The sequence below is a fragment of the Chlamydotis macqueenii genome, chromosome 2 (assembly GCF_036417535.1).
Source record: "Chlamydotis macqueenii isolate bChlMac1 chromosome 2, bChlMac1.mat, whole genome shotgun sequence".
NCBI lineage: Eukaryota > Metazoa > Chordata > Aves > Otidiformes > Otididae > Chlamydotis > Chlamydotis macqueenii.
In genome coordinates this window covers 160,847,158-161,791,841 of record NC_141557.1, presented here as the reverse complement: position 1 = coordinate 161,791,841, position 944,684 = coordinate 160,847,158, and the positions used below count along the sequence as shown (strand labels likewise).

Below are 944,684 nucleotides of genomic sequence, written 5' to 3'. Positions count from 1 at the left end.
GGGTGTCCCCATCCCCGGGGTGTCCTAACCCCCAGGAGAGGGGCCCAGTTGTGACTCACAATGGGACACAACACAGCTGTCACCCTGCTTTTCCGGTGCCCTCTGCCCACACAGTGCTCCTCTGCTGAGCTGAGCAGAGCCTTTGCAGTGATTTCCAGCCCTCTCCCCAAAGAAAACACCAGTGATCACCACCGATGTCATTTTAGGGAGATTCAGCCCCTCTCCATCCCAACGGAGCCAGGGTGCTGATTCAACACAGACTTCAGGCTGCTCCTGGAGAGGCCGGGCTGGAGGCAGGCACGGGCAGCTGGGCGCTGCCTTTTCTTTTCCTGCTGCCAGCCCCCTTTTTGCTTCTTTCTTTCTCTCTCCCCTCCCATTTCTTCCACCCAAACAGCACAGGGGAAGAGAGTTATTGTTCAGTACCCCAACCCTGGTCTAACCCTGAGCCCGGACAAGGGATCAGGGCTGGAAAGAGCCATGTACCAGGTATAGGAGAAAAAAAACCAGGGACTGAAGGCAGGCTTTAAGTCTTCCCACATCATGCAGCCACTCTGTCTTGCACCCCTGTGTGCAGGACATCCCAAAGCCTGCGGGACTGCTGCTGGGCAAGAGCATCTCCAGAGAGTCAGAGTCCTCCCTGCCATCCTCAGCACCTCCTTCAGCCCCCAAAGTCCCTTCAGCAAAAGTATGGTCCCTATGGGACCTACTCCCTGCAACCCTTTGTAGCCCAGATGTCCTTTTCAGCCCAACAGCCCAGACACCTGTGCTCCCCTCCACACCTAAGAGACTCCTGCACCCTCTGCACTCTTCTAAGTCTCCCTCTTTCTTACTCCACCAAGAAGAAGATCCCCCTCAGCTCTCTTTTCCTCATCTCCCTTCTTTCCAAGGAAGGAGAAAGAGGGGGAAGCACCATCAGTAGCAGGACTGTCTTGGTTTTGTACCCCCTCTCCAAGCAGTGTGCACCCCCATGTTTGGGGAGAGGACCTATTAACAGATGCAGGGGTTGAGAGACAGGGGCAGACCCTCAGCTTGTGGGGTAGAGCTTCTCGCAGTGCTGAGGGTACAACCACGGCTCCTTTCCTTCTCGTATTTCCAGTCGTTTCCTTTCCTGTCCTTTTGGCTCACCTCCGTTAGAGAAAAAAAACCCCAACATTTTCCCCTTGGATGAGGTTTGCCCTGGCCCTGCAGCGCTTACTGCCTCCAAAACAGGGCTGCTGCCTAATTTCTAAGAGACAGACCGGACCACTGTAAGGAAAGTTTCCTCTACCGGGTCAGACTGGTGTCTTGATTTCAGGTGCCTCTGTTGTTCACAGGTTAGCGAAAAGCAAGCGCTCAGGACCTCTGCAATGAAGCCTGAGTACAAGCAGCCAAGCTCCTGAGAGGCTAACGCTGTCCTGGGCTGCAACCCCAAAATAATTCAGATCATCTGGGATGTGTTTCTCCGTGATCAGGGACTAGGGTGGCACTGCAAGGAAGGAATTAGAAGTCTGCAGAGAGAGACACCTCCTGGAAGAGAGGAGGGAAATGTACCTTCTCCATTGCAGCTGTTGACCGTCCTCACAGCCCCATGGTGTCCACACCGCTGACCTCCCAGTCCTGCCCTCTCCCACTCCACTGCCAGGATCTGCCTTTCCCAGACTGCAAACAGAGGATGCTTTCACAGCAACTAAAAAAATTCCCAGCAATTCTACAATTCACTTAGCTAAACCCAATCCTGCCTCCCTGGAGAGACTGAAAAATAAGAGATGAAGCCCATAGACCATCCTATGCTTCTTGGAGGAGATACGAAGCCAAATGCATCTCCTCAGTTTATCTCCTCGCTCTATATCAAAATTTTATCTTTGCATCACCTCTCTTCAGCAAAAGCCTTTTTTATTTTCTGGGGAGGAAAGGGTTAGGTGACTCAAAAGTCAGATCCGCTCTTTGCAAACTCTGTTTCATCCTAGCTTCAAATCACTGCAGCCTCTACCAGCAGATTCCTGTCTGTTAGACCTGATACTAATCAGCACGGAGTCCAAATGCATTTGCACTTAAATTTTTCAGGAGTCAGGTCCCCACTCCTGACAGTGGTTTGCTGCCTGCAAAGCTCCGCAGTGCAAATCTCCCCGTGCCAGCCTCCTGCCTGCCTCAGGGGCCAGATTTTGGGAAGGCATCCTGCTTAGCGGATGCAAAGCAGCACTTTCTTGCAACGAAAGCCACGGGCATCAACCAAACATCTTATAAAATTTCCAGAGAGGTCATTTCTGATTAGCAAGAGGGGTTGCTTGCAAACGTCTGTCAATGCCTTAAATATCAGATTTGGTAAGCGAAAGGTTCTTGCGTAGCTGAAGCTCTGAAAGGGATTGCTGGTTCTCCCTCACTGCAGGGCAGTGCCGGAGCAGCTCGTGCTGTCTGCAAGTGGGCACAACCTTTGCAAAGCCAAAAACCTGATCTTCACACCGATGAGCCAGCTAGAGATCGTCTTAACCTCTGGTCCAGCCCGTGAAGAAACCTGCCTCTCCCAGTTGGAAGCAGGAGCCAGCGGTGCCTCCATAGCAACGAGATGATTAGGAGACAGGGCTTGCGCCGAGATCTGGTCCCTAACAGTGACTTCAGCGCGTGGGATTCAGCCCAAGCCTCCTGCCCTCCACAAACCCGATTTTTCTCACGCTGGCCACAGACTGGCTACTGAATGAGGATGAAGCGAGTATAAAATGCATCCCCCCCTCACCGCCCCTCTCTGGGAAAAGCACCATAAAAGCCAACAAACTTTAACTAAACAGACCCGTTAATGGGACACTGTGTTACGGTTGTTAGGTCTCAGAATTGATTTCCTCTGAATGCAGTCCCATCTGGAAGGTTTTACCATAAGGAACATAAACATATTTTTTCTCCTTCAACTAATCCTTGCTTAAGTGGGAACCTTTACTTAGAGTAGAAGAAACAAATAGACAAAGCCCTCTCCACACCTGGATCTTTGGCTCAACACGTGTTGGACCTGGCAGGGAGGGAAGATGCAGTGGGCAGCTGACTGGCTGCTGCATTTCTGCAGAGAGATCCATCTTCTACACTTTAATCCAGAAAAATCCCAAAGAGGACATATACCAGAGGTTGCAGGCTGCAGCTGGGGAAATGATGTCAAATATGTGAAAAAACGGATTATTCCAGTGTTGGAAACCACATTCCTACAGCACACAGGCTAATTTGCTCGTATTCCCATGATATTTGGCACAGCTAATATCTAGGTAGCCTGGCTATTTCTGTAATGTGTTATTGAGACATCCATGCCTGGCTCCTGCATCCTCACACCACTGCCCAGAGCCCTGGTAGTTTTTTTTCTACCTCCTTGCTGAGTATTTTCCATCCCATCTTGGCATCCATTGGGCCAGGCATGGTTCAGAAACACAGCCCAAGACAGACCTCCACAGCCTAAAAAAATAACCATATTATACCCGGGACCTCATCTGCCCAAGTGGTTTAGGCACCCATTTTTTTTTACTAATTTCATTGAATTTTGGAGCCTGAAAAGCCATGGCAAGATGTTTAGTGCTGCACCCTGTCTTCCTGCAGTAGGGGTAAATCAAGGTGATCCGGGTCTGAGGCTGGTGTTTTCCACCACCCTCACATCCCTACTTGCTTTCTGTGCATGTCCATGTGCCCCCAACACGTCCCACACCCATCCCAGGGATGCAGGCAGCGTGGGACATGGGTGTGAAGGGAGGGTTCAGGACATCCAGTGATTTTGTCTACAACTGCCTTCACCCTCTGGCTGAATAGCCCTGCACAACGATTCACCATGTCCCACCAAGACCTTCCAGATGGACATCTCCGTACTGCTGTGTCTGACTTTGTGGCCATGCAACAGCACAGGGATTTCAGCTCTGCACAAGCAGGAGGAGCCTGTGAAATGCAGGCACTGCTGCAAAGTGCCCCGCTTTGCCAGGTCTGTGCATTGCAAGAAGTCATCCCACCAAGGAAGGGCAACCTCCCTGGTTGTGTACCCACCGCCTTCCTCAGCTGTGCTGGTGACAGAGGACTCTTGGTGCAGCAGCATGGATTTGGCCAATGGAGGGCACTCTTAGACATACACACAAACACACACACAAACATTCCATGGAAAAAAAAATGGGGAAAAAAATCCAAAATAGTGACTGCAGAAGGGGCATCCCTCCCCACTGCTGCCTGTAGGACCTCTCCGAACACCCTCACTCTCATCTGCCCCCACTAGCTCAGCCATGCCCCAACCCCTCTCCCTCTGCCCACCAGCTCGGATGTGCTATCATCCGAGATTTACATCTCTCTGCTTTTCCTTCTCCTGACCTTGGCACACGGCTGACATCCCAGCAGGGTGAAAACCACTCTCGTCAAGCTAATCCTCCTTTCCTGAGGCTTCTTGTTTTTCTTTACAGAAGAAGTCCCCAGATATTAAAAAAAAATATCCCTTCTGCCAGAGGGCAGAAAATCACCTAGCCTTGAAAAGCTCAGTTCCTTGCCACTCTGAGAAAACACAGGAAACGAGTATGCTCTGTCCTTACTCACAAGGAATCGTTAGCAGAAAAAAAAAAAAGCTGCAACCGCTTGGAAATTTTCTTTTTGCTACCGAGGAGAGTGAACAGAGCACCGTGGAAATGGCTGGAAAAACACAGTGGCATCTGTGAACCAACAGCACACAGAGGAGTCAAGAAGGACTCGGACCTGGCTGTTGTCTGGCTGCAGTGGCTCTGCTCAGCTGAAAGGAGAGGACGTAGCCCTGGATGAAACCTAGAGGGGAATGGAGCTTGGACAGGTCCTCGAGTAACGCCTCTTCCGTAAAATCGGCGCTCAAAATCAGGTTTTTGTCTTAGTATTGTTTTTAATGATCCATTTTCCTTCACTTCTGTTTTCTTTGAGTATTGACTTGATTCCGGCCCTTCCCAGCAGAGATTTATGCTTATTTTCTGGCAGAGCAGAATCTGGTGAAAACTAGGACCTGAAAGAGCAAAAGGATGACCTGGTGGGTATTTTAGAACTAGGAAATCCTTTAGGTCTCACCCTGACTTCAGTGCACATCCACTCTTCCGAGAGGCATTTCAGATGTGAACCATATCCTGGAAAGGCTGCTAAACGAGCTCCAGGTACAACTCCCCAGGTCAGGATCTGACCCAGACAGATCTACCTTCGGACCAAATGTTGAGGGCTGAACTCAGACAAAGCCCCTCTGGGAAGTAAAGGAAAGAAGACAAGGGTCAAATAGACAAGAGTCCAGCCCTGCTCCCCTCCTCCTGTTTCAACTTGCCAAAAACATATTTCTGCATGGACCCCTCACGACCCCGTGTATTTTCTCCACCACTGCGGAGACTGATGTACCACGCACTGTCTCTATCCGTCTCCGCCTCCTAAGCGCAGAGAAAGGCTGATTCTCACCTGCCTGCTGTGTTAATAAATGATATTTATACACATTAGCATCCTTCATCACAAATTTATCTCAGCTCCAAACTGGAAAGGCACACGCTTTGGGAGTAGACTCCTGCAGACATGGAACAGCCTGCAGGAACAGCATAAATAGCACAGGAAATATTTGATGTTGTGACAGGGATTGGTTTGTGGGAACAGAATCTCAGTCCCACTTCGACTTTCAAAGGCTGGAAGAGGGGATTTGGGAAAAGGGAGGGCTGAGAGGTGATACATAGAAATGGATCACTTTGGGATGCCCCAAGAGGCTTTCGACCACATTGAGGAAACTCCAAAGCCCTTGAGCATTGATTGAACTGTGCTATCTCTGATCCCCTTCAGCCTTGGTCAGATGGTGAGACACTATCAGGGGGAGAGAGACCAGATTTTAATCCTGGCTCCAGGATTAGTGCATGCTCCCAACTAAGCATCTCTACTGATTCATGCCTCAGTTTCCCCACCTGAAAATATGAATGTAAGAAGCATCCTCTGCTTCTCTCTAGTGCTCTGTGAGCTGAAAAGCTCCACCAAAGTCCTGAAGATAATGATTCATTTCCAACGCACTAGGATTTCATCCTGAGATGAGGTTAACAACCTTAAAGATTGAGATCTCCACTCCAGATCATGTTAATTGAAGATGACCCCATAGCTAAAACTCTCAGGCAGGGGTGTAGGCAGGTCAAACATAGTTCCGGACTCTGCACAATTTTTTTTTTCAGTGACTGGGATCAGGAGACAGCTTAGCAGAAAGACTACACCCTAAAATCTAGGACCCAGTGAAACATCTGTAGAGAAAAGTCCATTAGACAAAGAGGGCCAGATGTGCTCCATCTGGTCCCAGATGTGACTGCCCAAGGGAAATGGGTCCATGGCTCTGCAGTACCTTCTGTTGGGTCCAACACAGCCTCACACAGGTGCTGTGTGTACTTCATCTTTTTTTAAACATCACCTCAGCCTAAGCTGCGCCTGTGTTTGTCCTCAGCTTTCCTCTACACAGGTACAATGTTATTGGCGTGACCTGTTGGGAATATTCCCAGGGCTGGGAGTTTCTCAAGGTCTGCATAACATAGGGATGGGTTAGATGCCATTACACAGCAAAGTCAAGGAACCTATGGGGTTCTTGGCAGGAGGCAGCTGATGGAGGTTGTCATAACATTACAACTTTCTCTGCCTCAGTTTCCCATTAGCAAAGCAGACTTAAACTCCAGCTAACAGTGTTAACAGGTACAACCTGCTGTGAGTTTAAGCTGGTCATTGCTCCACACTTTTCCCAGGCACTTCCTCACCCCCAGGGAAACACACAGGTCTTCTGATCCTGGTAAGATCAACCTTTCCTTCATTCCAGCATCACCCATACCCTCTGACTGCCCTAGCTTCCATCCATCCCCATCAGTGGTACCACTCAAGGAGCAATGCACCTTGCTAGAAATATCCTGGATTCTACACCAGCAAATCCTAGAAAACTCTTGCTTCTCCTGTTGTTTTATCTCTGCTTGTTAATACTCCTCTGCTGACAATTTGGGGTCATTTCCCCTACGCTCCCGCCTTGCTTCTGGCTTTGAGGGTTACACAAGAGGGCCTCTGAGGGCAAGGTCATCCTAATGAGTGGCAGAAAGCAGGAGAGGGTCTGACTGGTTCCATCGCTGCTCGTTAGAGCTGGGGACTGGGATACGATTGATTAGAAATTCAGTTAGAGGTTAAAAGCACTGGCATTAGGTGGAAGCTAAGTGGGAGCCCCCGGGGAGAGGGGATGTTTATGTGGGGGACGTGTGTGCATGCTGAGGCACAGACTTGCACAGGCACGTGGGCAGAGCACTGGCTAGCAAACATGAAACTGGGCTTTACGATTCACAGGGTTGCTCATACACAAGCCAGAGCTCAGTACACATCCTGATGCTGCTCGCTTGTACGCATCCAGCATAAATCATATCCATCAGGGCTCATTTTCTGGCGCCTGAGGCCAAGAGTTCTCCTGAGCTCTTCCCAGGCACAGTCTGGGGTGGTGCTTGTTGGCTGGAGCTGGGCTGGCTGAAGAAAAGGAGAGAAAGCGGATGAACACCCAAATAGCTGTTTTTGCAACCAGCCGCAAGTTAAGATCTGCACTAACTCAAGTCCTAATGCTTCTCCAAATACCAGGAAAGCAGATTTCTACTTTGCTGTCCTCCAGCTCCTTACATGGTTAAGTATAATTAGCAACAAGGGATGACCACAACGAGAAGCTTTTGACTAGCCCTGGATGTACAGAAGTTTTAGTGTGTGCTCTTCTTCTGACTCCTTCTGTGGCTTTATGCTCTCTCTCAATGATTGTGCCTCAGTTTCCCCATCTGATAAACTACATTGACACTATTCCAATGATGGAGATAGATTTCCTAGGCATCAGTTGGGAAAAAAAAAAAAGGAAATACTACATCAGGGTCCAATTTCACAGCAACCCTGAAAGTGCACCGTGCTCAGTTTTTGAACGCTGCAGTCTCAGCACAACTAAAATGGGATTGGGAATGTTTCCCCTTCTGACAACAGAAATTTAGCTCATAATTTTAGGCATTCAGTTTCCAGTGCCCAGTGAGGATGTCTTTAAATGGCACACAGAAGGACTGTAGGATGATATTGCTCAGACATGCAATTTTCCCAGTGGCACGGAGAGGGTAGAAACATCTGAGCTTGAGCAGAATGTTGGACTTTTCTACCAAGCTGAGCACAGACCCTGAAGGTGGACAGAATCAGAAACATACCTGATCCCCATTAAAGCCCCAAGTTTCCCAGTGGCTTTGGATCCAGTCATAAACTTGGAGCAGCAGAAGTTTGCAACTTGAACTTACAAAACAAAAGAACGACAAATATGTGCGTTTCTACAGCACCTTCTCTCCAAGGTCCTCTAGGGACATGGGGAGCAGCAGTGAATTAAGCCTCATGACACAGAAACCCATCTTTACTGACCCCAAAGGCTGAATACAAACAAAAGGAAGTACTTTTTCACACAGCTCGTAATTCAGTAGGGGATCTCATTGCCATAGGATGCTGTGGAGGTTAAAGGTATAAAAGAGTGCCAAAATGGATTAGAGAATTTACGGAGGACAAGTCCAGTTACTATTGAATTTGATGGTCTGGATGCAACTGCCAATCTCAGAAGTGTCTACTCTTCTTTACTTTTCCATCAGGCTTTTGTTGTGCATCCAGATGGATTTGGATGGCCCTGCATCAGGGCAGTCTCTGGCATTAATATAGACTGGCAAGTGAATGGATTGAGAGAAGCCCTATGGAGAAGGACTTGGGGATACTGGTGGATAAAAATTGGACATACATCAGCAATGTGTGCTTGCAGCCCAGAAAGCCAAGTTTGTCTTGGGCTACATCAAAAGAAGCATGGACAGCAAGTTGAGGGAGGTGATTCTCCCCCTCTACTCTACTCTTGTGAGACACCACCTGGAACACTGCGTCCAGTTCTGGGGTCTACAGCACAAGACAGACATGGACCTGTTGGAGCAGGTCCAGAGGAGGGCCAGGAAAATGGTCAGAGAGTTCAAGCACCTCTTGTATGAAGACATGCTGAGAGAGCTGGTGTTGTTCAGGCTGGAAAAGAGAAGGCTCTAGGGACATCTAATTGCAGTCTTTCAATATAGAAAGAGGGCTTCTAAGAAAGATGGAGAGAGGCTTTTTACAAAGGCCTGTAGTAAAAGGACAAGGGGTAGTGGTTTTAAACTGAAGGAGAGTATGTTTAGACTGGATATGAGGAAGAATTTTTTTATTATGAGGGTGGTGAGACACCGGACCAGGTTGCCCAGAATAGTTGTGGATGCCCCATCCCTGGAGATGTTCAAGGTCAGATTGGACAGGGCTTTGAGCAATCTAATCTAGTGAGTTCCTACCCACGGTCAGAGAAGGGGAAACAGATGATCTTTAAAGGTCCCTTCCAAACCAAATTGGCCTATTATTCTGTGATTCTACTATTCTGTGATTCTACGACCTTTGCTCCTTCCCTAAATAACCATTCTTGTGTTTATTATAGAGAGGTATAGGGATATTATTCACTATCCTTAACCCACAAGAGATACATCCATACTGCTAAACAAACCAAGTGAAGTGCCAGAAGTCACATCCATGCTGCTACACTCCCCTACCAAAACAGGTTGACCTGATCCGTGTCCTCCTGTTCAGTCTGCTGTGTCCTACATGACACCATTGCACTGCTTGGGAGAGCAGTTGTTGGGATGGTCATCTGGCCCGACCCAAACTTTTCCGGAGTGTCATGCCCACACCCATACAGTGCCATGCCTGAACTAACCATGTTGTGCAGCGAAGGGTGCCTGTCTGCTCTGCTCCCTGGAGACCCCCCTTTTTCCTTGCAGACTCCTCAGCCCATAGACTGCCTTCTAGGGTCCCCTATATAAATCCTAAGATACTCCAATGTAGACAGGCTGGCAGAGGGATGCAATCAGAACACAGGCACTAACGAGTTGGATTATTCCTTGCATCTCATCTATCAGCCTCATGACAAGCAGTTCAGGATTTGCATAAATGAGACAGATGTACACTTTTCCCCTGTTCAGTCTTCTCTCCAGGAACCCTTGAACAATGTGACATGGGAGTGAAGATAGCTTACTGGTGAGAGGCAAGCACGGGGGTTACTGGAAAGCAAAGGACTTCTCTCTTCTCACTTTCTTAGGCTTTGTTTAATTACAGGAGGTGATGGGGGGGTGTTATGGAGTGATTTGTGCAGCATTGAGAATGTGCTGGTTTGGGGCCGGGGTTAGTTAGCCGTCTGTATGTAGCCTTGATGAAGACAAAGGATTGAAAGAGGATGGTTTATATCTATTCTAAGAAGGGCTCAGGCGATTCTTCATCACAGAGATGACATAGATGACTCTACACAGAGTAGAGTCTGTGATTTTCACATACTCCTTCATTTATATGGGTTTTCACTTCTTGCTCAGAGGATAGACAAACAGGACTGGAGTGAAGAGCTGGAGGGCAGCTGGTGGTCTGTAGACAACAGGCAGGGCTTAGATTTAGTTTTCTAACCAAGATCCAAGGCCTAGGAGGGGACCTCAGCTACTAAGCCATGTGCAGGCAATTATTCTGCTTCCCATTTCCTCCAGAGAAAGATTTTGAGAGCGTTCCTCCTGCTTCCAGTCCATCATTCTTTAGAGAAACCTCATCGCAAGGCAGCAGCATACACAGACCCACAGACCTGAGCAGCCCTGCAAGGACAAACCCACATGTGCAGCCCAGGAACCATCCTCAGTAAGCCAGGAAATGCAAGAGGGATGAGCACTCCTTCTAGGAACCTGCCAGGAGATGAGGATCTTTGCCTTTTTTTGGCCAGAGGGTAGGCTGACTTGGCACAGTGGGGCACAGTGGATGTCCTCAGTCTCCCAGGACAATATTTGGAGGGTCTGCGGCATCTCCATATTGAGTGGCAGGCTGAAATCCAGCGCAGGTTTGTTACAAATGAAAGCCCCCACCTCGTGCGAGACACAATGAGCAGATGGCCCTCCTTTTGTTCCTAAAGAACAGAAATTCACATGCCAACTAAATGCTAATTTGCCCTTTTGCTGTCTGTCTCCACAGGCTATGTCTATACTACTGAACCAAACAGAGCAGGGGCTGTTCTTTGGCTCTGGGGCCAAGCACAGCACAGCTTGCAGCCACACACCTCAGATCTCCTGCCCTGTGAAACAGGCTGGCCTCATCTCACAGACCTGTGGAAGAGAGTCCCTTGGCTCAGCCATCTCCTAAACTGTGTCCTGGCACACTTTCGGGCCAAAATTACAGCAGGGAGCATGCAAGTACTTAAACGGTCTAGAGGATCATGAGACCACACTCGTGCCTGCATTTAATTCCTCATTTATTTAAGAGGATAGACGTAGCCTCAGAGGGAGTGAACAGACATGAACAGCAACGGGTTTGTCTTCTTGGGTTTCACTGGAAGAATGAGGGGTGGTAGAGATCTCCGTATGGGGACGAAATCTGGGTACCACTTTTGTTGGTTCAGGTGGATCTTTACATTGGAGCCTCTTCAGTGGGCAATCTTCTCTCTGTTTTACCCAGCTCTGCTGGGTAAGATCTGCACATAGATCAGGAACTTTGGCCTTGAGAGAAGACCGTGAACTGTGCCAGCCCCACCATGGCTGATTAGAGCACTCCCGTCATCACTCAATATGCCTGACCCAAACAACCAGACAAGGAAAAGCATTAATCCAGCTTCTCGTTTTTGTCAGTGCTGCCCATTGGCATCTCGCAAAGGGCCGGTAAATGTGGATAGGATGGGTTGATCCTGGTTAGGCAAGCAGAAGCACAATGTCTGCCGCCGATACTTTTCTTGAGAACTGGATTGCTGCTTTTTCTCTTTCCCTCTTCCCCCTTCCCTTCTTCTCCTTTGCCTTTGCAAAGTGAGACAGCGTGGGGATGAATCGCCTGATTGTGTGCTCCTCTTTCCCCCACCACGCCGCACCAACAGCAGGGTTGGGGGATGGAAAAGGAGCCCAGCTGCTTCTTGTGGGCTGTTCTCTCTCCACCCACCAGGCACTTTAAATCAGACACAAATTAACACCAACTCCTGGCATCCTTTATTAATCGGATTGGCTCACTGCTAGTTTGCTTTGCTTCCATCTTCTATTTTAATATTTTTTCTTCCAAGCCCACCTTCCTGAAGAGCATACCTAACAATAACAGCAGTGCCCTGGAGAGTGGAGACGGCTCCTGAGCTGCTCCAGGTACTGATCATCTCTCATTTCTCAAACTTTAAACAAAGCACCGTGCCCCAGTAGGGGACAGCAGTCCCTCGAATGTCGCATATTTCAGGAATCTTTTCCATCCATAGTGCTCTCTAAGATGTGTTCAACCCCAGGCACACAGTCACGAACATGATGAAATGCCACCACTTTTAGGGTACTGTATATCTGTCATTTATCATCTGATAATAAAGTTATGTAAGATTTCTCCTCCTAGCATAAGAAATTGAAGTAGCTAAATTTTGTCAGCTTTATGTGTGACGTAGTGGAGGTAAAAACCTACCTCCTGTGTAGCCACAGGTCATCACTGTCTCCAGAGGCTCCACAACGACTTCAATTAAGAGATGGCTGGAGCATATCTCCAGTTCAGCCTGGAGAAGGGAAGGCTCCAGGGAGACCTTACAGTGGCCTTCCAGTACCTAAAGGGGGCTATAGGAAAAATGGGGAGAAACTTCAGCAGGGCCTGTTTTGATAGGACGAGGAGTAATAGTTTTAAAATAGAGGAAGGCGGATTCAGACTGGATATAGGGAAAAAAATTTTACATTGAGGGTGGTAGAACACTGGAACAGGTTGCCCAGAGAGGTGGTGGATGCCCCATCCCCGGAAACATTCAAGGCCAGGTTGGACGGGGCTCTGAGTAACCTGATCTGGTTGGAGATTCTGTGCTCCTTGGTGGGGGGTTGGACTAGATGACCTTTAAAGATCCCTTCCAACCCAAACTATGCTATGATTCTATGATTCTATGAAATATAGAGAGGTGTTTCCACACCCTGGGGAAGTTGGTACCAACAGGTACAGTCCCCATCAGCAATATTCATGAAGAATCAAGAGGTAAGGAGGAACTTACGGGTTTCCTCATGCTTAGCTATGGCTTTCCTCATGTTTAGCCATTGTTTGGCTCCTCTCTGCTCTCTGTGTGGCCATATTTATCAAGCCACTCTGTCCAGCAAGCACCATTCGGCAACTCTCAAATCTTTCGTGGATTTCCGTCTCTACAATATTCGTTTCTTAGCAACTCTGTTTGCTTTTAGCAAAAACAAAATGTCTCTGCCTGTGGCATGCTATTTTGAGCAGAAACGGTGCTGTTTCAGGTCCATGCTACTCAGAGGGACCCTGGTGAAAATGGCCCTGTCCACCTACTCACTTCTAACAGCACTGGGTGAAATTCTCATTTGTTTCCTTGCCGTTTCACCTGCCGCAGGGAAAGCATAGCTATCCTGGACATGGATTGTGGCAAACAGCTAATACTGTAACATTGCTTTTCTACGGTCCTTGCCATTCTGGTGATCTCAAAGCATATTGTATAACTCAGATAATAAAGGTACAAGTCAGAAGCAAATCTTACAGCTGAACAAAGTTTCAGCAAGGAAATACAACTATGTGAACCCTGTGCACTTTATTGGAAATGTCTCTGATCTTGCAAACTTTGATTGAATTCAGCTCTACAAGAAACTTTCCCAGCACATCCAGCTTAACCGAAAGATGACTGAACTTGGAGGCCCAGCCACAGACTCTGACAACCTTGCAAAAAATTTCAGCAACAGCAACTTCTACCATTGACCAAAAATGAATGGCAGGAATGTGAAGGTCACTGTGTCATTACAGGATCCATACTTTTCTTTTTTTTTTTTATTTTCAGTTATAGCAGTGCCAGTTTTCTTCCCACCAAAATGACACAAAGCCACTCTCTGTCTAGTGAAAACTGGAACGACTAGTCGGCTCTACTCACAACCCTTGTGTAAATCTTATCCTCCTTCTTAAGTTACCAGTAAGGGTAAGGACACACAAACTTATATAAAACAGAATAAACACATTTTAGGATTATGATTTAGGACTTCTAACTTATGAGAAACTAATACTACTTAAAAAAACAACCAGGTCGAAATGCTGCCTCACTTCACAGAGTCGGGAAAGAGCTGGATGAAAGAGGGCACAGAAAAACAAATGGCAAAACTGCCCCAGCCCTCTGGCTAAAGGCGTTTAGCATCACAGTAGGGGAGACAGATGAACATTAAGTGGGATTTTTGCAAGGAGAGGATCACCTGTGCTTGAAACATATCTACAGCCATCAACTCCCGTGCCCTTCCATCATTTATTTGCGTTGTATTCATGGTTTGAGTTTAACTATGCACATCATCCTGAACATACCCTACACCTCAGAATATTTAGGACAGGATAGAGATCTCACCTCACCAATTAAGTCTACCCCTGACAGAAGGCTCCCTTATCTTCTCCATCTCTCCATGCCCCTGGGAACAGCTGATCCCCTGAAAGATGTTTTGCAGCATTTTATCCACTTTCCAAGTGACTCAAATAATGATGATTTTCTGTACAAATCCAAAAGTCTCGAAAAGCTGGTTAAAAACTGGGGAAGACGAAGAAGAAAAAAAATACTTACATTTTAAAGATCCCTAAGTGGCAAAACTATAGATGCAGGATGCAAAAAGAGGAAAGCAGATGACATAAGATGATCAGCAACTCCAGAGTTAATATCTTGAGGCCATCATATCTTAGGAGGCCTGTGGTAATCGGTGGAGTTAGAGATTGAATTTGAGCAGTGTGGGAACCTACTTGTATATTTTGTAGCCATTTTCATAGGAAATAAGTACCATCCGTCTTTGATTATATATCCAAAGTTATTCACTGAATCCAAGAAGCCTCACTGACGTCAATGGTGCCAGGAATCCATCTCTTTATTCCTAAGCTCAATGCCTGCATATTGTTTTCATGCAGCTGTAAAGACCTCTTTTATGCATCTTCTTGATTTTTCTCTCGCTCATTCATCCTGATTCATCCTCCTCTGCTTGGAGCTCCTTGAATATCCTGTAAGAAACCCACACACTCAAACACATTCTTGCCCAAACCTACATCACAGCATATTTGTCCAAACAATTTTTACTGAAATAAAGTTCCTGCTTTGCAAAATTGCCAAAAGCAATTGTTTTGGTGAATCATAAATACTGCAGAAAGTAAATGTTGGTTCAGGTTGTTTGTTTTTGCCTTTGGCAGATCAAGCTGTAAGAGTATATATATTGCTCAAGAAACTTGAGATTTTATCAGTAAACAAACTACAATGACAATGTTTATTCATTAGAAGACCCCTACATTTTGACTTGAGAAAAGACTACATATCTGCAAAGTTATGTCCTAATGTGATCAGGAAAGGCTGCTTCAATCTCAGCCTTAACTGTATCCTCAGATGCATCAAGAGAAGCACGGCCAGAAGGTCGAGAAAGATGATTCTCCCCCTCTACTCTGCTATTTTGAGATCCCACCTGCAGTACTGCATCCACCTCTGGAGACCCCAACATGAGAAGGACATGGACCAGTTGGAGAGGGTCCAGAGGAGGCCACAAAGATGATCAGAGGGCTGGAGCACCTCTCCTATGAGCACAGGCTGAGAGAGTTGGGGCTGTTCAGCCTGGATAAGAGAAGGCTCTGGCAAGACCTTATAGCAGCCTTCCAGTACTTAAAGGGGGCCTACAGGAAAGACAGGGAGAAACTCATTAGCAGAGCCTGTTGTGATAGGATAAGGGATAATGATTTTAAAATAGAAGGAAGCAGATTCAGTCTGGACATTAGGAAAACATTTTTACAATGATGGTGGTGGAACAGTGGAACAGGTTGCCCAGAGAGGTGGTAGATGCTCCGTTCCTGGAAACATTCAAGAACAGGTTGGATGGGGCTCTGAGCAACCTGATCTGGTTGGAGATGTCCCTGCTCCTTGCCAGGGGGTTGGACTACATGAGCCTTAAAGGTCCCTTCTAACACTGACTATTCTATGATTCTCTTTGGCACTGATTTGGCAAGGCAGTTTAAGAGTTGTATACATCAAAGAATTTTGACTCCATTGAGCAGTGACCAGATCTTGCAGAGGAAATCTTATCTGGGACAGCAGGATCTCCAGCTCAGTCTCCCCTGCCTGATATGAAGGACTAATGGATACATCTGATATAAGGTGGAGTGCTTTGGCATGTTCTCTGGAAGGTGAATCTGCAGCACATCATGACCTTCTCCCTGCCAGGGATCACCATCACACCAGAAAGGGTGGTGGAATAGACATGTGCTTGCATCCCTGCCTCTCTGCTCAGGATCCTCACCTCACCTGCAAACCAGCTTCTCCAGACTAAGGAATGACCCAGGGGAAGATTCAGGAAGATCCCAGAGACAGAAAGAGAAGATAAAGTACATTGTGCCACTGTAACTTGTGAGTTAAACTGGAATATAGAAAGATACTGTGCATTTTATCTGAAGCCTCTTGAAGGAAAAGTGCACAAATTGCCCAAGACTCGAGAAAATGGAGATTTTCAGTCTGGTAATGTAATGCTTTGGCCACTAGGTTTTGATGTTTAAGATGCAGGAAGGACCACCTAGAAGATACCCATCTCATACTTTTGATGACTAAAAGACAAAGGTACAAATCTGAACAGGCCACTCAGGGTTTCTCAAGCTGTCCATGGAATTTTGTCCAGGCTTTTGGATAAACCACTGTGATACAAAAATCTTAGTGTTTCAGTTACTCCTGCACCAGCAGACAAGCTTTCATGGGCACATTTGTGAACCACTGCTGTTCCTACGCCTTTGGGCGGAGGCATAAGTTTCCGTGGACAAATTCAGCAGCAGCACTGCTTAGTGAGGACAATGGACCGGAAGATAGAAAATAGACTCAAAAATAGAGACCTAGACCCCACGCCAGGACCATGTGCCAAAAATTTTCTTATTGAGCCAGAGTCCTTTACTAGAGCTCACTATAGGTCTGTTGCGTAGTACTAGTGGAAGATCACTATCTTCTTAAGTAGATACCAATTAAAAGGTCCTCTAAGCTGTACTTTAATGCAAATAATGCATAAACATAACACTGTCATATTTCATAATATGGTGACTGTAATTCCACTCTTGTTAAAGAGCAATTGCAGTGTAATTATGATAAGTATGTTCTCTGACACACTTTAATATCACAAATACAAGTGTAATATAATTATACTCCATTACAATATATATTAGTGTTGCAATATAATTTTACGATAATGTAATAATGTAATTGGTAATTATAAGATGTATTACATGTATTAGTATTTTACATATGTGCGCACACACATGCATACACCCCTGATGTCTTGCAAAATAAGTGACTGAATGCTTCACAGTGTGGCTGAGGATAAATGCTGTCAATGTCACTGCAATGGTGTATATTCCATTCAGGCAGCATAGGGACACCAGAGAGCTAACACAAACCACTCACTCATGCAGTTAATATTCTTATTATATCAACAGAAATAATTATTGATTGAGAAAAAAAACTCACAGTGTAATTACATTTTAATTGCAATATAATTCTACTGTAATTACACTTTTTTTTTCCTATTATTTGCCTTGGTCAACAACAATCAGATTAGCAAGACATTGTTCTCATAATTTTAAAAGATTGTATTATTGCATAATGTTGCACAGCCTCCCAAGAGAAGAGGATTCATCATTGATCAATTGTTTAAACCTAAACCTGGATTAGTGTTGGAAAATTAACTATCAAGAGCAACATTGCTAAGTAGCCCTCCTGAGCTCTTTATGGCTCTAGTATCTCCAAATCACTGGCACTAAAAAAATCTGAAAAAAATAATGAATGAAAAGATGAGATGCCAGAAGATGGGTCCTTGCTCTCAGTTCAGCATCTTCTGTCAGCTTTTAAGGAGGCTATTTGAAAATGCTATCGTGTTTAGAGTGGAAAGAGAATATTATTCTATCTAATTCTGCATTCTCTCTTCAAAATCCCACTTGATTCCGGACAGTTGCCTATCCAGAGAGTATGAGAAAGGAGGTTATTCATGCTGATCCCACCTTACTCAAGATGCAATGCTATTGAGCACCCCTGGGTCCCTCAGACGTCAGTGGTGATGGAAGATGTTGTTCCACTGGAAGTCTTAAAGAGAGTTACTTTACTTGTCTCAGAAATAAGAAAGGTTTGGGAGACCTCACAGATGACAACAATTACCTCATTATCAACCTAAAAGTATTTTTGTGTTTAAAGCACTGGGAAGAACAATTAGTATCCTTCCTTCCTTCATTTCCCCCCTTATTTCCTATTCATTAAAAAAAAATAAAACTCAATGAAAAAGTTGGAAAAGGAATGAAATCCTGTGTGTCTCCCAGATACTCTGGATGATATGGTAGCCATGGCAACAAGTAGTTCAACAGAACTCCTTTACCTTTGATTTTTCCATTTTTATCTTAATGTTTACATGAAATAATGGAATTTTTGTTCCTAGTTCATCTCCTGTATAGGCCAGTTATTACTGGCCAAAACACATTGTCCAGCTTCTCATCAGCTATTCTCCTTCTTGTTCATTACTTACATGAGGGCACGACCCAGTCCCAGCTGAAATCAAGTTGACCATGAAGTTTTCATCAGCCATCACTACAAATCCCCAAAAAAAGACTACAGGAGAGGAGGATGGGGGATGAGTTGGAGACAAATGCTGAACTGATTGAGCAGCACATAATGGTTAAACACTAAACACTGTGACTCATTGCCACCTCATGCCCCAGAGGATAAATGTTCTGGTGGATCCTAGAAGGGATTAAACAGGTTCATAGAGGCCCAGTCCATCCATGGTTACAGAATATATTTGTTCAAATACAGTTTTCCCATCAGAAAAAAAAAAAAATCTTTAATTCACTGACTGCTGGAAGTAAGTGTACATCAAAGATGGCATTACTTTACGCTTACTCCTTTTCACTTTATTCTTCTCATAGGCATCTGATATTGGCACCAGCTCCATAGACCATTGGTCTCAACCAGCATGGATGTTAAGGAGGTTTTGTACTCAAAGTCACATCCAGCCTTCAAACTTCCCATCGGTCCTGGTGAACAACAGTGTTGCAAGGTGAGGAGTGACACCAAGAGAGGGACTGAGCAAGGGGAGCCTGGATCAGCATTCGGCAAAGCCTCCAGCCTGGTCTCCAAGTTCAGAAAGGATCTCTGGTGAGATCCCATGTCTGATAAACGCAGGGCAGGCTCTGGCGAAATTGTATAGTAAACCACGCCACTGTGCAGATCGTGGGCTGCTCATCTGACAGTCTCTCTCAGTCTGGAGCCACTGAGTAGTCTCTCTGGAGCTGGGAATGGTTTATGAAATTTCACGGCATTCCAGGGAAACCTGAGGCAAGCGCAATGGTGTAGGCGATGAGCTCAGAGTCATGGCCCAATGCCTGCCACTGCAGAGGTACTGAAGCCTGACATCTTGCTTGGGTTTCTTTGTGAAAAATGAGCTAATTTCAGCCCAAGACTGAAAGTAAAAGTTCAGGGTGGTGAGGCCATACCCTGCAGGCATCAGATGCACCCAGATTCTCCTGGAAAATAGGGTTCTTCTTGACTACGAGGAATAAGTTCAGCAAAAGAACTGGAGGCTTTTTTGTTTGGTGGGTTGTTTTATAGTGGTTTTTTTTTACTAATAAACCCCACGGGAGACACTGAGAGGGAGCTTGGTGTCTGCTGCTTTGATTTTCGCTCTTTCTCACCTTGCCCAGCAGAAGCATTATGGACACATGAAGAAAAAGAGCCCTTAACTTGCCTTGCAGCTCCATCTCTCCCTTCTCTCCTGGAATGTGCAGGCAGACTGCAGCAGCTATGAGAGAGGGGCCAAGTGTTTTCGTGCTTCTCCCTAGAGCCAGGAGACTGTGGCAGAGTCAGACTCTGTGCTAGGGCTTGGGCTCGCAACCAGCGCTGACACTGCATTGCAGCACTAGGGAAAGTGTGAAGGGAGGAAAGTCGTCGAGCACCCTGCGGGGAAAACAGCACAGGCAAGATCCTCCTGCCCCTCTCTGGTGGGAAACCTTGTCAAAAGGGGCTATAGTCCCGCAGCACCTTGTCACAAGAAGACACAGAGAGAAGTAGAGCAATGGTATGTGGAAAAAAAAAATAAAAGAAAACCCACAATCCCCCCCTCCACAAAATCCCAAATGTGTAAAGCATAAACCTAGCTGAGCTGGCACTTCTGTTTCCTTCCACAGGCTCTGTGCTGCCAGTCTAACCCATTACTTTATTGAGTGCTCTGGGATATTCAGAGTGTGAGGCTGTGCTCTTAGAAAATACACCGCTATCCTACAGTCAATTCCATTCCTGCTCAATAGAAAGCAGATCAAGCTATTACAAAGAAAGACCTGCCAGAACCAATAACCGTACAAGGCATGGCGTTATGCTAAGATGCTGCTTCAATAAATTATCAGCTAAGAAGAGTCTGGATCCTTTAATACTCTGGGGATTCCTGGCTGCACAAACCTATGTGTGTGTACAGATAAATGCAGTTAAACAGATATACTGTATGCTGTTGTCAGAGGATTCTCCGAGTAACAAGGAATGGCACATTTAAAACTCTACAGTTAAAACTGGTACTTACTGACCCATCTCCAGAGAGGAAAAAAAGGCACATTTTAGGGACATGGTAGCTAAAGAAGGGGGAATTCTACACATCAACACCCCTAACACTATCTTTATGTAAAGGACAATCTTTGCTGTGGATCCTTGGGACTCATTTACGCTGTCATGGTATACACTGAAAGCAACCTCCACAAGAGGAAATCAAAGGCTGGCTGGCGGGAGGAAGGAGATTTGTCAAGACTGCAGACAGAAACCGGAGAAAAAATCAGGAAGTAACTTCCATCTCTGAGAGGAAAAAGTCATTTACTTGTATGCACTTGAAGAAGGACTGGAAGAATGGGTTGAGAACAGGTCCAATAAGAAATGTCAGTGGGACTTCTTTCCCCTCAGCATGTGGTTAACGCTAAGGACTCAATACCATGAGCCTTCCTGAAGGCCTTGAGGAGTCCCTCTACAGGGAGTGAGTTTTTTCCAAGAGTCTAGGTAGTCAGTTTCAGGAATCATAGCAGGGCTGATTCCCAAATAAGAGATCTCAGCTCTTCCTGATGGCCAGACCCTTCTAAGTGTCCTGAGCTGGGACATCTGGTGAGCTGAGGCTTCTATTATTGAGACATCCCTGAATCCCTGGTGACATTAAAAGCAGTCCAGTGGGGATCTGTGAGATACATTCTTCCTTATTTAAAGAGATCCAGCTTTCATCTCAGAACTGGGGCAAGAAATCAGTTAAAAACTTCCTCTAAGACCTCAAGGGTACTGCAGCTATCTACAATATCCATCATTGTGTTTACACATGACTCACCCTTTTGACATGTCCAGTATACTTTTAGTGAACTAAGTTGTCCAGACCATGTATTTTACTGCTACATCTGAATATATCCAAGCAAGGCAGGCTAGGAAACGAGGAAAAAGCAAGGTAGCTGTGAAGAAATGACTGAATATTAAGTTGAAGAAAAAGAACTTCACCTTCCCAAACATTATCCTCACTTTTCTTCCTTCCTCAGTGGACTCCCAGCTGAACTACCGATCAGCCTCGACTCATTGCCTAGCTGATGAACTCTGAAAGATTGCAGCCCCAAGCAGTTATCTTCCAGGGACTTTCCTTGCATTTCTCTGCACAGCCTCTAATCGAATATGAAGCTTTTTTTGGGGATGCATTAGCACAAATGACGCTCTGCAGAAAGGAACTGTGTTGTGGCATCTGCTGCATGCAGACTTAAGTCCTCCCTCCCTTCCTAGTTGTTGTTACTATTACATAATAACATGACTTGGAGGGTCATAATTTGGCCAGGAAACACAAACTCTAAAAATGATATATTCTTCCTTTCCACGTCTCCCTTGCCAGCTGTAGGATGTTGACATTATTTAATTCCTGGGGAGGAAAGAAGAGTGAGGGCAGGCAGTGAGGACAATATGACAGTGGAATTGAATTCCCAGATCTTGAGCTGGAACAGAATTTGCCATCACTAGTGTTTGTAAAATGAAACACTGCTGGCACTTTTGTTTAATACTGGAGCTTGCATGAATTATGGGGTTTTTTGCTTGTTGGCTAGCTTCTTCCTGAGAACCCAGCTTTACCAAAAATGAAGGGAGTTGCTTTTGCAGTACTGGAGAGATGCAGGTTTTTCTTCTGGGGAGAACCTGTTTACAGCAAGATCTGTTTTCCTGGGAAAGCTGAGATAGAACAGCTCAACTTCTTTGTGTCCTGGAGAAGTGCCATGGTGGGAAGTTGGCTGAAGGGAACTTGGAATGAAAAATGTGGAGTTTCATTTCTAGAGGACTGGCTTTATTCCTGTTTGGACCAATGAGGAAAAAAAAAAAAAAAAAAAGGAAGTTTCTGTTTGGATCAGTCATGAGAAAAGCAAATCTCTTTTTCATGTCTCCCTGATCTTGTGGTCTTTCCTCAGTTTCTGACCAAGTTGGTGCTTGCACCTCAGAAACTCAAGGGCAAATGAGTACTAACAACCTTGTTGATTATATTCTTCAGTGAAACTGAGAGACTTCTCCTCTGTCATCTGAGATCTGGTCTGGGAGACACTACTATCAGGAAGGATGGACGGAGTCCAGCTTTGTTTTGCTTATATATTTCAATCTCCACAGCTTTCAGTCCCATACCTTTTGTAGGCATGAAAATAAGCTTCCAAGCAAAGATCTAATGGTGCAAACCAGAAAAACTCTACAATATCAATCAAGGAATGTAATTTCAAATTAATGTATTATTTTTTTAACAAGGGATCGGAGAGAGAAAGTTTCCTTTCTTACAGTAAGACAATACCTCTCTTTGGCAATTCAAGGAAGGAACAAAAAAAAACATGCTCCAGCATCCTAGATAGCTCTTGATCCCTGCAAAAGAAACAGCCTGGCTTGATGCTCATACAACACCAATGAACCAGGCAAAGAGTGCTCTGGAGAGTCCTGCCTCACACCCTCTGGGATTTAACAGCAGTGATTGCTCAGTGCAATAATCCTAAAAAAGAGCTGGTCATTTTCCAACAGCTAATGACAAGTTTGTTAGTTAATGGTCCAGATCAAAGCCAAGGGCGATTAATGATCTAACAAACCAGTCGATAAACTGGTGATGAAGACCAATTATAATCTGTATCAACAGCCTCCACCAAAGAATAATTTTTATTAGTCTTTTCTTCCCTCTGCAGGGTCCAGGACAAGCAAGGGGCTATTTCAGGATATTGTTTGCTCCTCAGAAATCAATAACAAATCAGCATCTGGAGTTTATTCTGAAAAAACAAAAGGGCATATGCCAGAAAACAAACCCTCTAAGAAATGCTTTACCTGGAAAATAAATGACCCAGAGCATAATGGGATTTGCCTTAGACTCAGCTTTTCAAGAGCTTGTTCAAGGGAACTCTTCCTTTTCTTTCTTTAAAACTCTTACTAAAAAATACACAATGTTGAGGAAAAGCACACGTAAGTAGAAGCCCATTTCCTGAGGTGTGATACGAATGACCAGAGTGAGCTCTTTTGCTGTGACAGGGAAAAGATTTGTTTGAAAGAAGCATGTATAATGTAGGGATGTTATTTTAGGAACTAGAGAGTTCACAATCAACTTCCCAGGCCCTCAAACAACCCAGGGCTGGAAGAACAATATTGAATCATAGATAATACAGGGAGAAATCTAATCCATTTTCCTGCCTCTAGAGATATTTTACACTGCAGAAAGCATCCCTGAACAACGACCTTCCAATCTGCTTTTAGAAGCCTCCCAACCTGAACATCCCAGTGTGTCCTGACCCATCTCTCTAGGAAAAGCTCTGCCATGTTTAATTTAGACATCCTGCAACCTGAGGCAATACCTTTTTGTCCTGTAGCTTGAGACCAACCTTGTTTCCTTTCTTTGACATAATTCCTCCTGTAAGCCCACACCAGGCATACCAGCTTCATGTCTCCCTTTGTTCTACTTTTCTGCAGCTGAAAAAAAATTAAATCTATTTATTTATTTATTTATTCTTCAAGATCAATACGGTCCTAACCTAAACTTTGAATGCACCAGCTCATAGCAGAGCTGATGAGAAAAACGCCCTACCAGAAAAGCCTAGTCATCTTTTTCCTGTAGTGCCAAGAGGAGACACTATTTAGGGAGAGCACATGCTTTTGGCTTCTCTCTCCTATTCAGAATCTAGAACTGCTGATTCAGAGGCATTTCAATATCTACCTGGTTTCATCACCAGCCAACTTCTTTAGAAGACACCATTGGACATCTTACCGCTGTGGTCTGCACTGATGTATTCAACTCAAAAGAGGGTGTCAAAATATCACTCAGGAGCTTTGGGAACTGTTGGAGGAAGAGACCAAGCTCCTCTGTCTCCTTTACCTATTTAACCATTTATATGTCACTTAAAGTATCTTTTTCCTACTACTCCTTCTTTCCAGAAGTGACTACTGCAGTGGATACTAATCCCTTCCAGTATGGAAAAAATTGAGAGGGAAATATGGACATAGGGAATTGGGTGGGAGAAAGAGGTTATATGAGCAGATGATAGTTTAGAGGTCAATAGGCAGAGTTTAAAGGCTATTAAAATATGTGTGTGTGCAGTAGGAGTGGGGTAAAATAAAGTCTTCTGTAGGAAAACAACTGCATCTGACGTTCCCTCGTCCTAGGATGAGATACCTGCATTCTGCTAAGGCTTATATGTGAGCTCCCTGCTAAAAGTATGAAAGGCTTTAACTGCGACAGCCAGCACATACGCAAGTTTTACTAAGAGTTTTAATAGTAAGTTTACTAGAGGCACAGAGGCAGAAAGAGTGCTAGAAGAATGCAAGCCCTCAAACAGTCAAAAGAGAATGACAACAACCTCTTAAAAGTGATTTAGCTCACCAAAGAGCTACATCACTTTGGCATTATGAGCAGACTATGATGGTGGTTTCAAGGTCTGGTTTTCATTTCATGCCTGGTTGTGCCACCAGCTTCAGTCTTTAGGGGCAGCAATGGATACAGTGCACTGGTGCAGTCTGCATCAATGGCATCAGCCCAGCCTAGCTCTGATTACTTGAACTGCACCGGTGTAAATCATCTCTCATCCCTCCCTACAACACTGCGAGTCACTGATCCTGGCACTTGGCTGTCTTGGCAGGTCTCCCAGAATTTGTTGCACGGTGCTCAGCAGTCAAAGCATACTTTCAATGGGATTTGTGGGCAGAGGTATATTGACTTCTCTATGCCTTGGTTTCCTCATCTGTGGAACAAAGCTAATAACCCTTATCCACTCCTTAAAATAAGAAAGGAAAGCCTTCATAAAAAACGTAGCCAACTGTTGTTTATATAATGCTTTGTGATCCCATTGCAGAGAGAATTCTAGAAGAGAAAAGTCAAGTTATTACGAATACTCTGAAAAGTCTCTCCTCCACACTATTGATTGGTTCACACTGCCTTAATCTCTCAACTCAGCTGAGCATCTGCTTACGCAGAATGAGCCCTTAGGATGGGAAGCCCAATTCACATTTTACTTGCAACCCGCAAGGTGAGGCAGTGATCTTATTCCCCAGCTGGAGCTCACTAGAGGGCATTGTTTTGTTTCCTTTTATAAACACTGAGGTGTCCTGCTAAGATTGTCCCTACTTGTCTTACTCCTTCATTCCCTGATGATTAATTTGACTTCATTTCCTGTTCTTCTTCCACTGATTTGCAAACCTTTATAATAGAGAAGCTACTACTGCTGCCAAACTTTTTTAATGTCAAGTTCCCCTCCATCAGCACTCCATCTAATCTTTATTAATTAACTAGTTAATAACCTCCAATTATTCTGTAAATAAATTAACGGCTGAGCTGTCTCTGTGTGGTGCTTTCCTCCTGCCAAATTCACCCATTCACAGTATTTGCAACAGATATTTTGATAGAACAAAATTTGCACCCTGGGGTGAACTTTTTGTGCTTGCCCAAGAACGGCCCAGTTTGAATGCTTTGACTACAACAGAGTAGTGTTAGGATTGCCATCAGTCTCACAACAGTGCTCCTCACCTCCACAGTCACCTTTCTAGCATGACAACTTTTGGGGCAGACCTGCGGAAGTGTTGTGATCTGTGCTGTGACATCAAATTTGTGATGGGTGGCCATCAGCTTTTCTGTTTTGGACACATGTAGTCTCAGTAGGTCAAAGCCTAGCCTCATCTGTACCACCACAAAGAGAGTGGCCAAAGCAATGTGAGTAGGATGGATATTTATCTTCAAAACAAGATAATGGATTGGAAATAGTGTTGAAAGGCAGAAGATCAGAGCCCATCCTTGATCCCCAGATGTGTGATTTCCTGGGTGCTCTCAGGTAAGTCATTTAGTTCTGCGCCTTGGCTGCTCTGTCTGTTAAAAAATGCACTGTGGGGTATTGAGTCTTCCTTAGAGTGTCTCAAGCAATGCTTTGAAGTCTCAAATGAAAAGCTCTGCAGGAGGGAGAAGCTTTTACTAGCAGAATCACACCAGCTTCACACAGGTGTGAGTGGGTTTTCAAAGTCTCAACTTTCTCCATTATCTGTCCTCCCAATAGCAATGTTACGGTGTCCTCCTGCTCTGTCACATAAGCCACTTGCCTCTGAAGGTCCCCAATGCTGATAAGATTAGACTCCTGACACTCAACACAGGCACGGAGTAGTGTAACTTTACGGATGAGAGCACAAAAATAGAGAAGTGTTGAGCTGGGCTCATTGCTGACCTGGGTTCTAGATGAGCCAGTCCTTGATCCTGTTTACTGAGATATTGGTCATCCTCTTGTACATATATGGTCGAGGTTCTACTTATTCTGCAGAGAAGGCAGATACTCCCCAATCTCAGTTTCGGATACTGTTCTCTATGACTCACCAGCAAAGTGACTACTGCCTTCAATGACAGAAGATCAGTCCTGTTCTGTTCAGGGCTCGATTCTCTCCCAACAGACCCCCAAAATTAACAGCAAAATTCTCATTGATTCTAGGAAAGAACACATCATGGCATTAATTTCTTACTCTCCCTCTCCAGAAGAAACCATTTGCTGCTCTCTCTCTGGAACAGTTGGAGAAATTTTTCAACACTGCACTGATGGAGGAAACGACTCTGCTTAATAGAAGCAGATGGAAAAAATATGAGGTCATTTGGTCACAAATGAAAAACTTGCCTACTCTAGTAGTTTAATGCAGAGTTTGCCTAGCCCCCTCTATGATTAGATTATTACTTATTCACTTATTCGTCTATTTAATCATATCAAGGGAGGGTGCCCTACATGACCCTTCTGGGTACTTGCTGATTCTTTTATTCTACTTTTAACTGAGATTATTTCCATACAGGTTCCTTTCATAATGAGCCTTGAATTATTTTACTTTATCATCCATAAGGTGCTCTACAGTTTGCTGGTGTGTGCCTGTCTATCTGAACTATTCCTGCAGGACATATTACTCTTAAGTAACTCACAAGAATCAGCCGTTGACAGAGTCCTGGATTTTAAGGCTAGTTGTACCCTTCTCTTTCTTACCTCCTGAATGGTGATGGCCTTAGACATTACACTCATCCTCAGCTTTAAAGTGTGTCTTTTAGAACCAATATGAATTCAATCAAGAGGTGCAAAACTTGTTAGAGCACTAAGCCACAGGACACCTGGATTCTCCTCATAGCTCTGACAGTTTTTTTTCTACATGGAGTCTAATTTCAAATCTCCTTTTTTTTTTTTAATTTTACCTCAGCTTCCTTACCCATAAATTGAAAATTTCTCTGTTGAAGTGTGAGGTTTTTTCTCTAAAGGTGAAACTAGTTGTGTAAGAGAGAAGGATCATGGCAATATGAAAGCCTGCACAGGACACACAGTTTATTGATTTCTTGTGAACAGTTATTATTAAAAAAAAAAAAAAGGAACCGTGTTTCCTGGTGGCATCTGCCTAGTTTAACTAGGGGTCATTTTACACAATAAGGCTTCCTCTGTCACAATAGCCCTGGAGTTAATTTTGCTCTCAGTAGCTGATTTGTTTTGGATTTCCTTTGTGAAGAATATTGATAAACACACTGATGTTGTTAGTTGTTGCTAAAGAGACCAAGGTCACTGTCTTCCCAAGTTTTTCACTAATGTGCAAGTACAGGAAGCTGGGAGGGAGAATAAACGACCCAAACTGTCCAAAGAGAGTATTCCATGCCATTAATGTCATGCTCAGTACTTAAACGGGGAGTGAGCCAGTGAGTGCTCTCTTTTTTCCTCTTTCACTGTTTGGAATCACTCCAGGACCATTTACAGTTTCTTTTTCATTCAATGATTGCTGCTTGGGACAGGCTCTATCGGTCATTGGGTAGTCAGACTGTGAGAAATTGTGCATCATTCATCGGTTTTGTTTTTTTTTGTTATGTCTTGTTTTGTTTTGTTTTTTAAATAATAATAATTATTATTATTTTCCTCTGAGTATTATTATCATTATTATATATGTATATATAATTATCTTTTTCTTTTGCTATCCCAATAAACTGCCTTCATCTGAACCCACAAATTTTATCTTCTTCCTGATTGTCTCCCCTCTCCCCTGGGGAGTGGGAGGGTGAGTGAGCAGCTATGTGGTACTTGATTGCTGATTGTAGCTAAACAATGGCAACAACACATCCAAGAGATAGTAATATTAATATTATCTTACTTTAAACAATATGTAGGGAATAAGGTGAATCGCTTTTGGCTGTATTGTTTAGTCAGTAGCAGAGTTAGAAGGAAAATCCTGGGGCTCTTATCACAACTTTTATGGTGGAACCATCAGACCACATCCCTATATTATGGGTTATTTGTAGTGTTACTTAGCTTTCCTTAGCAATGGGACTGCATTGCATAACTTCTTCAGCTTTTTCTTAGCATTACCTCCCATATACCAAGACGGATGCCTAACTATGTCTATAAAATCAGAGGAACCTTTCAAAACAGCGACCAAATGCTGAAGATTAATATTAATCTGCAATAGCACTGTTGAATCTCTTGTTAATAAAAGATACAGTAATCAAAACTCCTTTTTGACTTCAACTAACTAACCAGTCATAAACGTTCAGTTTAATCCAAGCACAACAAAGAACAAAACTCAGAAAGGTGACTCAGATCTCAAGCCAAGAGAAATATAAAAAGTTGCATGTTCAGCTTTGGTCCAGAACACTGAAGTCTGGACTGAGACACTTTCACATGACTGGCAGCTGAAAGCTGTGCTCTAAGAGGAAAGCCTGGGAAGAAAACACGCTCAAAGAAATTCCAAGAAAGCAATGAGGCATTTGAAATGCAGTTATCCTGCCTCATCTCCCAGGCCAAAGGTTACTACCATTAAGATTTCATCTCAGAGAGCTCTCAGATCACAGGAGCTGTGATCTGCAGCAATCTGAATGGCCTTGGAAGGGAACAGACTGGCTATAGGAGGAAAGAGTTCGAAAAAGTGCCACGCACCTAACTGGCATTCATGGCACTAAACTGCAGAAGGCCTGGCCCTGCAAAAAGTTGATTAACAAATGCTACAGCACTTTCTCAAAAATCTGTTGCTTTTATGGTGTTGCATGAACTGCATGAGTCACAAAACACCACAACATCCTGGTGCAAGAACATTAGAGGTGTGGAGTAGTGTTAGCATCCCATGTTGGCACATGGTGAGTCAACATATTAAGTGTGTATGTAGCCATGTTTTCAACTTCTCTATCCACAGTGATCCCACCAACCTACTCCTAGAAGATTCCTGAGCTCAATTTTCAGATATATTTGGAAGCGGAGTTTCAGGTCTTTCTTGGTTGCCTAGGTACATTGAACCAGGGTAGGCCAAGCTTCACCAGCAGCTATTTACTTGCTCAGATCCTTCCAAGTACGGTGCACATAGTAAAGCTTAGACTAAAGTTTGGCTAACAGCCAGAAAGATTATCTCTGCTCTTCATCCAACAGCTAATGATACTGCACAATGTTATGTACCCTAACATCTTGCTAAACTGTTGGTTTAAAGAGTGTGATTAGATTAAAAGCTGGGCATGTATGAGAGCTACAGAGCTTTCTCAGCACTCACTTAGAATCATAGAATCATAGAACGGTTAGAGTTGGAAGGGACCTTCAAAGCCCATCCAGTCCAACCCCCCTGCAAGGAGCAGGAACATCCCCAACTAGATCAGGTTGCTCAGAGCCTCATCCAGCCTGGGCTTGAACGTTTCCAGGGATGGGGCGTCCACCACCTCTCTGGGCAACCTGGTCCAGTGTTCTACAACCCTCATTGTAAAAAATTTTTTCCTAATATCTACCCTCCTCTATTTTAAAACCATTACTCCTTGTCCTGTCACAACAGGCCCTACTAAACAGCCTCTCCCCATCTTTCCTGTAGGCCCCCTTGAGGTACTGGAAGACCGCTATAAGGTCTCCCTGGAGCCTCCTCTTCTCCAGGCCCAACAGCCCCACTCTCTCAGCCTGTCCTCATAGGAGAGGTGCTCCAGCCCTTTTATCATCTTTGTGGCCTCCTCTGGACCCTTTCCAACTGGTCCATGTCCTTCTTGTGTTGGGGGCTCCAGAACTGGGCACAGTACTCCAGATGGGGTCTCACCAGGGCAGAGTAGAGGGGCAGAATCGCCTCCCTCGAACTGCTGGCCATGCTTCTCTTGATACAACCCAGGATGTGGTTGGCCTTCCGGGCCGCAAGGGCGCACTGCCTGCTCATGTTGAGCTTCTCGTCCAACTCACTTCCCAATACTAGGGTCCGAGACTAATGGATATAGGCAGTAGGTGCCCTATTCCCTAACTTTATCTATTTTCAAGGTAGATACTTTAATAAAAGCAAGTCTGCAGGCTACCCAAATAGTCAGTAGTAATCTAGACATTTTAGTCAATGAAGAGTAGGAAGTGACTCATCAGATGAAAGGTACATGCCTCTCTGTTGACTCCACAAATGCATCACAGTCGTGACTACCCTGGCAAAACCATGTGATTCCTGGACATTTGAGATATACAGGAACTCCAAAAAGAAATAATAATACAATTTCAACTGGGATTTAACTGGAAAACAAACAGTGTGTACTCACTGGGTATTTGACTGATGCAGAAGGTGACTGTCCATCACGTTAGACAGAGATAGTCATCAGAGTTTGTTGTAGTGGTCAAAAAATCAAAGGGCAAAACTAGTAAGCAGATAGAGGAGCTGACTTAGAGATACTACCAATACAGCCAAAAGTAGAAGGAATAGCCACCCACAAATAGCTGCCTGGTTGGTGGAATAAAAATCCCTAAGACTGATATTCTTCACAGAAGTGAGGTCCACTACTTTACAGGCCAGACCCAGCGTGTGCTGGCAGATGTGATCATGAGCACAATGTTTTTCCAGATCAATTGTAATTTTAATACCTTCAACAGGATGAAGAATGAACTTGCCTCTTTGCATTGTGTTCATTCATAACACAGGATCAGAAAAACACAAATAACATTGACATCATGCTGTGTTGTTATTAAAGCCAGTGGGTTTTTGATGGACTGGGAGCCAAGCAGTGGTTAGGCAAAAGTTGATCAGAAGTCTGAACAGTGATTAAGGTGCAAGTTTATGAAAGAAATTGGCAGATTATGAAAGGAAATTGTCAGGTGATGCAGTCATGAAAGGCAAAAAAATAAAAACAAATTCAGGGAACAGCAATTTCTTTCTGAAGGCAGAAGAATCAACATGTCTAAGAGAAAAGTGAAGGGAGTGTAGAGATGAAAGAGAGGAGACAAGATTCCTTATTTCCATTCTGAAGAGAAAAAAAAAACAAGTTAGAAACCAGACAGCCCAATGAGATACTTTATTACTTCAGCTTTCCGACAATTTGTTGCTGTCTATTTTTCTTCTTATTTCACAAAAGTACTGAATCCACCTCCAGTGTAAACTGTCCATTACATAGAATAAAAAGTAGTTTTCTGAGACCAATATGATCTGGATTGCAGCAGGAGCAATGAGTCAAATAGGGAAATATTTCTCGTCTGCTGTTACTTTTTAAAAAAAAAAACCCGAGTTATCTGAATGTGTTAATCTGGACTTAAAAGCATTACAGCATTCAGTGATTGGGATCCTAGAAGAAAATGGGGTCAGAAACTCAACCTTTCCAAAGATCGAAGCCTAATACTATGCCTCTTAACAAGATGGGTGAACAGATTATGTTATCACAGTGGACAACACGAGAAGCTCTCTGATATTACCCCCAAAAGTGATATCATTCCAGCTCACTTATGCAGCTTCTTCACTTTGTCTTCAGACACAGGGGAAGAAGAAAAAAAAAACAGAAAAACTCAGGACATCAAATACATAATGGGGTTTTAAATCTTGTCATTGTGGGAGGTACCAAACATCTCATCTCAGGTTTCACTTGGTGGAAAGTAGGAAAAGCAACAAGAAAAACTTACTGTGCACGTAAATATTGATGATGTAGCTTAGAAAACCATGGGAGATTGGTTGAAGGAGAATTAGCTCTTATTTTCACACTTCCAACTGTAGTCACACTAAACTTGTCGAATCTCCATTGCACTGGACTATTCTCATAACAGGGAAAGCCCTACGAGATGGAGTCAAGATGATCAGGTAGGACCTGCCTTTCTTTGGTCTATAAGTTTAATTGGCTGCTGTTCCTCAAGTGAAGAATTAATACCTCTTATATGTCAATCTCATCTCTGAACGAGCTGTTGCAATTTAAAAACTGAGGTTCCTGCTGAGTGGAAAAGGGGAAACATAACCCTCATTTTTTTAAAAGGGAAACAAGGAAGCCCCACGGAACTACAGGATGGTCAGTCTCAGCCCTGTGGCTGGCAAGGTCAAGGAGCAGATCCTCCTGAAAACCACGCTAAGACACACGAAAAGTAATGACGTGGTTGGTGACAGCAAGTATGGCTTCACTAAGGGCAAATGATGCCTAAACAATTTGGTGGCCTTCTATGATGGAGTTACAGCATCGGTGGATAAGGAAAAACAAACTGATGTCATCTACCCGGACTTGTGCAGAACATTTGACACTGTCCCACGACATCCTTGTCTCTAAACTGGAAAGACATAGATTTGACAGATGGATCACTCAGTGAATAACGAATTGGCTGGATGGCCAAACTCTAAATGTTGTGGTCAACGGCTCAATGTCCAAGTGGAGATTGGTGACGAGTGGCATTCCTCAGAGGTCAATATTGGGCCCAGCCCTGGTTAATATATTTGCCAACGATATGGACAGAGGGGTAGAGTGCACATGCAGCAAGTTCACCCCTGACACCAAGCTGTGTGGTGTGGTCAACAGGCTGGAGGGGAGGGAAGTCATCCAGAAGAACCTTGACAGGCTGGAGAAGTGGACCCGTGAGAATCTTGTGAGGTTCAACCAGGCCAAGTGCAAGGTCCTGCACATAGGTTGGGGCAATCCCAAGCACAAATACAGGATGGGCAGAGAATGGATTGAGAGCAGCCCTGAGAAGAAGGATCTGGGAGTGCTGGTGGATAAGAAGCTCAATGTGAGCAGGCAACGTGCGTTTACAGCCCAGAAAGACAACTGCTTCCTGGGCTGCATCAAAAGAAGTGTGGCCAGCAGGTCGAGGGAGGTGATTCTGCCCCTCTACTCCGCTCTCGTGAGACCCCACCTGGAGTACTGCATTCATCTCTGGAGTCCTCAACATAAGAAGGATGTGTACCTGTTGAAGCAAGTCCAGAGAGGGGCCATGAAGATGATCAGAAGGCTGGAGCACCTCTCCTATGAGGACAGGCTGAGAGAGTTAGGGCTGTTCAGCCTGGAGAAGAGAAAGCTCTGAGGAGACCTTATAGCGGCCTTCCAGTGCCTAAAGGGGGCTAATAAGAAAGATGGGGAGAAACTCTTTAGCAGGGCTTGTTATGATAGGATGAGGGGTAATGGTTATAAATGAGAGGGAGGTAGATTCAGATTAGACATCAGGAGTAAATTTTAATGCTGAGGATAGTGGAACACTGGAACAGGTTGCCCAGAGAGGTGGTGGATGCCTCATCCCTGGAGACATTCAAGGCCAGGTTGGATGAGGCTCTGAGAGACCTGATGTGGTTGGAGATGTCCCTGCTCTTTGAAGGGGGGTTGGACTAGAGGACTTTTAAAGGTCCCTTCCAACTCAAACTATTTTATGAGTCTGTGATTCCAAAAAAGTGTGTTCACAACCTCTCCATGAAAGAAGCAGAGCTATTTCCTCTATGTTCCAGACTGGGGCTTCACGCACAGAGACATGGAACAAGTTTTTCAGGGTTACACAGGGATCTCGAAAGTGAGTTGCACTGCTCTGTATGCCAACCATTTTCCTATGAGACCCCTCAAACCCTTCTTTAGAGGATGTTCTCTCTTTGCAAGCTCAAAGAGTGAAACAGTGAACGGAAACGACTGGGAACACAGGCACACAGCTCCAGGCTCTCTTTGCACCGAAAATACTCAATCGACTGTTGTCTCTGGATACCTACCCAATTAGTGCAACAACCAAAGTAATTAAATACATTATCTTAGTTTAGGGGGGAAAAAAAGCCAACAGCTGTTACTTCAAGAAAGAAAATATTAATAATCCAGGAACACATTTCTTAGACTCCTGTAAGGCCCTTTTTTATAGCAACTATCCTAGGTATAAAAAAAAAGAAATTTTTCTACCCTGGGTAGAAGGACATATCAGCCCTCCAGCTTCACTATTACGTCATTTAATGCCTATTGCCTAGATTAATAGGCATCTCAATCGAAAATACTTTTTGGAGCAGAACTTGGCTGCAGCTGCTTTCCTTTCTGGGGATCCCCTACGGTGCTCTATAAAGCAGTAGATTAAATACTGATGGAGCAATGCTGGGAAATAGCAATTGTAGCCATGGTGATTGTTCACACTTATGCCTGGACATTAGATCCTGGCATCTGAGTGAGAGAATGTTAGTCGAGATGCTGGGGTCATACTTTGGTGTAACAGGACTCTTATTTAGAAGGTGTATATACAGCAGCAAACACCTTCACAGTGCTAAAGGCACATTAATTACACTTTCTGTGACAGTCTATGGTCTTGGTGGAGATATATACACTGATGATAGATTCTAGCCTTGAAAATCCAGATGTTCATTTGATTTATTAATGGAAGAATAGTTTCTCTTTAAACATAACCATTCTAGGAGGTTCAATATGTTCAATAATGGCTTTGATCAGCATTGATTCTCTTCATTCCCCGGCAGATACCTAGCAAACTCTTATTTGTTTACAGAGACAGTCCCAGGTGATAAGGTTTTAGAGAAAAAAATGCCAACCTGTCTTTGTTCCCTTGCCCCCCATCCAAAGCCACTGGGGATAGGAGCTTTTCACTTATGGGCAGCATTGGTTAATCACTGATTCTTGTGAAGCACAAAAAGCTCAGCGGCAGTAACTTGAACATGGGCAAACTCGTGACTGTGCGTACCCATGCCCTCCTAGTTGAGTCCAATTCTGTGTGACCGTGAGGTTGATGGGAAGTAGCATAACCCTCTCATGATGGACCAGTTGGAGAAGGTCCAGAGGAGGGCCACGAAGATGATAAAAGGGCTGGAGCACCTCTCCTATGAGGACAGGCTGAGAGAGTTGGGGCTGTTCAGCCTGGAGAAGAGGAGGCTCCAGGAAGACCTGATAGTGGTCTTCCAGTACCTCAAGGGGGCCTACAAGAAAGATGGGGATAGGCTGTTTAGTAGGGCCTGTTGCAATAGGATGAGAGGTAATGGTTTTAAAATAGTGGGGGGTAGATTTAGATTAGAAATTAGGAAAAAAATTTTTACGATGCGAGTTATAGAACACTGGAACAGGTTGCCCAGAAAGGTGGTGGAAGCCCCATCCCTGGAGACGTTCAAGGCCAGGCTGGATGAGGCTCTGAGCAACCTGATCTAGTTGGGGATGTCCCTGCTCCTTGCAGGGGGATTGGACTAGATGACCTTTGAAGGTCCCTTCCAACCCTAACCATTCTATGATTCTATGATTCCAAAGCTGAAGTCAGCAAGAGCCTTCTGCGTTGTGGGATGCTGCCCAGTGTGAGCTATATTGCTGCCCCTCCTGTGAGGTGTTGTGCTGATGTATGCCTCGGTCTGCCTTGCAGAGAGGCCAGGTTCATTACACCTAGGGTTGATCTGCCAGCTAGGTCTGGGGATGAAGGTGAGCCAACATCTGTGATCTTCTCTGCTGCATCTAGCCTTGACCAGACATGTTCAATTCTTCACTCATTACTTGCAATGTGGCTGATACCTGACTACTGACTATCAGCACCATCAGCCTGAAGCAGTGCGAGGTAGTCTTGCTCTGGTCAATGCACAGTGGATTAATAGGTGTTTCCAACCATACCCCCATTCCTGGTCTAGCAAGTCCTTCCTACTGCCAGTTTTGTGGGCAATCGGAGCCCAGAATAGTCCTCCAAAGGGCACTACAGTAAAGATACCGAGGTAAAATTGCTTAACACAAATCATCTCTATTTTCTTGCAACTAGCATCACAGGGTGGTTCTTAAAACACTGCAGCATCCTGGGCTTGGACAGTAATCTCAAATTCCCTGGGAACAGAAATATACTAAGAATATACAGCCCCATGTGTTTTTCCTCAAGCTGAGAAGGGCCAGAAGATGTTCTCTGCCTCTTCCAAGCCACCATCACCTCTTGCATGGGATGGCCACCAATCCCTACCTGCTGCCATTCCAGAAACAAGCAATCTAAAGCCAAGTAGCTGTCAAGGAGAGGAATACGGTAGCTCATGTGAATCTGAGAGCAGATCTAATGCTAAACTCAGGCTTGCTAACGCCTTATAAATGTCAACCTTGTCTGCTTTCAAGTAGGAAGGGAGAATAGAGCAAAGGCTACTTGCACTCTGAGTTACTTGAGTTTGACTAATGCTGCCAGAGCCGGGTCTGGTGGACTGCTGATAAAAATGTAACTCAACGGGTCTCCAACATCTTTAAACACCTCTCTCTGTCTCCCTAGAGAAAAATGGAATCTGAAGCCTGTAGAGATGATATGAAACGGCAGCAGAGGCATCCCAGAGGGACATGCAGCCAGAGGCTTGTAAGTGAAAGAATCAGAGAAAAGTTGTGATGCTCAATGGAAACGTAATTCTCAGGGGTGTAGCAAGCTTGGCTAAACAGCTTTTCACTCTGTGTCTGTTCACTCAACTGAAGTCACCCCCGCGCACACCCACAAAAACCAGGAGCTCCTCCTGGTCATCCCTCTTCAGAGTGCCAGTCTGCTCCTCCCTGAAGCAGTTGCCAGAAGAAGTGAGGATTTAAAGTGCATCCTCAGGATAATATTGTTTTACTTCTAAATTATGTATCACCCCCCCAGCACACACTCTAGTAGATGTCTCTCTCGAAGACGTACAAGGGCACTATCAACTCCACACTTGTTGTCAACCTGGAGCAGTTTCAGAGGAGATGGTCCCACCTCTCTTGGTGCTTCCTGTCGTTTTAAAAATTAAGTCAGCTAGGTCAGCAAATTAAAAGCCGTAGCTCTGACAGCTTTCAGATAAATGAGAAGTAGGGACCAGGACTGATAACTCCTCAGCTGAGGGGAGGTGACCTCAAGGTGGTATGGACAGGGGAGGATTGGCGGAGTTGGGGAGGGGGAATATTTTTTAAACCACTCAAAGCAGTCTTTCTGGTTGTATCTCAAGCCATGTTCATCCGACTTTTGCAAGAAAAATAGGGTTCCTTTTTGCACAAATAGCTACACTGAGTCTCTGTTAGGCTGTGGTCTAGCTCTGCCAGGATTATATTGGTTTTTCTGCAGCACAATCAATAAAATTCTTTCCAGTTTAATATGTTTTTTAGTCAAGTGAGAAAGTGGGGAGGTCCAAAAAGAAGCTGAGCAGTGAATTAAGAAAGTCACACTGCTTTTATGCTAGCTTACTGATGTCCATTTTTCGTTCAGATTATGACCTGTGGTCCCCTTGCCCAGCAAGACTGGACTGGGTCAAAGCATGGCGTGACTTACCATGTGTCTCACTAAAAAAAAAAGGTCTTCCCTTCTTATGATGCACTCACAGTGCTGGCATGAACCATGCCCCATAAGTGGTACAGACATGGCTGAAGCTGAACTTATCTCCAGGGGAGGATGAAGAACTGGAGAACGGAATTTAGCGAAGCTCCTTTAATGTGTGTGATGAATGCCTGACCTGAGGGGATGAACTGCAGCAAGTGACCTTTCCGACATCAGACCTCCTTCACCACAGCTTGAATTATTCTGTAATGCTTGCAGAAAGGACCCTGAGATCTGTCATTATAGATTCAAAATGGCTCTTAAAGCCATCTGCCCCAGGCTTGACTCGGTTTGCTTTCTGATGCCAAATAGGTATCACGATCATTTCTGGAAGATGGGAAGCATTGCCCTTACTTACACAGACACATGCAAAACCTCTTCCCAAACTTCTATCCCGTATTCATTTCCTCCTTGGACTCTCCTTTGAGGTGGTCTTTCCAAAACATTGACCCAGTGACCCCATTCCCTCCCCCACTCCCCCAGCCCTGCCCCCAGTAGGCCTCCAATTAAATCCAAAATTGCCTCTGTACAAAAGCATCTCTGTCAGCCTCATTCAGAGAGGAACAAGTGGCCTGAATAGCTTCGGGTGCATTGGAAACCGAGAAACAGTGTGGTCTTGTGTTGAAGTTGAATGGCGGTGAGGGGGGCGGTTGGAGGTTGAGGGGGAGCGTTGAATCAGTTAAAGTAATTATTGAGTCATTCGGGAGGCTGGGGAGGGAGAAGGATTCTTCCTAAACAAAGCCCTGCAATAGACACATAAGAGATTTCACCCCTTAAGGGGGTCTCGGGCAGAAAAGGAAAGTATCAGGTATAAAGCAGCAATTTGTAGAAGTCAGAGCTATTGTGATGCTCTGGCCTCTTGTTCCTCTTTGGTCTTGATCTTGGACCTAGCTTTTCTTCACTTCTTTATTAAATTCAAAGAGTTCAAAGGTCTAATTCACTAATTCTAGTACGAGGAAAGGGGATAAAACTTAGTGTGTTTACATATATCATGTAGACAAGGGATTTGATTGCTTTGTATGTCCTGGAGTCATCTAGATGATGAACCCAGAGAAATGCTGTCAGGTTCATTACAGAAAGCTCTCTGTCATTTGTCTGACAGTTAATACTAATCTGACAGCCTCCTAAGCAAACTACTTTGGGTGTAACCCAAACCCTAAAAACTGTCACCCATCAACTCAGCAGGAAGACCGCATCTGTGTATGTGTCCATGCTATCCATCAGAAACAAACCCACAGAAAGAGAGACAGAGAAGACAACAATATAAAAGGCCAGAAAAGAGAAATTCTCCAGCAGAAAAATGAGGCAGTCGTCCAAAACCAGCAGCGGCTTATTGCAGAGGTTCCTCTGCCTCTGCAGGGAATATGCATCTCTCCTAGAGCAAGCTGCAATTCAGAGGCAGGAAAACAGACTCCGGTACTATGTCACAAATACCGATGTCCTGGTAGCATTACATCCATTACAGCGTGCCTCCCTCTCTTATCAGGAGGAAGAGCTCATGTCAAGACCTTTTTGGACAAACCTTGGTAAAGAGTCTCCTGTTCATGCCCTACCAAGACCAATGCGTGCCAAAGACTGAGAGGACAGGATTTGTAGCAACAGCTCATTTTATCCACTCATTCCAGGCCAGGAAAGACTGCCCAAGTGTTCATTTTCCAGTGTTTTGCGTGTCCACACTGAAATGTGAGTCCCAAGGCAGGAATTAGTGAGTAGTCAACTTCAGGTAATGGTCCGATACAATTTGTATTTTTCCCTACTGAGAGATTAGGACTTCAGCATGTTTATTAGTTATTTTCACTTATTCAATTATTTGTTCCTTAGTGAATGCATTTTTTTTTTCAGTGTCACTTTCATTACAAATAGGAAGAAGAGCTATTGGGATGCCATGCTGGTTAGTGATATCGGTCAGAGCAGCCATAGATTGCTGCATCTGCTCCTTGTTGGGCAGTGTATGACAGTCCTGCTGTCAGAAACACTCTTGTGAGAGGGTAAAAATCAGTATACATTAATTATCTTCCCTTCTAGAAGCTGTTCTTCCTGCCAGTGAAATAATCACTGTGTTTATTAGTATTTATTCACACTGCAGTAGTTTCCTGAAGCCTGGCGTACTTAATAGAAATTATAAATCTCCCATACACTGTGCACGTCTAGCAAGTAAGAGGTTAATGATAGAGACTAAGACACCAGGATAACCATATTTCTGCCTTTTTTTTTTTAATATGAGTAAATATTCACAGAAGACCTTAGATTTTTAGGGTTTTGGCAAGATTACCTCTTTTCCTCTTTTGGAGTACAAAGTCATAGGCTTGCAGAGCTCTTCACTAGAAAATACACTAAATATCAGACGCACGCTTTTCCCCTAATTACCAGAATTAATAATAACCATGCACATCCAACGTGTCCATGCACACAACCCACAGCAGGGAACAACCAGCTAAGCCCAGAAACAATTTAGCCTTATAGTCAGTCTACATTTGCTTAGGTAATCCATGCTAGCATGTCCAGCATGCTCCCAAAACGTGAGATGATCTGTACAGGATTTAATGGCTCTGTGCTGTGCCAATGCAGAAATATGCTTAGATGCTTCTGAAATTGTGAATTTTAACTCCTAAAAATTCCCTCTTGCTCCTCAGCACAACCTCAGGGCCCTTCTCCTGCTCGATCTTTTATTTCTCGTGTGGCATTCGCTCCCTCATCAGACTCATCGCCACAGCTCGGAGTCAATGCCCCCTCTCTCGCAACAACAAAACATGTTACTACAACCTGCTGAGTCACGGTTTGGCGCAGCTGAAGACAATGTCATCTCCTAGCAACGGTGAGACGATGCTCATGGGATTCTTCCACGTGCAGAGCTGCAATGGCAAGTGTATACAAAGGCTACCAAGGGCAGGTTTTACTTCTGGATCTCCTGCTATACCTTGCTCACTAGAGATACAGGTCATAGCAAGATGAACCTTTTAAGCAGAGCTTCTCCTGGTCCATCCTGTGATCAGAATTACCATGAGTGACAACACCAAGACAGCAGATAAATCCTGGCTGAAAGCACCACGATGAGAAACCAGCAACAGCGCTCAAGCCAAGCTCCGTCTCAAAGGGAAGTTACTTTATGCTCATCTTACAACAGGCAATTAGTCATAGACTGTTAATGACTTGGCTGGCCTTTGTGGGAGCTACTCCCAGGTGGAATCAGAATCGCTGGAGCTTGACTCATAGATGCTGTCCTGACAGAAAAAAAAAAAAAAAAAAAAATTGTATCTCAAGGCCTGAAAAGGCCCCATTACCTTGAAGCTGAGTTTGCTCTCACTGCAGCTGTTGAAGCACATGCTTGCTGCTGTAGTGGGATCTTGCAGGTGCTTAAGTAGCTGTGAAAGAAGTGTCGCCTCCTGGTTATGCTACCAAGCTGGAATGAGAAAGCTCTGAGCGTTTTCTGCCCTACAAAAATTGTGGCCACATTGTTCGCTGCTTGTCTTTGGTAAAGCAGAGGCAAAATAGGGTTCATGTCTTGTTAGCACTATGATTTCGGTGAGAGCTTGGTGCTCTAAATGAATCACGGAGATGGCCCTATGTATTTGTAAAGCATGCGATGAAATGGGGTACTGTTTTAGCCACAGCTTTTAAGCCCTTCCATGACACTTCTTAAAGTCCTTGCTTTTACAGCCCTTTCCTCCATCCTCTATAAAAAGATGAAAGGCAGATTTACAACATCCATTGCAGTTCACAAGATGGAATAGGGCAGAGGAGTAGATACTTCCAATGATGCAAGAGCTGATTAAGGAGTGCGGTTTTTCAGCAGATCATTCAAGTCATAACTAAGGACACAAGTTGCCCTTTTTGAAACTACCCTGGAGCAGTAGCCTTAGCTTTTTCCCAGCTTCACCTCTATTCCTGCTCGGCTCCACCTCAATTTTCCTTTAAGCTGATCCTCCTCTCCTGTGAGCTTGATGTTAATTTCCTTTATCACAAGATTTGTAGAATAATAAAGAACAGCTTTAGTCTAGCAGGACGGAAAAAATAAAAAGACTGCTTTTTTTTTTTTTTTCTTTTTTCTCCATCTCTAGCCTTGTTTCACTATTCTCTTGAGGAGTCATATATGAGGCAGAGAGGAAGCATGCAAAGTGGGCAGGCCTTGTCAAGGTAAATTAAACGCATTATGCCTCTACCAGGTACTAGCTGACTGTATCATTATCAGCAATGGTAATAAAAGATGCGGAGGATTTGAGTCACTGACATTTTAATTAACAAGCTTCCCATCTCCCGGCATCAAGTCTGCATTCTGCACAAACTTCTCCTTGCTGTAATGGAAGGAGATCAGATGCCCTTTGCCCCTCATGACAACAATGCCAAGTGGAGATGATATGTCCTGTTGTGTATTGCACTGGGAACTGATCTCAAAGCAAAATGAGGAGGAGAAGGCACATCTAGCAGATTATGATCCTTCTCTTTTTAGGGGCAAAAAACCCAGAGGAAGCAGCTGGCAGAAAGCAGGCCACTGGCAGCCAGTGCACACCAGTCACAAAGAATGGTCACAAAAATCTTGAGGAGTTTATCAAAATATAGAAACCTAGAAATTAATGAGCAGACAGGCTGCTTTAAAATGGGAAAACTGGGAGCACAGCCTGGCACAAAAGTCTGGTAAAGATCATCTAAACTATTGAATCTCTTCTTCAGGCATTGTAGGTGACTACGCAATACATCCAGAAAGCTCTCTGAAGTCTTTTCTTCACAATCTCACAGGCCATGGAACAGGCTGACCAACACATATGTCTTGGCTACCACACAGGTGAGGCAGGTAGTACCTTCCCATTTTCTTCCCTGACATTCGTTTGTGGAAGTAAAAAATGGCACCAAAAATGAATGAAACTCACTTTTTTGCTGCCCAAGACAAGGAATAGTGAATCTATGGTCCAAGGAGGAACTGGAGATGGCTGGAAGAAGCCCAAGGAGAGAAGAGATGAAAGTCACTCTGTCTCTAACATAAAAGCCTATAGACAAAGAAAAGAGAGAACATGTGTATTTCCAGCATTCCTGCAGACAGAGGAGAAAGGTGTATGTGGGATTTTCCCAGATGATAGCAGGAACCAGGTTATATCCAGCCCCACTGCCAGCATGACTGGCACAACATCTACCACCTAAGATCATAGAATCATAGAATGCTTAGAGTTGCAAGGGACCTTCAAAGGTCTTCTAGTCCAACCCCCCTGCAAGGAGCAGGGACATCTCCAACCCGATCAGGTTGCTCAGAGCCTCATCCAACCTGGCCTTGAACATTTCCAGGGATGGGGCATCCACCACCTCTCTGGGCAACCTGTTCCAGTGTTCTACAATGTTCATTGTAAAAATTTTTTTCCTAACATCCAATCTAAATCTGCCCCCCTCTATTTTAAAACCATTACCCCTCATCCTATCACAACAGGCTCTACTGAACAGCCTCTCTCCATCTTTCTTATAAGCCCCCTTTAGGTACTGGAAGACCACTCTAAGGTCTCCCTGGAGTCTCCTCTTCTGCAGGCTGAACAGCCCTAACTCTTTCAGCCTGGCCTCATAGGAAAGGTGCTCCAGCCTTCTGATCATCTTCGTGGCCTCCTCTGGACCTTCTCCGACTGGTCCATGTCCTTCTTGTGCTGGGGGCTCCAGAACTGGACACAGTACTCCAGGTGGGGTCTCACGAGAGCGGAGTAGAGGGGCAGAATCACCTCCTTCGACCTGCTGGCCACGCTCCTCTTGATGCAGCCGAGGATGTTGTTGGCTTTCTGGGCTGCAAGCACACATTGCCGGCTCATGTTGAGCTTCTCATCCACCAGCACTCCCAAGTCCTTCTCAGGGCTGCTCTCGATCCATTCTCGGCCCAGCCTGTATTTGTGCCTGGGATTGCCATGACCCAGGTGCAGGACCTTGCACTTGGCCTGGTTGAACTTCATGAGGTTGGCACGGGCCCACCTCTCCAGCCTGTCAAGGTCCCTCTGGATGGCATCTCTCTCTTCCAGCATGTCGACAGCACCGCACAGCTTGGTGTCATTGGCGAATTTGCTGAGGGTGCACTGTCCATGTCACCAACAAAGATGTTGAACAGGGCCAGGCCCAACATGGACCCCTGAGGGATGCCACTCGTGACCGGTCTCCACTTGGACATTGAGCTGTTGACCACCACTCTCTGAGTGCGGCCATCCAGCCAACTCCTTATCCACCGAGTGGTCTGTCTATCAAACCCATGCCTCTCCAGTTTAGAGAGAAGGATGTCGTGAGGGACAGTTTCTAAAGCTTTGCACAAGTCCAGGTAGATGATATCCGTTGCTCGTCCCTTATCCACCATGATCTTTACTATGACTTTGCATCAGTGCTACACTGGCATTGGCTCATGATATGGAACACAAATAGGAATTTAAAATAGATATTCAGTATTCGTGTGTGTATGTGTGTCTTCTGAACTGTGGTAACTAATCACAGAACGGGCAGCAGCTTCCCTGTCACTGAGAAATGTTAAACTGAGACCGCATCTAATTCTCCAGCTCAGCCTGAGTTAGGGGACTGTTTCAGAAATTCCTGAGTGAAGCTCTCTGTTCCGCTACACACAGATGGCAGATCATGAAGTTCCCTTCTGGCTTTAAAATGGTTTTGTGTAGTGAAGCCTAGGGGGTCTTCTCTTCTCTGCACTGCCCAGCAGCAAGGATCTCCCTTCATTTAGATATGTTTGGAAAATCATCCAGTACATGAAAGAAAAAAACACGATTTCAGTTTTCCAAAACATGCGGATTATATGGATAAAAGTAGCTATCTCCTATTCAAGTGTTCAAGAGGCAACAGAACCCCTACAGCCATGTAGGGGACACCACATAATATCTGGCACCACATAATAAAAAAAAAAAAAAAGTTTTTAAAATGAGGAATTATCTTTTGTTGTTGGAAGTCCTAGGAGAAGGCAATGGAGCACAATACATCTTTAATGCACCTTTATTTGGTTTATGTTAGGAAATCTCTTCAGCCAGAAACTATTTCAGTCTAAAACTACCCAATTGCTTGAATGCTAAGCACGTCCAAGTCTTGCCTGAACATAATGGAAATAAGGACATGAAAGTCCATCCTCCAAGCTCCTGTATTTTTGAACACCATAAGACAGAAGATAACTTCTGCAAACTCCAAATAAGTGTGTTGGCGAGATCGAAGATTGCTCTTTGTCTACCTCCTGACAGTCGCAAAGCCCTTTTGTGACTTCAGTATAAACCTGCACAGCTCTTTCCTAACAGCACGTTTGCCTCTTGTCTTGACACAATCCATATTTAAACACCAAAGCTGCCAGTTAGTGCAACATTGAATTGTGTGTCTGGAAGATAAATGGTTCTTTAAAAATAGAGAAAAATTGTATTTACAGTAGCAGTTACTGTATCATGACCATCAAATGAAGTTTTCAGATGTGATCTTTTTGATGAAATGCACAAAGATCACCTCTCAACTCTGTTCCATCACAATTCATGTTACAATACCCTTTAAAACAGTAGTAACAATAATCTATCTATGGTTTACACAATGCCTTCTTTCCTCTCCTAAAACTTAACTTCATCTGTCACTTTGAAGACACTAACCACCAGTTCGTTATTTGAATGCTTCTCTTGAATACCAAGTTTTGTAACAGTAACTTGTCCTTGCAAATTTGACATAAGCCCCAAATCATATTTGATCTTTGAGGATCATTTGGGTTGTTTTAGAAAAAAAAGCACTATTTGGTCTGGGAGCACAAAATGCAGTCTAAACTCTTTAACAGAGAAGAAGAGAGAGTTCCATATGGATTTTGGGAACCTCTTGTGTAGGCAGTAGATGTAGTGAATGCGACTTATTGGACCAAGGCATTCTTGTCACCAGGTCCGTTGCCTTCTTCTACATGAATATTACAGCTGGGCATGCCCAAAGCACCTGGCCACGTTCAGGCACAGTTGAGGGTTGGATACTATCCATTGCCAAAACCATTCTTTCCAGATCTGGATCTAGCCCGCTGTAACAAAGTGATGACCTGGAGATAGAGGTCTATCTAAAATCCCACACAGATATCATAGGGAAGCTGAGAGTATGTAGAAGGCGAAAGCAAAACAGTTTTGACAGTGTCCTTCCAAATTTCATAAATACATGAAAGAAAATGTACTTAGGTAGAGATCAGAGACAAGTGGAGAGCCTCGTTTCCCAGAATACTCTTTTCTTGGGACCTATGTAAAAATAGAAAACAGATTTGTGCACTGGTGGTATAACAGCATGTGGAATAAGGGAAAACAGAGTGAAGGTAAATACAGTGACAAAACACCTTCACAGGTACTTCAGATACATAGGCTTTGCTTGTAGTTCTAGCACTAACCATACTAGATAGTGGAGTCACTTGGCTGGTCTTTGACACGAGACAGAACATTTTCAACACAGTCTCTACTAAACCAGAGGTAGAAGAAAAAAACTAACAGTGAAAGCTATCTGTCATCTAAAAAAGTGACAGAAGTTACAGCGCACTGGCCCCAAATGACCCCAAATAAGATGACAATACTTAGGAGCCGGTGTCACAAGGTGAATGGAAATTAGTGGAAGAATCAAGGGCCATGAACTGAGAAGGAGACCTGGTGAATATGTCACTAGCAGGAAAACCTGCTAGAGATTCCCTCCTTCCCGGGTAAAAACGTTCAGAGATGGGAAGTGCTTTTGTAACTCTGCAAGATCACATCTCCCACCTGCATCATCCGGTGATTTCTGCATTGAAACAAATAACTTGCTGTTAAGCTAGAGCCTGCCTTTCAAAAAGACAGGCGGCTTTGACTTCCAGATTTTGAGCACAGAAAATCTACCACATCCCTTGGGAAGCTGCCATAGCAGCTAATTAATTTTGCTGTTAAAAAATATTTGCCGTAGTTCCAACTTGAATTTGTCTACATTGCTCGAAGGAAGGATCTTCGTCAAGACTGTTAGCAATTTCTGGTACTTATACTCTACCTTCATAAGATCTTCTTCAAACACTTGATAAATGTTAAAGAAACCTCACAACATCCCTGTGAGACACAAAAATGTAATTATCTTAGTACGTTACATGGATGAGAACAAAGGGAGAGAGGAATTAAAATTCTACTCAAGCAAAGCTAAGACGCGAATCAAGTGGGATTCCTGGGAAGAAAACCTGGCACCTCACTTCCCTGCTCCATGACACTGTCTACTGCATCCGTGCTTCAGAAACAGTCAAGTTTATGTGTCCTTCACAACTCAGAGACAAGCCCAAAGGGGATGATCTCCTCAGTGCTGAGCACTCTCAGCTCCAGGAAGAACTGAGGGCATCAAAGAGCAAGCAGGATCGGTCCTTCTTTGTTCTGTACTTACCAGCTTGCACTGGTCCATGCAGGAACACATTTTGCCCTGTGTTGTAAAGTTAACACAAGACTTTTTAGTGGAGAGCCAGGCCTCTCGTCCCCAAATACAGCAAGGAATAGAGAAGTTGCTTTAGAAATACTGGAAATTTCCAAGATATGTCAGTCAGGTATGTAATTCCCTCAAGTCCCTTAACAAAACCCTCACCTCTACTCTTTATTAACCACTCAGTCAGTGACTGGTACTTTATGTCTCCACAAGCATTTTCTCCACTGCTTAGCCACCAATGTCACCAGCTCTTCTCAAATGGGATTATATGACATGGTTGGCTTGATGACCTAGAAGGTCCCTTCCAGCCTTATGTTTTAGTAGAATATTAATGACTCTGCTAATTTAGAGCTGTCTGACCTCCACTCTGCACAGCCACAAGCAAGATGATCTCTCTCTCATTATAGCTGTCGTGTTCTCAAATAACCTCTTTATGTAAAATGCATGCACAGTTTTCTTCTTCTCCTTGCAATACACTGATTTCTCCCTACCCAAGAACAGACCGTTACCATTCAAATTATCTTCTCTATAACTGCCTGGAAATAATTTTGGAGGATATTTCCTTTTTATTCCCAGCAACCAAACTAAGTATTTACCTATGAAATAAACAGAGTTCTTAGTCTGAAATAGTTTAACTTAAAATCTGTAAGGAATCTAATGTTCTGCATTTATGTCATATATTGCCACTGCTAACTAAGGCAAGATGATGAGTTAAGTCAGAGAAGCCAAGGCGGCCATTTCTGTTCCCTCAAGCATGGTCCCTACTTGCCCTCAAGACTACACCTGTCTACCTGCCACTTTGGAAGCTCAAAAGCTCAGCCAAATATGCCTTTTAGGGAATGCCTGACACTTTTATGCAGCAGAAACATCAGCAAATCACCTGGAGATCTCCTGCCACCACTCAAATGAGTGTCCAGGAGGGTGGAAGGGGGTGAGATGTGGGGCACATCATATTAACGCTGGTCCAGTGCCACCCCTTCAGAGCAACGCAGATACACCAAGGCTTTTTCATTCACTCAGAGGAGTTTGGAACAGACCCACAGACTTTCTGCCCCCTAATAGTCTCCTTAGGGTTGTCTAAGAGCCTAAGTGATGGAGCAATCCCATATCATGCACCGTACAACCATGTAAAAAGTCTTCACTTTATCTAAAGATATTGTAGGAAATGCGTATACAGAATTCTGTTATATAGGAGGTAGTAATGATAATAAAAGTAATAGATTTTTTGCAGTCTTCTCATAGATTTTAGGAATATAAATTTTATAGATTCAGGCGTTTAGCCAAAGTTAGTCCTAAAAGAGATACCAGGGGGAAAGGAATCGAAGACATGAGTGTAGAAGGAAAAAAACTATCACCTCTACCACACAGCAATATCAGATTGATTCATATTTCAAAATAGACTGAAAGTTAAATTGAGTCTGACCAAGGACAACAACTATTTGCAACGACACAACATACCGTAAATCTTATGTCAGAAACTGGACAACAGGCAATTTCTTCCCTGGAGCAGTGTTTTGCTGGCACTAGGCTCATGTTCATGCTGAGATTCCCACGTGCAAGTAAAAAACCACCCTCACTTCCTTGTAACTTAATATCTGAAACTTTGGGAAGATTTACCCCTACTAGGCTGGCCATCTGTTAGCCTTCCTCAGCCTCTTCAAACTTCTAAAGAGATCAGTAATTTTCCTCCTTGTCTGTCAGTTTTACAGAAATAAAATGCCTTTGCATTTCTGTCATGAAATGTTTCTATTACATTACTTTCTTCGCTGCATTTAATGATTAATATTCTCATTAAAACTTCTTTTACAGGCAGTTCTTTGGCATATTCTGAATTTTTTGGAGCTCATTCCTTAAACGTCTCCAGTTCCAAGCTCATGTCTAGTCAAAATCTGCTGCTTGCCAATAGTCTACAACACATAAAGTCTTATACACACCCAGAAATTTTACAGCTCAGAGGGAAATCCAAAAGGAAACCCAACAGGGAAGCCACAAGTCCTGATAGATAGTACTCTACAATGTGCATAAATCCTTCTCCCAACCCAGGATGAAACTCTTTGCTAAAGAGGAGACAGACGGATTTTTAAAAGAATAAATTCAGAATATTAAAAAAAAAAATCAAGATATAAACAAAGAAGGAAAGATCTTGGAAGGATAGTCCTTGTTTTCTTGGAATGGTGGAAGCCTGGGCCCTTTCTGTGCTAAGGCAGTTAGACCAAGGTTGGACAGGTAAGAACTGGACTAATAGAGACGAACAAGTCAGTTAAGTGAAAGATCTTTTTCATTTCTTACCAACCATGATCAAAGGAACAAAAGCCACTAAAGAACAGGGATCATTTTTAGGGAAAGATCTGCTTATCAACAGGGAAGTATCAAGCACAATATTTTGTATAAGTGAAATATTTGGCATGTCCTGCAGCGATCAATGCCAGAGCTTTGGAGAGAACGGTAGCAATAGACTATAATTAGCTACGATAACTCCTTACAATAACAAGTATATTCTGGTTTGAATTATTCATGAACTACTGTGTTATTTATGGCAATTCCAGCCTTTCTTCTCCTCTGGTAAAGTGGGGTGTTTCGGTTTTGGATATTTCTTATTTGATTTGGCCAGACACTATGTTTTAATTACTAAGCACAGGAATACATAGATAAATAAGCTTCAAGAAAAGGGAAAAAAAAAAAAGGAAGTTTTCAGGAAGAATCAAATTGTCGCGCACAGTGGGGCATGAGGAGGGGGCAACAGGATGTGAATTTCTGTGTTCTTCACCAGTTACATATCTTTCTGACAATACAGTATACGGACCGCCTAATTGGAAGCAAGAAGGGACTGGTTTTTAGGGAAGGACCAGGCTCCTCAGCTTTCTGAGCACGATTTCTCACCAAGCAGATGGAGAGTTTCAGCTTTCCCTCAAGGTTTCCCTGAATGAAGTACCCAGGAAGCGCTTGGCCAATGTTCTGCATCTGACTGATGTCTCTGCTCCTAGCAAATTGACCCAACGGCTGGGATTTTTTTGCCTATTTATCTCAAGAGATGCATTGTTTAGTTAAGTTCCAGCTAGCAAAAGCGATGGGGGAGGTATTATGCATTAAAAATTAATTTACATTGGCAGCCCAAGATAATGAAGTCTTTTATTCACAGGACAAGTACAGCCAGGCACTTAGAGGGCTGCTGCTTCTTTTTACTGATGCTCCGTCTTTCATCCTTGCCTTTAGGAGACTAATTATGGGGATAAGGTGTGGTCTCTGCCCTACTGCAAGGAGCACTACTTGCCTTTTGGCTATAAAAGTATCTGTCCTCCAGAAGCAAGCTTCTGATCCAGCAAAACGGGGAAATAACTTCACTCCTTTTCAAAATCAGTGTGTTATGCTTATGATCAAACCAAAGCAGCTTGCACACCTGGTCTGAAGAAGATTGATGTTCATAGCAAAACCTCCTTCCTCCTATCCAATCACCATCGTTATTTTGGGGAATCTAAGACCAAGAAACACACAAATTTATTTCTCCAGGTAGTGCTCCAGCAAGAAAAAACTTTCACTTCCTAACAACAAAAGGGTATTTTTTTTCCATGCAAGATCTTGAACCTCTATTTCAAAGGTTTTCTGTACCCAGATTTCACAAGACACTTGCCCTTCATAGTAACTTCCACACTGTGAAAGTTGTGCTGAACTGAAATACTTACTTTCCAAGAGATGAAGCAGTCCCCACTTTGCATAACAGGTTGGAAATACTGTGTCTTACCCCATCCTGCCTGAAGGAAGGCTGCTACGTATCTCCCAGAAGGGAATGAAAGTAGTCTAACATTCATATACTGTACAAAAGCCAACATGCACACACATATGCATGCACACATACACACACTCTTTACACGTTGCCATTTACCCAGAACAGAGGAAGGGCAGTGATGCTAACACTGGTACCCCAAGAATACCAATTGGGTATTGGGCACTTTAGAGTCAAGTAACACAAAAAGATATTTGGCTTTGAGGTCTGACAGCTTCATAAGTGACCTCTGTGTGCCCCAGAGAGTGGGAGAAGATGGACATCATGTTCTATTACCAAAAACTGCACCTTGGTTTTAGGATGCTTTCAGAAAACAGCTTTCTGGTTGTGTAATACTGTCCTGAGACTTGACACCTTTGGTGGAAAAAAAACATCCCTTAAGGGGTACTTCCAGGCTTTCCTGAAATTTAAGTTGTTTGACTCATAAAATGAGACAGAAAGATGACATTCTGGGAGAGCGGGAGGGGGAATAAATCACAAGACCGCACATTTAGGAGGAGAACCCTGTTCTCACCCATGCAGAGGACGCGTGAATCACTGCTGAACGGTCTGCTGAGCTGACTGTGCATCTTTCACTCCAACTGCTGCATTCCTCCATCAGCAGCAACTGGGGCAGAGGACACATTCAATAGCTACTGAATATAATTAAGTCTAATTGCAAAGTTAATTGTTGAGGAGGGGGGCGGGGGGAGAAAAACAAACAGCATGAAGCTAAGTGAGGATATCACTTAGTGCTCTGACATCCCCAGTACAAAGCTGAAATTCAGCTTCCCTGCCCCATACTAACTGCATCCTCCTGTGTATGCAGGTGTCTATCACTCCTCCCTTCTCTGACCCAACACCAATGACTGCCAAACCCCTCTCTCCCAAGGAAAGGACTCAGCCCCATTAGCAGCTAAGCAGCAAACTGAAAATACCTCAGCAGCATTCACCTGAAAACCTGTTCAGAGTGGGACTCAAGGAGAACGGGGACACCTCGGTACTAGGAGGAAATGATCTGACTGCATCACAAGTCTGACTGTTTGTGGGTTGTATTCCCAGCTTTTGTTCATTGCTGTAGAAACATTGACTAGGACAGAGGTACAGCTGCCAAGATATTTCTTAGATGCTGCTTCATTCAGAAATCAAGCTTGAAGTCTTCCAAAACCTGACCTACTATGACATTTCAAGGCCTTCAGTCTGAAGGAAAGTCCCTGGGTATATATGTTAAAAGTAGCATGGAGTAGGTTTGGAGACTTATGAAGGAATCAGAAAATTCAAGTTTACTATCGCTGTTGTCAGGCAGAGGGAAGGGATGTCCATCCTTGTGCTTCAGTGCTTAAGTCAACATACAACTTCTAGAGATTGAGATGGAATCTGTTGTCTGTCTGTGAAGAGATTGATTGTGGCCACTGTCAGAGGTGGGATGCCAGCCCACCTGGACCTTTTCAGGGTCCCAGCCTGGGCTTTGGGAGTTGAAAGGGTACGGTGCATGCAGCTCACTTTTTCGTAGTGAACAGACCCTGGGAGCACTGGGCTACACTGAAAGGAGCTGTGCCAGGCAGGGGATGCTGGGAATAAAGGGGTCTGTGATATGACAGCACAGAGTGAAAGATTGCACTGCATAAACATCCCCAGACAGTCACTCTTCTCTGATGCAACATTAAATATCAATTTGCGATTGGAGTGAATTTCCTGTTTATACAGGGGAATTCCTTCTCCGCTTGATGTTTCACACAATTATGGTGTTTCCCAATGCAAACAGCCACAAAGGGAGGAGAGAGAAAGACGCACATTGGCCATATATTTTCAAAAAACCCAGGAGAGATGAAGGACCAGACCCCTGGAAGACAGAACACTGGAACAAGTTGCCCACAGAGGTGGTGGATGCCCCATCCATGGAAACGTCCAAGGCCAGGTTGGATGAGGCTCTGAGCAACCTGATCTGGTTGGAGATATCCCTGCTCCTGGGGATGGATGACCTTTGAGAGTCCCTTCCAACCCAAACCATTCTATGATTCTAAGATGCACATCAGTCAGATTCTTCCTGTGTTTGAGGTATACAGCATCTCACTTGTGCTGCGCGTAGACTTGCATGTGTCTGCGCGCACATGTAGGATGCTAACAACTGCTGTAATTGCCTTGCGACAAAGGGCTGGTCTTGCCTGTCCTCTGGGTTGTCATAGAAGTAGCACCACAGGGACCTCCCTGGAGACATACCTACACATATGCACACCCCAAAACAGATCTTTCCAAGTGCTCCTCTTTGCAACAACTACAACAGACCCCAAAACATATAGTCATCTCCAAATACATTTTTTGACCACAGCTCTGTCACTCAGCTCAAAGATAACAGAAGAAGAAGTGCAGAGCAAGATGTCCTCCACCAAGGGGAAGCAAACCAACCCATTTTTGCTTATAACATACAAGTAACAGTCACAAGATTGTTGTACCAGCAACAAGGATGCCAGGGATTTGTGTTGGGAAACTTGTAAAAAAGCCAGGCGATTTAGTTGGGGAGGAGAGTTCTTTTGCTCCCCCCTAGCTGTTATTTTTTCTGTCGTTTTAGTATAATCTCTGAGGAAGCAGAGAGGGGATGAAGGAAATCCAGCTGTTGCCATGGCAGCCTCTAGCTGGCCATCTCCCACATCACTCGAGTTGTACAGTGCTGTTTCCCTCCAGTGCCAGCTCCTGGTTTCAGAGCAGAGGAGTTTTCCTACTGGGGATGGCAGGGAGGGAGTGTGTGTGCAAAGCAGTGAAGAGGAGGGACCAGCAATCACCATAGGATGGGAAGAACCGGCCTGGGAGAAGGAAGGATTGCATGAGAGTAGGTGAGGATAGACCATCAGTAGTGAAGCTGAATGCAATGATGGAAGTGAAACATTTAAAGGCAAAAATAGAATTACTTAGTGGAAAACATGGACAAAGACGGAGGTATGCTCATCACCTAGAAACTTGTCTAATTTGTGCTAACACTTGCCTGAAACTGGAGGATCTTCCCCTTTACAAAAAAAAACTTTTAAAAATATTCCACTACTTACCCACTAAACCCATCTCTGGCTTCTGCCGCAAATAGCAGCATCGCTTTCTGAGTTCAGGCTCCAAGTCTAGTCTCCGTCACATTTAGATCTTAATGCAGCCCAGACATTAAAAATTCATGTCCTGGCAGTTCCCATTTTCACAAGGATCTGTTTGAACTAATGACGTTGCCTCAGCAAGCACTTCATAAGTTAATCATATGCTATTGCTTCTCACTTTTACAAAGATGGAACCAGAGAAGCCTTGCTCGTAAAGTTTCAGCGTTAACATCTCTCCTTGAAGACAATCTTCCCTGCCTCCACAGGAGTTAACTAGCTACTTGCTAAACTCTTCAGGTGGTAAATGTGAGGAGCTCATAGGAGCGTTCCTGGGGACCAAGAGACAAAGGCTAGCGAGGAAGCTTCTACCACCCTTAGTACAAAAAGGAAAAACACACTTGAAGGACTGGAAAGTTAAAATTCGTGGCCTCCTCTACAGCTGGCATTATGCAGCTATGGATGGTCCACTAACAACTTGCCCCATCCACCACAGGAAGCCCTCAAAAAACCTAGGCTTCCTCTGAAGAAAACCAACACAAGCTACAGAACTACAATGCACCACATTAAGAAAGCAAGAAGAATGACGAGACATTTAAAAATTCTAGGGCTGGGCCACAGCAACTACTTTTTTTTTAGCTGAAAATGCCTTGATGGTCCTAAACGGATCACATTTAACACTACTAAGAAAAACTTGACCTGATGGACAGTGTTCGTCTGTACAAGGGCAAGACTGACCAAGCAGGCACCTGAGAAACCTTCCGATACCAGTTCGAGAATCGACAGCCCAGCCCACAACCAATCTCCAAAGCTCCAGCTCATTCATTTTTAACTACAGCGGGGGCTTTTGAACACAGTAATAAAGGCAATCACTTAAGAGATTGAATGAATTTGAATCCAGTGGAAAGATGAGCAATGTCCTCCTTTTGCACAGGGTCATCTTTGCATGTATGTAACAGGAGGAGAAAGCATCTGTCCAAGAGTCAGGAACATTGAAATGGGAAAGGACTTGCCAATCCTATTTAATATGTTCTTCCAGTCCAGGGAAAGATTTATTTCATCCTGTCTAAACAATTCAGATAATGGGTCCTCCTTAAAAAGCCCGTTGCATCCTCCCTTATTTTTCACTGTCAGTAGCAAGCCTTCTTCAACCTCCTGAAGAAGCTTACAGATCCATCCTGTCCTTGGACGTTAGAAACCTTTTCCATTAGCTATTTCATTCTTCCTCTTGCTTCCCAGTCTCAGCATGTTTTCCCTTCACAGTGACGGTTTTGTTCAAGCTCTGGTGTCTAGTGGCCCCAGTATAGACACGGGTAGGTACTTGTGTATCCTGTTCTCAGGCTGAGGCTGAGATCAAGGTGCACAAAGGATATCAGGCAGTCTAAGCAGGTTACACAGCTTCCTCACAGACACGACAGGGCACAGGGTTTATTTACCTTTTTATTTATCGTGAAAATGAAATGGTACCCCCTCTTTTCCTCCCAAATTCAAGTTCCAAATGAAGCCTTCAGTCCCCTGATCCCCTCTCCCCTCCTCCTCCACCCTGGGTTGCCACTTTCCACCAAACTTTAGGCATGATGTTCTCTAGGATATTTTTTTTTCCTTTAACCTAATACCAAAGCTACAGATCTTGCCACACTGGGATCCTTTTTTTTTATTGCCACTCTAACCCTTGCATCTCTTTACTCCTCCTGAGCATCATCCGGCTACCTCTCCTTTTGTCTAAACTGCATCTCTCTCTGCAGAGAGCAGCAACTTGCAGTATCCTCATTCAGCTGGAGGTCTCCAGCATAGGAAATTAGCACCACCAATTATTCTAATACCCCTAAGCCCTTCTAATCCCACTGATGCTCTGTTTTAGTATGCTCAAGCCGAAGGCAATCTATTCATTGTTTCTTCAGCTCAGCAATGAGCATGGGGCTTAGGAGGAACAGAGCAGCTCGCTTCTGTCTTCCTGGGCTTGTTATTGCATATCTTTTGTCTTTGCAGTCACGAAAGGCCACTGATGAGTGTAATCACAGGGAAAAGCTCAGATCAGAGAAGAGTCCGCAGTCAGAGTGTGAAGAAGTGGGTCAGAGATTCGTTTAAATCGATAGCCACAAACAGTAACTGCATAAATCTAAAACTATACCAACATAGGGATGTGTGGTGTGACTTTAGAGGCAAAAATAAATATTATCAGTGATAAAAGTGGATAGAGATGCTATGCAATTAGAGGTGTTTCTGAATGGCTATTCAGGAATTAGATGCTCCCCTAAATGCAGGAAGGAAGTCTTTCTCTTCACATCAGTTGTTGAAAGCACTAGAACAACCCTACTACCTGCATTAGGACAGGAGAGACAGTTGATTTTGATTCTCCACCTCTCTGAGCATGAGGCAGAGCCAGATTGAATGCCCAATTCATTCTAAACTGACTGGGGAGGATTAAAAAAAAAATATTTGAAAAGGAGATAAATAGCATTTAGCTTGCATGTGTTGGGCAGGAAGGTCCACAACAGCCATCACAAAAGAGGATTTATGTCAGAAGGGATAAACTATTCAGACTTCAGTGCAGAGCATCCCAGTGACTCCCAGGTGAGGAGAATGGGACATTGTCTGGCCTGGCAGCATTAGGAATTCCAGCCCTCCATGACGTTTGTCCTCTCCTTGCCTTTTGGAGGCAGGTGCAGTCACAGCTCCTCTCCCCCAGGATGGTTACGTGCTGGTACGTCCTCTGCTGTGCCAGAGGTCAAGATCTGTAATTTTCCATTACTGTTACTTATCAAATGTCAGCATTCTGGCAACCTTCAAAAGCGTTTGTTCCCCTTGTCACCACTGGGATCTAAAAAAGCTCTCTTCCTCATTCCCTGTTCAGAATTTACATGAGGGACTCAAACCTTAAGAGATCTCTAAGCAAAAAGGGAAGTATCAAATCTCTTGTCTGTGTCAACCCTTGTTCTCCATCCTGTCTGGCACCTTTTTCCATTCTTCATCCAGAACACCTACTTCTTGCAAGTGGTTGATAATGAAGAAATTTCTTTTGATGTTCTAAAGGATCCTCAGCATCCTTGGAGGCCTTAAAGTATGTAAATTACCATGGCAGTAGACACAAGAGATTTGGAGCTGCTTTCAGAGATCTAGGCATACATCAGCTTAAAAAGGATCCCCTCTCTGCAGAGAGAACGAGGAGACGTGGTACATCCTAAAGAAAAATGACGCATCAAGGAGTCCTTATTGGTAGACAAACTCAGTGACATAACTTGATGATTTCTATGTTGGGGAAGTCCTTGGTGGCTTTGGTATTTAGTCTGCAGAGTTTCCAAGGCATGCACATGCTTATGATATTTTTAGAGAGGATGTGTGACCACATGCTTATCAGTGCTTTACTTAGATGTCCATTGAGTGTGTGCAGAGCTATATTCATGCAAGCCTGGATAAGAGACAATCAGTCTGTAACTCCATGGAGAGGATGTATTAGTCCACCTTCACACAACAGGTGGACAAAGTGTGGCCTATATTTGTCCTCCAGAATTACCTGAGCACTTAAAACAACAGAGGCCACAAACATTAACAGCAACTCAGAGCTATGGGAACTCCAGCTGTGGCTTCTTCCTCATTTTGGCCACCCGTAGGAAAATGATTAAGTGAAAGGAGAAGTGAGAGGGATGTGCAAAATGGACAGTAATAAGTTGTTATAAATTCCCAAGTCACCTCTTCTCCTCAGACTTTCAGGCAGAGGTCAACACTGTTCATAAAGAGAGACAAAGAGATAAAATTAGAGTTGGCCAGTGATAACCTTGAGTTATCCTTCCAGATAGCTTGAGTTAGTGGAGAGTCTTGCCTTGGAAAGAGTTTACTGATCAAAATGTAATTCTTAAATTCCCTGGCTCAGCTTTGATGCTTGCTATAAAACACCTTTCACAAGCGTGGGAGCTGGAAGACTTGGAGCAAGAGCACATTACCATCTGATGAAAGATGAGGTAACTAATCTTCTCCATCTGGATTTTCTTTCCTGACCACAGATGCTTTATATGGAATTCTTGTGATTTTGCTTATGTGGGGTGTGGAAATCTTTATTTATGTGAGGAGGGAAGAAACGGTGCCTTATCATCCAGGCAAATAAGATCAAAATCTAAAAAAATATTTTAACGTTTATCTGCTTTTCCTAACCTAGTAGAGAAATGCTAAGTACCACAAATGCACATGGAACATCCAGAGGAACATCCAGAACTTCAACCTCTCTGGCTGATACTCCAGGGAATTAGAAGGGTAGTTATTTAAGATGGATAGATGGAAAATCTTTCATAAGAGTAAGGAGCCAGTGGAACTCACCTGTTCAGGTCATGGGAGGAAAAGATACAAAGTCATTCTTCACACTCTGATTGGCCATTAATGACAAATAGTAGTTAGTAATGTAAGTAACCTTTAAGCAGTGCTTTTAATCTTCACACATTCAGCTTTAGTAGTAAGGCTGTTTAGGATAGCAGTAAGGCTATTTAAGATAAAAGCATCTAGCATTTAATCTTTGAGCTTTAGGTAATGGAAATGAAAATGATAATAAAATTTTTACCAAGGCCTGTTGTGATAGAACAAGGGGTAATGGTTTTAAACTAGAAGGAGATAGATTTAGATAAGACATAAGGAAGACATTTTTTACGATGAGAGTGGTGGAACAGGAACACTGGAACAAGTTGCCCAGAGAGGTGCTGGATGTCCCATCCCTGGAAACATTCAAGGCCAGGTTGGCTGAGGCTCTGAGCAACCTGATCTGGTTGGAGATGTCCCTGCTCCTTGCAGGGGTGTTGGACTGGATGACCTTTAAAGGTCCCTTCCAACACAAACTATTCTGTGATTCTCTGATTCTATGAAAAGTCATTGTAGAGAAAGAGATTCTCAATTTCCAGGTACCGGAAAAATCAAAAGTGCAGCGACTTGCATGGCAAACACTGTTGCCATTCCAGCAGCTATGCAGCTTGTGCCTTGCTACACATTTGTTTTTATTTTTTTTTAATTCAAGAAGTTTTTCTCCTATCCCATCTTCAGAAATTGATTCTCATGCAGCCTTCAACAACATGTTCTGTAAATCTTCCAAATTCCTTATTATGCCAGCCATTCACCTCTGACCACCATCTGATATTTTTTCTAATCAATTTCTTTCCACAGATGGAGAATCTCCAGATTTCATAAATCTGGTGAGCCTGGGTTGGGGGTAGGAGGAGGTATAGGCAACAAATTTGTGGCTGTGAGAGTAGTATACTGATTCTTGTTTTCCTGCTTTGCCGCTGATATCTTATATTGTTGATTGCTCATTAATACTTTGACTATTAGTGAAACATTTTGAAAAATGTTAATCGTCAAAAGAGCTGTAGGTCAGTTATTTCATTTCACAAGAAGTCTGTTTGCCTCCCTCTGGCGACAAGAACTTGGGTAGAGGCTGAGGTATCTCAACCTCTCAACAGCTCAGGAGGTCATGATGGAGGAGTAAGGCCCTCAAGACAGCAGTTAACAGTTTACTTCTCCATAGTGAACTTCTCCAGTACCATTGAGCCTGGGATATTGTGAAAAAAAAAATATTTGGTTATTTGTTATCAGCTTTTCAGCACTTGTCATCTTTCTGTTCTGAGCAGCTACTCACAAAAGGAACAGAACTAAATGTATATGTAAGTTTATAGCACATAGGTGGAGAAAGACATACACATACATGCATCCAAGGCTGAAATAAGACTTCAGAAATCCCAACATCTGTACCTGGAAGTATTGGTGTATAACCAACTTATCTTTTTTTTTTTTTATAAAAAGCTTGGAAAACTGCCTGTACATGTTATATATAGACTCACTTAAGCCACTCTATGGGTGAAATGGCCATGATTCATGATCTATATTTTATCAAATATGATTTAATATAGAATTCAACTGAAGGGATCGTTAATATATAGCAGTCAGAGAGAGTTTGGCATCAATCACTGGCTAAAAATTGGTTCGAGATAAGCTGTTATGAACAAACAAATTTGTTCACAGAAATTCAAAATCTTTTCCCAATGAACTTAGGAGAAGAAAAGAAAGAAAACAGACTAATCTAACTGGTTTTATTACTATTAATAATCATAATAATTAGTAATTCTGACTACCTTTATCTGTTCTTTTTCCCTAATCAGTTTGCAGATCATCCATGTTGAAAAGAATTGAACTTTGTCTCTGGAACAAGTTAGAGATTCACCTTCATTTCAAAACGCCTCCTGTTTCCCAGTTTCAGCAGAAGAGCTCAGGGGTTAAGGCAGCTGTCATAGACTGAGCAACAATTTGCAGCCTTGGATCTGAGGTGGTTGCCTAGCAGTAAAAGACTCCTTACATACCACTCCCAGTTGGAGTTGTTCCCTATGTCATATATATAGTTAGCTATAAAAACTGTATGTAGGAATATATAAGAAGATATACTAATAGGCGCTCCCTCTCAAAATCAGAGTATTGAGTACAACTAGAAAAAAAAAAACAAACCCTTTCGAAAGCAGTGAAGCATCACGCGGTCAGAGGCACCAGCTCGGCCCAGCAAATCAGTGTTCAATACATAGCAACAGATGCAAAAAATCAAGTTATATGAAGCATCATTCTCAAGGAGATTTTCAGGACCATTTCTTCAGCTTGTGGGAATCACTGGGATGGTACTGAGTCTAAGTAATTCTTCATAAAACATCTTGCATTCTGGGTTTTTTTCAATATATATATTTACACTTAGCCCAGAAACCTGGGTTTAACACAAACCACGCAGCTACAGCTTATTTGTGTTTTTTTTTTTTTTCTGACAGCCTCATGAGCTGTTCAGCAGTGGTGACTAGAAGCAACAATAATATCTTAGATGCCGTTTTTCCCATAAAAAAAAGCATAGTGACGAGCCTTGCAGAAGGAAGACTTGTATTTCTCCACAAGTCAGAGTCAGCTTCCTTTCTCCTGACCCCATCACGTGAGTTTGCAAAGGCACCAGCTACCACTCAAGCTCTTATGCGTAGACAATCAGGAAGGCTATTAACAATTTTCTCTTTCTGGTCAATAGATCACAGGCAGAAGTTGGCTGGCTTTTATTTGGAGCAGCGTAACAGGTTTTCCATAAAACTTCAGGGCTCTTTTGCCCTATTTAGGTCAGTGGTTAATATCCCTTATCACAAGCAAGGGGTCATGTCCTGCCGTTTAGAGTCAGCGTACGCCAAGCCGGCTGCCAGGATAAGCAGCCCCTCTCCTCCAGTTAAAGCTGGGCTGAATTGAGACCTGTGCCTGAGCACAGAGGAGTGAGCAACACCGCAATATGCTGCCAAATACTCACAGTGCATCTTGAATGAGTTTTGCACAGAGGGCTTTTCTGGTCTAAGACACAAGATAAAGAAATGGTGCTAAATGCCTTGCTTTTTTTTTTTTTTTTTTTTTTTTTTTTCCAGAAAACAGACTACACTGTCCCAGCCTATCACGCTTGGCTTGCTGAAAATTAATAGGCCATAAGGAGCTGTCCGGGTGTGTAATAGCTTTGACCCCACCATGCTGTCCACAGAGACCCTTCTCCCTGCAGGTCGAAGGAGTTCAAGTCCTGTCTTAGATCATGACTCAAATGAGGTTAAGGGTTTCAAGACCCCTAAAAACCCTTCTGCTCAGATCACGTGAACTGGCCTGGCCATACCAGAGAGCAGCAGTGCAGAAGTAATCAGAGGAGCTATGTGTTCTGCTTTTCTCCTCCCCTTTTCTGTCCTCCCTGGTCCATCATCCGCACCAGTGCCAGGAAGATGGCTTCTGCCTCAGATATCTCAAGATACGCTCTCTAGCCAACCTCTGGCTCCTGGCTGGGTTTATCCTGCTGTTCCCTTTCACCCCTAGCTGCATTTAGGACAAAAACTGATCTCATTGCACTGACTGCTTTCTGAGGCCGGGACATGCCAGCCAGCTGGTGGATCCCCCTGGGATGCAAGGAAGCTGCTCTCCCTGGACATTGGACAGCATCTTCTGCTCTCCCTCTGTCTCTGAGCAGCCAGCATCTTCCCATTGCCCTGTGAGAGACCAGACACCACCAGCACAAGGGAAACAGGGGACAAGGATGGGTGGTGGCAGTCGCTCTTCTGAAGACACCAACCTTCACCTCACTGCTGACCAAGAACCCTGCCAAAGGGGATTATACCATCCTTCTCCTTCCTCTAGCCCCACTCCCTCCTGCCCCAGAAAAGAAAGCAAGGCAAAGGGCTCTGTTGTTTTGGACCTTTGAGGGAAAAGAAGAACGAAAATGCAGCCCATCCTCCCTGCCTCGCATGTGACAAGCCACAGAAGAGCAGCGGTGCTGCCAAGCCTGGTGACTAAGGCCAAAGAGAGAGGAGATAGAGGAACACAAGGACTTGCTTGTTTGGGTTTTGTTAGGGGAGTTATTTGAAATTCAGCAGCAACTGGCATTGGAGAACAGAGTCCACTCAGAGCTTCTCTCTTCCCATTCATCCCCGGCCTGGCAAAGAAGGGAGGGGGGGATGTAGCTGAGGAGCAGGAAAAACAACCAGTCTCCTTATAATAATACCCGCCTGGTAGAGGCAGCCTCCGCCCACAGGAAGGTATTTGAACCTAGACTTCATTGGCGTTGGAGGGAAGTCGCAGTAGGATAAAGCCTTGATGCCCACAGCAGCCTGGTGTTGAAGGAGCCTCTCTCCTTAGCAGTATTTTGGCAAGGCTTACAACCACCTTCGTGAAGGCCAAGTCACAGTTTTTGCCTCTGCCTCAGTTTCCCTAGGTGTAACATAAGAGTAATACTGTCACATTGACATAATGAGGACATTCCTAAGCTAAAAGCTATAAAAGAGTAAAGTGATTCCTACGGAGCAGAAACAAAGCAGAAGATCAAGATGCAAGGTGGGTACAAACAAACAATACGGCTGTAAGAAAGGCAACATGTCAATCTAGGATGCATTGGAGGAGATATTTCCAGATTTCCAAATATAAGGAAGACACTATCTTTGACCATATCTAAAATACTGTATCCATTTTTTTTTTGCTCTAATTTCAAGAAAGATGAATTCACAGTGAGACAGGGTTGCAAAGAAAGATCACTAAGATGCCTAGGAGAACATGAGACTTATCAGAAGATACTGGTGTATTCTGCCATGAAAAGGAAGGTGAGCAAAAGACTGAAATACAGTACTAAGAAGGAAGCACCACGGAAAGAAAGACTCTTTAAGGGCAGTGATGTCATGAGAATAAACAGGCTTGATTTGGCAAAAAAAAAAAAAAAAAAAAATACCGCAGTTGATGTATCCAGCCCCTAGAAAAGTTGTTGTCCTTGAAAATACGATTCAATCATCTACGACCAACCAGGTGATCTCCTTGCTACTGTTGAGATCTCCTTGCTGAGCTGGAGTTCACCAAGAAGGCAGCTGGTTTGGGAGGTGGCCTTCTAATTCTGTCCTCCTACATTTGATGCAGAGAGATAGAAACATCTTCACACTTCTGTAGCTTCCATCTACAGAGCTGAGCGCAACAGGGGGCCTTAGTATCAATGTATTTCTCTGTCCCGCAAGATGGCTCCTTGCTGTTTTCTCTCAGGCGTTTGGTGAGTCATCAGCAACAAGGTGAAAGTTTTCTGGTCTAACCTTAGACGAATGTCCCAAATAGCTCAAGGACTCATGTGACAGCCTATAGACCTGACAGCTATCTTCTGCAGGCAGGAGAGGCTCCTTCCACTTGTGTACTCATTTTTACTTCAAGGTCGTCCATCTCTAATGGCTTATTCTCAAGTATACAGATATTTTAGGGGTCCAGGGCAAATTCCAGAGAGCAACCTCATCCTGATAAGATATAGCATGATGTTAACAGCCAGGTCACACTCAAACCTGTGGGTCCAAGAGCAGTAGCCCTACTCTATACTCACTGAGCTATCTTGGATTTCTCCTCCTCCTTCTCTGAACCTCAGACTCCTGCTAAACCTCTGAGGGTTCTTGAGCACTATGGTACTGGGGGCAGAAACCTCTTCTTCATGCACTTCCCTCCTGACTTACTTTCCTCTTGATGTGAAGGTGAAGGTGGCTGGGAGAGATGGAAGAAACTTATTGAACCGTCTCCTGCCCCCTTTTAACACAACAGGAATCTCTGCACATGAGCAAATCTGAACCCAGAGAAATAGTCACTCTATATAGTGACCCTTAATCCTCTCCTGTCTATATTATCCCATAATGCTTCTTCCCCTTCACACCTTCACACTTCTCCTGTAGTCATTATCCTCACCAGCACAGGTACCGCATGCATATTTGCAGCAGAGGGGGCAAGGTTCTTTGATCTTTCTCCACATAGGTGTGACTCTCAATCGCTACTCCATGTTTAAATCTCACCTTCAAGTGCAAAGTTCCTGTTGGCACATTTCAGTTGTCTAATTTTAGGCAAATTTAAGTTTAGGCTTCTAAAAATAAGACTTTCAATCTCCACACGCACAGTGAACATAAAGGACATGCCCTTTCTGGCCAGGATGCTGATAAATGTGGCTACAGTGCCAGAGAGACCTCCATTCCCCGTGAACTGCTCTTTTCAGTTTCTAAGATGCTGCTGTTAGAGAGACAGAACTCCTTGGAGACCGAAAGAAAAGATGCAGAGGCAAATACTTCACTCCCCATGGAGACTGTATTCTCTACTTATTACTGTTTGGTAATCTCCTGGACCTTTCGGACATACCTCTGGCTTCAGATTCTGACACCTCTGTGGCAGCTCTCATAATACCCGGTATTATTCTGTGAGATCAGAATTCCTTGAGTTATGCAATTATAAAAGACAGATAACGTTTAAAAATAAGTATAAGTAGCAGTTAAAATATATATATATCCCAGCTGCCATTGTTGAAACAAGCTGGAGAGACTGACTACAGTTCAAATTCCATATTAAAAAAAAAAAAAAGATTCCTAAGAAACCCAAGATTTGAAGGGATTCAGTTTCATAATTTTCAGGTTTTTTTTTTTTATTCTGGCCATGTTTCATAACTAGGTGAGCAAAGATGAACAGCACAGGATCTTTCCATTCAGACCCACACAACCCTCAATCAAGATTGTGCAACTCACAGTTAAACCCATCCTGGACACACCTTTTGGAGAAGAGCACCTCCAGCCCATGGGAGGAACAACCACCGCCACCCCAGTGTGACCTCGTTGAAGGAACGCGCAGTCCTTCCCCACCTCTGCTTGGTACTGTGCTTGTTCCTCACCACTGCCTGCTATTTTGGTCCAAGTGTCCCTTAACATCTTGTTCACATTGCTATTTTAGACTGGGTGTCCTGTACCACCTTGTTCTCATTGGACTAAAGAAAAACAAACAAACAAACAAACAAAAAATTACATCAAAAAACCCAACAACAAAAAATCCCTTAATTAATATAAATAGCTGCTGAAAATACCGATATTTCATTGAAGTCCTGAAGCAAATGACATTTTCTCAGGAGATCACGGGAGTGGACAGAGGCAAACAAATTTTATTTATAGCTCCATTTTTACTGCAGTCACTCAGTCAAGACAGCCAGGACTGTATACAGGCAAATGCAGTTCACTTCTCCCCTCCTCAGCTTTAAAGGGCAGCTAACAGCTTGTCCAGAGTGTTTGCTATGAATTTTATGAGCACAATTTAATCACAGAGATAGAACACAGTTGCTTGAGAGACACCACTGCAGGAGAGGGAAGCAGATCCACTCTTTGTTGCCCTTCTGGCAGGTGGACTATGACATAGAGAGGCTCCAAGGAGGAGCCAGGCTCCTTATCCCTTTCAGACCCCTGTCTCAAGTCCCTCTCACTTTTATAACATGCTCTGTTCATCATCATTTGGAAGCCTCTAAATCAAGGCAGGGCATTTCTCTAGCAAGTTTGCTCAGTTCCTACCACAAGTCACAGCATCCATGCAGTCCACCAGACCTCAGACACAAGATTATAATGATTGTTTCTGGCCTCACAAGTGATGACTTTCCTCATCCCCAACTCTCTGATGTTCATTGTTCTGCAAAGAGACCACTTAAATCAAATAAGGCCAAGGTGTGGTTACAGCACCAGCTATTGAGATGTTGAGAGTGATGATCAGGTGATAAATCTGGTCTACTTCGACTTGCTGTTGCCCCTCAACATCATCTCTCTCTTCCCTTCAATGATGTCTCTCTAATTTTCATTCTCACTGCTGTTAAGACCCTGGGAAATTTTTAAAAGCTTTCCTACAAGAGAAAAAAAAAAAAAATTCTTTTCCCTGACCTCCTCTGGACTTTCTCTTGCATGAAAATTGCTGTTGAATTTAGAGGCTGACTACATCACATTACCATCAAAGGATCCACGTAGTCAGTAACCTCAGCCAACCTGTTGACTCCCTGTGCTTCACAATCACTTTGACCTGCACTTTACCTTGCAGACGACAGCCCTGTCCTCCTATCCCGTATTGGGGTACGTTGGTAGAAGTCATACTCATTCCCACCCACCCAGGAACAGATCTAGGCCAGTTTCATCCCCTACAAACTTGCACTTCGCAGTCACAGATGTCATCCCCGACATTTAGATCTCTCTCAGTCTATCTGTTGGCTTGAAGGAAACGGGAGGGTAATCAGAATCCACCTGACGCAGCAAATCTAGGGAGTAGAAAGGGGGAATCAATTTTTATAATACGTGTTTGGCACTACATAATAGATATAACTCTAAATGCAAGCCATAAAGTTGGAGAGGCTTATAAATTAAATCTATTCTGTGCCTCTTAACTAAAAAGTGACCTTACCGTAGAATTAAATGTGTTTTTTATCCGGTGATCTATGGAGCTGTAAAAGTGGCGGATTGTTGCAGTGCGGTGTTAAAGTACAGAGAGGAGCCCCCGGATAGTCTTCTCCACACGCCGCAACCCACTTGCTGCTGCTTGGTTCACAATTAACACAGGGTCACTCTACAGCTGGGGACTTCATCCACACATCAGAGTTTATTCTAAAAATCAAGCTGTCTGCACAAATGCAGAGGAAATTTTGGATCTGTGTCCTATGCCTGTTTAGTTTACTGGGCACTAACTACAGTGCAAGAAAGGAGAGAGGATTAGAAAGTACCCCAGGGGTTCAGCTAAATGCCATAGTGGCAGAAAAAAAGGATAGTGGAAGGTCCTTGATTGCTCCATCGCTCTGCTCCAATAATCATAGAGGAGAGTCTGAAATACAAAAGACTTGACACTGGAATCCAGCCCAGAGGACACAATTTAGGATGTTCCTGAATGCTTTTGAACGGCCAGAAATTATCAGGCTTTGTCTCACAAGAAAATATGATTTCAAAGTCTCTGCTGGGTTACGGGTTGACATTCATGTATACAGGCTCTCAGAGCCTGCAGGAGACTCAATGCTCCAAGGAACATAATCAACACAGGATTGAAAGCTGTTCGACTTCCAATCAGTACAGCAGTGAAGAAAATCACTTCCCCTATGCCACAGATAAAAAAGATGCTCGGGGAAGTCAGTGATGTGTTTCCTCATTACTACCGAGAAGTGGTGCAAAGGAGGAGCCAAGATCCTTCCCAGCTACTGAAAGTCATAGAATCATAGAATCATAGAATGGTTAGGGTTGGAAGGGACCTTCAAAGGTCATCTAGTCCAACCCCCCTGCAAGGAGCAGGGACATCCCTGACTAGGTCAGGTTGCTCAGAGCCTCATTGAAGTCATTGAAGCTCGGTCAGAAAAGTGCTGCCAGGTCTGTCTGACTCCTCTACCTGTGTACTGGACTGATGTTAGCCTGTGAGCCATGAGCCTCCATCAGATGGCAGAAGTGGACTCAGGAGTGCAGCCCAAATCAGCCAACGTTATGTCAGAGACTCACCAGAGATGCCACACTCTGCTGTTCAACGCATCGACCTCGACTAGTTGTGGGTTGAGCCACCAAATGCAAATCCACCCTGCCAGCTAGGTTACTCTTTGGCACACGCCAGGATATTTGCAAAGCATTTTAAGATGTGGTTTGTGTGTATCAACTTCTTGCAAGCTGGACGTTGATGTTAGTGGTTCCCTTCTCACTCTGTTCTTTCTTTTTCTCCTGAACACCTATCATTTATTACTATTTGGCTTAATAGTGGCATTTTTGTCTGTAACCATGCTGTTGAACCACACAAGGACAGACCCTGGGCTCAAGAACTGTCTGATGACCATCCATACTAGGTAATTATTACCAGGGCAATGCCACGCACCATCTAGGGGACAGCAAGGGCCAGGGACTATTACAAATAAACTGTATGAGCAAGACTAAGCTGCAGGTGGGGAGGCAGAGAGAACTTAGTCCAGTGGCAAAAAGTTGCGCCACACCGTTTAGTTAAAGAACAAGCCCTGGCATGTATTGCTGATTAACGGTTGATGTGACATTTCATAGATTGCAGATCTACAGGGATTCAGACTCCCGCATGCACTAGAGATGCTGGTGCAGTGAAGTGTTTGGAAGGATTAACTAGAAGGAAAAGAAACTCTGATGGTGCCCAGGTGAAACCCACCTCCACTCCTGGAATAAGAAAGAAAGCGATTTTGAAAAAGTTGCTTTTACAGAGCATAACAATGCTCAGCCTCAGTCAGAGCCTCTTCTAGCTACCATGATGCTAACAGTAGCATTATATTTACCCAGGCTTCCTTACTATTCCCTCACCTTGAATATTTACCAATATTAGAGCTTTTCTTCTTCAAGAGAAATAATAGTTAAAGTCTTAAAGACTCTCAACCACTTTTAGAGTCTCTGCTCACCAGAGTTCTGTGAAATAAAGAGAAATAAACACTAATCAGTAGGTGGTGTACTGGGCAGATCTGGACTGATGTTCTCCATCTCCCAGCTCTGCCTGCCTACCACTCCAGTGCAAAAATGTCAGGCTTTGTACTGTTACCATTTCAAATTTATTTATGGCTAATGTTTGGCAAATCCCAAATACTGCAGCCATCCAGGACCTGTAATGGATCAAGTCAAGAACACCTGGAACAGAATACTCACCAGCAAGAGTCTTTGTCTACAAAGAAAAAAAAAAAGCCAAAACAATTTCAAGCTTTGAAATTGCAGTTGGTTTTTCAGAGAGAAAATTCAGCTGCTTGCATATCCACTTTTTGTCAGCCTAGAGCTCTCCTACCCTCATTCTTTCTGCCACAGTAAAACCAGAAGGCACCAGCTAAGACTCAGACCTCGTAGCAAAGAGGATCAACTTCTCTAACCTCATGAACTCTGAATCCAAATTTTTCTGAGACTGAGAGTTCCTAGGAAAGCGTGGAAAGAAACTCATAGTCAGGCAGTGGCAATAGCTCTCCAGGAGCTTCACAGAGGGATAGGGCTGAGCTGAAGATGAAGCAAGATCCCAAGACAACCTGATGTTAACCTCGTCTCTGCAAATGGTTCACTTTCCACCTAATACAAGGCATAGACCAACCAGTTGCCTCTGTGCTCAGGAGCTGTACGTTGGTGATGTTTGTACTCAATGCTGTATAACTCATGATGGTCGCGTGATGTGAGCCTAAAAACGCTCACCAAGAAAAGCTCAGAGACAGAAAGATAGTATTGGCCAACAATTTGGGAAAGAATAAAGCTCAATGACTTGAAATGATTCACCTTGTTGATGACCTAGGAAACAGCCAGACCAGTTGCTGCGAGAACAGAGGAAAATAAGGATATCAGCGGAGCCCTGGCTGCCAGTATTTGATAAGCACTTGGTGACTGGACAAAACAATTACACCATAGAAGTCACCTTCCAGACCAGAAGCCAATTTGCCCATTTGAACCCCCCTTCCAATTACTCCTTCTCTAACTGTCCGAGGAGTGGTAGCAATCACACCGACACTTTCAGAAAAGGACATCTGAGTGGCAGAATGGACCACTGAGTGGGAAGTATGGCTGAGCATCATTAATTCTCTACCCCAATCTGGCATTTGCACTAGGGTGATTGATTTCTTTTCCCCCGCTTCTCCTCCCCGGCTACAAATAACTTCCACAGGGAGATTATGCTGTCTGCTCTGTAATCAACAGCAACTTCAAAAGGGCTTAGCGCTAAAAGAAAACCTGCGAGGGCCAGCTTTAAGTGGGAAACAAACACTGCATTTGGGTTGTAATTTGAGGTGGGAGGCTGGGGTTTTAATAACCACATCGCTACGGCATGCTGTGCGCCCTCCGGTTCATAAACTGCGTTTTTGAGTACAGGAAGTTATAGGAAGACTTTTCAGTCCATGTGAAAGGCAGCCATGTCTGGTGTGGAGCATCAATGTATTTAGTTGTTCGTGGTAGTTGTATTTAGCACCAGCTTTCCTATCACTCTCCAGCACTGTCACCTGCACACAAGCAGAGTATGGTGACCCAGCTCCAGGACGGGGAAGAGTCGTGTCCTATTTAGATTCAACCACTCTTTTTTTTTTTTTTGCAAGGGAAGGGAGATGAGAAAAAGCACTGCTTTGTCCCACATTCCCCCATCACACAAAATGGAAGCCATTGTGGTGAGCTCCTCCATAAAAACATTCAAGATCTGCTCAAGACAGGAAAGAGAAAGCTGTTTCAGGTTCCTGAACCTTTTAAGGTGAGTTTCAACCCAAGAAACAGTCCTTGAACATGCTGGGAGCTGATAGGAATCACAGCCAGCTTTACTAGTCAACTTCCTTGTCCCCAGGACTACATCCCACATCGTACCTCATACTGGTGGTACTCAGGTGTTATCCTCACAGGCACTCCTACATCGTCTTAGATGTCCTTTTGTGAAGATCTTTGCTACTAATCAGAAGTCAAAAGTCAGACCAAGGAAGGAAGGGACCCACCAGACGTCAGCCCCATAGAACCAGGGAGAAGGAGCTATTGCAGCTTGTGCTGGAGTATCCCCTTTTCACATCCCAGAAAACTCCCACCTGCTGCAGAACAAGCCTTAATGCTAAGCTTTTCCCAGGTTAACAGAGGAGGATATTCACAAAAAGTCTTCAGTGAGGGAAGTAAAACAAGTTAAGTATCACATCTTAGGGCTAGATCTGTTCGTATTTCTAAGCCAAGGTGCTGTAGCATTGGTACAGCACACAGCCTGGCCAAAAATCAGTGTAAAGTTCCAGAGGGATGAAGGGGTATGGACTGATCAAGAAGGTCCTTGTCTAGAAAAGTGGGATAAAGTCAATAGGACATCAGTCCAGGGCTTTGTCTCAACACAGGGCAAGGACAGCCTCTGTTTCTTGAGTAGTGGTAAGGCTGTCTCACACAGTAGAAAAAGGTTTTTCTCTCACACAAAACACCTCGGCACTCTCAGATTTCAGCCCACAGACCTCAATCTCCGTCAGATTTCCTCCCTCTGAGATACTAAGCCCAAAGGGTGCTGTCATACAGTCATACAGTCTCTGGACCTTCTCCTGCAAGATAGCCTTCAGTGCTTTTCCCAGAACACCTTTAAATACTCTGCAGGCCTTCTGCTCACCATATGCAGGCCAAAGAGCAGCTCCTGAGAGCAGCTATGTCCAGTGCGAGCATCAGAGCCTACAGCACTCATGTTCTGTCTTCACAGAATCACAGATTCTTGAGGTCAGAAGGGACCTCTGGAAATCACCTCCTCCAACTCACCTCACCATCTTCCTTGGTCTTGAGAGAGGGTCAGGCTCTGTACTGAGATTACTTCACCTGAGGGCTTGCTACAAAAACCTCCCCTTCCAGTGGCATTTTCATGCCTGCAGACACTGCTCACAGACAAGCAGTTGTCCAGTCCTTGAGGGATGCCTTGGGTACATGTACAGGCATGACAGCTCTCACAGCAAAGGACACTTTACTGATGTTTCCATGTATCCTACTTAACCAGATCTCACAGCTAGCTGGCATTTTGCTAATATCTCTCCCAGCTTCCCCTTTGCCCTCACAGCCTTGCTGCGCTTCTGACTGTCACCATATCTCCTGCTGGTAGCAGAATCCTCTCCATCTGGAGAATCTGGAAGTCCCCACAGCATTGCTATCCCTATTAACGTATCTAAAAACCCCAAGCTGGCAGAAGCCAGCAAGTCACGCAAGAAAGACAATATTTTACATTGTTCATGTTATATTTTTAAGCATTCAGATTATGCAGCAAATGTACATTCACTGTTAGCTTATTCATTCACTTGCCCTCACGGCTGACTTGCAAGTGCTAAGATGGGTGATGGGAAGGGCAGTGCTGTGTCACATCTGCTGAGATATGGGGAGCTCAGAGAGTCACTGGCCTCTTCTCCCATAAGTACCCATGTGTTTGTCTACCCACGTGCTCTGTGGACATAATCCACATGGTTCTTATCACAAAGTCTTACATTCTGGCTGGCTGGCTGCTCTCACCAAAGCAGACCAGGTACTAAACATCCTTTGTCAGGCACTCTTCCTCAATCAAACCCCATCCCTAGAGCCATCAGGGTTTCCCTAGAAGGATGCTGTGCCTCAGGGAACACTTGCAAGGAGGACAGCATGTCAGACCATTGACTAACAGTATCACTGCCAAACTCCATCCCAAGTGTACGTGCCAAGACAGTTCAGCCCTGCTCACAGGGGAGAGCTTCGTTGACATTTACACATTTAACATCACCGACGACCTAACAGACAGCAGCTGTACAGGCTGCTAGGTTACAGAGATTTTTCTCTTCTCCATCCCTGATTTCTACGATAAAAATCATAGGCTCTGCTATAATTTTACTTCCATAAAGAGATATTATTAGGACACGTGCAAGAACCAAAGTCCCGTACCATTGCCTGCACATGGTGAGCTCACACTAAGCTCGAACTACAAGGTGCTCACCCTACCTCTTCCTTCATGTACACAAAGGTGAGGAGATTTTTGTCAGCAATTAACCCTTGTTTCAGCTCAATAGGGCTGATCAGATTGTAGAACAACATGTGAGAAGTGGAGATTAGCAGGCCAAGCTCTTTAGTACTTAAGACATCAGTGCAGTTACTCAAAATCAGATTTCCCTTTCTTCACTGACATTTGATTAAAGCCTTTTCAAGAAGTCCTTTACAATTCCAGATGCTGAAGTCAGGTGCTAGAAAAAAACTGTTGTTTTTTTTTTTTTTTTTTTGTCTAGGAAATCTCAAGTGTAGTAAGAACAAAAATCATGCTCAGAAAACATGCATAAATTTGTGCATATACCTGTGCACCTGCACTAACACACAGCTTTGGTAAAGCTGACCAGCGCGTGAACGTGCAAAGGCTTTAGAAGCATGGTTCAAGAAGGGGGAAAATTCTCTTAAAGTAAGAGCTGAGTCTAGAAATAGACTGTGAGAGGATCAATTTTTGCTGTGTACTGATTTATTCAAACCTTCCACAGTGGCAAAGCCCTCTGTAACAAAATATCTGATTACAAGACTATGACCATAAATTCCACATACCCTCAAGCAATGGCCAATGAATAACTGACTTGTTAAGGGAACAAACTGCGCAATGAATAAATCTACCAACAGGGCTTTCAATACAAAAGACCCCATCGGGACAAATTTCTTTCTGAAGGTGTATCGACTTTCATTTGCAGGAACCAGTAGATATTTGTTTCGAGGAGATAGTCATTGTTAGAGTACTGCTCAACAACATACAGCATAAACCAGACTCCTACCCCAGGCTTAATCTACTTGCATATCAAAGTGGGTTGGATTATACAAAGGACTATTTTGCAGGATGAAATGTTATACAAGGTCTCCTGAAAAAGCATGTGTTTAATCCAAGGTGGGTACAAGACACTTGCATACTTCCAGACTGTCAGTTGTAGGAAGGTATCAAGAAAATAAGGATTGAGAAAGGACAAGAAAATACAACTCAGAAGGAATGTTTAAGGGTAAATATGGATTCACAGTTAAAATATGAGAGGAACAATTCATGCCTGGTGCTTGGCTGGTGCCCTTCATCTCAGAATCCTGAAGGAATTGCTGTTTGACCAAGTCAAATAGAACGGCTGGCACAGAGTCTCATTGGGAAGGAGGAAGCTAGGCATCCCCATTTTACAGACAAAAGCATCCAAGTGCAGAAAGATCAATGTCTAAATCAACTGTGCCCTGAGCTCCTAGCCTGAGACACGTGGTTTGGCAGTGGGTGAGATCAACCCTGTGACGTCCTTGGCCCTTACTAAGGAGAACACTATAGCATCTTTTAAAATCAAGCTGTGAGGTTTTGTGTTGGGTAGACCTAACTTTCAGCTGTTTGTGGAGCCATAGGCTTAAATGATGGGCTCAGAGGTCTGCAAGAAGACAGCAGCACAGCTGGGACAGAGACAGTGTGTTTCACAGATCTATTCTAGCATGGAAATCATGGTGACCCCTATCCTGAAAGCATTTAGAGCGAGATCTATGCTGACTCTCCATGAATATGGAATAAGTAGGTCTGCCAGGAGCGGGATAGTCCTAATATCTGGCAGAGGGAAGAAATAAAAGAGCCATTTCACAAACAGCCAGGACTTCGTTATAGGCCAGCTGAGCTCGAAAACTGAGGAAACATCTCCATCTAGCAAAGCCAGCCTGATAACAGGAAGGAGACAAGGTGAACATGCAGGTGGGAGTGCTGAAATTGTGGGATGAGGCATCACAAGACCTGCCTCTGACCAAAACTAGGTGTTCAGGAAAAGAGCTTAGCAGTAATATATACTGATGTATGCATATGGCATGCACAAAATGGTGCTCCAAATATATGCAGGACTCCTCCGTCCTTCTCTCAGGCCAAATCAAGTCAGCAAGCAGCAGCTCTACCTGGAGTAAATCACCTCCCTAAAAATTACGATGCTCACTAGAAGGAGGATTTTTCATATTTTAGGTCCTTCATACACGCACTTAGGCTAACATAGTGTACCACATAAGATACAGCCATCTGTTTCAATTTTTACCCCAAAATATTCCAAACTAGTAGAAAATCTAGATTTCCATAGAAGATCTCTGTTCATTCTTCTTCCAGATATGATTTGCTTTCCCCTGTAAAGCATGACACCAAACACGGCAGAGCTTGCAGTTTCAACACCTCGTTTATCATCAGCTGGTCACTCCTTGATCAATGTTTTTAGGAAGGGATATTTCAGAAAAAAAAATGCAGAGGGAGTAGGAGAAGGAAAGTACGAAACCATCCTTAGTTTAATTTTGATAACATTGGCAGGGGGTGATTCGCTCCAACAAATTAAAATCAGCAAATCTTCCCTCATTTTCTCTGACAGAGGTAACCAATTTAAATTTTCATAAAGAGGGCAGTGATGTGTGTCTTTGCAAGACAGAGTCACCAATCTAGCAGCTCTCTGATTTAAAATATTATCTTTCTTTTTCCTTTCTTTTTTTTTTCCTTCTTCCCTGAGAGCTTCCTGAAGAAACATGACAGATTATCTCAGTGTAATCAGATTAATACAAAACCCTCGCTCCAAGAGGCACCGCGAGGAATTTCTAAGCCTGAGACGTGACGAGGAATGGACGTTCTGAAGGGACCTCATTTACTGCTCATTTTCCTTTTTTTTTTTTTAACATGTGCTGATGTGGTTTGTAGCCTCAGCACACTAGAAATCATATTTAAAAGCCAGCTATCACACAAAGTGCATGTGAGAGAAAGGGATGTACAGGTCACAAGGCAGATGAGACCTCCTGTACCAGCAAGCCGTAGGACGCTAAAGACTGGGATGACATCTGTGGTGGCCCTGACCTGGAGAAATAAGGGTTGTCACAGCTCCTTGTCATGGAAATTTAGAACTTAGTAGGCTGGTATCCTGTGGATTTGGGATGTGAGGGGCTACACGTGAATCTAAAGAAAAAGAGTGCATCTCAAGTTAAAAGAGGCCCCTGCCTCTACAATGCGCATAGGACACTGAAATGCCGTTTTCCCTGGCAGAGACATGGTTCAAAGCAACTGAGGTGCAAAGAAGGAGATCCCTGTCCCCACCTTGGTGCCCTAGTCCCTTTCTTCCTGTGCTTCAGAGCCCCAAATCCTCACCCCACCTAAATATATGGATGGGCATCAACCTCCACCAGCAAGTCACCTGCGCCATAGGTTTCACCCAAGCACAAGCATCTTCCTTCTTCCCTCTTTCCTCCCAGCACCTTCTGCAGACCCCGGGCAAGCAGAGAGCCAACAGAATTTGGGAAAGGAAGCACGAGAAGAACACAGGAGCACCCCGTGCATGGCAAGCGCTGGGATGCACTGGGGATCCCTGTGCTTTGTCTGCAGCCACGTCGAGCCAGTCCGATATGTGCTGCGACACGGAGAAAGACAGACTTCTGCAAACCCCCAGGCCAGGTGCCAGCTGCTTTCCCTGGGAAGGCTCGCTTGGGGATGCGAATTTTCACCAAGGGTAGGAGGCAAGCTAGTTACAGAGACAGCCTGTCATCCATCTTGAAGAAAATACTCCTCTCTCTCTTTGCACCTATCCTAGCAAGGTGGCCATCAACGTGCTGCAAGCCCAGGATCGGGCCCAGTGGAAAGCTTTGACTCATTTGTTTACCAGCGCAGGTTTCCTGGAGCTAATTAATGAGCCAGGCTGATACCCTGCAACAGGTATGGATGGCGGTGGATTTCTTGCGTGCTACACTTGAACTATGGGAGAAGGTGAATTTGGATCTACGATTACACTGCTTCCTCTACCAAAAAAAAAAAAAAAAAAAAAAAAAAAAAGGATGGGGGGAAAGCCATCTGCAGCCACACAGGCACCACGGGAAGCCTATCCATCATCTTCCCCCCATTCAGGAGCATACCTTGGGCTGATTCCCGTTCCCTTGGGCATCCCGTTCCCCATTTGTAGGGAGCAAGGGCTCCTATGTAGCCCCCGAGCAAGCCCTTAGGGCTGGGACGGGGTCGGGGCTGCTCCTCACCTTTTGAGCATGGAGAGCAGAGCTGCACATGCTGCTCTCGCTCCAAGGGAGAGCCCAGCGCTGCCCACATAGCCCCTGCTTTCACAAGGATGCTGAAATAGTGGACAAGTGGGGCGGATAAAACATGTATGGCAAAAAAAAAAAACAACATGGGAGGGGGCGCAAAAAGTCTATGGGAGGGTGATGTTGGCAGAGTGGGGGGATAAACCCCGTGAGTGAGGGATGCGAGGCAGCGCTTATTGCGAGCCTCAGCTGTGTGTGGGGAGAGGGTTTGCTTTGGGTTTTTTTTTTTGTTTGTTTGGGGTTTTTTTGTTTTGTTTTGTTTTGGGTTTTTTTTGGGGGGGGTGGTAAAAGTGGGGGGACAGGGCTCCGCTGGGCTGTGCCGAGCATCCGAGCGCTCCGGGGGCGGCGGGCGGCGATAGCCGGGCTGCGAGCGCCACCTCCCCGCCGCTCGCCGCAAGCCCCGGCCATCCCCCCCCGCCTTCTCTACCAAAACCAGACTGGGCTGGAGGGGTTGTAGGGGACCTTGACAGCAGGATGAGATGTCCCCTCACCCTTTCCCAGCCTCTCCTGCTTGGGATTGCAGCGAGGAAGCTGTAGGGACGAAGATGAAGGGGAAGGGGATGTCGCTAAATTTGGGGTGGTTGCTGCGTAGGGGGTGAGCTGGGGGTGCTGCAAGGGAGGGAAGGGCTCTGTGTGACACCCCCCAGACCACATCTGAGTGCCTGTGGGGCAGAGGGCAATGCAGCTCTGCCTGAGGCTCCAGACGGTGGGATTGGAGGGTGCTCCCCCCACCCCAGAAGCTGCCTTTGGCTGCTCCTTGGGGATGTGATTGGGATTCAGGAGTCTCCCCACACATGTACACACTTCCCAGCCCGAGTATGGGGTCTGGCAAACCTCCCCTGCCTCAGTTTCCCCCATATAAGGGGAATAGGCTTATAGATCCTTTATTAATGGAAAACCAACCCACTTTGCAGCTAATCCTTCCCTGAGACTGCCCATCTTTGATGCTCAATTATGGGGGGGTTCCAAGCCCCTAGCCCTGCATCTAGGGCTCTGCAACATCATCCCAAGTGCCACAGAAAGGGCCAGGATCCCTGCCTCTGCCCTGCCCCTGCTCTGTTTCTGCCTGGCCTTCCCCTTCACCCTCCACAGCAGAAGCGACGCTGCACGCTGACCCCACTATAACATGTGGAGCTTAGCATGGGGGTCCCCTGGGTGCCCCTCGCCAGCACCCTTATGGTCTCCACGCCCTTCTGCACCAGGCAGCATGTTCCACCTGCTCAGCCTTCTGCCCGTCCCCTGGTCACACGTCCACCCTGTCCCCTGGCAGTGCGGCTTGGCTGAGAGCCGGTGCAATTCCTCAGCACCCTCTGAGGGTAAAAACCTGTGCTCAGCCCTGCAACACCCCCTCCTCTTCCTCAGCAAGGTCTTGGGCACAGTAACGACTTTGGGACCCAGGTTAATGAGTCATTAATTAATTAGGGACCCACTTAATATGCACGGGGAGTTGTTTGTTTCCTTTAGCAGCCCGGGCTTTGGATGAGATCCCAGCTCTGCGAAGCCTCCAGCCTCGTCTCCCAGCTGATAATAGATAATATAGATATTTCAGCACCAGCCAAAGCAGAGTCATCATCATTAATACACAGTCCTCCCTGCTACGTGGCGGAGGTCGCTCATCAACTCTGCGGAGTGCCCGGGGCTCGTCCCTTCCTCCTCATGGCTTTGCATGGTCAGGAGAGAGCAAACCTATAGAAAATCAACAGGTAAAGGGGCCGAGGAGGTGCACCCTGTACCTTGACCACCCTGGAGCATCCTCCAAGGGAGAGCTGCCTTTCAAGGTGCTGCGATTTTTGCTCTGCCGCGCAGGCAGGTTTTTGGCATCTGTCAAAGTAGCTTCGCTGTTCCTCGCGCCCCCCTCCCTCCCCTCTCTCCTTCCCCTCCTCCTCTTCCCTCAGCCATCAGCTGTCAGCTGGCCCTGGCGCTCGATAGACCCAGAGCTGGAGCGGGATTGAGCCTGAGCCCCTGAAAGCCGCAGCTCCAAAGGGATGGGGTGGTCAGGGATGGAGAGAGGGGGGTCTTTTTGCCCTCCATCCCTTTGACCTTGGCTCCATACTCCCCTCTCCACCACCTCCTCCCTGGGCAGCATTCACAGGGGTTGTTCCTTTGGCCAGGGCAGGCTCAGGGACTTGAGCATGAGTGAAAACCAAAGGCACTTTGCAGAGTTGATCTGCAACCCATGTCTTTGATTGCTGGGGACCAATACCTTCCCTCAGCCAGGACCGGGGCACAACCAGGCTGAAAAGTCCCTTTGAAACACCTACCTGCTCCCCTCCACCCCGCTTTTCTTTCCAGCCTTGGCGGAGCCATGGCTGAAACACCTCTCTGCGAAAAGTCTGAAGATGCATCAACAGCCACCCTCCACCAGCGAATGTCAGGCCGTGAAAGGGAAGGGGGCGGTGGGGGAAGAGGGAGAGACAAATTTTGCGATTCATTCCCACACAGGGTGATTCAGAACAAGATGCTTTGTAATTACGCATCCCTGATGGAGACTCCTCTCTCCACCACCACCACCCCCCCCCCAAAGAAAGGCTAATCCATGCCTGGGTGCCAGCATCCCCCAGAAGCCGGGCTCCAGGAGCAGAGTGTGTGTGGCTCTGTGGCTGTGCTGTAGTCTGATCTCTACATAGGCTAAAGGCTAATTTTCTCCTACGACGTGAAGCAAAGTGGTGATAAACGGCATTGGGCTGGGGGGGGCACATCAGGAGCTCATCGCTTCCCCAGCCGTTGCCTCCAGCCCTGGGAAGGTGCAGCAAAGCAAGTAAGGAAAGATTCCCCCCACTAAAATTCTCCAAGGGAAAGGAGGAAGGCAAGGGGCTGGGATGGGGGCAGAACCATGACCAGGGCAGGTAGCTGCCTGTCCCTGCGAGACTTTGTTTGCCAACATTGCAGTCTCAGGAGTCCCGGACCCCAGGGCTGCCCGAAAAAGCAGCTTCCCAGCACTTTGCAGTTCAGCTCCGGCTGGCTCTGCAGCTCTCCTGCTGCGATCCTCGGCTCCCCATCCCTCGCCTGGCTGCCTTCTCCCCCAGGAACAACCCAGTCCCCAGCAATTTTCCCCAGGACACAAATACATTTCCCCCTCTGCATCCTACCGACATCAATATTTTCCACCACCACTTGATGTTTGCCCACAGGACCCGCATGCACGAAAGTTAAAACTTCCCATGGCAGGGAGCAATTATGCTCTATCAGTCCAAATCGCAGAGCGGAGGGGGTGAAAACATCCTCTGGGTGCTGTTTCCAGGGGCAAAAAGCAGAGGAGCGGGTGCCCACTGCTGTCCCCATCCCTGCCTCCCCTGGGGATGGAGAGGGACCCCCCCCCCCACCACCTCCATGCACTCGAGGCAAAGCGCAACCCGGAGAAGTCGTGTCCCCCCTCTCCCTCCCCTCCGAGGACGAAGGAAGGGTGGCCGGGAGCCCCTTACCTTGCAGAGCTCCCCAGGTTTTATATCCTCCTTCTTCCCTTTGTGAAATTCCAAATGGAAACCAGCAACATATCCAGGGGTAACCAGCCCAACATTGGGTAGTGCGTGAAGTCCAAAAGGATGGCAGAGCTCTCTCTCCCTCCGCTCCCTCCGCTCTATGTATATATATACATACACACTTATATATATATATTTAAAAAATGGGAAAGGGAAAAAAATTCCTAAAAGAAACAGAGGTAGGGAGGGAGAGGAAGGGGGAACCTTTGGTGTCTCTGCAGACAGGCAGGTGGAAGAGAAAAGCTGAAAATAATTAAGCCGTTTTTTGAGGAATCCTTAGGAGCAGGGGAAAACGCAGTTAAAAGCCAGCAAATCATTAGATCCAAGCAGACAATCAAGTCTTCTCCTTTAAAAAAAAATATACAGCAGGGTTCAGAGTAGCTTTCCCAGCAGTGAAGAGCGAGAATGGTCTTCTTCAGAAAGATATGTTTGTTTAAAATCCACTCGTCTGCTTTTCTTTCTTTCTCTCTCTTCTCCCCCCACTTTTTTTTTTTTTTCCGTAAATTCTGCTTCTGAATCTTTCTCTGTGAAACTAGATCCAGTCTTTGTAGCCAGGGGCTGCATTAAGGATTACATCAGGCTTTTATAAGCTTTCCAGATCACACATTAGAGTGAGAGAGAGAGAGAGAGAGGGAGGGAGGGATAGGAGGGAGGGATAAAATGCACACACACATACACACGCACAAGCAGGGATCGCAGCTTTGTAAAACAGGCAGCTATAGGCAAGGATCCCTAACTGCCACCGTATCGCATCGGGCATGCCTATAGGAGGAGAGGAAGGATGGATGGATGGATGGATGGATGGATGGATGGATGGATGGAGCAGAGGAGCCAGCGAAAGCCAGGGTGCGTTGGCGGCCGGACAGCTTAGCCCTGAGCGGGGACCCTGGAGGTGAAGAGGGAGCCGGGATGGTGGTGGTGGGGATGGCAAGGGCTCTTCTCCCCCAACCCGTACCACGCCCCCCCCCAAAAAAAAAAAACCAAAAGAAAACCCCAACCTGCGGGGGGTCGACGCGGGAAAGGTACCGGCTGCCCGCAGAGGGATGCGCAGAGACACGGCTTTCTGCTCTCTGGGTGCGGGGAGGGAGAAGGGGCTGCTGGGGCTGCCCCCCCCCCCCCCTAAAAAGAGCTGACAGCCTGGGGAGGGGGACGGGAGACGGGACAGGAGAGAGGGGAGCCCCGGGGCAGCAGCTCCCACTGCCCCCCCAGCACCCAGATTTGGCCGTGGCTTTGCACCACGCTTTGCCCAGCCAGAAGACGGTAACAGCCATTAACCCTTTCTTAGGTCTTTATATTTTTTTACCTCTTTCCTAGCATCCTCCCCAACTCCTTGCTTCATCAACCCACACATATTTGGGAGGGGGTGGGGGGTTGGGGGCGGGGGGTACCACACCAATGCAACACCCCAGGGTGGCAGGAGGATGAGGGGGAAGGGGGAGTTTGACCAGATGGAGGGGGAGGAGATGGGTTGGGGTAGAAGACACACGCTGCATCCCAGCAGCTCGGGGATAAAGGTGCTGCCTCCGGATTTAGAGCCTGGGGAAGGTCCCCTGGTAACGAGGAGCCTGCTGAGCAGGGAGAGGAGTGTGGGAAGGAGGTGGAAGGGAGAGGGATGAGGCTGGAGCGGGGAGGGAGAGCAGGAGCACTTCAGAATCCTGCCAGACTTCGGGTCCTGCCCCTTGTCTTTAACCCTTTCTGCCCCACGGGGAGGAAACCAGCCCCTTTCCCTGACAAAACCTCCTCCCTCCCTGCTCAGGGCTGCCGGCCTCCCGTCAGTGGAGGGGCACAGGTCCGCTCCAAGGAACGGAGGTAGAAATCCCCCCTGTCCTCGCCCTCTGTCCCTCTGCCTCAGGGAGGGTAAGGAGCACCCCATTCCTCCCCCCAGGCACTCTCTAGGGCACCTCCATCTCTTTTCCTTGACCTTCTTCCCCTTTACTCCCTTCCTTTCACCTCCTCCAGCCCTTTTTACCCCCATTTCCACACCTCTGAACACCTTTTACCCACAAAGAAACTTCAAGGGGAAGGAGAAATAGGAGAAAATCCTTCATTTATGGGAGCTGAACAGCAAGCCTTGGCTGTGGCGGAGCGCGGCGAGCCAGCCCCTCTTCGTCCCCAGCCAGCACTGCAGCACTGCTGGCCAAAGGCATCTGTGACATCTCCAGTACACCTCCAGTTAAGCAGAGACTGGAGCAAAGGGGCAGCTGGGCCCTGAAATGCTCGTTTTCAGCCAACAGGCGGCTATGCTGGATTAGCAGGATGCATGCTCCGAATGGAAATCTCCCTCCTTCTCCCTCCAGCCTTTCAGGAGTTTGTTTGGCTGGTTTGTTTTCCTTCAAGAAGGCTTCCCTTCTAGTCTCCCAGGGATTTCTTCTCCATTTCTCTTTCTCCAGTTTCTCTTTCTCCAGCATTTGCAGGCACAAGCAGGAGAGCGGAGAGCTTCGGTGGGAATCACAGGGCGCTTGGCAAAAGGAGCCCATGCAAAGCAGTGGGTTCTGCCCCTGTGATTCCCATGCTTTTGGGGTGGTTGGGGAAACGAGGGGCACTCACCTTCCCTATCCTTTTGTTGGGGAGGTCAGGCAGAGCAAGGTGCAGTTAGCATCTCTCCGGTGTTGTAGGGCAAAGCAGCTCAGCATGAGGAAAAAGTATCAGAAAGTGCCACAGATAAAATTAAACCCATTTCCAACCCCCACTGCTGCAATGAGGCATAATAGAAATCTTGTCTTTCTGGAAATGGGAACGGGGCTTAATGCGATGAAAAATTTCAGTGCTGCTTATTTCAATGAATCCCTAGGTAGAGAGATCCCTGAATCCCCAGGCCCTCATTTGACAAGAGTGTAAACATGACCCACACCTTTAAAAACACAAAGAATAGAGGTCTGATCTCCCCATTTCTCATTGTGTGCCCTCCAGGGAGAACGGGGGGTGAGTTGCAATAGTGAATAGGGTACGTGATGAGTTCGTCTGTGCACCTGGATGAGGTAATCAAATGGAATAACTCGCCTGCTCTCTTTAGTTTTGCACATCGGTGAAGTGATTAAGAGGAAATAACTTCACCATAATCCACAGAGATCTGTGAAACTCACTGCTGCAGGATACTTGGGAGGGTAAAGAAGTCCATTTACAGACCGAGAGATGCCTTCAGCACATCAGGTCTCTTAGAAGTCTGAGTTTGGGGAGATATATACTCTTCCTTTCATCCTGCCAACATAACTCAAACGTGTAATCCCTGTGGAGAACGGCCTGTTTTACACCAGTCTAGCTCTAAGTTAACTCGTTTGACGAGTCTTCAGGTAATTTTCCATCCTGGCCCACTCACATGGTGACGAAGGGCAGCCCTTGGGTCCTCAAGCAAAAAGGACAGTATCACATTGGAGAGTGAGCCTGGATGAGCAGCCACACCATGGAAATCAATGGAGAAGTTACATTAACAGGGTTTTTCCTCTTGCCAGTCTTCATAGATCCCAAAGATGCCTCTGAAGGGAGTCACTGAGCCCACAGGGCTGGGCCACAGTGAGATGTAAAGACACCTTTGTGTTGACAGTTGTCCCCTCTGCTCCCCATGTATGGACCTTGCTGGGACCATGCTGCCCAGCCCTGAGGCCGTACAGTTTATTTATGACACAGAAAGCCCTGCAACGGAGGTCTCAGCCCTGTTTTGCTTAAAACAATGCAGATACAACCAAAAGGCCTGAGCTCAACCTGAATTGGCAACACCTGTCCCACCAAGACATGGGGCGAGGACTCCTGCGGTTACTCAGGGCAGGCATGGGTGCCATCAGGACCTTCGAGTATCATTGTCAGAGGAAAGAGAAGCAGACAAGACCAGCTAAACCCGAGGTTACAAGGCAAAACATCTGGGACACATGGTCTCCAGAACAACATGGTGGTGCTAATAAGGCCAACACACCCATAATATTCCTTGAGGAGGTGCTGGGTGGGTTTTATGACAAACACTGGCTTTGCTGTCTGAAAACACAACCAAGAGACAACAATTGTTCTCCTCTCCACTAGACTCTTGTTGCCTTTGACCCATGGTCTGGTTTTTTTTTGTCTGGGTTTTGCAGATGGAAAGGCATGAGTTGGATCCAGCTGTAATTCTCTGCTTCTCTCTGACAAAGGAAAACATCAAACTTACACTCGTTTTGCATTTAGACCACTTGCTTGTTGCACAGAAAACGTCTCTTGTTGTCAGAGGCAAAACAGGTCAAGATCAAAAAGGTGGTGAAGTGCAACATCCCTGGGAATCTGCAAAGAGATTTTGGGAGAAGGAATAAGCTGCACACTTCAGGGGCCTAAACTGGTCTCAGACTACAAAGTACATGAGGGCAATATGAAATAGAGAGCAAAACATCTATCTGCCCATTTTTCCACCTTCTTTTGAAGCATTAATACTGATGGAAACTGGCTATTTGGGCTGGTAGTTGTTCAAAGCTCATTTAGATTTGTTAACTCCATCCTCCCACCCCCCACATTGTGAAGGGAGGCTTCTGGTCCCCTTGGGTTAATATATCTGCCCCTAAAATCTCCTAGAAGCATAACTGCAATGCAGAGAAACTGAGCCCAGCTCATTGGAAGAGTCCCCTCCTGCCAGTGGTAGCCACAGCCATCAGAGGTGTAAAGGAGGATGGCAAGGGAAAAAAAGGGAATCTCTGGGCTTCCCAGGAGACCTATTTGAAAAGGATAACTGCAAAGCAGGACAGCTTGTAAGTAATCAGTTTACTTCCCCTCCAGCAACAGATATCACTGTGTTTACATCTATAACACCTTGCATTGTGTCTGGTTAAAGATCTGCTTGAAAATTTCCAGTTTCCAGCCAGCCAGAGCCTCCTGGCAAACTGTGACGTGGAATAACTCAGCTGAACACAGGGCTTGAAAGGGATTTTCCCGTGCCCTTCTCTCACATGCCTGCTGGCTTGTGGTTTCTACCTCACTTTTGTTGTTGTTGTTGCTGATTTTTTTTTTTTAAATGAATTTTCATTCCTGTTACCAGCTGTGGTTTCTGCTGGCAAGAACTGCTCAGGAGTGCTGATGCTCACATCGTCACACATCAAACCCAGCAATCGCAGCCTCTCCTAAGTGCAAGAGAGAAAACTCCTACTTCTCCTCACATAGGCTGTATTTATTAAGTGAAATAATTGTCTGTGTCCAAGAAGTGCCTTTACTCAAAGACCTCGGTTCTTGGGCAACATGCTGAGACACTTACCCTAAACCAGGAACTTAGCATTAAACCCATCTTATAGAGTTGTAAAGTTCCCAGGTTGACAGCATGGAAAATCTTCTCTCCAACCCTCTCCCCTAACAGGTCTGCTTTTCACACCAGGGCCAGGGAACAACTTCATGGAGTCCAAAAGAGGGGTCCTAGTGAGGGGAACAAGCACCAGGAATGTACATGGCCATGGCCAGTGATGGTGGCTGGAGCTTAAACAAGTGACTGCACTGTTGGTGAGGAAGCCAAGCCATCACTAGGGTTCCAAAACTCTTCAGTTGTCAAGGGAAAGGATAAAACACCCCTCTGAAAGCATTTGTGATTCTGAGTCGTGGAGCAGGAAAGAGTGATGGAGCCCCAAGCCTAGATTTTCACAGCTCCTCTCTTCCTCCCCAGAGCTTTGTGCTTTGATGTTACATTTTCCCATCTCACTCTTGAGAGTGGAGGGTTGAGGAGGAGATGATGGTGAAGTCCTCCTGCTCCCTTCCCACTCCACACTGACCACCGAGATTCACTGTGCCTTCAGTCCCCTTTTCCCCTTCTCCACACCTCTTCCATGTGTCCATTCCCCCCCGACACACACTCTTGAGAGGATCACATGAGATTCACACATTGCTCTCAGCCAGAGTATGGACGGAGAGGAACTCCCTCTCCTATGGAAAGGCCAAAAGTTGGTGGAGACCCAGAAATCAGAGGCTGAGAATCAGTAGTCTAAGGATAAAAGCAAAGTGCACTTTTTTTTTTTTTTTTTTTTGAGGGGAAGAAAGGAGATTATTTTACTGAGTAGGAAGCGGTTAAAACATTAAAGATACTGGTCCTAGAGGGATCTGCGTTCTATCTGCCTGCATTACGGTGGGGCACAGAATGACGTTATTGCCGGTGAAGTCAAAACCGAAACATCCTTAACAGTCGCGTAAAGGGAATCTCTAACAAGTTCTCAGCTCTTCCTTATCCTTGTTTGGAAACTGTATTCACAAGAAGGAAAGTGCTGAACACCTTTTAAAAATAGCAGCGGTAATAATAATTACAGCATCTTTTCCCACAATAGCTGTTGGAAAGTGCCAGCCACTTTTTAAAAACCTTGGTTAGCACAAAAGGTTTCTCTGATGATGTAAAAGCAGATTCATTTGCAGGGCTCGCCTTGCGAATGTGTTTCCCAAGCAGAGCTATAGATGGCAGTACGTAGTATTTACGGAGTTGTTTCCCCAAGTAAATCTTATTTTAGCAGAAAGGAAGAGAATTTCATTTCCTTGTAGTTACAACGCGCTCAGAATGAGAACTCCTAAATCAATGGAGAAAGTGGAAGCACACAGGAAGAAAAGCCTCCTTGCCTGAGTACTGGCAAACAGCTTGAAATGTAAAATACCTCTGTGTTGTATAGGATTGTCTATCCCCTTTCACAGGGGGAGAGTTGAACAAAAAAAAAAAAATCAATTTTCTATACTGGAAAAAAGTTTAAGGTATCTCAATTGACTGCCACAAAACCCTGAAATTAACTCAAAATCCCAGGATCACTTTCAGAAAACAGCAGTTAAGTGTAACATGTGAGTTTAATTCAAGCCAGTTAAAATACTTTATTTTATTTCAGCTTATATTTCAGCTTTGTTATTGCTCTAATATCACTAGTTTAGCTTTCAAAATTCAAAATAATTTTAAAGTAATAATTGGATTTTTTTTCCTCAAAAATACTGACACTCCTTTCTCCTTATAGTAAAACATTCCTTTTCTACAAACTGAAGTCTAATTTCAATGAACTGACATTTCTACCCAAAAAGAGAGCTAAAATACCATACTGAAGAAATATGCTACTTCTTTCAAGTTTATTTTTCTCTTCCTGCTGGGTATTTGGTGTATTGAAGCTACACAGTGAAGGGACTTTATTAATTGAAGCTTAGCGTAAAGAAATTAATAAGCTTCCTGACTGCAGAAGTACCAGTTTTGCATCAGATCTGCTAGTGCCTTTGACAGAGTTCGGGTAAACACACAACTTCTCCATCCTTGCAGTAAAAGCAATGACCCTTACACCAGAAGTTAAATAAAAAAAAACCAAAACCCCTTTGAAATGGAGAAAAATGTCTCCTGCAAGAACACTGCTTTCTTCCATGTTTAAAATTCCCGGTAGATATGAGCCCACAAAATGGTGGCATCTCCACCAGTAATTTCTAAATAATCCCAGCTAGGAAATTATCAAAAGTGTGCAGGTCATCTTCTTACCCCCATGTTCCCAACACCCAGGAACTACATCTCAGATGATTTACATACAAGAATCTAAATCAACTTTCCACTGGTGTCAGAAAAGATAAACAAAAAAAATCACCGGAAGTTCACACAATGGTGTGTTTCCAGCCTCATTTTGCAGATTCAAGCAATTAAAATAATCTCCCAAGTCTAATTCTTTAAAAGCCAAGAGCATCCAGGCTACCACAGAAACTAGTGGAGTTAGAAAGTGCTCAGCACCTTTCAGGATCTGTTCCTTTGATGCTCACATGAGTGAAAATCTGTGATTTTCCCATAGCCGTATGTGACCCAAGTGTGTTTTCTATGTGCTGATCAAGGGCTGATCCTGCAACTGTATATCTCATTTGACCTAAGCATATCTTCTATATGCTGTAATTCAAGGTTGGTCCCATAATATATAGCTTAATGAACTTATCTTGGAAGTCCTTGAACAGAAAGTGGAATTAAACCTGAATAAGCAAAGAAAAAAAAATCCCCTACATCAAGATTAAGTAAAGCATTCACTCAAATTCAGCCCTGTAATTTTTGTGTTTGTTTTTTTTTTTTTTCCCCTATCGGATTTAATTATAACGTATACTGGAACACGTCTGTTTGCGATAATGGAGAAGCCATTTATCAGCTGGCTTATCACTGTCACCTGCCATAAATCACTGAGATCAATTGGAAAACCTGGCTGTTGAACCATTGGATACTGGTGTACCATTCATTCCTCGTGTGTTCATAAATACTCTGCAGAGGCTTCCAGCAAAGTTCAAAACTTCTGCAGGTGCAATACTATTTCTAAATGCAATGATCTGTGATCTATTTTACTTTTTGATGACAATGCACTATTTTAGAATTTACCCACTCCCTTCATTGATTTTTCTTGGGATTTCATCTCAGAGACTGGCCGTTCGCATTTGGCAGTATTGTTTTATTGGCTGTGGACCGCAGACAAATTCTTCAGACCCACAACACCTTTCTAGAGCAAGGGAATTCCCACACCCCACACTAGCAAGGGAGAATGGCAGCACATAGCAAATAAAAGCTTTGCCCCAGGTCATATGAGAAGTCTGTGCAAGAGAAGATAACTAAACCCTGACATTCCCAGACTCACTTTGGCCATAAATATTTGCGAGAATTACTACGATTGATTTTTTTTTTTTTTAGAATCATAGAATACTTAGGGCTGGAAGGGATATTTAAAGGTCATCCAGTCCAACTCCCCTGCAAGGAGCAGGGACATCTCCAACCAGATCAGGTTGCTCAGAGCCCCATCCAACCTGGCCTTGAACGTTTCCAGGGATGGGGCAACCACCACCTCTGTGGGCAACCTGGGCCAGTGTTTCATCACACTCATGATTTCTTTTTTGTCTTATATCCAGTCTGAATCTACCTCCCTCTATTTTAAAACCATTACCCTTTGTCCTATCACAAAAGGCCTTGCTGAAGAGTTTCTCCCCATCTTTCCTGCAGCCCCCTTTAGGCACTGGGAGGCCGCTATAAAGTCTCTTTAAAGCCTCATCTTCTCCAACTCTCTCAGCCTGTCCTCATAGGAGAGGTGCTCCAGCCCTCTCATCATCTTGATGGCACTTCTATGGACCCTCTCCAACTGGTCCATCTCCGTCTTATGAATCAATAGAGATGTGTTAAAATAGCCTGAGAAAGTGATTTTCACGATGTTACATGTAATGGAAGCACACATAAATGCCCTGGGGTAGGTGTGAGAGACCTTGAACCCCTGCTTTAGCAGCAGTGGCCAAAAAGGTGAGATTGTGTTGTTATTATTCAAGACAAATATGCAAAACCAAGGCACATTTTGGGTGGGAAGATCAGAGACAGATCTAGTCTCAACCTGTCCTTACAGGAGAAGTGCTTCAGCCCTCTGATCATCTTCGTGACCCTTCTCTGGACTTGCTCCAACAGGTCTACATCCTTCTTATGTTGAGGGCTCCAGAGCTGGACACAGTTCTCCAGGTGGAGTCTCAGCAGAGTGGAGCAGAGAGGCAGAACCACCTCACTCAACCTGCTGACCATGCTTCTTTTGATGCAGCTCAGGATGCGGCTGGCTTTCTGCGCTGCAAGTGCACATTGCCAGCTCATGTTGAGATTCTCGTCCACCAGCACTCCCAAGTCCTTCTCCTCAGAGCTGGTCTCAATCCACTCTCTGTCCAGCCTGTATTTGTGCTTGGGATTACTCTGACCCATGTGCAGGACCTTGCACTTGGCCTGGTTGAACTTCATGAGGTTGGCACGGGCCCACCTCTCCAGCCTATCAAGGTCTCTCTGGATGACATCCCTTCCCTTCAGCATGTTGACCACACCACTCAGCTTGGTATTGGCAAACTTGCTGAGGACGCACTCTATCCAACTATCCATGTCGTCAATAACAATGTTGAACAGGTCCGGTCCCAATATTGACTCCTGAGGAACACCATTCATCACCAGTCTTCGCATAGACACCGAGCCATTGACTACAACCCATTGAGTGTGGCCAATCAGCCAATTCCTTACCCACCAATTGGTCTGTCCATCAAATATGTGTCTCTCCAGTTTAGAGACAAGGATGTCATGCAGGACAATGTCAAATGGTTTGTACAAGTCCAGGTAGATGACATCAATTGGTCATCCCTTGTCCACTGATACTGTAACCCCATCATAGAACCCCATTTTATCCACCTCTCCCCAGAAATATGACATGATACTACATAAGTCCTTCTCTACTTTCTCTTTATTACCATCCTAAAGTCTTAAGATTATCTCCTTTGAACAGAGTTCAGTAACCATTTTGTTGTTGGTGCTCTTCTAGGGAAGACTTTTCTCCCTTCTCACAGCTGTTTCCTTTAATCTGAAAATAAGTCACTTCAGACAGAAAGAACATGTTTTTCTCCCTCTGAGTGTTGAACATAACATCATGACTTGTACATAAAGCCTGTTTCAATTATGAAGAACTTTCTTCTGTCCTGTTAAACTTAAATCTCTGTGAAATCCATATGTACTTGGGGACAGAACAAGAGAACAAAATTAAATGTTTAAATAAGCTTAAGGGACGTAGTCAAGTCATATTACGCTCAAAACATACAAGCAATGCAATTGCTGTATGGGGGTTTCTTTTCTGGTTTTTTTTTTCTTTTCCTCCTTATTTTGAATGACCCTCAAGTTTTATAGCCCACTTTACTTCTAAAAAAGAATGCAATGTCTCCTGTTTGATTAAAACTTAACTTTTTATTTTCATTATGTACTTCAGTGGAAAGCAAGACCACTTTCACTCACTGGCCTTCACTTTTTTCTAGCATTTTCCATGCCACCTAGGGGACACTCTAGAAACGATCTCCGCCTCCAGTTAGAGAAGTGTTTTTGGGTTTAGATACAACTTTTGGAAGCTGATGGAAAACTTGGAGGGCAATTTGAGCGACACATAACAACTACCGATGTGCCATTTGTGTAGGGAAAAGCTGCTTATCTGCTTTGGAAAATGTGGGCCTAAGAAGATTAAGACACAGAGAACAATTGTGGTCCAGAAGCTTGGGGATAGAGTCGGTGACCCCAGGGCCATTTCCAGCACCAGTTGTATCCCCAGTCCTGCCTCACCTTGATCAGACTTGGCAACACAACCTAAAGGCTCACGTGCTGATTGCATTTGTCCTTTCCCTCTTCATAAGTGACATTTGCTTTCTACATTTCCTTTGAAGAAGCTTGTGCTATTCAGAGGCTCATTTAATATATAAAGAACCATGTTTGTTTGCTTGGGGTTTTTTGGTTTTCTTTCTAATAGAAGTGCTTTTACATCAACACATTTACAGTCTGACATTGCTAATTTCCTTCCCTGTTTTCCCATTCCTTGACACACAGAATTTTTGCAGGACTACAGAGAGTGCCTGGAGATGGTGACCAGATCAACCGACGCAAATCTGGGATCAAAAGAGCAGCCTGAAGCCCATGCTGAGGTATCCATTGGTGCTGAAGCCATAAAAAAGCAGAGTAGACTTCATTTTAATTTGTTTATTTGGAGCAGGGGGTGAAAAATAAGTCCCATATCAAGGGACACACAAATCTTTTATATACCTTTGGGCAGCACAGGCTCAGTTTTCTGCACTACCAGTATGTAGGCACATGGGCACACTCATGTATGGATGTTTTGTCCTAAGCACCACCCCAGTTTTCCTTCAACTTCTCCAAAGTCTGTCTCCAAAACAATCCTGACAGAGAAAGCCCAGGAGCTTGTAAAAGGATTGCTGAAATAGGAATAAGGATCTCCAGGGATTTTAAAACTCACAAAATCAGCAACTTCACAGGAGTGTAGGAATAACTTGAAATAATTGTAGGAGACTTGAGAACATCTTACTCAAGACAGTGGCCTATTCCTTCTGTGAATCTGGTTTCCTTTTGCTTAGTGAGCTGATTTACTTGAAGTTGCATGGAAAACTCTTGGAAGTCACCATGCCTTTCCTGGTATTGGTAAAATATTTGGTCCAATGACATAATTATAATATTTTTAATTGCATGACAATGTGCAGAAGTTAGTCAACAGAGACAAATACTGTCAACTGTAAACAGTTTGGGGCAGAGACTCTTCTTCTGCTCTGCCTTCCTTGAAGTTCTTCTGAAGGAGGGCATAGGCATGACAGAAATTCATTATTTTAATAATGTATAGCTTGTCTCCTGGATTTGCTGCCTTTCCTCAGGATGGTTCAGAGCCTCTGCAATGTTGGCCATGACCTGTTGATCACTGATGGAGATGTTGACAAAGACAGAAGAGCAGAGGTCTGTGTCTTCACAGCAGAAATACTGCAGCGTAAATCTGATTGTCTGTGCTGCACAGGTAGGGGAAAAAAAAAAACAAACCCAAACCACAAAAGAACAAACAAACAAAAAAAACCACCCACAAAACAAAAAAAAACCCCTCAATCTGCAAAAAGCTTCAGTGGCCTTACAGTGGCTTATTAAAAAGGGTATCTGCCTGTGACTTCCAGCACATAAAGTGGGAAGCATTCTGGCTGCAAAAAGCTGAGATGTCACACAGCCCTTCTTATTCAGAAGGAGAAACCAGCTGGTTGGAAAGGCTGATCACTAAACGAGATGACAATCCAAATCAGCCTGAGGTCTTGAGAAATTTTAAGCAAGCACAACAATATGTCACAAACCTGTTGTGGTTTGGTTTAGATTTTTTTTTGCAATTTTCACAAGAATTTGGAACAATAGATTTCACACTGATCTTCAGTGTCTCTCTTCATCAGAACAGTGCTTATCTGCAGAGGAATCTTTCTTACCTGTTGAGTCAGATACTTTCAAGACAAATATAACTGTGAAACACATGCAGAGCATTTGGCATCCAGTGGAAACATCTCCAATCTAGAAAAACACAGGAAAAATGGCAAACTAGTTAGTGATAAGCTGGTTCAAACACACACTGGTAGGGCCACAGCAGGTTCCTTCTCCCAGGCTGAGAGCATCAGCACTCGGGACAAGGGTGGCTGGAAGACACTCTGAAAGAGCTTGACTCTATAACAAAAATATTAGGGGCAGAGTGTGTCCTGGTTTTATTTAGTGAGTCGGGAGGCACAATGGCAGCTTCTGTAAGAAGCTGCTAGAAGTTGCTCCCGTTTGTTCAGTGGACTCAGCCGGGCCTAGGGCGGACCTGCTGCTGGCCAAGGCCAAGCCGATTGGTAGCAGAATGTTCCATGATAACACCTCTGCGATAAAGTATTTAAGAAGGGGAAACGGAAAAAAAAAGGGAGAAGATGTGAAGAAGCTGAGCGGGGGAAGAGAGGGGGAGGCGTGAGCCTCATGGGCCTTGCAGGCCTCACCCTCTGGCCTCCCGCTGGGCAGCTGACTGAGCCCGACTCAGCCTGGCTGCAAGAAGTGGAGAGGAGATGAGAAGTCAATGAGATGTAAAAAGACCCTGAGAGGCGTCTGCCTGCCTGTTGTGACAAATTTTTCTTGTGAGAGGAACGGCTGCAGACACCAAGGTCAGTGAAGAAGGAGGGGCAGGAGTAATGCTGCTCCTGGCCAGAATTCCCCTGTAGCCTGTGGTGATGACCATGGTGGAGCAGGTTGTCCCTCTGCAGCCCATGGAGGCCCACGGAAGGGCAAAGATTCCCCTGCAGCCCAGGGAGGACCCCACATCGGGGCAGGTGGATGCGTAAAGGAGGCTGTGGCCTGTGGAGGGCCCGCTGGGGCAGCTGTTCTGGAGGTACTGCACCCCATGGAAGAGATGACCCACACCGGAGCAGTTTCATGAAGGACTGTGGCCCGTGGGAGAGAACCCACGATGGATCAGGGGAGGAATGTGAGGAGTTCTTCCCCTGACGATGAAGCAGCAGCATAAAACAACGCGTGATGAACTGACCACGACCCCCATTCCCTCTTCCCCCCTGTGCCGCTCGGGGGGGTGAAGTGGTAGAGATAATGTTAAGCCTGGGAAGAGGGAGGGGTAGAGGGAAGTTATCTTGTTCTCTTTCTCATTATCCTGCCTTGTTTTTAATAATAAACAAATAGTTTTCCCCAAGATTAGTCTGTTTTGCCTGTAACGGTAACTTTAAGGATCTCTCCCTGTCCTTATATCAAACCTTGAGCATTTTTTCTTAAGTTATCTCTCCCTATTCCCTTGGAGGGTGGGAAGGGTGAGAGACTGCATAGTCTGATCCCAATTGGTGCTAAACTATGGCAGGGTAGCTGCTGCACAACTAGCTAGCGGGAAAGGTACTAAGACTCTGATAACAGTTTGTCTTCTGGTTCTAACCATCTCTAGCTGCTTGTTCAAAGAAAAGAAACACAAAAATAGAAAGGAAAAAAATAAAAAGCCACATCAGACTAAACCACTTATATTTCCTTCCCACAGGGAAGGAGGAAAAAGAGGTGGTTACTTCTTTTGAACTCCCTTGTTATTCTCACTGGGGGGAAGTATGCATAGATGCTGTGATTGAGCTTGTTTTTTAGTTAAGTAAAGATGCTGCTGTTTGCCAGGCATGCCAGCACAGACAAATGAAGTTGCAGAACGTGCTTCTGTACCCTTGGAGGCACCGTTCCAGAAGAAACACATTCAGCCTACCAAACTACCTGCTTCTAATCAAAACTCAGTTCCAGCACTAACCAGATTTGATGTGTTTGCTGCATGGATTTCAACAAGTCAGTTCTGAGTATTTCTCTTCCCAAAAATCAGAATGAAAAGATATTGTCCAAAAGATATGCATTTGAAGGGTATCTGCCTTACATTGTGCTCTGTCCTCAGTTCTAGCATAAAGCAAATTCCAGACCTGCTCATCACTCTTTGCTGGTGCTGAGCTGGCTTTGCAGACCTGAGCAGAGGCAAACAGATTCCTCTGGCTGAAACTTCAGAGATTCAGCTCAACTGAGAAGGCTGTCAGTCAATGGTCATGATGCAGTAGAAACCCAAGAAATGGTTCACTCTATCTCTGCAAGACTTATAGACTTGTAGGATAATGCCTGCTTTCCTGACAGTGGATGAAACTCTTCCAATGGTAGGATCCTCTCTGTCTAATGTGTATTAGCCATGACCTGGTGGTTGCAATCCACTAGCAGCTGAGATAGATAGATTGGAAATCATCTGCAGTGCATCAAGTCAGGTGTAGGGAACTGTGGTCCCACCACTGAGACAAGCTCAGCAGCAGCTTGCTTGGCTGGCAGAGTAGTTTGCCTCTGGCTTCCCTGGAAGAATGGTATCTCATGGTCGCTACTTCAGGTTTGGGAACAGTAATGGTGTCAGAGACCAGCCCTCAGCAAAGGGCACTGCTGGACACTCCATGGTCAACCACTGCTAGGTCTGAGAGGGGCAGAGATATATTAAGGTAGGAGCAATAAACAAAAGGTACTGTTCACCCAAGGTGGAGATTTTATTATCTCCCCCTGTTCTCTCGGAGGATGGGGGGAGTGAGAGAGAGACAGCGTAGTCTGGTCCCGGTCGGGGCTGAACTACAACAAGGTTGTCTGAGAAAAGCATTGAGTTGCGGTTTAATTCATTCACAGCCAGTGTGGAAAACACAGAGAGCACAACTAATCCCCAGCTGCTTCTGTCTGTCCTATTATTATTATTACTCTATTGTTATTTCTATTATGTATGTTACTTATTCTCAATTATATTAAAATGTTATCTGGAGATCTAGAGCAATTTCTAGACCCCCTTAGGTACAGCTAGTGACATGTTATTTGCTAAGCTGAGATGTGGGAATAACTGGTTTTTCATTTTGTTACCAATTCTGCAAAGTAAGCAGATAAATAAATAAGTTGGAGGCAGACTTGAAATGAAACTAAAAAAAAAAAAAAAAAGGGGAAATCAGCTAAGTGAAAATGGAAAACAAACAAACAGACTAACAAGCCCAGCATATCGGAGTTTAAATGAACGTTATCTTCCACCCACAATGAACTTCATGTTGTTTTCAAAATTTATAATGTATTTCCTCAGTACTGTAGAAAAAATTCTAAACGAAACATCAGTTCAAATAAAAAAAAATAAAGTAAAAGGAAGCATCTAGTTTAGGAGAAAATCAGTGAAATGTTTTTATTTTATTTGTTTGTTTGTTTTTCTGCAGATGAAGAAAAAAAAAACAAAAACAAAACAACCTTCCTGTCAAAAATTCACTGGAGTTTCTGTCAGTTTGGAATCTACCTTCTCCAACAAAATTCTTTCAACTGGAAATTTCTGACTAGCTTATAGCAAGTATCAAAATAAGCAACTCTGTGTCTGGGGAGCTGGAAATGCAGACCTGTACTTCAGAATAGCAGTCCCCTTATCCTAGTCATGATTCTAAGTTTTAAGTCACTAGCAGAAAAGATGGCATGTAATAAAGAAACACTTGCTTTGAAATTGCCTGATATTAGAGAAAAGTAACTTCTAGTGGGTTGCAAAATACACCCAGTCATAAATACAGTGCTAATTTCTGTACTTTAATGAATATTGTATGTTTCTTTAATTGTTAGACAGATTGTAACTTTAGTAGTATGCATTATTCCAGTGTGAATCCATGAATCCCACAGTGTTCATTAATAACGCAGATTAATAATTAAGTATTCAAGAATCTCTAATAGAAGAGTCATTGTCTGAAGCAGGAAATTAATCTTGTCAGAACTCCACTTTTAAACTTTCTGTGACAGGATATTGATCCGCCTTCCTCACAAACATCTGTTCGGTGAGGGGCACTGGAGGATAGGAAACTTTTGTGTCAACCACCAAGTGGTAACACATGACAGTGAGGGAAAGCTTTGATTTTTTTTTATGCATAGAGAAGTGCAGAGACAAAGTTTTGAACAAGCTACCAACCATGGAATTCTTTACCGAACTTTAAGTATCTGAAAATCTAGGTTCCTCATGACAACAACTCACCAGAGGACCCTCCCTGGCCACTGGGAAGAAGATGACCCCTCCCTGAGGGTGTCTGTTACCCCTACCCTGTTGGTATGGGCTGAGTCATGATCAGGAAGAGCTAATCTTGATCTCCCTCAGTTTCTTTCGAAATAGCTTAGACCAAGACCCTGCCTGTAGCCAGTGTCATGTCAGGTAGGTGCGATCAATGTCTCCTCTTTCATATATTTATATAACTTTAGGTATCCTTCCAACAACTAAAGGGGGCCTACAGGAAAGGCAGGGAAAAACTCTTCAGTGGGCCCTGTTGTGACAGGACAAGGGGTGATGGTTTTAAAATAGAGGGAGATAGATTCAGACTGGATATTAGGAAAAAAATTTTTACAAGAGTGGTGGAACAGTGGCCCAGGTTGCCCAGAGAGGTGGTTGATGCCCCATCCCTGGAAACATTTAAGGCCAGGTTGGATGAGGCTCTGAGCAACCTGATCTGGTTGGAGATGTCCCTGGTCCTTGCAGGTGAGTTGGACTGGATGACCTTTAAAGGTCCCTTCCAACCCTAACAATTCTATGATGCTATGATTCTAAGGCAGCGTCTCCTGCACTGGATCTGTTCCTACATGGGTTTATTCACTTTGCTGATGAAAACAAACATGTGCTATTCTTACAAGTGCAAAATTCTCCCATATTCTACTAAGCAAAGGCCAGATGAGCCGTATTTCCGTATCTTTCTGATGCCTCCCCTAACTGCCCCAAAATTTTGCGAAGTGAAACAGCAGAGATGGTTGCAAGCACAGCTGAGGACATCCTCCGTGGTACAGCAGTCTCAGGGACACCTGCTCACATCTGCAGGATTGACGTGTGAGAAGTAGTCTCAACTTGGAGGCAAAGCCCATCTTCCCATGTAGTGTGGACAGAGCCCTTCACTTGCAATAGTCTTTCTAGGTCTTTCAGGAAATAAACAAAAAAGAAAGCTGAGTATAAAACTGTGGAGAGAGAACAGCTGTAATGTGGACCAGTCGAGGGTTGCATCAGTGGAGCTGGTATATGGAGAATAACGTGTGAGAAGAGAAAAAGGACAGGAGATAATTTCATACCCTGAAAGACAGTTGACCTTTAAAAACTGGTAGAGCTTGTCAAGGAGAAAAGGAAGAAGGGAAGGGAAGGGAAGGGAAGGGAAGGGAAGGGAAGGGAAGGGAAGGGAAGGGAAGGGAAGGGAAGGGAAGGGAAGGGAAGGGAAGGGAAGGGAAGGGAAGGGAAGGGAAAAGAGAAGGACAAGTCACATTATTGTGCCACAAAATGGTGCCTGTGACACATCTGGCTGACCTCATTCCCCATGAGGGATGTTATCTCCTTTCCTCTGCTGCTTACTGTGTGTGATCTTACCAAATAGTCCCACTCTGATCTTCCTGATAGCCCTTTCCAGCTCCAGCTGGGCCCAGGGAGGCAGGTTAGATGGAGCTGGTTGACTAAAAGATGACCAAGACTGAAGACAGTATCTCAGGATCTTCTGTGTTTTGACTGTAGAAACCAGCTTTTCATGTCATAACAAGTCTTCAGTGGTTTAGGTGTTGTATAAATATTTAAATTTAAAGTCTGAGTACAAACCCAAAAGATCCCTCAGTCTTCATCCAGATGCAACAGAGGTCCAGCTCAAATTGTGAGAGCAGCAGACTACAACCCTCATCTCCTTGCTGATCTATTTCCCATAAGATACTTCAAAGTCTTTCATGGTCTCAGGAATCTTCAGTAGTCAAAGAAAACAGGGATGAGGTTGCCTGCAGATCATGCTATCACTATTGCTGCCCAAGGGCCAGTAAAAGACCAGGACAAATAACCTCAAAGGTTTGACTATCTCGGCCTACAGCCACCAGCTCTCTGTTTGTGGCCCCTGGTAACACTAGCTGACATTAAAAAAAAAAAAAAAGGAAAAAAGAAAAAAAAAACAAAATCATCAGTCCCCAAATTTTTACTGCCAAGAGTTCACATTTCTCCAGACAATAAATATGTACAAAATTCCACTGGTATTAGCAACTGACAGGCTCAGGAAGGAGGATCAGCCTCTCCCAAGCACTAATTGAAACTAGACAGGTTACTGCTGCTATCACAGCAGCTCTGTTATTGATTTTCTAATGGGAACGCTCGTTTCCTGAGTAAGGCTCTTGTAGAGATAATAAGGCTGCTTAAAAAAATACAAAAAATAAAAAATAATAATTGCCTCTCTGAGCCCTCATTTTATTTCACATTCAAAATCCAATTGCAGATCTTTCTGATAGCTAATAATTTAACGGTCATTTATGTACAGTTTAGGGTCCATTGTTAGCAACTTTGGAGCGAATAAGCCAATTAGATTAGGTGGATCTTGCATTCATGTAAAACAAATATATATCGAAGCAATTAAATGTGCAGTTTTATTTCTCCCGAACTATGAAGAAGACAGTTGCCTGAAGGTCCCAGCTCTTTTCATGCCCCCCGCTTCCAGCTCCTGACATCGATGTAGCAAGAGCCATTTGCCGTGTGGTTTTGGAAGCGCTTATTTAGCACGGCAAGACAGACAAGTGAATTATTGACCTCAGTATTTCCCAAGTGGGGAGGCTACAGCCCTGAGGGGAGAGAGGTACCCGCAAGGTGGTGAAGGTGGAGGCAAGACAGGGAGTATTTTTAATTTCCAGCTAAGGCAAAGCAAAATCCTCGTTACCCACATGCACTTCTGCCCCACAAGTTTCACTTTTCCCTCCAAGCCTTCTCCCACACAGATGATTTACTGCTGCTTAGCACTGCTAAGGGCTGGCGTGTTTACACACTGACAGGCAGAGGATGGGAGACTACAAAATATTTGGACTTTGAATCAGCAGTTGCTACTCTGAGAAATGAGGGGGTGATCTTGTCTGCCTTCTGGCAGAGACCCCAAAGGGAGACGAGTCCCGTGGAGGATGTCTGTCACTTCTTGCTGACACAGGCGTGATCCAGACAGATTCAGAGTCCTTCTATCCAGGGCTGCTCACAGCCCAGGGAGACAATTGTCCTCCTCCTGAGCAAATCCAAGGCCATCTCTCTGTCCTCCTGCAGGGCCAGTAGACAGCTCTGCATTACTTGGTATTGATTATTTATGAAATTTCCTCTAGCATGTAGCTACCCTGGGTTTAATGCTTCCACTGCTGCACCCTGGGCTTCCATTTCCATTCTCATTAGGTGGCCAGAGGAATTAGTCTGGGTCAACATTATAAAATCCCTTTATGCAGGGTAGGTAGTTACCCTGACTGCCTGCTGATGTCTTATCTCCTCGATGAATGTACACCAGCTCTGAGGGTTTCCTACTCAAATGCTTTTATCATTTTTTGGTTGCTCGGGTATCACCAGTCCTCAGCTCATTTTAGTCTGTCTCTCAGCCATGCCTAGGCTGATCGCAAAGCTTCCCAGGAGTTAGCAGTATTGCAAAGTTGCCTTGGAAAATAACAATCAAAATGTTTTCCCAAACCTTTTTGGACTGCAAAAGTCATTCCTGTTTCCTGCTTCCATCTCAGTCCCCATCCAACTCCAGGTATCTCTTAATCTTCATTGTTAGAAGCTCTCCCCCCAGCTGTCTACAATCTGTTTAGACATCTCTGCAGGCTGGGGAGTGGAAGGTTAAAAAAAAACACAGGGAAAGTTGCAATCTTCCTAGAGAGAAGCATCCCTGAAGGGTTGCCTCTGCATGTGTGGGAGAAGTCATGGTTTATATCAGAGGAAGAACAACATATTCAACAAAGACCACCCACTTTTATAGTGAGAACACCACGTGCCACCACTTGTGACATGTAGTAGCTATGACTGGCTGTTCTTCTGCACAGGGCAAGAAGATGAAATTACTTCTCTTGTCAGATAAGACATGATCTTTGGGGAGCTTCAGTGGTCAGAATACGCACCAACTGCATTGCAGAGAAACGGGGTCTCAAATTCAGATTATGGTGTTGTGATGGGTCATTTAGTGTAGGGTTCACCTTCTCTGTGGCTTCTCTATAAGTATTTCATCTCAACTGGACTCCCTAATGGACAGACGAAGGCTGACACCTCCAGAGGATGTTGTGTTCTATCTTGTATTCTATCTTGTAGACTTTTACCTTGCTGTGATAAGGGTCTTCATGCCCAGGTGGTTAAAAGGTGGGAGAAGCAGCCTGTCCTCAGCCACAGAGCAGAAAGAAGATCTCAGATCCCTGGATATTTAAATGTGGCCATTTAAAGAACATGGACAGACAAAATCCTTTAGAAGAATAACACTTTTTTTTTTTTTTTTTTTGAGGGACCCTACAAACCAAGGACACTGTGAAATCTACCAGGGCGTGATTCACTGATGGGCTTCTATTCAGACAAAGAAAGTGGTTTTTCTCTCCCTGTGTGTTTGTGTATGTGCATTTGCAGTTGCAAATACTGCAGTCAGATCCTTCTTAGATACGTTTCTGTTCTTCAGCTCTAATTCCTCTCTCAGAGGAAGCTAAGACCTGCAACATTTCTACTTTTTTACCAATGGCATCTGCCCAGCTTTGCTCAGGATGTTAAACCCAGAGGTACCAAATCAAACCACCTGTCACAGCAAAACCCAGCTGCAACAAGCAGCTTCTTGCAAGTCTTGCAAATCAAGTCCAAGTGACTGATTTTGGAGCAGTATTATGTCAAGCACTGTCCTATTTGCACAAGACTTTTAAGGAGCTCTCAACTTCCTTCTTTCTCTTTTGCACAGCCTTTCCAGCATCGTCATTTCAGCTGAGCCTGGAAGCACAGAAATGGTAGGTAACAACATCACTGCAAGTGCAAAACTAGCAGTGCTCTCATTACTGCACCAAGAGTAAGGAGTAGAGCATAGCTATGACACAGACAGCAAATTTCAGGTTGGGCAAGATATTAAAACAAATTTTTAAAATGTACTTTGAGTCAGTATTAAGAGACTGTTCTCATCCTTGCACTTATGCAGATGATTCTAACTAACTGAAACACTTAAAATGCCTCTTTTTACTCCCCAGACAGCATCTTCAAAGTCAGCTCTCCTATATATACCTGTTTACCAACTGCAACACTTTTCAGCACAGGTCGTTGGGATGCTTCCCCTCCAGCATGAGGAAAAACAGTCTGAACCAGAAACCATCCTCTATGGACAGATACAGCTGGTGAGCCACAGTATAATAGAATCATTGAATGGTTAGAGTTGGAAGGGACCTTCAAAGGTCATCTAGTCCAACCCCCCTGCAAGGAGCAGGGACATCTCCAACCAGATCAGGTTGCTCAGAGCCTCATCCAACCTGGCCTGGAATGTTTCCAGGGATGGGGCATCCACCACCTCTCTGGGCAACCTCTGCCAGTGTTCTACAACCCTCAGTGTAAAAAATTTTTTCCTAATATCCAATCTAAATCTACCTCCCTCTATTTTAAAACCATTGCCCCTCATCCTATCACAACAGACCCTATTGAATAGCCTCTCCCCTACATTTCCTGTAGGCCCCCTTTAGGTACCGGAAGGCCGCTCTAAGGTCTCCCTGGAACCTCCTCTTCTCCAGGCTGAACAGCCCCAACTCTCTCAGCCTGTCCTTACAGGAGAGGTGCTCCAGCCCTCTCATCATCTTTGTGGCCTCCTCTGGACCCTCTCCAACTGGTCCATGTCCTTCTTATATTGGGGGCTCCAGAACTGGATGCAGTACTGCAGGTGAGGCCTCACCACAGCGGAGTAGAGGGGTCTTGGGCAAGTGGCTCTAGGTGACCCTGCTTGAGTAGGGACATTGGACCAGATGACCTCCAAAGGTCCCCTCCAAATTCAAACATTCTGTGATTCTACAATTTCATTATTCTGTATGTCACTTGTTCCCTAAAGTGAATGAATTCAGTGTCCCCTGTGCTACACATATCAAGACAAGTGCATAACTCTCTCCCTCAGCCCAAACTGATCTTGCCCTGAGGAACTCAGAAATGCAATTAACCTATTGCTGATCCTTCCCTACCTTAATACTCTTTTCTCCTTAATTCCATTTCCTTCCTTCCTTCCTTCCTTCCTTCCTTCCTTCCTTCCTTCCTTCCTTCCTTTCTTCCTTCCTTCCTTCCTTTCTTCCTTCCTTCCTCCCTCCCTCCCTTCCTTCCTCCCTTCCTTCCTCCTTTCCTTCCTCCCTCCCTTCCTTCCTCCCCTCCTTTCCTTCCTTCCTTCCTCCCTCCCTTCCTTCCTCCCTTCCTTCCTCCCTTCCTTCCTCCTTTCCTTCCTCCCTCCCTTCCTTCCTCCCCTCCTTTCCTTCCTTCCTTCCTCCTTTCCTTCCTCCCTCCCTTCCTTCCTCCCCTCCTTTCTTTCCTCCCTCCCTTCCTTCCTTCCTTCCTTCCTTCCTTCCTTCCTCCCTTCCTCTCTCTCACTGTTGTTTCCTGTCTTTCCCTCTTTATTCCCTCCTCTGCCACTATTCCTTTCTTTGAATTTATACAAGTGTAGACGAGGGGCAAGACTACAGTTCAGTCTTATTCTCAAGTGCCGTCTCACAGTGCTCAGCATCAGCAGTGTTACCCAAGGGTTTTTCTTACACTGAGAATCATGTAACAAGTCAAAATACGGGTCAGCTAAAAACGATGTTAAACTTGGCAAGCACTTTATTAACTGTTACTCTTTGGCTTCAAGACGACTTGGGGATTTAGTAAGTGGGTTAAGGAGTTTTCCTATCAAGGTCAGTGGCAGGAATCTGGTGCAAAGTGGTAATAACCGCAAGGTGTTTTCTGGCCTACAGGAAGCCAATGAATTTGGGTCTAAGTTTCTTCTGTGGGGATAGTAGAATTGCAAAAAGTCTCTACTAACAAGCATGGAGGGGTTTGCTTTATTTTATTTTTTTTTTCTTTTTATCTCAGACAGGAAAATGTATGAATGAATGCAAATAGGTCTGTTTTCTCCAAAGCAGGCTGTGGAACATAAAGGAGAGGACAAACACCATCCTGATGGTATGGAATTTTTACAGTGCCTAGCGCCATAGAGCAGTGGTCTGTGGATGCTGCTCTTCATCTTTGCAAAATCTCTGTAATTATGAACATTCACGAAGTCCGAAGCGTGTGTCCTACCATCACCTGGCTGAATTTTAATATTGGAAAGACCTAGCTGGATGCTTTTCTTATCGGGGAATCTGTAGAAAAACATTCCCAGAACAGGACATTGAGGCTTTAGCATCATGAGTGGTAAGAGATACTTTTACAGAGGTCTGACTATACATGTTTCAGGGTCCAATTCTACTCAGCTAACCCTGGTTGTCTAAAACAAAGCCATCTAGCCAATGCTAAGAGAAGCGGACACTTTCATTAGATGGTTGATCACCTTATTTAGGCATTTATCATGGGATGAGATTAATCACACTTCAGTCTGAGATGCACGTATAGAGGAACTGTTTGCAAGTATTTCCATTCGCTGACTTGTAGACAACTTGTCTGGGATTCACCCTTCTAATTTTAGCTGTCCATATTTAGTATTTCCAGCTGGTGCCCATTGTAGTAATGGAGAATTAGTCAATGCATTCGCTGAGGGTAGACATATGATTCATCAAACCTGAGAGAGTCACCTTGTTTAGGATAAAACAAATCTTGTCCTGAACTTTGTTAATGTCACTGACTCACTCTCCTCTGAGAAGAGAGCCTGGTGAGAACTGTTCAGTAGTCACTTCTCTTGCGGAAACCCACAAATAGTGGGACAAATCCCATCCCTAAAGATAAATCAGATTAACACCACCCTGGATGTATGAGGTGAGGTCAATCTTCACTGCCTGGCCAAAGAGATGTTACTAGTCTGGTGTCCAGATATAATAAAGCCTTTGTTTTCATGCTGTAGTTGCAAAGTATTCCTGTTACAAAGGCAATAATGTCCCTGACAGTGAGAACTGTAGCCACTACTGCTGAATGCAGTTGTGGACAACATTTTGGGAAAGCTCTACAATGAGACTCTAGCTGCCTCAGACCTCTTGGACTTTTGGAAGTCAAGTTATAAACATAGAAATTAAATTGAAGCAAATCCCAGATCTGTCTTGATTTCACACTGGCTTCTGTAGAGAACCGAAGCATCTGACTTGACCTACAAGGTGCTACATGTTACAAGTCCTTAAAACATTAGACATCATTCTTATATATCCACCATCACAACAGGGAGACGAACATGAGTTTAATACCCATTCAGCTGGAAGACAGAAGAAGGTTAATGTCATAGATCCCCTTCTGTGCACAGCATTTTTATGACCCAGATTATCTTGCATCTGTGAACCTGTCAGACCTGCCGCAAAGCTCACCAGTTTGACATGGGTTGGCACACCAGCAAGGCATGGGGCTCTCATGTGGGTTTCGGGTTTTCTTGTTTCTCCGATTTACTCCAGGGTCACATATGGCTTGGCTAGATGCTGTTTTTTATTTCTGCCTGCACATCCAGATAGATCAATATTAATTGTTCTTTTCAGGCCTTGGCTACCTCATCTTTAGTAGAAAAAATATAACTCAAACAGTGATGATTTCTTGGTTCATGCCCACAAATTGAGACTGTGAATTCAACCCTGGATTATTACTGCCCGCTTACAGATGATCAGTTGGAAGGACGGAAAGGCACTCAAGTACAGCTGCCAGCAATATGTTGATGAGCTCCACTGCCTTGCACTGACTCTTCAACTCCACTTGTAATCTGTCAGGGTGCCTACAAGGAAAAGCATCTGGCTCAACCTTAGCCTGGCAAGAATGAACACATCCTGGCTTTAAAAAAAAAAACAAAACAAAACACCCAAACTTGAGAAATTACCTTTGTCACTAATTTTGTCTAAACTTCCTTAGTCATTGTACACCAACGACTTGCTTGCATCTGCTATTTGATGTAAACACTAATCCACAGCCTCACCCCTGGATTTAATACTACCTGTAAAGCTGGTCACTGACAGACTTCCTTCAGTGAGTAACAGCACCTAAGAGGGAAAGAAAAGAAGGAACCAATACAAACAAGTTGCTATGGAGAAAATTAATAGAATTATCATCATGCGTAGCATGACTTAAAAAGCATTAAAATATTTAAATGAGAGAAAAAAAAGGTGGTGAAAGTTTGAAACATTCAATATTTGAATTAACATCAGATATGCATTCTTTTCATCAGAGGAGATGAAATTCAGCTAATATTTTTTCTTTTATCTTTGTCCTCTTCTGTCTCTCTCTCTTTTTTTTTTTTTTCCAATAAAATGGTAGTCCAAAAATAGTAAGAGTGGGAAAAGTAAACTGGCAGGTATAAATTAGCTGGACGGGTGGCAAATGTAAAACCTCCACAGCTCCATACTGTGGAAATTTCAGAAGGGACTAGGAGGGGGCAATTCATATTTATATATTTAACCCCTTCTGCTATTTTTTCATCAACTTTCTTATTCAGTTAGAGGAAAGAAAGATGAATATTGTTTGCATCTTTCTCTGATCAATTTCTTGTCTTGAATGACTTCTGACTTCTGCACCAAAACCAACAGCATTTCTGCTACGAACATAGCACCAACTTTGGGAGTTAGTTATTGGTGTTAAACACATCTTGGGCTTCTCTCTGTATTTCCCCTCCTTCTCACATCGTCTGCTAAGGTCAGAGGAAGCTTAAGCATGCTCTGCATCTCCTAAATACTGCTAAGGCAAAAACATCTTAATCTTCCCTTTTGATCCCCTCAGGCCATAAGAGGCTGTGCTCTGACTTTTATGTCCCACTGCCTTACTTCCACCTGCATGATGCTATTCCTGTGCCTGAATGTCTTTGAAAAACAGGGTTTTGTGATACAGATAGGAACACAGAAAATTAGGTTACTGTTTAACTCCCATTTCCTTTCACTACATTTAAAGATCATAAGCTGGTTTTTCATTCAGAAACCCACCAAGATACCTTTTTAAATACTCATGAAAACCTGACCCTTACTCTCTGCGTCTTTCACCTTACAAATACAAAGAATTTCAAAGAGACTCTTATCTACCTGATAAAAGAAGTAGGATCTATTGAAGGGTTCAAGCATCACTTTCTTGCCATTGCTGGTGGCAAGTGTTTTCCTATAGACTCATGGCATGTCAAAGACACCCTTCTCAATGTACATCCACCAAGTCTATACAATGGGAACATTACTGCAGAAAGATCTTCCCAGGACAGTTTCAGCAGCCACCAATTTTCTGATTTTCCACTTTTCTGGTAGGGAAGGCAAGAGAAATGTCAGTTTTTTTCCTCATACAGTCTCACCAATGTGCCTGACCTTTTGGGCAAGCAGAAGAAGTAGTCTATATGACCTTTTCAGTTCTTGTTTTCTCTCCTGAGACTGCCAAACAGGAATTCAGATGTCAATCACCTCCAGAGAAGAATCAAGAGCAAAAGCTGAATCATATACTATAAAAGCATGGATACTACTGTGACTGAGGGCTATGCACTCTGTGATCAAACACCATGTCATCTACTGTCAATTCTCAGTTAGAAATAATCTAGAGTTGTTTTTGGTCAAAGGCTGAGATTGAAGAAGGTTGCAAAAAATATAGGTCAACACCACAGAGGGCTAATTGCCTCAAAATTATAACCAGCTTATTTTGTTAATTTCTCAAGAGACGTAATTGTGGAGGTCACCTTCTTTCAGCAATGTGTCTTCTCAACATGTCAAAACAATTTTTGGTACTCTCTGTGGAATTGCCACTGAGGTTAATTTAGCATCATAAGTCAAAATTTCCCAAGTATCTCCTCCTGGAAACAATAAAATACAATAGAAGCACAGAATCAGATAAAATTAAAACATCCTAAGACTCATTGCACCTGTCTGTCTCATACCTATTATCTGTAAAATAACCCAAGAGTATTAAAGAAAAGAGGAATATAATTTGACATTATTAATATCGTCAGTCAATCTTCACCTATGCTGAGATGCACACATGCTCATGTTCATAACAACAAGAATGTGTGTAAGTGCTTTACTGCATTAGGCACATTAAGGCAAGTGACTGCACACATTAGAAAAACTCTGTTACAGGAATTTCCCATTCTGTTACTCACTCATTAACGCATTTCAGAAGAGAGGATAGAGCACAGAATATTGATCAGACAGCTCCAGAAACACTTCATCAAGAAATGTAACCTTTAAAGGTGGGATATATTTTTCCAGATTTTAGCGAAGAAGTTAGAGAAAACTTCAGAGCAAATCACTAGCATGCTCCAATGGTTGATGGAGAAAAAGTCAAAGCACTAGTTATCTTGTAACAGCAGTTTGGGAGAGGATGAATTAATTTGGTTCTTCTTCTGATAACATTTCAGACTGACAACATCTTTAACTAGTGCTTGTGCCTTTCATTACACCTAGCTTTCATCTCTTCCCTAGGCTCAAGATGAAGGTCTAATCCCCAGGCCACGTTGCCAAGTCCTTTTCACTAGATGACAGATGAGACAAGAAACAACAGATGGATATAAACCAACAATGTAGTGCAAAGAAGTCATGAGACAATCTGGTGCGACCATGCTCAAGATATCGCTCCTTGCACTTTTCTGCAGGCACTAATTTCTGTAGACAGCTGCTTGGGAAAAGTTTTCAGAGGTAGGTGTACCAAAACACCCACAGCTTGGGAATCTCTGGGCTAGAGGAGAGAGGATGTTATTTTCCCCTTATGCTCTAGAGCTCAGTAAAGTTCTACATCCTACACAACATACATCTCTACTGAGGTGTTTTTCTATACCTACCTGCAGTCTCTCTCAACTCCCCTCCAGCCCCAGTACTGGCAAGGTAAGTTGGAAATCACACCAGTAACATTGCCACCACAAAGGGCTAATGGCTACAGGAACCTCCCAGCAGGTCTAAAAGAGAAAACAAACCCAAACCTCAACAAAAAAAAACCTGGTTATACATTATGAAAAACTTTTCCAGCAGGACAATAGTTAATCTAGGAGAAGGCCCCTGAGCAACCTACTGAGAGAGGGTGGTTCCATCAGAAATCACTGGTCCATCCCTATTTGTATCACAGTGTGATTGTAACTGTAAAAGGCCCAGTAACATCACTCAGTGCAATGAAAAAGGACAGCTGTAAATGTTCCATGAGCCCCATGATAATTATCTCTGCATTAAATATTGTTTGCTTCTGCTGCTTGTGCTGAAAACACAGCTGGAAAGTCCTCCATGGGTTGGCATCCACCCTGTCCACCAGCAACGGGCGAACAGTGGCACGTGATTAGGAATGGTGTCAGTCTTTCAGTGCCAGGATCCAGCTGATAAAAAGCTTGGAAAAGTTACAGTTCCTCCACCTCAAAAAAAAATTCAGGTGTTTTGCTTGAGGTTGTAATAAACTTTCATTGTCCTTATCTTCTGATCTGTGGGCACCGTCTGAGCTCGTGCGAGATGGTGGACATACTAGCTGCTTTTCATCCAAAACGAAGGATGAAGCTATTTGCCATTTTCCTATTCAGCAATATATGAACCCAGAGAAGGTGCTTCCTGGTTTCTGGAAGGCCCATCCTAGCAAAGTTGAAGGTCAAGTTTAACTGTGGACGCCCAGAGCTTTCCCTGGAACCTGAGAAACAGCACAGTGGTGGGGAATGGCTTGAATCACTGCTCAGTGCCTGAGTGGAGTACAGAATGAGTAAAAGTAATCAGAAAAGGCAGAGGAAGCCAGAGAGAATCTGGTATCATGGTTTTGTGAAAGAACTAAGAGGGAGGAAGAAAAATCTTCTGTTTATTCAAGGTCTACAGGGAAGTTGGCTCAAAAATTCATTATTCTTAGCTCTTGGTTCCATTCCTTGAAAACAGGAACACACATTAAAATACACTCATTCCACTAGAAACAGTCTGGCAAAAGTCCCAAATATCTCACTGGCTGGGTCAAGAGAGGTTACACAGAGCTCTCAGGAGGAAAAGTAATGTGGCAAGCATCTCCTTCACCTTAAACATGGCTAGAATTCGCTTCATAGGCAGCTTATTATAGTTTCAGACCATCGTACATGCACACCACTACAAATTCAGAGAAGGAGGTACTCCTTCCTTACACAAGAAAGCCCCATTTCATCGCAGTCCAGCTGCACATTTAGAAAAAAAAAAAAAAAAAATGTTCTCTATTTTAACAGAGCATTGTCTTCCACTGAAAGTGCAAGAGGTTTTGTGTTTTTTTTTTTTGCACAGGATTGGGATGAGGAAGGTAAATGAACTCTTTCAGATGGCTAATGTTCGTGAGACAGAAAGATCAACCCATCAGGAGCCATCTATTCACAAGCATTCACGGGAGATCTATCTATCTGCACTTATCTCTGAGTTAATAATGAGGTGTCCAGATTAGAATACAGGAGCTGTAAAGCAAGAATGAATTAATGTTTCATCAAAATACATGTTCAGAAGTGGCCAACAGTTACTGCATTGGCAAAATGGAGTGCCTTTATTTTCCCTGCTTTTCCCAAACACTAGCTTCTGAAATTTTCTTACTCATTTCTGCACCTACAGGTTGATGACCCATTTCATTCCTGTACAAAACATAAAGATTTTCTGTTTGGCCCACTCCCTCTTAGAGAAGCTACTGGGAAGGGCAAGCAAAAAAAGAGCTTTCTGTGCTGGTTCTTTTCCTTCTTTCATAACCTAACACCTTTATGAGAGCTGCAAAACCCCAGAGGGTGTCAAGATTATTTTGAAACGCTTCCTAAAGGCTTGCAGAGGTGCTTCTGTGAGAAGAACCACTGCTATATTTGCCACACACTGTACTTAATTTTTGCCACTGATAACCACTCCTTTTCCTTTCAAAACAGCAACAGAAGTTTAATTTCTTTAATTCAAAGGGTGTAAAGGCATTCACAAAAGACTACGTGAATGATAAAACTGAAATGCAAAAGTAGTCTAAAAACTTAGAGAAGCTAAAGGGAGTTAAGGTCTTCAGTGTAGAGTAAAACCCTCTAGCAAAAAAAAAAACATGAAAAGTGATGCTGGGAGAAGCCAGAAAAGATAATGTCCATTCCTAAAAACATTTATCCCATTTATGAGAAAGGTGTTAAGTCTTCAGGACTTGGCGAGTTTCTCACTGAAGAGAGGCAGTTAGTGTAGCATTAAAGTCTAGAAAGGTCTTTTTTAACTAGTAAAGCTAGATATTTTCATGATCTTTTTTTTTTTTTTGGTCCATCCTAGGATGAATAACACTTTTTCATTGCATGTACAGCTGAAGAAGAGACTCATGCAGACACTCGAAAGCACTCGCAAAGTGGGTGTTCTCCTTCCCCTCTGCATTAACCACCAAACACACATCAGGCTCAAACATGTCCTCTGTGCTAAAAAAACAGTGGAAAACTTCTACCTTTGCTATTATGGCCATTGGTGAGTCAAACATCCATTTGGATATTCGGCATTTTATCTCAAAAGTAGTTGAAATGGAAGAGCTGCAGTGAGGGGTTCATAATCAGGAGGGAAAACAGACAATCTCCTAGATGAGAGCAGATCAATCCAATGTCTGACAGCCTAGAGGGCCATTAAATTGTCTTATTTTTTAAAGAAATCAACTCACCTTTCCATTTCATCCAAAACAGATGATCCAGACAGTCACTAGTACTTTAGGCCATGTCAACCCTTCCCAGCTGGTCCTCAGAATGGAAAGGATGCATCACAGTTTACAACAAATAGAGGTAGAGGTCAATTAAGCCAAGAAAATTTGGAAACTTTGTAGTGAGGATAAAGTTAATATTCAAAGCTTTTCTTCCACAGCACACTATAGAAGCCTGCAAAGAACAAATAAAGCAACTGCTCAGAATGAAAAAGTAAACACAAAGGAGAACACAAGTCCTGAAGAAAAGGTTTCCAGAGACTCCAGTAATCTCTCTCCTAGAGAAAAGTCTAAGAAAGACATGTAGCTTCCTATACTCCAACGTTAGTGAAGCAAGATATCCACTCCAGCTAAACTAGGGACTGAAATTAGGAATCTAGTATTCTGCTTTAGGAACACAGAGGTCCCAGCACATCAAAAGTAGCTTTTGAGGAGACTGTGTCTGCAGGACATCCTGGGATCATCTGAGAAAGGTTTCAGGTAAGCTCCTACAGTCACCTAGGATATGTCTGCACCAAAATAGCTAGATTCTTCTATTGATTTATGTGACGGTTACTCAGCTCCCATAATGATGGGACTGTAAAGCTGACAGACACAGACACAGCTCAACCCACTCCCCATTGGTCATGTGCATAGCACACCAGAACAACACAAATGTCACTCATATTTGAAAAGTTTAGCTTGGTCATAGGGACACATGTATCCCTCTTGCACAAGCAAGAAGGAGCCTGCTTGCCTTTGGTGTTTTAAAGCCCTAGTAGCTCCATCAAAATATTCAGGTGATGCCTTTAAAGCAGCTTAAGATTTGGGAAAAACTTTTCAACCACAGTTTGCCTTGAGTGAAACTGCAGGAAGATGCATTGTCAGTAATATCTGAGGAAAACTACTGAGCACTTCGTCTTGCGTCCTTGTTGTGGTTCTTTTTAGTGGGGGGGGGGGCCTAAGGTGGCAGCTTCTGTAGGAAACTGCTAGAAGTCGCTCCCCTTTGTTCAGTGGACTCGGCCGGGCCTAGGGCGGACTCGCTGCTGGCCAAGGCCGAGCCGATTGGTAGCAGAATGTCCCGTGATAACGCCTCTGCCATAACGTATTTAAGAAGGGGAAAACAGAAAAAAAAAGAGAGAAGAGAAGATGTGAAGAAGCTGAGCGGGGACAGAGGCGCAGAGGGGGAGGCGCAGGCCTTATGGGCCTTGCAGGCCTCACCCTCTGGCCTCTCGCCAGGCGGCCGACTGGGCCCAACTCAGTCCGGCCTGGCTGCAAGAAGTGGAGAGGAGATGAGAAGTGAATAAGATGTAAAAGGATCCTGAGAGACATCTGCCAGCCTGTTGTGAGGAATGGCTGGAGACGCCAAGGTCAGTGAAGAAGGAGGGGGAGAAGTAATGCGGCTCCTGGCCAAGATTCCCCTGCAGCCCGTGGTGAAGACCATGGTGGAGCAGCTTGTCCCCCTGCAGCCCATGGAGGCCCACGGAGGAGCAGAGATCCACTTGGAGCCCATGAAGGACCCCATACCGGGGGAGGTGGATGCCTGAAGGAGGCTGTGGCCTGTGGAGGGCCCGCTGGGACAGCCGTTCCGGAGAGACTGCACCCCGTGGAAGAGATGACCCACACCGGAGCAGTTTCACGAAGGACTGTGGCCCCTGGGAGGGACCCCGTGGAGAAGCAGGGGAGGAATGTGAGTTCTTCCCCCAACCATGAAGCAGCAGCGTGAAACAACGTGTGATGAACTGACCAGAACCCCCATTCCCTCTTCCCCCCTGTGCCGCTCGGAAGGGGAAGGTAGTAGAGATAATGTTAAGCTTGGGAAGAGGGAGGGGTCAAGGGAGGTTATCTTGTTCTCTGTCTCATTATCCTGCTGTTTGTAGTAATAAATGAATAGTTTTCCCCAAGTCGAGTCTGTTTTGCCCGTGACGGTAACTTTAAGGATTTTCTCCCTGTCCTTATCTCAAACCTTGAGCCGTTTTTCTTACATTATCTCTCCCTATTCTTTCGGAGGGTGGGAGGAGTGAGAGAGAGACTGCATAGTCTGGTCCTGATCGGGGCTGAACTACAACAATCCTGTATCATGCATCACAAGGGAGCAACACTCCAAACCTTGCCTAAATAAGTAGGTGCCAAAGAAATGCTACCAAGGACATTTCATCTTGAATGAATCTGGAGAACTTCAACATAGTCCTGAGGCTGTGAAGATGATAATCATAGCCAACAAAAGTGTAAAAGGGTAAAACTAAAGATTCATTTCTCTTTTCCTCTTGCCTTGTAGCTTTGAAGGGCTACTAGTCAGGGTGAAATACTGTTCTCCTAGATTACACCTTTTAGGGACTTATTGCAGCTGGATAAGAAATGAATGACAGAAGCACAGAAGCACACTAGGGGAGGAACAACAGAAAATAGCAGCAGGCAGTTTTCTTTAAACACTGGGAGAAGAGCAGGCATTGTCTCCGAGAAGAACTAGTTTCCAAGTTCTAAGTGAATGTGAATGTAGGATGTAATGTCAGCAGGACTTTGGCTGATGAGAATGTTTCATAATTGATGTCTTTCTTCTGTTTCATTGTGCACCCTCATTCAATCCAGCTGTTACTTCATTAGACCAAATGGTGGTGCAAATCTCTGTGGATAGGCTACATCTGGTGTATGAATATGCAATTATAGCGTCTATAGGCACCATATGAATGTCCAGGTAACTATGGCATTCAATATGTAAGAAGAAGATGTGCTATCTAGGTCAAATAAAGACAAAGAGACAAACAAAAAAAAAAGGCCTTCTAGGATCAAAATAAGAACATATTCAGGTCATCAACTCTTTGGAGGATGTATTATTTTCTTTGACCTAGCTCACTCAGCTTGCTGTTGGGTAGAAGAGTGAAAAAGCAACAAATGAATGGAGGACATTCTCAGAACTGCTCCATGCAGAGAGATTTCTTAGATCATGAGAACATATATTTGCCTTACATCATTTCAAAATCTGTCACATTGATCAGTTTCAAGTTAACCTGTTTCAAAGCAGACTTGAAACTATTACTTCTACTAATATTCATAAAAATAATAAAAAAGGAAGCTGAGTCTTTAAAAAGTTTAGACGTTAAGTTGTAAATGGTGTCAAAATTAGGATTAAACCTCTTGGCAGGACACTTTTTTTTTTTCAAAATCATTAAAAGTAAAAAATTTACAAATATACATCAATCAAGAAGGAAGCAGAACCTTCAGCCTCAACTGTCTTCTCTAAAAGATATCAAATCAAGAGTGTAAATTTGGGTACTCATAATTTAGAATATTTCGACTTCAGATCTGACATGTGCAATTCTGACCCAGGCCTGCATTTTTCAGAACACCATGATCTGAATTTTATGCTCAGAACAATCATTCTGAAGAGCACTGTTTTACACCATGGAAGAAAAAATACTCCAGGCAAAATAAGAGAGAATATGAACTTCTGCCTGAAATTCAATCTTACCTTTGCTGGAGGTCCTGAAGTTCATTCTTGTTTCCTTCCCATATACATGAATTTTTAACTTGACAAGGAAGAGTGCCTGTACTGCTGAGGTCTGGAACTGAATTAGATGAGTTGAACTTATCTAATCAGACTTGGTTTTCTGCACAACATTAAATTTCCTGTTCTGGTTGCCACATTTTTGCCATCTGCCCTTCTAGTAAGTATGCCCTTCTGGTAAGTACATTAAGTTCACAACCATCCCTTAATGATGTGTAAGGACTCACGGTCTGGACATCTGAGGATAAGACCGTTGTTTTTCCTCAACACCAGTAACTCTGAGTGTGTACTACCAAGTTCTTCTGTACAGCAATACGGTGAGGATGGATGGACGAGTGCTTGTGTGACATTTGTACTGGGGTCAATGCAATTTACTGGGCAGTTTTATGAGAGCTAACTCAAATCCGATTTTACCCTTATGATATCAAATGTCATTTAGGTAATGCCGACTGTCTAATATTCAGACAGCACCTTCTGGCACAGGCATACATGAAACTTCAGAGCTATTCCACAGAAGTAGGTATGTGAGTTATCTGACATCCTTTCCTCCCCTCATCAAACCAGTGCCTAGAGAAGGTGGATCCCTGCACATCAGGAAATGAAGCCTTAAATATCACCCCCCCACGCCCTCTTTATTATACAACTCTGGATCCACCCACCAGCTGCTTTACCAGGTATTTTCCCAACCTTTTCATTCTCTTCCCTGTACAAAGATGCATCAATTTATACCCTTGCTAATTACCAGCCTGACTTACCCCTGTGTTTATGCAGCTTGTACCTTTGACCTTTCCAGTGATTTCAACATTTGTGGCATTTTCTTGCATTACAAGTTCCACAATCCCCTTTTCTGTCCCATACTAACTTGCTTTTGTCCTCATCTAGGCTTTTATTCTCCTAACAATCACCCCAAAAGGGGTCGGCAACCCCAGCCCTAGGTACACCTCTTGTAAAGGACTTGAGAAACTCAACAGTTGTTCCACCTTTTAAGTTTTATCGATCCCTATAAAAAGCTCAGCAGCTCTGTTAAGGGTGTTACGTGGATGAACGCACACATATGATGATTCCAGCCGAAAGAGGGGGGGGAAAAAAAAGGGAAGAAAAATGTTGGCTATTTTTAACCATTTAATGGGTAAAAATTATGCATGAACGCAGAACGACACATTTGCTCCCAACACGTGGTCTCTTGTCATCGTCTTTTGAGGTCTCTCCCTGTCCCTTTTGGGAGTCAGTAGGTTGGTGGTTGAAGAGAGAGCTTTGAAGGTGTTCAAGTGCCCAAAGATGCACAGAAAAGTCTGGAGGAAATTTCAGACCTGTTTTCACCTTGTATAACCGAGCTGCACACAAATATTAAGGGTCCAATCTTTAAAGATAAATCTGGAGATGTCTATGGGAGGAATCATGTCGTCTTTGGCTTCTTCTGTGTTCCATAGAGAGAGACATGGGCATGAGAGGTGACTCAAATCTAAGCTGGGCTGAGTCACCCCTGAAAGATGCTGACCTTTTCTACTGAAAACCTCAAATCCTCATCACTAAAAGGATAATAAGCTTCCCATCCTTGCTTCTGTGTGTGCTCGTTTTGTCTCGCCAGCTCCTTGGGAAGGAATTATCTCTGACTAAGTATTTCAAAGTAGCACAAAGTACAATGCAGTCACATTTTGTTCAATAATATAAATTAGAAAAAACAACAATAAACACCCTGGAAGTTTAATAGTTGTTTTTGTGTCTTGAAAGAGCTTCCCTGAAAACCCACCTGTCAGCCTTAGGGAAGCTTGGGTGCAGATGTGCATTCACCCAGTCCTACACCCAACAAAAATATTGACCTCCATAGCATGTTTATCACTACATTTTAGTACAATGCAGAAACTTACAGCAAAATAATAGAGAAAACAATTCAGGTGGGTAAGTCTGAGATGAAAGAATAAAAAAAAATACACAATATGTCAATAAAGAGACAACTAATTAAAGGAACAAACTGAAATCAGTCTAGGTCCAACCCTGAGCTGTGCTCAGAAGCCACTCAACTGATTCTGCTATTATCATGGTACCTGCTGGTGCATGATATTATTCAGCATAAGTATGCACTAAACTGCTGTCATCAACAAGTGAGGTTAGGTGAGCTATATATTAGAATAATTTTATAGATGATGAAAAAAAATCCCACTTGTTCTTCAGATATATATATACATGGATCTTTCCATTAGGACCTTCCTTTTTCTTTGGACAATTTAGCAGTTACAGAAGTTATAATTTAAGCAAACTATCAATTGTCTCTTAATCTCCACTCTGAAATAAAAAGCAAATCAATACACAATTAACTAAAAATACACTGTAATAAAAATACTCTTCTCAGTGCTAGAAATACATGAAGTGCAAATTTTCCCCTAGAATAGAACCAAAGACCAAAAATACGCCAACGCCTCTTAGCATCCAGCAACCAGCTTCCTTATGGAGGGCCAGGTGTTTGCTGTTCCTCATCCCTTTTCTCTATACCTGCAGCAGTCTTCAAATCTTTTATTCCATACCAGCCAGTGAAACCCATACCATTTTATCGCCCCCTTCTTCCTTCTGAACAACTTCTATGATAACTGTCCTAGGTAGTCGTTGCTGTCCTCTGCAGCAGGTGCACTACTGTCTTCTCTATTCATATTCCTTTCTCTCTATCAACATTTTTAGACTTATCTTCCCAGGAAATCTGTCTCACACTGGTAAAACTGTGATTGTTTCTGCCTATTCATCTCCCCAATAGCTTTTGAACTCTTTGACAACTTCAGATTCTTCAGACAACTCTCAAAAAACACATACAGTTGGAGGAAAGTCAGTTCTTCCATCCAAAGAAATGTGTGTTGCATGTCAGCTTTTATTAGGTAGTAAGGAGTCCACATCTGAGAAGTATCATCAGAAAGGTATCATGAATGCTCACAACTAAAAGGAAGGTTTGGTCATACTCTGGGCCAATCAAGAGAGAAAAATACAGGACATTTCACTGATCAAAGAGGTATGGTCTTGCAATATCTTCCTCTAGTATTTCAGCATCACTCACCAAAGAAAGGTGCTTCTTGCTGCCAGCTTAAGAAATTCAGAGATTGGCTTCGTGCTGCCATGAAAAGGGACAGTGCCACCCACTCTGGCATCACTGGTGATGTGTTCACACAGCCTCCCACGTGTTAACTTGGGCAAAAGTGCTCACACACAGTGACTGTTCCACTCACTGATCCAGAAAAGACAATAATTTTCAAACAGAAGAGGCAAAGGGAAGGATGAGTCCATCTCTGCTCACATCCATGGGAAGAACGATGTGTCTGTGGTAGCTGCACGGCAGGCAGCAACATAAGCCAAGCATGAAGTCACAAACTGACAGCTTACTGCAAGTTCTGAACAACGATTTCTCTCTTTTTTTTTCCTAAACTCATGGATTTCTACACAAAGCCATGTGCACACACACACAGGGAAAGTGGTGGGAAGAAGTGTTTGAAGGCAGAGCCAATACAGAAGGATTATTAATGTGATCTCAGCACCAGTGATGTTTCATACCATGCCTTCTTGACTGCATCCTATCTATACAACTCCCTCTCTGCAGCTTCCCCATGCTGATTACTCTGGGGAAATTGCCCTTGTGCTTGATTTGACACCCAAGGAATGTCTCTGTCAGTTTGCCCACCCCATGGGCACCACACAAACCCCAAGGCCATAGCAAACACTGCTGATGCTTCAGCTCTCATGAGGTGTCCTGCAGCGTGAGAGAGACCACCACACTATGCCGACGGACTCGTTGGCTTGGAAAAATGATGAAAAATGATAAATGATGAGGAGCACGAGCAGGTTAAAAATCATGAGGGGCCAAGAGATGGTGAATAAGGAGATAATCACTTAGACTCCCTTCTAATATAAGAAGACAAGGAGACCAACACAAACACAAAGAGATACTTTTTCACACAAGTTGTGCTGAACTCGGGAGCTCTTTGCTGGATAATGCCACTGGTGCTTCCATGTGTTGAAGAAGTGTTTGGATAAATTCAGAGGAGTGCTGCCTGGTACTATCACATCAGCTCTCTTTCAGAAGGTTCCTGAGTCCTGCCAAGGCTGGGGTACCCCAGCAACGTATTCAAGTCCATTTACTCTGCTTTTGCTCTCCCTTTGATATCAGCTTTGGCTGCTCAGGGACGCATTGTCCTTCGCTCCAACTTATCACTGCAGTGGTGCTATCCCAGGGAGAGGCTCATTCGAGGACATCTGAGGGATCACACAGCAGGAACCTGTTGATTTTCTGTTCCATGCTATTCCCCGACACCCTCTGGGATGTCCCCTTCCCCTTGGCAGTACTCCTGCTCTCTCCCCTCTGCCCAGGGCTTTCTTTCCCTTTCCATCACCAGAGGTATAACTCCAACCCCCCTACACCCTGCCTTTTTCCTCCCCTTCACTCCCCTCCTTCTCTCACTCCTTTTCTTCCCGCTGTCCTGTTTTCCACAACATGCAGCCCACCTCAGAAAAGAGATGTTAAACAAAGGGGCTGACGTTATGCTTGTTGGCCGTCAGCTTCTCCAAGTGCTCCCAGGACTTCAGTACTACAGACATTGTGATTTTTTTTTTTCATTCCCTTATTAATCCCCCAGGGTTTTGTTGAACATTTGTCGCTACCAGGGAGGGAGCTTGGTCTCTATTTAAGAACACTGTGAATCAGAAAGGAGAGTGTTAAAACTCAGAGGTAGACTGTTTCCCCTCCTCTTTTCTTTCCCCTTCTTGTCGCCACTCCTGCCCTTAACTGCAGCTGGTGGGGCTTTCTCAGCCAAGGCAAGGAAGAAATGCAAGACCTATACAAGGATGCAGCTAATCTGCCCCATGTAGTTTGTGCCCACCATCACCACTACCAGCTCCCTCGCTGCTCCACAAAATAACAAAGGAACCTTGATTACTGACTCACCGTGCCAGCCGAAGGGGGGGGGAGGGGGAAATAATGCATTGAATTCATTTATAATAGTGGGCTTTGAGTCTGCTGGGAGATTGGCTGGCATTTCAGCAGCTGAGGGGGCTGCCCCGTGTCTGAGCTGTCACACTGACTCACCTGCCACAGCAGCAGCTCTGAAAGGCACCTCAGGAGGAGTGGGAGAGGGAGAGGCAGGGGATGGAGAAAGATGCACACTCCACAGACACGCGGAGGGAGGGCAAACACACTCTGCCTTCCCAGTCCTACCCCACAGATGCACATGTTGTGCCTTTTGAGTGTCACTCTCCTTCTTTATTCAGAAGCAGGACAAAAACTCAGCCTACCTCTCAGCCACTCTCAGCTCCTCATCCAAGTTTGTCACAGGATATTCCAGTATAAGGACATCTAAAACAAGAAAGACAGCTGTCCTATCTGACCTGCTGCCTCATTTCACCAAAACATCACTTTTTGAGGGGATAGGATCTGTGCAGGAGCTGATAGCACTGCTGTTCTGGGTGATGGACCCAGCCTTGGGACAAAAGCACTTTGCCCTTCACCACGGAAAGACCATGAATGTCCCTGGTCATCCCTGGCTGGTGAGCCATCACAGTCCCTTACCTCAAACATGGAGGCAGGAGACAAACTCTGAGGATATTTCTACAGGAGCTTCAAAGTCCTTTTACAGTATTCATGAGTGATTCCAGCATGCAATGGAGAAAATCAGCATTAATTGTATTATCAACTACCTTTTCTCTTTGGAAATTTCCCCAGTGTTTTAGGACCACAGGAAACCAAGTGGCAGGACACTGAGTGCCTCTTCCAAATTTGGGTGCTGGTCCCTCTTCCTGCCACGCTCTTCTTCCTTCTTTTTCCTCCTATTATTTTTCGTCCCATGTCTGGCCACTCCTAGCCTATTTCCATATATTCTTCCCTCCATCCTTGCTTCTCCCTCCTATTTTAGCAAGTTGCCTATACGAAAACAGACATCTGAGTATCTGATTAACCATTTGAAAATAAATGAGGAAAAGGATGACTACTCCTATGTTTTTCTCAACACTTTATTTTATGAGCAGGTAACTCCTCCATCAAAAAATTTTTCCACTACTCAGACACCAACCAGTTCCCCTCACCATTAATGGCATCCTGAAAGGATTCAGTTTCTGCTCTGAAGATGTGTGAATGCAGCACTGAGTAAAAAGGATTATCAATAAATCAGTAAGGAAGGATGGCTTCTAGGGTTGGCACCAGAGAAAGGAACATCGATGCAGAGTGTTGATGGGTAAGAGCTAATTAGATAATCACAGGAAAATGTGATGGTGAACAGTGTAATCTTTTGGTATCTCACTACATGTCTGGTTAAAGCCCTTGGACTGCAGTCTGGAGTCACACAAGAAGGTTTTGTGCATCTTTGCAGTTCCTAAATGCTTCCAGATTAATAAGAGTTTTAAATGATAATTGATAATTATTGTATACTGTAACAAACTTCCTCTTTTTTTTCCAGTCTTCATACAAACCAGAAAACATCAGAATCCCAAGGGCGTTACTATTCAGGATATTAAATCCCAAAAGAAGAAATCTAATAGTCTACAAGCTGCAAACCACAGGACACCCATCCAACACAAAGAAAAGCACAATGAGAGGGAAGTGAAAGAAACCACTAATTCCAAGGAATTTTACTTCCCCTCCAAATACTGTGAACATGTGTTGAATTTGTTTTCTTTCTCTCTACGTAGAGGACTTCAGTGTTTGATTTATACCCTCAGGCCTTGTTTGCTGCCTTGCTTCTGAATCTGGCTTGAATGGCACAAGAATGGTCAGTGAAAGCTTGCAGTTGTTTCAAAGGAAAAAAGGAAAAGGAAAAAAAAAAAGAAGCAAAAGAAAAAGGAAGGAAGGAGGGGAGCACTACAAAGGAGTTGAAAAATTTAGAGAAGTGTTGGGAGCTCTATGTCCATTTCCAAGGGTTGCCCCTTTCCTTTCTAATCAATATTTAGCTGAGAATAAATCCACAGGATTGATGTGCACACTACGCTGAGTTATTTCATTTTAGCTTGTACTGGAAAAACATTTAAATGGTGTTTTCTGGTGGCTGGTACTGTTTCCTCCATCTCTGACACACTGCATTTAGCTCGAAAGCTCTGCACAGAGGAGAGAAACAGACTTAAAAGCATCAGAGAAAAGTCAAAGTAAAGAGCAACCAAAAAGAGGGAATGGGGGAAGATGAGGCAACCACAAGGCAAAGAGAGAAGGGAGATGGTTTCATGCTGAGAAGTGCGATTTAGTGGCCAGAAGTCAGTTAGTTTTCACTCTGGTTTATTTTTGTCTGGCTGATATTTTCGACAAGCGTTAGGGTCTCTGGCTTGCTGAGTGATGACTTGAATCCTTTCTTCTCCAGGCTCTGTTTTTATCTTCCCCAGTCAAGGGAGATGGGAGCTGCCCATAATCTCCTGTGCTAACACTGTGGTTTTTATTGTATATGAGTTGTTACCAGAGCCCAATATCTCCATGTCAATAATTTAAATCCTTTCTCTGCACTGAAAAGTTATTTATAGTGGAGGGAAGACCCTGGCTGGCAGCAGAATAGTTCATTTTTATTAACTCCTCATGCGAACAGCCAAATTTACCAAGCAGAGTTACACTTTCTTCAAGAAGTAACAGGTGAGGAATTTTCCTAATATGTTAATATTAGGAAAATAATATTAACGTTAATATGCTGGTCAGAAAGGAACTGTGATATAGGTGAGAAAAGATATGTTTCTGAGACTCATGGGTTTACCTCCGCTGCCTGGTCAAGTGCTTCTCTGTGCATTCTCTGTGTACAGCTCAGACCTTTGCTCCAGAAGAATAACCTCCTGGCTCTGCAGCCATATGCTATTCAGCACAGGATTGCAGTCATCTGTTCTATACCCCTCTCTCTGCACTCACTCTCCAAATCTGAGCATTGACCTGAGGACCTTTTTGAATAACTTTTTGAGTGGTCTGGGTATATGAACCCTCTGACTCTTGACTTTCCAAGGAAATCTGCAAGCAGCAGGTCCGTGGGGTGGTGGCAGTGGAATGAGAGGGTCTTTCCCTTCCCCTTCTTCCTGAAGCAAGTCCTGAGTTATGGGAACAAATTACCATCTATTTTACTGTCCATCCTTGCTTATTGATCTCTTTCAGCATGACTGCTTCTTAAATTATCTTTTACATTACATAAACACACCTGAATTTATTCCTCTTTATGTCCCCACATACAACCTCATTTTAGTCTTTTCTGCCACCAGTTCTTGTTTTGTTGGTTGATTCAACCCTTAGTGCTTCAGTCACCTTTAAAACAGAAGTCATGAATATGTTACGAGCTCACTTTATAACAAAGATAATTAAAGTCTCCATGCGTCCTGTTTATATTCCATCCTCTATGCTATGCCTGACCTTCTGCTTGGAGTTTTTTACCTGGTTTCCCATCCACACACCAATGGAAATAAATCCAAACTCCCTAAATTAATGCTTTGAGGATGTTTCATGAGACACATAGACTTTTTGACACTCTCTAGGCCTGGATTAACCCTTCATGCAACAGCAAATTGTTTCTTAGATTAGTTTGCTGGATTGCTGCTTCTCCTTCTCTTGATCTTTGTTGGTAGATGGATCTTGTGGTGTTGTTTTTTTTTTCCTGCCAGATTTTGAGCTTGCTCCAGAGGAAGCCCAAGGTACAAATGAAGTGTCAATCAGCTTCCCCACCAGCTGGCTTCTGAATAATCAAAGCTTTAGCCATGCATAACTAACTCACATTTGACAGGGATGTCCTGGGCAAGCACGCCGGCAGAAAGTCTACCGAATCACTCCCTTCATAGCCCTCTCACCAGGACCCCAAGAAGTCAATAAATCCTATGCTAGCCACCATGGCACCAGGTACCAAGCACAATAGAGGGACGCAAGAAGCTCACCTTCTTCCCTTTACTGGTGTCAGAAGCAACGTAAGAAGTTTCTCTCCCACACACAGTATTCAACTCTCCGCTTCTTATCCCACTGGGAATGCAGGCACAGCACACGCCCCCACAAGCATTGCAGTCAGTAAAACACACCAGGCAAGATGCTGTTACCTAGGCAATGGTTGTCACAAGTCTCTGGAAAGGGAGTGGGGGGAGAGGTACAGGACAATGCAGGCTTGGAGAAGGAGAAAATGAAGCCACCAGAAGAGATCCAACAGCGACTTCAGGTCTGAAATGCTGTGATACTGGCAGCAGCTAGCACTAGGAGACTAGATATTTGACTTATTTTTAAAAAAATATTAACCAGACTTATGTGATGGACAGAAAAACTTTGGCTTTTTGATTTCTCACCAGCCTGTGAAATGCTGCCAGCTTGTAGGTTTCTGATCTAGCCTTTGCAGAAGGGCAGGCTGCTGTCCAGATCCTCTACAATGTCATGACTGGTCAAGATTTTGGACCAAGGCTCATCCTTCACACAGCTGGAATGTCCCTAAGCAAAAGTCCCTAAGGAAATGCTCCTTTAAGTGATTTTTTTTTTTGTGTGTGTGGTTTCCCACAGCCCATAGAGGTGTCTCACAACGGCAGCACTGATGAGTATGAGTGCCTCTGTGAAGTCTCAAAGCTATTTGGAAGCAAGAGCTGAATTATTTCATGGCATGTTCTCATGAATGTAAATAATATTCTGTACCAAAATCAGAATGAAAAAGCCCCGCTCCCACAAAACCCCATGGCCAAGAATAAGCCCAGCTGCAAACTCAAGTCTTATGAGACGTCTTGTTACTTGATGCCATTTAATTCACTTTGCTGAGCTACTGCTTGACAATGTAACGTAAGTCAAAGAATTCGATAGTCCTCTCTGGATATGGGATGTAGGAAAAATACCCCATGTGCAATGTTAGCTCCTCCAAAAAAAAACCTACTATGTCCCCTTGTGTTCACACAGTGACCATGATCATGCTGGAAGTACATGAAATCCCAGCAGAAGTTTGCACATCCAAGTCCCATGTAGTAAGCACGGAGGATTTCAGTCACAGCAGGACTGCTTTAGTGCCCTGCTGTATGGAGCTAGTTGGGCATCGTGTGCAAGTAGAAGACACAACAGGATGAAGTCTTTCCCCTTCCTCTTCATGCATTGCAAGGAGTGAAGCTTATCAAAATAAAATAAAGGAAAGACTTGGAAGCGGTGACAGACCATGCTCTGCTTGTTGGTTTTGTTGTCAGTTTCTTTCAAATCAACAGGAAGGGAAATGTGGAAAAGAAGACTTAAAACAAAATTAAAAAAAAAAAAACCAAAACAAAACACAAAACACACCACACACACACACACAAAATGCCGGTACCTCCCCTCCCCAGCAGCTCGAGTGTCACAAGGAGGGGATGCATTTTGCTTGCTTGCAGCATTTCCTGTGTCCGCCTCCCCGTTGGGTCTTTGTGGTTTTCTGAAAGGGGAAGGATGTTGTGTACAAAAGGATCAAGCTGCCAAGGCGGAAAAGTGATGAGGGAGAACCAAGGAGAGGGAAAAAGGAGGAAGGAATAATAAAGCATATACGAATATTTTGCACTAAGTAGGGGAGTTTGGAGCATTTAAGCCCCTTATTGGATCGTTATTTCTTCTTTCTCCAAAAGAAGGTTGCTGACTGATGGCCAAAATGACATTTTGATGGTTACCAAGGTGGTGGAGAGAGGGAGGTTGGGAGTGGGGAAGGAATGATGCATTTTCTATGCACAACTTGGATGGAGATCCAGCATGGCAGAAAAAGGGAGGCCTTGTTAACACAGCAGTGGGGTGGTCCTTGTGATGGACAAACCAGACAAGAATCCTTGGCATGGCTCAGACCAACTACTCACCCATGCCTTGCTGTGCAGTGAGGCAGTAGTCCCCCAAGTAGCCTGGAGAGAGCACTGGGATCTCCCCTGGAGTGAAACTGAACACATACCAACTCACAGCCCCAGCTAGCAGAGATTTTTGGGGACAAGGGCTAAAAAGCAGTGGGATGTAAAAGCAGTGGGACTGAAGTACAGGCATTGGATTTGTGGTATATGACCTGCACCAGGCTTTCGACATGTCCAGCAACCCCACCTTTTGAGATGTCCAGAAACCCACAGATCCAAGTCACGAATGGCAGGCTGGGAGATTCCTGCAAAATGGTGGTAGAAGAGGTCACCTCACTAGTGTGATACGACTTGCAGAGATATTTTGTTCTCAGTGAAACCAGCAGTGTGGAGAAAGGTCTGTGTGCTGAGTTTTGTTTCTAATCCATATCTCTTTGACGGTTGGGTACTGAACTTCAAACCCGTCTCACAGCCCAGCACACCACAATTTGCCATGCCAACCAGAAACAACAGTGCATGATTGCAAGAACGAAATTATAATTGGTTGGATATTCCTGTCCACTTTGAATTTTCTTCTTGTTGAACATTTATTTCAGGGAAATTTTTTGCCTGTAGAAAATGTAGAGGAAAAAAACAGACCTTTCCAGGTAAAGCTCTTGAACAGATCACTAGCAAAGACCATAAACTCCTGCCTAAAATATCACCCATTTCTGAGAGATACAAAGGTTTGCTAGAACTTTCGCAGTCCCAAAATGCACTTCCAATCATGCCTTTTAAAAAGCGATGACTTAGGAGTTTCTATCCTCTGTCATGAGTCACTTTACAAAGAAAATTCTACTGAAATACGTACCTTAATTTCAATTCTAGGTTTGGAGCCTAGGTGTCCTTACTCCCTCTGCAGTCCATGCAAGACATACCTCACTCAAGAGAGGACTGCAAGTAACTGATCTGGTTTAGGCAGCAATGTTAAGTATGTAGGTGGGAAGCATGCAGTCCTGGATTATCCATACAAAGAGGTCCAGCTACCTCTCTTTGTATTTAGGACGTGTACCATCAACCCCAAATGAACTGAGTCAAGACCAGCTCATTGCATTGTGTTTTACCATTGATTTCTTCACGTAAAACAGTACAAAGCACCCAGGACAGGGCAGGGGAAACAGAAATGTGCTCAGATAACATATTCTAAAAGCTGTTCCACAGTCCTTAACCTTGATGTATGCCAGCTGTCTTGACAAATCCTTATACATAAGTATTACTCATAGCAAGGCAACCCAGAAGTTTTCGCCCCACCATTAACCCTGGACTGCGTGTTCTTTGCTTCGCTTGCAGAGCTTTTAAAGAATAAGAAGATGCCGCATCTATTCAAACATCTCCAACAAGTACTGTGAATAAGCAGCCTTTGGTCTTTGCAGAGGATTTTCAGAGAGTGAGTCTTTAAAAGCGTCATTTACGGAGAGGGGTTTTGTGTCATAACTGATACAATCATCGTTGCTGAGCACAGTCAAATGGGAAAGATGCTAGCGCAAATGGGAAAACATCTCCAGAAATAAAGAAATAAATGACAAATAATAGTAGCCAAAGTAAGCAGCCAGTGAGTGGGCAAAGTATTACATGTAGAGGTTTGTGTCAGAAGCAAAACCTCAGAAGATTAGAGGAAGGACATCTTACTGCCAACATCTGCCAGGCTCTGCAGAGAATCCTAGAACAGTTATAAAAGCAAGACACAGGAGTATCAAACCTTTAAAACAAGTAGGCCAAACTCTTTGATTTCAAGCTGATAGAAGCTGACAACATGTAGACATAAGAGTTAAATTACTTACACCAGGAATATACATCATAATCAATTGTGGCGTGTTAGCAGTCCTCCAGGAGGAACAGAAAATATCAAAAGAAGGATGTTGTCTGGTTTTTAAGGATTCCCAGAAAACTAGTTGCTAAGATAAAAATAACACACCTGGTTGGACAAAGACAGAAGAAAACAGAGAAGCACTAAGATGACATCTAGCTCTGTCATCAAAAAAAAAAAGTCTCCTCAAAACCAAGAGGCTACCAGTTATCCGAAAGTCTCAGTTGTGTCTATGACCAGCATCCAACAACAGCCCTTTTAGCCAAAGTCTATCCAGATGTGGGATTAATTTGTTCCTTCCAGGTTAACATTTGTGAAAATTTCTTATTCATCTCTATCTAATTAAAAGAAATAAAACAAAACAAAACAAAAATCAGGGAAAATATCTTTCCTTTTTTCTCTCTTTTTTTTTTTTAATTCCTTTTAATCAAACACAAATAAAAAAGATGCTGCCCTAAATAACAAAGATTTGACTGGAGCTATTGGATCTTTAACATGTGAGAGGATCTTCAACTTTTAAATCTCAAAGCCACGTTGCATGGAGACACCAAAATATAAATTTGCTTTCCACCACATACAATCACATCCCCCTGCCAAGGAGAGCACACCTTGCACAACTGGAGTCTCCAAAACCTCCTCCTGTTTCTCTGTCTGAAATCTCAGTTCACTAAGAGGATTTATTCAATGTACACATTTTTTTTTTGCTGATGTTGTTTTATCCCTTGTCTCTAGTGGGAATGTATTATCTTTATCTCTTCCCAAAGCACTCAAGATGAGGGGAAAGCTGTTGAAAATAAATTAGACCAAAATAAACTCCGATTGGAAATGCTAAGTACTGCATGTTCCTGCTTTAGGAAAATGAAATACTTCATTCACATTCCTGAAACAGGACTTGGGACAATTTCAAGTGTTGTGACTTTTTAAAAATGCTCCAAAAATAGTGAGCAAATGATATAAATTCTTACTTTTCTCATATGATAAGGAAGGCATTCATTATTAACATAGAGCAAAGTTTTCCTCTCAACTACGCATTTAATCAGAACTGGGTCTCATTAGCTAACCTGTCCGCATATTACCTGCAATTTTTGTCAAGTACCTTTTGGGCTGGTCACCAGTGACCGCTTGAACACATTCATGCTTTAATTAATAACATCAAGATACAAATGTTGGTGCACCTTCTGTACCTTTAATTAGTTGTATAGAATCATATAATCATAGAACAGTTTGGGTTGGAAGAGATCTTTAAAGGTCATCTAGTTCCAACCCCGCCTCTGCAAGGAGTAGGGATACCTCCCACTAGAACAGGTCACTCAAAGCCCTATCCAATCTGGCCTTGAACACGTACAAGGATGGGGCATCCACAGCTTCTCTGGGCAACCTTTTCCAGTGTCTCACCACCCCCTTTCTAGTCCAGCCCCCCGGAAAGAGCAGGGACATCTCCAACCACATCAGGTTGCTCAGAGCCTCATCCAACCTGGCCTTGAATGTTTCCAGGGATGGGGCATCCACCACCTCTCTGGGCAACCTGTTCCAGTGTTCTACAACTCACATTGTAAAAAATTTTTTCCTAATATCTAATCTAAATCTACCTCCCTCTATTTTAAAACCATCACCCCTTGTCCTGTCACAACAGGCCCTGCTAAAGTCTTTCCCCATCTTTCCTGTAGCCCCCTTTAGGTACTGGAAGGCTACTATAAGGTCTCCGCGAAGCCTCCTCTTCTCCAAGGCTGAACAGCCCCAACTCTCTCAGCCTGTCCTCACAGCAGAGGTGCTCCAGCCCTCTCATCATCTTCGTGGCCTCCTCTGCACTTACTCCAATAGATCCATGTTCTTCTGACGTTGGGGGCTCCAGAGCTGGATGCAGTACTCTGGATGGGGTCTTACCAGAGCAGAGTAGAGGGGCAGAATCACCTCCCTTGACCTGTTGGCCACACTTCTTTTGATGTAGCCCAGGATGTGGTTGGCCTTCTGGGCTGCAAAGGCACATTGCCGGCTCGTGTTGAGCTTCTCGTCCACCAGTACATCAAAGTCCTTCTCCTCAGGGCTGCTCTCAATCCATCCTCTGCCCAGCCTCTATTTGTGCTTGAGACTGCCCTGACCCATGTGCAGGATCTTGTACCTGGCCTTGCTGAAGTTCATGAGGTTTGTACAGGCCCACCTCTCCAGCCTGTCAAGGTCTTGACAGAGAGTGAGAATTTTGCTTTCTGCTAGAAGCTGGATCTAATTTAATATGGAAGATAATCTAAGTAACAGACACCAAACTTTCCAGTTGACCAGTCCTGATAGATGCTTTAGTAAAAGGGATGGGGAGATGCTTACCAATATTAACCATATCTGCGTCACCCTAGCAAACACAGCCCTAAGTCACCCCTAGTAACTCCTATCCTAAGTTAGCATCAAACTTCTAATATAGTAACTTTTGCAACCTCTGACTTTACTGGTCCCGGAGTTGTACTGAGGATGCTGAAGCAGGAATCTTCTAGAGGTTTCTATGATGTTGGAGAGACAGATAGATAGGCAGACTGCATTGGGGTACCCAGAGGTGATGTGGACTCCATCTTCCTATGTGTCTTATTTGTGGTCCCGAATTAATTTTGGTTAGAGAGCTCCTGTTCCCCATGCCTTTTTTTTCAAGGGATAGAATCATAGAATCATAGAATGGTTAGGGTTGGAAGGGACCTTCAAAGGTCATCTAGTCCAACCCCCCTGCAAGGAGCAGGGACATCCCCAACTAGATCAGGTTGCTCAGAGCCTCATCCAGCCTGGCCTTGAACGTTTCCAGGGATGGGGCCTCCACCACCTTTCTGGGCAACCTGTTCCAGTGTTCTATAACTTGAATTGTAAAAATTTTTTTCCTAATTTCCAATCTAAATCTACCCCCCACTATTTTAAAACCATTACTCCTTGTCTTATTGCAACAGGCCCTACTAAACAGCCCTTGAGGTACTGGAAGACCGCTATCAGGTCTCCCCGGAGCCTCTTCTTCTCCAGGCTGAACAGCCCCAACTCTCTCAGCCTGGCCTCATAAGAGAGGTGCTCCAGCCCTCTCATCATCTTCGTGGCCCTGCTCTGGACCTTCTCCAACTGGTCCATCTCCTTCTTGTGTTGGGGGCTGCAGAACTGGACACAGTACTCCAGGTGGGGTCTCACCAGGGCAGAGTAGAGGGGGAGAATCACCTCCCTCAACCTGCTGGCCACGCTTCTCTTGATGCAACCCAGGATGCGGTTGGCCTTCTGGGCCGCAAGGGCGCATTGCCTGCTCATGTTAAGCTTCTCATCCACCAGCACTCCCAAGTCCTTCTCCTCAGGGCTGCTCTCCATCCATTCTCGGCCCAGCCTGTATTTGTGCCTGGGATTGCCATGACCCAGGTGCAGGACCTTGCACTTGGCCTGGTTGAACTTCATGAGGTTGGCACGGGTCCACCTCTCCAGCCTGTCAAGGTCCCTCTGGATGGCATCCCTCCCTTCCAGCGTGTCGACGGCACCACACAACTTGGTGTCATCGGCGAACTTGCTGAGGGTGCACTCTATCCCACTGTCCATGTCGCCGACAAAGATTTTGAACAGTATAGTATAGGATAGTATATTTGTAGATGAATCTCAGACAAAATAATAGGGTGCAAGGGCATTTATTGCTGCCAAGACCATTATCTTGAGGAATAACCTTCTAGAACCAACCATAGGATTGGTATAGGAAAAATCTGGGTATATGAGGACAGAGGGTGAGGTCTCCTGAGAGTACATAGGTTCAGCTCCTCTTTCCTCTCCATCTTCTCTAACTCATCAGGTCCCTGTAGACCTCTATCCTATCTAAGTAATTCCTCTGTGCCCTTTCTCTCTACTTCACCTTAAAATCCATATCTCGTCTGTCCTTCCAGGTCACATCTCCCCTTTAAGTTGTTCTTCTCCAGAATTCCCCAGCTGGTACTTGCAATCTCCATACCTCTTTATATGCTATTCTCTGTGTCCTTGTTTGGACTAAAAGGCTTGGGGATGACCAAGAGCTGCTACCTCTTCTTAGAGCAGCCTGAGACCTTCAAGCAGAAAGCTTTGAAAATGGAGTAGGGACATCTCCTTTGTTTTGAGGTTGCCTCTCAGGGGAGACAGGTAGGGAGTGGGGAAATGAGAGAGCAGAAAGAACTTCGTGGCACAAAGACTTTTTGCCCTTTACACCTTTTTCCTCTTCTTCCTAAGGCGCCTCTACTCCTTTCTTACAAGACAGAATGAGGAAGGGTAATGAGGTCACTCTAGGTGGACTACATCAAGCTCCATAATTCAATAACATCTGTAGTAAGGTAAAGAATAATGCACACAGAGAGAATTTCTGTTGAGATTTTGCTGTATCACTCAGCATACTTGACAGAAAATTAATGACAGGTCTGAAAACCTTGGGATGATTAAATTGTAATAAATAATACTAAGAAAAGGAAGTCTGCAGTTGATTTGAATCAGTTATGTTCTAGAAGTGATTTGTTAAAAAGAGCTGAACATGTTAATAGATGGTTATAATAAAGTCATCACTTACACCAACCTGACAGGGTATTCTGTTTAGATGCACCCTCTGCCCCAACTTTAAAAGGGTGATGAGGGTAATTGTCCCAAGCATAGAAAAGGAAAACACTGCAGGTAATACTGCAAAGTATTTATTTTGTGTCTCTTCATGCAGCTTCTGTTGTGATACTCACAAGTTACTCCCATCTGATACTCTCTTCAGTAGGTGACAAGCTCTGACCTTTGAGTTTCTGATAAGCCCCATTTGTTTCATCCATATCCAGGCAAACCTATGCAATTTTTCACTCTGGACCAGCTGACAGGTCCCGTTTAGTCTGTGGCTGGGGAGCACTCCAGGTTCTCAGACCTGTCAAGTCACATACTGAATAAGAGAGTCATACTGCTGACTCTCACCTTGTGTTACCCAGCAGCCTGGATGGAGTATAACTCACTTCCAACACTGTCCTGCCTCTGCATTGCAGCCATCCTGAGCCCTGGACTGATGGTGCAGTGCAGGAGACAGCGCTGGGTGCTGCAGTTGGTGCGATGCCACCTGGTAGGACTTGATGCTCGGAAGAGCTGTGTTGTAGCCATGACGATCTAGAGAGAAAGTCTGGCTATCAGGAAAGGTAGTTCAACTCCTGATCATACGACATGAACACTTCTGTCCTACAAGTTTTGTTGTTTGTTTTTTTTTTTTTTTTCCTGGAGAGTGCATTGCCTTGGGTCACTTGACTAACCTTACCTCGTATCAAGGCAAATCTTGAAGCCCTGAATTAATTTTTGATCAGTCTCTATTCAAGTAGACTGGATTGTCTGCTTAAAAGACACATGAAAAAGTAACCTAAACTCTAGATTTTGCACCTCATTAGGAGGTGCAATCTCCTGCAAACCAGGAGATTTGAGAGAAAAAAAAGGACAGTGAATCTCTATTTCCAAAGTAGTACTGAGTACATTTAAATAGATTCATGAGGACAGCTCCAAAAACAAATGGTTGATTAAATTAAATCAGATTAAATAAACAAAAGAAACAAAGATAAATCATAGTTAAGAGTTTGGCTCTGTGACTGGTATTATTAGGGGGGGAAACAGTTAATTTAAATTTTAAGAAGGATGTTATTTGTCAGGACGATTCCATTTAAACAGATCTATTTTGTCTCTTTGTGAAGCCAACAGGGAAAATCAGTGTTATTTTACCAGCCCTGTGCTATGGTAAGATTGGGACGTATTGATGCGAAGTTTTGCCATTAGAAAAAGCTCTCGGGGTAGTATTTATTTCTGCATGTAAAGAGTTTTACATGCAGGATGAAGGCAGTCCACTGTAGCCTGCTGAAGCCCCTTGCACCTTGATGTCCAAGGGTGTTCATGTCATGACATCATAGGGTCAGGGATATATCCCTTACAGCACCAAATCCCCAGCAGAGTTTTTACTGGTGCTGGTTTGTGTCAGGAGCCAGTCAAGGATAAAGTGAAGCACCATCTGAGCCATACAGATTCACCCAATCTTAAAATTCCCATTTTTCTCAGCAATCTTAATTTCTTAATGTGTCTTCTCCAGCTTCCCATGATGACACTGCAGCATTTCTTCTCTTTTCTGAACGGAAACAGGGGTCCAGCTGAGTGTCTTTTTTGTGGTGTCTCTCCGTGGTAATTTCTGGTTTAAATGCTTGGCTTTTTCCTCTCACTCAGCCACAGGGAAATGTTACCAGTGGTCCATGCTGTTCTTTCTCCAATGCATCAATATTAATTAAAGAGGAATCTACCAGCATTGATTAGGAAAATACTCACATTAGCTGCACAAATGTGCACAAAAGGAAAATCAGAATGGACAGCCCTGTGGAACAGGACGTAACAGTCACCACAGAGTTCAATTCTGAAAAGGGAACAATTAATATTCTTGACTATAAGCCACACAAATATTATTCATAAGCAGCAGAATTAAATGAAGACAGATTTTCTACACAATTATGCGCACAATATTTTGTAAACAATCCTACCACAATAATCTCAGCTTTCCTCTCATGTACAGAATGATCTCCACCTACCTAGATAGACTAAGGACCTTCCCAAGCCCCAGGTCTGGCAATGCACCCGCTTTGCAGATTCCAACACCTCCGGTCCTCCACAACCCTGAAACTCCCCAAATCCTTCCTGTTCTTCCTGATAACACCTGAACTCCCATCCATGCTGCCTCCAGCTCCTCTCATGTTCCCTAATCACCAGTGTAGCAAGAAGTAGAAGAGGCAGCAATGCCTTCACAGTGCACACACATTGACTAAGTTGCCACCAGGCCAAGAGGAACAAGTAACTCTGGTTTTCATGCTGAAACTCTGCCCTCCAGAAGCCCATAAATGTAGTCTTCTGTAGATTTCTAAGAAAAAATTCTTAGGACTCTGAGTCATTCTTTCAGTGTCATTGAAACTGGCAAGCAGATGGAAACAGTATTAGGAGAGAGAAGGACTGACAGTCAGCTAAGACAGATGGACAGTTACAGTGTGATCACACTAAAAATGAGAATCAAGGTAAAGAACCAATGCTGAAATGTATCCAAAGGTTTAGCTACCTGTCAGTCCATGTTTAAGTGCAGTTAAATGGTTTTGAGTCCTGCGACTTCCAGCGGGATTGTACAATGTGATACCTGCAAGTGTAGGCAATGAAAAGCAGAGCCTCGTACAGCCCACTCCAGCCTGCTGCCAACTGAAGGATGCATCTCAGCAGATCTCAAGGGTAAGCAGGGATGTAAGCAAAAACAGCATTTCACAGCTTGCCATCTTCCAGGTGGCTATCAGTTCTAGTTATCTGATTCTAACATGGTGTCTTATGAAAAAGGACATCCCAAGAGGTCATGTGCTGTTTGCCTTAGAGGCACCCATGGTTGAGCTCTCTGAGGTCTCAGATCCAGGTAAGCATCTCATAAGCACTCCAGGAAACATCAGCACGAAAACTGTCACCCTTAATATAAGTGTCCATAACATAGAAAGCTCCACGATCAGCCTCATGAAGTACAAGGGCAAATGCAAGGTCCTGTACCTCCGTTGGGACAATCCTCAGTATCATTACAGATTAGGTTATTAATTGATTGAGACAGCCCTGTAAAGAAGGGCTTGCAGACACTGGTGGATGAAAGACTAGACATGAGCTGGCAATGTGTACTTGCAGCCCAGAAAACCAATCATCTCCTGGGCTGCATCCAAAGCAGCGTGGCCAATAGGCTGAGAGAGGTGATTCTCCCCCTCTGCTCCACTCTCATGAAACCCCACCTGGAGTACCGTGTCCCATTCCTGGGGATGCCAGCATGAGAAATACATGGACCTGTTAGAGGAAGCCCAGAGGAGGCCACAAAAATGATCAGAGGGCTAGAACACCTCTGCTATGGATAAAGGCTGAGAGAGTTGGGGTTGTTGACAGTGATGAGACACTGGAACAAGTTGCCCAGAGAGGTGGTAGATGCCCCATCCCTGGAAACATTCAAGGCCAGGTTGGATGGGGCTTTGAGCAACGTGATCCGGTTGGAGATGTCCCTGCCCATGACAGAGGGGGTTGGACTGGATGATCTTTGAAGGTCTCTTCCAATTCAAACCATTCAATTATTGGTGTGAGCAAGTCACCCATATGGAAAGTGGAGCTTGAGGGACAAATTATCTGTTTCTAACACCGATGCTTATAGTCACTCAGGTCACAGACTAACTTTCATGGATTTCCCATTGACTGTGTCTGGAACCTTGATACCTCACTTACATAGAGACTTACATTCTGAATACATAATATGGGATTTAGTCATCTTAACATAGGCACGTAGTGCTCCTTCAAACACTGGTGGCACCTGATGACAGTACAGAAGAGTCACAGTCTTCTGTAGGTCTTATGTCATCTCTGCCATCCCTGTGCAGGTGACTTGAACATGCTGGAAACTCCCAAAGACTGCCAAACTTACATGTATTTGCAAGTGAACCCCACCTCTAAACCTGGGTGAGATGCACCATGTACATGACACCTAAAGTTCTAATGGGCTAAAGATTTTTCAGGCAGTGATAAAATCTTCCTATCCTTTGCCGAGGACAGTAGGCTATCAGTGAGGATTGCAGATCTGGTCACATAAGTAGTGATAATAACAATAATTACAAGAACTCAAATGTTCAAGTTCAGTCCTTGATAGACTGTGACCACAGACGTCTAACAGCAAGAAAGAGCCCCATCTGCTTTCCCATCTGAAATTAGCTGGAAATAGTCTTGTTATCCTTTTGGCCCAAGTGTATCATCTGAAAACGCTTCTTAACATATGCTTTTCAAATGTATTATGTTTATTTTACAGGGTTTTGGCAAAATGCTTTTCTATCACGAGATGCCAAGTCATCAAAATCTCAACCTTCTTGACGAATGCACTGATTTTGATTCAACGTTGCTTAAAAAAAGCTTTTACATAATACAATTTAGCATTTAGTTGTTAGAGTTATTCTATTGGAAATATATTTTAGGATACATTGTTTATTCTGATTTATTTGATGTTATAAGCTTATTTATGTTCTCTTTTATTCTGCATTTATGTTCATGTTTAATTTTATATTCATTTTCTTATTTTAATTCCATATTCTACAGTTTTATCTAGTAAAAATGAAATACTAGAAGTCAAACAAAAATAAATGTTGAAATAGTTTTAGTGATATATTCTCATTGACCAAAAATGTGATGCATTTTTAAATGTATGAGGCAAAAATCAAAATGAAGCATTGTATTTCAGGTTGCAATGAAAAAAAGATATTAGAACTACTGAATTTCCCATAAAACCAAGACTCAATAGCTCTACCAGCTCATTATACATGCTGATCTATTTATTTAATCACCCAAATATAAAAATCTTTTTTTTTCTTGTACTGACATTGGTTATGTCACTAAAAATTGGTTTACAAATGTTTTTGCTTTTGTGAATAAATATTCCATTTTGCTGTGATTTTTTTAAACTATGCCATTATTATATCTGCATATTTGATGTTGAATGTTTGCACTCACTGGTTTTGAATCTTTTTCAATCTCATTCTAGATACATCCTACTTCTTGTTAGAAGAACTAAAGAGCACACAGATACTGCACAAGCATATGTGGCATTTGCTATTCCTTATCCTCAGGCTGAAAACATTGATTTCCTCAATTAGCTATACACTGCAAATTCAGAAGAAGAAATAAAAGTCTGAGAACAGCCATGCACCGACAATTGTGTGAGATCTTTCTTTTGCCTACAACGATAAGTACTTAGTTGACAAATGCATTTGGTGAGAGTCAGGATTCATGCATCACCACTGTTTTAACCAAAATACGTGTAATAAACTTATCTCCAGTTTACCCCTCCTCATGTTGCTCAGACAAAAACCTTGAAGTACAGTAATCTGCCTTCCTATATCCTAATGAACAGAGAATTAGGTAGAGATCTGCTTTTGTTTATGATTGCTTTTTAATGTCTTTTCACCACAGTAGATAGACCTGACGTCACTAAGCCTGTTGTTATTATATTTTGAGAAGATTACGAAACACATAATTGATATCAGTTTTCCTTCCCTTATAGATTTGGAAAGTTTGATGGTATTTATATAAGCGTATTTTCAAAATATTCTGTGAGACAAGAGAACAAAACTGTCTTATTTCATTACCTTAGCCAACGCTAATGCGTGCTTTGGTTTGCTTTTGCTTTCCTTTTCTGGATACGGACCATTGTTTCATGAAACACTAAACTTTATGCAGGTATCGAAAAGCCAATAAAGTTGAACGCTGAGAAGAATCAATGCAGAAAGATGTCAAGGAAAGCCACTTCTGGCTGACAGGCTACTGCAAGGCCTTTCCTGGTTTCACTCCTTTTCCATATACACTAAAAAAAATCTTCCTTTTCCTTTCTTTCTTCAGATCTCCCTTGAAATGCCCAGTTTCCTGAAAGCTGCTGAGTAGAGATAGCACCCAGTCATTCCTACATCACTATGATGAGGATCTCGGACAGACAGATGGACAGACAACAACTGCAGACATTTTGTCTGAAGTCACACCAGAGTTGCGTGGCTCTTTCCATCCAAGATGGGCGAGTAGTAGCAGGAAGACTTGGTCCTAGCTTATCTCAGCGCCTGTCCCACAGTTCCCACACCCTGGGAAACAGAACTTACCTGGTTCAGAGGACGGGCATGTGATATAGGCTGGGTGAGAGGGGAGAGAAGGCAGCTCTGACTCATCCTTAGTATGTCTAACGGTAATATCTGGAGGTGTCTTTTCCACTTCCCCAGCAAAGCCCAGCCCTCCGCACAAGGATTTAATCTAAAATGCAAAGCTGGCTGTGAAGGAGGCAGCATGGTGTACAGCAAATCGCACTGCAAAAACCTTCATGTTCTGCTAGATGTTTCCTTAGAGTCATTTGGAAAGGTGCACCTCTTTATATTGGACAAAGAGGAAATGAGGAAGGACGGTAAAAATCATAAAAAAGCAAGTGCCAAACCCTCAAGGCAGGAGGGATATTGCACAGAAGAAGCCATACCCGCTGCAGAACCAGCTTTCCATGGCTCAGAGGCTCAGGGAAGTCTGTCTAATGGAAGCAGCAGGGGCTTCCACCAGCAGCAAGGACAGCTTAATGCAAAGGTTATTTGTGTCTCCTCTTTCTATCTCATTTTCCAGCCCAGGGAGTGAACTCCCAAATGTGTTTGACGTCTTTCCTTTTCCATTTCTCAAAGCCAAGCTTTTCACACCAACTGCTCCTTGCTTCATCTGATCCACTGGCAATATTTCCCTAGGACAAGACGGAGTCACCAGCCCGGGGTAGCCCAGGAGGACTCCTCACAAAAAGCACTCAACTGTGCCTTAATTTGTGGGAACTGTTCAGTTCAGTCCCAAGCTGGTGCAGGCTGGTGCCCTGAACTGTGAAAGACCAGAACTAATAACACTGATTTACATTCTACCTCACCTAGCAGAGCTGCGTATTTGTATTCATCTCAGCACGGTGGAAATGTCTCATGTGCTCTGAATCATACTCAACTATTTTTCACAGGAATACTGAGCATGCTTTTAAATTTACCACAGTGCAATTTCCCATTTACTTGGATTTGGTAGGTGGAGGCTGCTCATAATACCAGAACACCATTTCACTGAGTATATATGTATTCTTCGCTGTCTCCTACCTCTTTTTTTTTGCCTTGGTTTCCCTCATCTTTCAGAGTACTTGGATCATTGAGAAACCCAACCAATCTCTCAGGTTGCAGCCACACTGTCAAGTAACTGAGCTCTCAGTTTATTATCCAGTCTTGGTCCCTTAGGTGCAATTGGATGCATTCTCCAAAGGGGATAGATTAGTTAGCAAGGCAAAATCACGGAGTCATAGAATCATTTAAGTTGGAAAAGACCTTTAAGGTCATCGAGTCCAACCGATAACCTAACACTGCCACCACTAAACCATGTCCCTAAGTGCTATGTCTACATGTCTTTTAAATATCTCCACGGATGGTGACTCAACCACTTCCCTGGGTCACAATGACCACACCGAGGCCCTAACCCAGCAAACGGCTACTGATAGGGACAATCCGTAACAACTTTGGAAGAAAGTGAGAATTCACTTAAACGGCATGCATATTCAGTTTTAAATCCCGAGTTAAGGACTTTTCCACTTCTCATCATCTTCTAACAAATGCCCTTGTATCATCCATTCAATGCATGAGACTTTCATTCCCTGAGGGTTGAAGCTACTGGTAAATCATCTATTTAACCAGGGGGAGGCTGACCATTAAAAAATGGTAATAAATCATCCTGTGATTTAAAATCTGAATTTAATTTCAGACACATACAGCAGAAAAGGGGAGGAGGGGAGATGGACCATTAAGAAACAGCTATTTTGTTTCCAAATAAATTGAGCAGCATGTAATGAGACCCAGCAGGGACAGATATTAAAGGAAGCGGTGTGGTTTCCTACAAAGTGAACTGATGAAAAGAACTCCTCTGTGTTGCTGATGTCTCCACCCAGATGCTTTTGCTTGCTTCACTTGTTACATTTCCACTTCCAAATTCACCTCTCCCACAGACCCATACTGTCACCTGGGAGCAATGGGGCTCTGAGCAACCTGATCTAGTTGGGGATGTCCCTGCTCCTTGCAGGGGGGGTGGACTAGATGACCTTTAAAGATTCCTTCCAACTAACCATTCTACGATTCTATGATTCTACTGTGAGTCCTGTTTCGGGAGGCAAATGGGTGGGTTGTCTTCCAGGAAGAAAGTACAGGAGTACAGCAAGATTTGGAGATACCAGGATGCAGGAGTAAACCAGGGAGCTTGGTTATTCAATAGGGCAGAAAGTCTCCTATGATTTCAAGTGATTTACCCATTCAGCTAGTGTTAGCACAGATTGAGTCGGGGTAGAACTCACAATGTTTATTCAGAAAGAGGATCTGCAGGCAGCTGGGCATAGGGAGTGTGTAGAAACCTGAGGGGTTTCCCCATCCTCACTGTCTACGAGAGAAAGGTTTCGCCTTGAGAAAAAGAACACTGTAAAACTGAAATTTCTTCACTTCCTTGACTTTTTTTTTTCCTGTGAGATGCAAAATGTAACTGCTCAGATTATTTTTTCTCGTAAAATACTTTCTTGTTCCCTGCCAAGGTGGACTGGAGAAGGCCAAGGCTTGAGCAAATTGAAATCTCCAGGTATCTAACAGTCATTTCAGCTTCTCCGTGTGGTCCTTTGCATTACTGGGGTTTCTGCAGTCAGGTTGTCATTTCAGTTAGCATCTCCAGTCATTTTTATTTCTTGAACAAAAATGCAGTGGAGATGCTCAGCCCTGTGTCCAACGGGTGTCAATCAGCAGTGAGATGAGAGAAAGACCTGTCTGGGCAGCCTTTGGTGGGAAAGGCAAGACAACAATTAGCAAAATATTCATTGAGTGTCATTTATTTTACCATATTCCAATTTTCCAGCCCCACTACCTCTGTGTGATCTACTTCCATATGAGCAAACGAGAAAGTGAACAGGAGCTTCTGGTTCATGCATTACCACCAACTAGTGGATAGCTTCCATGTTCGGCAACTACCCACGCACACGATGTCTGAAGCTGTCTGTATATTATTCCCTTAAGTACCAGGAATGGTCCTATATATCTAAATTCAGCTCGGAATCTTCTGTGGTTTGTGCAGCGATTAATGGAAGGTCTGAGCTTATTCTGTTCTGCCAGCCTCGTAATCAGTTTACTTGGGGATTCTCGTCTGGGATTAACGACTTTGCAAAAATTGTTATGTCAGAGCCAGTTCCCAGGGGTACAAATGCCATTTTTGACATGATTAACTGAGGAAAGTTGCAATTATAAATAGACTTACATGGGGCTGGCAGGAACTAAGAAACTGTGTTGCAAAGGGATGTTCAAAGCTTGTTTTTACCCTTGATTGATTGACAGTTTCTGTCACTCTTATGAGCACTGTGTTTCTTGTAGTATGAATGTAGCTGATAATAATGTAGCTGAACTCCTGGGACCAAGTCTTTCACTAGTGTAAATTAAAATCTGTGCCCAGTTTGCACTGGGAAAGGCCAGTTGATGTCTTCACACCAACATATTGCATGTTGCATTGCAAATCGCCTGACACTTTAAGCAGAGATGAACTCCAACTTATTCCATTGCTGTTACACCCACTTTCATGTGGTGTGAAGTGCAGCAGATTTCAGGATATTTCTTTTCAGAGGACTGAATTTTAATGAGAGTATCTGTTAACCTCTACAGTCCCAGCTATATCAGACACACTGTAAATCAATACAAACTCACTATGACAACTATCTGGTGTCCCCAAAGAAATTCCTGCCCGTTGAGAGGTCTAAGAGGACTGCAATGTCTCCTGGATTGTTCCTCAAGCATCATATAGAGGTGTCTTTGCATGCAGTTTGCTGGATGACACTGGGCCTCTGGAGATGGACAATAGATGCTCTGAGCTTTGTAGAGTAGGTGGCCTTTCTCTCATCTCAGTTAATTTGAAAGATCTGCATCTATTTCAAACTAGAAACTACAGATTTCTTGCTAGAAGTGCCAGTCAGCCCATGTATCTCAGTTGACCCTGAGCTGAATGAGCCTTTGGAGGTGCCCATCTTTATCTACTTGTTGTAGTGGATAAAGAGTTCAAATATATAGAGAGATAATTTTCAATGGCTCAAATTGAATTGCATGTGACCCACAACATAGGGCAAGAATTGCACTCCAAAACGCAGATTGTCCCTTTCTACTCCTCAGAGCCGGGCTCAGGATGCCTTTCAACTGCAGTTACTTATCCAGGGTTTGGATCATCTGGGAGGATGGACCAAAGTCCCACTGGTTCAGCACATGGCCAGAGTGATCTCTCAAATTCTTCTAAAAGGCTCCATGGAAAGGTTTTGGAGGGAGGATTTCACATCAAACCATTTTTGGGAGTCCTCTCTGCAATAGAAAATGTCTGCAGACATTCATTTATGAAAAACACAGAGCATAATCGACCCAAGTGTCAGATGAGCCTCCATGCCTTTCTGCAAACAAAAATAATAGCACCTTAGACACAGATAAAAGGAAATGTAGGAGTAAAGAAAGCTTTCCAGCCCATGACTAAGATACAACAATTTCACAGATCCTTTTTTCTTGCTTTTCCACTTCTAGGTCACTTCCTGGACCTTTACGCACATTTTCTTCCATCAGCTTTCGCTTCAGTCACAGAAAAAAAAATGTACAAACGAAATTCAATGGCCAGGGTGATGCTGTTGAGCAGAGCCTGCCCTGCCAGCTTGCTATTTCTGGCTGGATCCTTTTAAACTTGTGGATGGCTCTGTAAGCCTTATTTACACTTATTTACTAAACTCCATCTGACAGAAAACACAGCAGCTTTTCTCCCCTCCTCTCCATTGCTCTGCAGAAAGACTCACGCAGGCAGAACCACAGTGCCCACTGAAAGGCAGAAAATGTGATGGAAATGGGTGTGAATCCTTGCTGTTAGAGGAACAGAAGGGAGCAATATATGTTCAGAAATTTTCAGAGACCTCTGTGAGAGACCCCTGCAAACTCAAACGAGAACAGCAATGCCTCACACTGGGTGAATACAGTGCCTTCTTCTGATTCAGGCTTTTTTTCCTAGAGTGGAGGGTGGTCCACTTAGAGGTGGAAAAGACCAGCTGTTTAGCAACACAAAACAACACCAAAAATAATGCTAGGTGACAAAAACAAATGCTGCATAGAAATGAAATTACTGGAAAAACTGAAGCAGGTAGGATGTAATTTCTCAGTGGTGTGCAACTGTGGCATCTGCAGGAACATCTTTAGTCCAATAAAAAGCACCACCTGGTTTGCTGAACTCAAGAGCACTCTGAGCACCATGGTGTCTCCCAGTGACTCTGCAGTAAAAATAACATGAAGCCAGTGCACCCCTAGACAGATCCTAGGCACTGGGTTTCTCTCTGTAGAGTTCATCACACGTGTCTTGGATGAGCTGCTACAATATGCTAGTCAACGAACTCTTATGTGAGATACATTCTTCCAAACTATAGTGAGACCTTGTGGCTCTTTCTGCTTCAAAGATAAAATTAAATAAACATGATCCATGCAATTCCACAGAGAAAGGGCAACATGTACCATCACTAAGCCTAGAACAGTCGTGAAGATCCTCATGGGTTCATCAGCAGTTTTCTTACCAGAATTCCTTAGGCATTTTCCTTTACAGGACACCAATATCTACACATATCTACCACAAGGATTTTTGGCCTCTTTGTTATTTCAGGTAGGTGTAAATCCAGAGTAAATATGATTTGGGCAAAGACAATTCACAGGAAGATCATTACAAGTCTTCTGCAGAGCTATCATAACACTAAGACTGCTTAAAAGTTAGGCCAAGGGTGGAAAAGAACTGCACAGCACAGAGGCATGGTTTTGATGGGTACCTTTCCAATGCAATGCACTGCCTTCCCCCAAAGAGTGACATTTAAACCTAGAGAAAATGTTTGGCCTATATTTTTGGCATATTCAGACCCTTCCCACAAGTCACTTCCAATTAAATATTAATTAGTTGCAGCATAGAATTATAGAATATTATAGGTTAGAAAAGACTTAAGATCATCATATCCAACTGGTAACCTAGCACTGCAATCTGCCACTAAACCATGTCCCTAAGCACCACATCTACATGTCTTTTAAGTACATCCAGGGATGGTGACACCACCAGTTCCCTGAGCAGTCTGCTCCAATGCTTGATAATCCTTTCAGTGAAGAAATTTTCCCTCATGTCCATTCTAAACCTCCCCTGGCACAATTTGTCCTCTCAGTCATTACGTGGAAAAAGAGACTGACACCGGCCTTGCTACAACCTCCTTTCAGGTAGTTGTAGAGAGCAGTAAGGTCTCCCCTCAGCCTCCTTTCCTCCAGACTAAACAGCCTTGGTACCCTCAGCTGCTCCTCATAGGACTTGTATTCAAGACCCTTCACCAGCTTTGTTGCTCTTCTTTGGACATGATCCAGCACATTCATGTCTGTCTTGTAGTGAGGGGCCGAAAACTCAACACAGTATTTGAGGTGAGGCCTCACCAGGACTGAGCACAGAGGGAAAAACAAGCCAGGATGCTATTGGTCTTCTTAACCACCTGGGCACACTGTCACAGCTGACTGTCTACCAACGCTCCCAGGTCTTTTTCCGCCAGACAGCTTTCCAGCCACTGTTCCCCAAGCCTATAGCGTTGCATGGGGTTGTGACCCAAGTGCAGGACTGCACATTTAGCCTTGTTGAACCTCATACAATTGGCCTCGATCCATTGATCCAGCCTGTCCAGATCTTTCTGTAGACCCTTCCTACCCTGAAGCAGATCAACACTCCTACCCAGCTTGGTGACAACTGCAAAATAGTAGCTACATAGTAGTTCTGCTGCTGCTTAGTTAAAAGGATGCACTGTAGACACTAATGAAATACCTTAGTGTGATTTACAAACACAGATGCACTTACAACTGTGTCTCTCACTGGTATCTAATTTTGTACAGAACAAAAGACAACTGACATGCTGCTGATCATGGTTCCAGCTCCTGAAAGAATTCCTCCATTGATTATATCATTACACAGTAGTTAGAGGCTAACACACACTTGTTTTTCCCCGGACTTTTTTTTTTCCCCTCCTTCAAGTTTTGTCAAGGTAAAATTTAAAGTCTTGTTGTCATTTAGCTCTGTTGGAGACCAGGCTACGCAGTTTCTTTCTCACTCCCTCCACCCTCCAAGGGAATAGGGAGAGATAATATAACAACAAAAAAAAAAGTTTGAGGTTTAAGATAAGGAAAGTGAGAGATTCTTAAATTTACCGTTATGGGCAAAACAGACTTGACTTGGGGAAAATTATTTGGTTTATTATTAAAACCAAGGCAGAATAACGAGAAAGAGAACAAGATAACTTTCCCCCACTCCTCCCTCTTCCCAGGCTTAACATTATCTCTACCACTTTCCCCCATGCCCCAAGCGGCACAGCGGAGAATAGGGAATGGGGGTTATGGTCAGTTCACCACTTGTTGCTTTACGTCACTCCTTCCTCTGCGGGGGAAGAACTCCTCACATTCCTCCCCTGCTCCATCTTGGGGTCCCACCCACAGGCCACAGTCCTTCGTGAAACTGCTCTGGCGTGGGTCATCTCTTCCATGGGGTACAGTAGCTCCAGAACAGCTGCCCCAGCACAGGCCTTCCACAAGCCACAGCCTCCTTCAGGCCTCCACCTGCCCCAACGTGGGGTCCTCCATGGGCTGCAGGTGGATCTCTGCTCTTCTGTGGGCCTCCATGGGCTGCAGGGGAATCTTGGCCAGGAGCCACATTACTGTTTCCCCTCCTTCTTCACTGACCTCGGCATCTGCAGCCGTTCCTCACAAGAAAAATTCTTCACACCAGGCTGTCAGATGCCTTTCAGATCTCTTCACTTCACATCTCCTCTCCACTTCTTGCAGCCAAGCCGCCTGGCGGGAGGCCAGAGGGTGAGGCCTGCAAGGACCACAAGGCTCGTGCCTCCCCTTCCCTGTCCCCACTTCTACTTCTTCACATCTTCCTCTTTTTTTTTCTATTTTTCCTCTTCTTAAATACTTTATCACAGAGACATTATCAGGGAACATTCTGCTACCAATTGGCTCGGCCCTGGCCAGCAGCAGGTCCGCCCTAGGCCCGGCTGAGTCCACTGGGCAAAGGGGAAACTTCTAGCAGCTTCTTATAGAAGCTGCCACCGTAGCCCCCCCTCACTAAATAAAACCACCACAAGTCTTACTGAATGCATTACTGCACAGTTAGAGGACTCTCTCCATCCAAGTATGGAGCAAGATGAAGTTTTGGATGCAACAAAATTACCATTGTGGTTTCTCTCACATCTCCTCACTCTTACCCACAGTGTGCCAAATCATTGGAATTTCAGCCAGAACTGGTACTTATCTGCATGTTAAAAACATTTTTACTTTTGGCTAAAGAGGCTTTCGGAGTTTCAGCACAGCTTTTAAAATCAGAAACATACTCTTACCTTTATAGTGCAGTGACTTTCAACGCAAAACAGAGGCTGGTGGATTATGAAACAACTCCACAGCACACATTGCAACTCTACAACACTCACACAAGGTCAGAATAGTTATAGAATCACAGAATCACAGAATGCTTTGGGTCTGAAGGGACCTTCAAAGGTCATCTAGTCCAACACCCCTGCAAGGAGCAGGGACATCTCCAACCAGATCAGGTTGTTCAGGGCCCTGTCCAACTCAGCCTTGAACGTTTCCAGGGATGCGGCATCCACCTCCTCCATGGGCAGCCTGTTCCAGTGCTTGCTGAGAGAGGTAGTAGATACCTCATCCCTGGAAACAGTCGACTGTGAACTGATATGTTAACCAATGCGGAGAATGCTGAAGGATACTGAAAATTATTCATCTATGCCACTCAGTCACTACAATGGTCCCTGGCTTGGTTTTTGCCCTCTAGCAACTGCCACCACCCCTTGAAGGTCATTCTTTGCACAAGATACTGCTTCTAGGAGACCATGTAGCAGCAGGACTTGAAGAGTCAGGAGCTTCATCTGCTCTCCTGCTCTGCATCCACTTGTCCAAGCTGTAGGAGTTCAAGCCCACATAACAAGTGCTCTGATCCCGGAGGACAGCAAACAAAGGATTTAGTTTGAAAACAACATTGTACAACTTTTTAATAACCAATAACTAATGAAAGATGCACTGGCCAGGGCAATTGTGAAGATACAGAAATCACTGGAATAAATAAATAAAAAGCCTTGTTTTACTGGAAACATTTCTGTAGTGAAACCAACTGCAAAGAGACACAAAACAATCTTGCCAGTAATGCATAGCATTTATCACATTCACAGATTCAAGAAGCCTTTCTGCACACCTGAAGCTGCTAACAATGCGGGGGATGGGAGGAGTTACACTAAAGGCCAACATATGGCAGTAAATCTGGAATAGCTGAACACTGCGATAAATTCACAGTAATAATTCAAGATGATTCTAGAACAATTCTGGGGCTGTGCCTCCTCAGTTGCCCTGTAAAGAGGTGTAAAGGTAGGAGATTACAAGCATCTTGATTTATATGCAAAAAAAAAAGTGAAATTCAGGTTTAAGAGCAGATTTCTTGCAGCTAATTCTAAAAATTAGGCATCTACTGCAAGGCAGGCTCCTACAACAGTCAGCAGAGGCAGACACCTCCGGACACCTCTTCTGTGAAGTCGAGTGACCCATCACTGGATGAGCCTTGCTCTTTCCACTGATCACATAAGGAAACTAAGCTGTGTGAAAACCATGAAGCTTGAAAAGGACAGAGTATTTAAATTACAAGATCACAGAAAAGAAAATTTATATTTTAATTTTTATTTTAGTGATTATTTTTTACTGGAACTCTGTTTGCCTTAGTTCTGCAACCCTCAAAGGCATGTGAGGAAATAATTAAGGCATAATCTCTTTTGCTTTGTAAAATACGGACCAATAAATAGCTGTTAAGATTGATTAGGGGCTGAAGCAAAGCACAAGCCTGAGGTAGATATCACCTTGCTATTTCTCAAGATGATGCAAAGAAATTGAAGTCGAGTCTTTTGCAGGCAAATCACATACCAAATTGTGAAAAAAAAAAATAAAGTCCTGTGCATAGCTCCTTTGCTTGGGGTGGGCCTGAATCATTCTGTGGTATCTCCGCTTCATGTTGTCCAGAAAAACTGGACCAAAGTCATTTTCTTTGAATGAATGATCAGACTTAAAAGGAAAATGTAACTGAAAGCCAAAGGTGGAATATTCATATACATTGAAATACATGCTTTTCTGAGCCAGCTAACGGTCTGGAAAACCATTTCTACGCGTCCCAAAGCAGCATCAGAGAGTTGTGGGGCTGGGAGTGATGCCAGAAATCTATCAAGAAGTTTGAGTAACAGGCTAAAGTGCAAGCGGGGTCATGAATAACCCATGTAGGATGGAGAGGACATAAGGAAGATTGCACAAGGCAGAAGTGGTTATCAAACAGTGCAGGTGAAACTACTGAAAATGGGAAATCCCTTCTCCAGAAAGATGCTACATCTTGCAAATGAACCAGTAATCCTGCCCTACGCCAAACTGGCTTTCCCTCTCTAAGCTTTTTTTCTCCTCCTCTCCTCTCCTCTCCTCTCCTCTCCTCTCCTCTCCTCTCCTCTCCTCTCCTCTCCTCTCCGAACCTCTCCGAACCTCTCCGAACCTCTCCGAACCTCTCCGAACCTCTCCTCTCCGAACCTCTCCTCTCCTCTCCTCTCCGAACCTCTCCGAACCTCTCCTCTCCGAACCTCTCCGAACCTCTCCTCTCTGAACCTCTCCAAACCTCTCCGAACCTCTCCTCTCCTTTTCCTTTTCCTTTTCCTCTTCTTTTATTTTTCTTTTGTTTTCTTTTCTCTTCTTTTCTTTTGTATTCCATGTTCTTATTTTATTTTATTTCATTTTATTTCATTTCATTTCAAGAGGTTACAAAGTTATTCCATTTTGGGAGAGGGTATGTTAGTTCATCAGCTGTCTGCCCACATGGTGGAATACCTGCTTACCTGCCTTCTCCTCCCGCTCGTGGGTTGGCTCCTGCTGTCCAGCTACCTGCCTGAAGGCAAAAATGACAAAGATCGTGGAGGCTGGCAAGCAAGGATCATCACTTCAGTATTTCCTGACAGACAAATAATGCATTTGCTGCAAAAATAGGTGTGAGAAATAGTCACATGAAAGTTTCAATGTTGAAAAAAAACTTTTTTTTTTCCCTTAGAAAATCATTCCAGCTAAGGTTTCCCCCCATTGCAGTTACTATAGGGATTGATTTCTCCTGTGGCAGAGGTGACTGCAGGACTGCCTGAGATTAGATTTAGAGACAGGGGATGCAGGAGTCAAATTTGAACATGGACATCAGTGTGGCTTTACTTTCACAGTTCTGTTGCTGATGGTGCCCACTGTGTATCTCTATCCGGGCCCACCTGAGTAAAATATTCTGATATAATGATTCCATACTATGATCTTGATCCTGTGTGATCCACAAACTCATAGCAAGAAGTTTGGAGGACTGCTATGGAAACATAGTGGACCATGAAATGTATATTGCTGTGAATGTAAACTCTGTAAAGTTGTGCTGCTAGAGCAATATTAACATGTGGCAGAGACCTGCTGCTCTGAAAAGCAATCGTGCAGCAAACAGTGAGTCTCTCTTTCTCCCTTCTCAATCCCACACAACAACAAAGAAAGATTTTATATTTTACTTGTGGAAGTGATGACATCTAAGTCCAGAGAAAGTAACTACTGTGGAATGTGAATATTCTTCAAATTACACCTATGGCTTCACATTTCCCTCCCTCATATTCTTGTCATGTTTCCCTTCTTATCTGTATGTCAAGCATGAATATAAAACAATAAAGAAAGAGATAAATTTCTACTGATCTGGAAAATAAACTAGGAGCCAGTTTAAAGTGGAAACAACGAAAAGTTACAACATTCTGTTAAAAAAAAAAGAAAAAAAAAGACATTACTGTTGTGGTCGTTTGAAAGCTAGACCTGTATCTGGACCTTGTCCTACAGGTTGTGGGAAAGGAGGGAAATGAAAAGGGAATGGAGACATGTCAAATAAACTAACTTTGAAAAATAAGTATATCCCAGATTTGAAAGGGTGAAGATGAAGGCTCAACTTGAAGTCTTCCTGGAGATTGATGGAAGCAATCTTTTTTAACATGAGGAAAGCACTTGGATTTGATCAGTGGCAACTTAGAGTTCTCCAAACTGAATCAAACTCCTGCTGTTTTCTTGATTTTTACCTCCTCCTCTTTCTGATTCACTTGAGAAGCCCATCAGTAAGAAGCAAGGGAGAGTCCAATCTGCTGCTGGTGTAACTCAGTTTCGCCCCATGGTGACTAAGGGGAGCTCACCTGAGTCGTTATCAGGAGATGGAGCCGCACAAACTAAATGCAAAGAAGAAGGCTCAGACAGTCTGAGCTGATGCAATTTGCTCCCTGGGAGGAGGAAGAAGCCTTGACGAAGGGGATGGAGAGGTTATCATAACTTACAGCTTTCTACGTGTTCCTGCCAGACACATCTATTGCTTCATCTCATTGAACTGCATGATTTAGAATCCCTTTGACTCAGTTGTCTTTTAGTCCATATGCGGTGTAATTTAACATTGACTTCCATTAACTTCAGGGGAGCTACCCAAATTGTGCCAGCTGAGATCCGGCCTTCAGTAGTCCATCAGACCCACTAATCCAGGTGGGAAGCTACTCTGTACATCAGACATGCCTTCACTATACTCCTTCTCCTCTGTCTTTCTTTTATAAGACACCATCTCCACCATATTGGAGTTGTGCTGGACTTATGCTATTGTGGCAGAGAAAAAAAAATCCAGCTCTCCATTTGAAAAATGGAATTTGTTTTATCTCCTGCTTTTCTTTCCCTTGAAGGCCCAACACTATCCTACCGTTCTAGGTGGCTGCCGCTGAATTGGGGATGAAACAAAACCAGTTGGGGAATGGAATACATCAGGAAAAGCCAGGCAGCCTGCAGAGGATCAGAGAGATCATTTCTCACACAAGTGTCCACAGAAATGAGAAGTAATGAGCTGAGCCCTCCTCAACAGCTTTTCATAGTACAAAGCATTGGGCAGCCGGTCAAGTAGAGAAAAAACAAACAAACAAACAAACAAACAACCCTCTTTTTTTAATTCTTTCCTTTTATTTTTAGCCAGAAAATGTGTTTAGTCCAGTATGAGGAAATCTGTCATGTTCGTTAGATTCTCCTCACCACAGCAACACTCTGAAAAGGACAGCTACTCCAAATGGGTCACTTCTTCCATCAGCCACAGGGTGAGCACAGCAGTGGTTGATTAACAGCATGAGATTAGGATAAAGATGAGGCGAAACCTTGCTCAGAAATGAAGCTATGGGAGAAATGAAATGACTTGGTTGTAATTTTCCAGGAGCCTGCAGCCATGACTGCAGCAATGAGCCCATGAGTTCACAACTCTGCACTATGTTTCTGTTCTACTTGCAACACTGGTCACATCTATACCCTAACATAGTTCAGATGTAGGCTCAATTATGTTCAGTCAGTCTGTGAGAGTGGCAAGGAGTTAGGGCAGAAACACATCACCCAAACTGAGAGTCTGCAGAGAGAAAGATGTCCATGCAATGGACACTACACTGGCGATTGTTTTAGCCATGTCTTGATAGTCGAGGGAGCGGTATTCATATCCTCCAACTCTAGGTATTTACCTAGATCATAGAATCATAGAACGGTTTGGGTTGGAAGAGACCTTAAAGATCATCCAGTTCTAACAGTACTGCCATAAGCAAGGACATCTTCCACTAGACCAGGTCACTCAAAGTCCCATCCAACCTTGCCTTGAACACTTCCAGGGATGGGACATCCACAACTTCTCTTGGCAACCTATTCCAGTGTCTCACCACCCTCTTTTGACCTAAGTCAACAGATCTCCGCAGTCTCCTTCTACAGTTGACGGTGAGAAACCACAGGTGGGATTCATCTTATCTATCTTCAAGTGCCTACCTTCATGTGTCTAAATGTGCACTGGTTTCCTAGCCGCCTATAATAATGGAGATCAGAAGAGTCAACAGAAGTAATGACACAGGTCTGCCCATGCTAGGGTAAACGCTTAGCTTTTGTCAGATAAATCATGCCCTGAACCTGGCTCAATAAAGAGAACTTGCTCAGATGGAGGCACTTATATTGCAGATATCGATTCTAGGTCAGACAGCTTTCACCTATGGAAGGTTATTTGGCGAAGGTGTCTGGCCTGGTTATTCTCTGTCTTTCTGAAGAAGCCTTAGTTCATTCCAACAACTCCAAAGGAGATCTTGGGTAATCAGTTGGCTGATACACGCTTCCTATTTTGAACACAGAACTGTGAATGCAGACATCAGTATAAAAACTGACATCTGATCTAACACAGGCCACCAAACACCATTCAGTAATGACTTTACTGGAAAAAAAAAATATTATGGTTCCCTCCTTGCACATGAAAATGACTGTACTACCTGAACTGGTAGGTGTCTGCCACAGCACTTTAAAAGCTTATAGACTCACAAATCTGACAGGGAAGGGTTTCTTTCTGGAACAAATTATATATATGGGGTTTTTTGCAAGCCATACAATTAATTCCAGCATGACCCAACAACTTTTTACCACACAATTGAGTAAGAGAGGAGTAAGTATAATCATTAAAAGTCAACATACGTAAGATCAGTAAAAGAAAACCAGAGGAGAGATCAAATCAAAATTAAACTCAGTGAAATCTGAAGTCACATATGAATTTCAAGATATCCTGGGACTAGATTTGCCTCGCTTGAAAGGGTGATTTCAACTCGTAGCTTTTATTTACAAGAACTGCACAGTAATGTCCAGTGAGCGACATGTGGATTCATGCTTATGAGCCGCCTGGCAAATGCTTACGCACCTCCCACAAAAACCTTCTAATTAAATGTTAATTAAATGCAACACATTAGGCTTAGCAGACACTCTGCTGCTGAGTTATATACATACACTGCAGACACTCTAATGAAATACTTGACTTTGATTTACGAACATGAATGCAGCTAGAACTGGGTTTCGTGCTGGTATCTAATTTTGCACAAAACAAAGGAGGCCGCCGTGCCTCTGCTAATGGTTCCAGCTTTTTAATGAATACTTCCCGTGATGATGTAATTACACAGTAACTTACAGGCAGGAAAATGACACAAGCAGAGAAATGCCTTGTATGAAGGGAACCTCCTCTCCTGGCATTGGAAAAAGATTTTGTTGGGTCTCCAGCAGCAAACGCCCTTCAGCCTCTGCAGTGATCTCATTTCAGCCCTCACTGCTCTTGCTGCCTTCACAAAACCTACACTTGCTCTAAAGAAAAAGAAACAGCTGGTATAGCTTGTATTGCACCATGCCAGTTGCAGTCAAGATGATGAAGGGTCACAGGTGAAAAATATCAAGAGAAAATTAGAGGTGTCATACCCCAGGAGCAAACCCGTTTAAGCAGATAACTCCTGATAGAGCTTCTCAATGCCATGTTCACCCATTACAAGTACAAAATCATTAACACATTATTAACCTTTATTCATCTTGAAAGTAAGGAAATACATGTAATTCTGGCCCAAGTGTAGAGTAATCTAAAGATTGCCTCCTTTATATTTTTTTTTCCACTTGACCCCTTACACTTCCAATGTGGACACTGGCTGGCAATTTCAGAAAATAAACTCTGAAATACTTCTCTTTATTCCCATCAAGTAACGTGTAGTCTGGAATACAGGACAACTGAAACACTACAGTATTTCTCAAATTACTAATTTTCTCCTGGTCTTTTCTGTGGCATTCTCCTTTAGTATTCAGAAAGGGAAATAGATCCTGTAATGCCACGTATTCTAACTCCTCAGTGATAATCAGCACCTAACCTACAGTACGCATCCATGCAGTATCCACTCTCACCACAAAATACACTGGCAGAGGAATAGGGTTTTTTGCAGATTTCACATAAAAAGTCCTCCAAAGCTCTGAGACTACTTGAAGGTACCCACCTGCTAGAGAAGCCTCCAGTTCTCCTTCCTAAGGAATGTTCTTCGTTCTTGTGCAATGACCCACCCAGCAAAAACACAGAGCAAATTACCCCATGCCAAATTTGTAAAGCTTTAGACACAGGTAAAATGAGCTCAGGCAGAGTTTGTGCTGCTACACTGCTGTCAGTAACTGCACTGGTACTTTTAATCTTGGCTATTTTCTTTTTCAAGCCCATATATATTTCTCCTTAAAAACATATGGCTTACTTCGCACTATGGCAAAAAGTATTGCTCTCCAAGCAAGCCCAGCAATATGGACAAGAGAAATTTGAAAATAACAACCCTTGCTGAAATGGTAAGAGGCTGAAGTCACTCATGTTGGCATGGTACTTTGAGATTCCCACGATGGAAGACATGATTAAAATGCACATTACTGTCTCAGGGACCAAGAAGAGAGCACAGACGAAATAATGATAAGGGAAGACAAAATAAATGGGTTCCTTGCCTCCCTGTGCTGATTTTATGAATGTGAGAACCTATTTTTGGCTTTACACAGGCATCTGTGAAAAATGTGTTGCTGTTGCATCCCTGTATGTGTAACCTGTCAAAAAGAGTGAGCATGGAGAAATTTAGTGCACCTGACACATTCTGCAGGAAGGCTTGTGGAACCGACCACATCTTTCTGGAGGACTCTGTGTACACTGCAGCTAACTAACGGACCAGCAAGGTCAGAGACTACCTTGGATGTAGTCCTAGAAAGCCATCCAGGCGCACTAAATAAAACAGAAGCCAGTAAGCATCTAGGGAGTAGAGATCTTAATGCATTCAGATCAGAGATGTCGCCAGCAGAAGGCTCAAGCAGCAAAGCTCAGAACATAAGACCATAGGAAGCTTTACCTTAAAGAGAGGTCCTTACTTGTGAGGAAACATAAACAGCTATTTAAAACATCTCATTATTCCAGCCTTTCCATAATGCTAAGTGTAATGGAAGTTTTCCTTGGGAATTCTCTCCCTACAAACAATAAAAAAAATGCTGTTGTATGAAGAAGGTAGAAAAATGAAAACTGATAGATGTTGCATTGGCAATACTATAACACAGACTTACTAGTTAGCATGGAGCTGTGAGCCCAGAGCTCACAAGGTATGCCTAGCCTGCAAGAGATCCGACCATGCTGTATCAATGTGGAGAAACTGTTTTCAAGGTATTAGATGACCTGTCGTAGGCATCGTCTCCAGGGTGAGAAGGTTCACACCAAACAGTGCCTCTGCACTGTGTTCAGAGGGCAGACCAACGCTACCTTCAGTCCTTGTAAACAACTAACTTTCTTTTTGGCAAGACTGTAGGCAATTTAAAAGATTTAGATTCATACAGAAGTTTTGGCTCCAAAAGAAACACAGTGCTTCATATTTATTTTTGGCTCTAAAGGCAGCTTAATTAGCTATAATCAGTCAGGAGTAGAACATACCATTGAACTCAACTCATGAGCTCCACAGACTAGTTACCAAAATATGCTCATTATTTCAGAAGTTGAGAAAGTTCTTGTCTCATGCTAGCCTTCCTGGGTTAAACTCTTTTCCAGCCACAGGATCTGAAAAAGTTGAATGAAGGTGACACATTGTCCATCTAAAACCTATAACTATTCCAGAAGCCAATGGATTTTATTTATTTTATTATCAATTACTATTATAATTTATTATTATATTATTAAAATTAATTATTATTATATTATTATAAAAGCAAATAATTTATGTAAATTGTTTCAAAATATTCCTTCATTTCTGAGACTTATGACCTGAATATTAAGCAATCCCTTGAAGTAAAGGTGCCTTTTTTTCCCTCTACGTGGTTTGTTCATCTTTCCTTGCCTACATGGAATATCTTCCTTGATTTTTTTTTCCCCTCCAAAAGCATTGCAATATATTGCTTGATCACAAAGTGTTTTAAGAAGCTGCATTTATCATATTTCCTTCAAGCAGATTCCCAGAGGAAAGCAGATTCAGTGGCTTTTAAAACTGTCTGGTCCACCTACTGCTCAGACTAATGTACTGCCAGGATGGGAGGAACCAAAGGAAGCAATAAAGGGTGATGGCATCTAAGTTAATTCCAGTGAAATCTAAATGTTTAACACAACAGTGAAAGTAAATGCTGCTCATCTATCTGCTGAGGGAGACAGTGAGAAATTAAATGGAAAACTTTAAAACACATAAGAAAATGGACCTGTGAATTGCCCACTATGAATGAGGTATGCTAACAAATCAATGGCCACCCAGGACTTCAGATTGGTCACCATGAAGTTATGCTCAACTTTGCAGCAGCAGCAAGGAATCAAACCTGCAGATGCTGGGTCCAAAGCTGATGAGAATTGGATTAGGTTGTCACTGTTGCTATGAGGGTACAGGGGGATGCTTTGCCTCTAGTTCTACACAGTCTGTGGTCCATAGGGCAAGAGTTATGATTCTCCCCCAAAGACAAAAGTGTAATTCATAAATTAGACATTGTATGAACAGAGAGTCACTGGTTCCATGGAGATGGGAAATGGTGAAACCTAGGTTCCTGTGAAACTGCATCTCACGATGTCTTAGATGACTATGCTAAAATTCTAGTTGGAATTAAAGTCTATTGGATGTCAGGCAGAAAGGGAGAGAGATTTTCTTAAAGCCTAGCTTGTGGAAAAAGCTTAGACTGGAATTTGTGCTCCGTTAGACACTAAAGGGGAACAGGATAGAAACCATACTTTGGTGTCTAAAACAGCCAGGGCCATTGTCCCTGTGGAACCACTAGTGATGCCACTCTTTTCTACCTGCAAGGCCATTCATTTTCACTCAAACCTGTGAGAATTTAATATTTTCTGTCTATCACATTTCACTTAAATTGGCAAATGGACTTAAAAGTCATGAGAAGGGAACAACTGACAGGCTTAAGTATGCAGTCTCACCTGACTAAGTCTAATTGAGGAGAGCCCATCAGTGGTGAGCTGTGACACTGAGAGCTGCAGAGGCTGCCAGGACAAGAAAGAAGCACTGAGACAGAGTTCATATTTGGGACAGAAAAATAAAACCAGAAGTATCTTTGTAAGTAGGTTGTTCCTGGGGAGGAACAACCCTGTGCACCAGTACATGCTGGGAGCCATACAGCTGGAAAGCAGTTTGGCAGAAAATGACCTGGGGGTCCTGGTGGACACCAAGCTGAACATGAGCCAGAAACATGTCATTGCAGCAAAGGTGGCAAGTGGTATCCTCAGCTCCATCACAAAAAAAAAGATTACCAGCAGGCTGAAGAAGGTGATCTTTCCCTTCTGCTCAGCACTGGTGAGGCCACACCTAGAGTACTGTGTCCAGTTCCGGACTCCCCAGTACAAGAGAGACAGGGATATACGGGAGAGAGTCCAGCAAAGGGCCTCAAAGATGAGGCCTCCTATGAGGAAAAGCTGAGACATCTGGTTCTGTTCGGCCTAGAGAAGAGAAGGCTTAGGGGGGAGATGTTAATAATGTCTATAAAAACCTGAAGGGAGAGTGCAAAGAGGATGGAGCCAGACTGTTTTCAGTTATGCTCAGTGACAGGACAAGAGGCAATGGGTACAAACTGGATCACAAGAGGTTCCCTTTGAACATCAGGAAACACTTTTTTCACTGTGAGGGTGACTGAGTACAGGCACAGGTTGCCCAGAGACGTTGTGTAGTCTCCATTCTTATTTGAAAAGCTGTCTGGACATAGTTGTGGGCAATCAGCTCTAGGTGGCTGTGCTTGGGCAAGGGCCGGATGTCCTCCAGAGGTCCCTTCCCACCTCAAACATCCTGCAAGTCTGTGATTCTGCATGGAAGAAGTCAGAGATTAGATTTTGAAGAGATTGATTAGCTGGAGAATTAAAAACCCTGGCAATCACAAAAAGTGGAGAAAGTCTAGGAAAATCGAGTAGCTGGTAATGCAAGGTATGACAGCAAACCAAACAGGAGGTGATGGGAACATGGACTGAAGTCTGGACTATAGAGTGCAGCAATTTCCTATGAAAAGGATTAGGAAATAAAGGAAAAGAGAGAAAAAAAAGTCTTTCCAACAGGAATGAAAGGAGGTGGTCAGTGAGGAGGAAAATATTCACATTAATTTTTAGAAAGATAAAGGGGTAGAGAAAATGGTTCATAACAGTAAAGCCTGTGTTAGGCAGCTCTGTGATGTGTTCAGATAATGCTGGACAATGGGCCCTGTCACCCTTTCAGTCATGAAAGTGTCTGGAACAAGATTCACTCTAGTGTGGGGGAAAATAAGTACTCAGGAATCACAAGGGAGCAGAAGTTAATTTTGGGGGTGGAAATAATATGGTACTTCATCAAGATGCACAGCATAACTCTCAAAAAAACCCAACTACAATCCAAAAAAACACCAAAGAAGGAGATGTATCGTCAAGACAAGAGAGACATGGGAATTTTTGTGGGTGTTAAAATTGCCTTTTTTACATTTTAAGGGAGTAACCGGTGGTCAGCTCTAACAATAACACACTGAATCTTTCATGTTGTCCACAACCAATTATACCCAGGAGTTGAGTGCGCTATGATCAATTTAATAACAGAGATGTCAGCTGCCTGCAGACAACCTGCGATTAGGCTTGGTTTCGTCACACCTACCTACGAAGTGGGCACCCACTAAGCTAGCTGGTCTTGGTTCCTTCTTTGCTCAACAGAACAAGATCAGCACCTATAGAGGTGATTCATCCTCCTCTCTCCCCACATCTGATCCCCCTCCCAGCTTATGGTGGGATGAATCACCCTATGGAGATATCATTCAACCTCTAACAGATACTGAGGAAATCTACTTGACTGTCTTAATGGTGTATCTCTCAGTTGGCTAGAAGTATAAATCCAGTTGAGATGATTATTTGGTTGCCTTGGTGGCTTCTACCCATCTGGGGCATGAGGCTTTTTTTGGTTTATGAAATGGATATTACCCCATCATAGCGCTATCCCAGGTGGCAGGAGCAGCCTTCAATCCAAGCAGAACCTCATCCTTACAGGAATAGCACTACTTACTGTGTCCAGTTCTGGAGCCCCCAGCACAAGAAGGAGATGGACCAGTTGGAGAAGGTCCAGAGGAGGTCCACGAAGATGATAAAAGGGCTGGAGCACCTCTCTTATGAGGACAGGCTGTGAGAGTTGGGGCTGTTCAGCCTGCAGAAGAGGAGGCTCCGGGGAGACCTGATAGCGGTCTTCCAGTACCTCAAGGGGGCCTACAAGAAAGATGGGGAGAGGCTGTTTAGTAGGGCCTGTTGCGATAGGACGAGAGGTAATGGTTTTAAAATAGAGGGGGGTAGATTTAGATTAGAAATTAGGAAAAAATTTTTTACGATGAGGGTTATAGAACACTGGAACAGGTTGCCCAGAAAGGTGGTGGAGGCCCCATCTCTGGAAGCGTTCAAGGCCAGGCTGGATGAGGCTCTGAGCAACCTGACCTAGTCAGGGATGTCCCTGCTCCTTGCAGGGGGGTTGGACTAAATGACCTTTGAAGGTCCCTTCCAACCCTAACCATTCTATGATTCTGTGATTCTACTTTATCCAACTCCAGCTTATAGCTCACGTCTCTTCATATTGCCAAGATATCATTTAGAGCTACAGGAAAGAAAAGGCCGTCAACCTTTTGACAGTGAGAGCCAATGGGTTGCTTGTTTTTCCAGCAGTCATTGGCATGCGCTACGTGGCTATCAAGTTTTGGGAATGAGGGGAGACACAGAAGGCTTCAGAGACTCATCGTCACTATAATTTGCAAATACTGCTGCATGAGTAATTTCCATGCAAATGACCTTGAGGAAAATATTAATAATATGATAATAAATCATTTGCATACACTGCTGAGTATGTTATCAGTTCAAACAAGAAAGTTTGTCCAGAGCTCTTTGTCAGCAAACAGAGAAGCAGAACAAGCTCCGCGAGTAACTCTTACATTGAAAATCCCAGCTAATATCTGAAAACATTGGCAACAATCTTGACATTTTGCAAGATTTTTTGAATTCCAGATCACAATGAGAGGCAATAGGACACTTCGGCACTCTAAAATTGTCACTCATTGTTCAAAGCTCATCTTTCCTCTCCTGATGATTTCTTGCATGCTGTAGAATTTCCTAAATATCAGAAAAAGCAAGTTTCCTGATTTTGAGAATCTGGACATGACAAATATATTCCAGTTGTGCTTTCCTTAAAATCTACTAAAATCTTAACTGAATTTTTAGCAATCAGTTACACATAACAGAACAAAACATCAAAACAGCTTGTCCATAAAATTTTAGATATTTTAACTGTGCTGTACCTCTCCTTGCAACAGACCTACGATAATTTCTTCCAGGTGATTTACAAACTATTGAAAATTCCATCTAAAGTTGAAAAATATCCATGCTGTAGACTTATACTTTTCTTCTCCCTTCTTGATATAACTTTCCCTGTGGTGACTACATTTATTATGGGCATAGAAAGGACAGTCTCAAACATAAAATATGTGCTTTGTATGCTAAAAGGGATAATTTCTCAAAGCTGAGAAAAATTTTGAGAGAAATTGACATAAGTGTAGACAGGATTTCATGAATGAAAATTGAGAGTCATTTAGGAATAATTTATTAGATGGCTAACAGCCAAGTATCCACAATAAAGGCAGAAGATAACTTTGACTAAAAAGTCATTATGATTTTCTGACAAAGTGAAAATATCAAGTAGAAATATCTATACACAGATGTGTTATCTTTGTGTCTGTGTGCATTTATTACTAATTGCTTCCTTACTTCTTCTGTGTATATGTGTATTTTTTTAATGCAGATTTAAAAATAGACATTTATGTATTTTTCATAGAATCATAGAATGGATTGTGTTGGAAGAGAACTTTAAAAATCATATAGTCAAACCCCTATGACATGAGCAGGAACATCTTCCACTAGACCAGGTCATTCAAAGCCCCTTCCAATCAGACTTTGAACACTTCCCATGATGGCGCATCCACAACTTCTCTGGGCAACCTGTTCCAGTGTCTCACCACTTTCACAGTGAAAAATTTCTTCTCTATATCTAATCTACCCCCTTTCATTTTAAAGCCATTATCCCTTGTCCTATTGCAACAGGTCCTTGTAAAAAATCCCTCTCCAGCTTTCTTGTAGACCCCCCTTAGGTACTGGAAGGCTGTAAGTTTTCCCCAGAACCTTCTCTTCTCCATGTTGAGCAATGCCAACTCTCTCAGTCTGTCTTCATAGGAGAGGTGTTTCACTCTTCTGACCATTTTTGTGCCCCTCCTCTGGACGCATTCTAACAGGTCCATGTCCTTCTTGTGCTGGGGACTCCAGAGCTGGACACAGTGCTCCAGGTGGGGGTCTCATCAGAGCAGAGCAGAGGGGGACAATCACCTCCCTTGATCTTTTGGCCACACTTCTTTTTGCTCAGCCCAAATTACGATTGGCTTTCGGGGCTGCAAGTGCACATTGCTGGCTCATGTCCAAAATTTTCAGCCACCAGTTCTCCCAAGTCCTTCTCCACAGGGCTGCTCCCAATCCATTCATAACCCAGTCCGTATTGATACGGGGAGTTGCTGTGACCCACGTACAGGACCTTGCACTTGGCCTTTTTATTTACTCCTTTTTAAATTTACTTTACTTGGACTTTATTTATTTACTTATAAATTCTAGATCACAGAGGGCAAACAGAAAAGGACAATTGAAATTTTCACAAAGAATAAATAAGGTGGAGAAATTCTAAACTGGCAGGAATTAAGCATTGTGGAAGGAAGGTTTTTAAATATGGCAGAATAAGAATGAAGCCAAGAGTGTCAAAGGCCAGCAATCTAGCCATCTACAACTAATGGCATTATAGAAGAAGGAGAAGTATTGAATAAACATTTCTGATCTATATTAGGAGATGTCAACACTTGTTGATATTTTCAGCCTTGGTAATGTTAAGTTTTCATACACCTTGGGATCCCAGAGACATTTCAGAAGGCTCAATAAGACTTACGGTTACTCTCATACTGAAGAAGGGCAAAGATTACATTATAGACTGCTTAGCCTGACATCAATCCCAAACAAAACATTGAAATATAGCTGTTAGTTGGTAAAGAATAGAAGGACAGGCAAATAACTAGTTTCAGGCAACATGGTTTTGCAGGAAAGAAGCACTGCAAAAAACTAAGTTTGATTTCATTCTTTCACGGTATTTGCTAGAAGCAATTTGGGAGGAAGTACAGACATCGTTAAGTAATTTGGCTTAGTGATCACTGAATCAGAGTCATTGAAGTTGGAAAGGATCTTTCAAGATCATCTAGTCCAACCAGCTACTCAAGTAGAGTCAGCTAAAGCAGGTTGTCCTGGACTATGCCCTATCAGGTTTTGAATACCTGTATGGATGAAGACTCAAGTGATGGATGACCGTGACATTATAAAACAGACCCAAATAGTATTATTGCCATGTGAAATGGATTGTAAGATAACTTACTGACAGGTAGTGGGAAATCATTGCTTGATAGACCTGCTTCCAACAAGATTTTGAAGGAGACCTCTTAGACCTCTACTGATCCTATATTTTCATCAGCAGTCTGAAAATAAATATAAAATTAATTTTTATCAAATTTGCGCACAACAGTAAGTTAGGAAACAGTGACAAGTGATGGGGCTGCAGCAGTCCTAAAGGACAGCTTTGACCAGTCAGTCAGCTGTGCCCATTCCAGTAAAATGCAGTTGCATCCAACCAGACGCCAAGAACAAGGAGCGTGGGTCATGCTTACAGAACAGAACATGGTTTTCTAGCTCATGGGAGCTCTGAACAGAGTTTTGGGAGCTGAATGGCATTCAGCCATGACCTCCCCTCGTAATGTTGTGGCAAGAGAGGTCACAGTTGGATGACCAAGGGAGAAGTGAGTGGGAGAGAAAAGCAATGCTGTATTTACAGATAGAGTTGGTCAAGCCGGTACTGCTGAATTTGCGTCACTTTGTTGTCCATGCTTTTCAAAAGGTCACTAGAGGTTCCGGAAAATACTGCTCTATAACTTAAGATGTAGACAAAGATTACTTATTAAATAAGACATAAAGAGGTCATGCTGTTTATAAAAAAAAAAATAAAAAATTCAGTGCCTAGGTTGTGGCATAGACGTACCTGCATCAGAGGAAATTGTGGGTGTTTGAGTTTCTTTAATCTAGCAGAGAAAGGCAAAACAAATAGCAAAAGCAGAGAGCTGAAGGCAAAGAGATCCAAATTAGAGGAAAGGCACACATTATTAATGGTGATTAATCACTGAAACAAACTATCCAGGGAAGAAGCAGAATCTCATCTCCTGATGTTTTCAGAGTAAATGTATTTGCTTTCTCAGGCAAGATGCTTTTGGTAAACATATGCTATTGGTCTTGCTACAGAATGAATCAGTAAAATTTAAGAAAGAGTTCAAATAAAGTGACCTTGTGACCCTTATTTTCTTATCTTTTCTTCTAAGGCTTGTATGAGACTATGAATCTTTACCTAATTAGCTATATTCAGCCATTACAAACATAACGAGAACAGTCTGGTTACAACAGAATCAGGATACATTTGCATAAGACACCTCCAAGCAAACACAAAAGTCTTCCAGACCAAAAAAAAAAAAAAACAAACCTGGGTATTAATTGACAAGTGGAGGGGGAAGAAAATCCTTTTTCTGTCCCACACTGATTTTTATTCCCATTTTGTCTTGGGGAGTCTGTCCTGACCTGGACATCTTTGGTCTGAGACAGCATATGTTTCCACCACCATATGTTATTTTGCTTGCAAATCTTTTAAAAAATTGATATTCACTCAAATATAGGTAAGTTCTCCTCAGCTTGTTGTTTATCGCAGAAGTTGAATGCAATGTCTGATTTATTTTTCAGCCTGAGTGCTCAACATTGCTTAGCAGCATCACTTTGAAGATGTCCCAAATGGTCACCCAGAGGTAGTGGATATGTTCAGATGATGAAGTGAAGAAAGTCATATGTTGATATTTTTGATAGCAGCACAAATATTAAGGGCTGTCATACAATATCTGTGCACAAATTGGTTTATGTTAACATGATCTCAGAGAAAATTATACAAAGCCAAAAAATTATAGCATTACTATAATTGTTACATTATTAAATAATGCCAAAATTAGCACTTTAAGCCTCTCTCTTCCATTAACTAGCTAGTCTCCACCCAGAACATTGCCCTGTAACAATATGTAGTGCTAAGGCTGGCAGGTTGGGAACAGAGTGATTCTGGAGGTTGAGACATTAATTAAGAGCAACTGGATTCTGATTTATTCTATTCTCATTTATCAACACAGCTTAGGTGCTAGCTTTCAGATTTGGTTTCTGCCATTTACTGCAATTTCCTTGGCTTGTTAGTAGAGCATCCAGGATTCCTAAGCAGTCTCCCACCTAAATACTAGCCAGGCTTTGAATGGTTTCATTTTCAAGAACAGATGAAAGCAGCACAGTCATTCCAAAATGGCCATAGCCCAAAACATTCAATGCTTACAGCCAGCTACTCCTGAACTGTCTACAAACCAAGGGTTATTGGCAGGCAGCATGTGGCAAATACGTTGCTTTTCAGAAAACTGTGATCTCTTTGTGGGCCACTTTTAAGTAGATAAATGGACCAAGTGGTTTGTTATGAATTATATATGCCATTTCTGTATGTCACCAGATGTGTTTCAGTGTAAAATCACCAGTTCGTAATGATTAGTTAGCAAGCTGGAGACAAGGAAAGCTTGGACAGGCATTTTCAGCTAGCTGGTTTTTAAACCCTTGTCAAGCTAAATCAAATTATGCCCAGATATCAAAATGTGCCTAATTTAAATGCCAGTGACTTAAACATCAGTGCTGATAATGTGCATCTGTATTTTTTACTGATATATCTCAGTGTTGCAACAAAGATCCTTTGGGGAGAGTAATTATTGTACACAAGCATAACAGTGACTATTGCAATTGCTCTAGTAATTGCTGGCCACCATTATGCCATTGACGGCAAGTCAGATGAGGAAGAGAGTCGCAAAAGGTTTGCCACTGTGCTAAATACAGGTCTGGATTCCTATCACCTCTTGCAGTGTCAGAGGGTATCCTTACTCTTGTTTGTAGACTTCAGCTTTACATCATCACAGTAAACTTTGGGAAATTTCTTCTAGCTTCATGCCCTATAGTTCACTTCAGATCAAATTTTAGCCCTTCACTCTTTAATTCAGTGAAGTATCTTCCAGTTCACCACATAAGCCATCAGCTCCTGTCAGTCTCTTCATGTAGTTGTGTTTCTACAACAACAGTTCAGAAAAGACTTAGCTTAGAGGAGTATAACTTCAAGGAAAAGCTTGCACACTAGATCTCTACAGAGGATGTCTTCAATGAGAACAATTTTGCACAGAGGCCATAAGAAAACTTGAAATAATTAGAAAACTGGAAAAGAGGGATCTGTCCATCCAATAGCCCAGAAAGTTAAGTTGATCTGTTAGGGCTCCCCAAAGCAGCAGCAATAGGTTGCCAAGAAGATCTCCCACCATTTCAGTCAGTATCTCAACAACAAACACTTCTGGCCCTTGCCTGGATGGAGATGCAGGGTGTCCTTTGAAAAGACTGTGCTACCACCACGGGTGGAGGCCCGCCAGTCCCAGGCATATAGCATACTGCCTTGGCAGTGAGGGGAGCACTAGGGAACTCAATCCCTGCAAAGCCAGCTATATACAGAACACAAGAATATTCCAGTACCTCAAGGGAGCCTACAGGAAAGATGGGGAGAGACTGTTCAGTAGGGCCTGTTGTGACAGGACTAGGGGTAACAGTTTTAAAATAGAGAGAGGTAGATTTAGATTAGATATTTGGAATTTTTTTTTTACAGTGACGGTGGTAGAACACTTGCCCAGGTTGCCCAGAGAGGTGATGGATTCCCCATCCCTGAAAACGTTCAAGGGCAGGTTGAATGAGGCTCTGAACAACCTGATCTGGTTGAAGATGTCCCTGCTCCTTGCCAGGGGTTGGACTGGATGACCTTTGAAGGTCCCTTCCAACCCTAACCATTTATGATTCTATGATTCTATATATAAAACCACAAACAAACAAAAAAACCCAACATTCACTCTTCCTCATGCCATACTTTCTACTGGAATAGCAGTTGATTGATGCTGAAGTGTTCACCCAGGCTAGAAGGTGAATTTTGTCTTCATGCTTACACAGCCTGGTTTTAATTTAAGGTTCCTCTTTTTTTCCTTGTGGGTTACTCTCCCTGCCCTGCTCTGTGAGTTCACTGGATTTTATGAGTTATGCTAATCAGACTACTGTGTCTGTGTTAATTCATCATCTGGGCTCCAGTGGATGGATGAAGCTGGATGGCTGTGCTTCTCATTCTGTAGCCCACAGACTCCAGCAGTCTGAAGGAAGAGGGTGGTGGATAGGGCTAGACCTGCTTGCCAAAGGTGAGGAGCAACTAGTTGGCAGAACAGAAGGGGTAAAGGGATGCCCATTTCTCTCCATCATCTTGGAAGGGAATTTCCTCTCCCCATGCAACTTTTCCTGAAGAAACAACAATCCTCCTGATGTCCAATTTGAGGATGGGGTGCTGGGGAGCTTCTGAGAGCAGCATCAGTGTCAATAAGCTGTCAGAAACTTGCCTTATTCATCATGGTTATTGGGTAACTGCCAAGGATCCTACAGTAACTCAGTTGAGTTTCTTCTCTGCTAAATGAGTTTACAGTGATGAATAGTGTTTTCTGGGTAATTTAATAATATTAATGGGATCTCATTAGGTTGGCATTCATTTACATTCTTGAAGGTGTATCCCCTGCTGGCAGTCTTTGGAAAGACTGAGGTGGACAGGAAAACCAATATCCTAATTCATTCACATCCCTAAATACTTCCAATAAGGTAAAGGCTTTAAAGCACTTTATTGGTTTGGTTTATTTAATTTACATTGCTCTTTGTGTACTGTGGTTTTATTTCCTACACAGGCAGTAAAACCAATATTGTTTAGTCGAAAGTGCCCTCAAGAAAGATGATATTAGAGTTAGAAAGAGATATCAAAATGGCCAGAATTATTATTATTATTATCTAAGAATTGGATGATGGAAATGCAATAAGTCATTCAAAATAAATCCATCTTCCACAAGAGCCCAAGTAACCTATCTGTATGAGAAGAGCAGCACTAATAGCTCTGCTAGCTGTCATCTCAGTCAGTGTTCCAGCTATTGAAAAGGGGACTGGCAGAAAGAAGGTATTCACACTGTTTGTTTTGATCTCTCTGAACAAGATCCTCTCCTTTATTTTCATTAAATTACATCTCTCCCTGTGTGAAACCCTCCTCTCCTTCTTGCCTCACCGTACACATGAAGGTACGAATCATCGTATGACATTATCAATAGGAATAACAGCACCATGGTAAAGAATCATTCAAGAAGTGAAGATGCTACTATAAGCCATGGTGCTCCAAAAGATCCACAGGGGCAAACTGAAGGAGAAATTTAAGTTAAAACTTATTTTAAAAAAGAAATATCTTGCAATATATTTCTGTGCTTCATGTTCTCACCGGCCTCCTAGCTCAATGTAGCCACATCATAACATTGACTGTAACTTAATTTTCTGGGCAAATGAGAATCTTCTGTAAAATTTTCCTTTGGAGACCAGTGCAGAAGATACTAGCTTTCACCCATGTGCTCCCTGATATTCATCTTACTGAATTTATTCCAAATTTTCCTATTCATATCCTTTCTCAATACCTTTAAAGAAACCCTTACACCTAGAAGTTCATACTACAGTCAATTGGAAAATTCCTGGTTCCACAGGGAAACTCTTCTTTTCAGTAAATATTTATTTCCCTTTCTGAAAAACAAACAAACAAACAAACAAAAAAAAACCCTTAAAAAATTGAAATTTCAACTTCTAAATCTTTTTAATTATTTTTAATGTTGCACGGTTCTGAATCTAATTTTAGATGGGGAAGACAAGCTATTTCTGTGTTAGAATGTAAAAAAAAAGTGTAGACAAAAGAAGGGATATTTTTAATAAAATACGTTATTCGATAAAAATACTCCCACATTTTTCATCACAAATTTCAGCTAGAATTTTTTTTTACACCAGCTGTAGTTTACCTCCAATACCAGAATAAAATCCCTATCATGTTAAAAACCTCCACATCCTCAGCGCTCATATTTCATGCCATTTTTGCACCAGAAGAGTGAATAATTCAGCAGATTGGAGTAATGAATCATTTTCTCATCCCAAGGTGGCTGCTGCTCACGATGATTAATACTGATTTATTTATTACTCGTGACAGTCTCAACCAGGTCAGGGCCTCACTGTGTGACGTACTGTATGGGATACACTGAATAAACAGTTCCTGCCCCAAAGAGCTTGCAGTGTAAGTTTTTGTTCTTTGGGTCCTCACCAGTGGATAACTACCCTTAGTGAGCAGCTAACCTTTACCAACACCAGTAATGGAGAATAGAATAGAATAGAATAGAATAGAATAGAATAGAATAGAATAGAATAGAATAGAATAGAATAGAATAATGGTGATGAGTGGAGGGGAGAAGAACATCTTGTTGCATAGAAACGTTGCCAGTTTATCCTACCTTTGATAAACACCAGATATTTATTTTTTTTTCCAGCAGCCTTACCTCATGTCACCTCGTAAAAACTGGATGATGAGATGTTTTTTGCAAAGAAGGATCCCAAAAAGATGCTTTTGTAGGCTTCCTGACAGTGTTGTCAGGAGTTGTATTTACATTATTCAGCAACCCATACCTGGGAGTGTTTAGGTTTTTTGACAGGCTGAAGTCCCTGGCCAACAAGGAACACTGAGCTGAAACACAGGCAATCTCATTTCTCTGCATTTATTAATCCTTTTGAAGAAAGACCAAAATGTTTTCAATATACAAGCCCACCAATCCACATAAATACCACGTAAAGACCACATTATGGTCTTTTTGCAAAAAGTAGCAGTTTGCACCCAGGAAGAGAGGCAAGCACTGGACAACTGCAAGACAATCAGAACCACTGCACCTTCTCAAAATAGCACAATGGACTGCACTTTCCCACAGCGGGCTGCCTAGGAACAGCGGAAAAAGGAAAAAAAAAAAGAAAAAGAAAAAAAAATTATTTGTTTCTAAATGGAAACCACAGCTTAGGAGCTCACATTTTCTCACAAACACTGAAGAAGCCTGTTGTTGTTGTTGCTATTATTATTTCATTCTTATTACTACTATTACTATGAATTAATATTATTAATATTATTAAATTAAGCATTATTATTCTTGTTTTCCAAGCAGAAATTACATAGGCTATTGCCAAGCAAAAAAGGACAAAGACATGAGAAAGAGGAAGCCTGTCTTTGTCCCCTGCTCTGTTTGGTCCATGACACAGGACTGCACTGATCTCCCTCCAGCCCCTCCAAAAGCTCTTTCTGCACCAAAACTGGGGAAGGACAGGGTGGCTGGCATCTTTTAGAGAAGTGCTGCCTTACTTCTCATCCTGACGTTGCACTCAGCTACATCTCTTAACTCATCCAGCCTCATATATGACACCTGTTAGTGCTGTAATGAGTGGTGTGTGATACTATTTTACCCAGTCTCATCCTCCTGTCTTCCTTGACAGGTGCTTTTATCTAGTCATCTTTTGAGGGGGAAAAAAAAACAACATCTCACCTAAATTCAAGTTTAAAAAGCTTACCCAGAATTCTCTTTCTCATCCCTGTTGTTCCATAATAAGGAATGGGATTTCTTTTCAGGAATCCTTTGTAATTCTGTCTCTGATGGAGAAAATTATCTCAAGGGAGCCTGATTCACACATGCTCAATTCACATGTAAGTGAAGGAGTATCTGCAGGCTGGGTTCAAGTCTCATCTTTAAAATAGGAGAGTTTAGCAGTGGAATGAAGTCCTCTTGTCTGTGGGTGATGTCCCTGTAAAGGCATCACCCTGGAGGAGAGAGATAACTTTATAATTCAAGAGTATCTGTTAAAAAAATATTCAGGAACTGTAACCAGTGATGCATCGATACTGGATGCGTGTGTCTCCTCCACTGTTTCCTGCTCAAACAAGCATCATTCATCATGCTGTCCTACACTGGGGAGGGACAATTCAGCACTACAAATGCCTCTAGTCAGTGATTACAATAACAGGGATATTATTTCTCAAAGAAACTGATTTCAGCCTGCATTTTCTGCCGGAGAGCCCAAACGACAGTTGTGTCAATTTAACCTGGTCAATAATTTCTCCCTAAAAAAGAAATGCCGTTCCAAGTTCATGTTCATACTCTAAATGTGGTATGTGTTGTATCTTTAGGAAATGGATAGATCTGAGACTGTATGTTTGCTGTTCTTTACCTCATCTGTCTCCTTTCTGCACTATTTATTATTACAGGGTTAAGAACTTTTCTGGTTTTAAGATTTTGTTTCTTATCAGTTTCTAAACTCTGCTCTTAAATATCATTTTTTTTTTTTGGTGGAGGGTCCCAAGACCCCTTCTCACCACTTTTCACAAGAAAAACTCATCTGCAGACACACATTCAACCACCATCTTTATGCAAGGGCATCATTAAAATACTCCTCTTTGTCAGCTTCATTCCAAATGGTTATCTCATCCTTCCTCTTTGACATTGACCCATAAATGTCCCACTGTCTGCTTAAATTTACCTAATTTTTATTTTTTTTTATCCCAGATCCCTCTCCTATACACTTCAGCTGAAAACTCCAAACATCGGCAAATCGACACAGTATTTTCCATTGTCTCCTTCCTTAACGTCTGTGGCAAACACCATTTTCTTAACTGTGATGTACACCCTGAATGTCTATCAGCTTCAGACTAATTCTGTCTCTGATCTTCCCACCCAAAGTGTGCCTTGGTTTTGCAGATTTGCCTTGAATAATAACAACACAATCTCACCTTTTTGGCCACTGCTGCTAAAGCAGGGGTTCAAGGTCTCTCACACCTACCCCAGGGCATTTATGTGTGCTTCCATTACATGTAACATCGTGAAAGTCACTTTCTCAGGCTATTTTAACACATCTCTATTGATTCATAAGAAGGAGATGGAACAGTTGAAGAGGGTCCAGAGGAGGCCACACAGATGCTGAGGGGGCTGGAGCAGCTCTGCTGTGAGGCCAGGCTGAGAGACTTGGGGCTGTTCAGTCTGGAGAAGAGGAGGATCCAAGGAGACCTTATAGCGGCCTCCCAGTGCCTAAAGGGGGCTGCAAGAAAGATGGGGAGAGACGCTTCAGCAGGGCCTGTTGTGACAGGACAAGAGGCCATAGTTTCAAAATAGAGGGAGGTAGATTCAGATTAGATATGGCACTGGCCCAGGTTGCCCAGAGAGGAGGTAGGTGCCCCATCCCTGGTCAAGGTGCAAATCTCCTTCCTCGTGGACAAGATTTCTCCCTACCCAGTAGCCCTGTGACCCTCCCTGGTGTGAGCATGAGCTTAAGAGCCCGCAAGCTACTGAGTTCTGACAAACAGGGCAAGAGTCATCTCACTGATCCGTGAAGCCTGTCATATAACCACCTGTAGTACAGCTCATTGCTTAGAGGTTGACTGTATAGTCAGTGGGTAAAAAATAATATAGATACTCCAGGGTCCAGCTGACCCATTTTATTTTGAGATGTCTATTCCTAATGACAAGAGGAATTGTACCCAGCTCTACAACACGCCACTGACTATACTGACTGTATCTCCCCCAGTTATAGCAGTGCTGAGGGCAACTGTTTCCTGTAAAGGCATCACAGGTAGATGAAACCTGGTTATATTACCAAGTGTAAAAAGAATTTTCTGCTGTCAAGAACACAACTTCTTTTGCCATGGTGAGGTGAAAGCATTTAGCTTCCTTGCAGGAAGAAGCCACTGGCAAGGTGTAAGCTCTGAATACCAATCCTGAAATAACACTTGAAGAACTGATTGCTTCCTTGGGAATGAAAGTGCAGACAGAAAATTTATGCGCACTCAGCCTGCGCCTTTCATTCAGCGTCCACAACAATTTTCACACAGGACATTTTGGGTTAATTAGGTCAGCCCAGATTAGTCACAGCTCTCTTAAGGAACGTTTCTAAATAGGTTTCTCTTCTTAGGGCCATATGGAATTCGTAAGAGTCTAGTCAAAATACATGCACATAGCAACCTTTTCTGGGCTAGGGCTTCAGGAAGTTTATTTAGAGAAAGCCATTTTAAAAAAGCCAAGTTATAGCCCAGCTCCCCCTGAGCACAAGGAAATAAATAGTGGCCCTGTAGCACTAAGATGTGTCTCTGGAAGTAAACAAAATAAGGGATACTTGCCCTCTCTGCCCTTTGACTTCAGACCTCCAGACCAGACTGATGGCTGCGTGCCCATACACTCAATAAAATGTGTCCATTATTATAGTCTGTAAAATAGAGCACTAAGGTCATACTGCCCTACAGAAAATACTCAGAGGAGGAAAAAAAAAGGCTTTTTTGTGTGTTTTTTATAAATCTAAATGCTGTTTCATGTCACCCATGCTAGTCTAGGCCCTCCATCCCTTGTCCCCAGCCCTCACACTGACCCCTGCAACTCAGAAACAGCCTGAACTGATGAAACAGATTTTGTGGAGTATTATAGGCCCATATGTAGATGTGGGCCTGGTGTGTGTCCCAGTGCAACATCCCTCAAATCTGGGAATCCAGCTAACACAAAACCCTTCTGGAACATCTCCTAGATATCTGCAGGAGACTCAGTGGCCACTGTGTTCATAATGGTGTACTGACGCACTTGGGAGCCATAAAATATCCTTCAAATCTTGCTACTATCAAGCCAGTGTCAACGAAGACTCTCATTGACAATCGTCCTCCTGCTCCTTTAGGTTGATCTTGCAGGTGTTTCAGCAAGGTGAGAAGTTTGTCATATGTGCATTACGGCTGGGTAAGGTTGTTGTCCCCATGAGCACACTCTCTCTGGATAGATATGATGGCGGTCATGCCAGCTCTAGCTCTTGGGCTGTGATGAGTCTGCAGAGAAAGCTGGCCAGAGCTCTGTCATGCCTTGTTGCAGTTTGCCTCATCCCAAAAACAGGCAATAAGTCATGGTCAAGGCCATTTCAAGTGAAATTGCTGTGTCTCTAAACCAAGAACATCTTGTTTATGTATAAGAGAGAGGAGATAGACAGAAGGAATGGGGCTAGAAGTAGTAGTGTGAAGCCTGGGACAGATTCTGACCCATTATCATTTCTGTTCCCTCTGACCCTTTGGGTAGCCCATGCCTCTGATTCTTCTTCTTGTCTTGCTAGAGATCCCCCCAACAAGGCCCCCTCATATAAAGCTTTCACTGAGATAGGTGACCCAGAAACTGTCCCACCAGTGTTTGCCCCTGTCCATCAGCGTTCGCCTAAGAATCACAAAATCTTTAAGGCTGGAAAAGACCTCCAAGATCATCAAGTCTAACCATCAACCCAACACCACCATGTCCACTAAACCATGTCCTGAAGTGCCATGCCTACATGTTCTTTTAACACCTCCAGGGATGGTGACTCCACCACTTCATCAGCCTGTTTGCAGTGCCTGACCACTCTTTCAGTGAATAAATTTTTCCTAATATCCAATCTAAACCTCCCCTGACACAACTTGAGGCCATTTCCTCTTGTCCTATCACTAGTTACTTGGGAGAAGAGACCAACACCTGCTTCCCTACACCATCCTTTCAGGTAACTGTAGAGAGTAATGAGGTCTCCCCTCAGCCTCCTCTTCTCCAGACTAAACAATTTCAATTCCTTCAGCCGCTCCTCTTAAGACTTGTTCTACAGACCCTTCACCACCTTTGTTGCTCTTCTCTGGACACGCTCCAGCAACTCAATGTCCTTCTTGTACTGAGGGGCCTGAAACTGAACATAGTATTTGAGGTGTGACCTCATCTTCATCTGACGGGGATGCTACATGGAAGTGAACAAAAAAAAAAGACCAATTTGTTGCCTTTACTGTGAAGATTTGAAGGAACTCACCATGAACAAAATTAGACTCGGTATTTCCCATTGACAAGAGGTTCCTGGGACAGAGAGAGGACAACGCAAACAGGAGTGATCTCAAGTGTAGATGTTCCCTGCTGCACGAGTGAGCTCAGTGGATGAACTCATGTGCACGATGGCACAAGGAAACAAAGCCCCAAGCCTTATTTCTGCTGAGGATCTCTTCCAGTATAGAGTAGCAGTACTCCTGAGATCAGCACTGGGAGTAATCATTTTAGAGGATGATGCTCTGGGATTGCACAGCTGCAACCCTCAATAATCCCTCCAATGAACACTACAGGCCCCCATTAATCCTGTGTTTATCTGAAGGCAATTTATCAAACGTCAAATACTTCTGAATCCTGGCAGACAGCTAGGTGTAATCCCTCTCCCAAAGCATTCAAACGTGACACAGAAGAGTGGGTAGTCTACCAGGAATCACCTATTCCTCCAAATGGGTGTGATGGAGCCAGTAGGAGAACAGTCATTGTCCTTCCATCTGCACTCCTAAGATGTATGAAACAACTCAAGGGCAAAAAATTGCTTTTAAAATAGCCTTTTCAGTCTGATTCATTGCAGCAGGAGAGGGGCCATCTGTCTGGAACTGACAGTCCTCCTGAATCCACTACAGAATTTGGGAGTCATTTTGACAAAAGGGAGTTAAAGAGCTCAGAGACCTTCATACCTGCCTTATACAAAAGGTGTGTTCAGCAGAGTAAAATAAAATGAGAAAGCAAAATGCATAAATAAAATACACAGAGATAATATGACAGGAATTTATGTCCCAAAAACCTGCAGAATAGTTTATGCATTCCCGAAAATGACAGGCACGATAATTGTGAAGTGAAGAGGTTCCCTGAGTTCAGTTTTACATCTACATTGTTTAACACTGGTGACTCTTATTACCTTCTCATAATGGTGTGGAGTCCACAACGCCACCATAAAACAGCTTGTGAGGGAGTCTGGGGAACAAAGAGTGGAAAGAAAAAAGAGACCTGTCCTGCATACGCCAAGGCGCAGGGACGTACTGGAGCCTTCTGGCACTTTCTGGCAAATAGAAACCTTTTAGCTTCTGGAATAAAATTCTTCCTGTCTCACTGGATCATGCATTGATGTGAAATTTTACAGGTGTGATGCACACACAAGACAAGATATCATGGTTCAGCAGCTACGTATGAGTCCCTGGACGACAGGTACGCAAGTGTCCAGGAAAGGTCTTTCGAGGCAGACCCCCCCCCGACCTGAGTGCTGCAAAGCCCACCCGAAGTTGCTAAAGGGGTCAACTGCAGGATGCAGGTGAGTTGCACAGGCATCGTTCCAGCTGCTGCCGTGAACCTGATGCCTTCCACACTGCATTTCAGACCTTGTGTTCGCAGGCACGACAAGGTGCAGTGCCACCATGAATGACAGCTTTGGGAGTCCTCCAGAAATCATCTGGAAACATCTCAGGTGTGTCTTTTCAGCACACTACATCTGGAAACTCAGCTCTGGGATTTACTACTAGAAAGGCAAAGTGTGGGACTGGGGAGAGGGGAAAGCGGAGTATGTCCTGATAAAGAAGGAACAGTCATCAAATGATCACCATTTGGGTACCTGAGACTTAGGCCTGTGCCCCAGATTTATAGAATCATAGAACCACAGAAAGATTTGGGTTGGAAGGGACCTTTAAAGGTCATCTAGTCCAACCCCCCTGAAAGCAGCAGGGACACCTCCAACCAGATCAGGTTGCTCGGAGTCCCGTCCAACCTGGCCTTTAGCATCTTACCCCCTTCTCACGTCAGCAGAAATGAGAGAAGAGCTAAAGTAATCTTCACAATTGTTGAATAAAGAAATGGAAGTTTTGGGCAGGGAGCTGCAGTCCCTTTAGATTTCCTCATAAGCTCATTCTGACTTTTCCACCCAGACTTCTGCAAAGGGCAGTAAGTTCTTCACCTGCTGAGACTTTCTGGCACTCACTCCCTTTGTTTGCCACTACCATCATTTATAAACAGAATTTTCAGGACTGGCTGGGAATGTACCTCACAGTCAAAAACCCTCCAGACAGTAACATTTGGATGGTTTGTAGCCCAGGACTGATGTGATTTGAAGGTCTGCAGGTCCTTTACGCAATGAGGTGAGGCATCAGTCACCAAGAGAACAGCCCAGAGAGTTTAAGCATGGGAGAAGTGGGAGGAGCAGGACCATAGAGAACAGATTAATGTCTTGCCTTGTTCACAGCTACTGCACAGAAGAAAAGGCATTAATTTATTTGAATACATATAGTTAGACACAACAAGTTGTGGATAGCTGGTGGATCAGTGGGAGCCACAGACCAGCACAGAGGTGTCTCTAGGACGTGACTCGGAAAATTTTGTCTTCACCAGCAACGTCTTTCTACAAACTTTCTGAAGTTCTGCACTTTCCTGGAAATGCTTTCAGAGGACCATAAATCATCACTTCCCAGGAGAGTCACATTTCCACCCTGGGGTGGAACAGGCAGCAGTCTGTGGCCCGCCTTGGGATATGCATCAGATACACTGAAGTCTCAGCTGGGAGATGAAAGTCAGGGAGAGATTTCTAAGAAAAGTCTTGCTACCAAACTGGTAAAACCTTCAAGCTTGTTGTAAACTGAAAGAGACTTTTGAAACTAGTCACAGCCAGAAGGTTTCTGGTGATGATTCACAGATAGTGGTACAGCAAGAAAAACAGTTGCTTGGGGACTTATTTCAGGGGGGTAGGATAAAGCCAGTGATGGAGACAAGGCATGAGGACTGGTGGGGATAGCAGTACCAGAGGCAAATGGTCCAGGAGATACTTGGGAAGCAAGTGTTCTACTATGTGGCACTACTACAACCCCCTCTAAAAGCAAGCTGTTTCTTGACCTTGAGAAACACACTTGTCAGAGTCTACTCTGTCTCCTTTTCTCCTTGGTTATTAACCACTCCTGGAGAATTTGGGAAGTTCTCTGAATACCTGAACCTCAGGCATAGAATTTCAGAGATTTTCACATTTAAAAAAAAAAAAAAAAAGGACAGGAGGGGTGTGAAACTGAGCAACACATGCTATTCTGCTGCCTGAGACTTGATGTGTCTTGGATTCAGAAGTGGTCCTGATTAATAGTCATGCCGCATTTACAAAATTAAATTAGGCTGCTTAAAATTAAAAATACATATTTATTTTAACCAGCCTTGGTATTCTGAATGAACTGAAAAGGAAAGAGGATGGAATATTACAAATGAGACAATTAAGCAAAGCGAGCAGGAGGAATTGTATAAATTACAGTCCTGCGATGAAATGGTGCTTTGATGGAAGGAAGGGGAGCTGGCAAGGACTCCAGTCACCAGAGATAGAAAGTGTTGGGGAGGGGTGAGTTAAAGAAGAAAGAAAAAAGATTAACTCTCAGAAAATCCATTAGTATTGATTTAAGGAGGTAATCATGGGGAAACAGTCTCAAACAGGCAGGATGGAGTCGTAACGGTAACACATGAATGCTGTGATGCTCAGGGCCTCGCACAGCTCTTTCTGCTGCAGAATGACACTTCTAGGAGAGCCTTGGTCCAACCCTGGTACCTGCTGGCTTGGCTGCATTCCCAGCACCTGCCAGGTGTAATGAAGCTCCTGGGTGTGAAACAGGATTAGATCAGACCTGAAAGCTCTTCCCTTGGACAATGCTTAGGATGGAACCATAAGCAAATGAAAAGAGCAGGAGTGAAGGTGGTTGCTGTGGCTGGAAGCAAGCCAATGGGAAAAGAAGCCCAGATCAGCTTTTCTCCCTTGGTTTTCTACACAGAAGAAAATGCCAGGGTGCTCTTGCAAGAATGCAGGCGTGTACACACAGCATGACACATTCCCTTAAAAACATACCCTTGCTGCACAAAGAGCTCTCAAGTACCCAAGATTTACTGCTGTGAAGAGGGTCTTAGACACTGTGAGGTGCAGGTCCCTACAATGGGGAGAGGGCATGAGGGGAGCCTAGATCAGTTCATCTAGCTCAACTGGACCCCACAGAGAAGGGAAGACTCTCTGCGCTTCGTTGCCCATGAATCATAGAAGGATTTGGGTTGGGATGGACCTTCAAAGGTCATCCAGTCCAACCCACCTGCAAGGAGCAGGGACATCTCCAACCAGATCAGGTTGCTCAGAGCCTCATCCAGCCTGGCCTTGAATGTTTCTGGGGACGAAGGTGACTTTAAACTCAAATCTGCCCACTTATCACTGCTATTTGACTCTGTGTGTGGTTGTGCAATCTCTACGCTTGCTTAAAATATAGTTTACATTCCCTTCTTGAACAATTCAGCATAGTTATATTTTGGTCACAAATCTCTTTGAGATTAGTTTTTCGAAGGGAAAAATAATTACCATGCAGAGGCCTGGGCTGTCATTGGAGGAGATGTAGAGATCTCCGAGTAAGGCATGCACAGGATTAAAGGAGTATACGGGCCTTCCATACAGATTTGTATTTCATCCACCTGACAAGCAGACATTTTCACCTTCCACAAGCCCCATTGTAGCCGCTAGATTCTAAAGTAACATTTTCCAGTGCACTCAACTTTCTCTTTTTAACGGTGGAAGGGGAAAATAAAAGCCCCAGGACACCTGGCTTCTGGTTCTCTATCGCTCATAAACTGCACAACCCGCCACATCTCAATTTTTCCAAAGTTCAAACTGGAACGGAAGAACTCGACTAACCAATGTATGAGCATTGTGGATCAGTTTCTGTGAGGGTTACAAATCAACAAACGGATGTCAGTGTCTTCTTTGGTCAAGTCCTGACTATTTCAAAGAGCATCCTATTTCTGAAATGCGGGAGAAGCAATGAAAGGGTAGTTTCTTCACTCCTGAGAGACAAAGTTGAGTTCTCAAGGAGCTGTTTGCTGAGCATCCTCTGCTTGTTTATGTCCTGGGATATATTCATTCTGCCACTCTTGCTTGCTTCTTGGGTTTTCCCTTTCCATTTCTCTCACTTCTCCAAATATTTAATATCAGTTTTGCAAATAGTCCTACAGAAACCCTTTTTAGTCTTACTCTGTAATCTACTCTGTACTTATTGGCATATGAGTGTTTTGGTTCTGGTTTTTGATTTTTTTTTATCCTGTGGATCAGTGACTTGGGAAGTAGATTCTATTACCTCTAGCTGTGTTATAGATGAAGGGACGTTTAAGTGCTCCTTCTGTTTCTCTTGATAGATGGGTTCTTTGCAGATCTGTTAACAGTAGGTCTGAGATCAGAGATCTACTTGATCACTGAACATCAGTACTGTTGAAAACAACATTTACCTTCTTCCAGAGCTTCCTGCCAAACCCAGTTTATCTATCTACTGCAGAAATACATGTATAAATATATATATATAACTACTATACAAGTGCAAAGTGGTATTATTAAGGGGAGAAGAGAATTGCCATATCGATCTAAATAATACGCTGTTAACTGTCAAAGAGCAAGCACACTTTCTGCTAACAGGTTTTTCCAATTCTAGAGGAAGAATAACAAGGCTGGAGGCTGGGAGACATTTAGCAGCAAATATGAAAATGGGTTTGTTTGTTCGCATTCTTTGTTCCTTTAAACTCTCTGTGCTTTGCTGCAGGCCTGTTTTACAACGCTGCAAAGCACTTTCACCCTACAGCAAGCTCTAAAAGCAATTTCACATGGCCAGCAGTGCTGAAGGAGGGAGGGAAGGGGAAACAAATTGACTTTTCTATACAAGAAAATGGAACAAGGCATGGAGAGACCTGTGAGACAGGAAGGCACCATGAACCAAGGATGCAGCTACAGGTCTGTATCTCCTAGGGCCTGGCTCCCCCTTCCTTTAACTGGTTTGTGCTGATATATTTGGATATCTTTTTGGGTTAAATACTTAATGGTGAGGGAATTATACTCTGTGCAACAAAAACCTGCATGTTTAGATGGGTTACTGCCCACCCCTCATGCCAACAGAAGGTAGAGATCCTCCACACTGCTCTGGCTTTATCAACACACAAGAAACCAGGTGAGGCTTAAAATCCAGCATAGTGATGTGGTCAAGGAACTGGGTGATAGTGTTTTCTTCTGGTGTAACTATGGATCTGCATTGCAGCCTCCTATTTTGATATCAAATTTCCTTTCTTCCAAACCTGGCATGGTGTTGATTGAAAACCTACAGGTACCTTTTTTATACACCTTTTTTACTTTTTTTTTTTTCTTCTTACATATAATGTCCAGAAAGGAAAGGGAAGTAATACTGCAGTGAACTGATGTGTGTCTGCAGATGTGAGGCAGATAAAAGGTACTGTCAATCATTTTGCTTCATGAGCAACAGAAGGTGCAGAGATACTTCATGAACAACAGCAGTAGCTGAATCAGGGCTCAAGACAATTTATTGGTGTTCTCTGTGATTTAATTACCACATGTCTAGTGCCATGTAAGAGTAGTACAAAGGAACAACAATAATGAGAAGAAAGATGTCCAGCTCAGATCCAGAGATGGTCTAACTCAGATGGTCAGTGTTGTACCTCAGCTAACAACCTCTGACTCTTTTCAGGATATTCTGGCCTCCTCAATACCTTTCCTCCAGGTTTTGGTATCTGCCTATTATTTCAAGCAGGGATATCCATCTTTATGTACTGATAGGTGAAGAGCAAGAGGATTAAGGCAAATATCATGTCACCTTTTTTTGCTATATGATAGGACTTGCAGGGATGTGCAGCACAATCTCTGTGTATATGAAAAAGATATGTTTTGTAGGAGAACTTGGATACCATGATGTGAGGACCTGAAGGGTCCAAGCTGATGATGATGCTCATGTGTCACATCTGGACGATATGTAGGATGTTGACATCCATCATTAACAATGAGTGAGGAAGGTTGTGGCTGAGGGAAATTAAAAGCTTTGTTTTGGTCATATTAGACTGATTTGAGGTTGGACACAAGGAGACATCAGAGGGAGACGGCATGTGTTACTAGTTTGGAGAGAAGCTTTAACATTAACCTCATTTAACTTAAGACACCTGTACTACAGACTGCCTCCCTCTCAGTTAGGCATGGAGAATCCCTACAGCTGATGAAGAGACACAAGTATTTCTCAGTGCTTTTCATCACATCCTCAGAGTACTTCTGTTGTGTGTCTGAAGAACTGTGTCCCAAAAGTACCTATTTATTCCCACTGACTACAAAAATAATTTTCATTAATAGCTCAGATGCAGATGTGTCCCTTGTATCTTTATAAAATCAGTCAAGACTAATCCCACCTTAAGAGACCATCTGATGAAAGAGAAATTCTTTAAGCACCTACACAGGGATAGCAATTCAAATGGCAGATGACAGTAGCAGGACTATAAGCTGGTGGAGATCTCCAATCAGCTGCAGGATAAGGAGAATCCTTCACAAGAACCATGTGAGGAATAGAAGACCACAGTCACGGAAATGGAAAAAAGGACAAGAAGAGTCCATGACGAGTGAAGAGTAAATTGCAGTGCCAAGCCTTACATTTGGCTTGGGAAAGGTCATTGGTGACTTCTTAAAATGCCATTTCAGTGCTTGGGGCAGGCACTGGACTACAAGAGTCTTGGGTGGAATTGGCAGAGAGGTGCTCCACACCTTGAAAATAAACATTCAGGGAGGTTGGAGTTGAGTGGGAACCAATGAAGCACCTTTTTCTTTTGGAAAAAAAACCAATAAAAATAAAGCCTTCCAATATGTTATCATAAATATACATCTAAATTAAGTAGATAAATAAAAAAGGGTGCTTGAGTACAGGGATCATCATTCTATTGAGTGGCTCACATTTTTAAAGTTACTGATATCATGGGGATTGCCAGACTCTGGAGTCACAGCTAGACATGGGCAAAGGAAAAGGTAGACATTTCCCAAAAAACAAGCTGGATTTTTTCAAATTTTATCAGCATCCATTTGTTCAAACGGTCCCTAATGTGGATGTCATTGGTTATATTTTAAGTAGTTTTGGGAGTAGCATTTAACAATGCTCTCATCATTGAAGGCCTCGATCAGGAGTAAAAAGATGTGACTCCACTTATTGGTTGTGGTGCAAATTCTCTCTGTAGTATCAGCTTGACATACTAAAAAATCTCTGCCTCAGTTTCCAATAGCAAAACAAGTGTAAACCTATGTCCTTTGTCCTGCTTGTTCAGACTAGAAACGCTCTGGGTTACTTCAGCATGTAGAGCAGTACAATCCTGATCTCATCTGGGGTGCTGGAAGCACCACGTTATAAATAACAACCATAACCAATTTCCTGCAATCTTACTAAAAATTCTTTTTTCTCCTTCTGCCTGTCTCTATATACATATGTATGAATATTAATTCTGCCAAAAGAAGAGGGGAAAAAAAAAGGCAGAGAGAGGGGTAATAAAAATGCAGCATATCAAACTGACTTTTCTTGATTTACAACAGGTAATTATCATTCTTCACGCATGGCTGGTCTCCTGTTGTGAGAAAGCAGAGCAGGTGGAGCACTGCTTGTCCAATATCCTTCCTCCCGACAATCGCCTCCACCTGCAAACTCCCCATGCACCTGCACGAGAGTGGTGTTGTCAAGACCGGACAGAAGGATGGGTGAGAAAGATAGATGGAGGCAGCTGAACAGAGGCAGTTGGAAAAGTTGGGTTTGCCCACACTTAGGTAGATGTGAAATCTTCCTCAGCATCCACTTTCTTACTTAACTTCCCACGGTAATGGCTCTATCTTTTAAATGTGGGGCAGAAAAAAAAAAAAAAAAGAAGCAGTAAAATTAAAGGTCATAAAAGAAGTGTGGAATGATAATTGGAATTATTCAGCTAATGGAGTAAAACGGTTACAAGTGCCATGATCCAAATCGGAGTGGTGGGGGAAGGGGAAGATAGGAGTAAACTAATAGAACTTGGAATTGATTTTCAAAGAATACTAAAAATTATTACCAGGAAAATTTACAAGCACTGTAGATCAAGCTCACTGCTGCCTTATTTGTTACAGAAATATCCAATTTCAAAATGAATTGGTCTGTGCTAAAACTAACTCTTGCTGATGGTGGCAAGTTGTTAATTAAATGACATTTTTTGCACTGTTCATTTTGAAAGTCTCTGGAAAGATAACCTGAGCTTCTCAGCTTCTGAAATGAGTGGGGAGAGGTGAGCAAGCAGAGAGTTTTAAAGACTCCAGGGGGAAAAAAATATCCCTTCAGGGATGTGCTCACCAGGATAGGATTTTATCACACAGCCTCACCATGGTAGGATTTTATCACATAGACAATATCGAGCAGGGGTTAGATGCTTAGAAGGGAAATAAATGGAAGTACTAGGGATGATGTTCACAATCCAGAATTGCATGGTCTTCTCACAGAGGAAGCTACATCAGCAGAAGAGCTGTTTTGTGAGTAGTTCACAGAGGCTCCTGAGTGACCATGGACAATAAAGGCTTGGTTTTCCAGTGAACTGTGGGATGCAATATTCTCCCTAAATTCCACAGGGGCCACATAGAATAGTTTGGGTTGGAAGGGACCTTTAAAGGTCATCTAGTCCACCCCCCCTGCAAAGAGCAGGGACATCTCCAACCAGATCAGGTTGCTCAGAGCCCCGTCCAACTTGGCTTTGAATGTTTCCAGGGATGTGGCATCAACCCCCTCTCTGGGCAACCTGGGCCAGGGTTCCACCACCCTCAGTGTGAAAAATGTCTTCCTTATTTCTAATCTAAATCTACTTCTTTCTATTTTAAAATCATTACTCCTTGTCCTATCACAATGGGTCCTGCTAAAAAGTTTCTCCTCATCTTTCCTGTAGGCCCCCTTGAGGTACTGAAAGGCTGCTCTAATGTCTCCCTGGAGCCTCCTCTTCTCCAGGCTGAACAGCCCCAACTCCCTCAGCCTGTCCTTGTAGGAGAGGTGCTCCAGCCCTCTCATCGTATTCATAGCCCTCCTCTGGACCCATCCCAGCAGGTCCACATCCTTCTTATGCTGGGGGCTCCAGAACTGGACACAGTACTGCAGATGGGGTCTCATGAGAGTGGAGTAGATGGACAGAATCACCTCCCTCGACCTGCTGGCCACGCTTCTTTTGATTCAGCCCAGGATGCAGTTGGTATTCTGGGCTGTGAGCACACATTGCTGGCTCCTATCCAGCTTTTCATCCACCATTATCCCAAGTCCTTGGCAGGGCTGCACTACATATATATCTGTAATATTACACATGTATGTAAAGCCTTGTTTGGATGAAGTTCTAGGTGTCCTGTTGCCCAAACCACCTCCATATCAGTTAATTGGAGTATGCGTTGGATAACTCCTGTGGTTTCCACTGAACATCTCTGACTTGATAGATCTGTGGCTAGACGGGTATGAGTGCTCCCAGTGATCTTTAACCACGCATTCTCATGGTGGGACGGAGCAGTAAGTTTTCCAAAGGAGACTCAGAAGAAATAGAGACAAGTCATGCATAAAATCTGTCTCAAAAAGGACTTCAGCCTGTCTCCAAAGCATTAGCTTAGTATGCTGAATCTGTCCACAGCACTTTAGTATATTTCTAGTCCCAAGTGTTGTAAACAATCTTCCTCTGTCCTTAGAAAGGTCCTCCTATGGCCAAAACAACCTGAAGTATTACAAAAGTCAGTTAGAGGGATGGCTATATCTTTTGTTCCCACATCTGTACCTCTGTGATTAAAAAGTTCAGTTAATATTTGGATAAAAATCAGAACAGGAGGTGGCAAAATCACCTTTGCAGTAAAGTACCTTCCCTGTGAAGTCAGTGAAGTCACGTCCATCTCTGCCAGAAGAGATACCAGCCCAAATAATATTTTGGCTCCCTGTCAGCAGCTGAAATCCAGTCCCACGGGAAGTTATTGCCTTTCAGATATCCCTCCTCCCATTCAAGTTGCCACACTGGGAACCAGTAACTGACCCTACCAGGTGATCCTATAACCATCACCCACCAAAACAGATCCAGAGTAGAGTTTTCATTTTTGTTTTGTTTTTTGTTTTCTTTACGCAGTTCTGCTCCTTGAGTCTCACACAGCTGCCAAACTTTTCGTTTACATGCTGATCTTGACATCCTGCCCCAGCTCTGTTCTCTGCAGCATTCACAGACAAGAGTGAAATATAGCTGGAATGGTTCAGCTTACTCATGGAGCAGCTCGTTCCTCACTTACAGGCAATATATTTTCACGGTGAGGATCTTATTACTTTCATTTTACTACCTTTATTTATTTATTTCATAAAATAGTGCAGTTTTTTACTTGTTTTTGTTTTTGTTTTTGTTTTTTTTTTGTGCAGGAGGGACAGTTTTAGTGATGGCAGCAAGGACAGGAGGAACTTTGCTAGGAAGAAGAAAGCAGCTATCAGCTGGGGCAAGTGTCTCTCCACCTTCTCTCCCATATACTAGGTGATAAAACCTCTCAAATCAGTGCTCTTTTTGACTAGGAATTTACTCAGAGGTTTATCATCAGACCTCCCAGTTTCCTTTACACACAACAGAGGAAGACAATTAGAGGCCACTTAATAGGACAAACACAAGTCCATGGGGCCATGCAACTGAAGGTGCTGAGCAAGTTCACCAATGTCATGGCGAGGCCACTCTCTAGCAGATATGAAAGGTCAAGGCAGTCAAAGGCTTTTCTGATGTCAGAAAAACAGCAAATGTCACAACTAGCTTAAAGAAAGGCAACAAGGAGGATCTACATAGCTACAGGCCAGTCACCTTACCCTCAGTCTCTGGAAAGGCTACAGAGCAAATCCTCCTGGAAGCTATGGAACCACGAAAGACAAAAGTGCCTAAGAACAGTCAGAATGAATTTATCGAGGGCTAGTCATGTATGAGCAATATTGTATGAAGATATGTCTAGCTCCAAGGAAACAGAAAGCAGTAGGTCTTTAACTTGGACTTCAACAAGGATTTCAACAGTTTCCCATAGTACTGTTATAGAATCATAGAATGGTTAGGGTTGGAAGGGACCTTCAAAGGTCATCTAGTCCAACCCCCCTGCAAGGAGCAGGGACATTTCCGACTAGATCAGGTTGCTCAGAGCCTCATCCAGCCTGGCCTTGAACGTTTCCAGGGATGGGGCTTCCACCACCTCTCTATTGCAGATGCATTGAAAAGATATGGACTAGATAAGCAGACTAAGAGGCAGGTAGAAAACTGATAGGACCATTGAGCTCAAAGAGTAGCGGTCAGATGTATGAAATCCAAGTGCTAGCCAGTTGGATTCTTCTCCTCTGAATCAGTAAATCACACCTGGATTACGATGTCAAGTGTGGGACTTCCCAGTACAAGACATGTATAGACTTGTCCAGTGGAGACCATAAGATGGTCAATGGGATGGAGCCCATGACAGCCGTGGAAAGGCTAGGATAAGGGGTTTCGTTCAACCTAAAAAAAGTGATGTTGAAGAGAATATTGCTGTCTTCAACTACCTAACAGAAAATTATAGCAAAGATGGAGTCAGACTCTTCTCCAAGGTTCACAACAAAAGAATGTGTTGAAACAAGAAAATTTTTATTACAAATTACAAATAAAAAAATGTCACCATAAGAGTTGACAAATACTGGAATGGATTCATGGCAATAGCAATGTTGTGGAATCTACAGTTTTGGAGATTTCAAAGATCACTTGGATATCCTCAAAATTGAAAGCTCAAAGATGGGCTTGAAGTCAAGTATACAAAATGTTCTTCTAAGATTTCACTCCAGAATAGTGGTAGTCTTATCATATTATTGATATTTTCAGTTTCCCAGGCCTCTGCATCCCAAAAACAGCACAGGTGCAAAATACTGTCCTTCTAGAACAAAAACAAAACAAAACACCAAATCAAATATCAGATACCGAAACAAAAGCAACAACAACAACAACAAAAAAAGAGAGACAATAGAGGGGATATCCAACTTCCTATGTTTGGGACAGAGTGGTAGTCACACAGGAGAGTTTGTGCACAGGGATCTGAACTGCAAAATTCAAAAGAACCACATTCAAAGATTATCCAAGGTCCAGAACACACTCAAAAGGGATAAAATATTCTGGGTAGCCAGAGAACTTTACAGATGCTTGTTACAAATATTTTCAGCTCCCTCAGAATGAAAATAGGTAAGAAAGTCTCTGTGGGATGATCAAATACATGAAGCTGTGCTATCCCAGGTGTTATCCACCAGCTTTGTATCTAAGAGAGGAACAATCCCTCTGCATTTCACCACCTTCAAGAAGTAACCGACCAGGTTGGGTTTGGCACAGGCCATGTAGCTGTAGATGTCATGGCTGAACATGTCCAAGTAAGTTGTCTCTATAATTAATGGAGAGATATAGGCCTCTTTAAGGAGTGAGTCACCTGATCTTTTTTACAAATTTGCTTCAGGATCAGATGAATCATGTCCTGAACTCTGCTGTTTGTGTTGACTAGCTCTCCATTTAGTGACTCAGTTTATTCCCCATTTGTTTAGACAAAGATGTTTATTTAATCAGATGTATTCCAACCCAGGAAATGTAAGAAATAACCTCTTTATACTTCCCTACCTTATACTATTTGCTCTTACCCTAAGTGCTCATGAGCACCATCTGTCACAGATTGGGCAGTTGGGCCAATGGACAGGCTGATCCACTGGAGCTGTTCTTACAGACCTCTTTAAATGATGTTCCTTTGCCAAGTTCTCTACATGTAGAAGCTGGAAATCTGACATGATGCCAACGGAGTGTGACTGGAGGAGAGACAATGTCAGCTTTGTCCAGAAGCAAAGACAAGTATCCCAGTTTCCATTTCCACAGTTGCCCTCTATCAATGCGAATCAAAATAAGAACTGAGTTCACAAGAGTTTATCAAAGACATTTCCAGCAATAGCTGTAGGTTTCCCACATGGTGATTGCTCATTCACTCAACAATATCCACTTGCTTTTTCCAATGGCATGAGCATAGCAAGGTCACCTACCCTGGAAGGCTTTATTGTAATTAGTATAAATTCTCTACAGACTGTCTTTAAGGAATCTGAGCCTAAAGGTCCCAACTGTTGGCAGCAGGGACATGGGATCTTCCACCATATGGAAGAATTGTGGGAATTCCCACTTCAGATCACTCTGCAGGTCTACTTTGGTCTCCAAAGTAGGACTGGAAAGATCTTAGTGCATTTTCTAATGGTCACAACTACTCATTTTTCAGAAGTCTTCCTCTTCCTATGACAGATATTCCCTGGCTGAGAATCCAAAGAGCAAGGGGAGTCCAGGAGGTGACCCAGCTCAGAGCTGAAGGCTCCTCTGGATGTGGGACTGGGAAGGAAGAAGGGGGCAGGTTCACTCATCAATAGGCCACATTATTATTATTTTGTGGCCAGGATCAGTCCAGTCTTTCTGATAAGAGCCTCATGTACAGAAGTGCGGGGTGGGGGAAATAAAGAAACCATAAAATGCACCACGTTGTTGAGTGGCAAGCAGCAGGGGATGGATGCAAAGGGGTGAAAGGAATTATACCATGAAAAATTGCTTTCTTTGACAGAATTATAAAATTATTGGGTGAAAGGAAATTTGCAGATTTAATATGCCAGTTAATGATGTGGCATTTGAAACAGCCTCTCACAAAGTACCGCTCATGATATTAATTGATAATCTCTCTAAGAGGACTGCTGAGTTCGAAATTGGTGGATGCATAGAAAACAAAGAATAACCTTTACCCAGGCTAGTGTATACCCAGAGAGTGCTCTCAATAAATTTTAGTTTTGGTAAAAAGCATTAATAATGTCTTTGATTATGTAGTAAAGACCAGGAGTTTGTTTTGTTTTGGGGTTTTTTGTTTGTTTTTTTTTGTTGTTGTTGTTTGTTGTTTTTAAACCAGAAAAATCAAGCTCCTGGGAATCTAAAGTAATTCACTGTACACAGAGTTTGAAACATTTACCCTCTCCTGGTGACTGAGGCAACAGTTACAGCAGAAGATGGATGGAGAGCCCCAACTCAAATCCTGTTAGCTCTAGTGACTGAACGAGGTGCTGCATACAACTCGCTGAGATGACAAAATTTCTCATTTGCTGTTTCCTGAGAAACCATACGATAATGAAACCTGGATTTCTCCACACACAGGCCAACTGGCCAGCAGGCCAGCCAACCATGCACTCCACTTCTCAGTATAGGTATATTCGTGTGGCCACAGGTAAAGCAGTACCCACATGAACTTTGATAAATATGTCCTGAAAACTCTTCCCCACAGAAGGGCAGTGTTGTTAATCCCTCCATGTACCGAAGGAGAAATAATTCAAAGCGAATAAGTCCAAAGGAAATACATCCCCTGTGCAAACACATCCAGAAGATAAATGAGAGCGAGATGGACAAAACTCAGATCTCCAGAATTCAAATCTAGTGCCTTAACAGCAGCATGTCCTACTTTGGGATATAAGGTACGTGTGAGTCACAAGGAGGAGTCACTTGGATCACAGTGCAGATCAACGTCAGATCAATCTGCTTAACAGCCTTACTGGCAATATGGAAGAAAGAAATCAGAGAATCCTAACGGCAGCCTTCCAGTACCTAAAGACGGCCTACAAGAAAACTGGAGAAGGACTTTCAGCAAGGGTATGTAGTGATAGGACAAGAGATAATGGCTCCAAAATGAAAGAGGATAGATTTAGATAAGACATAAGGAGGAAACTCTTTACTGTGAGGGTGGTGAGGCACTGCCCCAGGTTGCCCAGAGAAGTTGTGGATGCTCCATCCCTGGAAGTGTTCAAGGCCAGGCTGGACGGAGCTTTGAGTGACTTGGTCTAGTGGAAGGTGTCCCTGCCCATGATGGGGTTAGAGCTAGATAATCTTTAAGGTCCTTTCCCACTCAAATAATTATATGAATCTATGATTCTATAATTGGAGACTGTAAGGACATCATGCACAAGGGGGAAAATAACAAAATGGGTTTAACTTCTCAGGGACTAAAGTCCTGTCAGGAAGCCTGCTGGTGGGAAAGACGTAAGAAAAAAGTCCCTGATGCTCTGCACAAGTATTAAAGATAAGGTATTGAGCTCTTGTGAAAAAAAAGATCCGTGGTGAAGAGTCCAGCTTGAATGTCTCTGCAGAACATCACCAGAACCTCCCTGTGGAGGAGGCAGAGACAGCAGTCCACAAAAGACTGAAGTGTTGGGAGTCAAGATCAGTCCCAAATGCAGGACAGGTTTGGTAACAGTCAACTTTTTTTCCCCCCAGTGACATAGGATTATAAAAGTCAGTGCTATTGTGCTAGATGTTTGGTAAAACACAATATACCTCACATTGTGAGCAACCTGAAAATGCTGATTAGAAACTCAAAAGCAGTGTAATAACTTGTGATGAAAAGGAAAGTGATAATAACTGAGCTGAATAATGATATCTAAAGTGTTGAGAAGCCATACAGGGAAAGCTGAAGACATCAATTATACAGCCACGCACTTTGGGACAGAAAGAAAAATATAGCAATGATATGGGGCCCAGTGCTAGATTGAGATGACCTCCTTATAATGTGTAAGAAAAAGTGTACAGTGATTATTTCTTTTTATCTCTTTGGAATAACAATAACAGGGGAAAATTAATATCACCTTTGGGTGTCAAAGCCTTTTGCAGTCATTCAGACACCAAGTGCATTGTAATGCATATCTGCTGATAGAAATGCATTGAATGTTTAGGCAGACTGACTTACACTCTCAAATTCTGAAAGATAGGGCAAATGACTGCATTACCTTTTGGGGTCATTTTGAGAAATCTTCAAGTGTGAGAGAAAACACAGGTTGCATGAGAGCATGGATGTTACATGTCTCCTGAACTGGAATTAAACTGGTCTGGTGTTGCAAAGCTGCCTTCTGCATTCTTCTGCCTTCACTACACAGCAGGAAACCTTCTCAAAGTATTTGATTTAGTACTGATGACAAAATTAGGGGTTGGAGAAAGCACATGGTAAATAGATTCAATAGGTAAATTATTAATGACTGTCATCAATGGGGAAAAGAGGTGTTTATAGTGGGATATAAAGGGGTGATTTCTACACCTGATCTACACACCATGTGCACCAAGAAGAATAACGTTAATAAAAATGTGTGACCTGATTCAGTCAATGGGTAAATCAAGAAGGGCATGCCCAGCCCTGGAGAGAGCTACCTTCATCGCTAGATGAGCCATTAACCATGAGCTCCCAATGCAATGCTATCACAAAAAGACTTAGTTCAGTCCTTGGTTTTACAGAGTGCTGAACATTAATAAAACTTTAATTGATGTCCCCTATTCCTCTCCAGTTGCTCCTTTTTTTCTTAATTTTTATTTTTATTTATTTGTTGTCAGCAGACAAAGAGGAATGCAGGAAAACAGAAAGAGGGAAAGGACAGAAAAAATGCTGATGGATTTTTCTAAAGGCTTTTCCAGATATCACTAAAACCAGCAAAATTTGAAAATTACAAACAATGGTGGGTTTTTGTTTGTTTGAGAAAAAAACAATCATTTTTATCTAAAAGAAAACTTTAAAAGAAAATATTGCAAATAACTCTACTTAGGACTCTGGAAGCAAGACTGAACTTAATGCCAAGGAAGGCTCAGTAGAAAGTAAATGAGGCACCAAAAGACTTTATAATTGCCCCATTAGCCTTCTTTCATCTGTTACAACTATCACACTATCAACACAGGCACCTTAAGAGTCTGAGAGAGAGGGGTTTTACTTGCTTGCAGAATGATGGTTTCAACTAGCCATAGAACAAACTATCCAGTTGGCACCGAACTCTCCCAGCCCAGTTAATTTCTGTTGCAATGGGATGGACAGCAGCCTCAAAGGAATTCATCATTTCTTTCCTTCCATCCAGAAAAAATACAGGAATGAAAGCATAGAGTCACTGCCAAGGAGTTGCACGGTTGTCATTTAAACTGTAATTCACCCAGAGCCGATGGAGGAGTTGCATCCTTGTTGGATCTGGAGCTGTAGGATTAATGGAGCTGAAGTGGAGCAGAAGTTTTTTACATGCAATTCAGGAAATGTCTAGACTTTGAGAGAAACCTGTTAAATTAGAGTGGCAGGACATTGGGGACAGGGAAGATCTTTTTGCTTTTGGCAAGAGGATCAGTTGGTGGAGGAGGGGAAGCAGTAGGATTGATTGGTGGGCTTGTCTGGTTGTTGCTATTTGGTGAGTGATGGAGTGGTTGGCAAGGTGAAGCATTATTCGACTCAGGACTCACATCTCTGAATAAAGGTGGGGTATGGCTAGAAGGGAAATAATTTGAGGGCATCTCATATGAAATTGTAGTCCTATGGCAAAATTGTTGTTCACTGCAGCAACAGCTGAGGAGGCAGGAAGGAGGACTGGTAAGGTTGATTGGTCAGAGAAACCATTTTCGAGTCTCCTTTCAACAGGCATCTATCCTGCATTATCTTCACTTCTGTTCAAGTTTTCTCCAGCTGAGGCTTTCTAACAAGATCAAGAAAAGCAAGTCATGCCAGCTAGACCAAGGTACCTGCAACTATGGTTGCCCCATGCAAGCTGGTGATGGTCCCTACAATTCCAAGACAGCATGTGTAGTCACCTTCCAACTGGCCAAGAGTTCCCACTATTTCAACCTTGCTTGCTGTTGAAATCCCTTACTTTTTCCTCTCATCCCTCCTTAGTTCCCAGACTTGTGTTATCATCTTGGTTCGTGTGCTAGCTCCAAATCTTCAGTTTTTCAGAAGCAATCATGTCAGATAGTTACAGTTGTTTTCCCAAGACAGGGTAACGGGTCTTCTGAGCAGGACAGAAGCAGCAGAAGTTACATGCCGGCATTAGAAAGGCTCTGGTTAGTGTTTCATCTGACATTTTCCTAAACAAGATAAGGAAGCATGGCGAAGATGAATGTGGAAAAGTGGGTGATGCAAAGTGATGATGAGTGTCACACTGTCAAGTTAATGCATGCATCTCGTGGGAACCTGCTCTAGGATAAACATGCAGGAGCACAGCTTACAAGACACATACTCATCCTCTGTAGCTACCTAATCACTTTTTTTCAGCCCCAGCAAGGTTTCTCACTCAGTTGTGGTTCTTAAAAAAATGTGGAGCATTGTGAAAGCTGGTTGAGGGAGAGGAGGAAGAAGGACGAAGTGCCAGAACGTCGGCTTCGAGGTGTCTTGGCCATGTGATGCTTGGCCTTTTAACAGTGTTACCTCAGTGTGAAAACACTGGTGTTCTCATACCCTCCATGGAGAGCTTAGCCCTGCTTTAAGAAGGAAGGTTTTATGTAAAAAACAGTTTCATCTGGACAGATTTTTGAGCCCTTCGAAGGTGGGTCACCATTTGTGGCTCGCAGGACATCACCAAAGGAAGAACCTAAAGAAACACTTTTAGAACCAAAGAGATGAAGGAGATCCTGGCATCTCAGATCTCTGATCTCAGAAACTCTGTTCTGCAGGCTTGGCTCTGCACAGAAAAAAAAAAAAAAAAAAAAAAAAAGGAGAGGCAAGATTAAGTCTAAGAAAGGGTATATAAAAAAAAAAATATCTTGGAGCACTATCTTCTCAGACATATTGAACTGAATATTTAACGAGCACACATTCTCCCCCAGGGCAATAGACACAAAATTGCAAGTAAAGAGGCCAACTAATTACGTAGAGGCTTTCCAGGAAAAAAAAAAAAAAAAGTGACATTTCTCTGACACACAGTAAATATTTTGGAGATAAACCACTGATGACCCTGTAGTTGTCATCTCTCCTTCCTCTGGGGGATGGAAAATGAAGTGAGAGAGAAGAAGATGGGGCGGGGGTTTCTGTGGGGCTTTAGAAAAAGTGAAAGATACCTTTACACTCATGTTGGCTGTTTTGCACAATTAGTTCCCTGGCTGTGGGTGGGAGCCAAGCAATGTGGAGTTTCAGGCTGGCAATCACAGGGAGGGGACAGTTTGAGGGCCCAACAGACCCACATAGCCTGATGTATCAAAGCAAATCGGTCGTTTCTTAAATCTTTTACAGAAGACATCAGGGATCGGGCCTCTTTCTTCACCACCTGCTCCCATTCTGTCACTGCTCTTTTAATTTCCTTTATCTATAACATTAATAATCCTAAAGGTATTTTTAGTGGGTTCCCTAGGAGATATATCTCTTCCAGTCTATGTTTTACCTTGAATACCAATAGTTGAATATCCTGATATCATGATTACCTGCTAAAAATGATTTAATTTTTTTTTATATAAAGAGTTTCCCACTAAAAATAACCAGCAAAATTTGTTTTTCAAATTACCTCCATCCTGTGAAAGTGTCTGTGAGAGAAAATAGTTTTTCAAATGTCATTTGTTGCTGATAAATTTTCAAATTAACTGCAAGTTTAATGAGAATTATTACTCCAGACAATCCCATGAGATCTTCCAAACTTTTATCTGTTGATATTTGCCAGCTACAATCATCTTTCATGAATCAGAATGCAGAACTATCCAGTAGTGTTGTGTGAAAGCTCATTTGCCTGTTTGTTAAAAAAAAAAAAGTAAAGCAAAGCCTCTTTTCACTGAATAGTCATTTATTCAGCAAAGCGTTCAAACCTCTGCTTTTCCTCACACTTTTCTCATCATGACTAACTTGAACAACTCTGCATTAGGTGCGTATTTTTTCATTTTGCTGCTACCTATTTTTTTTTCCAGACCACAAACATCCACAGAATGAATCATGGAATGTTTTGGGTAGTTTGAGTTGGAAGGGACCACTCCGTTCCAACACCCCTGCCATGGCCAGGGACACCTTCCACTAGACCAGATCACTCAAAGCCCCATCCAACCTGGCCTTGAACACTTCCAGTGATGGAGCATCCACAACTTCTCTGGGCAACCTCTTCCAGTACCTCACCACCTTCACAGTAAAGAATTTCTTTCTTAAATAATTTCTTCTTTATTCCTCCCATATTCTTGAATTCCTTATTATTCCTTCCATATTCTTTAAACCCATCCCTTGTTAACACAATGCTCACAACTGGGCACACTCTTCTGACTTTGGAGCCTTAAAGCATCTTTGAGCCCATGACAGCACTGCAGCACTTCACTTATGGCCATGCATTTTCTTAACAGCCTCATGAACAACACTACCTCAAGGCTTTTTTGCAGATCCAAATAAATCCACCAGGACTTTATTTCACAGCCATTTGCAATGGCTTCTCGCTGATTATTGAGAGACGATTTTCCCCTCCAGAGGACACTCCACATCACTTGTTTTCTCTACTGCACCACTGCAATCAATTTTCCTTCTATGGAAATCGCACCTTCCTGGGCAACCTGTCCCAGGCTCATGTGGTACCTTTATAAAGCTACACCTCGGTAACGCAGGTGTGTGTTTCTATGTCGGAACAGCTATAATCAGTAAATCCAGGAGCAAACGGGAATCGAGATACATTCTTTCAGTACACTCTGCATGGGGAAAAAAAAAAAAAAGTGTATTGCATCACATTGCTATTACATAAATTCATTGCGTTTAGACTGCAGTAGCATCCAGACACTATATCAACAAGCTGCTAAAGGACAAACCCCTTCCCCAAAGAGCTTAATACTCTACCAGTTTTATCATATTGCCGAACATCAATTATGCTCCAGCTGCTTTCTCCACGAAGGTAATAATTACGTTCTTTCCAGACAGGGTCTCAGGAAACTTCTTCATATCTGAAATAAAAAGTCTTTAGAAGACTTATCTGATTCCAGATTATCACAGGACTAGGGAAGCACTGACCTTGCACTTTTAGGATCTGGCATAAATAGGAGTGTGACATAGCACCAAAATTTGTTCTCCCAGGAGAACCTATCTTTGCTCTACCTGATATTCCCTGGGTAGGCAAAGACTTTCAGGAGAAGAAAGAGAGGACAGGTAGAGCAGAGAAGATAAGACAGCAGCGATATAAAATGAAGCTACAAGGTGCCCCCAGCCCTGCATAATCAATGTTCTAAATCAGCCAAAGCATTCTGTCCGGGTTCAGAAAAAGCAGCACTTTCAGGACGCGCTTTGTTTGCCCAGCGCTCGGCCAGAAAGAAACTTGACAGTTGGAGCAGTAGCTCAAACTAACAAGGATCTGTGTCCTCGCTCTGCAGGAGAGGCAACAAGCAGGCAGTGAATTTATGTGCTGGTGAAAATCACCTTACTATTTTCAGCAGTAAATTAGACTCTGCGAATTAAGAAGCACTCACACCTTGGCTCACAAGCACTCATGCACAATTATATGTAAGAGTGCATACATACTGATATGGAAAGGTTTGTATAAGAACACATATAAGCCCTGAGAAATGCGTTCACAAGGTCCTGTACAGGTAAGGATAAATCCCTGGATAAAGATGCAAATCAGTAATGCGAGATCTTAGACGACTGTAGCTGCATGGCTGTGGGGAAACAGCATTTTCTCATAGTAATAACTGAGTGTCGTGGTTTTGTTAGTGAGGGGGAGCCTAAGGTGGGGTGGTAGCTTCTGTAGGAAACTGCTAGAAGTCGCTCCCCTTTGTTCAGTGGACTCGGCCGGGCCTAGGGCGGACCTGCTTCTGGCCAAGGCCGAGCTGATTGGTAGCAGAATGTTCCGTGATAACGCCTCTGCGATAACGTATTTAAGTAGGGGAAAACAGAAAAAAAAAAGAGGAGAGAAGATGTGAAGAAGCTGAGCGGGGGCAGAGGCGCAGGCCTCATGGGCCTTGCAGGCCTCACCCTCTGGCCTTTCGCCAGGCAGCCAACTGGGCCCGACTTGGTCCAGCCCGGCTGCAAGAAGCAGAGAGGAGATGAGAAGTGAATAAGATGTAAAAAAGATCCTGAGAGACATCTACCAGCCTGTTGTGAGGAACGGCTGCAGACGGCAAGGTCAGTTCAGAAGGAAGGGGAGCAGTAATGCGGCTCCTGGCCAAGATTCCCCTGCAGCCTGTGGTGACGACCGTGGTGGAGCAGGTTGTCCCCCTGCAGCCCATGGAGGCCCACGGAGGAGCAGAGATCCACTTGGAGCCCGTGAAGGACCCCATACCAGGGGAGGTGGATGCCTGAAGGCAGCTGTGGCCCATGGAGGGCCCGCTGGGACAGCTGTTCTAGAGGGACTGCACCTGTGGAAGAGATGACCCACGCCGGAGCAGTTCCACGAAGGACTGTGGCCCATGGGAGGGACCCCACACTGGAGCAGGGGAGGAATGTGAGGAGTTCTTCCCCCGACCATGAAGCAGCGGTGTAAAACAACGTATGATGAACTGACTGCATCCCCCATTCCCTCTTCCCCCCCCGTGCCGCTTTGGGCGGGGAAGGTAGTAGAGATAACGTTAAGCTTGGGAAGAGGGAGGGGTGGATGGAGGTTATCTTGTACTCTGTCTCATTATCCTGCTATTTGTAGTAATAAATGAATAGTTTTCCCCAAGTCGAGTCTGTTTTGCCTGTGATGGTAACTTTAAGGATTTCTCCCTGTCCTTATCTCAAACCTCGAGATAAGGACCTTTTCTCTCCCTGTTCTCTCGGAAGGTGGGGGCAGTGAGAGAGAGACTGTGTAGTCTGGTCCTGATCAGGGCTGAACTATGACACTGAGTCACTGACTTCCTCAAAATACAGGATTTATTCAAACATGGGGGAGCTTCTTTCAATAAAGTTGTTATTTATTTCTTCTAGTAACTGGTCACACTCATACCTTCAGACGTCTATTAATTACAGACTTGCTAGGCTAGAAACAAGCCGATGATCGTCTATGGACAGCACCAGCTGAGATAACTCCTTCAACCCACCTAATTAAAAGAACTGCTTTTTTTTTAAAGAAACATAAGGCTCAGATCTGTGGTCCTTTCAGTATGTTCCCACCTGTCAGCTGGGCTGTGGTAACTCTCAGTCTGTATGCTTTCCGCATACACTGTAGCTCCAGCTAAGTCAAAGTAAATCCCAGTGGTATTGAGCTAAGAGCACACTCAAAACCAGTCACTGCAGCTGAGCTCATAGGCTGACGGCTCCCCTGGGTCTCAGGACCAGCCCTACTCAGAGACCTCTGCTATCTCTGTGGATACATACTCATAGAGAGTCACAGGAGATGCTGAAATGTGACTCAGTAAAAGAATGATAGAATCACAGAATCATAGAATCATAGAATGGTTTGGGTTGGAAGGGACCTTTAAAGGCCATCCAGTCCAACCCCCCTGCCAGGAGCAGGGACATCTCCAACCGGATCAGGTTGCTCAGAGCCCCGGCCAACCCGGCCTTGAATGTTTCCAGGGATGGGGCATCCACCACCTCTCTGGGCAACCTGGGCCAGTGTTCTACCACCCTCAGTGTAAAAAAATTTTTCCTAATATCTGATCTAAATCTACCTCTCTCTATTTTAAAACCATCACCCCTCGTCCTATCACAACAGGCCCTGCTGAAGTCTCTCCCCATCTTTCCTGCAGCCCGCTTTAGGTACTGGAAGGCCTCTCTGAGGTCTCCCCGGAGCCTCCTCTTCTCCAGGCTGAACAGCCCCAACTCTCTCAGCCTGGCCTCATAGGAGAGGTGCTCCAGCCTTCTGATCATCTTCGTGGCCTCCTCTGGACCCTCTTCAACTGGTCCATGTCCTTCTTATGTTGGGGGCTCCAGAACTGCATGCAGTACTCCAGGTGGGGTCTCACCAGAGCAGAGTAGAGGGGCAGAATCACCTCCCTCAATCTGCTGGCCAAATCGGCAATCCCAAAGTGTATCAGGTCTGTTATTTTCACCAGCACTCAATTCACTCAATGCCAAAAACAGTTAAAATTAGTTAGTAGCTGCATAAGGGCATATTAGCATCAATATGCTAGCTTCAGCTGCATTTTCTTTCTGTTTTGCACCAAAATAGTTTGCCTACATATGGTAGAGATCATCCCAATGATTTATCTATCTCATTGACTTCCCAGTTCCACAGCTGATGAAGATATGGGGAGGAAGTTCGTGTAAGCATCAGAAAGAAGCAAATTGGGTTTTCACGGCCCCATGCTACTTTATCCAATTATGCTTTCCCATGTGAGGGCATCCCACTGGGGTCTCACCCTTGGATTCACTCTTCTTAATGACATTCGATCATTTTGTGCTGAAGACAGTCATTTTCATAGCTGCTTGCATAATAAATTCACAGAGTTACATGCTCACTGGTTCTCTAATTATGCCCCATTTCTGCAAAACAAAATGATTAAACTGAGTTTCTACTGAAAAAAAATGTGAGTCAGCAGTTTTATTTTACTGACAAAGTTTGAAGATATTTAGGGTTTTTTGGGTATTTTGTTTTTTAAAATTGGAAGCTTACTTTATTTCAAAGTTAAAAAAATAGAAAATTATTGAGCCAGTGGATCTTTTCCATTGAGTTTAGGGAATATTGTATATTTCACTCCCAGCCTAAAATTATCTCAGTAACCTTGGGAAAATTAATCTGCATCAAGATTGAAGTTTGTGATACAGTGCTGCGCAGAGGTAGCAGGATCCATTTGGATTAAACGAGCTTTAGGCTTGGAGACCACATAGCTCCTGCAGGAAAAAAAAAAAAATCATTCAGTAGATATCTGGTAGATAATGGAACATGAACTATTATTCTGTATTTAGGTCAATCCAATCACACACTTCAACATAATCTAAACCTGGTAAATTTTCACATTTGTGAGATTACTAGAGAAGTAAATCTGGGAAGTTGTGAAGGAGGTGGTGGAAACCATAAGACCTGTGATCACAGTGATTAGGGTTCCTGCTATTTTAGGTATCCTGTGCTAAGTATTGCAGCTGACTGTTGGCTCAGAGGTTTTCTGAACATCTTCGGTTGTCACACATCACTGAAATTGTCCTTATTTCATTGGTTCTGCAATGGGTGATACAGGTTGAGGAGGTAATTCTGAATATAACGACACTGGAATAGGTCATTCCAGGTGCTGGTTGTGCCAACTAATTACAGGACTTAAGATAAACATGATTTGGAGCCTAAAACCAGTTGAACATGGGATAGGCTCACACAATAAAGGTCTCCTAGCCTTCCTAATGCATTCCCCAGTGTCATACCACCCTTCTGTAAATGGCCCCAAAGCCCTCCAGTGCTGCTGGCTACAGGAGCTTCAAGATCTAGGACAGTATTGTCACATCTAGGATAAGTGCAACAGGAAGGGAGAAACATACCCCTACGGCCATGCTATAGTCACCCAACCAGCCCTTATCTTTGCTCACATGCCATGCAGGGGAACGTTTTCATTTAATTATTTGTGTACACAAGCAAGAAATCAGAATCAAAGAAGATGATAGCCACTTAACTTACAGGTCTTCCCTGCATATACAAGTGATAGTCTTTCCTTTTCAATATGAAAATTTTGTTTTAAAACACCGGTGCAATCAAAATTAGATAATTTTTTAGACACAAGCTACACATGTTGACATGGTTTCTACTGCAGCTTAGGAAGACATTTCCAAAATATCTCTAAATTAAGTCACTTGGGTATAGTCAGGAGTGTGTCTGTGGTAGGAGGGAGGTGAGTGTGGGTTTAATCACCTAAGATCAACTAAATTTTCCCAGCAAGTGTCACTGCATCTATTCCAGTTTCTGTATCTGAGCAGGCCACTTCGGTACAGTCCTTTGCAGAGGCAGCAGTGTAGGCTTGTGCTGAGGTGGGATTCATCTTACTCGATGTATGGGATAGGTTTTGTTTGATCAGATAAAGACAGAGATGAGATTACTAATGTCCTAAGAACCCCTGGCTCTACTGACTCACTCTTCCTTGACCATAAATGGAGTCAGCAGCGATGGCCTCTGATACTGGCACTTCCAGTAGACACTCATGCTTAGTCATACCAATCTTGCCCTAGGCAAGCCCAACTCAACCCGTCTTCCTTCCACACCCACACAGAATATATCTGTCATTACGCATCCATTTTGCTTCTCTCAACCTTAGCAAATACATGCTTGCCCATGGTTTTTATGGTAGAGTTGGGGAAAAAAAATCCATCTCCTACTCCTGCTGTCAGGGTATTTCATAACTTAGCAGGGTCTCCATGAGCTGAAGTGGTGCTCTTTAACCATGTTCTGATGTACAGCAGCTTAGAACACATACTGTCTAAGAGAGCTTCGTTTGTACAATCTGCATTCATATCCATCTTCTATGGACTCATTTAGTATAGATCAAGATCAATAATGCTGATATAATCCAGGGAAACAGAGCTGATTCTCGCAGGTAAAGCAGTAGGAGTTGATCTTCTGGGAGGGCAGTGGGTCTGTCTGCACAGTCTACCCTGCCAGATGACCTTCACCTTGGGCTGAGGTTGCTAGTGGTTGCAATGGCATGATGGGTTTCACATCCGCTCTGTGTTTCATGGCAGATCTCCCCGCTAAATGTCAGCCCCTTCATTTTTAAGGACCTACTGGAAAGCTCCTTAGTCCTCGTGGGGATGTCAATAAATGAACAAAGTTAATTGTGATCATTACCATGTGGATAGAGGATCTATGCCATCACTGTTTGTTTCCTACCGCTGGCTTCTGTCACCACACATCCTTCATCTTTGTTGCCTTTAAACACTGTAAATTCTTCACAGCACAAAACTTGCTCTCTAATTTGTCTGTTAAATGTCTTGTCTACAAATTAGTCTCAGCCATCCTCATTAACAATAGCTTGTACTTATTCCTTCATCAACTGATGGATGAAAAGCTCTATAAAAGTGCAAAAAAAATATTATTTCCCCCAAGAGAAGGGTTTGCAATCTCATTGCTCAAAGCAAGCCAGCAGACTTTCCCATCTAAGTTAAATCCACCACAGCACAACCCTGTCGCCAGAAGCATATCTTGTTTTCCTCTCCCATTTTCTAATTTTACTTTATCTTCTGATAGATTCGTTTATGAAATTAAAGGAGATTATGCTTTTAACTCTTTGGTTTTAGAGCCATGAGCAACAAAAGCTACTAGCACTGCCATATGCAAATTGCAAGAGACATAAAACAGTGTAAAAGAAAGGAAAAATAAGCTTTTTCTACTTAGCAGTATATTTCAGCAGAAGATTAATTTGCTGCCTGACACTTGATGCTTATTGTTTGCAGACTCCAGATCTGCAACTGCATATCAAGCTGAAAAGCATCATCTAATCAAAGAGAGGATAATCTTAAAATAAAGCACACATGTCTTCCTTTCAGGTTATCCAGGCACAAGCATGTTTAAAGCATCACAAGAAGAGAGGTCCACTAACCTGGTACACATCTCTGTCCGTTACAGCCTCCTCGGACAAACTGTAATTCATTGACCTTTTTTTTTGTCAAGACAAAGAAGTGCTGATGCCATTGCACAAAGACTTGAGACAAGACAAAGACCTGGAGTATGGCTCTGCCAACTTGTATTCCAGAGAGATTCAGGTGGGAATAGAAGAAAAAGTCTAAAAGGGGGAGCAAGTCAGAAGGAGATCCTTTGGATCACAACATGCCTGAATTTTAAGACGTGATGGCTAAGGTGAGAAGTTGACATAGTAGTCCAGGAAATTCCTCTTCCTCACCTTCCCATACATGTAAGATGTTATTAAAAGTGTGAACCAGCAGTACAGCCTTGAGTATGCTGCAGAAAAAGAGTATATTTTTTTAAAATCTAGACTTGTTTGAACTCTATTAAATCTCTGCTTCACTGATTCTAAGCCTGTCCAAGCCAACCTGAATGATTACTGTTATTATTAACAGAGCGCAGAGTGAGAAAAGAGAGATTTTTTTTTTATTTAAATACGTTATTCTTCCTGCAGCTGGCTGTGCTGCAGAGGCCTGGCAATGGTTCATATTATGGGCATTACCGATTCCTTAGAGCCTTTCGAGGGAGAAGCTTACTTTTACATTCTCATCAACTCTTCTCTCTCCTATTTACTGTCCAAAGATTGTCCTCTTATAGTAATAATTGCATTTTTAGCAGCTATCTATCCAGTTCTATCTTTGTGTTAGGACTTTTCTATGGCATTTCTGTTTCCTGCTGTTTACCAAACAACTGATTTTCGTGGTTTCAATAAGACTTTCCTCTTCTTTCCTACCTAGTAGAGAAAACCCAGTTGTGACTGTATAAATCTGTAAGAATTCAGCATGAAAAACTTAAATAAAAGTACATTAAAATAAAAATACTGGGTCTGATCAAAAACCAATTTCAGCTCATGTCCTGACTGAGAGTGGTTACAGAGGAGTATGAAAACAAGGCAGGCAGACACTGATACTGCCTGGTATCTTAATAATCCTCAATATCTTAATAATCCTCAATGAATTTTTGTTTTTCATAAATTTTCCCCTTGAAACAGCGCTGTCCCATGGCAAGAAAGGCCACATCTCAACCACACGCTGCCTGCAAAGAACCTACTCCATTCCCTATCACTGCCTCCACATCCATCATTATTTTAGCCTGACAAACCCCCTCCCCAAAAAGTCTTTTGAAGACTGAAGTGTGCATATCTATTTAATCCTTTTCTGTCCTACTGCAGTTGTTCCTTACTCTCCTTCTGTCATCTTCTCTGAGACTTTTCCAGGGCCGCTAGAGCCTTTTGAGAGGGGAGGACAAGAACCGCACACAGTATTCAAGATGCAGGTCCAAAACGCATCTGTTCAGTGGCATTACGGTAATTTCTGCTTGGCTTTCTATTCCCTCCTTAATAATCCTTAACATTCAATTTCCTTTTTTGATTGCTAGGGAGCAACGAGCTCATAATTTCATTCAACTATCCATTATAAGCCCCAAATGTTATTCCTGAGTAGCAATAATCATCTCAGAGCCCATCACTGTGCATGCTGAGCTAGAACTGTTGTTTTCTTTGTGTGCGACGCTCGTATTTAATGCCACTGAATTTCACCTGATGTTTTATTGCCCAGCCATCCAGTACAGTAAGATAACGCCAAAAACTCTTCACAGATGGTGTTAGGAAGCCACAAGCGTGGGGCTGATCCCCAAGGGAAGGTGAGTCAAAACATGAGGGGAAAGCAGGGAGAGACCTCACCAGCAAGGTGCAGTAATTTCCCTACACATGAGGTTTTCTGGGTAAAATTTACTGCATCTTCACTGCTCCCTTAGGGGAAGAGCTGGAGTTTGATCGTTTCTGGTTCAAATACACCACCCATCTTTTTTTTTTTTTTTTCCATAGTATAGCCTTGTTTAAAGATGAGTGTTTGAACTTTGTACTCTACTCGAGCTCACAGTTTAGTTCACAGCCTGGCCAGCTGACAGCAATGCCTCAACATCATGATTTTGCAATTCCTTTCAATAGGAAGTGTCTGAGGTACCAGATCACCTTATGTGTTTTGATTAAAGCATCTTAGTAGCTGTGTTTGCTCTCCATGTCAGAAAGCGTTACAGAGAAAATCTGAATGCCCCCAACTCATTGCCCCAGACAACAATAAAATCCTTCCATGCAGCCAAATTAAATTATCTATAAGTCTAATCCCTACAAATCTAGTCCCTTGAGATAGGTGATATTGGAGCTTTTCACACTGGAACCCAGGAATCCTTGAAGGAACAACTGTACATCATGTCTTATGGCTGGTGATGTCACTAGAAGTTTAGATAAAGGCTTCACATGGTGGTAGACCTGTCTGCAAAGTTAGCAGGTGAGATAAAAGCGGATGCCAAAAGCATTGGTACAACCAAGCTTCTTCTCGTGCTTAGCAGCTAGGACAGCAGCCCCCAGATCCCTATGACCATGATCATGTGGTCGGCAGAGTAAATGCCACAATTTGGGGTCAGTTTGCACATCGGTGTGGGCACAGCAATTCAAGCGAGGGACTGAGAGGCCGTGCAGGCTGTGTGACATTGAGGAGACAGCTCAGTCCTGTCCGAGTGCTGCCACTCATTTTAAGGAATGAGAGCCTCTCCACAGATGACAGCCAGCGGATGCTGACAAGGCAGCATGAGCTGAAGTGAAGAACCTTCTGTTCTCCTAACCTGACAAATGGTTCTTCTCAGATGTTCTTAGTTGATGTCAAAAATTCAGAGCTACGACTGCATAAATGGGAAGAGGTGTCCAGAGAGTGTTGTATTTACTACGCTCACCCAAAGTGAAGGCAAATTACTAGAGATATGCTTATAGTCCACTCTTCTAGTCTTTGTGTTGATTGTTTTACTAGGTAGAGATGTTAACAGGGCCCAGCTCCTCTTTCGTGGAGGAATTACAGAATAGCTCTCCACCCTGTGAACATTACCCCAGCACCCTTACAAGGGATTTGGTAGAAGAGGTAAGAAAATTATTCTTGTTCTAAGAAAGTGCCTACAGAGATGGGCATTTGGAAATGTGCTGAAAGCTGGGTTATTACAGTGCTGCTGCTAATGACTACAATACATCATTTCAACTTGTTGATTTTTCTTCCCTTAATTTCCAGATTATCCGGCTGTTGCTTATCCTCCACCCATTCTGGGAGTAAACAGAGACATCATGTGCCTGAGCCGCAAAAAAGTTACTTTCAGCAGCAATTAACTTGTGGGATTTATTTTTTTTCTCTTTTGCAGAAAAGCCAGTCTTTCAACTTTACCTTTCAGTTTTACATTTCAATTTTATCTTTCCATTTTCTTTTGCAATTTTACTTCTGTAACATCTCGATGATTTATGAAAGTATTGTTTCTATTCTAGAAACAGGGGAAATTGTGGGAAAAGGTAGTTGAAATCTCTTGCATAAATTTCCATAGGAAGGCTCTGAGAGGGCTCAGAGAGGAAGATGTTCCTCTGGAATCCCAGCTCAGAGCACTCAACACGACTCAAATGATGGGCTCAGACTCGATTCCAGCAAGAGGGGATTTTTCCCACACCTTACTGAGATCCCAGACATAGGAAGCTTCTAGCATTGCTACGGGAAATCTGGCTTTCCTTATCCTTCTCCCAGCTTCTTGGAGAAGTCCTGCAAAGCACTCCCAACCCCAGCTACCAAAACTGTATGCAACTCTCTGTCAGATGAATAGCTCAAGAGAATATAAAAAAAAAGACCCCAGTAAGAGCCCTGGGGTCTTGGCAAGGCTGCCCAAAGGTCTTCTGTGAAAAAATACAGAAGATCTGGATCTCTCTGACAGCCCTCTGTAAAAAAAAAATACAGAAGATCTGTATTTATCTGTCACTCTTTCCTTCTTTACTTTGGAAGTCATCCCCTTTGGTCATGCTTACAAAGGCTTCGACGCTTTTGTCAGGGAGTAGCTCTGCTTTGAAAGGGCCATGAATCTCATCCATCAATCTTCAAGGGGAAAATAATCAACAGATGGTCATTAAGGATCACGTGGTTCCCCTCAGATCAGGAGAGGCAGCAGAAAACGAGCTCTCTTTTGCTCTTGGCTATGCTTTTTTTTATACCAGTCGTGTTTAGTTGCATCCAGCCTAGCAGGAAACACATGACAACACCAATGCTTTGTCTATGGCACTAAAATCAGTACATAAAGCTCCAGCCTCAATCAGAGGAGAGTATTTACCTCTACTAACCAGGAGGAGAAAGACAGGAGTGTTTTCAGGACACATAAAAGAAATACTAGATGATTGCTGAGGACCAAACAGAGTTTGGTCTCCATACTTGATGTGCAACCTGCAGCTGTCTCTCAACCTGCCATCTTCCATTCCCACCAACAACAAGCCACATCCATTTTTAATGCCAACAGGTGTGAGGGAGAAGCCTCGAAATGCAAATTAGACATCTCTTATGCAGATATTTTCATGTGAGCTTGCAGTGAGCCTTAGAAGTGTCAACTAACCAGCCATCAGAGTATGGGATTATCTAAGACAATGAATATGAATTCTGATTGGTTTTGCTTTGGGCAGATAAATTTTTAAGCCCAGAACATTGCAAAGGACGGACTTTGTCTTTGAACATCTATTACTCTCCTTTGGTTTATGTCTGTAGTATGCTGGACCTAACCAAGATGGGATCCCAGAGCAAACCAGAACTTGCTCTCTCATTACCCTTGGAGCCTGCCTGAACTCAAGTTGCTAATAAATATGTCCTAGATAAATACGTTTTAGAGGCCTTTTAAAGTCAGACTATCCAAGTGTAGTGAAATGGGGTCATTCTGCATGCCAACTAGAAGCCGTTTGAGTCAGTTTTGCCTGCAACAGTAACTTCCTGTCGTTACCTCAGACCTGGAGCCTTTTGTTAAATTATCTCTCCCCTATTCCCTCGGAGGGTGGGAGGAGTGAGCGAGAGACTGTGTCGTTGGTCCTGAGTGGGGCTAAACTACGACACAGATAATCAATCCCAGTTCCCACAGCCTACCTGAATCACCTCAACATCAGCGTCTGTCATGAGTAATGCATGGGATGGAACCACACACAGTCTGTTCAAGACATTGAAACCATGGAAACACTCCTGACAAGAGCTGCTACTTGGAATGATCATAGGAAAGAGCTGCTGAAGGAAGTTCATCTGGTCCATCTCTATTGCCCAAGGCCAGATCATTAAATAACATGAGGGACTTCAGGTGTCAGACTGCACTCCCTTAAGGATGTAGACAGTTTTTGTTAACAGAAAAAAAATTAAGCAAGACCAGAAAGTGGCAATTGTGGTGTTTTCTCAGTTTTCTCAGTTCTCAATTCTAAACATTCTGAGCTGGGAGCATGGATCTCAGGTGTGACTCCATGGGACCAAGCTACCTTCACAACATTTGACTGCCTTTGGAGGCCAACCCAGGTGTGGAAGAAGGACCATTCACTCCAATTTCCTCCTCCAGTGGACAATGAGATGATTAGGACTGAGGGCCATACAGTGCAGGGCTGTTGCCTCAGAGTTTAGACACAGTCTGAGTTTAAAAGGCCCTTTAAAGGGCTGAAAAAGAGGACAGAGTCTATAATGAGAGCTGCATTCCATTTCTCTCATCAGCCTTTTATAGATGGTACCCACAGCCCTCCAGAAGCAAGTTGGACACTAGTTTCTTGCTTCTAGGAAGGCCATCCACCCTGCAATAAATCCTATGCAGGTTTTCAAGGGAAGTATTAGGGTCTTTTGAATTGCTGTAAGACTGAAATTGCTGAAATACTGTCCAAATCTGGGCACTCACAATTGTCAGCTCTTTGACAAATTATGGCTGGAGTGGTACAGGCCACAGAAAGACTGCCAAAGACTGTAGGAAATATATATCACAAGGAGAAGGGTACTTGGAAGTGGGGAAGAGGTTGAAGAACATCAAAAAGTAGGTAGACTTTAGCCTGTCTCCTGTGCTCGGTAGCCTCCCTGTTCATGTATTTTAGTTATGGCAGAAACCAGAATGGATGGAGGAAAGACTTTTTTTTCTCACTTTGCTTTCCAGTCATGCTCATGATGGTTAGACCAGTAACAAGAATGGTTTAGATGTAATATCCCACTTTGCAATGTCTCACTCCACGCAGTCTCCAAACAAATTTATTTTTCCATCGCGCCATCGCCTCCCCTCAGCATTAGCTTTTCTGTGCTCAGAACAGAACACCCGCTCCCACGACACCTGATACCTCTCCCATCTATTTGGAAGTGTTTCTCCAGTCCCTTTCTTATTTGTGGGGCACATTTAACAGATACGGAGCAGCCAATGCATCTAACATACACATCCTTTGGCATGGAACCAGCAGCTAAAATTAGGCTGTAGTCTGAAAATGCAGAGGGGAGAGAGTCTTAGGGCAACTACCTAGTTATTTTACAGCTTCTTGAGTCACCTATGCGAAAGTAAGCAGCTGCTGGGCGACACAGAGTAATACGTACACCGCAGTGGAAAGACACCAGTGCTAACAATAGCTCATGCATGGAGTGTCTTTCACGATCCAGCTTCAAAAAGTACCAAGAAGATGTACAGCATGTACTTGCAGTGCTTCTTCCACCCCTGCAGTGATGTGGAGGAAAAGTTTGATGGACAGACTCCCAAAACATCTGCGGGCTTTGAAGAAAGCCATTCCTGGCCAGCAGTGTTCAAAAAAACCCCGCAGCAACAACCAAAGCCCGCATCAGTGAACTCTTGAGTAACTTTTCTCACCTGAACAGGTTCCAGAAAAACTCAATAAGATTGCCTCATGCTTTAAATAAACATTATTTTAAATAAGTGGCTTCCAAAAATTTCCTTATCTCCGCAGTCTGGTGACGTGTCTGAGCGCAGTTAGGAATAGACCCCAAATCTGGATGCGAACCAGAGCTTAGTCAATATTCCTGAGGCATGTTTCATGACTCGTCTCTTTCTTTGCCTTCTGTCACTGGTGTTCAGAAACCACACAGCCTTGATTTCTGATCTCAGTTTCACTCCAGCAAAGAAATTATGTCAATTTTCAGTGGGTAAAACTTGTTTCACAGGAGATGAGGCAAAGCATGACACAACCCTACTGAATATCAGACATGGTTAGAAATCATCTAAAGTTTCTGCCCCTAGGTAGATACTTTCCCCCTCAAAATTCATAATTCTTCATTCAGGAGAGGCAGTCAAACTATGCTGCAGACTATTCCAACACAAAGATGTTTACTAGGTAATTACTGCTATTTAAATTATTCCGTGTATACCATACAACATGAATGGCAGATACTAAAATGCAGAGATGACTTAATAAGTTATAGTTATCCAGATGTGTTGTTCTTCTAATAAGATGAAAAAAAAAAAAAGTGTTGTTATGTTTCTGATTTACCAGGTGTAGAGTAAATAAAATTAGTATATTACATTTCAAAATCCCTGTAAGCGATATTGTCCCTGTTAGAACCAAGATAAATGATACCAATAAAATAAGCAAGTCAGGATATATTTATTTTTTTTTAGGTTTTGAATCAAAAGTATATTAAACTTGTTGATATGCATATTAAAATGAAAAAAAAAATCCCATTAAAATGAATTATTAAAGAGGTAAAATCACAGTAAAGGAGAATTAGACAGCTCTGTGAGGAAGGGGCAAAAAATTTCTGGTGTCTGAGTTTCTGCTGAGGCTGCGTGGCAACAGGGAATTTAGCTGCTACTCAGATATGCCTTAACTGATCCACTGATAGACCTCAAGCAAAACAAACAAGACACCCGAGGGGTAACGGCATTTTAAGTCTCTATCTTTTACAGTTGGGCTAAGCGGTTATCTTTCTTGGATCAGTGATGAACGCGAGGGAAATGCAGGATTGCTTCAGCTCCTTGCAGCTGAGGCTGAAGCTGGTGAATAACCAGGTAAACTGGGTTTATCCCAGTACAATGTCTGTCATTTTCTCTCAATGCAAGGTCGAGTTTTCACAAAGAATGGAAATTACGGACAGGGAAGTGAATTGCGCCTTGCAAAACACATTCAGCCAGGCATGCCGAGTCTTGTTGAAGAGCAGCGAGCTAAAATAGGAAAAACAGCCTTGGATGTCTAACCAAGGAAACCCTGAGTGGAGATATAAAGAGTTATTAACGCCGCCAGCTCTGAAATACTGTGCCTGCTCCTGCTGTCCCCCGTTGCAACGGGGGGCTGATAAACTGGAACAGGTTCACAGCAGACCGAGAAGAGCGAAGCAGGACCTGAAAAGCTGGAGGGATCAAGGAGCTTGAAAGAAAAGGAATTGGCAGAGGCATGGCAGGAGGCAGGTGGGTGTCTCCCATTCAACACGTGCACAGACATAAAAAGTGAGTTTTCTTCCCCCTTCTCTGTGTATTTGGTACAGTCATGGATGTCAGGGCTGTGAATTTTTTATAGTTTCTTTGGGACAGCTGGACTATATCATGTTATGAGAAAAACTGGGATTTCACAGCCTTTCATATACAGGGCAGCAACATCATTTCCCTTTATCTGCACTGGCTTAGAAATAAAAAATAAAGATATCTAACTGGGAATTTTCACTGGAATTATTTTCTCAGAGAAAACGGAGTTTTTGGAACATCAACTATTTTCCTATGGGAAAAAATTAAATTTTGCCCAAAATGTTCTATATGCTGCTTGCAACACTGTATTTGGCTTTCATTCAGGATTTTCAGGACTGCTTAGGCTCCCATCATTTTCCAAAGCTAGCAGATTGAGTTTCAGGCTCCTCAGTGAGCTTCAGGCATGCTTCAAAAAGATTTAAAGGGAATCCCTTCACAACTTCATCTAAACTGAGTATGAGAGTTCCCATTCCACAGGACATTTGAGTTTCATTCCATTTCTGAAAAATTATTTCTAAAAAGAAAATGGAGAGGATTTTTCCATGGAATTCCCAGGGAGCTCCAGTTTTGAGCCAAAACTATAGATAGACATAGTTTATTCCACGCTCAGAAATAAACTGTGAATCTTTCTAGCCAGTACGGAGGATCCCTCAAGACTACAACTTCATACAGGAGTCCAAAACGCACAGAAATAGATGGGCTGCTCCTCTCAGTTAAATCCTTGGCAGAGATCCCACCCCTAATTCAACGGTATTTACACTGAATCCACTCCTTTCTAGATTGCATCCTCCTCGGGATGGCAGAGCAGTCTAGTCTGAAAAAAAATATTTAAATGTGTACATACATTTTTACTGTTTTCAATATATTTCTTGGTTTAATAAAGGGTATTGCTTCCACCTACAACTCATGTCTTGCCTACAACATGGATAAGGACACCCCAGTACTTCTGGGAGACCCTAGAAGTACTACTATTTCGGTATGAAAGATACTGAATTTTATATGGGGACTACAAGGCATGGAGAAGAAAGAAGCCAAACTGAACAGTGCCATCCACTTCGTAAACTTAGGCAAGAAACATCATGCCCTCCACTCATCATTTAGTTTTGAAATTTGCTGCTTTGACTTCAAGACCTGAAGGAGAGCTGGTGGGCAGTGAAGTCCTAGTGTGGCATCAGCATTGCAAATGTGAGTCCTCTCTACTCTGACGCCAACGGTTTTAGGCTTCAGTCCAAGCCCAGTCAAGAAACTGCAGTGAAGAGAAGCTCCTAAGGCAAATGTCAAGTTAAAGGAATCATATCTATGTTCTTATGCCCTTAAGCCTTTACAACGACAAACCACCACTACTACACCTCTGCATAGACAAATGTCTAGGTTGTTGGAGCTGGCTGTGCCAGACAGCCAGACTATATGGTCCAGGGAACACAGCATCTCTCTATGCCTGTATTTGAAGTTGATGAGGGATAAGTTCATCTCTGAAAACTGCCTAGCCCAGCACTGTATGTGAGTTTTGAGGCCCATCTCAAGGCAAACAGACTCCAGGTGATGAAGAGCACCATGCTGATGTGGGTCCATGCCTTCTCCATGTTGGCTTGCATCATGTATGAGGCTGTGCAGGTCTGCTCCTGTGCGTAGGCATGTCCTGGGACAGTTCAATTCCTATGTGCATCCTGGAGCCCTCAATACTAAAATCCAGCTGCTTGATGCCCTCCATTGCTTAGTCCTTCTCTGAGCCCATTTGTAGCCTCTTAGCGAGCTCGTTTGTGTCTCTGCCCCAGGCAACAGCGACTTCTGCTTTCAGTTAAGCCTTGGTTCAGCTCTTTGCTTTCTCTGAAGGGGTGTTGCTACAGGAAAACCAAGCAAATTAACTGGGTCTCAGTTCACCTCTGCAAGAACCCCACCCGGCTGCTTCTCCTTGCCTCGTGATCCACAGTAAACATGGGAATAAAAAAACATTCTTTATTCCACGCAGGCAGCAGGCTTGAGTCACGTGGACATGCCTGTTACCAGCGGCAGTGCCTGGATGAGATGCTGAAACACAAACAATCCCTCTGTACTGTATGATAATCAACAAAAATTAGCTGCCTAAGGGAACCAGGAAACTCTGCCATGAATGCAGCAGTTAGAGACTGAGCCTATTTATTTAACAGGTGTCCCCTGAGCTGGGATGCCAGACTCTGTTTGCCAAATTTGCAGAGAGAGGAAGACAGCTTGAATAAATACGGGCAAGAGGGGAACAGTCCTGAAGCCATTCTCTTTGTGTGTTTTTCTTTTTTTTTCCAACATCTTTTTTTTTTTTTATTGTAAGAAAGTATATGCTAGTTCTCGGTGGCACGTATTCAGAAAGAAGAAGCTGTGCGAATATCCAGTTCCCCTCCTCGCAGTGGCGTGTGGTCCAGCTCAGCCACAGTGCAAAGTTAACGCCGCTGGATGGCTTCATGATCGGTTTGTTTGTTGAGTTTAATTAAAATACAGTATGGGGTACATTTTGGATGTGAACCCATCCCAGGCTGTTAGGGACTCAGAGCCAACAATGGCTGTGTCTAAATGATTTCCTTCTCCATTCCTGTGCAGTAGAAATGTGCCTCCAAACACAAGTTGCTACATCTGGTGCTGAAGCATCGAGAAGGCTTGGGATGGAATGGATGTTACGGCACCGAGCATTGCACGCACAGCATCTGGGTGGTCCTTGCTCTGTTTTTGGAGTGTTTTCACTCAGTCTGGAGTCAACAGATGAGTAGTGACAGAGAGGAACTGCTGCAGAAATTTATGTCACCTCTCAAATGAAGGACAAGACCAAGTAGCTCATAAAGGGATTTTGGTGATGCCCAGAGAGAGGAAGCCCAAGTGAATCCTGAAGTTCATTCTGGGCAGATCTCCCTAGGCAACTCTTTTGCCATATATCCCCCGATGCCTTGCAGTCATGCCGGAAAGCCAATGTAAGGCAGAAGAGTCAGCAGAGACACATCATGCAGAGGACTGCAGCACCTCTAGCTAACGGCACAAACTGAAGGCAGTGAGTAGAGTAAATGATCTGCTCACTGGTGAATATCTCAACCAACCCCACAAAAAAAAAAAAAAGTGAGCAGCAGGGAGAAAAAAAGCTTTCTCCAACCAGAGGTTTCTCCTGAGTGTCATGGTTTAACGCCAGTCAGCAATCAGTTACTACTCAGCCACTTGCTCACCCTCCCCTTCCCCAGGGGATGGGGAAAAGAACTGGGAAGACAAGAAAACTTGTGGGTTGAGATAAAGACAGTTTAATAGGATAGAAAAGGAAAAGATAATAATATATACATTATAATAATGATAATAATAGTAATAGTAATAATAAAATATACAAAACTAACAATGCACAATTTCTCACGACCCGATGGCCTGAGGACCAATACAGCCCATCCTGAGCAACGATCACAGACTGAAAGACTGCAAAACGATCCCAGAACGATTCCAAGCAGCGAGAGAAAAGGTGAGCCAGCTCACCAGCCAGCTCCCACTTATATACTGAGCATGACTTTTACGGCATGGAATACTCTCCTTGGCCAGTCTGAGTAAACTGTATTGGCTATATCCCTCCCAGCTTCCTGCACCTGCACATTGGCAAAACCTGGGAAGCTGGAAAGTGTCCTTGGTCTCTTTAGCAACAACTGATAACATCAGTGTATTATCAACATTCTTCACACACCAAATCCCAAACTAAATCCAAAACATAGTAGCTACTGAGAAGAAAATTAGCACCATCCCAGCCAAAACCAGGACACTGAGAAAGAACGAATTTCCAAAGACTCTAGAAACTTTTACTGACTGCTCCTTACAAGCTGTAGTAAACATTTGCTGACTGCACTGGTGGGCTGAGACATAAACTGATAAATAAACAAGACGACATCTAGTTTTCAATTTTTTTTTTCACTTAGTTTTAGCGTATAAGGCACTGACCCTGCGATATTAGTTACATAAAGTACGCAGATTTCCCAGCTGATGTCAGCAATCTCCAAGTAATTTCTTGCTGATTTCACTCATGGAACAGGGCTGACATTTACATCTCACATAGCCAGAGCAGACACCTGAGAGATGTTCATCTCCATAGTAAGATAGAGGTGTGAAGGTCTTGCTCATGCCTCCTTCTTCCAGCAGCTGTGAGCGGAATGGACAGCAATGTGAGCCAAAGGTGGTGGCATCTGCATGAGGCTTGCAGTAGTCATAACTGCATGACGGAGAGCAGCTCACTTGAGCCCTGCACCACAAATATTTTTGCCCTCAGGTCATCCACAGCAAAAAGGGAATCCAAAGACATTTACAACAGTGCAGAGTGAATTAAGATTAGCTTTTGTCTTTCAGTTTTGCTGGTGCAACAAGCATGCAGCACAGGGCTGAATTCCCCCTCTGCTCAGCTGGAGAGCTTGGAAGAGCCCAGTCCTGCTCTTTGGTGCCTGAATTCATCCACACATCCATTTGTGCTGCTTCCTACGCTGTGTTGCCCTGAGCACCTCTGCCACGACCTCTGTGGCAGAGCCTTCTCTTCTCTCATCACCCACAACAGCTCCTCCTGGGTGACAAAGAAATCTTTGGCCACCCAAGGCGAGCTCAGCTATCTCACGCTTAAAAACCAGAAACCAGGATGGGGAAATCATACATCATGCTTCTGCCAGCTGTGATTAAAGAAGTAAGGATGAAATGATTCATGTCATAGAATCATAGAATCATAGAATGGTTTGGGTTGGAAGGGACCTTCAAAGGTCATCTAGTCCATCCCCCCTGGAAAAAGCAGGGACATGTCCAACCAGATCAGGTTTCTCAGAGCCTCATCCAACCTGACCTTGAACATTTCCAGGGATGGGGCATCAACCACCTCTCTGGGCAACCTGGGCCAGTGTTCTACAATTCGCATTGTAAAAAAATTTTTCCTAATATCTAATCCAAATCTACCTCCCTCTATTTTAAAACCATCACCCCTTGTCCTGTCACAACAGGTCCCACTGAAGAATCTCTCCCCATCTTTCCTGTAGGCCCCCTTTAGGTACTGGAAGGCCGCTATAAGGTCTCCCCGGAGCCTCCTCTTCTCCAGGCTGAACAGCCCCAACTCTCTCAGCCTGTCCTCATAGGAGAGGTGCTCCAGCCCCCTGATCATCTTCGTGGCCCGATTTCCCCCAAAATCCCAGTAAAGCCTGAATACTTCTTGAACCCTGCTGGAGGGAAAAGAAATTAAGCTTTCCCTACAGCAATAGAAATCTAAAATTGCTGTATGTTTCGTGGACCTTGCTGAAATGACATTGCCAGTCCCAATCCACAGTTTAGTAAAGGCTGTGTAATTAATTCAAGACACCCAAAGTGTTTTCAGCCAAATTATCAAGCCTCCGGGAGAGGTTTAAGACAGCATTACAAATTCATAGGTCTGGGACAGACCTCAAGAGGTTGTGTAGTTTATTTTCCTGTCCCAAAGCAAGACACAGTATTTTTAGGTTACTGTTGATGGATCTTTGTTTAAACGGTTTTTCATGGCCTCCCATGATGGAGATGTTCCACAGTCCTGGCCATTGGAAAAATCTCTCCCAGTATCTAAGAACAATCTTTCCCGTAGCAATTTAAATCCATCCTGTCTTTCCCTATGGATTTCTTCTCTTCTGATAAAACAATCTTTCACGGATTTGAACAACCTTCTTGGTTTTCTTCCCTCCAAAAGAGAATGATTGCAGTATTTCCCCACAAGTAGTTTTTCCCTGTCGGCTGCTCTTGTGGTTCCCACTGGATGTTCGTGAAGTAGGACAAATCTTTCTGGAAATGGAGTGCCCCACTTTACACACTCTCCTCCGACTGAGGCTTTCCCAGGGGTGAGCAGAGCATCACTGGCAGGTTGCACAGCGTAGTATAGTGTTCATCTTTTCCACGACAGCATGATGTGTTGATTTGGGGGCAGGTTGTGATTCACTGCAGCTTCCAGATATGGGGTTTTTTTTCTTTCTTTTTTTTTTTTTTTTCCTGAGAACTGATGTCTGAAAAGTTGTTCCCAGCTCTGGATCTGCATTAGCGAAATTAATTAGCAAATCACTGAGGTTACACAACCTTAAGGTGGTCTGGCTAAGGGAAGAAGGAAGGAAATCAGGCTATAGAGTGAGTGTAGGAACATTTCATTCCTTGCTATAAATCTGTGATCATGGTCAAGACCTGAATCGACCGTACCCAGTCTCAGATAGACTGATAATGGGGCTTTAGGGGAAAGTTTAAGAAAGAGAGTATAAAGTGAATCTCATCTGTTTTGGTCTCCTATGCTCCGGTGCTCAGTGGTTTTGCTAGATTATTCTGGATCAGGTATTGAGTTGCTCTTGTCTGCTGATTTTCTAAACTGTTTCTGAAAAACTGTTATATTTTTAACTCCCATGACAAGTTCCATGATTTCTGTAAAGGAAATGTAAAATAAAACAGATAAAAATATTTTTTTAAAATAAATATTTTAAACCTGCTATCTGATAATTTCATTAGTGCCCCTGGGTTCTCACGGTATGAGAAATAATGAATAACCATTGCTTACTCACCGTTGCCATACTTGTCATCACTTTGTAGGTGTCTACTGGTAGGCTGAATGGCTCTCTGCTGCAATGAGAAGTCCTATTTAGCCATTCCTCATATTAAAACTATTCCATGTCTCTGATCATCTTCTTTTTTACCTTTTCTAAGTCTACTACATCCTTTTTCATATTTTATGAATGGAAATACACACAGTGTCCTGGATCTAGGTGCACTAGGGATTTATATGCATAGTTTTAAAGTGAAGCTCTGCTTTCTATCCATTTCCTAGTAAGTTCTAGGATTTTATTCACAATTTTTCTGCTTGTGCTGAGCACTGACATATCATATGAGAGCACTATCTGCAATGACTCCAAGATCTCTTTCCTGAGGCATCAGTGCTAATTTAGAGTTGATCATTGTGTATGAAGTTATCAGCTTTCCATTTCCCTCCTGGCTGTTGACTTGGTGTTAGCTCAGGCTCAGAGGGTTTGTACGTGATGTTTTGGGTCACCAAATATCCTGGGCCCTCACCCAAAAAGATCTCGTGCTCCAACTAGTGCTTTCTAGTTTAGTATTTGGACTCAGACTTTCACTCAGTTGAAAAGGCAGACCCATGCTTCCGTACTTACATGCACCCTGTTTTCTGACATGAATTGAAGTTAAAACCCAGAGATGAGAGAAGATGCATCTTTCTACAGTCCGTGCCACTTCAAGCTTGGTCAAAATCTGATCAACTGAATTAATTTCACTGAGAGGTGGAACTTCTAATACCACCTTCTGTGCTATGAAAGAGATAGAAGAAATCCCACCACCTATGACATCTTTGAGGTCAGAGACTGGGGAACATGGCAGTAATAAGCACAGCAAAGATTTCCATGACTCTGAATCATGCACATGCTGGAGATCTGCTGTTCCTACTTCAAATTGAAGAGGGAAAAAAACCGAGATGTATTCCCTCAGTTCATTACAGTGTCAGTCATAGCCTGCAGAGGTGAGAAGCCGGCTGTTAGATAATATTATATCACCTCTGAAAAGTTAGGAGTTAACTGGAGGAAAGGGGAGCAAAGGAAAGGTCACATTTACCCAGCAGCCGCTCAGCCACATTCTGACGACTCAGAACCACTAAGTCCTAGCCAATTTAATAATTTATCTTTTTTTCTTCCAAATTTTCTCCCTCCCACAAGACATTTGAGATCAGACGGATACTTCTTTGTTTAGCATTCAAAGGATAACAGCCTTGGAAACTTCACTGTGAGTTTCTTCCAAGCTCACAGGTCTAAGTCCTGAAGCATAAGGGCTGCTCATCCCTGGAAGTTCATTGATGAGCCTCATAGCAAGAAGCCCAATTAGTACCACTCACGGAGTTGTTTGTTCTTATAGACACCTTGTCACTAATGCTGAGACATCATCCCCTTCACCAGCATGGCCTGGACATGCGCTTGCGTGCTACCAAGGAATAGGATACACACTGAGGTGGACATACAGGACCTCAGCCTACTCATAGAACCATAAAACTCAAGTCTATTCTGGATGTGTTAAGGTGAGATGACTGCTAAATGAGTTGAGATCCCCTACCCAAGCTAGCGGAAATGGCATGTCTATGGTACTTCTCAACCAAGTTCTAGTTTTACAGCCTCATGCTACTACAGCTTACTCTCTTAAAGCCAGTTTAGCCTGCATTATTACTTTCCCTCCATAGCTGTTGCCAGCAATGGCAGGAGTTCCTCTCTCTGTCCATCTCTGATTGCTATTCGGGACCTCCTTGGAGAGGAGAAAAGAAGCTCAACTCCATCCAGGGATGTTCTCTGTAATTCTGGGCACTTTTGCCTACCCAGCACTGGGAAAACAAACAGAAGAATCTCTGACATTTCCATTTCCTTTGTTTAGCTGTTGAGAATCCCAGTGCAAGGACAAATCTCAGACCTAGCACATGGGGCTGTAATGTCATCGCTTTTCCATAGCCCTTTCTATACTTTTGTAATCAGCCTTTGGCTTCTAACTTGAAACAGATGGCAAAAAATAAAGGTCTCTCACATATATGTTCGTATAGAAGAGCAATGAGTCCTGATACAGCCAAGGTCTCCCTCGTTCAACTGCATCCACATTTTTTGGGCATGCTATGCCCATTTACGAGCATGCCACCCAGGCACAAGTTTCAAAATGCCAACACACAATGCGATGCAGCTAAGAGGATGCTGGATATCTTTCAACGTCCTGGCTTTTTTTGCTTATTGAGAATCTCAGCTGGGATGTAAATGACCTTATTTGCTTTCAGAAAGCTGGCCTTTCTAGCCAGGATTCTGGCTACTGTGAGAAGTCATAGAGGAGATCCAGGGAAAAAGTTGCATTGCTTGTCAGAGAAACAAATTAGGAACAGAAAGTCACGGGGTTCCAGTAAGAATCCCAACAGGTGACCTGGGGCCAAACCAAAAACACTACCTATAGACCACCCTGGTTGGGAAAGAGTGCGGAGACATTGCAGGATTATATTCTAGGAGCAGATCAGATCTCAGTAGAGACAGAGTGGCAGGAACTTCCCAGAGAGACAGGAGGGGATAAAATATACAGAAGTACTGTTGAGTACTTGAGACAGGAAACTGTTAATCGGGAGATTTAGCATCTCTTCCTAAATCTGTCATAGCAAGAGCTAGTGAGCATTAATCAGTCAGGGCATTCATCCATCCCGTGACTCTGCTCCCTTGTCTGGGAAAGAGGGATGGCGCCAGTTTTGCAGAGACCTTCACTTGCTCACGTTCCTCCCAGTGAAATGGTCTATCAACAGGGTCGGTGTTATTCTGAGTGCCAACACTTCTCACACCACGCTGGATCTGCTACCTTGAAAACTGTGCCATGCAAATTTGCAGCTTCCCTGTTCCAGCTGATGTGGGGAGTGAGGACTATGTGATTTTTTTTTCCCTTTTTTTTTTTTTTTGAAAGGAAAAGCATAATATCTATGCAGCCTGAAGCATTACGTTGATATAAGGCAGCAGTAGCACAGAAAATTAGCTTAATTTCCAGGCTGAATGCAAAGAAACAAACAGTTATAGGTGTGCAAGGTTGAAGATGTGGTCCAGATTGTTAGGAGACACAGCTTTCTAGGGGTGAGAGCTCCCCTGTAACTACAGCTGCAGTGCAGAGCTTGGAAACAGACTTCTTTTGCTCACCTCTGCTCTGTCAACAAACATGCAGAAACCTGCGTCCAAATCTCTCAAAAAGTCAATTTTTCTGGGGCTCCATGTTACAGAAACCCAAGTGCACATGCATGTGGGGGTATAGATGTAAGTGGTAATTTAAGGGTCTCGCCATAATCGACTCTTCTGGGAAAATTCAAAATACCATCCTCCTGTGGGTGAAGATTTGAGGACCTTCTCCGAGCAAATTAGAAGCTTTTTTTTTTTTTCAGTGTGCACGCGTGGGTGGTGAAACTGGGCTCACCTTTGGCAACTCCGATGTAAAAATAAAACTTGTAAGACATTTAAATCTTCAGAGAGGATTTCAGACTTTCCTGTAGACAAATTAGCAATGAATATCTTATGCATAAGTAGAATACACAGAGCAGTACAGATACTGAGGCTGGTTATTATTAGCACGATATTAATATCTCTGGAGGTACAAACTTAGGCAGAGGTGATGGCGTGCAGGACACTGCAGATGTTGTCAGTGGGGCTAGCCAATTTTTCTTTTAATTTATTTTATTTTTAACTTTTTAATCACTGATTGACATTTTGTGTATCCTTTATCCCCCCTACAGATTACCCATTGCACTTTCAGTCACACTGAAAAGCTTTATGAATCTTGGTCAAAGTTCTAGGTTAACTTCAAATAAAATAAATAAGTAAATTAGAAGATAATGGAAGTGTCAGTCTTCTGTTCAGCAGCTCACTGATAGGGGTAGGTCCTCAGTGTCTGGTTATGGGGACACTTAACTCACCAGTGCAGATGCAGACCTTCTTTAGCTCTTGTGCTGGTTGTAGACATGGCCCAGCAAGAAACATAAAGCCCATATGATGACTGCATGGTGGTCAGTTAGAAGGAAAATAGAGCAAATATTGAATCTATAAGCTGCAACTGGTTTTACATATTACCTGAATCTGTCCATTGCTTAATCACTGACAAACCATGACAACTAAGGCTAGTATGGGATCATGCTCCCATAAAACAGTGTTACTGCAATTTATTTATCCATGAAAAAATTCCAAATTATTTGCATTTGAGTCAGTGTGGAACAGGTGAATCACTTTTGCCTGGCTCTAGTACAGCTTCTTACTGATCAATTTTTGTTCCTAAGTGAGCAATGTTTTATCTGGGATCCTGGCCCCGACTTCCATGTAGTTTTCTCACGCAGCAAACACTGTGAGAACTAAAAGAACTGTGATGCTGAAAAGAAAAGCCTAAATCGTAGCCACCCGCTAAGCTTACTCCCTTTGCCCATAAAAATGCAGAAATTGTTTTCTAAAAGAAAAGGTTTATCTCTGTAGATTGCTACTAAGTGGAGGGAGGAGTGCGGAGGGCAGAATGTGCACGGAAAGAGGGGACTGGAGGCAGAGGAGTGGTAAACCAAAGACCCTGGATTGTGGTATTGGAAAGATTTAGTGACACTCTTGGATTTGGTGGCAGATTGCCTTTCCAAATCAGCAATGCCATAAGATTAACACACACAGAAATGGAAACTTGTCAGTGACACAAGACCCAGCAGCACAATCACTAGCATTCTCCATCAACCAAAGATGAGTTGGGATGTCTGAGCTGTGCTCTTATTCCAGAGACAATCCTCTTGAACCCAGGTGAGATTCACCCTTGAGTGGAAAGCTTTCAGTGCTTATGTCTTATTTTGGGTCAGTCCTTGCTGCGATTTTTCTAAGCTATTCTGTATCTTTAACCAGTCACTCTTTTCTATTTTCTTCTTTTTTTTTTTTTTTTTTTTAAAGTTAAAGCAAAGAGAGATGTTTTCCAGTGAGGTTTACAGTTTCTGATGAGTAGAAACGGACAGTTGCTGAGATCATCATTCCTATCAGCTCTCCTCCTGGAACACAAATGTCCTGTAGCTATATGATAAAGCTGAACGCCTGAGTCTGAGTACCCAAGGTGACTCCTCACCTTCGTGAGGTTAAGACCATTTCAAAGCAACAGACTTGCCTAACATTTCTGTGAACTCAAAAATTTGAAGTCAGACAAGAAAGAGAAGGCATTTCCTTGAATTTCAATGGACACACTGCTAGCTCGAGAGTTTCTCCTGGATGATTGTCAAGACTCACTGTGCCTTTGAGGTTCAGAAGAATACCAGTGCATCAGCTTTGTCCCCATAATGTAGCTTCCAGTAAAATCAGTTTGAAAGTCAGGCATGCATGGCATAATAAAGCCTATTTCTCACAGTTTGTTTTTCTTCCAGATACATTTCTGGCAAATACAATAAAATAAATCAGCTTCTCCTAACAAAGAGAAGTATCATTAATGAAGGCAGTTATGACAACTGTAGAAAAAAAATGGGGTTTCAGAGGCTTTTATTTCATTGTTATGAAAACAAACTAAACAAACCAGAAAACACTCACAGAAACAAGGTGTCAGCATTTGGGAAGGTGAAGGTGGGTGGAAGAAGGAAGCAGAAGATGACATTGGCTACAGGGGATGATAACACGTCTTGGAGAAAGAAAAGAGAGAGACTACGATATTTACTGCTGATGGTTTGGAAATTATATTTTTTATTAAGATTGCTAAACTTTATCCTTATTACATATAAGCACCATTTACCTACTCTAATCATTGCCAAGTTACTGCTACCTTGCTGTCCTGGACTCTTTGACCTAGCTCTCTACAATCTGTCCTCCTGCTTCTAGATGATAAACTCCTGAAGACCAAGACCACCCTTATATTTTTTGAGCAGGTCACTACTTGTTTATGGGATCCCTTATATACCTGGTTTCTAGAAAAATGTCTGGAAAACATTAAGCAGTAAAAAAAAAAAAAAAAGATGCTCAGATGCTGTTAATTTCTGTGAGCTGTTACAGACATCTTAGCATCCAGCAAAACAGTTGAGTTTGTACGCTACCAAAGGCACACATTTGTATCTATTAAGATTAGCCAAGACTGGAAAAGATTGAGCTAATGAACAAAATTGGAAGTATATTGCGAAGTACATAAATCACTTCTGAGGTACCACCTTCTTACAACTGCATTAATTCAGGATAGTTCACATCAGTCACCTAAAAACTGAGGTGTTCTCCAAAAAACTAAGCATTTCTTAAACGGCTGAAAATCATTCAGACAACCCAATATAAGTCAAAGTTACAGGCAGGAGAGATATCAGGGTGTTTGTTTAAGACAAGACATGATTTATAGACGAAAGAAATGGGAACTATGGTTGTACATTTCATTAATGCTTCCTAGGGCTCACTAGGCTCTTAAGAAGTTGATCGATAACAAAAATATTTTAATTTCTTATTTAGGTAGCTTTCTTGGTTAGAAACAGTTTCCTGTCATGTGTCTGTCCTGTTAGCACAACAAACCCTTGCCATTGGGTTGGCCAATTCGATGTCCACAGACTCCAATGAATAATGGCAACATGCTCAGTTCAGTGGCAGAGGTTCATCCAAGTTTACTGTCTGTAAGGAACGGCCCTAATAGCTCGTGATTTAGCAGACAAGGTGCTAAAATGCGCGGCAAGATACAGACACAACAGCACCCACCTGTGCTGTTTTATAGGACTGTTCATCGTGTACTGTCCTCCCTTCCTCATTAGCACACTTGTGCGTAGACAGCCCATCTATTGGTCACAGCTTCCACAGAGCCTGTTTTGATTAACGATTTCAGCAAAGCTTTTCTGTAATTACATATACCAATCAATGCTTCAGGCAAAGCACACAGAATGAGGGACAATACTTTATTACACGATGTATTTTAAGGAAATACTGTTTCTGTTAATATATAATGTGTTTTTCTCTAAAATGGACCTTATATTGCCCTCAAATATACCACTGAATTATTACAAGCTTCACTTTTCTAAGTAACAAATGGTGTCTGTCTAAGGTATTTCATAAAACATTCATTTTAAAATCTATTTTAAAAATCTTTTACAGATATGAGGGATTTAACCTTAATAGAATCAGTATTTATCAGCTTCTGGAACTTGTTTGTTTACACAAAGGAAAGGTTATTTTCATAGCTACCTTGAAAATAAAAATGGATACAACAAATTCTACAAGATTTTTTTAAAAATGGAAAAAAAAAAAAAGAGATTTGAAGAAAAAATATCTGATCATTTCTGAATGCATGATTATTGAGGCATGTACACACATTCTACTTAATCTTTCACTTCATCCTATCCTCTTGCTGATCCCACTTATTTCATAATGTTTATGACATCCTGAAAAAGCTAACCTTTTTTTTTTCTAAGAACATAGATAAATTAGATTAAGAACACTGCATTTCATGAAAACAAATGTCAGATATTTCAGAAGTACTTTACGTTGTTGAATACTTTTTTTTAATTTCTGTGTTGCTATCATATTCTTTCTAGGTAACAGATAAATTTATCACCAATTTTTCAGAATCATAGAATGGTTAGGCTTGGAAGGGACCTTCAAAGATCATCTAGTCCAACCCCCCAATTTATTATAATTTGTCTTTTAATTATGCCTAAACTTCAGTGCAAGAAGATCAGGTTCTTCTAAGATTTAACATTAAATCGTAAAAACCAGTCAGACTTCTAGCACATTTCAGAAGACCCATTAATACTCAGTGATTGTAACCAACTCTGTCCTCCTTAGTTTGTCTTCTTTAAAGAACTTAGAAATTGAAATTGAGCAATTGTCCCCTAACATGCAAAAGAAAGGGTTTACAGCAGGAAAACACATTACAATGTATTATAATGCAGGGCATAAAGAAAACCACCTTTTGTGGATGTGCCTAAACATTTTCCTGATTTCAAGAATCGTATTACAAAATGTAAATTTTAAACTCCTTTTGGAGGATTAAGAAAAGTCATTAAGATTATTGTACAACATTCAAGGATTGGCTGATGAAACTGTGAGGCCTCTGCTTATGAGCTTTTAAAAATAACAGCGATCAGGGAAGATTCCTCATGACTGGAAAAAGGCTGATCTTAAAAAAACCCAAACAAATACAAAACCAAAACCAACCAAAAGCCAACCAAAAAAAAAAAAAAACCAAACCCAAAACAAAACAAACTGTAATAAGGAGAACATTGGGAAGTATAAGTCACTCCATGTCAACCCCATCTCTGGAAAAAAATCATGGAGTCCAACAGCAAGGGCAAAAGGTGATTGAGGGCTTTAATTGCCTTCTTTGAGAAAATAGACAGTTGTGTGGGTGAAAGAAGATTGGTAGATGTCATATGTCTTGTGCTTAACATGACTTTAGACATCACTTCCCATGGCATTCTCATTTGGAGGCTAAGGCAGTGGATGAAACCACTGTCAAGTAGGTTGAAAATTGGCTGGATCGTCTTGCTCAAAGGACAGAGATCAATGGCTGAATGTCCGGTTGGAAGCTCGTAACAAGAACAGTCAGGGCTGATATTGTCCTCCTTCTTCCTCAGTGACCTGGATGATAACACTCAGCAAATCTAAGGATAGTACTAAACTAAGAGGAAGGATTGATATGCTGAGACATGGCAAGGTCTTGACCCAAAGGGAATGCAATAAACTTGGAGCCTGGGTTGACATCATGAGGTCCAGCAAGGAAGAGTATAAAGATATAATGGAAGACAACGTCCACAAACTGCAGCTTCGAGGGTTCATGTTGGACATCTGAAAAAAAAAAAAAACACAAAACCAAAACCAAACCCAAACCCCAAAACACCCCCCTCTCTAGAAACATAGTGCAACTCCAGAAAAGTTCACTAGAGAGGTCATAGAAGTCTCAAGACTTGCCCAGAAGAATTCATTACTGGCTTGATCTAGTGTTGGCAACAGTCCTGCTTCAGGCAGGAGGCTGCACCAGATGCCTTCCATGAGTGTTCTCCAAGCAACATTCTCTGGCAATCCAAGTCTGAAATGCATGCAAGAGCCTTGAAAACCAAAACTCTCAAAAGAGTAATCTGAGATAAATTTCATAAACATAGTAAATAATGATGTCAAGTATTCAGTAGACATATTGTACTATTTGTTGTCCATAGCTTTAAAAGATTTACTCATTGGGAATTTTCCAGATCTCAGCCCTCAATATTTTGCGTGAATAACTAGCAACCTTTCTCTGTGTCCAGGCGATGATAGCCACCCTATCACCTCTCCTGCATCCCACATCATTCTGGCTCCACAGCCACTTGCTAGATATACTTCTGTATTCTTCAACTGGTTAGCATAAGTGAGTATAGCTTTGAATAACGAATCTCCACTTCTATTTAGCTTGGAAGGCTGCTGATTCTACTCTGTATTTAAAGAAGACCTTGTGTGCCTAAAAGCTCGTGGGGTTTTTATTTCTTTTTTTTTTCTCAGTTACGTAAGATTGTCTAAGAGATATTATCTCTCATTACAAACTTTGCTTATTTCATACTTTCAGACGACCACAGACCAACAACATTACTTGTACCATGAAAGTCCGTATTAGCTTTGTCATCTGCAAATGACGACACTTGTGAAGTCAATTGACTTTAATACACTTAGTGCATTTCCAAGCATTTCTAATGAATTTTTACTCTTGTATTGAAAATAATTAAGCAGACAATAGATCACTTCACTTTCAACTGTACAGGAATGAACATCTGCCAGAAACATTTTAACATTTCCATGGTTTAAAGCACCAGTGGCCACCGAGAAAAATATATCCTTTTCAACCAATCCTTTAATGGTTCTTTTGACTGAAAATGGAGCTAGCATATTACCAGAAATATGTAATGCTTTTATTCTAAAAAATACATTATTTAACAATGGGTGAATTTTGCAGAACAACTCTATTTAATTTGTTCTTTCAGTCTAATGACCCATATACGAACGATTTGAGATACTATTGTAGCACGTAAGTTGCTTCTGTCAAAGCCAGAATGTGTAATTTTCTTCACGTCTTCATCAGGGAAAACATTTCAAGTGTGTAGTCCCTGTACAAAAACTGTTTTATAAGTTACTTTGTTTGCATGCTGCCTTACATCTGATGGTCAAGTATGAACAAATAAGAAAAGTTTTCTGCATCAGCTACAGTAGTCATAGCAATAATCGCTAGTGCTGATGATCCATGCAAATTTGTATCTCCAAGTGAGTGTAAAGTCTCCTCTTTATAGACACTAAATCTCATTTTGTTGGAAGAGTCTTACCATCTAAAGCACTGTCAAGTCATGGTTCGTGTAATTCGTCGAAATTCACACATAAGTAATGAATAAATATAGCTGTTGATAAAGATCACACTGCCAGACTTGGACCAACTGTTGTTGGGGCCCTGCATGCACTAATAGATCTTAACAGCCCTGATGAGCTTTTTCTGGGGCCTCCACCCACACATCTTGAAATCCTGACTTGTCTGAGAGATACTGTGAGTAGGTCTGCCTTCAGTGGGACACCTCGCTGCTCCTGAACGATTGTCCTTGGACCTGCCTCAGGACTATGGTCCTGCTTGGTGATCTGGGCTCTCAGCTGAACCCAAGTGTGGTGGACCTTGGCTCTCAAGCTGTGCCAGATCTTACTCCCCAAGACACCCTTCTAGCCACCTGGATTCGGACAGACCTTTCATGAGTCAAGATCTCCAGAACTAAGCAAAGTGACTGTGAGGGGGTGTAAACAAGGCAATGTAAGATTTAACGTGTAAGACATCAAATCTGCCATAAATGTGTAATGACACCCCATCAGCTGATATCCATGTAACAATAATTGTGATAAGAAATTAAAAGGTTGTCAGATGCTGAAAAAGCTATACTCCTACTGGACAGAGTCGATCTGATCATAAAATTTAAGATCATCAAATACAGTCCAAGCATGCTGACAATGTGAGGTATAAAGATGAAAATATGTGTTCCACAGGTTTTTTCTAACTGACATAATCTTGCCATTGAATATCTTGTCATGTGATATATCACCACCAACCTGTGTTCTCTAGAATGAAAATTTTTGAAAGAAACCCATAAGAGATTAACTTTTTCTAAGAAAAAAGTATGGGCAAAGGGATTCAGAGCAGAAGTTCAAGTTTCCTCTGGATTTCCTGCCAACTAGTTAACTCACGTGGAAAATGACAATCTGAACTGGAGGGTCAAAAGTGACTGAATGGTGTGATAACACTTATTAACATGAGCCAAGGCTGGTACCACAATGGGATAACTCCATACTAAAGAGACCCTTGCTTGTTATTAAGCTTGACCAATGCAACTTCCATATTCTTTTTTTTTTTTCTTGATGTGAGTTTGCCTGAGCAGTTTAAATATGAAATAAGTGACTGGCCTTTTCTTTGGTCACCTCAGATGACAGGGAGACTGTTAAAAAAAAATCCCACCAAAATGAGGATGATGGTTATTTAATTGTCAGGAAATAGCATGTGCTGCAATGAAATTTTCATCTCCTTGCCGGAGTTGTAAAGATGAACATGAGATTGGGACAGCATTTTTGTATAGGTGTGTACCAGTACATTGTGCCAGAACATGAGCCATCTCTATTAGCAAAAGGTTGGAGAGGTCCTTGACGTACTTTGGTATGTGCTAACGAGGCTCTCCAAAAGCTTCCCAGGCAGACCTCAGGCACAAGTGTGTCCCAGGGTTCATGCCCATTTGGCAGTTTGCATGCAGCCACCCTGCATCTAAACAGGTTCCTAGCACAGAGGTAGCTCGTGATGCACCAGTTGCCCTTATTGCCCAGGAAATCCTCCAAGCACATTTCATTTTTTGGAGTGTAGACAGTGTGTCCCGGGGAAAAAAGCATATTGCATCTGCATCTTCTATCTCCACTTCTATCTCCCCATCTATTCCGATGGGAATTTCTGCTCTGGCTTTGCTGGTAGCAAAAGTCTGGAAGGGGCCCTAATTCAAAAAAGCATGTGTTTATGTGCATTGCTAAATCACAGCCCATAGACTGCACAGATAAAAGCCCTTAGGCCTCATCTAACTTTCCTTCACATAATAATGGCAACTTGAATTATTTTTCCCCCTATGAAAGCTGATAGCAAAAATCTGAGGTTTCAGAAGGCAGACTGAGGATGATGGGCACAAGGGGCCCTCGCAGTCATACCTCTTATTTTACTTTGTCCAGTGGATGACAATTATAAAGGGTCAAATCCTGACACAATACTGAGGTTGAGTGGGATTTTAATAATTTCAATGAGACTGCTAGGGATAAAAATTGTCATTCAATGGATCACTGTACGCAGTAAAAATGAAGAACAGGTATTTCTGTCCCAGGGCAGAGATACTGAAGACTTCTTCAGAAGCTTGACATGAGCTGGCAATGTGCCCTTGCAGCCCAGAAGGCCAACTGCATTCTGGGTTGCATCAAGAGGAGCATGGCCAGCAGGTCGAGGGAGGGGATTCTTCCCCTCTACTCTGCCCTGGTGAGACCCCACCTGCAGCACTGCGTCCAGTTCTGGAGCCCCCAACATAAGAAGGACATGGACCAGTTGGAGAGGGTCCAGAGGAGGCCACAAAGATGATAATAGGGCTGGAGCACCTCTCCTATGAGGATAGGCTGAGAGAATTGGGGCTATAAGGTCTTCCACTATAAGGGGGCCTACAGGAAAGACAAGGAGACAGTAGGGCCTGTTGTGACAGGACAAAGGGTAATGGTTTCAGAATAGAGGGGGATAGACTTAGATTAGATATTAGGAAAAAAATTTTTACACTGAGGATGGTGGCACACTGGCCCAGGTTGCCCAGAGAGGTGGTGGATGCCCCATCCCTGGAAACATTCCAGGCCAGGTTGGACGGGGCTCTGAGCAACCTGATCTGGTTGGAGATGTCCCTGCTCCTTGCAGGGGGGTTGGACTGGATGGCCTTTGAAGGTTCCTTCCAACCCAAACCACTCTGTGATTCTATGATTCTAAGTAGGCATCTGGCACTATTAGAGTCCTAGCCTGTAGTTTTCATCCTGGCAGAGCCTGGTAGTGACAGTTGTGACTCACACACACAATAGGTTACAAGACCTTTCCCGAAAATAGAAGCTGAAGTATAACAGACTGCAGTAGTAACCCGCTCAAGTTAATGAGGGAGATTTGTTGGGTATGTGTAACATTTCTCATTCTATGATTAAAGGAATGATTTGGCAGTAAATGTGCTACGAATGATCTGACAAGGCTCTATGCACCAACTAGCAAATGACTGTAATATGCCATTTTTATTAAGGTATGCGTCAGCCATGAATATTTATTTAGAAGTGGATTGCCAAGAGATGCAATGGACCTAAAGGTCATCGACTCCCAAAGATTGTGGACTTTTTAATATTGAGCTTTCTTTTCTACAGTAGATGAGCAACCCCTCTGCTTCACTCTTCCTCCCAAATTGCCTTGAAAAATATTTTATTCTCATCTTGCTGTCCACATTGGTTCAAAGAAAAGAGTGTGGTGGGGGTTTTGTTTGGTTTTTTTTTTTATAGAGCTTCAAAGAGACAGCTTTTGGGGAGTCAGCAAAGAACAAGAGCAGAGGGAGACACCAATGCTGAAGGTAATTTTCTGTGACTTCTCATCTTCTCAGGTATATTCTTTCTCCTTCAATTTGTGAACCTCTGCCCTAGTCCTTTCCTCTGCACCAAGGCAGAATCAAGGATACCTACACCACTCCGGAGCATGTTTCCCTCAGGTCTTCTAATAAATATCCAAGGAGTTTTCACAGACTCTCTAGACAACATTCACTCTTCATTTTCTTTTATAGCATTTAATTTCTCTTCTTTGCTGGAAGTTGAACAGTTTTCTTGTTGTTCTAGTCACCAAGGGCACAGAACTATTGATCGTCACACTTTCTCTCGTCTTTGTTGGAAGAACATGTACCTGGCTTCCTTTAGGTTTCTCTTTCCTAAGCTAAACAAATCCAACTGCTTCACTTTTTCTTCATGTGTTGTTTTCACATCCTCTTCTCATTTTCACTGTTATTCTCCAGGGTTTGTTCAGTATGTGTGGACTCTCTATTTCTACTGTGCCTTTTCTCAGGCAGCTGCCACTGCTGAAATTCAGCAGATTACAGAAGTCTGTGACTTTCCATTATCCAGTGAAAGAAGGAAAAAAAGACATACTGCCCTCCAGAGAATTCTGAAGCTTAAATTCTAGAAATCACCTCTAAGAAAAGAGAAGATAATTTCATCCCACTGGCCTAACTGCTTCTTTATCTGTTTGCTCAGACTGCTGAAAAATCTGAAAAATTATCAAAGGAGATCTTCATAGAAGGGACATTGGACTGAAACTATGGAGAAATGAACCCCCAAACTCACTAGAAATCAGCTTGTCCCATCCCCTTACATGAACAGTCTTGCATATATTCTTTGCTCCTCTCCAACATGGAACCTGAGTAAAGCTGGCAGGTGGCTTGACTTCCTCACTCCACCATGATGGTCTTGCTCTTCCAGTGCCCTTTGTGCTCAGGAGCAGGACGACAGTTCTGACCCTCCTCCTGCTTATGTCCTTTAAGGCCTCTGTGCGGAGACTTTTTGGCCCAGAGAAAGGTCTGCTTTCCTAAGGGAGCTGCTGGATTTAGAAAGTCAATGACCTTTAGAAAGTCTTAGGCTGCCCAGAGGTGAGTCTCATGTGAAACGGAGCAGTCATCTGGGCCATCAGGCCAATTAACACAAGGAGTTGTTCTGCATTTTGATTATCAGGTCCACAACTGCACTGAGATGTGGATATCGATCTTCATAGCCCCTGACTGAAGCCTCAAGTCCCCTCCTTGAAGGAATTCATGGGAGAAAAAGTTATTGCCTTCCCCACTGGAAGCACTTTAAAGAGGAAACAAACACAACATCCCGCTATTGCCAGTACCAGAAACCTTTATCTGAACTTCTTGCCACTGTGCTAACAGAAGCGTTGTGTCACACGTTGTTCAGGCAAGCTGCATTGCAGGGAAATAAAGGCTTTTCTTAGCAAACCAGGTTTAGAAGAAATATGTAAAAGAATAGAAGAAAATTTTGGAAAAAAAAATAGAAAAAAAGTTTTTTTTTCAATGCATATCTTTTCTAAAGCATCCTGTTTAGTGCTGCCTTTGAGATATAACAGAGGAGGATATGATGATCCATCGTCAAAGCCCTGAATGCCTTTTGCAGGTTGCTGGCTTAAGTTTACCCCTTGTTCTCAGTGGTTTTTGTGACTTAGAGCAGCTTATGTAAGAGGAGGTTAGTCTGAGAAGGGAGATTTTCAAATGCAGTCCTTACTCTCTTGAAAACAAAAAAAAAAGAAAAAAGAAACAACTACGAACAACTTGACAGAAAAATCTGACTATGGATGGCAAGAGGCTTTTCTTCAGTAATCTGGAAAATAAATAAAAAAATCAGGTGTCCCAGGTGGTTTAAGATATCAATCTAATAAGATGCTATTTAAAGCAATGAAGATGGTCTCCTAAAATTTTTCTCAAATGCTCAGATGCTGACAATGAGGGACATTACGGGAATTCCCTCTCCAGATAATTTTTTTCTCTCAATTCCTCCAACCTGACAGAATATTTCTTATTGTTAAGTCCCTCAGAAGTGCAGGTATGCAGAGCAGGAATAGCTGTTCTGTGAAGCTATCTGCGCAGGCAGCAAGCCATAATGGTGACGTAGCCTGCCGAAGTCTGAGTTATTATTATTCCTTTAATTAAATTCAAGTATGCTTTCACAGATACTATTTACTTTCTCTGATTACTGTACACAGACTCGTGTCAAAGGCATTAGGAAGCACTAAGTGGGGATGGTTACCAGCACAGCTATCCGAGCCAATAGGGAACATCTGGATCATGAAAGTTTTAGGGAGATAAAGATCATGAAAAGTGACAGAGTTGGAAGATAAGCTTAGCTCCCGAATTCAGAGGCGACAACTCCTAGTTCACTGCCGAGGATAGCAAGGCTGTGATTCATGAAGATGTAGGGAGTTGATTTAACCCTTTAGAGGAGGTGAGTAAGGCAGAATTGTGAATTAACCATTTTTCCCCTTACTTTTCAAAAGGTTGGACAGTAGGACATCCTTTTGGGCTATATAACTGTAAAATATAATCATCATCATTGTGCTTAAGGACTCATGCACAAAGCAAGGACTGTGAGAAACACTGCACGCTTTCTGGTGGAGGGAGCTCCTAGAAGGGGAGTAGGTTACAATGGTAACAAAGGAAAACCAGACGCAAGGCATATAGACATCCCATGAGAAGGTGGAGATAAAAGGTTGCACATGAACACTAAAAAAAAACAACAGACTCTACCAGAGATCACGACACCTGATCCCAACCTTGTCCTGGGGATTGAATTCCCAACTCCTGGGACCTGCCTCATCCCCATAAACTTGCCTTGTGATCTGTCCTCCTCACTTTGCTCAGGGATGGGGCTGGTGGAAGCCCCTGCCTGGCCAGCCGTGTTATGGAGCTCAGCTGTCAGCTCCCCTGTGCCTTAGGGAGCACCTGACCCTCACTGCTCCCTGACACCCCCAGTTGCTATGGGATGGCAAGAAGGAAGCCATGGATACAACAGGCAATTTAATTTAATCACCCACTAAGAGACAGTTAAGAAATTAAGCAAAGACACATGGCTAAAACAGCAGAGCTTGCGCTCTCCTCAGAAGAAATACAGCTGTAACATTTAACCGTTCATCTGCATCTTGGTGATGGATGGCCAGAGAAAGATAGCAGGAGCTGCCTTCTTTACAGGAACATCCATCACCCGTGGCCTTGTGCACAGATGACCTTTCACAGCCCTCTCCTTCTCCTGCCTCCAGGGTAGGACCTTCTTCACTAGTTATTCTTCATAGCCTTGCCAGAAGTTAGCAAAGGATCAGTAGGAAGTTGAGATCAGGCCATATTATCTTGGGCTTCTGCCGTGCTGGGACAGTTGAAGGGAGCAGATGCTTGCAAGGCAGATGATCGCCTTCAGGAAGGTCTGGGGATGCCCTTCAGAGGACTCGGAGCAGCCCCCAGGGGCTTATGACAGGCAGGAGCTTCTTTCCATACCCAGTTTGTCATGAGGTAAGGACAGCCCTAGGGAGCAAGAAGGGCAGAGGAGGTGGGTTCAAGGCCCTGTGCGTCTCCTCCAGCAGCATGGCTACGGAGATGACCCAAAGTCAGTGATTCTGAGCCACTAGAGCTACACAAAATAGGGAAGGTGTGAAAGTGCTCCTTCAGTTCACAGGGTGAAATGGAAGAGCTGGTCATCTTGTCATCTCCTACCCTCCTTTGTCACCCAAGGAGTGAAGGACATGACCAGGAACTCATGCAGTGTCACTGCTGAGGCCATGGTGACACAAGACCTCCAGCCCTGATGCCTGAGGGAGTGTGCTGGTTTTGGCTGGGACAGAGTTAATTTTCTTCATAGTATCTACTATGGGGCTATGTTTTGGATATGTGCTGGCAACAGTGTTGATAATATAGAGGGAGGTGAGCTAGCGGCTGTGTGGTGCTTAGTTGCCAGCTGGGGTTAAACCATGTCAGTAAGCAAAGGCTTCTGGGAAACTCTGTAATCAACCAATTGGCTTGTACAGGCTGATCGTTCAAATGGTTCATTCTGTAACCTGTCCTGATTTGTACTTTTGGGGAGGAGGCGCACCCTGCGGAGTGACAGAGGGTCCAGTGCTCTTCCAGCTAACCTATCTGTGAAATGAATTCGCACACTGGTAGCAGAGCCTGAATGAGCTCCTGGTGCTCTGAGAAACACGTTTAACTACAGGAGTAGGTGGAACTTCACTGAAGTGGCTGGAGGACAAGGTACAGGACAGCTACTACATCAAAGGACCCAGAGGATAAGCAGCCACAGAAGAGGAAGGGGATGCACCTTGCAAAGCTCCCATAAACAGTACTTCCATATGCACACATAGCAATCCCTCCTCTGTTGCCCTTCTTTAACAGACAACTAATTAAAGGGAATATTTTTTTTTTATGTACTAAATGACTGCACTGTGGAAATGATCACCTCAAGCTGTTGCATAGATGAAAGTAGACTCAAATGCAACTGGAAGGTCTATTGAGGGCTACTCATCATAAAGATGTGACTATATCCTGGCTCAGGTTGTCCCTAAATCACAGACTGCCAGAAGACAAAGGATTTTCATTTCATACCTGTCTCATTCTTAATTTTTTTTTTTCTGTGCATCCACCTGCTACCTTTTTTTTTTTTGTCCTTGATTATAGCGGGTGAAGATGGAGCCAAACTTTACCAATTTCTGCCCTTCTTGACTTACTGGGACTGTGTGCACCACAAAGAGAATCTTAGTAGCCACATGCTTTCCAAATGAAGGACTACAGATGAAGCCACCCTTCCATGGTGCGTGCAGCCACCATATTGATAAGTTATCATGTGTTACACAAGAGTTACTCACGTGTTATAGCACAGAGCTCATCAGCACGTACCAGTAGGGAAGCTTGACCTCCAATGACCTCCACTACCTGCCCTACGATTCATGTTTATTAATCTCTTTATTTTCTTATTTCTTACTCTCACTGGAATCTTCGAGCCTTGCTCAATCCAGCAGTCAAGGATTTTGAGTAATACTAAAAGGAAAAGCCTTCTTGCCTGTACAATGTCTTCTCTCCACACAGCACGCATGAAAGACAGCGGAGGTACCCACGTCTAGAAGTTATGGAGATACTACAAATGGGGAAAAAAAAAAAGAAGAAAAAAAGCCCCCACACTTTTAGGAAGAATCAAAAAGATATCTTTCTAATAAACCAGAGCGTATCTGCATCCGGTGTAAAATTACTGTTGCTTCATTAACTCTTAATGAGAAGCAAAGCTTATGTGATGTGCATCAGCCACAGTGCGACTGCAGAGCTCTCAAATGCTTCTCCTTTTTATGGCATTTCCCACAAAATCCCTTCCCTGAAACCAGAGCTGTATTTCAAGTTCAGGACGACAAGTTTTTTTGGGGGAAATTTAAACTGAGTGGTGAAATTTTAATGGGAATCTACAAACAACCTAAGAGTGGAGCCAAAGACATTACTGTTCTGGGAACACTTCCTATTGACCTTATAATTACCAAAACCAAGAAAAGCACAATTGAAGTCAAGCACTTCTGCCCCCTTACGGAGCATGTAGGACACTGTTATTATAACAAAAGACTAAGTCTTAAGCTTTCCAACAAACATCTAATAAATCAATGTCCTTCCCCTTGTTTTAATTTCACACACAAGATTTATGAACCTGTATATTTAGACTGTTTATTTAGAGCTCTGGCATGCAGGCTACTCCTGGCACAGTAAGAGAGCTTTCTCTGAATGTATGCTCAGATGCTGTTTTGATTTGGCTTTATTTTAATGATTTAAATTAAAGAATCCATCACTGTCTTCCAAAGATCAAGTCAAAGTTAGCAAGGTCAAATGCATGGTTTTTATCAGTCTCAATTCCACTGCAGCGTCACGTTTGAACTACACCTGATTCCAAGAAAGGCTAAATCTCTCCCTTCTTCAAAACATCCCTTTGGTTCCATCATTAAACCTCAGCACCCTGTCGGTCTTCTGCATCCCCCCTCATGCTCTTATTTCTCTTCTTCTGCATGGAATTCTTGGCTTGCAACCGCCACCTTGGAGCTGAACCAGGGGAGAACACAGTTGCGCTCTTCAATTCGTCCCAGCAAAGGGTATCCTTCTGCTTGACTCACCAAAATGAGAATAAATATAGATGTGTGTACAGTTTTTGGATTCTTTTTGAATCGCTAGCTTTCCCTTTAAACTACTAAACCTCTCTGATAGCAGCTCTTAGTCTTTTGCATATCAAGAATATTCCTTGCTTACACACACCACGGATACCACAAGGGCTGTCGTCTCTCGTCACTATGGGAATACAAGTTATGATGGTTTTCTCCTCCCCATCTCTTTTCCTCCAAACAACGACTGATGTTCTGTGATTTTTCCAGGCTGACTGTTCAGTGGATCATCTTTCCATACGACGTGGCCTGAGTACTGGTAGAATTTAATATCAATGACTGTCACTTGAACATGCATTTCTGGAAAACATTACTCATGGGTAAATATTAAGTTACATTTATTAATTTTGCTTTCAGTATTTTCCTTTTCACAAACAGCATTAAAAATGTATCCAGCTTTTTTTGACTGTTCCTTCTGAAATCTTCCTAGGATGATTGTGTTGCCACTCCCTGACTTGACTACCCCATTGGCTGTGACTGTTGGGTCACTGTGACCTGGTGACACCCAGCTTGCAGCAAGCATGAGAGATAATTTTCCTCAAGATTTCTCTGGAAATACTGCAGAGTATTTGTCAAAATGGTTCCAAAAAATGATGTTTTGATCTCTGTCATGGAGGAAAGCCTTTCTCCTTACTTTTTCACAGTTCATCCCACATGGGGAGTACTTCTTGTGTGGGATGAACTGTCAAGAGCAAGGACAAACACCTTCCTCCTAGCTAAACTGAGGAATATATCTTTGATGTGCATAAGACACGGTAGTGTAAGGAGATGTACATTTAGAAGAAAGAAATACATTTCTCTTATAAAATTGTCTGTTACTGTTCATTATTTGACCGTTGAGTAAACTAACAATGCCTTAAAGAAATGCATTTTCCCCTTATCAGTGTAGGGTTTTTTGGTAATTTCAGGTTTTTTTGTAATTTCAGGAGGGCGGTGAGTAGGTTATATATGGTTCTAGGTGAGGCATTTAACCTTATATTGTATTTCAATCACTGACTAAACTGAGAAAGGGGTTGAGTAAATTATCCCTTACAACAACGAGAGTGCAATGTCACTGCTGACTAAGGTCTCCTGACTGGTTCTGAACATTTCCTTTGGATACATCATGTGCGTGAGCATGTAAATCATTTTGTGCAAGGACAGCAGGTTAGCCCTGTACTGAAAAACTTCTTGTTCTGCTCAAAAGTTTAGTCAGAGAAACTGGAAAAGGAAAGGACAGCTCAACAAGGACATGATGTCCTCCCCTCTAGTTTGACAAATGTCCGTTGATTGCAACTGCGGTTGCCCATAATGTCTCAGTCCAGCAGGCAGAAATACAAAATACAAATAAAAGATTATTCTCCTCACTTACGTAGACCTAGCCTATGTATTAATGGCTTGGCTTAGATTAATCATTGCTCATTTTTGATCTGATGGCAGTGTTTCAACTAAAATTGGAATCACCCTGGGGTTCCAAGCATCTCCATGTAGAAAAAGAGGCACCTTCAGAGCATGGCTCCGTTCATTTAAGCTCACAGACATCTCCTCCGCCTAAAGATCAATAGAATCCTTCCTGCCTGGAAGCAACAGCAGACCTAAAAGTCTCACTCATGTCTCATCTAAGACACATTAGTACCATGCAATAGAGAACAATGCAAAGGTGCTAAGCTATCAGAGACACGGATCAGTAAACGGAGCATCATGCAGACATCCCAGTTCAGGACTGAAGGTGACACAGCTGAGCTCAGTGTATCCAGAATATTTCTGGGCAATCAAAACCCATTCTGTACTATGGCTGGCGTCATATCTGGTGATATCTTTCAGTTTCTTAACAAATCTGCCTGAAATTAAGGTCTTTTGTTCCTATTATTGGAATTAGGACACTGTCCCAGACCCTTCCTTCTAAATTCTTAAGACTTTCCAGACTAAACTAATCCATGTCCAATGTATACTAATTTATTCTTCAATCAGTGTTCTCCTTCTACTTAAAGAGTCCGTCTCTGTTCCTTGAGTTCACTTATATTTAAAGAACAATTATATTCCCTCTCAGCTTTCATTTTCCTAGGCTGTATAAAACACAAACATTTTAAGGCTTTTCATATCTGGTAACCTCTCCATGCCACTGATGGTCGTCCCGGATGAACTTCATGGCACCAGCTTGAAGTCATATTTCTTGTTTGCGGGAGTCAAGGATTTTGTACACAGTTCTGTAAGAGGCCTCATGAAAGACCTCTCCTGAAAACACCTGAGCAGAGGCATCCCTGGGATGTTTGCTTTTCAGGGCCGCATCATTCTGTGATCAACAAACGCAACAACTCCATCGTTTTCCACTGACAAACTCTAGTTTTATAGCTGATTCTCTTGCTATTAATCCCCACATGCACGACCTTACTATTTGTACCATTATGTTTTCCACTTCTCCATCCAATTCACCTCACTAATTCACCAATCCTCTTCTGAATTGCCCATACCTCCCAGCTTTGTGCTGCCTACAAAATTATTTACTAAATCTCTGGGTTTTTTTAAGCCAGGGTCACCAATGGAAACATTAAATAAGATCAGTCTGAAGACAGAGCATTGTAAAAGTCCACTAAAAACTGCCCTGCAGACTACAAGTTCTCTTCTCTACAGAACCCCAGATCATTTCTCTTTAGTAGTTACTCACTATATTAGTATTTTGGAAATGATCCACATTTTCTCCAGTAAATAATATCCCATGTGGCACAATATTGATATTGCTTCATTGAAGTCTAAGTGGATTATGTCTAAAGCATTTTTCCCATCCATAAGAATTAGTTATCCTTTTTAAGGAAAGATATCAGACACAAACAGCCTTTGATAAATCTGTATTTCCTCCCATCTTGATTTATTTTCACCTCTTTGTGGTCGTTTCTTTTCTTTAATTATTCATTCATTCTTGTTTTCTTGAAGATTTACTCTAAAGCTTGCACATGTGTGGGGTTGGGTGGTTGCTTTTCTGCACTCAAATCTGGACGCTATATTTATTATTTGACATACAGATGGAACCACCCCCAACTTCATACATTTATTAAAGAGCTTTGAGATGGAACGCTGATTTCCTGAGCCAGCTCTTTCCAATATCAAGAATGCTGATTACCCAGCTCCATATCTCCTCCCTTCTCCCTAGCTAAATGAAACCAGTTTAGAGAGTTCTGATTCCACTTCGGTAATAGAAATGTCCATGTCCACAGTCCTCTTCCCATTAATCATCTTGTCTTTCCTTAGCAGATTCTACATCAGAGTCCTTACAGAAGACCAAACTGAAGTAGACCTTTAACTGCAGGGTTATATTTCCATTATCTTTAATGCTTGCCCTATATTTCTTATTCCACATTTTCTTTCTGTTTTCACATTTAAGGACTGGAAAAAATTCTTGCTCCTTATTTTATTTTTCTTTGACAATATTAATTTGAATTTACTTTTATCAATGCTCATGCTATCCCTGCATTTTTGAGCTCTAAAATGCAGTTTGTAAGGTTTCTGCCTACTCCTACTTTTCTATTAAGGTGATTTCAGTTGGAACAGTCCCCCTTTCTGAGGAGCCTAATGAACTCCATCTTTGCAAAACACAGGTTGGTCACCTATGGTTGGTTTTTTTTTTCACCTGCCAGCAGACAGAGATGTACTGTCCCTTCTAATTTCTGACCTAAAATGGGACACATCTCTCCGTGTTCTCCTGCTATACTACCTCTGGTATTTCACTAGTCTAATACAAGTGTTTAAAACAAATGTGATACTTTCAAGCAGGTATCAGCTTGAAGACAAAAGCAACCACTGTCCATACTTATGAATGCTTCACTTTTTATTGGTTATGAAATAAATCACCACTGCATCACGTACGATATTCTAAATATTGAAGTTTCCAGAATCACATGGGGCTACGGTGCCATACAAGAGAAAATTGTCAAAGTTAGGGTACAGTTTCATGCCATGCCTAACTTGGTCCAGCTTTAGGCTGCTGCTAAAGAGGTGGTCTCAGTTCTTTCTGCTATCCCCACCTACATGACTGCTCAGTCAAGGGCATGGGAAGGCACAGGAACGTGCACCCAGGGCCAGCTGAGAAGTGGAAGGAGCAGGACCAGCTCTTCTGGCGACAGCCCACACTGAGATTAGATTATAATGCAGATCAGCACACGAAATCAGGGGCATTTACAATATTTAAAATAAATGGATCAGTTGACCTACTTTTGCTTCTGTTGTTTTTGAAATTACATCACTTTAAGGTCAAGAGATCGGGCTCATTCAAGCAGCGGTTCATTAACATCTTACGCCGCTGGACTATGAAAAACATTTTGCAAAGTTAATCATTCTCCCTTTTTGTATATATCATTCTGATGAATGCATGGATTCTTTCCACCATTTCTCTTCCCGCACCTATCCCAATTACTGTATTATCTCAATGGTCTGCAAGTGTGTAGATTTGTATCTCATTTTATCAAATCCGCCTGAGAACAATAAATGGATCCACTCACTTCTTAAAATGAGGGAACCAGCCTCGCTCCGAGTGCACGTTCTTTAATCAGGCTGATCAATGGACTTCAGCTCCAATCACCAAACAGATAAATAACTAAGTAAAACAATTTAAAAAAAAAGCTTTATTCTTATGATATGCAAGTAAATGAAAATACTAATTTTGATTTTTATAAAGCCTTCAGCATAAATTATTCAAAAGCACTTTGTGAACTGACAAAGGAAATTGATCCAAAGTTTATTGACTCAGCAGAAGTCCTCCCATTGACTTCATATCAACCTCGGGCCAGGACTGAAATGCAGCTGACTCACTGCGAAGGAATAGTCACTTCTCTTCAATGCTGCAGGGGCTATTAGAGGTGGTGGGTGCCCCATCCCTGGAAACATTCCAGGCCAGGTTGGCCGGGGCTCTGAGCGACCTGATCTGGTTGGAGATGTCCCTGCTCCTTGCAGGGGGGTTGGACTAGATGACCTTTGAAGGTCCCTTCCAACCCAAACCATTCTATGATTCTATGATAATGAGAGGCAGGGTCTATTTGCATTTAGCATTAACTTCAAATATTAAAAAGTATGTTCAATCTGAAAAGAATCAGTGATAAAACCTCTCCTATAAAACACACAGTTGTAGCGCACTCCAATAGTTAGTAAAAGCTCATTTTTAACAGGAAAGACAAAGTAATTTTACAATCCCTAGGCAATCTATTCAAGAATAAGGATGAGGTGAACAATCTTACAAAGGACATCCACTGAGGGAGATAACCTCCTTTATTTGGTGGAACATGCTCTCTAGGAAAAAAGCTTTTCCAAATGAGGATTAGGGAAATTCAAGCAAATTCCACCTATTGCCTCCCTCTTCTTTACCACGTCAAACATGAGTGCTTTGCTTTAACTTTAAAGGTCCTCTGCAGTACATCCTTACACCCTTTCTACTCTCTCTTCCAAGAGGTTGCCTAGGATCCCGCCTTTAATGAGCTACAATGTCATGTTTCTCTTTGGCTGTTCCTCCATCGCCTTTATGAAGCTTGAAGGCCTTTTCTTCTGCACAAAGGCACAGCTTTGCCTAGCAGGATAGAAAGCAGCTTTAACCCAGCTGCCTGATTAGCACATTTTTCTAGGACATGGGAATGGTAGATTCAAAACCTCCCAACCTGAGAGACTTGAGCCCAAGCCACCCACGTCCTGACCAAGCAAGCTAATCCCTATTATATTACAAAAAGGACAGATTTTGCATTATTAGACAATCGGGATTGTGTCATTGGTGATCATCACATGCATCCAGAACGTGCTTTTGAGATGCACTTCACTGAGCTGTTTGAGAAGACTGCCAGTGTCATGAATCTCAAGGAGAAAATTTTAGATATCTAAAATTTAATAGCAAAAGCATTGTCATTTACGGATACAGGAGCCTAAAAAAAAAATCTAAGAAATGTTTTTTGCAGATAGTTTTGTGGAGTAACCATACCAACCTTCCTCATGAAACAGGACCCAATTGCTAAAATTTCTTAACATGGGTCTCATCTCCAGTGCTAGAAGCAACAAGAGATCCAATCAGTATTGGCAACCTGTACTACGAGCACCTTGTTAGCCAAAGTGCTTCGTGTGGGTCTGTGTGATATCTTGTTGTCTTATTTCTTGCTCCCACTATTGCTATATGCAGTCACGACACTGAGAAATTCTAGGAAAGATTTAGTAACATAAATAAGGGCAAAGGAAAGCATATTTCCATGATCACAGACTATCTGCCAGCCATTCAGATGGGAGGGGAGGAGCTGATTCAAGCTGCTAAATTTAATTAAAGCATATGCTCTTGGGATTTGCAGTTTAATATCCTTAAATCTCCCTCTTCTTGTCTCCTTTCCAGGTCATCATAAAGTTTAAATCACATTGAAAGGTTCTTGTTTCATTATCATGCAATACTTTTTCCTAATTTTTTTTTTGCCCCCTCTCCACTTCCTCCAGAGAAATAACATAGAAACCCCCACCAATAACGTACTAAAAGAATTTTCAAGAGCATAACAAAATTAAGATGCTTGGAGGATCAATAGAGAAAGAAGTTACCACCTAGAAAAGGTGTTAAAAAATATAAAATAATACCATTCATTCATTGTTATAACATGCAAAAGTAGCTGGAAGATTAGAAGAAGCAAGTGATGAGGAGTCTGTGGTCATGGCCAAAAAGGGTATCAACGACACAGGCAAGGGAGATCCTCTTTGTGGAGGCAAAATTTAGGCTCCTGGAAAAGAAATCAAAGAGAAAGACCTCTATGGTAATGTCCTCTGAAGTGCTCCCTTATCTCTTTCAGGTCCAGGGAGAGCGGCGGAGAGGCAGAGTTTGAACGTAAGATGGTATCAGGCTCATCTGATACATGTAAAGCATCAAAAGTCAGTACAGGAGAGATGGAGTTCATCTGAGGCACGGTCACTTAAGATCAAGGAGGTTGTGGGTGAGTTTTAAAGCCAGGAGTGAGGGAAGCCAACCAGTGCACAAGAACATATGGTTTGGGATGACATTTCGGAAGATGAAGACACAAACACAGGTATCCTTCCATGAAGAACAGCTCACAGAAGTAAATGATCAAACAGAAAATGGCAAACAAATAGATTGACATTCGAAAAGGTTGTCAAGACAGGATCTAAAGTGGCAGTACACGTGTTACTATGCAAATGCTGGAACCCTCAGAAACAAAGAAGGTGGAACTGGCCTTTTTGAGCCTGAATGAAGAGGTGGATGTACATGTATCAAAAACTTGGTGGAAAGAAAACAATCAATATCAGATGAGCCATGTGCTGGAAAGAGAGACCAAAACATGTCATCAGGAATCTCTATGAATTGAAATTCCAGGCCAAGAAGGAACAACATAGCTTTGGGTCAATAGAATTTACTGCCTACCAGCTCAGCAACATGTAACTGATGAAAAAGTAAAAATAATAATAACAAAAAAAAAATAAAAAAAAGAAGAAGAGGTAAGAAAGGCAGGAAGGCAGGACATACAAGTGTATTGGCTAACCTCAGTTACCTCCATGGAGACTGAGCGAAGGTCACATCTGAATCTGAAGCAGCAGCTAGTTACCGATCCCAGAAGAAGATGCGTAACGCCTGGGTCAGTACTAAGATTTAAGCAAAAACTAGTTCAACATTTCATCATGAAGCAGCTTCCACAATGGTCCTTGCATCAACATCGCTGTGGGAGCAACGGAAACCAAGCAGTTCACCAAAGCTTTGTCCAAATTCAGTAGCAGGACTGTGTAAAAATAAGCTGTGAAAAAAAAGGGGAGGCTAGAGGAATGAAATCCTTACAGGTGTTGACAGTACTGAAGGGTGCTGAGTAGGAAACATGCCACTGGTGTACCGCTGTTTTTCTCTTAGAAAAGCCTGGAGAAAAAAGTAAGCCAGCATGGTTGAAGAGAAGGGTAAAGGCTGCTACTAGAATCATAAAATCATAGAATGGTTTGGGTTGGAAGGGACCTTCAAGGGTCATCTAGTCCAACCCCCCTGCAAGGAGCAGGGACATCTCCAACCAGATCAGGTTGCTCACAGCCCCGTCCAACGTGGCCTTGAACGTTTCCAGGGATGCGGCATCCACCACCTTTCTGGCAATCTTAGAAATAAGACAGCATCCTTCAGAAAGCTAAAGCTGTATCCAAAGAAAGCAAACAGAATCAGGGACTCCAGCAGATTAAATGTAGAAATATAACGAGGCAGGGCAAAGGAGACTGAGGAGCAACCAATGAAAGGAAATAACACTAATATTAAATTTTTCTTTCAACACATGAATACTATCTGTAAGAGCAGCTGATAGTGACTGTATACACAAATCACCTGCAGAGAAAAAGGTCACCGCAGGTACCTAAGCAAATTCTTCGTGCTGGTGTTTACTACAGAAGAAACAGGGGTGATAAACATCCCAGGTCCATTTTGAGGGGAGGATTCAGCAAAGAGCTTGCCTGAAATTGAACTCAAGGTACAGATTAAAAAGATGGAATAAAACCAGACAAAATAGCAGGGCTAGTTGTATTTACCCAAGAGTTTTACAGAAAATAAAATATTAAATATTTGAATTATTAACACCGATGTGCAATGTTTCCCTTAAAACTTCCCTGGTATGTGAAGACTGGAGAGGATCCAGGAGACATCCAGGGAACTGCAAGTTCATAAACCTGAAATCTGAACCAGACAAATTAGCTGAAACTTTAATGAAGGAAGGCAAAAAAGATTTCACATCTGGTAAATTGTGCCTTACAGATCTCTTGATTCTTTTAAATGGATTAACAGGTTTGTGGGTATCAATAACCCAGTAAATAAAATGTTCTTGGATTTTCAAAAAAGTTTTAACAAAAGGTGTTGAAAGGAAATAAGTAGCCATGGGATAATGTTCTCCTCTTATCGGGTCTTCTCAGCACAGCATTATTATTTAAAAATGATTGTGCAGTAGGACTTGCAGACTGAAAGTGGGAATCTGTCGTGAGAGACGTAGCACAAATGTGCAGAAAACAATAATCTTTTCCTCTAAAATGTGTAATTCAGGACTAAATCTGCTAAGTGAATGAGACCACAGGCAGAAAGGACAATTCTTGACTAATCAGCGGTCATAGCTGCAGCTCTAATAACAGTAACCAAACAGAGACTTGACTCTGGGAGCGGGAATTTAGGCTTAAAACCAGGCAATGAAACAAACGTTTATGTTTGTAGAATTACACCAGAAATACACATTTTAAACCCAGACCATTTTCTTCATTTCTAGGTACCTATGTACCTACTTGTACTTCAGGGTTCCTTGTTTTGCATGATAGAATCATAGAATCAGAGAATGGTTAGGGTTGGAAGGGACATTCAAAGCCCATCCAGTCCAACCCCCCTGCAAGGAGCAGGGACATCTCCAACCAGGTCAGGTTGCTCAGAGCCCCGGCCAACCTGGCCTTGATGATATCCTTACTTGTTTTGCAAATGCATCATAAAAAGGAGGTTTTCAGTTATGCTTTGGATACTTTGATGCCTTTAGATGCCATAGGGAAGAACTAAGCGCTAAAACTTTGATAGCTGAAATCTCCCTCAGTTCGCTCTCTGCGGCGCTCTCCTCGCATCCTCCGTACTTGTAACTCCTGTACCACGGCTCCTCTGCGTGGGCCAGTTTTTCCTCCTGATTACACAGGTGCAGCAGCAACCGCATTACTGAACCGAGCAAATTATCAGCGGTGTTCTGTCACCGAGTTAAGTGGGACGAGGGATTTGTTCCAACCTCCGAGTTTTCCTCCCCATCAGCTTGTTTTAGCCTTGCTCCCTCTCCGGCGTGTTACGTCTGTTGCACTCAGCGTGTGCTCCTTTAGCTCTGTCAACATTGGTTTCAATTGCCACTTGTCATCCCAGCTCAGAGTGGTGAGGAGCTCAATTTAATATCTCCAGCTTTCATAAGCAAAGCTGATCACTAGGATTACCGAGAGTACCGGACACGCTTCATCGATGAGGTGATTGACTTATCACTGCCTCGGATACAAAGTTTTTTACATTGGCTTGAGGCTTTTGTTTTCCTAATTCAGACACAATAATACATTTCTAGAAAGGGAAGGGTCAAATCTAGGGATGCTGAGATAAATCCAAGGATAATGCCACTCAAATCCGCAGCTATGGCAGATATATCCGGGTCTAACCGATGCAGGAAAGCAGTGGAAAGTTTTGAAAATCAGCTCTTTACGGCTCGTGATTCCTCCTTGTGACACACCCGACCTGCCAGATAGTCACCAACTTGGGACGTGACGAAAACATCTGTTTTATGTCAGAATCTTCAAGGTCCCAGAGTTTAAGTCTCTTTTGGACTTTAAATAGACTGAAATAATGCTGTTCGGGGATTAGCTGGCATTCTCCAGCCTCCTTTTGTTGTTTCTGTATCTTTTTTATTAAATTGCTCCCAGGTAACAACACACGGATATGCTGTGATAAGCTCTCCGAGCTGTGTGGTTTCCAGGGAATCTTAGGTCACCATCACGGATCTCTGGGAACGGGAAATAAGAATCAGCCTTGTTTTTGTGAAGCATTCTTGTGCTCCTTGCAGTTGCCTGGTTTGGTATATATGGCATTTTGACTGGAAAACAGCATTTTGATCAAAGAAAAAAAGCACTCTTCTAAATGTGCAATTGTCCAGTTAATCCAGGAATAAACAGTTAAGTACTGCTAAAAAAAACCCAGCTATATTTTGTCTAGCAGTCTTCAGAAAAGCTATAACCCTGACCAAATGACTGAAAATAGCAGGAAAAAATAGTAATTGGGAGAGGTGGGGGAAGGAAATAATTTCTCTTTAGATTTAAAAAAAAAAAAATGGAGCAAATGCAGAAAGAAACTTCCAAAAATAATTTGTTTTGGGGAAAAGTGGAAACTCCTTAAGCAGATAAGAAAAAATTATAAATAGTTCCTAGATTATTACGAAATCTGGAGAACTTTATTTGTACAAACTCCAGACAAGTATTCATGCTTTCTTCTTCTTGTCATCGCAATGGTAAGTTGCTCTTTATTCTTCGCTCACTGCTGTACTAGAAAAGCTTTGCTGTGGTGTTTATAGGGATATTGGGAGTGACATAGCAACTGTGTGTTAACGAGATAAATTAAGCAGTCACTGACGCTTTCTTGTGATATGTTATTTAATTACCTCTCTTTTCCTGAACCTATCAACACTTCCAGTCAATCGAAAACAGGAGAAAAATTAACAGCAGTTTCAATTTTGTAAGAAATAACGTTAAAATCACAAAGCAAATTATAACCAGAGAAATCCACACGATGATCCTTTGCTTTTCAGGCAAATTATTCTTTGTGTTCTCTTGCTTTGTGGAAAAGTCCTGCAGTATTTAATAGGAAGGAAATTCCACTGGGTTATATGTAAGTATGTAATAGGATGTAACACAAATTTATGTTTGTTCTTTTTTTTTCTTTTCTTAAACTGAAATTCAATAAGAGAGGGATTGTTCTTTTAATATTCTCTAAGATATTTGACTATAACAGTTTATCATTTTCTATTAAATCCTTGATAACATTTTCATAAGAGCATGACTTGCTTTATCATATGTCAAACAATGAAACTCATCAGACGACATAAAGAAATGGCAGTGGCACTAGAGGATGACGAAAAGCCAGGAGGTATCGTTATAGCGAAACCAAATCAACACAGCTTAGGAAAAAGTAACCGAGAGGAGAGCAGGATAACCTTTCCATAAATACTTTAATGGCATAGCTATTAAAAAGTTATGATTTAAGATGATACACAAAACCAAAAGGAAACTCCTTCCAAACACTGGGAGAAATCCCCTAAAGACACAGTCAACCTAACGGGATAATCATCTCAGCAGGGAAGAGGTGAAGGCATCATGGCTGAGTTTACTTAAATTCACGTGGAGATCCTCTGGCGCATCCCATTTCATCGTTGTAGCGGAATCAGGGCGGTTTTCCAAAGCAGAAACACGCTGATAACCGCACTCCTGAGTCACCTTCGCCAAGCTCTTCCAGGAACGCAGGTCTGACCTCCACGAGTTTCGCTCACCCTGGAACGCAATCACCGCTTCCACCTTGGGAAACGCCGTGCAGCAGATGGCAAGCGGGCAACCTCCTCCCAGTAAAAGGTGAGAAACAAGAAGATTAAACGGTTTAAATAAAGTTTTGGCCCTTAGGGCTTTTGGTCCCCATACAGCTGACTGTATATTTTTCAGATTTGCAGATGCTATCGCTATGGGATGGAACAAAGCTATTAATTGTTTTGTTTTGTTTTTTTTCTTAATTCAGAGAAAGCATCATCTTAGACGACGCAAGACGCCTTGCCTGCTTACGTAAAAGGCCTGATTTCCACATCATGCCAAAAAATAACCCTTGCCTCTATCTAAAATAAGCAGCTGGTAATAACAAGGACCAGGTGTGATGCACACAATAGGAAGGTTTGCAAAAGCCCAAATCCCTCAGAAGAAAAATGTCCCAAGAGAACACAGGGTATTGTTATTGTATGAATAACACTTATTGATTAAATAATATTTCTTCAGCTATGTAATGCAAAATGCAAGCCAAAGCAATGATATGAGTTTTATCTCACTGTAATTTTTATGATTGCTGTTCCTTAGAATACTTTTTTTTTTGTGTATTTCTCTTATTTGCTTTAATGAGGCTCACACTGAAAGTAAATATGATTTGTACCGAAAATTACTGGACCATCCTGAATTTTGCGGTGGTTTTGAACTATAACGCTTCTTGCAGGATTAACCTACTCTTCCTTCACCCCTAACTGCCCCCCCCCAAAAAAAAAGCCACCCAGCAAGACACAGTGTGTGGCACACGGAACTGCAGGCAGAGGATTTTGCAGGCAGCAAGCAGACAGCTGTATTTCGTTATCAAGGCATTTTTTATGGCACTTTTCCTACAGGATTTTCTTGAGAGTCCACACAAATAAATGATTTACCAATGCAGCAAAAGATCGAGGAAACGGCTCTGATAGTGGTTTTTGTGTTGTAAAACCCTGAAGTTTATGGAGGCTCAGGTGGCCCCTCAGCCTTTTAAAAACTTTTTTTTTGGCAGGGCCAGTGGCGCAGAACTACATTTCTGTAAAGGCAGTTGGCTTGTCAACCCCTTGTTAAAATGAATTGTTGTTTAAAGGTCCTGTCAAGAAAATCCTTGCTTTATAACTCCTTTGGAAAGCCAACTACAAAGTACAGCTGCTGTTACTTCACAAATAAAAGCAAAACCCCTCCCAGGTACAGTGTGAGTTGGACCAAACGCCCTGTGCGCCAGACTACTCTATCAAAGCATTTTTTTTGGTGGACCTCCCGTGTCAGTCTGCAATTTGTGGAGTTTTGAACAGTTTAGCAGCTTCAGTAGCAGTGAGTTGGTGATGTTTATTTATTTCTGTTCCTGTGTGTGGTGTGCTAGGCACTGCGAGACTACAAAGGAGGGCACAAACCTTGTCCTCAAAGAGCTTGCGCTGCTCTCACGAGTAACAAAGAGTTATCTGTAAATGATTAAAGGAGAATCGGCTCATGCAGTGCTGGAAACTGAAGGGCTCCTCAGCTGATGAAAGCTAAAGCTAACCGCGTCACGTACAGTCCCAGCCCCATCAAAGGCTAACCACGTCACTCACAGTCTCGCCCTGCGGCTCCTCGCTGTGGCTGGATGCCGAGATGTTCAGACCACTGCTTGCAATGATAGAATGGTTTGGGTTGGAAGAGACCTTTAAAGGTCACCTAGTCCAACACCCCTGCAAGGAGCAGAGACATCTCCAACCACATAAGGTTGCTCAGAGCCTCATCCAACCTGGCCTTGAATGTTTCCAGGGATGGGGCATCCACCGCCTCTCTGGGCAACCTGGGCCAACCACCCTCATCGTAAAAAAATTCTTCCTTACATCCAGTCTGAATCTACTCTCCTTCTAATTTAAAGCCATTGCACCTTGTCCCATCGCAACAGGCCCTGCTATAAATTTTGTCCCTGTCTTTTTTACAGGCCCCCTTTAAGTACTGGCAGGTGGCTGTAAGGTCTCCCCGGGGCCTTCCCTTCTCCAGGCTGAACAGTCCCGACTGCCAACGATCCACAGGCGGTATGAGGGCTGGTGGGGTACCGCAGGACTGGGGAGAGAGGGGAGAAGGGAAGAGGTGGGCCAGGGCAGGGCCTCGCCACCTTGCAGGCCGGAGCAGAGGGAAGGAGACGGGAAGCCGGCCCTGAGGAGGGGGCTGCAGGGGGAAGGTGGGGCTCGGCGAGCCTCGGGGCGTCTGGTGAGTCCCCACGCAGGGGCGGGAAGGGAGGAGAAGGGTGGGGAAGGGACCGCAGGGCAGCGCCGAGCAGTGGCACCGACCCCGCCAGCACTCAGAACGCGGGGGCGCGGCTGGCGGTGAGGGACGGTGGGCGGGACCGCGAGGGGAGGGGGGGGTTGCCCGCCACTCTCTGGTCGTCCCCCGAGGGGATTGGTCGCCGGGGAAAGAAGGCGTGGCACGCTTTCGCGGTGCCTGCTGGGAGTTGCAGTCCAGAGCGGCGGCCGCGGGCGGCGGCACCTGCGGGTTGAGGACTCCGGCGGGCGGGGCGGGGTGAGGAGAGGGAGGCGAGCACGTGGTCAGGGCGGGCCCGCCGCGGTCACGTGATGTTTGGGTGCCGGCGGGACGGCGCAGCCTCGCGGCGGCAGGTGAGGGGCGCGCGCGGGGGAGGCGGCGGCGGCGGCGGCGCGGGCTGGGCCTTTCCCGCCCCTCCCCCCGCGTGTGACACGGGTGGGAGCGACACGAGTGGGACACGGCTTAGGGGGGGAGGGGGCGACCTAGGGACGTGCTGGTCTGGGGGCAGAGCTGGCTCGGCGAAGAGTGGGTGTGCGTGCGTGTGTGCGGCGTGGGGACAGGGCTGGCCTGGCCTGGCACAGGGTGTGTGTGCAATTGGGGACAGAGCTGGCCTGGCACAGGGGGTGTGTGGTTTGGGGACAGGGCTGTCCTGGCACAGGGGGTGTGCAACTGGGGACAGGGCTGTCCTGGCACACGGGGTGTGTGCAACTGGGGACAGGGCTGGCCTGGCACACGGGGTGTGTGCAACTGGGGACAGGGCTGGCCTGGCACAGGGTGTGTGTGCAATTGGGGACAGGGCTGGCCTGGCACAGGGTGTGTGTGCAACTGGGGACAGGGCTGGCCTGGCACAGGGGGTGTGTGGTTTGGGGACAGGGCTGTCCTGGTCTGGCGCAGGGTGTGTGTGCAACTGGGGACAGGGCTGGCCTGGCACGGGGGGTGTGTGGTTTGGGGACAGGGCTGGCCTGGCACAGGGTGTGTGTGCAATTGGGGACAAGACTGGCCTTGCAGCAGGGTGTGTGCAGCATGGGGACAGGGCTGGCCTGGCGCAGAGTGTGTGTTTGCAGCCTGAGGACAGGGCTGGTCGTACACGAGGTGGGGTCTGGGTGTTGCTGAGGGACAAGGCTTGTACACAGAGGTTTGCGTTTGAAACTCGGGAGCAGGGCTGGCTTGCACTGGCTAAACCACAACACCTTGCACAGGAGGGCGCGCGTGCAAACCCTGGCTGCCCTTGCACGGGGTTTGCACGCGTGCGTTTGCACAGTGTGGGGACTGTGGCTTGCCTTGCGCGGGGTTTCTGTGTGTACGAGCAATGGAGGGACGGGATGTGAGCGGGGAGGCACGTGGGTGCTGAGGGTGCTGTTCTCTCCGAAGGACCGCTGTTGTGTCCCGTGCAGACGGTCTGCTCCACCGCCAACAGTCACTGTGACACTGTCCCATGGTCGCTTAGCACAACGAAACATTGACATGTCGATCTCCGGTGCCGTGGTAACTCTAGGAATGGCTCCACGACCTGTGTTGTAGTTAAATAACAGCTTTTAGCTCGTTTTTAACATCACATAGGGTATAATGTTTTTTGTTTTTTTTTTTTTCATTCCAGGCTGTTTCAGGAGGCTTTAGCTATAAATTAGTCAGTGAGATGGACTTGCAAGTGCCTTTGGGAAAACACAAGAGAGGAAATGAAACTATTTTTAAATGTATAAAGCATCTACAATAGTCCTTGGGTTGACTTTGCAGAAACTTTTTCTTGTTGCTTTTGTAGTTCAGAATGTTTGTGGTTCAAAGCTTTTAATAAAAGCTCGCCCTAGCTGCGTGGTGCCATTAACCTGCAGTGTCTGACTCCGGAGTGGACTTTGCTGGCGAGATCTTGTATTTCCTCTGAACTGCTTGGTGTCATTGAGTGCACATCAAAAAGCAGAGGGTTTGGAAACGTAAAAGCACGCTTTCATTCTTCCGCCGTCACACCAAATACACGCCGCGCAGCTTCTGGTTGTTTGCGTTGGAAATATTCCCTGAGATTCGGGAATCGTGTCTGGGAGCGCGGCGTAAACAAGCGGTTGTCTGTTTGCGAACCCGCGGATACCGCGTGCGTGGGGCGGTGCCCTGAAGTTTTGCTCCTCGTGCTTTGTCCTGCTCAATCCTAAGTTTTTTACTAGCTGTGTGGTGAGTTAGGCTGGACTAATCTAAGAGGGTTTTTTTTTTTCTCCCCCTTCTTCATCCGCTAGCAATAAGGTTTGTATTGTATCCAGCATTTACCCTTTTTTTTTTTTGGGCTGGTATTTCCCTTTTCAAGAGGGCTGTGAGTACGCACTGACCCGTCCTTCCTTGTTGGTTTCATAAAGAGACCTTGGTCCAGGAGCCGGTGCAGACGGTGCAGGTCTTTAAATCACTGCTGACTCAGGCCAGCTGCCGTCTGGTCCCCTGGTGCCTTCCTGCTCCACTGTATTCTCCAGCTGCGACGTCCTTTTCCTTCTCATCTCACCTCCAGGTTAGTCTCTGGGCATTTTCTGGGGTGCTGATGACGTGCTGATACCCTCTCCAGCCATCAGCCAAGCAACAAATAACCCATGTTGCTCTCTCCGAAGCTTCTCGCCTTGCTGGTTTGCCAGTGTGTGTTAACGCAATTAAAAAATAGCACGATCGCCGCTGGTGTGGCTTTGATGGGCGTCGGAGAGGCTGAGCAGCGCAACCATGCGTCCTGCTGCACTCCTGGCTCCTGCTTTGGATCTCCATCCCCGTTTCCTCCAAAACAAGACTGAGCTTTCGGATACGATGTCTCCCTCCTGGTAGTTGCTTGGTTCAGAGGAGTTTCGCGGTGTAACGCTGTGCTGCTGCGTTTTTCCTGACATCCAGGGCTGCCTCTTGTGCAACGACTGCAAGTTATTTAGCTCAGACTGGCTAAAGAGACTGTTAGAATAGAGATTTTAGTACTGAAATCTTTCACTCCCATCCTCTCTTGTGCAAGAAACCTTATTCTTTCCCTTACAACTTGTTTGTTTTTTAAAACGTATTTTAAACCTCTTGCAATTTGCTCCTCGCCACGCGACTCCAGTGTGATCCGGTCTCCCAGCCAGCAAGACGCCTACTCTGAGGTTGGAGGAGAAATAATACTTCTTTGTCTTGATAAATTCGCTCATCTATATTACAGCACTTAAAATCTAAAAATTAAAAAAAAAAAAAAAAAAAGTAGGCAAGCTGGAAATGAATGAGTCTGTGCTTTCGCTTGCTTATAAATATATAGCAAATGGTATTTTGAATTACTGGTTCTTCTCGGAATTCAGAGATATTGAAATAGCAAGTGCGAAAGGGTAAATAATATCAAGATAAAAATAATACTTTTGATTCTCTGCCTGTACCATAAACACATTCTGCTAGATGGAAATGGGAAGAACTTTTAAAAAATCTAATTTATTTTTCCCATCCTTGTTATCTTCCTTCCTGCACTTCAGTTGGGTGGGTAGATGGCTCTCGCTTGGCTTTTTACGGACCTTCTGCAGGTTCCTGGTGGGGCAGGGGAAGTCCGTGAGACCTGAGAGCGTTTGTCCTAGTTTCAGCAAGGATGGAGTTAATTTTCTTCTCAGTAGCCAGTGTGTTTTGGATTTCGTGTGTGAAAGAAACTGTGTGGTGATCCGGGCTAAACCACCACAGCGTTGGGCAGGCAGGAGGAGCCTCAGCCCGTGTTTGATGTAGGGTTGGAGTCATCGTCATCGGGGTGAAGGCTGCATGCACTGGAAAGGACTTGTGTGTCCAGATCTGGTCCCCATGAGACCTGGTGGGTTGATGGACGGATGGATGGAGGACTGGGTCCTTCCACTGGGACATGGTTGGTGGTGTCTCCATCACCGTAAGAGCGGATGCATTTGCCTACAGCATGAGCCATGTGGTCTACATTTCATCCAGATATTTAAGCATGACTTTGACTGGCAAAATGAAGCATCAGGTGTCAGCATGCCGGCGTTTCCCGGGGAAATATCGCAAAACTTGTCCTCCAGCAGCATCACCAACCTTTCGAATTGCATTTTATTCTTTTGCAGCGTATTTTTTGACACGTGCAAGTACAAAATCTGGCCACAAACTCGTGTTGGCATTGCCAGCAGCGGCGTTACGTGTTATAAGGAGGAAGGGAAGATCGTGCCCGTTGCTTGATGCTGAGCGCCCAAAAAACTACGTATAAAATTCATGCTGTCACTCTGCTGTGAAGGAGCGTGTGTCCTTTTGCTGTCAGTAAAGTTATTTTTGGTTTTTAATAATACCCTGTGTTTCCAAAGGAAAGTGGTCAAGATAAGAATCCTACACTGTGGGCTTTTTTTTTTTTTTCTGCTTGCCTTGCAAATGATGGCATGTGAGATTAAAATAATGCAAAGGAATTAAATTAATCTGATTTAACACTTGCAGGGAGGTTTCTATTTAAAACTCTTCTTTTTCTCCGTAGTGTCACTAGTCAGGAAATTCAGTAGGCAGGTGCCATCTCTTTGTTGCAGCGCATGGGCATGCCTCTGCTTTTCAGTGTTTCTGATGATGGAAAAAAAATAGCATTTAACTAAAAAAAAAAAAGAAAAAAGGGGGCAGGGTGGATTTTTTTTTCCACCATATCCGTTTCGCACCATTAGAAAGCGAACATTGCATTGGCGATCAGTTGCTTTTTAAAATATATTCTGAAGATGGGTGCAAAAAAAAAGAATAAATGGTGTATTGGAAGGTTTTTTTAACATTTCTTTGCTGGGGTGCAGAGCTGTAGGGCAAAGCTCTCCTGAGGGCAGTTTAGGTGTCTTGGTTGCTCATCTGCTGGGATGCTGCAAGTGAAATCTAGAAAACATTTCCCAGTTTCTTGAATGAAATCAAGCTCAGCTCCAATACCTATACTTACTTTTTTTTTTTTTTAAGTAAATTTAGGGTTTTTTTAAAGTAAATGCTCGTGTTGAGTTAGGCTGCAATTTCTTCGCTGTCTCTGTAACCTCTTCCCTAAATAAAAGCAGAAAATAACTGCAAAGTGGCTTACGCTTTTCACTGCGTGCTGTTTGTTTTGTTCTTGTTCCCCTATCACCCCTGCTGCAAAGCCACACATTGCAAAACTGTGGGTTTTTTTTTTTTTAACGTTATTGAGGACTTTATTTGTCCTCCTTCCCCTGCTACATACATTGATTGTGATTGTAGTCTTGAATAACTTGGCCGTGTATTTTTTTTCCCCCTGTAGGACTCCTCCATCGTCTGGTGCATGGACTAAAGGAGTTCAGGAGAGAGCCGTGCTGTAGGATTTTATTCCAGCCCTGCTGTGTTGTAGGTGGCCGTAGTCCTTATTTCTGTACAATAAAACATTTTCTTCTTCCATGAGGGACTTTGATCACAATCATTGCTGAAGCTTGTTGGTTTTTTTTTTTTTCAGTTTATAGTGAATCTTCCTGTGATGCTTCTGCGTGGAGGAGGGAGGTGCCTCCTTGATTTTTTTCTGCCTGTGAAAAACAGGCAGATTTGGAGGTGTTGTGACCCAGATTTTTGAGTTAACCCATTTCTTTGCTGTGCGAGATGCCAGAGACTCAAATATGGTATGAGGGAACCCCCAAACTTGCTATTAATGGCTGCTTTGTGAAAAATCTCGTATGAGCAGATTGCTCAGGAGCTCTGTGGTGGAGGCATGTACAGCCATGAATACTGTTTTTCTTTTTTTTTTTTTTTTTTTTCCCCCTGAAATGCCCTTTTTATTTACCAGCCTGTGATGTCTCAAGACCGTGACTACAGTCCTCAGCGTGCAGCTCACGTGCCCCAATTTTGGGATGTACTGGGGGAGAAAAATCCTCCCGGGCTGTTTGGGGAAGGCTTGGACAATGTCTCACCAGATTTGCAGACTCTGTAGTGGTGGCTTAAAGTTTAGGCAAAACTAACTGCAGGGGAAGTCCAGACTCTGCTCTGCAAAGGCAGAGTTTTTCATGCAAAAAAATTACTGTTTCTCATCCAAATTTCCACGTTGAATTTAGTCCTTGGTTAGATGACCAGTACTGAAGTTTTTAATGCAAAGAGGTTTTTTTTTTGAAAAACATATTAGTGGTTAAAAAAATGACTTTTTATCAGAGGGAGTAGTGGTTGCAACTAATTGCAGTTGTGTTGGACCTGTATTATTAGCAAATGCTTTGCAGCATCCCATGTCCCACTCAGAAGATGTTTGTTATGCTCAGAGTCCTTCTGATTTTGTAAAGGGGAGAAAAAACGCCGCTGTGCATCTGTTTGGCACTGGGGAAGGTGGATGAGGCTGCAGGAACTGTGCTGACTCGCCGGGTAACGCCTTGTTTGATAGAACCCGTACATGACATATTTTCTTCGTTTGCTATTTATTGTGCTTCATTTGCCTGGAAATGGGAGCTGCAGATGGCGATCCCTCGAGTTTCTGTGATTTTTGCCGTTGCTTCCGTCGCAGCATCCCCTTTCCAACGTGTGGGCTTGATTTTTTGAAGGGGGTTAATGCAGATTATCTGCTGATTGTGCACAGGCTGTATTCAGCATCCCAGCAGTGACTGAATGTCCCCCTTTGTCCCTTTTATTTGCCATGGAATCTTTACTAATGAGAAATCAAACTTTTTTAATGGTAACAACTTGAAGTTAACTCCAGCGAACTGCGTTTTCTATTCCCAGCTAACTAAAAAAAAATATAAAAATCATACAGCTTTATGAGAGTAGGTGCTGCGCATTAAGGCGTAGATCTATCTATGTAATTTTTTTACCGTCTTCTGTGCAGCTGCATCCTTCTGTTAGGAGCTACAGGTCTTGAGCTTTTCCTTCTTGCCAAGCGAAGCAAGAGCTAAGCCTTAACGCAGCTTTTTGACTTCCCCAAAAACAATTCACTTACGATCCCTTGTGACACTATTAGCTTTCTAGAGTCTCATGAGAACCTCCTGATTTCTAAAATGCCTAATTTATACAACTTTAAACGTACTGCTAAATAGCTTGAGATGTGATTTATCTTTCCCAAATGTTTTGATGTCTTCTGTCATCTGCCTGATGTATCCTCAGCCACTCTCTTGCCTGAGTGCTTGTCGCTGCTGGAGGGACCCTAATGTCAGTCCCATCAAATATTCTGCTGTAAGTAGTGACCGGGAGTGGTCGCTCAGTGAAAAAGTATGAGAAATTAAACTTATAAATATATATATATTATTAAATAACAATTAATTTCTATAATAATAGTGTGTAAGGTCATATATAGAAAAATCACACATATAGAATAGTAGTGCATGTGTTTTTGTTTGCTTTTATGCTCTTTTTTCTTGCTTTTGTTTTAAAGAATTTAAAGTTTCAGTCTTTTCTCCGCTGAAGCCGCTGCGGACAGAGCTGTGGATCACTGCGGGCAGGATGAGGCCACGGTGAATAGCTGTGATCAGGGAAGCGTGCCCAGCCTGCTAGTGCTCATCATCCTCTTACGTACTTGTGCAGGTTGTAAAGCTATCCAGATTTGTAGTTATGGTGAAAAACCAAATCATTTTACTAGGACTACTTTTACTAATGATAAATAAGGAAGGAAAAAAAAAAAAAGAAAATTAAAATGGCGGTGCTTAAAGTTGTTTTGAGGCCACTACATGTTAGTGGCTCGATTTCTCAGTGCCAGGGACCTTCAGCTTCCGTTAGTGGCGAGTGCTTGAATGTGGAAGTAGGTGGTAAAATGTGGATGTCGAAGCACCAGAAGTGCTGTCCTGAATTTTTTGACACTTCTGGTTTAGAGAGCAACCGCGTGCTTTCAGAAGCCCTCGTAAGTATTGATCACACACTGTGAGGAAGTTTCATAGATACAGGTTGTTTTTCTAAAAATTTAATGGATTGCTATCCCAGCCAAGTGCCAAAATTGATCCCTTGGAGATGCATCTTTGCAAGTGGTGTAAACAGTGCTGCAATATTGCAGTAAAACGGGATGCTGGGACTGACTAACGTTTGTGTTTGAGAAAGCGGATCGACAGTCTCACTGCAGATTTTTTTCCGGAGTATCAAGCAGCTGGGTTTCTTCTCCTTTGCCCTAAACATGGGACAGTGGAAAGGATTTCAGTTCTCTTTTTTTATAATGGACTTACTTGCAGTTTATTTGTAAAGATCCTCTTCTTTGTGCATGGATACCAAGGCGTGCTTTTTTTTTCTTGCCCTTTTTTTTTTTTCCCCTCCCTTGCACATTTTTCAGACGTATCTTTGTTTCCTTTTTTATATAGAGATATCTTGTGGGCTCTCAGGTCTACAGACTTGCTCTTCTCTTTGTCCAGTTCCTTTCCTAATGCTTCATGTTTATTGACCTTTTTTTTTTTAATTAATTAGAGTTTGTTATAATATCATACTTGGGAACAGGGCTGTGCATCTGGGTCCTGTTTGTGAGGCTTTGAACACCGAATATAAAGACAGAGAGGAAAAAGCAGCCTGGAGGTCCTCCTGTCCTCGGGATGCTCACCTCCTGCCTCCCTGCACCTCCTGACTTTGTAACCCCTTTTCCTTTGGCCCCTGATAAAACCAAAAGGAGCTTTTCCATCTTCCTCCGTAGTTCCTTCATGGTCTTGAGATGTTGTTGGCTTCTTCAGCCCTGTTGGATTGCAATATCCTCTTGCAGGGAGGGTCCAGCTTTTCTTTGCTGGCAAAAAGGAGAGCAAGAATATAAAGCTTTGCTCTTTACAAGCAAGTTGCTTTTCAAATCTTTGTTGCTTGCTGTGTTGGGAAGCAGGCAGTGACCTTCAGGTTAAGGCGATGACAGGTCTTCACCAGTCTTTTACATGCAGATGGAGCCCCTTGGCTGCCTCCCTCTACAACAGCCTTGAGGGAGGAAGGTACGTGGACCTGATGTCCTTCTTGCTCCTCTTCCAGAGAGGCAAGTAGTTGTCATGGTCACTTAAGGGCTGGGTGGACATCATCTCAATGGACGTCGTCTCAGAGCCTACCAGCCCCATGATAAAGCTCTTGCAATTGGATGAGGCAATGTTTTCTGGTGGTTCATCGTGCTCCATTTCCATTACTGGGCACACCGGGGCTGGTTATTTTGCCTGCTGGCTGCACATCACTTTGCAAAGTTGCTCTCCTAAGCAGACGAGGGTGACCTTGCACTTGCCGATTTGGTAGCTGGGCTCCAGTGCTGGCTCCCTGCATTGCATCTCGTAAATAACTCTTGTTTTTCAGTTTCATTTCCCAGACCTGTTTACACCTTGCCAAAAATAATTACGACCTCCGAGACCAGGGTTTGCTGGGTGAGGGGGAGGAGGGCACAGAAAAACCTGCAATCCGCCTTTTTTTTATGTGCTTTCATCAACGTGGTGCTGCCAATGGGACCAGGATCTCCCTGCTGGGGCGTGAATCAGGCTGTGCTCACACTCGCCCGGGATCGCTCCTGTTCTATGCATGAGGTTTCTTCCTCTGTTCAGCATCGTCTTAGATTCATGTCGCGGGCGATGCCTCCCTTGCCTGCTGTTTTTTATTACCTCTTAATATGTTTTCCCAAGTATATAGTGCGCTCGGATAAACCTCTCCTGCTTTCCTTGATTGCGAAATCATCTCTCTCTCTGCAGTCTTCCTCTTCCAGTGACCATGAGCATCCTTCCTCCATCCATGCAGAGGTACATTTCTACTTTTTAGCATTTTTTTTTTTGAGCACTCTGGAGCCTGTGCATCCTCCTAGAGAAGCGAATGGATGCCGTCGCTCCCGGTTTTTGCATCCGAGCCGGCGTTAGCTGTGGTCATGTGCGGAGCCGGTGGGGAAGGCAAGAGTATTTTTAGCGTGCGCTTCTGCGTGCCGCTCAGGGGGCCACCCACAGTTGAGTATTAAAATAATAGCGGGGACATTGGGTAAGCTTTGCAGCAAAATGTTGATATGCAAATTGCCATCTTAAGAGCAAACCTCAAGGCGATTTTTGGCAACGCACGCAAGGCTCTGGAGCGGTGTGTTTTGAATAAAGATTACAGCAAGGGATTTCGCCCAGAGGGCACGCTCGTCTCATTTATTCTGAAGCTTAGCAGAGCCAGTAATTCAGTGTTGGAAGCCAACAGGGTGAAACGTGTGCACCTTTAAAAAGGTATTAGATTAGCCTTGGCAAAACAGAAGATAACGTCACCTCTGTAGCTTGAATTTCCAGGGTTGCAGAAGCAATAAATCCGGTTGCATTTCATTCGCAAGTGATTCCTGGGCACTGGTCAGGGAAGAGGTGGCTCTGATGGCTGCAGAGTTGGTCTGGGAGGTGTGGAAGCATTACCTGGCTTGTGCCAGCCTCCTCAGTGCTGCTTTGACTTTTATCTTCAGGTTGGTGATAGGCTGCTTGGCTGTTCGAAACCTTGCAATAAGAACTTGGATAAAACATGAATATCTTTTTTTTTTTTTTTTTTTTCTTTGTTTTATTTTCCTGGTTACTGAGTTCATGGTGGCACTACTGGGAAGTAAACAGCAATAGATTAGAAGAGCCAAGGCAGTGGTTTCATGGTTCTTGATCTGTGACTGTCCATGCTGGTCCTGTGTCCATCAGAACAAGTCAGGGACACCATTTCTCCTTCTTTCCTCCCCCAAGCTCAGTTGTATTCAACAGCCACAGACGAGCAGCTGTGTGGATTTTCAGGTAGGTAAAGCAGTTATTCTGCTTCAGTAAGGACAAGGAGCACTGAGGGAGATCAGGAGAAGCTACTATATACCATGGGACCACTGGCCAAAAGTTGCCATATTTTGTATTTGAGATCTGAAAAGCAGGTGGCAGTTTTAGCCTCTTCTGCACTGGCATATCTTCTTCTCTTACCCACTCTTGCCTAACGTTCCTATTTCATCATTGATCCTACTTTTGAACCTTATTTGACTTGTGGTGTCTCTTTCTCTCCTTAAATGATGCGTTTAAGATGTCCTTGATGACTCGAACACTAGCAAGAGCTCAGGGTCGTTCCCTCTTTTCACACGTGTCCCTGTAACTAGATTATAAACCACAGTTACCGAGTGGTTCCCGAGTGCGGTGATTGGCTTAAATCAGTAGATGTTTCCTGGACGATGTTGACCAAATGTTTTTGCCTGTGGACCATTACAACATTCTCAGCCGTTGGATAGGAAGGCTGGAAGATTGCATCTGCAATACTTTTGTCTGTCGCTTGTGATTTCTCAGGGAGTTAAATAACCTGAGCCGAGGTGTGCGTTGGACTTTTACATCCCATCAGATCATCATGGGCCGTGGTTGGACTTGAGTGAAAGCAATGAACCCGACAGAACGGTGGGAGAATGTACCCTGGAGCTTGGTTTTCCTTGTTGCACATCACATTGGCGTTAGGTTTTTAGAAGTCTTGTTTGACTCGATTAACATTTTCGGTTGAAACTGAGACGTCTGTGCCCCATACTGCCAAGTTTTGTGTAATGACCTTTCAGGTGCTGCTAATTAGAGGTAACTTAGTGTGTGACTGCTACCGTGCTTGGTTAGGGTATGACTGCTGAATGAATAAATTCCATACAGGTTTGGTTTAATTACTTGCAAATTGAGAGTTTTAAGAGACAAAGTTTGGTGAACTTGCCTCAGTGAGATGATCTGTTGGAAAGTGGATTTGAATCCTTCCATTTATTTCAGTTCTTGCGGAGCGAGTACTGTGATTCTTCAAGAACTACTCTTTTGTAGGTGTTTTAATTATCCTTACCTTGTGAAGTACCAGGCATTGTTGGAAAAAAAAAAATTGCATCACAATAAATACGTTGTTTTAGACTTGGAAACTGGCAGTAAATGAGGCAACTTGTGAGTTGGGTTTTGTTTGATGGTTTTGTTTTGTTTTAGCTCTCTGAGATTGGTGTAAATCTGTACCTTCTAGAGGCTGGACAGGGACAATCTTCGGTGAAAATAAAAGTAGTTGGCAGCTCAATTTTCTTTCTTTCAGTGTAGCTTGGAAGAACCAGGTGGCTAAGACTTTGTGGGAACGTGTTCTCCTGACTGTGATACAAATTTGTGTTGATCAGCTCTTAGTTCACTTGTGTCCTTTTACTTTAATTACACATTCCAACACTATAAGACTTTTAAATATCAAATTTTGAGGGTGTTCTCTGCCAGAACTGCATGGTTTAAGTGCAGATATTGTTGGCAGGCATCTCAGGAGCTGTTGACTTCCCTCCTTCGTAACCCCATCATCTCTTGCCTCATTTCTCCCTCCTTAAAAGTCAAACAGCATTTGATAAAATAGCAGAGCCTTTAAAAACATTGCAAGAAAGTACATAGAAACTGAGAAAGTGGTGGTCTATAAAGTGCTCTCACGAGTGTGTAGCCCTGTGAAGATCACAGTGTCCTGCTTGCATCTCAACAGTGCTGAAGGAGTGAAAGAAAAGCATCTTCCTAGCTTGCTTCAGGCACATCTTGAATCTTCCTTGTGTCTGTCCTTTCCTCCACCCTGCATCTCTGTGGTAGTAGACGCAAGCTGGAGGTTACGTCTTCCAGACCCCTTCTTGTGCTGCCTTCTGCCTTGTTGAGATGTTGACTCTTCCCTCCAAGGTCATTAATTTCTGTTCCTGACTTTGAAATGTTCCAAGTCTCTGTTCTTCCCTCTTGATGATGTCACTTGTGAATATTTGTAGAGATGCTCTTAATTTTCCCCAAACCTTGTTTTTTTGATGGTATATCATCAGGGACCCTCACAGCTGACTGTAGTGCCGGTGTTTCTGTCTCTCTAGATTGTCTCCGAGTTTCCTGATGTTTCCCATCCAATCTATGTTTCAACTCTTTCTGCTTTCAATCTCCTATTTTAAGGTCTTTAACGCAGGAATCATCTCCTTACTCTGTATTTATACGGCATTCAATGTGATTCAGATGTAATTCTGAAGTGATGCTGTTGATAATACCTTTCAAATTGTTGTGGTAGTTAACAGTCTTGGGAATGCTGCTGTCCTTTTATGTGCGTGTGTGTGTATATTAAAAAAAAAAAAAAAATTGGCCAGGGACAAAAGTTAAGACATGTAGCACGTTAACATTTGAAAATCTCACAAATAATTTAAAAAAAATATATTTTTTTTCTGTCCCTACCTTGGCCCCTTTGGTAGTTAGGATATCAGCTGCTTTGTGTGGCGAAATTGAAATGGTGAACTCTGGTCTCGATGGCTCAGAAACGTTTTTGTAAAGCTGTGCATTTAGACTAATTCTCTCTGCCATACAATGTGCTGAGGATTTGTGATCCTCAGCAGGCATTTGACAGATCTTAACTAGTTATGCTGTGTCTTGTCAATCAAAATTAAACGCCTACCTCACTTCTTCCTACTTTCTCTCTCTTCCAGCTTTTTTTATTTAGGTTGGTCATTAAAATTGCTTATAACCATAGAAACGAGGAAAACCCGCCCCTTACATTCCAGATCTGTAGCGTGATATTCCTGTACTGACATCATGTGAGTTATATACACGATGGCTTAAAAAAAAAACCCAAAAACCTGCAGAATTGTCGTTAATTCCTCCCATAAATGGAATTGTTCCGATAGATGCCGACCAAAGATCACGTCTCTCTTGCGTTCCTTTATGGTGTCCAGCACAAGGAGAAACTGCTGCGGTGCAACTGCCCAGCAACACGGAGTTGGAGAAGAAAACAGATACGTGGGATGGGAAGGGTGGGAGGATGAGATGAGGAGAAGATAGGTCAGCAAGAAGTCGCGTGTGCGACATAGTGCGTGTTGATAATTGCAGTATTCGTTTTCGTCCTTCTAGGGCTGCACGTACCAGGCGGCGTGCGATGGTTGCGTGCTCTGAGAGATGAGCGTAATATGAATACTGCTGTAACTGAGAAGGTTCCGGGGAGACCTTATAGTGGTCTTCCAGTACCTCAAGGGGGCCTACAGGAAAGATGGGGAGAGGCTGTTCAGTAGGGCTTGTTGCGATAGGACAAGGAGTAATGGTTTTAAAATAGATGGGGTTAGATTTAGATTGGATATTAGGAAAAAAATTTTTACAATGCAAGTTGTAGAACACTGGAACAGGTTGCCCAGGGAGGTGGTGGATGCCCCATCCCTGGAAAAGTTCAAGGCCAGGTTGGATGAGGCTCTGAGTAACCTGATCTGGTTGGGGATGTCCCTGCTCCTTGCAGGGGGGTTGGACTTGATGACCTTTGAAGGTCCCTTCCAACCCTAACCATTCTATGATTCTGTGATTCTATGATTTTAACGCTGAGCCGTCAGGCTTCTAAGCTTAAAGATCTGAATCCCAGCTTGGAATGTGTTGCAGCTTAGCTTGTTCTGAAGAACTGAAATGTTTACTGATTTTATTTGCAGAGGCAGTTTATAAACACTTGACCTGATGCAACATGAAGGTGATAAAACTCTTAACTCAGGAGACAGGAACATCCTGACATTTCAGTGCTGGACTCTCTGTGCTGGACAAATAATGTTGTTTTCATTTGGAGCAGGATTACTCCATGTGAGATTGCTAGAGACAAGATTTCTGACTTTTTTTTCCCCACCTTAAGTTGCACTAAATCGCATGAATGTTAAAGGTTTGGTTTTTTTTGTTTTTAACAAATGGAAGGAATAATCTGTCAGATGGAAATAGTTAACTGTAGCTGCCAGCATTGCTCTTCATAACTTGCTCAGTTTTGCTCTTTTTATGAATTATGGGAACTTGGTAGCACACGGAAAGCGTGGTCAAGATGGTCAAGGAGTGACTTTCCTGGGCACGTGATGGTGGGGCTGGAGGGATCCTCTGCTGCTTGCACTTTGCCTGGACCTCTGAACGTGCTGAGATGTGGCGTGCGTCGGAGAAGGAGAAAGTGCAGTCCTAGCACTAGAGCAGGTTGGTGCGTATTTTAGCTGTACGCTAAACACTTGCCTCTACTTTTCCATTTTTCTAACAGATTTTTTAAAAAAAAAACCCAAACCCACAAAACCCGGAAAAAACACTCCCAAAATTGTTGAACATTGATACATAGATTTTCTGTTTAGTTGCCTATGTGTAGATGTGAACCAGTAGACAGTGGTACATCATACGGATGCCTTCTTAGACGTTTTATGGGAGAAATAGGATTTCTGCAATGAATCCTGCATCTCTGTAGTGGCAATGCGCGTGCTTCGTGTATTGCTGTACAGCGATTAGAGAGGGTGAAGGCTGCCTTCTTGAAAAATTGCAGCACGTCTTGATCTTTAGGTCTCCAGGAGGGAGATGTGGGTTGTTCCTGAGGTCGTTGGATGCGGGGGTTTCATTGCTCTCTGTAAGAAGGCTTGTTTCTTGGGAAGATGAATTTTGACCTTTGGACAGAGGAATAACGAGGAAGAAGTGTTGCGTGATGCAGCATGACAAGGTGTTGCTGAGCAACATCTTAAGTTTTAAAGGTCTTACTTATTTACCCTGTCTTCGAAAGCCAGCGCCAGGTACTGTACTTTAACTTAAAGGCTCTTAATGATTTTTTTTTTTCCTTATGTTGGAGCTTCTGCTGTTGGCCTTTAAGAGTATTGAAACAGATTGTGTTCATCAAAGAAGAGGAAAGGGTAATTGTGTGCTCAGAGCAGGAGCTCCTTCAGCATCCTTTGCTGTTCTCTCCAGGTCCGGTGTCATCCCATGTGATTTGACTTTCTCCAGCATCCTATCACAGGGAGGGGTAAGAAAGCTTTGGTGAGAAGTCTGGAAGGCTGTCCTGCGTGATGATACTCCACCTACTTAAAACAAACCAAGCAGCCAAAATTTTCAGCAGTTCCATTAAAACACTTTCATGAATCATTACTGTAAAAAGACAGGAGTACTTCTATGTCCTTGACTTTACACAGTGTAAAAGTGCCTCTACCTGAGTTTCCTGAGCTATTGTTTTTTTCTTATTTTCAATTTTATTTTTTATTAGACCATAATAAACTGCACAAAAAAACCCTAAGTTAAATTCCTTCTGAAGCATTAGTTTCCAAGTTTGAGAAAAAAAAAATTCAGTTGTTAAAGTGTGTGTGGGGGAAATAGGTTTAGTAAATCACCGAGTGGAGTGTCTAGACTTATCTGAGCTATCAGATCTGTACAGATTCTGTTCTAAAATACACAGTTGTGTATCTGGCTGTTGGGACCGGACCTGTTTAGCATCTTTGTCAGCGACATGGACAGTGGGATAGAGTGCACCCTCAGCAAGTTCGCCAGTGACACCAAGCTGTGTGGAGCCGTCGACATGCTGGAGGGGAGGGATGCCATCCAGAGGGACCTGGACAGGCTGGAGAGATGGGCCTGTGCCAACCTCATGAAGTTCAACCAGGCCAAGGGCAAGGTCCTGCACCTGGGTCATGGCAATCCCAGGCACAAATACAGGCTGGGCGGAGAATGGATCGAGAGCAGCTCTGAGGAGAAGGACTTGGGGGTGCTGGTAGATGAGAAGCTCAACATGAGCCAGCAATGTGCGCTTGCGGCCCAGAAGGCCAACCGCATCCTGTGCTGCATCAAGAGGATCATGGCCAGCAGGTTGAGGGAGGAGATTCTCCCCCTCTGCTCTGCCCTGGTGAGACCCCACCTGGAGTACTCTGTCCAGCTCTGGAGCCTGCAACATAAGAAGGACATGGACCAGTTGGAGACGGTCCAGAGGAGGGCCACGCAGATGATCAGAGGGCTGGAGCACCTCTCCTGTGAGGCCAGGCTGAGAGAATTGGGGCTGTTGCGCATGGAGAAGAGAAGGCTCCGGGGAGACCTTATAGCGGTCTTCCAGTACCTAAAGCGAGCCTACAGGAAAGACGGGAAGAAACTCTTTAGCAGGGCCTGTTGTGATAGGACAAGGAGTAATGGTTTTAAAATAGAGGGAGGTAGATTCAGACTGGATATAAGGAAAAAAAAAATGTAACCATGAGAGTGGTGGAACACTGGCCCAGGTTGCCCAGAGAGATTGTGGATGCCCCATCCCTGGAAACATTTAAGGCCAGATTGGACGGGACTCTGAGCAACCTGATCTGGTTGGAGATGTCCCTGCTCCTTGCAGGGGATTTGGACTAGATAACCTTTAAAAGTCATCTAAGTGGCCTAAAGATTTGGAGACATTCACCTCTTGATGGCATCTTCTGCTCTTACAGCAATTTCCTTGTTTGAACTGGTAGATACTGGGCAATCTCCATCCAGATTGTTGCCTGCAGCTGATCTTGCCTGACTTAGCTAGTTCATTAAGCTCTGGGATGGTCCCCGCTCACGGTGCATTGACTTTGAGTGGGCCTTTCTGGCCAAAGTGAGTGTTAATGGATGTTCTCTGCTGGAACAGATGGTCAGTGAAGGTTCCATTCTTCAAGGCATAACAGACTGTATTTGTAAAACCTATAGAGTTTTTTATTAGCAGAAATAGTTTTCTTAAACTACATCTGTTTTTCCCACCTGGAGCATCGTTACGGTAATTTGTATCGTGGCTAGAGTAGTTGTTTCATGTATTCCAGCTTAATAGTAGGAAATAAGTCTTTTCTTGAGTATTTTTGGTTTGTGTGTCTGTTCCTCCTTCATAGAACACTTAAGAAAGTATTCTAGAATTAGAAGAAAGGAAGAGCTTTATATATTTTTCTTAATCACGTGGTTATCTTGCAGTGAATTCTTATTCAGGAAATCACAATCTTTGAAACAAGTCCTTCAAAAGGTTTCTGTTTCTCTACCTCCGTTCTCCGTGGCATGGGTAGAATTGGCACGTTCCAGCCTCGCTTCGTATACGGAGCTAAACAGATTTGTAACGTTCGGTAAATAACATGCAGAAAGTATGCCTATTAACATCCGGAGTAATCACCAACAACAGAGTAAATACGAGGTTAATGAGATTAACGGGGAAGAGGAAGGTAGGCATTTGCGTGCTCCTCCCCACGGCCTCGTAGCCGGTGGCAGCCCTCTTTCTCTTGAGGAGCCCAGCGTGGCTGTGGATGCAGTAGTGATTTTCCTGCTATTCCCCATGTGATGCTTAATGAGTTCCCACTGCTGGCATTTTTTCTTTAGATACTGTGGGATATTATTAAATCCCACTCAGATTTTGAGGTTGCTTTTTTAAATAAATCTTTTTTTTTTTTTTTTTTTTTTCCCTATTTGTTTCTAGTGCTGGGGCTCAGTGACAAGGTGTGTGATCAGCCCTTGTCTAGAGCCTGTTGTGATAGGATGAGGGATAATGGTTTTAAAATAGATTTAGATTAGAAATTAGGAAAAATTTTTTTACGATGCGAGTTATAGAACACTGGAACAGGTTGTCCAGAAAGGTGGTGGAGGCCCCATCCCTGGAAACGTTCAAGGCCAGGTTGGATGAGGCTCTGAGCAACCTGATCTAGTCGGGGATGTCCCTGCTCCTTGCAGGGGGGTTGGACTAGATGACCTTTGAAGGTCCCTTCCAACCCTAACCATTCTATGATTCTGAGGTCTTCTCCCAGGCATCTGGTACTCTTCTAGATATCTCCTCCAGAGGAATTGGCCCAAGTCTTTTCTGGGGGACATGCTACCTTTAGAATATCATACTCAGCAGTGCAATGAGACTTAACCCTTATTTTTTTTTATCCCAAGCTCAATCTTGATTTGATTTGTCCTTTGCCTTCCTCTTTTCAAGTGCTCTGTATCATGTGTTCTCCATTAAGTCTTGTAGGGAGAGAAGGATGTGTTTCCTAGCAAAAACATGACTTTTTTTTTCTACTGTAGTATCTCTCAGTCATAGAATCATAGAATCACAGAATGGTTTGGGTTGGAAGGGACCTTTCAAGGGCCATCCAGTCCAACCCCCCTGCAAGGAGCAGGGACATCTCCCACCAGAGCAGGTTGCTCAGAGCCTCATCCAACCTGGCCTTGAACGTTTCAAGGGATGGGGCATCCACCACCTCTCTGGGCAGCCTGTTCCAGTGCTCTACCACCCTCGCTGTAAAAAATTTTCTTTTAATATCTGATCTGAATCTGCCTCCCTCTATTTGGAAACCATCACCCCTTGTCCTGTCACAACAGGCCCTGCTGTATCTCTCACTCCTTCTCCGTTCTCCATGTTAGTGTACTTTCTGGACATGGTGTGCTCTGTCCGTCTTCCTCTAGGATCTTCTGGCAGTCAATGTTTTCTCAATGTCACTATCTCGTAGTTGTTTATTTGAATTTTCTCCACCCAAAACTGCAGATAGTGGTTAACTCAAAGCTCTAGGCAGCGACTCCCCTTACTGGTCAGCTGACAAACTGCAATGTATTTTTTTCTATTTTAAATGAAAGTGCCTTACTGGGAAACCTATTTCATTTACTCAAGATAAATCTTGTACTTCTGACCCTTGCTTTTCTTTTTACGGTGGTTCTGATTAAACCATGAACCTTCAAGTTAAACAATTCAGGTAGTGTATGGGCCCTGCATATTGCCTAAATGAATTATTTGCCTCATAGCTTTTGTTTTTATTTGTTGGGGATTGGTTTTTTTTGTTGTTGTTGTTCTTGGTTTGGTTGTTTTTTTTTTGGTATTGTTTTAATATTGCAAGTTATTTTTGTCCTGTTTCAATTGAGTAGAGGAGTGGTTTCTCTGTTCTATCAGCACTTTTGCGTCTGGGCGTGATGATGACTATTGTTCCCTATCAGAGCTTTACCTGGAGCTGAGATTTCCTTTCCAGACTGCACTGCTGGAAGTTAGCCCAGCATCTTGACATTGGCTGGGCAAAGTAGAAGAACGCTCGAGTGCTTCACCAGTGCTGTGAGAGGGAGGAGATACTATTCCACCAAACTGCTTTCTAACAACACAGCCTTGGAAAGCTGCTCTGGGTTCATCTTGACATGATGGTGTAGTGGTTTAATGCTCTCTTGAGAACTAAGAATCACTGAATAGTTTGGGTTGGAAGGAACTTTTAAAGCCCACCCAGTCCAACCCCCCTGCAAGAAGCAGGGACATCTCCAACCACATCAGGTTGCTCAGAGCCTCATCCAACCTGGCTTTGAATGTTTCCAGGGATGAGGCATCCACCACCTCTCTGGGCAACCTGGGACAGTGTTTCACTACCTTCATCGTAAAAAAAAAAAAAAAAAAATTCCTTAGAAACTAAGATTATGGGCTTTTTGATGGGAACAGTTCCTCTCTTGCCTTGTGAATAGATCTGAGAGAGAAGAAAGTAGATATTGAGTTTGATTAGTGGGATGATCTCTCATCACTTCCTCCCAGTTCCTGTTACGGTTGGTAACTGGGAGACCAGTTGAACTGAGTGATGCTCTTTCAGTGCTGATGGCTGTGAGTTACTGGTCAGTACGCAGAGGACTCATGCTGATGCTTCCAGAGGTTGCAGCGTAGTTAGACGGAGAGATTGCTGAAAGCATTAAAAGCAATAGCCAGATTGCTTACAGTTTCGTTTTGGTGTCTTTGCAAATAGAAAAGCGATGTAAACAGCAAACGAGTGCAGGGGAGGGACTTGCACGTGTTCCGCTGCGAGGGCATGGGGAACGCTTCAGCTTGCTGCAGCACGTCACTCATATTTGTGTATGGATGTTTAAAATTTTGCAAGAGACCTCAAGACTTGAGAAATCTGTTTTGTTACTTTGTAAGGGGTTGATTAAACCTTCCACGTTGTCTTCTTTTTCACTGTGGGGATCTGTAAGTCGTCGTGCTTTTTTTCTGTAGAGATCGTATTAAAACCAAAGAGTGGCTTCATTATTTATTTATTTGTTTTTGGAAAGCAGTTCTCTGCCTGTTTTATGCAAAAGCACGTTAATTGATCTTTCAGATGGTTGAGAAGAGGACAGAGAAGAAAATATTTAATGCAACGTATAATTCTTTCTCGTTTTGCCTCAGAAGAAGAATGCACTTTGTGAAGATTTATGTATCTGAACGCAGTTTATGCGCACGGTGCAGCTGTGTTTTATCTGCCTCCTGCAGCAGGCTGAGGCAAAGGAATACCTTGATCAACGGTATGAACTGGTTCAGGGTGACTCCCAAACTGTTCCAGCGATAAACATGGTGCCGGTTTCTTGTCAGCTTCATTATAATTGTTGTATCTTTTCGCATCTGTAATTTTTTTTTTTTTTTTTTCACTCGGAGGTTAAAAATTAAAATTATGCAAGTCCATTTCTTACTGTGTTATTTTGAAGCAGAATAACTTCTCATTAAACTAAACTAAGCAGGTGGAGTGAGGTGATTCTGCTCCTCTGTTCTGCCCTGGTGAGACCCCACCTGCAGCACTGCGCCCATTTCTGGAGCCCCCAACATCGGAAGGACATGGACCAGTTGGAGCGGGTCCAGAGGAGGCCACGAAGATGATAAAAGGGCTGGAGCAGCTCTCCTATGAGGACAGGCTGAGAGAGTTGGGGCTGTTCAGCCTGGAGAAGAGAAGGCTCTGGGGAGACCTTAGAGTGGCCTTCCAGAACCTAAAGGGGACTGCAGGAAAGGTGGGGAGAGATTCTTCAGTAGGGCCTGGTGTGATAGGACAAGGGGTGATGGTTTCAATATAGAGAGAGGTAGATTTAGATTAGATATTAGGAAATAAATTTTTACACTGAGGGTGGTAGGACATTGGCCCGTGTTGCCCAGAGAGGTGGTGGATGCCCCATCACTGGAAACATTCAAGGCCAGGCTGGACGGGGCTCTGAGCAACCTGATCAGGTTGGAGATGTCCCTGCTCCTGGCAGGGGAGTTGGACTGGATGACCTTTGAAAGTCCCTTCCAACCCTAACCATTCTATGACTCTGTGATTCTAAGAGTCTTTCCTATGCATTTTGCAGCACTAGGATGCTTTGGAGGCAGGTGAGATGGCTGTGCCTCGTCTTTAATTCTAGATACACAATACTGCGTTACAGATTTTATGCAAGCCTGGCAGTTGAACACAGATGACCTGAGTTGCAGAGCATCACTTCGGTGTCAACACCTCCCACCTGTCTATTTAAGGTAAAACAACTGGGGGGATTCGTTGGTGCTGTACGCTTACCTTCAAGGTTTGAGGTCTGATCTTCTTTAGTCTGCACATACTGGCTGAGTCAGGAATATTTATGGGCTAGAATCGCCTTGCTCTGGCTCCGTCATAGTAAAAGGTTGAATAAAATAGTGCATATCAGGTCTTCTTCAGTGTTTATGATTTATTGTGGCTGAGATATGGATGACACACAAGTGTTAAGCCTAAAAACTGGGGATATCTGGACGTGGTCTGGAAGAGTCCGCTGAGAGACTGCCTGAAAGCTCTCCATAAAATAATGGGCTGTGTCCTGTCATGGTGGGATGAAGGTGGAGCTGAATGGAAGTGTATAGCAGGATGCCATGGGAATGATGGAGAAGGAACTGGGCTCAAGCACCCCGTCAAAAACCTCTTTTCTGCATCTAGACAGAGTAGAGCTACAGAAATAGATGTCCTCCTGTTGAAAATCCGGCTGGTAGTCATTGAGTTTGAGAACTGCTGTGGGATGTAGGTATTGTGAGCTGGAAGATGTGCAAGCACAAAACAAGAAGGTTGGTTCCTGACTTGGATAGCTTCGAATTTATTGGAAAGTAAAAGGAAGTGAGGAGATGATCATCGGCATCAGATCCAGTTGGGAGGCTGGAAGCAAAGCCTAGCTCACAGTGAGGACATTTCAGGGCAGTTAGGTCCTGAGGAAGCCTGATGTCCCACAAAGATGGATTCGGGAAGTCCTCTGGAGCCTGGGAAGACTACAAAGGTGCGGACCCGTGGGGTAGTGGGCACCTTCCTGTGCTGGTCAGTTTGTCCATGCAATTGAGTTGAAATGCTTGGAAGAGACTCAACTTTTTAGAAGCTGCATGAATGTGTAAAGTAAGTTAACCTCTTTGTTGGAATAGCTGCTGGACAATTTGAAGGTTTTCACTTGCATTAATTTGAAATATGCCATGTGCCGTGCCTCAGGAGTGCATTTTTAATGTATGTCTGAGTCCCTCTTGTTTAATGTTGAGTTTGAGAAAGAACAGCCTCTTCCTGCCCTCTTCTCCCCTCTCAAAAAAAAAAAAAAAAAAAAAGAAAATATAAAAAGTGAGAAGTAAGCAGAAAGAGCTTGTCATGAAACCTAAATTCCCTTAGAAACATGTGGTTTAGAAAGGCGTCTTTAGAAGCTCGTTCTGTACTTTTATTGCGAGGACGGTGTTATACTGCTGCACTATATCAGAGAACCGCAGAACAGCGGCTCCTCTGTCCTGAACAACTGCCTAGAGCTGTAGGTTTTTGCGTTTCAGCCCATGAATATTTTAGCTTGGTGTCTCCAGAGGTAAAATGAAGGAGTAGCTGCTCTGAGGGATTAATATGGAGTGAATTAAACATTTGTAAAGGACGTTAAAAGCTGCAATGGCTGTAGCAGGATTGCTTCCCAGTGCTGGAAACAGGAGGTGAGATGCTTCCGTGGGGAAGCTGCGAGCCAGCAGCTGCTGTAGATCCTCTCCGTGATGGATTCAGCAGCTGTGGGTGAAGCGCTGGTCTGGTCCAGGCGTGGGGAAAGCCATCGAGATTGCAGGATGAAGAGAGCCAGTTATTTATTTAATCTGTGCATAGAGGGAAGGTGCTTAGATCAGATGAAAAGCAGGGTGGAGGGGGGATGGTGGGGGGAAACAACCCGCAAATCCCTCGTATTTCCCAGCATCAATCACAAAAATAGTTGTGAACAACCTCAGAGGTGTCTCTTCTCTTTTCTCGTACAGTTTCAGTAAGTGCTGCACACCAAATGCTTGTGTTAACTGTGAGGATGTGGTTTCTTGACCCCAGAAGCTGCATCCCAACATCTTCCCCCAGCTCCCAGCCACAAGGCAGGAATAACACAACCCGCTGGCCAACGAGATGCCCAGGACCAAGATGCCCAGGACTGATGCAAGGACCAGCTCACAAGCAGAGGATGGTGGTGTCCTCTGAATGTCCTGCTCCTCCAGCGTCACCACACAGGTCCAGGATGGGAGCCAGGCAACATCTTTGATCTAGATAGCGACAAACTGGGAGTATTGAGACCCATTTTCCCATTATCAGGGTTTTTCTGGTGACCCAGCAATGCTTGGAGCAGCCCAGCCCTTGTTCTGCTGGCTGGGCTGGTTTTTTTTTTTTGCCACCTTCTCAGAAATTACTCTTCACTCAGCTTCCTTTTTTTAGAAATGTGCTTTCATCATTTGTAATACTGAAGGCTCTCTTGCAATGGAGGAGTTTTTGGCTGTTATTTTTAACTGCGTGTTTCATTGATCTGATTTACAGCCTGAGCTGCCGGCTGCTGCATTAGCAAGAGAGCAGAAAGCCAGCTGTGGGGTGGGGTGGGGTGGGGAAGGAGCAGCGTGGGGAGGTCTTGAGTTATCTCCCTTGTCAGAGCTAATGCATCATGGAGCTGCAGCCCAAAGATGCCTTTTTGCATCATTTTAAGCCAAATAAAAGTCAGGACTCCACTTTCTTTTAAGTGAATCCATGGAGTTGGGGCTGTTCAGCCTGGAGAAGAGAAGGCTTGGGGGAGACCTTATAGCAGTCTTCCAGTACCTCAAGGGGGCCTACAGGAAAGATGGGGAGAGGCTGTTCAGTAGGGCCTGTTGTGATAGGACAAGGAGTAATGGTTTTAAAATAGTGGGGGGTAGATTTAGATTAGATATTAGGAAAAAATTTTTTACAATGAGGGTTGTAGAACACTGGAACAGGTTGCCCAGAGAGGTGGTGGAAGCCCCATCCCTGGAAACATTCCAGGCCAGGTTGGACGGGGCTCTGAGCAACCTGATCTGGTTGGAGATGTCCTTGCTCCTTGCAGGGGGGTTGGACTGGGTGGGCTTTGAAGGTCCCCTCCAACCCTAACCATTCTGTGATTTTATGACTTCAGACCTATCCAACATTTTTGGCATTTAGTGTGCTGGTGTCTGCGTAGGGAGCCAGTTCCAGAGCCTCATTCATTCAAAACAAAACCCTACCAAAAAAAAAAAAAAGAAAAACAACATAGATTTGGGGTATATGAAATGTAGTCTTAGCTCTGCGAGGCAGCTTGCTGCTCTCACTTGGGTTGAATTAATATTACGTGCGCCCCCAGCTGAAGAAGCTGAGTGCCAGCCATTGAGACATGGTGGGTGGTGTGGTAGGGTGGAAGGTGGTTTCTTCTGAACGGTGCTGTTGTCTGTGATGTGGAGTGGAAAGCTTCCATCACTGGTGCTTTGCTACGCAGTGAGTGCGAACCGGAACTGGGAGCACCTGAAGCCTTCAATGACACGTTTGAGTGTTCAGCTCAGTCCTAACCAAGTGCATAAATAAAGCTGTGAGCCTGAGGAATGGGTTGTTTTTCTACTTGGTGAACCAGAAAATTAAATATAAATACAGTGTTAGGGGCACGGGTATGAAAGTGAGAACAGATGAGTGCTATTAAGTTGTTTTCAGAAGTGGATTTTTTTTTTTTTTGGAATAGTCTGAAGTCTCTCACTTCCTTTAAGGCTTTCTCCTGTCGCTGTCTTTCTACCTCTTCCACTTTAGTAGGTTGGCAGAGTTAATCACATCAGAGAAAAGAGTACAGTTCGCTGACTTGGGCTTTTCTTCTCTACCAAACCATCAATGAACCTATTCGTGAAGCACGTAAGGACTTTAATATCTCAATGTCCTCAAGGGAAACACAGGAAAATTCAGGAATTATCTATATTTGTGGTATAATCCAGTCAACCAGTTAATACTTTTCAAAGTTTAGATCACTGCTGTATGCTGCTTGCTGCCTCTGTGGTACTTGGAAGGATGCTTTGGAGAGGGAATTGTGACGTGGATGGGGCTTGATGCTGCAGAGGGGAGGCATCGATGGATATAGTGAGGATGTGGAGAGATGATGACAGAAGTGTCACGGGGATGTAGAGTAGAGGAGTTAGAAAGCAAAGTAGGATGAGATTCAGCCCGTCCTATTAGGTTGCACAGAAATACAGCTGGGTGCACAAATACAGGCTGGGTGGAGAATGGATCGAGAGCAGCCCTGAGGAGAAGGACTTGGGAGTGATGGACTTGGGAAAAGCAGCTCAACATGAGCTGGCAATGAGTGCTTGCAGCCCAGAAGGCCAACCGCATCCTGGGCTGCACCAAGAGGAGAGTGGCCAGCAGGTCGAGGGCGGGGATTCTGCCCATCTCCCCTGCCCTGGTGAGATCCCACCTGGAGTACTGCATCCAGCTCTGGAGGCGCCAACGTCAGAAGGATATGGAACAGTCGGAGAGGGTCCAGAGGAGGCCACAGAGATGACAGGAGTGCTGGAGCACCTCTCCTGTGAGGACAGGCTGAGAGAGTTGGGGCTGTTTGGCCTGGAGAAGAGGAGGCTCCAGGGAGACCTTAGAGTGGCCTTCCGGTACCTCAAGGGGGCTACAGGAAAGAAGGGGAAAAGCTCTTCAGCAGGGCCTGTTGTGACAGGACGAGGGGTACTCATTTTAAACTAGAAGGAGGTAGATTCAGACTAGATGTGAGGAAGAAATTTTTACAGTGAGGGTGGTGGAACACTGGCCCAGGTTGCCCAGAGAGGTGGTGGATGCCTCATCCCTGGAAACATTCAAGGCCAGGTTGGACGGGGCTCTGAGCAATCTCATCTGGTTGGAGATGTCCCTGCTCCTTGCAGGGGGGTTGGACTGGATGACCTTTAAAGGTCCCTTCCAATCCAAGCTATTCTATGATTGTAGAGCAGCAATCCTTTACAATTTGCTGGAGGGAGACCCTGACTGCTGAGACTTTGGCACTAAAAGGAATGAACCAGCTGGGATGTAACTCCAGCTGTGCTTCTGTGTTGGTACGTACGGCTTTGCCGATGAGGAGGTTTCCGTCGCACTGGATGATAACTACTACTGATAACACTGATGCAAATCTTACATCCTTCATCACAAGATGTTCTGAGCCTTTGAAGTTGAGTCTACTAACGTGTCTGGGGTGAGGAAGGCTCCTACATACCCAGAGTTGCTCTCTGGTTGCTCTTTTCCCCGAATGCCCAAATTAGCTCCCTTTTTTTTTTTTCCTGTTGAAATGTTGTTTGTAAACTTTGCTGTTACCTTCCGCTGACTTCAATTTACCAGTGACCTTTCTTGAAGGCTGAATGCGGTGTTCTTGGTACTGTGAGCCATATAAACTGTCTTAAATTATACTTCTCGCCCTCCATCCATCTCAGTTTAGTTTTGCAGGAGGGTTGTACATTATCACTTGGAGTTTGCTTTCAGAATTGATGATGGTGATAAATAAGTGCTGCTGGTAGAAACTGGAGAATGTGGGCTGCTTTAGCTGGCTCAATATGTGGAAAAGGAAGAAGAATGCATTTTTAATTTTTTTTTTCTTCACGTATGCCTTAGATAGACCTCTGTGTCTTCTTCAACCCACGTTTTCTGGGATTTGTAGGCAAAGATGCTCATGTCAGCAGATTTTCCTATTTCGCAGCTGGAAATGCCGATTAGGGTCATTGCAATAAAAGCAGCTGTGACTTGGTTGGAGGCTGGACTAACGCAAACTCTGCCACGTGTTCTTGCCTTTGCTTGCTTATCCTGCACCTGGGATTGTTTCCACCTCCGTGAGATGACTTTTGATTGGAAACCTACAGGTGTGTTGATGTATTTTTTCTTAGTAATCTCTGGCACTCCCTTAATTTTTACACTGCAGTTTAGTGGAAGGGCTGTTGAGATCCAGCTGTGTTGGCATTCATCAATTTTGCTCTGACTTAACTGCAAACAAGACTGTGCTTTAGATGGCAAAAATCTTTAAAATACAAAAGCAAAATCATGCAGTGAATTATGTAGATCTAATTTTTGGAGTAAAGTGACAAAAATAAGGTAATGGTTGGGCACTGTGTACTTGGGGAGCAAGAACATAGTCTTCAGGCCTCTGGTTGTGGGACATCATCTCCTCCGGGAGGTTTTTGGGCAGCAATATACTGATAGTCTGATGATTGTCAGGTGATGTATATGTGAGGAAACCCAGGTGGCTGAAGTGACTTTAGGGCTGGAGCAGTAGTGGCTGGCTATACTAGTGGTGGCTACACCACCAAGATTGACCTTACTGTTGTTGGGGACATCAACCAGGATGTGACAAAAGAAATGTGCAAAACACAAGCGTCAGAAGGAGGATCTCCATCTGCTCTCCGTGCTTCTACTGAAGAGCAAGTAGAAGGTGCCAGGTTTCCTACAGGTGTGCCCTTCACCTCCTGACACATCTTCTGCCACTTGCCAGCTCTAGTTGCTATCCTCCACTACAAGAGAGATGGTAACTCTGGTCGGTCACCCGTTTGTCTCCTTTTAGGTAGTCCACATGCTGGCTGGTTGTTGCAAGTGTTGTGTTTTGGTCTAGTTCTCCACACTGATGTTCACTTATCTTTCATTCCTTGATTCAACCCTTAATATTTCACCCAACTTTTGGGGTGGTAGTTAAGGTTCAGGATTCTTTTTTTTTCTTTTTTTCTTTTTTATTTTTTTTTTCCCTCCAATTTGATTGAAGCTGGCCAACAGCTTCAAGTTACGGGAGCAGCTGAAAGGGCAGGAGAATGGGACTAGTAAGTAGGACAGTCAGTGTAGACCATTGATGGTTCTTGTATTGCTGTAATTCTTTGTGGTGATAATCACCACATTGCTGGGAAAGGCTGAGAAAGTGGCATCTGTCACTCCATGACCATGGGAGGCTGGCCATTTTGTTTGCAAATATGGAAAACTATGGGATGAGTGTCTGGAGGCAGCGCCATGGTGACAAGTAGTAAAGACTTCTCTGTCTCTTCCAGAAGATCTCCTGGTGAGGAATGTCAAGAAATGCATCTCCTATGACTTCCGCATTTCTTGTAACACAGCATCTCCCTTGACTTTTGGTAGCTTGCTTGTGGAAGTATTTAGGGAACATATTCTCTTACATATTCTCCCATCTGTCTTTTTCCCAAATTCACTGGCCTTGAGAATAGACTTGCTTAAGAATAGACTTGCTTTCTGTGTTCTGTTGAGAAAGCAGTTAAGAATTTATTTTTTGACCTTCCTGTGTTTAGATGATAATATTTTTAGTATCTTATATGATGGCTGTTTCTGAGTTGATTTGTAGTTTGGACTTTTTTTTTTTTTTTTTTTCCTGTTTAAATGGAGAGAGGAGAGCTTGATCAACATCTTAATCTGAAAGATATTTTGGGGTGTTCTGTCACCCAGACCAGGTTGTGCAAGAGCCCTTTTCATGGATCTTAATTACAGTTTTACATTGTTTTAAAAGGCTTTTTTCAGGATGAACTGGGCTTGTGGCACTTAACAATCCGCAGGAACATACGGTAGCTTGGCTGTACAGACCCTAAATAATCATGCAAAAGAGGTGGTGGATGCCCCATCCCTGGAAACGTTCAAGGCCAGGTTGGACAGGGCTCTGAACAACCTGATCTGGTTGGAGATGTCCCAGCTCCTTGCAGGGGGGTTGGAGTGGGTGGGCTTTGAAGGTCCCTTCCAACCCAAACCATTCTGTGATTCTAAGAGAGTCTATCACCTTTCCCCTACCCCCAACAAGTGTGAAATGGGGAAGAAGAGGCTGTTTCTCCATGTAAACTTTCTTTTTAATTAAAAATTTTAATTTCTTAATTGGTTTCTGCACAGTATCAATGATTACGTGGGCTTATTCTTCTCTTTGCCACTTATCTCATCTTAAGCTTGCTGGCAGATAACTAGGGACATCGTTTCTTTTCTAAGCAAGGGATCGTACAGGCAAGAGCATCTCAAATGATCTTAAGATTGCAAGATATGGAAAAAGCTTCCGATAAAATTACATCTATTTGGGATGTGGTGTATCTCTTGAATGCAGTGTAATTGGACCATGTTCAGCTGCGTAACTTTTGACGTGGATTGGCATCTGGTTCTCTGAAGGCTTAATGGTGCCTTTAATTATAAGTAGTCTGGGAATTGCCTAGTGAGACGCAGGGTTCGTTTAGCTCAAGGAACTCTCATTTGGATGGTGACCAGTAATAGCATGCTGAAAAGAAGAGAAAGTAATGCCCTGATATGCAAATATGGTGGTAATTTCTCCCAGGGTTTCTCCTAATGGTTAATCATTAAGGCTGGCTTAAGCATTTGTGTAAGGACTTAGTTACCACAACTTTGGCTGGTCTTACTGTTCGCTTCCCTGTGCCTTTGGATGCTTGAGTTCTTGGCCTCCACAACTTGTGCTACAGTTCAATTACTCAAAAAAATTTTACTTTTCTCTTGAGAATTTCCTGATTTTTCATTTTTTTTTGTGGGAGATTTCCTGTTTTTTTTTTCCTGCTATGTGGTAGGAAGCATGAATCTTTCAGATATCTTCTCTAAACTGTTCCTTATTGAGTTCATTTCTGCTGTGTTTGGTGTCAATCTCCTTTCTAAATTGAATTTATTTCTTCAGCGTGTCGCCTTCCTTCTCCCCCATCGCCACGCAGCAACGAGCATTTTTGCTGCTTGTCTCTCCTCTTTAATTTTGTGAGCTCCTTCTCTATTGAAAAGAACAAGATCCAAATGACACTGCACTGCTTACTTTACCTTACAATTTTACATAAAAATAATCTATAATAATTATATTTTGCATTATAATAATCTCTGTATTATTCTGTCTTCTTTCCTGTGCATCCTGTTGCTCACCTGAAAGTAGTAGCCTTTGGTGAAGTTAGTTTTTGAGATGCCAGGGGGGACATCCAGTTCCTTTTTGTTGGCTTTGGTTTGTGTTAGGAGTTTGCACGTTGTAACACTTCCTATCCATCATCACTTTGCATCCGTTGAGCCTGGTGTAGCTACTTCTGAGACAATTCAAAGACAATTTCCCGAATGCTTTATGTAAGAGGAAAAATCAACTTTGATGTTCAAGGAGGCAGTGAATTGGCATTTGGGATCCACGAGCTGCTGTGAAGATCTTGACGTGCTTTCCCCTTCGTTGCTCTTCAGTTGATGTCTCCTGTGATCCTGGGTGGGTTGTGTTTGCTTCTGTGATCAGACCCGAGTAGCGATGACACCAGTCCCAAGGGACTTGAAGAAATTACTGGAGACCTGTGGTTTCTTCTGCTGCCAGTGGAGCTCCTTTGGGGAGGCTCCAGTCTCTGTCTCTTGAGTGCAGAGAAGCCAAACTGAATTCCTAGACACAACACTTTGGTTACGTGGGTGAGCTTGGCCGCAGAATGGCTTTTTCTCCCTTCCTTTCTCCCTAACACATTCATGGAGTTTAAATTGAGTTCGTGTTAGTGTTTACTGCTTTCTGATGTGCTTATTCAGCACTCTGGCTGCTGTTCCTAGCTCTGTAAGCCTCTTCCTTGCACATCCTAATCCTTTGAACGATCGGAAAAATCTTTGGTGAAGCATTTAGTTAGCTGTGTTACAGTCTTGCTGCTCGGACCTGGCAGTATTCATCATTCTGCTTATGTTTGCTTCCTCCTAAGCTGAAGTTCTGGCTGGAGAAAAGATGGTTGGGATTCCTAGTCGAAGCGCACTGGTTGTGAGTGTGGGACCTGGAGTCAGCTGAGCTTGTGCATCACCCCCGGAGTAGTTTTGAGCTTTCATCTTGGCTACTTGTGATGGTTTGTCCACATTAGAGAAACTCAGTAGAAAGTTTTCTGCCAGTGGTAGCTCTAAAATTGAGTCAGCAGCATTAACGGCATTCAAAGTTATGACTTAGAATTGTAAATCATTTAGGTTGGAAAATACTCTTAAGGTCTTTGAGTCCAACTGTTAACCTAACACGGCCAAGTCCAACACTAAGCCATGTCCCTGAGCACCACATCTTCACTTCTTCTAAATACCTCCAGGGATGGTGAGTCCGCTGCTTCCCTGGCAGCCTGTTCCAATGCTTGACAGCCCTTTCAGTGAAAAAATTTTTCCTAATATCCAATCTAAACTTCCCCTGGCACAACTTGAGGCCATTTCATCTCGTCTTACCACTTGTTGCCTGGGAGAAGAGATGGACACCCACCTTGCCACAGTCTCCTTTCAGGTGGTTGTAGAGAGCAATAAGGTCTCCCATGAGTCTCCTTTTCTCCAGACTAAACAACCAAAGTTCCCTCAGCTGCTCCTCACAGGACTTGTTCTTTAGACCCTTCACCGGCTTTGTTGCTCTTCTTTGGACATGCTCCGGCACCTCAATGTCTTTCCTGTAGTGAAGGTCCCAAAACTGAACACAACATTTGAGGTGGAGCCTCACCAGTGCCAAGTACAGGGGGACGATCGCTTCCCCAGTCCTGCTGGCCACGTTGTTCCTGATACAAGCCAGACCTGGAGCAGGCTACCATCATTTTAAACCCTATGTATTACATTCCTTCGCAGGAAGCATCTCGTTGGCACAGTAATTCTCAAATCAGAACCTGGCTAGAAGTTATGACACTTCATAGGTCATTAAGGTCATTAAGGTCAGCTTTCCACTTTGTCCCAAACATGGTCGTTTGAAGGATCCTCCATATTTCTTCAGTGCCTTTCACTCTTTGATCTGGGAGTGCTTCATTTATCCAATCTCCTGGTATCTTCGTGAGGAAGGGAGGTATTGAGTGAGAATAATTTGTAGGACGTCGTGGCATGATGCCGTTTTTTTACACTGTAATCACGCTTGAAATATTCAATAGAACACCTTTCTCGAGCTAATGGGAAAGATTGTCATTAGATTATGTACCACGTAATATTTTTTTTTTTTTTGCAAAGTTTTCTTGCTGCATATGAGATAAATAAATGATTTATCCGGAATCTTAATAGCTGGTATCAGAAGTGAAGTGCTTCAATTAAAATATTTCTAGGTTTGTGTTTTTTTTTTTTCCCAAATAAGACTGTTTTATTGGCTTATATCGTTAGAATTTTATCCCTTGTTTAAGTAATCCTAGAGTCTGGATACAATTTGTTTCCCTCTGCCCACACTCTGGGTAAAACATCTATTTCCAAAAATAGCAGAATGGTGTTACATTTTATTTGTTGCAAGAAGAAAAATAGCAAATTGGAGGCGAACAGCAGAGTGGAAGTTCTTTGAGAAGACAGGAATTGCTTTTTCTCTCCTTTTTTTCCTTTCTTTTGTTGTCAGATCTGTACCGACTGTGACTGTGACCCCGTGATGGTGTGCAGGTGCTGCAGTTATTACTTGGACAGTGGAGGGACAACAGCGAAAGGGCTGTAAGAGCATGAGTTGAGTATTTCTGCATTTCAGGAGGCTACAGAGTTCATCTTCCCATCAAAGCAGGGCTGGGAGAAATGAATGCTGTTCAGAGGACCATTTTTGATGATTTCTATAATCAGTCTGGAAAAATCAGAACGCCCTTCCATCCAGCCTAGGTAAAATAAAGGTAATTAATTCAAGGCAGCTTGAATATCTCTTTTCTCAGAGACTTTCAGCAGATGTTCTATTTTAAAACCTGATGAGCTTCGTGGTTATTCAGAGATGTACGTACAGTACCTGCTGTCCTGTTACTGAATGGAGGAGCTCAGATTTAGTATCAGCAGAGCTTTCTTCTTCAGCATGGTGTTCCTCGTCCTAATTTCTGAGGAAGAAAGTACTCTTCGTAGTCAAAAAGGGACACTGGAATAGATAAAGTGCTGCCATATGGTAACTCTTGCGCTCCAAAGTTACGAGGAACCTTTGATCAGTCATCTGCGTGATTATCTTAATATCAGGAAGGCTGATAATGTAAATGGAGATTTCAGGCTTGACCTGATTCATAAGTAGGATCAGTTAAAATAATGAACGTGATTGAGTTATTTGCCGCAGCTGCTTGCAGGGCTGGATTGATTTGGATTTCTGCTGACAAGGCGTTGAGACCGCTGCGAAGGACATCCCTGAGCTTATTAAGAGTGCCAGTGACGGAGGAACGTTAAAAGTGGAGCGAGATGCGAAGGGTGGGTAGATGGTGCTGACCTAACTGGGCTTTGAAGTCTTTGTCTAACGGTGAGGTCTTCTGCAATAATTTGGTTTGCTTGTAGCAAAATATGTCAGTTAATGCAGTAGTTTTTCTAGGATGATGTGTTCCTGGTACTGCTGATGTAGTTGATGCAACTCAATATCTGTTTCTTTTTTTGCATGGTACTGCGGGCTCAGGATTGTTGCTGATAAAGTATTCTCAGGAAAAAAATTGAAGTGTGGGCACTTAGACAAATGCTAATCTATTGATAAAGACTTCTCTTTGGGTTATTTGTATGTTCTGGCAAAATTTACGTTTTTGTAAACGGCCATGGTGGGATTTTGTTTCAAACCCAGACATTGTGAAATGTGTTGTGCAGGACTCGTGCTGGATCCAGGCTTTGGAAATCTCTCTTCCCCAGCATCTCAGTTACGTACCTGAACGTTGGAGTCAAATCGATTTTCCTTCTGTTGTCTTGAGGCTGTACTTATGTATAACTTTACTGTGTCCAGTTCTGGAGCCCCCAACATCAGAAGGACATGGACCAGTTGGAGAAGGTCCAGAGGAGGGCCACGAAGATGATAAAAGGGTTGGAGCACCTTTCCTCTGAGGACAGGCTGAGAGAATTGTGGCTGCTCAGCCTGGAGAAGAGGAGGCTCCAGGGAGACCTTAGAGTGGCCTTCCAGTATCTCAAGAGGGCCTACAAGAAAGATGGGGAGAGGCTGTTCAGGAGGGCTTATTGTGATAGGATGAGGGGTAATGGTTTTAAGATAGAAGGAGGTAGATTCAGACTAGATGTGAGGAAGAAATTTTTACAGTGAGGGTGGTGGAACACTGGCCCAGGTTGCCCAGAGAGGTGGTGGATGCCCCATCCCTGGAAACGTTCCAGGCCAGGTTGGCCGGGGCTCTGAGCAACCTGATCTGGGTGGAGATGTCCCTGCTCCTTGGAGGGGGGTTGGCCTAGATGACCTTTGAAGGTCCCTTCCAATCCTAACCATTCTATGATTCTATGATAAGTTCCATCATGGTTTAAACCGGGTCTGAAAGCTTTGCTATCACAGAAGTTCATGGTTATGAACCTGCCTGGAGAAGACCTTGCCTGCTAGCTCTTGTTGTTGATGAAGAAGTGGCATCTCAGCAGGGATAGCTAAGCCAAATAGGATGGAGGGTACTGTCTTATATTCCTACAGGTACACATTTCTTTTGCATTTCTTTTGACTCCAGACCCGGTTCTGTTTTCATCCCATCTTGGTTACCCTATTTTCCATGTAAAGCAGATGCTCCACTGATCCACTGAACTGGAGACTCCTGCGTCATCAGCCAGATTTCCTTCAGCCGTATAGACAGCACATCCGTAATGACTCTTCGAAAATGGGATGTATCATCGTAGCTAGAGGGGGTGGAGAGGTTTTCCATTACAGACACAAGGTCCTGACCTTTTTTTTTCCTGGTGCTGATGCCACTGGTGATCTGACAGTCTTTGAAAATCATCTCCCTGATTTAAGTCTGTGTCTGTGGGATGTTTCAAGGGAAAAGGCTTATTTTTTCACAACTGCAGCAGCACAGAATATGAAAACCTACATATATATTTATAGTGTGTGTATATATATAAAGAAATATGTATTACATGTATATCTATAAACATATATAATATATATTAGGTATATAATATATATAAAATATAGAAACTGTATAATTTTAGGGATTTTTTGCATTGACAAATTAAAGTAGCAACAAAGGAGAATTGCCCAAAACAGCAGCGCTGAATCAAGTTGATTTTTGCCATTTCCTACCCGTTATAAGCCCAGTTTAACCCTCTCAGTTCCAGCCTATGCTCTGAATCGGCCACTTGAGCGCTGGATCCCTGATGAGCAAATTCTACAGGAGTTAATTATCGCAGCTTGCTTAGGTACAAGTGTGAGAGACGTGGAAACAGAAGCCAACATACCCTGAAAACCATACAAAGAGGAAGCCCCAAAGGATTTGACTTTCTAAAAATAGCATCTCCAGTTTTCGATTCGCAAAGGAAAAGATGAACCAGTTCTGGACTGGAGTACAGGGTACGCCAGCTGTCTGCTCACAGCTGGGCAGGGTGTTGTTTGCCACTCTTTATTTTTCTCGTCGTTACTATTATTGCATTCTCAGGTTGTCCTTTAAATAACACAGTTGTATATCTGCCTTGAGGTTAACCTCGCGTAGGCACACGTCCAAGGAACTGCAGCGCGTTTGCTCCGTAAGTATTCATCCCTCTCCATATATCTCAGCTACCAACTCTGCTTTCCTTAACCTGCGAAGAATTAAAGCCTCTAATGGCTGGCAGCTTTGGCAACATGAATTAAAAGCCTTTTATAAATCAGTAATCAGTAGTCTTCAGCTCACCGTGTAAAGGTAAATAGCTGTTGCCTCTCCCCCTCCTACTGCTTCATGGCTACGTCCTTGTGTTAAGTCCTCAGTAAACCTTCTGATTGTGTTTCCTCTGTAAATCCTGCGGGTTGTAACGGGCTCCTAAATCTTGAAATTTCATATCGGAAATCACTTCTATGTCTACTTGTTCGTTACTTTTAAGATAGTCATTCAGAGGTGGTGGATTCCCCATCCCTGGAAACGTTCAAGGTGGGTTTGGATGGGGCTCTGAGCAACCTGATGTGGTTGGAGATGTCCCTGCTCCTGGCAGGGGGGTTGGAGTGGGTGGGCTTTGAAGGTCCCTTCCCACCCAAACCATGCTGTGATTCTATGATTTGAACAGCTTTGCACAGCTGTCTGTATATATATATATATATATATTTTTATTCTTTGCTCAGCTCCCTATATATATATATATGTATATATATGTATATATAATTCTAAAAAGCTTGTCCCATGCTAGGTAAACTTCCTCAAGCCGTTGTGAAGTGATGCCTCATTTTCATCGGAGAGTCAGGATTTAAATGCATAGTCAACGTTCCCTGCGGTTTAATGCACTGCAGTAGCTGCTCCCATTTCTGCTCCTCGCTTCTCCGGCACGTGAGGTCGTCTGTAACTTCTCCCACATCTAAACAGACCTGGTGTTGGCGAGCACAGCAACCTCAGCTCAGCTGATGTGCCCTGATTTGCAAAATAAAGGTTTACCTGGTGCTTTAGCTTTGGGAAGGGGATGTTACCGCATCCACACTTCTACAGGTTTCTGAATTACAGCTCCATTTATTTATTTATTTATTTATTTTTTCTCCAGGACTGTTGCTTTTTCTGGGACTTTAAAAAAGAAGTGAATTCCTTCATACTTAAAAATCAGAGCGGTGTCTGGGAAGGCCTTTTACAAATGCTGTGCGGCACTGCTGCTGGGAACAGCCTCCCATAGCAACCTTCAGCTCGGAAGCTAAAATCACATCACCCTGTGTGACAGCTTTATTATTAGATTGGCGTGTGAACCCTTTGGAAGCAGCCTAGGTGGCAGCAAAAAAGTTTCCCTAGATCCCCTTTTTGTTTTTTTTTTTTTTTTTTTTTTAAATTCATATTTTGTGGGTGGTTTTTATCACTTTGAGTTTTGGTTTTGCTTGTTGTTTTTTTTTTTTCCTTTTTAAAAAAAATTTATTTCTCAGATAGAATAAATGTTAGAAAAATGAGAGACACCATTGTAGGTAAGGTGGTCATACCTCTGCTGTGAGGTATGACCCATGATCATGGCTGTCACCGCAGCAATTTCACGTTCTCTGTTGCTACACATGGACAAGGTGGAGTCCTTGCTGGAAAACTGTGGCAGCAGTGGAGTTGTTAGGATCAGGTTGTGCTTTTCTGAGATTTATGTTTGTTGAAGTAGTGCTGGGGAGCTCCAAAGGGTCCTTCTCACCCAAGGGCTGAGGAAATGGGTAGCAAGAGCTTGAAGGGAATACGTTTGCCACCAGCATGGCGTGCGTCTGGTAGTTAGCAGGTATCTTCTGAAGATGTGAAGATGGAGGGTGCAGCATCTTCTGTGTGGTGTCTTGGGCTTTTGTCTGCTGTCCTTGAGTAGTGGGTGCTGTGGAGGTGGTCAGCCAAGGGGTCTGGCCCTGTAGGTCAAAGTCTATCTAAACCAATCGTCGGTGGGGCTGCGCAGTAGCTGTTCTGCTCTCACCATCCCTGAGATTTTGAGTTGGCAAACTTGAGTGGTTCTTGTGTTAGGAAGTTATAATTTCATCAGTCTGAGCTTCATGGGGCTGATGAGCTTGGCCCCCGGTGGGTCTGGAGTATGTGTCCGAGTTTTGCTAGGATAGCTTCTCCCTTTGTTTCCACAGTGGAGGTTATTCTGTCCCTGATCCATCAGCACTTATCATAAATCAAGACCGCACTGACACGTGTGCCATTCTCATTGTCGAGCATCTCTGCAGGTTCATGTCACACCTCCATGCTGGCTTTGCTTCCTCAGAGCTTTATCGACGAAGGGAAGACTTGGAGGGTCCTGGAGAGCTGGGAAGAGCTCCTGAGAGCAGTTGTGGGGACCAAACCAGGACATACCAGATGCAGTTTGAGATAAGGCTGGTGGTGGGAGAGTTTGTCTCCTGGGCTTTTTATTGAGCTTGGCATTACTGATCTGATGGACTCTCCCGCCCCACCAGAAAACCGGTTGCAAAATAGCTTCTTGCAGTCTTCATCCACCCACTTGGACACGTGTGGCTCGCTCTGAGCTGGTGGCTGTTGGGGATTCCCTGGCTGGAAGGGTAAGAGAAACAAAATTCCTTGTCCTGTTGATGACACCAACCTGTGTGAGCTCCCTTGATCGTGTTTCGCTGGTGCAGAGATAGTCCTGTCCATACTTGTGAGCCAGCAAGTCCACGGGAGGAGCAGCATTCCCCATGCTTGCTACCAGAGCTCTGGATTTCTCTTCCAAAGCTTTTCTGGGAAGGAAGAAAGCTCGGTGAGTTATTTTTGGGTGGAGGAGAGGGGGTGGCTTTCTGTGCTGGCTGTAAGCAAGGAGACAGCCAGACTCAGACCACCAGAAAGCTGTGGCAATAGAGAAAAGGTTTTGGAGCCAGTGTGAGGAGCTTTATCTGTGGCTCCCTCAAAAGCTTTTCAAGCTTTTCTAACAGGCTTTGTGAGTGTCTCCATCCCGTCTTTAAATCCTTTTCCTCTCCATCCCTTTGCACTTTCTAGAGAAGCAAGAAGTGACTCATTACACAGCCTACGAGGAAACTTTAATGAATAAATGCATTTAAGAAAAAGAAGAAAAGAAAACAGAGTTCTCCTGTCTGGGGCAGAGTGATGCTTTTGCTGTCTTGAACTCTGAAAGAATAAGTTAGGCTGCTTCTTTTTATTAGCTTTTAATTAATTGAGATACTTCAGCGCTGTTGTTGAGACTAATAGGACTTTGTTGGGACTAGAGCTCTGGGTTTGGGTTGGTTTTTTTTTTTTGTTTGTTTGTTTGTCTGGTTTTAATTTGCTTGAAACATCAAAATTTGCAAATCTCCCAGCTATTTCCCTTCTTCCCCCTTCAAACCTCCTTGATGCTGGCAGCTTCCCACGGGGAGGAGGAGCAGCTCAGTGCCCCACGGTGCATTCTGAGCATCCTCTGCACTACTGGGAGCAAAGCGGTGTCTCTCAGGTTGGTGGGAGCCTCTTGCCTTTCAGGGGAGCTACGCTTTTCTGCCAAGTCCCTGAAATAAATGTTTATTTAGCTTTCTTCCTTTGCTGCTCTGATGGAAGGAAACTTGGTGAGACTTTTTGCTTTCTCTCCGGTAATAAAATAACCACACGCACCAGCAGTTTTAAAAATAGACCTTCTGCATCCCCTTTCTTGCTTCTGCATCTTCGGTTCTGGTTGGGATCATCCTGAACGGAGTGGGATGAGAGTGTGCGTATAGATTTACATAATTCATGCAGTGCCTGAATTACATAAATTTATATAATTTAATAAATAAATAATATATATTTTTGTAAGTCATGCAGTGCATGAATTTTGCAGTGTGTGGGAACAATAGGGTCAGTTTGCTGGGGCTGCTGGTGATAACTTGGTTTTGTTTAATGGTGGATCTTCGTTTTGGAGGTTCTCCCTGAATTCAGAAGCTCGTTAGTGCTCTGCTGCTTCTCCATAAGCTCCAAGTCTCTTCACTTTGTTTAAATACAGGAAAGCAGTGTTTTCAAAGGGAGGAAAGAGGGTGAGAAAGAAGTGTGGGTGCTCCTCTGAGATCAAGCCGATCCATTTTTATCTTGTTATATATCATTTTTACTTAATGCTGTTATATTATTTCAGCTGTGCTTGGTTTTCAGATTCGATGCAGATACGAAGTTGCTATAACAACATGATGATTCATACAATGCTAGCAACAATCTGCTGGGATTTATTTTTCTCTCATGACGACTGAAATGTTTTTGGTGGGGATTTCTGTCTATTTTCAGGTAGACCGTGCCGTTAGCTCTCTGCAGTGAGATTACCTGGACTCAAGGTAGTAGCGCCTGTACTTGTGTAACAGACCCAGGGATCTCAAAGCACTTTACAAAAGTCAGGACTGTTGGGCCAGATTTAGGGTGGGAGATGAAGGCATGGGCATGTGGGACTGGCCCAAGCACCTTCAGCATGTCAGGCGTGCAACCACGGCACGTGGTGCTACGTGCCTTTGCTTAGGTGGTTCTTCATCTCATTCATCTAGTCGGGGATGTCGCTGCTCCTTGCAGGGGGGTTGGACTAGATGACCTTTGAAGGTCCCTTCCAACTCTAACCATTCTATGATTCTATGATTCTATCTTTGTTACCACCTAAAGGTCCTCTGAAGTCACTGACCATTTACAGAGTATTTGTTTTATAAGTCCGTTCCTTTTATAAAATTGCAGTCTGTGATAACGAAAATGCTTTTTTTTTTTTTTTTTTAAATCTTTTAATAGAAAAAAAAGTCTAGAATTAAGGATGACTGATTTTTCTTTGGAAGATGGCAGATTAGACAGAAATACCTCCTGGATTTTAAACTACTTCTCCTTTGCAAAGAGCAGTCGTGATGGGAAGTGTTTCAAGGTACCTCCAAAGATTTTGTCAGCTTCTCAGTTCAAATCTGAAATGCAAGCAATGGAAATAAATGTCTTCAGCATCCTGAAGCCTCCTGCCGAGAGTTCTCTGCTTTTCTCCCTCATTTCTTCTGTAATGTTGAGAATTTCAGATAACACATCTGCAAATGGAGCAATGTGCCCTGGCACCTTTTATGGAGTATTAAAAATGAGATTTATCTCGTTTATCTTGCCCAACAACTGGAATGCAGTTGATCCTATGAGAAGATCTGGGCTTTCTGTCCTGCCTAAGTGTGTTGATTTGCATCCTAAATAGAAGATCATAGATCACAGAAGATCATAGAATGGTTAGAGTTGGAAGGGACCTTCAAAGGTCCAACCCCCCTGCAAGGAGCAGGGACATCCCCGACTAGATCAGGTTGCTAAGCAGAGGACTGGGAGAGGATGCTGAAGCCTTACATGCATTTTTGCATTCATAAATGACATCAGTGGAGTCTAAAGCATCAGAAAAATGACTCTAAAGGCCTTGCTGAAATGCACTGATGTCTTTGTGTCTTTGAGAGTCGTCTTCCCCTACACGGAATCTCCAGGTCCAACACGTGTTGCTGTCAACTGTATTCGGGGTAAGGAGGAATCGTAACTGGGAAAACAGCCAGTGTTGGAAACGTGCCGTGGGGGCTGTAGTATCTGTACACCTTAGAGTGAATTTTGCAGTTTTGGACGGGTCACATTCTGACACTTGATGCTGCTGTCATAGGACTTATGTTGCAGAGCAAGAAGCTGTTTTCCGATGCGTCAGAGGAAATCTCTTCTACTGGTGCCCCTGTGCCTGTGCTCTACCAGTCGCCACTCCACTTTTTCAACAAGTGGATATTTGTGCACCACAAAAATGCAGTAAAAATTGTGGCAATGGGAAATATATACCAGTAAATTTTAACTTTTTCTGGAGATGCGTTCCCAAAATTTAAGGCTCATAAAGCAGGCACACCAGCCTGGTATATGTGATGTGGCAGGCACCACCAAGGGATGTTGCCATCACTTTGTTTCTGGCCATAGTTTTTATCCCTTGACCACACTGATCATTCTGACCTGATCCCACACAGCCTTTTCCATGCACCTCCTCTGTGCACAGGATGAGGACCTTCCCGTTTGGTTTCGTGGCTCCTTGGATGCTTGTTTGGATGCTGCAGTGGAGCCAAGGAAACCTCCTCCTGTTCGTCATGGCTGGGACAATCCTGCATTAACTTTTGGTTCTTGGTACTTTTACTTCTTGCCTTGTTTATTTTCTCGTGGGCATGTTGCAGAGCTGTGCCGGTGGTGGTTAGTGTGATACTGGTGGCCAGGGGCAGAAGACAGTGTCTCTCACCCAGCTGCTTGGGTGCTGTATGGTTTTCTTTGATGGGTAGAAGATGACTCTTCATCTGAGTCATACATTTCCTTTTTCCTTCTATAGGCTGGTAAAATCAGTCAGGGGACAGGGAGGGAAGGAATGGAAAGTGTCCCAGTATTTCGGCAACCCCTCCTCCGTGGCGGTTATTTTAGCAGCAGTTTGCATCTCAATTTCAACCTCAAAATATGCATCAAGTGCAGGCAGCTGTGTTTGCTGAGCCAGAAGATGTCTGAGATGGTGTCAGTTTTCTTGCTGTGGTCTTGATAGTGTGAGGAGCCATGAAGGAATTGTCAACCATGTGGATGAGGGAAGTAATGTGAAAAAAAAAAATCTGTTGAGATTGGCAGCAAGACCTTGGAAGCGACTTGGCTTGTTGTATTGATTGGTGAACAGAGTTTTCACAATGGGACAGTGACTGCCTTGAGGGCTATGGGTTGGAGATGCTTTCACAGATGGTTCTCAGAAGCTCTTTCTACTTAGGGTTGCCCAACCTTGTGATGTGTCATGGTGTTGTAGCCTCCTGACTCTGTGTTTGTTCCCACTGACTCCTTGGCATTTTTAGTAAGGTCATTTTGTTTTTCCTCCTGGCTTCTAGTTTTACTTCTCTTGTATCAGTGTGGTGACAAAGCCAGAACATGCATGAGGCCTTCAGCAATGGTTTCTGACAAAACGCTCATGGTTGCCTTTTGCTGCCCCGAAGTATGGGGAAACATGTCTTCTCCTGGTCCTCCCATATCTCTTTGTATTGAAGGATGACTCCCCTACACATGCAGGGAGGAAACAGTGCTCTAAAGGCATTGTTGTATCTCAAGCAGCAACTGGTCTTCTAGAACGGGCATGGGTGGTGCAGCTGAAACCCTGCTTTGAAATCTGGTGGCAGTAAAGCAATGCTCTTGCTGCTGCTGCTGCAGTTACAGCTTTCCATTAGCCCTTTCAGCTGTTGGGAGTCTCTTGACGAGACACGGGAAGGTTTCCGCGTGATGAGTTACAGGAGTGAAGCGAAGCCAGGTTTACATTTTAATTTTAGTTCTGCACGATGGAAGATGATTGCGAGCCCATCATATTAATTTCAAAAGCTCTTTGGGGGAGTTGACTGGGGAATAGCCAAGCAAAGTGGGAATTTGGAGAACAGTGAAACCAACCAGGCAGACGTAAGTTGGCCTGTGCAGCCTGACAGTAACCACCTGCATGTCTTCCTTGACCCGGTTCTTACCCCTACGAAAGAGATTCTGACCCTAAAGGATCTTTGTATCCTCAGTCTTTTGGACTGTAGTTACTGGATTGGAAAGACTCCAGTTGTCTAGCTCTCTAGCTCAGCCATCTTCCACTGGTCCCATCTGCTAATTCATCTTCTAGGAGAAACAGAGACGATGTCATGCCAGCAGGAACTGTCGTAAGCTATTTTCATGTGTAGTGCCTGGGCATGGCATAGAGGAAGGCATGGAGAATTCGCAGAAAGGCAATTGAGTAATGGAAGGTGATAGGTCCAGATGGAGCAGCAAGATCTTCAGAAGGGGGCCCTTCTTCCTCCCCTCCAGTTTCCATGCAACTGAGCTTGTGGAAATACTTCCTTATGGAAGTATTTGCTTGCTGTAAAAGAGGAGCTGATTGCAGTCTACTTACACCATTTCAAGTTGGGAGGAACATGGCATTGATACCTGGACTACTGTGTCCAACTCTGGAGCCCCCAGCATGAGAAGGACATGGACCTGTTGGAGCAAGTCCAAAGGAGGCCATGAAGATGATCAGAGGGCTGGAGCACCTCTGCTGTGAGGAAGACTAAGAGAGCTGGGGCTGTTCAGCCTGGAGAAGAGACCTTATAGTGGTCTTCCAGTGCCTAAAGGGAGCTGATAAGAAAGATGGGGAGAAACTCTTCAGCACGGCCTGTTGTGATAGGATGAGGGATAATGATTTTAAACTAGAGGGAAGTAGATTTAGATTGGATATTAGGAAAAAAAGTTTTACAATGCGAGTTGTAGAACACTGGCCCAGGTTGCCCAGAGAGGCGGTGGATGACGCATCCCTGGAAATGTTCAAGGCCAGGTTGGATGAGGCTCTGAGCAACCTGATGTGGTTGGAGATGTCCCTGCTCCTTGCAGGGGGGTTGGACTGGATGGGCTTTGAAGGTCCCTTCCCACCCAAACCATTCTATGATAACTCAGGAGAATTACTCATAAACTACAACCTCATTATCCAATTATGAAGGATTTCTTCCACCAATTTCCTCAGCCTGGCCACAATCCTAAAATTAATCTCACTTAAACAGTCAGTAGCATTTCCTCTATCAGTGCAGGAAGAAATGGCTTAATTTTGTGGCTGAATGCTTCAGACAAAGAAGAAAAAAAAGAAAAAAAAAAGCATAATCCCAAAATATGATACTTAAGTGGGTGCGTTCGCTCTGGGTTTTAGCAAAGGACGTCTCCATCCCAATTCCAAGCAGATGATGGAGCGCACCCCCTGGAAGCCCTGAATGGATTGCCTTTATGTTGTCGTCATAGAGGAGTTGAACCCATTGCAACTTTGTTGGCCTCATTAGAGCTGCTCTTCCTCCTGCTATCTGAAGCTTAGATGTGTGGTTCTTCCAGCCTCCTTGCCTTTCTCGTTGCATCTTAACGTGTTCCCATCTGTCATCTCCCGCACCAGATTCCCTGCTCCCAATCCTTGGCCATCACCGGGAACAGCTGGCATTGCCCTTGGGCACGCTCATCCTGGCTGAACGGCGGGATGCTTTTCACAACACGTTTGCTTTCCAGATGGATCTCCCCTCCCCGAGTCTGCTGTTTTGCTGCGCTGGGGAAAACACGGCTGCCCTGGGGTTTGTTTTGTACACGCGAGCGTAGGAGGAGCAGATTGGAAAAGACTCAGAGCACCTGGGTGACTGGTGAGCTGGTGGCTTCCCCTCTGTAAACATCTCGGGAGGAAGGGATGGCTTACCCTTTTGGGTAGTAGATGGCATCTGGAGTTATTGTAGGTTTGTGGATGCTGGTGGGACGAACTGATTTTTGGACCTTGTTGCTTGGGAGAGCCTGTGTGAGGCTCTAGGCTCTCTTCAGTGCATGCTCCTGTGTTTATTTCTGTTTCTCCTGATGAAGAATCACCTGGGTTTTAGCTGCTTTTAGCACTGCCTTGCAGAAAACAGGGATGGTGAGCATGTAAGAGTTGAAATTCAGACCTAAGTACGCCTCTCGCTGATGTTAAGGTTCAGAAATCCAGGGGTCATATATATGTAGGGTGGGCGGAGAATGGATGGAGAGCAGCCCTGAGGAGAGGGACTTGGGAGTGCTGGTGGATGAGAAGCTCAACATGAGTGGGCAATGCGCCCTTGCAGCCCAGAAGGCCAACGGCATCCTGGGCTGCATCAAAAGGAGCGTGGCCAGCAGGGAGGTGATTCTCCCCCTCTACTCTGCCCTGGTGAGACCCCACCTGGAGTACTGTGTCCAGTTCTGGAGCCCCCAACATAAGAATGATGTGGACCAGTTGGAGAGGGTCCAGAGGAGGCCACAAAGATTATAATAGGGCTGGAGCACCTCTCCTATGAGGACAGGCTGAGAGAGTTGGGGCTGTTCAGCCTGCAGAAGAGAAGGCTTTGGGGAGACCTGAGAGCGGTCTTCCAGTACCTCAAGGGGGCCTACAATAAAGATGGGGAAAGGCTGTTTAGTAGGGCCTGATGTGATAGGACGAGGGGCAATAGTTTTAAAATAGAGGGAGGTAGATTTAGATTGGATATTAGGAAAAAAATTTTTACAATGTGAGTTGTAGAACACTGGCCCAGGTTGCCCAGGGAGGTGGTGGAAGCTGCATCCCTGGAAACGTTCAAGGCCAGGCTGGATGAGGCTCTGAGCAACCTGATCTGGTTGGAGATGTCCCTGCTCCTTGCAGGGGGGTTGGACTAGATGACCTTTGAAGGTCCCTTCCAACCCTAACCATTCTATAATTCTATATTCTTCCTAAATTTCTGTTCCTGGAGCAGAAGAAGCTGGCAGCTGAAGTCTTGAATTCCCAGCTCTCAGCCCTTGCTGCTTGCTTTCCTTCCTAAAGAAAGGCGGTGAAGTAAAGGTGCTCTGGGACACCCAGCAGAAGAAGCATCCTTATAACCAGATGGTGTTGCTCAACAGGAAGCTGGTCCTAGGATGTCTTGTCACCGCCTTGTCCTGCCCGTTAATCTCATAAGAATCTGATGACAATTCTTCTGTCAGGTGCTGCCTGTGGTTGGAGGCTTTTTAAAGGTTTGCTTTTGCCCCGTGGGCTAGTTTTACCTTACTAAGAGGATGAGAAAGTGCTGCTGGGGGTGTCGAGCTGTAGGATGCTGAAGGATGAGGTGAGGTATCCAAATTACCTCTCGTCTGCTAATGAAGACTGTGGTAAACAAGAGGGAATGGGAAGGATTGAGCTGAGTTGCCTGATGGTGATTTTCATAGGTTAAATGGGCAAGTGGCTGGGAATTACATCCTCTAGCTGTAACAACTCCATAAGATCAATGTTTACAAAACACCTCGCACAATTTGATCCAAGCCTTGATTAAACCTCTAGCCCGCTTGTCCCTAGCCTGAAGCGCTCGGTAACACGTATATTTGTTGCGCTACCTTTTGATGTTCCTTGCAGCCAGCAACGAGGAGCTGCTGATGGAGGAGGAGAAAGTCTGCTGTCACGGCGTGTAATTGGCTTGGTGTGTTTGCACGGAGGTCACCGAAGGCTGGGGTCACTGCCCTGGGCAGACACAAATCATTGCTGCAATTTTATCTCTGAATTTTTCTGGCTGGGGAAATTGCATCCATTTTTATTTTTTATTTTTAGTGAGCTTTATATATGGAGCATGCATATAGGAATTACAAAGCCTCTATTGTATTCAGCAAAGGGTGACCAAAGCAATATAGGAGCTAAACGCAGTGTGTGAAGAAGGGCTTCCTCGTCGGTGTTAATTGAACAAATAATTTAGGCGCATTAATTAAAAGGCCTTTTGTGATAACATACTGATGATGGGCACTGTATTTTCTGTGTAATGGAGTAAATTGGGAAATAACTGCATCAAGAGGAGCGTGGGCAGCAGGGCGAGGGAGGGGATTCTGCCCCTCTGCTCCGCTCTGGTGAGACCCCACCTGGAGTACTGCATGCAGTTCTGGAGCCCCCAACGTCAGAAGGACATGGACCAGTTGGTGAGGGTCCAGAGGAGGCCACGCAGATGCTGAGAGGGCTGGAGCAGCTCTGCTGTGAGGACAGGCTGAGAGAGCTGGGGCTGTTGAGCCTGGAGAAGAGGAGGCTCTGGGGAGACCTGAGAGCGGCTCCCAGTGCCCAAAGGGGGCTGCAGGAAAGGTGGGGAGAGACTCTTCAGCAGGGCCTGGTGTGACAGGACGAGGGGTAACGGTTTCAAAATAGAGGGAGGTGGATTTAGATCAGATATTAGGAAAAAAATTTTTACACTGAGGGTTGTAGAGCACTGTCCCAGGTTGCCCAGAGAGGTGGTGGATGCCCCATCCCTGGAAACATTCCAGGCCAGGTTGGACGGGGATCTGAGCAACCTGATCTGGTTGGAGATGTCCCTGCTCCTTGCAGGGGGGTTGGACTCGATGACCTTTGAAGATCCCTTCCAACCCTAATGATTCTATGATTCTATGACTTAATAGCTCTTGCAAGGTAGATGGGTGTGTTAAGGAATCTACAACTTATGTGGCTGATGCTCGTTTTGCATCATCTGAGTGTAAAACCATACAGCTTGTGGGTGCAGCTCTGGGTTACATCTCAACAGCTGTTCGGTGGAGACAGGACCTGCCTCTCAGGGTTTCACCAGCATTTTTAACTCCCCGTGGAATTAGGTGCTGTTACAGCCAAGAGGGGTTGCTTTTCTCGAAGGGTAGTCCTTAGGATAAAAGCTAAAAATGGAAGTTCTTGCAAGGTAGGGGTGTGTGTACGGAAGTGCGAAAGATAAACAACCTGCTGGTGAGAAATGTGAAGATCTTGATTAGGCAAGGCTCTCCACGTTCTTTCAAATCTGACATAAACTGAAATGCTTAACTGGATTGTGTCCAGAGTGTGCCTCTCACGGCAGGTTCAGGATCCCGAGGAAGACAGGACAGTTAAATAAGTGATTCCCTTTTCCCGTTGCAGGTTTTAATTTGTTATTTTTTTGCAGGTATCTTGCAACCAATTCTAACACTCTGGTTTTGTACCTCTGCAAATCCAGAAGCCTTAAAACACTTTAGCAGCTTTAGAGCTTCGTGTCCCCTTTGTTTTAAGAAGGAGATGCTGTTCCCATGCTCAGCAATGATGTTTTGAGGGATCAACGCTTGCTTTTGTTCCTGTTCGTACAGCCCAGCTCAGAGACTGCAGGTTGTTGCTGGACGTCAGAGCTTATGGTGCAGATGGTGTCCATGTCCTTAGCCATGACAGTGAAGTAGTTTTCTTCCCTGTACTAACCAGTTTTCTCACTTTTCCTTCCAGATTAGAAGAAAGTCTTGTGTGACCAGGGGAACAGGACTTAGGAAGCAGTTGGTAAGAGCATCTCTGCAGGAGAGGGTCATCTGCACGTGGAAGGATGAGGCTCAGACAGATGCAAATAAAATTTTGCCATTGAGAAATGTTTTTTTTTTCTCCTGGCTTTCATTTATATAAGTTTCACCCTCTTTTAGACTGAGTTGCAAAAAACGAGAGCTGGTTTATGAAAGTTTTAAGCTCCTCCTCTCCAAAACAAAGACTTTCTGAACTGAACAGGCCTTTTATTCCTTTAAAGCTCTCCTCAAGCTACAACCCTGCCAGTATTATTGTTTTAAGTGCCTGTGCTAATGTGATAAGTGGTATTTCTAACCGAACCCAATTAAAAAGCCACCTGTTTACCTACTCAGGCATAGCTGGTGGTCTGGCTAGTTGTCTTTTTTTCACTCCCACATCCTTGATTTTTGTGCCAAACTAGGCTGTACACAACCGTCCTACGGAAAGCTAGCGAGCAGGATTTGGTGATGCGTTGCTTTTCTGCGTGCTGATACGATGGCGTGGCTGGGGAGGGAGTCCCTGTGCGTCATGCCTCAGCTTCACTCATATGGAGAGCAGCCTTATCTGAGAGCCATCTCAGAGCTTTGGCCGTATTTCCGTGTTCTCCCCGTGTTGTGATTGTGATGGTCTTTTGGTGGTTTCCTGTCTTTAATCTCTAGAGCTAACTGTGTACAGGAAAAAGTGAAATACAGAGAAAGATAGTGTTTTGAAACATGGATACTTAAAGATGCCATGCAGAATTGGAATCATAGAATGGTTAGGGTTGGAAGGGACCTTCAAAGCCCACCCAGTCCAACCCCCCTGCAAGGAGCAGGGACATCTCCAACCACATCAGGTTGCTCAGAGCCTCATCCAACCTGGCCTTGAATGTTTCCAGGGATGGAGCATCCACCACCTCTCTGGGTAACCTGTTCCAGTGTTCCATCATAGAATCACATGGTTGGATGGGACCTATAAGATCGTCTAGTCCAACCGTCTTCCCACTACCATTGCTGCCACAGCTACTAAACCATATCCTGTAGCTTCTCATCAAGCCGCCTCTTGAACACTGCCAGGGACAGTGACTCCACCACCTCCCTGGGCAGGCCATTCCAGTGCCTGACCACTCTTTGGGAGAAAAAGTTTTTCCTCCCGTCCAATCTGAACCTCCTCTGATACAACTTGTGGCCATTTCCTTGGGTCCTGCTTGTTGCCTGGGAGAAGAGGCCAAACCCCTGCTCATCACAACCTGCCTTCAGGAAGCTATAGAATGCAATGAGATCTCTCCTGAGCCTCCTAACTACCCTCACTACCCTCACCCTCACTATAAAAAATTTCTTTCTTACATCTAGTCTGAATCTCCCCTCTTTTAGTTTAAAACCATTACCCCTTGTCCTGTTGCAACACACCCTACTAAAAAGTCTGTCCCCAAATTCCCTGAAATAACTGAGAACCATACCGTTCTGTAGTTCTTCAGGTTTCATTTCATGTTCCTCATCTTGGAAATGCTTCTCAGGGTGAGAAAAGCCTTGTTGGTCTCCTGCGTGGTGTGAAAGGCAAGCAGGGGAGTGCTGGTCTCATGCCATGCCAGTGGGATGTGCATGCATTCCCTGGATGCTCAGTGGACTGGTCCACTCTCGGGGAATTTGCCATCTGCTCCAGCAGCAGATTCACAAGCAGCAGCTCTGCTCTTGGCCAGGACAGCTGAAGCCAAGCTGCATTGGCTTTTCCCAGGGCTGTTCTTTCATTTTCCCTCCAATCTGATTTACCTCCACTTGGAGCTGTAGGGAGCTGCTGTGGATTTACACGACTCCTCCATGGCGTCCCTTGAGACGGCAACTCTGGTTCACTACCTGCAAGGCTCGTGTATGGGGAGAGAGCAGAGCTTTGTGTAATTTTCACGTTACCTGTGGCAGCACAGGTGCTGAATCAAGGGCTGCTTGCTCGCTTTGATATGGATGTTGTTTCCCTAAGTATCGGTGCTCGTTGCCCCTGGATCTCCTTGCCGCAGGACTGAGTAAAGAGGATTAGTGGTGTTACTGCTGTCCTGGATAGTCCCCCAGCACCACGTTTGGCTGGAGAGAGATAACATAAATTGTCCTTCTACAAGGATCCGGACTGAAAACTAGAGGATTTGGCTTTCAGTACGAGCTAGTCGTGCCTTCAGACAAGTTTTGCTGAAGGCGTCTTGTCTCAGCTTTATAGCTTTCCCTTTCCATCTCTTGCTTTGACGTGCAGTTTGTGTGGCAGAAGGGACTGGCTGCATGGGAATATGGTCTCCAGGAGCTGCCTAGGGTTAGAAAGCTGTAGTTGACCAGATAAATTGTTTTAGCAGTGAGAGGGGAAATAACTGTTGTGGCATCTCGGTGTCTCTGACTCATCTTGCTCTCGCTGGACCTGGAGTCACAAGCCTGGTGCAGGGCGTTGTTTGGTGGTGTTAAATTATGAAGAATGCCAGGCGTGATGAATGTGAAAGTCCCTTTGCGCTTTGAGAGATGTGTTGATGGTGTCAGCCAAGCCGGGATCAAGATATTTATCTCCCACCAGCTGCCATGATGGTCCCTGGCTGTGTTGACAATGTATTGGCCCCCGTTCATCTGTGTTGACCTCTCCAACTTCGTAACTGTTTCTGTGGTGTCTTTGTGCCCTTGGACACTTGCTGACTGCCCTCCGCCCACGCGGTGTGTACCATGTGTACGTGCTGCATGATGAGGATGAGGAAAGTGGGTGGGAACTGTTCGACGACGATTGCCCCAGCTGCCCGTTGGACATGGGATGCTCTTGAAAGCCTCACGTTTGGTAGCTGCATGTTGGTCCTTTGGGAGTAAAGCTACAGAAGGACATCTCTTGCATCAGAGAGGCCATGCCTCTGCCTGTTTGGATTTGCTATTTTTCACCTCCTGATTCCCTTGAAGTCCAGGCAGCAGAGTTGTTTTTAGCTCCTTGATTCTCCCCAGCTGAGATCCGCGCCAAGCGAGCGCTGGTGAAGGCACTTTGCTGGGAGGGGTGTACAGAGTGCAAGCGCTGCACGCTCCCTGGCCCTGGCCTCCTTCATCCACGTGGCCAAGCGTTTGCCAGAGGCTGCTGAGGTCCAGAGAGGCCACTCCATGCTAAGAACGCCAGCAGGTCCTCCCTGGGGATGTTGTTCAACTGGCCTGACCCAAGCATCAGCCATCCAGGTGACACAAGTAAGAGGTTGGCTGGGGCTAAGCCTGCACCTGGATTCCTTTCCAGGTGTTCAAACTTTCAGTACGTGACTAAGTGGTTTTCTTTCTTCTCATCTCTGAGTGGTCATCCCTGCTTTTAGGTAGAGGCATGGTGACTGGAAAAAAATTGTTTATATCAGTGCATAAAAATACATATGCATGCACACAACTATATATAAAAGGTACCTTTGTTTGCTAAAGCAATTGGAGATGTGATATCCATGTGTTCATGCCCTTATTGTGTCCAGGTCCTTGCTCAATCTTGTTGCATTTTCTCCTTATCTTTGTCATAGAATCATAGAACGATTTGTGTCGGAAGAGACCTTTAAAGCCCATCCAGTCCAACCTCCCTGCAAGGAGCAGGGACATCTCCAACCAGATCAGGTTGCTCAGAGCCCTGTCCAGCCTGGCCTTGAAAGTTTCCAGGGATGGGGCATCCACCACCTCTCTGGGCAACCTGTTCCTGTCCTTGTGATCTTTGCAAGTGTCATCGTTGAACTTCACAAATGCTGTTTTCCGTGTGGGTACTGATTTTGTCTTTAGGGATGCTGAGGAATGGGCAAGCTATTTGTCCAAGGGCACATACAAGGGCTCAGAGCTAGGGATGTGGACTTTGGTTGCTGTTGCTCCCCTCTCAACCTCGTGCTCCGTATCCTCGTCCCATGTGTGGTTCCCCGCCATGGCTGAGATGCTGTTGAGTGTTGGAAGGGGAAAAGAACCATTGTGCAATATCCTTGGGCAGCTGTCCCAGCTGTCAGCATGTGATGTGAATGCTGTGGTCAGCCAAAAAAAGCGGCTCCCTGGGTGGTGGGTTAATCTGGTATGTACCCAAGCGTGCCTTCGTCTGGGTGCCCTGATGTTTAGCATTCAGTACAGCATGCACCTGACAGCTATGGGCAGTGTCACCAAGCTGTTAGCATATTTTGTGTTTTCTCAAACCAGTTTCTTGGCCAACATTTCATCACTGGGGTGGTTTCTGGCCAGACTTCACCCATGTGGTGGTCCCTGCTCAGTGAACAGGGCTGGCTTCGCCTCCGCAAAGCCTGTGGCTCCCATCCTGCTGCTTTTTCCCCGCGTCTCAATGCTTTCATTACTGCAAGCAAACAAGATAACAGCCGTGTCGTTTTTGTAGCAAACTCTCCTCAAAGTGACAACCGTGGGCAAAAGTGTGTTGATGTAGTGTGTTGGGATTGCTGATTCACTGGGCTGTCGTCCTAATCTCTTTAACGTTGAAAGAGATTGAAGAGCATTCCCACTCTGAGCTTCCTCGGTTCTCCTTCTTGAGAAATGCCGCCTCCAAGTAATCTGGGATCCGCACAAACTCCCTGGTCTTCCCCAAAGAAGTAGGAAGGTGTTCTCCCGCATCGGCAACGAGGTTTGGATTTGGCAGAGGAGAGCATGCAACTAGAGGGAAAGCTTTCCATCCTTGGACACGAGCGTTGACGTGTGACTGCAGGAGGTGTCTGCCGTGCATGGGAGAAGGTTTCTTGGGTTTTGGGAGTGCTCCTCAGATGGGGAAAACCTGGGTGTTAAGGGAGGATTTATCTACATTTTGAAATGCAGGGGAGTACAGGGAAGTGAAATTGTAGTTACTGCAGTAGTTACTGCTGTGAACAGTTCCTGGATGTTTGTCAGCTTTAAAAATGAGCTGAATCTCCACCGCATATTAAGGGATTGATGAGAGCTTTCCTGTGCTGTGCAGGCATTTGCATCAAGCATCGACACCTGAAAACGCACGAACTATGGAAATCCAACGTTGTTCCCACTTCTCACCCTCCTGCAGCATCATGAGTCTGCTGGTGGCTGCCACCATCACCTATTTTCCAGCCTATCGATGCCCTTTTTTGCAGCTTGGGTAGGATGGGGGAAAGATGAAACTGTCCTTGCCCTTCCTCTGTCAGGTGGCTACCAACTTCAGGTTGGGATGCTATGACGGGGTTGGGTTGACGGTTTAGCTTTGTTTATTTATGTATGCATTTTTTAAAAGAACTGGAGAAATTAATTTTTCTCTTTTGAACTGGAATTTACAGAAACTCAGGCTCCACACTCAAGAGTGGGTGCCTCCTTGTCTTAAAAGCAAAGACATCTGTGCAACCACCTTAACTTCTGCAGTGAGCCGCCACGAATCTGTCCTGTGTCAGGCCAGACGTTTTGGCTGCAGCCTCCATTTTTCAGGGCACAGCAGAGTATTTCAAATTATCTGCATCCCTGGGCCTTACAACTTTTCTCTTTGCTCCTGGTTGCCAGGTTTGGATTTTTTTTTGGTGTGTTTTAGAAACACCTCCTCCACACATGGGCAGGTTTCTGCGCTGGTTTGGGATGGCAGCCAGCGTTTCTACAGCTGGTGCGTTGAGTGTCATGCAGGGTTTCTGCAAAAGAGGCAAATCCAGATGTCCCCTTGTTTTGTTTTTTTTTTTTTTTTTGAGCAGTGAGTTGATGTGAGCTAGTTCTTCATTTAGAGATCCAAAAGGCTGAGTATATTTATCTTTTAGCTGAATAGGGTTGCAGCTCTCCAGCTTGCATGTTGCAAATTCCAGGTTATTTTATGGAGCCGTGGTGGGGATCTTTCCTCTTTTTTCTCTCCTCCGTGCGAGGATGGAGATAACTGTGTGCGGGGTGGTGTTAAAGCGGGTGCTCTGAGTGATGTCGATTGCAAGGATGAAGTACTGAGTGTAGAAGAACTGGGTTTTGTTGGCAGCTACAGAGCAGAGGAAAGAGCATCTGGTAGTGATTGCACAGGAATGGTCTCCAGAACCTAAAAAATACTCATCCAGCATCAAACAGTAAGACAAGGAAACTCTGTGGCACTATCCAAATCTGTTGTCGTTCTAATTCCAGGGGAAAGGACATCAGTCTTCTCTAAAAATAACAATTTTTCGATGAAATATCAAATGCTGGTGAAACTTGGTGACTTCCCAACCTTCCACTCCTCTTCCTACCCTCATCTTCCAACCAAGTACAACCAATAGCGGGGAAGGAGTGTTCATACAATCAAACAGGGCAAAGATGATGACAAGGACAGGCAATGACATGTTGCCTGTCATTGAGGGAGAGCATTTCTGCATTTGAAGATGGTTTGAATCAATGTTTACTCTTTTAAGGCGGCTCTGGAGGTTGGCTCATGTCATCAGTCCTTGTCTCCCCAACGATATAATTGCCTGAGACAATCTACTCTGGCTCAAGCTGGCCAGCTGGGAAGGATCCTGTCTTGGGATCTTTTGAGTTAGAAGCATATTTTGATTTAGAAAGAAATTTACTTTACCTATTTTGAGAGAGAAACTGGGAAGAGAATAAAGAAATCTTTCTTTTTTTTAAGGAACAAAAAAAAAGAATAAATAAATAGAGAATTAAATAAATAAAACCTGAAAACAGAGAGTTGAAGAGGCTCAACTTCAGTTCTACTGTGCGTGAATGTCATTCTGAGGCCCTTGTTGGGATCAAAGCATCTTCAATGCAGAATATTGTCTGTGCCCGCCAGCGTTGCCACTTCTCACGAAGGTGCGGTTATTCGGTAAGTAGTTACAATTTTGGGGGAAAATATCTAGAAGTGATTAAAAAGTAATTTAAAATATCTGTAATTTCCCATTAAACTTTTGCTGGTGGCATTAAACACTCTGGTTTTTTTTTTTTTCCCCAGTGTATTGCCATGCTGTAGGCATTTTTGTGATAAAATAACATTGTGTGTCAGTCAAGGCTCGGTTAAGTAAAGCAAGTAGAAGACCTCACTTGGCAAACACCAACCTGTGACTGGGGATGTTGATTTCTCTAGGGATTAGTAAATTTGGTATATCGATGTATTTGTAAGTAACTCCACAGCCTCACAGTGCCACTTAGAGAACGAGTGTTACTTCCGTTTTTTCCTTGCCCCTCAAATTGGACCAGGAAAACCATGTGTTGGATTTTTTTTTTTTCCTTCCAATTGCAATAGCGCAACAATAATAATCCAAAAATGAGTAGTGAGCAGTTGAGGCAGACTGTGGATTGGAGGAGATACAGATGTGTTAATGCTTTCCTGGGTCTTAAAAAGTTCTTACTTACAGGAAAACAAGGTTGTGGCTTGAAAAGTGTTTGCCATGTGTTGCACTCACGTAATAAGATAAGTTTTATAAGTTGTAATGTAAGAGCTTGCACAAGGAGCTTGGAAATACTCAAAACCCCTCTGGATGGGGTCTGGAGGTGCTGCTTTATTGGATATTTGAGACAATTTTGGGTCACTTTTTTCACACCCCTCTTGGCCTTTGCCAGGTGTTCAGTGCTTTTCCAAACCACACGTTAACTTGATAGTTTCTTAGAGTCAACTAGATCTTGTTGGTGAGGTTGGACTTTGTTAGACATGGGACATGTCCTGAATAAAGCAATCTGCAGGACTGGGCTCATGGGGGCTGTCCCCAGTGACTGCTGTCTCAAATCTAGAGGGGACTCTGGACTTCATCTCCCTGGAAGTCCTTGGACCTGTCTGCCTTGACCTTCTTCTGTTGAGAAAAGTTGACTGAAGGCAACAGAGGATTCTTTATAAGCCTTGACATCTCTAATGGCTGTTACAGTAAATGGGTATTTTCTATATGCCAATGGCTTGATTCCTCTTTTTCGGGTATCATCCCAAAACCTTCTTTTCTCTTCTCTCTTTGCTTCCCTAAATAATATCTGAAGAGAGAAATAAACTTAGAGGGTGCTGTCGTTGCTGATGTGCAAGGTGCTCTGTAAGGCTGTTGGGCAGCATGGCTTGCCCTGTCAGTGCAGCCACTGGTTGCTTTGTTCGCTCCCAGCTTGCAAAAACTCCCAAAAGCTTCTTCTGAACCTCCAGCACGTACTATTGAGCTGTGCTCCCATTGGGCTGTGGACGTGGGACTCAATGCAGTGGAGGATTTTTTGAAGATGGTAAAAATGCTGCTCCTTGGCTCATCTGCAGTTTGCCCCGACCTGCTGTGTGGAGGCTGGTGGCCTGGGCTGGGCTAAGTGGTCTAGTTGACATAATTTCTCTTTTCACTCGCAACCACTCTTGTGCATGACGTCTCTGATAAAGAGCTCAAATCATCCTCTAAGAACTGTATTCACAATAAGCTCTGTTGACTCTGCTGCTGCTACAGGGTAGCTGTAATTAAAAGCAAACCACGGGAGTTTACTGTCTAAATTAGCAGATAATTACATATGGTGAAAGAGGAAGGGGAGTGAGAGGAGAGGAATCTATAGGCTGGCTGGTCATTTGCAATATACTCTAATAATTTTATTTTGTAATCTAATTATAAGGGAACAAGGGGAGGAAAAAATTTGAGTCGTAATCAGAGGAGCTGACTCATGGTACTGAGAGGATAAACAATTCTCTCCCTCAAAAAAAAATGAGTGTGTTTTGAAATTGCTTTTGAAAGTTAATATTTACAGGACTGAAAACTGATTGACTTTCTATTATGTCATAACTAATCTTGACGGCAAAGAGCTTTTTGACTCTGTCACACCTAGTTAAATCAGATTTGGTGATGCTGTGATAAGGTTTGCAAGTATCTAATGTTGGCCAAGGAAAAATGTCCTGGCAGAGACCTGTGCTATGAACCCTCCTATGATTTCCCCATGCTTTCTGCAGTAGCATCTCCCTCTAATGAGCATAAAACAAACAAAATCCCAACTTTTGAAAAGTCATGACCTGAAAAAAACTAACCTTGACTTTTCTGTCTTCTGTGATTTAAGTTTTTCTGTGGTTTCCTGTCCTGTTTCTTACTGCAGATGTTCTGAGGAAGCACCGAGCTTTGGTATAAAATACTACCCTGTGTTTGTCTAAAAAAAATCTAGATCTGTTGACTTGTTGGCAAAGTCTCATTTTCCTGCATGTCTTCAGCCAGCATTTTGGAAATCTCATAATTGGGGTGATGATCAAGGGAGAGCTATTTCAGGTTATGCCTCTGTGGTTGCATCTACAAGTCCAGATCTTCGTGCTCTTCTTGCTGGATTAGCCCAGCTCATGGGAAATAACTGGGCTGTTAAAAGCGTGTTAGTTCACTGGGTGCGTGCTCATCCGCTGGTGCTTAAATTTGTCTTCACTACCGCCAAGCTGAAAGCATTGCTGTTGCAGCGTTGAAAACACCTGTAGTTAAGATGTCCTGGTCTGCTTGACCTCTTCCATGTTTGTGATGGACATGGGTCCATCACTTGTTGGCTGTGAGGAATCTTGCTGGTTCTCAGCCTGCAGAGAAGTTCCTTTCCTGACCTAGAAATGCAGCCCTTGCATTAGCTATTCACCACGCGTAGTTCGACGAGGCGTATTAAAAACTACACAGAACTTTAATTGGTTTTTAAATACTATAGCTCCTTGCCAGCCCTGCACTCAGTGTGAGGGAAGCAGCTCTTGGCAGTGGTGGATCAGGGCAGCTGTTCTGCCTGGATGTCTGTGGTGAAGTGCTATTTTATGAAGTTCTTCAGTTTTGGCTAGCGGCAGCGCGTGCTCCGCGAGTTTAATTTTGCTCAGTCTCTGCGATGTGTTGAACCTGGTGTCGCTTGGCTCCGTGTTGGAGGTATTTTATCTTCTCCAGCTGAGTGCAGTGGTTGGAGGTGCTGAGGGAGATGCTCCGAGCTGGACGTGCAGCTGAAGCCACCACCCACAGTTGGACACCCAGATATCTACTCATTGCCTGTGTGAACTGGGAAGGACTGTCCACCCCTTATGCTTCCCTTCAGACACTGGTTGTCTCTCTAACTTTCTGTCTACGTAACACAACTTGGCCACTGCTACCTCGCAATTGAAGACAACATAAATTTATATAGAGGAGGAAAGAGCCCAACTCCTATGGGAGGTCTAAGGCTGTGGGTTTTTCTCTTTCTGGACAAATTTCTGGTTTGCAGGCCTGTAACCGTTGTCTGGTCTTCCCTGTGTGCTCAGTAGAGATGTCTGGTTAATGGCTTTGTTTTTCTTGGCTGTTTTCCCAGAGTAATTCATAGGCCTCTAGGGTGTCTGGGAAAGAGAAGGTGCATACTGCGATCCGAAGTTTTAGTGCTCAAAAAACTGGAGAAATGGCGTTGTTTTGGAACTGGTGTGATTATGTGCAAATATGCTTTGGTGCATCTGTAGTATTGCTGTGGCTGGTGCCTGTGTGGTCCAATCTCATCACCTGGGCGTGCTGGTGGGGGTGACCATCCTTGATGTCCATCACTACGTAGATGTGGCACTTCAGGACATAGTTTAGCAGGCATGGTGGTGGTGCGTTGATGGTTGGGCTTGATGGTCTTAGAGGTCTTTTCCAATCGTAATGATTCTATGATTCTGTGTTCTCACATTGGTTAAATCTGCATTTTGCTCTTCCTGTTGAGTTGGGGTGTGATGGTTTGCTGACATGTGGGAGTGCCAGAAGCAGGACTGTTTTGGGGTGTTGGGTGATTGTTCATGGTTGGGCATTGCTCTGGCTGTTAGTAGGATGAGCTGCAGAGAGCTGTGTGAAGTGGCAGCCCACAGCTTTGGTGTTTTCTCCTACTGGAGCCCTATTTGAGAACTTTCTGAAGGACTTTGGGTCTTTGGGCAAGCTAAGGACTTGCTGCTACAGCTGTGGCATGCAGCTGTAGTCTTAGCTGTAGAGAACAGCTGTTGATAGGGCACCTTTTGAAGTATTCGCATTTAACAGCAATTCAAGGCATGACTGAGCTCTGAAATGCCATGGAGAACCTAAACAGTGGAAATGGAGTGACAACATAGCTAAAACTTCTTGTCTTTTGTTCTTGTTGAGCTGTCTGACTTTTGTGTGTTGACTGCTCTGCTTGGACTGCTGACATTCATCTTCTCTCTTAACTGTCAAATTCAGTGTAGTTGGAAATGTTAATCCTGACTATGGTCACAATGCGAGGAATGATCCTCTGGTAACAGCACAAATAGCAGCCATCTTATGAATCTGTTTAGGTCTGAAGAACAAATCTGTACATGATGCAGTTCATGTTTGCTCATATTATGTAATCCCACCACGCTGTGGAGGCTGGTTCGTGTTGTCTCCTCCATCTACAGAATCTGCACAAGACAACTTCAGAGGATCCTCCTCGGAAGGAAAATATTTTTTGTTGTTTAAGTGATGATCCATTTTGGTGAGATCTGCCATTGGAATGGGAACAGGGACTTGACTTGAAATATCTTCTATGAAGTCTAACATCTGGAGTGGAACATTTTTCTCTTGGACACTTTTTTTTTTTAATTGCTTTTGGGATGGGTGGGCTGAAGGACAAATGGGTTGCTGGGAACTGTGTGCTCCCAAGTCAGCAGCAAACTTGGAGCAATACACTAGATTTGGGTGTCTGGTTCTGGAATTATATTCTTCCAATCCAGGAACTCACACATGTTGATGCAGTTGGGTGACACTCCAACTCTGGTTCTTCTGTCACAGAGAAGGACACAGCCTATAAAACTGTCCCAGTTGCTCTAGATGGAGCCTGAGCATGTCTGAATAATGTTCTCCCACCCAGGGAAAGTGTCTCGTGTTCATGTTTGACCTGTAGAGGAAAATACTTTATCCCCATGTTTTGAAAAGAAGTGAAAACCTATTTTTTAGCTCCTTTAGGGAAGTGGAGAACTTCGTCAGCAGAAAAAAAAACTGCATTAACAAACAGATCTATAATTTACATTTAGAGGGAGGTAGATTTAGATTAGATATTAGGAAAAAAATTATTTGCAATGAGGGTGGTGGAACACTGGCAGAGGTTGCCCAGAGAGGTGGTGGATGCCCCATCCCTGGAAACATTCCAGGCCAGGTTGGACGGGGCTCTGAGCAACCTGATCTGGTTGGAGATGTCCCTGGTCCTTGCAGGGGGGTTGGACTGGATGGGCTTTGAAGGTCCCTTCCAACCCTAACCATTCTATGATTCTATGATTCTGTGATTCATGGTGGCACATTTGAGGTGTACATGTGCTGTTGAGCATCTGACCTCTGCCACTATTCTGCAGAAATATTTTGTCAGGGTTTTTCTTCCTCGCCCTGTATTTAGTGAACAATACGTGAATTTCAGGAGCATTTGATTGAATGGTAAGATTTATCTCTGAAATTGAGTTTTTGTGTATGAACAAACCTGTGTTGGGATAGTTGGAAGGAAAGCTCCTAATACCACCGAACCCTTTAAAACTATGAACCTGCTATCCTCCTTTCACCCCAATTTCTCAGGTGTGACAAGCTTGAAGGAAGGAAGCCTCTGTCTGACTGCACAGTAGACATGACATGGTGAATATATTTTTGGAAAATGAAGAACAATTGATATGTTATGAATGGAAGATACTACTGATGCTACATTACTGGAAATCCCACAGTTGCTTTTTTTTTTTTTTTCTTCCCCAGAAGCTACAGAATTTACTATGCTGTTAATGTGCTGAAAGAAAACTGCAATAAATTAGTCCCTGTAGCCAATCATACTTGTACTACAGAAATGCTCATATTTATGAGAGTGGTCAAACGTGCAGTAGTGTCCAGAGATGTATGGCAATGTTTACAATAGACCATAGTGCTATATGATTTATCACATAGCGGGCTATAACGTGCGTTGCAATTAGTGTAATGTACCTTGTAATAGCTGTGACATAAATTCTGCACTGAAGCTTTCGGCCCCAAAACACAGGATCTAATGTGGATTCCATACAGATAAAGGAGGAAGAAAAAATAAATCTAATGTCATAAAGGCCTTCAGGTGAAGTCTGAAGTACATAAGGAAGGATTTTTTTATGATGAGGGTGGTGAAACACTGGAACAGGTTGCCCAGAGAAGTTTCCTGATCCCTGGAAACATTCCAGGCCAGGTTGGATGGGGCTGTGAGCAACCTGATGTGGTTGGAGATGTCCCTGCTCCTTGCAGGGGGGTTGGACTAGATGGGCTTAAAGGTCCCTTCCAACTCAAACCATTCTATGATTCTATGATACATGCATAATCTGTAGGTCTCTTGTGGGCAAAATATCTGTTACCTTTGCATCAGGCACCCCTTTCCTTCCATGAGACAGAGCTTTTCTCAGTCTTTCTATGTCAACGCAGGTAGGGCTGGGAAGTACTTATTGAGAAATGAATTAGCCAGCTCCATGTCTTTGCTTGCATCCTCTTGGTGTGGCTCTTTTTAGCACTTAGTAGCTTTAGAGAGCTTCAGATGACTGAAGATCACATTTTGAAGCTCTGCGAGCATCTTTAGCTCCTTATCTCTGTTGCAGCTGGTATTTAAGTGTACTGAAAAACATTGTTTTCAGGTGGGAGTGGGTCTTCATGTGGGCTTCTAGAACATCTGGTGGATTGCTGAATGGTGCAACCAAAATGAGCATATTTTATTTTTTTTTACGCTCAGAGGCCCTGTATGAATGTCAGGTACTGACGTTCCCAGTTCATACACAAGGGAACAGGCTCCTGAAGGGCTTTTGCTGTGAAGTGGTGTCAAGGGCAAAGCTCAGACCTTTGAGCTTTGCTTCACAGCTGAGGTGCCCTCTGAGTGCTTGGGGAAGAAGTTGCCTAGTTGATGTAGGATGGAATTTATTTCATTACTTGCTATCTTTCTACTTAGTATAAAGGCATGCTTCACTTTTTATTTTTATAAGGGACCTTTATTATTCTGATCCTTATTAGGACATAATTTCATTTTGGGGGGCTAGTGCTGTGTTGTTTGGTTTTTTAGTTTGATTTTCCCCTGCCCCCCCCACTTCTTCTCTCTCTATCTGACTTATGCTCCACAGATCATGAGTATTTGATTGGGGGTGGAAGAGTCAAGCCAAAGCAAATTTATTTTGTTTGTCAGACTTCCTCTTTGTAATATTCTCCTCTATGTAAAAGATGACACAAAATCAATCTCCCCGTTAGCTTTGCCACACTGCTTGCGGCGGTTCTTGCTCAATGATCGTTATTTTTTTTGTTTGGCTGCATTTTATCCTTTAATATGTTTTCAAATACATCATCAAGTAGCAATACTTGCGAAGGAGGAGATCCTCCTTCCATTTGAAGGTCTGAGTGCAGACGTTAATTCATACGGCCTTTTTTTAACGTTTTGTGATCACGTTGTACTTCTTTTTTTAGACAGGGATACCAAGGGAAGGAGTTAAGTGACAGTCAGTCGTAGATTCATAGAATGGTTAGGGTTGGAAGGGACCTTCAAAGATCATCTAGTCCAACCCCCTTGCCAGGAGCAGGGACATCCCCAACCACATCAGGTTGCTCAGAGCCTCATCCAGCCTGGCCTTGAACATTTCCAGGGATGGGGCTTCTACCGCCTCTCTGGGCAACCTGTTCCAGTGTTCTACAACCCTCAGTGTAAAAAATGTTTTCCTAATATCTAATCTAAATCTACCTCCCTCTGTTTTGAAACCATTATCCCTTGTCCTGTCACAACAGGCCCTGTGAAGAGTCTCTCCCCATCTTTATTGTAGGCCCCCTTTAGGCACTGCAAGGCCGCTCTCAGGTCTCCCCGGAGCCTCCTCTTCTCCAGGATGAACAGCCCCAGCTCTCTCAGCCTCTGCTCACAGGAGAGGTGCTCCAGCCCTCTGATCATCTTCATGGCCTCCTCTGGACCCTCTCCAACTGATCAAGAATGAAGAACAAATATATTATGTTGCATAATGGGAGGTGGCTTCTGTGTTCTTTTTCAAGCACTAAATTTGTGAAAGCTTCTCCCAAATGTCCTTTAGTTTGTGCTCCAATTCTGTTAACTTCTCTTTCCCATCCCACCACTCTTCTTTTGGCTTTTCAGATTCTCTGTCATCTTTGTGATGGACTGTGAAAGCAGATGCAGGGTTGTAAGTGAAGTGAACCGAAATGTGAATTCTTAAAACTAATGTTCCACTGATGTACTTCATTTCTTTTCCTGCATGCTTTAATTCAATACAAATTCTTCCATACTATCATTTTTAATTTTAGTAGATTTTTTGAGAGCATTTGTATTGTTTCTGATTCGGGGGGGGGGGGGTGGAATTTAAAAAAATGAAAAAAAACCCACCAAACTTGCACATATCACTGAGATTTTAACCTGAGCTGAATGAACTAGTCTCTTTTAATATAGTTTTAGTCAAGACTTTGCAGGACTTTCTTGTTTCCCCCCACATAATAAGCACTAAATGTTAACTCCATGGTTTGAGGTATTGATATGGAAAGATTAGGCAAAGTTATTTTTCTTGAGAGAGTATCGGAGAACTGACTGATGGCAAAGGATGATGAACAGGAGGACTCAGCCAAAGTGAGCCCCACCAGCAAGAAGACACAGAGGCTGGTGATTTAACTTCTACTTGGTTTACTGGAAGGTCATTCTTCTCATTAAAAACTGAACCAGTCAATTTTAAGCCCAAACTCACTGAAGGACCTAAGTATGAATCTGAATGTGAGTCAGCAGAGTTGTCATTGTGCCAGTGAAGGCCAACCACATCCCATGTTGATAAAAGTGTAGCCAGCAGATCTGAGGAAATGATCCTTCCGTTCTGGTTGACACTTGTAAGACTGCGCTTGGACATAGTGTCCAGTTTTGGGCGTCCCAGTAAACTAAAAATATTGGTATGTTGAAGCACCTCCAGAATAGGCCACCAAGGTACCTGGGAGTTGGAGCCTGGAACATATGAGAAGGGATGGGGAAAACTGAGTTTGTTCTGCCTGAAGAGGAGATGGCAGAGGGGAGACCTTATTTTTGCCTGCAACTCATCATGACCGTTTTTGAAGACTGGAGCAGGGACCTGGAGTGGATGTGAAATATTTATCCTTGGAGATACTCAATACTCAACTGGACAAGACTGGAGCAACAGTAACGAGCTACTTCAAGGATGCAGAGAGACATAAAGACTTGCAGAGATTGCTTCCAACCTAAATTGTTCTGTGACTCTAAGTTTGTCTTATTTCAAGCACAAATGCCAGGGTGTTCCTGTTCCATGGGATGAATCTGCAGATATTTACCCAGTGTTCAGTAGGAAATTGCTGGTCTCTAGAACTCCTCTGATGGTAACTATGAAATTATCCTCCTTTCAGTTCTTCCTTTAAGCTATCGAAGAGATTTATTTATTGAACAACTATTCCCAGACTGGGAGTTTCAGTTCTCTAAGTAGGATTGGAAGCTGGGTGGAAATGTGTCCGTTGGGGTGATGAGACAGCAGTCAGAAAATGGATTATCAACACAAAAGAGACGTCTTCTGTAGAGTGATCCAGGAACTGATGATGTACAATAGCGTTCATCCTCTTGCTCCAAGACTTTTGCAATTACATGATATTTAGCACTGTCTTCAGATGCTTCAGATGCATTGATCTTTTTGGTGAGTGCTGATTGCATTTGAATTTTTATGTCCAAAAAGCTTCCTGTTGAGGTTTTTTTTTAATTTTTTTTTTGTTTTTTTTTTTTTGTTTTTTGCATGAAGAACCAGTTTCTGTAAAATGGAAAGCTAAAATCTTGTCACTTACCAGCTTTTCAAGATATTTCAGCTCTTGCGGAGATGAACTGCTCTCCTAAAGGTGTCACAACTCACTTCTGAAATTGGAAACCACAAGATTTTCTTAAGATTTCTCTTTTCTCTAGCAGTGATTAATTACTGCTGCCGTAACCAAATGGAGTGAATGGCCTGATGTAAATCCAAACGCGTGGAGACCTTTGCTTGTCTTTAATCATCAGCTGTCCAGTGCCATGGTGGAATAAATTATTATTGTTATTATAAAAGCTACAATTCATTTTTCTTGTGACCAAGCCTTGTAGCTAATTTTTTATTTTTGTTTTATTTTCCTTGAGACATAGTAGTCTCTTTTTTTTTTTTTTTATGTCTACCAATATAAATGAAATCAAGAGTATTTGCGGTAGTGCTGTAGCCGTACATTTACTGCTCATTGCAATCTGATTGCCATAGTTTCTATTTGAAATGACCCACAACATGATAGCTCTGTGTGTGCTTCCTTTTGCTCTTGAATATTTGATTTTTAAGCAGACAGTCCTCATTTCCCTTCTTCATTTCCCTTCACTTGATGCATTGGCAAGAGCTGGTATGAACACACAGGTATTTTGTCCTGATGAGATACTTGACAGGTCTTTATCAGCCTTTTCAGTGTCATTTGTCTGATGGGAGCCGAGGATCAGAAGCTGGGTTATTTTAGGGGAATTTTAAGAAAAAATATAAGCTTCTTCAGTTCCTTTTCTTCCTCTGTGTGTGCAGAGGCTACATTGTGGAAGCCGCTGGAATTATATCTCCTAACAATATAGCCTTTCATCTTTTTCAGACTGAAATATATATATAATCTGACTAGTTGGTTTATTAAGTTTTTGTAGCTGTCAAATTTTTACAGAGATGAGACTGGGAGGAAAAATGCCTTCAGAGTGAGATCTAGGAAGGTGTGAAACAACCTCTGAGGAGAGGCACTGGAAGCACCGCAGCTTAGAATCATAGAGTCATAGAATGGTTAGGGTTGGAAGGGACCTTCAAAGGTCATCTAGTCCAACCCCCCTGCAAGGAGCAGGGACGTCTCCAACCAGATCAGGTTGCTCAGAGCCCTGTCCAACCTGACCTTGAGTTGTTGCAAAGCGAACAGTCCAGAGGATGGCGTAATACCCCCTGGGGCCATTGATGTCTGGGTAACCTGGCTGGAATGGATTAGCCCGTGCTGGGCATCATCTTCTCCAGATACAGGTGCTCACGGGGTGGATGGGTCCTGCTGGGAAGAGAAGTGGCTATTGTCAATGAGTCTGTTGGATTCACAATGACTTTGAGATGTGTTTCCTATAAAAAGGCTTGAGTCTCTACATGCTAGTAGACTGTAGAATGCATTCCCATTTATTGGTGGCTTCTAAATGGTTAATTACTGATATTTTCTTGCTTGTTTAAAGGCTTTAATTGCTCTCTCTCCAGGGAGACTGTACTGCAGCCTTTCAATACTTAAAGGGGGCTTATAAAAAAGATGGGGATAGACTTTTTAGTAGGGCCTGTAACGATAGAACAAGGGGTAATGGTTTTAGTCTAAAAGATGGTAGGTTCAGATGAGATATAAGGAAGATTTTTTTTACAATTATGGTGGTGGAACACTAGAACAGGTTGCCCAGAGAGGTGGCTGATGCCCCATCCCTGGAAACATTCCAGGCCAGGTTGGATGGGGCTGTGAGCAACCTGATCTGGCTGGAGATGTCCCTGCTCCTTGCAGAGGGGTCGGACTGGATGGGCTTTGAAGGTCCCTTCCAACCCAAACCATTCTGTGATTCTGTGATTTCTGTGCGGTCTTAACTCATTTCCCAGGTAGACAGCTGAGACAGACTTTGCTTAATGCTCAGTAATTTGTAGCAGAGCTGGCACAGAGAGCACATCCTCAGCTCTTCAGGGCAAATGAGCTGGTGTGCAGGTGAGTTGGCCAATATTTGTTCTCTTTCCTAATAGCATAGCCTGGATGAGCATCAGAAGTTGCTCTGATAACCTGTTGCTAGAGGTTTTTTAATCACTCAACTATTTTTAAATGTCATTTTCTTTATGCTGAAGGACAGTTCACTTCAAGGTAAGCTGTGCTCCTCAGGGTGTTTCTGGGTGTCCATTTTCTCACTTGTGTGTTTGAACAGGACTTCTACAGGGATTTAAGGGGCTGTGCAGGTGGTCTTATGAGTACTGGATGGGCCAAATGCTGATTGGTGCAATATTGTTCTTGGAAGCAAAAGCTGATTTTTTTTTTTTTTTTTTCTCACACTTTCAAGATGGACACGCTACCTTTAGCTCTGTTTTTGCACAATCTGTGCGGGCACACGCAGATTCTGCTTACCAAAGGCCCCTTGCTGCAAAGATTGACTTTCTTTTTCCATTTCAAGGAAAGACTGTCTTGTCATAGAGGATAGGAATGTAGGGAATAAATGCTGCAGCAGAAGATTTGAAAGCTTGTCTATAAATGGGAAGGGCAAATTCAGCGTTTAAAAAAATAATAATAACTTTAATGTACATCTTGGTGGAGACTTGAGCTTTATTTGTGTGGTTGTAGAAATGCAAGCAAGAAGTGATGTCGTTTCTAAAGAACTCAACAGCCTGGCTTTGCTTTTCCCTAGCAAATCTAAATATATTGTGCGATGTCCGAGACCTCAGAGAATTTTCTGGTTTTCATACATTGCTCTGCTTTACCACAGAGGGCTTCCTTTGAGTCACGCAAGCCCTGATTAATCCTTTATTCCCATATAGATGTGAATCCTGGCTGGATGGACTCACCACCATATTTTAAGCTAATAAATTGAACCCCGCATGGGTTATCGCATGGGATTCTTCCAGAGACAATCCTTACCACGTAAAAAAAGTTAATTTTATTTTTTGTCATTATTAAATATCTGGGGCACTATTTGCAAGAGTATATCCTGAATGCTTTTTAAAACTATATCTTCCCAAAAAAGTTGTCCAGTTCTCTGTATTATTTGATCTCTTATCTGTTACCTTCACTGCAGAAATGCATTGCTGCATTTCAGCGATAACCTTATTCCTGTGTATCTGAAACAGTATTGCTTTAGGTTTCTTTAGTGCCCTTCATCGTAGAATCTCCAGCAGCTTTACGAGTGTGCTGGAAACTAGGTCAGTGTTATTCTCCTTTATAATACAGAGACTGAGTCTTTAGGTTTCTCTGTAACCGATTTTTTTTGTTGTTTGCAAGTGGCTCTGGCTGCGGACAAGTTGCTGATTTCTCAGCTTCGTTTTGCAGAATGGAACCTCCTCTTCCTTTCCCCTGTACGACTGCAAACAACTTCTGAGATGTTTGAGGAGAGGCCTGTGGTCGTATCAGCTGGCGCCGAACTTGCACGTTGAGTTTTTTTTGTTGTTATTCTCTTCAAAATCCCTTCATCTGTGTCTCCAGGAACGCTCAGCACCACGTAGAGTGGGAAGTAGAATGTGAAAAATTATCTCAAATGCAGCAATTAAACTTGACCTTTCCTTGTGTTTGTTTTTCTTTGGATTTTTTATGTTGGGTTTTTTCTTTTGAGTTCTTAGAGTTGCCCAGGGGAGGCCGGTCCATCAGTTGGACGTGAAGGAGCAGTGCTGCAAGAGGGCTTGTATCGGTCCCTGTTATAACTCATGCTCTTGTTGAATTCATCATCTTTACCAAAGTGTTCCAAAGGTTTTGACTCGTTTACCCAGAAGCTCTCTGCTTCCATTGCATTCAGATCTTGAAGTACCCTTATCCTTTGAGTGGAGCACTGCTAAATTCAGCCGGCCCCCCACGTCTCTGTACATCCCCCTGCCCATTTTCCCTCCTCTCTCCCTTGCATATTGCAAGGGTCTTCAGAAGTAAAGCAGTCGTTGCCTTTCCTTGGAGATCGTGAGTGAAATGTTGGAAAATAACCTTCTTATGGCAGATATCGTCCCAGAAAGATCAGTATTCCTGAATTTCTCTTGAAGCTGTGCGAATACACCCTTACAGAGTGCTGGGTGTTTTGTAATGCTAATAGATGTGTATGAGGAGGCTTGGGTTTACTGAAAGATGAGATCTGTGGTGTGCTCTGCACCGGTCTTTTGGAAGAACAACTGGGAAACGACATTTTGGTGCGTTTAGCACCTGGTTAGGCAAAATATATGGTGTTCTGAGTTATCCTTGAATAGGCAGGTAGAAAGACTTCGATGAAATCAGTAGCAGTTTAGAAATGGTACATGGAGAGCAAGGAGGTGGTTGGTGAGAGCCAACATGGCTTCACCAAGGGCAGATCATGCCTGACCAATTTGGTGGCCTTCTATGACGGGGTGACGGCATCGATGGACAAGGGACGAGCAACTGACATCATCTACCTGGACTTGTGCAAAGCTTTTGACACTGTCCCGCACAACATCCTTCTCTCTAAACTAGAGAGACATGGGTTTGATGGACGGACCGCTCGGTGGATAAGGAGTTGGCTGGATGGCCGCACTCAGAGAGTGGTGGTCAACAGCTCAATGTCCATGTGGAGACCGGTCACGAATGGCATCCCTCGGGGGTCCGTGCTGGGCCCGGCCCTGTTCAACATCTTTGTCGGCGACATGGACAGTGGGATAGAGTGCACCCTCAGCAAGTTCGCCAATGACACCAAGTTGTGTGGTGCTGTCGACACGCTGGAAGGGAGGGATGCCATCCAGAGGGACCTTGACAGGCTGGAGAGGTGGGCCCGTGCCAACCTCATGAAGTTCAACCAGGCCAAGTGCAAGGTCCTGCACCTGGGTCGTGGCAATCCCAGGCACAAATACAGGCTGGGTGGGGAATGGATGGAGAGCAGCCCTGAGGAGAAGGACTTGGGAGTGCTGGTGGATGAGAAGCTTAACATGAGCTGACAATGCACCCTTGCGGCCCAGAAGGCCAACAGCTTCCTGGGCTGCATCAAGAGGAGCGTGGCCAGCAGGTCGAGGGAGGTGATTCTCCCCCTCTACTCTGCCCTGGTGAGACCCCACCTGGAGTACTGTGTCCAGTTCTGGAGCCCCCAACACAAGAAGGACATGGACCAGTTGGAGAGGGTCCAGAGGAGGGCCACGAAGATGATAAAAGGGCTGGAGCACCTCTCTTATGAGGGCAGGCTGAGAGAGTTGGGGCTGTTCAGCCTGGAGAAGAGGAGGCTCCAGGGAGACCTGATAGCGGTCTTCCAGTACCTCAAGGGGGCCTACAAGAAAGATGGGGAAAGGCTGTTTAGTAGGGCCTGTTGCAATAGGACGAGAGGTAATGGTTTTAAAATAGAGGGGGGTAGATTTAGATTAGAAATTAGGAAAACTTTTTTTACGATGCAAGTTATAGAACACTGGCCCAGGTTGCCCAGAAAGGTGGTGGATGCCCCATCCCTGGAAACATTCCAGGCCAGGCTGGATGAGGCTCTGAGCAACCTGATCTAGTTGGGGATGTCCCTGCTCCTGGCAGGGGGGTTGGACTAGATGACCTTTGAAGGTCCCTTCCAACCCTAACCATTCTATGATTCTATGATTCTATGGTACGTTTGAGTCCGGTCATTGTATCCTGTTTTAAGCTACTTCTGTGGTGCTTTTGTAGACTGTGTTGGGTGTCTTACAAGAGCCATCCTCAAGAGCATCTAATTCTGTGACTCTACTCTGTTTCCACCCTTTTCCCACATACTATATGCTACTAACCACTCAGTTACCCTTGAGGACCGGGAAGAGTGTTTCTAAGGGTGTCATGTCCGTGCGACGACAGAGATTTTGTTACGTGAAAATGTCCAGATGAATTTACCATATGCATCATGCAAACAGCCCACCCATTTCGCGCTGTCTCTGAAACTCCTGACTCCAAGTCTGGTAACCAGAGAGAATTTACAAGGTTGAATAAGGCCACTCTTCTTTGACTGGACTTTGTATGTGATCTAGAGGAGCTACATGGAAGTCCTTTGGACTTCTAGAAGCCTTTAAAATCTCACGTTTTAGGTTATTGGGCAGAAAGACTTGGTGTCATGGTGTCTTCAGTAAAAGACAAAATAGTCCATAAGGCACAGGCTGAGAAACATTGAGTTGAAGTAAATTGAAATGAAGCGGAAAGCATCCAGTGCTTTCAGTAAATTTTGGTATAGGCCCCTGTTGCCTCTAAATAACTATCTGCCATTGCTTGCAGCGAGGTTGGAACGTTGGACTCCAAACACGTTCCTAAGAAGCAATCTGCTTTATTTTCTGGCCAAAAGATATCAACGTCTATTCCATTTTTGGTCCATTTCTGCTGCTTCTGGAAGCGGTGATGATGTGTTGATTCACAGAACATGCTCTTACTGCGCATTGCACGGCTTGACATCTACCAATGCATCAAAATGTCCCTGTTAAGCATTAAAATGTGCTTTGTTTGGATGTGCATATTAAAATCGGTCTTCTCCTTTTGTCCCCCAAGATCAGAAAGCTTCAGAGAATTGCAAAATTGTGAAGAGCTACAACTCTGTTTGTAAATTGAATGGTAAATAACGAAATCTAGAGTTTACTTTTCCCTGCCACAGAGTTGTAGTTGCTTTTGGGGTGGGACATGTCAGCAGTGTAAATTAATAAGTTTGGTACTTTTATCTAACCTGTTTGGAAAGTTATAGAATCATAGAATGGTTAGAGTTAGAAGGGACCTTCAAAGACCATCTAGTCCAACCCCCCTGCAAGGAGCAGGGACATCTCTAACCAGATCAGGTTGCTCAGATCCCCGTCCAACCTGGCCTTGAATGTTTCCAGGGATGGGGCATCCACCACCTCTCTGAGCAACCTGTTCCAATGTTCTACAGCCTTCAGTGTAATTTTTTTTTTTCCTAATGTCTGATCTGAATCTACCTCCCTCTATTTTAAAACCATTACCCGTTGTCCTATCACAACAGGTCCTACTGAACAGCCTCTCCCCATCTTTCCTGTAGACCCCCTTGAGGTGCTGGAAGACCACTATAAGGTCTTCCTGGAGAGAGTTAATTCATGGAAATAGAAAGTAGAAACATCAGAGTCCTTTGAGGTATGTACTGTCCACAGTCCTGTCCCTCCTTTGTGTGGAGTTACAGTCTTGTCCAGAGTGGTACGTCTCAGCAACAAGTCTAATAACGATGTTTAATGAATGTAATAATATATGTGTGAAGGTCAGCAGTGCTGCATGGAAAAGAATGCAGATCATGCTGTTTGAAAGGGCTGCAAGATGGGTTGCAATCTACAAGTCAGATTTATTTCTTTGAAAATAATTATCATCCTTGCAGGCAAGAGAAGGTGCCTGCAGAGAGCTCCGTCCGTGACAGACTTGCTGTTTTAAAGACTCTACACTCATTTAAAATAACACAAGTCCATGCGTAAAAGCTATTGCTCTTAGTTCAAAAGTTGATTTTTTTTTTCTTTTTTTTTTTTTTTTTTTCCCAAATCAATTAGCAGAATAAAAATGTCACCGCTATATATAGGCTGTAGAATCTCAATGTTAGTTTTCGACAGGATGTTCTTCTAAGAGAACATAGCTAAGGACGGAGCTGCTGAAGGAGGCGGGTGGATGCTGAGCTGCCTGTTGGAAATAGCCAAATTCAGCCTTTCATTATTATTTTTCGCCATATTACGGCATCACTCCCCAAACTTCAGTTCCTCTGTCCTTTGTGTGCTGTTGTCACTTGATTTAAATAGCATCTTCTTTGTGCTTGGGGAAAGGGGGAGGTTGAAAAATTCCCTTTTGAGTTACCTCAGACTTGTGGGGTCTGAATGTTCAGCCCAGGGATGTCTGTCAAGAGGGAAGTGGTTTTGGTGGCTGAGTATATAATGCTTTCGTTAGAATATCTTTGCTTTTTAATTCCTGTTGTGAAAGGCTTGTTCCTCCAGTTAAACAAGTGGCTTTTTGGCAGCACCGCTACCTTCGTGTGACAGTGTGCAGATGAGCTTGAGGGCAGGTAGTGAAGGTTTACTCCAAGCAGATACTACTCTCAGCCCCCTTCAATGTTCTCATCCCGAAAATAATCCACAAATTTATCTCTTTGCCCATGGACATAAACGTCAGCTTTTCTTAGACTTCTTTTCCCATATGAGTATTTCCATCCCTCCTCCTAATTGCACAAGACTTTGCACAGCATCAGACATCTATGTGGCATGTAAAAATCTTGCTTCCTTGCCTTTAGAAAGCCTATCCCTTGGTTTGTCCTGCTAGTCATTGCGTGGTGCATGCTTGCATCCTGCTAAGGGATTTAGAAAAGGGTGATGCTGGTAGTGATCAACTAGGATTGGCCTGCCTGCGATTGCAAACTTGATACTGGGAGTGGGTTATTCCTGGAAGAGATGAATGGGGGAGGAATACTAATATAGAGAAGAGAGAGAGAAGATCTGGGGATTGCATGGCTGCTGGAAGCCCATGGTAACACAGACTCAGGTGGCTGGTTGAGATTGAAGCTTGGGTGTTGACGTGTTGGAGCAGCGAGAGGTAAGCAATGCTTTGCTGGGCACACCAAGGTGGAAGCCAGTTTCTGTGTTCATCTGAGTAGTTGTTTTGTTTTTTTAATCATTGTGCTTTGGTTCTGAGCTTTTTTTTGAGTACTCTTCCTTGTATCCCAAGCACCGTGTTTGCTGGGAAATATTACTGCTGTGGGAAGCTGCAGATGTGAGATCACGTCTGCAGATCCTTGACAGGCTGAGAGAGCTGGGGCTGTTCAGCCTGGAGAAGGCTCTGGGGAGACCTTATAGTGGCCTTCCAGTGCCTAAAGGGTGCTACAGGAAAAACAGGGAGACACTCTTCAGGAGGGCCTGTTGTGACAGGACGAGGGATGATGGTTTTAAAATGAAAGGAAGCAGATTCAGATTTGATAAGGTAAAAAAAATTTAATGCTGAGGGTGGTAGAACACTGGCCCAGGTTGCCCAGAGAGGTGGTGGATGCCCCATCCCTGGAAACATTCAAGGCCAGGTTGGACGGGGCTCTGAGCAACCTGATCTGGTTGGAGATGTCCCTGGTCCTTGTAGGGGGGTTGGACTAGATGACCTTTGAAGATCCCTTCCAACCCAAACCATTCTGTGATTCCCTACAGCTGTGTGTTGGCATGCTTGAACTTTGTTTGTACTGAAAAATGCAGTCGTGGGCCCGCGTGCGCTCACGTGATTACAGGGAAGATTTTACTTGGTCCTTGAAAAAGAAAGGATTTCTGCTGAGGAAGTCCAGCTGGTAATGGGTAGGATTCCTTGCCACCGGTGCACCATGGAGATGCAGCTTTTGAACCTTTCACCTCCTTCCTCACCATCCCTTTGCCCCGGTCCCTTTCTTGCTTTTTTTTTTGTTATATGTAAAAGTAGATAAGTATAAAACTCTTGGAAACAAATAAGAGAGTTTGCTGGGAAATAGCCAGCTGTTACGCACAGCAGGCAGGATTAAAGTGCATCTGGCTTTTAGTCCCACTCCGGTCTGGAAAATGATTCATTTCATCCCAAAGCAGATACTTGAAATAAGGTGTTTGACACCATCAAAGATTGCAACCAGTGGAACAAAGCAAGAAAGCCCAGATTTAAACTACCTGATGTTATTCACCTTCCGCTCTCATACTCGTAGGCTATTGTATTTATATATTCCGCGTTGTGTGGTGAGCGAGAGGGGTTATTCTGTGAAATAGTTCCTTGTTAGATGGAGAAAAATCTATACGAAGGGAATGTGCTAATTCTGTTTCCATGTGGGATGTCTTTATGGTTATCCCACTCCCACCAGGACACACGCACACACATGCAGAGCCCCAGCCAAACAACAAAAACACTTTTTTTTTTTTTTTCCAGCTTAAAGGTCAAAGTAGGGTTTGTCTACTCTTTTTAGAGGGTAAGGAATTTGCTATACTGATTTTGGATGTTTATTGCATCAGCATCCTTGTTACCCAAGCGATAGAATCCAAGTGCAATTCAACTTCAGGAAAAAAAAAATTAAAAAAAAAAAAAAAGAGTTTTTAGTTTGTCTATTTAAGTGGTGAACTGATGTCTTGATGGGGAGATTTTCACAAATTTTTCCTTGCACCTATTGCAAGTCAAAGTCTTTCTGCTGCATATCGATGCCAAGGACTCTCGTGATGCATGTGAATAAGTGTGACTCTTGTTATAAACGGGCTTCTCCATGAGACTTTTGTAAAAGGGGTATTGCAGAAGGTTTGGTTGTTTTGTGGTTTCACCAGCTGGTGCTTGGGGAGATGTTTGCAGTGTGACTATGGTGGGTTGTGTACGCTGTGCTCCGCAACTCCCCTCCTGCAAGGAGAGCTCCCAGGTTGCTGTGCTTCAGCATCGCCTCTTTGTCCCACCAGCCTTGTGCTGGTGCAAGGCTTCTTCGTTAGCCCAGCCTGACAAAATGCTAAATTGCTCTTGGGTTGAAGGGATGCGATGTGCTTCCTCTGTCTGCAGGATGGTCTTTTGAAAGAAAAATTCTCACATGAAAACTTCTAAAATCCTACTGCATCAAAGGTTTGATCTATCTTTTTCTTCCTTCTATGGATCTTCATTGATTGTGGAATATCTCCTTAGATTTTTTTGTGGCTTGTTATTTTCCTTGCCTGTCTGCCCTGTGCTGTATGCTACAGCTGATCTGGAATATGCAAACTGCACTTCAGCTGAAGGAGCACCAGATGAGGCTCATGCTTTGCAGCCAGCCCGTTGTCCCTAACTCGCTGGACAGGATTCACTGTTGACCCATGGGAAGTCATTCACTCCAGCTCCCAGCCACATCCTTTCTGTAACACTGCTGGCTCAGAAAGCCAAGAAATGGCACTGAGATTACATGTGCCTCCTCCACCTTTTCAGCTGGGTGGTGCTTCTGTCCATTGGCTTTTCTCTCGGGGAGCTTACAGCCTGGTTTCCACTAGCTGTGGCCAGTTTTATAACCATCAGGTTGTGATGGTACCACTGATGGTCTCACTCGGTGGAGCTGTGGAATGGTTCTTGGGGTAAACCACGTCCAGGGAGAAGTGTCTTGAGATGGAGATGAAGTTTGGAGGTGAGAAGGTCCATCTGGAGAAGCAGACTCTGGTAGACCTCATAGTCCTGTTGAGATGCCTTCATGACGCCTATGTGTCTGGTTGTTCCCACGTGCAGTGCCGTTTCCCTGGAGGTACGCTGTGTTTTGTCTTTCTGTGCAAACTTCTGACTCTGTTGGGAGATGACATGTCGTCTTGATGTCTGCAAGGCAGCTAGCACAGAGGGCCCTGACTCTGCCTTGCAGGACCTACTTGCGACTCTAATTTAGACACTAACAAGATGATGGTGATTGCTAGAGAACTACATAAACCCGTAAGATTTTATGGCTTAAGTCAAAACAGAGAAAGATAATATAGGGCGGTTGGCTGGGTGGAGTTTATTCATTTGTAATTTATGGCTTGTTTGCTGCTTTCCGAAGTGTGAATTAGCAGGATTTTTTCTTTAGACCCTATTTGAACTTGGTTATCCTCAATTGCTTCCTCTAAAAAATTTCTCCGAGCGCGTATCATGATAGATTATTCGTGAGTGGTCCATTGCCGGTAGCAGATAGCTGAAAATGGAAACGTTTTGCCTGAAAATGCAAGTGATGCTGTACACTCGTGTCGCCTGGCTGGACAGATATGAATTACAGTTCTAGATTGCTCTTGACCTTGTAGTAGGATGTGCCTCGCTGTTTACTGAACACCTGGATGCTGTTATGAATGATCCTGCTAGTAAATGAGTTTGGGAGAGCGTCGCAGCAGGCGAGGCGGCAGGGCAAGGCAACAGCCCTGTGGGTATTTGGGGTGATTGCTCAGAAGTTTTGTCCTTGCCTTGCTCCTGTCGTTGGTTTGTTCGTGCGTGTATTTTTATGCTGCTCAGAGTTCATTGAGGGCTTTGCTGGAGAGCCCCTTCAGCCATAACCTTTAAAACTGCCACCTAAAGTACGGCGGTAGTCAGAAAAACGACTTTCTAGAAGTGACACGGTGGCACGCGGTGGAGGATGTCGTCCCTCTCCGTTCTCCCAGTGTGCCTTGTCCGTGCAATGAAAATATGAATTTAATTTGTGTTTCTCCCCCTTTCTAAAATGTCAGTGCTCCACATCCACCCTGAGATCTTGGCACTCCTTCTGATGAAGTTCAAAGCAAAGCAGGCTCCCGTCTCTCTCATGGCACTCACTTTTTCTCTGCTAAGGGGAGTAAGTGCCATTTTTTGTAGAAAAAAAAAGTTAATAGCTCTGACTCAGACTCTTTTTTTACACGGCCTGGCTTTTGCTGCAGGAACCCACCTGCACCGGCGGCCGCAGATGTCCGGCGGCGGCGATGTAGCACCAGCATCTGAACAGCCCCGTGTCTTGCAAAACTCACTTTTATAGAAAAGTAACACCACCATCACCTTGATGCACTCATCAATTCTAGTTCTCTAATTGAAACTCCGCTGTGCTTCATCTGCTTCACACTTGGCCAGGGGGACCAAAAAAGCATTGTCCAGTTGGTGTAAGCCATGATGCGCAGGACAAGCAGCTCCAGCCCCTGATGCTGAAGTGTTGGAAGCTGGAGCTGTGCTGGCAAAGCAGATGGGACTAGCAGGATTTATTCAAGGCAGACGCGTGCTGCTGGGGACCTGATCTTTCTGCCCTTGTCCTCTGCAGCTCTGCAATAGATTGGCTTGGGTGTTATAATTGCATTATGCCTTCCTCCCCATTCTGTTTCCCTCCGTGCTCCTTCTACCAGTCTTCAATGTCTAATTTGTGCAAGTTGTGCTGCAAGGGAAACTTGGAATAAAAAAAAACTCAAAGTGATAGAGACAGGGGGGAGATCCCCTTGCTCTTGGCATCATTCTCACCTGGAGTACTGTGTCCAGCTCTGGAGCCCCCAGCATAAGAAGGACATGGACCTGTTGGAGAGGGTCCAGAGGAGGCCACGAAGATGCTCAGAGGGCTGGAGCACCTCTCCTGTGAGGCCAGGCCGAGAGAGTTGGGGCTGTTCAGCCTGGAGAAGAGGAGGCTCCGGAAAGACCTTATAGCCACCTTCCAGTACCTAAAGAGAGCCTACAAGAAAACTAGAGAGGGAGTTTTCACCGGAGCATGTAGTGATAGGACAAAGGGTAATGGCTTTAAACTGGAAGAGAGTAGATTTAGATTAGACAAAAGGAAGAAATTCTTTACTGTGCAGGTCATCAGGCACTGGAACAGGTTGCCCAGAGAAGTTGTGGATGCCCCATCCCTGGAAGTGTTCAAGGCCAGGTTGGATGGGGTTTTGAGCGACCTGGTCTAGTAGATGTCCCTGCTCCTTGCAAGGGGGTTGGGACAAGATGATCTTAAGATCCTTCCAACCCAAACCGTTCTATGATTCTGTGGTTTTTCAGGAAAGGGTGAAAAATCTCCTTGCAATTAGCATCTCTCTAGCTGTGAAACAGGGCTTTGTAAATGCGGCAAATGGATGGAGTAGGAAGAGAGCTGGGATGTTCCCTTGCTCTGCTCGAGCATCCCAGATGACCGAGGATGAGGGTGAGTGGGGAGTAGAGTCTGGTTAACCTGCTGGTGCTCAAATCGCTAAGCCAAACACATTTGGGATGAAACCACCCAAATATGTGTTTATATTTGCACACATTTTATTTATGATATTTTATGTATAGGATCTATATTTTATATATTGCATTTGCACAGATTTCTTTACTTATTCATTTTTATTCCTTTCCCAGTTGATCTAAATCCACTTGCATGTTGGTGCTGCTTGCTCCTTCTCTCCGACGTGCTCTTCTGTGCATCTCTGCACGAGGTGATGTGCATTGAGCTTGGAGATATAGATGGGATGGTAACTGGTGCCAAAATAAATCACATGTGATTGCCCAGCACAGCCTCACTGGTTAAGAAACACAACCTTTCTTTTTTTGCTGTTGTTTTTTTGTGGCTTGTTTGTTGTCAATATTTCTTTGTGGGGTTTTTATTCTTTGTTTTATTTATTTTTTCTTATGTGCAGAGCAAAATAAGGGCAGAGAAGTGCAGCTCATCTGAATGTGAGTTTCCCTAGAGCAAGAAATATCTGCATTTGCCAGCACCTGCCATCTTTTGAGGATGCTCCATAGGCAACAACGCAACTTGCTTTGTTGCTTCTGCCTCATCAGCAGGTTTTTAATTAATATGAAAAAGGTCCTAGATAAAGCTTTTCTCTTCTTCTTCTTTTTTTTTTTTTTTTCCTACTCCCCATCTGTCGGTATAGAAGTGGTGAAAGCTTCAGCCTGTGAAAAATACCCAGAAGATTGGGATGGCAGCCAGGCCAAGGATGGGAGTTATGTCTCTAAAGACTTCTTTTCCATCTCCAATTCTTTACCTGTTGGTCCAGCACTTTTAAGAAACTGCCGCTGCAGTGTGTTGATTTTTAACTCAGAATAATCTTTAATAATCTCTGTCATTTTATATTTGTACAGCACTTTTTACCTGGCAGCATTCTATAATTCACCCATCACACACAGAACCAGCTGTTGGGAAGAAGCAACATCCCAAAAGCTGGATTTTCTTGTTTAATTGAGGTTTCTAACCTTAATTACAACGGACTGCTGGTCCAGCAAACTTTTTGCTTGAGGAGGAAATCCATCGACAGCATTTTCACCTCGTTGAAAGACGTAAAAATGAAACCCTGAACATTTTGTTCTTGTTTGCTAATGCAGAGAAATAGCATTTCAGGATATGAATAATGTAAAAGGGACGCAGTCGTTTGTGGGAGAAGGGAGCCAATTCTGCTCGCTGAAGCAGGCTGAAAGTTCACGCAGAAAGAAGCACCTCTTACCATGAACAAATGAAGAAAAATGTGTTTGGATGTTATTTTTAATAAGAGAAGTGACATTTTGGAGCTTCTGGTTGGCTGTATAGGAATCCAAGCCATAAATCCTTCAGAGAGGCTGTAAAATGGAGCTATTCACTAATAAAAAGTAGCATTAGAGGTGGTGTTCCATTCTGAAGTTCTGGAGAGGTTCTTATGGAAGTGAAATAGGAAGATGAGCTTTTCTGATGATCCTACATACCCACTACTGCATCTTCCCACCAAAATACAGGGTTTTCCTGAGCATCTGTGGAATGATACATGGAAACACTGTTAGTTTTATAAACCAGGAATTTGTTGAGTTTGGCTAAAACTTGTGATTTTTACAGGAACACAGAGAAAAGAGGGACGGTACATTGACAGCCTGTGGAGGCTGGAAGGTTATATTTGGGTTGCTTTTTTTTTTTTTCTTTTCTTCCTAATTTCATTTTCACCCATCCTTGTCTCTGCTTTCTCAAGGATATAGTTTGTGCGCTGTCTTTGGGTTCGTTTTGCTGCTTGGGAAATTACTCGGGCATCTCCGAGCACCTTTAGTGAGCAGCGATGCGGCAGCGCAGCTGCTCAGCATGCATTAAATATAGTGGCAACCTGAGACTCTGACGCATTCGGTACTGTTTGTCTGGAGCGCTGTAATTCCAGCCAGTGTCTTTCTACAAATTTAAAATACGCCATTTAGTTCAGCACTTAGCTTCCACAATGGTCTCTTGGGGTTTTTTTTGAGCATTAAAGGATGGTAAAACTACTCATTTTTATGCATTTGCTTAATTATTTCAACTTCTGCAAATGAATTAAATTTTGCGTGAAATGCCGTTACACACGGAGCGTTGATTAGTGGCGTCTTCGTGATACGGATTTTCATTAAATTTCCTTTTCCTTCTTCTGCTCTGTAGCCTGGTTGGTGGCTCTTTGGTGGGCAGTGCTATTGCATAGATGGGGCTGTGTGTGGTGGAAACCTGGACAATGTCTGTAGGGTGAACAGGGAAAACAGATCTTCAAGGAAATGTCACCCTGCTTTTATTTTCTCTTTCTCTTCCTTTCTTCTTTTCCTCCATGGGGAGCTAACTATAGAAGGCGAGGGATGCGCAGTAGAGGTTGTTGTTGGTCTAAGGGAGGTAGGATGGAGCTGTGTGTCATACTTTTGCCCCTAGGTCCACGTTGTCTTGCTCTTTAGCATATTGGCACAGCAGGGAGGTAACAATGCAGCCCATGGGGATGCTTCGCCCCTCCCTGTGCTGTTTCCCACTTGCTTTGCTGTTCTTTTGAAGACTGGAAAACACATTCTTATATGGGGTTGCTCTCCAGATGTGTGAACATCTGGAACTTCATCCTTGCTGCTCTATCAGTAGCTCCTTGGGTTTTTGTTTTTTTTTTTTGGATGCTCTTCTTCCCCAGTCCCCTACCTCCAGTCATCTTCACTGCCAATAAAAATTACTTACTACTTAAAATTTAAAGATCTATCTGTCACACTGTAGTGGTGCATGGGAGCTTAAATGTGGTGAAGAAGAGGAATTGGGGAATTCTGCTTTTGAGAAGGAATTTGGTAGAACTGGTGTGATTGGATGTTCTGGGGTTTTTTAGTGAGGGGGGGCCTAAGGTGGCAACTTCTGTAGGAAACTGCTAGAAGTCGCTCCCCTTTGTTCAGGGGACTCGGCTGGGCCTAGGGCGGACCCGCTGCTGGCCAAGGCCGAGCCGATTGGTAGCAGAATGTCCCATGATAACGCCTCTGCGATAACGTATTTAAGAAGGGGAAAACAGGAAAAAAAAAAGAGGAAGATGTGAAGCAGCTGAGCGGGCAAAGAGAGGGAGAGGCGTGAGCCTCATGGGCCTTGCAGACCTCACCCTCTGGCCTCCTGCCGGGCAGCCAACTGGGCCCGACTCAGCCCAGCCTGGCTGCAAGAAGTGGAGAGGAGATGAGAAGTGAATGAGATGTAAAAAGGATCCTGAGAGGCAGCTGCCAGCCTGTTGTGAGGAACGGCTGCAGACGCCAAGGTCAGTTCAGAAGGAGGGGGAGGAGTAACACAGCTCCTGGCCAAGATTCCCCTGCAGCCTGTGGTGACGACCATGGTGGAGCAGGTTGTCCCCCTGCAGCCCATGGAGGTTCATGAAGGGGCAGGGATCCACCTGCAGCCCATGAAGGACCCCACGCTGGAGCAGGTGGAGGCCTGAAGGAGGCTGTGGCCCATGGAGGTCCCTTGCTGGGACAGCTGTTCTGGAGGGACTGCACCCCGTGGAAGAGATGACCCATGCCCGAGCAGTTTCATGAAGGACTGTGGCCCATGGGAGGGACCCCACGATGGAGCAGGGGAGGAATGTGAGGAGTTCTTCCCCCGATGATGACACAGCGGCGTAAAACAACGTGTGATGAACTGACTGCAACCCCCATTCCCTCTTCACCCCTGTGCCGCTCTGGGCGGGGAAGGTAGTAGAGATAATGTTAAGCTTGGGAAGAGGGAGGGGTGGGGGGAGGTTATCTTGTTCCCTGTCTCATTCTCCTGCTAGTTTTAGAAATAAATGAATAGTTTTCCCCAAGTCGAGTCTGTTTTGCCCGTGACGGTAACTGTAAGGATTTCTCCCCGTCCTTATCTGAAACCTTGAGCTGTTTTCCCTTATGTCATCTCCCCCTGTTCTCTCAGAGGTTGGAGGGAGCGAGAGAGAGACTGCGTAGTCTGGTCTCGATCGGGGCTGAACTACGACACTGGATGAGTCACCTGGTGGGGGTATTAAAGACACTGGCACTGACTTGCTTAACGAAGAGTGAGCTGATAAAAGGTGCCATGTGTCACAGAAGTCAGAACTTGTAGTGGAGTTTGAACTGAAAATTGCAAGGTCTTGATTGCTATAGGTTGGGTTCTCCAGCCTTCCCCTAGTGCTCTTTCCCATTTGGAGATTGCTGGGGACAGAGAAATCAAAGCAGGTTACAAAGTTGTTTGCAAGAAGAAATAAAAAAAAAAAAAAAAAAAATCAACCCAAAGCCCATACCTTCTTGTAGTCAATAATAATTCCCACTGGTTTGCAAAGACCATAGACTACCAGGTTTAGTAGGGAAAATGTGTTACAACCCACATGAGGTAATTGTGCGCCTCCTCACGTAATACATAATCTAGCGTAAAATTGTCCAGAAATGGTGGTTCAAAGAGAGAACAGGACAGTAGCGTGGAACAGGAAGACAATAAATTCACAGGAGGGAGGAGGTGTGCATGCATCTCCAGCAAAGGACGTCACAACCAGTAAGACAAACTGCAGAAGGAATTAGTGGATTCAGTAATTTTTGATACTTTTGTGTGGAGCTGGACTTTTTATGTAGAAGATACCTTGTGTTCTCACAAATGGTTGAAGAGCAATAAATGGGAGTTAGACAAGCTTTTAGTATTGTAGAAGAGAGCAAACTAAACTGTCTGTTATAAATTTAAGTTTGTAAAATCCTGAAGTGAGTCTGCCCGAACTGATTTCATCGGACGAAGGGAAGTTGTGGTGCATGTAGCTAGAATGGCACTTCAACAACCCATGAAATATCCATGTTTTAAGAATTGAAAGTGGTGATTTTATGTGTATTTGTATTATGGCCCGTGTCATCACTTACAGGAAAAAATAACATAGAAGAATAAGAAATTTTTTCTTATTAACTTGGTTTGAAGGTGGATGAATCCGAACTTGAGCGATTTGCAGTACAGCAGGCCCTGAGTAGCCATCATTTGCACATTAATAGCTGAAATCTAAATTAGAAAATGGGGAAAATAAAAAGAGCATCAGCAAGAAGCTACAACTTGTTCCTTTAAATCTTTAAACAATCTAAAAGTTGCTCCGTTTGCTTTTGAAGCATCTCCTGATGTGACCATGTCTTCTATGTGATTGTTTATGCCTGGTCGGATGAAGCTTGCACCAAGCATCTAGAGCCTTGACTTGGCCTTCATTTGCTCCTTTGGATCTCCAAGGCTGAACTTTGTCTTTCCTTCTTCGTTTTTTGAGGACTTGAGGCCCTCCTCCCTTCCCTGGTTGCTTATGTGCTGCCCAGCCTGGTGAAATCCCTTCTGGAGCAGTGAGTCCAGCTTGAAAAATTAAGAAAATGAAATGATGGTTTTATATTGCACCTTTTGGGCTCCGAGTATCTCGTGGCACTCCTCAGAGCAGTGAGCTCAAAGCTGTGGTGCTGAAAACCAGAGCAGCAGCACTCAACTTCAGCATGAGCATGGTGGGTTTTGACAGATGGAAAGGATCTAGTGGGCTCCCAGGCTGGTGTCCAAAAGCATAGAGCTTCCCAGTGGCGTGTTCTTCACCGTCTAGCCACGTATCCTGTGTCTCAATTTTATTTTTTTTTAATATAATTCTTCTGCTCTCTGTCTCTGTATCTTTCTATGAGAATGAGTAGGAGATCGAGGTCTGTAGATCAATGTGGTTTGAATGGTGGACTGGGAGTTATTTGGGTTTGATTCCTGATTTGTGGGTGGTTTTGGGGCCTCGGGCAACACCGGGAAATAAATATGAGTGCTCTTAAAGTAGGAGAGCAGGGTTGAAAGATTTCCTTAGGCAGGGAGATCTTGGTAGGGTACCAACATTGTCTTTGTGGGTGAAAGACAACGAGAAAAGTGTGGAAACCAGTTTATTTAGCCCAGAAATGGGGAGTTTGATAATGAGGGCAGTGAAGGCACCCTGTGTGGTAGGAGCAGAGCTGGAGATGGGTTTGGTAGTGGGAGAGTCCTGCTGATGGGACCCATCCTGTTGTGCTTCTGCGCAGTGGTTTGCAAGCTGGGACCTTGCTGCTCTCCTAGTGCCTGATGTGTCATGGAGAGCCACCTTCTCCGCTGTCCTGCCCCTGCATCTGTGGTTCCTCCTGGCCTTGAAGCACATTTGGGTCCTGCTGGTGGTAGTTTCTACATGGATCATGTTTTGCCCCTTGTCTGGTATAGCTACATTTTGAGGGGTTTTCTCTGAGGTCAGTGTTTCTCTTATCCTTGTGAAAACAGAAGCTGAGATCCTTTGTGCACCTTCACACAGAGGTATAGAAGGAGCGATAAGCCTGTACTTTCTTCTCCCTTTTACCTCCACCGTAAACTCAAATTCTGTGTAACAACATCTCAGACTCCTTTCTGGATCCCACAGCTGCTGTAATGAAGAAAGCTAGCTGTCATTTCAAGATGTGACCTAAAATAGAATCTGTCTTTCCAAATTTTCTAAGTTCCTGCATGTGTAAATCCCCTGTTCTAATGCATCTATGCTTTTTCTTTTTGTTTCCTTTTTTTTTCTTTTTTTTTTTTTTTTCCCCCACCCTGCTGCTAGTGCTGTATTTACTCCACTAGATAATGCTAAGGGTTTTATATATTCTTGCAGAAGAGATTTTTGTTTGTAGTTGTGCTTTCCTGGAAGAAACACTGTACTAGGTGAGATGCTAAAAATATTGTAAACTCTCATTATCAAACGAATTTTGTGTGAAGACAAGAAAGATGTGTGTTTGTAATAGAGTAATTTAGGTAGAGCAGCACTAATGCAAAGTTGAACACGGTTGTTTCTTTGCATTATATTTCTAAATGTAAACAAAAAATAAATAACCAAACAGCGAAAAAGCCCAAACAAACACACACACACAAAAAATGTAATCTTCCATGGAGAAGAGTAAGGATGTGATTTATTTGTATAATTTAAACATTTCCAGAAAGACAGAAACAAGGGTAGAATGTAAATAGTAATGGTAATGATTTCAAAATAGAGGGAGGCAGATTTTGATTAGGTATTAGGAAAAAAAAAATTTACAATGAGGGTGATGGAATACTGGCCCAGGGTGTCCAGAGAGGCGGTGGATGCCCCATCCCTGGAAACATTCAAGGCCAGGTTGGATGAGGCTCTGAGCAACCTGATCTGGTTGGAGATGTCCCTGCTCCTTGCAGGGGGGTTGGGCAAGATGACCTTTGGAGGTCCCTTCCAACCCTAACCATTCTATGATTCTATGACTTCAGACAGAAAAGCTGGTGTGTTCCTAGGCACTGCTGTTGACTCCAACCACAGGCTCAAGACAAGCCTCCAGAAGAGAGGTTACTGTTCCAGAGAGACTGGCTTGGAAACTCTCACATGCTTAGTGACAAGACTTTTTGGTTTTTTTCCTGGACCCATGTAGCGTAAGCCCATAATTTTCTGATGAACATCTGTTTTTCACTTAAATGGTCTTTGCTGCCACGAGGACCAAAGACAAACGTTGTGGATGGAAGTGAAGCAGGACGACTGTGCTAGAAGGAGACAGTGTGCATGCCATGTAATTTGGCATTTTGAGAATGATCTGCAGGAAAGTGATGATTCTTTCTTTTAGGAGCTTTAGTTTTTGCATGCAGGGGAGCAGGTTCCCAAATTGATCTCAGTAACCTAGTCTGAATTAACGTCTTCTCCCTTCTTCTCAAGTGGACATTTTGTGGAGCTTTTCAGTGTTTTCAGTGGAAATTGTGGTTCCTACTTCGCATTGATGGGAGGACTGGAAATATGTTCGATACTGAGCGGCTCTATCCCACCTGTACCTGGGGGAAGCAATTACTTTGCAAGAGAAAAGTGCTGGCAATTGCCTCCAAAATAATTTGTTTTGAAAAGTCATTTATTTGTCAGCTTTTCCACACTGGGATGTGTCGAGACCCAAGGCTCCTGCCCTTTCTGACTTGATTGACTGAACTCTGACACTGAATTTAAAGAGCATCACAAAATAGAGTTTGAAGATAGTGCTATAAAAAAGAAAGGGGGTAGAAGAGTAAGGGAAGAAGTGGAATCCTCTTGGAGGATGGTGGAGTTAACGGAAGGTTATCTATCAAAAGATGAGTATTAGTGGGCTTCCTGAGACAGCTGATTTCTTCAGGGATTTTTTTTTTTTAAAGAATTATAGAATAGTTAGGGTTGAAAGGGACCTTTAAAGGTCATCCAGTCTGAGCACCCTGCAAGGAGCAGGGACATCTCCAACCAGATCAGATTGCTCAGAGCCTCATCCAACCTGGCCTTGAACGTTTCCAGGGATGGGGCATCCACCACCTCTCTGGGCAACCTGGGCCAGTGTTCTACCACCCTCATTGTGAAATTTTTTTTCCTCATGGCTAATCTAAATCTACCTTCTTCTATTTTAAAACTATTATCCCTTGTTTTATCGCAACAGGCCCTGCTGAGGAGTTTCTCCCTGTCTTTCCTGTAGGCCCCCTTTAGGTGCTGGAAGGCCACTCTAAGGTGTCCCTGGAGCCTCCTCTTCTCCAGGCTGAACAGCCCCAACTCTCTCAGCCTGTCCTCATAGGAAAGGTGCTCCAGCCCTCAGATCATCTGCATGGCCTCCTCTGGACCCTCTCCAACTGGTCCATGTCCTTCTTATGCTGGGGGCTCCAGAACTGGACACAGTACTCCAGGTGGGGTCTCACCAGGGCAGAGGAGAGGGGCAGAATCCCCTCCACCTGCTGGCCATGCTTTATTAATATTTTTTTCTGTGTTTATTACTTGCCTAAATACTTCAGATGTGTCCATGTGTAGTTTCTGTGCACCACAAGAAGGTCTGTCAATGCAAGCTCAGAGCTAATGTGCTTTGCCCCCACAAGGTGCCTCAAAGGAGACACTTGAATTAAGCACTTAATTTCGTATCAATAACAGAGGAAAGTCAGGAGGAGGGAAAGCAAAGGCAGAGAAGTGAAATGAGTAGGCAGGACAGAGATGGGGAAAGTTGTCACAGCTGTAGTCAGCCTACCACACTGCAAAGAGAATTAAGGAAATGATGGAGAACCTTGATCTGAAAGAAAGTTCATGTGTGTCTCAAATCCACTTATTTAATTCAAAATAATGTTGATCTAACAGAGAATAATCAAACTAGCTCAGGTCTGATCATGACTGTCAGTGGCCGAATCATTGTCTTAGCGACAATGTTGTTGAAATAGCACCCGGATGCTGATGAAGATGATGCTACAAATTTCACAGCCATGGAAAGCCTGAGCGACACTTCTTGAAGCCTCCCCAGATCTCTTCTTTGTCTTCAAATAAATCCACCAAAGCAGTTACGGTCCTTGCATACGTGTATGTGCAGAGCTTTTCCACTGCGTGTAGCTCCAGTGATTTCAGTGGCAGCTCCGAAACAGATTATAAAGCCAGAAGGAATCACTCTCATTATCTAGTCTGACCTTTTATATAGCAAAAACCTTAAGTCTTTTTCACTCAGTTATATTCCTTCTGAACTAAAGCGTATCTTTTGAGTGGGGGACGGAAATCTAAACTTAAATTATCCCTCATTGCTTTTTAATTTAATTTTTTTTTTAAATCTCCATGGTAGATATTTTCCAATGATGATGATCCCTGCTGATGGAAATTATCACTTGATTTCCAGTTTGTCATTGACTTTAAGGTTCAGCCTGTGGTCAGTTGGCTTGTTTGGCTAATAAAAGAGACAGTTAAAGATTATTTCCATACAATGAGAAAGGATATGGCAACATTTAGATGAAGTTGCGTCAAAATCTACCTTTTGGTTAAGCTGAATGTATCACAGTCCTGAAAAGACTCTTAATTTCCAATATTTGAGTAGTTCTCTGGGTTCTCTTTTGATGCTTGGCCAATGTTTCATAGAACTTGGCAGTAGAGTTGAACCCAATGTGGCCATGGCTGCGTGAAGCACTGAGGAGTGCAGAAGTGCCCTTCCCTTGTCAGTGACCTGTTGGTATGACATTTTTAACTAATTCCACGGATTCTTATGTGGCCTTAAACTGTTCCTAAAAAGTCATTGATAAAAACAACCCAGGGCCAGCCAAGAATCCGTTCACATTGGACGGTTCTGGAAACATAGAATCATAGAATCATGGCATGGTTAGGGTTGGAAGGGACCTTCAAAGGTCATCTAGTCCAAACCCCCTGCAAGGAGCAGGGACATCTCCAACCACATCAGGTTGCTCAGAGCCTCATCCAACCTGGCCTTGAACGTTTCCAGGGATGGGGCATCCACCACCTCTCTGGGCAACCTGTTCCAGTGCTCTACAACCCTCATTGTAAAAAATTTTTCCTAATATCTAGTCCAATATCTGTATCTAATATCTAATATCTAATATAATCTACATGTCCCATCTCTGATTGTTGCATGCGTGTAATTACAGCCTGATATCTTGTGGTTGATAAGGTTTTTTTTATTCTGGGGCGTGTTGGTTTCCTTTGGTCACTCAAGATGGTGCTCTGCCTCATGGGCTTTGTTATTGTCACCCTTATCAGTGCGACTTGCGATCTTGTGGATGAAGAGATGTCACCGAGTTCAATAAGCCATAGTTTCCATAAATCCATGCTGATTTGAATATTTAACAACTGCTTCTCATGGCTAAGCATTAGGTTACCAGTAGCTGGAGAGCCAATGCATTGAGCTATCCCTTGCTGGAGAGAAACCAAGGGTTAAATTGTCCACTGTATCAAGATATTATAATATTCTCCTTTAATAACAGAGTCCAACATTAGCTGTTTCTTCTTCTTCTTTATCTTTTTTTCTTTTTTCATTTTTTTTCCCCCCATTCTGTCTTTTCTTTTCCCAGATTTGTTGTTAGGCTGGCAGGCCGTTAATGAGCACTGCATTACCCATTTTACCCTTTAGCTTTGATTCAGTGTTAGCTTTTCTTCTGAAATTTCCCTGATTTTTTTCCGAATAGTGTCACAAATCAGCACTAATGAGCCAAACCACTGCTTGCCCTGCTCTTTCACAGCGTTGGTGCTTATGTTACTGAGGCTTGCTGGATATAATCACATCTGAGCTGCTATTTTTGAACTTTCCTGAACAACTGATGGGGTGGACAATAGTTTCCACTGGCTTTCAGTGAAATCTTGTATTTGAATATTTTCCACATATTTTCCAAATGTAAGGAATAGTTACAAAAATTCCTGATTTTTTGGAATGATTTCTGAATTCAGTCTCTTTTGTCCTGTCCTGCACCAGCTCCATTGTGCAAGTTAGCTTTTGCCCCTTTTTTTTTTTTTACTGATTTCCTTATTTCCTTTTTTTTTTTTTTTTTTTTTTGGCAGTAGTTTTCTTGTATGGCTTTTTCTTGTTTTTTTTTTAATGTTGTTTTTGTTGTCGTTTTGGTGTTTTGTTGGGTTTTTTTTATCCAAACTGCTACATTTTTTTCTTTTATTTTTTTTTCCCAAAGTTCATATATGAGCATATGGTTTTGGAGTTGTTTGTACAGTTTTTTACCCCATGTAAGAAACGTTGCCTTCTTCCCTAAATCAGAGCTGTAGACATTCACGAAGGGATACCTGTAAAATTCCTACACGTTGATATTTTTATCATCTTTCATACATCCAGTTTTCCCTCCTCTTTTTCTACTTACATGCCTTTTAAAAGGCCTTACAGGCCTTTTTAAACCAGCAAGGATTTATATTACTTATCTAGGTGGGGTTTTTTTAATATTTTTTTTTAGGTTAACAAGTCACGATTACCCAAGCAGCAACTAATTTTCAGATCTTTGATCAACTCTGCTGTATCGAGATGAGGCCTAACGCAAAATTCCCTTGAGCGGTGCACAATGCTTTCAGAGGTAGGAGAGTTGTCAGCTGTAATATTAAATAATTCTGGGGATGTTTTAGTCCTGGCAGCAGGAGGCTTCAAGCATATACCAGTCTGACTCAAGTCTCTCTAGGGAACATTTCTCCTTACACTTCATAGACAAGTGTTGGTCTTCTCCGGCGTGTCTTCTTACTCTGCTTGCTGCTTGGTTTGTCAGTGGTGTGGAAATACTATCACGTGTGGTTTTGAATGCTCTTACTTTATTGATGGCTCTTGAAGAAGTTGTAGCCTGGAAAAGTCATGTCCTGAGCATGGAAAGGCCTCACCATGTTTTGATGGTATCCATCCATCTGTATGGGTCTATCAAAGCTTCCCTAGTGGGAGAGCTGACCTTCACAGTAGGCTGAGTAGAAATTGTGACCATCTGATTACTCTTCTGAGGAGCTGATGGGTGAAATAACTCAGTCCTACCTGAAAGATTGATGCTGACCTACTGAATCAACCCTTTTTATGAAATTCTTTCCTTTTCTGATGATTGTAATGAACTGTAATGGAACTTGAATCCCCATCTACAACATTGGCTGAAAAGGTCTAGGTGGACTTAGTCATGTCAGGCATCAAAAATAATTTTTCTTCATTAAGTGAAAATGTTTGACAGATTTCTGCAAAGGATGGTGGCTTTGACTTCTAGTTTTCCTCATGGGTAAAAGTAGCATGAGAGGTTGTGCTGGACTACGATAGTGGCCATTTCTGGCAGAATTAAGAAAGGAGGAAGCTCTCTGGAGACCCCAGCTTGAAACTACAGGCTGGTGTTTACCTTCTCCACTGGATTTTAGGTAGTGGCTGTTGGGACTTTCATTTATTTGGGATACTTGTGCCTCTGTTCAGTTCATTATAGGCTTGTCTTAGAGCTGAACAAATCCGTACTGCAGTTAGAATAACGTATTGAGACTCACGTGAGAAATCCAAATGCTTTAAAGAGATACTGAAAGGTGTCTCATTTTTGGGTTATTTAAAATGTTATTTAGCTTATAAAATTAAAGTTAATATAACTTTGTATGTTGTAATTTTAAGTACATAGATTCACATACATGTGAAACCGAAATATTTTCCAGCGAAGGAGAAAGTTGTTTGTGCAGAACTGCTGGAGGTGAGCTAGGAAACAAAATGCCTGAAAGCTAAACAGGTCTTCTCCTTTCAAAAAAAAAATGCAACTTTTGAACCACTTGGGTTTTGCAAAGTGAAGCCAGTCTCAAGTTTCTAGGTCCTGAGAGTCCTTAAAATTTAAATAGATTTTGTTTTGGACTTTATGTGGGTTTTGTACTTTATGTGGGTTTTGTACTTTTTAAATAACTTTTGAACTTTGAATTCTCAGAACCATCAGTTGAGCTTCAAGAGTTTTCTGTGTGTACATCCGGCACTGTTAGCTCTTTTATATTTTTTAAAAATTAAATAGCCACGAAAGGAAGGCTGTGCATACTCTTGCAAACTGCTGGGTGTAACACATAGAATATCTTGTTCTTGTGTTCTCATTTGGACCAGCATGGAGAGAAATGCCTTGAGGATTTAGCTATGTTCTCTTTATTCTTCTATATTTATAAATATATACACAGCTAGGAAGATGGAAAGAAAAGGAGATTTGCAAGAGAGTGAACAACATCACTGAAGAACAATACCGTGGAGGAACATGAGCAGAAGCAGCAAGGGTCAGCCTGCCTTAATGAAATTACATCGTTTGCGGCTGTTATTTTAAGAGCTGTTCCATCTCGCTGTGCCTGAGCACCGGTGTCCTGCTGTTAAATCAGGGAGGCTGAATTTGTTGAGTGTGCTCTGAGACGATATCCCGGTACAAGAGAGATACCTTGATGGTTAAGGTTAGCTCGTAGCAGCAGCTGCTGTTATGTTTTGACAGCTAACATGCTGTTCTTTGCGCTCTTCCTACTTTTAGGTAGGGGAACATCATGAACAGTGTGGCTGTGGTGGAAATGTGCTGACTGTTGCCATGTTTTTATCATTGGCCATTGTTATGTGGGAGTTACATAATTTGTAAAGGACTTAGCTAAACTTGCTGCTTTTTTTCTTCTTTTTTTTTTTTTAATACTTGGTGTTTTTGAAGAAGTACAGTTAGAATCATAGAATCATAGAATGGTTAGGGTTGGAAGGGACCTTCAAAGGCCATCCAGTCCAACCCCCCTGCAAGGAGCAGGGACATCTCCAACCACATCAGGTTGCTCAGAGCCTCATCCAACCTGGCCTTGAACGTTTCCAGGGATGGGGCATCAACCACCTCTCTGGGCAACCTGTTCCAGTGTTCTACCACCCTCATTGTAAAAAATTTTTTTTCCTAATATCTGAATCTACCTCCCTCTATTTTAAAACCATTACCCCTAGTGCTGTCACAACAGGCACCACTGAACAGTCTCCCCCAATCTTTCCTGTAGGCCCCCTTTAAGTACTGGAAGGCTGCTCTAAGGTCTCCCCGAAGCCTCTTCTTCTCCAGGCTGAACAGCCCCAGATCTCTCAGCCTGTCCTCACAGGAGAGGTGCTCCAGTTCTCTTATCTTCGTGGCCTCTTCTGGACTCTGTCCAACTGGACCATGTCCTTCTTCTGTTGGGGGCTCCAGAACTGGACACAGTGCTGCAGGTGGGGTCTCACCACAGCAGAGTAGAGGGGGAGAATCACTTCCCTCGACCTGCTGGCCACGCTCCTCTTGATGCAGCCCAGGATGCGGTTGGCCTTCTGGGCTGCAAGGGCGCATTGCCGGCTCATGTTGAGCTTCTTATCCACCAGCACTCCCAAGTCCTTCTCCTCAGGGATGCTCTCGATCCATTCTCCACCCAGCCTGTTTTTGTGCCTGGTTTTGAATTTGGTTGCCGTGGCATGCGACTGAAGTCTAGTATATCTCCTAGAACGCACAGCCTTGACTTTAAGGATGAGTGTTACAGCTGAGATCCATGAGAACTGATTACAGTCCTCATCTGTCTGAAGCATCTATGAGGAGCAGGATGCTTTTCTAAGGAGACAATGCGTGCCACAACAGGATAAGGAATAGCTCTGTGCCTGTCTGAGTGTAGCCAACACATAGAGACATCTCTATTGCTGTGTAATACCTTCTTCAAGCTAAATGCCATGAAAAGCCTGCGACACTGGACAAATTTGCTCTGCCATATGCTTGCGGAGGAGTATTTTTCTGAAGCTTTTATGTATGACTGGTAATCATAGATTGGTTTAGAGAGACGTTTCTGAAAGTGTGAAGGGAAAGGAAGGGCAGCATGCTAATTTGAATTAATTGTAGTGCTCGTCAAGTCAACATCCAGTGGAGACCAATTCATTATGTAGTCTCTTCTTTTGCTTCTAAAAAGCATAATGCTTCATTGAACAATGAATTCAAGGTCAGCTTAAAAAAAAAATGGATACACCCCTAACATCTAATATGTTGTGCAGTAATATAGATCTATAAGCAGACCACAATGTGGGTTCTTTTTGTTGTTTGTTTTCCCCTTTAAATCCACAAAGATATGAGAGGAGCTAGTTATTTGTGCCTCGTAGAGCTTAGAAGACCCAACAGAGATCAAAATTAAAGTTTAACACATACATAGTTGTGGAAGTAATTTCTGCTCTAAGATATTTGGAGAAGAACAAGGATGTGTAGTCTTGTGCAATGAATCTGAGAACCATGACCTGGACCTCCATCCCCTGGTTTCAGCCCACTGCCTTCACCTTGTTACCTTTTACATCAAATCCACAAGTACTAAACACTACCTGGATGCATGCCCTGAAACAAAAGGTTTGAATCATAGAATGGTTTGGGTTGGAAGGGACCTTTAAAGGTCATCTAGTCCAACCCCCCTGCAAGGAGCAGGGACATCTCCAACCGGATCAGGTTGCTCAGAGCCTCATCCAACCTGGCCTGATGCTCAGTCATGTCTTTCTCCAGAAGTCCTGCTAGGATTTCTCCTCAATCCTGCTAGGGTTTCTCCTCAATCCTGCTGGGATTGATGGGTTTATTAACATTTTAAAAGTCTGCTCCGTGTTCATCTGCTCCATGTTCATCTGCTCTATCAGCTACAGGACAACAATTATAAAGTTGATTTGCATGTCATGTAGGTATAAACTGCTCCCTCTTTCTTGGGGAGCTGTGGTCCAGCGGTCCGGATGTTGGCAAATAGAAAATACATTTTAGGAGTAGTAAATCGAGAACATTTTGGCTGATTGTAAGTGAAGAAGTGTATACTTCACCCTTATGACACATGATGAAGTATATTTTGGTATCTAGAGACAGCGCTGTCATGGGACTAGGCAGTTAATTTATTATGTGAATGATGGTGGTATCAGCCTGTGCTTATCTGAGCAAAGTCTATTTTCATGAGCAAACTCTTGAACTTGGAATTTAGGAAACAACTTTGGGCTAAATTAAGCAAAGGGACAATTTCTCTTTTCACAAAATTTTAGAATCAACATTGATTAATTGGAGTAATTTGCAGTAATTACAGTCGAGATTAAAGTCTGTTGTAGATTTTGTTTTTTTTTTTTTCCTAGTTATTATATCTTCTGTGAGGGCTTAAAAAAAAAAGAAAAAAAAAAGGACAGGTGGAGAGCCTTTGGTTTCCACCTCATCAAAAAGAAACGTAAGTTTTGGTGACAGAAGATCTGTAAATATTTTATAGAATTCAGCCTGGAATCCATCTGGACCAGATTTCTTTTTTTAGCCTTTCGTTCTTTTGTAGTTTCCCTTAATTTTATCTGCAGAGAGCGGTTATCTCAATTTTTTGAACTGAGTATTTGAAAATGGATTTCAAAACGTTTCCTGCAAAATAATGGCCTGGTAGAGGCATGTTTTTCTTTAGAGCAATTTAAAGAGGGACTACTTGTCCCTGTTGGAGCTTACACATACTCTATTTTTCAATGAAACAATTTATTCTGAAGCATCTGCAATATGTACAGTGCCTGGCAAAATTTAATTGATGCAGTCGTTTATGATACTTAGTTGAAATAACAACAATATCTTCTGATTTTTATGAGCACGTAATCGTTAGGGGCCAGATTCGCATACCTTTCGCGGATAACAAATGTAATCCTTGGATTAAGGCAGCACAAAGAGGGAGGCACTGTTCAATTTGAATAAATATTTCTGGTCTCATCCTGGAACAAACCCATTAGACACAAATCTGTGCACCCTCCCTGTGCTCCAATGAACTTAATTGCCTGAATTGTTTGGGTTTTTTATTTGACCTTAAACTATTTCAGTTATGCTCCAGTTGCTCCAGTGTTTTCATTTCCTTCCTTATAACAGAGTGAGACTGGGTTTTGATCTGAAAGGTGCAACAAATAAGCTTTTCTATCATCTTCTTTAAATGTAAAGCTAGAGTTTTCATCTCTGCCTAGCGGACTTCTCTTTTTGCTCTTTTATTTTTAAAGTTAAATGTGATTTAATCAGGTAATTTACAAAGCGGAATATAAATGCTGGGGAAGAGGAGCCTTGAATTTGGTGAGTGGTTCTGGAAACTAAGGCCTTTAAACTTTCTCTGACAGCTCTTCAGAAGAGCTTTCTGTGCTTTGGGATTCCCCAGACACCATGATCCTTCCTCCTGGGCTTTCCTAAGAGCTTTCCAAACTTTTTCATCTCTTCAGAGGAGGTGGGAGGGGACATGGGCCTTGTATTCCTTGGGAAACTCCATGTTGGCTGGCTACGCCCTACAGCTGTCATTGGTTCAGCCAGGGATTTTTGTCAGATCTGAAGGCAGGTAAGACCTGTAGCAATCTTCAGTTCTCTCTGCTTTCCTTGGCTTTCAGGAGTTTGGACGGTCCTCTGGTTGATTCACAGAGGGAGTACAGTGGCCAAACCCATTAGAGATCTCCTAGATCCTCCACTGAAATAAGAGGGGAAACAAAACCAAAAACCTGTGGAAGGGGGTGGAAACTCCTCCAACATTTGTCCAGTTCATTTTTGCACAAGGCTTCTTTCACTCCCTTTGTCACTTTTTTGGGGAGGTGAAGGTGTAAAATCTCCTCTGTTCACCATTTCTTTTGTGGACATTTCTCCTCATACACAAGCTATTCCATACTTTTCACCTCATCCTTGACTTTTCAGTTTCATTTTCCTATCAGAACACTTTTCTCTGGAACTGGCACCTTGCAGCTGTAATTTCTGTGGATTATTTTGTGTCTGTGTGGGTTTGGATGGTTTCCCAAAGCTTTGAATGTAACATAAGCAAAGAGTGCAATAGAACATTTGAAATACAAGTTCATTTGGTGCATGTCCCAACTTCATTATAGAGTCTCCTTCATTTTCTGTTTTATTTATTTCATTTTTAGAACGATGCTGTCTTCAGGCTGACAAATTTTGTGAGATAAAAAGATGTAAGTTAAAAACTGACTGCATGCACGCAAAGAGCAGGAAGAAACAGTTCTCAAATGTGAATCCTATCGTTTATGTAGAATCAAGCCACTAAGAAAAATAAAAAGCAATAAAAAATAAGGCCAGTGGGATTAGACCAGCTTGAATAGAGAATAAAAAAAAGTGATGTGTGGGAGTATGTATTTCTACTCAATATTGCAGTTCTGTGTAATGATATAATGGGAATACCTGCATGATGTGCTGTGGGCACTACCGTCACAGGCTGAGAGCAGATACAGCAGAGCAGCGGCCGTCTCTTACCTCTCTCTTTTTGGAACCTAAATGTTTTTATACCTTATAACCACCTTGATTCACGTGCGTGCTTTACAGATGTGCAATTACACAACATAATTACAGTTTTTCTGTTAAGAACAGTAAAATGAAACGCAACACAGATGCATCTTTTGGATGCTTTTCGTCAGGTGTGAACTTAGCATCTGTTAGTTCCTCATGTCTCCTGACTTTAGTCTCCGAAGACTGTTTACCTTCATAAATGAAGATGGACTTAGGTTTGAGCCTGCCTGAACACTGAAGGATGCTCAGCCAGTAGCTCCTGGTGGCTGATGGGCCCCTGGTGATGCCCTTGCTCTCTCCTTTATACTACGTCTTTCTCTTTATTCTTGGGTGATAGAGATCTTGTGACTCTTGATAATATGGTTATCCTGAAATATAGCTGTGAAGGTTGGGTATAACCTAGTTTATACGGCCAAGATACTGGGGTTGGGTGGAGGGCATACTCATTCTGATCATCAAAAGAGGCAAGATGGAACACTTGACCAAAAGAGGCAAATTTCAAGTGTCCTGGCAGCTCTAACTATCCAGTTCTGTGCTTACTTGAAGGATTTCCTTCTGATATTGTCATATGAAGAGGAAAATTGAGTTGGGACAGAGATGTGTCCATGCAATTTGGGCCAAATGTAGTCCATTTACGTGATGAATTGTGGCTGTTTGGTGAAGAGCATGAGAACAGGGCAAATAGAGCAAGGCTTCTTCCAGGGTTTTCCCATGTTCCCTTCATCAAAGGAACATTTGATACCACCCAATATATATGTTTGTTTGTTTGTTTTCTTCTCATAGTCTTCTTGCATTTTTAAGCCTGTGTAAGGTTTTAAGATACACAGCAGCCTGTGACATGGAGTTCTTGTTTACCTAGGCTTTACATGGAGAAATATCTCCTCTTCTTTCATTACTGTCTCCTCCTGGATTTGCTTCATTTTTCTTTAATTCTTGCACTGGAAAAGAAGAGTTGGTTTGCCTTTTCCAGATGACTCAGGACTTCATAGATGCCCCATCCTTGGAAACATTCAAGGACAGGTTGGATGAGGCTCTGAGCAACCTGATCTGGTTGGAGATGTCCCTGCTTCTTGCAGGGGGGTTGGACTAGATGACCTTTAAAGGTCCATTCCAACCCAAACTGTGCTATGATTCTGTGATTCATAGGATGTTATTTTATGAGCTTTCTCCCACCCATTCTTTCTCCAGCCTGAAGAGACCTCATCTATTTAGTTCTTCTACTGTATTGGGAGGAAAGTGGTAGAATTAGATAAAGCATGGAAAAAGGAAGTGAAAATCAGCAATTTAAAGGTAATTAAATTTATTTCTCTGTTGTGTTTATCCTTCCCAGAAGCTGCCATCTTCCTCCACTCTCTCTCTTTACTGTCAAGTAGACACTTCCTGCATATTTTGACTTGCTCTCCAGTCTTCACTGACGGTACTGACTTCAGCCTCCACCAGTAGCCAGGAGTGCTCAGATACCTTTTGCAAGCACTGAGATTTAATTGCCTTAATTTGGAGCCAGTTCCCACTCTTGTACAAGCCCAGAGGATGCGAATCAGCAGTAAGTCCTTTGTCAACCCCGTGTATGCCTCACAGGGCATCTCAGGTGGTACTTGGCACCTGTATTTAGATAATTGCATCCCAAATTATATGTCCTGTCTTCATCAGGGTCTTATATGTGGCTAATTGTATCTAAAAAAAAAAAAAAAAACAACCCACCAAACTGTTTTTTTTTTTGGTGGAAAAAAGCATGGTCTGTATTTTTAAGGGCAACTTTGCGCTTACGTGCAGGGTTTGATAGTCAGCTGTTTTGCTTTGGCTCGTTCAGGGCTTGGCGTTCTTCTTGCATGAGTCACGCGCTGAAGTGAAGCTTCTTTTTCTCCTTGATATTTGCACTTGGTTCCCTTTGGTGCCATCATGTGCTACACGAGCTTATCAGCAGGAAGGAGAAGTCCCAAAGTGTGCAGGGAATGATACCGGAGCTGGGAAATGAGCTGAAACGAGGCTTTTTATGGTCTGTGGTTCATAACTGATTGGAGGCTATGTCAGAGCAGACCTGACCGATACAGTTTTCTCAGCATGATGGTGGATGTACCCCAAAATATATCTGTCATTAGGGTGAAAGAAAGCAGAGAAGGCAATGAGTTTAGCTCTCCGCAGGCTGCCTCATGCTGATGGCTGTCACTGCCGTCTCCTCGGCAAACGCTTTCTGAGCAGAGCTGGTCTGGAGAAGACAAGCTTCTTTGACAGCCCGTATTTACACATCCAGCTTTGCATGTACTTGCTTGTTGTCCTTGCCTGTAAGCCTTCAAACACGGTGAAATCTCTTTTTCTCTTGCTATTCTAATCGTGCTGCTTGCCTACCGTGCTTTGCTGCAGGTGGGAGATGTGGCAGGAGGCTCCGCTCCATCATGTGGAGCCTCTCCTTCCCCTGCTGATAAGGGGGAACTGTTTGCGTGTTTTCCTAGGATGCAGGTAAATTTGTTGCTGTGTTTTTCTGCTAGGTCCCTCTGGTGAACGTCTGTGGTCAAAAACATTTCTATTGCTTGTTCATTTTCAGTCCATGTTACTTAATTTTCATCCTCTTGCCTTGTTACAAGTAACGCCAGCAATTCCTTGCCTTGCCTCAACTTTGCCCCTACTGAGGAGCATCCCATGCTTTTAAAAGTTTTTTTTTTTAATGGTTTTTATTTGAGGAGGGGGAAAGTTGAAATAAAGCTAGCCAAGGTGCTCACCCTCCCTTCTGAATTTGGGAGATCACGTTGTGGCTTAAAAATACAGACAGTCCTTCTGTGAACAGCAGATTGATGTGATGTTGAGGACCACTTGAAATAATTAAGGGATCAACCATGTTCTCCATCAGTAAGGGGTCTTGGCGAGGTAGGTGAGTTGGAAAATTGAACATGCTCTTTTTTTCCTCCAGTGTGTACAGTGACCCAGTGCAGGTTCAACGGAGGTTTTTCAGCAATTAATTTTAATTTGGCAGGAAAGCTGGCTCACAGCCATTGCTGACTCCTGGCTGTGATTCACAGCCATGGGTGGCTGCAGGACCTAATGCAATCCTGAGGATCCTTCTACATTTTCTTGTTGGAGCATGTATGTTTTTGCTACTTGGTGTTACTTTATCTCACAGCTTGGTGATCGTTTGGAAGTCTTTCAGTAGTCTTGTGTGCAGATACCCAGTTGGAGTTACTGTAGAAGCACGATGGGCAAAGCAAGGAGCAGAAATGTCAAAAAGACACTTGTCAGCAAGCTGGCCCTCCTTGCCTCTTCTTGAGCTACATTATTTGTATAAAGAGAGGAAGGCGATGAGTGCCTGTTTGGATGCAGAATTCCAAAGGTGTTTTGCATATGTGTGTAAGTAAATGTGGCTACTGTGGGTTTTTTGACCTTTCTTTGAGGTTATTCTTGGTGGAAAGGAAGGACTAATGATTTCATAGTTAGGTGATGGTTACATAGTAGTTGGCTCCATGCCCATGTTCCAGCTAGTGACTACTTGGGACTATGTTTAACTATTTTTTCCTGAAAATATTTATCCTTGAAATATTTGCAGATATCTGTATTTCTCACCTTGGTTGCGTGGGTTTGTGGCTCCCTCTTTCTATTTTTTCAGAGATGCCCTTTGCTTCCACGGCATTCTGGGGATGCCTCGAGCCACCCTTTGGCTCCTGCCAAGACTCAGCATTTCGAGTTGGTTGCTGACCTGGGCTGCCTACGTTCACTGACATTTGATTTTTGAGCATGTTTCTTTTTACCTTCCTGAGTGCTGACCTCTTACTGGAAAGAAACTTGGAAACTACTGCACAACATCTCTTTGGTTTTCTTTTGGTTCCCGCTTAAAAAGAAAAGAGACCACCAAAAACCCCAAACAGAACACCGCCCCACCCCCCTAATCTTTCTCTCCCCTGGACATTAGGCTTTGGAGACTGCTGTCCATCATATGGTCAATGTTTTTTTTTAAAAATTCTATACTCTCCACATCCATCCATTTACTTGATTTACTCTGCGCTTAACGGACTGTGGTCATCTCCCATGGTCTTAGTAGAAGACCTGAAATCATAGAATCGTAGAATGGTTTGGATTAGAAGGGACCTTCAAAGGTCATTCAGTCCGACCCCCTATGCTGTGTATTTTCACCAAACCATGCTGTTTCTCATTTAGCCTTCTACAAAACTTATTTTAGTACGACTATTGGTGAACATTCATGTAGATGAGAACTTAGGCTGATGTGTACTCTGATTGTGTGCGTTGAAGAGCAGTATTTCTACTTTGGGCAGTGGTACATAGGAAACGAATGATGTTGGGTTACACATCCTGGGATTTAGGAATCCACTACTTGATTAATTCACGCATCTCATTTTACCCTGCATCTCCTTCCCCTAAAGCATTGTAGGTCTGTCAGTCAAAATGTTCCTCTGGAGTCAAAACTGGTTGCCATCCTCAGGTTTATTTATTTTTTTTTTGTTCTGTTGAAATCCAATATAAATTTATAAATGCTTTTTCTAGTTTTGTTAAGCTGACCTAGTGTGTTGCAGTTGGTCTTTGTCCATTTGTGCGTGTACATCTTTTATAATTAATAAGTTTACTCTAACTTCACAGTAGCAAACTAGACAGCAGTTCCCTATTCTGTCTGTTCCTCCTCCCTGCTTTTCTTACAGCAAATAGACATTAATATTCATCTTTTGTAACCAGTGAAAAGGCAGATGAAACCTGGATTCTGAACTGACTGGAAATTTAATTTTGCTGTTCACTGAAATATGTAATACTTCTATGTTTGTCTAGCATATGGATAGATTAAGACTGTTCTACATGCAAGGTTCATAAAAAGTAGACAACATGGCACAAAACACCAAATAGAAGAATGCAATACAGAAAAAAAAAAAGAAGGAAAACCCATGGTGGTTTAGAACAGGCACTGTTTCAGAGCATTTGTACCAGGAAAATTCAGAATTGGAAGCTGTCTAGATGATCTTCTCCTGAAGGAGCTGGAAGAAATGTTGTTTAACCATTATTTTGATGTCGGTTAAAAGAATAGGAAGGGTGATACCAGATCTTAATCAAACTGAGCTAACAGTGACCTGGCATTAATTCATCTAGGCACTGCCATCCATATGGCCTGGAGCTGAACAGTGGAAAACGTTACATACAGCTCAGTGGTGGTAGACTTCAAAACATCTTTGGTCTCCCAAAGACAGTCTTCCTTCTTTTCTCTTGGTCTAAGTGCCTCAGTATCAAGGAAGCCTGATTACTTCTACAGGTGAAAAGATGAGGCTCTGGGCAACCTGATCTAGTCAAAGGTGTCCCTACTCCTTGCAGGACTAGATGACCTTTGAAGATCCCTTCCAAGCCTAACCATTCTATAATTCTATATTTGGGTCCTGAGGGTTGGCCTTGCTAGTGCAACCACTTTGTCATTTATCACACTCAGCTGCTGCTTTTGGGAGTCAAACTGTTCCAGTGCCTGCTGCCTTGTGCTTTGAAGATGGAAGGCATCCATCTTTTCATGGCGTCTGTCATCCTTTTGATGGAATACTTTTTCTAGCGGCCCTAAATAGCTACTTTTGCTCTCACTAAGTTTATACCACTTTAACAGGGGGTCTATGAATCTGAGATTCCCAAGGTAAGCAAAATATATCTAGTCCTTATTCCTGGCATTTGCCTAAGGCCAACCTGTCTCTGGAGCCACTTAGCAGGATGTGAAGACTGTCTTCAGTTCTTTTGTGAGAAGACAGGTGGATGTGGAAGGAAAGTGTATCTATTGAAGTGACAACTGGGACTGACATGAAAGGAGCACAACAGGCTTCCAGATTGCTTGCCTTGCTTCTGTTCTTCGTGTCTGATACACAGGCATTTGTGTAACGTGGGATGTATACAGATAATTTGCAGGCATTCTTTCCTTCCCATCTCTGTTGCTTATGGTTTTGTGCTCTTTTTTTTTTGTTGTGTGATGGTCCATCAGATCGAAAGTCCTCTAATGTCAATAGGAGGTCTTAGAAGGAGTCTTCATGAACTTAGTGGGGATGGAGGTGCCTTGTGATTGGCAAGAAAGAGTCTGGCGTACCTGATGGGTGGTGTTAGCTGCAAATCTTGGGAATGACTGACGGATGAAAGGAAGGGTTAGGCAGAAACTGTTCCTGTTGGGTTTGCATAGTGTTGCTGAGCCGGTGGAAAAATGAGATTAAGTGAAGGTTGTGGTCAAGTGCACTGAGACCAGCCAGAGCCTTTAATGTCATACAAATTAGAAGCCCAGTGAAGCAAATGACTCTATTTGTGGCTCAGTATATATCTCCATAAAATGTTGTGGATGTCTTATCCTTCTATCTCTAACTTCGCAGCCTGTCCTGATAATATCTGTTCCTGAGACAAACTGCTCTGCTCCTGGAGACATCTATGATGGCAGCTATACTGCAGGGAAGAAAAGCTAAATCTGATAGAAAATGATCAGATGCTTTTCTGAAATAAGGCTTTGATGAGGAAGAACGCAAAAAGAGAATATTTCCCATTGTTTCTGAAGCAAGTCTCCAGAAGAGCAGAAGCAGCTCACTTTTGAGATAATCATCTGTGCTGTTTTTACTTTGCACCTACTGCACGACGCCTGAAGGCTGTGGGCGTTCGCTTCGCTCTGTAGTACACTTCAGCTGGAGGAGGATGGACAAGACCGTGCTTCAGTGTGTTGAATCAGGTTGTTTACAGTCATAAGTGACGTGCCTTTCAAGTGTTATATATGTGTCTCTAGAAGTTTCTAAAAGACAATTCAATTTGTACAAGGTCTAATTGACAGGCTGAGAGAGTTGGGGCTGTTCAGCCTGGAGCAGAGGAGGCTCCGGGGAGACCTCATAGTGGCCTTCCAGTACCTCAAGGGGGCCTACAGGAAAGACAGAGAGAAACTCTTCAGTAGGGCCTGGTGTGACAGGACAAGGGGTAATGGTTTTAAAATAGAGAGAGGTAGATTTAGATTGGATATTAGGAAGAATTTTTTTACAATGAGGGTGGTGAAACACTGGAACAGGTTGCCCAGAGAGGTGGAGAGAGGTGGTGGATGCCCCATCCCTGGAAACATTCCAGGCCAGGTTGGATGAGGCTCTGAGCAACCTGATCTAGTAGGGGATGTCCCTGCTCCTTGCAGAGGGGTTGGACTGGATGGGCTTTGAAGGTCCCTTCCAACCCAAACCATTCTATGATTCTATGATAATTATAGATGTTATATCCTGTTTTGTTGTTGTTATTGCCATATTTTGTGCCATGTCAACCTAGGCTAGCCAGTATGCTTCTCAGGCCATGGGGACAGAGATGACTTCACTCTTCAAGGACCTTCTGTTAGCATTAAAACTTTATTGGGAAGCAAACTGGGAGGAAGCATGTGTATTGCTGCATCCTCAGCCCCACTGTGTGCAGGGCATCGCTCTTGGACTGCTCTCCTGCCAGTCACTTCTTCAACTCCTGCACACTGCTTCCTCGCTTTGCCTGCCCAAAGCCACTCGAGAACACGACGTTAATATTACAAACATCACGAAAGATCCAGGGGAGCATAAATTACCTCAAAGGCAGAGTCTGAAAAAGAAGAAAGTCATCCCCTACAGCTATTCTGATTGACCTCTGACAGTCGTGTTACGAAGTTCAGCAAGTGCTCGGGGATTTGTGCAATTACACCAACTCAATTCTAAAACCACTGATTAAAAAAAAAAAAAATGCTTCAGCAGCAGAGCTTGTTCATAAGATCAGTCTCTCTGAGAAAGAGAAAAAGGGGCATTTTTCCAGGTGAACATCATAAAGGTTTATTGAGTTTTGGTTTTAATAATTGAGAAAATCCCTGAGAAGAGAAGCAAAAAAGTGGCGTGTCTGTGACATGAGTGACAAGAGTTGAGTCTGGGGAACAAAATGTTAGAGAGGACTGGGAAAAGCAGCACGCTTTGCAAATATGCCCTATCATCTCACAGCTTTGAAAACACTTCCATATTAAGTTAATCCTGCAAAAAGACAGGCTCTGTATCTGTCTATCCATTTTACAGGCAGAGAAACGGAGGCAACTGTATGGAAAGCAAGAAGATACTGAGTATTCTCCCTTCTTCTTGTGATTTGAGTGCTGGTAAACAAGTCCCCTCGCAAGAAATGAAAGGGATTCAGTCTGTTTAGTGCATCTGAAGGAAGGTTAAGAGGCAACAAAGATCAAACATCAAAGTTCAAGAGATGAGAAAACACGATTCTCCTAACGGAATGGCTGGGGTTGATCCTTCATTAACTGGAGCCTCAGAGAGGCTCTTATGGAAAGAGGTGACCTGGTCTGACTAGAGGCCATTGCATTGACGCATAAAGATGATTTGTGTGGAGTAATCTGCTCTCCCTCTCTATGAAGAAGGTCAGGCCAGTTGGTGCAAGGATTTTATCTGGGTTAAAAACCTTGGAAAAATGTATCTCTGGTTGCTTATCCACTTCTGAAGGCCTCAGTGAAGGTACTTTTCCATCAGCAGGGTGACAGTAGAGCTGGGAATAGAGTATAAGATTGCTGTTGCTCGCACCACCCCCTGCATTCATTAATGGCAGGCAAGTTTTGTCCAAACTGTCTGTGATTTTATTTTTCTAGAGCTAAACAGTAAACAGAAGCAGTCGTCTTTGTGTTAGCAATGCCATTCCCCAGGCAGGAGAAATCCTGGTGAGGAGCCCAGCAGCACCAACAACTCACTGTGAAATTCAGGGCAAGGAACTCACCTGGATGCCTGGTCTTGGCTTCAGCTTGCTATTAGCCTACCAGAAGGTCCCACTGAATCCACACCCAAGTTCCTAATGCTCTTTCCTGATGAATCTGGAGGTCTTCCCTATGATGTGGTGGACCTGTCCTGAAAAGAGTGAATGCTCAGCCTGGAATGCATGCAAATGCAAGATCGGAAGTTGTTTGTGAGCCTGGAAGTTCTGTGCCTGTGACCACTTCTGCAGCAAATCACATTACCTGTGTGACTCTTCTTCCCATCCCATGAACAGCCACCATCTACACTTTGATGATGATGATGGGTTAGATACCAAGGAGGGACTCCAGTTGTGGATGCCAAATGCCAGAGGTTTCCTGGAGAGGTTGTGTAGTCTCTATCCTTGGAGATATTTAGAAGCCAACTGGACACAATCCTGGACAACTTGCTCTAGCTGATCCTGCTTTGAGCAGGGAAGTTGGCCTAGATGGTCTGCTCAGCTGTTCTGTGATGTTGGCCCATTTCTCCAGCCTGTCCAGGTCCGACTGGATGGCAGCACAACCGTTGGTATATCAGCCACTCTGCTGAGTTTAGTGTCATCAGCAAACTTTCAGAGGATACACTCTGCCCCATCAGGCAGACCATTAATGAAAATGTTAAGCAGAACTGGAGCCAGTATTGACCCTGGCCAGCGATGGCCAATCTTATCACCTCCAGGTGTAAGACAACCTTCTCCATGGTGCCTGTTCCCAGAGGTGCTCTGTTCTTCCTCATAGTCTTTCCCAATGTCTCACTTCATCTTTCCTGTTTTGGTTTAGAGCTATTCCCTTGTCTTGCCCAACACAAATGAAGAGAATGTTTTCCTTCTTGTTGGTTTTTGGTGTTTTTTTTTGGTGTGGTGTTTTTTTTTTTTTTTCAGCAGCTTTGCACAGATTTGAAGGCTCAAGTTTTCCCATCAATCTTCCCTTCTCTAGGCAAAGCAACCCCATTCACTGAGTCTTTCCTAGCAGGTCGTGTTTTCTTGACCTGTTGTCATTCTCCAAGTTCCCTCTAGACTCTCTTCAGTCTCTGGCAAAATCTTTACTGGAGCTTGTTTCCTACAGCTAAGGACTCCCCAGCGTGGGGTCAAGCAAAAGGTTTACTTCGCTTATCTAGAAGACTGTAATCCTATTTATACATCCCACGATGATGTCTGCCGCTTTTAGAGGAAACATCATTGCGGATTCATGTTCAGCTTGCAGTCCTGTAGCATCCCTCTGTCCTTCTGTGCAGCACTGGGCAGTTGTTCCCCATCATTTGTTTGTGCACTTGTTTCCTTCTTCTAAATTCAGGTCACTGCAGTTGACCTGAATTGTGTAGCATCTTATTTTCTCTGTCAAACATCACTTCTGGTTTGTTAGGATTGTTCTGAATGCTGAAGCTGTCGGCTAAACTCCCTGTTTGGTGTCATGTGTGCATTTAATGCGGCTGATCTCCATTCCATCACCCGGCTCACTGCTCAAAATACAAATTGAGAGAGCAGGACTTGGTGGACTCCACAGAGTTTCTTCTTTGGACAGGACAGCAGTCCTGTGGGAGTATTTTTCTAATTAAAAAATACACCTGCACCTCCAATCCATTTCTTCTGCCATGTAAGGAAATCCCTAATAGCATAAAGCTGTAATATCTGCTGTTCTTTCGGCTAACTCCCCTGCCTGCTAACTTGTTGTATAAAGAAGTTAACGTTGGTTTGATCTGACTTGTTGCCAGAGGCATGCTGGCTGTTATTCTGGTTTTCACCATCAGATACTTTCAGTGAATTTATTCTAGAGTTTCTGCAGGAGATGGAAATGAAGCTGATGGGTCTGCAATTTTCTTACGCTTTCTTTCTCCACCCGTTTAGTTAATAGGCACAGGAAGGGTCCTCCAGTTTGCCAAGGGGGCCATGGATAGCTCTCAAGCTGATCAGGCATCATAGGAGAAAAATCGCAAAATCCCAGAACCACTGAGGTGGGAAGGAACCCACCTCATAGAATCATAGAATGGTTAGAGTTGGAAGGGACCTTCAAAGGTCATCTAGTCCAACCCCCCTGCAAGGAGCAGGGACATCCCCTACTAGATCAGATTGCTCAGAGCCTCATCCAACCTGGCCTTGAATGTTTCCAGGGATGGGGCATCCACCACCTCTCTGGGCAACCTGGGCCAGTGTTCTACAACTCTAATTGTAAAATTTTTTTCCCTAATATCTAATCTAAATCTACCTCCCTCTATTTTAAAACCATTACCCCTTGTCCTATCACAGCAGGAAATACTGAACAGCCTCTCCCCATCTTTCTTGTGGGCCCCCTTGAGGTACTGGAAGACCAATATAAGATCTCCCCGGAGCCTCCTCTTCTGCAGGCTGAACAGCCCCAACTCTCTCAGCCTGTCCTCATAGGAGAGGTGCTCCAGCCCTCACATCATCTGCGTGGCCTCCTCTGGACCCTCTCCAACTGGTCCATGTCCTTCTTGTGTTGGGGGCTCCAGAACTGGACACAGTACTGCAGGTGGGGTCTCACCAGGGCAGAGTAGAGGGGCAGAATCACCTCCCTTGACCTGCTGGCCACGCTTCTCTTGATGCAGCCCAGGATGTGGTTGGCCTTCTGGGCCGCAAGGGTGCATTGCTGGCTCGTGTTGAGCTTCTCGTCTACCAGCACACCCAAGTCCTTCTCCTCAGGGCTACTCTCATCCATTCCCTGCCCAGCCTGTATTTGTGCCTGGAATTGCCATGACCCATGTGCAGGACCTTGCACTTGGTCTAGTTGAACTTCATGAGGTTGGCACAGGCCCACCTCTCCAGCCTGTCAAGGTCCCTCTGGATGGCATCCCTCCCTTCCAGCGTGTCGACGGCACCACACAGCTTGGTGTCATTGACAAACTTGCTGAGGGTGCACTCTATCCCACTGTCCATGTCGCCGACAAAGATGTTGAACAGGGCCAGGCCCAACATGCACCCCTGAGGGATGCCACTCTTCACCTGTCTCCACTTGGACATCGAGCCATTGACCACCACTCTCTGAGTTTGGCCATCCAGCCAACTCCTTATCCACCAAGTGGTCTGTCCATCAAACCTATGATCACCTAGAGCAGGTTGCTTAGGCCCATGTTCAGTCAGGGCTTGAATATGTCTCCAAGGCCAGGAACTCCACAACCTCTCTGCACAGCCTGTGCTGGTGGTTGACCACCTTCACCATAAAAAAACAAAAGAACTTTTTTTTTTTTTTTTTTTAAGTGGAATTTCCCATATTTCAATTCATCACCATTGCCTCTTCTGTCACTGAGCACCACTGAGAACAGTCTGGCTCCATCATGCTTACTTCCTCCCATCAGATATTTATAGACATTATTAATCCCCACCTAAGCCGCTTTTTCTCCAGGCTGAACAGTCCCAGCTTCCTCAGCCTCTCATAAATCAGATGCTCCCATCCTTCAATCATCTTCATGGCCCTGTGCTGGATTCACTCCAATATGTCCATGTCAGTCCTCCTTTTCCACTTCTTTCCAGTATGTTCATGTATTTCTCAGTCAAACTTGACTTTAAAAACATCTAAATTGTCTGAAGTGCTGTCATAGTTTAACGCCATCCAGGAACTAAGCACCACACAGCCATTCGCTCACTCCCTCCAACATCAGGATGAGAGGAAGAAAATTGGAAGGGTAAAAGTGAGAAAACCCCTGGACTGAGATAAGAACAGTTTAATAATTGAAGTAAAATAACAATAATAAATTGTAATGAAAAGGAAAATAACAAAGAGAAATAAAAGCCAAGAAAGACAAGTGATACAAATTAAAACAATTGCTCACTGCCAACCGACCAATGCCCAGCCAGTCCCTGAGTAGCAGCCCCCTGGCCCACCTTCCCCCTAGTTTATTGCTGACCATGACATCATATGGTATGAAATATCCCTTTGGTCAGCTGAGGTCAGCTGTCCCAGCTATGTCCCCTCCCACCTTCTTGTGCACCCACCACCTACTTGCTGGTGGGGCAGTGTGAGGAGCAGAACAGGCCTTGACTCCGTATAAGCACTGCTCAGCAATAACGAAAACATCCCTGTATTATCAACACTGTTACCAGCACAAATCCAAAACATAGCCCCATTGCTAATAGTTAATGCTATTATGAAGAAAATTAACTCTATCCCAGCCAAAACCAGCACAAGTGCTCTCTAACCTATTTCTTCCATGCTGAAACCTTACCTTTCATTCCTGCTACTACTTATGCTGGCCATCTGAATGACCCTCTAAATGGACACTGATGTGTACAGGGGAATTCTTTAAATAATTTTACTTGCTTCATTTTGCTGCCTAGTATCTTTCCCAAGCCAGGAAACGTGGACCAACCCTTTCCTTGGGATCTTACTATGATATTCACTGCGTGATTGACTGCTACAGGATATACAAAGCAAGAAGTGATTGTATGTCATTAAAATACGAATTCATGCCTCTGGTAGGATGGCTGTCCTTTTAGTCTGGCTTGGGTGTCGGCTTTCCTTCATTTATATTTTAGGTGATGAAGATAAATTGGTGATATTTTTTTTTTCTTTTCTATTTATTTATTTATTTATGTGTCTAGTATGTTAAGCAATGCTTGTTCCAATTTGTACAAACTGCTTTCCCAGTAAATTGGACAAATCTCCCCGAGGAGCAGTAGACAAAAGGCTTGGGAGATGCCATGGGGATGGGAAGGGAAATACTTTTATTGCCAATCAAATTAAAGGCATTTAGATCTGCCCTTAAATTTTCTTGTAAATACATTACGGTGGGGTAGGAGCGTTATTCCAGAGCTATGGGATATTTCAATGGCTTGGTAGGATGGGGTGGGAGGTGGTTGTTTCTAAAAAGGTTGATTAAACTAAACCGCAATATTTAGTTTTCAATTCTTTCTTTTTTTTTTTTTCTGCCTTACAGGGAGAAAAAGTTTTAAAATGGAAGCATGCTTTGAAAATTATAGATCAACATGAAACATTTGGAGTGCTCTAAAAGCCTTCCTTCTCTCTCTCTTTCACACCACTCTGGAGGGGAAAAAATAGACGCATTCACTGTTTGCCAGTGAAACACTTGCCCAGTTGTAATCAACTCATCTTACAACATGATGTAGACTTTCGCTCTACGTTTGTTGTACGTGGCCTTGGGGAAGTCATGGCAGCAAATGCTTCCCCTTGATTGTCTTTAAAAAGGATGGATGGGTCAAGAAGGGGGTAGATTTAGATTGGATATTAGGAAAAAAATTTTTACAATGCGAGTTGTAGAAGACTGGCACAGGTTGCCCGGAGAGGTGGTGGAAGCCCCATCCCTGGAAACATTCAAGGGCAGGCTGGATGAGGCTCTGAGCAACCTGATCTAGTTGGAGATGTCCCTGCTCCTTGCAGGGGGTTTGGACTGGATGGGCTTTGATGGTCCCTTCCAACCCTAACCATTCTATGATTCTATGATTCTATGATTCTATAAGATCAACATCCAGGTTTGGGCTAGGACAGAATTAATTTTCACCTGAGCGGGGAGAGGAACTGGAGCTGGTGGCACCTGTGGCTGGGGCACACAGCTGGGAGAGTTTACCCAAATAAGCTCAAGGGCTGTTCCATCCCATGGGACATCATGCTCAGTGTACAAAGTGGGGACTGTGCTGAGGGGCAGGTTCTGGTTGCTCAGGAGGGAACTGGGCAGCTGGGATCCACCATGAGCTATTTTACTGTAAATTATGTGTTTAAGTATTTTCTATTATTTTATTTTGTTTTGTTTTCCATCTGTGTTTTCTTTTTCTCGGTTGTTCTCTTTTTTTTTTTTTTTATTTATTACAACCCATGAGTTTTCCCTTCTTTTCTTTACTGATTTTCCTCCCTGTCCCACTGTGAGGGGCGAGTGAGCGACTGCTGTGTGGTGTTTTAGCTGCTCCACAACAATCAACCTCCATACAGAGGCAGTTTGATTGTCCCACTTCCCTACTTACTGTGATCTTAATATGTAGCCATGCTAGGAGGTAAAGAAAATAAAATAATTCCTTATCCTTGCCCAGAAATTTTCTTGTAGCTATCTTCTGTGAGCCCTTATTTTCCCAGGTAACAGTTTTACTGGATCTTGTGTTGCTTTTTGCAATGGAGGTTTTGTTACTGTAGTAGTTGTGGGCTAACCTGAGAGATGAGAGGGGGAAGATTTGTTCCCAAGTCCACCACAGACTTCCCAAGTGAATCTTCTACTGTTTCTCATAGTGTTTAGTGGTTGTGATGAAGAACTTCCATCAAGACCTCGGGGATTATACTTCCATGGCGCTTACAGTTTTATGACATGATCAATTGTGGTGTTGTTGAGTGTCTTGGAAACCCTTGCAGATGACTACTTTTGACTTTCCCTCTTGTTTACTTAATTTTATGTCTCCTCAATGCACACACAAATACACACACTCATCCTCTCTCTGATTGCTTTGGCTGTTGCAGGTTGGCTGATGTAAGTTTTGGATTAAAGGCTGTTTTCCTAAAATGAAGGTTTTATGGCCTAGGGGTACCTGCAGCCTCAGATGCCAATTATGTGCGTACGTGGTCCACTGAGGCTGGGCAGGGAAGCTGTACTCTGGATTTTCTCTGCTTTTAATGGATTTAGCTCCCATCCCTTCCTCTCTCAAGGCAGTTGCACTTTCATCTTCTCTTATGTGTCTGGTCCAATTAAGGGAGAATGGTGAGTGATTAAGTCCCCTGTCTGGCAAATCTCAGCAGTAATTTTTTGCCTGACTTCTGAAACTTTGAAAGAAAAAAGGACAATGAAGTACAAGAGGTGCCTGAGACCATTAGACTGTTCCCAGTACAGTCCAGAACTGGGAATTTCTGGTGCTTTACTCTCCATGGAGGACAACCAAAGGAATAGTTGCAAGTACACCGCTGTGTCCGTGCACACCAAAAGAAACTTCAACTCTCTGGTGAGGCATCTGTCAATCCATACATCAGAACACTAGGCAACAAGTGGCCATGTGTCAAGAAGCTCTTACAAACTGGAGGCCATTCCTAGCTTTTTGTATGTCAGAGGAAAAGTGGGCCAGGCCACGTGCAGTTTGAGTATCCAAGCCCAGGATGGAGCACTGCGTCTCGTGTCATCCCCCTTGACCCCGTAGCATCTTCTGCCGTCATGCTGAAAGGTTTGCAAGTGCTTGCTGGAGAGATTTACAGTCCAGGTTCTTCTTCAGTCAACAAGTGACAGTTATAAGACAGCACAACTCCCTGCGTGGAGGACAGGTGGTATTGCAAGTCTTCTCACTCTGACTTGTCCTCTCTGCTGGACTCTCCCATGCAGCGTCACTGCATCACTGCGTGATGAAGGGCTACCCAGTAGGCAGCATTCTCTTCTAACTTTTTTTGGTGGTGGTCACACATGTTTGCAGTGTTTTTTCATACCCTTGGTGTGAGGAGGTAACAATGGGTTTGGTCGTGTATCATGCCCCAACTGCAGCACCTTTATCTCTTCTGTTCCTTTGCTATCATCATCTCCATGCCTTAAGGTTGAACTATTCTTAATATCAAAGTCCTGAGACCCCGCCGATATGCTGGAGGCAATCTGGGGTCCATGGTGAGACAACACGTCTGGATGGGTAGATGGGAAGGGGGAAAAAAAGTAGTCTTTCTCTGACAGTGCTGCGTTGATTTCCTTCTGCTGCTGCTACCTTAGGGCTTGCAGCTTTTTTTTATTTTTACCTTTTTTTTTTTTTTTAGCAGCAAGGAAAAATAACTCTGACTCCAATATTTATACTAGAGGCCCAGAAGCTTATAATATAGCAGTAAACTTTCTCTTCTGAGAGCTCATCAAGACTGCAGTATGATGAATAGACTCCTAGCCAGCTGCATGGTGGTAATGTTCCAGAAGACAGCATTACCTTTTTTTTTCTTTTTTTTTTATTGAATGCTTAGTCTTTGCCTACCAGCTCAGGATCTCAAAGCACTTTGTGAACAGCTAGAAATTAGAAGTCTTGCCATGGCTGAAACAGATAAATGGTTGCCCTTTGTCACTGGAGAAAGTAAGGCACAAGGAGGTCAAATGAGTTGTTTGCCCCCAAGATCAGCTGTAGTCTAGGGCATTTGGATTTTAGTGCTTTTATTTCTTGCAAGTGGGCATCCTGAAGTTTGGAGATAGTCCTGTGTTTTTTCGTTTGCCTTTTTTTTTCCTTTTTTCTTCGATTACTGAGATTTAACTGACTTTTAACAGTGTTTTATCTGTCTTTTTCTCTGTTCTCTTAGGTTTAAAGTATAATCCTGCATCCATTGCTATCTAGAAAATGTCTTATGGATCCATTGATGGGAGTGGATTTGGGAGCAGGAACCCATTTGGAGGCCCTGCAAGACAAGGCTATCAACCTCTCGGTAAAGTATTGATCGCTTGCTGTAATTGATTCTGCCTGACTCCCTGGAGACTGAGGTTGTACTTGCTCGTGTTCAGTGTGGCTGGTATATAAATATCACGCTCTCTCCAGAGATCATTTCTGGTAGTGGTTTTTCAAAGGTGAAAACCAAACTTCTGTTGGGTTTGATTTGTGTGATAAGGCACTACATCTTACCGCGCTCAGGCCTTGAGGCTGCAAAGTGGAAGAATGGCACAGATGAAGATTTTGAAGGGATTTTGGGAGACTAGAAGAAGAAATGTGGAATATTGCTAGAACTACTCATGTCCTATCTTCCTAGCATCTTTGCAAGAAGTTTGTCTAAATGGTTGTTCTATGGCTGGCTGTAGGTTCACTGATAGTGGGAGGGGATGGGAAGATGTGCAAAGGGCAGCAGGTGGTGCTTCCACAGAGGGTAACTTAACTCCTCTGGAGGCTGCTTAAATCTGGGAATTGTGCTTGAATGTGGCAACAGGGTCAAAAACATTCTCAATAAATGCTGAAACTATTAACAGTGTCTTGCAAGTGACTGTAGATTCTATTTTTGTGGCATGTTTTTAAGCAAAGACCAGATGTGCTTTCCTTACCTTTTCCCACCTTGCCCCAAGGGACTCTAGAAATGGTAAAGTAGAAAGAGAAAAGCATCCAGGTGTCAACCTGTGTATCTGAAATGGTCCCCAATGTACAAGGCAAAGCTGTGCTTCATAACAGCAAGTTAATAATGTAACTGTCATAACATGGATCGCAGCTAATGATTATAACCTCCTGCTCTTGTGTGTTGAAGGTGTTTACTCTACTGTGTCCCCTTCTTGACACAGGCTAGTTGTAGGAGGCATCTTTGCCAGAAGAACAGTGGGTAGCGCAGCGGTTGTTCCTGTTGATATGGGGCTGGCTCGTGCATGGAGGTGGAAGGTAGGGCTCATCCTGCCCAGTTCTGAGCTGCTGTTGGAGAGGCCAGCCCACCTGGGCACAGGCAGATAAAAGCACATCTGCAGCTGCCCAGAAGTGCACCAGATCCAGATGGACAATTGCTGTAGGGCTAGATCTGGGTTAATCTAGTCTGGCTTTCAGTAAGCCTTCTTAGCTGGAGCGTGTTCTTGCATTTAATTTTGGTCCTGGGTCTGACTCGCACTGCGGGTGAGACTATGGTGGCCACGGTGTAGACATGACTGGAAGTACAGACATCAGCAGAAGCATCAGGAAAGGGGACCTTGTAACATGGCAGAGGGCTATGTTATCACTTTGGACCGCGGAAGAACATCACCTCTCTTTTCAATTACCTTTGATTTCGACTGGGCTGTTCACTAAGGCAGCCTGACTTGGTTTTCGGGTTTTGAGGGTTGCAAACGTTCTTCAGGAAACATATTGGTTTTTTTACAAATAGCTCTTCCCCCTGGATGGAAATATAAAAGAAGCATAGAGGTTTATCTCACTTTTCTATTTTCTTAAGAGTTTGGATGTAATTATGATTTTTTCTCTTTGAACAGGGAGAAGGTATTGAAGTAAGTGCGAGTTGTCTGTTCAGTTGTAAATAGTGATTTTTAGGCTATTCTACAAGGCAAAATTAAAGGCATAAAAGCAAGACAGAATGGGATACTTGGGCACAATGAAAGAACTATAAGAAAAGAGAATTGAAATGTGGACTAGACAAATGATGAACCTCAGTGCATTGTAGTTTAGGTTAAAAATACATGAATACTTACTGTGCTGTATGAAAGGACCACTATTTTTAATACAAATCCACAGAATAATTCAAGGCACTTGCAATCTCTGTATGTTTGAAGAGGTACGTCATTGTGCCCAGCTTGCCCATCCTTTGGCAGTTACCGATGTGATGCTGAAGCCACCCTCAGTGGATTGCAAAAAGCAACTGATGTAGAAACATCAGCTTTCTCGAGACAGCCATGGTTTGTCAGTTGCCCGGCTGGAGCCTGTTAACATAGAATCATAGAATCATTAGGGTTGGAATGGACCTTCAAAGGCCATCCAGTCCAACCCCCCTCCAAGAAGCAGGGACATCTCCAACCAGATCAGGTTGCTCAGAGCCCTGTCCAACCTGGCCTTGAATGTTTCCAGGGATGGGGCATCCACCACCTCTCTGGGCAACCTGTGCCAGTGTTCTACAGACCTCAGTGTAAAAATTATTTTTTTACTATCTAATCTGAATCTACCTCCCTCTATTTTGAAACCATCACCCCTCGTCCTGTCACACCTGCTGAAAGGTTTCTCCCCATCTTTCCTGTAGGTCCCCTTTAGGTACTGGAAGGCCACTATGAGGTCTCCCTGGAGCCTCCTCTTCTGCAGGCTGAACAGCCCCAACTCTCTCAGCCTGTGCTTACAGGAGAGGTGCTCCAGCCCTCTTATCATGTCGACTTATGTCTTGGAGTTTAGTGCTGGCTTATCCTCCATGCATGCACACATCATCTCAGGTGGCATTGCAATAGACACCTCTCCCAGGTCCTCCCCAGCAAGCCAAAACTGGTTGCGGAGTTGCTAAATACCAGTTTGGTCCCTTGGCTAGGCATCCCTGTGGATAGGGTTGCAAGGGAAGGAGCCTGGTTGCATTGGCCAAGGGCAGCTTGGAGAAGCTTTTCTCTTCTCAGATGTTCCATCTGAACCTGCATAACTCTCTCTGCTCATTATACCACAGGAGACTGAGCGACACGTTGTCTTTTGTTGTAGTATCCCCAAATATTATCATTAATTAAGTATCAGGAGAGGGTAATGCAACACTAATCGTCTGCCTACTGCTTCTGAAAGATGGATGACTGCCTTGCTAAGGAAAACTGCTCACTGTATTAGATCATGGTATGGCTGGAACAAAAGAGCGTGGCCTTCCTGCCGGCGTACGTATGTCTGCTCACAAGGGGGGCAGACCTGGATAGACATATTCATATGCGCTCTAAACCCTTTTACTTTTTATAGCTGATAAATAAATAAAAACAGGTACCAGCATCCCTGCAGATAGTTGCTGTCTGACAGTGGAGTGTGGTCCAGCAGTAACAGTCAGGCATCCAAAAGAAAACCCTGAGATCCTGCAACGATAAAGGTGATGAGGCTGGCGCTGCTTAATAGCCTTTTGGTAATAAATTGGCATGGAAATTTCATACAAAGAACAAGCACGTTTTGGCAGCCCCACCTTCCCCAAGGAGCCGGGGGCTTGTCACAGCAAGCGGTTGTACAGTGGGATGGGGGAAAAAAAAAAGAACCGTTGGGGGCTTCATTTTTAAAATCTTTAATTTCATGGAAGAGAGCAAAGAAAAATGAGCTCAGGTTTTGTTTGGCTGATTTTTTTTAACAAAGGTTGATACTACCAAGAGCGTGTCCTCTGTCGTAATACTCTTCTGTCCATCTTGTCTGCATTTCCTCCATGCTTGATCTCAACGTGGTCTTCAGTCTGGGAATGATTAGTTGAAGGTGCTTCCCTTGGCCTTGGGCTGATGCAATGATGGATGGACTTGGAGCCCATCATCGGACTGCTGACCAGCCTAATTAGAGAAATCCACAGGCTCTGTTTGCGGCAGTTTTGCGAGGAATCCTGGAGGCAATTTTGGGGGGAATTTAGTTTTCCTTGGAATCCTGGATGTCAGACAGCTCTGGTTCAAACTCTGCTTTTGGTGGTGTTGCTGGATATCCAGGATTTCTTTAAAAAAAATATATATACTTTTTATTATTATTATTATTTTCTGTCAGAAATTGTTGGGAGGAGAAAAAGATCACACTTAGCACAATTCAAATATTCTTTAGCCTTAACTGGGAAGCACCCTAAGGTGTGTCACAAGGAAGACCACCAGGATTATGTGGAGTATAGCCAATTTGGGGGTTGATAGTGTTGTCCCACAGCCACTGAAGAACAGCGAGGAGTGGCAAGTGGAGGTGTAAGCCATGTCCTGGCTTTGCAGTTGTGATTTATGATCTCCTCCAGCAGCATCTGCATCTTATGTCCTTGTTCTGCTCCCAAAAATCCATGTAAAGCCAAGTGTTCCCCCTTTCTTTGTAGGATCTTCTCTGGGCTTCAGCTGTGCATTGGTGTTGCGTGGAGAAGTTGGAAAGTAGATAGTAGCAAGTTGTTGTGTTTTTTTTTTAATCTGAGAAATCAAAAACATTGAAATTACTTCAAAAGATTTTTTTTTTAAGTAATGTGACATGTCTAAAATGAACAGAGACCGAACACTCTACAGCAGTAGAAATTAAACCCTGAATTCTTATGATTTTGATGTACACAACATGCACTTTTTACTATGTTCAACCTATCTTCCCAAACCCGTCTTTTTGTGAGGAAAATGAACAAAACCTTCCATACACAGGGAGGCACAGAGGTCAGGGAAATTCAAATAGCTTGAATTAAAATGCCACAAGCCTGGAAATTTTTAACACTGCTTTTGTTAACCTTACTGTGCCCTGGACATTAAATGCCAGGTTTGAAAGGGTGAGGGTAATTTTGTATTACAGAGGTGAAATGTTTCTTAGGTGTGCTCCCGGGACCTTTGGGTCAATGCTTAATTTTACTGTCATTTCATCTAGACCATTTTTCCTTCAGTTCCTTAAGAAGATACCGTGCAGGACAGTGGCCAGGGTCGTACTCAAGATATATTGCATGTGCGTCTTTCTCCTTGTCTGCTAGGTTGGTTATCGTGTCACAGAATGAAATTAGATTGGTCCGTGCAAGTTGTTCTTGGCAATGTTTGCTGGGTATATATCAGCTAGTTACAATTTTCATACTTAGCAATTATTAAATGATTTGTTCTAACATTTTTCCAGGAATTGGGTCTATAATTTTCTTTACCGTCCCTTTTCTACCACCTACCTGCCTCTGTGGTGCACCAACCAACTCGGGTAGAAAGTTACGTGTAAGTGCTGGCAATGCTGTCTGTGTCCTATCTTAGCAGTTGCACCATCCACCATCCTGTCCTCTCCAATCCTATTTTGCTAACACAAAAAAAAAGACAAGACTTGTCAGATGTGTAAAATTTTTCTGAGAATCTTAATGTTTGACCTTCACTTCTAAGTCTTGGGTCCTGTTGTATTTTCTTGAATTTAAGGGGACACAGAAATAGAGGACCCAGGTGTCATATTTAATAAGTCCTTAATTGACCTGAAATAGTGCAGGTCAAAGCCTAGATGCAAACAATACAAAAAATTGTAATAAGATGATCTCTCCCACTAAGCAACCTCAAAAAGCTTTTTGTGACATCTACAGAGGAATTATTTAATATTTTCTCTTTGCTGTTATGCAAGACCTCCAAACATTACACATTTGTTTCCTTAGCCCAGTTTCTGTAAATTCAGAGGATATTCTCTGTTTTACATCCAATTCGTAGAAATCTTAGCAGTGATTTAATGAATTAATAAGCCTAAACTTAAGAAAACATATTAAAGAATAACGAACAACATGTTTTATAGCAAAAGGAATTGCCAGGAGAATTAACTTTCATACACAAATTAACTTTGAAACTGTTTGTTTTGAAAACCTCTGCCCTATCCCTTCTGGCACTTTTAACATTTTAATAAATGTTTTGCGATAATCTCAGTATTTCAGGGAAGTTAAGTGGTTATGTATTTATTTATATAACTAGCGAAACCAGAACGCACCATTGGAATAAATAAGAGTTTTAATGAAATATGTGAGGGGTGAGCTGAGAAAAAAAAAAAAAAAAAAAAAAAAAAAAACAACCCAAAAAACCCCCCAAAAACCAGAAAACCCTCTTGGGTAAAGATAAACTTATTTTTCTTTACCAATTTTATTTACTAGTCTTGGTCATCCAAAGCCATTTTACTGTAAACACGTAAAAATCATGCGAGTGGTCCCAATATTTAACAGACGATCGGAAAGCAAAGATGCCGGCCTCTCCTTAGGCATCATTCAGCTGGAAATGCATTTAAACATTTCATCCTCTCAGAATAGCTTGCTCCATTTTCCACTCAATTACGGTCAAATTAGGAGTAGTTTAAGAAGATCCTCTCCCCACAGTCTGCTCATTGTATGGAAAGCAGAACAGAGTGAAGGTACTGGTGGTTCCTTTCGTTTCCCAATGGATGCTTGGCCATGAACCCCAGATCCAAGGCTCTCCTCCTGGGATGTCTTTCCATGTGGATATATTTCCGTAAAGGAGAAGAGATTGTCCTGTGCTTTGGTTTCAGCTCCTGAAATTAATACAGCTCTATGCTTTTTGCTTCTGGCTGCTCTTGCAGCTGACTCATCTCTCAGAGCCAGTAAGCAATGGCTTTTCCTTCTCTCAGATGCAACGAAAAGTTAAGTTTTATTAAAAAATATCGCCTCACGCAAAGTTTGTATTAGATTAGATATTAGGAAAACAATTTTTTACACTGAGGGTGGTAAAACACTGGAACAGGTTGCCCAGAGAGGTGGTGGATGCCCCATCTCTGGAAACGTTCACAGCCAGGTTGGACGGGGCTCTGAGCAACCTGATCTGGTTGGAGATGTCCCTGCTCCTTGCAGGGGGGTTGGACTAGATGACCTTTGAAGGTCCCTTCCAACCCAAACCATTCTGTGATTCTATGATTCTATTCAGATCTGGAGAAGACATCGATGCTCCTGAGATTTCTTTAATACTGTCAGTTCATTTTAGTTCTTCTTTGCCAACTTTCATGTTGTTCAACAGCACTTCTCCAGTTCTCTGCTCTTGCTCCAGGAGAGTAGAGAGGTCTTTACTTTAGAGCCCTTGTCCCACAAGCCATGAGGGCATGCATGGCTACATTATGAAATTCCTGCACGTGCTGCATGCCTTCCTTAACATTTTCTCTATCCCTGCGCTTTCACTCTGTGCTTTGCATCTTGGCAGTATCAGATGCCTTTTCTCTTACAGATAACTCTATCCGAAGCAGGATATGTAGCTCAAATTGAATTTCAGGCAGCAGTAGGATTATTCCAATGACCTTTTATGTCTGTCCAAGCTTGCTGGATGGGGAAATGGGCTGATCTGTGGGAAACGGGCTGAGATTGGAGCTCCTTTGCTGCAGCTGTTTGTTTTTCCATCAGGGCTGTCTCACTTTACGCATCTCGATGCTCACCTATGTCTTGCTGTGACATGCAGCTGTGCTAACAGGGAGGTTATGGGCTGGAATCAGTTGTAGATCAGATCAGAACTTATTCCCAGGTTTGCCCTCAACACGCCACGTCTAGGGCTGCTGACATCTCTGAGGTGGTGACTTCAGCCCAGTTCGGTTCATCCGGTCATCGTACGAGGCAAAACAAAGCAGAATCAGCCTAGAGCCAGACTGAGTGCTCCAGCTGGCAGATTTTTGGGGGGTCCTGCAACTCCTTTCCCACAACATGAAGGGGAAAGCACCCAGATTTCATAGAATCGTAGAATCATAGAATGGTTAGAGTTGGAAGGGACCTTCAAAGGTCATCTAGTCCAACCCCCCTGCAAGGAGCAGGGATATCTCCAGCGACTAGATCAGGTTGTTCAGAGCCTCATCCAACCTGGCCTTGAATGTTTCCAGGGATGGGGCATCCACCACTTCTCTGGGCAACCTATGCCAGTGTTCTACCACCCTCAGCATAAAAAAAAAAAAATCCTACTATTTAATCTAAATCTACCTCCCTCTATTTTAAAACCATCACCCCTAGTCCTGTCACATCAGGCCCTACTGAAGAGCCTCTCCCTGTCTTTCCTATCAGCCCCCTTGAAGTACTGGAAGACCGCTGTAAGGTCTCCCCGGACCCTTCTCTTCTCCAGGCTGAACAGCCCCAACTCTCTCAGCCTGTCCTCATAGGAGAGGTGCTCCAGCCCTCTGATCATCTTCGTGGCCCTGGAAAAAGGACAGGGTGGTGTCCAGGAGCAGACTGTCATTTCTAGCACACATTTATCCACTCCATGTTGTATTCCCTTCTTTGGAAGATGCTGGCAGTTTTTTTACTGCCATTATGGCTTGCTAAACGTCTCTCTCTCTCTCTTTTTTTTTTTTTCATGTGCACATCAGGAAACCAAGTGAGGTTGAAATTAAATCCAGTTTGATCTGTCCTAGGTTGGATTGCAAAAGCATTAATATGCAGGGAGTGATCAAGTGCATGCTCAGTCTCCTCTGCTATCGCTGTAGTAACTGCAGTAAATTTGAGAATGGACATTACTGGACATTGGAAGGAGAGCTGGAATAGTATCTGGTGTGATTTTGCTTTGTCCCAAGCATTCTCCAGCTGTGAATCACCCATTGGCACATCTTGGGCTGTTAGGATGGGTGGGATTCTGCTGCAAAGCAAACTTTACATTAACTGTACTCTTCAGGGTTTTGGTTTTGTTTTTGTTTTTTTTTTTTTTAGAATTTCTGCTTGGAATTTTGACTATAAGAGTGAACAAATCCAAGGAATCTGAAACCTGAGATAAAGTTTAGGAAGGGAAAACTTAACCTCTGCTGCCTGTGTGGTTGTAATATGGAACATGGGTGCTGCAGGGCACACTGGGTGAGATGGGGCTCGGTGTATTTGCCAGGTTAGGATGTATTTACATCCAGTGTTATGGAAAAAAAAAAAGTGTATATATATATATATATATGTATATAAACCAGCAAAACCTCTGTGCATGAATGCAGCTCGTAGCCCAGCAAGTCATTGACCTTTGGGAGAGCACATACATCTCCAGGCCCTGCTCCATCACTCCTGCTCCTGCCTGCAGATCTCTGAACTTCCAAGGAGGGTGATTTTTTTCTCCTTGTTTTCTTGCACAGCCCTGGAGAAGCCCACAGCATCACTTGGGAATATCTGGCTGAATCAGCTGCTCCCATAAAGAAATAGTTAAGTGCTTCTTTACCTGTAAGACAGAGCTAAGGTGTGCATTTTAAAATGGATAAACACTAATTTGTTTTAAACTTAAGTGGTACCTAATCGCCAATCCATTATCAAATTTCTTATTCTGGAACTAGTTCTTGTTTGACACCTATTTCTTTCCTGAAAGCATATCCAGAATACTGAGTCTGGAAGCTTGGATCACTAATTTTCAGCACCGAATGAGTAAAATTTTTATTTTTTTTTTGACACGGGAGGAAAATCCTTTTAAACTTTAAAGTTCTGGACTTAAAAGTGTTGAACTTCCAAGTGCTGGTCACCTCTGTCACTGCTCTTTAGTATGGACTTGTGCAAATCTCTTAACTTCCCAATTTTCTTGTTTCCTTACTCTCCTGCTGCCTAGTATTATCTAATAAATTAAATTCTTAAAGATGTGGAATATGTCTTTCTTAATCAATTAGACAAACATAATTTAGCATCCTTTGTGTATGTGTGCTTTTCCCTTTTTCTCTTTGAATATGCAATTGGAGTTTTTAAATATTTACTCCTGCAAGCAAAATGGGAATGGAGATTTATGTAGATACTGAAATACGGTGGTGGTGGATTGCTGTTCTGCAACGTAGCCATGAGGATGCATTTATTTGCAGAAAGTACACAAACTCACATGAAGGGTAGACACAGCTGGCACAGAAAATGTGTGTTACACAAACAGAATTTGGGTTGAGTGGGGAAAAAAAAAAGAAGAATAAAGCTTTTATCCATGCTCTTAGTCTAGAAATATAATTTCTAACTCTTTTCTTCCAGGTTGATGTTTGCTTGGAGACAGACATTGGTAGCTAGAAGTGGGCAGGGATTAAAGATCAACAGGACTTGACAGATGTAAGCAGGTAGATTGAGGATTAGGGTGAATTAGTGTGGATGAAAAGCATTTAGGAGCAAGGAGGGATTTTAAATTGGATGTTAGGGCATGTGTGTTGCAGATCTTCCCTGAATATCTCTGTTAGACTTGGACATTAATGGTTGGGATTCATGAGCACCTTTAGTGGCTGTTGATGTGGCTGAGGGTAATGACGGTCCTACAGATGGTTGTAGTGGGGTGGAAGAAGTGGCTTGCATGGATTTTGAGGTGTGCAAGTGATTGTATAGTTGTTTCCAAAACCAATTTCCCATTACTTCCCGATCCCAAGCTGGAGAAGACAGGGTGAAAAAGGAGGAATAAATCCCTGCGGATTTGTACATCAAGGACCAAATACAATGAGCTTAGCCAGGAAAATAGCGCAAAAATGGTTGCACTTGACAGCTTTCCTCCTGGTCACCCCTGGTGCTGCTGAACCATGGCGTGGTTGTGGGAAAGGCAAGTAGAAAATTCACAATCTTTTGTCCCTGCAGCAGTTGAAGGATGGCTTTGCCCTGTCCCATCCCAGCAGTGTTTCATCTGCAGAAAACGAGTTTTATCCTCCTTTGATGGATAGGAGATTTGGGTCGTGGCCAAACTGAATCCATTGCCTGCTCTCTTTCCCTTGGGGATTATATACTGAGGTTTGAAGCTGGCAAGGTTTCTATGGAAAAGGCTTTCTTCTCCCCATTCCTAAGCCACAAGGTTTTCCTTAGCTAGACTCCCTTGCTGTTAAATCTTGGTTTTTTTTTCCTTTAAAGCAGGAACCTTTTCAGCCACTGCAGTGTCTTGTCTTATGATTCACAGGGCTTGCTCTCATCTTACACTGGCCATCCTTTGTGCTGAGCTGTTTCTGTCCTGGGCTTCAGCAGAGCTGCACATGGGCTTTGCCACTGGGGTTTTTGAACATCTGCACAGTAGAAACCCACCAAGGTCTAACCTTGCTTTAGAATTTTAAAGGAAGTACTCGAAAAAAAACAACCACCTTGCCAGTGGAAATACTGTGCAGCTGCGTCCCTCTTCTTGTAGAACTGGTTAGCAGCTATCTTCCATGGATGCTCCTCTCTTTTCCCTAGATGGTTTCTTAGTCTGGAGAAGCACTTGAAGAAAGTGTAATTTCTTGAGTCCTGTAACTGTGGGAGTTTGGTACAGGTTGTCATCATGGACACTGTTTTGCCTGCAACTTCTTCCCTTCACTGCGGTGGAAACAAAGCAATGCGATGGTGAAGTAGGGCAGGTTTTGCCCTTTGGGGTACTGCTTCTGCACACATGGGTGTCAGTGCTGAAGAAACCAGTCTTGATGACTTAAAGACAGTCTTGAAGCACTATAGATCATGCTGTTAGTAATGACTCTTCAAGCTATGAAGAGAAGGGCCTGTCCCTCACAACCTTTAATTGTGCCATCCCAAGCAGTACATGCATTTTATTCTCTGGTTTCCATGCCTTTCTGCGATGCACATGCTTTCTTGCCCTAAATAACTTCTTTTTTTTTTTTTTGAAAAGGTCAGGGTCAGAGACTGACACTTGTTGTTTCAAGACTGCTTTCCATTTTCATCCATGTCCCAGTCCACAATGTCATGGAGGATGGACAGCTCTTGTCTGGTGACACTGGGGAATGTCCCCAGTTCTTCCAAAATATAAAGCAGCTTCCCTGGGCTAACATGCTATTTTTAGTTTTAATTGGGCTTAGTCTATTTGAAAAACTTGATCGGCTTGTCCCTGGCAGAGACCCACACGTCTAGCAGCCGGGCATGATGCCATCTTACCAGATGGCCAGCCAGGCAGTGTCCAGCACAACTGTGTCACATCTCCTTCGCTTGGCAGCACACGTTCCCAGGTGACCATCACCATCCGCTTTGAACTTAAAACACGCCTAGGGACTGGCCAAACCGATGTGGTGGCTTTAATCCAGCCCCATGTATCAGTAACTTGGTTGAACATCATGAAAATAATGCCCACAACTGCTTCATAAGCAGATGGGACTCGCTGAGAAGGTTCCTGTCTTCAAAATGTGCTGGATGACCAGGAGGATGGCTTTGGGGTGTCCTCTTATCCAGACCCCAGGCTGGTTTCATACAACATCTTTAGATAGAATCATAGAATCATAGAATGGTTTGGGTTGGAAGGGACCTTCAAAGCCCACCCAGTCCAACCCCCCTGCAAGGAGCAGGGACATCTCCAACCAGATCAGGTTGCTCAGAGCCTCATCCAACCTGGCCTCGAATGTTTCCAGGGATGGGGAACTAAGATGAACTAAGAGAAACACGTTATTGGGATGTCTGTGTTTCTTGCTTTTTGCTGGCTGCTGAGGGCTGCAGTGAGATGATGATACTTTTTTTTTTCCCTATATGAAGACATCCTAAGTACCTTAAAAATGCTTTAATTCATTCTAAACCCAGTATTTTTTTTACTGGGAATTAAGCCTGCGGCACACAGAAGTGGTAGGCAGATGATAATTCTTGGGAGCTGTGGTACCAGGATTAAAATTATTCACAGTGGGCTTTTTTAACAGCCTATATCCCATTTTCTGAAACACTTTGTCTGATCTCACAGGTCTCCAGGTACTTGATTATGCAGACAGGGACAGGGGAGTGGATAGTCCAAGGCCCCTTTCTACTCTGGAAGACTTTTAAGGATCTCTTGAAGTACTGTCTTTCAACCAAAGACTCTTTTATAGACCTGAGAGCTCCTAAATCTCTTGGTGCCCAGAAATGTACTGAAACAGGATATTTCACTGAAATATTTCTGTGTGTTTGGCCGTTCCTTGCTTTAAAAGCTTCTCCCAGAGAGACCTGGCAGTGGGTTTTCAGAAAGACAAAGATCTTCCCATAGAGGTGAATATACATGCCCGTTGTGCAGACAGATGCAAGGACTTCGTTTGGTTAGGTAGGAAATTTTTTTTTTTTTTTTCCCAAAATGCTTTGCTCAGATGGTTAGTGGAGAGCAGAAATCTGAAGAGCTGACCACAGCCACACGGCATAAAATACTATATATCCTCTATTCCTTCTCTCCTAATAGAGATATAGAAATGGAAATAGAGATACAGCTGACGAAGTAGAAGGACGAAGTTACCAAATATTTTTAAAAGTCATAAATCCAACTTTTTGGACTGAGAATAGCACATACTGGGAACTTGCGTGTGAAACATGTCTGTTGTGTATAAAGCTGTGCTGAGGCAAGACCGCTGGGAATCCTGTTCCCATAAAAAATGGGATTTTTAAGGGGAAGTGTCAGTCCTGGGCACCTGAAAATTTCGGACCTACCATACTTGTTCGCATGTACGAAGGCAACTGAAGAGATGGGCTGAGAAAGATGAGATTTTTGTATCACTTTCTCCCACACATCCTCCACACCTCTTTTTTTTTAAAAAAAAAAAATTATAATTATTTTCACTTCTGTAAGATGGTGTAAATCACAAATTCATAAAGAGAATTTACTGTAAAGTACAATTTGCAGACAAAATGCAGAAAAAAAACCCCCCAAAACTTTATTGCAATCATGTAGTAGTCAGTATTTTAGATTTATTTCAGGTACTGCAAGAGTTAAGCAGGTTGGGAAAGAGGAGTTGTCTGCTGCTTTTCCTGAAGTGCTTTACCAGCCAGATGGCTCTGCCTTTGAACAATGCAGAGAAAACACCAAGCCAGGACCTAATAACAATAAAATAGCTAAAAATACGTAGAATATTTTTATATACCTACCGAGGGTATATGCTTGTGTAGTATATATATGTGAGTTTATATATATTTTTGAAATATGTTTTGGAAATTTCAGTCATGCTGGCATTTCATACCTTTTCTTTTATAGTCTTACTGCTAAAAAAAGAAGTGTGGTCTCTGTATATTTTTAAATTTTAGATTTTTTAAAATGGAATTTCAGTATTTTCACAGAGTTTTGGAGTTTGGGGTTTTTAATTTTTTTTGTTCTTCTTCAAGGGATTTTCACACTTATTGCTCATCTGTGTTAGAAAAGAAGAAACCAGGCCTTAGTGACATCTGACAGGGATGAAAAAAAAAAAAAGAAAAAGCGTGCTTATGTATAAGATTAATAAGAAAACAGCCACTGTTGCAAACAAGAGTTTCCTTTTCAGAGACTGAACTTCCCGGAGATCAGAGAGTTGGACTGCTTTGGCTTCAGGGGTTGCCTGGCATCCCCCCACAACTAGATGAGGGATGTTAATTGACTTGTTAATGAGTCTTATGTCAATGCTTCTTTCTTCCCTCCATACTCCTAGATTTGAACTGGTTAGGATCCAGCTTTTTAAAATTTTGGGCTATTTATTTATTTATTTTATTTTATTTTATTTTTTATTTTTATGATGTCTAGTTGGTGGGAGGAGGGCTGCCTCTCTTGGTACTGCTCTCCAGCCCTTTTGTTTCTGGTTTCTGGTTGAACAACCTATGCTTTTTTGTTCAACTCTTTTTTTTTTTTATTGCTGTGTTTTACTTCTTCCAGGCGTGTCTGAGACCTCTTCAAAGCTGAGCAGAGAGGAGTCGAGGAGAGGGCCAGCATTTCAGGATCACGCTAGACGGTGGCAGTGCCTCTGCAGGAGAAAGCTTTATGAGTGTTCCTTCTAGCTTCTCTCCTCCTGGCATTTGCATCGAGGTGGCTGTGACTCAGGCAGAAGGGATTCCCTTTTGCCTCAGCAGCTAGTGCAACGCTGCTATAGCACACTGTAAATTCCTTTTCTTGGCTAAAAACAAAAGCCAGCCTTGTTTTGAGGCAAGATCCTGGATAGTGCACCTGATTCCCTGTCTCTCTCTTTCCTAGCTATTTCTAAAAATCCCACTCCCTCCATATCCATTGGTTTAGACACAGCAAGGACTCAGCTTTTTTTTCCACCCCCTCAAATTATTTTTTGCTTAATTGTTTTTTTTTTTTCCTCAGTTGTTTTCTTCCTCCTTCTCTCACTGTCTTTCTCTTCACTTGCCCATGCTGCTTTTCTTGGCCAGGTTTCCCAAAGCGAAGGCAATGACATTGTTTTACAGTGCCCTATAAATACTTTTCTTAGTTTGGCACGAGCGTATTTATGTCCACGTCTCAACTCGTGCAGACTGCAGAATGGCTTCGTGCTAAAACCCAACAGTTAATCTGATATTGCCTGGAGCAGGCATCTCCATGGGAAGGGTGGGTGGTGCAGTCCTCAACCACCAACACAAACCTTCCCTGCGCTGAAATGGGCGTTCATGTTGGTTGGTTTTAGGAACTCCATTCCATCTTCTCATCTAAGATGAGGACCACTACTTGTAGGCTTAGATGGGTTGTCCTGCATTAAGCTGTGTGTTACTGCCATCCCTTGAAGTTCTTGCCAAAAGATGTGCATCATCAGTATTCTTGCAAGTTAGACACATTTTTAGGACAGTAAATAGATTTTCTCCTTCTCTAACAGCTGAAGGATATGGGTATTGCTGTCCTCCAGAGAGACTCCTCTTGGCCAAGGTTGCCATGATTATTTCCCATGAAACTCTATACTGAACATGATGTTCATTCGTTGACTTGTGTTTTCAAGTCTATGACCATGGCTCACAGGTTTGCCTTCAATAACTCAGTCAGTCATCTTTGTGTGTGTCTTGCTTCCTCAGCATGGATGAGGGGAGGGAGTGGAAGGTTATCACCACTTCCCTGGAAGGTTTCCCTCCCTGCCCAGCCTGGGGACAGGAGAGTGGCCAGGAGATCAGCTGAAGGGTTAGGAGACTTTGGACACTGTTACGTTTCTTCTGTTCTTCTTTTTAAAGACATATTTATTTCCCTGGGGTAATTTTTGGGTGCTGATCTGCCTTTAAGTGGTGACTGTGTCAGATCTTAAGCAGGAAAGGAGGGGAAACCTCTACAGAGAGCCAGAAAATGAAGGTGATTTAGTGGCAGCTGGTCCTAATAGGCTATAACGTAGAAGTCCTGACGAATACTTAAAGGAGCAAATATATCAGATTCCAAGATGAGAAATATCTCCATTCCTAGGAGGAGGCTCTACCAGGCCTTTTAATGACCCCCAGTGGCCGAGATCAGTTTTATCTCATTCGCAGCTTTGCAGAAACATGTAGCAAAAAGTCGCGTACAGAACTTGGCTACTTAGGAGCCAAGCACCAAGAAATAACGTGGTGATCAGAGCAAGCTTGGGACCCAACCAGTGTTTCCTTATTGCAGTGCTGGTTACTGGGCTGCGGCATGCAAACGCTTCCCCGTTGGCTCGAGCTTGGCTTCCTCTGCCTGCGCCCGCATTTAGAAGATCAAAAAATAGATCAGGATATTGGCTGTGTCTTCTGGGAGGAGTGTCACCGGGTTTGAAGATGCAATCATTTAAAAATAAAGGAATTAAGGTTGGTGTGCTCTAATGCAGGAGCTGTTCTGCAGCTTTTGTTCCTTTTGTTTTCTTTTTTTTAATATACATGATAAGTAGTCTTCAAACATCAGTGCTTCAGAGGAAGCTTGACAGTAATTCTACATTTGGATGTTTTGGTGGGCTAAGTACTTCGGCTTCTTTTTTTTTTTTTTTCTCAGAGAGGATGTTTCCACTCCCAGGTTAAAGTTGGGAAAGGTAAAATGCCTACTGATACCTGCAGGCACCATGAATTTGCATTTTTAGCTCATTTTCTGTGAAACTGCAATTTTCACCAGCTCAAGGTGAGGGTCAGGACAGCTGGCAGAGGGAGGGTAGTGGGGGTTTTGGTGACTCTTTGTTGTGAAACCACCCCATGCATGGCTAACAAACCACCTTGGATGTGTGGATGCCTTCAGGAAGGTGATGGTATAGGGATGGGGACCACAAGGAAGCAAGTTAAAACATCTCTACTGGGACGCTCTGTTTTCCCCCTTGCCCCAAAGCTCCTTACAGAGGTGAATCTGACAGCAAACACATCAGTTTACCATGTTTACCATTTATTTCACAACCTCGTGAGGGGAGACAGTGCCTACCTGCTGAAGGAGAAGAGCTTCTTGCACTGCTTCACCTTTTGCTGTGCCCAGCGGGAGAAGACAGGGATTATTCACTAGTTATTTACGCCTCTTTTTCCTCCACAGCTGCCATTCCGTGCTAAAATAGATATCAAACTTGTGATTGCTTTGCTCACAAATAACTTGTAAAACTCGCTGCTTCAGGCAGTGAGAAAGACAAATATCTGAGGTGGAGCAGGGAGGCTTGAGAAATAGGGAGAAGTGCTTGCGTGTGTTTGTAAATACCTTGCTTTTCCCTTGACTTGCACACATGAAGCTCCTTAAAGCAGAAAGCTCTGTAATCACGTTGTCTATTATAAAACCATGTGGATAGCTTATTATTCTTTGGGATGTAACTCTTAGGGAGCTGTTATGATTGATTGGTCCAGAGTTGCTCATGGAAGACACATCAACGTGTGAAACTCGCTATGGGAAGACACCACTACGGCCAAAAGTTTATCTGAGCACCAAGAGACACAAACTATTTCTGTGGCCCTAAGGAAAATACACAACTGTAATGCTTAACATTTAAGGATAAGGAGATTAGACCCTTCTGCTTCAAGGTATAAAAAAAAGTCCTCCTTAAAAATGAAGACTTTGAAGGACATTCCTGTGTAGGTTATCTCTCAATTTCTGTAGCTTCTCCGTAGATCCTGGAAGCAGGTGTTGAAACACGTGAGTTTCTGATCTGGTCCATTGGCTCAGATCTTGTTTAATACCTATGCTCGCTGTGGGAAAAGTTTTGTTTAGGGGAAAGTTTTCTAAATTCTCCACTGGAAGGTGCTTTGGAAGGGCAAGGAGGATAAAGAGCATAAAGAATTAGTGGATGTCCACAGAACAACATTGTATAAATTTAGGGAGGTTAGGGATGAGACAAAAAAAATATATATATATATATTTTACAGTAGTGGTTACAGTATCTGGTTGTGAGCTTATCAATGAATAATGAAGCAAGCTGCAGAGGATCTTCTCTGCTCCTAATCGCAGATTTATCTTATGGTAGTTTATGAGCTCCACTGGTGTGTTCATGAGGAGGTTTAGAATGGATTTCACGTTAGTGCTGTGTGCGTGAAAGGAAAGAAAGGGGGGTGGAGGAGAAAGATGGAGAGAACGGGTATGGCAACCCCATAGTGCAGAGCAGCCACAAAACTGTCGGGAGGTGGGACTGTCATCCACAAGGCAGAAGAAATGGAGAAAAGCAAGTTGGCTTGTTTGCATATATTTTTTTTTTTTTTTTTTTTTCAGTAATTAGGGACAGACCAAGGTAAAGTTGCAGCCCCACTTGGGTAAAAGTAACTTTCCTGGACAAACTGTGCAAATATTGCCTAGTGTTAGTGCAACCACCTGGAAGATTAGAGGAGAAGTATTTTGTGCACTGTGAGTTTCCCCACCCCTGAGGCTGGAGCAAGAATAAATCATTTATTTTGCTAATAGGGAAACAAGACCTATGTGGGACACAGGAGAGTGTTCGTTTAGACGTGATCTCCTGATATTCCTGGTGATTAAATTTTATGCAGGATCAAATACTGACCATCTTCTGAAGCTTTTATATTAATTCTTCAAGGTCAACTTTGTGTGTCCGGAAAGGACCCAGCTGAACGGTAAATTTTTCTTGATTGAAATCTACAAAGCGTAACCCGTGTCCTTGCATCTGCAGTGACATAATTTTGCTCTGGGATTTTTGAGCAGGCACACGCAAGTAGATTGTAATATAGCAAGCATGTTTGATCTCCTGCCTTAAATCCCAAACTATTAACTTAATGAATACTGTAGGCTCTTACCACCTTTCCCTACTCGTGAGCTACCTTGGGTGAGACTGGAAAACGGTGCTGCTTCACCTTTCCTGGCCTTGTAGAGGCAGAAACGTGTGCCGTTTTGTCTGGATTAATTATTTCACTCTCCAGGTCCTGATCAGCCTTTGACAGAGAGCTCCACGTGGGCTTTTAGCTCTGTGGTTAAGCAGCTCCCTCGCTTGATGCCGGGGGCGGCTGCACTTTGCCAGCACGTATAGCGGGACACATGCGGATATGCGAGTCCAAACTTCACTTTCTTACTGTTGCAAGGGTATTTTAAAGGGTAGATGGGTTTTTTTTTCTACCACTCTAAAGGTGGATAGTATGATTGTGCACTATTTTACAAGAGCAGGGCTGTCCTCTGTTGCTGGTGCAGAAAAAGATGCAAAATAACTCTGGTTGATAGATTTGCTGTTTGTGTGGACAGAGGGGAGGATGAGATGGTTAAGCTGCCATCTGACATGAAGATTACATTCAGTTTAAGAAGCGCAGTGAAATATCTCTGAAAATAAACTATATTGAATAGGTGATTCCTTAACCAGCTTATTTTAGGTAACTCCAAAGTGTTCCGTTTGAGTCTGCAGCTTCCTTGAAAATATTTAGGGCCTGGAAGAAGTCTCCACATTTTTCAATACGAAATTCTTCATCTTTAGGCAAGGAGAGGGTGGGAAATGTAAAAACTTGATTTGTCCTAATGTTCAGGACAAGACTGAGGAGTTGGATAACCTGAGGTCTTGCCTCATCCCTGATGCTACCTCACTCACCATTTCTGGGCAAAAACTGAAGCAGTGCTGCTTTCCCTAAAGGTGTTGGTAATTCATGTTACACGTTATTCTTTCGTTTGTGTTTTTGAAGCACATTGAGGATCTTGCTGTGATGATGAAAATTGCAAAGAAATATTTACGTGTTTCCAAGCTGTCAGACTGGGCAACAAGGAACGGAGGAAAAAACCTACCTTATTCTTTCTTGGGATCTCAAGGCTGGTAGAAGACAGGCGAAGAACTGGAGTGTCCAGTTTCCTGCTGGACATTTTGCATCTTGTTAGTTCCCTTGCTCCCAAATGCATTTCATCATTATAAAGGACTCGTCGCAGATTTTGCTTTGAGTGCTAAAAGCTTTACTCCCCTCTGCCTTCCTCCGTGATTTAAAAGCCACAGATGCTGATACATCGTCGAGACAGAATCTATTACACTTTTCCTGCCAAGCAGAGCTATGGCGCTTGCTTTATTTCCCTCCTCCTAACACTCAATTTGTTCTTTGTCAGTGCTCAGCTGGCCGCATTGCTGAGCACCAGCAGGGCTCCCTCCGCGCGGTGGTTCCTATTAACTTTCCCCTTCTTAATTTCATTATCCATTTCTAATGGCTTTTTAATGCCTGAGCTGAATTTACAGGACTTCATGCACCTTCTGTTTCTCCAGAAGTGTTTCAAGGAGGGTATGGTGGACCATTCACTGCTGGTCTCCAGAGTTGGAAATGCATTTATTGCTCATTCTTTTTTTTTTTTTTTTTGCTTGGATGTGGATGGTGGAGCATTCACGTGTATGTCCTGAGCTTCCTAACAGTTTGTAGCAACTGCTGATTTTCCATCTTGAATCTCAAATGACTGAACACTTGGTTGAATGTATGCTGAGAAAGTCTTTGTCCACTTCTGTCTATTCTGGTGTGAGTACCATCTACAAGTCCTCCTTGCAAACATTGCATCATTTATCTTTTCCTTGATATATCTTTATAAATAAATAATTCAGTAGCTGTAAAACTCAGTCCCCACTCTTTGTTTTATTTTGTTTCCCTCTTTATTCCCCTGATCTTTCTTTGAGCATCCTTTGGCCCTTAGCCCAGATGTAGAGTGGGACAAGTTGCCTCTGGGCCTGGGGAGCCCACCACACCTCTCTGACCAAGATTAGTACATGAGCTAGTCTATGGCAGTGCTACCAGGTTTTTACAGGTAATTTGCTTGGGTTTTGATGGAAGCAGCCAGTATGTTTATCTCCAGCTCTACCGTGGGGTCTTTGAGAGCCACAAACCTGCCAAGAGGGTAGGTGGCTCCCAAAGCCACTCTAGCAGTCTGCAGTAGTCACAGTTGTTGGTACAGGTTTAATATTCATATGAACATATGCTATTTTTATTAGTCACTAAATCTGTCGGTGGTGGAATTGAGGCGTTCCACATTTTAAAGGTAATTAAAGACTGAGTGCTTCATAAAACATGATGCAGCCTATGGAGTCCTGGCAAGGTACTGAACATTGCATGCAGCTGCCAAAAGGATGCCAGCTGTTGACAAAAAAACCCAAGCTATTTCCCTTACCATGTTCTTCTAGACTTCAGCGAGACCTGAAATGAGGCCTGACAACATGAATGTGACAGCAGGTGATGGGATGAGTGCAGGAGTCTGGTGTTATTCAACCTGAGGCATCTTCATGGCTAGGAGAAGCCCTGTGGTCCATCCCCACCGAAGTTGTTCATCGCGCTTCTACATGTTCCTCATCATTAACCTTCAATTACTTCTCCAGAGAGATTCATTCAGTTCTCAGCATTGAGAAATACTTTCTGAAGTATAACTCAATATTTCCTTTAAGTTTTATTCCTTCATATTTACTGTTTCTTGCTCTGATCCTCCCCAGGTTACTTCTCCTCCATAATGTTGGCCTAACAGAGCATGGCTGCAGAAAGGTCTTGGGACGCACCTTTTGTCTCTAACGGCATTAGCCTGAATTAGCCTCATGTGCTGCAGAAAGTGAGAGTGAACGTCCTGTGACAAGGTGAATAAATGCAATAGTGGTATGGCATGACACAGGGATGACTGTGCCTGGGGATCCTAATGGAAAACAGAAAAATATTCAAATTTTTGAAAAAGAAGCAAGGATAGCAAGACCTCTTGCTGTTGAACTTTGAACATAGTGAGAGATGTAGCATTGCAGTTTCCATCTCTTCCTTCTATCACCTTTTGTCTCATAGAAAGTGAGAACAATGGCAAAAACCATAATGTATCAGGAATGAAACCTTGCGTACCTGTATTTTATAGGGTTAAAACAAACAAATAAACAAACAAAAGCCCCAACCAGAGCTATTTGCTTTCTGGGAACCTTCTTGCTTTTGCTTTCCCAGCTCCAGCTGGGAAATCTGGGTGTAATTTTGAAAGGGGAAAAATAGTTTCCTCAAAGGACCAACTGCCATAAAGTGGGAAATAAGAAAATGAAAATTGTTAATATTTCTCTGAACACCAGTGACCAAAGCTAACGGAGGGGATCAGTATTCATTCCCTGGAAAATAGGGATTATAGCTGCCTCTATAATCCCTTTTCTGCTGAGCTTCTGCTGCATTTATTTATTGCTTTATATTCTCAGCAAAGAATTACACTTACAACTTTGTTTTCCCAGCACAGAGGGACAGGCAGTGAAAACAGAGTAGGATGCCTAGTGCTGTCTTTTGGAAAGGCAAATAGAGAGAAGATGTTGCAGATGCTGTTTTGATATTGAGGTTGGTGTTAAAGCAAAGTCTGAATGTAGTATGTGTGATCAGTTCCATCAGGTATTTCCTGGACTATAGAGTGGATTTAGCCGAATTCTTTTGGAGGCAATTACTATTTTTTTTTTTCTCTCCAGTATAACTGATACCCATGTGCTGAAAATAAGTCTTCCTTCTTTTCAACAATAGCTGCAGTAAAGGGAGCTTTGCGATGAATTTCCCCTTCTGTTGCTTGCTGTGCTGCTCCGTAGCAAGAGAAGAGGGAAGGGGGGGTATTATTTAAACACTTTTTATGCTCATTATAAATATGCTCTGCAGCATTTTTTAACTCTTAACAAAACCACAAGTGTTCAGCACTTGACTAAAGCAAGGCACTATGTTGCAGATTCATCGCTCCCTCTGGGGAGAAGAAAGCAGAGGTGTAAGTGGCTTTATGAGAAGCAATATCACGTCCCTTTGTGCACTTTGTTGGAGGGTTGCTCTAAGAAACTGCAGAGCGTACAGCCCTCGGCTCTTATTTTCACGTCTTTGGCCATTGGAAAGGCTAATTTGGTATGTTCTCCTAACGGGGCACAAGATCCTGTAAACCACCAGCTCAGCTGCCTGTTTATAGAATCATAGAATGGTTTGGGTTGGAAGGGACCTTTAAAGGCCATCTAGTGCAACCCCCCTGCAAGGAGCAGGGACATCTCCAACCAGATCGGGTTGCTCAGAGTCTCATCCAACCTTGCTTCCACAAAGTTTTCATCGGTGCTACCAATTACGTCAATAAAATTAAGTCCTTGCCCTCGGAGCCTTGGGAAGAGTTGCTGAAGTTGGCCAGTCTTCTTCCTTGTGCTTTAGCAATGCAATAAATGCCTAGACACTAATCACAGCAACCTGCAAAAAAAAAAAATAAAAAATACAAGAGGTCAAAAACACAGCAAAGTTTTTGGGACTTAATTGTTTTTGGACTTAACTGGGACTTAATTTGTTTCCAGCACTGGGGGAGGAAACAAATGTGTACTTGCAATTTGTACACATTCAAGAGGAATAAAAGAAATATACGTAATGCACATATTTGGGTATATCAGCTATTAGACTTTGCTTAGAGGAACTGGTAGGATTTAAATGTGCTCAAAGTAGAGAAGATTGCTTATTTCTTCAAAACTTTATTTTCCATGAGAAGGTGGTATACGTCCTTCTCTCAAGGACACCAGCGTGGTGTGGGTATAATTTCCATTTTGAGAAAATAGATTTCGTAGACTGGATAGAGAAAGATAGGACTGACTACCTAAAAGGAATACATACCATATTATTGAATGCCTGCCTTCAATCTCATCTGTTTGTGTTGGGGCTCCGGTCTTGCTTCACACACGAGTAAGCTCGTTATTCTTGGAGGAACTGTTAATAGACATATGTCTGCGGGATCGGGCCCCTCCGAAAGAGCAGATTTAATTATACGCATGGCAAGTTCATGCACTTGCTTGAACAAAGAAACATCCAGTGTAAGCTCTTCTGAGGAGGAAGCGTTTAATCGTGCGTGTTTTGTGCAGCGCTTGGCATGATGGAACGTCAGGGAGCAATTCATTCCCAGCACCAGTGTAAAAATGGTGATTAATAAAATTATAACCATTTATACTTCTAATACTAGGTTTTAACTACTCTGGTTGTGTCTTTCCCTGATTCCAGAGATAGTACAATTATTTTCATATCTGTGAAGCTTGGATAATATGATAGCTCAAATGCTTACTCTCTAGTTGCTGATTTAATTATATGAAATGTCAAGTTAGTTTAAGAAATACTTGGGGAAAACCCCTACCTCTGTCAACCAGGAATATGCCAACTTGTACCTTACTATTAAAAAAAAAGATGAGACCAGATAAGCAATGCATGCACAATGTGTGTGTGCCGTGTGAGGCATCTTGAATATTACAGCAAAATTGAAACAGTAGCTATGAATTTATTTTATATTTGGAAAGCTGAGTAAAACAGCTTTGTGTGGCTCACAGTGTGTGTCATAGACGCCTTTTTATTGCCCATGAGTTTCAAATACACTGAATAAAAGTAGGATTTGGGACTTCAGCTGGGGGGAGAAAGCGTTCACTAGGTGCTTAGTGAACTTCACAGCAATGTGAATCCTCATACACATGTGATCTCTACCTCAAGAAAATGGATTTCTGATCTAAAAGAAAGGCCTGGGTGAATAAAAGAAATAGATATGCTTTTTGCTGAGATCAAAGAATGTGGGTTTGTTTGGGGTTTTTTTCTGTCCTTGTGCTCCGAAGGCTTTGAAGCACAGGAAAGCCACATCAGTTTAACAAGTTGCCGTTTATTAGTGGGACTGTGGTTTGTCTGCTGAACTCAATGCAAATGTGAGATAAAACATCCTCACCTAAATCCTTCACATGGGTGTAATCAAGTCTAATTTATCTTGATTTACTGTTCTCTAAGAGCACACGTGCCGTTAGTTACATCAGCGCAATGCTATAACTCGATTGGACATTGAAGTTGCGATCCTAAACACTGACAGCGATTGCTCTCGTTTCTCACATTAATTTAAAACTACACAATCAGTTCTGCAAGTATCCCTGCTGAATCTGATTTTGTAACAATTATTATTAAATTTCAGATGTGTCTTTATGGTTGGACGTAGCCTTGTGGAAGTTGTGGATGGCATCTGGGTCACATCCTTCTGCAAAAGCCAGGCGATTCCGTCAGCCTTCAGAAGTTTACTTTGATGTAAACTACTTTGGGGATGCAAAATATTTGGAAATGTCTTCTGAACGCAAGGCTGAATTTAGTAACATCCTTGTGGTGTTATTGGATAAACAAGCATTTTATGTACCAGTATCGTAAGAGTGTTTGAAGAAATAACTGGTTACTATTTTGTGATACAGCTTAAGTAGAAAAATATGAATACAAAGGGAGAAACTTTGTTGATGTTTAAGAAATACCTTGCTAGACTTGGATAGATAAGTGTCTTGCTAAAAAGAACAAACAATAGCTTCTTTTAACGAATTAAAGACAAAGACTGGCTGAATTTTAAGAAAGCTATCTGGAAAAATGAAAGACTTTTGCATAGGCCTTGAGAGTATGACTTGAAATAACAGTTTTACCTTCTCTATAGTTTCTTGCAAGATCGGTGATCTTTGGATGGAGGCTGAATACAAGGAGTAGTTGCAACCTCATTAACAGTGGAAGTTTGCATATAGAATCGTAGAATCATAGAGTTGTTTAGGTTGGAAAAGACCTTTAAGACCATCAAGTCCAATCGTTAACCTAGCACTGCCAAGTTCACCACTAAACCATGTCCCTAAGCTTCACATCTACACCTCTTCTAAATACCTCTACAGATGGTGACCTGATATGACAGAAGTAGTTACAAGGCTCTTCAGCATGCACTGATGTTCTCTGCATGGTATTGAAGATACTAAGACCAGCTCTCAATGTATATTTTAGTCCAGCCAAACCTCTGAAAAAAGGTGTTTAACATCAGTATTGATAAGAGAAGAGGTGTATTTCTTATAATAAGCCGGTGGTACCATGGCTGCTCCTCTGAAGGCACAGATTTATTTGGGAAGCTGAGGAGTCCTAGTTTCTTTTTCTCAGATCTTTGGTAGTCATCATTTTAGCAAGTTCTGAAAATGTTGTAATATAGAGGATCAACAGTCACTTCTAGTTTAAGATATCGAATTATTTGACGTAACAGTGAAGTTTCGGGAGAGTTGTTGAAGGTTGTTTAATAAGAATGAATTTGTGTACCTGGACTTCTGAATGAGTTTGAGTTGTGACTCCAGTTCCACAAGTCAGGGTTAGTTTGACTCATTTTTGAGAAAATAAGTTATTTGTAGAAGCACAACATACCTCAGCCTTGCTTTTGCTAGCAGAAAGCATTCCCAGCAGAGGAGGTGCCTTTGGCAGGTCTGGTCTGAAAGATGGGAGAAGGTGCCAAGAGCCATCACATGGTGCAAAAGTCAACATGGTTGTAATTCAGGACTGCTGTAGATCATCTGTGCTGTTGTGTCTGTGTGTACATGTATCATGTTAGCTGCTCTTCCTCACCTTACAGTTCTTTAATCATGAATGGGCAGCTGTCTTTGGTTGTTATCTCCTTTAATATATGTAAAGTGTTCAGAATCAGTTCCCCAAATTGACATTACAGAGAATTTCTGCCAGTATATAATTTCATAATAGTGTATATATACATGTATTTGTTTGTTTTCATACATTTTCTTTTTTTCTTTTTTTGTGAATTTGTTTAAAGTGCAATTAGCTGGAACACTATCTTAAAGCTCCCATTTCTAGTCCTGCAGACCCTGGTGGGACTTCTGACTGATCATTTGGCTGGCATGTGGGCTGAGTCATCCTCCCAGCCTGTGCTTATGACCAGCATCGCAGAAGTCAGCTTATTTGTGCGAGCAGCTTCAGAGAGATAAAAGCAATGGAAGAACTCTACAGTGGAAAAAGGAAAAAAACAAAAAAGAAAAAGTCATTTTTTTCAAGTCTTAAGTGAAGAGCAAACCTGTAAAAAAATAAAAAATATAGTTTTATACCTAGGTTGTAGATAGAGGGTTATTTCATAGATAATCACCTGAGTTAAATCAACCTGCTTAATACCTCTAGATATTTCAAGCCAAATCTGAGGGCTTGGGTGTGTCAAACATCTCTGCTCATACATCCATGGAGATTTGCAAACTTGCTTTTGTTCTGGCGGCTGGAGAATTCATGGTGAGCGCTTTCATAGTCTCAAAGTGCGCTTGGGACAGACCTGCGAACCCTTGGAAGAGCCATGCTGGCAGGCTCCGTTGCTTGCTCATCTCCTGTTCTTTGTTTTTTGTGGAAGTATGTCTTCTTTTAAGGAAGAAATTTCTGGGAAGGCTTTGGGCAGGATGCAATGTGGAGAGGGCTGCACTCGCTTTTGCTGGATGGTGGTAGCACAGGCTGGAAGTTGAAGCTGAAGCTTTTTGGATTGTTAAAATAGTTTAAAAACTCTATTATGTGTTTCTCTTTGGTAAAATAGCCAATAATGAAGTGAGTGTTGAAGGCATTGTTTATTTGAGGGGAATGTGTCTCAAAGAGAGTAGTGGGAGACTGAAAACTTTTCCTGCTGGTCAAGCAACCAGCCAAAGTGTAGAGCTTCAACGAATGTGCTGAACTTGTTCATCCTCGGGTGGGGTTTATGGGTAAACTGATAAAGATGAGGCAGTGATGCTGCCTGCCTCAGTGATTGTAAGCGTTTAACAACTAGATTTTTATGTGCTTTAATACCGATAGAGAAAAATAAACCTTTCCTTTATGTTACTAGGTTGCTTCTCTTGTGGCAGCAGAATCCTCAGCTTTTGACGTTTTGGGGGTTTTTTTTGCGTATATAAGTATTGAAGTATTGATTTCAGTATTTCCTCTTTGAAGCCCGTTAGCAGCCAAGCTCACCTTCATGTGTCAGAGGCAGGTCTCTCTCCGGGACCTAGTTAGGAAGAAGACAGCCTGTGTGTATCTCAGGAATTCAGCAAGGGTGAGCCGGCTCCAGCACATCCCTCTCAGCAGGCAGCAGCAACAGCTTCGGTCCTGCAGGGCTGTCCATCCTTGAGATGGAAATTTAACGTTCCACAGCACTTTCCGTTGCATTAAGCACAATCCGTAAAGGTACTGGAGTGGATACCAACAACAAATGCATCCATCACGATTCACTCATTGGTTTTACCCCATCAAGCCGCAAGCCCCACTGGGAGGCTGCAACCAGGCAGCGATGGTATTGGAGAGGTTTGTGCTCAATGTATGATGGATATATAATGGATATATAATGGATATATAATTATCGCTGCCCATCACGAGCGTGGGAGGGGAATTGCACTCCTGAAACTCTGCTTTTGTCTGCCTCTACCTTGCTTGATCGGGAGTAGTGTTTCTCCAGCACTGCAGGATCCCAGCTTGGAAGATCTCTGTCTGCCTGGGAATAGCAGTAACACTTTACCAGCCATAGTTTGCATGAACCAGAATCAGACTCATCTCTACAAAGCTCCGTTGTTCTACCAGGAAGCCATGCTCCGATTTCTTTTTCAGCACTTCTGACAAACTGTGTGGTGTGATGGATGCTCAATTCGGTCCTGCAGAAAAACCTGAGTCCCCTGAAAAAACTCAAGTAGTAGTGTCAGATATTGCAAAGCTCTGACGTCCCTTTTAGTGAACCACGGTATATATCCCATGTTTACTTCTGATTCATTAATAATTCAGTTTTATTTTGTTCCTTACTATTAATAAAATACGAATGAATATCTGAGAGATGTTCAACAGAGAGAAGTAAAGCTGAGCATCGCTGGTCTGCACTTGGTGAGCCTGGGGAGGGGCAATCTGGCATGGTGATGCGATTTGTCAGGAAAAGGCCTCCAGACAACAGCAGGAACCACGCTGCATGCCAGAAGACCGACTCACAACTAATGCCATGCTGCAGAGTTTGATTTTTTCCTTTGCTTTCAGGTTTTCTTTGCCACCCACTCAATGTCCTTCAAAAGCTGACTGCCGGGAGCTGACTAATGCAATGGTGTTTATCCTTCCCTATGTCATAATGAAAAGTGGCTTTGGTTCATTGAATCTGGAAGTTAAGTTCTCATCAGACAACTGAGTGGGCTCAGCCTTCCTCAAAGATCTTCTCATTTGCTACATCTTTGGTTTTAGTAAATAGCAGCAGAGTTTGAGTGCTGCTGCACAGGCTGCTGTTTCGTGCAAGGCAGGATGCACTCCAACCCTCTGTGCAGTAGAAGAGATGAAGACAGGCTACACAGTGGGATCGTGAAACAAGTGATGGTGGAAAGACTGCATGGGGAGGGAAGGACTTGCCCTCTTGCATGAGGCCAGGGGTCCATCTAGTCTGGCAAGACTTCTACTGTGAAGGTGACTAAGCACTGGCACAGGCTGCCCAAAGAGGTTGTTGTCTTCATCCTTGGAGTTATTCAAAAGCTATCTAAACATGGTCCTGGGCAACCTGCTGTAAGTGGCCCTGTTTGAGCAGGGAGGTTGGACCAGATGACCTCCAGAAATCCCTTCTAAGCCCAACTATTCTGTGCATCTGTGATTCTACTCTCTTGATGTTGTTCTTGTGGCATCTTGGCAGAAGGTAGAAATAGCTGACTGTATGCCCTGTGGAGAGATGTTTTAAACAGTGACCAGGTTGAGAATTCTATTTATATTGCCAGTTTTTTATCTGCTCCTTCTTGCATTCCATGGAGGGGGTCTTCTTTTGTCAATGGAATCACACAAAAGCAAACTGAAAGCAAACATAAGAGTGAGTTTCCCAATAACCATGCAATAAATCAATGGCTGAGCAGGAACTGGTGTGGGAGTGCCCAGTTCTGCCTGTTTGTGATAGTAGTGCAGTCTCCAATCTTTCATGCTTTGTTTGTTCTCTTCGATAGCAGGATGACAGCTTTCTCTTTCCACCTGGTTATACCTCTTGCATACCTCTTCCTAAAGAGCTGAGATGCATCTGTAGATCAAATGTAATCTTGCCATTCTGCATTAGACCATGATCCTTCTGCTGGGACAGCTGACTGATCCTAACTGAGGGCAGCATGTTTTTTCTGCCTGGTTTCTGTTTCAGTAAGTGTTCCAGACTGTGCTGAGCCTGTACAGGATCTGGGCATTGCAGGAGTTTGGTTTGCCTACGCTCACTGTAGAACATATGTCTTCGAGTAGAGTTAGTGAAGCTGTGATCCACCCCTATGAGAATAAATAATAATTTTTTTTCCCATGGTTAGTGCCTTTCATCCAAACATCTCAGTCACTCTGCAAACATTAATGAATTTAACCTTCATGCCACCTCAGAGCAATAGTCCAGTATTTGTCATCACTGTTTTATGGATGCAGTAGCCAGCTCACAGAGAAGTGAATCAATTTTCCTGAGGTGCTATCAGACAGGAATAAAATATGGGAGTTTTTGACTTACGGGTCTATAGACTAATACATTTTCCTTCATTCTTTGTAAGACATCCAGAAGGGGATTTACCAGTTTGTGGATAAGGAGATGTCTGTTTTCAGATCTTGACTGGGAAAGAAGGAGGTGCCTGTGAAATCTTTCAGAGAGGATGCCTCTGAACTACCAAGTCGGCCATGACAGAGCTGGAAGCAATAGCTTGTCGGGACATGAGGCACAGCCTGGCGTTTTTTTGGGGTAGCACCACAGTAAAAACGTTAAGGCCAATTAATAAGAAAGGCCCTCCAGCCAACTTAGACATCTATGGAGACATCAGTGTCATTCTCCATTCTGCAGTGATAATAAATCCCTGCTGGGGTGTGTTACACTGGAATAGTCTATTAAGAGATGAAGAACATGGTTTGCTGCTTGAATAGCATTAAAATGAAAGTAGATAATGAGAGTAAGCATGTAGAGGGCTTTCTGTGCTGCCTCCCACCTTGGGAAAGGACCAGCTGATCTGAAGAGTCTCTTTCTTACCATTTTCATTGAGTAGGTTGCTCAGTTGGGATTTGCACTGTAGACCTGTTGGTTCAGAAAGGTGTTGAATCATCTTCCTTCAGGTGACTGTGTGGCTCCCCCTACAAGCACGTGCAGAGCAGCAGGAGTATCGTAGAAGTAGTAGAAATCCCTGTGAAGCTACAAAGAGCCCTTCATGTTGCAAACCTTTTTATTTCATTCTTTCCTTCATTCTCTTTTTTCTCCCCTGAAGAGTCGCTAAGGATTTAGAACTACAAGGTTTGTGGCAATGATATTTCACTAACAAAGAAATTCTGAGCACAGTTTTTGAGTAGCAACTTCGTCTTTATTCTGATATTGAGCCCATCTCCTGTCGTGAAGACTAATAGTCATGTTTGGTCTCCAGACATCATATGAAGGTAGCAGGTATCATGTTTAGAACAAATAGGAGGGGAGCTTCAATCAGCTCCAATTATGTCATTGAACCCCTTGTAGTTTGTTGTGGGTCCTGAAAGTGTACGTGGCTTTGAGGGCAGACTAAACATGGTGTAGTACTCTACAGAAAGCACTTTTTGCTCAAGAAATACTTGAGATGCAAGTGGTCGGTGGCTTGGAAAGTGCTGGTACAGTAGCATGTGTACTTTCCACCTTCTTACTCCTTTCAAGCATGTGCTGTTCACCAACACTGTAGATATTTGGTCTTCCCCAATGTGCTTGTTGCTACTTTGTAGGTCAGTTGAGTCAGTTCCTGGCCACCTGTCCTGGCAATGAGTTGTGTTGAGAGCTTTACTGATGTGGATGCACAACCCATGCCCACTCAATGCAGCAGCTTGGGCCCAGCACTGTCTACAGGGGGATGTAGCATCAGGAGGAAAGGGAAGTTCTTCTAGGGAAGGTCTGAGTCAGACAAACCCACCCTTTTACACAGCTGTTTCTCTTTCACTGCCCATCCACTTGCTCTTTGGCCATGAGAAAAGGCAGAGTCAAAACAGCCTTTTTCAGTAAGGGGATGGAGAGGAAAATGCTTAATTAGCAAGACAGTATGCCCTGGAGGTCACTGCAGTAAAATGTTAATTGAGCAAGCCTTCTTCAGAAATCGTATATCTTTAGTTAAATGTTTAGTACTCTGTTTTTGTGTTAGTTAACAATGTTCAGTGTTGTGCTGATGGTAATAAAACTTCTTAGCAGGATTCTTCAAGAAAGCCAAGTGGAGAGATGGTGGTCTTGCCTGCAAGCACAACTTGTTACCATGCCTGTGTGCAATGCCACAGTGAGGGGATGCTGGACAACACCTAGATTTAGGCCATGGTACTGCTTTTGGAAGCAGAGATTTGGGCAGCAGAATGTGGGAATACTCTCCATAGATAATTTTTTTGCCTGCTTAGTGTAGAGTACCTTCCCCAGCAGTATCTCTACTTTAATTTTGCACAAAGCTGCGATCAAGTTTGGAGAGTGAATACTTGCACGGGACAGGGATGGAGGGGGAGCTTTTTGTAAGATGTAGAATTGACAAATAGAGGTGAGAAGGTCTAAATTTTTATTTTTCTTCTTGTCAGCCTCCAACATGGTAGAGAACTCACCTCCATTTGGTTTTTGTTGTCATTTTTACAAAGGCACTATTGTTTTGCTATACAATGGCAGGGGTGGGAAGGGACAAAGTGGCTCAGACAGCTTGGAACAGGAACATTAGCTTTGCAGAGTGCTTATTATTTTATTATTTAGCCAGGCAAGCATTGTCATTTGGAAGACAGGGGGAGAGAGAGAAGAGAGAGATGTTATCAACAAAGCTGATTGTTTTTTTTTTCTTTTGTCCTTTCCTCTGTCAGAACAAAATAAATGTCTTTTCTTGAAGAAATATATCTTTTTCTCGATTCCTAGTGGATAAATTTGAAGCTTAATTAGATTCAGTGGTGCAGTATTACTTCTCATCTGCTGATCACTTTAATTAAATTATTGCAAGGATTGGAAAGTATTAATCTAGTGGTCGGAGAACTGAGCAAGCGCTTGGGACATTTTGCACAGTGATTCTTACCTTGAAGCAAATTCTCTGTAGCCATACTTGGCTCCATGATTCTGTTTTCCTTCTTATTGTGCTAATAATCTGTTTTCCTGGGATATCAAGAAGATGGTATAATACCTAGAAGTGCGTGAACCATGTAAGACATTATGGAAATGATGTTCTACATTCATCAAAATGACACGCACATTAAAAACTCAACAATTTCATTAACAGTACACTTTAGATTTTCATGAGAAAATGGAGATTTTAACAAAGATTTAATAGCAGGTGCTTTTAATGTGCTCTCATTCTAGGACATCTCAGGAAAATATTTGCAATGAAAAAGTAATTTGCTGTAAAACATGTTTTACGTGTATCTGGGTGTATACATAGCCACATGGCAGGCATATAACTACTCTAAGATGAAGAATTATCAGTAATATTCCAACATTAACAAAGGAATAGAGGAATTTGGATATTTTCTTTACTGCTTTGCTTTGAAATTCATAAAATAAAGTGTTGAGTCGGTTGTTGGGAGGCCTCTTTTTTGTTTGTTTGGTTGGTTGGTTTTTTAAAGGAGTGGGGGATGAACAGGTCCTTACTTCATCATGGCAGCATTTCAGTGTATATGGGTAAATACTGTTATGATGTATCCCGCTGTCGAATGCGAGAGCCTGTGCCCTGTGTATGTTAAATCCACTGAAACTAATGGCAATATCTCCAGGCACTTCCAGGTTTTTCAGAATATAGAGCCTGAGAGACTGTACAATGCCTGGGTGTATTCTCACCAAAACCAATTTGTCATGGTTTTCTGTTCTGCTCTTCATAGTTTCTTGCGGCAGTTGGATAGGGCAGATGTCTTGCAAGTCACTAGACCAACAGTATAGAGCATATTTCTATCGCATACAGTGCAGTGTAACACAAAATAATGCACATCTCTATTTTGGTTGCATTGCTGTCTCAGTATGTATTCTGCTGAACTCACACTCCTGTGGTTTCACCTGGTTTCTCCCTCCTCTTATGAGCTGCTGTGTGCTGTGGTAGAAGAGACTACAGCTTGCCAAAAAACCCACAAGGGCTTCACATGTCTCAAGGGAAGGGAGCTGCACCTGTAAACCAGATGAATTATTTTATATCTGTTGATGTCAGGTGCTAGGAAGCACGCTTATTAGTATTTAGGAGAAGAGGTGGCTCCGGGTAGACCTTAGAGTGGTCTTCCAGTAACTCAAGGGGGCCTACAGGAAAGATGGGGAGAAACTCTTCAGTAGGGCCTGTTTTGACAGGACAAGGGGTAATGGTTTCAAAACAGAGGGAAGTAGATTTAGATTAGATATCAGGAAAAAAATTTTACACTGAGGGGGAGGTAGAACACTGGCCCAGGTTGCCCAGAGAGGTGGTGGATGCCCCATCCCTGGAAACATTCAAGGCCAGGTTGGACAGGGCTCTGAGCAACCTGATCTGGTTGGAGGTGTCCCTGCTCCTGGCAGGGGGGTTTGGACTAGGTGACCTTTGAAGGTCCCTTCCAACCCAAACCATTCTATGATTCTATTTATTTGGACTACAAACATCTCCAGTGGTTGTTCCTTCACTGCCCTTTGCCTTTACCCGCTGTCAGTGCCAGGGTGCACGTACATCCTTTCCAGCGCAACTTCTCCTTACCGATGGGTAGCCACGTTGGAGTGACAAGCTGTGAGACAGTCAGCAAGGGGAAGTTTTCATCTCTCTGCTGCAGCTTTAATTAGCTCACTCTCTTGAGCCGATTGCCTGACGGCAAATCTCCTACATAGACTTGCCTCCTACGTTGTGTTCATATAGATATGATGGGCAGACATGCTTGGCACAGCAACACCTTTGCAGCAAAGTGGCCGGTTCTTGCTGTAGAGCATACTTAAGCGGTATGAATAAGGGACTGCATTTCTCCGTGAACGAGGCTGCCTGGTCTAAGGAAAGTTTCAATGGGATCTTTACTTAATACTCATTTTGGCACATGAAGGACCATTTCCCTCAACATGTGGCAGATGAGTGGTGGCCTTTCCTCTGCCCCCACCCTGAAGTCTCCCTGGCATGAGTGGGAGCCTGCATCTCAGACAGATTGATTGGTCTGTCCCGTCGTCAAATCAAGCTTGAGTCAAAGTTGCTTTATTGACTTAACTGTAATGCAAGTATTGCCAAATCTAATATGTGGGAATTAAATAGCAATTATCCATTTATTTCAGCTGGCTTCTTCCTCCCTCCGTGTTTCATCTCTCTTTCGACTTCCAGGCTGCTTTCCTAATTGAATACTGCTCAGTGCAGTGCTGCCCGCTCCAGCTGGGTGGAGAGATGGGGGCAGCTCTTGACCCCCAGTAGCAGGGAGAAGGATCCCCATACCAAACTGAAGGCACATCTGCTTGGAGGACTACCAAGACCTTTGCTATATTTCTGCCCACCTCCATGATGTGGACATCCTGACTTAGGGAGATTTGCATTGTGCATCCATGGTGCTGCTCCCCGCAGCTCCGATGTGTCTTCTGTCCTCTATCTGAGGTAATCTGTTTTTTTTCCAAGAAAACTACCCTCCATGGGATGGGTGAAGAGGAGGTGCAATGGGATGATAACTAAGCAAGGGACAGGAAATCTTTGCAGGCTTTTTGGGGGATCCTTATGGGTTTTCTCTACAAAGACCAACATTTGATAGAGGTGTTTATGTGCTGGAACCTGGGCTGGACCACATCATTGTATGTTAGGTTGCCCAGCCTTGACATAGGTAACGTCTGACATAGGTTCATATGCCAGCTGGGTTTTGAGAGTTCTTCTATCTCATTGTGTGTCTTGGAGCTCATCAGCTGCCAGGAGTTGTTTTCTAGCAATATCAAAATGCACCCGAGGAAGGTGGGACTGTGGCTCCTTCATGCATGCAGCAAACATATTTCCTATTTGGTATTGCTTTTTTTATAATAAGCTGTTTTCCAGGCAGTGCCTCACCATCATATAATAATTTCAACTGCAAGTGATTTTTGCTGTAGCTGCTGTTTGAGTTTCTCACTGTTTAGAATAGAAACACAGGCTGTTTTGGGAATAGAATGCCCTCCACTTCCCACCCCTCCCCTGTCCATGTCCTAAGCTTTAGCATCAGTGCAAGAAAACAGGGAGTTTTGTTATAGCTATAAAAAACAGTGCTGTGATGTGTGATCAGGTGCATGGGCAGGAGCATCCCTTGAGGTCTTCTGGAGCACCTTCAACACAGATGCCACATCCCAAAGGCTCTATTTGAAGGCTACCAGGGTAATCTGGTCATCTGCTAGTGCGATGCTATGGTCTGCTGGTGTCCACTGGGTCTATGAACCTCTTTCCTGTGGGAAGAGGGATTTTTGGTGGTTCCTCACACAGCTGTGTAATGAGGCAGTACGCAAAACGTTGAGAGAAATTCATCATTGCTGTGTGAGGTATCATAAGTAATGGCATGATGGGAGCTCAGTGTTCAAAATGAAATAGGATTGTGCCTTTCCTCATGCCATGGCTTATTGTGCAACACTAAATATCCATGCTTTAATTATTGTGTGCAGAATACTACCCTGTAGCAGTCAGATGAATCTTGCTTATGGCCGTTGAGCTTGGACATTAAGCAGCCAATTCCTGAGAGGACAGAGCGACTATAATAGAGCTCTGATTGAATTAACTAGCTTAAAAAAGCGTATGAGGGCCAGGTATTCAGACGCCAGTGCATGGATAGACCTTGTTTATAAAATAAACCAAAAATCATTTGAGAAATATAAGCCTCCAACTTTTTAATAGAATCCAATAATTTTAACTCTCCTTGTCTGTGACACTTGATTTTTTTTTTTTTTTTTTAATATGTTTTAAGACAATGGCGTGGAAGTCCCCAGACATAATCCCAGCTCATTTAGACAGAGTATGCTTTTAATGACACGTTCCTGCTGGAAGGTGCTCTTTTTTAAAGTCTTGTTTTCCACCTACTCAGCCAGTTTGTAGGAACAAAAGTTTACTAGAAGTTTTGAAATTCAGTTATTTAACCATTATCTTGGGTGAAAATACATCTGGTCTTGGCATTAATGGTAAGCAGCATTATTTTTTTTTCTAACATGTCTTTCAACTCTTGCAAACATAGATTTTAAAGCTAGAAGGGATCATGAGATTATTTTGTCAGTCTTTTTGGATCACCTGTGCACTAAGAACGTACTGTAATATTATTAGATGTATATTCAGCTCCTTGCATGAGGAAGTTACCTGGATTTATCTGTAGGATAGATGGGAGCTGCCCCTTCCCATTTTCGATCAGGGGAACTAGGACCTGAAGGTATTACCCTGCACACTCTTACAGGCAGGATCAGAGGGATTTTCCCCCTCCAACCTCAATAAACAGGAGACGGGATTCACCGAAGCGGTGAGAGAGCTTCAGATGTTGCAGGTTGCCCACACAGGGCCAAGACCAGGACTGGGACCATCACCCTGCTCTTGCCTGCAGCTTGTGCAGAGTATGGCCCACAGTCTGGCGAGATCTTGTGCTCTTCCTGCTTACAAAATTAATCCTAATGTGTGATGGCCCAGAGATCGGAACAGTCCTGCTTCATGTTACCGTGGGTGCCTGGCATGGGTCTGTGGGGAGGGAAGAGGACTCAACAGAAGTCCTCATGACTCAAGTGAGCCCCCAGTCAGGTGCTTGCACATGCATTTTAGCTGCATGGAGCCCAGCAATCAAGCAGCCTTGGGTGCGACATGAGTGGGAGCATTTGAGTGGATGCAACTCCTCAGCAAGCCCATCTTGCATCATTTAAGTGTTTGGGAATGGAAGAAGTTTGGGATTTGGTAGACCAAAATGCTCTCTCTCCAGAGCAACATCAATACCAGCATGAACCAGAGTGCTACATGCTACGCTTTTAGCAAATCTCAACCTGTATGAATTTATCCCAGACTTCTTCCCACAGATCGCATGCCTTTGCACTGTAAGCAGATGTCTACAGTGTCTAGAGTGAATATGCTTAGCAGGATGGCTCATATTTTGCTTATTTTATACGTATCTTGTATACGTATGATTAAGCAAAGTGGCTGAGGAATGTGTGCATGTGTGCACCTGTATGTGCATATGTGTTTTTTCTTCTCTTTTTATGGCTTAGAACCATTAGACACTAACACAAAACCAATTAAGTTCCTAGTTAATGCCTAGTGGCATAATTACAGAGGCTTTCCTCCTGAATGTGCAAGCTTTCCCCCCCCCACCCCGACATGCACACAACACCTTTCTGAGAAAGCCACATTTTAGAGATGTCATTCTCCTTACAAATTGCTTCTCCCGTGGTGTGCTCTAATTATAGAAGCTGCAACGATGTGTGTGCACGCATGAAGGCGGCAGCAGGAATTTCAGATAAAATCAATTCACTTAAACTAACCAATGTTAACTGCTCAGGCTGCTCGCTACAATGAACTGGAAGAGAAGTGCTGATTGACCTCCTCCTCAAATCTCTGGGGAATGTTAAACCATCTCAAGTGTGGAATTAGCACCGTGCAGGGAGTGGGACAGGAGAGTGAGCGAGTAAGACTGCCGGACTGATTTCCACCTGTTTTGGGAGAAGTTACCAGATGATGAACTTTCCAACCAGACCATGAGCTCATAGGAACTGAATGGGTGCTTAGCAGCTGATCTCTACCTTGTAGACGAGCCTTCAAGTTCTTCAGTTCTTCTTTGTATCCAACAGGAGATATTCTCTGTTTTCAGGGAGAATTGGCTACTGTGACTTCTGCATGCTCACTGTTGTCTTGTCCATGCTCTCCTGGGCTTCATTCCTCCAATGCTGACCATCAGCGGAGAAGTCGGTCTGCAAAGCATCTCCTTTCCCAGCAGATCCATGGGCACACCCCAGTCTACATGATCTGTCTTGTGGTCACCAGTGGGGCTGGTGCACCAAGTTGCTGCAAGATGATGAAAAGTCTGTGGGAGGCAACTTTTCACCACTTAATGGTCACTGATTGCCCACAAGCAGCACCATTTTACGCATTTGAGCAGCAACGTAGTCCAACTCCTGCAGAGTTTCTGCTGTACGGCGCTTGTCCCCTCTGCACAGAGCAGTGGAGCGGGAGGAAGGGAGTCAAGATTTTTTCTTAAGGGATAGGGAGTGTGTCTGGGGAAGGGTTTCTCTGACCTCAGCTGCAGCAACATGTCTTGGAAAGAGTGTCAGAAAACAACTGCAGCACTTTGCAAGGACATTTGAAGAGAAGCTACAGGAGGAAGATGGACATGGAAGAGTTCTAAATGGTATTTCTTGCGTTTACTACAGGATGACTACTACAGCCTTAGAATGAATGTCCACTTTGGGATTCCTTGAGATTTCCAAAGGGACTAAAGGATTAGCACCTGTGGAGGTTGTGCATTTCCAGCAGTTTTGCCCTTGGAACAAAAACCTTTAAGATGTGTTTTGTTTTTCACCACTTCACTATGACTTCTATGCGCATTTCTCTCTGCAGGAGCAGTGGTACTGGTACTCAGTGGGATGATGTAAATAATTGATTTTTATTTACTTTTTAAGTTTTTCCTCTCTGTGGGTGATAAATATGTTTAGAATTTATCTGAAAATGGAAAAAAAGAAAAAGAAACTGACTGAAAATATTAGAGGAAAAAACCCTCTTTTTTTCTATTTTTCTTGGGTTTTTTGTGGTTTAAATGTGGGCAGATTTTGAGAATAGACAGTTATTTTGGTTCAAAATGTCAAAACATTTCCCTTTGAATGCTTGCATTGGCCTGCTTCAACTATGATAAAGGGAGGAAGAAAAAAAACCTTTCAGCTGAAACTAGCTTACTGAGTTTGGCATTTGTATCTGTTGACCTAAACCAGAATGCTTTAGCTAATAAACCAGTTGTCTAAAAAATGTAATTCTGCCCTTTCTTCATCAGTTTCCTGTCACTTCCACTTTCTCATACTCATCAGTATCACAGTGCCGTGGATTTTTTTTTTTTTTTTAGGCAAATACTTAACTCATGTCTCAGATTTATTTTGGAAGAAAGGGAGAAAGTCTGTGTTCAAGTGCATAATAGAGTCTTTTCGAGTAAAATGAAGAGCGAAATCTGGTCTGCAGATATTTAATGAGTCATGCTGAGAATGAGAAAGAGAGCAAAGTTCTGCTGAATTAAACAGCTAAAGGCCAGTTTTTGTCTTGCAACTGAATGCGCAGATGGGTCCAAGGATGGATCAGTCCTCCTGCATGTTAGGGCTGAGCCCCACTGCGTTACGCGTGCCACTGTCTTACCCATAGGGAAGGGGTAAAGCGTGGGTATAAAATTCATTGTCCAAATCACATTACAAGTGGAGTAGCTATGTTTCTTCTGTAGCTTTACATAAACTTCTAAGGAAATTCTCTTTTATTTTTATTTTGTTTTGTGGCACTGTCATGGGCTATGTTCTTCTGCATGGATTAGAGGTTGCCTTGTAGATTAACAGGTCCATGACATTATTCCTGAAATTGTCTTTGAAATGGTAAAATATTTTTTTTCTAATCAACAAATAGCAGTAAGGTGATGTTCCCCTCTACTTCTGTCTCAGTAATGAGGAAGGACTGTTGCTGAGTGTGTGTGCGCTTCTGTATATGAGAAATAAAAAACTAATTCTGTAATTTTTGCCCACATTGACCATCTCGGTAGTGATGAACAATACAAGGGTTAGCCAGTAACTTGCTCAGGGTCAGAGAACTCAAAATCTTTTCCATGTGAATCCCAGGGAGAGACAGCTGAGCCTGTGCCTTTTGTACTACTCCTTCCTTTCTAGTGAGTAGCTACAGCAGTAGCTGTGTAACAAGAAACAGCCGACCTCTTGCAGGTCCCATAAGCTGTGGAGGACCAGATCTGCGTACAATGTCCCTGAGAAACATCCTGGGAGACTTCTAGAATTTATGGCAGGTGGTATTTCATCTTCCTCCCTGAATGACGTATGGGGTTTAGTATCTATGGATTGTAAAACCCTCTATGGGTTTGATGATTTCTTCCAAAAAAGATATTTCCTTGGGCCAGATGCTTTTTATTATGGTTAATCTTAGGCAAACAAAAGTAATTTTCCTTCCTCCAGTCAGTAAATATTGGGAAGGTGCATAAATTATCATGCATAAATTATCAGTGTTGTTTTCTTATTTAAACATATAGATAAAGACTATCAATAAATGGCAAAGGGTGTATTGCACTTTTCTGTTTCTCTTTAGAATGTCTAATAAGTTACTTTGCTCCTTTTTTTTTTTTTTTCCTGAAGAATTGAAGCTCTCCAGAAAAGGAGGGTGCATCAGTTGATACTTTTGTCCAGACTTGGAAATCTGCTCCAGCACTTGCAATACTATCCATCCACAAAACACTATTTTGTAGATAGATGCCAGCTGTCACATTGCTTGATCAATGTTTCCCATTGCATCCACTTTGTCTCTGTTTCAGTAATTTCTGCTATCCTGTCATCCTAGATCTCGCTTCATCTCTTCTGGTTTGTAAAAACTCTTCATGCAGATCTCAGTGATGCTGCAAGGACTCTTCTAGAATGTTGTATTTACTTACTGCAGGTTCAATTTGTCTTCTGTGTCCCTGAGATTGTCTGAAATTGTAGTCCTGGCCAACAAAGGAAGTAATGACTAGGAAGGAGGAAGGAGACAGCAAAAAAAAAAAAAAAAAAAAAAAAAAGGTGTTTTCTGCACTAGATCTTCAACCTTGTACTGGAACAAGCATGGCTGACCCTGAAGCAAGCTTGCAGCTCTTCTGGGGTCCAGCATCGCATCTTGCAACACCACATTTCCTGCAGACCTCTCATCCACGTGCTCTCCTGTCCTCCTCCAACTCTTCGTCTCTATGGACTTCATGCCAAGGGCCTGGGAAGAGACTGATTGACTTCATTGGGTGCCAGTGGCCAGAGCAGCAAGGAGGGCACACCCTTCTCTCACCCCACTGTTCATCTCCATCTGAGTGTCACCACTATTGATGCACTGAGTCTCATCTCTGTCACTGTTCCTGTTAGATCAGTGACTCATCCCAACCCTGAATCCTCTCTGGTATGGTGGTAGTAAGGATAATCTCATGAATTATGTATATTATCTGCTGGTATCACATATTCTTATTCATTTTTATTACTAACCATTTATCCACTATGCTTTGGGGGTCTTTTTGGTAATCGTGTTTACATTGCAGGATTTTGTTTACAGAATGTATGATTTGCAAGGAGTGAAAAAAATACCCATTTACCTGGGCATTTTCAACTGAAAAGCTCTATTAAGGTAATATTTTTAAAGGTTTCTTTCATTCATATGACTGATTTTTCTGCTACCACTTCCTTGCATCACATGGACTTAATCAGGAAAAAAAAAAAAAAAATCATCTCCATTTTGTCATTAATAGCCTGGATCTTTTAAGAGATATTTTCTAAGGCAATTAGTGCTGAGTGCATTAATAAGACCAGAAGAGAGGCTGATTAAGAGCCGGTTTAAAAATAAAAACCGTATTTTGTAATTTATATCACCAATAACTCTTTAAATAACAACGTTTCATAAATATTTGGATTCTTCATCTTTTTCGTTGGCTGTTTTCATGTTACATTTCCAACAGCTTGGGCAGTGAGTGTAAGATTTATCCTCTCCACTTTGTTTTTCAGTCGATTCCTTTGCATTTTCACAGACTGTTGGTACTGGTGTCTTGTGTTTGCATAAGTACAGAACTGCAGAATATCCTTGGATATACAGCAGTGAAAACAAAAACCTGCTTTCACTCAGGTTTTATTTATATACTCATACTACATCATCATTAAAAAAATCAAAACAAGACAGTTAAATATCTTAAATTGCCTTTTTAAAAATTACTTTGATATCCTTTTAAAAATACAGGCAGGCACCACCTTAACGCCAGCTTCTCCTACTGCTTTGGAGCATGAAGAAGGGAACATAATTAGACTTTCCATCTTGGAAGGCAAGAAGCAATGGGATTTGATAGGGAAATTTTGCAAATTAATTGGTATTTTCCAGTGCATTGATTTATTTCAATCAAAAATGAATTGTCTTTTTAACTCTCTCCTAATCCACTACCAAAAAAATAAAAAGGAAACAAAGAATTGAAGTGCTTTGTTTTATTTAAAAGCTACTTAGCTGCATCTTGGTAATATGTCAAAATTATGCAAAACCTTTTAAAGTTTGCCTCCCCTATGCTTAAAAATGGAGAAAAACTCTTAATTGTTAAGCTGTCCGACCAAAGCCAAAATTCCACAATCTGCCAGAATTAGCAGCTTCTTAATCCATTGCGCAGTTCCACTCTGCACTTATTTTTCATAAAATTTTGCTTAAAATTTGTCATAGTTCAACCCCAATCGGGACCAGACTATGCAGTCTCTCTCTCACTCCCCCCACCCTCGAAGAGAACAGGGAGAGATAATACAAGAAAAACAGCTCGAGGTTTGAGATAGGGACAGGGAGAAATCCTTAAAGTTACCAGAACGGCTGCCCCAGCGGGCCCTCCACGGGCCACAGCTGCTTTCAGGCATCCACCTCCCCCAGTGTGTGGTCCTTCAGAGGCTCCAGGTGGATCTTTGCCCCTCCGTGGGCCTCCATAGGCTGCAGGGGGACAACCTGCTCCACCATGGTCGTCACCGTAGGCTGCAGGGGAATCTTGGCCAGGAGCTGCATTACTCCTCCCCCTCCTTCTGAACTGACCTTGCCATCTGCAGCTGTTCCTCTCACAAGAAAAGTTCTTCACAACAGGCTGGCAGACGCCTGTCAGAATCTCTTCACATCATCCATCTCATCTCCTCTCCACTTGCAGCCGGGCTGGACCGAGCCGGGCCCAGTCAGCCGCCTGGCAAGAGGCCAGAGGGTGAGGCCTGCAAGGCCCATGAGGCCTGCACCTCCCCCTCTGCGCCTCTGCCCCCGCTCAGCTTCTTCACATCTTCTCTTTTTCTCCTGTTTTCCCCTTCTTAAATACGTTATTGCAGAGGCTTTATCATGGAACATTCTGCTACCAATCGGCTCGGCCTTGGCCAGCAGCAGGTCTGCCCTAGGCCTGACCGAGTCCCCTGAACAAAGGGGAGCAACTTCTAGCAGTTTCCTACAGAAGCTACCACCTTAGGGCCCCTCTCAATAAACAGAACCACAACAAAATTTTAAGTCTATTTTGCAGTTAATCATAATGAAAAATCAACATTCTCCCTAATTTTCCTGTCTGGACGGGAGCACCTCAGCTAATGTGAGTGTCTGTGGTGAAAATAGTTATCTGAATTTTCTGAATTACTTTATTAATTTTGTAGAGATTTGAGGAGGTGAAACAGGACTGACAGTCCCACCAGCTCATTTCCTATGGGCTGCCGAGCTCACTCAACCTTCAAACCGCTCTTAGGCATCGTGTTGCTGCTGTAAAGTGATGGGCTTTTTATTCTAGTGACAGTCTTGTGAGTCTTTGACATTTCCTTTTACTAACAACACAAGCTGCTTTTTTTTCTTGTTGTAGAAAATAGAAGGCAATGTGGTTTTTTTTTTTACTTAGTTGGGTTTTTTTTTTCACTGCTGCTTGAAAAGGAGTACAGGATGAGAACAGATTTTTCTAGCAGCAATATGGTTTAATGCAGATGTAGAGAATATCAGGTTTGATATTACAGCATCACCATTTGCTTTCTAGCATCTTTAGCAAGCTTGAAAATAAAAGACTGAAAACCACAAACTGTAATATCTTGCTGGAAGAGACCTGATATATTTCAAGTGTTGTCGCAAAAGCAGGGAACCAGTTAATAATAAATTAAAATAAACTGTTAGAATAATAATGTAATAAAGTTTGTTGGTTGATTGGGACTTTTTTGTTGAGTTTTGTCAGGTACTTTTCCATTCCCACTGTGAGCTGTAAGGATCCAGCATCTCTACTTCATCTCACCCCTTTTGTTTTGTGGTCTATCCCATCTTCTGTGTGACACTTAATGCCAGGAACTTTCTCTAATGCTGTTTGTGATGCTGTCTGGGGTGTTTCTGCTCCTTGTCAAGATTGTGCATGCAATCTCTCCAGGCTTTTGGTCATAGCTTTGCCGTTCCATCGTGAATGAGACTTTCGGAGCTGGAGCACGTTTGAACAGGGCTGCTATTGCTCATGTCTGGCTGCATGGAATGACGTGGTGCTCACCAAGGAGGACACCTCTCCACTTGGCCAAGAGTCAGTTTCTGGTGGGGGTAGAATGAGTATGTGTGTCTCAGGCTTGACTCTAGACACAACTTCTTCCAGTACCTAAAGGGGGCCTACAAGAAAGATGGGGAGAGGCTGTTCAGTAGGGCCTGTTGTGATAGGACTAGAAGTAATGGTTTTAAAATAGAGGGGGGTAGATTTAGATTAGATATTAGGAAAAAAAATTTTACAATGAGGGTTGTAGAACACTGGCCCAGGTTGCCCAGAGAGGTGGTGGAAGCCCCATCCCTGGAAATGTTCAAGGCCAAGTTGGATGAGGCTCTGAGCAACCTGATCTGGTTGGGGATGTCCCTGCTCCTTGCAGGGGGGTTGGACTAGATGACCTTTGAAGGTCCCCTCCAACCCTAACCATTCTATGATTCTATGATTCTCTTGATGGACTACTTGGATATCTCTCTTGCGTGCTTTAAGGCTGTGTGGGTGGGTTTGGGAGGCTGTTTTTGTTGACTACTGCTATAAGATTGGTGGAGATGTACCCTCTGGGACACCAAAGTGGTTCAGCAAAGCTGAAGAATGTGTTGTTGGCATGGCTGCAAATCTCCTTGGCCAGGATCTCTACACGTGAGATGATACACTGGTCCTGTCTGCTCTCCTGGACATTGGGGTGAGCTGCAGGGCTGAGAAGATACCAGCACTAGCTGTGCACCTGAAGTGTTTCACTGCTTTCTTCTTCAGCAGTTGCTGATTAGCATATGTGCTAAAGAAGGAAACAAAAGAGAATAAAAATAACTTAACTAGGAATAATGCAAAGTAAATCTGATTGACTCTTGATTGCACTGTAAAAACATAACTAATATTTCATTTTCTCTGTGAACCACTTCTTGAGAGTACGCAGAGTTGCATTTTCCTGGCTGAGAACTTGATGTTGTGTTTGGAGTTGTAGGGGATGGTTTCCCTCATGGTAGGGGAATGGAGGATGGGAATATGGCAAAGCACCCCAGGGTATAATGCTCCATCCAAGTGGCTTAGGAAAAGACTCCTCTCCTGGCTGATTTAAAATGGAAGTGCACAGATTGCATACAGCCCCTTTCCTCGTCTAGGTAGTGGAGGAGATAGTGTCTTAAATCTGTATCTTCTTTAATTTCTGAGGTTGACTTTCACTGCAAATTAATGCTCACCCTTTACCTTTTCTTGATTTCTGTGAGGGATGCTTCTCCATGCCTGGGCTGCCCTTGTGATGTCTCCTGTGCCACCTGAGCACAGACACTTGGCCAAGCTGCAAAGTTTTGGTCCTACTGCCCTAGACCTCACCTACATGGGAAACTTTTTTCTGAATATCCTCTTTGCTTGGCTTCTTAGACTTGCCTTGGCATAGACACCGTATTTTTTATTCTTTTCAGAGATATTTATTGCATATATATTTACAGCTTTATTTTTTTTTTCCTAGGATCTTCCAAGAAAGAGTTCTGCTGAGCTCCAGTTAAAATTTACTAGCCCTACCAGGAACACTTGTGCTGGGGACACTGTGCATTGCAGATACTTCTCTGGGGACATGTTAACTAAAGCAAAAATCTCACAGGCTTTACAAAGGTTAATGTATTGAAACTCTACTTCAGACAGCACAAGAAAAAAATGCATACCTAGGTGGATTCCTTACCAACCTGAAATTATTCTTCCTGCATGCTTTCCTTCCTTGGTCTTGTACACTCTGGTCAAATTACTATAGCTATGGTAGGTCTTTCAAGGGAAAAAAAAATGTTCTGTTAAAGTGGATATGTTTTTTTTTCTCTCATTTGCTCTAGATTTTTTTCTGCTATTGTATCTACTGGAGGAGTAAGATGAGCGTAAGGTACTTCTTCAGGGCAAGGTGGGGTGAGAGACCTTCCAGCTTCTCAGTTTTCCCTCAGGGAGAGGAGGAGGAGGCAGGTACAAAATACATAGAATTATAGAATCATAGAATAGTTAGGGTTGGAAGGGACCTTCAAAGGTCATCCAGTCCAATCCCTCTGCAAGGAGCAGGGACATCTCCAACCAGATCAGGTTGCACACAGCCCCATCCAACCTGGCCTTGAATGTTTCCAGGGATGGGGAATCCACCACCTCTCTGGGCAACCTGTGTCAATGTTCTACCACCCTCAGCGTATTTTTTTTTTCCCTAATATCTAATCTAAATCTGCCTCCCTCTATTTTGAAACCATTACCCCTTGTCCTATCACAACAGGTCCTGCTAAAGAGTTTCTCCCCATCTTTCCTATAAGCCCCCTTAAGGTAGTGGAAGGCCATTGTAAGATCTCTTCTCCAGACTGAACAGCCCCAACTCTCGCAGCCTGTCCTCATAGGAGAGGTGCTCCAGCCCTCTGATCATCTTCATGACCTTTCTTTGGACCCTCTCTAACAAGTCCATGTCCTTCTGATGTTGAGGACTCCAGAACTGGACACAGTACTCCAGGTGAGGTCTTACCAGAACAGAGTAGAGGGGCAGAATCACCTCCCTCGACCTGCTGACCACGCTCCTCTTGATTCAACCCAGGATGTGGTTGGCTTTCTGGGTTGCAAATGGACATTGTCAGCTCATATTGAGCTTACTGTCCACCAGCACTCTCAAGTCCTTCTCCTCAGGGCTGCTCTCGATCCATTCTCTGCCCAGCCTGGATTTGTGCTTGGGATTGCACCAACCCGCGTGCAGGGCCTTGCACTTGGCCTGGTTGAACTTCCTGAGGTTGGCATGGGCCCACCTCTCCAGCCTGTCAAGGTCCCTCTGAATAGCATCCCTCCTCTCCAGGCTGTCGATGGCACCACACAGCTTGGTGTCATCATCAAACTTGCTGAGGGTGCACTCTATCCCACTGTCCACATCACTGACAAAGATGTTGAACAGCACCGATCCCAATACTGACGCCTGAGGAACGCCACCTCCCTTTCGGATGGGTGGGATGAAATGAGTTATTCCAGCTGAGATGCTGTCAGTTAAAGCTTCATTTCTAAAACAAGGAAAATTTTGTTTTGTATCTTCAGGAGAACTTGACCAACACAGGAAGGTGATTTCAAAAAAGTGAACAGGAGTTTATGAGTCTTAATGCAAACAGAGATCCTGAGTGAATCCATAGGTAATTGAGTTTTTTAATTAACGGACCCCACTGTGTGAGAATGGGAGTTGGAAGAGGATTGATGCCAACACTAGCTTCATCCCATTAGTTACATGTGTAATCCCCTTGGTGACCCCTCTTTGTGCTGTGACCAGGCTGAGAGACTCAGATCTTTTGCAAGTCACTGTACAAATCCATTGCAAAGAGCTTCAGGGGATTGCCACGTGAAACAGCATCACGTTTTCCAATCCTGATGAAAAGCATGTTGCCTGATGAGTGCAATTTTTGCTTACATTTCTCTTTATCACTTATTTCACTCAAACTTCGACAGGAGGAAATAAAAACCTCCTAAGCTTGTGCCAGGAGCAACTTTGCAACATTAGACATGATGCTGCTTCTTTCATTCCCTTCCATTTCTGTTTCTACTTTAAGCTCTTTTTCCTTGAGGAAGGGAGCCTTGTCCAAACATGGTCTTGGCCAACACTTTCTATGTTGTTATTTGCTGAAAATTTTTTGGCCAATTTCCACAGAAGAGCAGAGGTCGTGATGATAAATACGGTTCCTGTGTTTTATATGAAATGGAAAGGCAGCTGAAGACCAAAACTGTGTTCTCGGTGTGGAAGAGGCTGAGCGTTGGTGTGAAACATAGTCTCAGAAACCAGCTAGTCCGCAGAGAAGAGCACCCTGGGAAGCTGTTAACTACTGGTGGCAGAGGACTGTCTGAAGTGGCCTGTTCCTCCATCAGTTCTTGCTTGTCTATTTTCTGTAGCGTTTTCTTTTTCCCATTAAAAGCTGCTTCTTTGTCTTTACTCTTTCTTTTACCCCCTTTGTCTCCTTCCACCTCTTAATTTTTACATTAATTTTTGTGGAAAAGACAATTGAAAAATACATTAATTTAGCATTTTGCTCCAGAGAAAATCTCTCTTGGGCCAGCAGCCAGAAATCAATCTTTCCTTCTCCCTTGAGTTCAATTCCCAGTGCCAGAAGAACAAGGCTCTTGTTGTGGATCACAGTCTTCAACAAAGAATTTGCTCTCTTGGATAACATAGGTCAACACTATGAAAAGTCTTCAAGGTGGGAATTGAAGCCTTGTGATGGTTCCCTTGGTCATGGGGAAGGCACAGGGTGCTTGATGGGTGAGACTTACCCGTTCGTCTCAGTTGTGAAGGGGTTAAGCCAGAGAGCTGAGTCCAGTTGTGCTTAATCCTTGTTGGTAGAGGTAAACTGAGGATTTGGGGTGGATGGTTTGAAATCACAGTGAGCAGATTGCTCCCTGCCTGCACTTTACTCCTTGCAGGCATTCCACGGTGCAAAAAGAGGAGTTTAGATGCCAAGTGACTTTCTGCTGGAAGTTTCTTCAGCAAAGGATGATGTTATAACTTCAGTCAAAGCTTTCAAAAGAGCGAAGGTGCAGATGTAGGAAATCTGTGACTGTCTTTTACAGAACACAGACATTGCTCTTGGTGGTGCGTTAGGGATAAATGCATTATGATTCTGAGGCGTTGAGCTGCTTTACTACAGTAACTTCAGGTGTTGTAAGTAGAAAGATTGAATGCTTGTCCTGTTTTTCCTCTTTTCCCTTTTTGTTGCAGTTACTGTAATTATTACCTCTTTTCTGCAGCTTTTTAGTTATTTTGGGTTTGCTACAAAATTGAGTTAAAGGAAGGCAATTGACTTCACCTGGCTGCAGAAAACCCATTCGAGCTTCAAAGTAGTGTGAAATAATTAATAGGCAAAGACAATTAACGTGGGGAACACAGACAGTTTTCATTAACATTAAACTCAAGGATGTTCCTGTAGATACCTTCACCATGTGTGTTGTCCTGGACCTCTAGCTATTCCCTTCGGACATTAATTATACCTGGATCAGTAGAGATAAGACCCTATAAGCCTTCTCAGGCTTTGCATTTGGCTTGTCTCAAAGAGGAACCGAAAGACATTTCCACTTGCCAGCTCACTCGGATTTCTCCTTCTCTTGCCACCGCTGCTGTCGGTGGTGGTTGGAGCTACTGACTGTCACAGCACCTGAGAGCCCCAGGGATGTCCACATGTATCAGCAGCATTTTCTCCTTGCTGAGCAGGATGCAAGGGAGCAGACCACGAGCTCCCAGGTTATATTTTGCTCGAGGCACTGACACCTCATCCTTCACTGGCCCATCCTCAGCCCGAGTGTCTCCTGTAGACAGAGGTATGATGAATTAGAGGTTGTCATTGCACTGAAATGTGGAAAGCAATGCACTCTGAGTCTCCACTGGAATAATGGTTGCAAAAATAATGTGTAAGGCTTATATGGATTTTTAAGGTTCTCAACCACTCCCTACAACTACCTGAATGGAGGTTGTAACAAGGTGGGTGTCGATCTCTTCTCCCAAGTAACAAGTGATAGGACAAAAGGAAATGGCTTCAAGTTACACTGAGGGAGGTTTAGATTGGATATTAGGAAGGATTTCTTCAGTGAAAGGTCTGTCAAGCATTGGAACAGGCTGCCCAGGGAAGTGGTGGATGTGGCACTTAAGGACATGGTTTAGTGGTGGACTTGGCAGTGTTATGTTTATGGTTGGACTGATGATCCTAAAGGTCTTTTCCAAACTAAATAGTTCTATGATTCAGTTTCCTTTTTTTTTTTTTTTTGTTGGCCTTGGTCCAAAGCGCTAGGAATAGCACAGAGGTCAAGATGCCATCTCCACATAGCAGGTAATCATGAGATGGTGTTGCATGTCTGGGTTTAAACCTGGTGCGGTTTCACTGATTTTTGCCTAGAGGACCCCACTCCAGGGCAGGTGGATGCCTGAAGGAGGCTGTGGCCCATGGAGGGCCCACACTGGGGCAGGTTTGCTGGCAGGACTTGTGACCCCCATGAGTTTACCCATGATGGTAACTGATGGGTGGTCTCTCCCTGCCTTTTCTCGACTCACGAGCCTTTCAACATTTTTTCTGCTGTCTGTCTGAGGAGGGGAGTGATGGAACAGCTTGGTGGGCACCTGGTGTCCCACCAAGGTTAACCCACCACCCTCAACTTCATAGTTCCTCAAGATCGCTTTCGCAGCTGAGGTCTCCCATGGCAGTTGGCCAAAATACATGTGAAAGCACTTTGCTTTGGTAGAGCATGTACTTAAAAGATTGTCCTCTGTATTTGTTGCACCTGCTTGATTGTCTGTGTAGCTTTTCAGGTGAAAGAAAGAAGAACTAAGTAGGAAAATATCAAAAATGCCATTGTTAGCTGTTGCTGCTTTAGCAATTGCAGTAAGTGTAACAGGTCATCACTATTTGCTAGGTGGGGAGAAGGCTGAGCTGATGGCAGCAGAAGTTGAGTTGTTCTGTCTCCTGCCAAGGAGATTTTGCTAGAAAGCAAATGGGAAAAATAAATGGAAACTGAAATGTTTTTGGAAATGTCCAGTTCAGGAAGCACAGAAGGAACGATTTGCATGTAGGGTTCTGTAACATCTCCACGGCAAACACTTTGCAGGTTTCAGGACCCACAGTGTAAGTAAAAGCCACCTTTTCCTAGTTGTGATCTTGAATGGCATGCAAAGTATTTACTGGATATCGGCAACCTCGTACTCATTCTTGGGGAATCGTAATTTTTTATAACTCACTTCATGTAGTTATAGAATTATAGAATCGTAGAATGGTTAGAGTTGGAAGGGACCTTCAAAGGTCATCTAGTCCAACCCCCCTGCAATAAGCAGGGACATTCCAAACAGATCAGGTTGCTCAGAGCCTCATCCAGCCTGGCCTTGAAAATTTCCAGGGATGGGGCATCCACCACCTCTCTGGGCAACCTGTGCCAGTGTTCCACCACCCTCAGTGTAAAAAATTTTTTCCTAATATCCAATCTAAATCTACCTCCCTCTATTTTAAAACCATTGCCCCTTGTCATATCACAACAGGCCCTACCGAACAGCCTCTCCCCATCTTTCCTATAAGCCCCCTTGAGGGACTGGAAGACCAATATAAGGTCTCCCCGGAGCCTTCTCTTCTCCAGGCTGAACAGCCCCAACTCTCTCAGCCTGTCCTCATAGGAGAGGTGCTCCAGCCCTCTGATCATCTTCGTGGCCTCCTCTGGACCTTCTCCAACTGGTCCATGTCCTTCTTATGTTGGGGGCTCCAGAACTGGACACAGTACTCCAGGTGGGGTCTCACCAGAGCAGAGTAGAGGGGCAGAATCCCCTCCCTTGACCTGCTGGCCACGCTCCTTTTGATGCAGCCCAGGATGTGGCTGGCCTTCTGGGCTACAAGGGCGCATTGCCGTCACAGATGTCTAATTTTTTAGTAGACACAAATGTACTTCACATTCACTTTCTTTCAGTTTTGGTGTGTCTTCACTTAGCTTGGCACTACAGATGCATTTCTGCTTTGCTTTCTGCTGATGTTTTTAAATTGTTTTGCTTGTCTGCTTGAACTGCTGAATCCTCCATGAATAGTTACAACAATTCTGCTTGATGTGTGGAAGCTTGAAATTGGAGCAGTTAAAACAACCTCCTTGTTACTATTTTCTTTTCCTTTCTAAAACAACAACGAAAATAATATCAAAGCTGGCAGCATGCTATAACATGAAATAAAAGTGCAGGGGCAGGAAACTGCAAGCCAGATTCAATGCAGTTTGCTCAGATAAGCCATTCATCATGCATTGCATTTTCAAAGTAATTGTTTGGAAATTCTGGCCAAAGTTTGCATCTGCCTTGTTTTTTTTTTAATTTGATTTTCACTTGTTTGAGGTGTGGGGTGGTCTCTGTTAGGTATTTATGGATGGAGATATCCAGGGACTTCGAGGCAGAGTTCATCATCTCTCAGTCACAGCCCTCTTGCATTTGGCTAAAGTAAATATCATGCTGAGGCTTAAAGTTAAGTATTTCCATATCTTCGGAGTATGATCCTCATACATTGTCCTGTTGCTTTTTGCCTATTTTCCATGAGGAAAATACAGTACGAGGTCAGCAAATTCATCTCCCCATGGCTGTCCAGGGGAGGCTGGATAAACCCCACCCTCCCAAATTAACACCTGAATTTCTAAGTACTTTTTAACTTTACAGACCAACTCTGGACACGCAATATTGTTCAGTGTTTCTTTCCCATGGTGTTGCAGGGACTCCAAAATACAGGCACACACAATCCATGCAATGAAGTTAGTGGTTCTCCCTCCTTTTGCGACATTTGAGATATTTCATCTTTGCTTTTGGAGTGGTTTTGGCATTTTAGATGACTCCCCATCTTGCTGGATGCTGTGAATCTGGAGGAGTGTCTCCGTGTGGGAACACATTAAAGCCTGCAGTCCATATTGTCTGGGGGGTTTAAGGCAATACTGTTCCTCACTGGGTGCTTATAACTGAGGACTTGAAGGAATTTCCAGCCTTGGTTTGATTGCATTGTGTTTCATCTGAGGCTTCATTCAGCCAAGTACGTAAGGGCATGCGGACTCAGCATCACTGGGCCAGACTGAAAACCTGTTGAGGCAAATTCAGTTTTTCAGAAAAAGTGTGGACCAGTCCTCTCAGCCTGTGCAATTAGAAATTTAGCCAAGTTAAAGCTGTGTCCTGGCCACCCATCCTCGCATATTATTAACCCAGAGCATGTCAGCACACCTAAAATCCAAGAAAAACCTCCCAAAACTGGGGTCAGCTCAGTCTGTAAAGATTAAAAAAGTCTAAAATTCTTATCCTGTGCTGCTCTTCTGTCAGTGATTTAATGAAAGTTGTGTCTTGTTAGTAACAAGTGAAATTCCTGGGGGATGGGTAAGCCCAAGCTTATTTCTTATGTTATATAGCCTCATGTATAAAGCAAATAAGTGTCTGGGACAGTTGATTTAGGAGGAATTGCAAGAAGAGAAGAGTGGGAAAATCTCTAGCAATGAGCTCCTGTGCATTTGGATTAAACACCGTTTAATGCCCCGGATTTGTGTCAACCTGACAGACTGATCCGGGACTTTATTTACAGCTGGTACAGGGCTGAATCGTCTCACGCGAGCGCTGCTGCCGGTGAGATGTGTGAGAAGTGGTGGAAAATCCCCTGATTGCACTGTTTGGATATGAAGCTTGTCCTCGAGCACCTGGGATGCGTCCTCAGGACCAGCCTGATCAGTGTATCAGGCAGATTTCTCATTTTTTTCAATATTCATGTTTTTCGCCTTGCTCTGTCCATGACTTTCTTCTCTTCCAAATGCAGATTGGGAGCGTGCTGTTTTAACAGCATGGGGAAATCTGCTTAGAGGATGCAGATTATGTTGTGGTTACAGTCTGCAGACTTGAAAAGATGAATTGTAGCTCCTGTTTGAGTTTCTGTAGTGCTTCTGCTCAGAGGAACATCTTATTAATAGCAATGACTGTTTGAATGGGCTATAGTGTGTTGGGTGGACAAATTCTGTGGTGCTTTTGGACTTGGCTAAACTTTCAGGTGGAGCAGCTTCTGGGAAACCTGCAAAAGCTGATGCAGGTGGGAGGCAGAATAGGGCTAAACTGTGGGAAAATCTACTGTAAAGCTGCTGCCAAAACACTTTTGCCAAAGACGTAGGTATAAATGAGTGTTTCTCTGGTGGCTATTACCAATCAAAAACCAAACGCCTTTTTAAAGCTTATTTAAGTGATGTATCCTTTCTGTGTAATATAGCTCAGTCCAACCTCATGTCGCTCCTTCTCTAGAGACAATAAAGCTGTGGAGGAGCTCGGAATAGTTTCAGAGAGTTTAAAGTTGGGAAATGAAGCTAACAAAAAAAAAACAAAAAAAAAAACACTAAACCCTGCAACCCTAAGCATTCCAACCCTCACTTCAGTATTCTCCTTGTAGAGGAGTACCTTGGGTACCTTGGCCAAAGTGGGATCTTAGGAATGAAGCTGAGAGAAGTCAACTGGGCAGCAGCAATAGAAATTCCTGGCATTGACTCATTGACCCTTCCAGTTGGGCTATCAGGAAGAAATAGGAAAAAGGAAGTGTTGGAGGATCCATCTGGGCTCCCATCTTCCTCCTGGGAAGTTGGAAGATGAATGTGGTGGAGGATCCATTTGGGCTCCCATCTTCCTCCTGCCCCAAAAGCTTTGAGGCCATGGAGCAGTTGCACTCTGTTCACTGCTTCCTCCCCTATTCTGAAGGCTCACGTGCCCTCCTGCTCTGGGAAGTGATGGTTAACCATGCTGTTATGCTTGTGATTTCTCATTCGTTTGCCACTCTGACATTCCCACTTGATAAATGAGCAGAAATCATTTATATTCCAATTGCTAAAAATTCCTACAAATGTGGTTTTGATCCGTGTGGGCCATATCCACTATGTTGTAGCATCTTTACTCTCCTGATGGTGCTGGAGTGGGTCTTTGCCTGTCCCTTGCAAGTTGCGCGATCAGACACTGTGTAAGGCTACATGAGACCCCCTGCTTGGGCTAAATCTCTGCAGTGAGGAGGAACCTGCATCCCCCTTCAAAGGTTCAGCTGGGAGGTGAGCCCCTTTCAGAGTGATCGGTGGTCTCTGGTGTTGATATGTCTTCTCTTTTTGTCTTCACAGCTACTCAGATTGATCCCAGCGAACTACAGGAACTTTTTCAGGAGACTTCAGCCAATGTCTTCCGAATTAACTCCAATGGTGCGTATAATGAAAGATTTCCTAGTCAATTGTGTGCTGTCCTGCTGATGACTTCCGTGCATGTACACGGTGTATGGCAGCTCCTGTTGTCAGGGAGCAAATATTAATGCAGTTTTTCTGCTGCTGCATCTCACGAGCACTAGCACATGTCCAATACACAGTTCTTTATAAGATGTAAAAATATTCTACCATATGTTCCATTAAACAGGCACAGATATATTCCAATCCTTGCTGAGACCACATCCTTTTCTATTTTTAATTGTGTCATCTGTTACAATGGGGAGTTAGAGCGCAGAAAGGTGGAACAAGCCAGACTCATTTTCTAATGTGTTGCAGTGCTACCGCGTTCAGAGCCTGTCATATGAGCTTGCAAAACATCTATCTCCCTTACAAAAACAGCAAGACCAAAACTCTTCTATTATTCTTCAGTCTGTAGGTTGAGTGGGGATGCTGTTCCTGCTCATGTCTCCACGGACCCTGGAGATGCAAAGGGCTCCCCTCCTTTGGAGACATGCTGTGGCTTATTTTCTTGGGTTGGGCTGGAAGGATATGTTTTGTAGATATAAACGCACATTCCTGAATGGTAGTTAATGTCATGGTATCTCAGTTCTGAAATACACTAATGCCAGGCAAGCATCTAAAATTACCAGGTGTTCATGTTACAGGGAACCTTGAAATTGCTTCTGAATCACCTGGCTAGCTTCACTCTCTGATCTGTTCTGTGTCTACAGGAATCAGGTGACAGAGAGAAAGGATCTTAGTGCCTCCTTATTTCTGTAATTATTCCCCAGTGTGTCCCAGGGGTAAGGCCCCAGTCTTTGTAGGAAAGAATCCTTGCAAGAAGCAGCTTCTAAAACATAGTCGTCTCTTCTTTAGAGGAATTGCGTAACCTCCATCTGCCAGAAAAATTCAAGCGCTAATTTTTCTATGACTACATGGGATTGGTAGGTTTGAGCTTACTTTCAACAATCATCACGTTGAGTTCAGGACTTCCTGCAGCATGGATATACCTCGCCCCAAGCACTGTGATTCTCATTGCTGCTCTCCACTATCCCAGAAGGTGGAGGCCTGAAACAAATGTAGGCTTTGGGTAGGCTCCGTGAAGTTGTTCAAGTGCCCAGCTTGCTGTAAAATCAGAAGGAAAGTAAATATTCACACTTTCCTTTGTGCCTTGGGATGGAATAACTTTATGCAACCAGACAGGATGGGTACTGGCTGGCTATAAAGCTATTTTGAAGAAAAGACCTGGGGGTACTGGTCAACCACAAGTTGAACATGAATTAACAGAAATCACATTCTTGTCTGTAATTACCTAGTGGGAGACTGTAGAGTAAGTGTAGTTCTCGGATATGCGTGGTAGAAGGACGAGAGGCAAAGGGCATAGAAATACAGGACTCAATATGAAGAAAAAGGTTCCGACCATCAGGGTGGTCAACCAGTGCTGCAGGAGCCCAAGAGAGGCTGTGACATCTCTATCCTTCAGAATATTCAGAGCTAGCCAAGACCCTGAACAGCTTGCTCTTAAGTGGACTTTCTCTGAGCAGAAGGTTGGACTAGGGACCTCCAGAGATGCCCCTCAAGCTGCATGATTCTATGATTCTTCAGTAGTTTGTCAGAATCTCGATTACTGCACATACAAGGTGATTCTGGATGAGTCAAAAGCAAAAAGGGAAAGGAACACTTCATTATTATTTTTGTTATTTTTCAGAGGCGTAACTGGTAGCTGCATTATACAAACAGTTGTTTGAAACACATGTTATTCATAGGCCCCTGGCAAACTGCTTGGATACCACAAGTTGACAGCTTTCCTCAGAGAGCAGAATCTGAGAAATCCAGCCATTCAAAGTCACCTTTGGGTTGCCACTGATATTTGTCCACTGGGATACTGGAGAGCAGTGGTGGAATTGATGGTGCTTGGGGTGAAGTACAACCATGTGGTGCAGAAGGTGGGGAAATTAATAGGATCACAGAATGGCTGAGATCAGAAGTGATCTCTGGAGGTCATCTTGTCCAACCCTCTTGCCCTTGCAGGGCCACCTAGAGCTGGTTGCCCAGGACCACGTCCATATGGCTTTTAAATCTCTCCAAGGATGAGGACTCCACAACCTCTCTGGGCAACCTGTGCCAGTGCTCGATCACCCTCACAGTAAAATAGTGTTTCCTGGTGTTCAGAAGGAACCTCCCATGTTTCAGTCAGTGCCCATTGCCTCTGGTCTTGACACTGGGAAACACTGAAAAGAGCCTGGCTCTGTTGTTTATGTCTTTTCTCTTCAGATATTTATAGCCATGAATAAGATCCCCCCTCAGCTTTTTCTCCTCCAGGCTGAACAGTCCCAGGTGTCTCAGACTTTCCTCCTAAGAGAGAAGCACCAGTCCCTTCATCATCTTTGTGGTGTCTCTCCAGTATATCCATGACTCTCTTGTACTGAGGAGCCCAGAACTGGACACAGTACTCCTGATGTGACCTCACCATTGTTGAGTAGAGGAGAAGGAACAGCTCCCTTGACGTGCTGGGAATGCTTTGCTATCTACAGCCCAGGATACCACTTACCTTTTTTTCTGGGACAAGGGCACATTACTGGCGCATGTTTAGTGTCCTCCAGGACACCCAGGGCCTTTTTGCTGGGCTTTTCCTTGAGAAAACTCCAATGCTGTGACCTGGACTTGTGGCCACTGTGGCAGCTTGAACCTCCCAACTGTGATCCCTGGCACTTGGCTTGCAGATGGCTGTATGACCATGTTATTAATGTCTGTATTAGCATTAACCTTGGTTGCTCCTGCGCTAATAATTTTACTTGGACAATGGTAGTGATGAATGGTAGTAGCATTTCTGCTACCAAACCAAGGGCTCACTGTGAAGTTTTGCAACCTGCTTCTGAGTCTGTGTGTGCTATCAATACCCAAACTAGCCAGGTTAGGGCTAACTTGGTATGTCTCTGGGCTGTCATCACAACTCCTGCTGTAGTGTTTATCCTGAGAAACCCTTTTTTGAAACGCCACGATCCAATTCCTATTTCTATTCTTTGTTAGAATTGCGTTAATCCATTCAGTTAGGCTTTGAGCAATTTCTGGTGGTCTTTGTTTCTCCTCTTGAGATAGTATAGAGTGAGTGATTAAGTGCTTTCACTTGTCTGTATTGAGTGCTCTGTGAAGCAGGCAATGACAGAGCCTGCACTTAAAACTATTTTGCAAAATTAGAGAGGGTACAGAAAAGAGCTACGACAACTGTTTGAAGTCTGCAAATCAGACTTTACAATGCATACTATCCAAACTTCTGTTTGAGACATCTAAGAAGACTTGATCATGGTATGTAAGTACCTCTCTGGGAAGAAAGACATCAAATAGGCAGCACAGGGCTTATTAATCTAACATTCTCGCACGTAACGAGATCAGGAGATAGAAGTCAAAGCTAGACAAATTCAGTCGTTCTGTATGAGGATAACTTGCCATTAGAAGTACTTATTGAGGGAACGTGATGAATTTGGCATCGCTTCGAACCTTTAAATCAAGATTTGAATGTCTAGGATACTTTAGTCCAGCTGCAGCCTGCAGTCTTAATGTAGGAGTGATGGGACAAAATTTTACTGTAAGAAATCAGATTGGATAATCAGAATTGCTCTCTCTGGCCTTTAAAATCTATGAATCTATGAATTTATAATGCTTTTTGAAGTGCTTTTAGGTTGAAGAAATGCCTATAATGTGCTCTACTGTTGTTGCTCTGTTCACCACCCATATTATTTTTTTGTCTACTTCATTTTTGCCTACTTCAAGTCAGTTTCATTCAGGTTGTGTGTGGCTTCTTCGTAGCCTTCCCCCAAAAGTGAGTAAAGCTTTTCAGGAAAGGGTTCCTGAGTGTACTGGTAAGATTTGGCAGAGCTCACCCATGTTAGGTAAAGAACTTTGCAGGGTTATAAAAATGGGAAAGGATGACCGTGATCTCTTCTGCCCTGTTCAACTGTACCATATGGTCTTCTCAGGAAACCCAGCAAGCTCTGTCTCAGAGCATGTACCAAAGTCAGTACTGTTGTTTGTGTGCCATCCCACAAGCAATTGAGCAAGGAACAAGTGGCTGCATTGCTGATGCTCACCAGATGATGATTGTCCTCCTGTTGTGCTGGGCATGGTGTGTTGAACATCCTTCAGGGTTGCATAATTCCAATCACAGCTCCTCGTTTCCTTTTTTTTCGTGCCTTATCCTGGACTCTTTGGGGCTTTCCAGGTTCCTTGTTGCATTTGGGGACCAAACCATGCACCTGAAATGGAAACCCTCCTCATGTGTTGAATAAAAATCTTAGCCAGGACTGTTTATGTGTTACTGGATCACTCTTCCTGCTAGATCCTGAGCTTACAGATTTTTTGTTATCCCATCTCTTACAAAAGTATCAAGGGGTAGAGGGAATTTTTTTTCCTATTCTTTACATCTGTTTCTTTCTCTCTAATTTTTTTTTTTGTGGGTTGTCTCTGTTGAGCATATTGAAGTTTGTCTGATAGTGCTTTGACTTACATGAGTTTTATGGGTGTTTTGTTTAGTTTATTTTTCTTTCCAGGGGAAAAAAAAAAACAAAACAACCTCCACAAGAAGAAGCTGAAGTACTGGCTGAATTTGTGTTATTGATGGCTTTTTTTTTTATTATTATTTTTATGAAGGTTTTACATTTCGTACGGCTTTTAGCTGCCTCTCTGTAAATGCCTTATAAATAAGTAAAATAAATAACACTCATAAAAGGAGTTGGTTTGGTACATCATGTCTAAAGGACTGATCAGTGGAAGATATACTGGAGAAGTCAGACCTATTCTGGCCAGATGGAGAACCTGAGTGCTCTAATGTGTCTCTTCCCTCTCTAGTTCCTCTTAGTTGCTCATCAATGACTCCACACGTCAGGTTGATGCCATGTGCAGTCCCATTACCTTGATCTGAGAGGCTGAGCAAGGATTTTTCAGTATCCCCAGGCATGATAAAGTCTCCATTGCCATCTCAAGATGGTTTCTTATCCCCTATTGATTTTAAGGATTGCAATGACACAGACAACCGGTGCCAAACTCTCACTTTATATAAATCAGTGCAACTCCAACAGCAGTGATCTCTTCTGAATGTGCCTCATCCTGGAGGACTAGCATATGACTTTTTAAAAATTAGTGTACAAAGATTTGAAAAATAAACATCTGTTTTAACACTAGCTTCACAGCATCTCTGCAGCACAGCTTGACATGTTGCTCCTTTGGTAGAGTTACTGCTTTCATGGTCAGAACCGGTAAATTGAGAGGAATCTTCCACACCCAGCACAGGAACTATGCAGATTTTGGCAGAGCAATTCTTGGCCAAATCAAGTTAGATCTATTCCAAAATAGCCCAGTCCCCCTGAGATCCAGGAGAGTCAAGTTTGAGTCTCAGTTCTGCTATTTCCCAGGTAACAGCCATATCAAATGCCAACCTTTGGCTGTTCCAGAGCGTGTATCTTGTCCTTTTGCGATAACTGACCTTTAGGTGTGTGTGTAATTATTACGCTCAAATTAAATTATTAGGTAAAATTTTAGGATAGGGACTTAAACTTGAGGAATTTTCTCACTTAATAGGCAACCATTTTGCTCTTCTCTTGCATTCCTGTCTCATGTTCTTTTTCACATATGTGTCTTTTCCAAAATATTTAGTAAATCTTGGATTTACCTCAATGTGAAATGGCGTACATGTGAAGTCTTGAACAGTTTTGTGCAATAGGAAAACTGCTTCCTACTCCGTTATTCTCCAAAGCAGGCAGTAGCAAAGGTCTGCACTGTTTTTGCAGACACCCAACTGCGTATCTTATCTGTCTTGCATCAAGCTCGTCTTCTTTTGTAGGAAGACTCTAGCAGAGTGGCTTTCACTTTGAGTTATCCTGATTTTGCAGCACAGGTTAGAAAGGTGCCTGGATGCTGTAGCTGCTGTTTTCCTTTCTGGAGTTGCACACATGACATTAACACCTTCTTAGAAATTCAATGTCTGCTCGAGTGCTTTCTCTGCCTTGACTTGTTCGTTCTCCAAGGACCACGCTCTACTTTGTCCTCAAGGGTTGATGAGCCCAGAAGTGTTTTCAGATGTTGATTTTTTTTTTGTCTCAGAAACAGACAGTATATAGATTGCATGGGAGATTGGTTCATTAGGATTGTGGAGGGAGGAGGAGAGGGAATTAAAATATCTGTGAGATCTGTGCAGGATCAATGCCATTCTCTTAGAGAAGCAAATGGTTCTTAGTGAAAACTCGCAATTTATCCTTTAAAACATTGTGCATCCAGCAAAGGATAATAATTATTAGCTCAGTTACAGACAATTTATTGAGCCTTTATCTTACTGAATCTCCAGACTCTGCACTGAAATCTGTTATTGAGATCTGGCAAGCAGGGTTAAAATACATGGTGGTATTCAACTTGTTTTGAATACTCATGTTGTCCAGGCACTTTAGTTAATTTTTCTGCTGTTTGGTGACAGAGAGAAAAGAGGATTTTGTCTGTCAGTGGAAAAAATATTAAAATGACTTCTTCAAAGTTACAGGCTGAGTCCAAGTCTGCAGAGTCGTTAAAATAGAGGATTTCTTAAATTTTGTGGAAATAATTGAGACATGTTTCTAATCTGTTCTTTTTTCCTTCCTTAAATATTGAAGTGTGACTGATAATGAGTTACGAGTTTTTACGACTGGAAACATCCTGAGAAAATCTCACATGTAAATATTGAAAATGTCATCTATTTAGCATCTCCCATTCTGGAAGATCTTGAAATACTTTTCATACTTGATATGCTAAGTCCAAAAGTAGTGACCCACTGTTAATTTGAGAGTGAACATGAGACTGAACATTCAAGGGTGTAAAAAAGCAACAGTACTCCTAGATTTCTGCCACTTTTTAATACACATGTACACACACAGATATATATATATATATCTTAAATCTAAAGTCACTGTATATTGCAAAACAAACCACGTTTCCAGCTTCCAGCTGCTCTTAAGGTATTCTCCTCCCCTGATGGAAACACCCAAGAAGCTGTCTAGCTCAAATGTGGGAGACAATCACAGCGAAGCATCCCATTCATAGAAAAGATTTTGAGTATTAAAGTCTTGAACAATGAGATAGAAGATATCAGAATGGACAACAGTGTTCTGCTTCTTTATCACTGTTCAGGGCGATGAATAGTTATTATGCAATTTCTTGCCTCTTCATTGAGGGCACGTTTCCAGCTGGAGGTGCTCCATGTGCAGTTCTGTGGGGCCTCAAGGTGTGGATCTGCCAAGGAAGATAAGCAGTGCTCTCCCGCTCCCATGAGTGCTGCCCGAATCTCCTGGCAGAAAACACAACTGCCTCCAGCCCTGGGATTTTCATGCAGTCGCTGTAACATGAAGAGTTAGAAAGTCAGGGGCTGGCAGAGTCAGAGATCTGTGCAAGGTCCATGGGGTGGAGGTTTTCTTGCTGTGACAAGCAGTCGTGCCCCATCGTGTCATGAACCGTGACCCATGGATTCACCATTGCTGCATCCAAGGGACCCAATTTGTCCATTTTAGGGTAACAGGCATTGCCAGATGTTGTCCTCTTTGTCTCATGAGTTACCAAACACTAGCCAAACACTGCTTCATTGTGTTGTTTTGAAAGAGAACAAATTAAAAGACGAACAAATGAATGAAAATCCAATATTTTTTTATCTGAAAAAGTGTACTGCTTCTTTATGTTTTCTTTCTCTGCTGTTGACAGTGACCTCTCTGGAAAGAAGCCTTCGATCTCTGGGGACCTCAAGTGATACTCAAGAGCTGCAGGATGGACTGTGAGTTTATTTTGAATTGCTGCAGATCTCTCTTTGTCCCAGCCTTTTCATTTTTTTTTCCTCATCTCTCCTCATCCTTTCTTCAGTCATTTTTTTTGTAGCTGGATACTTTTTCTGTCAAACTTACTTCGTTTTGTTCCTTTCTGTCGGTGATTAATGATGGTAGGACGTGTATTGATCATACAAAGCTTTTCCTTGTGCTGGTTTCAGGTGGCAGAGAATGGTAGGTAGATAACAGAAAATGACAGGCCACAGTGAAAGAGGGTTTTCTGTGGTTGTGTGTGTTATTATTTTTTGTTGGTTGGTTTTTGTTATTTTTTAAATTTATTTTTAGTGTGAAGTCAGAGTAGGATGCTTGTGTACCTTTTTCCTTCACCTCCTGCCCCCTCTCCCACTTTACCAAAGACCATGAATCCAACAGGAGGAAGAAAAGAGAGAAGGAGCAAAAAGATATTTCATAGGTGGAAAAGTGTGCGGTGGCGTTGAAATCTACATCACAGCATCATGGGGCACAACATCGAAAAAATGAAACTTCCGTTTCACTTGCAATAGATACAGTTCGTTGAACACTCTCTTCTAGATATGTGTGTACACAAACACGCAGTTAGTTTTCATTGTATGCATGCTAATCACATAATTAAAATGGCTTTTCCAAATGTAGCACAATTTGTTAAAACTGCTTCCCTTAATGCAGCTTGCATGCAAAAAATCCAGTCCTTAGGATGTGGCTCTGATGTTGTGTCTATGACTGCAGTTCCCGCTGAGATTCAGCTGTGAACAAAGGGGGGAATTTTGTTTCTCTTTCTTTATGTTGGCTTTACACACAATAATTTGCCTGTTGGACTTGACCGACCTTCTCAATGCAATTCAAACTCTCAGGCTGGTTTGCAGTCTCTCTCCTTCTCCCTCCAATCCATTGCTTCCATTAGTGCATCAGATCTGCCCTAATTCACATATCCTCTGTTTTGCAAACTTGAGGATTAAAAATAGTAATAGTAATAATAGTCAGAAGATTTGGAACTGAATTTAGGCAATTGGAGAGGATGTGAGAGTTAAAACTCAGCCTGTGGAGATCGATGAAACCAGGAAAGATGTTTACATGTACAAAATTTTTTGTAGCCTAAACCACCCCAGTAACTGCTGGAGATTCTTAACCCAGGATAGTCTTGCTATCATGCAGAGCAGCTATTGCCCTGCACTCCTAACCCTCTTCTTTTTCTTTTATTTAAGAATCAATTCCTTGACTCTTCAGAGTGCTTCAAAAACATGGCTAGATAATTTTCTTCTTTCCTGAGCAGTTACAAAAATAGATGCATAATGCACTAATTGCAATATTTATTTTTGGTCTCGGAATTATCATTAATTGTCCAGATAGCTAAATGCAGCTTATTTTTATTTTAACCATGCTTCCCTGCCCCTGTTGTCAGCCCTAGAGTTCCTCCAGCTGTCTCCTTCCGCCCTCCTGGTTCCTCTCCTCTCCCCGTGCTCCAGGTCTATCCTGGTTTCTTCCATTTGACTCATTGCATCTTCAGACAGAGCAGTTGCAGGGTGCCAAGCAGAGAAGGACCAACAGCTTCCTTCTCCTCAATCCTCTCATTCTTTCCTTCTGTCTTACAACTGGTGCGTTCTTTGGGTTGCCCCGATTGCATCGCCAGATGCAGGCAAGCAGCCTTGAACGCTCTGCCGGCACCTCCGCCTGTCTCTCATGAGAGCTGCACCAGCAAAAAGCAGTGTGCCATGAATCACGAGAGCTGGCAGCGCTGCATATGTTTTTATGTTCAGGAGCAAGCAGAGGGTCAACTCTTCAGGTGAGACCTTTGGGGCAGGGTTTTCTGCTTCCCCAGCTGCAAATCATGGCTTAATCTTCCTCCTTTGCCGCTTGACCCCTTTCCTTCAAAAGCTGATGCATGTTTCTCCTTGAACATCCTCTAACTTGGAAGATGGTTGGGGAGCAATGAGTGAACATTTGGTAGGTTTATATCCTTGGCTATTAGAAAAACGATAGTATTTCTGGGTATATACATAGCAGAATTGCCACGTTTTCTACTTTCTTACTAACTAGATAACTATCACTCTGCCTGAAATGAGACTGTTAGGCAGGCGAGCAGAGGCTGTGTATTTAAGAATAGGGATTCATGGTGAGTAGTGGTCCTGCCACATCAGATGTTTAGCTACCACCGTCTGTATAGTGCAAAAGTATTTGCTTACCTAGCTGCAGGGTCTTGCTAAAACAGAGGAAACCAAAGTTGTCTGACTCCTTTTCAAATTCGTGCAGACTTTCTGCCTCTTATGCACAGGACTTGTAAGGGGATCAGATGAGGGCAGGCTTATTACTGTCAAACTGGGCTATTCCCTTTTCTGAAATGGTTTCTCTCCCTTTGATAGCTGAGTCATTCAGAATCAGGACTGTATCTGTGGCGAGTGAATTCAGGAGAGTTCATCCCAAATGGAGTGCCAGCTCTAGTCAGAGAGACAGACTTGGTTGTGGATGTGCGAGTAGCGTATATATGAGCGCAAACTGTACATAATCTCGGTCTAGGATCTTCCCAGACCCAGCACAAATAGAACAATAGAATCATAGAATCATAGAATGGTTTGGGTTGGAAGGCACCTTTAAAGGTCATCTAGTCCAACCCCCCTGCAAGGAGCAGGGACATCTCCAACCACATCAGGTTACTCAGAGCCTCATCCAACCTGGCCTTGAACGTTTCCAGGGATGGGGCATCCACCACCTCTCTGGGCAACCTGTGCCAGTGTTCTATCACCCTCATTATAATTTTTTTTTCCTGATATCTAATCTAAATCTACCTCCCTCTATTTTGAAAGCAGTACCCCTCATCCTGTCACAACAGGCCCTACTGAACAGCCTTTCCCCATCTTTCCTGTAGGCCCCCTTGAGGTATTGGCAGACTGCTATAAGGTCTCCCTGGAGCCTCCTCTTCTCCAGGCTGAACAGCCCCAACTCTCTCAGCCTGTCCTCATAGCAGAGGTGCTCCAGCCCTCTCATCATCTTTGTGGCCTCCTCTGGACCCTCTCCAACTGGTTCATGTCCTTCTTATGTTGGGGGCTCCAGAACTGGACACAGTACTCCAGGTGGGGTCTCACCAGGGCAGGGTAGAGGGGCAGAATCCCCTCCCTCGACCTGCTGGCCACACTCCTCTTGATGCAGCCCAGGATGCTGTTCTGGGCCGCAAGGGTGCATTGCCGGCTCATGTTGAGCTTCTCAATACTTGTGTGCTATGTGCCTGGAACTGTAAGTCCTGGCAAGTGAAATGTAAATGCCCATGAGAAGCTCTGGATGGAATCGGCTAAATGCAACTGACCCTGAATTAATGGGGAAAGGAATGGGAGCAAAAGGAAAGAAGGTGCATGGAACTGAGGTGATGAGCTAGGGCCAGTAGGCAAAGCTAATAGTTTTCTCCAGTGATTCTTGCCTACAAAGAGCTTGCTAAGTAGTGGTGCAAGAAAAATCAACTTTTTTTTTTTTTTTTCCCTGACCTTTTGTTTAATAATCCAAACTCCCAAGGAAATTAACTGCCTCCTTTGCCAGAGCATTTGGGATGAGGGATTTCTCCAACATTAGGCACTGAAGGTAACTAGCTTTTAATTTAGGCAAATAAATTTAAATGCCCAGATAATTCACTGTCTCTAAGAGACAGAGAAAAACAGTCTCTGTTCTTGTAAGTGAGTATATCTGGTTTGTCTCCCAACACCCTCAAAAAAGAGGCTGGAGATGAAAGCACCCCTGGAGCCTGGGCACTGCTCTCTTAGAAGTATGGTACACTCCCCCGTATCAGTCTTGCCCACGTTTGTTCATCACTGACTCAACACACCAGGGGTGAAGGATGCCTTTGCCCAGCTGAACACAGAGGCTTGGGTCCAGGGGCATCCCCATTACACAGGATAAAGCTTCCCTGTGTACCACCAGATTTTTTTATCCTGAGAACAAAATTTAGTAAGAAAAAAATGTAAAGCTAGCATTTTTCTTTTTTTTGAAAAAAAAAAAAAACTTTTCATTTTTTTTGAAAAAAAAAAAGTATTGTGTTTTTTTCACAACCTGATCCAATCTTACTGTGACCTCAAGAAAAGAAAGGTGGATCATGCAGGTTGCAAGCAGCATTTGATGGCTACCTCAAAGTCATGAGATTGAGCATTTAGCGGCATGAAGGGTCCTTGATGCCTTTTCTGGAGAGGCTGGTTGACCCTAGCAGCTATCCAGGGTCTCCAAACCAGGCTTCCTGCATTGCTCACCTCAGTGAGGAGCATACCTCCTCTTTGGACATTTGGCCTCAGCTCATTGCAGGTGTAAGGTCAAGAACAATACCGCATTGAGTTGCAGTCATAGCTTACTACTCTTTTTTAAGTGTATCTGGGATGTAGCTCATGAATCTTCAATCTGCGGCATTTTGTGATCCTTTACCAGTTCCTAGCAGCAGGATTTGTCTGTTTAGGGAGGAGTTATAGAAAGGGTATTTTCAGGGCTGTTAACACTCATGAGATTTTTGAGTGTGCCCATACTGCAAAATGTTTTGATTTCTCCTGATTTGAGGAAAAGCTCAAATTTTGACTTTCACCTCCCTTCTGCCATTGACATTTTTTTTTTTAAATGTGCACATTATAGAAATACGTAGGGATTTTTTTTCTGCAGCTGAGACAGGGCTCAGCTCTACATCTGTACAGTGTGTGAAAATAAATCTCCTTTTCTGAAAGAAGTGGTATGGAAAGACTTGGTGATCTCTATCATAACGCCCTTTCATTCCCTTGGAAGAATGAGACATCTGGACACTGTAAGATTGCTACCAGAGAACCCACAAGGATACAGATACTCCTGTCTTTGAATCCTAGTTCAGATGGTCCATGGCAGAGAATTCCTGTGGCCACAGCCTGAGTGTCACATCTGAGCAATATTAGTGAATATACATAATATATAAATATGTTTATGAAGTGATCACTGTCTGCGAAACACCAATGAAGTGCATGCTTTTTGATGTATAATACTTTAATGATTTTATTGGGACTAGGAAGCAGAACTGATTATGTTGCAGGACTGTAAAGGAGTTTCAAAGTCTTTTCCGAAGAGAAAGCTCAGTTTGAGATCTGAGCTGCTTTGGGGTGAGGCAAAGGCAACGGTCCTGGAAGAGGTCAGAAGTATAGCTTTTGGATTGCTGCTCATACCTGGCTTTTGGCCAAGCAGTAACCTTACAGGGCACTTGTTTTCCCTCGGCACACAAATTGTACCAAAACACGTGCACAGTGTACCATATTCTTGGCTGGGATTAGAAGGAACTCCATCTTTCTCACCCTTTCCCAGGCAATTTGCTACATCACCAGAGAATTTGTTTTGAGAGGTGGGTAAAGTCACTTCATCAGTTTATTTTGCCATCACACAACCCTGAAATCAAGTCATACCTATGGCAAAGCACCGCCAGTGCGATATGCAGAGTGCCCTATTTGGGGGGCTCTTGGGAAGAGCAGCATCCTTGTCCAAGCTTGAAGCCTCTATGAACAGCAAGAGTCAACTAAAGAGTGGCAGTGAGCTCTTCAGTGCACTCAGGCTCAGTCTGAGGTGGTTTGCTGGATTCATAGGAGTACTTTTGAAATGTGTTGACGTTCAGGACATAATCATTAAGTCTACAATGGACTGGATACAGCCACGGTGCTTGCTTGACACAGGTTGTTCATATCACCTTCATTATGGATAAGACACTTAAAAGTAGGTGTCTACATGAGCTCAGTCTATGGTGTCTGTCAAGTTTCAGCTCATCCTGAGAAGATGATAAGACTCTTGAGTCTATTGAGGTGCCCCAGGGTGCCTGAGACACACACGTGGGGCTGGCAGTTTTGGCTCAGAACTTGCTGTTCAGTCACTTCTGAAACAAGAGCTGGCACCCTAGGACATCTCAAGTGACACTAGGTGGCCCCCTGAATCAAGTGGGAGATTTACCACTGGTAATTTACTTCCAGGCTGAATGATTAAGACAACTCAGTTTCTTCACACTTAACAGGTATTAGACTTAGCAGCAGAGCAACCCTTTGCTTTTTTTTTTTTTTATGAGTTATGGGGTCATTCATACCTTAGCTGGACTGCCATGACCTTTGGACATGCCCAGCTTCATCTGCATGTGCTCCAGGGATGCTGAATGGTTGTCCTCGTAGCTAGGAGCCTCACCGACCTACTGGGGAGGCAAATAAATCCATGTCCCTCAGCTTTTCTGACTTGCCATAAAATAATAAGAAGTCTTTTTCTCAGTTCTTTTTATCATTTATGCATATTGTTTCCTTTTTCCTTTCCTATCTTACCTTTATGTTTGATAAGTTGGAGGTAACGCTTAAAACAAAAAATATTTTTTTTACAAAAGCTTCTGTTAAAAAGGTTTTAATTCCTCTGAAATGCAGATTCATTTAGAGCAGAAAGATATTTTAAAGTCATAATCTACTGAAAGAAGATTTTTTAAAGTAAATCAGACAGAAGCTTTTAAGTGTCAGCATATTTAATTAAGGATAGGATTTAATAATATTTTATATGGTTTTGTTATACTGCTTGTATAAGCTTAAAAAATTTCCATAAATATTTTGAAATGTCGTTTTGATTCTGTTAATATGTTAAACCCTTCAAAGTAATATCTTCCCTGTTCAACTCAAAGCAGTTGGATTAACTTTATCTATCCTCCATTTATCGCTGCTGGCATCAATTTCTGACATGAAAAACCTTCTAGGTTTGGCAGTAAAAATGGGTTGCCAGATTGCAACGTTTACATTTAACTGTATAATGCACTTGCCACATTAATAACTGTATTTATGTGACAGATCTCACCCTTAAGTATCCCAGAGCTCCACATATGTGACATCCCTGTGATAAATTACAAAAGCCGGTGATGAACTGCAGAACTCTCCAGTGATGATAAATTCATTCACTTTTGACCACCTTCCCTGCTTAGAGAGGTCCTTGGAGTATCCCTGCACATGCCTGAACAGTTTCTACAAATCAATCTGTCAGGGAAGTTTTTCTTTTCAGTGTTTTCCTCCCAAATTGCACTTGCCAGAGGTCTGAAGTGTCCAGAAATATTATCCAAAACAATAAGCTCTTCCCATGTCAAGATAGCCTTTGGAAGCAGGCTGTGAATTTTAAGCCATAAAGTGATGGAGCAATGATTAGTTATTTGTGGCAAGTGATGGATGCTCCAGGAGATGCTAGCATGGGGACAAGATGGCATCTGGGGGTTAACCAGTATCCTCATGAATGTCTCTTACTGCTGCTGCTTCTTTCATATTTTTTTCATGTTTTCGTGTCTCAACTAGCAGTTTCTGATCTCTCCTTGATGTCATAGTGATTTAAGAAAACAAGACGATGGGAGCCCACTCACTCCTGGTGTCTCTGCAGGTGAAATCTGGGCTGCATCTCCCAGCCTTCTCGCGTATCCTTGTTCCCATCTCCAGTTTGCAGATTTGCCTTTCAGCTTTAGGTCCAGCTGGTTAAACGCTATTGCTGTGACACCTCTGGGGCAGAGATGGGCTGAAGAACAGGAGAAGTTGGTTACCACAGCATGAGCACAGGTCCTTGCCTACTCACTCCAAGGAACAGGGTCTGCAGTAACATCCCATGGTCTCTGTGCCATTCAGAGCACAGATCTGGGTAAACAGAGGGATGACTGTTTTCTTTTGACAGTGACTAGATGTTGTAAGGATAAGCCTTCTCCTCACCCCTTGCACTCTTTTTTGATTTGATTCCTTGGGTGAAAAGTGTGTGTTCCCAGTTTGGACACCAACTGCATCCTCAAGCAAATGCTCTGTTCACAGAAAGAAAATTTTACGCTACCAGAAGCATAGTTGGATATTGCTATGTGTAAAAATACTGTCATACTTGGTGTTTTCATAAATTTATTCTAGGATGTTTTCTGGGAAATGCTGAACTCACACTAGTGTTATTTTACTTTTCAGTTTGTGGATGACAGCAGAAAAAAAAAATAAATAGAATAAACTGCTCCCTCCCTTTCCAGTTCTTGGACCACTATGGTAACAGCAACACTTTTACTGATTTTTCAGAAGCCTTTCTGAGCTTAATCAGTGAAAAATATGCAGAACTCCTCTCCTATTATTAGCCAAAATACTAGCTTTTAGATTTTTATTTTACTTGGTTTGCCATTCTCATGTATTGGAAATGAAATGTGGTGTTTGACTAGGTTAAAGATCGGCATTTTGAGTCAACAGAGCAAAATTTATCCTCCCTCACCTCAAAAAAACCAACCAAACAAACAAACAACTTCAAATATTTTGCCTCTTTCCTCCCACAGAGTTAGAGATAGTGAAAGATGAGTTCATATTCTGTTAGCATAGCCTGCAGAGGGCATTTTTTTTTTTTTTATTTGGGTTGAAATATCCATGGGCAGGAAGTTTATTTTATGACTTGAGATCCCGATTGGAGTGACTTGCCTCTGGATTTATAAACACAAGTTTTGTAAACTTTCAGTGACCAAAAAATATTTCCTGGAGAAGGGGGACAGAAGGGCTGCATGTTTACGGTAGGTTTTTAAGCTCATAGTTACACAATCAGCGATGCAGTTCGTATTGATTGAACTGGAGGGACTAGTGGGATGAAGTTTGTTTAATAATTCATGGACGCAGGTGTGGAGAGCATGGTTGTCAGGGCTGAGCATCCATTCTGCTGTGGAGTCCTTCAGGGGTCTGATACGCTAATCCAAACACGCTAATGCTTATTGGAATACTTCTATTAGTTTTGTAGAAGATCTTGTTTATTCCTGGAGTCTTACACTGGCTGTAAAGCCAGGAGTAGTGGTGTCATCAACAAGAATGATGTTTGTTGTGATCTGTGGCTTCGGCTGATCCGTTCAGTCGCATTTCTGCAGGCTATCTGTGGAAGCAATCAGGATCCTCTGGAAGATTTGCTGGGTTGGAGGGGGAAAAAAAAGAAGGAAAAGAAGTAGCGTCCAATCTCAGAGTATGAGGATCTTCCAAGTAATTTCTTGCTGGAGAAGTCACTCTGGCTTGCTTGTATCACTGCCTTTTCTTCACTGCGGTGCTCTAATGGATGAGTCCTTTTGCACCATGCACAATCAGGACCATAGCAAACCCTCTATGCAGAGACACTTATCTTCCCACCGTGGGAGGCAGCACCAAGGGTTAATCAGATCTTTAGGTAATGCGTATGGCCATCAGATGTTTTAATTGAGTAAGGAGGTGGTTTTCAGCAAGTAAGGAAAAAACGTGAGGAAAAACTTTTTCTCCCAAAGAGGCACTGGAATGGCCTGCCCAGGGAGGTGGTGGAGTCGCTGTCCCTGGCAGTCTTCAAGAGGCGGCTTGATGAGGAACTACAAGATATGGTTTAGTAGCTGTGGCAGCAATGGTAGTGGGAAGACGGTTGGACTAGATGATCTTATAGGTCCCATCCAACCATGTGATTCTATGATTCTATGATAAGTAGCACTTCTACAGAGCAGTAATGAGAGATCAGGAGGAAGTCTCATAGGGGACTGGCTTTAAAACCCTTTCCCTACATTGTTTGAAGTGGAACTAGATAAACCAGATGAGGATGCTCTTTGGGAAAATGTCTTGGAGGAAGAGAAGAGAGAAGAGAGAAGAGAGAAGAGAAGAGAGAAGAGAAGAGAAGAGAAGAGAAGAGAAGAGAAGAGAAGAGAAGAGAAGAGAAGAGAAGAGAAGAGAAGAGAAGAGAAGAGAAGAGAAGAGAGAAGAGAAGAGAAGAGAAGAGAAGAGAAGAGAAGAGAAGAGAAGAGAAGAGAGAAGAGAAGAAGAGAAGAGAAGAGAAGAGAAGAGAAGAGAAGAGAAGAGAAGAGAAAAGAGAAGAGAAGAGAAGAGAAGAGAAGAGAAGAGAAGAGAAAAGAGAAGAGAAGAGAAGAGAAGAGAAGAGAAGAGAAGAGAAGAGAAGAGAAGAGAAGAGAAGAGAAGAGAAGAGAAGAGAAGAGAAGAGAAGAGAAGAGAAGAGAAGAGAAGAGAAGAGAAGAGGAGAAGAGAAGAGAGGGGAGAATAATACCAGATGAAAACTATAAAAAGAAAAAAAAAAAAGAAGCCAATGCTGCCTTGAAGAAATTATGATTTTAATACAGTGTTGGCTATTTGTTAGTAACGTCACAGCTTTTTGGAATTTAGCATGTGATCTGGCAGATTTATTCCAGAAAATGCTTGTGATCAGCCATGCGTCTATGACCTCCTCTTGAACAACCAAGCTGAAGGTCAAGTGTTTGACAAACACGCATGGTTTATTTTGAAGAAAGTCAAACCTCAAGGGGATTATACATGGTTACCAGGACATTTTATATTTCTGTCTCCTTATATTCTCTGTCCCAGTGTTCGCAAAACACAAGTGCAATTTGTATATGGAGAGCTTGCCTGTTCACATCCTGTGATCTTCATGCCTTCAGTCTTGCAGAATAATGAACAAGTAATGTCATGCCTCCTTTCTAGATTGCAGTGTCACAAAAATGGAAATTTTCTTTCTAGATTTAAGATAATGAGGGGAAAAAAAATCTTAGTTTTCCGGTACACATCCCTAGGGGTTAAACTAGCTGAGGAGGAATTTTCATCCTCCTTTAAAAGTTATTTTATTAATATTAACACAGTAAATAATTCCAGGAGGTTAAGACTGTACATGTGACCCCCTGAACTTTGCAACAGTAAACAGTTCAATAAACTTTGAGTGTTCGAGTGCCACGAGTGCTGTGCCATTTGGTCCCATGGCAACAACCGCATCACGAAAGGTGCAGACAAAGAAAGCAAACTTGTTAAAGCATTCAAAAGGTAGAGCCTTGAAAAAAATGTTTTGTTTCAACTGTATTTCTCGCTTTCTTTCTCTTAAGCTGCAGGAAACATTAACCCTGTATGCCGAAGTCTTGTCTAACACCTCTTTAGATGGTGTTAAAAATTATATTATCCTCTCTTTTAAGTGAAAAAATTGAGAAATCTGTTGCCTTGAGAGAAAGTGATTGTGGCTGGAGTACCGTCTTGTATCTTGGAGGTAAAATTTGAGGTGAGGGAGAAATAAAAACATAGCAGGAGGAGAAAGAGCAGCAGCTTTTCTTTCTGGTGCTGACTGCCAAGAGGTGCAAACTGAAAAATCTTGTGTAGGATCAAAAATAGCACACAGCTGATCTGTGCTGTCGAGTAAACTTGTGCCACCTTTGAGCCAAAGTGCTGCTTCTGGATTGCTTTTGGAGCATGGCTTTATGCAGGACTTCAGAGGAAGCTGATTGAGATGATTAAGCAAAGGTGTCAAAGGAAAGAGGTGATGCAGGTTGCTGTAGGTTTGATCAACACAACCGGTGCTGCCTGTGGGATGGAGGAGCTGCGTTAGTGCCACTCATTCAGGTGAACCTGTCCATGGTGGAAGGCAGGAGATGACAGCAGAAAGACAGCCTTGCACTGCATATGCAACTGTTGTCTGTGAACGGAGTCCCAAGAACTGAAAAAGGTTCACGAAATCAATGCTTCGAGGGCTTCCAGCTTATGTGCAGGATTGCAGTGTTTTTCCCCCATGAAGCTCTAAGTGCACTCATGTCCTTTCAGTATAATTACCCAGTAACAAAGTCTGATGCCTGACATCTCAGTTGTGTGTTTATGGTACTGCACAGGATAGTGTTTGTGTTATTATACAGCAAGGTTGTAGATAAAAACATCTCAGATGGTTCAACTGGTGCTGATGGATCATTTCTGTATGTGGACCATTTAACCACCTGAGCTAGCAGATTGCAAATGGGGTTAAATATGGGTGAGTGTTAGCTGCTGAGATGTTTGAGAAGGTGGGAAAAACAGCTGAGTTATTTGCCAAAAAGCAGGTTACAGCAGCGAATTGGCAGGAGATTTAGATTATAATGCTGATAAAGCCCCTCAACCTCTCCTGCTTGATTTGCGTCTGGGCTAGAGGGAAAACCCAGCTATGTCACATTGTCTGAAGAACATAAATGAAAGAAAGTGAGATTATTGAATTGCTGAGCATGGAAAATTCCCCTAAGCCCTGTAGAATAATGTATTTTAGCAATGCTGTACAGTTTATAAAGGTCAGTTTGCACTTCCATTACAAATCTAGGTTTAAAGGTTGTAAAGGACATAGGAAAAAAATAGTGATTTCATTTTTTTCTTTTGTAATTACCTCTTGGAATGCTGATAGTATTTCAGACTCATTTGTAGAAAGATTTCACAGTACTATAGCAACAGGCATTTTAAAAGCCTTGGTTGAAATGCTGAAAATATAGGTCCTAGTTTTATTGCTCTGTTTTGCAGATGGACAAAATAAGCCTTGTGAATTTTTAAAGTTTTCTAGTGAATTAATCACACAGTTGGGAAGTAATCTTGTATGAAAGGTTCAGTCAAATAGTAAACCAAGTTTAATTAAAAAGAAACCACCATTTCTTTCTTTTTTTTTTTTTCCCCTTATCCTTTTTACCAGCATTCTGGTTATTAATCTTCTTTATTGAATGTGATTTCACGCAGAGCTGGGAGCACAAGGTCTTTGCATCCTGGTTAAATCTAGAGTTGACTGGGATGACAAGAGAAAAGGTTTTTGGTAGTGAGAAAATGATCAGAAAAAGGAATAACCTTTTCCTCCTGTCTATATATGATTGGAACAGGACGAGAAATGTTGGCTTTATGTAGGTGTGTAGATGCCTGTGCATTTTACCCATGTGCTGCCTTACCACGAGTGGCAGCCATCCCCTAGCTCCATAAATGACTATTCTTTTTGTTGACTATGCCTGAGTGGCCATGCTGCTAACAAGCCATAAAGAGAGAAAGCTGGGTCACAATGTAAAGAATACTACATGATGCTAATTATGGCACCTAAAAGCGAATTTTAGTGGATCCAGCTAAATTATTGCATTTCTCAGGCTGGTAGAAGAATTTTTTTCCTCTTGCATCAGCCGAAGAAAGCTCCCTCCCTTGACGCATGTGCTGCAGTTTATTTTATGTGTTTCTTCATTCAACCAGTTGCGCCTGAGTGATGGACAATTAAAGAAGCATCTGTTTTTACGTCAAGAGCACTACTACCTCTGGCATTTTACTTGCAATAACGGTTTTCTACATAGGGGAGGAAGATGAGGGAGGGCAAATGGGGTCATAAGGGAATAAAAAAGAGAATAAGAAGAAAACTTGGAAGATGCTCTTATAAAAGCTGTCAGCTGTGCATGTGCCTCCTGAGCTGCCGTGCTTTGTTTAAACAGTAAAACGTTTGACAAATGGATTGACCACAGGATTGACGGGAAGCTGGTCTCTGCAGTTTGCTGCTGATGTTCTTGGGATGCGTGGCTGGGTTGCAGCACTGGAAACGCTTTTGAGTACCAGACTGGGCACATGTCACCCAACACGTTTCAAACAACAGGCACAGGGCCTCTGAGAAGAGTCAGGATGTTTCTGCCCATCCTGCCTCTGCCAAAACAAGGTATGGATGGATGCTTTGGGTGGAGGTGATTGATTTCAGGACTGTGGTTTTTTCCCTATCCTGCCTTGTAGGAGATGTCACATGGCTCATTGCTACGGGAGGAGAGAGAAGCCAAAAGACATAAGGCAATATTTGTCATCTATTTTCACGCATCCAAGCCGCTTTGGTGGAGGGGCTGCCACGTGAGACAGCTTAATGCCAGGAACAGATCTCAGCTTTGCCAACTGACTCTAAGCAAAAGTCATGGCCAAACCCACCTGTTTCCTCTAATGCAGCTCTTCCCTCTGTGATTTTTTTTTTTTGTACAGGCAGCTGTGGGCTTTTGGATCACAATCTCTTCCCAGATCTGAGCTCACCTGCACAGTGAGCTGGGAGAATTTGGAAGATGGGGTATAGTGTTACCACCCAGTAATCCCAGTCACACTCATAGAACTGTGGCCATTGCCTTAGAGAAAAGTCCTCCAAGTACACGTCATACATGTTTTTTAGTGCTTATTAGTCACAGCCAGGGAAATGTCAACTGTATTTCATCCTAATTTTTATGAAGCCTCTGGAGCTCAGTTTTTTTCTACTCAAGCAGTGTAACCAACAAGTATTATTTTAACATTTAACTGACTTTTTCCAAATATATAACTATAGATAAATTGTGTAAGTGTGTATATATATGTGTCTATGTACACTGTATAGACACCCTTGCATAAATACGTAAAACACTTTATTAGCTAAATATAATAAGAATTCTGTGTTATGTTTCCACACATCTTGTGTGTCGACATGAGGAGTGTCTGTCTGCCAGACAGACACATAAGTTGAGATGTGGAAGGAAGTGAAATGAAAAAAAAATCAGGATTTGGGATTTTCATTTCTCTAAACTCCTGTCCTTCAGCTCTCAATTAAGTGGCACAGTTTTGCGGCCAATGGAGCAGTTACAGTGCCTGATCCTGCCGCAATAGTTTCTGCTGTCACTAAGAAGATTCCTTCCTGCTCCATCTTGCATCCTACAGGTAACAAATACAAGAATAAGAGCAAAGATCACATTATGTGGAGAACCAGGATATAGAGTTGCACACCTCCTATTCCCTTCCAAATGTGTAAAATTGGTTAAATATTGAGTATTGGGATCTTGTGGTTCAAGACTACTGACTTTTTTTTCAATTTTGTTCTTAGGAAATGAAATGAGTATGTACAGTACTCTTCTCACACTTGTCAACTGGCAAGATGATGGATAAAGAGGAGAAAAGAGATGCTCATGCTTGTCAGTGATGCTTCTATCCCGTGAATAGCAAAACACACCATATTTGTGAAGATATTCCTTAATCCAGCTGGTCGATCACAGAGTGATTGTGCAGCCCTCACAAAGCCAGAGCATCTCTTATTGCAGTTGTCCAGATTTCCTTTTCAGAGAAAATGCATTTTCCCTGGAAGCGTCCGAGCAATTTTTCCAACCTGCCCATCTAAATAATATACAAAACACCATATATGCACTTGCTTCCCTCACTGCATTCAGCGGGGGCTGCGAGGTAGTGAGTGCTGGGAAGATCTGGTTTATGCATGAGCTGCTGCTGTGCCTGCTCAGCAAAAGGAGATTACTCCTGTGCAAATGGGAAGTGTTACTGAAAAGTAGTGGTCTCATTGCTCAGAATTTTGCAGGACTCAAGGCAAACAACAAGTACCCCTGACAAAGTAATTTATTGCTGTGTCATTGCACGGAGTCTTCTGTTGTTTAGAGGTTTGCTGCTCATGGGGAGTTGTGTCTTGAACTGTGTTCAAATTGATCTTCTTTTTCCTAGATTTTGGGGAGGGAATGGTCAAGTTCAAGACATAAGACTTTGTTGGCTCAGCCCTAACTTCCAACTTTTTATAGAGCATTAAGAAATTATTCAGTGCTGGTTAGGGTTAAATAAAAAGGCAATGAGAATAAAGATGTGGTCCGAAGAGCTGGTTCCTCTTTTGTATAAAGCAGAATGCTCTCAATAGTTCACCAGAAGCGGTCATTGCTGGGTCATGGCCAAATCTGCTGCTTTTGCATGTGATTAACACCTGAGTAGGAGTGCTTACAGAGTCAGCTGGAGCTCACTGGGAGACAGAATGTGTCCTAATTCATTAGGGAACACCAACTTGCCCCCACTCACCCCCTACGAAAAGAAAATGGGAAGAGAAGGAGTATAGGCAGGCAAACTTACCAGCTTTGTGGTGCTTTTTGTGTGAGTATTGCCCTAGAAAGGAGACTTCGCTTGAATCTCCCCTGAGAGGCTCCGCAGTTTCTGATGTAACATTTCTCTCTGAGGTTTTCTCGGTACAGACAGCATCTTATTAACATTAGTATGAGCTGTTGGACCTATCAAGAAAACGTGGTAGCTTAATAAATGATGATTCGGGCAGCATTTTATTCATAAATGATGGTATGGATCAAGGCACAAAGAGGGGAGTAGGAGCTGGAGGAGGCATTAAATCTGGCATTTGTAGAGTGGGAAAATCATCAGCGTGAGGGGGAGCTGGAACATGATGGACTGTTTATTGTGAGAGAGGAGAGATTTATGACGAGCGTGTGAACGACTCACTGTTTTCCCTATTGCCTCCTATTTTCATGGAGGAATAGAGTTTCTAGCTGAAATCAAAGTTTGCCTAAGCAAGAAGAAAACACTGTTCAGAGAAACCAGGAAAAATAAATAACCTAAGTAAAGAACCTCATATTACATTTTAAACTACCCTTGGCACAGTGTAAGATGATTGTAAAATTGCAAAGATGCCTTGAAAACAAACTCTGAATAATTCCTGGGTGAAGTGAAGAACAGGATTGACTTCAGAAGAGTGCTGTACATAATGAAGTTGAATAAAAAACAGGAAGCTGACTCCATCCTTTCATATGTACCCATAAGCATATGTGTTCGCTTTTTTCATGCCTTTCTTTCCTCCCTCATCAACTGACTTAAAGAAAATTGCTCCCTTTCTTCATGAACTTTCTTACCTTATGCAAATATAACCACTAAGCTTTTATAGCCCGATGCCTTCCACCTTGCTGGATGCAGTAGCACATCTGTGCTCTGCTCTTACCCATCTTATCATTTGTATCCTGTGCATTGTTATTTATTGTAGTCATGAATTTTTTTTATTTTCTTGCACATCCCTTTTGATTGTTTTCTGACTCAAAGATTTCATATAATCACGTTTTAGTGCTTTCTTAATTAAAGGCTGATTTCATAGATATGTTAGTTCCCTGTGACCACTGATGACTATTTTTATAAATGGTTTCACTTAACTAAAGATTTAAAATCTGATCAAAGCATATAGAATCATAGAATCATAGAATGGTTTGGGTTGGAAGGGACCTTCAAAGGTCATCTAGTCCAATCCCCCGTGCAAGGAGCAGGGACATCCCCGACTAGATCAGGTTGCTCAGAGCCCCGTCCAACCTGGCCTTGAATGTTTCCAGGGATGGGGCATCCACCACCTCTCTGGGCAACCTGTGCCAGTGTTCTACCACCCTCATTATAAAAATTAAAAAAAAAAAAATCCTAATATGTAATCTATATCTACCTCCCTCTGTTTCAAAAGCATTACCCCTTGTCCTATCACAACAGGCCCTGCTGAACAGTCTCTCCCCATCTTTCCTGTAGGGCCCCCTTGAGGTACTGGAAGGCCACTATAAGGTCTCCCTGGAGCCTCCTCTTCTCCAGGCTGAACAGCCCCAACTCTCTCAGCCTGTCCTCATAGGAGAGGTGCTCCAGCCCTCTCATGGCCTTTATGGCCTCTTCTGGACCCTCTCCAACATGTCCATGTCCTTCTTATGTTGGGGATTCCAGAGCTGGACGCAGTGCTGCAGGTGGGGTCTCACCAGGGCAGAGTAGAGGGGGAGAATCCCCTCCCTCGACCTGCTGGCCATGCTGCTTTTGATGCAGCCCAGAATGTAGCTGGCCTTCTGGTCTACAAGGGTGTATTACCAGCTCATGTTGAGTTTCTCGAGCTTCTTGAGCTTCTATATGTGTATGGGTAGGTGTCTGTTCACCTGGCGATTGTCTGGGGTTTGTATGCAGCCATTTGTATACATTATTAAGGTTGTTCTGTATTTAAAGGGGTGCTGCTCAGTATATAAATGTCAGGGGGCTTAGGAAACATGTACGTTGTTTGTAATGAGTTGTGTTTTTCTTCTGTTGTGGGTTAGGGGTTTTTTTTGTGGGTTTGTTTGGTGAGGTTTTTTTAGGACTGGAGTAATTTTTAATCCAATTTACTTGTCACAGCTGTGATTACTCAATATGGGAAACAACAACGAACAGATTATTTTTAATCCTTTTAAAATAATTTTCTCTTCTTTAGTTTCATGCTGTTAACACATGGATGCAGAGTCTGAGCTGTGTGTAGAGTAGAACATTTATCTCTGACTTTTGAAATCTAGATTGTTGAGAATAAATACAAACAAAAAAAATATATACAAGCCTTTCTGTTTACCTACGAAGCCTGCTGACTGGCCTCAACGCCATCCCAACTCCCATTTTATTTAGAGGAGAGGTGTTAAGAAAAAAATGTTCTGTACCTCTATGGTACTGGAAAGTTGTAAAGCAATTCCTCTCTGGAATCTCTTTAACCTGATACTTTAGTGCATCTTTGTGTACATCCAAAAATTATTTTATTATTAGAATCATAGAATCATAGAATGGTTTGGGTTGGAAGGGACCTTTAAATGTCATCTAGCCCAAGGAGCAGGGACATCTCCAACCACATCAGGTTGCTCAGAGCCCCATCCAACCTGGCCTTGGATGTTTCCAGGGATGGGGCATCCACCACTTCTCTGGGCAACCTGTTCCAGTGTTCTACCACCCTCATTGTAAAAAAAAAAATTTTCTAATATCGAATCTAAATCTACCTCCCTCTATTTTGAAACTACCTCCCTACTCCTGTCACACCAGGCCCTACTGAGGAGCTTTTCCCCGTCTTTCCTGTAGGCCCCCTTTAGGTACTGGAAGGCCGCTGTAAGGCGGCTCTGGAACCAATTAAACAATTTGTAACAATTTATTAAAAATATTACAATGCAAATTAGCTGATTTGATATGTCACCACCTTCCTTTTTCCTCTTGAGTTTTCAGGGAGAGAAACAGAGGAGCCTTGACCACCCCATGCCGCTAACAAAGCACATGACAATGACACGGATTCAGGCTTTAAGCTTTTAGATGATGTTGAAACCTCCTTTTTTAAAAATGTGGGTGCAATAGTCCACCTTATTTTAGCCATTCACTCTCCAAGCGCCTTTATAAGGAGAAAACAGGAATGCATGGGTAAAGGAGGACATGTGAAACCCATCGCCCTTCCTTCTGCTCATTCCTGACCTCCAGATTTGAGCTCTTTGCCTTCTGACCAGAACACGTTACCATGCTTTCGGTAGTATTATTGTAAGTTAGCTAAGAAAAGCTTCTTTTGCCCTTTTCTGCCAGACTTTGCATGGGCAGAGATGCCGCAGGAGGGAGTTTGGTGCGTGTTGCTATACACTCCACAGCGATGCGCGTGGTGGGTGTGCAGCACTCGGTAATGTGGTAATTAGGGGATGTCTGATGCAAACATGCTACAAAATGCCTGCTGTAATGTATTTACTTGAGGGTTTTTGGGACTTTATTTGTTTGTTTGCTTTGATAAATAACCTGGCTAGTTTGAAAATGTGCACAGCAAAAAGCCTGTGTGGCTGCAGTCCCTCTGGAGTGTCCTTGCCCCATCATGGGTCTCTGCTATCCCTTAGGTAAAAAACTCTGTTATTGACAAATAGTTTGTTGTGTAAATGTGTATTAAAAAAAAAAACAACACTTAAACTGAGATAAATTATATAATAACATGGCAACAAATGTTCTATGAAAATGGATTGGGTGGTGAAGTAGCTGGGCTTAAATTTGATTGTTGACTTGAGTCCTTGGATAAAGCCTATGTTTCCAGGTGAAATATTGCAAGTGAAGTTCCAAGCCTAAATAATTCATCGTGGCCTGAGCACTTGGTTTTGGCACATACCTAAATTTATCTCTGTCCTGCCTTCTTTGCGGTGATGTCCAAACTCCTGGTATTTATTACGGTTTTAGTCAGCAGTCCTTTGAATAACAAAATGAGGTAAGTAAAACTCCTACAATGTTTACTTCATTGGGACAGCAGCACAGCTAGAAGCAATTGTAATAGTAATAAGAATGAGAAAGATTGCTGGGAGGTATTTGAGTCACTGTCAGAATCAGTATTTCACTTTCAAAATAGGGCTGTATCTCTCAGGTCAGCAGTACAGCAATAATCTGAGGACTGAAGGATGTAGCAGAATACATCGAGCCCATCAATTTGCATGGCAATGTGTTCCCAGCATCTGCCAGTGACCTCCCACCTTGCAGCACCACAACTTTGTGCATTTTGTTATTCCCCCAAACCTTGCTGGGGCAAAATGGAGGACAGCATCTATATGGAGCCATGGTTTTATTGTTAGTCCAGTTAGTATTTTAACAGTCTGATTGTCCAAGTTACCTAATTACTACAGAAAGTTTCACTGATAATACAGTTATAATTGTTATTGCTGGTACTTTTGTCCTGTTGGTTACCAATTATTTAGGTTTTCTGTTCTCTTTTGTCTCTCTAAAGTTGGTTTTACCTAGTTCACAAGGTAGCACTGCTACCATGACCATTGGTGGACCATCATGAGTAGTGTTTACATACGAGGACATCTGGTATCATCTCACATTTGCACTCCTCCATACCTTGTTTTACTCTAGAGTCGTAGACAATTCAATCTGTACAGAATAGCTACTTGTTATTGCTATAAACTCACGCTAAACTGGAACAAATGTGAGCAGTGGCAATTGTCTAGACAATTGTTATTGCAGCTAAAATAAGCTCGGATGAGCTCAGGTCAAGACAAGCTCAGACAAGTCCTTGAGAACCTGTGCTGTCAGGTCAGGCCAGAGCCTGTGGCTTTTTACTAAATAATGGCAAAATCATATTTATTGACTGCCTTTCTAGTCAGACCAGCAAGCAGAAACAACAAATATTGGTGTGACTAATGAAAAAACAAAAAAAAAGTGGCCTGTTTGTTCAGGCATAGCTGTGGGCACATTGCAATAACCAAGATTATCCCAGAAAACAGGATTGAGGCTGATTTTGAGACTGTGTTAAGAGTTAAAGTCACTATAAAAAAGGACACTCTTTAATGCCCCATCCCTCCAGGGAATCAAACAGGGAATGAATGACTCTGAGTGACCGGTATGTCCCTAATTAGACATGTCTTGTGAGAACCAAGCATTACACTTCTTCAAAGGTGTAATGTTGTTGACATATCTGGAGTGTATCCCCTTTTCCCAGGGTTATTCATTAAATCTGAGGGCAAGAAATAAAAGGTACTTACTATTCAATATGTGGCACAAGCAACAAATAAGCCTTCTGTAACTTCCTATATAGTCAAAAACTCTTCTTCCTCAAGTGGGTGTAAATAATATTGGCACCTGTATGTATCCCTGAACTAAAAGATGAATGTGCACTACAGAAAAGCATTGAAAACTTCAGTTGTTTAATTAAGGCTGGGTTTTTTTGTTGTTGTTGTTGATCTGGAGTGAAGGCAATGCTCACCATTTTTGCATGCCTGTTAAATTTCAAATTTTCCCCACTGAAAAGAAGTATATCAAATGGAAACAGAAAAATTCAGTTCTTTAGCTTTTCTATGCTAGGATTCCCCGTATCTTGCTTGTTCTTTTCTTTTTTTCTATCAGTTGGGTCTAGATATGGCCTCAGTCTGGTTTAGTGATTGAAGGAAAGACAAGATAGAAACCTTGGTGTATACTTGTGGTTACAAAGCCTAGCTTGAACTTGACTTGTCTTTGTTCTTTTTTTGTTTAGGTCATTTAAACTATGCAAGTAGGAGGCAGAGGGGAAAGGAGGTGGGGAGGGAGAAGAGATGGGAGGAGATGGATGCTGTGTGCTAATTTTTCTGCATGAGAGCCAGGTTTTTATGAATGAGTTGCACTAGGACATCCAATAGTTGCTTGCAGTTTAGCAGCCAGCCCCATCTGCTCTTCTCTATGATGCACAGGGATGGCTCCAAAGCCCTGAAGAACCTTGTATGTCTTTGAAACTGGCCATACATCAAGCTGAGAGCTTGACCAAATGACCACAAGTGGTCCCATCCAACATAAATTATTCCATGATTCTAAGAGAAAGTATAAAATGCTGACATTTTCCCCTGAGGTCACATTTCTGTTGCCCGTACACGTGGACAGCTGTGTTGCAGAGAAGCTCTGTCACGTGGAATTTGGTAAGGCCTCCTTAACAAAGTATTTTCTTGACCAATGAGTTATACTGATCAGTCATGTCTGAGGTACACAAGTGATGTTGCAGCCAGAATTTTATGGGCGATTAGGGATTATTTGGCACTTTTAACTTTAATATTTGCAAATCTATCCAATCTTCTTGAATAAGTTTATATGCTTCATCACTGTGCTGTCTAACCCTTGTTAAAATTCTCACAATGTATGAATGAGGATTGGGAAGGTAGTTGAGCACCTGATGAGGTACGTGGGCTGCATTGTTTCAATAACAAATTTCACTCCAGATTTGCCTAGATTATGTGAGTAGGGCATGCTTTAAAATGGTTTGGCCATTTTTTCTTATGCATAGGTGGGGATAATGGTGACATTTAGAAGAATTTTTTAAAGTTTTAGTGATGCACGTGGTGAGCCTTGGGTGCAAATTGCTTAAGGGTGGGGTAATTAAACCATACCTGGAAGGATTGTCGTGTGCAACTCACGGTAATAAGGATTTAGTCTGGTTTATCCCAACCCTTCTGTTGTGGATTCACCTTTGTGCTTTTGTGGTTTTTGTCCCACTTTCCCCCACTGGGTTTTGCCACTGCTTTCAGAAATGGTAAGTGGACATAAGATGACAGAGGTGGTTGATGGGGATGTTTGGGGACTGGGCAATAGACTGCTTCTCTCTCTCACACACAACTTTTTACTTATCCCTGTTTTAATTTAACGTCCGACTCCTTTGCTTCTCCTAAACAACTCCCTGCAGAAGAAGCAGAAGAGGGTCTCCTTGGCATCTCTGCTGTCACCACCAGCTGATGCTTGTGGCCTGGAGAGTGGCTTTCCCATCTCCTTAGGCTTCTGGAAAAAACGATGGCACACCATTTTTGTTAAAAGTGGCCTTTCCACCATTGTGCATGGGGTCACAATGGATGGTCTTTCCCAGGGATGCTCACACACTGGTTTGTGGAGTATTGAGTCCTACAACTGGTAAATGCTCTCTAGGGGTGTAAGTTGCTGGGGAGATGGAGCACTGGGCTGACTGTTTCAAGGCATGGTGTAGCAGCTGCTGATGCTTGTTTGGAAAGGTTTTTGGGGTTGTTTTTTCCTTCTGGGACTCTTCAGAGTTCCCTTTGTTTTTTGATGCTTCTTCCGATTCCTCCTGTGTTCCTTGACTTACTTCAAAGGACCTTTCAGTGTCCGCCCCTGGGACTTTTGACTGCCCTGGCACTGGACTAAACTATTAGGAAGTTATTAAACTAATGAGAGTTAAAACATTTTGCCTTTCTCTGACTGGAAAGGTGGTGTTCAAATTCTGTACAATCATCTGCACACACTGAATCTTAAATTTCATTAAAAAATATAATTTTTTAATTACACTTTCTCTGTCACATGCATTAGACTAATGCCAGTGACTCATTACTCATCTCAGGACAGTCCAGGTGGCGATCGATCACTTTGGGATGCAAACAGGTTTGTGATGACTGACCTCTGTAATCCAGGCTATGAGGATTATGGGAGGAGAAGGTTCTTCCTCTCCAGGGGCTACTTAAAAGCAAAGTGTGAGCTAATGCGATGCTGAACTGAGAGCCTGGTGTGTATTTACAAAAGACAAATAGGATGCTGTTGATCTCTGAAGAGGAGGGAAGAGGGTCACTTCTGTGACTCCATTAGTCACTGTGGCTTTTTTCATGAAGAAATGTCCCTTACTGAAATCACAGATTGATAAAAGGCAGCTCCAGCCATGTGAATGTTGAGTTTCACCTGAAACAAGCCCTGTAGGCTGAATGCAGCTCTTCCTGGAGGAAGGCTTGTTTGATTTGAGAGGCAGCGGCGAGTATCCGGCCTCCAGGGATTTAACATGTTCAGAGTGGTGAATACAGCAAAGAAAAATCAACAGGGCTAAAGGAACTAATCATGCCTGCCTGAGCAACTAGACATTTCCATACACACCCATCCACTGTCTCTCACCGTGTTCCACTTCCTCAAAGGTTGTGAGATGTCATGGGTGGACAGGAGGCCATAAATTTTGTGGCTCATCTGAAATGCCAAGGTTTTATGACCTCGACTGCCTTTCAGAGACCAAATTTGAGGTCCTCAGCATACTGAGCCCCTTCTCTCCCCTTCATACATGGCTGTGTTTTGTTGATGTCTGTGTTTCTTGCCTTGCCACCTCCTGCACAGATTGAACAGTGGAGAAGGCAGTGAGAGGGATGTGCCAGTTTTGCAAATGAGCTTCCTCTGCAAAGCCTCAAATTAGAGGCTGCTTTTCTTTTAGCATTCATTTTCTTGTATTAATGGAAAGAAAAATAATAGTTGTGATGCTGTGTGCATTAGCAGCCTTAATGCTGGATTTGTAAAGCAAGTCAGAAAAGTAGTACTTTGTGCTGAGTGTGTGGGGGTATAAAATGAAGAGGAGGATTGTGGTGGCAGACTGAGCTTAGGCTTTGCCTTGTAAAGGCAGATATTTCAGTACTGTGCTGTTCAGCGGGACCTGGTCTAGCTTAGACTGGGTATTAAAGAGCTCACGTTGCTTTCACTGGGCTTGTAGGTAGAGCGAGCTTCTTTTATTAGATCAAGTGTCAGAGTTGGAAAAATAGATTAGCTTTCTTCAGATGTACAAGACCTGTCTTGTAGGCCTAAAGCTTCTTCCAGCTCCGGCACTCATTCTGATAAAAAAATATTGCCTCTGCCTAAAAATGTTGTCTTACATATGTTCTCAGACCATCACAACTATAGCAAATTACTACTTGTTGCCTTGGGACAGGAAGGAGATTGTCCAGGGTATTCCAGGAGAAAAAAAAAAGTCCTTTTACTGCAAGTGGTTGGGACTGTTGTGTTTCCTGGGTGGGACTGTATTGCCATGCTGTCGGGTCTGCAGAAGATCCTTTTTGGAAACTTCTGCTTGCAAAGTGCTCTGCAAATGCATCCTTCGTAGGAAATGTAACTTTTTGGATGGAAAATCTAAGGTGAGTTTTAGATTTTAAGGGTGTCAGCTGAAGTATTGCGTGCCTCTCTTTGCTGGGACTGGGTGGTTGAGGCCAAGAGGAGGAGTAGGACAATAAATTACTGGGGGGCATAGATTAGCTGAGGGAGGAAAGGAAATTGTCTCATGTTAAATGGCAGAGGGAAAAAATAACAGCTAATCCTTGCTCTATTGAGCAAAGACAACTAAGGTGTGTTTACAGGGAGTGGTGACAAGGATAATAACCAGTTACAGCACACTTGCAGGTATAACTCCTCCAGTTTAACTTCACTGAATTATTAAACCGTAGAAGAAGTAATAGTAACCATAGGACATAACACAAATCTCATGCAGCACTTTCCCCTGCTCCTTCCCCTTCCCTTCCCTTCCCTTCCCTTCCCTTCCCTTCCCTTCCCTTCCCTTCCCTTCCCTTCCCTTCCCTTCCCTTCCCTTCCCTTCCCTTCCCTTCCCTTCCCTTCCCTTCCCTTCCCTTCCCTTCCCTTCCCTTCCCTTCCCTTCCCTTCCCTTCCCTTCCCTTCCCTTCCCTTCCCTTCCCTTCCCTTCTCTTCCCACACCTTCCCTTCCCACACCTTCCCACACCTTCCCACACCTTCCCACACCTTCCCACACCTTCCCACACCTTCCCACACCTTCCCTTCCCTTCTTCCCTTCCCTTGCCACACCTTCCCACACCTTCCCTTCCTGCATCTTCCCTTCCCGCACCTTCCCTTCCCTTCTCTTCCCTTCCCGCACCTTCCCTTCCCTTCTCTTCCCTTCCGGCACCTTCCCTTCCCACACCTTCCCGCACCTTCCCTTCCCGCACCTTCCCTTCTCGCACCTTCCCTTCCCTTCCCACACCTTCCCTTCCCTTCTCTTCCCTTCCCACACCTTCCCTTCCCGCACCTTGCCGCACCTTCCCGCACCTCCCCTTCCCACACCTTCCCTTCCCTTCTCTTCCCTTCCGGCACCTTCCCTTCCCGCACCTTCCCACACCTTCCCGCACCTTCCCTTCCCGCACCTTCCCTTCCCTTCCCACACCTTCCCTTCCCTTCTCTTCCCTTCCCGCACCTTCCCTTCCTGCACCTTTCCTTCCCTTCCTGCACCTTTCCTTCCCTTCCCACACCTTCCCCCTTCCCCTGCCCCTTCCCTCTCCCCTTCCACTTCCCTTTCCCCTTCCCCCTTTCCCTTTCTTCTGTCTCCTTTTCTCCTTCTTCTGTTCTTTTTCCTCTCCTCTCCTCTTCGAACCTCTCCTCTCCTCTCCAAACCTCTCCATGTGGAGCTGAAAACAAACCCAAAGCTTGTGGTATAGAACTTGTCCTGATATTTTGTGTCTCATTTAAAAGCTAGCAGGAACATCTAAAAGCTGTCCTAGCTCTTCTTAAGCACCGTGTGATGGGAGAAGCTAATTAACCTTAACATTGTCCTGGAACTGAACAGCAAATTGCTGGCTAACGTCTCTCTGCGGATTAGCAGGTCAGTAACATGAGCAATAATGTGCATCTGCACACCCAGCCCCAGAAGTGAGCAGAGGTGGCACTTACGTGGGTGGTGATTGCCAGCGTAAAAGGAAGAGTAGATGACACAAGAGCTTGTTTTGCAGCTAGGAAAATTTGGAGGTTTGGGGAGGCGGTGAAAGAAGCAAAACAGCATTGGAGTTGCGCTTGGAAACGTGGAGGAGCTGCAAGCTCTTGGGTTTGGTAGCTTGTAGTTCCCTGTGTTCTTGAAAAGACTTCTTCAAACAGAGGTTTCATGGTGTTGACTGGAGACAACTCAGGAGATGTTCAGGGCTTTGTTCTGCATTCAAATCCAACCAGCTGTGGCAGCTGGAGACATCACTGCCCTGTCTCTCCTTTGTCCCATACTGGGGTCAAAGCTGGCAGAGGAAAATGTTCTTGCTGTTGTTGCAGTTCATGATACGGCTTTTTAGCATGAACACAATTAGTTTAATTCTGTCTTTTAACTGAATCCTGGAGATACTTTTCTCCCTCCCACCACCAGTGACCTGCCATAGGAGTATGCAGGGGGGACAAGTAGGGGCTGTGAAGAAGATGAACTTGTGGAGCTGGTCAGTCATCTAGTTTGTTCATGAAGCTGTTTCCTTCCATTATCCTGTATCATATTCTGTTCACCTGCTAGTATTTTAACTTTTTGGGAAATTCCAGGGGTAGTATTTGCTTGATTTGTGTAAGGACGTCAAAACATAAAGACTTTCTAAAATACTGTATTTTGCTTAATAAAAAGCAAACCATCAAGAAAGTCCAAGAGAGGTGTTCTTTATCTTCATTCTGTGGAGGACTGAGAAACCCTACTGATATTGCCAAAGCTATATTAAGCTATGAGAACACAATACATTTGAAAGTTTAATTGCTTGCTGAATAACGTAAGCTGTCAAAATAAATACTCAAGGTCTTGCATAAGGGAGAACATTGAAAAAAAAAACACAACAGAAAACAGACAACGCACAAATGTGAAGCCAATGAGAAGTGGAATCACACTTTACCCTAGCGTTAGCAGCACCTTTATTTCTGGAGTCAGTAATTGCAGTAACAAAGAGCCAGAAAAGGTTTTGGGGGTAATACTCTTTATTTTCTAAAGTATTTAGAAATCTGCTGGCTGGCTCCCATAAGTGTAACTGCTCAGCCGTAACCTCCCTTTTCCAAAGCTGATGGATATGGAAGCTGCCTTTTCTTTAGGCTAACCAGAAGGAACGGTTAAGCTCCATTATGCAGATGACAAAAGCTCTCACCCTGCAGAACGTAAAAGAAAAGCAACTGGATGGGTGTTTGTGGAAGCACTCAGGCGGACAGGAGGCTTTGGGCCACAAAGCTTGCCAGAGAGGCAGCTTGAAAAGAAACCGACGGCTGATTTAGTGGATTTTTTTTTCTCATTTTATTGCACTTGAGGAACAGGTCTTTGTGCATATTCTTTCTAAAAAAACCCCAAGATTGCATCAACAGCATATCAGCTCTTAAAACAATTTATTTTAAGTAGGCAGAATAAGGAAAACCTCTCCCTGTCCCTGCAAAATCCAGGGAAACACGCACATTGAAGTGCTGAGGGCTTTTTGGCACATCATTCAGTTTAGGCTGAGGTTGGTGAAGAAATATAGCAAAGTCGTCAAGGATTGGTGCTCTCAGTTAATAGGAATCATAAAATTGTAGTATGGTCTGCATAGGAAGGGACCTCAAAGATCATCTCGTTCCAACTCCACTGTCATGGGTAGGAACACCTTCCACTAGACCAGGTTTCTCAAAGTCCCATCCAGCCTGGCCTTGAACAGTTCCAAGGATGAGGCATCCACAACTTCTCTGGGCAATCTGGTCCAGTGCCTCACCACCCTCATAGTGAAGAATATCTTCCTTATATCTAATAAAAATCTACCCTCTTTCCATTTAAAGCCACTACCCCTTGTCCTGTCACTACATGCGCTTGTCAGAAGTCCCTCTCCAGTTTTCCTGTAGGTTCATTAGGTACTGGAAGGCCGCTATAAGGTCTTCCCGGAGCCTTCTCTTCTCCAGGCTGAACAGCTTCAGCTCTCTGAGGCTGTCCTCATAGGAGGCAGACCTCAGAAACATTTAGCCAGAAACATGGAATAAATAATTTTCACTCCTTGTTATTCTGCAGATAGATTTTAATACCTCAGGGTTTGAGTGACGTTAATTAAGACTTTTAAATGCATTTAATTAAACTGTATCTGTGGATTGGGCTGGTGGTCCATAATAATAGCGCTTTTTAACAGTGTGTTGCGCACAATGAGATATGTTTTCTCATGTTGCTGTCAACAGCAGACACTTCCACTTATCTCATTAGTGCCAGGAATGATGCTCGTGAGTGGAGAGGACAAAGTGCCATGTGTTCCCCTCTGCCTGCTGCAGGTAAAGATCTGCCCCTGACGTGCCCAGTCTCTGACACCGTTGGAGATAGAAGACGAATTCTGTGAAGCTGAGCACTCGTGGAAGATGTTCAGCTGTTCACAAGCTCTGGAAGAACCGTTGAAGAGCTGTGAGGGCATTTGGTCCTCACGGTGCAAGCTCTGTGTGAATATGCATCAGCAATCCGTTATGGCTTCTACAACAAGTGTAGTGTCCCGGTGTATTCCTCTCACACTCAGAGAGAATTATCTCTTAACTGAATTTAATGGTACTTGTTCGTAAGTGTAATTATAAGTGAGTAATTTGTAAGTAATTATATGGTTCAGGGCTGAAAGTTAGGAAAGGGTTGTTTTTTTTTAAAAAAAAAATACAGATGAATTGAGAGGTTTCTCTTTCCGAGAGCAACTAGGAAAGGATTGCACTGATTATTTTTTTCAGTACTGGCAGGTATGTGTCTGCTCATGTGTGCTGAAGCCTGCCAGCAAAAGGGCTTCCTCTGCGTTTCTCTTCCTCTCCTAACATAGAATCATAGAACAGTTTGGGTTGGAAGGAAGCTTCAAAAGCCATCCAGTCCAACCCCCTTGCAAGGAGCAGGGACATCTCCAACCAAATCAGATTGTTCAGAGCCTCATCCAACCTGGCCTTGAATGTTTCCAGGGATGGGGCATCCACCACTTCTCTGGGCAACCTGTGCCTGTATTTTACCACCCTTGTTGTAAAGTTTTTTTCTTAATGTATTATCTGAATCTGCGTGTCTCTATTTTAAAACCATTACCCCTCATGCTATCACAACAGTCTCTGCTAAAGAGTTCTTCATTCTCCCAGTCCCTGTTTTTGCCTTCTGTGACTTGCATGATGTGGCTAGAGCCCTTACCGGTGAAGACAAAGATAAAAATGTCATTGAGTACCTCAGCCTTCTCCATGTCCTGGGTAACCAGGTCTCCCATTTCCTTTCAGAGGGGATCCACATTCTCCTTGGTCTTCCTTTTATCCCCAGTGTACCCTAAGAATCTTTAGCTACCTCACCTCGTATCTTTCCCTCCGTAAGTTGCACTGGGAAGTTCAGATGAACTTCATTGATGGAGAGCACTGTGAGGCTTGATGAGGGTCTTATCAAGGTTGTAAGTAGACCACATGGGAGGCGTCGCTGCCATACATTGCCTAGTTGTGCAGGTTGGAATCTGGCTGGCATATACCTTGTCTCCTCTGGCATATAGAGCCTGCTTCCCTTTCCATGGAAGAGAGGGCTCAAGGGAGAAGGAAAAATGTCCAGTTCTCACTCTGATGAAGAGCTAAAAGCTCCCTTGTCACCTAAAACCATAATTGGCATTTCCCAAATCTCTTTGCCTCTCCTCCCCTAGTACACATGCCGACGCATACACCCAAGAGAAGTTTTCCTCCGTGGTCTCCTGAGTTTGAAAGGCAGGGTAAGGATTATGATGGCTCTCTGCGAAGTTAATGAGAATCAAAATTGAGCATTTCTAATGAGTTTTCTCTGTGTTTGCTGTCAGACCCGATCCTAATAAGTGATTTCACTAGTCAGTGCTAAGTCCTTTTAAAAATATTGCTACTAAAATTTGGAGCTGGCACAAAGATCAGTGAAGCTACTGAGGAGGCTGGAGGAGTTGTACATGGTGTTAGGCTGAGCCCTTTCTAGCAGGATGTTTCCATATAGCCAAACACAACGTTATTGATGAGAGAAAGCGATATCAACCATGCTTATAAAACAGGCATGTTGCGAAATAGGGACCTAAAGTGGGTCAAGGAACTCAGCAGGAATTCCCAGGGATGACATTCACAAGTGTGTGAACATTTAAGTAGTGAGTTTGGAGCAGGAAGATGACTTTTTTATCTTTCTGTATAACTAAGGAATTGTGCACTGGGACACGGTGGAATGTGTTTCCAATTTTGCAGGATTCTGGCCAAATTTAAAAAAAAAAATGATCGAAAGGAAGCACAAGAAATAATTGAGAGGTAGGGAAAAAAAGGTGTTTCTCAGTGAGCCTCGTAGCACAGTCTGTTGTTTATCAGAAATGAGACTGAGAACTGACTTAGTTACAGAGTACAAACACCTTCAAGGGGGAAAAGTAGAGACATCTAAAGAGCTCTTAAACCTATCAGAAAGAGTAGTGATAAGAAGAGATGATAAGAAGCTAACACTAGAAAAAAATAAAAGAAAAAAGCAATTAAAAATAGTCTTGAGTATGCTTAACCAGGGAAACTAGCCACCGAGTCTTTGCTATGCCACAGTTAACTCCACTTGTGAAATGAAGGAGAGGTTGAGAAAGTATCTGAAAGGCTTCTGAACTGATTTTTCCAAGAAGATGTTCACAGAACAGAAGGGAATACTCCAACCCTGCAAAGATGGGCAGATGCTGAAGGTGAGCAGGTCTCCCCTGCCACTGGGAGGGACTCGCACGTTTCAGCAGAGGTGTTTTCATTGAGCTGGTCACATGTAAGCTCTCTTTAGTCAACCAAGAGAAATAGACACTTCCATGACATATAGTTGCCTGTATTTGATTGGATTATTCTAATTTGCTGACTGTATCCAGGCGTGTTTATTTTATTCTTCCAATTTCTTTTAAATTTACAAAATGGATCCACCACTATATTGCCAGGAAGTAAATAAATTAATATTATTTACAGAGTATGGGTTAGATAATGGTTTGCCCTAGTGAACTGAACTGGAAGCCTATCTCCCACCTCTTGCTTTCTGACCACCCATCAGATCACCATGACATAAAATGACTCTTTAAGTTTCTGCTAAGCCACAAATTTTCTGTGATGTCTCTTGGAATCTTCCTTTTAACAGCCACAATGTGGGTCATAGGAAGCTATAATTAAAAGACAGAACACAAAATTCAGGAGGTTAAAGGAGAGGCTATATACAGAGAGCACCTGGAAATAAGTAAGAAAAATTGCAACAAGGCCAGAAAGACGTACACTGGAGAACCCTCTCTCCTTTTGTTCTCAGACATCTTGGATAATAAATAGAAGATAATGGAATGCAGCATCCTACAGGAACCATGAATAATTAGATGGCTGATGTACAAGAGCAAGTGGAGGTCACACAAATAAACTAAAATAATGCTTGAATTTATTGAGGGAAAAAAAAAAATGACTTGAAAATGACTTTGGCTGGCTTCTTGTTTTATTGGTGGGAAAACAAAATGTATAAATCCTGAAAAGCAAAAGCTCAATTCAAGACACCAGTGCAAATCGAGAGTAATTCCATTAAAGCTAATGGAATTACGTTAGTGTAAGACCGGAGGTAAGTTCAAACCCAATTACATCTTGGTCCTGAAATGAGATTTCGATATTGTTTGCTAGTATTTGTATTGCAGTGAGAGTCCGAATAAGAGCATCATTTTGCTGTACTTGGTGATGCTCCCAAGAACCTCCAGTCCCAATAGACAAGGTACACAAAATAAGAGAAGAGAAGAAGAAATTAATTCTGTGTATAACAGAATGGGGAACTGGGGCAGAGAAGAAGATAAAATTATAATACAGAAGCAACCTGGCTCATTAATGCTTTTTTTTTTTTTTTTTTGAAATAGTGTTTTAAAAGGAAAAACAAATGCCTTGCTCTCTGTGGGAGCAGTGTGAACCTGCCCAGGGATGTCACTGTGGAGAAAAGCTTGTCCTTGGAGTCAGTTATGAAATAGGAAACAAAAAAAAAAATATATAGAAAGGGACATCTGATGTGAAACAGTTGGTGTGTGGCTGGAAGGCAGCAGATTTTGGTGACCTCAAGTTTTTTATCTTTGTATAAAGAAGGGACTGGCAGAAAATGCAGAGTTTGAAAATATCTCCTTTTTAAGGTTATTTCCTCATGCTTTAAAAAAAATTTTTTGTTCCTCCAATCAGCATCTAAAAGAATACTTACATCAGCTAGCACAATCGCAGTATTAAATTTCATTGTATCCTGCAGGTGAGGAACAGTTGCTTCATTTAACACAATAAATTGATTTTGCCAAATATGGAACACGGAAAAAGTCAACATCTGTGAAAGAGATTTTGTTATGGTCAAGCTTTCTCCTGTTTTATTACTTTTTTTACTATTACTACTTAACATCTGTGTGTCTTCAGAGGAACACTAAGATGTTCTGGGTTCCTAACAATTAAGTGAAATACCTTGAATTTCCCCTAACCATCCCATCTGCAAACAGATTTTCTCAAGAGTCCATGACAGCTGTTACTGAACTGTTGGGCTGTCCTTAACAGAAAGTGTTTCCTAAACTCTCTTAAACTTTTTATAATCTCTAATTTACTGTCCTGGGCAGTACTAGACTGGCTGGGGAGGAGGAAAGGAGTTGCTTTGACTTAAAAGGCTATCAGGACTCTCAATGGGATGCAGGAAAGATATTAGCACTCTGTGACTTTTTTTTTTTTTTTTGATGGCTAATTCCCAGCTACATAGATGTAGCAACTCTTACAGCTTGGGCTAAAGCCTAGTGGTGAGGAATAGTAGGTGTAGCTGAAAAGATGAAACTTGAGGGTAATGATCTCAAAATAGAGGAAGGTAGATTTAGATTAGATATTAGGAAGAAATTTTTTACACTGATGGTGGTGGAACACTGGCCCAGGTTGCCCAGAGAAGTGGTGGATGCCCCATCCCTGGAAACGTTCAAGGCTAAGTTGGATGAGGCTCTGAGCAACCTGATGTGGTTGGAGATGTCCCTGCTCCTTGCAGGGGGGTTGGACTAGATGGCCTTTGAAGGTCCCTTCCAACCCTAACCATTCTATGATTCTATGATTTTAAATCTCAGCTTGCCATGCCAGATGATGGAGCTGGAATCATGAGTCAAGGGGAGCTGAAAACATGCTGCCTTTGATATTAAAAGGGAAGTTGATAAATGACTGGATTGTCTGTTTTAAAGATTGATTCTATTTTCATCCATGAGAGAGAGTAGGTGATTTGCCTGGTAGATTAATTGATCTTTTTTCTTTTCAAGTAATTTCACTTGCTGTTTTTCAACCACTTTGCATATGGAGAGCTATCACGCCAACACCGAGAGTGTTAAGAAGGCCAGGCAGAGGAGGCAGAAGGGAAGAGGAATATTTCTGCAATATTTTTCTCTCCATTAAGAAAAAAAGTCCCTAAAATGACATAATGACTGGTTGAGAAGTTGAGATTGAAATCTCCTTCCCCATCAGATTCTCAGCTACATATCTAGACATTTGGCAAGTTGATTTTGTACTATTGCTCAAAAGCTACTGCTATGGGTTGCTGGCTTTATTTTCTGTTCTCGGGGATGCAGTCCCAAAGACCTTTCTTTGTAGTTCTTTCTGACAAGTTTCAACCTCCGAAATAATAAAAAATAATGCACACTTCGAAAGTTACATTAATTTAATACATTTAACACAATGATGTAAGAGATTGATATGGAGTAATCAAACAAATACATCTGATTCAGGAAGTTCCTTTTATAGAAGTTTTTAGGGCAGGTAAGATCCCTCACTGATAGAAATCTTTTATTTTCTGTAAGAGATATTAAAAAGTTCTCTTTCTTTAAGACTATTTGGTAGAGAATGTGTTTTAGAACTAAAAATGAGATCCTGCCAGTGTGACAGAGGAGATGTTGTGTCAGAGGCACATCCAGCCATCACCGTGTGAGTGAGATGCCACTGCTTGCATGGGGCTCCCTTGAGCTGTTGGCTAAGTGCCCTCTCCAGCAGCCACCAGATAAAAAGTGTCCTTGTTGCTGGAGAGAAGAGGAAGAGAAGGTGCATCATGCTGCACCTTGTCTGCAGATGGATGAGAAGCAGGTGATAAGGACCCATCTGTGTCCCTGAAGTTCCCCAGATTTTCCTTGTTCTCCAGTTTTCAGCTGAAAAAAAACTTCTTCTGTCCTGTTGGGAAAGAAACAGAGAAAATTATATTTAGGATATCTCCTCTTAGCTTCTTGCATTTCAGTCTGACCCTGTTTTGATGTAAGATACATTTATTTTAAAAGGAAAGGTCAGTCACGTGCTTCAGTAACACCTCTCCTGTGGTTCACTGGGCCTTTAATGGATATTGCTCATGTAGTCGTTTAAAGAACTTGTCAGCTGGATCCACGTGCACAACTTTTTGGCAGCTATTGCCTATTACTACTTTCTGTTAAAGTCTGTTTTTAAGCAGTAAGACTGCAAGGAAACATGTCTGGGCTTATTTGTCTGCTTTTACGATGCACTGAGGGTGACTTTCTCTGTTTTCTTCACTTTTTGTGCCCCTACCTGCACAAATGCAATGTGATTTTCACAACATGATTGTAAATATGTAATTTCCTAGCTTAGTTACATTTACAATAGCTTGCGTTGAAGCAAGGCGACAGAGAATCAGTCCCCGGAATTTTTTATTCTGCACATAAGCCTCAATTCAGGGAGAGGAGAAATATTATTGATCTTTTTATCAGGTAATTTTCTTCTTTCAAGTACCTGCATTGGCTTCTTAACAGACGTTCTTAAGCTGAATCTATTTTTCCCCCTAGAGAATAAATTTACTGTCAGCAGCAGAGGTTTCTGATAACGGGACTTACAGTTTTCACATTTGAATGGATTGGAACAATTGGATATTTCCATTGTCCCTCACTATAAACAGCGAGTTGCTGTATCTGAGTTCATTACATGCTTGGTCCATTGCCTTCTGCCAGCAGAAAAAAACAATCTTGCCTTACCTGAAACAAACCTCAGAGCCTGTTGTTTTGTAATAAACTTCCCCAGATCTTCTATTTTATTAATTTGTCCTTCTATTATACATTTGTGCCCCTTTTTTATTAGGGAGGTATCCCTTTGAAGTTTAGTTTTTTGGACCGCTGGCAGTGCAATTTAATTGTTGGTCTGCCTCTGGAAGTCCTCGTTCTTCTAGCCGCAGCCTGAGATGTTTTGTCATGGACCATGGATGGTGATTTGCACGATTCCTGTAATAGCAATGCCTTTTGGGTGCTAGTGCAAAATTTATTGCCCCACAAAATGGGGTCTTCATTCACATGGCTGCTCTTGTGGGTGTTTATTGGCCAATAAAGTGCCTTGTGTTTTCGTAATCTAACTACTAGGCTGCTTTATGATCTGATGTCAGCTGGAGGGTGGTGGGGAAGAACGACTTGTGGTACATTGGGAATTATGCATTATTGTCACCTAGGAGTCTGAAGGATCTTTAAATTGATGAAATGTGAGGCTGATGAGCAGAGAAGCCTCACCACTAACATTTCTTTTAAGATTTTTTCTCTTTTCTGAAACTTAATCATTCCTAATAAGAGACAGAGACATCTTTCTGCCTGCTAAGTTAAAGTGTTCCCAGAAAGGCATACAAGGCAGCAAGAAACAGAAGTTGAATGGAAAGGACAATGAAGGAGATAGCAAGAAAAGTATTTAGAGATCAAGAACTCTATATTTTGAGTGTACTGCACTCTGTACAGGATAAATATATTAATTTCCCTTGCACTTCACAGCTTGCCCTTATGTTCAGAAAGTTGCAGAGATGTCAGATTTAAAGAGGCATATGAAGTATAGGGGATAGAGCAGTAGGTGGTAAGTAGGCTACTGAGATCCATTTCTCTTACCGGCACAATTCCTTTCAGTCATCTCCGAGCTTTTTGAGAATGAAGTGCAGTATGAAAACAAAGCTGCAACAAAAAGTCCTGCTCTCAAGCAAACGTATTTTAAAGCTGGTTTCTGCCATATATTGTTTTCACTTTTTTCTTCTCTCTTCTCTCTCGCCTAAAAAAATCAGAAAAAAATAGATCTTGGCACAAGTGCCTCAAGGGATTGTGTTCAGAAAGCGCCAGCACTCTTACCAACTTCAACTTTTAGGCTTCACTTTATACTTTAAAATGGCTCTTTCTTCCAGCTGGCTTCCCTGTCTGCATACCACTGTACTCCAAAATCCCCTCTAGGAGAGGAAGAGGAAGAGGAGAGAGAAAAAACAAGACCAAGTTGTGCAGCGCTTAACTCTTCTGAATTTGGTCTTGCTGGGGACTTAATGGAGCTGATCACAAAGATAAAACATCCCATATCAGGGGAGATGTAATCAGGAGATCAGAGCAAGAAGACCTCGTATCTTGGTCTTGGGTGCTGGAGTCACACAGGTAAAGGATGTGAATGGCCATAGAAATGCATACGTGTAAGTGCACGGAGATGTAATGAGGCAGGAGACCATGTCTTAGCTCAGGGGATGTGGTTGGGGTTGTGTTTTGGGAATACATGGATTTGTAACGAGGCCTAGAAGTTTATGGAGATGGACATGGAGTAGAGGTATGATAGTAAACTGTTGGTGTGAAGTTCTTTTTTGAATTAGAGAACATGGAGATAGTATTTACTTTTGGTGAAGTGGGTATTGCTTGGTGTGTGGATATGGTAGGGGCTGAAAATTTAGTTTCTTCTCTGTAGGACAAGTAGGAGTGATGGCTGACCAGGGAGGTGAGATGTGGGGCAGTGAGACAGGTGTTACAGGGTCTGGTTTGGAAACATGAGCGTATTTGCTCACATAAAAGAACCGTACTAAGATCATATTTTTTTCTGGACATAAAAATGTGGGTCTGTGTACAGAACTTGTGCAAAGCACTTGATACTGTCCCACATGGCATCCTTATCTCTAAACTGGAGAGGCATGGATTTTACAGACAGACAACTCAGTGGATAAGGAATTGGACAGGTGGCTGCACTCAGAGTGTGGTGGTCAACAGCTCAATGTCCAACTAGACACTGGTGATGAGTGGCATTCCTCAGGGGTCCGTGTTGGGCCCGGCCCTGTTCAACATCTTTGTCGACGACATGGACAGTGGGATAGAGTGCACCCTCAGCAAGTTTGCCGATGACACCAAACTGTGTGGTGGAGTCGACATGCTGGAAGGGAGGGATGCCATCCAGAGGGACCTTGACAGGCTGGAGAGGCAGGCCAATGCACACCTTACGAAGTTCAACCAGGCCAAGCACCATATCCTGCATGTGGATCACGGCAATCTGAGACACAAATACAAACTGGGCAGAAAATGGATTGGCAGCCCTGAGGTGAAGGACTTGGGAGTGCTGCTGGATGAGAAGCTCAACATGAGCCAGATAAGTGTGCCTGCAGCCCAGAAAGCCAACTGTATCTTGTGCTGCATCAAGAGGAGTGTGGCCAGCAGGTCAAGGGAGGGGATTCTGCCCCTCTGCTCTGCTCTCGAGACCCCAGCTGCAGTACTGTGTCCAGTTCTGGAGCCCCCAACATAAGAAGGACATGGACTTGAAGTGAGTCCAGAGGAGGCCATGAAGATGATCAGAGGGCTGGAGCACCTCTCCTATGAGGACAGGCTGAGAGAGTTGGGGCTGTTCAGCCTGGAGAAGAGGAGGCTGCAGGGGGACCTTATAGGGGTCTTCCAATACCTCAAGGGGGCTTACAGGAAAGATGGAGAGAAACTGTATAGCAGGGCCTGTTGTGATAGGGCAAAGGGTAGTGTTTTTAGAATAAACGGAGATAGATTCAGACTGGATATAAGGAAGAAGTTTTTTACACTGAGGGTGGTGGAACAGTGGCCCAGGTTGCCCAGAGAGGTGGTGGATGCCCCATCCCTGGAAACATTCAAGGCCAGGCTGGATGGGGCTCTGAGCAACCTGATGTGGTTGGAGGTGTCCCTGCTCCTTGCAGGGGGGTTGGACTGGATGACCTTTAATGGTCCCTTCCAACCCAAACTATTCTGTGATTCTATGATTCTAACTATAAGTACACAATTAATAACAGCAAGCTGAAAGATGTCTCAAGCTCTTTTTTTACCTTTGATTTCTTGCTCACTTCATGAAATAACAATATACCTCACAGTCGTTTGAGTGAAATTGACTCATTTTTCAATTAAAAATGCTTAGTTTTCAGCAAAGTTGGCTTTTCTTTTTTTAAATAAAACATGTATTTTCTGGGATGAAAATGCCTACATCACAGAAATTTGAGTGATTTATTCCCTTTTTATATATGTTTGCTCTGGATGTTCTTGCCACCGAAAAATTTGGTGTCAATGAAATACATTCAAAAGCAAAAGTAAATTTTAAAATCAGAATAAAGTCTCAAAAAATTTACCTCTCTATCCACCAAAACTTGTTATACTCCAAGGTACAAAGCTCTGGCTCTTTTACTAATGAATGTTTCAGCGTAGTTTCTCAAGGAGAGCTAAAGCAATCGATCGCTCATTCACATCAGTGAAGTGCCCTTCATCTTTACTTTTCACAGTGCCATACTGAGTATTAACCCACGTTAAACGCTAAAACCAAGAGAGCAAGTGTGGGAAGGATAATAGGCTAAATTAATCTGCAATGCAATTTATCTCCTGTCCATTTGTCCCTGTCTTTCCTACAGAAATGTGTGCGTGTAGGACATGTTCTTGCACAGTTGTGCACCCATGCTCACTCATACAATCTATCCAGATTGCTTTATCGGTTAGGATTGGTGCATGCAGTGAGGGGGTTGTATTGCCATATTGTTGATAACATGGCAGCATGTGATATTATTTAAAAAAAAAAATCCAACAATGACAGAAACCCTGATGAAGTGTGAAGCGGTGCTCTTAACTCCAACTAAAATTGACCCAAGCTTCAGCAAAGATCTGTAATAAATTACTGGAAGAAAGGCATGGCGACTATATGTAGGTTGTATGTCACTTAGTTTCTTTCTGCTGTTGTTACAGGCACCTTTGACTGTGTTGCTGAGAATTGCTGTAGGGATACATCCCAATAACCTTTCTGTCACAGATGTTAAGCTGTGGTCCACTCATTAATGCAGAAATGTGAAAGAAACAGAATTAAAAAATAGGCAAAGCAATCAGAGTAGTCACGGTTTGATGCCATTTATCTTAGGGCACTAAAAGGATTATCGGGGCAATACTAGAAATTCTGGTGAATATTAAGAGCTCACGGAGAGCAGCTGAGGTCCTCAGGCTGGTCCTCCTGTTTGCTTTTGGCAGAAACATGCAGAAGATGGTCGACTTCTGTATAATCTAAGTTGCAAGAGCAGTGAAAAAGAAGTAAGCAGTTTAAGAAGAAAGCACCTGGGGCGGGGGGAAAGACTATTGTGATCAGTAGGCACCAGGGTTCATCCCAATGAAATGATGGCAAATTAAATTAATTTCTGTCTCTGATAAGCTAAGAGGCTTACTGGGTAATGAGAGAGAGGGAGGTGTAATATAGCTTAGTGCTAGCAAGGCATTTACGAAGGATCCAAGGGGCTCTTTTATTAGGGAATAAAGTGAAACTTGTAAAATTAAAACTTACTTGGGAATAGTGTGGGTGGGAGAAGGAAATGTTACTTGAGGGGTGACTAATGGCAGCGACATTGATAAGCTGCTTCCCATGGGGTCTGCTTTTGAGTGCTCTCTGAGCTGTCAGTAATGACTTGACAGATGGAGTCTGAGGTGATGTTGAACTCATCTGTAGGTGATACGGGGTTAAGAGGGGGTCTTATGTACTGTTCTGGAGATAATTTAGTTGAAAAACACAATCCTGAATTTCTGGTAGCAGTTCAATGAGTAACTAGCTGCTTGCAAAGACTGGTCAAGTTCTGAAGGGGAGCAAATATTCTCCTTATTTTTCATTTTTTAAATGATTTTTAAAAATTTCATTTTTAATTTAATTATTTATTTTTTACTATTTATTTTTAAGAAAGAATGCGAAAAAAAAAAAAAGGTGGAAAATTTTGCTAGAGTTTGCATTGCTGTATATTGCCCTGCTTGCATTTTTGTGGTGAAATTTGTGAGCACTGCTATCTGACTACAATTCATGTGTTTTATTCCACAACTGCTGAACAACATAGCTGCTAGCCAATAGCTGTTTTTGTCTCTAGAGATGACACAGCACCTGTGCCAGGTGGGTTTGAAATACCTCACCTTCTCTTTCCACACAGCCATAGACCATCCCCTAAGCTCCCTAAAGAAAAATAGCACCACATTTCCTAATACTTTCAACTGACAGGCAAATTGGAAATCTATGATGCTTTTATTATAGAATATTATGTGTCTTGAAACTTGGAAGTAGTGGTCCGTTTTTCTCCTTTGCTGGATGATTTATGCCTATGCAAAGGGGTTTGCTGATGGACCAGAATTAGAGCTCTCATTTTGCTTTGTTGTAGATAATTTCTCAACACAGTCAGGTCTGAAAGTCAAAAGGGAAAAAAAAAATTTAAAAAAAGAAAAGTTGTGAGTGTTAGTTTGGAGCCAGAATGAGTAGATTTAGCTTTTCTTCCTTTGGTGACTGTAACGATACAGTAAAGATGCTTTAGGGCTCAGTGAAACAACCTTTCTGCCTAGCTCATCTTGCTGCTTTATTTACATCTGCAAGAAATACTTACAGATGAGAGATGCTCACTCTGTTCATCCGAAGGGATGTACTGTATGTGGAAGCAAACCAGTGGCCCTTGAGGACAAGGCAGGGAGGTGTCTATGGGCAGTAAGTTATAACGGTCTAATGCAGCACAAGTTTCCATCCTACAGATAAGTGTTTGCTTACACAACTGTTGAACCCATCAGCCTGGATCACTCATTTCTGGAAATATCCTTAGTTCTGCTGTAGGATCATCTGGGCTGTGTAGGAGACACCCAAAAGTCATGGCTTACTGCTGAAGGGTGGACTTCTCTGCAGCACCTTTGGAGGTACTCCTCTCCACAGACCATGAAGGACCATTGTTTGATTTGCTCTGGAGCTAAGCACCTTGATTAGGTGATGAAAGGGAAACAGGAGTCTCAAGGACTAAGTATCCCAGTGCCTGTGGCCAACACATAAAGTTTTATATACATGTATTTAAAGTTTGCTGAGACCTTTTATCAGCTCCCACGGACATCAGTCCTTCACAAAATCCAGCTCTAAGACAGGGAAGAGATTGGCTAACGTATTATGGTGTGAACAATTTCCTTATGCATACTTGATGCAGCCTTACATATTTATGTCTCCAACAACAACGGAATATATGCAAATGCAGACACTTAACCTATTTCTGCTTAAGCCACAGATCATGCAGCTCTGTTCACTGCTCTGCACACTGTAATTTTTACCTCTTTTTTTTGTACAAGAAAACTGCAGCAAGTGGTAAGCTGCTGTGCAAAAGACAAGTATACAATTTAAGTTATACTATGCTACCTGGCTTGGCTGTAGTGAAACCTGTCTGACCACCTTTATCCTCTTAAATGCATAAAACTACTCCATCGCTATGCAGTTGTGCTGTGCCAAAGGGGATATGAACTCTAATGAAGTTTAAGCCAGTACAGTAAAGATATCCTTGATCTGCACCTGAAAATCTTATTATTGCTCTTATATTAGGGATCAGACGAAAGTAAAATAAGCCATATCCTGTATTACGAATGGAAATGCCTTTCTCCGGCTGGAACTAGAAAACAAATCTCTTTGGGATTATAGTGAGTGGCGGCAGGCATGGGGAGGCAGGGTGAAGTCTTTCCCTTGTCGATCTCCGCTGTTGCATTTGAGGTCTGATTATTTTTTGGTTGACTTGGTCATTCATCAAGTGTCTCAAAGAAACGGTGGAAAGAGTAGTTAAGCTCCTTCATTCTCTCCCTGCGGAGAAGGGAAACAGCATTCGTTGCGTCTGCCTCTTCGCTCTGCTCGTTTTAAGACTGGATAAATAAATTACAGATATGATCATTTGAAGAGCAAACTGTAAGCAGCTGCACACTGGGGACGATGGATTCGGTGGACTATACTTCTCTTGTAAAGAAAACAACAGCCGTAGGAAACTCTTAGGCAGCAGTGTGGCATCTCTTGTTTTATTTAGTCCATTGTCTTTGCCATCTTTGTGCATACATAAATGCACAGCGAGAGATGTTATTCTTCCTAAGAGCTGGCCTTTTTGTTTTTACTCTTAGAGTGCTTATTTTCAGAGGAGCGCTGTAGACAGATAAGTCTTTTACAACATTTGTATTTTAGTTACTCGCTATCTCCACAGACTAAGTATTTAACTTACTATTGTGTGGAGGACTTTTTTAGAAGCAAATTTTATTCATCAGAGACACCCCTTTAATTAACTTCCACACTTCCATGGTTAGAAGTATATAAAGAAAGCTCATAATAATAATAATAATAATAGTGACATATCTTGTTACCATTACAAATTAAAATAAAATGCTGCAAGGAGTGGAGTTTCAAGGCCTCTTTTTTTTTTAATGAAGATCTTAATAGCATTTAATGTAAATTAAATATAATAATTGTCTGATTCCCGAGCATATCTCTGAGGCTGAAGAATAAGAAGTTAATTGTGCTGACAACATAGTGGGAAGTGCCAAAATCAAGCACCAGCATGTTGGTTAAAGTGCTTTTTGAATTAAGAGGTGGAAGGCAGAACTGTTATTTTTTTGTACTCCCGCTCCCAATTGTTTCGCAGCGGTTTGGTGCAAAGTTTGTGTGTGGCGTGGATTTATTACATAAGATATCTAACATAAAATTTACATTAGAATGCAAATGAAGGAGACTTTTTTTAACTTTAGAGATTGGGATAGATCAAATGCATAAGCCTAACAAGGCATTTTACTTTGGGGATGGGGAATTGCTGGTATGTAAATCCCTAGCTCGTTCTGCGGGCAGATAATTTAATGAGGTCTGCAAAATGACTGGATGTCAACTCCAGCGCCTTGCATTGCATTAGCAGGAATTAGTTGTGGAAGCCTCAGTCTTGAAACTGCTGTTTATGAAAGTCATGCGCTTGGTGGCAAGATTTAGTCGATTAAAAGGTTGGAGATCAGCCTAACTGTGTACTCCTCAAGGCAGGCGATGCGGCAGGATTCAATTCCCAGCTCCCTCTCTTGCAACGGCAGCGTGGAATATCTGTCTGTGGTAGATACGCCCTCTTCCATCTCAAATTACAGGTGATGTAATTAGTCAGCTTCTGCAGTGGGTCTGGGGATCATAAATAAATGAAGTGCATTTTGATGAATGGATACAGAAATGGTATCTTAATTTAACTCGGAATAACTACTTATCAGATCCAGTCTTGTCTTCATGTGAGATTATTTCTCTTTCCTGTCTGGTGCCAAAGGAGTCCATGCCTTCTGTTCGCTTGTTCAACTCTTAACATATATCTGAATTACTGCAGCTAAGAGATGTTACCTTCATGGTATGCTAAGTTTTCTCTTGTATACCTGGTAGGTATAATGCATAAAATTAAGTGTATTTTCATCCTAGACAGCCTTCCCACCTGAGCAATCTGCACAGAGATCTTACTTAAGTGGATCAAAACTGCGAAACTTTGCTATAGAGGTGGATATTGCAGTTCGTGGTGTCTATGTGCGTCTACCCTGACCAGGTGGAAATCCCAGTCAGCGGAGTGCTTGTTGAGAGGTCAAATAAATTGAGATTTTTTTTGTAGTTAAGGTTGTGTTTGGTAAAGACCTGTTTGGGGGCTGGCCTTGTTCTTCAAAGGAGGTGCTGAAAGAGTTGACGTAAGTCTTGAAAGAACTGGTCTCTGTACTGACAGAGGAGAAGGAGCGAGCTGAAGAGCCGTGACAGGCCATGGGTCTTTAGGTCAGAGGGGCCATAAATAGTCATCTTAACGTTTTTTAATCAAAGAACTTCCAGTCACTACACGTCTCATCCACCCTGAAAAACAGAGCACTGATAAACAAGTCTTTTCAATATAACTGTGTATCTGCTAAGGGAGAAAAAAGATCATTTTTCTGCAAGTGTTTCTTGAGCTTCCCTAGAACTTTTGACTGAAGCATTATGGAAAACCACCCTTTTCAGAATAAAAAGATGTGAAGTGCTCCTTGGAGAAGCTTAGAGCCTGAAAATGCCCTGGTCACCTTGGGCATTGACTCAGGGCTGAAAATGTCCTGTTGTTGCGAACTACTCGATTGAAGTAATAAATACCTTTGGACAGCATTTCTGTCTCTTCCCCCTGTTTTGTGTGGTCCTGAACAGCGAAGCCAGCAACCAGTACTTATAATAAATAATAATACTGGAACTTGGTGTGTAAAGGAGAGGGACAACCATGACTGGACAGGGGACTCTTTTGGCTCCCTGTCTGCCTATTTCAGTACTTGTAATGCAGTCCTGCACCTTTGCGTTCACGGTGCTTTCCTGGAGATACTATATCGTTAGCAGGTAGATGATCACGGTAAGTAAATTGAGTCCTGGTCAACTTCTGTGTCTTCAAATTTCTCTTCTGAACACAAAATTTTCCTGGGCAAGCCATCAGATAACTTCCCATTTTGATCTCTTTTTGCTGTACAACCTTTTCTTTCAGCAATTTTAGTTGCAATACCAACCGTCTGTGATGGCCTCATTACCTGCGCACTCCCTATTTTCACCTTATCCTCCCCCATAGACTTTGCAGGTCCACAACCATTGTCTTTGTGCTGATCACAGGAAGAACACTTTGGGCAGCTCCTCGCTAGTATTTCCAACAGCCTTCTGGCTGCCATTGCTGTTTCAGACCTTGGACTTGCATATTCCTACTGTGGCTCTGTGTGCTGTGTGTTGTGTTGTCTCAATTGCTCTGCAGCTTGATAAATTTATCTAAGTGTCTCATTATGCAATTAATTTCAATTGCAATTCTCATCATCTCCTCTCTTCTGCAGGCATGCAACCCAGCAGGAGACTAATAAAACCATCACGACTAGCACCAAAGCCATCAAGCAGCTATCTGAGGCTGTCAGAGGCTCATCCAGGGTACGTGTCAGTCAAGATGCTACTGGGGGAAGAGTGCTGGGTTTTATGGAGGGAGGAATATTGAAAAAAGCTGTGGTAGTGGATCCTTTGAAGCTGTGGTGTTCCATGACTTTCTACAACTTCCTTTCTTGTTACACAATAAGCACAGCTTGCATTTATAAATGACCAATGGTAAAACTACTACAGAAACCAGTTCTTCTCCCAGAACTGGATCATGTGGAATTGGAAATCAAGAACTCATCAACAAAGCCTTGACTAGATCACACCTGTCTCAGCACCTCACTCAGTTTGGGTAAAAGCACTACAAGAATCACCTGGATCCATAAGAGTTTGGCATTGGTTAAAGACTGACTTGTGCAGTGCGTGCGCTGGATGCAGATGAGTTTGGAAGTGTGTTGAAGTGTCTGGAAAGTACAAAGGAGTGGAATGTGTCTGGATATGACATTCATTCAGTGCTGTATGATGCTGCAAAGGCAGCAGTGGAGATATAGATAATTACAGGCTGTGGCCAGATCAAAGCAGGACTTTGAATTATTACTTACTCTACAGCAACCCTATCTTTTGTATGTATAGACCTCTGTCATCAGCAGGTTCAACTCATACATGCACCATTGTCACAGCGGTATGAATGATCCCCATCCACTGGTCCCCAGTGCAATAACTGGACAAATGGAAGGTTTCCGGCCTTTCCACAAAGACCTTTATACCCCGTATGTTCCTGCTGACTTTGGCTTGTGGTATACATCTTGGGGAAGAACAGAAAGTTACTGTGGGGAGCAAACTCCAGCTGGTTTGAGAGTTGAGAAGTTTCACATGCATAACAGGTGATTCAACAATTGAAATGAGAATTAAGACAATTCTTTCCTACTTGATTCTGCCTAGCAGTTTTCTGTTGCATTCTTACTTCCAGCATCCATATATTTTCTGGGTCAGGAACTTATCTAAATGGGAGTTTTACCCTCGCTCACTTTGTGTCGTTCTCCGAAGTCCTATATTACCTCAACTCTGTTCTGACTGTCCTTCCACCTGGAAAAAAAAAAAAAAAAGGCCTGCTCTAAACATACAACTCATCTCTGTCCAATTGGTTTTTATAGCCTGGATTTATGTCACTTGCCAAAAGGCCTCTGAGATAAGGATTTAAGAACTGAGTCACCCCAGGTGACTTTGTAACCAATGGAGGACCATGTGCAACTCAGCTCACTCAAAAAAAATGAATGGGTGATCATCTACTCGAGAGGATGGGGAGGGCAGCTTGGAATGACTGTTCTCCATATGTAGACAGCAACCTTATGCAGGCGCCAAGCTTAATACTTTGATTTTTGTTAACATGTTGCTTTGATCAGTGGTGGAACTATTCTTTTTTCCTTTTTCTTCCATACTCTGAGAATAATTACATCAAAGCTTGATGAAACAGAAGTTGCTTTCTTGGAGATGTGGGAATCAGAGCTGCTTTGTGCTGATCTCTTGACTCCCTTTTGTGACATAAATTGGGTCCAAAGGGAAATCAGGCAAGGTCAATTAAATCCAATTATAGTGCCACACAAGAATGTCATTATTTGCCCTTGAATCCTATGTAGTGTCCAGTGGGGACTGTCAGCAGGACAGCTTTTACTGTCATGGGGAGAAAAATTGCTAAGTTAAAGGGAGAATGTTTAAAGCCTGAAGAAATAGACACACAATTATGGTAATAGGAAGAAACTTGCCACTCTCTATTGGCATCACATAATAACTTTTTCTGCTCCCTGGCCAATTAATTTAACAGATTTAATTTTTTTTAACTCTTCTTTCCTAAGAGTGTGCAGTTTAAGTAACTAAACCTACAAATTTTGATATAAAGCCTGTAGCCCTCCTCCCTTATATCGAATAAATAGTTCTGGTGGGTACTGGCTTACCAACTGGTGGTTGGTAAGTTCCTCTTGGGGATCTGGGTAGCACTACAAACTTTCCTCCCATAAAATTTTTCACATCATGAAAAGCCTTCTGTTAGTTTAGAGCTTTATAGTAATTCCTTTCCAATCTATTATTCTATGTATTGCTTTGCATACACACACACGGACAAAATTTTCAGTTCTTTTTTTTTTTTTTAATTCTATTTTCTTATTGTTTAGCAGTCAACAAGGTGCACTGTGGTAGTTTCTCTGACTTCCCTTGACTCTCCAGGTGCTACTAGAGCTATTTGAGTCAGAATGCCCAACTGAGCAAATTGATAGTATTTCAGGAGCAAAGATACTGATGTAAGTGGACCGGTGTGACACAAGACAGGAGACTGATTTAAAATAGTACATGCCTGTTTAAGGGCTTCCTTTCAAACTAACCTCAAAGGACTGAAATGCAGAGGCCTTTCTGAAATTCCAGGTTTTTGCAGAATGAGTGCTGGACCATTAGATCTGCTCTCCAGAGTGGCAATCTTGTCTTATTTTGCATGTGTATGAAACCACTTGGTTTATCTCTACAGTCCTGCTAACTGGGCTTCTGTTTTTCCAAAACAGCAAGAGCAACTTCAGCTGGACAGGCTGAAGAACCAGCTATCAGATGCCATCCAGAGATATGGAGCTGTGCAGAAAGTAAGGATCTTGCTTGCTTCCACTCTTCCATACATGAGTTTGGGAACATGTTACGGGAGCTTGGAGCATCTCCACAGAGCTGCTTACATGTAGTTTCCTCCCGCTTTTCTTACTTTATCAGTTAAGCAGTGTAGCATTGCGTTGGAATATACACACTCATGCAACTGCAGAACAATTCAGCAGCAATGGAAAAGGAAAAAGAAAAAAAAAAAGCTTTTGGCAGTGTGGACCTTCAGTGGTACCTTTGGCTTTGCCGTGACATTATTTTTGTCTGTCTCCACTTCCAGGGGAGAAGGAGCAGTGATTGCACAGTGCCTCTTTCACCTTTTGTGCTTACAGAAAATGTGTGGGCAACATTGCTGATTTAAATGTTAACCCGCCTCATGACTCTGCTATGTCGTGTGGCTTTGCCAAAAGGTTTCCGAACTCATCTTGTGGGTTGGACCTGTCACCAAGATCAAGCTGTTTATTAAAACAAACAAAACCTGAACTCCAGCTCTTTCATTTGCTTCTTGCTCTCCCACTTTACCCCAGGGAGGCTCTGCTGATGAGCAGATTTGCTTTGCTTTTAAACATTGTAGTAATGATTTAAATTTACCATCCTCAAACTGCTTCTCTCCCCTGAGGTAACAAGTTGGAGCATATATCTCGATTAATTGAATCCTATGCAAACAAAACTCTGGTTGCTTTCTTATACTGCTTTAGTGAGTTTGACCCATGCCTGCATCACAAGGGAAGAATATATTGTAATTATACAGGTGTAATGAAATCTGGCTGGCAACATGCACTTAATAATGTGTCTCTGTTAGAAACACTCTACTGATTGATTTCCCAACACTTGTGGGCTATGGTTGAAAAATAAATAAATAAGGAGATAAAAGCACGTAAAATTGCACTTCAACAGCATGTACATTATGTAATAGCATCGCGCTATCTCTGGCACTGTCTTGTATTTTTAATTATTTCTCTGTTCTATTCGAAAACCAAAGTGTGAGGTCTTTAAACGCAATGATTTTATAACTTAAATGAGAAGCTGGAGCCATTCAGGTAAAGGGCTCCACCCCCATACGCAAACACCTTTTTAATTCTTTTTATTAAATGTTCAAGAGTACAATCCGTCTGAACTGTAAATGTAAGGTTTTTATTAAAAAAAAAAAATCTGTCATCAATTCAGAAGTGCCAAAATTAGCCACTGCAGTTTGTGAATGCCCAGTTGCGTCAGGAAACCAATCTGAGCGGTAAATTGCTACTTATCCACGTCCTAGCTGTCATTTTTTTTAAATGCGTGTTTCAGATTTGGTACCCTTGTCATTCCAAAATCTTTGAAGACTTCTAGTTCCTGCAAGACCAAACTTTTCAATGCAGTTGTACTCCCTTTCTTTTTCTAGATAATAAGTTTTATCTGTGTCCTTTTCTTTAAAAAGCAGAAGAAATAGCTTCATATGATTCCTTCTCTAAATATTTTTACTCTATTTTCTCAGCTATTTTCCCTCTTTTTTTTTTTTCCCATTTTTACAGAAAATAGCAGAGAAATCCAAAGCTTTGCTTCCTGTTGGGCAGAAAAGTACCAAACAGGTAAGTTGATGTCTTTGACAGTTAACTGCATTGCTAAAAAAGGGCTGTTTTCTCACCCCACTAACGATGCTGAAGAGCGTGGTGCTTCCCCACTGCCTACACTGAAGTCAGTGAGATGGTTTTCAAATACAGATGTATAACATCTTTGGAGGCGGAAGATACAGGACTCAGGGAAAAAAAAAAAAGACATATGTAAGACTTCTTTAATTATTCTCTAATTTTCTGTTCTCATGGGGCTGTTTTCCTATTCTTGACGGGAGTTTTGTCTACTCTGAAATACACCAAAGAGCGGTCCTATGCCCCCTTCCATGGGAGCTGGGCTCGTAGGCTAGGTGAGATCATGCTACAAGTGCAGTTTTGTAACAGGAAGCATGAGGAGTTTTTATGAAATTTCTATCCTGACTTTCAAGATGGATCATGTTGTGAGAGACTGAATTGTGGGAAATTTTGTCTCAAAGTTTGCTTGCATATAAAGGACTGAATTGTAGGGCATTTATCCCAAAGGATTGCGTAGCCAAGTGAGAAATTCTTCCCAGACTCGTCCAAGGTTGGCTAGAACACAAAGGAGCCTTCCTCTTATCCAAATCGGACCGTAACACGTGTGCTCTGTGTTCTTCAGCTCCGTTAGACTGTGGTTACCATTTAGACATATATACAAATAGAGCTTTTTTTTTTCCTCTTTTTACATTGAACTTTGTCAATGAATAAATACTATACGTAATCAGAGTGTGTATGATATAGTTTTGTACGTATATTCAGCTTCATATGTACAGGCATGTGTGTGTATATATAAAATATAATTAAATGCATGTGTAACTGTGCACATATATAACATGATTAAGAGTGTAAAGATATATGTGTATATATATATGTATATATATATGCTTGTCTGTAATCTTTCACAAACAGTAATGCAAAATACTATGTATGTGATATGTGTGTGTATAAATCTCTGCAGACTTCAATGAGAGGTTTGATGCCAGGAGATCAGTTAGCTTTAGATTAGAATAGACTCATAAAATAGAATATCAGATTGGAAGGGACCTCAAGGATCATCTGGCTCAACCTTTCTTGGCAAAAATATGATCTAGAAAAGATGACCCAGCACCCTGTCCAGCCAAATCTTAAAAGTGTCCAATGTTGGGGAATCCACCTCTTCCCTGGGGAGATTATTCCGGTGGCTGATTGTTCTCATTAAAAACTCTATAAAACCTGCTGAAAGGAATGGAGTGACGTGATTGTTCTTTACTTGTTATTATTTTTCCAGCTGCATATTGGTCAGGACATGCAAAATTATAGTTGCCACCGCAACCGTAACCTGACCACTATGTTCACATCTTAAGGCATTAAAGTTAATGCCCTATACAGTCATGCAAAATGCTACGTATGTTCGGGGAACCTGATTTATGGATCCTATGAAGTCAAGATGCCAGTCTTCATGCAGATCCAGTCTTGATTCAAATGCTCCTTGCCTGCTGGGCTTTGTTTTATTTTATTTATTATTTAATTTATTACAGCAAATTGTAAGAGGTTTGAAGAATGATAGTTTTTCTGAATACGTGTCCCTGTAATTCTTCTCTTCCGTTGGTGGGTGGGAAAGGTAAGATGTTTGGTAGCACAAACTCTAATAAGTATCCTTTAGGGAGTAACTGATTCCCTAGATGCACGTAGCAGGTAAAAATTGGAAAGTGAAGCTTCAGGAAGATTATTCTCCTGGATGGTTTGCTGTAAGTACTGTTTAATTGAGTTTATTTATTTATAAAGGCAAAATAAAGGCATTGATCCAAAATTTCGTGAAGCTTGAAGTTATATAAATTCTTAATCAAATATGTGTTTGTAGGAATGTATTTGTGTGTAGACAAATCGATGCATTTCTATAGGTGTGTTACTGCATATATTGAAAGAAAGACACAAATTTTTACTGCACTGAATGATCATGGTTGAATGTGAGTCAAGGCAACTATTTGAGAAAAAAAATAATCCTTTCCCTTGGATCTGTGAAAGCAATTTTAAATATTCAGCCAGTGGCCAAAATGAGACCTCAGAAGTCTCATTAAGCGAGTGCACAGGGGAACCCTGGAAAGCAGCATTTATAAGAAAGCATTTATGAGAAATGCTGTTGCAGCATACAGCAGAGACGGTATCATGTTTGGTGATATTGTTGCCTCTGGTTCCTGCTTACGTATGGGGCAGACGTGCTTCAGATCCCCCCTCCTCCCTCTGCACAGACACATCTTGGTGTGAAGTAACTGTTCCTCCTTCCAGGCAGAGAGCCCAAAGTAGGAGAGGGGTGTCCCCCATAGCAGTGATGGAGAATGTGGGACAGTGTGGTCAGCGGTAGGAAACGCTGGACAGCTGAGTAGACCTGTCCTCTTGGGCTGAGTCCATCTCACAGTGCAACAGCTGGGTATAATAAAATAAGATAATGTTCTAATAGCACAGAACAGATTTTCTGTGATATTAAAATAAATTATAGCCTACAGAAAATCCACAAAATAGCCAATAATCCCTCTGAGCACAGGAGATAAAAAAAAAAATCCTTCTTTTAAATTCTTTTTAATTATTGTGCAATCTTCACATTGAAAGAATAATATGTTCTTGTGCCCATGATTGAATAAGCTTGAGTGATATTAAACCCAATAGCAGACCAGGCTGAAAATCTGAGGGCTCCTAAAGATCCATCCCTGGCAGTGCCTAGCAGTGACAGCCCAATTTGGGCATCCTTCCTGCATCTGTCACATGCTTTTGGGCCACCTCCATCTTTCCTGGATCCTCTTTGACCACACTTAGCCATCTATCTTCTCAACTCATGAGGAGGAAAGTGGGCTTTCTCACCATGTAGACTTTGTGGGCGGTTCCCCAAACAGAGAGGGAGAGGGGGGAGACACAGTTCTCTTTTAGCTGAGGAATGAGTTTTAAACTAAAACTAGACTAAAAATTAGAACAGACTTTTTTTTTTTTTTTTTTAATAAGAGGAAACTTTCCTGGCAATTTTTAGAAATTAAAATTACAGTAATTGTCATAGTGTAATGGCACTCCTCTTCATTTCCTGCTGCTCACGGGGAGAGGGAAGGATAATTACTGCTCTGGAACATGGCAGTTGCCAAAAGAGGTCCTTTGTTTCTTATTCGGTAAGCCTACTTGACCCTTCTCTCAAAGATCAGTAAATTATGTTTCTTAGGAGCACAAAAATGGGTAATAAACCTCTATTTGCATATACAAGCTTCTTTCTCCTGACTGCATCAATTTATTTGTGCTTTAAATGGACTTCCTTCTCACAGGAAGCATAATTTCTCTCTTTCTTCCTGTGTTTATGAAGTTGTTCTTTTTATGTGATTAGAGTAAAATTCTCATTTTGGGGCAGCAAGATCCAATAATTGTCTTTATGGGAGAATAATTTTTTGGCAATAATATCTGCATAAACTGCATAGATGTATGTGTGTGTGCAATGGCTGGTTACTTTGGCTTCTATTTTTACAGGGTCCTTATCATGGTAGATGCTGTATAAGCATAGCTATTAGATTGTGCCACCCTGAGGATCTTGCAGGCTAAGCAAACGCCAACAGGCTGTTTGGACCGACAATTAGCAATGAGTTTTTAACGCAGTGGGTGCTCTTCATGCTGGAATTCCAAAGCTTAGTTTGAAACTGACTTCAACATTCGGGGGAGGGTGTGGTGTGTATTTTTCTTTAATACAAAATTGAATTTCTCATGATCAAGATACAGCTTTTGCCCTCACAAATTGAGCTTTTAATTTACGAATTTATCTTATGGACTCCAACGTCTTATCTTAGAACTCATCCCAGCTCGTAATATCCCAGTCTGGCTGATACATCGTAGGAAATCAAGCCTTAGCTTCGGTGATAATGCATCTTGCGTGTGTGGTAGTAGTCGCTCTGTCTTCTCAAGGTCGTGTGGTATGCAGCTACTTCTGTAAAAAGTGTTATTTCAATAATGTCAACTTTGTTTTAAATGACTGTGCATCCATTAAAAGCCATATTCTAATCAGCCCACTCCTCTGTTCCTTCGGCTGTCAATATGGAGCATTTAAATCACACCGTTATTTTTTCTTGACTTTATTTAAGTGTAGGCTTTTGTTCGTTTTGTTGTTTGTTTTTTTTTTTTTTTAAGGCTGTCATCAAAGCAGCTTTCCTAAGACAATTTTATTTTTCTTCTTTTTCTGTCTGTTTGGGAGTAGGGAAGTAGATTCTGACGCAGGGATTTAATAAGTGGATGGAAATAGATTCATGCCTGATTTTATTTGTTTATTCTCTACATTCCCAAGGGAGGTGGAATCTAGCCCAAGTAGACCTTTTCACTGCTTCTGGTGGGTTTGGTTTTTCACTCAGCGTGCTCGTGATCTTACAAAAAAAATGCCAGTGGGTTTTATAGACATGGTACTTCACTAACAAACCATTAAACTCCATCTCTGATATGTCAGGGATGCAGCACTTTGCAACTGTAAGAGTTAAAATCAAGACTTCTGCATCCTTAAGGGCAGCCAAACCAGCACCAGAGCCCTTGGGAAAATGCTTGTATTCCTTGTGCTGCTTGAGGCTGTGCACAGGTTTTGTGGGGCAACGAGAGTGCTGAGGACTTCAGCGTTGCGTGGAAAACCATGTAAGAAAGCTCCCAAATCCTATTACGTCTGTAAAGGAGGTAATTATCAAAGTCTGGAGGCATGAGGTTCCTGTAACATATAGCCCCTTATTCTAGAAAAGGAGAAAAATAAGAAAAAATAAATCTATATAAAGACTAAATCTGTATAACCAGGTTTGGGGGATCCTCCTATTTCCTAAATTGGCCAAACAACTTCAGCACTGTGGATTTTCCTTAGCAATACTCTCTCAAGCACCTGTCATGGGATAAGCCCACTTCGCTTGCCCATGTCTGCTGATGTACCTCAAAAGTGCAGCTGCCTGTTTCAGCACCCGAGCAAAGGATTTTTTATTCATTAGCTGGGTTTTCTGGTCGGTTGAGAGGTTTTTTGTTTGTTTCTTTGTCGGTTTTTCTTTTTTTTTTTATTTTTCCTTTTTTTTTGAGTGAGGAAGGACGGAGGTGTTTTTTTTTTTTTTGTGTGGGCAGAGGATGAAGGCAGGGGAAGGGTTTCTTTTGTATGAAGCCTCCTCCACAGCAGCTCACTGGCTTCACATGCTGTGCCAATGCCGCTCGCCTCTACCCCGGTTCTGAGTCATCGTCGGAGCCGTCTCGCAAATCGAAGGGCTGTTTTGTCTGGAATGAGCCTGCCTCACTGCCCAGCTCCACAAGCACTTGCTTTTATGTTCCTAAATCCTGAGGCCACTTTGCCTCACCTCACACTAGCAAAGACCCTGCCGGGAGGGCTGTGCGTGGGAAATGGTGATGCTGGGGTTGCGTGGAGGAGTTTGAGGTCGTGGGATGAAACACTGGCACGAATGTGCCTTGTTAATAGGAGAGAGAGCTTTCTCAGAGAGCAAATCTATATTTTGTGCCTGGAGGCTTGGACAGATAACATAATTCGACTGGTACCCACATTGTTATTTTTCCATAGTCAGCGACAGCTCTGCAAATATTTTTTCTCATTGCTTGTGGTAGCTGCCTGGGTATTTGCAGTGCTCCTTTATCCTTCCAGCTGTTAAATTTAAAGGATGTTGCAAGTACCCATGTCTTCATGCCAAATCAGGGTCCTTCATATAGGGGATCTCTGCGCCCATAAAGATGGGAAAAGCTATCCTCACCTGTTGCATCAGATCTGGCCACGGTTTCAAGGAGTGCTGGCTCCTGTTTTCTCACCAGTACTTTTTTTTTGCACAGTGAGCATGGACAGCGCTTTGCTACATGGTCCAAGCCACCACTGCTGACATGGATGTGTATATCTACAGATATATAGAATCATAGAATCATAGAATCGTAGAATGGTTTGAGTTGGAAGGGACCTTCAAAAGTCATCCAGTCCAAGCCCCCTGCAAGAAGCAGGGACATCCCCAACCACATTAGGTTGCTCAGAGCCTCTTCCAACCTGGCCTTGAATGTTTCCAGGGATGGGGCATCCATCACCTCTCTGGGCAACCTGGGCCAGTGTTCCACCACCCTCGGTGTAGTTTTTTTTCCCCTAATATGTGATCTGAATCTACCTCCCTCTATTTTGAAACCATTATCCCTTGTCCTGTCACAACAGGCCCTGCTGAAGAGTTTCTCCCCATCTTTCCTGTAGCCCCCTTGAGGTACTGGAAGGCTGCTATAAGGTCTCCCTGGAGCCTCCTCTCCTCCAAGCTGAACAGCCCCAATTCTCTCAGCCTGTCCTCATAGGAGAGGTACTCCAGCCCTTTTATCATCTTCATGGCCTCCTCTGGACCCTCTCCAACTGGTCCATGTCCTTATGTTGGGGCTATGCGTGTCTACATCTACATTTACATTTACATCTATTCTATATAAATCTAAATCTAAACCTAACCTTAAACCTAAACAGTAAAAATAAAAATAAAATATAAATATAAAACTATAGCTACAACTATAAATATAGAACTATAGCTATAGCTATAACTATAAATATAAATAGTGAATATAGTGGCAGCGTGGCCGGTTGGATGGATGCTCACCTTGGTCAGAGAGCTTTGTCCTTGCACACAGTTTTTCTAGGCGGTGAGAGTCACCTTTGGCAGCACTGTCAGATCTGTGCTGACAGCAGTGTAAGAGGAGAGCAAATGCATGCCAGACTCCCAGAGCTGATGAAACGTTGGCTGGCTCTATAGGACATGTGTAGCTGTGATGGCAGTAGTATAATTATAAAAAATAAACCTCTGCATCAGTCTGCAAGCTTGGATTTTCTTTGCTGTAGTTCAGTGGCTTTTCTTCTCTACATATATTTTTTTTTTCTGTGCGTGAGCTTGATGATGTAGTAAGTGGGTGGTTCTGCCCACTGCAAGTGGAAATTATTCCTGTTAGTATGATGGGGATGCTTGTACAACCTCATCCACCTCCCTTCTGTCAATCTTTCAACCCCACCTTGCAGGAGTTGCATTTGCAAGAGTCTAAGTTGACTTTTGCCCTGGCAGAGATCACACAGTAACTGGAGAAACAAATGTGAAACCTTACTGAGTGTGTCACCTTGCTCCAAAGTGAATGCAGTGTTATTTAATACATTTAAACCCCCCTGTGGAGACGGATTACTGAAAGGAAGGAAATTGTATTCTTCTAAACCCACTTTGATGGCTGCATTTATCACACGATTAAATGTGAACGGCAGTGGTATTTTCTCATGAAAAAAATGTATTTGGAAATAGGTTAACCCTTACTTCACCAGGGTGAAGGCAAAAGTAATATTTAGTGACATTTCTAGGGCTCCATCCAATGTATTTTCAGAATCTCAGTAGCCCGTGTTATATCCACCATATAGTTCAAAGATATTTAACCCCTTTCACTCCTGTGTAGAGGGCAGTGCTGTTACTGCTTCTGTAGTGTGTATCATCCGTGAAATGCCGTGTGATGCTCCAGCATCATACCAGCCCCCAGGCTGACCTGGTATAATAAGACAGACTTGCTATCTCAGACTCTTTCAGTTGATCACAGTTATTCCTGATTTACTGCAAACAAAAGGAAACACAGAGCCAGGCTTATAATTTGGATTCTTTGTTCTGCTACTTAGTTCTGGTGCCTAGCTGAAAACTGTAATCCAAGCTTGTGTTATTTTGCTAAATCAAGCTTTCACTAATGTTTTGGTTTGTTATGGGGTTACATCCTCACTTTTAATGATCACCCAGGTTGCTGAGATGCCTTTGGAGTTAAGCCATAAAGCTGGACATGTATCAGAGAGATAATTTATATATAGCTTGTTTATAAAGCGCATCAGGATCTGTGAGATAAGGCATGTACTGCAGATGATGTTTCAAACAGTTATTTTTAAGCTGATAGCGATAGTCTGTGTGGTAAATAAAATAAATGCATGTTCACCTAAACACAGATGGTAGTTCTCCCTTAAAACTCTCACAAACTTCTCAATTTGAGAAGGCATCTGTGCAGCAAATAATTCCCTTCAGTTTAAGACATTTCTTCAGCTATGTCTGACTGTCCCAAATCTGAAATGAGGTGGTGGTTCGTAACATGTGCCATGGGCAAACCCTGCCCAAAATTGCCAGGACATGCTCCCATGTGCATAGATGGGAATGAAGTGAGAATTGGACTTGATGATCCTTATGGATCCCTTCCAATTTGAGATACTCTGCCATTTCTATGAATGATAAGACTGAGCCATGAGTGTTGCTCATCACTGCTACCCTCAGGAGCAAATCAACGTTGCATGGCTGGTACCTCCTTTGTGTCTCCCATGTTCCTCCTCATGCCTGTAAACGCTGGATGAATCCCCGGGGGAGTGATGCAGCCACGCTGTCATGGGTATCCCCCTCCTACGCATGTTCAAATGAGCAATTTGTTATTTCAGCGGTGAGATGACAAGAATGTATCTTCCCCTGCAGTAAAACACCGGGATGCTTTGCAGTGTCCCCATTATTAATCTTATTTTAATTAAAATGGTGTTACCATACAGTATATTGGGATAAGCATTAGGCAGTCAGTAATTCTAGTGACTGGTAGAGTCTGCCACTCTGGTGAGTGGTAGAGCAAGGAAGGCTTTTCCCTCATGGGTCGTTTTCCCACATGGATCATTCTGATATCTTATGCAAATGGAGTATTTTCCATGATAAGGGAAAAATAAGTCATTACATCTATTTATCTATCTATTTATTTATTTATTTATTTTCACGTGATGGGTCAGAGCCTTGTGAAAACAGACAGTTGTACTGTGGTCAGTGAGCGAAGGAAAGCCAACCTTCTGCCCCTGTTTGTGCAATTTCCCAAGGCAAAACTTGCACCACAACCAGGAGGTTCAAAATGTCCTCCTTGGCACAGAAAGTATGGCATGGGAAAGTCTTTATAGCTTTTACTTCTGCATGGAGAAAATAGCTGGAAATAGGTAAAAAAAAAAAAAAAAAGGATTATTTCCGTGTACCCAGTTTTCTATGGGGAAAAGCTGAAGATCCTGCTTCCAATCTGTGCAAGCTCTGGAGCTGTTATGAGTTGTGGTTTGCATGCGTCACTTGGATAAAATGAAAAGCTTCAGTATTTTATTTTCTGCCTCACTCAGCCTGTAAGCTCCTGAATGAAGTAAAACTATTGAGATAGTTCCTAGAACCGTAACTCAATATTACACTTGATACAACTAAATCTCTTGATCTGCAGAGTTCCTTGCTTTAAGAAGAATTTTCTTTCCCCTTCCCTTTCCCGTTTCCATTCTCCTTCCCCTTCCCCTTCCCCTTCCCCTTCCCTTTCCCCTTTTCTTTTCCTTTTCCTTTTCCTTTCCCCTTCCTCTTCCCTTTCCTTGACTTTCTCCTTCCCTTTTTTTCTGGATGGGAATACACTTGCATGAAGAGCTTAGTAGTGGCATGCTGAGAAACAGAGATGATTGCTCTGAAAAAAAAACCCAAAAACGACAAACCCAGCAAACAGAAATAAGTAATTGAAGCATCTTCTTGCAAGCACAACCAGCTTCTGGTGAGCGAGGAAGGTGTTTTCTCCCTTTCCGTGCCCAGCAGTTTGTAATTGGTTAGGTGATTTAAGGAAGGAGAGTGGGAATGTGGCTTTTGTGTGCAGTAGGATGTGCTGACCTCTTCTAGAAGCTGAGGACTGGGAAGTTTGATGGCCCTACTGTGTGAACTGCTTCGTTGACCCCTATATTCAAGCATGATTAAAAGCACCGCTTAAGAGCTGGACAGAGAAAAAAAAAGCCTTTTCCAGGAATTGCTGGGGATGGGGCGAGGGAAGCTGTGGATGCTGCACAATTCGGAGTGCCATCTGCTGGCATAGGACTCGCGGAATCGGATACAGGAGCCTGGTTTTATAGCATCCGGATGAGGACAGCGGTGGAGAAGGCTTGATGAACCATCGATGTTTGTTGTCAGTTAATAGCACTGAGATGAGGGTAAAGGCTGTGCAGAGTTGGGGTGGAATAGGAGGTTTTATGCTTCTGGTGAAGACAGAGTCTCTGCTTACTAGATGGTGGAAAATGCAATAAGTAACCACTTGGAGCATGTTCCCTGAAACAGGCAGAACATAAGTATTAAATAGAGTTTAAATAAGTTTATTATTCATTCATTTGTGTGTATACATATATAATTTTTTAGATTCCAAAGAAGGAGAAATTTTAGCTTTAGATCACATCAGCTGGGAAGCATCAGGGAGTTTGCCGGTTTTTAGTCTCAGCTAGCCTGATGCTCATCTGTGGTGGAGTCCAGAGGGCTGTGCAGGTTCTCCTTCTCCCCATTTCACATCATTTGGGCACCTCAAAGGTGGGAGGGGGTCTTGTCCATCAGTGCATCTTGCTTAGGCCCCAGTAGGGTCTGTTGGGTCCGTAAGTGTGTCTAATACATGGAAGCAGCATGAAGTAGCACTAATCTGATCTCTATGAGCTTAACAGGTTCAAAATTATTTAAATTAACAAGAAACCTCAGGTTATCTCTGTGAGTACAGGTAATGGTGATGTCAGGTGGTGTTCACATGTTGGATACTTGCTTGCCTGCCTGGTCAGAGCTCCCAGGCAGTCTCAGGCTGGGAAAAAGCGGGCCATGAGGAAGAGTTTTGTGAAAAGGGCTTTTCCTTTAAAAAGAAACACATTTTTAAAAAAACAGCTTGGGATCTGCATTTTTTCTTTTGTTTTTATATGTTTTGTCCATCGTGCCTCTCATTTTACAAAGGTCCATCCTTTACTTGTGTGATGTTGTTTGTGTTCTTGTCCTACACCAATTCTGCTTACTGTCAGATGCATCTTATTTCAAACTTGATGATAACCAATGTTATAAAGCCATTTTTTCCTCCAAGCAGTACTTGTTGCTTTCAAGCCTATGGGCATTGTTCTGCTGTAGAGACTTGAGTTCACACAAAATCCCTTTAATCACCCTTCTACCTTCTTGACTCGCCGCTTCAGCCCTCTTGAATCTCACAGCTTACCAGTGATGCTTCTTCCCCTTCCCAATTGTAAGAGGATGGAAAACATTACGGAATATAAATTGGCCACCAAAAGAAAGGAACAGGTTCAAAAATATATGGTGTGGTGATTTGTGGGGTATTTTTGTTTGGTTTAGTTTTGTTTGGTTTTTTTTTTTAATACTTTACTAGGCTTATTTGTTTACAAACAGGTGATTGTATTTAAGATTTGGTATGAAAGAGGAGGAGATGAGCTGGGGAAACTCTTCCAACACTGAACTTTAGTAGACATCCCTGCAGGTCTGAAACATACAGTTAAGAAATATCAGCTCTATAGAGCGGGAAGAACCCATCCCTGTTTTAAAGAAAAGTCAGAGGTAGGTCATACAACAAGTTATACTGAGCTCAGGAGATTTGGCTGTCACTGTTGTAAGCACGAAGTGTTTGTTCCCAGAGTAACCTGTGCCATGGGTTATCTGCTTTGTTACGTTTTGGAGGGGTTTTTGTTTTGTTTTGTTTTGTTTTTTCATGATGCTTAGAAGGAAATGGAGGTTGGTGGGTCTGGAGGTGTGTACAAAGGGGAACAGGTTGAGTAGATGTCAAAAACAAAGACTTTTGACATGCAGGGAGTCTGCAGAGTTCATATGTTTCACGAGTTTGTTTATCCACTGTTTAACACTGGACGTATGAAACTGGGAGACATTGCAAGTTAAGTCAGATACTTTTGCATAGCCCCTCAGTGAGTTTGAAATCTCCTGTCAGTGACAGTAGAGGAACGGGGCCATGGTGTCTTCATGATGTGAGGATTTGAGGAACATATCCCGCTGCTTTCAGTAAGGTTGTGTTGTCATTGGCCTTGCTTTCAGAGCAGGGAAGATGAAAGAGAGGATGAAAGTATTTCAGTGAGATTAATCTCATATGACTTCTTCTTTATGAAAGTCATGTAGTCATTGCAGACGTTGACAGGAAGGCATTTTGCAAAAGGAGTGATGTGCTGTACTGCTCTGTTCATTTCCCTGAGTTTCTACTGAAGAGCCAAGGAATGAGTGAGGTATTTCATATTTATCCAACATCATTCCATTTAACGTCTCTGAGCTTTCCTTTTAGAATCATGGATTCGTAGAATGGTTAGGGTTGGAAGGGACCTTCAAAGATCGTCTAGTCCAACCCCCCTGCAAGGAGCAGGGACATCCCCGACTGCCAACATCACAGCAGGAAACAAATCAACCTCCTTTTTCCCTGGCACAAATATTTGCTGATAAGGTTTCTGATAAGCTGTAAATGAGCTTTCATAGGTTCTGAGTGCAAAGATATACATGAACTTCCTTATATACCATGGCAACTGGTTCCTCTTGGCAGGTTGCTCCACTGGGTATGATAAAGGTGACTGACTTCATTGCAGGACAAGTGATGTGAGAAGATTGCTTGTGTGAAAAATCTTTTCCATCAGGAAAATTCCTTGCGATTCACTCATGCTCTATGTGGGGGAACTAAACTCTGGGTAGGATGCATGAAGGAAACCCCACAGGAGAAGGAATTATTTGACAGCTGATCTGTAGAGCTTTTTCAGCCACCTTTAAAGAAAATGCTGTGATGCTAGTATCAGTTTCATTACACATCTGGGCTTGACTCATCTGCTACAGTAAAAAAAGAAAGAAACCCAAAGAAATAATTAAAGTTCATTATTACATGTATATGAAATAGCATTATAAAAGTATCTATCTCACATTATTTATAACCCTTCTTCCTGATAGAGCCTGACATGTTTCACAAACACCACTGAATGATTATATATTCTTTGCCCAAAACCTGCGGATGTTGCTCTGCATTTTATTCATCACTTCTTCAGTCACAATTCATGTTCCTGCACAATCCGTACATTTTGTGAGATCTCTTTGTGTAGGTACATTACTCATGAGACCTACCAGGCATATTTAGAATAAGTCTCAAATTTCTTTCTGAGAAAGTCAACATTTTCTGAGGAGTGCCAGACTGGGCACTACCACTGCATAACAGAATGAGACTGAAAGAGAAGAGTGTCACCATGGTCAGTACAATCCAATAGACATGTTTTGGTTAGCAGGATGGAGTTATCAATGATGACACTTATCCAGGGCAATAGGACTAACATGACTTCTCTTGGAAAAATTCCTAGGTCACTGCATGTCACTCAATGCTTACAGCCTTTTGTAAAACTCAGCCAAATGTAGTTTCTTACAAAATTAAAGCACGTGTCAACATCCTGGGGAGACTGGTCTAGGACATACCTCAAGGGCTTGTCTCTTAGATATGATCAGACTGGTCTCATCCCCTTCTGTTTGCCAAATGAGGCACAAAAATAGATGAAAAAGGTATGGATTAGATATGTGGCCTTGGCATTATCAGCACAGCTGTGTCTGAGCTAAGCAGCAGCAGGGGTAAAAGCCTGGGCGGTGGAAGAAAATAGAAAGTCTCCAGCAGAAAGGTAATGTGAACCCATTGGGGACTTTAAAATGCTGAGGCAGATCGATGCTCCTTTACTGATGGAAAGTGTCACCTCTCTCAGCAGGCAGTGTCACTGGTTCGGAGAGTGCTTTCCACGGAGGAAGTCAGTGTGCTGCCTAATGATTATGATAAAATATGCAGTGATATTATGGACTCAGTCAGCTTCCATAATTTGGTATGGAAAATATATGTCCGGCATTAACTGCACCAACAATTTCCTCACTCAGTCTAATCTCAGATCAGTAGAGAGTTCAGTATTTATCTGGAAAGAGAGGTTTTTTCCCAATGTTTTTCTTTTACATGTTTTTAATATCTACTACTGAAAGTCCCTTGTGGCAAGAAAGTTTCCTTTCCCAAAGGTGGCCACGATGTTTGTTTATCTTCAGAAATTAGTGGCAAATACTTCTCCAGGAGAAATTTCTGCCTATTAATGGGATTTGCTGCTCAGCCACTGTGGACTTTGCTCCCCAATAGTTTCCTCACGTATGGAAACTAAGGAGAAACAAAAGTAACGCATACGCTTCCCTAAAGGGTACACTGGTTTCAGAAAGATTCACTGCCTTCCCTCTCCCATCCTTGCTTCTGAAATACGTCAGCACTGCTGAGGGTTCAATTCCCTGTGAGGAAGATCTGCAGATGGTCCTATCTCAGACTCTGTCTTACCTGTGCGTTTTGGAAGCATCTTGTATCTTCCTTTGGCTTCCCTTCCCTTCACTTCCATGTTTTCTTTTCTCTTTGTCCCACTCTCTCCCTTTCTGAGCATCTTCTGTGTTCTTCAGTCACTCTTGCTAGTCCCTGCTCTCTTTTTGTTTTGTTGTCCCTCTTCCTCTGTCACTATGTCTCCCTCTCCCCCATCTTTTGCTCATGCCATTCCCCTCTGTAGGAGTTTTGGCAAAAAAACTGAGAGAGAGAAGAGCCTTGAAACCATTTCCTCGACATGTGTACCCCTTTTATAGCATGTGATATGATCAGTTGCTTTTCTGCCCATAACCATACTATTAATATTTAAATTGTACTTATTGACATAATGATAGCTGTTGTGAGACAAACAATGTAAATATGCTCGAGGAACAGCTAGGAAAACAAGATAAGAGTGTGTCAGTGCCCAAGGGATGTACACAGGGTGGAGAGTAATAGGGAACATTATGTATTTTGCTCATCAACAGTTTTTCAGTAAAAGAGGATTTAAAAACTGCAGCAGTTTTTAGCATATTAAGTGTGTGGCGCTGAAGCGAATTGGGATTAGCTTGAGTAGTGACTCCTCGCTGTGTTGTAGCAAAATATTTCTGACCCAAAGTTAGTTTATGAAGTTCTTCTCACTGGAGCCTGTGGAGGTCCAAAGCATTCTCTACAAATATCACTCTCCATATTTGAAAATTTAAGGGGATATGAAATGGGGTAAATCAGCGATTGGGAGTGGCAAAACAGACGGTTCTCCACTGATTCTGCTTCTACCTGGTTTCTGCAATGTCCTTTGGATGAACAAGGTAGCATTTCTTGGCAGAAGAGTCACAACCTTTGTAACTCAAAAGTTTGTGATGCTTAAAAGCAACCAACTGAAATGCAACAAACAGGTTCGACCTAGGTGTTTTGGATAAATAGTTAAATATCATAAAGCTAAATAGAGGCGGTAATTAACTTTTGAGGAGTTATCGTGGGAAGATAAAGAATGAAAAAAAAACAACAACCCACCCATTGGTAGCTGTGAGAATTTTACTACAAACTTCACTAGGATCAAAATTCAACCCTCAGCAACTAAATCCCAGGAGTTATAACTCTATTTTCTTGCTAATACTCTTTTTCTTGGTCAGGGCTCCTCCTTGTTGTTACATGAAAGCTCAGCCTGGAGCTTGGGAGAGTGAAAGGTGGAATTTGTGAGGAAGACAACTTTAACATAGAGGCTTCCCCACTACAATGCATCCTAGTCCATATTGGGCCTCCCGTGATGGATTTAAATTGACCTTCAGGCTTCTTTCTGCCTCTTGCATTGTTCTGAGCACTAAATCCTGGAAGAGCAAAAACCTCTTGTCTGATCTGAGTGCATTTCATGGATAATCTCTGTGTCTGCTCTGTAGACTCTGTAACATCTTCAAAAGACACAGCACTGAGCATCTGCTTTCTCCTCTCTCCCCACCACTGGTTTGTTTCTAATGAAATATTTATTAAGAGAATAATATTTGCAGGCAGAGTAGGAGATAATTCATGCAAGCAATCAGCTCTGGGTTAACTGGAGAATGAAAATGTCTTAGACCGTAGCAAAAACTCATAATCAAAGGGCTCCCAAGCTATCCATCAAACAATCAATTACTGTATCCATTAGTCCCCTTTCACCACACATTAGAACAATTTACTAGACATGCTAATGTTCAGGTCATTGCTCCTTAAGGATGAGCAAATAGCAGGGGCATCTGTCAAAGTTTTGATGCAGTGTGATCTCATACAATCTGAATATATAGCTTAGATGACTTCACAGCCTCATGGTATTTTGAAGTCTATTGAGGACCGGGTCTGTGGGGGAGATGCTTGTTACCTCCAGATCTCACCAGCTGGAGGAAATTTGTCAAAAGAAGTTCAGCATTTCATATATGGTGTAGCCTTCTGTGTGGTGAGATAGAAGGTCATTCTATGTGAAACATCAATTAACAAACCACACATCAGTAAAACAGTTGTGTTTTCGTCACTTCTTACAAAGTGTTACACTGAGCAGATAATTGCAAACACGTTTTCTACTCTTAAATGTGCCATGTGAAGGAAGACAGTATTTCCCCATGAAAAGGGAATCCAAGTAGATTCTAGGCCACTACCCTAGATCTGTCTTGCCTCGGTGTCCTCATCCAGTACCGGATTTATCTAGTGAGATCTCAAACCATACTTGCAGAAGGAAACTCTGTTAATTATTCCACAGTGTAGATTTCTACCTCTGAAGGCAACAAGACTTTTTCTACAGTCACTAGAGAGAAATAGACACATCTGAGTGTACTCATCTGAGCTAAGTAGGATGATTTTTTCTCCAGGAAAAGAAAAATGTAATCTGTAAGGTAGTCTCCCTTGCCCACACCTGGCCATCTGAAGTCTATGTCTCTACTTCTGAGCCTGATGTTCAAGGCTCACTTCACAGTCTACAACACAATCTCATGTTAAATAGCTGTCAATCTTTTTAATCTGGAGAACAGGGCTCTTATCTCCATTGACTTTATTGACCATGTCTCCACTGAATATAATGGGAGTCTTAATAAGTATCTTGGAGGTCAGTGCTTCCAGTATGGGTATGTAAAGCTTGATAAGGTGGATTTCTGGCTGTTCAATTTGGCTGATGAATTCGAAGGAAGATATCTACTGTGCAAGCACCTCAAATTAGTGTTAAGAGGGATCCCAACTTCATGTCTGTGCCTCCAGGCCTGAACAAGCATCTGCCTAACTGATCCCTCTTTCTCACATCAAACTGAGTGGGACAATTGATACATAATGGGATAAACAGGCATCTGACTTTAGGTAACTGTTAACAGTGTTAGCAGTAACTCCTTGGTTCCACTAACTGTGCATCTACTGGTTTTGCCTTTTCTTCATTGACTTTCTAAGGCAAAAATAATGAAGCAAGGACATAACCTTATTGGGCTGAATTACCTGCTGGAGAAGCCCTCTTTTCTATTTTGAGTAGACAGGGAGCAAAAGGAAATAAATTCACTGCAAACACGTCCCTTTCTCCACCAAACACTCATGACTCCTTGGACAGAGAGGGGACAGTGACAATGGGTGCATCCCTGCACCCCTGTACACACTTATATATGTTAGCGAGGAGGTTCTTACGCAGTGCAAAGTCTTAGGTTGTGATAAAAAACCCATCTCCACACACACACAGAAGCACCGAAAATAGAAAATACTGTGCACCACTGCATGCACACATGTTCTGTATGACCTGGAGTAGCTTGTTGATGATGCCATACGTACCGATTTGCAAAAAGTAAGTTAAAAAAGAGAGTGCTTTGAGTAATAAATAGTTATTTCATAAGACATTATGAAGCTTGAGGTGTAATGTAGTATTCAAAGAAGTAGCAGAAAGGTGTCATCTTTCCGAGGACAGAATCCTATTCCACTGTGGTTTTGAAGCCAGAGGTCTATTTTGGGGAGTGAAATATGATTTTAATTCAGCAAGTATGTCCTAGCCTTGCAGAATCTGCTAATTTCTCCTTTATTACTGTAGGAATGGAATGTATCCAGATTTGAACCTTTTGAGACTAGGTTGCGTAGTTAGGAAAATTACCAAGAGGTAACCAATCAACCAACTAACCAAAGCCCCTCACAACAGTTTTAAGACAATATTTCTCCTTTGTTTGGGTGAAAGTTTCCAACAGGAAAGTATTTTTACGGCACGAGTCTTGGAGTTAATGGCTTGGGAAGGGCATTGGTATATACAGAGAGAATAAAAAAGAATACAAACAGGCCAAGTAAAATAACGAGGTATAGTCTATAAACATCAGATGAGAAAATGAGGGAGCTAAATTAAGTAGTCTAGAAGAAAATATCAATAGACACATGATTAGAGTCTATAAATACTTTCAAGGTGAAAATATAAATGAAGATCAGGTGAATTATTCACTGATTTAAATGATAGAAGTCAGAATGGCCTGTTGTTAGGAAAGAATCATGTAGGTTAAGTGCTAAAGAACCGTTGTGCGGATGGGTAATGTCCCATCGGTTTGGAAAGTCAATAGCACAGCTAAAATGTAAGTAAAATAAATAACAATAATGGTCCAATAAAAATGTGTGGTAGAAATTATCTGAATATTTATCTGTAGCCTCTCCTGCTTCTGAAACAGTTAAGACATCATCCTGATGTTCACTCGAAAAATGCACAGATTTTGAACAATTTTGTTACGTGTCACGTTCTGGAGGCGCTGAGCTGAAAACCTTTCAGTGTTTTTTGTCTTAATCCTTTCGCTCTGTGTTTTATTTTGCAAACATTTTAGGTAGCTTTTCAATCCTCATGAAAGCCTTCATCAAACCTGTATGCTAATCGTGCAGGATGAGGTTGAACGGTTGAGCTAAAGAAAGGTTAACATCCCTGTAGACGTATATCACAGCGACAGCATGAAGCACATGAGGATAATAAAGCTGGTCCGCCTTGCTTTCCTTTACTGGCACTTCCTATTTCTTGTCACTATTTGGAAGGTTGAATTCACTTTGTTTTGCACCGTAAAGAATACACACAGGATAAATTAGCAAACCGCCAAATTCTTCCTATTTCATTCTCCCTGGACAAACTAATTCAGAAACAAGATTTTGTTCCCTTTAGCAACGTTTATGCTTCCCATTTTCATTATTTCACTTTGCAGGCATTTAGTCACAAATATACATCTGTGACAAAATTTATCTAATATCTTTGTTTTCTCCTTCTTGAGATGTTGCCTAGATCTGTAACTGTATCACTGTTCTTGAGGAAAATTACAATTTTCTTGCTGCTGTTCTTGTGTTTTTCTTTAAGCCAGTAAATATTCGGACTTCATTTGACTTGAAATTTAAGTTATTACTCTTCATTTTTCTTGAGTTAACTAGTTGTTAAATATTTCCAGTAAACCAGTGTCCTCAGATCCATGTCGCTCCTTGATGTCACAGCACACAAAAATCAGGGCATGCATTTAACTCATTTTATTTGAACTTTTTTTTTTTTAAGGTTATTTAGAAGTTGGGAGATTAGACTATTAGACAGGGACTATCACTGGTCAGGAGTAAGAACAAAACTCATCCCCCCTGCATGGATGTATCTAGGACAAGTATGAAGAATGGCCACTGGGAAAGTCCCTATTGATCCTTCTCGACTTTAGAGTAAGCACTTTTAGAAGGATAGCAACCTTTTCACCAATTTCATTGAAAATGTGCTTTCTGTTTCACTGAATTTATTTCTTTAGGAACAAATGGCACAGACCTTTTGATTGCAAAAGTCCCTGTCTAAATAGGCTCTGCTGTGCAGCACTGTGCCATAACTATACACTTAAAACTACACCTGCTAGAATCAAATACTAATTTCCAAGTATCTTCCTTTCCTCCCAGCACTGACAGTTGGATGATTGTGTCCCATGAGCTGAAGCACATCGTGTTTGGAAGGAAAAAAAAAAAAAAAAAGTTTGATAGGAAGCATGGGGAGATAATAAAATTAATTTCTGTTGGTTGGGTTATACACTTCCAGTACATTCCTTGTTAGCTTGAGCAGATATATCACTTGAAAGAGACAAGGAACTTGCTCCTTAATCAGTTCTTAATTGCAGCACACAGAAATAGCAAGTAACATTGGAAAAAAAAAGCTACTTAATCTTGCTAAAGCCCTGTTTTGTTTTCTAAGCTTAAGGAAAAGCCCATAAAGACTGTGCTTTCCTGACCTCGGTTATTTTCTTGACCCAAGACGAACAGCAGAACCTCTATAGTAAGCATAGACAGATCCAGCTGAGCTGGCTGAAAACACAACCCACTCAAGCTGTGTTGGCATTTTCTTCTTGGCTTTCCTAACAGGATGGGGCTTGTGATTGCTTCCAAGTCCATCTCTAGCAAAACCGGGGAAGAAATATCCATCCACCTGTTTTTTAAGGTTACCTGCATGTATAGCTGAAGTCCGATAAAGGGTCTTTCACAAAAACTGTGTGCCAGGATCACTTGGCTGGATTTATCCATTGTTGAATGATCTAAAAAGGGACCTTAGTGAAAAGGCAGGCAAATCTTCAGCACTGCCTCTGTTGGGAAGTAGCCCAATGTAATTAGCTAGTCTTTGTTAATGGTTCCTTCCTTCATCATCTTCACAGTGTCTGCTTCCCTAAGTCTTGTTTTATTTGAGATGCTCTTGACAGCTTCAGTTCTGGCCGGTTCTGGTCAAAAAGCTCAGTCCAATTAGATCTCCCTAGAGAGAGAATGTTTTCGTCGAACCTGTTGAAAAGAGAAGCCAAGGAGAGCCCTTTACATGCTGTCTGGCCGTTGTGAATGGGTTCACCAGAGGTTGACCACAGATCGTGTCACTGATTCCTGACAGCCTGTGGTATAGCAGTGATGCTAGGTAGTCCCAAATTAGATTTTCAATATTTTCATTTCAATTCTGTTGGTGCCTCTTGTTTTGCTGCAGGTGTCTGTCATTTTGTGTCTTTTTAATGTTTTTATTACTGTTGTTTGCATTTTAATTAAAACTAAAAATGTCCTGAACGAAAACAATTAAGGGGTTGTATATAGTATTAGTGTAATACCTAACAAGCAGCTGCCTGCAATCAGCTGGATCAATAGGCTTTATTGTAGCAAATTTACAGATAAACTTAAAAAAAAAAATAAGGTTTACTTTGCATTGAGGAAACATGAACTTCTGTTCCCTTTTCTCCCATCCCTGCTGTGCACATGTGAAGGGTTTGTCAAAGACATTTTCTTGCTGAACTTCCCAGCTTCTGGTTTTGATCCGTTTAGTTTCTCTGCTGATGCCATACCATGCTAACTTCACACTTGCTAGAAGTGGCTATTTCAGATGGGCCAAATCCTGCCCTAGACTCCACTGACTTGGTTTTCTCTCTATCAAGAGGTTGCTTTCTCAGGTGGAGATGCCACATGGGAGTCACCAGTTAATTACTCAGATGGACTCTGCCTGGCTCTGACTCTTTTACTTGATCATTTTGAGTAAATCGCTTTGACTTTATATTTTCAGGTTACCAGCCTGGAATAACATCTTTATTTTGTTCTGAGCCAGTGCTGAAAATATTTCACTGTGGACTGGACCAAAGGACTGAGCATCCTTAGCAATAGAAGACAGATCATTTATATCTTGATCCCTTATGGTGAAATTCAATAGATGATAGAAGGCTACTGAGAAAAGCCTGTGAGTTAAAATAGGTTATGTTTGCCTGCAGAGGCATTGCTGGTGTCCCAGTGCAGAGCTAGTCATTTCTGTGCTGCAGCATCTTGCTGTTTTCTCAGTGCAATGTTGACGTTATTCGCACTGAAGCATTTCTGTGGGTGGTGCTAGAAGCTGTGCTGGGGTGAACAGGTGTCGTCCCGTCCTGCCACTCCAAGCTCATTTCCCACTTTCCTCATCCTGCCCAACAAAGTTGGACCCCACTCTCACAAAAAGGCAGGGCCTTTGCCTTGTCTCTCCATTCCCATCCTCTGGAACTGACCACCTACCCTCACAAGGTTCAGCGATGCTTCTCCAGATGGGTAGTGAAAAGCTGCCTCTGATTTTTATCCTAATATGAGATCAGACTTTTGGGCATTAGCAGAAGTATTGTGAACACAGACAGTGCAGGGGCAGATGTTTTGTAGAGCAGTCACTAAGTGAGAGCGTTCCTCAGTACCAGGCTGTAAACATTTGCTTGGACACTGAGCAGTCCACTGAAACCCTGCCAAAGGCCAGTGATGAAAAGAGCTTGAAAGATTGCTGCTGATGAGATTTTGTGGGAGTCAACCATGTTTCAGAAAAAAAAAAAAAGTGGCTGAGCACTCAAAAAAAAAAAAAACCTGAGAAGGAGATGAGGATTAACAGGAGTGACTCTCCTCCAAATTGTATCTCGTAAAAATATACTCTGGTTTTACCACTAACATGCAAATTCCAATGCTCCATTCTGCATAGCAGCTACTAGGATTCAGCAAATCTTCCTATTTTCATACCTTCCATGTAGTACAAAAACAATAAATTGCTTGAAAGGGAAAAGATATGCTTTTCATTTCCAGCATCTTCCTACTTTTCCACTGCTCCAGACTCCAGTGGCACCGTGCCTGTGCTAGGGGTTGTCTCTGCTGCAGGAAATCAAGCTGAATTCGGTTCTTGCCTCCATGTGAACCTGAGAAAAAGACTTCTCACCTTTTTTTTTTTTTGCACTAGACTGGTGTTAATGAGTTAGCCAGTGACTCATTCTCCTTCTTGTGTGCCTTTCTAGCAGGGACCTGCTTGCCAGCTGTGCGGCACCTACGTCGGGAGGCAGAGACAATATGGTCCATTCTAGACAATCTTGATGTGTCTGTGAGCTCTTGCAAGTGTCGTCCATTTACACAAATGCTGGGTGCTTCAGATGTTCAGCAAGCAGGGGAGTTTTCTGCCTAGCATCAGGATCCAGGGACGACATACAGTACAGCTCCCAGCCAGCAGCGCCAGCCAAAACACCGAGCCAGCAGCAGAGTTGTGCAGAGATGGAGAATTATGAGAATATAATTCAGACAGCTAGGAAAAGGGCAGGAACAGCTTTAGAAATGTGATGCAATGCTATAAAAATACTGGGGAGTGCTCTCCTTTGTGGCAATCTTAAAGGAGCTTTTATCCACTTGCTTTGCATGTATGGAGATGCCACCTCAAGCTAGCGATAGCACAGGCAGTTGGCTTTGGGAAGGATGGGTTTAGACACATGTGAACAGACTTAAATCATTCGATGAAATTGATTTGAAAAGAAAAGGATGTACAATTACAGAGAGGGGAAATTTTTACCTGTCTTTGCTGTTTCGTTTCACTCACATCGCCGCAGGACCATCTATTTGCGTGGTGGATAAAGTTACCAGTTTGAGAGAAAAACAAAGGAGAAGGACTGTAAATATGAACGGGACAAACTGCCCCTTCCTTCTGCCCTATAGGGCATCTGTAAGAATTATGCAGGGTGAAAATACATGACAAAATGTAGCCCTTGAGATCAACTGAAGTTTACCCTAGAACATGATGATCTCCATGGGCAAATTATTGGTGTCAGGCCCACCATCTAAGTCTGGTAGGAAGGGCATTCCTCCTAAATTTGGTCTTCACCTTGGGGTGAAAATATACTGTGCTTCTTAAAAGCACATTGGTTAGCAGAGAGCTAAACCTCAGGCCCCTGGCTTATTTTCTTTTTTTTTCATCTACCACAGACTTGTCATTTAATTCTCTCACTGTGAGTACAGTAAGATCGACTCTGAACTAGAGCAGCACTAGGTGATGAGGTCAGGATTGCTCGGAACGATTTTGGCGAAGTAATAAAGTCTTGAAGGAAAAATAAAGAAGAAAACAGTAGGAGGTATGAACTAGGTACACCGTTACTAAGTCTCTCCTAGTTCCAGGAAACTAAATGGATTTTCTTAGTCTTCATGGCTGCAGAGACTTGAACGATTAAATTTATAAATGCTGAAAAGCAAACTAGCAAAACAGTTTCTGCTATTACATTTTTCCCTAAACCTAGTAATTTCTTGCAGATTTTGTAGCAGGAAGCTGGTAGAAATGGTAATTTTCTTGCTCAATTTCAGGTTCACATCATTCAAAAGTAAACAACTTGATCAAGAGTGAAGATAGAAACACATGAGAGATTCTAGCTAATTTAAATAAAAATGCACTTCAGCCCTTCCCTTTATGATAATTTCCTCATGCTGTTTTTTCTCATGCTACATTGGTGCAGAGTAATCAAATTTACATAACTTGAAGAAAATGCTGAATGCATTTCTGTATTTGCCTGCGTTAGCGATGCATGCAGGGAGGATTGAAAATATCCTGCTTACTTAAAAGTTGTACTTGTTACGGTGGTTTTAAATGGGCCCATGTTTGAGAGAAAAGGAAGAGCAAACAATGGTTAATTTGTAATTGCATTTCTTCCCCGAGTTGTTGTGGGAAGCTCCTCTCCTCAGGTAACAGAGCTCAGATTACCAATCACCCCTGCGATCTTCTGTGTGAAAGATAACGCAAAGTTGTAATATCACTATTTCATTCCTCTAAAAGATTTAGAAGTCCCAGGCTGCTTGTTCTGTGCCTGCCTGAGGCCTTTCTACCTGTAATTGCTCTGGGCTTTTGCTTGGCGAGATACGGCTCTAAATTTCATTGAGTCTGTAAGGTTAGTGGTTGCAGAAGGATGGTTTGAGAAAGATCATCTAATCCGATTTATCTGTCATCTTAACCTAGCTGTACATTGCAGATAGGCAGGCCAAACGGGCAGCTCCGTGCCATTTGTGTCCCAGAGAGCTTGCAGGGCCAACGTGATATTAAAAAAGTGTCGGGCACCGGCAGGCAATGCAACTACGGCATTATTCTGCACAGTGGCCCTCCATGTAAAGTATTTTATTGATCTTTAATGCAGGCACTCTGGCCTCATTATTCTACATGCAATAAAACGCGAATCTCTGAGCCTGCATGCTGGTGAGAATAGGATATCCTCATAAAGTGTAGCCTGGCTGTTTATATGTCTATGCACACTATAAAGAGGGAGATAAACACCTCTGCATTTGCATTTTGTGTGAAAGCCAGAGCCAAAATGCTACCCAAGGAGATGTGATAGTTTGCAGGAGGTGTGGGAGGAATGTTGATTGCTGCTTGAGCTGGCCGCATCCCTGGTAGAGGTGCAGGAGGCTTCTTGAGATTGGAGAAGACAGAGAACTCTTCCTTGGTTTACTACCTGAGTCATGTAAGACCGCTGAAATACTCTAGTTTCATGGTTGCAAAAGATTTCCTTGGAACAGCCTGCAGTATGGAGGTTGTTCCATTATCATGGAAATTATCTTATGAATGAGACATCTTTTACCTGTGCTCGTATAATCTTGGAGGTAACCAGTGAATTTGTGAACTGTGCTGTGCCTATCAAAGGCAGGTTATTTTCTGGCTTGGGATGGTTTTGAGCTAAGAGAAATGATGATGTGTAATACAGCCAGTTGCCAAACTGACTCCAAGACCTTGCAGGATGATCTAGAATAAAGGAGACAGCTTTCAGTCTCAAGAGTCTTGCAATAGGGTGATGATGAGGACAGCTCTAACTGCTTGTAAAGTGCATATGAGTGGGGAAATAGTCAGAAAAAAATTACTTATGTTCCTTCTCATTCTCCAGAATTAGATTTTCAGTCCAGTTACGAGGCCCACCTTCCCCACTTTGACAGTACCAACAGCTCTTTCACATCTGTCCTAAGATACTCTGTTGCTGTCTTCTTCCTGTGTTTTCACAGACAGTCAGAAATAAAACCCTCCTCTCCAGGATGCAAGTTCTGGTTCTAGTCAGAGTGGATAGAGATGGCGTAGAAATGGGTTTATGTTGTCTAGTTTCAGACACTGAGCTCAATTAAGTCTCCTCTTCAGTCACCTTCACGCCGAAGTTGAAGGCATAAGTGTGTGAATGTCTTCCTCAGCTCTTCATCCTCCTGTCCTTGTAGTGCGTCATTTCATCTAGTGGACAGAGTCTGGAAATCCAACCCCAGTAAATCTTAATTATTTACATCAACTTTAGAGTTCTTTTTGGAGAGGCTGAGAGAGGATGATTTCATTGCAGCTGACATTGGGCACTTTAATTATCTGACTTGTAGCTAACCTAAGCGGGAGGGGGTGTATGTGTGTGTCTCCCTCATTCTCTCTGTCTTATAATTTTTCTCTATATATTCAGATTTTGGTGAGGTGTGGAAAATAAACTTTCATTTGAAATCACTAAATATTTCACTGGCAATAAGATCCATTTCTCATCCATCTCCAGTCAACATTTTTCATCTTTAATTACTGATAAGAGAACAATCTTGTCATAGGCAATCAGAAATTGGCATTGTTGAAGACAGAGATGTAAAAGGGAGCTAGAGGACTGAGAAGGTACCAGCACACATCTTACTGCTACAGGAAATTCTCTAACCCTCTGAAAATGAACCGTGAAGGATAGTTGATGCTATATTAGGTGGAGTTCATGTTAGATTTCTGCTTCTGGATGGAATAAAGACTGTATGGGAATGAGAAGAGAGGTCCCTTGCTTGGTGGTTTTATGTGACATGGGTTGTAAAACTTGTGATATTGCTGTGTACAAGGAGAAAAAATTGTGTATGTTAATGCTTCTCTTCTTAACCTTCTAACACACAAATGGCGAGTGAGACAGGCACAGGGCTGAGAGGGGGTCATCCTTGGAGGGGTCTCAGACATTCAACTTCTGATGCAAAGATTTTTCTGCTGGTAAAGTACAGATACTGGTAGAAGTTGTCACCATCCAGATAAAACTTTTTTTTTTTTCCTTTTTTCTATCAGCAGCTATATATAGCATCTCCCCATTGGTGGAATAAATCTGATAAAAAAATGAAGTTGTAAGCAGCAACGATTTTATCCTAGTGAAAAGATTTTATCCAACAGAAAAAAATGTTGTGCCTGGGCATAATTTTTCAGATATGATGAATAACAGCATAGTATGACCCTCAGTCCTAAGAATTTAGTTTTAGAAGAACTACTGAGCATATCAGATAACTCAACTTTTTCTCTCCTATCACTTTTTTTCACAGGCAGAGTTTGGTTTATAGATATATCTTGACAAAAATCTGCCACAGGCAAATTTCAGCAAAAGAACTACTTAAAACACATCCAATTAACAATTTATGAAAGGAAATCCAACAGAAAATTACACAGAGATTCACAGGGCATAAAATTTGGCACTAAATCAAATTTAATGTGGAAATGCCTGTATAGGGAGTTATGGCCCCTTCTTTTGCGTTGTCAAAAGGAACTTTATCTGTGGAGGCTCCATGAGTGCCCTCCATCATATCTTTTCTTGCTATAAATAAAATATTTTGTCAGACATGGCAATAAGCACAACTCAAAAGGGAATAAAAACCACCGGTAAACTAAGCTACATGTAGTTTTTAATCAGAAGTATTAGAAGTCATTAGATTTCTTCACACTTTCGAATCCAGGATTTGTTCACTTCATTGAGGAAATTAGGGGAACTGTACCATCAACAAACACAAAATCACTTTTAATTAATTAGCACAGCCAGCCACTATAAACACTGTGATAGCAGGTCATGGTGACTATATTTAAAGTTACTATGGAGCCATTTTAATGTCTGGAAGGAAATTTCAGCCCCCCCCCGCATTCCATTATTTCCTGATTTACTCGCTCATTCAGCAGCCATGGTTGGATTTTCTCAAAAGATATTAAGGATACAAACTCACATAATTGCCTTCAGCAGCTCTGAAATTAACTTAGGCCACTACTTTGTTTAGAGGAAAACATCTGTGTCTAGACTATTATCTATTTAAACACATGAATAGCCAGCTTTTGTAAGAGATGACTGAGCAGCATCACTTGCACTATCTGGATTATTTGTGGGGGCGTATTATTTACAGATGCAGAAATGAGTGGGGATGAGTAATAAATAGAGCTGACACAGGCCAAGATCAAGCATATTTGCGAGACAACTGTGGCATTACATAGACTAATATAATACATATATAGCAAATATATATATATATATTGCTGGGTCTTCTGTTAATTGTGCTCCCACATCAGAACAGAACAGGAAACATTTAATAACTTGTAAATTTGTTATATTCCACTGAAATGCGTATTTGCATAGGACAGTATGACTTTAAGTGTCCGGTCCTGTGGTTTTAGGTCCACGGCACAGTGTCCTTGCTGTGACTGTAGTACAAGAATTTCATTAGATCGCTGTTTTCCTGTTTCTTCAGAGGGCAGACACTTGGGTTCTTCCAGCCTACTTGGTGATGTGCAGTATAACTGCCTCTGTATGTGCTAGTTATCCCACTGGTGAAGATGAGAGGACACCTCTGTCACTGTAAATGAAGTATTAGAATACCCCAAGGGTTTTTTTCTTGAATCCGTTAATATATTCTTTTGGCAGTGAAACGCTCTACCAGATAAGTTAGTGTCCAAGGCACGTAATAATTAGTGAATAAAACACCCCCAGAGTATCTTAATCCTATTAAAATGTGTCTTTTAAAGTGTAAATGAATTTTTAACCTCATTTAAAATGATTATTTCCTTCCCGTAACACACCCTTTCTCTGTAGATAACAGATCCCAGAGAAGCAGAAGGTGAAACAAAGTAAGACATTAATGTCAAAGATTTTTATCTTCTGTTTATATTTTGAAAGGCACTTGACGATTGTTTACTGCTTAATTTTCTGTTTGCCTCAACTTCTTCCACCACCACACTTCCTTCATCTCATTGTATAATTTTCTTTGTCTGCAGCTAGATGATGACAATTATAATAATGAATTACATTCATTAGGCAAAGTCTAGAGTTAGGCAACTGCAGAAGTTATCTAGTTTATAAATGCAGAAATTAGACATTTGTTAAAGACTTAAAGAAAAGTTAAAGAGCTAAATAAGAGTTTCCAAATCCCTGATATTCTTCAAAGTCTAGCCAGCTGGTGGTCTAAATGTAAGAGTTAAATATTACCCATTCCATGCCTCCTTCACGGTTCCTCCAAGGCAGATCTCTAAGCAAACAAAAAAAGATATAAAACATATTATAAGTAATTCTTTTTTTTTCACTAATTCCTGTGCCTCCCTCTTGCATGCTTGGTTAGGCTTCTCGTTCTTGCTGTGGTGATTTGATATTTTTCCCACTGCAGCTTCCAGTCTAGTCATATAATCATAGAATTTTAAGCTTGGAAGAGACCTCCAAGATCATCAAGTCCAACTGTCAATCTCACACCACCATGCCTACTAAACCATGTCCTGGAGTGCCACATCTACACGTTCTTTCTCCAGTCATCCTGTGCCCTTCCAGCAAGCTGCTCGATGGCCTTGCTTCCTAATCACTCTGTGGGAATTCAGGGCATTTAGTGTCATTGAAAACTTTGTCGCAGCAAGATAGCAAAGGCCTTTATTTCACAGGCACAACTCACTGGAAAGCCCCAGTGTTTGTGCTTCGGATAAGCCCAGATTCAGAGAACTGAACGTCCCCCTGAATTCCTACGCTTGTTTTCTCCTGCGCCTTTCAGGGACTTTAGGAAGATTCAGGTCCAGAATGTGCTGTGGTGACTGCCATTTCTGCTTTCAACTGCAGAGCATCAGAAGCAGTTGGATTGCTTTTTTATTGTGATTTTGATTGGGAGTCAAAGCCCAGATCAAGGCCAGTTTGAAGGACCATGTGCATTGTTTGAAGTTAAATAGTCGTGCAATTGTAAAATTGTAGAGTCTTCAGCAGTGCTTATGAATCTAGGACTTGAGCTCAACCTCCTGATTCTCCATACCAACCATGTGTCGGTTCATTCTCTGAGTCCAATCTAAACTGAACCTAACATCTTTATAGGCACAGAAGCTAAAGGTTGGGACGAGGAGAAGACCTTCTTAAACCTCTGCCCCTACCTGCAGTGTAGATGCAGCTGGATCATGAGCAGATACTTTCAATCTGGATCTGAATACAAGCAGAGCTCCCAAAGGCAGCATGAACCTCCAGCTACCTAGAAAGCGGTATCTGATGTGTCAGCAAAATCAAATCAACTCTATTGAGTGAACACCATGAAGCTGTGAGCGGCTCAAACTGATGACTATGCAGTCACATTGCAATAATGATTTCCCCTTTTTTTTTTAGCTGTATTTAGCTTATCTCATAAATAGACGAGATAGCATCGTTTGTTATGCTCAATGTTGCTAGTTGGATCATAAAGCCTTCCAGACAAATGCATAGGTTTTATGTCTGCCTGAGAAAGTACCGAATTCCAGAAGAATTTGCAGGAAAACCAGCAAGGTAAATGTCATTTTTCAGATGCACATAAATGTTTTGTTCAGTCAGAACTGTTGGAAAATTGAAGCTGGTTGCTGGGGCTCAAAAGTAGCTCAGGAGATATGGCTTCAGGTCCTAGTACTTAATTCCGATCTTGATATGTTTCCTCTCATGTAACTTACTCTTCTCCTCTGTACCTTTTTGGCGTTGTTCATATGGTCTATTGTATTACATTTTTGGTTTTGCTTTAGAAGGCTATGTAAAACTGAATAATATTCACACTTCCTTTGCTTTCTTTCCGTTCTCCCATCTCAGCAGAGCCGTAGGACCCCCTTCTCAGACCTACCTGATGATGAGAAGATCTTTAATGGGGGAGATGGCACGTGGCAGAACCAGAGCCAGGATCAAGCCTTGCTCTCAGAAATCACAGAAGAGGATCTTGAGGCCATCCGTCAGCGGGAAGAGGCCATTCAGCAGATTGAGGTCAGTAATCTTTTCCCATCATGGGCTTTCAGGTTGGAATTGCAGATTCCTTGTGTTGTGCATTGCTCAACATGATGGAGGAAATGCTGATTTACATGTCTGCCTGTACAGCATCGCTAAACATGGGAGAGAGCATCAAGTGTTTCCAAAAATGTAAATCAGTGTCAGGAGGAAGAATTAGAAATCCATGTGACCTGTAATGAAAATGACAAGAATTAATTAATGTTCAAGGGCTGACTTTTTTTTTTTTTTTGGTGAGTCTTCTATAACAAAGTTTGCAGTACAGTATTTTGAGCTTGGTTCTGCAGCAAAACAACTTTCTCTGTGCGTATAAACTTGAAACTGGAATTTGTCACAGACAGAAAATATTCAGCTTTATCGTTAGAGAGAATAATAGGTAGGTGAAAGGAAATAACTTGTTAACTTTTTCAAAGAATTCAATATTTTTGCTTTATCAAAGTATTTGGGTGTTCTTAATGCAGTTAAAAGAAGACGTACTATTTTTATTCTCTTTTTTTTTAGAAGTATTACAAATAAAATATTAAAAAAAGGAACAAAAAGAAGTCTGAATAAGTTAAACATCCCACATTTTTCTTTTTATACTTCTCTTTTTATGCTTTTGGGAAACTCTTGTTACTTAAGTTTAAGCCATAAATGAGTAAAACTTCATTTTAAATCTTCCTAATTTGTATGCTTTTACAGGCCTAAACTCAAGATGAACCAAAAAAAGAGGGCTTCAGTATAATCAGAACATTTAATTAAGGACTATGCTTTGTCCCTTAATTAGATTGAGCTAATTTTATCAGAATAGATTTTGGTTGTGGTATAGCAGGAATTGTGATTGAGTTAACAGTGCAAAAAGAGGGCAAACATCCTTGCGGTAGGCTGGTGCTTTGAGGCGTTGACCTCTGTTTGCAAACAGTGATATGATTCAACACTGTCAGTAAGAAATCTTGATAGTTTTATAGGAGTGAGTTGAGGTTAGTGTATGTCTAATTTCTGGTATGGTTTGCTGAATAGACATGATTGAGCTTTGTGGACTTGCATGCATTACTGCGGATGACATTGTTAAAGGATATTGTCACATTGAGTATACTTTGTCCGGAGGAGGGCCATGAAGATGATCAGAGGGCTGGAGCACCTCTCCTATGCGGACAGGCTGAGAGAGGTGGGGCTGTTCAGCCTGGAGAAGAGGAGGCTCAGGGGAGACCTTATAGTGGTCTTCCAGTGCCTAAAGGAGGCCTGCAAGAAAGATGGGGAGAGGCTGTTCAGTAGGGCCTGTTGTGACAGGATGAGGGGTGATGGTTTCAAAATAGACGGAGGTAGATTTAGATTAGATATTAGGAATTTTTTTTTTTTTTTACAGTGAGGGTGGTGGAACACTGGACCAGGTTGCCCAGAGAGGTGGTGGATGCTCCATCCCTGGAAACATTCAAGGCCAAGTTGGCCAGGGCTCTGAGCAACCTGATGTGGTTGGAGATGTCCCTGCTCCTTGCAGGGGGGTTGGACTAGATAAACTTTGAAGGTCCCTTCCAACTCTAGCCATTCTATGATTCTGTGATTCTTGGGTATAAATTGTCCTTTCATACTTGAGGAATCTCTTTGCATCCACCAGGACAAACTCTAGGGAACTTTGTTGCAAGAAAATGCGAGTTTTGGGATGTTCCGGCAGGTTGATATTCAAGAAGGATGGTAGCAAAGGTATTTCTGAAATGATGTTCTGAACACAAAGGTTATTTTTGTGATCCTTTGGTTTGAAATACAGTCACTGCCTTTTTCTTTCCATCTTTATGTTGTTCCCTGTCCTCCCCAGGAACAAAAAAAACCCCACATTTATTGTTTGCCTATTAGGCAGTGAAGAATGACAAACCCCAAGCCAGCCTCAAGCATACCAACTTTGAAAAATCAAGAGGTGCAGTCATGTCTCCTTACAGAGATCCTAATTTTGCTGGTTAAATCCCATTTCTGTGCCACAATCTGATATCTTTACATCGAGCCGCACTGGACCATGTGGCTATGGTGGGGAATTTAGGGTGAGTTAAGTGAATGCGATCCCAGCCCTACAAAATTTCTAAATAAATGTGATGCTCATGAATTGTGCAGGTTGCGTATCTATTGATTCGGTAGATCCTGTTTACCTTTCTGCTTAATAGGAATTTACCTCTGAATAATTTGTGCAGTTAACTTATTCAGCGTAAGCAGTTAATGTTGTTCAGCCTTTGCTTCCTAAGAATGTATGGACTTTCTTTTTACCTGTTTTTCCCCCATCTCCTGCATCCATTTTGCTTTGCCATGCTCATCCTGTAAGGAGGACTGCATTCCAGAAGGATTATTTGAAATGTAGCTCAAACATTTCTCCTCCAGAGGAAAATATTTAGGACCAGCAGTATTTTATTTAACATCTCTTTTGAAAGAAATATAATGAAAATGAAATTAATTTTTGGACTGCGTCGTACCTCTCCCCAGCTGTATTTGAATAAGCAGATGGTGCTTTTAAATCATTTTCACTGGGTTTTATTTTTCTGTTTGTTGACCCACATGAACATATTTCTTGTGAAAGGACTCGTCTTGCACATTAGAACTTCCTTGGTTTCATCAGAAGTTGTGGGTATACAAAGAAGGGAGCTCGTAGTCACTCTTACAACTTTTTTTCTGGTACGTTTTCAAAACCAGTAAGTAACCAAGAAGGTTAAAAGGAAACATTATTCCTAACTGTCAAACACAGCTAATAAAGTAAATTTATTGACAAATTGATGTATAGCATTTGTTCTCCTTTGCTCTTTGGGGACCAGAATGAAGAACAGAGCTGTGCAAAATATGTCTTATGCAAGTAGATTGGTCTTGCTGGGATTTTTACATTTCTGCTTATCTAGCACCAGAAATATGTAGATCTTAAGCAGCACAGAAGAGGTCACAAAGCATTGGTAGAACATCATATCTTCTGGGTCAGACTGATTAACACACAGCTTTGGAGAAGCTTATGGTGCTGGTACCAGTAATGGATCTTTTTTTTTTTTTTTAAGAGACATTTAATTTGCCCTTTTTGCAAGAACAGATATAAAACCATTTTCATTGCTAAAGAAATGAGGAAATAAATTCTCTTCCCAGCTTGTGTCCTGAAAAACAAATATAAAATTCTGCCCATAATAGACATCATCTTAATGTTCCAATGACTTTTTCCCACTTGTGTGTTTTCCACATCTCCAGAATCTCTTCAGAGGTTCAGGTTAATGGGACATTGTTCTCTGTCATGAACATCCCTTGAGGCACTTTTCAGTGTTCACAGTTTTCACCTGGAAAGATAACAGCCATGTCAAAAGTTCAGTTGACTGCTCATTTTATTTAAATGTGCTTCTTTCGCTATTACTTGCAGATTAAAAATAGAGAAGTCTGCAAAGGAGATGTCTCGCCAAAACCTTACATTTTGGATAAAGATCTTTATTGCTTGGAAATGTCAAAATCTGGTAGGACACAGCAGCCTTGACACAAGCGTTATTTCTTAAAATATTGCTTTGAACTGTTATATAAAACCTATTTTAACTTGAACTGTATTGGCAGTGAATAATAGATGCCATAACAACTTTATATATAGCACTGTAAAATGTGCCATCAGAAATACATGAGCTGAACTGTAATGTGCATTGTCAGTGCTCACTGCTGGCACAAGCTCTGTCATAGCAAATATATATAATTTAGTGTCCTGTGCCTTTCATTGGCACCTGTGGTCATGTGAAAAACAGAAGGACGTAAAACTTTGAGAACAAATGGATAACTGTTGAATAGGGAACTTCAGAATTTCATCTGGTGACTGGAAGGACCTACAAAAAAAGATGCTAAATTTTGATTCAGAAAGACTCCAGTGATCCTCCCCATGCAGACAGCTTCTCCAGAGGTGATGAGAAAGGAAGATGAGATGAACCCTTCTCAGACCCCAACATCATTTTGATGGAGTCACCACCAGGTTGTCCCACCTCCTCCACAACCTTCTTTTCTTTCTTGTAGTAGGCTCCCATCCCACTCCTGTGCTTCCCAGGCTGCTAACACAGCAGTGGGCATTCTCCTACTGCGAAGAGTGGGGAATAGCCCTTTTTCTCTCTGTCCCCACAGGAGGAGCTGCAGGAATAAGAGCTCAGTCTGTTGAGGTAGACAGCTACCCAGTTAGTCAGCTACCAAACCTGACACTACCAGGACTAACCACATCAATTATCAGAAGACCAGCAGATGCCAGTCAGTTTATACAGATAATTGCTGTTTCCAAATTACTTAGTGGTCAGGAAGTCAGCCATTCAGACCAAACTAATACAAGGTAAGTCTAGCTGAAAACCAGTTTAGTGATTAATTGCTACTGACTGGACAGATGTGGCAAACTGGAAACCGTCAGTTGCAGGTGCCTGTGCAGCCATGGAGAGTCTTCCATTGGAAGAGTGCTAAGGTGGCATTTGGAGAAATTTTTTCAATTGTCAAGTGCCATCAAGTCCTGATGTTAAGTCACTTACCTATAAAACAAGGCTGAAAGCATCATCCTACATCTTAGAGGGAACTGAGAGAACAAATTGTTTAACATGTTCCTTCCTAATTTCGGTCAGAAGACACAGTAAATAACAAGAAGGATCCCGCATGCTTCCTAGGGTATTTCCACTGGTTTCCATTTCTTTCTTTTTGTATTTATGCAGAACTCAGGCTTTAACTTGGCTGATGCGAGAAGGTAGGGCAATTTTCTCCAGTAATATATGCTTGTTAGAGCATGAGAGCCAATACTGTCTGATGATGCTTTGCTAACTTTTAGCGAGTGAGTATATGGTGAGAGTATCTCCATCCAGTTTCAAATCATCAGTTGGGGATATCCTGAAGAAAGCAAAACACGTCAACAGACATTCATTTTAGTTGATGCTTCTCTTGGCAAAAGAGAAGGAGTGTTGGATAGGCTGTGGCAACAGGTGTGAGGGAAATGCTTTTATTTTTAGGAAAGGTTGTTCCCTCTGGGTTGATGTAGAGAAATGTTGATGTTCATTCCCTATCTGTTTTGAAGAGAAGTGATAGATGCCAGCCTCCACGCCTGTCAGTCAAGCATTTGTAAGCAGACAGAAAATGAAATACAATAAAAATAAAATTAAAAAAAAGCCCCACAGAGTCTGTCAGACTGTGTTTGTTAGTTCAAACGTGTTCCTTGTTCACTCATTACTACGTATCATTTCTTGCTGAGGGGTGTTTTCGGTAAAATCTCTCACTGAGGCTAGCAGTTTAGGAAGTTTAATGCAAGCTATTTTATGTCTTTCATCAACTTCAATAGTCCAAGGGTTTGACTTATGAGGGCTCTGCCTGCCTCTTCACAGAGACTTTTCAACTCAGAGTAATATATAAATAACACGATAGCATGACAAGCACCGTAAGTGAAAGATCTGGTGCTGCCTGACTGTCAACCGGAACTTTTCACAGCACCATGGTGGAGCCTAATTACTGCGAGCAGCAGAGCTGCCTGTGAGGTTGACATGGCCATCATCTCTGGGACTCGGTATTGAGTCGTTCCCTCAAGAATCCACTCGAGTATTTTGGCCAGTCTAATTTAAAATGACCTGAGCTGTAGGACTGCCACGATTTATTTCAGGAGACTATTTCACGGTCCAGCAGACTTCAGTGTTGATGAAATGCTTCCTTCTGTTCTTGCTAAAGATTCCTTTCTCATTCTCAGCTCTTTGCACCTAGTCAAACCCTACTGGACCCTGCAAATAATTCTTCTTCCCCTTTGGCTTTTAAACTGCTCAAACACTAACAGTTGTCTTCCTCTTCACAAGTCAGCTTCCCTTGCTTTTCAATCACTTCAGTGCTCTTTTCTCAATTATTTCCCATTTGTTAGTTCCTTTTTCCTGTAGCAGCAGACTGTACATAGGATCTTGGTGGTGTAACAAAGCTGAACAGAAGAAATGTGTAAAAATCCTCATGGATCCAATTCAGAGGTTAGAAATGCTGATGAAAAAAAAATTCTGGATAATTTCTACACTAGCAAATTAAACAGTACCAAGGACACTAGAACTGACTCATTACATTCCTAAATTGTTAGAGCATATTGTGCCACGCTTTTGACCTAGATTAGCCAGTGCTTGCCCAAATATTGACACAATTTTAGAGTTTAATGTGATCTCCATAAGCAGTTTCGATGCAGCCACCCTGTTCAGAGGGTAAGGGAACTTAATGATGTGGATGCAATGAAGCACATACCTGCAGTTTTGGTGCCTGAGGAAAGGCATCTCCCGTGTCCTTGTACAGCTGCAACTTGATTGATTTGATGATTTGATCATAAAAATTTCCTTTAGTCTTCACTCACATTTAGGGAAGAGGAGGAATAAGGTGAATTAAGGATGAATTCTGTGGAAAACTGTGCAAGCCTGAGGGCAAAATAAAGGATATGTGAAAATAACAGCTGGCCTCTTTGAAAATGTGGAGAAGCCTTAGCAAATATTGAGAACAAAAAGCAGTCTATCCCAGCAGACTCATGCAGTGATCATTTTCATTGCATATTGATTTGCTCATGTCTTCTCTCTCTGTCCTCTTGTGGCCTCCGCAACTTATGCATTGCTCCAAACCGCAATTACTTGTCTTTACATCAAAACCCTTCACAGGCAATCTCCACATCCTTAGCATGTTGCCTTCAAGCTGCCAGTGTCATGCCAGTCAGCACTGAAAAGTTTTGTTAATTACAGTTTCAGTGTCCAGTGACCAGTGCTTCGATGTTTTCAGTGTCATTTTGACTCACTCCCTGTTTCACTCCGGATAATGCTCTCTCAAGCATCCTCATTGAACATGTGCTAGTTAACTTCCAGGCTTCTTTGTGGAGCAAGTCTGCTTAAGGTGTGTCTATTCAAATGTTTTGTCTTCTATGAGAAATGCAGTTTTAGAATCACAGAATAGAATCATAGGATCATTTAGGTTGGAAAAGACCCTTAAGGTCGTTGACTCCAACCATTAACCTAACATTACCAAGTCCATCACTAAACCATGTCCCTAAGCACCTTTGAAATACCTCCAGGGATGACGACTCAACCATTTTCTTGGGTAGCCAGTTCCAGTGCTTGATAACCTTTCTGGTGAAAAAAATGTTCCTAATATCCAATCTAAATCTCCCCTGCTGCAACTTGAGGCTATTTCCTCTCATCCTATCACTTGTTACTTCAGGGACAAGACAAACACTCACTTCACTACAGCCTCCTTTCAGGTAGGTGTAGAGAGCGATCAGGTCGCCTCTGAGCCTCCTTTTCTTCAGACTAAACAACCCCAGTTCCCTCAGCTGCTCTTCGTAAGACTTGTGCTCTGGATCCTTCACCAGCTTCGTTGCCCTTCTCTGGACATGCTCCAGCACCTCAATGTCTTTCTTGTAGTGAGGGGCCCAAAACTGAACACAGTATTCAAGGTGCAGCTCACCAGTGCTGAGTACAAGGGGACAATCACTTCCCCAGTCCTGCTGGCCACATTATTTCTGTTACAAGCCAGGATGCTATTGGCTTTCTTGGCCACCTGAGTACATTCCCTGGCTCATATTTTGGTGCGAAGCACTCAGTTGTCCTTATATCTTGTGTTTTACTTCACTTCTCAGGGCACCCTCAGAGCTCGCAAACTAAATTCAGCCCATGGAGTGTGACAACTCAGTAACAACCTGGAGAATGGTGTAGATGGCAGTTGCATGCTACAATAGAAAACACAAAAACCACATGCACTCACAGAGAGTTTTTTCTGTATTTCCTCTTTCCATTCCCACTTTTTATTAAATTCTACTGTTACAAGTATATTGATATACATCCATCTGGCCCATAAACCCGATACATCCAGACACAGAGTCAAGAGATGAAATATCACCAGGTAATACATTGTGAAAATTCTCTCATCATCTCCTTTCTGCTCACACATCATTTTTGCTGGGAGTACTTGCAAAATTCCAAACTTTTTCTTATTGTCTGTCTAGAACTGTATTTCTTCCTCTCCTCACAGAAATGATCAGAGCTTGTGTATTTTTTGAGTCAGTATTTCACTGGGGATATATGTTTGACCTAGGATCTCATTTTGCAAGAAAGAGAGGATTCACAAATACATAACATTTATTTTTAGCCCTAGATATTTCTTATGTCTCAAGTGTAACCTTATGACAATACAGTTTGTGGTGAAGTGCTTTTAACTAAATTGGAGGGGTTTCCACTGTGTGCTAGAGATAATTTTAATTTTCTAACTTAGATTCCCAGTGCCTTATCCAAAGACTATTAGTGTCAGAGAGTCTTGCCCTAAACCCTTTTCTTCGTGCACTCTTCCTTTCGATGAGTTTGCATGAAGGAGCTAGCAATGAAAACCTTGATTCAGCAAATCACTTACATATATCTTAAGAGCTCTGCTGAATAGGATGGACTTTAGCACCTACTAAAAGTGAAGTATTTCCTCTACAGAAGGAGAAAATACTGCTGACACACATTATTTGCCAATAATCAGAATTTTAGGCAGACACATCTGCATATAGATATCCACAGAAATTGATCTGAGTTAGGCTCGTATATTGACTGTCAGTGTACTTTGATAAGGTAGAGAGCTAGGGTGAGATCTCTAGTGCTTGTGATGAAATAGTGTTTAGCTTCTGCAAATCCTCTTGCTTAACTGTTAATATTTCCTTTGTTAAAAATATGTGTTACTTTCCTCCTCCATTTACTGCACTTTTGCCTATTTTTCTGTTGTCAGATGACGACTGTCTCAATAAAGGTAATATCTCGCTCCTATTTCTGTTAGCACAAACAGTACAAACATCATATGCCTCATCGATACAGCTATTTTTGTGGATGCGATTAGTTGCCCCAGAGGGGAATTACCACTCTCACCTATTACTTGGATTAGAGCAGTTCACTCTCTGGTTCTCTGGTGCTAATTAATAACAATGTAGATCAATAGCCCATCAACTAGCCAAGATCCCCTAGAGTGCTCTTAAGAGCTGTTCATACAGATTTAACTTCTTACCTTCCTGGACTGAGTGTTGTGCTTTCTTTTTTTTTAATTTCTTTTTGGTAGGGAAATTAAAATTTTCCCCAGTCCAGATGGAGAGAATACAAACAGGTTATTCTTATGTCATGAAGAGATAAAAGCTCGTGTGTCGAAGCCCTGGAGCATCTCATTGAGACCTCACTGGTTGGAGAGGGAGTCAGCCCTTGCTGAACAGATCAGGAGAGGGGAGGGTGAACCAAGTGTAAAGAAAAGACCCTATAGAGATGATCAGGGAAGAGACCACAGTGATTGAAATCACATTTCACTACATAACCAGTTCATGTTCCTTCCTATTCACTAGAAGGTGCCTGGTTCTTTATAAATTAGCCTTGACAGTTATATTCTCACATATCCTCACAGAAAAGAAGCTGACAATCACAGACAATGTTAACGATATTAACAATGGATGTCAAATTTTAGAGGCTGGTGCCAAAGGTGGTATTCGTTTATGCCCTCTGCACTGTGCAGGCTCATCCCCTTCAGATATTCTTTAATACTTTTAATTGCTCATTTGTAAATTATAGAACTGTATTTCTCCACCACTCTGTCCAGCATGTCTCCTCTGGTTGTAATTTCCTTTCCTGCTTTGAAGTCTCCTGTTCCCTTTTGTACTAAGGCTACCAGACAGCACACTTGAGGCAGAAGGACTGTTAAGACTCACCTAGGTGCTGTAGAGAAATGCAAATTTTAATGTAAATATTTTAATGTGATTTTTTTCCAAGGCAAATTTTTAGCTAGACCACTGAGCAACCTGATCTGACCTCATAGTTGGTCCTGCTGTGAGTGAGAGGCTGGACTAGGGCTCTCTGGTGGCTCCTTCAAACCTGAATTGTCCTGTGATCCTGTGATCCCATTATCTCTCCATCTCCTCTGACTGCACCACTGAGGGCTACCAGAAGTTCACGTGTTAATCTTGCTTCGATCTAAAGCCAAGCCATCTCTATTTTCCTGCCTATGTGAGGTCCCAAGTCATTCTCGTTCTCCCTCCTCTTCCATTTATTGCCACTGGAGGCAGAGGTTTATGCTTTTCTTACCCTTTCGCACCACATTTGTCATTTATTTGGGAGAATAGTTAGGATATTATGATGTCAGCATCTTTTTCTCCATCAGGTGTATGGATAGAAGTCAGCAAAGTCTGGTCTGTGGGACAACATCCGTGCCTGTGTCTGCAACTCCCCGGAACAGAGTCCTCTGAGGTGGCCCTGTGCCCAGTGGGTCTGCGTCCCATTGACGGAGTTACTCTGTGGACATCACGTGGACAACGTGTCCATATGCAGTGGCTGGTCCTGAGTCTGCACTGATGTGTTTGCTATGAGTGTGTATAAAAATGTTGATTTTACGAGTAGTTGTTGGAGCCGCCCTGCGCTGGTCATGCAAACAGAGCTGTTTGGTCTATAGGTCATTAAAGAAATATCTAAAAATGTGGCTACAGAGAGAAAATAGTGGGTGCCCCACGTTGGAATTCACCTGACCAGATGCAGATATCCTAAAGGGCAGGTATTTCTGCATAAACTGTTGCTTAGGGTCTGTTTATAGTTAAAGGAGAGAAATAGGGATTAGAGATGAATAGAAATAGGGTTAGATTAGTCTCTGCAAATGTCCTGAATGCAAAACCAGAAGTTGTTTTTTTTCTGAGCTGATGTTTATTTATTGCAGATCTCTGTGTACTTCCAAAGGACACTGAAACACTTGGTCACATTGTCCTTCTTCCCTAAAGTGTTATCTGTATTCTTTACACATTTTTGCCCCTTTTGCCAACTCTTAGTTGTAAGGACCTCTGTGCCTCTTGTGCAACCTTCTTCCCCATGGTCCTGCAAGCAGCATCTCTTGTGAGTCCTTCACAAACCAGCATGAACTTGCTCTATCTGTACTCCCAGCTGGCATGAAATCATTATTCTACACAGCAAGCTCACCAGAAGCCACCATTGGCAGCACGAATCCTTACTAAGGGAAGAAATACATTAACCAAGATTCAACAGAGTCCTAATATGGTGCTACCACTATCGAACTTGGTGGATTAGCCCAAATAGATGCATCCTTTTTCAGAACTTCTTTGAGCACCTTTTTTTTCCTGAGCACTATTCCTTTTTGAGGAACAGATCCCAACAGCGTATGTTGGAATTATTGCTTTCCTACCATGTTTATTAATTCATTAGTCAAATAGAGAAAAGAAGCAAAGAATGAGCAGCATAGAAGTTGTCTGAGAAATCTGAATAAGTCAACATGACACAAAAACATTTCTAGTGCTCAGTAGAGTGTTGCTAGTCTCCTAAAACTTGTAGGAGCACGTCTCAGTCTGAAATATTGAACCTCAAACACCAAAACACAATAGTTTTAAAATATTCCTTCCTTCCTGGGAATATGGTAACCATACAAGAACCTGGGTCGATGCAGTGTCCTCCTCTCTGTATTTCCAATACATATTGGAAGTTCATTATGAGCAAAGGAGGGAATTATTTTGATGCAGGGAGTTTAAGCACTTACCACCAGGGTCACATTTTCAGAAGAATTCAGATCTGTCTTCTCAGTGGAATGTAGATGTGGTGGGGTCAAGCATGTCGTGAAGATTTACTTGCTTTATTTAAGAAGGAAACTGGAAACTAATAATAGAATCATAGAATGGTTTGGGTTGGAAGGGACCTTCAAAGGCCATCCAGTCCAACCCTCCTGCAAGGACCAGGGATGTCTCCAACCAAATCAGGTTGCTCACAGCCCCGGCCAACCTGGCCTTGAACATTTCCAGGGATGGGGCATCCACCACCTCTCTGGGCAATGTGTTCCAGTGTTCTACCACCCTCATTGTAAAAAATGTGTTCCTAATGTCTAGTCTGAATCTACCTCCATATATTTTTAAAACCATTGCCCCTCGTCCTGTCACAACAGGCCCTGCTAAAGAATTTTTCCCTGTCTTTCCTATAGGCCCCCTTTAGGTACTGGAAGACCACTGTCAGGTCTCCCCTGAGCCTCCTCTTCTCCAGGCTGAACAGCCCCAGCTCTCTCAGCCTGTCCTCATAGGAGAGGTCCTCCAGCCTTCTGATCATCTTCGTGGCCCTCCTCTGGCCTTGCTCCAACTAATTCTTGAAAAGTGCATTTGCTTATATAGGCATCAAAAATCCACATTTTTTTAATATGTGGCCTCTCGCTGATATAAAGAACAGAGTTGAATGATCTTCTAATTTAAGAGTGAAGGATCACTGTTGAAGGATGAGAGATGGAAGGGCTTTGGGCCAAAGATCAAAACAAATCCAGTCTGTTTTTTTGTAATGTTACTCTCAACATCTTCTACTGAGCTATCAGGGACTATCACTATAAGCATTCTTATGAATGTCTAAGGCTTCCTTCTTTCCATGTACCTGTACCAGGCAGTGCTGCTACAGCAATAAACATCTGTTTTCCTTTAACTCTGCCTTTGGTGCTGGTGATTTTTGGAGCAAAAGTCCCTGAATCCTATCTTTCCTTGTCAGTTCCTGCCCACACAGCACACGAGGGATGGAAGATGCTGCAGATTTCTTACCGTGCCCCTATCCACATTTCACAGCTGGGGAAACTGAGACGTTATGGATTGTTTCTCTGGCAGTAGAGCTCCATAGAAATGTAAATGCCTTGTCTAAGACCCAGGAAAGAGTCAGTATCAGTGCCAGGATTAAAATGCTGCTTGTTCTGTATTTCCGCACCGAATTCCCTTCAGAGCGTGCTGCGATGAGAGATCCAAATACAAGATCTAACGTATTTAGCTTTTAATTTTTCTCCCCTTATTTGAATCGCTAGGCAGATGGAATGTGCTCCTGTTCACAAAACACACTGTCATCTATCCAGCTTGGATGAAGCTCAAAGTAAATGCTAATCATCATTTGTAACTGAAGGCAGATCTACCCTACAGGGGGAGCTTGCTGTGCTGTGAAGTTTCGCCCATGATATCATGACTTTATCAAGAGAAGCTAAATAGCGGCCTGTCTCTCTGAGGGCACATAGCAGATTGCACTGTCAAAGAGAGAGATAACTTCTTACTCTCTGAAAAATCTCGAGATATGAAGATGAGGCTATAGGAGGGAGGGCAGGGAGGAAAAGAGCTGCTCCGATACTTGCACACGTAAAACACACCTGGGGGGTAATTTACAGGGGTGTTGGCTATGTCAGACAGCGTGATGTTAAGCTCTTAAGAAATGAGTGATCTCTTGAGTGGCCTGGGACTGACAGACAGATGTCCATGGGGCATGTGGGTACAGTGATCAGAGCTGAGTGCGGGACACTTCGATTAGCATATGCTGATTTTATGAATGGTGGTTTGCTGCTGGCTGCATTCACAAAAGACATCTCTGCTCAAAGCACTTCTACGTACAGGGGCATCTTGCTCCTGTCAAGGTTCTTGGCGAACACCCTTATCCCCTGGAAAGGATGGGAGCCCAGATATCTTGGCAAAGATGAGTAGGAAAAACGTTAAATCTCATACAGTGCTGAGAGCTCCTGCACTCTCTTTAGGAAGAAGACTGCTGCTTTCTCATGTAAGAAAAAACTCACCTTAATGTGTGAGACAAGTTTTTGAGGGAAGCAGTTACTGTCTTTTTGCCTGTCTAGTTTTAGAGATTGGCCCTAAATTCAGAAGTTTTGAGAAATTGTGAACCTTTTCAGCTTCTCTGAACTCTGTGTTGACCAGGTTTCTAGTGAACCAGAGTGCCTTCAAAAAGCTTCAATTTGTCATATTTGGAATTAATTCCATGGCTCTGTCTTAGCCAAGAAATTGACTGTACCCAATCATTGCAGCAGAAGAGGGTTGCACAAAGTAACCCATATTCTCTCCCCATTGCCCAAAACATACACAACAACTGCTCCTGAAGAGTCTCCATCCCTGGGGTTTTCAGGGATTTGGTTCTTTCTTGAAAAACTCAGATGAGAAAAGTGCCTCTTTGTTCTTGGTATTATTGGCGTGAGATGGGGGCAGTGGGGAGTGATATTGAAGGGAGATTGGGAGGCCAAGAAGGAGGCAAAGTGAAGAACGTGTAGATCGACAATGATTCAGCAGAATGTCATATGTAGTCTCATTTTAACAACCCCTGTAAACATACAGCCATGCAAATTTCAGCTCCTCAGCCTGATTTGATTAGCAAGTGCTACCAATAGCCAGGACCCAAAAGGCTGAGTGCCTGTATTTGGGTTTATCCTTTAAAATAGCCCTAAGGATGAACTCTCTGGAGCATTTCAGTTGTCACAGAAGGTGCTTCTCTCCTTCCTCTTTGTTCCTTGCTAACTGCAGATGAACAATAAAAAGAGGGGAAAAAAGTTACAAGCAACTCTGGTGACTTCTCTGCCTCTCTGATTTCAGCTCATGCTTATAAATACCAGTCTCAGTGTTGTGATGCAGGATATTTTGGGATTAAGTCCTCCCACCCTAGATGTAGCCAGAGGAAATAAAAGGAAATCCTGCATCTTTGCACCTTGATGCTGATTGCTTAAGAGGGAGTCATCTCCTACTGAGATCTGACAGGGGTAAGCTGTTGTTCTTTCCTCTTTTGTTCTTTCTCATTTATATCACTGTGAAGGGCTAAGGAAGGTGACTTCAGGTGTTGCTATTAGAAAGTCAAATTGTGAAAATAAAGCATTAAAAATAAATGCCACAGTGGAATTGCTGAGCCAGAGCTTTAAATGCAAACAGGGAACTAGCTGTGCATTTCTCTACCAGTCACCTGTCTCCTGATCTATGGATTAAGGACTCTGCGTCTTTTAGTCTTGAGTCTTCCCATTTAACTCCAGGTGCTGCTGAGTGTCACAACTTTTTACAACTCACCTATTAGATTTAGAGGAACTTCCTTCCTTTTATTTGGACCACAGCAGAAAGATTATTACTTCTTCTGAGATGTCACCTCATAGGAAAGAGACCCAAGGAGACTCTTTCGTAAATCAGTGGGGTTTAAATGTAGGTAGTCTTCTCCCAAACATGCTCTAGGAATTTGGTGAGTGAGCTAATTTGCTTATAGGATAGATCCCCAGGTGCTGAAAATTTGTATAGAACAACTGACTTCCATGCTGATTTCTATGAGCTGTAAATGAACTGGTGTCTCATTTTGAATGACTTTCAAACACTTCCAAAGAAAAGCATGAACAGCATTTCTTCCATGCACATCTTTCCTTTCCCCTGGGTGTTTTTGAAGAAGCACAAGGTGTTTTACAACCACACTCAAACAGATCCTGCCACGCTAGAGCATTTTTTAGCATCTTTCTCTCCTTGTCCCTCCCGCAAGGTACAACGTTGTCGCCCTATATCAGAGTGCAGCCACACTGCACAACTCCCTGTTGTCCCAGTCACACGTCTGTGACACTGGTACTTTGCCCTGGCCCTTTGCTGGAGAAGGAAAAGCAGTCAGATGGATTGTCTTTCTGGCTCCATCTTGCTGTGTGCTGCTGGGGTGGGGAAGGCTTCATGGGATCACTGTCCTGGCAGAGGGCAATCCAAAAGGATTTGAGGGCTGAAGTTGTGCAACACAGAGGAGGTCTGGGTCAGACTGAGGGATAAGTTGGCTATCTCCAATATCATGCTAGCATCATCATGTCCTAACTGAGGACAGTGCCACATTATGCATTTTTAAAGTTTTGATGACTCCAGGGTGCCAGTGCATCCCCATGAGAAACATGCAGTTATTGTACCACGGTCAAATCTACTTGTGTCTGAACTTTTTCTTTTCTTTTCTCTTTTCTTTTCTTTTCTTTTCTTTTCTTCTCTTTTCTTCTCTTTTCTTTTCTTTTCTTTTCTTTTCTTTTCTTTTCTTTTCTTTTCTTTTCTTTTCTTTTCTTTTCTTTTCTTTTCTTTTCTTTTCTTTTCTTTTCTTTTCTTTTCTTTTTTTCTCCATCCCTCCATTCCCCCTGAAACAGCAGTATAAATTCATTTTACAGTACCCTGTGTGGACTGGTGAGGTTTGGGTTAAACGCTCTTATATTAATACCTCTCACTAATCTTTTTCTCCCACTGTCTGTGGAGTTAGAGCATCTATTGTTGTGTGCCATCAAAAAGACTGCCACAATAGCTCTGGAAGAGCCGTGAGAAGCCAGCGCTCTGTTTCACAGGTGATTTTTCTCTGTGGGTGTCAGGACGGCACGGTGTTGTGGAAGGTTGAGCCGAGGGGGTGGCTGAGCAGATGGCTTTGTACTGCAGGCTCTCTGATGCTTGGTGACCTTCAAACAAGGTGAGGCAGGACCCCGTCCTCTGAGATCCAGGGACAAGAGTGCCACTGAAGTGCCACCTGCCTCTGCCACATTGTCCCCGTCTACAACAACGGCGCTGGCGCTCACTGGTGATATTGCATTAGCACAGAGATAAATGAATCCGTTCCTTCTAAGCGAGGCTGGAGCTGGTAAGTGGTGCCAGGCTAGCAACTTTGTGTTATTTATTGCCCGGTTCATTGTTCCTCCTAATATCTTGTTTGCTATTTTGGAAAGCATCAATGCATTAAGCAGCAGTTTTCCTCAGGCTGCTTGAGTCCGTCTGCTGAACTCGCATGCCAAATGTAGAGTCATGTGAGTGGTACGAGCCATTTTAATTTTCCCCTCTTACACTTGCATTCATCAGTGCTGAACATCATTCACTGTCGTATTATTGAAAGTGCTTAGGTCTCTATGATGTTTGTAACAGCCCTTTCCAGTCTTGGCAAGCCTGACTACAGAAGTACGGTCTGTTTCTACCCTAGACATTGCCTCCACTGGTTGACTTCTACATCCTTTGTGTACCAGGTCTATGCAAATCATTATTCCATCTTTTCTAAACAACTGCCCCCTCGTTGCCCTACACACTGGGCATTGCACTCTGGGTGCAATCTAGCTTTACCGTCCAACCAGCCTGTCCCACAAGATCCATGTTGAGCTGCCCAAATTCAGTCTTGTTGGACCTGGCCAACTCCTAGGATATTTCAAGAGCTGGTTATGATTACTCAGGTCCTCCCCAGGGTCTGGAGACACCCTCCTTCTCACTAGACATCCAGTTACTGACTTAGTTCTGTGTTTCACTTTTCTTGGCAGGTTTTTCCATCCTCCAATCTCAAGACTTGCCTGAAGATTTTGTCAGTGGGCTTAGACTAGTCAGTGGCTCGACCTATAATCCATGTAGTGCTGTGTGTGTTTGAATAGCTATGCCTACTCCACTTGTGTACCCTCCAGATGAGGCTGTTCAAGTGGTCCTGGGTTTGTTGATAGTTCTTTACCAAATTTCTGCCCCAAGGGGGCTGACCAAAGGTTAAAGTCTTCTGTACTTGAATAGAGCTTTCATGTTATCATGAAATTTGCAGGATCATTGTAATGATAGATTGAGATTTTTTGGTCTTGTTTTTTAGGATTTCTTTTTTTCCACCTCCACCACTGATTCCCCTTCCTGGAGTACTAATAAGTATATTTAACAACACGGCACCCAGCAAAATGCCTGGAGGCAGCTGACTGTTAACCTTTTTTCGTGATGAAAACTGACCTACTTTTGGAATTGGGTTGTTTTTTTGTTTGTTTGGTTGGTTGGTTGATTGGTTTGTTTTGTTTTCCCTTCTTTCTCCTGACCCGCTTTTGCACTTGACATTGTTTTGTACCTCACTCTATGGTAGTTACCTTCTGTAGTCACCTCAGGAGTGACAACATCACAGACCTTTACAATCTGAAAAAGAAGTAAAACAACTGTTTTAGAATTTCTTTTTCATTTCCACTGAGCTATTGACTTATTTAAAGAATTGCAAGGGATAAGTGAGCTGTGATTTTCCTTACAAGGACCAGACTAGCACAGCCTTGCATGTGTTTTTTGTTTTGTTCTGTTTTAGCCATTTTACCATTATGTGTAAGGCTTTATTACTCTATTCATCATTCAAACAGCCAAGACTTTTTGTAAAGCTTAGTTATTTGAAACTGACAATCTGCAACAGAGGTTGTTCTTAAAGTAGAGATTAGATACTCCTGTTAGCAAGTCAGTTGTTGGATACTGCAGGAGATTAGGACTTCTTGTCACCCAGAGCAAGATACCTCTTCCCTAGCCATAATTTCCAGGATGTAGATGCCCCCACCGGACTTTAAGGTCTCAAAATAATCTATGAGAAGACACGATTAGGACATAGTTCATCCAATGTGATTTTAGAATCTATTTCACCATGAGCTGACCTGTGATCAGCCACATTTCTCACTCTAGAAGTGCTGTTTATCTCACAAGCTCAGACATACATCCATAATCACTGTTACCTATGGTTTTCTTCTTGACCAGACTGTTTGGAAAAAAAAGACTACTTTTTTGTCTATTTTTTTCTTTTCTTTTTGAATGGCAGTGCTGCATCCTTGCCTCCGTCATCCCCATCTCTTAGATCACCTTGTCACTTTGGGTGTAATTTAAGAAGCTGTTGTCACCAGAAGCTTTTGTAATTAGATCTTAATCGTTAGATATTTGTTTTTCAGAGATATTTATTTTTCAGAGACCGATCTTAACCTTTTCATATTCTGCTTACTTTTAAGAGTATGGCACAGTATTTTAATATCAGTATTGTTTGATTTACCCCATCAGTTAGGTTGCGATGGGTCTTCTGTAGTTAGAGAGAAGAGGCATAGTATTCTCTTGATAATCATGTACTGATGACTGCATGAGTAAATGCGTTTATGAACCATCAGTCTGTGAAAATGAAATTAAAGAAAAACAATGTCCTGATTTTGATGCTTACTTTTAATTGAACAAATGAAATCTTTCCATTTAGGCATGCCAGGGTTATCTAAGTAATATTCTGGCAAGTTGCCCTTTCACCAACATGACAGTAGGTTCTAGCATGTCGTAGTTCAGCCCCAACGGGGACCAGACTACGCAGTCTCTCTCTCACTCCCCCCACTCTCCGAGAGAATAGGAGGAGATTTGACAAACAAAAGAAAACCAGGGAAAAAAAAAACCAAACACGCAGGTTGAGATTGAACAAAAAGTAAATTTAACAGTAATGACAGAAGAAAACAATAGAGTGATGGAACACAAATACAGTATAATAGCTCACAACAGATCTCTACATCCAGTCTCTTCCAACTAGGAGGGCCTCCCTTCAGCACCCTCCTCACTTATATACTGAGCATGATGTCAGATGGGATGGAATAGCCCTTTGGCTAATTTGGGTAAATTAACCCCAGCTGTTAGCTAATTAGTTAACTATCCCAGCCATAGGGGCTACCAGCTTCAGTTCTCCACCCAGCTCAGGTAAATATTAACTCTATCCTGGCCAGAACCAGGACATAGCAATAAAATAGAAAAAAAACAAAACAATCACATCATTGAAAAAAAACAATAATTGAATCTAATGTTAATTGCAGATCAGAAAAAGAAATTTATTTTTACAACTTAGGAAAGCTAAGTGAAAATATGAGCAACAGAGAGGTTGGCTCACCTCAGAATAAAATTCATATCTTGTTCTTTGTTGGAGAATGATGCAACACATCCTTTGATGTCTTGCAAACTAGGAGCAGTATCTTGAATCAGGCTAAGATTTCTCGAGCTGACATAACGCATTTTCCTACTGTGGCTTTGGCATCTAAAAGGCTTGCAGCCTAAAGGATTTGCAGAGTTCACTTTTGCAAATAAAAGATCAATCTGCCCATTTGCACATCTGAGGAATGTATGTACATCCAAAGTCTGGGCAATGTACAGGAGAGACCTGTATGTTTTCCAAGTGGAGTGTCAAGGAGGGAAACACATGTACAAAAGTGGCACCCCTTGTCCTGCCTTCCCACTCAGATTTGGCAGAGCCGATGTGGGACAGTGCCTACAAGCCAGTCCATATGAACAATGTCTACTACACAGTTCAAAGTGCAGCCTCTGAGCATCGTTTACTTGCATAGTGTGCAGCACATTTACACCAACCCTGGGTGCATGCTCCTGTCCCACCTCCCCAAATGATTGACTTTTTGTAATCTTCTAAGTCTTATGAAGGCTCCTGGTGGTGATGCTGTCTCACTACTTGGAAGTCTCTTTGCTGGGCCATTGAACAAACCAGGAGTTACCGTTAAGGCACAAGCAAAACTCACTCAGTTACCAAAAAAAAAAAAAAAAAAAAAATTATTTAGGTCCAGTGAAAAGTTTAACTGTGTGGTATCCTTCATGCTATAGTTCTTCCTTGCTGCTCAGAAGGCCACAGAATATTATTGCTGTGACAGTGAAATACCTCTTGATGGCCACTGGAAAACATTTCTATTTTGGATAAGAGAGGTACTGTGGGGAGAAGCTTTCTGAAATTAATTGAAATGTGGCTGTCATCTTCAGTAAGGTCAGATTTGGGTTCCTGTTTTTGTAGTGAAAACAAACTATTCAGTTCTTCTTCCCTCATGTTGGTCGTGTTTTTCTTGGATGGATATATAAGCGTTGTCACAAGAAGGGGACTATCTCAAGGCGAACTAATATGCGTGTATAATTCCTCAGGTAAAATTCAAGTTCTCCTGTGGCTTGAGTCAGATATTGTAGCTTATTCTGGCTTGATTTAAGTAATTCTGGATGGCGGGAGGATCGCAGCAAGCAAGAATGCAAAGTGCATTCCCTGGGAGATGAACAATCCAATTTCTGCACAGCAAGAGAGCAGGGAAATTTAAACCCAGTGGCATTAATGGAGAATTTATCAGGAGACAGTGAAAAGTCTAATAGCCAACTGAAATGCAGCTACACTTTCTTGAAATGTAACTTTTCCTCGGTAACGCAACTTCACATTATGGGATTATAATGTCTTTGTGTTAAAAGGGAGAGGAAATTGTCATTGTTTGTTGCACTTATCTAACTCCCCTTTCTTCCCACAGCCCTACAGACCTTGGAAATAAAGGAGAAGATGGGGGAGGGGGCCAAAATAGAAGGAAAATAATGAAATTAAGATTTGAAGGAAGCTTTGGAATTGGCAGCTGTCAGCAGCCCTCAGGACAAGTGATAAAATGCTACATTAACGTAGCTACAGTGTGAAATGCCATTGATAAAATAACGAGAATGGGAAATCACTTTATAAATGTGCTTACCAGAGTAAACAGATGTGACTGAGAGCAACTCCATTCTGTCACTAAACACTTGAAAGGGCAAAATTTATGGCAATCTATTTTCTGTTAAAAAAAAAAAAAGGTACAATGAAAAGATATGAAACTAAACCCCAAAAAAAAGGCTTCAGACAGAGGTGAGGGTTCAGTGCACATAGCAGGGTGGGAATCAGGGCAGAAACATTCTCTTGCAATAAACCATTTTGAGAGTCCAATAAATCGAAATGCGGCAGTGCGTAATGATGCTGAAAAAGGGGGGTTGTTTCCTGATGGTGTACACTTTGCAAAGGCAGGAGCCACTCTACAGGCATGGCTTGGGGTCTTTCAGAGGCAAAAATATGCAAAGGGATATTAGTTTGATTTTTGTGTTGAGCTGAGGCTGGCTGGACAGTAGCTGCTCATGGAGACAGCCCAAATTTAAAGGATCCTTTGGGCTTTGGTGAGGAGCTGAAGGACTATGTGTTCCATCAGGGATGTGCACCCAATAATAAAAGTTTCCGAGTGCTTTCATGGCCTCTGGCACTTAGGGAGCATGGACTGCAATGGGCAAGGTGTCTCCACCACTTTCTCATCCCAATGTTACAGGGAAAACCTGGTACAGGTGCAAGTGAGCAAAGCTCAGCCAGATCCAGGTGGAGAATGCTTCAGGGCTGGAGGGGGAAAGCAGTGAAGCAGAGCACATCACCAGTGTTTTCAGAGGTCAGCTTGGCTGCAGAAAGTTAGAGAAGTACAGCCCTGATCTGTGGGAGAGCAAAAAGGATATGTTCATCATTGTTCAGCACAAGCCAAGGACTTACCCAGCCTCCTGGCGGAAAGCAATGATGAGACAGTGTGCCTTGAGGAAGGCATGAGTTGGGTCATTGCAGGACAAGGGTCTCTGTAAGAGATTTCATCAGATAAATTGGTCTGTTGTCAATATCTATACATATCCAGGCAACAACAAACAGGTGCAATTTGTGATTTTTGGTTTTGCTTAAGGAAACTAAAGCTTTATTCTGGTTTTGTTCTAAATTGCCTCCTCCTGTTAGCAACTAAGGAAATGCTGCAGTTGTGTTTGACTATCAGTATACTCCACTAGTCCTGCTGATAGATAACCCGTGATTGGTAAGGACTGGATAGAGAGCTCAATCCATCAGTTTATGTCAAACAGAATCGTAGCATCATAGAATCTTTAAGATTGGAAGGGACCTCCAAGATCATTGAGTCCAACCATCAACCCAACGCCACTGTGCCTACTAAACCGTGTCCTGAAGTGCTACCTCTACATGTTCTTTGAACACCTCCAGGGATGGTGACGCCACCACTTCCTTGGGCAGCCTGTTCCCAGTGCCTGACAACTCTTTCAGTAATGTCTCCTAATATCCAATCTAAACCTCCTCTGCTGCAACTTTAAGCTGTTTCCTCTCGTCCTATCACAAGTTATTTGTGAGAAGAGACCGACACATGCGTCCCTACAACCTCCTTTCAGGCAGTTGTAGAGAGCAATGAGGTCTCCCCTCACTCTCCCCTTCTCCAGGCTAAATAGCTATCAAACAGTTTGGCTGTCACCAGCCAAAAAACAATCCAATGACTGATTCCTCTCTCCTTCAGAAGTGTTTGAACTCCTTCAATGACTCTTCAACGTAGTTCACCAAAGCCTGATAAAAGTACGTTGTTATTACTTAGTATTAATAAAAAAAATCAAATGTATATGTATCTATATCATACTCATAATTTGTGATATGATACATATAGTGCTTAAAGTCCTCTGTGCTAGAAAACTATTCATTTTGTGAATCTAACTTGGATGGAAAAAAAATACATATTAGCTGCCATCTTAACAGTAGCCTATTCAAGGTACCTTCAGTCTGAAAGCAATCCCCCGGTTCCTCCACTTCTCATCCCACATCCCTCGATCCATCCAGCTTTCCCAATGCTTTGCTCTTTGAGCCAGGGGCACCTGTGTGTTTCTGGGAACGAGCTGAGCTGCCCTCCTTTCAACTCTAGACCCTCACCTGCCTCGTTTGCAAATTAAAATAACTTTAAATCAGTTCATTGAAAGCTGACGATGCGGGTTATAGAACACTGGAACAGGTTGCCCAGAAAGGTGGTGGAAGCCCCATCTCTGGAAGCGTTCAAGGCCAGGCTGGATGAGGCTCTGAGCAACCTGATGTGGTTGGAGATGTCCCTGCTCCTTGCAGGGGGGTTGGACTAGATGACCTTTGAAGGTCCCTTCCAACCCTAACCATTCTATGATTCTATGATTCTATGATTCTATGATATGAATTCAGGGAGCACAAGCTGAGCATGATTGAATAGAAATGCTTAAAAATTTCTAATAAATTGAAGAGATTAATCCAAATTCTTCTGAATTATCATCTCGCTGTGAGGCCAATGCAGGTGGGAATGAAGGCAGAATAACTTACTGAGTGACTAGTGGTTTTGTAAGCACAGGAGTGTCTGCTCTGCCACTACAGACATGCTTGATGGTTTCTAAATGCAGCCTTTGGGACAGGGATTGGTTGTGGTTGGTTTTTGCACACAACTGATAGATGGCACATTGTTGTAAGGATTCCCTGCCTGCCGATGTGATTGTTCCATGCTAAAGAGGTGAGACACTGCTGTCTGATTGTTATCTGTTGCTATGTGATGACAGAAGATGTCTTCATTGCTATTAATAAGTTGGTTAAAGCTTATTGAGTTTTGCCTTTTATTTTTCTAGACAAGGGTGTTTAGCAGAGCAGAGATTTGCTGGATTTGTCTTGACGCGTAAGAGCTGAGGGAGAGGTGCATGCTTTAATGAATTTGCTGACTCAAGTTGATAGGAAGCTCATGGCCACTGTCTGAAATAGTCTGTCTCTCTCTGGTTTCAAGTGTTTGTATTGATTGCATTGAATATTAGGCAAGTGGAGTTAAGAGCAATTTTTAAACATCATCAAATCCATCTCTCAGCCTTAAGACAGAATCAACTACCTAAATCTTTTATTTCTTGTATGAATATCATCTGTTGCATTGCCTCTGAATTTCTGTCCTGTGAATATGGAGAACAGCTTATTCCCTTCCTGTTTGCAACAGTTTCACTTATTTAAAAGACTTTATGATGTCTGTCCCTTCACCACCACACTTTTCTACACTGAAAAACACACCACTGTGTTTCAGGCTGTGTTTCTAAAGTCTTTGATCCTTCTCATGTCTTTTCTTACTTTTTCCATGTGGTCAACCTAAGATTTATTGCTCAAAATTGGACACAATACTTCATGTCACAAGTGCCAGCTTTGCTCCCAGCAACCCTTACTGCTTTTTTTTTTTTTTTTAGGACTTCTGCCTAGAAACTTCTATTCTCTATGTCTAGATGTAGAACTCTATATCTTCATTATTTTACTACACCAATTTTTCTTACAGTGTTTCTCCAATTTAACAAAATCACTTTGAAATCTAATTGTATCATCTGACAGGCTCAAAATATTTCTGAGCTTCACTGTGCCTTCATGTTTAGTAACCATCCTTTCTACTCCATCACCCAAACCATTATTTTCGGAGTTAACTGCTCTACAGTTGTTTCACCTATTTCTTGGAAAATTTCAGATCAACTTTTATGAGTCCCAGACAGTTTGAGAATATCTAACCCTTAATCTAAACTCTTCAAGCCCACTGTTGACTCTCCGTTGACTCTGAAGGGAGCCCAGAGCAATTTGCTGAGCGGTAAATGTAGGTGTAGCAGACATCAACGTGTAATCCACCAACTCCGCTCTATAAATAGTAGCTCTTTCCTTTAGAGACTTAAATGACCTAGACTTTTTTTCTGTGAGAGCATCTCCGCCATCTGCCAATGACACATAAGGAAAAACTCATGTGTCATTGTGTCATAAGATAAACCTAAGTGTCAAATCGCTTCTTGGTGACAAAGCTACAAGAACAACTAATTGTTTGAATGAGAGCTGTTTTTGTCAGGAAGTGAGCTGCTTGTTGTTCGTAAGTGTCATTTGAATTACTGGATAGTATAGTAATTCACAGTGCTGATCTGAGTTTAACATAAGATTTCTGGGTTTGGGATGTCAGACATCATCTACTGGTAATCTGTGTACATAAGAACTATCATGGGAATTTATCTGTGTATCAGTTATGTGTATCTGAATGGTGTTATCTGGCACCATCCAGTTTTACTTTTTTAGAAAGAAACATGCATCTGTGGATTTCAGCATCATTCTCCAGAAAAATTTACTCTTTTCTACCTAGCTGTTTGGAAAAAAAATGCTCCTTGCCAGTGATTCTTGAATTCTCTCTAAACTAGAGAGGCATGGGTTTGATGGACGGACCACTCGGTGGATAAGGAGTTGGCTGGATGGCTGCACTCAGAGAGTGGTGGTTAACGGCTTGATGTCCAAGTGGAGACCGCTGACGAGTGGCGTCCCTCAGGGGTCCATGTTGGGCCTGGCCCTGTTCAACATCTTTGTCAGTGACATGGACAGTGGGACAGAGTGCACCCTCAGCAAGTTTACCAATGACACCAACCGGTGTGGTGCCATCTACACACTGGAAGGGAGGGATGCCATCCAGAGGGACCTTGACAGGCTGGAGAGGCGGACCCGTGCCAACCTCATGAAGTTCAACCAGGCCAAGTGCAAGGCCCTGCACCTGGGTTGTGGCAATCCCAGGCACAAATCCAGGCTGAGTAGAGAATGGGTTGAGAACAGCCCTGAGGAGAAGGACTTGGGAGTGCTGGTGGACGAGAAGCTCAACATGAGCCGACAATGCACCCTTGCGGGCCAGAAGGCCAACAGCTTCCTGGGCTGCATCAAGAGGAGCGTGGCCAGCAGGTTGAGGGAGGTGATTCTCCCCCTCTGCTCTGCCCTGGTCAGACCCCACCTGGAGTACTGTGTCCAGTTCTGGAGCCCCCAACACAAGAAGGACATGGACCAGTTGGAGAAGGTCCAGAGGAGGGCCACGAAGATGATCAGAGGGCTGGAGCACCTTTCCTATGAGGACAGGCTGAGAGAGTTGGGGCTGTTCAGCCTGGAGAAGAGGAGGCTCCGGGGAGACCTTATAGTGGTCTTCCAGTGCCTAAAGGGGGCCTGCAAGAAAGATGGGGAGAGACTGTTCAGTAGGGCCTGTTGTGACAGAATGAGGGGTGATGGTTGTAAAATAGAGGGAGGTAGATTTAGGTCAGATATTAGGAAAAAACTTTTTACAATACAAGTTGTACAACACTGGACCAGGTTGCCCAGAGAGGTGGTGGATGCCCCATCCCTGGAAACATTCAAGGCCAAGTTGGATGAGGCTCTGAGCAACCTGATCTAATCTACTTGCTTTTACCTGCGTCTGTTGATAGTCTGCAGGTTACAATTCTGCAAAAGGGGATAGGTTATTACAATGAGGTTCTTGAGATCTTGGTTGTGATCTAGGTTACAAGAGATAATTGGTCAAGATATGGATGGTAACTATGCAATTGGAGTGGATACTTTCCTCTCCACTTTGAGAAGGGATCAATATCATGAGACCTTCAAGTGAAAAAAGACCCAAGTTAATATCGCACAATAACTCAAGCTGTTTTGGAGGGGAAATGCATTCGGCCTTTACTCCTGTGTTTCGACATCCTCATGGGAATATTTTTTCCTTACCTTTAGTTGGAATTTCTTGTGTTCCAACTTGTGTCTGTCGCTGCCTATCCTTCCACTGTACGCCACTGAGAGGAGACTTGCTCCATCCTTGCCCTTCTGTTAGGTGTTATACACAGCAGCAAGGCCTCCCTGAGCTTTCTTTTCTCTGGGCTGACCAAACTCATCTTTTCTCAGCTTTTCTTATGCTCTTGAAATATGTTACGTGCTTCAGACCTTTGAATATGATGATGATGCTCTGGCTGACTCAATCCAGTAAAGTCAATGTCTGTCTTGTACTAGGGAGCCCCAAATTGGTCAGTACTCCATATATGGTCTCACAAATGCCAAATAGAGGGGATGGATCAACTCACTGGACTTGTTGGCTACATTCTAGTGCATCCCAGGAGGCTGTTGGCTGCTTTTGCCACACTGCTGACTTGGGTGCAACTGGCTGGCCACAGAACCTCCAGGTTTCTTCTCTGCAAAACTTCTTTCTAGCTGGTCAGTCCGCAGTCTGTATGTAGGATGATTCCTCCCCTTGTCCAAGACTTTCCATTTGCCTTTGAACTTCATGGGATTCCTTCCTGTCCATTTCTCCAGACTGTCCAGGCCCCTCTGAAAGGTTCATTTAAGGAAGATCAATAAAGATGTTCAGGAACTGGTTGAGATACAGAAAATAAATGACATCTTGGGCAGTGCAGGATATTATGAATATTAAGCATATATAACATAAGATATTTGTGATTAAGCATACCTTAATCACAAACTGTGGAACCACTTGCATGTCATTTTAGGTTTGCACAGGATCGTAATCCAGCTCATGGTATCCAGCCCAATAGCGTTATGCTTATGACTGCAGATGAAGGTATGTCATCTGGAGGGTTGTGTGACCAAACGGCATTTTCTGAACCATGTTTTTCACTCTTCTTTCTCACTTTGCAATGCTACATACAATGTCTCAGACTCATCCCACTTTTGTTTAAATACCGAAGATGTGAAGTACTTTCTGAAGGTGCCTTCTTCCCTCTTGTGCTTGTTGAGAAAACTTAGAGAAACTTTTATTCTGGGTGACACTGAGATTGTGGGACGTATGGAGTTGCACCTTTCTAATCTCCTTATAGAGACATACACCAAAGTCTTGCCATGAGAATCTCAAAGCCTATTGCAAAAGTCAACCTAGAACAACATTTCTAGACCATTCAGATTGTGCCATGCACCAAGGCATTGCTGCTACCTCTGAGATATAGGAAGACCAAGACTCAGGGTGAGATACTGCTGTAGTTTTCACCAGAAACTGGAAAATTTCAGCTGGAAAGTAAATACAGGCAGCTGGAAAGTAAAGTGAACAGTCATAGAGCCTTTAGCCTTAGACATTGGCACCTTTTATCCGATAGGAAGGTATAGAAGAAATGAGGGCTTTTTGGACTCCTTTTGCTATTAGAAATTTGGAGGTGATCCAGACAGAAAGAAATGAGGAAGAAGTATTAAGTAAAATTTATGAAGAGAGATTACAGGAATTTACCAACTGCAGGCTCAGAGAGTGCAGCAGTGATTAGTGGAGGCATGATGACTACGTAGAAATGCTTGATGTGTAATAGCATTGAAAAAAAAGGGTGAACAATTTAAAATATTAAGGTTGAAGGTAGTAACAAATTACTAAGTAGTAACTAAGGACAGATAGGCATAAATTAAACATTAAGAAAAAAAATCCTTGAACAATGAGATTAATCATTTTATATATAATGGATACTTTTTTTAAAAAGAAAGCTCTCTTGTGAGCAGAATGGAGACTAAAACCACAGGAGAGTCAGATGAAGCAAGTCTGATTTTTACAGGAAGTGAGAGCCATCAAACCTTTCTTTTATAAGCCTTTTATCTGAAGTTGTAATTAATTGTCCCTCAGATACCTTTGCTCAGCATTTGTGCCTTTTAGGTACCTTGCATTCTTGTGACTGAAAATATACGAGATAAGTGTCAACAGTACAGTCTGCCATCCACAGGGCCAAAATCTGGAACAGTGTACAAAGAATTTATCATTTGGTTTTGAAATGCATAGGGAAATATAGAGCAGAGCCTTTTTGTTTTTTTTTCTTGTATGGAGCATGTATCTTCTCTTTGCCTGATTTGTACAACTCAGGAGCACCTGAACCTTGGTTAGACCTAGGATACATGATGGCTCACAGAGCTAATTCTATCTGCAGTCCATGGAGACCTGAACAGCCATACCCCATCTTTTAGCTGCGACCCTTCAGTCTCTTGAAGACGGAGGACAAGAACTTCCAACCTTCCATGACATCTTTTAGAGATTATGACTTCTTCTCTGTACTAAAACTATGGACTCCACTTGTAATCAGGACTGACTTACCTTCAGACTCTGTGTAAAGTACAGGAGTTTCAGCTATTTCCAAACTGAGAACTGACAATATTAGCAGAGAATCATGAAAAGGCGCTACGTATTTCCAGTTTTCACCTCTCCCTTGTCCCTTTGCCTTTCCCTTTTCTATTAACATTAGATTATATTTTCTTAATTTCTGAAGAATAAATAGTACACCTAAATGAATCACTTAGCTGATAGCTACAGATCAGACTCTGCAATCAGTGTTTTATTTAAGTAAAATAATTGAGTGGCAATTGATAATACATGACAGCTTAAGATTGCTCTAATTGCTTGGTTTCCCAGAACACTCCTAAAAAGAAAATGAATTTCTCCATTGTATTTTTTTTTTCTGATTAAATGACCCTCATGGAAATAAATCCAGAGTGAAGAATTAATAGTGCTGCAAACAAAGTGTAGAAAGTGTTGAAGTTTTTGTCATAATCTTTGCACAGTTTCTATTTTTGAAGATAACATACCGCCTGCAATAAACCACCTTTCCTGGGGCTGATATCAGTCAGTGTGATAGATTACAGCTACTTCCCTCACTACTCGTATTAGTTTATACATTGCAACCCGGGGCAGAAAGCAGAGAATTAAGGGAAAAGTCAGTGTGTAAGATACTGAGTGTGGAGTTTGCTTATGGATTTCCATGTCTTTGGTGAGTTAGTACTCAGGAGACCTTCTTCTTTTGAACAGTTACAAAAAAAAAAAGTGTAGCTGTAAATATTAAATGCACTTAAGAAAAAAAAAAAAAGACTAAGTGTCCCCAACAACCATTCCTAAAAGATTTTCATAGGCTGCAGTAAGAACTGATATATATCATTTTTTACAGTTTATTCCTGAAGAGACCCATGACTCCTTGGAGTGTTTTGGAAGCTGATACAAAACAAATGTGTAATATAGACTAATAGTTCCTGGTGGACAGGTATCCACATCATGAACCAGTCCATGGCAATCGCATCTAATCGGTGCAATTATCGTCCAGCTCTTGTAGAAAGGACCAAGTGACCCATTGTTCATAAAAGCCTTTTCTCAGACAAGGCTATAGATAATTCTGAGTGGATATTTCTTCTCTGGTTAATGCGGCTTTTATTTTTACATTTTGTGTTGTGTTTCATTTTCATTCTCTGGCCAGCAAATTTCACAAACCTTAAGCTGCAACCTGTATTCTAAATACTAATGCATATTCTCTATTGGGAGAATATTTCTTCTTCACTGAGCGTTTTTATTTCTAGAATATGAAGGCCACAATATTAAGTATTGTATTGTCTTTATTTGTATTTATTCTTCTTGGGTTTTTCATGAATTTCATAGAATCATAGAATCATAGAACGGTTAGAGTTGGAAGGGACCTTCAAAGGTCATCCAGTCCAACCCCCCTGCAAGGAGCAGGGACATCCCGAATAGATCAGGTTGCTCAGAGCCTCATCTTATTGTTGTACCTTCTAGCTACCCCATAAACATAAGTGAATTTACCTCAGAATGGACTCCTTAATACAACTCCGGGAAGCTGGGACGAGTGAGTTGGCCAAAAATCCTGCAAAAACCTTTATAGCATAGCAGAAAACAGAAGCAATATTTCTAGCCTGCAAGTCTCTTTCATATACAACCCAAGAGTTTGTTGGAAACACAAGGATATTGATCTTTCTTTCATGGTAGAGTAGCTAGAAACTTGGTTGTAGGTTGGATTTGTAGTGTGGGTGCAGATGCTTTCTTCTGTAAGACTAACAAATTAAATGTATAACCTAAGAATAAATATGAGGTGTGACCAGTCTAATGCATTTTTTGTGTTATCACTTCCAAATAGGCATTATAACATCCAAGAGACTTGCGCCAGCTGTCTTAACAAAGAGCAGTAACACAGAGTAAAGGGAAATAAAATTACGGCATCCCCTCTTTTGGAGACCAGAGCTGATGTTCTCCCTCACACTCAGGAACGGAGTGAAATATTTTCCTTCTTCATTCACTTGATTTGTGGATCTCCCTTTGCTTTCCCTCTTTGTGGGCAACGTGTTATGAGTGTCTAGAGGAAGAGGAGAGTGGTGGGGATGAAGGAAGGGCAGTGCACTGCAGAATACAGAAATGCACATGCTCTCTTCCATCATGAATGATTTTCAAACCATTTCTCCGTTTTCTCTGCACCTTGACTTCGTTGCATAATTCCTTTTTCCCCATGGTAGTGTTGCCTCTCATTTTTCTGATGAAAGCCATTCTTGCCCTTGCTCTGCCTGGTGTCAAACTATCACGGCATTAACTTAAAGGAAAAATTGAATCAATGCAGCTTTTTTAATAAAAATTAAGCAAGGTAAACAATTTATTTTATTTTTTTTCTTGCTTGTTTGCCTGTTATCAGAACATATCAGTGTTTATGCTCATCTTGTACCAGAGTGTTTACCCAGGAAAAAAAAAAGCCTGAGTTTTAAGGTCTGTTTTGTGCTAGTGTAGACAGAAATAGGCTGTGTTTGTGTCTCTGCAATCTGCTGTGCCTCAAATGCTCATTTAACACCTGGTATATGTTGGGGGCAAGTTAGATCTTAAAATTATTAGTGTATCTATCTATGTGCAGTTACTATTTATACAGGTGGCTGTGTTTGCGGTACACAGGAATATACGTGTTTGCGTACCTGTATGAATACTCACGGGTACGCGCATATGTGAAGTCACATACCTTTACAAACCTCTGAATTTAAATGAGATTTTGGATTTAAATTAAATTGAAGTTCAAAATCAGGGTTAGTACATGATCTTTGATGCTTTACTGTTTGCTACATTTCCCCAAATATAAAGTGAGGATTTCTACTTAAAAACAGAACTATTGATGATCTCCTCCATTAACACGTCTCCTATTTCCAGATCTACAGGGTTTTAGAATGGCAAAATAACTCTCCCTATCATTTGTATTATTATATTTCCCTGAGATTATAGTTCAGTTCTGACCTTCAGCACAAACTCAGAACTGTTAAAGTTCCCATGAAGGAAAATATCTGCCTTTAACAGTCTTTGATCTCTATAAGGGCAAACACTGGGAGATATAGAGTACAGAGGTAGTGACAGCAATGTGTGTTTGCAGGCAAGCTGACGTATGGTTGTGAAGCTTCAGAGAAAAGGCGTAGTGCAAAAGGTGGCTAAAAGGCATTGATGCATCTCACAGTAATGTTCTGTTGCCCCTGCATGCCTCTCACACATTTTAGATATTACCAGAGCTAATGACACCTGTCATTAACACAGGCTATCAAGACATGTCTTCAAATGTGCTTCAATGCTAAGAGGAGAGGAGTTTTCCAAGGGAACTGCCCATCGTGTCTACTCATACTTAGGTAGGAAGATACACTGGGAGTAGCAAAGAAGGCAAATTGGAGGTCTTATGTCCAATTCATTAAAGTAGATCATTAAAATAAGTAGTAACCACATGTGTGTCTGATCTATGAGATGTCCATTAGAGTGGATGTCGTGGTTTAACCCCAGCCAGCTTCGCAGTCACTTTCCCCCTCCCCAGGGAATGGGGGAGAGAATCGAGAAGAAAAGAAAACTTGTGGGTTGAGATAAAGACAGTTTACTAGGGTAGCAAAGGAAAAGATAATTATATTTTTAAAAAGAGGAAAAAGAAAACAAAACCAAAACAAGTGATGCACAATTTCTCACTACCCAATGATCAATACAGCCCATCTCAAGCAGCAATCACGGAATGAAAAAAAAAAAACAAAACAATCCTGCAAACGATCCCAGATCAATTCCAAACAGCGAGAGAAAAGCGACAGCTCACCAGCCCACCTCCACTAAAATACTGAGTGTGAGGTTTATGGCATGGAATACTCTTTTTGGCCAGTTTGGGTCAACTGTTCTGGGTATATCCCTCCCAGCTTCCTGCACCTGCACATTAGCGAGGCCTGGGAAGCTGGACAGTGACTTTGGTCTCATTAGCAATAACTCACAACATCAGTGTGTTTATCAACATTCTTCACATCTGAAATCCAAAACACATCAGCTACTGAGAAGAAAATTAACTCCATTGCAGCTGAAACCAGGAGAGTGAAGAAGGGCAAGTGAGCTGCAGCAAATACATTGCCACCTTTTCACTCTTGCAAGTCCTGCAGTAGAAGTTGTTTCTGCCTCTTCTTCAAATATGCAGAGCAATTTGGTCTTCCCACCCACCAGCCTTGCCCTCTTCACTACATAGGAATTTACACTGGAGATGGCATGGTAGGTTGAACGTGTCATTGGGTCATTTCTCACTTAGAGTACAGTAAATAATATTAGCAACGGGCTCGTTCCAGAATCTCTTTATTCGTCCCTCTTGAGGTGCCATCTGCAATGGCCTCACCTCTGCATGATGAGCTTAATGCATCTCGCTTTTCACAGGGTCTCCATTGGGCTTTGGGTGAACAGGAGCACTGTTCATGTCTTTCTTAAGCCCGTTGTCCCCAGGTAGGTCCTGGATTAGCATGCTGAAGCTCGGCACAACTATTTTAATGATGCTATGAAGTGCTACACTTCCTGAGATGACACTGACCACTAAGACAGAAAAATAAAGAGGAAGGGCGCACAAGCGAGTGAGAGGGAGAGAGAAACTCCCCACACTGGCTGTTGTTCAGTCCCAGAGGAGATCTAACTCAGTCTGTAATTGCTGTTCTGGATAGCTTCTGCCCTCAAAACAATTTTCTGTTGGTCTGTTGTTGCTTAGGTTGAATCAGTTTGATTTATAGAATGTCATTTTTTTTTTCTCCCCAGCCATAGACAAGAGAAAAATATTTGTTGAAAGGCTGTTGCAGCAAGATTTAGTTTTTGCCCATCTAGCATCAGAGAAGCTTGCTCACTTTTTATATCATTTTTTTTTTCCCTTCCCCTTCCTTCCTCTGTCTTGCAGAAGAGAATGGGGATAGATGAACACCATGCTTTGGTTATCTTTCTGTGTACTCTGGATCTGTGGTTCACACATGCTGGACCACAGGGTAGGAGATGTCCCAAGGGTGTTGCAGATGGGACAATACATGAGGAGCATCTCAGCATCTCTTTGGTAAAACGTGTCAGATACTAAAAAGGGCTGTTTTTTCATTCCTTTTTGGTTTTTGGATTTTTTTTTTCCAAAGATAACAAGCACTAGGGTTTGGTTTTGCTTTATTTTGTTTTGAAGTGCTTCAATATACAGAAATACACACATGGACATTATATTACATCTTTCAGAATCTCCTTCAGGTTTGTTTTATAGGTCTCCTGGCTACTTATAGCAGAGTGAATAGTGGGGCAGAATGGGACCTCACCTGTAGAATTCAGCATCTCCTGAACACTGAGTTAGCAATTAATTTAGTAGTTAATTAATTTGTAGTCCTTCAAACGGGTGGTTTGTTAATACACACAAAAGCACATGTGCTAAATAGGACAGACCACTGATATTTCTGATCCCATTTTTAATACAAACCTCAGACAAATATTCTTAGAAGTAAGTGTGGCTCTTCCCTTGAGGACCTGAGCTGACATTGATAAAGGATGCTGGGATCTGGCTAAATGTGAGAGAGAAATTATTGGCAGCACATGCTTGTTCTGTGTCCTTTTGAGGAGAGCATGTTTCCCCTCTCTGGTTTATTTAACACCGTTCTCGTGGCTGGAATACAGAAGTGTCCTTAGAATATTATTAAAGCCAGGGCTATGTTAGAAGTTTTCAGCGTGGATAAATCTTCACCCCACCAAGCGTGAGAGTGGAAGAGAGAGGAGGTTTACTTATTTACTCTCTTGGCAAACACCTCAGTAATATTCAACCCATGAGGAAGTGGGCTGCTGGGATTTATGATTAAGTTGTTCCCATTTGGTAACAATGTCTGGGTTTTACAACCCGTCTTGCTCCCAGATTAATTTAAAAAATGTTGAAATTGTCATCTTGTTAAAGTAAAAAATGGGTAATGTAAATTTCTAGTTTATCTGCGAACTCATATTTTCAACAGTTTCTGTGTGAGTTGGAATTTCATTTTTTTTTTTTTTTTTCAAAATCTCAGCACTTTGCAGTGACATTGTTCACTCACTGAGTCAGGTTAAATGACTCAAATAGTCCTGCCATTTAAACCTAGTACTTTCTGTTGAGAAATTTCCAAACCAACTTTCCCTAGTGAGAGTCAATCCTCCAGATCTTTAAGGTCCCAAGATCTTTAATTTCTCTGCTTTTTCTTGTCTGCATGACTTGTTTATTGGCACTTCTCTGACTTTTTTTTGGTCATCTTTGGTTACTGCCATTTCTTTTTGCCAGCTCTGGTTTTACTGATGACTAGACTTAATCTTTTTTGTTCCAACATGGATGATGTTAAATCCTGTGTACTAATCTATGTGATAGATTTCTCCTTTGGAAAAAAATAAAAGAAAAAAAAAAGAGGATTTAGATTAAATAATTTAAATGTCTCCCTCTTGCTGCTGAAAATAGGGAGTGAATTGTTGCCAGACAAGAAAGGCTGGTGTTGTTTAAAACCTGAGGAACCCCAACCTAGTTAGCTGGCAGGAAGATAGCATTTTTAGAACAGTAGCTTGCTGTTGTACTCCTGGTTTCTGTGGAGCCAAAGGGATTTATGAGGAGCTGTATTTCACTGTGAATTCTGCGTAGTATCTGCAAACATGGGAAACCAAAGCAATCTGATTTTTCTAACAAACTCTGATGCCTGGCAAGTTCAGAGGTACTTCGTGATAGAGCTAACCTGGCAAGAAGGCACAGGAACATAGCTCTCAGGTATATTCTGTTATGGAAGGTCTTTATTTCTGGCTATTTTTCTTTTTTCTATTGTTTCTTTTGTTTTGCTTACATACATCAGGGAACTTGAAACTTCACATTACCAGGTTGAATTATTCAACAGATCCCTTGCTTCAGGTCAGGTTGCTTTGTGCTCTGTGTTTACAGCTCACCCTTGTTTGTTTTTCCTTAAATACAGTAGTCTTCTTTTTTTTTCCCTTCCAAACAATGCAGTGGCTAGCTTTAACAAATGCATATTTGCTGAACAATAATTTTAAGTGTTGTTACAATGGTATGAAAAGGATCTATACTCTGCAGCAGTGGATGGCTGTTTTCTCTCAAGTACCCGGATATAAATGGCAAATCTGAAACAGCACTGTTCATATATACTCCCACCTGGAGTACTGCATCCAGTTCTGGAGCCCCCAACATAAGAAGGACATGGACCAGTTGGAGAGGGTCCAGAGGAGGCCATGAAGATGATCAGAGACTTGGAGCCCTTCTCTTATGAGGACAGGCTGAGAGAGTTGAGGTTGTTCAGCCTGGAGAGGAGGAGGCTCCAGGGAGACCTGATAGTGGTCTTCCAGTACCTCAAGGGGGCCTACAGGAAAGATGGGAAGAAACTCTCTATCAGTGCCTGTTGTGATAGGACAAGGGATAATGGTTTCAAAATAGAGGGAGGTAGATTTAGAATAGATATTAGGAAAAAAAATTTACAATGAAGGTGGTGGAAGACTGGAACAGGTTGCCCAGAGAGGTGGTGGATGCCCCATCCCTGGAAATGTTCAAGGCCAGGCTGGACGGGGCTCTGAGCAACCTGATGTGGTTGGAGATGTCCCTGCTCCTTGCAGGGGGGTTGGACTTGGTGGCCTTTAAAGGTTCCTTCCAGTCCTAACCAGTCTATGATTCTATGATTATATATACAATTTTGAATTTCCTTTCTCATTCTTCCCATCTCGTCATAATATCTGGGGATCAGCAGGCAGACAGCCCAACTCCTTGCAGTTAAATTAGCTGAGGAGGACCCTATGAGGAGTCAATCTGATCTTTCTAAGACCAAATTCCTCGCTTGTTTTATCCTGCTGAAAATACTGCGGGGGGTGGGAGGCGTGTATAATTCAATGTGTGACAATATCTTCTATCTAACCAAATGCACGTGCAAAAACATGTTCATGAGTTTCAAGCTGCGTTCACTTAAAGCACTGTAGAAGCAGCAGAACAAAACAAAACAGATTGACTGAAGGGTAGAAAGAATTTTTGTTATATTGCAAGTAACAGAAACCAAAGACTGATGTCAGTGGCAATTTAGCCAAGAGAGACAAATGAACATTCTAAGCTTTTTTAGTATTATTATTTGTGTGTTTAATTTTTCCTTAATCATCTTTTACTAAGCAGTTAAATGAGAGGAGAACAGCACATTAAAGTTAATTCTCAGTTCTTCGCATCTTCCTAAACTTTAGCTTTCGCCTTTCAAAGATTAAAAAAAAAAAAACAAACAAACCTCAAAGAACTCCCTCACCCAAAAAAATCACAACTAATTTCTCCTCATTTCCTGGCAATGATTTACTAGCACAGTGCTCAAGTGCAATCTCAAGTTACTTAAACTTCATTGCTTTTACAAAATATTCTGCAGTATTTACAAGTTATGAATAATACCATACATAATTAAAGCTTCATTATACTTGACAAGTGAATGAATGAAGTGCATTTTGTGATGCATTACCCGGTCTTTGGTTGAGGGTTTTGGTTTTTCTTTTGTTGTGAATTCTCACAGCTTTTTAAACCTTTTGTTTCTCCTACTTCTTCAGTTATTCAACAATTCAGTATATTCTAGGATTCGCAATGGGACTCCTAGGTTTCATTACAATTAATGCGATTATATTGCATTACATTATTAAATGTTATGCCACTTATATTCTCATAACAAACTTCAGTAGAAGGGCGTGGATTCATTTTGCATCATTTTCTGAATTTGCTGGTAGGGAAGCTGAAATCTTTAAAAGTGAGGTGGAAGCAGTTGGACTTTTTGGCACAATGGACTCGAGTTGCAGCAGGACCCAAGCAGATAAATGAATTACTGTGGAATTAGCATCAGGAGAAGCAGATTCTTTGGGAAATGTTTTCAGAAAGCATCCAGTGCTGTGTTCCCCAGTACAAAGGAGCCATAGACATACTGTTGGCCACACAGTTGATGCCGTCTCTATCCATGGAGATACACAAGAGCAAGAGGACATGGCCCTGAGCAACCTTCTTTAATTGACAGCTCTGAGCAGAGGTGTTGGATTGAATGATTTCCAGAGGTTCCTGCCAACCTCAATGTGTCTGTGATTCTGTGATTTGTACAGCCTAACAAAACACATATTTTTTGGGTGTCTTTTTTTTTTCTTCTCCGCTAACGTCACCTTGCTGGTAGTGCATTTAGCAGTATCTTTATTATTATGCCTATTATTGCTAGATTAATTCTTTTTATAAGAGCTAGTGTCATATGAAGGCAACATATGCTCACATAAGTGTTTGGAAATGAGACAAACTCACTGGCAATTTGCTGTGTTTTAACTAAGAAAATTTCAGTGCTAAACCTAGTTTTTTTTTTCTTTTAACACTTGAAAATATATAAATGAATCCATTTATCAAACAGGTCTTTACTTTTTGCCTTACCAATGAGATTTCAAATTTAGTGAGTTTTTGATCATATCTCCATCAGTTTACAAATAGCATTTTATCAGATGGATGCTGTGCTGAAAGATGCCCTTTTTCTACATAAGAATCCACGCTCTGAATTGAATGTCCTGCATCAAAAATAACTTTTTTTTTAGAAAGAGAACGATTTGATGCTGTTGTTTTTATTGGCTTTTTTTTTTTCTCTCTTACTTTTCCACAGTTCTGAAAAGCAACCATATAATCTGATCATTCTACTTGTTTCTTATTGAAAGCGTGAGCCAACTGACTGACTTAGATCCAGTAAACCATTACTTTGTTTACAGGGATTTTTTTTTTTTTTAATATGGAAACATTATAACTTTTTACTTTTAATTCTTCACAGATGAGATTTTCTAATTTTGTTTTTTTTTTTTTTCTTTGCAAAGCTTGACTGTGGAACATGCCTTTTACGCTTGGATATTACTCATTCACTATTAATGTTAGACTTTCTATCTTTTCAGAGTGACATGTTGGATGTGAACCAGATCATTAAAGACCTTGCCTCCATGGTGCATGAGCAAGGAGACACAATAGGTGGGTATCACATTTAAAGTATGAGCTTCATTACCCCCCTCTACCACTCCAATATAATGTTGTGTGTTCCCTTGTGAGCAGCTGTTTGCTGATGCTGTGATTATTTTTCCTGTGTTTTGGGCGTTTTGTACATCCAGTAATATTTTGATCTAACAAGCTGCCCTGTGCAATAGGGTTCTTACATTAAGGATAGTTAGCTGGTACATTTGGCATAAAATAGAATTCACAGTGAAATTAATCCATTCCCTTTTGGCTGTAAAAAGGAAGCTGGGGAATATGTAACATTAACTGGAAAGGAATTCAATTCTTTCTTTCTACCTGGAACTGTAATTAAAAAAACACAAAATAGTAGTAGCAATTATTGTTATGATCACTGATGGTAGTGGAGAAAATTAAGCAGCTTTCTCCTCCTAAATGGAATTTTCTTTCCACATTGCAGGGTGAGTGTGATTAAATTTACAGTTGCCGAACATCATGATGTTCTCATATGCAAGCCCCTGCTTATTAGTTGACCTCCTCTAGCTACCAGTGGCTAGGAGTGTGGTGGAGAAAACTTGGGAAAAGAGAGGAGTGACTCCTAGTATTATATTTAAGAGCAGCCTATTGCTGACAACCATCAATTTTTGTGAATGGAGGGAAAAGACACAGTAGGTCATCTCCTTTTACATTCCCTCTGAGCCTTGTCTTTGTCACTGCTGTCTTCTCGTGCAGCAAAGAACCACCAGACTTTTTTTTTTCTGTTTCTCTCATTTTGTGTATGTGTGTTAATACTGTTCAGTGCTTCAGAAGCAACTGTCTGCTTCCAAATTTGAGAGCTAACCATCCTAAACCCACACTGAGGGACCTGAACTCCAGAGAAGCAAGATTTGTGAAGATATTTCTGCAGTTCTCACCTGAGCTCCTGGGAGCTGGAACAAGTCCTTAGACAGCCATATGTAGATCATAAAAGAAGAAACTCTTCTCTACTCTTTATTAATCACTCTGGGCTTCTTTGCCAAGCTCATACCTTTGCAAGTTGCCCTTAGCATAATATATCTCCTTTCACACTCAGATGAGTAAGCTGCATCCCACTGAGAAACACCACTCAGGTTCTCAGGTGCAGAAAAAAAAATCAAGATGATCTCTAACCCAAACTTTAAATTATTTCTTTATTATTAATTTTTATTTATGCCTGTTTGGAAGCTTATTTTTGTACATGGATAACTTTGGAGCCTAATTCATCTCCTAAAAGCACACCAGATGCTAATGCCTTCAGCAACATGACAACACACATCAGCTAGCTTCAAGATCTTTGCAACTCCTTTTCTTCAGGCAATATTTATTATTTTAAGATGTTGCCCATGCATAGAAATGACCCCAATATTAACTTGCCTGTGAGAAACAGTTAGATTAAGTAGGACATTTTGGTTTTGAGCCAGCATAAGGTTTTTGTTGCTTTTATATTGGACACATTCTTTCTTATTCCTGTTTCACTGCATCAGATTTTTAAGAGTTTCTTTAGGAGTACCTCCTCAGCCTTGCAGCCAGTCATGGTATCTTCCCAAGCAATTGCTGAAAGGTCCCACTGTTTATCTTTTGACATGTATATTGCACAGACCGATTAAGCATCAGGAAGCAAAGGGATTTGAAACCCCCACAGTGAAAATTCAAAAGCAGTGATGATAAGAGACAGTTCTCCTGGCACTTGTTTTATTTCTTTAGTGCATTCCTCTTACATGCATTAAATGAAAGCTCTGTGTGTGCTTATTTAGAAAACACAGGGAAAATATATATCCAGGGAATGTGAGGTGCACCAGTCAGCAAAATTTTCCCACAGTTGTAGAGCAAACTGCTTTCTGGTTCACCTGAGCTGGAGAGAATTAATGGAAAGATCTTGTCTGGTCTATGCGTGGTACAGGCAGAGAAAGTATACTTCTTACAAAAACCTAAAAGTAGATTTTGCCAGCGTGTGGGCCAACTCCTTAATGAACACATCCATAACACTCCCTAGGGTAGAGAGCAATTTCCGTCATGCAAGGAAGAAATAGATGAGGGGAAATGCAGACTCAGGGCAGCTTATCTCTGTTATTTTTTGTCTTCTGCAAATAAACTCCATGCCTGTGTTCCTAGTCATGGCATCTCTTTGATACGAATATTTAACCATGTGCTACTGAATTAGTGAGACCAAGGCCTCGAAGCCAAAACAAGCTAGTGGCCGAGGTTACCTTTGAATCAACAGAGTCTTTTCAACACAACCTTACAGGAGGTCTTGGCAAAAACATCTGTATGCAGCTTCATCACATAGAGTGTGAGGAGGAGGGCACTAATAGGAGAAATCAGTAATTGGCCATGGAGTTGGTGTTGACAACATGGTTTTGGGTTCTCTGACCATTGGACCCTGTTTGCAGATCAGCATCTGCTTAGGACGATGCACCTCATTGGGTAGGGCAGAACTGTTTTCGCCAATAAGATGGCTGACCTCATAAGGAGGGCTTTAAACTGGGAAGGATGGGGGAGGGACAGGGCGACCAGAAGTCCTGTGAGGGAGCAATGGACAGGACTACTGAATAAAGGGCATGGGGTGGAGTTGCAGGAAGGATTCACCAAGTTATCCCAGTGGGGCTTTGGCAGGGTCACCTCTAGCACTTGCATGTAGGCGCCAAGGTTGCCTACAAGGCACCATTGTGGACAAATAATACCCCAAACCCTCTCCAGGAACTCTACATGCTGGGGTGCATCTTTAAAGTGCCTGTGCACTAGTGCACACAGTATGGAGAATAAACATGAAGAGTTAGAGATCTCTGTGAGGTTGCAGGGCTATGATTTTGTTGAGAACATGGAGATGTGGTAGGATGATTCCTGTGGCTGGAGTGTTGCACTGGAAGGTTACAGGCTCTTTAGGAAGGACAGGATAGGAAGATGATGAGGAAGAGTTGCCTTTTATGTAAAAGAGCAGCTGGGGTGCATGGATCTCTACCTGGGGGTGGATGAGGACCTGATGGAGAGTTTATGGGTTAGGATTGTAAAGAGGACAGGCAAAGTGGATGAGGCCCTCTACAGACAGATAGGAACTGCCTCACGTTTGGCGGCTCTGGTCCTCATGGGGGACTTCAGCCGCTCCAGTGTCTGTTGGAGGGACAACACAGGTGGGCATAAATAATCCAGGAGGTTCTAAAGTGCATTGATGATAACTTTGGAGATCTGATGTAAAAATGGCAAGATCTCAAGATGGCTAGAAGAGGGTCATCTCCACTGCTAAACTTTACTCTCATGGTAGCAGAAGGCTTCTTCAGCCAAAGCAGCCAAGGCAGGGATTAAGGATTTGGCTCTGTGACCAGTGGCACCTCTGCAACTGGCAGCCCCATAGTATGTTGAGGGTGATTGCTAGAGCAACAGTCATGCCTTTCCATGCTCATAGATGGCCACTTAGCTGAACTACCAGTGCCCCAACAGCTTGAAACATTCCCAGTGTTTTATACTGAAACTATTTTACTTGCTATTTTACATGTGCAAGCTTGTTCTTTCATTGGCCGTTCTGGAATAAATAGACATAGTTCCGTGAAATCAGTTTTATAACTGGTGTTAGGGAGAAGAGAATCCTTAAATCCCCAGTTCATCTGAAGAAAGTGTCAACAATACAGCTGTCAGTATTTATATTAGTACCTAATGAAGGCAACTGCATCTTTGTCCACCTCTGTAGGCATCTGTTTGTCTTGTAACAGAGAATAAAGGTGACCTGAATAATACACTTATTGCTCTTTTTTTTTTTTGCCTATGGCAAAAGAAAATACTATTCTGATTTTATTTTAGAAGAGCTGTTTTTCCATCCTACCTCTGTATGTAACATTACTAGTTATTCCAAAATAACATGCGAGATCTACATCCCCTTTCTAAACTGCTCTAATTCAACTTTCACGACTTTATCATTGGTTGCAGCTCCATCACACTTCTCAAAGCCACAAGAAAAGACCTGCGTTGTTCTGGAAACATTTTACGCTTTTAAAAGAATCAAAGAATCATGTTCTGTCCTTTGTTGGACAATTTTAGAACCAACCTTCTGCCAGTGTATCTGTAACCTCCCCAGCTCCCTAAAATGGGAAGAGATCCCAAGATCACATACCAGCCATCTGTTTTAAGATTACAGCAGCAGAGTCACAGGAACTAATTTACCAGTGCTCTACCTCTTTGTCCAGACCAAATGTACACAAATCTGTCTTTACACAGTAAATTGCACTGGCTGAAAGAAGACCCTACTACATCAAGAAAAAGCCTTCCTCAGACTTTCTTTTTCTTCCATTACTTATCCAGGCTTAGATGTCGGTGCTGCTAACCTTTCACTTCACTCCTGAAGTCTGGGCATTTCATATTTGAAAATAATAGGGTGAAGAAACTTCATAACATCATCTAAAGTGGATGTTCCCTCACTTTACAAACATCACTGCGTGGTATCTGTCAGGCTACAGCCCATAGACCTGCTAAGATAAATGTAAATATGGCAACTGGTGCTTTCCTTCCGTCTCGGAAGAACTTCCTGATGGTGTCAATATATTCAGTCCTTGAGAAATGCTGGTGTTCACTGACATACCACATTGTTACTTATTGCCAAATGATAATAATAATAATAAATGTCCTTTGAATTAAAATCTATTTACATAAATGCAAATATATTGCTTATTTTAGAAGCTTTTGAATGTGGGGAAGTTGGTTTTTTAGATTTAGAGGGTTTTTTTTCGCCTGTGAAATCAGCTCGGCTTTGTTGCCTGTTTTATCATTGTTGCCTTTCTGACCTGAAGGCTGATTTAACACATGGACACTGTCAAGAGGGCCCATCGGCACCCTTCCACACATGTCCTCCTCCAGTTTGACGGCCTGAATGGCACAGCCAAGAGTCTGTTGTCAGATGTGCTAATGCAAACTGAGCTGGGAAATCGTTCAACTGGATCCTTAACTAAACTCTCCTCAGTTATGTGTCTCGGTTGGGACATCTGCAGAAAATGAACACATCTTGAGAATAGTCCCTGACTACCTGAATGTAACAGCTTTAATATCTACGTTCAGTTGAATGTGGTCTGCAAAGTCTCTCATTTGGTTAAGTTTCCTAAGTGGTCTCAGAGGAGGCTATTATGCGAATGGGTACAATTATGTTCTTATTGATTCCTGATGAATTGGGAAATCTTCTTTTGGCTTTCTTGCTTTCAGCCACTTGTTGAAACATGGAGTTACATGTCAGTACAGAGCACAGCCCATACAGGAAGAGTACGCTGGAGTATTTCTGGATCAGTGATGATCTAGTCCACTTCCCAAGACACCTCCTATTTCTTTGTGCATCCTAGGTATACGCCCTGTTATCAGTTCGGTGTTCTGCTATCTAAATCCAATGAAACTTTATTGTAACCAGCCCAGCTTCTGAAATTGCCTAGTATTACTACCTTTAAATGCCTTGTAGGCAACAATTTTAAGATCACAGTGTTTTGTATACCACTGGCCTTGCTCTCCCTGTTTATCTGGACTGCAGCAGTGGTGGCCTCCACTATCACTTCTTACACGACCTTGGTTTGGTCAGCACTGAAGAGTCTGTAAGGCGCTCGGTTTCGTGTTAGGCACAGGTTGATGACTGCTGTACAACTGGATTGTTAGAGTCAGGGATGGGCTACCATGGTCTCTAACTAACTCATCTTACTCGAGATAATAGGCAGCACAAAAAAAAAAAGCATGAGCTTCTGTGCTCCTTTCCTATTTCTGCTTTTTTTTAGTGTGAGTTTTTGTGTCTTCCCTTGCTGTATGTGGACTTTTACTTTTAGCTGCAGTGCTGACAGTCCTGGTGAGACAGCACATGCCAGTTTATAAGGAAAAGAATAACAGGTGACTCTGCACTTGCCAATTTACTAACGCCTAAAGATTTGTCTGCTGTTCTGTGTTTGACCCTTGTAATGTGATTGGGCTGTTATACTTGCAGTTAATGAACCAGCTAATTTTGTACAAGAAACAGGGCTCTTCCTTTTATGAGGTTTATTGCCACCAGTAGGATTCTTCTCATACCAATTTATCCAAAGTCATTTTTGGGAAATTGGAACTGCCGTCCTCTCAATTTCTAGTAATGCTGCAATTGAGCAGTAAATGTCATAAAGGTAGAAGCTGCCCAGGTGGTTGGCTTATTTCTGCTGGGAGGTGTTACGTGCTGCCACAGACAGACTGTGTTTGAGAGGCCGTGGCTTGAGTAGGTTAAATAAATCAAACGAGCCATGTAAAGCAAAAGAGGTCAAGCAAGTTGTAAATATCAGTGACTTTATTTTGTAGGAAAAAAAAATATGGTCTTTTCAAGACAGCAAACAGAAATAAAGTATATTTATTTCTATGAATCAGCACCCCCACCGTCCCCATTTATTCTCATGGTAAACTCAGATTGACACTTCTTTCATCAGTTGACTGAGCTATGGGACTCAGTAGTGTATGCCATCAGCTGTGTGATGGAAGATGAGTGTTGTGTTAATCGCAGACAAAAAGTGGACTTCTGAAAAATCATAGAATCATAGAACGGTTAGAGTTGGGAGGGACCTTCAAAGGTCATCTAGTCCAACCCCCCTGCAGGGACATCTCCAACCAGATCAGGTTGCTCAGAGCCTCATCCAACCTGGCCTTGAATGTTTCCAGGGATGGGGCATCCACCACCTTTCTGGGCAACCTGGGACAGTGTTCTGCCACCCTCATTGTAAAACTTTTTTTTCCTAATATCTAATTTAAATCTATCTCCCTCTATTTTGAAACCATTACCCCTAGTCCTGTCACAACAGGCCCTACTGAATGCTACATGCATGTGGAATTAAGATATTTACCCAAACTGCATCAATTCCTTAGCTGGATTTGGAAAAACAAAGATAATTATTTTGATATTTTCTTTCTTTTTTTTTTTGTCATTTTGAAGAAACATATCTTAACATATCTTATTGTAATTTGAAATAATATTTTCTTTAACTTGGATGTCTTTTAGAATTTCTAAAAAAAAAAATTAGTTTACATCACAAGGAAAAAAAAAAACAAAACCAGCATGCTACAGGTGAGTAGCTGGAATTTCCCAATCAAAGCTAGATTGAGTGCTCTTTAGCTCTTTACTTTCAGAGATTATTTTGGAGAAAAAAGAAAATCTGACATGCCTATACATTTCTGCACAAAAAAAAAAAAAAATCTTGTTGAAATACTTTTTTTTTTTTTGCATCAGAAAAAGAAGGAAATGGAAAAATAAAAATAAAAAAAAAAAAAAACAAAAAACCCAGAAAAACTGAATTGAGTCTATTGCCATGATATAATATCCCCCTACTTGCAAATAGTGGGATTAAAACTAGAGCCTCAGATTACCCAAAGCCATATGAGAGCATCCTGTGAGGACTGTGGATACCTCAGATAGACAGCTGATAGTGTACACTGGGCAATCAGGGCAGAGACCATACCATGCATCCTCAGGAAACTCTTCATATGCCTCCTCTTCTCCTGTGGTAAATATCAGTAATTTGAGACCACTTGTCTCTATAAGAAAGAACGGTAAATTGTTGTGCATCCACTAAAGTGGCAATATTTGTGCACTTTGCCATTTAACACAGAGCAGATGAAATGATGTACCTTATTCTCTGGTAGGATGTGCTATTTTCCAATAGATATATGTAGGACAACATTTGAATTTTAAATCCCTGGAAGATGTATCCTGGCAGGCATGGTAAACCTCTGGCAGGGTGATACCATTTTTCAGCACATACATATGCAGCAGATACTTGACATTTCCAAGATGTGTTTCAAGGACAGTATGAATCACTCAGGAGCTGAAGCGTTGTAAATTTATGCTGGTGTTCGGCCATTGCCTTATAGCCACTTTTATTCATACAGACTAAGGCTTTGGGCTGTTGGCCGAAGGAAACCAGTGGGAAGAGCTGGTTATGACATTTTAGGGTAGTTTAAATAGTCTTACTAGGCCTGCCTGGAAAATTAGGGTGAGTGGTTGTTCAGTGCCTCAGTCCTTACCTCTGAGGGTCATGGTGCGTTACCGTGTGGAAGAGTTAGAGCTCTGCTAAAACCCAATAGAAAGCTATCTGCCTTTTGTTGGAAGCGATAACCATGGCTCCTGATGACTCATGGAACTGCAAATTGTATTTCATTGCACCAATCTAAGCCAATGTGACCTGTTTAGCCTTAATTTAGCATATGGCCAAGGTTATTTCATAAATCCTCTTGTGTGTGGAATCTATAGCTTGATGTTTACATTGAAGTTTGCAAATGACCAACCCTAAGCCATTTTAAATGTCACTCCGGAAGAACTACCATAGTTTTCCTTCCCCTTAACATCCACAGTTGTGCCTATAGAAAGCCTGAGAGTTCTTTATCTGTGGAATGAGACTCACTTAAAACTCTCAACGTACATCACAACTAGAACAGGCAAAATTCTTTTTTATGCTGAAAGCAATTTCACCTAAAATTTGGTTTTTAATTAGGAAATTAACCTTTATACATTACCAAAATATTCCTTTTTTTTTTTTTTGTATGTGCATCTCAGTATGTTGTACTGATTATTTCTAGTCAGAAGTTATAGTGATAAAAGAGAGTTAAGCTTAATAAAGTGCTAAAGATAAAAAGTATACTGTGAAGCCTAAAGGGACCCATTTTGGTTACTGCCAAGTGGGAACATTTAAAAATTCTCATTCACAAGCTCACTTCCCTGTCTTTCAGGTGGTTTTACTGAAAATGCTGCCTTGTGAAACCAGTCCATCATTGCCACTGTAAAAACTCAGGTCATACAGGTGATTCCTTAATACATTAGGACAAAACCCCACTCCAGCCACTGTCACTCCAGTAATTTCACATATAAGACTCCTGTTGGTCATTAGCAGGGCTTGATCTCAGAAGACAGGTGAATAGAGAGGGTTGAAAGACACCTCTTGGAGTCATCATGTTTTCTGTCTCTGTGTGACAAATGCATCATAAAATCATATCAAATTACATCTAGAAGCTGGTTAGCTCTGTCGCCTTCACTACTCTTGTTGAAAGGCTGTGTTTTAGCTGGAAAACTAGAACTCTTTTCATAATTCCTTGGTGCGTTTGTTTGCGACCACCATCTGCTTTGGTGCAACCCTGTCCCTCAGTTTAATAAAATGGCGATCACATCGCCTTAAGGTTTTTGTTTGCTTTCAAACTGAACCATAAATTTGTCATCACAGACTAAGGACAGCAAATTGTTGTGGGACTCAAGCTCTTTGGAAAATCCCAGGCCCAGGGCTGGGTTATCTCTACTGTTTGGGAACAGGCTCACTGTCCTTTCGTACCAAAGACAAAGGAGGAAAGAAAAGGCAGACCCCTCCAGTAGGTTTCTTCAGTCTACCTAGGATGCTATCACCTTTCTGGAAATACTTGCCTCTCCATCTCCAAGCAAGGTATTTTGGTGGGGAGTCTGAAAGTGAGCAAGGTCAAGCTGTGAACCATCACTAGCATTCAGGAAAGATGCACTGAAATAGCTGTGAGTGACATATTCATCATTGACTTATTAATATAATTGACTTATTTCTTACTTCCTTGGAATTTGACCCAAGTTCTCTTTCCTTGCATTGCTTTCCTGTGTTTATTAGCAGAAATATCTAGTTAAATCATGTTACATATTTATGGCTTATTTTTATAGAGGTTTTGAGCTGTTTTGGTGGGAGTTTGTTTGTTTTTGGTTTTCCTCTGTGCCTCAGGATTACAAGTTGCTACGAAAAAAAAAAATAATAATAATGGGAAGTTTGTTTATTCCAAGGCTGGTATTCCCCTGTTAGGAGAACAAGTGAAGAGAAACAGTGCCACCAGGGTCCAGCCTTATCCTGTAACATCATATCAACACATTCAGGACATGTAGCACGTGTCCATCCTACTTGTGAAAGCCTGTGCTGGGAAATACGTAGATGGTGTTCACAAAACACGGTGGGTAACATACGATTAGCCCATCCCATGCAGCGCTGAAGGGATATTCACCGTGTTTAATGTTATCTAACTAACGCAAATCTCCTTAGGCCCCCCTGCAGGCAGTAGGAAATGCTAGCTTCCTCCAGAAGGCAATTTAAGGAAGCTAAATTAAGCTCCTGCTGTGATTTCCCTCTATCCCAAGAGGAGCGCAGAAAGATTACTCTTGTTTTAGTAGGATATCTTTCATAAACTTCTCCTCTGTAGCTCTTTTATGCCTAAACAATTAATTTTCTGAGGGCAATCAGCCTTTAAGAGGCATTGAGTAGTGAAGTGTGTCTGCACTAAGATCCTGGTAAACACCAGATACATGAGCAAGTTATGTTTCTTTGATTAGGTGACTGTCAAGGTGTTCAGTGCACTCCCTCCACACCTTCCATATTTCCCAAATGCTGCCATCCCTTCCAAAACCCATCAAAAACTACCTCAATACATGGAGGTGCTTTCATACTTAAAGTTGTATTTTGTAACCCAAAAACATGGTCAGACGTTGTGCTTCTAAAATTACTAGGTGTCCCAGCAGGATATATTCTTAGTTTTGGTTCACTTTTTTTAACCTGATTTTTTCTTCTTTTCTCCCCATCCTATTGTGTTACTCCTTGGCTGCAGGAAGCTACGGCATTTTGGAGCTTTGAGTGGTCAGGGTCTGGATTTCAGTTGACACAAACTGGTGTTGTCCCACAGGTAGTTCTTATGGACTTCCACAGAACACATAAGAAGTTTTTTTAGGCAAAACCAATCTAATTAACTATACATCATGTAGTCATGCTTAACCATATAAGTAAATACTTGTCACCGACTAAGCAACTAAGAATTTCTCAACTTGGGTGAAAGAGAAGTTATTCTGGCTGATGCATCCTGTGTGTGTTAATGACATATTAACTCTTTTGGTTTCTGTGCCTTGTGCCCTGTTGTTTCCATATTGTTGCGGTTTTGTGATAACGCCTCTGCGATAACGTATTTAAGACAGGGAAAACAAGAAAAAAAAAAAGGAGAAGATGTGAAGCAGCTGAGCAGTGAGCCTTGTGGGCCTTGCAGGCCTCACCCTCTGGCCTCCTGTCGGGCGGCCGACAGGGCCCAACTTGGCCCGCCCTGGCTACAAGAAGTGGAGAGGGGATGAAAAGTGAATAAGATGTAAAAGGATCCTGAGAGGCGTCTGCCAGCCTGTTGTGAGGAGCGGCTGCAGATGCCAAGGTCAGTGAAGGAGGAGGAGGAGTAATGCGACTCCTGGCCAGAATTCCCCTGCAGCCTGTGGTGACGACCATGGTGGAGCAGGTTGTCCCCCTGCAGCCCATGGAGGTCCCCGGAGGGACAGAGGTTCACCTGCAGCCCGTGGAGGACCCCACGGTGGAGCAGGTGGAGGCCTGAAGGAGGCTGTGGCCCATGGAGGGCCCCCTGGGGCAGCCGTTCTGGAGGGATATTTTCCCAGAAATACCTTCAGATCCATGCAATACTGGAAGTAAACACTTCAAGGTTGTCACACTGATGTGTGCACGTGCATGGATGCAGCTCTTCTAAGGCTTTGTAAAAGCAAATTCTATATTTCTTCACAGACAGAAGACTTCCTTAAAAGCCTTTTGATCTCTTTCTGCTAAGTCCTGAATGCAAGGAAAGCATATGGGCAGAGGTCAGTGATGCCAACCAAGGTCCAGAGTGTTAAAGTCTTAATAAAATGGTTTGAGAAGCATTGGATATGATAAATAAAATTATGTTATATCAATCTATACAAGTGCCATCCGTGTAGCTTTTTTCTTGTGTACTACAGCATGCATAATCTAAAATAAAGGGAATGGAAAGCCATCTCTCCAAGGTGTCATACAAGACTTTTAACAGGTTTCCAACTGCTAAGCTGAAGTTTGTGTGTTCCATGGTTCTGTTGGTTTGTGGTTTCTTTGCTCTTTTGTTTTGTTTTTGAGTTAGCAGAAATGCATAATTACATTAAGAGACTTGCAATGCTTTAAAATGCCAAAATCTGAACACAACCACTTTCCACAGCTTATTTGGAAACCCTCTGTTCTTCAGCTATCTCAAAAGTGGCCAGTCTGCTTAATGTTATTTCCTTCAAAAATAGAAGAATTAATTAGTTAATCTGCTGTGTCACATCTTAATCCAATTCCTAATAACATCATATGAAGAATTTTCATTAATTTTATTAAGGGTTAGATAAATCCTTGAAACGTGATTCTCAAACTTCTACCTCTGGTTGAATTCCTCCTGACCATTTTTGTGGTGTAATACCAGCTTTAAACCCCACAGAAGCAGCCCAAATGCATGTATTCTCCCATTGTGGCCAATAATTGTCAGCTGCACGTCTCTTAGGGGACAAGCTGGTCAAGATTGCTAAGATTTCTGCTTGAAACACAAAGCCTTATTTGCGAGCTTTATACCATAGCTGTCTTGCTTTTTAAGTGCAGCTCTGGAGTCAAAGTTAATATTTTTCTTTGATGGAAGTGGGGAGCTGCCAGCTGCAATGGGAAATCTTTCTTTTCTCATCTCATTTGTATTCCTCATGGCTCCTCCATCTTGCCCCAACATCAGATCTAGCAGGGTGAGATTCTTCTCCCTTAGTTTTAGGTACCAGCAATGTGTCTCAATCTGAGCCACCCGTACAGACTTCCCTTGCAGTTTGGATGTGTGATGCAGGAGTTTAGGTTGTGATTCATCTGATCTGATCAGCAGCATGCAGGTACTGTAGAGTGGGATTAATTGTGCACCATGGACTTACTCTCTGTTGACTGTGATAGTGTCCAAGGTGACTTGCTCAGGTATGGACAACTGGGCATGGTAAATAACCCACATGATTCAGATGAATCTTATCCCTCAGCTCTAATAATGAGGTAATTTCAGATACAATCTGCCATGTCTTTTCTATAATTTAACTCTAATCTAGTAAATTTACCAACTTTGAGCTGATTTCCTTTGAATTCCCTATCAGTCTTCCCACTGGTTTCAGGAAGAATAGGATGAGCTGCCTCATCCTGTCTAGGAACACATGGAGAGCTGTCAACCCGTCAGCTCTGACTGATGGGTTAAGTGTTCATCAAATGGATGGCATTCCTATTTCCCTGTAGTGCTACAGCTTGCAAACAAGAGGCTACTCATGTCTTTATGCCCATGAGTAAATTGCTGAATTGGTGTTGGTATAAAGTCTTTGTTTTAGGTTTGTACTCTGTAATTATCTTCTGTTATCTTAATTTGCAGATAGTATTGAAGCCAACATTGAGACTGCATCTTCTAATGTAGAATCAGCCAATGAGCAGTTGGCAAAAGCCAGTCAGCACCAAGTAAGTGGGACTAAAATACCCTACGGATACATTCAGTAATAGTATTTAAAATAATGAGAACACTTCGTGGCTGCGAACCACATGGCACATGGGCTGTGTTGGATTTGTGCTACCTGGAAAGATGATAAAGCATACTCTAAGTAAGAGCTAAACTTTTTTTTTTTCGTGTATATATGATTAAATTACTGTAGCATCGGCAATTTGCATTAGAGTAGTCATTAAGAGATCTGCATATTAAAGATGCATTTCCCAGTAGGAAACTCAGCAATTAGCTACTGTTGTTCTTGGAAAGACATCATAAAATGTGCATCATTTAAGTGTATATGTGCTTCTTATTGGAGCGTTTCCTTATAATCAGGCAACAGTGCTTTTCAGAAACAACTGAGTTGTCAAAAGACGTGATGTGGTTGGTGAATAATGGCTGTTGGAATGATGTTCAGCACTTTTTAAAGGCAATTGGAGGGTAGAGTTTTGGGATTTTTTGTCTTTTTCATTATTGGAGCAAGAATAAAACACATACACACAAAAACGCTGATGTTTTTGAAAATATCTTGACCAGAAAGAGCTCTTTGATGGTTATAGTTAGTACTTTCTAGGCATGAAGGGGGTGGGCGGGAAGTGAATAAAGGAAAATTGTTATTGCTTGCATTGGATTGACAGAACAAAAACTGTTAGTTTCTTTTTTTTTTCCTCAATCATAAATCAGTTTGTTCAAGTCCAAAGTGAGTTTCACAGACCTGGAATCTTATGACAAAATGTAGCTGAGGTCTGTGCCAGTACATAGTGCCTCCTTGTTGGTCCTTGAACACAATGAATTTAAAGGTCTGGGGCAAAGCTCTAGCCCAAAGAAGTAAAAGCCACAGACATTTTACTCCACTGAAAAGGAGTAATGTGATTTTAAAATTATCTACAGTTCATTTTCTGGTGAAATGTACTTTGCCAATTTTGGGTAGTAAGAACAAATCTTGTAGAACTTTGATATTGCAGAAACTAAGTGTGGTCTTCAGCCATGTTTTGCTTTTAAAGGCATATATTTCCAAGATAATGTCTGTCACCCTGCATTTAATCCTACATTTGCCTTGAAAATAGCCTGCTGAGCTTTTACTGCATGAAGTCTAAAATGAGACAAGAATAAATTTAATACTTGACAGTAGAGCCAATTGCAAAGCTGCAAATGAGTTAATGACAATTTTGGCTAAGAAGGTCAAAAAGTAGTCAGGCAGAAAATGAACACAGTACAGGGTAAAGGATCTGTTTTTTTTCCAGGCAGCAGGAGCTGCTGAAATAGCCTGGCCAGTTAGGAGGTCCTTTGTTCCTCAAATATGTTGATCAAGATGAAGATATAGCCAATCTTAGTGAGTCAACTGCTACTATGGGCATAAATGTGCACTGACTGGAAAACATTTCAGATCCTTCCTTGTCCTTGAAACAAGCCTGTATAGACAAATATCACTTAGATAAATTCTGCTGCCAAAGGAAACGTGCAGTCCAGATCTCCTAGATCTCCAGATCACTAGACAGTTGCCCACAACTCTAGTTTGCTGTTTGTCCCCTCTTTCATGAGGTTCCCTGACATATGGACAGAAAATGAAGGGAAGTTTCTGTGACTTCGATTGCTGGCCTGCTGTCTGGGGTTTGTCAAATGGCATATGAAGCCTCATGTGTTATGTGCCATGATATCTGCTCATCTTAAATCCAAAAAGACGTTGTCCCCATAATATGACAGGAAGGGTCCTGGACACACAGCCTTCAAGGGCTTTTGTAGGAAGTGATGTTGGTGCCAGTTGCACACGTATGGATAATGCAGTGGAATATATGTCATCCTTCCAGGCTGTATGTGTGAATTGGACTGCTTTAGAATATCTAGGGTGGATCTGGGAGGATGATCAGCCAGAGGGCTTCGTGAGTGAACTGCTTTCAAGGGAGCTGCCATAGCTGTAAATTTTCTGTAAATTTTCTCTGCACTCTTCTGTGCTGCTCAGAGATGAAAAGCACAGACTTTTAAAAAAAAATCTTACTGAGTAGTTTTCCTTCTTTTATTAAACTGCCAATTCATTAATGTATTTGGCTGTTACCTACGACCTCTACTACAGTGGGATTGTCCTGTAAATGCAGACTGGCTTGCATACATTTCTTGTCCCTGTTCATATGTATATGTGTATATAAATATGTCTGTGTATGTGGTATTCTTTTCTCAACAAATGTATACATAAATTGAGAAATCAGAAATGTCATCACTGAAACATTCAAGACTATGACCTACTGTAGACCTTAATGAATGGATTTCTGTCAGGAGTAAAGTAAGTGACTGTTTATTTAGCATAATGCTTGCTTATAATGCAGTGCACTCACTTCAACAATACAACTTGGAGTACCAGTCTCAACCTGTACATTAACATAACAAAGCATCAGTAAATAGCTTTTCTTTAACAAATACAAAATAAGGCATTTAGGTTCCATGCAAAAATAGAAATGTTTAAACAAATATAAGTATCTTCCTACTGAGCTCCTTTTTCTGCATTTTGAATTTTGAAAGGTTCTCCTTCAGCTTGAGATGTGTGTGCTAAAAGTGGTGGTTTATTATGATTATTTTGTATGAATTATCATCCCCCCATCTGAATTCTTCACCCACCCACCAAAAAAAAAAAAAAGGAAAAAAACCCCACACATCTGTAAAACAATAATAGGGAACAGGTAAGTGAAATATATGTAAATAAGATAATGACAGTGGTCTGCAACTTTCAGGCTGGACAAGGCTGCTGGGTGGCTCGGTGCAGCCCACTGCCAGCCTTGCCCTCAGCCCTGGGAAGGGAGCAGGAGGCATCTGTGAGAATGGTTCTGCTTTCCTCCTCTCTGTTCTCTGTCACCTCCTGCCCCATGGGTCCCCTTTTCAGTGGATGTGGATGTGGATGTGTCCCCTTTTCAGTGGATAGGCTGCATCGTCTGGTTGGTGTAACTCTTCACTGGTCACCATACAGAGGTGAAATATGAAGTTGCAGCCCTTGTGTGTCTCCATCAAACATGAGGCAGTTTGTCTCAGCAAAAGGTCTGGGGACTGTTGTTATAACAGGCAGGATCAGACAGCTCAGGAAAGTAGATGGTCTCAATTTATCATGGCCCTCTTGATCTTAGATGCCACAGCAAGTCCATGAGTCCATGCTGGGTACTGTAATCGGCACCCACGTCATTGCATATAATCCTTCTTCGCAGCTGTAGACTTCACCCCCTGATAGCAACACATCCTTGCTTCACCAAGTAAATTCCCAGAGAAGTCTTGGTGGTCAGATACCTCAGAGACTCTATGGACCACATATAAAAACAGCAATACCCATAATGCCTATCCATGAGGTAGAAAAGAGTTATCTTATTTTCCATAAATTTTTCCCTGCCATTGTAAATCTTTGTATATGTTCTGATTTCAGCACTGCTTGATTTATAGTGGATGAGAGGTACTTGCGATATCTGTGCTGCAATAGAGGATGGGGTAGATGAACTTGTAATTAATCATAAGCAAAAATATATTACATCTCACAGGCATAAAAGATTTAGTGAGAGCTGTCAGAGCTTTGGAAGAAATACATTGATTTTTAATTATGAGCAGATATTTTTTTTCTCATTTTAAATTATTTTAATTCCTGAATAATTATTTGTGCTTAAACTTATTTTTACTGCAGGCAGCAGTTAAACTGGGCCACTGAATTATCTATAGAAATGTGGAGGGTCAAAATGCAGATGAAAACATTAATGTTGGATATTGATACCAGGAGTAGAGGGACAGAGGCTGGTTGCAATACGAAACCCCTCTTGGTCACAGAAACTTGACAATTTTACTTCATTATCTTACTTTTCACTAACCAAATGGTTTAAAAAAAATGACCAAGATGCAAACAAGTCTGACAGAGAGAAGCCAGAAGAAGTAATCTCCTGTAGCAGACTTCTGTGCCTTTCCTTTCTGTGAGGCTTTCATATCTCTTGGACCTAAGGCAGAGATGACAACCCTTACCATTTAGTACCAATGGCCCAGACTTGTCTCCTGAGATGTCATTGTCCATGGCCCTACAGAAAATGGTTCATCTCACCTGTCTTGAAACACCAATTTTAACATGGGTCAAATTGCTCTGTGGAAGATAGGAAGTTATTGGACCAAACATGAGTGGTGGAGGTAGGTATGTCTGAGTTAGGTGTCTGAACTCCTTTTACACCAACCAGGAGAAGGAATTGTTCCCACTGAACGTCTTGTCTCATCTTACAGGAGATGTCCAAAATAGGTCTGATGGCTGCTGTTTTGGAGGTGCCTGTTCCCTCCTTTGTAAGGTCCGGATGACAGTAATTCCATACAAACATTTCAAGGGAAGATGAATCATGCCTATCACCTATCCTTTATTGAAAAAAAGGGGGGATATAGACACCTGATGGTCTCAGTTCTTGCATTTGAGACAAGCTTAGGTGGGATCAACATCACATAGAGGGGCTGGGTGCAATGAGATGAGTAGTTTCGCTTTGCTCAGTTTGTTCATAGCTTCCTGCAGATGGACTGAGAGGAAGAAAAAGAAACAAACGCAGACTCCGCGGATACATATTAAACCAGTTACTCTTTTTGATTCGAAGTTTGGCCTAAGTTCAGCTTGGCCGCACTGACTGAAGGACTCTGTGTGCTGACTGTTGAAGCTAATTTGTTTTGGAAGAGCTGCTTGTGTTACTCTGATTAATGCTGGTTGCTTTCCTTCCCTGTATCCTCCGTGGAAGTCAAGCTAATTTGGATTCACTGGCATCGCAAAGGCAAGCAACAGTTCAGTGACCCACTTGTGTAGTCTAAGAACAATGAGTTTTCTTCCTGTAAAGAAGCAGTTCCTGGGTCTGGCTTTCAGGGATACACAGAGGGGCACTTTGAAGGCTGGAGCTTTATGGAAAAAAAAGCCTCGTAAATTTGTGACATTTGCAGAGAGATCTTATTGCCCGGGGACCACCAATAAAGGGCCGACTTCAACTTTTGCACAAATAACTCATTGGCATTTAAAAAAATGAAAGAAAATTTGTGTTTCCAAAAATCACCTTCTCAGAATCTTTGAAATTTCCTGGCATGCCTGCCTCTTAAAGCACTTGCTACTTGTATGTACTATGATAATTAAGGTTGTCTTCTCGTTTTCCCTATGGGTATGCCCTAAGATCCTGAGTTACGCTGCCGTTAAATCGTTTTAAAGCTAAGAGTTTTAAAACCGTGGTGTGCAGCCAGTTAACACCACAATACGATGGAATTGCACTGCAAAGCCGTGATGAACTGGCACGACTGGAATATCTCAATGCAAACACAGCTTTGTAGCTACTTAATGTCTTAGAATAAAAAAAAAAAAAACAACCTAGCTGCTTGTAAGACAGATTCAGGACCGAGATGTAATGACAATCTACTGCTAACTATAAGATGCCACGTACGCGGTCAACCTCATCTTGCTGTTGCTTAGCTGTGTCTGTCGCCAGTGTGAGCACGGCTTAGTTTGCCGCTTCTTTGGGTAATTAGCGCTTGGAAGTTTTATTCGGGGGATTATGAAGCTATTTTTTTCTTCTGGCGGTTTCTGCCTGTGAAAGTGATGGGAGCTGAATTAAATCTGCAATAGGAACTCAGAGCTCTGTAAGGACTCCAAGTAAAAGCCATTACCAAAGTGACTGTGTAATTACACGACTGAGCCTTAATCCCCCTCTTCAGCAACAGAAGGAAATTTTGCCACCATCCAGAGTTCTCGTGACTCTGTGCCATGATTTCCAGTTAGTAAAATAAGTCTTCCCCAAACTTTCTGTTTCTCAGTCTGCAGCAACGTGCTCGCACCAGCTCAGTTCAGAAACTTCTTCCTGGGCTTCCCACTCAGAACTGATTTCTTCAACTTCAAAGCAATTCCTCCTCCATAGCACTTGTTTTCCTTCCACCCTTTCCCCCTCCCATTAAGCCATATCTTTTTATTTCTGCTCTCATTTCCAATCTCTCAATCCTCCCCTGTTGATGCATGGCTGCCCAAACCACTGCTGCCTCAAACAGTCCATTCCCTTATAATGATGCCACTAATTTGCTTGCCCCAGATTACTCAAAACCAACCCCATCGGGATGTTTGCCTATATTTAGACTAGATATTAGGAAAAAATTTTACAGTGAGGGTGATAGAACACTGGCCCAGGTTGCCCAGAAAGGTGGTGGATGCCCCATCCCTGGAAACATTCAAGGCCGGGTTGGATGAGGCTCTGAGCAACCTGATCTGGTTGGAGATGTCCCTGCTCCTTGCAGGGGGGCTGGACCGGATGGCCTTTGAAGGTCCTTAACCATTCTATGATTCTATGATCATCTGTCAGATGTGCCCCCACATGGTCTGTACTGCCTTGAAGCCTTGAAGCAACTCCTTGCTGCATGCCTGCCCCTGCTTTCAGGCTCTTTTTTTCTTGACAATATGCTGTGGCCAGCGAGCAAGGCTATCCGGGGCAGTGCTTTGAACAATTAAATTGTTTCGCCCTCTACTTTCCCTCAACAAGTAGGCAGCAGAAGCAGCAGCAGGCAGTTGGGATAAAACTTGTTCTTTCTTTTTTTCCTTGCTCCACTGGCTCCCTGTGAAAGACAGGCTGAGTTTTCTGATTTAAGAGTGTTTTATTTTGAAGCAACTTCTGTTTGTGTGGGGTTTTTTTGCTGTATTTTAATGCAGCCCATTTACAAAACAGCTGCTTACCATAGGAAATGGTGTTCAAGTCAGCGGCAGTCCAAGTGATGAATGGGCTGCGTGAATGCAGCAACTTAACCTCAGTGAAGTCTGAGCCATAACATTTATTTAAACTTATCTTTTTCTTTTTTCCCCCCTGTAAATAATGGATCTGTGTGATCAAATATTTATTTGGAAAAGGTTTGTTTAGAGCTTTTTGGATGTCATGCAGTTGGCGCTCTTGCATGTGAAGGTAAAATCTTTCAGGCTATTTGTGATCACAGCTGAACATCTCTTCATTTCTACCATCAAAAAGAGAGAGTTGACTCAACCAGGTGGTAGCTTAATCTTCCTTTCTTTTATTATAAATCATGCCCAGTAAGATTTTTGGATGAAAAAAAAAAAAAGAAATTTAAAATTGTGTATTGTGAGGTCACTTTTTGTTTAAGCACAAGTCACTCTTGGATGAGTGAATAGCTGTAGTCCTCACCGATTGTTCACCTTGGTGGTATGCAGCACTGGGACTGTATCACACCAAGATTTAGGAATATCCATTTCTTTATGCACAGTGGTCTGGATTCAGCATTTCAAAGGCAAGGATTTTGCCTCTGAAAGTTGAACAAGTCTGATCTGTGACAAGATGGCAGAAGGAAATCACATGCTGTCTTTTGTTTTTCTATTTCATTTGTTTAACAAATTCTTTTTTCCAGGGTGCAATTTCATTTTGAAGGGTCAGAGATTAAAAAGCAATTTTCCCTCGCTGACAGTGGCATAAACCATTGAGTTACATTTCTCTTAATGGCCTCATTTAACTGAGGAGCGGACGGAAATCCTTAGTTACTGAGTGGAAAACCACACTTAGAGTCATCCTTGTGCCCAGTGGCAGCACGTATAATCAATTGCATTGCCCAAAGGTCAAAGCTTAGATAAATGGTATTAAACTTACTTCTTAATGGGCTAGGAATACCAAGAAGTTTGGAATATTAGCACTGGGGATGTATAGCTAACCTGGATCCGATGAAAACCAGAAGCAGAAAGTATGCCGGTTGGAGTCCCAGCTGTATAGCCTGAAGCCGTATTACAGTGGCCTGTGAGCTTGTCAGATCTCATCAAGTAGCAAAGTGATCTAGCTTGGTCAGTGTTCATACTGGAAACCTCCACTGAAAATCTTCCTGTGCAGGCAGCAATGTTTTTCTGTTCACTTTCTGAGTGACTGCTTTCTGGCACAGGGACGCCATCCAAACAGTGCCACCACTCCTGAGATATTTAATCAAGTTTTGGCAATTAGCATCAGTAAAGATGCCATATTGGTTTTCCAACCCAGAGTGGAATTAATAGTTGAATTCCAGTATGGGGATTTATATTCTGATTTAGAATCATAGAATCATAGAATCATTACAGTTGGAAGGGACCTTCAAAGGCCATCCAGTCCAACCCCCCTGCAAGGAGCAGGGACATCTCCAACCACATGAGGTTGCTCAGAGCCTCATCCAGCCTGGCCTTGAACATTTCCATTTCTGTGCCTTGATGTTTTACTTGGTTCTCATAAGCATCAGTTTATCAGTTCATCTTTTTCATAGGGACAGCGCAGGGATCTATAGTTGGTATAGTGGCATCTCATCTGATTTGATACTTAAAATATAGGCAACTAGTACAAGACAGACTAAGCTTCGTTAGCACATACTTCTGGAAGACACTTCATCTTGCTTCCCTTGGATAGTGTACCTTAGTTTTTGATGAATGGTGCCCTGGAGGTGAACATCTTGCCTTCATGCTGATAGACACGCACCTTCAAAAAAAGCACTTAACTACTAGAGAGCTAGGATTTTATTTCTTTGCCTAAAGATAAATATTTAGTATCCTTCTGTGCTGAGTAGAGAGTCCTGCTGTGTTTCTGGCTTCCACTGTTGAAGTCTGTTGATCTTCCCAAAATCACAAGTCACCTCAACCAGCTGTGTTTAAATGTTACAGAAAACCTGAGGCATATTAGTTGGTCAGAAGTAGCTGAGAAAGTAACTGCTTATTCCTCTATTGTGTTTTAATAACTGTATTGATCGCAAAGGGAAAATTATATGTAAGGAGAAAGAAGTTACAGAAAATGTAATTGCTTTTATTTCCATTTTGACAAAACCTGGAAGCACTTTAATCAAAGGTCTTTTCCATATTCCTGAAGGAAATCACAATCACAAGCCTGGCAGGATGTATTTGTAATACAGCTATGAGGTCATGGCCTGTCACTATCAGAACTGGAGAACAGGAATTGTTAAGTACAACTTATATTCAAGAGTAAAAAAGGGAATGAATTACAGTCCTGCTAAATCTGACTTCAGCAATGCACAAAGCTCTTGAAGACATTGTGAAATGAAGAATTAAAGGCATGGATTTCAGTGGAGAATGGGACAAAATGTGATTATTTTACTTTTAAAAAATGATTGCATATCTTTCTTTGTGAAGATAAAGGATTTCCATAGACAAAGATGATGAGAAAGACTTCACTTCCTGGTCTTCAGATAAACATTTTCTACAATTATATGACATAAGGGTTGTCCTTATTTGGAAGATTCATATGAAAAGAGGTGTTGCTGTAGGCCATAGCTTGTTCGTGTCTCTTGACGTCTCTTCAGTTTATAGAACCACAGAATCGTAGAATCGTTAGGTTGGAAGGGACCTTCAAAGGTCATCCAGTCCAACCCCCCTGCAAGGAGCAGGGACATCTCCAACCAAATCAGATTGTTCAGAGCCTCATCCAACCTGGCCTTGAACGTTTCCAGGGATGGGGCATCCACCACCTCTCTGGGCAACCTGGGCCAGTGTTCTACCACCCTCATTGTAATTTTTTTTTTCCTAATATCTAATCTAAATCTGCGTCCCTTTATTTTGAAACCATTACCCCTTGTCCTGTCACAACAGGCCCTGCTAAAGAGTTTCTCCCTGTCTTTCCTGTAGACCCCCTTTAGGTACTGGAAGGCCGCTATAAGGTCTCCCTGGAGCCTTCTCTTCTCCAGGCTGAACAGCCCCAACTCTCTCAGCCTGTCCTCACATGAGAGGTGCTCCAGCCCTCTGATCATCTTTGTGGCCCTCCTCTGGACTCTCTCCAACAGGTCCACATCCTTCTTATGTTGAGTGCTCCAGAGCTGGATGCAGTACTGAAGTGGGATCTCACAAGAGCCGAGTAGAGTGGCAGAATCACCTCCCTTGGCCTGGCTGCTTTTTTTGATGCAGCCCAAGATGCAGTTGGCTTTCTGGGCTCCAAGTGCACATTGTCAGCTCATGTTGAACTTCTTGTCCACTAGTACAGCCAAGTCCTTCTCCTCAGGGCTGCTCTCGATCCATTCTCCACGCAGTCTGCATTTATGCCTGGAATTTCCCTGACCTATGTTCAGGACCTTGCACTGGGCTTGGTTGAACTTCATGAGGTTTGCACAGGCTCACATCTCTGGCCTGCCAAGGTACTTCTGGATGACATCCCTCCCCTCCAGCGTGTCAACAGCACCACACAGCTTGGTGTCATCAGCGAACTTGCTGAGGGTGCACTCTATCCCACTGTCCACGTCACTGACAAAGATTTTAAACAGGGCCGGGCCCAATACAGACCCCTGAGGGACGCCACTCATCACCGGTCTCCACTTGGACATTGAGCCATTGACTACCACTCTCTGAGTGCGGCCATCCAGACAATCCCTCATGCACTGAGTGGTCTGTCCATGAAACCCATGTCTCTCCAGTTTAGTGAGAAGGATGTCGTGTGAGACAGTGTCAAAAGCTTTGCACAAGTCCAGGCAGATGATGTCAGTTGCTCATCTCCTGTCCACCAATGCTTTATCCCTGTCATAGAAGGGCACCAAATTAGTCAGGCATGACTTGCCTTTTGTGAAGCCGTGTTGGCTGTCACCAGTCACCTCCTTGTATTCCATGTGCCTTAGCATGGTTTCCAGGAGAATCTGCTCCATGATCTTGCCAGGCACAGAGGTAAGATTAACTGGCCTGTAGTTCCCCAGGTCTTCCTTTTTTCCCTTTTTAAAAATGGGGGATGTTATCACTCTTCCAGTCACTGGGGACCTCACCAGACTGCCATGACTTCTCAAATACGATGGCCAGTGGCTTGGCAGCTTCATCCGCCAGTTCCCTCAGGACCTGCAGATGCATCTCATTAAATCCCATGGACTTGTGCACCTTCAGGTTTCTTAGATGTTCCCGAACCAGCTCTTTCAGTACAGCAGGCAGTTCTTCATTCTCACAATCCCTGTTTTTGCCTTCCACAACTCAGGTGATGTGACTAGAGCCCTTATCAATGAAGACTGAGGCAAAAAAGTCATTAAGCACCTCACCCTTTTCCATATCCCAGATAACAAGGTGAACCTCACCAATCTGGCATGTTTATTCTACATGACACAGTTATAAGTTCAGGCTGGGCAGCTCAACCCTGTCTTTGGCAGTATTCAGTCATTCCTATATTCCCTACTGGGCTGAGGCATGTCTGCATATCTGCAATAGTTTGGGAATGATAGGCTTCCTCTTAATTTCTTCTTCTTCACATGGAATATGGCGACTAAGCACAGCTCTCACTGGTTTTTCAGATGGCATAAAGTGAGTGAAAGTAGATTTCAGAATATGTGCTTTCAATGGTCTACACTTGGTCCACAGTCTCATGATGTGTATCAATGTTTCCCTAAAGAGCTGAAGGAGGTAACTTGGTTGGAATTTAGTTTGAATGAAGACACTTGACTTTATCTGTCTTTGTAGGCACCTACATCTGAGTTAAGTGTCTAAATTCTCTTTGTATCTGAAGGGAAATGATGGTACAATTCAGTTTCCTGACAGAGGCATCTGTCATTTGAGATACACTTGAGTATCCCAAACAGCCATGCAAGGCTAACAGATATGAGACAGGAACTACAGGAAACCCACAACCTCCTGTGCTGGCAGTGGGAGGTCATGTAAAACGATACTGGATGCTTGTTTGTGGGCAACTGAATTGCCAACTCAATGCAGTCAATAGGGACTGGAAAAAGATTTGGCTGACCTCTCAGTAGATGTGTTCCTTGCAGCTATCTGCTTCACTCCCTGGTCTCTATGGGGGAAGTTGAGTAGTTCTTCCATGACTATAATAGGACCTTAGATGTCAAGTATGTGTGCGGATGTGTAGAACATTGGAAGTGGACACATAGAGCCAACTTGTGAGATATGGACTTGATAAGTGGAAAAAAAACTTGAATGGAAAATTGGCTGAACTGTCAGTCTTAAAGGGCTGGAACTGGCTGTGTCCGGCATGGGGCTGCCCCTGAGCTCTTCCTACAGAAGCCACTCCTGCAGCCCCCACTGCCAACACCCAGATACAGACACAAATACATATGCAATACGTAGTTACATGCTAATAGTTGCATACTTAATAGGTTAATGCTAAATATGATTCATATTTTTGTTGGACTCTAATATGAAGCAAGCCAATTTTTTTCCTTATGCTTGACAGTTAGAAAGCATAAGGATAACTAGTTTGACCTCTTGGCTATTGGTCATAATCCAACAAACATGACTAACTAGTGAGATAAACTTAAAGCAAAAATCTTATAATTGGCTCTTTTTCTACTTCTTCTTTTTTTTTTTTTTTTAAAGCTGGGGCATAACTTAAGTTAAAAATCAGTTACTTAGATATGCTTGTAATCTTTTCTAACATAAAACAGGTATTTTGGACACAGATTAGCTGATGCAGAGACAGCTTCCTGTAGATTTTTGTCATCTAACAGAAGAGCAAAGTTTGGATTGTAGACTCCCTATGGACCCCCTGGTCAACAAAAGAGACTGGCAACTACAGAGAGAGATCCAGATCTTTGTAGGCTGTTAAAACAGAGTAAGTTGGAAAAATTCAACTAGGCCTTGCACTTGTAGTTTTGTAGGAAATTAATATTTATTAGATTTTGATGCAGTTGCTTCATTTTTTACGTTATGTTCAGGATAGAAGAGGAAAGAACATCGAGTCCATTGATTCAGGCTATGAAACTTATGAAGGACCAGAAACGTACATGGCCAGATGAGACATAGATCCTACATATTCATTAGGTCCTAGTGCTTCTGTTAGAGTTGCACCTGTTTGCTACCCTTGGATAGACATTAGGGAGGCTGGTGAGTTCCTGGCCTTTGTGGAGCTAGACAGTTTCAGTGAAAGGCTGCATTACTGCTGTCCAGATGCCTTCCAGGATAGGTACTGGGGAGACTGTGGAACAAACTGGGATTAAGGTCTTCTGTCGGATGATCTCAGAAGACTAGGAAACACCTAAAGGAGCCAGGTCCTCTTCATAAACCGTAACTTGATTGTTACCTTTTTTTAAGTTGACTCTTCAGGAACAAGCAATTTCTATGGTGGGTCAAAAATTCGTTATGTTTTTTATAGAATCATAGAATGGTTTAGGTTGGAAAAGACTTTTAAGGTTATCAAGTCTAATCGTCAATCTAACACTACCAAGTCCACCACTAAACCATGTCCCTAAGTACCACATCTACACATCTATTAAATACCTCCATGGATGGTGACTCAACCACTTCCCTGGGCAGACTGTTCCAATATTTGACAGCCCTTTCGGTGAAGAATTTTTTCCTAATATCCGATCTGAACCTCCCCTGACACATCTTGAGGCCATTTCCTCTTGTCTTGAATTGTTACCTGGGAGAAGAGACTGACACCCACCTCACTCCAGCCTCCTTTCAGGGAGTTGTAGAGAGCGATAAAGTCTCCCCTCAGCCTCCTTTTCTCCAGACTAAACAACCAAAGTTCCCTCAGCCGCTCCTCATGAGACTTATTCCCCAGACCCTTCAACAGCTTTGTTGCCCTTCTTTGGACAGAGTCCAGCACCGCAGTGTTTTCCTTGCAGTTAGGGGCCCAAAACTGAACACAGTATTCAAGGTGCAGCCTCACAAGCACCAAGTACAGGGGGATGACCACTTCCCTAGTCCTACTGGTCACACTGTTTCTTATACAAGCCAGTATGCTATTGGCCTTCTTGGCCACCTGGGCACACTGCTGGTTCATATTCAGCTGGCTATCGACCAACACTCCCAGGTTCTTTTCTCCCAGCTGCCAGGCAGCTTTCCAGCCACTCTTCCCCAAGCCTGTAGCGTTATACGGGATTGTTGTGACCAAAGTGCAAGACCTGGCACTTGGCCTTCTTGAACCTCATACAATTGGCCGCAGCACATCGATCCATCCTGTCCAGATCCCTCTGTAGAGCCTTCCTACACTCAAGCAGATCAACACTCCCACCCAACTTGGTGTCGTCTGCAAACTTACTGAGAGTGCACTCGATCCCCTCATCCAGATCGTTGATAAAGATGTTAAACAGAACTGGGCCCAGTACTGATCCCTAAGGAACACCACTTGTGACTGGCTGCCAGCTGGATTCAACTCCATTCTCCATGACTCTTTGGGCCTGGCCATTTAGCCAGTTTTTTACCCAGGAAAGAGTACACCTATCCAAGCCATGAGCAGCCAGAGTCTCTAGGAGAATGCTGTGGGAAACAATTTCAAAGTGTGTTTATGTCACAATAAATACTGCAGTAGCTCAATTTTTAGTGGGTCCATCTTGTGTATATTCTCCATAGCTTGCTTTTTTTTCACCTAGTGAGTGACAATGTATCATTCTTTTTATAAACAACAGTGCTGTCCATTTATGAGACACAATTCTTGCATCAGTTTTTTTTTTATTGTAGAAGACATTTTTCTTACATAGATCTGAAACATATAAAAAAGAAAATAAACTCTGTTCGCATTTGTCTTTACTCTTTAGAGTCTGTCCCTGTAGATATTACTCTTGTCCTGAAACATTTTTTTTAAAGAGTTTAAAGAAAAGGAAATAATCTATAACTTCAGGCTTTCACTGATATCAAAAGCACACTTCTCATTGCCACTAATGGAAGTAGAATAGAGGTCTATCCCCTATACAGGTCATATTTGCTGATTTAATGGTACTGAGGAGAATTAATGAATATGCGTGTTTTGTTTTGTTTTGTTTTGTTTTATGCAGAGAAGTCTTAAATTCTACTCATAGTCTCCAAGCTTTCCCTGACCATCTCTCCAGTTGTGTCTTTTAAAGATAAAGAGTATATTATTGAGTATTTAGGAGTATAAGGATATAATAATGACTGATTTCAGCTCTCACTAATACAATAAAAAATGCCATGATTGTATTTTTCTTTTAAATTCCAATTTATTTGACCTAAAAGGGATATGAATGTCATATATTTGTATAAGTGAATATACCTTTCTATCTTACTTCTTCTTTGTTACTGGGAAAGTGCATGATGCATATGTCCCCAAGACTCAGAAACCACAGACCAAATGGGACCCTCCTGCCCTTATTTTCAAAACCCGTCTTGCCAAGGCATTCTGTTGTCTTGATGTTATGTGGGATGAACCATCGTCTGGAGGTGCCTGTTTCTCGTTTTTTTTTTTCTTTTGGAGGGAGTGTAGGACAGCTGGCTTCCTATTTTGAGCCCCTGAATTAGACATCCGAAGTTCAGTAGGATAAATAACATAAATGCTTCAGAGAAAGATGTAAGAAACCTTCAAGTAGTCAGAAGTGTAATACTGTGAAGTTCCTTCTAGTTACTTTCATTTAAGGTTCAAAGACTCAGGTTTCTTTTTTTTCTTACAGCTCTTCTTCAGTAGCCTTGATGGACACTCAACCATGTAACCACAGACATAAAACAAAAACTGTGTTCAGTATTTCAGTTTGTTTGTTTCTTGTTCCAAATCACAGAATCATAGAATCATCTCAACAGCATCCTGTCCAATAATATGATACATATTATTGGACAGGATATCTTTTTTTTTTTTTAATCTTAATACATCAACTTTCTGCTTCAACCTACCCTTTTATTTTGTGTTAAACTTTTTTTTTTTTCTATTTTATTATGTTATCTGCACAATCTCATCTGAGGGACTGAGAGCCTGCTGATACTTAGATGTAAATAGATCTAAAACTGGTGAAGAAATGACTGAAGTTATTTTTTTTTTTGTGACTATTAGCATGGCTCAATTACCCGTGTAATATTTGTGTAAAATGAAGGGTCAAGACTGAAAATCAAAACTGGTCAATTGCTGCTTGGCAAATGGCTGCTTGTCAGCTCTGAGCAGAATCACTGAGCATGCACCCAATATTCATCAATGCAGCATCACACGTCTTAACCACTTTTCTTTGCATCTTAAGCAAAAGAAAAGCCATGTCCTGTGTATCTTTACCACAAGCAAAGAACATGAAGACAGAATTCATTATAGCTCATCTGATACATGGGATGGGAGTCATCTCAACTAAATGTAGGTGTATCCAAATTAGGAATGCATTACTGAGTGTGTTGTCTAGGTACCCTACATATTTGCTAGAGATGTAGGAAATATTATGATTCATGTATATGTCTACTTAAAGACAGAATCGATGACACCGGAGACCCCCATTGACTGTGAGGTCTGTTACAGACTCAAAGATGGCCTGTGCATATCGCTAAGGTCCATGTGGATGTGTCAGATACCACAGGGCGTCTCATACTCAGCTGCTTGTTTTTAGGTGGCTGGATTGTGAGCCACACTTATCTGGACAGACCCCATTGCAAGGCACTTTTTTATGGCACGTTATTGTTTGAGTCTGATTTTTTACCTCAGTGGTAGGTGGTGCCTGGGTTGAGACCAGGCTTTAGATTCCTTAAAAGTCATTCTTTAATGTAGCTTTAGTGTGAGTCTTCATCACATTGGACAAGGACAATTTAATCTGCTGTCTGGTGTTGGGCACTCATTTTGAAACACAGGCCGGTTACTGAGAGTTTATGGGAAAGCAGCAGGAGTGATCTGAGAGCTTGCAAGCCTGGCTGCAGAGGAGAGATTACAAAAAGAGTTTGTTAAGCTAAAAAAAGAGAAGATGAAGATAACAGCCTCTTGGTACATAAAAGTCTGCTGCGAAGAGGAAAAGAATAATCATTGTTTTTCTGTTTATTACAGATGGGATGAACAAGAAATAATGGACTTAAGCTGCAGCAAGAAAGAATCAGGATAGATATTAAGAAAAGCTGTCTAATGATAAGGAGATTGAAACACTTTCCAGGGAGATTTTAGAGTCTCCAGCACTGGATATCTGTAACGGTATCTAGTGAAACATATTTCAGGAATGGTGTTTGTATAATTGCTTTTACTGTTGTCTGTCAGATCACGCTGCAAGATGCAATGTAAACAGGACATGTTCATATTGTGTCACAAACCATCATTATCTAATCAGAAAATGTTGCAGCCATGCAATCATTCTTTGGTTTTCATTCTCATCCTCTCCTTCTCCCCTCGAAAAGCATGTTCCTATTTAGACACCTGCTTTAGGGACTAAAATCACTGATTTAGTTTGACAGAGGTGATGAGACTCAGCATTTTCTGTCAACTTAGGTTAGAGAGGCTGTTGGGTACATATCCCATAATTGCGTTGCTTTATCCAGTATTTTCTACCCAGCTTTCAGGTGTCCTGGACTTGGTTTGCAATCACCATTTGTTCTCTGAATTATTTACACAAAAGAGGAGTCAATTAAATTATAGTGTGTGTCCTCAGTAGTGCTTTGAGGAAGCTGAGCCACACAGGCATTGAAGGTGAGGCACGTGGGAGCCGGGTTGGCATCGCGCTCTCCTTCAAGAGTAACAGGTAATCATCCCATTTCACTTTAACAAGCCGCTGGGTTTCTGAGTCCTGGTTATGTTTGAATAGCATCAGGGCTGGAAATAAGGAGGATTTATAGGAAGAGGGAAAAGGAATGTGCTGGTAGAATTCAGAAGGGAATGCATCTATACTGCTGAATAAAATAAGCCTAGGGTCTGTCTTGTGGCCGGGTCATGTCCCCAAGGTTAAATTATCTCCCATACAGAAAGAAGGTGACAGCATCCAAAGTGTCCATTAGGAATGGTCGCTGGCATGTGCTGTGCTGGACCTGAGTCGTTCTTTGGGAGAACAGGACAAAGCTGAATGGGTGATGGACAGCCAGCTGTTGTTGCCATGCCTCATCCCTCTTTGAGTTACGAGCCATAGAGGTAGCTGCTTTGTGCCAAAGTTTGTACAGGGTCCTGAGTGCATTGGCAGTATCTACCTGTCTTCTCCTTGCCCCAGGGGTTTGGCTGACCATGATTTAGGCCAGCTCTGGTAGACACTGCTCTGATTCCTTGGGTCACACTGCTGTGAGAAGGACCTGTGAGATACCTCCATGGGAGGGATGGTGACCCTGATTACTGTCACCAAACCTGCTCTGCTCTTGCTCAGGTGCTGTGGGACTGAGCCCTTGTTAGTGAGGGTGCTTCTCCAGCTCACCTTGCTGTAACCCTCTCTCCTGGCATGCCTTCCTCAGGGGAACAGCTTGCTCTTGCAACTCCCTGACAGCTTAAGGGTCTCTAATAAAACAATAAAATTCTCCTAGGGATGCATAAACTTCATTAGCACTTTGAATGATTTTTCAGAGAACTGGGTCCAGTGTTCACAGGGATGCAAATATATAAGAGCAGTTTACCAGCTTTGGCAGTTGTGCTGAGAGTCACAAGATACCTAAATTTTATTATTGATGAACTCTTTGTGCTACTTGGAGTCTTACTTGATTCAGTGATTTTTTTTTCTTTTCTGGTTTGCTTTTTGGGATGTTTTTACAACAAGAAGGAACAGGTTTTTGACCAATAGATTTTGAAATAGAGTCAGTGTGGTCAGTAAGGATATTGCACAGTTGTTTTACTACTCCTGTTACTTTTTCATTGCCTTAAAATAATTCATGATTTGATAAGACAGGGTTTTTTTTTTCAGTGCTAAAAGAGATAATAGAGTCAGCATGAAGAGGTGGCTGAGGCACTACTTAGACCCTTAGGCTCTGACAGAGGCTAATCCTAAATAACACATGGAAACAAATCATTTCCACCATGATCACATAGGTGATGGTCATTAATTGGCTGTAAGCCCCTAGAAATAGCAACTAGAATTCACAGTTTTTAGGAACAGATATGCTGGAGGACAGAGGAGGGAAGGGTTGACATATTTCTGTGTCTACGTGGAAATTCATTTTAGAGAGAAAAAGAATGCTGGATATAGGTGCTGCTTGCATAAAGTCAAATTGTGTTGGCAGGGAGGATATTAAATTCTGGGTATTGCACTTAGAGTTTAAACATAGCACAGGATCAGCAGCATGTGATAAATTAAGACCTGAAAGTCCAAGGATTTGGAAATGAGAGCAGCAAGCCTACGACCAGGCAGCAGAATCGTCTGTGCATTAGGAAATGAGAGCACAGAGCAATACAAAGCAGCAGAGGGAGGTGAGAGGCAAAGTCTAGCAGATCAAGGTCGACTTTTTTTTTAAATTCACATTTCTCTTTAATGACTTGGAGTACTTTCCATCATGAAGTGCAACAGCCACAAAGCCAAATTCTGCTCTTGATGTCATTGTCACGAATCTGGAGGATCGTCACGGAATTAGACCAGAAATAATCTGGTATAAGGAGAGCAGAATATGTCCCATCCTTTGACAATGCTGCTTCTAGAGCAGGTGAGGGATGCTTTCTGCTTTCTCATCCCCCAAGCTCTTGGCTTTCTGAACAAAGCTGAAGTGAAATGTCTGTAGTGTCTGCTGGGTACAGCATGCTGTGCTGCATCAATAGCCATTACCATATACATCCAGTGGCCACCAGAAATTATATTACTTCTGCAACATATATCCTCAGTTGTCTTCAGCAGGATTGCTTTCAGTGACAGGCAGCATTGGTATTGTTTTATTGCTTTACTCTGACCTCCCTTGCATTTTAGCATTGAAAGCTAATTAGGATTGAACAATAGAAAGAGGTTGTTGAATGACTGTTCTCAAACAGATCATAAAATTCTGGCATACATGCTTTGTTTGCAGAAGTGGATAAAATGTTGACCATCACAGAGCCATCCACAGATGGCTCTTCAGTGAGAAACAAATGTAAACTTGTAGGGCAAAACTTTGCCTCATGACTGGGGGTTTTCTGGTCCATCTTCTAAATATAGTTCCAATGCCTAAAGACCTGGTGACTCAGCAGGCTTTTGTCTTAATACATACAAAAGAAAAAAAAAGAAAAGTATCATTTCAGATCTGCCATTGGAGAGCAGCAAAAGAAGGACTCATCTCCAGAAGGTGGAAGGGAAGACATATTTTTTACTCTATGCTCTCTGATCCTCTGGTTTCCCACCTACTGTTCTAATAATCTAGCCAATCTTATTTCCCTTTGGGTTGCTCATTTCCCCATAATGGACTGATTGTCATCTGGACATTGTAGACAGGAATTTTTTAATATATCATGCAATCATGTCACTTCCTCTATTCTATCTACACAGAAAGAGAGGAGGAGCAATAAGACTCTTGAATTATCAGGTCTGACTGAGCCTGGACTCGTCCCGCTGAAAGCCAAGACAGCCACAGATTCCCTGCCATCACCAACCTCTTACATGGTTGAACCTACCAAGATCAAGCTGAAAGATGGGGAGGGACATGTCAGGGGTAGAGCAGCATCAGGAAATGGCCTAAGCAGCTGTACAGCCTGCAAAATCTGTGTGACTTCTACTGTAACTACACAACAGACAGCAACACGATGTAGAAGTGCTTCATCAGGAGTATCCAAAGCACACTAACCACGGTGGCCCAGTGCTCACTGCGGGTTTATTAAGTTTCCCAACAAAATAAGTAAATTTGCTTGAAGTAGTTGCACCTTCCCGCAGTTGAGCTGGCTCTGGCTTGACGCTTCGCTAACAAAATGTACCAATGTGCTAGCAATTGAGAGCACCATCAGATACCAACCTGGTAAAAGCTGCAGATCGATAAGCTCTGCTGAATCTAGCTGTGGCAGCATAATACATTACTGTTCCTGGTGTAGATGTCACCGCTGGCAGTGACTGCTGGCAGACCAGAGTCTTCATGAGGAAATGGATGAATGGACGTCTACGCCCCCAAAGGCAGCAGGTGGTGGGAAGTTCGTACTGCTTCTGTGTTGCCATGGATTGCCCATGCTGAACGTGACTGGCGGTCAAGACACAGCACTTTTAACCAAAACAAAAACACTTCTGTCGCATTTATCTCAGTTTCCTGTTAGTCATTCAAACATTTTATTTCAAAATTTCTGAGAGAGTTTTTGGGTGAAAAAAAAAAGAAAATAAAATGTTGAGACTTAAACAGTCCTTTTTGGACTTGGATTTGTTGTCTAGATGCATTCAGAATGCGTTCAGACAATATATAGTTTTCTTAATGCGTCTGTCACTCATGATTAAAGCTCAGAAGCAGCGTTGGGCCAACTTATACCCGTGGGATTCAAGAAAGGTAAAGACATTTTTCACATCATATAGATATACACGTATACTTTGTTTGTTCTGCAGCCGATTGCATTGTGTTGCAAAGCCCATCACGCATCCAATCAACATCTGGGAAAGCCCTAGATCACCTTCAGGCTGGGAACAGTTCAACAGTACCCAAGTGTATTTGTTGGTATCATTCTCTTTCCATTTTAGCTACTTTGATTTTATTTTCTCTGTGTTTCAGATAAAAAGATGAGAATTTTATATACTCCCTGTGAAAATTATTCTTCATTCCTCTCTGTCAGCCTGATCAATTGCTTGAATGGCTTTTTGAGAGTGTTTTTTTGTGAAGCATTAAGTATTCCCTGCCATTATGTTAGTATAATACTACTTGGTTTGACTTCACTAACTAATAAAACAAATGTCTATTTTTTTTTTACGGACCTTTTTGTATTTATAGGCAATTAACCTGTCTCCCTAGGCCATACTTTCTGCCAGTCTTTTCCTAAGCCTTCCATCTGTAGTAGATCTTGTTTACTAAACCTTTTTATAAACGTGAATGGTCCCTTCCAAACCCATTTGTCTACGTACAAAGGGTCCTGTGACCCTTTGATGCGCAAAGACAAAGCAGAAGAAAGAAAGAGGTCTATCATGCAAGTTTTGTATGAAGGCAGAATGCAGAAAGAACACCATAGTGGCATGGGACACTGTCCTGCCACATGCACCATGGAAGAAATTTGGAGGGTCTGGTTGGAAATTACTGGAACAGTACCATTGTGGAAACAAGATTTGGTTGTTGATGCACAGACACAAGCAGATTAAAGCACTGTGGTGAATAACTTTCCCCAAATCCTAAATCACTGCACCTAGCAAGTGTTGGATGATGCTATGTTTCTTTCATTGCCACTGTTGCTGTAAGTTAAGAGCTGTTTCCTAAAAAGTTTAGCCACTCGTATCATCTCTGGGTCAGGGGAGGAAGGAATGACTGACATTAGTAGCTCTTCATTTACTTGAGCACACTTTTGCCTCAGCTCTGCTATGAACAGATTTAAGTTATCTAACATGAGCAAATATATTCAATTCCTTTATGGAATGCTCTTTTCTGGACAAATTAATGAAAATCCAGTGAGATTCACATGTACACATCCATGACTAGACCATGCCCTGTGGGGAAGATATCTTCATGACCTCAGCTGGTGAGTATCTGGTACCCAGAAGCACTGAGTATGAGGCAACCCATGTAATTCTTGTTCTGCTTCCACAGCAGCAGATGCTGCACTTGACAAGCCAGTCTTCCACTAAAACTCACTCCTTTTTGTTTGTTTTTCTTTTCATTTTTTTTTTTCTCCTCCATAGCATTCTCCATGAGAGTGCATCAGTGGTTCATTTAAAATTTTTCTTTCCTGGGTCTGTGAGGTCTCTTGGGTTGAACTTGCACATAGCTTTATTTCTCACTCTTTCCTCTCTTTCTTTTTTTTTTTTTGTTTTTCCCAGCCAAATAGAAAATTGCTTTTCAGGGTGAAAAGCTACCTTCCCCTTGTGCTTTTACTCTCAAATCTACCTCAAACCGAGGAATGAATGTTATGAATGAACAACAAAATGTGTCTTTTTGAAGGACTTAGGAAGAAGGAAGTTCCTTGATACCATTTTCTCACTTAAGCTTTTTTTCTCACATTCACAATCAACACTTCCTGTTCTTTCTTTTGGCGAATTTCTTCAGATATTTACCCCATATTTAGGGAGAGTTCAAGGATGGTAATTTGAAAGTCAACATATTTTGCCTTTTAGATTTCATCTTTAATTTCACAGGAAAGTGCAATTCAGGAGCTTCCAGTTCTCCATACAGTCATGAAAAATTTAGGACATCCTTTACCAAACATTATCCAAAGTGCCAAATTGAATTAGGAATGGAAGGCATTTTTTTTTCTGCAGATATAGGGTGTTTCTGGGTCTTAGTGAACAAACGATTAATCCAGGCTGTATTATTCCCTCTCCGTGCACAGTTGACTCATTTCTTCATAGTTCGTCAATGACCTTTGCAAATAATGCAAGACAATAATCTGCATTTTCCCCTGACACCCTCCTGAGGGTTTCACTGAGCAAAGCAGGCAGCTGTCTCCTCTTCTTTAAGCCGGGCGCCCGCTGCCCCTTCAGCCCACCAACACCAATCCTTGTCACAGCCGTGATTCACCGACATGTGTTTGGCTTATCACAGCTGGTTTTAGAGCCTCAGCAAATTCTCCTTCCTCTTTCTGGGGAATGGGACACACGACCCTTTCCTTCACAAACAGGAAACCATAAAAATTTCATAGTGCTTTTTGGCAGACCGAATACAAGCTTGTTTTGGCATTCCCTGAAAATTGTTCCTCTCCTTGCTTTGCAGCCTCCAAACAAAAGATCACTGATGTTGGAGGGGGTTTTTTTCCCTTAAATGAAGAAATCTGACCTTATGACATATCCCACCTATATCTATTCTGCATTTCTAAATCCTTTAGGCCCAAATTATGAAAACTATGAAAGAACCTAATTCCTGCTGGATTAAGTGGGACAGAAAGATTGTACTACCAGTGCAAAATTCAATGTCATATCTAGTACGCTAAAGGGTGGTACCACAGGGAGAAGTGCCTTTGAGTAAAGCAGCTTGAAACATAGCCTAATTGAAATGTAAGTTTCTTTAATTGCATTAATCAGGCTCTTAGTAGGATTAAAAGAATTACTACTTTCTCTTTTATCCTGCGGTTCCTTTATTTCCTTGCACGAATTCCATATTTGTATCTGCCTGTTCTTATTTGCATTTACAATCATATCTAAAAACCAAAGTCTGACTATTTCCAGTCAATAAAAAATGGTCCAGAAAAGACAAAGTTTGAAAGGATTTCTTTCTCTTTATTTGAAAAGGTGTTTGCTGATATGTGTCCAGATCTGGTGACCAAGCCAAACTATGGACTGTTTCTGTAATTATAGAGCTGAACAAGGCTAAATTTTGGTCTCAGGTTTCCCGGTTTCAATCTGGAATAAATCCAAGCAACAAGGATACTTCATTCCTTTGCTTTGTTTTACTTTGTTGTTTTTTGGTTGGTTTTTGGATTTTTGGAGGAAAGGGTGAATGAAGAAAGAGGAGGAGGTTTAAGTTACTACTTCACTGTAACAAATTTGGCTCCTGCTTCCTCCACTTTAGTAAAGCTAGACTAAGTGCTGAAATCAATACTTACTCCAGCTGTATCTTCAGGGCAGTGAAAGCAGAACTTCACCTACTGTAACTAGCAACAGCCATCCCCCAAAAGTGCTAATGCTTTTAATTTTCAGGTACATCAGATTAAATTACAAGGAACTGTATTTCATTAAAGGCTACCACAGGCCTTAACAACTCAGAACTCCCCTGAAGGCAGCACTCTTGCAAATGTCATTCAGTTGATCAGATTTTCATAAATTTATACTTTCACAGCATTATGTACTATCCCTGCTATGCTTCTGAGAACAGTAAATTCAGTTGGTTTTTTTCCCCTTTAAAAGCAGAGTGCTGGTTTTCTGTCATGTCTCTTTAAATCTACGTGCCTTTGTCCCCCATTCTCACATACAGTAGCTGGATGTTTCTACTATGTGCTAACATTAATACAAAACAGGAAAATTACCTTGAACAAAATTTAAAACCAGTATTTTCCTTCAGAATAATTATAAGGTGGGGTTCACCTAAGATGATTTTTTTTTTTTTTGAGGAAAAATAGGGTTAACCTGGCCAAAAGCAGACATATTCAGGTAGGTGTCTCCATCTGAAGTGGTTACCTATTCTTGTTTTGCAATCAGGGGCCAGAAATAGGCAGGTTCACAGCTCAATTTGTAGGAAATCAGTGGAACAAATAATGGACTTGTTACTTATTTTAACCAAAATTGATCTCAGTGACGCACTCTCACTCATACTCACTGTCTCATAGATTTTACTCACACTCACACACCCACATATCATAATCTGTGTAACCGTAATGCCATAATCACGGAGATGTGTGCGTCAAGTAGTCCACTTAGAATGACTTGCGTGGGATGGGACAAACAGCACTACCTCAAGTCTTTGCTATGTCTAATGTTCCTCTAAAAAACAATGTTCAGAAAGTCTTTTTTGGTATAAGAACGCATTCACTGGTCTTTATTACTTTGGCTATTTTTCATTGTGTCCTTGGTTATCAATAAGTGCCATTTCTGTAATCCTTCCTCTAATGTTTGCTGTGGTACTGTCACACACAGAAATTTCCATTCATACGTCTTTCAAACCTGTCTTAATACCTTTGTTACAAAGCTCTACAAATTAATCTCATCCTATGGCAGACCTCTAAAATTTATCAAGTGAGTGGCTGTCTTGGTAAACCTATTTCCTCCTCCAGACTATAAAGACAGCTGAGGATGTCTAGGTTGGGTACGTGTGTCTCGCTCTGAACCTATGCTAAACTAATTGTGAAGCTTTGCTTCCTAACCACTTAAGAGAGATCAGTGTCTTTAGAGGGTGAGTCATCCTCCCCCATTTTAAAGATCTGCTTCAGGATGCAATGACTTGCCCTCTTGAGGACAATTAATTTGGTTAATCACTTGGTTTTTAGACTTCTAAAGTCAAGTGAGATGAATCTCACAAAATGAACATTTTGGCTTGCCATAACCTAAATTGCACTCTGTAACACAAGTCAATGTGCAGCTGCCCATGCTCATTGTACTAGAGGCAAGTTAGCAAGATTAGAGAGCAACTGAGAGCAGCCCTGAGGAAAAGGACTTGGGAGTGATGGTGGACAAGAAACTCAACACGAGGCAACAATGCACACTTGCAGCCCAGAAGGCCAACTGCATCCTGGGCTGCATCAAAAGGAGCGTGGCCGGCAGGTCGAGGGAGGGAATTCTGCCCCTCTACTCCTGTTGTAGTTCAGCCCCGATCGGGACCAGACTATGCAGTCTCTCTCTCTGACTACCCCCACCCTCCGAGAGAATAGGGGGAGATGATATAAGGAAAAACGTCTCGAGGTCTGAGATAAGGATGGGGAGAAATCCCTACAGTTACCGTCACAGGCAAAACAGACTCGATGTGGGGAAAAACACACATTTATTTCTAAAACTAGCAGGAGAATGAGACAGGGAACAAGATAACCTCCTTCAACCCCTCCCTCTTCCCAGGCTTAACATTATCTCTACTACCTTCTCCCCGCCCCGAGCAACACAGCGGGGAAGAGGGAATGGGGGTCGCGGTCAGTTCATCATGCGTTGTTTCATGCCACTGCTTCATCGTCGGGGGAAGAACTCCTCGCATTCCTCCCCTGCTCCAGCGTGGGGTCCCTCCCACGGGCCACAGTCCTTCATGAAACTGCTCTGGCGTGGGTCATCTCTTCCACGGAGTGCAGTCCCTCCAGAACAGCTGCCCCAGCAGACCGTCCACAGGCCATAGCCTCCTTCAGGCCTCCACCTGCTCTGGTGTGGGGTCCTCCACGGGCTGCAGGTGAATGTCTGTCCCTCCGTGGACCTCCATGGGCTGCGGGGGGACAACCTGCTCCACCATGGTCGTCACCACGGGCTGCAGGGGAATTCTGGCCAGGAGCCGCGTTACTCCTCCCCCTCCTTCTTCACTGACCTTGGCGTCTGCATTTGTTCCTCACAACAGGCTGGAAGACGCCTCTCAGGATCCTTTTTACATCTTATTCACTTCTCATCTCCTCTCCACTTCTTGCAGCCAGGCCGGGCCAAGTTGGGCCCAGTCGGCTGCCCGGCGGGAGGCCAGAGGGTGAGGCCTGCAAGGCCCACAAGGCTCTCGCCTCCCCCTCTCTGCCCCCGCTCAGCTGCTTCACATCTTCTCCCTTTTTTTTTTCCTTAAATACGTTATTGCAGAGGTGTTATCACGCCAATTATTCTGCTACCAATCAGCTCGGCCTTGGCCAGCAGCGGGTCCGCCCTAGGCCCTGCTGAGTCCACTGAACAAAGGGGAGCGACTTCTAGCAGTTTCCTACAGAAACTTTCGCTTTATAACACTGCCTACAGAGGTCTAATAGGTATTCTTTGAAATGGCAAATAAGGGAAAACTGATCAACAATTCCATGGTAAATTTTGAAGATTTCATTCAAATAATTTCTGTGCTACAGCCTCTTTGACCTTAGTGACATGAGGCAGACCTTTGTTGGGAAAGATTTGTCAATAAAACTTCTGGTGTATGCTTATATTTGTTTGAAGGTAGACAAATTATATGTGTGGAGGAATAGCTGGTTGAACTGATAATGTTTCCTTTGTGAAATATAACTCATAGCCACAGACCATGTACTTTCTGTACCTAGTGGTCTCCCAAGTGAAGTAACTAGTGCTATTATTTATTTTGTTTGTTTGTTTGTTTTAATACAAGTGTATCTGCAGTTAGGTATTCACCAGTATCTGCATAGCCCCAAGAATAATGACCATAAGTGGCATTATTTCACTGACAAACTATTTCAACACAGATCAGGTCTACCTTCCTAATGGTAAATATACTACTCTAGGTTGTGAGGAGAATTACATTTAAAAAAATAATCTTGTGAGCAGCTCAGGGGTTATTGGAACAGGATCCATATAAGTATGTTAGATAGACTGCCATGTTCTTCTCTTGGGATGTATTTGTGCATCACCTTCAGGAAATATACGACATGTTGTATAGATGTGCTTTTGCAAAACCTGTGTCCTTTTGATGTATGTGAAATCATAACATCATAGGGGGCTTTTCTGTCAAGCTGAAACTATACAGCTGCTCCCTGCGATATTTAGTTCTTTTTATGTAACTGGCTTGCAGAAGGAAATGTATGTATCTATTCCACCACGAATGGACATTTCAGGAGGTGTCAGGTCATAAAATCACTTTACACCACTACTCTGAGGCAGTTTATGATCACTGGATATTGTGCCTTTGGTCCGTGTTATGGGGCATTGCCATATTGATTAAATGCCTTAGGCTGTTACAGGGGAAAAAATAAGGATATTTAATCAATAGACCTGCACTTTAGTTACTGTTTCTGTCAGGCTAGAACAGAAATAGCTCAAGAAAGGGGCAGCTTCTCATACAATTTGAAGAAGTTAAAGTTCCCTCAAGTTAAAGTTAAAGCTAAATAATACCTTTCCAGCCCTGCGAGGGAAGATAATAAACGTAGTAATTGCAACTGTGGAGATTGAAGTACCAGATCAGTCTGGCTTAAGGGTTCCGAAGGCTTCAGAAGGGACTTTGGACTCCAGAAGGGAGCCCCGAAGAAACTGTGACTTAAACATGAGTGCAATAAATGCTGTTCGTTGCCAGTGATATGTCCTGATTCTGAATGTCACATCTATGAGGATTGATTACCCCTCAGCTAAAGCATCTCATTTAGTTGGCTAGTTCAGGGGATGAGTCTCTCCACGTCTGTACTGTAGTAAAAGGGAAGAAGAATTTCCCAAGAATGCCTAACTTTGTTATTGAATCTCATGACTGTGGTGTTCTCTTGACATTGTTTACCTGTTATTATTTTACTGTAAATAAAGACTTATATCATTGTATGTACTCCCTTGACTACTGTCGAGTGAGTGAGATTTATCTCACTGACTTTAGACACCTTCTTTGTAAATACCTACATTCACATTTACCATCACAGAATGGTTTGTGTTGGAAGGGACCTTCAAAGCCCATCCAGTCCAACCCCCCTGCAAGAAGCAGGGACATCTCCAACCAGATCAGGTTGCTCACTGCCTCATCCAACCTGGCCTTGAATGTTTCCAGGGATGGGGCTTCCACCACCTCGCTGGGCAACCTGGGCCAGTGTTCTACCACTCTCATTGTAATTTTTTTTTTTTTCCTACTATCCAATCTAAATCTATCTCCCTCTATTTTGAAACCATTACCCCTTGTCCTGTCATGCAGGCCATGCTAAAGAGTATCTCCCCATCTTTCCTGTAGGCCCCCTTGAGGTACTGGAATGTGGCTATAAGGTCTCCCTGGAGCCTCCTCTTCTCCAGGCTGAACAGCCCCAACTGTCTCAGCCTGGCCTCATAGGAGAGGTGCTCCAGCCCTCCAATCATTTTTGTGGCCCTCCTCTGGACCCTCTCCAACTGGTCCATGTGCTTCTTATGTTGGGAGCTCCAGAACTGGATGCTGTACTCCAGGTGGGGTCTCAGATGTAGCAGAGAAAAAAATATAAGAAGAATCAATGCCTAAAAACTGGAGCCAGACACCTTCTGGGTGGAGGGAAGACATTTACTTCATTATTCCTAACAGTAAGGGCAATGAAAAAGTGTTGGAAATTACTAAAGGAGGAGCAGGTTTTTCATCTGATGTGTTCCAGTCGAGGGTGGTTGCCTTACTCAATGATAGCTTTCTCCAAGGAAGTGATTTATACCTGATGCATGATGCAAAGGCAGACAGCATAGATTAAAAGAGATGACCCAATTGTCCCTTCGCATCCCCAGTCTGTGGGAATTCATGGCAAAAAAAAAAAAAGAAATATTTTTTTGTTTGTTTGGTTTTTTTTTTAGAAATGTAACACAAAAGACTGTATCTAATTCTTTGTGCAAACACAGCTCTTACTTGGCAATTGAGGTGTACTTCGTATTTGCTGCCTGCCTTTTTAAATCTGTTTTACCAGAGCAAAAGAAAGAATTGGCTCTTAAGTAGGATTCTTGGATCTTGGTACACTTCAGTCATTACTGCTTGGGGTGAAAAGGACTGATGTATGTATTCAAGAACAAATACAGCTTGACAGCCTACAAGCTGTTAAGACAACCTGACCTTTGTGTGTCTACTCTATGAACAGTAAGCTCAATTAACTGTAATGCTTCCAGATCCTACACCACCATTAGCAAATGCCTTATTCAGCTAAAACTGTAGGTTTTTTGTTTTGTTTTGTTTTTGTCATTGGAGAAAAGCATTTAAAGATCCATCGTAAATAGTGCCAACAATAAAGGGAAGATTCTCATATTCAGCAAGGTCTAAAAATTAATTAGCTTTATTCCTTAAATACAGAATAAGTACATCCTGCCACTGGCAAAAGCATCAGGGCTGGGTTTTAGCCAGTTGAGTTCAAGCCGAGATGAGAGCTCTGGCTTCTGTTGGAAACATTTTATTGTAGAGTTTGGGCCAGTACGTGGCAGTTTGGAGATCAGCTGAAGTCACCAACTCATTCCACAAAGATGAAGGAAGTGTTCCTCAAAAAATTTTAAATAAACACTAGTAGATAGTACAATGAGTCTAGAGTATGCATTGTCTGTCAGTAGCTTGCACATCCTCATGTCATTTAAATCCCTCAGTTTACCCCTCTTTAAAGGAATATTATATGCAAATGATCCAGCAAGGTCCTTGAAGTCTTTATAGGATTTCTAAGAGAATTCCAGTGTCTGAGGGACAAGAAGCAAAGATAAAGTGTTGATTTTTATTGGAGCAGAACAGAGGAGCAGTACAGTGGAAATGAGATCGTTTTGTATGCATGGTTTCTCAGATTTTGGGGGAATTGCAAGATGAATTTGCTTAGATAATGGAGTTCTGAGGCATACTGGAGTGACAATCCATGGAAAGCTTCCTATGATTCTGATGCAGAATGATATTTTTGCAATTCATAGGAGCTATGTCTCTTAGAGGAGCTGAAGAAAGAACAAGGTTTGTATGCTATGCACATAATACAGATTAATAGAAATGCTCATTTTCTCTCCATTTCCTACATAGCTAGACCTCCATCATGGCAGATATATTACAAAAGAAAATCTCCTCCTGAGGCAACTCAGTTTAAATAGACTAGATACTCAAAAGAGAAGGAAGGAGTATATGCAGCGCTGGTTTACAGACAGCTAATGGGATGTCAAAGATTGTGTAAGGAATCTGTAGCACATCAGGAGATAGACACCAGGCTTCTTGGTTACGCTTTTATGAGTAAATAACATAGAGCAGGGACTGTTCTCTGGCTCCAAAGATATGCTTTGTAGTTGACCATATGTCCTTTTAGGATGGCTGCAAGAAAACAGAGTGGCTGCAACTTATACACCGATTTGCACTGGTTACTGACCTATACTAACATTTTTATTTTGCTCAGGAGACATCTGGGAAAGTGTTATTTTGCCCAATTAAAACTGTGCTGGGAGTGCTGTAAGAATTTAATTCTCTGAACAATTGCACAGCAGTGCTGGACCACTGTGCAGCTGACTTGTGCTGATGTGGCCACTGGATTCTTGTTCTAGGCTTCTGCTGGATGTTCAGCTTTTGGGTTTTTTTCCCGTACTTCTATTGGGCTTTTGGTGTTATTTTTTGTTTGGTTAGTGGTTTGGGTGTGTGGGTTTGGGTTATTTTTTCCCTAGTTTGTTTGGAAAACTGGGGATACCAAGTATTAGAGCAGTCCAGGCCATAGATTGCTGAAGATCAGTTCAGTTCCTGAACAAAACATTTAGTGCTGCCTGAGATATTTCAGTAGTTTCACAATACCCAAAATTATATCCATCTGTGCCAGATGAGATACGGACCTAGTACAGACCTGTGTCCTTCTGGATCAGGAGTTGGAGGCCAAGTGGGATGCCCTACATTCTTTCAAATGGCACTACACTCCTAGACATCTGAACCGAGCCCCAAAGCTCAACCCTTGCTGTATTTCCTCTTGCTCCTGCCTGAAGGGTGACTATCCAGATACATGCTGTTCCCCACCACTTCTTATCCATTACATTTCTAAGAAAAAAACTGTGGATACCTTGTCCTCATGCTGTGGTGTCACAGTTTTCAATGGAATAGATGCTCACTTTTTCAGGTAGTACATTCCTGAGGTTTTGGATTGTATTCCCTGTACTCACTATACATTTCTCAACGCTTACTTTTCTTCACTTGGCAGCCAAATACCTTTTGAAGCCTTCATTTAAATTGGTATCATAGTTTCTCAATGGGAGACAGAGAAGAGAGGTTAACCCAGTTTTAAGAGCTGTTCCTCAGTTGCTCTGCATTGGTTTTTGTGCAATTCTCCTTTTAACTCTGTTTTCCATCTGACTTCTCATAGCCTTCTGATGAAAGCCTGTCTTCAAGTGCAGAGTCAAATTTACATCGATTATTCCTTTTGTTGTCTCTCTATGACCCCTTTTTGAACTGTGAACTTAGAGTTGTGGCTGGGTTGTGATGGGCTTTTATTCCTACCACAGTGACTCTAACTGTGGATTAAACAGTTGAATGCGAGAGGCATCTGATCTTTCTCCTTTGCAAAAAAAAAAGAAAAAAGCCTCCCACCCTATATTAAACCACAGTTCGTTTCTAAACAAGAAACATATTAAAAACAAAAAAAACAGTTTGTGTTTAGAGGCTGTGGGATGAGAGGGATGAGCAAAAAAAAATGTGAGTGCCTTATTTGACACGGTTTGGATAGTTGTGTAGGCAAAGGCAAAAATCTGCAGATCTCATATTCGAGATATATTAGTGCCGCCATAAAGAAGCATTTGCTGCTGGATGTGTCGTAAAACTGTCGTGTTTCATTTCAAGGGGAGAACGAGTGGTAAACACTTTTATATTCCACTTCAGCGATGGGTGCTCTGAGGTGATTGGTAACAGTTAGTACAGATTTGCCAAGGGTAAATCATGCCTGACCAAGTTGATTGCCTGCTGTGATAAAATAGCTGGATTTCGGGGTGAGAGGAGAGCAGTGGATGTCGTTTGCCTCAACTCTAGCAAGTCGTTCTTGGATACAGTATTTCTGTATCCAGGTTAGGACAACTTGATGGGTAAAATCTCTCTGGATGGTTGGACTCAGAGAGTAGTGGTTAATGGGTCAACGTCTACCTGGAGACCTGTAACACGCAAACTGCCACATGGAGATGTCCTGAGACCTGTCAGGTTTAACATCTTTGTCAATGACATGGAAAAGGTGATGGAGTGTGGTCCAAACTACTCCAAACTGGGGGAGGATCGGTTGGTAAATTCAAGGATGGGGTTGCCGTCCAGAAGGACTGGGACAGGCTGGAGGAATGGGCTGATCGGAATCTGCCAAATTCAACAAGGATGAATGCAAAGTCCTGCACGTGGGAGAGAGAAATTCTTTGCAACAGAACGTGCTGTCACTGACTGACTGAGGAGCAGCTCTAGGGAAAAGGCCCTGGGGTGCTGGTGGAAAGTGAGCTGACCATGAATGAGTGGTATGTCCTGGCAGCAAAGAAGGTATTTTGGGCTGTGTGAGCAGGATCACAGCCAGAAGGTCGAGATAAGTGATTATCTCCCTCTACTTAAGTCTTGATGGGCTATATCTACATAATCCATCCAGGTTTGAGACCCTCAGTACAAGACATTGATCAAATTGAGCAAGTTCAGGAGATGCCATCGAGATGGGCAGGGCAGGAGCGCTTGTCTGGAGCCTGGTGTGGGGTGCGATTTGTTCAGCCTGGAAAAGGGTTGGCTTTGGAGGGACCTAATAGCAGCTCTCTATATCTGTTGGGAGGATCACCAAGACGACTGAGCTGGGTTCTTCACAGTGATGCATGGTGGGTGGATGAGAAACTACAGACATTAACTGAAACAAGACATGTTCAGACTGCATCTAAGGAAAACCTTTTCCCCATAGGGATAGTCAAATGTTGGAAGAGGCTGCTGAGATAGGTTGTGCAGTGTCCATTCTTGGAGGGTTTCAAGATCCTAATGGAGAAAGCACTGAGCAACCTCACTGACCTCATAGTTGACCCTACTTTCACAGGAGGTTGGGTTAGAAACTAGAAACCTCCTGAGGTGTCTTCCAGCCTGAATTATCCTGTGCTTCTATGGATGGCTCCTGCATGAGTGAAGCTTTGCAGGGTGCTGCGCACTGATACAAGTGTGAAGCGCTATGTAAAAGAAAAATGATAACATTAAGCGTTGTAAAGATAATCTGGAGAACAGTTTTGATTAGCTTTGTTGCCTTAGTAAGTACCTTGTTCATCTGTTTCATACATTTTTGTAAGAGACGCAAAGTGTTAATTTATCTATTAGTCTTTTCTTTGGAACACAAACAGTAAGTACTAACAACGTGTGCCTAAATGCAATTAGAGTGAATAAATCAAGGACTAGTTTTCCCAGATTTTATATACTTGTTATTTTCTCCTTTTTTTTTCTTTTACTTTTTCTTTCTCTGTCTCCTCACATATGTATGTTGTCTTTGGCTACCCAAATTTCTGCTTTGAATAAAATGTATCTTTCCATATACGAGCAAAGAATCCAGGTACAGCACATAATATTAGTTTTCAGCAGGAGGAAGAGCAAGTTATCAGGTTATAAAAAAAAAACCCCAATGCTTATCTACTTTTCTTAGCAGTAGAGTAATTCATATGTGTCATTTACCGAATCTTTGTAAGACCAGCAGGATGCGGTTGGGACTATATTGTATGACCTTCGTCACTAAAGAAAAAATGTATAACTCTTTCATATTAACTGTTGCTGAACCCAGACTGGCAGTGCATTTGAACTTGAACAAATGGCTTCTAAACGGTGAATACGGTTGACATTTTCATGGCAATGTGACATTTATGTTTCCTTTTTGGGCAAAAAGGAAAATGGAGAGAAATATTATTTTGTGTCCTAATTGAGTGCCCAATCCAGCCCCAAGTGCCTTTGAGCTTTAGGAGCGATACATTGTCACACAAAGGTCTGAGCCAGGGTCTTGGGGCCATAGGACCATCCCACTTTGAGGAGCTTTGAATCTGGAAGCGTTCCCTGTCTGTAATGCACCAGAGTAATTTTCTTGATTCAAACTCAGTCAGGCTCCAGGAAAATGAAAAATAAATGCAAGTATAAACATAGTGGATTGAAAACATCTCTACTATATGTCATTACTGTCTTTTATGTCATATGAAATGTATGATCTGATCAGCTGGTCCATCTGCACATAACCACAGGCTATTTAGAGAAGTATACCAAGAAAATCCCAGTAATTTCCACCGTCTCCTTTTAATTTAGAGTCCACTGTTGTGAGAATTGTTTTGTATGGTCATCAAAATGGCTAGTGCACTGCTGCCACAATATCCAACTTACACTTGCTGGTGAGGACAGATTGCAGAGCTGTGGTGTGGTTGTTGCAACTGCTGAAAGCCCTGCCTGTCCCACAGATTGCACCCCATTACAAGTTCCTCTGCCTGTCTTGCCCTCTGGATTGAATAATATTGATGACAGAAAAACAGAAGAGAGAACTGAAGACCTGAAAAGTATCAGAGCAGTCAAGGTCATGGATACTGGAAACCATTACCACTAGCACATAGTACTTTTGAAAACTAATTACCTTAGAATCGTAGAATAATTTAGGTTAGAAAAGACCCTTGAGATCATTGAGTCCAATCATTAATCTAGGACTGCAAAGTCCACCACTAAAACATGTCCCTAAGCACCACATCTACACCTCTATTAAATACCTCCAGGGATGGTGACTCCACCGCTTGCCTGGGCAGCCTATTCCAATGCTTGACAATCCTTTTGGTGAATATTTTTTCCTAATATCCATTCTAAACTTCCTCTGGTGCAACTTGAGGCCATTTCCTCTCATCCTATCTCTTGTTACCTGGAGAGGGAGACCAACACCTACCTCACTCCGACCTCCTTTCAGGTAGTTGTAGAGAGGGATAAGGTCTCCCCTCAGCCTCCTTTTCTCCGTACTAAACAACCCCAGTTCTCTCAGCCGCTCCTCATAAGACTTGTTCTCCAGACGCTTCACCAGCTTCATTGCCCTTCTCTGGGTGCTACTCCAGCACCTCAGTGTCTTTCTTGCAGTGAGGGGCCCAAAACTGAACACAGTATTCAAAGTGTGACCTCACCAGTGTTGAGTACATGGAGACAATCACTTCCCTAGTCCTGCTGACCACACTATTCCTGATACAAGCCAGGATGCTATTGGCCCTCTTGGCCACCTGGGCACACTGCTGGCTCATATTCAGCTTGCTATTGACCAACACTCCCAGGTTCTTTTCTGCCAGGCAACTTTCCAGCCACTCTTCCGCAAGTCTGTAGTGTTATACAGGATTGTTGTGACCAAAGTGCAAGACCTGGCACTTGGCCTTGTTGAACCTCATACAATTGGCCGCAGCACATCGATCCATCCTGTCCAGATTCCTCTGCAGAGCCTTCTTACCCTTGAGCAGATCAACACTCCCACCCAACTTGGTGCTGTCTGCAAACTTACTGAGGGTGCACTCGATCCCCTCGTCCAGATCATTGATAAAGATGTTAAACAGAACTGGGCCCAATACTGATCCCTGGGGATAATAAACCTATACAGATGCCTTTCTGAAAGAGACTTAGGTCAACATGAGCTAGTGCTGTTTGACAGCAGTCTTGTGCCTCTTGATATTTTTGAGATCAAAAGAATTCTTTTATTTAGCTTAGGAAGTTGGAGGTTTTTGTCCTTGTCATCCTTTCCCCCTCCCAATTGCTATTTACCTGAGCCCTTCTGAGATTCAAAGCTACAGCAGATGCAGAACAGATACTACAAAGGTGAGAAACCACAAATGGATGTAACTGTGAACAGGATGTAGAAATGACTTCAGCGATTCCTTCTGGTCCATGCTGAGAGAAGTGAACGTTTAAGTATACCATAAATAGTATATGTACACTATATAATATAGACATGTAAAATGCCCACTTGTATTTCGTTCAGTTGGTAAGAGTTATATTTTAAAAATACATAAGTAACATATGGTGATTATGGCAATGTTGTTTTAATGAAGCTTTAATTGAAGTGAGTTGCTGTACTGTGATGAGAAAGGCTAACAAGCAAGATCAAATGAGCAGGAAGGGAAACGAAATCAGAGTTCCTGAAGCTGCAGTCTGTATTTTACCAGTAAAACTAGAGACACTGGAAGAGTTTTAAAAGAGTGTTTTAATTTTCAAAGAAAAGTAAGTCTAAAATTTTCAACTTTTCAAATAAATTTAAGCAAATGAAGAAACCTGTCACATTTGACATCCTTGCCACTGTCCCTTCAGATTTAGGGAAGTGTTACTAGAGTCTATAAGATAAAGCAATATTTAATCCCGTATCTGTAGCTTCCTCCCCTTGGACTGGATTTTCAGCTGCAAAAATTGACAAAGACCCAAGCTATGGCACTACATCAACTTCCACCCCTTGATGGTCTTCTCCTTTGTGATGTTGACTTAGATTGATTTTACTGAAATGCATTAGTTTTCGTCTCACTACTTTTAGCTCAGCAGGAGCTACACGACAGCAAGGTAGATGTCGTAGTATTCTGCCTTGTGCATCAGCAAGAACACTGTAATTTATATGTTGGGGTTTTTTTTATAATCTCTATGACTGATGAGGATACACAAAGGAGAAAGGATGGACATCTAGACAATCAAATCCTTGGTGAACTTTATAACATTTGCTCTTAGAAAAAAAACAACTTTTCCCATAGACAGTGACAGAATTTGGCCTTGAAGAAGAAAGAAATGTAGAAAGTAAAACGATTATATTCATGGTCACTTTTCTTATTGCAACAGCATTCTACGTAGGAAGTCAGTCTAACCAGAGCCAAATATGCTATACATTGTCTTTCCAAACACACTGAACAGGCACTTGCATCCATCAGGTATGTCTATGTTTGTAGAACACTGGAAGAGGTTGCCCAGAGAGGTGGTGGAGGCCCCATCCCTGGAAACGTTCAGGGCCAGGTTGGACAGGGCTGTGAGCAACCTGATCTAGTTGGAGATGTCCCTGCTCCTTGCAGGGGGGTTGGACTGGATGGGCTTTAAAGGTCCCTTCCAACCCTAACCATTCTATGATTCCATGATTCTATGAAATCAAGCTTTTTCCGAAACTTTCTGGTTATGGGACACCACAGGCCAGATGTTATGCCTGTATAACAGTTAACCATGTTGTTCCAGCCTAATTCTGTAAGGAATATAGGCAAGGCAAACATCCTCTGAGAGGTGAAAGGAATTTCAGTCTTTCATCACTTCTTTGAGAACTGACCACAGAAGTTTGTTTGCGTGTTTTCCACTGAATATGAAATGAAACTCCCTTCACAGGTCCACAGAAGCCATTGGGTAGAGATTGGTTAGTCCCTGTGGCCAAGACAGTTTCAAATGGCTGAGGACAGATGGAAAGATCTTTTTCCCTTTACCTTTGCAATCAATTTGCCTTTTTTGTTTGAATTTCTACAATCAGGATGGTTCTTTGTCTTTTAAACCTCCCTTCTCCTTTTCACCTTGTCTACAGACATATTGCTTTTCTGCTCATGCCATTTGTGGGTCTGCCATCTGTGTGCCCTGTCTGCACTGTATAAATTTACAACTATTTTTGCTGGTTCCTATCAAAATGGCCAAAATTGAAATCCTCAGTTTTACATTCCTACAAAGTTTTGCAAAAACCTGTACCCAAGTAGAGGAGAATTATTGTCAATACCTTCACCAAGGGAATGGCTACAGGGCAAGTTCGTTCCCTGTTAGATGTGAAATAACTCACACAACAGAAGGCTTGAGAAAAACAGCTTTGATAGTGTTGGTACTCTCTGAGTTACTAAATTCTGAAGTAAGCTTCAAAATGAGCTGCCGTTACTACAGTGGAGAGCATGAAACAATTAGACCAACTATGGATTCTGCACTAGACGTGTTGTTGTGGTTGTGGTGGTCTGAGATGAAAGCCAGACAGGCTCTGTACTGAAGGTCTTGTCTTTTATTAGGCTGACTAATATCTGGAAAAAAAAAACCAGAGACTCTTTTAGGAACATAGACTCTTGGAGTAGCCTGAAGAACAACTCATGCCTGAAAGCTTTCTGCCTCTTCCCCCAGCTATTTCCATTGCTCTAGTACAAGATACATGCTCTTCCTACAAAGCTGTTTGATTGACATCACACTGATCTAAATTAGGAGAAAGATGAAGTGAAGAAATGGAGTCCAGACAGGGAAAAAGAAAAAAAAAAAAAAGAAGGGAAAAAAAAAAAGTTATTTACTTATTTTAGAATCAGGCCTTGAAGATTTGCTTTTTTTTAAAAAAAAAATATTTAAATCTCAGATTATGATGATGTTGCATGCAGCATTGACAGAGAGACAGCCAGGTTTTAGCTACAAGAATAGTCAGTTTTACGGCTATAATTTTTTCCCACTTGCTTGCAAAAAGTCCTCAGCTCTCTGATTGAGCACACATGCAAATAAAAACTGTACAAATGAGGAGGTGGCTGTAGTGGTGATGTGTAGGTACCAAGAGATTATCCATTTAATAGAGCCAAACACCTGGCTATTTAATAGAGGTCACCAGCTAAATCCGTTAGAAATGGCTTAGGCAGGCAAGTGGAAGCAGGGCTGAATTAGAAATCAGTGAATCCAAGCTTTGACCACAAATGTGTGGAAAATGAAACTAAATTAAGTTGCTTCAGCCCTTTCACTGGCGCAAACTGATATAAATTGGTTTCATTAAAAAAAAACCCTAACATATTTTAAGGCTGCAGTCCTAACCTATTATGTTTTGTGTGGTTGCTGAGAGCTAGTAGCTTAGTGACATTTTATGTAGAAAATGAACAGGGGACAAATAGAATTTCATTGTTTTCTAAATGAAAAGGCTGGGAAGTTTTAGAATAAAATTGATTTTCACATCTGGAAAAGTTTGCCTTATCATTAGGTCTGTGCTTGCTCTCTCTCTTTCTCTACTTATTTTTCACTCCATTGTTTTCCACTTCTTTTGCAAGGCAGGCCTGTAATTTCCATTTGCTTTCATTCACATTCCCAAATTGTGTTTTTCTTTTCCAACTGCAACATTTGACAATGTTTACACAGGGGCTGCTCGGCTGAACTGTTACTGGCACAGGGTGGGACAGTCAGTACTCTCTTCCTTTTTTCTTCTCATCCCTCGGGATATAATATTTGCAAAAGATGTTTTTCGAGCACTTTCAGAAACCCTGACTGCATTTAAAGGAGTTACCTATAAACTCCGTGATCCACTGGTCTTCCCAATTTATCAGTGGGTCATAAGGAAGATGCAGCTATGGTACGACAGGGAATTAAAGAGAAATACAAGCACTTATATGGCACTTAACTTGCATAGGAACACCATGGTTATATGGAAGCAATTATTAGCTCAGGTTATGCACCTTCTTGCAGCTTCTGAGAGAACTGGATGGCTTGGCACCTCTTCATGAAAATTATACTGACTTTTGTCACTTGCATGAGACACCCTTCATGGGCTTGTCCAAAGATCACTGCTTTTCCCACATTTAATCCCTGTTTAGAAACCACATGTGCTCTATTTTGCAATTTTAAATTGGCTCAAAATAGATAGAATAGGCTAACATTATGCCAAATTTCATTTCTTGTCAATTGGCAAGTGCCAGATTAGTAAGGAAACGGATAAGGGAGTTGGTGCTCCCTTCCACTTATCCCATAACGTGCAGCATGTTGTGTTCTGTGCCACATCATGAAGGAAAAGATACACAGTTTTCCATTGCACATCACAGAAACATTGTGCCCTGAGCTGTGTGGTCCTTAAAGAAGAGCCAGCTCATTGGTGAGTCTCTGGAAAGTGTCAAGCACTTGTGGCTACTACAATACCTGCTCTGTAAAGGGAAGAGCAGCTTTTGAACCAACTGCTGCTTCATCTGTGCAGGCTCCAGGACACTTAGTGCCTGTGGGTGTCTTCTCACCCAGACAACTCAGGGTTGCTTGGTGTGTCTCACACCTCTCTTAGCCACACATAGGGCAATATGTACAGCTAATATTACTGGCATGAGGTTTTTAGATCTAAGGATGTCCATAAGGCATATTTTGGGATCAAATCCCTCTCCCAAGGAGGTGCACAATGTGGAGCCTTCATGAAGTAGGACATTTGGAAAGCAAGTGATGGTCCATGGAGAGTTAGAAGGACGTGGACCGAAGTCACATTACATGGTGCAGCTTGCTAAAATAATGAGGCATACCCGTGTTTAATTTGGAGATGGTGAGGAGGCCACCCCCAATCCACACAGACTATTGATTGGGGTGCTTTATGCACCTTACTGAGCTGTGCTAAGCTAGCTAGAACTTGATTTCCCACCAGTTCTGGTGTATTTTGGAAACTCGGGGAGAAAACTACGTGTGTGAAGGCAAAGGCCCATGTTGATTAAAAAAAAAAAAATCACTCTTAATGGTTTTCCTTGGCAATTACAAAGATCAAACTGCCATTTTTTCCTTGGACATCATCCTTCTGTGTGACACTGAAGGTGTGTTAAGAAGTGTTTGTGGGAGCTGTACTGCCCCTGCCCACTCTGCTAGTTCTGTGCATACTGTCATTAATTGCTTTCATATTAAAAGGAGCAAATTCTTCACTCAACCACAAAAAAAGCAAAAAAACCACTTATCACAATGATGATAGTTTGAGCTGGTGATTTTAGAGTAATATTTGGTTTATTATGGCCTTCTAGATAGTCTAAAACCTGTAATCTTCCACGCCTTCCCTTTCACTTTGGGTTGCTAAGCCACATTAGGTACATTATATATTTCTAGCAAAGATAGGCCTCTCAAAGTTCTGTCTCTAGTGCTGTCAGCTGGTCACTTTTTACTAGCACAGAATGCAATTTAAAGTGAATAAATTCAGTAAGATGTTTTGTCAAGAATTACTCAGCTCTTCGTGCCGAAATATTAATCGATAATGCCTCTTTAAAATTTCTCTTCGCTCCAATCATTTTTACGGTCGTGCAATTTACTGCATGGAAGCAGGGTAGTTAAAGATAAAAAAAAATCTGTTAAGTTGCATTAATATTAATATTTATCTGTCATTTACAGAGCGCCAAAAGGTGTGCACAGCACTTTTCCGTTAGTCAGCATGCCAGGCAACACAGCAGCTTTCCTAAGGACTGTGGTTGTGAATAGCTGCAGGACAAAGAAACAACGTAGTGAGAGAAATGTCTTCAAAAAATCCCATGGAGCTTTCTGCCCAGGATGTCCTGATTAACCTCTGGAGGCTTTTAAAACTGAAAGGGAAGAAGTGTGCCTGAATTTGTAGGAAGACGATGCTAGATCTCAGACCCTGAGCAAAGGAAGATTAATTTAGAAATAAAAAAAAAAATAAAGTGATGTAGAGGTATGTGCAGGACAGAGAGCTCTGAATTAGAGCTGGGCAATATTTTTTTTCTATCTTGTTTTGTTTTGTTTTTGTTTTTCCCTCAGATACTTTCCAAGATTTAATTTATTATTCCCAATTTGCTCCGGAGCAAATCGAAAATATTTATGGTTTTGTGTTTTGTTTTCCTGTAATGAATATGCCTGTTTTCCAAAACCACATTTCTCAAACCCCAAAATACTCCAAATGCTTGTGCCCTGAACACTCTTAGATGTTTGCAAGTGATCCAGGGTCTGGTCATTAATTCTCATTCCTGTATATCCCAAGGGAACAGCCTAACCAATAGAGCATGTGGTTACACCAGGGAGAGGTTTTGGTAAAGAATTAAATATTCATTGGTGATGGACAGATCTCCCATAGCCTGAGTGCTACACTGCTGAAAAGTGTCAAAGAGGAAGACAAACCAGCTCTTCCAGAATAGCTGCAAGTCTGCTCTTGAGAAATTCACAGGGAACCATCAGTTCAAGGCTTGGGGCTGGACTGAGGACAGGGATATTCTCATGGCTCATTTGGTTACAGCATGTTCCTCAAAGGTCTCTGTTAGCATGCCATGTGGGACGTCAGCTACATGCTTGAGCTGTGGAGAAATTCATCAGCGATTTAGTAGTTACAGAGACTTCAAGGGGATATTAAATCTGACGATGAGTATGCACTGAATGAGGTTGAGGTGGAGAGGTAGAAGCTGGATTTGTGAAGGAAAAGGTCTAGAGCATGGTGATGTATTTTGGTAGGTCACCCCGAGGAAGGTCCTCTTCATCGGCCTATATGTAGAGTCAATGTGTGACTATGCTCCTCAACACCATTTCCTAGTGAACTTGAGTTTAATAAATAAGGAAACTGCAGACAATATTTGCTCCCACATCCTGCTCTGTAATTAACATAATTGTACTCAGTCATGAAAGAAGTATGTGATTCAGCATGTAGGCAATTCCAATAAGAGAGTGAGTTTGGAGAAAGAACATTGTTCAGGCTTCAGTGGTTTTCAGACATTGAAAACAGCACAAATATGTTTTTATAACTGAGGTTCCAAATACTGGTAATTACACTGATTATGCAGTGGATGTCTTGTTTTCATCTTTTATACATCCTTTATTCCATTACCATTGTAAGTGGACTAGAGGTTTTACTTTTCTCTGATAAAAATATAGGAATAGAATCTCATTAGTTACTATCTGTGAGCAGCAGAAGGAAGGCAATGTCAGTGTGGTTGTGTTTGACTGGGGAAATTACGGTATCGTATGCTGAGAGAATGTACAGTAGTATTCGGCATTGAGACACTGGAAATGAACGCATGATAGCTAGGTACCACCTTGGAAATGCTGGTCAGTCTTGGTCTTCCCAGGCTGCGTTTTATGACCTTGTCAATGGTCTAGTGGCATCCCCCTTCCCCAAAAACACAAACTGTTCTGTGAGCCTTGAGAGGTATTTCAGTCACAGGGAGATTTTACACAAGATAATTTCTCTCTATCTGTCTCTATATTATCTATCTATCCTTTATAACTTGTTTAAGATAAGATTCTTCTTCTTCCTTTTTTTTTTTTTTTTTTTTTTTTTAATCCATAGATGTGGCAAACCCTACCTGGTTTTGAGAAAAATTTGGAGAAACTTTGTTTACATCCATGTTGTTCTGAATTTATGCTTTTGCAAACAATGTTTTATTAAAAAAAAAAAAACCACCTTGAAAGCCGTAAGGAAGGAATCTGACCATCTTCTGTCGCTCTGGATCAGTTACTCTTCCATAGAGGGCAATATGAGGACACCGCTTACCCACAGTTGCAGCTGGGTTTAAAATGAGATGGGATAATACTGTACTTGAACCCTTCTCCAGTTTGGTAGAACTCGTGGCTGCTGCTTGTACAGCTCATTTCAACTAATGCTGGAATAAAAGCTGATTTCTCCTGGAATGAGACAAATACAAGAGCATTGAAGGGATGAACACTTGAATGTCAGAGACTGAAGGAAAAGTATTAAGCCTTAAATTGTGTTCTTGGGACATTTGACACGAGCTGAGCATAGTGAGATTTGCTGTGGCCATACTGGGCTCATAGGACATTTCAGGTGCAAGTTGAAAACATTATGCCTATCTCAGACAAGGAGGACATGTGATAAGGACAAGCGGGTAAAGAAAAATGGTGAGTGTGCACTCCTGAAAAAAAAAACAAAAAACAAAAAACACAAAGAGGAGGATGCATGAAGACCTAGGAACCCCTGAGCAGATGAAACTCAGGTTTGTTTCCTTCTGCCCATGTAAGTGCAGAGTACGAACTTTCTTCAGGTACAAGTGGGACATCACCTCTTGGCCTCACCTCTCACCAGCTTCTTCGAAAGTGGCTAGTGAAGCAGCTGCCATTTGCCTTTGCAATCTGGAGTGCCTTAAATTACTTTGTAAGGAGCCTGAAAGTGCAGTCTGCTTCTGTGTCTCCAAAATCCTGAAGATAATGTAAGAAAGTAGATTTCTGTGAGTAAATTGTGAATGAGTAGTTTTCTCTGAACAGTTGTTTAATTGAGCTGCAGCTGGAGCTGATTATGTTTGTTTTTCCTTCAGTGTCTCTCATTTCCTTTCATTTCTGTTAATTCCTGCTTTCATTGGGTAACTGTTGCTGTACAAAATTTAAAGAGCAGTAATTTTTTTTTTTTAAAAGGGAAAAAAAGTGCATATTTTGGGAGCTTTTTATGACAGTTGTTCCTGAAGACACCTGTAAACTGTTGAGCTGAATTGGGCTGCAGCTGCTGCTGACTGTGGGGTGTGAAGGAGAAGGGGTGTGACTCATTCTTCTGGTTGTTCCACCACCCTCTTCTTTGGCTGGGGTGACTGTTAGACTATGTGTGCTGTGATGTCTTTTCAGTTGGCTCTCCGGTCAAGAAATTCCCAGACTGCTAGAGGCCAAGACCAGGGTGTGCTTGAAGAAAGCATCACTCCCACCTCAACTTGGACATGGATGGTGTACTGCTATAGATGGAGGTTGCATGTTATGGCATCTAAGGAAGCATCTATGGCATTGCTGCTGTGTATGAGAAGTCAAGCTGCCATATGTCCTGGACAGACAATGAACTGGGTGGATAGATAATGAATTTTGTCTTTTTTTTCAAATCTAAGTAAACAGTAACTGAAGATGGTTGAGATGGACTGGCAGCAGCCTCATGAAGTTCAGTAAGGAGAAGTGCCAAATCCTGCACATGAGGAGGAACAACCCCATGCACCAACATACCTTGGGGGCTGCTCAGTTGGAAAGCAGCTTGGCAGAAAAGCACCTGGGAATCCTGGTAGACACCAAGTTGAACATGAACCAGCAATGTGTTCTTCAGGCAAAGGTGACAAATGGTGTCCTTGGCTGCATTAGATAATGTATTGCCAGCAAGTCAAGGGAAGTGATCCTTCTTTTCTGCTTAGCACTGGTGAGTCCACGCCTGGAGTACTTTTTACAACTCTGGGCTCTTCAGTACAAGAGAGACATGAACATACTGGAGAGTCCAGCAAAGGGCCACAAAGACGATTAAGGGTCTGGAGCACCTCATAAATGAGGAAAGGCTGAGAGAGCTGGAGCTTTTCAGCTTGGAGAAGAGAAGGCACCAGGGGAATCTTGTTAATGTCTATAAATACCTGAAGGGAGGATGCAAAGAGGACAGTGCCAGGCTCTTTTCAGTTGGTGCCCAGTGCCAGGACAAGAGACAATGGGCACAAACTGAAACAGGAGATTCCCTCTGAACATCAGGAAACACTTTTTTACTCTGAGAGTGATTGAGCACTGGCACAGGCTGCCCAGGGAGGTTGTGGAGTCTCCCTCCTTGGAGATATTCAAAAGCCATCTGGACACGGACCTCTGCAAGTGGCTCTTAGTGGCCCTGCTTCAGCACAGGGATTGGACCAAATGATCTCCAGCGATCCCTTCCAACCTCAACAGTTTTGTGATTCTGTGAGATATGTCTGCCAATGGGGAGGATCTTAATATTTTTTTTTTATGGGCTGTCTCTTCTGCTTTGCTTATGTTAAAGAACAGATGCTGTGGAGAGAAATCATGCTACACCGGAACTGCTGGGGCTGCCAGGTCAAATTTGTTTTACAATGCACTCCCAAGAAAGCTTAATATGAGAAAAACAGAGGGCATGCTGTGGTTTTATACAGGACAACATGTCTTATCTTTGAAGGTTAAGTTAATTTACTTTCTCAATCCTTTTTTGATTTCCTGTCATACCCAAAGGAATAATCTTTGACTATCTATGACACTCGAAGCTACATGAGCAGTTGAAGCCCCCATCTTCCATAAGTATAGCTGGTTTTGTAAAGAAAGAGAGAGAAAAGTCCTCCAGAGAGTTCTGGAGGCATGACAAGGTCAAGATACTGGCTGATCTGAAATAACTAAATGAATAAAAATTGATATGCACATGCTCCCAGTCATTGATTCCCATCTAGACCGCGCAAGAGTTTTGTCTGTAGAAGAAAGTCCTTTGTTCATTCATTCCACATCACCTCACTTCACCACCAAAACAACAACTTCTTGGCATCTGCCAACTTTGGAGGGCCACAGTCAGCTGGCAGTCTGCTTCTTGTGCTCTTTAACTATTATTATGCAGAGAGATAAATACGGCGGTCTCTGCTACTTTCTTCTGTGTAGAGTGGTTAATTTTCCATTCTAAAAGTGCTTTTTCATCTGCTGTGGTTGAAGTATTCTAGATATCTTGATCTGTTCTGAATTCCCTGCCTCTGGACATCGCTTTGTCAGCCTGGGGCATTCCCCTTAACATTGCAAAAATACCCTGTAGCTGACTTCCCAAGATCACCTCTATGCAAGACAGTCATGCAGCCATTTTTTTTGCATTAAGTATTTTCTCTATCAACAGATTTTTCTTAATAACTCCAGAGTCACTGAACATACTTGAGCACAGAAAACCAAAATGAGCTTGGTTTTCCCCTGGGATTCTGTCCATCCTGCTTTTCTCAGTCATGCAATGCTAAACAGATAGCCAGGTTTTTATGGTATATCACCATGCCACACTACCACAGGGTAGCATGACAGTCTTTTGAAAATATGTCCTATTTTAGCATTGCAGCTGTGACTATATGCCATGTCTTTTAACCAACCTTTGATAGCATACGCATTCACTAAAACATGTCTGTGCAACTAGGTAACAGCCTCTAAAAGCTTTTGGTCACATTTCTAGGTGGAAACTTGAGGAGAAGCAATTTAGGAATGAGTTGCCATGAATTGCCCTTGATCAAATTTCTCTTCTTTGGGACTATATATCCAGGTTTCCTACACAGCTCTTCTGAAGCTCTTACAAACTGAACTTGCCCTCAGTGGCTGATGTTTTTAAAAAAACAAAGTTCCTTGGGACAGAGTCCCTTTCTTTCTTCTAATTTACAGTTGCACAAATTGTGCTGTTTTCTAATTGCAGTGAATTGATAATTGTAGACCCATATCAAAACCTTGTTAAAACATCACCTACTACTTGTCACACCAGTGGAAAGTCTCAACTAATTGGCAACCTAAAGGAAAAAAAAAAAAAACAAGATGCTTTCTAATGTTCCTTGGGGACCCAGAAATGGACAGAGTTAATTTGTGCCTTCTGTCTGTGCTAGAGCAAAATCTTGTTTAGCTTTCTTTATGAGAGAGAAGCCAGTGCATCAATCCATAGCACCTCCTAGTCTGCCTGACATCCTGCTTTTTGTAATGAATACATTTCCTGCATTGCTGCATGCTTCTCCCAGTGTAGATATCTATGATTAATAGGCCTTGTCTTTTATAAACAAACCTAATGCAAAGCCAATAATGTGAATCTCATTCCTTTACTGCCAGCCCACAGCTCAGCTTTGTTTGGGTATGTATGTAAAGGAAGAAAGATGAATGTTCACTCAAGCTTGGGAGCTGGAGCCGTAACAAATTTATGGGATGAAAAATGCACATCACTGTGAGGCAAATATGGCCTGGGAAGGTCTGCTTTGCTCCCTCCCTTGATTTTACTTTTTAATAGCAACAATACTGTGTTGTGCACCCAGCCAAGAGATGTCATAGTGTGTGAACATATTGCAAGGGGAGCAAACATGTTGAAGTACCTGGGAAGCTTTTATCACTGACTAGATTCCATCATAGTATCATAAATGATGAAAGCAGAAGGAATTGTGATCACATAAACTGACCATTAGCCAATGAATTTCCCCCAAATCAGGTTTTGCTTGAACTAGTTTACCTCAGAGGCAAAAGAAGAGGTAGAGGGAGGAATTGCGATTTTAAATGTTGAGTGATGAGAGCTAACCACAACATGCATCCTGCTTCTCCCATGGTAATTCCCTTCAGTGTTCAAAATCCACACTAGATTTCCAAAGTGAATTTTTCCATCTTACAGATCCTACCATGTGATTTTACTTTTCCCTTACATGCTAGATCAAAGGCCTCATTAGCAAAGTCGTATTCCCCAAGCACCACGTTCCAGGGCCATGAGAGACCTAATTTTCTCTTTCGTAAGAACAGGTGATACAACTTCCAGAACCTCAATTTCTTCCCCAAATAGACTGTATGAGTAGCTGTGGGGTTGTTTTGTTTTGACCTCTGTCTTTCAGTTACTGAATTTTTCTGGACTCTTTCCTATTTGTCAAAATCTTTCATGGCTTGTGGATCCCAAGCATGGATCTCAGCACTTAAATGAGTGCTGAAAACCAACCCTTCTCATTCCTACTTGTGAGTCCCATATGCCTTCTGGCAGCTACTCTTGACCTGATCATCCGTGGTACTCATCAAGCCTTTTTAGAACCACCCAGGCAAGAATCCCCATCACAACTCATCCTATCAGGATGGCCTGAATTCTGTGTTTATCTATGTCTGGATTTACATTTGGTCCCATTGACTGCTTTTATATTATGAAGGACTCTTGATCCTTCTCTAACAAGGATCTCACAAGGATTTGACTTCAACATGATAGATTTGTCATGTTACTAACAGAAATACTGTGGGGCAGTTCGTCTGTAGGAAAATCATATAAACACTCTCTCATGGGGTATCTTTCTAGTTAGGGGAAAAAACAGAGACAACAGAGCTTGGTCATTCTTCTGTTCGTATCATGTGTCATGGGAGTGTGTTGCACCAGTCCAAACACTAATTGTACATAGAATCTTAGAATGATAAGAGTTGGAAGGGAACTTCAAAGGAAAACATAATTAAACATAATTAGCTTCATCACACAAACTAGTACTGTATCGTCACCAAAGGGACATAACATTCCATTCATGTTCTCCAGAAGCCAGTAATGATTGGCAGTGATTTATATTCATTTTCTTCAATTCTTTATTATTAGAGTCCTATATCAGTTGCTCCATTACTCTGACTAAGGTGAATGCTAGATTGGCAGCCCTGTAATTACCTGGGTCATCCCTTTTATGATCTGACTACATCATCTGGCTTCTTCTCAAATAGTGGGGGAAAAAAATCATTGGATGCCTTCACCTTTCTTTTTTTTTCCCCCAGCTTTATTATTGATACTCTTTCATTTTACCTGCAATAATGGATTCTAGTTTAGGATACATTTTTATTTTATCATACCTGGAAAATTATTCTTTATTGTCTCTGCTATTGCCAGCCACAGGATTTTGCTATGTGCCCTGTAGCTGATGTGATGAATTTTGTTCAGTTCCTGTCCTCTGATTTGTATCACTCACATTCTTTTCTTTTTTTTTCTGTTTTAAATAATATCTGAGAATTTTTACTGATCAAACCCTAAAGAAAAGACAGACATGGAAAATCAGTCCTTTTAAAGCAAGAGGTCCAAATAACAATTTGGTATAAAAATGATATTTAGTTAAAATTTATGGTCCTTAATTCAAGAATAAAGTTTAGGAAAATCTAGGTTACATGTCTGTTTTCTTTTCAGAACTTGTATGCTTCTTGTATTGCCACAATTTGATTTCAGAATCAGATTTTTACATTCTGGTGCTGAATTTACTGATTTAAAGCTTAGGAAAGAATTATCATTAATTCCAGTGGCCTTTGGACTGGCATCTAATTTAGATCCAGACAGTAACAGTTGAAACACAACACTGGATGGAGGTAGTGCCAGTGTGGAAATAATAATTCCTTTATCATGGAGAACTCTCCACCCCCGCTGAGATATTTTAAGCTCATATCCCTTCTGATTTACACAGCAGGAAATAAGTAGAGACTGTAACTGAATTACCAAAGTGACTGGACAGTAAATAATTTGCACAGTTGGGCTGGAAATCTGACTTCTCCCTGTCCAGAAGGCTACATTTCTTGGTGAGGAAGTAAAGATTGCAGATGAAGAGGTGTTTACACACAGTTAATGTCTTTCTACTGCACTTAGCAAAAATTTTGTGTAGGAAATATATATATATATATTTTTAAATATAAGTGTGTGATGCTTTTGGAGAGTCATTTCTGAATTAGAGAAACTCATGATCGGTGAGTGAGGAATTATCTTAAAGACCTGGGTAAATATTTTGAGTTTATAGTAATTCAGAGTGGTTATTGTGAAATTGTTAGTAATATATGTTGAATCATCTATATTCTGGGTTTGTAAAGGGAAAAAAAAAGCTTTTATAGGGAAGAATAATGGAAATAGAAGACAGTTTTTATATAATGTGGACAAGAATGCTGAAGATAAGGGAGAAACTAGAATTTCTGAAATGTATTGCTTATTATATGTTTCTATAAAACTTCTGAGGTGCCAGTTTTTGAGAGCTCCTAAGTCGAGGAGCTCTTCTTATTTAAATGAAAAGGCTGTTGCATGGATGCTAGGGCAGGAAAATATTTTATATTAATAATTTTTGCTAAAGGAGTTGGTAATATGCTGATTTGTGTGATAACATTCTAGATTGCAAGCATCCTTCCAAAAAAGAAAGAACTTTTACAAAGTTTTACTGAAGGAGGAAGGCCACTATGGATGATTTAAAGACGGAGATTTTGGGGTAAAGTTGCAGCACTTGACTTCAAGCATTTAGTTGAGGTACCTAAATTAGGGTTTAGACCTTTGTAGTATCAATTAATCTACTGGAGTAAATATACTTTCTTTCAACTGAGATGAAGTCTTGGTAAACGTAGGTCTAAGATGTTTGAGTTTAATTCTTGAAGTTAAGAGGTTAAGAAGTTAAGGTGTGATTCACTCTTCACTTCAGTCAGACCTAATAAGAAGCATGGAAGAGTGCCCGGAGGAGATTAGGTTAGCAGTTGGCAGAAGGGACCCTCATCCTATAAAGAGCAAAGCAGAGGGTATCCACAGTTAAATGAGACACTAGCAGGTGTGCACAGAGAGACAGTGAATGGATACCTCTTTAGAAAACAAGATGAAGAAATTTTGGCCAGATATTCTAAGGAAGGTCTTTAAGGAAGAAGTCAGGATAGTCAAAGCATCAGGGATGGTATCTGAGCATTGCTTTGCCTCTGGGAATCAGAGAATTGTCTGAGAGGCAGAGAAGTGGTTGCAGTAGTCAAGAGAGAAGAGGGTTATTTATCCAACTTCTCCTGATATATCAAGTGTTTGAACCCTTTTGTTATTCTTGTTCCTCTAGCAGGACTATTACCAGTTTGTATCTACAATATGTAAAGTGCAGTGTCCAAAATTGCCTGTAGCACTTTACCTTGCTGGCAATGAGTCCACTTGAGAAGTCTGCTCTGCCTTACTGATAATACTCCCATCAAGACACTCCAAAATAAAATTTATTTTTCTTGTGCAACATTGCATCATTGGTTGTTATGGAGTTTGAAGTACCCTTTCAGCACCAGAATTTTGTCTACTATCCTGCCGACCAGCCAAGCAATTTTGCAGTTCTGGATTTAACTTGTTCATCCCTGGCATAGTATACTGCATGACTGTATATTAAATTTCTTCCTCCTAATTTCACATCTCTCAATTTTTTTTCAAGATCATTTTATATTCTACCTTTGTTCTCCAAAGCACTTGTACATTTACTCAAGCCCTGCTGTCATTCACAGGCATTTAGTTATACTTCTTATTAAAACAATTCAGGGCTTGTATTTTGAAAAGAACCAGGTCTAAGAAGCATCACCGAGATAACTCAGCAAAGATCCTCTTCTAGTCTGGTGCTAAGGAGCCTCTGACAATCGCGCTTCCAAAGTGATTCACCAATCAGTCCTATCTTAGTACAATTAGACCTTCCTAACCTTACTGTTAAAAAACTTTTTCCAGCATCATATAGAATCTTCTTTTACCTTCTTTCTCACCTGGCTTTTTACTAAGTCAGAAATTAAATTAGGTTATTTGGAATTATTTCCTATTTTACATTCATATGTTATTTATTTCTCTTTAATAAGGTGATTATCTTCTGGTTATTTGCAAATGATTACTTAATAATTTATACTAGTATCTACTCACAAGTTGAAGTTAGGCCTAACAGTCTGCAATTTCCCAGCCATCAACTCTGTTTTTCATAGGCGGGTTCTATATTTGTCCCTCTTCAGTCCTCTGGTACTTCTGAATCCTTCACAAACTCTTGAAGATAATCACTAATGACTCAATTTGCTTCTGCTTGTATCCTGCAAAATCTTCAAGACCCAACTGACTCAAACATCTCTGCCATCATGAAATACTTTAAAACCATTCTTCCTATGACACAACCCCAATCCAATCTTTTGTGTTAAGATTAACTCCGTCAGCATCTACTCACAGGTTACTGTCTTTGCCAAGACAAGCAAAATGTCCCTGGGATACTTCAGCTTTCTCTGCATCTTTGTCCTTCCTTCCTCAGTATTTTGCTTCTGATTTCTAATTGTTTTCTGATTTCTTCATTGTCTTCCTTCTGATGGTAAAGTTGAAGTGCAGGAGTCACTGCCTCTCCACTCTCTCTTTGCAATACCGTGAACTTCACTGGGGCTCCTCTGTAGTGTTTGCTCCGTAACTCATTGCAATAAGCAAATTGAGGCAAAGTGACCTCATCCTAGTTGTGGTGCTGCTGCAATTGCTCTTCCATCACATTGCAAACCATGCTGGTGAAATAATCCAGGTGGTTTTAAGCAAAGATAGGGAAAAAAAAAAAAAAAAAAAGAAAAAAAAATCTTTCTCCCACCGCCCTTGAATAATTTCATAATTTCTTTCGGGACACGTATGTTGGCACAGCAGGGTGCACCGTAAGGCATGACATGTGATGAAGTGCCTCAAGGTGACCATGTTACCATCTCTAAGAGGGAGAGGACACACCACCCTTTTCCCCAGATCTCATACGTCGTCTTACTTTGCACTGGCTCTGGTGTTTGCCAAGCACTGTAGTGAGCCAGTTTGACTTACTAATCTAGCAGAGAAATAACTCAAAAAGCAAGAAAGGAGTTGCATCTTCAGCACTAGGGAATTCATATAGCTCTGGGAAAAGTCCATCCAGCACTTGAACTGCCTCATAAGAGTGCATTGGGTGGGTAAGGAGGGACTGGATGGGGTTAAGGAGCAAGACGCCTCTCTTAAGTGATAGGTTTTTACATCAGCTCAACCCTGAGTGGAGAATGAAGGACAATATGTTGGCAGAAGTGAGCTTCTTACAGCGGCTTTGGAGCCAGATAAAACCTAGCTTCCAACCATCACTCCAGTGAGTGTCTTCTTTTAGACTTTGCCAGGCTTTAGATCAGCCCTGGGGGATACAGGAGTCAAAGTTGCCTAACATTCTTCAATCTTAATTTCCACATAATGCTTTAGCTGTAGTTTTCCCTTGTACATAATGTCTGGAAGCAGAAATAATAATGATAGAAAGGGCTATGCAAACCATCTGAGGAGGAAGCTCATTCACTTGTCTGCACACTCATCCCCCAGCCCCTTTTATTCCTTTAAATATTAAAGATTACATTCAATGCTAAGAAGAAAGTGTCTGATTTTCGGAAGTGCTGAGCTCCCGTTGTCTTCAGTAGGCGTCATGGCTGCTCAGCATTTCTGAAAACCAGACTCATAATGATCAGTATGTTGCAAAAATATTTAACAGCTAAATCTTCCCTGTCCCCCCTTCCATCCTCAAGCCAACAGAAAGCTTATCCCTATCCCACATCCTGCTCCCTGTAGAAGGACCACCTTTGTCCCTCCATCCCACCATCCTTGTATCCCTTTCACCCAATGTTTTACAGGTCACGCTCTTCACCTGGAGCACATTTGGTGGGATTCATCTGATTAACTGAGGATATCTGCAATGTGGGTGTCTGCATCTGGGCAATTTGCCCTAAAGTCTGTTCATAGTCAATGGAGAGTGAGTCAGCAGAGTCAATAGAGCTTAGGGCGTGATTTCATGTCCTAAAATAAGCATCCACATTTGATCCGATGACTCACACTCTGAACTCCATTGACTATACTTACTATATCTCCAGTGTCTTCAATGGGAGACTAGACAAGAAACTCAGGTGGGACGTCTGTCAGATCCCTAAAGTGAGGTGAAATTAATCCTGCTCCTCCTGTGAACTAATACATCAGCTCACTGCATATATCACATTCCTCTCCTTTTTTAAGAACCATTTCTGTCTTGGTGCCTACAGGGAATGAATTGAGTAATAAAGGGTAGTGAAGTGGAAAGATAATGGTAGGTCATAGCAGAAAGTCAGACTGAAGCTTAGGTTGGATAAATTGGAGCAGGTTTGGGGTTTTTTTTGTTTTTTATTTTTTTTAATCCAGTGGGGTGTCTCTCCTTCATGTAAGAATTTTGCTTAATAGAATTAAAAAAGAAAAAAAAAGAAAAAAAAAAAACCAAAAGCTAAGTATGCCCATGAACTGTCTGGGTGTAGTCTAGCTGTTATCTTCCCATACAAATTTACAATTCATCACATTTTCCCTCCAACTTCAGTATTACTGTCTAGATTAGGAGACTTTCCCCAGTGGTAGGCAGTTCCTGCTCCTGACCCTTGCTGAGAGCTGTGTAATGCTCCAACCCATCACTGATTTCTGCTTGTAAGGATTGGTGGAAGACTGATGGCGTTTCTGTAGGACTACAAGCAGAGTACAATCTCTAGCAATGTGAGATCTCATGTCAAATATCCTCCACGTCTTTACAATATAAAGTCACCTTTATCCTCAGTTCTGTGCAGTACCTAGAGATCTTTAACCTCTGCTGCTTCTGAGTTCTATAATAATTTAGGAATTGGTCAGTTCCCTGTGGCTAACTCTCAAAAACTTGTTTGTAGAAATTAGCAATCAAGTTACAATCTGAATATTTATCCCAAATGAAGTGACTTTACGTGGCTCATCCTGGAGACTCCAAAAATCCATGTCAGTGCAGCTCAGCCAAGGAGGGAGCAGCGCAGCAGGAGGAGCATAGTTATGAAATAGCTATGTAAGAATCAGTGTGGAACATGGCAAAACAGGGAGCAATAATAATAAATTGAATTTAATTAGTTCTTCTCTGGTCTTCATTACTGCTTATCACCATCTTTTGCTTTTCCAGTTCATCAGGCATAAGCACTAATGCTATTGCTGCTTTCTACATATTTAAAAGACAAAGCCCACCCTTTCCTCAACCTTAGACATTTCCTCTTAACTCCCTCATTCATTACACCATCCAGTTTAAAATTACCCTTCTGTGTTATAAAACCCACCATGAAGGGAGACCAGCCTCTGCCACAATTTTCCTCTCTCTTTCATTATTAGCAGGCATTTCCTGGAGTATTTCTGCTGTCGGTGAGTCTTCCCTACGGCTCTGACTTCTTCTTTGTGCCCCATTTGTTCTGACTCATTTCAAACATCAGCTGAGAACAGCTTATCTCTCCCTAGCTTCTACCTGTTAATTTCTGCTCCCCTCTGCTATTATTTAGCTACATTATTTAACTCTAGATTATTTCACAGGTACAGTTGGTATGAAAGGTTCTGCATAATGTAAAGTGCTGTAGTAGATAGACAACTTGTCATGTGGTACAACAGCTAACGAGCATTTTGGATCTGGTTGGTCTGAGTAGCAGAAAACAGGCTATGTTACCCAACCTCTCTTTTTATGAAGATTGAACAACACATTTATTTACTCGGCTGGAGAAAATGCTAAGCAAGCCAACTGTCTCGTTGTTCTTTCTCTTGTCCGTGCATGTAGATTTGTGAGCGTATGGCACCCACTGACACACACAAATCATCGAACAATATAAAAATCTCCCACCATGAAGCCCTGAGATCTGTCGCTGGTGAAGGTTGTAGTGTCACTCAGGGACTCGTTGACAAGCTTTAAGACAAGAGATAGATTCTTGAGAATGAAAAAGCTAACATCTATCAGCCATAATTGAGCAAATTAATAGCTTTGTCAAGTCTCTTCTTTGGTTAGCATCCCATGAAATGATAATAAATGTGGCAGAGTTTCACTTACAGCCCCTGCGTGCATTTTTTTTTTTCTTGTCACTGTTGTCTTGTATACAATGTATAACAACAGTGGAATAATGGGGCATCCTCCACAAAATCAGCACCAATTTTAGTATTGAAACAAAGATGTAAAAGGTGAAGACTGAAGAATGTTCACCTTCCCCCCTACTACTGACTTTGAAGAAAGACTTATTTGCATGTAGACACCAGTTTTGTCCCAGACGTTTTCTCAGGAGGAATCAGTGGGGAGTCAGCAATGGAATCTGGGAGCCTCAACTTCTACTCCCAAGTCTTTGAGTAGGCACTTTGTGGTCCTTTTCTTTCCACTTTTCCACTGTTTCTGGACATCAATGCCCATATCGCTGCACTTCCTGCAGAAAGAAACACTGGCACGTTTTCCTGCAAACCAGAAGTGTGCTTGGAACTAGAGGGAAGAAAAAAAAAAGTCTTAGGAAGAAAATGTAAAAGCCTCCAGTGGAAGAGCTCCTAAAAGGGTGCTCTCCACTCCTGTTACCAGAGGAAGAGAAAAGCTAGTAATTATGGGCAGTTTTCCATATTCCAGGCAACTCAATACTCAGACATTGTTTATGCTCTAAAGTGTAAATATGGTAGTAAATTGTTGGCATCAATGTCTTTATAAAGAACATAGAAACCATTCAAGATACAGCTAGCGTGAAGATGCTGCTGCAGGCAGGATCAGGTCTTTGCTATTTAGAGCAAAGTGGTGCATCACAGTACTCATCAAACTGGGTGTTATAAGTAAAAAGAGACGGGAAAGTGGGGCCTGGATGCAGATCCAGAGGCACTAATCCCTGGTCTTGCACATTATTCTGTCGTATTCTCAGGAACATACCTTAATCTGTCATGCTTTTTTCTGAAACAGAAAGCTATCTTAAGAAATCAATTCGACTCTTTTAATCTATCTCCTTAAAGCTTTTCCTTCAGCTTTAAAATAATATTTGTTTTTCTCTCCCACCCACTACCTAGTTTTTCTTTTTTTTTTTTTCTTCCTAAAGGACAGCAGTATTACAGTATTCATCTCATTGCACCATTTATAGAGTAAACCAAGGTTCTGTTATTTGCTTTTACTTTTCCAGTCTTTGAAATTTCCCAGGTCTTCCAGATCTATTAAAAATAAACCTAAGTGGGTCAGTCATCTTCTAAGAACAGTCAGTTTTTTTTTTTCTGGAACTTGCCTGGATCGTTTTTAAGGACTTCCTTCTGAGGAAAAAAAAATAACAGGAAAAGAAATTTCAATTTCTTACAGTTTTCCCAACTGAACCAAGTATTTCTCATATATCTGTCACGTGTCAGGGGGGTTAATCTGTGTACACTGTAGAGTTTGTTAAATGTACTTATGGTTTCCAGTTGTAAGGACAGATGAAAGTCACAGTCAGGTCTTCAGGGACATCCAGTCCTTGTGCATAGTGAGCTTTATTTACAATTGAGTTCCTAGTTCTTCTGGGGTTAGAAGATGTTTCATTCTGTAATTTTTCTAGATGTTTTCATGTTTATTTTGTTTTCTCTACCTCAGATTTGTTATTTATGGAGGTATTTATTCATTGATTCTCTGGAGGAGAAAAACTGTATAAATAAGCCAGTTTAAAAAATGAAACCATGCTTTTGTCACCAAAGCTTGTGTGCTAGTAGTGAGAGGGCAGCTAGTTGATACTCAGTCCATACAGCCGGCAATATTTGTTCATTGTTTAAGACCATAAATGCATCAGTTTCTATCTTCACACTCATCAGTTTGTTCCTTCCCACTCTGGCTGTTCCAGAGTTTCACAGCTCTTATGTTGACAGCTTTCTTCTCATTTCCAGTCTTTACGTCTTTATGGCCAGTTTACAAGCATTTGTCCCTGTGACAACTTTTTCAGTTAGTTTAACTAGCTTGTCTCCCTCCCTGCTGTTTACTCCTCTGCTTTATTTATAGAGATCAGTCATACTCTTTCTCAGCCTTCATTCTGGTAGTCTAAACCAGCCACAGGTAGTATATACAGAGACAGAAAATGAAACACACCGCCTTCAAACATTTCTCATGGGATTTCAACTTGTTATTCATAGAATCACACAATCATTTTGGTTGTAAAAGACTCTTACTGTCATTAAGTCCAACCGTTTACCTAACACTACAAGTCCACCACTAAACCTTGTCCCTAATGCCACATCTACACATCCAGCGTCGGTGTTTCAACCGTTCCCTGGGCAGCCTGTTCCAATGCTGTATAGCCCTTTGATGAAGAGTTTTTTTCCTAATACCCAGTCTAAACCTCCTCTGGCACAACTTGAGGCCATTTCCTCTTGTCGTATCACTTGTTACTCAGGAGAAGAGAATTACATTCAGCTCGCTACAACCTCCTTTCAGGTAGTTGTAGAGAACAATGAGGTCTCCCATGAGCCTCCTTTTCTCCAGACTAAACAACTTCAGTTCCCTCAGTTGCTTCTCACAGAACTTGTTTCGTCAGCTTCATTGCTCTTCTCTGGACACGCTCCAGCACCTCAATGTCTTTCCTGTAGCGAGAGACTCAAAACTGAACACAATATTTGAGGTATGGAATTTTTGGTGGAACGAACACCAGAGTCAAAATCTCCCAAGCCATAGATCAGCTTTAAGACTTCATAATTCTGCTTTGTGACAGTGATATTGCTCCTTTCAGGCCTTCAGATGCAGTAGCGACTTTTAAAGGGTTAATCTGAATATTTTTTCCTAACACCAGTGCAAACTGGTCCAGTTCCTCTGTGGAAATTATCATTAATCTGCAGAAAAATGAGCAATCTACGGGTCTGGTTTAACAAGGTTAATCCCTAGAGCAAGATGTCATGCAGAATCTGGCTCCTTCATCCTTACTTATGGGGTATGATGAGAGAATTTAGGACTTGGAGCAAGTGATAAAAGAATGTGACGGTGCAGAAGTTTGTCCATTGACATCCTCCTCCGTTGTCCTGTCCCCTGTTGTCACAGCATTGGTTCCTGTGTTGGGGAATTGCATTAGGAAAGCTACGTGGCTGATTGTTAAATTGTCTGGGCTAGGGCTAGGTCATGTTCGCCCTGCCTGACATCCTCATTTCATGGATTCTCCTTTGCTAAGGACTGCTCAGCAGCGAGTGAAGTCATCCCTTACAGAGGAACACCATTGCTCATTCTCCCATGGGTCTCAGATTTAGGTACACACGGTTCAAAGACAAGGTGATACTCACATTTCATTCATCCCAGCAGCCCCAAGGAAGGTGATATTCTGGACCAGTCTGGCTTTCCTAATATGACTAACATTACAGTTATGTACTATCTGTAAGCTAGGGCTAAGCTGCAGGCCATCCTTTGCTCTGAAACCTGAGAATTTTTCTCTGTTCTCTCAGCTTCCCTATCAGCTTGCTTTTGGCAAAGTTAGAGTGCATGAAGAAGAAAAAGATCTGCCAATTGTAGCCTCACTCTCTGCTGCTCAGGGGGCAAACACGTCTTATGCCTCATGATTCAGAAACCTGCTTGCAATTTTTTTTTTTTTTTGTAAGATTCTGATTACTCTGTAGTGATCTGCCAGTTTAAAGAAAAACAAAAAGACCTAAATGAAGACTGTGGTCCAATGCAAAACGTATTCGGGCAGTACTTCAGGGTAAAAGTTTTCTCCCATCAAAGGGCCAGAAACATTACTAGCAGCCCCAATTTTGTCCTCATGAGGAAAAATTAGTCACTGATTTGATGGCAATAATACTGATGACTAAAAGAAGTCTGTAGTCTAAAATTATATTTTATTTAGATGTAGCTTATTCTTGAACTAGAATCAACAGAAAAAAAAATCATTTGCAGTTGATTTAAGTTCACTTTTTGCTTTTGGCCTCCAAAAATAGTACGCTGAATCCATAATGTTCTCAGTGTTGAAGGGAGGTGACATCCAGGAATCTCCAGGAATCTCTCAACACAACCTTTCTCTGATATTAGTCTCCAAAAAAACTTGTCTATGTCCCTTTTTCTGACCTGCTTTAGGAAGCATCCCCCAGTGTGGCCTATATAGAATCATAGAATCACAGAATGGTTTCAGTTGGAAGGGACCTTCAAAGGTCATCCAGTCCAGCCCCCCTGCAAGGAGCAGGGACATCTCCAACCAGATCAGGTTGCTCAGAGCCTCATCCAACCCGGCCTTGAATGTTTCCAGGGATGGGGCATCCACCACCTCTCTGGGCAACCTGTTCCAGTGTTCTACCACCCTCAGCATAATTTTTTTTTTCCTAATATCTAATCTGAATCTACCTCCTTCTATTCTGAGACCATTACCCCTCATCCTGTCACAACAGGCCCTGCTGAACAGTCTGTCCCCATCTTTCCTGTAGGCCCCCGTTAGGTACTCGAATCCCTACTCTCTGTACAGAGAAGACAAGTTCAAGTTATCACCTTGAAGCTCACCAGTGTCTCTGCAGGAAGGGACAAGGTCTTCTGGTCTGAGACTGAACCCAGCAGTATGGACAATGGGAGGACTGAAACAGGGGGATGAACCCTAAAGTGGTGTTTGCTGCACTTATAGTGAGATGCTGACACTGCTAAAACAACACAGCAGAGCCATATTTTGTCACACCTCTATTTGTCCTTTCCTTAGCAGATTTCCTACGTCAAGCTGGAGGCAGTCATCTGGCACGAGAGCTGTATAAATGGCAGAGAAATTCCCCATCAGCTATTTTTGGGAAAAATCAATTCTCTCTGTATTCAAGAAGCTCTGAGCTTGCTAAGCTCCCTACCTTTTAACTGCAAATTGCTCTAAATATTTTTCCCTTATCATCAATATAGCACAGGGAAACAAATCCAGTTGGAGGCTGAGCTGGTATATTTTCCGGCCAGTTTAAGCCAGCTGTTTCATTAATTTATTTTTACCTATATGTGCAAAATCTTGCCTCTCTTGAAGCCGTGGAAGTCCTGCTTTGATGCCCTGGAGAACAGTCCAGCCCAGGAAGGTCCAAAGCCAGCTCACTGATAAGCATTCCTGTCATCTGCTGTATTCACAGAGAGGGATGGATGCGGGCACTCCTACCAGGAGTTGTTGCCGGTAGCCTAAAAACAGGCACCTTTGAAGTATGCTGCCATAAAGTAAACACAAAGGCAGGGCCAGGAGCAAGAGGTTTTGGGTCCAAACCTGAGCAAACGGGGAGGAATGAGGGCAAAGAGTGACCCAAAGATTCTTTGTAATCAGTGGGTATGATTCTAACACCCACCTTGTTCACACTGAGCCAAATTTCTTCTGGTGAGGGTGCATCTTCTGGGGAATGGTTGTGTGAGAGTAAAACACCAGTAATTGCTGTTGCCAAGTCCATCAAGCAGGCCTTGTATGAACTGCTTGGCATAGTACAAGACACAGAATGGCTTGTCCTCAAACTGCTATTGTAATTTTCATCAAAACTGTGCTTAACACACTGTACTTAACACAATTTATGACAATATTTCTCCCTCAATAGCTTTTTGTAGAGTGTGTGCAACCTATTCTGCAGACTGCTGGTTTTCTTACTTAGCGTCTATTTTATGGTCTGCATTTTAAATTCCTTTAAGTGCAGGCAGTTGAGGAACAAGTTTCTGACGGGGAGAGAGAGAGAGATCGCTACTCAATCCCAATTCCCTTATGCAGTGTCTGTATACTCTTTATAGGGCGGTACCTTCTCCCCCAGAGACTGCGGCGTTTCAGGAGTAGACAGAACACTTCCAGTCTATGTAAATAATTTACAATTATAATGTTCTGTGAGATTATTCCATACATAAGATGGAGCGTTGATATCGATATGACTGTAACTTTTAGCTGAGATCACAGACCTCTCATACTAGGCATTATCCAAATCCAGAGGGAGAATTTGTTCCTGCTTCGGAAAGCTTGCATTGTAAATAGCTGTGTGAGAAAAAAAGGATGGAGGAATAAACAAAGGCAACCACAGAAGATAGATCTACATTGTCAAATAACTCCCACATCTTGGTCCCCTGATCATCCATATTGCATAAATATTAATTCTCTGCTGGTTTTGGTTTGGGTTTGTTGTTGGTTTTTTTTTTTTTTTTTTTTGAGTGAACCAACTAGTCCACTTCGAAAAGGAAACCTGGATGTTTGTGGGATGAATCACCTTTGTCTGAATGGAAACACAGCAAATTTAGCTCCTTGCACCATCCAGAGCCCTCCAACAGTCCACTAGACTTGCACTGTCAACCTCCAATGTCGAGACATAAAATCCATCCTCATACAATCATGCCATAAGGCCCCAGTCTCGTGGGCAGCAGCAAATTTTTCATGTGTTTCATGTTTGTTGTGGAAAGAAAAAAAGAACAAAAAACCCACAAAACTTGATAATTATATCTCAGAGCTACAGAGGCACCTTGCTAACTCCAGAGCCCCACACTATCACCCATGGACCCCGCTGATCAATTTCAGAGGAGCCAGTCCAGCACATGGCAGATACAACTACTCCATACCAATTAGTCAAAATCCCTGAATAGAAATTATTTAGTAGTGTAAATATAACCATAATATAGTCCTGTGGCAGAAAAGTTTATTAAACTCCCAGTGTCCTTCTCCCAGCTTCAGCTTTCTTCCCTCTGGGCCCAGCTTGGGGAAAGGGAGATGAAGGGAAGATGTAAGGCTGAGATCTTCCCAAGGAGTGATCACAACATGAATAGCCTGAACTGCCACCAACAAGCAGGAGAAAGCCAGCCACACGGATGATGTCTGACAATATAACGTACAGCAGAAGTCGAATATGTCAAAGCACATCTTCAGACATTTGAAGTACTCTAACTTGTGCATAACGGATTACTTTCAGAGTTGAAGGACTGTATTTTGATTATGACATTAGCAGAGATTCAGGTTCATAAATCAATGGATGGCTGTTGTGCAGGTGAACTCCAGAGGTCATACCACAGAAAAAAGCCTGAACCCTTTGGCTGAAGTATCAGCCATGTCCTCAGCATGGCCCATACATTCAGAGTAAGTTGATTAGCAGAGGTGACAGGAGCAGTGAGAACAGGAAAATACCGAATTAAAAAAGAATCTGTCACAAAGATTTGGTTATACTTTTCCACATCACATATATGCTCTCAGCCCCCAGGCGTGATTATTCTGTGTGCATTAAGGATGAGGCGTTCACTTCTGATCAGATGGTCTTACGCAAAGCCTAGGAATCACTTAAATCCCTGAAACTCCTCTGTGATACATTGGCATTTCCTAGCCCTCTATACTCAGCAGCTTGCTGTAGATCTCAGCTGAAGACAACTAACCACTTTAGGGGGTATTCTGTGATGTGGTGATCTATATGATGTGAGGTTTTTCCTTAAACTCTTGAAATACTGTAACAGGCTGCACCAGCAAGACATAAAACTTAGTTGGATGGCCTAGGAAGACAGGTTTTGGTTTTTTTTTTTTTTTCCTGATACTTACAAAAGCCTAGTAGGAAATCTGGGAGATCTTGTGGCCAGAAGTCTTCAGGTTAATTGTCTCGTGGCGCTATATTGTTATTTGTTAAAAACCTTTATTTCCCCATTGATGTACGTGAACAATGTAGCCATGTGTGTTAGGTAGATGCTTCTCTTCCTTACTTTCATTTCATTATCTTCATTTTCTTTCAAGAAGAATTCACAGTTGTAAAACAACTTCCTTCTGTCTCGCCTGCTTATTTAAGATGCAGAAAAAACAAGAGGTTTTCAAAACTTTGCAAAACAAAGGTGTAAGCTGTAATTTAGGAAATCTGCTCAGTAGTTTATGACACAAAATGCTCATCTCTCCTTTTCTGCCCCTTGTCCCCCTCTCACAGTGCTGTGCTGGGCTGTCTTAGCTCTCTCAGCTTCCCTTCCCCTTGTCCTTCCCCTCTCTTTCTTCTTTGCCTATCCCGATCACAATTCTATCGTGCTCTTGCTCAAAATGAAATAGCTTGTTCTTCTTTTCTCTCCTCTCTTGCTTCATTTACAAGTCCTCCCAGGCTTCTGATCATTTTCTTTGCCTATTCCTGCCTCCTCCTCCCCTTCCACCTACTGTATTTTATTTCATTGCACTTCATTTTGTTTCATTTCATTTCTGAGGCAATACCGTCAAACTTGAACACAATATTCAAGGTGAGGGCATCTCGTTAAATGATATAATGACATTGTGCTGCTTTCAGCGTTATTCTCATTCCTGAGCTTTCTGCACAATATGATTTTCTTTTCTTTTGCAGCTGCCATTGTGGATGTGGCAGATATAGATTCATGGAACTGTCCACATTTGAACTCTGAATGGAAGAATTCAAGAGTATCAAAGGGGTTATTGCAGGCAGCTGTACTACAAGCTGAGAGATGTAGTTCAGCAGGCAAACTCTTCTCTCTTATTTTGCATAGTAACATTGGTTGAGTGGCTGTCTAGCTGTATAGAAGTCTTGTTTTGTTTTGTTTTGTTTCGTTTTGTTTTTCATTGTAGGAGATTTGGAGGTCTAGGGAAGAAAGATTCCTCATTGCTACAGAAATAATCTTGATCTGAGTTCAGGTCAGTTCCTGGCACAGAAAGATATTGAATAAGATGCTTGGCCTCACTGTGCTTTTATTCTCCATCAACAAAACAACATTTCATAACCTAACTTTTCATTCACTGGGATGGAACCTCTCTTGAGCTTGGAGGAGCTGTTCTTCGAATACGAAACAGCTTTTTCGAGCCCCTCTTCCCTCTAAGGTCATAGAATCATAGAATCATAGAATGGTTAGGGTTGGAAGGGACCTTCAAAGGTCATCTAGTCCAACCCCCCTGCAAGGAGCAGGGACATCCCCAACTAGATCAGGTTGCTCAGAGCCTCATTCAGCCTGGCCTTGAACGTTTCCAGATATGGGGCCTCCACCACCTTTCTGGGCAACCTGTTCCAGTGTTCTATAACTCGCATCGTAAAAAAATTTTTTCCTAATTTCTAATCTAAATCTATCCCCCTCTATTTTAAAGCCATTACCTCTCATCCTATTGCAACAGGCCCTACTAAACAGCCTTTCCCCATCTTTTTTGTAGGCCCCCTTGAGGTACTGGAAGACCGCTATCAGGTTTCCCCGGAGCCTCCTCTTCTCCAGGCTGAACAGCCCCAACTCTCTCAGCCTGTCCTCATAAGAGAGGTGCTCCAGCCCTCTGATCATCTTCGTGGCCTCCTCTGGACCTTCTCCAACTGGTCCATGTCCTTCTTGTGTTGGGGGCTGCAGAACTGGACACAGTACTCCAGGTGGGGTCTCACCAGGGCAGAGTAGAGGGGCAGAATCACCTCCCTCGACCTGCTGGCCACGCTCCTCTTGATGCAGCCCAGGATGTGGTTGGCCTTCTGGGCCGCAAGGGCGCATTGCCTGCTCATGTTAAGCTTCTCATCCACCAGCACTCCCAAGTCCTTCTCCTCAGGGCTGCTCTCAATCCATTCCCCACCCAGCCTGTATTTGTGCCTGGGATTGCCATGACCCAGGTGCAGGACCTTGCACTTGGCCCGGTTGAACTTCATGAGATTGGCATGGGCCCACCTCTCCAACCTGTCAAGGTCCCTCTGGATGGCATCCCTCCCTTCCAGCGTGTCGACGGCACCGCACAACTTGGTGTCATCGGCAAACTTGCTGAGGGTGCACTCTATTCCACTGTCCATGTCACCGACAAAGATGTTGAACAGGGCCGGGCCCAGCACGGACCCCTGAGGGACGCCACTCGTGACCGGTCTCCACATGGACATTGAGCCGTTGACCACCACTCTCTGAGTGCGGCCATCCAGCCAACTCCTTATCCACCGAGTGGTCCGTCCATCAAACCCATGCCTCTCTAGTTTAGAGAGAAGGATGTCATGTGGGACAGTGTCAAAAGCTTTGCACAAGTCCAGGTAGATGATGTCAGTTGCTCATCCCTTGTCCACCGATGCCGTCACCCCGTCATAGAAGGCCACCAAATTGGTCAGGCATGATCTGCCCTTGGTGAAGCCATGTTGGCTGTCACCAACCACCTCCTTGCTCTCCATGTGCCTTAGCATGGTTTCCAGGAGAATCTGCTCCATGACCTTGCCAGGCACAGAGGTGAGGCTGACCAGCCTGTAGTTACCTGGGTCTTCCTTATTCCCCTTTCTAAAAATTGGGGTTATGTTCCCTCTCTTCCAGTCATCGGGGACCTCACCAGACTGCCACGACTTCTCAAATACGATAGCCAGTGGCTTGGCAACTTCATCCACCAGTTCCCTCAGGACCCGCGGATGGATCTCATCAGGTCCCATGGACTTGTGCACCTTTAGGTTCCTTATCACATGAGACTCTTTCCAGCACATCTTTGGCCTCTTCCCTTCACTGTTCGGTGCCGTGGGATTTCTGTCCTGTGTGCTAGGATGTTCTGGGATGTACAGTCTAGATGTGATGTGAGCACGTGAGCACACAGCTTGGGGGCCAGAAGTGTGAACGTGGACAGGGCATTACTGAGGGGACCTTCTCTAGGGCTGGCCCCAGAAGCGACTGCTCCGTGAGCAAATATATGTTAATGTCTTCTCCTGAGTTAGGGAAATTAGAGGCAGGAACCTGTTACACAGTCAAGTCTAAATTAATCTAATGACAGCCATCGGGCAAAGGATGTTATTTGGGAAGATCAGCAAGAGCATCTTGAGTTCTGCTGAGCAAGGCAGAAGGCAGCATGGCTTGGGCTGCTTCAAAGAAAACTGAGATTTCCAGGAAGTTGTAATGCTGTGGTCCAGTGGAAGCAGAAGTGAAAATCTGGACATACTGGGGCAGAAAGGTCTAGAATTACTGTATACATAAGCCTTTAATATTTTTTCTTTTTTTTTTTTTTTTTTTTTACAAACTTGGAGCCTACAGCACTGTATTCAGGTTGACTTTATCAACTTGTAAAAGGCAAATTTCTGCCAACTGCACATCTGGCAGGGGAGATCAAGTCTCCTCAGAGAAGATGTGGTATATATTTACTCCTTCAAAGTGACACAGGGAGACACTGTGGCACCATGTCAACATGGACATTTTCATACAGCTCTTAAAGTCATTTCCCTTGTCAAGTCTGTTCTATACTCTCCCTCTTACTGTGTGTTAAACCTGTTCCCACAGCAAGCAGTTTTCCAGTTCTAGCATCAGTTTTATCCTGGCTGGTATGTCCAATTAAAGCCTAAGCACAGCAAAACAATTTTGCCTTCACAGAGCTTTCCTGGCTACTTCAAACAGTTTGAGAACAAAATTTATATCACATTATTATCTTCATCCTTCCTGTTCCTTGCTACATATGTTGGGCTATTTTTTTTTTTTATTTATTTTATTTATAAAAACACCAGTGATAGAAAAATATAGTAGATTTGTACTTTGTCAAGACAATTAGAACAGTTAAGTTTCTTTTTTTTTCCCATACTCATGGATTTAAGAATGTTCGTATTATGAAAATATCCATCAACACTGCTCTTATGGGTCCATGAATGAAGGAGAAGCTTTGAATAAAATAATATTTATGTTTACACATTCCACTGTAAATCAGTAGAGTTAGGGGAAATAGTTATCCGTATCTACAGATTTTAAGATTTTTTTTTTTTTAAACTGTGGAAAATGCCACTGTGCAACTGCCAGCATCTCCTTCACCCTTCACCAAAAAAGCACTTGTTAAATCTATGATATCTGCTGGAAAACATATATGGCTTATTCATCTGATACCGTGACTTGGAAGTTTTCTCCTGAGTGCTTCTCTCATTGTATTCCATTATCCCAATTGCACAAATTTATATCCTTCTCTATGGGATAAGGCTGGGGTTTAATTCCTATCTTCCCAGGGAGAGGATAGTCAGATTAAGTGGGGGAAAAGTAACTCAGCAGCAGGCTGAGTGGCACAGAATTAGAGGCAAAGTCAAGCATACACTTACCTCAGAGTTCCCCCTTCCTCTGCAGTCTTTGGTCTCTGATCCCCCCTCATCTGCTTCTGTTATTCCAACTTTTCCCTATTTCTTGCTTCTCCCTACCTTTGCACCACCCTTTGCATTATGTAAAAGGTGAGGTTATCTCATGATATATTTGCCAAGTAACCCTATTTTTAGAGTAGTGTGGGCTACCAAGTACAAGCTAAGCATGTGAAAATACAGCAAATGGAGCATATAAGACAGGACAAAAATGATACAACATCATTCAGTTTATCCAGTTCCTACTGAAATAGGTAATTGCCATCCTTAGCTGCCATCGGAAGCTCCCAGTTAATATAGGAAATGGAATACTAGAAAAAAAAAAGGTTCTTAAAACAGGTTGATTCACTCACTGATTTCTTGTCTTAATCTTCATTTAGCTCTGAAAAACATGCAATTTTTCTAACTTCTTAGAGATCTTGGTTTAATACTGAAATACCTCAGCCCAGACCCTTAATTTTTACAAGAAATAAAAGTTGGTTTATACCCAACTGCTTACACATTTAAGCCTCTGAATCCCTTAGCTGGTTTTAGCACTACTCTGACAATGAAAAGGGCTAATTCAAGATCTATTCTTACATTTATAGCATCATAAAGAATGCTCAGAGTAAAGACTTCATTTGCATACATCATAAAAATAAACAAAATAATTTGCATAAAATACTGTGCATGTAGCAGTACTTTGTCTGAATGAAGAATCTTGGGAAATATGTTTGTAAGAGGAGAAAGAGAGGGGAGAGAAGAAGATGGCTTACCAAACATAGAAAGGCTTTCAAGGGGTAGGATGCTCTGCTTCTTTATGTTGCTAAATCCTCTGGTATTTTTCAGTTTTGAGGCAGACATGAGCTATAAAGATTCCTGGGAGTCCCTCAAGAGGTGCTAGGTGATGCGTGGTGGCCTCAGGGACTCTCAGGGTTGAAAGTGGTGATCACTGCTTTTCCCAGTCAAGTCTAGGATTGTATTGGTCTGGCCAAAGCTTGAGAGAAATCCCCGTGATTGGTTATGGATATTTAGCATGCATCATTTGTCATCTGTGTCTGCATCCCAGATTTCTCCCTGGTGTGATTCAGTATCGCTGAAGTCAGTAGCCTGCACTGGAAGCATGCTGATTTATTGAGCAAGGGGAGAATCTGGATGGCATACCTTTATGGTGTGATGTGGTGCCTATTTAGGATTTTCTGGAATTTTACATCAAGAACATGGAAAATAATCCAGACAGCCTACCTTGATGGTGTTCATCTCAGCCATGGTTGCATCGCTTTTTACTGCCATATGTACCCTTTTTAAAAAAAAATAAAAATTGCTTTATGTTTTGATTACTTTTATTTGCAAGGATTGTCCTCCATGGTGATTGACTTGAAGGAAATTTGAAGCCAGAGGAGCATGAATTTAAAAGTTACTAACAAGAACCAGCTTCCTACAGCTTCTAAAAGTGCTTGGCCAGTTTCCTGCTTTGGGGCTTTGAATGTATCACTGCAGATCTTCCTAGTTCCCTGAGTCTTTCAGACAGGGTTTAGGTTTCTGCGACTTGGTTCTCTCCACTTTGTAACGAGGCTTGTCAGAGACTATGCTGCACTCAGAGGCGGTGTAAATGCTGCTGTGTAAATAGTATGGAAAGACAGGTCTTGAGAGCTAAGCAAAGCAGTCTAAAGAGTTCCGTGACAGGTTGTTGCTGTCCTGTGGTCACAGCTAATGAGTGTAAAGCAAAATTGCTATTGGGATGGAAAAGCCTCAGGAAATGTTTGAGTCCTATGCTTGAGTAGTTATGTCTGAAGCTGGGGCGATTAGCTGCTTCTGTGGGGAAAATCACTCAGCACACATCAGAATTTCACAGCCCTCTCTGATCCTGCCCTCCTGTAAAGGTTAATGGATCCATGAATTCCCGGAGCAAACAGAACTTACCCGTGGACCCTGCTGACAAGGCAAACCATGAGGACTACAGGTCTACTACCTGTCTGCCCACCAGACCCCTGCTGCTATGGAATGGGTCTCCCTGTGGACTCAAGGGAAAGAGAACTTCTGCCTGCATCATCATTAGCTGAAAATTTTCACCTGTTTTTCATAATTTCATTCACAATAAAGGCTATGATTGTGTCTTCATATTTCAGCAGTTTCAGAACACCGTGTGTTATTAGGCATTAGAAAACCCACGGAAAGCAATTTGCAAGATTTGGCGTTTCTACTTGTCTTGGCCTGAATCTTCATGTAGAGACTCCTCCTTCCCACCCTTTGCCTTGCAATTTAAATGACAAGAAATGTACCGTGCTTCACACGCTGGGGCCGTGCAATGTTAGCTACACACCCACAGACACAGGGACAGCTGCATTTCAACAGAGAAGTAAAGCATACGTGGCTTGACATTCAATTTTAACCCGTTGGAATAAAACAGCTCGCTGTGTATTGTAGCGTGATTGCAGTGCGATTGCAGCTGCAGCAGCTCAACTGGCATTTTTTGAAGCTGAGCGGCTGAGGCTAGAGGACGGTAGAGAAATCACCTGCAATACTGCATCCAATTCTGCAGCCCCCAACATAAGAAGGACATGGACCAGTTGGAGAGGGTCCAGAGGAGGGCCACGAAGGTGATCAGAGGGCTGGAGCACCTCTGCTATGAGGCCAGGCTGAGAGAGTTGGGGCTGTTCAGCCTGGAGAAGAGAAGGGTCCGGGGAGACCTTATAGTGGTCTTCCAGTATCTAAAGGGGGCCTACAGGAAAGAGGGAAAAATACTCTCCAGTAGGGCCTGTTGTGATAGGACAAAGGGTAATGGTTTCAAAACAGAGGGAGGTAGATTTAGATTGGATGCTAAGAAGAAGTTTTTTACAATGAGGGTGGTAGAACACTGGCCCAGGTTGCCCAGAGAGGTGGGGGATGCCCCATCCTTGGAAACATTCAAGGCCAGGTTGGATGGGGCTCTGAGCAACCTGATCTGGTTGGAGATGTCCCTGCTTCTTGTCGGGGGGCTGGACTAGATGACCTCTAAAGGTCCCTGCCAACCCTAATGATTCTATGATTCTATAGATGATGGGCTGTTGTCACCTGCCTCTGCTCCCCACCATCGAAGAAAACTGTGTCTCAGGTCCACCTAACAGCACAGGTCCAAGCTCTGCATCTCAGGTTCTTGCAAACTAAAAAGCATCTTGCCTGACCTGTTGTTTCTCCCTGCTCTCAGCACCTGAAATCTTAGTGTTGTCAAGAGGAATCTCCACAAAGAAAATGAACAAAAACAAAAGGGATGAAGGGAGGGGAAACTGCAAAGCACAGTTCTGTTTTGTGAGCTCTGCTTGTGAAAAAAAAATTGTGCAAGTTTAGTTTGCTTTCTGGCACATACCACTCTCTTTTATATAGGTCAGCAATTTTGTGCCTGGAAATCTGCACTTTTAGGATTTAGGATTTTTTTTTTGCCAGGTGTGGTATCTTTTCAGCTTTAAAGCAGAATCCCCTTTAGCTGATGGCCAGAAGCGTGGTACAAAGAAAAAGACAGCCAGTTTGGGTGTGATGCTGGCAACACCAGCTAGTAATTTATACCATATTACACAGCAGGACAGGAGCAGCTAATGAAGTGCTACCTAAGTAAATAGTCATTTGTGCAGCTCCAATTAAACCTTTGGAAGTATTTCCAGCAGAGCCTATAGCGCTAATGAATCTCATTATTACAAATTGCCAAGCGGTGCCAAGTGTACGGGAAGACCTTGCCAGTCAGCCCTCTGCGGCCACAAATCTTGCAGCTGTAACTCAGCGTGGACGTAGCTTGCACCACGAAGAGGAAGGATTCCTCGAGATGAGCTCTGCGATGTCAATCCACTCGGATGCAGCGCCTCTCTCTCCTCCCCTGCTATCTGCCTGTCATCCTGAAGGTCTCCAGCTTTCCTCTCTTTCTCCTCGACCTCACTTTTACCGTCTGTTCTCACATTCTTCTCTCTCCAGGATTAGCTCTTCTTTGATTTAAAAAAAAAAAAAAAGTTTGTCTTCCCCTCCCTCCTCCATCTCTGCTGAACTCTACCACAGAAATAGAAAATAAGAATATCCAGAACAATAGACATCATCCTTTGTCCAGTTCTCCCGGCTTCTTTGCTAGAGATAATGCAGAAACGATCAAGACAAATAAGATCAGTCTGTGAGGTTTCTGTCGCTTTTTTCCCTCTTCTTCACCTTATTAATATTGCAGCTGTCACACTCCATAATCTCATGCATTAGCTTTACCCAGGCATGCAGCCCTGTTTTGATTCGTTTATTTTAATCAAAGTTTCGCCTCTTGATATTTTTCCCTGTCCAGACTGGAAGAGAGAAAATGAAATTTCAACAGAACACACACAGACAAATCGTTAATATTTGACCTCTGGAAAGAACTCGTTTATTAAACATTTTTTTTCATCCCTTCAGGGTGTTCAGAGACATAGTTTCTTTGTGTGTTACTTTGGCAGTAATACGAGAGCATCTCCCCATGGGCTTCTGTAAGTGATCTCAAGTGTACACTAATAGCCCTTTGCCTTTTGATTTCATGAATATAACACACACTTAGTCACAGGATCCCTTTTGGGTGATGTGGGTTTTTTTAGGTGAGAGGGTTTTTTTCTTTTAATTATTTTTTTTTCCTGGGGTTTGTTGCTGTTGTTTTTTTGGTTGGTTGGTTGGTTTCTTTTTTTGTACAACTTACAAGAAGATGCGTTGTTACTTTTCAGTACGACGTATAGGAGCCTTCTGCTGTAGCTCTGGAGTTTTAACAGAAGGAGAATATTAAGCCCTCATATATATACACATCTCAGAATGTAAAAGGATTGCCACAGAGCAAGACACTAAAAGCTGGTTGTGGTTTTCTTTGGTTTTTTTTTCTCATACTGAAGCGTATTTTCCTCCCAATGGTAAATGGCTTCAGAAAGACGCTGATATACTGATCGTCTACTCATATCATTCTGAGTGGCAGACAACCTTAGAGACAGTTTAGACACTGAAAGGGCTGGAAGTACATATTAAAGAAAATTAGAAATCCAATCAAAACAACATAATAAAAACAAGAACCGGAATTGCCATTGCTACAGTAAGTGCTAAATCTTGATTGGAGGTGTTTCAACAAGCTATTTGTCAAAGTTTAACAGAAGAAATCGTCTCCATTCCTGGGTGGAAAAGGGAATATTTCTGATTAAGGAGGACATGGAATCATGTCCTCCCTTGCGGCCCAGAAGGCCAACCGCATCCTGGGCTGCATCAAGAGGAGCGTGGCCAGCAGGTCGAGGGAGGGGATTCTCCCCCTCTACTCTGCCCTGGTGAGACCCCACCTGGAGTACTGTGTCCAGTTCTGGAGCCCCCAGCACAAGAAGGACATGGACCAGTTGGAGAAGGTCCAGAGGAGGGCCACGAAGATGATAAAAGGGCTGGAGCACCTCTCTTATGAGGACAGGCTGAGAGAGTTGGGGCTGTTCAGCCTGGAGAAGAGGAGGCTCCGGGGAAACCTGATAGCGGTCTTCCAGTACCTCAAGGGGGCCTACAAGAAAGATGGGGAAAGGCTGTTTAGTAGGGCCTGTTGCAATAGGACGAGGGGTAATGGTTTTAAAATAGAGGGGGGTAGATTTAGATTAGAAATTAGGAAAAAATTTTTTACAATGCGAGTTATAGAACACTGGAACAGGTTGCCCAGAAAGGTGGTGGAGGCCCCATCCCTGGAAACATTCAAGGCCGGATTGGACGGGGCTCTGAGCAACCTGATCTAGTTGGGGATGTCCCTGCTCCTTGCAGGGGTGTTGGACCAGATGACCTTTGAAGGTCCCTTCCAACCCTAACCATTCTATGATTCTATGATTCTATGATTCTATGTCATGAAGTGGTGTTGGTGGGCTCACATGGCCAAATTCAAGGGTTCCTGGACAAGTGGGAATTTAAAAATGTTAGAATTGGTAGCAGGAATCATTTCCACTACTTGGAGATGGAGCATTAACTATGGAGTAGTCTCTGGTCTTCAAAGCAGCATGGGATGTGGGACATTTTTAGTCGCCAGTTAGATGTTGCCAGAAGACTTTTTGCATTGGAGAGGGGAAAGATGTGGGCCTGCGGAGAAGGGCTGGCTAGTTTGGTCATACTGATCTCGATTTATATTCTCTTCTGTTCCTCTCAAAAGCTATATGCTTTCATTATATGGAGTATCTGGACAACCTGTAGATAGGATCAGACCCAAGGATTTAGCATATACCAGTTTATGCCAGAGGTAAAATGACAATGCAAGTAGCCACCTTCCTACCTTGCCCTACTTCCCAGACACAACCTCAACTTCAACCCGGCTGTCCTGCAAGACCAGTGCTTTGTGTGCACTGCCTGGGTTACGAGGAACTTGCCAGGGGCTGGTGTCAGTGTCTTCTCCATTGCAGAGCTGCCTAGCCATGCACATCTTTAAGGGGTGCAGGAGCAGGAGATATGTGTGTAGCACGGAAGCAGCAATTAGCAATGATTTCTAAATTTTCTTTTTTAAGCACTCATTGTATCTCACCAGCCCACTCTTTCTCTCCACCCCACCCCTCAACAGCCAGTTCTTTCTCGAGATCTATTAATTTTCTGTGATTTACCTACATATAAAGTACGTTACTTTCTGATTCCCACTAGACATATGGAACAGATGTCCCTTTCTAGGGGATTTATCAGCAATTATAAACAATGCATTGTAAATAAGTCTTCCAAGACCCTCAATTATGCTCATTAGCTTGAAGTTAATGAGACATGGGATCAAATTTAAATCCTCCAGCCTATAAATTTGGATGAAGAGGCTTTCTTAGGTTCACAGCTTTAACAACTGAATGTGAAGCCAGTACAACAAGGCACTCTAGATATATGAGGCAAAGCTCCTCAGGATTTTGCTAGGAGCTTTGCATGAACTAGGATCATGACTCAAGCTCTCATATTTTTAGCCCAGACATTACTCAACTTAGTCTTGTTTGTTCCTTTAAAGGGTCTTCTATTTTAGACCCACAGGGGGGTAAAGTCTTCAAAGAAAAAGGAAATCTTCCTCTTCAGGGGAAATCACAGGGCAAAACAAAGGTTAAGGTTCTGTTCAATGGGAGAGGATATTTTGAGCTGTGGGCTACCCAGATATTTTTAGCTGCACATGCATCAGGTGCTTTAGATAAGAGTACATCTAAAGACGCAAGCACCATGTTTCCCTAGACCCCTCTTGGTTAGAGTTGTTGGGGAAAAAAAAACAAACAAACAAACCAACAAAACCCCCAAACACAAAAACCCCCCAAACACAAAAACACCCAACAAAACAGAAGACCGCAGCCATGCCTATTTTAGTAGCTTGATTTCTTTTCATCAAGACCATTCCTGCAAGCTGATCTTTGCAATGCCATTTCTTCCTTCTGCTCCTCATAGGAAAATCTCAAAATCCTGTCCAACATTTATACCCACATACAGGCCCATGTATATCTTCTGACACAGATTCTTTTGCCTTAAAGATTAGAAATAGCTCAACAGAGCAGCTTCATCCATGGCTGGCTATTAGTAAGAGCAAGGGAGAAGAAGGGGCTGATGAGCAGAGAAATGCTTTGTTAGCCTTCTCAGTTTCTCATCTTCAAGGAGGACATGTCTACTGGTCTACTCCAAATGTATCTCTGGGACACTCAGGACAGCAGACATGTATTTAATAAGCTGATTTTCTGTTGTTGGATCTTGGCTGAAGCTACAGAGGAGATGAGACAGGATTAAATACATGTGAGAGAGATAAATGTATGTCTAGTGCAGGAACGTGAAGTGGCCTTTGAAGTCTGTGGGAGGTATGACTGTTTCCTCCAACTCAGAATTTGTATCAGATTATTTAACTTTTTTTTTTTAGGACTGTATATTAGCAGATTTTTTTTTAAACTGCAGCTTTAAGCAAGTAAATCAGTGAGCAGTTTGTAGCAGAACTAATGTGTTATACTTTTGTTCTCTGTGTTATGATCAATAATAGATCACCAAATCCACTGCTCAGTGTAAAGTAAAAGTACATTTCTCCCACAAGAGGATCTATCTAACACAGGAAAACTTTTTTTTTTTCCTTGATATATTTAGAATAGATAGATAGGTAGATTCTATTTTGGTAGAATTAAGTCCCTCCATACATCTATCATAGATATAAAAACGAACAAAGGGATGTTAGTTCAGGAAGATATTCTGTGGCCATATCCAAGAATGAAAGACATCCTGGAAAATTCCAAAATGCGTTCTTAAATATCATCATCCAGCACAAGGTGCCCAAATTGACTTTAGAAGTACATTGTTGTTATTAGGAGTTACTATAATAAGCAGAATCAACCAGCAGCTATTTCCTAATGGGGTTTTATAATTGCTTGTTGGGTATTTCCGGTTTTTGGCTCAGAGCCTTTTATTCTTGTTCCTAACAGAAAAAGTGTAATAACCAGTAGCTGCAGCCTACTGTGGAGGACACCATCCAAATTAGGAGAATATGTAATGAGCAGTTTTGATTCACATTCTCGTAGTCTTTAGAAAATAATTCTAGTCTTTAAAAGGCTCCATGCACCACTTAACTCAGTAATTGGCAAGAGGGGATAGAAATACAACATTCTGCAAGCAAAGTTGCACATTTCAGATTACTCTGTGAGGAGAGCAGGCACTCTTTGTCACATATTCATAACTTCTTTCCAGTACTTAATAACCATTTGATGTCAGGCAGTTGGTAAAAATTTTGCTCCACCTTGCATGGAGGGATGCTGCCTTTGTGGTCTCTGGACCACATAGTAACTTGGGGCTCTTGTACACCACATTCGCTCACCACATGAGGCTCTGAGCAACATGATCTAGTTGAAGATGTCCCTGCTCCTTGCAGGGGGGTTGGACTAGATGACCTTTAAAGGTCCCTTCCAACCCAAGCCAGTCTGATTCTGTGATTCTATGAGTTGGGCTGGCCAGGAATTTAATGGTTGCAGAACAGGGTAACATGGATGCTTTTGCAGTCCACAGGGAAGAGGTTTCCACGTGAAGGTGCCCACAGGCTAGAAGGGTCACAAAAACAGCTATTCTCAGGACAGCTCCCACCTACCATATGGTGCAGCAATCTTCAGAAGAATCATGGTGAACAGGGCATATCTCACCTAACTTTAGTTTACCATTTTGGTGTCTGTCCTTGGTGCCCGTGGGTTCCTATTCAAACCACTGACACTTAAGATGGAGGTCATCTAATCGAATCTAAGCATCTGTGGTAGGGTGAGAAGGTTCATGTCCTAAACTCTACTGTTCACTAGCTTGTCATTAAGTATGCTTGGGTCTTGACGGAAGGAAGGAAGGAGGAAAGAATGAAAAAAAAAAAAAGAGAGAAAGAGAGAAAGAAAAAAGAAAGAAAGAAAAGAAAAGAAAGACATCATGCAGTGTAGCTTTAGCTGCCGTCATTTTTTTTTATCCCAGACATAGGATTTCATGCCAAAATGCAAAGCACAGCAGATCCTCATTTAACTGGCTTCTGACTGCTTTCTGCTTTTTCAGACAGTCTAAAATTTGAAGGAAATAATCTGACCTTAAATGTGTTGTTGTGCTCTGCTAATCTTGACTCTGTGTTTTCAGTAAAACTCACAGGTTTTGAAAGCAAAGCCCCTGTAGAACTGACAGTGTCTCTCAATTTGCTTAACCTTCTGTAGTCATCCAGGAGTTTATGCTCCAATCGGAGTATTTTTAAGGTATGAAATCTTGCTTTCTAGTTCACTGAACACATGGAGATTCTTTTGTTGACATTATCTGTACTATATCGTCAGGGAAGACAGCGAGTTCTTAAGTGAAGAGATCTGTGAAATTCACATCCAAAAGTCAGGGAAGCAAAAAAAAACAGGGAGACAAAACATTCCTGACAGGACTAAGTTCAATATTAAAAAATAGGGAGGAAAAAAATTCAAAGGGAATTAATGCACCAGGGAATTTAAAACTAGAATTAAATGAGTTAGCTTCTCCGGGACTTGCATATTCTTTACGGAGAGTTCAATTTTGATGAGATTATTAATTTGTTAAGTGATTAATATAAGATTATATTAGAACAGATAGATTTCTCATTATAAATATCTTGTTTTATCTAATCTCTACCAACAGTGTCATATCTGGGAATGTTTAAATCCTGTTCTTCCTGGAGGAAAGGGGAACTTTCTGTTTTTCTGGACAAGCATGTAATATTTGTTTGTTGGAATGCTTGGATATTTGGAATATAATTTGGACACTAGAAGTTCATTTTCAGTTGCTAATAGATACTCCATATGTCTGGTGGATCTTCAGAAAAAGTTATTTATGTATATTTTTTTTCTGGGCAAATTGAAGATACAACTTCTCTAGTTTATCATATTTGTTCTTTATACTGTAATCTTTTTACAGGAGGTGTGACAAGATGGCGCATTATTTAGAAAAAAAATGGTGAATTCAGGTTAGGCTTAGTTAATGTACAAAGCCAAACTCAAACATAATCTGAGTGGTTTTCCTCTTTTTTTATTTGGAAGCAGAATAACGTTAGTAATAGAATTTTAATTGATTTTTGTTTTAGTCTAATCAGGCCTCAAGAATCTTATGGTAAATTATGATCTGATCTACATTAAAAAAAAAATGCAGTCCTGTACTAGGAGAAATTTTAGCCAGCCAAACTTCAGCCTAGCTCCTTTAAAGAACGATGGTTCACTGAGTGATTTCTCCTGACTGAAATACGTCGCTAAGCTTTCCTAGAAAACTCCGTGAGTTTCAACTCCCCAAGTTGTCATAGTGTCATCTAAATGTCAGGATTTGCCTTTGTCAGGAAATGCCTGCTCCCTTGATGTCTTGAGACCTGGCGTATACTAGGGAAGCAAAAGGTAAAGGCAGTATTATAAACTGAATGTAAGAAAGACGTGAAATACTGACTGAGTGATGTCAAAGCTTTGTCTTTAAGGGGCATATATTCTCCTGAGTTTTGTCTGAGATTCAGAAGCCATAGTTTTAAATATAGGAATGCTTAATTAACTTTAGTAATCATAGAATCATAGAATGGTTAAGGTTGGCAGGGACCTTCAAAGGTCATCTAGTCCAACCCTCCTGCAAGAAGCAGGGACATCTCCAGCCAGATCAGGTTGCTCAGAGCCTCATCCAACCTGGCCTTGAATGTTAGAACAAATCCTTCTAAGGAAACATCTGCATTCTGTAGGATGTACTGCTATGCAGAAACACTTGAGAAAATTTGGGTAAGAGAAGCAGCACAATTTCTCTGGTGCATGAGAGCTCCCTCACCTTTTTATCCCTGCATCGTACCACTCTTCTCTGAAGAAATACCCCAGTGATTCGGGAACAAAAATATAATTCAGAGTCAACAGGGTTCAGTCGGTAAGGTTTGGTTCAGTCAAAGGAGAAAATCAGAGATGGACAAGCATCTATAAGATACCACAACCAATCTTAAACAAAATATTGGAGGCAACGGGGAAAACCTCCTTCTGATTCTGTCCATTTCTCACTTGCCCATGGCCCATACTGGCCCATACATCTTCATAGCCTGTTTTAGTCCCTACTTGAGCAATGCTCTCTCTGAAGCCATCAATACTTTTTTTCCTTGCTTAAAGTGAAGAATGTTGCCCAGACTGTTTTAATTAAGGAGAAGATTTTGCAGTGTAATATTTCTCAAGGATGCTTGTCCTTTTCTGAGATGAAGATCAGGGGTTGTTCTGCTAGAATTTCTTTTCCTCACAAATCGACCTAGTCCATTTTGTTTTTTTGTTGTTGTTTTGGGTTTTTTTTTCCAAGAAGGCTTCTGATGTTAACTTTCCATCACATCCATTTGCAGAATTACTGCACTTTTCATGCATTTAATGTCTTAAAAACTGGCCAAATTCCTCACTGTTCAATGTATTTAAGCTGACTGCATAGAAAAAGAGAAAGAATAAATGTAATAACTATTGAGTGGAATATTGTCAGCCTTTAATCTGACTTTGATTTAAGCCTTGCAGTGAGAGTATAAGTGAAGAAATACAAATGAGTTTGCTTACATAAAACTCACTTCTTATTAAAAATGATAAGCAAGTTTTGGGAGAAGCATTTATGCAATTCCTCTTCTTCAATTATTTCTTGCCTGGGTAGGCAGGACATCTTGCAGGTGACTGTCGGAGCCTTAGCAGCCTGGCAGTGCGAGATGGCAGAATACAATTGGCATGTTGAGATGTAGGTCCACATGTCCCACCTCAGGTCTGAGACCTGCCTGGCACCATGCAGAGTGTGGCAAATGGTTCCCTAGTGCTTAGTTTATTCTCCAACGTGGTGTTATGACTTCCACCAGTACCGAGGAAGGAAGCAGCAGTCTACTTTGTTGTCCCGTATACCAAATATACTGACCTTTCCCACTCTGCTGATTTCACCTGTTTCATCATAAGCACTTTGGTAACTATCCTTTAGTGAAGAACTGACAGTATTTGTACAGTGCCTGCTCTTCCAGATGCCTTTTTTCCTGGCCTGTAAGTACTACTATAAGCGTGATTAACAATATTTATTATAAGTGCACATTATATTATGTATTTTATGAGGCTTCTACAAATCCATGGTCTTTAAAACATGCATTTCAACTAAAATTCCACCTAAACAAAAACATGAGAATTATTACACTGCAACACCAACCAAAAAAAAAAAAAGGATTTTATTTTTCAATAACACTTTATTTTCTGCAGATGGAGTCACAAGGGATCTTTTTATTTAGCTACAACTGCTTTCACTATAATTTTCCACTCATCTGTCTTCCCAGGGGTCATATTTGGATTGTATGTGCAAGGATTGTACCCCTTCCTAGTGGTATGCAGCCACTTCTGGAGTGGAAACCAGAAGCTTTTAATTCACATACCATTCCATATTGGAATTACTCACTTGAAACGATAGGTCAAAATCATGTGGCAATATGCTATTTGCTTTTTCTATGTAGTCTATTTTTAGAGACCAAGATCCAATTGCTAAGTCAGCTACAAAAATATTTATTTTTATGATAACATTCAAGAGTTTTTAGATAAGGAAATTAAGCTGGTTGAATGCATGTAAAATCAGTAAGCTCTTTGATATATTATCAGATGGAAAGTGAATACTTAATTTGAAAAAGCTAGAGATTATAGAAGACACTTAAAAGTTGGTAAAACTGATTTAACGGGAGATGTTGAGATACAATCAGTAGCTGCTGGATTTGAACAGGCAGTACAAACTGGGACTAATCTTATTTAGGATTTTTATAATACGAAACCAGCATAATATGCACCAGCAGAGTCAGGAGGTATTGGAAGTTCAGAGGAAGAAGAGGATATCACTGAGGAAGAATAGTTTTACCCATGTTAGTGAAGCAGCAAATACATTTCCTAACAGAAAGTACCAGGTTATACTCTTAGGGATTAATGATTTCCAATGTAAAATGATATCTTATTGACTGAAAGTGAGAAAGAAAAAAGCTTGTGCATATCAAGGTGAATTAAATTATTAAAGTTCAGGGTCATGAAAAGGTGTGGCCATAGGATGTGGTAGGCAAGATATTTCTGATGCTAAGAAGGCACTACTGCCCTTGTATCCCATACTGTGGGGACTTCAGAGTAATTCTGCATGGCAAAAGTGAGTTCAGGTGAGAGCAGAGCTTAGCAGAGCTACTGAGATGACGGCGAGAGGGGAGATGTTACCTGAAGGCAGGCATTTATACCTGCTATAGTCTGCAGCTTAGCACTGAAATATTTATCTCCAAGATCAATAGTATTGTAAGAACAAGTAGTTAGAACATAGTCATGAATAAGTTCAAGCTGAACTTGGGTTAGGGATGTCGAGAAGAGACCATCTGACTAGGGTTCAGGTGGAGTCTGATCAGCTGGCAGGGAGGAATTAGGATATGGTTGCTGGCAATAGCAGGGGACAGGGTACCAATTAAGATGTCTCTTTCAGTATGTTCTCCTAAATAAATCATAATAACAAATACATGTCAAGAGAAGTATCTCAGTCTTCTCCTCTCCAATTCTTAATTCTGTTGGGCTCTAGGCTGCTCCTGTGACAGTGTTCCCCATATAGTTTTAGTGGTACCTGGGACCTGGTGTGAAATTATTTCTTATCACTTTCATTCTTTATGCATTTGAAGTAAAAATGTCTGATTATGTTAAGTACAGTAAAATAATCAAGAAGTACCATTACATGACACAGTTCCTTTTAAAAAGAGTCAATTGTTTCAACAAAAATCAGGAAGGTACCTTCTTCATAATATTGTAATTTAAAATGTTCACAGCTACTGAGAATGGTGGCTCTGTTCTGCCGCCAGCTGTTCTCAAACCAGCCGAGAGAAAATGTGGCTCATATAAAATGAGCTTTGGATCATGTTTAGTTTCTTTCTTCATGTGATACAAACCCAGTATTTTTAGTAAGAGAATCTGACACCTTTTTCTTCTTTGCGTAATTTGTTACTTTTACAATTCATCTTATTTTCAAGACTGTCATATCAGAGTGGTTTTTGTTTAGGATAGTTATCTCTTGTGTGTTTTCCCAAGCTCCCACGTACTTTGATTTGTTAGGATTTCAGTGCATCTTACCTGTGCATTAGATTTCATGGGTAATACTTAGAAGAAGGCCATTTATTTTATTTAATGATGCAATTACAAAGGTACCTTGTTTATTACATTAGTGCCCACATCCACGTCAGACTTGTCTTCAGGAGAATTAGTATCATTTGTCTCATTTGGGATCTGTAACTTTATGCCTCAATTATTCTGTACTATTGCATAAGTAACATTGCCAGGATCTCTATTAGATGGGGACACCAGGTGACTTAAGGAAATTTAATACCCTGGCATTTTCAGCCGCAGAGCGCTTGGTCCTATTATTAATCAAGGCTCCAGAGCCTTTTTGTCTCCTGATTAATGATTTCTGCAGAAGGGAATTATGCAAGCTTTAAGTACAGTATTTTTAATTAGGGACAAATTCAGGATATCACTATGCATTACTTCTTTAGTAGGTGTAATTAAAGAGCTGATCTGTAACGAGCCCACTTGAAAAAATACTAATATTTAAATCCTAGCAGCCTGGTCTTAGAAAGCAGACCAAAAGAAACAGGGTATAAAATCTATCCCTCACAAATCTGGATGCAAAATGTCTTGTGGTCATTGTTGCCACCTGAAGGCTGAACATCTTTAAGAAAGACAGGTTTGGGTCACACCATGTAATATGCAAAGGCATACTCACACAGTCTTCATGCAAGCTAGAGTGTAGAGTTACTGCAGTTTAAGAAACAGATTATGAATTATCTGTGAAAAGCAGGAGGATTTGCTGTAGCTGACCTTAATCATCTAAATATGATATATCTAGTTTACACTAAGTCATCTAGGCTCCTAATGGGAAGAGAAAGCCTCCCTCAATTAGGGATTCATCACATCCTGTGATAAGTGTTTGAGACTGGTTAATGATGCAGACTGTGTGATATAACACACATGGCATCTAGGCTATCCTAAGGCATTTAATGAGGCAAAGAAAGAAGGATCTACTTAACCAAAAAGGTTAAGTGACTGAATACTTTAGAAACTCAGTGAAGAAATTTGTTCCATCTGCAATCAGAAGCCCCTCTGGCTTGCATGTATTAATAATTTCTGCAGTGGCTAATACAGCTTTCTTTGGGCTGATGTTTCCCTCAGTTTTCCCTCTTCTCATCACAGGCTTCTTCCACTGGAAAAAAAAAAAAAAAAAAAAACAAAACCAACACCAAACTTCTTCAAAGCTGAACCATGTTGGTTTTTTACAGCTTCCATGGTGGTATGAACATCACCATGGAGCACAACTGTAAATCAAGGGTGTATAATACAGAATTAGGATGGAAAGTTTCTCCAAAGTGGTATGGATTTTAGTTAAGATAATGTATTTAAAAATTACAAGCCCATTATTAAGGGGAGCATGTGCACCAAAATAAAAATAATGATATTTTGCTAATTTGCCAATTGTTCTTCACCACAGATTCATTTTCCATAATCTGCTTGGAGCTGTCTGGTATGACCTTGAGTTTTAGGAACTATCACAAGAATTTTGAGACCTACCCAATGCATAGTTCAAGGATTCTCCATTGCTAGAGGGAATACTAGTTTAATATAGTTTTGCAGTCAGGTTAGAGCAGCTAAAAAAGCTGCCACACCTCAGCTTCCAATTAACACTTTTCAGACAAGTGCTATAAATGAACACATTAGTGTTCCCAGTTCATTCCAGCGTGAAGACAGGGACACAGCTTCTTAGCTGAGAAGGCACTAAGTAGGGCCCAAGGAACAATAAACTCTATGATTTCTGTGAAAAGAAGATATCTAACCACAAATATAGCTGTTCCTTAATGGATGCTCACAGAGTAGCTCACTGGTTCACAGCGAGTTGATTGAGAATACTGGACTAGCTCTGTTGGATATACTCTGTAAATACACACGGTGTAAATACTGTAACTAAACCAGGAAAAGCTTACCTGGGAATTAGCCACTACTGTCATTATTTGCAGTGAGTCATCGGAAGTAAAATGAAGACACACATAAACTTCAAAGAAAGATATATGGTAATTTACAGAAAAGCTCAGGCTGTGGTTCTGCTGGATGAGGCTCTGAGCAACCTGATGTGGTTGGGGATGTCCCTGCTCCTTGCAGGGAGGTTGGACTGGATGACCTTTGAAGGTCCCTTCCAACCCTAACCATTCTATGATTCTATGAGTCTGAAATTTGTATTTTGAACTATTAATACCAAATTTTAAAAGCTGCATCAATACAATGCAAGGTACTGGTTGTTTAAAGACCTTATTAAAATGTGTTAAAAAAATTGTTTGGAGTAACTTTGCCATGTGAAATTATTTCTCAGCCAGAGGCTATCTCCCTGTCATTTTAAGTTTCCGTTAAATCAGATGCCACATGAAGGCAGCATGAACTCTATTTCACTCTGTTCAACAGAAACACGAGGGCACATTCAAACTTGATCACTGGCTAGTGATCCAGTAGTTCAGATCCACTCTTGAGGACTGTGGGACCATAATCTGATTTTTTCTTCCTCATCAATGGCAAAAGCAGGCTGCACTGGAAGGCTGAAGAGCACATTGAATGTTACTGCAGGTACGGGTGGAAGGGAGAGCAGTCACAGACACAAACCAACTGCATTATACCAAACATTCACACGCTGCTGGCAGTTGCTAAGGCTCAGATCTTAAATTTCTTTGGAAGAATTGTCACTACAGGTGTGGAAAATAATAATTTAATTTATTACATTTTTAATGTTTCTTCAGTTTAAAAGGTACGTAATTAAAATGAACTAAATAATTATAACAATATCTAAGTGCATATTAAAGTAAAAGGAAAAAAACATTATTTACTTCACTAGGAAAAGTGCCTTCAAAGGCAATCATTCGTTTCAATTAACCAAAATGACTTTAGGGAATCAGGATGACAGGTGCAGGAAATAAAACAAGGGTGAGAACATACTGAGAGAGTACAGTAGTATATCAAGAGCTATCTCAAATTTGATTGATTTGTGTAGGTTTTCTGCATAGGAGTTTACTACGTGTAGGTTTGAAGACTTGACTTTCTTTGTATAATGTTAACATTGCTGGAGCACAAAACCAGGGACAGGCATGTAACAATATATTCCTAACAGCACTTCCCCAGCGTTCTGTGCTCGCTAGCTCAGACACTTTCTTAACCAAAGATGTTATCCATGTGCTTAATACTCTTCGACAGATATATACATATATATTTCTCTTACATTAATTTTCTGCTCACATTTTGCATGCACATAGACATTTAGCATCCAGTTTCTCCTGTGGTAATGATTTCCACAGTCCAGATTGATGGGACAGAAAAAAAAAAGTCCTTCATTGTATTTTAGACTTACCACGTGATACTTCCATGTGATGGTCTGTCAATCTTGTATCAATGATACACACAGGGGAAAAAAACACCCAACCCTTCCCCCTAAAACCCTCAACAACAACAAAATCTCAGTTTATCTAAAAACAACATGGAAGGGATCTGATCCACACACAAATTTGGAGGTATAAACACTATTGGGGTCAGCCTGCACCCCTCCTTCTGAAGCTGAGGTACCAGAAGAAGAATAACAAAGGCCTGCATATGATTGAGTTTGTATTTGTAGACCATTGGTAAGGATGTTGCCTCAAGACATAGAGCTTCCGACCCATGTTCGAAGGTGCATGTCTGAATTTTTCTCCATGTACTCATTGGATAACATGGCCCAAAGGATTGTCCCTGTGCTGTTGCATAAATGGGAGCTAGACCCTAGGTGCTACTAATGTTTGCTCAAGATATAAAGACAGGAGGTAATATCAGTGCAGAAGGGGAGGGAAAGAGAAATAAGTGATCCTGAAGACAACAAAGAGATGAAATGTAATATTCAATGTCATGCATTTGGGGATGAATATTAAAGAAAATGATCCTACTATCACATAATTTAGCCCCTATTATCAGAGACAGCAAGAGGAATATGAGCCAAGGATTAGGATGCTGAAGAGCTGAATTCCAATCTTGTCTCTGCAAATGGTTTGATGTATGCCCTTAGGTAAATTCTCTACCTTCTCTCTTACAGCTTCTCTTTCTGTATTAACAGGATAATAATATTTAGATGAGCTTTGCAAGGACTAATTAGTTAATGATTATAAAGTGCTTGAATATGTAGAGTGCAATGCAAGTGCTAGGGATTATCATCATCTTCGGAATAATGAAGAATGTTTATTAGTTAGTTATTGTGATTATTTCTTTTAAACCTCTTTATTGCTAAGTGTATAAAAGGCTGTCATCCATAAAGTGGATTTTATGAAGGGATTTAAAAGGGAGGGGTTGGAGGAATGGGTGGGAGGCACAGACACAGTTTAACAGAGGGTTTTAAGACTGTAAACATGCCAGTTCCCACGTTAGTATGGCAGCTGATAGTCCAGATTGGAGAAGAGTGAAGAGTAACCTCCAGTCAGTGTTTTGCCATTTCTGCTCTGTGACCTTGCACTGCCTGCTTGTTGGGTACAGCTACTCTTTAACTGTGCAATGCCCTACATACTGCTCCTCTGCAATCTCTATGGGCTGCTGTAATAAGAGGACAGAAGGATGACAAAGATAAACACATTGCTTGGTCTACGCTATGAAGTCAATGTCTATCTGGGAGCTGGGTAGGGAGGCACATCAGGAGGTTTTACTGACAGAATCACAGAAAAATTGTGGTTGTGGATCTCTGGAAATTGCGTAGTCCAACTCTCAGCTCAAAGTACAGTCAGCTAAAGCAAGTAGTTGTCCAGTTGAGGTTTGCATATCTCCAGGGATGGAGACTCCATAACTTCTCTGGGAAGCCTGTTCCCCTGTTTGAGCACCTTCATTAAACAAAACCAACAACAACAGCAACGTTAATTTGTGTGTTTAAATGGAATTTTCTGTATTTCAATTTGTGGCCATTGTCTCCTTTTCTGTCATTGGGCAACACTGAGAAAAGCCTGAATCCATCTTCTTTACTTCCTCCTATCAGGTATTTATGTGTGGCACTTCAAGACATGGTTTAGTGGACACAGTGGTGTTAGGATGATGGTTGGACTTGATGATCTTAGAGGTCTTTTCCAACTTTAAAGATTCTATGATTATATTTGATGATTTATACACAAGTAAGATACCCCTGAGGCTTCCCTTTTCCTGTATCCCAACTCTCTCAGCCTCTCCTTGTATGAGATAGTCCTCTCCCTTAATGACCTTAGTAGCCTTATGCTGGACCTGTTGCAGTAAGTCCATGCCCATCTTGTCCTGGGGAGCCCAGTACTGGACACAGCACTCCAGATGTGTCTCACTAGGGCTCTGTACAGGGGAAGGAAAGATCACCTCCCGTGGCCTGCTGTCAATGCTTATGAGCTTAATGTAGCCCAGGAGGTTGTTGGTCTTCTTTGCTGCAAGTTAACATTGCTGGCTCATATGCAATTAGATGTCCACCCAGGATCTCAAAGTGGTCTCTGCAAAGCTGCTTTGCAATCAGGCATCTCCCAGCCCATTCTGGTGTATGGGCTTATTCCTCTCCAGGTGAAGGACTATAGATCAAGGATGCATAAATCCTGAACTTTAAATAAGACAGTGTCTTCATTTTGCATAGTATTTAGCTCTTAATTTAGTTTTGGTAGGTAAAATGCACAGTGTCGATTGGTTACCAGGAGAATGATGTAAGATCGTATGATCATTCAGGCTGGAAAGGACCTCAACAGGTCTGTAGTTCAACCTCTTGCTCAAAGCCTGCTGCTTCTACCTCATGAGTATTGTGTTTTTACATTGGAGCTCTGTTATAAGTTTTCTGCACAGCCAAGCTTGTCTCCTGATACGTCTGTTTGTTTTGCTGAGTATTGGGATGCACCATTCCCACCATTCTTGTGCTTGGAGGATGTCGTCCTTAAAACACTGCTAGCTTTTCTGACCTCCTTTGCCCTTCAGAGCTGCCTTGCATGGGATCCCACTGATTGGTTCCCTTAGCAAGTCAGATCACACTCTCTTAAAGTCCAGGATCTGGACTAGGCTCCTTTTCCTCTTTATCCCTTCAGGATCCCAAACGATACTAATTGATGCTCACTACAACCAAGACTATTATTGGTTATCACCCGTTTGGTTCACCCAGCCAAGTCCATCTGCACCCCACTAGAGCTAAGATCGTGCTACAAGTTGCCCATCAAACTGGTTGGACACTAGACACTTAGAATCTGAAAACCTTCTTCCAGGATGTTTAGACAAAGCTAATTTATTGCAGTTATCTTTGCTGGACCCATTAGCTGAAGGATCGAACTGTGCAGGAATGACAAATCCCAGAGTGAGCTGACATAGCACTGCATTGAATGGGTTAATTCTCACCAGGCCAGGATCTTTGCAGCGCTTTCCACAGCACGGTGTAGACGTGTTCTACATTTTCTCTGACATCCTAATCCTTCTAGAGCATTTGCTATCAAAGCCCCTAAAAGTATGTTAATACTTAACCTGTAAAAGCTCTGCTTATCTGCCTCCTGCCCTCCCACCGTCCCAAATAGAAAATTGCTGACAAGTCTCAGAATGAGATAAACTGGCTCATGAGGATGAGGAGAAGGAAAGACACTTAATCTGACAGCCTTGATCTCCTGCCATCCTTTTCCTCCAGACAGCCCTTCAGAGCTCCAGTACAAACTGCATGTGGAACAACTTTTAAATGATGGTGTTTGCACTGCTGTATCCTTCCCATGAGCTTCTTAGGGAGGAAACTGGATTTACTTCAATTTCTCTGAATTTCTCTTCTGGCAGTGCAGCCCAGCCCTCTGCTCTCCTGCACACCCTGTCAGATGGTGACAGCATGAACTACAGGCAGCTTCTGAGAGGGAGACTAAGCTTATAAGTGCCTTAAAATTTCACATGGAGATGGGTTTTCCATTGTAATAAGAGCTGACGGTAGCTTTTTATAATCAAAATGCAAACTCCCTTCCACTGCTCACTGCTCAGGAGCACAATTGAGAGTGACAGAATTCATTACACAATGGAGACAGATGGAGGACTTTAAAAAGAACCATACATCAAGAGCGGAGGTCTGTGAGTGTGTAGATAGTGGGCAAAAAAGCTTAAAAACTTCAATCCCCTCCATGCTGCTGAAAATTACCAATCTTCTTATCTTGGCAAAACCTTATTATGCAAATAGTTGTCAAGTGGAACACTCAAATTGGCAAAATTACTTTATTGTAGCACTTTTTACACTCTCTCAAAGAAAACTCTGTTTTGCTCCTGTGATAAGTAAATGATTGATTACTCTTGCTGTTTCAGAATAGCAGAGTTGGAAAATGATGTAGTAATACTGTCAGTGGCACAGGCTCCCTTTAAACAGGGATGCCGCCATGTTTGGGAAGGAGCGTGCCACTTAAAAATGTCTGAGTCAGTACCTCCTCTTTCTCCGGCTTCAGGATTCTGGAGGCATGAAGGCAGGTGAGTAGACTGAAATTTTTCAGCCATCACACGATTCCTCCCTTTTGCTTGTACCATTACGGACTTTGTTTTCAAACATAATACAGAACTTGCCAGCACTTCTTCCCTGCCCAAAGTAGTAGAGACTTTATTTTTTTTTCTTATTCTCAACAGTTTTTTTTCTGTGTTGCAACAAGGAATACATAAGTCTGACAGATGTGGACTCAGTGATGAAATATGTCCATTACCTCCACATGAAGAATATTATTGCCTTGGATTTTTTCTTGAGAAGGCAAGAACTGGAAAAGGCTAATGGAGCAGAACTGCGTATTCCCTCTCTTCAGAAGTGTCCAGCCCTCCTCTCCAGACCCAATTGAAACGGGCTGTTGAATTGTGGGCACGTTATTGCCAGGTACACCACGGTCAGACTTCTTGGCACTGGCTTAGTACTGAATAATAAATGGCACCAGAGAGGAACCAGATGTCACATAAAACTACCTGAAATGGTCATTGCATTATTAAAGTGATTCTGTGAGTATCGCAGAATCACAGAATGGTTTGGGATGGAAGGGACCTTTGAAGATCATCTAGTTCCAACCCCCTTGCCATGGGCAGGGACATGCTTCACTAGATCAGATTGCTTAATTAAAGCCCTGTCCATCCTGACCTTTAACATTTCCAGTTATGGGGCATCCACAACTTCTTTAGGCAACCTATTCCAGTGTCTTACCACTCTCATTGCAAAAAAAAAAATCTTCTTTATGTCCAAGCTAAATCTACCCTCTTTTAGTATAAAACTATTGCCCCTTGTCATGTCAGTGCCGGCCTTGATAAAAAGTCTTTCTCCATCTTTCTTATTGATGGCTCATGTCCAGCTTTTTGCTCACCAGTATCCCCAAGTCCTTCTCTGCAGGGCTACTCTCAATCATCCATCCCTCAGTCTGTACTGATATTGGGGACTGGCTGGACCCTGGTGCAGAATCTTGACCTTGGCCTTGTTGAACTTAATGAGGTTTGCATGGGCACCCTCCTCAGTTATTTATGACAGGAGACAGTACTTGCAAGAAGCCATGTTTTCGCAAGAAATAGTCTTGTTGACATACGAAACAGTCTACATGAGCAGATGGAATATGATATGCTGGTGATACAGATGCAAGCAGATTCCAGCTGCTTTCCAGGGCAATAAGGTTCCCAGTGGTGATGTTGGGAGCAATCTGGAGTGCAGATCACTGTTGAGAGATTGCAGCCAGCTCTGGAGCAAACAGATGCCTTCTTGGCTCCAAGTGATTACCAAATAACAGTGGGGATAAAAAAGAAAAAAAGGGGTCTTTTTTTTTTATCCTTGCATCCCACTTGAGTTGCTGTAGGTGAAAATAAAATGAGTGAAAAAGAAATCACGCTATTCTTTCTCAGAGCAGAGAATGGAATAGCAACTGAAAAACATGCCCATGGGCTGACATTACAACAGCTTTTTGGAGGTCGGGCAACAACTATTCATCTCCCGACATGCCTTCACAGGAAGAGAAATTCAGATTGTTTGTTTGTTTGTCAAGTTGTTTGCAAGTTGCTGCTGCTGCTTTCTCCATCCATCTTTTTTTTTTTTTTTTTTCTTCCCTCCTCTCACAATGTGATAAAAGCAGAAGAGTATTTACTGACATTTTCTGAGCTGGACCAGGCTGGCCACTAATTGTAGTAAGAGTGGTAGCACAGCCTTTGTGGGATGTTCTGTGGCTTGTGTTACACATATGTATCTTCATTAAAATGAACTGAATTTCACTTGCTTTTTTTTGTCCCCTCATGGTCAGTCTTAGAGTGGCAAACTTTATCAGAAAGCTTTCAGATTCAGAGAGTAGAGTCATTTTGGTAGATCTTTCCTTGCTGATACTGCATTTTCTTTTCCATTTTTTATGAAGATCATTTTCCATTATCTTTGTGGGCATGGAAGATCTTACCGCCCCAAATGTTATATCTACACTTTACTCTCAGAGCAGTCTCGTATACCTGTCAGTATGGTGTGTTCAGCATTTCCACCATCTTCAGATGCTTTTTAACTGTGTGTGGTGGAGGACTTTAACCCAGCTGCTCTCTCACTGCCTATTCACAACAGGACGGGGGGTGGGGGGGGTGGAAATAGAGTGAAAAAGCTTGTGTGTCAAGATAGACTACGAGATCACTTACCAATTACTGTCACAGGGAAAATAGACTTGACTTGGGGAAAATATCAGTAATTTATTGGCAATTAAAATCGATTTGGATAGTGAGAATTAAGTATAAACTTAATATCTTCACCCCACCCATTCGCTTTTCCTCAGGCTAACTTCTCTGCTTAATTCCCAGCTCCTCTATCAACACCCTTCCTCTGTCAGTGCAGACAGATGGGGATGGGGGCTGCGGTCAGTCCACCCCAGCCCCTCTGGGCCGCTGCTCCCTCCTCACACCTCTCCCTGCTCCAGCGCGGGCCCTTCCCCGGGCTGCAGCCCTGCAGGGACACCCTGCTCCCGCCTGGGCTCTCCAGGGCCGCAGCTCCTGCAGGAAATATCCCCCGGCTGCGGCCTGGGGCCCTCCCCGGGCTGCAGGCTGGCTCTCTGCTCCAGCGGGGTCTCTGCAGGGCTGCAGGGGATCCCTGCTCCGGGCCTGCAGCACCTGCTGCCCTCCCCCTCCTGCGCCCTCAGGGTCCCTCTGCTGCCTTCCTCCTCGCCTCCCTCCTCCTCTGCCTCTGCCCCCTCGGGCCCTTTCCCAAACCGGTTTCCCCCCTCCTGGCACCCCCAGCTTGGCTGAGGCGCTCAGCTGTGTCCTGCGGTGGGGCCGTTGGAGCCGACTAGGACTGGCTGTGTCTGGCACGGGGCAGCCCTGGCCTCTCTTCACAGAGGCTGCCCTGCAGCCTTCACTTCCAATGTCTATTGGCAATCCACTGTCTTTATTTACTATGGAGGGATGTAGAAGTCCCAGTTAAACTTGGTACTTCAAGATAGTTGAAGTTGAATGAATAGAGGCTGAAGTTGAGGTCTTTGCTTTCGAGGAACTGCCTCTGTGCAGAGCTTGCCTCATGGTCCTGGTCCCTCAACCACCAGACCAAGCATTTTCCAAAGCAACCTATAGCTTCCACGTGGACGCACATCTCCTTGTTGGAAATATATGTAGCAGTGAATATGCAGATGGTTCTGTCCTGTTGTGGTGTTGGGATGTACTGGAGTACTCCTCTTTCCCAGGAACGTGAAAGTGCTCTGGGATTTAATAGACATAATTTAGACTTAGCCACAGAGTTTTTCATAACAACATATACCATAAAGTACATTTAAGCCTCATGAGTAGACCGTGCTGCACACACAAAGCACTGCTGAAGGTAGTACAAAGCCTTACTTCCTAGATATCATAGAATCATAGAATGGTTTGGGATAGAAGGGACCTTTCAAGGCCACCCAGTGCAACCCCCTGCAAGGAGCAGGGACATCTCCAACCAGATCAGGTTGCTCAGAGCCCCATCTGTAAAAGACTGTGTCGAATATGTCTCAACATTGTTGAAACATCAAACCACCACCCGAACCCGAAATCTAGCCCTACCCCCCCCAGCATGCGCCCAGAGATGCATATCACCCGGTAATGGGCATGCAAAGAAAGTAATGTGGTGTTAGCTACCTTTACTGGAGAACTAATAAATGCTTTCTGCAATACTAATTCCTCAATAAATTAGTTCTGTTGTTTACGCATCTGCATGGTTTTGTCATCTCTCCCCAACACGATGCATCCTTTTTTGTAATGTAGCATTGTACACAGCACCACTTAAGAAATAAATACACTTCACATGGATCTGTCTAAATTGCATGTTTCTAGAGTACTTTATCTGAAATGTAGTCTAAATATAAATAAATAGTTTTGTCTCAGATGACATATTTTGTGAGTATATTTACATAGAATGTATTTACACAGTTTTGACAAGTCTATTTGGAAATGATGCAGCTTATGTTCAGGACAAGAGCAACATCTAGCCAATACAGATTCCTTCCGCTTTGTGCAGGCACATAATTCTGCTGCCTCCAGTGCTCTCTTTTTCCCTTCTTTTAGTTAAAGTGATGAAATCTATGCTTCTGAAGCTTCACAGAATTTTGTATATGACACTGATAATGCATCAATTTTCATAACTAATTAGATGTTCTGTCTGATTGCATATATATCAGCGCAATTACTTGTCCATTGAGTCTCATAACTGTGTTTTTTGAAAGCATCTATTGCACTAAAGTGTCCAGGCTTAACTAGCAGACCAGACTCAGAAATTATGCCGTTTGTTCCAGTGGTTAACCAGCCTCACAAGCACTGTACCTTCTTTCTAATTAGAAGGTAACTGATGTCTGTTTCCAGCAACTCACTCTTCTGAAGTCTTTTCCATCAGATTAAAGAGCCTTTTAATAGGTGATGCTTTTTTTTTCAGTCCTTGCAAATATTTACAGATTATAATTTTGTCTTTCACTGAAAGACAGTTTTCCAGTCCTGAAATAATTTTTATTTTCTGACCCATGTTTTACTACTTAGTGTCCATTTTAAACCATGAATACTGGAAACCTATTCAACATTTTAGTACCAATCTCCTCAGTGTCATACACAGTCATGAGATCTCCTCCCACTCCTACTTGCCACAGTGCATGGCCAAGATTTGCCTCAAACCTGTGGATATATGCTTGCACCAATAGTTCATCTTGAGATGTTTATCTACTTAAGTCCTTTGTGCTCTTTACTTATTAAAATACAGTTTCACGTTTCCAGTGTATATATTTGCCATTCTCAGACATTTGGGTTTATATTTATCTACATTGAATTGCATTCATTTGGATGGATCTCTTTTGTGATGTCTATTGCCTCATGTTCATTAGCAACATCAGATCACTGGTGCCAAGATCAGAAATGTAAAATTTAGTGGCTCTTCCTGGGAACAAGGTTAGAACTTGTTCCACTCAATGTATATCTCAACAACAGCATGAAAAATTGGAAAGCTTTGTGAACATGACCATGTCCCAGGAAAATGATCATGAGGGATTATTGATGGACTCAGACTTCCCTTGCCTTTCCTGAACTTGATTCCGTAGCGATATCTGTACTGGAAATATTCAAGCTACTTCCTTTGAAATGGAAATTGTATTTCATGGAAATTTCTCATGACAGGCTGGAGAGGTGGGCCCGTGCCAACCTCATGAAGTTCAACCAGGCCAAGTGCAAGGTCCTGCACCTGGGTCATGGCAATCCCAGGTGCAAATGCAGGCTGGGCGGAGAATGGATTGCGAGCAGCCCTGAGGAGAAGGACTTGGGAGTGCTGGTGGATGAGAAGATCAACATGAGCCGGCAATGCGCCCTTGCGGCCCAGAAGGCCAACTGCATCCTGGGCTGCATCAAGAGGAGCGTGGCCAGCAGGTCGAGGGAGGTGATTCTGCCCCTCTACTCTGCCCTGGTGAGACCCCACCTGGAGTACTGTGTCCAGTTCTGGAGCCCCCAACACAAGAAGGACATGGACCAGTTGGAGAAGGTCCAGAGGAGGGCCACGAAGATGATAAAAGGGCTGGAGCACCTCTCTTATGAGGACAGGCTGAGAGAGTTGGGGCTGTTCAGCCTGGAGAAGAGGAGGCTCCGGGGAGACCTGATAGCGGTCTTCCAATACCTCAAGGGGGCCTACAAGAAAGATGGGGAGAGGCTGTTTAGTAGGGCCTGTTGCAATAAGATGAGGAGTAATGGTTTTAAAATAGAGGGGGGTAGATTTAGGTTGGAAATTAGGAAAAAAATTTTTACGATGCGAGTTATAGAACACTGGAACAGGTTGCCCAGAGAGGTGGTGGAGGCCCCATCCCTGGAAACGTTCAAGGCCAGTCTGGATGAGGCTCTGAGCAACCTGATCTAGTTGGGGATGTCCCTGCTCCTGGCAGGGGGGTTGGACTAGATGACCTTTGAAGGTCCCTTCCAACCCTAACCATTCTATGATTCTATGATTCTATGATTCTCAGTGTTACAGGCTGTGGAAGTCAAACACTTTATACTTGACAATTGAACCTTCACAGTCACCTTTAGCAATCAGTTATCTAAAGTTTCAGAATGCTGTCTAATTAATTCAAATATTTAATGTTATAAATAAATAAATAGGCTATTACTGGGTCCAGCCCCATACTTTAATTCTTTCTGAGTTGAGTCTTGTGTTGTTCTATTCCACTGAACATGTCAACAGCATGTTGTAGTTGTCTGTCTTGCTGCTCTTGCATTTCTTTGAGTAGAGGTATAACCTAAACATTTATTCAGGATTTTGGAATTTCCCCTGTATCCTGGGATTTATTAACATTTGACACACCAGTGGGATGGCTATACTTTAGGAGTCTCTTTAGGAGCCTTGGGGAACAGGTTGTCCAGACTTGCTGATGAAAGTTTGCAGAAGTTGTTTAAAATCTTTTTGTGTTCTTGATATAATTCATCAAGAGATATAAGCATAACATCCTGTGTTACCCAAATATGTAGCAGAAGTGTTTATTGAATGGTTTTGTATTTTTGTGTCCTTAATAGCAGTGTTCTCTCTCCAATGTCTGTGACATTGCTAGGATTTCTTTTATTTCTTTCTCACAAAAATCCTCAAAACTTTTTTCTTTAGCCTGACCTGGAATTGTTTCTGCCTTTACCTTCTCCACAAAGATGATGAGAGGGCTGGAGCACCTTTCCTATGAGGACAGGCTGAGAGAGTTGGGGCTGTTCAGCCTGGAGAAGAGGAGGCTCCGGGGAGACCTTATAGCGGCCTTCCAGTGCCTAAAGGGGACCTACAGGAAAGATGGGGAGAGGCTGTTCAGCAGGGCCTGTTGTGATAGGATGAGGGGTAACGGTTTTAAGTTAGAGGGAGGTAGATTTAGATTGGATATTAGGAAAAATTTTTTTACAATGCGAGTTGTAGAACACTGGAACAGGTTGCCCAGAGAAGTGGTGGATGCCCCATCCCTGGAAACATTCAAGGCGAGGTTGGATGAGGCTCTGAGCAACCTGATCTAGTCGGGATGTCCCTGCTTCTTGCAGGGAGTTTGGACTAGATGACCTTTAAAGGTCCCTTCCAACCCAAACCATTCTGTGATTCTATGATTCTCTTTGTAAAGTGTAGCTGGCATTACATTCTGTCTATTTATATTACATGTATGATGTTAAGCTTCATCTCTTAAGTAAATGAGACATATTTAATCAATCTGTCTGTCAGCATCTATCAACACTGAGGCTTGGGGGTATTGCAAGTTCAAGTGTGTTTTGGGTGTCCCTCCTGGTGATTCAGGCCGACGGCTATGGCATTGGTGATATCATTGTAAGAGCTGCAATTACCAGTGCATGGACATATACAGTCTGCTGGATAAAAAACTAGAGGGCTGCAGAGGGCATTCATCCCCCATTCACAGTAAAAAAATAATTCAATTTCAAATTGCTACCTACACTTTGTCACTAAATCAGGATGAAGTTTTAACTAAAACTCTCAACTATTTGTTTGTGAGATCAAGGCATGCTGGCCAGTTAGTAGCCTGTTCTTTTGAATTCTCTCAATTTTCTTTCTCATTTTAGTATTTACCTGCTTTCTTCTGTGAATTTTTCTCAAAACATTCTCAGTTTTGGGAGATGTGCCCTTTTGAGGTACCAATTATATACATAAGATGTTACTGATTGAGAATTTATTTCGTTTTTCTTATTGAATGTAATCAAATAATGATCGCTTATCCCTTGGAAACTACAGATTTCCAGTCCAGTAAGCAATTAATCTATATCCATCGTAATCAGGTGCAAGCAGGTAATTTTATCTTGGCTACACAAGCCTGTCATAAAAATTAGCAGCTGCAATTTTTGTGCACGATTAGTGGCTCCTTGCAACTTTAATCATATTCCTCACAAACTGAAATTTGCCTTCACGACATAGATTCTGTTTTTAGTTTTTTAATCTTGATTCATCAACAGGCAGGTGCTTAAGGACTAACTTCATTTCCTCTGTTTTCTTTCGATAGTTGTAACAAATCCCCACCAATGTGTCTGCTCCCAGCCTTTTCTTATTAGCACTGCATATTTAAAATTATGAATTATTCTGCAATAATGGCTCAGAAATAATTCTGCAATTCTGAATTATTAATAATTCTTTAATCAGAAATAGCGTCATTGACAAAGAGTTCTTATTGTCCCCCTCTCTACCCCTCTCACCTTGTTCAGCCTTGTTAAATAAGAAAGTACATAACATCAGAAGTGGTTTCTTTCTGGTCTTCCAAAAAAATAATTTCATAATTTTGCTTTTGTATGTACATGTTTTCATCTGTAAGAATGTCCAGTTTCTTTTTCTTGTTTTCCAGTCTTCCAGCAGAAGCATATAAACAAGTTGAAAGCATTCTTTGTCACATCAGGTCAATCAGTTCAGCACCATAAAGTTAAACTTTGCAGCACATCTGCCTTTTACACATTCTCTCCTGGAATTTTGAGCATGGCTGGCCAGACAGCATTCAACTACAAAAGATTAGTTTTCCTTTGTATGTGTTAGATGCACTTTTACATGTAAAAACACAAAGCTGCAATGAAATCAAGGGATGTCTGCAAGGCCAAATGCTGGTTTTCTGGGGAAGCTGAGGGGTAAAAGTCCCAAAATGTGGTTTCAGCTCACCAGCTGCCAGATGAAGATTAAATCTCTTGCCCTCCTCTCTTCACAGGCTACCCCCTCACCTTCCAAAGAAAGGGCTCAACATCTGCCAAGTTGCAATACTGTAAATCTCTATAGCAGGAATTTCTACACATGCGTAACCAACACACAACAGTATGTGTTTGTTCTTGTGTTAGACCTCTGACATATCTCTGGCATTTTATTGATATGACTCTGTGCCATCCGTTGAGATGCACTTCAAAATTCAATACTGCCTTCATAGATGTTGTGTCTTCAATCATCTTAGCTGAGCTGCTGGGGAAAAGCTGGATGCAAACAAGAGATAAAGCCAGTTCCTTGCCAACAGATCTGAATAGGAAAAATCTGGTTAAGAGCAGTATCAGCATCTTCATTGACTGTTCTAGTGAAGATTAAGTGTCGAATGGGCCACAGGCTCCAAATATCTCTCCCCTGATGTGCAATTCTCTTGCAATGCCACCCCAAGCTGAGGTAGGAGATGATGGGTTGCCTATATTGTGGGATTTTTTTCCTCTGGAAAACCGGGATTTTTGAAGCCTGCTTACCCTGAACATCTACACTCTTGGAAAAAAAAAAAGTCTGAAGACTTGAATAGTCCACTGCAAGGAAAAATAAAGAAAGAAATAAAAACACCTAAGCAAAGAGAAACTTTATTTAAAAGCATGTAATTTCTCACTTCTCTTTTACCATCACACTCACACACTCTTTTATGGATTCATGGCAGTTACAAGATGACAATCAAGATCAACACCTGAGCCCAGCTAATGGGATCGACAGAACTATTATTAGTTATTACTAAATGAATTAAGTGTATTAATTATTTTAGTGATTAAATTAATTATTTCAGTTCCATTGGCTTGAACATCATAGCCTGATGTATCAAAAAAGGATCCAGTTGCAGGGATTTTACAAGCTAAGCAAGCAGGCTGTGAACTTGAGTGAAGCTCCAGATATTCCTGCTCACCTCAGAAAATGCGAGGTACTAGATCCCTACCCACCTTTCCGTCTTGTAAGCTGCTGTTCCAAGAGGAGGCTAAAAGGATGAGCCTAATTCTCTCTTTTCCACATACCGTTGCACCCATGTAGTAGGCATCTGTAAATTTCAGGGATACATTCACATTTTTTTAAAAGAATAAGCTACATCAGGTAGTATTTCTACATAAACATCCAAGGAGAGGTACCTTGCTTTTTTCTCCTATTAACCACCTCAAATCTCTGAGGACTTTGTGATCCATTGTTAATGGTAATGTGCGCTGAGGGATTAAGCTACTAGTGTGGATAATTATAAAAAAAAATTAAATATTCCACCCTTATAGGGTATAGCTGTGTGAAACAAACAAATAATGAAAAATCCCCCCCCCCCCATCTGTTAATATAATTTCCACTCAATTGAACAGGTGGAGCAAAAGGTATGGGCAATTTTTCCTTCTTGGAAATATCTTCTATGTATCTTTCCAAGATGAAAAAATAACAATGCTACATTCACCTGCCTGCCACCGGGATAATCTTCTGAGCCATATTTAAATGAAAAATGAAAGCAATTCCAAGTTCTTTGCATGAAAACAATGAGAAAAAAATAAACCAAAATTCCTCAAGGAACAAGGTGTATGGATTAATGCCCAGAATGACATTGGAATTACAACTTTAGCTTCACTGAGTATTCCGTTTTCTCACCTCTTGGCACCAGTGCCAATGACAGTTTTTAAAGATGACAGCCCTTTGTAATGTTGGCATGGCCTACAAGTTCCTTGAAGCATGAGAGATCAGATGTTTGTGGACAGTTGAAAGGCAACAGCAGTTGAAAACTTTAAAACTCTGTTGAGCATGCTTTATGTCCACTCACCATCAGCTTTGCTCTGGCATTGCGGAAACAGACTCCCATGGTTCACATGATAAGTGCAATTTAACTCACCTAGGTGGTTAGCCTTTTCCTCCTATTTTTCGAACACCTTTACTAACTTAAGAGCTTCTGAACAATGGTGGACTGTGACTATGGAGAAGAAAATCCTCTGTTCAAGAGTAAAACCTCCAGTGCAGAAATAATGGCCTGTGAAGCCACCCTTTGCTTCCACTGTCTTTCTTTTTTTTTTTTTTTTTATTACATCTGGAGATGGGAGGATAGTTTAATATTAATGCTTGGTTCAGTCTTTGGCCTGCTTACTGCTAAAATGCTGGTAGCAGCTTTGCCGTATGAACACCTGACTTGTGCTGCAATACAGTTTTGGTCCTTTCGCCTTGTTTTCTGACTAGACAGTTTCAGTTTTATTGCCTTTTTTTTCTGACTAGATCTTTAGATCTTAGGTTGTCTAGCACCATTTATGTATGTACCTTTGGTGTTTCAAACAGAAACCAACAGAACCAGTGTTATCGAAAGTCATCCACAATCTGTCTAACCAACATCTTCTATAGAGTTTTATCTGCTTGATTAAGAGTTACGGCTTCTGCTTTCTGATTTGTCATATATTTCCTGGTTAGAGAAGTTATCTGAGACTGGATCCAAAGGGGACCTTTGCATTACAAAGAGAATAGGAGAGTGAAAAATGAATTATTCTTCTGCAGTATCTCTGCCTGCTTCAGGCTCTTCCTGAAATATTGCCCTTGCAACCTAACGAGCCTTTTGGCCAGGTAGTAGTTTTCATGTATAATAGGCAATTACATTTCACTGCACCACAGAAGCACTTTCTAAAATTCTTGCATTGAAACTCAGGTTTTTCTGCGAGCAGCCGAATTAAATCGACAGCGGCTATTTTCACCCTAAATTTTTCTTTTTGTCGCGTCTCCCTTCTTTGCTTTTCAACATAAGTTGAAAAAAAAATATGTTTTCAGAAACTGCACTATTTGCTGTTTGGCCAGCTAACTGCTGCCAAACCAAAGAAGGAGGTGTTCTCTCTACAAGTATTGCGGGACCATTAGTATTTTAGAGGCTTCTGTTCCGCTCTCAGACGTGATGGAATTTGGTAAAGAAGTTAGGAGCTCTTGGGAGCAAGGGAAGAAACTCTAAAACAGAATACTCACTTTCTTGCAAATTACAGGGCTGATGACAAAGCAAATCAATCCTACTTTAAGAGGATAAGTTTAGAAGGAAAAAAAATGTTTAAAATACATGTATTTTCACATTCGGTTCTTATCTGTTAGCAATGATCCCAGAAATAATCAGATAAGCATAAACTCTTTGTAATGTACATTCGTAGAGCATCATTTTAGCTATTTATTTGGGGACTCCCTGGTTATAGAACTAATTTACAGACAGAATTTAATACAGCATATGATAAGATTTAACATGATTTTGGATTAAAAAAAAACCAAAAAAAAATGGACTACAACAAAAAAAAAATCCACTTCACTGACATTATCAGACCTCTTTTAAATAACGGCCACCTACTGCATGGTTGGACTCAGTTTGAATCAGAGACATTAATCACAATAAAGCCATACATTTAGAATTTTTTTTTCTTATAATTCAGATTAGGTTGGATTTCAGCAAAGATCCTTCTAGTTTCAAATAGATCGTGCTATGTTTGCATCCTAACAGAGACGCCTGTTCGAAATTCAAGAATTTCCTGAGAAAATAAGATAAAGGAGGCAACCAGGTCTTGGCTGTAATTGAAGATTAAAAGCTGGAGAAGTTCTGTGCATTGAAACTCCTCCACAGCAAGAACTTCATGAGTGTTGCTCACCTGTAAGACTTACATTGAAGACAGGTCATAATAAATAGTTTCCTCTCTCCCACTTTTGTTAAGGGATGCTTCTGCCTAATCAGTCTTCTCTGACTGACAGTGAGAAAATATCTTAAAAGTGGGAATTTGTGCTCTGTTGTTTGAGTAGTGCACATGCCAGTCTTCTGTACAGGATGTTGCTGAAAAAGAGGGAGCCAAATTCGTCAGCCATGATGTCTGATTTTCCTTTAGAAATTTGATTCTGTATACTCCATCCATCTAGAACTGTTTTCTGGTAGTTACACAATAAATTCATCATATTCCTGATATAATTTTTTTTTCTGTCCAGCTATCAAAGTAGTGTTGCCACTTCTGATATGATTTTTTAGCACTCTGTCATGAATAATCTAAATATGTACTTTAATTTTAAATATAGATGTGTATTTTCCGCCATGGGGAATAATTATATAGTCTAATGGAACTTAGTGTTAAGGCTTTTTCTTTCCTGAAGTTTAAATTGCATTTTTTTTTCAGAAAAGTAATGTATTCCTACTGCTTCTTATGGAACACTTTATATTATTTTCATCTTATACTTTAATTTTTAGCGTTTTCTCCCACTTCCCCACAACAATTTCATCACCTTTCTTTCAAGTTATTAATAAATAAAGACTTGGCTTCGTAAGTTCCTTGACATTTTTGCATACATTCTGGCAGCAGATTGAATAAATTACATTATCAGATGTTAAGCAAAGTAATAGCCTATTATGAATGGAGAAAAGCAAATAACACTAGATCAAGCTTGGCATTTCAGCTCTTACAGCATGTGAATCATTGTATTACTGAATCTTTGTTGCTGTAGCAATACCCAAACAATAACTGCATGCCTGAAGGCTGCGGCGGAACATGCACATCCCTCTGACCTTTTGCAGCGCTATTTCAATAGGAATGGCGGTTTCTTTCTCCAGCCCACTCTTTTTCTCTCTGCATGTGTGCAAGACTCAGCAAATATCACTGTCTCAACACTTTATGTAGTGAATTTTGGGTCTCAACATGCAGTGGTGGTAGAATAATTCCTACAAAGAAAACCAGCTTTCCTATTCACTAGGCCTGCAGCAATCACCAACTTTTTCAAGCGTTACCACACCATCAGCTGTCAACTCATACCATCCAATAAAGTCATCCATGATTAATTATTCTTAAATGACAGCAGCATATTGAAACAAGCTGATAGCTGCTGACAGTGGAAATCCAATTAACCTGAATTACTATCTTGATTGTGGCCCAATTAATGTCAGCTGTGCCATGTCAGAAGTGAAGGCTTGGCTAATATAATTGTTTAATTAATTTGCTGCAGAGATTAGTTGATGGGGGACTGCCCTTATGCCGACTTATTTTCTTTTTTTTTTCTTCCCTTCCCCCACTGAACATTAGATTTCAGAAAGAAGGGTAAGCAGCTTGCTGTCTACAGCTTTTTGCTTAAGTGGATAAATGAAGTTCTGTCTTTAAATAGAGTTTGAAAGATCACAGAGGGAATAGCAGAGCTGTTAAACTTCTGTTAAGAGTCTGTTGTTGCCCGTTGCTTCAGTGAGTTTTACTGCACCCCATAGCTGAGGTGCAAAGGGATTATGAGGACTCTTATTAGATGCATTCAAACTGAGATATGATGTTGCTATGCGTTAATGATTTCTCTGCATTTTATGTTACATATAGTAAACAGTAGGAAGGCCGGTAATTGTGAGGGGTGGATTTATTTATCTTTAGAAATAAAAACTTGAGTCAGAGGTGACTGGAAGCTTGTTGTTTGTGATGTATCTGCTTGATGTCTTGAGACTAGTTTATGTTCTCAGATCTCTTATTCAAAGACAGTCTTATGTGTCAAATAATTAAGAGTATCAAGAAATGTTTTATGACCAATTTTAGGAATGAGTCACTAAAGAAAAGAGTCTGTTGGTGGTTCTTCCAGTTGAAGCACATTACAGTAGCTATTAAAATCTTTGTCATATCCATTTACTATTCTCTAGCTCTCTGCTGGTCAACTTTCAACAGCCATAATGCATTTAAAATAAAAGTAACACTTCTATTCATAAAAGGCAATACAAGAAATAAAGAAGTGCAACAAAACGACTGTAGGCCTAAGTGTCACACCAAACCACTGACTAATAGCATGTTGGAGTTTGTGAAGTGGATCAAGAGAAAACTTTCCTTGATCTCCACCAGAAACTTTGAAATATACTTTAAAAATATAGGCAGACTCAGACTGATTACCAAATAAGAGGATTAAACTGAAAAAAAAAAAAGGAGCTCTAATGGCTTAAAGGAGCTAGCATTAAAAAGTTAAACTCAATAAATTAGTATGTTAAGTACAGAAGCTTTGACAAGCAGAAAGGGGAAAATACGCACACACTCATACAGATATCTATATGTTATGGGTTTTTTTTCCCCATGTGGAGCTCAACTCTTTAAGCTCTTGTCATAGATTCCAGGAGAAAAGGAATGGAGATTTAAAAGCTTTGATCAGCTGCATGTAAAAAAAAGGCTAGGACACTTAACAAGTTCAGAGGTTCCCTTTCCAGAGTCTTAAAAAATATATGTTTTTTTGAATGCCAGGCTCAAAAAACTCCAGAAGTGGGACCTCTCTGGAGGTGTCTGCCTTTGAATTGTTCTCCAAATATCACCAGTGCATAATCTCCTGTGGAGATTTCAGTTTAAGGTGGAAATACTCAGAACTACTTTCAAAACTTTATCGGAGCTTCAAACCAGTCATTCAGTTCAGTTTTCAGGAGTTTGGGATGATTTATTGATAAGTTTGGGAGGATTTGCAGATAAGCCGTATCCTGGAAACTGATTAATACCCTCATCTTCTCAGGAGCCTACGAGAACCGCCCAGTATATTTTTAAGACAACCATGTCACAACAACCTGAACTACAGAAAAACATTTTAAACATATCCTATTTGAAAGTTGATTAATTTATTGGCTGTGCATCTCTACAAATATTTCTTTAGATGGCATGTAACTGGAATTTCTTTTTCTTGGCTAAAAGTTAGTTATAGTTGGGTGACATGTTGTCTTTTGGCTAAATGCCCCTGTCTCTACCATGCTGGAGAATCACATATCTCTGCTGTCTTTTTCATTGGAGGAAATGTTTGCAGATTGTTTTTTCTTTACATAGCATAAACGGATGGAGTAGACATGCTTTCTAAAGTGAATCTTGCAAACTGGCTCCTCCAGGTGGAGGAGCTCCCAGGTGGAGGAGCTCCTGCGGCAGGTGGCTGAGCTGCAGGAGGTGGTCAGGAGGCTGCGGGACATCAGGGAGGCTGAGAGGGAGCTGGATACTTGGTTCCAGGCACAGGCTGCACTGGAACCGCAGCACCCAGTGAACCAATCAACCCCCCCCCCGCAAGCAGGCAGAAGATGCCACTGAATGGAAAGCTGCAAGGGCAAGGCGCAGGAGGAAGAAGAAGCAGCTTCCCCAGAACCCCGAGGTGCCCCTGCAGAACCGCTTTGCTGCTCTGCAGACTGAGGAAGTAAGACCCAGCACCTCGGGGGAGGCACAAGAGCCATGCGAGGTAGCGCGCCCAGCTCGTGTAATAAGTAGCGCTACCAAGAAAAAGAGACGAGTGGTAGTAGTGGGTGACTCCCTCCTGACAGGTATGGAGGCACCCATCTGCCGCCCCGATGCGCTCTCTCGGGAGGTATGCTGTCTCCCGGGGGCTCGTATCAGGGATGTCACTGAGAGACTACCTAGCCTCATACGGCCCACAGACTATTATCCACTGCTGGTGTTTCATGTGGGGGCCAGCGACACAGCTGGCAGCAGTCTGAAAAACATCAAAAGGGATTTCAGGGCTCTGGGTTGAACAGTCAAAGGCTCTGGGGCGCAGGTGGTCTTCTCGTCAATCCTCCCGGTCGAAGGGCAGGGACCTGAAAGGGCCAGACGTATCTGGCAGGTTACCTCTTGGCTCAGGGAGTGGTGCTACAGCCAGGGCTTTGGGTATCTAGATCACGGGGCGTGCTTTGAGAAGCCCGGGCTGCTAGGGGCGGATGGCGTGCACCTAACCAAGAGGGGGAAGAGTGTGCTTGGACAAAGACTTGCCAGGCTCGTCCGGAGGGCTTTAAACTAGTGTTGCTGGGGGAGGAGGAGCACAGTTCAGCCCACTGCTGTCAGCATGGCACCAGTGCCAGCACTGAGGGTCCAGGAGCTGAGGAAGGATCACAGAAAAGTGCAAATAAACCTAAACTGCGGTCCAATAGCACCCCTGTTGCTCCAGCCAGCAAGTCAGCCTTGCCGGGGGCCCAGCTGATGTGTCTCTATACCAATGCACGCAGCATGGGGAATAAACAGGAAGAGCTGGAGATGCTTGCACATGAGCAGGGCTACGACCTCATTGGCATCACGGAGACGTGGTGGGATGACACATACGACTGGAGCGTCAACATGGAGGGGTATAGGCTTTTTAGAAAAGACAGGAAGGGGAGACGAGGAGGGGGTGTCGCTCTCTACGTCAGCAACCGGCTGGAGTGTGTGGACCTCCGCCTGGGGATGGAGGAGGAGCTGACAGAGAGCTTATGGGTCAAGATTAGAGGACAGGGACGGACAGGGGACGTTACAGTGGGGGTCTGTTACAGGCCGCCTGGCCAGGAGGACAGAGCAGATGAAGTGCTCTATAGGCAGATAGGAGCAGCCTCACGGTCACAGGCCCTGGTCCTCATGGGGGACTTCAACCACCCTGGCATCTGTTGGAGAGACAACACGGCAGGGCACAGGCAGTCCAGGAGGTTCCTGGAATGCGTGGATGACAACTTCCTCCTGCAGGCAATAAAGGAGCCGACAAGGAGGGGTGCCATGCTCGACCTTGTGCTCACCAACAGGGAGGGGCTGGTGGGGGATGTGAAACTAAAGGACAGCCTTGGCTGCAGCAACCATGACATGGTGGAGTTCAAGATCCACGGGGCAGCAAGGAAACTACATGGCAAGCTCTCTGCCCTAGATTTCAGGAAGGCAGACTTCGGCCTCTTCAGGGACCTGATGGGCCAAGTGCCATGGGAGGCGGCCCTGGAGGGAAGAGGGGCCCAGGAAAGTTGGTCTATATTCAAGGAGCACCTCCTCCAAGCTCAGCAGAGGTGCATCCCGATGAAAAACAAGTCGGGCAAAAAGGCCAGGAGGCCGGCGTGGATGAGCAAGGAGCTCCTGGACCAACTGAAAGTGAAAAAGGAAGCCTATAGAGGGTGGAAGTGGGGACAGGTAGCCTGGGAGGACTACAAAGAGGCTGCGCGAGTGGCCAGGGATAAGGTAAGGAAGGCCAAAGCCCTGGCAGAACTGAATCTGGCCAGGGATATAAAATGCAACAAGAAGAGCTTTTATAGGAATGTAGGGGACAAAAGAAAGTCCAGGGTAAATGTAGGCCCCCTCCAGAAGGGAACTGGTGTCCTGGTTACCCAGGACAAGGAGAAGGCTGAGGTTCTCAATGACGTTTTTGCCTCAGTCTTCACCGACAAGAGTTCCTGTCCCACCGCCCAAGCTGTAGAAGGTGCAAGCAGGGACTGCGAGAATGAAGAACTGCCCATTGTACTCGAAGAGCAGGTTCAGGATCATCTGAGGAACCTGAAGGTGCACAAGTCCATGGGTCCTGATGAGATCCATCCACGGGTCCTGAGGGAACTGGCGGATGAAGTTGCCAAGCCACTGGTATTGTATTTGAGAAGTCGTGGCGGTCTAGTGAGGTCCCCGATGACTGGAAGAGAGGGAACATAACCCCAATTTTTAAAAAGGGGAATAAGGAAGACCCGGGTAACTACAGGACGGTCAGCTTTACCTCTGTGCCTGGCAAGGTCATGGAGCAGATTCTCCTGGAAACCATGCTAAGGCACATGGAGAGCAAGGAGGTGGTTGGTGACAGCCAACATGGCTTCACCAAGGGCAGATCGTGCCTGACCAATTTGGTGGCCTTCTATGACGGGGTGACGGCATCGGTGGACAAGGGATGAGCAACTGACATCATCTACCTGGACTTGTGCAAAGCTTTTGACACTGTCCCGCACGACATCCTTCTCTCTAAACTAGAGAGACATGGGTTTGATGGACGGACCACTCGGTGGATAAGGAGTTGGCTAGATGGCCGCACTCAGAGAGTGGTGGTCAACGGCTCAATGTCCATGTGGAGGCCAGTCACCAGTGGCGTCCCTCAGGGGTCCGTGCTGGGCCCGGCCCTGTTCAACATCTTTGTCGGCGACATGGACAGTGGGATAGAGTGCACCCTCAGCAACTTTGCTGATGACACCAAGCTGTGTGGTGCCATCGACACGCTGAAAGGGAGGGATGCTATCCAGAGGGACCCTGACAGGCTGGAGAGGTGGGCCCGTGCCCACCTCATGAAGTTCAACCAGGCCAAGTGCAAGGTCCTGCACCTGGGTCATGGCAATCCCAGCACAAATACAGGCTGGGCGGGGAATGGATGGAGAGCAGCCCTGAGGAGAAGGACTTGGGAGTGCTGGTGGATGAGAAGCTTAACATGAGCAGGCAATGCGCCCTTGCGGCCCAGAAGGCCAACCACATCCTGGGCTGCATCAAGAGAAGCGTGGCCAGCAGGTCGAGGGAGGTGATTCTGCCCCTCTACTCTGCCCTGGTGAGACCCCACCTGGAGTACTGCATCCAGTTCTGGAGCCCCCAACACAAGAAGGACATGGACCAGTTGGAGAAGGTCCAGAGGAGGGCCACGAAGATGATCAGAGGGCTGGAGCACCTCTCTTATGAGGACAGGCTGAGAGAGTTGGGCTGTTCAGCCTGGAGAAGAGAAGGCTCCGGGGAGACCTGATAGCGGTCTTCCAGTACCTCAAGGGGGCCTACAAGAAAGATGGGGAAAGGCTGTTTAGTAGGGCCTGTTGCAATAGGACGAGAGGTAATGGTTTTAAAATAGAGGGGGGTAGATTTAGATTAGAAATTAGGAAAAAAATTTTTACGATGCGAGTTATGGAACACTGGAACAGGTTGCCCAAAAAGGTGGTGGAGGCCCCATCCCTGGAAACGTTCAAGGCCAGTCTGGATGAGGCTCTGAGCAACCTGATCTAGTTGGGGATGTCCCTGCTCCTTGCAGGGGGGTTGGACTAGATGACCTTTGAAGGTCCCTTCCAACCCTAACCATTCTATGATTCTATGATTCTATGAAATTGGCACCATGACAGAAATCATATATGCATATATATATATGCAAAAATATGGTGGATTTAATATATTTTGTTGCTTTCTACCCCCTTCCATCCTTGCAATGAGATAAAACTCAAAACATGAAAGCCATTTTTGTTTTTGCCCTTAAAGACTTATAATTTCGTGTAATTCTTTCTTTTGCAGATCGTCCTCTCATTGCTGCTGGTAATGGATATGCTCTGTAGGACAGACTGTTTGCACTATGCTTTGTGACATTCACGGAGCTCTATTATGTTGTCTATCACAGTCAAATTATTACTATACACTTCACATAAGAAGTCCTCTGTGTTGGCAGTGCTGACTAGACTGCGCCTAGGCCTGGGATTAGGATTTTGACAACAGGGTCAGGCTCTAAGGCGATTTGTGAAGGAATGTTGATATTCCATTGTTTGTAACAAACTGATCTCTTTTATTCATAATCTATTACAATTTGTAAATACACAAGGATTTTGACATAACTGCAGGAAATGCACAGCTTTGATGGCAGTCAATAATGCAGCATACTTCCAAATACTGTCGTATTGCCAGGAAGTGATGAACAGTAAAATGTTCAGACCTGTGATTGTTTTCAACTTTCCTATCAGACATTGTTCACCTTAGCTTAGTTCAGAGTAAAATACAGTTTAGGAAGTATATTTAAGGATGATGCTTCAGAGCACTCTAAATTGTTGTTTGAGAGATGAAGGAAGGGACTACATTTTATCCTTCTGCAATATGAGCTCCAGTGCCATACCTGTAACTATTGTGTGACTACATAATTAAAGAGAAGTGCTATGATCTAGAAAGGTGTTAAAGCTTCTACTCTCAGAAATGATTGAGCTCATTTACCTAGAACAAAAACAAAGAAAATCCTATCCCAATACAAGCTAGATATTAAAAAAAAAAAAATGTTTCTGTGTTGATCTTAGCAACACAAAAGGAGACCCATCATTACAGATGTCTCTACTTGTGCTCGGTTTATTTAATGAAGTAACATCCCTAATCTTATAAAAAGGGATACTAAGAAAGGAAGAAGTTAAATGCCTTATGAAATATCACACAACGATTTAATGAGAAAAGTAGGCATAGGTGCTATATCTGTCTTCACAGTTCCCTGCATTGTCTGCTATTTTGCAGTTGCTGAATATTTTGTCTTTATATTTGAATGATGTTCTTACAAGTCCTGAACTCTACTCTTGCTCAGACTTTCCCTGGATCTCCGCATCTGCAAAACTGAACAGAAAACCACGGGAGAATACTACCTCACATAAAAATTTCCAATACTCTGTGCTTTCTTGTAGAGGCAGAAGTGCAGTATTAACTCAGGATACCTCCTGGCATTTGTGCATTTAATCCATCAGAAAAGTGAAAGCTCATAGGCCAACGCGAAAATGAAAAAATAACAGAGATAAAAATACTATTCAAACTTTGAAGAGCTTGTTTGGGTTTAAACAAAAGCTTAGATCAGGAATTTTGATAGCCTAACCAATTCTCCATGGCTTCTAGAAGAAAATCATGCTGACTCAAATTTAATTTTATCCTACCCAATAGAAAGATATTGAGGCACTGCTATTTCTTCTTAGTTTCACTAGTGTTACACTAGATGTGATTTCATCAACAACTTCTTGTGACGAATACTGGTTGGTAGTAGAAAAGAAATATCATTTTTTCCTTTAATGATGCTCACTTGGCAATTATTTAAGACTCGTAGCTTGTCTCTGTAGATCTACTTTGAATAGGTGAAGATACACAAACAAATATTTGTGGGGTTAAGAAGCTGTGAAATAGCTGTTAGTCTGCCTGTGGATCTATGCTGTGTTAGGCAAAGTGTGGAGGTGTGCATTGCTTGAGCTCCTAGCACACAATTTGTTGCTTTTCCCAAGAAAGATTTTCATGGCTGATCTCAATTTAATTTACTCACTGTTACTTTACACTTTGCTCTCAAGTAGTCTGCATACTGCAAAGGAGCAGCAGTGACATGGTGAATACTTGTAAACTGGTGAAAAATAGCATGCCTGGGAGGAAAAATCAGTCTTGAGCTTTAATAATATTCTTGGTTGTAGAACCTGGTTGTTCTCTTGGGGTTTTTTTTTAAGGAATATTCTTTTAGTCTTGTTATTGAAGCACTTTTTTTTTTCTCTACGCTCTTTGCTCTTCAGTACCAGAAAACTCCCTATTTACCATGTTTAGAGATCTATTTAAAGTTCAGTGCAGCAGAAGTCAGCTGTCTTCTACAACACTATGAAGTAATGCATGATAGTTTGTGCCTGTCAACCGCTGCTTGATGTGCTAATAACTGTAATGTTTTAGCAGTAGTAGAGATACTACTAGAATAGGAGTGATGTCAATTACGGTCTAGAGATGGTGGTGAGCAAAGCTTATAAGAAGTGATGTCCTGTATTAAATCCATGGACACCGGAAAGAAGAAACAGACAGACTTTGAAACAAGGAGCATAAGTCTTTCCTGATTTTTGAGTTGTTTGTTTTTCAGTCATATCAGTTGGTCTGTTATCGTTCTGTGACATTTCCACTCTGGACATTCATCAGCTCCTAACACAGAATTTCTGAGACATTGAAGGCACAGTACTTCCTAGAATCCCTTCCGAAAATTGGTTTTACTTATGATTCATGGGGCTGGGAGGAGCTTTTTCATGGATCATTTACCGTGCTGTACTGACTGATGTTTATACCTACAGCTGCCTTCTGGTGATAGAGTCAGACCAGCTTAAACCTTCAGTTTGTTCCTTGGTGCCTGAAGACTTATACTGCGGGTAATTTGTCTTAATTACTGCTGAGATTTGAAGGCAAGTCTTAGTTCAAGAACATTGTGCTTTGAAGACAGAAAATGCTTTCTTTCAATCCCAATGTGAAAAATATTGGTTTATGATTTTTTTTTTCCCCTCTACCCCTAGAAGTGCCTTTGCTTTCTTTATCTGACACTTGCATTTGTTTGAGAATGGTCTGATCCTTCACGGCTGATGCTCCACTTTTTTACCAAGCATTGTATTTTTATTAGAATTTTCAAATGGAAATGCTGTAGATAGCTATACACTTGGTGCTAAGGAGAAATTATTAACTTCTTTGGACCAGAATCTCATCAGGGTACACTAGAGTGGTTCCATTAACACCAATGGAGTTGAGCCAGGCTATATACTTTCGTTGGCTCTGGTCCTCGTAAGCTTGTGCGAAGTTCAATCTAGTTGCTATTGGCATAAGGAGCCAACTTGGGGAGCCCAAGCATTTTTCAGGAGAGAGAATGAGCCAAATCTTTCCTCGGTCGGTTCTACAGTTAAGGCTTTCTGCACTGGCTCCCATAACTCCCTTATAGAAAAACTGATGACGTACAGACTAGATGAGTGAGGTGGGTTGAAAGCTGGCTGAACTGCTGGGCTCAAAGGGTTGAGATCAGCAGCACAGTGACCCAAAGATTGTACCAGCCAAGTAGTCCTATTCATACGATAATAAAATCTAACTAATAAATACTGCTCAGCAAGAAGGCTTTCTCTGAGCACAGCACTGCTTTAGTGTGGTCAAATTACTTGCTCTCTGTTCTGTTCCCTTGCAACCCTGTTTCTGGGTTTGAATTGCTGGGGGAGTTAAGGTCTCTGTTGGTCTGCCTGTGCGGGGCTGTTAAGCATCTCAGGGTGGTTCCTTCAAAAGTATCAGGGCATTTGCTTTGCTACCTTGGGCAAATTCTGTTTTGTGAAAATGCAGGCTCTCTTTGTTTTGGATACTCACAATAGTCATTACCTGCATTAAACTGCTGGCTAGATTTGCTATGTAGAATTTAAACAGCTGCCAAAGGTAGGTGGCTTCATTCCAGTGCTGGGAAAAAAAATAATCCTCTTTATAGTGAATTTGTAAATCACATTGGAGGCCTGCTGCCTTGAAAGACATGATAGAAATGTAAGCCATTATCATGTGTTATTACAAATGATGTCTCAGCCATTAAAAACCCAAGTATATTAAGGGAACATTAAGATTGCTAATTCAAGCATTCAGAAGTTAGAAAATGCAACAATTAAATCTGTGTGTACAGGCTTAACATCAGCCCCTGTCTGCTTTTAGGCAAACTAACACAGAAAACATGGTACTCCTATCCTCATCCTGATAGAAGATTGTTGCAGATGGTGAAAATTACCTCAGATTTTGAACTAGTGATGACTGTACATAAAATAAGGTTTGAGAGGAGTCATACCTTTCCCAAGCTGAGCTGAATTTCTTAGAAACACTAAGAAGTGTACCCTCAACGATGGGACAGACTCCTTCCTCACTATTTCTCCTCACATTCCCCATCTTTCTTCAAAGCATAGAGGTGCCATAGAAAATGTTAGCATTATCTTTATCAGGGTGGTGATTACTTGGACATTTTTCAGTAGTTTTCTTCTTTGATTTGTCTGCATTTTTTTTTTCATTTAAATAAAATAGCTTGAGATAGATTGCAGGCATGGAAAATGTAATCCCGAATGGGTATCACTGGCTATGTGGCAAAAAAGACAGTCCTACAATAGGATATGCCAAGGAACTACACCTGTAGATGGCAGTTGGCTTTGTCTGGGGTATATGCAAAGAAGATAAATGAGTAAGAAAGAAATCATGAAAATATTTAAGGGGAGGATGGGAAGACTGAGCAGAAAGTAGCAAATACATAGACACAGCATCATAAGGGAAAGCTGGAAATCTGTTCAAATGACGTGGAAGTAAAGGTACAAAAACAATGCGTCAAAGCAAAGCGATACTCCCTTGCTGCTATGGGCTGGCCTTTTCCTGTTGCTCACATATCTTGCTTCATTTAAAAAACACCGAAAGTGCTTAATAATATTACTGGCCTTTTCTAGCCCGTCTGCAGAAACAGTGATATTTAATAGCAAATTCATTGTTACTCTATAAGGAAGCTTTACCATAAAGGTCAGAAAATTTGGTCAGTGCATTTTAATTTGTACACATATTAAAGGTCATATTCTTCACTTTCATTGCAATAACACAGTGTATTTACTCTTTTATCAGAGATGATTGTGTATGACTTAGCTAAGGGATCTTATCAATGTAAACGGAATAGAAAACAAAAATAATAATTATTAAAACACTGGTGGAAGTGTAAGGGGATTTTTTTCCCCTTTGTATGTTTACATAATGCTTGGAGGTAAACACACATTTACAAGTTATTATTTTCTGCTATGTTACTCCAATATTTCCTTTTTCCCCACCGTGAGAACTTCACAGCTTTCAGTGGAGTTTCTGCTGGTGTATCTTGGAATGACAGTAGTTTCAGATTCATAATATCATCTCTGTAAAAACACATCCAAATGTAATTAAGGACCTGGGCTCTCAATCCAGCAGACCTCAAATTAGCTTTCAAAATGCATATTAAGGGCACAGACAAATGCTTTCGTGCAATTCCAAATGACCTCTGAGGGCAGGGTGAACAAAATTGCATGAACCTCTTTAGTGTCACAAAACTCTCTCTACAGAGATTTGCATATAAACTGTACCATTTTATGTCAAACAGATTTGTTAATCTTACAATGAATGAAACAGTACTTGAAAATTAATCAAGGTGGGTTTTCATTGCCCTACAGAGGCTCTTAAGAGGACCTGACCTGATAACTGGGGGCTGTTATTGTGTGGTTTCTAAATTCAATCATTTTGGGGTTTTATTTGCTGAATAGATTTGCAGGAAATAGATCTCCATAGCAGATAAATCTTCAATGGTTTCTTTGCTCAAGTAGTGGAACTGTACTTCTGAAAGTTCTTTTAATCCTGGCTCTGTTGGAAAATGCTTCATTATTTGTTCATTATTTTAAAATTGTGTTTAAAATACACGTAAGCATTTCTGCAGGTAAAAAAAGGGTAGTCTTACTGAGTCTTTTGGTATTGAGTACAAGGTAACTCTTTGCTTGCTTACTGTAATAACCTGTCTAAGAAATGATGACTGCAAAATGGACCTCCTCCTCTAGGTTCTTGCCATAAAACCTAACTGAAACCCTAGGTTATGTCAAACACATATATTATTTGGCATTGCAGGAGGGAGGGACAGAGAGACATTGTCTTGGGTTAACCATCTTGGTCAATGCTCTTTCTCTGCTGTCATCATCCTTATCCTAGTCCAAGAGCTAAGAACAGGGAGAGATGGAATAAGAAGGGGGGAAATTAATTGAGGTTGGGGTGAGGTGAGATTAATTTAGCTAATGATAGCAACCTGTCCAGTGCTTTTGTCCTGCAGGACACCTAGAAAATGCCACAACCATGGCATCGTAGGGTATGTCTCTACTCTGAAGCAATGTCATATGTTCTGAGGTTCCCAGAATAGAGCAGCAGTTCTAGTACAGATCCCTACCTGAACTGAAATGCCTGTTTCTAGGGCTTTTCGCCTCCTTAGTAGTCGGTTGTGAAATCTCAACCTTCCTACCTTTCAGTGTACAGTGTAACCAATCCATAGAGGGTAGAGAAGCATGATACTGCTTTTCCATATGTGAATCAAACACTTACTGGTTTGACTCATTCTTTCCCATTCTATATAAATACAGGACAAACAGTTTCCTCTAGTGTCTTCTATTATTTATGCTTTGTCCCAGCTAGCTTTTGAATCCTTAGCAGGAAAACATTTATTTCCTCCTTGTAACTGCATTTGCTTAGGAATTTTCAAGAGTAAATGTGCTTTTCTGGCCCTGGGGGTGTAATGGGCTTTAATAGCTTTTAATTACTTAACTATCTGTTGTGACATAATTAAAATGTCTTTCAACATTTCACATTTCACCCCAAAGAAATAAATAACTTGTAGGCTATAAAATATGACTTGCAGCTTATTTTTATGAAACAATGAGAAAAAGGCTTCTTCCAGGCTCAGTCACATCCAGTTTGCCTGTCAATATAAAGTGCTTCTCAGCTGTGTCCCTAAATAGCCTTGCTCATTAGTTCTGTGCTTTTCACTCCTATTTCACATGTGTGTTTAAAGACTCTCTGTCAGGATTAAAATATATCTTTACTTATACCATTTTACAAAAAACCCTGAGAGCCTATCAAAAGTAACTGTAAAAAAACTATTACGTCTTACTACATGATTATAGTTTTTTGTCCCGTGCTGCATTCTTTTCATCTTGGGAAAATATGTACAATGAAAATAGATTAGCTCCAATTTAATCAACAAATTCTAGGTGTTATGGGAAATCGGCTTACAACAGGTTGGGACAGAGCTGTAAAACCAGAGCAGGGCAACAACATACCATTCAAGGTTCAGAATAAGCTAACACAATTAAAATGAAATCAGATAATACTGCTTATAATTATTTCTCGTACATTTTCTAGCAGAAAATAATACTCTCTGGTAGCTTTAAACTCTTCCCAAATTCATCCTGAAATTTTGTTTGCTGCACTGATTTAGATATGTATATTTATATATTAATTTTCAAAGATAGTTAAAGGAAGTAGATGTTTTCCAAAATAGAGTTTTGGGAAATGTATTTCCCTGGGAGAAACATGTTTTTTTAGGAGCTTTTGTTAAATTGGCAAAAACTTCAAGTCCCTGGGGGAAAAAACCTCAAACTCTTCCCTCAGTTTTTCTTAATACTTCTTTGAAGCTCGGGAGAACATCCTCAAGATTTCAATTGTACCAAGAGTATACTTCAGCTTTTGATACCTCTGCTGTGCCAATAGCCCTAGGGATGTCTTTTCTTTGGTAGGCAGCTGGGTGTGCTTCAAGTGCAAGTGGAAGATGCTGGGCAAAATTACCTTACAATAACTCCTGCAAGCAATCGTAGATGTAGGTTGCAGAAACTGAGAGGAGGTCACATCATTGCTTCAGAGCTTCCTGTGCTGGAGCCCAGGAAAATCAAGGAGAAGAGAACAGGGAACAGCATTAATGCGCAGTGTGAAAGAAAGATCTTTAGCACTAGAGGGGAGAAAGAGCTCGAAAAAGACAGGCGAAATCAACTGCGGATTAGCTGGATGCATGAGAAACGTTATAAAAATGCAAAGCTCCCTGAAGAATTATGTTGTAAAATAAATGTTTCATTTTGCAAGTGGTTTGGTTGGTTTTTTTAATGTTGGTTTTTTTTTGTTGTTGTTTTTTTTTTTTTCTTCTCCTTATCCTTAAACGTGCTGTGGCTCTGCTGTTCTGAGACTACTAATTTTATGGCAGAAACCTAGTGGTATCTGTCTCAGGGTAGTAAGTAAGTCAAGTAATTCAAGGGATGGTATCATGAATCTTTTTTTCCTTTTTTTTTTTTTTTGTTTCCTTTGGAGAATTGGAACTCTGATGAGATCAGCTATACTTCCACCTGTGGCATGTGTCTCCACTTCCTTGGCTTAAAATGGACATAAACCCATCAGTGCATTGATATTTGGGATAGAAAGCATTAATTGTATGATTCTACTGTCATTAAACTCCCATGGAAAAATTAGGATCTTGGTGTTATTTGAAAGGTTTATGTGGTCTAATGTGAACATGGCTTTGGATGAACATCCCAAGAAAAACTGAGTAGATAAGTAAAATTTATAAACATACATGATGTATATAGTGTAATAATTACCTATTTACTGAATAAAGTAGAGATCCTGCTTGAAAGGGAGAGGGGAAAAAAATACCACCTGTATATACATACATGGGAAACCTAAACTCTAGCATTTCCTAGCTGTTGAGCGCTTACATTTCTGATGTTGATGTGCTTCCAGTGTGCATGGCTGCCTTGGGGTTATTAAAGACATAGGGATGTGTTTCTTTTTATCTCCCAACTTCTCTCAAAAATGACAGCAGTGGCATTAAGACACCATTTAGAATCCCAGTTTGGAAATCAGATTCTGTTAACCTAGGGATAATGACCAGAGTTTGTTATATGTAATATTAGTATGTTGTTTATTAGTGTATATTTATGCAATATTCAGATGAGGGTGCATATACAATGGTTTGCATCTATTTGGTGAACAGAAGAATCTATCCAGCCTGCTCTGTGCTAACATCTTTCTCCTCTGATAAGGGCAGAGAATAGGTCACGAGCTCACCAAGATGCAGGCTTGTCCTCTTCACAGGACAGCGTTGGTAAACGTCACAGGATGTCAAGTGATACGTGAAGGGAAGCTTGCATAGCCCTTCCTGAAGCAATGTGTGCATCTGTCCCTTGAGGGGAACTGCTACCTTTTGCTCACATATCAATATTTTTCCACTTGAGTGGCAAAAAGAAGCTGAGGTATACGACCACTCTTCCTCAGCATGTGTAGAAAAGGCTGTGTGATCAGGCAGGGCTCAGAAGCTGTGTTTCTATAGTGCCACCAACATGTACAAATTTATGATTGGAGACTAAAGGGGCTCAAAGAACTGAACATTTTGCTTACTGAAATATAAAGTAAATAAAGAGCTAGGAATTAACAGGGGAATCCTGCAACAGATTATATGACTGTGAGGGACAGTAATACTAAATCCACTAAGAGATGTTATAAACAGAGAAGGAATCTTTATCCTGACTTACCAGCCAGGACAAGGTCATGAAATGTGCACCAAACAGCAGAATAAAGGCTTGGCTGCATCTCTCCTACCCTCTGATTACTCTGTTAGTCTGTTTATGGTTGGATTTTATGCTTGCTTTATGCTGGTTAAAAACAAGAAAAAAATGGGAGAGGAAGAAGCTACAAAAAGTGCAAAATAAGAGAGAATAGGGCTTTGCAATGCTCGAAAGAGCAAAACAAGGGAATCTCTCTGCAAAGGGACTGGTGAAGAAGCCATCTGAAGTGATAACTGTACAGCTTTTTAAACTCTCATTAGGATTATTTGAGAATGCTGCTTGAAGCTAAATGACCCATGAGCATCCTCTGCTGACCAAATAAAGGCTCTGGCATTTTAGAAGTGGGCAAGGACATCTAGGTGCTTTACAGTAGTCTGCAATTTTAAGCAGAGGTTTCCTGGTTTGACTTGGAATTAATCAAGGTTAAAAGAAAAGAGGATGCAGGTCTGTTGTCTCATGCTCCGAGCATTCAGAATGCATGTTAGGCACCACTCTAGAAATGAAGCTTGCAGGTGCACAGTCACTGTAAAGAAACATCACTTTGTGTGTGAAAAAAAAAATTGTTAGAGACGTAGCCCTGGTGCACCTGTATTCTCCCTCAAGAGTCACAGTAAACTGATTGAAAAATGTGAGCAAATGGGTGTCCTCAAGTACATTTTTAGGGAAGAGGGAAAATAGTGTGTCCCACACACACTTATTCCTAGCATACCTAACAAAAACATCCTTCTTAACACATGCACGTGGAATGATATACTTAAAGCACCTATTTTTTTCCAAACCCAAAGAAAACATTTCTGTGTGAGTAACTGAAAAGCAAGTGGAGAGCCAAGGTGAATCACAGATTATCTGCTATGGAGGTAGGACAACACAGTGTTTTAATTTGTTAAAAAAAAAATAATCTGGAAATCCACACTTTAATTAAAAAATACTGGTTTGGTTGGTGATTGATTCTGGAGGAGAGAACAGTTCCTGCTGGAATCGCTTCTCCAGTTCTGCACAGCAAAACAGATGGGGCCTGGGAGGTTTGTGGGGGAATGAAACACTGGGCTTTGGTGCATCAATGGAAGAGATGAGTCTCCTGTCACTTGCAGCGTAAGAGGTGAAAACATCCGTAGAACAGAATAGCCGGAGAACTATGGCTCTATGGGAAATGCAACGTGGTGTAAACCAGTTAGCAAAGGATCTGAGACAGAGTGCGAGGGCTGATTACAACAGTTAGGGGAAGAAAGGAAGGAAAAGTAGATAAAAGCAGCAATATTAACATAATCTTTCTGTGAGAGTACTGCTTCAGTTGTAAGAAAAGTAAATAACTCAACAAATGCAATTGGCTTATCAGGTAAGATGGTGTTAAGTCTGGTGTCTGGAAGACTGGTTGATCTGGTCTTAAGGAAAATGTCTAAGTTGATTCTGTGTCCTGCTGAAGTTAGTTTTTTATGTGTTGATAAGAGGATTACTGACACTGTGGGATTATGGAAACACCCTTATTCTAATCTGTCCAAAAGGGAGGAAGAGGAATTGAACTATCTGCAAAATAATTTAAATGGGAACAAACGACATCATGTCCATGGAGGCCACCAGGAAGGCTGATGGGTTTAAGTCGAAAAAACACATCAAAATTTAAACCATGTAGAATCTCTTTTACCATATCTTAATTAGAATGAAATCAGGGTGGTTAATGCTGGAGGTACATTTCCCTACCCTGTAAACAGCCTGCCTTATTGCTTGGCTAGATTTCACGGCACAGCGGTGCTAGGAGACACCTCTTTATCTTACAGGAAACGGTCTTCTCCTGGCAGCCAGAAGGTAAATTTGACACCTCCAGACCAAAATCAAACTGAATAGCTTTACCCAAGTCCAACCCTCCAAGCAGATTCTGGAAATTTAGTGGGACATAAACAATGATTTAAGCAGGAGGAAAGTAGTGTAGAGGAGGTGATTGTATTTAAGGGGAATTTTTCACTGAAAAGGAAGAATCTGGATTGTCCAGAAGGATGAGTGAGTCTGAAAAGAGAGGCAAATTTTCCATGTTGTATTGATTTGTTTTAAATAGTCCTACAAATGGAAAAATAGCAGAATTTCTTTGTGGATTTACCCTCCATCTTCCCATTAAATGTCCATGCATTTATTTCCTTGTGTTTCTCCTCTTTTAGCTACGAGCCAGGAAGATGAAGTGCTTCCTTCTCTCTGTTGCATTGGCCATTCTGATGTTCATTGTCATAATCATCGCGGTCTCTGTCAAGCACTGATCTGGCTATGATTTCCACAGGTAAAAACCTTTAAGTGTTTTATTGTACTCTGTAACATGGTTGCGAGACAGTTTAAGAAGGTGATAATGGTAAGACAAATTTATCTTAGCTTGCACACTAGTGTGGCCTATGAAAATAATTTCTTTTACAAGGTATTTGAGATTGGAAATAGCATCCTTAGTGGATCCTTAAATGTAAGCCAAGGTGGCATTCAAACAAAATATCTTATAACGCTTTTCTCTGCTGGTTGTGTTGTGTTTGATTTTATATGGATCTCATAGCAATGCTAATTAATGAATCCTAAATCCATATGAATTAGAGCCGCAGAAGTTGTGTTAAAGAGCCAGACTGAAGCAGGATCAGGTGCTTTCCAACATCCCAGAGATATGATGAGATGTTACAAAGTGCACCTACCTGCTGAGAAGTTCCTGGACCCTGAAGCCAAGCCCTCCTGAAAAACAGGAAGACAAATATCTTGAGGTTGTAGTATGGACAAAATAATAATTAGTTTCTGGTGATCTTTGCTCTGGATCCAACCCTACAAGGAATATTGGTCTGTAGTAGGGAGACTGGGCTGTAATCTTGCAAAGATGGGTGAGATGTCAAAGCAACTTCATCCTACTAGTGAAGTTTAAGCTATAGTGTGTTTTCTTTATAAAGAATGTGCTTTAAATTTAAAGCATAAAGACAAAAAAAAAAATTCCTTTTTTTTTTGCCTCATTACCCTAGGAGAATGACTCATTAGTTATTTCTGATAATCTCTCTCTGATACAAAGCGTTTCTGGGTGTCTACTTCTTTAGAAGGTCGATAGGCCTTTATTCAAGGAGATATTATCAAATTTCTGTCACGCAGAGAACTCTAGTCTAATTTCAGGTCTGCATGCTTGCTGCCATGGCAGGGTTTCTGACTAGTAAAGCCAGAACCCAAGAGTATCAATGAGACTTTTCCTGCAGACAGCAAATGGGAGTCCTGAGGCAGAAAGCGATGGAGGATGGGGACAACTTTTGGTTTAGAGATCTCTCATGTCCCACAGACACAGGACTAAAGCGTATGTGATATCACTTCTGTACTTGGTATATACTGTGTTATGCTGAGGCTCACTGGGACCTTTTATGTAATTTAAGCAGTTTTCTTAGCCTGAGCTATCCTCTGGAACTACCCTAGAGAAAGTGCAAAGGATTGATAGATTTAATTTATTGTTTTGTTTGACAAAAGTTTAGTGTTACTTGACAATGCTCTCCTTCCACCTGAAGATGAAATCATTGCCCTCTAATGTGCCTCCTTTCTACATCACGCTCTCAACTGAAACTAGCAGGAGTTGGTTCAAATGAATCACAGAAAGATGATACTTCACGCAAGGTGTACTTAAACTTCAGAACTCTTCTGGTATGACATTGTGGATGCCCAAAATTTGGGTACAAGAAGGAATTGTACAAATCCATGAAAGAAAAATTCTGTTGAAGGATGTCAAGTACCATCTCACTGGCTTTGGGTGAGGATTCAAGAGCCCTACGTTATCACTGGAAGATATGGCTATATATATTTTTCTACACTTGCATGTTTAATTAGGTGTTTAGCTAGCACTGAAGTGAGGACAATATCAGTGAGATGGCCCTTTAGATTGATAAAATATGGATGCTCTTTTGGCACATATATATATATTTAAATTTTAATCCTTTTTTTTTTTTTTTGTAAGAGACACTGCTTATGGGTGATCTGTCCTGCTGATTTAAATCTAGAGCACCTACAATAATTTTAGTTGCATTACTTTGGTTTTACTCTGCATTAGTCTGGTTTGAAAATGTGATCCATCATGGTAATCTGTAATGTAATAGAACTTCTTTTATATATAATTAAATACTCGTATCTACTAGAAATCACAAATGTTATCAACAGTTGACTAAATCTAGGCACATTCTAATCTAAATCACTTAAGTAGAGAAAGTCAGAGAAGAAAAATATTCTTACAGTAAAACTCCATTGAAAAACTAGAGTTAATCTTCTGTTACAAGATCCATGTCTAGAGGGAAGTCAACCTACAGATAATAATGAAAGCCTTAGGAAAAATAATACTGTACTTTCCATCATCAGTTGTGAAACTAATTATTAAGCTTATAAAACATAAGTTACTCTCCAGCAGTACAAATGTAGGCAAAACCTGTGTGGAGTTATATTGGAAAAAGTATGTTTCCTGATCATTATAAAATGTTCTTAATCTAGTTTGACCCTGATTTATATGTAGCAGATTTCACATTTTTATTTTGAAGATTTCCAAAACAGAATGTTTTCAAAATTTCTATGTCCATAGTGGACACTTTTTCTATTATGATTTGCAACACAAATGGATTTTTAAGTAACGGTGGATTTCAATTTTCAACTACCTCAACAAACTGTTTCATAAAAAACTGTCTTACGTACTTTTGGGAGATAGAGAACAGATGAGTTTTAACATATAACACCTCTACATGACCGTTCAGAGAAAATAAAGGGGAAAAAAAAACAAGCTAGGAACTAGTTACAAAATACTCTCATTGGCACAGGACACATAACTTGAGCAATGACTGTCTAGGACTTCCATTTAACATGTCATCAAAGAGTTTGTTCTGTGCTGGGTCAGTAAGGAGACAAAAGAAACAACACGAGCCACCCCATTCAAGTGGTTTGAGTCCCATTTGCATGATATTCAGGGTAGGTTTCTTTGGCTTTCATGAGTGCAAGCATGATGAGAAATCTGAAGGTCACTATTCAGTGAGATAAAGAAATTATGCCATCGGTATGTATGATCACTAATGATCGTTATTGTCATTAACATATAAAATATTCTTCCCTTTTTTTTTTCCGTTTCTACTTTTACAATAATGATACTGAATCAACTGTTCTTCTCAAAATGACAGAAAAAGTACTTTGTTTTCCCCATCTCAAATCAGACATGACTTTGACACACAAGCCCATTCCTTCTGTAGGAGAGATTACTTTATGAATCTTGAAAAGTAAAAAGCACTTTTTCCCCGTGAGTTTCTTAAGCAGTGGTGGCATCATCAGCTGTTGGCTTAGTGCGTGCAGAGAGACCAGCTGTTCAGGAGAGCTCTGAGCCCTGACTTCTGCCTGTTAAGGCCCCTGCCATAAGTATGTCACTGCTCCCTTGGGGCAGTTTTGTCTGGCGAGAGAGAGAAGAGCATCTACAGAGGATGTGGAGAAGCTCCTGGGGACTTATGTCTGTACATTTGTTTGCTGACACCTCAGGAAAATAGCCCAGGAACTTTTGGGTCACATTGCTCATATTGTAGCAACATTGCAGCTGCTCTTTTTGCTTTTATGGTACAACATCAGTAAACATCTTAAAAGGACAGTATCACAGTAGCTGTGTGAAAGAAGTCATTCCTTTAACAATGTCTTTGTCTAATGTAAGCCTAGATAGACTTTCTGTGTCCTCCTTCTTTTGACTCATTTGGATGAGTGCACAATTACACAAAGTGACAGTCAAGGCTTTTGGAATCTTATGTCTTCACCTTTTTTTTTGTAGGCAAAAATATATGAGAAACTTTGAGAAAGACGCTATGTGTACTTGATGCTTGGAAAATATACTTTCCAATGACAACTTAATCATCTCAATCTATTTAGCCAAAGAAATAATGAAAGATTACTTGACTACTCTTGGAAGAAGTCGTTGCAGCAGAAGATGCCTTCCTCACTTACAAGATACACTTCAGTCAGACAAAGGTTACTGGGCTGAACACATGGACTTTGTTAGATAGGTCCTTAAACCCTGTGGACTTAATATGCTTTCCAGTTTTAGAATCTGTGAATAAAGAAGCAAGAGCCCAGAAGAGTAAAACAATGTTTTCCTTCTCAGTAGCTGATGCAATGGTTGACAGCGATGCTCAGCTATGGAAGAGCAGAACAACAGGGAAGTGTACAAGTGATCAATCAGCAGAATATTCTCCCAGCCTTCAGTAACTTGAAGCTCAAAGGCTTCCTGGTCCAGGATAGTTATTTAATCTTTAACAGCCATTGATGTATTCCTTTCTTGTTAATTTGACCGGTTGCATTTTGAACCATCATAAACTTTTAAAATGTGAAATATGCTGAGCAAGGGGTTCCACTCTAATTACAGTCAACATGTAATCCCTAAGGTACAGCTAAAAAGCCATCTTGGCCAGCCTCTCTAGAGTAGGGCTGTAGTCCATATAGAAAAGCAATAATCAGGCTCCAGGTATTTGTTTCCTGAATGTGCAACTGTCTTGTTTTGAATTTAAAATGAATTCATTATTATAGAAAACCAGAAAATATTGTTTTAATTTGGATTATTTTTTTTCTCTCCTTTGCAATCACTGTTTTCCTTACCTAATTAATTTATGGGCTTATTACGTAGTTAGATGTTTTCTGTAACCTGACCAATGAGGATGAGGTTCAGAGAGATGATTTTATACAATCTATCTTTGGTGTTTGTTTTTTTCGTTACTTTCAGTTGTTTGGGTTGGGTTTTTTGTTTTTGTTTTTGTTTTTTTTCTCATGCACTACAATTTCCCTGTGTGCAGTGTCTCTGGTTCCTTACAATGCAGTAGGAATCATAAAACCTGCGCTTGTAGCCACTGTGTGTATTTGGAGGAGCAGAGAAAAGCTCCTTCATGCAATCTAGCATAGGGAAATAAAGATCATCTTCATCTCAGAGTTTAAAATCTTGGAGTTCAAAACCAGGACAGCCAAATAGCTTTCTGCAAAATGAGATTTTACTAGGTCAGCCTCGGAGCCTTCTGATGGCATTAATGCTGCACCTTTCCCTCATAGCAGCAGAAATCCAGGTACGGCATGACGTATCACGTAGAGCCAAGGGGAAGTTTTTCCAAGGCAGAGCACATCAATAACCCACCAACAAATGCAATCAGAGCCTGTATCTGTCAGGGTCATGAGGGCTGTAGGTGGCAGAGAGGGAAGGATTGACAAGTGGCTTTGTGGTACTCGGCATTTACAGTTCTGTTGTTCCTTCTCAGCAGGAGACAAGTCTGGGCACCCTCTTCTGACACTCACAATAGAAATTCTGACATTTGCCCGGTGCGTCTCTTGCCTCGTAATGTCAGATTGTAAGAGCACAGCAGTTCCTACTCAGTGTTCAACAGAGCAATAGTTCAACCTAATGAACATTGTAAATAAGGGCAAAACATAGATAGGTTTGTTTCATGGTATTGCTTTTGCCTTTTAAATTGGTAACACGGGGCTGGCTTTACTTAGTGTCTCTGTCTTTACCACACATCTATATATGACTTAATAACTATGTGAGTGGCTCAGTTTTCAAGCTTGTTTCAGTCTCTCGAGCCCTGAAAGGGTCATAATATCTTGAATAGCTGTCATTCAAATTCTAAAATAATTCACCCTTCTTCCCTGGCTGTGGCATTGCTACCATGTTTGCTCTGCAGCACAATCAGGAATCAATAATTCTACAATACCTTTTTTTTTTTTTTTCCTGTTTCCCGTTATTTTGAAAAGGTTCCTACATTTATAGTCAGGTGTCAATTCTTATAAATTCAATTCTTGTCTTTTAGTCTGTAATTAATTACTTGGATCCTGGCGTCTTTGCTCAATTTTTGCACTCGCAGGAAGGCCGAGGTACATCCTGATTCTGCAGTAACTTTTGTGCTTCAAATTTAAACAAGTTAAAAATGAGATCTGAATTTTCAATGATTAATATATAATGGGTCTGGTTTTGAGATTTCACCCAGTTTCTTAAATTAAGCTAGCATTTATGTTCCTGAAGACTTTCTCAATTCAAATGGCCATGTCTGCACTTCTCTTAGCTAAATTATTTCCCTGGCAGCCAGTTAAAATCTGAGATTCAGTCATGTAGAAGAGAGAAATGATTGCCAGTAGAAAATACAATTTTGGGAGACAAGAGTCTGCTTTATGCAAAAAATCCTTCAAAGTAACAGATTAGGAAAGGCAGAAGTGCCAGTAAAAAGGTAGATTTATTTCTAAGAAGTTCTCAGAGTTTTCACCTGTTATACACAGCTCTTCTAAATTTTCAAACAGATGAATGTTTTGATGGGATATCAGATGATCAGGTTACTGTGGTCGAATGCATTTCAGGTTGACCTTGATTGTTGCCCATCTGCATGCTCTTTGTAAGCATCATATAATACTGTGAAAGAGAGCTAAGGGAGGATGTATTATGTTACCTTTGCCTTAGCTTGAGAGTCCACATGCAGACAGTTCCTGCAGCTCAATTAGCAAGCAGTAACTTGAATTGATTGGTTTGAATCCAAAGTCAGTAGGACTTTTGAGCAGTCAGCAGCTTTCTTCGTACCATCTCGGGTTTCTACACTGTTTCTTTGCATTTGACAGGAAAATGGGGTACTCCCACTGGGTGGCTGTGCACAGTACTGACCCTTCAGATGGGTGGCAAGTCTTTGATCTGAGCATTCCAAAGCAATCAGAAAACATTAATTATTTACGCTTTGTCATGCCTTTAAACTTAAGCCATGATGACACATCTCTAAGGCCCTTTACAGAACAGGCTGACCTTCAGCGCATTCAGTTTGAACTGCACAAAAATGGCCACACTGATTCCATCCAATACTCTGGCCTTATATACAGTCCATTCACAGGTACTTAAGGAAAGATCGTGTGGAAAGAAGAAGAAATATCAGCTAGAATTGTCATCGGCACCAGTAATTCCTTTAACTGCCTAAATACAGCTTTAGCTGCCCAAAATTTAGGTTCCAACTTGAAAAAGGTTGTCATAAATGTATGCCTAAAATCTTTGACTGAGTCAGTGGCAAGTGTCCTCTTCCCTATGGACAGTCTCATTTCCTCAGGAGCAGTGGTATCTAGGGGAGGGAGCAGCTGGTGTTTGCAGTACGATTAATGTTTCAGGAGGATTTTCTGAGGCGTAAAACAGTAGCCCCCAGGAGAAAGGCGGATTAGGCTCTTCATAAGAGTGACACAGATTTACGAGCTGCTCTCTTGTCACTCCACCACTGTTAGCTGACATTTTCAGTTGCCAATGCTTAAATTATCTGTCTTGTAGAACCCCTAAAATAAGTGAGATCTTGGTGTGGGAGGGAGAAGAGCAGAGAAGAGCAACTTAAGGGAGTCCATCATTCATCCTGGTGCCCCTTGGCTCTGGGGTGAGTGGACTTTCAATGAATTTTGGGAAGGTGTGTGGTTCTTTTTGATAAGGTAAAAAGAGCTTATTATTGTCTGTAGAGCAATTTCTTTTAACCTGGGGATGATGGGAAGATAGGCAAGGTTGCTGTTGCTGAGTGCAGAGCTTGGTGTGTGGGGCACCAGGAGGCCCTGAGTGACCAGTTCTGTGGTAGCTTGTGTCTTTTCTCCCTAAATAAGTTAGAAATCCAGTCTTAACAAACTTGTTTTTTTCTGTTGAAACAACACAGCCAGAATCTGTACGTTGCTTTTCCTGTTCTGCAGGCATGCACATAGTAGTATTGTGTAGAAACTCTGAGTACATCAGGTTTTGATACACTAGGTACTCTACCTATCTGTATTCTTGCGATATAAATGTGAAAAAAAAAATATCTGCTAAGATAGGGAGTCTCATAGGTTTTCTTGGGAATAGAGCAGCACATAGTTAATCAGTGCTGTTCACTAAATGGCAGGATATGATCCTCATTGCTGTACAAGCTGCTTGGAAGAGTTACATGACTATTATACTTGGTGGTGGTGTCAAAGCAAAGTAATTTTTAATCAGTGTTCTCTGGAAGAAAACCTAAAAATGAGCACAGAAGAATTTCTTTGGTAATAGTGTGTTAAAGAAGAAATATTTTGGCAGGTTAGCTAGAGAAACTGGAGTCCCAGCAAGAAAGAAGCTTAGAAGAGAGTACATCTGTGATTATCTCTTCATGAAGAAAGGTGTGTTTAAAGAGGACAATGTGTTTGGTGTCAGTGTGTTAGTTAGTAGAGGTCACGTTCAGTGATGTAGATGAGAAGATTGCTGTTTCTCTTCAGTGCAAATAACTCAAGTGCTATCTTGGGCAATTGCATCCTGAACAACTTAATGTTCAATAGGTTGGGTATAATTTGAGTGTCATAAGAAAATAATTATAAGTAATAAAATATACTCACTGAAGTGCTGTGATTTACCTCAACAACCTCCATTGAAGAGCTGGTGGTTGTCAACCTAGTTGGAATTTGGCGTCATCCCACAATGTGCTGCAGCTCGTTATGTTCTCCTTCACAATCAAATTACTCTCTCCAAGCAACTGTAATCATCTGGTAGGTATTCTTTAAAGCTAAGAGTGAAATTAAATAAAGGATAGAGGGCTTATTCAAAGCTGTTGAGATCTGTGGCCTCCTTTTCTTCCTAGGCCTTCATTAACATGAAGATAAAACAAAAAATATCTAAAAATCCCACCTGAACTAAGTCAGGTCTGAGGTTTAATTTAGTAGTTACCATCTCTTCATTAGCTATCCACTTCCTTGGGTAGATCTTAGAAATATCCACATTTTGATAATATATAGTCTGTTCAATATATAAATAATAAACTCCTAATTGCCTTTATCTCTCTGATGTGAGATTCTCAAACCATCTTTAAAAAGAGAATTATAATTCCACTGCACTCAGTGAATTTTCTGAAATACCCCTTGTAGTTTCATTAGACTTTAATAGAAGTTGGAATCTACTTCACGACAACCTTTCATTTACAGAATATGTTTCAGCTTTCAAAATAAGCTTTTTAGATGTATCTGGAAAAGGAGGCTTTTGATTTTAGTAGTCATTAAAGAGCTAACTGTCTTTATTTCCTAAAAAACTGCTGGAGAGATGGCTTTTTTACTTCTGAGTTTGGTAAGGAAGTTGCTTAAGCTGTGACAGATTATTAATTTCCCAATTAATAGCCATGTTTTAGCACTGAAATGGGCTTTTTATATTACAGTGTTGAATGACTTTGCTATATAGTGCATAAACCATTTCATTTCTCTCACAAGTAGGTCATCAGGAATTACTATGTTGAGGGCTTGTACAAAGGGACACCATATTTATAACTATGCATCCCAAATGAATCTTATCATCCCAACTCCAAAGGCAAGCAGTTTCTTGTCACTGGAACGATGCACAAGGTGGAGTGGAGGTAGATCATTTCAATTTTCACATTACTTTGGTTGATTGAATTATCTAATGTTAGCTGAACTGCTATAGCTGTTCATGTACAGCCTGCTGAGAGTGCAGAGTAAAATGCATTTGCTTTGATGTCATGTCATCAAAACATGTTAAGAATAACATCCCATCCATTGCTCCCTCTCAGCTGATGAGCATTAACTCATTAAACAGCAGTAATTTTATCCCTTATGATTGTCTGCCGAGTCTTTAGGTAAAAAAAAGCCATATTGTCTGTGGAATATTTTCAAGACATCTGCTTTTTCTCCTTAAAGTTTGAGTTCTAGAGTATTTCCAGAAGAAGAGCCATGCAATAGCAATATCTTGAGTACCCTCTGTGTAGCTTTGTATTGGAGAGGTTTTTGAAATAGAGGTAGAAGATGGTCTACTCAGTTTTAGGCTCTGATGATAATGATGATCATAGAATCATGGAATCATAGAATCACATGGTTAGATGGGACCTATAAGATCATCTAGTCCAACCGTCTTCCCACTACCATTGCTGCCACAGCTACTAAACCATATCTTGTAGCTCCTCATCAAGCCGCCTCTTGAACGCTGCCAGGGATGGCGACTCCACCACGTCCCTGGGCAGGCCATTCCAGTGCCTGACCACTCTTTGGGAGAAAAAGTTTTTCCTCACGTCCAATCTAAACCTCCTCTGGTACAACTTGTGGCCATTTCCTCAGGTCCTGCTTGTTGCCTGGAAGAAGAGGCCAAACCCCTGCTCATCACAACCTGCCTTCAGGAAGCTATAGAGTGCAATGAGATCTCCCCTGAGCCTCCTCTTCTCCAGACTAAATAATCTCAACTCTCTCAGCCGCTCCTCATAAGACTTGTGCTCCAGACCCCTGCATTGCACTCTGCTTTTTGGTTGTGCATCTCCTTACCTAAATAAACCCAAACTTCTAAAACGCAGGTGCCTTGCAGAATCACAGAATGGTTGAAGTTGTCAGGGACCTCTGGAGATCATCTAGTCCAAGCCCTTGCTCAACACAGAGTCATCTAGAGCAGATGCTCAGGGCCATGTCTGGTCAAGAGTTGAGCACCTCTGAAGATGGAGACTTCACAAGCTTTCTGAGCAACCTATTCCAGTGTTTGACCACCCCCACAGTGAACAACAGTTTCTTTCTTAGGCAGAAGTGGAATTTCCTCTATTTCAATTTCTGCAGGAATTGGGTTTTTTTTGACATCTAGCACTGTGCCTTGTAAAAGAGTTTGCTGTATCTAGAGACATTCTTGTTGATTATTTTGAACAAAATTTTTTTTAGTTTTACAACTACCATTTGTATTATGTTTACAACATGCAATTAAGGATTCCTATTAAATGTTCTGTACAAAGCAGATTCCAATGACCAATATTTATTTACATTTTTTCTAGAACACAGCATTAAAAAGCCTATAGAGGAGAAATTTAATGCAAGACAGTAGCTATAAAAGCTGCATTTCAGCTTGTATGAACAAATGTGGGTATTTATTGGCCTAGGAAGTTTTCTCATTGGATACTCAAATATTGCTGTGGGGTGACAGAAACACAAGCTTCCTGGAATCCCTTTAATTTGTAGCAACTTCTCCTTTATTAAATTAAATATTCCAAAGGATATCTTGTTAATGACCAGTATATGGCAAATATATTCTCCAAGCTTATTAGTAGAGAAATAATTGTAAGTGGCTACTATAGTTCGTTAAGGCTTATTTATTTTATAGTTAATTAAGGGTAATTTTATAAGTATAAAATATATTTTAATAGCTATTTTTGCCTCACTTTTATGTTTCTCTGCCATCTACTGCTAGGAATATTTTCTGACGTTCTTCTGTGGTCCTAGAAAATTTGTCACTGTGTTTACTGTGAACTACATAGTGATGGCCTTTAATCAACATTTTTGCTGGGCAGTGGCAGATGCTAATCTTCAGTCAGACACGTATTCAGTTACATGTGCTTTTCCTGGGTCAAAAGGGACAGTTAGTGTGACATCTGATCTCTTCACCTTGCTTTATGGACAGAAATTTCTCTTAGTGTTTATACGTGATCAAAAATTTCAGTAACTTGATTCAGTGAGTGCCTTGAAGCCCAGAATAGGTTTCATTTACACATAAAAAAAAATTGTACCATGGGAGTAAAAAGGAATATAAGTAGTTTTATTTTTGATTTTCATTTTTAATTTTACTTTTATTTTTATTTAGAGTGTAATCATATTAGTAAAATTATTTAAAATAAGTCCTAGTTAATTTGTAGTATATTGTTTAATATAATCAAAACAGATCACAGTAGTTTAACATATCGTTAAACTCACCAATCTGGAGAGCCAATTTTCCAGGCTGGATTTCAGCTATATATTATTTTGTTGCTGTTTGTAATGAGCTGTTATAATACTGAGTTTTATACTGCCCTTTTCAGTATCTCACTGAGCCAGAGGGTACCTGGCATATCTATGGCAGATATGGGCTTGATAGGTTCTGCATTGATACGGATTTTTCATGGCTCAGGTTTTCCAACAGGCCACAAGGGACCACTTTCCATCTCTAATGCATTCTTGGTTTTGATGTGAAGAGAAACTAAAGAGCAACTTTGCCTTAAATCTAATCCAATTATCTCAGAGAGAGACTGATATGCAATTTGGTAAAGGGAACATCCACATCACCTCAGACATTGGGGAGAGGGAGGAATCTGTCAATTTCTTTTTCTTATGCCTTTTCTACTTTCAATTAATATTTAAGTATTTATTAATGAAAAGACCAGAATTCAAGGATACTGTCTCTCATTCCTTTCTCTTTGCTGTCAAGCGATGGAACCAAGCCTGTCTGATGTCTATCTCAGCAGTCATTTGCACGTTTGAAACAGTGAAGCAACTACGAAACAGATTCAATGGTGGCCTCTTCTGCATATCTCATGCCCTCCTGACTTATGGTAGAAATTCATGGTTCAAATCCTTACTCTGGGTTAAGGGCAAGGTTCAGGTTTGAATTCCCATCTAACCATGTAAGACTAAAGCCAGAAGGAATACTAGGAGGACTACTAAACCATTTTCCTCCCTTCTTGTGGGATCAGATGAATCAATGTGACAGTATTCAGGAGTACTCAAAGGCGGAGTCATTTGTATCATTAATTTGCACGAGGATACAGCAAAATTTGAGTCTTATTCAACTGTTGACAAATGTGGGTGAAGAAAGGTAGTTATCTTAGGACACTTTTTTATTTTGGTAAATTTTTGAGTATACTGAATTTTATAATTTACTGACATCTTTGGTTTTTCATGCTGTGTTCAAGTGGTAATTTCAATACAGTTTTCTGTTGTGACAATTTCATTTTGGTAAAGTCAACACATTCATCCTTTGCTAAAACATACACAGACAAATACGTGCGCACACAGGCACCCAAAACCTGGGGTACTTAGCAACAGGAATTAAAAAAAAAAAAGGCAAAACTCTGTACTTGGGTGGATGGAACAAGCTCATAAGAATGACTGCTTTCGGAGATAAAAGTAGTGATTGTTTCAGTTATGAAGAGGAGTGAAAGAGCATGATGTTAATCAGCAACCAGCCTTCTCTTCCATTTTCTTGGAGTTGAAGGACAAAGTACTGACAGTCTTAAGCATTATATCCGTGCATTTGAGTGTGTTTGTATGGTTGTGTTTTTCTGTTCATATGTGCATCAGCACCTGTGTTGAAAACAGCACAGTTTCACTATGAAATAGCTTGCAAATTGGATGCTATTGGTTTCAATTGCTTAATACAAAACAAAGAGCTTTTAGAGTACTTTCCATTGTTGGGATTAAGCCCTCAAGGCTTTCCCTTTTCATTGGAAATATTTATAAGGCAAAGAGATGGCCATTCTTTTTGCTTGTATTATTTGTAATGAGTAGTCATGAGAGCTGCTTTTGTCTACACATCCAGGAAGTTAATGAGCTTACTTCCATGGGAACAGAAAATCTCACTGTGAGTCCATATAATCCTTTTTTCTTTTCTTTTTTTTTTTTTTCCTGATAAGGTCTTGGTGAATACAGATGCAGTAGAGAAAAGCTCCTCAGTAGCCAGGAAAGCAGATTTCGATCTTCCAGGTCACTCCACTACTTTTCCAGAAGGGCCATGAAGGGCCCTTCCAGAAGGGCCACGAAGATGATGAGAGGGCTGGAGCACCTCTCTTATGAGGACAGGCTGAGAGAGTTGGGGCTGTTCAGCCTGGAGAAGAGGAGGCTCCGGGGAGACCTTATAGTGGCCTTCCAGTACCTCAAGGGGGCCTACAGGAAAGATGGGGAGAGGCTGTTCAGTAGGGCCTGTTGTGATAGGATGAGGGGTAATGGTTTTAAAATAGAGGAAGGTAGATTTAGATTATATATTAGGAAAAAAAAATCTTACAGTGCGAGTTGTAGAGCACTGGAACAGTTGCCCAGAGAGGTGGTGGATGCCCCATCCCTGGAAACATTCAAGGCCAGGTTGAATGAGGCTCTGAGCAACCTGATCTGGTTGGAGATGTCCCTGCTGCTTGCAGGGGGGTTGGACTAGATGACCTTAGAAGGTCCCTTCCAACCCTAAACATTCTATGATTCTATGATTCTTCTCTCATCTTCTGTGAAATTAAAATTCAAGATTAAGAAAGATATTTGAGTGTCAATGGACCTCCATTAACTCCCCATACAGCCAGTGGAGACCTGGACAGCAATTCATCTACCCACTTAGAAGGGATCAGTGCACTTGTCTACACATATATGCAGACAATAAGTCATTTGAGTTTCCCAAGGTTGTCACCTGGATCCCAGTTGTCAGTCCAGAAGGGCATGGGTGCTACTTGTCATAGTTCTTAGTCCCACACATATGTCTTGTATATCCTAGCAAGTCTTAAGTGACATAATGAGAGTTCTTCCTTTCCCCAGCCTACTGACAAGCACTTAAGCCCGATGCCCTCTCCCAAAAACCCAGCCAAAGTATTAGGCTTGGTGCTGCAACTCAGATAACCAAATCCCTTGCTGAAATGTGTTAGAAAAGTTTGAGCCTGGCAGAAATATCTTGTCAGCCTGTCTCAGGCTTTCCAGTGAAAGGCAGGGTTTTGCTCTCTGTCAGGTATCTATATGTATTTTTTTTTAAGCTCCTTTTGATGAGCTTTCTGTAGGGTTTTTAGCTACTTGTAGAGAAAAGTGTTTTTTTTTTTTTTTTTTTAATTGCAGTTTCCACAAAAAAAAAAAACACCCATCACTTCAGAGATCTTCTTGCTTTCATTTTTTCCTACTGTTGCTTTTACTCTTGACGTTCAGCCTACTCAACAAGTCCTGATATGACATTCCGTAAAGTCTTTATCCTGTCAAAGCCCTGCTGTGAGCATTGCCCAGTGCTTCCAGAATTTGCATTTAGCATCCGTTCTTACCACTGTATCGGTGGGGTTTTCTTATCACTGAGTAGCCCTCCAGCTTTATATGAAAGGGCATAAAGTTAATGGAAACAGCATTAAAACTCTAGTAGCATTTAGTGAGATTACTAAGCCTTGTTCTGAACTTAATATTAGTTCCAGCATATTTTTTTTTAACTCACAGTACCCAGAACCTGAAACAGCAGAAGCAGTCGTATCATTGAGCCCATTTTTTCAGTGAGGATGTTATTTCAGAAGGAATTGAAGGCCTTGATTTTGAAGCGGATTTTTGTTGAGGGTTTCAGGACTTTTTATGTGGGTTTTGTTCTTTCCTCCATTTTTTTCTTCTGAAGGAAGAGCTACTCATTGAAGTTTATGTTTCTTCCTGTACATTTTACTTGGATTCCTGGAGAAATGAATCCCAGAGGGAGAAAGATCTCCTGGAAATGTGACATTACACTCTACATCTTTCAGAATGTTAATGAGGATTTTCCTTCAGACACAAACTTTGTTTGCTGTTGCTTTTCTTGAGGAAAAAAAAAAAAGAGATGAAAACACAATGTGATAGTGATCAAGAAAGGAAAATTACCTACCATGCAACTGAAAAGCAGACTGAAGTATGCTAATCTAAATACCCATGTGCTTTCCATCCACAGCCCTGGCTCTAGCTCAAGCAAGACCTTCAGGCATCTCAGATATATTACTTATTTTAAATGTACCAAGAGATTCTCTCCAGCCTTGAGGCCAAGTTACGGGTCCATGTTGCTTGAGCATATGTCACGCTCCGATTTCGGGTGGGAGGAAGGCCCCCTTGCGTTCTAGCCGACCTCAGATGAGTCTGGGAGGCTAGGGGCGGCTAGACCAACCTCACACACACCAGAGCGTGGTTTTGTTCGTATTTCTCGGGAACAGAATTAAGACTTAAAATGGAGTCAAGCGCCAGGTAAGTTTATTAACCCGACAAGAAGTTCGCAAATGCAAGAGAAAGGAGAGAAAGAAAGGAAAGAGGGAAAAGAGTTTCAGTTGCAATAGCTACCACCACGGAGCTGCGGCATCCTGACAGTCCAGTTGACTTGGTGGGGAAACGTTCCGTCCAATGTTGGTCATTTCTGTCCTTTTATCGTTCGTCTTATCCACGTCACATATTCCAAGAGCGGGTTTGCTTGGCCGCACCCCTCACCTGGCGGTGATACGCATGCCCAATACCGTCTCTGGGCCCCTCTGTCTTTCTGGCCTGGGTCTGGGCGCATATGTAGGGGTAAGGCTAAATTTTGCAGAATCAGCTCTGTATTCAGGTTTGTGGGAAAATAGGAGGAAAAAACAGGAAGCTTCCAGTCCTGTGGCTTGACTGGCTTGTAAGATAAGTAACTAAGCTTGGCTTAGTTGCCAAGCCACTGGCTATCGTATTTGAGAAGTCGTGGCGGTCTGGTGAGGTCCCCGATGACGGGAAGAGAGGGAACATAACCCCAATTTTTAAAAAGGGGAATAAGGAAGACCCAGGTAACTACAGGCTGGTCAGCCTCACCTCTGTGCCTGGCAAGGTCATGGAGCAGATTCTCCTGGAAACCATGCTAAGGCACATGGAGAGCAAGGAGGTGGTTGGTGACAGCCAACATGGCTTCACCAAGGGCAGATCGTGCCTGACCAACTTGGTGGCCTTCTATGACGGGGTGACGGCATCGGTGGACAAGGGACGAGCAACAGATATCATCTACCTGGACTTGTGCAAAGCTTTTGACACTGTCCCGCATGACATCCTTCTCTCTAAACTAGAGAGACATGGGTTTGATGGACGGACCACTAGGTGGATAAGGAGTTGGCTGGATGGCCGCACTCAGAGAGTGGTGGTCAACGGCTCAATGTCCATGTGGAGACCGGTCACGAATGGCGTCCCTCAGGGGTCCGTGCTGGGCCCGGCCCTGTTCAACATCTTTGTCGGCGACATGGACAAGCGGGATAGAGTGCACCCTCAGCAAGTTCGCTGATGACACCAAGTTGTGTGGTGCCGTCGACACGCTGAAAGGGAGGGATGCCATCCAGAGCATCTATGATTCTATAAGGGAATCATCTTGCAGGAAAACAGGAAGACTCCAGTCCTATGGTTTGACTGATGGACCATTGTTTAGGTGATGGTTTGACGCTTCGACAATGTTGAGACAAACATTCATAGAATCATAGAATCATAGAATGGTTAGAGTTGGAAGGGACCTTTAAAGGTCATCCAGTCCAACCCCCCTGCAAGGAGCAGGGACATTCCCCACTAGATCAGATTGCTCAGAGCCTCATCCAGCCTGGCCTTGAACGTTTCCAGGGATGGGGCTTCCACCACCTCTCTGGACAACCTGTTCCAGTGTTCTACAACCCTCACTGTAAAAAACTTTTTCCTAATATCCAATCTAAATCTACCTCCTTCTATTTTAAAACCATTATCCCTTGTCCTATCGCAACAGGCCCATTCGACACAGTCTCTCACAGCATACACTACAATCTTGTTGTGCAGACTAGCATCTCATATCACTTGACTCTGGATCTTCTCTGGGTCCTGCCTGATTGCCTTGTGGTCCTAAGATGTTATTATACGTTTTTTTTTTTTCTGTGGTTTTTGCTCTGGAAATACCCACAGTATTACATTCTGCTGAGGAAAACTGGAACTTGAGCTAAGATGTGTCAGATAACTTGCTAAAAAAGATGTAGAGCGTTTAAGCCTTTTGGCATAGCTATGGTAGACTGTGCCTAAACCTCCTCTGTTTGAGTCATCCACAGAGATACAGCAAGTAGATGTGGATTTGTGGTAAAGTTTCTCAAAGAGATGGAAGAGAAGTGGCAAGTTCTGCCTGGGAATGTTAGTTCTATCCCAGGGAAACCTTCAGGTAACAGAGATTCGATATATCTGACTACTATGACGTTATGGAGGTACAAGCCAGCATTGCTAGCTATTCCGGTGTGAGACACAGACATTGACAAAAGTGAGAATACTTCTCAAAGAAAAATGGCCCCAGCTGAGGTACTTCAGTCATTCACTTTCTGTAGAAGGAAAAGCCCAGGAAATGAATAAACTATTATGTTTCGGAATGCACAAAAACTACTTTTATTTTCAGTCTTCATACTGAAGGACTGATCTGATGGGTGCTAAGGAACTGGTTGGAGAAGTGACAATGCTGGCCTAGCTCTTGATTTTGACATGTGTCTTTTCCCATTGGAAAATATTCTGTCATTCTTGTTTTAGTTACCCTTCCCCAAATGTGGATAATGGTATTTGAACTAATTTTTTGTTTGTTTGTTTGTTTGTTTTTTCAATTATACTTCATTTGTGTCTATTCTTCTGCTAAAAAATGAATGGAAATCTTCTCTAACCCAAAGGCGTGTTTTGAGGTCAAATTTACTAAATGCTTCCACCCCCAGAGATACTATGGTAACGTTAAGAGAAGGCATATAAGGACTTTGGCTAATAAAAGGACCGTAGGAGAAGAACTGCACGGAATAATATTCTGTCATGTGTTGAGTCAGCTAATAAAAAAGGTAGCTACTTAAAATGTCCACAAGCATCAAAGCATAATGGAAGTCTTAGACAAAGGAAAATAATTTAAATTACTATGGACATAATGAGAAATATGCTATCAGGTTTCAAAAAAGCTTAGATCAAGGGCTTGATTCTTAAGCTATAGTCAGTACAATTGCATGCAGCCAGGTGTAAAAAAAAAAAAAAAATTAAAAATGGATATATAAAAGGATATTACAGAGGGTGGTATTAAGTGAACCCAGCTTGTCAGTTCTGGAGCTCAACATGAACCCAGGTACCATTCTCATTAGAGTGAACAGAGATTGAAGTGTTTAATGCAAAACACTGTTATATACCTCACATTTCTTTCATAATGGACTGTAAGACAGTGTGCCAAACTGAAGATGTTATAATACAGATGTTAATAAAAGCCCTGCATGCTTTTCATCCAGCAGGTCTTAACTTACTGCTCCGAGCACCCCTCTGATGTGCAGAACTCTCAATACCCTTGTTTTAAAGGCAGCAAAACTGAGATACAAAGAGATTAAGTAACTTGCTGGAGACTATTAAAGGAGAGCAGTTGTGTCACCTTCTCCCAAGCTCTTGCCTTTCAAGCACAAAGAGATTTTATTTGCACCTCACTCTCTTCAAAATATGTGTTTAGATAAATGAAGCAAAAATATCCATGGCATGTATCTGACAATTTCAGTAGGAGTACTTTGGGGATTAATTTGATCTGCTAATTTCTTGGTTGATACCAGGAACACAGCGGTGTGTTTTTAAAGTACACTGATACCCATCTATTGGGACTGCTGTGTAATTGATCGTATTGAGTTACAGTAGGTCATTTGTCTTCATGATGATAATTTATTTTGGTTTTAGTAGTGTTCCATTATTTTCTACTCCATTACATTTTTCACTGTCTAAGGAATTTCAGGTGAAAACGTACCCCCCCACCAACAACCTCCACTAATAATTTCACTCTTGTGTCTGGGTCAAGTATTGATTGTGACTCACCCCTGAGTGAGGAAGGTACTGATGTTTAATATCAAGAGATTTTCTTCTTTTATAACTTATTTCATGTGAGCCAGCTCTATGGATTCCCAAAGAAGAGGCAGGCATGAAGAAAGGCAAATTCATCTTCTTTAACTCATCCATCTAAAAGTTAGATTTTTCAGTCTAAGTGAGCTCTCTGAACTCCCCTCTAGGCAGTCCTGCCTCTCTTTTAATATTGTCTTAGAGGATGAAACACCTTTGGGAGCTCCTTTCTACTGGCTGTACACAAGCCTGGATAACTGTCCTTCAGAAAACAGAGAAGAGAGGAGAAGTTCGGAGAAGAGAGGTTCGGAGAGGAGAGGAGAGGTTCGGAGAGGTTTGGAGAGGAGAGGAGAGGTTCGGAGAGGAGAGGTTCGGAGAGGAGAGGAGAGGTTCGGAGAGGAGAGGTTCGGAGAGGAGAGGAGAGGAGAGGTTCGGAGAGGAGAGGTTCGGAGAGGAGAGGAGAGGTTCGGAGAGGAGAGGAGAGGTTCGGAGAGGAGAGGAGAGGTTCGGAGAGGTTCGGAGAGGTTCGGAGAGGAGAGGTTCGGAGAGGTTCGGAGAGGAGAGGAGAGGAGAGGAGAGGAGAGGAGAGGAGAGGAGAGAAATAATAGAATCTTTAAGGTTGGAAAGGACCTCCAAGATTATCTAGTGTGACTATAAGAGAGAAGGTAAAAGCAGAATACCCATCGAGTCCACTTCACTGATTTTTACTTGGAGCTATTTAGGGACGTTGAAGAAAATGAATGAGAAAAAAAAAAAAAGCAAAGGAGCATTTACAGAAGCAAATCAGAACATTGCAAGGTCTAAGAAAAAGATCCACCTGGACTGTGGGGCTTAACTCAGCTTTTTGTGTTTACTGCCACTGACTGACCTAACTAAACAGTGAAGACGGTGAAGTACATAAAGCTATAGTAGCTCCTCCCAGGCTTTTCGGAAGAGCCCACTGTTAAAACTTCAGATTTTGTTAAAAGTTCAGATTTGTGGTATGCTTTCTTACAACTCATCCAATGCTTTATGTCCATTTCTTTTTGGCTTTCCTGAAACTCCAGAGAGTAGGAACAATATTCTAGTACCTACTAAACTGGCTTAAAGATATCTTAACTAAATGCTTAAATACTTTACAGAATCCAGCTCCATATTCAGGAACTGTACTTGGAACTAGGACTGCTGCCTTTTTCACTGTTATGTGATTCACAACTACAATCAATCCATTCAATATAATGATCAGGAGTCCAGCCTCACAAGCAGCAAATGGTACTTCTGCAGAAAAGTATTTTTATTTTCTCTGTTATATTAGAAAGATAAAAATAAGGCAAATATTAGAATAAGGTGTCTAAAAATAAGTTCTTATTTATGCTTCAGTCCTCTTTCTCTGAACTTTACCTTGAAAATGCAGCTCAGATGACATCATGTATAACTTATTTTCAGCTAGTGGAAGCAGTGTATTGTGTGTTCTGATAATTCTTTCTTTTTTAATCATCTAAATTTCAAAATAATTTTGATATTAATGTGAGATACTAGTTATGCTATTTATTTTATGCCTTGTGTGATTCCAGAAATAGCTTTCTATTTTCCTTTCTAAATGATACTGGAATCTACAGAGAAGGAAATAATCCTAGTTCTGTCCTGTTTTCCTTTTTTTTTTTTTTGTTATAATAATAATAATAATCAACAGGAGTAGCATTCTGTTTACGTTTGTAGCATGATTTATCATCTGGAGATATCCGAATGCTTTTGAAAGGACATGATATTAAATGTGCTTCAGTGACTGAAGAAACAGCAGCACATAGTGAAGTGATTTTCCCAGCATCACAGTGAAATACCACGCTAGAGTTAAGCACAGGACCACATCTCCTCCTGTTTGTTTCCCAAGTGGTCAGCTCTTCCGTAACCTCTCCATCATTCCCATCCTATCTTTAGTTCAATTTCTGTGCCCAGTTGCACTTGGTTGGATATACTTTAATAATGAATCCACCTTTTATTGTTACCATGATGACAGGAGAGAATGAATCTTTTCTCTTTCAAACTGAACATAGTTTTAGGGTGCAGTTTGGCCACTGAGAGGAAGAGTTGCCTGAGAGTCAGAGATGAGACTCAATTGAACAAGAAGTGTTTTTTATTTCTGATGGGGTTCCTGTGCTCTTCACTGCGGTTTCTCAGCGCATGCTTTGTCATAGGAGAGTTGCTTTCTGGAAGGCCAATATCTGAGGGGCTATAAATGATATATGGCAAGGTATCCTGTCTCTTGTAGGTCTTTAAAATACTTACAATAATGACGCCATTACTAATGAAGATTACACAACACCACAGTGAGCGTGCCACTCTCCTCTCCCATTTTTCTCACAGCATTGTAAGGCCCAAGCACAGAGGAGATGCTGCTAAGTTACTCCTTATGAGTATCCTAACTTGCTGCAGATCGAGTACTGAAACTTTAGAGGAAAAAAAACCAAACCAAACCAAAAATTGCCAACACTTGAGTTTTAAAGGAATATGGTGAAAACTGTATCTTGTTCATTGAGGTAGCTCAATTTTCATAATATTAGCCTGTACAGTCTGTTTTTAAGAAAGTCTGAAGACCTCACATGGAAGGCCAGCTACCCACTTTGGCAGCTTTCAACTGTCATAAGATTAAGTTCTTAGCTCCACCTTCCCTAGAGTAGCTTGTTATTTAACCAATGGACCTTTTTAATCGTTGTAATTGCACAAAGCCTCTGCAGGAAGAAACTGTGTGTTAATATCACTGCAAAACAGGCCTGAAGAATTAGCTGTAGCACCAATGAAGAGGGTTTTTTCTTCTAATTCTTGGTGGCCAGCCTTACAAATCCCTTATTATTCATTCATGGAAGTGTCACATTTAAAATGCAAATTCCTTCCCATCCTTCTCACCCATCTCAAGGCATTTCCTTTGAAGTATTCCTGGAGCTCTTGAGGAGCCATACACAATGGGTTCACTGTGATCAGCCAGGTTGCAAAAGAGTGCCCTGCGTTAGCTCAGGTGAATTCAGTTCAGTCCTGCTCAGCTTGCAAAAGGCATCTGGACTCAATGGTAGAGGAAGGAAAAGGTAAAATAAAGGACAGCAAGTATAATACTCTCAGTGCAAGCATACACCTTGCTTTCTTCGTTTAGCTTTAGTACTACTATTAGGGCTCATATTTTTACTAAGGCAGGGTTGCCCCTCTTGAGGCACATCACAGACCCATATCTGCCATCAGCAGAATCTGTCATGTGGCAGTGAAGTCAAGTATATAAATAGATCTCTGTTTTGCCTTGCACATATTCTCCTGGTTTGGTCTCCTAGACTAGGAAGAGCAAAGATCTCCTATGGTTTCCATTCTAGCAAACAATATCAAGGCTCAACCCACATAGAGTTTCTATATCCAAATGGGAATGGTCCATTGTCCTTGGTCTTTGCTACCACCCAGCCATAGTTATGAGTTCTTCTAGGCAGTACTACCTGGCCCAGGCCAAAATTGTGCTAGGAATAGTTCTACGAATTGAGAACGCTTACTGTGTTCCACTGCAGTACCTGTGGCTGCAATGGGCTTGGCAAACATATTGGAGGAAAAGACTGTGTTTTCAGGAAGAGTCCAGCTTAGTGAATGCGTTGTCCATGATTCAAGCTTCTAGAAGCAATAATAAATACTGATAATAATGACCATAATAGCATGGTAAATCATATTATCAGTAATGGCTAAATAGTTTAATAATCTTCATCAAATGACTGAGTGCCTTATCCAGCAGCTAGACTTGCTGTCTCCTGTGTGCTAATGCAGCCAGTACTTAAAACTGGGAGCAATGTAATTTTGAGTATGGACTGCACTACTTGAGTTAAAAACAAATTTTTATCAGTTTAATGTGATTTATGGGGGAGAGCTCATGCACATTAACAAACCCCTGAAACTTGTGGCCATGAAGTGATAGTTTAAAATTTAACAAATTTTGTGTAATATTACTGGAATCCTTGTAAGAATAATCTCAAATACAACACTATCTCCCACTATGAGTGCAAGAAGTTATGGTATTCTTAGTCAAATGCATTTTCCTAAGCTGGTAAATCTAAACTGTACATACACTGTTGGAGATTCACAAGTCCTGAATACATGTTTTTTTACGGGTTGGTAGTGATCACACACAATGGTCTTCCACCCTGGTTTAAAACCCATCAGGTGCATTCCATACAGCTTGACATACTCACATGGCTCTACACTTTGGCTGCCTAACTGTCCTTTTCCAATCTGAAACTCAAGTATTGCATCTTTCCTACTTTTTAACAAAGGTCTGGATGCCTTTAAGGGAAATGTTGGCTCTTTCAGGAAAACCTAATCCTTCTACTTGTGAAATTGAAAAGCTATCTGGGGAGTAGCTTGGTGGAAAAGGGCCTGGGAGTGCTGGTCAACACAAAGTTGAACATGAGCCAGCAATGGGACCTTGCTGCAGAGGTGGCGAATGGTATCCTCAGCTGCATTAGACAAAGTATTGCCAGCAGGTCAAGGGAGAAGAGGTCCCTCTTCTCAGCACTGTTAGCACTGGAGTACCGTGTCCAGTTCTGGGCTCCTCAGTACAATATAGACATTTACATACTGGAGAGAGTCCAGCAAAGGGCCATAAAGATTATTAAGGGTCTGGAGCATCTCTCCTACAAGGAAAGGCTGAGAGAGCTGTGACTGTTCAGCCTGGAGAAGAGAAGGCTGAGAGGGGATCTTATTAATGTATATAAATACCTGAAGGGAGGGAGCAAAGAAGATGGAGCCAGGCTCTTTTCAGTGGTGCCCAGTGACAGGACCAGAACCAATGACCACAAACTGAAACATAAGGGACTCCCTCTGAAAAGCAGGAAACACTTTTTTTGCTGTGAGGGTGACTGAGCACTGGCACAGTTTGCCCAGGGAGGTTGTGGAGTCTCCATCGTTGGAGATATTCAAAAGTCATGTGGACATGGTTCTGGGAAGCCAGCTGTATGTGGCCTTACTTCAGCAGGAGGAGTGGACAAGATGACTTTGTAGAATCATAGAATGGTTTGGGTTGGAAGTGACCTTTAAAGGTCATCTAGTTTGACCCCTATGCCATGGGCAGGGACATCTTCAAGTAGATCAGATTGCTGAAAGAAGATGACCTCCAGAGGTCCCTTTCAACTTCAACCATTCCATAATTCTGTGATTTCAAATACCAATAATTAGAAAAAACTGTACACATGGTTGCCTAGAAAAGCCAGACATCCTGAAACAGCAGTGTGATCAAGTTTGCAGATTCTCACAAATTTCATTAGCAAGTAGGTAGTCAGTGACATGAACTTCCTTTACCAAATTTCCTTAACTGTGTTTGGCTTTTCTGCTTTGTATTTGGCACCATGGATATCTGGGAGACGTGCTGCTGCTTTTAAACGTGATTTGTGATTTTATTAAATGGATTTTGGAGTTAATTGTGTTGGGATGACTCTGCCTGCCAACAGGAAACCAGGACAGCATTTTCAATGCCCTTCAGCCTGCATAATCTAAATAAATTCATGAATGCACAAAAATGATTCTACCTCATTCCTCTTGCCCAGCAACATGTGTTGGCTCAAAGAGCTCAGATTTGCTGTAATCGCCTTTTCCTCTCCAGTAACCCCTTAGAAGTCAGCCTTCTCCTTCAGATAACTTTAAAACTTCCACCAGTTCTAATTATCTCAGATTTTGTTTCTTTTTATGAACTTTTGGATTTGGGATATTTCATGTAGTTTGAAAGAGTAATCAGTAATTTGGGAATGAGGGAGTCACATCAGCACAAATATTGGGAGGATAGACTCCTCAATTATATATCTACTGAAGTCAGGAATGCTTTTAAATTCAGTCATTAATTTTTAGTACTCCAAGAAATGAATCTCTTAAACAGGGTTATCAAAGAAATAGGAATTTAAGGGTCAAAAATAAAACTCTAAAGGGATAACATTTTGGTTTGGTAAGGGATGAGCACAGAGTCTTTTGTATATTTCTGAAATGTCCCTTTTTTTTTTTTGGTAAGAAACAGTGATAACTAAGTAAACTTAAATACCTTTATAATCTTACTATATACTGTGTTGCTCTTCTTAAAAATGCATTTCCATATAAGATATTTGTACTGTACTAGATGTTCCAGTACTTACAAGCTATCTTTACACAACCTTGTTTTGAAAAGGCATCAGAGGTGGAAAAAGAACATCCATTCCATTACAATCTAAAATATAGAGGTTTTTTACTGTCTGTTTACTCCAGCTTTATAGGAATAAAGCAAAGAGGGTTGCACTGTTTCTGTTAAGAGATAATTCCTTGGTCCTACATGGCTAAGCATTTAGCATGTGTCTACATATATTATCTGATCTTTTCTTTTCATCCTTGCCATTCTGTTAGAGCAATCAGCACAGGACTGCCTTCTCCTGTGGAAGAAGCTATGGATTTTGGAACATTAAAAATAAATTTTGATTACATTTGCATCAGGATTTTTAAATTTATTTATCTTTGCCCAGGAAAACTCAGTAGTACTTTTTTATTAAGAGCTACTATACCTAGTATTATTGTGAAAAATGACAACATTTCTGACCTGCTTCAGATTTAGTGAGATCTTACTGCTGTTCCTTGCACTCTGTTAATATCTTCCCTATTACTTTTGGGATCTCAGACAACCTTTTGTTTGCATGGTGGTCGTCTGCATATTCTAAAATAGTTGTAACTGTGCAACATATACATTCTATAGTGCCTTTTATCTCCCCTACCTTTACAAAATACATATCAATCTCCCCCTCTTCACATAAAGTCAGAGGATGCTACTGAATAGAGACACAACAGTTTTTACTCTCTCTCAATTTCAATTTACTATTTAAGTGTTAAAGGGGAGTATTTAGACTAGGGAAAATAAAGATATTCCTCCTCTTTAAAATTTAATCAGAACATCAAGATTAATGGTCATTTAGCATTTTTATTTGCCATTCCAACGCACAAGAGCGGTTGCTTCTTCAGTACTACAATGAGTTTAACATCACATTGCAGTGAAATCCAGAGATAGCAAATTTCCCTTGGAAAGAGAAAGGAAAATCACTCCTACAAAATGAATTGGCATTTCTGCCTGTCAGTCAAAAGCTTTGTTACTCGATACAGACCAGATCATGCCTAGTATATGACAATCCACCTATTCTTTCTGAATCACATATCATTACTAATAGTACATCCTGTCATAGGTACTCAGGCAAAATATATAGTGCATTATATAGGATGCAGAGTAGAATCCATCTTATTTTCTTTACAGTGATACTTCTGAGAAATGAAGCTTATTTTTGCTAGGAAAAAAAAATGCAAAGACACTCAGAGAAATGATACCACCCCTTCTTCGATTATCCAGTGACTCAACTGATGGGAGGGTAGCTGAGAGGCACTGATGTGGTGTGCTCGTGAGGGGTTCATCAACTAATCCATTTTGAGTTGAGATACACAAACAATAATGACATTGCACAGCTGATGACAGGATTTCCCTCTGGAATACAGCGTATACTTACGGTTAAGAAAAATAAGCTCAGGCTGGGAGGGTAGGGCAGAGGTAGAAACAGATTACTAAGAGGGTTAAGATAGTGGAGACCTTGTCTTGCAAAAGAAGACTAATAAAGTTCTACTACCATGCAGCTGGAGCTCTGGAGGAACCCAAGTTATCTCAGCTTGACCATGAACAGCGATACATTTCATTCCTGGGCTGGGACATTTGATCTAAATTAGGGATAATGTCGGTCTCTCTTACAATGGTTTTCCCAAATGACTGCCTTCTCTCTTGCAGCACTTCTATGTTACCATGCGGAAAGAAATGTGACAAAACCCACAAAGCACTTGTGTTCTTTCACTTTGCAAAAGGGAGTCTGAAGGTGGATAAAACTACTCTCTGTAAATCCATCAAGAAGATGGGTTCCTTTCAAAAGGAAATTCCAGCTGATAAGGATTTGCAGATTCTATTCCTGGAGCTGTGACCATATTAATGCATTGGCCCAAATGCAAGTTCTCCATTTTATATGGTTTCTTCTCCTTTCCCTTTCATGTTCTTGTTACAGACCATTAGGCAGTCCATGAACTGGGCTCTATGTTCAAACAAATTCAGTCTTTTTATTTTTTTATTTTTTTAACTGTTTCAGTCCTGTTTCAAAAAAGCTGAATGAGACCAGCAAAGGGCTAAACCAGCTTGTAGTGGACAGCAAGACACACACAGATTTCGAAGGATTAAATCTCTAAATGTCAAAGGGAAAGAAAGGAAGAGTCTGCCTTGCAATCCTGACTGAGCAATCCTTGACATTAATGCTGGTGAAACAGAGACTAGAAAATCTGCTATTGAGCTAAATGGGGAAACTACAGTGGGGAGATAAGTGAACCAGAATATCTGTTCAGGGCTCATTTGTTCAACTTCACTCATTCAGAACCTTTCAGATGGAGAAACATAGGTCTGAACACAAAATTCACAGCTTGTTCAGCTCTGCCGTCACTCTCCAAACCATTCTCACAAGTGAAGATCTATTCACTGTCATGTAGAAAGCTTCAGAAGATGGTTTCTTAGGTTGAAGTAGGTAACTGTCTTTACACCGTGGACTTACTCAATGTTGCTTCTGGTTATGTCTTATTATTTTGTACTCTCCTGTGGTTTGAGAATGAATGCGAGAGTATTAGTTTTGAGTCAAAATATGCTCTTCCTTCTGAAGCAATACTAACTGAATGTTCTCAGGAAACATGGGTGTTTTAGATTGAGTTGTCAAGCTGTTAGTCATTAAGAGATCCAAGTGTGTTTTCCTATGGATCAAATTTGAGGACAGATAATTATATTCTACTTATCTTTTTTTCTTTTCATTCAGAGTTTTTTAAAAAAATATTTTAAGTTCTGTGATATGATGCAAGCCCATGAGTAACAGAAAATCTACAGAAAATTCAGATCTGGCCTGATAAACTGAAGACTAAGCAGTGCATAGCGTGTGGATAGAAAAGTATAAAAAATATCTGAGACAACTTCTTACATGAGAACAAGACTTAAGATGAAGCTAAAGGAGAACAAATATGTTATCACACAGATAGTAAAATATTATCTTTTATTCCTGTAAATATGTTCTCTATTCCACTGGGAAAGGTCTTGCATTTTAGCAATGAGCATAGTGACATTCTGTAGAGAGTGTGTCACCTGGATGACAGTGATGATTAATTGATAGCATTGGATTTTAAAACACTGAGAAAAATAGTTGAGGGCATGAAGTCCCAGCTTCTCACTCATCTAGATCTGTTTTCAAAGTTGCTTTGCATATGCTTTGCATTTGAGATGCTGTCTGCACAGAATCAAATAATTCAGCTTGAAAGCATAAGATAAGGAGCAATTTGATTTAATTTTGGTATTTTTTCAGTGTCATCTTAGGTCCTGTTATTTTTGTGTTTTGCAGCATAAGAATGTGGGCATTACTAGGTTAGTACTTTCAGCATACTCTTTTCAAGGGTGATAGCAGGCTAGGAAAAACCATTTAGGGGTTGGTGTGAAACAGCAATAAACCATTAAGAAACTAAAACCCTTGTGGTTTAAAGACTATTCAAAAAACCCCCAAAAATGTTTCTAGGCATTAGGAAATGCCATTTGCTAATAGACTGTAGTATAACGATTAAGGGGAAGCGATTGTAATTGTAAATTACTATGTGCCACGTGGAAGGCACTAATACACTTAAAATACAATAGTGCATACATCTATGACTAGTAATGAAGGTGATAATCACCTTATATTCACAAAGGAAATGATGTAATAAATCCTATATAATGCAGTTTACAGGTTACCTTGGCAAGGGCACTTGAATCGACAAGTAAAGAATAGACAGTCCAATAGCTGCCATATATATTATAATTAGGAGCATAAAATTCTAATGAAATGTTGTCCTAAGTAATATTGATTCCAATTTGGTGAGGTAAGAGTATGATAGTATAACCTAGCATTCAGCTAGGTTGGTTGACTAAGGAATTAGAGAAATGCCCATACTACCCTTGATGGGGCCCTTTCAGCAGGAATTCCACCTCTTCCTTTAGTAAAACTTACTACTTTCTGACTCCAGAAAAAAAAAAAAAAAAAAAAAAAGGAAAAGGATCCTGCAAGCACTCAATTGCAGCAGAAGCAATTTTTCAACTTTAATTAGCATAAATTTAACATCCCATGCAAAAAGATGGAGTTGCAGAGCATGCAAGCTGAACAAACTCACCCCAAAGCATCCTTAATTTCACATCTCACTTAGTATGGGGGACTGGAGATGTTTGGAAAGAGAGTTTAATTGTAAGCTAGCCCTGTAAGATGAGGAAGTGATGTACATTGTGTGTAAAATTGCAGCAGTGAATTAACAGCAGCTTTTCAGGATCAGGATGGAACTCTGTCTAAAAAAAAAGCAGGACAGACTGCATTTATAACTCTACAACAGTGATGGGAGATTTACAGAGGTGTCAATACGAGCAGCATAGTATCAAATATAGACTTACTTTTTTTAGTGCCCTAATGAAAGTGGAAAAAATAATAATGAGGAAAATAACAAGGAACGACTGAATGAGTTAGGAGCTCTCCTGGAGCAGAGAAGGCTCAGGCGAGAACTCTTTACAGTATTCCAGTACTTAAAGGGCGGGTACAAAGAGAATGGAGGCACTCTTTTCACAAGGATCCACGTGGAGAAGACAAGGGGCAATGGGTACAAGATGTACCAGGTGAGGTCCATATTGATGTAAGAAAGAAATTCTTTAGCGTGACAACAATCAAACACTGGAACAACCTTTCCAGGTAGGTGGTAGAGTCTCCATCACTGGAGGTTTTCAAGCTGCCATTGGACAAGGTGCTAGATGATCTCACCTAGGCTCCCTTTCCCAGAAAATGTTGGACCAGATGATCTTTTGAGGTTCCTTCCAACCTTGGCTGTTCTATGATTCTCTCGTTTTAATGACACATGAAGATGTGTGAAGATGTCTAGTTCTCAATTTAGTCGTATACCAAAAATATTCATTCTGAGGCATTATAATTACTCAACTTCAGACTTCTGAATAGTTTAACATAAATTATTTTCATACCAGCTTAGTCTGAGTACTGTTGATCCCAAGGTAAAAATCACATGATTTTAATGTTTTCAAATAATAACTGAACACAAATGCAAACACAACAAATTTGGAAGATTGATCATGTACTTTTCCATTTCCACAGCACTCTTATAGATATAGCCAAAATATTAAAAAAGCAAAGAGTTGAAGGTGCAGGTAATTATCATGTGTTTGTCAAATAGAGTTCAGAAGTCCTATTCAAGTTTGTAGTTATTCTTATACAAGCCTTACACAGATAACTTGTTCACACTAGGGCAAGAAGAAAAAGTCTTATCAGAAAGCATGAATTAAATTTCTCTGAAAATGATTATAACATTTATTTTTAGTTAGACAAAATTTTGTACACTAGGGAACGTCAAGGCACACTAATGTCTCTTTAGCTAGGCAGACAAAACAGACACCTAAATTTTGAATAACCAGGGAGATAACAATCTACATTTGTTGTACCCTTTCTAACCTATACTATACCTTCAGCAGTAAATAGTACCCTGTACTCATGAAAATTCAAATTAAAACTTTTTGGAAGTGAAAGCATATGTTGTTAGGAATGGAGGAGTGCAGATCTTAATTCTCAGTGACTTCCCTTTTAAAGGATGAGTCCTACATTGTTTAGCGTGCTGCCCTAATGAAATTCTTGTTATGTTATCTTTTATAGCACTGAGGCAATGGGAATATCTCACTGACCTAGTCAGTCCCATAACTCAGTTTGTTAGACTCCAGAAGATGCTCCTGCCTGGCAAACAAATAAACTCAGCTTGATGTTATAAAAACTGTCAGATGTTTTAAGGCGAGATTTGGATGAGCAAAACAATGTGTTTTTCAGATAGCTGTGACTGGATGCAAGCGTAAGCAGAATGGCCTGCAGAACCGGAGATCACATCCTTAGAGCTTTACTGAAAATGCATCCTTGCCTATTTATCTCTTATTTCTACACAAATTTGCAATTCCATATGCTATTTGTTATCTGGGGTTTTGTCATATCCTCTGCATTGCTCTTATTCTGTCTCTGTCTGTTCTTCTTTTGTGAGTCTTTCTCAGCCCGGCTGGTATAATTTCAGTGTTACAAACTTTGAATGATAATCCAGTAGGACAATGTCTCAAAGGGGTCTTCAGCAGTGCTGGGTAAGTGAAGTTCAGCAAAAAAGGGGCTTTTAAGAAACTGAGCAGAGGGTTGGATCCAGAGAATCAGAGCCCAAAATCCACAGGGAAGAACAAGTGGTCAGCACAGGATATTTTGATTCCCGTAGTACTCTGCACCAAAGAAATGCTTTCACGACCACGATAAAGAAGTTGTCACAGTGTAAAGAAGATTGATAGCTAATAATGAGGAAAAGATCAGAAACAAAAGATATCAGAAACAAGGTGATTAATTTTCACGATGAAGGAAGTTATGAGCAGGAGCCTTAACTGTGCTGCGCATAATATTCTTGCAGGGGGTGAGGTAATGATCTGGCAAAATTGTTGCTGATAAAGAATTATTCAGATTATTTAGAACTAAAGAGTCTTCAAGGGATCTCAATGATTACACAAAATAATAAAATTCTCTGTTGACAAAAATAAATCCAGGTGCATAGGAAAAAAAATATGGAAACTCTGTGTACTCATTGTCAGAATTGGAATTAGCTATTCCTGCTTAGGAAAGGGATTGTACGGTCGTCACCTGAAAACACCAGCTTAGTGCTCAGTGCCAGCCAGAGGGCAAATATAATGATAGGAATTATTAGAAAACTACTTGAGAACATACCAGAAAATATCATTAAGCTAGCCTGTAAAATCACAGTATCCATTCATACAGAAAACTTCAAGCCAGCCTAATTGCTCGGCATCTGAAAGTTACAGGAACATCAAACAAAGGATAAAGAAAGGCAACTGTGCTGATCACAGATACGGAACGATGCCCGTGCAAAACCTTTTGATAATGGAGCTGCTTACTCAGATTCAGGCCTGGGCACAGCTGCTCTCCGTGCTCACCACCTGCTCTACAACATACACGTGTGGTATGCAGAGACGTGGCTTGAACCCTATCACATGTGTTTGAGTGAAACAGCAGGACTCCAGAGTAGAATTAACTGCAGGATTAGTTGGTTTCTTGATTCCTTTTATTGCTGCACATTTTTTTTATCCTTCTTCAAGTGAAGCAGAAAGGGGCAAAATAGAAATGTCCCTCTTCGTTCAGGAAAACTGCCAGCACTCAGTTCCTTGCTGGGAAAAATGCCAGCACTCCGCTCATGCAATATCTTTCTCACTTTAAGTACATTCTTTTGGAATTGGGGGAAGAACACAAACCAATGAATGCCCAATACAGAATAGCACATTGTGCATCTTCTTTATGCACCCCAAACCATAAAATCCTGGAGTTTGCTAAGTGGTATAGGGGAACTCTTATTTCTCCAGAATTACGGTTTGTGCAAGTGCTCTCTTCACATAACTTTGTCGCTCTCCATCATTGGTTATTACTGCTGTGCTACCGGCAAAGCTAGCTTAAATTCAGAAATATCTCAGGTAGGAACAGAGGGAATGGAAATCTGAAAGGGTATTGCAGCCCAAAAGGCTGTGGGGTTTGGCAGGGATCATGCAGTCTTTTTCCTTCTCAGTCTTATTTGATGCATTTGCTTGGATGCTGTTTGAAATATGCTGATGGTCTCAAGATAACACCTGGAGTCCCAGTTATTTTGTCAGATGCATACTCATGAACTTGTCTACCCATGTGATTTTCTGCTGAGTTTTAGGGCTTACTTGGGTAAGAGATCTGCACAGAGCAATTTAGCAGGAAAACAATTATTTTAATTGATAAAACAGAGCTTTTCAAAAGTCCAAAGCAGGTATGAAATGCTATATCCTGTTGACTTTCAGTAAGAAAGTGGCTGTGCTTTTGTACCTTTGAAAACCTTCCTTCAAAAACATAATACCACCATCACAGCTGCCATCAGCTGATCAACATTTTCATAGAATCACAGAATCATAGAATAGTTTGGGTTGGAAGGGACCTTTAAAGGTCATCTAGTCCAACCCCCCTGCAAGAAGCACAGACATCTCCAACCAGATCAGGTTGCTCAGAGCCCCATCCAACCTGGCCTTGAATGTCCCATGGATGGGACATCTTGCTTCACCACCCTCACTGTTAAAATTTTCTTCTTTAGGTCCAATTTCAATCTACTCTCTTTTAGTTTAAAACCATTACCCCTTGTCCTATCACTACAGGCCCTGCAAAAAAAAAAAAGTATGTCCCCATCTTCTTTATAAGCCCCCTTTAAACATGGAAAGGCCACAATAAGGTCTCCTTAGCACCTGCTCCAGGTTGAAAAACTCCAACTCTCTCACCCTTTCCTCGTAGGAGAGGTGCTCCAGCCCTCAGATCATTTTTGTGGCCCTCCTCTGGACTCACTCCAACAGATCCATGTCTTTCCTGCACTGAGGGCTCCAGAGCTAGACACGATACTCCAGGTGGGCTCTCACAAGAGCAGAGTAGAGGAGCAGAATCACCTCTCTTGACCTGCTGGCCACATTTTTTTTGATGCAATGCGATTGGCCTTCTGGGCTGCAAGCGCACATTGATGGCTCATGTCCAGCTTTTAATCCACCAGTTACCCTCAAGTCCTCCTTGTCAGAGTTGCTCTCAATCCCTTCATCCCCCAGCCTGTACTGATATCAGGGATTGCCCCAAACTCGGTGCAGGACCTTGCCCTTGCCCTTGTTGAACCTCATGAGGTTCACATGGGCCCACTTCTTGAGCTTGTCCAGGTCTCTCTGTATTTTGCTAGCCTCTTGGAAATTACTAGAGTTTGGTAGTGTCGTAGTTCAGCCCCGATCAGGACCAGACTACGCAGTCTGTCTCTCGCTCCCCCCACCCTCCAAGAGAATAGGGGGAGATGATATAAGAAAAACGGCTCAAGGTTTGAGATAAGGACGGGGAGAAATCCTTAAAGTTACCGTCACGGGCAAAACAGACTCGACTTGGGGAAAACTATTCATTTATTTCTAAAATTAGCAGGAGAATGAGACAGGGAACAAGATAACCTCCCCCCACCCCTCCCTCTTCCCAGGCTTAACATTATCTCTACTACCTTCCCCTCCCGAGCGGCACGGGGCGGGGAAAAGGGAATGGGGGTTGCGGTCAGTTCATCACGCGTTGTTTTACGCCGCTGTATCATCGTCAGGGGAAGAACTCCTCGCATTCCTCCTCTGCTCCAGCGTGGGGTCCCTCCCATGGGCCACAGTCCTTCGTGAAACTACTCCGGCGTGGGTCATCTCTTCCACGGGGTGCAGTCCCTCTAGAACAGCTACCCCAGCGGGCCCTCCACGGGCCACAGCCTCCTTCAGGCCTCCACCTGCTCTGGCGTGGGGTCCTCCACGGGCTGCAGGTGGATCTCTGCCCCTCCGTGGACCTCCATGGGCTGCAGGGGGACAACCCGCTCCACCATGGTCGTCACCACGAGTTGCAGAGGAATCTTGGCCAGGAGCCGTATTACTCCTCCCCCTCCTTCTTCACTGACCTTGCCGTCTGCAGCCGTTCCTCACAACAGGCTGGCAGACACCTCTCAGGATCCTTTTTACATCTTATTCACTTCTCATCTCCTCTCCACTTCTTGCAGCCAGGCCGGGCCGAGTCGGGCCCAGTCGGCTGCCCAGCGGGAGGCCAGAGGGTGAGGCCTGCAAGGCCCATGAGGCTCGCGCCTCCCCCTCTCTGCCCCCAGCTCAGCTGCTTCACATCTTCTCCTTTTTTTTTTCTGTTTTCCCCTTCTTAAATACGTTATCGCAGAGGCGTTATCACGGGACATTCTGCTACCAATCGGCTTGGCCTTGGCCAGCAGCGAGTCCGCCCTAGGCCCGGCCGAGTCCACTAAACAAAGGAGAGCGACTTCTAGCAGTTTCCTACAGAAGCTACCACCTTAGGCCCCCCCTCACTAACAAAACCAGAACAGGTAGCATCTCCTGGGACAAGACGAGCCTATCACCCCTATCCAATGTTATTCGTGTCTAATCTGAGGGTACCCATGAAGCAGTTAAAACATGGTTTCATTGTTATTACCTATCCTAGATTGTGTAATTTGTAAAGAAGATGAAACAGTGTTATCTGAATATTAAAAAAGAAAAAGTTCTAACTTTTTAGGTTTATCTCAGAGAGGACAACACAGAGTTTATAACTTGCTCTGAAACGTCCAGGGCATAGTGAAACTTCAAAGCACTTAAAGCATACCACTCTCCAGCCCCAGACCTTGACCTGTAACTGTTGCTGCTGTGTATTTAGTGGAGCTAGCTGTGATAGGTGCTGTGTTTAAGGACCTAAAACTTGGAGGAGGGACACTTTGGAAAATACATTAATGAGGACCTCCCAGAAATACCCTAATTTTAGGGCAACACAACTTATTGCAGTATTAGAGCATGGATCAGATGTCACCCAGAATGAGATCTGCATGGTCAGGCCTCCAGGCTAGGTCTTGTGACCATGGAAATAAATGTCAAAATTCACGGTGATTTCACTGGGGAATGGAAGACTGAGTTATGAAAATAGTACACTAATGTGTAAAGCAGGATGCTGTAGAGAAAAGGTGTCAGCTTTTTTAATTATGTAGTGAAGATAGTTTGTAGGAAATCTGGAGTAGCTTGGGAGGTGTCAATAGGAGTTCTGCACCAAATACTTATTTAAATGATTCCCTATAATATTGGAGCTAACGCATCAAACTACAGAATTGCGCTCATCCACAGGAGAAAATATACCTACCTGCAGCAATTCCAGTGAGTGCAGAAATAAGTAATAGCGATTAAAGCCAAAAAGTGTTGTGCTGTAGCGAATTTGAAACCAGAGATCATTCACAAGTCGATTTGGAAGACTGATTCCAAGAAAGTACCCACTGCTATCTACTAGAATTGTATCACATTTTTGAACTTCAGTGTATAAAGGGTTATCATGTTTGGATGTTGTCTGGTTTTAAATGGCTGAACTTATGGTGAGTTTTTAGCACCTATAGGGATCTATCCCCTAGACACATTGTGGTACTGAAAGACATGTATTTTTTTTTTTTTTTTTGTAATTTGATTCCTTTTTTTTACTCAAGGTTCCTAGAAAAGGTTTTTCCAGGTACGGGATTCTACTGATCCCATTGTTCAATAGCCTTTTATTTTTATAAATTGTTATTCCTACATTTATGCAAATAATGGACATTTTTAGTGTCAAATAAATCTAAACAAACAAACAGAAAAAAAAATAAGATTAAGTAAAAAAAAAAATTTTAAAAATGATCAATGTATCATAGAATCATAAAATCATAGAATAGTTTGGATTGGAAGGAACGGTCATCTAGTCTAACCCCCTCCCTGCAAGGAGCAGGGACATCTCCAACAAGATCAGGTTGCTCAGAGCCCTGTCCAACCTGACCATGAATATGTCCAGGGATGGGGCATCCACCACCTCTCTGGGCAACCTGTGCCAGTGTTTCAACACCCTCATAGTAAAAAATTTCTTCCTTGTGTCCAATCTAAATCTACTCCCTTTTAGTTTAAAACCATTACCCCTTCTCCTATCACAACAGGCCCTACTAAAGAGTTTCTCCCCATATTTATTATAAGCCCCTTTTAGGTATTGAAGGCTGCAAGGTCTCCCTAGAGTCTTCTCTTTTTCAGGTTGAACAACCCCAACTCTCTCTGCCTTTCTTTGTAGGAGAGGTGCTCCAGCCTTCTGATCATTCTTGTGGACCTCTTCTATACCCACTCCAACAGATCCATGTCTTTCCTGCACTGAGGACTCCAGAGCTGGACACACTACTCCAGGCTGAGTCTTAAGAGAGCAGAATACATAGGGAGAATCATCTCTCTCAACCTGCTGGCTATGTTTCTTTTGATGCAGCCCATGATATGATTGGCTGCATGGGCTGCAAGCATACACTGCTGTCTTATGTCCAGCTTTTCATCCACTGGTATCCTCAAGTCCTTCTTGGTAGGGCTGCCCTCAATCTCTTTGTCCCCCAGCCTGCATTGATACTGAGATTGCCCCGACCCAGTTGCAGGACCTTGCACTTCGCCATGTTGGACCTCATGAGGTTCATATGGGCCCACTCCAGGTCCCTCTGGATGGCATCTCATCCCTCAGGCATGTCAACCACACCACGCAACTTGGTATCCTCTGCAAACTTGCTGAAGGTGCACTCAATCCCACTGTCTATGTCATTGATGAAGATATTAAATAGTACTGATTGCTATACATATCTCTGAGGGACACCACTTGTCACTGTTCTGCATCCTGGACATTGAACCATTGACCATCATTCTCTGGATGCAACCATCCAACCGTGCCAACCTCATGAAGTTCAACCAGGCCAAGTGCAAGGTCCTGCATCTGGGTCGTGGCAATCCCAAGCACAAATACAGGCTGGGCGGGGATTGGATCGAGAGCAGCCCTGAGGAGAAAGACCTGGGAGTGTTGGTAGACGAGAGGTTCAACATGAGTGGGCAATGCGCCCTTGCGGCCCAGAAGGCCAACCGCATCCTGGGCTGCATCAAGAGGAGCGTGGCCAGCAGGTCGAGGGAGGTGATTCTGCCCCTCTACTCTGCCCTGGTGAGACCCCACCTGGAGTACTGCATCCAGTTCTGGAGTCCCCAACACAAGAAGGACATGGACCAGTTGGAAAGGGTCCAGAGGAGGGCCACAAAGATGATCAGAGGGCTGGAGCACCTCTCCTATGAGGACAGGCTGAGAGAGTTGGGGCTGTTCAGCCTGGAGAAGAGGAGGCTCCGGGGAGACCTGATAGCGGTCTTCCAATACCTCAAGGGGGCCTACAGGAAAGATGGGGAGAAGCTGTTCAGTAGGACCTGTTGTGATAGAACAAGGGGTAATGGGTTTAAATTAGAAGGAGGTAGGTTTAGATTAGATATTAGAAAAAAATTTTTTTACAATGCGAGTTGTAGAGCACTGGAACAGGTTGCCCAGAGAGGTGGTGGATGCCCCATCCCTGGAATCGTTCAAGGCCAGTCTGGATGAGGCTCTGAGCAACCTGATCTAGTCAGGGATGTCCCTGCTTCTTGCACGGGGGTTGGACTAGATGGCCGTTGAAGGTCCCTTCCAACTCTAACTATTCTATGATTCTATGATTCTATAATTCCTCATTCACTGAACATCCGTCAAATCCATATATCTCCAGTTTAGACAAAAGGATGTTGTGAGGGACCGTATCAAAGACCTTACAGAAGTCCAGATAGATGACATCCATAGTTCTTCCCTTGTCCACTAATGTAGTCACTGATATAGTATGAACAGTGTTTCTTTCAAGAGGACTTACTTCACATCCTCCCCATTTCACGTTCTGAATTTGAATTGCTAGTTTATATAAGACAGATGAAAATGCCTGTATAAGTGCACATATTTCCTCTGTGAGGAAAAAAGTATTATCAAATCTCAGGGAACTTATGAGTGTTTCACCAAAGGTCATACAAGACTCCGTACTTCTTCTTGAGGTCAGGCACTAAAACCTCTGAGATACAGAAAGGATTTAGCACTTGACATCTCTCTAGACATTATTACCGGCACGGCCAGTGACACTGAGGGCTTTAACCATCACAATCTCCCAGGAACAATGATGAGACCATTGACTAGCTTTGGAGAGGCTGCAAAGCGACTGCCACCAAATTTGACTTTCCAGTGTTGAGGGGGTGTTACTGCTTTCAACTAAATCTCTGCAGTGAGGCTTCCGTTGAGCATCTTTAGAAGAAGCACTGCTAAACTTCTGCTCACTTTCCTACCTGGTAGGAGGCAGATAAAAGAACCTTATCTTTGTGAAGACACATTTGAAGGCTATTGTTAGCCAGTGAGCCCTCCTGTCTGTGGTAGGCTCTTAGCTGCTGTGCTCCCACATTCTGCTATAGTGGATTAACTTTCACTTGTATTTTCTCATACAGTTCATCCTAGCATGGGTTGTTCTTTTTGTTAGAGCTATAATGGATGAGAATAGGGCATGTGTGGTCCTGTCCCCCTGAGTTAGGATCATAGAATCATAGAATCATAGAATGGTTTGGGTTGGAAGGGACCTTCAAAGGTCATCTAGTCCAACCCCCCTGCAAGGAGCAGGGACATCTCCAACCAGATCAGGTTGCTGGGAGCCTCATCCAACCTGGCCTTGAACACAGGGTTTTTCACATATATGTAACTTTATTTTTTTCTGTTAAGAAAAAAAACCGACGTGATTCAGTAACAATGCAGAGGTGCTTTTATATGAAGTGGATATAATCTATATATGTGAACATATAGAACTTTAAAACAACTGTAAGGTTAAAAAAATCAAACTATTTAATGGTTAGTAAACATCAAAATTAATATTGCTTATGTAACTTTTTTTCAGTTTTCTTGCGTATATATTTTTGGTATGATATAAACTTCAGTGATTTGATCCTCAGGACATTATGCACAGGATGGTGAGTGGTCAGTGAGCAATAATTTGTCCTTCTCATCTTCACCAACATGTGGTCGCAGGTCTTATTTACTGCACACCAGTCAAATCTTGCTCTGAATGTAAAGTTAATTGCTTCGTTGTGAGCTTCTATGTCCCTCAGCCATAGCATATCTGAATTTATCTCCCCAATGTCCTTTTTATATGGGAAGATATTTTGCACGGATTTTATGAATGAGGACCTGAAGTGCAGCGATGTTACTGTCAAAAGTGATTGCTGGCATTTGGATGCCAAATTATGCATGCTTATGACTTGTGTTTTTTTCAGAGATATAGCTAAATTTTAGTCTTTATGTTCAGGACAGATTTTAGTAGCAGATGTACATGCCCAGAAGCTTTGGAGAAACCCAAATGGTTGCTTGCCCTGTGAGTGGAAAGCAAGGAAAGCATGGAAGAAGTATTCCCTATGCCCACATTTCCTGTGAGCTTGTGGGATGAAGACGGGAGCAACTGGATGGGTCATGCTTCATTTTAAAAGACATTTAAATTCCTGAAGAGTTTAGTGGTGCACATCCCCATGCTTACAGTGGGCACAGGAAAATAAAACCTTGCATCTTGTCCAAATATATTTTTCACATGAGTGACAAAAGCCATATTCTTGATGCCATTCCCAGTATCAGTTCCCTATTTGAAAAATGGTTACTTTAGAATTTCTCAGCAAAGCATTTAAAGAATATTTTAATATTGAGGGGGGAAAAAAAAGTAAAGTTTCTTCAGTTTACTGTTTGCATCTCAATAAGGTAATCAACAGGCAAAGAATGACCTTCATTGAAAGGGAGGTAAAGACACACACAATGTTTCAGGCATTTCTGGCAGCTAGTAATTCTAGGTAAGCTCATTTATATGGTTATGTGTCCCCTTATGGCATCATCAATGAGGCTATTAGAACTAAGGTTATTTAGAACAATGGATACACTAGCACATTACGAACTTGTAAGAAGGAGAAGAGAAAGAAGAGGAGAAGAGGAAGAGGAGAAAAGGAAGAGAAGAAGAGGGAGAGGGAGAGGGAGAGGTTCAGAGAGGTTTGGAGAGGTTCGGAGAGGTTCAGAGAGGTTCGGAGAGGAGAGGTTCAGAGAGGAGAGGTTCGGAGAGGAGAGGTTCAGAGAGGAGAGGAGAGGTTTGGAGAGGTTCAGAGAGGTTCGGAGAGGAGAGGTTTGGAGAGGAGAGGTTTGGAGAGGTTCGGAGAGGTTCGGAGAGGTTCGGTTCGGAGAGGTTCGGAGAGGTTCGGAGAGGAGAGGTTTGGAGAGGAGAGGTTTGGAGAGGTTCGGAGAGGTTCGGAGAGGAGAGGTTCGGAGAGGTTCGGAGAGGTTCGGAGAGGTTCGGAGAGGTTCGGAGAGGAGAGGAGAGGAGAGGAGAGGAGAGGAGAGGAGAGGAGAGGAGAGGAGAGGAGAGGAGAGGAGAGGAGAGGAGAGGAGAGGAGAGGAGAGGAGGAAAAAGAAGTCAGCAAAACAAGGAGAAAAAGAAGGGAAAAAATGCCAAGATTTTGACAAAGCCAATTCATTCCTCCCTCTGTTCAGAGATAACCAGTGATTGAACATCTGTGATAAACTGTGTGACAATGGAGATAAATCCTTGGGGAGCAGAAATTCAAGCTTCAAATAAATGTAGGCAACTTCAGCATAGAAGGTAGGAACACTGTACTGTCTAATTATAGAATAAGTGTATGCAAAACAAATGGTACTAAAATACATGGGTCACTGTCTTCAACAGCTGTTGCAACAGAATTTTGAGCTTCGTATTATCCACTTCTTTGACAGAAGCATAGTTCTATCATCTGCTTGTTGTGCAGCTATTCGTGAGCCATTTGAACTTCTCATGGATTAATTCACAGTCTCCAAAATGCACATAAGGACTTTTTAATTATCTCTTACCTTACCCACCTGAAACCCAAAAGACAGCAAAATTCCTCTGGTATGAAAGCCCGGGTATATCATTCCCTAGCTCTAGCAAAATTTTTGTTAACACCTTATTGCACCTGGAATCATACACTGTGGGAGCAGGAGTGTGGAAGAGACCTTCTGGCCTCTATTGAAACAGAGACTATAATTTCTGAGTTTAAGAATTTTGCTTAATTCTTTTGACTCTGAAAATAACTGAATTTGTAGCTTTTCCTTACACTGTGACTCCCATTCTGGATTGTGTACAATTTCAGAGTAGAAATGGTATGTAAGCCTGCATAAAATCTTATGAGAGCAATACATAAGGGTAGATGGTAGAAAAAAAAATCCTTTTTAATAAGAATATAAACAAATTTCATAAGTTGTGAAGGTGGAAAATGGTGTACAAAGCCATCATGCTGCCACAGTACAGTCACTGCATGACTCCTGTCTGAATGAGGTGCTATTCTGAAGTGATTTGTCTAGTTTTGTTGGAAGTGCATCTTGCTGCAGGATTTTCATCTCTCCCCTCTTCTTGAACATTATTGATTTACATGCCAACTTTTATTCTTACCCTTCATCCTATAACCTTCTTGGCTTGAGTTAGACTGGAAACACAGGAGAATAGCATCACTGAGCTATGATGCAGATATTCAGAATAAAATGCAGGCTACTCTAAATGTAAGATGAAAATACTTCCTCCCCTACCCTAACAAATCATGATTTCATATTAATTTCTAATTCCCAAAGTTAAGTTTTAAAACTATTAACACTGAAGGTATGATATCCTTTCAAATTTATTTTGAATATTCATGCTTTCAGGTGGATAGTATTGTTGTCTACACCTCTAGCCAATTGCTCTGCTGAGATGTGAATGGCATTACAGGGCAGAGGGTTTCACAGTCCAGATACAGACACATAGTGATGGATTTGTGAGTCATTTTGAATACTGCTTTTCAGTATAATCAATTTTATTCTTACTCTGTGTTTTTTTACAATTCTGAGTTGATTTTGAGTTATAAATTCACTTTGGTGAAATGTGATTATTTCATATGCTTTTAACTACATTACTATGTCATTGAATTTGCATAATAAACCTCCCAATCTTCTTCCCTTGTTTGGGAGTGTATTTTCTTCTTACTAGTCTTTCCATCACCATATGTATCTTGATCTCATTCTGTTTTGCGCTCTAAATGCCACCTCTAATTTTACATTTACCAGATGTTGCAAATTCTCACCATGTTCCAAAATCATTTGGGAAAATTAAAGACATTACACTTTTCAATTTTTTTCCCATAAGTCAGTTCCTCAGTCTTGCTCTGGTTTTTGTTCTTGTTTGGCATTTGTGCACCTACTTTGGTATAAAGAGGAAAAGTGATCTGCACTTTGGAAGAGGACATGTATCATCTGGGCTAGATATTCTTTGCAGGTCTCTTCCCACTGAACTATTCTACTCTGTTCTATCTTTCAGTCTGTCATATCTTACTAAGTAAAATTACTCTCTCAGTCTTGGACTCTCCTCACAAATAAATGTTGTTTTGAGGTTTTTACTGAGGTAGAGTTGTAAAGCAGGCATGGAATAGCTGATTTTCTTTCTTAATTCTAAACAAATGAAAGGTATTTCTCTTGCTTTTGCCTACCTGTGTAGATTAACTTCAACAACAGTAACCAATGGCACAGTTGCTTCCTTTCCTCTTAACCTTTTTTTATGCTCCAGTGTCTCAAGTGGTTAGGACCACAACTTCAACTGATTTGTAATGTTCTGAAGTAATTTGTGGTCATTTGTCATTTCTAGACAGCTTTTCAACTGTGTAAAGTAAGTAAAGTAAAAAGTAAAGTAAAGTATTCAAAAGCAATTCTGCTGCCTTCATATCTCTAGGAAGTTTGCATAGGTCTGTATTTCCTCCTTTAGGTGCCAAAGTACTTTTGAAAAATTTACCTTAGCAGGATTTGTACTGTAATTGATGTGTTGGCTGGTACATAGCTTCATGGCTGAATGCTCATAGTGTATCAAGACAGCTTCAAGAGCCTTAACGCTTAAAAACAAATCTGAAAGCAATTAGACAAAGGGAATTTCATAGCTTTACCATTTACACAACCTCTGCTGTTCTTAGTAGGTTTCTATTTTGCACAGTGAGTCACACAAATGCAGTGAGAAACAACAAAAAGGATGTCAAGTTCCATTACTGTAGTAAGATGGTGGATGACAAGGGCATCTGGTTGATAGAACAGAACAGAAAATTGCACTTTGTCTGGCAATTAAGGGAACAAAACAGAAAAAAAAAAGTCACTGTCCTATTTCTGTTTAACTTCAAAAAATACATATGATTTCTGCCTGGGGAAGATCTGTAGGTGGCTGCCTGCCTTCTAGTTCTGATTAAGCAACATTTTGTGTTCAAAGTGGAAGAGTAAACCAGGTGATGAAATATTCATCTGACTAAATTCGCATCCTTTTTTTTTTGCTCCTACTGTGAAAAAAAAAAAAAAAAAAACAACCCCAAAAAAAACCCAAAACTGTCCCATTGCTGACTCGTTTCAGCTTGGGAGTTGACATAACCACTCATGACAGGACTTTGTTTCTTAATGAACTTTGCAGTTAGCTGGAGATTGACACCAGAAAGACTGAGTGATGCTGCAGACACTATAAACCCAAGTCGTTTTTCTTCAGATCCCTCTCTTGTACTCCACTAAGGCTGATCACCGTACCATCATCTACCAGAATAGGAATATAAAAAATATTAGTTTTGTAGCACAACATTTGCCACATTTTTACAAGTTCACTGACTCAGTAGTTGAAAGGGGATTTGAATTAGTGATCCCAAACAATTTCATTTCAAGCTGTAATTAATGTTTTGGGTTTTTTTCCTTTTTCTTGTTTGTCATTTTCAAAAACATGACTTCTTCCTCTGAACTGAACACAACCCACATCAGTGGGATTTACTATTAAAATCCAAGGAGTTTTCATTTATTCTCACAAATGGAGTGAAATTCAAAGTAAGTCTTGGACACTCTGTGCCAAGGTAGATGTCACGCATACCTGCTCTGATGAAGCTACACAAAGCCACAACAGCAGCAGAACTGGGTGAATTAGGACTCAAATTATATAGATTTTACATTTCCCATAGTTTCTCAGGTTTCTGATTACATTATTAAAGTGTTCAACATCATCACTTAATCATTCTTAATGACTTTACATGTAACAAGATACTGCTAAAAGAGAAAATACATTAGATGCTCTATTCTCTCATTCTTCCAAATGTTTTATGAAAAGAAGAGAAAAGCATCCCACAATTTACACTTCTTTTAAAAGCACTCTCAAGGAAACCCTTGGAGTAACACAACATCTTCATCTAGCAGGATTTTGGAGGTTTTGCAGTAGGATAAGAGAGGTTTTCAAGCACTTACATCCTTGGAATAAGGCACTGAAGAATGTGGACTTCAGGATCTATTTAAAATGGTTTAAGAAGCAATTACTCCAGCTCTTCATCCTCACTTTTCATCTGGCAATTTCAGCCCAAATATGGATTTGGCATGTCTGTCCTGAACTCAGTATCTTCTCATGCTTAATTTAAATTATTAGCTGGAAATGATGCAATGACATGTACTGTTTCCCCTGAATCAATTTTGGGGGCAGTAACTCTTGGCAGAACATCACTAAAGCTTTTTTGTCACTGTAAGTGTTCCTTAATATAAAACAATTAAGTGAGACCTGGACTCTCCAGTTTCAAGTTTGTCATGCCAAGGTCCTTGTGGTCCTCACGGATCTAGACAGTGCATTTGGTAGCCCATATCATCCCTAAAATGAGTAGCACACAGGCAGTTATATTCCTCAGAGTTAAGGCAATGGCCAGTCTTCTCTCCAACCAATAAGACTAGTGAGTTTTCATTTATGTAGAGACATGGCTCATATAAATGGTAGAACATAGTACATATTTAGTGTTCATGGGCTAAAAAATGCTTCGTGAGACAGCATGAGCAGTGCAGGAAATTGAGTCGAAGTAGCAAAAACATGCTTGTCAAATCCAAATGAACTGACAACTCCACAAAACCACTTCCCGCATGTCACACCAGAGCCCATGACAGATGTTTCTCTTTCAAGCTGTCTCTTCCGAGATCTCCTACTCAAATATGATATGAAGGCATTACAGTAGAAGGCTTTCAAATGCAAATATGAGGAGGGAAATGCCATATGGGAGAAGGAGATGGATGTGCTGGTGAAGGAAAATTTAGCTTTTCTATTGTATAACGTTTCATGAATATGTCAAAGAGTGATGTTCTGGTGATGTTAGTGAGGGTAGCCCATGTAGTTGTGAATTCTTCATGGGATAACTTGCTTCAGCAAACTGTCTTTTATTTTTTTTATTTATTTATTTTTTTAAGTAGTGTGGTTTTATAGGCTTGGAAATCACTCTATTCAGTTTAGAAACAAGTTCTACAAAGGAAATGTAGTTCTTACACTGTCACTGCTTTTAAAAAAGACAGAAGCATCAGGCAAAAGTATGGCATTACTAAGAATGTCTGTCCTCTGATTGTGAAGTTTGAAAAATGAGAAGCCACCAAATTACACAAACATGTTATGCATTTCCAGAACTGCTTAGCATATATTGGAGGGGAGCAAATTACACCAACTTGTAAACAGAAATTTTAATTGTCAACCTTTGTGTTTCAAGGTATTAAGTGCTCAATAGCACCAGGAAAGGATTTCTGCTGTCTTGATCCCCAGACGGGGAAAGAAAGAGAAGTCTATTTCTCCTTTCTTCACATTTTTCAAGCAATATTCCAAACATCTTGATTATTTGAAAGTTTATTAGCTGCCCTTTGCCTTCAAAATGTGTGTGGTAGTAAATATACTTGAAGTATTTTTTTTGTTTTGTGTTGGTTTGGTCTATGTAAAAATGTTCATTTTTAGTAAGAAAATGCAAAGAATATCTGCATGTGTTGCAACTACTCTTTTGTAGTCATACAGACTTTCACTCCTCCAAATAGCCGGGTGGTCTCAATATGTTTGTATTATTGGATTTCTGTTATATTTCTCTTCAGCCTTATAGAAGTATAATATTTCTGCAAAATACAGCTTTGAGAGTACCTGAGACAACTGAATATTTGTTATAATGTAACTGTTGAAATGATGAAATATCGGAAATTTGGGATTTCTTTTTTAATACTTTCCTTTGGGCTCCAACCAATTTTGGAGACAGAAAGCCAAATAGTATCAAAATAATAAATAAAATCCTTACATAAGCAGAAACAGGGAGTTTTCATGACAATCAATCAGATAGCTCACAAGTCATTAAAAAGGTTATTACAGTTGAAAGGAAAGGAAATTTCTGTTTCTGTTTTCCCCAAGCATTTCTTCCATGCAAGGGCAAATATCTTCTGTCAGCATTTTGAAACATATTCACAATACATTACTTAGGTTTATCATTGTTATCCTCAATTCATTTTTTACTCACGGAAGAAATGTAAAATGAGGCTCATGAAAACTTTTGCCTTTGAATAAAGTGTTGCTGATTTGAAATGGTTGAAAGACATGGATTTAAAGAAAGCACTGTATCAACATCTAAATTTAAAAGGCCAAATTAGTCCTACTTGTAATTCAGTCAGGGCTTAGACTCTGTAACAACTGCTGCATTGCATTTTTCTTGGATGGATGGATAGATGGATGAATGGATGGATGTGACCCAGGATTTTTTATTTATAATGTCTCTGTACTGACTTTTAAACATTGCTATAAAACAACAGAAGTCATTTCTAGCACAGTAAAAAGCAAAATTTAGAATCCCTAGGCCTGATTCTCATTAACTTTAATGCCATTTTACACCATTCTTGCAGTGCATTGGTGCCATAAACTGAATTACATTAAGCATAAAATGTTTCTAGTGTGAGAACTAGACCCTCTGTATTTACAGTAGTATTACAATCAACCTCACAAAAAATGGTTCCCGCAATAATGCTTGCTTTCTTATTTCTAACAGAGGGTTCATCATAGCTACTTTCACTTGCTCAGATTGGAAATGCTTCTTCCTTTCATTTTTCATAACACTGGATGAACTGGACAAGATCCATGAAAAGAGAATAAAAAAAAAAAAAGCAAAAAAAAAAAGCAAAACCATTTCTAAGGCAAAAAAAAAAAAAAGCATATGCATTGCTGAAACTGTGTTATTGGCTGCATCAGCCCCACGCTGGATTTAGGGATGTCCTACCCGTGTGTACAGTTGATCCATGACAATTTCTTCTCAATTATTGAGTGCAAACTACTCAAAACAGGGCTAGCCAGGTAGGACATTCAGGGACATGCCCCTCTGCCATTGTTTTCCACGTGGGGGCAAAGAAACTAAATCCCATGCGTGGAAATGACTGAGTGCACCTTGTGTCATTGGGCAAATTTACAATGTAATCCCTGCCTTTATATCATCAATTACTTGGAAAATTCTGCAAGCAATGAACAGCATATTATATTTCAGTCTTTCCTTTTATCTGGAGAATGCAATGATTTTTGCAGCTATTAGCAAAGTCTGATCTCAGGCAAAGTAATGGATCCAGGCTGAGGTGAAGGAAGGCAGAAAATAGCAGTCAGATGTGTTATTATACATCAATGCTGTCCCTTTCAGAAGCTGATATTGTAAGTAAGTCTGATGGAAAATCATGAATGTTTGGGAGAAAAACTGTATTAGCCACCAATAGAAATAAATAAAACAAAATAAAGCAGGACAAATAAAACAGGTAGCTCCAGTCAAAAATGTTTAAAGTGTTAGGTAAAAGGTAGTAATTTTAATATCAGAATTTATAACGATCTAAGGATATCGTTTGATAATGTGTGTGGCATGACCTACAGGGCCCCTTAAAAGGCTTGCAAGATGGCAGCCACGAGCAGACCTAATGTGTCCACACAGATGGACAGATCTACAGATAGATTGGGAAATAAAATTTGAGATAAATATAGACATCAGGATCTATCTGAAAGCTCGATAACCCAATACATGGCTTATTTTCAAATAACTCTCTCTTTTCTGACTCTTTACTTGGAGTTTATATTTTATGTTTTCTCTACAACATGCTGTGACACTGACTTTTTCTTCTGAGGTGTTCCAGCTGGTTTTTTCCTTTTGATACAAATCAAACTTGTTAATATTGCAATACACACTGTGAGCAGAACCTTGGAGGGGGAAGGTACAGCAGAAGAAACACTACACCAACTTGAATCCTGCTCCTAAACTCATGCAACTATTGGTTGGGCCAACAAACTCAGAAATACCAGTAGTGGTATTTCTGCTGCAAGGACAACCCTTCACATCATAACTCTACTGTGAAAAGGTTTGTGATCAGTGAGTGTGAGTCCAAGGGTTTGGTAACAACAGAAGTTCTTTCTAGGAAAGAAACAAGACCTCCAATAAGAATTCACCCTTTGAACTTTGTCTTTCTTTCTTGATTCTCTTGGCTTACATTTTCATTCATTCTCCCCTCTGCTCCAACCCCAGTATCTAGCACACACCCATTCTGTTAAAATACAAAAAGAACTCCTTCCGCTAATATGGCTGAGGTATAGCCTTAGGTGGTAAGCAACACAGTGTGGATCTCTGAGTGAATAAAGATTTCTGTATCTGAGGTTTAATTAGGTAAGTGCTTTTAAGTAGCATCACAATTTCCCCTTAAATATTTGCTATTCCTCACTAAAGAAAAAAAGATGAAGCTCATCCAAAGTACAGCCTGATGTGTATCCGTGAGTGTTCCCATCCTTCTCATAATGATTCACATCTCCTTCATCTTCACTGTTGGGAATAACAGGCAAAGTGGTCTCCTGAGCCTGCATGATCCCTCCCTCCCCTGGTCTGCTTCATTACTGCTGCTACAGATATGTGTGTACTCTGGGAACACAGTAGAACTTACAATAAATATTACAGATTTGTTATTTCTTTGTCTGGTTTTTTTTTTTTTTTTTTTCAATGCCACTGTCATTCTTGTAAAGGGTGAATCTCAGTATCTCAGAGAGGATCTCCTCCTGCTCGGTGTGTGTGAGGATGTGTAGGCTTCTGCTCAGTCACACCAAATACGACGTCCAGCAACATCACTGAAAAAGGCAGTGGGCAGCGCCAAAATTCATTGCTAATTGTTATTGTCTAGGAGATCTCAGTTGTGCTGGATGGAGGCGGCTGTCAGTAACTACCAGAATTATTCTGCTTTTCTAATAACTCTGGAGACATAGACTTAAAGATAACTCCAAAATCTCTTTCCATTCTATAGATTCATAGTAATTCCCTGCAGTTTACTCTCTTGTATTTTGTCTAGACTAGTTTTTCACTTTTATGTTAAGCATGTCAAAGACCTCAGTCACTGTGCTATCCAAGATCTGTTAAAAATACCTAAATGGATATCCCTTTTTTTTCCTTCGTCTGCCTTTTTTTTAACAGTCTTTAGCTGTAAAAAGGCTTCTTTGATACCCAAAAGTTCTCTGTGTCTCCTGGAGCCCTTAAATACTTCATCTTTTGTCTGTTAATCCCTTATAGCACTACATGCTAAAGAGTAAGTAAAATCTTAATCATTTCCGTTCACATAAACAGAACCACAGGCACAAAGCAGAATGTATAATGTATAACCGGCTCTTCAGTGACTACTTATTATTATGTTCCTTCCGCAACAAACTTCTGGTTTTTTTTTCAAAAGAAAATGAAAACACTTCTGGAAGTCTACATAATCCCTTTACTGATGCTCTTCACGATAGCGGTAATAGACAGAGAGGAGTCAAACAGATGCAGCACTCTGATAAATCTGACAGAGCTGATTTTGAGGATGTAAGGACACTGACTCTCATCTCTCACCGACTCAGTACAACAGGAACATTTCACCCATTTACTGCCTCCAGCAGCACCCATAAGCCGGCACTTAGGGAAGAGTAATAACAGATGATGTGCATAGGATATTCCCTCCGGCGCTGTCCAAGTCTCTGATTATTTCCTGCTCAGGGACTTCTGACACCATTGTTTGCTTAGTAACACGGAGATTGTTTTTTGAAATATTTTTCCATTCTTCCCTTCGATCTGTGGATTTCATTTTATCTTTTCATTTTTGGTGAAGATAGCAGGAAAACATACATATTAGAGGAGAGGGTTGCTTTTCCGTGTGTGAAGAACATTATGAGGAGAACAAGATGAAGTTGTATCCATGCGGTAACTAAAGAATTTATGAGGCTTTCATTAGATAGCTGCCAGGAGGATCTAGCATAAGAGTTACGCATATTTCCAATAATACTGCCCAAAGAAATTAGGATAATCTGGTCTCCATATGAAAATGGGAACACTTTTTGTGTACATTAAAAAAAAAAAAAAGAAAGAAAGAAAGAAAGGAAAAAAATCACTTCCAGGGCACACTTTAATTAAGGTAGACTTTTTATGTTATACTCATGGTTGCAACACTGGTCTATCTGGTCCCTGAAGATTTATTTATAGAGAAAATATACAAGGCAAGCCATTAAAACTTGTGAACAGAATAAGATAATAATAAAAAATATTTCAGAAGTAAAGTATAAAACAAGCAGAGGGGGATTAATTTCATTGAAGTTGAGACAATTAAATCTAAATTATTCCCCTGATGCTCTCTTTCAGGCTATGGCAAATTTTTCTGAGTTGCTGAATAGATTAGTTAAAAGTGAGCTGGACTGTCCTCCAGAAGTGCTTTTATCTCCTCACTCTCTAAAGGGAAATGAGGGTGACTTGTGTTGATCTGGAACGTTTGCATTTGGATTAAAAGAATCTCATCCACAGTGCTCCATATCTATTTGTCTGAGGCAGTAGAAAAAGTGACCAACCTACAACAGACAGGATATTTCACCAACTTACACGAGAAGGATGATGGGAGAGGTCAAAGGGAAAGTTAACTCAGTTATTCTTACCTTCATTTATTTTTTAGTTTATTTTTTAGTTTATATTTATGGCCAACTGAGGACCAAACAAGAAGGTGTCCAAAAGGCTTATCAGAGTTATCTATAAGTACCAGACCACAAGCCTCTGCTCTGATGTAGGCACCAACTGCTTCAGTCTCCCTGGTGACTACTAAAATATCTCCTTTCTGAAGGGATTAGGTTTTGCATTAATCTAGTACTTATTGGTAGTGCGTAAGCGAAGCAACCTTGTGAAGCATACTTCCATTCAGTGCTTTAGCCCTGGCAACATCTATATGAATAACACCAACATATGTATGTAAAACCAGCATCACCCAGAGTTAATAACAGCTAGTGTTCAGATAGATGCAAAAAATGCTTTATATCTACATCTATGGAATTTATTAGTTCTGTTTTTAATTAGCTCTCTGTGCAGCAATTTATTTCTAGTGCTGTTCTTAATGAAAACATTACAAGTTGCAGTTCTAATTCTAGAACTAGGAGTTTTATCCATTACATCTCTGTCCTGATTGACTAAAATAATTTCTCTTCCCTTCATAGTTAAACAATCCTTAAAAAAAAAAAAAATCTTAGGTAGATTAAATGCAATCTGTTGCATGTAAATACACAGGGCTGCTGCGCTGGAATATCCATTGTTGTGTAAGACAGCATCACTGCTGTGTGATGTACACAGTCTCCCACTATGTTTTTCTTTCCTTACAGGTGAGCTTTCAGCTCTCATTTTCTCTAGTTCTTCACAAACCATGTTATTCTTCCACCAGTAACCTTTAAGCAAAGTACAGAGCATACAATTCCTGCTCCCTTAAGCTGAAACAGCTGGAGTTTAACGCTAACCATGTTGGGTGTCTTCTGTGGGCTTTTTTTAGGGTTGATCAGCTCTATTTCCACTAACAGGTGAATGAGAATTTAAGGGTTTCTGTCACCTTTTACAGCTCTGATTTACTTGCTCTGTGGTTAAATGCTGCTGCAAGGCGAAAGCCTGGTATTTCCCCATGGTTCCTGGCAGATTCTCAGGGATGGTGAAATAGTGATGATACGCTGAATGAGTACTGAGTGATTTGCACGCTAGGCAGCCTTGACTACATACTCTAGTGTTTAAACATCTGTCTCCTTGAAATTGTCTTCCTGCAACCAGACATATTTTAATCTGAGTCAGCATTTTTCTTCCTGATAGTTAATTCAAGCTGAAAGTCAAATGCCAGTAATTCTGCATGTTCCCAAAGTTACATAAGATTTGCCACACGGGTGCAAACTGATGACTCGTCAGCTCTGCTGTCTAATCTCTATTAGTCTCCAGCACATGATATCTTATCTGGCCAGTGTTTTATGTCTCTCATTTCAATCTTATCCTGAGTGCTTCCCAGAATAATTCAGCATATTCATAAACTTGATTTTCTCTCTCCTTCCTCCCTCCACACAACACGAGTTGCCAAATGTGAGTCTGGGAGCCCTGTCTTTCTAGGGAAAGAAAGGCAGTGACTGCACAGACCAAAGGAGATGTGGCTTGTTTCAAGACGAGTGAGACTCTAGTTACTTGTCCATGACATTTGGGGGATAGAGGTGTGTACTGTACACAAGGGTTAAAGCATGTTAAAAAAAAAAATATGTTCAGATTGCCTTGGAGCACCCTGAAGGCAGGCGGGAGGAAAATAGTCCATGTGAGTGGTGGTGCCTCTGTCTTTTAAGATAACATCTTCAAATTGCTTCCATTACTGCAGAAGTCTGATTAAAGAGCAGCAGTGGGAGCACTGCCCCTGCTGTTCTCTGCCAGCAGCTTTTACCTGACAACCATTGCACTTGCAAAAGGGTGAACAAAATCATTCACCTTTTTGTTCCATGTGGCAACAGGAAGAAACATCCTGTTCTGAAATGCCAGCGAATCTAGCATCTCTGTGCTACGTTCTCCTTTTTATCCTTCTCATGAGAAACAGAATTTCTCAGTATTAACCTAACAATGTCTCCATTCTCAAAGCTCTCTAAATTGCTTTTTGAAAATAAAGAGGTACATGCGGGAAAAAGGCTCCATCTTGTAGTCGGCAAAGTTAATGCGACTTAAAGTGCAAAGCGAGCTCATGGACAGAGAAAGACCAACGCTATTTTCTTGGTCATTCAGTGCCATCTGTTTCATGTCACTTAGGTTTAGATCATGCATTGCTGGCAACTTTAACCTTTTTTTTCAAGGCAACAAAATGAAGTCGTAACCCTTCTGCACCTTGAGCCTCACTCTTCCACATTTCATTCTTCTGAATAAGATGATTCCAGATACATTTATTTAGTTTGTTATTGGAATGTTATGAAGGAAATCCCAAATGACAGAGGTGGTTTTTTTTGAGAAGTAGGGTGACAATGCTTCTACATGAAAGATAATATGAAGAGAAAATGAGTGTGCATTTTTTGGAGGAAGCATATTCTGTGAGTTGTGACCTTGAGAAGAAGCAAGACCTTATTTTTAAGTGGCTTTGGTTCCTTCTCTCTCCTGACTTGCTTTAGGATAGACATGAAGGAGTTCTTCCTTTAAGCTCATGTTGTTCAGAGAATGAGATTACTTGTTTGCATATTTCTATATGCCAGCTTTGGACACATCAATATTTTTCCTGCCTCTTCTTTTGCAAGTGATCTGAAAAGTTATAACACTGTGTGGGTGGCTTGGTGGACCCTAGCCTGAAGCAATAAACATGGGGATAACCCATGCATAAGGTGGTGAAGTATCTACAGTGTGATCAGCATTAAAAGTCAATAGTCAAAAGCAGGAGGTATAGAAAAATGGTTGGAGGTGTTGAAGCTCTTACGGACCAAAAAAACTGGCCAGAGAGAAAGTTAGTAAAATGTCATTGAGTCTTTGGTGGATTACGTTAGCTTGTAAGTTTGTGCTTCAGGTTTGTGCTAGAGATTTCCGAAAAAATTTAGTGAAGGAACTTGTCAGAACCCATTTGTCACGCTTCACACAACCTCAAAATAATGCATTCAGAGCTTATGTCAACTAAAATGATAAGAAGTTACTAGAGATTGAAAAGGAATTGTGTCTTGGATTTGGGATCATACACAAATCTGCCATGCACAATGTGCCATAAGGGGAGAAGAAATGAGGTCAGTTAATTCATAAACAGGAGATTTTCCCTTTGTTTTCTTGTGATACGATAATGCTGCTGAGATTCGTTATTCACTTGTCATTTAATCAGAGTAGAGCTTGTGATGTCACTATCTGATATAACACGTATTGAATATCAGATAATTTAAAAATTCTTGTACAGATAGCCTTGCTACTTCTATAGCAGCCCTTGTTTTGAAGAAATTGGGCAAAATTACTGCTTCCACTTCCCTCTTCTCATCTCATCCACCACGGGTTACCTGCCAAGCCCTGGACATTCCACATTTGTGAAACAGATTTTCTCATGATTCCCAAAGTTCAGCTAGCAATATTCACTCTGAATTATGATATCACCTATTATATTTCTTGCCATAATTACATCATACTCTGCAGTTTTGGCTCTTAGTTGTGGCTTCTGACAGTGCTACAGACCTTTTTTATAGGTCTACATTACTTTATCAGTTCCAAATTTCTTAAAAACCTTTGCCAGGTCCTGCAACACTGATAGGAAATGTGCATTGCTAAGACAATTTTTTACAGCTCAGACATAGCAATGTATGGGGGTAAATTCTTACTAGGCATTTTCAATGTTTTATCATGAAGCTGGAAAATGGTTGGGATGTCTTTTAGTGTACTGAATTCCAAGGAGCTGGCTTACAGAGACATTATCTTTCTTGGACCATGAACATGTGCATGTAGTATGGGTTTGGGATTTTTTTTTTGTTTTGGTTTTTGTTTTTGTTTTGCTCCCTATATAATCTCATTTCTTGATTTAGTTTTGCTTTAGGATCAACCCGTACTATCCATAAGATACACTTCTGTCTTAAACTTGTGACAGTCCCTGAAAGATGCCCATGTACTTGCATTAATATTTGCCTCTGAAACTCCTATATTACCAATGATCTGCAGCTGCTAAATTGAGGCCATTGATGTCAGGGCCAGATGTCCCCCCGACTTCCAAAGGATCAGGATTTCTGAGGGGGCATATTTCTAAGCTAAAAAATAAATTTTTTCAGTGAAGTTGAATCAAAGGTGATTGCTGGGTCCCAATAATGCAGTTAAGAGAATACACAGGAGAAATAAATGACTAAGTGAATATGAACCAATATTGCATGGAGTATATCATCACCCTGCTATTGCATTTTTTTTCTGGCAGAAGACTCTTGGGTTATTAGGTCTGAGTTACTTCAGAGTTACTTCAACAGGGTGGGTTTACAGACTATGACTTTGCAGAGCAACTGTAAGAACTTTCATATTGCTCTGATGCAAAGCTAGATAAAGTCAGTGAGAGTGTTGGCACTGACTTTAGTGAGAGTGTTGGTTTTGTTTAGTGAGGGGGGGCTACGGTGGCAGCTTCCATAAGAAGCTGCTAGAAGTTTCCCCTTTGTCTGGTGGACTTGGACGGTGATAGGGTGGATCTGCTGCTGGCCAGGGCTCAGCCAATTGGTGACAGAATGTTCCATGATAACACCTCTGCAGTAACGTATTTAAGAAAGGGAAAAATAAAAAAAAATAAGTGAAGAAGAAAAAGTCGGGGCAGAGAGGGGGAGGCACAAGCCTTGTGGGCCTTGCAGCCTTCACTCTCTGGCCTCCCACTGGGCAGCCAACTGCACCTGACTCGGCCTGGCCCGGCTGCAAGAAGTGGAGAGGAGATGAGATGTGAAAAGAACGTGAGAGGAGTCTGCCTGCCTGTTGTGAAGAATTTCTTGTGAGACAAACGGCTGCAGATGCCAAGGTCAGTTCAGAAGGAGGGGGAGCAGTAATGTGGCTCCTGGCCAAGATTCCCCTGCAGCCTGTGGTGCAGCCCATGGTGAAGCAGGCTGTGCCCCTGCAGCACATGGAAGCCCACGGAGGAGCAGAGATCCACCTGCAGCCCATGGAGGACCCCACGTTGGGGCAGGTGGATGCCCGAAGGAGGCTGTGGCCCATGGAGGACCAATGCTGGGGCAGCCGTTCTGGAGGGACTGCACCCCGTGGAAGTAATGACCCATGCTGGAGCAGTTTCACGAAGGACTGTGGCCTGTGGGAGGGACCCCACGCTGGAGCAGGGGAGGAATGTGAGGAGTTCTTCTCCCAGTGACGAACCAACAGTGTAAAATGATGTGATGAACTGACTGTAACCCCCATTCCCTCTTCCCTGTGCTGATGAGGACATGGGGAAAGGAGGTAGAGGTAATGTTAAGCCTAGGAAGAGGGAGGAGTAAATTATCTTGTTGTCTTTCTCATTATCCTGCTTTGGTTTTAATAAGAAATAAATAATTTTCCCCAAATGTCCTGGTTTTGGCAGGGATGGAGTTAATTTTTTCTTTCATTAGCTGGTATGTTTTGGATTTAATGTGTGAAGAATGTTGATAAACACCCTGATGATACCAGTTGTTGTGAATGAGACCAAGGACACCGTCCTGCTTTCCAAGTCTTGCTAATTTGCAGATGCAGGAAGCTGGGAGAAAGACAGACAGAATAATTAATCCAAACTGGCCAAAGAGCGTATTCCATGCCATAAACGTCATGCTCAGTATATAGGTGGGGGTTGGCCAGGGCAGGTATCTGCCTTGCTGGCATTCATCTTTCCTCCTCGTTTTGCTGGCATTGTTCCCTCTGCCTTGCTGGCTCCCTTTTGCTTCTTTGCTTGCCGCTCGGTTTTGTTTCCGTGATCGCTGCTCGGGACGTGCTATATTGGTCATTGGGACATCGGGTGGTGAGAAAACACATATTGTTCACTTTGTATATTTTAATATCCTTATATTCTGTTATTATTGTAGTTTTCCCTTGTTATTTTAGTAAAATGTCTTCATCTCAACCCACGAGTTCTCCTTCCTTCCCAATTCTCTCCCCCATCCCCCTGGGGAGGGGGTGGGTGAGCAAGAAACTGTGTGGTAATTCAGGCTAAACCATCACATGAAGTCGAGTCTGTTTTGCCCGTAATGGTAACTTGAATGATTTCTCCCTGTCTGTATCAAACCTTGAGCCTTTTTTGTTCTATTATCTGTCGTCCTATTCCCTCGGAGGGTGGGAGGAGTGAGTGAGAGACTGCATAGCTTGGTCCTGAGTGGGGCTAAACTGCAACACTGAGGTTTGGATCAGCTCTCCTCTTTCAGTGATGCAGACCTCCACTTGATAATTTCATAGGCATACTTTAGTTATCTTAGTCAGCTTGTAATGAATGCTGTTGTTTCACACTTTCAAGGAATCACTCAACAGACAAAAAATCTCTGCGTATATAGTGGTCAACTACTATTAGTAATGAACTATAAATTATCTGTATGAGCCTTCTCCAACAGAGAAGTTCATTGAGATTAACGTTTATGTCGAAGCCATAAATCTGTATAAATTTGAAAAAGTCAAAAGTTGTATCACCAGAACTTACTTACACGGTGTGATATGTGTCATTATATTTACTTAGGGGAAAGACAGAGATCTCACTTGGTTTCAAACAACAGCAGGTAGGATCAAATTGGTTTATTATTCTCAAAAATTTATCTTCCCATGAGACTAGTTCCTTAATTCACAGGCAGAACAGACTAGCCTAAATAAATGAGCAGAGTCTACACTGTAAACCCCAGACAGTTGAAAGATGCTTCTCTGAAGCTGAGGAGGGCTGTAGGATGGATCCATAGCTGAAGTCCCTATTGCAACTTAGAACTACCACAAAATTAGAGCAGCTTATTACAGTCTGGTTTTGCAGTTCACAGGAAAGAAATCTGTTAGTCTGCACAGGAGAGTAATCTTAGCAGCCTGATAGCAGCAAGGTCTTTTTTCATTTGCCTCTTCCTTTCTTAATCTCTCTCTTTAGGGATAAAAAGTCAAGATCAATATGCCCGTTTCCTTTTGTTGACTGTGAAGGTAGTAGAAATGATTCACAGAAATATGGATGGGCAAAACCTTGAATCACCCAGGTTTCTACTGGTAAAGTTCCCTAGATTAAAAAAAAAAAAAATCTACCCTAGCATAATTAATTTTTTTTTTCTTTCTAGGGACTGTAATATAGTTCTCTATTTGTACAGTAGCTAACACAGGACTGTATAGTCCATGACTAGAACTAGAACTAGAACTAAACTCAGCATAGCTATTCTTACAGCAAATAGTAAAATTCTCTTTAATCAAAACCTGAAAGTATGACAGGCCTCAAACTCTTTTTCAGTAACTAAAAATAACTCATTTTTTTATCCTAATCTAAACCAAAAACATGTATTAAGTTTGTTGGTTTGTTGGCCCAGTATATCTTGTAGTTAGATAGTGTCTGGAGAATCTCTCTCGTTACACTCAAGAGTCAAGTCCGTATTATCTGTTTCTATTTTAAATGGCTTTTGCAATGCTGAATATTTTTCCTGCCTATGAAACAAGATTCATAATCCCCTGTAGCTGCAGGGCCTGCCAAGAGTAATGGCTTGTAGTGGTGGCAGGGTCTGCTTTCATGTCAAACATATGGCATCCTTCATCCTAGTTCTCGGACAAAAAGCCTGTCCCAAAGTCCACAGGATTGGATTAGACTGCGTTCTTTCTCCCCTGTACACAAGCATGTGTGAGCTCTCCCTCACTTTAAAGGTCATCCAGTCCAACTCCCCTGCAAGGAGCAGGGACATCTCCAACCACATCAGGTTGCTCAGAGCCCCGGCCAACCAGACCTTGAATGTTTCCAGGGATGGGGCATCCACCACCTCTCTGGGCAACCTGTTCCAGCATTCCACCACCCTCATTGTAAAAATTTTTTTCCTTATATCCAGTCTGAATGTGCTTCCCTCTATTTTAGAACCATTACCCCTCATCCTATTTGTGTTTCTAGATTTAGGTTTCCACAGGGTACATTTCTGCGTCTAACAAAGTAATTCTAAAGATCCCTTTGTAGTTAATGCTAGCCAATAACCATCAGTAAAATTTAGGTCATTCTGAAGTTGGTGACTTTATTCAAATCACCCCCACCCTAAAAATTCATTGACTGTATATTGATTAGATCTGTAATGACTGTAATAGAAGCCTGGAGCCTGGGAGCCATTATACTCAGATGGAAATATCTACACCCTAAATTAGCTGAGATCAATGTCATCTTTGGAAGGATACCCTTTCTCACTGAAGAAGAGTGTTTCTGTTTGCTTTTTGTGGTGTTTATGTGAATGCAAGGCAGGAACTGTCTTCTATGGTTTGTATATGCAGCACAGCACACAACAGACACCTGATTTCAAAAGATTATATAAATGATATCTTCTTATGAACAATTTTAATAATAGGCGTAAATAACAATATGTACGTGGTTTTGTATTTTGTTGCTTTGAAGGAGTGGAGCATCTGATCTCTGCTCTATTTTGACTCCTTGTTGGTTTAGAGTAAAGCATGACTAAAACAAAGAGTGTTTTTAAGGCTTTCATCTGTAGTAAAAAAAAAAATGTTTCTCCATTATGGGCTCAATAATAGTAACAGACTATTTTTCATCCTTTTCCTTTCCCTTGATACCAAGTTTGACTAGATGGTCTTGCATAGCATATAGACACAAACAATATTAACTAAGGAAGTAGAGGTAGAATAAACACAAACACTACAAAAACCTGCTTATATTTTTCATAGTAATATTTACTACAAACACACGGACCTGCTTCATGGAGTGGTTAGTGCAAAAAATACAATTTGTCTAATTTCAGAAGTCTATAGTGCTGATGTCTGTCTTGGAGGTGCTGATGTCTTTCCTAGGAGGTTTCCCTTACAGTAATTGGAGAGAAACATTCACTTTCATAAAAAATTGCCTCTTTATTTCCATTAACTGTCTGCATAAATAGTGTAAACATTTTATATTTTAGAGATCTACACATGGTATAGTGAGTTATTCCTACCAAGAGGAAATGTCTAATGGATTCATTGCATGGAAAAATGGAAAACAGACTAAGATTTCTCAGATATATTATCTCCTGAGAAGTGCATCAGTGTCATACTCTGGCTTCTAGACTTAGTCCACTTTGCAGGAAAATGTATTGTTAAAACTAAATGCATCATCCTCCAGGTATGGGAAGTGCTGGCGTTGAAGAGAACACAAAATCTCCTCTTTTCTGTGCTTCAGCAGGCTTTTTGCCGTATTTTCTTTATAAATTTGTTTTGTCTCTACTCTCAGCGTCCCCACTCCTTCCACTTCCACAGTTACCTTAGGCTGGAATCAGAGAAAATACACTTTTCTAAGGTTATGCCTGCTTCATTGTTGACTGTGCGTTTTGGGACCACCTGGAGTAGCCACCCTTCCATTGGTAAAACTTTACATCAGCAATTCTCTGGGAATCCTGTGAATACTTATCAGTTATTTTTGCTTTTGCAGATCCCCCGATCACCCGGTGAAGTGGAATGGATTCTCAAGGCATTTGACATTCAGGCCCTACATCAACATCTGCTGTACTGATCACGTCGTATTAAAACTACTGTAGCCAACAAACACTAATTGTACGAAAGAAAAGCTAAGTTTTATACTGTGTGTTAGTATAATTGTGAACAATTTTTCCTTTTTTTTCTTTTACCCCTTAATTGCAGCCATGTTTTACCTTATGTTACAGATTTTAATTATGTCCCCTGTATATCTGGGAAATGCTCTTTCTTTGCCTCCAGACTTGGTATACAGTGTGCTCTAAGATACATAGCTGTTAATTCATCTTTATTGTTTGCATTTTTAACATGCTTCTGATCTCCGGTTCTGTTCATTTAAAACCATGAAAGACAACATGTTTTGTGTGATTCTTTTTTGTTGTTGTTTTTGTACATTTTAAAAATTAATCTAGCTCAGATTCTCATACCGTGCACTGCTGCTTTAGAATTTGCTCTGCTGGATCTAAGCTAAGCAATTTCACAGTTATATGTGCCATTTACAAACACATCAGTTAAATACTTATTTGATCCCATTGTATGCATAGAACACCACATTTATTTATGAGAAACACTAGTGAAAGAGCAGAACAAATAAACATTAAGATATATTATTAGCATTTTTATAAAAGGAAAAGATCTTTCATCAGTTAAAAAAAAAATCAGGCAAAGTATCTCATGAAAAATCTCAAATTTTGCATTGGATTTCAGTTCATAGGTTTCAATGCAATCATCATTTGGGATTTTGTTCCATTCTCACTCACAATATTTTCTGCTGAAATCATGATTGAAAATGCCATTTAAATTCTTCTTTAAATGTGTCGTGTCCTATAAATGTAGTTTTCCTCCAGTAAATAAAGCATTTAAAAAATGGTTTTAATTAAAATGTCATAGGAATTATTAAAGACACTTTCACAAAATGATATATTTTTTTTCTTCATGAAAAGTTGTATCTTTTGACATAAATGTTTCTCACTAGAAGAAAAAATAGTCAACTACCTCTATATGTTATGGATTTTTGGTTACTGTGAAGGTTTAGAAAAGAATAACAAATATTAAACTGGATTCTCACCTGCATTGATTTCAATTACATGCTTCCTTTCCAAAAAGCTGACACAGTCTTTCGTCAGTAAAGGCTGAGCACAGAAAATGCTCAGAGAAATCTTGCAGGTGCTTAAGCTCACTCAGGGTCAAAACTGTGAAACTTCTTAAATCAGTGCAGTTGATTTGGTGAAGAAACAAAAGTCAGAGTTTCTAGTGATTTTTCTCTAGATTTCTCCTACGAAAATCTACATAACTGAATCATTATATATAATATTAAATATTCATTAGTTGCTATGAAGAAAAGCTAATTAATAGAACAATACTCTTTTTTTTTTTCCAGCCAAGCTTACTGCTGGCATGAAATTATGAATTATGATACCTACTGCTTTACCTTACTACAGAGAGTGTACTTCTGAAATAGAGTTCCCTACTTAAATCCACTGCAAAGTGCAGACTGTCTCTGTCAGCACATTTGGCAAATCCTATAGTGATGAAAATGTTTTCCATGTAGTTAGTAAGAGCTGAAACGAACCCAGCTCATAGCTGATTGCAAGCAAATATTTTGAGAGCTTCGAGTTGCATTTGAACAAGGGATCCAGAACAAACAATCCTTGCCCATTCGCTAATCCCATTCATTAGAAGCTCAGTGATTACCTCATTAGTATGATGCAGTGCAGAGACAGACTGATGAAGCTTTCAATGAGCCAGATTACACAGCAGATGCATTTGGCACCGATGACCTAGGCAAAGTATTTCCCTACCAAAACTATACAGGGTACCTGGCTTAGAGCAAGCATGAAATCTCTACGTGACAATACGGACATACTGCCTCCTGTTGTGTATTACAGATTTGGCAAATGATATTTCAAAAAAAAAAGCCATTCCATGAGGTTGCTATGAAACAGTATATTCATGCTAAATCATAGAATCAGAGAATGGTTTGGGTTGGAAGGGACCTTTGAGGATCATCTAGTTCAACACACCTGCCATGGGCAGGAACATCTTTCATGAGACCAGGTAGTTCAACGCCCCATACAACCTGACCTTGATCCACAAGTTTTCTGGGCAACCTGTTCCAGTTCTCATGACCCTCACTGTAGAAAATTTCTCCCTTACATCCAATCTAAATCTACCCTCTTTCAGTTTAAAACCCGTGCTTCTTCTCCTGTCACTACAAGCCCTGGTAAGAAGTCTCTCCCTGTCTTTCTTATAACCTCTTTTTACATAGTGAAAGGTCAAAATAAGGTCTTTCCGGAGCCTTTTCTTCTGTAGGCTGAACAACCCCAACTCTCTCAGCCTTTTTTCATGTCAGAGGTGTGTTCCCAACCTCTGATCATTTTTGTGGCCCTCCTCTGGCGCCTATCAAAGTCCCTTTGGATGGTATCCTTTCCCTCCTTTGTATTAACTGCCCCACTGAGCTTGGTGTCATCCACAAACTTGCTGAAGGAGCACTCAATCCCACTGTCTATGTCACTGCTAAAGAAATTAAACAGTACCAGGCCTAATATAGACCCCTGAGGGACATCACTTGCTACTAATCTCCATTTGGACAATGAGCCATTGACTGCAACTTCAGTTGCACCTGTAACTGAAGGTATAACTGAAGATTCAGATTAGATATCAGGAAAAAATTTTTTACAATGAGGGTGGTAGAACACTGGCCCAGGTTGCCCAGAGAGGTGATGGATTCCCCATCCCTGAAAATGTTCAAGGGCAGATTGGATGAGGCTCTGAGCAACCTGATCTGGTTGGAGATGTCCCTGCTCCTTGCAGGGGGGTTGAACTAGATGACCTTTGAAGGTCCCTTCCAACCCAAACCATTCTATGAGTCTATATGTTTTCTACTGCTTTACTCACTTCACAGACACATTTGCCTTTGCCTTCCTCATGGCAACTATATCAAACAATGCCATTTAACAGCTGTTTATGCTACTGTGCCTTTGGATGAAAATACTGACAAAGTGTTTTCTTCTTTGAAATATCACAGGCAGAGACACGGAACTCAAAGCTTCCCAACAGCAGGCAGTTCAATTTGGGCAGATCCTGCAAGCCACCACGGGGTAGAGGGTTAATATAAGAACAGGATGTGAGAAGGGAAAGTTCTAATAAAAGCTATTTTCATGGACATTATGAGGAGCTAGAGCATGCTGGCAACAGTGGAAGAAAAGTTAAAAAGATACTGACAAAGTAAATTAAAAAGAGGCACACCAGAAACATAGTGAGCTAAGTACCCGGTTCAATTATTAAATTGTCAGGTTCTCTTACTTAGGAGTGGAATAGGAAGTAGTTCTTGCGTCTGGTGCCTTAAGGACAAGTGTGAACATGAGAAAACAAACCTATTTGGCATGTCTCTTGCTGTCACAGACAAGACATTCAGGAGTCAGTGAAATCTCTTAGATCTGAGATCTTTGCAAATAGGGACTGTTTCCCAAACCTAGATCTACAAAAGGATATAGGTGTCAAAACTGATAGTGCTCTACATACCATCTACTGTTCAAACTTTTTTTGACCTTTTGGCCCCTTTTTACAATACATGTGAAAGCTTTTATGGGATATAGAAATCTACTGTGCTGGGAAGATGTCTGCTTGAGTTAACCAGGAGGAAGTCCTGAAGAGAATTCTATATCTTAATCACCAGAAGAGAGGACATAAAATACAGTTCTACTGACTCATCTCAACACTCTTTGTCACTTGGTATTCTATCTCCAGCACTGGCCATAAACTAGTACCTAGGGGGCAGAAAATGTACCTGTGATCCTTTCTCCCTAATAAACTCTCAGTCTCCATTCTTACTTTTTCCACTAAGGGGATTTCCTGATGACAGCTTGCAAAGGAGTTTCAAAGGTCTGCTACCAACTGAGAAGGAAAAATATAAAAAAAAAGAAAAACCAAAAACCTCAGGGTTTTGGTTTTTTTTTTGCATTGAATTTAGCTCCTACTGCTGTAATTCAATATCTCTTTTTTCCTTCCATCAAAAAATGTGATTAACAACCTGGCTCAATACATTCTTTCCATCTCATCATGATTTTGCAGCCTCTGTTATATACCCCCTAAGATGTTTCTTCTCTGGTGTGAACAGTCTCAGATGACTTGGCCTTTTATTTGACACTTAGATAACTTACCTAGTCTGCATGACTTACTCTTTCAGCTGGCTAAAGCAGTATACTAAACAATAGCTTTAGACTATATGCCTGACTTTTAGACAGCTACAGCTAGCTGAAAGGAGTTCAATCTTTTATCTAAGGTGTTTTGTGCAAGCGAGGAATCTTTTCTCTCCTGTGCATGATGCCTTTTGATCCAAAGTCAACTGAAGTTATTGGAAAGATCAGGTGTTTTATTTTGCTGTTCACCTGTTCTGATCATTTCTTCGGCAAGTGCCAGAGAAAGCAACAAAACTGAAATGGTAGTGATTGGCACATTTCTCCACTTTATCATTTCATGCCTCTAAGAGCATATGGAGTGAAAGTGAAGAATGATGGGACAGGTCAACAGATCATTCACTAACAACTTATTAATCTACAGTTCTGTCGATCTAAGGGGCCTTGAAACACTGAAAATGGCTGCAATTCATCTATTTAGTTTAAGTGCATTAACCCACATAATTAGGTGCAGCGTCTTCCAAAGCAGCAGTCCAGAGCATATTAATGATCCCTCACATGGAGCCTGAACCACGTTTCTCGTGTGTTCACTCATTATAGGCTTCCACACTGTGGAACTTAGTTGAACCTAATTAGACCACAAAGAAATATGGTTATAATTGGTCCGGAGCAGCTTAGTAAAATGTAATAAGGTAGTTTAATTGGCTTCTTCTTTGTGTTACTGATTCTAGAATTTATCATTTACTTTGGACAGTGGACCAAGTCCACCTCACCTTGCCATGGAAAACAGATGTATAAAGCATATGATGACAAGTGGTAATTTGGTTGATGATTATACACAGTAATGGCAGAAATTGATGAGTTTCAAAACAAAAGTCAGGAATTGCTGATCCTTGAATGCTATCAGTAACTGGAATGTTAATTTTAAGAGTATCAGATGCCATTTAGGAAAGAAGATAGGTCACTGCTCCTTTGTAAACTTTGCTCCAGTGAAATAGAGTTATGACCGATGCCAAAATCCCCATCATAGCTAGCAACTATAGGTACATGTATAAATTAAAGAAGAACCTATCACCAAAGTGAAAATGTTTGACTTTTGGTTGATATAAATAGGGCAAGGAAGCCCCTGTCGTAAGATTTTGGGAAAATGTGTAGGAAAATGAATATTTAATAGATTTACACTACTAATTTCATTAGAGATTCTTTTTTCCACTCTTCCTCCCTTCCTTCTTTCCTTTTTCTCTTCTCTTTTCTTCCTCCCTTCCTTCTTTCCTTTTTCTCTTCTCTTCTCTTCTCTTCTCTTCTCTTCTCTTCTCTTCTCTTCTCTTCTCTTCTCTTCTCTTCTCTTCTTCCTTTCTTTCTTTTCTCTTTCTTTCTTTCTTTTTTTTCTTTCTTTCTTCTCTTCTCTTCTTCCTTTCTTTCTTTCTTTCTGTTTCTTTCTTCCCTTTTTCCCTTCTTCTTTCCTTCCTTCCTTTCTTTTCTGAGACCATTGTAGAAGTTAAGTAATATTCTTTTGCCCCTGAAGTTGTACAGTTGATGAACCACTGTTGAAAATGAATACTTTTGACTATACATTATCAGGATATAGCTACTTCTGTTAGAAGATGGATGCTGGACTAAAATGAAGTCCATTGAGTTTTAGATGTCAGAGCACCATAGGGATCAGAGAAAAAGAAGATTGAAAAAAAAATAGTTTGGGTTTCCACACTTCAGGTATGCATTTCTGGACTTCTCAGTTCATACAAAGTAAAACATAGAAAGAATTGATGTTTCCAGAGTTGTAAGGAATGTGACTTCTTAAAATATGTTGGGAAATTGCATTGTTTTAAGGCACACATGTGGGACAGAAAGTGACAAAGAGAAGGAAGGAGAGAGACAAATTCGTACATGTATTATTGAAGAGGTTATACACGTAACCTCAACTAATTGGTATTTTTTACAAGACTACAGATGCTTAGGGTTACAGAAGCTCAATGAACAACAAGATTGAGATGACAAATAAGGGAAGGAGTTGACAAATAAAGAGATGAGATAAAATTAAAGGCAGATTGATGCATATTTACATTTGAACATTTCTAATACACCTAATTGTTTATTCAAGTGCTTGAATCCTACATTTAACCAAACTGAGATATGCAGATTCACTGCTTCTAGTCTCACTGTCAAGTACTGGTGCTGCACTTTCTTCTGTCATCTCTATTCTTTAATTTCTTGTCATTTTATGAATCAGTCAAGTTACTTAATGACTATGGATGGCACCATGGTTTCAGAAGTGGTTTGCCAATGCACATGTGAGGAAATAGAAAACAACATAGAACAAAACTGCAGACAAGAAAGCAAAGTAGATGTTCCCAGAGAGGCCATCCATCCTCATTGTCTTCTTATAAAAAAAAAATGAAGCTTACAAGCTGAGTATGAAATCAGAGGACTGTTGATCATCTGATGTTCCAGGTCCCAAACCTACCTTCATCTCCTATCTGGACTTACAAAGATATCTTCACCTCACTGTACCCCAGTATACCCCTTCCAGCTAATGCAGCCTTTAGGCAACAATGAGGAGCTCTTTGGACAGGCTATGAAACATGAATGATGTGATTAAGAATTCCATTACTTACATGGTGATGGACGATATAGACTCAACACATCAACCTGAGCCACCCTTTCCCTTTCAGCTGAGTTGCTATTTGAAATCAGCTGAAAGAGGTCAATTGGCTAGTCTGAATGGCAGACTCCAAGCCTTGAGAATAAGGATTTCCACCTTTTTGGCTAAGTCAATACGATCATTAAAATCCCCATTTGAAAGTCTTGTGATCCGAGAGGGAAAAGGAACTTTTTCTTCTGCTGAAGATTTTTATAGGATTAAAACAGCTTGATAGAGCTTAGGCATGTGGGAGATTGCTACTATCACCTTAATGCCAATGAAATGGTGGAGTACTTCTCACTTAGCTTATCTATGTATTAAAAAGATTTTTTCCTCCAAGCACGTCCAGTGAAGGACCCTCAGCAAATCCCTGAGGAAATTCCTCAACATTCCAGTTGAAATCACTTTTCAAAATGTTTTGCTTGAATTTGCAATGTCTTATTGCAACTTCTGCCTGATTACTTTGCTCCCGTTGGCAATCTTAATGTAATCTGTCCCCGCTCAGATATAACACCAGTACATTAGGCTATAGTGAATAATATAGCTCTTTATTTTCAGGTGAAAAAGACAAAGAGTTGGTGACAGGCAAAGCTGAAGTGTCATCTTCCCTTGTTTCTTCACAGAGCTTGTAAACATGAATGAGAGACTCTGTATTAAACATCCACTGGATAAACTTCGGCATTATATGATACTCCTACCATAGGAAGAAGATACACTTATTGAACATAACAAAACCATAGAATCATAGAAATGTAGAATAGTTTGGGTTGGAAGGGACCTTTAAAGGCCATCTATTCCAACCCCCCTGCAAGGAGCAGGGACATCTTCAGCCAGATCAGGTTGTTGAGAGCCCCTTCCAACCTGGCCTTGAATGTTTCCGGGGATGGGTTGTCTACTATCAAAATGGGGAAGATAGTGTGCAGATCTGCCAGAGAGGGGATATGATAAATTTATTTGAAGAGAAAGTTGCAGGCATGAGCGAGCAAAGAAAATATTTGCCCAAGAGAGGACCTGAGGGAAACCTGTTGGGACAGTGCATGCATAAGGTCATCTCATGTTACCCCCAGAGCAACTACTCAAGTACTGTGTGTCAGAGGGAATAGATGGGAGGTGTATTTGAGAGCGTGGCTTAAAGACTGTACAGAGTGTGAATGTGGTTGTGTAGCTGGCGTAGACTGCTCCTATTCTGTGTGTAGTAACGTCACTGCAGGACATTAACCCCAGAGAAGTAAGGAAGCACATGTAGAGATAAGTTGCAAAGCATAGAGAACTCTGTTCCGGCTGATACTGGCTGAAGATAATGCATGAACGTGAGATCATGAAAGGTGTTTGCTGAGGAAGGGACCGCAGGAGTGATTACTGCAATCGTCTGTCTAGCTGTGGTGCTAAATTCCTAGTAGCCAGCTTACTGTCACACTAGACAAAGAAAACAAACAAACAAAAAGAACTCCATGGAGTATGTTGACATACTGGAACAGCTTTTGTAATGCATGGCAATCAGGCAGTTAGCAAAATGCAAAAGCATGCAGTGACGATCGACACTTCTGACAGCAGCATGCAGGAAAACACCAGACAAGTCTGTGATTGCATCGTCCTTTGCCTTTTCTTTCCTTGCTTTATGTCTCCACTGGGGTTTTTCTGACATGCTCAGCAGCAACACTAAGTGCTGGAAAGCCTGTGCCAGGATCCTCTAGTCCTGCACATTCCGAGCACAGACTCAGCAATTCTTCAATCTACTAGATGGTTTTAGAGCTCATTTTCTTTACAGGTAAGTTGGATTTGTTTCTGAGCCCAGATTTGCTTCATCTTATCTTAAGCACTTAAAAAAGGAGCACAGTCACTTTCAGCTCCTTTTACAGCAAGTGGAAAGAGACCTTGGAATAGGCTGTACTACCCTCTAGAGAGGCTTATGTTTCCCAAGGGCTGCTGTGTTCAAAATTTAGAGCCTCAGTTAGGTGGGGTGAGACTAGGCTGAGTTTCCCTTCACTGTGCTCCAATACAAAACCTCTCTCTGGTGGGCTATAAAGTTTCATCAGGGCTATTTCTTCCCATTTTTCCAAATCCCATATTGATCTTTCCTATGCTTTTAAGTGTTACAAACCTTCCGAGCCTGCATATTCATTTGACATAAGACCAAATAAAATTCACAGAGGTAGCCAGGCAAGGCAGAAGAAGGCAACCTTTGTAAATGCTTCCAGGTTCTTGCAATATTTACAGTCTCCAAAGGAGAAAATGCAAGCACAACATGAAGACTGAAGAAAAGTCTCTCTTCATTCCTTAAGGCAATTAGAGGATTCACAAATGGCTTTATATATTACTTAAAGACAGAAAAACTTTTTTTTTTATGAAGAGCTTTGCAGTAGATTATGTCAGAGAAGTGATATCCATGAGATACAGTCACAAAATTCTAGCACTGGATTGTACAAAGAGACTTACTGGGACAACTCAGATGGTAGATATATCTGTGTGGAGAAGGTTGAACATTGACTGAAGAGAACTGAGATTATATGAATATCTAGTGAAGACAAACAGCTTTCATATTTTCCATGTTCAAAGTCAGATAAAAGGAAGTTTGGAGTGGAAACTGCTATTAATTCTTTGTTTAATGTGTCTGGTTCTTCCAAGCCAGCTAGGCCCCCGCTGTATACAGGGCCAAGTTTGGCCTCATATGAAGAGAAGTCAGTTCCCAATCCTTGATCTTACTAAGAAATGACAGCAAATATCACCAACCAGCCTGTGCTTTAAAACATGTGTGAGATGTATCATACTCTCCTGCTAGTCAGTTGCCACTCTTCAACATCTGTGTAGTATCCCCAGGCTAAAAATCTCCAAGGTTTCTCTTGTATAAGAAGCTGAAGTACAATCATGGTGAAAGGAAGGATCACTTCACATTTGTTGACTTTCTAGCTGATGTGGACATTTCTGCCTTTATCCTAACTGCACCATTAATCAAGGCTTGGATTTCACCTTCTTTTAAAGGTCAAGGGCAGTTTCCAAAGACTGAAGAACAGCATCCACGCACCAAAAAGCCACACTGCACCTCACATCATCCTACTATGCTGTGATTCTCCACAAATGGTGAATCATTGGCTGTGAACTAGTTTGATTTTGCCTCCTTCACTGTTAAGGATTATGTGGGGTTTTTTTTTTCTTTTTTTTTTCCTCAAATTTAGTGGTATGAGGAAATGAAGGGTTTTTAATTGAATCCAAAAATGCATTTTACTCTCAACTATGGCAAAAAGATAGCTGTGAGGTGGTCCCAAAACACAGAATATTCCTGACTGATGCCTCCTGGAATCCTCATTCTCATTTCCAGTGCTTAAAGGCACCGTACGTGTGTCTATGAGCTGGTGGAATACCAGCGAAAGAATGTGTAGATGGTGCCAGGCCTCCGAGAAATACAGGTAGAACTGCAGAGGGGGGACAAATGGAGGAGGTAAGAGTTTAGAAGATGATCCAGTGAGGTCTGGAGTGGAGAGGAGATTTGGAAAGGTTTGAAAAGTCATCTCTCTGGAAAAGGGTATTATTCAACAGTTATTTTTTCTCCCTTCCACCACTCTGTCCACAGCACTGAAACTGTTTCCCGCTTCACACTCTCCCATAGATTTCTCTCAAGTCTGTGAGAGTATAATTCGTGATATGATCTCTCCAACCAAGAGCAGAGATGCCCATTTCGGGAGCGGAGTTTATCCTTCCATGTGTACAAGAAAGACAGTCCTGGCACTGGATTCTGATCTCATTAATTCTTGACTTGATCAAGAGTAAAGGCTTGCCATTGTTTTATGGATTGTTTAGTTTGCATTCAGACCAGGTTGATACTAAGGGACTCAGGTATTGTCTTCAATCGCCCAGTAAACCACTTCATAACCAAAGGGTCAGAACATGTTAGAGAGGAACTAAGAAATACGCTGCTCTCCTGCTCTCAGGAGTCCCTCCTACACATTATTAAACATAGTCCTCCACAAACAACTGTGATATTTTAACAATTTTGCTAGCTGCTGTAAGCAGCGGCATTATAAGAGATAGTTCACCTCCAAGGACCCAAAGCTCCTGCAGTTGATAATAACATTCCTCTTGGTTTTAGCAGTCTTTGATTCATACCTTGATTTGTTATTCACTTCATCGTGCCCCCTGTTCATACTGGGTACTTTCCATACTTGGAAACTTTCACATTCTTCTCCAGAAAATTACTTCTCTCTCTGTAAAACCTCCTGAGAAACGGCAGGCACTAAAATCAAGATCTGGAGATAAGAATAGAAAAGCAAGATGGTAGTCATGACAATAAAATCTCCCAGATCACCAGTCAGAGAAAACATTTCCATACACCTTTGGAGAGTTAATGTTCCCCAACCACAACCTAATTATAAGTTACATGGAGACAGGAGGTTGGAAGTGGGAGAATATTCTCTTATTGGTCTCTATCACAGCCAATAAGTATAATATAAAAACATATAAACCAGGGGAGCTGAGTGGACCATGTCAGCAAGTCTGAAGGGATGATTGCAGGTGAGGTGAATCCCTGGAATGGGTCATGAGATCAGCAGAAAGAGAGGTAATTTAGTTGGTAAGTCACAAAAGTCTCAGCAGTGTTGGTGAAAGACATTTAATATTTCTTCCTTGAACACACAGCTATTGCTTGTGTATAATGAAGACCTAATTTACCCTATAAACTGTTACTGGCTTAACCTCACTGTTTTTGCATGATATATAACTAATACGGTGCTACAGTAGTTTTATAAAATAAAGGTTTTTAAAAAAAAAATTTCTCTTTCTCTTAGTATTTTTCCCCCTTTGATTTTAACGGACATTTATAAAATCCCTGAGATGAGACCTACCACAAGACTAAGCACAACTGCTAAAATCTCTGTCAATTTTTCTACTTAACAAACCTTGACTTCTGAGCTCCATAGAAGGAAAATCTGTAAAGAAAGATATCATATAGTTCAGTTGTTGGAGACAGAACAGGACAGGACAAATTGAGCCCAAGTGAGCAAGGATCAGAAATTTAGGGCAGGAGAGATGTGAGTGAGAAGTGAAATAGGATAGGAGGGCAATAAAAATACAGTTCAGAAGAAAAATATCACGTGTGCCGCTGTGAAGACACGAGGCGTCTTCTCCTTCGCTTTGCTCCTTTAAATCTGCTCGCTAGGGTCTGCCATGCACTCAGTGAAAGGCCAATTGCAAGGTCCCAAAATGACACACCTTCTGCACTGCGACGGGTTTCTTGTGGCTTCCAGTTTCTACGAATTTGAGCACTGTAACACAGACTGCCCTTGTTTGCTTTATGCTGTAAGCTTTCCTAGGACTTGACAAGAGGTATGCTGCTTCTCAGTAGGCTGTGTCCTGGTGTGCTCTCACTGATGCTAACCTGGATTTTAAACTTTCTGAAAGTGGCTAATCCACACGGTAAGTTATTTCAGAGGATAAATTCCTGTACTTAAAAAAAAAAAACCTACCAAAAGTTAGCCTGCTTTGACTTGCCAGTACCTAGGTCTGCTGGTAGTTTTGTTGTCATGGTTCTGTTCCCCGAAGATGGCAGAGAAGTGGTCAACTCTTCCAAAAAGTGGGTAGAGAAAATCTTATTCCTTTTCATAAGTATCACTTTCCAGCACTGAAGCCCTTTGGCATCTTTCCTAGATAAAAAAAAAAAAAAATAAATAAAAAAAAAAAAAAAAGATATATGAAGGCTATGAGTGATAAACAGAAAGTACAAAAGGATGTGGAGTGATGCAAAGGTGTTTGAAGATGCATATGTTGTAAACCAGAAACTGGAATTCACTGCAGTGTTTAGATTGTTTCCAGTATCCACATACTTTTGGTATTTTTTTTCAATGACAAGGAGACCTATCAACTGTGTTTGCAATGGAATGTGACATTTACACAGGGAACGTCATGATGCTTTTCCCTTTTTTTTTTTTTTTGTCACAGAAACTACCTATTGATTTTCACAAGGCAAGATGAACTCTTTCTACAATGTTCATGCTGCCTAATACTGCACTTCAATTTATTTTTATTGGTCCCAATTCAGGGAAGAACTTAGGCTCAACGTTGCCAAATCTGTGTAGGATACCTGGCTTAGTGGTTTAGTTGTCATGGGAAACCCTTTTAGTCAAAGTCAGCAGCTCCAAAGGGCAGATAGGAAAGGAGGAACTGTCCTCTGTAGAAGATATCTTCTCTCTTTCCATCAGTCATTAGGTACCTAGGATGAGCTAAGGTACCAAAGATAAACTAAGTTCTCAGTTAAATTTTTGCTTAAACAATTTGGAATTTTTGACACTCGGAAACTTTCTTTAGAAGTTTGCTTGTCTTTGGGATGGGAGTGATAAAATACACAAAGTCCCATATGAACTATGAACATAAAGACAGGAATAGAAGAACAATCACGTTGAGACACAGTAACCTCCACCTAATATCGTGAGTCCAGCAGTGCCCACCAGTGTATGTCCATGGAGGATTGTAAGAGAGGGGCAAGCAGAGGTGATAACTCCCCAGAGTACTATCTCAGGCTCCACTGGTGTACTGGTCCAGAAGTCTGGTTTTGTGCAGGGTTGTATGGATTTTTCTTTCATAAATTTTGTCCAATGTCTTCCTCTTTGCCAAAGACATCCCAATGATTTTCCTGGTTATCCTGGTTACATACGTTTAAATAGTGCCAGATGGAGTCTGCACGTTGTGAACAGGTGTGGCTTAGGATACTTTTTGGAGGGACTAAACTTAAAAGTACGCTAGATTTTGAAGTTGTTCTGGTTTGACTGGGATAGAGTTAGTTTCTTCCATAGTAGATTGTATAAGACTATGTTTTGGGTTTGTGCTGAAAACAGTGTTGATAATACAAGGGTGTTTCTGTTATTGCTGAGCAGTGCTTACACAGAGTCAAGGCCTTTTCTACTTCTCACATCGCCATTCCAGCAAATAAGCTGGTGGTACACAAGAAGCTGGGAGGGTACACGGCTGGGACAGCTGACCCCAACTGACCAAAGCAATATTGCATACGATGTGACATCATGCTCAGCAATATAAAGCTGGGGGAAGAAGAAGGAAAGGGGAGACATTGGAAGTGATGACATTTGTCTTCCCAACTAACCACTACATGTGATGGAGCCCTGCTTTCCTGGAGGTGGATAAACATCTGTCTGCCACTGGGAACTAGTGAATGAATTCCTTATTTTGCTTTGCTTGGGTGTGCAGCTTTTGTTCTACCTATTAAACTATCTTTATCTCAATCCACGAGTTTTCTTACTTTTACTCTTCCGATTCTCTCTCTCATCCCACTGGCGGGGAGTGAGCAAGCAGCTGTATGTTTCTTAGTTGCCAGCTGGAGTTAAACCATGACAGAATTGTACCAGTAATGTCATGATACTCTGTTCAAGATAAGAACCCTCTTTTTTTTGACACTATCCTAGCAACCAAGAAACTTACCATCAGACAGAAATGTGTTGTCTGGGTTAATTAAAGTAAGTATGATGTACAGTCTTTCTATGATATAATGATATTACATCACAGAGTATGACAATACATTCTGAAAGCTAAAGGAAAAAATGGCAATATTACTGGAAATACTGGGAAATATTACGGTAATTCTATCTCTGAGATCCATTAGAATCTGTCTCTTTATACGTGTCTTCTTTTTTTTTTCCTACTAAAATATTTTGTTGACCTTAAAGAACTTCTTTGGTTTCAGTGCCTTTGTATGTCACTGTTAAAAGGAAAGTTTAAGAGAAAGCTGTGAGTTTTGTAACCTGACTTTCCAAGTATTGTTTCACTCATTAGATTTTCTTTTATTTAAAGAAAATAGAGAAGGAAAAAAGGTCCTTTTTGAGCCTGGGGAAAGTTGTGATGTAAAAACATATTTCTGCTTTTCTCTACCAGTGAAGTCAAGTGGATTTATCTGCAAAGAACACAGCCTATGGGTTTCATCTGGCTTTATATAAACACTCTCAATAGGCACACTGTATTTCTCCTATAGATCAAAATATCAACAGTAGACAGTCATTTATCTTAAACCCTCTCAGGACTAGAATGACTATTGTTTCTCTCATTAAGAAAGTTGGTCTATCCCAGGGGAGGCTGGGGGTTATGGTTTCAACTGATACTCATTTGTCATATTTCTATTGCTGGTTAGAGGCATTTATATTTAGGTAAAGAATAATCATTGCTGCCTGAGGTCAGTATCATGCCTCCCTTAAGAGAACTAGAAGTTTATGAGGAAGAAAGGCACCTTTGAGGGAGAAAAAAGACAAAGACCAAGACTGTTTTTAAAACCTAGAGACTCCTAAGGTGTTGGATTATTTTTTGAATCAGAAAAGGTATCATAGGGTGAATTCCTCACTCTGGAATTGTCATCTTCTTCATATCTAGGCAAAGACCCTCACAGAATCATATAATAGCTAGGATTAGAAAGGACCTTTAAAGGCCATCTAGTCTAACCCCCCGGCAAGAATCAGGGACATCTCCAACCAGATCAGGTTGCTCAGAGCCCCGTCCAACCTGGCCTTGAATATTTCCAGGGATGGGGCATCCACTACCTCTCTGGGCAACCTGTTCCAGTGTTCTACCACCCTCAATGTAAAAAATTTTTACCTGATGTCTAATCTGAATCTACCTCCCTCTTTTCAAACCATAACCCCTCATCCTATTGCAATAGGCCCTACTGAAGAGTTTCTCCTTGTCTTTCCTGTAGGCCCCCTTTAGGTACTGAAAGGCCACTATTAGGTCTTCCCGGAGCCTTTTCTTCTCCAAGCTGAACAGCGCCAGCTCTCTCAGCTTGTCCTCATAGGAGAGGTGCTCCAGCCCTCTGATCATCTTCGTGGCCCTCCTCTCTTCAACGGGTCCTCCTCTCTCCCTGTGGACTCTCTCCACCAGGTCCACATCCTTCTTACATTCAGAGCTTCAGAGCTGGATGCAGTACTGAATGTGAGGTCTCACCAGAGCAGGGGAGATGGGGAGAATCCCCTCCCTCGACCTGCTGGCCACACTCCTCTTGATGAAGCCCAGGATGCAGTTGGCTTTCTGGGGTGCAAGCGCAAATTGTTGGCTCATGTTGAGCTTCTCCTCATCCACCAGCACTCCCAAGTGCTTCTCCTCAGGGCTGCTGTCAATCCATTCTCTGTCCAGCCTGTATTTGTGCCTGGGATTGCTCTGACCCATGTGCAGGACCTTGCACTTGGCCTCATTGAAGTTCAAGTGGTTTGCACAGGCCCACTTCTTCAGCCTGTCAAGGTCCCTCTGGAAACAAGGTCCCTTCTCAAAGCATGGAAAGACAACCTGAGTCTGCATAGTTATGGAAATCTGCCTTAAAAGAGCATAAAGTGTCCCATTCACTTCAAAGAGATGTTGACTGACTATTCATGTATTTACGTCAATATGTTGCTGTATTGTTGACATTTTTAACTATTTCACTGCTAAAAGAAGGGAGAAGGGAAATGAAGCTGTATTTCCTCAAGAACTGCACATTTCATGAGGCATGAATGGCTGGCACAGAAAGGACAGGGTAAGGTGGAAACTGTCATGAAGAGCATTGCAGAATGTGACAACAGATGCAAAAGCAATAGAGGAAGCTCCAAAATAAGAGACGCCGCTATGACTCCTCAGTGATGCAGTGCACTATTTCACTTCAACAGGCACAGTAGATAACCACACCAAGGTAACCTGAATGGATGTGAAGTTAAAGATTCTAGTGGTTTCAGTCACAGCATTCACTGGTATTTTGAAAATATGCTTTTTCGGCAAAGGAATGAATGTCAATCTTCAAAATTCATCCTGAACCAGCAGATCCCATCTTTAATAAACTCTAAGACATTTTTTGCTTAGTTCTGTGTGGATCTCTGCACCAGTAATGGACAACTTCACTGACTTCCTGGATCATCACCAACAGTATATGGAGCAGAGTCTGAACCATTGCCAAGTCATAACATGCAGCAACTGCTGCCAGCTTGAAGGTATTTCCATGTTACTGCTTTCTAGTATTCTGGTACCACTCTTTATTGCCCTCATTCGTCAGCATGCAGCAATGTTCTTATTCTGCTAAAGTAAACTAGTAGTGAGGGCAACTGGTAGATGATGGCAGTAGACGGTACCAAGGGACTATTGATGAGCTATATAACTTTGCAGGTCCAAGTCATCTATTCTCATTTGTCTTGGTTTAGCAGTATCCAAAATTCATTACTTATCTGCTGGTGCCACTAGATAAAATGCATTTGATGGGTTTAATCCAAATATGAGTGGTCATTCATCAAAATATGCTGCTGGCACAAAGGCTGGTGCTTTCTTCAGGGAGGCAGAAAACTACAAACAATGCAGACTGAACTAGTGCTTCTTCACTAGACAGGGATTCTGTAGGACACAGCTAGAGGATCTTTGTTTGTCCAGTGCAATGGAGGTGCTTTCACAGTTGTGTAGATAAACAGTGCCATCAGTCCCTGGGGCTGTCACTCTTATGTATTTCATGACTACTTATGTATTTCATCACTACTGCATTAGGTTGTAAGAAACAGCCAAAGAAGCTTTAATAAAACCACTAACATTGTAGAATTCTATACAGCATTTTTTTTCTACATAAGGGAGAACAAAAATATTGTTGCTTAGCAAAGGTCACTTTTTCAAGTACCACATATGTTCACTGGTTAAGTATTTCATTACAGTGCAGATAAAAGCCCCAGATATCTCCAGTGGTTAGCGATGCCGTGTTTTATTTATTACCTTTCGTAACTTGATTCATCACAAAAGGCACCTGGGTGTCCTTTTCTTAACCTCCAATTGAATTTAATTCTGAATGACAATTCAATCCAGTGAAAAAAAAACAAAACAAAACAAACCCAAGACAAAATAACCAACCAACCAAACCAAACCAACAAAATACATGCATCTGTAAAAGATTTTAAAATTTTCCATTACATGATTTATTTAGGTTTATTTCTACCAATAACATTGTGAGTATGTAGTTTTCTTATAGAAGTGGATCACTAAGTACACTGGTATTCCTAGGTTCCGGCATTATCTCTAAAGAGAGAAAAATAAGAGATAATATTTATCTTTTCTGCACGGACTCTTTTGGCCTACATTTGAAAAAAAAAAAACAAAAAAAAAACCCAAAACCAAACCCCTAAACAAACCAAACCCAGATCGTTTTTTTTTCTTAGAAAAAATTAGAATTTAAGCTTGAGCAGACTGAAAGTTTCAAGTACCCTAAGGATAAAACATTGAGCTTCAAAGAGACATAGTAGATAGATAGATACCTCCATCAAAGATTATTTTAAAAAGAAAAGCTACTGAAGTCTGTAGATATTTCACTCTGTTCGCAATACTAACAAGCAGAATGTATCCAAGCATCCATCTCCTCCCATCCTCTCCACTTTCTTTGGACAAGGAGGCAGTAGCTTCAACAATGCTCAGGGTAGAGGGGTTGCAATTATCTTCTTGATGCCATAGATTGCGCAAACATGGAGATGTTCTCTGTACCTTCAACCTATGTGATACAGCAGTGTAAAAAAGAGATTAAACCTTGATTTACTTCCAGTGTCTCTCACTGAGCAGGTAGACCCAGGCACTGTCTTCAAGCTCCTGTCTCAGCTGGATGAAGTCAGGGTTCACATCTGCGTCCAAACAAGGACCCTGCAAGAGAATCAGTCATTGCTGCTATGTATAGCAGCACTGGTGGGAAGGGATAGGTTTGAAGCTTAAATATTAAAGAAAATTGTAAGAAGGACAAGCCAAGTGTTATCACATAATTTGAAAAGCATTCACTGTGTTCTGCCTTGGCAAATTAAGGTGTGACAAGTGGTTATAAGACAGCAGAAGAGGCTGTGTCAGGAAAGATGAATGCCCACAATGGAATTATAAAGTATCACAGACTAGCTCTGTGTGGGCTTAGCAGGGTTAAAATCAAAGGTCTTTTTAGAAGCAAAAAGCAGTAATAGTCTGGAGTGTGTAATTAGTCAAAGATAATTAAGCAGTCTTCAAATCTGCAAAAGATACCATGGAGAGAAAGAGAATAAACTGTTCTGTTTTCACCGTAGGTAGAAAGCAATGCACACACTTTCCAGGAAGGAATTTTTACACTTGATTTTACATTAGAGAAACGTTATGATAGGAAGGATAGTGAGGTTTTGGAAGATCTGGTCTACCCTCAGGAGTGTAAAGCCAGCCCCCTATGTTTGGGTGATTTCAGGATTAGCAAGCATTGATAACCATCTGTCAGAAAGACACGTGTCTCGTTGACCCTGTAAGGGACTGACCAAATTCTAAATGACCCTCTGGATCCTTGCAAAGTTTCTTCTGTGGCTCTGCAGCCCTCTGACACCTATCAAAACCAACCAAATCTTCTCAAGTTTCACAATATCCTACACTTGTGCCAAATCCTTGCTGTTGCATTAAATATGACTCCAGGACTGATCCCTCTGACAAGACAGAGACTGACAGATTTGTCAGAAAGATTGTAACCATGAGATGGAGAAGCAGAAAACAGTACTGAAAACTGTGTGCAGTCAAAACATATATGTATAGGCATTTCCAGTGATGTTTTCAGCAGTTTAATGTCGTATGAGGGGAACTTCACAATTTAAGAAATAGTCCTGAACAGTGTTTTCTTCCTGGGAGCCTGAGGGAAATTTCAGTAAGCCAATGGCATTGTCCAAGAGACACAAATGGGGAGGGTATTTTGCTTCAGCACAGTCCCATTTCAATTCAACCTTAATTTAAAATTGATGATGTCAGCTGGGAGAGTTCAATGAAGATAGCTGTGCCCAAGGTGACGTAAGCACTCAAATCCATGTCTTTCTACCCAACAGCTGGAAATAATGTATTTTTGGTGGAACGGTTTGAGACACTCATGACACTGTCAACTCCCAAATCAGTCTCCACACCTCCAGATTACTGAAAGCTTTTGAGAGGATGTCCACATAGTTGCACCTCAAAAGTCTTCTGAAATCGAAGGGCAAAGGAAAGCAACAGGTCCAAATTCTTACTGTGTTTGTATGCTTATTTCTGTCCCTGAATCTCCAAATTATTCCAAACATAAGGTGATTATTAGGCTAAAAAGATTAAGTCTTAAAGGGCCGACTTATCCACTACTTTTTTATCTTCCTCATCTAAGAAGAAACTACTTAATCTAGTCACTGGCTAAATAAATATGTCTGCATATTCAACTGTTGTATGTGAGCATGGGTTTCTTGACCCATGCGCAGCTCAGGCAGAAAGAGAGAACAAGACTTTTTCACCACAAATACTCCCCCTTTTTCCCAAAACACTCCTACTATTGTTAATGAAACTCTGTTAACCTGTCTTGGTCCCCAGTCTTATGCAGAAACTTTTGTAGTTATCTGTCTTGCTCCATCACATAGATAAAATTTGATAAATTTGATGAATTGCTTGGAATCAGTTGTACATCAGTGCAACTGAGCCAGTGCAAACACACAGTAAAACATAATTGCTAGCCTGAAGGATTTGCCAGACAAGGACAGGAGAAGATGAGACCTGAGACCGTGTTATCTTCTTTGAGTGAGAAGATTCAGTGAATTCCTCAAGCTCACACAGAAACCTTTGGCAAAACTGGTCCTCTATTCCATGTTTCTTGCATTCTTCCTCCCACTGCTAACCAGATATTGTAGCAGCCAATGCTGTTGCTGGGCTGTAAGGCTTCTACCATGTGGGCCACAATCCTGGCCCCATGACTTTGCAAAATATTTTACTGTATGCTGTGGCTTTCCTATGGTCTACATTTTTTGGCTTTCTTTGCATGAAAATCAGAGCAAGGTGGAGACACAGATGTGTCCTGGCACAGATGTGAAATGTGGCAATGGTTAAGCCCCTGAACAACAGCCTCGCATGGCAAACATACCCTTTGGCAACCACTCTAGTTAGCCCTGGAAATTTTGTCAGATGGCTATTTGAATCAGGCTGCGTTCCCAGTTCTATTTCAAAATACACAAAGTCAATAAAATTTCTAGTCCGTGAAGGAAACTACAGTCGTACAGTCTAAAGTGTATCCGTAACTGGAAGTACTTCTGAGTTGGCACAGCCTACTTTGGTAACCACCAACATAGACTGTGTGGCTATCTGCGGCTATGACCAATGAACAGAAAAAATAGAATCTACAGCACTCCCTCAAAGACCAGTTCATTTGCTGTCTCACTTTTTTTTACTCAATATTATGTATAAGCACTTAACATGGATTTGAAGGGTACAATTCCCTGAATGCAGCAAACAAAGCAGAAGCCTCTAATTTTTAATTTCCCTGGAGCTGGGGAGAAAAAGGGTTTTTCAGAACTAATAACGGGTGAATCCCAAAATGGGCTGTGAGAAGAAATTGTCTAATCCTAGTCATTTCCCTCGATAGCCAGCTCCACTTTTGCTGGGAAATTTTGCCTGGAAATATTTTATTCAATAACATATTTTGTCTATATGGACCTATTTCAATACAGTTCCACTCTTGGAGACCTCTGTGAAGAATTGCAGCTCCACATGTCAACCATTAGACAGTCAAGTATGGAAATATTAATTCTGGCTTTGATGTATTCTCTATTTCTACTTTAATTTGAGGAAATCCCCAAATCAATAAGTTAGAAAGCACTTACCCACAGTGGAAGCTGGAGGTTTTTAATGGAATGGGCTTTAGTAACAAACAATAAATCATCATGATAACAAAGAACCAAATAGCTACATCAGGGAACAAGTATGCAGCAAGATTCTTCCCAAAGTAGATCACTTCTCATCGTTGTGCAAGATGCATTAGCATCTTTAATACAATGTTAGGAAACAGAGTTTATTTCTTTTAGGGAGCAGACCTAATTCATCAGAGAAAACATATGTCTTCCCATATGATTTAGCAGCTGGGTCTCTACGGTGTAACACACCACTGGAGTTAACAGTTAATGTCTTAATTCCACACCACTAAGAGCTATTACTTATTAGACTGTATTCCCATGGTGCCTTCTCTTTCCTGAAAGGTATATACATCCACTGGCACAAGAAGTGCCTATGCAGAGTCCTTCAGTTTTAGATGGAAACTCTCTTTGGGCCAGGGAAAATAGTTCCTTAATTGAGTATCTGGGACTTACTAGCTATTTCAGTAATTAGGTGTCAGGCCACAGGGTTGGCTGGACCTTTGCAAAACTGTGTTTACACTGTAAAACAACTTATGTGAGATGAAATTTTCCACATTAGAGCATTTTGCCTTCAGGCTAATGCTGTAATTACGTGAAAACCACAGTGTATCCCTGAGGATGGTTCTTTTTATTCACAGAGCAAACAATTTTATTTATCTATTTATTTCACTTGAAAAAAAAATAAAACATTGCTCTTTATTTATTGTATATTCCATAATGTGCTCAAGGCACATTGTTTGGATGAAGTATGTGTAAGGATACTTCTCTGAGAAATGTAAAGTAATACTTACAGTATAAAAACTGAAATAGTCAGTTTTCTTATGATATTTACTGAATTATGGATGTGCTGAATGTGGTGATAATCTATTCTATGGTTGCTTAAATATATGCTTTAGATTTGTGCATGTTAAGAGTACATTTAACTGCAGATGAAGTCATTCAACTGAACACTTAAATCTAGCTCCAACCTGTAGGTTAGATTTGCAGTTTAAACAGAGTGAGAATCACAGAGTTGAAGTAGTTCCTTAATGTCGTGAAAGACACTTACATTTGCTTTGCCTTAATACCCCTTTCTTTAAGACTAGAGACGTTCCTTTACCTCACTGCAGACTGCAGAGAATGAATGTACTGATGGTAGCAAGGTCATTAAGCAGTCAAAAAATGGGAAACAAATAATTATTGTGAAGTGTTAAATATTTGGTAAAGATAAAGGTAGGCCAGGTAAATAATTGCTTTTGAAGTAATTTTATCTTTTTAAACTGTCACACAGAATACTAAAAGCTGATTTAGGAAATATTTTACTTTCATAAACTGAAACAAGAAAAACAGCAGGTTAGGAAATTAATAAGCACTATTTAAGTTCCTTAAGGAAGACAAGACTTTAGCTGTTCTTACCTCAATCTCTCTCAAGCAAAGGAGAAACAAGAACCAGGACAGATGTCGGATTTTTTTCCAGGGAAAAAAAAATCTCTTTTCTCTATTTTATCTAGAGATCAATTTTTCTAATCTATGGGTTTATTCATAAGACTTTTAATTACATGATATATTTTTACTGGGTACTTCATTTAGCTTTAAATATTAATATTTTGTATTCATGGAAATCATACTGTAAAAACATTGTTTGAATACACCTGAGAACATATCTTAATTTCTCATTTTAAAATATATTTGATGTGGAAACATTTTCATGATCTTACAAAAAAATAATCATAAGAACACAGGAATGTGGTACACCATTACCTATTTTTATTAGTCCATTTATAGGAATCATGTAGCCTTTCTCCACCAAAAGCAAACTGCTATATGCTCATTTCACTCCTTTGTACAAGGTCAATGCATTATCCTACCTATTGTAAAAGCTAATAGTTTCTCCAGTGAATAGCCAGTTTCTGTTTGCATTAACATATGTCGTAAAAAGCTTTGATGTAAACAGTAAGTCTTTTAATAAATCTATCATTGCTTGGATGGTTTCTGGGTTTTATGTAACCACTAATACCCTCCAGAGGTAGATGCAAGGCAAAGCATCTCAGAGCAGGTAGGAAGTATTAAGCTTAGAAGGAAAAACATAAACCTGCAGTTACATTCAGCTAACCTACTCTGTCTGTTAGGATTCAAGGCATGTTCCATATTAACATCATGTTGCAGTTTAGCCCCACTTGGGACAAAGCTATGCATTCTTGCTCTCACTCTCCCCACCCTCTGAGGGAATAGGGAGAGATAGTATAAGAAAAAGGCTCAAGGTTTGAGATAAGGACAGGAAGAGATCCTTAAAGTTACCATTATGGGCAAAACAGGCTTGACTTGGGGAAAACTGTTTGCTTATTATTAAAAAAAAAAAGCAGGATAATGAGAAAGAGAACAAAATAACTTCCTCCCACTCCTCCCTCTTCCCAGGCTTAACGTTATGTTCAATTATTTCTACCTCCTTCCCCCTCCTGGAGTGGCACAAGGGGGAAGAGGGAATGAGGGTTACAGTCAGTTCATCACACATCACTTTACGCCTCTCCTTCCTCCTCAGGGGAAGAACTCCTCACATTCCTCCTCTGCTCCAGCGTGGGGTCCCTCCCATGGGCTACAGTCCTTCGTGAAACTGCTCCAGCGTGGGTCATGTCTTCCACGGGGTGCAGTCCCTCCAGAACAGCTGTCCCAGCATGGGACCTCCACGGGCCACAGCCTCCTTCAGGCCTCCACCTGCCCCAGCATGGGGTCCTCCATGGGCTGCAGGTGGATCTCTGCTCCTCCGTGGGCCTCCGTGGGCTGCAGGGAGACAACCTGCTCCACCATGGTCATCACCACAGGATGCAGGGGGATCTTGCCCAGGAGCCGCATTACTGCTCCCCCTCCTTCTTCACTGACCTTGGCATCTGCAGCTGTTCCTCTCACAAGAAATTCTTCACAAAAGGCTGGCAGACCCCTCTCAGGTTCTTTTCACATCTCATCTCCTCTCCACTTCTTGCAGCTGGGCCGGGCCAAGTTGGGCCCAGACGGCTGCCCAGCGGGAGGCCAGAGGGTGAGGCCTGCAAGGCCCACAAGGCTCGCGCCTCGCCCTCTCTGCCTCTGCTCCAGCTTCTTCACATCTTCACTTCTTTTTTTTTTCTGTTTTTCCCCTTCATAAATATGTTATATCAGAAGTGTTATCAGGGAACATTCTGACACCAATTGGCTCAGCCCTGGCCAGCAGTGGGTCTGCCCTAGGCCTGAACAAGTCTACTGGACAGAGGGGAACAACTTCCAGCAGCTTCTTACAGAAGCTGCTGCCACAGCCCCACCTCACTACACGTAACCAACACACATCGTCACCAGATACCTTTTAAAAGAGGATATGAATTGAGGAAAACATAGAGGAATTCTAAATAAGATTGCCTTCTGGTACAGCTTAGTTATCATTTTTGGGATTTCCCTCCCCTTTTCATCTATGCTGTTTTATCTGTAAGGGCTTTACCACACACAGCAACAGGCAGACATGTTGTTTCTTTCCTGCTGAAAACCATTCTGATTTATCTTCTTTCATCAAGACTTCCTTTCTGACCTCTTCATCAAAGATAAAGACTCCAAACAATGATGGTGCGAGAGATACGTTCTGTGTTTCAAGAGCTATCCATAATAGTATTTCCCTGCCAAGCATGCTAGCTTTGCTACTCACCAAGCACTAGGATGCTGAATACTTGACTCCTTTAGATATTGATAATTCTTTCACCTTTTATGTGGCAAGACTGGATGCCTGAAGTGTGATAACTGGAAATACAAAGGCAGTGAGTAGCTGTGCATAGTTTCCTTTCCCAACCTTTTGCTCCATCTCTGCTGCCCAGTCACAGAAACAAAGTATTGCAAACAAATCATTCTGCAGAAGACAGTTGTAATATTTCAGGAGGTATAAGTGGTAAAAAAACCCGGACAATTTCATTTTCTGACTTGAGGTCTCTGCAAAATATAGGACAAAACAACCTCCTTTTCTGATATATCTTCTTTCCTTCTTTTCCCTGCTCCACACCTGCCACTCCCCCAGAGAAAGTAAAAGGACATAAAACTGTTAGCTATCAAGTGACCCGAGAGCTTGGGGTGGGAGGGAAGTTGCTAAATGAGGAAAGTGAAATCACTGAGTTTCTCCATAAAGTCAAACAAAACAGCTGAACACATACAATGAAGTCACTGAAGCTCTTATGGATGAAAATGCTAAGGTCTTCTGTAGAGTACAGCTTGGTCTCACATAAAAGAACCAAAAATGGGTTCTTCTGCTCTATTTCAGAGGTTTCAATTCAACCATCTCCATATGAGAGGGAGTTTAGGTTATCATTACAGTTAACGAGCAATAGACTCCACAGTCAGTGGAGTCAACGGAAATAAGGATGTGACTCATTCAAACAAACATAAGCATCTCCTTTTAAGATGAGACAAATTTCAGTCACTGTCTATGTGGACATGCACACTTGGGATGGGACAAACCTACATTACAGACATCCACAGTTAAATACAACATTGAGGATTTATCTGCTTTGATGGGTACAGATTATATCTGCCTGAGGCTTAATGAACTGCCTCTTGTTTCTCACTATGGCTTTGCATTCATTCGCATCACTACTGACCCTCTTTTAAAATGACGTTAAAACCAGGCAAGGCACAGAGATGTGAAGGTTTATTGGGTTGCATGCAGAATTTTACAGCAAGAAACTTGGGTTTGATTCTCAATGAAGGTGGGCTGAGGATTATGTCAAATTCACCTGCCCTTCCACGGTCACTTTTACATCCATTCTTCCTTGTATTTGCAAAGGACAGTCCTTAGGGCTGAAGTTGCCTTTTAGAAAGTGCAACTGCAACCCAACAGGGCTCCGATATCAGTGGAGAGTGCCAGCTGCTATCATCGTAATAGCAAAAAGCTGTAGAGGGAAACAGGGGAGCTCTTACATATCTGCTACCAGCAATATAAAAATAGAGGGAAACAAGCAGAGAGACAGATGGTGGAAACAACAGACAGGATAAGCAGCATTAATCTAGTACTTTGATTTCTAACCAAAGCAAGTTCTTCAGTAGACAACTGAAACAGACTGCAGCCTCCAGAAGGTGAATCTTTTCACTGTAATACAGATAACTAAAACAAGGTACCAATTGCACATGCTCCAGTAATAATATACCTAAAATTCAGCCTATAATCTCATCCCCCTCCAATGCATCTTAATCTCTTTTCAAAATGGAAGGACTAAAAACTTTGTGGTATTAGAGTGTTCTACAGGACAGCTGTAAAACTCAAAAGTTTTAGTTAAAATTAAGACTACTTTTGAATTCAGGAATTTTCTAACATGACATGCTGGCATGTTATCCAACATGACTATTTTGTTAGATACAAACCATCTTATAATCCATGTTTTCTTCTTTAATAAAAATACTGTATTTCCCTACTAATCATTTAAAAAAAAAAGCTTTTAAAATTTTCATTATGAAAAACATAAAAAGTTGCCACTGATTTTTCCCCTTCTTACCCTTCTACTGCCTGAAAATCAGATGCAGTAATAAATTCTGAGAAGCTGGAAAGAGCGTATTTACCTCCCTGGGAAAGTTATGAGAGCTATGACAGCTCAGTGCTTCAGCAGCATCAGAGCTGTTACATTTCCATTCATTAACTTTCCCTTTTTCTATATAAAACCACATAATTGGGACTTCCCTTAGTGGAAACATTTAGTGCATCTTTAATGGGCAACTCAGGATCACAGCACTTTAAGCCTGAATCTAAGAGTTATTGAGAGCTTCCTGAGAGCTGCCAAATGTTGCATGTTCCTATAGACTCAACATTTTGCAGGATTAGATTCTTGTAATATTTTTAGTGTTAATAATGTCAAATCTTCTGTAGTGCTTTTGTAATCTATTTACAAAAATGTCACATGCAGAGCTTCTCCAAAATTATCTGACTGTTCATTTTTTCAAGTACCGTTTCTCCAAACCTAAAGTTTTTAAATAACATCATTTTTTTCCTTCTTCTTCCAGATGAATCGTCTGGTTAAAATGAATGATACAAGTAAGTGCTAATTACATACTGCTTCTGGTGAGTTTGAGAGTAAAAACTATAATCTGAAGAAGACAAAGTTTTCATCATGGTGGTCTTGATTCACCTGTACCCACTTAGAAGTCTGGTGAGGAGTTCTGGATTTTTCAGATTTTCAGTTTCACACCTATGAAAGAATTTGTTAATTTGTTTGGGGTTCACCTGGTCATACAGCCTTCAGAAGAGAAGAATGGATCAGAGTTAGAGCACAACTCAATGGGACTCTAAACTTTACTACGTCATTCTGCCACGGGTTTCATGCAAAACTCAGAGTCTCAAAGTTCAGCACCCATAAAATGAAAAACGACTAAGGAATAAAATGAAGAACATTTAAGGAACAGGTATCACAGAAGAAGTAACTTGCCATAACTACAAGTGAACCAGAAGCTGTCCAGAAAAAAAAAAAAAATCAAACACAATTTGTCTTAGAAAGGAAGCCACTCTCTGATTTCCCATGGTTCCTTTCCTAATAGACTTTACTTCCCTCAAAGGCAGCAGTGAATCCTGGAGGCATGGTCTGCTCCTTGTGTGATCCTGCTACATCCCCAGAGCAAGCTGGAAACTTTTCACATAATAAAATGTGATATGATGAAGCTTGAGAAATTTTTCTCTATGTGCTTGACATCGCGACTCTAAAAATACTATTTAAATTTGCTCCTTCCACAATAAAACAGAAAGAACTGAAATAAATTGGAAACAAATGGAATACTATATCCAACTTTAGAGCCCCCAATGTAAGAAGGACGTGGACCTGTTGAAAAGAGTCCAGAGGAGGCCACAAAAATGATCAAAGGGCTGGAGCACCTCTCCTGTGAGGACAGGCTGAGAGAGTTGGGGCTGTTCAGCCTGGAGAAGAGGAGGCTCCAGGGAGACCTTACAGCAGCCTTCCAGTACCTAAAGGGGGCTTATAGGAAAGATGGGGAGAAAATTTTTTTCAGGGCCTGTTGCAATAGGATGAGGGGTAATGGTTTTAAAATAGAAGGAGGTAAATTCAGACTTGGAATAAAGGAAATGAGGGTGGTGGAACACCAGTTCAGGTTGCCCAGGGAGGTGGTGGATGCCCCATCCCTGGAAACATTCAAGGCCAGATTGGATGGGACTCTGAGCAACCTGATCTGGTTGGAGATGTCCCTGCTCCTTGCAGGGGGGTTGGACTGGATGGCCTTTAGAGGTCCCTTCCAACCCAAACTATTCTATGATTCTATGATTCTGAATCCCTCAATATGCTTATTACTAAAAACTACTATTCCACTACAATCACCACATGGGCATTGAACCAAGTGAATCTGAGAATATGTCTATTTTCTACTTCTGAAAGCAATCAGCAAAATTTAAAACTCAGTCAATTTAATACGACATTTTGGGTTATGTTTTCTATAGCTCCTGGTATTCTGGTCCATACCATACCCCCAGATAAACTTTGCTGTGATAAACCACCACATAAAACAGGCCAACACAAGGTTATTAAACAAAAGACTATCAATATGAACCTGAGGAAATCCTGTTAATTAGGGCATGTGGTACATCTTTAACTGTTTAAATACCTTAGAAAGGAAAGGAGACAAAGGAAGTCCCATGCTGTGCTTGTGGGAAGTACAAATACATTATTTTCCTTTTATGTTTAGTTATTTTACTCTCTTAGCTGCTTGGCTTCAATTATTCGTAGTCTTCTTTATTACTTCCTGCAGTTCCACAGGCAAGTAGGAGACAACAGCAGATGCTCCTGGAGAGGAAAATTGAAAATTACTCTGGAAAGGGGTTTAGAAACATCTGGTCACATATTCGTCAGGATCTTCAAAGGATCAGGAATGTGCTTCTGCAAAGAAGAACAAGTAAGGAAATAGTAAATCCAGAAGCAAAAATTTGTGTTAGAGTTGTATGTCAGAAGGGACCTTGTTATACTTATATCATGTGACACTTAGTGTAACACAGTCCATATTAATTCAATTCCAGCTATTCTGATCCTTAGTTGACTACTCCAATTCACAGCAGAGGAGAACACAGTCCATTAGTTATAGGACAGTGCAGACCTAGGAGCATCAGCCTGAGAATAATTGTAAGCTGAAAACTCAGAGAAAGTTTCTAAACTCTGGAGTAGTAGAAAAAAATCTGAGACAGAATATGAAGACTTATCAACAGGGTCGCCTGAGGTAATTGTCTGCAATAATTGGATCTGGATTTGATGACACTGGCAATTTCTCCAGCTTTATGCTCCCAATTAATGCTGTCTCATGAAGGGGACATGATGAAGACTGGAAATGTTTCATGTGGCAAATTCATCATTATTTGATCAAGCCGAATTCCACATTTCGACATGGCTGTAGAGAGACATTTCTCAGTACTGATGACATTTGAAATACTTCAGGGGAAAAAAAAAAAAAAGATGTTTGTTAGTAGCTCTTTCTTAAGTCTTCATAGACCAAGAAGCAATACCGTTTTGAAATTATGTGTGCTTCAGAGATGGGATGTATTCTGTTGTATTAGTGCAGTAAGTTTAAGTTTGTTTATAAAGTTCAGTCTATCTTTAGACACATAATGGAGAAACCTCAAATGGGAGCCTAGTCATCTTATGCTGCCTCTCTAGGTTTTGGAAAAAAAAGAAGACACAGCAACAGGACAAATCTGTTCACTCTAAAATTGGAATGATCTTCTCTATGATCTACCCCTCTCTCTACACAAAAACTCAAGAGAAAATGCTACCTGAAACACAGTCATCCCAAACACCTAAAAGAACCATGCCCAAAAAAAGGATATTTTTTTTCTTTTCTAATTAAGTAAAAGTTGTGTCAATTAATAATTTTCATATTGGGAATACTAATTTTTATGTCCTAAGTTTCTGAGTGAAATTATTTGCTCTAATAAGCATTGCACTGACCTTATAGATTCAGACTTCTGAGGATCCAGAAACGCACAACTCTTGGGATTAATTTTTATCATTATGCCAAGAAACTAAAACCAGTAATGCATCACTGTTGGAGTCTGCAGAGAGGGACATTGCTTAGAGCATGGGAAGTTCAAATTAGAAATAATTTCTGATTTCTTGGTCTGGAATCTATGACAATGGTATTTTGTTACGAGAAATCAGAAAACAACCACCAAACTCACTTTGGTTAGCCGATGGCTTTTATCATTGTTGAAAAAAAAAAAGTGACCGAGAAAATAAAATTTAGTTCCACGATGTTTTCAGGAAGCCATGCTTCTGGATCTCTAAGAGGACACACAGTGATGGCTGATAAATATTTATGGGACTGAAAACTAAAATACGATGAAACTTTGTCACAGTAGGTCACATTTTTATTCATATTGTCCCTTACCTTGTCCATGCCACATATCAGTCTCAATACAGATTGTCTCCTTGTTATCATACTTATTTGCTCTTTTAGTGCACTCTGACTTTGTTTAAATTACTACTGGATAAAATATTTTGTGCTGCTCTCAGCCTCATCCAGCTAAATATCACTCCTGAAAATGTCCTGTCCTATTTTGCCTTTTATGGTTCCAGTCAAGGTGAAAGATGAGCTTATTTCCTCAGGTTTATTAGTCATATTAATAATAAGAATAATTTGCTGAGTTTCAATTTGAGATTTTTAAAAGCAATTTGCAGTTATTCATTACATTTCCTACAAACCTTGCAAGTCAGATTAGCTTTGTTTGGAGATGGGAAGATTGAAAGGTAGAGAAGTAAAGTGTTTGATCAAAGGTCTCTCTGATAAAACGAGGTTAGCATACCTAATTCCCAAATTGCCACTCTGGACGCAGAGATGTTTGTTGGGTGATTTGTTCACATGGTAGTATGAATAACTTTGATGACCAGGAGTTGGCTGAACTTTCAGTCAGAAGATTTTAGAAATTTCTTGCCTTGTTTTCCGCAAGACAGATAAAATATGAAGAATGTGTGGTGCCAGGTTTCTGACCTCATCCACAGTTGTTTTAAAGCTAAGCTATATGAATCCGATGAAAGATTTTCTGAGAAACTTTTCATCTGGATTTTCATTTCCATTTTATGCTACTCTTTGCTTCTTATGCTGGCTATTTTTTTGGCATCAGAAGCATGGACTATACACCGTTCTCCATAGTAAGTTCCTCATACTCATATTTTCGTTACATGTATTGGCCAAAAACAGACAACAGCTTGGAAAAATGGGAACTCTTACCAATACATACCCCAAGAGAAAAATAATTGCCACATTATGGTGCCTCTTCTAGTCACTTTATTTGAACACATTGTGTCTTTCCACATTGTCAAGTAAGAAATGTTCACCACAGAAAGTAACATAAAACATATAACAACGTTTAAGACATATACAAATGAGATAACTTTAATAATAATTTATGTACTTCAAATTAAACAAAACTCTTTGTGAAATTAGAGTGTTTAGTACAAGGATTAGGATACCAAATTTTCCTTTTTTTTAGGTATCTGAGCTATGGCTACCTACTGCATTCTAAACTAAGCAGTTATTTTCCACTTTGGGGATGGTTTGGGTTGTTTCTTGCAACTCTGAGATTTCCTTGGGCTTTGGAGGGAATTCTGCCAACTGTCCAGACAAGTGAGATAATCATGAGTCTACTATATTAAAGGAAGGCAGCTCAAAGATTACAGCTCCAGATCTGCAGCACAGATACGAGAGTTTTCACCTCTGACCTTAGCGTGTGGGTTCTCCTGGGTCTTTGTTGATGTACTGCAATATTTCTCAATAGCCCAAGACTGAAGAATATAATAACTGTTTGACATTTTTAAGATAATCTAAGCAGGGTAAACTGCAAATACCTGTGTTTGGCCAAGAGACCAAAATTAGTGATGCTGTATTTGCAAAGACTGAGGAAATCTTTCTTTGCATGCCAAAAAAAAAAAAAAAAAAAAAAAAAAAAAGGAATTCTAATGTCTCATTTATTTCTCCTGACCAGAACAATCTTAGTGGTGCAATTCCATGTTGCTCTCAGTCAGTTACCTGACTTGATTAACTTCCTAATCTGTAAAACTAGTGCTTACCTCTGGATCTGCCTAAGTTTCTCATCCACACATAGCCCCATTGCAATTGTCCTAGGTCTGCCAAGGTTACAAAGACATGAAAAAAAACCCTCCTGAATCCTAAGAAACACTCTTTCCTGTTCTGATTAACTTAGTCAATGTTCCTTCATTGAAACTCCCTCTGCTCTCCTCTGCTTGCTGCAGTGAACAAAGGGGTTAAGAAGTTAAGCAAAATGAATATGTGGTTGTTTCACGGGGTTATAATGAAAACTTCAAGCTAATACGGTCAGATATGTTCCAATATACCTTAAAACTACTACTGCCATAACCACAATGAGTGAACACATTGAAACTGAAGGCTAAATTGTGTGACTAATTCTGAGTTTATTGAAATGAACAAGGACAAATGAGGTGCTACTTTCCTTCCCAGATACACAATCAATTTTAGAAGGGTTGCAGCACCTTTATAATCAGTTTTTAAGCTGTAAATCACATCAGAGATTAGACCTTGCACTTTGACTATGGCTACTCTTAGGTACCTTGACTCCTTGTGTAGATAGTAAAAATAATGAAAGCATCTGCATGTTAACATGATTCACTGCTGTAGAAAATATAGAAACGGTCTGAAGTTTTGGCACCAAGCACATTTCGAGGTATGTTTCCTATCTTTTTCATCATTTATCACATTCATTGTTTCTTTTTTTTGCCTGTTTCTGGACTCATATAACTAACTTAGCCACACGACCTGGCTAAAATGTTGGGCAATGTTTTTGACAAGAATATTCTATGATTCTATGATTCTGTGATTCTTTAGCCTGGAGGGCAAAACACCCCTTAGGATGTTTGAGAGATAGTTTTAAACACCTGAACCCAAGCGGGTCCTAAAATTCAGGCCTTCTATTTCCTAAGTGAACATGGAAAGACAGTGCTGGGTTGTTGTCGTAAAGGTATGCATTGCCATCTACTTCTCAAATAAGCGAGGCTTATAGAATCATAGAATCATGAGAGAGTTTGGGTTGGAAGGGACCTTTAAAGGTCATCTAGTCCAATGCCCCTGCAAGGAGCAGGGACATCTCCAACCAGATCAGGTTGCTCAGAGCCCCGTCCAACCCAGCCTTGAATGTTTCCAGGGATGGGGCATCCACCACCTCTCTGGGCATTCCACCATCCTCATTGTAAAAATTTTTTTCCTGATGTCCAGTCTGAACTTACCTCCCTCTATTTTAAAACCATAACCCTTCGTCCTATCAGAACAGGCCTTGCTAAAGAGTTTTTTCCCGTCTTTCCTGTAGGCCCCCTTGAGGTACTGAAAGGCCACTATAAGGTCTCCCCCGCAACTTTTTTTTTTCCAGACTGAACAGCCCCAACTCTCTCAGCCTATCATCATAGGAGAGGTACTCCAGCCCTCTGATCATCTTCGTGACCTCCTCTGGACTCACTTCCAACAGATCCACGTCCTTCTCGTGTTGGGAGCTCCAGAGCTGGATACAGCATTCCAGGTGGGGTCTCATGAGAGCAGATTAGAGGGGGAGAATCACCTCCCTTGACCTGCTGGACACACTTCTTTTGATCTCTCCCACTGTTTGGGAGATCTGTTGGTCTTTTCAATTATATTCCAGTATTGTGCCTGCTGATCTGAAAGCCTTTTAGACATACTCAGTTTAGATGGCTGCAGGAAATAACTTGCAAGTTTTCCTCTAAACTGTGGTAAATATAACACACTATCTTAGAATACTACCAGTAAAGGATGCTACAGTAAACATGAGAATTACTAAAATAACTACAGCAAATAGAGTTTTCATCTCTTCACTTCACTGTGTTACTGCTATTAATATTACTGGACCATTAGGGAAATGCAGTTAAGGGTACTTTCTGAATTTTGTTTTCTTCCTGAACGGTCATGATGGTAGATTAAACAAAATTAAGATCTGAAAATAAATAAGGAAGCTCCTTTGGGCACGCTTTCATGCATCCCTCCCCCAAGACATGGGACAACTCTGGCCACCACGTGCAATATCTGCTAAAAGAGGCTGAAATTGCATCCTAGGATAGCAAAAATTTTGGGAATAGCCCCTGGGAGCCTCTGAAAGCAGCAGATCATAAGCTACTACCTCTTACTCTCAGAGAACACAGAGAACAGGGGGTCGGAATAGGCTTGACGAATGATAGTCAAAATGACAGGCTGGGAAATGAGGAATGAGGCAAGATGTTATTCCTCAAGCCCACCAACAGAGCATTTGGAAAGAAAAAGTAAAGGGAGTAAGTTAAAGTGGGGTGAATAGGTCTCATCTTTTTTTACTATGCAGCAGGAGAAGCTGCAAATCCAAAGAGATGGAATGTACCCAAAGATGACCCTGCAAAAGTGCAAGGATTGAGGATGAAATACACGCTGAGCTCAAAAATGTCATGCTACAGCCCCAGACACCATCATATGGATAGCACGTAGGCTGAGCGTTGTCAAAGATGCTTACACTGTTGCTGCTTACTCTGTATCTGGTTTTAGATAAAGAAATTCAATTTCCACACTTGTCAGTCTGGCGTTGTTCACCAGCTTCTGACCACATACACATAAGCGCAGTGTAATCATTTTTTGAAATATGTTACATGTAAACCTGTCAGAAGGAGCTTTGATATCTCTGACTTTTAAGCACACTTTGCATTTTTTTATGCAATGAATAAATACAACTGACTGCAAAAACTGTAATTAAGAGAAAAACTTCAGTGAGACTTGACAAAAAAAAAAAGAATATACAAGATACCTGGAAATGTCTGTCGTGTATATAATAGCTAGGCTTTTCCAGAAATACAACAGAAAACAACAACAGCTTAATTCTCTATTGCTAGCAGATACATTACACTTCTGAGATGAGATGTCCTTCTCAGCTGATATGTCTGAGTGCACAATATACCCTCAAAGAGTACAGAATTTTCTTTCAGTTATCCCAAGCCTGTCCTGGGTGTATGAAAGAAGGTAGAAAAAAAAAGTGTACAGTAAAATCTATCCCCATCTTTAACTTGCAGCACAAGAGATATCAGATTTTAGAGAGTGAAGCACTGGAATATTTAACCTAGGAAGCATGCTGAATTGATGATACTGAACTTGGTTGCAGCTTCTGTTGTCAAAAAAGACTCATGGAAAGCTCACCTCACCTTGGGGCTGCTGGCTGAACTTCATGCCTTTTGAGCCCCAGTTTCTACAATGTTGTGGTTACCTTCAATGAGATAAAGCATCTATTTGTAGAAACAAAAAGAGGAGTTGTTACATGACGATTGCTTTGGTTTTGGTTACAATTCCAAAAAAAAAGACCAATCACAATTAAGCAAATTCATTCAAGAGGGAATAACTATTAATGAGAATTGAATACTTTCTACTCTCAATATATCCATATGCATGCCTAAAATCCCACTCTGATATATAACCTTAGTTAGCAATTGCAGAAACATGAAACTTTATACTGGGGAGTTGCTCTGACCTCTTTTCATCTGGTCAAAATACTAGACTTCTTCGACAGATGTGCTCCCAACCTCTGTCAGAGGCAGTTTTCTTAGGAACATCTACTTCCTTCCCAACCAAGATCTACACAGATAACTTGATAAGAGTAATGTTACTGATCTACACCTAACATGCACTGAAGTTACCAATCATATTCACATGCATGTGATACTGTCAGGTGTGGCTCACAATGATATCAAGTGCAGTCATGCAAGTCCTTATGTTCTTCTCGACCTTAAGGACTGGAGATTGTTTCAGTATAAATGATCTATGTTTGTACATTTTCTCCATGGAAAATGAATGATATGCTATGACATGATATGGCTATATGATTAAATCCCTTATTGCAAGTTTGTAAATTGCAGTTAGGTTTTCCAAGTTTCATGGTCTTTCTGAAAGTTCATCCTGGATTATATATGTTCTTGAAAGTTCTGTAGCACTGGCCTAGTGTCCCTGACTGTATTTGTACCTTGAAAGTAATAAGAGGTATTTATTTCAAGCAGTTTGTGGCAGGGTAATGAGAGGCTAGGGAGCATAAAATTCAATTATGTGAAACCTGTTATGTATGTGTGTTTTCATGATTTGTATTGATTCACGTGTATGACAGATTGGTTATAAATTGGGTAATATATTGGCTTGTAAATGAAATATATTGTTTTGCAGGAGTGTTTTAGGTGGTGTATTGAATTTTCAGGGCCACTGTGACATTTTATTTGTGGGTGTAAAGAATCTCTGTTATTGTGTGTGTGTGTGTCTGTTACAATTGTTTTACAGGGGTGATACCTGGGTCATTTATGGAAATATATTTGCACCACAGTATGTCAGGTCACTGAGTGCCCTTGTCATCAGTGAAGTAAAAGGATGAGTCTGTCTCTCAGAGAGTGAAGAGTCTCCTCCCAAGCCCATGGTCACAACTAGCACAGCCTTGTCAACCTCACAAAGAAGACATAGAATCGTAGAATCATAGAATCATAGAATGGTTAGGGTTGGAAGGGGCCTTCAAAGGTCATCTAGTCTAACCCCCTTGCAAGGAGCAGGGACATCTCCAACTACATCAGGTTGCTCAGAGCCTCATCCAGCCTGGCCTTGAATGTTTCCAGGGATGGGGCATCCACCACCTCTCTGGGCAACCTGTCCCAGTGTTCTACAACTCGCAATGTAAAAATTTTTTTCCTACTATCTAATCTAAATCTACCCCCATCTATTTTAAAACATTACTCCTTGTCCTATCACAACAGGCCCTACTGAACAGCCTCTCCCCATCTTTCTCGTAGGCCCCCTTGAGGTACTGGAAGACCGCTATCAGGTCTCCCCGGAGCCTCCTCTTCTCCAGGCTGAACAGCCCCAACTCTCTCAGCCTGTCCTCATAGGAGAGGTGCTCCAGCCCTCTGATCATCTTCGTGGCCCTCCTCTGGACCTTCTCCAACTGGTCCATGTCCTTCTTGTGTTGGGAGCTCCAGAACTGGACACAGTACTCCAGGTGGGGTCTCACCAGGGCAGAGTAGAGGGGCAGAATCACCTCCCTCGACCTGCTGGCCACGCTTCTCTTGATGCAACCCAGGATGCGGTTGGCCTTCTGGGCTGCAAGGGCACATTGTTGGCTCATGTTGAGCTTCTCGTCCACCAGCACTCCCAAGTCCTTCTCCTCAGGGCTGCTCTCAATCCATTCCCCGCCCAGCCTGTATTTGTGCCTGGGATTGCCATGACCCAGGTGCAGGACCTTGCACTTGGCCTGGTTGAACTTCATGAGGTTGGCATGGGCCCACCTCTTCAGCCTGTCAAGGGCCCTCTGGATGGCATCCCTCCCTTCCAGCGTGTCGACGGCACCACACAACTTGGTGTCATCGGCGAACTTGCTGAGGGTGCACTCTATCCCACTGTCCATGTCGCCGACAAAGATGTTGAACAAGGCCAGGCCCAACACGGACCCCTGAGGGACGCCACTCGTGACCGGTCTCCACATGGCCATTGAGCCGTTAACCACCACTCTCTGAGTGCGGCCATCTAGCCAACTCCTTATCCACCAAGTGGTCCATCCATCAAACCCATGCCTCTCTAGTTTAGAGAGAAGGATGTCGTGTGGGACAGTGTCAAAAGCTTTGCACAAGTCCAGGTAGATGATATCCGTTGCTTGTCCCTTGTCCACCGATGCTGTCACCCCATACACCATCTGCTGGTGTATGAATTGACAGCCCAAGAATCCTTCAGATCTCAATTTGGATCGCGATCTTTTTAAATAACATCAAATCCATGACCACAAAGCCAACCAACCAACCAAAAACCCAAAAAACCCCACACCAACAATCCCCAAAAAAACTTTCTAATGTAATCTCTGAGTGTAGTACTACTCATATATGAACATCCCTCTAAAGCAAAAATGCAAAAGGACAAATTCTAGTAAGGAATGACTAGGAAGTGGGGAATTTTGAAGGTGCAAATGTGGAAAAAATGTTACTACTTTCCTTTTACAAAAAACATATCTCTTACGGTCTGCAGATTAAGACAATAATTTGTCTCTTTGCACTGATTTTTTTGACGGGCAAAGATGCAGAGGCAAATGCTAAAAAGTTTGTGTCTTCTAGCGGCAAAGTGGAAAGAAGATTTATTTCACCTTATTATTTATACTACTTCTTATAGTTGCAAAAGTATTTCAATAATCTTTATAGAGCTCAATTATACCATAGCCAATTGATATGAGTGATTTCAGTACTTTTTAATATGCTGTTTAAAATCTCCAGTGTAAAATATTCCTAATGCAGGACATAAAATATATAGCAATCTCTTTTAATGTAACTAAGTCCTGGCTTCATTTTGTGGCTAAAACACAGAAAGGATAAAGATTGAGGTTGTTTTATTCTGTAGAGATGTTTACCCTGCGTCAATGGAAGTTCTGTCGGTATTTTCTGATTTAGCAATGAGGTCTTGCCTGATCTATGTTTACTTATGCTTCAGTGAATCTCTATTTCTCCTGTTCTTGGGTTTTGGCCTTTCTCAGCTCTGTGAAATTCTACGCTTTGTGATATACTGGAGGTTAGGTAGGTTCATCAAAGTATCTCCTCTTAGCTTTAGCTTCTGAGGATGAGGTGTTCAGTTAACTGACAACACAGCTACCATAGTGTCTAAGAGGTAGTTATGAATCTACTTTCCTTTTGGGACGTACTTGAGCATTGACCACCTCTAAAATATTCTGTGGGACTCAAATCTTGGCATCAGTATTCACCTACCTGATATCTCCTTTGGCATCTCATGCTTTAGACAAGATTCTGCAGAAGAACATGAGTGGAGGTAACACTTGCGCTAGGAGAAGTTTCTTGTACTAACCAGATACATTTTTACAATACTGGTTTCCATATAACAGTTGGGAAAAAGTTGTAGTGTAAGGTGATGGAGTATAATTTTTACCCTGTGGAGGAAATTCTGAATCTAGGTGTCAGGAGATGAAGCTTCCAAAAGTGAAGGGCAAGTCTCCAAAAAATTACAAGGCAATTATGAGTTAGAGTGTAAAGATGTTTAGGTAAAACAGTAAGTCCATGCAGCACTGAACAGTGCCTTGTAGAGGTGCTAGTTTCCAAAATTAGTCCAAAAGTGAAAGGCTGATTGAACACTGATGATTAGTCACCATGAGATGACTATTCCCCTTCTGAGGCTCTTGAAGTCCCACTACTCAGGTATTTTGCATACCGCAGTCTCAGGTGCTTTGTGCTCTTTGGATTGGTTTCTTCTGCCACCAGACACTGTGCATACCAAGTCTCTAAAGATGAAAGAAGCTTTTAATTTTATGAGCTCAGAGTGGTAGTCCATGCCTCCAATCTTCAATATTCTCGCTCTTCTGAACTTTCATCCACATGTGTTATGAACCTGCAGTATACAATCCCTGAGAAAGACAACATGCCAACACAGGATTCTTCTGGCTGCACTACAAGATGATGCCAGACCCTGAGGTTGTGTGCCTCTCTACTGAGTCGTCTGTACAAAGGCAAGTAATAGTCATAATTAAATAGCGACCCGTAGCAATGGTGTGTAACTTGACTAGCAGACTTAAGTATGTTTAACACTTTAATGCTTTCTGAAATAAGATTTCTTCAGACTAACAATATTTTCACAGACAAGCAGGAGGAAGATGGGCAGCCTGATGTTTCGCAGCAAATTAAAAGCCAAGTAGTCCTTAGGATAGGAATAATTACATACATAAACATAGTGAAATGAAATGTTCTTAGTGCTATTATTTTGTCTGAGACTAATATCCAAGGTACGACACATTTTATGTGACTAGTAAAATATTCCCAAAGATTTTCCTGCCAGGCCACCAGGACCAAGTATGAAAATAATAGGAAAAGCCACAAGGCAGGATTATGTAGGTAGCATTCATAAGATAAATATTCTTTCTTCAATGAATGTGAAACATTTATGCAACATCCATGTTGAAATTTTTACTAGTGCTTTTTTTTCTGAAGAGGCAGTGAATGTCACCACATCTTCCTATTGCACCTGTCTTGCCTCTCTGATCTGTCTGCTTTGTATCTGGTCAAGGCACACTATAGCACGAGACCTTCCAGCTGACAATTTCTCTTTCCACTCATGTTTTCCAGAGTTCATTAAAGCACCGTTTGATATTTTTCCACTATAAAAGTACCAGTTCCATCATAGAGTCCTAGTCACACTGAGCCACACTGTGAGCCACAGGGTGGTGAATGATTTTGTGGGTGGAGGTGGGTAATTTGCTTACATTGCTAAATATATACTTGAAAAATTCCTAATTTATTAAATTCTTCTGCTAATAGCTAAATAACAACCACATTTCCAAAAAGACTAAAAGAATTAAAAATTGATCATTTTTCTAATGCACTCCCAAAGGCAAACTTCTCAATTCCTGGATTTTTTTATTCTACATTTTTATAGTAAGTAATTTCTGAGTTCTTGCTTATCTGCAGCATTCAATTCCCAGCATTCTTTGTGAAAACATGTTCTTTAAAAGAAATATGTTCTTTAAAAGTGGAAACTAAACTTGATACCGTAAATACAAATGAATCTGTTAGATGTAAGAAATCTGGAAATTTTGACATATTGTGGTCATTGAGTGTTTGTGTGAAGGGGCTGCTGTGTCCTTGTAATATATTTCTAAATGTTTCAGGCATTGTAAGTGAGAAATGTCATCAGGTAAGAGCAGCATCATAATTTGTGAATCGCAGACTACAGAAAATAAGCCAGTATCTGTGTATTTTCCTCAACTGATTTCCTACCAGTGTTTCTGAAAGGGGGAATAATTCTGTGAGTAAAAAAGCTGTTTTGTCTCTCGATCACCCATCGTCAGAGTGAGGTGAACTGCATGTTTTTGTTTGAGAATTACTTTGGTACTGTGTGGAGAGGCAGCTTTTCAATTTAACTCTAACCCTGTAGCGGGGACTTTCATTGAACTTCTCTCCAACATCTCAGATACTTGGTAGGAATGAAGAAGGTTATTATAATGGAGATGTCCACTTTGCTGGACTGATGTCCTGTGAAAGCACATCTGAGAAGTCATGTGTTGCAAATGGCTATAATCTCAACCAGCTTCTTTCTGGACCTGTTTTCTGGGGACCTGCTGTTTGTGAGCTCTTACTGGATTACGTTTTCTATATCCAAGTGATAGAAGAGAAGTGCAGTGAGTGAAGTAACCTGAGTACCTTTGTCCAGTGTCCTAGTACTATTCCATATCTTTCATTTCTTACTCCTGCCAAACACGGTGCGCCACAGACCTAATATTTAATGAGAATTAAAAAATAAAGGACATACGATTTTTCAACTAACAATGCCAAAGACAGCTGGAATTCCTGTTGTCTAATTGAGCTGAGAAGCAGATATCTATGTCTCTGGACTGCCCTTATAGATGGGGAAAACTGGATTTCTCTAGGTAGCGATGCATCCTCTAATTTAGACTGTTGTTTTGAGTCTGGAGATGATGTTCTCTAAAGGTGCATTTCTCTCTCACTGTTAACAAGACAGGAAAACAAAATAATTAACACAAAATAACCACTTGAATTTTATGCTGTTAAAGTTAAGTAAAAATCTCATGACCAACCATGCACTCATTCACTAACGTCCAGAAAGACTAGACATCAAATAAATAAGGCTAAGATTAAACTAGCAAGTTTTGTGTCATTTTCTGTTCCATCAATGTTTAATCTGATTAAAACCAAAACAAAACAAAGAAAAAGCATAAAATCAGTTGGATTTTTTGAATAGTTGAACTACATTTTAAGGCAAAATTTTGTTTTGGTGACTTTTTCTTTCTAAATTTACTGGTGAAATACAAAACAAACACTAATAACAACAGTGAACATGGCTGCAGAAGGATGTATATTCTTTCCTTTCTGTCTTTTTCTTCAGAATTCTCCTTCTGTAAGACTGCAGAAAGCTTTTTTCTCACTTCCATGTGACTTTAAGTCTCTTATGTTTGAGGTCCTTCCTGAGAGAAAGAATGGATAAAGTTTTTCAAAGGGACAAATTTGGCTCCAGGCAACCCAAAGCAAATCAGAGATCGTCTTTGGGAAGATCCAAAGACAGTACTTAGTGCAATTGATGTACTGAGAAGTGTACTGTCCTTGTAACTTCTCCTGGAGGCTCAGGGTCATCCTGCAGAACCTCATCTGCTTTAACTCAGTGGAGAGGTATTAATGAAAATTGGCCTTCTAGACTACTTGTAAAGAACAGCAAGAATGAAAGGAATGCTGTTTTGGAGAGGAGTCTCAAATATGAGTGTCGTGGTTTAACCCCGGTCAACAATCAAATATCATGCAACTGCTTGCTCACCCTCTACCTCCCCAGCAGGACAGAGGAAATAATCAGAAAGAAAGGAAAACTTGTGTGTTGAGATGAAGATAATTTACTAGGATAGCAAGGGAAGATGACAATAATAAAAAAAATATCGGGAAAATAAAATATACAAAAATGAATGATGCACAATTTCTCACCACCCAATGACCAATAAAGCCCGTCCCAAGCAGCCATCACGCAAGGAAATGGGCAACGATCCTCAGAACTCTCAGTTTCATTCTGTGAGCAAGAGACCTACCCTCTGGCCAGCCCCCCTTATATTATAACTGAGCACGACATTTATGGAATTGGAATACTTTCCTTGGCCAGTTTGAGCCAACTGTGCTGGCTGTCCCGCCAACTGTCCTGCAAAGCTTTTTGTACCCGCACGTGAGGAAAACCTGTGAAGCTGGAAAAAGGTATTTGTCTCTTTAGCAACAGCTATTAACATCAATGTATTATCAACATTTTTCACATACCAAAGTCCATACTAAATCCAAAATACAGCAGTTCCTAAGAAGAAAATCAGCTCCATCACAGCCAAAACCAGGACAATGAATGTTACCAGAATAGAAAAAGCACCGTTGCTGCACACAGTACCTCCTACTGCAGTGTTTTGCCTGACTTTCCTACCACCTGGAAGTTTCAAAGAAACTCAAAGGAGCACTGCTTTGTAAAAGGAATGAAAACTTACCAGTTTTCACTCAGCTGATTTACACAGACTCAGCACTATGCATTTTTGCCTCCCTTTCCACAGTATATTAGTGCCTTCTGATTCTTTCACTGCTCATGGTGAGATGCAGGGTTGGAAGTGAGTATCAGCTTGCATTGCATGTTATTCCATGTAAAATATATTCTTAGCAATTACTTTGGAGTCTAATTGAGCTGAACTAAATAATGATGTGTTAACTCAGTTTGTTTACTATGACTCAAGGTTTTACAAAAGATAACCTATTTAGGGGTTAAGGTGCCTGTGCTAATTGTTTTCCTGAACAATACATCTTTCAATCACCTTTTCCATTATCCACGTAGATTAACTCCATTGTCTTTGAAAGTAATTGGCATTACTCTCCTGAATGAAATGATTCTTCTATCATTTCATAATAATGTCAGTGTAAATACAAGAGGTAATTAAATTAGCAAAGGGGATAAATTCTGCATGCTGCGCAAACAAAAATGAAAAATCCGGGGAGATTTAGTCAACAGTGCTATGAGCTTAATCATATCATAAGATACATTAATGAGGATATTATCCAGCTTTATTTGTAATTTATTTTCCCTGAGTTTTCAAGTGTGGACAATGGTTGCCCATAGGTACCAAACTATGGCAACTAATAAACCAAGGCAGTTGTTTATACCTAAACTTTGACTTATTGTAGGTACTGGTTCATAAATGTTAATATTGTGACAACAGCCAAACCACTGGACCACATTATCGGATAAAGAAGCCAAATGATTTCTGTTCAAATAAATTCCACTTTTTCTGCATCATGAGCTACAAAAGTGTTGTTCAAAGAAAAGAGCGGAAAAACCTTTCAAGATTTTCTTTGCTGGGCTCTGTCTAAAATTGATTTGTGGACAGTAATTAAGTCTTAAACTGCTTTGTCCATTATCTGCTTATCATCTGGCTTGGAAACCACAAAGAAATAATATATTGTTTAATCAATCTGCTTTGTTTTTCAGGCGCAATTTCTCCTTAGATTCTGAGCTATGAGTGTAGGAATTTTGTGTTAGTCTTTGTACAGTGTTTGGTACAAAAGGAATCAAAGTGCAGACTCTTTAGACTCTATTATAAAACACGTAACTGATCAATAAGAACATTGATTAAAAATAACAGCTAAAAATATCTGCATCCCATTCAGCTGACAGCAATTATAAGCAGATGGGAATATTCCTAGGTTTTACTTGCTATAATCTGTTAATCATGTGCAAAGTCCTATTACCCTAGCTAGTTACTAAAAGTTTTGTCACCTATTTTGGGAGATAGAGTCACTCAGAAATTCTAAGAGACAGAATGCTACATCTAGATGGTTGAAACTGAAATTCAAGTTCCCAAAAAGGTCCTCAGGTTTTACATTCTTGGCCTAAATGTCTTTTCCAACATGAGAAAATATGTCAGGAAGTCAGCTAAATATCTAGCACGGTAAATGAAGAAGCACAGTTCCTAGTGAATAGGACAGATTCCTGAAGGAATTAGGTCTAATAAATTCCTTACAAATATTTTCCAGAAATAATATATTAACAGTACAATGGTTCTGCAGAAATATTTTGAGTTCCAAGTCTCATCTACGTGAGGCTGCAGAGTAAGTTCACATGTCACTGATGAAGCAGTTATTGTTTTTTAATTGGTAGAAAAGTAAAACATTAAACAATAATAGGCTATTAGACCATAAACTAATTACTAGAACTGAACAATACAGTTGAACAGTATTTTTCTAATCAGCTTCACATCTAATCTTATCTAACCTTATTGATTCTTTTTAAATGTTTTTATAAAAAGCAGCGGATATTTGTCTGCTAGATTGTCTTTTAAAGGCAGTCTACGGGTGGTCAACACTATAGTTCAAGGAACTGAGATTAGTCAGAGCTGCATATTGTCCTTTTACTCCTACGGAGAGAGCAGAGAGTACCAGGTCTTTAGACTTACCCAGCTCTCATGAACTGTCTCAATCCAATAATATTTTGTTGATCCAACCGACATAGGTTGCTGCAGAGGAAGAATTATACTGCTACGGAATGCTCCTTTTTTTTCTACAGTGATTAATTTTCTCAGCTGTGTCACATATGACCTGAGATATAAATTAATATTTAAGAATGCTCATTTCTTTTCTCTTCTGTCTTTGATAACACAACAAAACTACAGGAATTATTCCCAAATTGTGGTGTCATAGTTTAGCCCCGTTCAGGAGGCTGATTCACCTAACCTAGGAAAAATAAAAATATCTTTTAGAATTACTGTTAATTTGGCTTTAAACAAGACTTTTCTTATGCTTCACTCTCATTATATGGAATTTCAAACAATTAAAATAATTACAAGACATTCTGCATGAAACTTTATTGCTCTTGAGATTAGAGGCATGGCTGAAAATGAACCTACTGATTTTTGCCATTTTCTTTGAAAAATGTAAATACAATTTTTCTAAAATACAAAAAGACCTGTTCTGCAAGGAACATACAGTGCAATGTCTTCTGAATGAGTTATAGCACAAAACATTGCAAAGTAACAGTTTCATGCACATTTATTTGGCTGATATTAGTTTAAGAATCATAGAACGGTTTGGGTTGGAAGGGACCTTTAAAGGCCATCTAGTCTAATACCCCTACAAGAAGCAGGGATGTCTCCAACTAGATCAGGTTGCTCAGAGCCTCATCCAACCTGGGCTTGAATGTTTCCAGGGATGGGGCATCCACCACCTCTCTGGGCAACTTGTGCCAGGGTTCTACTTTGCAAGTTTCCATTCTTAAGCACCTTCTAAATCTGATCATGGGCTCCTATTTCTGTTTTGGCAACAGTTTGTGCAGTCAGGTTGTGTAGCATATCACGAAGTAATCCAGAATAAAACAACTCACTAAATCTATACTTATTAATCAGCTTAAATATTGCCTTAATCCAGTTCACTCAATGGCTGCCCATAGAGCTGTTCCAGCACAAAACTTGCAGTTGTTGAAACAAGAAGCTGAAAACTTGCAGGAGAGGGGAGAGGGACTGAAAGGGAGTTGCTTAAGTTAGCTTCAGCAGCAGTACCACTGAATATGCAGACATAGAAATAATTTTATTTTGCTCTGAATATGAACTTCTTTATATGGAAAATATATGCAAATTGACCAGATGTACTGAGAGGGGAAAACATAGAAGTCCTGATTTAGCGAAGTACTTAAGCAGACTCTTAAAGTTAATCATGTGCTTAAGTCTATTCACTGAAGCACTTGACACATGTGTATGCTTTTGCTGAGTTAATGTAATAAAGCAGAGACCATAATGACAGTCCTAGGATAAACAGACAGGCTGAGTTGTTAAAAGCAAAGTATGTGTGAGCGCCTGTTTCCTATATTCCATCCTAAAATAGGTCTGTAACGCAAAGATGAATCTCGTGCTGCAGGCACTTCTCCCTTTCCGTTGTGTAGTGAGGGAACTCAATGATTAGTTTAGACTAGACACTATTCACATGGCCCAGATTTGATGGCATGACTTCTGCATCACAGACTGAAAGCAGATTTACTTTAAAGTAGTAACCTACCCTCCTGGTCAGGAGGTCTGGAAGTTTTCTGGGAGAAGCATGCAAAAAGAGAGTCACCTGATAACAAAGTATGATCTAACACCGCTAAGCAGATGCCAACCCTATGGAGTGTTCCTCCCAGTACTAGATCCTTGTAAGTAATAACCTAAACAGTGATAACCAACTGCTTTCTTCTTACTACCTGCTAACCAAAAATGTGTACAGAAGGTTATTTTCAGACGACAACTATTTTTCCTAGGATGAACCTAGACCTCTGAACTCAAGGAAGCAATAGAGAAGCATGAGCATCACCAAAGTTAGACTTGTTTACCAGAAAAAAAAACATGAATCCTATTTCTCATGTCATATAGCTAGACAGGGTCATATAGCTAGACAGGGTCCACAGGCCTTAACTACTAATGGTGGGAGTGAGCTGTAGCTGAAGACACCTAAATTTAGAACTTTGCTTATAGATGTCTACATTGCGCATGAGGTGCCAAAGCTCCTGTGATACTCAGAAGAGAGCTGGTCCATGTACTCACAGGAACCTAGAAAGCAAAATGGCTCATTGTAAAACAGATACTGACTGCTTGTTCCAGCTAAATTCTTTCTAGTCTTTACTTATCGTTGCAAGTGTATCTTTCCTGATTTTCATGGAGAACTTGCTCACATATGGGTGCTTATACTTCAGCATCTAAATCTTAAACCAAATCCTACCCTGAGTAAGTTAAATTGCTCAAGACAGTCCTGTGAAATGACACACAGAAAGTTAATTTGGTAAGTACCTTGTTTTACCCTCTTTCTCTAGGAGGTTGATGCTGTTGAAGACAGGATACTGAGCAAAGTGGGCCCTTGTTCTGATCAGCTCTGGCTTTTACATTCTCATGTGTCATGGTTTAACCCCAGCAACTAAGTGCCACGTAGCCCTCCAAGGTGGGATGGAGGAGAGAACTTATGGGTTGAGATACAGTTTACTAAGACAGCAAAGGAAAATATAATAATAATTAAAATTATTAATAATAAAAATATAGGGATAATAAAATACACAAAATTAACAATGCACGATTTCTCACCACCCAATGACCTGAAGACCAATACAGCCTGTCCCAAGTGATGATCATGGAATGGAACCAAAAGCGATCTCAGAATGATTCCGAGCAGAGAGGGAGTGAGAGATCTGCCCACTGGCCAACCTCCCTTATGTACTGAACATGATGTTTATGATAGTAATACGTCCTTTGGCCAGTTTGGATCAACTGTCCCAAATTTTTGCAACTACACTTTAGCAAAACCTGGGAAACTGGAAAAAGTCCTTGATCTCTTAGCAGCAACTAATGTATTATCAACATTCTTCGCATACAAATCCCATATTAAATCCAAACCACAGCAGCTACTGGGAAGAAGATTAGCTTCGTTCCAGCTGAAACCATCATGTTACATTGTTCTGATAGGCAGACATAATTTACTTAGTCAATGACCAATGACGTGGTTGGAAACTTTTGTATTTCATACTTTCATCAGAATTTTAATTGTTTTCTCACTATCCACAGCAACCCATCACTTACCTTCCCTAATTCATTGCTTCATGCAGGATTTTACTCACTAGGTATTTTTTCATTTTTTACCCATTTTTCATAGCTCTTAACAACCAAAACCTATTGTAGACTTGAAAACTCATGCAAAGACATTCATAGATTCTGGGATGTGAGCCAACTATCATTTCTAGCTTAGATGCCACTTAATTTTCTTTCAATTTATTAATCTTTTTTTTTGCTTTTTTTTTTTTTTTCTTTTCAACTACTGCACTACCTTTTCCAGGACTTAAAATCCCACCTGCTGTGTAATGAAGATATTGTACTCATACCTCATTGCACAATACAATTCATATACTCATTAAATCATCACATTCATTTTACTAGAGTGAGTAAAGTCACATGTGCTTATTATTAATTGGTATCAGAAAGAAAAAAAAAGAATATATCTACTTCATTACTTCAAAGAAAAGCCAACAGGAGCATTCAAGGTATTAGTCAGAAGACCACTGGATAAAAATGGAACAAGTGAACACAAAAGCATGTTAATATTTCCCTTTTGGAGAGGAAGCAAACAGGGAGGGACAACTTTTGAAGAACAGTTCATGGACTGCAATGGAACAAGTAGTCTTTATTATTTCTGTTTAACACATTACATTCCTCAGAAGTATATTATAATATCATATGTGCAAGCTACATATTAATGACTGTAGTAGGCATTCAGTTGTCAAATTAATCTTAGAATCATAGAATCATAGAACCATAGAATCATAGAACCATAGAATCATAGAATGGTTTGGGTTGGAATGGACCTTTAAAGCTCACCCAGTCCAACTCCCCTGCAAGAAGCAGGGACATCTCCAATCAGATCAGGTTGCTCAGAGCCTCATCCAACCTGGACCTTGAATGTTTCCAGGGATGGGGCATCCACCATCTCTCTGCGCAACCTGGGCCAGTGTTTCACCACCTTCACTGTAAAAATTTTTTCCTGATGTCTACTCTGAGTCTACATCCCTCCATTTTAAAACCATTACCCCTCATCCTTTCACAACAGGCCCTGCTGAAGAGTTTCTCCCCATGTTTCCTCTATGGCCTCTTTAGGTATTGGAAGATTGCTATAAAGTCTCCCCAGAGAAAAAAAAAAATTTATTCTTGCAACTTCCATCCCCTAATTTACACTGTTGTTACTCTGTTGCCTGAAGGGGATTTAGTACTGACTTAATAAGTCATCATAAACAGGCCTTTTTTTAACACAAGTGCTTTACAAGGCAGTCATGTAGGACTGATATCTGCACTGGCCACAAGTTGCATATGCTGAATAATAATGTTGTACACTGAGATATTTTGCTTGGTACAGGTATAAATGGATGCAACTACATTGATTTCTCCAATATATGTTTCACAGACCAAACTTTACTATGTCTACTGAATGGTAATTACTCATTAATGACTCATGCATGGAGTAGCTGCAAGCTAGTATCTGAAATCTGGATGGGTCTTGCAACTGCTTAGAGTGGAAGGAAAAGCTTTACTGAGAAACCAGTATGACTGTAAAATACACTAAACTGAGATTTTCAGGAGTTAGTATCTACAGTGTACATCCAAGAAAATCATCCTGGGTTCCTGTCATAGATAATAGAGAGCTTGTTTGTATAGCAACGGATATCATCTACCTGGACTTGTGCAAAGCTTTTGACACTGTCCCACAGGACATCCTTCTCTCTAAACTAGAGAGACATGGGTTTGATGGACGGACCACTCGGTGGATAAGGAGTTGGCTGGATGGCCAAACTCAGAGAGTGGTGGTCAACGGCTCAATGTCCATGTGGAGGCCGTTCACGAGTGGCGTCCCTCAAAGGTCCATGTTGGGCCCAGCCCTGTCCAACATCTTTGTCGGCGACATGGACAGTGGGATAGAGTGCACCCTCAGCAAGTTCGCCGATGACACCAAGCTGTGCGGTGCCGTTGACACGCTGAAAGGGAGGGATGCCATCCAGAGGGACCTTGACAGGCTGGAGAGGTGGGCCCATGCCAACCTCATGAAGTTCAACCAGGCCAAGTGCAAGGTCCTGCACCTGGGTCATGGCGATCCCAGGCACAAATACAGGCTGGGTGGGGAATGCATGGAGAGCAGCCCTGAGGAGAAGGACTTGGGAGTGCTGGTGGACGAGAAGCTCAACATGAGCCAGCAATGCGCCCTTGCGGCCCAGAAAGCCAACGGCATCCTGGGCTGCATCAAGAGAAGCGTGGCCAGCAGGTCAAGGGAGGTGATTCTCCCCCTCTACTCTGCCCTGGTGAGACCTCACCTGGAGTACTATGTCCAGTTCTGGAGCCCCCAACACAAGAAGGATATGGACCAGTTGGAGAAGGTCCAGAGGAGGGCCACGAAGATGGCACCTCTCTTATGAGGACAGGCTGAGAGAGTTGGGGCTGTTCAGCCTGGAGAAGAGGAGGCTCCAGGGAGACCTGATAGCGGTCTTCCAGTACCTCAAGGGAGCCTACAAGAAAGATGGGGAGAGACTGTTTAGTAGGGCCTATTGCAATAGGTCAAGGAGTAATGGTTTTAAAATAGTGGGTGGTAGATTTAGATTGGAAATTAGGAAAAAAAATTTAAAATGCGAGTTATAGAACACTGGAACAGGTTGCCCAGAAAGGTGGTGGAAGCCCCATCCCTGGAAACGTTCAAGGCCAGGCTGAATGAGGATCTGAGCAACCTCAGGTTGGGGATGTCCCTGCTCCTTGCAGGGGTGTTGGATTAGATGACCTTTGAAGGTCCCTTCCAACCCTAACCATTCTATGATTCTATGATTCTATAGTCAATGACTTCAGGATATGATTCACCTTCTTCAATAGCCACCTACATTTGTTTCAATATAAATTCTGTTGACCAACTCTTCATTGAGTATAATAAGAGCCTGGAGAACAATCTCTGGGGCAGATACTCCATTGTAGATATCTGGAGTTAGGTGAGGTGAATTCATCATTGTTATAAGGCTTTCATTTGAGGAATCAAACCAGACACTACTGCTGTGTGCATGTTTGGCTTAAATTTTGGGGTGCTTCAGTGACTCAAGAGCCCTAAGAAAAATAGCTACCTTGTATTGCCATGTGAACTGTGGTGTTTCAGTTTTTATTTCTTGCCCATTCAGAGTGTGCTGCTTCTACTTGAAGACTTCTGTGTCTTTCTTCACCTCAAACTCTACTGTAACCTATATGGACCTAAGAGGGCAAAATTTGCTTGTACAGTTACACTCAGTTACTTGTGCTTTTGGCGTGTCTTTAACATGATTTCTTGAGCAACCATGCCTCCTCTTCTCACATTCCATCACAGTGAAGGATCTGTTTGGATTTGCGCGCTCTGTGTTCAAATAGTTTTACCTCCAGTCTATTACAGTCAGACCTTAGCAATAACATCTTTCTGAAAATGCAGCAAAATTGCTTTACGACTTTATCACTGCTTAACTTGTCGTACTAGTGTGTGAAAACATCCCTGGTGAAAATCCACCATACAAATGTTCCTTTTTAAAATATCTAAGACTTGCATTGATAAATCAGTGGAATACAAATAACAGCTTTATGTATCTTTAATATGTTGGAGATCTTGGATCATGCTCATTCAATAAAGTTTTCACAGTTCATGGCATTTTTTTTTGGATGAGAATTAGTATCTCTTCATCAATGCTGGTCTGATCCTGCAGAAGTACAGAGAAGATAAGTGAGTTTATGGATGACTAAAAACTAAGTATAAGTGGTATTAAAGAACAATATCTTACCAAGTCTGCTTGGCATTTCACATCAGATTTTTCTTAAAGTTATTGTAAATTAAATTATGGAAAGAGAAGGGTTTTTGATCAACAGCTGAATATTTTTGGGGGGATGGTAAACCAATGGGGAATTGCTGACATGGAAAAATTCCCATGTAAATTATAGGGTAAAGAACTATGGCAGTGTGGGAAAGCTAATTGCTTTTCTCTAAGCTGCAGGTCAACCTGCACAGAATTGCTGACTAAGACAGCAAAAAATGATGAAGTCCTAAAACATAGCTTATCTGACATTGATCGTACAGGAAAGAAGACATGAGACTAGACTTTGATAATATTTACTCTGCCAGGCATTCCAGCATGAAAACAAGCAAGAATGGTTTGGAACATACCTCTCATATCTTCTGGCTTGAAAATTTGTATTGATTTTTCCAAGTCCTGTCAGAGAGTAGACATGAAATGCCAGGAAAGATTCCTTATTTACCTCTGTGACTCCAGATTATTATCAAATACCTTGATGCCTCCGTCATCTAGATGTTAGAGGAGGACAGTTTTCTTCTATCCCTTTCCTTCTCTGACTTACTTGCGGGTTATTTCTTGTATCCATTCACTCATGCAGCTCCTAGCACAGCTTGCTGGCTGGGGACTCTAAATTGTCAGTATTGCAGAAGTACCAATAAGCTCAATTTACTTGAACGACCGCTGAATCAAATTCTGTAGTTGCAATTACACCTGTGTGTATATGCCTGCACCATGAACGAGGACTTTATTTCCTTGTAGATGAAAGGCCCCTCTATATGTGAAATATTATTATTACTTCAAACTACAATCCTTAATTTAGAGATCTGAAGTTATTACAGCAACAAGACACATTTGTCATCCGCTGTGGATATTACTTTAAAAATTTATGCTTTGCTGTTTTAAATATGCATTCAAAACACTAAAGGCTTTTTGTTCAAACATTAAGATTGGAGTATTACACTGAAATTCCTTAGTAATAATTAATTTTATGATTCTAGCAGTTAAGCATCTTGGGCCAAGTGCTGAGGGAGGCATAGGAAATGCAGAATTTGGCGCACAGTTGATTAATATTTCGCGTGTTTCTGTCTTTTTTTGCCAATTCATTCAGGCACATGTCAGAGTTATATTTGCACTGGGACCTGCTCTGCTTCCAAACGATCTGGATTGTCACATAAGGGGACAGAGGAGGTCAGTGCCAAATCTATTGGATCTTTAAAGGGGCAGGTTTGATAACCTCTTACTTGTTGTAGTTATTACTACTTGTCTGATGTGGACCTTGGCTTGTTTTCTGGTAGGGTTTTGCTTAACGCTGCAGTCATGACCTCTCTCCTTAGTGAAGAAAGTGAGTTGCATTGGCAGAACAGAGGAAGCTGTGGGGAAGGAGAGACAACACTTACTCTGCTACCATCTCTATATTTCCTGAGGAAAAAAAAAAAGAAACTGCTTGGACTTCAACACGTGTGAATCTTTAATAAGCAATGGATTTCATGCAAGGGAAGCAAAGACACCAGAGAGGGGTTTTTTTTTTGAGCTAGAATTGTCTGTTCTACATTACTGGTGAAATATGATGTTTTAACAGAGGAGCTAGAATCATAGAAAAGTTAGGGTTGGAAGGGACTTTTAGAGGTCATCTAGTCCAACCCTCCTCCAAGGGAGAACTTTTGGGTTCCAAATTTATCTCCTATACTTGTTTGCCACTGCTCACCCATCAAGGCAAATTGGTCACAGATTGAAATTTTTGCTAAGTATACAAACATGAGTAAGTATATGTGCTCATATGGCACACCTTAGAGGAATGGAATGAACGTTGCTTGGGTGCAGAAACATCAAGCAGATGATTTGCAGCATCAAAATCTTCATCAGCCTGTCCACACTTCTTGGGAGGGGTCCTGGTATTTGGAGTTCAGTGGTCATATCAGGAGGAATTTTAGTATGTGGGCTGATATTCAGGGAGTTTGATGAAGATACTTGGTATTTGGGTCTAATATTGAAGTAACCTGCTGCATCCCTCAGGAAAGATCTAGTAGATAAATCCCTCTATCCCCACCTCTGTTCCTGCACTCGCATATATGGCTTCCCGTGATACATTCGTACTCCATACCATACTGATGAATAAAGAACTGTAGAATAAAGAACTGTCCAGCTGCTTATGTCCAGGAGCTCACTGTAAGAAGGAAAGTCAATAAAAACAACAACTGGAAAGGCAGATTTTGCGTGATTGTAACTCCAGCATGTCTGGTGTAAACCAGTATCAACAGTCACTGCACCCAAACACAGATAGACATATGGCAGTTTTGGATCTAGCATCTAGCTGTCACGTTGCTCTAGTGAGATGAGAATAATGTAACTGATGGCTATCACAAAGTTTCATCAAAAAGAAAAAGAGAGGAGAGCAGTTCATTGGGGAAAACCAAAATAAAACAAACAAGAATACCCAAATAGCTTCAAAGACAGCATTAAAAGTGACTTTTTTTTTTTCCTGCGCATTGCATATTGAACTGAATAATAAAATAAGATTATACATGAGGGTAGGCTGTGGTCTTTATTGTTATTGGCATAAGGTCTCAGTACAGAGGGATTATGGTTTTAGTTCTTCAGTACTCAGTGGTATAGATACAGAGGAAGGAGAACATACTGTGATCACAGGGAATATAACAAGATGAAGTCATGCTTCGGTTTATTCTTTCAGTAAAAATAGGAAGATATTATTTCTGTATTTGCTTCCTATATGCAGTGATAAAGAGAAATTTACTACTCTATGGCTTTAAAATGTATACAATTCAAGTAAATTTCAACATTTGAGGGAAAATAATTTCTAGTTTGAAATTAATTTAAAAAACAATTCCAGTAAATTAAAGTTTTGATTCCTTTGCTTTGGTATATGAAAAGGGGGTTTTTCAACCAAGTAAGTTCACTTCTGGGTAAGATTTTGTTCAGAAAATGAATAATTTCAAATTTTTCAGTATGTCTCAAAAAATTAAATGGCAGAAACTCTGTGTAATTTCAAAATGTTTCAGGGCTACAAAATATGTATAACAGTAAAATAAATTAAAATAATTACATTAAATTAAATTAAATCAAAATAAAAGACTACAAAATAAACCAGTGCTTTCTAGAATGCTACATATATTTATTTCACATGGGTGTCAGAAAAGTTTTTGATGACTCAGTGGTCATTTCACTAATCTAACTGAAGCACTGGTACATTATCTGTGAAGTATTTATCTGATTTTTTTTTAGTTTGTTTGGATTTTTTCATAGGTTTCTATTTTTAATGCAATATTAGTGTCTCACAAATGTCAGATAAGACTTTAAATGAGAGTTTTAAAAGGGAGTTTTAAAAGACGGTATTTTTGACATACTTTGAACGTGTTTTAGAATTAGAGCGCTAGTGAAAAGTTATGTAACATTTTTTTTGAACCCAAGAATCTCCAGAACTCTTCAGTCACAGCAAAGAAACTGCCTCATTAGGCATCTGTAAGTTGCAACTGTTGTACAAAGAAAAGGTTTCTTGTTTATTGGAGTAACTGTCATGTTTCCATGTTTCCGTGACAGGAGTCAATTAAAGAACACGTCAGCCGTCGTGAAAGATGAGTCTGTAAACAAATGGAGAAGGCAGTTTGGGTTTTCATAGCATCCCTCATGTTCAAAGCATGGAGTAGTAGGAGTGTATAAAGCATCAGAGGGGTGAAAAAGATACCGGTAACAGGGAAATAGAGCAGGTGTCCACATCTTGCTTAGCCTTGGACATTGAGAAGTTCTTTCTAATGAATAGGGGATGCCACAATGGTGAAGATTTTATAAACAATTTTGAGAGATGGGAAGAACAAAGGATGATCACTATTGGAAATGATAAATAGATTATGTTAGGTGGACCAAGAAAATGATAGGGATATATAGAGGCATGTAGCCAGACAGAATAGGAGCCACAGAGCTGGCAAATAATAGGCAGATATGCAGGGAATTATGACACACAAAGTGTACTTACTTTCCCTTAACAATTCGTTGCCTTTTTAAAAAAAGAGTTCACACGTACCCAGGCACCCCAAATAGAGACTAGCACAATGAGACGCTATTGAGGAGAAAATAAAAATGAACAAGTATGAATGGCAGTGCGCAGATTTTGCAATCAGTCAGCTTACGCTACATTTGAGCTGGTAAGTGAGCAATCAGATGTTCTGTAGCTCATTTCCAAAACAACAGAGGAAGCGATATATATCTCCAGTACTACATACAGCAGTGCGGAGAGCAATGCTGGAATAAACGTCAAATGTTGGCTAGTCCTTCTTTCTGCCACAAGGCAGCATGAGCCCTGCTGCATCTTTTTATAAACAAATGTCTGCCTAACCACTGCTCTAGGAACATCCAGCTATGAAATCCATATGTCATCTCTGTGAAATCTTCTTCCAGGCACCTTTCCCAAAAGAATTTATTTTTTCCATAGGTCTTGCTAAAATGTAACTGTCTGGGGATGACAACTCAGTTACCTAAGTACAGGCATTTAGCACTGTTTGAGATACCCTGAGATGTCCACAGAAGCCACAGAAGGTTCACACTCTTCTGTAAGGGGCATGAAGGCCAGGCAAGACACCGTAGGAAATCTCAAATGGTATGAGGGGTGCCAAATACCTTATGAGTGTCACTGAGCTGTAACTGTAATGTCTAACCTAAACTTCCCTTGCCACTGTTTGAGTTGCCTTGTCCTATCCACGACTGATGTGGATTCAGCTCTTGGCCTTTCTGAAGACTGGAAGCACTACTCCAGATGAACAATATTTGTGGCTTCCGTTACAGTCATTTGAGATCTATCTCAGATGGCTGAGGGAGCCTAGACCATCCTTCAGCTGGGCAGAGACTAAGGACTTACATTAGCCTGGCATGATGTGCTCTCCATGCTCCCTCAACTGTGTGGTCTAGTTGTCTTTTGACCAGAATGGAAACAGAAACTAAGTGAACATGAAGACCTCCATGCATAGCATCTAAATGGCTTAATATCAGACAAAGTCTCCCTTAGAAGAAACCTACTTCTTTCTGCCAGTTGTGGCCAAAACAGAAGGATTATTTCACGTATCTAACAAAGCCTATAATGCTTCTTGAAATATTTCTGCGTTATGTTTGTCTTTTTTTTTAACTATATGTCTCTAAATTCATATTCAGCTTGTGAGCCAATAATAGTCTAGATCCTCTGGTACAGAATGACTACTCTACCATACCTTAAAAAAAAATGGTTATTCACACTTAAGGATAAAAATATGCATTTTCCCTTACTGAATTGAAATGTATTTTTTTTTTTGAGATTGTCGCTCCAGTTTGTCAAGAAAACTTTGTGAAGTTCATGCTAATCGCATTTTCCACGTCTTCCTAGTAGCCCCACCCATTATAGTGACATCTGCAAATCAAATAAGCATCTCTTATATTCTAAGCATCTTTATATTCTAACTGACTAGACTCTGAAGACTGGTAAGTCCCTGACAGTTCAGTGGGGGCTTCTATTCATAATCACACTGCAAACACAGTATTTCAACCAGTTATGCACCTACATCACAGTATTCTGTTTAGACCATATTCCCCAAAAAAAAGATATAACGAGAAATACTATCCAATGCCTTCCTAAATCTACTACAGATTACATCTATCACTTTTCCTTATCTGCAAGACTTTTATACTGTCACAGTATGATTTTAGAGGGCTTGACACAATTTTGTCTTCACAAATATTTTTTGACTGCAGCTCACACTTCTGTTATCTTCTAAATGCTTACAGACAGTTTGATTGATTATTTGTTCCTATATTGTTCCAGGAACTGAAGTTAACCTGACTGGTCTAGAGTTCCTTAGGATTTCTCTTCTCTCTTACTTTTAAAGAGAAATATTCAGATTTTCTTCTGCTGATTGTCTAGGAATTAATTTGCATTTCGTAAGTTTTCAAAAATATCCACTAAGAAATCTGCAGTTACTTCAGCTTTCAGTCTAAGTACCCTGTTATGAAATTCATGACACCCAAAAGACTTGAAAACTATGTTTTCTAACTATGACAGGTTTTTTCCATTGCTTGCTCTCAAATTTCATTCACAAAGATATCTATGGTGGTTTTTTTTCTCTCTTCAAACAAAAGGTAATGTCTTTTCAATTCTGTTTAACTTCAGAACTACAAAAAATGCCCTTTGCAAACTTGACTTGACCTTGTCTTTCACAATGACGACATAGCCTATTCATGAATTTCAGAGTATTTCTTTGTTGATGTTTGTGTTCTTACCAGGAACTCAGAAAAGTTTCTGCTGAGTTAATTTAAGAAATGATTGGTTGTGCAGAGTTTAGCAGATGTATTATATGTGAAAGTCTTAAGTATTTCTTCAACATTACCCCCTCTCTAGAAATTACTTACAAAGTAATTCTCTTTTTTGAACTCTCTAATCCCTTACATAATAGATTTTTTATCTAGGGAAATTATCAAAAGTAACTCAAGTGTTTCAATGTCTATAGGCCCATTATTTATCACTTAATCTTTTTATAAACAAATAGGGATTTCTCTGAGCCACAGAACTCACTTTGACTTACACTCAGCTTCCAGTTGCTATTAGTAAATAGTCTTGGAAAGCAACACTTAATAGGTAATTTTTGTGGGGCTCTTAATAAATCAGATTTGTAGTGCTTTACTTCTCAAGGTAAATTATAAAACTTCCACCACCATGGGTAAAAAGAACATTACATACTTCAATGTGCTGCATATACATCCTTTTCCAATATCCACCTTACATTTACAATAAGATTAATCTCATTATATTATCCCTTTCTTCATTGTCCTACTTCTACCCTTCATGTTTGCAGTCTACAAATATTTGCAAGCAGTTCTGAAGTGCAACTCTAAAAAGCAAGATTCATTCTAGTAATATTTTCTGGGTAACTGGAAACTGAAAAGGTAGTATGAGTCCGGATCTTTTCCTGTATAAGCTCCCTTTAACCCTTAGAGTGTTCCTACTACTGCCCAGATCAGCAATGTGAAGTTGAGCAAGAGCTCAAGCACTGAAGCACTCTTCCACCTGAGTGCTGAGACATCATAGATCACAGATCATAGGATCATCGAATGGTTTGTGTTGGAAGGGACCTTAAAGATCATCTTGTTCCAACCCCACTTCCCTGGGCAGGGATACCTTCCAGGTCCCTCAAAGCTCCGTCCAGCCTGGCCTTGAAGAGTTCCATGGATGGGGCATCCACAACTTCTCTGGGCAACCTGTTCCAGTGTCTTGTCACCCTTACAGCAAATAATTTCATCCTAATATCTAATCTAAATCTCTCCTCTTGCAGTTTAAAACTGTTATCCATTGTCCTATCACTACACACCCTGACAAAGAGTCCATCCCTGTCTTTCCTGTAGCCTTTCTTTAAATACTGAAAGACCACTATAAGGTCTCTCCAGAGCCTTCTCTTCTCTAGGCTAAACAACCCCAACTGTCTCAGCCTTTCCTCATGGTGGAGGTTGTAGTATCTGACTTCTTACTCATGCTAAAAAAAAAACAAAACCAAATATCCTAACAATCCCCTGTACCAGGGAAATGTCAATTCCTTATCTGTAAAACAGAGACAAGGTAACAAATAGCATTGGCCAAAGTCACATACAGGAAACGTCCCTGCCAGGGATGCAGGAACAGATTGATCTCAAGTATTCCTAAAAGGATGCACCTTCTACTATTTCTACAGGTTTTAATCACTGTAGTTAGGATATAGCGAAGGAGGAAATAATGATATAATTTTGTGGCATCTGTCGTACATTTAGGGGCTAGCTGGATTTCAGGTGAAAGAACCTCTCCAGCCAAACCACAGCCTGCAAACTTGCTCAGAACTGTGTAAATGACCAGGTTGAAATTTACTTACAAAAGATTCAGTGATACTGTGGAAACTACAGCTGTAATCTTCCACTGCCATGGGTACAGGGTATGTAATTAGTTGCTAAAAATAATTGCAATCTTGCAAGTGGAAGCCAGGCATGCAAAATGTGCAAGTATCCAGCCTTGTCTGACACAGCATCATTAATAAGATGCATAATCCCTTCCTCAGGAATGTAGGCAGAGCACATGTGAGTTGTAGTGTGAACAGTGGCTTATTAAATCAAGAGGGTTTAGCAGAGAAGATAAGTATAGGAATATAGATTTGTGCACACAGGGATATTCCTATATTAATAAAACTTTAATTTTTAATTAAATTCTCTCTGCCAATTCAGTTTCCTTTTTCCTTTCTTCTCACTTGATTCCTGCCTTTAAAAAAAAAAAAAAAAATCCATCTTATTTCAAAGCATCAAAAATGATGATGTCCGATGGAAAAAGCATTTTTCCTTTCCAGATTTACAACCTTCTGGAGGAAAACCAGGAATATTATCTGGCAAAACAAAGTGCAAGTGAGGAGCTGTGTGCATTTGCTCAGAGCACACACACAGAGACTGTCTAGTGGTGAACTCTGGGAAGAACTTCAAACAAAAGAACTGGGGGGAGAATGAACACTAGAAAGCAATTATAATATCAAAGGATGAATTTTCAAAGATCCTTCTGGGAATTTGTTGCTGCATTTCCAATAAAGTTGAATATTGTATTGGTGCAAACTCTGTCTGAGGATCACTTAGTTTAAGAAGAAAGAATCAGTGGGCTATACAGAAAGTCAGAGAAGAGCAATATTTTCCCATAAAACACAGGGAAAAGAGCCATTTGAAGAAATGAGTATGTATGCAGTTCAGGGTTGTATGGGAATAGCTTCTCAGGTGAGAAGAATTGTGTATTACGTTTGTGGCCGTTATACACATGAAGTGAAACAGTAAAGCAAGCAATAAAAGCATTTTAACATTTATAAAAACAAAGATGTATTGCAACAGTAATATTATCAGCTATTATAAATCAGTACACACCCTTTCAAGCTAAATGGATAACTATTGTCGAGAGTATCTGCCTTACCTTAACAAAATAGTTAGTTTTCACATTTACTTTGATCATGCCTTTCAGGAGGCAATGAGTCTGACTTACCATGGAGTGCACTGTTCCAAGAAATCCACAATATTTAAAAATTTTGTGGGTGGTGGCATGTTTTATAACCAGTTTGGGATGAAGAAAAATCTCTACTAGTTTTGTCAATCAACTTCCTGGTAAAACAGAGCATAAAAACTCTGGTTGCACCCAAAAACCAAGAACAGCATAAAATTATAGGGATGTAACATATATACAAGCCTATACAAACTGTTTGTTATTGTTTAGGATGGCAAGCTAAAGCAGGAATTAGCATATGTTGTTTGGGCACTTCCCTTAACAACTCTGCAAATAGTGAAATAATTGACACTGTTGTGACATTTTCCCTGATCTCTAGACCCAGTGATTTCCCAGCCCCCTTGGAGCACTGAATACAATTTCAAAGGCCCTCTCCATCTTTGTGCAACTATTGTAAAGCCATCAAAATGGATAAGTGCTTTGGATGAAGCCTTGGCCCAACTGAAATCAGTCGGATAATTTCCATTGACTTCAGCAGGGTCAAAATTTCATCTTCAGCATTCATCTTCCCGTCTCTTAGAGAAAAACTATTTTTAAAGCCTCCCTGCCATGCTTTGTGCCTATTTATAAAGAAAAGATGTCAAAGTGTACCTCTTTGCTCCTTTCAGACATGTAGCCATTGGGTTATTTTGCCTGGCAAAGGTCTTCCCAGTTAGGACAATCAAGGTAATGGTTTCATTAATAAGGGTGAACCAGCAATCAAGAGGTCAGCACCCAGCAGGCTTTGAAAACCTGCAGTCCTCCAAAGGAGAACATATCCCAGTAGGATAGGAGGGACTACTGCCTTCAACTGCCCTATATCTTTTATAGCTCTTTTGTACAGAATGACATTATTTTAAGAGGTTGGGGAACAAGAGTAGATATCAGCAGGTCTCCAGCTGGTTTATCCAAGGTCTCAGGCCCATTCTGATGATCACTGGTTATAAAAGAGGACGTTGGTGGGCATCGTTAGAATTACCCCCCACATATCAATAGCCAATTAGGAAACATAACTCAGTTTGATCCACTGCATACAGAGAAGGAGTAAATGGCTCTATATGAATAAATCAGTTAAAGAGAATTATTTCTCCCTCTTAAGAAATTATAAATGGTTCTATCAAGTACCATTATCAGCTGTAGCGGAAATAAAATCCGACATTTGTCTCTAGAGCCTTTTACATTAAAGAATGATTTTTACAATTACATTCTCCAAACATTTAGCTCACTAATGGCAGAAAAGGAGGCATAAGGGCAGCAGTCAGCAAAGAAATGAGGCTCATTCTCATGCATGAGAAAATTAAAGGGAAACTTAGGAAAATTCAGTAACTAGGAAAGGTTATATTCCAGACTTCAAGACTCTGGATCGAGACAACATTTTAAAAGTAAATGCTCATTTTCCTGTTGTTAATAAGAGTATCTGATTACATTTGTAAAGAAGAGAATAAAATTTCGAAATGGTTGGATTTACAAGTCATAGGAACTTTAAAAGGCTTTATTGTAGGGAAGATATCATAATTAGACCACTTTTTGATGTTTTTCTACACCTTCATGTGAACTATGTGAAACTGGCCATGGTTCAAAAAAGGGTCCTGCACCAAAAGAGTGATCACTCTGATCTGATGGTTCTGATGCTTTTTATTAATGTCTATTTGCAGCAAAATAGAAGTTACTGACTATTTTATTTCTATTCAAAAGATGAAAGTTGTTTAAAATTCAGCCACCTTATTCCATCTGAATCAATCTGACCTACCTTTGGAATGAGTTCAGGAGTTGATTAAAACAGTGCAGTCTTCCATCAAGTTATAAAGGGGTCAGTAACAAGCATTGCAGAGTATCACTTTTCCTTCAGACCTGCAGGACGGAAACCCAATCTTCTCAGAAGTGGTCTGGGAAGAACTGTGAATTTCTACTGTAGCTTGACCCACAGTCTCTGTAGCACTGGTTGGGTTCTCTTGATGAGCGTACAAAGAAAGAGTGGTCAGGGACTCCACAGACTAGAGACCTGGCAACAGAATGGCTGCTGTGACCTTCAATGCCATTGTCAGCTTCTTTGACAATAGAGATTGTTCAAGGACGGTTCATTTGAATATGTTCAAATTATCTGCCTGCTCATGGATGCATTGTCAAAACACATTAAAACTTTGGTCAGTGTCTTTATTTTTTTCCCTTCTCAGGCTTTCGATAAATGCTTATATTTCTCTACACTTACTTAAAATACGGACCCTGTTATTTCAGAAGCACTTTTTTTTTTTTTTTTTGGGCTACAACTAAACACCTACAGACACACAGACACTCTTATCGGAAAAAGAGGCTTCTGTAGGTGTCATCCTTACAGTTACTTGGGACAAACCCAAAACATTGATATATTCAATGCATTTGCTAATATCAGGGCCTCTACCAAGGCATCACCAGGAATAAGCACAAGGGGTCAGCAGACCTTGCAATGAATGCTCGTCTTTGGCTAGCACTTCATCTTTGCTTCATTCTAATTAACACTAAAATAGTACTCAGAACAGATCGGTTTTACATAAAAAGGAATTCCTGATAGAGATTGGCATTTATAATTAATAGCTAGCTAGCTCAAGTGCTAGCTCTTTACTTTTAAGTGCTCCATTATTATAATTTCTCCTGAAATTCATTGTAATAACACTGATCACAAAGAGACCATTCATCTTTGATTTAAAGAGATGGTGTCAATGATGACAAGGCAAAGATTTGACCTACATAAGAACATAAGGCAAGGGCATGCTTTAATACTTGGACATATGGAGTTACAGAAGACTTGTTCATCATGATGACAGCACTCAGGTATATATTTGACATAAAGGAGATGCTCAAATGTCTCCTTCTACAGAAGCCTCTCCTGACTTGATAGTGTTGCATTGGAACCATCTCAAGGCCTGCCCATCTCATTCGTACTTAGGCATTTCAGTTTAAAGAATCACTGAGGCATTTTGGGTTAAAAAAAAAAAGCCTAGAAACACTGGGCTTGTCTTTGATCTCCAAATAATTTGACAGCAATGGAGGAGTTGGGTAGTCTCCCACCCTGCTAATGACCATCCACACAATTCTACAGATTGTTCATAGTTGGTGTGAGGTTAGATTTCGGTCCTCTCAAATTGTGAGATGGTGTGTTTGGATCATCCATTTCTGCCCATTTTTTGTCACTGTGGCCACATAGCCTCAAACTACTGATGAAGGTAGTCAGTAATTGTCCCTGAAGTGTGTGATCTACCCGGTTTAAGACAAATGGACATGGTAGCTTTCAGCACTGGAAGGTAAGTCTCTGTAGCATTTTGCAACCCAAACAGGCTTGCTCTGCCTGCTCCCTACACTGCTAATGTGAGCCATCGCTCAATATATATATCACTGTTTACGGGGTAGTGAGATAGAGCTAATAAGCCCTTCAGGGAGAAAGTGTTCCTGATATGTGTAACAGCAGAAGACATTTAGGTTTCTCTCTTATACCCATGTTTCACTAGAATTAGGAAAACATAACATATAAAATGTGTAAACTATTAAATGTACAAAGCAGTTAAACATAGGCTAGGGCAACCTTTCATCCTATAATCTTTCATTAGGAGCTATGGACAACAAATTTAAGGTTAATTAAAGGGCAAGACAGTCTCACATTTGTAAAATAAAATTAACTATTTAAAAATTATATCATTAAGAAAATAATTTAATAATGGTTCCTGGCCAGAGGCAGATTTCTGAGTTAAAGTCAATTTTAAAGCTAAGGGAAATATCTGACCTAACTCACATACCTAAGTGGTGAAAGGTTTCAAATAATAATGCGCTTCCAAGGTGAAAAGAGATTCCAATCTCTTTTAGTGCTGCTACAGACCTCTTGGAGATGTCTGCTACCAAAATAAAACCAACCTCATAAAACCAATGTCCAATTTCCTTAGGCTTCCTGAGGGAACTCCCTCAGAGCTTCAGTATATGTGTGTTAAAGGTTCCTCCATCACTCCAGTCTAGGTGGATTAGAAATTATGGGCAGTTGAGGCCTGAAATGCCCTCAGATATTCTATTTTTCCCCCTAAAAGTCCCATTCAAAATAAAACCAAGTAGAAAGGGGAAAAAAATACTGGTCTAGAGTAAATTTCTTGCTGCTGGTTTCCTTAGAGTTGAAGAGAAAAGATTAACCCAAGCAATATGTGTTGTCCATATAATCTGCTTACAAACCAATCCATGGGCTTTTATATGCTCTGATAGACTGTTCCACCACAAACAATTGTCATTTTGTGCCCAGTAAAATTGGACTGAATCTTACTGTATAGTATACACAATCCTAAAATATTTCCAAATTCCTCTGCCTTAGAAATAAGTCAAAATCCTTACTACAAAGTATATTTTGCATTTTTGTATCAACTTCCACCTGAAGATCTCAAAGTATATTCCTAAATAAGACTCAAAAATCATGTGAATGAATAGCTCACCTTTATTTTTCCAAGGGCAAACGGAAATTGAGTAATTTATTTAGCTGACATTGTAAGGGCATTGACTTAGCTGAAAATAGAATTCAGATCACCTGATTCGTAGCCCTGTGCTGGAGAGACCATACTACTCTTCGTAAGCAACCTCCCAAGAAGCCCATAAAATTCGTAAGTGGCAGCTCTATATATAATGCTGATCCAACATTTGCCGTGGGTAATGTTTTACAGTGTATCTGTTGCAAATCATTTCTTTTAAAGCATTCCTCTGCCTGTACCTGATGATTTATTCAGTCTTTGTTGCCTGACGTGAATCTTCCTCAAAAAAAACCAATATGCAAATCTATAAAAGTGCAACTTCAGGGGTTTTGTTTGTTTTTGGTTTTTTTTTTTAATTATATTTAAATCATAAATCTTTACATTGGAGGAATGAACATTAAGAAACCTGAAGCAAACACTTTCTGCACTAATTTATTTTAGCCTACAAATGCTTTTTTTTCCCCCCTCTCCTTCAGATTTTTCCAAGGCTTTGGAAATAACAAAGGGAAAAGATGCCAAGAATGTTTTTAACGCAACACTTGGAAATGGGAGGCTGGAGAGGAAAATGTCTTCCATCTGGTTACAGAGTTTTAAGGACATCTACTAATCTCTGAAGGTTAATGCACCTGCCTACTGCCCATGATAAGACACAAGATTTCCAAGTGGAACCACATTGATGTTATCAAGAAAAGTTGTTTTTGAATGACCAAAAAGGAAATAGATATTGCTTCAGAGAGCTTGTGAGGTAAATAGACAAGATGAAGTATCCCTGTCCTAAACTAGAGGTCCTGAAAGAATAAAGAGGTTTCTTGGGAAACGACAGAATATGTGATAAAGGCTAGAATTTAACCCCAACCCACCCATAAGTATAATTGATTTGATTAACTTAATGTTAGTCATCCAAAAACCAAGAGTCAAGTTTGAAACTAAGCAGCATATCCTGTACGTCAAAGGGGAAAGGATGATTCATCAATCCTAAAATAGGTGTCCGAGGTAAGTAGCGTGGTGTAAAGATCTTTGCAGGTGCTTATTCCTTTTGATTGCAGAGGATGTAATCAAGACAATGACTTTGTACTGGAGGAGATGTCTAGCTTTAAAACAGCTAACGTTCACCTCAAAGACAGTGAATGATCATCAAGTAGCACTTAGATTTACTCTGTGAAAGTGCATCTATATAAATCCTGCTTGGACTGATAATGACCAAAGCCAAATTCTCAGGAGTCCTCACTAACTACTGGCTTTGCCTTCAGACAGTGACCAGGATGCATACAATATTCTTAAGGCATGGTTGGATTTGACCTAGAGCTTGAACAGATCTAGCAGAGAGAAAGTAGTTTAATACAGAAAATAGATATTTTACGGGGGACTATACCTATGCATCTGCTGATAGAGTGCTTAATTACAGTGTAATTATTCTTCATCGTTATATCTTAAAGCTTTTATTCCTACTCCATTCTGAGTTATGATGGTAATGGCACCTCCTACCTTTGATGCCTGATTTTTGAAACCAGACTGCTTGTGTTTTTCCACTATGCCAGCTTTCACACTTGGGAGGATTTTCTGGTAAATAGCCAGAAACATACCTCACTCCTCCCTTCCAGAATTACCACAAATTCTCATTTGCTATGATGTTGTCACAGAAGTTAAGTGAGAGTTAGGTGTCTGATGGCTAAAAACCAGTCACCTTCATGCAAAACATTATCTCTCAGTTCCTTTGAATTTTAACAACCACCCAGAGGCAAATTTTTCTGATGAGAGCTGAATAGAAGAGTTGCTAAAAAACATGTGCTCCTAGCACATCTGATAGAGTTTTGCAGCTGTACAGTTTTCCCATCTTCCCTTTTCCCTGCAGTCCAGATTCTGGATAAGTCCTGTGCTACATACCCATGCTTTATATCCTGTCTCATTTTGGAGACTGGATGCTTTGAGGGGCAAACGCTTTTTCGTCTGTTTGGGATGTGTTAAGCTGATACATCACTAAGACATCAAACCTTTATGCTTATGCAAACAATCTGTAATTGTATGCACTGGTAAAACACTATCTTTCCCCAAATACAGCAATTACTGTTAATTGATCAGGCTTCCATTTTCCCAGGGTGTCAGCAGTTTTTGGCAGTCTCGGATACTTACTTATTGCATTGCAATAGTGGAGCTGATGTAATTATTTAAGTGTTCAGTATAACTTTAAGTAACTTTTTTTTGGTTTATCTTGTGTTTTAGGGGAAATGGAGGTTGCCTTTGAGAAGTGTGCAATAGGAAGTTCCAGTCTTACATTTGATTTCAGTGATTTATCCACGATTTATCTCTGGTCAATCACTCATTTTCTATAAAATGTAAATTATATCATGTCATATGACATCAAGGTAAAACACTCCTTGATTATAAGGGATCAGACACCTCAGCAATGGAGACCATGACATTAGATTAAAAGGAGCTGCAACAACAGCTCTGCAAGGCAACTCTATGAAGCAGTTCACACTGGACTGTCTGAATATATCTGGGGATGAAAACTGGGAAAATATCTTTCTTTTTTCTCAGTCAACCATTAAAATGGACTTTGTGACAAGACTAGCAAATACAGAAACGTAACTCACCCTAAGCTTGCACATCTCAAGCAGAAAATAACAGTGTTGGAAAAGGAGAGTTTGCTGGATTAACACTTACAATAAAGGTTACACGCCTGACACTTTTCTATTCTTTGATCTTACCATATTTTGATGTCTTGCTTTCTATGTGTTCATGCTCTGTTGGTCTTTTACTCACTGATGGCTGTCCTTTAAAAAGAACTCCTCTCACTTACCTGCATCTTTCAGAAAAAGTAAAAAGGAAGGCAGGAAGAAAAAGCTGACTAGTAAGAAGATGACTGAGTGTCTCGGAGCACCTCAGCCTTTAAAAATAACTGGTCAAAGGCAATACACAGATCCCTCCTAAACATCAGGACTGAGTTAGCAGTGCTTTCACGCTCCCGTGTCTGTGTTTTGGCTGTAGCCCAATTCTGTGTGATTTAGAAACAGGCACCGCAGCTCCATGTCATCTCAACCTTTGTGTAGGTGGTCTAGAAACCCCCATACGTGGGTAAAAGATGAGCTGACCAATGTCTTGACATGAATGATCAGGAGAAAAGGCTCTCTGGACATCCTATAATATAAAATCCGCCCACAGTGCTCGAAGAGCAGGTTCGAGATCATTTAAGGAACTTGAAGGTGCACAAGTCCATGGGGCCTGATGAGATCCATCCGCGCGTCCTGAGGGAACTGGCGGATGAAGTTGCCAAGCCACTGGCCATCATATTTGAGAAATCGTGGCGGTCTGGTGAGGTCCCCGATGACTGGAAGAGAGGAAACATAACCCCAATTTTTAAAAAGGGGAGTAAGGAAGACCCGGGCAACTACAGGCCAGTCAGCCTCACCTCCGTGCCTGGCAAGGTCATGGAGCAGATTCTCCTGGAAACCATGCTAAGGCACATGGAGAGCAAGGAGGTGGTTGGTGACAGCCAACATGGCTTCACCAAGGGCAGATCGTGCCTGACCAATTTGGTGGCCTTTTATGACGGGGTAACAGCATCGGTGGACAAGGGACGGGCAACGGATATCATCTACCTGGACTTGTGCAAAGCATTTGACACTATCCCGCACGACATCCTTCTCTCTAAACTAGAGAGGCATGGGTTCGATGGATGGACCACTTGGTGGATAAGGAGTTGGCTGGATGGCCGCACTCAGAGAGTGGTGGTCAACGGCTCAATGTCCAAGTGGAGACCGGTCATGAGTGGCGTCCCTCAGGGGTCCGTGCTGGGCCCGGCCCTGTTCAACATCTTTGTCGGCAACATGGACAGTGGGATAGAGTGCACCCTCAGCAAGTTCGCTGATGACACCAAGCTGTGTGGTGCCGTCGACTCGCTGGAAGGGAGGGATGCCATCCAGAGGGACCTGGACAGGCTGGAGAGGTGGGCCCGTCCCAACCTCATGAAGTTCAACCAGGCCAAGTGCAAGGTCCTGCACCTGGGTCGTGGCAATCCCAAGCACAAATACAGGCTGGGCGGGGATTGGATCGAGAGCAGCCCTGAGGAGAAAGACCTGGGAGTGTTGGTAGACGAGAGGTTCAACATGAGTGGGCAATGCGCCCTTGCGGCCCAGAAGGCCAACGGCATCCTGGGCTGCATCAAGAGAAGCGTGGCCAGCAGGTCGAGGGAGGTGATTCTGCCCCTCTACTCTGCCCTGGTGAGACCCCACCTGGAGTACTGCGTCCAGTTCTGGAGTCCCCAACACAAGAAAGACATGGACCAGTTGGAAAGGGTCCAGAGGAGGGCCACAAAGATGATCAGAGGGCTGGAGCACCTCTCCTATGAGGACAGGCTGAGAGAGTTGGGGCTGTTCAGCCTGGAGAAGAGGAGGCTCCGGGGAGACCTGATAGCGGTCTTCCAATACCTCAAGGGGGCCTACAGGAAAGATGGGGAGAAGCTGTTCAGTAGGGCCTGTTGTGATAGAACAAGGGGTAATGGGTTTAAATTAGAAGGAGGTAGGTTTAGATTAGATATTAGAAAAAAATTTTTTACAATGAGAGTTGTAGAGCACTGGAACAGGTTGCCCAGAGAGGTGGTGGATGCCCCATCCCTGGAATCGTTCAAGGCCAGGCTGGATGGGGCTCTGAGCAACCTGATCTAGTCAGGGATGTCCCTGCTTCTTGCAGGGGGGTTGGACTAGATGACCGTTGAAGGTCCCTTCCAACTCTAACTGTTCTATGATTCTATGATTCTATGAAAATCACAGGTCACAGCATTTAGGTCCAGCCATTGTGATTAAGGCAAACATCACTTTCAAACAATTGCTCTTATCCTTGACTTTGGCATTCCCAAGGTAGTGCTGCTCTTGAAGATGGCACTACTGCAGAAATAGCAATTTAATTACTGATATAAGTTACTATTATCTAAATTTTAAAATGAGATTGTGTGCTTCAGGCACTCCTTTGTGCTCAAGGGAAGATTAAAGATTCCTAGGATCTGCTCCCAGCTTTTTGTATTTTCTTCTCAAGTTACTATGATCTCCCTGTTTTCAGTTTCTCTGGAGGCTGATTTTGTACGGTGCCTGGGACAGCTGGCTCCTCATATTCTCCTTTTAATAATAAACAACCAGCAAGTTTTTACAAATTGTTTGTCATATCCTCCTCACACAAATGCCAACCATGATATAAATGATGTGGACTCCCATGTGCATAGAGTTTAAAGTTTTCAGTTATTTGGTCAGACTTGCCTGCAAATGTTAATTTTCCTTCTTTCCTTTGAAGAGATGGTGGTGTGGCAGTTAGTTGTTTAATCTTGACCTTGTAAGCAGTTCACTTGATGTGGCTATGCCTCAGTTTATGCATTTTTAATTTAGGGATAATAATAATCTATGACCTGTTTCTCTCCTGGGATATTCAGGAAATTAATTAATTAATGTGGCTTGAAACTGCTATCTGAAAAGGAGTGGGAGGAGTGCTGGTTTGGCTATATAATTTGAGAGGCCCTAGGAAATAAGAGCTTAATTTTTCAGGTGGGAGCCAACTATTAATATTTGAGGATTTCATGGAGCTTGGTTTTAAAATATGTATTTTGGACACCTGTCTCCTCAGAAGAGCCTACCAAAGCATTTGATGCAGACTGTCAAGTGAACTTGTATGTCATTTAACAGGAGAGGAAATTTAATGCTGTGACTCAGACACAATACCGAAATAGTCTGTCACACCAGCCCAGGACAAGCATCTCTTCTTCCCAGCAGCACAAGGCCCAGCTGATTGATCTCCAGGCCTTCTGAATTCAGCAGAAAGGCTCCTAAGCTACCTCAGACTAATTATCTCTTCTGTCAGTCTGAATATTGTCAGTCACAAGAGACTTCAAATAGTACAACTTCGAGTCCCTGGCAGGGATAGCAATATATTGAACCTTCCTAACGCGCCCCCAAAATCCTGAGGTCCTACAGTAGTGTTTGGTCCTACAAACCTAGGTGTTGCATAGATTATAACTTTATTGAAAGTGGACAGCTGGATATGATGTGATTTTTTTGTGTGTGTTAATGTCAGAGAAGGGAAGGCTGGCAGAATATATGTGAATTATGCTAATGTACGTAAAAATTTCAGGATTTTCCTTTCTGTAAAAGTTGCTTCGAGCCTGGAGGGAGCCTGAAAACTCTTCCTGAGGAGCTTGTCAGAAGAGCCACTCCCAGCAAGTTGGTTTGGGTCTTTGATGCCCCCAGTGCAGTCTGTGGCTTTCTCTGTCCCCTGCTACAATTACAGAGCTATGGTCAAGGCTTGGGCAGAAGGCTGCAAAATCCCACAGGCAATCTTGTGCATAAAACATTGAGCTGCAGTTCAACATCAGGGTCTGCCTGTTGGAAGCAAGGCAATTTAGTCACTCTATGTTTCAGCCTCCTCATGTCTGGTATGTCTTTTCATCCATTTTTCATTTGCCTTCTCTATTCTAGTCACTGGCCTGTTGAGACCATGGCCATTCCATAATTCTGTCTGATATGACAGTTTGTACTACATTTCCTCTTCCCCTCAGGGTATTCACATGAAGTCAACGGATCAACAAACTGACTTTGTTTTAATTTTTCTAGTGCAAGAAAACATACGGGTGAGTAAGTGTTTGAAGTAGTGAGCCTTTTATGTATCACTCGGTCAACGATTCCCACCATTGCTTTTAAAGGCAGCAGGATTCCTTTTGCGAAAGGTGCTCCCTGTCTTGCATCTTTGCCTTTGCTATTGTCTAGTTATAAAGCTTCCTTGCACTTCTACCACCTTTTATAGAATCTGTGGACCAAATTCCTAGCAGTGTGAAACGCTGCACCTCTGATGAAGTCAACAGAATAATGGAAATACACATTAGATAAACATCTACCTTATCAGGCATTATTATTATTATTATTATTATTATTATTATTATTATTATTATTATTATTATTATTATTATTATTATTATTATTATTAAATATTATTTCCCATCCTTAGAAATGTTCAAGGCCAGGCTGGATGAGGCTCTGAGCAATCTGATCTAGCTGGGGATGTCCTTGCTCCTTGCAGGGGTGTTGGACTAGATGACCTTCGAAGGTCCCTTCCAACTCTAACCATACCATGATTCTATGAATTTACTGTTATTACTAGAATTTATTATCAGGCATATTTCCTCAGATATTATGAATTGTCCTTGCATAAATGGCTTTAGAGACTCACATTACACCCCTACAGCGGCAAAATGGAAATATGAAGAATCTTAGATGACATTTTCACGACACCTTATTAGTTCACATCCTAAAAGCTATAATCAATTTGTTGTGTATCTTTGACTGATAGTGAGGCAGTGCCACACTGGGGATAATGACTGGGACCCATCTGGTGCATAGGGAGGTGGTAGTAAGCTGGAGCTATGTTGTGATGGAGCGACTGTCAGAGAGGCTATAGTGATGCGAAAGCTCATGTTATATCAGTGGTTGATGTGGGATTCAGGTGCACAAAACTTTCACTGAAAGCATGGGATTTGACCTGCTGAATTTTACCAGTTAAAAGCTTATTTTCAGGAGTTTTCTCTGACCATAACTTGAGACATGAGTATGAGTTGTGGCACCTTCTTCTGTCTCTGACTTCTATGTAATGGATGGGGAGCCAGGGAGGAGGGAAGTGTTTGCAAATAATGACTTGCTGCGTACTTCTCAACAAGCATTAAGAAAGAGCTGGAAGGAGTCTATCAGCAGGTGCTGCTCTAACTGCTATATCATGCTGCCTTCTGGAGGCAAGGAGACGATCACTTTTAAATTGCTGGGATGATTTTCCATGAGTTGGAAGGGCTGAGTTGTTTCTCTGTGCCTACAGCCAAGAACCGGTGACTACCCACTGAGGTATGGCCGAATTTTCCACCCTGCTACCTATCCCAATCACTCAGTTATCATGGATTCATGGAAATACTGCCATGTTATCAGAGCATGATGGACGTCACGGCTAGCAAGTCTTCATTTTCACAGGTAATGAGCAGAAGAGGCCTCTACATAATGCTGACTTTCTACAATAGCAAGGAACTGAGACATGCCTAAATAATGTTCTTTCATAACGTTGTTATTTAGCAGGAATCGATGTTCACACCTGTTTATTTCTCTTTCAGACACAAATGAAAATGGTGTGCATGGTTAATCTAGTTAAATTGAAAAACAATGCGGTATTGATTAGCCAGCTTTCCATTATGTGGTACAACATTAGTCAATCGCTCCTAGACACCAGGAGAAACCTAATGGGCTTTTATTTATCACAGCCTAAGAAATCCCCATGGCAAACTTCTTCAACCCAAAGCAGTAAATCTCAGGAATTTTGTTTCATCCCAGAACTTAAGATCTTTGCTGCTTGGACTATAAGGGAAAGTCATATCCCAATCAAATCTCAATGCCCTTTTTGGAAAGCGTTTGGCTCCCAGACACCAGACAGTCTTGTTAGATTATTGGCCTCAGCTGCTGCGTTTAGAGGTATGTTGTGTATAAAACCCACGTCTAATTCCTGTAACATTTTCTGTTCAAGCTCTTAGAGTCCCAGCTCTGTGCAACCGTCTCATCTGTCTATGATCTAAATCCCCAGATGGAGACGCTAAGGTCAGAGACAGGACTGCTTCAACTTCAAATGGAAAGTGAGACAAATTACAGCACAGATGTATTTAAAAAGCTGTTCTCAGTTATGTCTCAGCTCCAGTCTACTGTTGGCTTTGCTTATTCTGATGCCATCATTAGGCAGAATTACAGCTCCAATCCTACAGTATTTTCAGGAGTGAATGGAAGGCTTTGGTGAGAAATTGTTGTGCAGGCCTGCTAGTACCCTGATTTGCAGATGAGCTCAGTCCAACCGATAACTTGAGTGACAAAATGCAAAAGATATCAAAGAACATACTAGAATTGTGATTTCACAACAGAAACTTATATAGCCATTTAGGATGAAGACCTCATACAATTTTTCATAGAATATCCTGAATTGGAAGGGACCCATGAGGATCATCAACTCCAACTCCTAACACCACTCGGGCCAACCTAAAATTTAAACCATACATCTAAGAGCATTTCTCAAATGCTTCTTGAACACTGATGGGTTTGAGGTCATGACCACTTTCCTAGGGAGCTTGTTGCAGTGCTTGGCCAAGCTCTCAGTGAATACCTTTTTCCCAATATCCAATCTGAACTTCCCCTGATGCCGGTTTAACCATTCCCTCACGTCCTATAACTTAAAAGAACAGCACCTCCCTCTCTGCTGCCCCTCATGAGAAAGTTGTAGACCGTAATGAATTCACCCCTCAGTCTCCTCTTCTCTAAGATGAACAAACCTAGTCTCTTCAGCTGGTCCTCATAAGCCATGTCGTCTGGTCCTTCCACCATCTTTGTTTCCTAGAACCCAAAACTGCACCCAGTACTTGAGGTGAAGCTGCATCAATGTTAAGTATAGCAGGATAATCACTTCTGCAGCATAGTCTGTAGCTTGGTGAGTCTCATAAACTACAGGGATGATGTACTGTTTCAGTCCAAATACAAGTGGTTTTGAATGGTTATTTTTCTTAACTTTTTTGATGCTACTATAAGAATAGTCATTCTTTATCAGGTTTGTAACAACATTATCTTATTTTTCTGAATCAAGTATAAAAACAAAAATAAAAACAAGAATAAAACCACAAATATCAAGTTGTTTTCAGCAAAAAAAAAAAAAAAAGATTAATTAGCAGTAGTTAGAAAGCATTTTTTTTGCAGTCTTTGGCTGATGGCTTCTAAGAGTCCATGTCTAAAGATGACTACTGGGGATAACATTAAAAAAGCACAGACTATTTTGAGTTTCAGTTTGTATTTTGCTATGCAACAATCTTTATTTAAGACATCCTTAATGACTTACGAACTCTAGTGGAAAATATTCAGAAATCCACAAACCAAAATGGGTTGAAAAACAGTGGTACAGTGGTAAAAGATAGTTGGAAAGGTGGCTTGAAATTTTACAGCAATTCCATTACTACATACAAGACCTTTGTGAGTTAAGAAGTCTCATAAATGTACTTTAACATATTACAAAGAAACAAAAACATAAAGACCCAGTCCAAACTCCCTGTGCTTATGCTGGAATTTGCTAGCTAAGAGAGTGGTTTGGTGAAGATATACAATCTCAATCTTATTTAGAATTCATGAGTTTCTCATAGATTTTGTTATCGTATATTTCTGAGATGCTAAGCTTTCATTTCTAGAATAATGGAAGTCCTGTATTTTTGATTGCTCAAATAGCCTTCTGCAGAACAGACGTTGAGAGGGAAAACTGCCTGGGTTTGTAAAGAAAGAATTATGTCAGGCAAAATTTGATTACTTTTCCTAAATTTTCAGATGAAAAGGATGATGCAAGCACGTGCCATAGGGGCTCATGAAACTTCACCTGAAGAATTAGCCAAGTTCCTTTGGTCAGTGTCCCATATAATACAGGTTGCAAACATTGTGGTGGGGATAATGATGAAGAGGAGATACAGGCAAACTTGATTTCTCAGCATCCGCCTCAATATTATGCATGTAAGTACCAGAAATCAGCATAAGTTTCTGAGACCACCATCACTGAACACAGCACTGATTTTTCCATCTCAGATCAGCCAGGATTTATAGGATTTCTTCTCCTGCCCCATGAACCTAGTTACAGGTTGGCAGGTGCTTTAATTTGCTCACTGGACACATTTTTTGCATGCGAGTTGCATGGCATACAGTGGGAAGGAGGTAGTAACACCTTACTGTTCCTCTGAGGTCACGTTTTCTAACCATGTCTTGACATCCAAGACAGAAGGCTACTTCTGTGATGTGACCAGCACAGCACTCTCCCTTCTGTCACAGCCAAGGGAATTGCAGAGGCTGACGAAGCTCAAGTGCTCTCAAAAAAAAAGGCCAGACAAAAAGATGCTGCTTTACTTTATGAAAGTTCATATGACAAGGAAGTACAAGCCAGTGTTGATGCAAGGCACATATCTCACCAACAGAACATAGTAACTCATCAGTCCTACTTCTGCCACTCACTCAAAAGAATGGGAACCATTATTCCTAATTACACAGAAGCTGAAACACAGTTGATCAATTTACTTTGAGATAGGGGACTTGTTCCCGGGTGCAGAGAATTAATTTTCTTACAGTAATGCCTGGGAAAGCAGAAGATTGGTTCTGGTTGATTTACAGTGTCAGCGTTTTTTATTATTATTTCATGAACAACTTCTATTTAATCACAAAGCATCTAGAAATTGAATACAAAAGGAGATCTTTCATTATTCATAGATAGTATCTTCCCCAGTCACAAACTTGTTTGGTCAATAACAGCTATTGTAAAAAAAAAATCTTTGTTCAGGTTAGCCTCATAGGGCATCTTATTTATTTCTTATTTACTTTTAATAACTAAAGGAATGCTGAAGATGAGCAAAATTCTCCCCTGCTGCTCTTAGATGGAGAATAGAAGTAGGAATTTTATTTTTTTTTCCAGATTATCTTTGCTTTTACATGTGAAAGTTTGATTCTGCATTTAAACGTACAGTTTTACAAGTGTGAAGAGGTAATCTCTGGCCTCTGCAGCATAACTACTACACAAGATATCATTGCTGCTCTGTGAAGTCATGCAAAACCCATACCTACACCAAGACTGACCTATGTCATCGACAGAGCTGGTTAAGCATTTTATATCCGAATTCGACAGAAAATTGATTTTTCAATAAAATACAAGTTTTCATTGCCATATGTCATTTTATTTTTTTTTTGTAAATTTTCATTGTCTTGTTGGAAAAGCCTGAAAATTTTCAAGGAAAAAAATATAATTATTCTGCAATTTCTAGCAACAGTGGCTGATAGCTCTGTATTATTTTACACACACTTATACAGTTAGTCGAAGTCAGAATTTTCCAGAAAAAAAATGGAAAAAAAAATTATCCCACATGTAAATTCTAGTTATAGTGAAGTAAAATAAGAACTAAAAGACCTTTCTAGTTCTAACAGTTTAGAGAATGATATTCAAATACGAGTGACGGATAGCTGAAAGTTCAGACAAATGGAAACAAAGGTTTTAAAAGCCTTATCTACTTCGGTTCTCTTTACTTTAAAAACAATTGCCAAAACTAACTTCCCAGTGTGTGAGATATTAAAAACAAGTCTTAGGGTATCTCAGTTAGTTATAAAGTTAACTGTATTATCAGCTTAATCATATCAGGAGTAGTGTGGCATGCAGGAGTAAGGAAGCGATTGCCCCCATTTACTCATCATTGGTGAGGCTACACATAGAATACTGTGTTCAGTTTGGGGCCCCTCACTGTAAGAAAGATATTGAGGTGCTGGAGCATGTCCAGGGAAGGGTGACGAAGCTGGTGAAGGGTCTAAAGCACAAGTCTTATGAGGAGCAGCTGAGGGAACTGGGCTTGTTTAGTCTGGAAAAGAGGAGGCTGAGGGGAGACCTTATCGCTTTCTACAACTGCCTGAAAGGAAGTTGTAGTGAGGTGGATCCGAGTCTCTTTTTTCAAGTAAGAAGTAATATGATGAGACAAAATGGCCTCAAGATGTGCCAGGGGAGATTTAGGTTGGATATTAGGAAAAAAATTTCTTCACTCAGAGGGTTATCCAGCACTGGAACAGGTTGCACAGGGAAGTGGTGGAGTTACCATCCCTGGAGGTATTAAATGGCATGTAGATGCGGCACTTAGAGGCATGGTTTAATAGTGCACTTGGTAGTGTTAGGTTAACAGTTGGTCTCGATGATGTTAAGGGTCTTTTCTAACCTAAATGACTCTATGATTCTACATATATTGATTTCCATGGATATGTATGAGGCAGTTTGTACAAATAAGAGTTCCAAGAAAGAGTCTATAGTCCCTTTCTCCATGCACATAGTGCAGATAATAAGCCTTAACTTTCTGCCTGGAATGTTGGGAAAGTTAATTTACTTATGCTTGAAAAGTGCTTTAAAATCTTCATCTGTAAGAAGAGTAAAATGTAACAATTACTTTTTAATGAACTAGAAATAACAAGCACTTAGTCTCAGTGCTCTTTTCTGCAATAATGTTTTATCTTAAATTATGTATTTAATTCCCTGTACACATCTACCTAGATTTTTTTTTTCTTAACATGCACATCACCCTTTTATCTTGACACTGATACAGAAACACAGAGTTTACTTGTTTCTTTCCCTGACAACTTCTTAAGCTCATTACTATTGATTTAGGAAGTACTGACGATAAATTAAGAAGTGGAGTTTGCAAGCAGTAAGGTGCGTCCAAGGGGTTCATGCCATGTGATGAACATCTACAAAGCAGCAGATAGGAGCAGAGATGTTCTATGAGCTCCTTTTGCAGGAACTCCTATGTTCTCCCATAGGCCTTCTGTCAGACCACAGATGTCAAAGGCAGTCTTTATCCATTGCAAGGAGAAACAGCGCTGTGAGCTTGTTCATTTGAGGTGTACCCCATCTGAACACTGATTTCACAGATCATCACTCCTCATACAGATTCAACAAGACTAGAGACTTGCGGATTTTATTGTTTGAACATTAGACAGAATTATATGTGGGCTTAAGCAACACTCAGTCCACAGTTCCTGCAACAGTAATAAATGCAGAGCATGAAATTATTTACTTGGATGAATTTTCAGAGTGCTATTGATTTCATGTGCATGCTAAAGTCTATTCTTAATTCAGAAGGACATGTTAATTTTTTGGCAACTTGTGAACTGCTCCTCCTACCATAATTACACCTCATGTTTCTCTCTGAGTTATCAAAAAGGTGAAGAAAATGATTGAGTCAAGAACTGCAGCCCTGTGAAACATTTGTTTTTGCACTTTGGATCTGTAAAAATACCCAAATGGGGACAGCAGTGCTTGCGGGTCTGGTATAACCTCTTCTTCAGGGAAATCAGGTGCTTTGTTTCAACACTGTCCTAACTCTTCTTCCAGCATCAGAAAGAGAAATAACCTTATGCAGTCTAGGAAAGTAACTGAACAGCAGAAGGCAGTGGAGCCTTGAGGGACCTCAACTGAAGACACTCAGCACGTGTATTGACTTTAACAGTTAGCAGATAGCAATTAAAAGGTTTATTCCTCCTTGCAGAGAATTCTCCATACAAGATCTTCTCCGTTCACCACAAAAAGGATTCCTGTAACTGGAATCTCTCATGAATTTACCTAATTTACCCCACCGTACTGTTGGTTAGTACAATACTTTTTTTTTTATAATTTATAGGCACGAACACAGCCTATGAAATTCAGGATTTTGGTTGAATGTGAATGCTACAAAAACGGAGCCACGTTCATCAACAGTTTAAGCTTAGGCCTGTTTTCAGTTTACATTCATTTCCTCTTGTAAATTAAATGGGTTTATTCTGAGATTGTTGTCTGGTACTCAAGCCAAAGTGACCTGGACACAGACAATTACATTTTATTACCCTTCAAAATGGCATAGTAGTAGTCATACTGTCTGCTGGGAGTGGTGCCTGGCCCCATGATCTCATCTACTGCCGTAAGGACTTCTTGGAGGAATGTTATCTGGCCAGCCCCAAAATTCTGTCAAGGATTGTTCTAATACTTCAGTCATATGGATGTAGAATTCTAGTGTGAGGAAACGTTCTCCTATACAATGTAATGCACAGCATAGATATGAGTTCAGAAAGTAGATCTTCTCAGGGCTGGACTTGAAGGTATGGAGATATGAAAATGCAAAGTGGACAGTGGCACTTTCCTTAAAAGAGTTTAACATTTTTCTCTGTGCTAGTTTAACTGGATGTTCTGGTTTTATTTAGTAAGGGGGAGCTACAATGATAGCTTCTGTAAGAAACTGCTGCAAGTTGTTCTCCTTTGTTCAGTGGACTCGGCCAGGCCTAGGGCAGACCCACTGCTGGCCAAGGCCAAGCCAATTGGCAGCAGAATGTTCCCTGGTAACACCTCTGCGATAACGTATTTAAGAAGGGGGAAAATAGAAAAAAAAAAGAGAGAAGATGTGAGGAAGCTGAGTGGGGGCAGAGAGAGGGAGGCGTGAGCCTTGTGGTCCTTGCAGGCCTCACCCTCTGGCCTCCCACTGAGCAGCCAACTAGGCCCAACTCGGCCCGGCCTGGCTGCAAGAAGTGGAGAAGAGATGAGATGTGAACAAAACGTGAAGAGAACCTGAGAGGCCTCTGCCAGTCTGTTGTGAAGAATTTCTTGTAAGAGGAACGGCTGCAGACACCAAGGTCAGTTCAGAAGGAGGGGGAGGAGCAATGTGGCTCCTGGCCAAGATTCCCCTGCAGCCTGTGGTGATGACCATGGTGGAGCAGGTTGTCCCCCTGCAGCCCATGGAGGCCCACGGAGGAGCAGAGACCCACCTGCAGCCCATGGAAGACCCCATGCCAGGCCAGGTGGATGCCTGAAGGCAGCTGTGGCCCATGGAGGTCCCATGCTGGGGCAGCTGTTCTAGAGGGACTGCACCCTGTGGAAGAGATGACCCACGCCAGAGCAGTTTCAAAAAGGACTGCAGCCCGTGGGTGAGACCCCAAGCTGGAGCAGGGGAGGAGTGTGAGGAGTTCTTCCCCTAAGGATGAAGCAGTGGCATAAAACAACATGTGATGAACTGACCGTAACCCCCATTCCCTCTTCCCTACACGCCCATAATGGTAACTTTAAGGATTTCTTCCTGTCCTTATCTCGAACCTCGAGCCTTTTTTTTTATATCTCTCCCTATTCTCTCAGAGGGTGAGGGGAGTGAGAGAGAGACTGCATAGTCTGGTATCAATTAGGGCTAAACTACGACACTGGAATAGAGTTAATTTTTTCCATAGCAGCTTCTATGGGACTACGCTTTAGAGTTGTGTTGAAAACAGTGTTGATAATACAAGGATGTTTTTGTTATTGCTGAGCAGTGCTTCAACGGTGTCAAGGCTTTTTCTACTTCTCACATCATCATACCATCAAGTAGGCTGGTGGTACACAAGAAGTTGGGAGAGGACACAGCTGGGATGGCTGACCCCGACTGACCAAAGAGATATTCCATACCATATGATGTCATGCTCAGCATATGAAGTTTGAGGAAGAAGAAGGAAAGGGAGGATGTTTGAAGTGATGGCATTTGTCTTCCCAAGTAACTGTTACGTGTGATGGAGCCCTGCTTTCCTGAGATGGCTGAACATCTGCCTGCCGATGGGAAATAGTGAATTAATTCCTTGTTTTGCTTTGCTTGGGTGTGTGCCTTTTGCTTTACCTGTTAAACTCTGTTTATTTCAGCCTATGAATATTTTTTACTTATACTCTTCCAATTCCGTACTCTATTCCACTGTCAGGGGGTGAGTGGCTTTGTGGTGTTTAGTTCCCAGTTGGATTTCAACTACGACATTCTCCAAGTGGCCACTTAAAATCAGAGACTTGTTTTGAGAGGAAGAAATTAATCTCATTTGTATCACAAACACTGTGACCACCAGGACTAGGGAAGTGATCATCCCACTGTACTCAGCATTGGTGAGACCACACCATGAATACTGTGCTCAGTTTTGGACCCCTCACTGCAAGAAAGACATTGAGGTGCTGGAGTGTGTCCAAAGAAGACCAATGAAGCTGGTGAAGAGTCTAGAGCATAAGTCTTATGAGGAGCAGCTGAGGGAATGGAGGTTGTTTAGCCTGAAGAAAAGGAGACTGAAGGGAGATCTTATTGCTCTCTACAACTACCTGAAAGGAGGTTGTAGCAGGGTGGTCTCCCCGTATACATGTAGATGTGGTGCTTAGGGACATGGTTTAGTGGTGTACTTGGCAGTGTTAAGTTTATGGTTGGATTCAACGATTTTAAAAGTCTTTTCCAACATACATGACTCTATAATTCTATGAAGCAAACCTCTTTTACCTGTTTCCTGTTCTTTCTTGTCTATTCAAATGTCTTTTTCTTTGTGTGTGTGTATGCACACATGCTCTGTTGAGTGAGACAAGTTTAGTAGGCTTACCTATATCTTAGAGGCTATACTTCTGTTATTATCATGGCTGAACTTTGCACACTTAGAATGAGATAGGCACCTCCCAGATATGGCTTGTGATTGTGCTACACAAAAAGTGGACTCAGGTCTTTTTAACTGGATGTGTAGCTGAATGCCATCACCTGTAAGGAGGCACATGTCAGGTAGCACAAAACACTGTAGCTTCCATTGGTTAGATCCAGCCATAGAACAGATTCCATATGGCCTTCATGAATGGATGGTATAGTTTACTTTGTCTCAATTATCATTAAAATCTGCCTAAATAAGAATTGAAACCTCAGGACGATTTGCTTGCACACAGTGAACTCAAATTCTTGCTCAAGGCAAACTTTAAGGAAGGCTAGAAGAAAATTTGGGAACAGTCTTGCACTTAAGTGTTCATGGAGAAGCCATGCTTCTTGGGGTACTGTTGTCTCGGTGTAGGCCACATGTCTTGGCAACAATGTCATGTAAGCAGAAAGTCTGTCTGAAGAAAGTCATGTAGTATTTCAATAAGAAGAAATGAGATTTGTAGTGGAGAAATGAGATTTGTAGCAAGTCCCAGCTGATCTGCAGTCACCCTACAAATAACAGGAATGCAGGAATTGTGTGCAAGCTGTGCCTGAACCTGCTTTCTCGTCTACCTTCTAAAACCAGTCTAGACAATGTAATCATACCCAGCTTGGGTGAGAGAGACAGAAAATAACATTTTTCTTGCGTTTTGGGGGGGATTTGGGAGACTGACTACTTAAAGGAGGGAAAGGGGACACAGAAACTGCCAAAGGGATCTAGTGATTAATGTCTTGATGAGATGAAGGAGTTGCTAAGATAGTGTGTGTTCGATGCATTTTAGTTTTGTATGGCAAACCCTGAAAGGTTTAAAAGGCAAAGTTTGGTGTAATTTCCTTTTCACAGCCTTCGTTCTTTGACTTTCTTTTTTTTTCTTCACCTTATTGCATTTTTTTTAATGCTTCCTAGTCTACCTGACTTGAAATATTGGCAAGAAATTCCAAGTATATTAAATTACATCTGTTTCCATAATAAATGGGATTCTCCTTTCTCCTTAGTTATAGATATAAGCATTATGAGACTTTTCCTCTCTGGATTTGGCAATGGTTTTTGGAAAAAGGAGAGGAAAAACCAGCAACTCTACTCACAGCCTTTGATTTAACCCCAGGCAGAGCTCTGCTGTCTACATGCGTATTAAATATGATTGTAAGTTTTCAAAGGGGCATGAGATGAATTTTTTTATGCTTTCTTGAGAAAGCTCCATAGATGTTGGCACTGTAATCATGAAGTTGCTACAATGGTGATTTGTATATTAATTGCAATATACAGGCAAAGCAGGTTCACAGAGTAACAATAGAAACCACTGAAGAATCAGTATGTGGATCTATTATCATGCACATATTATAAATATCTATGGCTTTCTCTTAAATGCTTAGGATAAATGTAAATAATAAGAGAGTGGCTTCACAAGAGTCTTCAACACTGTGTAGGATACGAACTTGTGCTTGGAAAGACATCTCTTCAAGGAATAGCACAATCATTTGAACCACAGGAGAGCGGGAGGGAGGTGACATTGAGTGGATGCTGACTTGCTGCAAGAGGGAATTCAGAGTCTCCTTGCAAAAGAGCAGTTATTTTAAGGAACCATTCTGTGTGCTAATTGAATTTCCTTCTAAAGGTTGTAGGAAAGCTAGCTCAGTGGTTAAAGTGACACATATATGCGTCAGAATGGGATTTTCCTCCACCGCAAAGTTCTGTGTCCTTGGGCAAATCTTTCAGGAGAAAATTTGCGAACCTGTCTTCACTTCTGGTTACAGTGGGACTTTCGGCAAGAGCCAGAGGGATTCGGGTGCCTAAGCTTATCTTAGATGCCTTTACTTCACAAAACTTCAAAGTTCCTAAGCCTAGAAATTTCCCTTGGCAAATTCTTTCTGCAGAGATGAGGGTTTGAGTACTAAACTTGCCAGATACTTCTCTTATTTTCTTAATGTCCAGATGTACAGGATCGATCTGCTTATTTCAATGCTAACAGTTGTTTAGGATTAGGGACTGGACAGCCCTCCACCCAAGTCAGTAGCTCAGTTCAGGAAAAATCCCAATTGCACTGAGTTCTCCACAGAGTATGGTGATGTCCATGGTATTTTGTTTTGTTTAAGCGTGAGTGAAGAAGCTGGGCTTTTTGTGGGAAGAGAACATTCACACAAGATGTGAGAGAACCAGACATCTTTAATTTCCTTTACCAAGTTTAGCCAAATGTCTTAAGGTTTGGATTATCAGGCTCTGAGCAACCTGATCTAGTCGGGGATGTCCCTGCTGGTGGTTGGACTAGATGACCTTTGAAGGTCCCTTCCAACCCTAATCATTCTATGATTCTATGATTCTATGATTCTATGATCTGCTCCAAAAATCAGGTGCTAGGTATTCTGAGGGATAAGAGAGAGAAATTTTCCATCCTTCCAGCTGAACACTTGTAGAAAGTAATGAAAATTTCATTGGAAGACAGATGTCTTTCCAGCTTTGTGAGAAGGAAGTTTATCTTTTGAAATAGATGAATTAAGGACTTCTTGGAATTTAAATTGATTTTATGAATGATTGAGCCATTACTGCCCATCTGGTCCAGCCTAGCTCAGGTGAAAGTCATCATCCAAATAGTTTTTCTTTTTTATTCCTTTCCCTTTTTCTCCATCTGCTGCTGGTGATGAGCAGCAAGAGCTTGACAGGCTGGCATTTAAGGTGTGGCAGGAATCGTCCGACATTTGTGATTTTTGGGGTTTTTTTTTTCAGGGGGAACCCACGTGCAGCTGGTGGTAAATGTCGAAGCCCGGTTCGTTAGGGAAAGCCTGGAGCCCCGATGTCTGTGGTGCTGTAGATGCGCTGGGAATGGCCGGTGAGGAGCAGCAAGAGCTTGACTGGCTGGCACTTTCGGTGTGGGAGGAATCGTCCGACGTTTTTTATTTTTCGGGGTTTTATTTCAGTGGGCGCCCAGGTGCAGCTGGTGGTATATGTCGAAGCCCTGTTGGTCAGGGAAAGCTCGGTAAACTTTTCCTTCTGTTTCCTGGGAAAGTTTTTTTTCCCCCTTTTTTTCTAAAAGGACTGAAAGCACTCCTACTTCAGATTGCCAAAAGGGAACTGGAAAGTGAGAGACAGGAACTTGCTCGATAACAGAATTAACTGTGTTTTCCAAAGTGAGTTTATGCATTCAAGTTATATCAGTCATGTGAATTATATCAATCAGGTGAACAAATCATATGCCACTATGGGATTTTTAAAGAGAGAAGTGTATGTATGTATGCATTTATTTATTTAAAGAAAAGGTAGGACTATCTTTTAATAGAGAGATTTGGGCTATGTTTTATAAATTTTGGAGCAAAGTAGTTCAGAGAAGAGCAGGATTTAAAGTGTACTTCTCCCTGTTTTCATGTTTCCTCCTGGTAGATCAAGTCTCAGAAGGTCAACTCTGAGAATCTGATATGGGGCACTTTTTTTTTCCCCTATGCTTTGTATATGGTTCTAACACAAATGTTCGATTTCATTCTGGAGCATCAGCAACTTAATGGTTCCATGTGTGTCCATGTTATGTTACGCAGGTCTCCTCATTATGGTTTCCGTGATGCCTTATACACATGAAAGTGTAATTTTAAGTGCCAAATAAGGATAAAATTGCTGTTCTACTCCAGATGGCTGCTGTGAAACTAAACACATTAAAGTTTTTGAAGTGGTCAGATGTTGTAGGGTCTTGAGATATTTCTTGGTCAAGCTAATTCAAGTTCCAGTAAAAATTCACTATTCACTTCAATTATGGTTCAGCAGGCCTGCACCAACTGGAAGCAGATGTTTCCCTTCAGGTTTTAATTAAAAAAATAAATAAATAAGCGAGCTTTATTTTAAGAATCACTTTTCTAAGCTGAAGTAGCCTTCAAAAATCATGAGAATACTGTTGGAACAAAAATGTTCAAATGTCCTAAAATACCTGCATGTCTTTTTAAGCTTATGGTAGCTCAAGCCATCCTGTGGATTAATAGCAGAGACTTATAGGAACTGAGGGCATGGAAAAGAGCTTGGCTCACTAATTGCTAAGCGAACCTTGCTGTCTGCAGGCTGTTCCATAAATCCACCAGAGTGTTGAGGTATTGGCATTACCATCAGGATAAAAGAGTAAGTAACATATCTTGACAACAAAAGCCACGAGGCGGTATATTAAACTGGGATGTAGCTGGCTCTGTGAAATGCGAAAAGTGAGACAGGGTAGAACAAATGAGAGCGTGTGAAGCCTACCACAGAAGAAAGATGAAAGGATAAAGAGGTTAGAATGTTTATTTTACTTTTAAATAAAAGATTCTATTAATTAAGACAATATAGCACGGGTATGAGCTTGGGATTTATTGGTTGCATTTTTTAGGATGCTGTTTGTGGTCACATCACAGAAAGGATTTCAGTTCTTTTCCTAGGATTTTCTCAGGTGTATGAACCCCAGCTTGAGTACATGGGCAAAATTGCACCCCAGGAAGCAGGTTTTCTTCTGCTTGAATTTTCAATTTCAATTGGCTTTCTCAAAACAGCTTTAACAAGAAACAATAGGCTGAGACATTTTGTAAAGTTCATTTCTGGTTCCAGTTAAGCCATACAGGGAGAAATAAATGATTCTTATAAGGAGGTCTAAAAGTTGGAGCACTCAGGGAGAGATAAGAATTTGACCCAAGAGAATCTGCTAATCCCCACTTGAAAAAAAAAGGAATTTCTTCATTGTGCAGAAAATAAATAAATTTGTTCTTATGAGAGAAAGACAGGGAGAAAAACTCCAAGCAAAAGTGTGACTTTGCTCTGTAAATAAATGGTCACACCTCTTCTAGAAGGGAATGCTACAGCCCAGGCCATGTTCAAGGACTCTTCTTTTTTTCTTCTTTCCTTTTTTTTTTTTTTTTGATATTGAATGTATATACGGAAATTGTCCATAGCAAAGGAATAAGAATTACATCACAACCTGCTCTCCTTAAAAACCTCAGTTTTTCAAAAGAATAGAAAGCATGCTTTCCATGCAGGACTTAGGTGTTGATCCCCAAGACCCACAACTGCTAACCCTCACTCCTGAGTCACTTACTTTAGCCAGACTCTTCATTTCTGACTGTCTTTTGACATCTTCCTGCTCAGCAGTAGTGCTTTTGGAGAACCTTGTCATGCACCCCAGTGGAAAGTTTTTCTCCTGTATTGAGAAGAGGTATTAAAGCTTCAGGGAAAGCAAATTCTCTCTGCTCTTCTATATTTGGGGCGCTTTTCTATCCTCTTATTTTAGGGAGGATTTTTATGAAGTGAAATGGGTGTTTGGCTACACAAGAAACACATAGAATCCCAGAAGTTTATGCAATCATGTTTTGCTCTGTATTTCCAGCATTACATCCTGAACCCTGTCACGGACCACCACCTATGACTACTATGGAGCAATGCCCATTCAGTATTTTCTAACAACCTCCTGCTACCTCAAGCCCTGCTGCAGAGATGATGCCTCAGTTATCATTGTAGCTGATTAACTCTTGCTCCACTCTGAGTGCTATTTTTGCAAGGTGGTGGTAATCTCTAAATCACAGCCCTCAATGTGCACTCAACGATGGAAGAGCATTACCTGCAATTTCTCAAGCATTTCATTTCCTTGGAAGATTTATTTGTAAACAAACAAGAGCTTTATTGTTGCTTGTTGCATACACGCAGTAAATGAGTTTTTGCACGCTGAAATTCAGCAGCATAAAATTCTCACTTGAGGAAAGTACTAACCGGCATTATGGCATTACTTTCTTAATTATATTGGCACACACGCTACTGCTCTTTAAATTAATCCTGTACACCAGAAACACTTCGTACCTAACGATTTCCTGGACTTCTTGTATATTAATTCATGCTTAATCTAATTTAAATTGATGTCAAAGTGACAAATGCAAGGAAGATACAGAGAGCATTTAAAGCAACACGACTCCTGTGTTATGGTCATAGAAGATATCATTCAGTGATCACTGCTAAAGATTAAATTGAATATGTTGAGTCTGGCTTTAGTATGTTTGACAAGTTTCCGACTCTTATCAGTCTGACCTGTCATTTTTTAATAGATTAGATTTTCCACAAGGTCCACTTCTTTAGCCAGTTCTCAGTCATTTCGGTTTTGGTTGTTGACTGTCAATGATGTCTAATAAGATTATCAGTTTAGCAGACTACTATCACAAAGTTTATTTAGGCTGTTGTTTATGACAAGGAAGGCCATCACTAATCCATGACATAAATTATATATTCTCCAATCCTTAGCATTCTTTGACTCTGCAGCATTCTTAGTGGAAAACTGCTCGATTGACATAGCCATCTTCCCAAATTTCTTCCATACTTTTTACAGCAACAACCCTGCTATTGAGTGTCAAATATCTTGCAAAATTAATTTATGTCATTGTATCATCTCACTTTGAATGGAGCTTTCCAAAAGTGCAATAAATGTAAAGGCATCTGCCATGGTAGTTACCACATAAGTTTTACCTGCTCCTGAACTCAGAAAGGTGCATGAAGGTACCTTGATCATAAATGGGAGAGTCTCTAGCTCTCTTGAAATCTGAATTCAGCACTTGAGTTCCTGCCTCCCAGAGATACAGGACCAGTGCTTCAATCAGGAGTCTTATGTTTGTAAGGACTAAGTACTTAATATTTAGTACTTAGTCTTTACAAGTACTAAGTGGACAGAAGAAGTTTCCAGATCTTTCTCTTGAGAAGCATCATCTTGCCAACCCATTTTCCATCCAGCTGGAAGGAGTATTTCTCAGCTCTGCAAAGAGCAAATCCAGTGGGAGATATCTGAGCTCTCTTGGCTAAACATGTATGTAGTTACTTGCAAATATGAGGCACAAAAAGGAACATCTGCAGTAAGGAAGATAGAAAAGAGGAAAAGAAAAACATAGGTGTGTGTTTTCAGTCCTTCAGTTCTCTGCTGTTCATGTGTCTGTCTTAGTGCTACCAGGAGAACCGTGATGACACTGGCAATGTTTCTGTCAAAACCGGAGCAAGGGCTGTTTTTATTTTTAAAATTTGACCAGAGGAAGAAATAACGACAATAATGCTGGAGCTAAAGCTTGTAATAATTATCAAAGTGACCATTTACCTGTAAATGTACCACTGGTTGTTTCAGACCAGAGGCTAGGAATCCCTCATCCCAGACGAGTGCTGCATCCACTAGGTTACTCAAATTTGCTCTTACCAGTTGCTTCTACCAAGCTCAATCAATCATTACTAAACACTGAAAATTCTGCTAGGCATCATGCAGCGGGATAGACAATGTGGTCTAGAACACCTTCATAGGAGGTGGTAGGAGGAGTTTTAGACCATGCCTTGCAATTACATGCAAAATGCAAGTTTTGGTCCATGACCTCAGCAGAGATAGTATGGAGAAAATTCTCTGAATATGTGTCATCACTTGTGCAATGGGCCTTCTTTCTATGTAGAGTATAAGCATGTAATTACTTTTAATACATTAATTTTATGCCCAAAGCTCCTAATTTGTGCTATCACAAATTCTTTTTTTTTCCTACCATCATTTTGTTTTTCTCTCATAACTTTCTAGGAGACTTAAACTATTTTTAAATTGCTGTCTATTTTATTTTAACTGTGATCTGCCACTCCTTTTATAGTTCCTTGCTATATTTCCCCCTGATTTTCCTTTAGATTCTAATTTTATTTTTGCTCAGTTCATTATTTTTACACTAGCACTTTGAATATTGTTTTCCCTCAGGTAGCTCTTCTGTTTCTTGTAGCTCTGAATTGTTATTTACACTTTGAAATGGAGACTTGGATGCCTTCATCTAGCTGGTGGCTCAATCTCGTAGATATTGTATGATCATGTAGTGCAAAATAGTTCATCTCAGTGGCGAATATTTTTAACTATGGATCCCTCTGGGAAGATGCTGAATGTCCACAAAGAGTAGGAGCTGAGTTCCCATCAAAGCTGACAACAGAGCTTGCTTCACTCTCTTATAGAACCTTTGCACTTTAGTTAGAACAGTGATAATGATCATTTCCAGCATAAGGATTTTCTCTGGGATTATGACCACACAAGTACCCCAAACTATTCTTGAACTTTAAAAAGTACTTAACACCTGGGTCTCCAGATTGTTTAAAACCTGAGCCCAACATCTGAGATCTCACCCTCCAGGAATGTGGGGGCAGCAGTTAAGACCAGAGATACACCACTTGGAGCTGTGCTAAAACCAGAAAAGATTTAAGGTTTAAGTAGGAGTTTTGCCATTTCTGCCTGTATTTATATGAAAAACAATCAGACAAGTAACTTCTCCTGTGTTGTAAGAGTTTCTCAGCTGTTTTTTTTTTTTTTTGCTTCTTTGTTTTTGTTGTTTTCCTAATGACCAGGGATTGAAACTGCATGTACGTGCACTATGTCATGAAAGCTCAGTCTGTGCTCTGAAACAGTGTTGCAAACTAAAATTTCTGCTGTATATCTTCTTTTGGGGAAATTTAGGGAAGCCATTTGGTCAATGGGCAATGTTATATTTCCCTGATGCGTTAAACTCCTGTCCTCTACCTCCCCTTCTTGAGCTGAAGCCTGGACAGTGAAAACACTTACAAATTGTCCTTGTTCTTCCCTCCTTTGCTGACCATAGCTATCTTTATAATACAGATAACAACTAACCAGATTAACATAGCAATTTCACAGCATTTGAACCCATGTTTATCAACAAAATTGGGGTGTCTTTTTGTCTCTTTCCCCCAGCTTCTCTTTCCCTCTTTGAAAATGTGTGTGTTATTAGTATATAGTTCATCAGCAACACCTCTAGAAGACTGCCACATAGATTCCCCAGCAGCTTGATGCAGAGGTAGGAGTGGGGAGGAAGGAGGAGAACAGAGGAGGAAGATGCAGAATATTAATACCTGGTGTTCTTCTGCCATCAAAATAGTTTCATTATGCAAAATCTTGATACAAATCTTGTAGTTTTGATCTTGGACATGGAGCACAGGCTCATAGACATATAGAAACAACCATAGTCTTGCTTGTGGGGTTGGGAGGCAAAGTCAAATTCAGGAGTGCCAACTAAAGTGGATTCAGATAAAAAAAAAGAAAATTCTCTGGAAGAAATCCCTGCAACTTGTTTCCTACAGCACTTCAGCAAGTTCCTTTGATTGCTTCAACCTCTTTCTTTTTACATTGAACTCTACCTGCCTTTTTCTACATTTGTCTTGTCAGTTAAAGAACTTTTGTCTGTAGTCAAAATTGTCTTGGCAGAAGTAAGATCTTTTATATTTAAGAGTATTTAAGTCCTCTAAACTAGGAGATATTCAGGCTTTTGCTTTGAGGAAAAGAAGACAGAGATCAGGGCTAGACTTGTCTTTTCCCTTTATGATCTGCACATGGAAAAAAAAGAAAAAACAAACACCAAAACTAAAAAGAAAAGAAAAAAACCCAGAAATTAGAGGAAAAGTCCCATAAAAAGATCTTCATCAAAGTGGTAGTCCAGACTGCCAAAAATTCATTGCAATCTTCACTATGGAACATTTCTCATATTTTTTTTTTACATGCAATCAGAACTATTCTAGGTGCTAAATCTGGAGATTAATTCTTCAAATTTTATTTGAAGTGACAGGACAAGAGGCTATGGGCACAAACTAAAATACAGACAATTTCATTTAAACCTTAAGAAAAAAAATATTATATTATGAGAGTGGTTGAAAACTAGATGTGGATTCTCCATCTTGGCATTTTTCATTGTTGATAGGATTCAGTCTTTGATCTGAAAGCAACAAAAAATTCTAATGCCACATGTAGAAGACACTACTTTACAGGCTGGACCAGTCTGTCATGCTAGGAGCCACTTCTGTACACTTTCGTCCAGGACCCACTAGAAATAACAGAGAGATTTTGCATTGGCAGACTCTACTCCACCTGGATATTCTCCCCTAGTCTTTTGTGCAGTTAAGTGCTTTGTTGTTGGCAATAAATCAGTGACAGAGAGTGGACGGAATTAGAATTCTACATTTAATTCTCTACAAAGCTTCTTAGCATAGTACAAGAGATCTTTAGATGGAGAAAGCTTTCTTTGGTGTGGACTCCCTACAGAGTTCACAGCTAGAATAGATTTATTTATTTATTTAAAAAAAAAACCAAACAAAACAAACATTTCTTTTGGCTTCATTTATATCGTGGCATCCTGAAGCTAGCATAGATAAGGATGAAATTTAGTTATCAGTGATAAAAATCTAAAATTACTTTTATTATAGCCAGTTATCCATGTGTAATGAAGGATGAAGACTCCTCCTACCATAAGCAATTCCACACCCCAGTTATAGAAAAATCACAGCCACCTTCATTTAACACTGTTTTCTTGAGGTTACAAGCTATATCATTAAAACTTCATTTCATACAAAGCAGATGTTAAAATCACCTTTATGACTGCTTCTCATTTTCAGCATGTCTAGAGATCTGGTGTGGTTACAGTGAAAAAAAAATAGTATTTGTCTTCTTATCCATCTCACAGATTATCTTCCACATTTTATACCCTTTTGGAATCCATTACTATGACTTTTTGAGTCACAACTGTAATCGAGTTCTGGCTTGTTTTATTCCACATATTACAATGCAAACATATTTCTAAATATTCTCAGCCATGCTCAAGTATACCCTATAGAAGGGAAAAATAAACATAATTTGATGCTAAACTGCTAGCTTAACACACTCTAGAGACTCTCTAACCAATATCTAGTCATTTACATGCCTCCTGCCAATATTTACTTTTTTTTTTTTATGCAGAAAAGCCGCTTGTTAAATGTTCTTTGGCAATTTTGAAAACCACTGTTGAAAGCAGCACACACTCAGGGTCTGAGTGCTGCTTTTAAAACTGTGTTTTCAACCACCTTGTGTTGCAATGCCCAGCTTTCAGGAGTTTCATCAGTACCCACACTTGACATTCTCTGTCCTGAGTTAAGTCAGATATGGAGATGTAGATCTTGGTGTCTCAGAAAGGGGAGGGGAAAAAATAAAATAAGAAAAAAGGTATTTAAAATAAAAGGGTGAGGATACATGTTTATATGTAAGTATTTGTTACGACACTCAAGGCTGCAGATCTACAAGATATTCAGTGAACAGGTCTTTCCTAGACTTGTATGACAGCAGCATACTCTCCTAGACAAGAGAGCAGGAATACAGGAGAAGAGTGACCCATGCTGCCAAGATACATTGGACTGCGGCACAGTTGATATTATCATGAACACAACAGATTAACTGTGTGTATTCAGATGTGCGGTGCACGTGTAGGCTGGATGTACTCTTGCATTTCCAGACTAAGGAAACTGATAGTTTTGGGAAACTGAAAAGGAAGAATATTCCCTAGAAGCACTGTTCAGTCTCTCTTCTCTGGACTCTTCTTCCTTTTCCCTGGCCTCTGTCTTCTCTGATGTCCCAGTTCCCCATGAGCAGGACTTATGATCCAGAGAGAAAGGGTGGAGTGAAAATATCTACATTCACTCATACCTTTTTACAGCCAGTGATGCTTACTTGGGAATATTTTCAAATGTTTAAGTGATTTAGGAGGATATTTACCTTGCTACATTGACTGATACGCAAACTGGTTTTGTTTAAGTCTCCTGCATCAGAAGTGTTGTCTCAGATCAAAGAACCACACAGAAGAAAACATTTTTGCCAGAACTGCTCACTTAAAAATTGTCAGAAAATCAAGATGGCAGATGCCCTTTGTGATCTGCTTGTCTTTTTCTTGTACAGCACTCAAGCAGTTTTGCTGTGATTTTTCTTTTCTTCACCAGAGAACAAAATAATAAAGGTAACTTATATATGACACTGTTTTTTGCCTTTAAACTTGGGTTAAAAAAATCTTGAATGCACAGGCAGGAATCCCCCTGTTACTAGACCGTGGCTTAATTATCTGACTTTAAAATACATTTGGCTGCTCCTTATGATTTACTGGTGCTGCCTGATAATTAGCTCTCTTTCTTTCCCCTTGCTGACTTTGTTTGATAAGGCTTTTATAGAGTGTTGGCGTGCGTAATTTAGTAAGTCTCATTTGTAATGCAGCACATCTCTCTCTCTTTCTCTGCTCTGTCCCAGGCTTGGAGCAGAACAGAAGTCTAATTGGCAGTGTTTACAAACCATTGCACTTGGGAAGAGCTGTGCCTCTATTTGATAAGTAAAGATGTGAAAGATGAGAAGATTATAAGTAATTTATGCTTAACATCTATGAGTTTAAAAAAAAAAGTAGTAAGATAGGAAAAGAGAAGAAAGTAAAAGAGAAGTAGATACGTTTGGAAGGCAATAGATTACACTGCAAATAAAGCATTGGGAGTTTTTATATGACACGGATTGAGAGCAGCTGATGATTTACAAGGTGCTTTGGATCAATCAAAAATTGCCATGTTGAGGGGTGGAAGAGTAAAAAAGAGATTAAAAAAAGTGTTTGCAGGAAAAAGAGGCCCCTTTTTAACTAACAACAATAATTTCTATGACAAATCAGAACTTGGACCACATGGGCTGAATGAAAATTCGATCCCTGCCCCAGAAAGCTTGTGTTGATGAATGGACTCTTCAATGGGTAAGGCATTGTTTGGAAAGCCATAATCAAAAAGTTGCAGTCAACAGCTTGATGTCTAAACAGAGATCAGTAACAAGTGGTGTCCCTCAGGGTCAATATGGGGACTGTTACTGTTCAATATCTTTATTAAAGGCATAGTGGGATTTACTGCACCCTCAGCAAGTTTGCAGACGACACCAAGCTGAGTGGTGCTGTTGATACACTTAGGAGAAGGGATGCCATCCAGAGGGACCTTGACAAGCTTGAGAAGTGGGGCAATGCAAACCTCATGAAGTTCAACAAGGCCAAGTGCAAGGTCCTGCACATGGGTCAGGGCGATCCTCAGCATCAGCGACTCATCAGACTGGGTGATGAATGAATTGAAAACAGCCCTGCAGAGAAGGACTTGGGGATCCTGGTGAATGAGAAATTAGATGCAAGCCATCAATGTGTGCTTGCAGCCCAGAAAGCCAATCATATCCTGTGCTACATCAAAAGAAACATGGCCAGCAGATTGAAGGAGGCAATTCTCCCCCTCTAACCTGCCCTCATGAGACCCTACTTAGAGTACTGCATCCAGATCTAGGGTCCCCAGTACAAGAAAATAAGGACCTGTTGGAGCGGGTACAGAGGAAGGCCATGAATATGATGAGAAGGCTGGAACACCTCTCCTGCGAAGAAAGGCTGAGAAAATTGAGGTGTTCAGCCTGGAGAAGAAAAGGCTCCAGGGAGAACTTATTGCATATTTTCAGTATAGAAAGGAGCTTTATAAGAAAGACAGAGAAAGGTTTTGTTTTTTGTTTTTTGGTTTTTGGTTTTTTACCAGAGGCTGTAGTGACAGAACAAAGGGCAATGGTTTATAGAATGAAAGAGGGGAGATTTAGAGCAGATATAAGGGAGAAATTTTTTATCATGAGGGTGGTGAGACACCAGAACAGGTTGCCCAGAAAAGCTGTGGATGCCCTGTCACTGGAAGTGTTCAAGATCAGATTGTATGGTGCTTTGTATAACCTGGTCTAATGGAAGATGTCCTTGTCCACGGTAGGGGCATAGGGCTAGACAATCTTTTAAAGGTCCCTTCCAACCCAAACCATTTTCTGATTCTATGAGTCTATGAAATATTTGACTACGTCATGGTTTAAAGCATTTAGGAAAAGCAGTTGTCCTGCTGTCTGGATATAGTTTGTGGATTATTAATAATTTCTAACATATATTATTGCATCAGTTGCAGAGTTCTTTATTTTTAATTAATTAATTCCCAGTATGGCCTGAAATTTTAAAACAGAATTATCATCAGGTGTATCCAGGGAGGAGGTAGGCAAATAGTGAGGGGTGAAAGGATGATTCTAGTTTAGTGGAGCATTCAACTACAGTAAGACCTGCACATGTTCACTAGTCAATAAATGCTTCGGCCCTTCTGGTATGTTTTATGAGATCTTATCCTTCCTGAAATAAATGAAGCTCTCAGCTTTCTGAAGCAGAACAAAAATAGTAGGTAGAATCAGAGTTTCCTTTGCAAAAACGGAAACCCAATTCTTAGAAATTAGTCAAGTTTGCCAGAAAAGAAATTGTGAGAAAACCAAAATAAAACTTTAGCATAATACCTTAGGTTTGATTCCATTATGTTTCCATGAACTAAAGCATTGTTTTTGAACGAGCAGTGAACAAACTGTCATTGATTATTCAACTCTTTACCATAGATGGAAAAAGGCTCATCATCAGTATATGTGCAGCACACAGGAAAGGTTTCGAAATTATGGACAGTGGATTTCTGTGTGGTATAAGGGCTGTGTGTGGAGGAACATCTTGTGGACTATGTCTGAAAAACTCTTGAAAAGCCACAAAAGAAGCACACCAGCTTACATTTGCTCTTCATAACATGAAGAGCAGTGGAAAACTTATAGAGGGTCAGCCGTTTTTTAAAAATTAGGAAATCTTTGGTCTACGCAGAAGACATAAGTCATTTTGAACTACTAGCTCCTATATGAGAGACAATAAAAACATTTACTGAAACTAAAAGAGATAATAGATTGTTTTGGAGTTTGCTACATAAGCAGAGAGGACCAAAATATGCTGCTTCATTTTTTTTTTTCAACTTTTCTTCACTTCAATTATCAGTATAAGATATCATGCAGGTCTAGTCTCTGTTGATTCTTAATTTGATTTCTGAAGACATCTTTAGATTAAAAAAAAAACCAACCAAACAAACAAACAAACAAAAACAAAAACAAAAACTTGCAGGAAGCACCTACCTCATTTGTAGCAGAAGCCCTAAGATTAACTACTGAAACTAAATGTGAAATGAGCAACTTCAGAGTCCTGCAGCCAACAGCCCCTGACCTGGAGTACTGCTGAATGGAAAACATCTGGTGAATTTGGAAGTGCAGTACAGATTTAGAAAGGTAACAGCTTGAAAAGGGTAAAGGTGTAAGAGAGAGCAAGGTTGAGAAGAGGAAAGGTGTAGAGTTTGGATGGGGTAAGGAGGTGGAGGACAGATGCAGAAAAATGTGTTTGTGAAATGCAGGCCCATGAAAGTGTCCCATAAAGAGAAGGAAGAACAGTGCTTTCAGATGGTGATGGCAAGACATGAAATCTCAAGCTTAAACTGAAGCAAACAATATTCTTCCAGTAAAGTAAGTAAAGTTTATGCACAATCAGGCAAAACCTAATGAATCTGAAAGTGAACTGCAGGTTAGCACTCACACATTTGCTACTCCAGTGTGTGAAGGCAAACACAAACTGCTTTCTCAAAAGCTTCCTTGGCATAATATAGGGTGAATTAGTGCAACCAGAGAAATGCCAATCCATTGTGCATTTGTCAGCAGTAACGGTTGCAACCAGTGCTGATTCAAGGCTGGAAACTTCCAAGGATCTACTTCTTAGAAAATGGCAAGAGGCATTATTCACTGAGTGCTAACCATTTACTCAGGTTACCCCTATAAACGGTTACTGTGGCTCCTGCCTGACATCCCAACCATCAGAAGGGTCTTGTCGCAGAAGTTTATAGTCTCAATGGACCACTGGTTTGGAATTGATGTGAGTTGACTTTGCCCATGGCCAGACAATATAATAGTGCCAATAGCACAATAAGATAGATTTATTGAGCCTCATGCTCTATTATCTGAGATTATTTGGAAAAAAATAAAACAAAAACAAAAACAAAAAAACCTAGTTTGCTAGGTGAAAACAATTTGTTACAAAAGGGTTTGGAAATTATTCTCACAAAAGACTTAATTAAGAGACATAAGGAGTCAGATAAAGAGATAGATGAATAGGTGGTTGGGAGGAAATCTGTTAGAAAGAGGAATCGCCCTGCCATAGCTTAACTTGCCACAACTATATAATAACCACAGCAAATACAGAGATCAGTGGATTATTTGCTTAACATTGAATGACTTATGTGGTGTGTCAGCAAAACACCCAGGAGAATAAAACACACCAGAAACTGCTCTTTAATTACTCTTTTCAGATGCAGTAATGATCTTTAATGTGCAGTGGATCTCATTAATTAACTCTCTGATTTTAATTAACTCTTTGCCTAATTCACCTGCCATAAAACACTATCAGAAATGTCAGCTTAACAGTTGGTTTTTTTTCCTCATTTGGAGAGGAGAAAGAGGAAACCATGTGTTCATAAGTGTTTTCTGTTTCTTCTTTCCTAGTGCCTCTTCTGGGAATGAGTATCTTTCCTAATACAGCTACATGGAGTAGGAACCTATCAAAACATCTAATGTGTTTGGTAGCCTAAATCTAATGAACTCAAGGGGACATAGATGTCTGGTTATCCACATGTGTGCCTCATGTATTTGTTAGGGCACTTTTTAGGCGCATTAAAAAATTGTGAAAAAAAGAATGAACTGCTATATTCAATGAGAAACAGCAAAACTGTGGGAATCAGAACCATTTTGTCATACCCAGGTCTGCTATACTAGCCAGTAAAGAAATGTACTCTAAGTCTTATTTATTCTTAACTTCTACCTCCTTAAACACTGGATATTCTTCCTGTCCCATAAAAACAAATATCTGAATCCTCCCTATAAACTTTTAAATTTCTTTTTAATCCAGCTAGTGTATCTAAGAATAAATAAATCCTACCAGTGTAGCCTGTAGCAGTAGACCTACTGAATGATACATGCTCATAGTACAAGATTCTTCTTTGAGCATGCTCTTTTAGTGCTACTGCTATTGAGGAGTCAAGAGCAAACCTCATTACAGAAACTAATGTATTTGCATGGTGTTTCATTACCTTCAATATGAGTTTCTCCCATGCTGAAGTAGATTTATCCTTGCTGCTCCTTTATAGGTAAGGCTAGTAGAGTCAGCATTTCATCACAGTAGAGGACATAGACAGCACAAGGTCTTCCATTAGGAAGTCAATGCGACAGTTCCCTCAGCTTTCTACTTTCCTCACAGCTCTCTTGTAAGACTGGAGACCAAATTATCCTGTCTCTTAATTATTTGTAAGTGAACAACTGATTTTCATTCCTGTCTTCACCACTAAGTTCCTGTGAAACTCTTGTTTCTTCAATTCCCTCCCCAGTCTTCACACATCTCCCACTTCGTACCCTTGCCTCTCCAAACAGCAGCTTATTTGGGACAAAAACGTTTCTCACTCTGCTTGTAAGAGATCTAGCACCATAGAGTTTTTATTTCATGTAGGTACTAAAGTAGTAGAGGAAAATCAACGTCTTACACTGACATTTTGTTTTTCAGTTTTGTAGAAGATCTATTGCTTTTTCTTCCCCCAGTATTTCCCACTGTTTTTAAGGCATATTGACAGATATTTTTAAGCAAGCCTCAATTGAAAGATATTCTGTTTATAGTCAAATGCTTATGAAGATGAATATGCCGTAAACAATGACTATGCTTGATAGTGATTGTGCCCTGATCTAACATTTATTGATGTATGAAATTAGAGACTTGTGCTAAGCTGAACTAATTGCTATAACTACTGCTGCAGACAACTGAGACCCATTAATTACCTAAAAAATAACAACAACAACAAAAATGTCTAATTTGTTCCAGGGAGATTAGATTTTGTCAGATTCCCCCTACTTCATAGCCCTAACATACATGAACCACAGTATTTTTTCGTGATGTTTCCTAAGTAGGAAAATAAGTTTTTCACCAAACATGACAAATTTCCAGAATGTAAACCATGGAAGAAGTACTGTTAAACATAAAGAGATGACAGGCCATGCACAGGGTCACGTACTTTGGCTTTGGCTGGGGTGTACCTGCCAGAGAGATAGAACCTGCACTCTGCAATGGATAAAGTATCCATTTTCTGGGGCTTTAAACTCTTTTATTCCTCCTGTTTTCAAGCAAGTTATTTCACCTCAAGTAAAAGCATTAGCAGTGATGTTCACTTTAGATTAAGTTCTTTCTAGTTCTTCTGGAAACACTTTCTAAATAATATGGTTTCGCAATAACAAAAGCAAAAAATATTATTCTTAATAATAATATTTTCCTTTTCCTCTTCTGTTATAAATCTGATGCAGATGCAAGACTTCAAAAGGAAGCAGCAGGAGGTGAAGAATTAGTGAATATTTGTCAGTCACAGGAATAAAAAAAGAAGAAATGCTCAGATAGTATTTAAAACAACATTCAGGCATGTCTGCTGTTGCTGTCTCCTTCAGAGTGAAATGTGGCTGAAGAGGATTAACCAGATATAGATAGAGATGGTGAATTACTCGTGAATTCAGTTCTGACACAGAAAATAAATAGTTATAGAGGTCTTTACCTGTTCATCTTGACCTCAGGTCTTTGAAAATGACACATAGTGGTGGAAAGGACCTACTTGTTAGTCATGCAAGAACATGGTATTTTAAGCAAGCTTTATACCTTCTTTGTTCTTCCTTATATTCTTGTCAAAACTTTTGGGTTTTTGTTTTGTTTTGTTTTATTATTATTATTGTACTTTTATTTCTACATAATATTTCATCTATGCAAGACAGAGTCCAAGAGTGCCCCAAAGACTCTCTTTTTCGCCAAACTCTGAGCACTTTCCCCTCTAGGAGTCAGTCCCTCTTTGGATGTCCCATGTATTTCTTTCTGAATTGGCTGAGATGTCTGTGTCATAATATTAAAAGCAGTGATTTGCCTAACAGCACATGATATTCTGTTAAAAGAGGAAAAATAAATAAGGAAAATCCCCTGGATTTCCCTATTAAAATACTATGAGTGACTCAGGTGCTAAGTACCATTTGCAGTTTTACCCCCTAAAGCAGTCTCCAGGGAGCAGTTTAGACCCCACTTGCATGGCTACCACTTTGTGGGTTACTGTAGGCATCTACTTGTTCCTATGTGAGACCTCACTCACATCAACTGAGCACATCTGAAGACACATGACACCTTTCATGGTTTGTGTCTCACTTTGCTGGGGTTTACTGCTCCTGTGCCAAAATCTATAAAATCAAACACAGCCATCATCAAAGCTTCGCCTGTTCACCTTGCAGCATCTTACCCTTCTTCACTGATGTTTTAAATTCACATGTAAAACTGTGAATTGCATTCAGCAATGAAGTGATTACTTGCTGATCACTCCTTTCTGTCCTCCTCTTCTTCCTCAGGGGAAAAAAAATAAATCACAGTCAGGACTCCTTGCTGGTGAGAAGTATGGAAGCATGGTCTTTTTTTCATATCTCATGTAATTCTCGTTTGTAGCAGCTTTACAGTGGGCTCTCATGGCCTGAAAGTAAAAAAAAAAGTAGATACCACTGTGCACTCTACAATTAAAACCACAGCAATTTATTTAGGTGTACCACAATCAACTGAATCGAACCTTTGAGTTGATTAATATATATTAAAGAAAATATTCCTCTCTAAGTTGCAGGATTCCCTGACTGTAACAACAAAATAAATTGCTCCATTCTTGGTAAATAAGATATTTATAACCAGATAAATATTTGACCCTAACTTATACAAATATAAATTTCCACACTGTGATGGAAAACAAACTCCATCCCTGCAGTGCCGTATCTTGATCCAAGACTGTGACAGATGACCTATCATGTCCATTATCTAACATAGCACTCAGGTCTGCACTGTGGGAGACCATTATGTTGTGATTCCCTGCTGAAAGGGATAGGTGCTACAAGAAATATATATTTTATTTTTTTTAGAACTCCTTTCAGAAGTGTCCACAGATTGGATGGACATATGAATTTCTCATTTTCTGAAGCCAATCTCGACTAGATCAGAATATCAAATGGATTAAAGTAGCATAATGTTGGAAGACATGTCCTTAGCCATGCTGTAAGAATATTCAGCATTCATTTCCTACATTTTACAATTTATTTCCTGCTGGACCTCACTTGTATTTATTGCTCACTACATATCTTTGCCGAGCAATGACCACAAGTGGCTTCAGTTTTGTAAAACCTTAATCAGACACTAAGGAAGCCTGTGTCCCATTTTAAGTGACTAGATAAATTACTCCGGTTTTGTATTTCTACTGTTTTTTTTTTTAATTAGTTGTGATTTGTCCAGAGTTACCAGCATTGTAATCATAGATGAGAAGAGAGTGAACAAAGCTGTGACTCAAAGGAAAGACAATTGCCATTTAATCCTTTAACGTGATTCTAAAGGATAAAAGAAAGGAAGAAATATTGTTAAGCACTGCATACAGAAATGTAGAGTCTCTGGCAATCTGAATTTCACATCCTGCTTAGCCTGATTTCATCTGTCAATGCTCTTCTAGTCGCAGTATCCACAGGTGGCGGATTACATTTCTATCCCCACTGATCTACTACTAACAGTACTGAAACTACTGCCAAGATGCTAAGGAAGTATCTGATCTACTGTGACACCGTCAGATTTGTTTTCTGATTCAACCTGATATTCCCAGTCTACAATGGGAAGATGGGAGTGCAGTTTCCTCCAAATCTAATTGTCTAAGTTTTATGCTGATTTGCTAGGCTTTACGATTAAAAAAAAAAAAAGTTCTTTTAGATCATTTGGAACATTGACTTGTAATGTCGCTTACTGACACTTATTAGATGTTACAATGTCGTCACCCTATTTATATCCAAATGAAGAAATCTTGCTTGATGTGGCCTAAAAATAGCTAAGTATGGATTTCTGGTTTCAAAAGGAACTTTATTATGTTTTCCAATCATTCCCTGTAGTTTTCTTACACACTGTATTAACTTGAAAGCTCATAATAAGGCTGGGATAACTCCTTTGATGACAATTGCACAGCCTTCATTGACAATTACTTCTAATCCCAGAATGATATTTTAGTGATTATATTTCTTTTAATGTTACATTCAAGCCCTCGTTGGTGAAGTCTCCCTAGTTTTGCACAACATGCTTTGCTCTGTCTACAGTGACTACTTGACTATAAGCAATGTTTGGGCCTTTCTATACCAACTCTTTAAGCAATGACTATATCCTTTTCTCTGAACAGAGACTGTTCAACCTCTCTTTAATTATTAGAAATATATATCAAAAATTTTCATCTTTATTTCATATCTCTCCTCTCAGCTATCTTCTAAAGAACCACCCATACTGGGATACCTTCTATGTTTGGAGTATAACTAGTTACTGTTGTATAGATTATTATATTTTCTTATAAGTACTCCCTTTTGAGGAGTCATGTAATTTTTTTTGGATGTTTGAGGAAGACAGAGGAAGATTTTTTTTTTTGCTTTTCAGTTGTTAGGTTTTTTTGTGTGCTGAAAGACTTATTTAATCAGACATAAAGAACTCAAGCTGTTTATCTTAAAAAAGGACAATCAAGAGGTGACTCTCTTATGGTCCAAATATCTCCACAGGGAGAAATATCAGGTAGTAAAGAGATCTTTAATTTAGTGGAGAAAGACATAACAAGAAACAGAGCCCAGAAGCAAAAAACATATAAATTCAAATTAGAAACAAGACACGAATTCTTAAATACATGAAAAAAAATAACATAGACTAAAACTACCAATAATGAAAGCTCCATCGTCCTAAGCTTTACAGGCCATATACAAGCATTTTTTTTTCTGGAAAGCATGTTTCACAAATAGACATTTTGTATTAATCACAGGAGAAACAGGACAAATTTATTGGGGTTGTATTCTTCACAAAGACAGATAAGGTATTTTAATAATCCTTTCAGGCCTCAAAACTTGTAAAATATTTGATCGACAAGACAACACTGTTGCTATGGATATTGGGAGAAAAACTGACAAGAGTAGGATGGGAACATAGTTGTGAGACAGACAGCTTGGTGTATAAAGGGTCATAGCAAATTTAATTTGTATGTGACACATACACACACAACCTGTCTTCTCTAAGCAGAAATATATAGAAATAGGCACACTGAGGAGAAAAAAAAAATTAATTCACAAAGGCATACAGGCCATCCTGCTCCCAGATCTCACTCTGGATATAGAGTGGGTGAAAGAAAAAATAACATAGGAGAGATATTAATTCATATACTCATAGAACAGCCGAGGTTGGAAGGGATCTGGAAAGACCATCTGGTCCAACATTTTTCTGGGAAAGGGGGTCTAGGTGAGATCATCTAGCACCCTGTCCAATTGCTTCTTGAAAATCTCCAGTGATGGGAACTCTACCACATCTCTGGGGAGGTTGGTTCATTGACTGATTGTTCTCACTATGAAAAAATTCTCCCTTATATCAAGACAAAACCTCTCCTGCTGCAACTTGCACCCATTGTCCCTTGTCTTCTCCATGTGACTCCTTGGGAAGAGAGACTCTCTGTTTTCTTTGTGGCCAGCCTCTATGTACTGGAATACTGTGATGAGGTCTCTCTAAGACTCCTCTTCTGGGTCCTTCTGGTAGAGTATGACTTTTGCCTTCTTCCACTCATGAGGGATATCTCATGATCTCCATGGCTTTTCAAAGATCATAGACTGTGACCTTGCAACAATGATGTCAGCCATTGCTCTCAACACCTTGGGGTGTAGTCTGTCCAGATCCCTAGATTTATGAGCCCTTGCAAGTGGCCACAGACCAGCTGTTCTACCTACTGGTGAGCTGACACATGCATTGTTGTAGCTACTTGATCATCTGGTCAAGAATACGAGTATGCCCATGTTCTCCACCTCATCTCTACTTATATTTCTTAAATGCTAGACGAAAGGTCTCAAATGCTGCAGATTAGAGAAAGTATAACAAATCAGCCAGAAGCCTTGTCAGAGTATTTGGGGTCATGTCGGTGGTGAAAAATGAACCGTACAGTAGAATATGCACATCTTCTGGGATGGATTCTTTCAGCTTTCTATTCCTCAGACCCTGGGAAAAAAATGGTAAAAAGGGAAAAAAAGTTGGAAAGAGATTTGGCATGGGCCAGGAACAGGATTTTAAGAAGTGAAAAAAGACAGTTTGATGTCTCAAAAGCCATGAACTCCTTCATCCTTCTGACACTGGTGAAAATACATGAGAAAAATTGGGAAAATCTGTACCTCCGTCATCCCTTTTTGGTAAAGAGGCCACATCTCCGACTCAGCTTCTCCCATTCAGTTTCACACTGGCAGTTATTTTCTTGTTGTGTTCCATGTGTGATGTTTGACTAATGCAACCAACATTTTATATATTTTCTTACAAATATAAGTGACACTAACGCCTCATGCACCATCATAAGCCAGCTCTTTCCCTCCTGTTGCACCGCTTTTCCAGTTTTCTTCAACGTCAAAGTTCTGTGTTGGATTGTGGTTTCTATAGAAGAATGGCTTTTAATTTTGCTTTAAGAGACTCACTCTATCAATCTCAGCCTCACATGTTAATTTCTCAAGATCACTCTGAATTTTAATCCTATCCTTTTAAATCTTTTAATTACCTCTTTCTTTCTAAGTGCTTTTCCTATACCATTTTCTGCATTCCTAGTGAAAATACTGAATACATAAAATCTAGCAACAGTTGCTACTTAATTTTTTCCACTAACTTTCTAAAGATCATTATAGCCAGCTGCACATCCATTTTGTAGTAGTTACAAAGAAAGTGCATATTCCCCATTTTTAAAACTTCATTAGGGTTCTGGGAATTAAGGGGTGTGTTTCTGGCTCTCTACCTAGTTAGTCAGACATATTTTACAAAAAAAAAAAATGACAGGGAGAAAGGGAAGATCAAAGTTTTGTACTGAATATGCTTAACAGTGCAGTGCATTGAGATCTCAATGATAGCAAGTTGTTGAATGGAGTTGCGATTTCATATGCTGAATCTATAAATATGCCCCTGTCCTCCAAGGTTAAAGAATAATCTGGGTAAATCAAGAGCCTTTCCAGATTTAGGACACAGTGTTTTGCCATAAAATGCAGAGGTTACATGGTTTTCCTTATGAGCTTAAACTGTGAACTGGTACAAAGGCAGTTACTGTAGGATAAATAAACCAATAAAGGTCTTAGTCTGTCTTGCCTTCCTTTTCTTTCCTTTCACAAGTGCCACAAAGAAAGAAATGCAAATTGACCCTATTGGAGTTGCTCCCTAAATTGGTCACATGCAATTTTATACAGTCTGTTTTCCATTTTTCTGTTTTGATCACACTAGCTCCTTTCTACACTACAAATGAGAAAGAAAATTGAACCCCTTAATACACAGGTCACAAGCTAACAACAAAAACCCGTAACTCTAAGACTTTCGTTTACCACTTTTTAAATTTTGTTCTTTCTCATGCACACCAAATATTCCCTGGGACACCATTGCTACCTCAGGAAACTCTTTTTACAGATGTACTTCCATTTCCCAGGATATTTTACTGCAATTCTGAATCATTTGCTATATCACATGATCCTTTGGGATAAAAGCCTCCAGAGCACGTGATCTACAAGTGGAAGAAGCAGCAATGCAGTGATCCATGCTTAGCCTGATGGATCAAAATACGTTAGGACAATAGGGTTTTATTCCATCCATTATTGTGATTACTCATACAGTTGCACATGCAACCTAAGTGTAATGATGCCTCTGAGTTACACATGCAATTATTATTGTGTAAGCACAGGAAAACATTGCTTACAGAAATGACTAGCTGCAGTTCTAACTTGCTTTGCAGAGGTATTTACCTAATTTAAAAAGAGAATGTCGATCATTTTGCGTTAAACTCTCCCAGGACATAGTGAACACATTTTTCATTAATAACTCTGTGTAGATAGCTCTGAAAAATTGGTCTTGGAGTGCCTGTAGCAATAGATACATTCCTTATAAGAGCACTACCAAAATGCTATATTTGAACTTATCTAAGACTCTGAGAAAGTGGGAGTCTTATTAATGCAATTGTATTTGCAAACACAATCTAGTTACAGAAGAACGGAAGGAATATAGATTACTCATCCCCAGGGAGAGAATAATTTTCTCCAGAGGCTAATGAAGAAATTATCCACATTCAGGAGATTATTTTTCTAAGTTAGCTACACTCTAAAAAAAAAAAAGATTAGTATTTAATATAGTATTAATTGAGAAGAAAAACACTTTTTAACATATCAGACATGTTTAATATATTTTTCTACAGACCCATATTGCAATAAAGATTTAATTAATGTCTATTTGTTTGCAGTAGTGTTCCTATTATTTACTTTAATGGCATCCATCACAGTAAAACCATCTGCTATTCACAGGGACATTATTTATATTCCTATTATGATTCCATTTAAATGTAGAATTATCAAATAATTTGTTATCAAGTGCCAAAAATGATTTATTTCCTCTTAATTTATTTGAAATGAAACCTCAAGGTCTGATGGTCTCTACCTGTTTCAGGCTCGATATGATTGATTTAAGGGCTAAAAGGCAAAAAAAAAAAAAAATTTTTCATTTCTTCTACCTAATATACAGACAATACCGCCATCAATACAGGTGTATCTGCAATAGAATTGCAGCAAAAATCTCTCCACACCTTCCTTCCTAGAGATGTTCATTGTTTTGGACTGGCTAATGAGGCTCCTGCATGTCGCAGAGGCGTATTTAAACTCCTAAAATCCTATCAGAAGGCAGCATATAAAACTGGAAGCTACCTAAGCTACACCTTTAAAAATACATGTCAGAACTATAGGAATTTAATAACTTGGTCTCCTATAGCCCTTGTACATATTTTCAAGAATATGACACATCAATTTCTTCTATCAGGTAAATAATATGACCATGTAGACGTATCTATGGTGATGATATCAAAGATTTTCAGAATAAAATGTTTCACAGGAAGCATTTCTAACTGCAGGATCTGTTTGGACTGCCTGTACAGCATCAGACTTTTCTCAGCATTGATTAAATACAAATTCAAGATGAGTATTAACAACAGAGAGTATATCATACAGGAAACTAGCTTGTATTATGAGGAGGAAGACACGACATCCAGGATCTCATTTCTATTTCTAATGCAATTTTGTATTCACTTTTCACTGGAACAGATTCTTGCATGATGCAGGGTGTATGGCTAACCGAGTGCAGATATTAGCATGAACTGTTCAACATATCCATCTGCCTGTACAGACACATCTATCCATGTGCATACACACTGGTCCTTTCTTCTGAATAAACTGGAGGGGTGCAGCTGTTTTGTGATATGGAAGACTTCCTTGTGTTGTACAAAAATAGTCTTGGAAATGAACACAAACATTAAGATTTAGTCACGTGCAATTATCACCTCCCAAATAGCAAGCCTAGAGTAACTCACGGGTTATTTATTTCTTTCTAAAAATCACATAGCAAAACAGGAAGATAGTAGAAAATACTAGCTCTGCCAGACAGAGCACTGCATGCATCATTGTGAAAATGCTAGACTGCGTAGAATAACAACAACCAAGAAGTCCTTGGTGGCTCTGGATTTGTTACAATCTCAGTCATCTGAGAATCTGCTTGAAATTTCCTCCTGGCTTACTTTGTCTTTTACAGCTTGACTTGTGCTCATTTCATCCAAAACAAAGACTATCCCCCCAGGCACAGACTTTGCTCAGAAGCAGGAATGTAAACTGTGGCTCCTTCTTCTTCTGTAACTGTCCTAGGTAGAGACAAGCATTTCTTCCTCCTTCTTGTAGTTTAATCCTACACTTACAAGGAATAGAATTTCTGATTTCTATTTTATTCATTAATTCTTTTGCAAGTCAGGCTTAGGAAGTGAGGTTTAAAGACAGTGAGACCAGGAAAAAATTCCTAATGCAACATTTTTTTTTCTATACAATTTCTAAGTAAAGCAATATGATTTTTTCCCCTCCCTATATTACAAGATCTTTACAAGATTTCTTTCAGAAAACCCTGAACTTCGGGCTTTCTGTGATCATACATGACTGGACCTCATTCAGATACTGAGCCTGTATTTGCACTAATGAAACTGTGGATCAAAGGTTATAATCCCACTGGAGGTCTGAGTTGAGTCTGAGTACTGCCCCATGATAATCTTTTTTAACAGCTTGGAGTTTGGCTGTATCTTAGTGGCCTGAGGGATACAAAAAGCCATTTCAGACCTTTTTGCAAATGTCTGTATGAATTTTTCTTGCATCATCTACTTTTCTATTTGAATGACATTTTTCAATATTGTCACTTTAGATGACAACTGCACGTTCTCGTCTACTTTTTTTTTCTTTCCAGTCCAAAATATTTCAAATTTTTAATGCTAAAGCTGCAAGAAAAATATTATTAATAGCAGATTTTTGGTGTTGCCTAACCCTCAATCAAAATAGGTTTCCTTAGGGATGTGAGGTTACCGCTTTGTTAACAATCTACATGACTTGGGTATAAATAGATGTACAGAAGCTGGGATTGGCAGGTTAAAAGTCAGAGGAAGAAAGAAGCAGCAAGCAGCTGTAAAGGAGACCAGAGTTCATTCCAGAAAAATCTCTGTGACTGATGCCCAGGAAGAGAGAAGATTTGGAAAGAGCTGAACTCTTCTCAAAGACTCAAAACCCTATGAGGACTAGAGCAGTTGTGTTAATTGTGAATTAGATCCAGACATGGAGAGGTTTGCTCCAGCCCACTGTTTTCCATAAAGATTTTCTCCTTCTGAACTGAGTACCCAAGTTAGTGGGAAAACGCAGAAAGGGCCCAAGGAGGCAGAGGAGGAGGAAGGTGAGGAGGGAGCAGAAGCAGAGGCTGGAGCAGGGATCCCCTGCAGCCCTGCAGAGATCCCGCTGGAGCAGAGAGCCAGCCTGCAGCCCGGGGAGGGCCCCAGGTCGCAGCCGGGGGATATTTCCTGCAGGAGCTGCGGCCCTGGAGAGCCCAGGCGGGAGCAGGGTGCCCGGGGAAGGGCCCTCGCTGGAGCAAGGAGAGGTGTGAGGAGGGAGCAGTGGCCCAGAGGGGCTGGGGTGGACTGACCGCAGCCCCCAGCCCCACCCCTGTACCCCTCGGGGAGAGGAGTCGGGGTGGAGAAGGGAAGGTGGGTTTTTTGTTAATGTTTGCTTTGTTTCGCACTACCTGAATCTATTTTAATTGGCAATAAATAAAAAGTATAGCCAATTATGCCTGCGATGATAATTGGTAATTGAATTCCCTGTCTTCTCACCTGGTTTCCTTCCCTGACCCATTGAGGAGTGGGAGTGAGTGAGTGGCTGGATAGGCAGCTGGCAGCTGGCCAAGGTTCACCCACCACGCCGGCACAGCACCTCAGCCTTAAATACATTCACAGTTCCCAAATTGCAGACTCCAGTCCCAAGGCAGTTTACTTGTGGTCAGTTTATAAGAACTGTAAGGAACTGGGAGAAACTGAAGTCCAAGGAAAGTCAAAGGACAGCTTCCAGTTGACCTAAGAATAAATCTTGAGCTAGTCTTTCTACCTACACTTTAAATAAATTCTCTGTGTATTACTCCCGAGATTCTGAGAATGATTAATCAGGGCTTAATGTTTTGATGGTGTGGCTGATGTATTTAATCATTAAAGCAGAATAATAAAGTGCAATCAATATTGTAATTGGGTTTTTTTTTAGCCCTTTAGATATGAGCTACAAGCCAATTCAGGGAGGGTAAAAGAGGAGATGTTCTACTTCAGTACCTCATTTGCTGTGTTTCTGAACATTATTTTTTTCCATATAACGTATGTGTTAAAATCAAACTCACAGATCCTCTCAAATTAACACAATGAAGACAGATATTTTGATCAATAATTACTTTTTGGTTTATTGGTTGTTTATCAGATACTGTTACTTCTCCAATAAACCTGTTTTCCTTTACCAGTACATTTCTTAATGGTCTGTATAGGAACTGAGATGAGGAATTAAATGTTTAAAAGAAGATACAGCAGCCTTAAATCACTGTTTTTTAATTAGGAAAAATTAAATGAAATATTTTCTTTCTCTTCACAGAATTGTACTATCACACTGTAAATTTCATATGTGTGATAATACTACTTCTCAAATACAAGTAAAATAAAAAATGTTGAAGAGCTTCTGGTTCAGAACCTCTTTTCCGTAACCATTTCCAGCGATATAGCTCTGTATAAGGTTATAGCTATGTTTTGGTTCTGTTGCTGTTAAGCACTTGATCTCCATGTCTATGGTTTACATAATGTGCACCAGAGATGATAATTTCTTTGTGCTATTGTTGTAGTTCTGCCCCGATTGGGACCAGACTACACAGTCTCTCTCTCACTCCCCGCACCCTCCAAGAGAATAGGGAGAGATAATATAAGAAAAAAAACCTCAAGGTTTGAGATAAGGTCAGGGAGAAATCTTTAAAATTACCATTACGGGCAAAACAGACTCAACTTTGGGAAAACTATTTGTTTATTATTAAAACCAAAGCAGGATAATGAGAAAGAGAACAAGATAACTTCACCCCCACTCCTACGTCTTCCTGGGCTTAACTTAATTTCAATTTTCTCTACCTCCTTCCCGTCCGGAGTGGCACCGGCGGGAAGAGGGAATGGTGGTTATGGTCAGTTTGTCACATGTCGCTTTACGCAGCTGCTTCATCGTTGCAGGAAGAACTCCTCACATTCCTCCCCTGCTCCAGTGTGGGATCCCTCCCATGGGCCACAGTCCTTTGTGAATCTGCTCTGGCGTGGGTCATCTCTTCCATGGGGTGCAGTCCCTCCAGAACAGCTGCCCCAGCAGGGCCTCCATGAGCCACAGCCTCCTTTGGGCATCCGCCTACCCCGATGTGGGGTCCTCCATGGGCTGCAGGTGGATCTCTGCTCCTCCGTGGGCCTCCATGGGCTGCAGGGGGACAGCCTGCTCCACCATGGTCATCACCACGGGCTACAGGGGAATGTTGGCCAGGAGCTCCTTCTGAACTGACCTTGGCATCTGCAGCCGTTCCTCTCACAAGAAATTCTTCACAACAGGCAGGCAGACGCCTCTCAGGATCCTTTTTACATCTTATTCACTTCTCATCTCCTCTCCACTTCTTGCAGCCAGGCCGGGCCGAGTCGGGCCCAGTCAGCAGCCCGGCGGGAGGCCAGAGGGTGAGGCCTGCAAGGCCCACAAGGCTCACACCTCCCCCTCTCTGCCCCTGCTTCAGCTTCTTCACTTCTTTTTTTTTTTTATTTTCCCCTTCTTAAATACGTTATATCAGAGGCATTATCAGGGAACATTCTGCCACCATTCTGCCCTAGGCCCAACCAAGTCCACTGGACAAAGGGGAAAAAACTTCTAGCAGCTTCTTGCAGAAGCTGCTGCCGTAGCCCCCCCCCACTAAACAAAATCAACACAACTCTGAGAGATTTGCTTTTATAGGTATTTGGTGGCCAAATCAGTGCAGAGCACAGTAACAACATTGTTGCATGGTGCTATATCTGTCCTAATAAATCACTGCACATTTACACCCACATGCAGCCTTCTATGTAGCATAAACCAGCAGGTATTACATGCCCCACTTGCGTCTTCCAAGGTCAGATCTATGGTCAGATTTTGTTTCTCAATCGTCATTTGACCATCCTCCACATGAGACAAAAGCAATTAATTCACTGTACTGTACATAGAGAGAAACAAAGAGCTCATCGAGACAAATACACTTCTATGTTGGTAAATATTTTGTAAATATTTTACAAAGATAGCTAAGATTGTCACAGGATTAATGATGTATTGAAAAGTATTGAGAAATTTCATGAGATCCTTAAGCACTCACCATCCAAAACTGGAAGATTAGGTGCAATTCATTTCTGTGTGAGAACAAGATCCCAATCGCATGGCAGTGACTGAGGAGATAAAAATAGTTATCAGGGCAAATAATTTTCAAATCAATACCAGAATAAAAATTGTTGTTATGTCTGTCTGCTCAGTGAACAACTACTGTAACACATCTGGGAACAAAGCACTTCATTAAGACCCAAATAAAAAAAAAATGGTGGCCTAAACAAACTCATGCCTAACTAGTTTTTCTTCTTAAAGGGATGCACTCTAATGAAACTTAAAATATAGTTATATGTTTAGAGGAACTATGTGATCTGATTGCTTCTAGCTCTGTTGCGTGGATTCTCTAGTGTCTGTTGAGAAGACTGATCTCACAGTATATTGAGGATCTTAATTTAAGCATCTCATAGACTTGAATAATCCATTTTAATTTAAAAAAAAATATTTTTGTTACCCTCATGAGCTGTGTCTTTCTGCTGAATAAGAAGAGTAAAACATCATTAGTATGGACTGACAGACAACATAGCTGCATATATATACTTTCTTTAGAAAGAAGGTGGAAAAATATTTCCTTGCAGATATACTTGTCTCAGTCTCCCCACCCAGGGCATGAAGCCATTAATTTGAAGAAAGGTTTAAGGAAATGAACCTCTTCTATATATAAAAAAATTCTTAGCCATTTGCAATTTTCTGTTAATTAGGAACAAATAAGGCAGGGACCTCCCAGGGCTGTAGAGAATGGAGACAAAAAGACTGAAGAAGATTTTCAGGAGAAAGTGGAAAACGTCCTCATGGGTAAAGCAAGGAGGAAAGCACAGTTTCAGAACAATTTCTGAGGAGCTGCTCATCTCTCAGAAGTCAAACTGAGCTTGTGTTGTGCTAAGTCTAGACTTGAGGAAGGTAAGAACTAACATATTTGCTGGCAACTCTTTATAATATCTGTCTACTTACAGAAAATTGAACTCAGAGGAAACATGCTGACCAGTATTGTAACTGAGAATGGTCTGTGGGTCTAAGAGGGTGCTAAGTCCTTGTATTACCATGTGCTTCAACATAAGGTTGATGCTGTTGTGGTTTAATCCCAGTAGGCAGTTAAGCACCACACAGCCACTCACTCAGGTCCTCCACCCAGTGACAGAAACAAATTATTCTCCGAATTCCACAGTGAAAGAACAAAAGTCAGCATGCATACTGCACAGCAAGAAATATTCCTGTTGGGTATAAGGATAAAATGTTGGAGTAAAGTGCTAGAAGAGATTTCCCAGAGACACTGTGCAACTTCCGTTCTTGGATGGAAAACCTGATGCAGCTCAGAAGTTGGGCCTCCTTTGTATAAAATTTTGGACCAGAGACTTCCAGAGGTCTACTTCAAACTGAATTATTCTAATACTGTGTGATATTTTTCCCTTGTTCTTTCTCTGCCCTGCTTGTCTACCTATTTCCAAACCTGAAAACAGATTACTCTAGGAGATAGAGTTCTGGCCTGAACCAATACAGGTGTCTTTAGGTGTAGCAAACTGGAATTGATAAATATTGGTGTAAAATTTGGGAGCTGTTCAGTAATGTAAATTAACTTGATAATATTATTTGATCTAGCATGTTTCTTGAATGCTTTGTTAGACTTTGGGAAAAAGTTTCCCCATTCTTTGAAAGAATAGTTTGATACAAGGGAAAAGTTAAGTTCCATTCTAGAGGTGTTTATTTTCTTGTCTCTTGTGCAAGCTGTTTCTTCTGTGCCTTGGTTCCCCTCTAGTAAAAATGTTCACCAGTTCTTCTGTAAAACATGTTCTTTTGTGAGAATGAATTTATAAAATATGTGAGATAATAGCAAGAGAGTCTTTATACGTACATTGGAGGAATTACAGTAAGCAACACATGATCACTGTCGGACACACTAGATATCATCCTCTGTTATAGTCATTCTCTTAAAACATAGAAATAATTACTTTTATCTGCCTCTTACTGTACTTTGAAATCTACAGATGCCTGGAAATATACAGATATTTTAGGGCTACATTGCATTTGCACTTGAAAAGGAGCCAGTTTAGGAATAACTTATAGGACTATAGATCAATTACAACAGTTTTAACAAAAAAAGTGCCAGAGAAACAATGAAGACAGCATTTGATTAATGTAGAAACTTCAGTCCAGAACTGTCAGAGCTTCATATGTTGTCATCATAATGAAAATATAATGGATGTGATCAGGAATGCCATCCATCTTCCATTTGCTGCATACTGACTTTGAACAGAAGATTTCTCTGTATGTTTTTATTTATTTATTTTTATTTGTGTTTTCATTTGTTTTTCAGAAGTAATTTCATTAATTAGGATTCAAATGGAAGGGGAGGTGCATAAAAAGTCTTTGAGATCAGGAATTAGGACTCATCCCTGAGAAAAATAAAAGCAGATTGAAAATGTAAGGTAGAAAAGTTGTCTGATTAATCAAGAAAGCTCAGAAGAGAAGAGAGGTCCAGGAAGGATGAGGTGATCTTTGAAAGAAAGAAGCAGGAAGAGACACTTCTTTTAAAGTCTTGCTTATAAGAATAAATTAGGTGCACAAATTATTCTATAAACATTGGAGCTCATTAAGCTTGCATTGCTATGGATCTGGGCTCTGAGGAACTTGATGTAGTGGAAGATATCCCTGCTCATTGAAGGGGGGTCGGACTAGATGATCTTTGGAGGTTCCTTCCAACTCAACCTAATCTATGATTCTATGAATAATAGCTATTTATATTCAAAATGATAATATAATTACATATAGAAATTGTTCTATGACTTCTCTGATCTCTCAGAAGGTATGTACTCACTTTATAATTTTTTCCCTAGGTGAGGTACTTTTAAGTTCTCAGTTCTCTTAACTACTTGTTTTTTATAATTTTTTAACAACAAAATTTAAGTTATTCTGAATGTCTCCTAATTTGGCTGTATTTTTTTTTTTAAATTGATTAATGATTAAAAAGTTTTTAAGAGAGATATACAAACAAATACATATTCCAAGTCTTATTTCCAAAAGATAAACTAAAGAGGGAAAAAAAGTAAAGATATTTCTAATACTTTGTTCATAACTCCTTTCTTCATGCCAGTGACACTGCCAGCATTTCTGGGTGTCGTTATCACCCATCCAGTTTCAAATCTTGCTTCTTTAATTGTTGTTATGTGATCACAAGTTCCCATAGACACCAATATCCACCACCATTGCTTTATTGATATTCGGTTATATTCATTCTCTGATTCTATGCTGTGGTCTCTCTCACTTTTTTAATCTGAGAGATGAGTCTACGCATTATGAGGTTCTTTCTTTAATTGATAGAGCAACAGATGAATATAATTTCTTTCTTAACAAATGATAGGTTGTCCAGGATATACATCAGGTTAAACTTCTGGTACAGAAAATAAACTGTCCTGAATCACACTCTTGTTTGACTAATATGACAGAAATCTCATTTGAGGAATAAACTCATTCCACCTATTACCCCAATTATTAGTTTTGCATCTTGGATAAAGGAGGCGGGAGGACACCTAATTTTGTCGGTCATTTGGGATATTCATTGACAGCCAGCTCAGGCTTCACATTCTTGTAATTACTGTCTCTGTGGGAAGTTAATTCCTGATAATGGAGATTAAAATACTGGTAAGGGCTGGAAGCAATCAAACCCTCAGTTGTAATTTATTGACTCTAAGGTGCTAGCGATGACTTCTTGCAGCTGAGATGCAAGTGTTTCAGAGATGCAATAATTTCATATATGTTTCTGTAGTTCTCTGAAGTCTAAAATAGACCACTGGAGTGTTCAGGAAAGCAAACATTGTAGTCCACATTGATATGCACCGAAGCACATACTTGGTGAGTTATCATGTGCAGCTGGTGGGCATTGTCCGACTGTGGAGTGGTAATTTTTTTAATAGTTCATCTTTATGCAGTTGTTTGACGATGTTCATATATCATGAATAGTTTGAGTTGGAAGAGACCTTTAAAGTTTATCTAGTTCAAGCCCCCTGCAAGAAGCAGGGACATCTCCAACCAGATCAGGTTGCTCAGAGCCTCATCCAACCTGGCCTTGAAGGTTCCCAGGGATGGGGCATCTACAACCTCTCAGGACAACATAACGTATTTGCTCTACTCTTCTTTGCCACGGAGATACCTACATGGGCTTGGTAATATTTTGTCTTTTTGCTGGACATTTTCACTCTTATTCCTAGATCAATGTCTTCTTTTTGAATTCCTACTAAGTTACTTCCTCTCAGGCATCTTTATTTTCAGCAATGGAGAAGATGCCATTTGTCATTGTTTGTGACAGTTATGATATTGATATCACAAAGCCTTAGAGGAATAAAAGAATAAACACTTGATAAAAGTATAATTTGAGATTTATAATTGCCTGGTGAAGATTCATGATAAAACATCCCATGAAGACATTACTTTCCTAAAGTGCAGAATTGCTTTAGCAGTCACGACTGAGTGAAAAACATCAGAAAGAGGGAGCATCATTTCAGAGGATGCTTATCTCATTTGCAGTTCTACCTCTGCTCTAGACGTCTGGTGAAAAGTTAAAAACTGTAGTGGTGCATGCTTTAGGCGAGACGAAGACAAGTCCTTTGTGGGTGGTAGCTAGTCTTTTCATGGTACTATAGGTCCAAGTAGAAGAGAAATATTCATAGATGTGACTATCTACATGTAGGAAATATTCATATATATATATATAAAAGACAGTATTCTGGGATTACTGACTTTCTGAGCTGATGTTTGTAAACAGAAACATAAAAATATCACAAATATCTGTCTGCTTCTGCTGTCTGTTGTGGCTCTCAGTGGCAGCTGCAACAGATATTTTTTGCTGAAAAACATCAAACCTTAGTACTCTAGGCAAAGGAAAATGTCTTTAGTAATCAAGAAGTGATTGCACTCAGATGATTGTTTCTGCTAGCAAATGACAGTGATTAACGCTATACCAGTGCTTCTCCAAGTTTTGGAAGCACAAACTTCTTTTGGTTCATCTGTGTCTATGCAGCATTATTCTCAGTAGCAGCTCGGTTTCTTTAAGACTCAGGAAGAGAAGCAATTATAATTGATTTCTGCAAGTGTTGATACTCGTTTACTCCCACAAGGAACTGAGCTGCTGCCAGAAAGTAAAAGCAGCATAAAATTTTGCAGACAATAATCACAGCCTATACTTGCTCCTCCCTTACATCCGGTCCCTGGAGAAGGTGAGGAGCTGTTGACTACTGCATCTGACATTTTTGACTCCCTTTGAACTCTTTGGTCATGACCTAAGATGTGAGGTGAAGAGGGAGAGGCAGTGCTGCTGCCATATTTTCATCTTGATCTAAAAAATGCCAATCCTGGAGTGCTGTAGTTTCCATTTCTAAAAAAAAAGTTCATCTGAATTTCAACAGGAGGACCCAGAGTGCTATAAAAATTCTGAACCATTTTTCTCTTTCCTCTGATGGCACTTTGAAAAAGCCTTTACAGATCAATTATGGACTACACAGGAAGCTGACAAAGGGCTTCACTGCCTTTAAAATTGCTTAGTTCTCTCTGAAATGCAGTAACAGATGTTCTTTGAGCTGGCATGTCAAGCTTTTACCCTACTTGTTGCCCTGCACCAAGTCCACCTGGTCTCCTTGGGCCAGGATCTCATTGCATTTAGACTCCAATGTTCTAAAGCAAAGATGTGATCACATTTTAGCATGCACCAAGCCACAACAATGCATTTGAGGTTAAGGAAGAGCTTATGTCGTAACAATTCAGCAAGCACTTAGATCCGTTGACATCCGTAAGGTCAAGGAAGTGCTTCTCAGGGTTTTAAACTAGAGTGGGTGTGAGAAAAATACCCCTTCTAGTTCTCAAAAACAAAAAAAAACCAAAAAAAAACTTCTCATACCTCTAATACACCCTGAATTTTAGAGTTTTGACCATTTATTTCTAATATGTCTTAAGATGGCTTGGTTCTGACTTTGTTTCTGCTCTGAGAAGTGCAAGAATTGGATGAAGTAATCATTTCCATAAACATCAAGTTGAAAAAAAAAGATGGTGCTATCACCTTCTTTAATTTGGCTATTATCACAGAGAATTATGTGCAAATGATACATTTATATGCAGTTCACAAATGGCTCTGCTAATTCCAGCTACTCAATGTGTCCTACATACGTCCCGTATGGTGTCTGTGGGTGAAGCAGATAAACAGTCGAGCTTCTGCAAATAAAGCGTTAGGATCAGCATTTTGCTAAAAAATTACTTTTTCAAGGGTTATGAATTAGCCTGTTTATTCCAGCACTGTAGTAAAAGAATTGAATATTTCACTTTATTTGGATGGGATCATAAATACTGGTTTGTGTCTAAATTAAATGCTATCGGCAAACACATATTTTTGAGTAAAATTTTTTTATGAGTCATGAAAATCCTGCATGGTTAGATACCAGTCAAGTAAACTAAATATTTTTAAAATAGTTTATAAAGTTATATTTACAATATTGAAATGAATACTACTAAGATTTCAATCATATTCTTAATAGTATTTTAAAATAAAATAATTTTATTAGTCTCAATGCTAAACAAGTTCCAACAAAATTACTTCCTGAAAGAGATTTTTTACCACTGAAGCAGTGAGTGGGAATTCAAGAGATCCTGGTTTAGTCCCATTTTAGATTTTCTATGTTGTTACGTATAGATTACTCAATGTCTCATATCCTCTGGTTTATCATCTGTAAAATGGGGGTGAAATTATTTCTTTTATCCAACCTCTGTTCTTGGTAACTTTTACTGAAAGTACCGCAGTCAGGCTCCAGCAAATGAGACTTTTGTTCAGACAGGAAAAATCTGTTTAGGACAAAACAAAACGGATCACTTCCCTCATCGGATTTTCTCCAAATGTTTTTGTTATCTTCTCAAAAATTGTTCTGCTTTAAATATGCTTATAAGAAACTTGCCTAAAATGTTTTTCTTATGCTTCAGCTGTCTCAGAAGAATAGCATATTCTTGCTTGGTTGTAGAATTACCAAAACTCACCAATTCTCAATTGCAACTCACAGATTATGGACAAGAAACATAGATAACATTTATTTTATATGTATTTATATATATAATGTATATAGTACTTGGAAATGTGTTATGGAGATACCCATATTTCTACGACACAGAGTTTTCTTGTATATATTACAATCCTTTCATTGTATATAGACAGATGCCCTAATTTGCCACAAATATACATAGCTAAATATTTCTAATTCAGTTCTGAACTGAATTCAGTTCTGAACGATGGAACTATGTATTGAAAATATGACAGCTTGTCTGTAAATGAAGTGCTTTCACAACCTAACTTAACTTTTCTTTCCCAGAACAACCTCTAACAGAGTTTCAGAACAACCTCTAACAGAGTTCCTAACAGTCACATTTCTGCAGCATATAGTCTCTACTGGCCTTGCCAATAAGGAAAGCAAAAAGGAGCAATACTGCAATTTTGAATGGAGTTATATTCAGTGCCATAATAAGACACCAAATTCTAGGTTTTCTACCTGTTTCCTCGTTCTCGCTTCAGAAGTGTCCAGGTATCTTTAAGTCCTGTTTTATTGAATGTCAGTCTCACACTGCAGGGAGTGATCACCCGATGCCTTGAGCTGGCACTGGGGGTGGTGGTGGCTTCACTACGTGCGAGAGCTGTACTCCAGCTTAGATGTTGAATTGCCAAGTGAAGGAGCTATAGGAGCTACAGTCTGTCCACCTATAACTCCTTCACCTGGCAACTCAACATCTAAGCTGAAGTGCAGCTCCAGCTCCTCTATAGGAGGAGGTGGGCAGACTGTACGATTTAGCTGTGCTTTCAGCAGGGAGTTCAGATCAGAAAAGCTACAGGGGTATTTTCCAGTATGTATTATTCTTTATTCTCTCATAACACTGTGCTTCTCAATCTTCCTAGTGAATCTTTTGAAGGATGTGTCATCTTTCCTTCTGGAGTCAGATTTAATTACTAGCAACAGGCGGCCAGTCAGAAACAAGATGCTGGGCTAATAAACTTCCCGTGCAGGAATCATGTTGCATGTTAGGGAAGCTCTAAGGACACCGAGGAGGCGCATAGGTTAAGAGACAGGAAACGTTTCACACTCTCATCATCTGTGAAGTTATTATGCATCTGGACAGCTACAAACTACAGGCTGAAATATTTGCAAGATACATGGTCAATATTTGGATATTCATTTACACATATTTTAAGTACCCAGTGGGATAGATGCTTTTAAATTGAAGATAAGCAGGTATTTATATTTATTTGAAATGCATTATTTTCTATTACAATTTAAGACATTTATTTTATTTAGCTGCTTAGCAGCACACAAAGAGTCATATACCACTGAAAGCTGTCTTTGAAGATGAATTTTGAAGCCATTGAGCTGATCCTCACAGCTTGGTCCTTAAGGACCAGTTCCTCATACAAATTCACCAACTGTTATTCAAAGAAAAATAAAGTTAAAGAGGAAAGATTGTCTTTGCTGTTACAGAGAGAGGAAAATGCCTCTTGCTCCTTGCACTGACTAAAAAGCATTTGTTCCCTAATGCTATTTTCATGTCTGGTAAAACATATATTTATCAGAGTTTAAACCAACAAAAGTACAAGAAATCAGCAGGAACCCCATTTAACCTCATTTATTGGTAGTTTCAACATAGGTATTAGGCATATTGAGCACTAATGAATTATTTAAAATAGTGCTAGATATTAAATGCTTTGAATTGTGGGCAAACAGCCAAATAAATGTCTTTCAGAATTTTTCTTCTAATAGGAGGCCCAGGACATCTTAGCTAATAGGTGAGTGTGTCCTCACAGCTCAACTGTTTATACAATGGGATCCGTCTCTGAAGCTAAAAATGGGCATCCCAGGAAAGAAATGGGCTTCCTGTAGCAAAGAAACAATGAGGGGAGATATCTGGAGACACAGACACCTTCAGATCTGCCTAAAACCTGCTGTGTATTTTTATCATTGATTGAACCCCTCTGCTCCTGGAGATGATAAGAGTAGTGATAAAATGGAGGTTTGCATAACTTGGAAGATAGGAAGGTTTTAACGATCCAGCAAGGACAAAAGAAACACAAATTAGAACTATTATCTTTAATCCACAATTGCACTCGTTTTGAGCCCTAGGTAGCTAGCTCCAGGTCAACAAAACTACCATTTAGCTGAAGCTTATATTCTAGGTCTTGCTGTACTGAAGCCATGCCATGGGGCTGAAACTACTCTGTAGGCACTGGCAGACATCAAAGCTTTTTCAGTTGGTCATGAAGAATTGCTGTCTAACCTCAGAAATAATATAGCTCAAACCCTATCTGGAAGAACATATCCAATAAGTGGGGAAGATTAAATCACCTGCATCTCTATAGTTTTGCAAGAATAAATGATCTCTTCAGTTCTTATTTCTGCCCTCAGAAATTACACACACTCCTGAAGAAAGTAGATCAGAAATAGACTCAAGTGCCAGTAAAAATAAGTGAAGAGAAGATGAGATCAGCTTAGATTAAAAAAAAAACAACACCCCCCCCCCCCCCGCCTAGTAGAAGCCAAACCCACAAAGATAAGTCATGAGACAACAGAAAACACTTTGAAGAGTTAGGCTTTATCTTATATATAACCACCACTAGTTCTTTCAGTTGTTCTTTAGAAGGTATCCTGATTCTTTAACATATCTTTCTAATGAAAAGTGACTTATCAGTTCCTATTTGCCCTTATGATTTTTATTCCAGTGTCTGAATGCTTAGTATTGACATGACCTCACAAGGCAAAAGAGGTGAATCAAAAGAAGAGTTATCCTGACTTAAGGTGTTTGATTGGTTTGTGTAACAGTTCAGTTTACTGATGACTTCAGGGTCTGGGGATTATGGTATGAGTATCTGAAAGATACAAATACCAATCTAGAAAATAAGTTAATGGGATAGAAAGGAAGTAAAACTGTAAGTAATGAATGGTTGTGGTTATTAGATGCATTATAATGGAAATAATGAGAAAAGACAAAAATGTCCCAATGCTGATATCCATTAGGGAAGGGATTACTTTCCTTTGAGTTGAACAGAAAGGTCCAGAAGTCATTATTAAGTCTATTAAATCCAAAATGGATTAAATTTCCAAGAGTGTACTATTAAATGGTGTTCTTAGAAGAGTTTGGATCCTGCCATTCAGTTCTATTCCTGAAGGACTCACAACAAAAAAATCCATTTATTTGAGAAGATCATGATTGATCAGAGATTTTTTTTTCCCCATATTTGATGTTGCTTAGACATTTTGATTTTTTTTTTGTTGTTGGTTAAATGCATACTGTAAGAATGAATGCTTGTGCGTATCGTGTTTATTCTCCCAATTGTGCTTGTGCAAGAGTCTCATAGAAGCAATAGCTGTCAGATAGGCACTTAAGTTAAGTACCATGTTGACATTAAAGGAATTGGGAAAAGTGCCCTAAAGAGTATTCCCCTCCCAACACTCCTCCCAGCAGAAGGTAACATTTACTCCTCAGCCTGGGATAAATTACCATATTAATTATTCAAAATACTTAATGTCATCAAACAGGAATGAATTTACCAGATGCAATCAAGAGCCAGACACAAGAAATCAATGGAGTTTAAAGGCCTCAGCTATCCATGAATAATTAACTGGGACTTCTCATGAAGTGCAGGTAGTGGAGAGTATATGAATTGCCCTACGAGGGAGGAGAAGAGGTCAGCCCAAATTGCAGCTCCAACTAAAAGTAAATTTTCCCTTCTTCAAAAGCCCATACCTATGATAATGTCAACACTTAAGGGAATACTTGAAGAGTCTGATGGACTGACAAAGAGCTCTGAGAAGAGGATGCAGCTATGCAAGCCAACTGTGCTTTGAACCAGCGGAGTAAATGCACCATGCTCTGGTAATTGCATAGTAACACCGGTACAGATAAGCCTTTTTTTTTGGAAGCAGCTGCCACCACAAAACTTTTTGTCAGGGAATGTACCTCTTAACATCTGGCCAAACCTGTGACAATGGAAATCCAGTCTAATTTTTAACATATCTATTATAGTCAATGGCGATCCAGAGGACAGAGTTCAGCCCTGTTATTCCTCTTTCAGTGGCTACTACTCCCATACTTGTTATGGTACAGAAATCAGGTGATTCTTCATGTCCTTTTTCCTGACATTGCCTAGTTTTGACTTGACAGCATGTGGCAGTTTGTGTTTGCTGGCTTAGAGGTAGGAAGGTGGGTTGCTTAGAGTCTGCTTGCGTACAAAAGCTATACTGGTTTAACTCTTCCAGTCATGGATTATCCCCACAGAAGCAGTGTGGTGAAACAAGTTTTAGAAATACAAAGTAAAATTTGCAATACAAATCAATATAAAACTTATCTAGACTACAATATGTTTTCCTTTCTGTAGTCTGGGGATAGATGACTCTGCATCTGAGTGGTTAAGACATTTTATTAAATAAAGCCTTCCTTTTAACTTCAACTTGCCTTGACAGTTAATGTAGTTGATACTGGGGAGACAACAGAAACATGTAAACTGATGACTGTGGGAGGATAAGCAGTGCCTTCAGCCTCACCTGGCTGAGTAGGTCTCGGGGAAATGCTCTGACCAGTGAGCTGGGCAAAGAATGAGCAATGCCTGTCACAGAAGCACCTAATCCAAGCCCTAAGTCAGGCACCTCTGTCTAGACAGAGATAATTCCTTCCCTCCCCAGCCTAACAATGTCAGAGCAAAGCAGAAACACCTTATGGGAGAGGACATTCCCAAGAAAATGAATGGTGCTAAGCTGGTGCAATGGTGGAAGTAAATGCACATTCCTTCCATCTTCTAGCTCCTTCTCATACTGATTTTAAGGCTCAAAAGCATATTGTGTGTGTCACCTTCAACCTTTTCTATGAATGAGGAATGACATCCCCTTGTCTAAGGAGACAAGATGCAATTTCAGAAAATGAGTGCTCCCTCTTGGTTGACTCCTGTCTGATACTCACTTACTGCTTGTCACGGAGTCTTATTTAATTCTTTCCCTTTCCGCTCCTCGGTTTTCTGCATCCAGTCCTCTTTTGCTCCTGCTTGTCTGTTCATGGCTGACAACAAATCATTTTGCCGTGAGCTGAGGGAAAGGGGAAAAATTAGGCAGAAGAAACAAAAGTCTGTGAGACAACAAAGCATGAATGCCATGCTCTCACCCTTACTTGCTGTGAAGTGTTACAGCTATTCAAAACTGCATCAGGAATACATTCCTGTGGGATCAGCTACTGGAGCACAGCATATCCAAAACATTTTAAAAACAGAAAACATCTGGAGATAAGAACAGGAGAAAAACTGACTAAAACCCAGTGCTTCTTTCCTATAAACTAGTGAATATGAAATGAAAAAAGCCTAAGGCAGCGTGTTAAATACTACAGGATGAGCTGGAATTGCGTGATAGTATTAGGGATAAATCAGCTGTGGGATTTTCTACATTCACAATTGCTAGGATGGTTCAGAAGAGCTTTACTTGGGGTCTTAGACCTATTGGATAGTGGATATCTCTGTTAAAATCAAATTAATTCAATGTGCTCGTTACACATACTGTTCACATTATACTTGTATGATATATTGGGGGTATTTTTTGATATTTCATCCCTTCCAATCTTGAAGCATATTCTGGGGAGGGACATGAAGGTCTAGGTTCTCCAGGTCCTGTGCAACAACAAGAAAGAAAGTGAAAATCCTCTTCCTTCTCTAATAAACTGAGGCATTTATGACACAACTGAAAATAGTCAACACTTTGCATGAACAACAACTGACTTTTCGTTTTTCTTAGGGGGAGAATTAATTTTATGTGAAAATGCATCAGGTTCTCCACAGACAAAATACTTTTTCTAAGAACAGTTTTGAATCAATCCAAAACAATCATCCAACCAGGATGAAGAGAGAGATGAAATATCCTATACGCAGATGGGAGAAGTCTCACTATTGCTAGTCCTTGTTCTTGTGGGGGACTTCAACTTACCGGATGTTTACTGGAAATACAATACAGTGGAAAGGAAACAGTCTAGAAGGTTCCTGGAGCACATGGAAGATAACTTCCTGACACAGCTGGCGAGTGAGCCAACTAGGGGAGGTGCCCCACTGGACCTGTTATTTGTGAAAATGGAGAAGGACTTGTGGCTGATGTGAGGGTTGGGCACAGTGATCATGAAATTGTAGAGTTTTTGATTCTTGGAGAAGCAAGGAGGGGGGATCAGCAGAACTGCTACCTTGGATTTCCAGATGGCAGACTTTGGCCTGTTTAGGAGACTGATTGACAGAGTCCATTGGGAAGAAGTCCTGAAGAGCAAAGGAGTCCAGCAAGGCTGGATATTCTTCAAGAAGGAAATCTTAAAGAGATAGGAGCAGGCGAAGCAGGTGAAGGTTCTAGAACACAAGTCGTATGAGGAGCAACTGAATGAATTGGAGTTTTTAGCCTGAAGAAAAGGAGGCTGAGGGGAGACATCGCTCTCTACAGTTACCTGAAAGAAGGTTGTAGCAAGATGGATGTCAGTCTCTTTTCCAAGGTAAAAAGTGATAGGACAAGAGGAAATGGCTTCAAGTTACACCAGGGGAGGTTTAGAGTATCTTAGGAAAAAATTATTCACTGAAGGTGTTGTCAAGCATTGGAACAGGCTGCCCAAGGAAGTGTTTGAATCACCATCTCTGGAGGTATTTAAATGGTGTGTAGATGTGGTGATTAGGGACATGGTTTAATGGTGGACTTGGCAGTGTTAGGTTTACGGTTGGACTCAAAGACCTTAAAGGTCTTTTTACAACCTAAAAAATTCTGTGATTCTATTAATTGCTTTCTTTTGTTAAATGATTACAGGGGAAAAAAAAATAAAAATCGTTTTCTGATCTACTTTTCTGATTGGTTTTTGCAAGAGTCCCGATGGAGTGATAGGGATATGGGCTGTGATCTGTTAGCACAATAATATCGCACAATCTGAATTGGATGTTATTGGGTTGAGTGCCACAGGAAAATGCTAAAAAGATCAGTCAGAAGCATATCACTCTCTCTTTCTGAACACGATTCTTTACAAAATGATGGCTTAATCCAAGTCCTGCTAAAAAATATAATAAGACGGAAATGATTATATGGACATTATTTTTCATAGTACATAGTAGTTTCTATAGTTTTACAGAACCTTTTTTTCTGGGTCAGGAAGAATGAACATTTATTATTAATAGTACAATAAGGTAGAACAATAATAATATCTCAAATTATTATAATAATCATAATTCACCAAGGACTAATAAACACAAAGATATGACCTCTGGCTCAGGGAGTCCATGAGCTGCAAATTGCTGAGTTTGGGAGATGTTTTTGAGGAAATATGATGGCATGCTTGCCATCCTCTAAGCATCCACATTAGATGATTATTTGCTCTGACCTGATCTGGATGGTTTTATGTACTGTACACTTTTAAATCTAATTTCCTAGGGTTTTTTTTTTTGTTATTATGCCTAGCTTACAGATTGTCTGACAGCTGGCTTCACTGCTTTTATTTTATCTTTATAACACCTCAAATCTCTGGCCATGGCCTAGGATTTTACAATTCTATTTGCTGTACAAATTATAAATACTAAAAGGAACGATATCCCAAGTACTGTACTATCCAGGGAAGTTCTTTCCGAAATATAAGTCCTCAGGTATCAGTTTTCCTTCCCTGTAATTGGAGGCAAAGGTAGAGACAGGTAGTACTTGGAGGGTCACGTCATGATTCAAGATTGGAGTTCTGAGCATCAAGTCTCTCAGACAAAAGCATCTGTATTCTGCTGCTGACGCTTGATAATGAATTCACTCCTCAGTGAAATTCATTCTTCAGGGAGGTGATTAGACAAATCACATCCCATCTTCTTATCAGCTCAGCCCTGAAGAGAATTTCTTTTCCATCAAGCCACTTCATGAATTTAATTAATTTCAGTGCAAACACAGGCAAAAGAGGTATTTGCATGTTCCTGCTTGGTGGTGGGCTCATACCTCTTATGCGGTCCACGAGGACAATAGCATTACTGATAAAATTTAATAGTCTTGAAAGGTCACTCTTTGCAAGGACTTCTAACTATTTTTCAGGCAAAGTATCATAACAAAAAAAAATATTATCACTTGATATTCAATTTCTAATGTAGGAATAGAAAATGCCAGTAGAAGATTTCCACAACTAATTTTGCTGTTCCATTCCTGGATGAATAATCTAATAACTATAAATAATATGACGCCACTAAGGGAGGCCTAGCCAAGAGCTTATGGATACATTACTGGGCACAGCAGAAAGAACAGCAAAGACACAGTCTAGCTTTGTGAGAAGATTAATGAAACTATGAGAGAAGAAGTATTTTGAGACAACTCTGGCAATCTGACTCCTTCTAACTGGAGTATAGAGCAAAATGTGAAAGGCCCAGAGACAAAATGAGCTTATTTACCAAAAGACATCATGAGGAAAAAGGAAACCTTCTGTTAGTCATTATTGGGAAGAACAAGAATAAGGAAGGGAAGTACTCAGTGTGCTCAAATCACTCCGTAGGATGGAAAGATTGTCAGGAGATAATGTCAGAAAAGTTAGAGTGTTGCCTTATGTGTTATCAGTCTTCATAAAAAGAGTCAACCGTGAGCTGTGACTAGTCCAAATGATTAACCAAACACTCAGATTATAATAGGAAAAGAACATAAAAGAATAGCCTAATAAGTTGAACTTTTATCAAATCAACTAGATGTGTTAAACTTCATCCTAGGTAATTTATTTAATTGGCTGAACTTATCTCAGATCTTCAAGACTTGGTGAAAGAAAAGGAGACTGGAAAAGAGAAAAGAACAAAGCCTGTCTTTATTAAAAAATAAAAAAAATTTTAAAAATCATCCCCTAGTAAAAATCCAAGAGAACAACATTGAGCAGACAACGTCTAAGTACATAGAATAACAAGAAGATGGACTTCTCAAGAACAAACTGATGTAGTTTCCTTGTATATCAAGAAAAGAAGCTTTGTGGAGCATTGTGAAGGAGGGAAAAGCCTTCTATACTTGTCTTCAGGGGAACTTTGTAAATGTATGACATGACAGTCCCATCAATAAGACAGAGAAATATGAGCCAAACGAAATTACCCAAAGGGGAGACAAACTTGACTAAAACTTCTGTCCAGAGTACATGACAAAATTGTACTGACAAGTGAATGGTTTTACCAAACAAGGTTCTTGAGACACCTGTGCTGCCGTTAATGTCCTGGGTGGTAGAACTAAAATTAGGGTTATTAATTATGAGTGTGGGAAGGACTACTAGTACTAGTATGTTGTGGGATGTAGTGACAGGTCTTGACAAACGTGAGAAATAGTCTGAAAAAATGTGGCTGCATATTATTCTAGATCAGCATATATCCTCAGTTTTGGTAAAACTAATTGCCAAAATGCAAGCTTGGCAAAATAGAAGCGTTTCTGCAAAGGATCTGGGGATTCTAGTAGATCTAAGGCCAAATGCAAGTAAAAAATACCATACTCTCAACAAAAAATTACAAGCATGTTACTAGTATCTGTGAAAAGAACAAGAACTTGCTAGAGAACAACTTCCTGGTTTGTTAAGCACTGTTAAAACTAATCTCAAACACTGAGTCAGTTTGGGCTTTCTCTTTCAAGACAGATGATAATAGACTGAAGACATGATAGGCACAATGCACTGAATAATTTGAGACAGATCTCTAGTGTGGACTCTGTAATCATTTAGAGAGCAGTTTGGGAGGTCCTCTAAGGCAGTTACCAGATCCAAAAGTAGCCCAAAAGAAGCAAGACATGCCCTCAAGTCCAGCTACTATTTCCAGTAGGCACATACACAGAGCACAAGTACACAACTCATAAAACATAAATACATACATGGCTGGCCACACAGATCCAGAGAGACAGATACATTTGCACTTACGGTCTTGTCCTGTTGCCCTCTTTTGGCAACTCAGGATGAAGGTCTGTTAGCAGTACATATATTTATTTAAATGTATGTGTGCCTATATCTATATTTAAATATACATGCGTATGTAGAGTGTGGATCCAACACCCCCCAGATCTCAGTCTCCCCAGTTGCTGGCAGCTGGACAGATGAGGCCACAGTCTCACACCAGTTGCTGGTACAGAATCTCATCCACATAACCAAAAAACACACATAGAGTGTGAATCGTGCAATAATACAGACATATCTTTCAATCCCCTTATCCATCTTTTTTTCCAATTTTTGTTCCTTCCCAAACCACTTATACCTACTCCTTTCCCTGACACTACTTTTTCTCCTGAACATTCCAGATCAAGCCTTGAGGAATCCCAAAATGCTCTTTTTTCTGCATCTCGTAATGTTTCCTATAGCCCAAAGGCCACGAGCCCTCTTAGTCTGTGAGGTGGCCCTCTCCCATTGACCCTCTGGATGGGTGCCCCCTGGACCCATGGGGCTGAGGCTGTCTTGGGACATCCCTGAGGGGATGTCAGCTGTCTCTGATGCTGTCACCGGGGCCTCCCCCACTGCTCTTTTTCCTGTGTGTGGGGACGTTGTCCTCTGATCAGATGATGACTCCTGCGGTGAGCCTGGGAGAAGCCAGGGCAGGGCATGATTTGGGATCATCTACCTCCAATTGACCCTCTGCACTCTTTTGTGGGTATGAAGATGAACTTTTCAAATGCATTACCTAGCACTACCAACTGAACACTCATACACACTTACAGGATGTCCTGAATGGAGCCCAAAAGAACATTAGTTTTTCTGCTTATTTTTGGAAATGTTCAGTTTGAAAAAAAAAAAAAGGTTTTGAATTGCCAGCTGTTAAATAATGTGCAGATGTTGGAAACAGCTGGCAAGCTACTACCCTAGTGCATACAGGAAATCAAGCAACTGCTAATTTTGCATCTTGCACAACTTATGCTTTTACTACTGTAAGGTATAGACGTAGAATAGTTCTTTATGATTGTCATGTTCCCTTAAATACCCACAGTGCAACCTATTTTACCCCTCCTGTGTCCTGCCTGGTCATTCTGTCCCTGGTACCACTTCTCTGCCAGCTGTAGCTCTAGCGCATTTGTGGACAATATTTCCAAGAGAACTCGCATGTCGCAGGAACCACAGAAATAAGCATGAAAAAAAAACCCATCCAGCATCACTCTTAAGCCTTCCAGGAGTATCAAGGCAACAATTAAAAGCAGTGTCCTAGCAGTCCACATAGTAACCTTTTAGGTTTAAAGAACCCGGAGCACTGAATACATACCCGGTGCCATTTAAGTTCTCTGAGGAAGTGAAATATCTTGCAAATATTATCCTCCATAGTTCCCTTCCACTTACAGTTTGGGGGATGAAGAAGTGCTCTACTTGGGAGTACTCTTTACAGAACGGAGCATGTAGCTGGGTCTAATTGGATATATTTCTGGTCACCAGGGAAGAAGTGTTGCAAAGTTAGGTCTTCTTTATATTACCTAGGACATAAAATGTCAGCAATTTGTATTATAGTGTCAGGTGTCCTCCACCCTTTCTCAGGAGGGCAATGTTGCCTCTGGTTGCATGCAACGTCAGAGCACAGTATGAGCTATCTTGTCGTTTGCTTCTCAAGGGCAGAAGGGTTTGCCTAACAGAACAGTCCTCCCAGAACTAATTCAGCAGATGTTTAATGTGCTTAAATATATATGAATTTACCAGGAGCTGACAAGGCACTCATACCAGGCTCAACCCTCACAAAGGGACTCAGTGTCCTTTAGCAGCAGAGAAGCTGAGTCAGGAGAAATTTCTCAGTCAGATTGTCCCACTGAGCATCATCTCAAACTGCTTTGACTTTGAATCAACCAATTGCTCAGCATAGAAAAGTGGCATTGTTGTACCTCTGTTAAGAAATGTTTATGAGCATGTCAAGAGAAATGGTAAGGGAAATGGTTCCTTCTGAACCTTTGAGAAGTAACACGTAAAGCAGAGGAAGAAGCCAGAAAGCCAAGACTCCTGGAAACAAATTTCAGCAACAGGAAGTGTGCGGGAAAGAGCAATAAAATCCGTTTTAGTTACATTTCGCATGTCCTTGGCTTGAGTTATTTACAATGAACTTATTCTCTGATGCTCAGGGCTTCTGGTTTTAATTTGCCATCACTGCCATTGGCCTTTAGCCTGTGTTTTCTTCTGTTGTATATTGCTTCCATAGGAACTAGGTTCAGCCTTCAGGAGCTCAAGTGCCATGAATTAGAAAAGAATCATACTAGTTACTGTCACTGAAACTGTCAATGCTTTATTCTTTTCTTCCTTTTTGTCTCTGCAAACCCTTGGCCTTTTTTGTGTGGCAAGTTTATGACAGAAAATTGTCTCAAAGTACTCAAAAACTTATTTGTCAAAGTCCCCAAATACTCTTTCTACTCCAACCGGATCAATATCTAGTTGCACTAATTACAGCCAATTCTTAAAATGTAACCTAGTTTTACTGGGAAATCACCATCCCAGGAAATTCACCTGCTTTTACCATCAGTATTTTATACAGGCAAATAACCTTCTCTAATGTGTTTATTAGGAAGTAATTATTGAACAATTCTGGCCATTAATAAGGCACGATGATGGGATGTATTGGATTTGGATGGGAGACAGCTGAATTTCTTTGTAGTATCTTGTATGAGGTTACGTTTTGGGTTTGTGATGAAAATAGTGTTGATAACACGGGAATGTTTTAGTTACTGCTGAGCAATGTTTACAGAGTCAAGGCCTTTTCTGCCTCTCACACCACCCCACCAGTGAGTAGGCTGGGGGTGCACAAGAAGTTGGGAGGGGACACATCTAGGGTAGCTGACCTCAACTAACCAAAGGGATATTCCATGCCATATGATGTCATGCTCAGCATATAAAGCTGGGGGAAGAAGGAAGGAGGAGACATTGGAGTGACGGCATTTGTCTTCCCAAGTAACCGTTACGTGTGATGGAGTTCTCCTTTCCTGGAGATGGCTGAAAACCTGCCTGCCAATGAGAAGTAATTAATGAATTCCTTATTTTGTTTTATTTGTGTGCGGAGCTTTTGTTTTGCCTATTAAACTGCCTTTATCTCAACCCATGGGTTTCGGCACTTTTACCCTCCTGATCCTCTCCCCTATCCCACTAGTAGGGTGGGTGAGCAGTTTTGTGAGACTCAGCTGCTCACTGGGGTTAAATCATGACATGGGAGAAGAAAAGACAAGGAAAGAGAAAGAATATAATGCATTTTAGTGAATGCAGATAATTGTCTCTCAAGTTCAGATAACATTATGCAGAATTGTGGGTTCAGTGTCCCAGGAAGAAAATTTTTGTTCTCTCTAGAGTACTACAGATGTGATTCTAGTGTAGTATATACATTTGTGGAATAAAAGGTTACCTGTTTGAGTATCAGATATAAGCAAAGATGAGCATGTGACAAAATGAAAGAAAAACTATCCATCAGTAAGCATAACTGAAATGTTGAGCTCTTTGGATCTATGGAGCTTACCATTGATATTGAGTCATGAAGGTCTTATGTATACAGAGATTCTGCTACTGATCAAAACAAAATAAAAGACCTGAGGATATATCTGAATAACAATCAGACATTAAAAAATTTCTTCTGCTGTCTCTTCGGCTGACAGAGAGAAAGTAGAATCAACTGTGAATATCTGATCAATCAGACATATTTATGTTTAATTGCTAATAACAAGTTTTCCAATGAAAGTTGTAGCTTGCATCTACTTGTTGCAAAGGACAAAGAACAGCATAGGAGTGATGCAGAGAATTCAGGAAGGTTATTTTGAGCGTCTACCTCTCTAAACTGTGGGATTTCAGCTGCCTTGAAAGAACGAGCACAGAGCTGGTCAGAGGACAGTGATCTCACTTTCCAGCATCATTTGGTGATGCTAAATCTCTCCCTGTTTCTTTTTACAGAAAAAAAAAAAAATCACAGTTGTACCTGTGAAAAAAGTCCTACTTGGTTCAGCAAGTAGATTCAAGTCCCTGGTCTTCTTCTTGCAGAAGAAATCACTCTATCTCAGAAAGTCAAGTGAGACCTAGGATTTTGGGTTTTGGACTTCCTCTAGTAGATCTCTAGTAACCTGACCTGGGACAGTCCTAACATGACAGGACACCCAAACGTCTCAATCTGTCACAAAGTTACAACTTCACTTGGAGTCACTATCTTTGATTACTTTGGAAAAAAATGTACCTTCAGTCACAGACTATGGTGGCAAGTCTCAGTATCAGGTCTGGGAAACTGGGCAAGCCATAACTGGTCTGGGGAATGAAATATTCAGCTCCTGCACAGTCCTTCCAGAACCATTTACTCCAGTACCTAGCACAACCTGCTTTCTGAGTTTATAAATGAGCTGGCATCCTAGTGACAAAACACTCTGTAGCTCCCATGCTAATTGCAGACTCAGTCAGTTTCAAGTAGCAATGGACATTCTTCAGCCTTCAGAGAGCTCTGAATGGCAAGAATAATGCAGCAGTGCACGGCAAGATGACTTGTGAGTTGCTAACAAGAGGAGGAGAAATTACCAAACAGCAAGAGCCCTGAACTACGAAACAGATATTAAACCAGTGTAAATGTATAAGAGACACCAAGATCTAACACTGCAGTCGTATCAGGTTCTCCTATCACAGATGGTACTTTATGTCCTTTCTACACAGACAAGCGTCATCAGGAGAAATATTTGAGCCAAAAAGTCCTTCTGATAAATCACACGCACTCACTTTTTCCTTTGGATTTTGAGGTAACTGATGGGCTGAGTAAGGGAAAATGCAATTCACTCTGCTGCCTGTAGGAATGGTTTAAAAGGCAGCTAAAATATAAGATAATGGAACTTATCTGTTGGGGAGTGCCATGAATAAAACATGTTTTGCTGTCTGCATGCATTTCTTCTAGCTGCCCTTTAGAGAAAGATCCCTGTTACATATCACTTTGCAGAGCAGAAAAAAAGGACCTAAACGACCTTGCTCTGCTGAGGCCAGTAGCAGACAATCCTTTCCCAAAATAAGATAAGACTATTTCTGACCCATGAGCCAAAGTTCAAAGGCAGAAAGTTTCAAACACATTTAAGCTGACAATTCCTATCTGAATGCATAAATCATTAAAATTAATGGGAATTAATAGCTATCAGATTTATAAATATAAATTAGTTACTGGATACTTCCACAGAGCTGGACCTTGTTTTGAAGATACTATTTCTATGTTCTGTATCCCCGAAAGTCTGCTCATTTGACTCCTGATCACATTATTTCACTGGTACAGAAAAAATTAAAACCATTGTAAATTTGCAGAAGCTGAAACATTTTGTTTCATTATTATTAAAGAAAAAAAAAATCAAATTTCTATTTACCAGTAAGTTTTCTTCCCAAAGTTTGCCTAGATGTAATAATAAGAAGAAACAGAAAGAAGGAGAAACATGGCCTTGAAAATAATTTATTTAATTTGATTGAAAAGATTCTTTGTTTGAGGGCTATGCTGTTGGAGAAAAAAAAAGCTCCAGGGTGGCCTTGAAACAATGTGAACTAAAATATCGATTACTGCCATAACTCTACTGCTAACAAACAGAATAAAGCACAGGGATGAACCAGGGAGTTACAAGTCTAGACAGAGCATAGCCATATGCTCCTGATGACTAAAAGCACAGTAAATTAGGTCTCATCTTCAAATTGTGAAGTTTCCTTCGGGAAGTGAGGAAAACCTTGAGAACGAGCCCTCAACAAAAGACTGAGAAAAGCAACCATGAGACATTTTTCACTGGGCAATGTGCTAAATGCAGCCTCTCACTTTCACTATAATTTATTTCTTTACTTATAATTTTCATTGCTTGTCTAGAATGGTTAGATTTTTTCCCTCTGTCCTGATTTTTTTCATGAGATGCTGTAAGACTTTGAGCTCTCTTCAAACATCTGTTGTAGCTACACATAGCACAGAAGAAAAGGCAAGGAACATGTACAGACAGACCATAAATTTCCTTAGCCCCATATCTTGTTCTTCTTACCCTAGTTGGCACACCACTACTTAGGGACAAGTGGCAAACAGCCAGTTTAAAAGAACATCCAGGTTCCTCTGTCATAGTCTAAGGACCAGAAAATGACGAACATTTCACAGCATGACTGTAGAAGAAGCTGTAACATCCTAAGACCTGGAACATCCTCACCAGACTGAATTGACACTTGTTCTGGATATTTGCTGAGTTTCTGAAGGGAAAGCTAAAGCCACTCTAAAACTTCTACAGGCAGTCAGCGTTCCATGATAGCCTCTTTGTAGGTTTTTCTACTTAGCTACACAAGCATTGGCTACTCCTTTTGAGAAACAGAATCTCACTACCTCTTCTAGTGTCTCAGCCTGTAAACGACTGCTGCACTCAGAGAGAGGATCTTCCTCTGTCTGTTCCCTTGCCAAGTACAATGCAGCAGCTTCTTGTTTCTTCTTCCCTTTTGTTTTCTGGAAAGCTGCAGCTTTTTCAAAGGGTTTGTGGGGTTTTTTTGAGGTCGGGGTTAGGAAGCATTCTGTTTTCGTTTATTTATCTGGGTTTTTTTTCAAGGAAAATAATAAAAGAAAAGAAGCCTCAGTTTCTCAGTGAGAATAAATGAGTTTGTATCCATTATTTTACAAGTTTAAGATCCTGTCGCACAACACCCGCTCTTGTGGAGGCTCCATAAATTATACACTGGGAAGGCAGAAAGTTTGTTTGCTTATTCATTCTTTTTTTTGTGTGTCTTTTTGCACTGCCGTGGACAAAAGGGGTCATCAAATCTACAGTATGAGAGATATGGAGGGAGAGAAAAAATATGTACCATCAGATTCTCTAAAGACAGAAAAAAAACCCCAGTCTGGTAGACCTTCCCTACCTCCACTACTTTCTCTGTGGGTGACCTTCACACTCTGCCCATGCTAGCAAACCACCTTTAAAGCCAGTCACAGTGTGAGCACCTATGAGAAAGTATTCAATATTTAATATTTAATAAAACCCAGGAGCATCTGTTGATGTCGAGACAATAAACCAGTTAATTTAATAGCTCAGAGTATCTTCAAATGAAGAACAGTGCCTTACAATGTTTCTAACGTATTTAGAGACTACAAGCCTGAGCCAGCTCAACCCTCTTCTATCTATTTGTGCATTTATGATCATTATAAACCTCAAACACACAGCCTGATTCTGCTCTCCTGAAGGAATGGCAGATTTCTTTATTTGTTACTTTTTTTTCCTGTGGAAATTTTACAAAGGTAAAGTTGTGTTTGGGACTTTTTAGGTATGGCATAAATATGTCAAGCATTAAAAAGATTTTCTATGGCAATTTTCACCAAGGCCATTAGAATTCCAAAGATGTCATAAGGTACCAAAAAAAGTATTTGAAAGCATATGAGAAGCGTGATTTGTAACATCTGGAAATTATTGGGGTGATATTAGACAGAGTGTTTGAAAATACACTGAAAAAATAAATTAAGGGAGTTTTTAAGAAAAATTAAAATGTTTCATTATGAAACGATGCTTCTGCTTTAAAGTGAACACCACCTTAGTTTTGAGAAAAAAATAAATAGCCTAATCAATACAATGACATGCTTTGTTTTTCTACAAATATTTTTGTAAGTTTTCATTGTGTTTGCTTGTTTCATCATGAAATATGTAAGTTGAATATGAACAACTGAACCCAAAATGTTTTATTTTGGTTTGTGTGCATGGGAAGAGTGTAAAGTATTGGTGGTTTTAATTGTTTTTTTTTTCCCCATTGTGTCCACCAAACCAGAAACCCCATTAGCTGCACAGTTCTTGTCTTGAAGTCACACAGTGGCTTCGGAGAGATTGCTCCACCTTCTCTACTTCTGCGTCTTTCTTAATCTCCTGAGATTGTAAATTCTTGGTATCTGAGCTGATTTGTTAAGAATTTGTACCATCCCCAGAAAAAAAAAATTCGTCCTTAATCTCAAGTATAAACTTTAACTACATCTGTAACAAAAATTGTAAACTAGTAAAAGTAACAATAACAGCCACAGTGCCTGGGAATCAAACCTGATTAGGAGACATCACTCAGTGTCACCAGCCCATTGACCTTCATCCCCAACAGACACTCTTTTTTTTTCCCTCGCTGCCTCTTATTGCTGTGAGGCACAACAGATATGTGAAAGCTGCTGCTGGAAAGCTACCCATTAAAACTGTTATTTCTATGTGCTGACATTTCAATGGGAGGCTTGCTCCCTGTGTGGCTCAACAATTTAGATTTGCAAAATATCATTCAGGGCTTTATAAGCTTGACTGTGTCAACTCTTGGTGGATTGCAGCAGGAGAAAATATGGGCTAAATGGAATGACTAAGAGTTTACTGAACGGCCTGGTATTTTGTCAGCTTTCAAGTGAATAGTACTAAACTACAATATACGCCTCTGAGCAGAGAAATTTTGCCCTTTTTTCCAAGATGGGAAATGTTTGTGATGCTTCCTTCGCATGCCCTATGGATTTTGTGAGGATGATGGTGTAGATCTACTGACACAGAAAGGGCTTCTCACATAAATGATAAATGCATCCTAAAGAACGGAATGCTTTTGATCAATTTTCCTAGTTAGAAACTATTTCAACTCAGTTCTCGTTCTGAAGATGGGCAAGTAATAAGGACAAAGTCAGAACTGAGCTTGGGCTCTAGCCTTGTGACAATTTCTACTTGAGTCTACAGAGAGGGAAAGATGTAGGGAGGGTAAGATGGAGGGGTTACGTTTCCAGTGAGTGACAGAGCCAGGAGCATGGCTTTCATCCTTGCCAGTGTGATAGATACTAAGACAAGCAGTACTCCAGTTATGCGATTATAAATCAAGAGTCTTTTATTCAAATTAAAATTCATAATGATTCAATAGGGTAAATGCCCCAACATTACTGAATAGGGGAGAGGAGCCTTTTGACATTTGACTTTTTCTTGCTATGTGGTCTCTGTTGATCCTTTTCTGTACAGCATGTTACAGAGCATCTTGCTGTTTTCTGCACAGAGTTGAGAAACAGAACGTTTCACGGAGACTATCACTAACCTTGATGGTAGCAGCTCCAGGGCAGAGAAGCAAAACTCTTTTGAATTAAAATCGCAAGTAGCTGTATTAACAAGGATATGATTACAGTACAAATTGCCCTGAATAATTCAAAAAAAGTCCTATCCAAAGTTTGATGGTAATCACAGCCCTGGAGGATATTATTAAAAGTGAAACCTGCTGTCTAGGGCAAGGATTGCTTTTCTTCTATTTTTTCTCTCCTCTCCTCTCCTCTCCTCTCCTCTCCTCTCCTCTCCTCTCCTCTCCTCTCCTCTCCTCTCCTCTCCTCTCCTCTCCTCTCCTCTCCTCTCCTCTCCTCTCCTCTCCTCTCCTCTCCTCTCCTCTCCTCTCCTCTCCTCTCCTCTCCTCTCCTCTCCTCTCCTCTCCTCTCCTCTCCTCTCCTCTCCTCTCCTCTCCTCTCCTCTCCTCTCCTCTCCTCTCCTCTCCTCTCCTCTCCTCTCCTCTCCTCTCCTCTCCTCTCCTCTCCTCTCCTCTCCTCTCCTCTCCTCTCCTCTCCTCTCCTCTCTTCTCCGAACCTCTCCGAACCTCTCCTCTCCGAACCTCTCCGAATCTCTCCGAACCTCTCCAAACCTCTCCTCTCTGAACCTCCCACTCCTCTCCTTTTCCTAATTCAGGCAGGAGGGCATTAGAAATCAGAGAAGACTCCACTTATTTCACTATGTGATTCTTGTCACTGTTGCTTGCTAAACCCAAAATAACTGAAACAGATCCTGGCAGTCACTGAAGCAATAGTTTCTCTTATAAGAAGAAAGTTGATTTGTGCCTGCAAATATAGACAGAGGGCTGCTAAAGCAAACCTCATCCAAATATCAGATCTTATGCTGAAAATGCAGCAAGTCTCTCAGGTATTTGCTACATGTCCTCCTTTTATTATTTTATTTCCTTTTTCTTTTTGAAATTGATTTAGAGATACAGAAAAGTACTACATTGTCAGCCCCAGAGAGAGGAGTCTTTATCTACCCACAGCACAAACATGGCACATCAGCAGCAGCTGTGCCTGGATGCCACTGGATCTCTGTTGGCACCGGTGTTCGAGAGGTAGCAAAGCAGCATGATCACCACTGACTCTCACACAAATAAAATGGCAATTAGTGGTAACCAGTTGCAGAACGGGCACTGATGTGCTAGGAGTTGGGCTGAGGCCACCAGCAGCAGGAGGGATGAGATATCAGTGGACCGGCATGGCTGGAGGTGGAAGAAAAACCCTGGTGTGCCCAGGGTGGGACAGGGAAACGTCGCTTTGGAAACTGTGGATCTGTCTCTGAGTCACGGTGTCATTGTTGCCTCGCCTGCCATCTGTGCTTGTTTATTTGCATTGAACGCTCTTTGGGGACAGAGCTGTCTTTTTCCTTTTTTTTCTTTTCTCTTTTGTGCTGCATTTATCAGTAGAAAGCCTGGAGGCTCAAAGAGGATTCTGGGGGATCATCTGTGTTGTAAGACTAAGTATATTCCTTGTAAAAGGCAAGCAAGTAACAGAAATGCTATCTGACAACCTGCACAGACCTGTCACTGAATCTTTTCAGACCTCTTGGGCAGCATCAATATTATCTTAGGAGAGTCTTTTCTCAGAGTCACTGGCTCTCCGGATACCTCCCGCATAGGGAGGCAGTGCTCAACACAGCTTGGACACTCTTTGCGGAACTCAGATGGTGCCCAAATTGTTTCTGGTGAAACGCTGCGGTAACTGCAGGGGTTTCTTTGACAACTTTTTGTCCTCTCTACCCACCAACTCGCTACAAGTATGGGAACAAGCTGTTTATTTTCAGAATAATGACTGACAGCTCCGGCGACAGATTTTTGAGTTCTTGACACAAATGTGGAAGGAAAAGGAATAAAGGGAGGGAAAAGGAAAGCAGCTGAATGGGTATGTTTGCAGAGAAAGTGCCAAGCACCACAGCATGAAAGAAAGTTTTGACAACCTGAACTGATGGTAGGAAAATGGAGACAAACATGTCTGTGTTTGTGAAGGGTGATAGCTGCTAAAAGCAGACAAGCAAACCTAAGCAGACTTCATTCAATCATTAGAACAGGATTTCCTTTCTGCTCTGCATCTACATGTACAGCTGTATGTTTTCGTTGCCAACAAGGCAGTGCACTAAATGCTGGAGCTGCTAGAAAATAAATAATTTGATAATTCTAATTGTTTTTCTTCCTTTCGAGTGTCGTATTTCCATATTGCATTTCCTTCAGCTTGGAGTATGAAATAAGACACAATTTGTTCAGCTTTGTTTTTACTTTGCAACTAGTTTCAGTTTCTGGTTCTAAAACCTAGGCACTGCAGTACTGAGTTGTCAAGGCTGAGAAAACTATCTAAATAACCCTTATTCCTTGATCCGCCTTGAGTAGAAACACTCAGATTGATCTAATTTTCTGATTTTTCCAATTAAAATTTAATTTTGCAGAAACCACTTTTCTAGCCATTCATCTCCATTGGAGTTAGTGTCAAAGGCTCAGCTTAGCTCCCTGCATGAAAAGCACCTTGTCAGAGCCACTTTGGGACTCACAACATTCATCGGAACTGCGGGCTCTCTCCCACTCAGACAAAATTTACCAACTTTTAAGCACAGAGCTCATTTACCTAGTTAAAAGGTAAAATGCAGCAGGAAAAAACCAAAAACCGCATCACCAATTTTCCGTTAAGTGTATTGAATAAGTGTTTCTTTGAGAGTTGAGAAATCATTTCTTGCACTATAAATTACATTAAAAAAAAAATTAAAACCCTATGCAAGATGTCAGATTACACTTCGATTAAAAGTCAATAAAATTTGTTTCAATAGTCATTACCATTTCTGTAATGTAAAATAATTGTTCTGGACATAAGGACCAGCTGCCCCAGTGGATCCAATGGGGTATTGAGCCCAGAATCTGCCTCAATCGCTGCCCAGTGTTAGATGTCTTAGTGGGAGGGACAGGAACTCTTCAATTGTCAGTTACATGGAAGCCTGCCCTGCAGAGAAATTTGTAGCTAATATTTCAAGCCAGTTTTGCTGCTGATAAACTGATAAATCATGGGATTTATCATGGGGTAGGGATGGGGCATCCACTACCTCTCTGGGCAATCTGTTCCAGTGTTCCACCACCTTCAGTGTAAAAAATTTATTCCTAGTTTGAATCTATCCTCTTCTAGTTTAAAACCATCACCCCTTGTTCTATCATTACAGGCCTTACTAAAAAATCTGTCCCCATCTCTGTTATAAACCCCCTTTAAATACTGAAAGGTCACAATGAGGTCTCCGTGGAGCCTTTTCTTCTACAGACTGAACAACCTCAACTCTCTCAGTCTTCCTTCATACGAGAGGTGCTCCATCTCTCTGATCATTTTTGTGGCCTTCGTCTCTACCTGCTCCAACAGGTCCATGTCTTTCCTGTGCTGAGGACTTTAGAGCTGGACACAGTGCTCCAAGTGGGGTCTCACTAGTGTGGAGTAGAAGGGTGGAATCACCTTTTCATCCCACCCAAATAAGCATTTTTGGGAAAGGAAGGGAAGGTGTGGGAAGGGAAGATGTGAGAAGGGAAGGTGCGGGAAGGTGCAGGAAGGTGCAGGAAGGGAAGGTGTGGGAAGGTGTGGGAAGGCGCGGGAAGAATCACAGAATCACAGAATTATTATCAAGATTGGAAAAGACCTAAAAGATCATCCAGTCCAACCATCACCAATACTTCTCAGCTAAATCATATCCCTCAACACAACATTCAAACGTTTCTTGAACACCCCCATGGTCGGTGACTCCACCACCTCCCTGGGCAGTGCATTCCAGTGCCTGACTACCCTTTCTGAGAAGTAATATTTCCTAATGTCCAGCCTGAATCTCCCCTGGCGCAGCTTGAAACCATTGCCTCCAGTTCTATCACTGTCTACACGAGAGAAAAGGCCGGCCCCTTGCTCACTACAACCTCCCTTCAGGAAGTTATAGAGAGCTATAAGGTCTCCCCTGAGCCTCCTCTTCTCCAGACTGAACAATCCCAGCTCCCTCAGCCACTCCTCACCTGGAGGAGCCTGTGCTCCAGACCCCTCACCAGCTTCGTAGCCCTCCTCTGAACGCGTTCCAGGGCCTCAATGTCTTTCTTGCAGTGAGGGGCCCAAAACTGAACACAGTACTCGAGAAGACGCAGGAAGGCTTGGGAAGGGAAGGTGTGGGAAGGTATGAAAAGGTGTGGGAAGGGAAGGGAAGGTGTAGGAAGGTGTAAAAGGTGTGAGAAGTTGTGGGAAGGGAAGGTGTGGGAGGTGTGGGAAGGTGTGGGAAGGTGTGGAAAGGTGTGGGAAGGGAAGGAAAAGGAAGGGAAGGTGTGGGAAGGTGTAAAAAGGTGTGAGAAGGTGTGGGAAGGGAAGGTGTGGGAAGGTGTGGGAAGGTGTGAGAAGGTGTGGGAAGGTGTAAAAAGGTGTGAGAAGGTGTGGGAAGGGAAGGTGTGGGAAGGTGTGGGAAGGTGTGAGAAGGTGTGGGAAGGTGTGGGAAGGGAAGGTGTGGGAAGGTGTGGGAAGGTGTGGGAAGGTGTGAGAAGGTGTGGGAAGGTGTGGGAAGGGAAGGTGTGGGAAGGTGTGGGAAGGTGTGGGAAGGTGTGGGGAGGGAAGGGAAGGGAAGGGAAGGGAAGGGAAGGGAAGGGAAGGGAAGGGAAGGGAAGGGAAGGGAAGGGAAGGGAAGGGAAGGGAAGGGAAGGGAAGGGAAGGGAAGGGAAGGGAAGGGAAGGGAAGGGAAGGGAAGGGAAGGGAAGGGAAAGGAAGGGAAGGGAAGGGAAGGGAAGGGAAGGGAAGGGAAGGGAAGGGAAGGGAAGGGAAGGGAAGGGAAGGGAAGGGAAGGGAAGGGAAGGGAAGGGAAGGGAAGGGAAGGGAAAGGAAGGGAAGGGAAGGGAAGGGAAGGGAAGGGAAGGGAAGGGAAGGGAAGGGAAGGGAAGGGAAGGGAAGGGAAGGGAAGGGAAGGGAAGGGAAGGGAAGGGAAGGGAAGGGAAGGGAAGGGAAGGGAAGGGAAGGGAAGGGAAGGGAAGGGAAGGGAAGGGAAGGGAAGGGAAGGGAAGGGAAGGGAAGGGAAGGGAAGGGAAGGGAAGGGAAGGGAAGGGAAGGGAAGGGAAGGGAAGGGAAGGGAAGGGAAGGGAAGGGAAGGGAAGGTGTGGGAAGGGAAGGGAAAACATTTTTTGCACAAAGGTCACTGTCAGCCCGGAAAGAGAGAGGAACATAGGCAACTGTCCCCTCTTTTAACTAAGAAAAATGTTATATTGACCACAAAATATGCTCTGCCTTTAAGCCACACCAAAGAGAAGGAGAGGAGTCTGCACCCAGACTTGTTTTAAACAGTGGTTCATAATTATTTGCAAAGTCCTTGCTGAAGAAGAGAAGGGCAGGGCTTAACTTTGAACAAAGGAGACGTGCTCACTCAGACTTTCCATTTCTTTTAATAATCAATTTATGTAAATTTAAATACATTACATATGCATGTTTAATTTTGCAGCTCATAATGATGACAATTGCAATTAAGTTTCCTGTTCTCTTGGCAGCAGCAAGAAGACAGGACAAAAATAAATTAATAATAATAATTTATGTTTCTTGTGACCTTTTCAAAACTTGTGATTGAACTGGAAAATTCATATTTTAAATATCTTATTTTGGTAACATTTTAGTAAACATATACATTTATTAAACTGTTTATGTGTTGCCTTGGGTAAAAGAGAGGGGTTAAACATCCAAGAAACCTATTCACAAAGAGAAAGATTAACTGTGAAAAGAAAACACCTTCCATTGTTTTAATTATAATGACTGCAAAAGCTTGAGTCTTCTATGGTCAATGAAGGAAAACTTCTGTATTAAAAATGGTGATACAGGAAAAGGAGATCTTCCAGGCTGAGCAGGGAAGAGGAAGAGAGTGTCCTTGTTCATCCAATGCCACACTCTTGAGTTTGCCCATGCCTCATTTTTAGGCATTGAATTCCTCTTCCTCCTACACTGAGATCTCCAGCTCCTTTCCTCCTACCTCTCTCTATTACTGATGCAGATCATCAGCTGACCACATACGTTCATTGAGTTAAAATCTCTCAGATGTGCTGTTGATAATCTTCTTCCACAGCCCAGTCAAATAATTTGTTTCTCCATCCTGTGGCCATTCCATTTCAGTTTTCCAAGGAAGAAGATTAATGAATATTCACCTTTCAGGAACATAAATGAGAGATTATTCTATTAGATACTTTGTTGTGAATTCAGAATGAGTCTTCTGTAGATCCAGTCTGGATTGAGATCCTGCTGAATAAATAAGAACATTGCACAATTTGTAAAGTCTGTATTGTACCCAGTTTCAAGACAGCTGGGTGTGCCTGGGAGTAGTGCATCCTGGGTCAGATCCTTAGCCTGGTATAGATGTAAAAATGGACATTTATACCCAGGAGTCTGTCCTATTTGTTCGAGATATTTTATATGGTTCATTTTTTGCCTAGGAGATAACACAAGCATCCCAAACAAATAAACATTTTTTGCATTAGGCAAGCTGAATTACATCCTCTAATGGAAACAAATTCATTGAAATGAGAGGAACAAGACTACCTCATTGATTCCTCATCTACCTGCCGACATGGAAAATTATCCGTTTCCAGCAGATCTTTCATCTGCTAATTATCCTCATTGATTTTGGATGAGGAAATGTAGTGGCTGAATTCAGCTCTGTTCTACAGCACATTCTGCCAGGCAGGATCTGTTTGCACTTTGACATGCAGAATAAAGAGAAAAAAAAAAAGAATCAGGAATTCAATTGCTCTCCCCCTCCATGCCCTTCCCCTTTCCCTTTGACTCATAGCAAGCTGTGGTTCCTTTTGATTGCAAGAATTATTTTTTTTATTGCATTGCATGAATTGCATATGGCACTGACACACAGCTAGAAAAATCCAGTGGCCAACCTGCAGTAAAATGAGAGAAGAGACGGCTAAAGAGGGGAGAAAACAGCAAGATGAAGTGAAGGTAAGGAAGAGATACTTTAAATATTTTTGAGTCATTTCACCAGGCTCCTCCAGCTGTTGTTGAAAAGAGAAAATATTAAACTATTAAAATAATCATGATGTTATTTTGTTTCATACTGCCTGTTTTTGGATAAAGGTGGCCCAAGCATTCTGAGTTACAGTAACATAGCTCAGAATAAAATAACCGCTTATGCCGGTGTAGAAAGCCGCACTATGAAAAGCACAGTGACAGAATGGTGGAGTGTTTCTTATTACTTAATATTAAATTGTTTGGTAAGGGAATTTCATTAGCCTAAAAACAATCTCTGTCTCTTCAGAAACACAACAGTACCAAACAGAATGAATCTAGGGTAGTAAAATACCATCCCATTAGGAAAAATACCATCTCCTGAGCTTTATGGTTTTGGCAATTGAGAATTAGTACGATTAATTAGCTCAAGCCGTTTGTTTTACAAATTACAATTGCATGTCTAATCCTGGTAACTTTCTGTCCGTGAGGACTTTTGTACCAAAGAGCTCCACAGTAGAAGCAGAGATTGAATGAACTGAACTTCTTGGAGCATCTGAGAAAAAAAAAAAAAAAAAAACCACAACCCACAAACTATTATTTTTATTTCACTCCACTGTGTTTTTTCAGTGTGAGATGAAGAGAACAGAACTTCACATCCGCCATCTCTAAGACATTAATTCTTTTCCCATATTTCTAATGCATTCAGTCTTTTTTGGTGTTGTGACGTTTTTTTTTTCCCGCACTTGTAGTATGCAAGTGCTTTTGCAGTCCTTTAATCATTCTCACTGGTTCAGTCCAGCCCCTTCTATACAGTTTCTGTCTTCAACTTGATTTTACGAGTCAAAAGGTCTGTCTCAAGGAAGCTGCACTACTGATTTGTGTTAGGGCATCACTTGGTATTCCACTCCTTGTGCCTCTTCATGACCCGTTTGACTTCTTGACTTCTAAAATGGAGTGTAGTATTGCCTTTAGATCACCATGAGTAATATCCATCTAAGAAAATTCTTGTGGCTCCCACTACAATCGAGGGAGATTTAGTCAATAGAATCCTCAGCTACTTCTGCTGGTCTACTTAGGGAAGTGATAAGTTTTACAGAGAGTCCCTGGAGTCTCCATCCTTAGAGATATTCAAAACCCAACTGAACACGATCCTGGGCAACCTGCTCTAGCTGACCCTGCTTTGAGCAGAGGGGATTGGAGTACATGATCTCCAGAGCTACCTGCCAACCTCAATATTTCTGTGATAATGACTACTTAGAAGACTTTTATACTAGTTCTTTTTGTATGACCTTGCCAAAGGCCCTTTGCAAACCAAAATGCCTGACACTATAGAGCTTCTTTTGACATTTTCCTGGTATGTTTGAAGAATTTTAAAGGCACTAATGCACACAGAGGAAGCCACACATTACTTGCCAGCACTTTTGTGGTTCTTTTCTGCCTGTTAGTTCTTAATCTAGGGTAAAAGTAAAATAATTCTTCCCCAGTGAAAAAAGGCTCAACTAGCTTGAAATCGCTCTTCTGGAATGCTGTATGAGCACCCATGAACACATATAGATCAGCAGATGTGTCACTGATAGTATGTATAAATGTTGAAAGACAAATAAGTTACCGTTGCCCTTAAAGAATGGAACTGATAGGACACTACATTATACTTTTAAAATTTATTTGTTCTTCTCCATTCAATGATTATTTCAAGCAATATGCTAGGTAGAGCCCTGGGGTTTGCTGGATCTCTAGTTCCCAGAATCTCCATTCAGTGTAGAAGAAAAAAAAACTACAAATGCATTCAAGAGTATAACAGAAATTGGTATTCATATTGGAGTATTTGTAGTGAAAATATACTGGAAATAAATTCTAATGGAAAAGACATGGTATCAAGAATGAGGAGAAGGACTTGGGGTATTGGTTAATGAGAAGCTCAACATGACCCCATAATACATGCTTGGAGCTCAGAAAGCCAACTGCATCCTGGGCTGCATCAAAATAAATGTGGCCAGCAGGTCGAGGGAGGGGATTCTGCTCCTCTACTCCACTCTCATGAAATCCCACCTGGAATACTGCGTCCAGCTCTGGAGCACCCAGCGTAAGGACATGGACCTGTTGGAGTGAGTCCAGAGGAGGGCCATGAAGATGATCAGAAGACTGGAGCACCTCTCCTGTGAGCACAGGCTGAGATAGTTGGGCCTGTTCTGCCTGGAGAAGAGGAGGCTCCGGGGAGACCCTATAGTGGTCTTTCCAGTACTTAAAGTGGGCCTACAATAAAACTGCGGAGGGACTTTTGGCAGGAGCATGCAGTGATAGGATGAGGAGTAATGGTTTAAACTGAAAGAGGGTAGATTTACGTTAGATATAAAGAAGAGATTCTTTACTATGAAGATGGTGAGGCACTGGAACTGGTTGCCCAGAGAAGTTGTGGATGCCCCATCCCTGGAAGTATTCAAGGCCAGGTTGAATGGGGCTTCAAGTAACCTGGTCTAGTGGAAGGTGTCCCTGCCCCTGGCAGGCATAGAACTAAATTATCTTTAAGGTCTTTTGTAACCCAAATCATTCTGTGATGCTACGATTCGAAGACCCAGAAAATTTGGGTCTGATTTTCAGTTGTTCACTGACTTGTTTTCTGACCTTTAAGTTTCACATAATCACAGTTTGCTTCCCCTTAGGCTTCTTTCTACATCTGTGAAAGTGATATACTTTATTTCATAATCATCCAAAGTATGAATTCTACCACTCTTCTCAAAGTCTTCAGCATTACCAGAAAGGATGCTGAGTTGGAGGAATATCTTATGTGGTCCAAATATCTTTAATCAGAAACAAATCACCATACTGACTTCAAGTGAAAATCGTTCCAATAAAGACCCTCACTTTGACAAAGGAGTACGTAATATTTCTTTTGCAGTTCTGTGTAAGGAAGTCAAAAAGTTCCCTGGATACATCAGGCAAAGAAATTATTTCATGGAAGAACAGTAATATTTTTAAGCTGATTTATGAGCTGCTTTTTTTTTTCGCTAGTGAATGCCTAGCCTTGAAGTCCACTTGAAAGTGATTTCTTTTTTGTCATTGCTGATAAATGCTTTGCTATCATAATAAAGTCCACAGAATAAGAGTGAACATCTGAAATCTTGGACATCTATTGAACAGAGACAATACTCCACATCTATTCAGTAATGATATATGACTTAGTCGCATACTGATATATACGAACTGGATGTTCCTAAGGAACAATTTTAATGTCATACACTTACGGAAAACTGCTGCTAGCTATAGTTTGTTAATTGAGAGTACATTATGCTTTTGTGTCTGACCACATTACCCAGGGGAAAAAATAGTAGAGAATGCATTTAATTTTACTTTGAAAGAGTTAGTGCTTTTCTTTCACATTATGTAAATAATGACAAGTGGATCATTGAGTATGGGCACGTGATAAACAAATGCAAGGACAGGAGTCTTCTCCGTGATGTTAACATATTACATATATGTTGAAAGCAGTTTCTGAAGAGACTTTAAGGTAGCGCAGCTGAAATGCAGAAACACATTTAACTTTTCCATCAAAGATCACCTAAGCTGTTTACATCTCTAAGTCGCGTCCAGAGAATCCAAAACAGAGAGCCACACCATTTCCTTGGTGTTGAAAATGGCACAATTTATTGTTTTAGGCCACTTAGACCCTGATGAAGTTTTGACCTTGATTCTGAAAGAAGACCTATTTCCACAGACATATTCCATTCTCTTATTTTGCATATCTTTAAATATCTTTAAAAATATTCTATTTCTTTTAGTAATACTTATTATTCTTTTCATTATATAGAAGAATGAGGGGTTTTTATCTGTTCTTGGACAGATTTAATATTATAGTGGTAATTGAGATGTGAATCAAGAAGAAGCAATTATTAATAACTTGGATTTCTAAATCTTTGTTAAAAGTTGTACCTTCAGAGCAAAGTTAACAAGGTTTCTTTGACACTTATTGGTTTTAAAAATACTGTTTTTGTAGAAAATTCCCATACTTTTAAAAAGTTATTTGTTAAAAATATATTGAAAACAGAAAGTATCAGGATATTTTTTTCCACTTTAAACCCGAGGCTATTTCTGTAAACAAAATATTTTGTTTATTCTGGGAGGTTTGTGGAAAATATCATTTTATGGCAAATGTATTTGACAGAAGGCATATACAGTCAAATCGCTGAAATATGCCTGCAGATGCAAACTCAGCTAAGATTAATTTCATGTTTCGATCTGAAATGCATCGGAGAACTTTGTGCTATCATGTGCAAGAGATCTGCAGCAGAAAGATGCCATTTAGGATTAAAGTTGGTACTCAAAAAGTATGTTACTTGGTGGCAGGAGCATTGCCATAGGCTTGGTTCTTGCCTAGCAGAAAGGAATGATAAATCTGAATAGAGTTTCTGCATAGTTTTGTGTTACAGGTGACAATAAATGGGCACTCTGGAGAAATTAAGCCACAGCTGGTTCATGATATTGCTAAATATAGTGTAAGAATACTTCAAATTATGTATTGATAGGTAATACATATTTATGTTTTCAAGTCAGACAGGATCATTTTGATCTAAGTTATTTTCTTGTGTAACACAAGCCATAACACTTACATTCAGTCATTTCTGTTCTGTGCATTGCTGATCTCATCTTCATGTAAAGGTGAGTGAGTCAATTGCATCTCTGCGTGTAGTTAATTATTTTCCCTGTTGAATATTTGTTTTTTATTTATAATCTGAATTTGTCTTGTTTTAAATAACAGCTGCATTTGACTATTTCATTGGATCTTGTGTTCTGCAGGATACCAAGCTATCATCTATCAGCAATCTTTTATCCTAACAGTGAAGAAATCATAGCATATACTTACAGACCTTAATCAAGTTACTTGCTCATCTCCTCTTCAACATGTTCAATGATTTTCGTACTCTAAGGAAGCTGAGTTACCATTTTCTGAGCCCTTTCTAGTAATCTAATTTTTTTTTTTTTGCAGGGTGGAATTTAGAAGTGTTCTCACTGATGCCACACATTATCTTTATTAAGCTGTTCGCTGGCTGACATCTTCAGTGATTATATTTATCACCATATTGCAGTCTGACTTGAAGAACTGCGGTAAATAGCCTGCTGAAGATCAGAGCAAAGCAGATGTGCTCTGCACTTTGGGTTAATTTCCCCAGTTCTGTATTAGCACGTGCTCTGAACACATTTATAATGCATTAAATATGTCCTCATACACTTCAACTTAGTAATTTCTTGACAGTCCTGTGAGGTAGGGCAATGGTGTTACACATTTTCACTAAGACAGAAAAGATACAACCAAACTAAAAGAGGACTCTAATCGTTGAAAGGCACTTAAATAGGTAAGATAAATCATGTTGGAAAATTTTATATACAAGGTTCAAGCAAGTCTATAGTGGAGAATTGCCATAGGTTTCTCAGACTCAACCCACAGTGCTATACAGAATCATAGAATGGTTTAGGTTGGAAGGGACCTTCAAAGGTCATCTAGTCCGACACCCCTGCAAGAAGCAGGGACATATCCAACCACATCCGGTTGCTCAGAGCCCCGTCCAACCTGACCTTTGATGTTTCCAGGGATGGGGCATTGTCGTAGTTCAGCCCCGATCGGACCAGACTACGCAGTCTCTCTCTCACTCCCCCCACCTTCCGAGAGAACAGGGGGAGAAAATATAAGGAAAAACGGCTCGAGGTTTGAGATAAGGACAGGGAGAAATCCTTAAAGTTACCGTCACGGGCAAAACAGACTCGACTTGGGGAAAACTATTCATTTATTACTACGAACAGCAGGATAATGAGACAGAGAACAAGATAACCTCCATCCACCCCTCCCTCTTCCCAAGCTTAACATTATCTCTACTACCTTCCCTCCCCGAGCGGCACAGGGGGGAAGAGGGAATGGGGGTTGCAGTCAGTTCATCATATGTTGTTTTAAGCCGCTGCTTCATGGTCGGGGGAAGAACTCCTCACATTACTCCCCTGCTCCAGCGTGGGGTCCCTCCCACGGGCCACAGTCCTTTGTGGAACTGCTCCAGCGTGGGTCATCTCTTCCACGGGTGCAGTCTCTCCAGAACAGCTGTCCCAGCGGGCCCTCCACGGGCCACAGCTGCCTTCAGGCATCCACCTCCCCCGGTGCGGGGTCCTTCACGGGCTCCAAGTGGATCTCTGCTCCTCCGTGGACCTCCATGGGCTGCAGGGGGACAACCTGCTCCACCATGGTCGTCACCACAAGCTGCAGGGGAATCTTGGCCAGGAGCCGCATTTACTCCTCCCCCTCCTTCTGAACTGACCTTGGTGTCTGCAGCCGTTCCTCACAACAGGCTGATAGGTGTCTCTCAGGATCTTTTTTACATCTCATTCACTTCTCATCTCCTCTCCACTTCTTGCAGCCGGGCTGGACCGAGTCGGGCCCAGTCGGCTGCCTGGCGAGAGGCCAGAGGGTGAGGCCTGCAAGGCCCATGAGGCCTGCGCCTCCCCCTCTGCGCCTCTGCCCCCGCTCAGCTTCTTCACATCTTCTCTCCTCTCTTTTTTTTCTGTTTTCCCATTCTTAAATACGTTATCGCAGAGGCGTTATCACGAGACATTCTGCTACCAATCGGCTCGGCCTTGGCCAGCAGTGGGTCCGCCCTAGGCCTGGCCAAGTCCCCTGAACAAAGGGGAGCGACTTCTAGCAGTTTCCTACAGAAGCTACCACCTTAGGCCCCCCCTCACTAACAAAACCAGAACAGGCATCCACCACCTCTCTTGGCAACCTGTTCCAGTGTTCCACCTCCCTCAGTATATAGTCATATAATATAATAGAATCATGAAAGGGAAACAGCATGGGTGATCAGAGCAGTAATGGATGGTACTGTCCATCCAACAAAACATTCCTGAGCTATGGGATTCAGGACCTCTCTTTGTTTTCTGGGGGTACATGTCTCAGCCACACTGTGACTTCACAGTAAAGCTGGACCTGTGCACACATTCCCCTGCTTTCCTGCATCCCCTTTGCTCCCTTGGGAGCCTTCAGTTCCTGGGAAGTAAGTGCTGCATCATGAAGTAGGAAAGGATCATGGTGTAATTGGAGTAAGTAAGAACAGCTAACTCAGGATGTCTCCATACAACAGTTTAGACTTAGCCAAATGCTGTTTCAATTTTTTTGGTGAGGATCTTTGAACTAATATGGAGTATATGCCTAAGAGCCTCATAGAATCATAGAATCATAGAATCATAGAATGGTTAGAGTTGGAAGGGACCTTCAAAGGTCATCTAGTCCAACCCCCCTGCAAGGAGCAGGGATATCCCCAACCAGATCAGGTTGCTCAGAGCCTCATCCAGCCTGGCTTTGAACATTTCCAGGGATGGGGCTTCCACCACCTCTCTGGGCAACCTGTTCCAGTGTTCTACAACTCATATTGTAAAAAAATTTTTCCTAATATCCAGTCTAAATCTACCCCCCTCTATTTTAAAACCATTACTCCTTGTCCTATCACAACAGGCCCTACTGAACAGCCTCTCCCCATCTTTCTTGTAGGCCCCTTTGAGGTACAGGAAGAACACTATAAGGTCTCCCCAGAGCCTCCTCTTCTCCAGGCTGAACAGGCCCAACTCTCTCAGCCTGTCCTCATAGGAGAGGTGCTCCAGCCCTATTATCATCTTTGTGGCCCTCCTCTGGACCTTCTCCAACTGGTCCATGTCCTTCTTATGTTGGGGGCTTCAGAACTGGACACAGTACTCCAGGTGAGGTCTCACCAGAGCAGAGGAGCAGAATCCCCTCCCTCGACCTGCTGGCCACGCTTCTCTTGATGCAGCCCAGGATGCGGTTGGCTTTTTGGGCTGCAAGGGCGCATTGCCTGCTCATGTTAAGCTTCTCATCCACCAGCACTCCCAAGTCCTTCTCCTCAGGGCTGCTCTCCATCCATTCTCCGCCTAGCCTGTATTTATGCCTGGGATTGCCATGACCCAGGTGCAGAACCTTGCACTTGGCCTGGTTGAACTTCCTGAGGTTGGCAAGGGCCCACCTCTCCAGCCTGTCAAGGTCCCTCTGGATGGCATCCCTCCCTTCCAGCGTGTCGACGGCACCGCACAGCTTGGTGTCATTGGCGAACTTGCTGAGAGTGCACTCTATCCCACTGTCCATGTCGCCGACAAAGATGTTGAACAGGGCCGGGGCCAGCACGGACCCGTGAGGAATGCCACTCATGACCGGTCTCCACATGGACATTGAGCCGTTGACCACCACTCTCTGAGTGCGGCCATCCAGCCAACTCCTTATCCACCGAGTGGTCCATCCATCAAAACCATGCCTCTCTAGTTTAGAGAGAAGGATGTCGTGCGGGACAGTGTCAAAAGCTTTGCACAAGTCCAGGTAGATGGTATCCGTTGCTCATCCTTTCTCCACCGATGCTGTCCCCCCATCATAGAAGGCCACCAAGTTGGTCAGGCACAATCTGCCCTTGGTGAAGCCATGTTGGCTGTCACCAACTACCTCCTTGCTCTCCATGTGCCTTAGCATAGTTTCCAGGAGAATCTGCTCCATGACCTTGCCAGGCACAGAGGTAAAGCTGACCGGCCTGTAGTTATCCGGGTCTTCCTTGTTCCCCCTTCTAAAAATAGGGTTATGTTCCCTCTCTTCCAGTCATCGGGGATCTCACCAGACTGCCATGACTTCTCAAATATGATGGCCAGTGGCTTGGCAACTTCATCCACCGGTTCCCTCAGGACCTGTGGATGGATCTCATCAGGTCCCATGGACTTGTGCACCTTCAAGTTCCTCACATGTTCCTGAACCTACTCTTCGAGTACAGTGGGTGGTTCTTCATCCTCGCAGTCATAGAATCATAGAACCATAGAATGGTTAGGGTTGGAAGGGACCTTCAAAGGTCATCTAGTCCAACCGCCCTGCAAGGACCAGGGACATCCCCAACTAGATCAGGTTGCTCAGAGCCTCATCCAGACTGGCCTTGAACATTTCCAGGGATGGGGCTTCCACCATCTTCCTGGCAATCTGTTCCAGTGTTCTACAACTCGCATTGTAAAAAATTTTTTCCTAATATACAATCTAAATCTACCCCCCACTATTTTAAAACTATTATTCCTTATCCTATCACAACAGACCCTACTAAACAGCCTCTCCCTATCTTTCTTGTAGGCCTCTTTGAGGTACTGGAAGACCGCTATAAAGTCTCCCCGGAGCCTTCTCTTCTCCAGGCTGAACAGCCCCAACTCTCTCAGCTTGGCCTCATAAGAGAGGTGCTCCAGCCCTCTTATCATCTTCGTGGCCTCCTCTGGACCTTCTCCAACTGGTCCATGTCTTTCTTGTGTTGGGGGCTCCAGAACTGGACACAGTGAATCCTACTTGAAGTCCCTGCTCGCGCCTTCTACAGCTTGGGTGGTGGGACAAGAGCCCTTATCGGTGAAGACTGAGGCAAAAAAGTCATTGAGTACCTCAGCCTTCTCCATGTCCCAGGTAACCAGGACACCAGTTTCCTTCCGGAGGGGGCCTACATTCTCTTTGGATAAAAACATTATTCTTTGTTACAGAGAATATTAGAGTAACTTCTAGAACGTATATGTGTGAAATGTAATATAGCTCTGAGACCACAGTCAGGAAGGAAGGTCTGAAAAATATTGGTATCGTTCAGCGCAGAGGCAGTGAGGAATAGATCTTTCTCCAGTATGACTGTAAGACCTAAAAAAATCAGAATTAGAGTCCTTCAGAAAAGGTCTCTAACAATTCTAAAAGCATCGCTTCGATATCTGAGTTAACAACTGAATTTATTTGGACTTTTTGACAATTTTATCCAGAGACAAGTGTTTTGAATATTTGAGTTTAACATCCTAAAGAGTTGCAGTTGAAAATGTAGTATTTTTTAATTGTTTTATTCTACCCATTCTGTTTGGATAAGAAAATAATAATTTCTTTTGAAGAGTTGTGAAGTATCATTTAAATTCTTTTCAATTGACTATTTTTAAAAAACATTATGCAGCAAGATAATAAAATCTTTCAATTTTTTTTTGTAAAAAATATTTTAGCTGAATGTGAAAAACATTATTTTGTTAATTCAGAGAAGAAAATAAAAAAATACAAAATTTTTCAATTTTTTTCTTCTGACGTTTTTATTTGCAATACAAATTCATTTTTCATTTCGAAAATTTAAATATATGTAGAGTTTGTTACTGTGGCTCAAACATAAGATCTTATGACAATTAAAGCACTTCTGATTTTATGAACATATTTGCAAATAATTAACTCTACTTCCTTAGGAGCCTGAAAGCTGATTTTGCTTGGGTTTTTGGTTGCCAACAACTTGCAAAGTATATTGAAATGTAGTGTGTTTTTGAAAATTATATCTGAACTCAAGTATGCTTTCTGTATATTCTCATCCTTGACCAGCTTTCTTCTTCACCTAAATGTGTAGAAGGTCACTGATCTCAGTGACTGATCTTTTTTTCTCATGAAGCTACTGAGGTTTCAAAAAAAAAAAAAAAAGTGGAAAATCTTTAATTTCACAAATGACTTATTTATTTTCCATCTCCTTCTAAAAATTTCAGCCCAGGCATGTAATTTTTGTTAATACTGCTATGTGCATAAAAGTCACATTCCCTCACTGGATAATGTCTTTACACAGATTTTGTTCTTATGTTATATACATTTAATTTTGCTTTTGCTTAAGTCATCCCAGAGGACATTTGGATGTGTTTAAGTTCTGTATATGATCTAAAAAGCAAGAGGCTAATTTTCTTCTGTACTGTGACCTTAAGAAACATGCCTCTGATACTGTATAAGAGTTAGACTTCTGTGGGTAAACATGCTTTTTCTGCAACATAAATTAATTTAACATTATGATTACAAACTTTCGTAATAATTAATACATGAACATATTCCAAAGAATAGCACTAAACTTATTCTGAGTTTTAAACAAGGAGTCTGTATTTAGCTGGTAGTAAGATATTACAGCGGTCTTGTCAGTGGTGATGATCTCAGCTGGGCAGTAAGTAGACTGTTAATGATTTACAAATAGCAGAAAAGCTAAGAGGTTTGGCTTGTAAAAAAAGAAAAGAAAGGATGATGAAAGCTTTAGGGTTCAATTCTCCATGGTCTCTGAGATATGATGCTAATTCAATGTAATACAAATTACTATTCAAATTCATTAGCATCAAGCTAAGTAATATGCAACCACAGCCAAGTTCACAATTAACATTAATGATATTCTCAAAGTGGGGAGAAAAACAAAGAATTGAGTTTTACACTACAAACAAGATAATACAAGGAAAATAATGCCAGGGATTAGTGTCTAAGATAGGAATTTATTTCCAATATGTTTACAAGTCCCAGAGCATGAGGAGCCTGAAGTTAAAACACAGATGGGACTTTTCTATCTGCAGATATTCACATCCAGCTTCTTCTAGTTTCACCCAGTCCTCAGTAAATACAGTCTAAGTTGAACTAAGGACAAAGCTGAGGTTCCTCTAAATTACCTTCACCTTGTCTTATAGTCCAGCTCCTCCCCACAGATTTGTTAGGAGCTTTTCAGACAATGAAATATTCAGGTTCTGGATGGACCTCTATATCTGCTGTGACTACAGGGAGAGTCTGACACAATTTCTCACAGACTAAACAGTGAAATTTAGATAGCTGTAGCTGGTGAAAAATATTCCACTTTCGGAGTCAGCATTCATTAAAAATTTATTCACAGATATTTGAGATGCAACAGATTATTCCAACCAGGTAGTTTAGCTTCCTCCATTACAGGAGAAACGTTACCTTTCAAAATGAGTAACACTGGGACTGGAAGACCTGCCCTATGAGGAAAGGCTGAGAGGTTTGGGAAGAGATTGGAAGGCTCTGGGGAGATCTTATTGTTGCCTTCCAAGTACTTAAAGGAGGCCTGCAAGGAAGATGGGAAAGAACTCTTTTTCTGGGAGTGTAGAGATAGGATGAGGGCTAACAGATTTAACCTGAAAGAAGGTAAATTTAAATTAGATATTAGGAAAAAAAAATATTTACTATAAGGGTGTTGAGACACTGGAACAGGTTGCCCAGAAAGGTGGTAGACACCTCATCCCTGGAAACATTCAAGACCAGGCTGAATGGAGTTTTGAGCAACCTGACCTAGTGGAAGGTGTCCTTGGCCATGGCAGGGCAGGATGGAACTAGGTGATCTTTAAAGGCCTCTCCCAAATAATTTTATGATTCTGTGAAAATCAGCTTCAGTAATATGAGGGCTGATGAGTTTTGAAAAAAACAGGCTATGCAGTTCAGTCCTTGTTTGAAGACATTTAAGCAGTTATGGTCTTGTCGTGTTCTGTAACGTATTATTTCATTGACTGGTGGCCCTCCGTCTTGCAACTGGGGGTTTCCATTAAATTTTAATTGACTTTCACTTTCAGTTTCAAAGTATTTATTCTTTTATTCCATTTGAGGGCCTTTCTTTTAGTCTGGTATGATTTTATCATTCTATGTCATTTGGTGGCTCAGATCCTGAACTGGACTGTATAGTCCAGAAATCGACTCTGTCATGCCATGTACTGAGATGGCATAAGCTTCCCTGTCCCTGCTCCAAATTACTGTGGTATTGTCTAGTGAGATGATATCGTAGGGAGTAGAGGTGAAAGGTTAGGAGTTGTGTGTGGGTAGAGATATATTGAAGAAGCATGGTCTCTTCTGTCACCATGGGAGATCAATTTTATATAATTACACACTTTGACCACAAGGATTTGTGGTCAAAGTTTGACCACAACCTATTTTGAGCCATTGCAAAACTCAAAATCAAGGAGGTATTGTCTTGTAATGAGGACTGTTACTTATATCAGGCCAAATTTAGTTTGGAGCCTCCGGCAGCTGGCTGGAAATACAAAATAAGGGTTAACTATCTGTGACAGATGTGATAAAACCTCTGTTGAGGTGGAAGACATTAGTTCCCAGTGGAACGCAGAAGTGTACAAAAAGTAACTGCTACAGACAGAGGACTGGGGAAGGCGGCAAGAAATGCTGCTGAGATATCAACTTCAAAGAACAGCACAAGGTCACAAGAAACAATACAAAAACCTGGATTCCTCTACCGCAATGCATAAATTCTAATCAAATGTCACTTAACTAAAGATTTGCATAGCTGCAGTAGATGTTCAATTAATTCAACGCTGTTGTTGGTATATTAAATTACTAACAGTGTGACACTGTACTTATGCTTTGCAGTGTCATGAGAAATTCAAACACTTTACTACTAACAAACATGGTAAGTATTTTTTTGTCCTGCTCCTTGAAAGACCACTGTTGAGCTCACTACAGATATTTCCTTTATTGACTGGTATTACTGGTGAATGGTAGCTGCCCTCAATTGCTGTGCAAGAGATAGCAAAACCACGACACCATGTCACCATGGGCTGGCTTATTTGAAAACTGCTTTTACATGAATTAAGACTTCAGTCTGGAAGGAGAATTTTCTGAGAATATTATGCTTTTTAAAGTAGTGCAGATCTTCCACTTCCATTGCTAAAAAGAGTAGAAATCTTTACAAAAATCTTAATAATATTTGATGTGAGTCCTGGATGTGATCAAGAGACTAGCTGTACATTTCCTACTCTGACACAGAACCTCTCTGTTATGGTGTCAAAATGTCACTTTTCTTTTTGTTGTAAAAAAAATGAAAACCAAAAAACATGACCATATTCCTTTTAATAATTATTAGATGTCTTATATTATTTAAGAGATTAAATAAAAGAGTAAAAAGAAGAATTCCTGCGTGAATAGCTTTCTCAAATGTAGAATTACTACAGACATCTACAATCAAGTACTAGGAAAATTGTTAAGACTTGTGGTATAGAACATTTGTTTCTGCCGAATCCAAGTTAATATGTAATTTTAATTTCATAAACATACTATTTCATAATTTTGAAAATTACTATTTTTCTTTGCAGTACTCCTGTCTTCCCTGCTCCCTGAGAATTCATTGTTTTGGGAAAAAAATTCTTAGTTACAAGGCAGCTTTTTTATTTCCAGTACATAAAACTACTTCTGATGACAAAACAAATAACTTATCCCAAAGATTCAATCCATCTTCGTGGCTTCTTGCTAAGAAGATGAACTGAGAAATCAATTTTCTGGGGCATCTTTTTCAGATCTATTCACCCTCACCCACTTCCTTTAGTGAAATGCTCACCTCTCTTTAGGATGGACTGAATCACCCTCCAGGAGTGTCATTTTTTATCTCAATATGCCTTGGACTTAGACAGCAGTTTAATATTCATAGAAAATCATAGAAATCCAATAGTAGAAATTTACATTCATAGATGCAGCTCTCTGGAGGAGAACTTCAAAGGACCATCTCTTCCATATTTCTAACCTAAGGCAGGGTCAAACTTTATCTAAATCATTCTTGACGTATGATTGACTATCCCATTCTTAAAACTTACAGTGAGGGCAGAAGGAGATTTCACGCTCACAATAGCATACATAGTGCAGTGGGTAACTACCTTGGCTGACTGAAAGTTTTTTTCGTGATGTCTAACCTAACAAGTGTTCATTGAACCAAATAATTATCTGCTGAAACGGCAACCAGAATTCTAGGTACAATGACAATCTTTGTTATGCAGATAGAAGATAAACTTGCCTGAACTCACTGTGTCCTGAGATGTGCCCTGGATTTTCAGATTTGCACTGTACCTCCACTACAGGACAATTTACCTAGGAAGAGGCAGGAAAAAGATGGATATATAGTTTCTCTAAAATGTTTATGTATTTGTTTTTCTTAGCTATTAAGCCACACAGCTATCAATCTAGTGTTTCTATAGAAGCAGGATAATATAGACTGTGTTCTCTGGATGTCTTCTGGCTTTTCCGTATTAAATTGGTGCTGCCACTAACACCAGCAGTACTTGAAAAGCAAAAAGCATCTCTTATTTCCTTAGAAATTTCTAGCTGAGAACCTGTGGAGATCTCTGGCCTAATGTCACACTTGAAGTGGGAACATTGCTAGCACTAGGTAAAGATAGAAAATATTTTGTATAGCCAAGTCTTGGAAAACTTCAAGAATGGATATTGCACGGCTTCTTCGAATGACCTGCTCCAGGACTCCACCATCATACTTCTTAGGAAAGAAATTTCTTTCTACTGTCTATTTCAGACCTTCTAAGTTGTAATTTAGTGTTATTGTCCCTCATTTTACCTTCTGCCACTAACAAGACAGTTTGGCTCCATTACATCTTTAACTATTCCTCCACTAGCTGAAGGCTGCAATTAGATTCACCCTTTATGCCCTTCCTTTCAATTCTTCTCATAAGACGTAAGTCCTAGGCCCTTGACCACCCTAGTAGCCTCCTTCCAGGCCCTCTTCAGTTTTTCAATATCCTTCTTAACAAAGACATAAAAAATCAGAGATTTATTCCTTCTGTGATATCTCCACTGCCAAGCAGAGGAGAATAAGTTTTACTATAAATTTGGCTGGTCCCATTCCTTTTGCTGTAGCCAATTTTTGCAATTTGCGTTACTTAGAACAAAAATATAATGTTGGTTTACAGTCAACCTCATGCCTACTAGGTCCTTTTCAGCACAGCTGCTACTCAGTCAGTTGGGTCCCAAACTGTGCTGGTGCCTGGGGTTATTATACACTTTTCACTCTTCCCTGAACTCCATCAAGTTCCTGTTGGCCTTCTCACAAGGTGTCTCTGCATTAAAGGTCTACATTACAGCAATATAAGTGCTTGTCCTAATTTATTTAGCATTATCTGTGAATCTGCTGGGATTACATTCTGCATCATTATCCATATCATTGATGCAGGTATCGAACAATAATCACAACCATCCCTTGGTTACTCTGCTTGTTATCTGCCAACACTAGGATACTAGGCTGTTAGTTATTTCCTCTCATGCCCATTGGTCCAGCCGACTCACAACTGATCTTAATCTTCTGGGGGAGGTAGCATTAGAAGCCTTAGGAAATCGAAGTATATATAACCACCATTCCTTGCACATTTGCAGAAGGATGTTGGGATCGTCAAGAACGATCTCTCCTTGGTAAATCCATTTTTCACTGCTCCTGGTTGCGATTTTTTCCTTCATGTGCTTGGATGTGCATTCAAACAGTATTTGCTTTATCGTACTTCCAGTGATGGAGGTAAGACAGAACAATTTCCAGTCCCATGATTCTTCTATCTTCCCTTCCTTAAAGATTGATGCTATGTTAGCTTTTTTTTCCAGCGGTCAAAAACTTCTTCCAATCATGGCAGTTTTCCATAAATTACAGAAAACAGAGACACAATCACATTGACAACATTTTCAGCACTCTTGAGTCTATCCCATCCAGCCCCATGCATGTGGATGCATCCAGTTTCTCTGTATGTTTTCTAAACTATTGCTCGCCAGTGGTGGCTCCTTCCCAAACTTCATCTAGCCTTTGGCCTTCTCATATTGTACTTAAAGTCCTAAATTTTGCTCTGATATCTTTTCTTTACTACCTGTCTTTGTTTTCACTTCCATAGGGTCACTGAGAAGTGTTTTGCTTAGCCATGGAGATCTTCTGCTGAAATTTCCAAACTTCCCACATGATGGGACTTCTGCTCAGTTTTCTTTGCAAATGCACTAATTCTCTTGCCTTTTCCCCTAATGAAGTTTCTTAGGGAATTCTGCCCAGTCATTCCCTAAGCAAATTGTCATCTGCTGTCCTAAATGCACTCCTGGCTCTTCTGCTTACCTTCCCAGCCTTCCGCAACATCAGCTCAATCAGTGTTGTGACCCTATTCGCCACTAACTCTTCCCTGTTTGTAAGTGGCACCTCAAAGACAGCAATACCCCTGATTCACCCCTCTGACATTTGTGTTAATGAACACTGACCAACACCTTCTAGAAACTCCCTGTCTTGTTGTCACAGTGCTATACTGCCTTTCTATCACATGGCTGGATGGGTGAAAAACTCCTCGTTGAAGGCAGGGAGCAGCATGCCAGCTAAAAAAAGCTCTTCCAGTTCAGACAGCTGTCTGTGTTTCACGGCTGTTTCCTATAGAAATGAAAGTCTTTGTGCTTAAAGTATTCCAATCTCTGCTTACCTCAAGTGTTTCATCAAATTTGAGATAGACAAAACAACAAGAATACCAGTAGAATTATTTTTTTCTTTCTGACTTTACCTCATTCATCTTCTTATACTTTTCTTAAAGGAAAAAAATAATAGCATTTCAGCATAGGTATAGAGACTGTGAATCCATGGATGTGACAAGGCCTGTTCACACACATGCAATTCAATTTTTTGTCCCCTCTATTTCTTGATTTTTCTTTTTTTTTCAGACTATGAATTTGCTTTCCTTAAATCTAATGTCCTTATTTCACTGGATTTTATTTACCTTCAGAAGAATCTATATCCATCTGGTACTTAAACTAAGACAGACAACAAAATGAGGAAAGTCATTGGAAACTTCACATATATATGCAAACTTATATATGATATTTATATGCAGACTACACTGCTTATATACCATGATGTTACACTGGTGTGTCTCTGCTGACATGACTGAAGATTTGATTTACTCTAGAAAAGATGAAAGAGGCTCTAAACCTCTGACTATTGCATAAATCACTTCTCACTACTAGAGGTACAACAAGCTGAAGAACAATCAACAGTAAAATTACCTCATTAGCATCTCAAGGATCTATCCACCGATAAGAATCTCCAGTTTTCATACACCTGAGGTTAGAAGTTATGGAATCATACCTTTCTGATTTCCAAAATGAAAGATAAATAGCAATAAAAATACATTTGTTATAGTATAAATTATTAAAAAAATAATAATTACAATATGCTCTAATTACTACCCTTTTATCTGTCCTCACTTGCACTTTTGCTTGAGGCTTTTGGCAGATGAAATCAAGTGAATAGAGAAGTATACTTTCATTAACGAGCTTCCTAGTCTAAAAATTCTTCCTGAATGCATGATTCAACCAAATTAGAAAACAGAGAGAGAGAAGGAGAAAAAGCAAATGGAAGACGATTGCCTTGCTAATTTAATACTTTTGGTACACAATTAGTACACATCAGACTAGTTGATAGGAGACTGCCCTGCAGGTCAGGCTTTTGCAGAGCAGCGTGCTTCCAAATGGCTCGTTGAACGGTTGGTAAGGTCTGCTCCCATGCTGGGGAAGCACTCCACACAGTTTGCACCTGACAGCTTGCCAGAGATTAGCTGTCAGGAAAGTGCCACTCGGAATTTCCTCTTTCTGTGACGGTTTCTATTGTCTGGCAAATAGCAGCCAAAATGTGTTATTCTGTAACCCTCTTTCAGCCTCAAAATGATGTTCCAGGTTAGTGGGTTGGCAGGCTGGATGCTGATCAAAGCTTATTCATTCTCTCTATTTTGGGTAGGTATGGAATTACAAAAAAAAAAAAAAATACATAAAGTTGCACAACTCCAGCATTTTGTGCATCCCTGCAGTAGAGTAGAAAAATTGATGAATGGCTACTGGAAGCACATCCTCACATATTTCAGGCTAGAGATGGTAGACTGGACAGTGAAATCCTGTGTGGAATTGAAACCAGCTGGTTGATGTGACTTGCTGCTGTGCTCAAAGTTCAACTGCTACTTAGATTTGGGGTCAGAAGAGAATGTGAGTGTTTCCTGCAGGCTAAATTGGCAGGCATGACTGTTTGTTTGCTTTTATGCCTTCCTTTGCAGGCAGCACATTGTCAGCTTTCAGTAATCACCTTTTCCTCTTGAATTGTCTAATTGATTAACAGAATTAAGTTGTCACAGCAATTTATTCTTTAGCCTGAAGTTTGCTTCTTCTGCTTCAAGTCTAAAAAAAAAAAAGAGAACATGCAGAAAGTCTTATCTTTTCCCTGTCTGATGTTCTAATAAAAGATTTTTCCTTACCCCACACATTCAACTTTACTGTGATATGGTACTGTACCCTAATACACTCATAGCTATACAGATGTCTTCATCTCAAAACGGCTTACATGGCTAAAATTAGTTGTAATAAATTCTTCAGTGCAGAGCCAGTGGATAGGAACTGATGTGGCACATCTGAACCATTTTAGACTTCTACCTTAGTCACATCCCAGAAATGCCTGTTATGTTCTGTTGAGTCCCTTAATTCTGGCGGAAAAAAAAATAAATCTGTTTTTGTGGCTCAGAAGTATTTAAGCAGAAAAAAAATAAAACAAAACAAAACCAAACATTCCTAGTAACTTTACAAATAGTTTTGCCTTATTGACAGCTTACTCTCTTGATTTATTTTAATAATAGCTTCAGACTCTCAGCAGCTGCTGGGTTGAAATACTCTATAGAGCAGAGCATTCGGGAAAAAGTTAGAAGCTCCGTATTTTTCTTACCAGGCTTCTGAACCATATTGAATCCCTTGTTTCCCTCAAAAATATGGATGTTTCATCAAATACAGTACCAGAGTGAAAGAGTGGATGTAGGAAAAGTAGATGGAAAAGCTTCTGATAATTTTAATAACTTTGAGCAATAAAAGCAAGATCATCAGCAGCCAGACACCTTGAAAGTAATGTTCTGGTGCTTAAAGGTGGATTTGGGGGACCAAAGTATTTAAATACATTATACTGAAGTAAGTAATTGCAATGAGAGCTTACATAATGATAATAAGAAAAAAACACAACAAATGAGAGAATATTCACTTTATTAAAACAGCAAAGATGCAGAGTGCAAAAATAATTGTCTAACATCTCTCTTTCTGAAGAAAACATTGAAAATAATATGAAAATAATTACTTTGGGGATTGACTTATCAGAAAATATTGACAGATTCATTTTCCTTTAAACCACTTTAGTAACCAGAAGACATTTTCAAAAGGTAAACTGGGATTAATCTCATTATAAGAAAATCTCCTAATTTAAGTACAAGTGTAGAGAAGAGCAGAATAGCCGTAACTGAGATTCGCCTGATTTTTAGTTGCAAAGTTAAAAGTATTCTCCACTATTTCTTTTTGTATATGTCAGATAGGTAAGATGTGTGATGTCATGGAACACTAGCAATTATTTCTATAAGCAGCTGGGAGCTAATAGTGCATGCCACGTACCCTGTTAGTGTCTTGGTCTGCAAAAGGAAAAAAAAAAAAAAAAAAATTACTGCTGTAGAAGTTGATCCCAATAAATTGTATTTCCCACAACTTTAGAGAGAAAAAAAACCAAACCACTACCACAACAGCAACAGAAAAAAAAAAAAAAACAAACCAAACCCCTTACAGTTTATCATCATAGGAATAATTTTTTTTCCAGGTTTAAGGTATTCTACCCACTTTCTGATTTCCAACTGCAAGCACAGAAAAAAAAGTGATGTATGTAACATAACTTTATGTAACTAAACAAATCTAACTGGTTCCCAAATATCAGAGCCTAGAAGAAGTTACTTGTCTGTATGATGGATATAGCTGCAGAAAACCCATCTTTGTTTTTTCAGTACATTATTCTCATTATTATTTCCTGATCTGAAACTGTAATCCTGAAGGCATTCTCTTGGATAAGAAATTATCTTCAGTTGGAGATATTATCTGAAATTCTAGGCAAAAGATCTTGAATTGAAACAGAAACACTCTTCAGAATGACTGAATGCTGTACTTTCTCAGACAATGGGAAACATAAGAAACTCTTTCAGTGCCTTTTTGCTGTGCTACTCCCATCAAAGACATCAGCAAGATAATAACGCTGGTATCCAAATCGAAAAGATGTACAGATTTCACACTCTTTCTGAAAATCAGACCTCTCTAAATTGCTTTACATTACACTTAAAAAAAAAAAGAATATATCAGAAGTGCAACAAATCAACAGTCCTTTGAAAATTCTCAATGTGATCTTCACATACCCAGCTGATGGATTGCTATTTTTTGGCAAAGAGTCATTCTGTCACTACAATGAGCTTTATTTAAATATATAAAAAAAATCATTCCATATATATTTTTTGGTGTAATTACCCAAAATATATAATAGACAGTGCAACTGACATGATAGGTTTAAACTTGCCCATTTACAAAGTGAGAAAACAGCCTTAACTGAGTACAGTAATGATTTGGAAAAAAAACAAATAAACAAACAAAACAATTAGGTAAAAATAATATAAGAAATCCATAGAAGTATTCTAGAAATTACCACGAAGATTCATTGATATAAAGAAACTTACATGGAACCAAAGCACTTCTGATAAACTCATTAAATACAAAAACATCACTTCTGAATCATGGATAGCTAATCTTCTAAGTTGTAGGCAGTTGGCAGATTATTCTGGGAACCACCACCCTGCGTTTCTGCTGTCCTCACATTTTTTATGGGTTCATGTTGTTAACTACTGTCAGCAACAGAAAAAGTCTCCAGAAGGATCTCTGCTCTAACTTACTAAAGATGCTACCAAATTGGAGAACGAAGCCTCATGGTTAGGACACAGTGATCAGCAGGCAGGAATTGAGTTAATTTCTCTGCTAGAGACTCTGTGTGAAATTCAGTTTGTTTATGCATGCTTGTGGTCTATGGTGTTTTAAGGTTCAGTGCAATAGCTCACATGCATGTGTCTAAAACCATTACAGAGTACCTGAGACTTCAACATGAGTTTGGTAGATATGGGAAAGGAACTGCAGTGAATGAATGCCCAGCTTGAGCCAGGCTGGAGGCCAAGTAAGGTATTGCAAAGGCTATCACATGTTGCTAGGTACTCATGTGTTGGAATTAAGACACTAGAGAAAATAGTCAATAAAGACTAAATAAAATTGCACTTACGGCTGAATAAATGCCTACTGGTTTGTCAGCTGAATCAGCTTTTAGGTTACATTGACTGTACTGAATAGATCTCCATCTGCTGTAATGGGAGGTTGGACACCTCTCACAGTTGGAGGTAACTTCAAATATACATCTACATTTAGATCTCTTAAAGTGGAATTGCATCTCACCATAGAGCCTCAGTTCCTTTTCCTAATCGTAGGTGTCTAGTGCTATTCTAGACAGCAGACTGTCCATGATGTTTCCACAGGGCTAGTAAACATGGCAGTGGATCCACAAGAGAGCCACCCTTTTCTGGAGAAATGGCTGGAGGTCAGGTGGGACAACTTAGTGTGCTTCAAACAGTACCAGGTTAGCTGTGGGTCTTTCTTGGAAATACTCATCCTGTCTTTTTCCAACCTCTATCTTTTTATATTATTTGCTTTAATGAGAAAGGATTTTCTGTTATTGTATGTTAGATCACAGTATCTAACACAATGAAAATTTGTTTCTTGAGTGGATCTGTGTGTCCTAATGTAACAGAAATTTTAAATAACGTTGAGTGAGTGAGACAATGCAAGTGATGTGAAACAGAAAGTGACTGCAAGTCTTAGTCAATGTGTAATAAAAATATATTATGTAGTATGTTGCTATTACAATTATTAAATTTCTATAAAACATTATAATAGATGAGTAATTGGACTAGAGGGAAGAAGGTGGGTTTTCTAAATTCCAGTCAGTAAGAACAGACTCAGAAAGATGGTGAGAAAGGAAATCTTCGATATTACTAATTTTCACCACTGCCTAGGGAAACGTACAAGACTAAATGGGGACCTTTGAGGTTCGAAGCCTGCAGAGTCTCCAAAAGGAGGATGCTTTGAGGACATCTTCTTGCTGTAACAAAACTTTAACCTCAAAGTATCTTTTTGATCTTTAGCTTGAAAGGAAAGACTTTCAACTAATTTATGATGACATTAGAGGATAACAACATGCAGAGTAACGAATTCTCTTTAGCCTTTGGGCTGTAGCTGTGTTTTACTGTCTCCAGGAAAATAAAAACGCATGCATGAAAATGCTCAGCATTTGTATTTTAATTGCCCCTGAGGATGCTAACTGTTTTCTAAAGAATGCAACATCTAATGGTAGAAAAAAAAAAAAGTTATGTTCCCAAGTTAAGTTCTTATAAGAATAAGAAGCAAAGTCCAACAGCAGTAGTGAAGTTCCTATACACTGAAACAATGACACTAATTTGACTTATTGCCATTTAGAGTGAGTAGTCAGGAGAAACGCATGGGAAATTTTGGTGAGTTCTGCACAGGACAAGTGGGAATGGACGACAGGATGTAAAGGGTGGGACAGAGCCTCTTTTCATGTGGAAGGATCTTGTGGCTTGCAGAAATTTTACGCATTTTCTTAGCTAAATTAAATAACTCTACTCAAATGAAAAGATTTCAAATGGAATCTGACTTAAGACTCCCTTGGACTGGAGAGATGACCTGTATCCTTTATGTCCCTGTAATGCAAATAATAGGTAATAAGAAATGAATAGGTTTGCACTGCCTTTAAATCTATTTCCTAGTTGAGCGTAAAAAGTTTGTCTTTGACCTTTCTTCAAGGCATCATATATATCCTGAAGGATGATTTTCTTTTAAAAGATAACCTTTGGTTTAAACAGAACTTTTATGATTTAAAGCACTACCAGTACTGTGCCCCATATTCTTGCCTGCCATTAAGTATATGATTTTACAGTTAAATTATTTACATACAGTAATAAGCACTGAGAAGAAGGCAAAAAGGAGTGTGAAAGAGAAAATATTCCAGTTTGCTTCCTCTGACCTCAATAGCAAGCTTGTCTAAGAACTTGACTTCAGATAGAGATAGAAATCTTCCTGTTTAACCAGTTTCTATTTCTTTTAATAGAGTTGTAGCGTATTAGTAAAGATTAAATGGATTTTCCATTTCCTTTAATAGAGTGGAAGAGATTATCCTAGTCTGGATGCCAGACTAGGCTCCAAAGCACAACTAAGTAGAGATTGACATTTTTTTACTCTCCTGGTAATTTAGGAAAAGTTGGCAGTGCAATTGGGGTCTTGGCTAGTCAAGCTGCTGTGCTGATATGTTAGCAGCTCATAAGGAGAGAGCTTAGCATCCAAGGTAATCTCACTGACCCATACAAACTGGCCTCTGGCATTTCACAAAGTTCTCTCCAACTTGCTAAATTCATTTGTGTTTGTCCCCAGCTAAATGAGTTACTGTTGTGGGAAATACTTCCGTAGCCTTAATATATTTTCTTTGGTGTTAAGAGTGTGCAACAAAAATTCACTCAGTATTCAGAGAGTAGATCATGTTATTTCAACATAATTTCTTCCTGTCTCTCAGCCACAAAGCTCCAAGGATCTTAAACTATATGTTGATCCGAATCTCACTAAAAGTCCAGCTTCCAATACACTGATCAACCAACTAGAGTACAAGGCAATTTATTTCCACTGCAGAGAGCAAAAAGCACTATGAGTTAATATAATCACATAAATATGAAACTTCTGTAGAATTAAAGGGGAGGGAAAGAAAAAACTAAGTACTTCAAACTTGAAAAAAATATCTCTAAATAATTGGTCCAAAAATCACAGTATTGTAAAAACAGTTTGATAAATACTTCTGCAGTGAAAGGTGGACAGTCTTGTGGAATAGTTATAGAGGAGTATTAGTGTATCTGAGTTAATGTGTCAGTGCACATGTGTATGGTTTTACACTTGAATAAGTATATATTCAGTTTGGGACCATTAAGGTGCAAGTTGGACAAGTTGTCCACCTCCCTGCAGGTCTGCAAGAAGACTCCATGAAAACAACTTCATGTGCCAAATATTATATTTTGAGTAAGTCTGTGGTCCTTTGAAGACTTATTTCTGATATTGCTTGTGAGAACTTTTAGGTGACCCACTAGAACATAGTAACTTGCTGTATATGTGGGTCAATGGCATTACTTCATGGGCTGAAGAGTGTCGTGGTTTTGTTAGTAAGGGGGGGCCTAAGGTGGTAGCTTCTGTAGGAAACTGCTAGAAGTCGCTCCCCTTTGTTCAGTGGACTCGGCCGGGCCTAGGGCGGACCTGCTGCTGGCCAAGGCCGAGCCAATTGGTAGCAGAATGTCCCGTGATAATGCCTCTGCGATAACGTATTTAAGAATGGGAAAACAGAAAAAAAAGAGGAGAGAAGATGTGAAGAAGCTGAGTAGGGGCAGAGGCGCAGAGGGGGAGGCACAGGCCTCATGGGCCTTGCAGGCCTCACCCTCTGGCCTCTCGCCAGGCGGCCGACTGGGCCCGACTCGGTCCAGCCCGGCTGCAAGAAGTGGAAAGGAGATGAGAAGTGAATAAGATGAAAAAAAAAGATCCTGAGAGACATCTACCAGCCTGTTGTGAGGAACGGCTGCAGACGGCAAGGTCAGTTCAGAAGGAGGGGGAGGAGTAATACAGCTCCTGGCCAAGACTCCCCTGCAGCCTGTGGTGACGACCATGGTGGAGCAGGTTGTCCCCCTGCAGCCCATGGAGGTCCACGGAGGAGCAGAGATCCACTTGGACCCCGTGAAGGAACCCGTACCGGGGGAGGTGGATGCCTGAAGGCAGCTGTGGCCCGTGGAGGGCCCGCTGGGACAGCTGTTCTGGAGAGACTGCACCCGTGGAAGAGATGACCCACGCCGGAGCAGTTCCACAAAGGACTGTGGCCCGTGGGAGGGACCCCACAATGGAGCAGGGGAGGAATGTGAGGAGTTCTTCCCCTGACCATGAAGCAGCGGCGTAAAACAACATATGATGAACTGACTGCAACCCCCATTCCCTCTTCCCCCCTGTGCCGCTCGGGGGGGGAAGGTAGTAGAGATAACGTTAAGCTTGGGAAGAGGGAGGGGTGGGGGGAGGTTATCTTGTTGTCTGTCTCATTATCCTGCTGTTTGTAGTAATAAATGAATATTTTTCCCCAAGTTGAGTCTGTTTTGCCCGTGATGGTAACTTTAAGGATTTCTCCCTGTCCTTATCTCAAACCTTGAGCCGTTTTTCCTTATATTTTCTCTCCCTGTTCTCTCGGAAGGTGGGGGGAGTGAGAGAGAGACTGCGTAGTCTGGTCCGCTCGGGGCTGAACTACGACAAAGAGACACAACTGGATGTCACAATGATCCATGGCACAGGGCAAAAGTTCCCTGTATGGGCTAACCAGTATGGAAACTTTCTCCCTGTTGCAGGCACTGCTGACATTTGGTTATTATCTGGCAGACAAGGCAGGGAATGGAGGACAACAGAGCAAGTGAAAAGAAAACAAAGTACAGAAAAAGATCTGAAAGAAATGTCATGTTCTCCTTGCTAGGTTATGTGATTAAGGACTAATCTCTCTGAACACAAAGACCTAGGGAGGCCGATGAATCCTTGTAATCCAGTCAGTGAATTCGTTCCTGGTGGATGAATCAGCCAAAGGAACACCTTCTCAGGAACGTCCTGCAGACTGGAGGGGTTACTGCCTGAAGGGGGTTAGGAATTACTATAGGATGCAGAGGGGGAAAGAATTTGGAGATTTTAAAAAAAAATATTACAGGAGGTTATAAGTAGATTGAGGGAATGCTCAAGATTGTTGAAAGGGTGTTTAGCAGAAAGACCAAAGACAGGGGAAGGAAGGGGTCAGGGTGGAAAATAGCAGGACAAAAGAGTGGGAAAATAGAGAGATAGTAGTTATGGGTAAAGAGTCTACTGGTCACTATGTTGCCAGAGCCCTTCACTTGATCTCTATAATCTTAAATCCCATTGCTGTCTCCAGTGCTAATGAACTCACTATTCTCAGAAGTAAATAGACGTGATGAGATGCAAGCCAGGCTGCTTGTCAGCAGGATGGGAGGTCTAGTGCCAGCTGTTAGGCTGGGGCCATCAGCCTCAGGGACTTGAGGATTAGCAGGGACTGTTGGGAAAGGACAATGGGTAATGGTTTTAAGATAGAAGGAGGTAGATTCAGACTAGACATCAGGAAAAAAAAAATTATAATGAGGGTGGTGGAACACTGTCCCAGGTTGCCCAGAGAGGTGGTGGATGCCCCATCCCTGGAAGTGTTTAACGTCAGGTTGGATGAGGCTCTGAGCAACCTTATCTGGTTAGAGATGTCCCTGGTCCTTGCAGAGGGGTTGGACTAGATGACCTTTAAAGGTCCCTTCCAACTCTAATTATTCTATGATTCTATGATTCTTGCACAAGCTTCTGGGAGGGACTGGGACCTAGGGGCTAGCTGCTGGATAAACTAAGTCTAGCTGCTGAGGAGATCTATACCGTATGTTTATATCCCTGTAGCAACTTCAATTCAGACAGCCTGAGGAAGAGGAAGACAATGGAGCTGTCTGTGCTGTTAGTGTTTATGTGAGTGCTGTGTGTCTTTACCGGGTGCTAGTAAAGTTACTGCTCTCTATTTGTGTTCATCTTTGTGACTGGTCGGTATGTATTGTGTGTGTATGTTTGTGTGTGTGTGTACCTATTGGGAATGCAGGTTCAACTTTGCTACTGGCTGGACCTGTGGATGTGGAGCCATGACAGCCTCACAGCTATCATACCAGGACAGCAGGAACTTCCTGGGTCCTGAATCCCTCTGAATTTGGCAACCTTTAACATATACAAGAGACGAGATGGATACCCAGATGATCAACCGAAAGTACACAATTGTTACATGTGTATCACAATCTCATGATGTACTGACTGTGGTGACATGGCCTCATGTGGTCACCAGTTGAAGATCCTCATTGCTTTTTGTCGGAGAACTGAATGCAGCAAGGTCAAAGGCCAAATCTTCCACAGGAGGACTATGCAGCAGGAGTTGTACCACTTACCCCATGGATACAGGGCACTGCATTCACAGTCACAATGGAGCAGTACCAATTTACCCCATCTTCCCAAGAAGAAAAGTAGCCTACTTTTTTCAGATCAGTACTTACAGGTGCTGTACATCAGTCTTCGTCTATTACCCATTTTTTGCTTTACTGTCCCCCTGTTTTATTACTGTGTCTTTCACATTGTATGAAACCAATTTTGCAAGTCTTTAAAAGGCAGTTAAAAGGTGAAACATAATTGATTTTTCCCACACCTCTACAAAGGCAAGTAACGGGACAATACACTTCTTCAGTAGTGATCATTACATTCTGGGAGTGTTAATGCCATTCCTTTGCCTGTTTTTAATATGACTCTCTAATTGGTTTTCATTTAGATTTGGTAATAAAAGCTAGTCTAAATATTTTTAATAAAATTTCCATCCTGCTGGTGACCTTTCTGCTGACTTTCAGAAGCTCTTGCCCCACAATAAACTGGAGGACCTGGCAGAAATACAGATGACTTGTTTTGCTCTTGACACTGGTTTTTATTTGGCTATGGAAAAGAGTTCTGAGTATTACTTTGCCCCCTCTACCTTCACCTGCAAAGGACTATACCTAGTAGGTTTTTTTTATTGCAGAAACACTTCCAGAATAAAGTATTTTTTGCTGAAGTTGCACGTTTTTATTTTAACATGCCTAGTCTTGGTTGTCACCAATTTTGTAGGCTCGCATTGAGGCTGAATTTGCTTTCACCTAACTTTACTATCTAAAAGCTGAATACTTACTTTGAGCCAATACTTAAATTGAGTTTGTCTAAACTTCTTGTATATTTATAAGAGACATCTCAGTTTCTGTCTCAGAACGGGATAAAGCACCTTCTGATGCTGAATCTGTCAGTCTTGCAGCTACAGAGGGAGCCTAGCTCACTAACTTAGACTAGGCACATTATTCTTAGGCAGATACAATAAATGAAAAAAATCCCTTTCCTGACACATAGCCCTAACAGTAACAGCTGCAGCTTACCCAAGTTCATTCAAAGCAATTTCAGTGCCCTGCAAAGAGATGAGGACACAGTCATTTTGCATTTGGGAATCCATAATGTGCGCAGAGGCATTAAAGCACATGAAAGACAGGGTCTATGTGATGTGGTGCCTACAGGGAGGGAGAAACTGGGCTTGGCTTGGCTCTTCCAGTTCTACAGCCCCCAGTAACAATTAAGTTGTGTAAGCATCTGATGGGGCATACAAATGGAGTTCACAGCATCAGCTCAGATCTGAGTGTCTGACTGGCCAACCAAATGCCAACACTCTAAGCTGGGAACTGACAGACACAGCGAAAGCTGACTTACTATCCCTTTCCTGTGCTGAAAATACGTTTTCAGAAGAATAATTATAGAAATCTGGCTTTGTTCTTTCTCTTCCTTCCACAATGGAAGACTTAATCACTAAAAGTCTAATGCAAACTCTCATGTCTGCCCCCATAAAAAAAATCTCACTACAATCTCTCTGTGTTTTAAAGTAATAACACTTTTAAAGTTCACCTTACTAAATAATGTGCTGGGTAGCTATTCAGAGTCTATTTAGAGCTGATTGTGACAGCAAGACGTGCACCAGATTAAAAGAAAGCCTTTTTCCAGTACTCCAAGTTGGTGTCATTTCAACCAGGACATCAGGTTCTAGACGGTGTTTGCACAAATAAGTTAAGTGTGATCTGGCTGACTTTTTCAAGTGACAATTGAACACTTTCTGTTAGCTTCATGTGAGTGCATAGCATTCAGAAAAGGGGTTTTTTTAATGCTAATAGGAAGTTATTTTTTCTTTCGTTGAGGGCAGTGGTCACATAGCAACAGGTGTGCAAGATTATGTTTTTTTTTTTCTCCTGGTAGAATATCCAAGAGTTTCAATCAGTCTCTAATGGAAGGGATTTTTTTTTTTCTTCAGGAAGTTAAAGAGGTAAAATTTATAGCTGCATTGCAATATCTCTGTTTGGAGGGGATATGTAGGTCATTCAGTTGACTGAAGGTTTTTAAACCACATAAATTTCAGCAGTGACTGGGCACTGCACTTTGTAGACTCGAAATATAACCTTGTGCCTCTATGTCCTTTGAAGACAATGGAGAGGAAAAAGCATGTGAGAATGTGATCTCTTTGACCCATTTAGACATCTGCATGAAGATAAAATGGATCTGCCCTCAAAGAACCTAATTCTTTCCACCGACTATAACAGAAGTCTAAACAAACTTTAGCTTCTTTATGTGACGAGATGAACCACAAATAAGAACTACAGGAGTACATCTTCCTGTTGTGTCTTCACACACACAGGCTTCTACTGGGCCTTTCAGTGAATACAGAATTAGAGATGGGCTAAGCCACAAGCCTTGGATGCAAACTTCCACATATTTAGGATGTACTAGGGCTTTGGAAGCTAGATTAATCACTGTTCACTTCCTATTATTCAGGATGAAAATGGTTGAGTTTCAGGCTGTAAACAGCTGCAGACATACCATAGAGCAGGGGATACAAAAGCTGAAGGCTTGAATGACTGCTTATTCTCACAGCTTATTTGCCTTAACTAAATGCCAAGCAGATTTGCTTTAAGATTTTGAAATCTTGCATCTTTGTCTTCAGTAGGATGCTTTCTAGTAATGTGCTCTCCAGGGCCAGGCGGTTCACGGTATTATTGCTGTTTGCTGAAAACATGTATTTTTACTCAGATCTCATAATTGAAATTCAAGCTGCAATGGATGCAATTTGACATTAATTTCAGTTATTTGTGTCTGAGGTTTGCCCCATCCAACAAGAGCCGACAGTAAAGAAGAGCACTGGAAATGGAAATACACAGTGCCATTAGATGCAAGGCTTGATTTGTAAATCACTTAGATAGCAATAAAACTGGAGATGGAAATAAAAGTGGCAAAGCTCAGCTTTCTAAATGCTAAATAATTCAAGGGGGAAAGGGTGAGGGGAAAAAAAGGCAATAAGCAAGAGCTTCGTGTATGAAAACAATGGCATATGAGCAAATCAGAAATTTCAAGCTCTGACACAATGTAATTTCAGTTCAATTAAAGCATAACATCAAGATTGTGGGGTGCTAAAATTTGGGATGAAGCATGTCATTGCTGTGTGCATTCTAAAAAATTTACAGCAAAACCTGAATCTAGTAAAGATATTCTCTGAAAAATATTCAGATATTCTCTAAAATTATGCCACAGGGCTCTTTAGCAAGCAGATAGCTATTTTATAAAACTGGTCTGTAGGGAGTCAGAGCCAGCAAAATTCAGGATGAAAATGATGGTTGTTTTTTTTTTAATTTTGAGGGGGTTTTGTTTGCGTGTGTGTATTTGGAAAGTTAACAGTGAAAGTAAGTTAGCCTGATGAACATATTCCTGATGAAAGAGATTAATTTTTGTCACCTAAACTTTACAAATTTGGAGTTGAGGGGCCTGGGGGTGTTAATTTCTTTTTGTTCTGAAGATCAGCTGTAGTCCAGTTACAGGTTCCTGATTTTAGCACAAGAACTGCTAAATGGAAATTTGTGTGTTTTGCCTAGCAGGATGCTGTTTCAATACAGGGTGGAGAGGAGAAGAGAGTGTGGACAACAATCAAAATGTAGACCAGATGCAACTAAGTAGATGTTATCATCAGTTGCCCTGCCTTTTCCCCAGGAGAGACTGGAACAAGTGTCTAAGCAGTAAATGCTGCCCTAATAGCAAAATCTTTCCTCCAGTGCTCACAAATGGTCTGATATAAAGCTGAGGAGTATCATTATCACAAGATCTTAATCAAATAAAGGCTTGGGAATGAAAGTAAAAGATATACAGCTTAACCAACAGGCATCCTGTTCCTGCTATTGTGGCCAATCCTGAAGGACTCTGAAACTGGGCCTGATTTTTAACCACAGTGGTAGTCATAATAGTTTCTTTTGAATAGATAATTCAATAATTTGTACTGCATGGGAGTTCATCTAACCTCTGAATAAACGGATAAAATAAAAGGGGATAAAAGGAAGACCAGGGAGAATGTGGGCCCTCTCTGGAAGGAAACAAGAGACCTGGTTACCTGGGACATAGAGAAGGCTGATGTACTCAATGACTTTTTTGCCTCAGTTTTCACTGGCAAGGGTGGTAGCCACATCACCCAAGCTGCAGAAGGCAAAAGCCAGGACTGGGAGAATGAAGAATCATCCACTGTAGAAGATCTGTTTTGAGACCATCTAAGGAGCATGAAGATTCACAAGTCCATAAGACCTGATGAGATGCATCTGTGGGTCCTGAGGGAACTGGTGGATGAAGTTGCCAATATGTCTGTCATATTTGAGACGTTGTGGCAGTCCAGTGAGGTTCCCACTGACTGGAAAAGGGTAAACATAACCCTGAATTTTTAAAAAGGGGAACAAGGAAGACCTGGAGAACTACAGGCCAGTTAGTCTCACCTCTGTGCCTGGCAAGGTCATGGAGCAGATTCTCCTGGAAACCATGCTAAGGCACATGGAATATAAGGAGGTGACTGGTGACAGTCAGCATGGCTTCACTAAAGGCAAATCATGCCTGACCAATTTGGTGGCTTTCTATGACAGTGTTACAGCATCGGTGGACCAGCTGACATCATTTGCCTGGACTTGTGCAAAGCATTTGACACTGTCCCGCATGACATCCTTTTCTCTAAACTGGAGAGGCATGGGTTTGATGGATGGACCACTCGGTGCATAAGGAATTGACTGGATGGCCACACTCAGAGAGTGGTGGTCAACGGCTCAATGTCCAGGTGGAGACTGGTGACAAGTGGCATTCCTCAGGGGTCAGTATTGGGCCCAGCCCTGTTTAACATCTTTGTGGGTGATATGAACAACGGAACAGAGTGCACCCTCAGCAAGTTTGCCAACAACACCAAGTTGTGTGGTGCTGTCGACATGCTGGAGGGAAGCCATGCCATCCAGAGGGACCTTGACAGGCTGGAGAAGTGGGCCCGAGCCAACCACATGAAGTTCAACCAGGCCAAGTGCAAGGTCCTGCACATGAGTTGGAGAAATCCCAGGTACAAATACAGGCTGGGTAGAGAACTGATTGAGAGCAGCCCTGAGGAGAAGGACTGGGGTGTGCTTAATCTTTATCAGGGCTTGTTGCAATAAGACAAGGTCCAATAGTTTTAAAATAGAGAGAAGTAGATCTCTACTCTCTCCTGGACACCAGGAAAGTTTTTTTTTTTTACACTGGGGGTGGTGAAACACTGGAAGATGTTGCCCAGAGAGGTGGTAGATGCCCCATCCCTGGAAACATTTAAGGCCAGGTTGGACAGGGCCTTGAGCAACCTGACCTGGTCAGAGATGTCCCTGCTCCTTGCAGGGGGATTGGACTAGATGGCCTTTAAAGGTCCCTTCCAGCCCAAACCGTTCTACTCTTCTATGACTCTATGAATGCCACAGAATGGTATACAAGGGACAAGTGACGCACTGGTCAAAGAGAAACACCTACGATATGGGAAAGAAAGACAGAGGAAGGAAACATATTTGGATAACATGTTGATCACTCCTTCAGCTCCATCACAGTTCTTGTTGCCAATGAGGTATGAATGTTCCACATAACATTGCTGAGATTACTTAGAAAAGTAACTCCAAAGACTACTGATCACAGTGATGGAGCTGAACACACTATGGTATGTTTTGAACAGGATCTTTCTTGTAATGGCCACTAGCAAGCCTTCTGGACAGTTTTTTATTTTAAGTAGACAATGAAATAATATTTATCGTTTGTTCTAGTGTAACAAGTAAAATCTCCAAAACAAACAAAAAAAATCTTCTTTTTCTCCCAACTCCTGAAAGAGAAGTATGAGCACATTGATCACAGTGTGATCACTGAACAAATACAGTACACACAGATATGAAGGGATAGGTAGACTCCTACGTATCCTAGTATGGTCATAATCTTTTTTCATCTCTACATCTATATCTGATGTACTATTCTGAAATCCCTTTACAATACATTAAGAAAAATAAGACCCATCAAGTGTGACTCATCCCATAACAGATATCCAAGTCAGAAGACTTGTACCCCAAAGTTATTTCTGCTTTGTCTGTGAGATGATTCAGCTCTGATGGAAACAATGCACTAGAAATACATAGTGAAGAAAGATGTGTTTTCAGAATTGTAGTAAACAGAAAAAAACCTAAAGATAGGAGAAAGATCCAAGCACTGAAATACTAAGCCATTTGCCCTGGGTCTCCAAAGAGAAATACATTTTCACCTCTACTGGGTTTGCGTGGCAAGGTTTTGGTAGCTGTGGGGATACAAGAGTGGTTTCTGTGACAAGCTGTTAGAAGCTTCCTCTATGTCCAAAACAACCGATGCCAGCCAGCTCCAAGATGGACCTGCCACTCGCCAAGACTGAGACAATCAGTAACAGTGGTAGCACCTCAGGGATAACATATTTAAGAAGAGGGGAAAAAAAAAACCCAACCCTGTGTCAGAACAGCAGCCGGAGGAGAGAGGAGTGAGAATATGTGAGAAAAACAACTATGCAGACACCAAGGTCAGTGAAGAAGGAGGGGCAGGAGGTGCTTTAGGTGCCAGAGTAGATTCCCCTGCAGCCCATGGTAAAGACCACAGTGAGGCAGGCTCTTCCCTTGCAGTCCATGAAGGTCCACGGTGGAGCAAAGATCCTCCTGCACCCTGTGGAAGACCCCACACCAGAGCAGGTGGATGGAGGCTGTGACCCTATGGGAAGTCCACACTGGAGCAGGCTCCTGGCAGGACCTGTGGATCTGTGGAGAGAGAAGCCCACATTGAAGCAGGTTTGCTGACAGGACTTGTGACCCTGTCAGGGACCCACACTGGAGCAGCCTGTTCCTGAAGGACTGCATGCTGTGGAAAGGACCAACACTGGAGCAGTTCATGAAGAACTGCAGCCCGTGGGAAGGACTCACGTTGGAGAAGTTTGTGGGGGACTATCTCCTGTGGAAGGGACTCCATACTGGAGCAGGGGGAGAGTGTGAGGAGCCTTCCCCCTAAGGAGAAAGGTCTGTCAGAGACAACATGTGATGAAACGACCACAACCACTATTCCTTGTTCCCCTGTGGGGAGGATGTAGAGAAAATCAGGAGTGAAGTTGAGCCTAGAAAGAAGGCAGGGGTGGGAGGAAGGTGTTTTAAGATTTAGTTTTTATTTTCTCATTGCCCCACTCTGATTTGATTGGCAATAATTTCCCCAAGTTGAGTCTGTTTTGCCCCTGACACTGATCGACGAGTGCCCTCTCCCTATCCTTATCTCAACCCAAACGCTTTTTGTTATATGTTTTCTCCTCTGTCCAGCTGAGGAGGAGGAGTGATAGAGCGGCTTTGGTGGGCACCTGACCTCCAGCCAGGATCAACCCACCACATCACCCCAAAGTTTTTACAGTTGAAAAACTATTGAATACCATGTCCCTCTCCAGGTATGTTGTACAATTATACAGCAGAGCCTTGGTGGCTCTGAGTGATAAAAGACCAAGCAAAATTCAGAACTACTGATTTCAAGCTGAATTTTATCTTGAAGACTGCTGCTTCTGTCTGAAATCTGAAGAAGGGGATTTAAAAGCACCTGTGTTTTTTTTCAAAGATATCATAAAAGGTATTTCCTATTTCTATCGACCTTGCTTCACCTCTATTCACAGCTACAAAAAGACCGGTATTGCACCTAAGGTAAGAAGTGTCAGAACAGTTGTTTTTCCTTGCCACCTTTCCTCTTCAGAAATAACGATAGCTGAAGGTGAATATTCTGGTAAAAAAAAAAAAAAATTGGGAAAGGTGACAATTCTGCTGTGGCTGATGCTACTTGTTGTGAAACTTGAAAATGTTTGCTTCAGATCATTTTGACTAAGCTGATATTTGGGATATATGTGTTTATTTGGTCATCTAATGGCTCACACCTGAGAACCCCAAATATTTTTGTGGTAAAAACCCTGAAGAAACAAGAGGAAAAGTTCTGTTCCTCTCTATGCATTTCCCAATTGTTTTCTTTGTTCATTTCATAGTTTGTAAACACCTTAGGAGGCTATAATTTCCAGACAGCTCTAGGGAAATTAGCCACATAAGCCCTTCTTCATTCATAAAGGTTAATTCAGTCACATTCCTGTTCCAGCTAAAAATTCCTTTCCCAGAGCTGTTACAGATATGCCGTCTTCAGTACTTGGTCAAACATTGATCTGACACCTAAGAACACAACAGACTTTGTAGAAATATATCCAAGATCTGTAGATAGCTCTGTTATGTTTTTCTCAGACTAGGAAATTTCATTCCAGATATGATAAGCAGACATTGCAACTACTTTTCATTTATTTGCTTAGGTAATTAATTAGGATGAGAGGAAATTGCATCAAGGGAGGTTTAGATTGGACTTTAAGAAAAATTTCTTTACTTAAAGAGTGGTCAAGCACTGGAACAGGCTGCCTAGGGAAGCAGTGCAGTCACCATCTCTGGAGGTGTTCATAAAATGTGTAGATGTGGCACTTTGGGACGTGGTTTAGTAAGCACGGTGGTGTTGGGTTGATGGTTGGACATGATGATCTTAGAAGTCTTTTCCAACCTTAATGATTCTGTTCTATTCTATTCTATTCCATTCTATTCTATTCTATTCCTTTTTTTTTTTTTCTGTATGTTCAGCTCCGTTTAGGTTCAGATTCTTAAAATTAATGTATTGGTACAGACTGATGATAAATAGTGCTTATTGACTGAATTCTGCAGTAATTTTCTTGGATGTGGGTACACTATTTATCAAGTTTCTTCGGGCATTCAGTAGTTTGCCATTGTAAGGATGATCAACCATGTAAGACTGTTGACAAGCACATTGTTTCCTGTGTTTATTTTTAATTTTACCTAATCCTTGGAAAAATAAAGTATTTATGGGTTAGGTATTTATTTTTACAAACTTCTACCACTTAAATAAATTTCAGAATATTATCTCTAAGAATTAGTTATCTATTTCTGTATTGAGTAAAAACAATATTACCTTGGCGCAAAACAGGGTTTTCAAAGTATGAACAAAATGTTCAAGTCCTTTTTTATATTAAAAAACCCACTGAAATAATATGCATTTCCAATTTCTCCTAACAACACACATCTGCCAAATAGTACAATATCTTAAACTGTTTCACTATAAAACGTGGTAGCCTTCAGAACAGGGAAGGATATATCTCACCGACTGATAGAATCAGAATGCCTGAAGTCATTTATTGTCTGAAACACACACACATCTTTGAGTCACTTAAAATATGTAAACTTCAGTGAAGAAAACAGCAACACTAAATAAAACTTCTCGGCTCTGCCAAGGTCAATAGCACCACAAAAAGGCCCCTGGAGCTCAGGAAACAGAGCAGACAGAGCTGTACTATATCATATTCTCCCACACTGACAACTACCTTAGACTGTGAATGATAGACATAAATTGGAGCTATTTGTTGAGCAAGTGTTCTTCTCAGTTTGAATAAAAGAAAGGACATGTTGATTTCTGGAAGTAGTAGTTTTGGCCTGTCTATTTTTGAGGGAAAAAATAAAACAAAGTGAATTTATTTCTTACATTAGTTGACAAAACCTTCAGATGACCTTGGAAAAAGCGGGGAAAGTGTAGAAAAGACTCAAAGAAGGACGTGGACAAATAAAGACCTGATATATGTAGAAAAATAAAAATCCAAGGAATTTATTCTCTTGAGACAGTATGAATAACATAAATTCTGGTGCATCCAGCAGATTGTTTCAGATATTTTGTATGAATGAGGAAAGACACCTTTGTGCTTTGGTTTTAATCTTCAATAACCTCGTTAAGATACACGAGCAATGCCTTCCCAGGTAATTATGAGCAGTCAAAATTTCCTCAATTGCTTTGACCAAATTTTGCCACAGAATTCTAAGTATCCATCAACACTATTTATATATTAATACAATAGTAACTAGGCGGTGATGACTCACCAATCTGTTTTGGCTATTAACGTTCATTGATTTTCATTCACTAGTTCTTGTTGTATTTTGGATAAGTTCTAAAAATGGCGGATGAGGCATTCAACCAGAAATTAAATTATTTTTTTTTTCAGACAGAGATAATTAGAAAGGTTCAAATTTCCTAGAAAAGGTTGAAAGACCACAGAGATAATGAACTTGTTTATTAACTGAAATGAAGATAAAGGATTGAGAGCATCAAATATCTGGAACTGCCAGAACAAGAAGTAATGAAATCACTCAGGACTGATTAGACATAATTTCTCTGTTTCTCTGTCTAAATACTGCACGGACATTACATTTCTCCTTTACGATGTTAATTTGATGACTTGACAAGGAAGAAAAATTACTTAAAATGTGTAAAAGCTTCTGATGGTTATTACTTTGCTGCAATATGACTTGAAAACATTAATCTAATGGGTGATAAGCATAGGTGTTTCACAACTAAGTGGGATATCTGTCTCTCGTCCACTGTTATAGTCTGCAGAGTTGAAGGAGTAGCAAATAGCTAACACAAAGGTAGAAGAAAGAAATGAAATTAACACAGTGCTAATGACCAACGCAAACTCATGAAACAGCACATGACCTCTCTCTCACGCTCTCTCCTTTACCAGTGAAAAGTCCTTTTACTTTCGTTTCATTTTGTTTCATTTGCATTGTTGCAAAATCAACCAGATGAAATACAAATGTTTTTCTTTTTCTCTCCTTTCTGATACTTACTTTTTCCAGTTAAAATAGCTATAGAACTTTTTAATCAGCAACACAATATCATAGAATCATAGAATTCTTAGGGTTGGAAGGGACCTTCAAGGCCGTCTAGTCCAACCCCCTGCAAGGAGCAGGGACATCTCCAACCAGATCAGGTTGCTCAGAGCCTCCTCCAACCTGGCCTGGAACGTTTCCAGGTATGTGGCATCAACCACCTCTCTGGGCAACCTATTCCAGTGTTTCACCACCCTCATCATAACAAATTTCTTCCTCACATCTAGTCTAAATCTACCTTATTTTAGTTTAAAACCATTACCCCTTGTCCTATCGCATTCTGGGCTGCATCAAGAGGAGTGTGGTCAGCAGGTCGAGGGAGGTGATTCTGCCCCTCTACTCTGCCCTGGTGAGACCTCACCTGGAGTACTGTGTCCAGTTCTGGAGCCCCCAACATAAGAAGGACGTGGACCAGCTGGAGAAGGTGTAGAGGAGGGCCACGAAGATGATAAGAGGGCTGGAGCACCTCTCCTATGAGGACAGGCTGAGAGAGTTGGGGCTGTTCAGCCTGGAGAAGAGGAGGCTCTGGGGAGTCCAGGTAGTGGTATTCCAGTACCTCAAGGGGGCCTACAAGAAGGATGGGGAGAAGCTGTTCAGTAGGGCCTGTTGTGATAGGATGAGGGATAATGGTTTTAAAATAGAGGGAGGCAGATTTAGATTGGATATTAGGAAAAAAAATTTCACAATGCAAGTTGTAGAACACTGGGACAGGTTGCCCAGAGAGGTGGTGGATGCCCCATCCCTGGAAACATTCAAGGCCAGGTTGGATGGGGCTCTGAGCAACCTGATCTAGTTGGGGATGTGCCTGCTCCTTGCAGGGGGGTTGGATGAGAAGGTCCCTTCCAACCCTAACCATTCTATGACTCTACCGCTACAGGCCCTGTTAAATGTCTATCCCCAGATATCTCTAAGGATTTTGCAAGACATCATATAAATATTTCTGATGGACAGATTATTTAGAACTAATGTTCTAAAGCATGTTCAACATGATTCTATTTATGTAGCATTGTATCATCTTGTGATTTTTAACATAATTATCTTCACAGAATCTTTCTGATCCTGGATAGTACTATTATTTTTATTCTGTTAATGAAAACTTAAGCTCTGAAAGACTAATAACTAGGTACATGGAAGGACCTGAGAGATTACCTGCTGCCAAACTGTCATTTTACATACCAGAAATTGTAATTAAGAGTCTCATCAGTTATAATTTGCCATTGAGTAACCCTGAAAGATTTTAAAGCTTTCAAAATCATGAGGAGTAGGAGACACCTTTTCTCAGTTAAGAGGTGTACTGAGTAGGAATCTGCATCTGAGCTGGTTGCCAAGCTTGGTTTTGTAATGAATGGAGAAGCACATTTAGACTGTGATTCATTTGATTTACTTCAAACTTTTGTGATGAAAAGTCTTGTTTAGATGAGATTATTGGCAATAGCTCTTCATTAACCAGAGACTTAATATAATGGGCTCATCTGAAGTGTCTGAAGTTAGGCAAAAGGAGTAGGTTTCACCTAGGTGTCAGGTTCCTCCAGAGACAGTCTGTAGTTCTGCAATGTCTGTACAGGTCCAGAATTACCTGAATGCTGTGAGCATTTAATTTCCATTAGTCCTCTCAAGACTAGTCCTTCCTTTCCATCAATAGCTCTTAGATCCCAACATCTGGGTACTCTTCAGAATAAACAGCTTAAGGGACATTTTGCAAAATAACATCGAAATTGGAGGTGATATTATTTCTCTGCCTTTATTTAATATTTCAGCCATTATTCCCTCAGCTCTGGAGAGACCTGGGCTTCTGCTACACATAGTCATCAGGCAAGTTAAAAGTTTCAAGGGTTTTGTTCCAGCTCTGCTGAGAGTAGACCTACTGCTTTAATAAGCTGCTCACGCTAGCTCCACCATCGTGGACTTTTTGCCTAGCAAAGCGATAAACAGCATTTGTATGTTAGGTTGGAAAACAGGCTATCACTGGAAACCCCAGTCACTAATTTTGAAAACGGAAGTTGATCCTGGTAATGGAAATTGATCTTGGTGATTTGTTTTTGAAGTAGAGTCTTGCTGATTTCCTCTCTCCTCTCTATTTGCATATTGGCCCTTCTTTGGAGGTGGAAGAAATCTTTCTTTTTTGTATTAATAGAAGTAACATAATGAACTATCTCCAGGAATCCATTGAGTGTAAAAAAAAAAATAATGTAGCAGATATGAACATAAGACACATGAGAATGTCCTGAATCATTTGAGTCAAATCCTCTACTGGGGGAAACAACATGTTTTAAGAATATTTTCAATACTGTTTTTTAACTTTGATTTATAATATTTGCAATAATTATATTTAATGACCCAGAAGAAAGAGGGTATACAGAAGCACCTGGCAGTTACAGAAACAATTAGGAACAGATATACTGTATAGGTATATTGTACAGTGGCAAGACGCTCGTTCCCAATAAAATACTCAGAAATCCAGACTGCGTGGGAACAAATTAGAAGAACATAAGCTACTCAGAAGGCAGATAAGATAATGACTAGGAGGCACTTAGTGGTCCTAATGTTCTTACTTAACCCAGGAAAAGTTATTTTCTTTGGAGACCCATTTTACTTTTGGTGAATTATCATTGGAAAGTAGAAATGAGCAGCAGAAATTGCAATGTAGACTACCTACTTCCACAGCACTTTAACTGTAATATTGCATATCTCCCACATGAAGACCAATGGAAGGTTTTCCAACAACTCCTGTGAAACTAGACACAAGCCCTGTCACAAGACAAAGCTCTGGTTTGGCACTAAGTATAGAGACTTCCTGAATATAACTCCCAGTAGGGAAATAACGAATTGAAAGACTCACTTATAGAACACTGGAACAGGTTACCCAGAAAGGTGGTGGAGGCCCCATCCCTGGAAACGTTCAAGGCCAGGCTGGATGAGGCTCTGAGCAACCTGATCTAGTTGGGGATGTCCCTGCTTCTTGCAGGGGGGTTGGACTAGATGACCTTTGACGGTCCCTTCCAACTCTAACCATTCTATGATTCTATGATTCTATAATTATATGGGCAATGTGAAACCCAGGTGAATAACAGCTTACCTGTTCTTGGACAACTTGAACATGGCTTAAAGAAGATGTAAAGATCTGAGGTGCTGTAAGACACATGGTATGAATCATCCAGAAAAGTTGTCTGCTGTACAGGAGTGGGTGGATTTGCTAGTGTGTTCCCACCCATTCATATTAAAATGCTTCCTCCCTATCCAAAGCTGTAGAATGTTACAGGAGAAACTGTAGTTTAAAACCCCCTCTCCTCCATCATCTCTATGATGCTGCATGACTCCCACAGCTGCATTTAGGATCTGTACTGCCAACACGCTTCAGCTGATTCCCAGCGAGTGGGTGTGTTTCAGGAGAAATGTCAGTCTTATGAGAGACATTTCATTTTCAAAGAAGGTCTCTTGTCCCTGTTTTCAAAATACTACGAATTCTTAACAGGAAGAAATTCTCCTACTTACCTTGCATTGCCTTGCAGAAAAATAAATAAAAAATCTTTTCTAACCCTACCCTATGCTTCCATGAAAAATAATGGAACAAAAAGTTTGTCTCGCTAAGTGAGAGAGGTAGTATCTCAAATTTGAAGGACAATAGGAAATCTCCTAGAACGCCGAGGCCAAGGAATGTCTAAACTCAAGAGTCCTTAGGACCAAGAAAAATCTTCTGTAACATCTGAGAGCTCAATATAAAGCTAGTTGTTCTCAATTTTCTTGTTTTGAAGTTCCCTGGTGGGATGCATGGGAGCCCCAGGAACTCCTTCTGAAAAGTAAGTCTTCCCTAAGACTCTGACAGGATCTGCTCTCTTTGTGGTAGAAAATGGCTGAAATAGATCCATTTACACAAAACTTTGTTTTTGTTGGATATGTCTTTTTGTGGGGAAGAAAATCTCAAACTTCTCTAATTGTGTGGAACTCTTCACAGAAAATCTCGGATGTGTGGGGAGAGACCTTCTCTCTAAAATGTACAAGTAGTGACTCAAATGCACAAACACACCAAAATGTGAATTTGAGGTTCCATTTATTCTGGCAGCTTTGGTTCTGTCTCTGACTTTAATTCATTTGGGAAAGAAATTCTGCTTTCTTTGGCCTGATTGCATACTTTCTTCGGAAAGGGATAATCATCCAGGTGAGCTTGCGCTTTCATGAGTCCATATTGCTTCACATTCAGACTAATCACTTTATTTCTGCAGGAACTCCAGGTTTTTGGGGTTTTTTTTTTGCATTGTCAGAGAACAATTGACTAGAAAGAAAGAGCAGAACATGTTGTCACTCTTACCTATAAAATTTCAGTTGTTGAGGCATTAATTTTGTCTTCTAGACTTTTAGGGGATGAGAAGGCTTTCATTAAAAGTAGAAGGGATGAGGTGATGCAGTTTTGTACTCCCATTTTAAAGGAAAATAATCCTGTATGCAACCTTAACAAGTACACAAATAAGAATAATTAATCTTAGATGGATAGAGACAAGTTTGATTTGATAACTTGACTCACACAGCTTTTTCTCCTTTTCTGAAGGCATGTATAAGATCCTTTCCTTATTATGTGCATTGCAGCAGCATTTTGTAGCTCTCAGCATTATGCTGATCAGGCTAGAGCTAGCAGGGAAAACAGAGATGCAGAGCTCAGTTCAATTGCTTAAATAGATGCATTCAGTGTGATTTGAGATGTCCCAAGGTACCTGAAACATTCACATGAGTTTGGCAGATATAACAAATGTCCTATGAGAAGCGCACATATTTTTGGAATTAAAACTGGAACTGTAGCAGAAACTGGAAGCAACCACCCTAGAGTACTCCAAATTACTTTAGATACCTGTCCTTAGGTACTAATATGAAACAATATATTAGAATATTTTATTGTTTTATAATTATATGGTTCAAAAATAATTTATAAATTAAAAATAATATAAAATTACATCTGTTATGTAAAATAACTCTTACTGTGCCCAAGCATGTTTGCTCATGATTATCCCAGAGACCAGTGGAGGAACTAAAAGCAGTGCCCAGTTCCTCCTGAGTGCAGCGTGGAAAGCACTTCATCCCCACCTCATCTTAAGTTGATCCACAGATGTCCAGGAACAGGTAACACCAGTGTGAAGTGATGCTGCCTCTGTTCAAAACAAAGTCAAGCAGAGGTGGCTACTGAGTTCAGTGTGATATTTTTCAGCGTTACCATGGAAATTTCTAGGGAACTTTTTACAAGGCATGTGTGGAGAAATTAAGCCTGGAAGCTGCTATGTAACGCATATAAAACATATAATTCTTTAGAGAACTCAGTGTGGCCAGTTACGGTGGAAGGCTCCTCTGCTTTCCTGCCATGCTCAGTTCCGAGTGCAGCACAGTTACAGCCTGACGCAGCTCTGTGTTTCCAAACTTTTCCGTCTAGACTTAGGTCTGAACAAAAGCTAATGGATGGTTTGAGTAGTGAAAGGGTTTATAGTAACATTCACTTAAATCTCCTAAATCTTTAAATTACAGAGGTGGGGAAGAGGGAGTGTGAAGGAAAGCATGAGCTGATGCCATATGTGTTGTTGGGGGTGAGGATGGAGAGCAATCCAGGTCTAGAACCGCAGACCTGTCTCCTCTAAGGGAAAGCTGTGTATCTTGCTGTCATCTCTTCCAGCTGGAAAATCCCGGGGGTCAGTTCACAGTTCTGTAATTGTGATATCCCATCCACTCTGATGGTGTTGGTGGGAGGACAAATAAATAAAAAATTAAACCTTCCCTTTCGGCAATGTTCTTATTTTAAGGGCCACTCGAAATCTGTTGCTCAGTAGCAGAAACACATCAACAATTACACACAAAAGTACTGCTGACACCGGGAACGAAAGCAAGTTCAACACTGCCATTAAGCTGTAAATGCAGTGGACTTGTCTAAACCTCAGCATTTACACCCTTCTTGCACACAGTTAACCTAGCAGGTAGAAAAATGTTTTGTAGAATGTCTATGCACATCTCACACCATCCAACAATCAGAATATGCAGGTGCCTCTAGGATGTCACAGAACCTCTTTTTTTTTTTTTCAGAATGCAGAGAAGATTCCTGCCCCAGTAAGGGGTGAAAGCTTACTTTTTCCAATTAAAATAGTTATAGAACATTTTAAACAGCAACATAATATCGTACAATCATAGAATTATAGAATCATAGAATGGTTTGGGTTGGAAGGGACCTTCAAAGCCCATCCAGCCCAACCCCCCTGCAAGGAGCAGGGACATCTCCAACCAGATCAGGTTGCTCACAGCCTCATCCAACCTGACCTTGAATGTTTCCAGGGATGGGGCATCCACCACCTCTCTGGGCAACCTGTGCCAGTGTTCTGCCACCTTCAGTGTAAAAAATTTCTTCCTTCCATCCAGTCTAAATCTATCCTCTTTTAGTTTAAAACCATTACCCTTGTCCTGTCACAACAGGCCCTGCTAAAAATTTTGTCCCCATTTTTCTCATAAGCCCCCTTTAGGTACTGGAAGGCCACAGTAAGGTCTGCCCAGAGCCTTCTCTTCAGGCTGAACAACTCCAGCTCTCTCAATCTGTCTTCATAACAGAGGTTCGCCAGACCTCTAACCATCTTCATGGAAGATAAATATGGAAGATATTCTCCATATGGAAGATAAAACTTATTCTTTCATATAAAATAATTGCTTATTTATTATTTACAGTTCACAACAGACAGGTAACTTCGTAAAAAAACCTTTTATTTCCTGATTGAAAGAAGAATCATAAAAATCTTGCTGCTCTCTGGAGGGAAAGAAGACAAATAGTGAGGAAACAATTTTCCATACTCCTATTTTAAGCTGCAGCAGTAAAACCTGTAGAGTACATAGTGACTTGCTCAAGGTCCCATGGATTGTCTCTGGTAGGACCAGGAGGTGCAGCCACAGCTCAGAATCCCAAACAGTGCTTTCTCAGATAATTTCAATTATTGGTTCAATGCCTGCCTGATGGCTTTTATATCCTCCTGCATGCAGTGCTTAGTACAGGATGAAAAACCAAGGCATATCCTTCTAGATGCTGTAAAAAACTTAATCTGAGGTCATTTACTGACTGTATTCCAAATGCCAGACTCTTCTTTGCACTTGTATTTGTGTGCTGATGTATGCCCACAGCTCCAAGCACAGGGGTATCCCAGACTTGACCTTAAAAAGGAACATCAGGCTGTACCCACAGTGGTGTGGATGCTTCTATCGGGTATCTAAAGCTTTCCTGCACTGCTTGTGTCCTTCCCCAAGTCAAACAGTACTTCTTGATCACCATCTTCATGAGCACAGAGGTTTGTTCCAGATATGAGAATGAAGCTGGACACTTCTAGCCTAAGACTTCCCCAATAGCTCTTTCCAAGGGATAGGCTGTTAATCAGAATTTTGCAACAGATATTTCAGAAATAATTGCATGCCAGATTACATATTCAGTGAGCCAGCTAGTTTGTTCAATGAGGCAAACGTTACCAAAGTCCTCCTGCCACTGCATGAAATATTTAGCATCTTCTGCTTTGCTCCACTGTATCAGCAATTTTATTTCCCATTCCCTATTCATACAATAATTTAGCTGGATTAAGAGAATTTGACTGACATGTAATGCAAACACAATTGTATCAAACAGATTTCTTGGCCACTTCTGCACATGTACTCCAAAGCTATTTGAGTATAAAGCCTGAAAATATTTGTAAGCAAATGCATTTATGTATGAAATAAAAAAATAGCATTAATATTTAATATTACAAAATTAATATAGCAAATATAAACATTTATTACTTAACCATTTATTCAGAGGGGAGCGATTATGATGTTTATTAAAGATCTTTGATAAAGGAAGTTTCAAGGTGTTTTTCAAGCAAAATTATACAAAATAGCCACATGTCCTAATGCTGTTTGGCATTCAACATGTATAAGCACTGTCAGCCCTTACCTCAGGAAATGAAGACGTTGTGTCCAATTGAATATTCAGGGTAGATGTATCTGTACTACTTTCTGGGGACTGCATCTGTGGGGCCTGATTATTACCACTGAATTTGATGGAATTAACATAATTTTGCCTGTTCATTGTTCCTTTTTTTTTTCTTTATAATGTTGAAAATTAAATTAAGCTTTGCGGCATTTTCTTTTCATGTCTCTTTCTTTTAATTTCAAAGAAATTTCTTCTTTTTTTATTTTAAGCATTTGGTGAAAATGATTGACTATTGCTGGCAAAGTAACAACGTTTGTATCCTACTCCTGTTGCCTCTTTAGAAATAGTTCCTTTTTTTCTTTATCCCTGTGGCAAAACAGTAATTTAGATCACTGAAGTTGTAACAGTGATATTTTCCCCTTCCAAATAACTCCAGCTTAAAAATGCTTTCAGATAAGACTGAGGTCAAAGAGAGAGTCTTTGGTAGAATATTTTCATGAAGATGTTTGCATGAGGAATGTACTACTCAACTTCACAGTGTCGCAGTGCAGATATTGTTTTGGAAACACTTAAAACTTCCTCAGAAACCTGGTTGTTTTGTGTTTTTCAAGCTCAAGTTCTGCTACTAGTATACCATGTTACTTTGAAAATATCCAGCTCTCTAGGAACAGGGAGAGGCTTATATGAACCCCTGGTGTGGCTGAGGTTTTGAAAAGTGTACCACTTCCTCCAACGGTTCTAGTATCAGCATAACCTCAAAGTGCTGGTGAAAGATGCCCCATGTAATCAAGCCCTGGGGAACTCCACCGGTGACTGGTCGCCAGCCCAATGTAACTCAATTTACTCTTCAAGCCTAATCTGTCAGCCAATTGTACACCCATCATTTTACGGACTTGTCTAGCTGTGTGCTGGACACTTTGTGAGAGTATGAAAAGCTTTGCTAAAATAAAAAAAATTCCACATCTACTGGATTCTCTTGGTCACCTAGATGGATGACTTGTCATAAAAGGAAATTAAATTAATTAAACTAGCAGTGATACAAATAAAATTGTTAATCCATACACTTCTTTCCTTCTACCTCTTTTCCTAGCACTATGCTAACCTTTCCACTGCTCCTCTGGAGCAGTATCAATAACTCAGTAATTCTCAACCTGTAACAGCAGACAATTCTATTTCAAGAGTTAATCTCATAAGAGAAAAGGCAATCCTTTCTAGAGAAACCTGTAAAACAGAGCAATTTAATTTCCCAAGAACTGGAGTTCATCACTGAGGGGTGGGGTCACTCAATACAAGAAGAACATTGAGTTGCTGGAGTGCATCCAGAGAAGGGCGACAAAGCTGGTGAGGGGTCTAGAGAAAAATCTTTTGAGGAGCAGCTGAGGGAACTGGGATTGTTTAGTCTAGAGAAGAGGAGGCTGAGGGGAGATCTCACTGCTCTCTACAACTACCTAACAGGAGGTTGTAGAGAGGCGAGTGTTGGTCTCTTCTCCCAAATAGCTTGTGATAAGACAAGAGGAAATGGCCTCAAGTTGTGGCAGGGGAGGTTTAGGTTGGGTATGAGGAAACACTTCTTTACTAAAAGAGTGATCAGGCACTGGAACAGGCTGCACAGTGAAGTGGTGGAGTCACCAACCCTGGAGGTGTTCAAAGAATGTGTAGACATGGCACTTAAGGACATGATTCAGTAGGCATAGTTGTGTTAGGTTGACAGTTGGACTTGATGATCTTGGAGGTCTTTTCCAGCCTTAAGGATTCTATGATTCTATGATCACAGCTTCTCACCATGTGCTGCGATGAGGTGGACAGGTTTACAAAAGTACAGTAATGATAGAAAAATCAGTATCAGTCACCTGAAAGGTTGTAGCACGTCTCTTGTTCAGCATGCCTTTTTGAAACAAATTTAGAGCAGGGAAAGCAAGAATAAAATCATAATAAAGTAGAACACTGCAATGGATGGTTGTTTTCTTGAGGAGACCTTCAGAAAGAGACCAACCATCACATCACAAATGTGAATGGTAGCATGTAATGCATCGATGGATGACTAAATGTCTATTGGAGATAGGTCTGAATTATTAAAAGAAGCAGAATTGTCTGGGCACATGTTCACGCATGAGAGAAGCACGATAAGCAGTTATATTTCATACTTAATAAAGTGTCTCACTATCATCTTACATTTAATAAATGTATTCACACTAGCAAGTGTTCAATGTATCAGAATATGAAGAGGCATTTATTAAGTAGTGCACAAATTTATGTTATTTCTTTTTTATTTATTTTCTATTTCACTTTGTGAGGAAGCGATAGTAGAAAAAAAAGTACAATTTTGTTGATTAATGGATATATAGGAGGCGAACACAGTTTTCATCATGACAGACGCAGCATCATGGAATTCAAAAGGTTAAGAAGACAAAGTAAACAGCACATGTGGGAATTTATAGGTCTCTGGGGCAGTAACAAAAATAAGAGTCATTCAACAGTTAGATAGTGTTAGTAGACTTTACTTCCATCATTAGAATGAGATCAGATGATATTTTCATTTTATTTTTTAGATTATGATTTTGGTCTAACACAGAAAAAGATTACTTTATGAAATTTTGAACAGATTGCAAAAAACAAGGAAACAGCTTCATAGTTAGAGGTACTAATTTCTGCATACAAATAATACAACAAAAAAAAAAGGACTTTAGAGAAAAGTAAAAGAAAGAAAAAGTGATTAGAAGACAAAGGAGGTTGTCTTTTTGAGGAAAGATCATAGAATCATAGAATCATAGAATGGTTAGAGTTAGAAGGGACCTTCAAAGGTCATCTAGTCCAACCCCCCTGCAAGGAGCAGGGACATCTCCAACCACATCCGGTTGCTCAGAGCCTCATCCAGCCTGGCCTTGAACCTTTTCAGGGATGGGGCTTCCACCATCTCTCTGGGCAAACTGTGCCAGTATTCCACCACCCTCACTGTAAAAAAATTTTTCCTAATATCCAATCTAAATCTCCCTCCCTTTATCTTAAAACCATTACCCCTCATCCTATCACAACAGGCAATACTGAACAGCCTCCCCCCGTCTTTCTCGTAGGCCCCCTTGAGGTACTGGAAGACCGCTATCAGGTCTCCCTGGAGCCTCCTCTTCTCCAGGCTGAACAGCCCCAACTCTCTCAGCCTGGCCTCATAGGAGAGGTGCTCCAGCCCTCTTATCGTCTTCATGGCCTCCTCTGGACCTTCTCCAGCTGGTCCGTGTGCTTCTTGTGTTGGGGGCTCCAGAACTGGACACAGTACTCCAGGTGGGGTCTCACCAGACCAGAGTAGAGAGGGAGAATCACCTCCCTCGACCTGCTGGCCACGCTCCTCTTGATGCAGCCTGGGATGCGGTTGGCCTTCTGGGCCGCAAAGGTGCATTGCCAGCTCATGTTGAGCTTCTCGTCCACCAGCACTCCCAAGTCCTTCTCCTCAGGGCTGCTCTCCATCCATTCTTCGCCTAGCCTGTATTTGTGCCTGGGATTGCCATGACCCAGGTGCAGGACCTTGCACTTGGCCTGGTTGAACTTCATGAGGTTGGCACAGGCCCACCTCTCCAGCCTGTCAAGGTCCCTCTGGATGGCATCCCTCCCCTCCAGCGTGTCGACAGCACCACACAGCTTGGTGTCATCAGCAAACTTGCTGAGGGTGCACTCTATCCCACTGTCCATGTCACCAACAAAGGTGTTGAACAGGGCCAGGCCCAATACGGACCCCTGAGGGGCACCACTCATGACCGGTCTCTACTTGGACATTGAGCCATTGACCATCACTCTCTGAGTGCAGCCGTCCATCAAAGCCATTCCTCTCCAATTTAGAGAGAAGGATGTCATGCGGGACAGTGTCAAAAGCTTTGCACAAGTCCAGGTAGATGATATCCGTTGCTCGTCCCTTGTCTACCGATGCCGTCACCCCGTCATAGAAGGCCACCAAGTTGGTCAGGCACGATCTGCCCTTGGTGAAGCCATGCTGGTTGTCACCAACCACCTCCTTGCTCTCCATGTGCCTTAGCATGGTTTCCAGGAGAATCTGTTCCATGACCTTGCCAGGCACAGAGGTAAAGCTGACCGGCCTGTATTTGCCCGGGTCTTCCTTATTCCCCTTTTTAAAAACGGGGGTTATGTTCCCTCTCTTCCAGTCATTGGGGATCTCACCAGACTGCCACGATTTCTCAAATATGATGGCCAGTGGCTTGGCAACTTCGTCCACCAGTTCCCTCAGGACCCATGGATGGATCTCATCAGGTCCCATGGACTTGTCCACCTTCAAGTTCCTCACATGTTCCTGAACCTGCTCTTCCAGTACAGTGGGCAGTTCTTCATCCTTGCAGTCCCTGCTTGCGCCTTCTACAGCTTGAGTGGTGAGACAAGAGCCCTTATCGGTGAAGGCTGAGGCAAAAACGTCATTGAGTACCTCAACCTTCTCCATGTCCCAGGTAACCAGGACACCAGTTTCCTTCCGGAGGGGGCCTACATTCTCCTTGGACTTTCTTTTGCCCCCTACATACCTATAGAAGCTCTTCTTGTTGCTTTTTATATCCCAGGCCAGATTCAATTCCGTCAGGGCTTTAGCCTTCCTCACCCAATCCCTGGCCACTTGCACAGCCTCTTTGTAGTCCTCCCAGACTACCTGTCTTTGTTTCCACCCTCTATAGGCTTTCCTTTTCACTTTCAGTTGGTCCACGAGCTCCTTGCTCACCCACGCAGGCCTCCTGGCCTTTTTGCCAGCCTTGTTCTTCATTGGGATGCATCTCTGCTGAGCTTGGAGGAGGTGCTCCTTTAATGTGGACCAACTTTCCTGGGCCCCTCTTCCCTCCAGGGCCGCCTCCCATGGCACTTTGCCCATCAGGTCCCTGAAGAGGCCGAAGTCCACCTTCTTGAAGGAACAGGGGTGGAGAATAGTAGAAGCTCCACATATGCAAGGTGTGCTATGGTGGAGCCACTCAGGCAGCACATAGATAGAACAGTATTCCAGCCTTTGCAAGAAGTACTAGGGTCCAGTGCCACTGATTTCCAAGGACTACCAAAGAGATTCAACAGTGAACAAACAGCGCTTTGGAGAAGGAGATGTCATGGACTATGGCAACCTGTGGGAATGGGACATCACTTCACTCTTCTTCCTTCTATGTATCAACCAGCAACAGGTATGAAGCCTCGGCATTGGACAAAGTCAGTGAGTAAAATTTATAGGGAGAAGTTGCACCAGCAGCGCACACTAAAAATTGTAAAAGGAAACAGCGCGTCCTAGTAGTAGATGACTCTCCACTGAAACGCACTGAGACACCTGTCTTCTTATATTAGAAATCTGTTATTGACCTCCCAGTCAAGATGACAAGGCTGATCAAACCTTACTTTGGCTGCTCGATGAAAACTTGGGCCAACAGAACCTGCTCCTCATGAGTGACTTCAGTTTGTTGGGAAAGCAACACAGCGGTGCACAAGCCATCCATTATGTTTCAGGAATGCATTGAGGAATGTACTGCTTCCTGCTACAGATGTTGGACCTGCCAACTAGGAAGAGTGTAGTTTTAGATTTATTGCTCACAAACCAAAAACACTCACTTGACAGCATAAGCACCAATGGTAACCTTGGATACAGTGATCACAACACTGTGAAGTTTAAGATCCTGCTGAGCACACTGAAGACCAGTAACAGAACAAAGACCTTGGATGTTGGAAGAGACAACTTCAATACGCTCAGAGCCCATCTGGAAGAGATTCCATTGAAGCATTCATGGAAGGCAGTGGAAGTTGTGAGTTCTGGGAGTTATTCAAGAGCAGCCTCCTGGAAGCAAAACAACACCCCATCCTCTACTGAGGGAAAGGAAGAAGGTAGAACAAGTGACAACTCTGGCTTAACAATGAGCTTTTGAGTGTACTTAAAAGCAAAAATGAGGCATACAGACTATGGAAATGCAGTAGATGAGCATGTTCATGCACCTTGTGAATGCTGGCTCCTATTCAGCCTAGAACCGTATTCCCAGTGTGAGAACTAGAGATATCCAGACAGAAGGGGAAGCAATTAAGAACAAAAGAATGGTTGGACCAGCTTGGATGTGGATCCATCCATCACTGGATACCATCTCCAATAGTGCCTGGAGTTAATATTGAGGAGAAAATATAAGAGCAGGAGGAGCATCCCAAGAATATCTTCCCACCCTCCAGTAAGTTGTAGATTCTTGACCTCCTAAGAGAGTTATTGTATCTTCTGATGTAATACGCATGATTAATTTTCCTCCATTATCTATCAACTGCTTTTTGAATCTACAAAAGATCTTAATATTTACAGTATCCTGTAGCGAGAAATTCCATAGCTTATGTTTAAACTATATGAAAAAAGTGGTTTGCTTGCTATCTCCTCACTTCATTTGATTCCATTGTGTTCTACAGAGAACATATACATTGTGTTTGCCTTCTACATGCCACTAGTATCTATATAGATGACTTTCACCTCCTTTTTCAATAGTCTCTTCCTGATTGGAAAGCACTAATCTGCTTAGTTGTTCCTCCTATGAGAGCTTTTGCAGACCTGCACTCATTCCTGCTCACCTACCCTATACCTTTGGAAGTTAGACAGAGCTTTCACGAAACACAAGGGAAACCAGGACAAATGCTGGGGTGTGAAGGCCATTGGAATTTGGGTGGGCTCATGAACATTACTGTAGTCCTCATTCTCCATGTTTATACACACTAAATCACTCAACACTGACATAAACCCGGAATAAGTGGGAAATGTAGAAAGAAGAAGACAAATAAAGATATTTTACATCCTTTTTGCCACTGTCTCACAAATGTTACAGAATAGGTTGTTTCTTCCTGCACCACTGCAATGAATCTGTTTACGCTCCCCAGAGGTCTTTGCAAAGGAAAAAAATCTAAGAACTTTATTACTGAGAGAAGTTGGAGACCTGTCTGTGCTATTTCCCCGACACTCTACGGCCTCTTTTTGTTTGTGCAGTGTGCTACCTCCTGCACTTCGGTTATTCCATTTTCTCTGTCAGTGTATATGATGGTATATGATAATATATTCTTGAAGACTTCTGATAGGAGTTTTTCATTTATTCAACAGCAAAAGTTTCCCACTTTTGCAAATTATTCTGAGAACAATTGGTCTATCACCTTACAATCTTTGGACACAGTTAAGATACATGAGCTGCACAAGGGAATGTAATCTTCTGCATGCTGTAGGAATTCAGAATAGACACATTTGGTCATGTTCAAAGAAAAAGAAATGCAATGTTCAGTGTTTTTATAAAAACTACTGTTTATATTTGTTCAGATATGGAGGTGAAATAAAGAGGAGAAAAAAAAACCAACTGTGTTTCAAGTTCAGTTGCAAAATCTGTGTTGCCTTTGCTGACAAAGGGGGAGAAATACGGCTTCTGTTCATTCCCTAATTCCTGTTGTTATCTGAATAGACACTGAAGACTAAGAGTAAAATGCCGGTCTTGTTAAACACTCCCGTCTTTTCAGTATAAATTGAACTTTTCTCTCTAAATATTTTACAAGACATAACTTTTTCTTTAATTTCTCTTCATCTTTCTCTTTACTTCATTATTTTTCTACTGGGAACAAATGCCAGATTTGTTAGAAGTTATTACTTTCCCTGTGGGTCACCTCTAAGCTTTTTTATCATGTACTTTTTCTTTATTCTGACAGAATATGAGGCATTATCAGACATGCCCTCTGCTTATTGAGTTCTGCCTGACACTATAATTGTAATATACATGAGCTAGTACTTCATGCTTACATTGTGCCTTACATTCAAAGATCTAATAGTAATTCAGAAGGAGGTATAAAGTATTAATGACCTGTATAAAAGAAGGGGAAATGTAAAATGAAGAGAAGAGACAAAAAGGAAGTAAATTTTCAACCTTATTTTATTTTGGTTCTTCAGAAAGAAGAGAATATTTCAGTTCAGAGGAAAAGAAAATTAAAAAAAAAATAGAATTTCATTTTTAATTAAAAAACAATTTTAAACTTAAAGGAATTTATGAAAATTTTTATTTGGAGACTGGTTGAAAGCCTGCAGCCATCTGTATTTATATGTATCATCCAATTCATTCACAAAGCAACATCACCAGACAGACAGTGTTATTCTTCAGGTTTCAGAGATTCTGAAAACTAAGTATGTCAGAGAATGTCACACATTAAATTTGAGGAAAATGCTGAACAAAGAATGTAGGACTCCTGAATATTAAAATCAATCTTCTCTCCATGTTACTTGCAAGCTGACACAGCTGCTGCAGCCCCAGGAGATAATTCTAGCTATAGAGCAAAACCAGGAAACTGACCCTTGGAATTTGCTACTTACAGTCCATTATTTGATATTTCCTTTGGAAAGAAAAAAGGCACACAAACGTTTATTTGCAATGAAAAATAAAGTAAAAAAAAATAATCTGAGATATTAATATAAACTCTTAAAATGTCTCGGAAGTCCTTAGGTAAACAGAAGACTATATTTACAAAGTATTGTAATCATTTCATTATAGACTGCATATATTATTCTGGAGGCTAAAAAATAAAATATTGATAACAATCCATGAATCTGTTTGTCATCATGTAGAATTTTTCCTTGATTTGAACTCAAAATCTAAGGCATCATTGGCAGTGTAAATGTCTTTCACTGCAAAAGCATGTTGATTTCTAAAGCCATCAATTGACAAGCCACAACTTCTTCTACAGGCTCTTACCACAGAGATGAAAATATTTAGTACCACACAAGGTATCATTGAGGTGCTTTTGACAGCATTTCACACCTCATTTGCTGCCAAAGTTATTACAATTTAGTCAATGGTCAAAGAGAAAATTGACTTTAAAGGGCTCCTTTTAAGCACTGAGGCATGAGATTAGAACAATTTAGAAATTATTTTGATCTTTACTTCATCTTGTACTCAAAGTAGAGGTGTCCACCTCTTCTACTTACCTTTTTTTCTTATTTAAAAAGAAACACTTAAGGTTAATATAAGCCTTGAAATGGTGCCATTTGTATGTGGCTTCTGACAGTTGAAGTATTTGGAAAGGTACCTTTGATAAAGCAAGTGTTTGAATGTGGATTAGCTGTAACTACTTCCAATGACAAAAAAAAACCCCTTGGCCAATCTGGCACGAAGGTTGATGAGCAATGCTAAGTGTCTTTCCCAAGGACGAAATCAGCAAAACTCAAACAATTTGTGGTGATGATGAAAACTGAGTTCAGGGAGACACATCCTGAAGACTATGTTGATAGCATCATGATCTTATGTGCACATAATATATCCTCTCATCTTTTTATACCTATGTAAATGTACTATTGTGCTCTCATAGCTCACTTCATAGGAAGAACACCTTGTTTCTTGATTGTTCTGCTCTTAGTCAGTAATGTTTCATAATAATGAGCACTTTACATCATCATTCCTTCACTACATCATCATTAAACCACTTCATTACTTTCAGGTCTCACTGGTGACCTATCCATTCTGAAGAGACCACCAGGCTTTGCTGGATTGGAGCACTCAATATCCCTCAAAGTACGCATGTGTTTCTTCCCCTAAATAGTAAACATGCACGACTCTCCCAGGCCACTTAATCTCAGAAGCTCATTATGGAGTTATTCCAGCTAATGCTACAGGTATTCAAAATTGCTGCTTCTCACTGAAGTACTTTCAGATCATTTACATCAGCTAGCACCAGGTCTATGGGTAAAAACAAAAGTTACTTCAACGGCTTGCTTAGTGTTCTGAAGTTTGAATGTATCTAGACTCAAGATTGCAAAAGGCATAATTTATCTTTAGGTATCCACAATACATACGCCATATACTTAGGTGCTATGGGATGGAGGTGGAAGTCTCACATCTCTCTGCTACACAATCTCTTTCTGAAAGACTCACTGTTTTTTTCACAGTGAGGACATGCAGCAGCTTCAGCCTGGCTCCCATAAATTCAGGAAGATAGATTAGTTTAAACTATATACACAAGGGGACAATTAGGCCTCCAGTCTTTTTGTTTGTCTCCCTGCAGATGTTTTATACTTCCTGGAGGAATTTCTACAACTCAGGGCACTTTGTATCTGCAATGGCAAACTCCCCACTCAAATCATTTAGTCTCTGGGAAGTTGTCACAACACCTAGCCTGATTTAATGAATCTGTGTTACCTAAAAAAAAAAAAAGAGATCTGAAGTGGCTAAAAACAGGCAGGGCACCCCATTTATCTTCTTTGTAACACTGATTCAGCATTTGAGGACATACTTATTCACATACAATCCGAAGCCACTTTCTAGAAATCCATTTCTTTGTCCGATGGTTTACTTGTGGCAAAATGTCTTTTATTTATTCCTTAAAGGCTTCCCAGTTGAACTATTAGTTCTATTCCTTGGCACCAAGAAACCATTGGAAAAGCATGATTGTCATTGTAAAAAAAAAAATTAAAAATCCCTTTTTCACCCTGTAACACAGTTGCAGGAAACTCTTTATTTAAAGCAATTGCCGGTAATTAGAGCACTACTTCTAACTGTGCCTAAATAATATTTGATTTGGGCTATTGTGTTAGCTCTTCCCATGAATTGTATTTCATTGCATCTGAATTACTCTAAGTGATCCTCCAATCCTCTAGCTTTCTTTCAATTCAAAGATGAATGTCTTAGCTTTACACTACTGTATTATCAAAACCTCCTCTCTAGACTAATGTGTTAGCAAGAGTCATTTTTCATTGAGTGTTAGGCCTGACAAAGAATTATTATTCTAATGTGTTGGGGAGATTAGCTCATTTTCACTCAAATTCTGCCTTCCCATTCATCACTATCCTGCTGTTGGGACTTCCAAAATGATTTATTCAGGCAGAAATCTTAAGTATGGTAGAGGAGAGCTGAAAATACACAAATGGCACAGGAAATGTCATTCCTTTCCAGTCCACTCAACATGACTCATGAGTAGAGTGTGTCTCTTCCTTCAAATTACTATGAACTGTGACCTTAGGGAAGTCTCTCTTCTTAGTTCTTCTTGCTGGTGGCATCTCCCTAATGCATATAAAATAGATCCTCTCATTAGGTCAATCAAAATCATTATTTATTGCCTTATGTTGCTAGCATCAGCCCATGCTGCTAATAACTCACTGTCTTCTAATTAATTTCTCTTTCTTTAGAGCTATCCCAGAACTCAAAAAATGGCTCTGTGTTTATCCCACAAATCATCTGGGCAACAATACCATGAAGATGTTAAAACTGTGAATAAAACTAATATATTTATGATGACTTAGAATGGCTAACAGAAATCCCTACGTCATATTTAGTTGCCCTAGTCAAGGTATTATATGCAAATTGATATAGTGAAAATCTAGCAGATGGCACTTGTAACTGACAAGGAACTCAGGACTAAAAACTTTGTTGTGAAGTCAAATAGGAAAGAAGTCACTTAGGATGATGGAGGAGCATAAGAAAAAAAAAGGGGAAATGTTGTAATAGCATGATCTAAAC

General features: G+C 41.9%; 1 protein-coding gene across 7 annotated transcripts; it reads left to right on the top strand.

Moving 5' to 3' along the window:
* Positions 1-251,087: 251,087 nt before the first annotated feature.
* Positions 251,088-741,351, top strand: TSNARE1 (t-SNARE domain containing 1). 7 transcript variants are annotated; one of them, XM_086741339.1, is made up of 13 exons: positions 289,594-289,969; positions 299,189-299,239; positions 364,535-364,657; positions 419,585-419,662; positions 427,376-427,445; positions 472,451-472,541; positions 475,031-475,105; positions 476,624-476,680; positions 506,821-506,988; positions 545,806-545,878; positions 559,034-559,116; positions 680,206-680,321; positions 740,956-741,351. In XM_086741339.1, the coding sequence occupies exons 3-12, from the start codon at positions 364,573-364,575 to the stop codon at positions 680,299-680,301; spliced, it is 876 nt and encodes a 291-aa protein (XP_086597465.1). In that variant the 5' UTR covers positions 289,594-289,969; positions 299,189-299,239; positions 364,535-364,572; the 3' UTR covers positions 680,302-680,321; positions 740,956-741,351. The 7 variants fall into 7 exon arrangements, with proteins under 7 accessions (XP_086597470.1, XP_086597464.1, XP_086597471.1 ...); XM_086741344.1 differs by lacking the exons at positions 289,594-289,969; positions 299,189-299,239 and adding an exon at positions 251,088-251,222 and having other exon boundaries at positions 506,824-506,988; XM_086741338.1 differs by lacking the exons at positions 289,594-289,969; positions 299,189-299,239 and adding an exon at positions 251,088-251,222.
* The last annotated feature ends 203,333 nt before the right edge of the window (positions 741,352-944,684 follow it).

What these genes read in the sequence shown, in the direction of transcription:
- TSNARE1 (XM_086741338.1), top strand. Translation starts at nt 364,573, where the DNA reads ATGTCTTATGGATCCATTGATGGGAGTGGATTTGGGAGCAGGAACCCA. An exon ending in CTGTCAGAGGCTCATCCAGG is followed by an intron (nt 472,542 to 475,030) that starts GTACGTGTCAGT and finishes TTTCCAAAACAG; the next exon opens with CAAGAGCAACTTCAGCTGGA. An exon ending in AGGCCATTCAGCAGATTGAG is followed by an intron (nt 506,989 to 545,805) that starts GTCAGTAATCTT and finishes CTATCTTTTCAG; the next exon opens with AGTGACATGTTGGATGTGAA.